Source organism: Apis florea, unplaced genomic scaffold (genome assembly GCF_048593485.1).
Source record: "Apis florea isolate Af1SG1 unplaced genomic scaffold, ASM4859348v1 contig_3803_pilon, whole genome shotgun sequence".
Classification (NCBI taxonomy): domain Eukaryota; kingdom Metazoa; phylum Arthropoda; class Insecta; order Hymenoptera; family Apidae; genus Apis; species Apis florea.
The window spans coordinates 474,828-1,628,260 of record NW_028256864.1 but is presented as its reverse complement, the minus strand read 5'-3'; the positions used below and the strand labels follow the sequence as shown (position 1 = coordinate 1,628,260).

At 30.5% G+C, this 1,153,433-nt stretch overlaps 74 protein-coding genes and 11 long non-coding RNA genes across 229 annotated transcripts; 41 read left to right on the top strand and 44 right to left on the bottom strand.

Moving 5' to 3' along the window:
- Positions 1-37,018: 37,018 nt before the first annotated feature.
- Positions 37,019-57,841, bottom strand: Msx (homeobox protein Msx). The gene is made up of 3 exons (XM_012492787.3): positions 56,051-57,841; positions 44,189-44,385; positions 37,019-38,405 (listed from the first exon to the last, which is right to left on the bottom strand). The coding sequence occupies exons 1-3, from the start codon at positions 57,111-57,113 to the stop codon at positions 38,160-38,162; spliced, it is 1,506 nt and encodes a 501-aa protein (XP_012348241.2). The 5' UTR covers positions 57,114-57,841; the 3' UTR covers positions 37,019-38,159.
- Positions 57,842-104,266: 46,425 nt separating this feature from the next.
- On the top strand, positions 104,267-114,445 carry LOC100868820 (uncharacterized). The gene is made up of 3 exons (XM_003697921.4): positions 104,267-105,634; positions 110,581-110,762; positions 113,289-114,445. The coding sequence occupies exons 1-3, from the start codon at positions 104,740-104,742 to the stop codon at positions 113,505-113,507; spliced, it is 1,296 nt and encodes a 431-aa protein (XP_003697969.2). The 5' UTR covers positions 104,267-104,739; the 3' UTR covers positions 113,508-114,445.
- An 88,361-nt stretch (positions 114,446-202,806) lies between these two features.
- On the top strand, positions 202,807-205,029 carry LOC100868936 (homeobox protein Nkx-2.5). The gene is made up of 3 exons (XM_003697922.4): positions 202,807-203,110; positions 203,182-203,270; positions 204,218-205,029. The coding sequence occupies exons 1-3, from the start codon at positions 202,807-202,809 to the stop codon at positions 204,992-204,994; spliced, it is 1,170 nt and encodes a 389-aa protein (XP_003697970.1). The 3' UTR covers positions 204,995-205,029.
- A 10,083-nt stretch (positions 205,030-215,112) lies between these two features.
- LOC100868146 (uncharacterized) lies at positions 215,113-226,338 on the top strand. Its single transcript, XM_003697990.4, has 3 exons — positions 215,113-216,041; positions 220,705-220,921; positions 223,875-226,338. Exons 1-3 carry the CDS (start codon positions 215,561-215,563, stop codon positions 224,197-224,199), a joined length of 1,023 nt encoding a protein of 340 aa, XP_003698038.2. The 5' UTR covers positions 215,113-215,560; the 3' UTR covers positions 224,200-226,338.
- A 3,425-nt stretch (positions 226,339-229,763) lies between these two features.
- Positions 229,764-257,508, bottom strand: LOC116415178 (uncharacterized). The gene is made up of 4 exons (XR_004225750.2): positions 257,130-257,508; positions 256,878-257,024; positions 244,273-244,406; positions 229,764-229,889 (listed from the first exon to the last, which is right to left on the bottom strand). It is a non-coding gene; the product is annotated as an uncharacterized LOC116415178 (long non-coding RNA).
- Positions 257,509-265,757: 8,249 nt separating this feature from the next.
- On the bottom strand, positions 265,758-339,983 carry LOC100868028 (uncharacterized). 2 transcript variants are annotated; one of them, XR_015295040.1, is made up of 3 exons: positions 337,982-339,983; positions 266,646-267,621; positions 265,758-266,582 (listed from the first exon to the last, which is right to left on the bottom strand). XR_015295040.1 is itself a non-coding variant. In XM_031919450.2 (2 exons), exons 1-2 carry the CDS (start codon positions 339,081-339,083, stop codon positions 267,257-267,259), a joined length of 1,467 nt encoding a protein of 488 aa, XP_031775310.2. In that variant the 5' UTR covers positions 339,084-339,983; the 3' UTR covers positions 265,758-267,256. The 2 variants fall into 2 exon arrangements, 1 of the variants encoding a protein (XP_031775310.2); XM_031919450.2 differs by having other exon boundaries at positions 265,758-267,621.
- On the bottom strand, positions 271,585-272,272 carry LOC147656126 (uncharacterized). Its single transcript, XR_015294996.1, has 3 exons — positions 272,133-272,272; positions 271,938-272,055; positions 271,585-271,837 (listed from the first exon to the last, which is right to left on the bottom strand). It is a non-coding gene; the product is annotated as an uncharacterized LOC147656126 (long non-coding RNA).
- Positions 301,040-302,148, top strand: LOC105736729 (chymotrypsin-like protease CTRL-1). The gene is made up of 4 exons (XM_086916751.1): positions 301,040-301,178; positions 301,271-301,615; positions 301,683-301,912; positions 301,984-302,148. The coding sequence occupies exons 1-4, from the start codon at positions 301,040-301,042 to the stop codon at positions 302,146-302,148; spliced, it is 879 nt and encodes a 292-aa protein (XP_086772877.1).
- A 42,202-nt stretch (positions 339,984-382,185) lies between the features above and the next one.
- On the top strand, positions 382,186-386,050 carry LOC147656125 (uncharacterized). The gene is made up of 2 exons (XR_015295006.1): positions 382,186-382,341; positions 385,992-386,050. It is a non-coding gene; the product is annotated as an uncharacterized LOC147656125 (long non-coding RNA).
- Positions 386,051-388,070: 2,020 nt separating this feature from the next.
- GCS2alpha (glucosidase 2 subunit alpha) lies at positions 388,071-393,006 on the top strand. Of its 4 annotated transcripts, none has more exons than XM_012492770.3 (5): positions 388,071-388,132; positions 388,614-388,709; positions 388,781-389,188; positions 389,264-391,407; positions 391,481-393,006. In XM_012492770.3, exons 1-5 carry the CDS (start codon positions 388,116-388,118, stop codon positions 391,591-391,593), a joined length of 2,778 nt encoding a protein of 925 aa, XP_012348224.2. In that variant the 5' UTR covers positions 388,071-388,115; the 3' UTR covers positions 391,594-393,006. The 4 variants fall into 4 exon arrangements, with proteins under 4 accessions (XP_012348224.2, XP_086773075.1, XP_012348223.2 ...); XM_086916949.1 differs by having other exon boundaries at positions 389,261-391,407; XM_012492769.2 differs by lacking the exon at positions 388,071-388,132 and adding an exon at positions 388,400-388,525.
- On the bottom strand, positions 392,719-395,371 carry GPHR (golgi pH regulator). 4 transcript variants are annotated; one of them, XM_003697909.4, is made up of 8 exons: positions 395,043-395,371; positions 394,329-394,492; positions 394,169-394,275; positions 393,687-394,097; positions 393,426-393,607; positions 393,171-393,356; positions 393,023-393,088; positions 392,719-392,945 (listed from the first exon to the last, which is right to left on the bottom strand). In XM_003697909.4, exons 1-8 carry the CDS (start codon positions 395,082-395,084, stop codon positions 392,745-392,747), a joined length of 1,359 nt encoding a protein of 452 aa, XP_003697957.1. In that variant the 5' UTR covers positions 395,085-395,371; the 3' UTR covers positions 392,719-392,744. The 4 variants fall into 4 exon arrangements, with proteins under 4 accessions (XP_003697957.1, XP_012348225.1, XP_012348226.1 ...); XM_012492771.3 differs by having other exon boundaries at positions 394,978-395,245; XM_012492772.3 differs by having other exon boundaries at positions 395,013-395,237.
- Positions 395,372-395,547: 176 nt separating this feature from the next.
- LOC100867104 (kinesin-like protein Klp61F) lies at positions 395,548-400,870 on the bottom strand. 2 transcript variants are annotated; one of them, XM_003697910.4, is made up of 16 exons: positions 400,682-400,870; positions 400,446-400,593; positions 400,240-400,389; positions 399,932-400,092; positions 399,715-399,864; positions 398,764-399,000; positions 398,314-398,689; positions 397,974-398,245; positions 397,758-397,897; positions 397,556-397,674; positions 397,121-397,465; positions 396,575-396,802; positions 396,303-396,482; positions 396,016-396,238; positions 395,795-395,916; positions 395,548-395,721 (listed from the first exon to the last, which is right to left on the bottom strand). In XM_003697910.4, the coding sequence occupies exons 1-16, from the start codon at positions 400,744-400,746 to the stop codon at positions 395,674-395,676; spliced, it is 2,964 nt and encodes a 987-aa protein (XP_003697958.2). In that variant the 5' UTR covers positions 400,747-400,870; the 3' UTR covers positions 395,548-395,673. The 2 variants fall into 2 exon arrangements, with proteins under 2 accessions (XP_003697958.2, XP_031775335.1); XM_031919475.2 differs by having other exon boundaries at positions 400,164-400,389; positions 400,682-400,731.
- A 3,660-nt stretch (positions 400,871-404,530) lies between these two features.
- Positions 404,531-407,308, bottom strand: LOC100867669 (RNA exonuclease 2). 5 transcript variants are annotated; one of them, XM_086916947.1, is made up of 5 exons: positions 407,229-407,308; positions 405,470-405,529; positions 405,092-405,253; positions 404,791-405,011; positions 404,531-404,707 (listed from the first exon to the last, which is right to left on the bottom strand). In XM_086916947.1, the coding sequence occupies exons 2-5, from the start codon at positions 405,512-405,514 to the stop codon at positions 404,578-404,580; spliced, it is 558 nt and encodes a 185-aa protein (XP_086773073.1). In that variant the 5' UTR covers positions 405,515-405,529; positions 407,229-407,308; the 3' UTR covers positions 404,531-404,577. The 5 variants fall into 5 exon arrangements, with proteins under 5 accessions (XP_086773073.1, XP_086773069.1, XP_086773070.1 ...); XM_086916943.1 differs by lacking the exon at positions 407,229-407,308 and adding an exon at positions 406,911-407,141 and having other exon boundaries at positions 405,470-405,682; XM_086916944.1 differs by lacking the exon at positions 407,229-407,308 and adding an exon at positions 406,960-407,141 and having other exon boundaries at positions 405,470-405,682.
- A 954-nt stretch (positions 407,309-408,262) lies between these two features.
- On the bottom strand, positions 408,263-409,121 carry LOC100867339 (histone H3). The gene has a single exon (XM_003697912.4). It carries the CDS (start codon positions 409,080-409,082, stop codon positions 408,672-408,674), a length of 411 nt encoding a protein of 136 aa, XP_003697960.1. The 5' UTR covers positions 409,083-409,121; the 3' UTR covers positions 408,263-408,671.
- A 211-nt stretch (positions 409,122-409,332) lies between these two features.
- Positions 409,333-410,898, bottom strand: LOC147656124 (histone H2B). The gene has a single exon (XM_086916942.1). The coding sequence runs from the start codon at positions 410,896-410,898 to the stop codon at positions 410,518-410,520; it is 381 nt and encodes a 126-aa protein (XP_086773068.1). The 3' UTR covers positions 409,333-410,517.
- On the top strand, positions 409,371-409,905 carry LOC100867584 (histone H4). Its single transcript, XM_031919518.2, has one exon. It carries the CDS (start codon positions 409,371-409,373, stop codon positions 409,680-409,682), a length of 312 nt encoding a protein of 103 aa, XP_031775378.2. The 3' UTR covers positions 409,683-409,905.
- Positions 410,899-415,810: 4,912 nt separating the features above from the next.
- Positions 415,811-416,766, top strand: LOC147656123 (histone H4). The gene has a single exon (XM_086916941.1). The coding sequence runs from the start codon at positions 415,924-415,926 to the stop codon at positions 416,233-416,235; it is 312 nt and encodes a 103-aa protein (XP_086773067.1). The 5' UTR covers positions 415,811-415,923; the 3' UTR covers positions 416,236-416,766.
- LOC147656122 (histone H2A) lies at positions 415,866-417,828 on the bottom strand. Its single transcript, XM_086916940.1, has one exon. The coding sequence runs from the start codon at positions 417,737-417,739 to the stop codon at positions 417,365-417,367; it is 375 nt and encodes a 124-aa protein (XP_086773066.1). The 5' UTR covers positions 417,740-417,828; the 3' UTR covers positions 415,866-417,364.
- A 1,807-nt stretch (positions 417,829-419,635) lies between these two features.
- On the top strand, positions 419,636-424,991 carry LOC100867705 (histone H2B). Its single transcript, XM_003697914.4, has 2 exons — positions 419,636-419,996; positions 424,515-424,991. Exons 1-2 carry the CDS (start codon positions 419,693-419,695, stop codon positions 424,589-424,591), a joined length of 381 nt encoding a protein of 126 aa, XP_003697962.2. The 5' UTR covers positions 419,636-419,692; the 3' UTR covers positions 424,592-424,991.
- LOC100867219 (uncharacterized) lies at positions 423,015-423,836 on the bottom strand. Its single transcript, XM_003697911.4, has one exon. It carries the CDS (start codon positions 423,834-423,836, stop codon positions 423,159-423,161), a length of 678 nt encoding a protein of 225 aa, XP_003697959.1. The 3' UTR covers positions 423,015-423,158.
- Positions 424,992-426,745: 1,754 nt separating the features above from the next.
- LOC100866748 (transmembrane protein 145) lies at positions 426,746-430,031 on the top strand. The gene is made up of 5 exons (XM_012492566.3): positions 426,746-427,804; positions 427,890-428,397; positions 428,496-428,633; positions 428,699-428,954; positions 429,017-430,031. The coding sequence occupies exons 1-5, from the start codon at positions 427,428-427,430 to the stop codon at positions 429,205-429,207; spliced, it is 1,470 nt and encodes a 489-aa protein (XP_012348020.2). The 5' UTR covers positions 426,746-427,427; the 3' UTR covers positions 429,208-430,031.
- A 489-nt stretch (positions 430,032-430,520) lies between these two features.
- LOC147656121 (peptidyl-tRNA hydrolase 2, mitochondrial) lies at positions 430,521-431,508 on the bottom strand. The gene has a single exon (XM_086916939.1). The coding sequence runs from the start codon at positions 431,506-431,508 to the stop codon at positions 431,089-431,091; it is 420 nt and encodes a 139-aa protein (XP_086773065.1). The 3' UTR covers positions 430,521-431,088.
- LOC100867824 (uncharacterized) lies at positions 430,521-432,172 on the bottom strand. The gene is made up of 2 exons (XM_003697916.4): positions 431,792-432,172; positions 430,521-431,624 (listed from the first exon to the last, which is right to left on the bottom strand). The coding sequence occupies exons 1-2, from the start codon at positions 431,891-431,893 to the stop codon at positions 431,511-431,513; spliced, it is 216 nt and encodes a 71-aa protein (XP_003697964.3). The 5' UTR covers positions 431,894-432,172; the 3' UTR covers positions 430,521-431,510.
- Positions 432,173-432,356: 184 nt separating this feature from the next.
- On the top strand, positions 432,357-445,613 carry LOC100866631 (glycerol kinase 3). Of its 10 annotated transcripts, none has more exons than XM_012492563.3 (12): positions 432,357-432,626; positions 436,160-436,407; positions 439,825-439,904; positions 440,058-440,316; positions 440,388-440,605; positions 440,737-440,949; positions 441,030-441,140; positions 441,221-441,477; positions 441,551-441,756; positions 441,825-441,968; positions 442,067-442,153; positions 444,891-445,613. In XM_012492563.3, the coding sequence occupies exons 2-12, from the start codon at positions 436,227-436,229 to the stop codon at positions 444,986-444,988; spliced, it is 1,854 nt and encodes a 617-aa protein (XP_012348017.2). In that variant the 5' UTR covers positions 432,357-432,626; positions 436,160-436,226; the 3' UTR covers positions 444,989-445,613. The 10 variants fall into 10 exon arrangements, with proteins under 10 accessions (XP_012348017.2, XP_086773064.1, XP_086773060.1 ...); XM_086916938.1 differs by having other exon boundaries at positions 442,052-442,153; XM_086916934.1 differs by lacking the exon at positions 444,891-445,613 and adding an exon at positions 435,855-435,968 and having other exon boundaries at positions 432,381-432,626; positions 442,067-442,311.
- A 118-nt stretch (positions 445,614-445,731) lies between these two features.
- On the top strand, positions 445,732-463,241 carry Cbl (E3 ubiquitin-protein ligase CBL). Its single transcript, XM_003697901.4, has 8 exons — positions 445,732-446,644; positions 456,697-456,843; positions 456,942-457,214; positions 457,294-457,513; positions 457,649-457,813; positions 460,476-460,752; positions 460,873-461,463; positions 461,610-463,241. The coding sequence occupies exons 1-7, from the start codon at positions 446,079-446,081 to the stop codon at positions 461,457-461,459; spliced, it is 2,235 nt and encodes a 744-aa protein (XP_003697949.1). The 5' UTR covers positions 445,732-446,078; the 3' UTR covers positions 461,460-461,463; positions 461,610-463,241.
- On the bottom strand, positions 453,199-456,629 carry Gtpx1 (glutathione peroxidase-like 1). 2 transcript variants are annotated; one of them, XM_012492571.3, is made up of 6 exons: positions 456,345-456,607; positions 455,737-455,845; positions 454,160-454,256; positions 453,978-454,087; positions 453,822-453,913; positions 453,199-453,734 (listed from the first exon to the last, which is right to left on the bottom strand). In XM_012492571.3, exons 2-6 carry the CDS (start codon positions 455,795-455,797, stop codon positions 453,519-453,521), a joined length of 576 nt encoding a protein of 191 aa, XP_012348025.1. In that variant the 5' UTR covers positions 455,798-455,845; positions 456,345-456,607; the 3' UTR covers positions 453,199-453,518. The 2 variants fall into 2 exon arrangements, with proteins under 2 accessions (XP_012348025.1, XP_012348026.1); XM_012492572.3 differs by lacking the exon at positions 455,737-455,845 and having other exon boundaries at positions 456,345-456,629.
- Positions 463,242-463,275: 34 nt separating the features above from the next.
- On the bottom strand, positions 463,276-467,052 carry Pex6 (peroxisomal biogenesis factor 6). Of its 2 annotated transcripts, none has more exons than XM_003697902.4 (7): positions 466,754-467,052; positions 466,005-466,484; positions 465,486-465,938; positions 465,181-465,407; positions 464,699-465,122; positions 464,290-464,589; positions 463,276-464,229 (listed from the first exon to the last, which is right to left on the bottom strand). In XM_003697902.4, the coding sequence occupies exons 2-7, from the start codon at positions 466,438-466,440 to the stop codon at positions 463,637-463,639; spliced, it is 2,433 nt and encodes an 810-aa protein (XP_003697950.1). In that variant the 5' UTR covers positions 466,441-466,484; positions 466,754-467,052; the 3' UTR covers positions 463,276-463,636. The 2 variants fall into 2 exon arrangements, with proteins under 2 accessions (XP_003697950.1, XP_086773058.1); XM_086916932.1 differs by having other exon boundaries at positions 463,276-464,166.
- LOC100865565 (uncharacterized) lies at positions 467,001-474,715 on the top strand. Of its 2 annotated transcripts, none has more exons than XM_012492552.3 (15): positions 467,001-467,149; positions 467,484-467,662; positions 467,764-467,968; positions 468,047-468,243; positions 468,308-468,542; positions 468,610-468,766; positions 468,862-469,093; positions 469,190-470,003; positions 470,084-470,808; positions 470,882-471,057; positions 471,140-471,580; positions 471,687-471,862; positions 471,933-472,180; positions 472,247-472,510; positions 472,622-474,715. In XM_012492552.3, the coding sequence occupies exons 2-15, from the start codon at positions 467,523-467,525 to the stop codon at positions 472,794-472,796; spliced, it is 4,185 nt and encodes a 1,394-aa protein (XP_012348006.1). In that variant the 5' UTR covers positions 467,001-467,149; positions 467,484-467,522; the 3' UTR covers positions 472,797-474,715. The 2 variants fall into 2 exon arrangements, with proteins under 2 accessions (XP_012348006.1, XP_012348005.1); XM_012492551.3 differs by having other exon boundaries at positions 467,001-467,162.
- LOC100865445 (ras GTPase-activating-like protein IQGAP1) lies at positions 472,878-481,720 on the bottom strand. Its single transcript, XM_012492550.3, has 26 exons — positions 481,609-481,720; positions 481,353-481,446; positions 481,042-481,276; positions 480,817-480,961; positions 480,585-480,742; positions 480,375-480,509; positions 480,216-480,300; positions 480,013-480,104; positions 479,770-479,935; positions 479,515-479,678; positions 479,305-479,439; positions 479,037-479,187; positions 478,704-478,958; positions 478,485-478,633; positions 478,283-478,426; positions 477,875-478,180; positions 477,592-477,756; positions 477,409-477,522; positions 476,988-477,325; positions 476,689-476,913; positions 476,220-476,610; positions 475,967-476,146; positions 475,772-475,901; positions 475,434-475,704; positions 475,090-475,371; positions 472,878-475,026 (listed from the first exon to the last, which is right to left on the bottom strand). Exons 1-26 carry the CDS (start codon positions 481,646-481,648, stop codon positions 474,666-474,668), a joined length of 4,911 nt encoding a protein of 1,636 aa, XP_012348004.2. The 5' UTR covers positions 481,649-481,720; the 3' UTR covers positions 472,878-474,665.
- A 956-nt stretch (positions 481,721-482,676) lies between these two features.
- On the top strand, positions 482,677-485,715 carry LOC100866170 (uncharacterized). The gene is made up of 6 exons (XM_003697904.4): positions 482,677-482,912; positions 483,162-483,412; positions 483,864-484,186; positions 484,263-484,506; positions 484,802-485,082; positions 485,198-485,715. Exons 1-6 carry the CDS (start codon positions 482,837-482,839, stop codon positions 485,421-485,423), a joined length of 1,401 nt encoding a protein of 466 aa, XP_003697952.2. The 5' UTR covers positions 482,677-482,836; the 3' UTR covers positions 485,424-485,715.
- LOC100866399 (protein lethal(2)essential for life) lies at positions 485,667-487,415 on the bottom strand. Of its 2 annotated transcripts, none has more exons than XM_003697906.3 (2): positions 487,246-487,415; positions 485,667-486,636 (listed from the first exon to the last, which is right to left on the bottom strand). In XM_003697906.3, exon 2 carries the CDS (start codon positions 486,619-486,621, stop codon positions 486,097-486,099), a length of 525 nt encoding a protein of 174 aa, XP_003697954.1. In that variant the 5' UTR covers positions 486,622-486,636; positions 487,246-487,415; the 3' UTR covers positions 485,667-486,096. The 2 variants fall into 2 exon arrangements, with proteins under 2 accessions (XP_003697954.1, XP_086773057.1); XM_086916931.1 differs by having other exon boundaries at positions 485,667-486,669; positions 487,246-487,376.
- A 1,129-nt stretch (positions 487,416-488,544) lies between these two features.
- Positions 488,545-496,686, bottom strand: D2hgdh (D-2-hydroxyglutaric acid dehydrogenase). Of its 6 annotated transcripts, none has more exons than XM_086916919.1 (9): positions 496,523-496,675; positions 495,345-495,558; positions 491,095-491,329; positions 490,590-490,787; positions 490,237-490,430; positions 490,010-490,178; positions 489,638-489,936; positions 489,193-489,361; positions 488,545-489,065 (listed from the first exon to the last, which is right to left on the bottom strand). In XM_086916919.1, exons 2-9 carry the CDS (start codon positions 495,441-495,443, stop codon positions 488,809-488,811), a joined length of 1,620 nt encoding a protein of 539 aa, XP_086773045.1. In that variant the 5' UTR covers positions 495,444-495,558; positions 496,523-496,675; the 3' UTR covers positions 488,545-488,808. The 6 variants fall into 6 exon arrangements, with proteins under 6 accessions (XP_086773045.1, XP_086773046.1, XP_086773047.1 ...); XM_086916920.1 differs by having other exon boundaries at positions 491,095-491,326; XM_086916921.1 differs by lacking the exon at positions 495,345-495,558 and having other exon boundaries at positions 496,523-496,686.
- LOC100865684 (uncharacterized) lies at positions 494,759-502,298 on the top strand. The gene is given in 14 exon segments (XM_012492554.3): positions 494,759-494,996; positions 497,088-497,723; positions 497,832-498,083; positions 498,145-498,438; positions 498,512-498,704; positions 498,783-499,021; positions 499,152-499,364; positions 499,366-499,510; positions 499,599-499,727; positions 500,143-500,397; positions 500,497-500,619; positions 500,689-500,836; positions 500,920-501,100; positions 501,175-502,298. Coding segments are annotated over 13 exon segments (2,883 nt in total). The 5' UTR covers positions 494,759-494,996; positions 497,088-497,240; the 3' UTR covers positions 501,403-502,298.
- A 621-nt stretch (positions 502,299-502,919) lies between these two features.
- On the bottom strand, positions 502,920-506,036 carry Dysb (dystrobrevin binding protein dysbindin). 5 transcript variants are annotated; one of them, XM_086916927.1, is made up of 7 exons: positions 505,564-506,007; positions 504,915-505,477; positions 504,545-504,834; positions 504,305-504,460; positions 504,098-504,238; positions 503,401-503,919; positions 502,920-503,232 (listed from the first exon to the last, which is right to left on the bottom strand). In XM_086916927.1, the coding sequence occupies exons 2-6, from the start codon at positions 504,968-504,970 to the stop codon at positions 503,831-503,833; spliced, it is 732 nt and encodes a 243-aa protein (XP_086773053.1). In that variant the 5' UTR covers positions 504,971-505,477; positions 505,564-506,007; the 3' UTR covers positions 502,920-503,232; positions 503,401-503,830. The 5 variants fall into 5 exon arrangements, with proteins under 5 accessions (XP_086773053.1, XP_086773054.1, XP_012348023.3 ...); XM_086916928.1 differs by having other exon boundaries at positions 504,915-505,093; positions 505,564-505,601; XM_012492569.3 differs by having other exon boundaries at positions 504,915-505,334; positions 505,407-505,595.
- Positions 506,037-508,040: 2,004 nt separating this feature from the next.
- LOC147656120 (uncharacterized) lies at positions 508,041-509,114 on the bottom strand. The gene is made up of 2 exons (XR_015295036.1): positions 508,691-509,114; positions 508,041-508,622 (listed from the first exon to the last, which is right to left on the bottom strand). It is a non-coding gene; the product is annotated as an uncharacterized LOC147656120 (long non-coding RNA).
- On the top strand, positions 508,616-516,524 carry LOC100864855 (uncharacterized). 6 transcript variants are annotated; one of them, XM_086916914.1, is made up of 11 exons: positions 508,616-509,796; positions 509,903-510,006; positions 511,325-511,773; positions 511,842-512,125; positions 512,331-513,512; positions 513,645-513,934; positions 514,201-514,290; positions 514,405-514,609; positions 514,675-514,776; positions 514,867-515,202; positions 515,299-516,524. In XM_086916914.1, exons 2-11 carry the CDS (start codon positions 509,910-509,912, stop codon positions 515,300-515,302), a joined length of 3,039 nt encoding a protein of 1,012 aa, XP_086773040.1. In that variant the 5' UTR covers positions 508,616-509,796; positions 509,903-509,909; the 3' UTR covers positions 515,303-516,524. The 6 variants fall into 6 exon arrangements, 5 of the variants coding, with proteins under 5 accessions (XP_086773040.1, XP_086773039.1, XP_086773037.1 ...); XM_086916913.1 differs by having other exon boundaries at positions 514,213-514,609; XM_086916911.1 differs by having other exon boundaries at positions 514,201-514,609.
- LOC147656119 (uncharacterized) lies at positions 510,616-517,710 on the bottom strand. Its single transcript, XR_015295035.1, has 2 exons — positions 517,416-517,710; positions 510,616-511,034 (listed from the first exon to the last, which is right to left on the bottom strand). It is a non-coding gene; the product is annotated as an uncharacterized LOC147656119 (long non-coding RNA).
- On the top strand, positions 515,092-520,566 carry LOC100864970 (uncharacterized). 5 transcript variants are annotated; one of them, XM_086916925.1, is made up of 3 exons: positions 515,092-515,202; positions 518,339-518,659; positions 518,795-520,566. In XM_086916925.1, exons 2-3 carry the CDS (start codon positions 518,372-518,374, stop codon positions 519,383-519,385), a joined length of 879 nt encoding a protein of 292 aa, XP_086773051.1. In that variant the 5' UTR covers positions 515,092-515,202; positions 518,339-518,371; the 3' UTR covers positions 519,386-520,566. The 5 variants fall into 5 exon arrangements, with proteins under 5 accessions (XP_086773051.1, XP_012348022.1, XP_003697944.1 ...); XM_012492568.3 differs by lacking the exon at positions 515,092-515,202 and adding an exon at positions 517,459-517,484; XM_003697896.4 differs by lacking the exon at positions 515,092-515,202 and adding an exon at positions 517,633-517,720.
- On the bottom strand, positions 520,502-527,153 carry LOC100864733 (uncharacterized). Of its 2 annotated transcripts, XM_086916918.1 has the most exons (11): positions 526,711-527,153; positions 526,315-526,583; positions 526,056-526,219; positions 523,518-524,023; positions 523,127-523,306; positions 522,496-523,031; positions 521,780-521,852; positions 521,366-521,570; positions 521,058-521,255; positions 520,707-520,922; positions 520,502-520,652 (listed from the first exon to the last, which is right to left on the bottom strand). In XM_086916918.1, exons 1-11 carry the CDS (start codon positions 526,849-526,851, stop codon positions 520,624-520,626), a joined length of 2,517 nt encoding a protein of 838 aa, XP_086773044.1. In that variant the 5' UTR covers positions 526,852-527,153; the 3' UTR covers positions 520,502-520,623. The 2 variants fall into 2 exon arrangements, with proteins under 2 accessions (XP_086773044.1, XP_086773042.1); XM_086916916.1 differs by having other exon boundaries at positions 520,615-520,922; positions 526,711-526,851.
- Positions 527,154-528,248: 1,095 nt separating this feature from the next.
- ft (cadherin-related tumor suppressor fat) lies at positions 528,249-608,280 on the bottom strand. Its single transcript, XM_086916930.1, has 22 exons — positions 601,430-608,280; positions 552,036-552,395; positions 547,859-548,095; positions 545,565-545,954; positions 543,742-544,155; positions 543,102-543,434; positions 542,842-543,019; positions 540,367-540,547; positions 540,035-540,288; positions 539,387-539,817; positions 538,363-538,707; positions 537,934-538,263; positions 535,143-536,258; positions 533,938-535,053; positions 532,939-533,215; positions 532,558-532,839; positions 532,168-532,475; positions 531,814-532,079; positions 531,264-531,707; positions 530,812-531,181; positions 530,492-530,707; positions 528,249-530,399 (listed from the first exon to the last, which is right to left on the bottom strand). Exons 1-22 carry the CDS (start codon positions 606,782-606,784, stop codon positions 528,369-528,371), a joined length of 15,234 nt encoding a protein of 5,077 aa, XP_086773056.1. The 5' UTR covers positions 606,785-608,280; the 3' UTR covers positions 528,249-528,368.
- Positions 608,281-611,681: 3,401 nt separating this feature from the next.
- On the bottom strand, positions 611,682-613,201 carry Bka (FCF1 rRNA-processing protein Bka). The gene is made up of 5 exons (XM_012492774.3): positions 612,774-613,201; positions 612,529-612,611; positions 612,360-612,431; positions 611,981-612,290; positions 611,682-611,887 (listed from the first exon to the last, which is right to left on the bottom strand). The coding sequence occupies exons 1-5, from the start codon at positions 612,774-612,776 to the stop codon at positions 611,744-611,746; spliced, it is 612 nt and encodes a 203-aa protein (XP_012348228.1). The 5' UTR covers positions 612,777-613,201; the 3' UTR covers positions 611,682-611,743.
- LOC100864616 (nuclear RNA export factor 1) lies at positions 613,008-617,997 on the top strand. The gene is made up of 10 exons (XM_003697893.4): positions 613,008-613,535; positions 613,624-613,931; positions 614,001-614,087; positions 614,184-614,430; positions 614,504-614,697; positions 614,794-614,906; positions 616,089-616,125; positions 616,202-616,434; positions 616,500-616,668; positions 616,756-617,997. The coding sequence occupies exons 1-10, from the start codon at positions 613,457-613,459 to the stop codon at positions 617,191-617,193; spliced, it is 1,905 nt and encodes a 634-aa protein (XP_003697941.4). The 5' UTR covers positions 613,008-613,456; the 3' UTR covers positions 617,194-617,997.
- Positions 617,998-618,537: 540 nt separating this feature from the next.
- Positions 618,538-619,741, top strand: LOC147656118 (uncharacterized). Its single transcript, XR_015295032.1, has 2 exons — positions 618,538-618,690; positions 618,774-619,741. It is a non-coding gene; the product is annotated as an uncharacterized LOC147656118 (long non-coding RNA).
- Positions 619,537-624,441, bottom strand: LOC100867072 (integrin alpha-5-like). 3 transcript variants are annotated; one of them, XR_015295030.1, is made up of 19 exons: positions 624,215-624,441; positions 623,859-624,132; positions 623,651-623,789; positions 623,517-623,581; positions 623,306-623,447; positions 623,159-623,244; positions 622,907-623,098; positions 622,664-622,763; positions 622,399-622,591; positions 622,144-622,334; positions 621,953-622,071; positions 621,432-621,860; positions 621,187-621,353; positions 620,947-621,127; positions 620,519-620,885; positions 620,350-620,436; positions 620,125-620,254; positions 620,011-620,067; positions 619,537-619,929 (listed from the first exon to the last, which is right to left on the bottom strand). XR_015295030.1 is itself a non-coding variant. In XM_086916878.1 (19 exons), the coding sequence occupies exons 1-19, from the start codon at positions 624,376-624,378 to the stop codon at positions 619,882-619,884; spliced, it is 3,141 nt and encodes a 1,046-aa protein (XP_086773004.1). In that variant the 5' UTR covers positions 624,379-624,441; the 3' UTR covers positions 619,537-619,881. The 3 variants fall into 3 exon arrangements, 2 of the variants coding, with proteins under 2 accessions (XP_086773004.1, XP_031775382.2); XM_086916878.1 differs by having other exon boundaries at positions 620,350-620,446; XM_031919522.2 differs by lacking the exons at positions 623,517-623,581; positions 623,651-623,789; positions 623,859-624,132; positions 624,215-624,441 and having other exon boundaries at positions 620,350-620,446; positions 623,179-623,244; positions 623,306-623,443.
- A 68-nt stretch (positions 624,442-624,509) lies between these two features.
- On the bottom strand, positions 624,510-627,250 carry LOC100864498 (metalloendopeptidase OMA1, mitochondrial). The gene is made up of 7 exons (XM_003697892.4): positions 626,298-627,250; positions 626,076-626,212; positions 625,818-626,000; positions 625,615-625,722; positions 625,326-625,523; positions 625,068-625,247; positions 624,510-624,688 (listed from the first exon to the last, which is right to left on the bottom strand). The coding sequence occupies exons 1-7, from the start codon at positions 626,605-626,607 to the stop codon at positions 624,581-624,583; spliced, it is 1,224 nt and encodes a 407-aa protein (XP_003697940.2). The 5' UTR covers positions 626,608-627,250; the 3' UTR covers positions 624,510-624,580.
- A 700-nt stretch (positions 627,251-627,950) lies between these two features.
- dop (microtubule-associated serine/threonine (MAST) protein kinase dop) lies at positions 627,951-641,639 on the top strand. Of its 10 annotated transcripts, none has more exons than XM_086916869.1 (23): positions 627,951-628,117; positions 628,398-628,627; positions 628,732-628,948; positions 629,020-629,099; positions 629,186-629,288; positions 630,097-630,178; positions 630,547-630,649; positions 630,719-630,942; positions 631,081-631,156; positions 631,260-631,490; positions 631,555-631,786; positions 631,867-632,201; positions 632,302-632,474; positions 632,546-632,616; positions 632,695-632,922; positions 632,993-633,220; positions 633,289-633,841; positions 634,009-634,196; positions 634,272-634,492; positions 634,565-634,897; positions 635,226-635,291; positions 635,547-636,036; positions 636,555-637,886. In XM_086916869.1, the coding sequence occupies exons 3-23, from the start codon at positions 628,771-628,773 to the stop codon at positions 637,652-637,654; spliced, it is 5,295 nt and encodes a 1,764-aa protein (XP_086772995.1). In that variant the 5' UTR covers positions 627,951-628,117; positions 628,398-628,627; positions 628,732-628,770; the 3' UTR covers positions 637,655-637,886. The 10 variants fall into 10 exon arrangements, 8 of the variants coding, with proteins under 8 accessions (XP_086772995.1, XP_086772999.1, XP_086772996.1 ...); XM_086916873.1 differs by having other exon boundaries at positions 627,982-628,117; positions 628,732-628,924; XM_086916870.1 differs by having other exon boundaries at positions 628,011-628,273.
- LOC147656117 (uncharacterized) lies at positions 636,491-638,215 on the bottom strand. Its single transcript, XR_015295033.1, has 2 exons — positions 637,940-638,215; positions 636,491-636,671 (listed from the first exon to the last, which is right to left on the bottom strand). It is a non-coding gene; the product is annotated as an uncharacterized LOC147656117 (long non-coding RNA).
- Positions 641,633-649,346, top strand: LOC100864260 (prolyl 3-hydroxylase 2). Of its 3 annotated transcripts, none has more exons than XR_015295031.1 (11): positions 641,633-642,507; positions 642,769-643,033; positions 643,791-644,115; positions 644,182-644,307; positions 645,204-645,340; positions 645,426-645,575; positions 646,020-646,262; positions 646,352-646,447; positions 646,519-646,743; positions 647,950-648,367; positions 648,450-649,346. XR_015295031.1 is itself a non-coding variant. In XM_031919558.2 (11 exons), exons 1-11 carry the CDS (start codon positions 642,197-642,199, stop codon positions 648,520-648,522), a joined length of 2,295 nt encoding a protein of 764 aa, XP_031775418.2. In that variant the 5' UTR covers positions 641,633-642,196; the 3' UTR covers positions 648,523-649,346. The 3 variants fall into 3 exon arrangements, 2 of the variants coding, with proteins under 2 accessions (XP_031775418.2, XP_086773034.1); XM_031919558.2 differs by having other exon boundaries at positions 646,519-646,669; XM_086916908.1 differs by lacking the exon at positions 648,450-649,346 and having other exon boundaries at positions 646,519-646,762; positions 647,950-648,073.
- Positions 649,347-651,897: 2,551 nt separating this feature from the next.
- Positions 651,898-663,648, bottom strand: LOC100864031 (F-BAR domain only protein 2). 15 transcript variants are annotated; one of them, XM_086916899.1, is made up of 15 exons: positions 663,320-663,648; positions 661,401-661,712; positions 660,655-660,912; positions 660,376-660,571; positions 659,988-660,308; positions 659,083-659,214; positions 658,276-658,326; positions 655,837-655,936; positions 655,199-655,460; positions 655,078-655,127; positions 654,863-655,005; positions 654,241-654,721; positions 653,954-654,170; positions 653,475-653,823; positions 651,898-653,348 (listed from the first exon to the last, which is right to left on the bottom strand). In XM_086916899.1, the coding sequence occupies exons 1-15, from the start codon at positions 663,347-663,349 to the stop codon at positions 653,278-653,280; spliced, it is 2,973 nt and encodes a 990-aa protein (XP_086773025.1). In that variant the 5' UTR covers positions 663,350-663,648; the 3' UTR covers positions 651,898-653,277. The 15 variants fall into 15 exon arrangements, with proteins under 15 accessions (XP_086773025.1, XP_086773019.1, XP_086773020.1 ...); XM_086916893.1 differs by having other exon boundaries at positions 654,863-655,127; XM_086916894.1 differs by having other exon boundaries at positions 654,863-655,127; positions 655,846-655,936.
- Positions 663,649-664,425: 777 nt separating this feature from the next.
- On the top strand, positions 664,426-706,332 carry LOC100863912 (uncharacterized). 14 transcript variants are annotated; one of them, XM_086916882.1, is made up of 18 exons: positions 664,472-664,743; positions 685,152-685,254; positions 686,945-687,004; positions 693,500-693,636; positions 694,011-694,170; positions 694,237-694,290; positions 694,485-694,605; positions 694,844-694,964; positions 695,572-695,669; positions 696,418-696,562; positions 696,652-696,727; positions 696,825-697,054; positions 697,217-697,295; positions 698,816-698,980; positions 700,157-700,549; positions 702,540-702,803; positions 704,415-704,677; positions 704,816-706,332. In XM_086916882.1, the coding sequence occupies exons 1-18, from the start codon at positions 664,615-664,617 to the stop codon at positions 705,224-705,226; spliced, it is 3,009 nt and encodes a 1,002-aa protein (XP_086773008.1). In that variant the 5' UTR covers positions 664,472-664,614; the 3' UTR covers positions 705,227-706,332. The 14 variants fall into 14 exon arrangements, with proteins under 14 accessions (XP_086773007.1, XP_086773008.1, XP_086773006.1 ...); XM_086916884.1 differs by lacking the exon at positions 664,472-664,743 and adding exons at positions 672,581-672,729; positions 673,540-673,886 and having other exon boundaries at positions 694,011-694,290; XM_086916883.1 differs by lacking the exon at positions 664,472-664,743 and adding exons at positions 672,581-672,729; positions 673,489-673,886 and having other exon boundaries at positions 694,011-694,290.
- Positions 706,333-711,553: 5,221 nt separating this feature from the next.
- On the bottom strand, positions 711,554-712,354 carry Polr3G (RNA polymerase III subunit G). Its single transcript, XM_086916909.1, has one exon. It carries the CDS (start codon positions 712,352-712,354, stop codon positions 711,704-711,706), a length of 651 nt encoding a protein of 216 aa, XP_086773035.1. The 3' UTR covers positions 711,554-711,703.
- Dph3 (Diphthamide biosynthesis 3) lies at positions 712,152-712,776 on the bottom strand. The gene is made up of 2 exons (XM_086916910.1): positions 712,472-712,776; positions 712,152-712,379 (listed from the first exon to the last, which is right to left on the bottom strand). Exon 1 carries the CDS (start codon positions 712,774-712,776, stop codon positions 712,522-712,524), a length of 255 nt encoding a protein of 84 aa, XP_086773036.1. The 3' UTR covers positions 712,152-712,379; positions 712,472-712,521.
- An 837-nt stretch (positions 712,777-713,613) lies between these two features.
- ari-2 (E3 ubiquitin-protein ligase ari-2) lies at positions 713,614-717,420 on the top strand. The gene is made up of 7 exons (XM_003697886.4): positions 713,614-713,801; positions 714,340-714,862; positions 714,937-715,168; positions 715,255-715,372; positions 715,444-715,668; positions 715,739-715,951; positions 716,053-717,420. The coding sequence occupies exons 2-7, from the start codon at positions 714,340-714,342 to the stop codon at positions 716,206-716,208; spliced, it is 1,467 nt and encodes a 488-aa protein (XP_003697934.1). The 5' UTR covers positions 713,614-713,801; the 3' UTR covers positions 716,209-717,420.
- A 1,194-nt stretch (positions 717,421-718,614) lies between these two features.
- On the top strand, positions 718,615-724,141 carry Synj (synaptojanin). Its single transcript, XM_086916867.1, has 8 exons — positions 718,615-718,790; positions 718,869-719,009; positions 719,158-719,515; positions 719,586-719,750; positions 720,608-721,662; positions 721,748-722,319; positions 722,400-722,574; positions 722,655-724,141. The coding sequence occupies exons 2-8, from the start codon at positions 718,883-718,885 to the stop codon at positions 723,659-723,661; spliced, it is 3,459 nt and encodes a 1,152-aa protein (XP_086772993.1). The 5' UTR covers positions 718,615-718,790; positions 718,869-718,882; the 3' UTR covers positions 723,662-724,141.
- Positions 724,142-724,831: 690 nt separating this feature from the next.
- Positions 724,832-727,811, bottom strand: Galphai (G protein alpha i subunit). The gene is made up of 4 exons (XM_003697885.4): positions 727,253-727,811; positions 726,565-726,749; positions 726,173-726,459; positions 724,832-726,100 (listed from the first exon to the last, which is right to left on the bottom strand). Exons 1-4 carry the CDS (start codon positions 727,371-727,373, stop codon positions 725,623-725,625), a joined length of 1,071 nt encoding a protein of 356 aa, XP_003697933.1. The 5' UTR covers positions 727,374-727,811; the 3' UTR covers positions 724,832-725,622.
- A 2,266-nt stretch (positions 727,812-730,077) lies between these two features.
- LOC100869234 (uncharacterized) lies at positions 730,078-737,319 on the top strand. Its single transcript, XM_086916849.1, has 18 exons — positions 730,078-730,098; positions 730,202-730,322; positions 730,398-730,603; positions 730,679-730,884; positions 730,962-731,257; positions 731,330-731,433; positions 731,560-731,761; positions 731,836-732,357; positions 732,427-732,621; positions 732,693-732,908; positions 733,007-734,196; positions 734,270-734,957; positions 735,213-735,430; positions 735,502-736,144; positions 736,267-736,508; positions 736,574-736,778; positions 736,847-736,926; positions 737,006-737,319. The coding sequence occupies exons 1-18, from the start codon at positions 730,078-730,080 to the stop codon at positions 737,141-737,143; spliced, it is 5,493 nt and encodes a 1,830-aa protein (XP_086772975.1). The 3' UTR covers positions 737,144-737,319.
- LOC100872670 (small glutamine-rich tetratricopeptide repeat-containing protein alpha) lies at positions 737,163-739,524 on the top strand. 3 transcript variants are annotated; one of them, XM_012492709.3, is made up of 4 exons: positions 737,163-737,685; positions 738,264-738,599; positions 738,710-739,177; positions 739,266-739,524. In XM_012492709.3, the coding sequence occupies exons 2-4, from the start codon at positions 738,280-738,282 to the stop codon at positions 739,375-739,377; spliced, it is 900 nt and encodes a 299-aa protein (XP_012348163.1). In that variant the 5' UTR covers positions 737,163-737,685; positions 738,264-738,279; the 3' UTR covers positions 739,378-739,524. The 3 variants fall into 3 exon arrangements, with proteins under 3 accessions (XP_012348163.1, XP_012348164.1, XP_031775389.1); XM_012492710.3 differs by having other exon boundaries at positions 737,169-737,846; XM_031919529.2 differs by having other exon boundaries at positions 737,169-738,181.
- Positions 739,525-739,603: 79 nt separating this feature from the next.
- Positions 739,604-749,993, top strand: Rho1 (ras-like GTP-binding protein Rho1). Of its 21 annotated transcripts, none has more exons than XM_086916858.1 (6): positions 739,604-741,891; positions 742,025-742,213; positions 743,933-744,015; positions 745,314-745,474; positions 745,562-745,945; positions 746,028-749,993. In XM_086916858.1, exons 3-6 carry the CDS (start codon positions 743,958-743,960, stop codon positions 746,064-746,066), a joined length of 642 nt encoding a protein of 213 aa, XP_086772984.1. In that variant the 5' UTR covers positions 739,604-741,891; positions 742,025-742,213; positions 743,933-743,957; the 3' UTR covers positions 746,067-749,993. The 21 variants fall into 21 exon arrangements, with proteins under 21 accessions (XP_086772984.1, XP_086772981.1, XP_086772982.1 ...); XM_086916855.1 differs by having other exon boundaries at positions 746,021-749,993; XM_086916856.1 differs by having other exon boundaries at positions 743,930-744,015.
- A 190-nt stretch (positions 749,994-750,183) lies between these two features.
- Positions 750,184-752,986, bottom strand: ERp60 (disulfide-isomerase A3). Its single transcript, XM_003697878.3, has 5 exons — positions 752,459-752,986; positions 751,972-752,203; positions 751,694-751,902; positions 751,504-751,614; positions 750,184-751,421 (listed from the first exon to the last, which is right to left on the bottom strand). The coding sequence occupies exons 1-5, from the start codon at positions 752,602-752,604 to the stop codon at positions 750,647-750,649; spliced, it is 1,473 nt and encodes a 490-aa protein (XP_003697926.1). The 5' UTR covers positions 752,605-752,986; the 3' UTR covers positions 750,184-750,646.
- Positions 752,987-758,886: 5,900 nt separating this feature from the next.
- Alas (5-aminolevulinate synthase) lies at positions 758,887-761,199 on the top strand. Its single transcript, XM_003694924.4, has 3 exons — positions 758,887-759,152; positions 759,386-760,670; positions 760,765-761,199. Exons 2-3 carry the CDS (start codon positions 759,399-759,401, stop codon positions 761,014-761,016), a joined length of 1,524 nt encoding a protein of 507 aa, XP_003694972.1. The 5' UTR covers positions 758,887-759,152; positions 759,386-759,398; the 3' UTR covers positions 761,017-761,199.
- Positions 761,200-761,953: 754 nt separating this feature from the next.
- RpL18A (ribosomal protein L18A) lies at positions 761,954-763,608 on the top strand. The gene is made up of 3 exons (XM_031919476.2): positions 761,954-762,469; positions 762,927-763,106; positions 763,195-763,608. Exons 1-3 carry the CDS (start codon positions 762,452-762,454, stop codon positions 763,528-763,530), a joined length of 534 nt encoding a protein of 177 aa, XP_031775336.2. The 5' UTR covers positions 761,954-762,451; the 3' UTR covers positions 763,531-763,608.
- Positions 763,606-765,699, top strand: LOC100872911 (F-box only protein 6). Its single transcript, XM_003697881.4, has 3 exons — positions 763,606-764,770; positions 764,926-765,069; positions 765,165-765,699. Exons 1-3 carry the CDS (start codon positions 764,213-764,215, stop codon positions 765,378-765,380), a joined length of 918 nt encoding a protein of 305 aa, XP_003697929.1. The 5' UTR covers positions 763,606-764,212; the 3' UTR covers positions 765,381-765,699.
- On the bottom strand, positions 765,138-769,611 carry in (inturned planar cell polarity protein). 3 transcript variants are annotated; one of them, XM_003697874.4, is made up of 11 exons: positions 769,246-769,611; positions 768,822-769,125; positions 768,467-768,739; positions 768,299-768,370; positions 767,940-768,196; positions 767,763-767,852; positions 767,343-767,685; positions 766,942-767,279; positions 766,455-766,777; positions 766,214-766,380; positions 765,138-766,121 (listed from the first exon to the last, which is right to left on the bottom strand). In XM_003697874.4, the coding sequence occupies exons 1-11, from the start codon at positions 769,398-769,400 to the stop codon at positions 765,636-765,638; spliced, it is 2,808 nt and encodes a 935-aa protein (XP_003697922.2). In that variant the 5' UTR covers positions 769,401-769,611; the 3' UTR covers positions 765,138-765,635. The 3 variants fall into 3 exon arrangements, with proteins under 3 accessions (XP_003697922.2, XP_086772973.1, XP_086772974.1); XM_086916847.1 differs by having other exon boundaries at positions 768,822-769,069; positions 769,246-769,383; XM_086916848.1 differs by having other exon boundaries at positions 765,471-765,888.
- LOC147656116 (uncharacterized) lies at positions 769,504-770,388 on the top strand. Its single transcript, XR_015295027.1, has 3 exons — positions 769,504-769,629; positions 770,090-770,193; positions 770,291-770,388. It is a non-coding gene; the product is annotated as an uncharacterized LOC147656116 (long non-coding RNA).
- On the bottom strand, positions 769,712-772,476 carry fzy (cell division cycle 20 protein fzy). Of its 2 annotated transcripts, none has more exons than XM_003697876.3 (7): positions 772,031-772,476; positions 771,826-771,956; positions 771,589-771,680; positions 771,212-771,503; positions 770,841-771,138; positions 770,466-770,782; positions 769,712-770,344 (listed from the first exon to the last, which is right to left on the bottom strand). In XM_003697876.3, the coding sequence occupies exons 1-7, from the start codon at positions 772,141-772,143 to the stop codon at positions 770,016-770,018; spliced, it is 1,572 nt and encodes a 523-aa protein (XP_003697924.1). In that variant the 5' UTR covers positions 772,144-772,476; the 3' UTR covers positions 769,712-770,015. The 2 variants fall into 2 exon arrangements, with proteins under 2 accessions (XP_003697924.1, XP_012348233.1); XM_012492779.3 differs by having other exon boundaries at positions 771,589-771,662; positions 772,031-772,455.
- A 1,520-nt stretch (positions 772,477-773,996) lies between these two features.
- On the bottom strand, positions 773,997-779,745 carry xmas (RRM_XMAS2 and SAC3_GANP domain-containing protein xmas). The gene is made up of 3 exons (XM_012492755.3): positions 775,296-779,745; positions 774,909-775,190; positions 773,997-774,828 (listed from the first exon to the last, which is right to left on the bottom strand). The coding sequence occupies exons 1-3, from the start codon at positions 779,222-779,224 to the stop codon at positions 774,249-774,251; spliced, it is 4,791 nt and encodes a 1,596-aa protein (XP_012348209.2). The 5' UTR covers positions 779,225-779,745; the 3' UTR covers positions 773,997-774,248.
- Positions 779,365-786,373, top strand: cdc14 (cell division cycle protein 14). Of its 4 annotated transcripts, none has more exons than XM_086916845.1 (10): positions 779,365-779,605; positions 779,741-780,032; positions 780,140-780,357; positions 780,435-780,700; positions 780,781-781,081; positions 781,165-781,534; positions 781,625-781,945; positions 782,034-782,165; positions 782,323-782,607; positions 785,520-786,373. In XM_086916845.1, the coding sequence occupies exons 3-10, from the start codon at positions 780,309-780,311 to the stop codon at positions 785,533-785,535; spliced, it is 1,740 nt and encodes a 579-aa protein (XP_086772971.1). In that variant the 5' UTR covers positions 779,365-779,605; positions 779,741-780,032; positions 780,140-780,308; the 3' UTR covers positions 785,536-786,373. The 4 variants fall into 4 exon arrangements, with proteins under 4 accessions (XP_086772971.1, XP_012348212.1, XP_086772972.1 ...); XM_012492758.3 differs by lacking the exon at positions 785,520-786,373 and adding an exon at positions 783,274-784,526; XM_086916846.1 differs by lacking the exons at positions 782,323-782,607; positions 785,520-786,373 and adding an exon at positions 783,274-783,661.
- por (Protein-serine O-palmitoleoyltransferase por) lies at positions 786,113-789,131 on the bottom strand. Of its 2 annotated transcripts, XM_031919480.2 has the most exons (7): positions 788,466-789,107; positions 788,191-788,383; positions 787,893-788,109; positions 787,714-787,820; positions 787,435-787,637; positions 787,036-787,279; positions 786,113-786,973 (listed from the first exon to the last, which is right to left on the bottom strand). In XM_031919480.2, exons 1-7 carry the CDS (start codon positions 788,686-788,688, stop codon positions 786,961-786,963), a joined length of 1,200 nt encoding a protein of 399 aa, XP_031775340.1. In that variant the 5' UTR covers positions 788,689-789,107; the 3' UTR covers positions 786,113-786,960. The 2 variants fall into 2 exon arrangements, with proteins under 2 accessions (XP_031775340.1, XP_003697921.1); XM_003697873.3 differs by having other exon boundaries at positions 786,113-787,279; positions 788,466-789,131.
- LOC100866590 (uncharacterized) lies at positions 789,084-794,059 on the bottom strand. 6 transcript variants are annotated; one of them, XR_015295023.1, is made up of 13 exons: positions 793,595-794,059; positions 793,186-793,509; positions 792,432-793,119; positions 792,211-792,362; positions 791,991-792,136; positions 791,704-791,812; positions 791,441-791,595; positions 791,270-791,380; positions 791,011-791,124; positions 790,226-790,335; positions 789,815-790,043; positions 789,610-789,725; positions 789,084-789,529 (listed from the first exon to the last, which is right to left on the bottom strand). XR_015295023.1 is itself a non-coding variant. In XM_086916843.1 (12 exons), the coding sequence occupies exons 1-12, from the start codon at positions 793,911-793,913 to the stop codon at positions 789,398-789,400; spliced, it is 2,595 nt and encodes an 864-aa protein (XP_086772969.1). In that variant the 5' UTR covers positions 793,914-794,059; the 3' UTR covers positions 789,084-789,397. The 6 variants fall into 6 exon arrangements, 2 of the variants coding, with proteins under 2 accessions (XP_086772969.1, XP_086772970.1); XR_015295025.1 differs by having other exon boundaries at positions 790,226-790,288; XR_015295024.1 differs by having other exon boundaries at positions 791,707-791,812.
- A 433-nt stretch (positions 794,060-794,492) lies between these two features.
- Positions 794,493-799,520, bottom strand: LOC147656115 (death-associated inhibitor of apoptosis 1). 2 transcript variants are annotated; one of them, XM_086916840.1, is made up of 3 exons: positions 799,351-799,520; positions 796,623-797,496; positions 794,493-796,530 (listed from the first exon to the last, which is right to left on the bottom strand). In XM_086916840.1, the coding sequence occupies exons 2-3, from the start codon at positions 797,460-797,462 to the stop codon at positions 796,165-796,167; spliced, it is 1,206 nt and encodes a 401-aa protein (XP_086772966.1). In that variant the 5' UTR covers positions 797,463-797,496; positions 799,351-799,520; the 3' UTR covers positions 794,493-796,164. The 2 variants fall into 2 exon arrangements, with proteins under 2 accessions (XP_086772966.1, XP_086772967.1); XM_086916841.1 differs by lacking the exon at positions 799,351-799,520 and adding an exon at positions 797,940-798,109.
- On the top strand, positions 798,915-809,480 carry Acat1 (Acetyl-CoA acetyltransferase 1). 6 transcript variants are annotated; one of them, XM_086916835.1, is made up of 9 exons: positions 798,915-799,012; positions 805,369-805,454; positions 805,533-805,647; positions 805,733-805,926; positions 806,038-806,328; positions 806,403-806,588; positions 808,323-808,480; positions 808,593-808,709; positions 808,972-809,480. In XM_086916835.1, the coding sequence occupies exons 2-9, from the start codon at positions 805,389-805,391 to the stop codon at positions 809,240-809,242; spliced, it is 1,398 nt and encodes a 465-aa protein (XP_086772961.1). In that variant the 5' UTR covers positions 798,915-799,012; positions 805,369-805,388; the 3' UTR covers positions 809,243-809,480. The 6 variants fall into 6 exon arrangements, with proteins under 6 accessions (XP_086772961.1, XP_086772962.1, XP_086772959.1 ...); XM_086916833.1 differs by lacking the exon at positions 798,915-799,012 and adding an exon at positions 804,595-805,052 and having other exon boundaries at positions 805,308-805,454; XM_086916834.1 differs by lacking the exon at positions 798,915-799,012 and adding an exon at positions 804,694-805,052.
- On the bottom strand, positions 802,021-804,697 carry Diap2 (Death-associated inhibitor of apoptosis 2). 2 transcript variants are annotated; one of them, XM_012492750.3, is made up of 8 exons: positions 803,984-804,697; positions 803,686-803,803; positions 803,404-803,601; positions 803,142-803,320; positions 802,947-803,069; positions 802,728-802,867; positions 802,518-802,651; positions 802,021-802,280 (listed from the first exon to the last, which is right to left on the bottom strand). In XM_012492750.3, exons 1-8 carry the CDS (start codon positions 804,458-804,460, stop codon positions 802,090-802,092), a joined length of 1,560 nt encoding a protein of 519 aa, XP_012348204.3. In that variant the 5' UTR covers positions 804,461-804,697; the 3' UTR covers positions 802,021-802,089. The 2 variants fall into 2 exon arrangements, with proteins under 2 accessions (XP_012348204.3, XP_086772958.1); XM_086916832.1 differs by having other exon boundaries at positions 803,404-803,538; positions 803,984-804,460.
- Positions 808,758-809,692, bottom strand: LOC147656114 (uncharacterized). Its single transcript, XR_015295022.1, has 2 exons — positions 809,411-809,692; positions 808,758-809,125 (listed from the first exon to the last, which is right to left on the bottom strand). It is a non-coding gene; the product is annotated as an uncharacterized LOC147656114 (long non-coding RNA).
- LOC100871243 (bedraggled) lies at positions 809,628-839,503 on the top strand. 5 transcript variants are annotated; one of them, XM_086916827.1, is made up of 15 exons: positions 809,628-809,706; positions 813,228-813,269; positions 813,441-814,405; positions 816,272-817,144; positions 829,854-830,032; positions 830,107-830,323; positions 830,480-830,730; positions 830,802-831,025; positions 831,108-831,264; positions 831,358-831,638; positions 831,719-831,850; positions 834,029-834,256; positions 834,329-834,526; positions 834,685-834,732; positions 837,062-839,503. In XM_086916827.1, exons 3-15 carry the CDS (start codon positions 813,453-813,455, stop codon positions 837,884-837,886), a joined length of 4,566 nt encoding a protein of 1,521 aa, XP_086772953.1. In that variant the 5' UTR covers positions 809,628-809,706; positions 813,228-813,269; positions 813,441-813,452; the 3' UTR covers positions 837,887-839,503. The 5 variants fall into 5 exon arrangements, with proteins under 5 accessions (XP_086772953.1, XP_086772950.1, XP_086772954.1 ...); XM_086916824.1 differs by having other exon boundaries at positions 809,673-810,759; positions 813,228-813,331; XM_086916825.1 differs by having other exon boundaries at positions 809,682-809,706; positions 813,228-813,331.
- LOC147656113 (TNF receptor-associated factor 5-like) lies at positions 832,330-834,163 on the top strand. Of its 2 annotated transcripts, none has more exons than XM_086916838.1 (2): positions 832,330-833,933; positions 834,029-834,163. In XM_086916838.1, the coding sequence occupies exon 1, from the start codon at positions 832,458-832,460 to the stop codon at positions 833,877-833,879; it is 1,422 nt and encodes a 473-aa protein (XP_086772964.1). In that variant the 5' UTR covers positions 832,330-832,457; the 3' UTR covers positions 833,880-833,933; positions 834,029-834,163. The 2 variants fall into 2 exon arrangements, with proteins under 2 accessions (XP_086772964.1, XP_086772965.1); XM_086916839.1 differs by having other exon boundaries at positions 834,008-834,131.
- A 294-nt stretch (positions 839,504-839,797) lies between the features above and the next one.
- On the bottom strand, positions 839,798-859,196 carry Dhc64C (dynein heavy chain, cytoplasmic). 4 transcript variants are annotated; one of them, XM_086916821.1, is made up of 22 exons: positions 858,840-859,196; positions 857,593-858,110; positions 856,425-857,519; positions 856,215-856,350; positions 855,783-856,156; positions 854,919-854,990; positions 851,489-854,839; positions 851,006-851,400; positions 850,627-850,937; positions 850,380-850,468; positions 850,161-850,190; positions 848,879-850,025; positions 848,296-848,791; positions 847,587-848,202; positions 846,718-847,512; positions 846,421-846,622; positions 846,070-846,265; positions 844,847-844,964; positions 844,401-844,772; positions 841,559-844,321; positions 841,043-841,240; positions 839,798-840,967 (listed from the first exon to the last, which is right to left on the bottom strand). In XM_086916821.1, the coding sequence occupies exons 1-22, from the start codon at positions 859,081-859,083 to the stop codon at positions 840,533-840,535; spliced, it is 13,953 nt and encodes a 4,650-aa protein (XP_086772947.1). In that variant the 5' UTR covers positions 859,084-859,196; the 3' UTR covers positions 839,798-840,532. The 4 variants fall into 4 exon arrangements, with proteins under 4 accessions (XP_086772947.1, XP_086772946.1, XP_086772949.1 ...); XM_086916820.1 differs by lacking the exon at positions 846,070-846,265 and adding an exon at positions 845,384-845,582; XM_086916823.1 differs by lacking the exon at positions 850,161-850,190.
- Positions 859,197-859,321: 125 nt separating this feature from the next.
- On the top strand, positions 859,322-863,981 carry Drp1 (dynamin related protein 1). Of its 2 annotated transcripts, none has more exons than XM_086916829.1 (7): positions 859,322-859,884; positions 860,097-860,661; positions 860,747-860,994; positions 861,097-861,807; positions 862,089-862,365; positions 862,458-862,669; positions 862,770-863,981. In XM_086916829.1, exons 1-7 carry the CDS (start codon positions 859,783-859,785, stop codon positions 862,824-862,826), a joined length of 2,172 nt encoding a protein of 723 aa, XP_086772955.1. In that variant the 5' UTR covers positions 859,322-859,782; the 3' UTR covers positions 862,827-863,981. The 2 variants fall into 2 exon arrangements, with proteins under 2 accessions (XP_086772955.1, XP_012348136.1); XM_012492682.2 differs by having other exon boundaries at positions 862,038-862,365.
- On the bottom strand, positions 863,383-866,479 carry LOC100871477 (protein-lysine N-methyltransferase SMYD4). The gene is made up of 4 exons (XM_086916830.1): positions 866,339-866,479; positions 864,752-865,592; positions 863,994-864,633; positions 863,383-863,919 (listed from the first exon to the last, which is right to left on the bottom strand). Exons 1-4 carry the CDS (start codon positions 866,353-866,355, stop codon positions 863,411-863,413), a joined length of 2,007 nt encoding a protein of 668 aa, XP_086772956.1. The 5' UTR covers positions 866,356-866,479; the 3' UTR covers positions 863,383-863,410.
- Positions 866,480-866,502: 23 nt separating this feature from the next.
- LOC100871003 (V-type proton ATPase 21 kDa proteolipid subunit c'') lies at positions 866,503-868,445 on the top strand. 2 transcript variants are annotated; one of them, XM_003697868.3, is made up of 5 exons: positions 866,503-867,069; positions 867,221-867,269; positions 867,353-867,436; positions 867,499-867,895; positions 867,960-868,445. In XM_003697868.3, exons 1-5 carry the CDS (start codon positions 867,009-867,011, stop codon positions 867,990-867,992), a joined length of 624 nt encoding a protein of 207 aa, XP_003697916.1. In that variant the 5' UTR covers positions 866,503-867,008; the 3' UTR covers positions 867,993-868,445. The 2 variants fall into 2 exon arrangements, with proteins under 2 accessions (XP_003697916.1, XP_086772968.1); XM_086916842.1 differs by having other exon boundaries at positions 867,499-868,006.
- CPT2 (Carnitine palmitoyltransferase 2) lies at positions 868,443-871,839 on the bottom strand. Its single transcript, XM_086916831.1, has 7 exons — positions 871,129-871,839; positions 871,000-871,040; positions 870,355-870,913; positions 869,735-870,268; positions 869,173-869,656; positions 868,851-869,043; positions 868,443-868,751 (listed from the first exon to the last, which is right to left on the bottom strand). Exons 1-7 carry the CDS (start codon positions 871,171-871,173, stop codon positions 868,619-868,621), a joined length of 1,989 nt encoding a protein of 662 aa, XP_086772957.1. The 5' UTR covers positions 871,174-871,839; the 3' UTR covers positions 868,443-868,618.
- On the top strand, positions 871,551-876,783 carry LOC100870759 (mesoderm induction early response protein 1). The gene is made up of 6 exons (XM_086916950.1): positions 871,551-871,565; positions 871,628-871,685; positions 873,678-873,808; positions 874,056-875,117; positions 875,189-875,316; positions 875,553-876,783. The coding sequence occupies exons 1-6, from the start codon at positions 871,551-871,553 to the stop codon at positions 876,169-876,171; spliced, it is 2,013 nt and encodes a 670-aa protein (XP_086773076.1). The 3' UTR covers positions 876,172-876,783.
- On the bottom strand, positions 876,778-883,412 carry Nup188 (nuclear pore complex protein Nup188). Its single transcript, XM_003697865.4, has 5 exons — positions 883,160-883,412; positions 882,804-883,014; positions 882,260-882,730; positions 882,057-882,181; positions 876,778-881,977 (listed from the first exon to the last, which is right to left on the bottom strand). Exons 1-5 carry the CDS (start codon positions 883,186-883,188, stop codon positions 877,081-877,083), a joined length of 5,733 nt encoding a protein of 1,910 aa, XP_003697913.1. The 5' UTR covers positions 883,189-883,412; the 3' UTR covers positions 876,778-877,080.
- A 1,042-nt stretch (positions 883,413-884,454) lies between these two features.
- On the top strand, positions 884,455-1,144,592 carry cmpy (crimpy). 10 transcript variants are annotated; one of them, XM_086916814.1, is made up of 12 exons: positions 884,455-884,601; positions 884,902-885,387; positions 885,483-886,165; positions 889,590-889,732; positions 915,000-915,224; positions 922,205-922,246; positions 1,135,769-1,135,945; positions 1,136,039-1,136,218; positions 1,138,304-1,138,659; positions 1,139,944-1,140,300; positions 1,141,354-1,141,554; positions 1,141,635-1,144,592. In XM_086916814.1, exons 3-12 carry the CDS (start codon positions 886,020-886,022, stop codon positions 1,141,884-1,141,886), a joined length of 2,079 nt encoding a protein of 692 aa, XP_086772940.1. In that variant the 5' UTR covers positions 884,455-884,601; positions 884,902-885,387; positions 885,483-886,019; the 3' UTR covers positions 1,141,887-1,144,592. The 10 variants fall into 10 exon arrangements, with proteins under 10 accessions (XP_086772940.1, XP_086772939.1, XP_086772938.1 ...); XM_086916813.1 differs by having other exon boundaries at positions 884,461-884,601; positions 884,887-885,387; XM_086916812.1 differs by having other exon boundaries at positions 884,461-885,387; positions 885,483-885,694; positions 885,797-886,165.
- On the top strand, positions 979,133-1,045,392 carry LOC116415179 (uncharacterized). Its single transcript, XR_015295020.1, has 3 exons — positions 979,133-979,388; positions 997,403-998,289; positions 1,044,900-1,045,392. It is a non-coding gene; the product is annotated as an uncharacterized LOC116415179 (long non-coding RNA).
- Positions 988,636-992,346, top strand: LOC147656112 (uncharacterized). The gene is made up of 2 exons (XR_015295021.1): positions 988,636-988,926; positions 991,968-992,346. It is a non-coding gene; the product is annotated as an uncharacterized LOC147656112 (long non-coding RNA).
- Positions 1,144,593-1,153,433: the final 8,841 nt, after the last annotated feature.

The window sequence follows — 1,153,433 nt, the reverse complement described above, 5'->3', positions numbered from 1 at the left end:
ATCTCCCTTTAAATGTTTTCAATCTCAAAAATTCTTCAAAAAAAAAATTGGAACGAACACTTGACCAACTCAATAACCATTAATTATTGCGTAGAAGCGAGTCTCTCCTCCCTAAAGTTACAAATACAAATCTTGCTTTAAGCTTCTCAATTGTCGCAAAGATACAATCTGTCTATATCTACTTACCAAACGCATAGCTCTGCAAAATTTTTTCGGCTGGTGTCGCCGAGGTGGTACGCCACTGATCACGAGGAATGGAGCAGAAGAAGAAGAAGAAGAAGAAGAAGAAGAAGCAAGAGGGGAGGGCTAGAGGCGAAGGATAGAAAGGTGTACACGTGGCGGGAGGGAGAGAGAAGGCTCTTTTAACAGGCCATTATTGTGCGCCGGGGACATTTTCCCGGCCCATTATTGTATCTGACGATAAGTCGGGAGATAACCGGCCCTCCTGACGTCCCCCGTCGTTCTCGCAGGCGGCGTGCGCGCGAGAAAATCGGAATTAAATATTATCGAGATTCGATCGGTGACTAAGCCTTGTTTGTTAAGTGGATCTCGTTCTCTCTTCCCCATCATCCACGTATCGGATGGGAACCGATGGATCACATTTCCACTTAACTAACTTAAACGCCCAACTTATACATATATACCTTTTAGAAAAAAAAAAAAAAAAAAAGAAATAATCGTGCGAGTTCAATCTCCAATTCGATCCAGATGGAATTCCGCGAGTTCAATTAGAGCGTCACGTGATGTTAATTAGCCCTTCGTGTCCAAGGTGGTGGATTAGGGGCGTTAATAAAGAAGCGACGTCATAACTCGAGGGAGAGTAGAGCAGAGAGAGTGGGGAAAAAAGGAGAACGATGCCGGAACAAGGAGGTGGAAAGGGATTCGGGAGGCTGCCCTTCAATTATCGAGGCCAGCGGCTCGCCTCACGAGGCGAGCGGCCATGTTGCACGATCCAGCAACGATGTCCAGCTTCGGTGTCCATTCTGGACACCCGTTCGGGACCACGAGGCCGGGCTCCACCGGGACTATTGCATATGTATTATATGCGATTGTGTTCCGAGAAACTTCTGGCCGACATACGAGGACTCTGTTCGCCGTTCTCTCCTTCCTCCTCGCCTCCACGGGACAACGTTCCTCCTCTGTCTTCAGAGAACTCTACCAGAGTCACTTTGCACCTGGCTCGTGTTCACCGGTTGGCAGCTCTCGTTTCTCGAGCGGACGCCACACGATATCGTCGATCCCCTTCCGTCTTTTTTCTTTCTTTTTTTCGCCCTCTGTTTGTTCTATTCCATGCCCCTCCCCATCTTCGACTCCTCTCTACGATCGCTCCTGTTTTCGCCGGAGGGAGAAAGGAGAAGAAGAAGCGGTCGTCCATCTTGCCGCGTGATCGTGCGACCTCTGTCGACGCAGCCACGGCAAATTCGAGTCGGGATGGTTTTTTTCCCCCCTCGCAACGATGATTGGAAGCCAAGCTAAGCTTGGTCGGCCATGATGAGCGCCCCCTTAAGATTTGAGAGATGCAAAGCGCGACGATTGACCTTTCGATCTATTAAGTTGTGCGATGACGTTTTTGAAGCGATCCACTTTTCCAGTTCCATTTTTGATTAACCCGATTTTTTTTTTTTTCTTTTTCGATATAAACACACGAGTGATTTACAATTCGTAATGTTTGTGGTGTGTGTCCTTTTGACCGTTGACCATACAAAAGGCCAATGTCTTCCCGTGGTGATCCAAGGCATTGACCTTTCGCCGATGGTTAAGTGATTGTATTCCAATTATTTTATACCGTTATTCTAATCGATTCGATAATCAATTCGACAATCGCCGGAAACATTACGCTTCGATCTCGACCTCGGCTCAATGTATTTCCATTTTTAATTTGCCTGATAAATTTGCTAATTCCCTTTTGATAAACCAATATTTTATTATTTATACCGTTCTGCGGAGGTATGAAACAATGAATATTCACCAATGCTCATTGTTTTTTCTTTTTTTTTTTTTTTTTACTCAATCTACATTCATGATCAATTCCTGAAATTGATTGTTTATGCGGATTAAGTAACTAAAGAAATAGAACTGACATTTCGATCGAAATTGGATTATTAATGTGGCCATGAAAAACACTTTGTATCGTAAAAATTAATGCAATTCATTGATTTATTATTAATAAAGTTGGGGATATTGCAAAACGAAGGAATCTATTTATACAAAATAAAAGAAGACTTCTTATAAATTTTTTTTCCAAACAATGAACAATTCCAATTTATTAATTTATCGTTGCTTTATTAATCAAAAATATTGTTTTTACACCACGTTAGAATTTTCTTTTTTACATTACTCGAATACACTTTTACAATTCTTTCCTTTTCTTTCGTAAAATTAATGCACGATCAAAGTATTTTTATATAAAAACGCATCGAAACTCGTGCAACAACATTTCCATCGAAGTCGATCACAGACAAAGACGGTGGTAAGAGTTTCGAAGCTGTGAAAAATCCAGATTCTCCCGTGGAAAACACCTGAGTCGGTATCGCGCACAAAGGGAAAGTCGTAAGTCAGAGAGACGGTTCCCGCGTCATTTGTCATCGGCCCGAAAACGCGATTGTTCGTCTCGGCCGCCATCTTGCCGGCCACCCTCCCGATACCTAATAGACCACCCCACGCATTCACCGGGGTGATAAATCGTGAAATAATCTCGTTCGGGCCGCATTATGTCGGATTTATAAACGAGAAAGAGAACTCGAGCTCACTGGCCCGTGAGGCTGTTTCATTTTTCGCTTCCTCGGCTTTCCGCCGCCTTCGCACCGATCGAGTGCCTGTCACGGCTTCGATCCTAATGACCGCGTTATGGGGGCCGTTCTTTGCTAATGTTTCGGTAATATTTCCACCTGGTACACTTTTTTGAACTCGATTAACTTCGCCATTCTGTCGTTCATCTTTGAGGGAAGGATTTTTAAGGTCGGTTTTTAAGGATTTAAGTTAAGAAAAATTGCGAACAAGTGTTATCCGATTAAACAATAAGGATTTTCAAGCATGAATCTTTAGACTCATTTGGTAATTGAAGTAAATAAAATGTTTCTTCTTCGAAGAATTCTTTGGAGAATTTTTCTTTCGGAACGAAATTGGAACGAAAGTTTCGAGTTAGTTTTTGTACAAATTTCAACAAGTCCATTTCTCAAGAATTATTGAGCGATGTTTCATTGTGTGTGGAAGGGGTTGATAACTTGGAGAATATGAAGGTGTGACGGAAGAGGTATTCTCGTCGCTTTCAGCGATGACTTCATTAACAATTGCCGCAAGAACGAGCAACAATTCGGTCGACTCTTCCAGGGTGAGTAGCAGTTCTTTTCAGCGGGTGGAGATTTTGGAAAATCATTCCTGGATGAAGATGTTCGACCGAACGAGGCTTTGTCCGGGATTTCATGGGACGAATTCATTCAGGAGAGTTTTTCAGCGTGAATGGCCACTCGAGTCACGGTTATGATCTCTGGAGAGCATCGATTCTGCAGCTCGAGTGGACGTTTATATTCGAAAGTGTCCCCGTGCACAAACGATTCTGTCGTAGAGGCGACACGTTTATGTGAAACCGTTCTTGAGGGGATCGTTTTCTTCGTCTTCTGGAACTCGTTGTGCTACCTCGAATAGGGTGACGTCGTATTATAACCGGAAGAATTATACGTTCTCGTTATTTATCTTTTGTGAAATCTTTTCGACAATTTCAATTTGTATAATCTGGAGAGATTAGAAAATCTCTGATATACGTTATTTTTATTAAATTATATTTGAACCTCGAACAGGTCCAAATTAATTTCAAATCTCGATGCTGAAATCTATAAATATATGATTTATTATATGAATGTATGAATTATAAAATAATTACTTTGACAATATCGATTATCTCATACATTATTGATATTTAATTCCAGTTGGTCAAAGTATTTTCGTTCCCTTCGATGTTATTGTTGCAAGTGTCTCTCGATTCGTTTGAGGAAAAAATATGAGTAACAGCTCCCGGTAATGGCCTCGTAAAGGGAGCTTTACAGTATCGTAACTTTCGAATCGGGTAGTTCGTGCGACCGAGTCGTAAAAAGCCTATTATCTAAGGGTTCGCGCGGTTGTACCAAGTTTGATAATAAATCTGATATAATTATTCCGTTCGCATCGCCCCCTTTTACCGTCCGGTTAAATTAACTTCTCTCTTCTCCTCTCTCTCTCTCTCTCTCTCTCTCTCTCTCGTTATTCCGCGCGATAGTCGAACGAATCGCGGACATATATCTTTCCTTCTCCCTCGTTCGTTGCAATTGCAAAAACCAAAAAAAAAAAAAAAGAACCAGGAGAAAACTAGGGAAAAACTAGGAGAAAGAAACCCTGTGATCGGGGTTCACGGAAGAAAAATTCGCAGGGACCTATCGATCCTCGTCCTTTCGCCGGAAATTCGCGCGGTATACGCATCCATTTTACCCTCCCTCCCCCCGAAAATAAACTCGAAAAGGGGAGGAGAGAAAACGAAAAAAGGAAAAAAAAAAAAATAGAAGAACACCCGTCGAATCAAGCAGGACGTTGGAAGCACGGCGACCATACCGATATCCGATTCACTTCTGCCACGGAATAAGCGAAAAGCGTTTTACACACAGAGAGACAGAACTCGAGGGGATGGCCTCGCCGAGATTTCGCTCGAAAATAGCACAATAGCTCATCTCCCGGCGTTGATACGGAGCCCTCCTATGGTACTGTGACTTATCGAGTGAGGCATATTTAATTTCCGCTCAACGCTGCCGCCCCACCCCTCCCCCTCGTCACCAGCCACCGACGCCACCCCCATCGCCACTCACACACCCCATCGTGCATCCATCCGCGAGTTATTCGTGCGTCCAACACCAGCACAGCCACCTGCCTCCCCTCCTTGCACGCCCATTCACACCTACCCCCCCCTCCTTATCTACCCTTTTCCAATAAGGCTTCCTACTATACGGAATTACCCCTTTTGCCGCGCGGCACAATGTTCGCTTTCTGCGGGACATTACGCCGTCCTGCCTTTCCCCACTTTATCATCCCTCCGCGTATCAATTCCGTTTCTCCTTCGTCTTCCCCTCGTCTTTCGTTCAGCTTGCGCCCGGCCGTTTGTTTCTCGCTTATTTTTCACTCGCTTCGATCGCGCGGACGTTCGCTTGTTGTTCTTTTGATAAGAAACTTTTAAGAGGAAGTTGATCACAGTAGTTTTCGAAATACGTTTTGAACGTATCTTCCTTGAATGAAAGTCACGTTGGGAGCAGGGAAAATTTGATCGTTTTGGTCAACTTTACAATTTCGAGTATCCTTGACGAGTAAAAAATATTTGATCTACCATAATTTTCGCGCGAGTGAGAATTGGTGCAAGCAGCGAAACGTCACCGTAGCCTTTTTCATAACGAGCTGTCGGGAAGAATCGTTTCTAAATAACGACGCCTCATTGAACAACGACGCCAGAATTTCCCCCGTTTGCCGTCCAAGTTTTTTACAACAATTCCACACGGGATGCTCGATTGTCCCTTAACGAATAAAAGCACGCATAATGGCGGCTCGGGCGGCGAGCAGATACGCTCGTAGCTCATTTCCGCCTCGCCTGGAATATTCCTCATTAGCTGTTGCTGCGTTTAAATGTCACGTTCCCTGACGTATCCACCTTTTTCACCGTGGCCGTGATAAGAAAGCGTTTAGCTGGGAGACGTGTCGGGGACAGCGTCTATTACTCAAACCGTGGCAACCATGGAAACTGGTTAAATAATCTCGAGTTAAATATAATTCGAAACGGTGTCGATTCACGCGATTCATGAGAAATCGAGAGAGCTGAACCTGTCTTCTCACCCCTCCTCCCCCGAGGTGACTTGCTCGAATTGAAAATTCGGGGAAAAATTCAGATTTCAGGAGGGGGGGGAGCGAATGATATTTCAACCCTGTTACGTCAGGGAGAAAAATATCGAGGAGTGAAGGAGGTGGAGGAGGAATTACGAGGGTGAATTCCGCCCCGAACTTTTGATATCCATTCTTCGATACATCACACTTAATTACGGTCATAAGTCTCTCTCGAGGCTCGCCCTCTCTCTCTTTCTCCGGCTGCGCCAGATTTACCCTGGTTAAACCACGGTAAACCATACATAATAGGCAAACAGAGAACGTATGGGGTCCATCGTGGTGCCGCTTGACTTTTCGTATGTAATGCCGGCTTTTATGGGGTGCATAAAACGCGGGGGAAGATTTGTCACGAGTCGTGGGCATCCCCGCAATATCTATCCGGGCAATAGTTTCCCGCGGATATTTCACCCCTGAGGATCTTGTCCACAGATCGTTGGGTGGCCGAGATTCAATTTAGAAACGCGCAACATTAAACGCTTATTTATATCGTCGACCAGTTTTTATGGACCCTTCTGTATCTACGAATTGAAATGTCCTTGGGGGTTTGCGTTATCGGTATGCATACATTATAGTATTTTCTTCGACTCACTTTCCATCCTATTTCCGTTTCATTGTATCGTTTGAAAAAGAAAAAAAAAAGAAACGCCGTTGTTTGTTAATTTTTCACGTCATCGCTTTATTTATTTCCGAACCGATTCGGAATTAATTATCGCCTCTTGGAATTTGCTATTTTTTCTTCTTCTTCTTCTTTTTTTTTTTTTTTCTTTATTAAATTTCCATTGTCTCTATGCAAAATCATTCATATTGCGAATTTTAATTTTTACTCGAGTTATCGAATCTGGAACGTCAAAAACTTATTAAACAGGCGGTTGATTAAACGGTGAGAAATTTCAACATCGGACGACAATCGTGCGGCGAAACGCACAATTGCGCGCCGCTTTTCTCGAACAACTCCCGCGCTCCCATTGTGCCACGATTCCTGAACCAGCTCCTTTTTCCTTTGTCCCCTCGCCCGGCTGCTACAGCGGATCCTTTCCCGCCGTGGAACAAGTTGGTAATTAATTTTTGCGAATTACTCGACTGGACCACTATCTTTCAGCTCGTAGCTGCTTTTCCGCAATAGCGATGGACTCAAGATCTCCCTGAGATACACCCTTTCTCAAAAATTCTTAACATCTCGAGATTTAACACGAACCGATTTACCCAAATTTGTTCAATTTCGCAAAAGAAACGGAAACCGATCAAAGATTTTCACGTTCGTGAAACGATACGATAGGAGAGAAAACGTATGTTCCACTCGTTTCTTTTGCAAGGAAAAAGGGGGCGAAGGAAGAGAGGGGAAATTTGTTCGATCCCGGCCGCGGTTCGCTTCTGTCGTCGGCGTGCAGCAGCCCCCGTTTTCAGCACAACTCAATTTCTCGTTTCATTCTCCAGGCACGGTGCTATCTCGTTCGCCCGCCTGAGTTCCCCCGACGGCCGCGTATAATACGCCACCTACCCAGTTATAATAATGGCACGGAGGGGTTGGCGTCGACACCACCGCCGCCGCCGGCTCTCGCGGCTATGCCACAGCACTGGTATTGGTTGATATTTCCAACAGTTATGTAATTTCCTGGGTATTGTCGGGGCTCCAGAGAGCTCGTACTCTACTCTCCACCTCGCCTCTGTCCCCGCGCCATCCTCCCCGCAGACGCGGGAAAAGGAAAGAGAGAGGGGGAGGTTGGACGAGGAAGGGGATAAACGGTGGTGGAGGAGGAAGAAAGAGAGAAGAAGAACGAGAGGTAGCGACCTCTCCGCGTAATAGCACAACGTGTACGTACGTCGAGTCGAGGAGTCGTGTCGTTATACCGATATTGCTGGGAGAGGATCCTTGGAAGCTGGGAGGACGCGTCGCTGTCACGGGAGGAGGGAGGGAGGATCGAAGATAGGAATGTATGGAGCGGTTACCCGGTGTCACGGTGATCATGGATACTGTCACGGGCCGTTGCTAATTTGCACGGGTGTCGTGGATTCTTCGAACGGGGAGGATGATGCCTTCCACACGTATCGTGCGAAAAAAAAAGGAAGAAGAATCGATGGAAATTGTCTTCCTGAGAAATTCCAGTGGGCGAGGAAACGCTCGTGGTATTTTCGAAATCCACGCTCGATATTTCTTTAGTCGTTGCATCGACTACTCTCGCTCTCGAAAAAAGAAGAAAGGAGAGAAGGGACACAATAGAGAGTCGGTGCACGTGAGACGGTCGGTTGAAAGACCCTCGGTGGAGGCTACCCTCTATCTCGCGCCACCCCTTGCGAACCCAACCTTTTGCGAACCACCGAGCACGAAGCGATGCCGCGCTCACGTACGATAAGGTTCGTATCGGGAATAACGTCACGACGCTGCTACCCCGGTAATTTCCTGCGTTTTATAGCCCGCTTAAGGAGCATCGCGACACCCGATCGTGAGAATTAGGACGGCCATCGCGATCGCGTAATGCGACCCGTGCGTTCTTTTTTTTTTTTTTTTTTTTCTCTCTCTTCACGTTGGAAATATTCACGCTTTTGGATCTTAGGGAAAGTTGTTTGGAAATGATGCCGGTTGTTTCGATTTCGAGAGGAAAATCATTCTTAAAGATAAACTTAAATAAATGGTGTAATTTTTATAGTAGGTTATTGCAATGATCAGATTCTTTAGAAAAAGTAGATTATTTTAGAGAATTGGAAACGAAACAATAAATTAGAACAATATATTTTTGATTTCTTATTTTAGAAAAGTAAGGCAATCTTGATGAGGGAATCTCGTCAAAGGGTAGGGAACAAGGTGGTTTGAATTTTAATAATAAATAAAACAATGTTACATAGATACTTGAAATATCTTTAAAATTCTGATTCTAGATACTTACATAATTAATTATTGGATCATCAACATTTAAAATATTCGATATGTATAAAATACATCCAAATGCCGATTAATATTCGCAAAGTTTGTATTGTCACAATTATGTATATATTAACCAATTATTAACCCAGATACAAAAATAATATTGCATCGCTAACTTAGTTTACCGATTTAACCGAGAACTTGATATGCAACAATTACTTTTACATTTCCATACAATAAAATGAAGATAAATAATCCATACGCTACACGAATCTAATAATTCTAACTAAACTATCGCATATATCGCGTACAAAAGTTAACAACGATCAAAACAAAATCTTCATAAAAATTTCACGCGAGTCAAATAAAGTAACGCCTATTGCTATGCCCAAATATTCCCACCCAAATATCAAATTCCACTACATTATTCCTCCAAAATAATTCTCAACTCTATGTAAAGATACATTTCCAAAACTTTCGAACGGCAGAGACATTTTTCTCCTCGCCACGAGGAGAGAGAGAGAGAGAGTTCCATCGTTGATTCGCCGTGGTAATTAAACCGGCGCGTTATTAGCGACAGCTCGATGAAACGTGTCGCGACGGGAAGAGGAGAAAATGCTACTCGCTCGGCTCGATACGCGCGCGCCAACAGTTATCTCGGGGCGAGAGAGTAACACGGCAGAGAGAGAGAGAGAGGGAGGGAGGGAGAGTTGTGCGCGGCAATGGTGGCGGCGACGCGTAGTTTAATTAACAATGAGCACGTCCCCGCGACGTCAAGCTGAATCCCGGACAATGAGAAGTTGTCAGCGGTGACTCGAGGCGGGGGAGGAGGAGGGCGAGTGCAGCCCCGGAGGAAGGGGCTGTGTGTGGTATTCGTTCGGGCGCGCACACCGCTACACACAGCGCGCACGATAACGCCCCGACGACGACGACGTTTTGTCCCTCCTCTCCCCGGCCAACCTGCTTTTCGCAAACCCGCGAGGCTATTATTGACCAATTATTTGCGACATCGCATCCGCACACCCCTTTTTAACACCCACTCCCCCTCCGTCCGATTGTTCGACGAACGGGGCTCGATCGCTCGACCGCGACTTTCGTGGACGAATTTCCTGCTTCGTTTCCTTCGAGTTGAAATTGAAATTGAATTGGCTCGTTTCTTTGGCGCTAATTGGAAACTCTATATTAATTTTTTGATCGTTACTCGTTCTTTTAGGCTCCTTTTATTTTTAGGATCGTACGTATGTAAGAATTCTCTTTGTTGATGGATAAATACGCGACATTTTTTTTTTTTTTTTTTTTTTGGTGTTGAAATTCTTTTCTTTGTAACGGTTTTGGTTTATTTTGGAACGAAGCATTTTGCTAGATTATAAAGAGTTAAAATATAATGAAGTATAATTTATAAATCAATCGATTGTTAATCCGATAATCCTGGTACATGATCTATTCTATTATGGTTTAATCCGTGCTGGTAAACTTTTTTTTTTTAGCCATGCTACATTATTATCAGTTGATTAAAGGCGGCGGTTCGCTAATTTCGAAGCAGCCAGCAATTTCCTCTTTGGGATGAAACGTTTTGCTCGACGTGGCCAGTTTTTACGTCAGTGACACCGAAGTCTCGAGGCTGAATCGTCGGTTAATATTGACTGGCAGCGGTTACGCGTGCGCCAAAGTGGTTGCTTGCTCGAACAACCCTCCCATTTTAACTCGCATCCCCTGAAACCTCGGCCACCCCACCACACATCCTCGCGATCGCTCATGGCGCGTCCTTTTCCATTGCAATCTCATGCCGTGATACCCGTTTTTCGTCGTGATTCACCTACCCTTACGTTATTACACGTAATTATTCACATCACGATCACAAATTAACCCGAGTTGAAATTCCCGAACGATTTTCTGAACAGTATCTTTCCACGAAAGTGCACGATGAACATCTTTGTTGCTCGTAATTTGTCGCACACATTGCATAATCAATGCATCGATACCGCGCCACGTACAATTATATTACGTCTCTGACGTCATATCTATCCGTGTTTCCGCCCGAAGACGAAGTTACTATTCTCGATGGCACAATTAACCGGCAATGTGCAAGTGTTTCCAAAGTAGCAGCGCGTCTAAACAATCCTGTTATCTTAGCACGTCCCCATTGCAAACTCGGCCAGGTCGAGGTGGGCAACGTTGCGAAGTTCAAATGGACGGAGGAGACGTTCCACCACAGTTAACGTTACGATAAGCACCCACCAGAAATTGCCAGATAACTGGCAAACGCAAGACGGAGGCTACGAGTTTCCGTAATTTTGGAAATATCCCTTTTAATCTCGTCGTAGCATCATCGTTTTCTTCTTTCCCCCCCTCTCCCCACTTTTAAAATCGTCGAAATAATCGTCGAGATGCATATTCTTCATTCGTTTTATCTATCGCCCTATCGATCCTTTTATATTCTTTTTTTCGTATAATTCATTAACATTCGCGGAGAGAGGGACAGATCCTCGCTGTTATTTTGCATTGTTTGTCTCCGTCCAAGACGAGAGAAGGTAGAGTAGGCAATGGCAAAGCGGATAGGCACGCGGTAGATAAGTTTGAAGTAGGGGTATTTGTAGCGGGATACGTGTCGGGTAAATACAACGATATTCGAAATGTCAGAAGTGCAGTCACGTTTGCGGGCTCGAGACTTAAACGTGAGATATGGTCGGGCTAATGTGAGATTAAGTTGCTCTCTTATTTCGAAAGGTAACATTTGTACACACGATGAGAAGGCGGCCGCCGTTAAAATGCCGCCACCCCTCCCCGATCAGAGCGACATTCCTCGTCTCTTCAATTCGAATTAAATTCACAACAACCGTCAGGAACAGGAAGAGATCATCTTTGCCAATCGTCTCTGATAAACACATTGTTGGAGCAACAATATCGGAAGATTAAAAAATAGAATGGGTGACAATTAGGGCAACGACGAGGACTCCTAATCGACTTTTCCACGCGGTCGACGCCTTCATCTCGAAATCCCCTTCCCCCCCCAGGCAAAGTATTCGCATTCAACCGTCGTCGTTTCGTAATAATTGCTACCGATTCCCAACCGCCATGCTGCATTTCCAGCTTTTTACCTCCAAGATCCCCTCCCCATCCGCCGCGATCTCCCACTCTTCTCTCTCTCTCTCTCTCTCTCCCTCCCTCCCTCATTCCACTCTTCCCCTTCGTTCCTCCCCCATTCCCCCTCGTTCATCCAGCTCCCGTTCCTCTCGCTCTCCTCTCGCCCCCTCGCCCCACCTCGCGAGCCCTCGTCCTCCTCTTCGCGGGAGCATCTTCTATTTACCTCTTTCCATCCTTCTCCCTCCATCGCCCCTCTATACAACCGTCCTCGTTCGATCCACACCCCCCTCGGTCCTCCTCTCGCACGCATGCCTTTTCTGCGACACTCCGTCCTTCTTTCACGCGCGTGCACGTTGCGCCATCGTGTGTGTGTATACATATATACACGCAGACACGTGCGATCCTTGACGGAGGATCTTCCCTCTCCGTTGTACCCCCGGCTAGGTAACATGGCCGCTTCAGTGGTGCAATTAGAGGAAGCCTGCGCGTGTGCACGCCGGCTACAATATCATTAAGATACGGTCCCTCCCTCCGCCCCGTTCCATCCTCGCTCTTTCCCACCTTCTTCCTCTCCTTCTTCCTCGTTCGATCCACGCCAGCCAGCCAGCCAGCCAGCCAGCCGCTCGTCGTCCCCCCCCGCTCCCCCTCGTTTTTACCCTTTTGCACCTCGAATTCGCTGCCTCGAATTCCCCCTCCGACACTTTCCCTTGTCCCCCGACGATCGAAGGGGATGGGCCCGAGAGAAATGGGCCGAGAGAAGGAAGAAGGACACCGGCGAAGATAATTGCTTAATTGTCAACCTCCTGGCCCGAATCTCCTTGCCACGCTTACGAAGGAAGTCCTCCTCCTTTATTTGTCCACTCACGTGTTAAACTCGATATTAGTTGCGACGATTATTTGATCGGCCAAGCAAAAGCGATAATGTAATGTAATAATGATATTATCCGAGATTCCGATTTTATTAATCGAGGCCCTTTTTCATTCCCGACGAGAAACGACGGGCATCGCGTCGATAAAAATTGGTACGAATTATTAATTTAATTATATGTTCGATTTACGTTCGAAAACCCGACGTGCTCGACGCGCGGAGCCGCGTCGGTTTCCTTTTGTCGGGCCCATCTTCCAGGATCCTCTACCCCCCCCCCCCTCCCCCCTCCCCTAAGCCTGTCTCGACCAAGCTTTATTCTCCCTTTCCCGTGGCCAAAGGCTCGTCGATCCTGGGCCACGAGGACCACCCCTTGGTTGGTCTCGCGTTGGCGGAGGGGGAGAAAGGGAAGACAGCGTATCCATGGCTCGCTCGTATAAATCCTTATAAATTGACAAAAAAGCGGGGATATCAGCTCGGCGAGATCTCGTGGTGAACCCACTCTCGAGAGGGGCTCCCTTGGCTCACCATGCTAAAACAAAAGGCAACCCAGCTCGCGGCGTACACACAGCGCGCGCACACGAACACGGCCCGCGACAGGCGTGTTCCACGAAACACGTGTGCACGCGTTCGTTTTCAACGTTCGTGCCACGACCTGTGCCGCGGCTTGGCTGTGCGCCAAACTTTTCGCCACACTTTTGCTCGCTCTTTCGAAACGCAACGCAATGCTTTATTCGAATAACATTTTTACAGGGTAAAATGTATCCAATCTTGGAGAATTCTAGAATGAAAATTTCTGCGCGGTGATATCAAAGCGTAATATTCTTTTTATCATAGAACGATACAGCAGAAAAATTTTAACATTAATAATTTCTTATACTTCAGATTTCCTCGCGTGTTTTTAATCCAGATATTTTTAACGCTGTCACTGATGTACAAGTATTTCAAAAATTCGCCCATCTTCGTGGCCATCATAAAAAACCGATCATTTAGTTTTTTCACGATAATTGGAAGTAACTAGTATTTTCCCAGGTGTCGCTCTATAACAAGCACGGCTTGTACGGTACGGTTGCGTTGTTTTCTCAACGGGGTGACGTTTTTTCCCCCCGATCCATCCCCCACGAGACTGGTCGAGCACCAGCCATTAGCATGATACGCGCTGCGCTGGGACCTTTCCTGTGTGTGGACGAGTTAACGAACCACGAACAATTAACGAGTTTTCGCGCTAGCTTCTAGGAATGACAAACGACCGGTACCTCGGCCACTCGGTGTTCACGGTTTTGGCACGGTTCGCGTTTATTTAAGTAAGATATCAACGATGCATTTCGCATGATACCATCCTGTGGGAATGTTATGATCGATACGCTTCCTGGTGGAGTGGAGATTTCAATAGAAAGAAAGAGAGAGAGGGGGGGGGGGGAGAGGGGTTACGCGTATCGTTGACTCGACGATGTTTCCATTTTCGTTCCGGCAACTCGGCCTCCTTAAACGGGTGCGCACAAAAGAAACGTAATGCGCATCGTTATAGCCTGAGACTGTTGGATATTACAAAGTCGACGCAGGAAGAGATTTGTACGTAAATTAAAACGAAGGTTTCTTCGACTCTTTTGATGCAGCGCTTGATATGCTTTTTTGCGATCGCTTCGTTTGCGCTTTCTTTCTTTTTTTTTTCTTCCATTCGTTACTTCAGTTCAGTTCTTTCCGATTTTAATAAAATAATTGTAGTCGTGGAAGAGATTCTATCTAAAAAGTTTTTTTTTTTTTTTTTTTTTGATTTAGTTAGCCGGTTAGAATAGAATAATAAGATTTTTGGAAAAAGAGAAGAAATTGATTTATGAAATATATAATTTGATTCTATTTGATCATTGTATCATTGAATTTATAATATGAAACGTATAATATGATACATGTCGAATATATCTATAGTTTCGCAATATTGAAATGGGTTGTTTATTTAGAAACTGTAATCGAAATGGAGGAAGAATCAATGAGGAGTTTCAAGAAAATTAATCAGATAATGTTCAAAATAAAATATTCTATATATAAAATAATATTAATTTCTAAACTCTTTACATTTGACGGATACTATGAAGACATGACAATTTTGCTATTATTTAAAAATGTCATTCGCTATTTCGTCATAATTTAATTCGATTTTACTCTATACTTGAAGAATATAATTACTAGACGTTGATATATACGACAAAGTTTAAACAAAAATTTCTCTTTCATTTCCATAACATGCTATGCTATACACACCTATATACATTATATATTATATAAACTCTTTAATAAAGTTTTTAATCGATGTGACTATCAGCTTCGTCGTTAACTACTCTCAAATCCACTGGAATTTTAAATTTCAAATCATGATCAATGATTATGCGACGTTAAGAAATTAAAATGAATAGAAATCGATGGAAGCGAGGCTGGAAAAATATACAAAACGTGGATATAAATATTTATATTTATATAGAAAAAAAGTGGAAAGCCAGTGGCTGTCCAGGGACTGTACGGCCCTGAACGCGGAGGGAACGAGCCCGAAGAAGGGAAGCAACCGATCGGTTGGGCCGAGCGGTTCTTGCTCGTGAACGGTCTCGGCCTTACGCCGAGAGTAAGACAGTGGCCACGAAATAAGAAACCGGTTGGGACCCAATTTACTTAACAACGGCCGAGAATCCAACACTTACGGATGTTGCGCTCCGTGTATGCGTTACATCGTTGGGGGTAAATTTGTGTAGGTTTGCCACCGCCATTACCAGCGAGATTACAACCACTGGCCGAACGCCGCCTCTAACTGTTATTACCGCGCTATTAACAATGCGGTTGTTGCTCCGATCCATTGTCTCCGCACCGCTCTCCTGCTACCATTCCGGCCGCACACACGTGTGGAGAAATTTTGAGAATGTCCAATATGGAATTTTGAATTTTATCTCCTGATCGGTCAAGATGTTTCAACACCTTTTTCTCTTTCTATAATTTTCTCCCAACGCGAGGTAGATCGAGATTTTAAACGATCTTATTTTTTAATTCAAAATGTGTGCTGAAACTTGAAAGAAATAACCCTATGTAATTAGATAAATATCCTTATAAATTTCCTCGGTCAGGGAGATTTTATTTTTCAAAAAGTTTTGTTAATTAATTCATCGAGTCGTTTAAACGCGGAACGAAACGCTATTACCGGAACTTCGCCATTGATGTTGAGCCACGAACACCGCTGGCTGGTATTGGCATACCGGTTATTAATATTGTCACGTTCACCGACGACACACATTCTCGGCCACGCTCGCCATCGGCGGACCACGGCCATCCCTTTCTCGACGATACCGGCGCGCCGTGTCATCACCGATTTCCACCACCACGAGCGCGAGGGGCCGTGTACGGTAGCCAGCTACTAATTTCGACTTCATCGGCCGAGATAAGGCCGGAATTTTTGCCACTGCGAGAACGAATCCGGACCGGCGCTAACACGAACCAGACGAGCCCTTAATTTTCTCGATTCAGCTCCTCAGAAACGGTGTTGGACCAGTTTCGGTAATTAGTTATTTCTACGGGTATCATATCGGTTCAAAACATTCGTCGTTTATTTGTAACAAAGTTATTAAGGAAATTCCAATAAGATGGATGGGATTCGAGAAATTCTTACATTGCTGACATGCGAGCATTTCTCTCTCTTCTGTAATTCTTTTTCTCGAAAAGAAATTACGACAATTTATTTATTCATATTGCAAGATCAAAGATCCTTTGAACGATGTAATAATTAAAGAATGTAAAAATAAAATTATAAATTCTTAATAGGGTAGGGTAGCTTGATTGCCTCGCTCTTGAATTCAGATATAAACGTTCTGTATTTTCTGTTTATTTGTTTATTATTATTATTATTATTATTATTATTATTATTATTTTAAACTGATACACTTTGAACGAGCGAACGAAAAGGAATATAAAGCGTAATATACGATTATAGATTTTTAATAATTAAAGATCCGATTGCCTCCTCTTGTTTTAAATTCAAATAAACACGAGGTGAAAAAGTTTTAAATCCCCGGCAAGCCTTGGTTGCAAATTCTGTTAATCGGATTTGCAGAAACAAAGTTGAAAAGGCGTAATGAATAGATTTAAAAAATGGATATGATTTAAAAGATCCGATAAGGACGTTGAAATTAACCAAGTTTATGACTCGAGGGGTTGTTCGATCGTGTTTTAATGTACGAAAAAAAAAAAAAAAAAAAAAGCAAAGATCGAAAAATCCTCTTCAAGGTATTCAAGGTATTAATCTGTATATAAGAGAAGAGACTTTTTTCAAATATCTACCGTTCAAATATCTGCATTTGGGATAAACGGATAATTATTTTTATACGACGTTTATTAATACGTTCGTCACAAAAATACAACGTTCGATATGAAAGTGATACAACATTATTTTTTAAAAATAATTTCGCAAAAACATACATTTCTTTATCTCCATACATCCGGTATACAGATTTCAAAAGTGTCACACGGATTTATATCCTCGCATCGTAGTCGTTCCGTTTTACACGACGAAAATATTTCATCCCATAACCCAAGACGTTAAACGCGATTTTGGACAATTGAAGAATTTTTATTGGCGCGGCTCGTTTCGTCAACAATCGTCATCAGAAAGGATGATCTGGTCCAATTACTCGCAATTTAAGCGAGCAAGAAATAAAGTAAAATTAAATAAATAAATAAACGTATTAAATTCGATTATTTTATCGGCGGATGAAACGAGCCATCGCACTGAGGCGTCCTCCTCTAATTGCGAGCATAATTTCCACTTTTTATTCAGTCCGCATCGAGCGGCTGTTCACGAGCCGCGCGGCCCGATCGTTGGCTAACTAATTTCGATCCCATCGATGAAGATAAGGCTGGAATTTTTGTCAGAGCCACCTTCGAATCGCAGACTTCTTCATTTTCGCGGCCAATCTCTCGTGTCCTCGAGTGGAAATTCCAGCCGTTGGGATCATTAGGCGCGAATCGTGGCAAACGTGCTCGTAGATAATGCGAAATTAGCGAGTGACGTTGTTCCTCCGATTACGGGGCCCAGGATCGGGTATACACAAGCTTGTATCTTGATACGGGTTGGGAAAATATCTTCTCCTCGTCACGATACATTGACTTGTTGTAATTTAAACTTGCTGGAACAAATATCCGCAAACACTCAACATTTCAAGCGAACGAAGAATTATTTTCAAAATTATTCCTCGTTTTTAGAAAGGAGTATTAATTGAAAGATATCTGATCTTCGTAGATGATTAATAGATATCGATAAGTTTTTATTCCATTTTATTTTTCGGATTCACGTCAAAATGTGAGGAAAATTTAAAAATATTCATTTTCTGTTATAATCGATATACAAAAAACAGGATTCGTACCTTTATTCCATAAAACAATACTGGACATATTATTATTACAGTCTGAGATTTGTAACTTTGTTGCTTGCTTTTTATATCTATTTTACATCATCATTAGATAGAATTATTTATGTCTAACAATTAATCCTGCTGCAAGATTTTCAATTATTAATACGCCAACTTCTAACATTTCTTATATCTTTACTGAAATAATTTTTCTCGAAAATTAAAATTCTCTCATCACTGTCAGATATTCATCCAAAGAAATCTTTGACTCGTTAGGAAAAAACCAATTTCATCTAATCGTTGCAGGGACGAGGATTTGCTTGTTAAAAATAAAAAGATAAAAATTGGAGACACACGGAAATCAAGTTAATTTTAACGTACCTGTATTGTACACAGTCCAATGAATTCCGCGTGCCGCCCTCTGACGTCAGGTCTCGACAAGAGTGTCCGTAACCTTTGCTCCCCAGGTCGATCGTCGGCGTGACCGTCTCTCCTAGAACGGAGCAACCGTCTCCAGGACCCAATCCCAATCCAATTTGATGCACACAGTAGCCTCGGCAGAGATAGCACCGGCTCAGGGGTAGGCTGGGAGTAAATGGTAAATAACTGAGCCGCCCGAACACGGGCGGGAAGAGAGCCTAATTAAACGATGTACAATTTATAACACCAGCCAGAAGGTCTAATGGCTCGCGTTCCTGGAAACCCGCTGCCTCGAACGTAGGACCACACCTAGCCGGCCCTACGAGATTGTCATCGCGTCTACCGGAATGACGACGACGACGACGACGACGACGACGTCGTCGCCACAACGACGATGCCGTCCTGCGATCGTACACGAGCGATGAAAGTTTGCGGTTGCCTCATTTCTCTCGCGTAGAAATTCTTTTCCTCTTACTTGGTTTTATTCCACCATGTTTCAATCGTTTCACTCGCAATAATAAATGAACGGGATAGATAATAAAATAAAGGGATAGATCTTAATTCCAATTCTTTTAATTTAAATATCCCATAATCGTTGTATCTTTCACACCATATGAAACACAAATATATTGAACAGTCGAATTCGACAAATTCAATCTCGTAGCAATTTCTCGAATTGTTATTCGACGGTTTGTCTTCATTTTGAAAACCAGTTTTGACACTGGCGTACTGTTAATACACCTTCTCCATAGATTTCATATAATTTTTTTCTTGTCTGAGCAGCATTCTTCGATAATAAAAAAGTAAAATATGATGTTGGTCTTGCACACGAAAAACACAACCGAACGAATTTTTCTTACGAAATGCCAACTCTCGTAATATATAACAACAACACGGTTTAGAATGAAGTTGGCCGGATAAACACTCAGCTAGCGACACTCGCGTGAAAAAAGTAAATTACATTCCGAGCAACCAATGGAATACACTTAACAGCAAGTAATGAAAAATTAAAATTAATAAAAATTTGAAATGTTTCTTTCCCCCATAATATTAGAAGAATATTAATAATTGAAACGAAATTACATCGAAAGAAATTTCCGGTAACAAGATAGATAATCTTCAAATTACGAAAATTTCCCTATGTTCCCAGATATCACCAGAATAGGTTAACGAAAGAATATTCGAGACAGTTCCAATAATGGTTAACTACCACAGTTCCAAGAACGTGTTTCCCGTTGGAAACTGTTCCCTCGGAACGCAGTAAGAGGAAATCTTGGAGGTTGTTCCGGGGCGCGAGTAAAAGTAGGACTATTTAGATGTCCGTTGGTGGAGGGAACGGTTCTCTCGAAACCGTCGGCATACGCTTATCGGATTCCAATTAAGCGCCGCGATCGACCGTTCTTCCCGTAAACGGTTACACCTGTGCGCGGAAGTGATCGCGGCGCGAGGCAAGAAATAATTAGAGCTTTCGGCCCGGCCAAAGGGGAAGTCGTCCGGGTATAGGAAGTTCCTTAACGACTTCTATTACACTTTGTGTGTGTGTATATATATATATATATATATATATATATATCTGCGTAAGTCGCGACACGGACCGGATTCGATAACTGTGAAACTGGAATATCCACACCGGGATGAAAGTGTGAATCGTGCACGACGTTCGACGCGGATCGCGCCGATTCTCTTACGTTCCTTCTGTGACATTACTGATACCCGTCTTGCAACTTCCACCTTTCATCTCGCGTGGATTAGATTTACTACTTTTCATTACTACTTTCCGATTGTGACCTGATGAGCCACGGCGAGAGAGTTTTAAAAAAAGTTTTAGAAATTTATCCGACTCGAATAAATTTTTTTTCTTTTTTTTGATAAAGCAATTAATAATTTCTCGCTATTTTTAAAATCTTACCTCTGTCTCGCTTATGATTTAGAACGATCCTCTTTTTCAAGTCTGTCCAAATTATTTTGAACTTTTCAACAGTAAATCCACTCGTCATTTATCGCTACCTTATTATTTATAAAAATAATAAATAGTTCACTTTTGCGTCGCGATTATTATCAACATTAAGTGGATGAACAATCGGTAATTGTTCCAATTTGCTCGACTGATCTGCGAGAATCCCGAGAAACTCGAGCAACTCCCGTGTTACTCGTAAATTATCGAAATGCGATCAGAATCTTGTTGCGCAATCCTTGTTGATCTACTCTCCCGCGTAAAACGGGTAAGATTATCGCCGGCACGAAGATAGAGCGGAGAAGTAAATCCGAGATCGAGGGCCGTTATCGGCGCACGACTTAATTCACTTCTTGATATTCTCAGCTTGGGCAAAACCGTACCGTGCAATTAATCGGCGTGGAAACGGTGGCTCGCATATCTAATTGGACTGCAACGGACGCATGTAGTTCACCATCGACAACTCGATTCGCGCCGATAGCTCGTGTTCTCTGTAACGTGAATTTAACACCGTCATGCTCGTTAAGACCAATCAACTATTACGTGCCGATTGCGAAAAATCGAGGGGGGTGCGTGGGTGGAAATAAAAGAAAACAATAGGCACGGGAGAGATGGACTTTGTGAGTGAAATGGACCACTTAAATAATTTGTGAAATAACTCGTTTCGCAGATTTATAATTCTTCTTATTTACTTTATTCGATCGAGCGACAAATATCGAATCTTTGATGATCTTTTTTAGGATCTCGTCATCAAAAGTAGGTTTAAAAAGAAGGTAAAAGACGAAAAGATTCGTCTTTCTCGAAATTTTTCGATTTCCAAGATTTTTCGAAGGAAAATGATGGAAAATGATCGAACTGGTTAAGGCTCGAGGTGTTTTACAAAGCGTAGAAAGCGAGAAACCGAGAAAAACGGGTTGGATCGAGAGCACTCTTGAGGGTAATGCGGCATAAAGGAGATAAAGTACGTTTAATATCGTTAAAACAGTTATGGCCACCGATTATGGCTGGACGTCGAGCTCCTGTGCATTTTGTATACAAATGTTCCCCGTTGAAACGTAGATTCCTGGATTCAGGTTAACGCCCTGCTGCTTGCTCAATAACTTATAGAAAGAACGAGGCTAAAGCTATGGTGATGGCGAGGAAGAAATCGTACGATCATTGCCTTAACCATAAGAGTGTGATAAAAAGAGAAGAAAGTTCGAAATTTTATCGTAACGAGGCGTTCTTAAACGAGAAAAATCGAACAAATACATTTGAAGGATCGATTTTAAAGATCAAAGTGCTGCAAAAATTAATACACAAAGATTAGAGGCTTATTTATTAAGCAGTTTAAGTTAGCATTAAATGAAACGAGATGAGAATTAATTGTTTAATAAATTAGACTCGATATAGTTTTGCAATAAAAATTTGTTTCAATTTGTTCGTTAAAATTAATTTTTCAACGATGAAACCGTTAAAAAGTATTTTTAAATCTATTTTTAATATAATTTTTTGTGGAATTGCTTTAAAGAAAGAGTCACCACATCCATAAATCAGAAGCAAGAACATTTAACATTGAAATCAAATTATATCACATGATGAAACAATTTCACAAATAACGTAAAACTCAATCTATCGGTCATTATGCCCAATAAGACACGAATAAACATTTCATCTTATTTTATTTTACGACCATTTTGAAATATTTCTCTTATTGATTGGCTTGAACACCTACTCGTAACAAAATAAATCAAAAAAAGAGATTTGACGTAGGAGGATGTATTTAAGTATTAAGAAAGACAATGATTCTTTTCTGACACTTAGGGCACAGAATCTCGAACGGATAGCGTTATAGAGGAGGCCACGTTCGGTTAGTTGTCATAAATTCTTACGGATATTCGGCGGTCTCGGAGCGCCGAAAAATGCGGCGAGCGATACGATCTCTCGAGCTCTTTCGGGGCGTTGATTCAATTTATACGAAGGAGTATTTAAAGATCGTAAAAATCAGGAAGGTCTACGTGGGTATTGAATATTCATAGGTCGGTCATAAACAGTCAAATAAATTGGGAATGGGAGCCGAGTGTGTGTAACACTGAATTACACGCGGTGAATTAAGGATGAAGATTTACGAGACATCGAGGCGAACAAATTAACGGAAATGAGGAGAACCGGCGGGAAAAGGAGGATCGAAAACATCGGATGGAGGGGATGGAAGTTGAAGTTGGACGGGCTGAAAAATTTAAAATGTTCGAATATCGTTTTATGTTAAATGTTCGCTATACTATAGTTGAGCTTCTTCGTGTAACCTTGATCCAATGATGAGTAAAAAAAATTGAGAATAAAATTACTTCGATTAATTAAAATTCAATTGTTTCAATTAACTAGAGATTATAAAAGGATAGTAAACTAGAGTAATGTATAAAGCCTTTGGAATAATTTGGAACAAATTTTTATTCGCATAAATATCATTTAAATAATTCCAAAAGTAATTCTCCTTTTGCAAATACATTTTCGAAAAAAAGTTATTTAGTTATGATTTTGCAATCAAAGCCAATTTCATTAAAGCCTTTGAAATAATTTGGAACAAATTTTTATTCGCATAAATATCATTTAAATAATTCCAAAAATAATTCTCCTTTTGCAAATACATTTTCGAAAAAAAGTTATTTAGTTATGATTTTGCAATCAAAGCCAATTTCATTAAAGTCTTCGAAATAATTTGGAACAAATTTTTATTCGCATAAATATCATTTAAATAATTCCAAAAGTAATTCTTCTTTTACAAATACATTTTCGAAAAAAGTTATTCATGATTTTTCAATTTCAAATGAAAAATTAAAATTGTTATTTACAATTAAAAATATTAGTTTTTTGATAATGATAATTATCTTCGTATTGTCGAGCTTTCTGATTCAACTTTAAAATAAATAATTTATTCGAAACATCAACTAATCAATTTTTCAATCCATCGATTCGTCCAAACTCTGTTGTTAATCGTGCTTACTCCATGCTTTTTGAATAACAAATTATTCAAGCAATTCATCGAACCAACTTTATTCCCAATCCTCGATCGTTAAAATTTTCTGATTGAAAGTCGATACACGCCGATTCGGGTGGAAGATCCAGTCGGTTCGACCCAGACCCACCAACTTCGAGTTTTCGATCCTCGAAGCGGTCCGTCCGCGAATCGGGTTAACGTCCGTGTTATTTTTGCTGCGAGCTGTCAACCCGAGAATCCTTGCGCTAACAAGGTGCCGCACCGGTCGAGTAACCGTTTTTATCAATGGCCCTTTGGCAAGTGGCGGATACACTCGGATCCTTCGCAGCGAGGATCTAACGAGGGCCCGGCTTTTTGCGCATTAAAATATCGACTAATTGCCCCAGGATTCTGGTGACGTTTTTGCGAGATTTCGTGCGTATACCTCTCTCTACCCACGAACGTGATCGGCCCACCGAATATTTTCGAAATCTCGAATTTCGCCATCCGTATTCGGTGATTCTTTTTTTTTTCTTTTCAACTTTTTCCTCTCATCGGTTGATAAGCACCACTCTTTTCAGGAATATATTTTTTGCCTCTCTCTTGCTTTTTATTCGCTTATCTTTGAGTATAAAATCGTATGTTTAATGTACCTGGATGTTTATAATTAGTAAAGCAAATTGTGTAAATTAAGTTGTTGGCTATTTGTTAGTTTGAAGATGTAGAATCAGAAAATTTTGAAAACGGTGTTATTCCAATTCTCCTACTCTCATATTTTTCTTGCCAATATTGTCATTTATTATTTAATTATATTTTAAATTTTCCCTATTCACAACAGAATCGTCGACGAACATTTCAACGTGACAAGAAATATGTATAAAAGAGCGATGGAATTTTTCGAATCAATTATACAAATATACACAGTTTTTTTTTTTTCTACGTTTAACGATTGATCCTAGATGATATCGAGAAATGTCGAAGTGGATAAACTTTCTAAGGAGAAAGAATATAATTTTTTTTCGAATATTTTAACTTTTTTGAATTTATTTGTTTTTCTTCAAAGAGGCTATTACGATTATTTCATTGGTAGGTCGTAAGAGGCGGTTGGTCCCGTTGCGGTTGCAGGCATTTTAATCACGACACTTTCCTTCGTTAATGTTCATCCGCAGTGACACTGGAGATACACGGAGTTAACGAGCCACGCGTTATTCAATCCGTTGATCCTCCGGCACAGCGTGCTGAGCATTTTTCTCGCCACAGATGATAATTCCGATTCGATCTACGAGTTTAACGAGGTCGTCGGATTCCGGAGAATTTTTCGAACAGCTCCCGTACACACCGAATGCCCATTGCATGAAATTTCTTTGTCACGTATTCTAATCTAATCTCTGAAACCCTAATTATACCAAAATCTCTTATTCCGGGAAACGGAATTTATTCCGAATCATGATTTTTGAAACGGAATTCTTCATCAACATTCCCCTCGAGAATGTTTAAGTTGAAATTTTTTTTTTCCTTTTTTTTTTTTCCATCAGAGAACGAGCCTTATTTTTTCTTTCCTTTTTTAATTTGAACCTTTACTCGATACCTTTTCAAATTTCAACAAAATTCGACGAATCAACTTACGAACTTTGACTGAGCTTTTTCTTATCGGAAAATTCACTCTTCTGATTTCTAAAAACCACGAGTTCCAAGCAAAATTTCCCCATTCCAGAATGATCATAAATGCTTGAAATTTCTCATAAAAAAAAAAAAAAAAACAAAAAAATATAATTTTCTCTCTCAATTTAAACCACTTCGAACAATATCTCCGAACGAATTCTTCGGTCAACGTTTTATCAAATTTGAGCCGTGGTTCGACAAATAATCGGCCGATTAACCGTGTCGCAATTAAAAACCCGGCTACAAGATAAAAGCGGCAATTACATAACCGACCGGGACCAATTTAGCGATGGAAGAGGGCGGACGTATTACCATATACGTGTAATCGCATCCGAAAAATGCCCGATATCCGTGGAATCCGGCCGCGCGATTAAGAAACTTACTCGGCTCGCCAATTAATACAATTTCATAACGTCCCCGATCCGCTCGAGTTTTTCTCGACGACGAGAAAGACGAACCGCGACGATACCCGCCCGTTACGTTCTATTTACGAAACCGGTCGCCGTGTGTGCGAGAGAACCTTATATTCTAACCTTCGTTTCCCTTCGAAACGAAACCAGCCAATCTCTGTACGCCTGGGATTCTTGGACCGATCCAAGCGCTATCTCGTTAGAGGGAATTCCGCGACAGCAGCGCCGTTTTGTCGCGAACCGGGAAACGCATGATCGCGTTTCACGCTTTACAAATGGGAACGGCTTTTTGCGGTGAGCGGGGTAAGCGATTTGTCTTCCGAGAGGTGGAGCTGGGCGTGGAAATTGATCGCGGTGTTTTACGTCAAAATTGTAATTATGCGTTATCGGGTTAAATTATGACGAGTAGTTGTTTGAAATAATTAGAATTTTAGATTAAGGTGTAAGCGGTATCTTTCGATTGCGATAAATTTTGCGCGATATATTATATACAACGAGAAAATATTCGTTGAATATAATAATATATTTCGTATATTCGTCGTCGTATTGATAAAAAGAAACGTTAATGTGAAAATATCGGTTGAGATTTTATTTAATTTTCTGCCAAGTAGAAAAGTAAGATTGAGCATATATTTAAATTGCTGTCAATATTGCATAATAAAATATAATAAAATTAAACGAATTAATCGTTTTTAGTTCATCTATATGTTCTATAATTTATCTTTACGTACTCATCTCACGTTTGAATAATAGAGATTTCGAATAAACTCGACAGTTGGACAATTGCCAATTGTATTTAAGACGTGTCTTTCTTCCAGTTTGAATAAAATATTTTCAACATGAATAGTTTGTTCCACTACTACTTTCATCCCCAAGTATGAGATCAAGTTTCGACGCCAAAAATCTTCGATCAAATTATATAAAATTATGTTATAAATATTTTATTCAAGGTGGTGTATAAATTACGCCATACCCGAATCGAGGCAAGTGGTTGGAAACAGGTGGCGTTGATTTCCTAAATAAGGATAATAAATTTTTCTACCGTAAACTTTTATTAAAAGAATGTTCGCGCTGTTCATTTAGCCGTTTAATTTCAGCGTAGACTCCTCTCTCGAACAGGCAATAATAACTTCCCGGTAAAATTCCAGCGTCGAGTACCTTTCGAGGTACACCTCGGCAAACATTAAGCGACACCAATTTCCGCCGTTCCCTTAATGACCACATCGAGGAGGAAGTTCCTTACACCCGTTCAATTTCCAATTTTTCTCTTTTGTCCCCGCACGAGTGAGCGTTTCACAGACGATACTCGACCCGTTCGTTCCCTGTTACTTACCACCGCTCCTCCTCTGCTAGTAATGGGCAGTGATGCCTCTCAAGTAGCATCGATCCCCGGCGATATAATAAAGAAATTCGAATCAAATAAATGGCAAATTCATTTCGAATTTTTGACGAGTATAATCGAAAGGAAAGGAAACTCGTATTTGTCACGATTCACGATTCTGTTTTCTTGACGATTATATTCGTTTGTTGAACTGTATTTTACGCGTTAATCGGTGTCAATAACTTATTGTGCGAGGCCACAATTTATGCTAATGCCGACAATATTGATATTACGATTCCTTAACCTTGGAACGGAGAAAATTTATATGATAATTTTAATCGATTCAAAATATGCGAATTGATCGTTAATAAAAAATTAGTGGCGAGCACGATACCAATCTTTCTCAAATAATTCCATACTCAAACACTTATTTGAAAATTCATGGTTATATCGAAATAAACCGTGTTAAAATGTATTGAAATTACACGAACCGGTATCCCAGCTTCGAATATTTAATGAATACCTACCGAAAAGAATTTAAATTGCCACTTAAAATTACACATGTTATTAATACAATGATATGAAGAAACATTATATCCATCTTCTTCAAAATAATAGAAAACGATCGATCGATACATTTGTGATCAGACATTCCGTCTCACTTCTTCGATCCTCCTTCAACAAATATTCGACTCGACTTGCTCGAGAATCGATCAGAAATTCCTCGTATCACGCCCATCACTAGTCGCCGCGCGGAAAGAAGCGATGGCGCTGTAAAAGCCGGGACGCTGGTTCAATTTGTGCGAAGGTGCGCAAGGTCCCCGGCCGGCTAATTGCCTCTCGAATGCCGGGAGTAGTTCGCGGAGTGAAACACCTATTTAAACTAGCATTCCGCCGCGGACGATCGTCTTGCGCCACCGGGCGCAAAAAGAACGTCGTCCGGTAGGAGGCGTCCGACGATAATTGAATGGCCGGCCGCTCGGTGGCGTATCTGACAAATTATTGCCGATCCCTCGGGCCACGCGAGTGGCCCCCGCCTCGTTTCTCGCCCGCCGCTGAATTTATAATTTTTCGCCGCGGCTCTCTTAATCGGCGAATTTGTTGCGGTACGTTTCGACTCGCTTCTTTCGACGCGATAAGCGGACGCTCTCTCTCTCTCTCTCTCTCTTCCTCCCGATTCCCAGAAGTAATTTTCGGCCAATAAGACGAGAATTCTTCCCTCCGTTGTGCGTGGATTCTGAAGGGATCTCGACTCGAAATGGAAAGTGGTAATTTTAAGGTTAAGTTGAATTTGCTTTTTGCTTTGAAATTTCATATTTCACTCGTATTTTCCCAATTCGTCGAACAAAGTCGAGTGTCGTAGTTTTAATTCTTTTTTTCTTGATAATTTTTAATGATATGGAAAATTTATATATTTTATAGCTTTCAATATTTGATTTAATGTTATATCCTTATCCAGATTCGTTTTTTATTGTGATACATGTATTAAGCTTTTATAAAGATTCTTTTTAGAAATTATAGCAATTCTATTACTATTCTTTCATTAAATTAAATCCTTTATTATTAATGATTAATTAAGATACTGCGTGATGTTTTCATTATGTTTTTCACAATGGAATGAAACGAATTTAAATTGATTATTAATTTTTTACTAGAATTATTAATTAAATAACCTCGATATTCGAAGGTTACTTATTACTTTTCAAACTTTTCGTAGAATCAATAACTTGCCCAATAATTAAGAACAACAATTCCATTATAAATATGAAACTCGTTACTAAATTTAAGGAACGCTTTTCAACGGATAAAAATAAAATTTCACATATCTTTTCTTTTATATAAACCGAAAGCACGCGTCACAAAAGTCACGAAAATGCAAATTGTTACGTCTGTTCTCGGGAAATCGATAAAAAACAAAACCGTCTGTTTTTAAGAAATTACACTTGCGAATAAAATAACAATTAATACAACATGTATCCTCGAATAACACGTTTCATTTATCTTTCATCAAATAATTCGCCACATCTCCCTCGTAAACGCATCACCTAGGCTAAACGTGTTAAACGTTAGACGCGCGAGCCTAACGTTTCGATGATTAAATTCCACCGCCGCTTGTCCGAAAAATTTCACGGGAATCAGCGCGAGAGGTAATCCCATTACGACGCGTATCGACCGAACGGAAACAGATAAGTGTCTGAGGGGGGTGGTCGAGGGAAGGGGCGGAGAGGATAACCGGAATCGTGACAAATTGTCAGCCGCACGGCGACACACGAAGCAGCACGTTGCTCGTTTTCTTTTTCGGCCATGCTCTTCTGAAGATATATATAAATTAATTTATAAACTTTCAGGGGGATGGATAGTTGGAAAATTGTGCAATTGCGATCGCATCGAGATAATTTTTTTATTTCGCATCCATATTGAAATTTCATCGAGCGAATAAATAAATTTCAGCTTGCTGAGCCCAAGTCGAAGGGGGGAAGAGGCGAAATGGATGGGAAGAGGACAGAAGGGCAGGTTCAATCTTAACGCGATTCTGTGCAATAAAACTTTTTATTACGGAACGCCATTTCTCGGGATAGCTCGTGAAGAATTTACTGACGTTTCCTCGCGCTACCGGTAGATGGAGAAATTTCAGGAGGGGGTCGGGGGGGGGGGAGATTCTTCAAATTCTCGTCGTCTACGCGATCGTCTCTTGAGACACAATTCGTGTCTGTACGTGACGTGTGATAAAACAAAAGAAAAACATCGCGTTGTGTCATCGATATCGGTGATCTTGATTGGAAGATGGAATAATAAGTGGCAGTTTTCACGGAGAGAAGCGTTGTTTCTTCTTCTTCTTGTTGTTGAAATATTATAAGAGGCAATGTTAAACGGATACTTTAATTTATCCTCGTTGGTTGGAAAATTTAAGATGGTCGATAGAATCCGAATTCTCTTGGAATCCAGTTCTTCGTTCTTGATCAGATATCGGTGAAGAAACTAGATGTTCTTCCTGTTTTCTTTCCTAATTTAACGTCGACCATTTTCGCTTTTTTATTGCCTCTTGATTCAAGTCGGAATTACAAGTTTGGTACAGTAGTAAATATCAATCATCAGGGAAAGCTATAAAATCCGTAATTAAAAAATAAATCGTGTCTTAAACTGGGGTGGAGGGGGGAGTGGGGAGGGAGGATATAAATTAACATAATTATGTAACACATGAAAATTAAAAGTGTTTACATTTGTTGTAAATATATTATATTAGCATTGTATTTGTCATTTGAGTACAAAAAATTGCGAATTTATAAAATTTTTAATATATGTCCCCGTACAATGATAATTATCTGTCAATATTATCTTGTAATCTGAATAAAGTTAGCACATCGTATAATTAATATTAATAATTAAAATTATACCAATTAGAGATTTATATACAAGTTACATTTAAAATTTCTTTCCTTTTACATCCAATGACTTTTTTTTATTTATTTGGATGATTAATTTATTTTTATATCAATTAAACTGACAGCGTGATTAAAAATATAGCATTAGTATTAAAGTATTAAAAATAAATGAAAAAAACTTAAATCGTAATAATTAAATCCACGAGATAATTATTTAAATAACATTGAAATATATCTGCTTTATGTTACAATGTTATTAACTCATTTTAGTTTTATACGTCGCATTCATAAGTGCAATTATATCATTCATTTACGTGACAAAAAATATTTTGCTTGAAGTTATGTATATCCGTGAAATACAAAACTCGATATAATGTTATATTACGAATCTTGAAACGAACGAATCCCATGTTTCTTGCACGAAAAACTCTAATTCAAATTAAGAAATAATAGATCGTTAGCAATAAATACGAAATTACATTTTTGTTAAGAAAATATAGATTATACATTATTTTTCTATATATTACATGAAATCTTCACATTCTCTCTATTGATCTCTCTTCCTATATAACAAATATTGCCAACATTTCTCCAGTTCACAATTTCCTATTAATTGTAGACGTACAATCTATCGATCCTAAACAAAAAACCCCATCTCTCCTTATTAAAAATATTACAAATAATACAATAACACGAAAATACACCAACTGTTCCTCCAGTTCCCTTTAATCGTGAATCGTAAATCTCTCCCCTCTCTTAGAAATGTCCATTCTAATTAACAACGACGCTGCACCAAATTTCGGCAAAATATCGGTTACAACAACAACGTATTCGCGAGAAATACGACACTTAGCGGGCAGAAATTAGCCGCGAGACCCGAGGCGGCGACACCGGCCTCGTTCTATCGTTTTCGCGCGCGTAAGAACAACCATCGGCTCGTACCTAATTAGGAGCAAACGTGCGCAGTTTTTGAAACGCCGTTGCGCGGCGTTTGCATCGGGACTTTCTTGCCGGCCGACTTTCTCGCCGTAAACGCTCGCGCACTCGTCCTCTCCCTCCCTTCCCCTCCCCCTGGCCGGCTTCGTAAATTTCCTACGAAGTCGGAAACGGGATTTCGTCTCGATTCATCTTGCCGGCAATTACCGGCAACGGCACATGATCCGCGTACCTGCCTACCGATCACCTCGATTTATGGGAAACGCGTGTAAGCTTCGGGAGAAACGATTACTTTACTTGCGCGCGCTTCCATCGAAAGCCGAACTTGACATGGCGATCGTTCCACGGACGATCGATACCCGACACGTTTTCTTCCTTTCCTCTCCCTTCTCCCCCTCCCGGCCACCAACTCCCCCCCTCCCCCGCCCGACAACGTACGTGCCGAAGGTACTGAAACTTCCTAGACGAGGAAACGGTCTACCCTTACCGGCCGGGTTCGATCCTCGCGTAGATAGAGGCGATTAGAGCGATCCTCGTGATTCTCCACGGTGGGAAGATTCTTCTCTTGCCTCTCGGATTAAAAAAAAAAAAAAAAAAAAAAAAAAATCACTCTTTACGCGGTAAATTATTACGCGTCGAGATCCCGTGTTACGTAGATCGGCTCGAAATCGGTTGCTCTTGGAGGCTGGGTATCTGGCTATTGGTATCTCGTTGATAAATTTATCTGAATTTCATCACGGTTTGGCAAAAAATTCCTTAAAAATTATTATTAATAATTAGATATTTTCCAACCGTAACATTTCCTTAAAATATGTATGTTAAGAAAAAAGGAGAATGTTCGATACCTGTATGTATATATATGTTTTCAATTAGAAATGAAGAAACACGTTGTTTCATGAATTCTTGATCCAAATTATACTCGATCGATTGATATTCGCAAGATATTCGCAATATGGAAAAATATTTTTTCCCTTTGGCCGAGATCTCAGGCGAACGTCTTCGATAACCTGTTCACCGATTAAACTACAAAGTTTCCCTCTACTACGACGCCATTTCACGCCATCCCCGCGATAAATTCGCGGGCACTATCGATCTAGATGGGGAAAAAAAGCAACGGCCAATTTAACCCTTCAACCCGCCTCTACGTGGAAGACACGCCCGAAAAGGTAAACACGGTCGGTAAGGTATTTCGATCAAAGTGTATATCGAGTAGGGGGAGTGGGCCGCCGGCAGAAAGGAAGCTTTCCTTCCTCGAAATCCACGGCCCCTTTTTCTTCCACCTTAATTCCCTTCTGCGGGACACGAATCCGAGCATCGGTACACCCGTCGAAACAGTGGCTGGCTCCCAATTAGGAACCCTCCTTTAAGTAATGCCCGCGATCTCCTCTATCCATCCTCGTCGATCCGGCCAACGCCACCTATCTGTCCTCGTCCCGCCGCAAACCGGCCACAGCCACGATTCACTTTCCGCGGCATCCTCGTCTTTCTCTTGTATAAATTAGTCCCAGCCGCCACATAATGGCGTGTCGATGCGCTACTGTCCCCCCGGCTAGCATTGCCTCTTTTTTAATCCTCTTTTTCTCCCTCCCTCCCCACCTCGCCTCCCCTCGCGCGCGCTCGCAGGTAAAACTAACTCCCTCTTTCTCGGCCCGCCGCTCTCCACGCTCCACGCTATCTACGTCTTCTTCTCGGGCCGACCTTTCTCCTCGGTCGTCCTCGTCTCGCGCTCGTCGCGCCGGATCGCCGCGTCCCCGTCCCACAGGAGAGGACAGGAGAGGCGTCTCTCTCTCTCTCTCTCTCTCTCTCTCTCTCCTCGCCCGGGTCTCGAGACGAGATCCGCTCGTCGTCACGGCCCCCCCTCTTCTCCCCTACCTCTCTCTCTGTCTCGCTCTGCTGTCTCTCCTTTCAGCTTCGTCTCGCTCGCCGCGCTCGTCGCGACCGGCCGCTTAATTTACGACCAATTAATTTGGATAAACTGAATGAGGGGAGGCCTGCTTTCGATGCACGCGTTAACCGTGAATTTTTTACCCCCTCCACTCGGCCCCGACCTTCCGGTCCAGCACTTAAAACGGCTCCTACCCTTTTTTGGGGGCAGAGGAGGGGGAGATTTTTGGGATCTGTCGGGCGATGGAAAGTTCGGGGCGAGCTCGGGTGCACCGCGATGACACACGCTTTGTAATTTCGAGCACGGATATATCCGATATCCGGATATATTGTCGTTAAAAGGAAATGTGATTTTGAGAACGATTTTAATTGGGGCGATGCGTAACGGTCGAATTAATTAAGCGGGGTCGAGAATTTGAACGAGCGTGTCTCCCCTTTTTCAAATTTTTCTTCGAGATTATTTTATTTTGTATAAGTGTTTTAAGTCGCGTGTGGAGAGATCTTTGGACGGAACGGTTTGATGGTATTTTTTTTTTTTTTTTTCTAAAAAGATTGAATAAAAGGAGGCGTTGAGATCTATCGAGTTGTTCCTTAATAATCGATATTTTGTTATATTGGATACTTATGTATATTGATTTGGAAGTCATTTTTTAAATTTTATTCCTTATTTTGATGTAGGGAAAAATTATAATACAAATATATAATAAATTGAATGTGAATACATAGTATAATGAATGAATACGATATGATATTCACTTTCAATCACTCAATATATAATAACAATCTAAAATGTCAGTTTCAAAAAGATGAAGAGAAATATTAATTATATACATAAGAATTATTCATCCCTGCCAATATTCAGTATTAGAAACCTACTTATCGTATAAATTTAATCCGTATACACGAAATTTCTGTTCGACGAAATTAAATGACACGAGAAGTTAAAATTCGAAATGCAAAGCTCCACCTATCTCTTTACAATTTTATTTTCGAAATTTTTCCAAGCGAAATTAACATAAAATATCTCGATTCGAACGATTTCCGATCGAGAAATCGCGAGGGAAGAGATACATAATAAAGAGATCCGATAGAAGCACGTATTACACACACACACACACACACGATTCGATTCGATTCCGTCCACAGGCGGTTGAAAATTCTCTCGAGCGCGCGAAATCCGTTCGGTTCGAAAACCACGTCGATTTCTCATTGCGCGCGTGTGGGGGCGCTGGAGGAGAAGATGGTCGAAGAGAAAAGGATTCGAGGAGGGAGGGAAGGCTGTGCGGTAGCGTTGCGCGAGCACATCGAAGGAAGCTCCCTCTCTCTTTCTCTCTCTTTCTCTCTCGATGTCGTGGACAGGCCTGCTTGGTATTCCGTTCTCGTCCCGAGGCATAATTGGCCGCCAACCGGCGACGCTCCTCCGGGTATCGCGAAGACAAGAAATTATTCTTTAATTAATTGTCAGCGCTCAATGTGGCCGCATGCGTAGGATCGGTCGGCCTCGTACATAAATTTCATCTATATGGGAGCGGCGTGTGTAACAGACTCTCCTCCATCGTGGAGGGAATCCGGTGAAACGGTGGCCGAGGAGCGAGAAAGGAAACGGCGGCGGAACGGTCGGTTGGATGAAGGAGGAGGAGAGGCCGAGAACAGAGCTTCCGATCCGCGGAGGTAGCAAATACCTGGCGCCTGTTTGTAAACCCTTTAACGGTAAATCGTCGTTCTAGAGGGTCGCCGTTTGCTCTCCTTCTTTTCGAGCGTCCCTCCCTCCCCCGCCAACCCCGTCCTCATTCGACCTCTCGACGCGTATACACGTTTCCTCCTCTATCTCTCTCTCTCTCTCTCTCTCTCTCTCTCTCAATGCCCACGTAGGTGATCCTCGACCAAGATGGAGTTCCGTATAAAGAGGGGAAAGTCGAGTTCACCTCTCGTGTGTCCGCCTCGATATCGTGCTTTGTGCCCTCTAGTCACGCCACTGACGAATACGCTCCGCTTTAAGCCTCGACTGCCTGCCTGTCTCTCGAATTCCACGAGATTTACGCTCGTGCGCGTCGCGCACGACTCGACTCGGCAAAACGGTTTATCGACGATCGGGGCAAAACGGTTCGTTCGAAAAAGTTTTGTTTTATTATTCCGTTTTATTCGAAGATCCTTCGTGAAGAAGATTTTGAAAGGAGGAGGAAGGGACAACGATTCCCGACGATTTGGCCGGTTCTAATAACCGGTATATCAGCGGCACCGGTACGAACAATTAGGCTACTGGTCTCGGCCGAAGGGACGACAGTTACGAGCGGTCCAGGGATTCAAAGAAGGCGGCGAACTTCTTTGATCGGACGTGCCAGAGTGGAACCAGAGCCCGAGCCTTCTCGTTTTCGGACCGTTTAAGCTGGCTCTACCCCGTTCTTGCGGATAGGGAAGAATATAGCCGTGAATCCATGCATTGGCGTCGAGTCGATTTCGCGTATCCGTGTAAATCCGTGCCAATGTCTTTGTTTTCGAATTGATAAAAATTATCGAATGAAAAACGTGAAATTGTTTTATGACTTTAACTCTTTCTGCCAATTATAACGAAATGCTAAAATAGTAAACTTTAATTAGAAAACGGAAGGAAGTTACATTTTTTAAAATAATCGATATACACCATAAATATAATCTGATATCTAAAGTATATATTTGCAAATGTATATGTACTTATAGATTTATAATATTAAAGAACAAAAAGAGAAATACTTGTAGATTTTGGAAAAATGTATTTATAAGTAATCTCGGTATTTTTTTTTTTTTTTTAAGAATCTGAAAAATTTTCAGGAAGATAAATCTTGCTGAAATGTTAACTATTTTCCATCTGTTCAATTTTTTTAAAATAATTTCTTTTGTTTAAGATGTTTAAAGTCTTTTTCTTGATCTGATTCAATAATATTATAATGTGCTTGTTTCTGTAGAAATTTTTATTATATTAGATTTTGATTAATTTTTGTTGATTGTTTAAGAAAGAATAATTTGTAGTGTTTGAATCTAACTAAATATATATATATATATATATTTTTATCATTTTAAAATGTCAGTAAATCGTGGCTTAAAAGATACGTGGATATGCCAGATTTTTTAATTTGAAAACAAACAAAAGAACAATTAATGGAGTCAAATAAAGTCGAGATATCATTTCCTTCTTATTACAGTTTTTACTACTCGTTTTCTTTACTCACTCATAGATCCCATTTAAATAAATAAACGAATAAATAACTTTTCTCGAAGTCTCTTTCCATGTTCAACAAAAAATTCACGAGGCTAACTTAAATAACGAGTGGAACATCTCCAAGAATAAGGAAAGAAAGGATCGTTTCCAATTAAACAATGTTGGACAAGTATCGAAAGATGGAAGAATGTGAAAAGGTACAGGTGTACAAGGGTCTGGACTCGAGTGTGCGTCGACACGTTATATATATATATATATATATATATACGTATATTTTATAATTAGCCAAAGGGCCCAGCGAGATAAATCGGCGCGCCGCCCGGGTTTAAGACTTAATTAAAAATTTAGTCAAAAACCAATTAGCGGCTACGCCGGATTAACATATTTCTAATTATCCGCCGAACACTTTCGGCCGCCCTATACCGCTGCCTCGACTACTTGCCATATACGAGAGGGCCACGCCACGTCTCCCCGCCGATGACTTTGCGTTACGCGATTTCCAAAAGAAACTTTCTCATCTTCCTTTCCTCCTCTTCCTTCCTTCATTTATTTATTTATTTATTTATCCTCCCCTCTTTCTTCCTTCCCTTTTGCTATATAAGACACGTAACACGCCTCATCATTCCCTCCCGCTCAATGGAGAAAGGAAACTCTTCACTTACCTCTGTGCGAAAGCCTCCTGATCCTTTTCGAATCGATTTTATTCTCTCCTTCACTTACCTGTTTGCCGCTGAAAACGACGATAAATAATAAATTCGTGGCATATTCGCGAGGGTATAATACACGAATTGAATCGGTGAACAAGTCGGCGGTGTAAATACTGAAATCATTTTTATTTCGCTATGGTATACTTCCATGGATAAATTATCATGTTACATTTATACAGGGCGCTTGCAAGGTACATCCTCGTCGCAGTGTGAATCGCCGATTTACATTTCGTCCCTTGGACACGTATGTATGTACACGCTCTTTGAATTTTCGTTTGAAAAAAGGGAAAGAGGAAAAGAAAAATTCTGAAAAGAAGTACTTTTATACCGCGCACGAATCAATCAACACTGTGATCGAGCGTTTCCAAAAAATCGTTTCTTTTGTTTTACCTTGTTTATTTCAAACGAGAAAAACGAGATCGTTCGATCGTTTCGGGAGGAATACTACTATCTGTTCTAGCAAGTGATCGGCCACGTGTTTCAACCTGGTCTCGATTATCTTTAAATTTGATATATCTTTCTTAAGGGAAACGAAACGAGTCGGAGTCGCGGCTCACACACAAAATGTCGTCCCGGATCATTTTATAGCCTTTTCACAACTCATTCGAACGTCCTGTACACGCGTGCCGATATATTAATATATTTATATATACATACGTACACACTTATACGCGGAGATCCGATAGAGAATCTATTTACAATATGTACAATACAAATCGCCACGTGATACGCGTGAATTTTCGTGTGAGTGAGATCAACGGCTTGAAATGCTTTCTAAATGCTTGGCGGCCATCCTGTTTTCGACCAGCCCCGAAAATATTCATGATCCCTCGCTCGTTACATTCAATCGAGTCTTGTCTCCGCGACCTTCCATATACGTAGAAAAATAAAAGGATGGGCACGAGAGGGGGAGGGGAAGTTTCGAGCGGTTGAAAGAAGAAGGCAGTTCAAAATTTTCGTCCAAAATTCGCCCACTGGGCGAAATCACCGAGTTAAATATTTCTGCTATTCCTTTCAATCCCTATTTGGACGGCGATGGGTTCGAAAATCGTCCACGATCACAAATCGATTCGTCGCCACAAATTTCTCACCGAATCGGTCGAAGAGACTCTTCTCCAAACCCATCACCATCGCGAAAATTTCCTCCAGCCGTTTCCATTTTCCCTCGAGTCGAGACAAGTTTCGTTGTCGTCCGCCAGCGAGGAAGAGGCGGACTGGCCAGGGTAAGAGCGACTCGCCTCTGCCTTATTAAGGCCTGTGTCCAGGGGGCCCCATGAACATGGCCGCCGCGGCGGCGACATGGGTGTGCCTAGCCATGGCCGCCGCGATGAAGGGAGGCACTCCTGGTGTTCCAGGAGGCCCCACTCCGGAGAACATTAGGCCAGAGCCGAAACTCGGGTGCAGCAACGGCCTCGCGGACAGCCTCAGCTTCTCGATTTCCGCCTCCTGGAGACGCTTCGCCTTCGCTCGCCTGTTCTGGAACCAAATTTTCACCTGGAACATAAAGGGAAAGGTTTCAAATTCAATTTGACTCGACTCGGTGTCAAGGAAAAGGTATGCAAGACTAATTTTTTCTTCCTAATAAATTTTCTTTACAACTCGAATTTACGTGTCGAGGCTGTTTTTCAACGGATATTTTAACGCAATGAAAACTATCCAAATCGATTTTATATTTACACATATCATTATTCATGATTTCGCAAGACGCGAAATAAAAATTAACGAAATCTAAAGATCCTGCGCATGAAACGTCGATGACCAGTTTAGGGAAAAACGACTCGTGGCGGAAGGAGCGTCGATGCATCGGTAATTAAATAATTACGCTATCGATCAAGCGGGTGCGGTAACGCGAAGCGGTCTAACAAGGGACGCGGCGGCGGATAGAGAAAATAGGTGCACCGCAGTGCTGCATGAACGGCTATTTAGCGCGTAATTAGCCGGCTCAAATTGGTGAAAGCAGCCGTCCGGAGCGGCCTACGTAGGAATTCGCCGATGTAGTTGGAAACTTGCTACGTGGAAAGATATGCGGCTCGAAGCCCTCTTTCGGCTGGTTAATTGTGTTTGCACAGTCGCCGGCCAATTTTCATGTTTGGACAGATGCGATTCAGCCTTCGCGAATCGATCCACGCAGCGATTGCGCAACGACGTCTAAATCCGTTTTTTACGCGAAGATGAGCAATGCAAGCGACGTGTTATCCATATTCGTAGTATAATAATCGTTTTTTTTTTAAATAGAAACTAGTGTCGATGAAAAATAAAAGGAAGGCTTGCTGAATGTTCTCTCTTCGAATGCTTCGTTCATTGTTACATAGATAAAGAAGGATATAATTTTACAAAGAAACTAACTTAACATTGGAAAGAGAAAAAGGATAAAGAAAGTATTACTCTTGAATTACTTGTTTTCGAAGAAATAAATCGATAATTATAAATATTGATATTAAAAATATCAATACTACAGAAACAGACACGTGATCTTTTATTTCGTTTCCCAAGCAGATGATCCTCTAGAATGCACGAGTTAACAAAATAACAGTAGCACACGAATAGTGTGTGCACGGGTATATAAATTTTATAAGAATAAAGAACTGGTAAGCGTGATATAATAACGGCGTATCTCAGATTGAGATAGATGAGTAGCACTGTTTTAATTAAAAGAAAATTATTTTAAACGTTTGTTTAAATTATATATATTCGCTCAGTCCATCATACTCTCGAATATTCCCAGGTAGCTGCGCGTGCAACGACGACAATCTTCCTATTATCATCGTTATTATTCTCATTATCATCATTTTTATCGAGTGTAATGCCCGCCGACTGGCCGAAGAATTAGCATTAAGCGGGTTGGAGCACGCGTAACGAGGAGCCGTAATCTGATCTCTGGAATGGATATAATGTCGAGGGGGTATATACACAAGAGGGGTAAATAAGAAAACGCGCGCAGATGCGAAAAAGAGCAAGATATAAATCGCGCAACTTCTTAATAAATCAGGCACGATGTCGGGGCGTAGAGCGGTGAAGCCTCGGGGAGGATAGCCTCGTCTTGGCTCGCTTAGAAAGTAGAAATCTCGCGTCGCGTGACAATGCGCAATCAAATCGTTGGTGTAGAGGAGAGAGAGAGACATATTGCGATATCTCGCCTTGTTTTTCTCCTCGCCAACGACTTCCTGTTTTTCACGGTCGTAATACCATCCAAATATACAATTTTTCCAGGGAATAACGTAACTCGCCCTTTGGAATTGTTATTACTCTCTCTCTCTCTCTCTCTTTCCGGATATTGTTTGGAATTGCACTCTTCCTTTCGATATTCTCTCTAAGAGATTTTATTATTTCGAAAAATTGAAGAGGGAGTGTCTCGTTCGTTCGTATCGAGTTTTATTAAATTGCGTAAATGAATGGGTGTTTCGATCGCCATTGTTGGAGGAAATACGAATAAATAAGTTTTAAATAATTACAAATTTAATTCTACATTGTATGGATATTTATATAATTGCCTCAACAGTAATTTCATTAATACCAATAACACGTCTAATCATCTTTCTTTTCGTCCAAATTACTAATTATTTCAAATCAATCTCGCGATTCACGTATTATTACACATTATTTTCTTCTCCAATTTCATAAAACAAGTTCTTTCTATGCTACTCTTTCTCAAAGATTCGATCATTTTCTAACATAACATTCCTCTTTATAATTACAACGTATACTACACGTAGAGAATTTAATTCTACATTCTATGGATATTACATAATTGCTTCAACAGTAATTTCATTAATAATCATCTTTCTTTTATCTTTTATTACACATATTAACCATCATCGTTCCATCATTTTCTTCTCCAATTTCGTAAAACAAGTTTTTTTCAAAGATTCGATCATTTCCTACCTATACAACATTCCTCTTCTACATAATAATAATATATAAATCTAAAATATTCAAACGTTCGTAACACGACCGAACGTTGATCCCCGTTGAAACCGATGAATATCCCAATCGATCCAGCCAACCGTCTCGAAAATAATTTCCACGAACGCCGCTATTGCATTCTGACCGCGTGAATATCGCAACCCGAATCGCGAACATACCTCTTCGTCGCCGGGTGAATAATGAGAGGAGGGAGGGGTGGCCTGTTTCGGAAGGACGAAGAGAAGAGCAAGGAGGAGGAGGAGGGGCGATCGTAGCTTATCTAAGCAAATGAACGGGGCCGAGGAGAGGCTTCATTTCGTCTGATGCATTGTAATGAATACGCAAAGTGTATTCGAACACGCCACCGCATGCGATAATAGGCAGCGCTCGTCTCTTTGCCCTGCGCAACGAACACGTGTTCGCGGCTCGAGTTGATTTCATTGATCGTTCAAAATTTCAAATCCCCACGATTTTTCTCTCCCTGAGATCAGAGCAGAGACCTTCTCAACGGTTTACAACGGGGCTCCCCTTGACAAATTTCGTTTCGCAATAAACACGATAAATGACACAGGAGGAGGAGGAGGAGGAGAGGGGAGGTACACGGCGGGTACGCGTGTACACGCCCACTCTATGCGCAGCCTTAATTAATTTATACCCCGCGCGAGTTATTAACGCCGTTAAGTTATTATCAGCGGAGGAAACACTTTCGTGTGCGTCTGTTGGTACAAATTAGAAGTAGAAGCAGAATGTAAAAGGGGTCGGGCAGGCTAATCGCGCGTCCGATAAAACTTTTCAATGTTTCGATAATTATTTTCGAATCGGTAATCGGTTGTATACGATGTGAATATTTTATTATGCAAATTTGGAATTTTAAATATATATATATATATATGTATATGTTGATTTTATTATATTTATCGTCTTAATTTCGATTATTTTCAAGCTTATTATCTTGCGTATTCTACGGATTTTTGTTTTGTTTTGCGTGTTTAAATTTCTTGTAAATGAGCAGTGAATTTTTTAGATAGACATTTATGAATTCGATTATATTCGTGTTTCGCATTGGAGAAAATTTGAAATAAGCTGGAATATTGGAAATACGGAAAGTATTTTTTGTAAATAAATGTTAGTCGTGGATATGTTATTTTATCTGATGCGCGATTACAGGCAAATATTACGTAGAATTTATTTTTGTACTCGAGATAGATAAGATGTCTACTTTTGCTGCTTAAAATTGAAATGCAATTAACCATTTTCTATTTTCTTATTCTTTAGATACCAGAGTTGTTTATATGATATGTTATCTATGCGTATATAACTAGTTTCATGTATAACGACGTTTCGAAATGTCTGTGTGAGATATTCAATTATCTGATTATTAACGATTCGAAATGTAAATTTCCTTAAAATTTTTACATTTCTGGAAATATTAAATACATACTATTATTAATCATTATTAAAAAAATAATAATAATAATAATAACATACTCGTGCCAATATCGATCGTCAAGAAATCAACCGTTTCAGAGAAAGCTGAAGAAATGGAAATCGACAAGCTTTATCGCATCGATAAAATTTTTCCAATAAAAATATTTATTTTCCCGAGATAATTCTGACCAAGATTAATCTCCACTCGTGAATTCGATTAAATTCGAAGCTTATTTACATAATAAATAAGTCTGCCTGTAAACGTCTCAATCATCTACAATTAATATCAATTAGACAGTTATTCAACAACGTTATCAAAATATTATTCAAATATATCATCGTATTTCTCTTCGATTTGGAATTAACATAATCTTACTCGAAGCTTGCTGATTAAACTTCGAGATCGATAAACATCCGACGTTGAATTGATCGAAATAATCGGAGACAATTCACAAATCGAATTTTCGTTCGATTTCGATTCACACGCACAGCACACACTTGAGAAAACAGTTTCGATCTTCTTCTTTGCCGATTATTTTCTCCGATGTATACGTAAAAATTACGTGTATATATATATATAATATCATTTCATTAACGTTCAATTTAATTAACGTCAATCATGTTAATTGGATACCGAAAAAAGGAAAAAAAAAAAAATTGCCTGCCTCCATGAAAGGGTGTGCAATTACGCCTCGATGTGACGTATCTGATGCAAAGGCAGAAAGAGGAAGAGAATTTGATTCTGGGCGAGCAATTACGAAGACAAAGAGGAGAGCGAAGAAAGAGGGAGAAATAAATTGCCAGGGAATACAAGGGGAGGAACAAATGCGCGTAAAGGAGTCGCAAGTTCACGGTGCTTTCGAACGAAATGATCCTCTTGTTGCGTGCGAGCCACCCTTTTTTGCCACTTTCTCTATTTACGCGCTTCCGAGAATAGTTTCCATTCTTTTCTATCGTTACAAGCTTCGGTTCTTTCTTTCTTTCTTTCTTTTTTTCCAAGGTATTTTAAACTACGACGAAGAAGTACATAAGAGAAAATTCCGAGGGATGATATTATTTCGAAACGTGAATATTCGAGAATAAGAGATTCTATTGTGTGGGTCGAGAAATTTGCCAAATTTTCCTTGAAATGTGGAACAATTTGGTAATATTAAAGTTATCCGAATTGTTTCGTTTGTTGCAACATTGTGACGATTATTATAAAAGTATTCGAATATCAGATTTCAATGAGAGCTCGGGTGTTTGTTTTATATAGAACAATTTTCTTTCTGACGAAAAATTCTTGAAGGGACCTGTTTTTTCGTCTAGGAATAGGTTTTTATTTTTTACAAAAGATATTAAAATCCGGACAATTTGCGCGTTTGAAGAAACGAAAAAGAAGATTGAGAATTCATTTTAATCTTGGCAAAAATAAAATTCACATAAATAATTTTTCTCTAAACGATTTTTATATGGAAATACAGATATAGATAGATTTTATAAAATAAAATATCGACTTGAAACTTTCACGAATACTTTCAATCACGTTCTTTCTTACTTTTAAATTCAATTATCTCGCATTATTATGCGTTATTAAAAAAAAAAAGAAAATTATTTTAAGACAGACCAAAGGAAATGGGCCAAAGCATTACAAATATTAAATAAAATCCGAATACAAGAATTACATCAAATATATTACTATTTAAAATCTATTATTATTAAGTATTCGTTTCAAAAACACCTTATTTCCACTCGTCCATATCAAAACGAATACGTTTCAAGTACGATCGTTAAAATAATAAAACCTGAAGCATTCCAAAGAATACGAATATTCCGATTCGACGGGATTTATGAGTCAACAGAAAAGTGTATATTCTCCGCGAGAATACACACGTTTTCACAAGAATACAAAAATGTTCCCCCCCCCCCCCTTAATTGTTAATTTGCTAATTTTCGAGGCGTCTCACCTGCGTTTCCGTGAGGTGAAGGGACGACGAGAATTCCGCTCGTTCGGCGATGGTTAGGTACTGCTTTTCGCGAAACTTTTTCTCCAGGGAGAGCAGCTGCTGCGTGGTGAACGGTGTCCTCGGCTTCCGATTCGGCTTGTGCTTCCTCAGGGTGCACCTGACAGGGCCTGGTCCCGGCCCCGGCAGCCTCAGATCGCCTGCAACCGATCCGGAAAACCGGCGATCAGAAACACGATTTTGGAGGGAGACTGTGTCGAATTAGAAATTTATTCGAGGCGTAAATCTAAAAACGATCTTTTGGAGGGGGGAGGGGGGGATATATCCGTCGTTGAGAGGATTTTGTAATGGAAAGTCGTTCGAGGAATATTGGAACAGAGATATTTGCGTGGATAGAGATTAGAAATATTGGCAGTTTAAGAATTCAGGAAGATAGATTTTTGAAACGTATAAAGTAAATAGAGATAAATTGAAGAAATTGCAGTTTCTAAATTGTTAACGCAGAATTAATCATCTTTTTACTGGTAGACAAATATTGATGACGAGTTTCTAAATCTTGGACTCGTTGGAATCGTTTTAAAATTAGGTAAAGGAATATTAATATCATGCAAATATTATTTTTAAGTGAAGTTATTTCATACCCACGTATGTCACAATAAATTAGAAATGGAAGATAGTGATTGAATATATGATAATAATAATACTTGTTACTTTCAATTTATTTCTCTTCAATTTACTATTACAATTCTTAAGTAACGAACTCCTAACGTTAAATTGTTCGCAATCCCGAGAGTTTGTGTTTATTATCGAGCCGAAAACGCGATAAAACAATGAATATACGTTGAATAATTAATGCAGTATAATTACGTTATATGGAAGGTGAATTAAGATATCTATAGGGGAAACGGTGTAATATTTTCTTGTGATACGATATAGCTCGTATAATTATTGTCCAATTACCGTGCCTGATAAATCGTTTACCGTGGTTGCAGTGGAGCAAGACGATAATTAAGAGCGAGAAGAGAAAGAAGACGGAATGGGATCGGAGAGAAATTGTAATGACTGTGAAATAAGATTACAATTTCTCACTCGTTTCCTCTACTCGTAAAAACCGTCTGTAAATCGACGTATATATAAACTTGTTATATTATTTCGAATGGAGAGATGCATTTTAATTCTTACAAATTCAGAGAAACTCGAGCTATAACGGTCAGTTTCTCTGTTATAACTGAGAGCAAGTTATTCGCGTCTTAGAATACGAATTCTCTTTCCTTTGCATTATTTCTTTTAATTTCACACAATTCGAAAATCCTCACGATTCGAATTTCGACGATACTTTTTTTTTTTTTTTTTCTCTCGTTCGTTCCATATCGCAAAATGATAAATGCGTATACATTTGTTTACATAATCGCACAACCTCTTACTTAATCAGGTCCTCGATCGATCGATTAAAAATATATTACCCGGCGAAACGAAGATTGTCGAAGGTGTATTAATATATATATATATATACGCTTATCATTAATTATGTCATCGAACGCGATAGAAACGAGCGGGATCCTCGAATATCCGATATCATTACAAAGTTCGTAATATTAATCATGTTTGCGCAGATTTGTTCGAATGGTGCGAAATTATCGGCACGTTATTCCCGTGTATGCGTTGCATAATAATTATCTGGGAGGCGGCGATAACGTTACCCGCCGGCCGTTAATTAATGCCCGCTCGACGCTTCCAATGAAAACCATTGTCCAACTTTTTATCCAGTGTTTACCTCTTTTCATCGATTTCGATTCCGATTTCAGAACCGATTTTATCCGTTTCGCGAGCCGAGTATAAAATATAAAAGCGTGTAACAATGACGAGTGTAAATGGGACATTTGTCGTAACTCGTGGATGATGATGATGATCCGAGCATATTAATACCTTTTATTAGCGAGCATCCAATAGAATTGATAAGATTGAAATTTTACGGAATGGAAAAAAAATATCGATTGATTGATTTTAATCTTGATTACTTTTTTAATATTTCTTTGGTGGCTTTGATGTATGAGCTTGGGATTCGATTTTTCCGTACGTTCTAATTAGGCGAATTACAATTACAATTTTTTTTTACTTTTTGTAATAAAAATCGTTCGAAAACAAATTAGAAAATAAAGTTTTCTAACAATTCTGATATTAATAAAATGAAAGATATACTTTCCAAAAGTTGGTTTATATCTAAAATAATAGAAAATGGATCGAATGGTTTGTTTAATATATATGGAAAATTAGAATTAAACATAAAGAAATATATTTTTTGTCAATGATTAATTAATTGAATTTTATACGTGAAATTCTGTTATTTGAAGATGAATTAATTATACCAACTTTCACTTATTTGAATTAAATTTCGTTTGTATTTAATTTATCTAAAACTACAAAAATGGATTCATATAATTAGATTAACGTCCATAATATTAAATATCCATTTTAAATTTGAAAATAATTTTGCAAACTCGATCTAGCAGAATTCCATTTAACATCCGACGGGAGAGAGTTCGCATAATCGGATAGATTAATATAACAAGCCGAGTTCAAGTTCAAACAATGCGGATTCAATCGCGCATCTGATCTAGCTTATTTTTCGGATTAATTCGGATTAACTTCAACTTTTTTCCCCGTGCACATAATTGGAACGAACGGAATTAATTTAGATAAACGGGAAGCTCGGCTGGACAATCATTATCAAGCGTCGTTTAATCGAATGTTGGTAAAAAAATTTCGTCCCGATAATTTTAATGAATTAATTATCCCTAAATGAAATTTAATGAAATAATTCCTCGCGTGTCGTGCATCAAAGATCACAACATTATATGATTTTATAACAAACGACACCACATAAATATAATTGAAAAAGTTCACTGAGAAAACACACTCGTAGAATTCTAACCTAACTTGCACGATGTAACAATAACAACCTCTTCTCGTATTAACGCTTCAACGAAAATAAATTTCGAATATTACGTCGTTGTCCCGACGACGATATTACAAAGATACACGCATGCGCAAATGAATTAAACCAGTTAAAAATAAACTGCTTAAAATTTCTTTCACGCGCATAAAGTTCGTATAAACATCGTACGCGAACAACCTGTTTACACGACTGCTTCCCTCCCTCCGACAAGCGACTCGTGTGTGTGTGTATATATATATATATATACACACCTCTATACGATTTTTCTTTCCAAACGGAAAACGGTGTAGATACACGAGCTCTCGAACGACAAATTCGACTCGATGACCGGATCTTCGACTTTCATCGAAGAAACGGCAAGAAACCACGAGTCGCGGAAAATAATGGAAGGAGGGGAAAAGGATCGTGATGGGAGCGCGAAAATCCTTGCTCGTTTCGCGTTAACGACCGCGCTCCCCGTGCTCACATAAATTAGACGGTCGTCGATCGTGCGTGAGCACACGCGTTTCTCCGCAATCAGCGTCGGCCGTTCGCCGTTAATCCCCAATTTATAGAAGCGAACACGGGGCACGTTCGAGCGCGAAGGGAACGGTCTTACCTATCGGTTGCCAACGACCGGTGAAATTGAATCGTAAAAAATAAATTGTTTTCGCGTTACGCTCCCGTTTCGTTGCCAATCCAACGTGATTATACCCGCGGTATCCCCGTGCTCGATGATTAACTCGTACGCGTGTCATTAGCCGATTTCTAGGATCGGATTCTTGCTGCCGCTCGAATCGTGGAATTTTAAAACGAACCAAGGCTTCGATGCACGCTCGATACTCGTCGATTTTGATGGAGGAAAAGAGCGATTGTGGAAGGATATTCGTTTTTTTTTTTTTTTTTTTTTTGTTTTTACGATCGCATGCTTGCAGTCGCTCTTCTTGCATTCGACGAGTTACGATTATTGTTATTATTGTTGAAGGAAAAGTAGTGTGTAATAGCATGTATAACGTTTTGTAACTGTGCGATATACTAAAACGGTAGAGTAACAATTGTTGTTGGTAATTATTAAAATGAAAACTTATTTTAGTTTATTTTCGTATTTTTAAAGAAAATCGTATATAATAATTTTAATAAGGTTGATCAAGGTTTAAAATATTCTTGTGAAATTGAAGAAAATGAAGTTATAATTGAAATTTTCCAAAGGTTTTAAAGAAGAATTATAGAGACACGTTTACAAATTTTATATATTCATTGTATAAAGCTTCAAACATTTTTAAACGTTCTTAATAATTTTCGATAAATTTCAATTTCCCCAACCGATTGAAATCTTTACAGTTTCTCGTGCAGAGGAAAGAAGGCAACCGATCGGCCGAGATCGGTAGAGATCGCGTGTGGACGATCTTTCAGGGGGTGGCAAAAAATCGGTGTTCGTTGGAGGGCCAGAGGATGACGATTTCGCGGCAACCGGTGGGGCAACAGCGAATTCCACGCGCTAATTAACGATCGGCCAATGACAAAAAGCTGGAACGGCGGCATTGTCCAGGGCGGATCTGTCGCGACATCGGTATTACGTCTTCCATTCCGGCATCCCCCGTATCGACCTGGCCGCATAACCGATCAATATGTTCCTCTTAGAGGCTAATTAATTTCTGCTAATTAAACGCTCGCTAGGATCTTCGAGGGAATAATACATCTTCGACTTTCCACGGCGTGGACAAAGCGCCTGTCCGATATTCTTTAAAACGCGTTGAGTTGGAATGGCGTTGATCGAGGAGAAATGATATTTGCGAAAAGGTGTGGTTTAAAGTCGGATATTCTCTAATGGTCTAAGAAAACGAATATAAATATTCGAAATTTGAGTAATTGAATCTGAGCTTGAATCAAATTTTAGAGATATTCGAGCGTTCAAATGCAACACATTCGAATTTCCGTGTATATTTGAACAACATTCCCTACCTTCGATGATTTATCGTCACTTGTTTTCGTCGTTTTCGAACGAATCTATAGAATAAGTGCAAATGATATTAAGGATGCTAATTGGAAGACTAATTATTAACTTTGAAACTCAAAGAAAATTTCGAGCGTAAATGTAATTTCGAGACGATTTCTCTTATCCATCGTTTATATTCGAATTTTCACTCGAATTAATTCAGGAAGAGCTGAAATATCACGTTTCATTTTTTCTTTTTTCGAAGATATCGTGATTATTAATTATTGATTTGTCGCGTGATGTGAACCTTCGCGAGTGATGTATCTGGAGGAGTAACGAAGGATTCTCGATAAAGTTGCTCCATCGAGGCGGCAATAAATTCTTTGCCGAGAATAAAATAGTCGTTGATGAAACGTAGAGCGAAACGGGTTTCGTCTTTTGCTCTTTCTCTCTCTCTCTCTCTTTCTCTCGCCGATATCGCGCTGACAATTCGCGTATCGCGGCCAGTTGCGTATCTTACTAATGACCAAGCCTTTGCCTCAATATGTTTCTTATGAACGCCAATTAATTTCTACTAATTAAATGTTCGTATGATTTATGATCGATACGTGGCACCGCGTGTATATGTACATTTTACGTTGGTGATCTCTTACGTCTCTTTCCTCGATCTGACTCTTTTTCTTTTTTTTCTTTTTTTTTTTTTTTAAGACGAGACAAACTTATTGTTAAGGAATAAATTTGTCGAACGAATTTGTCGAAGATTAAAAGAAAAGAGCGTGGAAACGATTAAATTGGTATACGCGTATACGAGATAAGATAAAATTTGGATCTTTGTTTTCGTTGTTTTTGTTTTTTAATAAAGAGAATTGAAATCGAGTGCAGATGCGGAAAATGGAATTGTAAACGTAGTGAAAGAAGATTCTTTCGTGTGGTAAAAGTTTATTATCACGAGATATGTGTTTAGATTGGATTTTTTTTTAATAATTTGTCCAGAAGAAGAAGAAAAAATGGACGAAAACAATTAATATTCGAGATTTTATATAATCTCAAAGTATTCGAGAAAGTCGTTTATCAAATCGAAATTAGTATTGCAAATGGAATAAAATTTAAATCGATTTACTATTTGATTTTTTTAATATATTTTGCGCGTCATTTGCACGTAATCCAGTTGTATTTAATTTTTAATTTCCGCGTTTTCCAACGAATAATTCGCAATTCGCGAATTTCTAACGAAACTGGCAGAATTAAAAAGACGCGTTCTTTTCTTTTTTTTTTTTTTTTTTTTTTGTAAACTTTATCTATTTGAGAGCGAATTCTAATTTAAATATCATTACGTTAATTTCTCTTCCTAATAAATTCTCGAACGCGAATTAACGCGAAACCCAGTTTACTTATTTGCAAAAAATGGAGCAAGAAGGAACGATTTCCACGAATTTCTCGTCGAATATCACGCATCAAGACCGATTCAAATTATTGTTCGGATTATCTCGAATGTTTCTTTTCCTTATTTACATTGAAATTAAAATTTGGCGTAATAATTTCTCCCTAATTAAATTAGAATATTTAACTTCCCTATTATTCTTTATCCACTTTCTCTGGATCTCCAAGATTACGTTCCTTTGTTTCGCAAGATTTATCGATCGACTCTCCGTGAAAATAATTTTCAAACACTTTTTTTCAAACACCAGAATTATTGCCCCATCTCACGAATAATCATTCTTACGTACAATCCTCTTACAATTCCCTCTTTCGCCTCAAAAAAAGAAGAAAAAATCTCCGAATCGATCGAATCCTTCCCAGAAGAATCTAATTAGACCGTTAATTTAGGAGAAGAAAACGATCTTGTTGATCCTCTGAAGGAACTAACGAGGGACGGGTCGGTGGACGCGTGGCGAAATGCATTCCCTGATCCGAGGAGAAATCCTGGTGGATTGTCCCTGCGATTTCACTCGCGGATCAATATGTTCCTCTTGCCGGCTAATTAATTCCCGTTAATTACCGGTACACGCCAAGGCACGCAGGTTTCGTTAACGAGTAAGAGCGTTCCATTGTTCCTTCCGCCTCTCCCTCCTTCCCTGTCGAAATATTCGCCGAGAAATCGGGCGCGAATCGCGCGGCATTAACGCGCCTCGACACCGCTAATTAACGCGTTAATAACGATCGATGCTCGGCCGATAATTGGCGATAAAAATCGGTACGAATGGGATATCGACACTTCCGCCTCTGTGCGTGTTGTTATCGTGGCGAAACACGGTTTTGCGCAATTTCGGTTTTGGAATTTGAGCCGAATTACACAAAGGGGTTGGCAAGTTGTTTTTTTTTCCATTACGAATTTCGATCGATTCGAGAGGGGGGACAGATGTCTCAATGCGGTTTATTTAGCTTTACCTGGACACCGTTGAATGCCGGATAATCCCACGGGAAGCCGGCGAAATGCTAATTCATTGCCGCATTGAATAGCGAGCCGCAAACGTTTCGCCTCAAATTCTCCATGAATCTGAAAGTAACCCGAAGGTAAAAATCCCTTGGAACAGGTGTGCACCATTTATCTAACCTCGCCGTGTCCGGCCGAGTTACTTATCTATCTACCATCGGAGTGTAGATCTAACTCTATGCTCCCCGCCGAATTGCAGAAAATGCGTGATTCATTAGCTTCCGATTCTAGAGGCAGTTTTAATCTCTTTCGCAAATCTTCAGTATTTTTCTTTCTTTTCTTTCGACTCGTTGTCCAACGTCGAAACAATCGTCGAATTTCGATGCCTTGTTCGGAGCATTGGTGAAGTTTGTCGAAAGTTACGATGGAATTGGGTTTTATATTTAGTATTTAATGTTCCATGGCTTTACAAATTCTCGCATTTCTACCCAATTACATCGTTCTTTTGTCCGCCCTTATTTGAATATCGCGTCTGAAGTATTGGTGTATTATAAGTACAAGTACGAGCACGACAAATTGAACGATATTACTTCAACATGCGTTTAATTTATAAAGTTCTCTAGTGAAATTTGTTGCACTCTGAAAAATAGAAAAAACTTTTCTATCCTTTCCAGAATTACTTGCTAGCAATTAAAAGCGTCATATTCTCTTAGATACAAAAAAAAAAAAAAAAAAAAAAAAGAGAATGTCTCAATACCGTTCTTAATTACGCTCTTACCGAAGGCATAATTATTATTATTACGTATCGACATTACAAAACGACCGAGTTAAAAACCAGATCAAGTAAACTTTTGTGTTGTAATCGTCGATGAACGGCCTCGTTTCACGGCAATTAACATTAATTTCAACCAGGAGGGAGGAGGTGTGCGCGGAATTTCTCGGTGCGACTTCCGGAAAAACCGCGGCTCACCCCCCTCCCCAAACGAAACGCCGCCCTGTGTAATTACGCTCGCCACGGATGATGAATCGTTCGAAATATTTTGTGGAACATCATCGGGGACGAGCGTCGTTAATTCATTCCCTGGACACGGAGGCCAGTGCAGATAAATGCGTAGCGGCCGACGGTGGCGTTCGAGCGTTATAAATGACGTCCGTATTCATAATTTTCGAAACGCCACCGCCCAGTGACAGGCCTACGCTCGGATTATCTATCGGTCGGCCGCGGTATCAAGGTATCCCCGCCCATTTCTGATAACTATCCTATAACTGTCCCTATCCCTTCTCCCTCTTCTATGATTTGCTTTCCATCGACTAATTTTTCGCACGAAATCTCTCGACGTTGTTTCGCGAGCGAAATAATGCGATTCGAAAAAGCGAGCGAATTAGAATCGTGAAGCGCCTAGCCTAGTTGTTCGACGCTTTTCCTGATTTTGCCACGTTCGTTTCAACTGTTCGAATTTAGTACAATTTGCTCGTACGACGCTCGAGACATTAGGAGAAAAGACAGTGTTCAGACCAGTGCTCGAAAGTTCGCGTCGCGATGACGCAATAATACGACGTTTTAACAGATGGGAAAGTCGAAGGAACGGCGGATAATATTCCGTATAAGACTCTGGTCGACAACATCCCACGATCTATCGAGTCGCCGTTTCATCCAGAGAAAGAAAGGGGCTAAGAAAGAAATCGAGAAGGATAAGTAATCCTCTCGTCTCTCTTTCTCTCTCGAGAAGCGTGATCCGCCAATAATACGTTTACGTTAGTCGAGCCGCGCATCGTCACCCGCGCATCGAGCTGGCTGCTCGGCCGATAAAAAAGAGAATAACTCGTTCAGCCTCGAGGAGTCTGTCTAATCAACCGAGACAGACAGCGAGGAGAATGGAAGAAACAGGGTGGTTTGGGAAACCACGGCGGGTTGATCAGCGTCGATGAAATTCTGAATCTGGCCACCACCAGACTCTCGAGAGATCTTGCTCGAGAGACGCCGGGTAATTGGTCTCGCGCTGCACGGACGGCAAAAAAGGAGGATGCGGTTGAGTGGAAAAACGGTGGGCGGGGGTAGGAGGCGAAATGTCGTGCCGATAAAGAAGGGAGAGAGATCTAGCGTGGTTTGTCGTTATCATCCGCAAAAACCACGAGCCGAGGACGAGGTTGGCCAGGAAGCCGGGCCCAGCCTAACAAGGGCAGTTTTTAGTACCGAGTTGAATGCATTATGGATGGCCCGAGTTATGTATGACTCTATCATGGTTGGAGCCTTTCGAGTGCCATCGAGTGCGCGCCTCCTGCCTCCACCCCCTGGCTCCCCAGCGTCGGGATACACGTTCGTAACGACACCACGGAGGGAACTTCTGTTCTTCCTCTTTTTTTTTTCTTTTTTTTTTTTTACGAGCCTTTAATGGCGGAGATCTCTTTCTCTCTCTCTCTCTCTCTCTCTCTTCCTCGGCGCTAGTTGGCTCATTACGCGCCAATAGTAATTTCTGGCTCGAACTGGAAGCGCGGCCTCCTCTTCGACTGGAACCTTTCTGATCGAACTTTCAAAGGTTTGGATTAACACGTAGTCAGTGACGTCTTACGACACAAGAAAAAGATCGAAGTGAAAACTGTAAATATTAACGGCGTAACGTTTTTTTTTTATTGTGATCTACGTATTCATAATGTTTCGTATAAAACGAAATATTTCGTTGAACAATTTATACGTAAAAAAACTTTGTTTCTAAAGATTTACGATAGAACATAAACGTGTACAGTTTACGGTTTCGAGAAGAACTGGACGTGTTGGATCGTTCGTGAATCGTGAATCAAAATTAGATGCAAATTAAATTAAGTTAAATCAAGTCCTCGCCAACAATTAGTAATGGAGGAGAGATAAAGTCACGAAGAGCGGAGTGAAAAAAAATTTTTCAATCGGATTTAGCAAGCGTGGAAATCTTGCTCGATGTCTTTTTTCGTTGACAAGTTTCTCGGGGAGGGGAGGGGGGGGGGGAAAGGGTAAAACAGTTAATTGGATCCGAAGGAGCGCGTGTCTTTCAAGGAGTTGACGCGAGGCTGTCATCGTCAAGGAAAAATCGTCAATTAAGAGGCAAGAGGTGGAGGAGAGGTGGGGCACTGCGACAATGCGTTTCCGCGAGTGGAACGATTCATGAGTCGAAACGGGTTCGTTTAATTGATCGATTATTTCGCGCCATTGACGTATTCCACTCCCTGCCGCGACAGGAAACAAAAATAATTCCCGTCAAACCGTGATTTACACGGCCTCCACAGCCCTCCATAACCGATCAATTTTTTCCTCCGAGCGAATCGTTTCGTGAAAATCGTCATTAGACGCCACTGTACGTGACGCAATCAACAGTTCCCTCGATACTTTCGACTCAAACTCGCTCGGCTTTCGAACGCCTCGTGAAACATTTCGACGAAGAACGGCGGGAATGAAAACGATCTTTTCGCCAAGAAACGAAGGATCTCGCGTCCTAATAGCCTAGATACTCGGTGTCGAACGAATGCTCGATCGATTTCTTTCCGCGGCATAGTCGAGGAACAAAAGAAACTGGCGTGACACTGTTCCACGAGATTCTTTCATTTGCAGCGAGAAAGCAGCTACAGGCCGAATTTTTCCGATCGAGAATCGTGGTCTCTTCCTTAGGTAAGATCGTTCCTTATGTTATTTATTTCCACTTTACTTTAGAGTTTCGTGGAGTTTCTTGTCATCCTAGTTTTACTTTTTTATCTTCGTTTCAGATCTCGTAATTCCTACTACTTTCCTGCCACTACAATATACAGAAATTTCTCGAGAGAAAGTTTTCTATATCTTCGTCTTCAACGTTCTTATCACGAACTTTTTTCGTCATTTCACTGCTCGAATTCGATTCTCAAATCACCGTTTCTCCTCCCTTATTGTTTATACGATAGTTCAAACAACGAGGGCCTACCCATTACTACGAACAAGTCGAGGTTTGATCGGCCACCTTCCCTGGAAAAGCGTTTCCCGGAGCGGCGACTTCCAGCGGCGGACGCTTTAGCACGTAATTCCGATAATAACCGGGTTCTCGCGTGACCGGCGACACTAATATCGAGCGTTATGGGGCTGCGTGCCACGAGTGTCGTGGCCTGCGCCACCCACCTCTCCCACTCCAGCTTCCTAATCATCGACATTGTAAGCCGGCCGCCTCGGAAAAGAAACGAGAATAACGATTTACGGAGGAGAGAGGCGAGTTGGTTACGCCGACCCGTAAATCGGGTTGATAAGTAGCCGTGTACCCTCGGCTAATATTCCACCAGCGATCTCGCTTTGATGCCCGAGAATAATGGGTTGCGCGCGCCACCCGCGAATCGATGCTCCATCCTACGCTTTTGGCTGAATTTCAACCGTTCCTCGTTTCACGCGAACCCCTCATTTTCTTGCATTTCGTTTTTTCCTCCTCGAGGAAAAAGAGAGAGAGATTCGCTCGTTTAGAAATCTAGCTTAGAGATCGCGAAAATTATGCGAGGGAAACGAGCGATCTCGATGACGGAGATTATACGCGTCTCGGTTTTATTGCGAATTAACGAGCTATTCCCTTCTTGCCTTTTCCTCTCTCTGTCTCTCTCTCTCCATGCAAACAAGAAAGCAACACACGGTGCGCTTACCGTTCGGACTGGTTGGCCCTCCGTGAGGCGTGTACAGATGTCCATGCGGGTTGTGCGGGTGTGGGGGTGGGGGTAGCCACGCGAATCCCGCGAGGGAATGCGGGAATCCCGCGGGATTCCAGCCGGGGGCGCCGGGGGCACCGGCGAGGTAAGGCGGCCCCTGAGACGGCCTCTGAACCCCGGGATGAATCGGCTGGGGCACAACAGGGCTCGACTTCTCCTCCTTCTCCTGCCCGTTGTCCACCTCTCTCTCCAGCTCGCAGTCCGAGTCCATCACGTTCAAATCCTCCGAGTGGGCCACGCTCCTGATCTCGCTCTGATCCTCGAGATCCAGGTGATCGGCCCTGTCCCCTTCCAGCGAACGGTTCGCCTCGGAGTCGCTTCTGTCGTCCATCAACTCTGCCCGTCTGCTCGCCGGGGAGACGGATCGCGGATCGGCGATCCTCTCCATCCTCTCGTCCTCCTCCTGGCTACCTCCGCGCTCCCTCTGGATCATCGACTCGACGATCCTGGGAGCGGGCGACAATCGCCGATCGTCCCGCTCCCTCTGCGCCTCCTGCTCTATCCTGATGGGGGACGAGGACTTGTCGTGGCTGCCGCCCGTCCTCGAGAAATCCTTCACGGTGAGGATCTCTTGGCGGCCGGCCGACGGATGATCCTGATCCGGCCTGCTCGACGAATTGTTGTGCTGGTGATGGTGGTGGTGGTGGTGGTGGTGATGGTGATTATGGTTGCTGGCGAACGCGAGGCCGTGCGGGCTTAGCCTGGCAAGCAACTCTCTACTTTGGAGTCTCTGCTGCTCCAACAGTAGCTCGCGATACCTCGCCTCCACGTCGAGGCTCTTCTCGGTCTCCATCCGGTCCTCGCTCTCCCGTCTGGCGAACGCGCCGCCTGTCTTCTTCATGTCGCTCAGCAGGGAGTCCACGCTGAAACTGATCTTGCCGCTTCGCGGCTTCAAATTCGACGACGCGGACGTCGAGGTCGCCATATCGACGTCCTCGCACAGCCGATCGTTACCGGTTCCCTGGTTCCCCGTCACCACGCCCTCGCTGCCGCCACTCATCCTCCACGATTTATGCCACTTTTCCCTTCGCCCCCCCCTCCCCTCCCTTTTTCACGACGAACGTAACGAACGTCGGGGATGGTCTAATTACAGGAATAATCCAGGGATCTAAGGGGGGATTCTAAGACGCGTCTCTGGTCAGAGAGACCTCACTATCGGTCACTCGATTCTCACTGGATCCCGCTATCACTGCACCGTTGACGGGCAGACGTCCCTTTTCCACCGAGCACAAACAATTAGAACGTGGTGGTCATCGTCCCCTGTTCCTCGTCGCTTATCCCTCCACCTCGATGCGGAACTCGACAGGTAACCGCGTCATCGTAACAGGGTCACGCCTCGATCTGTCGATCCCTCGGCTCTATCATCGCGAACGTTCACGCGTTGGCATCCCGTTATTCCCGGAATCGGCCGCATCGCCGTGGCCCGACCGAGCCGGATCCCCCCATTTAAGTCGGGACAGTTTCTCTACGAGATCGGCATGACGATTCGATCGACTCGAGCATCACATCCTCTCCAAGCCCTCCTCCTTTCCCTCGAATCGTTGCACACTCAACTGCCGCTCGTTAACTCAAACTGGGAAAATACAAATCGTCCCGACACGCTCGAGCGGAAACGTAGGGTACGCCTTCCCCGTCGCACTGTCACAATCCGCGCGAGGACGGCCGCGCGGGGGGTGTAATCTCCGTAATCTGCCGCGTGGTGGCCAGCGCTGGCGCGGAAACGACACTGATTACCAGCTCGGCTGCGGCCAGGCCGTTCTCTCTCTTCTCGGTGGCGGCCGGCGTCGCGGTGCTTGCCGCCGTGGCGCGCCGCCCCCGCGAGACCCGTGGAACCGGTACCGCGTCCTATCCTCGGCCAATGCGGGCCGCTCGAGCCACACCACGTCCCCGAGCCGGACCCCCGCCCGGTGGGCGTGTCCCGGCAGCTGCACTCGGCCAATCGGCGCGCGCCTCCGTTCTCTCGAGAGAGATCGGGCCTCGCCTCGTTCCCCGTCCACTGGCAGATGGCGTTGGCTGGATCTGGAGAGCCGGTGGTGACTCGTTAACGAGCCGTGGTGTGGGGATGGAAATTAGGGGGGGAGGGGATGAAGCGGAACGGCGGGATGATGAGGCGACTGCTCGGGGAACGTGACGACTCCTAATTGTCTAATTCCCGGGCGCGATGCGCGAATTGATTGGCAATCCTCGCCGCCGACGTGCTGTGCGCGCGCGTGCACGTTTCGTCCTCCCCCTCCTCGACGTCGTCGACTGTTCGACGAGATAATGACCGTTTTCATAGGTATACCTTGATCGGATTGTCGGATCTTTTCCTTTTCTCCTTTTTTCTCGTCGCGGGGGGGAAAAATTTTTCGCGAGAAATCTCTCGAGAGTCGCATGCACGAGGGGGAATGGGGGGTGTACGCGCGTTTGTTCCGGGTTATGATATCGGGCGGCCTGTGATTGATGGAAATTGGAAGTTTGATTGGCAGGTTTTTGACGTGGTTGTTGCGGATTTCAAACTGGCTGGCCGGAAATAACGGACCGAGTAGTGTAGCACGAGGGTATCGTTAAATGTATATAGGGTGGGAGATAAGGTTCTTCTTTTTTTTTTTCTTTCTTTCTTTCTTTCTTTCTTTCTTTTTGTTCCCTTTAGATCGAAGTTTCGGTATTCGGTGCAAAAAGCGACTTCACTACTTCGTTATCAAAAGGATTGAAAATCCGTCCGGCCGAAGCTTACGTCAAAAGGCCGATAAAGGCGAAATTAATTGCTCTCTCTCTCTCTCTCGCTCCTCCCCCCTTGAACTCCTCATCAAAGGAGGAATTAGAGGGAACGAATCTAGAGGTACGTAGCCCGTGTCTTTCCCCCCAAGAGTTGGTTCGAAATTTTCGCGATCTCGTTACGCGCTCGTCAAACTGGCAATATTTTAGGATTAAAACTAATCCGATCGGCGGTGATAGTCAAGAGTGACAGCCGAAAGCCGCGACGTCGTCCCGTGGGAGGTGCTCGGAAGAAGCAGGAAAAGCGGAATCTTTGTCACTGAGTCAAGCCGATTAACCGAAATCTCGTTACAACTGCGCGACAGGAAGTCTGTGGGACGCCAAAAATGAAGGGAGGAAGGATCAATCCCAGAGCGATCCTCTCTCTCTCCACTCTTGACTTTTTCTTCTCTCCCACGATTTATCTTCTCGCCGGATTATTACGATTCCGTTGATTATAAATTCGAACCATCCCCCTCCCTTCCCTCCCCCCCCCTCCGATACCAGCAACCGCGACGATCCTGGAAGGGAGAAGGAGAGGCAGGGATAGTTTTTTCCCCAATTACCAACGTCATCGTTATTATCCCTCCCTTCGTTTCCTCCCGTCCTCGAAGAAACGTGCGGAACGATCCCTATTTCCCCCCCCCCCTCCGCCTCCCTCCCCGTCACCCTTCCTCGAAGGAGGAGTTAGAGCCGCGCAGTCCTCGGGACGTTTCGAAAGCCGTTCGCACATTAGCGGAAGGGGGAGGAGGGGAGGGGAATAAACGACACCGAAATATAGCGCGGATGCGCGATCGCCATAATAGGAGCGGCGAGTAGTCTATTAAGCGTCCTCAAAACCAGTTAGTGAGTCGGCAATCCAGTTTAGGTACAAAATGGCTGTCGTTTAGCGAGGATTAATGGTCTCGGGGAGTGCCCCGGGGCAGCATAATGGGGCAGATGCGTCCTCGACGAGGGGGGGACGATCCACCTCTCTCTCTCTCTCTCTCATCACAACCACCCTTACCTCCTCCCCCTGCCGACCTCATTATATACACCTATCTGGCTCCGCTCCGGGGTCCATTATGCCCTTTTTGCGCTTTCCTCGCGTTGCACAGGAATAAATACACGCGTTTCCTCGTTTCGGCTCGGTGTGTGTGTATGTGCGTGGATGAACGGTGTGCGAATAGTAGCAGGGCACGTATAATGGTGCAGCGACGAGGGGATCTCATATTTGGGCCTCGAAGCGCCGTTTAGTTTGGCGTTTCATGGTCGAGCGACTCCCCTAGCCGAGCGCGATCGGCTTTTCGAGCGCTGTCCTGGGAGCGAAGCCGTTTCGAAATCAGCCCCCTCGACGCGCGGCGTTGACAGGGATTTGGAGGAATAGAGAATGGAATCTGTTTCGAGTTCTTGGCTTCGAGAGTAACTTTCACCGTCGATGGAAAATATAACTGTGCGGGGATATTTTGATGATAATTTTCGCTACAAATATAGTTTAAATATAGTGAAAATAAATCTCTCGAAATATCAAGATGGAATTTCTTGAATGGATTTCGAATAATTGGAATTTTTTTCTTCTTTTTTTTTTTGGTAGTAAGAACATTGCAGAGAGTTTTGACGATTTTTTTTTTTTTTTTTTTTTTTATGTGAATTTTCAATAGAAATGGTCGCGTCTGACAGCGGCGGGTCCTTTAATCCTCCAGCAGCCTCCCAAAGTTCGCGCCACGCCTTCAGTTTAACGAGATAATGTCGGCCGTTTAAAAGGTACAATGGAATCTTAAATACCTGGCTCTTTGTCGAGTTAGGCACCAGCAACAACCGGCACCGGACTTTGTGCAGGTGACTAACTTACTCCGCCTCGTCCTCTTCTTCGATCCTCCTTCCTCGCTTCCTATAATTCGCGTGTTCTACGTTTGCTGAAGGGATTTGCATTTTTCGCGAAACAGACGTCTTTTTCAATAATTGTTAAATGTAAATTCGAGAGAATGGAAACTTTTCGTTTATATTCAAGCATGAAAGATTTTTATATTTTAGTTGTATAAAACGTATGATATATATTTATATAAATAACCTCTTACTTATCATTTGTTTTCTTTAAATTTTAAAGGTAAAGACTTTTTAAGGAAGCCTTATGCGTTTTCTAGAAGGATCTAGAATTTAATCGAATTAGAAATAAGCATTTAAACATATTCGATAAAAAAAGTATCCGATACTATATTATCATCTTATTATTAATCTTTCGTTATTATTCATGAAATAAATTTATTAGCATAGTAAAAAAAAAAAAAAAAAAAGAAAATTATATCTACGTATATGAAATAAAAATATCTATATGTAAATTATAATTATAAATTAAAGATTGATATAACGTAGCGAATTCTTAATTTGACTGGTTGATTTATTAAACACATCAATAATGTTGCTTTATTAATGAATAATTGAATATAATGAATTTTATCAATACAACTGAAATAATAACGAAACAATGATTCGTGATGCTTCGTCTTGATTAATTTAAAAATGTCGCGGAATTCTATCGCGTACAATTTACACGCAACGTTTTTTCGTTAAATTGAAAAAAAGTTAACCAAATCATCGAACATTTTACGCGAATAAATAACACATATCAAATTTCTTTTATAACAGAATGTAATTCGTAGGATAAATTAATTAATCTAAATAATATTTCTCTTATTATACATTCGAACGGTCGAAACGTATTGATCAATCTTTTAACCATTTTAAATTTCTAATTTTTATAAAGTTTAATCGATCATTGTTATTATTTTGTTTCGAATAAAATACGTCCAACTGTCGCTGTTTGCGTCAGAATTCCACACTCCTCAGATATATTCCCAATTAAGAAGTCAAGGCTATAAATATATTAGCACAATTTACAATGACGACGCATCTAAATACGCCTTCTGCGAAAAACAATCGATACCACTTTTGAATAATAATGTACATTTCGAAATGTATGTAACGTCATACACGAATTAATGGAATAGCCGCTATTTCAAGATTTCCAAGGTGGAAAAAACGATAGAGCCAAAGAAAGAAAAAAACCATGATCGCTCGCAATGTTTTCGGATTAGGCCGGTGTAGGAGGAGGTATATAAAAGAACGTGGAAAGAGGATTTACGAGGTGGGACAGAGTTATCCGATGCTTTGGACAAAATGGTCTCGCGCACCTTGGAAAAGTTCTAAAATAATCAAACAACGGCCGGCTCATCCGGCAAACAGGATTAGGACGAGATGGGATTTTTCGGGCCGGTCGAAAATCGCCGCCCTACCTGTTCCCAACTGTAGAAAACTTGACTTTACGACTTCGAAACTTTTCTCTCTCCATCCATCCTCTTCCATAAAATTTGTTGCTTCCTCGAACAATTTGGAATTGTGTGGATATCCACCGCGTTCGCGAAACGCAACGCGTTGTTTAAATATATCTCTAAAATATATTTCTAAAATGGCATCGCGCGTCGAAACGTATACAAATCGATCCGAAAGATGGAAAGTTAAAAAATTTCCATTTGTTCAACGACAACGAAGAAGAGTGTATCTTTGAAGGGGATGATAAATTTCAATTTGCTGCCCGAACCTTTTCTCTCTCTCTCACTCTTCGTTACGAAACGTCATATCTCAAGCCGCGCGAATTAAATTTACCCTCAATAGAGCTCTCGAGTCGAGTGTATCTCGTTGAGAAGCGGAGAAAAAGAGAGAGAGAGAGAGAGGAAAATCGTCACGCGTACTTGATCGAGGTATAAAAGGGGATGATTTGTAACCGGTCGATTGTTCGAGCAGTCGGCCAATGACGGGGCGGCACACCTCGCGTCGAGCCAATCGAGAGAGGCTAACGAGAAGATCCGCTTACACGCGAGTGTTACACAAGTCGAGAAGTGGTTGGAGGAGGGTGGCAACCCTCGTAAAATCTTTCTCTCGTCCCATCTTCCTGGCTCCACGACGACCAGATGCGCCCCGCTGGCTAACGCACCGCGACGGCCCCCATTATGTTTGTTTATTTATTATTAATAGGAAATTCATAACAATCACATAATAGCGTAACCCCTCGGTTTATAATGGCTTCCCCCCCCCCCCCCTCTCCCCGTATGGACCGGTTTCCAATGCATCATCACGTCACGCTCGAGCCAACTTCTCCGCAATACCAACTTTTCCGGAATATTCTCCACGCCTCTTCGAAAAATCCATCGAAAGCTGCTGCTTCTGCCGCTCCTCCGTGTACAACATTCGTCGGAGGAGACGAATTTCCTTTATTCCCTTCACTCTCGTTCCCATTCGCCATCTTTCCATCCAACGTTCAGGAAATTAATCGGCCGCTTCTGTCCCCGCTTTCCCTGTACACGCTTTCTCCGAGCGTATAAATAACCGTCATCCCGAGTCCCCCTTTCAACTCCCTCTCGACTCGATAAAAACGAGCCGGCGTCCGCTGTCCGCGTGAATCAAAATCGAGGCCCCGATAAAGACAGTCGATCACCGCGCCCGAATTGAAAAGCGAATTCCCGTCGAAAAAACAAGGGAGGGGTGTGCGAAAAAGAGAGCGCGGCCGGAAGAAGAACGGGCGGTTGTATCGAAAAATGGCGCTCGAAACTCGCGCGATTTTGCGCGTTCCTCTCCCCTCCTCGCTCCAGTTCCATGGCCGCTGTGCCAGCCACCCCTTCTCCCTTCCCCTTCACCGCCCCTCTCTTCGCTCCTTCCATCGCGGCGTCGATGTGAACTCAAGGGTGCAAATTCTCGCTCGTTCGAAATTCAGGACAGGAAATTAGACGGGCGTCTCCCCTCCGCCATAGAAATACCCGCGAACCGTGAGAGATACGGGAGGTGGGCGACCCACGTATCGTGGCCGGCCCTCCTTCGCCTCACCCCACCCTCTCCCGCCTTCGATCCGAACGCGTGCATCCTTTCAATGGGCCGATGGATAAGTTGGTGGTAATAGGAGGAGGTTGGAAATTTTTAGCCGACCGGCATAAGCTGATTCGCAGGGACGATAGGGCAGGTTTTGCAACCGAACGGGGTTAAATAGCGAAGCGAGATACGTTTCGCTCGGTTGATTTATTACGAAACCAAGTTTTTGAATATCTAATAATAATTGTAATTGTAATTATTTTCTTCGAAGAGGTATTTTCTTGTTTTAAAATTACGCTTCACGAGGAAAGAAAGGTTGTTGTCGTGATCAATTGAATCTTCTCTTCCTGTTCCTCTCCAACTGGAAATCTCGTGACAAGTTTTGACAGGGCGGGCCGGTTCGTCTGATCTCGGGATTAGGTCAAGACCATGGCAGGTTGCCAAGAGGATCGGCCGTGTTTGGTCTTCCGACTCACTGTCACTTCGTCACCTAGCTTTCCCTCTCTCTCTCTCTTGTACGATAGTCTTCCCTCGAAATTTCCTTCTCAGGGACAGTTTGCAAAACTGCAGGTGGGTCTCGAGGGTCCGCAACAGTGGTGGAGTCACGACTTAAGTCGCGTTCGTGATCGTTGTTTTACACGCGCGCGCTCCACCCGCCCATAATCCAATTTGCAAAATCTACCGACCGTTACTTTGTTTTGAGATGGACGGGCTTCAGATACCGGGGGCGGGTAACCGTTCGTTTTCTATGGTACGTGTAACGGTACGATCTTTCTTTTTCTTTTGGCAGCTCTTCGTTCACCTGTTCACCTTGCTTCTGATATCGAATATCATTGTTTAAGAAAAATTGTGTGTTAAAAATTGTGTTTTACATTTTTTAAAATCGTGAAAAGGAATATCATTAGGATATGGATAAATTATCGGTAATTTTTCTTTTTTTATGGAAAATAAACAAACGAAAAATTCTTTTATTTTCAAATATTTATCGATTAAATTTTTATTTTGTATTTTCCATTTATTTCCACGTACAGATCTTTTAGTGAAATTGTGAAATTTCAATCGTATTTGAAAAACGAACACGTAGAATGTATATGTTCTATTTCGTAACAACTTTTGATCGATTTCACATCTACATCTAATTAAATTATTAATTTATTCGCGAAACTTTTTTGCTTTTGCAAAAAAAATATCGGTTTATTTATTGAGTTGTATAAAATTACATGATTTATGATAATTGAATATAAGAATCTGTACATAAATTTTTATAAAACAGGTGAAGAATTCTATTCAATCTATTTGATGAATATGAATATACGTACATTTGCATTGGTATGCAAAGGATTAAATCAATACAATTCTATTACACGCTTATTATATTATTACTTATAGCAAGTATGTGTCGGTGCAAACAGGGCAAGATGGAGTGGAGTGTGAATAATCGATTATCCCCGCGTTTCGTGGATTTGTCTATTCATGCTTATTGTAACATCGACGCGTAATGGAACTATCTTCCGCGCCGCATTCCCAAAACTGATAGGCGAAACGAAGTTTCGAAGCACTCAAGGAAATTGAATGGGGCGTTATTCCATCAAAGCCTCGTTAAAGAATCACAGCTGGCGGTGATCGAAGGAACGGCTTCATTCGAGGGGTTGCCATTGATCCCTGTCGATCTATGACCCCTTCGTTCCACGAAAATATTACTCAAATTTCAGGAAACATGGGCCGGTAAACAGCAATCCTTTGCCCCTTCGTTTATCCACTCTGTCGTATATCGTTTCAATCGATATCTCGAACGAAGTTTGATTATATCTTATATCACTGTACATCCATTGTACGTGCAAATGGATGAAAAGAGATCAAATTGGATTGATTTAAATTTTATGAATCGAACTTGTGCGATTTGGTTTAATTTTCCAGGAGAATATGAGGGATTTTTTTTACGCTGAAACGATCTTGAAATAATTTTGAATGAGATTTTCGAATGAAATTTAAAAAAAGATGAATAAATAACGAAACAATTTCAATTGTAGATATTACCTACTAATAAGCTGGCCCACGTTTCACGTAAATTGCAAGTGGATAATCGCGTTATGACACGACAGCTCGCATGGAAATACACAATAAAATTATCTTGAACAGTCGGGGATGAATTTAACCGATGCGATGGCGCGTTTCCATAGGTAATAAAATGCAATTTTTACGCCACCCTATAATATTGTCATGAACGTTCTTTTTTTTTTTTTTTTTTTTTACTCGATTTCTAACCGAGCCTCCGATAATACATAATACATAAAATTCTGAGAAAAAACTATAAATTCTATAGATTTCAGTATAAAATTTATTACTTCTAACCGTTTCAAAATCTTCCACGAAAATTACAATAACACTATCACCGATATTAAAGTGATCAATTATACTTACTCCAAAAATTTCGCCCCAGATTTTACAACGGGAATACCGTTTCGCGTGTAATTTGATCGGCTAGATAAATCAAATTACAGTTTCATTTATCCCGAAACGCGTTATAAAAGTAAACGGAGTAATGCTGCATCGAAACCGCTGCTTATCGTTAACATTGATATTCGCAGTAACAGACGATAACAACGTCATGCAACGTCCCTCCACGATCTAATTAACGATGATTATCTGAAACGCGTGCGGCGGGCCCCTGCAGCTCCTCTGCAATTTCTAAGCGTTATACTTTTAATCAGCGTGTCACGGAACACCGGCCAACCGTGTCGCGTGATTCACAATGGACGATGGCAAAACGGGCGGCTCGTATTGTGCCTTGATTTAAGGATTCACGATCGTTGACAGCGATTCCCATCTGTGATTCCGATGAAATTGATCCCGATTAAGGAGGCCTCGAACAGGGGCCTGGTAAATACAGGTCCCCCCGGATCGTGCGAGCAGTTTACGAGTGAATAACATCAATTTAATCTCTCCCAGCGAATGAAGTCATTTCGTATTGGCGTTAAAAGGCTAGTCTCTTTGTTTTCTCTCGTTTTAAAAGTATAGTTATATCTTGATTTAATTATTGCTGTCTCTCAGACAGTTTAAATTTCGCTTCTTTTTTTAATATTTTAATCTTTTATCACGTCGAATTTTTATCTATTATAACGTGATAATATTTCTAAACATTCGCATCGTTAAATATCACAGTTAAATACAAAAGTGTATATCGAGAATTTTCCTCAATTAATTAAATTTCTCTCTTACCTTGCCTTATTGGTGACGTGATCTTCGAGGAGAGATCGTAAAATTTATTTCACTCGTTGTAAACGAGGGCGGGGGGGGGGAGGGGGAGAGGGTCACGACTCGTAAATGGTTGGGAAACACTTGGAGAATACGCGATAAGAAATCTACACAATATTAAATTAAAATTATTTTGATGTACTCGTTATCGAAATTGAGTCGAGCAAATATACAATATATATATCGTGGAAGCTGGGAGCCTAATAAATCCGTATCCCGTATCGAGGCAGCAGTAATTAAGAAAGAGTCTCGAACTTTGACCGACGGTCGACACGCATCATACCGTCACGCATGAGCAAACACGATACGACCGTAATCGTGTCTATTTACCAACACTTTAAAACCGATACAATGAACGCATTCACGGATAGCGTTCAGGCTAAGGAGAGGGAGAGGTGGGGGGAGGGCGGGAGGAGTGGAGGAGGCATATAGTCAGGTTTCATACAAGCTGGTTATAACGTGTTGCCAATTATACGGATACAATTTAATCGCTCCTTTAAACGATCGGTAGAAATGGTATTATTGTATGTGTTATATTATTGTACGTTCAACGAAGAAGACGAAAGATCTTCTCCCGAATGTAAATTTCTTCTCCCGTGCTCCTTTTTGAACAGAATCTATCTAACTACTCGACTTTCTCTCTCTCTCTCTTGTAAGGGGTGGTAGTATTCGGAGAGAATCGAATAAAAAGAAAAGGAATACTTTTTGCGATTCCATTTAGCGTGATTAATATTAGTGTAATAGTGTAATTTAATTGGAATAAAATAATTTAAATTAAATAATTTGAAAATAAAAGGATTTTTTGGGATGTATAATAATTAATTTCGTTCTCACAGTTTATTAATCCGTATAGGGTAAAGTATCACGCTTTGTCTCGATAATTAGGCAAGCAATTAATTTTTTAAAAAATTAGATGATTATATTTCCAAGATAAAGATTGCAATAACTTGTTCGCAGGTCGAGTTACTGTACAAATTTTTTTAATTAATTGATCTAAAAATCTACCGAATAACAAAGATGCAGATGTTTAAAATAAAGAAAATTTGAAAAACGAAGGAATAAATTAATTTTCGAGATGGGGCAAAAATTCTCAAATATATATTTCGATGTTAACAATTATAAATTTTTCAAAACGATCATAAAAATATGAAAAAACTTGCTTGAACCAATGAAAACAAAAATTTCCTTCCCAAAGAGCATACAAAGATCGAATTAAAAATACGCAAAATATCTCGAGTTGCAAAAACACAAATTCCCAACAAATGATCACGCTCTCGTTCATTCCCATCCCAAGGAGGAAATTATATTTCTTTTCATCCATCTCGGTCGGTCGGTCGGTCGGTTGGCTAATTAGAAAAGTGGCGCCTCGCTCGTTGCCGGGCGGATATCGGTGTCGGATTCAAGAACAATGACAGAACGATGACTAATTGCCGGTGCGCACGCAGTCCATGCAAATTGGAGGCGGCCGAAGGGGGCCGCGAGGAAAATTCGAGCAAATGGAGAAAAGGAAACGAAAAGGCGGGGTGGATAGGCAGAAAAGACAAAAAAGGAATTCGCGCCGCTCGAAAACGCGGCCACGCCACGCCCTGGCGACGTGTCGGCCTTCTTAGACGAAATTCGACCGTCTGCGGAACCCGAAATGCATCCCTCCTCGAACGCCCCCTGAAAAACGAAACGAGCTTCGTGTCGCTCTCTCGAGAAACCGGAAAATTAGTGGGATCGTTTCGTTCAGAAATGAATTTTAAAAATTGTATTATTATTATTAATTATTATTTCTCGCGTTTATATATAACGTAGAAATATTAATATTTCTGATAATTCGTAATAATAATCGTACAGATTCGATATACTTTTCGATAAATGCGTGTAAATATCCTCCGCCTATTAATAACAATTACGATACAGGGGTGAAAGTGAGATATTTCTTTTCACTCTGCAAACGAGTCGACGGTTATTAAAACTGAAGAACTCTCCCGCTCTTTCCCAATAAATTATATCGCGTATCTAATTAATTTCTCTCTTGCGTATTCGAACGAACGATGTTGCGTTATCCCGGCTAAATGTTGTTAAACGTGCACGAGGGAGGGATGTGAATGTTTGGCAGATTATGAAATATTTACTCGGACGAGCGACTTGTTCCCCGCTATCTGCACGATCCAATTACTTTTTTCTTCTTCGCTTGCTGTTTGCGACCGTTTGATTAGCATCCCGATATATCGGCTGTGTGTAACTTCGTGTATCGCGTTTAATTACACAGAAGATAACAGTTTCCCTGGGCATTCACATCGATTTCGCAGCTGTGGAAAAAGTTGCGTGATTTATGAATCGGCCGGTCGTCTAATTATTAATTTATTAAGGAGGGTTGTACGCTTGTTGATTATTGGAATCGCGCGTGTCTCGAACGAGAGGCGAATTTCGACGAATTGCCGCGATTCGACTTTTTGCTGCTTCGACAGATAGATCGAAATAAGAAGGGATCGATGGAGTTTTTTTTTTTCTTTTTACTTTTTAAGTAAAATTTTAAAAAAGAGAAGAAGATGCAAATAAGATACAAATTGTCGAGCGATCATAACCGGCTGCTCGCTCGTATTATTACGAGCAATTAAGGCGATGGAGATAATGTTTTTCCCGAAAGTAATCGTACACGTCAGACTGGGCATTGAAAAATCCAATATATTTTCTGGATTTAAAAAGAGTTAAGGTCATCATTGTTTGCGTCACAAGCAATTAGATCACGTCAAAAATTCGTCAAACTGATCTAAACTTCGAACTCTGTTGTAATTCTCTGTTATCGCCACGTTATGTTGTCACGTTAAAGCTTCGTCTTGTTCTTCGATACGGTTTATTGTCCATTATTTAGGGATTGGAACTCGACGAAATGTAATCGAACAAGTTTTCCCGCTTTCTTGATTTTATTCGTTAAATTAGAAATTCGAGAAACGAAAAATTTTCTTAACAATAATTTTTATTCTTTTGTTTTGAGAATGATCGTGTCACACATAGTGTTCGAGAAATATGACATGATCATCGTAAGAACGTTTTGATTTTTTTAATTATTCTTGCTAGTTATTGTTTTTCAATTAAAATTACATTTGTCTCATCAATTAAAAAATCAGATAAATTATGTGTAAAATTATGAAATGTATTAATATTGTATATCTCCGAAAATAATAAACTCTAGAAACTTTTTACATATCTTTTAAACTGAAAAAAGTGTGCTGGCATTTTATCAAAAAATAATGATTTTCTGGGAAATTAATATAATATTCAGAGATTATGCTTTGTATGATGAAATATTATCGTATATATATATATTGAAAAAACAAATGAATCATCACTCTCTGACTTTTGGGTTAGATGGTCCGATTTTTTATGAGATAAATAATTCAACATAAAAATATAATATATATATATATATATATTAACTTGGTCAAATAGACGCCATTCAAGATTATGATTTCTTAAGTGAACGATCAGAATAGCAATTAAAAAGAATATATTACAAATATTAGTAAAATTAGAAAATCAAAATTAAATATAAAAACTTCTACAATAGAGATAACAAATACATTATTGAATCAAATCAATTCAATTCTCGATACTTTAATAAGATATAATTCGGCAAATTAGAAAATATAAAAAATACTTATCATTTTATCCGTCAAAAATATCGTATCGAAAGAAAAAAAAAAGAAAATAAAAAGAAACATAATTAATATACAAGATTTATTTTCCAATAAAAAACTTTCAAATTCTTTCTAATCAACAATTTTATACAACAAATTTTATAGATAATTTTTTACTTTATTACAATATTTTTCTATCATAAAAGCAATGACAAATTTTCCTCTCTTTAACAATATTTCTTCAGTTTTTAACAAGGTAAATAGTTGTGTGAACGTTCGTCAAACTGCAACGAATGAAAACAAATTATTGGAGACGTGTAACGAATTGAAAACGCAATCTTGCTCGTGATAGGGAGAAGACTGGGGGGGAATCAGAACAGAAGGAGATCAGAATAACACTTAGTAAAATGCTACGATAACTTTTTGATAACATGTTGTAATTAGTCACTGCCAATTAACAGCTGCTCAAACGGAAAACAACTGGATTCGTTAGTGATATTAATACTATTTCGTTGGAAAATCTATTTGTATATTACACATTTTTTTCAATTCGAAATTCGCTAGAATTCTTCTAAAATAGCAATGAAATCTCTATTATCAATTCTCTATTTCTTTTTTTTTTTTTTTTTTTAAATAAAAGATGAATAGGTACATGCGATCAGTGATAAAAATACTGGTACAATATCTTACAAGAAAATATATCTATCTCGAAAAATCTGAATTTTATTTAATCCCATTTTAATTTTAATGAAAATTTATAATGTTCAAGATATTGAAGTTTATATTAGATGAAGTGAGACGAAAATTGAATGAAGTAACTCTAATTCTGTCACGCCGTATATTTTCTCATAATGATAAATAGATATATGTAGAATATTGAATTAGATTAGATTAGATTGCAGCAATTTTCTTTTAACGAAAAATTTTTTTATTTTTTATTGTGAAATCAATTCTCGAATTCTTATCTTATATATATATATATATATATATATTTTTTTTTTTTTTTTTTTTTAATATATAATTTCGTCTCGAAATATTTCTTATAATAGAATAGGACTTGAATATTTTACATATTTAAAAATATGTTTTATTTTATATTTTAGAGAATTATATTTTAATAAAAGAAAAAATATTAAAATATTAAAGATTGATTTCATTTGATATTGATATTTCCGATAGGCAATAATAAAAAATATTCAAATCATCATTAAATAAATTCATTATTGCGCTACATACGTCACAAAATTTTTGTAAAACAAATTTATTCTTGGTTTTTATAATACTAATTAATTGATTAAAATATAATATGCAAAATCTAATAAATGAGTAAGTACGTATAATCTTTTAAATAATCAATTGTATATATTTTTTTTAATTGTTTTAAGAAATACCATGTTTTAAAGAAAGTTTGTTTTAAATTAAATTTTTTAAAGATAATTGTAAATAGAAAAATTTAAAAAAAATACAAAAATAATTCTATATAATTATCTTAAATTTTTCATACAAAGCTAATATACCAGAAATGTTTTCTTATATCTTATAATTTAATTATTATTATAAAAGAGTATAATATACACTTATTGAGCTTTATTTTATCATTACTCCAATTATATTAAAGAAACTAGAAGAAAATAAGCAGCGCAAGAAACGAAAGGAAAAAAGGAAATAAAGAAGAATAAGATCTTTTTCATCTTCCCTCATTTGTTTCGTTCCGTGTTTTAAAGAAGTCGTGGTCGGATTTATAATTAGAGGCCGACAGAGATAATATGTCGTCCATGTGTAATAAAATAAGTTTTTGTAAATCATTAATGTATAATTTTAATTGCAGACGTTGACGAGCAGGGAATTAATTACCCACCGAGCTCGCGCAAAATGAATCTCACTGCGCGTGCGCGTGCATGTATCGGTTCGCTAGGTTATGTATACTTTTCGCGAAGCACTAGTCAGCACGCAGGTGTATACTTATTTATAATTACTATCGTTCTTTAACGACGTCGTTTGTTCGTTTGGTTATCTTGTTTTCAACTAATTGTATGTGGCATAGTTCAAATCGTGATAAACCACCGTTCCATCGTTCTCGTTCAGAAGAGGAATATCCAAGGGGATCTTCTATTTTCCATAAAACAACTGCAATTCTTCATTACCTTCACTTTCGTTATATGTGCGTGCAGAATATGGGTTTCGTTCTAAAGGAATAAGTTATGTTATATTATATTATGAACAGTAAGTAATTTATTTAGTCAATTATGATTCTCGTATCGCCACGATAACTTTTGAATTTCTTTATCGTAAAACATTGATATTCGATTTGTACAAAGTATAATAAACTAATATAATTCGTAATTAATTCTAAAAATAAAAGTTAAAAATTCTTTTTACGTAAGTACATTCTATAAGTATATTTTAATCGTATTAATTAAATACAGAAATATTCATTTTCAGTTGTGAAATTTCTATAAAACAACGATTTGAAATTGAAATGTTTTTGACGTTAACCTAGGTACGTGTAAATGTTTTAATGAGTTCCGTTATAAATTGATTAAAAAAAATAATTTATTTTAGTCTCTTAACGTATTCGCCATTGTTTTCAATGAGCTTCTTCCATTTTTGATAACAGTTGAATTTATTTATCCATTATAAAAAAAAACTCTATTTATTATCAAACATTAAAATTTCTTTCAATTTTAGATTGTTTTATTGAAAACAAAATAAATAATAGATGAAAAATATATTAAATATTCCAAATTTCCAATTTATAAAGTTTATTTTCCACTGATATTATTTTGATAAAACATAAAATCTTGCAGATTTGCTAAAATTTTCTTGAATTCAAATAATTTTTAATTTCTCTTAATTTTTCAATTATTGACAATATTTTTACAGAATCAATTGTTTATTATTTACTTGTTATATGAAATAATATAGTTATAATTGAAATAAATTTTAATCTTCTAAAATTTGGAAAAAACACGTGTTTATACAATTTTGATGAAAGATTGAGTATTTTTTATATATCATGATGGAAGAAATTTATTGAAAATAATAGAAATTTCACAACTGAAAATGTACATTTCTTTGATTTAGATATATTCGTGAATATATTCATAAAAAGAATTTTCAGCTTTTTAATTTTGGAATTAATTACGAATTATATTGGTCTCTCTTTATCAATAGTCTTGTTTTGAATATCTTATCGCGATCCAAGTGTTACGAGTTAAATTATGCATACTTTGTGAGACGATGTAGTAAACACGATATCGCGCTGTTCTTAGAATTTACATTGGAGGTTACAACAACAGGGAGATAAAATAGATTTCTGACATAAGGCACGAAACATCTCGTAAATCGTTCAATCTTCGCCGACCTTTCCGCAGAATAACAAGAAAAATCGGCTTATCAAACATGGAACGCATAAAAAATGGTTATAGAAAGATAGTTTTCATTAAGCTATTAAATATTTTTATGTAGAAATTTATCATGTTTTCTCTTCTAACTCTTAGAATCATTCTATATTCTATTATTCAATTATGGATGAAAGCAATATCTGTTGAAGAATTCATTTCTTCGAAATTGATATACTTTAATGAGTAATATCCGAATTATTAAATACTTTTGTCTACATCTGTTATATTTTATTTAAAGATAATAAGTATTTTATTAATTTCGTTGATGAAATATTATTAATACGTATTTAGTTTCAAAACAAGATGAAAAATATTAATTATCTAAAAATATAAAAAATTTATTTGTCTTTTTCTACAACAATAAAATAAATAAAATTCCAATAACTTTCAGTAATCTAATAATTGCCAATCATAACTGCTTTATTTATTTTATTTAATAAAAATCTAACATGTATAATAAATAATGAAAAAAATTTATGATTAAATTAGGATTGGCATTTATATAATATAATTTAGAATCATACATATTTTTTCGTATTACATCATACTTACACATTCCTCGTGTTTTTAATTTAAGAATTAATATTATAAAAATGAAAGTGCAATTCTAAGCGAATAAGATGTGATTAGATAATTAAAAAATAGAGAAAACTTAATATTAAAAAAAAAAAAAAAAAAAGAAAAAACAGTATTTTTACCATTCGATCTATAAAAAGAATTAGATAATTAAAATAAGACAAATAAGATGTATAAATTACATAAGAATTTTAAAAATATAAATTATAATTTTAAATTATAAAATTATAGAAACATTAAGATTATTTGTAGATTTAAATTAATTATAAAATAAATAATTCAAATTTAAAATAATCAATTAATTCTTTATATTCGAAATATATAAATATTTTTATATTATAAACGAGATTTTGAACAATATATATTTTTTTAAAGGAGGTTTACGCAATCTTTGAATGATCAAATATAATTTACAATATAATTTATAATATTATAATAACTTTAAGAATTATTAAGAATTTTTAATTTTTAATTTTTATATTTTTAAATAATAATAATAATTAATATTCTTCATCTTGTTTTACTAAATCTATAGCAGTAAATTTTTACACAAAGCATTTACAAATTTCCTCGACTTCAAATCGATTTGCACGTTGTTTCTTCCCGTTCAATTGCAATATACCACAGATTTATTTCCTGAACGAATCTTCAGGCAAGACGCGGTTTTTCATGGTTCCGGGCGGCGATTCTGGTCAAAGGTCCTCCGACATGTCGAACATTCGCAGATGACGATCTAACGAACGAAAACAGGCATGGTGGATCGCATGGTGAGCCGGTTGGTTAGGCCCCGAGAAAACGAATGCCAAAAAGAGATCCTGGAAAGGATCTTACACTAATTATAGGTTCGTCGGTTCCTCCACGATTGTTTGAACGTGTCAGGCCCTTGTTTGCGGGTTGTTAAAGGACTCCCGTACCTTTTTCACCGTGTGGTTTCCTCGTAAATTTCCTAACTATTTCCCAAATCTTTGCCTCCTCTTCTCTCTCTTTTTTTCTTCTTTTCTTTTTTACGAGATCGTAGAATTTCGCAATGAAGAATAGCAACGCTTCTTTAGCTGAAAAATGACCGTTCAAGTCAAAGTGGCAATTATCGAGAAGATAATCGTGGAAAGGAGGATTCGAATCGACGGTCTGGGAGGAGAGATATCGAGGTATATTGTAAAATGTTAGCAAGTCTTTGTATTATCTACGAGTATTTAATTTAAGAATAAAAATGTTTCGTTAAATTCGTTTTAAATATATTATTATCATTATTATTATATTAAATCATTTTTTCGTTTTTTATCAATTAATTATAAATATGAAAATATATAAAATTATTATTTTTTTTATACATGATAATTAATTCTCAATATTGCCCCATAATTGGCACATCGTATAGATAGCATTATCACATAAAATTATATTGCAAGAGCATTTAAAGTTGCATTTTTAAAATTTTTTGCTTGTTATTTAATTGTTTGGAAACAAAATTATTAATAAATTCTGATAAAAAAAAGTTTGCTCAACTTTACTTGTATTATATTGAAATTATTAAAAAATTAATAACGAAATTTCGCAATAAAAAATTAAAATGACAATTATCGTATCAATCAAAGATCCATTCATAGAATCCTAGAAAAAGAATCGAGAATTCATTTTTTTTTTTTTTTTTTTTTTCTTTTTGACAATCAAAGAATTTTAGAATAAGAAATATATACCAATTTACAATGAAGACGATGCACGATGTTACATTAATCATTGACAATGGATCTCATAATTTTCTTAGCCGAAAATGATACGTCGTTTCACGCGCACCGGTCGGTCAAACGTCAATGAGAGGAATGGTAATAAGGCTAGCACGATAATAAGAAAACTGTCATTTATAACTGCCTACTAATTTGTAGTATAAACGATGTACACGTGCAGGTCGATAATCATTGGCTGTGTGTATGTAAGAGCGCGTGCGTATTTACCTGGTGACCCTTCGAGCTTAATCGTTCTCAGGGCCGCATCCATAGGGTTGGAATCTCTACGTTTCGGGCTTCGAACTCTCCCTTCCTTTTGAAAATGTTCAGTCAACAATATCTCTCCTCCTCTAGAGATATATCTCGTTTCGTAACTTTATAATATCAGTCTCATTTACGTACACGTAAAAGAAAGAAAGAAAGAAAAAAAATGAAACGCTTGTTTACAGCAAGCAACATCGTATTTGTTAAATGATATGTCGTGAATTAGTTACAATTTATAAAAAGTTTTCTAAATTCTATGATAACTCGATAAACGAGAAATACGATTGATTATAACTGTCGCATATTACAAGATATTTATTGATTGCGAATGAAAAAAAAAAAAAATAATAATAAAAAATAAATATAGATATCGCTTTTACAACAAACAGATACGTACGACATAATTCGTAGAAGGGAATAAAAAAATAAATATAGATATCGCTCGTACAACAAACAACTGAACACGATACGATATACACGGCGATCGTCCTTGCATCGATATTATCGATCGTGATGAAATGTGTGACCAATTTTGCCAACTGAACACACTCTCTGAACGCGCATCTCTTTTTACATTCGACACATAATACCACGAATTGTCGAAAACTGACACTTTCGTTATATTACCTCAGACCTCACTTACACAACATACTTCACTACTACTACTGTCTCGACTCGAAGCAGTTTTTTCTCTTTATCTTAATAGCTCGCAATATAGTTAACGCCCAAGCAGTTTCACGTTCAACGATTTCACCACGAGATGGCGAATAGAAGATAGAGGAATACGCGTCCCTGGGACGCGTTCAGCCATAGAGCGATCCATTAGTAAACGGTCTTCTTTGGAAAAGGAGCTTTGCGCCGTTTCGAAAGCGGGAGAGAGGCGAGTCTGGGAGGGAGGAGAGCAGTCAGGCACCGCACGAGTCGGATTTATGAATTGCCCAAATAATTTATTAAGCGTAATTTTCAATGGGGCCCAAATTGAATCTGATTTAAGTACAATGCCGCATTGTAGCAAGCAGGCCGGCCCGACTCGAGCAGAATGCTTGCCTTGATTCGAGAACGCGCCGGACTTAAGAGAAGGTGCTAACTAGTCTCTGAACGGGCCTCGAGGCTTTCTCCCTCCCTCCCTCGGTTTTTATCTTCCTCCTCGTGCGCCGCGTTATTCCGCCCTGTCTCGTCCCTCCTCCTCACTCGGCGGGGAGGGCACGGCCACACGTCCCGAAGGATTTCGATTTTCCTGGCCGGCGTACTTGCGTGGAGGCCTTTTTTGACGTCAGCACGAAGAATGCCCTTTGATTGGGCCACGAATCTGCTGCTATCAATGGCTAATGAGCTCGCGACCTTGATACACGGCCGCCCGCCCTGCTGAATAGAGAAATTAATTTCGAGGGTTCATCGACACGCAGCGTTCGATCCGTTTAATATCTGGTGATGGATCTCCAGTTTGAATAGTTTCTTTTTTTTTTTTTTAAATATTTCCTGGGAAAATAGAAGTAGACGTCGGTCAGTGATTTAATTATTTACTTAGGATGATATATGGATAGTTTTTTTTTTTTTTCGTTAATTTCAATTTGTTTGCAAAATTTGCAAATATGTGCACATTTTTTGGAGAAAAAAGATCGATCGATATTTTTAAGAAACGTGTTAATCTTTCGAAATTAAATTATAAATGGATAGAACAAATAATTCCATTATTTCGTTTCACATTCATTCATAATTTTCTTATTCGATCGATCCTTTCCATTGATCGCGATCTTGGTCGGCCACGATGATCTCAGCACGAATGCGCGAAGAATGCCTTTTGATTGGAACACGAATTTCGGTATCAATGCTAATGACCTTACCAGGGCCCGAGGGCCTTAATTGGATCCGTCAAAAAAACGGACGACGGTTTTTTCCTGGAAGTCCCGTGCCATCCTCGCGATGATGCAACCGAGACTGCATTTCGCCGACTTATCTTTCTTTGAATCGCGACCTTGACTCGACCGCGGTACACTTTGTCCGCGAGCGAGGACAGAGAATGATGGAAAAATCTTTTCTCACATTTTTAATTTGATTTTATTATTAATTATTTATTTCCTTAACGAGTCGAGATATTATTTTATGCAATATATATTTGATAACAAATTCACGACCCGCACAATCTCAAAAAGAATGAATATCTATATACTTACATATTCCTATTATTTAATTATTATTTAATATTAATTTGTTTAAGTTTTTATCAATTATTGTTAACTTATGATTTCTTTATCGTATTATTATACAATATGATTATATAAAAGATGTGCGTTAATTAATGCATTCTATGAGATTCTGCTCGTTCGTGCAGTTAATGACTCTGCTGTAATCATTTTTAGATATTCATTTTGTGGAAGCCACATAGACACCTTTAATAATCGATACATTTTTTTCAAAGATGAAATTCAAGATTCTGATAAAAAGAATAATTAGATGGATTCGTATATAGTAGCTCGTGATTGGGATATCAACGATTCAGCTTTCAAGTTTCGCAAAATTTAAAGAAGGAATAATTTCTTTTCTTTTTCTCTCTCTCTCTCGTGTAAATAAAGGAATAACGAGGCTATAACCGATGCGCATTAGACCGCACGTATCGCGAGGCCGACCACCCATCCGTTCCTGAATCCGTTGTTGACAGTTCCAAGAATTTGCCGAGCAATCGTCCCGCGGCTCGTGTCGTCGCTGTCTCGCTACATTTCGCTGCAATTATTCGCTCGTGTTTGCCTTTGGCTCGCGTTCAACTACGGAATCGCAATTGCGCCTCGAATCTTCACTTCCACCAATTCACCCTTCTCTCCAAGTTAGACGCGACCACCACCGGTCGATATTTCCATAAATATTATCTCCCGTCCCTTTTTTTCTTCCTTCTTCTTCTTCTTCTTCTCCCTCGTCCACGGTACAAAAGAACGAAAAATACGGTTCGTGTAAAGTAATCGAGGGAAAAGGTAATTTCGAGTCGAGCGCAGCGGGATCGTACAATGACCATCTTTCAAACTAGAATTCAATTGCGTCACGCCGCGTTATCCCGGGAAGGTACCAATCAAACGGCTGTGGTCTTGTGTGTGGCCCTCCGGCCACGAGGTAACCGAACGAGAAAATGACTATGCGGGGGGAGAGAGAGAGAGAGAGAGAGAGAGAGTGTTTGTACGTTGAGAGACACATTTATGGCCCAATCAACAGTGTATTCAAACATAGTCACACCTTCTTGCAAAGGGATGCGGTGTACAGCCACGACGAAAAGCTAGCACGAGGGTTTTGCGCGAGCTGGAAAGATCGAAACTCGTTATCTCATTATTGATCTGATTTGAACTCGAAGATCTAGGGGGATTATTTGTATATTCGAACCACGTTTTCTTAAAAAGAAAAATTTGAAAAGATTCGTTTTTAAATTATACATTCGGGGAATCGGGGCTGCTCGGACACGAATAATCCTTGTTTAGATGGAAATATTTCTTTCGAGCGTAGGATTTTTGATTTTTATATATCGGCGAACAGTTTTGAAAGTATCGATCGATGATCATAAGAGGAAATTTTTAAGAGTGTCGCCGTGGATCGATCGTCATAATGCGCGTTTTTCGTGGCAGCTGTACTTACCTGACTCTTCGCCTTCGAGATCAATGGGCCGGTGTGAATGCGGTACACATTTTTCTACCCACGCATCCCTCGAATTTTTCTCGTTTGGCTTCGATACAAAAAGTATCTTTTTCGTTGTACAATCATCGTTGCATGATTTAAGATCGGGATTGCATTCGAATAATTTGAGTCGAATTCGAAGGTATCAAATTCACGGGCTTTAGAACGAGATTTATCAACGTGTGTTGTTTTATGTGTGATCATTTGCATCAATTGTGACGTACAATTAAAAAGTATCAAACAAATAAGTTTAAACGTGGTTTTTAATTCAATCGAGCTTTATAATCTTTTTATTACGTTAATTACAATTAAAGAAAAAACTCGAGTAAACGACACGCTTGTCATTTACGAAATACAATAAACAGTCTTGGAAGAAATCGAGATAATTGGCGGCAGCAAACATTTCTAATTATATAATTTTCAGCGTGCAAGATAAGTTGAGCAATATAAAACGACTCATTATTACATAATATTTTCGATTTTGAATGTAACAAGCCGTAATCAATTATTTTGTCTACACAGATTAAAAAAATCCTCGATGATCCTCGTTTATCGTTTCACAATTGATAAGCCGTATGTTTATTGATTTTCTGAACAAAAATATCGTATTTCAAAAATTCAATACCGATATTGTTAAAATTAGATTTAAGAATCTAATCAGATATTTGAGGATGATGCGAATTTTAAACGAATTCTCCAACCTATTCCACCATCGTAGAATCACAAATTCCTCCTCCTCCCTCTCCTCTTTTGGCCATCTTCTAATCCGAGTGGCCGAGTGGAAATTACACGGAAGCAAATAATCCTAATAACGTGTCCCAACAAACGCGATAGAGATCGAGGAGGGGGAGGGGAGGGGAGGAGGGGAAAGGGAAAAATTACGCCGACCGCACGCGGGCCACACGAAAATTATAGGACGGTAAATCAACGGAAGCCGGGAATCGTCGTCGTCCTCCTCCTCTAGGCTTGTTAATCCTAATCTGCATTTTTATCCTCCTCGGAACCACCCATATCGTTTCGAGAAGAAGAGGAAAAAGAGAGAGGGGCCATCCTCGTCGCTTCGCGGCGGCGAGAGAGGCGCTTTTCGTGGCGGGCTCGTATTTTCAAAGCACTTTAGAACCATTTAGCTGAATGCAGGACGGAGTTTATGGGGGACCACTGATGGCGTGGGGCTTCTCTTCTCAGCTTCACCTCTCACAAAAGGGGGCCAGGTGTCGGATCGTCCGCCACCATTACCGAACTGTATATCACTCTCCCTCCCTCCCCGACCATACTCGTCTTCGTATTTCGTTTTCATTCGAACACGCGTGTTTCGTGTTGCCTTAATTTTCATTTATTATACCTGTTCAACCTGTATCCATCCCCTTCGGCCAGAGATTCATATGGTTTCGATGGATTAGTTGGAAAATTGTGGCGGACTGGCGCGAGTTTGACGTATAATAAAATGTAGTAAGTTATATAGCGAGTTGACGTTTCCCTTTGTGGGGGATATCGAAAAATAAATAAGGAAAAACGATTGTGAAGAGCAGAGAGTAATTAACAAGTATTATCGACGCGAAACAAGAGATTTATTACGAGGTAGTACGTACCATGTTTGTTTTATGACCCTCTGCTTCCGTTTCTTTAAAATTTACTACTTTCTTTCTATTAAAAGATACAATAATATCTTTACATTGAAGGGTATATATATTTATAATTCGAATACTTCAATCGAATTACAATAATTTTTATTTATTATTATCGTAATGGAATTAACAAGCAATTAATTTTTTTGTAAATTGGGATTACTCCTTGAAACATCGAAGCAATATTTCCCCTCTAAAGTGATCTATCAGAGTTCTAAAGAAGAAGGACATTGGCCCATTACAAATGGCAGCTTAAGTGGCCATCAGATCTCGTAGAAAACGGGCGGATAGCTCGCGTTAATCCCATCTTTACGAGAATAAATTAGTTTGTACCGAAGAGTGGGCCAAACGGAGTCGAGAAAGGAAGAGGAGAAAATTAATGTACGTCGCGGGCCACGGCGTATCCGAGATTCCTCGAGGATGTTTTTTCGAGATTTCGTTTCTTTATATCCTTTCCGCGGCGACCCATCAAACCGCTCGTTAACTGACAAACGCCGTGTTAATACGAGCTCGGCTGGAAGAATACCGGTATTCAAGAACGGACTCGTGACTCGCGCCCTGTTTTATTAAAATGTTCATCCGCGCGCTTTTCGAACGCAAAAAGTGAGAAAGAGTAGCCAAGTGGAGGAATATATAGTTGGATATATTTGGTGTACGAAGATCTCTACGACAGATTTAAATGTAATATAAATAAAGGATCGAGGAATTTTTCAAAGTTCGCGAAAGTTTGAAAAGTTTTGAAGTTTTGCATTTGTCAGATTATTTTTAATCTTTTTTTATCAATTATTTATAATTTCTGGAATGTAAATATCAATTTAAGATATTTGTTACGATTTCAAACTTGAAATTTATTAAGTCCATCTATCTTGTTTATTGATTAAACTGTAAGTCAATTCATTTAATCTTCAAAGAGTTAGAACAGGAATTGACTGTAACAATATACACACACATACATATATATATATATATATATATATATTTGCTTGACTCTTGTTTCATTAATTGTAAAAGGAAATCAAATTTAAAAAAAGAATCCTCCATCTTTCCTTTATTTGATTACGATACATTTTTCAAATTATTCAACTCCCCCCAAAAAAGTTGAGAAAGTTTCGGAGAACTTTACAGAGTTTGAGTGCAAAAAGTAAGAGATTTTTAGAATTCGAGGACGAATAAAAATCTTGTGCACAAACATCAAAGTAATTTAATTGCTGGAATGATGAAAAATTCCAAGGAAAATTCCTTCCAACTCCGTTACGATAATGCGTTCCGGATCCGTTTCAGGCACCACGATTTTACGAAGGTTCTTTCCTGGAAAAGTGGTGGGGAGGGAGGAAGTTGCGAGCACCTGCTCGGTGCGCCGCGGGTACGGGTTGCCGTGCTCAATTTCACTCTTTTCAAGGGGTCGACAATCGAAGCCACTCGAGAGAGGAAAGTGACACCACGACCGCATCCCCTCTTCTCTCTTTCTCTGGCCACAGCTTTACAAGGATTTAAACAACTTGGAATGGTCCATGGGTCGTCGCACAATACCCAGTGACGGATCTTTTAACAACTGCGATCCTTTACACCACCGATGCGAATCCGCCATTCAGCCAGCTTCCATTCGACACTGTCCCTCAGAGAGACAAGGACGTTCCTCAAAGACCACACGCCCGGTTCATTAAAGCGCTGCAAGTGATACTATTTCTCTGAGAAATTCGCCCGAAAGACGATTGGTTTAAACTATAATATAATGCAACAACTTGTATATGGTTTTCAACAGACTTTGGAACTCTTTTGATGGGGTGTTCTTCGTTTTCCATTTTCTTTTCTTCACTCTTATTTATTATTGTTAAATTTTATATGATTAAAATCTTGAAATGTCAATATCAATATCTTTATAATTATTGTCATTTTAACAATCTCTGGAATACTTTTTTTTAATTTGAAACTTGAATTCGTCATCTTTTTTTTTTTTTTTTTCAAAATTATTAAAACTATTAAAACGTTACGAATTGTACTTGAATTTTGTCTAAAATATCGTTAAAACTTATCGATAAAAGTACAATCGAGAGGGATAAATAAATATATACATATATATATATCAGATTGCGGAACAATCTATATATAATAGAAACGGCAGATCGACGTTTCTTTATTTTCCTGTATACTTTTCCGTATCTGGTGAGAAAAATCGCTGGAAAAATACGAAAAATATCCCGCTATCGACCTTTAACCGAACGTGCACGAGGCGCACAATTCGTTCTCGTGGTGTTGAATGGCGTTTACGAGAGGAAGAAAACGTTCCATTGGAAAGGGCCTCACGCCCTCGACAATGCGGCGAGCACGCCGGGGGGGTGGAGGGCGAGAAGAAGTGGAATACGAGGAGGAGGTTGGTGGAGGAAGAAGAGCGGATAAAGCCGCGATGGTCGATTCGTTCTGCGCCCATTGTCAACCACTTGAAGGATCAGTTTTTGAGCGAAACGTTAGAAAATGGCCCCCACTTCTTTTCCGCGGCTTGCCGTGCCTCGCATAATTGCGATTTAAGAGGCACGGGGCAGCTGCGACCAGGTGACAATGCCGCAGCCACTCGAGACGGACAATCGAACAATTTGGACCCCGCTGTCCTCTTCACGTAGAAGTCACGACGAGATTCTTTTTTTTCCACCGGAAGATACAAGTTTTGGCGGGCACGGATCGTTTACTGGAATTCTTCTTCCCTTTCCCCCCTCGTAATTGCTTTGAGGAATTGAACAGCTTCCTTTCTTGCAAATGGCGAAGTAATATAATCTAGGAATTGTGCGTTGCAGGTTTCTAGATGTATTATTATGAGGAATTTGTCAAAAAGTTGAGATAAATCGATCGAATTGATGCAGTATCGAAAGTAGAGATACTTTAAGGTATTCGTTTCGAAGATCACTTCGTAAATATATTATTAATTTAAAATACGTCGAGAATCTCGAAGTATTTTATTATTCAACGAAAATAATTATTTTTAATAATACACAATAATTTTAAACTTTTCCAATCTTTCTTCAAAATCAATGAAATAATGCAGCAATATTAATTTCTCAATTCAAACGGATAATATTCGGATAATTTTGATCAACGAACGATACAAAAAAAGAAAAAAAAAAGAAAGAGGGGGAAGAAGAAAGATCTTCTTCGTGGCATTGAAAAAGATCTACGAAGCATCTCCTCGACAAAGGTATCGCGAATAAATGTCGGATCTCATGGCGGCCCCGCGTCGATTATATAATTGCCACGATCAATCTCCATCATTCGTGAGGCAAGGGAGGAGGGAGGTCGGTATTCCTCGTTCGGCATTCACGGTCAATCCAGCCGCTTATTTCGAGACGGGAGGCGCGAGCCGTCAGACGCTCACGACCCACCTAGTCAATTAAGAAGACAGCCGATCTATTAGGGGATGCCCGTCCTCTCCTTCTCCTCCTCTTCTCTCTCTTCCCCGCGCTCTTTTTACTCCTCGTGTTCTTTTCCGCTTTTCTGCCGGCTGTCTAAGCGACGAAATAAGAGAAACAGAAGGCGGTGCTGCGCCGAGAGAAAATTGGGCGAGTTAATTGAAGGGACGATTTACATTAATCGATCCTTCCAATTCAGAGGGATTCATTTTTCAATTATTTACGCGCGAGAACGAATGAATTGTATGCATTTTGCGAATCGATAAGAAATTTTTTGACGCTTAGCATAGATTCGTATATTTATTTCTCCAGGAGTAAAGGGGAGAAGGGGAATAAATCCGCTTTCTTATCCCGCTTCCTCGAACTTCTCCTCCTCCGAACGATAACGTTTAACGGTGATTAAAGTCGTATCGGTCGTAGTCAATTTTCGTGGTTATAAGTATCGTTGATTCAACAAAGAAACGAGGCATTCAGCCGCTGACAGGTTCTCGCGGTCGGGACCCCGCCAGCCGACTGGTTTCCCTGGGAGGGAGAGAGAGAGAAGAGGTGTAACTCATCGCGCGCTCACGAGCCGTCCGGTCAATTAAAGAAGACAGCCACAGTCTATTAAAGAATACCTACCGCTCTCCCGTTACTTTATTACCTCTCAAAACAGGGAGATATACCCCTTACAAATCTCGATCCATTTATCGCGAAAGATAGAGAGAGAAAGCGGGCGTTTGACATTCTCCTGTAAACCCTCCCCAGAAGAAGGAACGGGTATAGAAATATAAAAGGAAAAAGAGGGAGAAGCAGGAACAAGAAGACGGACGACTGAAACGCGTGAAAACAGGAGGCCGCGTAACAGCAAACACGAGGCCGCAAAACAGGCAGAGTCTAAGAGAATCTCTCTCTCTCTCTCTGTCTGTCTTCGACACAAGATGGTCGTACGGTGGTCCACGGTGGTGGCTTCTATTTTCGTTGGTTTCAAGGGGGAAACCGACATGTGCTCGATATTTAGACACCGGCCCGTCCTCTCACGCCTCGGATTCCCTTGTTCCACAAACCACCGGCTTCCGTCCTTCTCTCGCTCTCTCCGTTTTTACCCCTCCAACCAAGACACTCCTCTTCCTAACGGGGTATTTAGTTCCACACGCCGTTATAAATTACGTATCATTCGCTTTCGAAACTGACATCGTGGCACGCGCTCCCGGAATGCGAATACCGGCCCTCCCTCCCTCCCTCGTTACGTCCCTTTTTCTCCTCTCCTCTCCTGTCCTTCTCGGCCGCTCAACTCTTTCTCTCCGCGTTGCGTGATTTAAACCACCACGAAACGCGCCTCCTTTCTTGCGCCACGCTGCAAGATCTCGATTTACTCGACGTTTTATGAAGATATCGAGGCTTTTTTCTCTCCATCCCTTTCTCGCTCCCGGTAAAGTCGAAGAAGATTTTTTTATTCTTTTTTTTTTTTTTTTTTTTTCTGTTTGTTTTATTCGTTTCATTCTCGACGATGATCGAGACACACGTTGTTGGTTAGATCGAAGAATCTAAGTCAAGAGAAATGAGATCTTGCGAGGCGGATTCGTTATGGACAAATGGCTGGACGAGTGGATGGAGGAGTGTCTAAGAAACACTTAATATTATCGCATAATTATTGAATCATTCTTAAAATTTTGAAATGCATTGCTACCAATTCTAACATTCTTGTACCTGTGCTTTTGTAAATCTAGGTTAGACGAATACAATTTTCAGATGGATCCATATTTTGATCTCTTTTAGTCTCTACACAAGAATTCATCCTTTGTTTCTATTTTATACGAATGTGTACGACAAGAAATCGCGTATTAAAATCTAATATAGACGTATATAGATAGAATTCAGAACATCGAAAGTTTTTGCAAATAAATTAATTATCGGATTAGAGATACTTATAAAAGAAAAATTATACAAAATGATACACTTAACAATATATTTCAAAGTCATTGAATAAAAAATCATATATATATATATAAACTTGTTAATATAACTAAAAGTGTTTTCACGTTGTTCTTCCGATTGAAAATGAATCGATGATCGATTGGTATAATGGTATAATTTTCCACGCTGTCATGCCGATTACGCGTGTAATATAAATGGCATATAATACGCACGATAAAGAAGAAAAGAAAAAAATAGAATGCCTAATAAAGCAACATGATAAATCAGCGTTACACCGATCGATAATAAAGCTGACATTCATTTTCAATTGGGCAACTGGAAACCGTAGGAACGTGAACAAACTTTAACAAAAGAAAGGTTAAACTAATTAATTAGATTAATTCTTTTCAATTCTATAAGACGTCCAAAAGGATTTTAATTTCTTTTTTATTCAGAACAAGAATTTTAATTGAAAAGAAGAATAAATAAATAAATGAACACGCTTATAACGCAATATCAATGTCAATGTCTGGGAAGAAAGTCATTGTTTCCATTCTATTTATATATATATATATATATAAACAAAGAGAATTTTATCGACGTTCCATCGAAGCTTAATCGCGCGAAGGAAGAAATTTCAACAACGATGTCGTGCACGCTTCCCTCGAACGAGCCACGCCACCTAATTCTAAACACATGTTCACGCACCGTTTCCAAGAAGTATTCCCCATCGACGTAGCGGGCCAGGTTTACGATCGCCGCGAATTGTCGACGGAACTGCGCGACGAATCATCTGCGTACGCGTTGCACGTGATCGAACGCGAAACAAAGGGGACCGTTTTCGACCGTTTCCCGGACCCTTTCGACGTCTAAAAATATTTGAAAATTCGCCTTACCTAACATCACTGGCATCTGCAACATTTCTAAAACCAAGACGACGGTTAAAAACCGTGTAATTGCCCAAATAAATATTTATTCTTCTCAATATTTACCAGCGGGTAATAAGGGGAGAGCAAGTTCAGGATTTTCACGAATTGTTCTTTTCGTGGAAAAAATATGAAATCATTAAAAAGTATTGTAATATACGACAGAGATTGTTTACGTACGATTGGTGAGTAAATAATTTGTTTTTTTTTAAATATGATTTTTGACACGTGAAAGAACTTGTTTAAACTTTTCCATGTTAGATAATCTGGAAAATTTTCCTCAATTGAAAACCTCTTTGATCATTTAATCAATATTCTTCTTTTTTCTTGACCGACATTATCCCAGAACTATATTCCGAATTTAAATATTAAGCAATTAAATATAATCGTTCGATTAAAGTGATAACAATTTTGTTAGCAATCTACAAAGCAAAAGTCCATCATTGATACCCATTAAACTCACTCAAACATCAACAAAACAAGAATACCCCAATCCCCCTCCCTCGTTAAAATTTCGAACAAAATCGTACCTTAAAACTTGCTATAAAACTGTACTGCATCTACCGTATTGAAACACCAATTCGTTTCCAAAGTCCATCGATCCTGCACGAGGCAAGCCTCGGGTAAACAACAAACCGCACGAAACGGGTACAGTTAGAGGAAATAAAACGTGGCCGCTGGGAGGGGACGGGTGTGTCGTGCACAGGAAGAAAAGGAAGAAGGAGGGGCGTGAGGTGCACGTGGGGTGGCTGGGCCAGATATCAATTCTCTTTACGCGGCAAAACGGTGGCAGCTCCACTAATAGACCCGAAAGATTCTCATCTGTTTAACGCGCGAGCGTCCTCGGTTCGCGGGGGGAGGAGGTCGAAGAAGGAGAGAGAAGGAGACGAAGCTGCCTTAACCGCAGGCTGACGCAGCGAAGACAAAGGGAGATGGCGAGCAGAAAGCGGAGTGAGAGAAAGGGGGGAACGAAAGAGAAAGAAAGAAAGAGAGGAAAAAAAAATATATCGTCTCGTTGCCGAGATGCCAGAAGCGAGACGCATACCTCTTAATTGGAACGCTTTGCTCGGCCTAAGCGATTTGGCCGGATTTCGAAGGAAATGGGCGTTTAAGTGCGCCCGAGAACCATTTACAACGGTCGACATTAGCGCGTCGCCCTGCTCCACGAGCAGGTCGAGCACGTTTCGTTGTACGGGCCCCTTTATTTTTGCATACACCATTTTGTTTGTTTTTTCTTTTTTTTTTTTTTATGAGAGATTTCGTTGACGCGCGCAGTTTCGATGGAAAACGAGATAATTGTACTTGGAGAAATTTCTTTTCGCGACGGTGATTATGTATCGATAAATTTAGACGAGTGGGAGTGGAGGTGAAATATTAGTTTCAAGGATTCGGGCAGTGTTAATATATTCGTGATATAAATTGTAAGGATCGAAACAAATGTAAAAGTTGGTATACGAAAATTATTCAATTTAAATTTGTAAATTAGACGATGTATAAGGCAGCAATATGTAGAAAGAAAATGGAATACTTTGATTTGTACTTGTTTCGATCTCTTCGAAACACGTTCCATGAATACATTTCAACAGCCTGTATATATTATTGTTAAATTAATACATTAAATATCGTAAATGTTTCGAAATCTCAATTTTCCTCACAAGGGATTCCTTTAAAATCCAACAAAATTGTTACTTGTAACTATCGATTAATATCGACTTTTACCAAAAAATGACAACAGACGAAATACGATTTCATTTTTATTAAAATTTCTTTAAAGTAGCAACAAAAGTAGTTTCCTCGAAGAAGAAGCATCTCTTCGCTATATACTTTTTCCAAGTTCAACAAGTCTCGATCGATATAATAAATAAATTTAACTTCGCGATGTTTCGAAATTCCTTGCCATCATACGAGCCCCTTTACTTTATCACGTTTCACGTTTCCTTCGTTTTGTATAATATGTACAATCTATACAAACGCGTATAGAATCCAAAAGTCGAGAGCGTTGCTTCGTTTATTTCGCATCCATCCTCTCCTCCTCCGTCGATCAGCCATTCGGAAGTGCGGTTGAAAAAAATTACCTCGAGCTCTTAGTCCCCCCCCTCCTCCTCTCTAAAACGCATCAAACGGTTCTCCAACTCTCTCTCCAACAGTTGGAATGATTCGAGGTGAGGGGGGGACTCGTAAAAATCGTCGGCGACCTCTCTGTCCCGGCGCGACCATTAGCGGTCGTAAAATGTTCTTCGTGAACGCTTGTTTGGCCGCTCGTGCGGCGTATTCACGCGCGTTTTCCCGAAATAAACGAATCGACGACGATGCTCCGTGACCGACTCGTGATGCTCACGAGTCCCGTCGTCGAAAATATTAAGATTCCAGGCCATACAATGTACGGGCCTAATGGAAGTGGAGGAACGCGAGGGGGCGGTGGAAGAGGGGCGTAAAAAAGGCGGGAGGGAGAGAGAGAGTCTTTTAACAACCAGACTCATTAGGAGCATGCTGCTCGCTTTTTACACCGAGACATTTGTAAGCAATACAGACTTCAAAAAACAAACTCTCCTGTCGTCCCGGCCGGACATCTCGGATTGCTCTCTTTTCGTGAGAGCCCCGTCTCTCTTCCTTCTTCGATCCTTGGATGGATGTTACAGTCTCAGCTTTAGGAAGTTTTACCTTGTTAGAGAGATTTCTAGTTTGTGATCGATTAAGTGCGAATGTTATTTTGTTTAATGAAGTACGAGTAAAGGGGTTATTTAATTGTTTTATGTTGTTCGATATATTATTATTATTATTCGATATATATATTATTATTATTATCAAAAATTATATATATATATATATGTGTGAAAAAGAAACGTTGAAAGAAAAAAAAGGAAAAATAATATTACCAAAAAAAATAGTGTTACTCAAATAAAATTCAATAAAATTTTTATTTTAAAATAGCAGGTAATTATTTGTATAAATTGGTATTAAAATATATATATATATCTGTTTTGTCTTGGCCATTTCATTTTTATATTTATTATTTTTCATTTTCTTACTTATCAGTTTGAGTGTTGTTTCGATATTATAATTATTGCCTTGTTCGTTAAATGATTATTATACCATATAAAATTTGCAACTTATAAATTATAAATTACAGATTTTTGTTTAACGAACAGGTCCATTTTAGTCCACTCGAAATTGATCGTTAATTCTTGTATCGACGATTATATGATCAGAAGAATTTTATTGAAGCCTGCGTGCCAGTAATTTATCCTGACGAGAGTTTACCCTTTGTAAAGTCGACGAGTTTATTACCATAATCGAGATAAACTCGTAGATAAACTCGTGTCATCGCCATAATTCCTTTGATAAAACGTGTAGGGATCGTGCAGGTCCCGTTTTAATGAATTTTTACGAAAAGATAAATGTGACTGAATTAATAAGGTTATCGCTGTAAACTCCGTAATCGCCGTTATAAATTCCTGTTTCTACGTTTTTTCCTTCCTCCTGGAACTATGCCTGCTTCGATTGTTTTCCTCCGGATTTTCAATGGAAACAGCTGAATGCAGTATAACAACAATAAAATATTCTCAAGATAATTCTGTATTATTATATATAGAGAGATTAATCGAATAATTAAATTATCACGTATTTTACTCTTAATCAGATTATATTATTTTTAACGTTTCCTTTTCGTCTATCATACCATATGATTTTCGAGAAATAATAATAACGAATGAAAATACATTGTGAATAGATATGTATTTAATGGCAACAAAATATTTTCCAAAAAATTCTACCAAACTTTCGTATTAATGCACACTTCGAATGTTTAATCTTTATCTCGAATAATTATTGTCTAAACAAAAAGATTTCAATCAATAAGTAATATCGAAAGATATCAGAGAAAGGAACGAGATAAAAAGCGGTGTGGCTGTAATTAAGAGCGAAATAACGAGGGAGTTGTCGAACGCGAGTATAATCATTACGAACGCGCGCGAAACCCCCGAAACATGTGTTTCTCTCGGGCAACACTTCCTGTCGTTAAACGTCTGCGTAACTACTCCCGTTTACGCCCTCCCTTCTTCTGTCTGTGTTCCTGGCATGTTCGACCGAGTCTGCGAATTAACGATGACGAACGAGTCTGCGTTTACCAGCCACGGATATATGTCCCTCTTCCATCAATTATCATTTTCTCACTGCCAAGTTTGAAAAACACGAAATATCAGGTATTACTGATATTCATAAGTAGTCCCTTTTCGAAAAATATAACGAAATAAAGATGGATAAAAAATTAAATGTATTAACTTAGAATAAAATAGAGGTGTTTATATTTATGTGAATTATTACAAACAAGATTATGCTATGTCGAGAGACGAAGACGAAAAAGTTGGCGTAACTTGATAACTTAATAAATAACTTTGAGCCTTCGAAAGTGTCGCGTGAATATTAATAAAATGTTGTGTAAGCAACGTTGCCAAGATTAAATGTAGAGAATATCGGAGGAAGATATTTTCCTCCTTATAATAATTCGATCGATATCGTTCGAGAAGGAAAAACGCTATTATCGCAACTTGTTCGAGTCAGCTCGTTCATTAATAACAATCAGTATGTATCAGCGTGTGGTGGCGTGAAACGATTTTTCAAGAGGCAAGATCGCCGCTTGACACTTCTAATTAGCGGACAACTCTCGATGTGCAGAAGCGCGACGCTTTACGCGGGCGCCCGTTCTCCTCGCAAATGAGAGTAGAATGGCACGCGTGTCCGCCACGCACGGGGTGGGGGGGAAAAAAGATTCGAAACGAGGCTTTAAGAGACGCCCGGCGACCATTCATCTCCGAAACGTCCAAGCTAAACATAGGCTTTCGAAACGAGAGACGCGTTTCACCGGCCTACTACTATCTCGCGCCGATAACTAGATTTATTTCGCGTTAAGAATTACCTGTGAAAATTCTATCGCTATTATATCGAGCGTTTGAGAGAAAGAAATTTTTTTAGATTTATGATCAAGGCTGATCGATATTTTATATGGGATAGAGATTTATTGGATGTTTAATTCAGTAGATTTTAGGAGATTTTACATTTAAGTGAAGGTGTTGCGTGTTTGACAAGGGAAGTTTTACGAGAACTTTATTATAAATCGAAAGTTAGATCGATGCCTGGAGAATAGAGTTTTTATTGGAAATCTAGTTTATATATACAATTTTTGGAAAATTCGAAAACCTGATGCAGTTTAAAATTTCCTATCCCAATGTGAATAGTTTGTCAATTTTTTAAAAATAGATCGGGAAAAATGATGAGTAAATGTAACTCGTTTTATTTCGTTCATTTTCTTTGCCATTTCTTGTCAGAGACAAAAAATGACGAAGAATTCGAAAGAACAATCGATAATCAACTCTTTATCAAATCTTCTCACACTCTAGAAAACCCTCCCCTTCCATATTTTCAATCCTTCGTTAATTTCTCGTTAAATTGTACAAATTAAGAAACGAGCAAAACATCGTGTTGCCGCTATTGGTAAAACGGAGCAAGAAAATAAGGATCGATGCGATGAAGCGATCCGCGGGGATAATAAAAAGTAATTCGAACTGCAGCAACGATTCGAGCTGGCCGCCGTAACGAGGAAATTAACGCTAATGCGACACGGTTTAGCTCGGCTGTGGAGCTTTTTATTCCTGTCCCCGAGGCACGCTAACAACCCGAGGGACCGAGAATTTCGCTAAATCAACCGAGTTTCCCCGCGGTGCTTTCCTTTTCCCTCGCAATTAACACTTCATTACCACCGCTCGTTTCCCGTGAAATCCGAATGATCTATATTAAACACCGTCCCCTCCCCTCCCTTCTTCAGATGCCGCGAAAAGAACCGGACACGTTACTCGACCGAGAGTTTATCGAGTTCTTCTCGTGCTCGTCGTTTTGCACGACGATTTATTTTGCGGGAACAAGAAATCGCAGACGAAGAATAAGAAACGTTTTAAAGATTTTTTTTTTTTGATCTTTGGAAGCTGATGAAGTTCGCTGATGCTTAAATTTACGATACATTTATTGACGTTACAATTGTAAATTTTGATTAATAAAAGACACTTAAAGTAATATTATTTAAAAAGAGTCGGATTAAAAATTAAAAAGTAGAACGATCAATTTTATATAAAATTATTTTATTCATCATGGATATATACAATTTATTTATATTTGACATTTTTCAACACATTTTAAACACATAGTTTCTCATCATTCCTCTGTTTCTTACTATTTCCACCCCTCAAATCATTTCAGGATTTATTTTATCAATAGATTATTGTCCAAGTATCGATATTATATTCTGATCTATCACAAATATTCAGGATGATTATTTCGTTTAATTCATAATATATTCATTCTATTTTTTAATAATATATACTCATATTAAACGAAACATAGTAGAGTATTAATATCAATAGCAGCAGCATTTATTAGGCTATGTTCTACTTTGAGAAATCGTATAATCGTATTACGAATGGATTTTCAATTAATAATGCAACTTTAAATCGATTTTTTTTTTCTCTTCATTTTATTTCACCATTAGTATAATTTTATTCACAGCAATTCCACATTTATTTGCTCTTCACTTAACCTTTATAAGGATCAAATCATCAAATCCAATTGGATCGAAACTTCAGTAATTATAAAAATTTCTCATATTTCATCCATATCTTTCAATCAAAGATTTATTAATTTAATTTCCAATATTCAATATTAGATGATAATTTTAAAATTATCCTAACCCAATAAATGCACCAACTCATATTAATTCATGTATTCTTCGTATTACATTTCCCAAATACAATAATTCCCAAAAGATCGCGACATTCCTCGAGTACCAGAATTCCTCGCAACCTCTCCGACTTATATAACCAGAAAAATCGCGAACTTTCATCGTTGATGAAAGGGCGCGCTAATTACGACGACTCGTGACAAGTGCAATTTGCGGTCGAGAAAGCGGGGCTGTTACGCCTCCGTAAACGTGTTTACGAAAACGCGACGGCTCGTACGTCAACCTGGTCGTTAGCACCGCGTAATTGCCTGTGCCGCGATTAATACGTATAACGAATCGAACACGGGCCCCTCTTATTAGACCGTCTCGAAATTTTAGCGCGGAATGTTTCCCTTTTTTTGGGGACTGGATTTGCGTGGATTCTTGGAGGAGAAAGATTGGAACAGGCTCGATTTATTGAATATAAATCCAAATATAACGAAAGGATGAATATTTTAACCTCGAACACATTCGTCAGAATTGGCTTTAACTGAATCGTTAATAAGCGGATTTTATTATTATTATTATTATTATTATTATATAATAATGTATTCGAATACAAAGTTTTTCCCAAGTAATTTGCGATACGAATACAATTTTCTTGATTGGAACTAACGAAAACTACGAAAACACTGGTATAATAAATTCCAAGCAATTATCTCTTTTGATAGTAAGATCCTTTTCTTTAATAACAACGATACGCTACGTGATGATACGAAATCGTCCGTATACAAGACGAAATAAACTGAAACAACTGAATAATTTCATCGTGTCTCGTGAAAAAGTGATGTTATTGTAATTTCGTAGAATATGTGAGTATGCTCCTTCTCACAATTATCCCTGGAAATTCATTACCCGTATTACGTTATCATTACGTTGATATCCGATTCTTACGTATTGAATAAAACAACAAGCGCAAGATGCGTGGTGTGTGTACTTACGTATGTATCTGCACGATGCAATCGCTCTATGGTCGGAGCGATGAACAATCGAGTTAGATAATTGCAAACTCTAACAAATTGAAAAATTGAACAGGGATAAAAGAAAAGCGAATTATTAATTATCGAAGAGAAGTTTGGGAGGAGAATCGATCGTTGAATGGAGAAGGAAGAAATTTAAATTTTTCGTAGCGTGCACGTGAGCGGGAGTAATTTTCTGGTCGCTTGCCGGCTCCGGTTATATTTAATGCTTTAATCTGCCGAGGCGTCGGCCGATCTAAACACGCGATAAATCTCGAGCCGGGGGGGAGACGCCTTAAAAAGCGGCAACAAAACCTCTCCGCCAAGCGGAAGCGTTAAGTGGCGTCGCGGAGAGCCGCGCGCACGCTTCCGTGCCTGCCCATTAACGGTCCGCTTAGCCGCTCTACTTACGGAAAGGGAGAGAGCCCCGCGCTCAACCATATTAATGATTTCCCAAAACTCTCGACCCGTGTGAAAACTCCTCCGATCAGGACCTCGCTGTCCTCCTTTCACCACTCCTCGAGACCGCCTCTCGCAGCTGCGAGACATCTACAGTTTACCGGAGAGGGGCTTGCTCTTTCAACGATCACACGAGTTTTAAAAAAGGATTGAAATCGAATTATTGGAGTTTAATCTTTTCGATAATCGAAGAGTGCATAAAGTTCTTATTAACGTGGCGTGCAATAGCTTTTCGTATTTTATGGCTCGTATCTGCAGATTAAAGTAAGATTCTCACCTGAGATCAGAAGAGAGCAAATGAAGCTATTAGAAGGATGCCACGAGGCTGATTAGGTTAAGGGCTAACTAAGTATAGATTCGGCGTATATACTTGTTAGCCGTCGAGTTGGCTTGTAGGCGCCTCTTTAACTAACCACGCATGGCGAGCACGTGTGGAGGTGTCGACTGCCCTTCGCGCGACCCTTTCCCAAACACCGTGACCATCCCTCCTTCTCCCTCACCTCTTCGCTCTCCTCCCTTCTCTCTCTCTCTCTTTTCTCGGCCAAACCGAGACGCTCCATTTCACGCGGCATGAAATCCGAGCGAAAATATTTGGGCGCCTCATGCAATTGGCCGCGACTCCGTGGCTTCCCTCTCGAGTGGAATTTTAATTTTTCACGCCTCGCTTTTTCGTTGTTTGATCGATTCGATCGTCTCGAGTATATTTAATTCGTGCTTGTTTTATAATTGGAAAGGGAATGATGATTCCACTGGTGGAGTATTTAGAAGTAGAGCAAGGTTAATTGATCGGTTGAATACCTTTTTCTTATTAAATTTAGGAATTAAGTATAATGGATCGATGTGTTTTGATTTGACGGAATTTCTTGATTTCTTTTTCAAGAATAAACACCTAAATAACGATAAATTTTTATCAATTTCATTCTAGATTATATATATTTTTATATATGTATAGTGTATTAATAATTGTCAAAATTGTATAATTGTTATTCTAATTTCTAATTATTCTAATAATAATGGGAAAGAAGTTGCTTTTAATCCGCCAGATTTAATAAAAGATGGTTTTAAAATTAATTTTAATTTCCTGTAATCTTACGTTATATAAATTTATCGCTATTTCACAACGAATAAGCCATTTAAAACGATGCAAATTAACAGATTAGGAATTCTTGCGTAACGTATAAATTTCTTTAATCTATTCCGAATTCATTCCAAGCTTCTTCCAACAACGGAAAATTATTTTTACGCGACTAAATATTAAATATTATTCGATCGAATTGTTAAACAAATTCTATCCGTAAGATTTTCAAATTTAAACTTTTTCACAGTTTTGAGCACAGTTATCCACTCCACGAAAGACAATTTTTATCCTCTGATATTGAATTTCAACCTTTCGGTTCTGCTAATTTCCTTTAATTAACGATTTATTTATTTATTTACACACCCGCGCAAAATATGTAATCAGAGGAGAGTGCAAGCTGCGCATGCCCAATTATATCTCGATAAATCCAAGGGCAATAATTAATTACACTGCAAGTTCAATTACGCGTTAAACGGCTAATTGTACAAATCCACCGAGCCATTTAATTCATCCTCCTAACTAACGTCTATCCCCCCTCCTCCCCACCCCGAATCGAGGATGAAGGATCCACGAAAATATCCCCCTTCCCCCTCCCCGTCGCAGACGTCTTACACCACTTAGCCGAGGATTTCTCACGGGTTCTTTGATGTTCTCGAGCACGAGGACGTCCGAGTGGTGATTTTCCACGGGGTGTATTCTAATTTCATGGCGGCGGCGGCCGCGATGAAATTGACCGCGACGCAGGCGCGTGGCCGACGAAAAGCAAGGACAATTGCCGGCCGGCTTGGCGATTAACCGTGTCCCGAAAGCCGGCTTGCCGGGCGGAAAATGAAATTTAATTAACTGAGAGCGTCTCGAATGTCGCGGTCGCGCGAGCAGACCCTGCCTCCTTCGCAGCGGTATTTTTTCAAAACCAGTCTTTGAAACATTTTAAACATGTTGTATCGAGCGTATTGTTTAATTGCGGGGAAAAAAACAAGGGAAGTAGAAACGTTTGAGAGAGGAATAATTATTTATGAAATGTAGTATATAAGTATGTAGAAAGAGTTGTCCATTATCGGTTTTTCACGAATCAACTTTCGAGAAAAATATTCATATATGTTATAAGAATAGGATTAGAAACGAGACTGTTTCACGATAATTACATTCGTTTTGAGTAACTTTGATAAACGTCACGTTCTTCTTCGATTGTTAATAAATATCATTTCTTGAGTTTATTTTTTTCTTTTTGCAATACGAGTACATCTTAACGATCTAAATATATCTTCTCATTTAACAAAAATAATTCCCTCCTTCTGAAATTTCTTTTCTAGAAACGTAAAAAACCGACGAATATAAATAAATAAATAGAAAAAAATTGGAAAAATCGATGGACGGCGTGCGATTTAACGTGAAATGGGCCGCGAGAGTGGCGACAAGGGCGGAAAAACGGAGGAGGTGTGGTGCAGAGGGGAGGGGTGGTGAAATTGGCGAGGGTTGGAGGAAGGTGGATGGGACGCGCAGGTTCGCCAATACAAAAGGGGAACCTGGAGATTATGATCTTTCATTCGTTCGCTCGTTCCAATTATTTTGTCCAATTAAAATATCGATTTTCTCCTCCTCCTCCCCCACTCGTTCGCCTTTTGCGTTCGTCCTGCTTCTCCCCTCTGATCAGAAGCGGATTTTTCGGTGTCCCGGATAGATCAGAATTCCTTCTCGTTTAACGAATGAAAGGGTTGAATTTGTCTTTTTCGCGAACAGTTTAACGACGAATCGAACGTTTTGATGAATAATATTCGGTGGTAATAGTTTCATTTGCATTGATCGTATTAAAAACGAAGAAATTGTTCCGTTTCATTAATGTTTGTATTAATATAGCACGATAAGGAAGATCGTTAGATTCATTGGGATTTATTTTTACAATGCTGGTTCAATTAATGCTTTTTCATTCGTTCGTCGTTTGAATTTTACTTTTTACATCACATCTTTATCCCAACAGTCTTTCATTCATCATTTTTAGTTTCGAAAAGATCGATAAATTTGCGGTCTCGAGAAGTGATCAATTTTCAGAAAAAGTTATCGCAGTCTGTAAATGACGATAAATATTTTAACAAGTTAATCGCCTCGCGTTTCATTTGCAATTTATTAAAAAGTTAATTGATCGCCCGGGCGGAACTAGGGGGAGGGAACAATAACCGTATTCATTCTGTACACAAGTATAATGAATTTCGAATTTTTGCCTTTGCATTGTAACGCGTGAAAAAAAGGAAGAGAAAAAGTTAATGGATTTTTATCGGCCGCTTTTAATTAATAATCAACGTCGAATAACCTTGGCATCGATCGGAGTGACGGACGATGAAAAGCACTCCGGAGATTTCTGTTCTCAATGAGACGACCGCCGCCCTTCCTCTAACATGCTAATTTTTAATTGGATAAATATTTATCAAGTTACATTGTGTCTGCCCGGGCACCGGGAACAATAGAGAAATATACACAAACGCCACGTCCAATGAATGCTGGCCCAAGATAAAAGAATCGCCTTTCTCAACTCGCCTCCTCGCCCACCCTACACTTATTATATCGCATCATCATCACCGCTCATGACATTTAAGATACAACGCCGAGTCTATTGATTTTACAGAAGTACAAATATAACGTTCTTTCCCTCCACTCGTATCCTTATTCGAGTTAGTATTTCAAAACTACTTTCTAGAATTACTTTTTTTTTCCTCGAGAACGAAGGAAAGAAAATATTTATAACGTAACGCTTCTGTCTCCGCCGTGACAGAATTTCTCGTTGAAACCAGGGAATCGATCGATCCCGTTTTTTCCTTTTTTCTCCTCTCCCCCTCCCCCCCCCTTTTTTTTCTTTCAGAGGGAAGAAATTATCCCTCTAAACGGCTATTACAGACACGACCGTGGAACTTCTCTCTGAGAATAGACGATCTAATTCCGGGAGGATGCGAGGAACGAAGAGACCAGCAGATGGGAGTTGGGAGGGGGGGGGGAGGCGGATTGGAGACGGACCACCGTGATTGCAATTTTAACGCCAATTTGACTTGAATCTCTTCTGGACGAAAGAAATAGTGTTTTCATGCTCAATATAGCGGCGTGCTAATAATTAACGGCCACGCCGTGCCACTTTGTCGTTTGCACGTACAGGGTGTCCCGATCATAGATAACAAGAAGTTTCTTTTCCCTACGAGAAAAATTCGTTTGCAAGTATGAATGGTTTTTAGGAACAATTTATCGATAAGATAATTTATTTTAATTTCCGAAGAATTTTATTATTCCCGATCTATATGGAGCGAAACGCTCGATATATAGAATTCCTTTTTCAATTTTTCAATTTTCGTCGATAACTTATTGCCTTATCGAAGAACGAAAGAAAGAAATTCTCTCTCTCGTTTAAGATCTATGCAAATTGATTAATACAATTCTTATTTCGTATAAAATAATAGGAGGATAATAAAATTCACCGACACAATCGAGTTGTTGAAAATTTGTCGAATTTTCCGATCCGATATATCTTCTCGATAGATTCGGTTCGATTCGACACGGAAATTTTCCAGGAAAGGGTTGAGGAAAAGAGCGGGTCGAGACTCGACGACACACCGTGTACGTGTACCGAGCGGGTCTTGCGGAGCTAGCGGGTGGTCCTCATTATGTCGGCTTCCCTGCCGCTCAACCGTCCTATCTATTTAACGTATCGTTTGCCTTGGTAACCATCCAAATTGGCCCATCCCTCTCTATGCGCTGCCAGCCACCATCTCTCCCGATCTCGCTCGTGTTCTCCTTAATTATTTGGAAGCCGATGTTTAATAACGCGCTGCGCGAATACACGCGCCCCTATCTTTAATAGAAAACACTTGTTTCCTGGTGACGTCAAGACGTGCTTGATTACACGCTAATTTTATTGGACAAGCAGTGGGAGGGATGGGTGTTTATAGAAATGTTTCCAGATCGTGGAGATGTTGGAATCGCAATTGCGTGCAACTCGATGAGGAAGTGAAATGAAACTATAATTTTTTTTATTGTATTGAATCGATGTATTTCAATGAAATGCCTTAATCTTAAAATAACAGTATAGTATATTTAAAACACTATTTCTAATACTGTATGTATTATTAAAGTTATAATCGTAATAGATTAAATTATTTGAACATCAATCATTCTATTTTTTCACTGGGAAAAACTCTCCCGCTGCTTCGAATCATTTTTCACGATCCCGTTCAACAAAGTCGTGACGATCGATCGATCGATCGACCTAAAACCAATCCATCGAGCCGAGTCGCGAGCCTCAAGTTTATTCCAATTTTTCCAAGCCGTGCACACCCGGATCGAGTCTGCAGAGTGGAATCTAGTCCACAAAATGTATAGGGGCGAATTCAATAAGCTATAACTGGGCCGATAACTGGGCTCGCTCGCGTATACCGATTTCCTGGATCTGTCCCCCGCGAAACTATGTACAATTACCGTTTTAATCTGCAGTTTCGAGGGCCATAAATATCCGCGGAACCGCTGCTCATCGACACCGACAAAGAGAGCGCAAGGGATCCCCCTCCCCGATACGGCGGGAAGTTCGAGCGAGCAAATTTATTGCAGCGGCGCGGAGCATCGCGTCCATCGAGAGCTGCTTTTATTCAACCTCGATATCGACATCCTCGATCGGCGTCCTTCTCGCGAGGGACAATTAATCGTCCTTCGTTCTCTGCTGCTCCGTTCGTTCGGGGGTGGGTGTCGCCGCGAGCAGAAAATATAAAGTAGATTCCCTCGGTCGGTGAATTTTAAACCGATGCTAATCTCTGTAGATTGAAAAAACCGTGGAAAACGGCTCGCGATAAAAAGAAAACAGGAGGAGTGGAGTGGAGGATATCGTTGGAGGATTAATTTAATCTTCAGTAGAAGAGTAGAATTCACGAGTGTATACGATACAAACATTATTTTCAATTGTAATTTGGAAAATAAATTATTTAACATAGTTCATTCTTAAGTTTAAACGTTGGCTTCGTTTCTCGTTCGAGTCGTAACGAAAGAAAGCGACGAAGAAAGAAAAGCAGTATTTATTATTTACGTGTCTAATATCAGATCGCAATCTCGTGAGTACGGGCCGACCGGGTAGCCGGTGCGAATCTACTAGACCCGACTTTATCTACCTCGTCTTACGTAAGTAAGATACTCCTTATAAAAATCTAATTTTCGCGCAATAAAAATATCGGAACGAAAAAGATACATGATGAAAATTACAAGATTCTTCGATCAAATTCACCCAATTGCTAGTCGAATCCGAGAAAATCGAGCGGAAGAGGATCGAGGAAGCGAGAGCTGAAACGCGAGCGTCGCGGATGGAGGCTGGAACGGAATCGTTTTCCATCGATCCCCGGCCAAGATATCGATCCCCTTTGGCGGGCGGATGAAGTGGCGGCGCGAGACGGCGGAAGTTGGCGCGATGAAATTTACGGCTTCGGCCAATTCCGCGGCGCAAATGGAAGAGGCGTCTATGAGGTTTTATTCGGCCGCCCCTTATCGCGGCCACCTATCGGCAGGCATTTGTTTTTGCTTATCGGTCGGTGCCGTCCGGGGGGAGACGCCACCGTAAATATGACGGACGGACGACGATGGGATCTCGGCGGCGTTGGAACAAACGAGCGCCACCGAAAATCTCCTCCGCTGAACCATCGGGGTTGCGAGGCGAGCTCCGCGCCGACGGAGGAGCAGCACCCGTTCGACTGCGAATCGATATACCTGGCTGCGCGAACAAACGAAATCCTGGAGGGGGGAAGGACTGCTCTGCCTCCCTTTTTTCCCTCCCTTTTCGTCCCTCCGTCGCAATAAGAGGTTTCAAGGCATTTTCCAAGTTTCTTCTTTTCTCTCAAATTGGTCGGTGAGATTTATTTAGCGTTTTTGGTTGGTTTATATTATTTATAATGGTGAATAAGGGTGAAATGTGAATATGGGAAAAAAGGGAATGGATAATTAATGAGATACGAAATTTACAAGGAACCGTTCATTCTTTGCAACCAAACGACAATATTTTTTATATATATATATATATCTATAATAAATGTTAAAAAGAGATCTTAATCTGTGATCATACTTATTAAGATACACTATGATATCGTCAATACATCTGTCTCTCTCTCTCTCTCTCTCTCTTTTTTATAAAAGCCAGTTTTATCACAACGAAAGAGAAAATAGATTTTAGACTTCGTGCAAAAACATTACGTTTCCACAACGATCTCTTCGGATTAACGTTTTTCTTTTTTCCAGATTAGACTGGTTCTCTAGAGTATTTAATTATAAGAAATGGAAGAACACGAACGTTACAACGTTCGATCAGTTTGGGATCGATCAGGGAGGGAGAGACACACTCGTTCTGAGATTTCGAAACTGCGGAGTGGATCAATAACGGCGCGTTGATCGAAACCACTCGAGGCGAGCCTGCATTTTTCCACTCTTAATCACCGGCCCTAATTGGTCAATTACGCTCATTACCGTCTCCTACGGCGGAGAGGCGAGTCGAAACGATAAAATCTCTTCTCTCTCTTTCTCGTCGAGGAGTAACAGCAAAGGCAACCCCCCACCAAGCCTCCATGTGTATCCACGGGTAATCCCTGCCTCCCCTGAAACCGTGGTGGACGTGCACATTTGCACAAGAGAGAAACTTATCCCCCCGGCGCAAAGGGAAAAATCAGCGGGTTATGTAGAAGAGGGAGCCCTGGGTTTCGGTTCAGTTCGGTTCCGCGAAGAGGAGAGAACCCGGCCACCGAGGCGGGCGGATCCACCGAAGCCACGCCCCTTCTGCTGCCTCGAGGCTCCGCCCGCTTTTAAATTTCCCCTTTCTCCCACTTTGACCCCCTCCACCGACGCGCCACCGACAACCGTCTCTTTTCAAGCAACGCAGCGGGGCCCCCCCTCCCCACTAACCGAGGCGCCTCCACCCGCAAAACGAAAAAGTCCGAGCGCCGCAGTCGACGATGGTCAAAGTCAGTCCACAAGGAGAGCTCGAGTCGAGTAGAGGCTAGTTCAGGTCAGTTGGCCGGAGATCCATCGATCCGTCGATCACCGGCTCACCTGTCAAACGTGTCATCGTTTCTTCAAGGGATACTCAGTGACTTGATCGTAGGAAAAAAAAAAAAAAAAAAAAAAAAAAAAAAAAAAAAAAAAAAAGTAAACGTCGTCGATCGTGGGGGAGGCCCAGGAAGAGATCGCTGGATCGGGCCTTCTTTTTTTTTTCTTTTTGCCGCTTTTCGAGTCGTGTTGACGAGATTGTGAGAGATAGAGAGAGAGAGAGAGAGAAGAGACATTTGGACATTTCTCCCCTCGTACGAATAGAGGAGGGAGATTCCTCCCCGGTTGACGCTCCTCGAGAAGATGAGAATGTAGAGGATCGAAGAAGAGTTCGAGTGTTTCGGTGGAAGAGGATATAGATTCGAAGAAGTGTTCAATCGCGGTACTAAGAATGACAGTACTAAGGATGACCTCCCCGGTGACTCCTCCATCGAGCAGTCCAGGTTCGAACGAGGCCCAGGCGCCCCAGGCGATTTCGAAGCCTGTGCATCGATTGAGCTTCTCCGTCGCTGCCCTGTTGGCCGACACCAAGAAGTCGGACTCATCCAGACAGGAAACGTCCTCCGTGTCCCCAAGATCGTCTCCCCTCGCCTCTTACTCCCCCGTCAGACACGATCAACTGCCAATCAACTCGCCAAACCCCACGCTGCAGAAGGTTTGTCCAGGTGAATACAGATCGAGATACCTGTCACCCGCTGCTCAGGAGCACAGGTCGAGCGCTCAATACACCACCACCACCTGTGACACCCCCAGAACCTCCCTAGACGCAAGGACGTTGACCAGGCTCCCGGAGATCGAGGTGGACAGGTTGGAATCTCCGACACCCCGCTCCAGAACCATCGACTACGTAATCCAAACGGAAAGTGGATCCACGTCGGAAGTGATACCCTGTTCCTCGTCCCCAAAAGTATCGTCGTCCACGCTTGGCCATCCAGAATTTGGCTCTCAATCGCCGAGAAGCAGCTCGCACGAGGGCAGGTCCAGGTGTTCGGAACCGGAGGACATCGAGGAGGAGGACGAGAACAGTTTGGTCGACGTGGAGGATCTGCAACATCATCATCACCATCATCAGGGAAGCAGCCCAACGCCGGTGAGACCAACGCCGGCATACATCGGGGGATTTTCCAGTTTGGGAGGCATCTCTGGCATTCCAACGGGGCTTCATCCCGCCGTTTGGGGCGGAGGACATCAGGGTGCAGCCGCGGCCGCGGCGGCCGCCGCCGCCGCCGCCGCGGCCACCGCGAGCTTCTTCCCCTCGCATTTCTCTCATCACGCGCCTCTAAACGGTGAGTGAACCAAGGGTTTCGAGCCTTTTCTTCCTTCTGCTCTTATCCATCCATTTGCTAGACCGACGACAACCGGTGTTCGCCTCTGAACGTCTCGTTGGCCGGCCGCCAATCGGTTTCGATATTTTTTTCCCTTCTCATTCGCTCGATCGTTGGAGAAACGGAACGGGGAGAAGGTGAATGCGACAGAGGTTCGTTGAATGGAGCCGACGGCTTCGACATTCCTCGCTTTCCCCGTTGTAACGCGGATAAAATTAGTCGGCGCGGAACGGAAGTCCACGCCTCTCTCGTCATTCTTCGATTCTTTTTCCCCTCTTCTATTTTCGCGCGCAACGAAATTGTGATTGGGAAGAAGGTATTTCGAAAGAAGGTTGATTCTGTTTCGCTTCTATTTTCTTAAACTATACAGATTCGCTTCCTTTAAATAAATAGGATTGGTAATTATAAACATATACATATACATATTCATATCATTCAATTTAAAATCTTAATCTTCAAATTTAAGAAAGAATATAATTTGTATCGTGTAATCACATTTTGGAAATGATGCTCACAGTTTGAAGTAAATTGGCGATTCTAATCATTTTTCTTTCTATTTTCCGTGATTGAGACCGATATTATTTATAACTTCAAATATTTAAATATTTACTTTTTACGCAAAGCAGCGATATTCAAAATTATCATCCAATAACTTGCGTTATTTTATATTTGCCCATCATTGATTGAGAGATACTCGTCGGAATAAAAAGAAAAAAATTCTACGAGTAGAATCGGCTAACTGGCCAGGACTGGTTAAACCGAGGGAATTGAAATACCCTGAGGGGAGGGAGAAGAAGGAAGAAAAACGCAGGTAATTGATAAATTGAGACACACGATATCGTCGCTGGTACGCTATTAGCGGTGGAAGGAGGCACTCACCTAAAATCACCGCGAAAGGAATGCAGTTCTTGGAGCGCGCGCGCGGATGACTCGTCGCGATTGAATCATCGTTAACACTAATTATTGAGGTCGCGGCTTGATAATTGCGCCGGGTTCTCGTTAAAGAGGCAATCAAAGTTTTCTCGCTTCGTCAGAGAGCCGCCACTAAGGCAGAAAGAAGGAACAGAGGGCCGGTTCTTGTCGGGCCCCGTGGAATCTGGACGACAGACAATAGGCGATTATTACAAAAAGGTGTTGCAACTGCAAATCACTCGTCGGAATGGGAAACTAGAAACTCGTTGTTAATCAAATTTTTTTTCTTCCAACTCTTGGATGATTTATGTAGGATTTTTTTTTTTATCTTTCAGTTAAAAAGTCTCCACGTTAACGAAGAGTTGAGAGTTTTGATTTATTCGACTATATTTTTCGAGTCTCGTTGCATTGGTCTTTTTCTTATTAATATTTTTTATATTATTTTTTTTTCTTTTTTCTTTTGGAGAAATTATTATTAAGAAGAGGAAAAAAATGAGAGAGATATTAATCGAAATATGCGATAAAATTTTCCCATTTCTCGTCTTCTCGTCTTATATTGTGAAATTCCAGTGTAATAAATTATTATTTTATATTCATCTATTTGTAATCTTCTCCTTATATATATTTTTTATTTTTTTTTTTTTTTTTTTTAGTATTTTTAACTCTTCACATAATGCGATAAAGTCTGAAATATGCAATATTTCGTTAGTTTTTGATCAGCCAAAATTAATTGACTTAATTTATCGTGTAATAATAATCATAGATATAATTGGGAACGCGTAATGTTGCTTTTCACTACGGATTTTCTATCCTTATATTCCAATTTATAGATCATTGTTACGCACAATTTAGGGTGGCTGGGAAGAAGAGCACAATCGACCATAATCGAGTCTCGGCGGTCGAGTCGCGTAGGGGAACCAGCGTGATTTTGAAATATGGCCACTTATGGAGGGTGCTTCCTTCGAATTGTGCAACCCTTCAAACTTTGTTCCGCCGCTCTTTACTTTAACTATGCTCGAGAAGGGGTTGAAAATAGGGGTTGCAAAGTGTTATCTTTAATGGCAAACATATTTTTAGGAAGAATGAATAAATTAAATTTATTCGACGAATAAATCGATGAGCAGTGATAAATCGATGGTTAAAAATAGGAAACGAAAAATGTGATTATCCTTTGATATTGATATGACGAACAAATTACGAAGCGAACATCTTATCTATGTAAATTAATTCCGGGAGAAATAGAAGGAAAAAATAAATTAGAAAGAATTATATATTAAGAAAGAATCGAATCAATGAATAATAAATAGTAAATAATTAATTGTTAAGGAAAATAGAAAGTGAATATTGATTGAAAGAAATAAATTGTAAATTCGCTCCTCCGTGTTTTTTATTTAAATTATTTTCAAGGAAAAAATAAAAAAGGGGAAACGAAACAAGGGAATTGAACAATTCTGAACGAAGAAATTAAAATCGAAAACGAAACGATGCAAATCAGTTTTTACTATGTTTTGTTGAAAATAAAAAATGAAAAATATTATCTCCAATATCGATACAAGTAGCAACAACGAAATTACTTACTTACTCTTTTTTTTTTTTTTTTATAAATCAAACAAAAATTAGAATTAATTGTTAAGGATTTCGAGTCAACGAACGGTTGAATATTATTTACAAACGAATTGTTCAATCGATATAGAACGTATACTGCTTGTTCATGCGTTCTACACGAATTACATTTCCAAGAAAAATAAACGAGGAAAAATAAATTAGTAGTAATTGTACGAAGGAATTGAACTCAACAAATGTCAAGTAGTATAAATTAATTGGCCCTCCGTTAAAAGAAGGTGATTCATTTGGACAGCGAAGATGAATACAACCGATTTCGTGGAAGGCTTCTTTAGAATTTCGATTTCTAATAAACAAACGAGCACGCTTACGCTCGATTTATCGATCGAGCCGACTAATAAGAGCGCATAGAGCGCCCGTGGAAAAGATTGCGCAACGCAACAAAGAACGTTCGAGCGGGATTCTGCCTTACCTCTTTCGCGGCGATCGTCCTCCTCGTTACGTATCTCCTCGAAATCAGCTAATTATTTCACTAATTTGCATGAAAATCGATCGAAAGGGTACGTTTTTCTTTTTCTTTTTTTTTTTTTTTTTTTTTTGCAAACGCTCGATGCACTCACGCTCGATCCTCGTTCCATCGAATATTTTCATTCAATACGATTTTCTTCCTCGTCAATTTTATATTTCTACAATTGCTTCGCGTTTGGCTGCGTTACGAAATCTCGTCTCGCAACCGAGAATCTTTAAAATGCAATTATTTGGAATACCAGTTTTCAGTTGAAGACCGAAGGATTAAAAAGTTATTGCGCAAGTTAAAATTTCACACGAAGATATACTATTATATAATATATGCTATTATATTTCTGAATAATATTAAAAAATATTATTGCAAGCATCTGAAACTTTGATTCGATTAAAAAAATAATAAAATACATGGCGATATAAGTACAAAACATAATCAATTATACATTTTTGAGAATCTTTATCGATCGTTATAATACATTCTCTATCAATTTTGAATATCTTACATATATTTCCAAACTGTTGATTGGCAAAATTCGGAAGCCACGATTAAAAGATTAAAAATACAAATGAGCGGATTAAACGATTGGGGAGATTTTAAAAACTACGATCCTCGAATAAAAACTTAAAAATAACGTATTTATTTCATATCGTTTCGTTCGATCGATCGAAGAATCCGGCGGATTTCGCGGAAATCGGATATCTCCGCGAGATCAGCTAATTATTTCGAATGCGCCGGATTGAAATCGGGTCCTCGAGTTTTCGGCCGAATCCTCGGGACTAATTGGAAGGAGCCGTAGCAGGAATAAAAGGGGGAGGATCATCGCACAAAGGATGCGTCCTCTCCCTTGAAACCCCCTTGAAGAATCGCAAAATTCCGCACGAAGCAGGGAAGGGCTCGAGGAGGCCCCTCGGAGGAAAATTTGAAATTCAGAGAGGAGAGACGATCTCCTCCTCCTCGAGCCCTTTTGTCTCGAGATCGCTCGCTCGTTTCCACAGCCGTTCACCTCCGCTCTACAAATCTGTCAATTGTCTCGAGACAAATCTCGGGGAATATAACCGATATGTTTTGACACGAGCCTCTCCTGATAAGATGTTCCGCCGTTTCGTTCGATTGTCCCGGCTTATTGTTCGCCGACGACGAGAGAGAGCTCAGCTCCGGGACATTGTTCGAGATTTTCGCGGATGATTTTGACGATTTGCATGTTGCTCTGTTGTTGGGGACAACGATTAAGCGTCGACTCGTCGTTTATCTTTACCGTTAACCGGTCGAGAAAAGAGCATAAACAGATCCTCCGCTAAGAGGATTATGCGAGCCGTGAATATCAACAGATGTAATCTACGAACTTTTTTCTTTTTCTACATTTGTTCGAATCAAACGTTGAAGAAGAAAAAGAAAAAGGATTTGCAGATTGGAAAATTCGTGATCGATGCTGTCATTGTACACGCTGGATTCTTTCGGATCATAAAACGAATCTGATCTAATTATTCGATTATATTCAAAACTACCCGATCGACCGGCAAAACCATCCTTAACTAATCAAGAAAAAAAAAAAAAAAGAAAAACCATGGCACGCTATTAAATTTTGCAATAACGTACGATCCATAATTGTTCCAACCTTTCGGTCTGTATCGACGCTGATGAGTACAAGCGGCGGGGACAGGCCGTTGGGGATGTTGGCCGTTCGCAAAAAGGTAATGGGGCCAGTTTGCGGCGCCGTTCCGACGGGGAAAATTATGAATCGATCCCTAAAAAAGTTGCGCAAAAACGGGACGGTTGCGGTCGGCCGCGGCTCGTTCTGACCCGCGAAACACGGTTCCCCTTCTTCACTCCTCCCCGACTCGTTAGGGACGAGGAGAAGGTGATGGTGGATGATCCTCGAGCGGAAACGTTGCTTTTTCGGTTGCAGAGAACGGGGAGCCGGCCAAGATCAAGTGCAACCTGAGGAAACACAAGCCGAACCGGAAGCCGAGGACGCCTTTCACCACGCAACAATTGCTCGCGCTCGAGAAGAAGTTCACCGAAAGGCAATACCTGAGCGTCGCGGAGAGGGCCGAGTTCTCCTCCTCCCTGCACCTCACCGAGACCCAGGTGAGATTGCTCTTCCTTCTTTTTTTTTCCTCGTTCGAGTTTTATTGGGCGAAGGATTTATATTTCGAATACGTTTCTTATTTTTAACGCTAAACCTACCACGCGCGGTCCGTTTTTGAAATTTCCTTCAGAATTTATTTAAGATACAAATGTTTTTTTGCAGCGATCATTTGACCGCTCATGGTCAGAAATAGGTATACACGAAATGTCGGTAGGTTTAGTGTTAAATATAGTGAGAGATTTCGCGAATTTATTTCGTGGCGAGTTCATTGGATGGAAAGCTATTTGATTTCTCTGTAATAAAATTCGTTGTTCAATCATCGCATCGATTCGGTAATTTTATTCGTTCTCGAATGACGAGGGTTGTTTTGATTCATCTAAAGAACAAAAGTTTTCTTCGGTGTAAAAAAATTTTCCCGTATATTTCATTTGATCCATCCTGTGATATATCCTTAATAAAAGATTGATTGAATGTAAAATGTATATATGAGAAAAAAGATCGAACGTGTCGATTTGATTGTACGCCAATGATAAAAAAAGTATCCAGCCTTGTTCACTCGACTAAATTATTCCGTTACTGTGTTATTTCTCTTACTACGAATATAATTAAGTACGAGTTTTGCTTTACGCAGAGTTGCGCACAGAAAACGGGACAGAAAGATAATGAAACTGGTAAAAAATATAAAATATTGATATATGAGATTGCAAATTTTTTTTTTCCACGTCAGCCATTTAATTAATAAAAATCATTTGAATATTTAGTTTTCACTTACTGTTTACTGTTTCACTTACTGTCGAATCAGATTGGAATAATCTTTATCTTCCATTTTCAATTTTAATTAATTTCGATCAAAAGAGCGTGATATTAAATAATAATAATAATAATAAAAAAAAAAGTAATAAGATGGAAATCGGAACAACAAGTTTTTTTCTCAATGTGTTGTCTTATCTTTATTAACGTCGACTTGCACGCACATAAAAAAAGAAATTCCTATCTATTTTATTAACCGTAACGTTTATCTAAAAAAAATTCGTGTTTCGACTTTTATCCTCTTTATTCTTCTCTCTCTTTTTTTTTTTTTTCAATCCCATAATTAAAACTAAAATTTTAATAAACGATTGACAAGATAAATTAAATACAACAAAGATATTCAGATATTTCTTCAGATCTTACGATCATAATTCATTAATTCGAAAAAGAAGAAACGCTTTAAAAACGATTAATCTACCCAAAAGAAGGAGTTAAAAATTTATTTAAAATATTCTCATGCAAATTTTTTTTTTCTATATATAAAATCAATAAATTCCCGAAAATTGAAATTTTAGAATTGGCCGTCGATTGATCACAAAGATCTTTCCAAGACAAGTTCAATTTTCCAAAGTATTCGGTTAAATTCACAGATATTTTACTTATAATACCTAAATACACCTCTCGATCCGTTCTTTCCACAAACAAGCTGCTATTACAAACACCGCTACTCAAAACTTCAGCCTTCTTTACACTCGGCGATTCAACCTCGACATTCACCCCCAACTGCTATTCCCTTACGACAGAGTGTTAACACAGATATTGGCTCGAGACTCGTCTCTACTTTTTGTTTTTCTTTCTCTCTCTCTCTCTCTCTCTTTCTCTCTCCTCGCAAACAAGATTCTAAACCGATCTCGAAACTGATCCAGAATACGTGGTAATTAGCGCGTGATATTTCTGGCGGACAACGACTGGCCATTTTATTAATAGATTACAAATTGCGCGATGACCGACCAATTATCCCGGATTACCGTGCTCTTGTTCTTCCACCGCCTCGAAAAGCGCGATTCCGCGTCTGTCAGCATGGCGATACATCCGCCTCACTCGTTGTCACTCGTAGACTCCTGTAGTCTTCTTCTCGACAAATTCATTCTATCTTTATCCCGGCTCGCTCACGACGTGCGAGCTTTAGAACGGTTCCTGTTTCCCTTGGAAAAGATTCGCTCCTCCTCGTGTAATTAATCGTGTATTAGAGTTTCTGAGGATAATTTTTAACGTATCAACAGTTTTTTGAGATAATCGAGGTTGGAAAATATCTAAATCGGATAATACTTTTCAAGGATATATAAATAAGATGGATTAGGATATGATATTATTAAATGGAAGGTAAAATCCAAGAAAGAATATTATTGTTATCGAGCAGAAAAAAATTGGATGTTATTGATTAATTGCTTTAATTGTGCATACACAAATGTATCTTATCTTCTATTTATTATCACGATATATTTTCTTGATAAAGTTCAATTAGAATCAATACCTAATATTTCCAAGAAAATTTTTATTTTACAAAATATAACGATTACCTTGTTTCCTCTAACAATCGAGTGGCGAAATTTTTGAACGAGAAAAAAAGAAAAAAAAACCGGCTCGAAAACGGCTTCGATCCAGCACGCTGGACCGCGCCTCGATTCCTTTTCCCATCGCGAAACCGCAAAAGTGGTCGAGGCGTTGAGACGAGGAAAAGTAATAACGAGCTCGGGCCGATTTCATTGTTGCAGGTGAAGATCTGGTTTCAAAATCGTCGCGCCAAGGCGAAACGCATGCAGGAAGCGGAAATCGAGAAGTTGCGGATGTCGGCGGTCAGGCAGCACCACACCACGCTCTACGGCTCTCATCCGGGACTTTTGACACCGGCCAGCCTCTACCCCGTCGGAATGTTGTCCCATCCAGGCCTCACGCCGCATCACCCGATCTCTCAGCACCCGTCCAGGGAATGAGAGCGGCGCGGGGAGAAGAATCGGTAGTGAATCGATCGTTGCCTCCTTGATTCGTTTGGAATTGGGCCAGGCCTTTATTCGGGGAGATATTTGGGGAGAAATGTAAGAGGGATGCATTTATGAGATATCGAGCCGGCTCTTCTGAAATTTATTTTTGGACCTGGATGGAAGAACGAAGAATGGTGGAAAAGAAGTACGTGGAAAAATTGTTCAGGTATTTATCGAAGAATGAAATTGGTGGAGACGAGGAAGGAAGATGGAGAATGAATGACAAGTGCGTTTTGGATTTCGAAATAATAGCAAAAGTCTTGAGAAATATGAAGAAGTTTTATCGATTTATCCTTCTTCGAGGCAATCAAAATGTGGAAATAAAAAGAAAAAGAACGAAGAAATTACTTTTCGGATCGGTTTCCAGCCTCGAGTTATTTAGGGGAATGAAAAGAAACGTACAAGAAGAATCGAGGAATCCAAGACGAATTCCATATTGAATTGATGAAAATTATCAACGAGATCAAATGGAAAGGATGGAGTATTTTCATTCTAAAAAAAGGTGTAACCAAAGTAATTCTGAAAAAAAAAAAAAAAAAGAAGAAAACTCGATTCCGAACTTTCTTTTTTTCAATCACATTCGTCGAATATAATACGAAAACTCATCCATAAAGAGAAAGAGGGACAAGAACAAAAAGAGCAAAATTTCGTTTCTCCAGGGGAGCACGTATAACTTATCCTGAATCTGTGCCAATAACGTTATCGCCCGTCATGTACATAAAGTGTAAATAATCGTCGTTCACGCGTCGAGAAAAATTCACCTGTAAATACGATGTTCGATCTTTTAAACGACGAGTTTATCGGATCGACCCTGTTTTTTCCAATTTTGTATAAATGTAAAACCGAGAAGAGTAGCAGAGTTTATTTAATAAACCACAGTATAGAAGTAATATACACGCATTACATTGTTTCTCACACCGCTAATTCCCAGATCTTTTTGCCTTATGTGCAAAACACGTGCAAAACACACAAATGGTGTATCAACAGGAGAGGAAGATTTACAGGAATGATCTGCGTAAGATCTGAAGAGGGCTCTAATTGAGCGTATGATAAGGAAACGGTCGATGATCGGCTCGACATCGAAATGGAGGAATCACGGGAGTATGGTTGGTAATTGGAAAGATCGATGATCCTTTCTTGATTCTTGTTTCCGCGCGGGCAGGATTAGAAAGTTGGAATAAATTACGAATGGCAATTAAACCGAGACGATGAACCGCCGCGTCCCGATAATCGATCGATAAATCGAACGAATTTATTCCGTTTGAATAGGAGGCAGCGTATAATCCGCTTTAACGTTATTCGAATAACGCTAGATTTATGACCTCGTAAATGACAACAGGCTTTTAGGAGTTTGTACGCGAGCGTACAAACCGAGAAGATCGATTCCACGGGGAATGAGAATAAAGCGTCGGATCGAAATGCTTGGATCTCCGTTTACGCGTTGCCCGTCAGTTCATGTAACCGTTTATATAATGGGAGATTTCTTCGAATGTGATTTTTCAAAAATCCGAATTCGAAAAGAAGAGAGAGAATTCAATTATGAGTACGTTTAATTCGTTCATAAATGTGATATTAAAACGATACTATTTTTCGATGATTTTTTTCCTTTTTTTAACGTCGTCGTCAAGATGTTTATCGAGAGGTTTATATCCTAATCTAACGGAAATTAAATTTCGCATCGATTAATTTGTGCGATTCGAAATTCTAAATTTAAAAATTCTAAAAACTGTATCTAACTTTTAATCAGTTGTTTATAATCGGTTAATTGAAAAACTAAATCTGATCTATAAACATTCAAACATTCTGACTTTTAACATCGTCACATTTTTTTATTTGTAACAGAAGTTTGAATAGGATTGATTCAAATAATTTCATTGATTAAAATAGAATTGATACGAACGAAGTTTCTACTATGAAAAGGAATTCACGAAGAAAATATGGACAAGATCGATTCTCCTGATCGATCGAGCCTGATTCGTTATTCGTTTCGAGGCAAAATTAAAGGTATTCGATGGATAGAAAACTGATTTAAGCAATGAATGGTGAAGCAACGAAACGAAGAAGCTGGGGCAACTTTCTTCTCTAACAAGTTCGGCAATCATCGGCTGCTACTAATCAACTACAATCCTCCCAATTCACACCGAGTAAAATCTCGTCCTCGGTTATGGCGTGACTCATATTTCACGAAATCACGCGTGTTCAATCGTTTTCAATCTTGCCGAAGAGAGATGTTTCTGCTGATTAAACCTTTATCTAAATCTTCATCTAAGCCTTCATTGGATTCTTTTTCTTTTTCTTTTTTTTTCTATACTCTCGTCGAATTAATTAAGATTATGTTTTTGTCGAGAATTACGACCTAGGCCGTACCGTGTTACGTGTTGCTTCGAAGATTTAGTAATTGAATTTTGAAGAAAAATTCCACGTGGCTTGCATATATTACATCGCTGATAAAAAAAAATATAGCCTACGTGCTTCCAACTTTACTTTCAACATAATTGATGTTCTTGGAAATTAATTTTTAGATGTTTTTAAACTTGGTACTACTTTCATTTTTATTCGTTGATCTACACAAGTAGCGAGGATACATTTGATTAGAGAGATTTTTATTCAATTGATTGATAACAAGAAGCTTTTGAAAAATTTGGATTATTTTGAAATACGAATATTTCATATAAGGAATTTCAATCTTTTAAATAAATCTTTTATTTTCACTGACAATTTTGCAAGTATTTGCATGAAGCAATTTTTCAACGATACGTATCGATAATAAATTTTAAACAGACGAAATCAACGTTCAAAATTTCATTACTTTTTCACTACTTCTCATAACCAAAAATCCAAACTTTTAACTTTAATCCGAAAGAGATTTAACAACATACGATATACAATCGATTATATTCCTAACAATTTTTAACCGGATAAATTTCCTTAAACTAGTAGCATAATCAAAAAATTACTCATCCCTCATTTTAATTTTATTTACTTATACAATCTTATCTAATCCACCCAAAGAAACCAATTCCTCCGACAACTGAAAACAGCAGCACCATGGTCACTCACGTTCCACGAGAATCAGATGAGAATCTTCGAGGGGTGAAAACACCTCCCCCCCCAGTGTGTCCAACTGGTGGCACTCTCGATTACGTCGCGACGATTACGCGGTAGCCGAGAATGGCGTCTCTGTGCGTACATGTCGCGGGAATAAATTAGCCGTGGCAATTAGTTTCGGAATCGACCCGCCCCGGGCGGCCGGCGCCACCATCTTGATTACACCCGTGGAGAACCTTTAAAGACAGTAGCCACCACTGTTTGCCGAAAGGCCCGAGAGAGCGGCGTTCGCGCGGCCTAATTAGCGATGCCCACCGAGATATCGCCGACGTACGCTAATAATACCGAGCATAAATATTCCGAATTTTTTCGTCTGGTGGCCCGTCCGCTCCTCTTCTTTTTCTAATTCTTCTCCATCCCTTCCACTCTTCTACCGTTCCTCCTCGCTTTGATCGCTCGCTAATCTCTCATTGTTTGCCACGATGTCAGGGATGGGGCGAAGCTTGAGTTGGAACATTGTTTGGAATATATTTATTTTCGAAATTTTGAACGAATCTATTGTTCGATCGATTTAATTGAAACAACAAACTGTTTTTTCGTTCGATACCTCGGATGATGCGCTTATAAAGTCTGATGCTCAATATCTTTATTTCGATTAAGAGTTGCACAAAAAGAAATTATTCGTTTTCGATATAGATTTTAATATTATATTCGATAATATTGTATTTTCATTATTTTTCTGAAGGTACGAAAAGATAAAATTATAGATTTTTATAAAAAAATAAATTTAATCTAGATATTTAAATAAAATCGATTTAAATAATGATTTTGTTAAATTTTATATTGAAAATAAACTATGAATTTATAATAAAAATTAATTTTGATAATTTAAATTTTAACGTTGCAAACATTTCATTTTCACCTCTTTTTTCAAGCTCGGATTAAAAAGTTGAAATAAAAAAATCGATCAATTGCAAATATGATTTTTGCAAAGATTATTTTTCTCGCATCTGATAAACTTAATTTAATTTATTTAAAAAATCCCAAGTTGTTTGCTGCAATTTTAAAGAAATTTTATTTCACTTTACTCAAAGAGGAATCGAATATCTTTTACCAGGATATCTATTTTCATATATTTTTTCAAAACACTTTCTTTTAATGTTCAAGTAATATCGAAAGCGAAAACGGAGATGTGGGCTCGTTTCATGTGGGTGTCGTGTGGGTTTCGTTCGTCCAGTTAGCATCATTTTAAAGATACTAATTGCTCGGTTGGCTGCTGATTCAATTTCTCCTCCGATTCCTTTCTCGGCCAGCTTTCTTAATCATAAATTATTTTCGACTGCTTGTCTCTCTAATTGTTATCTAGCGGCACCCTCTAATGGAACCTCTTCACCCCTATCGTGCTTTCACCTCTAATCGAATAATTAAATACTTCCGTCGATTCTTCGTGAACAAGTATAATTCAATTTGATTGATAAGTACAAATTTTCGGAGTCAACTTATCGATCATTATTCCACAACTTGATTGAATAAAATGAAATATTGCACCAAAAGGAAAAAAACATTGAGAAATTTTCTTTTAGAATAAAATTATCTTCTTTATTATTAATTCATTATAAACAATCCGTTTTTCTTCAAATATTCTTCTCTCTCTATTTGAAATAATTTTATTTGTTGAGCGAAGTTGAAAAGTTTTATAGAGATTTAGAAGCAATCTTATTTTATAGTTTATTTATCTTAATAAGAGTGCCACAAGAAAATATATAATTCGAGTCAATTCATTTTGCTGTACTCTCTATCTTTTTCAAATCTCTATGAGATTGATCGAATTCTTTTTTTGTTATACGATTTCAATAGTGATTCATTATTACAACGAAATATTTTTCGAGTCTTTCTAATTTATTGCTTGGATTTGTATGACTGATTTATGCTGTTTTCGTTGACATCGAAGTCGATGCCAGCATATATCATCAGATGATACAAAAAGAAGTTGTTCAATTCGGCATATATCAGTAATTTATCGCAGTATACATGATTTTAGATATTTTTTTTTTTTCAAGAAGAAGTAAGAAGTTTATGATTAAAAAATTAAAATTAATTTCTTATTCGAATACTTAAATAATGATGTTTTCGTCATTGTTTGCTTTAAAATATATATGCAAGATTTCCTATTATGGCTATGTTAGATTTGTTGGAACACTTTTATAATTGAGTGAGTTTTGAGATGAACTTGAAATTTTAATACAACATTTTTATGCATTCCTAGAGCTAAACTGTGGATGTTTACACAGATGAAATTATAAAAGTAAAGATTTGATTCATCCTTTAATATCGTAATAAGTTAAATATCGTAATAAGTTAGGTTTTTAAAATTCCTCCTTACTCGTGTAAATATCCACTGTAAAAAGCACAATCCTAAACTAGAACAGATTATTCAAAATGGATAGAAAATTTAGGAATTCAAATTTATAAATATGTAACAATTATGAAATATACAACTACAAATATAACTAATATAATAGAAACAATTCTCAAATACGAAATATGCGATTTTGCGATAAAATACATATTAAAGGAAGAATGCGTTAAATGAATCGATATCGTGTTTCTTTTCAGACAATTAAATTGCAAATTGACGTTCCAACTTAATGAGATATTTTTCCAATTGCGCAATTTCCACGGTAAATCCACGCACGTCTAAAAGTGAGAGAAGCACCGACAAATCTCTCGTTTCTTCCACTCGAGGAAGGAAGAAAAATCGCGCATCTTTATCGAAATTGCACCATTTCGATCGTCTCCGCTATTCCACTTCCCACTCTTGCTTGAATTTTAATCGTGTAATTAGTCGGCCGGTCACCAGCCGCTTCCTCGCCATTTCTTTTGCTCGCCGCTTCGTGTACGAAGATAACATCGATCAGATGATATCGCCTAAGCTACCAGCCCGCTTGTTAGCCCTAACTGCGCGACTCTGTCATCCGTTTACGTTAATGCCGCATTATCTCAAGTCCCGGAGGATGGACGAGCGGGGAAAAATCGACCTACACGCTCGATCCGATAAGGGAACCGAAGAATTTCGTTCGTTTTCAACCGTGCGATAGTATATAAGATCCTCTGGACTAATTAGCCAGCATCTCTTACAGCATCCCTCCGCGTCTCTCGCGCGATTTGTCGATGATCGATCGCCAGATTTCACGCGCCTCGACTGATTCGAGAGGTGAGAGCTGTTTTGCGGAAATTTTGCAAAGTTGCATCGATGTTTGCCTTTTTTTTTTTTTTTTTTTTTGATTTAGAAATTTTAGATTAAGTTTCAAAGTTTATCGCAATAACGAGCTTCCATACTATGAAGATTTTCCATTTATCAATCGTAGTAATAATGTTGAAGTATAGGTTATGTATATAACGTGTAATACGTGGATACGTTTCTTTCAGAGTTTATCGTTCGATATTTTCGGAAAGAATCGTAAGTTTAAATACGGTTTTTACGATCTTGTTTTCTGTGTATGTGTAAATATTGCAATTTGTGATTTCTATACATTCGGACGAGCTTTTATACCACGAAAATTTACCATTTATCAATCGTAGTAATAATGTTGAGATACGTATAGGTTATGTATATAACGTGTAATACGTGGATACGTTTCTTTCAGAGTTTATCGTTCGATATTTTCGGAAAGAATCGTAAGTTTAAATACGGTTTTTACGATCTTGTTTTCTGTGTATGTGTAAATATTGCAATTTGTGATTTCTATACATTCGGACGAGCTTTTATACCACGAAAATTTACCATTTATCAATCGTAGTAATAATGTTGAGATACGTATAGGTTATGTATATAACGTGTAATACACGGATACGTTTCTTTCTATTTTGAGGCATATTTGATTTTATTAAGTTTCAGAGTTTATGCAATATTTTTCGAATGAATCGTAAATACGATTTTTACGATCTTATTTTCTGTAAATGTATGAATATTGTAATTTGTGATTTCTATACATTCGAACGAGCTTCTATACGAAGATTTTCTATTTATTAGTCATAATGTTAATAATGTTGAAGTACATTAATACATGGATACGTTTCTTTCTATTTTGAGGCACATTTGACGCGGAAATAAGTGGCCTTGCCAAATGATAAAATCATGAGCCAACCAATATGTATTAGCAGATCCATATTTATGTAAAATTTGAGAACAAGAATAAATCATTCTATGTGATATTTAATCGTAATTATGCATGTATGTAAATGTAAAATAAAAAGAATTCCATATCATTTAATCAAATAAATTAAGGGTGACCAACATAGGAATAGCCTTATTGCCAAAGATTCTTTTCAGTTAAAATTTTCAAAAATATAATTCAAAAGAAAGTTATATTATGTTTGCAACAATTTTGCAATGAAAATAATATAAAATATCTTAAAAAGATACTTGTAATAATACCTTAATTTGATTAAACGTTTGTTTAAATATCCATGGGAAGTAAGTAATTTTCCAAGGATAAGGATGATTCGATTTGGTTGAAAAAATCCTGTAATGACATTTTTTTTTTATTAAATTAATCAATATTGAAATGTTGACTCGTGACTTTTAACAACGAGTAAAAATTTAAAGACAATTATTACAACAAGCAAAAAAAAAAAAAAAAAAAGGAAAAATTAAAAAAGCCAATATTGCATGTTAAAATATAATTTTACAAATATCTTTTTTATGTTAAATCTGGAAGATTAGAGATAACATTATTTTCATTATTAACGTTAATTTCTTTCGTATCTTTTTTTCCCATACAATTAAATTCATTAGTCCGATTCCAATTTGCCTTCTTTTCCTTTGAAAATTAATATGTCATAAATTATACATAAAGTGTTGAGGTATATAATATCAACATCATATTAAAATAATAAACGGAGAATATGGTATTGTCAGTGTAACAATTATGCTTAAACAGTTAAATTCTTTAATCAGATTTCCAATTTGCCTCTCTCGTTTTGATTAATTAATTGTCATAAATAATACATAAGTGTTAAGGCGTGTGTAGTGTCGTGTTAAAATAACAAATGAAAAATACGTCGAGATACGAACACAATATATTTAAAATAACTTAAATCACTTAAAAAAAATGATCAATTCGATTCAATTCGAAAATAATTATATGCTGTAATTTTATTTTAATGAACAACGTTGTATTTTGAAATTTCAAACAAACAAAAAAAAAAAAAAAAAGAAAGAAGAGGGAACATCGCTTCTGTATACACACCATTTTCATTTAATTTCCAATTTTTACTCACAATCTTGTTTCCTCGCGTGTAAACATTATCATCTAATTATAAGTCAACTCGTTCGTTCCGACTCCTACGTACGTTTCACACGATTCAAGGAGTTTCATCGAACGAGATTATTTTCGTAACGAAGATAACGAAAGAGATCTCTTTCTTAACTGTTACGCCTTGGCCAGTGCGTTGGCCTCGGAGCTTGTTATCCAACAGCCATCTCTCCTCCTGGAAAATCGTCATCCGAATGTTTTTATCGGGGCGTACCATCAATGCCTCGGTTTTCCACCGGCTTAATAAGCGTTTGCAAGCCGGCCACTACGAAATTTATCGTAATACAGGTCACGACGGACCCACGATTCCGAGAATTCGACGGCGTAGCCCGATAACGATACTTCCAAGATGCCATCGCGAAGATGTAATTACGCAATTATGTGATCATTTATACTTCGGTTCGTCGTAAGAATTTTCGTGTCGTCGTTATACACTTAATCGAGGATCTTGCGGCGAAATGGGCGCATTCGTTTGTTGCAACAATTTTTGGCAGGTTAAAAAGAAAAAAAAAAAGAAATTATAAAATTATCGCTTCGACTTGATCTTGATATTGCGTATACGTAATGTGATATTTTAATTAATTATCGAATAACTAAGCGATACGTGTATCTTTTTTTTTTTAAAGATAAAATTTGAAATTTTAGTTTCTGTGCATTTGTATCTTTTTTTTTTTTTTTTTTTTAAAAAAACGTATAGCTGAGAAACAAAAAATTTTAATTATTTGTTTTAAAATAGTTTTGATTTAAGATAATTAATCACGACTCTAAAACTTTAATACAAAACTGGAAACCTGATATTAACATATACATTAATAAGATGCGATAGTTAATTGATAATATTGATCGATAAGCAAATAGAACGAAATTTTCTAAAAATATAAGAGGCATATAAGAAGTCGCGTCATGGACGATTAATTCGACTCGCGTCGTCATTTTCTTTATCTAGCATCGAAGAAGAATACCTCTTCTCACAACAATTATCACTCGCGAAAGATCGATCTAAAAATATCTAGGAAGGCTGAAAATATGGCCGGGAATAAATCGCGCGTACTAATAAATCGAATCGTAAATTTCTCTCTCTCTCTCTCTCTCTCTAGCAAATAAACCGATTGATATTCGCCCCGATTTTCTCGGAAAGGGAACAATGGCGGCAACTCTGCCAGCTCGGATCGCAAATAAAACACCGTCTGTCGTCGAATTAAGGCGCCTGGCTGGGGAACAGGCCTTAATGAGCGATTAAAAGCGGCGTTATGCAACGAAATTAATTATCTGCCGATAAATTCCGGCCTCCGCGAGAGGATGTATTAATGATCGCGATAAAGCGCGTGGCAGAAAACACGCGAGGATACAGATTGCAGATTATTTGCAGACGGTGTGCGCGTATTCACATGGAATGGCTTCACGCGTGTGCGCATCGAGGCCCCCGATTTTCGTACCGATTTCCGCCCTTTAATCACGCCTCCGACATCTTTATTCGCGGATGAAAAAGGGCCTTACACTTTTTTTTCCAAATGTAGTTTTTTATATATGTAAAAAAAGAAAAGTAGGCAGTTTTTAAACAGATGATACACTTTGCGCTTTTGCGTTAATTAAGTATGTAGCTTGAATTTTATTTGCGATGGCTGAGAATCCAGTGAAAGTTTTCTTTTGGATAGGGAAGAATAGATTTCAAATGTTTCGAAATGTACTATTGATTATTTATCAATAAGTCTATGTACAAGAAAATTATTTTACAGGCAAATTCGTCGATCTTGAAAAATCTGATTTTAATGAAAATTTGATTTGATCTTATTGATTTTGATAATAAAACTTTTGCGATTGACTGTAAATAATAGTAATTAAATTTTATTTGAATGGATGGAGATGAAAAATTGTTGGAATAGATTATTTTTTAAAAATTTACTTTTTAAACAAGATCTCTGCTCGTCAAACAGAATTTTCTTTTTAACATGGTTGAAAAATTTCGTAATGAATACTTTATAAATTTATCGTACACTATTAAAATTAACCTTGACACGACGTGTCAACAACATTTTTATCTCGTATAGTCTAAACAAAAACTAAGAAATCTAAGTGGAGAAAAAAAGGAAAGGAAAAATTATTGTCAATCGGGAATATCATTCGCAACTCGATAAACAATTTTAGAGAAAAATGGTGGCAAGTAAATCCAGCTAATTTTACAACATCGTTTCGTCGATGAAACGACGATTTTATGCCATCGATTTATCAGTGCGATAATCCTACAAACGTCACGTCAGTTTCGATTGTGCAATCTTCAATTGGGGATCACGGTAATTGATTTTCATTTTCATTTTCTCCTTCATTTTGTGAATCCATCACGAGACACTCTCTTATAGATTACGTAAGCGGATCGCTAATTATTATTAATTGACACAACAAGCTGATGACAGCTGAGAGATTCATGGGTGAAGAAACATGGGAGGTGAGCAGAGGAATAAAAAAGTAATTAACATTTTGATTGGTTGTCGAGGATCGGCGTCGATCGGAAATCACGGAGAGAAAAAAAGAGGAAAGAGAAGGAGAGGAGACGAAGGCAGGTATAGATGAGCATAGATTCTGTAAATTATTCTTTCAATACTGAAGACTATTTATAAAAGGAATATAATAAGCACAATAATTGTTGAATACATATATTATGTTATACTGCATATAATACGCGTGTAATATATTTTAATACGACTTCTTAATACATATCTTCTTTTGTGTTCTTCTTAACGAGAAGAATTATCGTTAAAAATCTTCGTTAAATCGAAAGATAATTATCTTCTGATGGTACATCGATCAAGTTTCCATTTAATGGAAAACAGGCATGCATTAATTTGTTTCCATTCGTTCCATCGTAATAAAACGAATCTATATAATAATAATACTATTTATCGTTTACTGTTAAATTTGATGAATCGCCTTAAAATAAATATGATTCCGTTCTAGAAAAATAAATTCAATATTCCTTGTCGTAACGAAATAAATATTGCTTAGTTAAAAATCGATAACGTTTATCATTTATTGTCTAATTTACATGTCGCTTAAACACGACTCCGTGCAATTGCATTTCTTATAAAAATAAACTTCAATAAAGTTCTTTTTTAAAATTACGTTTTCTTTTTCTTCATTTTAATTATTATACAACATTCGAACGAATTAGTTTGGGAATTTAAAGAATGAATTAAGAATGAAAATAAATAAATAAAACAATATGAAAAATTTGATCTACATATTTTCTCAATTATAAATGATTAAATACTATTTCCAAATCATAGTAATTAAATTTTGTCTCGTCATTCTTCTATCTTTTAATTGACTCCCAACTTAAAAAAATAAATTTTAAATTTGCCACTTTTGGCGTCTTTGGAATCACCCCTTCAACTTTCTCCCCGGACAACATTACAACCTTGAACTTTAGCCTTAATTAAACATTTATTTCCACTTCGAGTTCCACTTTTCACCACGATATCTGAATTGCAGATATCGAATATACAAAATTTGCATTATCAAACGTATCGTCAAAAAAGTTGGCCCAGCTTGGCGAGGATCGCAATTGCAACGGAAATTTTGGCCGTTCACGGAAGAAAAATTGTCGGGAAAAGAAGGCGATTAACAGAGGAGAAATAAAAATTCTTAACAGGTACGCCGCTAATTCGTTATGTAACACGTTTTTATGTCGCTTATAACAGCCACCGATAGCGATATCAATTCGTGCTGACTCGCTCGCTAATTATCCGCTTACGTTAATTGCGGTATAAACAACGATTGCGAAATCTCCTTCTCTCGTGGAAACGAACGCTTTCCTATTTAACCGGCCTTTCTTCTTCTTCTTCTTCTTCTTCTTCTTCCCCTTCCTCTTCGAGATCGGGCCTGCCTGAATTTGTACGAAAACTTATTCGACCGCCTTCCTTTTAATCGACGCTTAATGGATGCAAATTTCATTCGGACGCGAAAGTCGCGGAGGATCGAGGATGAGGGGAATCGAAGGGAATCGGGCGCCATTAAGGCAAATTTCCAGTAATACTTTTCCAGTGAAAGTGGTTCGAACGGATCATCGTTGAATTTAATTACTCGTGCGAACAGATTTTGAACGATCGGATTTTGCTTTTCTTTTTGCTCGTGTTCTTTTTTTAAGGTTTTTAAAGATATTTGAAACTGAGGAGGATTTACATTCTAATTATACATTATGTTATCGTGGTTTGGGAATGGAGTGAAAGTTTTCGAGCTTTTTTATTTCGATTAAAATTATAATATAGAAAGTTTGTGGAAATGGAAATAGGATAAAGAAATGTTCGCTTTGTCAAAAACAATCCATCTTTTACTTCTGATTATCTGATCGAATACAAATTTATATTTTAAGCGATCGATAGAAAAAGATTTTGAATAAAAATGGGGAAAACGAATGATATAAAAATAATCAATGTAATTGATCTATAAATGAAATTGAAATTATTCAAATTTGTGCAATATTATAAGAACACAATGTCGATACAAAGGGAATATTTGTCTGGCGTTTGAAAATATAATCTACCTTATAAAAAAAAATTTCTTTCGCTCAACAAGACAATTTTCTAGATAAAAACGATAAAAAAAAAAAAAGAACATTCAAATTAATCGAACGAATACTTCTTCTTAAATTTTTCCTGATCGAACCGAATCCGTGCCAAATCTCAATTTCTCTCCCGAATTAAAAGAATTCTTACCCGACCATTCTTACTTTTCCTTACATTCGCTCACGAATCAATCAAAATTTGGCGGACAACCTTGTCCGCTTCGCTCCCTCCCTCCCAGCACCTGCCACCCCCCCCCCGCTCCATCTCTCATTTTCGACGAAACAAAAAAGTTCTCGAAGCGCAGGACGCGCGTGCATTAACGGTGGCCAACGTCAAAGAGGCACGTAATCGTACGCGAGATCGAAATCTCTGTGTATTATAACTCGGCTGGCAAGAAAACGGGGGCGCGTTTGGATAAGACACGCGACGACGCAATTAGCGAGCGGCATCTCGGCCGTAAGCGAGATATATAAATTCACGGGTCGAAAAATCGGAGGATTACTCGGCTCCAATCGTCGTCGAGTCATTTATCAGTCGCGAGACGATTGAATCGCGGTGCCCCTGAATTAACGTTAACTTCGACACGCCATTCGAGTCGATCTCCTCGGTGTTAATTAATATTCCTCGAGGCGGCTCCCCACTGTCGGGAGAAGAAGAGAGGAAATGTCGGAGGGAGAGGAGAGAGGATTGAGAGAGAGAGAGAGAGAGAGGATGTTAGTTAATCCTAAACCGGTTATTTAAAGCGCGTTCGGTCATCGTGATATCGTTGACTTACTAATTGGATGGATAAAAGACAAATATATTTCGGTGGAGAGAGGAGATTGACTTACTAGGGGTTAATCGGAGGCGATATCGTGAAAATCGTTTTTGCTTTTCGAAGGAATCGGTTTTAAGGAGGGGGGGGGGGGGATATAATTACGGCGTGTAAATAAGTTCGCGGTATGCGAACCCCTGCGCTCTGCATTATTCAATTAACGAAGTCCGCCCGTTGTTCACCCGTCGTTGTGAAACAGGCCGGAAATAGGAACAACGATAATATATCGGGTGACATTTGCTCGAGTTGAACAATTCAATTATGAGTTGAATATATATATATATATATATGAATTAAAATGTTCCATGTATATTCACTGACAGATCTTCATTTTTGTGTTGTTGTATTATGTTGAATATTGTTGTATTTGTAAATGAAGCGTGACGTGTAAATATACGAATGCTTGGAAGAGGGTTTTGGGATGGGATATACGTCATTTTTCTGTTTCATTTGCATCTGAATTATAATGATTAAGCTTTTTTTTTTTTAAAGGTAAATAGACATTTGATATTATAGAAGGAAATAAACACGAGCAGGTTATTAAATTTAATGATTTGAATTAGTGAAGAGAAATTTAGTGTTTCATAGCGTTTTAACATGGCGTGCGAGAAAATACCGTTCAAGATTGTCTTTCGAGATTTTACTGTAATTCGTTTTATAATTTATGTATATTTCGTAATTATCCATTATAATTTATTATCCACTACAATAAAATTATTATAAATTAAAACAGATAATTTTGATCGTAGGCATAATAGATTATAATGAGTTGTGTACATCTTTTTTTTATCGAGGAGTGATGTTAATTAATTGTTCAAACTACTGGTATGAATTTTGTACCGAGTAGAAAACTATTAATTCACACACGTCAAAACTGTATTACGTATGAAATTAATAATATTTAATCTTTTATCATTGTAAGTTTCCACAAGTTTTTAATTTTATTTAAAAAACCGTAAAATTATGCTTTAAATATAAATATAAATATTGTTTAATAAATAATTATATATTCTTATATACACATATTGATAAAAATAACATAAAAAGATTACGTATCAGTAAGTAATAAATTTTTTTCAAATATCTTGCGTAAAAACAAAATAGAGATAAAAAAAAATATGAAGAAATTTGCAAATGATTAATCTATTTTCTAACTTTTGTCAATAAATGTATTTATATAAATAAATACATCTTATCTAAATGCAATAAAATATAATCTTATCGTATAAATATTTATATAAGTATATATGCTATTTATAATATATAAGTCATAGAATCATTAGTTAAAAAAAATTGTAATTTAAAATTTGTAAATCTTATCGTATGAAGCGATATTCTCTACTATCCTTTTATGCTCTCCTGATCTTTTATACACTGAGTTTTACAAATTTCAAGTTACAATATATTTTTAATGATTTTTCGGTATATAAATTGCTTGTATATTAACTGTAAAAAAAATAACAAAATAATCACTGTAGTAAAAATGATATGATTCCATTTAAAAAATTAAAAGTCATTTGTTTTGACCTCTATAAATCTATTTTAAAAAAATCTATTAATGTATTTCCTTAAGCCAAATAATTTGCGCAAGAATATTTTTTTTCATAATGTTCTTTCTTTAAAAGATATTTTATTCGTATTTAGATGAAACGGATAGCCTATATATATTTTATTAATAAATAAAAATATGTATAAAAACTTGAAAAAAATACAAGAATAATTAATAATAACAGTATAAAAATATGTGAAAAATACAAAAAAATATAATTGCTATTTTTGCAAGTAATAAAAAAATTACATTATTTTCGCGCAGTATCTTATCTTCTCTACATCGATATTTTGATGAAATGAAATATTCTTCGTTATTACTTTGCACAAGTTTACGAAGAACAGAGATGTTTTAATTTCTACGTTATCTACGTAAAAGACAATTAAAATCAGTCACAAAAATATTCGTACAAGCTATAAAAATTAAATAATAATAAACTTATGTGTTATCAAATCCAATAATAATTCTGTTTTATACGATACATTGTAAATATGTAGATCATATAATGTGTTGTATGATATTCTGTAATTGATAACTTTTATGTGGAAAAATAAATCGAAGATATAAAATAAATTTTTTTCCATTTCAAGCTTTACTTTTGCGTAAAATAAGTTTAAACAAATTTTTCAAGTACAACTAAAATTAGTTACTTTCCGATAACATACGAATGAATTATCGATAAATAGCTGTACACATGAGAGATGTTTGAAATAACTTTCGAAAAAATTGAAAATTGAAAATTTGCCTATTTACACGATTCTTTAACTGCATAATATCTCAAAAACAAGAACTTACGCGATAAGATTTCATTTATTATTTCCACGTGTAGAGCAATCATCTATGATTATAGATCATTCGTATCTAATTGGGAATTTTTTCTATTTGAAAATTTTTCTCATTTTTGAAGATAAAGTCTGGAATAAAAAAATTTTATACCATATAAAATCAACTTTTAAATTCTAATTTAATTTATTATTTTCTTTTTTTATAACTTGTGTAATAATATATTAAACTACAAAGTAAAATTTGTTAATATTGTTTAATTTTTAATATTCTATTATCTTTAATTGTAAAAAATTATTATAATTATATACAAAAACTCTCCGATATAATAACGTTTCGAAGGTTTCGTTCAATGTTGGTTGTTCTCTGAAAAAAAACTTTTTTTCAAAACAATTTAAATTAATCTTAATCGAGTTTATAGACGATTGATAAATCTATTGGCAAATATAAATTAAACAATATCGTTACAATGGCATATATATCTACGTACACAACAATTTTCATTAAAAAATTCATTTAAAAAATATATATAAAAAAAAAAAAGAAAACAGTAAAACTCCAATCTACAAACCTGCAACGCGACAACCATAATTTTCACATTTGAAAAATCATATTTACATACAATAATAAGTTTTCTCTTCCCGAATACTTTCCCGATTGACTGTACCCGACTGTCAAAGAATATTTCTTAACGTGTCCGCGTATAAAACAATCGTGGGATCGTGGCGAGGACGTTTATGTTTATTGGCCAACAATTTTACTAATACCCCTCGCGGCCCAAGTAGAAATTCTCGCACGCAAACGGGCGAGATGTTCGATCTTCGTTAAACCCGCCTCGCTCGGTCGTCCAATGAATCCTTGGCCATAACGTGGGGGGGGATCTTTCGATCGGGCCATTTACGCGACGTAACATCGCGCCATAATTTCGCGCAATTTATTCGACGAGAAGGAACGCTCGGTTGAATTGTTACCCCCCCGGCCTAAGTGGTGTGCGTAAAGTGGTAGCCCGTGTACCTCGGCCGTAGGTGGCCGATACGAAACCGCGCTCGTATCGTAAACCACGCGTTATTATTGTTTCCGGACAGCGAGGAGAGGTGTCGCTCCTCGTGCAAGATTTCTTTTTCCACGAGAAGGGAGAAAAGGATCGTTAAATGACTCCAATGTATGTTGTGTCCAAGAGAGAGAGAGAGAGAGAGAGATCTGTTGCAACGGATCCTTCGATTGAAATCTCATCAAACCGAAAGGAGAGCGGTGAATGTCTATGCTAGATCCTCTGTGATTGTGCACGCGTATACGACTCGAGGGGAGCTTTTGTAAGAAGAAAAAAAAAAAAAGAAAGAAAGAAAAAAAGAGCGATGGGTTCATCGTGAATGCGGCGTGAAAAGTCACAGTGAGGCGATGGTAAAGCGAGTTAACCTGAAGAGTGCGTTTCGAGGTTTATTGTGGCGGGGAAAAAAGGTGGAAAGAGACACGAAGGAATTTCGTGTTAGTGAATGAAAAGTCGTAGGTGTTTCGAGGGGGTTCGAAGCGTCTTCATTCCTCGAAGATGAAAGGTTGAGTCTATTTATTGCGTTGGTGTATTAAGACGATATTGTTCGATGAGGGAGGGGGGGGGGAGGAGGGAGGGAAAGGTTGGAGGGGTAGGTGTGGATAGGTGAATCGAATGGATCCGTTGTAGTTATTCGCTCGACCGAGATATCGGTATTTTCACGCTCGATCTCGAGCTTAATTTCTGGACTAGATCTTTCTCACGATGTTGTTGAATCGGTTTGCAAAATTCGCAGGGAAACAATGTGTCGTTGATAGGGGATCGGTTGTGCTTTGAATATCTCGGTTTGGAAACACTTCCAACACGGCGATATTAATCGTTTCCTGCGAAAGGAAGTGCGAATGTCGTCCCATATTGGAGGAACGTATTGCCTTTTTTAAATAGTTATCTTCGATAACACGTGTACGTTAATTGATTGTGGAAACGTGGTAAAAATGTGGTTTTAAATAAGCGATTCCAAATGAAAGAATATTTCTGGGAAATATTTTCCATATTTAACGTAAATGCTTATGCTAATGATTACATATTCAAGATGGAATCAATGTCAGATACGTGGTCAAGTAAATGGTAGATTCGAAAAAAAGAAATGGCACTTTAGAGAATACTCGAATTCGAAATACTCGCGACAAAGAAGATGACTTTCGAAAGTAGAATCTTCAAATAGAAAAATGAGTGTTTATTAATGTCTTATTAAAAATTCTCCGTTCTTTTGAAATTAATTCCTTTTTTCTTTTGCATATCTTTGAAATTTTTGCATATCACGATTGTTCGTTTATATCAATGTATCCATTATTTATCGTAGTTTATTATCTTTCTTTAATTTCCTAATTATATATTTATTTATTCAATTGAGCGTTATTTTTAAACACTCACAAATGGAAAAATTCGAAATAAAATTATTGAATTCCGATTGTCATCGATACTTTTGTACAATTTTTCTTATTTCGTGAAAGATCAATGAATTACACGGCTATTTATAAAAACGGCTTTTTCCATGCCAATTATATATATCGTAATCAAATGCATTAATGCAAAATAGTAAAAAAAAAAAAAAAAAAAAAACAATCGATCGATATTCATTTTGAATACCGATAAAAACTGTACAACGCTTCGAAAAATATCTATAAATCTATTCATCTTAATTTACCCAAAATATTTTTAATTATAGATTTTCCAAAATATACAAGTACTTATTAATCGAGATGAATAACATATCGTACCTTACCATGCAATATAAATTGAATTATAGACGATTTCCCGCACTCGTTCGATGAATTTCTTAGCTGACTTTTATACTGATTTCATACACAAAATTAACGCATAAAACTTTTTTTTTTTTTCAAAGAAAAATAATTCATTGAATATTAAAAATCTATATTGTATGATATTTTAATAATAAAATAATTACTAAGAAGCATCCTCGGTTTGTCGAGGCAAGTATCACAATAAGATAACGTTACAAACCTTGCAATAATCCCAATAATCCCACTCTCATTTATCGTCTATTATTCTTATCTTTCATCTTCACCATTTTCACCACGTAATTTCATATTTTACTATCCTGTACAGCGAATACTTTTGAATTCCAAGTTAGATTCATAATAAACCTCCTCCCTGGAAACGATTCCATTCCAAACGGTAGCCCGATCTCCATTACCCTCCATTATAATCCTTAGAGAGGCTGAGGAGCCTTACAAAAAGATCGGTCCGATAAGGAGAGATTATTTATCGCGCGTTTCCTCGATGGCGGCCCGCCTATTACGCCGAGTGGTGGGGGGGAGAGGAGGGGTGAAAACGGTTGAATTAAAAATTTGTTAAGAAAGGCTCGTAATTACCCAGGCCGCCGGGCCCCAGAGGGCCGAGTTCACTCATTTTTCGCCGATAATGTCGCCGTTGGCTCCGGCCATTTCCTCCATCCCTTGGCGGAGGTGGCGGTCGAAGGCGGTCGCCCGTGTACGCCGCTTTATATCTGATTGTCCCTCGAGGGGGAGGGAGCTGGTGTAATTAAACTCGGACGAAAATTGGCTGCCGCGCTGGCGAAACTTCTGTCCCTTGCGGCTTCCATTCAACCATTACACGGCCTCGTTTCGACGATTCGGAGCGAAAGATTCGACGGATGCAATGATTTTTCGTTGTTACGCGCGATCGACTTTTCTTTTTCTCTCCTCTTTCGTCGTATGTTGAAATCAAGAGGAATTTCGAAATTGCTTATCGATATAATTTCGTTCGATGACAAGCGATTTTTGGAGGAAAGAATTATTTGAAGCAACGAAATCGATTATCTTTCCAGTGTTTTGTAAGGTGAGATGGGAGGTGTAAATATAACTCGGAGTTTGTCCAATAGATGTTAGTAAAGTCGTATCTTCTTTCGTTATAATAATTGATAAAGGATTTTCATTTACGTTATTTCCAATGTTCGATTCGAATTGAAATAACATATTATATAATGAAATCAATTGCTCTCGAGAAATTTAATTTTGTTATTCTATTTATATTTAACGAATTATTTATAGAACAGAAAGATAATGTTTTTGTACATATAATATTATTCCGAAACGAGAAATTCAAACTTTTACTTAGTAAAAATTACATCTTTTATTTCAAGAAGGATAAATATCTATATAAAAACTAACTAATAAAAAAAAAAAAAAAAATCCCTCCAATTTTTTAATTTCCAAACGAACATCCTCGAAAAAGTTCAAATTAAGTCTCGAAGAGATAACGACACTCGACGTGAAAAGTTGAACTAAATTTCATTCTCAATTTTCACCTTTTCCCTTGGCAACAAGAAGGCGGCGCGCGCAGAAAAGCGAGGAAGAAAGGATGAATTACAGGCCGGCAATTCCGGCATAAGGACAAAACTATTCCGGCCTCACGACGTCCTGCAATAATTAACGCCATTATAGCATTTAATTGCCGCAAGACTACCCTTCGCCCACCGCCATCTTGTTTTTCCCTGCCTCCCCTCCTCCACCCCCCACCCTCCCCCTCACGAGCCGCTCCGCTCTGGCGGAGGGTGGAAGCGCAAAATGGCGGTTAATCCCGTCGGGGGCGGCTATTTAAATTCCGCTTCGCTTCAAGCGCGCCCATTTACGTTTCTCTGGGATCAAGGAACTCGGACAAACTTGTACTCCTTTCGTTTAAAATCCTTTTCACGATTACTCGTTCTCTGGGAAGAGAATTCGGTTGTTGGCCGAATAGAATTGGACGACTTGGAGATGGAAAATTCTGTAGAACGTGCATAGATCGATAATAACAACGTTGCCAATAATTCGAAATAATTCGTCGTGTATATCGCGTTACATTGCAAATTTAATAAATGGATAAAATTACATGAATAATAATTTCCCGAATAAAATTCGCGTAATCTTTAAAAGGAACACGAGAACGAAATCGTTATAAGCTATATTCCCCTTAGGCATCTCTCAAAAAATGTATCGTGCATCATAGAAATTGTTCGATTTCCAACTCGATAATACCCAATAATTCACTCATCGATCCGAATCGAGCTCTTACGAAACTCCTATTATACCTTTCTGACACTGTTTCACGCCCGACAAACCGACGAATCGGCCTCGTAAATAGCGGCTCTCGCGGGGGCAGGAAGAGGGAAGGGGGAGATATTCTCTTGCCGAGAATATCGCGCGTATCCTTTAGCGAGAGGGCAAGGATCGTGCGCCAGTTTTTCTGCCCCGACACTTTGACCCGAACACGGAGCCGTATACACGGAGCGCGGTCGGTATTATCGGTCGGTATAGCTGCACACGTGTGCGCGCACGTTGGTCGCGCACGATCCCGCGAGCCGCGTGTAAAGAAACAGAGAGAAAGAGAGAGAGAGACTCGTGAGATATTTATGCGTCGCATTGTCTCTCACCGATAAGTTTCGCCGCGGCAGGACGAGGCCTGCGACGACAACTTCATCCGTGCGGGGCCCTACGGAGTTATGAACCACCGGGCCCGGATCGTATATATACGCCGCGCGCCCCTGCGCTTTGTGCACGAGTGCGCACGCCGATCCACACGCGTGGATCCCTCCCCGACGCACCACCCGGATGCTCAACGGAGATCTATTCCGCCTTAGTTGGGGAGAGGGGGGGGAGGGGAGGGGACAGCCGGCCAAGAAATATCCTCGTCCACTCGCAGTACTCCGCTGCATAGCGGTGTATATTCGTGTAAAATTGCGACTCGGTTTCGTTTCTCGATTGATATACGCGTGAACGTGTATACTTGCGAACGAAGTGGGAAAGGATCGCGGATGTATTCGAGGTTATGTTTGGGTATATGTTGGTTCGATATTAAAATTGGATTGGATTAAACGATGTGAATGTAATTTTGGAATCATTTGGCGAAGTTTGAACGAATAATGCAGAAGGTCGATTTCAATGACCTTGGAATGTATTGTCAAACGACCCGTGCGGAAATTTATATAGAATATTTCGATGCTGCCGAATATTTTAAAATATTTGTATCCATTTTCAGTTCAATCTAATCTAATTTCGTAATTATAAGATTTCAAAGCTGTTCAGGTAAGTATCCATCCTACCTAATTCGAATTTAATATTTTCATTTGTTAATTACTTCAACAAATGAAAAAATTGTCGTTGATAATAAACGTAAATAACACAACCTAGTCCTAGAAATAGCCAAGAAATAAAGTAACTATTTCTCGTAAATTAAGAAAGAATTAAGAAAAACCTGCGTAAAATTACAAAATACATTAAATTCGATTCCTCTTATTTTCTGCTTCGATCACGCGTAATCTTATCGATTACCTTTCAATTATATTCTTTTGAACGAAAATTTAAAAATTTCCTTATTGTTACCTCGCTCTCGCAACGAATTTTAAAAACAAAATATTAATCTTAAACATGTTCAACGAGTATACTTTTAATAAATAAGATTACATTTTCTTTTTTCTTCTTTTTCCGCCACCAACCGTAAAAAGATTGGTGGCGAGAGCCGGCAACAAAGGATCGCAGGCCGCAAGAATAATTCTCCCTCCCCCGATCGAACGCTATCTCTTCGTTCGAACGAAGAATCTGTTTGGCTGGAAGAGATCGATCGTCCCGCGCGTCATTTGTCATCGTATTCCGCGTCTATCTACGGATAAGAGAGAGGGGTGCTCCCTCGATGACTACGACTCTCTGCCGCCGGCCTGCTAGAACAGAATGAAAACGAAGGGAGGGGTTGTCACACACGTGGCGTCGATGGCGTTAAAACGATGTATCGGTGGCCGATCTAAAATCATCGGACAATGACGCGCTAACTGGATAACTAGCGGGGGGATATCCTCCTCTTATCTCGTGGAACGATAAGCGAACCCCCTCCCCCCCAAACCTTCGTCATATTACATTAGCGTGCCCATGGAATAATGTATGTCGAGCCCGTAAACGGCACCCCCTCGAAACGGCTCTATATTCACATGGTAATGCGAGAGGAGCGCGATATCACGAGGGTGAAGTGTTATTAACAATTTGGGAGGGGGAGGGGGTCCTATCGGGAATCGGCCCGCTCTCAGGGTGTCTCTCTCTCTCTCTCTCTCTCTCTCCTCCTGTGTTCCTGTGCCCCGCCACCGATGCCCCTTCCTTCGACTTGCCTCGACTCGGTAAAACGACTGTCGAGATCCTGTCGGCGAGATACTACAACGCGACGCTTCTTTGATCGAGCCTACAGTTCAGAAATGAACTTTCTTGCTCTCGCTCAGGGGAGAGAAAGTGGACGGGGGTGGATATTTATTGCGGGGAAGAGGGAATTTAAGAGGATTTTTCTACGATTTTGTTTTTAATTTGGTGTGAATTTTTTTTCTTTTTTTATAATGGGAAGAAAAAGATTAGTTATCGGAAATTTATTTTTGATCTTGCAAATGTAGCGTATTTATATAAATCATAAAATAAACTTGTGCATTTTCAATAATTTAATTTGATAGTTTTAGTATTAATATAATTGTTAATGTTGATTTTACGTAAAATGACGTCTATTAACAAAGCTTTTTTATCTTTATATTTATCGGGATAAATAAATTAATTTTAAAATCCGTTTATTTTACGCGAAAATTCTTTTCATTCTTCTTTATTTTAAATAATTTCAAAAAAATTCTAGGACGACAGCTTTTAAAATTTATTTTTATCGTTTATTTTTTTCATACATTATAAATCGTCAACACCTGTTTCAGCAATATAAGTCTAATATATATAAAACTCATGTTTAGGAATTTTTAGTCAAAGTGCAAATCGCTACCTCGAGTATAATGGAACAAAACAATGGACAAGTTTAAAGGTTTAACAAGTCATGCACGGTTTCAATAAGCCAAAGCTTGCTTGCTTTCCTCAAATCGTCTGGCGGATCTCTGCCTTCTTACCGCGGTGTCTCTAACAAGCCGCGCTTCTCTTCGAATGGTTCTCACAAACGAACCGTCGAAGAAGGCTGCCAATGAATTGTGCTTACTGTTCTTCGCCAGCGATGCGGCACGGAAACGGTATCGCCTCTCGGTGGTCGTCGTTAATTCTCACCTTCCGTTAACCGCGCGCGCCTTTTCTGCTCGAGCATCGCCGGTAATTGCCGCCTGGCCGCCGTTTATTTTTCCATCCCGTGAAAACATTCTTTTCATTCGAATTTATCCTTTACAATTTATCAACACCACTCCTCAATATTTAGGATCAATATAAAATTTAATCCGATTTCCTTATAATTTTCACACTTAAATTTTTATATTCCTTCCTTGACGGGATTAAAAGTAGCAATAAATTCTTGAAAAAACGTATAATATATCTATTCCTCTAAACTTTATATTCGTATATATAAATCGTTTAATATAATTTAACGGACACAATATTCTTTCACAACGTATATTCTTCTATCTTCAATAAACAACAATTAACACGTTATTGCACGGTGAAACGAACAAATACGAATCGATCGATGAGAAAAAAAAAAAAAAAAAAAAAATAACCAGAGGAATCGAGAAGCGTTTTACCGCGACAATTACCAGGCCGTTCCTTTCCTCATTTTGCCTCGCGAAACAAGAGACTTGAAAATCGAGCGGAGGTGTTAAACGCGGCGCGGTAAACAGCCGCCAAGATAAAACGTCGAGGCAAGAAGAGAGAGAAAGGAAGGAAGGAAGGAGGGGGGAGGGAGGCTCGTTAGGATTTTTCCGCGGGTGTTAACCGGCCCGGCGACGAGCAGAGCGACGAACAATGCTGTCCTGTGTGGAAGCGCAGCGCTAACGAGACGACCGAACACACCGGCTGGCCCCCGTCAATTGTTTCAGCAAACAACGAAACAATGGACAGTGGCCGGGCGATACTAATGGTCGGTTTATACGCTCCTTAACTCGCCGGCTCCCTCTCTCGGACAGCTCTTCCAGGCCAACGGTGGACCCATATTGGGCCACCCTCTTTGTCCTTTTTCCTTCCCGCCTCGTCTTCGATATTTAGATACGTGCCTCGATCATAATGGGCCAGATTGTCAAGGTCGGGTCTTTCCAACATCGATCCTCTTCTTTTTAATTTTTTTTTTTTTTACTTTATACGTAAAATGAAAAGTCATTAAATGTTCTTTCTTATATAATCAAGAACTCGAGACTCTGTTCATTAGTGTCTACAACAATATTGGAACAATTTCACGAATCAGAAGTAATGTAGAAATCAAAATCTCGTTAAGTAAAAAAATAAAATGATCATCGCTTGTTATAAGAAAAAATAAATCCAACACAGGGGAGAGAGTCTGACGCGTCTAACTTTCCTCTAACGCGCAAGATAGGCCGGTCAAATAAAAATTAACAAAGAGAGCGTGGTACAAAGGGAGAATAGAGGAGAGAGAGAGAGAGAAAGTAATGGGACAAGGGTGCGGAGAAAGGAGGCGAGGGGTTAGACGCGAGCGAAATAGGTAAGGGGAGGTTAGAAATAGGAGCTAACCGAGCGTGAGAGATTAACCCCTCTAACAGCGGCCGCCCAGTATATCAAGGCGCGTGATAAAACGCCGCCGGCCTCTGGCTGTGTGTGCTGCCACCCCTAACTGCCTCTATTGACTACCAGAATCCGATATATTCTACTCCAACGGCGGAGAAAACCGACTGGGAGGCGCCGGAATTTCATACATCTTCTTTCGACGATCCATCGCTTAGGGGTGAGACCGATACCGTACCTCCGCTCCCCTCGTACACTTTTCCTACCCTTCCCCGCGACCCTAGCCAGTTCTCACGGATAAAGCCGCGCCGATCACTCTGGGATTGAACTCCTTCACCCCCCCTCCCGTGATGAAACAACGAAGAAACAACGCGCGATCGCCATTGGCCTTGTCTTTTTTTTTCCCCCATTTATCTCGATGTGGATCGGTATGGTATGTTAAGCGAGTGGAGAAATCGAGATTCGGTTAATTGGGATTGTTTCGATCTTGTTGGAATAGAAATTGTGATTCATTGAGGCGGACAAGTGGGTTTTGATAAAATAGGATTTCGTTAAGAAAGATAGGAAACAAAAGTGAATAAAAGGAAGATGAAAATCGAGGCAATTGTTTGAGAATTTTGGTATAATATTTGCAACATTCAAAATTATATTTATATTAAATAAATAAATACAAGATGATTATTTAAATTTCTTACGCAAAATCCAATAAAATTTGTAATATTCGATATTGATTGAAACTTTATTTTTCTTATCGATAAAACGGGAAGAATAAAAATATTGGTTTGAGATATCGATTATACGGATTATATTCACGAAGAATTAAAAATATTTTTTATATTTCATATAAAATGACTTTTTTACTTTCTGTCATAAAATTACTCTTATTTGGTTTCTTAATTTAACATTAATTTTAAAATTTCCAAAAATATATTATAACGTGCCTCTAGCGTGTCTCGCTCGCTTTTTATTTTTACCCAATAAATCTCAGAAAAATGAATGAAAATGTAGAATCGAAAGAGAAAATCCTGTTTATCGATCATTATCCGGAATAGCATAATACTCCATCAATTTATATCGAATCTGTCATCGAATCCTATTTTCCATTAATCTCGCGCGCAAACTTCCGTAATCATCGTGTAATCATCGAGCCAACCTTTCGTTCTTAACCTAACAATTCGATTGAATATTCGTTTTCTCGATCGATCGAAAGCGTGAAAAAACACAGGGACGATTGTAGGATCCTCGAGGGATCGGATGTCGGGATGGCAGAAATACAAATCCAAGGTTGGCCGCGATGAAAACGAAGTAGAACACGGGATCATCCAGCCCATGCCAGTCTAATGCCTAAACACCCTAATAGCTCCGTAAACAAGGGGGCGACGCTTTGAAGTCGGGCGCGATTCCGCATTTTTCGGAAAAGATCCGAGCGGAAACGCCGGCTCCGAAGTTTGACTTGTAAGCGGATAACGTTGAGTCAACGGCTTATTGTTTCACCATTCCCCGGTCTCTGGATTTCGACCACCTCGACGGTTATCGATGGGGTTGTGTTTGCCCAGTTGGGCCAATAGGCGGACACCCGCAATCTGCTCCATTTTTCCCGAAACGCGAATAAATACGTTTATTTTAATTATCGTTGTTGCATATCGGGTTACAACGAAGGATCTCCGAATTTTTCCCGGTCCTTGAAATCATTACGAGTAATATATGAGATATAATTATGAGTTACAGATAAAAATTAGAAATTTAGAATAAGAATGCAGGATCGAACGATAAATCAATAAGTTTTGTTTAACGTCTTTCATTGGTAACAGTTTTCTAACAGACGTTACGATGAAAGTCGAAGATAATTCAACAGATTTGAAAGATTCGTCATCGAGAATCGATTAATTATTGTATGAAGAAAGAAATAATTTTATAAACGGATCTTTCGACCTTTTTTTCTTTCCTGCATAATTTCATGGATAATAACGCGTGTTTAATTCGATTCGAGGAAAAAAGGTATACGGTTACGTTAAATCATCGTCATTTTTATTATCATCCTGATCTATCTCTCTAAACACAGTAGCTTTCTCGCCTGATTTAACAATCGCGTGAAAGAAACGAAAGGACTAATTTAATCCTGGAAAGTCATTACAAATTAATTTATGACGATTGTTGCGCGGCCCGGTTGCGCAACCCGTTAATTTGTCATAAAGAATGGCGCTCATTGTTCGGGCGCTCGATCCACGCCGGTACAATTCTCATAAATACGCGACTCGGCGCCGAATGGCCATTGTGCGAAGGCCTCAGACGAACCACGGCATCTAATTGACACGGTTCGGCCCGATTATCGGGCGCGGATTGCCACACTTGCGATGCAAGTGCATTCGATTAACTCAAGGTGGTCCACTGTTCACGGTTGAAACCATTTTTAAAACCGTTCGTTCCTTGCTCTTTCGTTTAACGATCCTCTCGCGAGGACGTTTCTTCTTCGAGATTAAATTCTAAAAAAAAAAAAAACGTAATTTCCAAACTACTTTTTTTTTTATTATTGTTATTATTATTATAACGTTATACGATCGTTTCTTTTTTAACGAGGATACGCTCGAGCGATTTTATTCCAATGGGATTTACATCGACAATGTATGCGTTGAATGAGTAGTGTATGAGTAGAAGAGTGGATCAAACAACACGGCTGTCTTTCTTTGAGGAATCGATCGAAGAAGAAAAAATTGGCCGAGAAAGGAACAATTTTGAACCGGGAGTCAAAATTGAAAAAAAGGAAGAGTGGATGGAATGATTGGCTACAAATCGAATCTTTTGTACGGCACAATCCTTTCTTCGAGTAATTAAAACACGAATGGACGAATACTTTTTTTTACTTTTCCAAAAAACATTGATCTCGATACTTGTCTCTAATTGCGTTTAATTATAATGATACACACACACACACACACACGCATCTGTAACATTAATATGAAGCCTCCTCGTCGAACGGGAGGGGAAAAAGAATCGAATTAGCTAACGATTCGGCGTGACGTAATAGCCAGAAACGCGAAGGGATGCAGAGAGAAGGAAATAAGGCGGTGTTGAAGTGAAATAAAGGCGGTTATCCAAAGAGATAGAAAGGTTGGCAGGAGCAGTGGGACAGATAAAAGGCATTTTATCTCGCAGGATAACCGTGAACTCTTCCTCGTTCCATCTCTCTTCGTTCGTTCCTTATTTCTCGCCTCCACTCATCCCCTCTTCCTTCTCCTTTCCTTCTCCTTCTCTCGTCCATGCTCGCTCGCGTTCCTTCTATTTTTTCCCCCCCTTTCCTTTTTTTTCTTTCTTTCTTTCTTTCTTTCTTTCTTTTTTTTTTATCCACGACCGTTCATGCTATCCACGTCGAATCTTTCAATAAAAAATTTTGTAGCCCCGCGGAGTCAGCGCCATTTTGTGAGTTTAAATGGAAATCCGGGCGGCAGGGAGAGTGGCAGGGAGGCCGGCGAGCACTCTTAGCATGCAAATTAAAGTGCTGCCATTTGAATGCGAATAAAACGCCCTCGAGAGCGCGCGTCGGCGATCAGAAAGAGAGGGGGCGAGGGGGAGAAGGATGGATGGGGTGAAAGAAAGAGAGAGAGAGAGAGAGAGAGAGAGGAGGGACGAGGTTGTGACAGATCGCGCGACAGAGGTGCTTACGTGGTCGAGGAGAGGAAATTTCGAAAAGAATCCTTCTTCCACCCTCGACGCAGTTACGCCCCCTTGGAAATATGGCGCCTTCCCGCTCGCTCTCGATTCCACCAACCTAGCCACGTTCCCATTTAACCTTCGACTCGAACCATTTGTTATTTGCAATATTATTTGCAAACGCGTCGTAATGAGTTATTTGCAATTTTCTTGGACGAGCATTGTCTTGTCGTTGCTGCTTGTTGTTGCGTGGCTGGGCAAACAACGGTTTGATCGGCGCGTGAGACGTTTCCAGGATCCGTAGCCTGCGTACGGGACAGGTCTTTAATCATTGTTTTTAATTTTGATATTTAGCGGTTGAAGTAAATTTGGTATCCCAATTAATCGGTTAGTGGTTAGTGAGTTTTTAAATTAATTTAGAATAATTTGTGATTGAGAGATGGATGTTATTTTGAGAAATTAACGAGATAAAGATTTTTGTTGTATTATATAAAAGTGGAGAATGTTAAAAGTTGTTATGAAAAATTATGAAGGGATAGATAAAATTATTAGCAATTTATTATATTGCTGGCAAATTGTGAAACTGAAAGATTTTATTTATTTTACAGAAACACACAAAAGTAGTTGAGAATCCATTGAATTATCCTGAATAGCACGTTATTTTAATTATTATAAGTTATTTCAATACACTAGTTAGTAGCGAAAAAGCTATTCTTTTCTTAGAATAATTTCCACGTGACTCGTGTCAACTACGATTTCCCCTCTCCTTTAATGAATTTATAGAATGTAACGGAAAAATTGAAAGATATCCTCAAATTATTCGAGCTCGAGTAAAGTGAAGAAAAAGAAGGGAAGAATATTCGAGGCAATGCCACAAATCAAGGTTATATTCGGTGGAACGACTCGTCTTCGAACATCTCCGCATGAGAACCGCTTTTCTCGCTTTGGTTATTACCGGGAGCATCTCTTATAGAAACGTGAGCCCCCCGGGCGACAGTTATGAAATTTCTTTAGAATTATTTCGCCTCCACCTAATGCCGGCCACGCCGGCATGAAACTTCACTGGAATAAGAAATAATATTTTCTCGGTCCCCGCCGTTTTTCTGCGGTTTTCCCTTCCTCGGTCGAGAGGAGGAGGCCACCAGGCCCGCGGGATTTAATGCGGCTTTATGAAAACCGTCGCGAGAAGTCTTAATTGCAGCCGTGGAGAGCGAGAAATTATGCGCCCTTATAAAAACTTCCTGCCCTTTCCTCGTCTTCTCTCGTCCTCTCCCTTCTCCGCGCTGGTGGATCGCTTCCCATGCGCGGATTTACCCGCATAGATATTAACGCAAACATCGAAATTTATCTCTTCCAGTCTTTATCTTCCCCTTTTAACTTTTCCTTTTAATTCGTTGAATCGGCTAAAATTTCTTATTCTTTCTTGTTTCTTCTTTTTTGTTTTAAATAAATCGTAAAACAGTTCATCGTCCTCTCGCGAAATTCTTTGATTTTATGGGAAAAATGCGTAAGTTGCACGTATTTGTTTTAAAATTGAAATACTTACATACTTAATGTAGATTTGTATTCAACATTCCTTTGTTAAAGTATTAAATGGATGTTCAGATGTGCTTACAAATAACGCAGAAATAACGCGAATAATTTTAATAATCAATAAAGATTATTATTACCATTATAACTCATGTTCTCATTTTTATGACTCGGAGGATTTATCTTATCATTGTTATATTTTCTCGATCGCTATTTTAACTTATTGTTGCTTTTTACTTATGTGCATAAATTATTTTAATATATTATTATTATTATTATTATTATTACTTAAGAGTGGAGCAGCCTCTTGTCGAGGCTGAAAATCTACTTACTGCCAACTCTACTTCTCAATATTCTCGAGCACTCGGGATGCCGCCTCCCGATTTATACACACTCGGGTTGCACGAATTTATCGCGTAAACTCCCTCCTTTCGTACAGGACAATCCAATCGACCGATCCGAATGATTAAAATTCTCCTCCAAGTACAGTGAATTTACTTACTACACTTACTTCGAAACCCCTTTCAGAAGAGGATTCTGATCCCTGGATGCGAACTACCACTTCTGGAAGAAAACCAGCCGAATCTCGGTCGTCGTCCAAGGAGGGGAGGATTTCGAAGTCTATCGACGTCTCCTCTCGTCGTCTGGCTCCCATGGGAGGATGATGGCGCGACTCGCGCGGATGATCTCGATCCAGAGACTGTGTGAAGCGACGATCGGCGCTTAAGGAGATGTGGAGAAAAATCGTTTTATAAATTCCATTCGGTTGCATTTCCCTTCTGGCGTTGGGTGGTTCCTCCTCCTCCTCCTCCTCCCCTTCCACTCCCCTTTTCCGGAGGACCGGCTCATTTCCCGGCAAGCGTTACTCCCTTTCGGTCGCAATCCACAGCCTATTCGCCCGATCTCCTCCATTCCGTTTTTCGTTATCGCGTCCAATTCCGGCGCTCGAGATATCTGGCCGGCGATAAGCGGCGGAGCGGAATTTAAATAAAGCGAATCAATATTCAAATCCTCGCGCCCTCGCGGCTCCCCCCTCCGGCTATCCAGTCCTTTCCTTCTTTCTTTCCTTATTTATTTCCTCTCCCCCTCCCTCTATCTGTAGGGCGCTTTCCTTTCCGTCGGTTTATATCGACGGTCTCATTTATTCCGGGATCCCTTTGTCGAACGATCTCCTTCCCCCCCTTGTTTCTCTCCTTTTCTTTTCTTAACTCACTTTTCTTCTCTTTCTCTAACCAATCCACCGTTTCTTGGATCCAATAGGTCAAATGATTGGTTTGTTTCCCCGGCCAATCACCGATTTCGAGGTGATCGGGAAAATGTGTCCGTAGAAAAGTTGACAATTCGTGATTAACGAAGAGATGGTGTTTTTTTTTCGTCCATTAAAAAATGGATAGATTGTATAAAAATGAATTTTTTATACATAAGTATTCTTAATTTTAATTGGGCCTGGTCAACTTCAATTTGTGCGAAATACAATATTTTGAATTATTCATAAATGAATATGAAGTATTATGGAAAGGATAAGTAATTTATAATTGTGATGTTAAAAAAATAAAACAAATTTCGAAAGTATTTGATACTCGAAAAATAAACAAAGTATATCTGCAATTAAAATATGATTTAATTGACACTTTAGCGAAATAAATTATTCGATCAAATAAAAATATTTTACACATAAGGATTCAAAATTTTAATTGGGTCTGGTTAATTTCAATTTGTATGTGAAATACAATATTTCGAATTATTCATGAATGATTATAAAGTATTATGGAAAACTATTTGATACTTAAAAAATAAATATAGTATATCTGCAATTAAAAAATGATTTAATCAACACTTTCAAATAGAAAACCTAAGATCGAAATTATACATTACTCATCGAGTGACAAATAAAACCTGCCTACGACTTTATGAATCGTGCAGTCGGTACACAAAATCCACCCTCTGCTTATTCGTTTAATTCGATTTTCAAACGCGAAGAGTGCAAAGCTTATACCGCAATAAGAATACCCTTCTCGTCGATCACCCTGATCCAATTATTCCAACTATATTTTGGCAACTTGAATCCCAACGGAGGAAATAGATCTCTCTCTTTCTCTCTCTCGAAATAGCTCCCTTTCGATCCATCCATCTTCCAGATACTCGCAATACCAGCACGCGAGAAATCTGGCATAACCATAAAATGACGAGAGGCAGTGGCCACTTAATGGGCTCCGTGGAGGAGAGCGGCGTGAGACCGATGGAAACACGCTGGCCAGAATTTAGCGTAATTCAACGATTTCTGTGCAAACGGATCTCCTATTCCGATGCCGAGCAGGGAACAGGCTGGACGACGGTCATCCCGGATACGTCGGAGGCTGCTCTCAGCTTTATCCCCGAAGGCGGCCCGATTGAATTTTATCTCTTCGCGTTACGTGTGTATACATATCGGAAAATACAACGCGGCGACATGTAAATCCGGGAATAAGTCGTTGGACGGGTGGCGTTGCGTTAAACAATGCCTTTTGTTCCAAACACACCCCCTTGGGTCCGCGCTAGACGGTCAAATCCCTCGGTCCTCTACATCTGACTTTCGATGCTTGCTCGATTGTGGCTTTCGTAGGGCGTCGAGGAATTGCGAATCTAGGATTCCTTTTTCTTCTTGGAAAATTGGAATGGGTATTATTTAGCTCGTTGGAGGCTCGTCATAATATTCGATGCTACTTTTTATTTCAATCGATATTGGTATTGGTATACGTTAGATTTTTATAAAATACCGGAAATTTTTGAATAAAATTCGAAAAATCGTTTTTTCGATTAGCAACGATCGGCAGATTTTTTATACCTCTTTTTTAATACTTTTAATTATTTACTTTTTTTACAATTTTTTTCGACATTGGTTTTTAAACTATGCAGGCTGATCATATTAAATTTTACTGCTCATTTTTTTTATTTTTTTATAAAATCATATCACGATAGAATAAAATTTATAGATATAGATGTAAAATCTTTTCAATTTCTTAAAAATATTTATTAATATGTACTAATAAGAATAAAAATATGCGATAACATATCTCATTACTCGATATATTTTACAATTAATTTCGAAGTTTTTATTTACGCATAAAATAAAGTACTGTCAGTTTGAAATGTGTGTTAATGCAATGAAATGAAATTTAAAAATGATCACTATCTTACTAGATTCTTATGCAAAAATATAATATAATGTAATAAATATAAATCAAAAAGTTCAGAATAAAACAATATATTTTATTATCAGATTTCATCAGATAAAATTATTTTTATATAACATTATAATTGTTATGATAAACAAATATTATATAAGTTTAATATATAATATGGTATAATTTCCATATATTAGAAAGCACAAAAGTTTTCGTTTATACTATTTTAATTCAAAAATTTGTGTCTATATATAATACACGTATACATGAAACAATTTTTTGTCAACGAGAATTATTATCCAATTATCATTTATGAATTAAGCAGCAACTATTCAAAATTGTTCTAAATTATTTAAGGAATAAAATTTCGATCAATTCTTTTGCTTTCAAGCTTTTAAAAAAATTCACATCTACCCCAGAAATCTAAATCACAAACTTTGAATTAATCACCCAACGTTAAAGACACAGGGAATCAATGGTCACGTGTCCAGTGATCGATCTTCGTCGACGATTAATGCGGGTCGAAGCGGAGCGCCACGGCCGAAAAGAAATGTCAAAGGGGAGAGAAAGAGAATTAACCCGTGGGCCGCATGATTGATAGGATTAATAACGCGCCGTGGGTCGAGCCCTACGTGAACCGATAAAACACCGTCGAAGACGGAATACTTTAACCCCGGATTAATAGGCTTGTAAACGGCGCAATGATTTCCATTAATATTCATGGGCCACCGACGCGGAACGCGCCTATGATTTATGGTGTTTAATTTTCGCGCTTCGCGACATGCGCGCGCGCCTTCCCAATTTATCGTGACACGTTTCGGCTCTACTCGTCGCGGATCGGCAAAAATCGGATACGGGAAAAATAATCGCTCCGTTTAAGAGACGAATAATCCCCATTTAATCAACCGATCAAATTTCTCGATAATCAAAAGTGAAATCAAAAGTTAATCCAAACAAATCAATATAATTTATTTTTAACGGAAATTATACGACATAAAAATAGGGAATTCAAAAATGAAAAAATTATTAAGACTGTTATTCTAATGTCGTAGATAAAAATAGATTAATTCGTGTAAAATCATTTGGAAGCGAATAATCAACTTTTAATTTATATTACGTATAAATAGAAAGATTCCTTTAATTTATGATATTTAGGTTAGGGCAGAAAATGAATATAATCTGATAAAATTAAAAATCTTTGGAATTTCGAAAGTATTTCTGCAAATCTAATATTCCTTTCAGTTAAGTTGTTAAATAGTACTATTTATTCTTCTATAAAATTTTCGAATTAATTTATACCGTTTAATATTTATTATTGTTTATTAATAAGAATCAGGGTTAGATTATTTTTCTAAACCAAATTAAACGCATATTTGAAACTATGAATACGTAAATTTAAAAATTGTGTTTTATAATTGATAATTAATAATTATTCTTATATCATTTATATTAATCGTAATATCTTCATACGCTTATGAGTCTTTTTCTCTCATTTATTTTCTTTATTCAAATTGAAATTGAAAAGGATCGACGAAATATTCTTAAAAAGTATTTTATATGGAAAAAAAGAAAAGCTTTCGAAATGTGACGATGCATCTGAAATAAAAAAAGGGTTCGAAGAAAATCTGTTCTGTTTGAAACGAAAATAGGACTGATCCGTCCATTGCTATTCTGGTATACGGGAAATATAGGCGACGACAGGAAGCGCTGCGTCGTATCAACCCTTCTCCAGGTGCAGAAACGAACGATGACGTTGGCCAAACATTTTCGAAAGGACGTCCATGCGTAAAGCTACTTAAGAGGCGTTGGCGGCACCTTTGCGAAACCCAGGCCGGACTCTTTTCCAAAAGGAACCGCTACACTCTGGTAATACGATCCTACGAAAACCTAGAAAGAATCCTGCAAAGACAAAAGATGCTTGCACATTTGAAAATCTTCACAAATTGACCCACGAGCAAATCTATCTTTCAAACGAACTTCAAATAGATAAATATTTTTTTATTCTCTTATTATCTAAAAATTTACACAACCATATTTTCAAATTCAAAATGATAGAAAATTTGAAAATTTTTTTCCTAATTCATTGAGGATCGATGTTGCTATAATACAATATCTCAAAGTTTGTTTTTTCACTCCATATATATATATATATAAATTCACAAAGAAATTCTAAAAATTTGCTCAATATTTTCTCTATTATCGTTTCTTCTTTCAGTTAGATTTAATCATTTAAATTAATTCATTAAATAACGAATTTTATTTAATGTCAAAATATATAAAATAATATCAAATTAATAGTTTATATTATTATAAATTATATGTTGTAAATATTTATTATTTATATGAAAAATCTAATAAAAATGAAGCTAGTAATTAATTTTTCTATACATTATTAAAAATAATAAACAAAATAGCTTAGGAGAGAATAAATTTAATAAATATCAAATACTTTGCATAATTTAAAACAAATTAGATAACGTTCAGAATTACTTGTCAAAAAATTCATACCTTACAAAAATAAATTAAATTTCCTAATTCTGGAATCTTTGATGTTTCAGTGTTAGAAATTATCAAATAACTTTGTCTATATTCTAATATTATTATCCGAAAATCTATTAAATTATCTAATTAAGAATTTCGATTCTAGAAAGATCAATTACGTTCTGTATGACTGAAATAAATTATTCTTAATCAAGAATTCTCAAAGAGTTTTATTATATAACCTTAATTACAGAAACTATATCATTGAAGAAAAAAATAGATAAATTGCTGTTATTATATCTATATATTTTCCTTATATATATTTATTATCTAAAAATGAAATTTCTAAATATCCAAATTCAAAATTTTTTAATCTAGATATCGTAAAATCAAAAACAAATTGCTATTATTGTATGTAAGTATACATCTTCCAAATTTTATCATCCAAAAACGAAATTTCCAAAAATCTCCTAAATTTCCTAATCCAAAATGTTCAATAGTTCATTATTCGCCAATCTTGGCCCTAGAAACATATATCTTTTATGTATTTTCCAAAAATGAAATTTTCAAGAAATTTTCTTAAATTTCTATCTAATTTCTAATCTAAAATTCTTAATGATTCATTTATTCGGCAATTTCAATCTCGTATCGTTGAACAAAACTACTGTTATCGTAAATATATTCTATATATTTTCCAAATTTCATTATCCAAAAATGAAATTTTCTAAAATCTTCTAAATTTCTTAATTCAAAATATTCAACAATCTATTATTCAATCTCGGCCCCAGAAATTCTTCCTATTCCGTTATATTACATATATTCATATACATATATTCTCTATATATTTTATTCAAAAAATGAAATTTTCAGAAAATCTTTCAAATTTCCTGATCCAAAACACTCAACGATTCGTTATTCGACAATCTCAACTCCAGAAACATCAACTCTCCTATATCATTGAACAAAGCTATCATACATCAAATAAACTCTATACATTTTCCAAATTTTATCAAAATTATCAAAATTCCTCTAAATTTCCTAATTCAAAATTTTCAACGATTCATTATTCGCCAATCTCAAAATTCTCCTGTATCGTTAAACAAACTTACCACACATCAGATATATTTTCCAAATTTTATCAAAATTACCAAAAATCCTCTAAATTTCCTAATTCAAAACCCTCAACGATTCGTTATTCGACAATCTCAACTCCAGAAACATCAACTCTCCTATATCATTGAACAAAGCTATCATACATCAAATAAACTCTACACATTTTCCAAATTTTATCAAAATTGTCAAAATTCCTCTAAATTTCCTAATTCAAAAACCCTCAACGATTCGCCAATCCCGGAAATGTCAATTGCCGTCGAACGTTCGCGAAGGGTGGCAGGCTTCGACACGGAAACGTCCGCACTGCGCAGCCTCTGGCATTCTTTATCGTTTAACGTTGTAAACGCGCGGATGACAGAGGGGCTCGCGACGCGAGGAATCGGGGCGGCGGCGGAGGAGGAGGTGGAAAAGAGAGAGAGAGAGAGAGAGAGGATCGAGAATTCAAATACCGGCGCCATTAAACTGAATAACGAGGAGTGCTGCCGTTCGAAATATGAACACGGCTATGATTTGCGGCCTCGTAAACCCGTTCATAACGAATAATAATGTCACCGCGGCCCTGGCCGCGACTCGGGGGCGTGTTCTCCCGCCTGGAAATCCACCTACAATATCGCCGAGACTTTTTTTCATGTCTCATAACGCCTCACCGGTTGAAATTAAATAATAAAATATACGAAGGGAGGGGGGAGAAGGTAAGGAAGGGAAACGTCAGTTACATCGTTAACTCGCACTTACGCCTCCCACCCTTCCCTCCCGCTGGATATTTCGCGCAGCCTCGTGCATTCGCGATTTCGTTCCAGCTTGCGGACCGTTTCCAGGAATTTCTGACGGAAGTCCCGAACTTTCTCAGAGGAATTTGGAGAATCGTCGAGTTTAACGCGTTGACTCGGCTTTCCAGACATGTTGTGGAATTTTAATAATTTGGAAAGAAATTAATTTTGGTGGCGAAAAATATTGAATTGGCTTTTTTCTTTTTTGACGAATAAAAATGGAAAAGGAATGCAATGGAATTGTGTCTCGATGATGGATCACAATTGCGTGAGAAAAGTATACTACAATGAATTGATAAAATCTTATGTATATTTTCTACAATCTTTATTCCAAATTCAAGAGTTTTGATTATTTAGTTGATAAAATGAAACGTTAAAATGGATTTGAATATAAAAGAAACGTATGTGGAATAAAGTAAAATCTTTAACAAATATTCGAGGAAATTTACTTTTCGATAATCTGGACAACAATAAAAAAAAAATATTCATGAAAAATAATGCTCAAAACACAAATTTCATATCTCGAACATCAGAATCGGCGACGCGATTATTAATATTCATCTATATACCCAAAATTCATCTATACACCCTTGCCTTGAACTTTCGAAAATTTTTCACAACGACGAATAATCGCGTTTCAAACCGTCCCCTTCGAATTCTCCGTAACTTTACACATTGTCGAAAGGATTAATGATATCAAGAAAAAAAGAAAAATAATCTCACCTGTTCGCGAGAGTTTATCAAGCGTGTTTACCGATAACACCGTCGATATCCTCCTCCTTAAACGCAGTTATCGCCAGTATCCCGAACAAGGCATTCCACGGCGGAATAATAGCATACGTTTAACCGAAGATGATGATGCGTTGCGAAGCAGGTTTGTCTGCCTCGCGGGTAACGAGGAACACTTTAGCCGGAAGATAAGCGGGGCAGGTGTGTCGCGACGAATTTCAATAAATACGCGTTCCACTGTTCCTTGAACGGTTGGTATCGCGTCTCGATTGGAAAACACGAAGCCAATCGAGCGGATAACTCTGCGACCGAGTCTGTAAGGCTGAAGGAAACATCTTTATCCGACGATTCGAAGCTCGCAAATTGCCGAGTTTAGCACACGCCCGGCCTGAATAACGTATAATAATTACTTGGCCGGATGACACGTGAATATGAGCGTCCGCTTATCGGCTAATTATGCCGAGGAGGGAAGGACCCCCGAGACCGTGTATCTGTAATTTTTCAACGATGACAACAACCCGATAAAGAGAAGCGTACAGAAATAGATTAAGGGAATAAGTACAACCGTGATAATGTTACCGACCAGCAAATGGAGGTAATGTATGTGTATGTGTAAAAAAGGACGAGTGTAAAGGCGATCGTGGAAAAATATCTCGTGTTCTCGGAGAAGTTTGGATTTGTTGTTCGGAAATACACCCTATTTTGAACAGGATGAAATGATTTTTAGAAAATCTTGTCAAATTTGTTTGATAAGTATATAAAGAGAATCGTTTCGTTTATCGTACTTCATCAAATTGTATCTGTACGTATATTTTAATATATTGTTATTTAAGAAGAGTGATAAGATTCTCTTAAAGCCTATTAACGTTAAGTTTATCAGTGATATAAATACATATAACGTAGACATCGATGAATCTTATATTTAATTCTGATGTACTAGGATGAATAGGAAAGTTTATTTGTTGTTTTATTTGGTTTAGTAAAAAGTAACATAGAGAAATTTATACGTATAGAACCATAATTTAGTTTTATAATTAATTAAAAAAAATCCTGTCAAAATAATCTTTTTCTACCATTGTCAATAATTATTTACAAAACAACAAAATTGTATAATTATATTGTATGATTATGTTAAAGCATATCATTAAATTTATAATGTTTTCATATGTTCTAATCTTAATTTTAAATTATAGATACCACTTTTTAAACTTAAAGTAAATTAAAATCAAATTGTATTTACGCAAAACTTCCATTATCTTTTTAATAGACTTAATAGAAAATAATTATGGCTTGTTTAACGTTAAAATAATGATTTCTTCCATCTGCCAAATTGCACAAATGTAAGTTTAATATACAAAGTTGAATAAAATTGCTGTTCTAATCCTTTTTCCACATTTTTAATTCAATCCTCTACTATTTCATTTTATTAGAATTTACAATATGATTGTTAAAATATAATATCTCTATCAGATTGAAATCACTGTGACATTCTGTATCGCGATAAATTTTTTTACGTTTTGAAACCTCTTCTATGCGACATATTTACGAATAATAATAATTTCAATTAATAAAACTAGTAATTACGATAATGCGAATTTGGTTAATGGCAGTTTTGATAAAAAAAAAGTTGTTTAGAAAACTAAAACTCTTAATATGATCTCTTTTCCCTATTTAAAAAATCATTTTCATTTTTATATCTAGTTAAGCAAGTAATTAATTTTATTCCCACATCTTGGAACGTAATTTTCAATTATATCTTAAACGATTGTTTAAAAATATTTGCAAGATGCCAAACAATTGTAAACAAAAAAAATCACTAGACAATATTACGATTTAAATAAAAATATTTTATTAATTCGAATAAATAGCAATATCTTTAAAAAAAGACGAGATTTTACTTGATCGTTAATTTTTGTTAGAATTTTGGTAAAAAAATAAACAAATATGACACATATTATTACGTAAATCGCTACCATCGTTATTACCAACGATGTTTCACTATATTTATAAACGTGCATTAGTCATAATTAACAAAGAATCACGAGAGAAATTCTCTTCACTCGCTCCCCCATTTTACTCTATCATACGTTCCATGGTTGCAAATGGAAACGCTGTGTCGCATCGAGCAAATTCTTTCGTTCGAGATCGAAGTCGAGTTAAGTAGCCAAGACTCTTGGCCTAAGAGCAGTGATAACGCTTCGAGGGTAACGAGTAGCAGCGCGCATTTATTCCGTTTATAGATTGCCGGCCGTTACAGCCGTCCCTTGTATACGCGGCTGGCCCTCTCCTATATACACCTAATAATGAAGATGTTGTTTTAATTGCCGGCTCGCGTGAGCATCCCGCTAATTAACGCACTCGCCACCGGTGACTGTTACGGTCCACTCCTCGTGACTCCTCTTTCTCCTCCGACTCCACCGATTTACACACACGATTCCTCGCCACCGATACACTCCCTGATTGGCGTAAAACGCTTTGCATAATCGTTCCAACTTTTTTACGCTCCTCTCTCGCTCGCATTTCTCCGATCATCCTTGGCAACAACAGATATAGTTTGTATTAATTTTAGAGGAATTAAGAAGAGAGCCGATTATTGAGATTAATTAAAAATATTTGTTTGCGTGGATATGTTAATTTGTAGTTATTACGAAAGTAGTGAATATTTATTTATCCTTTTTGGAGAATTTTTGCCAAAATTTGATTTTCTAAAGAGATAATTAAAATATATATATATATATATTTTTTTTTATAGAATTTGTAATTACGGAGTTTTTATTATTCGTATTTTATTTCTCAATTTTTCGTATTTACATCGGCTTGGTTAAAAAAATAATTTGTAATTAGAGAATGTATATACCTTTATCTTAAACTTTCGCTGAATTTCTCAAACTTTCACTAAAAAGAAAATGATTATTTTTCGTTAATAATGAAAATGCAATTTATATATTTATTGTTGTTTTATTAAAGGTATCGTTTTCTGAAAAGAAAACTCGGATCTACATTCTTATTGCACTCCAATAAACAATTGTAGAATTGTAAAACTTATGGTAACACTTTTACATATTACATCAGATTTACTTATTTTAACCAAACTTATATCGAATTTTTGTTTATACAACGTCCCAATAAACTAAAAACTGATCAACTCGAGCAAAAATAAAGATCTCCCCTCTTCTTGCCGCGAGGACCGCAGCAATTTCTCTTTATCGTTGAAAAAGAAATGTTATCTCTTATCGCCATTTCGTAACGGTTCGTTTAAGTTTGATGCGATTTTTAAACAAATTGGAGGTGGAGGGAGGATAATAAATAGCAGCTAAGATAAAGTTAAGCGTTATAATTTGAAATGGGCAGAGGGAGATTTCTTCCAGAACGAGATGATAATCTAACGAAATACGGTTGATTTGCATGGCGAGGAGCGCAAATGGGGGACAAGCGATAACGCGCATACTCTGGAATCGCGTCTTTCCTTTTTTTCTTCTCGTTTCAAAATATTTATAAGCGGCCTCCATCTCGCTTTTCCGCTCTTCCTTTTTTTTTTTTTTTTTTTTTTAATTACCTTGCTTTCCTCGCTTCGTTTTCTTCCTCCCCCACCCCCCACCCCCTTATTCCTAATGAATTACAGCGACCCCGCTTCCGCGTGAGGCGGAAGAGAAAAACGAGAAGAAGGAAAGAAAGAAAGAGAAGAAAAGAAAAAGAAGAAGAGGGGAAGAAAAGGGAGAGGAAAATAGTCGTTAGCCTACCTCCTCCTCCCGAAAGTGGTGAAATTGAGTGGTAATTCACGGGGTCGTTAATGAAAGTGCGTGGCGAAAAAAATCCTGTCTAAAAAAATAAATTTCCCCGTTTATTTGCGTGAAAAAGTATCGAGATACGACACGGCGTATCGATACGTATCAGCCGAATACGTCTCGTCATTTTTACGTGCAATTACGTGCTTTTACGTGCAACCGAATCGTTGTCTCTGCGACGATAAATCCTCCCCCGATTCTCCCCCCTCGCCGTGACCTCTCTTCTTTTCTTTTCTTCCCGCCCTCTCCCTCTCCCCCCTTCTACATGCATAATCGCAACTTGGGAATCGCGATCGATAAATTTGCCTGTTAGACGGGAAGGAACGGGCGTTGCTTCGTCGACGTCAAGCTTCGATTATCGCGAGATCATCTCCTCTCGCGGAATAAACATATCGTTACTTAATGTTCCTCGTTCGGTTCGCGAGAGAAGGGAGAAGCGAGGGGAAAAGAAAAACCGACTTGTGGCGAGCCGTGGTGGTTAAAAAAAAAAAAAAAAAAAAAAGGAAAAGAAACTTGTGGAGAGGAAGGAGGAGAAAAAAGAGAGGGGAAGGGCGAATAAGATCGCAGCGTAATGAAACTCGCGCGCTCGCCAAAGAAACAGACGGACCGCGGTAGTGGTATCATTCGTCAAGTCTTAATTTCTCAATGAATCAGGCCCGTCTAATTAAGGGGCTTCGGCTGAGTCGAGCATGGATGGGCATTAGCATCCACCGGGTCTGTAATTTGTGCCTCTCTTAATTAAATCATCCGTTAGCCAAACGGGTCCCACTCGCTCTTTTTCTCTCTCTTTTACTCTGGAGGGAACCGGAGTCCCCCCTTCCTCGTGTCTTTTTCCTCTCTTTCCGTCCATCTCTCTCTTTCTTTTTCTCTTCTCGTTTTGCTTAATTTTTTTCCTTTTTCTTTTCTTTTCTCTCTCTTTTTTTTTTTTTTTTTTTTTGTTTGTTTGCTTGCTCCTTTTCTTGCGAGAACTTCCTCCGCGAGAGGAGTCAGTCGTCTTTCTCCTTTTCTTCCCCGTACCACCGCCGGCCCCACCTTTGTTTTTCGCTTCGAGGTCCGCACGAATCTTCTTCGGGATCCCTGTCTTTTTTTTTTTTTTCCCCGGGCAGCTCTTTTTTTCGGGAGAATGCAAACAAATTTTATGGGTCGGGCCGCGCACCACCGTCGCCTCCTAGTTTTCTTCTTCTTTCTTTCTTTCTTCGCTCATCCTGAACGCGTATTTTCCTCTACTTTTGTTAATCTACTTTCGTTATTTCCATTCGAAGTTATTGGTTGTTTTCTTTGTAATTTTTTTTTTTTAATCTCTTGATATCTTTTTTTTTTATTTCTACATCTTTTCGTTTTCTGTGTAATTTCTTTCCTTCGTGCAATATTATTTTTTTTTTTTCACATTGAATTATCGTAATTTTCAAATAATTTAATTTTTTCGTGACGTTTTGTTTTGTTTTTCTTTTCTTGCACTATTATTTTATTAGAGATGCGGGTGAGTGGCGATATTTCATTAATTGCATTGAATTTTATAGATTCAATTAAAATATTATTCCATACCAGATGCTAATTAGTTCGTAGTATAAAGTGTGTTTTTAATCGATGTATTAAGTTGCGATAACTTCGAGTAAAAGTATTGATTTTACGTGCCGATTATTTTGCAAATTTCGAGGAACGTTGCTTAAACTTCGATAATTATTTAACATTTAACAGTTAATAAATACACCGAGAATTTCAAATTATCGATTTCTACTTTCCACTTTCCTTAATTATACTTAATATATTATCACACATCAACGATTAAAAAAATTATCTCGCCACTCATTTATTAAAAATAATTTACGCATTTCATTAATTTTTATCGCGTTCCATTATTTTCGTTTTTAATTTTCACAATTTCTTCTTTTTCATTTCTCCTTAATTCATTTATTTCTTCCGTTTTTAATATCCTCGTAATAAACTTTGAAACTTTGAATTTCTCGATTAAATTTTTGTTTCGTTGTAATTTCTCCTTCATTTATATTATAATATCTAAATACACGTTTAAATACGTATTAGATTCATCAAAGTTTCGAAACATTCAAATTTTATGCTCACTCTCTCCCGATATCCCCTAGCATAAAACCAAATGTGTAATATCGATTACATTTTCTTCATCTCTAAAAGATACTGAGATCTTATCTACACATTCTCCTACAATTTAATATAACATATATATATATAATAAATAGACAATATTAATCGATAAATGGATATTAATAAAAATACAAACAGTGTAACCCTGTTCGCGACATCCTTTTAAAATGCTTCTCCTTCCCCTCCTCCCTTATCCCCTATCCCATGTCTGCCCTCGTTCGACGTTTTGGACGTTTTGCACAATTAACCAGTCAACCACCGTTCGGTTCGAGCCGCACTGAATTCGCGATCTTTAGTGTGGCGGGCATCCGTAAAATTCGGCGAATTTGCATCGGCGCGAGATACGAGATCTGGTCGGCTGGTCTACGCGGCCGCTGTTCGTGCCGATAATGGCGGCCGATCGCCGATTACCAGCCCCTATTACTTCATTAAGCCCGGCCGACACGTAAATTCCTCGTCGTCGACTCGAAATACTAACGAGCCGATGCTCCTCGGAACAGTTGTCCCGCCGATTACCTCCCCTCGACTTTGTCCCTGGCTCCCCTTCCCCCTCCCCTAATTGCTTCTGGTATTGAAAACTTTTAATTGAAAAACTCTCGTGTTGCGGAGATAGCGATTTTACGAGTTTTTGCGCCACAACGATGCGCTTATGGCTTCGCCGTAGACGTAGAGCAGGCACGAGTGGGGTTGGAATGGAAAAACGAGCCGTTCGATTCCGCTAGTTGCTCGGTCCAACGATGCGTGTACGCGCTTTGAGGTTTAAGGTTTAGTTCTCGGTTGATGAAAGAAAATGATAGGCAATTTCGGTTCCTTAAAATTGGAAAGAATTGGAAAGAGAATATAATTCTGTTGTCCATTGTTGAGGATTCTACGCTTACCAGATTATAGAATGAATAATGCAAAGAATTTGTGATCGTGGTAAAGTTGACGAAAAGTAAAGGAGGAAAAATTTTACGATCACAAGTATTTTTCGAAACGCTATCAAACTACGCACTTGATCGGGGAAAATTAAAAAAAATATCATAGCAATAAAGAGGAATTGATCGTCATAATTATAAACGCTAGAAAAATATAAAAATTCATATCATTGGAATGAAAAAGAAAATTGTTTTGACAGATAATAATTCAATAATACAGTTGAAGAGAATTTGTCCACGAAGGGACAAAATATTGCTTGCAATACTCGACTGTACAAATTAGCTAATAGAACGGTGTCGGAATCTTGTGAATTAATTGCAAACAATCTATCTATTTGTACCTTGCATCTATATTTCACAATTTCACGCCACGTAACAGCTTATTTGAATGAAGTATAAAACGAGTGGAAAAGGAATAATAAATTGAATCAAAGCTATTCCATACGTTTGTAATAACATAATCATTTACATTACAATAGCATCTACGGAATGTGTTATCCCAATTATTAAAGAATATGAAAGAAGAAAACTTTAGCGAATTTCTATCGAAAAATTTTTTACGCTCCAAATAATTATAGATTTTTCTCACTGTACTCACATCTACTACAAAAGAACGAAACGAATAAATTTTTCGATCCGACGAGGAAGAAAGAAAGAAACTCAAGAAAGGGTCATCTTTGCATCGATCTTTTGCATCGATGCACACGAAGGGGAGGGGGTGTGTGGATATACGTTGTAAGATACGTTGCCAGGACCTTCCGCGTATATCGAAGATCGGGACAAAAGTTAGCCAGGGACACGGAGGAGACAGGCGGCAACAATGCCAAGGCCCCCCGCGCTTCGGCCTCTAATATATTGCCATTGGCCGCCGCGAAGCAAAAGTATTGGACCTTGTTAGGCCTACCTGTATAAGGGCCTGCGCAGGGCCATCCCTGCTCGTTCCTCTACGCACAGCTCTTTCCCCGACTCGGGGAATTTTAATGCGAAAAATTGGTTCCGCCTCCGCGCGACGCGCCGCTTTTTTCGTTACGCTCCAACTTGGAAATGCGGTGGAACGCGTATTCGTCATCCTGAAGAGATTTAGATATTAGAAATTAAGGAAAATAATCGGTTCTCGATATCGGGAACTCGCGCGGAAATTTAATTTAAAGTTGTTCGAAAGCAGGAAAATAAATATTGAATTTGACGAAATAGGATACGTTATATTTTATTAATCCTTTGATATTGATTTCGTTCGATAATAATTTGTTTGATGAGCGGATTTGCTATTGCAACGAATTAATGTATTTTCTTGTAAATATTGTTTTTTGAACAAGTTTTTTATTACGGAATATTAAAAAATTTAAGAGATTAACAAGTTATATTTTTCACATCAATTGCGATTAAAAGTATGTAATCTTTATTAAATAAAAAAATTCATTCAATCTCAGTGAAATTAAACTTTAAGGGTTGATTTCCACTTCTACAATTGCAACTAGATACCCGTAATTAACTGAGATATTGGCACGTTTATTGCTACTTTAAATGATAATTAATTACTCGATTTAAAATCTCAACGAATTTTCTCGAATAACAGCCACGAGACAAAGTTTCATCGTTCAACCCGCGTCAATTTTTCTCCCATGTGCATTCATCCCGCGCGAGATCCGGTAGCAATCTCGATTATTCGGCCAAGCTGGAGATCTATTAATCTTTATGAGGCGCACGTAGCCCGCGGGAATCCAGCCCGGCTTACCGTCCGTGGCTAATAAAAATCTGTGGTAATCTTTGACCGGCCGACACGACGATAAATAAACTAATATAAACCAACCCCCTCGACTCGTCCTGACTTCGACGAAATCGAATCTCCCTCGGATTTTTAATAAGGGAAGCCGCCACCCTCGAAAAACGATTATATTCCATTATCGACGGTGGCTGGAAACGGCGGTGGGAAACGCATATAACACGGGATCGTGTAATCTCGTCGCCCATCGTAATAACAACATCCCCTCCCCGATTTGCATACGAGAGTTAAGTCATGAATTTATTGCCACCCCATCGATGTGCGGGGGAGGGTTGTTGGATCGCCACGCGTGCGCGAGTATTAACCTGACACGCGTAATATGCGTGTCCGTTACCCGTGCGCCTATATATATATATATATATATATCTACCGCTCGATTATTAATTTCGAAGGGGGGGGGGAGGGGGCGACGATATTACATGATAATGAGGCATGGTTAATCGATACGATCGAAGAGGAATTCCACGACGGAATCTCTCGTTCTTTCACTCTGTTTTCGATTTTTTTTTGGAGGGGGGGAGGGGGAATGTTACTGCTTTGGTGAAAGTATAATTGATTTGACAGATCGTTTCTATTTTTGCGTCCAACTCTCCAACTGATTTTCGGTGACATCTTGTATAGTTAGAGTGAAGAGAAGTGGAAAGGGTGAATTATTTTTTCCTATTTATGGCTTGTAATTAGTAAAATTATTGTTTTCGAGGAACAGAGAATAATAATAATAATAACGAAGGAAACAAATAAAATAAGATAAGGGATAATTTTGAGTGAGAAAGTTTGGAGTACAATAACGATAAAGAAGATACGAACGAAAGGGTGAACATGCCCGCGAGAAATCTCACCATTTTTCAAATTTTCCCCCGATTCTTTTTTTTCCGCCGTGCGAAAGGCAAACAAACGGCTCCGATTTTTACGAGACCAGCAACGCCGTCGTCCGAAAATCCGACGTTTTAATCGTGTTTACCGGCGCTTTAAGTGCGGATTAACTTCTGCAGCCACTTTAGCTCCCTCACAGTGGGAAACAGGATCCACGGTGGGGCACCGAGGATTCTTTCCTTCCAGCCCCTCGACACGAAGCTGGAAAGGGAGGAAGAGAGAGCATATGCCACGAGACACGGGGATAACGAGTGGCCATAGAAAAACTAACGCGTTACGAGGGGATGAAGGGATACGTATAAAGTGCGTATGCCGTGTATATACCGCCAATTGACTCCCATTGTCGAACGGCATGCGTGATATTTTCGTGATTTGACGATATACATCGCGTCGATGTCGTGGATCCGCTCGAGGAATCCGCGTGTCCATTAAGAAGACACCGGTGAATGGGCTCGATTCAGCGTTTTGCTCCTGTTTCCCTCTTTCCGTCGGACGCGACTATTAACCGGCTCGATTCAGATATTTCGATTCACTGTTTATCGACAGGATGAGTGGAAAGTTACTGCTTCAACGTTCGATGCTACGTTCTTGGTATGAATGGAACAATTATTGACCGATCGATAATTAATAATTGTTTATATGTGTACGATTTAAAAGTTTGGAAGAAGATCGATGATTAAGTATGGATAAGTAATTTGCTTTTCTTTTTTTGTAGTAGGAAAAGAAGGATGAAAAGTGTTATAAAATTCTTGTTTCAGTTATATAATAAGGGGAAAAGTTATCGAAGTTATTTAATAAAAGTAATGCAAGAGCGAGAATGAAATAAGAAATTTTTCGATTTCGTTTTTCATATTTGTTTGTAAAAATGTACGAATAAATTACGAGAAGAGAAAATATTATTTATACGATAAATAAAAAAGATTTAAATTAAGTATTTTAAGAATAAAAATAACAGGTATATGCAGAGAAATATATGTGTAATCTATCTTACGCTTAATTTTAAATCTCATCAATCATTTGTAGCTATAGAACAGCGTTGTACAGCCTTTATAAATGGTCCTTTGTTGTATCGTATATTGGATGTAACAAACATTGTATAATTATGTTTATTAAAATTATAAAACGTATTTATTGCGTATATTCTATGAAATTTTTAAGAAAAATATCAAATGAATCTACTATAATAAATAATAATAAAATATTTTGTTTAATGACGTTAAAAATAATTCGTTCATATTAATGTCTCTACGTACAATAAAAAAGCCTTATCTCGCGGGGAATATGAAGAAAAAGATTAATCGAATTATTAATTAAATTATCATAAAGTTTCAAAATTTTTCGATCGTTTTATTTTCTAAACAACGTTATTATATAATTAGCCAATGTACGAATACTTCTTACACCCGTTATATATTCATCTAATGTAAATATAGACACGACACAAAGAACCTGCTTAATAGATAATTATTACTGTTTAAAATCCGATCACGAACTAAACGTTGTCTAAAATACATGAAATATAATGTATCAAAGAGAACCTCTTTGAGTGGGTGCTCCTCCATACGCGTGAAGTGTTTCCGGAAGTGGCGAACGAATCGATGAAAAATTACCGGGAACAGCCACTTCACGCCATCACCAGTTTCCATCGATCCAGTTTTTTTTTTCCGTTTCCACTCGAGGATTGTAGGAAAGCAGCGGGAGAAGCGTCACTTGAACGGCTCGTTAATTATTCCTCTTAACGGTAAGCCGATTTCACGCTTTGTACCGCGCCGACTCGCGAAGCACACAGGGGAGCCCGCGACAAAAGGGAGAAATTGAAAAACGACGTCCGCCTACATTACGAGGAGCGGTTATGCGTGTATCCGCTGCACGACGAGGTGCTTCGTCCCTTAAGAGGCCCACGAATCGCACGCGTGAATTGTAACTACATCGTGTTTAATACGCGATAAATATTGGATACGATTTTCAGCAAATAAGATAAACGTTCTTAGTTGCATTCGATTTTTTTAGAAATTTAGAAAAGAGAAAGCTTATCGAATCGCTTAGTCTCTTCTGGATGTTTTAATTAAAGATAAAATTTTTTATTACGATCATCATACATCTTTTTACGAGAATTCGATTAATAAGTATTTTTATATTATCAAAACTAATTATTATTTTGTTTTATGTGAAACATCGTTACTATTAATATCGTGATGGATTGTACGAGATATAGAGTAAGATTTTAAATTATAAAATATCAATTTTTCATTAATATTTTCCTTCTAAAAAAAAAACGTGTAAAGATTTTTGTAAATGATTGTATTTTACGACTGATAATTTATTATTAATATTCGAAAATTCATAACAGAAAATGAAATAAAGATTTCGTTTCATACTCCGTTTATTTCTGAACAATTTTTCAACAATTTCCAGAAAAAAGTAACTAGTTATCTCGCTACATTTCTAAACTGTTCAATAATTTAATTTCAATAATTTTATTATAAATATTTAATAGAGAAATTTGTATATGTGCTAACTTTGAATTAGCTTAAGAAGGAAAACATATATATATATATATATATGTATATTATATAAGCCTTTATTTTCTTTAATACTACTTCTTTAATACTTTCTTCAATCTTCATTCAAAAATAAAGAATAACAATAACAATCGTCCAGAGATTATTTACTACTCTAAACTTCTCTTTCCCTTCTTCGACCACATTCTGACCAAACATAAAAAAAAAAACGTCACCGCTGCTCGATCATCCCCAAACTTTTCTATTCTCGTTCATCAAACCCCCCCCCCCCCTCCCCCGTACAAACAACTCAATCATCAATTACCAACGGACAAGAAAACTCCCCCCTATGATTATAGAGGCATGAAAACGCATTTTATTCGACACGAGATGGCCACGAAGTGGCAAGAAACACGTTGTAATAAAAATAAGCTGTGAAGGATTAAGAATGACTGGACGATGTGTTTCTCGAACCCGATACACTCACTCAATGAGGAGGAGATGGAAAGGAAGGGAGGCGGAAGAATGAGGCGGTCGGGTATAGGAGGGGGGGCACAGGTGGGGTTAATGCGGCTAATAAGAGAGAAAACAAAAGGCGGACCGAGACGAGGCCACAGAGCCGGCATGCGCGTCCGTACTAATTACGAGGAGCATTGGCGCGGGCCCTCGGAGAGAAAATTAAGTAGGCTTAATTAAACCGAGGCTAACAATATGTATTTAAATTGGCCAGAACAGTCTTCTTGTTACCCCACGGCACGCAACGCGCGCGGCCGCGTAAATAGAGCCGCCGGACTTCATTATTCCAATGAGATTATTCGGATTGACAATCGAAAGGAGGATGGAAGACAACGAAGACATTGTCTTTGCCCGATCATTCATCGACTCCTGTTCCAGCGCATCCAAACGATCACTTCAACTCGCCCAGTCTTTTTAACATCCCTTTATTATAACCTCATTGTATTCAATAGGAGCACCGTAATTATAATATATGTCCGTATCGTACGAAATTAACGAGGCTTTTTAAAACTACTCGTGACGTTTTGCGAGAATGTTGAATTGGTTGCGTTGTTTATATAAAAAGATATACGATTGTACGTGGAATTAATTTATGGAGAAAAGAGTATTTAATTCTGACTGTAATTAATAGAGCTATGATATTAATTTCGCATAATTTCGTGTCTATTTTTGTTCAAGATTTATATCCCGATTATTTAATTTGTTAAATTTAACGGATGAATTATTCTATATTCTTGTTATCAATATAACACTTGGCTAAATTTTGAATATTGCGTAAATAATTTCCAATTGTTTGTTAACGAACTCGATAATTACTTTCGACCACTTTTAATAAACTATGTAATTCTATGTAAATTCTCTGATAATTATTAAGAGTATGTTATTAACACTTGTTTTATTATGTATATAATAAAAGTGCACAAGATAACGCTCACATAAGTAGAGAAATTAAATTTCATTATACAAGTGGAATTATACGTAAATATTATCTGTCAAGGAAAAAGACAAAAGCATAGTTTTATTTATAATTTTGAAAATTCCATTCATTATTACGAAACAAATGTTTTATATGTTATTTATATATTGTTATCTCTCAAAAATCAAAAACTAATCAACTCTATTTTGTTTACTTTTTAATTTTACTACCTTCCATCCAACGTTCCATCTATCGAAAAACCTGATTAACTTGTTCCTCATAAGTTGACACAAATAAATCGAATAAATATTAGGAAACTTTTTTAACACTCATTCTCAACACATCAAAAATACAAGTATCGTATTATATCGAAAGTTATCTACTCTCTATTTATAAGAATCTTCTACCGAAGGAAAATTATTGCAAAATTATTTTACAAAATGGCTGTGAAACTCATAACGTAGTCCATTGGCTGAGTAAAGAGGGCTTAACGAAGGAAGCAGAAACGAGCATGATGCATCGGTTTCGACAGTATCACTTGTCATTTCAACCGGTTCTAATAAAGTTTCTTGCCGAGGCGAGGCAACGCCGTTGAAACTTTACGTTCCATCGATGTCTTAATTACCACGTCGCGCATCCCCCTGCCTCGTAAATCGCCGCCACCGAGGTCTTAATTAAGCGGCGTGGATTCATTAATCGTTAACTCGATAACGGCTCAATCTCTCTCTATTTGCGGCCTTGTGCAATTCGCGAATTCATTATCGTCTATCTCGAACCACCCTGGAAGAGGGCAACCAGAAGAAACCAGCCAGAAACGAACCACTTCTTCCGGAAATTATTGCATCGAAACTAATTTCTTTCACATTCTCCTTTCTCCAATTTTTCCAGTACTTTTTTTTTCTTTTTATCTTATTAATTTTTGATTGTACAACGAGATAGGAAAAATTGCAATTTATTTTAAATTTGTAATAATAAGTGTTGTAAAATCTTAGCTATATATGTTTGATAAATTAAATGCAAAATATAAGAATGTAAATCTAAAAAAATATAATCTTTACAAGGAAATTCATCTACCTTGAAAAATTTCATTTTGATGAATATTTATGTGATCATGATTTTTTTGTACGTTTTGTGTTTTTCATATAATTTCACTTAACTCAAAACACTCGATATTTCACAGAATTATTTTTGCTTTCGATAATAAAATATATGAATACTTTTACGGTTGACTGTACATATTTCTGCTGTCCAAAAAATATATATATATATATATATCTATTATCGATCAGTATAATATTCATATTCCACCGTATAATGCATAATGAATAAAATAAAATAATAAAATGTAAGTAAAACAAAACAAGTATTATTATATCATATTGATAATCGAAACTCTGAAACCAATAGATCTCGTTTAATACTATATATATTTTAATTAACGTTGATTCGATAAATTTTTTCCGAATTTTAAAAAAGTTTTAAATATCGATGATTTCGTCAGCAAAAAATCAAAATTTTCAAAAGATTATTATAAGTAAAACTTTCTTTTTCACTCACGCGTTTCCTCTATCATTTTTAAGTGTCAATCAGCGACCAAAGTTTCGTTCGACATCAAAATATAACTTTCACCCTAAAATCGGCCGAGAATCATCATTTTTCGCCGATCGATTTTCGATAGCCAAGAAGATGCTTATCACGGGAAGGAGGCGTATCGGTGAACCCAACGGGCTCATTAACGAGGGGGCAACACGGTGCGGAGCGAGAGAGACGGGCCGAGGTCCCGGAGGGGCGGCTTTGGGGCAAAGATCCAGGCTAATAGAGTCGTAGCCGGTACAGTCGCTGTCAGAAGCGGTGGCCGACCGCCACAAATCATAAGATTAGAATTTTAAATTCGCCGCGGGCCCCGCTCGGGCCACGTGGTAGGATCCGCGTGGTTGGATTCCCTCGAAATCTCGATCCACGATCTCTACGGTTACTGTTGTTGTCGGGGAGGAGAGGCCACGGAGGTAAACTCTCTCGGCGGCCGAATAAAAATCGAACGGGCCCGGCAAGGAATTTGAATAACGACCATTGTACGCGGGACCCGCGAACCCGACCCCATTCGGCGACCGTCCTGGACCGGTCCGTTTCGCGAACCCTCGATGGATTGGCGACTTTTATTCCGAAACGATCTCCCTCTCCTCTCGTTCGTGGTAAGGCCTTTGATGTCCAGCGTGGCCTTTGCGTCCACCTCGAAGAATAGGAAACGAGTGGTCGAATGGAATTGGCCGAGTGTCGTTATCGTGGTTTGTTCAAAAACACGCGAGAAACTTTTCGAGAAGTAACGTCGATTCGAGTTACAGTTTCGTTGTAAACGTTGGGATGACGAGTGATTTATTTTTATATACGTAGAAAGATGTGTAATAAATTTCAAAATAGATATTAAAGAATATAATGCAAGCGAATGGTCTATATGGATATTTTGAATATCATTTGTTTTCGTAAGCAAAAGTAGATAGGATTCTAAGAATACTACTGAATATAAGTTGCATAAAGTTTCAAATGGTATCTGTCACTGTTTTGACAATATGAAATTAAAAAATGTTCCAGAAAAAGTTATTTATTTTATTTCTTTAACTTGAATGTACAAATTTCTTCAATATATATAATTTCTTTGTGAAAAAATACTCATATACATGTATTAAGTTCTTTATATATATTTATTTGAAATAAGTTGCAATTAGCTTTAAGAACGTTAGAATAAACTAGATGAAAAAGAGTTAATTATCTCCGAATCTTAAATTATAAAATATATATATATATATATAAAATTATATTTTTGTTAGAAAAAAATAGACTATTTCTTTAACATTTTCTCCATTTCTCTCGAAATTATTTTTATCGTTCGATTTTTAATTTCAAATGATTACGATATTAATATCGAATAGCAGAAGAAGAAGGAGAGGACATCAGAAGTAATAAGGAAGAGAAGCAAGGCAGGTTAACGTGGCAAAGCAAACCAGCAGGCTGGTGCGTGTAACGATGGCATGCCCCACGTGTCCAATCAGCGTGTTTCTTTGGCGAGGCCACCACGGGCCGCCTTGTGCACCCTTCCTTCGTCGCGATCCCACAACGAGGGATAAAAGAAAAGCCTAATCAGCATGCGTCCCGTCCAGCCAATTAGAAATACTCTGTTTTACCGACTGTCACCGTGGATCGCGTATTGAGTTGTATCGGCCGAGTTATGTTCGCTTCGTTAGTCACCGATTCGATCCCTCTCTCTCTCTCTCTCTCTCTCCCTCCTTCATCCCGGCTTTTTCACCCATCCTTCTCCCTTCTATGGAGAGATCCACGTACACAAAGGTCCTGCGATCGGACTCACCCACACGAACGATCAACCACAGGGCACAAGGATCTCTCCGTACGGTGGATTCTGTATGGGCCGGTGCTTGATTTACGGCCAACGAGGCTCGGCTCTCCGGCCTCGGTAGTAAGAGAGGACTGCTAATAGTCCCTTCCATGAGCTGCGCTGCGCCTGGCCCGCAAATATTCCGCTCTCTAATTGGAATTGATTAGGAGGGCCCCGGACTCGTTCGCGGAATAAAGACGGAATTGCTGCCCGGCCAACCAGAGAGACTCCTCCTCTGTCTCTCTCCCCTGCACTCGAGAAAAAAATCCTGCCAGACAAGCGCAACGATCCACCAGCTCGTCGTTGCGTCCATGTCGCGGAGCAGGGTGCGCGCGGACTGGGGCACCCTATTAACCGTCCCCCAGTCCTTAACAAAAATCACCTGTTCCTCCAGCGTAGGAATTTCAGATGAATGTTGTTATTCGCGCTGTCTATCGTTCGATTAGATGCAATTAAGGGATGACATCGTGCTCATCTGTAATACGTCCTTTTTTCCCCCCCTCCCTCTCCTTCAGAGATTCTCTCCGACGAGTCCTTCAAGAATTCAAGAATTCTGTACAACGTAAATAATATACGTATCAATCCAATTACATCCAATCTGTGTAATTATTTATATCGAATAGCGAAATCTTATGATATTACGTCGATCCCTCTCTTTCCGAAGATACGGGGTATTACGAATGAAATCAGAAGGGAGAGGCAGAATAAAATATGCAAATTACGTAGCTCGAGCCTGATTGAGCCACTTCTCTTCCCCTCTCCTCTCCCGAGAGATCGTCCCGTCCTCGTTCCTCAAGCAGCGCCGGCTCTCGCCCCGGGACGACGTCGAGGCTGTCTCATTTTATTTTCGCGTCCGAGGCGCGCTCGTTTGCTATCTCAGTTCAACGCTAACGAGCCTGTTAGCAGCAATTATTCTAATTAATATCTCCCCACTCCCCACGGTACGAGTCTGAAATAGGGAACGGTTCCACGCTCGAGTTTCACCGTTCGTCTTTATCCAACCGTCGACAACCCTTCGAACGTGTCTCGGCCGTTCCTCTCGCGCCGCCACGGTCCTTCATTTCGTGGCGGACGAGAGAGAGAGAGAGAGAAAAGGAGGGAAGACGGTTGCGAAGCAAAGAGAGAGAGAGAGAGGTTAGCATCACCGAGCTTTACGACGCTCTTTGTCGAGGTTTTTGCGTTCGCCGTGTGATTGGCTATTACCGTCTCCTTCCTCTTTGGTTATATAGCGCGCGGACTTGCGCAGGATTGAGTCCTCTTCTCCTTCCCCTCCTCCTCCTTTCGTGTCTTCCTGCCGTGCCACTTTCTTCTCGCTGCAGAGAAGCAACAACCTCTCGCGTGTAAACTTTTCTTCTTCTTCCTATTGAAGTTTCAACGATGGATGAACGAAGAAGAAGAAGAAGAAGAAAATCCTTCCGGCTCTAATTGTGTTTGCTCTCGCGCTCAAGACTTTTTTTCGAGGAGCACGCCACGTTCGACTCGTTATATGGCGTGGTCAGGGTTCAGCGCCGGGGTCACGTGGCTCATTCGTGCCTCCTCTTCTTTCTCCCCGGACTCATTCTTGTTATCTCTATCTCTAACACGCGCGTTTTTTGCTCGACGAATCCGTCGTGAAACTGCTACCTCCTCTGGAATTTATATATCCACAAGCCTTCTCTTGAATATCTTGGATACTGTTCGGATACAGCTTTGCGACAAACGATAAAGGATATCGTGTGTTATTACGTAGGTGATGACACGTAGGAGCAAATAAGATAAGACAAGAGAGAACATTGCATGGATACACAAGTGAGACTCGAAGAAAGCATTACTTGTATATTTATGATTCGTACAATTTGCCGAATTTTTCAATATTTCGAGGATAAAATGTCAGACACTTTCTAAAGCGCGGTTCGAATATCAATATTACGCAAAAATAAACATTACGGATCTATAATTTCGTACGACGACAGAATTGTAACTGATTCCTCTCACTTTCTCTTCGTTTCCACAGAACTTGATCAACAAAAACAAAGAATGATGGAAATAAACAAGAGACGCTTATAAATATCACAATTACATCATCCAAGATTCCCTTTCGTCGAACGTAGAAATGAAGTAAAATTTTCAACGGAAGGAACGATCGGGTTAATCAGAGAGGGTTCCCGATGCCAACGATCCTTATCGAAGCCGGTGCTGGAAGCGCCGGGTACGGAAGCTCAATTGCATCGTCGACGAGGCATCGTCCGCAAACGATACGACCGGCACGTAGCCAATGCGATTGAAGCTAATTTGAAATTTTAAAGCCGGGCCCTCGGCCCGCAGTCGGTGAAACAAAACGGGGGAGGCAGGCTGGATCGAAGAAACGAAAAGGTGCGGTGAACAGAGCGGAGAAGAATGGCTCCGCGAGGAACTGGAATGGGAACGAGAGAGAGGGACGAAAGTGGGTGTAGGTCCTGCGGCTGACCGCAGAGAGATACCGAAAGGAGAGGAGGCTGCTGGACCGAGACAGAGAGGCAGACTGAATTATCGTGATATTTAAATTAACAAATGACATTCTGCATTACCATACCTTGTCCGCGGCTCGCCCCCTATTGTACCAGCCTCGAATTCCCCGACCGTGGCCCAAGGGACGAAGACGTCTGGCCACGGCGACGCGACCCTCCTCCCCTCCCTCTAATCCATTCAAATCTTCGAATTCGAGGATCCGAAAAGGATCGATCCTTCGAGGATCGTTCCAGTTTCAATGCTATTTCCAAGGATGATGAAAATTACGTTCTTTTTAATCCTCTTCTCTTTCCTAGATATATTATAATTATGTTAACATTACACAATACAAAAGTTTTCTTATCGAGAAAATTGAAATTGGCAAAAGTATTCACTCTTCAAAATACGTTAATAATTATTCTAAAAATTCTCTAACTCAACCTACTTGAGTTTTTCTTCGATAGCTAAGATTGGGTATTGACAATTAGACAAAGATATAAAAATCTACGAATGGGGATTAAACAATTTTACGAATCTTGAACGTCAATTCAAATCGAAGCGATACGAATATAATTTTCCAGTTGTGAACAGCGTTTATTAGGCAAAATAAATCTGGCACAAGTGGAAGAATTCCAGTTTCGGTCTCCTTCCTCCCCTTGGAGAGAAATATCCGCAACGGCGTTAATTTCATTCCCGAACACCTCGCTATCTCGATCGACATTCGCGATTATCGATTGCCCGTGTCTTTCACGTATCCCTGAGAACGGACGTTTACTACCAGCCGACCGATTTCTCCCTTCGAGATACCAGTTTTTTCGACCGGGTTTAACGAGCACTTGGCTCGCTACCGGATCGTATCTCTGAACAACTACCCTAAACAGCTAATAATCCTCATCAGTGGCCGGCCATCGAAGTCGCGGGAGAGCAAAGCGGACAATCATTCGAGACGAAGTAATTAAGTTTGATTCACGCTGGCTGTTACGATACGAATTGGATCACAAATTAAGCAATTCGAATAATCTGACGAAATCGATCAATTTTATCGAATGAAAATCTGTTTCGTTAGCGATACTCTCGATTCGATTTAATTGTCCAACGGAATACCACGAATAATGAATAATTAATAGAACGCGAATTGTATCGAATGATATCGTGATCCATTCCACAAAATGAAATTATGAATCGAAGTGTAAATATAATGTTGTATATAATGCAACGCCTCGTCTAAAATTAATATTATTTTCAAGTTTATTCTTGGAGAATGGCATTGTTCCTTGAAATTTGATTGTATGTTGAATGTAAATATTTTAGATTAGATTAGATGATCGAGCGAAAAGAACACGATTTACGCGATTCGTCGTTATCCACTCGACGGAGGCATAAGAAAAAAATTCGTCCGTATGAAGATTATCCTGGGCGATCGATGCTTCCTCCCTATAAATTATCGGGCCAATTACTCCTAATAACGTCAATCAGGTTGTAAATTGACTCGCGTTTACGAGGAATCTGGTCGCGATCCGGGCTCGATGTCATGCGCTGTATAATCTTTATAGACGCGATAGCAATCGTGATAAAGACGTGGACACGATATCCTTGGCTGGACGTGGCAAGTTTCGCCTGGAATGCTATATCATTGATGAAATTTCTTTTCTTTGCCAGTTTTTCTAACACCTTGTAAATAGCCGATATTTATCATCGTATTGGATACAAGATTCGGAAGTGAAAAGCTACACGCTGATTTCAATCGCTGTTTCGAGTTTGAATTATATCGTCAATAGGTGTATTTAATTGGACGATATTTTACATTATTACGGTTTCTCATCCAAAATCGTCTATTCACAATTTTTTCAACGTGTATCGAAACATCTTAAAGTCTATGCATCTTTTAGATTAAGTTGTTAAGAGATATAAATCGTTGCATTATACTTTCATATACTTGCATTACATTCTCAAATACGAATGGTAGATTTGTCTTTTAAAGAAACGTATTATATATTTTCGTCTAATTCAACTAATAATGACTCATCGATGAAAGATGTACTATGATTCTATTTCTCAATAAGCACACAAGACGTAAAACTGATTTCATCTAATTTGACTTGTTATTACTCGTAAAAGAAACTTTGTTTGAGACAAAAGTTGAACAAAAGTTGTAGTGAATTGTTCAACGCGAACGCAAAAAACAAAAAAAAAATTGCAAAACTCATGGAGAGGAGAGCAGCGCTTTTCTACAAGATCGGAAAGATTCGAGGGCGAGTGTGTTTCCGACGAATGAATCTTCGGCATGGAAAAGGCTTTGGACAGAAGTTTAACATACGGCCTCGGGGGCTAGGCGGCAACGAAACGAGTAAAATGGTCCCATCTCCCGTGCTCGTAGATTCTCCTCAAGGAAACGTGTCCTTGGCGTTGGTAGCGTGGCACATAAACTCGGCCCGGGCCCGGCCGACACGGTGGCTCTCTCGCGGTTGCCCACGTTGCAGCCACGTGAACAAAGGGTGGTGGATACACCTACATACGTTCTCATCACGGATTCGCTGGGACAAAACAAACCCGTCGTCCCTTCTTGCTCTCTGTTCTTCTTCACGACGTTCGGGTGGCGAGAGCGGGAGGAAGCCTTCCGAGGCCACGAAACGACTAACAACAGGAAGAGGGAGGACGAAGAGTGGTGGTGGTAGCAGGCGGCCAGGGAAAGAAGAAGAGTCGACGAAAGGAAACAGGATCGGTGGAAGAAGAAGAAGAAGAAGAAGTGGAAGAAGAAGAAGGAGGAGGAGGAGGAGGCGGTGGTTGCGGTCCACACCGTGGTGTATACCGAACTGAAAGATCTGGTCGTTGAGATAGCGGGGTGATCTGTGAGGCCCGGTGTGTGGTACCCCTTTCGCGAACTGCTGCACGCTTTCGCAAAGGGGGCTGCTGCGATCGAAAGGGGCCATCGAACGTAACCGGGAGAAGGAGGGCGGAAAGACACGGAGAGCACACCGGTGCAGGGAGGCGGAGGGAAGCCTTTCAGGGGGAGAGCGTGTGTGTGTGTGTGTGCAGGTTACGTAGCCTCGCGGACCCTCCAAGGAGCTCTCTTGGATTGAGACGTTGTGGCCTCTTTGTACCAGCCGTGATGCTTTCGGAGCACCGTATTTACGAGTAACGCCGTGTAACCGTGCGCTTGCGAATCGACCCTCTCCTTGTTCCCTCCTTCTTTCCATTCCTTCCTCCTCCTCTCTCTTTCTTGCCTGTTACGATCTCTCTCGAACGCATCTCGAATTCGAGGGGAAAAAATGTATCCACGCTCGGATAGAAATTTCGTTCGATTTTCACGAAAAATTGTTCGTCGGTTTCTCTCTGGCTGGTCTTCGATCTCTCGGAGGAACTTGGATGAAGTTTCGAAAAAATGAGGCAGTTCCCAGAGCAGACGTGGACAAAACGTGGATAGGGATAAAACACGTTGGCGTGTACGCAGGGGCCAATCTTTGCCAATCCCCGAGGTGGAAAAAGCACCGAGATTGAGATATCGCGGTTCATCAGCCTACCAAAAGCCGGATATCAATCTACCTCACCGGCTTCGGGAAGGAAAATTGAAGATTGAGACATCGCCGGTTGTTCGCCTGTATCGGCCATGATGCCTTCGAGGCACCATATTTACGAGCGCCGCTGAATAAACGAACGCTCGCGAACTCTCTCTCTCTCTCCATCCTTCTCCCTCTTCCCTGCTGCTGGTTCCCCGAGCCGGCCACTAGATCGCGGCGCATTTGAATTCGAAGGAAATGTACGATCGGTTAGAACGGCGAGGGACCGTAAGTCGTTCCATCGTGACGAAGAAACGAGGGCCCCGAGCGTTGCTTGACGCCGACGCTGCTTCCCGGACTACGTTGGCGTTTTTAATGCGCCCTCGATCCTCGCGAATAAATCCTTCCAGATCCACCGTACCGAGATATCTAACGGTTAATTAATACCGAATGCTTGCGTTTCTGCAGTTGTTCTCTTCTCTACTTTTTCTCTCGCGAGAATTTCGTTTCGGGAATGGATTTTGTACGGGTGTTTGTCTGTGCTAAAGTAAAAGGTGTCACTTGTCGATCAATTTTCTCTAGTTCTGGAGATCTAGAGGGATCTTACGGGTTTCTTTATTCGATTTATCATACGTGAGATGGATTTGATTGATTGGTTTCGTCATTTAAAAGCGTTTGCGACGCTTCGAAATTTATTTTAAGGTTCTTTAATTAAGATGTTATCTGCCGAGGGAAAAGAAAGATGAAATGTTCGAATAACGCGTACGATTTTGAATTTTTCTGAAGAAATGAAGAAAAGTTTGGAAATTTATTATATATTATTTATAAGAAAGATAATAACGCTGCTTTTGATAATATTTCAATATGTTAATTTTCTTGTTGTGGATAATTGATAAAACTAACTATTAAATTGTTTTTTATTTAATTTTGAAACGAGATTAAACTCGAAATTAACGTAAATTAATTGTTGTTAAAATTTATATTTTTCTTTCAATTTCTTAACGATTGCCAAGTAAAATTTATATACATTCGATTTTTCTTTTGCATACAACACAAAAGTTAACACGTACAGCCAAAGATCAATATCCACCATTAGCAACCCTTTCAATTCCTTTCATCCCAGATGAATTTTTCATCGTGTTTCCGTTATTTTCATATTTTGGAAAAGGAAAAACGCATTGTCGCTCTCGCTTCATCTCAAGCGGATAACGCATCAATGGAGGTGGCGCGACGATGCGTCGACAGGGTGTATTTAACCATGATTTAGAATTCTTAAGATTAACGCATTTTCGCGGGATCCTATCAATAGAAACGCGCCACACCCCTCGTCAGCCGCCGGCTGGCAAAGATTCGTATAAATTCGGCCGTCGTTTTCACTGGAACACGCTGTAATAAATCTCTCTCCAAAAATATCGAACAATATCCTGAACGTGGCCGAGCTTCAGAAATAATTCACGCTTAACCCTTTAAGTTCTGATGGATCCATCGGTGGAGTACTCGTTTCGAACTCGTGTGTTTTTAATTAAAATCACTCGAACCCTTTTTTTTTTAATTGATTATATTATAGCTTGTATCATGTCCTTTTTTAAACAAGTATTAAAGAATTTATCTATATCGCTTAAGTCGGTTCTTCATTTCATCCAATTCAAACTTAATTTATATTTTTTTGGAAAGATATAAATGGGAGATAGATCAATTCGCTTGTTCAATCAAAATATACTTTTGTCTTCGGTATAACAAAACGAAGATTTAAGAATTTTTTCAATTCAACGAAAAATTGACTTTTATTTTTTACGAACTTACTCGATGTATAAATGAATCTCTTTATAATACATCGATTGTAAACAGAGGAATTGATTTATAAGAACAGAATATGCGTGTTGTAGATACGATACGATTGTTTGGAAGAAATATCTACTTGATCTGAGTTTTGCAACTTGTTATAACAAATATATAAGAAAGAAGTTGTGCTACATCAAATTATTTCCTACATTTTACATTTATATTATACCCATTTTTAATATAATTTCAAAATTTCACTAAATAATAAAGAAATTTTTTAAGAAAGTTTTTTTAAATAATCATCTGATTATGTTAAAAAAATAACAAGACATTATCACAATATATAAATTACACGCGTGAAACAATAACTTTTTGGGCCAGAAATATCATATCAACTCGATAACTTATTAACAATTTATCTGTTATAATTGTTCAGGCCTTTCATCTTCCGGATAGATAGTTTCGATTTAGATTCTTTCTCGAAATAAGAAACGCGTAATGAACGAAGCAAACAAGCCTGCTCATCTTGCTCAAATCTCAAGTTCTGATCCAATTAACCTTCTCTCTCAAAAAAAAAAAAAATAATTCCCTCTCTTTATCCAATGCAAAAATCCTTCCTTAATTAACCGATCGATGACACAATCGAAGTTTCAGCTTTTTCACCGGGGACGAGATGATTGACGTCGGCCGTTAAACGAGCCACCATACCCCCAAAGGATTAATTATTCTTTCTGCGTGAACCCCTTTTCGACCGGTGGAGAACGGTATCTGCTCAGGGGTGGCCTCGGTATCGCCGCTCGATCGAACGGGCGGTCGCCTTTGACGCGGATGACTGGCTCTAATCCGCTAACTTAGACAAACAAATGACAATGGAGATCGGTTATCTCGAGGTCCCCGATCGCGTAGATAGGGAACGAAGAGGATCGGCCAATTCCAACCGATATACGATTTTCGGGCAGGTGGCACGTACTCTCTAATCACTGATGCTCTCCGTTAATTGGCAGTGATCCAAATAGCGAGAAGAATTTACGTTCAATCCGGTAAAGTAGTCGAATCCCTTTCTCTTTGTCGTGGAATGCGAAATGGTATACAGTTTTTTTTAAATGAAAGAATTTGGTTGAAAGAAAGGTTGTGTTAATCAATTTAGAATGTAATTTGTCGTGTTGAAGGATAAAAGTATGGTAGTTATTGATAGGCTGTTGATGTTAATTTGAAGTTTTAACGTAGATAACAAGAGCAGATTCCTTTTTGCAGATTTTTATTAATAGAATTATTAGCTTTGTTAATAGTTAGATTGGAGGTGCTCGTGTATGCTTTGTGAAAAATTTAAATATCTAAAAATCTACGGAATATACATGATAAGAAAAACACATAAAATGTAAAAAATTTGTATTTGTATAAACTGTTATCGATGTAGTTTCGATTTTGCACGTAAAATAAATAATATATTTAAATAAACAATATGGAAGCGATTTTCTTATATTGTTAATTCACAATTTTATGCAAGAATATTTAAATAAATAAATTAAATTTAAAATATTTCAATTTCTTTGCAATAATTCATTTAAGAGAAATAAAAGAGAGATCTCTTTTTTTTCTATAATAATTTTTGTAACAATCTAGTTTATGATAAAACATTCACGTGTTTGATATTTATGCGTTTATAACGATGTAAAATTAAATCAATAGTGCTTAACTTTATTTTAATATCGATTGTCGATGTAACTTATAAAATAAAACGAGAAAAATAAATAAAAATAAGATGATAAATTTTTATTATTCTGTTTTAATGATTGATAATAGTGTTTCATAATTTTTATATTACCACAATGCCACAAATATAAATTAAAAAATCCATTAAACACGTTCGTAAAGTCATAAAATTTTTTATTCGTATACTGATCAGCTCTTACAGTTAAATTATAATGAATCCATGTTCTTCTCTGATTTGGACTGGATATAATACGTTTAAGTGTTTAAACAGATTCGAAGCTTGCTTGCTTACACGTTAAGAACGTATTCATTAAATTTAATATAGCCATCTTAACTAATATGTTATTCATAAGATAAATGATTTATTCACAAAGTTACTTTTTTATTTCATACTGAAGATATCATAAAATTATTTAACCTTTTATTACATATTTCTATGTTTCTAAAACATATAAGATTGTTAAATATCATTTTTTTCTTTCCTGCACAACGAATAATTATTTCTACATTTGCATATAATATTGCCATTTTATCTCAACTTTCTTCTTTCTCAAAAATCATTTATCTCAAACGATTGTAATTGTCGACTGTAAAATATTTATTACGTGAATGTTTTAACAAATAATAATTCCACGACATTTATCAATTCCAATAAGATTTCAATTTTTAAATATTCACAAACAATGGTCATTAAAAATGTTACGAAGAGATTAATTTTCTTTTGCGATAGAAATCAAACATCAGAAAATAGAAAATAATGTCATCTTCGCTTATTAGATCGTGAATAACTAAATATGATTAACAGCTGCACTGCAAATAAAAAATTCATTAGCTCCGAACTACATTCGTTTCCTAATTGAATTATTTCAAAAATATAAAGATAATTCGTAAATCTATAATCTTAAAATAAAAATATTAAATAATTATTCATAAAAATAACCGTTTTTGATTTTAATAATTTTCTAATTTTATGTTATCCATGATCCAGAATAGTATTGTGAAAATTTTACTTGGCGATCGTTATTTATTAAAAACAAATTCATTAACAAAAATATTTCTTCGAAACAATTTAGATCATGTTAAATCAGATTGCTACGGATTAAAAAAACCTAGCTCAAATGTGAATCAAATCATTAAATCGGTTAACAATTAAATGTGTTTTTATTTAATTTTGATTCAAGGTGAAATTAAACTTGAAATTAACATAAATTAATTGATATTAACCAACAATATTTTTTTTTAATTTCTATCTCTATTTCTATTGAATTAAATTAGGTTATTTAATTTTTTAAGCCAACAACATTATTATAAATGATATTACAAATTACGTTAAAAAATAATCGAAATCAAAAGATGAGTTTCTAATAATAGAATATTCGAATTCTTCGTTTCACCGCTATTCACAAACTCTTATCCAAATTTCAAACGACTTGACGAAAATTCAAGTTTACCTATCAATCGAAAACGACGAGTTCAATCGAAAAGGTTAATTAAGAGGTTGCACCATCTGCAAAAGTATGCCAACCGCGAAGAAATCGATGCGAGCGAATAAGCACGGCTCAGCCACGAATCGTCCCGTTAAACTGGTTAAACCCAATTCCCTTCGAAACAGGCAACAACTCTCGAAACGAATACCTGGTGGCAACGGTGCCATAAACTATTTCGTTTCCCCAGGACCTGGAATATTTCCACAAAATGTGATACCTGTCCACTTCGAGCCAAGGAAAAACCGGCAAACAAAGGGAATTATTTAAACGATGACAAACGACGCTCGACGAGGGATAGAAAAAATCGAATTTTCCCGCTCCACCCCCCGGCGCGAGGTAGAAAATACAAATTACCCGGTCGGTATAATAAACGTCATCGGGCTCGAGGCCGCGACGAGGAGGTCGCGAGCACGTTAAAAAACGATTTTTCTTCCCGATTCTTCATTCCATTGTCCGGCTGAATTATTCTCGTCTCTCTACCTGTTCCCCCTATCATGAGATACAGCTTCCACGCATTCGTATTTTCTCCGAAAATTCTCGAAGAGGATCCCACGCGAAGAAATCTCCCGGACACGATTTCATTAAGCTCTCGTCTCGACTCGGCTGTCCCTCGTCTCCCGAAATGAATCGAGTGCGCCATTGTGCTTCGCTGTGCCCGGTATTGGCCCGATTCGACGTGTAAGAACGGCAACAAAGAGTCGAGGGGGTGGGTTCAGGTCAGCGAGGACGGAGGAATCGGTTTCAGAGTCACCTGCTTCGCCGTATTGTTCACGAGGGGTTCACGGATGCTGCCCTTAATCGAGTGTAAAAGAGAGCCACTCGAAAAGTCTGAAGGAAGCCACTTCAGGGCACAGGGGGACGCCTGATTTGATTTATTGGCGAAACACGCGTCGTCTCATGGCCCCCGTGTCGATCGTAACGAGAGCGTGAACGAAACGGTACGCTTTCCTGGAATCCTGGCAACTACCTGATGCTCGACAATTATAAATACAACGAGATGTTCCGGGAACGGTCCGCGGTTAATAACCCTTGCGGGGATGTGAAAGTGTTATTGGAAAAGAATTTTCGAAGAATTAATTGGTTTTCACAAAAGTTATACCGAATTTAATTAATAAGTTGTGTTATATCGAAAGCGTTTTTTTGAATATTTTATAGAGAGAAATTTTTTTTAAAAATTTAAAAATTTCATTTTTTTATTTTGTTTTAATAAGATACAATTTACGATTATATCGCGAAAAGTATAAAAATGAGATAGAAATTTAGATATTATAAAAATTGTTGTATTTATTATAGTATTATGTAAATGAAGTGATGAAATTCGGTATTTTAATTAGAATTCATAATTTAAAAAATATCGTAGTTATAATTGGACAAAAAATCATAATTAAAAAATATATAACACAAATATATCAATAGATAAAGTTGAAAAAAGTATGTTGGCAACGTTATCGATTTGCCTTATCTATCAAAAGAAAAATGATGAAATATTAGAAAAAGTATGTACATATGTCCACCTAAAGAATCTACTAAAAAGTAATTTATATTTCCTTGCAAGTTATTAAATTATAAATTATAAATTTTCTTTAATTCCATAAATTATAATTTCTTAAAATTGAAACCTACTTGCCATAAAACGAAACAATTTCACTCATAGCAACATCAAATAAATAACAATGTATCAAATATTTCTTTACTTCCAATAAACGAGTTATCACCTTTGCACCGACCTCGCTCTTCAATTTCATTCTCCCATCATCCCAATAATCAATACACTTCACTGCACCCCTTATTTCACGGAATATTCCTCGATGGAAAATCGAAGAGGATCGAAAAATAGGGAAAAATCTCTCGAAAACTGCAAGGGTTGTAAGATTTAGAATACGCGGCCGCTTTCGAGTACATTGAGCAATCAATAACAGGCCTGTATGACAGGCCACGCACACGGCTCGTTTTCGAGAGCGTGGCTTCGCGACGAGATCGTGGGCCCGTTGCAGGTGTTGGTACCCTGAACAGGGCACCGGTCAAGGAGCCGACAAAGGGCCCGGCAATGGGCGAGTTGCATTCGGCATTTGTTTCTGGGGATACTTAGATCGTAATCTCGCCAGGGTTCTGACTTCGGTGGTGGTTATGCGCTCCGTGTCTCCCTCTCCGTCTCTCTACCCCTTCCTCTCCTACGGACCCCGTCTCTCTCCTCTATTCTCTCTTGTCGATCTCCCTTTTATTCGCAGCTTCTTCTTCTTCTTCTTCTTCTTCTTCTTCTTCTAAGAATCCATGGCGAGATCGATAACGATCGAGAGTAGGGTGGTTGGAAATGGGCAGGGAGGGTGGAAATTTCGGCCGTTAAAAATATATTGTATAATCAGAAAAAAATTGGAAAATAAATCGATCGGGCGTTAAATGCCGATCGTGATCGATTGTATTCGACGAAGATTGTTAAGATTAATATTCGTGGTCGTGCGCAGTTACTGATCAATCGATGTCATTCGAATCATAAATGCGGTTGCATATTCCTTTTGACGTTCCAATAATTTTATTTTTCAATTAACATTGGTGATGGTAAAAATAAATAAAAATGTGTGCGTAATATAATGTAAAATATAAATAGATATTTGAAAATTATAAATCAGTCGAAGATCGATTGTCATCATATTGTAGCTATATTTATATTACATATTTACTTATTTGTTACAAATAAAGATAAATTGCATTCATATTAAATCGTGTAAACAGAGAAAAATATATAACAAATATGGTTTATTTATTATACAGGATATTTCTTTTTTTAAAATATGATGAAATATTTTTTTAAGGAAAAAAATGTGTAACCACAGTAATTTCAATTCTACTGATCGATACAGTTTGTTATTTCTTGTACAAAAAAAAAATATTAAACTATTTGTGTCGACAAGTCATTAATTTAAAGGATACTTAAAGAAAACTTTGTATATTTTATTGTATACACATAAAACAGATACATTGCATAGTTACAATATTAAATCTATCATTTGTGTTTAAAATTCAATTAAACGAAATATGAGAAACATGCGAAGCGATATCCTTCTGTTCGTATTTCACATGGCTTCTTTTACAGAGAATAACTATTTAAAAAATTAAAATTCATTTTTAAAAATTATGTAACAATTACTGCAATATCCAAACAATTTTTATAAAAAAAACATTTCACAATACACACACGACAAATCCTATTCACCCACATATATAATTACAATATCAAATCCATCATTATCAAATCCAAGAAAGAAAATCCCCAACAAATAGAGAAGCATCGTGTAATCGTATCGAAACGTTTCACGAAAAATGGAAAGAGTCATTTTGTAAAACAGATTCTTAAAATATATATATATATATATATAATCACAATTAAGTTATTTGCGTTGGAAAATCCACTTAATTAATCGAGCTCGCCGCTAAAATGAAAAAAATTGAACGAACGCACTCGTCGTAGAATCGCGTTTTATGGGAAGTAAAAGGGTCGAATTTTCGCGCGACCCAAGCTTGTCCCCGATCAGGTAGAGATAGAGACACGGCCGAGGTGAAATCCCCTCGCACACCGGCCAGCGAGATTCACGGGTGCACCACTCATTAAGCATGGTAATGCTCGTTCACCTTGCAGATGGTGATCGGTAGGTACCTACTAATTACCCGAGCCTCGTTCTACCGGTGCTGTTAGGTCGGGGCCGTACAGGAACGACGATTTCGGGCCCACCAGCGCGCGAGATCGACTAATTAATTCTTCTGCGAGTGCACACGGGCCGAGTGTTGCCCATTCCGTGCCACGAGCGAGCCTCTCCCCGTGTCTATCGAGAACCTTCGATCGCTCTCCTCGCTTCTGGAATCTCCTTGAGTTTCACGCGTTCCGATTAACCAGAGCTCCAGAGGTATGCGTGGATCGATTTGAAAACAATTTTAGAGAGTTGCTCGATTTAGTATTTTTTTCTTTTTTAAGAACGAATATTGCATATCAATTTTAACTCGTCTTGTCAATTTTCATTTCCGATTTCACTTCATTAAGGATACTGAATTAGGATAAAAGGAATATGAGATTACACGAATCAAACAATTCATCGTTCCTCTAAACTGAAAGCTGTAATATCATCACATTTGCATCATTGGCGTCAATAAAATGAAATCAGTAAAATGAAGAAAGATGATAGGTTCTCGTTTAAAAAATGTTGAAAAAGTCCATAAGCAATATTATTTCTTATAAACCAAGTAATTTGTTTTCCAAAACAAATAATAATATTTCGATAATATATATTCGATGTAACTAAATAATACAATCACGAATTGGAAAACTTAAGAAAAGAAAAGCGATACAGCGCAATGATTATTCTTCTTACTCATATTTACGCAACAATATATTTTACTTGGCCAACTTAGATCGTCTAAAAAAAAAGAAGAAGAAGAGCGTTCTCGAAACTGTCCGAGTCTCGGTGCCAGTGAAAGATTCGCGTAGGCCGGTAATAATTATCCGGCAAGGGTCAAGTGGCGAGTGCCGGCGCGGGCCCTGATAATTGACGTGGCAGACCGTCACGGAGCGACGCGTCGCCGATGGAGGAGAAAGAAGCGTGGTGAAAGAGGCCTCGAGAGGGCTAAATGGCCGTGCGATGTTCGAGCGCGGCCTGAAAAGACATTCGTATCAATTATGGGAGGTAAAGTTTCAGTGCCCCGCTAAGGAGTCCGCCGCGGAGACAGAGCAGCGCCTTTCGAGCCAACTGGCCCGCTATATATTACCCAGCAGGGGTCCATCTTACCCCCCTCCCCTGATGCCCCAACCCAAGCCCTCCAAGAGGAACGCAGCCTATCCCCCTCTTCCTCTCTCTCTCTCTCTCTCTCTCTCTCCCCCTTTCGTTGGACCTCGTGTTTCCTCTGGCCGGTTTCTAGTACAAATTAAATTAATTTTCGAGGGGCCGACATTATTCTCTTATGAATTCCACATAGGGGGACGGAATGGAGATGTTTTCACGTGCCGCCACGCACACCCGGGCCCATTAGTAAAAGCTTTCTTTCCTCGCTTTCTTTCTTATTCTTCTTCATGAACTCTATCTCCGACACGGATCTCTATATAAGTCCCTTTCGCGGGGATGTTGAACGATGTTGGCGATACGAACTCGTCCATCTGGCCCCGACACCAACGTGTTTCCAATCTTTGATTCATATAATCGGGGTGGAGCGAAAGATTTGGGGCGGTTTTCAAGATTTATCGATTAGAATTCGATTAGAAATTTTGTATGTGGATGCGTGTCGAAGCAAATTGTTGTTAGATAGCAGGCTATGGGATAGGATGTTGTTGAATTTTATTAAAATCTTTTTTGCGTAACGTAACCTTTCAAAAATTTGTTTAAATCTTGCTGTCGGATTCTCGTTTGTTCCACGGTTGAATTTTATTAGTTGAAATCGAAAATTAATAATAATGTGAAAAATTCTTATTATTAACGGGAGAATTAACGCTACAATTAGTATATTGTGATAATTGTAAACGAATTATAAAAGAATTTATAATACGTATACAATTTCAATTTCTGATTTATTGATCTCATAAAAAAAAAAATACGAATAAATATACGAGATATTTACGAATGATATATATCGTTAGATGTATTTTGATTTAATTTTTAAAGACAGAAGTGCGCCATTTAAATCATCTTATTTTATATCACGAAACATATATATGCTCAAATTTGTAGACAACTGAAAATTGCTACGCCAATGTAATTCTTAAATGAAGGATTATTAACATATGGATGGAATGCCAGTCCATGATTCGAAAACTATACCATAAACCAATTTCAAACCTCATCGACTGCGCAATCGCCCATAAAGCAAGTCCATTCTTCAAACATCCAAAAAAAAAAAAAAAAAAAAAGAAGAAGAAAAAACAACCCAGAAGAATTAATTCCATCTCAATATCGTGAGGGCTCGCTCGAGAATCGTCAAGGAGTCTGACGCCTGAAATCTCGGTTGCGGGTGGACGACGGGGTCAAGCGTCGCGATAAGACGAGCTGCCAGCGCGAGGACGATAAGCAATTTGTAACGTTCGGTCGAAAAAAAGAGAGAAATAAACAGTGAAACGAAAAGGAGGAAAGAAAGAAAGTGAAGGATGTGGGGAGGGAGAAAGGCGAAAAAAGGAATCGGTTGGCAGCGGCGAACAGATATGAAGCGTCACGGCCCCGTCGGGTCTGAAACGTGATGAAACATAAATGTTACTCCCGTTTGTGTAATTCATGTCTAAACTATTTAGATAAGCTGTTATCGCGTACAAACGAGCCACAAACTCCCATCCCGCGAACCTAACCCCCTTTCTGCCCTCTGTTATCCGTATTTGCGTAATCTCGTTGCCCGTCATAATTTTCCTCCCATCGCATCCCCTGAATCGACGATTGTCTCGCCGTTCAACAACAACGAGATTCCACTTCGATTCTTCGAGGTGCCTCGTCTTTTCTCAAGGTTGATGGAACGGTATCGACCCTTTCTCGTGAAATGCTCTCGAGGAATTGTACGGAAAGCATTGTTTATCGATATTCTATGAATTAAACGAATTGGACGAAAAATTAACTTTTCTGCGTATGAATGTATATAATGATCGATATAATATTGTCGTTTAACGCGTTTGCTTGTATTCGAATAATTTTGAGTATAGTAGAATCACTGCGTTAATACGTTGATACTGAAAAATGGACGAGCATCGAATTGAATTAAATTGTATTATTAAAATTTTCTCTTGCTTCTTTTCAATTTCGAAAATTTGATACATTTTTGACAGTGCTCGTAATATTAATTCGAATTTTATGTCACGTCTAGGCAAACTAAATCAATTTTCGAAACAGCGGGCAAAATGAAGTATTGTCGTCCACACGTTTGCTGATATTCATCGAATATTCATTGATCATGATGGATGTCAAAACAGATAACAGTCTCTGCATTATGCAGTGGAATCTTTATATTCCTCATTGATTCGTCCCTCGAAAAAAAATAGACGAATAGAGAATCGAATTTTTTTATTATAATTAGTTCTCAATTTCGAATCGAATCAATAGATAAAAAATTTAAACAGAAATTTATTTTTATCGAGAAGTTGCGATGAACAGAAAACGAATCGATTTTCGACGAATAGTAAAGCATTTTCTTGCCGAAAAAATGTGATGAATATTGAATTCGATGAATGTAAAAATTCCACGGTATTTATTTCCATTTATAATCATTATTCATTGTGAACGAATGTGCATTGTACGCGTGGATATTGTTCTTTGACTCGACAAACAACAAAAAACCGACAACAAAATGAATAATGCCAATACAAATACATTTCGAACATGATACTCAAATACGAACTCTGTTTTTTCTCTTCACTTTGAATACAGTTATAAATATAGAATCTGTATTAACAATTATTACGATAAAAAGTTATCAATATAAATTCTTACGATGTGTTTCATGTATAATTTCACTATGATCGTATCACTAATATTCTGAATATTTCTATTCTCAAAAATAAGCTGTATTCCAGACTGCACTTTTACTCAAAATGAACAATTAACTCGACTATTTTCTAAATTCAACGTATTGAAAATATTTCGTAGCCACGAGTTGTTTTATTCATAACCGAACTTCTATGAGCGTTCAAAATTATATCAACAAGGATATCTGCAAGCAAATCTAATTTCTTTCATAATTTTACGAGCTGTTTTATTGCACTTTTAATAAATGCTCTCACGACTATGTCTACGTTGTTTTAATTTATAGGATTTTTAATTGGGAATAATAATTTAAAGAAAAAATTCCTTGGAAGGAATAGAGAATTATTAACAGAGTATTGTTACCGCTTAATACAACGTCGTTTGGAACGTCGTCAGGATACGAGTAAGAAAGGCAAGAATATCTTTTTGTCACGCTACTGATTTCGTGCAACGTGTACCAAGTTATCGCGATCGAATAAATTTAGAAACTGTTGCAAGGTTATTTCCGTACATATGAATAGCCCCTCTCAGCTATCGGAATATTCAACTGTCGGCTGTAATCAACTCGATATGCTAGATAGCCTTGCGATCGTCGTTATTCCGAGAAAACAGTTCCATTTGTTAATTGCTACGAATCAAAGCCAAGAAATTCCACGTTGTTGGAAAATGTCTCGGAACATGTTCACGATAAATATCCAATCTCGATATCCAGTTTCGATACAAATTCCTCCCCCTATTCATTCCACCCACGACTATAATCGTAACAATTATTAACAAAAGAGTTATGAAATCAAACTAATGAATTTTGTCCAATTTTATGTATTTTTTCATTTTATTTTATTAGTTAATATTTTTCATTCAATTCATAAATATTTTTCTAATTTTGAATATTATAAGAGACTTGTCTATCTAAATAAATGATCCTACAGTGTTAAAATAGTAACTTATTGTGTTTCTAAATCTTTAATTAATTGAAAAATAAACAGTAAAAAAGTACAAGTGGATAAATATTGGAATGAAAAATCGTTTCAAACTAGATGTTAATTAGAAACGAAAAAGTAAAGAAAAATCGTATAAATTTGAATTTCGTTTTAAAGCAAATAGAAAGATAAAGATAACATTCTTCTCAAAAGTTTGTAAAATTCAATCGACTGTAAAGACACTAAAAAAATTTTTAATCCACGATAAACTTGAAAATTGAACTCTCTCTTTTACAATGACTGATCCAAAAACTTGGTGTGCGATTTCCTTTCTCGAAGTTTCAGTTCAATTTTAAATATTAGATAATGAAAATTTCTTTAAATATAAAATACACGTAGTAGATATGGTAATAAATATCAATTTATAATATAATAATATAAAATGTATAGATACATTAGACGTTCGATAAAAGCAGCAGGTGTCCATATTTATGGACAAGGGTATAAATACTTAGAAACTACACAAAACTGACTCTGTCATGGCAATTTAATATATCGAAGAGTTCTTCAATAGTCACATAAATTCCAGTTTATTATCAAATTTATTGTTTTTATGATTCAATCATATTTTTCGATTATTTTTAAAACTTTATTACAGTGTTTTTTTAATCACTAGATAAGTTATATAAAGATATTTATTAATACAGTTATCCATTTATATGATAAGCTCGGGTGAGATGGCCCACATTTTTTTAAAATGATTAGTAAATACAACTGATATCTAAACAAATGTAAATATATATATATATATAGATTTATAATATAATAAAGAACAAAAGAAAAAATAATCGTAGATCTTGAAAAAAAAAAAAAATATAATTGAATTTTTCCATGCATAAAGCTATTCCATCCGAAGTGTCGCTTATTTTTAAATTTTTTTTTTTTTTTTTTGTGTGAAACATACATTCAAAAATTCTGAATATTCTTCGTGAAATCATTTTTTATCTTGTATACATTACTAAAAATAATTGAAAATCAGAACAGTTTTTACGATGATCGAATTATTTCATCTGCAAGGCCATCTCTTCACGATTTATTCTATTTCGAAAATACGATCAGTCAGTCATTTTTATAATTATTCAATCAATTTTATAATATTTCAATCAAAATTATTGTCAATCATTTCCATTTTTGTATTTAATTAAAAGCAATAGATCACGTTCATATACTTTAAAGTACAATCAATTGGAATCAAACAATTATATTCTAGAAATTTATATATAGAGAGTTTCGTTTTCATTATGCAAAATATAGTAAAGTCTTGTTCAAAGTAATGAGAAAGAACAAGATAAGGAAATTGGGTAAAGGAAATTTTCGAATTTTTGTTAAATAAATTGTTTTACATTTCGAGGAAAATAATACGCTTATTTATAAAAAAAATTAATAATTTTTTAATAACTATCAAATTGCAAGAATTTTTTAATATTAGTTGAATCGAATATTGTATTCTGTTTAAACTTCGAAAATTCTTTTTCCTCGAATGCTTCGAAGAACACTTTCAATACAGTTCCTCTGCTATTTTAATGTTACAATTTAAAATATCGTTTATAATTTTTATCGGATTAAAATCACAGTGCGCCTTCAGATTTATCGTATTCTCTATATCCTGCAATTGCAGTATCGCAATTGATTTTTCTACGTCTTGAAAATTGTTCTTTCTGTTTATTGAATTCTTTAATTTCATCTCATCCGAGTAGAGAATTCGAATTAATAAAACATTTGGAGATATTAGAATAATGGATGTTGGAATAATAAAGAAAGTACAGATAAAAATAAAAATTATTTAAAAATATTAGAACGCTGAAAATATATAAATGATATTGTTATTAATTTAGATCTGGGTATATACTATATCCTAAACCTCGAAAAGATTTGATTTCATTGGTAATTCATTTACTTCCTAAATCATTTACTATTCTCTATCATAATTTTTCAAAAATTTGAAAAAATTTTGGGACACTTACTTATCAAAAAACTCGACCTCGTTGAAATTACATTCGAAAGTATTTAAATTGCAATTTATTTTGCATATTTCTCCTCGAATGATGGAGGGTCTTGCTAATTTCCATCCGATCGGTTGCGAAAACTCGATCGACTATTTAATAACGAATAGTGGAGGCGAGAGTTGAAGGAGAGAAGACGTGGCAAGAAGACCACGAAATGATGCGAATCAAATCTTACGCCTCGGTGGATGTTAATTACATAGTACGAGGCGCAAGTCTGCAAAAACGATTTCGAACGAAGCCAACATCGGTTTCCAGATTACGAGGCGGAAACGAGCAAAACGAGTTCTTCCACAGTGATTAATCATAGATCGGCCTCCATCTTCTCGTGCGGTCAACGGTCTTAATATTTTTAAAACGTCCCCCTTCGTGGAAAGAATATTCGGATTAGATATCATGATCGATCTAATGATGAACGATCCAATTTGAACCCGTGATAACCGTGTAATTGATAATCGTGGCGCCGATAATTTTGTCGCGAGACATATTATTATTAGCGAATTTAACTCAATTTGTGCAAGTTATCGCGATGGCTAATTTACAGCTAAGTGATAAGAGGGAAATTTATTTTCGAGATTTCGAAAGTGTTGCGTTTAAAGTGTTGCGTTGTTACAAAATAAAGAAAAGTGAAGAGGAAATAAAAGAGAGATGCGTACAATTTTTGGAAGGGAATATATCTGTAAGGATGAAACTCGTAGAAGACATTTTTATATCGTGCCTCGAGACGTGCCGACAAAGCCGAATTTGGCTATCTGAAAAACGTTGAAGGAACGATGCCACGAGGTTCGACGAGGCTGCATTATTAAAGATGAGCTCGTAACAATATCGAACCGGCAGACAAATTGGACCACCCTGGGCCTACCCCCTGGTGCACAAGACGCGATCTCCAAAACAAAAAACCATCACCAAAAGCTACCAGCTGAGATATCAAGATAATGACGATCCGAGGAGCCTGTCTTCCACGCGAGGAATTCGACTACACGATATTTTCGAGGATTCGGCCGGCCCCTCCGATCGATATTGCCCTATAAGAATTCGTTCCGGTTCCTTGACTTGTGGTGGCCAGTGAGGTTTCCAAACCCCGTTTCAAAGCTCGTAAAACAGTTGTAAAAATATAAAGTCGAACGATTTTTTAATTTGAACTTCGAAATAATCTCTTAAACGAAGAAAGAAACAATATCAATTAATTGTAAATAACGTTTGTAAATTATTTGCGAATTATGAAATGTATGTCGAATTATATTTTGAGAATCAAATAATCCTTAAATTTTCAACGAATTTCTATTAAATTTAAAAAAAGAAAAATTTGTATATTTATCGATTCATAGATCGCAAAGTAAACATTGCTTGGATAAGAGTTTGTTCTTATTTCGAAAATCGAATAAATTAATTTCAAGATAAAATTCTTAAATTTTGAAACAGTCTTACTCGTAAATTTACTCGTAATCCATCGATTTAACTCCTTTTCACCAAGCATTTATACAAGCACGACATTATATCATCCCGAGATCAAATCACCCTTAAACTTCGAGATAAGATTCTAAATTTCTAAATTTACAAAAATCGAAACGCCGTTAACGCAACTTATGGCGCGTATTAATTATCGTCCACACAGAAATCACCGTCGTAAATTAGATGCCCCGTTATAAGAATCCGTTCCAGTTCTTTAACCCGTTTCCCATCGTGAAATACGATGTTTCGTCGAATCGTTTCGAAGGTCAAATATTCCTCGATCTTTTCGACCGAGTTCCAAAACAATTCAATTCGTAATCGATGAAAACATTGGGACGCGGCAATCACCATAGCAGAAGGCTCGAATTACCTCGACTAGCAAGCGCGACGCCGCGAATCCTCACGGTATTCGTCTCAACTCGTGCAACGTTCATCAGAATGCGCGGCCCATGTGTTGATTTATTCTGGATTCGCGCGTTGATCACAGTCCACGCACACGAGACACCTTCGCAAATTACGGAGGATCCCCTTAATGATTCTCGGTGCAAGAGCATGCAATCTCCCTGATGACAGAAAGGTGGAACAGAGAGGAATGTTAATCTCCTATTCTCTACAGCAGCTCCCTCGATTTTTTGCCTCGCTCCTTCCCGGCTTATTTTTCGTGATTTATGAGGCACGGAAACGCGGGCCCCACTTTTTCTAGACCGGCCGGCCCCTGGAACGGTCCAATGGTCCCGGCTAATTTCGTAATACGCCGATCCGTGGCCCGCCGTTCGAAATTCATTAACCGTCCGATAACCGATTGAGATATCGCCGCGAACGTTTTCCCTCGTTAACTATCCCGACCCCTTCGTGCCGTGGGTCGACCGTTTTTCTTCACGATAATCGCGCTTATTGAATTTCTCCGGATTTCAACCTTCCCCTCCCTCCGCCTTATTTATGGGACACACTGTTCTCGAGATTTCGTGACCGGTGACGCGTATCGTTTTGAGTTATTGCGTGCGTTTGTGATTGTATTATTATTATTCGTTCCCTCTGTTTCAGTAGGTAAAAGTAATTGTGCGCAATAGTTTTTTCTTCTTTTCAACGAGATCTTAGAATGATTTTAAATATCGTTGAATAAATATAATCAAGTAAAAGCAATTTAATTGATTTGAAAGTATAATTGGAATGTTTAAGTTTATTCCATTTATAATGAATTGATAGAGGTTAAAGGAATAGGCTGCTGCCATCTATCCAGACGATGAGGAATATCGTCGAAAGAGCGATCGATAAAAGATATTATTTTGTGCAGTATTTATATATATATATATAAAATATAATTTATAAATAATTTACAAGTCTTTTACGATGTGAGATTATAGATGAGAGATAAAATAAATGTGACGTATAATAATTTTTTTATGATACTTTTTGAATTATTGAATTTTGTTATCGTCTCATATGTTATGACAAGTCTCTTACTGTAGATCGATAAAGTAAATTTCTTCATTTTATTCGCACAGTACTTTATTAAAAACATAAGAGGATTATATCCTCTGCTGATAATTCGGTAAAAGATTAACTCAAATGATAAATTACTATTTAATATCAGCTACACTGGCGCAAATTTTGAATTTAAATATGTACATAGGATATATGTATAACTTTAGTAAAGAAAAATTTAAACGATTTATTTAATTTATTTAATAATCAATTAAATCAAAAAAAAAAAAAACTTTTTTTTAATCTTTTATTTCATGTATCGAAAAATATTCCAAAAATATTCATATAACTGCAAACTGATGTTCACATATTACTGTTTAGTCCAATACTCATTTGGAGAATTAAAATGACTCGAGATTGAAGCAACACCGGTGTTAAAGGAAAGTTTAAGTTTGTTGACACAAAGCTCCAGTAAGGTAATCCATGGATCAGAGATATTCTCAAGTGGCACCATAGACACGCTTTCCTTTTTTTTCCCATAGAAAGAAACGGTTGGAACGTGTCGTAATTTATGTGAAGTTTATTAATGGTACCTTGACGTCTCTTCCACTTAAAAATTACAGATTTTTTCACGAAAGTGGAGACAAGATAGCACTTTTGATTATGTTTATCTTTAAAAATTCTATTAACTTGTTCTAAATAAATTAACACAAATATACACATATTACGGTATCATGATAACGCTTAAGAAATACGTTAGAGATAATTATTTTTTCTATGATGCTTCGTATACTATATATCGTTCAAAAGAAAAGTATTTTTATACAAAAAATGGCTAGAATGTTAATTTTTTTCACAGAACAATAATGTATTCACACTTTGTCTATGTATTTTTTGATTGATTTGATCAAAAAGTGATTATATGTATAAATGTAACAAAAAATATATTATATCAAAAAAAAAAAAATTATGTGTAGATAAAGAAAAAACATTTATTAAATAAAAATTACACCAAGATTCGTTGTCAAAAATTTCATTTGCTCAATAAATTCTCGTTGACAACAATGGCGATAGCATGGCTCCTGCGTGTCCGACGCGACGTCGAGAATATTGCGAGCTCATGACGTTGACCAGAGCACGTGGATCACTCTTGTCTTTTAGTATTTAAGTATGGAACAACAAATAGAAGACTTTAGACAGCTATCCAATTACCCGGTTGTTCGCTACCGATGCCAGGAACATTCACGGTTATAAATAAGCGACGCTGTAACGCGTCTCGTTCCAAATAGCAATTAACCTACCACCAAACCCTCTCCTAACCGTTTCATAATTGGCTATTAACTTTTTCTTCCAGAAAAATATCAAATATTAATTCTTTAGATTACAATGATTTTTTTCACATTGTTGAAGAAATTTTCCATATGGTTCTGATTATTTTTATATAAAATAAATAAATAAATGAAGTTTCAAGTTTCAACAAATAACAAGTTTGCCAAGAGTTCTGAAAACTGTGATATTTTTTATATAAACTTTTTATATATGACAAAAATAAACATAAGAATATATAAATTGGCTAAATTCATTAGTAAGTTAGACTTGTCGTCTAATAAACAAATAATAAATAAATAATAAATTGGGGTAGAAAATTAGGAATTTCAATGGGATATCGATTAACTCGTGTTGCGTTTCAATAATTTGGAAGAAATAATTTTTAGGATTCGCTCTTCAAAGAGAAAAATATATTTGAAAGGAGAAAACACACAGGAAGGAACAAGTGGATGAACAGTGTTATCGGGGCAAAGTTTCTGGCAAACGTGGCTCCGTTTTCAGTTGCAACGCAGAAAATAAAACGAAGGATGCGCCCGTCTAGACATCCAGATCCACGCAATTGTCTGGGCCGCTCGTGAGAAAACGACAAGAAGTATGGCCAAGTACAAAAATTCAGGGCTGCGTCCTCTTTCGATACAATAGGGGCAAACGCCTCTCCTGTCGAACACTTGGATCTCCACTGAGCTCTGCGTTTCTTCGATTTCCTTTCAAACGCCACTTGGAATTAATTGTTTAAACATTGATCGCTGTTTTTTCCAGAGTCGACTCGACCATTTCGTCAGCAAGAGGAATAAATATCTTTCTTTACTCAGTTGTGCCATACCTTCACGATATAATAATAATAATAAAAGTAAGTACACATGCCGTTAGTTTTAAAATTTAAAGAAAAAAACATTCGATCATTTCGAATAAATTCTATCCTTCCTATATCCATCATTCTATTGACATATTCTATTGATAAAACTTCTAATTTGTTGAGTCTAGAGGTCAAAGTTGGTGTAGAAGAAATTATTTATCGAGCAATTTAAACTCGTGTTAGATGAAACGAGGCGAAAATAATAAATAATATCTCCTTTCCTTTCCCGTAACGATCTTCATCTAACTTCAAACAAACTTCACCAGCTCGTAAATAAATAACAGCTTAATAAATAAGCCGATCAAAATTTTTCAACCTCCTCTAATTTATCTTGGTATCTTTAGAAGAGGAATCGATCTTCTAAAAATATATCAACGAATATATCAACATCCTTATATATATATATACCACAGTCCACCACTTAATCTCTACCAAGTAATTTTCCTATGCAACTTCCTTGCAACTCACACATATTAAATTACTCTCGTATAACCGACGAATAAAACTTGGCCACGCCAAGTCAATCAGACTTCAACTCCCCCTTTAAATCGGATGGATAACACGTGAAAGGGATCCTTCCGGTGCGATCGATATATCCGGTGGCATTGTCACATTATTGATGCAGAGAATGGAAGAGAATGAGCAGATCCTGGGAATGAGGCGCGTCATGGGCGGCCTCATTCGACCCCCCACGAGAGGCCAGGAGGGCAGACGATATGGCAACGTGCGCCACGGGATTTTTCTATAAACCGTACACGGATAGTTGGCCGCATCGTCGAGGCCGCATGCGGCTATTTAGACGGGAGGAGAGACGGCACAAAGGACCCTTTTGTACGCGGCCAGCTCGTGTTGCAACTGGACACCACATTGCACTCCCAGAGAGTTTCTCGATCGTAAAGGCCTAGTTACGCGAGCCTTGATCCGCGCGAGGAATAGTTCCTCTCTCTGTGCGCGCGGAAATTGCTTGAGGGAAGGGAGAGAGGGGGTGCGGATTTTTGGAGGAAAGGAATTCTTTTAAAGGGGGATGGAAGATTCGAACGACGATGAATGTGGTTTAAATGCACGCTTATCGTGTTCTTATCGTTTTTAAGGTATACTTGACATTGTGCGTATTGATACTGGCAATGATTAAATAATTTGTATTTTATCAACATATTGTTATAAATTTTTAAAATTATTGTTATAGATGGTGTTTTTAAATTTTATAAGATTTACCGTGGAAATTTAAGATGCATTTCTAAATTTGATTTCTAAATTTATAAATGTTTATACCTCTTCTTGAATCTTCTAATTAGATATAAACAAATATCTATATTATTTCTCGCCATATTTTATTGAAAAATTGAAAAATTGCGAATCTGACTTAATTTTGTATAATAATTTATTTATTTCCATAACAGAGATTTCACTAAAATATATTATTATAAGATATATTATCACAAAAGAAAAAATTAAATTTAATAAGCAATTTAATTATTAATATAAAGAATAATATTTTTAAAGCATTTAAACAAATCTGAAATGAATATATCGTTCAATAGTAATAAATTAGATAAATGAGCAGGCTATTTTTATTTTAATTTGTAATGTTTATTATTTATTTCAATTCAAACTCATTATTTTAATTTAACAAGTTCAGTATTTAACTAAATTTTTCATTTCGATTGAGTTAAGTTAAATTCGTCATTCTGCGCTACGACAAGAAATATATAAATGAATCTTGTTTAAACGTATTCAAACATCGAAAATGAGAGTTTTCCATATCAACCTGCGTGTTTAAAGTAGCAATATTTCATAAATGAATCGAGTTCATTACGAATGACATACACAACTCTAGAGATTTCAACCTTGTACAACACTTTTATCAGATCGAACAAGCCTTAATTCATTGCAACTTGAATGTATTATATACAATATATTGTACACAAGATCAAATTATATCAAGTTTCGATAAATTTCTCTAAATTCTCTTTTTACAATTATCATCAAAGTTTCATCAATATCAATATATATCAATGTCTTTTATTTCAGTGATTAAAAATTTTTTAAAAAAATATCTAGAAAGATGGCAATTTCAAATCTTCAAACTGAATTAAATACATATATTATTGATATATTATCATTTTCATTATTATAACAAACTCATAAATAATTTAAATTATTTCCAGAAATTCGTCATTTACAGGATACCAGCTAGTTCAAACGATATAGTTTTTTGATCGAAGAAAGCAGCATTCATATATTTCTGAATTTTTAGCATACCAATTCTCGAATGTATGGATTAACCACTTCGCTGTTTATAAGTTAGATTATAACAACAGCATATTCACGTTATAAAATAAATCAGTTTGTATAAATGTGTACATAATAAAATTTTTCAATGATCAAAATAACATTCGTATTATAGTGAATTCATATGTTATAAAATCGAATTCATTTTATTTTATTTTATGTAAAAGTGTAAAAAATCCATGTAAAATACTTTACAATACATTCTTTGAAACTATATTATATAGATATCGACTTGAAATTTAGACATGTTAAACGATTCAAAAGAGCTAAGAGTTAATTAGAACAAGTACAAGATTGTGAAATTTTCAAGTGTAGAAAGAGTATAATCATCAATTTTTCTACTGAAATTATATATTAATTTTTCATCATTCTAACTACTGTCGTGTTAAAAACTTTCATCTATAATTTTGTTCTATTTTGCATGATTAAAAAGTTATAAAAGAAAATAATTTTTTACGAATAAGTTTAAAATAGATTGATCAAAATATAATGAAAAAGATATTATAATACTTTCTTCGCTACTTATTTTTTTTAATATTATGATTTATCAACAATGCAAAATAAATAAATAGCAACATTTAACATATCTAACACTTTCTATAATTTTTTTTCGCAAAATCAAGCCGAATCAATCAAAAAACTGAACTGAAGAGTTGCAAGAGTTACGTTTTACAAAAACAGAAAAATCTTTAAAAAAAAAAAAACTGTAAAACTGTAAATATTACGAATTCATTTAGAATTCAGATCGTTGAGAATCGAAGTGAAAAAAAGAAGGTAGATAATCCAAGATTATCTAGAATTTTCTCCATGAAAAGTGGTTCAAAATTGTTTAAAAATCGAGGGACCCGCGGCTTCACACGACGCGGGGCCCTCCAGACGCCGGCGCCGCTTTCTCACAATTAAGAAGGCGCCTATAGGCGTCTCGGTATCTCTTGGCGCCTACCATGCACTACACGACCACTGCATTCATGTACGCGACGCCTCGTGTAATTCTGCATAATATTCTCGTTCAACTAGAGTACGTTATACAACGAGAAAGTATTAAACAACGATAAAGAGGAAAATTCTCTTTGCACCTCCATAATTTTTAATAAGGAGTATAAAAGTTGTTTATCATAAGAGCAAATTAAAATCTAAACTAATAAATCAAATTTATTTATTTTTATTAAATAATCTATAGCGAGAAAGTGAAGAATTTGCTCTTCTTAAAGACGGTACAGATTTCATAAATTTTTTTTAATCATAATGATTGCGTTTCAAAATATAAAAAGTTAATGTTAAATAATAATAAAATCCTTGGTGTGAAAGAATAGTATAAGTGTTTATCTGAAAAATCGCAGTAATTTATAGTAATATAATTTTTTCTATATTATGTAAAAATAATTTTGAACGAAAGGAAATAAAATTATCATTTTGTAAGAATTTTTAGGAATATATTATTTTAAATACTTTGTTGATATATAGACAAATTCGTGATTTAAAATTAAAGAAAAAAATATTATAAACAAATAATAATTAAAAGGTTCGGAAAAATATATTCAAAGACGTATTTTAAAAAAGAACAAATAATTATAGTATCTCAAAAATTAATATGTTAAATTTGAAGGATTAGAGGCAAGTTTTTCTTTCACTATTAATCATGTACAAATAATCGCATAATTTTGATTTTTTTTTGACAATCTGAAAATTCTTCTTGAAATCTTATCACATAACGATTTTGATAAACATGAAAAGATAAAAAAAGATATAAAACTTTTTATCAAATTATTATTATATTAGAAAATATTCTATAATCTATATTCTATAATAAAAATATCATGTTTTTTTTTTTTACCAAACAGTGCAAAAGATTCGTGATTGATCGATGATTTTTTTAAAGATAAGACAGGTAGATAATGCAATCGTATATTTAAACGAAACGAATTTTCGAATTTGAAAAGCGTCAAGGGTGTCTCGGAAAACGCGTCTGGAGTATGTTACTTTCGCCTCGTTGATGTCGCGGTCTCGAGGATGAAACCCGGAGGATCTCGTCCTGCCGACGGCCAAGAAAAATGGATTGTTTTGTTTTCCTTTCCAACCCCATTCTAACAACTGATCCAGTCACGAAATCGATACCCCGTGATCTCCATTGCTTGTCACTTGTCTAACATCCCTGATCAGTTTCAAAAAATTCAAAAAACAGGCGTATCGTATTTTGAAAAGAAGAAAAAAAAAGATTAAAATTAAAAAAAGGAACACGACATCTATCTGACACGATCCCTCCTTTAATTTAATTCGAACAGATTATTAATCCGCCATTGATAATTATTATTATTACTTTTCATTACTTTCATTCTATACTTTTAAAAATTTGTAAAAGGAAGAAAATAAAGTAATGAGATCGCAGAAGTCGTTAATCGCGCGAATTGAGATTTAATCACCGGGTTTTAGAAGCATCGTTCTGGATTGGTTCGATTGTTGGAGCATAGGCGGGCCTTGCGCCTTCTCCTCCGCCCCAACGTTAGTCACCGCGTTATGGCTGTCTCACGGCAAAAACGGATTTGCCATCTCCTTAATCGTCCCTGCACTTCCGATCCTCATAATTATCATGCTACGAATGAATTTTTTCCCCCCTTACTTTTTTCCCTTACTTCACCGAGTATCGATTGATCTTTCAATATTCGGTAAAAGATCAAAAAGAAGGATTTAATTCGAGTTACGCGTGATTAGATATAATACGAATCTGTTTCCTTACTGTTTTTTCAGATATGATTCCCTTTGCTAATGTTCAAATCACGATCGTTCACATAATATTCGATCAATGTGGCGAGATAAGGATTAAAAATTAAAAAAAATTAACTGCTTTTGAATCAGTTTATAGGAATTACAGGGTGAACCACTTCATACAATATGGCAATGTAATTAAAATTAAAATAAATAAATAATAGAATCGATAGTAAATTACGTGAAATCGTTAATCCTTCGTGAGCAAGCATATTTTTCGCACTTTTCGTGACAATCTAAATTATTTTTTTTTTCTTTTTACTATTTTAAACCATCAAGCATTTAAAACTCTATTTTATTATACAATCAGATATAAAAGATTCATTAGTGAGGAATAAAAAGATTTGAATAATTCTCATGGAGGACTAATTTCTAGCAAAATGGCAAGAACCATTGTTTCAAATGATGTCAAAATCGTTTGTTATTACATTTTACGCTGAAACTGTTTTTTCTTTTTTTTTTTTTTTTTCGATACATTGTATCTCTGATTATTATCGATTCGCGATATCTTGTCGTACAAGATACATTTTGTAAACGTTGCTTTAAAACCGTAATTAACAAGCCATAGATACTCTGTTCCGAATGGGGCTCTGTTATAAAAAAGACATAAAAGAGAAACGAGCAACCATCGAAACTGTCTCTAAAACCTCTCTACAAAAACGTGTACCTAAACAAGTACGAAAAAGGACTTGGAGCACAAGAGCTTCTGTACGCGATCAATTAAAATCATATGAATAAACATTTAAATGGAAAACATAAAACGATCGAAGACTTTAAAAGTTCAAAAGAGATCAAAATCCATTTTTGCCGATCTTTGAATTATTAATCGTTACGCAAATCGTGTAAATTAGTTGATAAAAAAGTAAAGTCCTTCGTGCAACAAAAGATCGCATTTAATTGAAAATATTAATTTTTAATAAAAAAGTAATCATTTTTTTTCAATATTTATTTGTAAATCGAGATCCGAAGAATTTGGCAAAAATTAAAACAAATTCTTATCAACTCGACAACTACTAATTATACATTTTTTTCAATTTCTTTTAAATCAAAGCAATGATTTCACAAATCCCATTCCCAACCGCTTGTACCAACAAAACTCCATAAAAACTCCCCTTTCGAGCGAGTTATCCCTCGAAATTATCCGTCGGTGCAGAGACAAATTAAAATCTCCAATCAGAGATTCCGACCACCCCGTAGAAACTCCGTGGTTGCCCCGCTCGACAAGGCGCTCACAGACGTGGCGGGAGTACGCTGGTAAAAATCAGGCGCGCACACACCCACCTCTTGTCCCTGTGTATGTGTGTGCGTGTGGACCACGGAGGAGAATCCAACACTTGACTCCCTCTGTCAGAACAAGTCACATTGCCCGTTTGCCCTCCGGCCTGACCGTTCACCCGTGACCATCATCCCCCGAAAACACGGGTCTCCAAGGTGGTTCTCGCGTGTGTCAAACGTCATTTCGAATTTTTATAGTGCCGTCTGGCAATCCTTGCTCACTGTATATATATATATATTTCTTTTGCCGTTTCCTTTACGACAGGAAAGTTGGTTCGAGTTATCATCATCAAGGATTACCGGTTGGTTGTTTTAAGTGGACGGTTTACGATTAGTGGCTGATAGAAGCTGGAGAAACTGTAGGGTGATGGTTGTTCGGCACGAGTGTCGTAAAATGTTCTCACTAATTTGATGGATATTGCGATTCCTTTATAGAAAGGTCGTAAAATGTTTTTGGAGAACAACATCGGGGTTATTGGGTAAACGCAAATATGAATGTTGGATCGTGAGTGTGTTCGAAAAGTGTAGTTGTTGGCAAAGTGTGGTAGCGATTAAATTTTCTTTTTTTTTTTTTTTTTTTTTTTTCCATTCTTCGCCCGATCGTAATAAATTGTTTTTTAAAAAGTGAAGCTTGTTTTGCTCGGGTGTAATTTGTATCTGGTGTTGGACATATATTTCGCGAGAATGCGTTAGAATGTTGTCTTCCTCGGTCTCTGGAACCCCTTTCAGTGTCCGCGATATTCTTAGCGAGGATCAGCAGCTAGGAATCATGGATTGCTATCCTTCCGTGCATCACCAACACCAGCACCTCCAACAGCAACACGTGCCGCAAGAGTATTACGGTTACAATACAATCGTGCCGGAGAACAATTGGGACGTGGAAAAGTTCAAGGAGCAAGGCCCGATGCCGACATACGCCCATTATCCGGACTTGAGCCACGTTCACCAGTTGAATTCGATCGCTCCTCCGTATCAAGATACACCGGTTACGGAAGATGGTGCGTACAATTCGTGGACTTTTTTTCACTTTTATTTCATGGATGTTGTCATTCGACGATATGTTTATTAGGTAACGTGGTTACGTCAAGCAAAACGGAATTACGGAAGAGTCAGTCTGGCAAGAGAACAAAACGGAAGCCTAGGGTGCTCTTTTCTCAAGTGAGTTTTCTCGTGTTGAAGTGAAAAAATAAAATGTCGATTTTTAATCTGATAATTGATTTATTCGGTACAACTTGTATAATTTATTCGTATCAGTTGGTATGTAGGTAATTTTCTATAATACGTAAAAGCTTGTTACATAGAATAATCTAAATAAAACGTTACAAATTATATTCTCAAAAAAAAAATATATATATATATTTTTCTACCGACGAAGATATTAAATTCTCTTTAATTAAGAAGGATCTGATCATTTGGTATGCATTTTTTAAATACCTTGAATTTGGCGAACTGGCGATTATAAAGAAATTTGGAACTATTGATTTATACAAAAAAACTCCAATTCATTAGATTTTTATAATTTTTATATCATAAATATTTGAGTTTTAAATCATTCAGAATGGTTATTTTTTTCCTCTTCTTTTCCAAAAAATATTTATTTTACGAAAAAGTAAAATTTTTATTTTTGTAATTTTTCAAAATTCAATCGGATAACAATTATTTTTTTTCTTTACTAAAAATTTAATTTTTATACAAATTATTTTTCACTTTAGTTTCAATTTTTTATTTACAATTAAATTATTACTAAAAACTTTCGTAATTCAATTCTTAATAAACTTTTCAAAATATATATTAATAGTATTACGATCTAAAAAATTTCAAACGCACTTTTAAATTTACTTTTGAACATACAAGATATTTCCATTTTTATATAATAATAATAATCAAATCTTTTTATTTTCAAAAATATAAATTCTCAAGAAGCCTTTCCCCTGAAATTTACATTTTGAATCAATACCAAACCAGCACTATTATTTATACACTAGCTAAAACACTAAAATCTTTCTCGAAAATTAATTAATCTCAAAAATCATTCTCTTCATCCCTCCTCTCTTTCTACATATTTTTCTAAATCCAATCTAAAAAAAAAAAAAATCCTCATACAGAATCAGGTATACGAGTTGGAGCAGCGATTCAAGCAGCAACGATACTTAAGCGCCCCTGAAAGAGAGCTACTCGCCCAGACCCTGAAACTGACCAGCACCCAGGTGAAGATATGGTTCCAGAACCGGCGTTACAAGAACAAACGCGCGAGGCTAGAGGGCGTGGAGAGCCTCCAGGCGCAAAACATGAAGAGCCAATCTCTGAAGAAGATCCACGTGCCGGTATTGATCAAGGATGGCAAGCCGAACCTTCAAGAGTCCTACAACCCCCCTTACTGGTCCAACATCAGGCCGGACCTCGGCGTCTCGATGCAACCGGATTACAGGATGAACGAAATCCGCTTGAGCCCGGAATTCAGGACGGCTAACGGCGACATGAGGATGGACACGAGCATCAGCCCTCACTTCAAGACGGAGATGAGCTCGGATCTGGGCGGGAAATCGAGTTTGAACCAAGGGGAGGTTCAGGCCCAAGCCAGGCAGCACGCCCTCGCCGATTTCAGGAACAATTTGGATCCTCGAGCGAGTATGCACGATTGCCACAGGCAGATCAAGGGAAACGTGAGCGGCGACGAAGCCAACGTTGCCCCGTTTCCGGAAGTGAAGAACATCGGCGCGGACGGTAAGGTTATGGTGACGAGCGACGGAAGGCCGGTGATGGACGTGACCAGCAGCGATTACGGCTTCTCCAATTATTTGGGCCCGGCTAATTATCAGATGCAGTACGTTAATTACATGGAACAGGTGCCTATGGACCAAAATCTGCAACGATTGTGGTAGAGGATAGAACCGTTTTTCGTGTATCGAACTGTGTTCTTTTGGAAAAGAAGCGTTTCGATCGTTGGATCTCTGATCTTAAGGGTTATATAATAAATAAAATAATAGGTCGAATTTTTGGAAGAACACGGATTCAAAAGCTGTATATTGAAGATATTCTATGGAATTGGGAGGAGTTGAGTCAAAGGGGAGATATTTCGCGAATTGTTGTTGCTTCAGGTCTGAATGAATCCAAGATCAGAGAAAGATCAGTGTTTCCTAATTCGTGGATCTTTACTAATAATATATTAATTACAATTAACAATTATAAATTCATAATTAATAACAACAATAATTATTCCTCAAAACCACTTTGCTCAGAGGATCGTAAATTTTAAATTTTACAAATTTTCGTTATCTATTCACTTCGATAAATTATGTGTTACAATCTATCTATACGAAGATATTATGGATTCATTGTAAATTAATATTCAATACTTTTTTAATATTTCGCTTATAAATTTTCATATTAAAGATATCTCAAAAAAAAAAAAAAAACATTGGGAAACACTGTTTAAAATCATAAAAAAATCAAAATGTTATTCGCGTGTTATTTTTGTAACAAATACTTTCATTCGACTAACGAGCGAAAAACTATATACATAGTGGCTACAAAAAATATTCGCACATCGTCGTATTTATTATTATAACATTCATTACGTTAATTAATTAGATGCATTAAGTAATTAATAGATATTATAATTCATATCATTTACTAGTATGTATTTTCATGTGGTTAATAAAATTTGACATGATTATGAGAAAATATAAAATGTAGAATATGATGATAAAAAATAACTTGAAAATTAAGGATATGTGTCGATACTTTTTATAGCCACTATATATATATATATATACACACACGTATAAATTAACTTACACACTCGAGCCTCGAATATCTCCATAATGACGAAGGATGGAGAACCGTACGACAACGTTACCTAACAGGTAGCCAAAAAGTTGATTAGTGCATCTTTTAATCACCGCGATAGCTTTAAGTTTAGAGATAGATAGCAAAGCCTATAGGCAGCTGTGTTTCATTTTTTTCTTATTATTTTTTTTTTTTTCCTTCGTTCTCTTTTAGTTAGGTAAGATATCCTCTCTCAAATAGTAACGCGCCGCTCAAGAGGCCTGAACGGAAATTGCTTCAAGTGGCTTTTGCGGAAACATCAGTTACTACGTATTCCGCAGACCTCGTGATTCTATTTTTTTTTTTTTTTTTTTTTCTTTTCCTTTCGATAATTCGATCTGTTTCGTTCGGGCAAACTGACTTTATAAGAATCGTGAGCCATTGTAATCGGTGATCTTGCAAATAGAAAATCACGTCGATGTGTGCAATTGTTTTTTTTTTTTTTTTTTTTTTTTTTGGTTCAAAAAGTTAAGTAACAATTGTACTTTTGTATCGATGTTTATATCTGGTTACGAGAACAAGGAAAGTGACAATAAATAAAACGAAAGGAATGAATTAAATTATGAATTTGTTTCATTTTTCTTTAATCCATCGTTGTAGAAATAATGTAGTTCAAATAATTATCTTTAATTATCTGTTCAACAGGAAAATACGATTTTATATAATTTCGTAATATTTCAGGGAGTTAGAAATATTCTTTACTCTTCGTTTTTAATAATAATTGAGTCTGGTTTTAACGAGAATTAAATTGTATGATAATCTTAGAAGAAGAATCTTAAAAGAATAAGAAGAAATTTTTCATCACGTGGCAACTTTTTTGAAGACGCAACTTCTTGAATTCACCGAATTCACAGTAAGGTATACCCAGAAATGCATTATACATTTAATTTTAAATCTCAACAATTTTATTTGCAGCTGTCTATATAACAGCGTTGCGTAAATTTTATAAATGACTTTTTATCATATGCTATATTTGTATTCTATTGTCTATAAAAAAGATAAAAGAGCTTTTTTGTTTACTTAATATTTTGTTTTTCTGCCTGGAACTATCGAAATGGTTTTTATTTTTTCGCAACCACTTTTAACAAAATTAACATTTTGATTTTTATTTTTACATATATTCCTAGAAAAACACATAAATTTTAACGTGTCGTGCATCAATCATCCTCTTCATATGTAAATTACGAAATTAATCATTTGACCTTATCTTTATTTTCATGAAACTCGATCAATTGCAATCCAACCGTACGTATACGTGTCATGAGTTTAAAATTAATAATATCATCGCATCGAAGTAAAATCATTCCCATTTTTTCGCGAAAGATCGATTTTTATCATTCCGTTTCACGAGATTTCGCCGCGAGAAACATCGTCCAGGTCGATAAAACAAAAATATGGCGAAATGGCATTTATAAATAGGTGAGTTCTGACAGCTTGAGCGAAGCCATGGGTGCCTTTTAGGTTATCGCGCGAGCATGACGGGTCATCTGGCAGTCAAGTGCCTTCACATAGACGATTCAACGTCGGCGTAATCGTTGTTCATGGTGCTACCGCCGCCATAAAGGGCCATGGGAACAAGCTGATAAAAATGTCGCTGCCGATATATATCCAGCCCGGATCGCGTGGCGTTTTTCTCATACGCGACTTCCTCTCACCTTCCAACCAGACCACCCTTTCATTCAAACGTTCGATTCGCCCCGCCCTCTGCCGCACCTGCAAAGCACCTGACCGCACTTGTTTCTCGAGATATACGTTTCCGTGGACGTGATCCAGAACACAAACTACGCGCTCATTTCAGTGGAAGAATTTGAAGGATAAGAGTTCTGCGTTAACTGGACGGGTTTTCGAGTTTCTGGATGATTGTAAACATAAATCGAATATTGATATCAAGCAATCTATTAAACGATATTGGAAAAAGAACGGAGAAGTGTTTAGATTGTAATGTAACAGGCTGTTATTGAATATTTGTCGTAATAATTTGGCGAACTTTTAATTGGAATAACTTAAGAATCGATAGGGTAAAAGTGTATTAGAGCAGAAGATAAGTAATTATAAATAATTGTTTTTATTATTTCTATTAAATATAAAGTTATATCCAAATTATGTTTTATTATCGTTCAATTTTGATTTTTTCTATCTCTGTTTGAAAGATATAACTTGTTCCAGTTCTGGAGAAATTATTTATATTATATTCTAGTAGTAATAGTAATGTTATATATACATACATATGTGTATTATGTAGTTTAACTATATTTTTGATTATGATTGATACGAATGATGATGAATGATTATATTTCGAAAAATAAAAAAGATTCAAAGAAATGTTTTAGAGATATTTATCTTTATTTAATCTATAAGCATTTTGGATCATTTATATCTGAAAAAATTTTTCTCTTTTTTGATAAATTTTTTAAATATTTGATTAAATAAAATATTCTATAATGAAATAGAATTTAGAAAATGTCTTACAATTGTTTTTTAAGTGAGAAATATAAAAGTATAGAAGAGTAAAAAAAAAATACTTGTAAAAGTAAACGAAATAAGTTATTTATGGGAAATTTTGCCGGCGGAGGGTTGAAAGTGATTTAATGTGAAGTTAATTTTTATATATATCTCATAGATTTCTAGTTTCGAAGATTAAAATATTTGTGGAAAAAATAATCATCATGCGAGGAATTTTTTATAATATAAATTAATCTTAAGTGTGAATTATTTTTTGCAAAATTCGAAGAAATTTAGAAAATTCATATTTTTAAAATTAATTTTTGAAATTGATATGCTTTTGTAATATTTAATTATTGAACATACGTGTTTCATATTTCTAATTCCAAAGATTGGAATATTTAGGTAATAATATATATAATATATTACCTAATATATAGTATAGATATATGCATACGAATGATTATATTTCAAAATGAGAAAAATTCAAGAGAATGTTAGTTAAAAGACAGAAATATATATTTATTTCTAAAACTAATTTGTAAACTTAATATATTTTTATGTATGGATTTCGACAATGTAAATTCAGATGCATATATTTTTTTTTTTTTTGATAAATTGATATTTATAAACCAATAAATTAAATTTTACAAAACATATAATGCAGTAATATATATATATATATAAAATATTAAAGATAAATTAAATATATGTATTTAAAAAAGAAAAGAATTAAAAATAAGTATTTTGTACGTATTATTAGATAACACATATATATAAATAAAATAGAATTCGATAATAGACAATAAATATATAGATCTTTAAGAATGAAAAATCATATCATTGATTTTTATTATGCGAAAAATTGATATATCTAAATCCCACATTGTTTAAAGGTTCTATATATATATATATATATATTATTATTATTATATTTATTATACTTTTATAATTATAATTAATTAAAATTTGAAAATGTCAATAAATTTTAGTTAAAATTAATTATTCAAACTAATATAATTGGAAAATTTATTTTAAAATAAAAAAAGAAAAGAATGGAATTTTTAATCTATATTAATATGAATATATTTTAATTAATCTATTTTAATCGATAATAAAAAAGAGAACAAAGTAATCAAAATATTTTTTGCATTCGTAATATAAAACGATGCATTATTGCGGACCAAATGCAATTCCTTCCGCAGTTTCAGCCGGAATTCTGAAAGCCCCCATTAGGATATCATGTGTATTCGCATCATATCCAATCAATCACCGTACATTAAATATCGAAATTCGATCCTATTTGCCTGCGAACGAATGAGAAGCATCAAAGATAGGTGAATATTCCGCGCAAGGGAACACGAAATATTGATGCTGTCCAAATAAAGATGAGAGTGCATATGCATAGAATGTACCGTAAATCATTTGGATTTATTTACAGACACATCATGTTTATTCAAAACTCATTAATCACGTCGCATTATCGCATTTCTATTTGTTCGCAATTAATATTAAAATGAATATTGTTTAGAAGATTAAAAAATATTTTTTATTAGAATAAGGATAGAAAAATATCGTGATAAAATTCTATTTTATTAAATAAATGAAATTTAAATATTACTCTGATATCATGTACGTATATTACAGTACGATATTATGAATATGTATGACATAATGCAACGTCATAGACAAGTAATTATAATATATATTGAATATTAGAAATAATTTATTCGTTTAAATTTACTAAGCAATTTATATTTTATAAATTTTATAACATTTATATAATTTTTTACACAAATATTTTGTAAACAATCTTTTATATCGATAAACGATAAGTCAATGTTATGTAGTAATGAAATCTATAACCTATCAAAGATATAGTAGAAACGCGCGAAGATATTCATTTTACCGACAGTGGGAAATATATTCTGTCATTTCGTTTGCTTTTCAACGCACTCTATGTCGCCAATTCGAAAAGAATAATTTCTAATTTCTACTAATACAGACGAAAAATTTTCGCCGTGACAATAAATTCATTATATTTATTCCTCAAATTTCTACTTTTCATGAAAACAATTGTTGCTTTCCCTTATTATTATTTTTAATTTAAACGAACCAATCCGATTAAATCGATTAATAACAGTTGACGTTTATTTATTAATCATCAATCCTATAACAAAGTAAACATTTGCGTCATCAAAAATAGTTTCTCTGTCATTCGCCTTTGAAAACCCTCATTAATGCTAGAATCGGTCGTTACAAACGGCCGAAAATAGTATCGATAAACTAGCCAATCCACAAACTACCGGAACCATTAAAAGAACAGGAATTCCTGCTGTCATCCATGGTACAGCAATCAACTCGCCTAACAAGCGATATAACGTTCCATGGACTTTGGTTCAGCTACCCAAATATTAGTACATCCTCTATAAAAAGAGAATCAAAGTAGACTTCTCAAAGGAAACGAACCAATCGATCTTTCAATTAGCAAAACTTCCCGCTGTTGCTAATAATAATAATAAAACAGAGGAAGAAAGGAACAAAAAAAAAAAAAAAAAAAAAAAAAGAAATTAATCTCTTTCAAAATCGTTCTTCCATCCCAAAGGAAGAGGGATCCCCTTTTTCATTAAACAAAAAGCGAACGAAGTTTCCAAAAAGCGAAGAATAAGAAAGGAAAGGAAAGAATACGAGGGAAGAAAAAGAAAACTTTACGAAAATCTCGAGGGAGGGGAGGGAGAGAAAAGATTCATTGAGCAATTCCTCGCTCCCAAGGGGCGGGACGGAAGGGGTGGCGGGAAAACGCAGGACCCAAAGGTAAACGCAGAGAGGATGAAAGGAGAGGAAGAAGTAAATGAGCGAGAGCGGTGGCGGCAGCGTATACTAAGCACTAATATTACATCTCTGGACTGACAGACGTGCGGACTTTAAAACCCAAGACTAACAAACAGTTAGCAGTCATCCGGTCTTCTTGTTTTTATATTCTTATGCCCGCCCATAGAGCACACGCACTGCTTTCTCCCTCTCTCTCTCTCTCCCTCCCTCCAATTCCTCTTCTTCTCCCTTTCAGTCCCCGATCTTCGTTACTTTTCGTGTCGTCGGAACGCCAGTTAACGTCGTCGTCCACGAATTTCCTGTCTGATCTTCGAGGAACCGAGCTTCTATATTCTGCCCTTCGCGTTTTCGCGTTCCTCCACCCTTCTGCGAACGTTCGAACGAGCCGGCCAACCTTAAAACCACGGCAAACACACGATCTCGTTCGAATATCCTCGAATCGAGAGACGACTCGATCACCGAGGCGCTATTTATAAAACGAGAGCGGCAAACGAGGATTTCGAAGCGGTTACATACCCGATCTGCCCGATCGGGGAGCAGTGCAGTTTCTTGAAAGATCGTCGAGGGTTGCAGGAGGAAGAAATATCCTCGAGTGGAGCTCGTAAGATAGCTCGTAAGTCGCGGGTCGGAGGGCGTTTAAGGGGAGGGGGGGGGGGGTTGGAGGTTGGTGGTGGATGGCTGGATTCGAGGGTAACTGAAATAAGGTATAATTTTCCGCGCCAATTAAGGTCTTTAAGAATTGCGACCAATTGAGCGGGAGGGTCAGGGCTTAGCTCTAGGGGAGAGAGATGTACCGAGGTTCCCCTATAATTTATTATTGATTAGATCGAATCGAGAAAAAGAGAGCCGCGGCTGAACGGAGAACCGCAATCCGTCTTCGAGGATCTTCGACTCCGAGACACGGCCACGTTCTTCTTCGTCTCTTTATGAGGATGGAATGGCTAATAGGGAAATAGCGGAGGCCGTTTTTCCGGTTCGATTACCCGTCACCTGCTAATTGCCGATCCCTGCGCGCCGATCGATTCCGACGAGAGGGTGCCACTTTTAACGGTGGGCACAGTCTTTTTTTTCCTTCTTCTAACTTTTTGTAACGAACAATCTTTTATATATGCTTGGAAGAAACGATTCTATATAGAATAGAAATTAATTTTTCTTATTCTTAGAAGATAATTTAGGTAGGTTTTTATTTTCTAATTTTTCGTTTTCAGTTAGAAGAATAGGAGGGTTCTTAAGGAGATGGAGAAGCCAAAAAAAGAAGAAAAAAAATATATAACGGTTTAAAAAATGATAAATCAATTTATATTAAAAAATTTGGACTACTTACAACTAAGAATCGACAATTTTCAATATTTTTCGTGTTTTTGGTAAACTTTAATGGCTATTTAACGGTATTTAATTAATAATTATACTACTTTTAGATGATTTGCCAAATATTATAGAATTTTTTTTCAGTTCAATCAATTAATGACTATCTAATATTTTAGTAAACTTCTGAATTGGATTCATATTGGAATAATTGCCATGTATAAATTATTATTATATAAAAGATCTATACTAATAATTAACAAAATTTGTGATTAAAATTATATTGAAAAATATTGAAAGTCGTGAGAGGGATAATTGAATATGAATTGATTTATTGGATCCAAAATTTGAATTCGTAAAATTCGTATTCGTTCAAATCACGGGAAGCAAGAATGTTATCGCTCTAAAAGAACGATTATCACGATTTCCCCATCGAAACGTTAAAACGAGGAATTCCAAGGAATATCAACGAAAGAAACGTGGAATTATTTCCTCGTCGATATCTGGAACGCGCGAGGCCATCATCGGATCAAGTGAGGCGTGATCCACGCTCCTGTGGTTCACACTTAATTAAACCGCCATAGGAACTCGGCTCACAGCACGTGGCGGACAATGCTGCAAGTCTTTAGCGTCGATTGTTATGTAAAGCACACCCTATATATGCACCGCTCGGCTCCTCTCGTCTCGATACGAAGTACGTACGAACTGTAACCGTCTCTATCTACATCCACGGTCGGAGGAACTTTTTGAAAGCGTCAGCCACGAATTGCCTTGCATTTCTCACCTGTGAAAATGGCGATTTTCAGACTCGAACAGATAATAGCCCTGAAGTAGTTTGGGCTGTGAAAAGGAACAACAAGACATAATATCGTAGAATTGTTATTTTTATTAATACCGAACTTGTACGATGTTGAACTTTTGTGACACATATTGAAACGAATTATTATTCAAATTTTAATCTCAATTTGAAATTTTTGTAGATGCTATGTGAATTGTTTTTTTTAATCTTTTGAACGAAAATAACGTTGTCCATGATTTGAGATAATTGTAAGAACGTTTAAGGATTTCATGAATAAAGCTGTTAGAAAATATACAAAATAGATCTTTCTAGTATCTATGTATCTATTTTACAATTAGATATTTTTTATGAAAAATTTATGTTAGAAGCGTAATAACAATTGAAATTGCTTTAGTTGATCGATTATATGTCTTTTGAATGTTGACTCTTAAAATTACTTTTGATTTTTGAAAAAGAAAAAAGCCACACAGATTTAAATTAGGAGAAAACGTAAGAATTGTAATACTAGAGAAATATGTTTGACCAAATTAATTAGTGATATCGCTGTTTCCGTAATACATAAAACTCTTTGCCAAATCATTTGTTGATCCGAGACAATACGTATATAATATTAAATTTACTTACTCCTCTTTTTATTAAATAATTTGAAAAATCTTTAAATAAATTCGAAATAACGACAGATTTCGAACGAGCATGCTCCAATCAGACGATTTTTCAATAAAAAAAAAACCATCTTCAATCTTCAAAACAAACCTTCGATCATTCACTGTTTCGAAGATTAATTTAAATTTCCCAATATATAATTACAATATACTTAAAAAAAAAAAGAAAAAGAAAAGCATATGAGATCTTTCCCTTCGATTAAACCACCTCCAGAATAATTCTCCAGACACACGCGAAATCAATGTTTAAATTCGACAGGGATCGAGGAATATTTCCCAGGATCCTCCAGAATACTCGAGGAAAGTAGCGTTACTTTCGCGAAACGAGGACGCGGATACCTGAAAAGGGTCTCACTCGGTCGCGACCCTTCGCCATCCCCGTCGTCAATGGAAAAAAAAACTCGGCCGAGTATCCCACTCCAAGTGCCGATCGCTCGTCACCTCGAGGCTGAGAGCTTCTAGGAAGCGTGGATTGGCTCCTGGGGAAGCGCGACGACGCGGTAACAGGCGTGGATTGGTCGTAGGGCGAGGCTTGCGTCGTGACGGAAGCGTCGTCGGGCGTCCCGCGTCCAACCTGGATCTCGTCTAAAGCTCCACCTACGCGCCGACCCGCGAAACTCGAATTTCCTCGCGTGGAATTATAAGGGGTTGGAAGGGGTGAGAGTAAATAAGCAAACGAACGAAAAGCTGTTCGAATTTTTTTTTTCTTTTTTGATTTGACTCTAAGTGGACTCGATGAGAAGAAGATATTTAATTTCGTTATAACTTTCAAATTCAAAGATGTTCAATCGATAAGATTCAAAAGAATTTCTTAATGTTACAATTTTAATAGACATGCATTATCACGTTTGATCTCTGATGATGCGAGCAAGGTTAGAATCTTTGATCTAATCTCGGTTCAAAAATTCTTAAATAAAGGACTTTTCATCTCCATTTCTTCACGAGTGATAGAATATTGAAAGAAATTATTAATCGAAGAGCTAGAACAGCGTGGCGAGGGAGGAGAGGGAACGAATTCTGCGATCGACGAGAGTGGGGGGAGGGGTGGTCGGCATAGAAGGGGAAGATGGCGCGCGCGGGTGGAAAGGGAAGAAGGAAGCGAAGTGGCCGCGGACTAATTCGAAAAATAAGTCTCCGGCAAGCACACTTGACCGAAGCACGCTCGCCACGGAAGGGTGCACGCCTGGCCCTCTCGAGTGCTCGCGAGTGACAATTAATATAAACGCGTCGCGCCGCGTCCTCCTCTTCTGCACAAGTTGGCCAGTCGACTCGTGACCACCACCGTGCGTAGACCAGAGAGAATCCGCCCCGATTTTATCATGACGATCATTTAAAAATATCGAAACGGAAGATTTGTATAAGGACGATCGAGTGAGATTGATGTCGGAACGATGTCGAGCAAGGATTGTTCAATGGAAGTGAAGAGTGCGAGACGAAACACGATGGACGATTGAAGGGATGGGAAGCAAAAGAAAGCAAAATCTGAAAGTTGATCTGGTGAAAATTTGAACAGGAGGATACGGTGTGTCTTCGACAGAGCTGTTTTCGAATCTAATAACGCAGGGGGAGAGAAAGGAAAAATGTCGGATATCGTAGAGGACGACAAAGGGAGCGAGGCTTCCCCGAAACCGTCCCAATTAACTCCCTTCAGCATCGCCGACATCCTCAGCAGAAGAACTTCCTGCGCGGAGCGACGACCCTCCGAGTCGGAAGAGGCGCAAGGAGCAACGTCGTTCACGAGGAAGCCCCATCAACGAGATTACGAGTGTTCTGAGAGCGAGCACAGGGAATGTCAGTTGGAGGATCGTAATCAGATGGCGAGATTCTCGAGGCTACCCTCGCCGGATCTGAGCGTGGCCCGCGAGCTGGACATTCTGACGAGGAATCTGGTCCACGCCAATATCTCCAACTTCGGGACTATACCGCATTTGGCACAGGGAACGTTCAAACACCTCGAGAATCTAGGAAACATGGGTGGTTATCAGCCGGTGAAGGACTCGAGGGAAGCTTTGCAGAGGCAGCAGGACGAGGCGTTGGACATGAGCAAGAATAAATATTTGGGTGAGTGTTGAGACAATAGAGTGTTGCGACAATTTATAACTTTATCAAGTAACGAAGAAATTTTTAAGTAAGAAAGAAGGAAAGGAAAGTTTGTTCACGATCGTTCCAGATAAATTTTTGTATAGGATAAAAGCATCGTTCAAATTTTCTCTATTATATTTATATATATATATATATCGGATGGATGGGATAACTAGAGGCAAAATTACGAGGTCTGCAATCGGTGGCGATAACCAGATATGTAGAACTGAATGAACGAGAAGTTAGTAAGGAGTCGAGGTCCACTTAGAGTGGAAATCTCGAGGCCGCTTCCCTTCTGGGTGATCGTGTGTCTGCCACGAGGATGCGAGCTTAAGAGATCATTTAGGCCCCCGGTATCCTTGTAACAGGCGAGCTTTTCAAGGGTTTTTTAAGTTAACCCGAGCGCAGATAACGTGATCGAATGTAATTTTAGTAGCATAAGTGGTGCTCGAGTACGGCAGACGTCACAAGTGGCCGGCCACTCTGCTTCTTGCACTTGTTTCGATCCCTGGCCACACTGTTGCTCTGTCTTGGATCCTCGACGATCCGTGGATCGCGGCAAAAAACAAATTTAGATCAAGGTTGCCTAGATCGATTCCAAAGAAGTGACTTTTTCCTACCACAATCGTTCGAATAAACCAACTAACGATTTTATTTCGAGCGTGTTGAATTTTAATTCTTTTAATTCCTCAAAGTGTCTTTCGATATTTACGAAAATCCGTTTTTCGAAGAACTTTTTTTTTTCAGAACAAGAATTATTCTTGTCAATTGAAACGTTTCCTTCGTTCGTTTCCTCAAGTTTGTTTCGCTCGCTGAATGATTCCTCGCTTGTTCGAGGGTGAAGAGGAACAGGCACGAGCTGGCACCATTTCAAGGCTCACTCACGAAATTACCGAGAGTCCCCCGCCACCGTGCTCTCGAGTCACTTAATACGGTAATGGATAGGATATTCGAAGCGGTTCCTTAAACCTGCCGCCTAATAAGAAAACCAAGAAATTTCGCATTAAATTTCGTGTTAAAAATCATTATCGATCGAAACGAATATCTCGTTTACCTTGAAACTGAAGTTTGTGTAAAGAATTAATCGAGATATCAACGACTGATTCGGCCGGGAGGGGATAAAGTTTCGTTTGATCAGCGTTTAACGGGGGGCTGATCATATCAATTTATTTGAAAACGATGAGCGGACGCTTCGGTCGAGGTGCACCCCGAAGGGTCATCTCTCTCCGATGTAATCGGAGTGAGAGCAAACGGCACTTGCTGCTCTCGAACACTCTCGATGTAGGACGCGTAGGAGATGTTTGACGAGCGTCAGAGGAGGGACGCATTAGCCGGACGGGATGGCATAGAGTTGACGTCGAAAGTGATCAAATATAGATCTCTCTAAATGCCTTCGAGTCCCCCCATTGGACCGGCCATTGCCGATAAACATTGACGCAGGACCCGGGTATATACGAAATAATTATGATGTCACGTGGGTATGTGATTTTTTCAGCCTGTGTGTTTTTACCCTCTCCTTTTCACTTTTCTTCGCTCGCTGGAAATTTCATCGTTTTGTATCCGAGAATCTTACCGTCTTTTACGATCTACTTCTTTGTGATCTACTATTTGAACGATTTTAGAATCTACTAGTTTAATGTTTGAAAAGTTTTGAATACAAGTTTGACGAGTCATGCTTATAGTATCGAGAATAATAACGAGTCTAATTCGTTAATGGAATCGAAATGGAATATTTGGTAAATTTAAATTTTGTATTTACGAGTACATTTGTTTAAATGTTTTAGAAAATATGAGAATTCTTCAAAACTATAAGTTTATTTATTTATTTATTTTTTAATGCACGTAGCATTTTAATATCTTAAAATCATTTTAGAGATATTAATGGCACTCGTAGTTTCATAGAAATAAATAAATTTGTACGATTTATTTTTGATCGGTGCATTAAAATACTAAATCTGATACATGTGTAAAATTTCAAGTTAAATCGATACTCAAGAGGTTAAGCGCCATCATTTAAGCACTTGTTTCTTAATTCCTAGTTTTAGAGCTGAAAATAATTCATATCTCTCGATAAATCTATCCGTTTTAATAATTTAATATTGAGAAATATTACATAATGATTTTCAATACCTTTGTTTGTTCTTTCTTTTTTTTTTTTTTTTACTTAACTAATATTTTATTCTTTATTTCATCGATTTAATCTTATTATATATATTACGTATTAATATACTTTCGGCTTTTCTGCTTTGTGCAATAAATTTAAATGAGATTGGAAAAGTATCGATCATTCAAGGAAAATTATTTAAAAATAAATCCATTTTGTCAATCCTCCTTCACTTTCTTAAATTGAATTTTCTTTTTATACTCATTATAGGAAATATATATAATTACTTATATATAAAATGATTGATCAATATTTTTTTAATCCTTTTGATCGCACGAGAACATTATAAATTATTAAATTTAAAAATAATAAAATTATTTCATTAATATGGGAAAAAATTTGTTTAATTCATAAATAAAAATTACAGATGTATATACACTTGAAAGTAACACAACAAAATTAAAATAATATTTTCGGTTTTTTATTTTACTATTTCAAAAAGTTTATTTTTATGTTATTGCTAATTGTTTCAACTATTACAAATCTGAATGTATATATATATATATATTTTTTTTAATTTTAACACATCAATTGGGTATTGTAATTATTATCGATTTTACCAATAGAACAATTAAAATACAATATAATTCAATCATCAAACCGATTTTAAGAGGATACAAAGAAAATAGGTCCTAAAATATAAAATTTTATCTTTGTTCAACTCACTCAAAATTTCAATATGATCATTGAATTATATCATATTTTATCCAAGATAAAAGATTTAAAAAATGAAATATAGTGCGCTTCTCGCTCACTTTTTATGAAAAGTGACGCTCATTATAAATGTTTATAATAAACGCAACGTTGCAACGTTTATTCGTCCGATATATCTACTATGTTCGTAAGAAAAAGGAAAATAATTCAACAGGTGATTTTAGAGAACAAGCTCAATAATTGATACGATGCAAATATGCTGAAGCTTATTTTTCAAGTTATAAATAATTTATATTAAAACGAGAAAATAAAACCACCTCACTTTATTTCCCGTTTTACTTTATTTAATGCAAAATAAAATTGTTTATAACAGTAATAATAAAGAATCCTTAAATTTTCTTCCCATTTTGTTCAAATATATATTGCGTTTATTAAAACCATTTGTTATTGAACATTGTTAGAGAATAAGCAAGAAATGTATTGCATATTAATTAAGGAAATTGAATCCAAAGAAGTTATACAAAATGAGATTCTTATTAATTCTTATATCTCTTTTGTGTCTAATTATTATTCCTTGATTTTTTAATGAAATTCCTGCCTATATTAATTATTTAAATAATAGTTTTTTTTATGTATCCTAATTTCCGTGCAAGAGAAAACTATCTCATACAGAATTTTTTAAAATTGTTATATATAATAACAAAAAATGATAAAATCGAAATGTATAATATATATTTTATAAAATATTATCATTTATCGCAGATAAGATATTCAAATATTACAGGTGATGAAGTAAAAAATATAAAAATACGAAATTATAATTATAATAAAATAATAATGTCACTTTTATTTAATTATTTATTCGATAGAATCTTCAAATACTTCAAATACTATAATAATAAAATATACGTTTCATTAAACTAAAATAATTCTAAATAAAATATTTTTTTCACGTATATTATTCATATTATTCATATTAATAAATTTACATTCAAAAATTACACAATTTCTAAATACTATTTTTCATGAGATATCCAGTAAACGTTATCATTGTGGCACAGCTCCCTCTTGCACCGAGCCATTCAATTGTACTCTATTGAAAACGAAGCACGTTGCTGTTCCTGCCAAACAACTAACGTTCAGTGATTTTTATCACTTGCATTGGAAATAGACGAAACGGATCGACAAAAATAAAACAATCCGTTACCAACACGTTCAAACTATTACTTCCCCTTTTTTCGTTTTTTTCTTCTTCCCACAATCAAGCCAAAGAACGAATCGAGTCCGAAGAAGATACAGCGCACAACAACGGTGCCGAATTTCTAGTTAAAAGCTATTCTCCGCCTCGAGGAAACGGAATGACTGTCGTTGAATATTCGTCCAGCCGTGGGGAACGCGATTGCACTCCACTGCCTAACCGGTTAAACTTAGAGGAGAATTACCGTGGAACAGCAGCGTAAACATGTCGGAGTAGCGAGTGCACGTGTTAATGTTTGAACGAGACATCAAAAGCGGGCGGAACTCTCTCCGCCGCTTCTATGGCTGCTGTCTGTCGATGGTTATCCGTTTCCCCACCCCCTCATCGCCTCGTTCTGGTCGAAACGTTTGATTTATGATCGCGGTAGATCATCCATTCCCCCGATTCTAACGCGGGATTTGTTTGTACGCGAATTTGGAGAAGCTCGCTCCGATCCCTCTCTGTAAATCGAGTTTGTTTCCAACTCGATCGAGGCGGCCATCCTCGATCACCGCTCGATGCGTGACGTCTCTTCAACCAGCTTGACGATCATCGTCGAAGGCTAACGTTTGGTATTTTTATTATAGAGGACGGGGAGGAGGATATGTACGAGGCCCAGAATCACGGGCAGAACCTTCAGAGCAGGAAGAAACGGAGCAGAGCGGCGTTCTCTCATGCGCAGGTTTACGAGTTGGAGAGAAGATTCGCGGCGCAGAAATACTTGTCGGGCCCGGAACGAGCGGATCTCGCGCGTGGATTGAAGCTGACCGAGACCCAGGTCAAGATCTGGTTTCAAAACAGACGGTACGATAAGACGATCTTTTCTTTTCTTTTTTATTTCTTTTAATTTTATTCGAATTTAAAACGACACTTAGAAAGTTGAAAGTTGGCAATATCGTATCACTGTAGATAGATGTTTGTCAGGAATTTTGTATTTTCTTTCTTTCTTTTTTTTTTTATTAAATCGATAATTTTATGCAATTGTTTTTCGGAATAATTCATTCGATTGTGAGTATAATTTAAAAAAGGATTCGAAAAATATATTCAAGATTGTGCTTATTGTTGTATAATTTATTTTTCACATTATAAATAATTAATGACATAATTTAGAGAGGAAATTATTTATTATTGTTTATATTTGTTTATTTAATTATTGTTAAGATATATGCAGACTTTGGTCTTTTTTGGTCTTTTACAAAGGTCTTTCACGAATGCATAATTTGTGAACAAAACGTTAAATCATATCTTCTATACGATCTTCATCACAGTTTAAGAAACATTCTAGTGATATTTAGAGAGCAGATCCAGTGTACGAACATTCTAGTACGATTTAAAAAACACTTGTTACACGTAATCTCAACATTATTAACAAATTTTATGCAAATAAATAATATGAAATATACAAATCTATTGATAAATAAGTGATCATAATAAATTTTATAATGTACATATTTATGCACATATTTATTTGATACTTGCCAAATAAAAACTATAATTTGGAACATTGATACACATCTTTTCTACAACAATATTAATTATATTTTATATTTAAATTATTAAAGGTAAACAAGAAAGTTTTGTTCTTCTTTTTAAAAAAAATATAAAAATACTTAAAATAAATAATCATTTATGAAACTTAAGATACTGCCATATTATTCCATAGTTGCAAATAAAAATAGTTGCAATATAAAAATTTGATGGTGGATTATATTTAAGTTCATATCAAATTTGTAGATGTAATTTTTTTCTTTGCTTATTCTTATAATTGTTCCAAAAATTTTCCATGTTATTTGTTATTTACACGATTTTGATAATCAATATTTGAGGAATATATAATCATTATTTATTTTTCACTTTTGGAGATTCAATTTTTTTTTAAATTTTTAATTTGTTTCATGTTTGTTAAGTATCACGTGTCTTTCTGTAGAATATCAATTAAAAAATTAATCAAAATAACAAATTAGATTAGATTATTAGATTATTAGAGCATTCTTATAATTATGCAGCAAATACAATAGTCAAATAATTTAAAAATTCATTATTTAAAATATTTAATTATAAATGTAATATATTAAAATATTTTTCAAGTAAATTTCGGAAAAATAAAATAATTTCAAGAAATACAATTCTGATTTTAGAACATCTTACATATTCCTATAAAATTTTATAAATAATAAAATATGATTGAAATGTATAAATATGATTCACTGTTCTAAAGAAATAAAATCACAGAAAATTTATAAACATAAGAAAGATCTGAGAAAGAAAAGAATTTTTGAGACAATCAAATGAAGATATTGTATATACAACTCTTGTTAAATCTGGTCAATCACCTCAAGAACCAAAAATAAAGAGTGCATAAAGAACAGTTCATTTTCTGAAATTCAAGAAAATTATAAAATCGATATTTATACTTTTTTTTCTTTTTTCACAGATAATTGCGTACAATTATTATTTTTTGTATCTTTCGTTTTTTACATAAAAAAGATCAAAACTTTCTTAATTATCTAATATTACAGTTTTAAGTGGAATTAACAATTAACGATTACGATTAAATTTTTAATTCTTCTATGTTCAATGTATAACTAACAATGTATTAATATTCAAACTCGAATTACTTATTAAATAATTCTAAAATAAATGAGAAATACGTATTTTATTTTCAAAACTATTTTAAAATATCAACTTATTTTATCTTTTCATCCAAAACTTAATAGAAATGCATTTTTAATATTATTAATTGGTAATAAACTTACTTAAATCAAAAAAAAAATTCTGAAAATTAATCGTCGATTGCAATTAATAATAAAATATTTATAATCGTTAATTGCAAATAAAAAAAAATGATTAATATAATTTAAAAATACAGAAAAACGTTGTTCTTTTTCCAAATTAATTAGAAAAAAAAATTCATTTAAATAAGCGATTTGTTTGATCAAAAAGACCAAATTTAAAATGTCAGAAAGCAATTAAATAATTTTCAAATATGGATGCTATAAAAGAGTATGTATCTATTAAGATAAATACATACTTACATATTCATCCCGTGTTCGAATAATCAATCATTTGAATAACCAAACTTCGAATATATAATTTTTTCGTATATTTAATCAATTAAATCAATCATGTTTAAATAAATTTTATTTAATCAATCATTAATTTCATCAATTACGATTCTTCTTCTTTTTTCAAATTCTTTATTCAGGGTTAGAGAAAATTTGAAATAATTAGTATTTTGAAAGACAAAATATCAAAAATTGAATTATTTTCACAGAAACAAATTTTGAAAATATTAATAATTCATTATATTCTAATGAAAATACTATTTCGTATTTTCATATCTAAATCAAACCAAGTCATTTACTTTTATTGAAAATATTACTTTGTTTAAATAATAAACAAATATTATTCACTATTTAATTTCTACTATTTCATTATATATACAATTTTCTCATTTTGGTGTTTTTATAAACTGTTTATACCGTTATTAAAACGTTAAAGTTACAGAAACTGTTTATTCAAAACGCTCGAAACGCCATATTTCAAGCAAATTACCTAAAAAACCCTACTACACTTGAACTATGAATTTAAAAAATTACACGATACCGTTTCTTTATTCAAATATCTCGCCAAATATTCATTTCCATTCCACCTGTCTCTCAAAGAAACCTCGTCCCAGGAGGAAAGATCGATAAAACGAAAGAAAGGAGCAACAACGAAACAAAATTAACGAAATTTCTAATCCTCGATGGCCCAGGTACAAGACCAAAAGACGGCAGCAACAGGAGCTGGGGGCTCTGGTTAATTCCGGAAACGCGAGGCGCGTCGCGGTTCGAGTCCTCGTGCATCCGGACGAACATCTGAGGGGATTGCCACTTCGTGGTTCCGGCCAACTTCCCGGGCAAATGTCAGCCCCGCAAATTCATCCGGCGAACAAAGCGCTCGGCGGTTTCCCATACTACTGCCTCCCCTATCATCCCCTGCTCTGCCCGCCCCTTCACTCCACTCATATTCAGGTGCAAAACACGATCGCGCCGGACCTAGATCCGAGCCAATTGGCCAAGCTCAACGACGAGAAGTAAATCGAAAATTTCCCTGATTTCAATCGGATCGAATATTAAAGTGGTATTTCGGTGGCTGAAATTGTCGAACGTTCAGCTTGTATACAGGGTGTTGGTAAAATTTGCGCAAACTATCTTTCGGAAGGCTTCGATTCTGGAAATAAATGTAGAAAGTTGTTGGAATTTGGACGAGGCTTATTTATATCATTATTATACATGGAGTCAAAAATTTTAGATCAGTAAAAATATGTTTCAGATATTATTCAATATGTTATTATGTTGGTGATTCATTATTTCCAGTAATTTATTATTTATTAATTTATCTCTTTTCAGTATAATTAAAAGGTAATATTTTTATATATTATTGTTTGTACATTACGTTAAATTTTGCAATTAGAATTGTCTGAAAGGAATTCAAGAATGGATTGAAGTAGATAGGAAAATCGAATATTAAATTACAAGCAATTAAAGTTTCCTAGAATCGATCTTCCAAAGATGATCCACGAATACAATATATCCTATTGTGTCTAACTATGGAGAAAAGAGGGATGAAGAATTTGTTCGTAGTAATTTATAATGCAATTATCGCTTTTTCTTTTTGAAAAAAATATTAACTTACAATTGGCAGATATCTTTATGAGATTTTCCAAGAAAATTTAAAGATAATTAACAGAATTAAAAAACATCGACATCGTGAGTTATACTTATTATTTTATTTAAAAATTAATCGAATTTATTAAAAGAAAAATATTAATCCCTTTTGGTTACTCAAATTCATGTAATATTAATAGATTGCAAGCGTTTATGAAATAAAATTTTAAAGTATCATAATATATACATATTGTATATTTCAATTTCCCATAAATGCATAAACATTCGCGATCTATTTAAATTAATTCATTTAGCAAAATATTATTTCTTGCCATCTACAAATTTTAAAATCTCGTTTCACTGATCTTCTCCATAGTTGGACGATATTGCGTTGTTGTTTCTGGATGAAAGTTTTCAGAAAATCTCTAGATCCGTGTAAGTTATACTATAGATCGGGTTAAGCTAGTCTGAATTGAAGTGCTCGACTCTTTCCTTTTTCTAAAATGTTCTATTTAATTGATCGAAAATTGAAGAAAAAGTTTAAGAAGAGAAGGATGTTCGCGAACGTTGTGCAACTATTATTATTATTATTATTATTATTATTATTACGTAGTTTTATTTTGGTTATCTTTAAATTAGTCTATTTTCTGTCGTTCTAAGCGAGGAATTGAAAAATATTGACTGAGAATTAAATGTTAAAGATGCATACATACGCATCGATCGCAATGTAAATGTTCTTGCGTTCAACATTCTCTGAACGATTGTCTGAGTGAAGTAGGTATCGATTAAGGAGCACGTTACCGATTCGTCACGTCGACGTAGCGTCCGAACGCGTTAATTATAAATTTAAAAACGTATAAATATATTATATCGCAGACTAGGAAGAGGATCGTGTAAATTAGCGTGTAAATAAAAGTGTATAAAATGCATAATTTCGATCGCACGGTGAGTGAAATATTTATTTATTCTGTGACCATAGAATATCATTTGTTATGGCTGCCACGTAAAACACACAATTGAATGGGTATATACATATATAATATTATAATAAATAATAACAAATTTAATTTATTTATCCCAAATTAAACAATAAAATTGGATAACACATAACGTTCAATCGGTTTTTGATACCGATATATTAATTTTTTTTTAACTTAAGCTTATGCTTGTGTGCTTTTATTTCTTTATCTCACTGTTTCAAAATTTCTTCGATCCTTCGCATTATCCTTTTATTTCATTAATATTCACAAATTTCACAAATTTTCCAAACACTGGAATAACAACGTGGCAGTTCAAATTTTAAAAAAACGATGCAAAAAGATTTTTTCGCGAATTCGATAAGAAGAAGAAGAAGAAGAAGAAGAAAGTAAGTAAAGTAAGTAAAAAAAAAAAAAAAAATTTAAGAGACAATTACGTGCAATAAAAATCGATCAACACTGACTGTATTGATTAATCATAGTGACACTAATATAAGCACGCGTCCAACCCAAAGCTCCGATCGTTTCTGCGTACCTATGTGATCATACAGATTTATCTCGAAATATATACGTGGTTCATTAAGAAAACAGATCAAGTGTTTCTTCTTACTTGCAACACCCTTTTGACGAGTCACTCGTCTACACGTCGCAACTACGCGGATCGTAAAAACTTGACGTGCTTGACCCGAGACATCTTCCAAAGAAGTATCTCCTTTTTTCTGGATCCCTCGTTGCGAGCTCATTTATGCTCGTGTGTGTGTGTGTGTGTGTGTTGAAACGTCGGCATTTTTTCTCCTGTTACACGAGAGTTTACCATTTAATCGTTGAAAAAATAAAAACTGTGTTAGAAAACGAGTTATATACACTTTGAGACAAATATTACTTTTCAAAACTATTAAAATTTAAAGAATTCTTTCCACTTTTTTTTTTTTTTTCTAATTTTTTTCAAATTTACAATTTCTTCGTTTCAAATTTCATCATTCGAAAGTTAAAAATCCTAGTTGGAATGATTTCTTAGATGATCGATTTCACCTTTTTCCTTCATTTCGAATTTTATCTTTGAAAATTTTCAAACTTTAAATTTAAAAAGTTATAAAAATTCCAATTGGAAGGATTTTTTCATTTTTGAAATTCTTCAAATTCAAAAGTTAAAAATTCCAATTGAAACGATTATTTAAAATCATTTTCCTTTTTCTCCATTTCAAATTAATATTTTTAAAATATTAGCAAACTCCAAATGTGCAACACTGCAACGTTCATTGAGAACGAAAGAATCAGTCAAAAATCAGTCTCGTTTCATCGCAGCCACGCATTGGCTCGACCAGAACGGTTCGATATCACGATACAGCTGGTGAGTGGTGCACAAGTGTCGATTAAATGGCGCTCGCGAAAAATCGGCACGCTATTAGTCGTCGGATGGAAGGGACTTTCCCATAAGAGTTTTAATAGCGCCGTCTGGGTGGGCCCGACAGACATCGGATATGTTTATTCAGACGTGGAGACGAGCAGACTTAACCGACGGATGGGGGGAAAAAAAGGCTAGATCTGACACTCATCTGTTATAAACAAACGAGTTACATTATCCTCCTTGAAAGGGCTTTTGCGCCTCGATCTGCATAAAAATGGAGTGCCTGTTCAAAAATGTGCGCCGCTATCGTGTGTCATGTCGTTTATGGAACTATTCTTTCTCCTTGAAAACGAGAATTTTCTTAATGGAGAGATGAAATGAGATATGAAGACACGGTTTTGACAATGATTATATTTGAAATGGTTGTAAGGATTATTTTCATTTAACAAATCTTTCGTACTTTAGCTGCAAGCAGAAAGTATTTCTACGAGTATTTATTAAAGCGAAGTTTATTTTAGTTTATGATAATCATAGTTTTAATATATCAATGAAATTTTAAAGTATTCTTGTTTTTATGATATAATATAAGAGAAAATGAAGTTGGTGAAGTAAATTGGAATGAAGATACAATAATTCATGATTTTCTTCATATATTACAAGGAAATTCAGTTAAATTAATAATTTTGATTTTGTTGAAAGTTTGTGCGTATACAGAATATAATGAGTTCTAAAGTATCTAAAGTATCTAAAGTATTTTTTTTTTATTGATGGAAATAGATTAAATGTCTGAGGAAGGGTAAATCTAGATACTCGAAACAAAAACTTGAAAGAGTCAATCAAAGAGTCACTTTAGTTGTAGTAGCATTAATCTATTTAACGACTCTTCGAAGAGAAATCAAGTAATGGTAAGTTAATCAATTATGATCTTTAAATAGAATATTGATAAAAAAAGATTATTTGATTGATTATTGTAAAATATATTATAAATTGTTTTATATTGTTATTAATGTATTTAATAAAAATATTCGATTCTTATTGATAAATTGTTTTATTTATCAAATTATTTGCTAAAATAATCTTTTGAGAATGGACGATTAATATGTCTTATATTGTGTAAATTTTAGAAATCGAATTAATCCAATTTATCTTAGTCAAATCAAAGGAATTTCGAAACTTGAATAACTTAAAAATCGAATTATTCGAAATTCAAGAGTTTACTGTATTTTCATTTACAAAGAAATTTTTAGAAAATTTTTTGGCAAATGGCAACCAAGTTTTATATCTTAAAAATTTGTATGAACAATCGTGTTTATTTTTAAATAGCGATACTAACCTTTAGATGTGCTTCTTAGATAATGAAATCGAAATTATTTGAAATTATTTCGAATCTCTGTCATATATAAAGCATCCCCTCTTCTCTTACCATGACAAATATTAGAGAAAAGATACTTATGAAAATTACAATACATTTTGCTTTTTAATAAATAAATCATTTGTATCATTTTATACATTCAGATTTATTTTATTTGTTATAATATGTACAATTAAAATTTGCTTTTATACAAAAGAAATTAATTTGATAAAAATTATCCGGCTCTTTAGAATTTTATAAATATTTGACACACAAAAAGATTCGATACATCATTATTCTATGAGACACGTCTTGAGACATGTCAGGGTTAATAATAAGATCAAACACAGACAAGAATAATAAGAAATTCGAAATAATTTCAAATGATTTGAATTTTATTGCTTATAAAGCATATATCAACAAGTGTATAAAAAATATTTTATACTCATTATGTTGGATACACCAACGTACAGACAACATTGGCCATCTATTTTTGTTCCTTAAATCAAAGGATATTGGATCAATGCATGAGTAATTACAAATGCTAAATAAATACAAGACATGATCAATGAACGTGTAAAAGTAGTGAATTAGAGTGAAAATTGCGATTTCGAATTCGTATATTCTTCGATAATCTATATATTGATGTATTTAAAAAACATATTATACCAATTACGTTTGACAATAGATTTGACAAATATTATGAAATTTTTGTATGAAAGAGGATAAGAAAGTTTTTTGAATCCGAAGTTTTTGAATCGAAATTGAAAAACTTGAAATCAGAAATTATTGTTTAGGAGAAAATAAAATTATTTCCATAATTAAATTTGATATTTAGAAATTCTCATTATGCATTAAAAAATAATGGATTTGATATTATTTGTAAGCTGTAAAAAACAAACGGATAAAGCATAATAATTTATTGAAAATCAAAGCAAATTTGTTATAATAATGAAAAATTATAATTAAAGATTCAATTAATATTAGTCATTTAATACTTAAGGTGTTTAATTTAATATTTTTATAATATAGAAATCTAGATCTAATTTATTTTTCCTGATAAAAATAATTACAAAGAAAATGATCATAAAAATTTTTAGTTCTTATATACGTTTTAGATTACATATTACATTTTATATAAGAAAGACAATAGTATAAGTACTTAGAACTTTTAAAGAATCACAAGAATCAAATTCCTACTAATTCTCATATATTGTAAAAGTACTTGTATATAAAAACGTAATTTTTCTGTATTAATAATTTTTATTAACACATTTATAATATTGGTAATACATTACATTTAAATTTTAGTCAAGATATTCTAGTCGAGATAAAAGATCTAGAGTATTATATGAAGTGATATATTCGTTAATATATTTCTCAAATTATATATTTATTATGACATGCACTTTTGATCTTCACACTCGACCTTCAGATTGAAATTCTAGAAGATAAAAGAGGTACAAAAATTGGTATACAAAAATAATTAAAGTTTATTTATTAAGTTATAAATAATTTAATTATTCGTATATATTTATTTTGTTCCATTAGATGAAACGAGATAGAGCGTATATGGCGAAGATAGCTTTATCTCTGTTTCGTTTCGTCCAACGCTAACTTCACTGCCTATAACTAAATAAATAAGCCTCAACCTGCCCCAATTTTTATGCACCAACTTTTGCGTTTGTTTTGATCTCTAGAATCACTCTCAAAGATATCTCACGAATATATTAACATCCTGAGATAAGATATATTATATACATACATATATATATATATATATTTTGCGAATTTTTATTTTATCTATATATACTTTTGAACTCAATTCACTTTTAGGTTAACCTATCATATCAAATCGTATAAATCAACACAATAAAATATAACATTCCTTTATATTTTCTGAGAAAAACGATTCTTTTCTTTCGAATAATTAAAGAAAAATGAATTCCTCGTTAAAGATATTCCCCGCGTGATAAATCCGCGATTAATAATTGTCTGCTGAGGAAAATAAATAGAAATAAGAAATACTTAGAATCAGTATTTCTTAAAAACGAAATTGAAATGAATTTCGGTGGCAATTAAATCGTTCAGGCCGCGAGGCGTCATCAATGACAAAGTTGACTCGCAGCTACGACTCGGGATCGGTTCGTAAGATGGATTTTATAGTCGTTTCTGCAGTCCATTACTGCTACGTTTATATCGTCTTCTAAACATTCGAAAGCCATAATGCTCTCGCGTTAAACGAAGCCTTGTGCTGACACGCGATCGTAACTAGTGGCCCGAACTAGACGGAATTACTTGCGGTTTCCATTAAGAAATTAACGCTGCCCATTGTGTCGGGCGAAATAATCAACCTTCGAGACGATCCAAATTGAGTGACCTATTTTCGATCTTCCGCGGGATTCATTTCGTCTTCGGCGGGAAACAAAAGCGATATTTCGCAATATTTCTTTGCGCAACACTTTCGTCGAGGAAATCCTCTCTCTCCACCCGTGGAAATTCGATAGCGCAGTAAATCTGTGGAACAATCGAGCGAGACTTTTTAAACGATGTAAAATTATGGCGCGGCCCGTGAAAACGTATTATGCCACGGAACCTCGAAATAATTCGCAACATTTCCGGGAAAGAAAAACAAATATTCTTCCTACGAAGCACGTGTATATATTCTTACATCGAATTCTATCGGGAATTCGAAAATTCTCTCGAAGACGAGACAACAAGGATTCAATCACCGTCAATTATCGCCAAATTTTGCAAAGGATCCATTTCGATACGACATATTGCGGAGAATTTTATTCGAATTATTATTTAAGATCGAAAAGATAGAAAAGAATCGAAGTGAAATCATATTAAATTTGCGAGCTCTATCGAAAATTCTCGAAGACAAGAATGAAATCATCGCATGCCAAATTCTGCAAAGGATCATCCATATCTGGATTCATATCTTCTCGAAACTTGTGAAATTTCACTTGTGAATTCGAATTAGTCTGAAAAACAAGAACGACGGACTTAAAAATCACAAGATACCTTGTCGAAATTCACGAATTCCGTCGCGAATAGCGAATTAAATTGAAAATTATATTGCGACCCGTCTTTTCTTCCAGATTCGAAAACGAAGAAAACGAAATTCTTTTGCAAGGAATCCTCTCGAAACTCGCAAATTCATCGATGTAGATTAACACCAACTCTACCATTAATTCTACGATTTTCCACCAGGGGCTCGAGCACTTGGAATTTCCTTGATCGAAAGAGCGAGAGAGAACGAGGAGGGCACTGCGATTCGAAACGGGAGTACGTCGGTCTAACGACACCGGTGGCGGGCTTCTCTCACCCGAAACAAGAAAGGGACGATTCGACGCTCAATCAACCGACGAAAGCTAATTTTCATTAGCTGTTAATAGCGCTGAACGGCCTTCCGGCTGTCCGACCGTGCGTCGCGCGACCCCTTTTCACCCCTTTCGACCCCTTTCGAAGCCAGGCCACAGTTTCGTTCCGACGTTTTCGCTCGTCCGCGAACGAAGTAGACGAATTCCCCCTCTCCTCGAGATTAATTCGAAAAGGCCGTTTTAAAAATATCACCCGGCCTCGCGTTCAAGCCAAGTGAAAGGGAAGTGGAACTGAATGGGACACTTTTGTTTAGGACAAAAAGAAAAGAAACGATTAGAAAGATCGATTGTTTCGTTTTACGTCGAGTTTGCGATTCGACACGTTTCTTTCTACGTTTATGAAATTGTACAATTGTATTTATGAATTGAACAAGTGTAACGAAACAAAATAATATTGGTATTAATTTTATGATTATTTGAACGTTACGATTATATAATATTATCGATTCATTTGATTTAAGCGTTATATTATGTAGTTGAAAAATAATTGCAAGTTTCAAGAACAAAAAGTGATTCTTTTAATAAAAAAAAAAAAATTCCTATAGTCTCAAAGAATTAATAACAGAATTAAAAATATAGTTCGAGTAATTAATATTTTAATATTTTATATTATTTAATGTATCCAATGACATAAATTTTCTATTCCATTCTACTTATAATTGAAAATTTAATTTTAATTATTATATTTAGAATTAAAAAGGATATATTAAGGTTATATTTATAAGTTTATAAGTATAAACTTAATTTATTGTTATTTTTGAAGAAATATTTGATGATTAAAATATAAATATAAAGATAACGATATTTCACAAACACGTTTGGAGAAAATTTTGGAAGAATTTTATTTTGAAACGAAAAAATTATTTATTTGTTGTAATTAATTGAGTATGTCATGATATAAAATGTCATGATTATAAAAAATATATAAGATGTGTTCAGAAAATTTGGTGACTTTTATTATAAACGTTTGTTTCAATAAAACGTACGATGAATTTAAAAATCTAAAATCTCTAAAATCTCTAAGTATACACCTGTTGGAAGCGTTGCTTGCGAAAGCATTTTTACAGTTGATTTCAGAAATTCATTTCCGATATTTTTTTTTTTTTTTTTGAGCAATACAAATATAGAAATTTATTTAATCTGAATATCAATTATTCGAAGTTTGGTTATTCAAATTATCCTAAGAATCGTTTATCCAAATGGATTTATTCCTCGAATAATTCGAATTATATATTATATTTAATTACAATTTTCAAGAATTTTATGAAATTCGTTATGTGCATGAAAATCACATCTATTAATATTAATATATCAAATTAATAATCAACTGACGCCAAATTGTAAGCACTAATATTGATTCACGAAATCGACTCGTAAAAATATATTCACAAACTGGAAAAAAATGTTTCCAATGTATTTGTGGAAAGAGTTTATCTCGTGAGAAGATTCGTTGTAAATTCTATAAGTAAAATCATTTTTTGAAAAATATCCCCGAATTTTTTGAACTTATAATTTCACCATCATAAGAGGATTCACAATTTTTGAAGTAATTATAATGTCCCATTCATCATAAATCTTTTCTCTAATTACTTGCTCGAAGTGAGAAAATCTTGTTTCTTTCTTGAATCGGATTTCAATAATTTTTCGACTCGAGAACGAAAATTGAGATTCGATTTTCGAAGAGTTTTACATGAGAAAAATGTGGTGGCAGGAAGAGAATTTATTTGGTTAGTTATTATCAATTTCATACGAGCCATTTCAGTGGGGAACAAAAAATTCCATTTTTTTTTTTTTTTTTTGCAGAGAACATCACCTCTTACAATAGCCACGAAACGGGAATTTAAAAGTATAATCGACCCTGCGATATACTTTTCATTCGACCGGCCTTCGACCCCTTTTTGTTCAAATATGTATCTTTTCCTCGATCAAAATCGTCAAAAGTAAAAAAACTAAAAAAAAAAAAAAAAAGTTTTACGGAAAATTGCACGGAAATTTAATCCTTTGGGATGCTAGCTGTAAATATTGGAATAGTTATAGATTTATTTTGATAGATCTTTTTTTTTTGAGTTTGAAAAAATTCATTGTGAATATCTATGTGTTGTATAAAGAATATATATATATATATAATAAGAAGATTATCATAGGATTATAATATACAAGATGTAGTTGATTGGAGATTATGAGTATCAAAATTAAGCTTATAATCTGACAACAAAAATGTATGATTTTTTGATAATAATCGTTAGTTTTTTATTTTTCAATTGTTCGAAAAAACAATGTTTTTAAGATTGTAAGGCAAATGAGTTTTTTCGATATTTATCTAATTGTGATTAAATATTCAACTTTCGTTCATAATTCAACACATTAAAACACAAAATATAAAAGTGTATAATTGGTAATAAATTGATGAAATTTTATGTTTCTTATTATTTTTATTTATTGGTAAAAAGTTTTTGATCAAACGATTTGATCGATATATTAAAATTTATTAATGTTTTTAAAAATAATAAGATATGAATATAGATATTAAACATGATATAAATATTGAACACATGAGAATATTAAATCGATGTGATATAAAGTAAATACAAGAAAGATTGATTTAAATTTAAAAATTTTTTTTTTTAATATAGAAAAATTTTAAATAAATAATTAAATATTGTTACAAATTTTAATACGAAAACAATTATAAATAATAAAAAATTTAATTTTAAAAAAATAATGTTTATTTCTTTCTTCAAACTTCAATATTTCTCCCGGAATTTCTTTGCCGGACAAATAATTTTTTTTTTAATCATAATTTTGTTTTTTCACTGCGTATAACATACAAAAGTTTGAATTATTCATTTTTATGTTTCGTATCATTAATTTAACATTCCTATATATTTAATATTCATACTATACTTTAAATTTCAAAAATTATTGTTTGATCGAAAACTTTTTATCAAGAGTAAATACATAATTGTACAATTTCTATCTTAAATTCAGACAGAGAATCATACTGAGCAATTCGTATGTAAAATATTTTGTAAAATTCATATGTAAAAATTAATGTTTACAAAAAGAAAACCAATTTTTATTTATTTATATTTTTATAATCTATAATTTTACTGTTGCGTGGTAATATAGTATACAAGTATAGTGTAGTATAGTAAAACAATATCAAATTACAAATATAGTTCCATTCTTAATAAATGATTCGCGGTATTATAATTCTCATTCCTTCGATCATTACTCGTTCAAAAATTCGTAAAAAATGAGACGTTAAAACGTTTCTTGGAGCACTTGGAGGAGGATTAAATAAGAATCTCGACGGAAGATAAGAAGAACAATTAAAAGAATCTCGAGATTTAAGGAATGTCTATTTCTCGTTCGTATACTTCATAGAAGAATAGGATGGCTTTTCATTGCTCGTCCATCGTTCCCGTTCGAAAAGGAATCGAAGTCCCCTTTAACCTCTTCAATAGTCCGTGTGACACTCCGGTTCCTAGGTTTCCTTGGCAACCATCCCGATTGAAACGCGTGTCAGAAACGAGTGTGTGTAAGAGAGATGAAAAAAAGGAAAGCGGAGAGAGGCCGCGGCCGGAGAGACGAGAAGTGGCGGCAGAAAATCTCAAACTTCGAACCGGCAATTCCGTCCGCCTTATGAGCACGCCGCGTGCCTGAATAAAAATCAGCCTGACCTCCGTTCAACTTCAACTCTCGTGTCAAGAGAGTTGCACGGATCTGTGTTACCTTGTTATATGAACGCAATTTTCATAACTGCACTTCGAGTTTTTTTTTTTTTTTTTTTTTACAAAGCGAATCGTGGTTACATACTTGTTGGTATGTAAGAGAATTAGACGTCGAAGTGGAACGAGAAAAATCAAAAATAAAAATGTTAATCGCAATTAATCTTCTATATTTATTTCGTATATAAGAGATAAGGTTTATTTTTAGATAACAATTTTGTGATAAAATTAATTTATTTTTACTTTCATTTAAATTGAATATTAATAATTGCTTGTGTAACGTATTAATTTTATGTATTAACTTATTTATTGATATAAAATATTTGTTTCAAAAAAATTTATTTTTTTTTTTTAAGGATTTTTGAGAAACTAAATATTAAAGAATAAATTTTTCTTTTCTGCATAATAATCGTTTAAAATTGCATAGATATAAAAGAGTATATTTGTCAAATTCTTATTTGAATAATTTAAAGTTTTATGATATTATAATATTTTTCGTAAACTTATCGTATAATATAATTTATAAATAATCTATAATTTTCAAATAATTTTTCGTATCTTGAGAAATCTGTTGATCAAATTCAAATTTGTAAATTTCAAACGTTTTCAAATTCCATCTTATTAAATATGCAATAGAGATATGCAATCAATTACACCTGATTTATAAATATTTAAATAATAACTAAGAAAAATATAAAATAACATTAGGCATTCCAAAACTATTATAAACGAGGCAAAAATACAAATACAATCGTTATCACACTAGGAAAACGACAAGTTAATCATGTTCAAACAGAGTCAGAGAATGGAATTCGACTTCTCGAGAGAGAGAGAGAGAGAGAGAGAATTTCACGTAACGAGACATTCTAAATTCGCGGTCGAATCGGGAGAGAAAGAATCGGTCAAAGAGTGCACGGATCATCGAGCGTGCAACGATGCTTGCTCCGGTTCCACGGACGAAGGAGTCGGGTGAGGAACTACGGAGGAAACCGTTCCCTCCAGCTTTTCCGGCATTTCAAAGAAGCAATTTACCGATTTTTCGTGGCGAAGCGACGTCGAGGAAAATTGGCGCACGACCGGCCAATCAACAGCGTTTCATGCAGCTACGCGGCTACGAGTTCAGAAAATTCTTTCGCTCTCGATTTTTCTTCCCCTCTCCTCCTCCACCTCCCCCTTCTCCCTCCTTCGACACATCGAAAGCGGCCACTTCGTAGGCAATCTCGTTGGAATTAAGTCATGACTTCGAGGAAGAAACACGTCTGGGCGTATTGTAAATTTAAACTTTACGAGTTTCGTGCGTCTTTTTTTTTGTTTTTACTTTGCATGACTTTGATTTTTTTTATTATAAGGATAAAGATATCGTTACAAGAGTATCATGCGACTCGTAAAAAGAGGTTCTTTTTTTTTTTTTCTTTTTTTACGATTTTTTATTGATCGCAATTTTTATTTTTCGTGTTATTTTCCGTGTTCTATATAATATATAAGGAATATACAAAATGTTATTATCATTTTCGTATTTCTGAAGAGAAGAGTTAATGAATATGAAAGAAATTGTATTATTTTTTATCATAAACATTGATCAATGATTCGTATAATTTTTTACTCTTTCGCTTGAATTTCTTTCTTCTTGAGATTTTTATGATGATTCGAATTTGTTAAACAATATTACCTAAAGCAATAACCTTGAAAATCATACGTAAGGCCTTCGGGAATGAGACGAATAATTAAGAGCAAATTAATGTAAACAGATTAGAAATTCAGAAATTCATCATTCATTTTGCTAATACACACCTATTACGATATGTTTACAATTCTATATAAATCCCTAAACTTGTTGAACATCGTTAATCCTCGTCTTTTCCGTCCGATTCGCGTTGTCACGACTACATACACAGGAAGACTGAAGCGAAAGAACGGGCATTCCAGGTGTAACCTCGATCACGGCTACTTATATAAAAATTCGTTCGCCAATAGGTCTGGGTTAGGTGGCCGCCTATAAATAAGTTTCAAATTACTCTCGCGAGGGCTCGCGTTGAACGGGGGCCGGTGTTTTAGCAGCCATTTTGGAAAAATAAACGACATAGCCGCGTAGGAAACAGATGACTCGGGTTGCGGATGCCAGCCTCGTCCCCGGAGTGACAGCCGCCGCTCACTCGATTGTTTTTCAGTTTACGTTAACGTTTCGTTTTCCTTTCGATACGGTCGTTGAACGAGAGCCACCGGCGTGCTCGCCCTTTTATTGCCGCGGTTATATCGGGCTCCTCCACGCCCGAATTATTTGATTTTATGAGAGATCCAGCTCACAAGTCGCGTACAAGTCGGTCAAGAGAGCAAAAGGACCGGCGTGGCTGTGTTCTTTTCCTTTTTGCCGATCTTTTTGCCCGCCTTGGCCACGGCGACAAAGAGGAATTAAGCGGCAAACGAGAGCCGCTGACAGTCAACTTAATTTCTGCTCGGCGAGCTTGCGTTTATTTTCGACGTTTGTTGGTCTCTGATTGAGGCGAATTAAATCCGAGTTGAATCGAGAATTTCGTCGAGGGTGTGATAATTGTAACGTTATTTTTGTTTTGTATGTACGTGATTTTGATGATTATAATTTCGGAAGATTTTTAATTTATAATAAATCGATTTTAAGCTTTCGCTTAAAAAGCTGAGATTGATTTATATATATTTTATTAACTTTATATTTTGTTCTGTTTTTTTTTATAGATTTTCTAATTTTAATCGGCAAATAAAAGAAATAAGGACGGATTCCGATTAATATTATCTAAGTGTATCCGTAATGGATTAAAAATAAGGATTCAGAGAATTAATAATTTTAATATTGAATGTTATTTATGCAGCTAGATAAAAATTATGTAGAAGAATTAAGAAATAAAGATTGGAAAATTAAGAAAAGACTATTAAAGAAATACGTATAGAATTCCATGTTTGTACATTTATAAAATATGTAAATATTCTATTCTAGTTTGTAATTTTATAATGACTTGATTCTAATTTAATTTTTAATTATTTATAGTTTAGAATAGATATAATATTTAGCTTTTATTATTATATTGATGTTGCAATTTTATTCCACAAATATCATTAATATAAAACGTTTGATAAATATTGAAAATAATTGTAAAGATATTTTAGATGAAAATGAAAAAAATATGTATCGACTGTGAATAAAATAGTTGGAAAATTGTAGACACAAACGAGGTGCAAAATAAACTTACCATCTTATGGAATTCCGCGTCCTGAAATACCGATCGTGGTAAGAAATCAGGATAAGGAATACCAACTTTCATAAAAAATTGAAGTACTGTGCCCTCTGGTATATGTATAAATATATATTGCATATCTTCGAGTTACTTCCATTAATTTTTCATTTTAATCGTAAAATAAAATTTTAAAAAAGAATCAAATAATCAAAATTAAAAGAATCCAATTATTTTTATTATAATCTACGATTATAATTTCCATTCCACACCAAAGAAAATAATACATTAAATAATAAAATCATTCGAGCCATCATTGATTAAAAAAAAAATAAATTATTGAAATAGCAATATTAATTCTAAACGCAAGATTTAAATTACTTCGCAAATTCTAATTCAAACCGTAATTTATTCATCCCGACACTAATAAAAAACTATAATTTGCCCATGATGACTGGACGATAAATTGACAAGTTCATCGGCAAACAAATAAACTAGTATTAGCATTAATATAAGTACAATCGTGGTGATAAAGCAACAACAAGAATGATTTCCTATTCTTCTAAAAAAAAAAAAAAAAAAATCCAAGAAAAACTATTAAGTAAATACTCTCTTCTATAACAATTTGCCAGACTTCTTCAATTTATAAGTTTTCTTTTTTCTTTGAATGCAATGCCTATTAAAATTTAAATTTTGTCGATCGATTTAAAATTCGATCGAAAAAAAAGGAATAAAAAAAAGATTAAATCACATAGCTAAATAGCCAATAAAATGCACATCTTCGATATTTTTGATCGATCATCGTTCGATTACAGAATCAGAGCGATAAAGCTGTTTGTTTTCGAGATCTATTTCGCAATCATAAAAATGAGAAATTGATGGATAAAATCAAAACGAACAGCATTCTTGATTTTTCAAATTATACTTCTAGTAAGAGGTTGTTATGCGAAAACACGCCTATCTGACTAGAAATTATGACAACCTGCCCGTCCAGTTCTATCTACTTATGATTAACAGATATAACATAAAATATATTACCTAATATATTCATTCCACGATTATTATACGCGTATATATAGTGAATATTCGTTTTGTGATAGAAATCGAACAAATAATTATGTACACATGTATTCACGTGTTCTATATATTCATGTTATAAACATTTCGAACTTTTGTCAAAACAATAATAATTCGAATGAAAACTTTTTATATATTACTTTTCTAAAATCGATTATTTGCAATTATTGTATGAAATAATTATTTATATCTTCCAAGAAAATAACATTACTCGGATGAACATGATATAATTTTGATATCATTATAATTTAATAATATTATTATTTATATAATTTATAATATTTTATAGCGAATATAATAACGTGTGAACGGTGTGTACAAATAAAAAATTATTGTAAGAATTTATGAGTGTCACAATGTGAAACATAAATCAATGAGTAAATAAATAAAAACTCAATCAATCGAAATAAATAAATAGTTATATTCATAATCTATAGTTTTATTACGTTTTTAAAGTGAATTTAGATTAATTATATGAAAATATCAATCAAATTTAATGAGATGAAGAATTTAATAGTTAAAAATATCGATAAGCTAGGAAACTTCAGCAAACGAAGTAACCAACAGCTGTTATAGACGTACACTCACAGAATAGCCGGTAGATGTCGAAATAATTCCTATAACCCATTTCACCCTTTCACCCTACTACTAGAACGAATCGTAATGGCCCATAAATCCTGGCTTTTTTTCGTAGGCACCGCGTCTTTTTTCTTATTTTCGACGAAGCGAGTGTGAATAATCGAAGAATTATCTCTCCAACTCGCAATTAGGCCACCACGGAAGAATTCTTTTTCTCGGAGCTATAGTTTCTCCCTTTCGAGTCGATCATTCGCGTAATAACTCGTGTACACTTATGAATTATTCACCGTTCCTTTTTTTTTGTCTATTTACCTACCGTGACATGACCGTACACAAAATATAGACGTTAAATTTAAGATTAAATTTCTTCAAATTATTATTCGTTTTCGTTACATCATTTCTCCCTTTTCACAATTCTCCTCCACAATTTCATTTGTAAAAAAAAAAAAAAAAAAAAAGAAAACCAAATATATTCGAGAGAACAAATTCGTTCATTTCGAGAGAAAGATAATTTCACGGAATTGCACGAAATAAATAATTAAAAATTATCAAGATCGATCTCGTCACAGTGTTTAAGAAAAAGGAAAAGAAGCTGCCACCAGATTCCTGGAGCGATTACTCGGTTTTCGTTAAGCGGTCACGAAATCTCAAATCGGTGAGCCCTAATCTCCGGGCCAGAATAGGAAGTGGTTCATCGATAGCTCGCCACCTTCGGCCAGGCCGGTCGTGCAACCCGCTAATTTTCCTAATAGATTAAGCATCGGAAGAGGTTGTCATTTGGCTGGCACGCTAAGTGAGCCGAGGCAGCGTGCACCATTGTTTCACAAACAAAAGACGGCCGCTTTGCGAGTCATGGCGGCGTTCTTTGAACGCCCCTCGACCAATCGGCGGCCGCTTTTAGCGGGCGCCAAGTACAAAAGAAACCGGCCGGGGATGATTGAGATTTTCTATGTGAACCAAGTCGGTGATTTCTATGCGAAGCGCCGCGATAGAATCGACGGCTGGGAAATACCGCGACAGATTGGAAATAATTGCGAGGAATAAAAGAGAGAAATGACACAGAGATTGACGAACTGTTGGAAAAGTGATGAAAAAGGACCACCTGAAAGATGTTGTGACCGCGAGAGAAATACTTCGCTTCGAAAGCGAAGAAATACAAATACAATCGCGTTTAAAGCGTGAACGACTTTTTCTTTATCGTAAGAATTAATTAAATGTAAACCGACCGACGATTCTATTCACCAACTGCAAAAATGAAACATTACCACAATCGGCGTTGAAGAGAAAAATTCGAGACTTAAAGAATCGATCGAATTGTAATATAAATTTATAAAATTCAAAAAAAAAAAAAAAAATTTATAAGCCAGAAGGATAGATCGTTGTGGAATCTTTTAAAAAAGTTTAGAAGCAGGATTCAGCCGCGTCATCGACGGTTCCTTTGGTTTGCCAAGTTTTTCTAACTCGCCCACCATCGATCTTAAAAAGGAGGTCCTGGCTTCGCTAATTGATTAATCATCCTCCTCCAGCTCTTTCCATCCCTCCTTTCATTCCCTTCCTCTTTATCGCTCTCGAGCCCGAGCCATCTTGTCCTTGAACAAAGATCCTTGGACGATGGAGCAAAAAGATAGCGTGATTCTCGAAAGAATACGCGAGGAACACGAAAAAAATCACACTCGAACCCCTGCACGTTTCACGAACGCACAGCTCTGCTCTGTGACCAGAGATTGAATTTTCATTTATCGAGACTTATTATGGAGATGGCGCGAGCTGCCGGCAGCAACGATTTGCATTTAAAATCGGCGCGGGATGAGCCCGACCACTCTGCAATTAACTCGATAAGATTTACAACTTCATGTGGCCGTGGTGGATCGCGTTACTTCTAGCGGGAAAGCACGACGGGAACCAAAACGAATCGAGCCGAATCACGTGCGTGCAGCCACTTGTTCTCGCGAAATTGGACCACCGATCGAGAATTTCCCCGAAATCTCGGCGAAATCGTGCACGCATCCGTGATTTATCCTTGTAATTAACGGATATAGATTGTGATCAAAAGAAGGAGAAAGGATATTTTTCTTTGGAAACTGCAAAAACCGCGCCGGCTCGAGATATTAAGAGGGTTTGAATTTACGCGCGCATAAATTTCACTCTACCTTCCGGCTGGGGAAGAACGATTCGTGTGTGGCTACTGTGTATCGATTTCTTTCTTAAATTTAGACAAGTATCTTCCAGTAATGGATTTAGAGAATATTTCTTTGGAAAAGAAAAAAAAAAAAAAATACTATCTGGACTTTGCTATTTTTATTCCTCGCAAGATATCTAATTTATTTTTCGTTAAAATTTTCCTTTCTGAATATTCGCGGATAATCGATAGATTATGAGAAAGAAAAATGTTCCTTTGTCCTCGATCGTTGACACGCTTGATCCCTGTTCAACGGTTTCGAGGATCGGCGGTAACAGCTTCAACAGCTAATTAAATCAAAGGTTGCCGCCGCTGCCCGGTAATAAAAGTAAGAACACGTCTAGGGATATGCATTATAGATGGACGCAGCAATCAAATAAAAAGCTTTCAGAACGGAGAGATAGACACAATGGCCTGTTCGATGTTTCTCGACTCTGCCGGCTCTCCTGTCGTAAAAACACAGATTCTTTTTAATTAACGTTAAAAGGGAATCTAGAGATCGTGAGCAGGAAACGAAAGTTTAAAAATTTAGCTACAATGTTGAAGCTACTCGTCAGATTGTACTTCATTCTTTTAAAAAGATAATCCGCGCTTTCGAAGCTTGATAGAACGATTATTCTATTATTCTATTTCGGCAAGGCAATCCCGTATAAATAACTCAATTTCGTGAAATATGCAGAAACAATGTTGCTGGAAGATTTAACAGGGATTCTTGGTTTATGATTGCATATCAGAGATTATCGCGATACTCTCGACGATGTTATTCGTTCGTTTTCCCTAAGATTTCCCTGTAGAGACATCTGTTTTTCATATCTGTTTCGTTCTCTTTTTTTTTTTTTTTTTTGGCAAATATGTTGTGGGATTAATTTTATTTGAGCGTCGATTAGTCAAACTGAAAAGGATTCGAAAACAAAGGAAACAAAAGGAAGATGAACGAGGTGTAACAATTTGTCACGATATGTGTCACAGGCGACAAGGGTGCGATATTCACCAAGGCAAAAACGAAAGAATCTGCTAACGACTTTGGAGAACGAGCTCTAATGGTGAAACATTCGTAAGCTTTAAACTTCTGATAAGTACAAAAAACAGACTAATTTTGCGGCGAATAAAACATCCTTAAAACTAACATCTTTAACGCCTTAAACTCGTCTAAAATTTTTCGTTTACTGTTTTTATTTTAATCCGTTTTAAAATAAGAAATACAACTGTCATGAAATCTCGTGATCTTTTTTTCTGAAAGGAAAGATCGTATGCGTAACAAAAAAGGAGGCACAATTTCTCCCCTATGTTTTTCCTGGAAAAGAGCATCGAAAAATTCGTCGAGCAAAAAGATTTTGCCTCTCCATGTAATTTTAGATGTTACATTTCGTTTCGAAATAATTAAAGATGATAAATTTCAATTTTTTCCTTTACTATTATCGCTAATTAAACTGTAATATTATCATATTAGACAATTTACGAGTCAAATTATTTGATTGAAATTTATTACAAATGATTAATCAATTTGCTTAATCGATCAAAAAATTGTTCGATGAAAATTGTTGCGACATTGGTAAAAATAATTTAAGTAAGTTATATGATGTTATTTTAAAAATTTTCAGATAACGATTTTTAAAGAATTTAAAAAATTTTTGGCCACTCATCTCGAATATAATCATATGGAAGATTGTACCTGCAGAGCTAGCCGAGTTTGGCTTTTCGCAGAAACAGCCTGTGCACAACTTCCAGAATTCCTGTCTCGACAATTTCCGCAGAACGTCGCATGGGGAGCCGCCGTTGCCAGCCACACGAGTCCGTTCTTCCTCCCTAAAACCGACAGATAAAACCGTATCTTGAATGCAAACTCACAAAACAAATTTAAATATCCATCTTTGAAGGTTCAATCAAAAAAAATAAAAGATTCGGAAAATTATAGGATTTTAAAGCGCGGAATATAATAGGATAATAAGAGGATGAAACGAACGGTGATTTCGTAAAATTTGAAGGCTCCATTCAAAAAGTTCAGAAAATCGGCGTGTTCCATGCAAAGTAGCGGCGTAGGAAAGGATGACGATGAAGAGAGGCCGGGTCAATAGACGATAATTAACCGAGCTACCGAAAACAAGCTGATTACACAAATGTTCGCCTGTTGTTTCTGAAGAAAAAGGATCTAAAGGGTGCTAGCTTCCAGAGATCTTCCAACGGAATTGGAAGTGCGTATCGATGCCGACAGAGAACAGTCAAATTTTTGCGCCTCCTATTCGCTAAATGTGTGAACAATACCTCGGTTGTTGGATCATTGTGTCTATGTCAATATGCTTCCTTTCGTTTGGACGATAGAATACAATTAGTATAGCACGAACTTAAATTTAGAATTTTGAAAATGGAATATTCCAACTAAGAAGAAGATCCCAATATTTTCTTTCTTTTTTATTCCGACGAAATACTTTTGCTAGTCGAAAAATAAAAGCATCGGATGTGTATATGGAAGAGTGTAGAAGCAGAAGAGACGAAAGAGCACAATGTCAAAGGTCAATGTGGAAAAGGGGCGAGACGAGAGGGAAAAAAGAATAGAAGGGAAGCGAATAAAGACACACGAAGGCGAAGAGAGGAGATAAGGAGGAAAAAGAGGATGCCACTCGCGGACTTACGAGCTCAACCTCAACTGGCTGCGGCCCCGGATTAATGATCGAAGAAAGGAGCCGCCTAAACGATCCGTGTCCTCGGGTGTTAGGCTCTCCTTTGACCAGGATTCATCGGGGAGTTCCCTTGTTACCGACTGCCAAATTCAAACACGTTTCCCACCGATGAAATTAACTCTTGTATCCTCGCGAATTTGAATTAATTTTTACGATCGAAAATTAAATATTATGTATCGTTGGATTGTGTAATAGCGTTCTTTGTAATATTTCTTCGCATCCGATCCATTTCTTTGCTAATTCTTGTGCAAAAATTTTTTTTTAAAAACGTAGCGTTGTTAATTAGTATAACTATCCATCCATTTTGATTTCAAGTTTAAATTATTTTTCTTAAATTCAACGCATTTATATTTCTCAAATTGCTTGTTAAAGTTTTAAGAATATCCTGTAATTAAACAAAGCCAATTTTCTCGATTCCAATCCTGGTGAGGAAATGAATAAATTATTCGTTTTTTACAATTTGAGAGATCATAAATTTCTTTTTTGCTGCAATTAACCAACATGTATATATGAAATAATAGACGTATAATCTTTCGCCAAATTAATTCTAACTCTCGTTACTATTGAATAACAAATTATTCAATTGTACAATAGGAACGAAAAAATAGAAAATTCAGAATTTTTAAAGTCGATGATATTTAATCCTTGTATATCCGCCTCGAAACGCATAAATCATGAATCGTTACGACACATAGAATCGAAGGGATACGTACGAATGATGCGAGTATAAGCATAAAAGTGGCCACTTTCGAACGGTACAGGTGTATTTACACGCATACATTCGACGATTAACCAAACGAGACAAGGGTCTCCCGTATCGAACACTATCTACCCAATATCGAAACATCGCTGAGCGATTTCGTCCGTCGTGTTCGTCTCTCACCTTCATTCATCTCCCTTATCCATATATTCCGCTTCAGCTCGCCATCTTTGTCTCGATACCAACAAGACAGCCCGGTGTTATCTCTATCTTGCCAATTCCTCGTCCCTATGTATCCATCCTCGTTCTCGAACCAATAATCCAAGCGCATGCGTACTTACTTCCAACTCGTTCTCTTCCCCCACTCTGATCATCCCCCACTATCAACCGGCCGATACTCTTCGTCCTCTGCGCACTCGCGTCTCGCGCATGGCGCGTGTAATTTTCACGTAGCTCCCTCTTCGTCTTTCGTTTCCGTCTCTCTCCGCATCGAACCGTTCCATATATATCCGTTCTCGTTTAACGGCAACGGCAGCCGGACGAGTGAGTCGGCGCGATCATTTGCACTCTCTCGCGCTCGTGTCGGCGCGGATGAAGGAGAGCGGCATCCTTTGAAGTCCAGTTGGGAGCCAATTACACGAGTCACACAGGGCCGCACGCACCGCGTCTCTACCGCACCGAAAATATTATTGCGCCCGCGCCTCATAGATCGATTAAAACCGAAAATTATGATTGTAGCCGCGCGGAACGAAAGCTGGAAAAAGGGGGCCGACGGGCGGCACTACGCGCCCGTGGAGGGGATTAAGCGCTTAAATTAATTAACGATCGAGCTGCTCGGGACCGGGCACGGAAGCAGATGGACGTCGGAATCGATTCGTGGATTCGTGCTCGTCCGAATTCTTCGACATATAGGCACAACGTCCGGTTGTTTCCTATATGTTTTATCGGCTCATAATGAGATCCTACCAAATACTACATGTGTAATAATGTAGAATAAGAACAAAGTACGGTTGTACTTCATTGGTTAATTGCACTTCGCGATATTTTTATCCTGACAACAGGTTTCAACCGGTACCGATTAATTTTCCGCCGATTCTCCAGTGAAAAGAACCGCTTGCTTTGTCATGCGGCTAATAACATCGCAGTTAATCGATTATCGAGTTACGTCAACTTTACACGTTTTATCGATGAGCAAACGAATTAACTACGCATAACAATACTTTTTGATCGGTTAATAACATTGATACAGCTTTTGTCCGACGTCGATTAATCTTTCTCTCAACGAGAGATTGAAATTGAAGAAATACCTATCTTCTCTTATGCGAACAATAATGTGTCAATAATAATACAATATTTCTCGAAACCGTGACCCTTTAATCATTGAAATTAATAAAAAGTTTCTCTAATTCTAAGAGAAAGCTTATTGAGATATCTGTACTGTGTTAAATCAATTAACAATCACATTTCCATTTCATTTCATTTCATCGTTTTTTCGTTTCGTTCAAAGAACCATTTGCTTCGCATTACAAATTTAATTGCTATCTTAAACTAACTATCAATCCAATCTCGATCAAATTCCTCGAATAAAGAGCACACTCTTCTCGACTAATCAGTCCATCTAATCTATATAGATTTGATGCTCCTTTATATTTTCGATTATACAAAAAAAAAATCGATGTTAAAACGATCTTTAAAATTTCTTTTACACTCCGCAAGATTTGCATTTTACGAGATGTATTTTCAAAGGTTTTTTTTCATCCGCCGATGAATAATGATGATTTTAGCTGCGCGAGAATTCTCTTTTCCCGAGGAAAACACAATCGACGACGCTGTAAACACGAATTAATTATACGATATACGCAAACGGGAATAAAATCAGAGATCAAGAAGGGTGCACCGTCCCGCGTCGGTTCGCGCTCTCTCCCTGATTCATTTGCCCGCGTCATGCAATTTTGTGATTCGTCCTCGAGCGCATTCTTGCGTTCCTTGCGCGCTACCGTTCCTGCGAAAAGAACATTCGATGCTTGCGCACTTCAATTTCTTAAATGCAACGATTAAAAAATTTTTTCTTTCCAAGAGCAGTGATCTTTGCTCCTTAGCCTTTTCGACACACGAATGTATTAATAATCAACGATGTTTACAGTTGTATAATCGTCACGTAAGAAATTGTGATACTTTTTATTATTCGTAATGCAAAAATCGGCGTCTTATTTGTTTTCCTTCGTTTCGAACGTCGGAAAGTAAAACGATCATTTTTCATTTGGTGAAATAATAAAACTTAAATTTTGTTTTTCAATTATTGATATGGAAATATTAGTAGAATTTTACGATATTGTTGAATTTTTATATTCTTTTTGAATCTTTTTTAATGTGATATTTTTACGTATTTATTGTTTATTATATTGTATCATTGTAACAATTGATATCATTGTAACAGTATATGTTTTATGTCTAGCGTTTAAATATCTATTTATATGTATTAATTCTATAATATTAAAACAAATTAAATAAAACTGAATTTGAAAATCCATCAACTTCTTTCTTCATATCTTATTGGATAAATGTTTCATTTGACATTTAGTAATAATTTGAAAATATATATTTTTTAATTTCACTCGCATTAAGATTTTTTAAAAAATTGATTATCAACTATTTTTCAAATTGTTAAAGAATAGAGAAAAATTAATCAAAATATAAATGAAATTTTTATTAGATTTATCGAACACTATAAACTTTCGGTAATAAATTTTTATTTTACTGTCTATTTCTAATTTTTCATAATTTCATAAAAACTTAATATTTTTATCTTAATACTTTAGAAATACAATAAAATATTTTATTAATTTCTGATTAACCGCCATTCCTTAAACATTTTTAATATATATCCATTCAATATTTTCAACAAATACAAAAAAAATTATAATTATATATATTTTATAGAAATAATAGTAAATAATTAAAATCTAATTTTTAAAATATAATATCTAATTTACAGAATAACTAGTCTGTTCACTCTAATCAGTAATTAATTATTATCCATGTTTAATCGTATTTTTTCATATTTCTCTTTTCCAAAAACGAGAAACTTTCCTTTGAAAAATTTTGATCACGAACCAAATTCCATCACCTTTGCCTAGTAAAGATTAACGAGCAAAAGTTCCATCGTTTATGTTGCTCCGCTCGCGAAACCATCGACGACGCTGCGCTCGCACATCCGATGGCATGCTCTAATTTTGAATTATATACGTTCGTGGAAGGAATGTTTCACGGTAAGTCAGCATTTGGCACGGATGGACCACCAACCAGACACATAGCCGCGATGATCGCAATGAACGACAAATATTCATCGCGCTCGTATTTCAATTAGCTTTTATACGCGAATATCAGTCGCGCTTTGCGGTCCAATCTATAATTGCCTGCTTGTTCTCCGATCTAGAAAGCAACTTGTGTCACGAAACCAATAATTTAGAAACTAACTTGGTTACCGATAATTGTAGCGGCAATGGATTATCAGATTTAATTTGTATATATTGTTCCAACGGCTTGTTCCATTAATTATTTTTCCAATCCAAGTTTTCCTTATTTTCTATAATATCAAATTTTACATATATTATTTATATTACTAAATTATTACATCTCTTTTGAAACGAGATGATGAGCCAGAAAATTTCCAATCAACGTTCTCCCTCCTTGTAACACTCATTTTTCGTATAAAAGAGCTTTATATTAATCGATACAGTACAGTATAATTTACGTAATTCGCTTTTGATTCTTAATAACTAATCTCAACCCGTATCGCGAATAAAAATTCCAAGTTTAAAAATTCCCAAACACAATTTTTCGAACAACACCCCGAATAGAAGCATCCAAAGGGGTTGCGTGGGACCCGATGTCAAATAAATCCACGAATACGGTGGGTGGCGCGCGGATGTCCCGATCTCGCACCCATGGTTCATCGAGATATACGACGCAAACTCTTTCTTCCCCCATTTCACTACCTCTCACCCTCTCATTCTCCGTGTATCGTGGGCCAGGTCCACTCCTCTTCCTCTCGTGGGCCCCAGAAAGGACCACCCACCCAACCTATACTTAGCGAGGTGTCGGCAAATTGAGCTATAGATGCCGAGGGTAATGCAACAGAGGGGTGCCCGGTTAGGTTTAGGGTGGGGGGTGTACAGCGTGGGCCCAAGCATCATCGATACCATCCGGCGTGAGGTTATTAGGACCTTGACGGCTTGGTCGGGCCTGCACGCTGCCACCACTAATTTCTTACGGCACCTGGCCCGTTCTTTTACCGCAAAAGCCCCACTCGTTCTTTTCACGGGATTTTCGATGCGATTGCTTCGACCCTTCAACACCGACACTTGTGTCCTTACCGCCGATGGAAAGCTTTTCTCCCCCGTAATCGATCCGCCTTTTTTTTTTTTTTTCAGAGAGGGAAAAAAATCTCGTACGATTCGTGTCGCGCCGGAGAATGTATCCCCGATTGCGATCAATGGGCAGGTGTTTTAAATGGAAAATCGAAGATTGATGATATGGTCAAATGATTCGCGCACATTGATTGTACTAGTACGATTTTGAAAATCGTAAGAGATCTTTCTACTTTTTCCAACCTTTTTAAATAGTTCTGAATATACGAGTACTTCTTGCATTCCATATTTTTATCACGACAAAAAGGATAAATAAATCTAAACTTCTGTCTGAAAGAAAAGTTTAATAAAACAAGTTTCTTTTTAAACAATTTCCCTTAAGTAACTAAAGATTAATTACAAACGGTATTCGTAGGTCATTGCGCTGTGTAATTAAGTTACTCGCACAGATTAATTTTCAAGGAAAGAAAGAATTAACTCATAGAACTGATTGATTGAAAAAGTCTACGTTTGATAGTCGACGAAGCAATGACGTCTCGCAGCTTTTCCGGGTCGCCGATGTTTGTATGATAATAGCGAAGGTGTGGAGAGATGACAGGCACTTGGGGTGATATCGAGAAACAGCCTGGTGTCTTCTTTGCATGGTAACTCGGCAAGGAGGCCGGACTTAAAAGTACCGAGAGACCAACATCTCGAGAAAGGGAATGCACACGATACCGTGCGGGAGGTGGGGAAGGGGAAGGGTGAAGAGGACGAAGGAGGGAGAAAGAGAGACATAAAGCTACGAGTGGAAGGAGTAGGCGAAGGAAGAGGGAGAGAGAGGGGAAGAAAAGCGGTCCTTTTGATGGAGCCTTTGTCGGGTCTCGCGGCGCTCGGCGATTTGCAACTAAAATCGCCCCGTTCGCTTCGCAATCCTCACCCGTGATTTGCTGCGAATTTATTAATGCGACCGTCGGTGTGTGGCACCGCTCTTTCGTTATAGTATAAGAGTCGAATATATTGCCTATAATTCTCCGCGTTATACAAATATCCCAAATATCGTTTTCCAATATCTCTCGATCATCAGCGTCTACTCGATCGCGAAAAAGATCGATTCTCTCTCTCTCTCTCTCTCTCTCTCTCTCTCTCTCTCTCTCTCTCTCTCTCTCTCTCTCTCTCTCTCTCTCTCTCTCTCTCTCTCTCTCTCTCTCTCTCTCTCTCTCTCTCTCTCTCTCTCTCTCTCTCTCTCTCTCTCTCTCTCTCTCTCTCTCTCGAGAAAGAGTGATAATCGAAGGGAAGTGTCGTTAGACCGTCACGCGAGAATAAACTCGAAGCATGTGGCCATGGATGGTGTGGAAGTGTGATTGTGCTTCGAGTCATCGGCTCTATAATCAAACGTGGATTCCTTCCTACTTGTCACGGCACTCGCGAATTTCCATGCAAAAGTTAAGCAGAAGGACTATTGGCGCACGATGTTGCCGGCATATCTCTCGCGGACCCCGCAGAGATTGCATGTCCCGAGCGTTACACGCGCGTCCCGACGCGCGCACACAGGGATAGGAAAGAGCGTGTGCATGATCGTCGAACCACATTGCCGAACACGAGCGTGGAAATATGAATAATATAGTGGCGAGGGACACGAGAGAAAGAGGCAGAACGAGGAGAAAGAAGAAGAAGAAGAAGAAGAAGAAGAAGAAGGAAAAGGTGGAGGCTGGTAGGCAGAGGCGAAGAGAAGGAAGAGAAGAGCGGCAAAGGAGCGCGGGTAGAGACCACCCCGTGGCTTGTCGGCTCGTTTGATCTTCTCCCACCCCGGCCATCCTCCTCTACTCCCTTCCATTCCCTGCTCCACACCTTCCTCTACCTCTCGCCAACCCCTATCTCGCTCCTTCTCTCTCCTCCGTGCTCCAAGTCGGCCGCTACGATTTCGATATCGCCGTCTCTCTCGGCCTCTTCTTCACCGCGGTGATTTCTCGCCTCTCCCTCCGACAAACAGGCCTCTGTCCTTCTTCGCCCCGTTGGTCCCTCACCTGCGGAGAAGAGGCGTCCGGCACGTCAGAATCACACCTTCTACGACTACCCGCTCACTAATAATCCGAACCCCCGTGTGCCGTGATGCTGGATCCGTGGAATCCTCCAGCCACCTTTTGTCTCCTCCGACGATCCCAAAAACTCCACGATCCTCTCGAACCTCCATTTGTAGAAACGTAAAAAAAAAAAAAAAAAAAAAAAAAACAAAAGAAAAAGGGAAAAGAAAAACGATTGAAACGTTCAAATTAATCAGAGGCGCGCTCAAACGTCACACACGTTTTCTACTAATTACTTCCTCGTCTTCCTCGTTTTATTACACGAGGAGGGAAGGGGAGAAGAAGGGGAGAGAATCGAATCGACTCGCCATTAGGTATCATTTTTCAATGCTAATTGGGCTGACCGTTGGAATACCACCAACTACGCTTCAAGATACGATAGAGGCGGAGGAAAGGAACGAGGAACGAAATCTCTCGTGGAGGGAAATCCGTGGCACGAATATCGGATATCGTTCTGCGGAGCGTTGTAGCCTGGGCGTTAGCCGAACGCGCTACTTAATTATCTCGCGGCCTCTAATCTACCTGCGCCGACACACACGCCACGCTATGCAACCTAGTGTAGACGTAGCCACGGCCGAACCTAGTACACGTCCTACGCGACTAAATCTCCCGGTTAACCGATCCAACCAACGCTTCTTCCACTTTCGTTCGAAGATGTTGTAGATTATGACATTTTCTGACGATACGGCCAATCGTCGTTCGTCGACCTCCCAATTTTCATCCCTCTTTAAATATCTTTTGGGAAGAATTCATTTCGGGCAGGAATATTCACGGTTTTTAGATTAATCGTTTGGAAACGTCAATGGACATTTCGTTTAAACGAGCTACGAATTAAATTCTGTTCTTCTCTGATTGATTTAAAATGTATCGTTGAAGAGATGTTATTGAAGTAATTTTCTTTTATGGATGTGATCAGTGGTTTCAGTTTTTGAGATATTGGCACGAAACTTTCGTTATCAGTGTCGTTTTTTGGCGAGGATGCAATAATTCTGTGATTGAGCAGACCGATTGTATCTAAAATTTTGATCGATAAGTATATTATTATTTGTGGAAAAATATACTTGTAAAAATTTAGATTCATCTGAATTTGTTTGAAAAATCAATTTATTTTAATTTCACTAAAACTGAATAATAACCATTCGATATTAATGTATTAGGTTTGCATTTATTTATGAAATGAAATATTCATTTTAAAAAATATTATGATCCTTGTTTCATTTTATGAAAATGAAAAATAAGAATATTTCTTTTGTACAATAATTGTTTAAAATTATATATATGAATAAACATTTCATTTGTAAGCGATCAATAATTTAAGACATTATTATATTGAATTCTATTCAAATTCTTATTGCACATTTTTTATGCTGTTATACATATGTATAAAAGAAAAATGAAATCTCTTATTTTCAATTATTTTCATTTGAATAATTCTTCGAAATAATAGATAGTAAGAAAAATTACTTATCTTATCTCATTATTAAGAGTACAATATGAAGTCAATTTATGAATATTTAAATATTATACACAGTAATTATAAACAAGTTATTAGATTTTTTTCATTTGATTCTGATATAAACGCATTTTTATCTAATCGAAACTAATAAACTTTATCTATTAATAAAAAATCTATTAATATTAAATCATTTGTACTAGAATAAAAAAATGTATTTTATATTGTTTAAAAAATATTTGAGAATTTTTCAATTATCTTTATACTTATTTTTTACTTTATATATGTAATTTGTATAAATACATGATACTTTATGTAAATAATAAATGTACATATATGAATGGAACACAATGTAGTACACGTTGTTTTCTCTAATATCTCGAAATATACATATTACGTATTCAATAGAATCTTCATTACCCAAAAATCCTAATATTTGAAGTTTATTTTATATCTACTCGCGAAAATATAAGAAGAAATTTTTACTTTACTTGAAATTAATAAACAGAGCATAAAATAAAAATATAGAAAAATTTATTACAATATGGCATAGAATATGAAGAATGCTATAACACAGTAGCTTCGGTTCGATTAAAATTATAACGAAAAGAATATTGTTAATAATAAAAGAATGCACTGAAAGTGATACTGAAGATGTATCTTTTCACTTTGAAACATTGGCATTAAAGAATAATTCGAATGCAATTCTATTCAGTTTCGTATATTAAAAAATTTGTGCAATTTGGCAGTTAGAAAATCATTATCTAAATTTTATATTTTTAAAAAATTCCTCAAAAAAATTCATCTAACAAAAATCCAGCAAAATGTTTCATCATCTAACAACTCTCTTATCCAAATCCTCATCTTGTCTCTCTATTAGCTCAAATAATCAATGTTTCCCTGTACAAAAAAATTGTATTGAAAATTACACCCATAACAAAATACACATATCAAAATCATTCAAATCGAGAAAAATCGAATCTATCGACAAATTCACAGGCTAAGCGGAGGAAAGAGACACATTAGGAGGCCGCGAAACGCCACCGATAAATTTCTCTGGAAACTGGAATGCTCGGGACCACCTCCACGCTTACGAGTTGCAACACTTCTGGCCGCGCTGATCGGACAAACTGCCGGCCGTACAGTGATCTATAGTGATGTCCCGGCCTCGCTCGGTACAATAACCGAGGTGAGAGCGAGAGTATAGGGGATCCAGAGGTCTGTAATCAGCAGCCGAGCCGCTGGCAGACCCTGCCGCCTGGTCCTGGGCCTCCTTACCATTAACCTATCCGGTACCCGTTCCGTTCCGTCAACCTGACGTCATCGTGATCCCTGATCATTCTATACGCGGGTATGTTCGTTGCGTGAAACGATCTATAGATCAGTGCCTTACTGGTTTTTATGCATTTAAGTTTATAATGGCGATGATTGGTGTCAAATTGGAGCGATGAATGATAATGAGCGATAACATTCTTTGTATTAAAAAAAAAAAAAAAAAAAGAAAAAGAAAAATCAGAAATAAAAATTTTGGGTATTAATCCAAAAAAGTTTAAAGTAGATTTTACGCATTAGGAAAATTAAAAATTTTTGATTGAGAAAATGAAAATTTTTCAAAGTATTTAAAATTGATATTCTGTTTTATATTTTATTTATTACTAATGTTTCATTAATCATTTTAATTTGAAAAAATTTTCTATATTTAGATTTGATTTAATTCTTTTGGAACGTATATTATTTATATCTATTTCTATAAAATGTGTTATAATATATTGATTTAAATCATTAATATCATATATTGCAAAAAAAGAAAGATAAAAAATAAAGAAAAATTGATAGTAATGGTAGATAGTCTCGCTAGCACATTATATTTTAATAGCATAATAGCTTGATGATGCATGTATAAATCTATTAAACTCAATTGAATTAGATTCGTTATTTTGTGAATAAAAAATATATGATGAATCTGATATATATATCAAATTGTAACCAAATTGTTGATTGATTTCATTATACTTGATATCCAAAAATATGATGATATTAAACGAATAAATTTTGCATGTTATGTACTTTTTATTTCGATTTATTTAATTTAAAAATTTTTATTTTACATATAAATATTTGATGATTAGAAACGATAAACTTACATAAAACATTAAAGATTGTTTTATATATTAATACAGAGAATCATTCTAACAATGTCCGAAAAATCAAATTATAACATAGATTCTTAATTCTTTGAGTACATTTGATAACTCTGATTCATTAATATGCATTTCTTAATACACAATATCGAATCTAATTTATTATTAAATATTGTTTATATAAGGTTGTTTATATAAATATTATTTTAATTCAATTATAAATACTTAAACTTGCAACAAGCAAAATATTAATATTCATGAGATCTTTAGAGAATAAATCTCTAGAAGCCAAAATAAACAAAAAAATATTGACTTAGTATTTAACTTAGTATTAGATTATAAAGAATTTATATAAATTAGATGAAACGAGATTGACACAGTGTGATAATGTAAAATTATCTTAATGTATCTCCATTTCATTCTTCAATACATTTGTTTAAATTTGTTTTGAAAAATGATAAATATTTTTCAAAATTAATAAAATAAATTGCTGTTTAAATTAATAAATTAATAAATTACTTATTGTCATGTTTATTTTTTGAATTTGTATTTTTTTTTTGCAATATATGTAAATATATTATGCAATTAATATATATTTTAATATCTGAATTTTAATACTATGTCATTAATTTCACAGAGATAAATGAATTTTTATATAAAATTAATTTATTTTTTAAATATATATTAATATGCATGAACAAAATTAAATAGGAACAATTTAGAAAATTAAACTGAAAAATATTACTATGTTATTATGAGATTAAGAAAATGAAATAAAATTCATGGAATCAATGCCTCTCTCCTCGATAGAAAGTATAGGAAAAGTAGCCGTTGATTCGCCTCGTCTGTTTTTCTGCAAGTAGAGTACTTACCGCGTTATCGTACGCTTCATTTTGAGGACAATGGAAAATAGGTTGTCGAATCAAGCTATATTTTATGTTACGTTCAGTATGTGTCTCATTTATCCTACGTTGCCGTAATTAACGGTCATTGGAAACTCGTTCGGACAGACTGATTACCTGAAATGATCGAACGGGTAATCAAAATGGTTGATTGACAGGTCTGATTTTGACGTTACAAGCTGTCAAGCGAATGAAATCGACGTCAGAATTCCATCAACTAACTTTGTCATTTATTATGGCTACCGGTTTTCTCTGTCATTATCCTGTGGCATGGACTGTCGACGATTTCGAGTATTGATACACATTTTCTAATATCGATATGCACGGAATTGCACGGTTAACCGGTGAGCGTAACGAACGAGAAACCGTTGGACAGATCTAGTTAGCATTCACAGGGTATCGAAGCTGACTTTAACGGTGTCCAATGTGTGCATTAAATGGTTTAATTTGCAAGTAACCGCTACGAGTTCCGATATTAATGATACACGGGAAATTGCACGGTACACGGCTAACCGGCGGCGACTCAGGTTAGAAAACAAACGTGGCCGTTTCGACACCATAAAGCGGCGCTGCGATCGCCAATCTCGAAGGCGGACACTGTCGACTAGAACCGAATATCGAGACTAATCCTCGCGAACCGTTCATTTAACTGTCAAACGATGATTAATCGATTGTATGAATATAGTTGACCCTGCGAAACTAGCCGACCTGTTAAATCATTCGTTCCATTAATGATACACAACCGATACCATGTTATCATTCGTGTTCGCTTCAACTTCGCATTTCTGTTTTCTTATTTTCCATGAAAATTATGAAAGTATTTTAGATACTTTGTTTTTTTCTCTCGAGGAAATTGATCTCTATATCTATAACCGATTTACATTGGAAATAAAAGTAACACGGAATGAAAAATAATTCGAAATGGATAATATAATGAATATAACACAATAAAATTAATATAATTTGGATGTATCATGAGAAATGATATTTGGAATCTATAAAATATATAAAAGATTTTCAATTTTTTTTAATAATATACTGTACTATATCGTTTTGTATTATATTGCAGAGATATATTAATCATGTTTCTATTTATTTTTAATTGAAAAAGATTTTTAATTAAAACTTTTGAATAATGTTAAATAAATAAACATGTATAAATATGTATATATATATATAATTTTTGTTTATATAAATTTATTTAATCATATTTCAAAATCAAAATTATTATTTTTATCTCCATTTTTCCTTATCTTTACATATTTTATTTAAAAATATTTCAAAAATATTAGACTGGATTTCTTATGCAAAATCAAATTTTTATGAATACGATTACAGAGATAGAGCTTAATAATAGAAATTTGATTACTCTTCAAATATAATGCGTATTATATTTTGAGTATTTTATATATATTTTTTTTTTTCATATACATTCTACAAGTTTTTATATTCAAATTTTCCCTAACCTAAATACCTATATAATATATATAAGCATCTATAATTTATGTATCATTATTTTAAACAATTCTTCGAAATATATTTCCGCGATTCTTCGAACATTCGGATCAGGATACTTCACGTATCGATTTCTCAGGCTTCTTCTCAAAGGACTTTCCAAGAATACATCTTGCATTACATATCTTCTCTCTGTTGTCGACCAATTACGTGATTTCCTTTGAAAAAAACTTTGCGAGGTGTTGCTCGCAATTGACTATTATGTTTCAACCGAATCTTACAGTTCGCGCGTTACTTTTCGCGTGGATCACACGCAGTACCGAGAGTTCGTTAGCGGACTGTTGAATATCATGCCTTTTTAGCCTGCAGGTGTCATTAGAGCGAGGACGGACGGACGAACGGACGAACGCTGATTGGTCTCGGCCAATCGCCTTCGGGGACACCGGCTCATCAGCTGTCCCATTCGCGCCAAACACGAACCGTTCGTGTTACTTACATCTATAACCAACTTCGTGTCCGTGTCCTCCACTTCTCTTCCTTCATCTTTTTCCATCTTGTTCCGCGATATTCCGCGGCAGAAGAAAAAAAATTTTAGCGTTAAGATTATCATTTAATGATATAATATCGACATAACAATTTTTCACATGCGATCGTATTTCTAATTTTTACTCGTTTTATGCAAAAATGTATTATTTATAATTTTAATTCAGATTCTTTCTTTCTTTGTTTTTGTATCACATTTCGTATTTATATCGTGAAAAAAGGTGAATATTTATAAATTAATATAATATAATATTCAATAAATCCATCTTGTTCGTCATCAATGTAACATCACCAATGAAAACTTAGTTATCAACGCGGAAGTAAGAAACAACATGCAATCGTTGTATGATCGGCAAAACATTCAAATCGCTATCAAAGCGACAAGAAGGTGTATCAATACTATTATCGTTAAATAGATGATAAAATACATGTAATAATATAAATGATTAAGTACTCTGCTATTAAATGGACGAGTATTAGCTATTAGATGATTTTCAATTATATTATGGTTCAAATATGGTATCAAATATAGCAATGATTTTTAATTTAATTTCGGTTTTTTGTCCCGTTTAATTAGTGACGTTAATCGATGACACTAAATGTTGCTGACTTATTGATTGTTGTACCAATTGATGCCTGTTGTATAACTGTTCATAAAAAACTTATAAAAGAGCTGGAAAAAAGTATATTTTTGAAATAAATAAATTAAAATTTTTGTTTTTTGAATATTAGAGTTGAGAGTTAGTCTCATTCGGAATATTATTTGAATACTTTTTTACATTTCAATAAAATTACCTAGCTATGTTAAAGTATCGTATTTAATTTATAAAAATAAATTACAATAAATTAATAATCTCATCGATATCATTTTAAAAATTTTTTTATCTATAATTTCAAAGTTTAACTTTTTTAATTTCATACGTATATGTATGTATAGAATGATTTTCATTCTTCTTTTTATTATCCTTCTAAAATTATTAATTTTAATTCATATTTCTAGAAAAAAAATTGTGCAACTTTCTTATTAATTGAGTAATATTTCTTGTTAGAACTGTATGTATATTCTTACGAACAGATTAAAAGATTCATTGAACAGATATTCGAATTATTATCTGTACATGTTACAATGATATGCATTTTTCCATAAATTTCCATCAATATCCAAATGATTATTCTGAAAAAACGTGAGTTTTCCAATCTTGCTATCACCTTATGTGCTCACAGTGCTCCTGAATAACATCCGGTCTTTATTTATTTATCCCTTTGATAAATGACAATAATTTTCTATATTCAGTAGCTATTTTGTACCATAAGATATCAACCGGTGTATGAAAGTGTTAAAGAGCTAAGATTTTAACCTCATCCATCCGTGTGGATTGAAAAAGAACAACCGAATCGTAGTTCGCGAGTTCTCGTTAACGTGGCTAGTTTCGCTTTGAAAAGAAGTCCTCCTCCCGTGTAAATGAAACTCGTTGGTGAGGAGGAAGATCAAAGACCCCGGCAGGTAGAGAGGTTCTTCCTTCACGAGCAAAGAGCAGTCGGTCTACGAGGAATCTAAAAAACGGATGGAAGAAGGGTCGAGAAAACGAACGAAGGGAGAAGAAGAGAGGGGAAAAAAGAATTAAAAAAAAATGGAGAAATAAAAAAAAAGGGGGGGGGAGGAAAGGATAAGGAAAAAGAGAAGAGAAAGAAAAGATCTCGGTGGGCAAGGAGCGACCATCCGGCGGATATCGTATTAACGAGGCCTGTTGATGGGTCCAGCCTAGATCCACGCTGTCTAATTACATTGTGGACCAAGGGAAACTCGTTCCTCGCGTGCTGAAGCGGATCGCGTCGAAATTATGGATCTGCACGGGCGCTGGGCCGCGGCTGATTGACGCATGACTGGCTGCGGGTTAAGCGAGTCAACGAGTAAATGAGTCCGAATTACGTGGGCGTGTCAATGCCGGAGAAATGATCTTCTGCCCAGACCGTGCCGGAGGAATTCCCTTCGCTGCGAGGATTATGCAAAACAGCGATCTGCCGATTTCTTGTTCCGATCGTGGCTACCTGTAAGATCATAATATCATATTGATCGTGAATACAATAATTGGAAATATTTATATTTGATTTTCTCCGAGGGAAGAAATTCAAGCGATGGCTTAAACTCCGCCGTTCTAGTCTCCGTTGAAATCAAGAATGATCGTTCGAGAAAGAAAGATCGCGAAGAAGAAAAGTTTTTTTCAAAGGCCAATTTACATTATTTTCACGGTTAGCAGCGTGAATAAATCAGATAAACGAAGGACGAGCAGAGAGGGAAAAAAGGAAGAGAAATGTTGTTTGAAGATCGCGGGTATCGCATCGCGCGAGTCGTTGTTATTCGTAATTTTTTTAACGAGAGAAACAAAGAAGGTGGTCGCGTGACGCGGTTAATTAATCTCCGAATTGTTTATGTTCATCTTATCACCCTCTCTATTTGATAAAGAAAGTGTATCCTACTCGATAATACCGGTCGATCTCGAAAAAATCGTTTTATTTCTCACCGGTGTCATTCTTGTTTCGGCCGGGTCCGAGGACAATAAGCAAAATTACGCTGATGTACCGGTTGGATATCGGTTGAGTTATTGGTGTATCGGCTATATCGAGAAAATTGGCGGTGGTCATCATCGCCATTATGAATTCTTTATTTGGATGTTGCGGCGTCTGAATTACAGGGCGGTGTGGGCTACCTTGCTTACTGCTTCATACATGGACTCGTCGATAGCAGCGACGGCTACGAACCAACCTTCCATTCGAACCAGCGCGCGATTCCTTTTAAATCGAATTCTCAATGCGAACGCGTATCATTCCAATTCAATACATTGCGAACAGGTTTGGTCGTTGATCTTTCGTTGAACCATCATGGATATATGTATATAGCCATGATACATGCAATATTGTTCGTACATCACTCTACTCCATAATCATCGGATGCTTGATAATGTTAAACATAATTTTGTTAATTTATTGATTAATTGTATTTAAGTAATAGTTAAGAGACTAATATTAACTAATTTGTTTGATATTTTTTTGGAACGATTCCTTCGTAAATTATAAATTACATAATCTTATAAAATTTGAAAAAAAGAAAAGTATAATGTTTACTTATGGTATAATCGTAAATTACATTTTTTTTAAATCAAGAAAATTTTTCTTATGGTTAAAATATAACAATATACGAATTATTCTAGTTGTGATTTTTAATAACGTTGTTACTTGATGCTCAACGAAATTAACATAGGAAGAACTTTACGTATATAATAGTATTGAAGCCATATTTATAGTTCGTTTGTCCATATTTTTACTGTGTATTAAGTATCCAATGATCTTGAACAATACGATACTTAATCCGTAAAAAGTTTAAATTTTGTGAGCTTTTTAAAATAATTCAAATGTAAAATATTCGATAATTTTTTGAGAAAGAAGTTTAATAATTTTTGAATATGTTATAGAGCACAAAGTCAACAATTTTTTTCTATGTATAATCTTTATTTTCGAAATATTTACAAAAACGATTGCTAAATATATTATTATATAGAATTTTGTTTATATATATGTATGTGCGCAAACATGCGACCGCCATTTACGTTCTGTTGATATAAACATATCAAATAACCGGTTAAAAAACTACTTTCTCATGAATTGTGATCTTTGAGATAGGTATTGAAAGATATAAAAACTTTTTACAGAAAGATTTATTACAATAACAAACTGAAAGATTTGAACTTAAAACTGCGAATTTTCGATTTTCGATGAAATTTTGTGCATATATACAATATATTTAAATATATAAAAGACATTTAAAATTTCCTTTTAGCGTTAGATAAATAAGGTAAAAAAAATCTTGATTTTTATTTTTTTTTTTTCTGACTAATAACTAATAATTTTTCTATACAATACTTAGTAAACTAATCCTTTTAACGTTTCAAATAAATTCAAATTATTTGGTCTAATTTTAAAAAAATTATTCTGTTTCAAATGGTGTCCGATTATTATTATTATTATTAACCATTTGTGTTTCAATATCATTAAAATCAATGAAAAATCTTCTTTTCTAATCACCATATATATATATATATTTATTAGACAGGATTTATTTTCGCATTTTCTTTCTTTCTCTTACCTTCCACTTTTTTTTTTTTTCAATTTCTTTCTGCTTCCCAGTTTTGCCAGTGTTTTACGTAACCGTCATCGAGAAAGTTTATCTCGTGAGGAGAACGTCTCGAAGTATATTGACGTTGCACACGAGGCAAGCCAAGCGAAACGTGTAATCAGCGTATATATGCTCATCGCGAGTAATCACACCTCTAATAGACATCCTAGATTCAGTCTCGATTAATCGATCAACGGCGGCGTAACGACGCGTGTTTTATATCGAGATAATGACGACAAGCTAATGACGGGCTCATTAACGAGACTCGATATAAAATGGTTCCGTTTAACATCAGATATTCCGCTAACAGGAAGTAGGTCGGTAATACGCGCTCCGGGTATCTTCTCGTATATCTCTCTTGTTTGGGCAGACAGAGAGGCACACGAAGCGGAAAGTGCAACAGGGACGGGAATAAAGAGCCGTTGCCAATGTCTGATTAGCTTTTCTATTTATGAGCCCGTGGCGAACAACGCGACGTGCGAAACGCCATTAAAACAGCATCGCGTATTAAAAACCCGATCGTTCGTTCACGGTTGTCGACGACGTTGCATTTCGTGCTCGACAACACGACAATTTTCACGATCTATTCATATTTTATTAATAGTTTCTGAATTTTTTCAACAAAGAAACTATTTCGAGTTTAACCGTAGAAAAATGTATTAATTGGCCAAAAAGCTATTTTAATAAATGGATATACATTTTGAAATATAATTAACTTCATTTTAAATTGCATATTCATTATATAATCTAATCTGAGTTCCAAGAGTTGTTTTAGAAAAAGAACGAGCACGATTTCACGTTAACAATAATTGGAGGATTGAGAATCATAATAGTATAAGTCGATAGAAAATAAAACTGTGCCATAATTTCACATTATTTTAACTTTTAACATGTTGTATGTTATTTGAATATAATATGTATTACGTTGCGTATTAATTAAAGCCAATGCAATATTGAAAGCTATTTTTTTCTTATATAATTATTTTTAAAGTTTCTTAAAATAATTTTCATGTGATTTATGTCAATATAATTTTCAATTTTAATTATCCGTTCGACGAATATCAAAATCGAAAAGAATATTTTCGTCATTTATCACATTATTTGTTAAATTATTTCTGAAAAAGAAAAATTGCTCTGCAAGCTTATAAAAAATTTTCTGATGTGAAACTATGTTAGATTTGATTTGCTAAATTTCAGCCTGATAATTTTGATATTAAATATTGATATTTTTGCAAAATATTTCGAATGGTGAAATTTATTAATAAGAAATCAAATCGTTCTTGGAATCGTTTTTTTTTTTTTTTTTTTGCTGAAAAAGATAAGAATTCTTTTAAATAAAGACGAGAATCACGAAGATTGCCTAAAAGATAATTGAAAAGATAATCGAAACAAGTTTTTGTTTGTCATAAAAAATTCATCTTTTATTTACTTAAAAAAAAAAAAAAAAAGGCAGTTATTTTTTGGTCAAAAAATAACCAGCAAAAATGAATCTCTTTCGACTCTAACCTAACCTAACGCAACGGATGAAAAATATAAATAACTTGGAAGAGACTTCGAATCGAAAAGATAAATCTCTCGCAGAAAGATTTTGCGTTGCAAAATCGCGATATTGCTTTTAAGATCGAAATTATATTTTATTGGATGTCTTGCTTTGCAATTTTCCAAATCTTCTATGTGTAAACGGAGTTTGGTTCGGTTATGATGAGTGCCAGACTTCACGCGAACGAATTCGACTCGCGAAATGACTTCATCTTAATAAATTACGGCTTCGGGTAAAGCTTACAAACGGCTTCAAAAAGATTCCCAGAAAGGCCGCGTGTATCGCGCTATTTCCGGACAATTATTTCTCTGGCGGCCCTTTCGGGCCGAGGAATAACTCTTCTTTTTACTGCTGTCTTATTCTATGTTTGTGCCATTAGACAATTCGAACATCTTTTGTATCTTTTCACTTTCTCCATGCAATTTCTTTTTTGCGCATGGCAATAAATGAATTGAAATAAATCATCGATTTAATAGTATATTATATGGGATAAACGATTACTGTGCCTCTCTCCCGTTACCGGACAGTCAATTACTTTTTTAAAAATTAGAAAGGAAATATGAAATTACTATTAAATTACTGCAATATCTATAAGATAAAATTTATAGCTTTTTTTTAAATATAGAAAATATTTCCGCAAAATATTATAAAAAAAATTTCATTGCATTATTACGATATAAAAAGTTAAAGAAATTTAATTTCTATATTATGAATAATTAAAAATAAATAAACAATTTATTGTTCTTATATGTCAAAACATTATTATCAGGAATTAAAAAGTTTATAGCATCGGATAAATGCGTAATAAATCGGATAAAGATTTTGTTTGTATATTTTGATTAATTATTTCTTTCGTTTTTTTTTTTAACAATTTGTTCAGGGAAAAAAAAATAGCTAATAATTAGCTCCTTAAGTATCTCAATATAAAAAGAATTAAATTACTGCTTTCAAATTATTAAAGAAAAATCATCGCTAAACGTAAAATGGACTGTCTACTCATTTATTTACCATAATAATTTTATTTCACTATATAACTAATTTGAAAGTACTAATTTGAAACTTACCCTTCATTTTGTACTGTATTGAGAAAGGAAATGATTCGGTTTATGGGATCAGGAACAGGATACAATTATTCTTCGTATTTATTTTAAATGTCTCCATTTATTTCGACTCACTATACACGCTACTATGATTCTGTTCATACACACGCACTCTCATTTCACGCGTCTATCACCTCGCAAATCATCAAGCGCGATACGGATTTACATCTTACGCGATCATAAAGCTCACTAATTAAAATGATGACCAGGTATATTGCAGTGTCCCATCTATGTATCACTTATATGTCTCTTTTCATTTATTTACTTAAGTATTTATTTTTCTTCTTTTGTCTCCCTTTCCATTTGTTTTAATCATACACGACGACTCTATCTCGTTTATGCGTAATATCGAGGGGGATGAACGATGTATATGTATATATATATATATGTATATATATATATACACATATATATATATATATATATATATATATATATATATGTGTGTAGCTTATGTACAATGACGAATGCCTCGCGATAGCACTCTATTATAATTTATATGCTATAATATTTACTTAATAACTTACATAAATCATCGATGCTTCTTCTGGATCACTTTTACATTTTTATTCATCGCGATTCCCTTCTCTCGTCTCTCCGCAAATAAATACAATATGGTACAGGTGTCCGAAGAATAGTCGTCCTACGTATTCGTTAAAGGAAACACGAAGTCCATTTAACGTTTTGGTCAGAACACGTATTTTTCTTTCTTTCGTGTAACATAGAATTTCGCCTCATTTGTATCCTCCGTCTGACATCGCCTCGAGATAAAAATTTGTGTAAAATGGCTGAGAACACGGGGTGATCCGATCCTGATTTTAACATCGAAAATGTCGTTCGATGGACCGGAGGTCGACGAGGGCCAGCTGTGAATATATTTGGCAGTCTTTAATTTACAAACATTTAAAAGATTCATTTAGTATCCTCACCTCGCCATGCCACGATCACTTTTAATCGCCTCGTCAATCGTCGCTTATCATCCGTCAGACTTTTGCAGACTCTCTCAGTCTTTGTACATCTTCTCGACGTATCAACATCACGGATAACCGACAGAAATCAATGCGTAATTTCTATGAACGAATTCCGTCTATTTCACTGAAAACGGTTTCTTCTTTCGTTCTCCGCGATATATTGTCGAAGAAGACGCTTTCTTTGTACTATGCCTAGTCATATCCTCTCCATCTCTATCCACAATTTTCTATAATGTATCAAATATTTCCAAAAAACACGCTGTCACAACGATCACAATTCCCATTTTCCCCAATATTATATTATACTCGTAATATCGTATCAGGTATACTACGGAAAACAGAACTACGAAAATCCTAACCTCAAAAACTCCTCATTGAGTCGATTCACGTAGAAAAAGAAAAAGTATGACTTCACTTTTGCGTAATTTTATACGATCGCATTATAGAAAACGTTTACTACGATCGACAAGCGATCTCTGTAGATCAATAGACAGTTTTTTCTGCGTAAGCCTCTAGTTTCAAGAAATCACGATTTTTCCTCAACGACGAGCATCGAGGCGTCTCGTTCCCTACGACTTCTCGTCCATGCTCGGCAACGGTCGTTTCTTCAAAATTCCAAGATCTTGAACGTTCTCTAAAAATGTCTTGTGATGTTGAGCGACTAGCAGAGGATTCACTGTCTGCACGTCCTTTTTCAATTCCTCCATGTCTCTTTTGAGTTTTGCTCGCCTATTCTGGAACCACGTGATCACCTGAGCGTTGCTCAATCCTAGTTGCGCAGCAATCTCGTCCCTATCGGCCGGGCTTAAATACTTCTGGTATAAGAATCGTTTCTCTAACTCGAAGATCTGTTGATTCGTAAATGCTGTTCGACTCTTGCGCTTCTTCTTCGGTTGCTGCCGGTTGTTGAACAAGTTCAGATGATTTGCTTGCTCTGCAACAGAGATAATTGAACACGATTAGATGAGATTATTTGTTGAACAGGTTTGACGTGTTTGTCAAGCTAATAAAATTGATTTCCATTGCAGTTCTTATTGGATGTACAAATATCTATTTGAATTTGAATATAATTAAATTCTGTTTGCATGAAGCTATTTATTTCTCAACATATATGTATTTAATCTAATCTAACCTAACCAAATTTTATATATATATATATATATATATATATTTAATATTATTTAATATAAAATTATTTAGTATGTAAACTTCATTTCTTTAAGCTTTTTTTTTTATAAAATAAGTTTAGTTATAAAAATTTGATTTTGCATAAAAATCCATATTTAATTAACCAACTGAAGTTTGGATTCGATAAAACAAGACGGAGACAAAGTGATGTGATGAATATAAAGCGATAATTTATGGATGGATATATGGAACTATGGATAGTTTTGCTTTGTCTAATAGAAAACTTCAAATTCATCGTAATTAAAATCTAAATTGAAATTTTTGTATTTGTTTCAATATCAACTTTTGTGTTTGTTTGAATTTTAAAATCGATCAATGTCCCACAAATTTATATATAGAATTAATATATAACATTCTTTTATAATTCAAGGATTTTAAATTTTTCTCATCAGATATGATTTTTCATTCAATTAATTAGTTTATTAATATTGCTCATATCAAACAATTTCATGAAACAAAAAAATTTCTAAAATTTTTATATATTTATCAAATATAAAATAATTATATATCAAATATTAGATACAAGACATAATTTTCAAAATACGATTAATTAATGTATAATGAATTAATTTTATTATAAATATAAAATAAATATAAAATATATTTCGAATTATATAAAAATTAGAAATTCGTATATTATATAATGTTCAATGGTAGTTTAGATAATAAGAATTCAACTAAAATCAGATAAACGTTAAGATTTCGTTCATATAAATACGAATATTGGAACAAGCGCTTAATTTAGATCCAAATATAAGAAATTAATCTACTCTAACTTTATTAATAAAATTGTATTAAAAAATTTACTTGTATTTAGTCTCTTTAATCTAAATTAAATATATAAAAGAAGTTTCTTATTTATGAAATCACGAAAAAAAAAAAAAAAGATAGACACAAATTTCCGATATTCGAATAAATATTTATATTATGTTCGATTTTTGAATCTGAATTCGGATTAATAATGAGCATCTTTTCCTTCTCGAATATCCACATAGTAAAAGCTCTAATTACCATTCACGAAGGGTTTAAAATTCGAAAGAGGAATTGGTTACGTGGAAATTTCCACGTTTCTTATCCCCGCGGCTCAAGGTAAAGAAACATGATTATGGAAACATGTGAGCAAGAAAATAAGATAGAACCAATCGATTCGAGGCATGCGTAACTTCTCGTCGACGATTCCTATCTGGCAGGATGATAATGATTTCTGTTTCGTATCAATAAATGTGAATAACAATCGTAATAATAATGATAAAAAATTTTTCCAGCTATGAAAGGCTGATAATTTGTGTTAAGGAATGATCTATCATTGTTTTTTACGTTCTCAAATAATTTCAAACTCTGTATCGTCGTGTTAAATCGAATCAGAGAATCTATGAATCAGTCCACCGCCTGAGAGACCATAAATAGGAACTCGAAGGTCGTTTCTTTCCACTCTTTTTTCCATAAAGTTCTTTCTAATATCGAAATTTCTTAATCTCTAAACGAGAGAGCCGAAGGAGAAATGCAAAACGAATCGGACATCCTCGGCGTGTTTGAATGCCTAGATCCTAGAACAGGGTCCGCCACGGCATTACTCCACTCCACACGGCCACAAATCAGATGCATTTTCGTGGGTAAGGGTCTCTCCATAAAAATCGTATTACCTATTCGTTACGGTGTTCAGACGACGGAATTCCAACGAAGCTTCTCATCCACCGGATGTTGAAATTTTTATCGTTTTTCAGTGGTTCGAAACGAGTTGAATTTAATAGATACTTTATCGAATCTTGTAAGATAATTATTTTAATACATATTCGAATTGTAAAGGAAATTTTAGAAATATGAAACGCTATAGTTTTAGAATAGATAGCGATAAGATTTTTAATAATGATTGAAGTAACATGATAAATTTTAATTACTTATTTACTTATTTTATACATTAATGATAAACTTGAAAGAGAAAAACTTAAGAAAACTGGAATTTGTTATGCTTATTATTAGAATGAATTTACATATTAATTACATGATATTACGAATTTATGTGATTATTACCACGTATTACGATTATTTTGTTTATTCGATACTGTTAAAACTTGTTTCTTAATGTTTAATGCAATTTATATTATAATTTATCTTACCAAAAAATTGTATCGGATATTTATTACTTCAATTTATTACTTTTTTGCTTGATTTTGTCTTAAAAAAAATTCAGTTTCTTAATTTCATCTTTATATTTATGTAGCACATTTTATAACTCAATTAAGATAAATTTATATAGATAAATTTGAATTTTTTTACTTCTTCTAAATTTTGTCTTAATCTAAAAAAAAAAAAAAAAAAAAATTAATTTCTTAAGATTTATATGTAAACATATATATATTTATAGAGCTTTTTTGCTATAAAATTACGTCTTATTTTTTTATTCATAGCTATTATTTGAGACTCTTTATATTAAAAAACAAAAAAGATATATCTTACTCTCCAATAATTGTCAATATAATAATTCCGATGTTTCGAATTATTATCGAGCTAAAAAGAAATTACAAAAATCAAAAAAATATCGAGGAACGTTTTAATTTAAATACGACCACCGTTTATATATCCTACTATCTTATTATCGATTAAAATCATGTCACCCATTTTGAAACAACCTGTACTTAAACGATAAAGTCGTTTGAACAGTTGATCGTGCGCTCGTTTTCAGCGACACACTCGCAATCCTTTTTTTTGCCCATCTCGATCAATCCCCCGAGCTTGGCAGAGGAAGCCGAACGCGGCGGGAAACAGTGGCGAAATTAGCGACGGCCGTTTTCGCGATGGCGTTAGCCATTAGGAAATAATCGAACCGAGTGACGAAAAAGAGAGGCGGCCGATGAGTCGTGGACAAGGTAGCCGTGGAGTCCCTGCAGGATCAAAGAATGCCGCCATCGGTCACACCTGCGCAACCCGAGTGTACAGTCCAGGTTAAAAACTACAACGTTGATCGATCTTGCCTTCGTCGTGCACGTTCACCTCAAGGATGCAACGCTTTCTGTCATTCTTTGGCACACGTTTAAACGCTTGATCGCGATATCTTTTGCCTTCATCCTTCGATTCTTCTTATCTTCTATCTCTATTGCTCTTATTCGTCAAAAATCACTAGTCATAAGCGGATAGAACGCTTTTGTGTACGTTGATTTATCGACGTGATGTAATAAATCGGTGATTAATTGGTGAGAATTTTAATAGAATGATCTTTAATTCTTTATCTCCGGAAAATTGGTCTTCGGATAAATCACCAAGGAATCTCAAAGAATGAATAAATGATACAGTCAAAACTTCGTAACTTATATCTCTCTCTCTCTATATATATAATTCGGAAGTCTTTATGTCTAAGATTAATTTTATTTATTGTATTTCTGTTCTATTGCGAAAACTTCTTTAAAATTGAAATGAAATAAATTTATATTAACTCGAATTATTTGCTACATGTTTAGATGCGTTATTTTATCTCGCTATTCAATCTAACCTCTTCAAGATGAAATTAACCTCTATAGATTAAACTTCCATCACTTTGACACATTATAATTCGAACTAATATCTATCAATAATTGATCATTCAATACTCTCTCTTTTCTTTCAACTTTTTTACATTTGGAAACAAAATTCACTGATTTTTTTTTTTTTTCATTTGAATCTTTACGACTGAAAAAATATTAACCCTTGTGTAAAATTGTAATATTAAACTTACTTGAAAACATCCAAGTGGATAATGATGGATAAAATAAAATCTCCATAAAATATTCAGATTGTTCCTTTAAGATTCAAATTACCGGGGTTCGATTCCACTTAAGAACCCGGAAATATGTCGACGATCTCGAAGAAGACACCATGATTTCGATCCTTTAATTATAAATTATCGAGATAATGACTTCTTTCGGTCTTCATCGATGCTGGTTATTCATTCGAATATCTACTTACTTTCGCCGCCACGATATCGACACCTATCAAGCAAGATAATATCTATTACAACGCCTATTACCCACTTTCGTAACGGTTTCTCTCAAGTACAGAAGGAGATGGCGGATTTACGCGCAAACTTACACCTCGTTCGGATTTTTTTGGTTGAATCGACGCTTGTTTTTCCTTCAAGTGAAATAGACACGTTCAACCACTTTTCTAAACCATGCCCGGAAACGACTTAATTATCGCGGATAGCAGACTGTTTAGCGGTTACCGAAAGTGTTATTACATTGCCGTAAACTATACAGATACTATACAGATTCACCGTTTTAATACCTTCGATGATCGAGCCCGTTTTTCTTATCTACAATCTTCTTTATAACCTTTTTTTCTCTTCCTTGGAGAACACTGTTCTCGATAACCAAACCAAGCAATTGTCTAATTGTACGCGTCTAACACGCCACCTCGCTACAAGCGTTGGAACTAATTACGCTCGTACCAGCTCGTTTACCTCGATAATTACCATCGTATCGTCGCTACTTTATCATTTGATGGGCGTTTAAGGTGAAACTGCCGCAAAAATAGTCCTGTATCCCATCGTGAGAGGTGAACGTTTTGCCTCGGTTTATGAGCTCGCTTCTTGTGTCGTGCTTGTCGTTTCCCATTTGCTCAATCCTCTTTTCCATTTTGCTCTCATCGTTCGAACGAAACGTTACAGACCCGGTTTTCTTTTTGAGAAACGCGTTTCAACCGGGAAAAGTGGACGATAATTTTGTCATCGTCCACTTTGTCTCTCTAGCACGAATCTCTTTCGAAGCGGAATCCAGAAATACGATGGCGGGCGGCGCGGTGGTCGAGGAAAGAGAAGCGGAGGCTGAAACGGCTACGTAGAAGTGACGAGGAACGGAAGAAACGAGAGAGCTCGCCGAGATATTAGTTTCTGCGGTCGACTCGCCGCGGAGATTTAATTCGTTTGATGTTCACGAATCCGCCGCTTCGGCTGTCCTTTCGCAATCCTTCTCTTTCTCTGCGTCTTGCTGCTGATTTTGCGATCCCTCTTCCTCGCGAATTTTCTCACCTTTCTTCGCGATTATGCAGTACTTTACATTTCGCCACTCTTCTCGTTCTGCCATCTTCGCAGAATCTTGTACAGCATCGTACTTTGCTTTTTTGAAGATAATTGTTTCCACCAATTATTTTCTTGATATTTTAACAGCGGAAATTAAAGTTTCGTAATATATATACATATATATCAGGAAAAACGTGTAGAAAAATATATATAAAGTGTTAATATGCAAGCAGAAGGTAAGACATCTTTGAAAGTCGATTTCGAAGATGATGAATAATGAATATATAATAAAATGAATGTAAAAATATAGATTAAGGCTTATATGTTAATAAATAAACCTTGACTGACATATTCGTATATTAACTTTTACGTTACTTTATTTTAAAATCAATTTTCCAAAAATGTATTTTTCATGAATATATCATATTCCTTTTTACAATTAACTTAAAAAATCTCGATTGATAATTTTCTTTCATTATATTAAAATATTCGCAAGATAAGCTATATTAAATTTACTGTTTTCACGTTTTCTAATCTTTCGAATGTTTTTTAAAAATATATTCTTATGATTATTGGTAAAATTAATAACATTTATATTATATTTCGAAAATTATTGCCAGTCATGTTCGTTTGACACAGAAAATACATAAACTGACAGCAGTAGGTTTATTATAACATTTACATGCTAATTAATTAGGTTCAATATATTAAATTTTATATCATTTAATATTTTAATATGATTTTAAAAACTTGGTTGGTATTGATGAAAATGAACTTAACATTAAAAAAACGTTTTTAAGGATGTGTAGAATATAAATACTTTTTGCATTAATCATAGGTAATAACTTATGCTTATACGTGCGACGTAAAAGTAGCATACGATTATATCTCGAAGAATGAGTATTTGTAAATTAATGCAATATTTTTGTTTTTAAAGATTATACACGCAAGATGCACAGAAACGAAAAATTTGACGAACAAATTACAAGAATTCTTAAGATCTTTTAATCTTTTAATCTTACTATATACTTATTATTATAAAAATAGAAGATGAAAAAAAGAGAAGTTTTATTGTTTCATTATATTTTATATATTTTAAGTTATTTTAAATATTTAAGTCTTAATTTCTTGTATAGAGAAGTTATAAATTATTAAAAAGTATGATCTACAATCTTAAGTGTGTAAAATATTTTCACAGAAGAATATTCATCGTTACGTAATCACGTAAAAGAAAAATCCAAGGAAACTGATAAAAAAAAAAAAAAAAAAAAGACCAACGAATGGAATCTCCATCATTTCCGATATCACCGTTGATCACCAAAAGAGGAATACGGATTGGACCACCTGCCGTACACACTTTGGCTATAGGTGGACCACAGGTGGCCAGGAACGGTCGTTCGATTAATACAATGACTCTGCCGAAAATGCGTGCTTCATTACGGGGCCTGTTATCCCCGTCCATCCCACCCTTGTTTCTTCAAAATGGACGAAACGGAACGAAGAGGAAGAAGAGGATTTTTCGAAGGATCTTTCATTAAAAAGGATAACGAAGAAAAAAGGGAAAAACGAGGGAACTGTTCGTGAAGGATGTTGTTACAGGCACAGATTACAAAGTTCCAAAGCGGTCGTGCGTCATTAACTTCGAAGTTTCCTCCTTGGTCGGCATCTCTTGCCCGATTACAGCCGCGAATATATTAAAAGCACCGACGTCATTCGTCTCGCGTCCGCCATTAATAAGCTATCAACGTAAATTTTCTTTTAACGCGTTAATCCGCAGACATACGGCGGCCCTTCAAGCGGAAGTCATCGCTCGAACCACCGGCCAGGCCGAGTTTTCGCACGCCAATTGCCGTGTCCATTCGATACTGTCGCGATAGAATACAAACACAAAGGACTACCCTTTCGAATTTCAATTCTTCGACTTGTCCTTTTTTCCTCCGAATATCGAATTTTTCTTCCACGTGCTTTGTGTTTTAACCTCGCGTTCCGATAGGTGGTCTGCGTTAGAGGTTGATCCACGCGTGTTAATGTAAATTTCATCGACCGTTTATGGGTCGGTGAGCAAGTCGCGAAATGAAACGATGATGACGAAAACCTTTTTTTTGGGGGGGGGGGGGTAAAAATTCGAATTTTAAAATTTCGAAAGAACGAGATTGAGAAATTTAGTATTTTAATATTCTAAGATAAAACAAAATTTGTTATTCATATTATTCGTATACGCTTTATATACGAATCTACTGTGCGATTACTTAACGAATAAATGTAAATTCGAGTTACAGTAAGTTTATATTTATATTTTATTAAATGGAGTGAAAGAGAATGAATTAAAAAATTACAATCTTTTTCCGAATTAGAGAGATTGAATTGCATTAGGATAATAAATAATATAATGTTTTAAAAATTAATAAACTTTAGAATACTACACGAGTTAATAAGTGATATGTAAATTACTAAAACCCTTTTTAATGAAATATTCGTGTAGAAATTGTGATGATAATGATGATGAATCATTAAAGAATAATTCGAACAAACATGAAAATACGTCTGCTCAAAAAGGTAGCCATTTTAATTTGGCTGAAAATCCAAATATTTGATAATTCTTAAATTCATGTTCATAAGAATGCAGCACACAAAAAACGAGCAAAAAGTTTTAAAATTAGAATACGTCTTCGCTTTATCCAATGGCATCCATGATTACTTGAACATCCATTAAAATTTGGGTTCATTTGAAATCTGTTATGTATGCAAAAGAAACGAATAATATGCAAGAAAGAATAAGGAATGGATTTGAATCGATATTTTTGAATTTCGAATATTTTCTTTGATAAACGATCATCCAACGGTTTAACAAATTATTTGACAACAATTTCTTGTTAATCGAATTTCAAACTGTCGAACCGTGAATACAATTTTCTCGCTTAGAACAATGATCGATCTGTTGCTGACTCATTGGACAGATAATTTTTTAAAGTTTCGTTTCAATCGTGTTTAACGACTATAACGTTTTCTCGAAACTGTAAAACAAAGAATAATGAAAAGAGAAAGGTTTCGATTTCTCGTGTAAAACGTATAAAAAACATATCTAAGTGGAATTGAAAGCAGATGTATTGATAAAAGTATCTTTTACTTTTTAGAGGAAAAGGTTTCGATAACGATAAAGAAATCTGCAACAAATCAAAGAGCGGGTATTGTTCGCGCAATAACGCATGAAATGTTGCATTTTCTTCTCTTCAGGCATTCACAAAAGATTCTTGCGTCATTCGACCGCGCAAAAATCATTACGTTCCTCAGATGCATGCGGAAGAATTTGAAATAACCATGTTTTTCCGTTCTCCAGTTGATCGTTACTCGGTAATTGCTTTTTTGCATAATCGTTTCTCAATCCAACAATAAGTTAAGTGTTACTTTATAAAGTACTAATCTTTACAAATTCTAAAACGTTTAATTCGTAATAATTGAAGATCTTGCAGAAAGAGGGGAACAAATCCATTTGTAACAAAGAAATCAAGAAAAAACTGCTTGTAAAATCATCGCTTTTTGGATTAATGTTATAATAAAAAAGAATATATTTTTCACATGATAATTTATCGATAAATCTTTATCTCAATTTTTGGTTTTCAAATTTCGACGAATATCTTTTGATATCGTCTTAATAAGAATATCGATTTTTGCTTGTAGATGCAAAGAAAACATCGAATCTGCATCTGCAATGATTTACACCTTTATTTATTTGCGCAAAATAATAAAAAATCACCTTACATTAAACGATACAAAATTTCTTTTAAATATATTTCGCATATAAAAATAATTCAAAAATCGTTAAGAATAAACGTTGCTGCCGTTATTCCCCTTGAAAATATCTACGATCATTTTTATGGCGTTACGAATTTTGCTAAAAAAAACAGTAGAATAGTTCGAATGAAAGAAGCGAATCGTTCGATGCGTAGTTGCTTCAGATATTAAGGTATATACGAACAAAGGGGATAAGAGCGATCACAAAGAAAGTAGAAGCGTGTATAATACGGAATTATCGAGTAACGGACAGGTATACTCGACCATCGACGTGATTTTTGGAGCGAGACGAAAAATTAGCCGACCGGTTAGCGGTATGAATCGCGAAAGAAGAGGGGGAAAGGAGGAAAGGGGAAAAAAAAAGAAAGAAAGGACAGTGTAAACGGATCCAATAAAAGTTGTTGCTCGATTGAACGTGGCTACTTCCACGATCTCATAAATTTATTGTATCGCGATAAGTGGAAAATTCGAAGATATTTTATTATCGACTATTAATCGATTTACCTATTCGATGTTACATTATCGCCATGCGTTCTTAAGATAATGTTCCTGTTATTTGTGTATGCACAGCACATATTGTTAATAATTGGTGCTTAAAAAGAAATCGAATACAGAAGGAAAATGGAAATGATCTTGGTATATGAAATACTGCAGAGTCTATATTTATACACGTATGATATAGGTAGATAAATTTCTAGGATATAGAAATTTTTCAAAAGACAGAAGAATTATTTTTCTTTATATGAAATTTCATTTATTCAAAAAAAAAAAAAAAAATTTTCGACACTATGAACAATTTGTTTATATCTAAAGATACTTTATTTAATCATATAAATGAAATATAAATCGAATCGAATAATTAAGCAAATAAAATAATTATTAAAGTTTAATTCAAAGGCTTTAAACTGTACTGATATAATAAAAACTTATTCGAAAGTTATCTGAAAGTTATTTTTTTATAAATATTGAATTGTTATGATGATGATGCATATTTTCTTTTATCAATTTTAGAGTTTATACTTTTATCTTTTAGTTTCATCAAACTTCTATTATCATTTGAACAATTTTCTATCATACGTTCTATTATAAATAGGTAAATGCATGTATTGTGTATTACACTAATTTTCAATCGTGTCTGATAATTATCTTTGATCATAGATTTCTTGACACAACATATTCTCATTAATTATATTACATTTTCATTATTCTCGTGTTTTTTTAATTAATTTTCCAATAAAAAATAATTAGAATCACACAGATGAATCATTCAATTGCTATTATCACAACGAAATCTTTACGAATAAAGTATCTACATTTTAAGATTATGATTTGAATTCGTGAAATTATTACTTCGTAATGAAAATAAAGAATCCAAAGAAGACAAGAATTTCAATTTTAAAATTTTAACATAGCAGGAATTTTAATGGATTTCTCTTTCGATATCAGCGATATCGACAAATTAATCATTTGTTGTCAAAATCATCGAAAATATATTCGAAAGTAAAACGATTGAATTCAAGTTTTTAAACGAGCAATTTTGTTTTCTACAAAATTCAATTATCTCGACCTTATGTTGCTCTGAACTAAAACTCGGATGTAATGGAAATGAAAAATCCAAAAAACGAATAAAAATTGCTTCCATATCAATTTCTTTCTCAGATTTTTTCGCTATCGCTAATTACCAGATAAAATCATTATAAAATGTCACCTAAAGAGAAACTAAATTTAAAACTAACGTAAAATGATTGTGTGTTAATTTATGTTAAATCAAAGAATCTGATCGAAGATTTTAATTATCTTCTTTCCACGTTTCTCCAATTGAAAATGAAAAATACAAGCGTCATTCGTCAATTATCAGATTAAACATTTCTTGTAAACGTCATGTCGATAATCTATTTAAAACCAAAACGACTTTGACGAAATCTGAGTGAAAAAAGAATTACTTGAAAACAATTTCCTCCACATCTTTCACCAACGAACAAATGAAATCGTTCGAAACCCGATATTCAATATCAAAGAGAATCTCTCCACTCAAGAGAGCTGCTTGGAAAAGAGCGACCATCCCCTCGAAGGCTCAATTACCCCCTCCTCGTTCCGCGATCCGTGTCCTATAAATAAAGACCGGTGGGTGACCGGTGACGGGCCAACATCCGAGGCATCGCCGGTATCAAAATACTCGTTAGAAAAGCTCGGCACGCGTCGCCGCTTCCCCGAATATTTTGCTAATAGGTCGTTCGCTCGCGAGGACGAACGCCACGTGAGGAATTATACGCGAGAGTGGGGGACACGCGTAAAAAGAGGCGGGACAGCGACACCGTGGAGCAATTTGGATGTGTCTTCCGTCGGTCGACGGTCATTTGTCTCCCAGCGGCAACCATGCGCGTCCTTTTTCTCTCGCTCCCTCCTCCCCTCACCCTCTTCTCTCCCCTTTCGCTCGCTCGCTCGCCCCCTCCCCTCCATTCCCCGCGTTTCTTCGTCTGTCCGCCCGTCTTTTTCCATCCAACTTCCTCCCCTTCCTGGCTAACCCGAGGGGCTTTGCCCACATGTCAACGATATATTTTCTGCCGGCCCACAAATCGTTTAGCGGGTAATTTTGAAATTGGAACACTTATTTAGTCGTTTAGGCCCAAGGGCAGAGCAACCCCGAGCACAAGAGATTTATCGTTCGATTTTTTCGCCCGGTTTATAAATGCGATTTTCCTCCCTCCTTCCGCCCCCTTTTCCACGATTTCGCGGATACACGTCCTCTCGTAGCACGCGCCCTTTGATGTTGTCGCGAACGGAACGCCCGGCTCCTTCGATTAAAGATCTCGTGGGTAGATTGAAACCACTTCTCGCGGGAATATTATTTGCGAAAAGATATTTCTAAGTCGATGATTTGTTTGCATTCGTGAGCGAACTATTTTTCCTCATGTGTGTTGAGGATTATAGTTTTAATTTTTTAAAATGTTTAAAATAAATTTAGATTTATAGTTTGGTTATTTTGTTTTGTCGATAATTTGTAAAAACGATTACTGAAAATACTAATCTATAATCCATTGATTTTTTTTTTTTTTTTTTGTTTGGATCAGGCTACATAAGAAATACAGGCGCCAAAGCTCATCACCTAATCTAACGTCCAATTTAATCCATTAATTTTTCTTTTTATCACTTGGATCGTGTTATAATAGACGATAGATTGTACTTTGATAGATATTCTTTTTCAATAATAATAACTTTTTATCGATAATTTTCAAATGATAAACGTAAATATCACGAAAGCTTTAATCATGATGAAATTATACAAATTTTTAAATGCAATTCTTTTTCATCAAACGAAACAATTTAATTCATTCCATGACGAATTTTGTAAATACCTGTAATAATGAAACCTAATCTAATCTACGATTATTTAGATGTGCTAGAATTCACATCATGACGATCATACATTTATATCATCGATATACGTTATATATTACAAGTTCAGTAAAAGTTTTTTGCAAATATTTTGAAAACTAGCAGTCGTATGTCGTAGAGAAAAGTTATTCAGAACGATGATCTTAACGACAGGTGAGGAATAGAAACCCTTTTGTAAATAATTATTGAAATATTTTTCTGACTTGATTAAATAATTATCACGTCAAATAATTTGTACCAACTGATTTATCGATCTCGCCTATGTAAATTCATTAATATTCATCGTTTCCTCCTGTGTTGGAGAAAAAATTCACTTATTCTTTGTAAATTGACACGGTTGCTTTTATTCTTTATTTATTCAAAATACTGAAATTTTGTGTTTAAGATCATTACGTTAAATAATTTTGTATTTCTATTATTGTCGAGCTCAACTTTTAAACAATTTTTCACTATATACCCATCCCTTGACTTTAATTTCCAAGATATTTGTAAAAATCTATCGATAATTCTACAACGGATTCCACCTATACTTTAGTGTATACTTTGACATTGTTGCTTTGCAATGTTCGAATATAATAAATTAATTTAAACTTAATTATTTTTATTTAAAGTATCTATCTATAAATGAGAATCGACTTCTCGGATGGAAATTTATACGATGTGTGTAATTTATTAGGTTTGGGCTAGTAATGTCTGATCTAATCTAACATAATTCTAATTTCATACAAATGCATATTGCATATTATAAAATATGTAAATATATATTTACATTTTATAAAAAATTAAAACCAAATAAATTGTTCAGAATGATGCCTCTGATGATATATCATCGAAGAAAAGGATCCTTTTTTTAAACAATCACCAACACCATATTCGATCAATTTTATAAATTTAAAAAATCTGGAAATTTGCAGAAAACGTTTTTTTTTTTTCTTAAATAAATACTGCGTCTGTTAACTGATCAGAATCGTTTTTATTAAATTTTTCAAAAGTTTTAATTTAATTTTCTCGAATTAACATATCACGCATACGTGATTTTTATTAGTCATGGTAGGCAAATATGCATGACTCGAACAATGTTTCTCTTGTTACGATCGTTTACACGAAATCCGATATTTTCAATATTTTATTTCATTTTCGTGAAACCATATCTTTTTAAAAAAAATTTCAATATACAAAGAAACAATATCTCTTCTTTTTAGCAAGTTCATCACTCGCAGACGATTAAAGAAATTAAAAAAGAAAATCGTTCATAACGGAATTCCTCCGTATCGTTTATTTCACCTATACATGCTACAATTGTCCTTTATTACTTGAAAAAAAAAAAGCCACACTTCCCCTGTGAACGCATTGTGAAATTGGCTGGCCGGCAAAAAGGGATCGTAGGTTTTCGTGATTATAATTACGGGAAATTCGAAATCGACGAAACGTTCTTTGAGCGAACGGATGGGAAAAATGGCGAACACGACACGAATTAATTACGCTCGATAAAAGGCGGAGGGACAAAGGAAGCGGAGGAGGAAAGAAAGCGAAAGGCGGAGCAGGAAATAAGTATGGACGCCATTTTGGGTAAGATTTGTCTTCATTAGGACTTCCTGCGGCGCCGTTAACGTCCCACCTGGCGTTACAAGGTGTTGAACCACTCGAAGCAGTGATATTAGCGACTGATGAAACGATATTGCTCCTGATGGGTGGTCCCTCTTCACGGAGCCGTTGATGAAGACGCGAACAGTTGCCTTCGTCTTTCTTCTTCGTGGCCGGGCTTATGACCTGTCTGAACCGACTTATTTTCCCCCCTTCACCCGTCCTCCGAGAGCAGATATATTTTCCTCGCGCGTGCCTTCTGCTCGCCCTCGAACGCGGTTTAAGCTTGCTTTTCACGCGAAATGTCAATAATAATAACAAATAATGGCAGAGAATTTGGAAGAGGAAGCACGATCTCGAGTCTCGTTCGAATCTGTCTTACAACGTGTCAATCATCAAAGTTAAATTTTCATTCTGACGGGATGAACACATGTGATATATTACTCGTTTATGACGAATGTTTTATTTTTCAATCGGGATGGTAACAATATCAAGCGTTGATATAAAAATTTGAGAAATTTATCTTTATTTATAAATAGCATGCAATGAGAAATTTTTGATAATGAATTTTGGAATTGTTTGAATATCGAAGCATTTTCTTGAGCGGGGGGGGGGAGGGGAGGGAAATGCAAATATTGAATATTAAATATCAAATGGTATAAATAAATTCGTAGTAAAAAAATTCATTTCGTAAAAATTTCATTTTAAAAGTTATGTAAATTTAAAATATATATGCATAAATAAATAAAAAATTTACTTAATAGTCACAGACAACATAATAATTTTACAGTATTTACAGAAAGCAAATAATTTAAGTAATGTAATTTTAAAATTGGATAAATATATAAATTGATTTACTTTTATACTTTCACGTTGTTTGTATACTTTCCCACTAATTCAACGTTTAAATTAAAATATCTGGAGCGAAAATCCAAGAACTAAAACAATTACTTGTTAATTGCTAATTAATTTCGAACGAACGGATCACGACTCGGCCGAGAATGATGCTTTTATTTACCACGAGGAATAGCGTAAAATCGACCAAATCCATGAATGAGTAACAAGTATGCAATGGAAACTTCTGTTCAACCAGGGATCCAATGTTTTGAGAGGGTCGCGTCGCGAGAACATGATTCCTCGAACGTGTCGCGCAGCAAGCAAGAATGTAACGTTGCCGACAAGACATCTCTTTCTCGTCTCTTGAAATAACAGGCGTTTCAAGAGCTGTTTGACCGCGTTGCTATCTTATTAAAACCGACTTCTTTCTCAGATTTCCATCTTGCTCCATCCTCGCGTTCACCCTCTCCATCAACGTTTCTATTTCCGGCGCCTCTTTTGTCCGCTTTTACCGTCTTTCACATCGTCGAAAGACAGATTCACGTGCCGCTGATTAGCGTAATTATCACCAAGATTTCTTCGTTATTACGCCTTAAGGGCAATTTATCGTTCTCAATAATTTATTAATTCATCCCTCGCGTATTTATTGTAGCGTTTACTGGAGTTCGTGGACTGAATGGTTCGCAAAATAAATTTATTGTTGTCAATAATGGTTAGAATAACAACTGTCAGAATAAATACGCCCATAAAAGTATATAGAATCGCGAATAATGATAGAATGATGGAGAGGAGTTCACCATTCTCCTAACTTAACTTTGACTCCTTAAAGAAACATCCATTCGTTTCAATATACACGTTCGCACATCGGAAGAGACACTTCGTCAGAGCCGCGTATTTTCCTCTACGACAAGCAACGAACCCGTTGAAAATGAACTTAAAATCGATGAAAATCTCATCGAAACGAATAACCTAAACGTTACTTTTTAAAAAATCCCCAGATAAATAAGACCCTTAATCCCCGCTTAACAGTAATTAAACGTAACGAACAAATGCTATATCAGCTCGGTTCGTGCACGGTGCGGTAAATATCCCGTAAAAAGCGAGGAGAACTACCTCGTTTACGCAAAGAGAGGGAACGATCGGGGCGAACGATTTCCACGGAACGGTAAACACACGCGGGATCGCCGGAAGCAGAATGAAGTAAGAGGTGGCCGCACCACCGTTTCCATTCGCGTGTTTAAAATGCGCGCTCGTCCGCACCTCGTCGAGGGCCGCTCGTCTCGTCGCGGATATACTGACAGGACGTCGTCTCCCGGTCATTAGTTACGGCGTCGTCACTTCTGCAATTAGAAGCCACTAACCATTTTTTTCTTCTTCTTCTTCTTCTTCTTCTCCCCTCCCCTGCCGCTCGTTCGCGCGCGCATATTCGTACGCTCGGCAAATGAGTCAACGTTCCCAAGAGGACTCTCCCGCGACAATGTACCACGTGACCATCTACGGAGCTCCAATGTGCTCGCGTTAAACGATGCTTAACGTTTGGGATGGATCGAAGCGGATCGTGGCCCGCTTCCTTCCTTCCTTTTATTTTCCTTCTGTTGAATTAAATCAAGGGGGCTGGTAGGAAAGTGAAGTTTGGTGGAAGAGGTGAATCGAAGGTGTATCTAATCGATCTAAATAAGGAGAAATTTTTCATAATATGAGTGGTTGTATCGTATCTACGTATGAGAGAATGATCGTTTCGGTGAGAGTAGGTGAAAAACTTGTATTTTCATCGAATATTCCTCTCTTCGTGACATTTTTTTTTTTTTTTTTGAATAGAAAAAGAAAAGATGCCGAGATATCCATGAAAGTTGTAAACTTGTGTGTGTATTCATACAGCGGAAATATCGCGATATCGTTGAACCAGTAGTAGGCTGTGGGCTGAAAATATCGCGAAAGTAAAATAGAAGCGACGTTAATAATGTGTTAACACGTAAGATCGAGATTAGAACTGTTGAAATCTACATATTTTTAATTGGAATTCGAAAAATGTAAAAAATATCGAGGTGTGAAATAAGTTCTGTCTATGATATGAAGAACTTCTACTTGAAAGATATTGATTAACTTATATATCGTAAATCTTACATGTATTGTAAAGCTACGAATTTTTATCATTCATTCGCTATACAAATACCTTGAAACAATTTTTTTTAAAAAGTTATATTTAACATTTTTAAAATATTTTATTTCTTAAGAGATTTATTTATTTATAAAATAAACTAGAGTAAAATAAGGAAGGCTCTTATTTCATAGAAGATTATTCCTCCTTTTTCTTTTATATTTCGCGTGAAATGTAAATCTTATTACATAAAATGTTCGGTTTTAACATACAAATGTAAATTAAATGCAAATTAGTTATTATATAAAAAAAAATAAGTTCAAAATGATTTCAAAATTAAATATATAGACACAGTTATGATAAAACAATTTGTTTCTGCACTTACTTAAAATCCATTATTATTCCAACAGTACATATATATTGTATCTAAAAGATTTTGCTTTTTTCCTCTTTTCAATAATTTCCTCTCAACAAATTTATTGCTATTCAAACGTGCAAACTTTTAAAGATTAATCCTTCATTTCCATCTTGTCCACGAATATCGTCTCGACTAAGTCATCTCGGTTTATAGTTAATTAAATACCACGAGCGAAAACGATCCACCATCATCGATGAGCGGATGAACGATTTCCGGATCTCTCAGCGGTCGAAGACAGCGCGGTTTTCAGAGGGGGTGGTCTCGTTCTCGACCCCGGAAACTGGTCATCGCGATTCCCCAGGGTGCAATATTCAACCGAAGGTTTCGACGGTATTGAGTAACACGATGGTGGACCGATGCCTCTTCTTGGAAAACAATATCTGTCGTCAGGGTTGCGCTCCACCGGTTCTACGAACGTGTGCTCCTCGTCAGGATGGCCCTCGTATAAATCAGCGCTCGTCGAGGCTTCTCGAGAAACCCAGCTTCCTGGAGCTCGCTCCTTCGTTTCGAGGCCAATACGTAACCGGATGATTACGTTTCTTTTCTCGAATGGTGTATCTTCGTGGTGGTCGAAATTTTCATGATTCAATTAATGTTAAAAATATTTAACGATTCAATTTAATTTTTCGTACAATTTTGTATAGATTTGATAAAATTTGATTTATTTATTTAAAAAATAGCAGAGCGGACTTATAAATTAAACTTTCTTTCTAAATTTCTCTGTTGTCATAAAACAATGTGTAAAATAAATATATACATTTGTTACGAATCATAAAAAGAATTTTATGCTAAAAATATATGCTCGTAAATGCTTCGTTAAAAATATTGTTATAAAGTTTTTAAGAATATAAGAACGAATCGAATATCGAAATAATAATTTTACTAAATATTTCCCTAGAAAAATAATAATCTCCAATTGTAGAGCGAACGATTAACACGTTTTTTTAATTTTTTATACACTTGTATTATCTTTCATTAAATAATCGATGACGGTTAACGAGTGCTTCCAATATTTTTTTTTTTTTTTATCCTTTCTTTTCCTTTCAAAGTGGTTAAAAAAACAGCGTTTCCATTTCGAAGGAGGAATAATATCGCCGTGACGATCGAAATCGAACGATTGATTCAAGCAGCGTGAATTATCACTTTATTTAGGGTCGAAAACAGTCGTGTAATTCGTTTTATTATTTTTGATTTGGTGTTTTCTAACACGTTGCAGCTAACCGACAGGGGGATTGTAGGGCAACTGGTGATCGGGAGAATAACTGAAAGGGCGGAAAGTGGCGTGACGCGTAGCAAAGGGCGGTGGATATCGACTAGACAAATGATAGAGCGGCGTTTTCGACAAACGACGACCTGCAGTGTGCAGATAGATAATTGCCTTTTCTAGATTGATATATTAATTACACGCAACAATCGATCTAGAAAATTAATACTTCGATTGTTGTACCCTATACACGTCGATACACTCCACCCTTTTGAGTAGCTTTATCATTAAGTGTTTGTCGATACACTTCTCTCGTATATATAATAATAACCACCTTGGTTTTTCTATCGATGCTATAAATCAACTGCTTTACCCCCATCTTTACATACATATACATACGTATATGTTTATCATTTGGGTAGGCTATGAGACATCATTTTCAAGGAATGACAATTTGAAATACGACAACGGTGACATCGGTGATGAAGGCTATATAAATAATAATAAATAATAAATAAAGGTATTTTAAATAATCATGGGTATTGATTATTTCTTCACTTTGAATTTATTGTGTATTTATTGTTAAATAAAAATGTTCAAGCTTTCAAAGATGACTGAAAATATGGACAAACAGTTAAATGACTTTTTCTAAAAGTCACTTTATGATGTGCTGCAAATTTCAAAAATATTTGGAAATTTAAATTTATATTATATATCAGTGATTTGATATTTTGGTAAAATTTAATTTAAAATTTTTACAATCCCACAAGTTTTTACTACAAATTTGATATTCTCCTTTATGCTTTTACATTATTTCGCACATTTTCGTACGAAATTTCTTCTTGATATTTATGATCTCCGATCTGTGTTTTAAATTTTTTCTTTTCTTTTCTTTTCTTTTTTTTTTTTTTTTTTTTTTTTCTAATATCCGCGCCTTAAAATCATTATAAAAACTTTACGATTATTTTTAAATTTTTCCATCTTAATTTTCAATCATAATTATTCTTACTTATATTAAGCATAATATATTTTATGCCAATAACATTTTTCTGCCTATCGAATAAATTGAAATTGAAGAAAAACATTATTAATTGAAAAGAAAGTGAGGAATTTTTGCCAAAGGGAGAATGGCAAAGTTCAAAGATACAAGATTCTATCGATAATCGTTGATAATTTTACAAGGAATGTTAATATAAAACCTGTTAAATATAAAACTTATCGCGATTATCATTCACGAGCGAAGCGAGAGATCGCGCGAAAAAAAAAACGATAAAAACGAAAAAAAAAAAAAAAAGGAAAAGAAAAAGGAAATGGAAAGGGGAAAAAATGTAAAAAAAAAGGTACTCGGCTGACAGACGTATAATTATCATTTATAACATAGCCACGCTGGAAACGGGTGTTTGCCTAATGGAATGACGAATTAAAAGCGCGATCGAACTCGGCAAATTAGCCTCGCGGTCGGCGTAATTAACAAGCTTCTCTCTCTCTCTCTCTCGCCCTCATTAACGCGTAAATGCCCAACTATCGATCTATCCCTATATTTCTCGAAACTTCGTTAAATCGAAACGATTAAGTCGACTATATATAAGCGACTCGAGAACCGGACTCGCGCCTTCGCCCCCTTCTTTCGCGGAGGATGAAAATAGAGGGAAAGTCGCGAGGAGAATCGCCGTTAAGGAAGAAAGAGCGGTCGGCGATTGTCGATTTTAATGGTTCTTTGCGAGAAGACGCCGCAACCGCGACGAATCCGGCGACCAATCACCGTGAAACGATCGGCCGACACGGCTCGCGACCGGCAATATAATAAGCTCTCCGCGACGCGAGAGGGAACATCGTCGATAATAGTTACGACAGCGGTTGAAAGTCGCATTAGCGTGGCCGCAGCCACGAAAAACCAGATCGATTCCGCCAAGTTACGAGCTCGCTAGTCGGATTGGTGTATCGATCTTGCGATCTTTTCAACAGAGGACTTTTAGAGGTTCGTCGAGACGAACCGGATTCCCTATGCGATCGAGCTTGACGCCATTTATGCGATTGACAGGGTTTCGTGAACATCGATTTTTAATATTTCGATTCGATAAATCGTATTCTATAAATATGAATCTTTGTTATTCAAAAAAAAATATATAAATTCTAGTTTTTAAATATTTCTCGTGTTTTTTTATCGCGTGTTACGATTGAAATAACATCGATCGATAACATTCTGTCGGATCAATTGTCCGTTGTTGTTTGTTCGAAAAAATATATAAAGTTTTTGTGGCTTCAGTTTAATAATAAAAATTGTAATGTAGAAAGGGATGTTAACATTTTATATTCCAATAATTGAAACGGTTAGATTAGAATAAAGTGGATTGACAGGGGTGCATTGAAAGTGATATTGAAGATGTGGCTTGTCACTTTGAAATATTCGAGGAAAAAGGATTTACGATTTACGAGATGGATTATAAAATCATGCACAAGTGTATCGTTCGATCGGTACATATCATACTTCATTATTGTTATATGCAATATAAAATAATATTATTTTTTAATATCCGGAGAAAATTATATATATTTTTCTTACCATGAATTTATACAGTACATTTTTTATAATTTTTAAAATTTCTTGAAAATGGAATTGTTACTTGAAACTTATTTTCCAAAATATAATTTAATTTTCAAATTTTCATACATCTTAAAATCTGGGAAAAGACTTTCGACCTTCTTTCCAATACTTTTTCTCCACGAATCAATCGATACCGCGATACAACAGCGTTCGGGAGTGGCGGTGAAAGGCGTATCAAAGATTACATTTCGAAGAGATGTAATCCATTCGACAAACCTACTGCTAACCACGATTATCGATAGCAGTTCGATTTTATTCAACAACATCTCCACAACCTGTCGATAATAATAATAATAATAATAATAATAATAATAAGTATTCGCGCTATTAATTGTTAAATCGTCAGATAAAAATTGCTTTCGCTTAGTTAGTTACGAACGATGAGACCAAGAAAAAAGGCGGGAAATGAAATTCATCATCAGAGATCGATCGATTATAAATTTGCAAACCACTCGGATAACACCGCCTTTTAATCTCGGTGTGCTTATTGTGCTGGGATAAAATTATCGATAAATAGTCCGATGATTAATCGACGATGTTATTGTTAATTACCATTCTAATGAGTGATTGATCGTGGCAACGACATCTGCGATTAGTTACACACCGGGCAATTAATTACGAGAGAGAGGGAAAGTTGCGGAGAGTGTTTCGTCAGAATCACTTTTGTTAAGGGACAATACGATTATTCTTTCTTCTTTCGGTTCTTCGTGGCCGCTTAAGCGTCCACGTTTCTTCGTTCGCTGTTTTATACTTTTTCCACGTCGTCTGCCGACAGGCGGCAAAAAGAAAACGGTAAAAAGGGGGACAATAACGAGAACGGAATCACAAAACGTGAAATGTCTGCGGAACGAAGTTCCTCCGATTGATCCGATTCTATTCGAGATCGTTGGACACGGTTCGTTGGCGGGAAGGAAAACAAGATAATAGAAACGGCCGATCTTTTCGATCTTCTTAATAATTTCTCTTCTCCGCCTCGTTCGAAGATCCACATCTTTTTCGAATTAATTACACCGAATTAATTGTTAATTAATTGTGAGAATAATTGGATACCGATTAATTTTATTTCATTTGTAAATATAAATATGTATAATATATATTGTATCTAAACATTGTAAAATTTAAGAGATTTTTTTTTTTTTTTAAATTGAGACTAAATTAGACACTTTAGAAATTTAAATGTAAGTAATGCGTATAAGTTTATCTTAAGAAAATAATTTTAACATATTTTGACATATAAATGTTAAATATAATGTTACAATCGCAATTCAAATTAAGTGGTTTCTTTTAATTTTCTTTCTTTTCTTCTTTTTTCTTCCTTCTTCAAATTTTTAGCACTTAAACAAGTCGAATTGACACAATGACTCAAAATTACCCGTATATTTTTTGAAAATTCCATTATACTCGATCCTATCAGTTTTATTTTTATCTCGTAACGAAGAGAGGACAGTCTCCTTCAGATTCATATCAAATACATTGGAAATTATATATCAAATGTTATTTATGACGTATTATTATTTCACATTAAAGGATGAGAAGAATAAAAGTCACGAAGCGATTAATTTTTCCACAAATGGCAAACTCGAGGGTTAACATACATTTAAAAATTATTATTTTTAATCCAAATATTAGTAATCCAAGCTTTTCCTTTTTGCGGCAAAAGCGAAAGATGATCATTATTGCAAAAAGTCATTATAAATTTCATTTTACTTAAGCTATCACGTATAAATAAGAATTATTGTTAATAATTCATATTTCTCGTTCTCCTTTATCCTATTACGAGAACAAAATTGCAAAGCATAATTCCAAATGAAGCAAAGTTACTCTCAAGCTGGTAATAAAGAGAAATCATAAAGTCAAAGGAGAAAGGATAAATAGCGGAAGAAAGGTGGAAAATCAAGATTCACTCGTTCTCAAGCTGCCTGCTTTACCCTCCTCTGATCCTCCATTTATTTTAACCGCTGTAACTCTATAAGGCAACGATCGCCGGTGCACGAAAATCGACTAAGCCTAATTAACAACCATCTCGTGTATATTATGTATAAATTCGTCGAAGCCTAGTCGAACGAGCGAACGATGCTTTTTCCACTTCAACAAAGGCTCGACCATTAAGAATCAGTTCACTGTTTTTTGATATCTCGAACGTATTAAAAAAAAAGAAAAAAAAAAGAAAAAGAAGAAAAGAAACAATTTTATTTCATCATACATGATGCAAGCTAAAGACAGATGTCGACAAAAAATATTTTTGTGCAATAAGTATAATTATGATTTTGCGCAATAAGAATGTAACAAGACCTTGTTTCAAAATCATCACTCATCAATTATGGATGTTTTATTAATAATTCTTGATATATAAGATTCGTAAATAGAAACGTTATTTGTTGTAAGTTTGCTTTACAAAACTAAATACGTTATTTTGAATATATGGAAACTCGATGAAATATCGTTTACAGATTACTCGTTAATAATATCTCTAATAATTTAAAAAAAGAAGAAATAGGAATTTCAATTATTCTATCATCTGTGATAATTTTAATGACGCTATCGATATATCGTATTACGGATAACGATATCGATAGTCACAATCTTAACTTGTCTGATTAATAAAATAAGAATAAACGAATATAGTTACATTGAACGAAAAAAATATAATTTACCGTTTTATTTCATTTAATATTTTTTTTTTTAATTTCAAAATTGTAATACAAATAGATCCTCGCCACCAAGCTCCTCCAGATTAGAAGAGACACATTTGTGCCACGATTTCCTTACACTTTCTTACACGGATTTGCTCGAGGAAGGCTGTCAACTGTAGGAAAGGCAGCTGTGTCAACGAAGTGTTAAACGAATTCGTTCCTAATGCGTTTATTCTTTCAATTGGCGTTTGAGAAGGGTGCAACACCTTTCTCTGCAAACACATCTAATCCTTTACGATATCAAGATCGGTGTTTTCTTAATAAATATCATTTAATTAGATCCTTTAGATGCGGAGGGCAAAATGGAATTACAAATGGCCGCCATTTACAAATGGCGCGATGTTGTCGCGGGTTGTAATTAAGCGGCGCGGGTTTGTAAAATTCATGGCGGTTTTACATAGTGGTTATCGCCGATATCGATCTGGTCGTAGGTGGCGGTGTCGCAAAGAATTATTAGATACACTCGACCACGATATTAAATCGTCAATGCGACGCGTGATTTATGGCGTCGCGTGAGAAGTAAGAAGAATAATAGCAGCGTTGGAAACAGAGGATAAATCTGTTATGCTCTCGTGTTCGAAATTCTCTTGATTGAAACGAGCCACCGACTAATATGCAATTAATTACCTTAATTCGAAACACATTAATCCGCTTATTAATTCCTATTCAATCGGCGTCAATTGTCGGGGATAATCATAAGTATTGGATGAATATAGCGTGGAACTAATATTATCCGAACTAATTGAAATGAGAAACTCATTCGGGTATTCGAGGGAATTGAATTGACGAATACGTCACGAAATTAAATTTTTACACGTGAATATATAATAGTATTTAACTTTTAGATGTCTTGAAAAAAAAAATATGGATATTATAAAATTTCTCTCGGATTATTTGTTTTAATATTTTATTTTTGTAAGAATCCGTTCGTAAATCGATTCGATTTATTATCATTTTCTATAGAAAATTTCATTTTGTTTCCGAATTACGTGTTACTTATTTTTTATATCCTTTTTTTTATAGATAAGAATAAAATTCAAGACACATTGAATTCGTATCGTATTGATGATCAAATGATAATCGACTGTTTAAATAATTTCCATAAATACATGTCTATTAAGTTGCATGGAAAGTGATGAATAGTTAACAGGATATATATATATATAAATGTTATATCTTTAGTGAAAATCATATTAACAAAGTTTGAGTGAATATCTTTTGTTCATGATTGAGGAAAAAGAATTAAAAATTATTACAATTAAATTAAAAGGTAACGACGTTAAATTAACGGTATTTTAAATGTAATCATTTCAAATACACTAAGGAAATATTAACAAGCAATTAAATATTTTATATATATTTCCATGTTAACAATTTTTTATAAATTGCTTGTTCTATATAATCTTTTGAAAATTTTAATAATGTCTCCAACAATTTTTATAAATTTTATAAAATTGATGAAACATTATTCGAGTTATATTTAATTGTAATTTCAAATTCTAAAATTATTATCCACTACAATTTCTGAAATTTCCAATTATATTCCGATATACGAATATTCTATTATCTCAATTGCAATTGCTATCTTTGATAGGCAAAAACGTAATCGAATGGAGAAAATTTCATTCCATGAAATTGAAGAAATCAATGAACAGAATGAAACATATTTCGAAACATTTATTGCGATACTGTATAGAATATCAAGATGTTACGTGATCGAGAAATAGCGGAGGAAAACATTGAAAATATATCTTCTCATTTAAAAATATATTCGAAGAAAACTGAAAGAACTTTAGATGGAATTATATTTAATTTTGTACGTTAAAAAATTTACGTACAAATTGGTGGAGAAAAAATTGTTATTCCAATTTTGTTATAAATTAATCATAATGATATATAAATTTTCAAAATGGAAAATCGATCTAACCAAAGTTTGAGTTCCTTCAAAATTCCTTAAATTCCTAATTAATTTGGATAATGAAGAGTCTAATCTACAAAATAAATTTAATAAAGTGTAATAAGACGTATTTTTCATTACTTGTTATCAACAACAAAATAATTATTTCCTCGATATTTCTTGACAAGTCGAGAATACTTCAAAGATTGGTCAAAAATTGAAACGAAAGATTTATCGACTCATATAAACTTCCATTATAAAATAAAATATACTTTTAACACATTTTTCATTCTCACTCTCAGTTAAGTCAAAACAATAATTTTATACAAAAGTATTTTATATACAATTTCTATACAATATAATCACTAAATAAATTACATGTTAAATCATTAACACCCGTGAAATCGATCGCAGTTCAATTTCACAATAGACAACAACAACAATCCCGATAACAATCTGCCAAAAAACTATATATAATTTCCAAAGCAACGTATCAACAACGTTGGACACACCGCTCACTCCGGTTTCACAACCGTCCCAATCGGCATTAAGCGTAATTGGAGAGATCGATCGATCAATTCCACGCGGATAGCCTCGCGAAGTCAAGCGCGTCGCTCCACCTGATGATATTATACGTCGATCCGCGAAACGAGCCCCCCATACGATTCGTTCCAAAGGTCGGCTTGCTGGAAAATCCACGCGAAACGATCCTGTCGACGATCGTGGCGCAACGGGCCGCGTAATTGGAAGCATCTCTTGGACGATCGATCAGGATAATCGCGAAAGGGAACGTGCCGGTGCATCGTGTCAAACGTCGCCACCTGTACGCGTAGCTAATGCCGGACGCGCTTTCATCGATGCTTTCCCTAACCGCTCGGCCCGCTCGCTCGCTCGTGAGAATCGGCCGCGACCAATCGCGCAGATGTTTACAAAGGAATCGATATAACGGTTTGAAATGAGTCTTGTCAGAAAATTAGGAAGGATACAGGTGTGGCTGATCGAATTTTTAAAGCTAATTCTTTGGAAGTTTTTCAAAGGGGGATGAATGGTTTTGGTAACTGAGTTAAAATTTTTGGTAAATGAAGTTTAGGTAATGAGTTTATTTAAAATTTTTTTTGCGCAAAAATTGGCTAGAATTATCCGTGGTTATTGTGGCGCTTTGATAAATTGTTGAAACAAGTAATTTTAAAATTGATTCATGCATGAAGATGGTAGAAATGTGAAAGAAAGTAGATAGTGAGATCTATTAATATCTGATCAATATAAGAAACATTGTATAATTTCAATGAAATTTATTTTGGAGAGAGATAAGTATTTATTGTATTATATAATAATTACAGTTTCAGAATATTAATGATAATTCTGAATGAAGAAAAATAAAATGATAAAATGATTGATATATTAATATGAGATATTTGAAATTTAATAATAAAAATCGGATCATTCGGATACTAAGAATAAGGAAAAATCTAAAGAAACTTTGATAAAAAATTTCTACTACTTGTACACTTGTATACACGTGGCTAATAAAAAAATTGTGATTGTATTATTTTGAATATCAATCAGAACTGCTTATTCGAAAGCAGCTTTATAATTTTCCAAAAATTACACTATCTGATATTATTATTCGAATTTTTCCTTTCCAAGTTTTTTTTTTAATTCATAATAATTAAAAAGTTTTTACAATATTAATGAAATATTCGTGTAATATTTATGAAAATTTTCTAAACTTTGACTTTTTCCATTTATCTCATAGATTTCTTTTAAAACAAAAACAAAAACAAAATTTATTATTCTTATATTTTTCTTTATTTAAATTTAATCCCTCGGTATCATTTCTCATACATTGCATATAAACTTTTTATCATTTCTTTATATTCCATCATCTTCTGCATATGTTATGCATAAATTATTAAATTTTTTTTCATTTTATTTCTTCATCAAACTAATAATAACAAATATCTAAGCATACAGAAATAAACTGTGCGAGAAAATGCTATTCTAAGATCAATTTCTCCTAAAAAAAAAAAAAAAAAAAAAAAAAAAAAGATATTAATAAAACTACAAAGTTAGACAGATAACTATTCGTATGTTATCTAATAACGTAGAATAAACTAGACATGTGAAAAAATGTCCAATCCATATAACACCTGATTTTAACACATGATTTTAAACAAAAAAAGAAAGTTTCATAGTATTTTGTATGAAATCCATCTATTCGTATGTCGAGAAAATTCCAATTCTATCTTTGAAGGATTAATATTATAATTTTTACAAATAATGCTCAAATAAAATGTGTTTGATAGAAATTTGAATAAAATGTAGAGAAGTTCTACAGCTAGGTTTTCTTTCCAATGTCATTATCGCAAATGTGAATATATTGATAAATTGCATTATATACGAATTATATTAATATTTGCGAATACGAGTGTCTTTATCTACGTAATAACGGCAGGACGAAGAGATTGATAGACGTTGGTGAAAAGAAAGAAGTAAGTATGCAGATATTAAGTATTCCACAATTGAACGTCATCTATTATTTCAAGTGGAAGTGGTAAAAACGGGCAAATGACCGGGTATACTTCAGCTAAAATGACAGGGCGTACTACTCGTAGATTGGCAAGTATATTACATGATGCATATCGCTTTTTTTAACAACTTGGAAAACGAAACTTTATTGAAATTTCAAAAAATGGTGAAGATCATTTCGAAGAGGAAAGTAATCGATGAACATTGGGTGTCTAATTTTGGAGAATTGAATTTTAATGCACATCTGTGCTAGGTAGATAAATAGCGTTATTAAATTGATGAAAAGATTTTAAAAGTGAAAAATTTTTGTATTGTGATTCGTTTATTTTGAAGATAGAACGAGTCACTTTGAAAGAAAAATGCAATTCTTTTCAAAATTCTATTTATCTCGTCGATAGAAATTTTAATGTTAAATATACATTTATTTCGAAATGGCATTAATAAGCTGTACCAAAAACTTTTTCGTGGATAAATTTTCGTCACTATGAGTTTTATTCTATCGGGTTTAGCATTAAATTTGATTACTGTTGTTTCATTGCGAAAATGAATAATAATAAAAATAAAAATATATATATATATATGAATTTTATATGAAATACATTAAATTACTTCCACTAATGTTCATATTATTATATGAACATTACCTGATATTTTATAAAATATCAGGCAGAATTAATATAAATTCCGAGTTTTTATTAAAGAATTAATTTTGAAAATTCGTTGACATCATCTGGGAAAACTTATATCGAGAAAAATATAAATAATAGGCATAGATACTTGTATGAACATTAAAACACAAAAACATTTAATATCTTAAATCGGCATAAAAATGACTTAGCTGTGTCACTTTCAAAAATGACTCATATGCATATGCACGGTCGTAAGATATGCAACATCTAATTTCATGGTACTGTCCTTGTTCAATCTATTGCGAACGAATGACTCGTATAGCTGCCGTGCGAATGCTATCATTTGTTTCTATGTTAGCCATTTTAATATGAAGAAAGTCGCTGACGAGAGGCCTTGTATAGGAAATTATTATTTTAAATTTAACAAAAAAAATGCTTAATCTTAATTCGTAAAACACTTTAGAGGGTTAATTTTAAAGGCTAAAAGAAGAAACATAAAAGTTAATACAATAAAAATGTCAAGGTCTATTTGTTAAATTATAAGCAATTGAAATCTAAACGAAACGAGACACAGCTATCTCCATCTTTTTTCTAACGCAAACTCAAATTGCTTATAATTTAATAAATGAGCTTCAACTTTGTGCAGTAAGTATTACAATTTACTAACACCCAAGTTTTCTTTATTTATCTATTTCAATAATTTTATCTTTTAAATCATAATATCAGCGATTTATTTGAAAATTGGAAATTTAATGATAAAGATTGATAAGTGATATAACAGAAGTGTATAGCAAATAGTGTTCATACACGTGAGTAGCTGAAAATTTAAATATTTTACTTTTCAATTGTTTTACATCGATTTTTATTTTAAAAGTAGAATATTTTGTAAACGTAAAATAACATCCTTAATGAAATGAATTTATGATAAAAAGAATTTAAAAAAGTCGTCTTAATTAATTAATAATAAATAGATAAATAATTCCTTTTCCTCTTTTCTCAGGATTTTCAGATTCCTGCAATTTTACGGTAAAACGAAGGAGTGAAACAAAGAGAACTGTATTCGAGACTATCGTATCAAGCACATCGCAATTTTCACCAACAATGCAACGTTTCATCGATACGTATTCGAGAAGCACGGTGGCAACAAGATTTCTCGAGACACGTCGCGTAGTTCGAAGAATCGATTCGTTCGTGCCAGGTTTTTTTCGACGACAAAAAGCTCCGGTGATCTTATTGCGTTGCAGTTGTTCGCACCGCGAGAAAGCAACGATATACGCGACCTTTCGTACGTCAATTATTCGCACGCAATACCGTAGGGCAAAGTATTTTTTCCATTCCAGCCTTCGAGAAAGATCGCGTTTCTTTTCTTTTTCACCCGCGGTGATTCGAAACTTGGTTCCTGATAAATCAGAAGCGTAGGTATCCGATCGGTTCTTTCGAAAATGTCCGCCGGCCATTTTTCGACCAACACCGGTAGCGTTGTAGGTTTTATTAATCCGCTTTCGTTTCGACGGATGGAAGAAACGAGCCCCTCGATCGGCCACTCGAGGCGGTGAATAATCGGAAAAACACGATCGATCGGTGTGTCGAACCGATTTCGGCACGTGTATAATAAAAGTATAACGCTCGCTTCCATATCATTAAACCGTTCACGTACCGGACACCGAAAAAATCTGCAGCCAAGAAGAATTGACTAATGGACATTAGCAGGTGTTTATTTCCAACAGAGCGAGCGCGTTTCTAACTCGTCATGCTGCAGGCGCGCGTGTCCAATTTACATGGAATGCGGTGGAGTCGAATGATTCGAGAAACGAATTATTTCTATCGGCTATTTTTTTTTTTTTTTTTTTTTTATTTTCGATCTCTTCTCTTCTGAGGTTCGAGCCCCTCCATCGAGGAAAAATATATATTTTTTTTCTGCGAGGCCAGATCTCTACAAATCTCTCGTCGTGGCGAGCGAGATCTCTCACAATGCAGAAATCTACGAACCAACTTTGCAACTTTGGGGGATGGATTGCTCGATGATCCATCGAGGTAATTGGAACGATCGTTGGAACAGCGGCTCGTTCTTGGTTATTGGAGGATACGAAATAAGTTTTTTTTTCGAATGAATTAAGGACAATTTCAAATTTGTAATCGAAAATTATTCAAGTTTCTTTTTTCTTCTTGTTGCAAAGTCTATCGACTTGTGTATTATTATTCTTCTAAACAGATAAGATTCTGATACGTTAATCGAAACATGTTATTAATGATTATATAAGAAGATTATTAATTTTTGTTGAATTCAAATCTACGAATTGAAATGGAATTTAAGAGACTTAAGAGACAAATAATGAGAAGTGATAAAATTGAAATCATGTTTTTACATAAAATTGTTTCTATGTCTTCAAAACTATCTTAAATTTAAAAGATATATTGCTTTTTCATAGAAATCCATATATCTTATACACCATTAATCCATTTTCTATATTTTTATTTACAAAAATTGTTATATTTCTCGTTCGATCAGACGATCACGTTATTATTATATCCAAATTCATCCAAATGTAATTATACCAAATATCGTTTAATTTACCCCATTATTTATAGACGCAATTCGACTTCAAAAAAAAAAAGAAAGTCATCCATCTCAGTAATTATTCCTCATCGCTTTTTAATAATCAACAATTTCCAATCTGTAATAGGAAAAAAACCACACAACTTTCAGTCATTATTACTCCACCATTAATTCGATCGAATTTAAATTACTTGCTTAATATCGATTCAAAGTCTTTTAGAGAACGATAACGAACGCCATTCACATCAAATGTGAAATGTTAATTTGAACACGTGGAAACGCGTGTCGAGCGTGGTAACAGACGTCTTTGTTCCGCGCAGGAACGTCGCTTTTTTCCATAATGTTCCCTCTTCGTACAAAGCCCTAATAAGCGCTGGGTAATTAGGTAACGAGTTCTTAGGAAAGAAGCCAACGCAATGGATAAAAAAGATCCGCTTGAACGAATTATTCGATTCGACTTTCTCCTAATTGCCACGCCTCGGCCAACGATACCCGCGTGTTGCCCCTGTTTTCTGCCCTGTCCCCATACGATTGGATTGTTGCCATGAGATTGTTTGCCGCCAAGTAACACCGTGGTCGTTGTGGAAAATGGAAAATCTTTGCTTTACAGATCGTTCTTTTGAAGGCTAATTTTCTTTTTTAGCTTTCATCGAATAATTTCATGTTTCTCCAAGTTGAAGTATTATAATACGAAAATAACTTTGGTTTTTGAAAATTGTCATTATAAGAACGATTCTAAAGATAAATCAATCGATCCTTATTTCATTTATACGCACAAGTTTCTATTTTTCTATTATTTCTATCTTCATTCATGTAAAGCAATAATAACTTTTTCTTTCCTCCGAATTAATCTCGAAAATAATCCGAGAGAATGGGGTTGGCCTAACGACGGTGGCAGGCGAAGGATGAACCAGTTTGAAGTTTGGGATCTGTACGATGATCGATTAAGGGGGGGGGGGGGGCGCGATGCTTTTATTTGCATCATTGACGTCTAAATTGGACGCATGAATGGAGATCGCCCGCGGCGGGTTCGGGTTAACGGCACCATGTTCAAGGGAGGAAGAGTAGACCAGAGGCTGAGATAAGTCCTCAAACGAGCCGCTCGCCCGTGTATCTGCTCGTGGATTCGAAGCGGAGGCCTGGCTCGTCCCCGGGACACTTTGCTTATCTGGCCACGAAAATGGCCGCTTCTGGTTGCGTTCCATCGATCGCTAATCTCTGGCAATTTTCCTCGAGCTTCAAATTTTGGAAATTATTAGAGAATGGAATTGAAATTTGAAATTCGAAATTCTAAATTCTCTCTCTCTCTCTCTCTCTCTTTTTCTGAAGAAGCGTTGTCGAAAAATTAATTAATTGTCTTGATAAATTTTGATTTTTCGAATCCTTCGAATTCAGATAAACTTCACTTTCCTTGTTGTGGAAAATGTTTTTCTAAAAATTTAGAACGTGTCCATTAAGGGAAAATCGAAAATTAAAATTTATCGAATACACTTAATGCAATTTAAATTTATGATAATTTATGGGAAGAGTTGCACTCATCGATTTAAAATACATTTGTCGAAATATATTGTACTCCGATTGTAAATTTTCGACCGGTAATATATTCTTCACTGCAAAGTAAATATATGCAACTATTTCTAAGAAAAACACGCGTCATACTTTTGAAATAAATATTTTTGAATTTTCGAAGAAGAATTTAATCTTCAATTATTAATGAACAGAAACGTATTATTCTCGAATATTACGAGTAATATCTATATCTACAAATCGTTTCTAAATGCCTCGAAGGGTCGATTTGGAAAGTCGTTTCAACATTTTTTTAATTACTTTCAGTATTTTTCCAACGAAAATATCATTGACATTTCCTCTAAACACAATCAGATAAAGAACAGGTATATATAGGAAAGCTAATAAGCGAATTTTACACAGTTCACCATGATCTTGGCAAGCATTAAGTCTTTCCTCTTCGTCGCTCTAGCTCTCAACACCAACGTTCTCTGCGTTCCACCGTGGAACGCGCTGCCCCCTCAAACCAACGGATGGAGTTCGCCCAACAATTACACGTCGCACGATCGTGAGTATACTAATCGTTCGAAGAACAGAAAAAAAAAAAAAACATTAATCCTCGATGCGTTTAAATTCGTCACGAAAAAAAAAAAAAACCAGATGAATTGGACGAGGATAGGATCTTCGGCGGAGAATACGCGATGCAAAATCAATTTCCATTCATGGCCGTGGTGCATCAATTGAGGGGCAATGGGAGAATCTCGCAGTGCGGCGGAACCATAATTTCATCAAGATGGGTTTTGACAGCGGGCCACTGCGTGGCCTCGGGCCCTTACCAATTCCTCGTGGTTTTCGGTACCCGTGACAAAACCGGTATTGCGTATAATTTCTATCAAGGACCCGGGGTGGCCATGTTAACGACCCAGGCTGTGCTTCACCCCGGCTACAGAACAACCGTGAACGACATCGCGTTGTTGCACATGCCGCAGAATATACCGTTCGGAAGTAAGAGGATCATCGAATCGGACAATCGTTTATTGAACCGTCTAATAATATTCTCCCATTCTTCCAGACAGCATTCGACCTATCCAATTGGCGGGCAACAGATACGCGGATGAGACATTCGCCGATAAAACGGGGATGGTGATCGGATGGGGAAAAGACGGGCCGATTGGGACTGGAACGAAGAGGCTGAAGTATACCGATGTACCGATTATCTCGAATTACGAATGCTCCATGTTCTGGCCTGTCACGGAGTCGCACGTGTGTACTTCGGCCGCTTACGATCAAGACGCGTGTCAGGTAAATGGAAACGGTTTCCTTCTTTCTTTCGTTGGAAAAAGAAATTGCACCACACTGTTGAATGTTATTAGGGCGACAGCGGTGGTCCACTGATCGTGATGAAAAATAGGAAGCCTGTTCAAATTGGAATCGTAAGCTACGGAGACGGAAATTGCCCTAGCAGCAAACCAGGAGTGTTCACGAGAGTCTCCAGTTTCGTCGATTGGATCGAAGAAGTTACCAACATTCGTTTGTGAAGGATAATTTATGATATATTATATTGTCAGGATTATAAGTTTTGTAACGGAATCGTGTATCGTGTATAAATGTACTTCTATAGAGGCGATTGGCGATAATTGTATCTCGTATATCTATTATAATTAAATCGATTGTGCAATAATCTTTCGATTGTTCGATTATCTTTGAATTACCTGGTCATAAAATAAAAAGGATCGAAAACGGGATCAATTTATTTGTGAACAATGGTAAATAATTAAACTCTATTCTTATTTTTGATAAATGAAATATATGTAGATATAATAAGATAATAATGCATTATATCCTAAAGAACGATCTGTTGGTCTAAGATTTTCCGATCTCCTCCGATAAGTCAAAAATCTTTTTGCTGGATCAGATCGAAAGATTGTATAATAATTGAGATTTGTTAATTTTTTTTATCACATATTCTTATATAAATGCATGATTACATGTACATAGTAAAATTTAGGAATATTGCATATACAAAATAGACAAAATCGGGGATAAAAGAATCAAGGATGAATGATAAAATTATTAATATGATACATATTCCAAGTAAACATTTTGAAAAATAATAGAATCGTTAATTTGGAAAATTCTTTGTTAATATCACATGAGATCAGCCTTCATTTTTTGTTAAAGTAAAATTACACGGATCTTGAATGATATTTAATGGAATAATATTATATCATTTTTCAAACTTTTCTAACGAAGCCAGCCGAGAATTATTATCTTAATTTTGTTCTCCAAAATACAACAATAAGATCGTGGTTCGATGACATTTACAAAACATTATCAAAATTCCATTACTTTTAGAAAATATTGTTTACACGATTGGATAAGTTCGATTGTCCAAAATATCCAGATAATTTTTATGAAATGAAAAAAAAAGTTTACAAAAATTTTGCTCTTATATTCCATTTTTCCTATCGATTTCCTTTAATTTCACGCATACGTATATAGTCAATGAATCCGTGGGGAAACAACATTACTTCTGAAGAAAAATTCCCGAATTGAAAGTTAATCCTGCCTACTATTATTTCACCGTCTATCCGCCCCGGTCGTTTCCTCGCTCGACCAACAGATTGCGGGCTTAATCGGCCGTGAAAAGAGCAAATCGTTTCGCGCGATTATCCGCCACATTGTCTCTGTCCGATCCTCTCCCCCCTCGATCTCCCTTTTAGCCCGTTCCTTCGAGCATCCCCTCCGATATCCCAGGATGTCGTGCGCTATTTATCCGCCTCTCCAACCCCTGTATCCAGCGGCGAGAAACACGAGCCACCGTGTTTCAACGGGGTTGCGGCGTTAATCGTATAGCGCTGAAAGGTGTAACCGATTCGTGACGGTCGTAAGATTCACGAGAGCGGCAGTAAATTCGTGGAACAGGCTCTGGATGCTCGCCGGAGCGGAGGGTGCGATGCATCACCCGGGGGCCTCGTTTAATTATCCCCGAAGAATCCGACAATTTTCCGTTTTACCGACCCTCCCCCCGACTCCCCCCGTTAAAATCGGACGAGGGAGCTGACAATGTTGCGAAACGTCGCGTTCTTTCGAACGGATTTTTGCAATAATGGATTTGAAAACAATTGATGGTTTCTCAACCATTTCGCGAAGAGTTTTTTTAATTTATGGAATAAAGAATCAAGTTTAATGGAATTGTCGAGGGAAGTGGAAAGAGATACGTTTTATTTATCAATGATTAAATTTATTAGGAATAATTTAACAAGCTTAGTGTGTATAAAACAATAAAATCTCCCCCCCTTATCTGATCTGAAACAGTCTCCTGACGAAGGTAATATTGAAAATGAATCAAGTTCTTCTGGTTTCCAGCCGTACACACTTCCACATTCATCTATCATAATTTATGTATACTGGTTTAACTATGTGAAAAAATGTAGCTAAACTAGTTAATAAATAGTAATTCGGAATATTGTCGTTTTATTCTTGTATTCCTATTTTATAAGACGTATAAATCTAATCTATCTAAGTAAATTGTACCATATATCTATCTGTCTAAAGACGAAAATGACAGGCAATAATTTTCGAAATGTAATAAAATGTGTAACTTATCTACTGATTATGAAAACATATTGTAAGAAGTATTGTTTTCAAATTAAACGATGAAAAAATAAAACCATTGTTTCAGAACGTTCAAGAATACTAATCTAAATATAAAGAGAAATTTTAAATGAATAAAGTTTATCAATATTTGATCCTTTTTCATATAAATTAATAACTACTTAAACTAATAACTTGAAAAAATTAAAATATTTACTATTATCTGAATTTTATTCATAATCATTATTGGCATATCGTCAAAATATTAATTAAATCTAAAGCTATTTTTGATGATTATTATATTAAAAAAGGCAATAAATAAATCGTTAATTAAACTATTATCTGAACATTCATAAACGATTAGTATCGCAAAAGTGTTACCATTAAATCTATTTTTGGATCAGAATTTTATCCAACTTTTCGGTGTCATCTTCGCGAGTGAAAGAAGTGAGTGAAAGAAGTTCGATGTTTAATAATCAAATAGACGTGTGTGCTATACTTTTTTAAACACGGAGAACCGTCTCGGTCTACGCGCAAAGATCGGCAAAGGTCGAGACGGGCCGAGGCTGGCGCGAAGTTTAATTATCTTCCAGGAATTTAGTAATTTTCCGTTTTCCAACGTGCTTCCAACCGCTCGGTTGTTTATATATTGCTCGACCTCTCGTCGTCTCACGTTGTATCACGATTTTCAACCCCGTTGTAAACGACATAAACCTCTTTCGAAAGAAAAACCGAGGATGAAAGACAGGGGAAAAAAAGAAAGGAAAAAAAAAAAACTTCCTCCCTGGAAAGATTCCAGATAACAGTGCAAACAAGTGTTTTAAACGCCCAAGGGCGCCATTTAATTATTCCACAGGAATTCAGCAATTTCCCGTTTTATCGCCATCTTTTCTCAACCTTCACGGAGGGCTTCTTCCTCAGAAAACAGGAAACGGTCATTTTCGCCCGAACCTATCGAGATGGGTAGCGAGGGAGCGAGAGCTTATTCGTCCTTTCGACTCGATCACGGGGCGAGCACACTTGGGAAAAGTAGTTTTTCGAGCGGCGCAACACAATGGCCGGCGGGGACATGTTGGCCGCGCAAAATAAATGGACCGATTTATGAGGCCTCCAACGTACGCTTAATAAAATCTCAGCTATGTCGATACGTTTTCCTCGGACGTTCAACCATCCTCCTCCGCAAAGAGGTTATCACTCGAGACGGCTGTTGAGAAGATTGGTTGAGATCGAGTGTTTTAAGTCTTGCAATTTTATTTTCTTTCTTCCTGTATGGTTGCATGGCGATTTCCAACCGTTCGCACTTGAAATACCAACTGTACTGGAATGAATTCTTACGTTGTGGATTAATCTTTGACGCGTTACCAAACGTATTTATAGCTACTTGCTGTGAAAATCTCGGTTGGGCGGAAAATTTTGATTTTAATGAGTTTTCGAAAGAATTTCGCTCGAGGATATTTTTTTACGAATAAAGTTTTTTTAAATCTGAAAGTTTTGTAATATTTGAAATTCTGTCTCTCTGCTATATGAAACTATGTTATTTCAAAAATTCGCGTAAAAATAAAAATGTCTGTTATATAGTAGTAGTAATAGTAGTATTTTGTGGTAACAGCATTTTCGAAATTTTAATCTATCACCGTATATTTTATTATATATATATATTTATATATAGTTTTATTTACAACAAGCATTCAAATATTTTTTGTGAGCCATCATTAATGAATACAAGAAATATTTTTTGAAGAATTTAGATAGAAACATCCATTGTGAATATTTAGATATTATATAAAGAATGTGCAATGAAAAATTATAATCAGAAGATTGTAATATTTCATTAAAAAAAAAAAGAAAAAAAAATGTTGATATAGTAGTAGATAGTAATAATAAATATGGAGAAAGGAAAAAAGAAATAAGTTATTTCTGCGATACTTGAGATCGAAAAGCATTGAGTTTCATCTAGAAAATTGTTTTAAACGGTATATTACATCGTAAAACACGATGAAATATAAATGCACAGTAATAAACTGATAAAAATCTCGTGTTTCTTATTCACAATAACCTATTAATGTGCTGGTCATTCGTGTCCAGGCACATTTAAAATGATAGACACTTTTTCATTTCATATAGAGTATTAATTTATTCGTGGGATACTTTTAGAGAATTAATTCTATAGATATATAAAGAAATATTGATTGAGATTGGAATTATTATAAGCAATTTAAATTGAAGCAAGACGAAAATGAAGTAAAACCGTTCTATCTTTGTCGTTAAATATTCGCCTCGACCGATATTATTTTAATATATTAATTTTGTATATTTTTATTAGAATCGACTTTTTAAAACATATTGTATTTTTTATAAATATATTGTTGTTTTTAATAACATTAAAAAAATGTTAAAACGCATGAGTATATTTACAATAATGGTTTAATAGATCAATGTATAAAAAATTTGTGGAAAAAAATTTATTTGTTTAAATAAAATTATATGATTTTTTAATTAATATAATAAATATAGCTTGTTATTTAATTTATTTAATTAAAAAATATATAATTCTATTAAAAAGATGAATTTGATATTCATATGTCTTTTTCTTGTTCAGATAAAAGAAATATAACGATATTAAATTATATTATTATATTTAAATTTTTTATTCTAAATTTAATTTAACAATATATATATATATTGTTGTTTAAAAATCATTGTTGTTTATTTGAGATAATCGTTATAAAAATATTTACACAGTAAAGAATGTATTTAAATCCATAATTGATTTTTTTTGCTCTAAATTTAACTTTCAATTAACTTTCAATTTCAAGAATTGGTAGAACGCTCTCAAACGTAATGGATTGATCGAAATATTATAAATTTTTAAATTTTAAATGTTTAAATTTTGTTAGATGTAGAAATAAGGAATAAAAGAAAATAAATGATACGAAAAGATTCTTAATGTCGAGCATTATAAAGTGGAACTTATAAAGTAGAACAATTATTTTTAATCTTCTTTTGAATTGAGAACCTTGAACTTTTCGCATTGTTGAATATGTCACAAGTGATGTTCGAGAATAAATAGCATATAAAAGAGAAAGATACATAGCGCTATTTCTGAGATTTTTATGCCATTACGTATAGAGAAAAGTATACATATGCCATCTTTGATGTATTCTCTTTTATTCGGTGGAAAGTGTGAGGATATAACACAACCTTTATTTCCACTGAATACATAACACCAACGAATCGACCTCGTTCCGTTCAATTTCAGGTTATGTATTACAATGTATGAAAAACGAAAGAAGAAATTGATCGAAATAACTATGCCCCGTTCTTAATATTTCATAACGTTATTAAGCATACTAGGCTCGTAACCAATCTTATTATTTAAACGATCATTGTCTCTAAAATAGATGCGACTTTCACTACCTCTCTGATTTAATTAACTTGCATTTGAACTTGCATTTACACCACTGACTTTCATCAATTAATACCACTTCACATTACAAATAATTATTAAAAATAAAAATTTTCCAAAATCATTAATTACGAATATAAGTTTGATTTGAAAGTTTTACCTTCTTTTTCTAGACAATGCAACATTCCAAGTTTCGTTAGAGTTACCAAAAAGTTCAGAAGTTTCAAATTCAAGTTTGCCGAATCTGAAAATTAAATCTCTCGTGAGTGAGAGGCGAACTAACGAATGACGAATAAAGCACGGCATACCTTCGATGACGACGAAATACTTCGAAATTCTCTGAAAATTTAGAAAATTCTGAGAGGCGCCAGTAAAACAGCTCGCAAACTTTCCGCATAGCTCTCCAATGACCGCGGTATATTCACCCCAGAGAAGGTCGCCCCCCTCTTCCGCCACCCTTCCCAATCCCAGTGTCTAACACACGCTGGAAGCCAACCATCGCCCCACCACCATTGTGATCAACCATTTGTCACCAGGTCGCTGGATTTCCCATTTTCCGCCCGATTTCACCGCGACGACACTGATACCCCCTCCCCTTTCAGCCCCTCCTTTCCCTCGTCACGCCTCCCCTCCCCACGATGCGTAGCCGGTTTTCAGGATCGCGATAGAACGAGACGGTGATATGCCTATCTCGTCGCCTCCAACTAACACGACCGTGTTACGCACCGGCGAAACCTCATTTTCGCCTCCTCCCGAGCGCCATTGTCATTGTCACTCTCTGACGAATCGATACGAGGCGGTGGCGATAGATACGATGGTGTCGAACTTGACGTTCCTTCCGTTACGTCATGGTGGGTTATGAAACTTTGGGAGCCTGTTACTTCACGATCCTACGTTTTTTTTTTAAAAGGTAAGGCTCCGGATGAGTAAGCGTGGTGATATGAAAAATTATTTTGTCGTTATTTCTTTTCCTTCTTATTTGTTACAATACGATGTATAATAAGCTTCCTCCTCTCTCGTTTTCTTTAAAATTTCTTGGATATATATATACGTAATATGACGTATATGTATATTCGAGAGTCGATTCTAAAGATTGAATCGATTGGTTGTAATTTAATAATATTGAGCTTCAATCGACATTTTTTATATATCAATTTTTCGAGATATCTTACGAATATATTAACGTCGTTTATACGATAAATTTAATATAAATAACTTAATGTTATATAATATTATGTAATTTTCAATCAATATTACATAATATTTAATTGACAAAATGTAGAGACCAAAATAACGGCAATATTCGTTTCGTAAGAAAAGTATCTTCGTTGTATCTCCTTTCTTTCTTCTTTCTTTCTCGTATACAAAACGAAACAATTGTTAAAATTGTTAAATATCATGTATAAATATAACGTATCATCGCATTATACGAATGTAACATCAATGGAATAGTAGGTAATGCAATTGTATTAAAATACATAAATGCTGAAAAAATCGATAATTAGATGTCTCTAATCGTCAGAGGTTCAGAGCTAAAATATTAATATTTTATTAAAAACAATTTATGAAAAGGGTTTTTTTAACCACTTGAATAACATTTTTCACATTTTTCACTTCGATGCAAATACGAATTGCACGATCCTATTCGTAATCTTCTTTTACGATCATTCTACTTTGGTAAAAATTTTACGTATTTCGTGTGCTCATTGCCAGTTTTCATTAAAATTTATAATTTTTTTATTTTTACAAAAAGACCGTTTTAAAAGTTTCCGAAAGTAATATTTTTTCCTTTTCTCTTCATAAAATCTCTTATACGTTTATTAAAGTGAGTAAAATAATTTTATAGTTTATATTACACGCATCGTGCAATAATGAAATTTATTAATCCTTCTTGATTACGTGTATTCTTCTAAGATATCTCGTATATTTAAGTATCCACAATTCCAGTGCATTAAATATTTTTTCAGAATCGTCGTAGAAAATCTTTTTCGCTTATTAAAAACAGAAGGAGAACAATTTTTACGTTTCTATTTAACGCCTACATTTTAATTCTTCCTATTCTTCAACTTCTTAAAAAAAAAAAAAAGAAGAAGAAAGAAAGGTGAAAAGAATCACCGTTGGCCAAAAGTTAATCAAAGAAAATTGGGAATTGTCGGTACTTACGAGCAGCGTGTTTTTAACAATCGAATGCTCTTCCTCTCCTCGCGCGAAATCGGACAGCGAAACCATTTGACCGCGTTATCGTCGCTATTACCCGATATGAAAACATAATATCGCGGGGTAACGATCACGACACGGCATATCGGCGTAATGAGGATCGCGTGTGCACCCTGCCCCGCCAATGCTCGAGTGTCGGCTACCGAAGGTTGCTACCAACATTTTCCTTGTCTTCTGCTACCTTCTCTACCCCTTTCGACCCCCGCTCCAGGCCCACCCCTCGTCCTATCTCCTGCAATATCCGCTCTTTAAGGGTGAAACGCGATACCGCGCGCGCGGTTCGTTCGATATCTCGTTATAATGTGGCAACAGCTAACACTCGTTAACCCCCGCAGGGGAAATCTTGCTCTAGTTCAATCATGTAACAATATCCGCGTCCTAATGCGCGCTCGAATTTTACTCGAAAAAGGCGAACGAAGCGGATCGCTAAGACGAAATTGCAGCCGATCGTGACGATTAATAAGAGAAAGTGTTTCGGGTGAAATTTGTTAATGTAAAAAAAAGGGATTGTGTTGTGTTGTATTTATTGGGGATTATTTGTGCAACGTACTCGGGCAGTGATTCAAATACTTTTCTTCGATAAAAAATCACATCGGTGTGTTTTTTATATGTTTTGTGGATTTTTCAGTTGTGATGCAGAACAATTGTAGAACAAAACAAGCTTTCTTATATTTTTTTTTTTAAATAACTAATTGTTAACGCTTCATTTTGATATGATGCTGAATAGCAGTATAAAAATCAATTGAAACAAAAGAATATTGGTATTGACAGATCAATGATATATTATTCAAAAATGATTTGGATATCTTCTTTATCAATAGTTTCTTCTTCGAAAGCAATATATTGAAAAAAAATATTGAAAGATTACTTGTTCATATCACATCTATTTCTTTCTTTAAATTAAAAATTTCTTCGAAATGAACAATCGATTTGACATTGAAAATAAATAAAACTTGAATAATATGAGATCAGAGGAACGTATTAGCCAATCCATCTTTCAAAAGATTCAAAAAAAAAAAAAAAGAATCAATTTTGCGTGCAGTCAATTAAAATTAACAAAACAATTGAAAATATTCACAGAAATTCTTGATCGAAACCAAAAAAAGTAACCTACAACGAGATACGTTAAATCAATAGAAATATTAAAAATATATCGATGAATATTTAAAATCGTATTCCACATTTATAATTAGCTCCAGTAAAATCGAGATTTAAAATTCACTATTCCACCGTTTCCCTATCTTCTTCTATCTTCTAATAGAAGCCCAGCTGGCCACGTGTGTGATAACAGAAACGCGCTCTTTTTTTTTTTTTTCTTCTTCTTCTTCTCGATCGTTAAAAATTTTCACCGCTCTTAACGACCTGAAATTACAAGCCACAGCATGGCGTGGCGCACCGGTGGCTCCGCTCCCCGGCATCGGCCCTCATTGTTCGCATCGAGTCGGACGACAAGCCGCGCGAGATTTGCCGCGGTTTAATTGCATTACGAACGCGGAATACCGATCATTCATTATTCGTACGCGTATAAATGAATAAATCATCCCGGTGGATCGGTCGTAAAACCGGCACGCAATAATTACCCCGATTAATTTTAATCGCGATACACGCGATTATCGTTAATACGACGATTCATTACTGTTAATAGCGGGGCCGGTGGTCGAGCGTGCCTTTTTTCCCCGCGCGCCCTTTTATTATTAATTGCAACATTATAAACCCGGCCGGATGGAAAAACTCGGCGTAACACGGCTCGCGAACCGTTTACTCGGAAACTGCTATAGATACGACTCTATGCGTATATATATATATATATCTGCACGAGATACACCTGGCTTGCCAAGTATTTCTTATTTATTTCTTCGCCATTCTTCAGCTTGGCCTATAAGATCGAGGTAAGTAGACTGGTTAATGTAACTGTAATGAACGAATAACCGCGGTATCGCAGCTATGGGAATAAGGGAATCGTCAATTAACCGTTCGTTAGACCGGTTTCAGAGTTTAGAAAAAATGGGATTAGGAATGGTTAGAAGTACATTTTTATCGAACGAGCATTATTTTAATAAAATTCGAGATACTTTTTTGAAGATTATTATTTTATCGAATGTCTGAGTTATAATGAAATTATAGAAGAAATAAATTATAGATACTTGTTTTATTGTAATATATATTTCAGTGAAATTGTATAATGGTAATTAAAATATGTATTTGAAATTTATTTATTTGCGCTAACTGTTGCACAATTATTACGATATTGGAAATTATTGTGACGTTCTATTTATTCGTGAAAATGATTAGAACGTCCGATTCTGGATCTCGATTTAATATTATTTAATTAAGAATTTCACGTGCAATCTTTGCATACATAGTTTTAAACGATTATTATACAAAAGAAACTTGTTCAATTTTTATTTCCATAAAATGAAATATTGACTTAGGGCATTCGTTACACGAATTCAATAAATATGATTAAATATTATATACGGGCTACTTTGATCTACGTGTGAACACAATTTATTTTGTACATATGTGAGATCGCGATATATAAAATCAATTTGATTATTAAATTCTATTGAAAGATTGAAGATTCAAAAAAATAGTGAAAATTTTATACATAATAAACGCTCATTGACTTCAACTATTCACGTACAATAGAGGCGTCTATTGTACTGCCGCCAGGGGATGACGCACACACTTTCTAAATTTATTTAAAAATTAATAGAAATATAGAAATTAAGATATTTCAATATTTTCGAACAAAAGTGAACGCTTGCTATAAATAAAACTATTAATAATAATAAAAACTATGATAATAAAAATTAATAGTTATGAAATTACTTTTTAGCAGGGTGTCGTTCCAAGACGGTGAAACGAACGCTAAAACGTTAAGTCAACAATGCCTTTTTTGTTTTCTTAAATATAACTTTCTAACGATACGAAATAGAACAAAATTTTAAATGCATAAAATAATTAGATAATTATTTAATGCTCTATTATCCGCTGTAAATGAATACGAAAAATTTCCATATATATCCTCGTAAATCATTAAAATCAAGATTTTCGGATTACGATTAAATGAATTTTTCTACGCTTTCATCGGTTCGCAAAAAATAAAAAAGATATCACACAGAATATTGATCACGCGTAATCATTTCTAATAATTCGTGAAAATAAATTAATCAAAAAAGAATCAATATCTATCAATCCATTAAATAATTTTCATATCAAATCGAGTAATCCCAAAGAAAGAATCGTTCGCGAAAATGTAGATAATGTAACGAATCACCAGAGTGAAAGTAACGAAGTCTCGTTAATCACGTTGGCTGATGAACCCAACAAAACGGGCGAAATCAATTGAAACGATCGCGAAGAAGCATTGCCGGCTCGGCCACTTGACCACCTCCTTAAAAATCGGGCGGCTAGATTTCGCGATTAGACGGCCAACCGTTCTCCTCGATTTCGCCGTGACCAACGCTCCGTAACCGAACTGTCTAATTAAAGAATGCGAAACGCCCTCCGTTCATGTCCCTGGGACATTAATCTAGAGCAAACATGGCCGCGTACCGAGCGAGGCTATCATGTCTAACGCGTTAATGACTCTCGAATCGATTAACAACCACGCTGTTGTTAATTCTCTTCGTTTTATTTTTATTTTTAACTCGAAAGTTCGATTTCGAGACGTGTTTTTCGGGAAATTTTAAATTTTCCCGCCAAAATGTGTGATTATTTTGCGAAATGAAATAATCAGATCTCTGGACGAGAGAGAGAGAGTGGAAAGAAATCCATTATTTTTATAGTATATAATTCAAAAGTGAATTTGAAAAATGGATTAACTACTAATTATCCTAAATGAAGAATATATTTATGATGATTATTTATAAACAAAAAAAAGAAAAAAAGAAACGTTAACGTATTATCGTAATATATTAATTTTTGATCCCCCTCTATTCGACACACTGTGCGAACGTGATTGCTATCACGTGTTCCACGATGGGGGTGATCCCTTTCTCGGACACCGGAAACACGTTGCGGGCCAATAACAACGTTCGTTAGCGGGAAAGTGACGGTAGAAGTGGTTGGCGTTCGTGCCAGATCGTGATGTCATTTCGAAAAGACGATGCTGCGTTATTTCGCATCTTCTTAATAATGCAATCATACGTTTCTGTAACTTACGTTAGAAATATAATTTTATCGGATCGTTTAACGTCAACCAGAGTTGGACAGACGACTTAACTTGGACGAGTGAGATTATATTGCTCCATCTATTTAAGTGAAAGAAAATTTTTGCAAATATTTGTTAAATATACATATTTGGCTATATTTGAATTAGTATATTAGTATACAGGTTAATTATAACACATCTGTGAAAAATGTTGAACCGGTGGAAAAAAATATTTTTACGTTTATAAAAACGTATAAATTACACTTTACTTTAAAACTTTTAAATTGTAGAGTTTCAAAATTATGGACACATCTAATAACGATAATAAACAATTCCTTTTATTTTATCTTTCAATTGGTGAAATTGTCAAAGACGAATTATTGCGATAAATTTATATAAGTAAATGATTACGTGATATACCTTGATAGAGAAATAAATTTTTCAATGAACAAGTATTTATTTGGTTCGAGTATTCGCCAACATTTACGAACATCTGTTGGAAATACGCGATTGGTGAATATCCAACTTTATATTATCGTGAAAATTGGCCGAGGATCTTCGATATGTAGGATGTCATTCTATAAAATGCATAATAGAATCGTTGGAAAGCGTAAGCGGGAAAAATAGGATTTGCAACCGAAGATTTAAGCTCGATTTAACGATACATTGTAACGATACACCTGTTATCGATTACGTTAGCACGAACATGCGGTTTGTTCTTGTGTCGCTCTCGATGCCTATACGTTTCGATCGAATCCATTTACCGAGGGTGTATCTCCATCCATCGAGAAACAATCAAACTTTCGATCGATTAATGTTGAAAGGCAGAAGGCAGAGATGCAAACAGAGATCATTGAAAAATTCAGAAGACAAACTTTATAGCGTAATATGATACGGCCTAGGCGCAATTAATCGGTATGGAATCATAAATAATTCTGTATTGAACGTGTATACAGAGTGTCTCATGTAATTTTCATCTCGATTTTTTCAATGCTGTTATTCGCGATGGAAAACGTCTCGTATGAATGTTAAATGTTATATTAAGCATATTATAATATTGCTAGTTATTTCGTGAAAAGATGATCGCATGAAGATCAACTTTGCTTCTTTTTTAATAATCGATGCAGTTTAATATTTTCTAAAAATATTGTACATATATATATATATATATTTCAATTTCAACTTTGTAAAATTTATTGCTCGCCTTCCTCGTTTTCAATACAATAAGTAATATAAATTAATATCAAAATTAATAAACAAATATCTAATAATCTTTAGAGTTGATATAAATAACAAATAATAAATAAAAGATACAATTTCGTTTAAAAAGAATTGATAACACGAGTATATAAATCCCTTGATACCGTTCAAATTTTATTCATTACGAGAGAATCAAGATATCGGTAAACGTAATTGGTTTTTGCGAAAAGAATGGGGTTCTCAATCGAACTCGAGCAAACCGTGTCGAGTTTATTCGAACGCTATTCTCCTTACAGTGACAAGACAAGATTCTATTTACGCGATTTACAACGGCACACCTATCGCCCTTGCGGCGCCATTGTGACATCGTTTACTTTCGTGAATTGTATTCCGAGCGACGAGTAACTCGTTCGAGATTGCCGTTAAACTTCGACATAAGCGTAAAAGAGCATACCTACGTTATTCATGGCACGAGTTATTATAGATTGACTTGCTTGACATTTTTATTACAGGCAACTTTCTAGAAAAATGATAGATTATAGGAAACCCTATGCGATGAATTCCTTACCTGTCGTCAATTTAATGGAAATTTTGTATGGATTCGATTTCATATTTTTGTATACGTACAAGGAATATTGCGTTTAAATATATCTAAATTGAATAAGATTTCATAAAAATTAATTTATTTTTATAAAATAAATGACATAATATTAAGACAATTTTTAAAAAGATGGATAAATTTAAAAAATAGTAATGAATAATTTGAATCAATAGTTAGAAGAGTGTATATTTTTCAAAACTGTATTTAAGCAAATACAATAATACTTGATATTGATTTGATAAAATCTTTGAATAGAATAATTAGAATAATAATGCTATGCACATAAAAATATATATATATCATTTCGTTTTTTCATTGTATCATCCTTAATAATAAATATATGCTGCTTTTTTCTAAATTTTAAATTATACAATCTCGTTAAACATAACCCTAAATTTGCTAATTATATAATAAATTAAACTCTAGTATTATTCTGTGTCATGATATAAATCCATGACATATCCGTCCAAATAATTAGTTAACAAAAAAGAAATTACAAGAAAAAAATCGAGAAAGAAACGAGCGGAATGAATGTCCCTTCCGTTTTACTTTCTACAGTCTTTGTTGAAAACACGAGATATCAACAATACTCGCTAATACGTCATGGATCTTACCGACCGAAATTACCGACAGGAAGTCGTTCGATCCGGGTCAAGATATGATCGTTTGCGTAGACGGTTGCCCGATACGGAGGCGAAAAGGGAAAAAAAAGCCGCGTTTCTTCGCCGATTCGAGGCGACCCTGGGCTTTTGTTTCACTTAGCACCTCCGCACTGCGAGGAATTAGCACGGCCGTAAACTTTCGTGGAAGTCCGCCGAGTGGCGTATGATTTGCGTGCGAAATAAGAGTAAAAGGAAGAAGAGGAAAGAGAGAGAGAGAGAACGCAGAATATAACGGAAAGAGGCAAGAGAGGCGAAGAAGAAAAAAGGAAAGGAAAGGGCGAGCAGAAGAATGGAAGAGGGGAAAAAAAAAAAAAAAAAGAGAGGAAAGAAAGCGAAAGAGTGGCAATTCACCGGGGAGCCTAATTACATTAGAATAGGCGTATTTTGAAAGGATGGTTTCCTCGAAATCGATGCATTCGCTTGCCAATTTCACGACCAGTCTCACGTCTTCATTCATGTCGCGTCTCCTTCTCCCCTGCTCGGGATGTCTGCTCGCTTTTATTATCTAACAAGGATCAAGAAAGAGGAGCGGGGGGGGGGGGAACGTTCTCGAACGGAAGTCTCGAATTCGAAACAATGAAGGCGAGAGCAAAGCGCGCGGTTTGACGCGCGGCGAGGCCTCCGAAAAGGCTTTATGGCTCTATTCTACGTCACTCTTTTCTTCTCTTCCCTTCCTCTTCCTTCCGCCTATCCCGGCTCGCAGCCGCCGTTCTCTCTCTCTCTCTCTCTCTCCACTCTTTTCTTTCTCTCTCCTCCTCCTCCTCCTCCTCCCTTCCGCTCTTTTCGTTTCACCTCAACGGGTGTGTTCGTCGCCCGTTCTGCGGTGTGCTCCTCTCTCCGTGGGCCTTTTTCGTGCGCGCTGAGCGGCCGGCGGAGAGCGCATCGAGGAGGAGGGAGAGGGGGCATAAAGGAGCCGCTGCTGCGGGCATCTCGCCTCTGACAATCAGCTCTCGCCCCTGCCGAAAAATACGTGACACGCGAAAATCAATTTCAACGGTGGTTGCCCCGTCGTCCCCGGCCGTAAAACCTTATTATAGAAGGCTTCGGAAGATTCGTCCTTTCCACCGCTCGAACCAGTGAGTTACTCGCTTACTTCGTTCGTCCTTTTTCTTTTCTCTCTCTCTCTCTCTCTCTCTCTCATCTCTCGCGGCAAGAGATGGATTATGAAATTATGATTGACAATTGCGACGCGACATTGGTATTTGGTTATTGGATAATCAGTCGATAAGATAAGAGGAAGTTGGAAGAGTATCAATTGTAATAGAATATTACGGTTGTATCGGAGTGTATTTTTATTTTTGAAGTGTATCGTATTGAACCGTTGAATGGATATACGAGTGTATATATTTGTAAATCGTATATTTTAAATATAATACGTGGGTAAGAAATTATTATTATTATTATTATTATACGTGTTAAAATTGTTAAACGATATTTAAATTTTCTGTTTTTGCATTTTATTGATTAATAAAAATTATAATCACTATTTGATCTTTTGTTATTTATTTATTACAACTCGCTAATGTGAATTCCGTACGCGTCTATTATTAAAACGTGATTACTGGTGTTCAATTGTAGGAATGTTGAATTTTAATACGATAACAATATTTGAATAGAAAGTAGCATCTTTATATCAGAGATCCAAATGAAAAAAAACTTCAAAAATTCCTTCACACAGAAGGACGAGATTTCAATATAAATATACGAGCACTACGTATACTGTTTGTAATAAATTTTAAAAGAAATAAATGTTAAGTGTAATTTTTTATTTATTTATTTCTTTTTTCTTTTTTTTTTTTTTTTTTTTTTTTTTACTAATTAATGCCTTGTATTGTTGATATTAACGACATATCGTTAATTAATAAGATATCAATAATGACGATATATCTTGTCTGTAATTAATAGTAATAATGCACATTTTTAACCAGTATTTCTAATTCTGGAATTCAGCATATTAAATTTGAATTTTATATTCGAAATTGACGTGTGCATGCATATGCATGCGATGTATCCTTTGTTATGAGAATACAGAAGACGGTAGAGAGATCTCACGCACCAAGATATCTAAAGTATATATTCATACAGAGCATGAATTTAAATGCTAAATACAAACATTCTACATACATACGCTTAGATATATTATCTCCTTTATAGAAGAATTTCTTCGAATGTTGAAAACAACGGACGATACGATATAAAGAAAATTATCCACGAATTTGACGAATGAAATGAAATTATTTCTTTGTAGAATAAAACAGGATATTGATTAATAGCATTAGTAGGCTAAATTTGAATCTATTTACATGATAAAAAAATTAAACTTTTGAAAATTACGAATTAATCAAAAACTTATAAATTAATTAAGAATTTTGTTATTTTTTTTTTTGTCCGCCTTTTATGTTTCGAAAATTGAAATTAAATATTTTATATATATATGTATATATATCTGAAATTTTTATAAAATACAATAAAAAGACAAAGTTATAAAATAAAATAAGATTAAATTATTATTTTATCGTATTTCAACGAACATTTAAATCAAAAAAAAAATAGAAAAAAAAAATATAGTGAGAACAGAAAAATAAAAAAAATTTTTGTTCGGCCGATTAAATAATGGAGATTAAGTATCACAAAGCTTGTGTATGCTTCTGTATTTTAAAATTATGTAAATTTAAAAGTGTTTTTCTATCAAAATCAATTTGTTCCGAATTAGGTGCTTATGATATTTCAATAATAAATAAAGCAATTTCTTTGAAATTTAATTTCTTTGATATTTAATATTATCTAATGGAACAGATGTCTTTTTATAGTCCGTAGTAAAATATTTAATTTTTTTTTTTTTTTTGAATAAATATTAAATTTCGTAACATACAATAAATTTCATAAAATTGATTTTTCTTCTCCAAATGGCATTTCGTTAAAACATATTTCCTTTTAGTTTACAGGCAATATTTACATCGCATAGATTAAGATTATCACTTATTTTTATGTTTTTTAGATAAACACGGCAAATCTTGGCATAAAACGAAATGTCATAATTAAAATGTAATAACTATATTTAAATAATATAAAAACAATTTGATATAAAAATTGCACTTGTTCTCGAAAATACAAATAAATACGTCCAATACAAAATATTGAATCTCTAATTTAAACAACATATAAATTTAAAAACAGAAATAATACTCCCTTAACAAAATGATCTCTTTTTCATATCTTTAAATTAACAACAAAATATTAATCACGACTTTAATTATAATCAATACACATTTTTATTTTCTCTATCCCTCCCCTATACCCTCCCCCCGCCCTCCCCATTACTATTTTTATTACGCAACAAGCCACGATTTGCATAAATAAAACAAACGACGAAACGTCTTTCGTCAAATCTCCACTCTCCCATAAATAAATCTTCCCGGCGTGCTCGACACTCCACACTCGCAACCTTACTTTCCCCTAAGCCCGTGGCCCTCGACACGTAACACCTCGCCGATCAACCGATTTCAACCGACTTGAATCGAATCGAAGGCGAGGATCAAGCGAACGAAAACAGGCAATAAAGGGCTGAGAGCTCAATAAAATTCGAGCGAATCGAAACACGCGCTCGTCGCGTGATCCGCGTGAAATTTATTTCTATTTGCCGTGGAGGGTCGCTGCGATCATCCACCTCCCCTCGCCCCCTCAGCGACGGAAATCCCTGGACGGATCGCAGCCGTCGCCGCGGGACCGATTTTCCTCGGCCACGCGCCCTCCTCCTCCTCCTCCTCCTCCTCGCCCGTTTTGCGGCCGAACGAACGCAACGGTTACACGCGGGCGAGGAGTAGAGGGGAGAGAAGGGATCTGGGCGGAGTGGGGGAACGGGTCGGGGAAGTGATTATTGGACGCGGGGATCCACGAGCAAACTGAGACGGATCGATCGCATAAATCTCCCGCCACGGCGCAATATAAAGGCGGCCCGGACGAGGAGGCTTCGGAACGACTTGGCATAAATACGACTTAGCGATCGACTAATTGAGAATTATTCGGCCGCAATAGCGTCGCCCGCTAATTTCGCTGAGTTATCGGAGGAAGGAGCGCGGCGGGATTTACGCGCCCCACCAATGGGATTTGCTTTGGAAACGTAACGTGACGCGGCGTCGTCTCTCCCTCGCGACGCGTGAACGAGAGAGTTTGAAAGAATAGAAGAGGAGGGAGGGGATTTCTCTCGGCCGATCGGGCAAATTTTCTTTCGAGGCGGTTGATGTTAAGTGGGCAGCATTAAATATAAGAGTGGAGAAATTTTTCAGAGTCGAAAATAATTAGAATTTTTAATTTTTCAGTATCCGCGTTAATAGCAATCTCTTCTCTTTCTTTAATATCATTTTATTTATGAGATGGAAAAAGTAAATACAGGAATTGACGCATAAACAAAATTACATGTAAGTATTGAAGTGGAATATTTTAAAAAATTGTATTTATATTTAACTTTTTTTTTTTTTTGTACAAACATAGTATTAATTTTTCTCTCGGATAACAGAATAGATATATTTGTAAGATGTATCAGTGAAAATGTACTTCATAGTTAAATATTGTAACTAATATTGTAATCTTAAAGAATTGGTGAATATGCATTGGTTTCGTAATACTGAATTCCAATTTTCTTTATATCTTTTAATCACATATAATACGCTTATTTCAAACACTCATCGATACATTTACATTTACATGAAAGTCACGAATCTCGTTGTACGTTGATCAGGATTTCGTATTCCATCTTTTCCAACAACTAAAATGCCAACAATTTTTTTCTTCATATAGAAGGAAAAACGAGTGAATCATAATGGCTTAATCACCTTCGGGAGGAAGGAATAATAGGGAGTTCGAAAGAGGATGTTGCCTAATTACAGATGTCTCGGCCGAGAATATCGCAGGATGCTGAAAGATCGCCCCTTCGCTCGGACAATTGAACCGTTTAAGAAGCAAATTTCACGAACCCCTCGAAAGGAAATTCTTTTAATTTTCAATGAAAAACGCAACCGGCCACGTTACGTTCACCCCTTTGCCCGGCTTAAAACGGTATCATTAACATCACTTTGCGTCCAATTTGACCGGCCGTGACGTTTTATTATAACTTCATACCCGGTGATTTCGCCAGCACGATAGCCACCCCGTAATACAAAGTATCACGAACCGCGACAGCGTCATAATTTCCAGACCCGATCGAGACACTCTTGCGTGCATTAATAGCCCGCGTATACTCCCTCGATTAGAGGTGTGTACCCGTGCACACGAAAACGAACGAAATCCTCCGTTATTTTCCAGCTACCGGCCCATCTGTCGTCCGACAACACTCGGTGTCACGATTTTGCTCGCTGACCCCAAGATTCCCGCAGCATGTGTTCCTTTATTCGTTTCTATGGAAGTTGGAGAAAAGAGAAGAGGAAATAATAAATTGGTTTTCGCAACGCGATCTGTTCTATTCGGACGAAGCTCGAGAAATTTGATGGAATTTTGAAACGAACTAAAGGGATTCTTTAATTTTTGATTCGACTGAAAATTTATTTTCGAGCAGTTTGTGTATTTTTAAATTGAATGAAGACTCAATAAATAATTCTAATTTTGCGTAAAATATGTAATTCATAATTGATTGTATATGTAGAGAAATTTGGCGTTGATTTGATTAAAATCGGATTTTTCAAAATTTCTAAATTTCTTTCCAAGATAGCACGTGAATACGTTTTTACAAGTGATTGTAACTATACAATCAAGTGTTAATAAAAGGATGAATTTGTTTTCTATTTTTGTTGACTATCTTAATATTCAACATATATATAAATGATAACTGAGTAATTCAGATAAAAACAAATCTTAGAAATTAAGAATTTCAAGATAACGACGTAGCATTTAAATATTTTTGAATAATTTATAAATAATTAATTATTTTTCGTATACTCATCGTTTGAACGAATTGAAAAAATGGAAGAAATATCGGATCATTCCCCATTTTTATATTAATATATAAAATTATCCCAATGATTTCTATATCAGATACAAATAAAAATTTATCTCGAATTCCTTCACACGCGAATGAAACGATCATTTTGAGGCTATCGATTAAACGAGCGTACCTCGCTCGCGGCAAATCAGCACCGCAAAACAACTCGGGTCGAAGGAAAACGACTCGACTCGACGAGCTCTCGAAATCTCGAATAAGGCGAGATAACACGCAACAGGGACTGCTGCGTTTCGGTTAAGACCGAAGGAGGAATCGAGTACGCGAGTAGAGTGTCGGGTGTCTAGTCGAAAAGGCAGCACACACTTGTTCGAAAACCGAATGGTCACTTAACGCAGCGGGGGTGCCTGGTTGCCGAGTAAAAAGTTCTGCCGGCATCCGGAGTCTCTCTCCTTCTCTCTTTCTCGCCGAAGAGAGGGTGGGACGACTGGTGTTTTGTTTGTTCGGCAAACTGTCACAACAACTTGAAACGAACGACCCACCCTCCTTTTTATCTTCTTCCCTTCGTCTTCTCTCTCTCTCTCTCTCCCGCAGATCCTCTCTTTCCCTGTTACTTAAGTTGGAGGATCCGGAAATTCGAGTGGCCCTTTAACGTGACTAATACGCGTGTCTGTTCGGCCGGAGAGAAAAGAAAACGCGTCATGTTCGAGGACCAATTGTACAAGGTGGATCTAGTTGGGTTTGACAACGGTGATTCTCTTTCAGATTTCGAATTATTTGCCGATCGTTGCTCTGTTTCTTCTTCATACATGCGAATCACAATGAATTTCGATGATTGGAAAGGTATTGTTATGCGATTGGTGGAAGGATTTTTAATCACACGACTGGTAAGAGATATTGTGCATCGATTGAAAGTATACAGAAAAAATAGTTGTCCTCCGATATGTCATGATGTATTGATTCAATGTTGTGGGAAAAATTATTATTAGGATTAGGATTTTCTACTTTCTACTCGTCGCATTTATTAAATCTTAAATATGATTTTTATTTATTTAGAATTGGAAAATTTTTATGACGTATTGAAAAATATTGAGAAATTTCTTCTTTCAATGAAATTTTTATAAAAAAACGACGAGTAAAGAATTATCGTGTTATTTAAAAAATAGACAGTTATAATATAAAATTATTGAATAACGTATAATTTGTCAGTATTTAATATCGATATTATAAAGAAACCCTTTTATTGTGCATTCTATCATTTTCTTCTTTTATATGTTAAATTGATGGAAGTAATGATATAACTTGAATGCAATAATTTAATTTATAATTTATTTACTTGAAATCATTCGATCATTTTCTGTAAAAATATTATTACTAATTTTATGTCAATAATTTGATCATTCGTTCTCAAATGATAATAACACAACTGTTGAGATTGAAATTTACATTATAGCTCGAAATCTGATCAAAAAATCCTTTAATTTCATAGAAATGACTGAAAATGAAAATATTTTACTTATATCCAATCTATTAAATAAGCAGTTCAGTTCAAAAATTAAATAAAACATAAGACGATAATTCAAAGTAAACGATATATGATGCGTTTTATTTAACCGGCATAATTTTTCTGTCTAATAGAATAATATCAACAATTGCACTTTCATCGAACAAAAAAATTATACATTAAATAATTCTAACAATATCTTTTGGAGGAAGCAAAGGATCATCCAGAGACACTGTTTCTTCACTTTCGACGAGTCCAGAAACTCGAATGGCAGATATCTTTGCAATCGAGATTCAAACACTTATTTAGACAAGTAATTCCTTCAAATTCAATCTGAGCGAAAGAAAGAAAATAAGTTCGAATCAGAAAAGATAAAAATAATTTCATTCGGCATTTTATCCCGTTCGACACGCTTCACTTTTCACTCACTGTTTCTATAAGTGACATTTAGTATCTATAACTCAGATATGGATCAAAAGTTAACCTGATCTGATCATTTTTCAATCGACGATTCGAGGATTAAAACTAACGCCACGAGTGATGTATAACTCATTTTCAAAAAAATTGAACATTAAAACGAGTATTTATATTCATCTCGATGCAACTTTTGAAAGTGAATACTCAAATCAACCAACGTGTTGTGTTAATTCCATAGATCATAAAACGTTATTAATGAATTGATTAGAATTAGATTCTAAGAATAAATAAGATCAATTACTCGTAAGCGCCACGTTTAAATTATAAGAATAGAATATTTAATTGTAGAATAGTTAGCATAAACATTGCTAATCGCGAGACACGGTCAGCCTTGTCGTTATTATGACTGATAATTGCAACAGCAACTATGTTACGCGATGATATACGTGTTTAGCTTAATTACTGATCGTTTGTCATTGTCAATGAACCAATTAAAGTGAATAAATACGCACAGAAAAAAAAAAGCAGGGATAATTAATGTGCAATTAATTGTGAAAAGATTCACATTTGCATTATCGTTTAATTAATCGTATTCAGAAATAAAAATATGTTGAAAACTTTTAATTCATTGATATAAATAGAAAAATTGTAAAACTTTAAAAATCAATAATAATTATTATTATTATTATACAAGATAATTAAAGTGTTTTAATATCTCGAGACGTGTAAATTGAAATTTTTACTCTTTTTAAGATAAATAGAAAAAAAAAAAATAGAAAAAGATAAATCAGACTTGATTCTAGATTCTTAATTAAACGCATTGGTTTTGGACTGAAGTAGAGAGAAAGAATAATTCAAATATTATAGTTTAAAATATTTCAATACGTAGAATGTTAAATGATCATTGGAATTTAATATAACTTAATAAATAAATCTTAATTAAAATCGCATTTTTTGTGTACAAACTTTTTATATTTGTTTTGAATTGATTATTTAAAGATTGTTAATGTAATGCGCGTATTGAAAGAGAGAAAGTGTCGAGCGAAAAAATTTTAAATAAAAATAAATTTTTTAAATTTTTCTTATATACGAAGGGATAAGAATCATATTGATGCAGATCCAACGAATGGAGAATGAAATTAATCTCACATTACTTTAAATTAGCCAAACTATGCATGCATTATCTCGTTATAGATACATAAATTAAAATCAATTCAAGATATTGAAATCGAAGAATATATAATATATAATAATGATTTCTCTCCACACATCGTTCGAATATCGCGAAAAAGAGATTGTCGATATAAAATTTTGGAGACGAAAGAAGAAGAGAAAAGAAATCTGAAATAAGAAAAATAGAGTTTTATCATTTATGATGATAATTTTACTCCTGTTTGTATTTGGACAAGTTCATATGATAGAGTTGCAGAGTATATAACTTTGCATAATAAAATCATTACATTATTACGAGTATACATTATTAAGGACCACCATTAGAGTTACCACCTACCGCCATCTTTCCACGTCTCGCCTCAATCTAGATACCGTACACACGCTTCGTGACTAATTTCATTAAATAACGTCGAGGAAACGATTAACCAAATACTCGAAGAATCTCTGGAAACAACGTAGAGCAATACGAGAACTCATCGGGCTTGCAATTGCTTCCTCGTCCAACAAACCTGTTATACACGATTCTACGATCGTTATCCGACAACCCGGTGTCTTTTGTTCGCTCGTGTTCGATACGCGGCTCGCAGTTTAGAACCCAGTCGTAGTCGTTACGCTCGATTGTCCCGCGAACTGGACCCTGCGGCAAAAACCAGGAAATCCTCGGGATGCGAGCTGTTTGCGATGCGGCCGAGTTTGCGGATCGTCGCGCGTAGAAATCGCTAGATCGGCTCTAAAAATGCTAATTCAGTTGTACCGTGTTGATTATGCCTGTGTATATTTGAACGAATTATTTTGAAACTAATTATTTCTTTTAATTCTATGATCTTTTTTTCTTTTTTTTTTGAAAATAATTCTTCAAATTTGTGATTTGACTTTTGGATTTTTGCCTTTATCAAAGAAGGAGAAGGAAATTTTTGGTTTTCGATAAATGAATAGCAGGGATGGATCTCTCGAGATCATTCTCCCTTTTTGTTATTCGAAACTTGCATTAAATTTTTCTCAATGGAAAAGGATATCTAACTGTTATTACGTTGCTAAAATTACGAATTTGAGTCTAAAATTAGTTTCAAAAGTTACTTAAACTTGTTGAAATGAATAAAAGTAAATTTTTTTTTCTAATATATCTGTATAATTTTTGTGAAACTTGTATATGGAGCACAGTATGTAATTCGAAATTCAATAATCAGTAAGAAAATATTTCGATTAAAAATTAAGTTTAATTTTTTAGCTTTTGAAACGCACAGTAAGTTTTCCACAGTAACCAGCAAGTTTTTTCCTATTAGATAGGAAAAACATCGAATCATGCTGCAAATACTTGTTAAAAAGTAGGGACGAAAAATGTTTGTTTCGACAAAAATTCTTAAAGCGTTATTACGAGGCTGGCTTATGCGTGTTCCGCGAGCGAAGGAACGAACGCTTCTCGTTCGACGCTGGAGGACGCTGAGCGCGCGCGAGAGAAAAGGGGAGAAAATCGACTCAGGTGGAGCAGTAATTTGAGGTAAACACGAAAATGTGAAACGATTGCGCGAGTTGAAGCAGGTAGCCGATAAAAACACGCAAGGCTAGCCGGGGATCGTTGCACACCAAACGGACAGATACAATTTGCCGATCGATTCCTCGTTTGTGAGTTAAACCAGCCGAATCGACGTTGGTTTAACACGGCTTATTAATGGAGGCGAGCCTGTTCCTCTTTGCCGCTCACACAAATTCTCAGAAAGAAGCGTAATTTGTCCAGGAAATGTTACTTTCTTTTTCTTTTTCTTTTTTTAATTTATTGGAATCGAAAAGAACCAAGTTGAATGAATATTTCAGATATTTATTTCTTTTTGAAAACATAGCTTCTTTGATGGAATACAAGGCAAAGAATTCTTCCATACAGCACGAATGTGTTTTTCTTGACATTGTTCATTCCAACTTTCGACACGATATGAAACAAATTAATCGCATTAATTGTAAAAAGAGTTGACTTTGTTATAGATAAACGAGAAAAGCCGATTTTTCGCCGCGATCGTGCATTCGCTTTCCTTCGAAAAAGAGGAAAGACACGCGATAAAAAGTCGCTCGTACCTTGTCGCTTCGTCTAAGACTAATAATAATGCAGATGAACGAAGCTTCGTCGCATCTATCTATCTTCGTTGCTTTTAATTAGGGAAACAAGGAGAGATATTCGATCGCAATAAATCACTCGTTTCGCATAAGGACGATAGAGAAGAACAGGTCACAGTGGTTGCGTGGGTTAACCGACTAATCAGTTGCCGCTCTGAGCCGCATTTGTTTTAATTTCAATGAGCTGATTAATCATGTAATGTAATCGTACTCTCTAATTTTCTCTCGCTTTAATTTTAAAATCACACCGCGTAAAATCGTGAAGGATATATATGAAATTGTGATCATTGTGTGTTTATTCCATAATAGGATGTGCATTATTCAATATCTATGCAAATGAATTCGTTATTTCTTATTCCGGTTTATGTTAACGTACAGTGTTTCGAGAATTTGAACATTTTTTTTTTTTTTTTAATGTTATCCAGTGATTCGTTATTTTTAATTAAAGCATCGTTAGAGAATGACAGATTAGATGTGTAGAACGATTATATATATAATCGTCAATATTCTAAAATTTAATTTTCGTTTTTTCTTTCTTTAAATATAATTCTAATTTCGTAGAAGAAGATTGTTCATTTATAAAAAAAAATTGGATTCGAAACGATTACTCCGTGTGTAATCCGTGTTATATCGTACACAAATATACACTTTCATTGAAATCAAACTTTTTTGCAAAATAATACAATATGTAAATTTTTTATTTTCACGAATTCCACCTTGTCAGGCAATAATGGGTGTTTGATCTGATTCGTCGGCAACTTGTAATCTCTTCGTAGCACGAATTACAAGATTTTATAAATAAACGCACTGTTATTAAGGAGCGATGGGCTCGCAAAAAATAAAAATTTCGGGAAAAATTCAAAAGTGCATGCGTAGACTTCCTGAAAGATAATAAGATATTTTCGATATTGCAATTTTCTGTAATTTGCGATGAACAAGCGAGGAAAGGAAACCCTTGTCGACACGTAATAAGACGCATCAAAGTGTTAAAAATCCAGAAACACGGTCAGAACTCCGTCCCAATTTCCTGTACAGCAGTGTTTCCGATAATTGAAGCTTTGACGAGTAACACTCTACTTATATTAAACATCGGTTAACGAGCGTGATCCTTTTTTGGGAATCAAAAATCACTACTTCTTATGGAAGATCTTTTTTTCTTAAAATCTGGTAAAAAAATTTGAAACGTTGGAATTCGAAGCAAAAATCTTATCTCGTTCAATTATTTTGAATCAAACTTGAATACATTAAAATACCCTCGATTTCAGAGATGTGAATAGAACAGAATTTCCATTGTTTCGAATTAAACGGGAGGATAGATTTTGGGTAAGGGAATTCTTAATGGAGGACTTTTCTTCGATGATTTTCTGAACTGCAAAAAATTTTTTCACTTTATTTAAACTTAAAAGAATATTTAGCAACAGATTTTTTGATTTCTTCAATCTCGTAAAATTAATATTTTCCTTTACATTTTTCGCTAATAGAAATAATGTATGTACAATTCGGACAATTCCATTAATAAACACATACCAAAACATGATTTCTTTAAACCGAATTTAAATACGGATAAGTATAACAAAAAAAAAGAAAGAAAGAAACTATTCCTTGTTTCTCAAAAGAATTATATCTAATTTCGAGAAAAATATTTACGACAAAATGGTGGTAATGGTTTTTTAAATTGCAAAAAATTTTTTCACTTTCCTCTGTATCCCTTTATAACTTCAATATTAAAATTTAAATTCGCTTTTAACAATATCCTTCTATGCGAGAGAATCGCAACAGATTTTTCTACGTTTCACAAAAAATGTAATTCCGTCCATTGATTTCTTCAATTTCCCCTTACATTTTTCGCTAATAGAAATAACATATGTACAATCCCATTAATAAATACATACCAATACTTTAATCCGGATTTAAACACGGACGAATATAAAACGGAAAAGAAGAAGAAAAATTCATATTTGAAAAGTCGCGTAAAAGAAGAAACTATTCTCAAAAGAATTATACCCATACTCCGAGTGTACTGAAAAGCATAGCGAGAGTTAGATGGGATAAAATGAGAGCTGCCTAGTTCAAAGCGCCTGGGCGGCCGGATCGATCCGAATGCGTCGATCGATAAAGAATCTAACGATCGGGTATCATCTTAAATCGATATTTGCCTCGATTCCCGCGGCGTGGAAGCCCGCGACAAATGAGCGGAGGGAAGGGGATGCGCCGATATCGTGGGCAGGCGAGAAGAGATGAGAGAGAGAGAGAGAGAGAGAGAGAGAGAGAGAGAGAGAGATAAGAATGCCGCGTAAGTATAGAGAGCATAATAATCAGAAGTAAATTGCGGATACGTGAGGCTACCGTGTTGTAGGGGGCCTCGGGCTTAGCCGGCCGCGTCTCTCCGTTCCTTCGGTTCTTCTTCTTATTCCCTCGGCCCCGCACCGCACGCACCAATTTCTCGCTCGTGCGCTTGCGCGAGAAAGTATACTATATATATATATATAGTATGTATAGTATGGTACAGTATATATACGTGGATAAATTTATATAGATATCGACGGACGTGTAAGAAGACGAGATACGTAGCGGGACACGAGGGATACGTATGGTATACCTAACCTGATCGGTAATCTAATTTGAATCCCGAAGCGAAGGGTTGGCCGGTAATGGAACACGTATCGAATAATATTACGAGCGATTCGATTCGATATCATTCGTAATTCTGGTCCCGAGACCGCAACCGAGCTTCCCTCGAAGAAGGCAGCGAAGAGTGGCCTGACCGCCTGACCGCCTCCTCGGGCCTTGATCGCTCTCGTGTGAACAACACATTTTATGCGTATTCCGGGGTGAAGAAGGGAACTAATCGGAAAACCAGATCCCCAGCGGAGTCTCGAAACTCGCGAGGTGGAATGGAAATGATCGAATTCTGTGTTGGGGGCCCGAGAATCGTGAGAAATCGAGGAAAGTAATAAAGTATTGGATAACTAAAACAAGATATAAGAGACGCATTGGGATCAAATTAAGTGATCTCGATTTTTGAACAGTTTTTTTTTTTTTAATTATATATCATAGGTTGTGAATATATACAAGCCTTGAAAGTCTGTGAAATAATTGCACCTAATTTTCATCATACATCACATTCGTGATGTTTGTTGATCTCTTTAAAAAGTATTCGAATCGTGCCAATTATAGAATCTTTACGCCAGGTATAATATTTTATGGAATAATGGAGTTGCGAGAGATGAGAAATGAAGAAAATTCAATGTGAAGAGAGAAAGAATACAAAACAAAAATTTAACCTGCCATTCTTCGAACGGAGAACTTTTTGTCCTGCGTTATAGTGTCTTTTTTATTATTTTCTCGTTGTTATTTTCTCCATGGAGATTATTTTGGCCATGAAATTGAAATTTTTCTGGAATTCTTCCGATTCAACTTCGTAATCAGCCAATACTTAACGTAACAATAGTTAATATATCCTTTATCCTTGAAAAAAAATTTAACGCAAGTTATTTTTTTACCTTTTAATTTCGAGAGTTTCGAATTATTTCGGAAAACGAAACAAACGAAACATTCGAGAAGTTTGTAACTTGTTGCGTCTCGAACAGTTTCTAATCATCCCATCCCCAATTTTTATCATCGAAAAGATTTTCGTTAATTTTTGGCCGGTTTTCAATGCGCGTGCGGCCAATCACGGAGCGCATCGTAACGGCCCGTGTAGTTGTTGCCTCTTTGCCTAATGTTAGCCCTTTTAAAGAACGTATCATAAATTGCGTAAAGCGAAGGCGCACCGGCTTTTATACCGCGTTGCCCGAGGCGAGCCATTCCCCTTTTCCTCTCTTTTGCCTCCTTTCTCCTCTCCATAGTGCCGCGAACGACGCCTTTACGCGCCGCTAAAAAGTAGCATTTCGGGCGAAATATAAAATTGATAAAACCCACACCACCCCCTCCCCTCCACCTTTCCCTCCTCCGAGTAATAAGATCGAGATTCGTAACATTTCGGCCGTGATTGCTTCGTGATTATCGAATTACGAGATTTGTGAATAAATTAACGTTCCCACGGACATCGATCATAACGGGTGATGCGAGATTTCTCACGTCTTGAGTTCAGAATTCATCTGTTTATGGAAATGGAAGATTTCTTTTCGCGAGATATCAAAATTCGTGAATTTTTTCTTTTTTTTTTCCCCTAAATTCGAACGTATGTGTAGATTGTAGTTGCTTTCTATAAATTCTATTATTTTTTCAAAATAATGATTGAGACGAATTAATGATATTTATTGGTGAAATTTTGTAGGTATAGAGTGGCTTGATGCGTTTCAGTTTTCTAGAAATTCTTATTGTTTTATTCTTTCAAATTAATTCCAAGTTATTCATTGATTTTTATGCAAATTTTTATGTAAAATGTATACAAATATGCAAGAAGTATTTAAACGTGCCATATATATATATATATATATATAAATGTATATGATATATAAGTATTTTACGTATATATATTTATAAATTATTATTTATTTTATTTATTATGTTATTATGCATTATGATAATATATGATAATAGTTTTTTTGAAATGTTTTATTGCAAAATGATATCATCTGTCCGAAAAAATAATTTGCAAGCAGAAAATACGTGTTTATACGTGTCGTAAGATATGATTAAATTTCAATATTATACGCTGAAACATTTTCTAGATTGTTTTATGGATATTTACTATTTAAAATATTTGTAATTTTTATACATAAATTGTAGATTTTAACTGTATTTAATAACATTCCGTTTCTTTTTAATTTTTCACCAAAAATTTCGTTAATTATTTTTTTTATTATAGTAATGAAATTAAAGGTTTTATTTTTCTTTTAATTTTTTTTTTTTTTTTTTTTTTTTTTCATATTGTTCAGAAGGAAATTAAATTTCAGTATATGCCGAATCTTGCCGATGTAAATTTTCCAACTTTAAAAATTTCTTTTGCAGCTTTAATCAATGCTCTTTCTCATTAACTTTACCTGTTTCAGAAATAACAGCGTGTAAATATAATATTAATAATATAAAATACATAAATAAAATTAAATTGTTAAGATTAAATGAATACCTTTCTAACAGTTTCTAAATACTTTTTATAAAATAATATCGTTTTTAATCAAGTTTTCCATCTTGTTATGACTAACTGAGATAGGAATGGAATATTTGAAATTTTCTCTTCATAAATTTCGACGTTATTTATAGACTTTCAAAAATACTTACTTCCACTATAGAAATTAATGAGTTGATTGTTGAAAAATGGGCTTCTTCTACTGATCTATTTATTTCGTTTCGTATTTTCGATAAAAAATAATTTTTAAATTTCTGCCAATTTTTCATTGTATGCTATCTACTTGGCTATAAATAAAGTTCTCGAGTCGACAAATAATAGCATTATTAGATTGTTCCAATTACAAGAGGCATTATTGAATCATTCTCAAATTTTTCCAATAACCAAATTACCAATATAACAACCGGCGTTGTCTGTAATTTCATCTACAGAAATCCAAGTATTGTGCTCTGTATAATATCTCCCCGAATATTTTGAATACACGTGATCCGTGACGACTTTGCGCAATTTTTTTTAAGAATTTTTCGATTCCATCCATCTCTATATTTCTCGAGAAAATTTCACCAAAATTATTATCGTCCGACATAAGTTAGCCATAAAATTGATTTACTTGATTATTTGATTCTGAATTATTACACCATGTACAAAATAATATCTAAAGAAATAAATCAACGAATTTTTTGAGAATAAAAAAACTTTTTACGTATTTTTGTGTTATTGAATCTGAAACTGGCTGTGTGAAAATTGCCTTTAAATTTAGGAAATAAAATATAATTTTTGATATGTTCACGAGAACTTTTTTAAAAGTTTAACAAATTTTTTTTAATTTTCGTTCGATATTTTTAAATCAATTATTTTGTATCAGTACTATCGTTCTATGAACTTGAATTTGATTTATTATTACAGGATATTTTTTGCCAAGATATAAATAAAAATATTTATTAAATATAGATAAAACTATTAATAATAAAAAAATAAGAATTAAAATCTTGATAAATCTTGATCTCTATAAATCAAATTATATGCACAAACTTTGGATAAATTGGATTAATCTCGTAAAACACTGAACTAATAACATTTTGCTCAAGAATGTATTTTTTTCACGAGCAACAATATCTGTATATCGAACTGATTATGACTTTCTTTCATCTAATCTACTTATTGCATAACAATTACCAATATCTCTTTAAAGAAAAAGAATGAAATATTTATTTTATTCGTGTTGATTTGCTTTGAATAGAATACTCTCACTTAACTGGCATCTCAATATGTCAAAACTAAATATTACATATTAAAACAGTTGTATCTTTTTTATATGAAACATGCAAAATATATGAAAGATATTACATAAATTGAATTACGAATATCCACGATATATGTTTATTTGCAAAATAGGATATATTTATCTAATCGACTTAATCCATGATATGATTCATTTTTCACCTCACGTTTCTTTTGACAAATGAAAATATTGAACTTAACCTTTCGAAAATGATTTATAATTATAATATAATTACAAGTCAGTCATTTATGCAAACAAATAATAGATAAAGAAAATTTCGGCTTGTTTCAATTCGCCAGTTCGAGTTTCTAAGTCTGGTAAGTACTCGTTTTATTTGCTGATCTACTTGCTTTCTGATAATGCCTCGCTTTCTGTTTACTATTTATTTATTGTTACTTTCGTTTCAGGCTTAAGTGACAGTGCACAATTTATACGAAATAATTAATTTATTGTTATAGTAAATGTTAGAAATAAAACTATGCAACATCTTCAGAAATTGTACGCTAGAATAAAGTAAAAATTAATTTTTGCCTCGAGAAAAATATATAGCAAACCGAGATGTAAGACGAATTTCATTATTAATAACGCATTAAAAGATATCAAAATTGAAGAATCTCGTTTCAGACGAGAGAAACATCGTTAAACTGTCTCAAATTCTGAATGATGAAATATGGATCAAGGCTCGGGAAGAAATACGAATTTACTCATTTTTCATATGTAAATTTCACATTTGTATGGTAATTTTATGAAATTAAATCTTGATGACATTTAAGAATCACTTTCATTTCCAATATTATAAATTATCTTTTCAACTACACGTAATATCTATGCTAATTATTCCCTTCGAATTAATTTTACTTTCAATTATATAAACTAGACTCTCAGAGATGAGCGAAACCCAATTCCGTTTATTTGGAATGCCGTTTTATTTAAAGAAGCGAACTTTTTATTCTACCTAGACGATTTCCATTTTAATTGCAAATCGTAAAACGATAATGTTACAATCTGACCGATCTTACCAAAATACCAAAAATTTAATACACAATGTTGATTCCTTCAATTTCGCGAAACGAATATTTTCCCCTACATTTTTCGCTAATAAAAATAACGTATATACAACTCGGACAATCCCATTAACGAACGTTACTCTTGATCTCTTTAATCCGAATTTAAACACAAACCAAAACAAACAAATTTACTCATATTTCTTATTTCTCGAAAGAATTATATCCACTTTTTTTAACTGCAAAAAATTGTTCGCCAAAGAAAATTTTCGCGCGAAGAAAAATTCTAAATCTCAACCAATCCTCGCTTTATAAGAATCACTCGATGTCGAAACTGCCGTCATTTCAAATTTCTCGCCAGATCCTCGCTAGATCCTTTTGCTAGATCACGAGTGTAAGTAAGATCATCGAGTATAAGAATGGAGGAAAATAGGCGACAGCCCTTTGTCGGAATGTGTTTCACGTATCGTCGCCGTCGGAAGTGGTGGCCTCGCCGCTTTTCTGTATCACGCTATATGCAAATGAGACATATGCTCTCGCCGCGCCACATAATAAATTTACTCGTGTGGAGATGCGTTGTATAGGTAGGGCCTGAAATTACGTACTGGCCCCGCCAGGGACACACGCGGACGGGAATGGCCGAGGCCAGGCCCCGGTCGAAACGGTGGCTTATAATACGCGCTCCTTGCTCGAACAAGTAACGCCAAACTGTCCTTTCGTCGGGGAGCCGAAGCGCCTCTCCTCCTCCTCTTCTTCTTCTTTTTCTCTTAAACACTCTCTCGGCTGCGTCGTATCAAGCAAGTGAAATTTTTTCCTCCTACACAGATCGAGGGAGCAATTGGACGAGGAGGGGAAAGGAACGGTATGAAAATGATGAACGACGTTTTGAACGGGCGAACAATCCAAAGGACGCGGCACCGTTTTTCCTTGTTATTATCGTGCCACCGGCGTGACAAAGATTATTGAAACCTCCAAGGACGGCTCGCTTCTTCTTCATTCTCCTCCATTGGCCGAGCTTATCGCGAAATACTTATCCTTGCGGAATACGAAAATATTGCGCGTTTCTCTATTTCTCTTGTTAACAATCCGCTGCTCGTCGGAACAGAGGCGTTTCAAGAGTAGAGAGAGAGAGAGAGACGTTTGAAAATGTTTTAGAAATCCGTTTTGGGCCGGCCGAGAAAGAGGGAACTTTACGTTGGTTGTTTACGTGGCCGGGGTTTAAAGGGGAGGGGAAGAAGAGAAAAAGAAGAAAAGAAAAGGAATCGTTTCTTTTTCCCGAGCAAACACGAACGGCGTTGTAAAACAATTTGCCGGGGCTATGGTAAACAATGGACGATCACGAGGATGGACGTCGGTGGTGGTTCGAAGATGGTTCGAGGAGGCGACGAGCGGGAAGAAGGCTCCTGCAATTCTTCTCTTCTTTTCATAAACCCTTAATTTTACGATGATTAGTACAGTACTTCTGTCTCTTTCCCGCCAATTTTAATCCTGCAAAGTTCGAGATCTCTGCCCTCCACTCCTCTCGTCTCTCGGTTACGAAAAACTAGGGTTTTACAATCCTCGATTCGAGAAACGGGAGACAAGAGTTTCTCGGGGGAAAGGGGGAAAGGTCCACGCTTTTACCGCGCCAGGTAATTGGATTAAAGGGGGCCTCTCTCTGTTTGCGTTGTCGATCTCCAAGGATATCATCGGTAAATCCAATTTTTTTTTTAGAGTTAGTCCGGGATATTCTCGGTGTTTATTGCTTCCTGGACGATCCCAGCGGCAACAATCGTTTCTCTCGATTATCGAGCGAGGATGGAACTTTTACGATCGACTGCAATTCTCTCTTCCCGTTTTACTTCTTAAAAAATAAAAGAACGTGGAAAAATTATTTAAATTCGCTTGAGAAAGGAAAATAGACAATTATAGATTAAATTTTCAGATACTTGGATTTTTATTTTTATCCATGTTTGTATAATCCAAAAGTGGACTCGTCGTCCAATTGGTTGATCAAGAACGAACGCAACGAAGAACGATCGATACGTTTGATCGAGTGACGCTATCAATCGTGGAAACGATGTGATCGCGATCCGCGACCCATGCCAAGATTAATACTTTCGTCGTTGAGAAACGAGACGTGGAATAAAGCGAGAAACGAATGAATATCGAATGCCGTGTGAGAAACGAGCTGTCGCGCGGGAACAAAGCCGCGATGAAAAATGTCATCGTCGTTCAATTACGATGCATCTCGGAACAGGCGGTAAGCCAGCAGCTTCTAATATTATTAGCGTTCGTAGAAACGTGCTTCTGGAAAGTAGCACTTGTATGCGCTCGCCGCGACAGTCTCTTGTGCACGCGTCCCCTGTTTCTAAATACTGTAACCGAGCCTATTTAACGAAGCGGCGCCTCGATGGCTTACCAGCATAAACTATTCGCTCGCTAATTGCTGAAACATCAAATAAAAAAGACGACCAACTGTCTTACTCGTTAACGACCGTTTCGGTGAATGCATAATTTCGTTCGCGCGAAAATGAGCCGTTACCGCACACACGTGTCTCATTGGAAATATAAATTGCCACGGTTGAAACAACATTTGGATCTTCCCGAATTTCGTGAAGATAAACAACGGATCCGGATCGTTATTTTTCCACGATTCGAGGTTATAATTCGATTGGTTAAGATACATCGTGGGTTACATCGTGCTTCCGTCCATTAATTAAAGAGGCCGTCCCATTCGATTCTATTGAGAGTCGTTTCTCTCTCGAAGGAAGGAATTTGCATGTGCGAATGAATCCTTGCCAGGCCATTGTTTCATCGGTTTACCACCGGCGTGGTATCGTGACGATGCCGCGGCTGAAATACGACACACGGTAATCGGTTGCCCCATCATGCTTCTGTAATAATTCCTATTTTCAACGCGTGCACGATACGACGATACGACGTTCCCTTCCTGAATAAACGCACGGTTACGTGCGCACACCTCCCTCCACGACGAACAGCTTCCTCCTCGTACGAAAAGCTAGATTGAAAAAAAGAAGAAGAAGAAAACGCCGCTCACCTTGACTGTGCTCACCGGCGTCGAAAGTTTTGCTGGTCATCTGGAACAACGCGTCCAAAGGGCTTCCCTGGCCGGTCGTCCTCTTCCCATGATGCCCGCTCTGGGAGCCGTGCTGCTGCGACGTTTTCCTCTTGAACTGTTGCTGCTGTTGCTGCTGTTGCAACACGGGATGATGCAAGCCTGGATGCATGCCGTGATGCATACCGTGGTGATGATGGCCCAACGGATCGGGGCTGCCGGAATCGGAGACGGAACTCCTTCCGGACGAGGACGAGCTGCTGAGAGGCGGCTCGCTGATCGAGCCAGCCGACATAGACGCCAGGGACATGCCCATCAAGGACAGATCCCTGGGCGGCGTGGAATGATTGTGGTGGTGGTGAAGGTGGTGGTGTTGCTGCTGCTGCTGCTGCTGCTGGAGGTGGTGGCGATGGTGATGATGGTGGTTGAGATGGTGGCTCGACTCGACCGTGTCCCACGGGCGCACGATCTTCGCCTTCGGCCTGTGCGACAAGATGTCCAGTATGCTGAAAGACTTCACCCCCCGCTCGTTCGTGTCCCGATCCCTCTCGTCCTCCTCGTCCGAGTGCTGCACCATCTGCACCATCTTCAGACGTTTCAACGGTTTGAAGTAATCGTCCGCGGCCGCCGAACCGCCACCGTTACTGCTAGTCCTGCTGTTCACCTCCTCCTCGTCCTCCTCGTCCTCCTCCTCGTCCCTCAACGTGGTCACGGAATCGCCACCCTCGTGGACGCGGATCCCCCTGCCGTTCGACATCCTGTAATCGCCACCGCGCGAGTAACCGTCCTCGTCGTCGATCACCGACTCCCTCGGGTAGCTTCTTCGAGGGCTCAGTCTGTCCACGTACTCGTCCCTCGATTGGGACAGGCGCTCGTCCTCCTCCGCGCCGGGCGCGACGACCACGAGGGGCAAAGGGCTCGGGCAGCCCACGGAGATCTCGTCCTCGTCGTCCTGAACGTCGCCTCTGCAGGGCGTCCGTCGGTGGATCGGCGGCGATCCCAGGCAGCCGGGCGTCGTGGCGCTCGAGGACACCGTGGTCGACGGTGACATCGTGTACGATTCTGTCATTTCCGTGGTGCACATTCCTCCCGATCGATGACCACCCTCCGCGTAGACGGCGTAGATCCTTTCGTAACGGATCGAGATTCAAACGGTTTGCATCCACGCGAGTTGGAGCAACGTTCACGAATATTCATTCGCGTCAGTATCCCTGATTCGCACTGAAATTCGGCCGAACACTTAGCCGCATTTTCGCACCGGGTCTTCGGTCCTTTCGAGTGTCATTCTTCAATAAACGCGAAACCGCACACTATTCGACCAAGTTTCTCTCCTTTTCAACGAAGCACCGTCATTTTCATTCCCGCCGATCGTCCGTCCAACCGGTCATCGTTCCAACAGTTTCTCTTGCATCACGAAAATCACTCGCACTCTTTACGTACTCTCTTACGTCGTTCCGTACCTGTCATCGTGGCGAATTCTTCCTTCTCTACGATCCTCACCTTGGCCCCTTGCGAAAACTCACAAATCTAACCTGAAATTTGTCCGAGCCGGGCGTGAAACTCAAGAACCACTGTCCGCACGGTCAACGACGGTCATCTTTCACTTTTCGATCGTTCGAGTCCTCCTCTACCGAGCAACGTTAGCCGAACACGCGTCTCGACACTGTCACGAAGCACATGAACGATCCAACCAGCCCGTTACGCGGGCGCATCGAACGTGGCCGGTAGAACGAAACGTCAATACGGATGGATGGTGGAACGAGTTTACAGGATTTGGTGGCTCGCTATCAGGCCAGGCCAAGCCGGTGACTCGAAATGGTACGGGGACGGGTAACTCGGGCCGGTGTTCCCGCAGGGGCAGGCACTTCACTCTCGACCGCCTCGAACACGATCGTGGAGGAGGGAACGGGAACGTTCGAATCCCCTACTACGTCTGGCCCGTCCTTGCGCCACCTCCGCCGATGGGACGTGCCGAGTTGGCCGACCGTGGGCGGTCTCGGGCTAGGCCCCGCCCGTCGGAACCCCCTCCCCTCCCCTGCGCCCTCCCCCCTCCCGGCCAGACCTAACCGCGGCCCCTTAGACACGGCAAAATGACGCTGCCTCGATGGAATTTTTACGAGACGTACTTAACGTCCTGTGGCGTTGCCCGACCGGCCTTTAACGCACTCGTCGTCCCTTTCGTCGTCGTCGTCGTCGTCGTTGTCCTCGTCGTCTTCGTCGTCGTCGTCGTCGTCGTCCTTCCTCCCCCGTTTCATCCTCGCCTCGGTTCTCGTACCTTCACCTTCTGTCCTTCTTCTCTCTCCTGCATCCCTTCCTCGCCTCTTTTTCTCTCTCTCTGGGTTCGTCGGTTCCTTCGCTCGCTTCGAACGTGGGATTGACCCTCCACGACGAAAAGCCCTCGCCTAACGAGGGCCCACCGTGATTTTCGTCCCAGAGCCGGGTCTCTGACGATTTCTAATCTGCCCCGGCTCGACTCGAAAAAAACTGGAATTTAGAAGAGAGGGGGGGGGGGGGAGCGTTCGATCCTTTCCTTCGAGGATTTCTTTTCCTTTAATTTCGCGCGTCGTCATCCACGTGTTTACTCGAAAATTTTACCCGCTTGACGCGATTTAATTCTTAACGACGATTTTTGTAAATTCGTTGTTGGACGATTCGTTCGCTTCGTTATTCATGATCATATCATCAGTCCAATTTTATCATCACGTTACGTCACATCGCGAGATTTCAAAATGCATGATGCTTTCGTATCGATATTCCCGTGCACACGAGCAAGAAATACGAATAGAATTTCTGTTGAAGCCAAGTTTGACGATCGATGCCCGTGTTTCCTTTTTTCCGTATATTCATCCTTCTGTATCGACCGATCGAGACAAGCGGAAGTCGGCCGAGCGGATGGCGAACACGTTTCCGGAATCGTTGGGAACAATCGTGGTGCGGGGTCGGAACAAGGAGGGGAAATATCGTGGTTCTTGGGCATCGCTGGTCCGGAACGGGCCTAGAAAGGCATCTCGTGACTATTACGTACAGGCTATTATCCGCGATCAGTGCCGAGAATCGATTCGCTCGCCATGTAATTGTAGCAATCTGGTCGACAACTAGCAACCGTCACGACACGAGAATACCCATCAAGCCTCTTGCAAGAGAGGATCGAATTTCGCCCTCCTACACTCTCTCCGAGAGACCCTGCGAATTTTTTTCCTCTTTCTCCTTTCTCTGATTACTATCTTAGGCGAACTGAGTTTCACTCAGTTGGTAAATTAATCTTCGTTTCGAAGCAGAGTTTTCGAGTTACATCTCCGATATGCTAATTAATGCTAACAGTCGAGTGCTCGTGTCGTATTCTATGCGAATCTTCTCAGTAAATCTGAAAATGTTGAAACAATTTTCGCGTGATATGATGCATCGTCAGATAGATATATTTTTCTCGTTTTCACTGATTAAGTATATTAGAACACTTACGTCAACAATTCATATATATATACGGGAATAAAATTTAAGCGTTAATCTTAAGACGTAATTTTTCCCAAAACGTAATCTCTTTCGTAAATTTCAAAGTTTCATTAATGTCGACTTCGAAAAGTAAAAGTAAAATCAAACGCGCGAAATCGAAATCGAAACTCTTTCTATTGGCAAAGGCGAAACGAAGAAAAGACGGGTATCGTGCAGTTGGAAGGCAAACCGAGCACCGCTCTGTCCGCTCCTTTTTCTTCCCGTCTCTCCGGCCTTCCCGTCGGCTTTTCTATCCCGATACAAAGAGGCGCGAGCGAGCCTAATTATTATGATAGCTCGCCACTGGATTCTGTCGGCCCCTTTGATCTACCGCCGTTTAGCATGATCCCCCGATATTTAGGTAGGGCCCATTGTGTCCTGCCCGTGGAAGGGGATCCTCGTGCAGCGGATCGTTATGGTGGGGCGATCGGAGGACCACGAACTACGAATGGAGCCCTCTCTCCGGGACGCGATAAACTATTCATCAATGAGAGGTTTTTTTCACTGAAATTTACACTTTCCACTCAAACTTCCTTCCCTCTCTCGATCCTTCTTCCGTGGACCACACGCGTAAACTCGGGATAAGCTCGATCCTCTATCTATCTGTGTGAAAAGTAACGGTTGTTACAAAAAAGAAACGTTTTCTTTTTCTTTTTTTTTTTTTTTCGTCAAATTCTAAGTCTTTAATCCAAATCCTTGAAATCGTAGGAAATCGCTTACTGCTTGATGTGCTTGGACGTAATTAATTGAATGATAAACGATATAATAAATATAACAATGATATGTAAACACTTTTTGTAATCGTCGTAATGATTAATTACAAGTTAGCTGGATTTTTTCTCTCTTAATTTATGATTTTTCACGGAGAGATCGTTTCAGTAGAATGATCAAATAATGTTTTTAAAAATGTCACCAATCTTCAAGAGGATAATTATCTGTACAGTATTTTCCGTGAGTTTTCGTATTTCTTTTTTTCTTTTTTATAGACAACAAGTTATTCCGTTGATGTTACTTAGATAATTGTCAAATTTGCCCTCTTCTTCAAACATTGATCCTTCGGATCTTTTCTTAATTTATTTATATCGATGCTTTAAAAGAAGGAAATTTTAAAATTGGAAAAATATCCCGTTAAAAACGAATTGTTTTATAATTCAATTTTGTCTAATGTAAAAATATAAAGTGAAACTTATATTATATATAGGAAAACAAACAATAAATTGTGATATTATTAATTTAACCAATTTTTCAACATACGTGGACGTGACTTTACTTCTTCTAAATTTTTCTATAAGCATATCCAGATATTTATTAACAGAATTATTATTCTTGCTAATAATTGTTCCAATAATACCTTTTATATGGAAAATAAACATTTTCAAATGGACAATAAGAAAGCAAAATTATGAACAAACATGGTAACTAGCTAAATAATTCGTTTAAACGAATAAATTGGATTAAATTAAACACGATTGTAAATAACGTAATTCCACGTACCTTTCATCCTTCCTCTACCGAATTTCCAATAAACGCTCACTCCCTTATTTATCTATCCCAAGAAAAAAATGAACAATCAACGATACGAAAGTATGGATAATTCTGTAATAAGAGGAATAATTCTGTAATTCTGGAATAAGAGGGAAACGGAGTGGATGGTGGATTTGCAACATGTGGCAGAAGGGATTGGGCAAAGAAACTTAAAAGTAGCTTCGACGAGTACCAGCTCTGATGAACGGTTATTTATGCGTTAACAGCAATTGCGTTAGATACGCGTCTATGCACGTTGAATTCGTTGGTGTTGGTCAGATGAATAACCAGTCGTGAGAAGATCTTTCGTAATGCATTGGAATGTTTCGCGTTTCTAACGCGAACGCCGACGAACATCTCGCCTCTCTTCGGATTCGTGACATTTATGGGAGCGTTACAGGCTCGATATGGATATTATCTGGATCTTGAGGCCCGGCTCGGCTATCTCTCAGTCCACAACAATATATATCTTCCTTTCTTTTAATTGAAACGCGTTCTCCTTTCCATCCATCGTGCAAAATCTCCGTTTAATTAGCACCTCGATCAAACGACTCGATTATCCATCCACCACGATTTTACATCTTTATTCGTACCTTGATCTTGTGGACTACGTACAGTCACGTTCAACATTCTCTTTCTCTTCTTCTTCTTCTTTTCTTTTTTTTTTCTATCGCCCAATCGAAATCCGTATCTGATTAACGCCTCGTGCGATTTAATAAGTCGTTAAGCACGCGAAACAAGGTTCGCAACTACCGATAAAATTACCATCACGAACGAAAATCCAGTAGGTGCGTGGTGGTAGCGCACGCATCGGGGCGAGGGGGAAAAAAAATGACTTTGCATCGGGCCTACGTTTAACGAAATACCGCACACCGTGCTGCCAGTCGTACGAGTAAAGCGACGTGACGAGCACTAATAACTATCCAGTGCGCCGTCATTCTTATCGAGCCGTTCCATCAAAACCGAGGTTCTCTCTTTCAGCTGATATAATGGACACCTATACTTAACAGTAATTGCCGCGTGCATCTCGTCGTAATAACGAACCGGTGAACAACTCGCGCGGAGGAGCGCTTGTTTGCTTGGCCTTCCCTCAAGGCCTTGCCTCCGCTTCAAATCAAACAGAATTTAAAAGAACCTTTCGTCGTATTCCAACTCCTCTCCCCCTCCTCCGTTTTCGAATCGTCCTCAAAATTTTACCCGAATCGAAGCAAAGCCTCGAGAGACTTCGTTTTCCTTCCATTAGCTTAACGCGAGTACAAATTTATTGTGTAATCTCGACTATTGCATGTACTTCTCGCTTTGTACGTATCAGATCGATAAACTTCAGTTATACGAATAATGCGTGTATATTAATTATATAATATAAATACGTGAATAAAATTGAATATACATTTTACATCTTGTCGCTTATCTCTCGTTCGCACAGCAAGAACTCTATTGAATATCATCCTCCCACGTAACACGAAGATTCTTCGCGATCCCGCATATAAGAACAAAAGGGATCCACCCCTGTGAATAACATTAATGGAAACATTGTTCGGGCACGAGGCTCGGTCTTAATCAAAGGCATCGGTGACGACGCCCGCTAATAATGTGTATACGACGTCTTCGCCGAGCTATCGACCTGTTCCATCACGTTCTGTGTCTCTCTCTCCGCGTTAGACGCGATACGTGTACTTAGCCATAATTGACGAGAGACGAGTCACGCGAGCCCGCTCACCGGTTCAACGTGTCTTTGGCGCATGTGCGCGCTCTTCTCCGCTGCTTTGCGCCGCAAACGGGTAGGGGAGCCTATCTATTTTCCCCCACCACGTACTCGCGAGCACTGGAACGCGCCGCTGGATTAACCCCACTCGTGCCCCTCCCTCCCCCGAGTACAGCCCTCGACACGCCCACAAACGCTTCGCCTCGTCTCTCTCTCCCGTTCAAGGTTATCCTGCCTGGTACCGCCTCCCCTCCCTTTTCTCGCGCGACACCGTGCCGGCAACCGTCCGAGGCCACGCCCCTGCCGCGTCTCCATTGGCGGGCGAGCTTCGAGTCGCGGCGCTGCGCTCGCCCTCCCCACCCTCCGCCCGACCGATTTATATCTGGCGCGATATTCCCTCGCCACTTCCACCATCACACCCTTCCCTTCCGGGCGAAATTTTTATGTCCAACGGGGGTTGCGCGCGGATATCCAACGCTCGCAGTCTCACCTCCTCCCCCACCTACCCTATTTTTCCCATCCAGGAGGGGACGACTCCCGCCTCCGGCGAAATTACGCGCAGTGCCGGCCGCTGATTTAACGAGCTTCCCTCCGAGACTGCTGATGGATCCGTCTCCGTGGACCGGAACTTTTCGCGAGAAAGCGCGAGGAATGAAAACGAAAATGAAAATCGATGGAGGGAACGATCCTCTCCTGCTACTAGCGTGAAAATTGAATCAGAGAATTTTGATCGTCGAGGATTCGGTTTTTCAATCAAATACGCGGCAATATTCAATTATCGATTAATTGAGCTCGGTCGTTTATTAAGAACGAACGTATGATTCTACGCTGAACAGCACGATAATATATAATGTATCTATGGATCTAGCAGAAATCACATTCGGCGAGGGAACAATGCCGGCTGATGACCGTGGCCAATCGAACAAACGACCGGCCGTTGTTAACCTCTGCGAAAGGTGGTGGTGGTCTCTCCTCATCTCTCTCTCATTAGGCACGCGACCCCGTGCGAACGAAGATGATTTCCGGCCCTCGGACGGGAAACAATCGGAGCAGGTTTTTTATTCGAATTAGACGACATAAAACTGGATTCGTTTTCGAGATGGAATTGAAGAACGCCTGCTGAAATAACGAAATATTGGAAAAGAGTTTTTCGACTCTTACGCGATGGAAATTCGTTTATGCGTCTAAAACTATCTATAAGAGGCAAATGTATTATATTCGTGTTAAACGTAAAATATAACGAATTTAAAAAAAAAGTTTATTTTTAAGCACAATAACTTATTTAACGCTTAACCCATTGTCTTCTATGAGCCTCGTTTGGGGATCATATTTTATTTTTGTTTTATCGAGTCACGTTGCTCATTAAGTTCGCAGTTTTTAGATAACTGAACGATAATAGATATCTCGATGCTTCAATACAAATTGTTATGTAAAAAAATTTAGCAGTTTGAAAAATATTTATTTTTAAGATAAATTATCTATAAAGACACAGGTGAAAATTTTCGAATAAAAAAAAAATTGTTTCGAATCAATGGAGCCTTTAATTCTTTATTTATTCTGTAATAGAAATAATCTCCAATCGCATTTTATTGTAAATATATCTCGCGTAACTGAGATAACGATCGACGAATTTCATTCGATTCGAAAACAAATATCACGACGCTCTTCATCTCAATTTCCATTTCGGTTGTTCTTTTAACGAAAAACCTTCGCGACGATTGACGCGAATTCAATCAGCCACTTTTCCTTGCAATAGCTCCAAGCTATTTTGTAGACAATTCTAGAAGCTCTCGCTTTGTCGATAGACTAATGACACCGTCGAACGCGTTTAAACCGAAGTTGCCGGTTCTACACGCTCCTTACACGCCTGCGGAAAGGGAATTCGTGTTCTATCGCTCGGAAATGATTCGATATAGGTTCGTAGAACGTCTGGCTCGGCGGAACAGCGAGGGTACTGACAAATCGAGTGTCGTCCCGGTCACCGTGACGCTCCAGGATTCTTTTCGTTCGACCTTCGATCGATACGATACTTCTCTCTTCCTCCTGTCGACGAAGATTTCACTTTAAAACCAATCACATACACCTCAAGCTTAAAAGCAAAGATTACTTTCCTCTTTCAACGGCCGCAAAATCCACTCATTCAAATCCGCTCAACCTTTCGAATTCGAATCGAAATGGAGATGCTAAAGAGTATAAAATGTTTAACGGAGAATCGTGGAAAGAAATTCTTACGATTATATTCAAAATTGAATATAAAAATACTATTATTGCGTTATTTCGGGAAAAATTGGATGCGATAGTTCGAATTTTTTTCGTCGGTATAAGTTTTATATTATAGATACGTAAGAATTTCCGATAATACTCGGGTCATGTCAGAAATTATTCGATTCGAATTGGATCGAGTCGTGATACGCAAATGTCAAGATTTCGAGAATTTATATTGTTTTTGATTTATGGTTCTCGATATTTATGCAGTAAAGTATCACGAGATACTTTTGGTCTAAATTGGTCACATCTCTATGTTATGTATCCAAATCTGGATATTTAATTATACAAATATTATCCGTAAAAAGAGGAATTTGTAAAAGGCATCGAACTCAAGTTCATAAGACGAGTCTTCGAATGACATGAGGATTAAATTAAATCTACTATCTGAATCGGTTTTATTCGGAAATATATATTATAAAAAAATAAAATTTATCAATATATGTATATATTTATAATTGTTAAAAGTGAAGAAAAATTGTGTTTCATGGTAATAATATTTAAATTTTTAAAATATGAATTCGATAGTCAATTTTTGACAAACAACGAATTATTTAAACGTTATTATTTCTATTATTTATTTTACAAATTTTTGCTCAGTAAAATTTATAGTAATCTTTCTGGTCTAAAAATATATCAAGAATTGAAATTTATAAAACACATCTAGGTATAGAAATAATATAATGTGTTTATATAAATTGATAAGTTTAAAAAACACACACACACACACACAAGCATCAAGATTTGTAACGAATGAATAAAAGAAAGCAATTTTTTTTAAGTACAAAAAACTTATGAACCAGATTGTATTAAAAAATAATCTTCTTGTGAAAACTCTATTATTATTCTATAAATTTTGAAGTTATATTACAGATAATTATCGAATCATTCTGATAAAAACCAGAGTAATATTCGAAAATGTAAAAAAAATCAAATCCATTCCTGAAAATTGCATTATTCAATGTGTAAATATTAAGTTCATGGGCACACATCGATGAACTTCAATAAATATAAAAATATGAATGAAATATAAGCACGTACATATTCGTTAAAATATGCAACAATTATCGGAATAACTATCCGGAAAATTATTCAAAACGATCTCTCTTCTTAATCAAAAAAATCAAACTCGATCCCCTAGAGATAACGATTCTTCGTTACTATCAATTTTCCAACTCTTCGATTCCTATAAGAATCTATACACTTCGACACAGATCTATTGAATTTTCAAAAGCATTATATTATTTTGATAATTAAATTAATGTCAAAGAAACTTAGTCAAATTTGAAAATTTCCAATGGTATTGATATTAAAAATTTGATAGAGAAAAGTTTATATTATACTGTATACAAGACTACGTCCGCCATTTTATACAATTGATCGAAGCTTGATTTCTGAGAATTGTTTTTCGATATCTTAAGAAATTTGTTTTGTACTGTATCAGGTAATGTAGCGATGGTTACAGAGGCAATGGATCTCACAGAGTTGTTTGCGTGATCCACTTTTTTCATGAAATAAGTGGAAAGGAGAGTATTAATCTTGGAAGTGTATGGAATATGGAGTATTGAATTTGTTAGCGATAATATACGAGATTTTAAACAAAGTTTTGCGAAAGTCAAGAAATTTTAATTTAATAATCGAAATAAATACGAATACAAGTATTGTTATATCGCAATGAATAACTGGAATCTTGGTCGAATTAAAGCTCCTAAAATCCTAAAAGAAGAAGATTGCTGTAGTTCAAGATAATTGTGAAATTTATACTTCTTTAAATTACATCCATTGATCTTAGATTTGAGGTTTAGAAAAGTTGGAAAGAAACAGCTTCCTAAATCTTTATTAGATTTTCCATGAGAATTAGAAATATTCTAAAGATCTGAAAAATTCATGATCAGACAATTATTATATACTTGTTGTTATAAATCAAAAAGAATAAAAATCAATTGTGACCTATCTTTATTCTTCTCTCGAACAAAATCACATTCCTGGATCTAAGAAATATTGCAAACGATATGCTTATGCAATAATAAATATTTCACAAAATTCGGTTAAACGCAAAACACTGTTTACAGATTCTTTAATAAATCCTTCTCTTCTATCGTAATTACAAAAACATCGATATTAATATTTCACCTATGCGTTACATATAAATTACACACAGATCACTAGATACAAAGATTCCAAATAAGAGAAATTCAAAAGAAAAAAAAATCAGTTCTCTCTCGTTTCGATTCCACTCGCGTTATTAATTTTCCCACGGTTTCGCGGTGCGTCGTTGGCGCGACGAATCGGCCCCGACATGTAAATCCAAAATCGATGATGAACTCGAAACTCGTCTCGTCCCGTTCCAGACCTCCTTGTCCCGCATCCCGGTCTATGGAGGTTAGACACGCTTGCCTACTTCGGACGGTGTCTATGGGTGGGCCGAACGATGGCGACTCGACGCCTACAGCCGCGTTTCACCGGTGAAAGAGGCCAGGTAGAGCCGTGAACACGGACACAGGCTCGAGCTGCTCCGCGGGCGTTTATTTGCAAGCGTGACTCTGGGTCCGATCGATTCGCGATACTCTGAAACGTTCGCCGCTCTCTTCCACTCGCTCCTACCGTACCAAACTCTTCTCGTCTCTTCAAACACTCCTTCTTTTACATCCACTCAATTTTTCCTGATTACGCGATGTACGTAATGTTGATTAATCGAATTAATTAATTGGGGGACAAAATTTGATACGCTTGTGATTGAGCGATGTTCGAATAGGAAGAGAGAATCGAACAGGATCTGTTAATAGCGGTTTTAGCTTCCTCCATCCATAGACAACAGCATTTACATTTCGTTCGTTTCCATATAATGTGTTATATTTTGATTTACGATTCTTTGCTCTATATCGTAAGAGAAATGAATTATAAATGATAAATCAATCGTTTCTATATATTGTTCCAAAATGCAGAAGAATTATTTTCGAATTGTTGTTAATTTAAATACATGTTCATTTTGTATTCGGACGATTAAAATTAAGATAATAATTGTGCTATTGTAAGAATTTTTGAACTGTAAATTATTAATTGAAAAAATTAGTAATTCGATAATTTCTCTATTTGCGGTAAATTTAAATATTTGAGACAAGTAGATAGCTTAGAGGAAGAAAATAAATAAATTGTCCGATTTCAATAAAGTTTATTTATAACCTGGAATCTGAAATTCTAGATTGCTGCAAATTTAATGTTCCCCTTTAAAATTATTAAGTCGCATTATTTATTGCATCCATAAATTTCTGCATCGATTAATTTTGTTTTTTTTTTTTTGCTTTTAAATTTTAATTTTTATCGAGTATCAAAAATTTTTTAGAAATGTGAACATGAAAATATTCTTAACGATTTTACAATTTTATAGAAATATAGAAATATCACGTATTTATATTTAAAACATTTAAGTGTTTATCATCAAATGTGGCTGTAAAATAATTATTAAATATATAGTACCTACACATAATAATATTCCCTAAATAAATTACAATAACACATTTCGCAAAATCAAGTTAATACTTTATTTTATTACATTTAAAATCGTCCGATCTCTGCAGCTACCGCAATATCGAGCCGCATCACTTTCAGAATCGCGACGAAAAACGGGGAAGCGGTCCCGTCAATTTCATTCCCCATTTCGCGAGGCCGAGTCCTCTCTAAGGCGACGCATTTGAATAAGTTAGTTCGAGAACCGGCAGGGCGCCGAGCCGTTTAGAAAGCGTTGCCCATCTACGGGCCAACGACTTCGAAACGAACGTTCGAGCGCACGCCGTGGTTTTAATCTCTTTCTCCCTCCTCGCGCCGTGGTGAACGTTTCAATCTCACCGAAAAGCGATCATCGTGCCGACGATCATCGCACGGTATATTCGCTTCCTCGTCGGGCAAAAAACTTAAACGTCCTCCATTTTCGAACCGTTTAAGTCCCCCCCACCCCCCTCCTTCCTCGAACGGAATAAAGCTGTCGACGGGGGCACACCGTGACTAATACACGAACACGTACGTCGCGATATAAGTCATTCCTCGCAATTTGACGTGTCGTTCGAGCCGTTGGCCGAGCCCGAGGGGGGAAGAAGCCAAGGATACTTCATCATGCTGAGTTACATAAATCTCTTCATTGAATGACCCTAATAATTGGCCCGAGGGGTATCGATGGCTGCCTCTTCCGGAGCTGCTGCTATCTGGTTCAGGGGTAGGTCTTTACGTTGGAAAAAAAGGAGGGGAAGGAGGAGGGGGGGCGCGTTCCATTGTGATCCTACCTCTCCTTCCACGTTGCCTCTACGAATCGCGTGTCGAGAATTAAGAAACAACATTCTGTTAAACAATTATTGGCAAAGTTGGGAATAATGCGTTCAGTTATATCGAGTGATCTTCTGGTAAACAAACTTTGTTTTTTTTATACGCGTCCAACGCGTTTCAGAGGTTAGGTTTACGTTTGAAGATACGTTGAATACGATTATCGGAAAAAATAACGGGATTGGATGACCCTTGCGTTTTTCACGGAACGACCTGTCATAAAATAAAGTAACACGTAGTAACTAGTAAACGTTTTTTACTGGAATCTTACGTGCTGAATATTAAAAAAAAGAAAAGGAGTAATATACGTAGAAGATCACGGACGAAGGAGATCGTGTAAATAGTGATGGAGTATTAAAAAAAAAAGGAATAAAAAATTATGATCTTTATTGTTAAGTTATTGTTAAAATTTAGCCTATCTCTTTAATATTATGAATCTATTGTTAATGAATCTTTAATTTTTTAGAGAATATATATATTTTTATTTAAATATCAGTTAAATATTCACCAATTCGTCCGAATTTGGTTGGACTCGTGAAATGGTTCGTCAAAGGGAGGAAAGAAAAATTCATCGATACTAGGAATATTTTCGTCGTCGTTCGGGTGCAGCAATGTGCTGCATTCGATATTAACCGCAGTTCACTGTGCGCTCACTGTTCGGTTGCCATACGACGTCGTAAATTCCTTGTGTATTTCCTGTTGCGGTTACCGGCGCATTTTCAGCCGGGGCAGTTGCAGCCGAAGCAACATGGCGACGTGTGGAGTGATCCTCATCCTAATCGACAGGGATACGATTCTGAAAATTACTCTTTCGACGAGAAGATGCTCGCAACCCGTGGCAACAAACTGTTTCTCTTTCGCCCCGCTGCAACCCTGATGATCTCTTTGCGTTCACTTTTCATCGAGACTCGTAAATATTGAAATATTCTTAATTTCCTTAAGTAAAAGAAAAAAATTCCTCTCAAGCGCAGTTTGAGAGCGCGATTTCAAAGGAAATAGCGCGTGGCAACTGGTGACACGATCTCGGGCCTCTCGAGCCTTATTCAACCCGGTAATTGTAAGGCTCGGGGTGGTCAAACATTCGAGACGTCCCTGTCGTACAAAAGCCAGCGGGCGCAGTCAATTCGAACTCCATTTAGGGCCCATTTAGCTCGAATCAGTTTCACTAACCACTTTTCGAGTGGGGAGGCGGGGCGAGGGATCCCGTCCGCTCTCTTTTTCCACACAATCCATTCACGGATTGATACACGTTGTGGATTTTCGTGAACCGCTCTCGAGCGCGGCCCTCGAGACCTCTTTTGTACAGCGACGTCCTCCGTGACGTTCCATCAATTTCCCGTTCCGGCTCGCGCCCCACACCGCCCCCTTCCTCGTTTCACACAACCACGAAGGGTTTGTCGTTCTCGACGGTCGTCGAAACGGCTCTTTGGATCCTTGGAAATTTGTAAAGCCAACAACGACACATCAACGACGCGGATTCGCCACGCTTGGAGAGAGGGGGAGAGAGAGAGAGGGAGGGAGAGAGCGCGCGATTCGTTCTCGCCAGGTCGGTGAATAGTCCTTGATGACTTGATATTTCGAACGTGAACAACGTTCACGTAGATCTAGGCGCCCGTATTACCCGGCACACGTTTTGTTCGCGCCCTTTTTTACCTCGTCAAGGGATGAACAGGGGAAGGGGAAGAGTTTTAATGTAGATTAAAATGACACGTTTCAACGGGCGGATTTCAATTTAGCCGGAACACCGGCCGTGACGCTATAAACTTCCGTTCACCAGTGCGTCCCGCGATAAATCTCTGTGAGAACCGATTTCGGATTGGTTTAAAAGGCTACTGTCGTTTACCCTCCTCTCCATTTTCGTGATCGTATTTTTTGGAAAATTAATTCCTTCGAGGGAGAAAGAAAAGAAGGAATGAGAACGAATTATCCACAAGTTGGAAAAGAATTTCTGCATTTTCTGTTATATAGGATATAATATAATATAATATAAGTAAAATTTATGTGTTCGTGTAAACGTGAACTTCATTTTGAATTGTATAAAGGAAAAATATTAAATTTCCAATTTTTTGATCTTTACAATTCTCGATTACTCGTCTTTTTTTTTTTTTTTAATAATTCTTTTAAAAAAAGGAAAAGAAAACGATTTTCATTCAACAGGGACGTTGAAAGAATTCTCACAGATTACGGCCGCCTATTCACACTTCTTATAATTTTTCTAATTTCCAATTAGCTTTTAATAATTCATCCTTGAAAAATTAACTTCTTCGAAAAGAAAAGAGGACGAATTAGATACTCGACAGGTGGAAGAATTTTTTTTCTTCACAATTCCTAATAATCAAATTTTTCAAAAATCAATTGCTTCAAAAGAAGAAAGGAAAAACGAAAACCAAAGTTTTTGAAGAGAATTTTCATAGATCATGGTCGTACTCGAAAAGATATTACACTTTAGTGGTACAGAACTCGAACTAAGTATATAAAAGCAATTCGTGTGTGGCCCGGAGATGGCCGGTTCTTCACCTCGCGAACGAGAAGTCGGTTCCCTTTGATGTTCTGCCTACCCGCGTCTGGTGGGAGTCACTTCTCCCGTCTCCTGCCCCCACCCCGTAACCCTTCGCAAATCCCTTTACCCGCCACTCTAACCTCTCTTCCTTCCTTCCTTCCTTCCTTCCTTCCTTCCTTCCTTCCTTATCTCGAATCCTTTTCATCGTTGTTTCTTTCCCTCTTCGTATTTCCTTCATCGACATTTTTACACTTCACGAACACACGCCTCGCGATGTACTTACATTTATACTCCGGCTACTGGAGATCGTGATAAGAAATTCTCTCGAACGGATCGATGAAAATAGAGCTCGTGACAGGAGAAGAGCAGCTACATTTTCATCAATTTTTGGAAAGAAACTTTTTACGATATTATTTGATTGATTAGTTAAAAGGTAATGATTGATCAAACGTTTGGAAGAAGTGAATAGGGGAATGTCGATTTAATTTGATCTCATTTCTAATGTCTTTTTTTAAATAATAAATGAAAAAATGATATTATAAGTATGACACGAGTCTGAATATAAATCTTCGATGCATTTTGTAATAATGTATGGAAATTTCATACAGTAATGATGTAGTAATGATGTAGTATTAACTATTTTTTATTGGATGTTGAATAATCATTACAATAAATAAGCATTTGTAAAGTATGCATATTAAATCTTTTTTAAAATACGCAGATGGGATAAAATGGAACATCTTAAGCTAAAGTAAAATGTGAAGAAAAAAATATATATATATATATATTTTTTAAAATTATTAATACATTTATTGAACATATGATATATCGTATTGATTATTTGTCTATGAAACTTGTACTTAGTAGTACGAAAAAAATGATAATTTGTATATTTACGATTATTGTTCATAAAAAACTTATCTTGAAATATTTTCCGTATTCCATTTTTATTTATATGCATTATTTTTTTTTTTTTTTTTACTACCATTTTGACAAGAAAAATATTTCAGTATTCCCGGAAAATGGTATTTTTTTAGCTAAATATTTTTTTAACGCTGTATCTTGTTTTCTTATAGCCAAAAATCCATGTAAAGCTTCTGTACAAAGCGTTATTTTTATCTTTCATTTTTTTACCAACGCAAGTCAAAAAGAATTCGTGAATATTTATTTCGATTTTTGGCAAATTTTTTAAAGAAACGATTAATTTATATGATGACACACGTCACAAAATTTATCAACTTTATTTTTACAAAACATAATTTATAAATTTATCACATTTTTTTTATATTAAACAAAAATAAATAAGAATAAAAGTATGTATATATATATAAAAAATGATAATATAATTAAATATATATTTATTTTAAAAAAAACTCAATAATTTTTATTTGATACTTTGATTTCAATATTTCTAATCTCAATGAAATTATGATTTAATAATCATTTTTCTAAAGATAATATATTAACAAATGGCTAATTGAAACAAAAGACAATTAAAACAAGAATATTAAATAAGAATGAACGTATTAACAAATATATTGGCATTTTTTTATGATATTAAAAAATTATATTAACTTTATTAACTTATTAACTCAATTTTATTAACTTTATGAATTTTTGGATTAATTTTTTATTCTTTAAATATAAATAAAATAAGTTGTTTATTGGTTAATTTTTTATTAATAATTTCATTATTAATAGCTTTTTTTATCTATATAAGTTTATTATTATTTTATTTATTTTATGAATTAGGTTTATTATTAATTTTTTATATAGTTGTAGAATGAGGGTATAGAGAAAATCGGTTGATTATCAGGATTTTATTTAATGTTTTATACTATAGTTCTTTCTTTACCTATATTATACATTATTTATTATATATATTGAATTGAATGTAGTTTAATATTTTTAATAATGGAATTTATTAATCTTGAATCATATGAATTATTATTTATTTATTTATTTATTAATATCTTTTTTGGTTAATTGTTGTTTATTACAAAAATAAGAAAATCAAAATCTGTAATAAATCGCATATTTTTTTTTTACCCATTTATCCAAAGCTTGCAAAAACTATCAAAAGATGCAATATAATTTTCTCCTTAACATTGCACAATTAATATTGTATTCAAAGACTGTATTCGAAAATTGGATCTGTCCACCATCTTTGACTCGCTGCAAGCTAATCAATCAATTTCTCAATTTCTCTTTCTGCCGATACGTTCCTCGCGTAGCCGAAGCGAGGCGAACCGCAATTGACAACGGTCGATTTAATTAACGGTCATTATCACACGTTGTTGGATGGTTACGAACACGTTCCATTACCGCTTTGACATTTAATAATGGCGCTCTCGCGGGACACGTGCGGGCATTGGCCAAGAAGCGGAGTTGTCGACGCTCTAATCGGTGCATTATATTTAGACGCGAGCCCACGCCAAATCAACGATGATTAATGGAACGTTACGGCTCTCGTCAACGATAACAAAACGATAAGGCCAAGCTAGGACCACGGAATCGATTCCCCTATTCACGTTTCCTTTCAAGTACCGTGACTTAGGTATAGATCCAATGCTTGATTCGAGATTAATGCAAATATTGTGAAAATGTTGTGGCCAAAAATGTAATGGGGGAATTTTCTGTAAGAGATTAAATAATTTTTCCCCGCGCTTTTAAAAATTTCTACCATTTGCGAATTATTTTAACCTCGACACTTTTATCGTCAGTCGATTTCGATCATAAATGTTTGTTAAAATGTTTATCACGGACAAGATTAGAATTTCGATTGAAATTTTAAATTCTTTCATTCACGATGCATGCGTTAGAAATCATTTTTTATCGTAAATTTATCTCAGTAAAAGTAAAGAATTGTTTTCGTTGTTCAAATTAAAATAGACATTAAGAATTTATTAATTTATATATTTAACCAAATATAATGAAATATTTTTTAAATTATTATATTGGATTTCATTGTACATACATTTTATAGATTATGAATAATCTTTTATTTTTAAAATAATAGAAACAAATCTTTTGTCTATAATCCATATAATATATAATTATTAATTTAAAATATTATACGTAACGTTTCTCTTTTGATGACATATTTTCATCGTTTTTATTGATTCAATTCTCATCTTTTTCATTTTCATATCATTTTGAAATATTTTTTCTATTAATATATTATTTATATATATTTTATATATTTATATATATTTTTTTATATAAAATAATATATACCTACAACAGAAGACAATAAAACATACATTTCTAATTTTTCCAAATCTATATCAATAGTTCTTAATTTATAAAAATAAAAATTCTCTAGTCTTAGATACGTACGATTCATCTCATCACTTTAACGAAGCGAATGTTTCAACGCCATCATCAAAAATCTTACTTCTTCAACCAAACACTTTATTCCACTTTATTTCGTCTATCGAGATAAAATAGAACAGAAACGTAAAATTGATACGATTGAAGAAAGCAACCTGGTCGAAAGAAAACGCAAGGAAGCCGCTAATAAGTCTGTCGGCCGAATACGTTCTGAAAAACTGAGGAGCCTCGACGAGGAGCGTGTTAACACTAGGAGAATCCCATTGGCAAAGTAAACTCCAGCCAGGCGTAGTGTACAACTCGTTCGTGTTGTACGTGCTTAAGTCCCGCGATGAATCGCGTTTGAAATCTCGCGTTTATCGGGGGTTTGGATCGGCGAGAGGTCGGCTAATTGCACGGGCGTGCGTGGCCCGTAAATCAAACCCGCGCACCGAATGTGGAATTAAAAATTATCTACAAATTAATTAGCGCGTACGAGGCCACGGTAACGAAGCATGTCAGAGCGTTTGTCTATCGCGCGTGCGCGAGAGATTCGAGATCGCCGAGATAACCGTGGCCTGGGCCTGGCTTCTCTCAGAATTCCAGCGTAACGTGAAATTAAGAATTACACAAGCAATTACCTTGCTCGGTATTAAAAGCCTAACACGGTGTATCATCTTCCAATTACACGGCCAACCGACGCGCACCTATTCGAGAACGTATCGTTACAGTTTCGCGGCAAAAGCAGCGCCATCGCATCGCTAACCATCGAAAGATTGATTGTAGATGGCGGGCGTGTTCCTTCGCGGCGAGAAACTTTTGCAGCTGTTTCGTTGGTTGAATCTTCGCGACCGTTTGTCCGAGTCGAGTCGAGTTGGTGGATTTCTCGATCATCGAACCAACAACTCGAAACAGCCCCACGGCTTTCTATCAAACTTGATTCAACATTCGCGCGCGGCCAGAATGTTTTATTCCAATAGTTGGCAAGTTCGCTCGGGGCGATGCAACACCCACGCAGCCCACCCCCGCGGCCGCTCGATCGATGATAAATCGCCGCTCGAGCGCGAGAACGAATCTCGTTTCTGAATTCTATGGTCGGTCGTATTTACAGCCTTTTTCTTTCTCTTTTTTCCCTCATTCTCGCAAGTTTCTTCTTCTGTAACCATCGATCCATCCAGCTCGAGTTTCTTATTTTTTCTTTTTCTTTTTAGCTGTGAGAGGTGTGAACCAATAAAAGGTGTGAGAGTTACAAATATATACGTAAGTATTATAGTATAAAAATATAAGAGTATCATATATAGAATGTTAATTTATAAATATAAATATAAATATAAAAGCTTATATGAAATTTAAAATTTATTTATTAAGTTATAATAAGGTCGAAAATAAGCAAATTTCTATTTCCACTTTTTTTATAAGGAATTTCACATTAGATGAATCAAGACGGAACGAAGAGAGAGCAATTTCACTTTATTTGTCTCGATTATTCGATTTGTATAAACTTCAAATGTTTATAACTAAATAAGTTAAACCAATATTTTTGTATAGCAACTTTTGTATTTATTTTAGCCTCTTCAAAGGGAATAAAATTAAGATGGTCTTTTTTACGATGATTTTAAAATGATTTTATGGCAATTATTTGCGTGAAAAATTTCAATTCATATAATTGTCATCACAAGAAAATTCAAATAATACAAAACAAAATCCTAACAATCGTTAAGAAGCCTCGAGGTAGTTATGTAAAATAATAAATAATATGATGGTAAATATGAAAGTTGCGAAAATACTCTTTTGAAAATTTAACCGCATCTTTTTCACGTATTATAACTGTTGAAACTTTTTCCTAAAATGAAAATCATAAATGCATTATTAATTCTTCGTGTTATGCGTATATAGATTGTAGAAACTAGATCTCTTATCAATATTGTACGATATACAAGAAATATTCGGGGGGAAAAAAAATTAAAGCATAATGGTTTCATTCGTGAAAACAAATTTCTGGATTCTACTAGAGTGACTCATGATTCGTTATACAAATAAAGTGAAGGAGATAGTATCGAAAGAAGACAGAAATCAAAAGAATAAGAAATTTACGTTGAATCATTTCTAAGAAAAATATATTCAAAAATGAATCATGCAAATATACATGTATCTGACTTATTTTTAGCCGGATAAATTAAGATGATAATTAGTAAGTAGATTGTTCTATATGCAAATGAAAAAAAATTTATTTGTAAATGTAACCAATTAAAATATTATTTTTATTCAACATGTAAATAAACACGTAAAAAAAAGTATATACACTATCGTAATTAATCATTTTGAATCTTTTAATTGCATGTAATAATAAACTAGTAAATTTCAAAATAAATTAATTAAATTAAAAAAAATAGGAAAAAATGTATTTAAATATTATTGTTATTATTTGCATAATATGTTAATATTACGATGTTATAAATGATATTAAAAGAGAGACGATAAAACGATAATTTTACGAATTTTCATATTTCTAATTGACAATATTCCAATTTATCCGAATATCGGGAATAGATAAAAAAATTCCACGATTTTCCTTGCTTTCATTTCGATAGAATCTCTCTGACACCATAAATAATTACACACCACCCTCATATATGCACATCTCATTCACTTTTCCTACGACAATTTCCCCAGATGCAATTCCATCTCTCGAAACCGAAACACAATTGATCCATCCAATAATAACTCGAGTTCTCCCTCCCCCTCCATTCCATCATTACGAGGAGTTGGACGAGAAACTAATAAACGATCCCTTTCACAGCGGAATCGCCCCCTCTCTGCCCCCGTCTTGACAAAACTTCGCGGCAATTATTCGCGCGGCACGAAAAGTTTCCGCCAAGCGCGGATAATAACCGCGGCGGTCTGCTATCTCTGCATTCCCTCCCCTCCCCCTCGGCCCCCGCCATCACCGTCCATCACCGTGGCATCCGCACACACGGAACAATTTCCAACAATTCACCGCCTCGAAGATGAGACGAAGTCGTCCTTTGCAACCTTCCACCACAAGCAACCTTCTAATGACATTTTCTAATCTCGATCTCTCGCGCTCTCCACCCGAGTGTCCACCCGCGCGCAATCGAGATCGTGCCTTACGACCGAGTGATGGCGAGGGAGGGGTATTATAATCGACGGCACACAACACGGTACATCTGATTTTTTCCGGGGATTAATTGCCACCGACGCGGCTTTTTCGTCATTAAAATGATATTATACCTGGAAACGGCGGACAATTTGCATGCGGGGTGGCGTAGGGATAATAGAGAATAAGAGAGAGAGAGAGAGAGAGAAGGATTGCGAAGGGAGAAAAGCGGCGTACGACCAAACGTATTTCGTTGATTGCCTCGGATCGCCTTCATCGTTCATCAAACGTTGCTTTGGATTGCTGCGCCGAACACGGAGGCATCTCGAGACCATTTTAATTACGTTTCTCTTAAGTCTTTCCATTTTATTTTTAAGGACAATTCGTTTAAGAGAAAGGGAAAGTTTTCCACCGATCGGATTCGTTCGTTTATGGAATACGGCCTCCCTTATTGATTCAACTGCGCGCGGAATTGTGGTTAAACACGAAATCTATAGACTTGCAGGTATATATTTCTCGTCCCTATGATGAGATCATTTGGATCGTTTTACTTATAGTTTATTATAGTAGATTTCTGTAATAGCTCGATTTCTGTATCGAGTGTAATAGAAGGATTAGCTCGAATAAGGGAAATCTAAAAAAGAAAAGGAATTATCTATTATTCCTTTTAAATATATATGCGAACTTGAAGCATCCAAAAATATCGTGGAAATAATTTAAAACTGGATTATCAAAATTCATCTTGCTTGCGAATGCTAAAAAAATAAAAAAATGGAAAAAAAAGAATGGAAATTTTGAATCCTGCGAAAAGACACTAGCTAAGAAACAGAACATCACACTGCAGCAAATATTCTTGGCATAATCCAATGCAAAATCCACTCTAAAAATCTAATCTAAAGGAAAAAAAAATCAATGCAAGGACTACTTACACACCAAACTATGCAGTTCACTGTGAATTTCCTCTGACGTTGCTAATAATACAAATGACTGAAATGTTGAAATACAAAAAAAAGAAAAGTGTTTAGAATCTCTTGGGATGATTGCGAATTTTCTTTTCTCTTTCAAAATTTTTAAATGATATTACACATTATTCCAATGTTTGTTAACATCTATATTTTTCAAAAGTTTTCAGATTTATTCGTATTTTTCAATAAACTCGTTTTACTAACAATTACAACATACAAATTAACAAATAACCTTTGTTGATATTTCGTACAGGAAATAAAAAAATATTGGGATCCAAATTCTTTTGATAAATTTGGTGAAAAGTAGAATAATGTAAAATTTATCTATGACTATTACAATGAAAAATTTGTTTACATCTTGATTGATATTTATTTAATGACTCGATATTCACATTTAAAAAATGTCATTTTATAAGTTTTACATTTTATTTTAATTATATATTTCTACACAAATTCTTGTTTTAAATATAAATGTTATGTTTACACAATGCCTTATTTAAAGAAATGAATAAATAAAGAAAACAAACGATGAATACGAATTCAACGTTTCTAAAACTGAAATAAAAGTCTGTCGAGAAAGGAGAAGAGATATAAATAGGTGCAAGACTGCAACGTTACCGGTTCGTGTCAGAAACAAATTCTGCCGATGCAGATGAGTTCCAGTAGCAATCTAGCTTAGACCTCTTTCTCGATTCGGCCTAACAACGGTAATCTAGCCGCAGCCAATTTCCACCACCTACAGACGCCATTTGCTGCCGCGCATTTTACTGATTCCCGTCACGAGACCATCCGCGTCCCCATTTCTCCATCTTTCTGTATCGTACAAATTTCAATGCGTGGACACGAGCGTTGAGATCTGATCAAAAATCACACTACTGATCTTTCATCAGCTTTCTTTTTTTCTTTTCTTTTCTTTTTTATTCACAAGATGATATTAATCTGGCCGTCGAATGACAATAAAATACCCGAGTTTTACACGGTGTACGACAGAAACGGTGCATTGAGAATCGATCTATCTATCGAAAGAGAAAGCAGGAAGAAGAATAATGGACTGAGGACAGATATCTACGATATGCACGTGTACGTATTTCCTGCTAACTACGAATTACTATAATGCAATCGCGCCACGGCTGGAAACCATAATTTCATCGTAACGTGGGTGTATTCTCATAAATATGCTCCGCAAGTCATCGATAAAGTACACAAGAGCGGCGTATTGCGTTCACCGTTTCTACCTGACTTTGTTCCACAATTGCTAAATATAAATTATCGGTTCGTGATACTCACGACTTCCTGTAAGTCACAGTATTGCTATTATCCGCGTATACAAATTCGTTACTACGTTCCTCTTTTCCTATCGATCGTTCCGTTGTGTACACGACATAAGTGAAAATGAAAATGAAGATGTATTGGAAGATGTTTTAAGCATAAATCTGTAAGAATCGTTTTGAAACATGAAAATTATTTGAAACTTGAGAAGTTTCGAGTTTTCAAACTTCATTATTTTTGTGAAATTGTTGTGTAAATTCACATAAATCTGTCAGAGAAGTTATTGTATATATGTATTATTTTACAAAAATTTTGTTTTTGAATGAAAGTTTCAAGTATGTAAAATCAACTTTTAAATTTTCATTCTTATTTTTTTTCATTCTTTAAATACATAAATTTTGTTTGAGAATATTTTCTCTATTTTGCACTATTAAAGTTAAAAAACGAAAAAAAATATTGAAACTCTGACTAAAAATTAATCTCATCCCCTCAAAATGACATTTCGTTCAAGAAAAATTACTCTGTAAATAACTCATTATATTTTGATAACATATGCTGTTAGTAGAGCTCACATAAAATTGCTTAATCTATTAGTTTTATACAGATATATCATAATTTGGATAGAAAGAATAGTGTATATATGAAAATAAAGAAACTAAAGCATTAAAATTTAATTAAGAGACACATTTTAGAAAGTATATTACATGTAAATTAATTTTAGTTTTATTTTGTATTTATATTTTCTATGAATATAAAATTTCTTTTAATCTATTTTCATCCTTGAAATCTACGGCGTGTGCTTGTTTTTAATGGAATCCTTTAATTTTTTACAAGCCAAGAAGAACTTAAGTTTAAAGAATTTCAAAAGCCAAAATTTCCAAAATTATAATTAATGATAAAATTTTTAAACAAAAAAAAGTATAAATATTTTCATTTTTGAAAGTTTCGAGAAACTTTCGAGATTTTTGAGATCTTATAACGTTTTAAATTCCGTAAGATATTTTTGTTTAAAAATCCAAAGGCTAAAATTCATCAGTAGTTCTCAAGTTTATCGATCCATTCTTTTAACGAAATCCAATCGCAAGTTGTCGCTTCAAAATGGCGATTGGATTAGAGACATTGGCCCCCAATGTGCCGGTCAAGAACATTAGCAACCCACAAATCAATGTTACACCTCGATGAATCGTCGTTATATATCGTCGGCACGACTTACACGAGTATACGAAGAGTAAGACTATATATATATATATATGAAGAGGCTAACAACCCTCGTTGTTTAATGCTGTACGACATGGCATGCAAGATGGCCGGCGTCGTAGATGCATTAAATATTCAAGAAATCGAGTTCTGTCCCGTTTACCATCCTTATTTACCACAATTTCTCCAATTGTTCTTATTAAAATGATTATCCTCCCCTTCCTCGTTTCTTTCAATTCACGAACGATATCATCGACGATATTAAGAAATTTTAACAATCGACGAAACTATTGAAAATGAATCAAATGAAACGAAAATAATTACTTGAGAATGATTTATCAAAGTTTAAACTTGAACTAGGAATGAGAATAGAGAATAAAAGGAACAGAATCTTCATTATCCGAAATTTTATTTATAATAAAAAATAATTTTTATTATGAAATTAAACATCTTTACCTATTGAATTGTACAAATTTTTCGTATTATCTTAATTGTATAAAGGAAATAATGCAAATAATTTTCCATTTCACTTTTCATTTCATTTTGTGCAAGATAATAGATCTCGTAAAAACTTGAAATGTATTCTATATATTTTTGTGAGGAATCTTCGAGTTTCGATTAAATGATAAATAAAAAGGATATTCGAAGACAAAAGGTATACCAAACTCAGATTACATCACTTAATTAACCAAAACAGTAATTCGTTAATTCTGAAACCAATGCAAATTCTCAGACTCAGAATCGAGACTTTCTAGAGAGATGCTAAATAGAAATAAAACCATTCATAAGTTTCTTCAGCAGTTGAAAAAGGATATCAATGGATTAAATCTTTCTTTAATGAAAAATTCCAAAACGATTGATGGATTTCCAATTTCAATTAATTTTTATATAAATAAAACACCTATCGTTCATTTAAATATTATTTCCACTACTGTAACGAGAGAAGATGCGTGCATACTGTTGGTTGTAGAGAAGCCCAGTGTATGTACAGAATGTCCGCTTAGCAGAACGTTTAGATATTAAGGATAATGGACGTCAGGATAATAGAAGTTCTACTGTGGACGAATAATCGAGACGGAGGAATAGGCGAGTGGAATCCGTTATGAAAGCGGAAATTAAACATCGGCATCGGAAATAATAAGCGAGGAGGCAGGTTGTAGGGTTATGACGCGACGGGGGTTGCGCCGCCATCTCGCAAGTTAATGCACAACACTGTTATTTTCACCGTAATTGCCTTCCGGTTACACACTTTGCGTTCCACCTTCGATTCTGACACTTTGTTGCCGATGGTCTCGAAACTCTGGTGCAAACAGACGGCGCCCAACCATCGACAATTACCACCTTGCCCATTGTGTCGCGTGAACGTTCGGAGAAGTTTAAATAAACCGTTCCAATGGCCATTCTTTCGGGCAACCGCCGCACCTCCTCGGCTCGTCATCCCACCGATGTATTGACAGCATTACGTTTCACATACGGGCGCTCGGTTGAAAGGTTGGATTGGCGAAAATTGCTCATATTCTTTAGGCACGATTGAACATCAGACGATGATAGATGAAAACTGGTACTGGTATTGCCACGTACTGCTCGTTTATCTGGAGAACGGCTTTCAGTTTAGTTAGCCTCGTTAATCTATGAACGACGCAAAGCTTTTCCGCCTTATCTGCCTTACCGTCGACGAATGAGCTGGCCAGCTAACCTGTTTACAAGCTCACTGTTTACGAGTGGTTCGCGTGTACATTGGTAATCGGTCTGCTATCATTAACCACCGCAATGTCAGTCACGTAGGTTTGCAGAACGACGAACGATCGTTGATTTCTGTATGGTAATTGTCACACATTGGCGGATAGGATAGACGTAATTTCGAGTTTAATTCGTTTGATTATATTTTCGATCGAATGGCTAATAATCGACATATTATTATAATGCGTTACGTTATCGACGCCGTTTCTATGCTACCGAAATGGCGGATGAAGTATAAATTTTGCTGTCATCAACATTGATTACGATCAAGATCCGCCCTTGTTATTTATCTCTTTCGTAACACCTGGTTAATCATTGAATCATCGTGAAAACTGTAACAAATTTGAAATATTCATTCCACGATTTGACCTATCTAAAACAGGATTGACGCTTCTTCAATTTTGGCTCAGAGATTCCAATTCCTTTTTCAACGAAATATGCAGAAAATATCTAAATGGAAAGAATTAACTACAAATCTTTAAATTCTGTAACTTTATTTATTTAAAAATTTTGTTTTTCGAGTAATGAATTAACTTTCAAAAATATTTTATTTTTAAATAAACACTGTTTTATTAATTACGAAAGATACATGAGATAATTCGCTTAACTTAATTGGAATCTTGTTAATATGGTATGGTACCAAAGAAAAACAATCGATTTCATTTTAAAGAATAGGAGATGATTAAAGGATATTATTACGACACAAGTGAAAGCTTGATAAACTCGTAAGAACGAACAACAACGCAATCAACAAATATTCGTTGTCTGAAATGTCGTATCACCAGGAATCGATTGCAACTTTTCCAAGTTTGCAATCGCGTGCGCATGTGTGTATCTCGTGTATCGAACAATTTGAGATTTGCGTCTTCCGCGGAACTTTTCAAATTAACAGAGACATTATCGACCAGCGGCTTTTTCCTTCGTGTCATACTGTCGCGCTGGATGAACTTACGCAGTTAAATATGCAAGCTGCCGTATGGTAGCGGACGGTTGCAACTGACATTTCGAAGTAGCGTAAAGTGTTGCATATTAAAGGAATCATTATTCATTAAATTTCGAGACATTGTTGTCTCGATTTGTCTCGAATAGTTTCCCCGTATGTCGCGTATATTACATATACGCTATAATACTTTCTAGTAATTCTTCTAAATTTAAATTAGAATTTTTCGCTTGTACATTATACTCCCATATTATATATTATTTTCTCAGATTGTGAGATTCGAAATAATCAGATGGGATCAATAAAAATTTTAAAGAATCATTCTTGCACGAAAATTTTGTAGGAAACTACTTTTTTTCCTAAATAGTTATATCGATAAAAATACTACGTTTCCTGAAAGAAGTAACAATTTAATTTAGAGAAAGCACTTCTTCTACTACTTAAATAAATGTCGTTATCGATACGATTCATTTTCTTAAAAACGAGATTTTTAACCGATACGGTTCCTTAAGCCGAGGATCTAGCACGTCGAAAATCACCAGTTAATGCATTTCCCTCCATTAGCCAGCCGGTGGAACGATGTTGCCTCGAAAATGGCGCTTAATGTCCTTAAAGACCCGTCCCCACGATTCTTTTGTTGCCGTGGGTACCTACGTCTTAATACGTGCCAATTTGTACATTATTCGCCGGTACGCACAGCCGGCTAAATGGTCTCAGAAATGTCGCTCGTTCGTGACGAGAACCCCTCTTCTGTTTGCAATAAACGAAAGAAACGAATGTATACGCACAAAAGAAGCTTATAACCATCCACCACTTCTCCCCAGTGGAAAAAAGTCTCACGACTTTTATATACTTTTGCGCTCCATTTTGTGCCACGGGTAATGATAGCCGGCGCTCAACGTCGAGGTGCGTGCAAACAACGTTACGTGGAAAATCGGTGAGTCATCGTGTGTGCGTGACAACACGCACGCACCCACACACACACACGTACACGCACACGCACACCGAATTTTTCTGTGTCAACGAGACGAGAGAACACGAGGCCCAGTCTCCTCTCTCGCTCGAACACTCGTTACCTCGAGGAAGTACGTAAGCCACGTAACCCTCCTCTGCAATTTTAATAACCACATCCTTCGCTCTTCCCGTATAAGATGGCGGATGACGAGGATCCACCTCGTCGCTCTCCACTTTGGTGTGCCGCGTTACGTCACCGGCTATTGCCGAGGAAAATCGAGCCGAGTTATTGGCTCTGACCGCACGAAAGGAACGAAAGCCGTCACACAAAAGATCGTGGCGGCTTGTCCACGGGGATACACAGATTCTTCCATAATGAACTCGTCGACACTCCATTTGCATTCGGTACGGGCCGAAAATTGCCTTCGCGCCATATGCGCTCTCGTGACGACCACTTTCGATTTCTCAACGATTTCTCGTATTCGATATCCCCGATAATGCACTTGATTATCCAATGCACAAATTGAAACTTCTGAAAACGTTGCTGAACAATTGCCGGGGGGGGAGGGAGGGGGGAGGTGGGGGGAAATAAAGGTTAACCTCGTGATTCGTTGAATTATAAACGAGATCGTGGATCGGTGTTACTGTGAAACAAGTCGTTCACAGTAAGAGGCTGCCGGATCGTTTCTGTACGTGTAGATACGATCGAGCAAATGGCCGGTGGAACGATGATTTTCCGACCAACAACTCGAGTTCGAGCAGAGAGAGAGAGAGAGAGAGACCTCCAGAAATCATATAGCACGACCACTTGCGCGATAAACTAGCGATCAGGACTGGCTGAAACCTGGCATTACTTTACTACCTCGTATTTCGTAACTATTATAAAACAATTATTAGAATGGCTAAACTAAACCGAAGATGCGGAAACGTTGCCAGGGTTCGTGAACATTCGAATCACATGCCTGCTTTATTACACGTATTACTCGTCGATATTGCTCGGTTCATTACACGATAATGATTATGCGTGTAACCAATACGTTGGAATCCGGATATCGAGTTTGTCGATTTTTTTTCGAAACTCGTATATACAACTCGTATATAAAACTTTGCAACGAGCAACGAACTTTTTCTTCTTAAACTCGAACAAATTTTATGCGCGTCGTTTAAAAAAAAAAATTTGTAAAATAAGTTTTTTAGCTAGGAGCTTGAAATAAGTCACCAACCATTGAAATATTTATAAATAAGGAAATGTTTCATTCTTTGAATTGATTATTCTTTTTTATCGTTATTTTTTTATATACTCGATTAAGCAAACAAATAAAATTTATTATTCGATGCAAGTGAAATATTTCCCGTTTAATTGAAACGGAAGCATTTTTTATTTCTTATTTCTTAGATATTAAAATTAAATTGAATTCTTTACATGTTACATTATGTATAATAATACGATTTTATAATATTCCAATGTAACAGTGTTGATATATATAATTAATTAATTATAAAATATTACGATTTCAATATAATATAGATATTATAATACGATAATCGTGTTGAACGCTGTCTCTTATTTTTATATTATTTGAAATTTCAATATGCTTAAATATATTTATATTTATCTTCTAATGTATCGTTCAAATACGGAATAATTTATCTATTTTCCTTCATTTTGTTTCTCCGCAAGATTTTCACTTAAACGATGAAACTTTGAAAAGTCAAGTTCATAATCGATACTCTACACACAACGTTCGTGAGAAACGAGCAATAATAACAATTCTCCGTCCCCTTTTTCTATTTTTCATATCCCATATAATGAAGACATTATCATGTTCCAATTAAGACATTATTTTCATAAAAACGGAATAATTTGCGGCAAAAAACGGTATAAAGAGAGCAACAATTACTGAGGCGAAGGGAAAAATAAAAAGGCCGATTGTTCCGTCCGAGGCGAGAAGAGAAAAAAGGAGAATTGGCTGAACGATGCTTTGGTTCTCACTTGCAGAACATCATTCGGGGGCACGAGTAGGTATGTTAGTGCATCCGGAAATCAGGTTGATACATACTGTTGGGGAGAGCCGCCTTGGGAGAGACCACCGTGATTCGCAAAAATTTGAATAGCTCGATGCAATAGCAGAGCGGCTCGCTATGCGATCGAACCGTGAAATGGATTAGCCGTGTCAGACTGAAGAAAGATTCCCTGTTACGCGTGTCTCGATTCTCCTTTCATCGGTGAGTTTCTCACCGATTAACGATTGGAAAGGACCGTTTGTTCAAACGTACAATGGAGAATTTGACGATCTCCAGAATTTTTTAATTTCTAACAATTCAGGAAAAATACGGAATGAAGAGTTGTGAGAAAAAAAAATCGAATGGCATAATCATCAGAATTTCACTGATGATAAAGCTCGTGAAATGATACAACAGCGCAATAACGTGTTAACAAAACACGAATGCGAAGAGATGGACGTAATCGGTTGTTTGGTATACATCGGCGGCCCTATCGGAATGGCAGGTTTTACAGAGGACAGGGATGGAGGAAGTTCCTCGTTCATCAGCAAGGTTTGTCGGATGATCAATTGGATATTGCCGGTCTCGCCCGAGACTTCTCTGTCCCCCTTTTCCCCGGCCCATTAGCCTCAAGACGCGGGGATCGGATAATTAGCGAAGCATTCGCCCTATTCTTGCCTCCTTCTCCCCCTTCCCCTCTTTCTCAATCTGCCCGTTGAGTTGCCAGCCCAGCGGAGAGTCCTTAATAATTGTAACTGGACACGGAGCCAACAGCCTCACCGCGATGCCTCCTCCTCCTCCTCGCTCTTTCCGGTCTCCTCTATCACCTCCACCCATCTCTCTCTAACTCTCTCTCCATCCCTCGTGATCTATCCTCCCGTGAGTTTCACTCGCGCCCTACTCCCCTACCCCCCTTCCTCGCTGACTGTCTTCTCGGGCTTGCTGCCCACTTTACAATACACTTTGTCCATCTGCCTTTTAAGGAGTGAAAAAATGAAAAAAGGGGGCGTGGCCAGGGAGATCAAAGGGTGCCGCCGCTGATACCTCCGCGAAGGTAAGAGCGAGAGAGGCGAGGCTGCGGGGGAGAGAGGCGAGATCGGACGAGACATACAACCACGGTGGTATGCACGCCACACGCTACGCCCGCCGCTACGCGTTACTAAACCGCACACTGCGCTCCTCTAAACTGCAATACGCTATTCTCTATATCGTCGCCGCATCCTCTTTGACGTCTTCTTTCTTTTTCGACCTTCTTCTTCTTCTTCTTCTTCATCCCTCACGGTTCATCTCGAACAATATAGCGCACGAAATCCACGCTTTCGAAAATGGCATGGCGTGGTTTGCATAGAATCAGCGATTCTTCCTTCCTTGGATTCTTCCTTTCTTTTATCCTTGTTTCTTTTCGTTTCTTTTCGTGAGAGTGTTTACGTGAGACTGGTTCATTTTCGTTTCAAAATAAAAACAGATCCCATTTTCTCACTTTCACGAAGCGCCATTTTATCATTCCGTTTGTGCATTGTGACTTATTGTCGAATATGAAGTAATTTTTCTGTCTGGTTAAACACACAGGATACGGGTTCTATTTTTCTATCGTTAAAATGGAGCGTTTTCTTGAATTGTTGAAATAAATATTGTTGAAAAAAACGTGAACGAAAGATTCGAAATATGCGATACCTTTTTTTCTATTCTTTGATCTTCTGTGTCTTAAAATAGATGTGAAAATGAAAGTATTAAAAAAATATATTTATGAAATTTTAAAATATAAAATCTTAAATCTAGATTATACTCGAGAATAAGTTATTCTTATTATTTTGGACAATTGAGCAATTTTCGAACAATTATATTAGTAAAGTCCACTATAACATAACTATAACTATAAGGATATATAATAATTCATTTAACTGTCTTAATAAGATAATAAAAATCGCGATCAGCTGATTTAGAGAAAATAACATGCGACAACGCGTGACCAGTCGACTAATCAATTTACCGTCAGTTTTGCACGAGAGATAGTGCTTTCTTATTTCTGCTTAAAAATAAATAAATCTTAATTTTAATTAAAATGTTCATTAATATTTTCAATTAATAAAATCCAAATTTTTAAAGCTTCTTCTCTTTCCTTCAAGTTTATTTATTTACATATGAACGAATGTTATCAATAAAAATCATTTTATTATTTATTAATAATTGTCAGCATCTCATATTAATTAACAACTCGTCGTTTTACTTCATTATAATTAAAAGATATTTAAAACAACTTAGAAAACAATCTTACTAAGATTTTCGAAACTCGTGACGTTCGAAATATATACTTTCCATTTTTAATAGATAACAAATTTTAACAATTGCAATAAACATATAGTAAAATTTACGATATAAAGTTTAAAACTAAAACTATGATTATTATAAATATATTCTCCGATTTTTTTTAAAAATCACGAATAAAAATCCCACTGAAAAAATCTCTGCGTATATCGCAGAAAACTTGTTCATTAGATAAAATGAAATACTAATAAATAACAATATCCGCTGTTAAAGATAATCTCGTTGTATAATAAAATAAAAATCTACTTCTATCCTATCTTATAATTCCTACCTTCTCGAGTGGCTGCTTAGATATTAAACAAGTATACTTTGAAAATTTATGGACGTTTCAACTTTTCGGTATCACGATCAAACTAAGAGCAAAAGGGAATGATAAAGTTGACCCAATGATCCCCTAATGAATTCGCCGGCGCTGTTTGCCGGCTATTTATTCGGAGCATCAAATATACCGCGTCCCAGGTAATTGGTTAATAAAACCCCGGAAGGCAATTCTCTTTTCGCCGTGATTAATTGCACCCTCGAGCGAATCTGCTCTTATTTTGAAAGTTGGACAACCGACCCACCTATCCTATCCCTGGCTACAGTTCGCAATTAGTCCCTCTTTATCGCGTTGCGTCATTTGCCCACTGCCGGGGAAAATATTTCTGGCAAAAAAAAAAAAAAAAAAAAAAAGAAAGAAAGTCGTTTATCGTTTAATAACACCGCCCGGAGAAATTCTTAAAAAAATGATATCGAACGTCGTGGACACTTTGATTTTGATATACATTACAGAATCGTGTAAGCATTTATATTCGTTTCGTATAATAATAATTCAAAATATTTCGTAACTTTTATTTTAATTTTTCTAGAGAGCAATGGATTACTTTTTTTTTTAAATTGTATTATTTTGATTAAATAATTTTTAAATTGAAGATTTTAATGTAATGAAGATTTTTGTTTATAATGTAGAAGTAGGCAGGTACGTTGAGCTCACAAGTTAACAAAGCTCAATATAAAAAAAAGATTGTAATGTTAAAAATATAATAGGCATCTAAACAATTGTAACAATTGTAATTTATATGTTGTTTTTTTATAAAAAAAAATACTCACGTATAATAAAGTAAGTTATTAGAAATGCTATAAATTGATATCTACACACATAAAAATTAATTTTATATATCACAAAGGTAAAATTATATATTATTTAAGTGTGACTTAATTAAGTGAAATTATAATTAAAACGTGTAGTTGTAAATAAATAAATTTATTATAGTTTATAATAATTGTAATATCAAAGAAGTATTTCAAAAGTTATTTACGTAATCCATCTCACTCATAGAATCCATTTCTCTTCTAAGGATTTAGCCTTAATTATAGAGTTATCCAAATTAAACCGCCATATCTTTTAAATTGAGATAAAAGACAAGCTATTTGAAATATTTTTTTTATTTTAGTATAAACTTCACTTTATGACATTTATTACAGAATACATCATTTAAATGACTTCTTCGATTTTTTTTTTTTTTAATGACTCATTTTATTACCTAATTATTCTATTTTCGTCATAATAGTAGCTTTGTTAACGATTAATTTTTTTAGCTCAATTATTCTTAGATTATTGGAGTAAATTTTACTTTACAATCTTGACGATCAATTAATATCTGCTCCTCCGTAAAATTTCTCCGTCTCCGTTGAATTCTTCCTTCCATTAATGCGATTGTTTATTTTGATTCGTAACATATAACACTGACTTGCAAATTTACGTCTAAATATAATCTAAGAACGATTGATAAACTGGAAGAAAATCATTAAAAAGAACAGGGCTTTTTAATAAAAACCACCATTATATGAAAATATTACAAAATTTAAACAAATCGAAAAAAAAAAAAAAAAGAAAGGAACAAGAATATCATTTGATCATCATGATATTGTAACGAATACCATAAAATAGAATTATTTAAATAAAGAAACCTGAAATATCTTAAATAATTCCTGTTTCATTTCAATTTAAAAACATGATATTGAATGAAACGAAATGCAAAGAAAATAAATGGCGCGCGCGCCATTATTCGAGAATTTAATTAATTTCTGGTTATTCAAGTTACTTCGAGCAAATGTGTTTTAAGTAACTCGAATGCGACGCGTGGAAAAAACGGGGATCGATTAACGCGGGACGACTTCGTTAAATGTTTTTTTTTTTTTTTTCTTTTGTTTCTCGAGAAGAACGAGGGAGAGGCGCACAAAGGCAGAGAAAGACAGGCATCTGAAACGTTGGAAATGATCGGTGGACTGCTACCTACGCGACGCTGTGTCTAATAAATAATGATACACCGGTTCCACGATCCCACAACTCTAACCTAACCTCGACCTACACTCTTCGTGTATCTTCCCTAACGTAATAAATAAATCGTTGGAGTAAATCATCGGTGGCGGGTAGATTCTAAAGGAGCGAAAATGAGTTCGAACCAGTGTCACCAGTGTTCGTGATTTCGAAACGGCGCGAGCCAAATCCTCGAAATCGATTATCCACACCGGGATCTCCTTGCTCCTTCGTTTGCATCGAAATAAAGAAACGAGGAGGGGATAAGGGGAGGGGGGGGGAGGGAAAAAAAGATAATTTGCAGATGATTCGTGGATGTCCAAGGGACGTTGGCGGGTGTACGCAAAATGGGAGGAGGTTGGGGGCGGTTATAAGCGTTCAAATTGCAAAATTGCGGCGCCATTGTGCGGTGATCGCACGGTCCGAACTGTCTCGAAGCTTTTCGACGTTTATGACGCCGGTTGATTTACGATTTATTTATGCCACGAACTCGTCTTTGTAATAATAATAATACCAGCGCCACGGAAAAGGGCGAGTGGAAGGTGGCTGCCTCTCTTACGAACAAACGACAGCCATTTCAAGAGCCCTTTAACTCTTTAGTGTTCTCGGGAACAACGGCAATCTCCATATAAAATTCGATTCCGCTCCAGCGCGGGAGAGGTATAGCTAGGTTCGAGACCTGGATCAGGAAGCGGGGGCGTGCCCCTTTTTGAATGCATAAAAGTTATACTAAGTAGAGTTTTAACAATGTGTTTAAAACCCTTCGTTTACGTCTTTGCCTTGACGATACAATCAATTCGTTCCCTCGAAAGAAAGACCGTCGCTCGCCAATTCCAAGACTTTTCTTTCAAACTCTGATGATTTCCATTCCATATTGCTATCATCGAGGATTTTATTTTTTTTTTTTTTTTACGGGATGCGTAATTCTTTTATTACCGCCATTTCTATTATTATCGACGAAGCTAAAACTTCCATGTTATATTTTCCTCGAGCAGGCCACGATGTGTAAATACGAAAATATAGATAAGCAAAGTTTTTACGTCGTGCAAGACGTAAAGACAAGAAGACGAATGTATATACGCACTTATATGCATTTATAAATTTGTGTTATATATTTAGGTTATAATTTCGTTATATGTAAAAGTAATGATTCGATCAATAGTCAATCTCATAGGGATTTGAAAAAATTAATCAAGTTTATAAATATCCGCGAAATAATAATATCGATTTTGTAAACGCAAATATAGTCGAGGCGTTTGTCGAGAATTTATATGCGTGAAAGATGCATACAGTTTGAATACAATTTATGCGCATGCAAGTTTTATTATTCGTGTTTAATATTTATAATATTATTTTTCCTTTAGTTCAAAACGATTAAATTTGGCAAATCTCATTTATTGACACGTATGTTTTATTGACTCGATATATTTATTACTACGATACAGCAAGTGTCTTTTTTTTAAAGAAATAGTTCTTTATCTTTTTTTAAGTAAAAACGTAAATCGTCTTATCTTACGTCAAAATGTTATTACTACTTACTTAATCTGTTTACATTGATTTCTAAGCTCAGACAAGAGCTTGGAATATTCTGCGGGCATAGAATACTATGAATACGTTAAAAGCGAAAAAAATGTAATCCATTCGAGAGGTAAATAAGAAGAAATATTCATAAAGTCGACGAATAATAAAAAATCTATATGTAAATATGCTTCGTAAATGAATGAATGTTTGCAATGTTTTTATTTTATAAAAATATAACTTTTTGTGATGAAACAAAATCGACATTTTTAAATTTTCAAAGTATCAAGAGTTTCAATTTTGTAAATATTCTTATGAAATAAAAATAAATTTACCATGAATAATAGTATATTTAGAATTATCCTCCAAAATCTATTATAATAAAATCTATTATTTTGAATACAAAATTACAATTAAATGCTAAATACTGAATAATGAATAAAATAAATTTTTGATATTCTTAGTAACTTTTAATTCTTCGAAATATATGATATAATATACTGTGAAAAAATAAATGCTTTATCTTTTTTTTAATCTTTAATATAAACATTACATTTTAAATATGATACGTAATAAACAATATTATTGTGCTTGTTTATCATAATCATGAAATACGAACACAATTATCTTACCTCTCTTCATTTATCTCAAAGAAATATTTTAATTCTTTAGAAGAAAAATCGTGTTATTATCGATACCGTGCCTTGCTACAATGCCCTCCCATACTCCAATCTTCGTTTTTATTAATAAAAATATACATATATATATATTATTTAGTCAAACCACGATTCAATAGTATCAAATAATTTTTTATCTCAAACGTAATAAATTTGCTCGATCCTACTTTAAATCCAAACTGTTATTTTTCGACCTACATCTCTTGCTACGTCGGAACAGAAAAATTTCTTTCATCGATGATGGAACGCAACGATGGAACATAGGAGATGCGACGCATTAATCTTTTCACCGCACAATAAACATGCGCATATGGATGAACGAGAAAAAGAACGAACGCCGGTTCATACGTACCGGCCCCCCTATACACGACGGGGACGACTCAACAAACTATAAAGTGAACTGCCGTTTGTATACGATTATTACTGCTCAGGTGTCACTACCGTTTGCACGCCGCCCGGTAATGTGCCATTCACGTACGCCTAAGTGAAGAATGATATTGCCAGCGTGCGTTGCGCGCAGTTTCGCGAAACCATACAACTGCCGCGGACAAGCGCTAAGCAATTGCAAATGAGCGGTCGTTCGATAACCGGCGAACATGTTTCCAACGATACATTTCGTCAACCCGAACCGCAACTATCCGTGGAAAGGTTAACGCCAAATGTTTGATTGAACAATTGGATTAAATGTTTGGATGAAGGAAATCATTCAAAGAATCTGGTATGGATTTGTTTTTTAAATTTCCAAAATTCAAATCCGAGAGATCTGTAACTCGTTAGGGTACAGGTTTGAAACTCTCGAAATTCAATATTGTTTTTTTTTTTTTTTTAAAGAAAAGAGATTAAAATACAATAGCGGATAATTCAGTATCAGTCGCGTAATTCGATATTTTATTTTTCGATCGTTAATATTTGAACGTAAATTGAATCGTTATATATTTGCTTTTTTTTTTTATGAAAATGTACACGTCATATTCGTATAATTTTAATAAGAATGAGACCAAATGTGATATAATTGAAGTGATTTTAAATTTGTAATAATAGCACGAATCTATATATATATATCGCTCTTATTTTCCTTACTCTCAGTCGTACATTTTATTTTCTTGTTATCACTAGGATACTTTGAAAGCAAATGCACGAATTACTGAAGCCGAATGAAGTTGTAAATTATCGGTTTTATTTTATCGAATTGTATCATGCTTTTTCTATAATTAGTAGAAGTCGGTCTAGAATTGCTGTTATTTATAGATTACAGTAGTATTTCAAGAAATGAAATTTTAATAAATCTCAATTTTTAAAATTCTTCGAACACAGCTTCCTATTTTTATTATATGATATTATCTAATAGTGATAATTTTTTTAATATGTAAAAAATCAAATGTTTATATTTCATTTTTTCTCAATATAAATTGTTGTATTATAGATTTATAGAGAAATTGAGCGATAAATAAATGATTTCGTTATTAAAAAAATAAAATGTATAAAAAAAGTAAAATGATTCGATAAATTCTATTCCTTATAACTTAAAAATAAAATTAAGTTTGAATATAATTAAAATAAATTTAGAATAAATATGCAAGCAAATTACTTATACCAATCATTATTTATCCAATTATTTCAATTTTTTGAAAAAGTTTCGAGATTCGAGAGTTTAAAATTTGTTGAGCACCATTAAGAAAAAAGATACTTTTTACTCAAAATGGTAGCTAGGATGGAAGAAATATGGGGTTCTTGGGAAGAGCAGTCATTATAAAAGAGATGATGCGATAGATTTGAACCGTAAAATGAAATTTTACGTGTTAGAATCACCCTCCATTAATTATCCGTAAGGAAAAACCTAAAATAGAAAGTGGAATTAAAAAAAAAGTGGTTAGAATTTGTTAGAGTTCGAGGAAATAATAGTATCGATTTATTGGAGAAAAGGAAGAATCCGTTTCTTGGTATCCGTTTCTTTACCGAAACACCTGACAGACGCAGCTGATCATATATCTATAGCTGATAAAAAAAAATAATCGAAAAAGGAAAGAAACGCGTAACCGCAAAGAGTTGGATGTTCCCCTGAGACAATGCCATTGGACCTCACATAGGAAACGCCATCCCACCGCTGGGACGGGTTTGAATGCACATGACTCGAAATAAATCGATTTATTATTTGAATCTGTATTTCGTATTTCTGAATGCAAAATTCATATCAATATTGCAAAATTTTTTAATTTGAATGAAATCTATTTTAAACCTATGTTAACTAAATATATCATTTGTTCGATATCTATCTCATCTCGAATTTTGAAACTTATTTTTTATGTTTCGAAATTCTCGAAATCCAGGTAAAAAAATAATTTGCATAAATAAATTAGAATATTGGTACAAACTTATCTTTATTAAATTGATGAAAAATTGACATAGAAGTTAGTCAAAAAATAAAAATTAAATATGCATAAGAATAATTATATAAAAATTAGATTACGAGTTAAAAAAATGATCATCGTTATTATTGATTAACTGTGAATCTGAAATCGAAGAATTCAAAATTTAAAATTGTATTTCTTGACATCTATTTCTTCTAGATCAAAAAAAAAAAATAAATAAATAAAAGAAATAATTATTTTCTTTCGAGAATTTCTAGAGTTTTAACACAAAATTTTGAGTTCGAGTCTAAAAATCAAACTTCGACTCATCATCCCTAATTAAAAGCAAGTGAAATTTCCATTTCCTTAACGATTCTTTTCGTTTATCCTCATTTTTACAACCTCTATGAAAATTTATCAATGTTCCACGCTCCAAAATTAATTCAAAGTACCGAACCTGCAGCGACCAATTAAACTCGTTGCATATCTCGCGATGTAAGCCTCGTTACCAAACTCGTGGCTCGATGTCTGGGATAGATAATACGACGAAGACACTTTTCACGCGTGCGCTGCAAATTAAACGTTTTGCATAAAGTAACGAATTGCTAACGAACCCTCGTGTGTGGCCTAAAACAATGATTCATTAATGCTTTCGATAATCACAAAAGATTATCAATTTGTTATACTTGTTACTTTCTAATATTAACTTATTATTCGATTTCCATACAAGGTAAAGAAAATTAAGAAAATTAGCAAAATGATAAACAATATTACTGGTCGTTTTTGATGTTTGAATTCATTGTTTGATTTTTTTATTACATTGATTTTTTATTAAATATTTAACATCTTTTTGTACATTGTGTGTATTTTAAAACTTGGTATATTTAAATATCCCATGAATGCATATATTTTTTCAGATTAATGATTACAATAAAATAAAGAAAATTTAGAAATTAGAGTCACTAAAAATGACAGTAGCGATCCTCCCTAAAAAATGTTTTAATCTACTGTGTTTTTTTTTTCTTTTTGTTACAAATTAGCTAATTGTTTTTGAGCCAACTAACTGAAAAATCATGTTTATTAAAATAAACAAGCGTTAAAAATCAGTAAGTTCTTGGAAAATATTTTGCGACCTACGTTCTTGCGTGGATTACGAGATCACAAAATGGAGAACCACTGCTTCGTATCTGTATGCATCATTTTCAAAGCGAAATAGAAAGGATAGTGCTCGTTTGGTCGAAAAGGATTCCCATAATTTTGGGCAGGGTAAGAATTATTTATTCCCTGGCAAACTTATTGGCTACGAAATAACGACGATCACGATGGCAAGAATGAACATGGTGAGCTAGGAACCGAAGGAGCTACGCTTCGGTGCGTTCCTTAACAATACCCTAAAAACGTACTCGTAGTCAGTCATTTTTTCCATATCAGACCGCCTCGTTCTTCCTCGCCATTTTTATTACCGCCACGGTAGTTACATCTCGCGGAACACGTCGGTCTGTTTCTTTATATGTATACGCGTGTACGTGTACGCCGTGAATTGTACGATACTGGAAGGGGCTCTCTCTTTCTCGGTTCAGGCGAATCGATCCATTTCAATTACCCCCCCGAAGAACGTCCTTCCATTGTAACGTGCGTGGCAAGAGGATGGTGTAAAAGTGGACATTATTCTCTTTTATTTATGAAACTCGGTAGAACGTTTCTTTTGTATTTCTCCAAGCAATTTAAAAATCATCTAACCAAATCGTCTGCTTACGAAACATTACGCGATTTCTTCGATTTTTTTTTATTAAAATTATATACTCGAAATTTCGAAATCTCGAAATTCTGAAAGTTTCTTCTGAACCTTTTTGCTATTACTATTAATCGAAATTTTGAAAAAATAATAATTTATACAAGTTCTTGTAATTTGTAAGTTGGAGAACGTTTTATATGCATGTATTTTTATTTAACTTAATAACAATCCGATTTAACTTGTATTTGGGGAATAGATTTTTAGATTTCACGTTACAATAGTAGCGAAAAAAATACGAAAACGATAGATAAATTTCATTCTTTGGAAATCGAAAAGATGTCGATGTTGTTATAAAATTTTCACGAATCGAAATTTCTCCTAAAATTTTAATGATAAAGTAATTATTGCTTGGAAAAAAAATAAGCGTGTTGAGCAGTTTCGCAAAGTTTCAAATTCGATTTTCAAAATTTCAAATTTCTACGTAATCTCTTATTTTTATCTCTTCCCAAATATTCTTCACAAATGAATCTTCTCGAAATAAGCAAGCGTAAATTAAACGAAATTTTGTCGCGCGTTGCACAGATTGGTTTAAAAAAAGCACTAAAAAATAAATCAACCCGTGCAATGAGATTAATTTACATATTTGGCTTTCGCAGGACACGGATAATTGGGTGCTAGTTTCGTTCAGCAATTTACAACGATTTGGCAAAATCGAGTCGAACGTGGCATGGTTGGCGCAGTATCAAGCGCTTATTATTAATACGCGGGCCATTGCTCGCCAAAAGCTGTGTTCTCATCCATGTTTTTCTCCCGACGCGCTGTTTTAGAAGGGAAACTGACGATGATGTTCATGTTCAGAATCAAGGGGAGGAGAGACGAGGCAAAGGATGCTATCAGTGCACCTGTCGCTCCTAAATCTTGCTACTTAAGACTGCTAAGTGTCACGGTCATTTCTCACCCTTTCGTCTTCGGCATTGCACTTAATTGGCTAGCGCGTGCTTGCGTGTTTTCATGTCTGACGCGGCATGCGTGCGCGTGTCTACTCCGAATTAGTCTCAGTTTCGACTCTAATATTTTCATGATATTCGATACCAAATTAAATTAAACATGGTTTTAAGCTATTTCTCGTTGTAAGTACTACGATGCGCTCGTTATTAGGTACATGTGGCCAGAATTATGTACTGTTGCAAATTTTAATTATCGTAAAGCGAAGAAATGTTGCTTAGAAATTAATGTTAATGAACGCTTAATTAACAAATAAAACATAACGCTTTATGGAAATGATTATAAATCCACCGATACTTTCAAATCTTGCGTTTAAAATTTTATTTGACTTCAGTATCGTGCCTTGAAATATATGCATCGATTTTGTTATTATACTCTTCGATTCATTACCAGTTACGATGTTTTTAATACCGTTTTTAAAACTTTCATCCTTTCGAAAAAGTTCGTTTAATTTTTTCGTGAAAAAAGATTAACACGTAAATAATCGAGAAATCTTGTCGACAAGATTCACATCGTTTCTTGTTATCGAATGAGAAAAAAATTATTGATTGATTAAGTAACAATAGTCGGACGGATTCGATCCCATTATGATGTACTTTACGACATTTAACGTAATGAATCATCAACCAAACTGATTGAAACTTTGAATATCGATAGCTCTAATAATCGTCGAATGAAGCAACATCGTATCTCCACGATGTTTTATGCGCCTTGGATATCCTTGGTATTCCTTGCGCAACAGAAATAATATGGAAAAAAGAAGAAAGAAAGAAAAAAAAGAATAAAAAAAAAATATTCTCGAACATAAACACCTTAATATCCATCGAACTGCAACACCGAGTCGCCGAGTAATCATTCCGGTTATCGTCGGCGCAGATCGATTCGGCGCAAAGACTTCCCTTAATAACAACCGAGCCTCGAGTGAACTAGTTCGAGGTAATAATCCCAGGGCATTCTCAAGAGACGTATATAGATACATTCAGACGTCAAGGCTGATGTCCATCGAGAGCAAGAGGACTTCGCCTCAAAGTAATAATAATCTCGGCTATTCCCAGAGCGGGGATGTAAGACAGCGGCCGAGGACAACCGGCTGGATCCAAGATGGTGGGAGCGCAATGCGAGAGGCAGTACGTCGAAAGGTACATAATTTAATAAGGAACGTAGTTTATGAGGCGACTCGGGAGCTGTGCGGAAGCCGGTTACTTACAATCGAGATTTAACAGCTACAGGCTACGATTTTCCTCTTTCTTTCTGATGTTTCGTCGTGCATGGGGAGCGACGTTTCACGGCGCGAACCGGCAGGCTTAATGTTGTTTTAATTAAGTAGGCGGTTAGCCGAAAAGAACTCTGTACTTTCGGCTCTGCTCGTCGTTCTTGCTTATATTTACCTTCCTTCTCGGCCACCTCCTTCCCTCTTTCTCTATTTCGAGAGAGGTGCGGCAGAAGCTAGTCACCATGTGTTCCTCGTATGTTCAGACGTGATGGACGATTTCGCTTGACTAATCGCCGTCTTTTTAACCATCCTCCCCCTTCTCGTCCTTCTCCACCCCTTCGACCCCTTTGTGGCCCCTGTGTATACACACCGTCGTGAAGGAAGCCGCAATTCCACTGTGTTGTCCGTTCAAACGCGCCGGTTAATCAAGTCGCTGAGAATCGGATACATCGTAACCGTCTTACGAGATTAGAAATAATGAATCGTGTGTGCCACTTGTAATATCATTCCGTTTAAAATTGTATTTTGATTGAACACACGCTATTTGGAGGGGAAAAGGATAAAGACAAATTATCGGGCAAGACGAAAAAATTACGTTATTTTATTAACGTTCGACGAAGAATTCTCGTAATTGAAAAATTGATTGCGCGTCTTGTGCAAATTTTCTTTTGCCTTTTGTCGGGTATCAGTTTCGATCGCATGATAATTCATACGTGCTAAAGATAAAAATAATTTCGTCTGCCATCGTTCGCTCGTGAAACGATGGTCAATGAAATAAAATTCGCTTTAAAATTAAGACTGGACAAATCTGCAAAAAGACGAAAAAAAAGAAGAGATGCTGATTACGTTTAAAATCAATTTTAATTTAATAGAATAATAATAATTATTAGTTTTAAATCACTTCTATCTTAAAATAGAAAATGATGATACATGTGTAATAATCTTTTTAAAATTAAACTTCTTTGAAGATAAAGAAGAAAAATTATCTTTTTATCAATTATTAATTCTATATAATAGAAACATTTTTTCGCAATGTTTTAATAAAAATGATAGAATGTATAAAATTTTAAATTTATTTCATCGGAAATATAAAAGTATATTTAATATTTAATAATTATCTAAATTATTGTTGTATAAAAATTGAATATAAAAGAATTAATTATATAGATTGTTGAACTATTTAATGCGCTTATCAAAAATGATATTGAATAAAGAAACATAAACGAATATAACAAAATTTTCTACAAATGAAATATAAAATTAACTAAAGTTAATAAAAAAGTTAATAAAATTGATAAAAAGGGAAAAAAAAGAGCTCAAAAGATTCTTATTGAGATTTTGTTAAATAAAGAATTTAAATTTATTATAACGCAGAATAGAATTTTCATTAGATCTGTACTAAATTGTATTCCACAATGGCGGTCAAACACTTCCTAGTTGATACACAGTTACCATATGGTTGAGGACACGCAATCATTAGAAATTATAAATTAGCAAGTAATGAAGCGAGAAATAATCACGTTATGAGTCTATTCGAGCTTGACACATTCTATTTACGTATTCACTGTAAAAACTTCCATGATTAATGTTTCATGGGAAATTACAGTTAGGATAATATAGTGTCTTGTGATGTGATAGCACAGACGAAGTAAAATAGACTTATTATTCTATGGAAGTGTTTTATATCTTGAAATACTAATCGTACAAATAATTTGAAATTTTATTGTCTTCTATCTTATAAAACGATGACTTTTTATGAATAAATTTTAATGAGTTAAAAATAATAAATTACTTTTAAAATTAACAAAACTAATAAATTATAAGTAGTTATATTAAATTAATAAATTATTAATAATAGAAATTATAAATTTAAAAAATTATAGATTTGTAAATCATTATATTAAATTAATGACTTATAAAAAATAAGTTATTAATAAAATATTGAAATTATAATATTTAAATATTTGAAATAAGAATTTCTTATTTATCGACGACTATCTGCGTTATCGATATAACTACTAGCTCGAACCAATTGATTTTATTTATCGAGATAAACTTCTTCTTTATCAACGGTCAGAAAACTAGTAAATTACATTTTAGACGAGATACAAAGCAGGCACATAATGACATCTTATGGGATTTTCTGTTACATATTCTGAAATATTATTAAAGTGAATTCTTAAAATGCTCTATGCTATGAAAAAAATAATATTTATTGTGATTTTCTTTTCTTTTCTTTTTTACTATCTTTTTGTATAAAATACAAAAAAAATACAAGAAAAAATTGTGACACAATGGAATTAAAAGTCGTGATTAGATCAAAATAAAAAAGTACTTATCGATTTTGATATATCACAAAACTTTTTCCTTTACATATTACCATTACTCGTTCTTTCGAAATATTTGAAAATACTATTACATTATTACATTACATTTATTTTTTAATTAATTATTAATTAATTAAACACGATGGCAGAAGATGAAAAGATAACGGAATAAATAAGATAACAGAATGAATAAAAAAATCTATTTGCTCATAGATTATAATAGGTCTTAAAATGTCTTAAAATCCATGAACAGATTTTTGATATTATACATTTTGAGTATCATTAGCTGCAATGTGTTTTAAGAATAATAGATAAATCCTTTTTTAAATAAATTGAAGAATATTAATAAAAATGAACGTTTTAAGTTTAATCATTATTTAAATATATTTAAATATTTATAATCTAATAACTTATATTATTTTATTCAAAAAAATTTATAAAATCATTTTATGTATATTATAATATATATTATACTATATATATTATATTATATATTTACAATGTAACAATATGTGTACAATATTGAATATCTCTTTTTTTGCTCAGCCAGTTACACATGACATTGTGTCTCAGAACTCGGCTATCATGAATGGAATTCAATCTCAAATGATATGGCCAGTCATCTGGAGATAGAGATAGAGAGCCGGCACAACATTAGATAACATATTCACGTTTCGTAATACACTTTCTGAAAGGGCATTTATGAGATCATAGACACATTGCACGAAATTATTAGAGTTAGAGAGAGAGAATTAACATCAACTCATCGCGAAGATAACAGTGATTCCTAGCATTTTAAATCTATCGGCATATAATATATACTAATATATACTGGCATATAACTAATTATCATTTGTTTTGCAAGTAGAGAACAAAGTACTATCATCAGTAGAAAGCAAAATATCATTCAAGTGATCTATTGCAAATTCATTTACAGAGTTCCGGCACAAATGCTCAACAATTGGGTTTTCAAGTTGAGCAGACACATCAAATAATCGCTATATCGAACTCGTAGTTAACAACAAATAACACGAAGAAAACTTTACAGACTGATAGATACATCAATAAAATTGATAAACATTGTTTCTCTGGCAAACATTTTTTAATCAAATTATAGTTTTATGAAATCTCTCAGCTTTGTTTTTCACCAATCATCTTTCGTTTTGCAAACATCTTTTGCAAATACATTTATTTCATATTATGTTCTAGAAATTTTCTTGATTTTAATCAATCACACTTAATATTTCAGATCGGTTGTAGAAAATATCATGCATCTACTGATCAATAAAATAATCCACAAGATCAAAAGAAGAAAGTTAAATTCTATCTCTAATAATAAAATGGAAGAATAAAAGAAAATCAATAATAAAAATACTTTGCAATATATAAAATCATAATTTTCTCAAAAATAGAACCTGAATAGAAAATAAAAAAGATAGAAATTATATTTCACTTCTATATATAGAGAGGAAAGAAATATGACTTTAAAAAATCGTACATTCATTTCCAGCAATATATAGTACAAAAAGCAACTGTAATATGTTTATCAACTATAATAGAAATTTAATGTATATTTAAATATAGAGAATAATATCATAATCTATATCATAGTTTATATTTAGTTTTAATTTAATTACCGTATAAGTTTATAAAATTTAATGTTTTTTCTTACAAAGTGCATCTTTTGATCGAATAATTTTATTTTATTTATTTAAAAAAAAATAGAAATTTTGTCATAGAAATATGAAATTTAATATTAATCGAATTTATAATGTTTAAATATCTTGCGCAATCTATGTCATGATTTATAATTGCAATTTCATTTAGATAATTGCGACAAATTATAAAGTTCAGCGTTTTGATTGTTAAAATATTTCTTCCCGTTTCCAAAATGGATTAAAATATAATTTAATTGCAATAAATTATAAAATATGTATAAAATTCAATGTTTTTACTATTTTAAAATATTCCCCGATATTTTATCTATTATCATTTGAAAAAAATATAACATTTTTTATTATTTTTCTTATATTTAAAATTTTTTATAATATATTATATATTAATTATATATTTAGATAACTGAGTACTCTATTTGCATTAAAATAACTAGCTTATTTTATTATATATTTACTATTATTACTGTTATTATTATTATTATTATTATTATTATTAATTATTAATTATTAATTATTAATTATATATTATTATATATAATTAGTTTATATATTAATTGCAAATATTTAAATGGATACTTATTATCTAAATACGTGCGAGTGGTTGCACGTAATAAAATGCGTTCATATATTTTTATGCATGAACCACTAAACTGAAAACTTACATTATACAGCAATATGTTAAACTCATTCTATAAAATTCTATTTCCATTAAAAGATAGTCTATGATAATAACGTCTATCGCAATTGTTTAGAATTTTTCGATTTAATTGTTAACTATAAAAAAAATTTAAAGAATAAAGATTCTTTCATCTTCGAAAACTTACATTACTTTTCATATATCAAATTGGTGTGGAAAATGACATAGAATTTGACAAAATTTCTTAAAGCTGAAAGTAAAATGTAAAAAATAATTACCAAAAAAATATAATCCAATTAAATAATATTTGATTACTTGAAACAAATGATGAGATTACATTGAGATAAATTACTTGACTAAAAAAGAGCCATCTAATTATTTTTTTTCCTTTTTTACATATTAGGATATGATATTTAATTAATTTGTTATGATAATTACATATACTAAACTGATGAAAGTTATTTTTTAATATATTAAGTGAAAAATTTTCTTAATTAATTTTTTTAATAAGAATTATTATTATAATTACCATAAATAAATAAATAAAATAAAACTTATATAATATATAAGTTATATAATAAAAATTATAAATTCATAAATAATTTATAAATTTTCTCTATTCCAGAACGCAAACATTCATAAAATTTTCAATCTTTTTGAATTTGTATTATTTATGATAGAACATTTCTCAATTTATCTTTGCTATACATATAAATTATAATATTAAATCAATTATATTTTATATTATAATATTAACTCTAAATTTAGGATTATATAAAATATTCTATCATATTTGTTTAAAATTTCATATTAAAATTTAATTTAAATTTGAATCATTAATATTGCAATTTTATTTTATGAATTAATAACATTGAAATAATAAGAGAATTCTTGAATACAAAAAAATGCATTGAATATTTCATTTTATCTATATTTTCAAAATATTCGAAAAAGCTAAAGCTAATGATAATTGTGATAACTAGTAAAGCTCCATCTATAAAATTGATTTTGGTATATTCGAATTAGTCAGAACGCGGCATAGTAAAAGTTACTTTTCAACATGGCTTCGTATCTGCGGTAAGTTAATTATTTTCAACTTTTTAACCTTTAAAAAAGAAAACTAATTTTTCTTTAATGAAATACTATGCTATGCAAATTAATTCCTGCTTAATTAATTTTACTTATACGAAATAATAAGTATTAGAATTCTCTAAGTATTTACTTTTATAATCCAATCATGATCACGCTGACGTGTCCATGATAACATGTAGTTTGAGTCGGCATGTAATATTGCTTTGCTCTGATAGATTTTTTTATGGAAGTATTCATATACTCTCTATTTAAAGTTATTAAAAAGCTTTCTTTAACATTAAAAAATAATATACAACTAATTATATAATTATAACATAAATAACAATAAGAAATAACAATGTTCTTTTTTTTCTTTTCACAATTTTTCAAAAATAAAATGTAATTAATGTTAATAAATTCATATTCTATTATAATGTATAATATACATTTCATAACAAATTTTATACTTTAATAATTTGTATTCCAGATTGGGATTATTGTTATTATTAGTTTATTCTTTTCTTCTTACTGAAGCAGTTATTAGAGATGTATTTAAAACATGTGAACAAAGTAGCTTCTGCAGGTAAGTTTTCAATATTCAATTTAATTCTATTAATTATATTAATATTACTAATATTGTGTCAATATTATTAGACGTTGTAGAAAAGTTGAACCTGGAAAGACTCCATATCAACTTTTAACAGATACATTAATTCAAAATGAATCTAGTATAACTATGGATTTATTTAACAAAGATACAAAAGTTTTTTATATATTGAAATTAACTGCATTAAAAGACAATACATTTAGACTCTATATCAATGAAAAAAATCCTTTACATCAGAGATATGAACCTGAATATGCTCTTCAAGATCAACCGCAAACATCTAAATTAATTTTAATTGAAAAAACTACAGATCATGTAATTGCAACAAGTGGAGAAAACAAAGTTATATTGTATGCTACTCCATTTAGAGTTGATTTATATTCTCAGAATATATTGGTTGTATCTGCAAATGCAAGAGGTCTTATGAGATTTGAACATCATCGTGTAAAACCTAAGTATGTTGATTATTAGTTATTTTCTCTATGTATTAATTATATTTAATTAATTTATTTTTTGGTAATTTTCAGTAGAAAACCAGATCAAGATGCTGAAAATGCTAAAAATGTTGAATTAACTGACAACAATAAAACTTCTGGTGATGGTGCAGATGATGATCCAGGTGCTTGGGAAGAAAGTTTTAAAACTCATCATGATTCAAAACCTTTTGGCCCAGAAGCAGTTGCTTTAGATTTCAGTTTTCCTGGAGCTGAGCATACATATGGCATACCAGAACATGCAGATTCATTTGCTCTAAAATCTACAAAACATGCTCATCCTTATAGATTATACAACTTAGATGTATTTGAATATGAAGTTAATGAAAGAATGTCACTTTATGGAGCAATACCTGTTCTCTATGCTCACGGTAAAGAAAGAACAACTGGTATTTTCTGGCACAATACTGCAGAAACATGGATTGATATTTTATCAAGTGCTGATAATAATGTTGTAGAAAGTATTGTAAATTTTGTATCAGGATCTACAAAAAAATCACAAGTGGATGCTCATTTTATGTCAGAATCTGGTGTAATAGATATATTCTTTATGTTAGGCCCTAAACCTCTAGATGTATTTAAACAGTACACAACATTAACAGGTACATTGCCTTTACCACAAATGTTCGCTTTAGGATATCATCAATGTCGTTGGAATTACAATGATCAAGATGATGTTATACAAATAGCAGAAAATTTTGATGTACATGATTTACCTCTAGATGTTATGTGGCTTGATATTGAATACACTGATAGTAAAAAATATTTTACTTGGGACGAACGAAGATTCTCAAATCCTATTGAAATGATACATAATTTAACTGCAAAAGGTAGAAAATTGGTTGTAATTATAGATCCGCATATTAAACGTGATCCCAGTTACTTTGTGCATAATGATGCTACAAAAATGGGTTATTATGTTAAAACAAGAGATGGAAAAGATTATGAAGGTTGGTGTTGGCCAGGATCATCTTCATATTTGGACTTTTTTGATCCAGTAGTTCGAGAATATTATATCAATCAATATAGTTTAGATAAATTTCATGGTACTACTAATGATGTATATATCTGGAATGATATGAACGAACCAAGTGTGTTTAATGGTCCTGAAGTAACTATGCCTAAAGATGTAATTCATTATGGTGGTTGGGAACATAGAAATGTTCATAATATTAATGGACTTCTTATGAGTATGGCCACATATGAAGCTTTATTTAGAAGATCAGGAGGCTCATTACGACCATTTATATTAACAAGATCTTTTTTTGCTGGTTCACAACGTTATACAGCTATATGGACTGGTGATAATACAGCTGATTGGGATCATCTACGTGTTTCTTATCCAATGTGTCTTTCTCTAGCTGTTTCTGGAATGTCATTTTGTGGAGCAGATGTTAGTGGTTTCTTTAAAAACCCAGACTCTGAATTATTTATTAGATGGAATCAAGCTGGAGCCTGGCTTCCTTTTTATCGTCAACATTCTCATATTGAAACTAAACGTCGTGAACCTTGGTTGTTCAATGAAGAAACTACTCAAATAGTAAGAGAGGCTTTCAGAATGAGATATTCATATTTGCCATTATGGTATACACTCTTTCGAGAACATGAAGTAAATGGTACTCCTGTAATGCGACCCTTATGGGCTCATTATCCAAGTGAAACTGAAACATATGCTATCGATGATGAAGTATTAATTGGAGATTCTATTCTTGTACGTCCAGTCTTTCAACCATCAATTACAGATGTTAATGTATATTTCCCTGGAGAAGGCAAAGTTACTTGGTATGATGTTGATACTATGCAACCATATCACCAACCAGGTTTAGTTAATATTCCAGTAACTCTTCATAAGATTCCGGTATTTCAAAGAGGAGGTTCTATTGTTTCACGTAAAATGAGGATACGTCGTAGCACAGTCGCAATGAAGAATGATCCTTATACTTTAATAGTTATCACAGATTCTGCTGGTAAAGCTAATGGAACATTGTATATCGATGATGAAGTTAGCTTTGAATATCGTCATGGAAAATATTTATATTTAAATCTCAATTTTGAAAAAAATACATTAACTTCAACTTTTATAGATAAATTAGCTTCATATCAAACAGAAAGTTGGTTAGAAAGAGTAGATATTGCCAATCCACCTAAAGGAGTCAAATCTGCTGTATTAAATTCACGCAGTAAGTAATTTTAATGTAATTAAATATTACAACATATAATTTTGTAATTAAAAATAAATTATTTTCGTTTTAGGTTTGACAAAAATTACCTTAGAAACTAAATACAATCCAAATAATAATGTATTAACTATACGTAAACCAGGTGTAAATATGGGAGAAGAATGGACTATTGAATTAATCCATTAGAATTAGAATTATACTCATCATGGATTTAGTCATACATTAATGCCAATTTTTTATTATTCACGTACTTTTCTCAACTATGTGTGATCAAAATGTCATTGTACACTATAACAACATAGAATTAATGTAAATGATATATCAAATAGTTTAACAAATTAATTATTATTTTTTATTAATTAAATAATAGACAATGTAAAACTATTATTCAATCTGTAAAGTTTATAATTATGCATTTTAATTTTGATAAAATATGTACAAGATTCTAAATTCTTCCGCAAAACTTTACCACATTCTATAAGTAAAAATATTATATATAAACATATGCTTATAAATATTTTACTAAAAACTTATAACAAAAATACGAAATAATATCCGATGGATTTTTTTTTCAATAAATTATTATTTATATTATAGTTCAATTTTAAAATGTTCATTATTATTAGTGCACATTATCATCTAAAAAAAATTTAATTTATTATATTATTAATTTGATTTTCCTTATACATAAATTAAACAGATATCGTATATTTATTTATAAATTAGAATTAATAAACAATAAACAATTTGATACTTTTCTTTAAGGAAATCTTTATGATATTCTCTTATTTGATAGAGCATTTGCATTTACATAAAAAACATAAATAAAATGAATATTTTTACGATTCAAAAATACTTGCAGCAAATTTTATGTATCACATATTATTAGTTTTGACTTTGATACAAACCATTATATATATATATATATATTTCTGCAGTAAACATATAAATATCATATATATAAATATCAAGTAATTTTATTATATCAGTAATATATTTCTATAGTATATTAAATGAAAAACTATTCCATTGTTATTTTATATTTTTATAACTTTTTAACAAAGCATTTATGTTTATATAATTTATATAGAAAAAAAAACTTCGACTTTCTGTCTATATCAAAAATAAAAGTAATAAATATATTTTCGAATAAATATTTAAATATGTAATACATAAAATCTAATATTTTATAATTTTTACATCTCATATAATGCAATATTATTTGTTTTTTTATTTTAATTAGAATCATTACGATATCATATCCGATAATTAAAAGAGCTATAAATATGGAAGTATAAAAAAATTTCTTGATTTCATTAAAAAAATGTTTTATTAGATTAAATACGTTCTGTAGGTGCTTGTTTATGAGCTAAATATAAAAACACTATTGATGATAATGCGGATACTAAAAATATGACGTCAAACCATCTATGATAAAAATTAAATTGCAATTCTCCTAAAACTTGAGTTATTATAATTCGATATTCTGCAGGCATGTTCATTCGCATTAGAAGTACAGATGATACAAAATACATGCCCTATAAAAATAAATATAATTATATAAAAAAATTAATAAAATGAATAATACTTTTATCAAAACATTGTAATTTCTTACCATTATTTGAGCAAGTATAAGTACAATAATATTCGAAGATTTGCTACTTGATATAGCATAAAAAAACTGAAATAATGTAAATAAATATTTAGTATTCAACAAATATTTATAAATTATAGACAAAAAAGAAAACTTGTATCAAATATACCTTTGTAAGTGTTAATAATAAACCGCGAATTGATGTTAATACAATACAACCAATGAGATAAAAAGAAATATGTTGAGACCAAAATGTAACATCAATATCAAAACCAATCCAGTGTACTGCAATTTCAATTGCTCTAGTTACGGGATCCTTCTTTCCCACGCGATCGAAAACAATATTAATTGTTGACTAAAAAAATAGATATTTTTAATTTATTTTTTAAAATTTTTAGAAATGATTTCTTTATCTAATACTTACGATGAATATTTTCCAAGTACAATACACAGAAAAAAAATATCCTAAAACATTAAAATATTTTCCTTGCCAAGTAGCAGCCCATTCTAAACGTTCTCTTGCATTTTGAATATCATGTGCTTCTAAAAATAATTGACGAGATAATTCTTCTAATGCTATTACTTCAATTTGTAATTGTTTAATACCTATAATTTTCATGAGATTTCATAAAATTGATGTACGTATAATATTATTTTTATTTTAATCAAAGAACGTAATACATACTTTCTTGATTACTTTTATTACCACTTAAAGGACCAAACATCCCCCAAAGTCGAGACCGAACTTCAGTTTGTCCTACAACTTCTCCTTTTTTAGCTAATGCTATTCTTTTCTTTTTAGCAACAATCATATCCATTGTTTGTAACAATCGTTTCTCTATAGCCTGTACATCAGCATATGTTACAGGTCGCATAAAATAAGCCATTGAGGTATATGGATAATTTACAGCACCAAATCCTGATAATAGTGCCATAACAGTGACACCAATAACTCCTATTCTACTAACACCTTGTTCAATGGATAATAGACCTTTTTTTGGACTTAAAATTGGAAAAGGATCTCCCACTTTCCAAAATAAGTAAAGATAAAAAAGATATACAATGACTGTTAATGGTCTTATTAATTTCAATCTCACTGTAAGAAAAAATAATTAATATATTATTTATTACATATTGAATATAAATATTTCTATAAAATATACATACCAAATCTAATATTGCTAATAATAAAATATGCTATGTAAAATGGAATTAAAACTATCACCATAAATAAAAGCATGTAAAGACCAACATTCCAATGAAAATATCTAGAACTAAATATATATTATATTATTAATGTTCAATTAAAAAAAAATCATTTGCTTACCTAGAATCAAGAACTCCAATTATTTCAAAAATAATTAATTCAAACATGGTACAAGATAATGAAAATGTAGTAGAAAAAATTAGTTGTACTAATCTATGATGGACTTCATAGTCTCGAAATAATTTTTTTACAAAAAATACCCATCCTCCTAAGAAGAAAATAATCTGCAATATAAAATGCAAGTTAAGAAAGTAAAAATATAATTTCACTATACACAATCTGGCTACGTATGATTAATAAATGAATAAATTTATTAATTTGAAATATGAATCATACTTTTAAATTACTAAAAATTGTAAAAATTATTAATATTAATACAAACTATATAAATCATATATAATTGAGTATTATAAAAGATAAAATAATATATCACATTGCAAAATGTTAATAAATTTACAATGAAATTTCTCTGTATTTTCAATAATTAAATATAGCTCAATGTTAAAAATTTAGTAATTTTATTTATTAAATTTTATCTACTTAAATTAATAATTTTATTTATTTAAATTAAATAAATTAAACATTAAATAAAATTATAAAAATATAAAAAAAATATTTTCAAATTTTTATTATTAATAAAAATAATTTCATTATATAACATAAATATTACAATTACAACTTTCTATTAAAGAAAATTATCAATCATAACCTAATTGTGTAACATCTACGAATACCGGCAATAACCTATTTTTATTAGTGGAAATAAATTTCCACCTGTGTGATAAGAATCACGAATGTATCTTCCAAAAAACCCATGTTTTAATAATGTCACATAAACTTCGCATTGCGAAGTATAAAGTTGATTTTGTTATTTCGTAGAATACACAAAACAAATTCTTATTATAGTAAACACAGTGTTCATTACTGATGAATACAAATATTATAGAACTCTCCCCACTCTGGTTTCATTAATCCTTATGAATGAATAAATTTTTATTCTTTTCTTGATAATGTTATCAAGATATATCATATTTTCTAAAAATTATTTGGGAAAATTAAGTTAAGAATTAATATGATAAATGATAACATAGTCTAAATAATATAAAATTCTTGTATTTTTAGATATTTAAATTTAATTTCATAATTTATATACACATTTATATACATTTTACTTTATTTTCATAGTATTATGAGAAATGAATACATTATATTTAGAAAATAAAAAAAATTAAAAATAAATTCGATAATAATTAGGAGAAAATAAAAATCTATAAAAATATTTTCTTAATATGATACATTTAATTTTATTTTTTCGTATTATTAAAATACAATTTAAAAATGTATATTTAATATATTTCCACATAGTATATATATATATTATAATAATTCCTTTAATTTCTGTTTTTCAGCTTGCATCTATAGCTTCTTCTTGAAGTATATTATTGCTCATAGGCTAATAAAAGATATATTTAATAAATAAAATATTTTATTAAATTTAAGTTTAAAATTTATATAATCGAACTTACTTCGTTTTCTATATCTTCAATATCCTTGAGTGTTTCTCTATATTTTTTAAGAAGTCGTCCATGTGGAGATGTTTTAATAAGTTTTTTACAATATTGAAAATCCTTTTTTGCAGGAGTTAAACCTATTTAATTTAAATAAAATAAATAAATTTTATCTCCATATATTTTATACATGAAATTTACATAAAAATAATGAAATAATAATCAACAATTTATCATACCTGTCGGAATATCACGATATAAATCTTCTGTAAAAAATTTATCAACTTGATCAAGTATTTTTTGTATTTCTACAATAATTTTACTGTTTATATTTGCTGCATTAATATTTTCATTTTCAAGTTTTTGACTCATTTCTCTAGATACATTCATAAATGCTATTTTACAATCATTTAGACATCTTTCATATTCATTTCCAGTAATGTAAATTTTCATGTATACATCCTAAAAATCGTAATATTAAAATTAGAATTAAATTAAATTTAAATATTTTTACATGCAAACTTACATTAATTGCAGATAAAATAAGACTTTTATCTTCTTCCATCTTTTTTTGTATTTTCCCGATATTATGTTCCACGCAATTTTTATAATTCATTAATGTATCACAATTCTTATTTAAATCCATTTGAAATTTGTTTATTAATATTATACCTTGTTCAATAGCATTTTTGGCTATTAATTGGGACTATTTAAAAAAATAAATATCAAATTATATAATAGACAATAAATAATTCTTAATTTGTTAATAATTTGCCTAAAAAACTTAATATCTTTTACCTTATCCGTTCCTTCGAAAACTACTTTTTTTACTATTTGTAGATCATTGCAAAGTTTTTCTTGTAAACTTTTTCGTTTTTCAATGTTCATTTTGCATATATCTAAAGCTTGATTATTTATAAGCTCACAAGTTTCATCAATGTTACTTAATATATTACATGTTGCAAAATGATTTTCTTCTTCTTCTTTCTGTACTTCATTGAAACAACATTGCAAATTGTCCATCATCTACAAATAGAAAAATGATATGTTAGAAATATAATAATATTTTAATTTTATAAAGTTACATATAGATTAGAAGAAAAAAGCGATATTCGACAAATACAATCATTTATCTTTTCAATATAATCATTCAAAATCAGCCGATTTAAATCAGAAAATTATAATTAACATATATTTTTTATTTATTATATATATTTCTAATATTATATTATTCGTCATCATTAAATCATTAAGATTAACATAAATCGACTGATGCAATCGAAATATAATGTTTTTATGTTTTTAGTAATTACATTGTTTTACATATTAAAGCAAATTTTATACCTTTATAAAATTTGTTCGTTTCTCTGAAATATCGTTTTGATTTTGTCGAATATTTTTAATATGTTCTTTAATTTCTAGTATTTTTTTATTTAAACAATCCTGCTTTTCAATGGAATGTTTAGAAATCGATATTACTGTTTCCTTTGTAAATTCTTTCAAATTATCGATATTTTGAGAAACATCGTTATTCAAAACTTGTAAGTCTTCAGCTATTTTATTTTCTATTAATTGTTGAAGTTTTTGTGCAATATAGAAGGAAATATTATTTAACATACAAGTTTTTTTATCTGTCACGTCTGCAATATTTTTACTTTCATTTTCAAACCATTGTTGGTATTTTAAATACTAAAAAGAAAAAACAAAAATATTAAAATAATTATAATGAAATCTGATTATAATAATCATGAGAATTGATGAAATATTAAACTTGCATACAGAATTATTTATATTTTTTATTAATTCATGGATTATATTTTGCCTAAAATTAACAAGATCTTGGGATATAATCTGAATTGATTGATCAATGTCTCCACTAATTAAAATACTTTGTTCATCTGAAAAAATAATATAATAAATATTTACATTTATATTTATACTTAAAATCCAATATTTCTATCTAATGCTAATAAATAATTACCAATATGATTTTTTATAGATACACAGAATTGTGTTAAATTTTCAATATGTGTTGTAATATCAATTTCTATATTTTTAATTTGTTCTTTAGTATTGTTTTTAAATTGATAACCAAGATATTTATTTTGTTGTCCTATTTGCCTATAAACAAAATATTAATTTTTATTTTACAAATATAATATTAAATTCTAGATTCCATTTTAGAGAAGTGACTCACATTTTACGAAAAATTTTGTCATGAAGTTTATTCACATCTGAGGTGACAATATCAGCAACATCTAAAACTGTTTGTACTTGTGATAAAAGAATATTTTCAGTATATGCATGTTTTTCAACAAGATGTTTTTGTTCCTCTTTTTCTCGTTCTAATATCGCTAAACGTGACGATGTTGACATTAAAGTGTTAACTGTGCTTTCCAATTTATTTTTTACATTTAATAATTCATATGCTTGTTCAGAATTTCTTGATTTTAGTTCTATAAATATTTGCTAAAACAATAATTATTTTTTTTATTATAGAACACAATAAGAATTATTAAATTTTAATTAATAATTACCTCTTTAGAATTCATGCATTCTTCGAGAGCTTTAATATGATTTAATTTTTCCTCTATTTCTTTACTTTGAAATTCTATCAAAGATTGCATTTCATTATAACTATCTGGAGTTAAATAAATACCATTTCGTTCACGACATGCTATTAAATCTTTCTTTAATCTTTCAATTTCTTCAATATATTCTTGAAGTAATGCTTTCTTAGAAAATTTTTGATTAATTTCAGGTCGATTCGTAATATTTCTTGCGCGATGTGCATAATCTAATGTCGACAATGTTTCTTCAAGATTAATACTAGCAGGAGATATTGTAGCAATTATTGAAGTTCTTGTACGCCCACCTAATGATTCTTGGAGTAATCGTGTTAATTTAGATTCCCTATATATAAAAAATAAATGAAAAATTTGAAAATATTTTACAAACTTAATTTTAAACTTTTATATCAATTTTACCGATAAGGAACATGTGGAGTTTTTTCTGCAAGTGCTGTTATAACTCGACCTAAAGTTAATAGCGACTGATTAATATTGCCTGCTTCTCGTGCTCTTCGATCAACAGCACCAGATCTTCCAACATTTTCACTACCAGCTAGATCAACTAAATTTAGTTTTCCTGTTTTTAATAATTCTTCTCCATCAATAGTATTTTCCTTTATATGAACAGTGATAGAAAATATTGTGTGGGAACGACTAAAATAATAATAATATTTATTAAATTCCAAAATGTTAAAGATGCACAAATAATTATTTAGAATATAAGTAATTTAAAATATAAATAATATTATTTAGAATAGGAATCATTTCACAAATTGCAAAATTGTAACATTTCAATGTAACAAAAATATATTGTCATAGTCTATATGATTCTGAATAACTTTTTCCTATAAATAAAATCATAATTTTCGAGATATAAACAGAAATATTAATTCTAATATTAATCATAATCATATTTCTAAAGTTTCAGATAATATAACAAATTTCAAAACAATATAATAAATCAATTTTTGAAGCTGGATTTCAATGTAAAAAAGAAAATTCGTATATAAATAGGATAGAAAAATAAATCAAAATGAATTGGATTAGATTTTTTTAAAGAATTCCACCAAACCTCTGTAACAAATATCAAATTAACTTCAATTTTTTTGATATATTTAATAAATTTCATATATTTTTTTTTATTTATTATCAAGTCCAAATTTAATTTAAGTATAATTTAAGTATAACCAGCATTATTTTATTACGAACTAAAAATATTTTTATAAATAGTTAAAAACTAAAACTTAATGATTACATTATAAAAAAAAATTATTTAGAATGTTGATTCTAACATATTACAAGATTATTAAAATTAATGAAAACTATTAAAATTAATAATTCCTATTCTAAATAATTACCAATATTAACCTTGAATGTGCATTCATTAAAGTAGCTGCAGTCTGTCGTTTTTCTGATCCCTTCTGAAGAATGTTGAATACTTCATTTTTATTATGTATTGTCATTTCTTCTAAGCCATGTACTATTACTGCACCCTTTTTAGTTGGATCTTCATATATCCTTTTAAATCATTATAATTTTAATAAATCAAAATATTACATAAATAAATAAATTATAAGTTAATTACCTTATTTTAGCAGCATCATCACTGGAAGATAATAAATCAAATATTTCTTCATTATATAATTCTAAGAAACTAGCTCTCACTGAATATTCTTGTACTTCTAATACTCGTAGTTCATCAAATAAATGACTTAAAGATCGTGGTATAATTCCAGCGGTAGTATCCTATAAGTTTTACAGATATATACATATATATATATGTGTGTGTGTATATATATGTATATATATATGCATACATTACAATATATAATATATTCTTTTATGTTGTTTATTTCAAGATTATTATTGGTAGAAAGAAAATGTTAAACCAACTGTTTGCCAATGTAATGATGGATCATTATCAGTTCCTTCCATAGTAAAAGTCTTTCCAGTACCGGTTTGCCCATAGGCAAACACTGTGCAATTATATCCAGCCAAAACTTCCTCCAGCAAAGGGCTAACAACTGCATTATATACTTGGATCTAAAAATTTCTTACTATTAAACTATTCTGAAATATTGTTTTATTGAAATATATACCTGCTTCGCATTAGGTCCAAATACTTTATCAAAAGTGAATTTTTTTGTAAATTTATCGTGAGGTCTTTCACGAATAACCACTTCTTTATTAGATTGTACATCAACAACTGTTATTGATTTTCCAATTTTTTCAATATTATTCGTTGGTCTGTTATAAAATAAGACAATATAAATATAATATTATATTTTTTAAAATAAAATTTTATAAATTATTTCATATATTAAATTGCATTTACCTGACACGAACAAAAACTTGTATGTGTTGTTTTTTTTCTTTTTTCATATTACGTGTATCATTCATTTTTGTAAAATAAATTTTTTTTAACGCTTTTAATTGCTTTAGTTGTTTTTATTTGATTATTTGATTCTTTTTTTATATAATAAGTCACTATCTTTCACATTGTATATAAACGCTTCGTCAGAAAATTAACCGTTGGACGATTTGAAATTTATATTTCACATAAGTCCCAATAGAGGTCTCTTATTTCGAACTTTATACAAAACTCTTCATTTTACACATTGTACAATATTATACATATGCATAAAGGCACACGTATTTAGTTTAAGATAAAATAAGCATTAATGCATAGTTAGAAAAAATGATATAATAACGTACAAATTACAATATTAGATGATGATTGATTTCGTTGCACTTAGGATCGTACAAAACAAAGTTTGAATTTTTTAACTTATATTTTTGTTTCTATATTTATATTCTATATTTATTTTTAAATACATAATTTTTAACATCTGATTAATTTTACGATTTCTCTATATTTTTTCATTGAATATATATATTATATTAAAAGCACATTTAAATACTTCAATTATACAAAAATCCACGTAAATTAATTTATTATATATGTATATATGATATAATTGAAATAATATATATAATATTGAAATATTAAATATACAATATTGAACATAGAGAGTATTGCTATTTTAATAGAATTGAAAAAAGAATATGATCAATAAACTGAGTCATATGAAGATATAATGACATGATAATGTAAAATGAAAATTATATAAAGTCATTTTCTCAAAAAGGAATTTTTATAGCAATTGTGTTTATATTATAAATTATAGGAAATTTTATATAATAACTAATAAAAATTATTTTATATAATAATTTTATATAGATAAACTGCCATCTCTTCAGTTTTAGTCCAGTTTTTTAATATAAACAGTAAAAAATATTTTTAAGTCATAATAAATAATAAATTTTTCATAATAAATAATAAATAATATTTCAGCTCATCATCATTTTAAAAAAGTAACTTTATTTTTATTATCTTTTTTTTTTATAATAAATTGTTTCTCTTTGTATAAATTTAATCTTGCAATATCAGCATCAAATTGAATTTATTTTTAATATAGTAACCTTAAATAGATCATAAATTTCATTAAGAATGCCTTCTAATTATTATCGAAGATAAAATGTTGATGAAATGATACAAAATATTTCCATCTTCAATAACTAAAAGATAAACAATTGATGAAAATTTTCAAATGGAATTGAGTTTGATTTATTATAGATTGGAGCTAAAGAAAAAAAATTTAAAATTATAGCAGACTTCAAAAAAAAACAATTTTTCATAAATAGAATATTTTTATACTTTGAGCAATTAATATTTCACAAATTAATTTACAATAATTAATATAATTTACAATAATAAGTATAAATCGTTTATAATAATCATTTTTGTTTAATTTAATTTTGATTTTCGCATATTTCGTTTAGCAGAATAGTTCAAAAACGATGTATTTATATACTATACCTACTATATATACTAACATAGAACACTTTCTTTCTTGAAGGATGGAAATTAGAAATATGAGCTGATAATTAGACAAATGAACTCATTATCAATTATCAAATTATTTCCAATGACTTTGTTTGTTGATTATTTTCATTATTTATTATATATTATATATTATATTTAAACGAAAAGATTGTATCCTTTTTTTTTTTTTACTTTATTATTAAATTCCTATTTCTACTTTATTATTAATGAAAAACAATAATAGATCTTTGCATTATATCGGACTTAATATATCATTTGGATTTATATATTATTTAGACTTTATATGAAAACGGCAATTTACTAGTAATTGATTTTACCAAAAAAAATTTACAAAATATTTTAAAAAACGAAAATTTGCAAAGAAAAAAGCTGAAATTTCAGGAATCATTGGTTAAATATTAGTAAATTGATTTCCAAGACATCCTAAATATCATTACAAATATATCTATAATATATTCAAACTTTTTTTTATTTTTTTTTTATTCATTTATTCATACTTGTAATTTTTTTTATTCATATTTGTAATTTTCTATCTTATTCAGTCAAAAATTAGTTAATATTTAAAGAACTTTCAATTTCAAACTTTTTTAAAACAAAATTTCAAATGAAAAAATTATATTTTTTTTTCAAATAATTTTTATATGAATTACTTTGTTTTATCTCATCTTCTATTTCAAAATACTATATAATATTAGATGTATAAATAAATAATTCAATTTTTTTTAAATGTTAAAGAATTAATAAAATGAAATGATTTTCTCATCTTTTTATGATTATACATTATTGATATCTTGTTATTGAAAATTTTGTTTAATAATGACTTTAAGAAGAAAATTCCTTTAATGACTTTAAGAAGAAAATCAAATCATTTTTAAATCAAAAATGATAACAAATAAAGTACATACACATCACCATACGTATATATATTTTTTACAATTTTATTCAAAAAATATTATAAAAATTCATTTATATGGAAATTATTTTCTCTATGAAAGTATTATATACAATATATATATGATATATCTATGTATGACATATGATATTTAAAAATGATTTAGTAATAAATCACATTCTAAAGATTCATAAAAAAGTATAATAATGATTTGAAAGAAGAATTGAAAATTAATTTCAGCACAAATGCAAAAATAATCTATGAAATAATAAGGGATAATAACATTTCAAATCATCTATCAATCATTCTATTAGATGGAAAAGATTCAAAAGAAATAGATGTATTCTCCATAAAACTAACAAGAATTAATGAATAATGTATCTTTCTATTCTGAATAAATAGTATTAATAAGAAATAAAATTTTTTTCTTTGAAAAGTTGTTATCAAAGAAATGAATATCTCAAATACAAAAAATCATGAAATTTTAATGAAGTAACATCCATTAATACTTTAAAAATATTTAATATTTGATAAAATATTAAAAATATAATTTGTGACAAACTATTAATAGTATAACAAGTTAAACTGTAAATAATTATTATAAATTATTATCAACACCAATTAAACCATTTAAACAAAAATTGGAAGAATATTCAATTCATTGGAAAATATCCATATATTAATAAAGAAAAACAATGTGTAAAACTGCTACATGATAATATTAGATCACAAATGTTTCTGATATAAAAGACATTATAATGAATTTGATATCTGTAGAATTTAATATTTTACACATTCGAACATTGCTTTTTCAAACTATCATTTCTTTTGAATAATATAATATAGTTCTACTTTCAACTAGTTAATAAAATAAAAGAGTTAATAAAAGAGTTAATAAAAAAAAAGATTAGACTTAGAATTTCATGATATCAAAAAATACTGCATTATTTTAAAATAGAATTATAAAAAATAATTATTTTGAATAAAAAATCTTTTTTTTAAATAAATTTTGAATTTTTTTGAAAAATTTATATACATGTAATAAAATAATATAATATAATATATAATATATATAAATATATATATTAAGACAAAACTTTTATTAAAATTTTGAAGACATATTAAATTTTAAATCTAATATTAATATATAATAAATATATATCAAATATTTTTAATAAATATTTCAAGTATTCTATCATATTCAAAATGATTCAAGTTTTTATAATATTAAAATTATAATATATTATAAATTATATATAATAAAATTACTTTAAAATTAATACTTTAAAATTAATAAATTTAAATACTTATACATATATGATTAAATAATGTAAATTTTTATGCACTTACCACAAAAATTATTTAAAAATAATCATAGACAAAAGTTTTAGAATAATAAAGTTTATTTATAGAAGACAAATTATTTACTGTACTATATAGAAGACATAAATATATTATTTTTATAATATTTTAATTCTTCTATACTTTCTTTAATATCAGGTAGAGCTCTGTGATGCAAAAGTTTTTTTGGTATACATTCACTTTTATTTGAACTCCATCTTCTAGAATAAAATTTTAAAAGTAAATACATATATTTCATATATTGAAATATATACAAATATATAAACAATATAAATGCAAATACCTGATTAATTCTTTAACTGTACTAACATCAATAATTCTATAGTGTAAATAATCATTGACTAATGGCATATATTTAAGTAAAAATAAACGATCCATATAAATTGTATTACCAGCTAGAGGACAAGTTTGACTAGGAATATATTTTTTCAAGAAATTAAGTAACATTTGTTCTGCATCTTTTAAAGTAATTTTACTACATTTAGATTCTTGTACCAAACCTGACTGAAAAAATATTGTTCTTAAAATAAAATATAAATTTAAATTAATTATTAAAATAAAAAAAATATTTTTATTAAACTTACTTTCGTATGAAAATTCATACACCATTCATTCATATGTTCTAAAACTACATCTGGTTGATTAATTACAATATTAAATTCTTCACTCACTATATTTAAATCTTCATCAGTTATTAAACAAGCAATTTCTAAAATTGTATCTGTTTCTATTTGAAGTCCAGTTAACTGAAATAAATAATTTAATTATATATAATAAATATAAAATTAAATATATATATAAATTAATATTACAATATAATAATTACAATATATAATATATAATAATTAATATAAATATATATATATAAAATTATAAGTATAGAAATATAACTATATTAAAAAAATATGATTTACATCATAAATATCAATATCATTAATTCAATGAAAGCATTAGATGCTTACTTCTGTATCTATCCATACAATACAATTATGTTTATTATAGACCATATTTATTTATCTATACTTGATATTTTATAAAATAAAATATTCGTGAAAAAAATATTAAGATATTCTTGATATTCTTTTATTTCACAAATTACTTGACAAAATTGAAAAATAAGATTTATTTAAACTTATTTCAAAAAAGAATGTGGTTAAATCTCATTTCAGAACATGCTAAATTTGTAATTAATTTTTTTATGATTATTTTAATAAAAATATAAAGTTAAATATGTTTTGTCATATTTATGAATCAACAACATTCACAATTGATGCAGAAATAAATGACTATATTATTATTATTATTATATTTATTATTATATTCATTTTACATATACATATATAGATATATTTAATTATACATTCATAATGAGAATTCCGCAGAATAAGAAAATAAAATAAAAAACAAGTGACCGAAATTATAATCACCAAATCTTAAAAAAGATTTTTAAATTCATAAATGAATAATAGAAATGAAAATAGATTTTTACTCATAATGATGTATATAATGAAAAAAAAATATTCATATACTCTTTAAAACGGAATAATTTTTTTTTAAATTGGACAAAACTATTTAAATATTTTTGCTATATTAAAAGAAAAACATATTAAAAAAATGTTGCTATGAACTGCAAACAATAAAAAATAAATTTGCAGTTTTTTACGATTTTCAACCTAAATTAATAATCAGTTTTTATATCTTTTAATATTTGTAGCTTTTTTATGCAATTGATTTCAATAAAACTTTGTGCATATATAGGCTGTCCCAAAAATATTGAAACATTCATAAACTGGAGATTTCTTAGGTAATTTCAAATAATATTTTTTTTTATAAAAACTTTCGTTATAGCTTTGTTAACGAGTTATTAACAAAAAACATTTATCAATCACCTTGTTCATAACTTATTTAGATCTACAAAAGATATATTTTAAATTTTTATTATAGATTCAGACAAAAATATCTTTAGAATCATAATTTTTAATTTTATCATCAATGATTATAATCAATAGTAATTTTAAAAAATTTTTTTATACATTATCTATTAAATTTCTAATATTCCAAAAAAATTCAAGTCTCTTAAACTAGTACAATTTTAAAAAAAATTTATATTTTTTTTCCTCAATATATATAATTTTTAAAAGTTTTTTATGAATAATTCAAAAATTATTTATAAAAAAAAATTGTTTAAAATGATATCTTATACACATTTCAAGCACATTAAAATGAGAAAAGAGCTAATCAATATTAATATTAAATAATGCAAGTTGATATTAATAATAATAATTTATTAATTAAATTATCCATGCATGTATTTATATAGAATCCATTATGTATTTATATAGAATGAATATAGTAATGATAGTCATTTCTTTCGATAAATATGTCAAACATACTTAACCTTACTTTTTTATTGAAAATTTAAAAAAACGAATTTTCGCAAATAATTACATACAAATTAATAATATTATTACATAGTCAACAAGTCAAATAATTTATTGCTATTATACTAAATTAATTCTATTAAAAAAAAAACAAAAATAATCTTCAAATCTCGAAAGCGTGTTCACATATAAAAGATTTGTAACTATGTGATCGTTATAAGATGTTCTCCTTTATAAATTATAAATTCTATTTAAATATTTTTTAAAATGACTTATAATTAAAGAAATAATTGCGGATCCGAAGATTAAAACAAAATATTCTCTATATATAAATAATTACATATTAAATTTTTTTAAATTTAAATTATTTCATGCAAAATTTTTTTAGTAACACACTTAATCCTTAAACTATGCTAACATGAAAAATAAAAAATTTTATATATATATAAAAAATTGCAAAAATAAATATATGCAAATTTAGGATTTGCAGAATATTTTTGAATGCAAAACAAAATTCTTCGTTGCATACATATTTTAGAACAAATTGTTTATTGAAAAACTAAAAAGAAACTTTAAAAAACCAATAATAAATTTGATTCTTATTAACATGCCGTGTAAATCGCATATATTTTATTCTGAATTTTTCGTTCAAGTCATTTGAAATTTTAACTATGAAATAAAAGCATATTACTATTATATCATAAAATAACAATTTTTATTTTAATAACTATGATTTTTGTATTATACAATTCATTTTCATTTCATATAATTTAAATGAAAAATTATAGAAAATCGATCAAATACAAAATATATTAAATATCTTTCTTTATTTTTTCAGAACAATATTAATTTAAAATATAGATAATTATTGAATTGAATGAATAAAACTTTTTATGTTTCAAAAAATAAATTTTACAAAAATTAAAAATTCTCTATTGAAATTCTTAAAATTCTAGAAAATAAATTAAAAAAAAAATTGATTTTATAAATATCAATATTTTATTATTGATATCACTTAATATTGATAATTATTAATCGAGGTGATTTAATATATCAATATTTTCCTATTTTTTTGTTATCGCTATATCTCATGCCTATTATGTTAAAAAATGAAATTATATATATATATATTATATTAATAATAATATAATAATAAATTATTATATATATATTATAAATAATAATATATTAATAATAAATTATATAATATATTAAAAAAAAAACAAGAAAAAAATTTTATAAATTTTGTTTTGATTCAATTTGTAAAAACGTGATATATGATTTTATAAATATATATAATATTATATGTGAATACAAAATTCGTTATAAAAAAAATTCGTCCATATTATATACAATTGAATTGTTTGAGAATTATTTAAATTTAATATGTAAATATTTATTTATTTAGATAAGTTAATTGTTCAAGAAATATATTGAAATATCATATATATTTTATATATTTTATATATTTTATGCATATTTTCAATCTCAAATTTAAAATTATATTATGACTAATATATATTCAAATTATATATTATATATTATGATTTGTCTTTATGAATTAAAATTAAATTCATATTTAAAATATAAATTTTTATATATAGGAGCCAATATAAATAATAAAAATTATAAAATTTTAATGAAATATACAAGATATATATAAACATATGAATATAATAGTTTAATATAATGGTATAATATAGTGTATATAGGAGTTGTTCTTTCGAAAGAAAAATTGTTGGCCCTGAAAAGGGCCGTTTTTTTTTTTTACTGTCAGAACAACTTAAGCTCTTTCTCCACGAATTCTACGTGCTAGCTGTATATCTTTTGGCATAATAGTAACTCTTTTAGCATGAATGGCACAAAGATTTGTATCCTCAAATAAACCAACTAAATAAGCTTCACTAGCTTCTTGAAGTGCCATAACTGCTGAACTTTGAAAACGTAGATCAGTTTTAAAATCTTGCGCAATTTCGCGAACGAGTCTTTGAAAAGGTAATTTACGAATCAGAAGTTCGGTACTTTTTTGATATCTTCGAATTTCACGAAGAGCAACAGTTCCAGGACGATAACGATGTGGTTTCTTTACTCCTCCTGTTGCAGGTGCACTTTTACGCGCAGCTTTTGTTGCTAATTGCTTTCGAGGTGCTTTACCACCAGTTGACTTACGAGCAGTTTGTTTCGTACGAGCCATTATATTTTAAAATCAAACTCACAGTGCAGGTCAACTCAAAAATACTACTTAACTACCGAGAATGCAGTTTATATAGCGTGCAAGGCAAGAGCTTCAAGCATTTGGTTGGTTGGTTGTTCAGACGGGAGAAGTCTTATGATTGGTGATTAAAGAAAAGAGGGGATACATTAACGGAATTGGATTGGATTATTGAATAAATAGTGGGGATGTGCGTTTACTATATATAGAAGAATTATTCGAATCGAGATTTGTGACTTCTCTTGTTGCGTACGTTGAATTTTGTTTATAATGACTGGACGTGGAAAAGGTGGAAAAGGATTGGGAAAAGGAGGTGCAAAAAGACATCGAAAAGTACTCCGAGATAATATTCAAGGAATTACCAAACCTGCTATTCGACGATTAGCGAGAAGAGGTGGTGTTAAGAGAATTAGTGGTTTAATTTACGAAGAAACACGTGGAGTCTTAAAGGTATTTCTCGAAAATGTTATTCGAGATGCAGTTACATATACTGAACATGCTAAAAGGAAAACTGTAACAGCAATGGATGTAGTTTATGCATTAAAACGCCAAGGCAGAACATTATATGGTTTCGGCGGATAAATTATTAAGATTGAACATAAATTTTTTTTTAAAAATTACAACCGGCCCTTTTTAGGGCCATTATATTTTTTGAACGTATGATAACTCTTCACTTATACAATGAAATTATGTTATAATTATTCTAAAAATAAAAATTCTAAAACACAATATGAATAAATTAAATATAGTATGTCTTATATATATTATTGTATGTCTTAATAAAATTTTGTATGTTTTAACGAAATTTGAATTAAATTATTTTATTATATATATTCTATTAAAATGGCTTATGATAGTATAATGATAGTAAAATATTTATCCATTTTTAAGTAAAATTTTAAATAAATGAAATACATATTATTATTATTTCGTTATTTATTAAAATTTAAACTTAGGATATTATTTACAATATTATTAATTGATTACAGTGCAAACAATATTATAACATATCATAAAATTGAAATAAAAAAAACCATGAAAATAAATAAAATTCGATCAAAATTATATGAAGAATAGAGAATCAATTATTACTTCATTTTGTACATATATATACATTAAAATAAAAATTTATGTATATGAATTTCCTTTTTAATAACTACTTTTTTATAAGTAATTAAAATAAATTTACAAATAAAAATATTATCAGTCTTACGATCTGATTATATTTTTTTAATGAAAATATTAAATAGATAAATATTATTACGTACATATCTATATCAATTTTAATTTAAAATATATTAGATATATTAATAATGAAAGAAGTGAACACGAGTAAGAGTTCCAATGAAAAAAAAAAAAATTAGTGGCCCTGAAAAGGGCCGGTTTTTTTAAAGCCTGGAAAATAGACAATGTATTCTCATTTATTTATACTTGTATATTTAGTAACTGCCTTTGTACCTTCACTAACCGCATGTTTAGCGAGTTCTCCGGGCAATAAAAGTCTCACAGCAGTTTGCACCTCTCTCGATGTAATAGTAGATCGTTTATTATAATGTGATAAACGAGATGCCTCAGCAGCGATTCTTTCGAATATATCATTCACAAAACTATTCATAATACTCATAGCTTTGCTCGAAATACCTGTATCCGGATGAACTTGCTTTAGTACTTTATAAATATAAACTCCATAACTTTCCTTTCTTTTTTTCTTTCTTTTTCCTTCTACTTTATTTATAGTAACATTTTTGGGGGCTTTAACGGCCTTTTTAATTGCTTTTCCAACAGCTTTAGGAGGCATATTTGCTTAATATGTATATATGACAAAATATGAACACACAAAATATCTATACTCGTCTCACAGAGTTCTTTCAATCCAGATTTGCTTTTATAGCAAATGAAATAACAGCATCGCTTCAATCATATGAAAGTACGTGACCGAAAATATTGACGTTCAATTCTCATTGGACGAAAATCTGACGTTGGCTTATATCAATATTTTTGACGTTTGTAATAGGTCGAATGTCTAAACAATAAACGACATACAATTATCTGTATATATATATAGAACTATAAGAATAATTTTAAAACTTTCTCATATAATTCTCTTATAAAATATTAAATCTTAAATAATATTAAAATTTTTTTTTATGATGCAGAGAAAAATTTTCTTCTCTACTAATTATTTGGCACAAAAATGATTTTGTTTTGATCAAAAAAAAATAATAAAGTTTAAAAATATAATAGATCGAGTACTTATCTATCCCTAAATGTTCCGAAGGATCAATTTGTACCTCGTTTCAATGTTTTTTTAATTATTTAAAAAACTTTTAAAATTTAATACTTTTCCAATGAAAATATCATTGATATTTTCTTTAAATATAGTCAGATTAGATATAGAAGAAAAGAATAGATATATACAAAAATTGAATAAATTTATGTATAAATTTTACACAGTTCGTTATGATTTTTATAAATATGAGATTTTCTTCTTTCTCATTTTAGATATTTTAGCTCTCAATTGCAACGTTTTCTGTTTCGACATGACGCACGTTTGAAATTAATGGAACTTGCTAAACAATTATACAAATCATAAATATATTTATCATATTTAAAAGAAACGCTTACCTTCATCTTGAATATATTTAATGCAAAAAAAAAAAAAACAAACGCGGAAAAAATCAATATATAGTATCAAGTTAATTTTTATTTACCTATATTGATAGACAAAATCTCACAGTTTGATGGAAGCATAATTTTATTGAAATCAGTTTTAACATCATTTGATAGATTGTAGAATTTTATTAATTTCTTGTGGTTTTTAATATCCGTGACAGTATAATATATAATTTTTATTAAAAATTTGAAATAGCAATGTTAATGAATCAAACTATATTACATTCTGAGTACAGAACAACTATGAACAATATTGCATTGTTATATGTACTATCTAATATTCAATTCAGATATAAGATTCACATTATCGAACAAATAAATATGTATAATGATTAAATGTATTAATGTATTCCTTAAATTACTATATTCCTTTTTTACTGTATTCTTATATATTTAGGGAACATTTGATTTATTCAATTCGCAAATAAGATATATTAACAAAACATCTGATAAAATGAATCAACGCAGAGAAAGATTCAATCTCACTGAAACTGAAATAAAAAGACTAAAATATACTATTTTATCGATTATTTCAAATTACAAATATTCTAGGTACTGGATTATAACGGAAACATGTATTTTAATTGTTTCAAAACATTTGTCAGGTGAATAAGCATCTTTTTTTTTGGTAAAAACATAAAAATTTTATAATTATATTAAATATTTAAGATGATAATAATCTTTTGATTGAATAAAAAATAAAATTCCTCTTCAAATCGGAATCAATAAGTTATGAAAATAAACATATTCACTATTGGATTCATTAATTGGATAAAAGAAGTTACATTTGTTCCTGAAAAATTAATACATCATCTTGTATGAATTATAAATTTTAATAAAATATATTTATACTATTACTGGAGATCAGCTAATAATGATATTATATATTTCATATTAATATTATAATTAAATTAAATTATAAAATTAAATTTAATAATTATACAATAATCCTTCAATTTTTAAATTATTGTTTTGATCATAAAATAAAAAACGATCATTATTTTATTTTTGTGAAAAAAAAATAAAAGTTTTTAAAATATAATTAAATTCTATTCTCATATTTCTATTATATATATTTTTTATTATATAAAATTTTATATAATAAAATATATATTATATATAAATTTAATTCAATGAATAAAATTAATTCATGAAATTTTTTTTTAAATACATAAGATAATACATATATTATACTCTAAAAACATATTTATACCTATCTAACGATCCAAGAAATAAAATTCCTTGATTTTCTAATTTCTTTAATAATCCAAAATTCTTCTCTCTTCTCTCTTATTATCCTTTTTTTATTAGGTTGAATAATTAAAGAATTATTATATTATAATTGAATAGAACTTATTTTTCTATTTCTTTCATCATATGTTTTATTAATTTAATAAATTTTTTAATTCTATTTATTAAATTTTTTACCTCTATATAAAAATAATTCCAAATCTTTATTTTTTTATTTTTATATTTTTATAGGCCGACTCAAAACGAACTGTGTTCTGACTTCGTTTTAAGTCATAATCCATTATAAAATATTCATTTCACATATACATGTATCATTATGCATATACAATTATATATGTCATACAAAATTTTGAAGTTATTACAAAAGATCTAAAATATCTAAAAAATATTCTGCACATTTTACAAAAAAATATGTATTGCATTCATATAAATTTTTTTGAGATTTTTTTAATACAAAAAAATTTCTATATTTTATTTAATATTGAATCGTAATTTTAATATTAGAAACAAAGCTAGTTAGTTCAAGTAGAAAAAAGAAGGTTCTAAAACGAATGCTTTGTTCGTGGATCTTTTGTTCTCAGAAAACATTCAACTGACACACCTGGTAAGTTAAAAGAAGGGGAAACCCTTCGTTGACCTGACTAGCCGCCATATGGTTAACTGAAAAAGGGACAGTTCTACCAGCATGGCAACGTATCTTGCCAACGGATATTCTGAAATATATATAATATATATTCTGAATTTTTTATATACATATACAAATACATATATATATATCATGCTACAAGGAATGCAACTACTTTTGAATTTTTAAAACAAATTATAAATTTTTAATATTGTTCTCTTATCTTTTTTATTGTGAATAAGAGTAAAGAATAAATTGTTTTAAATAAATAGTAAATATTACAGAAATTCAATATTGAATATATGAATGAAATTTAATATGTTATTTTTTTTACAAATAAATATATGATATTATGAATAATTAACTTACTTCTTATATAAAAAAAAATATGTACAATTAAATTACAATGTACAATTAAATATGTACATTATATATAATATATATATATCGATAAAAATATAATAGATTCATTAGAATAAAATGTTAAAAGTATTTATGTATTTCATTGAAGATTAACACAGTCTTTAAAAAATTGAAAAATAAAAAATTATTATTTCACGTTATGTAAAATATTGATTTTGAACGTTTTTTCTTATAAGTTTCAAATTTTGATCAAAATTTCAAATATTAACTTATCTATTTCTATTTCTATAATTTCACTTAAAACATGATTTTTGCATTTAAAACGTATGTAAGTTTATTAAAGAACAAAAAAAAATTAATCTTAACTTTTATTAGAAAATTGGATATTAGAAATCTTTATTTTCATATTTTGTATATATTTAAAAAAAATATATGTTTGTATGTATAATAAATAAATTTTTATTTCGATCTTTTAAATTTTAATATATAAATATCCATGTATTTCTATTACATTAAATAGTGATATATATTTATGAAATAATCAATACATATCAATTTGAAAACTTTCAAAAATAAAAAAATTTTATCCAAACTCATCGAATTAATGTTTAAATATATAAAATAAATACATGAATTCAATTAAAACATGAATTTGTGAATATATGAATATGTGATTCATAAATTATATATATTATATATGAATTACATATTAATTACATGTATGCTTATTTAACCAATAATTCTTGTAAGATTCAGACTTCGATCTATAAATATTTTGGACTTTTTCAACTGCAACATAATTAATTTCAATCTCTTCCAAATACACATATATTAAGAATATATATTAAAAAATATAAATTCAATACATATTCAAAACCACGAATTTTATTGGATATTCTTTCGATATATGTTTTTTTCGACAATTATACAAAAAATGCTTGAATGTTTGTTATATCTCAATAAATAAAATTATTATATCTTTAGTTTAAGACGTAGAGCTAAGAAAAATATAATTTTTAATATTCTCAAATAATTTTTTCTTCTTGAAATTCTTGATAATTCTGAATATTTATTCAAAATATTTGAAAATTTTTTTAACAGATAATTTCACTAATGTTCTAAATTATAATATCTTGTTATTATATTATCGCTGCATTTTACTTGATGTAGTTTTTACATTGAAAACTCTGTTTGTTGTCATGTTTCTTATTTGTTTAATCTATAAAGAAAAAATTTATACAAGTTCACTATTTATATTATAAGCAATAATTTTTTATATAAATATATTTTTAAATTTTTATTTTATATTATATTGCAAACTGATTTGCTACATTGTTCAAAAAAAACATTGTTAAATGATAACATTATTATATAATCTGTCTGTCACTTTTTACTGCATAAAAAGCAAGATGATTATGTATATCTAAGTAAGAATATATGTAAAACAATGTGAATTCGTAATTGGTAGCACTTTTTTTAGATAAGAAAAATTTCTTTTCAATAAATAAGAGAATTACCTTGTATATTTTGAATAATTTCTTGAATAAGTCTTTCAAATGATTTTTTAGGTATTAATAATTTCGTCTTCTTTTGATAATGATATATTTCTCGAATGGCATTATTTTTCGAGCGAAATTTACTCTTTATATTTCTATTATTACACTGATTTATGCGTGTCATTTTACGTTGTAAAAATGAATAAACTTCTCATTTGTTATGCTTTGAATCTGCAGATGGAAGCACTCATATATATATCCTCGGTTCAATACGTTGTGTCTTTTGATTGGCTAACGTTGAAGCGGTGGGGATATAGCCTTTCGAACGTATAAAAGGCCTGAAAACTAAATTTGTACATCAAACGAATTCAGAACTTCGTAGTTTGTTCTTATTCTGTATTTGTGAGATTTCAAGATGACTGGTCGTGGAAAGGGAGGAAAAGGATTGGGAAAAGGAGGAGCAAAGCGTCATAGAAAGGTACTTCGTGATAACATCCAAGGTATCACAAAACCAGCTATTCGTCGATTGGCTCGTCGTGGCGGTGTTAAACGTATATCTGGTTTAATTTATGAAGAAACTCGTGGTGTTTTGAAAGTTTTCTTAGAAAATGTTATCCGCGATGCAGTTACTTACACCGAACACGCCAAACGAAAAACTGTAACGGCTATGGATGTCGTATATGCTCTGAAAAGACAAGGACGTACTCTTTATGGTTTTGGAGGTTAAAATGGAGGATCATTGTTTTCATCAACGATCAGCAAAAACGGCCCTTCTCAGGGCCACAATTTTCTTTTAACTTGAGAACACTCGTTTGTTCAATTTAAAATATTCTCTATATTATAACAAATATTCCAAATATGTTAAATAAAGTTGTATTTTGTGTTATATTCTTTTTGTAAGATATAACAGTGGAACATAAACAACAATCAAGTACTAATATAATATCTATGATAAATATATAATTATTAAAATTATCCATATTTTGAAATAGTAAAGAAAATTAACATTGTTTTCATTATTATGAATTTTTTCATTATAAATAATAAATTATAAATATACAATACAATATTATAAATATTATAAACTTTTTTATAGTAAAAATAAATATTAACTTTGTTTTAATATATATAAATGTTTTTGCTATAAAAAAAATGTAAAAGAATTTTTTTTATTTAATAGTTAATTAAATTTAAGAAACTGTTGATTTTTATACAATATAATGAAATATAATTTAATAAAATATAATTTTAATCAGAATTATGTAATGTACTTGCATATCTATATTTAATTTCAATCCTTTCTTTTTATGTATATTCTAAATATACATATAGAAATATAATTAATAAAATATAATATAATTAACGTATATAATATATATATATATATATATAATTAATTTTTTTTTTTATAAATAAAAACATTTTGAGAATTACTTTATAAAATAACAAGTATTTTAATCACATATTGCATACTTACTGCAAACGTGATAATTCAAAATATATAATTTAGAGGAAACGATTTTGAATATTTCGAATTACTATAAAAACACTACAAGAATTACATTAAAATGCTTGAAGTTCACAATTTGGAAATTTAAGATTGTTTAATAAGAGAAGGCATCAAATGATACTTTCTATATCAGTAATTCAATAAGTAGAATTTTGAATTGTTGAATTTTTTCAACAAATGAGATCGTAATATAGACATATAAATTTCATTTGTATTATTCATCAAAAATAATTAAAAATATATATAAAATATATATTAAAATGCTTATGAACTATAAGATCATTGTTCCTTTAGCTGAATTTAATTGGGGGCCCTGAAAAGGGCCGTTTAAGTTTAAAAAATCAGGTTAAGCTTTCTTTTCTGTCTTCTTTGGTAAAAGTACAGCTTGAATATTTGGGAGTACACCACCTTGTGCTATTGTTACTCCAGAAAGTAATTTGTTCAATTCTTCGTCATTACGAATAGCTAATTGTAAATGACGTGGTATAATTCTTGTTTTCTTATTGTCGCGAGCAGCATTACCAGCCAGTTCCAAAACTTCAGCAGCTAAATACTCCATTACAGCTGCCAGGTAAACCGGAGCACCGGCACCAACTCGTTCAGCATAATTTCCTTTTCGCAAAAGACGGTGAATACGACCAACAGGAAATTGTAATCCTGCTCTGTTAGAACGAGACTTAACTTTTCCCTTAACTTTACCGCCTTTTCCACGTCCAGACATATTGTTCAATCACAAAGTTTCGCTTGGTATTAATTTTTGGAATGCCCTTACTCCGAATATATGTATTCGCAGATGGCAGCAGGAGAGCACTAATCAGAATACAGTATAGCGTGTTCTGTATTACACAGCGCTCCAATTGGTGCATATACTTTATATAAATGGAAGAGTTAAGTTCTAACGGAATTAACCTATACGTTTACAATAATATATATGAAAAAAAAAAAATAAAATATTTACGAATCATATTAAATGTTAAACTTATTCATGGATAATAAATTAATTATATTATCTGTTAGATCATTAATTATATTATTCATAAACGTAAATTAAACATAAAAACAAAATGGAAATTATATAAAATAAATATTAAGCTCATAATATGTGTGTGTATATATATATATAATTTACTACTATATTCTTCACTTGTAAGTTATATAGAAAAGTATAACTATTGTAACTTTCCAATGAAACCAAATTATCAAAATTAAACATAACATATAATAATCAAAATTATTCAAAATACTTATAATTAAATTTTTGAAATTTTTTAAATAAAAAAAAATTTTATACAACATAACATAAAACAATTTTTTTTTAGGGTTATAAAATTCATTGTAAAATTAAAAATTGATAAAATCGAAGCATCCGCAGTTATCCGAAGCAATTGAATAAATCAAATTAAATATTTATTAAAATCATAAGACTAGAATACAATACAATAAATTAAATTAGAAATATATATATAACTTATTAGAAATATAGAATAGTTAGTAATCTATATTTTGTAGTTTATGTTTTTTTATGTTCGTTTATGCTAGACGAAAGCAAATTTTAAATGTTTTCGAATATAGAAAAAATAATAAAAAATACTTTTTTATTTTTACATGCATAATTATAATTAGTCAATAACCATATATTTGCTTTAATTTTAAAAATATTAATATTAAGATAAAGTTGCAAGAATAAAATCTCTATTAAAATTTTTGCGTTTCAAACAAAATTTAAAAATGTTAATACTACTATATTATTATATTATATAAGAATTTAAAATATATAAGACTAACATCTTTTTTTTTCTAACATTAGGCTCTATAAAATACGATGTAAAATTGAAAGATGAGTTTTTTTGATTGACAATTTAATTTAAAACAAAGTAAAAACAATATTTTTATTGATGATTTATTTATGATTTCTAAATAGCAATTTATAATACTTTATTTGAGTAATATTTTAGTTACAAAAAAGAAAATAATTTATTTTCTATAATTTTATTTTATACAATTTTGATGTGATTTGAATATCAAAATTTTAATTATCACATTATTATTAAAATTTTATACCATATTATTTTTATACCGTATTATAATACCATATTATCGTATTACCATATACAAATTTAAAATATATAGAATCCATCTATTTTTTCCTAATATTCCTTATAAAATAATATAAAATTATAAAATGATATAAAAGATTAGTTTTATAATTTAATTATTTAATTAAAAATAAAATAAAAATAATATTTTTATTGATTTTTAAAATAACAGTTTATTTATAATACTTCATTTGAATGCTTCAATTATAAAAAAAATTTAAAAATTCTTTAAATTTACATAATTCTAACATGAATTGATTCGAATATCAAAGTAATTTAATAATATTATTTAATTATATTATATCATGTACTTGTTAATGTATAATGCAAACAGTTAATTAGTGTATTTCTTTGAAAAATAATTTTAATTTTACGCTTACTCCGAATATATATTTCCAGATGGCAGCAGGAGAGCACTAATCAGAATGCAGAAATATGTGCTTATGCCGTGCTGCATTCTGATTGGTGCATTATAGGTGCTCTGGTACCTAATAAAAGCGGTGCCAAGAGGCTGCACCGTCATTCTCATCATCGTTTCGAACGAGTAAGAACTGTGCGTAGAGAAACGGTTATCGAAAATGCCACCAAAGACTAGTGGAAAAGCAGTTAAAAAAGCTGGTAAAGCTCAAAAAAATATCAGTAAAGCTGATAAAAAAAAGAAACGCAGAAGGAAGGAAAGTTACGCTATTTACATTTATAAAGTTCTTAAACAAGTACATCCAGATACTGGTATTTCTAGTAAAGCTATGAGCATCATGAATAGTTTTGTGAATGATGTATTTGAACGCATTGCGGCTGAAGCATCTCGCTTGGCACATTATAACAAAAGATCAACGATTACTTCTCGAGAAATTCAAACTGCTGTACGTTTGCTTCTTCCTGGTGAGTTAGCCAAGCATGCTGTCAGTGAAGGAACTAAAGCCGTTACCAAATATACTAGCTCCAAATAAGCAAATGACCACACAACTGCCCTTTTTAGGGCGACAAAGATTTAATACATAGGAATCTCTCGTTCTCCACATTTTTTCTTTTTTAAGTAAATAATTATAGAATTTTACAATTCTATCTTGTAAATTTACTACATTCATAAAGAAATCTCAAACATCATGTCTTAAATAAAAAGAAAGAAATAAATGTTTATATAATATATTATTATAGAGTATAGATAAATATAATTTCTTTATGTATATGAAATTTATACTATATATATTAGATTATAAGTATTAGATTTAACATTAAAATAATATTTATTATAAATATATAACTATATTAATTGTGTACAAATTATTCCTAATATATAATTAACGACGTATAATTATAGCACTATTCATATTTTTAAGATTGAGTATTTTTGATATAAATTAAATATTTTTATTCAAAAATTAATTGAATAAAGTAAGAGATATGATAAATAATATTTCAATAAAATCTTATGAAAATTTCAAGTAAATACAAATTGTAATGAGAAATATTTTTTATTGTTACATAACTATAACACTATATATAATAATAAACGAAAATAAAAATAATATAATTAAAATATAGAAAGATTTTTTAATTATTTTTAATTTAATAATTAATTTTTAATTAATTTTAATTATTTTGTTTTATGATTTGTCAATTTTTGGAATATTGCATATATTTTGTTAAAATTATTGAATTTTTTAATTTCGAAATATTTTCGAATTAATGATTTTCATAAATCTATCTCATAGTTTTTAAATTCCCAGATATTTTCTATTAAATTCTCATCAAAGAAACAAGTTATTTACATTATATGAATAAGATAAATTTGATTAGTTTAAAAGCACGTCATATTTTACTAATGTATTATCTTATTGATACTATCATTATCATCAACTATTATCATTTTCTCGAAAAAAAATTGGCAATAATAATTGATTTTTAAAATTGTTATGTATTCTATACTCTCTTTTTCAAAGGAATGAAAATTTTAACATTTTATGACTACAGAAAGTAGTTATTATCACATTTTCATCAAAATTTTTTATGAAAAATATATGAAGATTTCGCTAATATGAATTGTAATCATCAAATCCATCCAGATTCAATATTTTCTCGTCTAAAAAATCAATTGAAAGATGCTAGGAAAGGAAATTTAAGTTATATCAAATTAATGAAAAGTTTAAATACTTAATAAAATTATATTCTTAGAGTAACATGATAAATGAATTATGATTGATTTTTAAATATTCTTATTTAAAAGTCTAAAACTTTTAAAAATGTGAGTGTTGCTATAGTTATGCACTGCATTATAGTAATTATGTTAACTTGAGATTACATTTGGCTAGTTATCAATCAAAATGTAATATAAATATAAGTTATTATATAATGTAAAAATAATGATATAAATTGAGCATTATGAGATTAATAGATTTGAGACATATATATTTCAAAATAATTTAATTAAAATGACTATAGAAATTCATGTATGTATATGGTTTTCTATACTTTTTATTATTCATATAATGTAAAAATGATTTATGATTAACAATATTTCATTTATAAAAAACAATACAAATATTAAATATTTTTTTAATAACTTACAGTAAACGATAAAAAGAGAAATTGTAATATAAATATAATAAAAATCTTTATTGTAATACATATAATTATATATAATTTATAAAATAAGTTTATTTTATTATTTCATTATATGTATATATATTTTTTAGTTAAGATTTCAAATTTACATGACTATATTTTTATTTCGATAATAGAAACATAATTATACTATTGATTAATTTTACAACCTATATTATAATAATATTACAATATAAAAAAATCTAAAATGTTTTTGAACAATTCTTTTTGAACATAAGATAAATACTTGATATGATATATTTAGAAACTCCAAGATTAATAATAAAAATAAAAATATTGAGTGTCATTTCTTCAAATTTTTTTAAAAAATATTAATAAAATTGACGATAATTTACAAAATATAACATTATGATATCATACTATTTTAAAAAAAATTTAAAAAAAAATGCAAAATGATCAATGATTTACAGTAAAATAAAATTTAAATTTTTGTAATTAAAATTAATGATTTATAATATATTATATATATTATAATATATATTAAGAAAAAATTTTCGTAACTAAAATAATTCTTAAATATTTATATTATTCTTAAATAAATATTTTTTTATATTTTGTATAATATAATAATAATATATAATGCTTATAAATAAATTTGTTGAAAATTCATTTACATATTAATTTTAAGTACCAAAATAAACTACTATGCACAATTTCTTAAAATTATTAAAAAACTAAAATTAATGTTTTTCAGATAGATTTAAGAACTTAAATTTCTGCACATATATACATATAGAGCCATTATATTAAAGATAGTCATTATCTAAATCTATTTTTTTTAAATCTTAATTTTTAATAATTGCAAATTATAAATTATAATTTATATTAATATGATAATTGTAAAAAATTACAAATATGGTTATATATGACGACTTAATACATATTTTAATAAAAGATTGTAAACATTGTAGTTAATGAAAAATTTTTATTATTTAAAATTTAAAAATTTTCTATATGATACATATGATATTTTAAATTATATAAATGTTTTTATTACTTGCCATTTTTATTTAAGATTTATAAATTCTACTGGTTATATTAAAAATTATTTATGAAAAATTCATTTTTGTTATATATTTATAACATTTTTATGATATTTAAAAATGTATTTATTAAGTTTAGTCACTCATCTTCGTATAGTTATAATTTCATTTTAAATTTTAATGTCAAAAAATTAATATTAAATAGTCTACAAATAGTTTTCTCAAAATGTAATCTATGAGAAAATTCCGCTACTTCGCTTTTTTTTTTTAATAGAATAATATTAATCGCAAATAATTTAATTAGATTCTTTATTATTATGTACAAAAATAAATAATGTATAAAATTGTTTAAATTACCTTAAAGTCATTCCTCATTAAATATAAATTTGTGGCCCTGAAAAGGGCCAGTTGAATTTTAAAATTCCTTGTTTAATAATTATTTCTTTGCAGTTGATTTGATTGCTTTGTTAGCTACCGATTTTTTGGGTTTAGGAGTTTTCGTTTTAGCTGCTGGTGCTTTGGTCGTCTTTTTGCTCTTTGACATAGTTTTAGATTCGTTTATAGATTTAACTTTTTCAGTTTTTTGAGCTGTTTTTACTCTGGATTTTTTCACATTTGTTGATTTTTTAGTACTTTCAGCTTTCTTTGGAGAGCTTAATTTTTTTGATGATACAGATTTTCGTAACGGCGAGGTCTTCTTTTCAACAGATTTTTTAACTTTTTTAGGTTTTGATACTTTAACAGTTCGATGAATCTTTTTTGAGTCAGAACCTTTAATGGAACCCTTAGTAGAAAGTTTAAATGATCCAGAAGCACCTTTACCTTTTGTTTGAACAACAGTGCCTGAAGTAACAGCTGTCTTTAAATATCTTTTAATAAAAGGTGCTAATTTCTCTCCATCAACTTTATACGTCAAAGAAATGTATTTTTTAATTGCTTGGAAAGACGATCCTTTTCGATCATTCAATTCTTTAATAGCAGCATTTACCATTTCAGAAGTCCGTGGATGTGAAGCTGATGACCGTTGTGATTTTGCAGATTTGGGCTTTCCTGCTTTCTTTGTTGGATTGGCATTTTCTATATTTTCTATTACAGTTTTAGCTTTTTCCTCCATTTTGAAATTGTTAGAAACAATCTTTTTTCTGAAATATCAATAAATAATTTCTATCTTTTAATATATTTCTATCTTTTAAAATAGAATTTGAATGCCATAATATAAATAAAAAAAAAACTCATTAATTAAGAATTTTTTAATTAATTTAGTTAATTTCAAGTGTGGATGCAACTGTATTACTACAAAATTTAAAAATCATAGAATAAGTTGAATCAATATATATTAAATAGGTCGATCGATTTTGTTTGATAAGAATATCCGATTTCGAATATATAATATAAATTTCAATATCAATTTCAATATATAACGATAGTATAATTGTGAACTCATATCGGTTAATAATTATGTAGAAAAAATCTTTAAAAATTCAGTATTTTGATACGAATAACAATAAGAATTGAATTTCAATACCTTACTATTGAGTAGTATTGCATCTTCAATAAAAATAAAGATAGCAGAGTGGAATTTGATCTTTTTAAGTAATTCTGTGAGATGAATCATATAATGATTTTTTGATTAATAATAATCAAATACAATAATTAAAAAAATATTATATATGATAATATTATATATTATATATATTATAATGATATTAAGTACTTAAAACTTTTAATGAGTTTCCCGAAGTAGAAAATAATCCTGAATCGAGAATGTAGATTACCTGTTTATTTATTGTAGATGCTGGAGGAAAGGATGACGATAGTGAAATATCTTATAGCAAATATGTATTACACAAAAATCATACTTATGATTAAAAATATTTCTGCAAATAATTTTTAATTCGCCAGTATTAGAGAAGATAATTGTATTACATATACTAATTATAGTATAACGTTAATATCACTTAGCTATTGTAAACTGGCAAAGAATATATGTTATGATTTTCTAAAATCGGTCACTTGTCACTGGAATATACTGATAACTAACAATGATGCCCTTACTTTAATCGTCAATTGATACGTACTAATAGATAATGTGCCAACCCCTAATGAACAGTCCATGTGATCTGGGAGCGCGGACCATGGAGAGAAACCTATTGAATATGTTGAGCGCTGAATTTCTCTAAAAACGGTGAAGCAGTGAACAATTTATCAAATTAAAGCATGATTATTCAATACAATGTATTAATTGAGAAATAAAAAGTATATAAATAAATAGTCATGTATATCTAATTTTATTCAATAGCTTTTACTTTTCATTAAATAATATTCACTTTCATGTATAACATGATTTTTCACCGAGTGTCTCTTCATGACATCCAAATAGTTTGTAAAAAAAACAATAATACTCGTTTAATTATTACAAAATTGGCTAACAAATTGATTAACAATCATTGTTAATGATTTTAGTAGAACTGACGAAACTAATTTTTTATGGAAATTCAATTAATAATTGTAAAATCCTTAGTTTACAATAGGCATTCTCGAAATACACATAGTTCTTTATAGAATAGAATAAATGACGAAGTCAATCTTAATATTTTATAATTCAATGATTTATGTTATAAAATTTATATAATTTTGTATGAATTATATATTAATGATTATATATTGATGAAAGAATATTGAAATAAATTAATTGAAATAAATTAAAAGAAAAAAATAAATTAAGAAAAAATCGATTCAATTTGTTTCAAATGCAATGTATAGAAATCATAACCTTATTGTTCAATATAAAATAAGATATTTAATGTCAATTATATAATATTAAATTTAATTTTAATAACATTAGGATATAATTTAATGAAAAAAAGTATTAATTTAAATTTAATTAAATAATAAAATTAAAAAGAAAAAATAAATTTTGTTAAAATATATATAGATAATATAATTATAGTATATATAATTGCGATTAAAAAATTTCTATTTATATCATATAGAATAACATTAAATATTTATATATTTAGAATTTAAATATAATATTATTAAAAATTATTTTCAAAATATAATAATATATAACATATCATAATAATATCATGAAGATTTATGATGGCAGCTAAACTTCTATTGAATATAAAAAAAATAATTACATATTTTATTTAAAATAAATTTTCGAATTTTTTTTGTATGAATAATTCAACAATAAATATAATTTTTATAGATATATAAGTATATTATATAATATATAACTTAATAGTTTTATATAAAATATAGAAAATTATCGAGACATCTAATCAAATGATATAAAAACAAATATTTATCTATTTAAATTTTTTTTTAACATTAATTGTTGTAATATACCTTTAAAGCAATATTATTTATTATTATAATAATATTATTATAATTATTATAATTATTATGATATTATCATGAATTAAATTACAATAATAATTTATACTTAATGTAATACATATGCAATATTAAAATTTATTCATGTTTTTATTTTTAGCTCTTAATGAGTGTAATATTGTTTTTTAGTAATAATACCTTATATATTAAAATTAAAAGAAAAAATTATTATATAATTAATCATTTACACAGATATATATATATTAATTTATATATTCAGAAATAAAAATACAAAAATATAATATATTCCGTTCACATAGAGTGCGCCAGTAGTAAGAAATTTTAACATTTTAATAACTTCTATCCAATAGATAGAAAAAAAATTTTACAGAATTTATCCTTAAAAAATTTGTCAATTGTTAAGAACTTTAAAAATAAATTTAAGTTTATATTTAATAATAAAAGCTAATAATTCTTAAGAAATTTTTATATTTAATTTAGTTTATTATTTTTAATATATGTTTGTAAAAAAATTATATTTTATTTATAATTTAATACAATAATTTGTTTAAATACAGAAATATTTAAATTTTAAAATTTACACTTAATTATTTAAAAAAAAATAATAATAAAATTAAAATTAAATCTAATTTCTTTCATTAATTTCTATAATTAAATCGTAATTTATTTGTTAAACTCTTAAGGTTATGTTTCATTTATATAGAAGTTACATTGAATTTTAAACAATAACAAAACAATTTGAATAATAATTATAATAATTTACAGTTTGACGAATTATATATATATATTTACAATTCTATATTTTATATAATATTTGAAAATTATTTAATTAACAAAAGGAAAAAGAATTGTAAATGAATTTGTTGTTTTTTTTTTCATTTATATAATTTAGTTTGAAGACAAATTTTAAGTGAATAAAAATTTGTAAGATATATAATATATTATCTTATTCTGTACAAGCGCGCGAAAATTTATGAGAACTGAGTGGTAATGGTAATAGTAGTGACAAAACGTTTTGTAGCGGTTGGTCTCTTTGGGTGGGGAAAATCAATAGGAAAACCAAGTTTAAATTATAAGTACAGATCATTAATATTTAATGAATCTTATATTAATATTTTTTTAATATTGTATTATATATGCGAATGTGTCTGTTTGTGAAATCTTTACAATGATGCTTTCAAAATGTAGCGTCTCGTGATGTATATGAAAATTTGATTGAATGTAGTGTGTACTCAGTTATCATTAACAGCTGTGTTCAATAAAAGGAAAATGTTTAGAAACTATTTAATTGATACTTCTTGACATCTAATTTGAAGAACGAAATATCAATTTACACTTAATAATGTTGATACTTCGGAAAATTTTCTTGACTTATTTCATATTGTGTACGTTATTACGAATCAATTATGTTAAAAGTACACATATTTCGGGTACTTTTAATACGAAAGAATTTTTTCGTTTTCTCATAAAATTCGGTTTTCAAAAGACTGATCGTCATCGACAAAAAGATTCATATGGATATATTTTTGGTAATGTAACATCGAAAAGCGATTTTACTATACCAATTACATTGGCAGTTTTGGATCGTGGTCATTTTTTAGAATACTATGGTAATCGTACATTAAAGGATAAAAATACTGCTTGTACTCTTATGTTCAATACCTTGAATCAAAGTTCTTATGACGTACATTGTAATGAAGAAGGACAAGATTTTTTGAGGTATATTAAATTAATATTTTACAAATTAAAAATAATAAACTTTAAGAACTTAATTTACAATTATTTAATTTCTATTTTCATAAAGGAGAGTACCTTGTCCAAGAAATAAACTATGTCCAGATGAAGATTCCATATGGAATATTGTAAAAGGATACCAATTCACATATGTCATACAAGATTTTTGGCAACCACGTTTTTGGTATATGAGTCTAGTAGCTTGTTATAGAAATACATCTACTTGTCAATGGGAATATTATGATAAACATGATGAATTAGAATATGATATTTGGCTAGTAAATGGAAATCCAAATACTAGTGGCCTAAATAGTTTAACATACCAATTTTCTTATGATAGACAAAATACCATAGAACTATATTTGTTGTTTTTTATGTGTTACATTATATTGGTGCCACTACAATTATATGCTGTAAGATTACAAAAACATCCTGTAACAAGATTATTCACTGCTAGTTTATTATTAGAGTTTATAGCAGTATGTTTGATTTTGATACATGTATTGAAATTTGCTCTTGATGGAGTTGGATATGAACAATTAGAAGTTGCTGGAGATATTTTTGACATTCTATCAAGAGTGAGTTTTAATAAATAATATCATTTCTTTATTCAATAAATTATATAATATATTTTACTTGATAATTATGATTTATATATATTTTTATATATTTTTAGACATCGTTCATGTTACTTCTTCTTCTACTTGCTAAAGGATGGGCTGTAACTAGAATGGAATTGACATGGAAACCATTAGTTTTTACTATATGGCTTTGTTATGGAGTAGTTCATATTCTATTATATGTGTGGAATATGGTAAGTTTATTTATATTTTTTTTTCTATCAATAATTTCAATTAATTAAAAAAATAATATTTTTAGACTGAAGTTGATATTATTGAAGATATTGATGAATATCAAACATGGCCAGGCTGGTTTATACTTTTATTTCGCAGTGCAATAATGATTTGGTTTTTATGTGAACTTAGGAATACTATGACATATGAACATAATACTCAGAAGTTAAATTTTCTACTTCATTTTGGTGCATCTTCATTAGTTTGGTTTATTTATTTACCTATTATAGCACTAATTGCTCTTCAAGTAAGCGCATTGTGGAGGTTTAAACTTCTATTGGGTGAGCATATCATAAAATTTAAAATATAGTATCTCATTCTTATCTATGCATTATTTTTGTAGGTATTACATATTCTGCTGATTGTTTTGCATATTGTGTAATGGCACATTTACTTTGGCCAACACGAAGTGAACAATATTTTTTACTTGCACAAGGAGCTGATAATGGAGATGAACTTGATGAATTTAATGAAGCACCACATGTACTAAATAATTATGTGGAACCTCCAGAACTTACTAAAATAATTACTTAATGTCAAAATATCAAAGGCAAAATTTTGCATATATAAAAAATCAAACATAAAGTTTGAAATATATTGTTTGCCAAATAAAAATTTTATAGGGTTGATAATACTCTGCTATGTATTACTTGAGACTGATATATTCTGCACACTGTATAATTAGAGATATATTAATAATCAAATTTACATTTGTGATAGGAAGTCAATAATTGACACAGGAATAAAATGGGCGAGTATGATATGAGTATGTTTAACTAATTTTTGATTTAAAAATATGAATGATTAAAAAAAATATAAACAATAATATAATTGGGTTGTAACAGTTTATAGATATAAATAGATATTATCTACTGTACAATTTTTATGTACATAATGATTAACTATTAGGTATTTAACATCTATGGGATTATTATGTTACATATAATGGTACTTATGTATACATAGATTTTATTCATATTTTTTACTATTTACAACTGAATATTGTAGTTTTCCATCATTTCAATTTTAGATTGCTCATGTCATACTCTTGAATTATAAAAATATAATATTATTATAATTTTTTAAATATTTTTTCCATCATTATTTATTTATTATGTGTAAAATTTAATATTTTTCAATCACATAATTGTAAAAAATTTTAATCTTATCTTTTATTCTTGATTCATATTCATGTTCACATTTGCTGAATAGAAATTATCTTAATGTATATTTTGAAAAAGTATAAAATTTAATAAATATAATTTTTTTTTATGTTAATTTAAAAATATTTGTAGAAACGTATATATGATTCAGTGTATATAAATGAAATTGTGCATCAATATATTATATACAAAGTTCTTATGAAAGTATTCTATATATATTAATAATTTTTTCAGTGTTATATTACAGTAGAAATGCTGTAGTAAAATATGAACCAATGAAATTATATAAATATATCTTTTGTATATATTTTAATAACATTTTTTATCATCTCATAAATTTCTTTTTGAACTATTTGTATATTTTTTTGGTTTTTAAATAGATGGAATCATCAAAGATATAACATTTAAGAAAAAAATATTTTATAATGAAAAAAATTTTATTCTTTAATATTTATTTCTAGACAATTCCATAAATTTTTTGCTCAATCTTGTAATAAATCATCATTAAAATAGTAAAATATTTATCTAGTATATTATGAACTGTGTACTGCAAGTTTTGTATAATAATTTTAATAAAATAAAAAATATAACTTAGAATAGACAACAGTAAAAACTACAAGATTTTTAAATATATTCATTAAGAATACATTTAAAAGAAAATATTTAAAAAAAATGTAAATAAAATGTTTTTAAAAAAATTGTTTATTTATGACAATGCATTTTTATTTTACAAAGATAATTAGATTTTTTGATATTTACAGAATGTACAAATCTTTATGCTATTTTTGAAATATTGCTAAAAGTTTATAGATTAATGTATATAAATCAGCTTTGAAAATATTTAATATTCTTATATACTGGAAAAGTTTTAAAATAAAAGGCAAATGTGAAAATTGAATCGACTTAAGTCTGCATGCAAGATTTATTGTTATTATGAAGAAGATAACTAAAAATAACTAAATACATTAATAATATATTAATTCTATATATATGTTTTTCAATATATAAAATTTTTAACTGTTTAAAATTCTTTTATGAAAATTAAATAGCAAAATAATTTAATAAACAATAAAATATTAATTAAAATAAAATTTCAAATGGATTTTTGTAAATAATATTAATAATAATATTAATATATAAATCCCTTTATATATTAATTATTTATTTATATATTATTCACAAATAGTCCTTTTCATTTTATAAAATTTATTATTATTATTATTATTTTCTTTACTATTATTTTCTTCTACTTTCACAATAATTTTAAATTCAAAGTAAGGTTATCTATCAATTGTTTTGGACCTGGTCCAATTCCTAATGTAGATATTGTTCCAGGTTGCAATTGAGTTTTACCTGCATCTTTTATTATAGAAATAATTAAACCAGCTTTACGAGCATTTTTAGCTAATGATATTAATTCTTCTTCATTAGAAATTTTTAACACAATTTTAGATTGGCCTTGCAATAACCAAGATTTATACATTTGTTGATATTTTGTATTAAGTGATATTTGATGACAACATTCTACTGCTGCATGAGCACATTGAGCAGCAGTTTTCCCCTTTCCCATAAATATATCTGATCGGACAACTAATACCATTTTATATTGTTCATTCTTTGAATATATTATAGGATGAGTAAACATACATTTTATATAATGTATTATTGACATGTTTATTCATTTGAATAAGATTCTTCTCTTTTTCTTTGGTATTCATCCATACATACTTTGAATCTTTTCACTTGTTCTTGACACTTCCTCCAATCTTGAGTTTCTGCTATGCACTCCTGTAAATTTAATAAATAGAAAGTAGTATATAGTAAATAGAAAATAGTGATATTTTTATATATTTATATATTATTTATATTATTTTATTAATATATTTATTAATATATATTATATTTATACTATATTTACACATATATTTTCATACTTAAATATATAAAATTAATACTTGAACTTGATAATGAAATTCCATACAACCAGTTTTTTTTAACATCTCTTCTACGGGATCTTCAATATTTTGTTGTTGCGAATTTAACTTAGGAATCATCATATATTTATATTACATAAATGTAATATCAAATAGTTTAACATACAATAAAAATATTTATTAATTTTAAGGTTATTTTTCAGGCATTTTCTATAATCCACGGTTTAATACAATACAGATAGGTATATGAATAGTAGAAATTAAAAATAATCAATTTTTAAAGTATTTAATATTGAATATTTCAATTGAAATTAAAAAAAATATAACTATAATTATTTTAAATAAATTTGTTTTTAATGTAAATATTTTATATAATAAATTAAATTGAAAGAAAATTTAAGTATTAAAAAAAAATATATTTAATTATATAATTATAAAATATTTTCAGCATCCATTATTATTTTTAAATATGAAATAATAATAATATTTAAAATTAAAAATTAAACAAGATAATAAATTAAAAATTTTTAAGATTTATTTAAAGAAAATTCTAGTATCGAATAAGATATGTATCATGTAAGGCGCTAGCTTCGACATATGGCTGCTAGAGTCTTGTGTTCTCCACCAGACGACAATAAGTTATGGTATAGTAGAGTGGAAAATATGACAAGTACTATGTTTCACTAGTGCCGCCAATATTATATTCTTTGATTTTTATTTCATACTATTTTTGAATCAAACATACTTTATTGAAAAAATACAGATCGAAAAGATCGTGCACTTAAATACTGATTATAATTGTTTCTACACAGAGAAGTTAAGTATTCATCTGCCGGCCGTCAACTGCAACATTTTCGTAAGTATTTAATGTGTTTTTCTTATTTTATAATGTCTTAAACATTTTTTTTCTTATTAAAAATATGATTGCCAGTCAAGAAAAATTGCTCAATAAAGACGTTTCATTTATAATTCGTGTTTTTTTTCATCATTATAATTCGCAAGGTGATATAACATTCCCATAATTCCATAGCACGTGGGTGACGCACATTGAATACGAATATATCAAAACTAGATGTTACTATATTTATATTTCATTTGTCTTATGTATAAAGTCATATATAGAGATTTTTATTAAATATAAATTACTGACATAATTAAAGATATAGCTTATGAAATGTATTTAATATAAGAATTAATTTTATGGTTAAAAAAAGAAATAAATATAATTTAGTTTTTTTTTATTTTTAATATTATATTTTTAATTTAATATTAAATTTTGTTTGTAGAAAATTGAATCATTTACTGGAAAGTGAATTAATATCTCATATTGCGAATATGCTAACAAATAAACATTAAATAAATTCATATATATAAATGATGTAGACGAATAAAATCGCAAAAATTTTAATTTATACTTCATTATATTACTTTAATCAAATTATAATTACGAATAAATCTAATGTATAAAATAATATAAATATTTCTTTATTTCTTAAAAATAAGTATTTTCATATTAATTTCAAGTTAATTCATGTTTATTTTAATAAAATTTATTTAAAAAAATATTATATAAATATTAGTGATGTAGAATTAAATAATAATTTTTACAATTTAATTTTAATTATAACATTTAATTATAAATTTTAAAAATAATTTGCTAATTTTATATTGCAAATAGAATTCTTTATATTTTTGCGCCAAGTAATATAGCGACTTCTAGAGGATTATAAAAGCTTTAGTTTTAATTTTGCCGCTAGATGGCTACTACGGTTTGGTATATTCTCGCAAGTGCTCGATCAGCTATGCAGTTTGTATATAAGAGAGAAACAATAAGAGTACTGTCGGATAGTCTGATGCTTCCCAGGTAAAAATCAGCGCATTATGCGGCCATTAATATAGACCACATCATGTGTCCGGTACTTCACGTACAGCCTTTTAAACCGTGTCGTCATCGAAAATTGTTTGTTTACTTTGTAAAACTAACTGTGGAAGTGAACTTGGGACTATCTTTTTTGTAACTTTTATTTTATTGATTGTCTTCTATTTTTTTTATATTATATATATTAATTTATATTTTTTAATTTTTCATTGTATTTTTAAAAAAAATCCAAACTATTTTCTAAATATTAAATTTTATATTTTTTTAAATATATTTTTTTGAGTTTAAGAAGAGTCTAAGAAATTTTCATATAAATTTTTGTTCAATAATAAGAAAGTAAAACTTTGTTCGCAAAATTTATTTTTCAATATATCTTATGATGTATTTGTAATTATATATAATTTATTATATATTATATATATATATATATATATATATATATATATATATATCCATAATTAAATTATTATGAAATGCAAATATAATTACAAATCGAATATTAATCATAAGGATAAAGTTTTTAGTTATTAGAAAAAAAAACTCATGGACTTCAATGATTTTGAAATATGTTAAAAATAAAATAAAAAAATAAGATTTTGAATAAATTTTTTTTATACATATAATTGTCACTCAATCTTAATTTTCGAAATATTTAAAAAATAATTATTATTCTATTAAATTTTATACATATGTGTTCGTAATAGTATATACAACAATGATTAGTTAACAATTGGCAATCAATATTTATATTATGTACGGATGAATTTATCGAAAATTTATTTTTTTATGGATATAAACGAGATTTTTTTTAATTTATCTTTTTTAATGTTTCCTTTGTGATGCATACAGAGTATATATATATATTTATGCGTTTTTGGGGTAATTCTAGAAATCAAAACAAACACAAAAATTGATTACACAAAAATCGGTTAAGGTTTATTTATTAAACGAGTGCACGAAGCAATTAAAGTTTGAATTAAATAAAATGAGACGGAAAGAGAATGAAACCGTTTGTCTTTATTATATCTGTTATTGTATTCTGCTCTTATTTCGCTTATTTCGTTTTATATTTCGCAATACGAACTTAAATTACTTATAACTTAATAAATAATTTTCTAATAATAAATAATTTAATAAATAATATTCAAATTTTTATATATTTTTGTATTTGTTTTGTTGTCTTTAAAATCTATTCTTCAAAGATACACAATATATTAATATTTTATATGTAACGATTGAATCACTCAAAAAGCTAATTTCTTATGAATTTTGATGGATTTAAATCATGTCAAAACTGAACTTGAGCATTTCACGGATCTTTCGAATTCTCAGAAAACGAAGATATAATATACAATATATACATACAATATAATATACTAATCATAGCAATCAATTTATTACAATATGAATCTGGTTTTGCTATTATAATTATAATTTCATAATGTTTTATTAACTCTATTAACTAATTATTTTATTTATTATTACTATTATACTTATTTATTATTATTATTATTATACTTATTTATTTATTATAGTTTATTTTTATATTCCTCAGGATCTATGGAATGCCTAAGTTCGTTATAGTTTCTATTAATAGATACTAAGTATGGTGATATTAAATCATTTATATACATATATATATATATATATTTTTTTTTTATTTTTGAATTAGCCGCCATAATATGTCTACGAATAGTTGATAAATGGCAGTCTCATGATGACATGTAGGTATATGTGTCACGCATATAGACGAAATTCAGTATTCAATATTTAACAATTATTTTTGCAAATATCTTGAAAATTAAGAGACAATTATATGCATAGGAAAAAATTATTCAAAATGTTATCTTCTACATTCCAAAATCATTGAAATTAGTAAAGAATCTCTTTTTCTAGATTTTTTTATACTAAATTTTTTATTTAATATTTATATATTTATTCAAAAATAAAATTGTTTTGGTTTCTTCAGTTATGTTAGTTTATGATAAGTTCAGTTATGTATGATTTCTTTTCATTGTATGAAATTATGTCAATATATTCGGCAACAAAATGAACAAAATTCTTTGCATCGTTTGCATCGCATAAATAACGATGAATTGAGTTCTATATCAGTGGTAACTGAAGATCCATGTAAATGCGAGTAAGGACGGATAATTTGGAATAGTCGCGTGAAATTGCAATCGAATGATAGACGGTTAATTTTAGAATGTCGCTGTTGGCTATGATTACAACGCGTGGACGACACACGATTCTTAAGAGACGAACAGAAACGAAACGTCGAATGATACGTAATCGGTTTGAAGTGAGACGAAGCGGGAGGTAAGGAAAAGATAAACAGGTGAAAAAAATATCGGTGGTTCTAGCGCATTTCTCTTGATCAAAGTGTGTCCGATATATGCTAATAAATCCAGTATGATTCTAATTGACCTTCATTGGTGTAATTTTTTTTGTAGTTAGAAGCTTGTACTTAAATGATTCGATACTGACGGCACTTGTTTTTGTGAACATAGTAAATTACGGTGTATTCCTGTTTCGTGGGAATTAGCGCGTGTGTCGCTGTTATTGGATTATTAATCGATGATGATGGAAGAAGAGAAGGCGGAAGCGGTTGCAAAGAAGAACGGGGATCCAGAGGTGAAGGAAGAAACTGAGGAAGACGAAGATGGAATGTTTGATGAATCCAGTTTTCCGGAACTGGAGCGCACGCAAACCGGTCGCAAAACAAGTATCTTCAAATACTATTCATTTAAAGAGAAAGGTCAGTTGAATCAATTTGTCTTTAATTATATTTTCATATAAAAAGAGTCGTTTAATTATTTTACATTTCAAAAAAAAGTATAAAAAAGATAAATTTATTAAGATTTATTATAATTTTATTATTAATTATATAATATATATATAATATAATTTTTATTATTAATTAATTTATTAAAATTATTATTAATTTACAAATTTGATGTACTCTTGATAAATTTCCTTAAAATCGTACAATCGATATTTTTTTTTAAATTTATTTATCAAGTTATTGGTAAATTATTTCTTTTTCTTGCTATTCGAATAAATATTTGAAATTGAAATATTCGAATGTTTTTATCAGAAATATTTTATCGCTGAGATAAATTGCGATTTTGATCAACTGATATTTATTGAAATATAATAATTAAAAAAAAAGAAAAAAAAATTTCTTTTTAATAATGTATAAAATGAAGAATTTAAATATAGAGTTTTGAAGTTTTATTGAAGAGTTTTTTGTTAATAAGAAAAGATATATTGAATTATTAATTGCATAATAATTATATATTAATATGTATAATAATTCTATATTAGTAATTTAATTAAAAATAAAAAAAAATAAAATAATTGACGATACATATATCTATATAAATGTCGTGCGATGTATGATTATTCCGTTTACATTCCATATATATATTTGCATCTTATATATATTTAATTTAAAGTGGGCAATCATATCTTGATTTCTTTTTAAATTAATCTTATTTAAATTTAAAATGAAATTGTTCAATTATAAACTGTTATTATTTTTATTTAATATGAATTAAATTTAGAAATACCGGAAGCTTTTTAAATATAATGTTCATTTTTGCGAAAAATAAGATTGTATGAATATTCGAATAGATATGTTAAGTTTTGCAATCGAAACAACAAATGTTGGCATCGTATATGAAATAGTACATTGATGTATAATATATCGCGTGAAAGATTACGAGATTGATGACCTCGTATTTTGTTAATGTCATTGCCAAACAATGTATAAAAAAAATCATTCTCCAATTGCATGTAGAGATTTATCGAATTATTATGATAAATATAATCGAGTAAATTATTAGAAAGATCGCGTGAATGACCGACTTTAATAATTTTAAAAATAATATGTAACAACTAAATACATATTATTTTTTAGCAAACAAAAAATTTAAATATTTATCAATGTTAAAAAATATGAATATATTATATTTTTTTAAACTTGAGCATTTAAAGTTTTGAGTTTTTAAAGTAATGTACGAACACTTTAAAAAATTGATTTTTCAAATTCAAGAAATATTATGTAGTATGATGTTTATAGAAGAAATTTATGTATATATATTTATAAAAAAATACAATTTTCAAAGAAGACAAGATTCCTGAGATAATTGAAAAAATAATAATTTATATGCGAAAGAATGATATACGCATATTTTAATAAAATTAGATGTTGTATACAAATAATATCGATATCATATAAATAGACGTATTTTATGCATATATACATATATATATATATATATATATATATATATATATATATATATATATATATATTGCATTACTAATATTATTTATAGTATATTTAGATATATCTTATATATGCATATCAAGATATCTTTTATGAATGTGTATTTATTAAATCATTGCAAAATCATGCAATTTCTTAGATCTGCATGAATCTGCATCTATATGAATTTTGCGCTTATTGCTAGCATAATGAATGAGAAAGCCAAAATTTTGGCTAATAAAAAAGAGTAGTTTTTTGTTCTCAAAATATATTTATCTATATTCGATTCTATTAAGTATATTCGATTTTATATTAAATAATATAAGTGGAGAACGACAATAATATTTTCGCAATAATATACTAACTATATGTTTCGATGAATCCTTGCAGATTTTCAGATTATAAATATTTTAATCTATTGTCTATATTTTTACGATGTCAAATTATTACTTTTTTGATGTTTAAAAAATTCTTTTAGAATTCAATTCTTTGGAGGCAATCAGGAGTTAACTCGATAAATTTTTTGCAAATAATTAAATAGTTTTTATGAAAGAAAAATTTTGTAATTATCTGAGAGATGAAAGATTATCAAACAAAATGGAAATTATTTTTGAAATAAAGTGTCGTATTATTTTCATATATTTAAATCTATTCCTGTGAAAGCTACAGAATGTTCCGGACTTAATACTTGGAGTTTATAAAATAGAAGTAAAATACAAGATGATTTAACTGAATAAATTTATGAATGTTTATGGATGTTTCTTTTGTTTTGAATGTTCGCATATTTATGATAAAAAAAATCGCAACGATATCACGTGATTATTCCCACTTCTTTCATATGATGCAATAAGAATTGAAATCCTTGTTAAATTCCTCTTTTCTAAAGAAGCTTCTTCTAAATGTAAGCAATTTTAATAAAGTGACATTAAAAATAATAAATTTTGTTTAAGGAAAAATTTTATAATATGATTGATTAATAAAATCGATCGAAAGATTTTTGTTTTTTAAATTTTTAAAAGAATATATTTTCAATATTCGAATTGTAGATCTAATTGTTCTTTTAATTAATAAATGTTTTGTGATATTTATGCTGTGATATTGAAATTGTTGTTAATATTAGTTTATTGCTAGTATTGTAGTTGCATATTATTTATGTGATTTCTCAGTAAATTCATACTAATAAAAAAAAATGATGTAAGTAAAGAATTTTCATTGTTTAATAAATTTTATCAATTTTAGAAATTTTGTCTCAAGTTAATAAAGAAAAAGATTTCTATTAGAAAAATTCTTTCAATAAAACTAAAATTAACGATAAAAATTTTATTCTAAATAACAAACATTGTTTTAATTGACAAATGATATTTAAGAATAGTAATTAAAACTGGAAAATTTAGACACGTCAAAAATGCATATAAATTGCAGTTTGCTAACAATGTTTTTAAAAAAATGAAAAATATGATAACAAGATAAGATTAATGAAATAAATTAATAAAAAAATAATTATATCTTTGTATAAAGATGATAAAATATCTGACAAATACAATAAAATATTAATCGTCATGTTTAATACAACAAATTTTACAAAAAGTTCTTATGCAAACCACGTGTTTGGTTCATCTCTAATCTTACTAATACATATTATCATTTCAACCTAAGCGTGGGTTATCGAAAAACATAATAAAACGTGATAATAAAACGTATTGTGCTTCTTGTGGAACATGAATACGACAGAATTATTAAATTCATTTCGTTGATCAGTAATATTATTTCAATAGATTTATACAGTCCTTTTACTAATGTTGCCCGAAAACTTTCTTTTCTTTCACGTTTAAATTTGTAAAACTGTATTTGTCAGATTTACATTCTTAAATTAATGAACTAAATTTTATATCTCTATTTCAGATACAATGCCAAGTTCAGTAAAAAAACCAGGTCCTCTTATTGGAGTAATTGATGTTGGCACGCGAACTGTTCGCTTTGTGGTGAGACATTGTTGTAGTTGAGTGAATAGTTATCTATATGAATTGATTTTGAGATAAAATATTATTATATTCTTAATATTAATAACTTGATGCATATTTGATTGAATGCATATTTTTTCAAAATAACAAATATAAAACTAAATTATATTGCAGGTATTCAATGCGAAGCATGTAGCTGAAGTGGCATCTCATCAAATCGACATAGAACAAATAAGTCCGCAAGAAGGATGGATGGAACAAGATCCCAAAGAAATCCTTTTTGCGGTAAAAGCTTGCATCAAAGATGTTATACGGAAATTAGACGTATTAGGTTTAAAAATGGACGAAATAGTAACAATTGGTATTACGAATCAAAGAGAAACTACTGTAGCATGGGATGCAATGACTGGCGAACCATTATACAATGCAATAGGTATTTCCCAATAATAATTAAATTGGTCAAATTTATAATTACAACGCTCATTAATATTTTTATTATTTTAGTATGGTCCGATATTAGAACGAATTCGATTGTTGATCAAATAATAGCTAAATTTCCGGATCAAAGTAAGAATCATATTAAACCTTTATGTGGTTTGCCAGTGAGTCCATATTTTTCAGCATTAAAAATACGTTGGATGAAAGATAATGTGCCTACTGTTAGAAAAGCGATGCGAGATAGACGATGTAAAGTGGGTACGATGGATACTTGGATTGTTTGGGTATGTGAGTACGATGTGTTTGAACGTAGAATTTATTTAGAATATGCAAACAATTATTATGCCTTACAGCAAAAGGAAACATAGATGATGAACATTCATGATCCAGAGAATTCATTGAAAAATGGTTACAGAATTTAACGGGTGGCAAAGACGGTGGATTGTATATTACTGACGTAACAAACGCGTCAAGGACCATGTTAATGAACATAGAAACTCTTTCATGGGATCCCACGTTGTGCAGATATTTTGATATTCCCATGCAAATATTGCCAGAAATTAGAAGCAGTGCTGAAATTTATGGAAAAATTGCAATTGGTCCATTAAAGGGTATCACTATATCTGGTGTAAGTTACTTTTTTAAAATAAAGAAAAAATCAAAATATCAATATGTATATATTAGATATAATATTCTTTATATTTTTAGATTTTAGGAAATCAGCAATCAGCTTTAGTTGGACAAAATTGTTTAAAGAAAGGACAAGCAAAAAACACATATAGAAGTGGATGCTTTTTACTCTGTAATACGGGAACAACAGTATGTAATAAGAAAATATCGTGTTTTTGATTTTTTATTTGAATATTTGATTAATAATTATAAATTTTTATAATTTTTAGCGAGTATATTCTTCTCATGGATTAGTTACAACAGTAGCTTATCAATTAGGTCCAAAAAGTTCAGCTGTTTATGCATTAGAAGGTTCAATTGCAGTAGCAGGTGCAGCTATTAAATGGTTACGAGATAATATGAAACTCATAAAGGATGTACATGAAAGTGAACATTTGGCACAAAGTGTTTTTAGTACTGGCGACGTATATTTTGTGCCAGCTTTTACAGGATTATATGCTCCATATTGGAGAAAAGATGCAAGAGGGTAAATATAATTTATAAATTTTTTTTTCTATTCTTTTAAAATGCATATATATTTGATTGAAAACGTTTTATAGAATTATTTGTGGACTTACTGCATTTACAACAAAACAGCATATAATAAGAGCATCATTAGAAGCTGTCTGTTTCCAAACTAGAGATATTTTAGAAGCTATGTATAAAGATTGTGGTTTTCCATTGACCAAGTTAAATACAGATGGAAAAATGTCAACAAATAATCTTCTTATGCAGTTGCAAGCAGATCTTTGTGGTACACCAGTATGTAAGTACAATTTATTAAATACTATCAGAGGAAAAATATAAAATAATAATATTTGTGCATATTAATAGTTAGGTCCACAATGCCAGATATTACAGCTTTAGGTGCGGCAATGGCAGCTGGTTATGCAGAAGGTGTGGATATTTGGGAATTAGAAGGTGAAGAAATAGAAACAGTATCGACTGATACATTTTTACCAACAACAACACCAGAAGGTAGAAAATTTCTGAATTTAAAAATAATTTAAATTATTTTTATAAATATTATATTAAAAAAAATATTATATTATTTCTATAAGATATTATTGTTGCAGAAAGAGATGCCAGATATAAAAAATGGAAGATGGCAGTTGAAAGAAGTTTAGGTTGGGCAGCAGTAAAGAAATCTGATCAAATGACAGGTAAATTTAAAAATATTAAGCAATTAAAATTTAAAATTCTAGGCATATTTAAAAGTATATTTTTTAATTATTATTATAAATTTATTGATTTATTCCATATTGAATATTTATTCTCTATCTGCATGTGCTTATTGTGATTATATCTAGTACATTACTAGAGCAATAGATTTTTCCTCTTCTTCCTCTCCCTTTCTTTATATGAAATGGTAAAACAAATTTCTGATTTCTATTAGATCTTGTTTATACAAGATGTTAATATATTCGTAGAACACTTTTGAAAAATCTTGGATTTTAGAAGCCAAAACAAATACAAAAATTGGTATAAAAAAATGTTGATTTAGGTTTATGAAGTTAGAAGCAATTTTTAGTTCTCGTTAAATAAAACGAAATGAGAACCGAATGCGATGGTAGTATAATGAAAATAGAAACAATTTTACTGTATTTCTATCTTATTTCTTCTAATAAAAACTTCATTTGCTTATAACTTATATAAATAAGCTTTAATAGTTCAGATAATACAGATAATACATTTTTTGATTAATTCAATCATTTTATCGAATTGATAATAATTGAAGGTAGCGTACATGCATTTCTCCATTTTCATTTAATTAAACGTATAAATTAATCGATTTAGATTATATATACAAGCTGTTACAATAATAGTATTATTCATATTACGGCGCATCTGCTATTTGCTGAATCAGTTATTTTATTATTTATATAGTATGCTATATTTTATATTTATGAATATTAAAAAATATATATAAAATTACCAATTCCTTCATTTTTGACATTTAGTTTTATTAATAATTAAAAAGATAAATGTATAATGTATAATATAAAGTGTGATAAATTTGGAAACAAAGTCATGCTAGTATTCTAATAGCATATAGCATATTTATGTTGTAATGAAATTTATTTTTTATCATGTATGTATATAAAAAAAATGTATTTAAATCATCAAAATAGAAAAAATAAATGAAGAAATATTAATAACATTAATAAAATAAAGACTCACTATATAGGATAAAAAATTAGATTCATAATAAAAAATTTATAAGAATATGCAAAAAATATATGTAATATTAGAAATTGAAAGATAATATTAGAAAAGAAAGACAGGATTTTAAAAACGTTTGCTTTCAAAATTGTTTATTATTGAATTAGTCAAGAAATTACATTGTTTGAATTAAATGATAACAAATATTTTTTTTATACCAACTTTTGTGTTTATTTTTATTTTACAATGATTTTTTTGAAAATATTTTATATTTTATGAAATATAATAATAATAATTTTAGTATTCATTAAATAATATTTTATTTTTTTATTTTGTTAATGATTTATTAATATTTTCTTAATTATTAATATTGAATTAATTAATATTTTCATTTACATATATATAACATAAGTCAATAAGAAATTTTCTATCTAAAATAACTAATTACCTATTAATTGTATTGAAAATTATTTTAAATGAATTATGTTGTATTTTAAGAAATTTATTAAATAAGAAATTTATTAAATAAATATTTTTAAATTTTGTATTTTTCAAAATGAATTTGAATTTTTTAAGATTAATCTTTTTCAATATTAAACCAATGGAAAAAAGTATACAACGATTAATTATATGATTTTGAATTGACTTTAGTTAGCTTTGAACTGCAAATTTGAAATAAATGTTGAACGTAATTGTTAATTTTAATATATTGCGTCATAATATCTATTTAAAGTTATCGCTATTTCTTTGCATTTTTCAAAATGATGTTAATGATTGACGAAATGTTTGAATTGAGTTTTTCTAACATAATTTCTCGATATTTCTTTCAAAATCAAAGTTTAATGAGAAACAAATCTATTCAAATACAAAATACAAAACATAACATACAAAACATGTTATAAAATTAAATCTGTTGTGGCATTGTAGACAATCGTGCAATTGATTCTTTTTCTTATAAATTTTATAAATGGAATCTTAAAAAAATATGAGATTTTTGAAAAAAATATATTACAATTATTGCTAAATAAAGTTCGTTTATTTCGTTTATTTCATTTGCTCATGAGATTTCGTTCATTATAGAATGTGATATCTATTAATTGATAAATAATAATCATATTTGGCGGATTTAAATTTGTAGAATTTTATCTCTGATATTAAAAACTATTGTTGATAAAAATATATCAAAAAAACTTCAAAAGATATAAGATATAATAGAATATTAAAATATCGAGAAATTGCATTGGACAAATTAATAATTAAGAATAATTCATCATTATAATAATATTTTGAAAAACACAAAGAAATTTTTAAATATGTGACGAAAAAATTTAAAATCAATTCAATCATCATATTATAAAATCATTGAATTCCTCTTTTTATCAGTTACGACACAGCATTAAAAAATATATATTGAGAAATTAAAGATCTTAATATCTCGAAAAAATAAAATATAAAAAAATTAAATTATATGAGTGCTTTAAAATGTAACATAATTCATTTAAACATATTTTTTGATAAAAAAGATAGATAATGAATTATTTTAGATAATATTTCTTATTGATTTATCTTATATGATAGATACTCTTGACTATTTTTTGTTCATAATATATGTATATAAATATATGTATAAAACTTATAATTATGTTATTGTATGTACTTAAAATTATGTAAAAGTTAAATTAAAACGCATTACTAATACAAAAAAATTATAACATAATTATTTTTTCAATGTTCCAGACGAAAGATATTATGTACTGGCGTCGATCCCTGCAAGTTGGTTCTTAATGACAAGTTTTATTTTATTACGATTAAGTTATTATTTGAAAAATCGGTGACAACATTTGTATTCTTACAATGGAGGATCACTTAGATAGCAAATAGCCCATATTGTATTAAAAATACAAATAGTATGGCTGTCAAAAACATTGATAGTAGATGAAATATGGCCATTATTAATTAAAAAAAAAACAAAAAATAGTACAAGATGCTACTTTGATTTAAATACTTATGCTTATAATCTTGTTAAAAAAGATTAATATAATTACTTAAACAAAACGTGACAAAACAAAAAGCATGGAGCTTTTTTAAAAATATATTTTAAAAAAGAATTTTTCTTTTTTCTATCTTTTTTTTAGAAATAATATATGCGTGTAATTTGGAAAATTCATTTATTCGTTATTTTTTATTGATTGTTATATAAAATAATGAAATATTTCATAAAACATTACTGCCATATTTATAGAGCCAGGATTATGATTTTGTATAATTTTATAAAATTGTAAACATTCACATAATATTTTAAGGCTTTATAAATTGATTAAATTTTTCTAATTTAATCTGTTTTTGTGAATTTCTATTATATATTTAATTTATTTCTTTTTTGTCAAATAATCCATGTATAATGTTAAAACTATTGTATAAAAGTAAGAATATAAATATATGTTTGTCTTCGTTTATCAATTATACTTACCTAAGTGACGCAAATTACAAAATTAATTCGTTAATAAAAAAAAAAAAGATAAATTTGAATATCTCTAGAACAGAATCATTAAAGTTTAAATAGAGCGCGCTATGATAGCGCCACAGAGCGTCACGCGGACGTAAGTGAAATCATAATTAACGAGTTATGGGCACGCTTGGTCGTGTCGAAAGATTCGTTGATGGTATCCGCTGTTGTCAGTACGAAGTAGAAAGAGTAGGATGTGGTATCGTACAACGTTATGGTATTTCTCGTGGCTGCGATTTCATGAGAAAATTGTTGTAATAATGAATGAATTTTGTTGAGGGAAATGCAGTATACTGTATCACACGAGTGTAGGACAAGTTAACCTAAAGCAGTGTCTGTGGCTTTGTCGAAAGTGAAGTGTAAAAGTGCGCGGGACTCGCATTGAGAGCGAGTACCAAGAAGTCCTAGTGTTGTGGGATATGCACACACATGTCAAGATGTCGTCAGGAGGACATAGCAGTCGTACTCGAGCCGTACACATAGGTTCAATATTCCAGAAACTTCACGGTCGGTTTGCTGATCCTATGACACTGCCGAAACTTTCGACCGACAAACGAATGCTTGATAAGACCTGGAAGCTTATGGACAAGGTAGTTAAATTATGTCAACATCAAAGGATGAATCTAAAAAATTCACCACCATTCATCCTGGACATTCTACCAGATACGTATCAACGATTGAGACTGATATATAGCAAATATGAAGACAGGATGCAGGTGTTACATAGTAACGAACATTTTTGTGTTTTCATTAATAATCTTATGAGAAAGTGCAAACAAGCAATTAAGTTGTTCAAAGAAGGCAAAGAAAAGATGTTTGATGAGACTTCACATTATCGTAGAAATTTGACTAAACTCAGCCTTGTATTTAGCCACATGTTGTCCGAATTGAAGGCCATTTTTCCAAACGGAATATTTGCCGGGCATAAATTCCGTATTACTAAGGCAGATGCAGCTGAATTCTGGAAAGAAAGTTTTGGAATCAGGTATGTATATTAAATAATATTTTTTTTTCTCTTTTTCCATTTTATTTCGATTATATTAAGAAAACACCTGTCTCGTTGCGTATGTTTTCGATTCTGGCGTGTGTAAAAACGAATAATAAACGCGCGCTAGTGGCTCGCACGTGCGCACACCTAACCTAAAAATGTCTGTCTTATTGATATTGACATTAGTTCGTGCATTGAAAATTGAATCGTTCGTTACTTTGCACCTGACGCCATTCGCGAAATGTATTTCATCGACACCGGAAGTGTTCTATTTTACCTGCAAACTATATAGACAAAAAGTTATATTTTCGTATGACCTCGAATTATGAAAAGTATTTCTTCCTTATTATTATTTTAATAATTTATCAATGTTATGCATGCATACATGTTGTAAATTTTGCTTTTTTATTTTAAATGTTAAATAATTAAAATTTTTCAAATTATTATTTATTGAAAAATCAACAGACTGAAGCAAGATTATTTTAAATTTGTAAGAAAATATTATTAAAGTAATTTATGAATAGTATTAATTAAAGAAATTGAAATCCATACAGTTATTGTTTATGTTATAATACAGGTAATCCGATGAACATATCATTTTTTTGCTATGTTAAAATAAAATTCAAGAATAATTGAGCATTGAACGGAAAATTACATTAAAATGACATTAAAATAATTAAGTACAAAAAATATAAACATATAACTATATAAAAAATTAAAACATAAATTAAATATTATATATTCTTTTTATAACATTGTAAAAGGTGAGTGATATAAAAAAAAATGACTCGTTTATGTTTCCGGTTGGAGAGATTGGTTGTTTAGATAATGAAGCGTTAAATATCAAATAACATCTACCGCTATATTAGCACAAAATCACTTCCGGTGTAATCGGAATTTTATTTATAATTGGCTGTAGAATATCGAACCGTGTAAATTGTTAAGATGAACCGTTATTCAGTATTACCAGTTGGTTACTCTTCATTGATAGTAATTCAGATTCAGAACACAAATGAATAAAAATGAAGAAAGAAGAAAGAAGAAAGAAAATTTAAAGGTATATTGTGACAGAAGATGAAAATAAGAAAAAAAACAAAGAAGTTGTTGGAATAATGAATCGATTTAGATCTATTTCTTAGTTATTCTTGGGACGCTTAATATATATTATATTATTTTACAAAACTGATACATCTACTTTTACTGGAATATGTCATGACAAAGTATCGGAAAGCGCGTGCCGTGCGCTCTGGGCTATATGCCGCGTAGCGATTTATCAGCCGGTATAAATAAACGACTAGCAGTTCGAGCCAATTCATGAATGACTGACTACTGTACAATGTCGCGAGAGACCGTGACGATTTGTTGAAACACGAGAGTCATGAACGAATAGCCTTTCGTTACACACGCTTTCCAGTCATTCATTGGTATAGATTTTGCATAAATACTTTGATATTACGTATTCGTAATTATTTCTTTTTTTCCACGATATATGAAAATTTTTATCATTTAATATTTATTATATATGTAAATATATTTTATATCTTGTACAAATTTTTAAATTATAATTTATCTTCTTTAATGTTATAATGATTTGTAATACAATTTATATCGTGAAAATTTTTTAATTGAAATTAAAAAATATATAATGAAAATAAAATAACTTTTTTCTATAAAACTAAAAGTAATATTTTTTATAAAATTAATGAAAACGATAAAACATAAGTATTTTAGATATAGAATTGGTAGAGAAAATTTTCGCTTGAAGATATACTTTTTCTATTTTTGTTTTATTTTCTGTTTTAATTTCTTTAAATCTTTTTTTCGGTTATGTTAGTAAACGAAAAATGATCACACTTAGTTTTCTAAAAAGCTAAACAGGAATTTAAAAAACTTTTATCAAAAAAAGATTCTTGTTTTAAAATTTGTAGGATGCGGATGATTGCAATGTGATTAACATGTGGCAAGCTTCGATTACGCCAATGCACGAACTTTCAGTTTCCGGTCAAATGATCCGCGGACATCCGGCGGACCTTATGTTACGCTTTTTACGCTCTTATATTTTGCTTTTTTAATCAAACAAAACTCCCAAGTATTCCTGCGCATTTAATTCGACGTCGATAAGATAAACATAAGTCATGATTTATCATACCGGAAACAATATTTATCATTATTATGCTATGTAACATATCTTAGAAAATTATCGATATCTCGGTATTTTTAATCGACCTTTCCGACGCATAGTGCACATTGCGTTTAAAGAAAGTAATCAACATAGGAAATTGCATAAATAAAAATCGTTTTGAAATCTACTGAATAAAAAAAATTTCTCAATAAAAATAAATTGAATTTATGTTTAAAAAATTAAATCTTCGAATAATATTATCATATCATTCAAAAGTCTTTAACTCATATCTAATATCTACTTTTTCAATTGCAAACTTTTTCATTAGAACATCAATGAATTACTATATATAAATATAAATATATATTTTATATATAAACATATATTCGTCTTTTTAACAAATGTTTTCAATAGCTGATTGAACTAAAAAAGGTGAAGCTTTATCAAAGATAAGATCGAAATCAACTAATAGTTATGTAATGATCTTGGTCTATAGTTATGTACGATTGTATTTTATGCTGGAGTCTGAGCTGGAGGCAGAATCTTCTCTTTTCTACTGTTCCATTACAATGTATATGTACAATGATATACCGGATGTGGGCTGGGAAAGTCATATGAGAAAAAAGTAGTGAGGCAGAATGGAATTCAACGAGGTTGAACATTCCGGTTTCTTGTCTCCTACGATTATTTCATTAATGTACCTCCGGTTCCCTTATCCCCTCTGGTGAAAATAATTGAATGTGAGTCTCTGTACTCTTCAGGGGCAAAGTGACCAATGTTCACATCGACGAATATTTTATATGATATCAAATATTTTAATAGAGGCAAAAAGAGAAAATCGAATTATTATCGAAAACTAAAAGCTTAAAACTAAACTTAAAACTAAAAGCAAAAAGAGAAGTTAATTTGATTCATATGATATTGAATCGATCAATATGTTTGAAATTTCATTGGAAAGAATCTCGAAGTTTGCTAGTCTCTGTTTATTGAGATATCGGGTATCAAGTGCATAGCAGATTTGGTGTCTCGAAATAAAGTATCGGATGCAACATGTTGCGTTTGCGAGATTGACAGCATTACAATATTCAAATCGTTAAAGGTTTTTTTCGCGAAAACAAAATAAAAGAAAATCATTGAAAATTATTATATAGTTTCTCAATAATAAAAAATTTTTTTTACTAATACATAAAAATCTTTGGAGGAATGATGATTGATTTTTAAATTTTATACATTTTAATGTGACTTTAAAACAATTTGTATTAAATCCTTTTAACTTAATCTTTTTTCTAACTTGTATAAACATTTTTCTTTTAACTTATTTTAAGTTTAAAGTTAATATATATAGCTAATAAAATAGTAAAAAATAAAATAAAATTGAAGAAAATCTAGAAAAAATCTAGTAATAATCGAAACACGTTAATTATATTTGAAGATAGTAATAATAGTAATAATATACTGAAAATAAGTTGGAGAAATTATTGAAGAAACATTTCATACGTAGGTGGGAAAATTGGCTTGTGTGAAAACAGTATTTATGCTAGAGAATGTTTAGCAGAAGGATACTATATTAATTCCGGTCGGCAGGGGTTGGAACTGCATTGGTAGAAGTGGTCCGATACGTATCAACTATTCGTGTCTGAAGTTACAAGCAAAGAGGTCCGTACCCTCCTTCCCTTTCATAGTCGACCAGTTAAGCTTGCATCCGGACGTGAGTCGAAGCGGAAGGAAGGGGACGTGACGTCGCGATTAAAGCGAATTAAGCAGAGCGAACTGTACGAATCGACGTAGCCGTGAACGAACCAGAATCGTTCTTTTTACCTATGTTTTTCAAAATAATCGTATATCTTTATTTATTTTCATTTATTCATGTATTTTATTCGAATTCATTTCGAATTTCATTTCGATCATACTTAAAAATATATCAAAATTTGATTCAAATAATACAGTTTTGTTTTAAAATAAATGAATTATTCGGGATTACTTACTTATTACGAATCAGATAATAACATATTATAATATTCAATTTTATCATAATATTCTTGATTTTGTATTCGAACTGGACAAAAGATTCGAAATAACGATAAATTATGTAAGCAACTATATTATTCTTTGAAAAAAAATAGAATTTCTTACTTTGCAGCCAATTTTAAAGAAAAAAAGATAAGAAATTGTTTATTTCAAATTAAAAAATAATTATTTTTTGTGGATCAAAATTATGTATTATATAATCTTTTAATAACATAAAAAATGTAAAATAATTGAATAGCTTAATTTTTAAGTAATTGTTCTAATTGATATAATATATAATATAATAATGAAAAAATCATAGTTAGTTTAATCTTTTTTTCGTTGTATAAGATATTATATTGACCTGGAATTTCAAAAAAATTTTTTAATTTTTTTTTTATTTAATTTTTTTAATTAAATATAATGTTAAACATGTTAAATATCAATAATATTAATATCAATTTTACCATAACTATTTTATTGTAAAAGATAAGTAAAAATTTGTAAAATGATCATTCAATGATAAAATGAATTTGAAAAATTAATTCCATGTTTATAAAATATAAAGAAGCATGTAAGCATGTAGATTATCATTCTTCATGTAATTAAGAGCATTCTTGATTTAGTAGAGCTGTGATGCCAATAATATGTTAAAGCACCCATTCTCAAGGGAATCATCCGATGGATTTACACGAGCGTGCAAAACCTTTGAACCATTCTTAAAACAAGCTACTCCGATCGTTCCACTGACATTTTCCATGAGTGTATTTTTGCTGAATATTATGTAATTACATTTACCCATTGATGATTGCAAACCTTAACTTGTAAACTATCAAAATTAAAAGCATATATCGCAAATTTTAAATTTAGATCAAAATTATTTAAAAATATTGTTATGATTTGTTTCTTATATGTTATTATATATTATATAATATATAATATTATGAAATCAAATAATAAAGGATTAAAACAAATATTAAATTATCAATTGTATATTTATAAAAAATAATTTTTTTTATTTTATACTATAAAAGAATAAAAGAATGTATTTCAATCCTTGGATTTAAAACTATTACCTCGATTATTATTTTGACATTTTGCTAAACATTTGTACATAATATTGTACATAAATTGAATAATTTAATTTTGAATACTTTTGTTAAAATCTACATAATAATACTTTTTTGAACAATGTAGGGGTTAGGAATGCCGATTGTTAGAAAATGAAATGAAATACAAATAGAATAAGATAGCTTTGTTTCTATCATCATGGCAATTTCAAAGATCGCGAAAAAAAATTGTGTTTTCGAAAATTATGAAAAATAAAATAAAATAACTTCGAAAAATAAATATATAATATAATTAATCAAGAATCAAAATTGAAAGAGTATATTATTGCATCATAGTAATTAGAAACATTTGATCTTATAATCTCGCAATGTATTTAAAATATCATATCATATTAATTCGATTTCAATATATATTTATACAAATTAGAAACATTACATAGAAAATGTCGGAAAAGCAGCGATCTATGAATGGAGATGAGGTTTGGATCAGTCGGCAAGCAAGGACAACTAATTATAGCGTTAGTATCTCTCAACTTCGTTTTGTACATTATCCACGCACTGTGATGCATATATATATATATATATATATATATATATATATATATATATATATATATATACGCATATGCATATAGATACATCGCGGAACATTCAATTCCGAGATAGTACTCTTGCAATAGAGGACGTGACCTAGTTTAATGATGACGTAAACCGATTCAGAATTGAAATTCAGGAAGAACACAAGAGTTCATAAATCGGAATTTTTTTTTTGTTTTTTTCTTTTATTTTGTTTAGTTATTTTTTTATTATTCAGTTCGAATTTATCAAGTATTGTCTTACTGAGATATGAATTTTAAATATATTGCGAGAAAAAGGGAAGAAAGAAAAAAAAAAAAGAAAAATATTTCATGAAGCAAGTTGAGTGTTCGCCTTGACCTGGTGAGTACTGATCTGTAATTATATCATCGTGTTACTCGAATGTACCTAAGATATATTGACCTATTTTCGCAAGCAAAGAACATTGAATTAATTTCCCATGACACATTCTTATAAGTCAGATAAAGCCACGAAATATTCAATATTGTCGATTATTATATTTAATATTTTTATTATATTTGTTATATTTAATATATATACTATGTTAGAAATATATAGCGTGAGATTTAATTGATATTTAAATAAAAGGTATGTTAAAAATAGATAAGGTCAAGAATGAATATATATATCGTAATATAACAAAAGTGATGATGAATATTAAGACACATATTTGCTACCATAAAAAAAAAATAATTCACCAGAAAATGTTTAATTGAATGTAATTTGAATAAAATGCGAGATTAAATGAAATGATGTTCAAGATATTAAATTTTAATGAATAAACATTATAATACATGTATATACGATAATAATATGTTTATTTATTTAAGTGTGATATTTAAAATATTATTTAATTATAGAAAGTATAATTTGTTGCTTTTAATGTTGAAAAATGTTGAATATTCGATAGTTTAAAAAAGTTTCTATTAAATAAAAAATTATTTATCTAAAAACATATAAATGAAATATATAAATTTTTTGTCCTTTCCATAACAGTAATTTGCAATTGATACATATATTAATTGATTATAAAAACTACTATGTGCAAATATTTGCAATTATAAAATCAAGATATTTAAAAATATTTTTCAAGATGATTTTTCAAATTACTGGGAGCCACATTTGGACCATGGCGTTCCACCACTTTGCCTTCTTTATTTACAATAAATTTTGTAAAATTCCATTTTATGAAATCACCCAAAATTCCTCCTTGCTCTTTTTTTAAATATTTCCATAAAGGATGCGCAGAATCTCCATTAACATCAATTTTTTCAAACAAATCGAATTTAACCTGAAATAAAATATAATTATATAATTATATCATTAAAAATTAAAAGATTAAGATTTTATCGTTCTAAAGTATAATAGATTTTTATACTTTTTGTCGATCAGCAAAACTACATATATCATCACTGTTTCCTGGTTCTTGACCATTAAATTGATTGCAAGGAAAAGCCAAAATTCGTAAACCTATAAACATAGTTTTTTTTCAATGTTTTAAAAAATGATTTAAATAAAATTTAATATATTTTACCTTTAGATTCAGAATATTCATCGTATAATTCATTTAGTTCTTTATAATTTGTTGCTGTGAGGCCGCATTTTGACGCTACATTTACGATTAAACAAACATGTCCTTTATATCTACAAATAGAATAGAATTACTCAGTATATTCACACGTCTTTTTCTATTAACATTATTTATTTATTACTTACTTAGATAGAAAAACGTCTTCACCTTTGATGGATTTAGCAGTGAAATCATAAATCGATTTCGCTTCCTTATAGTTTTCGTTTCCACTCATAGTTACAACTGAAATCGATATTTAAAATGTCTTACTGCATTAAATATTTTAGGCTAGATATATAGTAGTTTAGAAATGAATTGCTCTATGTGTTTAACATATTGAAAACGAATAATGAATGTGAAGAAAATAAAATATTTTTATGATATTAATAAATTGATAATATTAAAGATAATAATGAAATAAATATTATTTTTCTATTCTATTCGAAAAAAATATTGTTGAAAAATTTTTATTCTAAAATTTAAATTACATAATAATAATTTATTTCTTAGTGAACATTAATATATACGTTCTAATGGATTTTGATGATTTTTGTTTTATTAAGAATAAACTTTTGAATAACTTTTTTCTTTTCATATAACTATCAAAGAATTTTATGTAATTTAAATTTTAAAATAAAAATTTTTCAACATTTTTTTGTAAAAAATAATAAAAAAACAGGATTTAATAGCAATAATATATACTTAATTCCTTAAAGTTACCAATTTATTAATATTATAATTATATATAAAATAGTTATTATAAATAATTATTATAAATTAGTATAAATATATATATATATTTTTTTTGACAATTTTTTTTATTTCTTTCTAATTATCATTTTTTTTATTTTAAAAAATTTTTTATTATATTATTTTAAAATAAAAAAAATGATTTTTTTTATTTTGATTATTTCATAAAAGTTAGTGTGTATTATTTTTAACATTAATCTTATACGATGATTATTTGCAACTTTGATATTAATTTGATGTACATAAATTTGACATGCATGTTATTAACATAATTCATTCTAATGTTGATTGCTTATGTGATGAAATTACATTTAAAATGTAAAATTTGCATATTTTTTTTTGTATATTTTTATAAAATATTTATAAAAAAAATATTTTTTATAAAATTATATTTTTTAATTAATTTAAAAATATTATAAAATAATATTTTTTTATATAATCGACGCCGCAAAATTAATATCTTTAAAAAGATGTAATTTAACAAAATTCATTACACTATAATCTATGATATTCCTATATCTATATATATATTATGAATATTTAAACAAATATGATAATACGAAATATATGTCATTTCACTTGTAATAAATTAGAACTATATCAATTTCTTAGAAACTCTTAATTATAATTATAAAAGTTAATGATTATATTTTATATGTCAAAATCAATAATATTTTGACTCAAAATATTACTATATTTTTATTATTTCTTATATATATTTTACATATGATTTATTTTATATATGTTTCACGCAATCATTAGTAATAAAAAATTACAATTATTTAATATTAGTTTATAACTAATAACAATCAATCAAATCAATACAAACAAACAAATAAAGTAAATAATTGAATTTCTATAATATTTTATTGTGTTTATCATGCATTATACAATTGAAATAGAAATTTCAAATTACGTTTTTTAATATTTACAATGAAATGGAAAAAACATTCGTTAAATTTATATTACGTGCCTGAAAAATTTCTTATAACATGAGTAAAACCCACTGGTAGCAGTAGTTTAAAAAGATTCATTCTTCGTTGCGCAATATGTGCAAAGTATAAAATACACGATCGTGTTACCTGAAATTTTCAATACTAATACTAATACTAATATGCAGCACAAAATAATAATTTTTTCTATTTATTCATTCTAAATTTATTGATAAGAATTAATAATATTCTTATAATACTTATAATAAGGTTATGTAGCATATACATTATCAAATCAATTTATACAGACTATATATAATTATATAGTGTATTTTTTAACTAATCGCGTATTTTTAACTAATCATTTATATTTTAAAATAATATATAAAATAAAGTAAAGCAATTAAATGGAAATTTTAAAAATATCAAAGTAGTAAATGTTTATCTTTATACTTGAAATAAATGATAATAGATAATTATCTGTCTTTATATATCTTCATGAATTGCATGAATTGTCATATTTTATATACCTAATACTTAGTCATTCTAAATTTCAATTCTTTTTTATGAATGATATTTCTGATGTAATTATAGTACTTGATAATAATAAAGTTAATAAAGTTCGTAAAATAAATTAAGTAAATCTCACCAATAATATGCAATTAAATATCACGAACAGGAAACGAACTACACTCCAGGAGCTCTGTCTTTATACTGGTGAGTTGGTATGAATTTACAGTTTATCAACTCACGTACAAACAACATGTGTGTATATGTGTATACAATAATATTTTCAATATTTTATTATAAAATATGATATCAATAATTTATACTTTTATGTTTATTTATTTTTGAAATATTTTCTGTGTAACAAAAATTGTGCATATGATATACGAAAAATAACATAATGACGTATAGTTGTTAGGTTATGATCGTTTTAAAGCAATAAAATTATTTATGTAATTTTATTATAAAATATGATTTATGATATTTGTTTTCAGTACATTGGTTCCATGGAAAGTATTTAAAGATAAGTTGAACGAAGTTCATCCAATAAGTTCTGGATTACAAGCCATGGCATTAAAATCTACGATAGATCTTACATGCAATGATTATATTTCTAATTTTGAATTTGATGTATTTACAAGGTAAGTTTAAAAAATAGAGAGAAATATAAAAAGAAATTTTATGTAATTAGTGAAATAAATGAATTACAATAAATTTTCTTATATAATAATCTTTACAGGTTATTCCAACCATGGTCTACACTTCTCCGTAATTGGAAAATTCTAGCTGTGACACATCCTGGATATGTAGCTTTTCTAACTTATGATGAAGTGAAAGCACGTTTACAAAAGTATTGTAGTACTAGACCTGGAAGTTATGTATTCAGATTAAGTTGTACAAGGTTAGGACAATGGGCTATTGGTTATGTTACATCAGATGGCGATATCCTTCAAACAATACCTCACAATAAAAGTCTTTGTCAAGCATTGCTAGATGGATATAGAGAAGGATTGTAAGCAAACTATTTTTTTTTTTTTTCATATAAAAAGTTATTAATCTATTAATTTTTAAAATTTATAATTTATTTCCAGTTACTTATATCCTGATGGTCGTAATATAAATCCAGATTTAACATGGGCAGTTCAACCTACTCCTGAAGAACACATAAAAGTAACAGCAGAACAATATGAATTATATTGTGAAATGGGTAGTACATTCCAATTATGTAAAATTTGTGCAGAAAATGACAAAGATGTGAGGATAGAACCTTGTGGACATCTTCTTTGTACTCCATGTCTTACCGCTTGGCAGGTATTATAATTTAAATTCATATATTCTTAAATTGTGCTATTTGATTAAATTTAATTAAATATTCATTTTTATTATTTTAAAAAAATTTTCACAAGAATATAGAGATGAAATACAATCTTATAAAAACAATTATAGGATTCTGAAGGACAGGGTTGTCCGTTTTGTCGAGCTGAAATTAAAGGAACTGAACAAATAGTAATTGATCCGTTTGATCCACGAAGAACACATCGACCAGGAACGCAATCGGCATCTGCTAGTAATGCATCAACTCCTACGCGGGACCTTGACCCGGACACCGAGGTATCCGACTAGGAGTAGCACCTACCCTCATTATATTAAATGTGCTCTATGTATAACAATTTCTCAGCAACATGCCTCATTTTTAAAGAATGCTTCATGCATTTCATATGAGATCTTGAGTTTGTACGATTGTCATGTCATATCATTTATAAAATTATCATCGAGAAGGTATTATCTCTTATAAGGTACATAAGTTTAAATATAATGACAATTTTATTAAAGTTAATATTTCTGAAAGTAAATAATGTAAAAAGGGACCAACTTTTTTGTCTCTATATTTGTCTTCAAATTTCTTTTGAATGATATTTTTTTCTTTTTTATTTTTTTTCTTTTACATTATTTTTTATTTATATATAATGATCTATAGCATAATTCTAAAAAAATTTAAGTTTACAAATGATTAATATCTTGGATAAAAACTTAAGTTTACATTTAATTAAACTAACATGTGTTTTTAAATTTCTTGTTTGTAATAATTTATATGTATTACAATTTGCGAAAAATTTTTTCGTTTATGGAGACCCTAAGGTAGGTTGCTTTTTTGCATTACAAAGTCAAGGGCTTATTGTACGAGTTATTGTCCTTGTTTCATTATTACGAAATGTTTGCACTCAATTTCTTATTCTTTGTGTCGTTTAACATATGTTAATACTTGTTGTACAACAATTTAGTTAAAATAATAGAATTTATGACGAACAAATGATGTTTAGAGATATCATTGTAGTCGATCTTCATATCAGGTTCAAAATTATAATTAGATATGAATTATTTTTTGTATAATAGAGTAAAAATCTTTGCTCGCGATTAATTAAGAGATTAATTTAAAATAATATTTTAAATGCATGTGCCAATATATAGCTGGCAGCGTCTTCTTTACAATTTATGCATATAAAACTTGAAGTTAGAATTCTTCGTATTTACATAAATTTACATTATTTATCAAATAAGAAATTAATTTTTCATCATAATATTAACTTATTCATAAATTTTCGATGAATCCGCACAAATAGAAACTTATTTGTTATAAACAAAATTTGTTTAACAAGATCTTGATTTGACACTCTTCATTTCATATTTTGTTATAATGAAATTTAAATCTTTTTTATTAATTGATATTTTATTAATACATATATCAAAGTAAATTTATAAGTATAAGGAATGACATGGTAAAAGTATAAAACAAAAGAAAATAGTGATTTTGATAGTACTAAGAAATAAGAAGCAGATAAGATAAAGTGATCTTCCAACGAAAAGAGCATTGCTTATATCGAGCAATATTAGAAATACTACGTAGCCTATGAATGGACGATTCGTTCATTCGTTGTATTTTATTAGAATTAATTACGTACCTGTTGGCGATAGAAATAATGTAATAACATGCGTCATCTTTACCAGGGAAAAAAGATGTTATTATTTTTCTTTACTTTAAAATATTTATTATTTATTCTATTCACGTATAAAACGAATTTTAAGAAGTTATACCTACCAGTGATTGTATGGTAGCACTTCGAGCCGAATTTCGATGCTATGGTACATATGTTTCTCATTATTCTTTTTTTTCCCCAATATTTTAATGTTATAGATTCTATATGCATTGATGCATGCGAAAGCAATTAAAAATCGAAAAAAAACTCATTTTTTAAATATATAAATTGGCAGTTAACAGTATAAAAAAAAAGAAATAATTTTTTAAGTATAATATCTTAACATCGAATCTATAAATAGTAGACAAAGTTTACTATATGTTGCACTAAAAATTCGAAATTAAAAGATAGATTTTTTACTGCGTTCACGTGTAACCATTAGCGTAATTTGTACAATGATTAGTGCTGCTAATTGATCAGTCGTTTAGATCTATTCATGCTGTGCATATCCAGCAATGAAAGAGGTCTAAAATAAATAATTCATAAACATTACAAAGTGTAGCGTACGTTTCTTGTTTCTTCCTACTCATTATAAAATACTAGGAATTTGAGAAATAAGTTCTTTTTTTCTTTCTTTTTCTATTTCTTTTTTTTTTTTAAATAAAAATGTATTATCATTATATCAAGTTACCTTTGCATATATATCCCTTTTGCTGGATTCTAATTTCTATGCCTATTAAATCAGTGTTCCAGCAACAGGGAACTATTGAAAAATGAACCAAGGTGTTACGTCGTTATATCGTTCGCATGATCGTTTATCTTTATTTCATAATGTTATCTACTGGGTCCATTGCTCTGCCCGCTGCATGATCGAAAACTAATCGATAATGTACATAGCCGAAGGAAACATATTTTGATTCATTTAATGCAGGTAAGTGAACAAATGCATTATGATCCTCTGCTTTGATGCTTTGTAATTATGCTCGTTCTTAATTGTGATGTTCTTCCGCATTCAGGTTTTTTACTAAATTCCTTTTATTTACATTAATTTTAAAATTTTTTGTGTACTTTTAACATTTATATAAATTTATTTGATTATAATATTTAATATTTATTAATAAATTTATTGTATTCAGAATTAAAAATAGAATTGAATAGGATATACTTACTCTTTACGCGATTTTTTTGCGTCAAATAACAGAAAATCATCATTAGATTAAAATGAAATACATATTATTTTTGTTGATTAATGTCATAAAAATTAATATATATTCTGTTCTTTATTCTCGATGTTTTAGGAAATCATGGATTTGTGTAACGGACATTGTGGACTAATGTGTTACGATTCAGACGAAGAAGAAGATTCTAGTCCAACAAATTCACCAATTTTGACGCGAAGAATTGTACCAAGTCCACCACTACCTCCTCGACGACCTTCTCCATCACCCACGCCGAATAGTCATTCAAGAAATGGTCGTCATTTGACTGTTCCGAAAGAGAATGCTCCACCACCGCCGTCATCAACTATCAATACAGCATTCAATTCTAATACCGACAATCAACAAAACAACAATAGTAAGTAATAAAAAATAAAACTTAGAGGAGAAAAATTTATCAATGATTTCATTATATATTTTTATATTTCTGCAGAAATTAAATCATTCTATAAAAGAATGTTTGCTTTTATTTTATTAGTAAACTCTGAAGCAGGGTATGATATGCTACATCGCGCCTCTTCACCTTCTCTAGTGCCATTGATACCTCCACTTACAATGGCCAGAACTCATATTCGTCGATCACAAGGAAATCACTTAATCACATCACAATCACAACCACCGCCAACATTACCTGAAAAACCGAGCCGTGCCAGCGGATCTTCGACAACGATCTCTCAAATTGCATCTAGCAATAATGTGCCACCAGTTCCGCCTCCATTATCAGTACCACGACCGCCGAAAACAGTTAATAAAGAACATAACAGGCACGATCATCATTACGAAAACACAATTGTGATACCAGGTACAAGACAACACGTCGTGAGAAACATTAATCTAGAAGCAAATACAGCTCGATTGTCCGCTCTGATAAGAGGTAAGGACGATTCCACGAGTTCTTCTAAACCTGAATCCGCGGCATATGAAAACGTGAATGTCGAACATATTTCCAAGCTAACAGCTTTAGGATTCACACAAGATGCTGTAATTAGAGCCCTCGGTATTACTAGGAACGATCTTGAAATGGCTTGTGACATATTGCACGAATTTGCCACGAAATCGTCTTGACCAGGTATGCATAAAGTCAAATCTAAAAGCAAAATAAAAAATTATTATATTAATCATATTGAATGGTAAAGTTTTTTTAAAACAAAAATTTCTTTTTTTGCAAGAACTAACATGTATAATCTTATTTCTTTTCTTTTTTTTATGTTTCAGGATTAAATACCGAATCATAACCGATTCTATATATTGTACTTTTGATGAATATTATGCGTGAAAACGCGTAAAATTTGCTATTGCTAATTACTGGAAAATATTATTTTTCATCTGAAAGCTCAGACGTATCGAGCAATACACATATTGAGAGCCAACAAAAATTTCCTATCCAGTTAATCAGCAATATTCTTTACTGTTTTTGCATGCATCATGCGTCAATACTTTTTTAACTTTGTCACCTAACTGATCTTTATAGAAGATATTCTAAAATATTATTGTATTTCCTTGTTACATATACTCGCATATACATATAATTAATATAAATAGAAGAAGACTGCTTAATACTGCGAGAAGATGCGAAAAATATTACAAATGTAAGTAAGAATTTTGAACTTTATAAGAGTAGTTTGTGGCCGCTGAGTACAAAGTTTATTTTCCACGATCGATACAAGCGAAAATCTATTGCATATTTCCTTAAGTAGTTTTCTATATTTCATAGAATAACTGTTTTTCAAACTACTTAAGGCATTTTTAAAGAAAAAAATTCATATACAATTACATAATATTGTACAATGGCCAAATTTATTAATAAGCTAATTGAAACAATTTTTCTCTTTTTAATGAAATCTACTTCTCTTTCCTCTTGCTTGTTTCTTTAGAAAAGGAATACTCAGATCAAATTTTTACGAAATATTTAAAATAATCCCTCTTATATATCGTAGAAATTCGCGGATATACATGCATTCACATACATATATACCGCATATTAATTATAATATATTATTAACTACGTGCAAATTTTAATTTGATTCAAAACATTCTTAAATATTTCTTATATGCTTCGTAGGATTGATATTAATTGTACAAAATATTTTGTTAATTACATATAATGATTAGCATAATTTATCAAATGTGATATTTTATTTTTTAATAATTATCAATTATACTGAATAGATCTATTGATACATTCTGAGAAATGAAATTTATAAATTGATATTTAATTATGTTTAAAAAAAAGTAAAAAAAGATAAAGATATTAGATAAATTTATTTTAAAACAATTTTTATTTAAATAATTTTATTTAAACAAGTTCAAAATAAAAATATTTATAATTGTAAAATTTCTATATAATAATTCAACATTCGGCTAACAAAAATTCTTTATAATTCTATGATTTTTCTAATTAATTCTAAGTACTTTAATGATTGTTTAAACAAAAATTTACAATATATATATATATATACAAATATTTTATTTTCATGAAATAAATTCGAACTGGAAAGAAAACCGATATGTCTTTATATGTTAAATAAATTGCATTAGAATCAATTCTACCTCGCGATCATACCAAAGGAATGTTATTCTGTAATTAAATAAAATAATATGTTATTTTAGAATCTAGAATTTAGACTGTATATATATATATGAAGAGTGCAATTAAAATATTTAAGAACATTTTAGAGTACGAATCATAATGTTGCACTTGTAAAATGCAAAATTGCAAATAATCTTGTAATACTGTAAATAAAATAATAATCGTTTAAGTGCGATTTGTTATTTAGAGTGCTCGAGTGTTTAAACTTACAAATTGATCATATTTAATGAAAATAAATGTTTTATTTAGTTTATTAATAGTTGCAGTAAATTAATTATTCAATTCCAATTATTGTAATTTGCAAAAAAAAAGCCTTTATTGAATCATTATTCTTTATTACAAAATTTCATAATTCGATAAATTTAGATACTATTTTTCTGTATTTTTTCTATTTTTTATATTTTTAATTGGTATATTATAATGGTATCATTAATAAGTAAAACATCTTGAAAATCCGAAAATATATTACATCCTTTAACATACAATAGCATACAAGATTAATTATTTGATGCAATATGTAGAATAGAATGTAGTTATCCTAGATTGAATTATTCATGTAAAAACTGTTTTAAATTTTTTTCCAAATAAATTAACATGTCGTTTATAAAACTAGAAAATGTTGAATACGATGTTTGAGATACGACTAAGTATATCACGATACCGAAGATAATGCTATCTCCATTCTTTTATATTTTTCGGCTTCTTGTTTACTAACCGAAGGTATCAAATCGTACGCTGCTTTTAAAAAATCTTCTAATTCTACAACAACATATTCGTTTAATTTAACATCTTTAGAACTATTTTGATAACTGTTTAAAATTTTACGTGCAGCATTTAACCATGCATTTGAACAAACAGAATATAAATCAGCACCAGTCGTATGATTAGGCAATTGAGATATAAACTTTTTTAATTCTTTTCCATTTTCACGGAATTTAAATTTACGAGTTAATGCCTTTAATACATTAAATTGCGAATCACGATCACAATGAATCCCTACATATAATAATTTATCGAATCGACCAGGTCGAAGAAGAGCAGGATCAATGAGATCTGGTCTGTTTGTAGCTCCTATTATAAATACATTACTTGAATAGTCAAGACCATCCATTTCTGCGAGCAATTGAGATACCACACGATCCATTACACCTCCGCTATCACCACTTCGTCCGCGATTAGGTGCTAATGAATCCAATTCGTCAAAAAATATTATACATGGCACTGCTGCTCTTGCTCGCTCGAAGACTACGATATTGTATTTTTTATTTTTAAGATATATATTTTATATATATTTCATTACCTTACCTTGTCTAACATTTTTCTCACTTTGACCGACATACATATTTAGCATTTCGGAACCTTTGACTGATAAAAAGTGAAGCTGATACTCTGTTGCTACAGCCTTAGCAAGAAGTGTTTTTCCAGTTCCTGGTGGTCCATATAAAAGAAGACCAGATTGTCCGAATTCTAAAGTATTCATTAAAGGTAACTGAATTCGTCGCATTATTTCATGTTTCAAGTTTATTAATCCACCTATATCTTCCCAATAAACTTTTGGTATATGTGGTGTACCTTTACAATCTGTATATATAGATTGCATATATTCTATAAATGAAGTGAAAATTTAAATTGATCTAATGTAAACAATAATTATTTTATTATTTTTTTATACTTTTATATAAATAATAATTATTTTTATAACATTAAATTTTACCATAAGCTTTATCAAAATCTTCTTGTAAAAGTACTAAGTTAAAAAGCTTTAAATTCTTAGCACTGAAATTTCTGCATTTATCTTTGCATCGAAATTTCACAGCATTTAGTATTAATGTCAATAAGTCTGAATATCTAAAATCTGAACATATTCCAGAAATTTTTGATAAATTCACTTGATAATCAAGATTTTGTTTCATAAGCAACCAAGAAATCAAATTTGTTCTTTTATTTTGATTTAAATGTTCTAAATGAATTGTTTCAATAAAAATTCTGTTTAATTCTGATGGTATCTCAGATTCATTTGTAGTAGCTACTATAATAATTGGATATTTTAAATGTTTATTATATAACAAATTTATCTCATTTGAAAAAGTTGATATAACTCTTTCATCCTTTTGACCTTCAGAATTTTTACCAAATACCTACAAATATTAGTTTAGAAAGTTTGCAAATATCTTAGCAAAAATATTTTTAAAATACCTCTATATTATTTAAACAGAGCATACATGGCATAGATTGTTCAGCATTATGTAATACAATTCGTAATTTAGCTTCTGTTTGTGCTGATGTCAAAGCTTGAACTTCAGCAAAATCTATATTAAGAAAATTCAAACCTATTTTTTCAGCCAAAATTTGAATTAATTTACGTTTATTTGAACCTTGTGAACCCTTAATAAGAAATATTGGGTTTATGGATAATTGAATATCTATCAAAAACATTAAATTTAAATTATAAATTTAATTTATATTATTTAGATTCATTTAGATATTTAATTGATTTTTACCATGTTTAATAAATGGCAAAATACAATGTTCTAAATGTTCCAGAAGTGTAATTATACTTGGTGGATATGATTCTATGTGTTTCTCTTTAATTTGATTATAATCAAAATGTTTCTGAGGTAAATAAGTATGTATATTTGGTTCTTGAATAACTGTAGTTTCTCCAAATAAAATATAAGAAGTATCATTAACTGTACAATCTTTATCATTAATAATAATGGAATTAACTTTAAAATATATTATAGACATTAAAGGATTGATATATAAATACATTTGATCCAACATATATTCCTTTACATTAATTCCAAATAAGTCATTTTTTTTTAGAAATCTAGGTTCAGAAAAATAATTTTCTAATAGAACACGTATTAAATTATCTGTACTCTCATATGGATTAGATATCATAGAAACTTTGACCATTGTAGCAAACTTAATAGCATTATCTTTTGCTGGCACTGAAAGGAATTAAAAAGCTTGAGATTTATTAAAATGTTAATTATAATATTTTAACATATACTTACATAAGAAGCATTTATCAATAGTGCAGTGTAATGCATTTTCTATATTATATTTCATAGTTTCTGATACAAATATATTATTTGTATCAATATTGTCTTTTTGTATTTTAGGTATAATTAATACTTTATATTTTTTTAAAGAAAATTTTGAACATATATAAAACCAAGTGGGTATAGGAGCTTTAAAATATTGTACGTTTGCTAATAAGCAAGAATTACGATCTATATAATAATTTTTCTCATTATAAAATCGTCTTATTAAATTTTTTAAAGCAAAATCAGATAATATATTCCAATTAAATTCCGCATCGATTAATGTTTTTAATTTAAAAAACGTAAACTGTACAAATGTATACAAAAATATGTAATTAAAATTATATTTCATTAATATTTTTGTTAATTCTCGTAAAAAATTCATATAAAAATATAAAGAATTCATATTACATTTGTAATTCGATTAAATTTGACAATAAAAATCATGTGCTGAAAAATAAAAGAATAATAATTTTTTATTTTATATAATGAAATAGAAATCAAAATCATTTAATAGTAGATAACAAGTAGGTAATATACTAAATTTCATAATATCTTATATATAATAACTATGTATATTTTAAATGATTTATATTGTGAAATAATTTTTAATGAAATTTCGTAATGAAAAGAATTTTGTTGGATTTAATAAATCTCCATAATGATTATTAAAAATGAAAAAAAAAAAAAATTAAAAGAATATAATATTATTGGCGTACCGATTTTGGACCAATCTGCCAAGTTACTATAGAAACAGTGACGGAAGTGTAGATTTAAAGATCATGCAAAGTCCCTTTGTAACAGCTGTCCTATTGGTAATTTTCAATAGGGATTTGTGTGAAAACTATATTAAGCACGGTGAATCTTTCTTCACATCGATTCTCGACTCTTTCGTATAGTATATTGAATTAAAATTTGTGATTAGCAAGACGTAACTCTTGCATCATTTGAAACACAGCATAGCAGAAGACAGTGAACAACCGTTGGTAGTCGCAGCCGTTAAGTAGAAAACTAACCTAACCTAAACTCATAGCGTCCTTATTGGAGATATCAAGACTAGATTTGTTCAAATTTGAAGGTCCACTGCTATTCGAAGAATATTATGCAAAGTTTTAGTACGTGTAAAAGGTTAAGTGTTTCCAAAGAAAAGATCGCTTATACTTTACTTTATCATTTTACAGTTCAGATTATTGTTTGCATTACATTTAATTAAATATCTTGAAGACTTTTGCATTTGAGTTTTTGATTTTGATATATTTTCACATATTACAATAAATTAAAATTATTAATATATTTTATTGTAATATATTAGAACAAATTATTCAAAATTTAACATGTTCTATTGTATTCATTTTTGAAATACCTTACAATTAAAAATATCTTTATAATAGACCATTTAAAAAATAATGTTATCAACTCTTTATTATTTCAATATTTTCTTCCTTCTAGAATATAAGGTGATTTAATTAAAAAAGTATAGAATTAAGAATGGATCCTGCAACAGTCATAGCTCTTTGCAAGGAAAATATTCAACCATTGCGTTATGGACGAAATGCTGTACAGTTAGGAACTGCATTAAGAGCACAAGAAGATGCAGATGCTCAACAATTACTTTTACATGAAAAACAGTGAGTTAAATAATCATTATTAATTTTTATTTTATTATATAATTATATATAATTTTATTTTATTCTAAAATATATTTTAAAATTTCATATTATTGTTTTAGAATGTACGAAGATGCAATAAAAAATTATGATGGAGATGATCCTTTAGAAAATTGGTATGAATATATACTTTGGGTGGAACAAAGTTATCCAAAAAATGGACATGAATCACATATTGGAAAACTTTTGCAACAATGCTTAGCTATATTTGAAAAAGAGACCAAATATCATCAAGATCGTAGATATATACGTCTTTGGATTAATTATGTAAAATATTTGAAATATTTTTTTGTAGAGAAGAAAGTGTTTTTTTTATTATTTTATAGAATAAACATTTGATTGCAGATAAGTATACAAAAAAATCCATTAGAATTATATCAACTTTTGCATAACAATGGAATTGGGACTATGGTTGCAGATATGTACAGAGCATGGGCTTTTGAATTAGAACAAATAGAAGATTATAAACGTGCTGATGAAGTTTATTTAATGGGTTTATCTGCTTTAGCACAACCACAGGATGAATTAGATTATGCTCACAAGTACTGATCATAAAACAATCAATGTGAATAGAATTATTTATAATATAAATTTTATCCATTCTAGGAACTTTCAACTTGCAGTTGCGCGTAAAACATTAGGACGTACGGATGATCGTAATGAAATGTCATTATTTGAACAACGTCAAGCTTTTAGTTCTTTAAGAGCAATAAAAGCTGGTAAAAAAGTTGGTAGTATACGTACTGGACATCGAGTACGCGAACATTTTCCTGGAACAATTCCACAAATTTCATCAGCGATACATCATACTAGACCAAATTCTAGGATACAGATATATCAAGTATATAAATATTTAATAATATATTCTAAATATAATAATATAAATATACATTAAGGAATTTCTATAGGATGATATGCCAAGTGAAATGAAAATTTCAAGTATATTAGATCATGTACCAGTAGAAGATACAATACATAAAGAAAATACAATTAAACCCGGTCCATGGAATAGTGGAAATAAACGATGTCCATTAATGATATCTTCTACAAAATTAGCTTTCAAAGGTATAATTTTATTTATAAAAAAAAATATATTTATACATTATATATTTCTATAAAAAATTCTTTTTTTTTTTATTTATTTTATTGTTAAATCATAGTTCATGAAGATCAACCAGATGACCTTGATGCAAACAATCTAAGATTATTTCCAAACCATACATATTTTTTTGATGGTAGCAAATATCCAGAGCATTTAACAGTGCCTGTATTTGTACCAGATCCTCCAAATCCAAATATTATATTAAGGCCTCATTATCCCAAAGAATTAGTTTATGCTAATAATATGGATCAAAGTATGGAGGAAGTAAGAGCTCAAGTGTATTTACAAAGGTAATTTATTTTTATTAATGGCTTTTTAATGGTTTAAATAACAAATTTTTTTAAATGATTATAATTACACATATTAAAAAAATTATAAAATTATAGAGCACAAACTTTAGAGAAAAAGCATGATGTATTAGATATAAGAGAAACTGATCGCCATGTCCAGAATAAAAACTTTGAACCTAATCATCAGAGGCATAATATATCTTTACAAGAATTATGTCAAAGACAAGAGTTTGAACAACAAGAAATAACAGAAAGACAAAGGAAAATGGAACAGCAACGTAGAGAAGTGGAACAACTTGAATTAGATAGACAGAGACTTCAAGTTGAACAACAAGAACTTCAAAGGCAGCAGTATGAAGCTGAAAACCAAGTTTTAGAAACACAAAGACGTGAGGCAGAGCAACGTGAATTAGAACGATTAGAAGCAGAAAGAATTGAAGCTGAAAGGATTGAAGCAGAAAGATTAGAAGCACAGAGAATGGAAGCAGAATTGAATTCACAACGAAAATTACAATCTAGTTTTATTCATCATACATCATCATTGAACACTGACCCTGAGGAACATTTACTTGGACAAAGTCTTACTGTTAATACGAAAGAAGCAATGTCTGTCGTACAAGATATGTGGCGTTCTCCCGATGCAGTATCTACAACACCTAATTTTCGTACTCCTATGACACCTAGAATTCCAGATGCCAAAAGTAAATTATCTTTTGACATACATATGGATAGTTCAATGACACAACAAGCAATGTCAAGTAGTAAACATCATTCGGGATATAATGTACAACCTTATAATGATCAAGAAAATCATCAAAACTATTCTACTCATCAAACTTATTCTAATCAAGAGCATCAAACTTCTTATAATAATTCTGGATTACATAATACATACCAATATCAAATAGAGGTATAATATAAAATACATATAAAAAAAATTTTTATATACTAAGAAATTTTTCTATTAATTTCTAAAATAATTAATTACAGCAACATCACGAACAACAAGTACAGCAATCTCATTCTCGACCACATCATTCACAGCATCATCAACAATTAATTCAAGCACATCAACAAGCTCATGTGATTCCCCATCATCATACTCTTTCTCATGTATCGCATTTGCAGTCTCATAGTCAAATTCAACATCATCAATCTCATCCTCAACATCAACCATCACATAACCAACACCTTCACAATCATCCACATCACATGCAACATATTCAAGTTTATGGCAATATAATGTCAAATGATATTGCTTATCAACAATATTCTTCGCAACTGGAATCCACGTTATTGCAGCAAAATATAGAACCTCAGAAACAACTTCATTATTCTCCATATAACGAATCAGATGTTGAAACCAGTAAACCTTATAGGATGCCACCTGAATTACCGTATATAAAATCTCCAGGAATGAATCGTAGAGATATTAAATATCTCGAAAGTGCTGAAGATAAAGAAAATGCTATTGTTGTTGATTATAATGGACCATTGGAAGAAAATATGACACCAAAGCCAGCTGATGAAAATACTTTATATATCGATGAAAGTCTCGGTATCACACCATTGACGGGAAATAACGATACTTGTTTCACAGAAGCATTTAATACGCAATTAACAAGTTCAACACCTATGACTAATCATTTTAGACAATCTTACAAAATAATAGAAGGAACTCCACAATATTCAAATCAATGTGCTGCACCTCAATCGTATGCAATTTTTAATTATATAATTAATTAATATTATGCTTTGATTTATATTTATTTTGCACTTTATTTGCAGCTGTTCAGATGCACCTAATGGTGAAACTGAAGACAAGTTGAGTGTTATATTAGAATCTACTAGAGAATATATTTCAAGCAGTTCTAGCAGCAGTACTCATACAAGAAATACTGTATTAGGTTTTACATTAACAAAAGAAGATTTGGTTCCAATAAAAGAACAAAGTATTAATAAAGGTATTTTAATCAAATATTTAAGAATTTTTAATTTATTTTTAAAAATTCGCTATATATGAAGGAAGATTTTGTCTTTAATAAGGTCTAGAAGATGAAACAAAAGATATTACTTTATCTGTGAATCAACCTTATGAACAAAAGCTTCAAGCACAAATTCAAGCTCAAGCCCAAATTCAAGCTGTGCACGCTCAAAGTCCGCGTACAGTACAACGTAACGTGGATCAAATTACTTCTGAAATTAAGAAGAATTGTGATCTGCGAAAATCAATTAACTTTAAGTTTAACGAAATAGATCAACAAGAAAAAGTTGATTCAATGGAATGTGAAGAGCACCAAGAACCTATGGAAGAAGCAGAAGAAGAAAGCTTTCAATTACCTTCAGGAAATATAAATCCTTTTGATAGAAATTTGATAGCTGGTCTTTTAAAGAAAATTAAATTCCCCCAGCCACATCATGCAGAGGGATATGTGAGATTAAATATTAATTTAAATAAGCTTGTGCCTTCTACTACGATTACGCTTGGTCAGTGCATTTTGATATACTTAAAACATATATCAGTATTGTCATACAAAATTATTTAGTACTTTTATATCTATATTTGTTACATTTATTTTTTTTATATATTTAGGTACTGAAGCGTACGATTTGGTAAAGTGCCTTGGAAAGGGAACGTACGGTACAGTATTTAGCGCAGTAAACTCACAAACAGCTCAAACTGTTGCCCTGAAAACTCAAAAGCCTGCTTGGGTTTGGGAGTTTTATATCACTAGGGAAATAAAAAATCGTCTTACTAATCCACATATGGTAAAATATTTATTAATTATTCATAAATAACAATTTTATTATTTTTACAGTAATAATGTTTTTTTTTTAGTTGCGCGGATTTATGGATGTCTCGATGGCGTATGTTGCAAATAATAGTAGTGTATTAGTTTCAGAATATTCCAGATTTGGAACATTATTAGCAGTAACAAACCAAATAAAAATTGCTACTGGTAAACCATTATTAGAGCATTTGGCTATTTTTTTCACAATTGAAATATTACAAATTGTGGAATATTTACATAAATGTCAAATAATCCATGGAGATATTAAACCAGATAATTTTCTCCTAATGCGTTTGTATGTATTTAATATTTATTAACATTTTATGAAATTATTACAAATTTATAATTATAATAATTTTAGACCAACGGAAGATGTGAGGCCAACAATACAATTAATTGATTTTGGATGTAGTATAGATATGAATCTTTTGCCAGAAAAGACAACATTTACTCAGGTTATAAAAACAGAAGATTTTACGTGTATTGAAATGCAAACTGGAAAACCATGGACGTATCAGACCGATTTATACTGTTTAGCTGCGACAAGTCATTGTTTATTATTTGGTAATTATATGAGAGTTTCAAATATTAGTGGTCGCTGGTTTATTACATCGAAAATACCAAGGTATACATATTTAAAAATATGTAAAAATAATGAAAATATGATAACTGATATAATTTTTTTTATTAAGTTATAAAAAATAAGATTTATTAAAAATTTATTTAAAAAATATAGGTATGCTAAGAGAGCTGCTTGGGAGCAATTCTTCACAGAATTATTAAATATTGAATCATGCGATAAAATGCCAGATTTATCAAAATTGCGCAACATGATGGAGGAAACATTAGCACAGATGACGGATGCACAACAGAAATTTAGAAATTTTGTTAATATTTTAAACAAACGATAACACTTACTGAATATACTGTATCAAATGTTGTGTCCCCATTTGTGCACATATTTAGTAAAGAACCAACATTTATTAAAAAAATTAATGTTATTATGCTATTTATTATCAAAGTTAATATTATGGTGACATATGTAATACACAGTTAATAGTACATGAAATGCACTTTATGGCCTGCTTCGTGGAGGCTTTAATGGACTATACTGCTTGCACATAATCAATTATATTAAAACTATTAAATACTTAATTCGATAAAAAAAAAACTTTCCAATTTAATGATATTATAGACATTTTATGCTCCATAAGTTATAAAAATGTCTTTCAAGATACCTCGTGGCACAGTACCTGGATGTTAGCATCTGTCACGTAAATTATGTAAAGGTAGATTTGTATAATAATAAAGTTGAATTAAAAACGATACTTTGAAAAAAATGGATATGTAAAAAATAAATATTTATAATATCATATGCAAAGATAAATGCGGGTTGTTTATCCACAATGTTTTATAATTACAAGCGGAAAAAATTTGGGTACTGACATATAAAGTACACCATGTAAGCTTGCATTCTTAGATAATATGTATGTAGTGTTTATAAAATATATATGGGATAAAATAAACTTCTATTCGACAGATATTACATTTTTTTACACGCACACATATGCATTTTAATGTAATTATATTTAAAAAATTGAATTTCTCTCGCATGTTCTGTAAAAAATAAATAATAAAATAACAATAACAATAATAATAAAAACAAAAATATGTTTTAATAATTGATTTCAATATTAATATTTTTTTTTGTTTTAGATATTTATTTAGAAAAAATTTTCGATATTTTGATAATAAAATATGCAAGCTCATAAAATGTAAAAATTTAATATAATATGTAAGCAATTATATACAAAAATTACATTGATATATAATTTTCTGATTTGTTTTATTAATTTTTTATTTTGAATGTGCAGGCTTATTCATCAGTATCCACTAAACAGGCCTTTATGTAGTATATTTTATAAAATAGAATTTATATATATATATACTTAATATGCATACGATAGAAATTTCAAAGTTTGTGTTCAAGCAATTCGATCTTAGATTTTATAAAATGCACAAGAACATTAGGTTGTCTAATATTTAAAAAATAATATAAATTATATATGTTGAATTAGAAATCATAATAATAATAGACAATCTATTGCTCTCATTTAGAAATTTCTAAGAATATGCCTTATCTTATTTTAACGATGCAACATAAAAATATTTATATTCATATGAGATATATCTACAATTATTCAATACCTATATTATTAAAAAGAAAAAAAAGAGAAAAAAACGAGTATTGCTGAAATTAAATTTAATTATATAAATAAATTTAGAGGAAGTTATAGGTGATATTTACTATAGTTAGTTTACTAATTTTTATAAAAATTAAAAAAATATGTTTCTCTTCTAAAAATTCTTAATTATATTTAAAAACTTTTGTTCTATAGATTTCTTTATGTATTATTGTTAAATATATCTTATAATGTAAAATTAAAAATAATTAAATCATTGCATGCCAGTGTTACATTATAAATATATAAATCTAAGATTTTATAAATTTATATACTTTGTTACACTGGTCTTTCTCATTGATACACACAACTATTCCAAGAAATCTTGTATAAATAAACTTAAGTTTTTATAAGTATAATTATTTACAAAAATTAATTGTATGATAACTTTTCTCTCTCTATGAATTTTGTAAATCGAATCTAAAATTTCTATAAACTATACAAAATTTAAGATTTACCATATCTTCATTTAAAATCTCATAAGAACATAATGCATAGTTGTCATATTTATAAATTTACATAATTTAATTTGTTTCTTTAAGTTTTACCATAAAATTTTCGATTTAATAAATATAACAATAAATTTACATTAATTTTTGCTTTTCCAAACATATCCATAATCGGTGCACCTTCAAATTGTAATTCAAGTAACTTTTGTATATCGATATCAACTTTTTCCATTTCTACTCCCATAAATTTACAACGTACGCTAAAAAGGCCGGTATGTTCTGTTGGACTTATTTCGAAAATTACATTTTTAAATTGTGATTGAGGAAGTCCATCAACTTCTAATAATACTCCTTTTTCTTGTAATTTGGATGCAGAATATTTTAATGTCATTTTAGATCTTAATTTAACATGATTATTTTTTTGAATGGCTTTAAATGCTTGTAACGATCTATATAAAAATTTTAGATTTATTAAAAGTATAAAACATAATAGAAAAAATTGTATTACATACCCTTTTCCAGTGTGTAAATTTTCCAAACAACGTTGTATATATTCATTGTAATATTCTACTTGTTCTTGATAATATTTACATTTTTCTTCTAATCTTTGTTTAGTTATCCGTAACGTCTGTAATTCTTTATTTCGTATTATTCGATATTTTCCTTTGTTACAAAGATCTTTGGCCACTGCAGTTATAATATTTTGATATCCATCTGTTTGATTGACCCATCCACCAAGTTCAAGTTTATTAAGATATGCTCGTAACTGAAGTTTACAATCATTTAAGGACGAACTGTAAATAAATTTTTACTTCTTCTTTATTTATTTAACTAATAATTTATTTCATTATAATACCTTTTATGAATGATATTTAAAGTAGGCGATAAGCTGGAGCATTTTACATCATATAATTTTTCTTGTATAGGAGAACATATAGTTTCTAAAGCTTCAACTAATGTTTGACCTTTTAAAAATTGTAATACAGAAACTAACAATTCCTTCGTTTTTATAAAAAGTTTGTTTAGACTAACATCTTCATCTTCTGGTATTTGAAATTTATTAGTGAGTATGAGACATACTTCTGTTTTCCCAAAGCGCATTAAATTCGTCTCACATATACTATCAGCTAATGAATAATTTTAATGAAATGTTAAATGTTAAATGAAATACAATGTGATAATAAATTTTCTTACAGATCCCAAGTAAAGAAGCAACAGTTGGTGCAGGACCTAAATCATCCAATAAATCATGCAAGGAATCTAGTGGATCTGGTGCTATTTGATCTTGATATTCTAACATAAGGCAATGAGTATCACAAATTTCCTATAATTAACAAAAATAAAAAATATAATAAAAAAATTATGGTAAATTATTAAAATCTCGCTTACTTGTAGTGAAATATAAATTTCAGGTTTCTGAATGAGTGTGGCTTCTGTATATTCGTGAATACAAAAATGTTCTTCTAAATCTTCAATTTGACAGCAGTAACGGAAAAAACTTTTAAATTTTTCATGGCATTCAATTATAAATGGATTTAAACAGACTAAATGTGTTGCCTCTTCACCAAACTATAAAAAAGTATACATATAATGCTTTTTATTCAATTTTAAATATTATAAATATTGTAAGAAATATAATTACTCCTTTTTTAGAAGCAGCAAATTGTAAAATTTTTGCAATACTAGCTAAATTTCTTCGTTGATCATTTGATAATGATCTATCAATAGGTAATGTAATTATATCAAAAGCATCTGGAGCTACAATAGCTGCATTTATGAAATGATAATAAATCAAATTTCCCACTACTTTTAAAATATCTTTTTCTGGAGCATTTGAGAATTTTTCAGTTAAAGAATCGTTTAAAATTTTAGCCATATATAACATTCCATATGGTATTAAATCTCTTGATTCAGTTATTTTAGTTAAAAATTCTAAAACAGTACTTTGCAATAATTGTATTCCCTTATTTAGTCTACTTTGTACTTGTTCATAATTTAAAGCTTGTTCTTGTGTTACCGTATAAGGCAAATTTCTGTCAAAAAAAAAAAAAAAAAAAATCATAAAAAAGTATAATATTTAATAAGATTTATTAATATTGTTTTAAACTTACAATGTTTCTCCTGTTTCCATTTCTAATTGATTTCGCCAACATTTATAAATATCGATAGGATTTGTTTCTATATTTAATGTTCTATCAGCTAAAATTTTTTCAATAATTGGTCCAACAATTTGTCTTAAAGCTCTTTGACCATTTAATTGCCGCGCATAATTCACTACCATTTTCAAAACAAGAGGATTTCCGGTAACAACTTCAGATGGTTTTTGAAATTTACATCTATTATAAGTTTATAATATTATAAATATTAATTTATATTCTTATTTTATTTTTTTATGGAATGATAATTATACCTGATTTCTTCTTTTAATGCACTCCCAAATAATTTTAATAATAGATATTCTTCTCTAATATTTGATCCGAAATTAAACAATGTTAAAATTACATTTTGAAGAAATTTATTTGTTTTACTTTGAGGTAAAAGAAACAAAAGTTTTGATAAGTATGTTGGATTAGTTTGTAAAGCATAAAATAGATGTTGATAACCTTCCAACATTTTTCGACCTTCTTTAGTTAATGATTTTAAACCTTTATGTGAATTAATACCATCTGATAAAGAATTTCGTTGCTCCCTATTGGAATGTTTTTGCTTTGCAAGTGTTTCTAAACTTTTTCCATGAGCTACAACATCCTAAAATTTTTAACTTTTTAAATATATTTTTAGGTATATATTAGCAGATATGATATATATATTTTTTATATTTTAATCATTACTTGTAATGTAATTCTATTTTGTATAAGTAAACCAATTTTTATATCCATACTATCTAACTGTTGTGATAATATCTGATTATGTCGTATACTTTGTACAACTTCATGTTTTAAATGCTGTAATAATAAATTCATAATAAAATATCAATGGTTAAAATCTTGTTTAAATACTAAAAACTTATATACTTGTAACTGTAAATCTTTATCATAATCTTCCGCATTAAAATTTAGAATTGCGGAAAAATGACGAACAACAGGAAATGGTGGTTTTTCCATATATAATAATGAATGGAAAGCGCGTCTTTCAGCACGACCACGCCATATAGCCTGTATTTTTATAATTTTTTCTTCCTAAAAAAATGTAATATATATATATATATATATATATATATACTAGGTAAATCAATAAAATTCTTATTTCATCGTGGATAAATCTCAAATAAAAAAAGAAAAATATTATTTTACTTACTTGTTCTTTATAATAATCTAATACATTTATATATTTAGCTTTTATTTCCAAGTATGTATTTTGAAATTTTTTTGCATTAAATTTTCTTTTCTCTTCTAATAATTTCATATATCGTTTTCGTTGTACTATACTTCTCCACCAAGCTTGTATTTTAATAATTTTATCTATATTATCATAAAAATATGTAAATCTATCAGAAATTTTTTTTCTTAATAAATATCCACGAATATAAGCTTGGAATCGAATTATCTGTTTACTTATTTTATGCTCTTCATGTTCTCTTATTATAGTGGTTTTTATTACTTCCTGAAAATAGCCAATTAATATATTTACTAATACATATAATAGATTAATAAATAATATTTTTTCAATATATAAATTAATTTAAATTTTTTAATTACACAGTACTTTTATGTCTTCCATGCTAATATAAAATGTTTCAGACATATTTTTAGGACAGTCCCAGGTGTAATTGTATTTCTGCAAATCTAGATATGATTCATTATTATTAGGAGTAATATAATAAACAAATGCACAATCATAATTTTTCTCCTGAAATATAAAATAGAATTATTAAATTAAATAATATATAATTTATTTTAAATTATACCTTAGTATTTTTTAAATTATATAAGCTTTTAAAACATTCTGTTTTATATTTTTCTGGTATTGTAAAACCAAATGTTCGAATACAATCAATTGTGAATAACATATTATTTTGTTTTAATCCTAAATTAACTTGTGATAAAAATGTACAGACTGTAAAAATATAAAGCTTATTATTAAAATTATAATTTGATAATAAATGAACAAAATGTATGAATTATACCATTTTGAACATTTTCAGATTCTGAGACAACAATTTTTGTTATATTTTCTACATCTTCCAGCCATAATTCAGAACCATCAGAATGTTTTTCTTTAAGACATTTTTTAAATAATTTCAAATAAAGAGATGCATCTTTTGGCAAAGTAGCTGAAGTATCTTTTTGTAATTTTAATGCACTATCGTTTAAAGCAGCTATGACATTATTTCGATCATTTTCTACAATACTTGAGTTTAATTGACGTAACACTTGTATTACTGTTAAAATAATAAAAAATTAAAAATATGTGAATAAAAATATATATAGTTATAATAATAGATAAGTTATGTATATACCTTGATCATCATTTTGACATTGTTGATTGACAATATCAATGCAGTCTTGAATATCAATATATGTTAATACAGGACATTCTTCACTTTGCTTTTTACATCGAGCTGTTACTAATATTCTATAATATTTTACTTTATTCTCTTGATCTATTTCCTAAAATATTAGAAAAATATATTACATAGATATATTACATAGAAAAATAACTTCTTATTTCAATTATTTCTATAAAAAAATATATATTATAAAATATATATAAAATAGTAAACTCACAGAAAAATGACAATCTGGATTTGTTAATGCTTGGTAAACTAAGTCTGGATTACCCGTGTCTATAGCTTTAGTAATTTTTGCAATCGATGATAAAACTCGAATACTGACTTTAATATCGTTATATGAAAGAACATTCTAAAAAAACATTATTTATATTAATATAAACTTGTAATAAATCATAATTTTATATTTTGCAAATTTCATATTTACCTGAGATTCAATGCAATCAGCTCTCATCTCTTCATAATATAATGGTATTGCAAAATCATCAATTTTGTCCATTAATCCTAGATCTGGATTTTTTAAAACTTTAGAGAAATCATTTCGCCTGTTATTTTGTAATGTTAAATTTAAAAACTCTATACTTTCATCTCCTGAATTAAAAAAAATATTTAGTAATTTAATATAAAATATTTGAAAATATAATCTTTATAATATATATATATATATATATATAATACTAACGTTTTCGAGATTTAAATGCCATTTTATTTACTTCATCAATTTCCTTTTGAAGTAGTTGCTTCCAATGATGTTGATTACTCTCTGAATATATATTGTTCCATTCAGAACTTTCTAATAATTGCATTAATTGTTCTTTATATAATTGTGCGTTTTCATCAATAATATTCTAACAAAAAAACGATAATATTCATAAATAAGAAAATTATAAGAAAGATTATTAATAAAAATTGTAATAAAATATACTTTTAAACATAATGTAGATATTTTTAATTTATCCATAAAATCATTATTTTTAGAATGAATAGATTGAATTATATCTTCCATGGCACAATGAACTAAAAAAAAATATATACATATAATTAAAAAAAGTATTTCTATTAAAAAGGAATATTTTATGGAAATTGATTATTAGAAGGAAAAATATAAAATGATTGTAAATTACTTACCATTAACATAATTAATATGACCCTGAATTTCTACCTGAGTCAATAATTCATCATATATATCTGGTACATAACTATCATTAAGAGACTGTTAAAATTATATTTATTAATACTTATTGAAAATATAAATAAAAATAATTTAAGAAAAAAATTATTACTTACTCTATTAAGAGCAGCTTGTATTTTAGATTCTTTTGCTTCAAATAAAGTATCACTATATTTCTTAATATAACATGACATAATATTTTTTAACTGTACTACTTTATTTTGAAGTGTAGTCAATATTTTATCATTATTCTTGAAATATAAAATTTAAATATTATTTAAATTATTATTTGAAACTTTTTAAAAATGTAAACATGATATTTATACCTTTTCTATAATAGCTTGATTAATAGCTATTACTGCAGCATGAAGTGTTACTGCATCAATCTCCATGCTATTTGTTAACAAACCACCAATTTTTTGAAATGAAGGCATTTGTATTCCATATTTTTTTAATTCATTACTGACCATATTTATTTCTTCCTCTAAAGAGAATAAAATGGTACAATTATAATTAATCTAAATATTTTTATATAGTATAATAAAATGAAACTGGTACCAGTAAAATTCACTTTTCCATATAAATCTTGAATTTGTGGAGCTTTACCCAGCTTAAATAAATGAGTACTCAGAGCATGAATACAATATATTACACGAGGCATATTTTTTTTATCATAGATATCTGTTGTTTCTGGTTGAAAAGTCTATTAGAAAATTAATTTTATTACTTTCAACAATTTAAACAAATAGAAAATATTTTATTGTTCATATTGCAAACACATACTAATGGTAATTGCATAGATTTTAAGGCTTTTAGAAAATAATTAATATTATCTGTATGTCTAAATTGTAAACCAATTGCTGTATAACGTTTTTGTTCAGGATCATATATTTTGTGAATAGGCAAAGATTCAGGTGCCATAAAATGAGCAAGTTTAGCTAAATATACTCCATTTCTTAAATTTTCTTCTAATTCAGTTGTTGATGGAAGTGTTTCTCTAAGACAAGCTTCCATCCATCTATAAGATGTAGAAAATATTAAAAAATGATAATTAAAAAGAATGATATTAGTTTATGATAAACTTAGATATTTACTTTTTAGCTTCCTCTAAATGACAGAGATATTCATAAGCAACTGTCTTATGACGCTGCTCATCCATTTCCTCTGCTGATTTACGAATATCTGTTCCTGTAAAACTTTATTTTCTAAATAATGAAAATCTAAATATATATTCTATATTAATATTTAATATTTCATATAACATTCATGTAACATCAAACTTTCAATATACCATATCTTAGATAAAATGCAGAATAAAAGTTAAATATCCAAACTAATCATTAATCTTACCTTTTTCATGATTAATTAATTGCTCATTGATAATACTCATATTAATTAATAAGAATATATAATAAACGCATAAAAACAGAAAGCGATACACAACAATGGAATAGTACGTTAAATTCTATAAATTCAAACTTGTTCAAAACTACAAATACGATGCAACACTGACTAGTAATACCAACTGAAATGTTCCAAAATCAATCAAATCTAATATCATTGGATATAAAAAAAACATTAACAACTAACTTCATACTTCTTATGATTTGATTTGACTTGATTGGGCAAATGGAAATGATCGGATAAATAAACAATAAATTATCAATTTTAATTTATAAAATATCTAACAAGATAAATAAATAATAAACAAAATTCTACTTATAAAATAATTAAATTTAAAGACTTGAAAAGACATAATACAAAGTTAAAAAAGAATTTTTTTTATTTATTTTTTTAATTATAAAATAGAAAAAACAAATAATATAAGATAAATGATTATAAATTAAATAATTTCATTATTATTCTTGAATCTTAATTGTTTTGAATTTTTATTTATATCTCTATTCTCGTTTATTATTTTTTCATAGATTATTCCTAACTTTTTATTAATAATAATAAAATTTTTGTTAATAATAAGAACAAATATCCTAATAATCCTAATAATCCTTTTATTATTCTTTTAAAATCCATAAATCATGCTAGAAGCATTTGCATTTTATATACAAAATTCAAACAAAATAATTTTTCAAAATATAATTCTTAAATTAATCATAAGTATGAATTAAAATAAAAAAGAGAAATAAATTCAAATAATTACAAATGAATAATTTATATTTATTACTATTACTTCATTTCTATTTTTGAAATAAGATTTTTTATACGCATTTCAAGCATCGATTCTTTTCAAATAAATTCGCAGAATGTTTAATTGTATTTTTTTTTTTTTTTTTTTGGAATCAAAATTTACTTATGTTTACAATACAAATAAAATATATGTATTATATATACGTTAATATATATGTATTATTAAAGTGGTATAGAATTAAGGGGAGGTTAAGGAGGAAACAACACAAGAATAAGTGAGAGGCAAGGGGAATTAGATAAAGCGGTTGACCCTCGCCCCTTCAATGACCCGAGAGATATCGTTCCACTAAATTCACTGACGCACCTCTCAGTCGAATGCGTGGTCTCTTTTATAGATCATAGTGATTTCTTATTGCAATCCATAAAACTGGAAATGAAGCTTTTAAAATTATTTTTTGTTCTTTTTTATTTTATCAAGATCAATCAATGTGATATCAAAATTTCTACCGGTAAGTAATTTTATATTTGCTTAAATTGAAATTTCTCTTTAAATTAAAACTTCTATGATATAATGTTATAAAATTATGTTGTGATTGATTTTTAATTCAATGGAAATGTACAATTAATACCATTAATTATATTATTAATGATTTTTTGATATAATAAAATGTAATTTTTCTTATATAACAATAATATTTAATAAATAATATATTTAATAATATTATTTAATTTAATATTCAAATGATAATATTTTCCAGTAAAAAATGATACCGCAGCACAAATAGCACTTGGCGAGAAACGACTTGAAGATCATGTTCGCGCGATTTTGAAGCATTATCAGCAAAGTGATCCAGTAGGATTACCTGGAGCGCCAATACCGGATCCTATGTCAGCACCGGATATGAAGTATTCATTTTCTATGTATACCATGAATTTTAAACAAATGAACATTTATGGTTTATCCAAATTCCGGATAGTAAATGCAGAATCAGAATTAGCATTGATGCAAGTGAGATATTTTCAACATTTGAATTTTTTATATATTTAATATAAAATTCTTAAATTTGCAAATTGAAATCATTAATCAATATAATTTCAATATAATTGAAATCAGAAAAAAAAATAAATATTTTTTTCTTAAACTTATTTCCATCAATTAGTTTATAAAATTTGTTATTTAAAGAACAATTATGCGTCAATATTTCTTTAAAAAGATATGTATTATTTTAATGTTTAAAAATATCTATCGTTACAAAAAAAGATATTGTTAATTATATGAATATATTAATTTTATAATATAGAATCGTTTCGCATCAATGATTAATTATAATCATATAATCACTTTTAGATTTTAGATTCTTTGTTAAATTGATCCACATAAGATATTTTATTAAATGTTATTATAATCGTATAAGATCTAAATATTAAAATTAATTTTTATTCTAACATATTTCTCGAAGGTTTCAGTGACATTAAATATAGAAAGTTTGGATATTCGTGGATTCTATACTTTATCTTCTTGGTTGTCTCGATCAGCTGGTAATTTTACAATGAAATTGATGGGAGTGAATGTAAAAGGGATTGGGAGACTCGAAGTTGCTAGCGATGGTAAATTACAAGCACAAAATATCGATATGGATTTGACATTTGAAAATATAGCCATGGATTTCAAAAATTTGGGTTTCTTGGGTTCTGTATTACAAAGTACGATTAATTCTGTAGGCTCCTTTATTTTCGATAGTATTAAACCTTTCATATTGAAGGAACTAAATACTAAAGCACGGTAGAAATCATTTAATCTGACATTATTATATATAATAATCACTTAAAAATCACTTGAAAATTGTCTTATTTTTTAGGGGTATAGCTAATAAACAAATTTCACAATTACCGCAATATTTTCCGAATTCTATATCGCCTTTTGATATGGCAATAGCCGAACTCCGTAAGTATATATCTCAAATGGGCTACGATCCATTCAAAGTGAATGACTACAGTCAAACTGTTGGTATATTTACGGTGACATCGACTCATACTTGGATCACTGGTCTGGCAAGCATTTATCGAATGGGAAATGTTACTTTGGGTATAAAAAATGGAACGGTGATTAATTTATTTTTAATTATTTTCAAAACATATTTATTTAATTTCAAGTTTTTTCTATTATGATCGCTTACGACATATACATGCAATATACATTAATACAAGATAATCTACCGATTATCATAATTACATTAGTAATTACGTCATATACATTATGAATAAAAAATAGACTAACTAATGAATTTTAATCACAATTTACAATTGTTGCCTATTTTGTCATCTACTTGTAAACATTATATTACATAACACATTTTCTAAATACATAACATATTCTTTTTTTTGTTTCCATTTAAAGGTATATGCAACAGTTGATGCTGGCACTCAAGAGCTTGAAGGAAAAACACATTGGGAAATAAGTGTAATCGGTGGCTTTTTGTCTAGGGCTGGTACAGTTTCCTTTACTATACAATATTTCAGAGTTCAGGTAAATTTAAGCCAACCTTTAGATACTCGTAAAAGGCCAAGTATGGAAGAACTTGAACTTGAATTGGGTAATATCCAAACAAGAATTCATGGAGCTGGTACTATTGATTATTTAGTTGAAGCAAGCATTAATATATTACCAAACCTTTTAAGGTTCGATCTTAATGTTTTTTTACTTCTGTAATCAATAACTTTACATATTGATTCATAATATAAGAAATGTGTTCTTATTATTATGTTATATAAGAAAAAATTATTTTTTTTATAGATATCAAATAATGGATGCGATCGAGGGACCGCTTAAAAGACGTTTACAAATTTTTTTAAATAAAGTAGATGTTGAAAAACAAATTTATGAATATATTCCTAGTATAGAAGAAAAGGCTAGACAAGGTATGATTCCTTTGGAAGAGACAAATCTAGAATTAATATCACCTCAGGATCAAGATGAACAACCATTTTCAGAAAGCGAAGAAAATCGAGGTCCATCATAAAAATTGAACATATTATGTATAATACATAAATAATTATTTAAATATATTATTTAGAATTTAGATTATTTAATTACGAAAATGCTATCTTTTTTATTAATATTAAGATTACATAAAGTTGCATATTTAACAAAAAATAAATCTTGATAAATATATTGCTCAGCGCATTATGTGTTTTGTAAATATTATTAAAATATATTTTTTAAATATATTTTGTTATAAATTAGTTTTAAAAAAAATATATCATTTTAATATTTAATCTTTATTTATTGAAAAATAAAGCTAATAAAAAGTACTTACAATAACGTATGTTTATAATATAATGATAATAATAAAATATTGTATAATTGAATTTTACAAAATTGCATCATACAATATCAGAAATATTTATGTTAAACAATTTTAATAGCGTAACGCAAATAAAAAGAATGGTTTAGTGCAATGATCAAATTTCAATATCTTAAATTTTTTGAACATATTTATAATATGATCTTATATATCTAAGAAATTAAAACAATTAAATTATCAGTTCCACATATATATATGACTATTTGTTATTGACAATTAAATCAATATAAACGAACAATTTCAAAGTATACGAAAAAAAAAGTTATAAAATACTGTATGTAATGAATTTTAAATATATAAGAGTCTATTAGATGATATTATTTACAAATTATGCTGCTTTAATAGCTGGTGCATTACTTCGTTCGATCGGTATAATTCTTTCTCCAGGTGCTGGCAGAGCTAATCTTGGAGCAGTAATAGTAAGAATACCATCAGATGACAAACTCGGTTTAACGTGGCCAATATCATATCCTTGTGGAAGCACATATCGACGCACAAAATGCCTCGATACGTAACCATGTTCATCTTTCTTCTCTTCGTGTTTCCCCTCAATGGTAATACATTTATCATCCGTTCTGACGGTGATTTCCTCTGGTGCAAATTGTTGCACATCGACAATTACCTGATATTTGTTTTGATCTCGTTCAATAGTAGTCGAACCTCCAACTTGATGTTCCAATTGTTCCATCATATTTCTCCATGGTTGGAAAAATTCATTGAAGGATGGCATTGGTGGTAGTTTCCAAAAATCATCTCTAGTACTAAGACGTTTAAAATGTTCTTCTAATTCTCGATGATAACGGTCCATATCTTCCCACCAATTACGGAAGAGATCTCTTGTTACTAGTGCCATATTAATACAGTTAATCTGTAAGAATTTAATATGTAAAAGAATTAATTCCTGATACATATTAACAAAAATTTCAGATTAATATATTATACTAAATAATATAAATGTACACTACAAAAAATCAATTCAATAGAAAAAATAATGATGAAATAATAATAGTGAATTTGAAATTAATATATATATAAAAAAAAGTGTTGACATTGTCGATAACGTTAATATAAGAAATAAAATCTTTATTTAATATCTTTATTATATTTATTTTTTAAAAAAAAAATATGTTATTCAAAACATTTGACATTCACATCACATATAAAATAATTATACAAACTGTGCAATATGAGATGCATAGTATTATGCTTTTACGCATTTCAAATGTCTATTCTTAGATACATGAAACATATTCGTAAAACATTATACCAATATTATATTGATACGTATTAATTACGAAATTTTCTTTTAATTGTAAAAATAAATAATAAAGATTTAAATAATAAAGATTTAAATGAAATTAATATTCAATTAAAAATAATAAAATAAAAATAAAAGAAAATGTATTACTGATAAAATTTTGCTTTAAAAATTCTTAATAAATTCTTAAAAAAAATTACATAAAATTAAAATACATACCTTTTATTATTAAAATTTTTTAATTTGTTTTACAAATGAAATAATTGTTTATATTGTATAATATTGTTTGGTAGATAATTACTTCAAACGTTATACAAACGTTCACTTTGAGTTGCACTTTTTAACTGACTGCGCAGTACTACCTGTCACGTATTTATATTTGATATGGCGCGCTTTTCGAGATTGTTCGAGATAACTATGTGCATATGTATATCGTTTCGAATTTTCTCGAATCTCGAAACTCCTACTCGAATTTACTAGCAATCGCATTGCGACCAATCGATGTTTTCTTGCGATTATACAATCCTATGACGATTCTCATCAATTCGAGTAATTTCTTTCGATATTTTTAATGCGATTTAAAATACATACATTTGATTCTATATATTTATTTATCTTTATATAATTTATTTATATAATTTTTCTATATATATATTTAATATTTATTTTTCATTATATATTAACACATATGATATTTAATTATAGATAATGTTTAATTATATTTTAATATATTTCCGATTAGCTAGTTTAATAGTTAAATTATATAATATATAATAAGTTAGTTATTTTAATAACTTTTTATAAATTATTTTAATTATTTTAAGTTATTTTGAATAACTTTAAAATTTATATCTTTACATATAATAAATATTTGTTTAATTTAATTTATAAGAAAAATAATTTTTTTTAATTATATTATATTATATTCATTACATTATATTGTCATTATTATTTATAATATTTTTATAAATATTTCTTATTCTAATAATTATAATAATTTAAAAAAAATTTTATCAAATTTCAAATTAATAATATTTGATTTTACTTTTATTTGTAAATATTTGTAATTAATGATAAATAAATTTAAACCATATTATTATTTCAGAATTTATAGATTTATGTATAAAGAATTCGATTTTTTATCTAAAAATAAGTATCGATTAAAAGATATTGGTTGACTGGACGGTAGTGAACTCTCTGATCACATATGAGTATTCATTGCCAATATAATTATAAAAATTATAGAATCGATATAACAGAATGTAATCTTTTTCTTTACCATTCAATGGTAAATGCGAATTCATATGTCCTTTCTGAGCATGCGCACATTTATAAGCGCGAAAATAAAATCTTTTTAATAAAATTATTTTTTTAAGACAAAAATAAAAAATCCTTAATTATTTTTGTATGATTAAAAAAAACATAAAAAATAAATGAATAAAATTAATAAATAATAAATAAAAATATATAAAAATAATAATTATAATGAAGAGAATTAAATAATGAACAAAAGTATTATAAATTTTATATAAATATTTTTTTATCTGATACATATTACATTTCTCTTTTTTATTTAAATTATATTACTATTAATATTACTAATATTACATATATATATATATATTATTTATGATATATTATTTACATATATTCTTTTTATTTTTTTTATTTTATTATTAAATTTACTTAATATATTATTAAATTTAAACACAAGTACAGGAATGCTTGGATTGTACTTCTGTTATTGTTAATATATAGTATTGTCCCAATTATTATGAAAGTTTATAGTGGGTACAATACTTTATACGGATTGAGTATACCATTTGGATCCATCATTTTTTTCAACTCGTGCATGAGTTCAATTTCTGAAGAAGTTCTACTCATATGCAAATACTTTGTTTTTGTGAATCCTATACCATGTTCAGCACTTATACTACCACGAAGTTTAGATACGTATTCAAAAATGAAAGGTTCTAACTGTGATGCTATATCAGGTTCGTATGATGGTATCGAAACTTGTACATGAATGTTTCCATCGCCTAATAGACAAAAAATAGATAAAAATATAAATTATAAATATAAATTGCACAAAATAATTTTTAAACTATTTAGTTTTAAATAGAATAAAATAGAAATATTTAATAATATTTGATTTTGTAGACGTACCTAAATGCCCGTAACCACTGATTCTTATAATACGTGGATCACGCAAACGTTCTCTGAGTACTTCAATTACTTTATAGAAACAAGGAAGAGGTATCGAAATATCATATTTAAAAATATAACCTTCTCGTAATATTCCTTCGCTAATGCGTTCCCTTAGTGCCCACATATTCTGTGCAAAAGATAAATTTATATTTTTTTCATATTTATTAAATATTTTTTTAATTTTTTTCAGAAAATATTAAAATATAAAATCAAAAATATTAATTTCTAATTAAAAATAAAAAAAACATATAATATAATATAATATAAATTATTTTTAGAATAATGTTTGCTATACAATGTATATATATATATATGTAAGAAAAATCTAATAAAAAAAAAAAGAAAAAAAAAAGCGAAAAAGAAAAATAATTAAATATATATCACGTGAAAAAAAAATACTAACTTTAACTTTGGTAGGATCAGAAGTCAGAGTACCGTCTTCAATGATATTGTCGGCAAGCGCCTTTTCCACAAAAGAGGTAAGCTTTTCTTCATCGTGATTTACATTGCTACCAGAAGTTTCCATCAACACATAAAAGTCATGACCGTCGATTTTTGTTGTTAATGGACTTTTTAAACCAAAAGCTTCAATGGAAACATCTAATGACAATTTGTCCATCATTTCGAATGAAGATAGAATTTCTCCCAATTCTTTTTTTGCTAGATGAAACGCTTTCAATACTTTGTCAAAATTGTTTAATCCTACAATAAATATATAATAAATAACGAAATTTTATATGGCAATATAAAAAAAATAATCGAGAATCTATAATACCTAAAAACGCAACGTTGACAGCTGCAGGAAGAGGTGGACATTGAATCGCGACTTTCGTTACAATTCCTAGCGTTCCCTCAGATCCGATAAATAAATGTTTCAGATGATAACCGGTGTTGTTTTTTTTTAGAGTATTTAAGCAATCTATCACATTTCCATTCGCTTTTACCTAAAATAACATAATTACATATGTGATAAAACATGATGATTTATTAATAAAAACTTACGGCTTCGAGACCCAAAATGTTTCCATGAAGATTACCATAACGAAGAAGTCTTAAACCACCGGCATTTGTAGACACGCAGCCACCAATCAGACAACTACCTTTAGCGCCGAGATCAATCGGCATCATTAAACCTACTGTCGCTAAATGATTTTCCAGGTCTTCGAGCACGCAGCCAGCTTCACAAGTCAGCACTCCTAAAGTGAATAATTATAAAATAAAACAATATTTTTCCAAACTAACTATTTTTCTAAAATTGCTCCATCAATAATATATATTTTTTCCAAAAACTTTAATTTCTCACATTCCTTTTGAACATTTATATATCAATGTTTTTAATTTCAATTTTTACTAACCTGCTAGTTCATTAGTTTCAATAATTTTGTTCATAAGTTTCATGGAAATAATAATTTCATCAAAAACTGGCACGCTACCGCCAACAAGACCCGTATTTCCACTCTGAGGACATACAGCTAAACGATTTTCGTTACAATATTTTAATATGGCAGACACTTCGTTGGTAGTTTTTGGTTTCAATACAATTTTGCTTTTTCCTGCAAATAAATTAATTCAATGCTAATTTACTTATTTATTTATTTATAATTACTTAATTTATTTTTTTCTTGATTCATATTTATCAATTCATCACAAAAATTTAACAACTCATTTATTTTATTAATCATAAAATAATTATATGCAATCATAATATCGAAATTATTAGTATTATGGTATTATTATATTATTATAAATACATAATATATATAATAGTATTATAATATTATAAAAATATAAATTTGACTTTAAACAATTTCTACAAGAAAATTCGAAAGTTCAAAAAAAAAACACTATTCTCACACTTACCTCTGACAATTTTTGAATAATCTATATTATATCCCTCGCATTCTTCTGCATCTGTGATAACTCTATTTTGTCCAAGCAAATTATTGAAAAATGCTACATGATCATTGCAAATATTTGCATACGGACCTCTTTTTATTTTGTATCTATCCGATGTGAAGTCCGGTTTTGTGGAGAAAAACTGAACTCTTGAGATATGTCGAAATCTCCGAAGCAACGTTTGAAAACTCATATTCTTCTATAAGAGATCTTCGATCAATTCAAATTCATAAATATATTATTAATATTTTTTTTTTATTTATAAAAAAATCTGTTCTTTGCGAGAATATAAATCTTTTTCAATATTTTGCGCATTTATTTTCGATGAAATATATCTGGAATATACTGTGATTATTATTCGATTTATTTCGACGAAATATAAAGAAAATTGTTTCTTATTTATATTATAAAATTCTTCTCTATTTATATTATAAAATTACTTCTTAATTGTACTTTTATTAATACAATTGAATAAATATTGCAATAGATAATTTTGTCGATAGTAACTCATGAATAGCAATATTTAATTAAAATAAAATAATAAAATATTTCTGTAACATTCAATTGATAAAAAATTCAGACAAAATTCAATTGATATAAATATATATGAAAGATTGAATCGATTCTTAAATGTTTTAAATATAAATTTATATATTTATTTATATAAATTTAAAAATATATAAATATATCTTTTAAATATAATATTAAATATTTTACATGCGAAAAATGTGAATTGTAATTATTTTGCTATTAAGTGATTTTATCTCAAATTATTTTTTATATATTTAAATCTATATAAATTAAATTATATATTATTTATATTAATATTGTTTGTAATATATAAATTATATATATTATTTATATATATTATTCGTAATATGAAAGAAGTTGCATGTTAATTAAAAATAAGAATCTAAAATAACTTAAGAAATTGAAAAATAGAAAAGTAAGAAATAAAGAGTGAATAAAACTCATAATTGTCAGATGATCATAATATGTAAAAATCAGGCGTGGCATAATTATGGGCCCCGGGCTGCTTCCATTTTCTACTAGCTAATTCGACTCTGATGCCTGATCGACGGACATCGAATATTATAATCCACGATGAATGTTGATGGGTAACTCCCCTTCTCCTTACGAACAATCCCCTCCCCGCCCCCCAATCGTTCAAGAGGATTCGCGACGATGCGTGGTAGAATTACAATTGTACAGAGCAGTGGGGAAAATAAGGTCAGGGGTGGAGGGGTCGAAAGAACAAAGAGAGACGATGAAGGAAAAAGAGGACGAATCGACTAACAGAGATGCAAATCTATTGGAGTAAGAAGAAAGAGGAAAACGCGAATGAGAAACAGAAAAGCTAATAAGAGATTGGAGTGGGAAGAGAACCAATCGTCGCGATGACTAATACATTCTATATTTCAATGTATATAAACGAACTCAATTTACTTGTATGCCTTCCACTTGTATAAAAGAATATCACACTATCTCACTCGGCATGTATATATATATATATATATATATATACGATCGTATTTGTGTATATGGAGAAACTAATACAGAGAAAGCCAACTACGAATACAAAGAAATGAAATGTGTGTATGTATGTATGTATGGTTGGTATGTGTATATATATATATATATATATACACAAAGGAACGTTGATATAGATGTGAAATGTTGCTATATTGAAATGTAGGATACAAATTTCTAAAGAAGGACGCATGCGCGACATCACCAACGAGTAAAGCTAATTTCTCAGTGGCGGCTCGAATCATTAACTTGTTACCTTGGCAACCCCAGTCGACCTAAACCATTGGCTGTCGCTTTCCCCCACTTTCTCTTTGCATGCTCTATCGGTCGAACAACAAACTACACACGTAACTACACTCCTTCACAGAATATCGTAATTTTCCTAACCTTGCGTGAACAGGACTATAGACTGTTTCACTCAACTCATACAATTACATAAGCGAATATACAGTTGTATATGTAGCATGCCACCATAGGGTCGTGATAGCTGGAATTGGCGCGACTACTACCCTCTACACGAAACATTCTACTTTCTCGCTCTTTGTCGAAATTTGTGAGTGACATCAAAAAATGACCAATATTGGCCGATTGGTTTTGTTTTACATTTTATATTAAACTTTTTTGTTTTACATTAAATCATGATATTTTGGATGATTAAGAATTTTTAAAAATATATGTGAGATATAATAGAGATTTTTAACTCTTATAACAAACAATATTGAAAAAAATATTTATAGAAAATAGATATTAGTTGATGATAATTAAAATATTGGGAAATGACATGCAATTGGATTGAATCTAAAATTAAATAAAGAAAATCTCTAACATAACTTAATATTGAATAAAAAACGTTATAATACATATTACAGCAAATTATAAATTACTATTTCAGTAATTTAAAATAATATATCATTCACGTGCTTGATTCAATAAATTTTTTTCTACTAATTAAAATATATAATGATTTTTCCGAATAAATATTTTTCATATAAAATCAACGAAAGGAAAGATAAATGAAATTGCATTACATGGTTTTGAACAGGACAGTATGAAGCTCAACTTAGAAACAGCTGTGCCAGTAACGTAGCGTATATTCACGAAATCGAATCAAAGAATATCAGAAACTAAAAAATTTGCAAAAATTATATAAATTTAATTAGTTTTAAATATAGTTATAAAAATATCTAAATGTATAAATATGTATGTGCGTTTGTTTTATATTATTCATTTTATTATATTACAAAAATTTTATTGAATTTCAAAACTTTTACATTCTAATTAATTATAAATCAATATTAAAATCAATATTATTAATAATAGTTCCAATTTAATGAATTATAAAACTAAGCATTTAAATATCAATACATTACTCTAATACATTTAAGAATGATTGAAGACTTATATGTTTATTTTATATAAAAATAAAAAAATATCTGCAAATTACAAAAACAATATTTTAATTCAGGTATTTTATGTACTAAAATATATTAAACTATGTAGCATAAAATATATTATAATATATTTTTTATAATATGTTACAATTTTATATAATCTGAGAAAAATATATAAAATTATTACATCAAAAAAAAACAATATAAAAGATAATATAAAATATTTACTTTTTACAAGAATATAAAAAAATTACATGGGGATTATATGCAAAAAATAATGTTCATTAATATTTAGAATTTTAATATTGTTAAAAATAAAATATAATGAATAACATATATTATAAAATGCATCGGGAGAATTATATGAATAGATGCGTCCCTGATAGTATCGTGAAGTTATACTGCGAAATATTCTGCAGACTATAATCACGTATATGTGCATTATATGACATATTAGTGTTAGTGAAGAGTGTAAGAGTATATGAAGTAAGAGTATGAGTACCGTTACGGGGCATGCGCCTGCAGCCACCATATCCAAAGGCCCCGCCTTTCATGGTGCAAACGATGCCTCTGGGATTTGTCCTCGCTGGACCAATGAGCAAGCGAGTTTATCATAGGCGACGAGAGAGGTGAGGTTATTGGAATCGAAATGGAGGGGAGCAGACAGGAAGAAGGGTAACGAGAGGAGGAAGAATTGAGAGAAGCGAGGGGTTCGGCAGATCGTGTGGGAGCAGGGAAGCAGCAACGAATGCAACTACAATTGCTTACGAAACGCGACGTCAACGTCTAACAAAATTTTATTTAAAACACTTATAGTGCTTTTTAATAATATATGAAACTCAACGTGTATGATTAAAAGTTTAGTCAAACTTAGAGTGGAATCGTGTAGTGACAGTGTCTACGGCGTGTTCGAAAACGTGATAGGTGTGACTGCGCAGTCGCCATGTGAGTACCTGAACAAGTATCCGAAGCTCCATGCAATATCGTGTGCTTTGGATGCTTTGAATTTCTTAATTATATATAATTAATATTTCAATAATAATCACGTTATATTTTATATAACATTTAATGATTATTGTCAAACACAATAAATACACAACATAATTTGTCCCGCCGGATCTTCGAACGTGCTTTATTTTGTAATCCAATATGTCGGCATTGAGGACGCTCTTCGGTATTCACCGAGATACAATTCTTTTATTGTGCGTATTATAATATTTTTGATAAATAACTATTGATATATAGTTCCTGAAGAACCGCGTGCATTGTTATTCTTATTATCATCAATATTACCATTATGGCGAAATCCATGTTGTCAACCGCCCTCTGGTACAATCGCTTCTCCCCTTCTCTTATTTTTCTTTCTCCCTTCCTCTTACTTTCCCCTTTCATCCCGCCTTTCAATTGTATTTCCCGCTCAGTGAGATGTATTCCCTCTTCCTCTTTGAATCCCTCGTCCTAGTACTAATTATGGTGCAAGACGACATTTTGTTTCTTCTATCCAAAACTTAAAACGAATCATATGTTTCAGAGCATCGATATTCTAATACTTATGTACGAATACAGATTTCTCCTTTATCATCTGAGAGATTCAAATTGTTTTGATTCGCTTAATGTATTTATATTGTTTTAGATACTATTCCCTTTTTACTAAATTCATCTATTAACTATTTTGTATAAAATCAAATCGTATGACGTAATAACAAATAAATGCATTTAACTCGATCTATTTTCATAACTAATATTGTTACTTATTGAGTAAAACGTCAATAATCTTTCATATAATGATTATTATTTACTAATCATTAAATAATTGTATTTTATGAAAAGGTATGCTTATATATTATGCATATAATAGAAAAAATGAACTTAAAAAAATATATAAAATTATAGGTTATGTGAATATCATTAACATCGATTTCAATTTTCTTTCATTTCTTGTATTATTTAATCTCTGAAGGTATAAATTGATGAAATTATATTAATGTTATTACTTAATAATTATTAAGTAAAATATAATAATTATAGATATAAAAATAATTTTATATCTATAAGATAAAATATTTATTTTATTTTTATATTTTAAAGATTAATTGAAGCAACTTTGTAATTTCAAATTTATACTCGAATATATTATTAATTGTAATTCATAAAATGAACTATATTTTGATAATAATTACTTTTTATTATTTAATATCTTTATAATGTATGATTTATTATTTAAGGTTATCATGTCCAAAACATTGAACATTATTACTTTAAACATTAAATAACTAATATTGTGTATTATGTATTAAATAAGTCATTTTAATAAAAAATATTGTTATATTTTATTAGTAAATTGCATATTTTGATATGTAAACGTAACAAAATGAAATTTTACATATGAAAAACATATACGTTATATTAAATGAAATAACTTTTTATATCATAAATATGCAACATTCTATTTTTTATTCTAAAACACTTACATTCTTAAGCTATATTTTCCACTTCATTCACTTTCACACACTTTATTATTAATATTTCACGTAATAATAAAAAAAAAATTCAAGTTTTAACTTTCCACGTGTATCAAAATTATTAAGGTTATGAGCAATAAATATTATGCAACTTTTTTTTATACTGTTGTATATACGCTATAGTTACCGCTTTAATACATAAATTATATATATTTTTATGTAATTGTATACAACTATTTTTTTATTTTTGAAAATTTTTAAATTTATAATTTTATATGTATATCAAATTTTAATTAATGTATATCAAGTTTAATTATAATTTACATTTTTTTATAATAATGTAAGATTTTTTTATATACAAAACTATAAATAAATTATACAAATTATTATTATTTTGAATATATTAATATAATGATTTATTTAATATATTAATAATATTAATAATAATATTATATATTAATATAATATTATATAATAATAATATTAATAATATTATAATAATATTAATATAATGATTTATTTTTATAAATTTATATATACAAGAAATTTTAATTTTTAAAAATTTATCTTTTAGGTGCAGTAAACTAAAAAGATTAAAAGAAATATTTTAATAAGAAACATATAAAATGGCAAAAAAAAAAGATATTAAATTATCAAGAATATAAAAATAGGAAGAATACTTCTTAAAGGAAGTTTAACTTCAAATAATAAAAAGGTGTAAGAAAACATGACAGATGTTAAACCAATTGGAATCTCCCAAAATCAGCCACAACAAACACAACAACAATCACAACAGCAGCAGCAACAATCGCAGCAACAACAGCTGCAGCAATCACAACAATCACAACAACAGCAATCTCAGCCGCAACAAATGATGATTGCAACCCATGATATTCAACAACAACAAAATGTACAGCAGCAACAACAGCATGTTCAACAGCAATCATCTCAGTCGCAGCAAGTGCAACAGCAAACACAACAACAAGTACAGCCACAACAAGTTCAACCTCAACAACAAATTCAACAACAAGTTCAATCACAACAACAAATGCAAGTACAACAGCAAGTACAACAAGTACAGCAGCAAGTGCAACAACAACAACAACAACAACAATCGCAACAACAACAATCTAACAGTGGACCACATAACGTTGTTCCTACTCAAGTGCAAGTACAGCCACAGGTAGCAGCAATTATGCCTCAGCAGCAGGTAAACATCCGAAAAAAAGAATATTATTATAGTGGAAACATTAAGCAATAAAATTTTATTATTTTAATATTATTATAAAAAATTATTATTAAAAATAAAATATTTCAGGGAGCTGTTGCAGTGTCAATGCAACATCAGCAACAAGGAGTTGGAGGTGTGTCTATGACTTTGTCTGGTCAACAAGGAGCAACAACTATAACTACTATGGCTGCACATCCACAAGCAGTACAAGTTATTCAACAACCTATGCAAAATCAAGCATATCATTTACAACAACTTTACAATACGCAAGGAACTCCATTATTGATGCCAGGGAATTTAGCTCTTCATCCTGCTGGCATCAATCCTTCTTCTATACAGGTACTTAAATATATTCATGATATTTATTACTATTAAAATACATAAATCTTTTTCTAAGTAGGACACTTTACAGGTTATAACTGCTGGAAAACCATTTCAATCTGCTGCTCAGTTGACACCTCATATGCTAACTACTGCATCAACACCGGGTCAAGGAGGTGGCCATCCAGCAGCTGGAGGAACTAAGGTTCAAGGATTTCCTACAGGCTATTTACCTGTACCTACTTCTGCTACACCTGGAGCAGGACAAACATTAGTATTTGGACAACTTGGTGTATTGGGTTCCCCACAGCCTCCATCTATACAACAACAACAGCAGCAACAATCTGCAAATAAACAAGACCAAGTACAAAAGGTAACATTATTTTTATTTTATCTTATAATAGATATTCTATGTTCAATTATTTTATTATTTTTAAAATGTGTAGTATACTACATGTACAGCTGCTACTCCATCCGGAGGACGAGGTGGTATGCAATTTGCTCCTTGGCAATTTACACCACAAGTTGCTTGGACTGGAATACAACCACCAGCACTTTTAACTAATCAAATATTTATTAGAGGTCCTACTCAACCTGATATGTTTATACAAAGTCCACAACCAATTCAAGCTCATAATGGTTAGTTTTGTATTTATATTAAATGCAATTTATATAAAATTTTATATTTTGAATTGAATTATTTTATTATTATATTAGCACTAGCTACGCAACAACAAATTCAAGGAGTACAACAAATTGCTGCAGCTAGTGGAAAACCAAAGGTAATGGATATACAACAACAACAACAGCAACAGGGTAAACAAAGTACAGGTGGACAACGACCTTTGAGTATTTTGCCGTCCTCTTTACAAGCAGTACAAGCTGCTAACATACGAGCTGCTAGTTCTGTTTCAACACAAACTGTTCATGGAGTACAAACTACGGTACATGTACAGGTTACTATAATTGAAAAAATCAATAGTTGAAAAAATGATTTCAATTGTTGTGATTTTCGAATTACATATAAACATAGAAAGTTTTCTTTGTTTTCGTATAATGAAAAAGAAATTTTTTTTTTTAACTTAGAGTGGAAAAGGAAGCGGTAGTAGTGGTAAAGGTCGTGGTAAACCACTACAATCGCCGCAACAGTCACAGCAAACGATGCAACAACAACATCAACAGGTTTTTATTCAACAGCAACAACAGCAGATGCAGCAGCAGTATCAACAACCACAAGTGCAATTATCGCAACCACAAGTGCAATCACTGCAATCACCACAACAATCGCAGCAAACGATACAGCAACAACATCAACAGGTTTTTATTCAACAAAAACAACATACGCAACAACAACAACAACAACAACAACAACAAGATGCAACAGCAATATCAACAACCACAAGTGCAATCATCACAACAACAAATACAACCTAAACCAATTATAAGTGAGATAATGTTTTGCATATTTAGAAAAAAATGATGAGTTTCTATATATTCGTTATTATAGTGAATATTATATCTTTTTTCTTATAGCGAATATGGCACTACAACAGCAACAACAACCACCAACAAATGAAGAGAATTCTAAACCAATATTGAAAAAAGAGGAATCAATACCAGTCACAATAGAAGAAGTTACAGTATCTCAACCAGAAACGACAGGTTCGTTCATTATCTAATAATCTATATCATTATCTATCTATATCTATATCTAATTTACATCATTATTCATATATATATATATTGCATCTCATTTCATATACAAAGTTAATATATTTGTAGGATTCCTTTGAAAATCGATTCTAAAGATCGAAATAATAATGTAAAAGTTGGAATTCAAAAATATTAATTAAGGTTTAATTATATAATTATAATAAGTTATATAAATATATATTAATAATATTTACATTAAATGATGCAAAGCGAAAACAGAATATGATATAACGAAGACAGAGAGTTCATTTTCTTTTCTGCTTCCAAAAATATCCAAAACTCATGAATATATAACATTTTATATATATAATGATATAATGATATATAATATATATGTATATATACAATTTTATTTTTGTCATAGATGGGGACCAACCTAAAGTGGCTGTAAAAGATGAAGAAAGTTCATTGATAAAATTGGAAGAAAAGCCATGTAGCAATCCTTTAGCAGGATTAGCAAATACAATTAATTCAATTACAAATGGTGTCAACAATGAAGACTCAACAACAATTCCTGTTTCTGTACCAGTTAGCGCAAATAGTAAACATGTACCGCCAAAAGCAATGGTCAAACCACAAGTTCTCACACATGTAATTGAAGGTTTCGTTATTCAAGAAGGTATAAACTTAATGTTTGAAATATTATAATATTATTATCAATAAATATTAATCTATTTAATTATATTTAATTTATATTTAATTAATTTTAATATTTTAGCATCTGAACCATTCGCTGTTAATCGAACATCATTGAATAATACAGTTAATCAAGAAACAAATAATATTTTAAATCGTAATAGTAATTCATCATCTGAAAAAGAAAATCATGAAGAACCTCCAAGTAAGATTTAAACAATTTTTAATATTAAATTTTTTAATATAAGTAATATTAAATCTGAATTTATTACAGGGAAAAAACATGCACCTAATTATTCTAATGATGAAGATATAAATAATATTCAAATTGGAAAATGTGAAGCTTGTGGCAATTTAGTAGATGAACAAAATACTAAATTTAAAAAAGAGAAACGATTTTGCTCATCTGATTGTGCAAAAAGGTTAATAAATGAGTTAACTTGTAGAGTATTATATGTTATTATTATTTAATAATTTTTATTATGATATATTTTGAATTAAATAGCAAAAAACGAGAAGTGAGAGATCGTGAGGGTACTGAAAAACAATGGACTGAGATAGAGACTGAATCTAAAAATGATGGGGACATGAAAAAAAACGGAGAAGAAAAATCATTATCTGCTACTACAACTACTACTTCTTCTGTTGATGATACACTGCCGAAAGTTAATCCTGTGAAATGGACGGTAAGGATGTTATGCAACTATAAAAATAAATAACAATAAAGAAAAATAATCAATATAAAATTAAAAATTTATAGGTTGGTGAAGTATGTGATTTTATACGTGGATTACCTGGTTGTGCTGATTATGCAGAAGATTTTGCTATTCAAGAAATAGACGGTCAAGCATTAATGTTACTCAAAGAAGATCATCTTATGTCAGCTATGAGTATTAAATTGGGTCCTGCACTGAAAATCGTAGCTAGAATTGATTCAATGCGTGTGGAATCGTTATCAAATTCTAATCCCACATCTAATAGTTCATAATGTTTATCATTTAATATTTTTACTCGCAGAATTTCAAGTTGCAGCCTGTGGGCTACAGGGTTTGTGCAAGTATTTGATCAGATCATAGAATTAAGGTGTTTAACAAAACATAAAATGTTTTTATTAAAAAAAATTAATATTTGTTTTTTTTTTATTTTATTTTTTTTTTTCTTTCTCTTTATTTCGTTTGATCAAAATATTCTTTTCTTTAAACGGAATAAAATATTGATTGTTAAGAATCAGTACTTCAAATTTTACTCTTATGATTTATTGATCGATCTATGTAAAACTAAGTTTCATACTATTTTGTTGGTATACAAAGTAGCTACATTAATATTTCGGATAAATATATGTATTTAATTTTTTAAGTTTATTGTATTATATTAATAACATATATATACACAAATCCACATATAGTAAGTCTTACATTGTTTGTTACAAATGTAAATAGGATTGAATATTTGTGACTTTTCTAGTTTGACATATATGTATATTTACTTTTAAAAATTTTTCTAAAATATTGCTGTTTGACTAATATAATGAAAAAACTGAGTACAAATTATGTCTATTACATAAAAAAAATAGAATGTTGTATATAAATATGATGTATTTTGTACTCGAAAATTCCTTTTGGAAGCTGTATAAAAAATATTGCCTTCTGTAAGACTTACCATAATTTCAAAAAACATTTGGCATTTTTAAAATGATTAAGCTTTATGACAAATAGCAATTTGTGTGCATGATTATATCACAATTTTTAATTGAGAGCATTTGAAAATGCGATAACATTCTTGACCATGTATTACTTTGTAAGTGTATCATGTGCACTCAACTTACGTATGTGTAAATATTAAACATAAAATGTTTATTTAATATACAAATTTTATAACATAAAATTTTAGTTATTAACAGTAGTTATCCTTCCATTTAAAACGACTACTTCTTAATTTAATAATGATATATTTTAAATATAAAGAAAAATATATTTCAATTACTTATATAAAATATGTGACATTGATTCAGGAAAAAGATATTCTTTGTCTTAATATAATATTTAATGAATGTGAGATGTACAAAAAAAAAATGAAATGAATGCACATGTGTTCATTAAAAATGTTTTTCAAAATTAATATTCTAGCAAAAAATACTTGCATTTATAAAAAATATGCAGTACTTTAACATTATAACTTCATTTTTAATATTTTATTAATATTAATAAAAAAATTAAAATTATCTATAGATAAAGATACAATATTTACAAAAACAAAATATAAAACACACTTTCTTTTTGAAAACTACTCAGGGTATATTTTCATAATATGTATATCTTTTTATAATAATTTAAATAGCACTTAAATAATAAATGTACACAATTATAATAATAAATAAATCTGTAAAAAATATCAATGAAATTTTATATATAAATATACTTTTTTTTTTAGATTTTAACAGCATATATATTTTAAATAATTAATAAATGTAATAATTTTCGTCACATATAAAACATTCCATTAATATTATCGATAATAATTATAAATTTTTTATTTTAATTATTGTTTTATTACAACTTATCTACATATTTTAGACTTATTATTAAATTCTTTTATTTTAACCAACAATCGGTTTATATCTTCCTTCTTCTAATAAATCTTCATTATTTTTCATTTCTATTTCCTGTAATGCCGGTTTTATATATTGAAAATAAACATATACTTTATATCCTAAAGCTACTCCTCCAATTACTGTAACACCCATACAAATTTTTACAAATCCATGATGTAGCTTATCCAAGATGTAACTTTTTTTTCTATATTTCGGTAACATTTTAACCTAAAAAATATATATTTATCATTATAAATAATTTCAGTAAAATATATAATAAAATTTGGATTTATATTATATTATATTTTTATATTATTCATTGCATAACATATAATAAATGTATTTTAACAAATACAAAAATAATAGAATAAAAAATGTAATTTTTATTATTATTACCTAAATAGCAAGCGTTCTTTTTTTTAAGGTTATGGATGTATTCTATATTTCTTATTCAGATACACTAGTAACTAAGAATCAATTCGACATTGACCAAGTTAATTTTTGATTAATATAAGAAAATAAAAATAGTTACTAAAAATAAATTTTTTTTATAAATATGATAGTAATTTTAATTAATAGTATAATGTTAATGTTTTTAAATATTATAAATAAATCAAATATATTATTATGTATTATTAAATATATATTATATAATATTTTATATTATTTAATCATAAATAAAAAAATATTTCTAAAAGTTATTATTTATTTTTACATAATTCACACAGAATTTTATACATAATTATTTCTCAAATATTTCTATATTTATTCTCTTAACATACATATATGCGCACGCGCATATATGCACATATTACAAACTATATTTTTAATTTTTTAAAAATTCATTAAATATTGTTGAATCTACATCCAAAACTATCTCATCCAATGATGGACCTTGTTGTGTCACTGGTAATTCTAAAATAAAAATCAATTTTATTGTACTTAAAAATTAATTTCATTAAAAATTAATTTAATAATTTAATTTATTATTGAAAAAAATTATATGAAAATAACATTTATTTGGAATAAAATATAAGGAATTAAAATTATAAAGCATTAATTTTTTATGTTTAAAATATATATCATCACATACTTGATATAGACCCTGTTGCTTTATATTCTCTAAGTTCTTCTTTAAAAACTTCATCAAATGTTTCACGTCTTTCTTTCATCATTTTTTGTTGTTTAAGTTCATATTTTGATACTCTTTCAATATGTTCATTGGCCAATTTTGCTAAAATCAATATACATTTTTAATATTTTTATGTTATAATTATATAATATATTTCAAATATTATACCTTTAATAATATTTAATTCTGCAAGCTTTTTTTCTTTATATAAGGCTAATTGAAATCTATGATCTAACTGTCTACTTTGCAAATCTAACATTTCATTTAAATCTTCTAAACGATATATTGCACCTTCCACTTCTTCAAACATTTCTTGTAATGTTCCTTTAATAATATTAGCATTCAGAATTAATTTTTCATATTTATAATATATTTGAATTTAAAAAAAGACATTTAAAATAATAATACCTATCTGATCCATAAGATCCTGTATTGCATTATTAATTTTTGGAATGTAAGCTAAAGTACTATTTAAACAAGTAAGACTTTTCCATTCATGTTCAAGTTTCTCATAGATAATTCCAATGAGTTTATCAGCTTCTTGAGCTTTTCCTGCATTTTCTTCTGCAAGTTCATGTAATTCATTCCATTGTAATTGAAATCTATGCAAAATATCAGCTCCTGCATTGTAATTAACATTTCTGATATTGTTATTTTTTTTTGGTTTTGGATTTTCAATAACAGTCAATCCTCTGATACTAAAATAAAGTTAATACAAAATACAATTGTAAAATACTTAAATTATCTTTTAGTATATTTTTTATTGTATAAAATTTACCTAGCTGATATACCTTCTTGAACAGTTTGAAACTTATTTCGTAAAGTACTAAACATGATTATGAATTATTCTATTTTATTTATTTATTTTATTTTATTTATTATAGTATATATTTAAATATTTCAAGTTAATTGTTGCACAATTTGTAAACACAGACAAGAATTAATTCAGTATATTTCCTACATGCATTCATCATTCATGAAGAATATTTGGAAAAATCTTTATATTTTATATTAAAATAATTATTTATTTATATTGAAAATATATATTGATGAAATACTATGAAATGATACTTTAAAAATAATATATAATATTTATAATGAAAAATTGTTATAAATATTAGTCGAATGTAAATAACTTAACCTCTTGTTTGAAATTATTAATGACAGTTTTTGTTTATATAATATTAGAAATGAAAATCTTCAAAAAAATATTTATTATTATTTTTAAAAATATAATTTAAAATATTGAATTAAAATGCAATCAACATACAATTAATTAAAAATTATGTTTTAATTGAAAATTTATTATTGAATACTTCTCATTGATGAAAATCAGTTAACCTAAATATATAAACAAATAATCAATATATGCTTTTTAATTAAAATATATTGTTTTATGTTTAATGAAAAACATAATAACACCGTACAATTTTTCTTTTCGTTGGCGGCACTGATATACAACAATCTATAATACACATTTAATTAACAATAATTAATATTATATTAAAGAATATATTTAAAAATATAAAGAATAATAATATAAATTTCTAATATTTATATATTTATTAATATTTATAAAAAGTAATAACAATTGTTTACATATTAAATATTGACATTCTATTAATATTTATATTTAATAAAAAATATAATTCACAATTATAAATTTCGGATTATATATTAAATATTAAAAATATTAATTATTTATATATGAACTCAATATCAATAATTACAATAAAATTAAATAACAAATTTTTTAATTAATTATTAAAAATCTGTTTTTGATAATATAAAAAAATTCATTAAATTAGAGTTTAATTATGTAGTATTTTTGATATGAAACCATTTGGCAACATCGCTAAAATTTAACTCCCTCTCTTTGACAATATAACTGGTGCCTAGCAACCAGTGAGGTCAACAAACGAGGTCAAATTGCAAATTAGACTCTGTATAAGAAAATCAGTAAATAGAGAAAAAGAGAAGGGAAAGACATTAAATTAATTTTGATTAATTATAATCAATGATGAAATAAAACAATTATTAGAATAGTAATATAAAAAAAAAAAATAAATAAATATTTCCAAATATTATTAAAGAAAACTCTCATTAAAATATATTATTATATTTTTTATATTTAATATTTTAAATTTATATTTATTAAATTGTAAATTATATTAAAATAAGCTTTAAAAAAGTAGAACTTATATGCATACAATATAATTTATATACTTGTTATATAATATATATTCAAATATATTATTTTATTTTAAAAATAAAAGGGATAATAACAATTTTATGTTAATGAAGTCAATAAAGAAAATAATTCTTGAAAGATATGTATATATATGACGGAATTACAGAATTGGAAGTACCCCCTATGTTGCCAAGTTTTTCTCTTCCTGTATGGTCAATTCCAAAATGTTATATGATAAGAGCATAATAGAATACAATAATAAATTTTGGAATAACAAATTTTATTTATATGTTTATTTACGAGTATATATATATATATATATATTATATATATATACATATATATAAATACATATTTGAATATTTATGTTTACATAAGCATCTTATTTATATTGATTTAATTATGTTTATTTCTATTTTCGTTTATTTATAATATTTCTTGATATAAAAGTATAATATTTTAAACTATTTAATATAAAGAATTATGTTATTTTTGTATAATAGATTCAATTAATAATCTTGAACAAGTTCATAAAATCTTATTAATCAGAACTTTTATTGAAATCTTTATCTTTTTCTATCCCTACTCTGCACGCAATGAGCATAACTTGAACAAACGTCGTCAGAGAAGGTTCGAGCTTAGAAAGTTGTGCGCAACTCGCAATGAAACCAGATTTGTGGGAGGAGATGTTGGAGAGGGAGGACTAGTCAGGGATGTTGGGTCAACGTATCCAAGTATCCCCTTTCTCCTTGCATCAAGTTAGACTACTACTATATTGTGGTGAACTCGTCTTCTCCATAAAGACGATTACATTTCTGCGCATACTATCACAGCTACAGCGCATAGTACTTGTTAACCAAAGGACGAAGAGACCATGGTAGGGATAAAATCAATAGTCAAGTATTCCGTGGAATGAGAATGTCAACTTATATTTAACTATTCAACGGTTTGCTTGAGTTTTATTCGTAAACAAGGCAACAAAAATAGTCAAGAGTGAACTTCTGATGTAACAATATCTATTTTTTTAAAATAACATATAACTACATAAAAAGATGATTTATAAATATAATCTCTGATTATTTTGATATTACAGTATTTAATTATAAATATGATTATAAAGAATTGATGCAAACAATATTATATAAGTAAGATATATGAAAAAATCTAAATAATTGATCATTTAATATATTTAATAAATTAATATGAAATTTCATTTGAACTAAATATAGAATTTTAAATTCGAGTTATTTGAGTATCTGTAGGAAACTGTACAGAACCTGTTACGATCAATAGATGTCAGATTCGGTCGTTTTCGACATGTTCCGTTAAGTTCCCCTACTATATTCCTGTTCCTGTTAGCCTCCAACCATTTTGCCACGCCTTGTTCACATGTATTTTCCCGGCAAAACCGGTTATTTCAGGTATGCTTTTTGGTGTACAATTTTCCATAAAAAAAAAAAACTATAGTTTCAACTGGAAGAAAAAGTTTTTTATCATCACATCAACATTAACTTGATTTTCGATTTGATTGAAGGAATAAATATTAAAATTTGAAACACATATTGAAATGTATATTTATATTGGCTAATATATAAATAAAAATATACATTTAATACATATATATTTTTTGCATATTTATAGAAAATTATAACGATAGCTTGAAATTGAATATATTAAAAATTGTATGAATAGATATATCTATTAGTTTTATAATCATAGTTATATAAATTGTGTATTTTTAATATAAAAAAATACAGAATTACAATTCTTATAAATAATAATGAAAGTACAGCAGTAATATATAATATTATAATTTTTGTAAAATTAATAAAATCACCAAAAATTATGAATGAAAATTATAAATGAAAATTATTTAATAAAATTATATATAGATACAATAGTTGATGGATAGAAATTAAATAGTTAATGTTGATTTTGTTGGAAAATTGTATGGATTATGAGATAGAAACATTAAAAGAGTAGCAAAAGCAATATAATAAAAGAAAAGTAAAAGTTAAAATGAAAGTTATTAACAAAAGAAATAAAATAAGAGAATCACTTAATGGAAGAAATGGAAGAGATGATCTATTAGTAGGAATTGAAAGGAAAAGTAATAAGAAATAGAGAACAAGAGAAGAAAAGAGTTTCACAGTAATGTTCGAGTTGCGCTTGCGTCGACAGTATTTGCTATGAGCGGATTGGCTCCCTACTCATACTTGAGTGCACGTTAGGTTGACTTAATTTCAATTCGGGCTCCTTCTCTGTTTCTCCCCTCCCTTTTTAGTTTCATCTATTCTGGTTGGTCTCTTTTGTTTTATTGAGTTTTATTCGAAGATATATGAGATGTCGTAATATATACTTACTTTATATATCCTGAATAATTAGAAATATGCAGCAAAAGTGAACCCTTTTTATCTTTGCTAAAGAAAATGTGACAGTGAGGTAAAAAGATAGAGAAAGAAAACAAGGGGAAACGAGAGAAAAGGAAGAAGAGAGAGAGGAAGTGGATGAAGGTGGTGGATGGTGTGCAGTGGAGGAGAAGTTAGATATACAAAGATACGAAACGTCGAGAGGAGAAGAGAGGAGAGGGAAGCTCGGCTTTTGCAGCGATCGGCGCACGCTACCCCGCGCGCGCGCGCGCGCGTGTTCTTACAAAACAACGCATCTGAACACTCTGAACCCGTCGCTGAACGCGCTTCAACAGTTCGGCACGAATTCACATTGAGTTGATTATTCTGACGGACGCGCGGGTTTCATCGCGTCGCCGCCATATTGGCGGCTCGATATAACACGTACTAATAATAAGTTCAGATTGGGTACGGCAGGCATCGTAGTTGACGCGCCGATTTTACCGTCGTTGAATGTCGCTACTACAAATGTGCCATAAACAGCGCAGTGATCATGTCATAATATTGACAGCCATACTTAATTATATGTAACAAATCGGAAAAAACTTCATCGTCTAAATATCAATGGAACTATATGTTTTTTCTTTATTTAATTTTATATCCATCGAACAAATCGTGATTTCTTTTTTTTATGCGACTATGTAATATCGACGCCGGATCAATCATCATCGATTTAAAGCAAATTCAACGCTATTTTTACTTATATAGTTAACAGAATATAATTGATAAATATTATAAGTTTGTCTTGTGTTTAATTGACCTTATTATGATTTACTATTTCAATAACAATCATAAATATTAATGAATATATATCTCAATAAATTTAAATAAAATAATAAATCTTGAAGAAATCATTTTTATACGGTATTATAATTTTCTTAGTGAAAAATATAAAATTGTGCGAAATCTGTGAACTTATTACAACAAATTAATTTATGTGTATTTTGTTGAAATAAATATTATGGACATATTTAATCGTCGATAAACGTCGTAATTATTTAAGTCAAGATTAATCTTTATTGACAACTTCATGATGATTTGCATTGTTAATAACAATGCCTGTAAGTATAACATACAATAACCAATAAATACAATAATGTTAAAAATATTAAATAATAATAATTGTTATATAATAGTAAAAAAATAAATTTTATATTATATTTACAGAGTGGAAATGAACAATTCATTGGATCAAGACTTTGAGGAATTTAGATTTTCAAACCAAAACAAAATTTGTAAAGACGATGCAGTGGATGATTTGCAAAAATTTGGTATGTTTTTTTTACATATTGAATGCAGATGAAAGAAATTATATATGAATACTAAAACAATGTAATGTGCATAAATAGTATTAAAAATTTAGCATTTTTATAAATTACTTTTATGAAATTTAATATTTTATCTTTATTTAATTGAATATCATATTTTTTTTATTTGGAGAAAGCGATACATTTCATTTTAAATGTTGCTATAAAAATATTAATATTTATTATTGTATTACTAATCTATAATTATTTTTATATTCCTATCCCATAAATTTTTCCATTAAAATTTTACTATCAATACAAATATATATATATAAAATAATATATATATATTAAGTAATATTATTGGAATTATTTTTTTTTAGTTTAGAAACTTTGAACAAATTTTATATATTTTATATATTTGTATTTTATAAAAAAATACTAGTAAAATTCATTCAAAACTCTTGAGGAAAGGTTAGGATTTTGTTACTGCTAAACAATACGAAAAATTATAATTTTTATTATGTATATTTAATTAACAAGAATGCTTAACATAATTTATGTCCTTATTTAATTTTATTGAATTACAAATTTTGATATTACCTTAATTAAAATTACAATATTAAGATTGGATTTAAATATAAAATGTAATTTTATTACCTTCTTAATCCATTTGTATAATTGATTAACAATATTTCACTGATTATTTTAATAAATAAAATTTTCATAAATTAGTGTAATTATTTAAGACCGAAAGAAACAATTTATACACGTCCGCAATCACACGAAATGCATTTTGATATGAGCTATATTGTGGCGGGAATGTTGCGCTAATATGAAGTGAACCAATGATATTCGTTCTTTAGCTAGTATCGATTGGAGAATCCCGTTTTCAATTCTCGGCAAAAGCAGAGGCAATTATTCCGCTTGCGCTAGGTGGTCTGCTACCGCAACCATTTTGCGTGAACACTTGCTGTTGCTGCATATACATCGGCATCGATTGTTTACATCCGTTGTAACACGGGGAACGCGCGTTGATATATTGAGTGAACCTTTGAAATAAGAATTGTATGTGGATATAATCAATGTGTAATTCTTTTACATATCTAACAGGAAATTATATAGTTTAATTGATTTGACAGCAAACACGAAAGCGCGGCAAATTATTCAGTCTATACTTTTCTGAGATTTTTAGTCGAAAAAGTGGTTAGATATTTTAACTTTGATATTTAGATATTTAATAATATTTATATTTTTAAATATAAATTTTTTTATAAAAATAATATTAAAATATTATAATGATGTAAATATCTTATAATACTTGCAATGTTTTTTTTTTCAGATAAACATATAGATGATCAAAATTCAATATTTTCATTACGATTTTCGTTATTTAGCTGTGAAATTTGTAAAAAACAATTTGTAACAAAAAAACAATTACGTATTCATATTCATACGCATTTAGGAAGACCACGCATAGTTTTAAGGAGAGTTACAAATCTAAAAAGTTTTAAGAAAAAACACAATAATACATATTGGCTAGATCCAGAGAAAAAGGGTTCTCTAAAATTAACATTAAAAAAACAAAATTTCACTGATTCTCTGAAACTTAAATTGAAGAAATCATCTGAATCAGAAGATTTTACTGTCGTGAAAAGCAATATTAATTTGGGAACAGAAAATCACAGTCAAAGAGACGTGGCTGGAGCAAAGGAAAATGATCAAAGACATGAAAAAGATACAGAAAATTCAATTAATCAGCCGTTTGAAAACGTGATGGTAGAGCAACAGGTATGTTATACTAAGATAAATATTAGAAATATTAAATAATATGATTCTATGATTAACATTATTAATAGGATGAATATGGAAATATTAAATTTAATACCGAAGAACATAATCCACTGGAAGAAAATGATAGACCACCCATAGATGTCAATGAGGGTGATTCAGGTGTAGGAAGTGATATGGCAAATCCCTCTGAAAAGGAAGATCAAAATGTTGATGACCTACAAAGTTCAGATCAATATGACAATTCAGATAAAAGATTCTCTGAAACAGAAGATCATGAAGAATCAGATGCATTGGAAGCAACATGTAGAGAAACAATTGAAAACTTGAAAAAACTTGGTGAACAATCTGGGTAATGTTGTTTATTTGAAAGTATATATATTGTTATAGTATTGTTATAGTATATTATTATAATATTATAAAATATATTTGTATGTAATGTATATATTAGTTTATATATATTATATTATAGTATATATGTTATTTATATATGTTAATATATATTATATTTAAAATATTATATATATTTTCATGTATATTATTATTTAATATTTTAGATCTAGATCTATGAATCAATTAATTGAAAATTCAGGCATTGAAGAAGATGATGATAGAGGTCATGAATCCAATATGATACATAATTTAGAAGAGAATCCAGCTATTAGTATTATTTCAAAATCTGCTACATTTTCAAATCATACAACAGATTGTACAACAGTGTGTGAAGATGAAGATAAACCCGAAGAATCAACAGAAAGCACAGCTAGTTTTAATTGGAGTCAATTGTCCACTAATATATCAAATAAGAATAATGAGAATTCTAAAGAAAATGAAGAACAATCAGACCATGGGGGTGATAATAACATTGACAATGCTGGATCTCTTTTACAAAATTTGATTGAACATCAGAGGCATAATCAAAATGAAACATTAAATAATTTACCACCAGAAACTGAATATGTTTCTCTTGAAAAGTTAGCTGAAACTGTTAATACTTGTCGTGTTTGTAATGAAAAATTTAAGGATATTGCTCATTTAGATGAGCACAGAAGCAAAGCTGGACATTATCAATGCAATATTCCAGAATGTATTAATCTTATTTTTAATTCACCATTGGAGGTTTCTATGCATAAAGCTCAAATGCATGGAACGCCTCTTTCTCCTAGCGTGAGCCAGTTATCTCCTCATTTAAATACAAGTTCGCCTCATTTGAATCAAAATTCACCCCATTTGAGTCAAACATCTCCGCAGTTAAATACACATTCTCCTCATGCAGTATCAATGGAATCTCCAAATACACCAAATTCGCAACAAATAAATAGGAATTCTCCTTTAACTTCTCCGCATCAAACAAATTCACCCACATATAATACAGTAGCTAGTACTGGACAGCAAATAATACCACCTGTTAATTTTGAACAACTACCTGCACCTGTTCAACAATTAGCTCAACAAGTACAACGTATGCCACTTCCACAAACGCAAATGCCTCCAAGTCTTCCACCAGGTGCAAATACAATGATCCCTGGTCCAAATTACTTTGTACAGCCACCAGGAAGACCACCATTGTATAGAGTTCCTGGTCCACAGGGCATGCATTATCCTCCTCATATAGCACACCTATATCCGCAATATGGACCGGGTCCATATCCGCAAATGACTGCACCACCACAAATGCATTCTCAATTGCCTCAACAAATTTCACGTGGAAGGTATCCTACTGTTGCACAAAGTAATCGGCAAGTATTGTTGATAAAATAATCCTAAAAAATGTGAGATTTATTTTTTATCAAATTCAAATATATTATAAAAAATTATAAATTCGTTTTGATACATTATTAAACAGTTTAATTTGCATATATGTATTGTAGGGCACCACGAGTTCCACAAACGGGATCAACTCCACGGCAACGTATGAAACGCCCTATGCAACAATCAATGCAAGTACAACAAAACAATTCTGCAATAAAACAACGAAGAATGGATGTTTTATTGCCAGATAGGAATGAAGATGCAGATTGTCATGTCATTGCGCAGCAGAAAAGAAATGATGGTTTACCTGTTATACAAAATGTTCAAGGTGCTACTACTCAACAGACAAGCAGAAATGATTCTACTATACATCTTACGGATTCCATAACTCTTAGTGTTAGACAACCAGGTATCTTTAATACATAATTAAAGTTTTTTTTAAATATATTTCATAATATATATATATATATATTATTTATTTGATTTGAAATACCTCTTCTAAGATTAGTTCTGTTAGCAAAAATAAGTTTTTATATTTTTATAATATTTTTTATAATATTTGTTTTTTATAAATTTATTTTTATGTTTAATTATTTAAAAAAAAATGAAAAAACTTAACTATTCGCGGAAGAGGTTCATTGCAAGAATAAAAATATTTATTTTACTAATCTAAAGGTTCCGCTCCAGCTCAAGTGCAGAACACATCAGGTGCTAGCGGCAAGAAGTCTGATGCAAAGGCTGTGGCTAATGTACTGGCAGCCAGAGGTATTACTGTTACTCCAGCAGCAAATAAAAATAAATCAAGTGAACAAAACAAACAGCAGATACCTCCTCAGCAACAGAGGACTACATCTTCACAGCAGCCTTTAAATGTTACAGCGCTCACTCTGAATTCTGCTATTTCTATCATACCAGCTAGTTCACAAAAGAAACAACAAGAACAGGGTCAGTTTGCTGTTCCTCACAATAAACAAAACAAAACAGCGGTGAATGAAGTGGAAAGACCACCGAGACCTCCTACCGTCGATTTAACGCAAGATGGTCCACCACAAATACCAGTAGTTAGACGTGGAAGACCTCCACGGTAAGATAAATTTAAGAAAGATTACTCTATATTTATTAATAATAAGGTATCTTTTGTTATTACAGAGCATTGCTTACTTGTCAAGTATGTGATAAAAATTTCCAGAATCAGGAAATGTTAACTCAACATATGGCTACCCATCGTGCACCAAGTAAATTACTTCACAAGTAAGTATGTTTTTCAAACAATGAAATAGGATGAAGATATTTTAGACAATAACTAAAATATTGATATATATATTAAATGCTTGATGTTAGGTGTAATCTTTGCCCTGCCCAATATCCAACAGTTCAAGCGTTAACAACGCACAAACAAGCGTATCATAAAGAAGTTGACACCGTAGCACAAAATGGTGGTGCAGAATTAGCATTGCCAGTTGTAGATTTGAAATCCCCTCATGTGTTGAATCGTTTATCAAATCTTGGTATACAAAGTTATATTCCGCTGTCGCAGCTTAGTGCTCAAACGGGTGGATATTTTGGATTACCTATAATTACAATAGACGGTGCACGAAATCCTAATACTTGTAATTTAGGTGCGCTTGGTGCTACATCTATTCTAAGTCTGGGCCCTCTAAAGCATTTGTCAAACAGGTAACTGTGGACAATTTTACATTTGTCCTATGTTCTTATAAATATCATTATATTGTCTATTTATTATAAAAAGCCTTTATTTTCTTTGTTTTCTAGATAGATCAGGTAACATAAATTCAATCTGTTTAATAATTTTACATAACCAATTATTTCAATGCTTTTTTAATTTTTTTTTCTTTTATCATTTTTTATTTTTCTGTTTTATTTACATAATTATCCTTAGTTTATATAATCCTAAAGCAATACAGTATTTGTAACGAGAGTTGGAGAAATATTCGTGTTAATTTAGAACGTAGAACAAGATTTGAAATACACAATCATTATGTGAAGATAGAATTGATGATATGTATGTCATATAGTAAATATATCATTATGAAAAAGTTGCGGGATTCAAATTGCGCATAAATCATTGCCACTATTAGTATATTTTTTTTAATAAAGACATAAAAACACATTGAATGTATTCTTCTAAAATAATCTTTTGAAGATACATTCAATATTGACACATAAACTATGGTTCCAAATGTAGTGCCACTCTCATTAATGTATCAGAAGTCACATATAAAATCATAAAAACATCAAAATTATATGTATGAAATTGGGAGAAAAGCAATTCATTACTCTTTCAATTTAATAAGAAATCACATTGGTTTTGCTGAATAAAAAAAATATCATTCGTTTGAATGACACTATTTTGAATCTGATATTGGGAACATTTATATACATATATGTATATTATATAAATTACAAAAATATCTAATTAGATTTGGTCATTTAAAGATTTATTAATATATCTTGGATATTTTAATCCATTTTTAAACAGTAAATAATTGTATCATACAGTGTTAAATCACGTCCGTATTTCAAATGATAAAAATTATAAGTTATAAAACTTCCACAGATAATATAATGAAATTATAAAAGTTAATTATTTTTTTTGTCAGTTTTGTTTCATATTCATACAGACTATTGAGATATATTATCAATTGTAAATATATTTTGTAAGCAAAGTTATAATTGATTTGTAGGATATTTACAGTTGAAACATATATTTGTTTGTATTTGAAACTTTATGATATTAGTAATTATATAAGTGATACTTAAACAGCGAAATGTTTATAAAATCACAAACGATTTTTATTTATTATCATTCCTACATTATTGTATATAAATAATTATCATTATTTGTGTAATATGTATATTTTAAAATACTGTTCCATTTACATCATAGAAAATGAAAATATTACTAAAACGTGCAAGAACTGATTTAAAATAATGTTGTATATATTTGTATGATAATAAAAAATTGAAGTATATGATAATTTTAATGAAATCTAGTTAGTTATACAGCTAATAATGGGGCATTATATTGTTCTTAGTTTACAATAAAGAACATAAGTTTAAAAAATATTTTATATATAAATGTTTTATTAAATTTTGAAATTGATTTAATTGTTAATTGTTTTAAAGAAAAAAATTGTCTCGTATTATAATTTTGAACAGATAGAATGAAATAAATCTTTAAAGAGACATATTAAGTATAATTCAATAATATTCCTCCCTTTTCTTTTTGTTTTTTTTATTATTTTAAGTTTATATTTTAAATTTTTATTCTGCAAGTATTAAAAATTTGTATATATTGATATTTTTTATAATATAATTACATAATTCAAAATTTATATAGATTAATAGTTATTAAGTATATTATATATTAATATATTTTTAAGATATTTATTTTTAATGATTTTATATTTTATATATGTTAAAGTTTATTTAAAGAATTTAATATAGATTATTATTATTGATTATAGTATTGTATAAGCGAATACAATAAATGTTAAGTAAAATAAAAACAATTATTAAATATTTATCAAAATTATAAAATAATTGAATATATAATATAAATTTTTTATACTATAAATATTTTTATTAAATCATTAATTAGATTTTATTTTTAATTGCAATTTTTAGAAAATATTTTCAAGAAAATTTTAAATTATAGTTTCGAAATATAAATTATTTTATAATGGATAATTTCATATTTTAATATATTTGTTAATATTTATTATGTTATATATAATATGTTTTATATTTTAATATGTTTTATAATATGTTTTATATTTTAATCAAATAATTTACTTTTTTAAATTGTATTTTATGTTTCATAGACATAAACTATATATTTAAAAATAATTAAATATGTAAGTAAGTACTTATACAAGACGCAGAAGGCAACCGACACAGCTTAACTGTCTTAGAAGTCAACCGACAAGATTTAATTGGTGATTCTTGAGAAGATTTTGAATAAACTTTTCTTTTGCAAACTTTTGTTTCGGCTTTATAACGACTTAAAAAACACTACCCAATCATAGAATATGTACACCTATTGCACCGCAGTGATAACATTAGACATATGCTGTCAGCGAGTCACTGAATTCGATGCATTTTGCTTCGATTGTTTGTTTAAACCCAATGACTCGCTGATGGCACAGTTAATACTATCACTGCAGTACGACAGGTGATTGGCCAATGTTTTTCACTAATAATTCGTTAATATAATTTTTATTAATAAATCTGAAATAAAACTTTTTATATAAAAAAAGTGGAAATCAAGAATTACTTTTGAGATAGAAATTTTTATATAAGTCTTTTATATATTTTTAAATTATAATTTCATATTTTAATAATTTAAACATTTATTTAATTATATATATTTTTATTTTGAATATTCTAAGTTATATATGATTTATCATTTGAAAAGAAAGGAAAATAGAAATTTATTTTAAAAATATATATTATTTACGTAGTATGAAGGTCATATACACATATATATATATAATTACAGCTCCTATTCCTATCATTCAAAACTGCACATCGTTTAGAAAATAAGGTTTTTAAAGATAATCTTATAATTTTATTTTATATAATTTATGGTTATTATAATTTAATTTTTTATGTTTTAAATTATATGTTGTCATTTTTTATTATATTAATTATCTATTATATTAATAATTAATTATTTTGTATATTATAACCTATATATATGTTTTTACATTATCAATTTTAAGATCATTTTCTTATGAAATAATATTGTCATCATTTTATTTTAACAAAAATTTATTTTTTTTAAATATAGATACTTTGTTCGTATTAATTTGGAAATTTCGGCATGAGTGCTATGTTAAATTCAAGAGCTGAACAATATTTCTATAGTATAAATCCCTTAGCACAAAGAATAGGAGAAGATATAACTGCAACTAAGGAAGCCTATGAAGGTTTATGGAATACATTAAGTATAGCAGAACGGAATCAAGCAATTAATGAAACCATCATTCAACCAGAAGTTGCATTAAAATATACTTTAAAAAAGCCAGAACTTACTAAAGAATTACCAGAATGGTATCCAAAATTATGTATTCAGACAGGAATGAAATATGTTATCGATGAAACTGGTTCTGTAAGTATTGTTAAATAATATAAATTATAATAAATTATAGTAGTTAATATTAAATGTTATTTGTTTCATATTTAGATTTATAATGTCATTTAAAAATTTATTAATTAAAACAAATTATTTATTGTAATATTATAGACATTACGATGGCGTGATGAACATTCGGCTCCATTCTCATTTATGACTCAATCACAAATGAATCTTAGTATAATAGATACATCAGAAGATGTAAAGTCAAAGTTAATAAGAGCTCAATTTGGAGAATCACCACACTTTTCAAGTCCAGCAAAATCACAAAAAAATAATTCAAACTCTATTAATGATACTTATACTTCATCTCATACAGTTAATTGTTTTCAATCTGATTGTTTCTCAAACAATATTTTTGAAGATGAACAATGTTGTAGCTTATTAAAAGGCAATGTTGATAGTGATCATTCTGAAAGTATATTTGCTAAATTAATGAACAAAACATCTTTGTTAAAATTACAAAACAATTTGGCAGAAGATATGGAAAGTTTAGTCAGAGAAAGGGATTCAGATACTGATAAAAGTCAAACAAATACATTAGTAGTAATGTCACGTACAAAATCAAGCGATATTAATGAGTCAACAGCATTACTAGAAACACCTAGTTCTTATAGTAGTTTTCAATCTTCCCAATTGAATCAGGAGGAAGAGGAGCGAATTATACCAAAAACTGGTTTTGAATTTCTTGATAATTGGTAGATATATGAGTAAATAGAGGTAGATATAAGTTAGATGTTTTATATAATTATGTTTATTATGATAAAATTGATGCTATTAATTATTAATATTGATATAGATATATAGATACATACGAATAAAATTATCATTGCGAGCACGCAATGATATTTCGGAATTTTTGCAATTTCTATAAGGATCTATAAGGATAGCACGATCACATTATTAGAAAATATAAATTTATTGAATTCTAATAATGGAATGATATTGTGCACCTGGTTTTAGATTGTATTAAATCATATTTTATAAAATTTTAGTTCCTAAAATGCTAAATATTATGTTAGTATTGATCAATAATACTTTGGATAATATTTATTTTTGAATATCTTAAGATATATTTCTCCAATAACAATTATGATCTCAAATTGCAATGTATTTGTGAAATAATTTTATTATAAGAGTATTAATTATAATTAAAATTAAATCAGGGATAATGTCATATATGCATATTTAAGATCATAAATTTTGCATGTAATATATATAAACTTTTTGTATTATTATAACATAAAGGCTTTTTTTTTACATGTATATACTATATATAAGAGTGTCAACATAAATACATTGATAAAGAACAAAAAAATAAGGATAATGAAAAAGATTAAGAAGAATATTTTATAAAGATTTACTATTTTAAAATAATCATTTTTATTTGCATTTTTATGTAAAAAAATTTGTATAATTTAATACGGTGATGCATTTTTTAAGATAATCGTTGATCTCCATTATTTGATTATAAGACATACTATAAAAAAGATATAATATAAGATTGAAAAACTATTTTATATTATTTGTTTCTTATATTTATATATGATAAAATTTATTATTAATTTGTTTTTTGACTAAACTAAAATGTATTTATATATTTTATATAAATTATTTAGATTTATCAAAATACTTAATAATTTTTATAAAATAACGATAATTATTGTTAATTGCTCTCTTATCTTCCTTTTTTTTTTGCGAAAGATGAATTAATTAATAAAACGAAATACATATGTATGTACTGCCTGAACGGATCATGCTTGAATATTTAGTAATTAAAAAAATATCAAGTCATTTTTATTAAAATATACATGCATGTATATTATACAGAATTTTCGAAGCATTTATTATGATATTTAAATACATTAATCTATTTAATATAATTGTTTTCTTTATTGAATAAGTTTTATTCCTTTCTTGATTCCTAAAAGTTTCATTCTTCATGTGGTCCAAAAACCTGAGAGCCAAACTAAAAAAAAAGTATTAAAAAATTGTTTATATATTTTTTCTTTGAAATTTATACCTTCTGTTCTGGGAGATTGAATTATAGTTATATTTTCATCTCCACCACCAATTTGTCCGATTTTTGAATTATTGTAATAGCCGAAGATATTTTTATTTGCTCGTGTGATACAATAAAATTCTTCTAGATCAGTTGATCTCGTTAATTTGGCTTCTGATTCTTTCTCAAAGGGTGACACCAGTATCAGACGCCTTTTTGACGATGTCCGGACTGAAACTGGAACAATCCTTTCATCATATTTATTACGAGAAAAAACAAATAATACTAAAAATACAATTTAATAGTTAATAAAAATAAATAATAATATTTAATAATTCTCTTAAAATTTTAAAAATATATTAGAATATTTACCACTTTTGCTGATTTTATCACCTGATGCACCCTTAGCTGTGTTTTTCGATTTTTGAGATAGTTCTTCAGATAAGGTGGTCAAACTTTTTGAAAGAATGCTTGATCGACTATTTTTATCGGAGAAAAATCGGCAAGGAACATCTAATTCATTTTTATTTTCCATTCGTACAAAATTTCCCTGTTTCTGCAGAAAATCATCTAAAAATCATTTGTTGATTATTGATAAATTTTATTCTATATTAAATTATATTTAATTTTATTTATATTGAAATAAATTTGAAGATAATTAATAATAAAAATTATTAAACCTCCTTCTTCTTTCACATCCGTATTCACAGGACTACATTTTCCAAACCCGGAACATTTTTGTCCACCAAAACAATTTTCTTCTTTAAAATTTTTTTTAAATCGTTCATAAATGTTTTTATCATCCATCAGCGTACGTGGAACTGTATCATCTTGTACGTTGCTACTACAAAACTTGTATTGTTCCATTGCTTGGCGTTCGAGTTCCTATAACAAAATTGGTTATTTTTTAAAATATCATCAAATGTATCAATCTTATAAAACAATTTCGATTCGATAATGATATTATGATAAAAAAGATATATTTTGGTACATACGAATAATTTTAGTGAATTTCTTAAATATATTCGCAAAATTTGCAAATGAAGCAAACATCACGATTTAAAGTAAATGAATATAAGAATAAAATATTATACTTGATATTTAAGCGCCAAAGATTCCTCTGAAGTTCTATATTGCTCCATTGCTTGTTGTTCTAATTCATCGTACCTAATATTAATTATACATTATATATACGTACGTAATATCATTATTATCACTATAACAAGAATGAAATATCTAGAGATGAGTTGCTATTTTAAATTTGTGAAATTCGTATTCGTAATTGTGACACTTTGTGAGGTTTTGAAACTCTCGAAACTAAAACTTTTTTTTTTAGGGGATTACAATTCTGCCAAGAATTAAACATTTAATAAATTTTAATTTTTGAAAATTTTTTAAATTCAGGAGAGACAATTATAATATCAATAATAATAAATAGTCGTTTTTTTTAATTCGTAAAAAATTAAATTTTTATTTTTACTATTTATATCATTTTTTTTCAATAGAAATTATATTAACATAAAATTATGCTAATTAAAATGTAATCAATAGTTTAAACATAAATTTAATTATTATCGGATAAATAAAAAAAAATTCATTATTTGTTAATAAGTTATATATAAATTATTTTTTACCTGAATTTCGAGAAATTCGAAACACAAAAATAATTTTAACGATTTTATAAGATTTATGAACACGAATCTTTTGAATTTTGAAAATAAAAATAACATTAAAATAACATAATCTTAAGAATTATTATTAATATCTTATTTTTTTGATAAAATATATATTAAATGTAAAATATTTTTACCTTTTTTCAAACACGTTTTCCAAAGTAGTTTGATTCGCAGAAGCATTGGTTAAGACATCTCTATAAAGCCTTCTTCTGTTTCGCGTATCATTTTTATCTCTTTCACTGCTTGTCTTCGGATTCGGTCCTGGCACTTCTGGTTTTATTCGTTCACTACTTCTTGTGATATCCTTTTCTCGTTTGGTATTAGAAGCTTTTCTATCATTTTTTTCTTCAAAATTTCTTAATTCCGTGACCAGGGTGTTAGCAGTAGAAAAATCTTTCGTTTTCGATGGACAACTCTTATCCAGCCATTGAAGGACTTCGGATTCTGATTTGGAACCTCGATTTTTTCCTTCAATATAGTGAGAAGGCTTATGCTGCGTACTTTTTGGTTGTCCACGGTGGGCCTTCATTGCATTTTTCGTCAACAATATCAAATTCTTAAAATCAACGCCTTGGTTTTTTCTTTTTTGCCCTGTTTCATGATACAATTCTATAGGATGTTGATAAACGGGTATTGGTATAGGATTCGATTGTAAAAACTTGTCTTGCACCTGAAATATATCTTTGATTAATTTTAGTTCGATATACATACGAAAAAAAAAAATATATGTTTTTTATTATTTTAAAATGATCGATTATTTTCCACCTGTAGGGGATGATGAGTGATAGTAGTAGTTCGTAGAGGTTGTACAGAGGTACACATTGGCGTTGAGGAGGAGCTGGATATTTGTATTTGTGCCGGTTGTGGTATCCTTTGATACCATTGTTGCGGAGGTCGAATGAATGTTGTCGCATCGGTAGCTGACAGCAATGGTATACCCGTACTCTGAAATTCACAACTTCAGAGTATGCCTTTTTTTATTTTCTTCTCGAGAAAACAAGAAAGAGATAGATTGATATTAGATGATATTACAGAAAAACGTAAACACGATATGAATATAATATCACAGAATATTTCTATGAATTTTCAAATAAATTGATAAAAAATTTATTAGAAAGATATATTATCTCCAGTATTGGTATAGATAAGTAAGTACCTGGTATATAGCTCCTGTATTTTCGTAAGTTCTGTTATAAGGAAACAATTCGTTTTGATAACTTCTCTCATTAAGAGATGGGAAATATTGTACGCGATTAACATTTTGTTCCTTGTTGTTGTTGAATCTTGTCACCGGCACTTTTGGAAAAAATTCCGGCACTTCTGGACTGAGAACTGGTGGCAAATGTTTCCTTATTCCATAAGTTTCGGTTCTTGCTGCTTGATATTCTGTTCTAAGTATTAATGGTCGATATTGAACTGTATAATAGAATTGTTGCTGGCGTTCCTTGTTCTGGCAATTCTGCTCTCGAGGCTGTTGCAGACGATAACACTGCAAACGCATTTTCTGTTGGAGAAATTGCTGTTGGACATTGCTGCCCACTTTCCATAAGTTTCGAACTGCGTCACTAGTTACGCGAATATGTAGCTGCATCTCCATAGAATTTTCGATGGTGTAACGTTGATATTCGTAATAATTATCCAACTTTTCGGTAGGATCTGACTCTTGACAGACAGCATCGTTTTAATTAGCAAAAATTTAATACAATTTCTACTAGAGAATAAGTTATATTTTCGTTCAAATTTGGAAAAAAAGATGTTGTACAGTGTAATCCATTTAAATATCTTCGAATTGTGATGGCGTAAAAAATATTAAATAATATAAATGTATCATCAAAAGATCAAAATCTACAATATATTTTTTCCTGAGGTCAATTTTTTTCAAGTTTTCACGATTGATGATATTTTTTTGCACACAACTATTTATCATGTATTTTTTTTCGATTGCATCGTGACTGTAGCTAATCAAAAAATAAATATATATAATAATATATATGTATATAAATACATACTTAATATATACTTCAAATGATCTTGATTAATTCCAAAAATTAAAATTTGATGTAAGATTTAAACCTATCGAAATATTTGACAAGAATTTAACTAAAATGTGATCGAAAGTTTATAAATGTAAATGAACATATTATCGTACATGTATGATAATCTTTGATGTTTCGAAATCCTGTTCATTTTCATTTTATCAACAGTTTAATAACATACCATTTACAATCAATTATTCGATGCAAAAAGAGATCGATATGATATTTATTTACAGTAATAATAATGAGTACTTAAGGGAAGCAATTCGAACGTACAAAGATAAATTTTCTAATCATAATTGTTCATTACGTTATATATGAAAAGGTGATCAATAATTTTCATGAAATTGATAGTGTTGTGAAAAAAATGTGTTAAAATCAAAATTATTAAGAATAAAAGAAATAAAAAAGTTATTATAGATAAAATTAATAAAAATTCACATATAAATTTAATGAGAATTTGAGTATGTAAAAGTGGCATTTCCAAAATAAGCATAGCGAATATTTCAAGAAGAAAGTATTCTATCGATGAATGTTCGTGGAATAAATTTTATAAATCGTACGTATTTTTCTCAACGAGGTTTACAACAATACGACAATAACGAATATTTTTTAAAAGAGTATTATTTAATGATGAAACATGGTTCACTAATCATGGGCAATTGAAAAAACACGAATTACTAATCGATTCAGAATCCATATTAGTTAAAATCAATGGATAAACAAAGACGTAAATGTTTGTTGTGATTAATCATAACCAAATAATTTGTCTATATTACGTAAGTGGACATAATTCTAAACGAAGAAAAATATACAATATTCTTACAAAATGCTATAAGTGGTCATACGTGATGTACCATTAGATATACGTCTAAGAATGCAATCGGTATCAGCAGCCGGTTATTCAGCATCATATACACACCTTGTCAGATATATTTTAGATTTAAAATTTCCAATCGATGAATTGATGGAATTGTAATATGATTATCGTATTCGCTAAACTTTATATTAATGAATATTTTTTTGTGGGAAAGATTAAAACAAATAACATATAACGATAAAAGATCAAAGAATATAAGAATAAGAATAATTAGAGCCTGTGCCGTTATTAATTCAAAATCGAAAGATCATTATAATTATTGTTTAGACAATGTATTATCATAGGAAAACACCATTTTTAAAATCTATCTACGAAGAATGATAATTTAAAGACGAGTGTTTTTTTTATACATTTCATGATTAAACCTTTTAGATATTAGATCGTACAATAAAAATTATTTTTTTCATATTCATAGATTCGCACGTCTTGGCCAAATCCTCTTAGATTTAAATTAAATTTAAATTTTACATAAAATTTTGATCTCTAGAGATCAAGATTGTTTCGAGATCATGTTATTATACAATATCTGAATGTATTTTTTAATTATACACGGTGTAATAAAAAGAAATATATAGTTGTATACGAAAACATCGATAACCATAAAAACTCGAAAAAAAAAAAAAAAAAAAGAAAAGAAAAAAATATTCTCTTCAGATATCGATCCTTTGATATCGTACAGATAACGTAAAAAATATTTTTTTCACTATCACAATTCGAAGAGATATTTAGGTATGAACCACGCTGTATATGTAGTTATAGTTGATCGCAAACGTATTACCGATCAGGTTTGCTTCTTTGCTCGTTTCATGATTCGTCCTGATCTTCTTTTCTGTCGATCTCAACCTCTGCACGTGTTGACTGTGCAAACAATCATCCCAATGCGACTTGAAACCACATCCGATCTTCGATACATCGTCAGGCTCCAGTATCCTTGTTGCCGATCTTTGCAACATCAATTTTCCGGGCGAACGTTAACACAAAATGATCGAGTATTCGATCATAGGATCATTTGATTACGTTTAAGTGTAAAACCTAACAATTCACGATTCGATCGTGGTCCATTCGAAGTTAACCAGGCGAAGTGCTTTTCGACCTCCGGAAGCATCCATGGCTCGGTAACTTCCGTCCAACAGAAATTCGATAGTGAAACAGGGCCCTCATTGTCGTCTGATTTATACGTGTTCTCGCGTTCTTCATTGTACTCATAGTTGCCATAGCTGGCCAAACGGGAATTAGGAATAACATCGCGAACACTTTTCGTTTGATAGGAACCATTTTCTTTGTATTTTGCAGTCAACTTATAATTCTATTGTAGGATAAATTGTTAAACTTTGTATTTTTTTATTATTTTTCTTTCTAGTATATCTATATTCCTAACATATGTAATAATTAAAAAATGGGTAGATGATTCAGGGAGTTTGTGAAGGTTTTACCTGAATCGACAAAGAATGATTCAGTTTTTGAAATGAATCTCCTTCCTTGTCGAAAGTCCAAGCTTTGTCGGCGATTAGATTTATATTCGCATACGCGCTGTTCAAAAGCTCTTCGTCGTATGACGGAAATGAAGATATCATTATCTGAACATTCTAACCAATCGAGTGTATTTTAGCAAGCAATTAAATCAAGTATTGAGATATAAGTCTTTCGTTTGCATTGATAGATTCTCAAATGGTCATTTAATTGTCCTGTCTTTGAGACGAATATCGAAGCGATAGAAGACTCGAAATATGTTCAGGATAAAGTAAACGTCTTTCGAATGTCTTCACATTTATCGAAAAATCATGTTTCATTAAAAATTTATCAAATTATTCAAGGAAATATTTCTAATTAGGGAGTAATAAAAATATATGTTGATTATTTCTTTTTTTCGTTTTTTCTTTTCTTTTACAAATTTTCGTTTATTACAAATTACGATCGATGATAAAAGTGATACACACACATTTCATTCACACATTTTGTACAGATCAGACATACAGATATTTACAACGGATAAATCGCGTAATTTACAAAATTTTTCGATGGTATAATAATAATAATAATAATAATAAATAATAATAATAATAATAATAATAATAATAATAATAATAATAATCTATGATAACGTTTTGCAACTTGGTGGAAAAAAATCAGTCTGGCAGTTATACCTTGTTCAACGTTCCCGATGAAATCCTATATAAAAAAAAATAAAAAAAAAAATATCACGAATACACAGTAATTCGTTTTACGGAACTTTAACGGAGCATTGAACAAGTAGTTGTAGTTATCGCGACACGCAAAGAAGCGTAAAATAGATCAAGATTCTTTTACGTTATTTCAAAAAATTTTCATCTCGATTTATTATAAATCTTTGTTCGTTTGGCATTGTGCGACTGTATCGATATTATCTGGCACAGATCGTCAAAACAGTTTATTTACAAGAAACTTAAGGACTTAATAATTATTTATAGTAATTGGGTGATACAGTTGCACAATAATTATCTTCAATCGGCAACGAATTCTCAAATGGAATTCGTGATTAATCGTAAAGGTTAAGTATAAGAGGAGCTTGTGATTGCGAGCTATGATGCACGATATAAATTCATTAAAATTCGATGAAAAAGTACGTTCTTTATAATTCGTTTTTCTAATGGTAAGAGAATCTCTCATATCGCTTAAAAATATAGCGGATTATTTACAAATTCACAATTTCGCCCGGACACGATACTTATTTACTACCAGTGTGTCGAATATCTTTGAATTATATGGCGTCACACGTTAAAACGATAAACGAATCGAAGAATCCTTCTTTTACTATGGCAAGACAACGGTTACATTGTTACGGCCGAGCATCAATCTTCCGAGCTATCAATGTAACAATATTTGTTTATGTAATCTAAAAATGTCCGTTTCATTATTTTTTTCTTTTTATGACTTATTTTAATTGGCAATTAAAGCGTATTTCATTCGCGCATGATGGTTATTCGTGCACGCTTTTGTCTTCTCAAATGAGAAAAGAGAAGGAAAATGCACCTTTATGTAGCTCTTTTTAATAATAATATATATATATATATATATATATTAAAAAAGTTCCAGTCGATCATTAAAACACCATTCAAACGTATTCCTCGGATGGTTTAGGTATATTAGCTGGTAATCTAAGCGTACTTGGAACACGATTGGCACTGTCTGGAAGTTCCGCGATATCGATAAACACTCCGACCAAACTATCAAAGTTCAATCCCCAATTCAACAAATAGTCCCAACTCAACGCGGTAGTAGTGGTTGATGGCGAGCCACTATTATTAGGTCTGTACAATCCACCCATATGCGTGGATAAATCATCGTCAGAAGCTACTAAAGTGCTCAAAGATCCGCGAAAAGAACTGTCGAAACCATCGTAATTTACGTTCGGTGGCAATGGTGGTTTCGTCGTTTGAGCAGACTCGTTGTTACGTTGATTCACCTCTTCGTCATCTTGCTTCGCAAACGGGTTATCCGATCGTTTGTCACCTACCAACGAGGTGTTGTCGTATTCGGAACAGGTGAAACTATCGTTACCGCTCTCGTCGGTCGTCGACGAATTTCTTCGTTCCAGTCTCTCCACAGGTGGCGTGTGTCGCCGATGAAGATGGAGTGGACCGTGCGCGGGTGGCCCTCTGGCTTCGCTCGAGGAACTAACGGCGTCCAAAGTCGAGACGAGGCTCGAAGTCCTCGGTCTCGAATTCAATCTTTCGATTTCTTCTGCCGTTAACCCTATAGGACCGGAGGACACGTTGTTCACCGAATTCTCGTTGTTGGATTGAGGCGCTTTTCGACTTGCCGTCGATCCAGACAATTGACTCATGATCGGTGAGTTTAAACTTCTTTCGCTGTTCGAATTCAAAGCATCTTTTCCTACTCCTCCGGATGAAGAAGTGGTGGCTAGAAGGGCGCTTTGTAAAGGTTTTCCACTGATGTCGTGCAACGTTAATATCCTCGGTTGTTGGGCGGATAATTCGCTGCTAGGCGACAATCTGGCCAACGGTGTACTTTGCAACAATTTCTGTGTCGGGCCAGGCGGTTGATTCACGTTCGGTGGTGGCAAGGCTCTAGGCGGGAACGGGCCGGTGTGTCTGTGCTGTTGACCTGTGTGCTTATGATGATTGGCGTAGTTGTTAATAGGCGGGGGAGTGGCTTTATACTTCCGCATTCCGTCCCTATAACCTTTGTAATGGTACACGATATCGATGTCGCTCGGCGCTATTGAACTTGCATTTTCCAAATCGTAGTGCTCCGGCATATCAGGTTCTGGATTATGCTCGTGGGTGTGCAGAGAAGTTTGGGCAGGCGGGGGAAGAGGCGGGTGCTCGTCTCGAATGGGCGGTGACTTTGTCACTTCTCTTTCGATTATATCCGGTCTTTGAGGTCTGTGCTCGGTGCTCGCGTTAATTTCGCGTTCTTTATATTTCTTTGAGATCAATTCTGGCCCCATGTGACCTACGCCACGTAAATCGGACGTATCCGAGATATACGTATTTTCGTGGCGAGACATTAGATTATCGTTCCCTGTCCCTACCAACGGATTGCCAGTCATTATAGCATTGGTATTCTTGTTTACCACCGAGGGGGCGGATTTCTCCTTGTTCTGTCTTCTCAGACGGAAAACGATAAAACTGACCAGAATAGCGATTAGCAGGATCACGAAGAAAACTATGACTAAAGTGATCCCTATGCTTAAGGGGTCAGCTGTTGCGGCTGCGCTGATTCCAATCGGCCCTCTGCATCCGGTGCTCACCTTCGAATGATAGAGCACCTCTTTGAAGATCGAGCCGGATCCATTGAACGGCTGGATCTCGTTGTTGATGGTGAAGTTAGCCAAACAACCTTCGAAACTTCTTGCGCCAGCGCTATGAGCGTAATAAAGATCTTGGCTAACCCCACCGATCGTTAGCACGGATAGATACGGATCCAGGAAGTCGTGGACACCGGCAGGATCTAATTCTTCGCCCGTCTGAACGTTGTCCACGAGCAATCTTAAGCCTCGAAAGTAGGAATGTAGGGTCAGGTTATGCCATCGACCGTCTGCTAAGCTTCCCTCGATGTTAGCCGTCATGTTTACGGGCGATGCAAGAAGGGATGCGTAAAATAGTTGTCCATTGCGAAGCTACAACGTAAGACGTTTATGTATTAAATAAAAAAAAAGAAAAATATATATTTTTATTCGTACTATCGTCGAAAGATGATAACATTGCTCACCTCTACCGATGTGAAGTGTTTGTTAGTCGCGGCATAGATAAGGATACCATCAGGTTTAACCGTTCTAAACATTAAGCTAATCGTTTTAAACGGCGATTGATTGGTAATGAAGCTGGTATCCTCGGTGATGCTTCGTTTCGCTCGATTCTTATGCCACATCGTCGAACCTCCATAAAGATACTCCAGTAATTGCATTCTTCTATGCTTCTCCGAAATCTGCACGAGAGAAGAAGAGATCGTTAATTATTTTTTCTTCTTCTTGGGGAGGAATAAACAAAAATGAAAAAAAAAAAAAAAAATATCTAAGATTTTTCACATACTTTGAATTCGATGTATCCACCTTCGCTTAGAGTGATCGGTTCGAGAGCCGTCCCGCAATTGGGCGCGATTACCGAGCCGCATCGACAAGTTACTTGATGCCATTTGTCGTAACACTTGGCATCGGCTCCGCAAAGTGAGACCGCGTCTTTTCCACCTCTTAGACAAGGATTGTTCTTCGATCTGACGCACGTGGATTTAACGCCACGGGATGACAAAGGATTCGAGAGGTTCAACGCTCTTCCGTTTATGGAAACCGAATGGACGCATCCCACGAAATCATCGGAATGGACTTGACCTGGCCTCTCGAGTACTGGATCCGCATTTTCGAGCCCTCCCACCAGAAGTGGATTGTTATTGAAATTCAAGGTTCTGCAATTGTAAATACGTTATATACGTGTCTTCAAAATAGTATTAATTACAATCAATTAATATTGATTACGAAGTTGCTAACCCAGTTGGTCCTACGTCATCCGCGTAGCAAGTACCATCACCGGGCCTGCAATCGTCGCAAATATCTCCGTGTTCTCTGCACATGGACACGCTCAGGGATACGACCCGTCCGTTTCTGGTTGCCGTCACTTTTCTCCACTCCCCATCGGACACGGTGTTCTCCGTTTTTATGGTGATCGAGGTGATGGCGCTTCTCGCGCCACCGTATGAAAACACCACTCTTCCGTCCACCAACTCTAGTACAACAAAGTCTGAACGTCCTCCAGTTTGCGGAGCGTAATTATAGAGCAGCAACGCGTCCGATTTCGTCGTGGCAAACACAATGGTTATGTCGTTCGTGTTTGAATCAAGTGCTGGAAACGCCATGTAAGATAATTCCTCGAACCCGAACGTGGATCGCTCGCAATGTCTCCCGTAACGACCCTCTGGACAGCTACACCTGTACCTGTATTCGTTAAGAAATTGGTTATATAAAATCCGTTAATAGTACGGATAAGAATTTATTATTTATCCAAAGTATTTTGATATTATATTGAAAAAAAAAAGCTTACCCAGGCTTTTCTCCCACGCATAAACCTCCGTATAGGCAAGGATTCGGCCTGCAAGAGTCCGTGACTGCCTCGCAATGGTTCCCTCTGTACCCAGCTCGGCACAAACAGAAGAAACTGAAGCTGTCGGGACTTTTCCTGCACGATCCACCGTTCCTGCACGGATTGCTCGCGCAAGCATCGCCTCTTTCAAGCTCGCATAATTTTCCCTCGCGATCGATCGGGCAGGTGCACTGGAAATCGTATCCCAGTCGTCGACACTGTCCCCCCTGAAAGCGATCAGAGGAGGAGTTTTAGAAGAAAACGGAGCGTGAAAGAGAAAGAGCAGAAGGAAGGGAGAGAGGTTGGATTGCTTACCAATAAGCAAGGATTCGGAGAGCAAGGATCTTGTCTTCTCTCGCATTTATCACCGGTGAAACCATCGCGGCATTTGCAAGTCATCTCGTGAATCATTCTCGGCGACGTGAGAATCAACGCTTGGCTGTCAGTGATTCTGGCGTCATCGTATATGACCAATTTGTCGCTGCAAGAACCACCGTTCTCGCAAGGTATCTGCTTACACGGTGAGTAACCGACGATAAAGTTTGTTCCCTCGAGAAGAGATCGAATTTTATCTCGGTTACGGTTCACCAGTTCGGTGACCTCGTACTTGCTGCGATATCCTACTGCACGACGAATCATTTTTAATCGTTTAAATTCAAATTTTCTTATATAATTTTTTTTTTTTTAAATTTATATATATATTACCTTGAGGCGATTCCACTGCCAGGTGAATATTTAAATCGAATTCGGTCTCTCCAAGGCTGAAGATCTTAAGAGTATCACCAACGTCAATTTCTTCTTGCAGAACGTCCAACAGGGCGCGATAATATTGGCTTAAAAAATCCCTCGCGCTTAACTTTGACACTTGTAACGTAATGCTATTTTCGATTGTGCTATTTGTGAAAACGAGGAATTCTACGGTGACCTTCGACACTACGTTAGGATGTCGACCGTCGTTGCCAGATACGCTTAACGAGTAACCAACACCTGTGTGTGAGAGAAATGCAAATTGCAAATATTCTTTTTTTAATCTTCATTCCATCTCCCATTTCGGGAGATAGAGATAAAGATGTGCAACCAACAAACCTGGAGTTATTTTCTTCGTATGTAGATCACAAGCTGTGGGAATGCTGAGGATCTTGGGATTCGATCCTTGGAGTATTTTGCAAGAATAACTGCCAGTGATATCCGGATCATTTGGATGCACGTCGGCAATTTTTCCCAATGGTATCTGTTCGTTAAAGGAATGCACTATCACGTGAACCGATCTTGGCGAAGATGGACTATCATTTTGATCCATCACTATTACGGTTATCGTATGCTCGCTCCTCATTCTTGGTATTCCGGAATCTTCCACTTCGATCTGGACAGATGAATTTAAAGAATTATTATACAAACTAGAGCTCTTATTATCGAGTAATCATTGTACATATTAAATACCCATTATAATTCGAATTTTGATTTAAACGATCGAACATTTCATTTCTTTTTTCGTGGCAGATATAAAGCTTTTCTTTAATACGTAATATTAATAAAAATAATTATATTATATAATATATATTATGTATATATTAATACAGTTAAATTCAATGATTAATCGAGATCTTGATTATTAGTCTCGTCTCGTTTATTAAGATCGTATATACGATAAAATAAATTTATTGCTTTCTAAATCTATTGTTAGATTAGATTATTCTATTTTACTTTTTACTCCATTACCATTACATTTTCTATCATGTCTCTATCATGTTTTGTTTTCGCGGGGAACGCAAAAAAATGAATACATATTTTAACACCTCTTTTCATCTTTTCATTCGTTTGAAATAAAACTCGTTAAAGCATTAATGGCATAACTGTACGTGCAACAGTCGTATAAGCGTGAAGAACAGTTAAGAACAGAAAAAACTAGAGCAAGAAAATAATATTGAAATAATGTGCAACAATGTATAAGCAGATGTGAAAGGATGAAATAACGAGGCATGATAGGAAAAACGCAAAAACATAGATCCGAGCAACGGTGCTCCAAAAAACTCCTATATATAAAGTTATTTCAATGTTATCTTTTGAAAACGTTTCCATACTTACCACAAGATCCAATTGAGGCATAACTTCCCGATCTAAGCTTCTAGTCGTCTTCAATACCCCGGTATGCTTGTCCAAAGTGACCATGTCGCTCTGCCTTCCACCGACCAGTTTGTAAGTGAACGGCGCTCCATTCGGTGGTAGATCAGGGTCAGTCGCGCTCAATGTCATTATGATCGTTCCAGCCGGCTCATTTTCGTTCACGTAGCCGACTACCTCGGGCGGATCGAAGATAGGCCCGTTATCGTTGATGTCCATGAGTTCGATGTGAACGGCGGCTGTGCCGGTTTGAGGCGGCGATCCGGTATCGATGGCGCCGATCGTCAAGTCGTAAACAGGGATCGTTTCTCGATCTAATTGTTTGGCAGTCTCTATGTCTCCTGTCTGGGGATCTACCTTGAACGCCTGCCCTATGTTCCCACCGATGATGGAATAAGAGAACTGATTGTTTTGCGGTTTTATATCCTTGTCCACCGCTCTAACGGTCAACACTCGAGTCCCGTGCACGGCACCTTCGGACACGGTCGCGTCGTAAGCGCTCTGAAGGAACTCCGGCGGATCGTTGCCATCTTGGATCGAGACTATGACCTGTGCCTCGTCCGTGTCATTGCCACGGATTCCGCCCCCATTTTTCGTCATCACGGTCAACACCACCCTGTTCTGGGTCTCGCGGTCCAATCTTCGCGAGACGCGAATTATCCCCGTCTCGGAACCGATGGAGAAGCCGCGATCGTTCGAGGAACCGACGAAAAGGTAATACACCCTCCCGTCCTCGCCCGCGTCCTGATCCGTTGCCTGGACCAGGCCCACGGAGGTGCCAACCTCCGCGCTTTCCGACACGTCCATGTGGAATACCGGTTGAATGAACTTTGGATAATATTCGTTCACACCTGTCACGCGCACCAGGACAGTCGTGAACCCGACCATTTGCGGATTCGAGTCCGGATTCGCCGCCACTATGTCCAACGTATATTCGTTGGCCTCCTCGTAGTCGAAACTGATCAGAGAGGTGATCTCGCCTGTATCCTCGCGAATACGAAAATGATCCTTCCCTGTTCCACCGAGAATTTTGTACTCGATCACGGCGTACTTGGGGGAATCGATGTCTTTCGCGATCACCTGAAATCAAACGATATTGCACCATCAGTGGAATTAAAGTAAAGTGGGGATCACTCAAGAAAGAAAGGATGACGCGCAATGATACTCACCTTGTAAACGAAACTGTCCGGTGGGGAATTTTCGGGTAGATAGGCTTCGTAAACGCTTTGGTTGAACGTTGGCGGATTGTCGTTGATGTCAGACACGTTTACGGTTAAAATGGCGACAGCCTGTTTCGCCTCGAATCCCAGATCCGTAGCAGTGATGTTCAATTTATACTCTTGCACCAGATCGTAATCCAACGGCTCGAGTATTGTAACCGCACCGGTGATCGAATGGACGAAGAACTCGTTCTTCTCGTTCCCGGCCGATATCTTGTACCTTATCATCCCGTTCGGCCCGTCATCGCCGTCGGTGGCGCTCACCGTCAAAATAGTCGTGTTTACGGGCTCGTTCTCGGGCACCCTCACTTGATGGCTGACAGCGGCAAACGTGGGAGCGTGCTTGTTCTCCCCCGATATAACCAAAGTCAACGAGACCTCGTCCTTTTGCGGCGGCACGCCTTTGTCGATCGCTCGAACCTTCAATAAGAACGTCGTTCCTACTCGCACGTTGGCCAACGCGTTCTGGATGTACACCCATCCGGATTTCTCATCGATGGAAAAGTACTCGCTTCCGTTCACGTTCACCAAAAAGTAGCTAATCTCCGCGTTCACGCCGAAGTCGGCATCATCCCTTGCGACCAGCTGCACCACCCTTTTACCGACCCCGTAGTTTTCGGGGACAGGGTAGAGGTAAGACCTCTGCTCGAACCTTGGGGCGTTGTTATTCGCGTCGACGACGTTCACGTGGATCGACGTTTTCGAGGAGAGAGGTGGCTTCCCGTTGTCGGTGGCGACCACCGTTAACGAGTACAGGTTCTCGGGCGAGGAGGGCCGGTGAGTGTGCTTGTACTTTAGAGTCTTTTTACTGAAAACGTCACCGGTTGCCGGATCGACGGTGAACAGGTCGGAAGGTTGTAACAGGCTGTAGGATATCACCGAGTTTGGCCCCTGTTTATCGCGATCGATCGCGGTTACTTGGCCGACGTGGGCAACAGATGGTTGGAGCTCGGGGAAGTGGAAGTGGTACGATTCCTCGTCGAATTCCGGGGGGTTGTCGTTCTGATCTTGGATGGTTATCGTTAGGGCGGTTGCCGCTTGCCAAGCTCCGTCTGCCGCTACCAACTACGTACAGTACGAATGATTGATTAAAATAATAAAATTAATTATTGTTTAATTTATATTTATAGGTAGAATTTGTATTGCTCTTTTTCAATCTATATAATTTTTATTTATGTATGTAAATTCAATACACGAGTCGATCACGCAACTTTTTTCATTTATCTTTAGTGAATAATGATTGTATAAAAGGATTTATATATGTATCAGATAAATAAATATTCTTCGATTATTATTTTTTGATCCATTTCGATTATTTATAATATTGATTTTTTTATTCTTGTGAATCAGATGATATTTAAGAACACATTGTAATATAGGAAATATAATGTAATAAGTCAATGTAAGCATTTGTAGAAATTATATTATAAATGTGTAAATTGTTTCTCGATTCTATCGATTTAAAAATTCTAAACTTCCTTGCCTTCTCGATTCATTTTTTTATATTTTATATTTTTTATTCTATTCTATTAGTGATATTATTAAACTTATTATTAGTAAAATATAATGTTCAATAGATTGTTATTTTTAAAGATGATATATTTTTCTTAATTAAAAAAAAGTATTATTAATAAAATTATGTTTCGTTTCATTAAAAAATGAAATATTTTATCAAAAGGCTATTTTTATTTCTTAATAATTTATTCCAATGCGATAGCAATTCATGCCTATAATTATTCGACAAATATTACAGACTTGCTATGAAAAACCTGTTGCAATATATTAAATATAAAAGCTTAAAATTTTAAAATATAATAAATATAACACTAAATCAACAATAAAAAAATTAATATTATTTCAAAATCATAACTTTCAGTTCCAATCTTTTCTACGTATTAATATAAAATATATTCACACATATAAATATTTATAAAACAAATGAGCAACATGATTCTATTTTTAGTTCTATTAAATTAAATTTTATTATTGCTCCCTTTGTGGCATATTTAACTTTGGTAATTATTTAGAAGCGTTATGATAAGTTGATATAGTTTTCAATCAAGAAATAATTTACGCTACGACGAATTATATAAATTGTAATAAACCAATGAAATCTAACCTAATATAAATTAACCTATAATCTATTAATTTTTCTCTTTTTATTATCTAGGTCTATGCAGGAATGTGGTCGCTACCATATTAGAATTCACACCACGATGAATATATTTATAAGGTAAGTTAAAAAAAAAATATTTTACGAATATTTCAGAAATTAAAGCATATTTATATATAGTAATATATATATATATATATATAAAAAGAAATTGTTTAAAATATGATGCGTTGACTTTGTTAATATATTTTAAGATCATTAAAATTGGTGAGATGTTTATACTTTTAAATAATTACTATAATTTTGTATATTATATCAAAAAAAAAAAAAAGAAAATATATAATACATTAATTTTCTAATAATTAATCGAATAAATTTTATTAACTCGTTTTCATTATTTGTTATTATTATTTGCAATTAAAAAATCATGTTTGCAAAATTTTCTAAATATTCGAATATTTTTTAATACATTAATAATCACAATGGGAAAAAAATATTTGCATCATAATCCGTGTATTTCGACATGTGTGCGAAAAATAATTAAAAAGTACACGAATTATAAGATACAGATATATATTAATTACACGCATATATAAAATACATAAGTATTTTAAATATTATACAAACCTTTAGCAAATATTCGTCCTGCTCCTCTCTATCTAAATGGCCATTTACAGTGACGTTACCACTCAAAGCGTCCATGGCGAATTTTTGCCCCGGATTCTCGGTGAATCTGTAGCTGACATTAGCATTTTGACCGATGTCGAGATCGCTGCTAGTAATTCTTATAACAAACGTGCCGATCTCTGCGTTTTCCGTCACGTTCACGCTGAACAGCCGGGTGAATTGAGGCGGATTGTCGTTTTTATCCAACACAGTGACCAAGACAGTTGCCGTGCCCGTCAACGAAGGCTGTCCCTCGTCTCGCGCTTCTACGATCAGCTCGTAAGAAGCGATCTGAAAGAAAAAGCGCGCCACGTCTATTCATCAGCCATCTATCCTTTTTCTCCATCTTAAAAATTCTTCGATTAACACGATTCGAAACGGTTAACTCACCTCTTCACGGTCTAATTTCGCATTGGTGCTAATTTCACCGTTATCAGAATCAATGATGAAAGTCTCGGTAAAATCGTTCACCAGATAATAGGAAACCTGCCCATTCTCGCCAGAATCACGATCTTTCGCTGAAACTTTGCTGACGAACAGGGGCGGATACTCCTCCTCGGGGACTGTGGCGTTGTAAATTGCCGCCTCCATCACCGGCGCATTGTCATTCGCGTCCGTAACATTCACGAGAAGTTGCACAACGCTCCTCAGAGCCGGGGTGTCCGAATCACGAACCTCGACCCAGGCTTCGTAGAACGGCGCTGTTTCATAATCGAATCCAGACGCGACCAATACCTAAGCCGATGCAAAGGCGGCCGATTATAAATCTTTCATTCTAGCACAATCGTTGAGAATTGATCGATAAATTATTATCCCTGATGAATGAGGGGAGTTGAGAGTTTTGTAGATGTTGCTAAATTCGTAACGAATTTTCTCGAGCATTCCAGCGTGTGCAATGCAAAACACAAGACGAAGTGTTTCGTCGTTTGCAAAGAATATTAATCGATCGCTTGTATTAGATCGAATTGAAAAAAAAAGTGATTATTTTTTTTAAGAAATTTTTCGAAATATCGATTAAAGTATGATTTAATAAATTCGACAGATCGAAAATGTATATTGAGTAAAAAATGATATTAACTTTATAAGTTTAAAAATAAATTATCTATTTTTAATTTATTATAATGTTCACTTTTTGAAAATTATTTGAATTTCGTGCGAAATTTAAATTAATAAATAAATTAATTTGTAAATTCGCGATATAATACGAGAGACCGAAAATAAAATCACCTTAAAAATTATCTTATGTTATGTATTACCTGTATTACAATTTAATCCACATTTATTAGTTTTTCATTCGTACGTACAAAATATTTTTCTCCTAACGTAAAATATAACATAAGATGAATTTGCATTAATCATTCGTTGTGTTATCGTGATAATTTTCCTTCTCACCAATCCAAACTGAAATACAAACCTCGCCGGTATGAGGATCGATCTTGAGCGCGTCGCCAACGTTTCCACCGGCCATCCCGTAAACCAAATTACTCGCTGCTCCGATTTTTGGCGTGGTCGCGCCCAATTTTGTGACCACCCGGCCCTCCGGCACGTCTTCCGGCAGTGTGAACCTGGTGGTGACGCTCGAACGAAAGCTAGGAAACAGTTGCCTCTCCCACAGATGTATGACCAAGTCCGCGGTGACCGACTGCGGTTTAACGCCGCAATCGGACGCCTGGATTTGCAATTGGTAAGTGGTTTCGTCATTGGCCAATTCCTGTGTAGCTCTTATCACACCACTGTTCGAATCGATCACAAACTTCTCCGCGTCTATTCCCTGGAGACGATATACGATCCGAGAATTTTCCCCGTCGTCGTCGTCCACCGCTTTCGCGCCGAACACGAAATCCCCTTTAAAGGAAACGGTGTGTTTAGCGATGGTGTTGCGTATAAGCAACAGCTTTACGAGCCTCTGTTATTCAGGTGTTACTTAACGCGTTCAGACTCGTGTTCTCGAAGGACGGATCGGATAGTTTACCAAAGTTGCCAATTTCTTTTTTTTTTTTTTTTTTGTTTTTTTTTGTCTATTTTCTTTTTTCTTGTTTCTCTTCAATAAATCCTCACTTACCCGATTTAGTTGCGCCCGGCACATAGGCTGTGTATCTTGGACTAGAAAATCTAGGAGCATTGTCGTTCACGTCCTTTACGAAGATCGTTAAATTAACGGCGGAGGCTTGCGGTTCCGTGGGACTCGAATCCTGAGCGACCAATGTCAGATGGTAGACAGAGGTTTGCTCTCGATCTAACGGCACCACTGTGAACACCTCGCCTGTCTCGGGATCCACGGTGAAACGTTCCGAATTTTCTCCCAGTAAACTGTATCTGTATCAGCAGGGAATGTTTTACGAAGAATCTTCAGAGAGAATTTGTTTCGAGATTGCCTACGATGTATATTTTTACCTGATTTTTGCGTTAAGGCCCTCGTCTTTGTCCGTAGCGTGAGGTTTAGTGACCCACGTTCGGGAAACTGAATTTTCGGTGACGGTCGCCCTGTACTCCTGTCTCGTGAATTCCGGAATGTGATCGTTGACATCGAGCACGACGATTCTAACGATGCCCGATCCAGTCAAAGGTGGGGAACCTGTGGAACAGGTTCGATAATTCGTAGATTGATCGTTTTATGATTAAGTAAATATATTTTGTTCGACTCTTTTCGAACAAAATTTTTTTTTTGCTTCACCAAAAATCAATATACCGTAAGAAATTATGACGCGATTGAATTTCTTTTTTCTTTCTTTTTTTTTTTTTTTTCAATTCAAGAACGAATGAAAAATATCTTAAAAACGTGTAAAGGTATTATTTATTCAACTTTAGAAAGTTTGAAACGAAACAGGTTGAAGGTGTTTCTGCGATCAAAGTTTGAATAAGACAAATTACGATTCCATAAAATATCGGGCGGGCGGAATACCGTCGAGTTAATTGTGCCGCCTAAAAGGCCATTATTCTCCGGTGGACCCGATTTCTCTGATTGCAGCAGGTACATTGTACGCGTTGGCGTGGCCCTGGGCCACGCGCCACTATAAGCGTATATCGTTTAATCACGTGGACCTCTCACGAGAAGGGTTACGGGCACAACAATTGCAAGGCACAATGGTGTGGTCCACCATATCCGGTGTTCCCCTGGTGGGCAATCCGACAGAAATATACTGGCTTACACTAGTAGCGTATTCTTCTTATTCGTTTGCTTAATTGATGGGGACAAGAAGAAGCGAGAGAACCATCCCTCCCCGCCAATTCGATTCGAATTGTCAAAGCAATTTTTAACGAGAATACGAAATAACAATATATATATTACGAGTCATTAATGGCATTTTTGAAATTCCTTTGTATCATATTACTCGTCAAATTCTTTTTTTTTTTTTTTTCATTTCTATGACACGTAACGCAACATAACGACGATTTAAAGTGAATCCTTATGGTTAACCATAGTACTAGCATGATGATAGGGGCGCAGCCGTTTCGGAGTGGACACGGCTGGTATAAACGCTATAGGTGGCGTGTACACGCGACAGCCATAACGTATGAATAAAATAGGAGTATAATGCGCGTGCTCGGGCAGGATCTCAAGAGATGCGCGTTTGGCTCCAAAGAGAGGGCTCCTCCAAAACATCCAACAAGCGAAAGCTTGGGTGGGGTGAAGGAGGAGGCATCGAGAGAAGGAGGAGGCGGCGATGGAGGTGGAGGAGGTGGTGGAACCGATGGAGAGAGAGAGAAAGAGAGGAAAACGAAGGAAGGGTAGGGAGAAGGAGAGTGCAGCGTGGAGGCAGAGGAAGGCATTTGAGAGCGATTATCATAATCGCGCGTCATAACTCTGCAGGCTTGTCTACCTCGGCGGGGACCGATTGGGCCATCGGCCCCCGATGGTTGGCCCGAAGGGGGCGGGCGACGGGCACCCTCGAATGGGACTACTGGCTTCGTCGGAGGAACGAACGATAAAAAAGATTTCGAACTGCCCACCGCTTAAAGAATCTCATCGAACAACCCACAAATTTATATCCAATTTGTATATTACCGCTCATTACTTAAACCTATCCCCCTAAGTATATCGTCTATTGTTTCGCCTATTCATCGACGATCAATCGTCGTGAAAGTGGGGGAAGGGTGACATTTTCCCGTTTCACGAGCGTTGCGCGTGGCCGACCATTTATGCAATCCCCCTCTCGTGTGACGGTTCAGTTTAAATGGAATTTATAGATGGAAAAATAATCGTCCCGTGAATTGGCACCGTCCTGTCACCAATATACCCTGTGACATTTACCGACATTTCGATCGTCCCGTCCGACGGAATAGGTAATCACGATTTGTAGACACGGTGTCGTAAATTTGTCAAAGTAATTCGACGAATTTATAGCTACCTGCACGCACGCACGCACGCACGTACGTATACCTGCGCATTGTGAGTGAGACCCATGTTGAGTCGTTTAAAAACCGGGTCTTTTCAGCGTTAAAAATCGGCTTTTTCATTTTTTCCATTTCTCATTCTTCAATTCACCGCGGCTTTTTTAAAAGTGCCAAACCCAATATAATTAAGTCCTTTGTTCGTGCTAATTCGCAACCAGTTTACATAGAGCCTAAGACCGGTTACTAAGGTGGCCGGAAAAATATTCTCTCCAAAGAATACTGACTACCCTTTCAATGCCGCTCTTTGTGCAGATCCTACCAGGTATATACCTATTTAGCTGTTCCCCTAAGGTACGATCCAAAGAATCTACTGGGAATACCCCTTTACCCATGATTTCTTTTATCCTTTATTCCCTTATACGCGTATTTATTTTCGCTTTCGTTTCGTCTCATTTTTACATCGCTCGTCTTTAACCATAAATTAGCCTTTAACGCTCAATTCTCGTTCTTAAAATTAAACATAAAACAACTCACCGGTATCCATGGCCACCAATGTGAGGGTGTATTCCGGCACCAATTCCCTGTCAAGTGGCCGGAGCAGAAAAATGTCACCTGTACTCGCATTTATTCGGAACAAATCCGTGTCCCCTTCTTTCAAAAAATATCTCACTTGGTCGTTGTAAGGGGGCGTGTCCGCGTCATAAGCTTTCACCTTTGAGAAAACAAAATTGGCCAGTTTTATCATTTTTCGTATCGGGACAATTCGATACAATATGATCCCGATATGCGATTACCTGTATCACGAATCCTCCTCCAGGTGGTACCATGTTCTCCATAACGTGGGCTAAATAAGGCGAATCCAAGAAAACGGGCGCATTGTCGTTGATGTCGAGGACGGTGATAGTGACCTGAGCGGTGTCGCCCCGTGGCGTTTCCCCTACTTCCGAGGCACAATCTTCTCCCCTGATTGTCAAATAATATCTAGACTTCCGTTCGAAATTCAAATTCTTCGCCACTCTGATCACACCCCCGTCTTCCGAAATTGTGAAGTCTCTGTTATCGTCCCCCATCGCTATACCGTATCTTACCCTTCCATTCGCGCCCTCGTCTCGGTCCATCGCCGACACCTTAAATCAACATGTTCGCACGTCGATCGAGAAAGTTGAAACAATTACCGTTCAACGGTCTTTAAAAAGGCTCTCCTCGAGCCTTGTTAAAGTGTTTCCTTCACGGTTCAGTTGCAAGCCTGTTCACTCGAAGAACACACTCATTGCGATTTAATTAGCGTGACGTAAGTGCTCGTGTAATCTCGATTTTATGGCAGCCTCTTTTGCGATGAAACCTCGTTCGCGGGTATATATAGTGTAGTATATTTATCGCGGGGAAGGGGGAAAAAAGAAAAAAAGAGAAAAAGAGATATTAAATGCAACGAACCTGGAGTACACTGGCCCCGATACTTGCGTTTTCAGCCACGGTGGCTGAATACTGTCGCGGATCGAACACGGGCGAATTATCGTTCTTGTCGAGGACCGTGACAGTGACCGTGGTCGAGGACGATCTCGGTGGTTCACCGCGGTCTTTCGCGGTTACTTCCAAGGTGTAGTTTGACCTTAATTCGCGATCCAACGAGCCAGATACGCGCAATAGTCCATCTACGGGTCCAACGGTGAAGGGAAGCGTTGTGTCCTCGAGGGAGTACTCTACGTATCCGTTCCGTCCTTCGTCCCTGTCCACGGCTTTAATGGCCATCACCACTGTATTACTTGGCGCGTTCTCTATTATCGAAATCTTGGTCGGTGATATGAACTCGGGCGACATGTCGTTCACATCCAATAACACTACGGTCACCTATCGATCGGACAAATGTCGACGATTAATTATTAAAATATTCGAATACCGATACAATTTTGATGTCTATGCTTTATACAGCGTAATAAAATAACGATAAAATAATAACGAAGCAACAAAATTATTATTAAAAGGTGTTAAAAAATAAAAACGTTGTTCATTTAAAATTGGTGATTATTTGAATATTCAAAAAAAAAAAAAAAAAAAAGAAAAAAGAATAGTTTATTTGATTCAATCGATTCTATTTTAAAAATCAGAGTAATATATTTTAAATAATTTGATATGTTAAAAATTACTTTTTACTTCTTCGTTAGATAATGCAACATTTTTTTTTCTTAAATGTTTAATTATAATAGATAATATTATTTTCGTTGCGATTCAATTTTAAAAACATTCTGAAATTTCTATTTAATTTTGCTTATATTTGACTTTAATGCTACGACTAGTTATAGTTAGATCCTCATTTTATTCGTAATTTATATTTGATGCAAATAAGTCAATTATAATTAAGAATCTATTCTATAAAAATTAAAGAATGACAATTATTTTGATTAATATATACAGAAAAAGTTTTTTTATACAATAATTAAACTACAAGTAACAAGTATCATACAAAACTCAAAGAAATTGAAGTTTCATTTCATCTTTCATATTTTCTCGATTTTTCATCAATTGCTTTTTTTTTTTTCACTCGTTTGACAACTTTTTAACAAAGAAGCAATTTAAGGAATTGAAAACATCTTTCAATAGCTTCTTTCTCTTAGAGATTGTTAAGTCTTACGTGCATAAAATTAATGCTCTTGTGAAATATATTGTGAAATTAAAAATTATTTTTCAACAAGTATTATATTCTTTTTAAATTAAACGACGTAAAATCATAACGTTTCAATGATTCAACACAATTAAGAAATATGGCCAAGAAAAAAATTTTGTTGCTTTTATGATAGAAAAAAAAAACCAAATAATACATTTTTTTATTCATTAAATAATAACTTTCTCGCCGTATTTAACAATATAAACAGTAATTACAAGTATAAAAATATTGAACAAATAATTTCAATCAATCTTGTTGACGTGTGGTATCTTCATGGATATAATTGACAGTCGATCTTAATTTTCGAGATATTTGCAAAATACGAGATATATTCGCTATAATGCTGTATCGAAGCTTGGAAAGATCGCCACGTGGTTGATGCTTGTTTGCGAAACAACACCGCGCGCAGTTTTATTCCATCGTATTACATTTTTCTATCACAAAACAAAGAAACCTTCTTGGTTCTTCAATAGAAAAAAAAAAAAAAAAAAAAAAAAAAAATAAATAAAACAATCTAAGCTTTCAATAGAATTTCTTAAGTTTGCATAAAAAGGAAACGCGCGACATACGCTCGTTATAGAGGAAACGAACAAACCTGTACGGTGGAGGACAAAGGGAGGCCCGGTGGCGGAGGGCTATCCGTGGCGCTGAGGACCAAATTGTAAAGTGGCTTTTGTTCTCTGTCGAGCAACTTTCGAGTGAAAAGGGTGCCGTTCGGTGCCACTCCGAAGTCACCATTCTCGTCACCGCCGGCGACAGCGTAAATTACCCTCCCGTTATCTCCGGAGTCGAGGTCCTGGGCGGTCACAGATAGGATTGGGGTGCCGATCGTCGTATTCTCGACGATATCAACCGCGTGTGGCCCCGCCTCGAAGATCGGCGCGTTGTCGTTCAAGTCAACCACGTTGCAGTAGACGGTCACCGTCGAGGAAAGCGCCGGGATTCCCCCGTCTGTCGCCTGAACCACCAGGATGTAGTGTTGCACCTGCGAAAACGATCGAGGGGAGGATTTCTCGATTGATCGATCGATAATAAAGTCGAGGATCGTGGTTAATAAGAGATGGAAGAAAGAAATAAGAGTTGCAAGAACGATTCGGAGAACAATTGTCTCCCGGCCGAGGTTTTTAAGGGAGATTTTTTTTCTTTCGCTCGAACATTTTCGCTTGCATCGGGCTTCGTTACGGGTAGCGAGCCCAACAATTTTGCAAGGACTAATACGAGCTTCGTGGAAGCAACGTGTTGTTTCTCCGTTTCCAATGCGTCTCAGATCTTTCCGACCCAACAACTGTGAACCAACGCTCTCGAACGATCCCGCCCTATATCTGGAAAGGCATTACGATGATGAAAGGTTCTATAAACTGCTCTTTCTCTAAGTAGCGCTTCTTCGCGTCTATGCTCGTTCTACTTCTTCTCGCCGAAACTCTACTGTATTAGGTGATATTATATGTATACACGTGTAACGCCGTGTAATAAACTGCGAATATATAATTAATGGTTGTAAATGTACCATTACGATTGCAGCAAGAGAAGCAGCAGATTCATCAGTGATAATTTTTAAGGGAAATTGAAAAGATTGCTGGCAAAAGTATTGCTTCTTTGAAAGTTTTTTCCTGTTTCATTAATAAAAAAAAAAATGTCTATTAAAGACATTAAAGGTTTCACATCGAATTTTCATTACACGAAACAATACAATGATTCTTGTATATAAAACAGTTCAAAATGTAATCCGTGATAAATTGTTTATTTTTTGTCAACATTTTTGTTTTCTTTAAATTTTAATTTTAAAAATTATTCTCTAACGCAGAAAAAAAAAAGGAAGAAAGAAAAACGACGTCATCGCGTCTTCATGTCCAAAGAACAAAGTATCCACTTGTAATTGAAAAGCAAGATCAACGATGGACAAAATGAACGTATATACACTCACTCGTGTCTTGAAATAAATATGGCTTGTCTCTGAAGGATCAGACCGCCAATTTGAAAACGTCTGTTGATCGATCTGTCGGACTGTTAACGCTAAACCCTAAATTCTAGCATAGCCGAAAGCTAATATAATAGGTGCGTTCAAGCTTAAATGTAGAGGCGTGTTCATGGTTATAATCGTTGCCTCGAGCAACTATGCGTTTTACCGTATGTGGACTTCTCGCGTTGATCGTGCTGCTAAAAATCCTATTCTGTAAATTCGCGATAAGAAAGGAATTGTTCCCCGTGAACTACGTTATTCGATGTTCTATACTCTATGTCTGTCCGTTCAAGTCAGTTTGATAAATTTAGATTTAAAAAAATTTCCAAATTTTCTCGAAAAAAGGTTTTCACAAATTTCTCGAATTATTATAAAATTTAGCTCGTATTCAGTCAATAATAATAGATTATAATAGAAGCGTACTAATTAAAATGAATTTGAACGAATTCAATTGGATTATTATTATTATTATTAATTATAAATAGAAATAAATTCGTATTTTTTTCTAAGTTATACGAGTTTCATTCTTTACGCGACTTTCCAGATTTTCGAATCGCAAAAAATGGCAAAACATTTCGAAGATTTCATGTTTTGAGGGTTTCAAAGTTTGTACGGTTGTATCGTTAATTCTTTGTTCAATCGTGACAAAACGAATTGAAAAATCATTAATAATTTCTCGTTCGACCGTAACAAAATTTCGAATCGTTTGTTTGAAACGAAAATGAAGGCATCACAGCCTCCCTTCTGTGTTTCTGACGACACGACATATCTTTGAAATGGAAACGGTCGTTTTAAGAATAACAGCCGCATCCCATAATTCCGTGTGAAAGCGACATATCCGCGCGTCTGAATGGTCTTCCGCAAATCATTTTACACGCTTTCTAAATCGCCGTCCCTGGACGATCGACAAGTGCTTGTACGGTACGAACCTGTTCGTAGTCGAGGCTGGCGGTGAGCGTGAACACACCGGTGCTAGGATTCAGAGAAAAAACGTCGTTGGCCCAGTCAGAAATCAGGGTATAGCTCAGTTGACTATTGGGGCCATCCGCGTCTGCGTCCGTCGCAACGACTTGACCTATTCGACTTCCTCTCGGCATGTTCTCCGGAACGTCGAAGGAATACGCGGTGTTCTGGAATGTTGGCGCGTTGTCGTTTGTATCGGTCACCTGTAAAATTCAACGGTTTCTTTCGGTTTGATCGATCGATTTATTTTCTGGCTGGTTTATGCTTGGTGGAAAAGTTACGTAACATTCTGATCCTCGTCGGATAAACAATTTTATAAACGACTCCTCGTGTGTACGCTCCTTATATGATAAATCCATTTATGAAAGTTAAGACGTACTTTGTAGTTACGAAATATACTATTCTTGTCTAAATTTAAAAATTAATGTTAATTGAATCGTTACAACAATTGGACGTAAGACATTTATTTTCAGTCAAGTTAAGTTTGCATTACGTGAATTTAAATGAAATGTAAATGTAAATGTTCTCGTATTATAGTACATTATATGTCGAATTATAGTGTACATTTATTAATGGTAATGATTATTTTAAAAGTTTGTTTGTACGTACATTGATATAGTTTATATGTACAGTTATTGCCTATCTAATATAATGATTTCAAAAGAGGATATAAAATTTAATATAAAAAATTTAATTTATTATATTTAAATTTCGATTTAATGGAAAAAAAAACTGTTCGCTATATTATTCTTTTATTGCAACATCGTTTATTATGAAATACTCTATTAAATAAAGCTCAGTTTAAAGTCGCCATTAAACATAAAATGAATAATAAAATTAATTTATATATATATATATAGAATCAATATATATACTAAATTTAATAAAAAAAAAACTTAGTAATAGATTACTTAAAATGTGTGCGCGAATGTCAATAAATTAATTTATTTTGTTGTCATAAAATAGACATTATTTTCCAATCCAATAGAAGATAGTCCTTAGATAACTATTATTTCAATTTCAATTTATTTAATAGATAATAAAACTCATTACTATATAAAGATACTATTTTAGATAAGATTATTTAAATTAAAATTAAGTTTCATTAAAGTCGAATTATTCATGGTACATTTTTATCCTGAATCTAAGAAAGTAATATCGAATTGTTTTTATCAGCAATTTATATTTAATATGCACAATCAAATTATCGAGACATAATAAAAACGAATATGAGATAGGATCTAGAAAGATATCAAGTTTTTGATCTGCGTAAAATATCGATAAATCTGATTAAATATTATCATAACTGAAACATTCGTCCAAGCAATTGTTTTTGGTAATTATCTTTCTTTTCTAATAATAATATTTCATCGCAATAGAAAGTTTCCAATTAGTTTATTAATTAGTTTATTTTGTGATTTTTAAAGAAAAAGAAAAGATAAGTTGCAATAACAATTCATATTTAGTATATGAAGATTTGAAATATTCGGTTTTTCGATTATGATATGACAAAAGAAAGTGAAATTGTTAGAAATATATGAAATACTTGATTCATAGTAGTATAATTAAAATTTTAAAGATATTTACATTGTCTATCGTGTTAATTATGATTATGCATGCAGATTCAGAAAGCATAATTTGCATATGTTATCGCAAAACAATAAAATTGTTCGTTTGATTGTTTATTTGAAATCCATTTTTAATTATGCTTGTACATTAATAGAATATTTTTATTAATAAACAATTTATTAACATAGTTTCATAAATTGTAATTTTATTACTTAAAATTAATAGTGTTTCATATTATTATTCGAATTTCCTTTATTTAAAAAAAGTAAAAAAAATCATTGTGCAAGATCCATAATATTTACTTTTCCACAGCGTATTCCATATAAAATTTCTCAAAATTTTTCACTTGATTTTTTTTATTTATCGCTATTGCTGAAATTTTTCTTACGTCAAAAAATAAAATGATTATGTTCCCAAGTTCGCATTCGTTTTTTTCTATAATAATCTATTTTTCTAAAAAATTATTAACTATTTATCGAATATTATACATGGGAAAAAATTAAGCAGAGAAAATGAAACGAATTCAAGTGTTGCGTCAAAGATATGCTGATACATTGGACCAAATAAAATACGGATCGATTTTTTAGTCCCCCAAAAGATATCTTTTGTATTTTTATACGGGGGGAAGGAGTATGCGCGTGGAAAGATAGGAAGAATAATCGATGTTATTCTTGATCATACTTGATTCATCCCGTTCGAAGAATTGCCGGCCATTTGATCGAGGGGAGAAGAAAGGTAACGGGTCAGGATAAACAATTCAGAATCAGAGCTAACGCTTCCTGTTCCCTTTCGATTGTGCTCAACGTCGTTCCTGAATAAACATATTTCAATCAAAGCTCGAGACAAGCAGTCGCGAGCTCGCTTCACCTTCGAACCGCGCCGCTCCACGGAGGAAAGTTTCCTGTTGTTTTTACGGTGGCGATGAATCTCGAGACGAGTCGAACGGGAGGAATTTGAAGAATGTTTTTTCAGAATAAATTCTATGGACGCTCGATCCGATCGTTGCCAACGTGAAATCAAACGGGAAATGTTGGTTTAATGGTCTCGAGAGGAGTGAAAATCGAATAATACGTTTGCCAAAGGGATAAAAATTACCAAAAAAAAAAAAAAAAAAAAAAAAAAAGAAGAGAAACTTGTTCGACCGACTTTAAGGATGAAATTGAAAAAATAGTCATCACCCGATCAGCTCGATCTCCGATTCGTTCATCCGCGAAACAAGTTCGGCCGAAGGAAGGGAATATTGGGGAACGATTGGAATTTATCGCGTGAATAGTCCTCGGCCCGATCCTATCCGAATAGAATGGAGGATGATCTCGATCCTGGGCGAAAAGTCACCGGGTGCGCCCGGTGAATAGGTTTCCAACTTCGGGAGAGGGATCGACACGCGGTGGCGCGGTATAAAAGAATCAAGCGGAGGTGGGCACGGTTTGATTAAGGAGGGTTCGGAGACGTTTGCAAAAAGTGACGGTTGCCCCGAGACGCGGTGGATGACGAGGGGAGAGCCGAAAGCGGAGTAGAGATCGCGATGACCGACTGGATGGGTGAAAGAAGGAGAGGAAGAAGAGGAGGAGAAGGAAGAAGAAGAAGAAGAAGAAGAAGAAAAGAAGGTGAAGAAGAAGAAGAAGGAGGAGGAGGAGGAGGATCGAGGTGGAGGTGAGAAGGAAGGAGAGAAGGAGGACGAAAGGAGGAGGAAGAAAAAGGGAGGAGGGAGTGATTCTTTACTGGGGAGGGAGGAGGAGGAGGAGGAGGAGGTCGAAGGAGAGAAACTCTTCCGAGGTCGGGGAGAGGATGGAAGGGATATAAGGGGCCAGAAGGGGCAGATTCCGCAACTGTCGGCAGCGGGCCTCTTTCATGGAGCCCCAAAGAGCCGAGCTATGATCGGGACTGGCATTCCTTTTGCCTTTAAGAGACTCGGATAGAATAGCGGACGGCGGGCAGCGAAAACCTTAAAAGAATTCCAGCCATTGCACGTCATAAGGATAATTTTTGCGATTGTCTCCGAGGGATCCTTGGCTATCCCGTGCCTCCTTTCCCCTCCACCTTTCTGTCGCCACCACACTGTTTCATCTAACCTTCGTTAAATGTCTGGCCGCCCCTCTTTGCGTTTTTTATCGCCACGAATCGTTTCGGTTGGCCAACGCAACGAAGATTGCTGTTGAAGGGACTCGATGTTGGAACTCGATGTCCGCGAAAATTGTACGGGATCGATTCCATAATGATCGAATAACGGGACGGTAGATCACAATTGATCAAGGTTACAGTAGCATCCCCCGCTATAATTATCGGGGAATCGAGCTGCAACGGGACTCGCGAGAAGGCGACCGATGTACTCTTCTTTCCTTTTCTTTTTCTTTTGGAAAGAGGATATCCCGTTTAAATTTTAAATATCGCGTAAACTTATCGCGTCGAGGCGAATGTTAACTCACTCGATGGACGAAGACACGCTCGATGGAATTAATTGCGTTAAAAGAAAAAAAAAAAAAAAAGAAAAAAAGATTTCCTAATTATAAAGTAGGATGTTTGGATAAAAAATTACGGCGAGTCAAAAGGATGATATATGGAAACGAAAGGTACCTGAATGGTTAACGCGATGTCCGTGTGTTGCAATCCATCATCGGCTCGAACTTTCAGGACATATTTTTCTCTGGTCTCTCTGTCAAGGGCCTCCGCGAGTGTCAGTTGTCCCGTGGTCGGGTGAAGCCTGAACTGGCATTGGGCCTCGTCTCGGGCCAAATCTTGGCTGGCCGGATCGGCGGGCCCCGGACAATGATGCGGTACCAGGGTGTAAGTCAAGGTTCCGATGGTATCCGGATCGAACGCTTTCAGGACCGTGACAACGGTGTTAGGTGGCGCCTCCTCGGAGATTTTGAATTTCCAGGTGCCGGTTCCCCAGGTCGGTGCCACGTCATTCTTGTCTAGAACCGTCACGCGAACCTGTAATTAAAAATTTTTGTTCGATCCTAAGAATTGCTCGTAATTACACGCTGTACCCGCTGTATAGGGATAGAGTGGAGAGTAGAGATTTTATATTAAGGGGTTAAGAAGTCGTTCGCAACTTCGCCTTGTCACGGATCATTCTTGTTTTTAACGTGAGTTAATTAATTGAGATACGAGGAATATTGAAAGGGATCATTGAACGATCGGTAAGCAGTTTCTAATCGATAGAAGATGTCTCTCAAGATGATTAGCGAAGTTTTAATATGACGGATAAATCGAAAAAATAAAGAGAGAGAGAGAGAGAGAGAGAGAGAACGAGACTGTAGAAGTTTTGTCAGTCACCAGGATATAATTATGTGCAATCAATATAAATCTACGAGCCGTTGTTGCGACGAAGTCACGGTATGCATGCGAAGAATCGTGAGAAAGTTAGTTTTTCGATCCGACTTGTGCATGTCTCATTTCATTAAATTCTCAGTCACGTCAGCGGCCAAGGTTTATGTGACTACCAGAAGCCAGTGTATCGAAACGGCGGTCGAAGGAACAACGGTGGCACTATTGGAAAAGCATCGCTCCAGCTGGTGGCTACATCTTTTCGATCGATAAACAGTCACTCTCGCGGAATCGTGGAAAAATTTATCGTGGTATTAACTGTACGAGACTTTATATTCAACATAGAAACACGTTTTGACGTATATGCGTTGCGCATACCGTGAGAAGAGAGAATCGCTACCGAAATACCTTTCCTCCTTTCTTTTCTTTTCTTTTCCCCTCCTCTTCGAATCTAAATTTTCGTTTTAACGAAACGAATCATGGAAATGAAATTCCGAGTGACCGATATCTTCGACCGTTTTCGTAATTCTACCCACGAAGGGGCTCGCTTCATAACTGACGCCTGATCTCAGACAGGGCACTGTCGAAGAATACTAAATATGGAAGCGCGTATATAGATGATCTTCGAGCTTATGTAATCCGTGGAATGGTGGAACGCATCGATCTTCTTGGTAATTAGTCGGAGTTCGGCCGTCATTGACAAAGTGCGCGCCATCGATTATTGGCCTAAAATGTTTAGGCCCGCCGCGGAGGGACGTGTTTCGAAATGACGAAACAATAGTCGGTCGCTGTCTCGCAACAGTGTTGAACCGGCCGATTTCAGCGTGACACGCGTATGAATAAATTTGACTTTTTAATTATTTTCCAGTACCGGATCTCGTGGCTGCCTTCTTTAAGTAGCTCGAACACGAATACAATTAATCGTTACGACTCCTGGCCCTGTTCGTTCGTTTGTCATTAAAATTCAAAGGCGCGACGGACATCGACGTCCTCGTTATTGGCAAAGATCGAAAACACCGATATTCCTTGGTCATTCCTATCCTCTCTAACGATGCTCGATGCGAATACGCAGATACACAGAAAACCTTAAATTTATGCTAAATCCCCGAATCGAACGAGCCTAGACCTCCTCGACCGGCAAGCCTCTAGAAAAATCCTCCACGCCGTGTCGTTAATTATCGTTTCCCAGCTATCGACAGCTACTACAGGTTAAAAAAAATAAAATCGAGCCTGTTCCTCGAAATATAACTCGCACGCTCGCTTAAACACGCTTATACGCGTTAAGAAAGATCATCATTTATTTTTCGACAAACTGTCGAACTGATAAACAACTTTATCCGTTTTATCTATTCTTCCGCAGATCTGTCTTGGACCGATTCGAGAAGTCGAACAGCGAAATTTCGCGGAAAGGGATATCGGGTGGACGGTCGCGTCATCGTCACGATCGGGGAACGAGAAGACGGGGACGGCAACAATAAGCAGACAAATCAGTGCGGTCATATAGCTGTCTCGGATAGAATATTCCCTCTTCTTTGCTGGCCGGTCGCGGGAGAAGAGAGGGGCGAGGTATATGGGCGGTAAGAAACGCCCGGAGAGAGCATTCGGAGTGCAAGGAAAGATGGTATCTGCGTCAGCGCGGTCGGGGATCAGCGGATCGGATCGAGTCGCTCAGCGGGGGTTTCTTTGGGTCATGCACGAAGTGAGTCCCATTCTTCTGTTGCCCCCTTCACCCTGCTATGCCCCACGCCCCCTCTCCTTTCTTCTTCTTCTTCTTCTTCTTCTTCGTCTTCTTCTTCTTCCTTGCTTCTTCCACTTCTTCGTCCTCCTCGTTGTCGTCGTCGTCGTCGTCGCCGTGGTAGTCTTCCTTTCTTCTCCGTTTCCTCTGTCTCCCTTCTTTCTCCCTTCACTCTCCCTTTTTCTTCTCTCACACGCTTCTGTCTTTTCTCAGGACTCGTGCGAGTCCCTCTATATGTCCCTCCTTGTTGTTCACCTTCGAGCCAATACCGAACCACGCTCGGGGTCCTCCTTCCTATATATATATATATATATATACCTCCTCTGCCTCGTTGTCCCTTTTATCGAACGGGGTCCTATGGGTTCTCTATGAGGGGTCGAACCACTGACATCGCTCGATTAATAACGTATCTTCGTGGGGGCCCCCATAGACCACGACGACAACGACGAGGACGACGAACGGGCAGGAGGAAAACGATGAGAACGGGGACGAGAAGGTGGACTTTAAAGCCACGGAATTCTGTGTATATCCCCATCGGGGACAATAAGATATATATCTATTAATAATTCTCCCTATGCTATCTCTCTCTCTCTCTCTCTCTCTCTTTCTCTTTCTCCTCTCTCTTTTCGTATGCTTTTTTTGGCTCGCGGTGTCTGACGAGATAGAGATATTTAGTAAATGGAGGTGCATTAGCTCGATCGTTTGCGTTCATTCTACTATTTTTATCGAACAAGATTTGGGTTCTTGTATACACATATATACGACGAATTCCTTAACCGGCTAACTTTTGCCGCGACAGCCACGCCGGCGTATCATTTTCTTTTTTTTTTTTTTTTGGACCTTCTAAAAGCCTTCCAGTCCAGACCGAGAGACAATTGTCCGCAGACATGTGTTCGCAAACACACTGCGTACGTTCTCTATGTACAGGGATAAGTTTTCAAATAGAGGACGAAATACAAAGTCGAGGTAAATTCTATATTTAATAACTACTTTATCATCCGTTGGTATATATAAAAGACGATATCTTCTGCGGATAAATGATGAAGAAAACAAACGTGCAAATGAAACGTACGTAAATTCATTATTTCTTTTCTCTTTGTTTCTCCGAGTATAATAAAATTATACTTGGAGTATTTTTATAATAAAATTTCGAAATGATTTTTACAAACATTCTCAGAACTGTCGTTTGTTTAGTTTAGTTTCTCTAAGAAGATTGTTTCCAATACCGACAAGGTACATATCGACAATTGTTCGATAGTTTTCCATTTCTTTTTCTTTCTACACGCATATTGGCGAACTTTCGGACCAAGGACGTCCCTCGGTGTGGACGAGGCTTTACTCGAACAAATTTCGAAGTAGTAACAGCTTTTACGCCAAAGGATAGAAGTTGAAACCGCAGAAAGAGAAGAACAAGAGTTTAGCCGGAGAGTTTCTCGTATAGAAATACATATGGCGTTCGTGGTTGTTTAGCGAACGATGTCCCTATACGAGTCACACAACCCATGAGACTTCTCCGTTGGGTTAATAACGATTCTTCGAATGGATTCCCATAGGGTACGGGTAAGTTAAAGGGTAGACTGTAATTCCGTCTAGCGGCTGGAGACAATAAGATATATATCTACGGTTCTTACGACTAATAGCTTTGTTTTCTCTCGAGTGGCACGACACCGAACGGTCCATCCGTAAACGGGCTTCACTTCACCGTAGATATGTCTACGTCAAAGCAGCCTTGCCGATGAATACTCGCGCTTACGTTCGGGTTAACTTGTCTTTCGATCATTTATAACTTTTTGTCGCGCCCAATGCAAACGTTTGCGCCCCCTTGTAGGGCACGCGGTACTATGTGAAATATGGTGGAAAAATAATCCGAAAAAAAGAAAGAAAGAAACGGTCTTCTCCTGGTATCTCCTACATAAGACGTAGAATAAACATAAATTAACGAGCGACGTTTCATTAATAATCGGTGGAAGGAAATATGGGAAATATCGCCGAAATTCACTCGAACGAAGAGGAATTCGATTTGTCAAAAGGGAGAATCTTTGAATCTCGATCTTGACCCGTCGTGATCGTTGTTCTTCTCGAAGAAAGGGAAGACGCGTGATACAACAATCGCAGACGAGAAGGGAAAAGGAAAAAAAAAAAAATTTTTCGAATTTGTAATTCGAGATATCAAAAATGAAACGATGATCACCGATACCCCCTCGATCTTGCGCCGTTGATATTTCACGTAGATTTTTGCCCGTAATTTTCCGAGGATGAGATTAAACCGAGGCGAGGCGTGTGTGTTGGGGCGGTCGACGGGGAACCGAGTGTAATAAAATACAACGATCATCGGCGGACAACAACGTAACGCGTATTAATGAGCATTCTTTATGCACGGACGGGTCCAGATCGCGGCAGCTTCTCTTATGTAACCGTCCGCGCAACCAGTTACACACTTGGTCCGCGTTGTAAGTATGTATCTTTATTACGAGTGATATGTTGGTCGGCGTACGCGCGCGGGCACAACCGCGGGCTTTTCGCATACTGCGAGCGAGCATCATGAAAGGAATTCTACGCGAAACCGTGCGTAACTGTATATACATATATATACATATATATATATATATATATAAGATTCAAGATATATCGAGTTACCGTACGATTAACTCGTGAGTGGTGACGTTAAATTCTCCCGCGACACTCTCCTCTCTCTGTGATAAACATACTAATTTATGACCGGACAGGTCAGCGTATAGTAAATGTATTAAATTAGGAAATTCAAGTAGCCCTAACCAGTTGTTCTTTACGCGCAAGATACATCTAATTTTAGGATATGATCTTTTTTCGAGGTGTATTATTTCAACCTGTGTTCTCCGCTAACCGATTATTAAATACGATTCTTTTAATTATTAAGATCCATTAATAACTTTATGATCTGATTGGATTGTAACTTTTCCGCGGTTGGCATTTACGACACGTCGTTATAATTATGCACACGATGAATGAAATTTGTTGAAAGAAAAATTTATTAAAAAAATGCAAAAATTGATAAGAGTTCTTTCTTTTATGCGAATTAAATTCAATTAGTAATATATTTGAACTTGATTTGAATACACAAGATTTGTATATCGCGTGCACACGAAAATAATTCTTTATTGAATTAAAGTGTCTTGTTTTGTTAATTTGAAATCGAAACTGGGATTACACGGACAAATTTTTTTTTCTGTAAAACTAGCGTTAACGTATTAACATTTTAATTGTAATTTTTTTCTTTAATATTTGATATGTAATTGTATCATATTCTTTAATATTTTTTTCTATCTACTATTTTTTCCTTAAGATAAATTTAATTCTTTATATCCAAATTACTTTTAAATTAAATACAAATATATTTATTATGAATTTTTATTATTAATTTAATGTATCAAAGTACAATGACAAATTATTGTAACAGTAGGAATATATAATCCCCATATACAAGAAAAATTAAATATATAATTTGTGTATTTTGTAAAGTGTGAATTAAATTTTATATCAAGGGATTAATAAATGTTCACTAGTAAATGTTAATTTTTCTATGAATTAAAAATTATAATAAATAGGAACAGCTTACGAGGGAATACTGATATTAAGCAAAAAAGTATGAAATAGATAATGAAAAATGTGAAATAGATTTGGTTATAATTCGAAATAAATTAACGTTCATAATTATAAAATAAGATTGTATTGAAAACCAAGAAGAGTTAAAATTGAGAGTTTAATTTTTTTTATAAATCTAATTTTAAAATGATTGCGCGTATATTTACGATGAATGATCATTTTTTTCTCTACGTTCTGTTTTATTAATATCTCATCTGGGTCGATCACTTAAATCACATTTTAAGATTTTGACGCGAAAGATGATGACACACGTGATACGAAAAAAATATATTTCGTCGATTAACACCGGCGAGAACACTTTACGAATAATGAAAATATTATGAAAAAATCGTGGAAATTATAGAACAAAAAAAAAAAAGGATGATCTCTCTTTCCTATGCGCCCTCTCCTGTTTTTTCTCCTCTATTGACGGATGCAATTAAAACCAAAAGGTGAATAAAAGGGGATAGGGGGGGAAAAAGGGAGAAAAGGAAAGTAATATAGAAAAAGAAGAGAGAGAGAAAAAAACGAGGCAGGTATCGAACATCGATGGCCAAAGAGAAGCCATCGAAGTTTCTACTGCGGTCACTAGCTTTCTGCAACAGGCTGGCTCGCTTTACTTTTCTCTACCTCGTCGTTACTCGCCCCTAGGAGAAAGAGACGAGCCTCTTTCGTATCGTCGACTTTCGCCCGATGGGCCAAGAAGACAGGCAAAAGATATTGAATTTATACCGACCCGAGACCTGATGCAAGATGTCGCAGACCGCAGGCTTGCGGGTTAAGTGTCTGTTACAAGAAGAATATTTCACGGAAAATATTTCACGGCCACGAAGGAATTGGTAGTTTGTCTTTTTCCTCCTTCCATTTTTTCTTTTTTTTTTTTTTTTTAATTTAAATCTTTCTTTCGATCGAATCGAAAGAAAATATATCGTTTTGTTCGATTTTCTTTTTTTTTTTTGATTTTATCTCATATCGGCATCTTATGATTATATTACAATCACAGTTTCTAAATAGATTTGTTAAAAAATCGTTTTGACACACAGTTTATTATTGAGAGAATTGTATATTTAACCATATAATTTGAGATACTATGAATGCACCGTTAGATTTAAGCTAGAGCTAAGCTATTTACTTATTGCTCAATGCATCTATTGATACGATCATTGCTGCGAAATGATAGTTTGCGAGGTAAATTAGCAAAATGTAGATTGTTAAGATACCGTTATATGTGTATAATGGTTTCTTCTTTTTCGTTTATCTAATAATCTAATGGTTGTATAGGGTGTTTCATTTTCAATTGGATACATTCAAATAAGAATCTCTCGAAGAATTGAAATTATCTAAAAAAAATATTTTAAGAAAAATTGGCTCAAAAATTGGTTCAATAGGACGATTCTTTTGCTAGTGGATGGATAAAAATAAAATTTTCCTTATTGGTCGATTAATGCATATATTTCAATCGAAAGTGGTGACCAACAAAGTGTGAAAATGTGTGTGTTCGTTTCTAGCTGTCTATCGACGATTGTCTTATTAAAACTAATACCGATCATTGATAATGATGACATCTCCTTTAAATTTTTTTATTTAATTTGATTATCTCTATAATCAATAAATTTTTCGAAGTAAATGAATTAATATTTTTTTTTTTTTTTTATAAAAAATGCTCAGATAAATCGAGTAATGCATTTAAAATTACATGGTTACGTTTAAAAAATGAAGTTGACTTTGAAATCTTCGCCACTGTTCGATTTGTAAAAAAAATTTTTTATAAGATATTTTTATATGTGCTTCTTTGAAGCAAATTTTAAAATATTTTTTTGAGAAGATTAATCTTTCGAGATTAATTTTGTATTAAATGGAACAGCCTGTATATAAATGGTAGGATTAAGAAGTAGTAAGTAAGATGGCGAATATCATTTTTTTTGGATACTATACACACATCAACTTTTTTTGTTATGCCATCTTTGTACAAGATAATTAAAGCATGATGAAAATAGAATGATCAATATTGCTTTAAAATGAATTCGATATTTCAATTTTATTTCGATGTTATGGTGATGTTAATACGCGGGACATCTTTGGAAGATCGATATTCTAGAGCGATGTTTATAATAAAATATTGTTAATACGTAAAAAATAACGATTGAATCTTATTTATCAAATTATAAGCAATTTAGAATTTTTAAGTTTGATTGCAATTTCTTTTTTCGCGTTGGATGAAATAGGAACGTAAGAGTGAAATGATGATGCAAGATAGAATATAGATTAACTCCGTACACGTCTCGCTTCGTTGTAAACTTCAATCACTTATAACTTAATAAATAAATAACTTAATCGATATTTTGCCAATTTTTGTGTTTGCTTTGGTCTCTAGAATTACCACCATCCGAAAGTGGCTCACGAATATATTAACACTCTGCATATCCTCATAACCTAAATGATCATCATAACCATATATAAAGATGGCGGGAATAAGATTAAGTTAACTTACCATAATGATTTTCTTTGTAATTTGTGTATTTTATAATTACATTCCATAATATCATGAAATTATATCAAAATATGAAACTGGATCGTCAGAGTTTAATCACAAAATGTATATTATATACAATGCATATTATAGTTAATAGTTTCTTCTTTAAAAGAGTGAAAAAAATAAACGCTCAAACTGGATGGCATGATTCTTCATCAAATAGAATTGATTTGTTCACGTGTTAACATTGTATTTATTAAAATAAGATAACTATCTTATCCCATTACCATCTAAATAATATGCATTTATTCAGAAGTTAATTCTTAATTTTATACTATAGAATTATACAATTATTTACATATTTTGTATGAAATGATAGGATATTAATTCTCTGTATATAAGATATAATAAGAAAGTTATATTTCTTTTTTTTTACCGATTTCCCTTATACAACAAAGGACAAAGAAGGATATTTTTGAAATCCACATATTTGTTCCAAATATGAAAAGCGTAAATATCCTAATAAGTGAGGTTACTTTCTATTCATTTTATGAAAGAAATACATTTCTAGAATAACAACAACGAAAGAATATTTTCCTCGAAGAAACATACACGACAAATCCGAATTTAGCGATGCTTATTTCTTTCCCACTCTATCTCGATATCTCTCAGGACGGAGATGAAAAAGAGAAACGTCGGTTAGGCAGGTGTTCTTTGTGCGAGATCCGTCAGAGCGTCGTGATGGATCATCCTTTTCAAAATCCTTGGTCGATTCTTATTTTTATTTCGTGTCTTCGCAGAATTCGTTAAAATTATATTACAATACTGCTCAAACGAAGAGTAATGAATATCGTTGCCCCGTAACGATAAATGCGCGTCACGATGATCACGAGACGTTAAAAAGAGTAAAAGAAGCGGGGAAGAGAAAAAAAAAAAAAAAAAAAGAAAGAAAAGAAAAAATCACAAGAAGCAAGGGTGAATAAAAATTTTTCTCTCCAGATCGAGGCGACGAGTAAAAAAATTATCAGATTCCGTTTCTTTGACATTTTGATTCTCGCATTTTATTATTAATACTCAGTATTATCATTGGGATAAATAAAGCGATCGTCTTCTCGATTCGTTCGATGTTAAAGGAGAATGGGCGAGGACAAATTAGGGGATTGTAATTCACGAGAGAGAGCTAATGCTCTTTTCTTTTTTTTTTTTTTTTCACCGAATTCAGACGGATTGGAAGCGAATGGAGGAGAGAAAAGGAGGAATAAATACGTAATATTGCGAAGAAAGTGGGAAAAAGGAAAGAGCGAAGTAGCGATCTCTGTAACCGAGGGAAGAATGAAAGAGAGAAGGATGATGGGAGCGGAGGGGAAGATGAAAGGGGAGGGAGTAACGGCGATGAGAATGGCGAAAAAAAGGTGGCGCAAGGTAAGTGGTGTGACGTGCGTGGAAGTAAAATAACGAGAGAAAAAGAGATAAGGGGAAAAGAGATGACGAGGTGGAGATTGTCTGCCGAAGGAACCTCTAACAACCTATGATCACGTTATTAATTGAAAGAGGACCGCCGATGCTACCGGTTACGCCACCGACATTACGTGCCGTCTTATGGCCATGCGGCACCGGCACGGGCCCATTTTTTAACGAAAACATTTTCGTCGATACATAAAATTCGAACGAACTGCCTGCCACCGACTCTGTAAACCCTCTCTCTCTCTCTCTCTCTCTCTCTCTCTCTCTTTCTCTCTCAGTTGTAAATAACCGAGAGAATCTGTGACAACAATATCACGTTATTCCACTTCTCCTGCTTCGCTTTTAATTAACGCCGGGTGAATTATGAAAAAAGTAATTTTTCAATATTGCGAGGATTTCAATCCCAAGATCGACGATTTTTTGCAACTTGCAACTTTCTTCTTCTTCTTTTTTTTTTTTCTTTTCCTTTTTCTAAAGAACTGCGGAACTGGCCGATTTATTTTAATCGTTGCGACCGCACGGAGACAGCGTCGGAAACCGCACGATTCCGCGCGATTTGCCTCTTAATCCGCCGCCTGAATGGCGGCAACTCGTTCGAATTGGCTTAATTTCCTCGATTTCGTGGCCGTCGCCCGATGTGTCAGCCCAGATGATCGACATAGGGATCGCTCGATGCGCCGCCGATGGAATAAAGCGACGATAAATCGCGAGGAGGAGGAGGAGGAGGAGGAGGAGGAAAGGAGGTGGAGGGGAGAGGGAGGGGGAGGGGGAGGTTGCGAGAAGCGCACGGGTTCTTTGGCCGGGTGGGCTCCTCGATATCGCTCGTCCGTGCTTCCACGGAGAGAAAGTCGCGTCAATTATACGGGGACGTGGCTTATGGCCACGTTGGTACGTGTCTCTCTTTTCGTAGTTTGTCGCGTATACAGGCGTATATATGACACATTCATGCGAAAGAGAAAGAGAGCCGTTCCTTGCACAAAGGGTTGCAAAGCCTCTTTCTTTTCCTTTTTTTCCCCACTTTTTCTTTTTCTTTATTTCAAATTCCCCCCCTCCTTCCCTTCATTAGTCATTTCTCTCTCTCTCTCCCCCCTCCCCTCCCTCTTCCTCCCGCATACCGCCTCCCTCCCTCAAGATCCCTTTATCATTCCACCTTTCTTTCTTCTTCTGGTTCCTCTCTTCTCGTTCTGTCGCACACGCTCTGTTGCGGGCACGCTCGCGCGCGGGGATCTCTCCTTGTCGCTAAAGGAGTGTGAGAGAGATTCGAGGAGAAAGAGGAGGGACAGGGCGAGGGGGAGGGAGGCGATGGAAGAGAGTAAAAAGAACGCGCCGGTCGAACAACTCTTGCACGACAGTCACGAGTGTAGTAGGTACGTATGCGTATATGAACGTGCAGGCGCGTAGAACACGTTCCTCTCCCCCAGAGGGGAAAGGATAGTAGTTATCGGAAAAATGCCCGGTATGCGAGCTGTCACTTTTTCGTTAGCGGCCGTATCTTTTTTCGAGCTCCCTCCGTTTTTGGAGCACACGCACCGGCCATCGCCTCCTCGCCTCCCCGCCCGAGGACGTAGGAATACGTAGCCCCCTTATCGGCTCGTTGCGTTACATTTCGTGTTCGGAACATTTTCGCATAAGGTAAGGTAAAATCGTAAAGTTCGCGATTGGTTTCGGTGTTTGTGTAGGGGGCATGCGTCGTTTCGAATCGAGGCGTTCCTCCCGCCTCTTGAATTTTCAAAGGGAAAGAGAGAGCGTGAAACTTTGAAACACGATCCGCGACTGTATTGTTCTCGTCGTCTAATAAGTCTCGCCGCGAGACGATCGTCGACGTCGTCGTCGTCGTTGTCGTCTTGCTCGATGCCGAGCGGTTTCGCGGCTACGCCCTTGTAATACCTACGATACGTATATATATATGTATGTATATATATGTATATATATATACATATATATACATATATATCGGCCGCTACGTTTCTCGCATTCGGCCGGAGGCTGTGGGCTGCGCGATAATGCACCGACATGCACATTCCTCGATTTTCTGCGTCTCCAATAACGTGGGTAGCCAGCCTTATATTTGCGCCCGCGACCCGCCGCCACGTGTCCCGCCACGACCCTCCCTGCCGCGAGCTTTACTCGCGCTCGGCCTATACCCGATATCCATTCCCTCGCGATTTATAGTTTATCCAATTTTTCCACTTTCTTACCGTTCGTTTCGTTTCATAGATCTTTCCACACGCGCGCGCTTTATCTTTCTCCGGATCGAGAATATCGGGACAATAATTCCGATCGTTCGTTCTTCGAACTGCGTTACCGACGACCGCTAACGCGATCGAGCCTCCTTTCGTTCGCATTTGGCAAATCGCCGATTACGCGATACGATTTGATCGGGATCGAATCGTACTCTTGCACACGCCTGTTGTATCGTTATCGAAACGGCGTTATTATAGTCATTCCGTATCTCGCAAGCAAACCTTGACCATAAACAACCAACGAATTCACGACACGTATATATAATGTATTCATGGGCCACGAGTTAAAAAAGTTCACGCTCGATTCGATATGCGTATTAACGGGCATAAATTGTTCTAAAAGGTTAATTGAAATTCCGGGAAATACGGTGGATAATTCGGCACGCGGGGTATCGTATATAAGATATCGCGCATATTATATCGCCGCCCGTTCCATTTCGATTGCGCAATGTTCGTGCGCCTATATAACCACTTCTCTCAAGCTCGATCTCTCTCTCTCTATTTCTCTCTCTCTCTCTCTCTCTCTTTACGTCAATCGGCACGCATGATAATCCCGGAATTTCTTTCTCTTTATATTCTCGCGCTATATTTAGAATAGCGATACACTAGAATAGAACACACAGGATTTTCACCTTCTGTTTCATTACTCGTATCTTGGATTTAAAGATATTAAGCTTGTAGGATCGAATCACGAGTTTTCACGAGTAGATGAGGCATGAAGCGAGGAATAACGAGGATCGAGGATTTTCGAAATTATACACGCTTTGGTAAGATTGTTATTGAATTCACGGGTTCACGATTCCGAACTTTTTTCTCTTTCTCTCTCTCTCTCTCTCTCTCTCTCTCTCTCTCTCTCTGTTTCTCTTTCGGCGCGTGTTCCAGAGATTAATGCCTGCTATCGGTTACCAACAATTTGGGGGAAGAAATCCGCCAACTTTCTCAAGATGATGCAACGCGAAATCGTTGTCGCGTTGTCTATCATTACGTTTTCATAAGTACCACCATTTCCATGCCATACTTGGTTAACCGAATAATTAGGTATATACCTCGCTTACCGCGATTACGAGTTCGATCTCGTTAATACACATAGTGTCTATAGTATTATGGGGGAAATTTCCTTCGAAATTTCTTTCGACAATGTTACAAAGTGCGCTTTAAATCATGTTTAAAGTACAACAACGTTTCGATAGAATCGATAGAAAAAAAAAAGGAAAAAAAGAATTCAAAGTATGGATATATAATTTATAAACTCTTGTATCGTAAAATGTTAGCAAATTTTAATATTATATCACTGCTATAGATGAATTTATTATTTTGTTGTTCAAAGTGAAACTAAAAGAAATAAATTTTAGTACATGATTTCAAACATTGATGGAATATTCTTAATTTAACTTTTATTAATTAAATTTAATATTGCATATATTTTTTTTAAAACTGGTAAATGCATTAAAGTTTATAGTCAAAAAGTACTTAATTTCAAATAGGAAGTATGCAGGAAATAGATGAAATTGTTATTAACATTCCTACATCCTCATTCGTGTGTTTCATGAAGCGATAAAATATTTATATATTTTAAGTACTCGTCTTAAGTACTAGTCTTAAGCAGTACGTAAGTTAGTCGATAAGTAAGTTATATATAAAAATATATGTAAGTCTCTATATATAAAAAAAAGCGAATAAAAAATATACTTTTTATTATTAACGTAAATTTACATTCGAATATTATTTCTCGATATGCATGTCCCTACAAGTACTTATCATACTTAACGAGAAATTAATTTACGAATTGTGTTGTAAAGGGTACGCGATTTTTTTGATCGCTTTAAGACCGCACGGTAATACTTATCGGTAATAATCTCATGGTCATTCTCGAATGGTATTTTACACCATTTAACGATTATTTGACGACTTGGAGCGATTTTTTCCATGTATTTGTAAGAGAAAATACCGGGGTTGGGTATTAACTCATTGAAAAAGTAACTAATTAAAAATGTCGAATAAAATTACTTTAAATAATTACTTATTAAAATAACATTTATTCGTACTTATTCTACAATCGTTTTGAATAATAAATTATCGAAGTCAACGATGATTTTTTGATTCTTCCGATTTTTGTGCCTAACAACAAACGAATATAAAATATTGTAACTCGTGTTATTATTTAAAAAGAAAGCGTTAATATCCGATGGGAAAAGTGAAAAGTTGCTCAACAGTGTAAGCTATTGGACACTTCAGCTGTATCAATTTAATGAGAATTGCTAAATAATCTTTTGCCCATAAAAATCGGATAACAGCAATTTTGAACTTGAATACATTTGTTATATAACATAATTCATGTTTATTACATTACGAAGTATACGATTGACTAACGCAATCTTCAAACTTATTATTCATCAACACCGCTTCCATAACCATATATGTATATAGCTAGTAAAGATATATCTCTTTGAAAACAAAAGTTAGAAAGGGTTATAATCTATCTATTGATTGACTTGTATTATTATTAATATTTATTATATTATTAATTTAAATATCTTTTCCAATTATGGTTTTATGATGATTTCTTCTAGATATCTTTAATTTTATTGTTAATTTTATTGTCAGAACAATAGATAAGAGCGTTAAACATATACACGTTATGTTGAAAAATTACGAATATATTTCTTTTCCTGATGAACATCCGTCAAACTATGAAACGAAAGATGTGATAAGAGCCGATTCGCTTATACGAGCAGAGACTTTTCCAAAATTTCTCATAATCGATCTTCATTATTATCATCGTTATTATCTATTGAGAGCAAAAAAAAAAAAAAGAGTTGACGAGGAAGAAAAGTTTGTCCTTACGACTCAATTGTTGATTAAAATTTCGCGATTAAAACAAGCGTAAGAAAAATTCGAGGAAATCATAGCGAAAGAAGCTAATAAAAAGATTTAAAATATTATCGAGATATATAGATGATTAACGTGGTGAATAATTAAATTCCAAAATTTATATTATGGCTTTACATATTGAATTAGAGGATATATTATTTAACACTGTGATTGAAACAAAATATCAAATATTCAACTGATATATAATATGTATATTATATGTATTATTTAAAATATGTGTCAAATTATGAAATATATTTATAAATATAGCACAATAAATATAGTAATTTTATTATATATATTTATTTATCATAAAATTTACGTTATAATATTATATGAAAATATAATTTTGTCATCTATTTCTATATTCTTTCTATACACTTTATATATATACATATAATAGATATAATGTTATTCATCAATTAAAAAAAATATTTTTTTTATTGAAAGTCTATCGTTCGAGATAAGTTGAATTTGAATTTATTATTATTATTATTATTATTATTATTTAATTTAAATCTTAAGATCTCTCAATAATTATAATTGTCGAAGTTATTTTACCCAAATACTATTTGCTATTTACTATTTACATTATTTTTTTTATTATTTTCCAGTTATTGTCAATATCAAAAATCATACTATATCAATAATTTATTTTTAAATTATGCAAATGCCAATATTGAAAAACGATAAAATGACACACAAGTGTATAATGATAATATAATTTTTACTCGCCATCACGTCTAAAAGTTAGAATAAAACTGACAAACTTTTAAACAATAACAATTTTGAACAATAACAAAATAATAATCGTAGAATTATTACTGCGAACAGATTTTATCGACACGGATTGAACAACAAAGATTCCAATCGTAGAACAGAGACGATATACGAGATTCTCTATTTCCCCCCCCCCCCCCCAAATTGTTTCAAATTTCTCGAATATCGCGATTATTTGTCACGATTCCCATAAAAAGGGAATCCGTAATTTCACCACACGGTTCACCAAATGCACGCTGAACGAAAAGGAGGACGTTGGCGAGTCGGGGAGGAAGGGGGGAGGGAGGAAAGAGAGGGATGGAAGAAGAGACAAAAGAGAAGACGAGCCCGTAGTGTGCGTGGTCGAGGGCCGGCAGACGAGGACGCCGAGAGGAGAAGGAGCGGAGAAGGCAGAGGACAAGGATGTAAATCATAATATGTAAATCCGTGTGATTTCGTTTGACTCCGGCTGGCTCGAATGACCGGCGCTCCGAACTGATGGCCACTTGGCGAGGAACTCGAAAAGGCATTTCAAGACTCGCGCCTCTTTCGGTTCGTTGCATCCTCCTTCTTTTATCAACCGGCATCTTTTCTCTCTCCTTCCTTCCTTCCTTCCTTCCTTCCTTCCTTCGGTGTCTGCGCGCCTTTCGTCGATTTTCTTTCCTCCCCGTTGCTGTCGTGCTCGTCGTGGAGAGACGTCGCCCGTTGAAGGTTCTCGCGAAACCTCGAAAAACGTGTCGAGGAAACCGTGAAGCGTCGTAAATAATCGCGTTTGGGTTTCTTCGCGGTCTCCCTTTCCTCTTCATCTTCCTCGCGTACCGTGTCCAGTCCCGAGAGGACAATAAGTGTGCATATATGTATATACGTTCGAAGATTTTTGTCCCTAAGGTGTGAACCGTCCGAACTGATAATTATCACAACGACGATCATTTCTTCTTCTTTCTCATAATTTAAAAAAAATATCCTGAAATCTTCTTAAGATTAAATTTATTATCGATTTATAATAAAAATTATTATCCCGCAGCTGATTACTTAAAGATAAAAGGATCGTTTGCTTTGCGAGAAGAACTGTATATGTCTTTCGTTATATGATATACAATTTTTACGTAACACGTATCGTTATTTAATTTCGCTCGATAATCGTTGACCCGATCGTTTCACCGCTACGCCGCGCCGCGCCACAGTCGCTCACGTCGCCAAGGGGCTTCGAATACTTGTACGGACTCGTACGTGGCTCGTAGCCAACACGTAGCTACCTACCTAGTCAAGGACAAGACGTAATATGGAATCGAATTCCACGGAAACGGGAGAAAAATTGTGGATCTTGAGCACGGCTCAAGTTGAAAAGTAACGCACCACCAACGGGGTTGGAACACCGTGGCGAAATTGAAGCGTATCTCTCGTTTCGTAGGCGGAACGATATTCGTTGCTTACTCTCGTTCGTAGGCGGGCGAGGCGAATAAATACAATTCCCTTTCATTCATGAGGAATTTAAGCGGTTCCCTTAACCGCGGGCGTTGTTCCCTCTTTACGAATTACGAGGGAAACAACACGCGACCGCGGGCGAGACGATCAGAAAAAGAAACGAGAGAGAGAGAGAGAGAGAGAGGGAAAGAAAGCGAAGAAAAGAAAATCGAAAGATCGGGGGAGGGGAGGAAACGGCGATCGTACGACCTTGATCGAGCGATTCACCAAGGCCCGAGACGAGGTGAAATTTCGATGGTGAGCAGATGCGATATCGCACGCGAAAGACGAGGGTAGCCCCCGAGGTAGGTACTGTTATGTACGTACACTCTCGCGCGAAAGGATCTCGACGATGGACAGAGAGGGAGCGAGGGAACGGAGCGACGCTAAATGCAACAGTAACGGCGGGACCGGTAGTGGCGGTAGCAGGGAAGGAAGAAAAAACGACGAGCTTGTGTGCGGTTGTGCGGCATCGTACGTAAGGAAAGATTATTCACAAAGTTATAATCACCGGCGGCCGCTGGTCTAAAGAGTCACGTACGAAATGCGGCACACACGAAATTCAGGCTGTCAGCCAGCAAGATGCATAATTAAATGTTGGCTGTCGAGGCTGTGAGGCGCGGAGTGGAAATCGCGCGAACGGACTCGGGTGCGGGCGCGAGACCCGGATAACACGCGTGGGGAGTAAAGGGGAGAGGAGAGGAAACGAAGAGAAGAAGAGGGAGAAGGAGAAAGAGAGTCGTTGCACGAACTCGCGTGTCGCTCATAGCCAACGGCTCGCATAGTCAAAGGCAATATAAAAGCTATAGAGTGTGGAATTCAGCCTCTCTCAGCTTGAGACCCGAGGTCTGGACTTGACTTGCTTCTTCGACTCGATTCTCGAGACTCTCTCGAGAGTCTCGTTCCCGGTTGATGGTGGAACGAAGCATTCTGGTTCCCGTCATGCTAGCCGTAGGCTTCGTGCGGCTCTTTCGCTTCGCATGCTTGAAAGTCGGTTCACAAGGCGAGTGGTTCAACCGGAGAGAGAGACTTTGGCCGGACAGGGAGGGATCTCTTCTGTTGTTGGTCGGCAGGTTCGGGTTCGTTTTAAATTGATCGACGACCCACCGTCCACCGTATCGTCAAAAAATATCGAGATTTAAAGTGGACGAATAGATTACGATGGAATGTATCGCGCACCGCAATCCTTCAAAGAATTTTAACCATTCCCCTCTCTCTCTCTCTCTCTCTCTCTCTCCCTCTTTCCTTTTTCTTACTTTCTTCCCCTTCGACTCTCTACTTCTTACTACATTCCTCTTTTTTTTTTTTTATCTCCCTCTCCTCTTCGTCTTTCCTCGACGACGATATCGACGACGTATCTGTTCCTCGTGTTCCGATCACCACGGACACGTTTAATACCCCGCCGCGCTTCTTTCTTTATTTGCCCATCCGGGAATAGAATTCGATGTTTCTGTCTTCTTTCATCTCTCATCTCGTGTATTAAAGCCGTTTGTTCGTGGAATTTATCGAAACGCGACCGATTATCGATACCACGGCTAAAAATTATTCTTATCCCAGAGAGAGATAAACTCGGAGCGGAGGAAATTGGATGTCCGCTCCTCTTATCGATCAAGCGGCTCGAGTAAAATTTCTCCAGGGTGGGTGAAGAGAGCGTGGTTGAGTGAGAGGTGGCGATAAACACGTCGTCGTAATAGAAGAGAACTAGCGATTACTAATCCGTAGAGGCGGGGCATGAGTGACAGGGGGGGAGGAAAAAATTACGACTTTTCCGTGGCGCCACTTTCTAAACCGCGACAATACGGTTAGACGATTTATTTAGAGCGCGGCAGACCGCGGTGGGGATATTAGAAAGGACGGAATGATAATCGAAGGTCAAGTACTGAATGCTCCATACCGGTCCCTCGAAAGCGCGCTACCATGCACTGCGATCTTTATGCGCGTGTATATAAGTAGGTAGTGCACGTACGTACGGTTACGAAGAAAAAGAGAATCCGAAGGATATCCTCGACCCAAATGGGTAGCGAACAATTGCGATAAATTTAATAAGAATCGAAAAGAAAACGAAATTCATTCGTGAAAACGAATGCGCGCTCGTTTATTAGGTAATCGAGAAAGTTTTGTCTCCGATTCTTTGTTACATGGCGAGAGAAATACAAATAAATAAAAATGTAATTATCCTTATTCCGTTCACAACAAATTGCGAACGAATTTAATTGAAATCGAGATTTCGAAAAACGTTGAACGTTCTCTCCTTTCGAACATGATTTAACAGAAGAAACGACACAAATGAAAATAAAAATTTTTATTCGCCAACTTTTGCGAATTCAAAAGACGTTTTACAACGTTATACAATTTTATATAATGCTCTTCTCGTATGTGTAGATTAATGGAAAGAAAGGAAGAAATTTAGGGAAAGATTAGGGAATCGAGAACGAATCGAGTTAGTTATTCTCGCGCGTTGATTAACTCGGCAATCCATGGATGACCGGCGCAAGAGGCAAGTGTTATTATGTCCGTGTTGTCAGTTGAAATTCAGCGCGAAGCAGAGGATGTTAATCACCCGAGATACAGTTACCGCGACGTTAATCGCGCGCGAGTTCCTCTCCCGGATTCGTACGTGCCCACGTACGTATCTTCGATGTCGCTTAGTATATAAATCGCGCTCGTAATTATGTGCAAAGTAATGAATTCTGGTGTCGTTTTATGTCATAAAACGAACTCGTAAATATCCTGCCTAACTATCTGACCTGACTGTGCCGGCTATAAAGTACCTACAGTTTCTACTATCAACCGAGAGTTACCGGTTGACACGTATAAAAACGAAGAAGAAACGTATATGTACACACGGTGGCCCTCTCCTGTTGTAAAAACCACCATATCGATATCTCCTCTCTCCTCCTTCGACTCCTTCCCTCCCACCGACTTTCTCGCGTCGAATCGTTCCCTCTGCTTCTCGCATCGCATTTGCAACCGAACGTTGTATGTCATCCCATTGTCATACCTCGCTCTTTTACCTTTACGATCACGATTCGTTATAGATATTTAACAAATGGACGAAATTAATAATGTCTCGTACCTTCGAACGGTCATAATAATGTCCCAATTCGTTGCTCAATCGATTACGAATTATCGTTAAATTTAAGGATAAATGAAATAATAATATAGTATAGAATGATCGATAAATTTTGTTAAATGGAATGAAGATTTTTTTTGTGTCTTTTGTATTTTCTTCGTGAAAATGGAGAAAAGCGAATTAAATGGTAAATGCACTTTTCAAATTATTGAACGATATTTTTTCAAAATATTTGCTGAAAATATCATTTCGTGAAATTTAGTAAAGTTTAATTTATTTTATTTCTTTTGTAGAAAGTTTCTTTTATAGAAACAGCAGTTAGTAAATATTTCATGCAATATAAAAAAATTACGAGTGCTGAAAGTAATAGAAGTGATATGAAAAATTAGGAAATATGGAAAAATAAAATAACAATTGATTTCCGATAGATATAATAAAAATTAATACTTTTCTCGTTCAACTTGATTAAAAATATTCGTTCAAACGAGCCGTTTACTTTAGAAGCTAGTGAATGAAAAAACTCAATGCTCCGATCTTAAATATTCCACAAGGCTTGGGAATGAAGTCGAAAATCCATCGGATTCCGTTCCGAAATTCACAGAGTCGAGAAAACGACATTCGATACACATCGAGGATTTATTTCCACGGTGGAATTAGTCCGTTTTGTAAGTGGCTGTACTATAAGGAATTTTTTTTTTTTTTTTTTTTTTTAATGTACCACCGACGAACAGTCCTCTTTTTTACGATTCGAAAGTCTCGAAACGGCATAATGGCCACCGAGTACCATTGTACCGATTGCACATTTACCGAGGACCTTTTTGTCTCGCGACGCTCTAATTCATGCCTGCACAAAAGTTTGCCTCGCGTCTACTGCTGGATGACCTTCAAAATGGAGCCTTTATTAATGAGGGTATTCTCCGCGCAACCCCTTCCCCCCTCTTTTTTTTTTCCTCTCTCTCTTTCAACCGTCTTTTGCTGACTGACACTCTCTTTACTCCGTTTCGATCATCGTGTCCCCCTTCCTCTATTTCAAGGATCCTATTTCCCTTTTGCCAACATATTTCGCACATTCCATTCGAGCAGAAAAATTTCTGCCAACATTGTGCCAATTAAGAATGGATTAACTCGTTCGTAGAAGATTATTTTCGAAATTTCGAGACATTTTTACTATCAAACTGGTTAGAGGCTGATCTCTTTTCGAATTCGTTACGAATTCAGCAGAAGATAATTCGTTGGAAAATTTTGTCGCGAGAGGGTATGCGAAGCGTCGTCTCCAAATGACTCGATTCCCGCGAAACGTTTCCCCAAGGCCTCGCGTCTGCCTGCTCCCGCGAGGTCACCTTCGTCGACTCAGTCCTGAAAAGAGGTTTGCAACAATGCCCGCGAAAAGAGGCCCGCGCCTCTGCTATATATATATATATATATGCTCTCTTGGCCAACAACTCGCCTTATCCGAGTTTCTTTCATTCCCCATATGTTCACCATTTTTCCCTTTCTTTCGCGATGCTATACCGGGTGTGAAAGTATTTCTTCATATACTGAAATATACTCACGATCAATGAGAATTATGAGATCGTTTTTTTAACAGTTAAAAGATTTCTTTCGCCCTTTGTTGATCGAAAATGCGAGGGAAAGTGAGTCGAATCTGGATTATCTTCATATAATGTTAAAGTTAAAATTAATTTCTCGATGAAAACAAAAAGTTTTTGATTAAATGATTATAACGTTTTTAAATTTGAAGAAGTGTCAAAAAAAATTATTTAGAAAACTGTATTATATTATTATCTCGAAATAGAATCTTCTACTTTCTAACAATCGTATTTATATTATAATTCTAAAACTTTTTTTAATCTAATTTTTTGATTTTATCGTGGTTTGTAGCTTAAAAATTGCTAAAAATAACTACATCAAAAAAAGTGTGTAGACTTTGAAACTAACACACGTACTTGGCATTGAAACTCATAAAGATTCAGAAAAAGAACGTGTGGTTAAGAAACTTTATGATTACTTTTATTCTAAATTAGAACTAAAAGAATGAATATTTATTTAAAAATTAAATTAATACTTGGGAAGGCGCAGTAAAAAGTAAATTATATTTCATAATTTTTTCGACGCTATTTTGAAATTTCATTCGTTACACATTGTATTCAAAATAAACAGAGAATCTGAGATGGGCGAATTTAAATATTTTCCTTTAGTATTACGAAGATATTACATAAGCAGTATAAATTTTCACGATTACGAAAACTTTCCCTCTTTTCAATTTTTAATCACAAACACGATTCATTCGTATAAAATTCATTCACGCGGAAAAAGTCCCCAAAGAAAAGGAACGATACGAATTTTCGAGCTTCACTTTGGGATGAATCAGCCACGATTGAATCGAAAAGAAAAAAAAAAAAAAAAAAAAGAAAAGAAAAAGAAAACGTGCATCTCTCTTTTCAAACAAATCAGTTTTTTTAGTATCGCCACGGAATGAAAATGATCGGCCGCTTCGGGAAAAGGGAATTCATATAAAACGAAACGGAGAAAGGGGTGATTTACAGTTTGAACTCCGATATAAACTTCGGTTTACAACCGAACGCGCGGTGGGCCGTAAAGTCGTCCTTAAACCAAAAGGAACGCGCAATCCTTTACGAACGATTCCCAGCTCCCTGTCGTATCCTCGCACTGTCTAGCCTCGTCGTCGTCTCCGTCCACGATGTTTTCGAACAGGGGATCCTCGTACACCTACATGACCGACTATTACCCGCCCGCTGAACAATGCCCCCGCCTCGTGGTCCGGGCTAAAAACAGGGATAGTAATGAACGTGATTGCCGGCCGACGTAAGAACTTCGTATATAACAATTACGCTCGCGTCTCGACAGACGCGAGTTGAAAGCAAAACGAGCGTCGCCGGAAGACCAGGGTCGTCGTTCGGCCCCGTGTCCTTGGAACCGTCCACGGAACCGTTTCGACCGAAACTTTATTTTTTTCTTTTCTTTTTTTCTTTTTTTTTCGCGCACGTCCATCGATTCCGAACGTTATCGTTTCAATTGTGAAGGGAGAAGGGAGTGGAGAAACGTTAGTAACCGAATGGAGCGGAGAAAAATGAGCGGACGAAGCGGAGAAAGAGCGATCTCTGTGTGCGCCCAGAGACAATTAATATTCAACTCGTCCCTTCTTGGGAGCCGAGCATCGCGTTCCGCGTACAACTGTATCGCGAAATGTCGCGTTCGAGGACGGGAACGCATCTCTTCTCGCAATCGCGTCACTGGTTAACGGGGATTTCGTTGATAAGCGTTTCTTCTTTTCTCTCCAATTTCTTTTCGTTTCTTTCTTTTTCGATTTCTTTTGATGCGAAGGATTTTTTTTTTTTGTTATTATTGCGAAAAAATATATTACGCAAATGAATTACGCAAAATAAGGCAAAGAAGGATATTTGGAAAGGATATTTGTGGAAGAAATCGAAATGATTATCGAGATCATTAATATAATGGCGATCGTAAATATTTTATGATTTCAATGAATGTTCAATGAAGTATGGCTGTAAATACGATGTAAAATAATTTATTGTTACTTCGTATCTCGATTTTATTATACGGATAATATTTTATATATTATAAATACACGAGGCTTGCAATTACCGATTCTCTGTTCGAGAGAGTTTAAATTATTAAAATATTATTACACAATTACGTATTACACAAATATTCGAAATAATATTCCGACTGTTAATTTTATAAGAAACATATATATATATATATAAGAATGTGTTAAATGTTTTCTAACGCAGCAATATTGCAATATTACAATATTAATTTTATATGAATTAATATATATAAAATTAATATTATCAGTGTAATATAACGTATAAATTTTTATGGGATATATAAATTAATTTAAACAATTTAGTTATTATTCGAACGAATTGAATGCATTTCAAATTCATCGAAAACCATTTTATCCCACGTTCACAATACGGGAATTCTATTATGAAGAATGCTTGGATTTTTTTCCCCTTCTTGAATCGATCCAAAGAATTACGATTTATCGTCATACGCGTGGACCCTTTCCAATCCTTGAAACGTGTCAACGAGCATTGATCCACGGAATCGGTGAGTGACAGTAACTTCGAAGAAGACGATGCACGAGGAATAGAAACAAGGGGGGAGGGGGGAGGGGAGAGAAAAGAAGTCTTGGCGGAGAGAGAGAAGACAGATGGAGAAAAATTTACACGTGTTTACATGATGTTCGGCACGATCGAATAGCTATGTTTGAGATACAATTAAAAGAAGTGGGAGGAAGAGAAAAAAGGCGAGAGAAACGAGTCGAGAGTGACCGAGCTGGCTCCGCCCTCCGCCCTCCGCGTCCTTTTCAACCTCGTGGCCTTTCGAACAAAAAAAATGAATCAACCTAGCAATTGTTGTTATTATTATTATTATTATTGCTATTATTGTTATTTATTTTATTTCGTCTTTCGTGTTTTAGAAAAAAAAAAAAAAAAAAGAATTAACAGAAAAAGAGGTAATATATATATAAAAAGAAAGAAAATTTTGCATCGATTGGTGTAGTTTAGTACAGATTATAAAAAATGAATGATTTATTTCAAATTTTCAACTAGTTGTTATTATCGTCTTGTATCAAAGGTTAAAAATTAAGACAGAGTTTGATAATTTTATTATTGCGTAAATCAATTAAATTAAACTGATTATTTTATAAACAAAATTGGTAAAAAATGGATCTGCGCTTCTCTTAAAGCATTTAAGATGAAAAATTAAAATCAATCGTAATGCTTTCATACGAAAATTTTTAACTAACCAATCAATTTATGTTAATTTTTATTTTCACGAGAAATAATTATCATTGGAAACGTACATTATAGTAAACTTATTACATAATATCTCATTCATGTTAGATATGTGTAAAGATTTTAAAATTTCGGTGATGAAATTCAAAATCGATCAATCATGTTCTCGATGATATCGCGATTTAATTTCTTGACTTATATAGATATTCTATTGTAAGGAAACAATGCATAATAAATATGAGATCGTATAAATAAAACTATTATATACGATTCTTAAATTAAATCTCATTGTTTGAATCGAATCGATTAATTTCACGTTTAACGATTTAAAGAATAGACGATCTCATAATCATCTTTCACTCTTTATTTCCTTCGAATTGTATCATTTATCTTAAGTCGAGAAGAATATCTTTTGCTTATTATTTATTGTTAAACTATATTGCTCATTGCATTTTTCTCGGAAAAGAAAAAAAGAAAATGGAGTCTGAAACGCATCTTATTCTCAGAGAAATAAAAATAATCGTAGTTTTTAGCGATCATCATTATGATTCAGGATAATTAAAGATAAAGCACGATGATTAAGGCAAATTTTTTGACAGATGTATCTTCGACCATTAATTTTTGATATTGACCATTCTATAACCTAATTATTTTCAGTTTTTTTCTTCCTGTTACACTAATTATATATTCATAAATTATTCACTTTCTATAGATATATTTGCATGATAATAAAACGCGAAATATTTACAATTATATTTTTTAAATCCTTTTTTTTTTTATAGATGAAGTGATCAAATATCAGATTTCTCTCTATGTTAGATCACTTAATTATTTTGTTTAAAGATAAATGTTGCTAACATATTAGCACGTATAGAATATATAACAAGTGAAAAAAATATTTCAGATTAATATGATAAAAGAAGGAATTATATCCATTTCTTGTTTATTAATGAATGATGCATCAATTTTGTAATTTGTAAAATCGTTTTTCTCGATGAGTAAGATATGCTATAATTGGTTTTTAAATTGATAGATATTCGTTTCTTATTTTTATAAACATGGAATAGAATCTACATATATGTCTTTTACGTATTTCTTATTAAAAGATCTTTAAAGATGATAACAAAAACCATATTTTTAAAATTATTCTCTTTCCTTGAATTGAATTTTTTTTTAAAATCAAACTTCATGCATTTCGATATAAAACAAACATATTAACAATCAATCTATTTATATTAATTTTTAAGTCATCAATGATGATAGATGATAAGAAAAACTGAAAGATTGAAATAGAAACGTTTTAACAAGCAAAAAATTATATTTGTAATAAAATTTACAAAAAAGTTTTGAAAATTATTTATTTTAAATAAATCTTTCGTTTTTCTCATAAAAAAATAATTATATTAGTTTTAAAAAAATTTTTATACACCTTTTAAAAAGATAGGTTTTTTAGAACTTTCACTCGTAAAATAAATTAATTTTAACCCTAATAATTAAGAAAATTATAAGAAAAATCAATTGAAGATCATTCAATTAACTTTGGTTAATTTCCTTCACGATTTAAAAATGAATAATCTTTCGTACTTTTTTTTGAAAATAAAATTATTTATTAAAAGCAACGCGTGCTGTCAATTCCTACTTTTGTAATAAATTCTTAAAGAAATTGCTGTTGTTTAACGTTATTATAGTCGACTAGTGACATGTAATCGTAGAGATTGCGAACGGTTAAAAGACTATTATATGGAATTCCGCGTGAATTTGCCGCGTGCAAAGATTATAAAAAAGGGACGGACGAACGTTTCACACATCTAGAGATTGTGTTGCGTAACGATAGATATAATTATGTCGCATATCCGTCGTTTTTCATTTCTCTTTCTCTTATGTTGTGTCTCGTTTCACGATCTAAATTCATCGAATGATCGATGATTATTTACATAAAATTATTAGTTATCGTGTCGAATTATAGTGTGCGGCAAGAGATACAGGAAGCGGTGGATTGGAGTTGTAAAAAAATTTTCAAACGAAATATATATTAGGCCTAAATAGCATGTCGAGCCTATTGGATATTTAGTTTGAATAAAGTAGATATTAAAATTTATTCTCAAGCGAAAACTTTGGTTGAATAACTTGGAAAACGAATGCATTTCTTTAAGGCATTATTCAACATAAATTTAATTATAACTTAATAAATAAATCTCAATTGTAGATCAATTTTTATGTCTGTTCTATTGTCCCTAAAATTGACCCTTCAATTACAAATATATTAACATTCTAGAGTATGATTTTAATAGCTAATGTACTAAAATATAAATAATGTATGGAAATAGTTTAAAAGTAATTTTATTTGAATATTATTTTTTTATATTTTAATCAGATATTTATTTTAAATATGAATTCGTATTAAAATATATATATATATATATATGAATTATTTTGTTTGAAACAATCTCTATCTTTCAAAAAATATTTTTTATGTAATTTAAATAGTATTAAAAGAAAAATTAGAAGGAAGAAAATTTTTTTTATAAATATCTTTTATTAATAGTTTTTTATTTCGTATTATTTATATTATATTATTTCATAAAATTTTATAAATTATTATGAAATATACTTTCCACGAGATACCAGATTTTAAAATTACAACGAAAAATTAATTATCAATTTGGAATCATATTTAATACTATAATGAATATTCAATATAATGTCCTTTCTACCGTGATATATTTCGTAAGACAAAGAATGACAAATTGTATAGGTCTTTCATGATGACTTCAGATTTAATATCGGCACAAGTAATAATTATTCTATTCATTCTTTCATATTTTTTGATGAATAGTTCTTTATATCTTACCTTTTGATATTCTTTATAAGAAAAAATTGAATGAGATTGGATAAGCAATTATAATACGATTTGCGAATTTTTCTTTGAGAAAAATCTATATTGTATTTTATTAAATAATGTATTAGATATTTAAAAAAATATCAAATGTTATTTATTGGTACATCTTCGATACAGTGAATAAATCTTTAAATATCTATAGAATATAAATATATTTATTCATGATTTTAAATTAATGATAGAATTTTTTGTTGTAGAAACGTTATATCTTTCTGAAAATAAAATTTTAAAATTTCAAAATTATTTCAATCATATTGTGGATAAACGTATCGTAATGTTATAGTGCAAGAAAAAATGTGTAATAATGTAAAAAGATATGAATGATTTGAAAAAACTATCATAAAAAGATATTTATAAAATTTTTCTCTATTCGATTTCTTTTTATTCTCCAATACTGCGAATATGTAATTATATCGTTAAATATCTTTGTGATGCAAAGAAACATCGTATATTCCGTATTTGACGATTTAACTAGCTAAAATAATTCACTCGTTTATTCATTCATAAATATTCGGGCAAAGAAATAACCAATATAAATATAGAAAATTGTGATTAAATCACTTAAATTTTTTTCAACTGTATTCCTATATATTATATATTGTTCTAACATCACCCTTGCGTTATACCACATTGAAATCTCTGGATCCAAATCTTACTCGTTTTCTATATATATATATTTTTGAAAATTTTCGCTCGAAGATCGATTTATGTTAATTTCTCTGCGATTTCTTCCTTCTCATGCATGTACGGTTTCTTTTTCTCCTTTCTTCCTTTCTTTTTACGATTTTAACGCGTCTAAATATTCTCCTCATTTTCAACAATCCAATCGGATAGTCGGATAGATAGACGAAGATCGAACAGGAGGTCCAATCTTTTATGCGCATGCTTCCTCCGTGATTAAATGAAGGATAGTGGAGAAAAATGGAAGATTTACGCGCATCACAGTCATAGTTATTGGCGAGCAGAAGTGGGAATCGATTAAATCGGTGGTGGACTCGTTCAATTATTTCTCTCTCTCTCTCTCTCTCTCTCTCTCTCTCTCAGCTTTAACGCCGCTCCTCTACTCTGCTCGCTCTCGATAGCGCTATTAATTAATTCAACCGGCCGATTTTTTCCTTCGGCCGGTTGAATCTTTCTCGTAGCAACGTTGCTGCTGGTACGATGCTGGTACATTTCTGCCCGGGGAACACCGTCTGTTGCTCGTTCGCTCGCTCGCGCGCGAGTACACGCCGTCCTCGCGCGTACTCGATGCGTCTCGCGCGATTTTCTTGCTCCTTTTCTCCTTTTTTTTTTCTTCTCTCTCCTCCCCTCCCCTCGTTTTCTCTCCGCGCGTTGGCCTCACACACGCGCACAAGGGACGCACGCGCGACACACGAAAACACGCGTGCGCGCGAGAACACGCACGCACACGCGAAGAGACCCGAGGTATACACGGCCACGCATTTTTGCGTACGCGAAAGAGCAGATACGTTGCGCGCGTTTACGTATGCCACGTGTGAGGACGGGCTCTAAATCCGACATCGTGTGCGAGCATCGAGCGTGTTCCACACGCGTTGTGTGCGTGTGTAACACGTAGGCAAGAGTTCCCGCGGGGCTCAATCGTTATCGCCGGGGCCTTATCTCGTCTTAAGACTTCTTTGCAAGAGCAACGCGAAGGGCCCCTTCTGCAATTATCCCCCTGTCCTCTCTCCGCCGCTCCGTGCTCCACACTCTTGCCTCTCTTTCCCTTCTTTATCCCCTCCTTCCTCCTTCGTCCCTCTCCCCTCCCTCCATATCTCCCCTCCTCCCCCGAAACGCTTTTGCACCGTGTCCCTCTCCACCTTCTCCTCCCCTTCCCCTCCCTCCCGCCTCGCCCCCCTCCTTCGGGCGGTGCGTCCCTCTTCCTCTCCCTTTCGATCGAAGAATTTGATTTTTCCGCGGCGGACGTATACGTCGATGCCGGAGGAAGACGTCCCCGTTGGTATTTGTTTAATTTCAGTCGAAACGCCGCAACGTGCCAGCGGACGTTCGATGGGCTCCTCGTTCCCTCTTCTTCCTCGTCTAAACACGCGGAGAGTGGATATCTCGCGAGTGGACGCGAGACTCGCTATCGATAAGGCCGGTTAATTTTTTCTCCCACGATTTCTCTCCCAGAGAAAAGAAGGAGGGAGGGGGGGAGGGAAAGGTTTCTATATCCCCGTGCCTTATTCGCGCTGGGGATATCTTGCCCGCGATGGCCGATAAGCGGTCAACTCAATTCCTTTACAGCGGGACAAACTGTCGAGGAGGAGTTTGTTCCTTTACCGCGCTGTCGTGTTGATAAAACGAGCGTACAACGTGGTTGGAACGGAAGCGCCCCTCGTCGAAAGAATCGCGCAAACTCGGATTCACCGAGTCTGATCATTGACGGCCCCATTTCACTTGGCCATCGCTTCGCGTATGCGTCACTTTCAAACGGAATTGGACAGGTAACATCGTTGAAAAAGTAAAATGGTTGAAATTTCGAATTAAGTAATAAGTTTAATATTCGTATAACGTTAATACTCTATAGTTGTTCGATACTTTGAATAATAAATTATTATCCAAGTAGTATTCGATTAAAATTTTGAGATTTGAGATATATATATATATATATAATGAAAATTATTATATGTTATAAGCGAAGTATTAAATGTAAATATCTAGGCATATTTATATAACGACATAACGAACAACAGAATTTATGTTTTGCTATGAGCGATTTTTAATTACTGTGTTCGCATGAAACAAGCGATTTAAAAAATGAAACTCAACTTGTTGTATCTGATAAAAATTTGTAAAAAATTTTGGATGTTTCGTTGAAATTATTCTTTTCTTTTCTTCTCGTCGAAAATATTACGAGAATCTTTTCATTATCTTCCTCTTAATAGCAGCAAAAGTGAGTTAAAAGCTTGTCAGACGAGTTGATATAATAAATGACGAAAACGATCACCGACTAGACGAATTTACATATAAGAAATCTCGTCTGAACACGGGCGGTGCGTCTAATTGTAACCGCGGTAGTAGTATAGTAAATGCTTATGTACAAAATCTCAGGCTTAAAGAGCACTCGATGCTAAATTCACGCGTGTCTTTTCATCCTCGAATATTTTTCATCGGTGGTCGCGTTAAAGCGATCTCGATTTATTATCGGCTTGAATCCTTATTTTCACGGCACCCCGTATGCGCAATGCACACGAGGGGTGCGGCAGTTCTGGGTTGGTCGACGGAGGGCCTGACAGTCACTCAATGAATTATTGGCCATAATAGCAGTGGCAGCCGTGGCTGGGCCTGTTCTCTCTTGCATCTTGAGCCCACGACTCGGTTCCCGGGCCCTGTATAACCCGTTGGCGTTATACACCACCGGACGACACGTATTGTTGCTGTGCAAGCTCCTCTCACTAGGCCACGCTCGTTCCACGTGAAAACTGTGGAATTCCACCTCGGAATTCCGAGACGCGGAACGATTGCACATCAATCCGATCAGGTATCGCCGAGTATCGCGATTTTTCCAATCTCAATCTTCGAGAGATCCGAGCAAAAACCGATCGAAGCACTCGCAACTTTCACCGAAGTGTGTTTCTACGAATAAGGAACACCTCCTCGTTTCTTTTATTCCTCACTTTCGGATCCTCTCTCTTTCTTTCTATCGTTAAAATTCGAGAATCGAGGCAAACATCTGTCTGTGATCAATCGCATCGATAAGTCATGAGAAATGAATAAATACGAACGATTACGATTACGATATTATTATCATTACGTTACAATTATTATCGTCATTCCTTTTCGGGAATCCACGGGAGGGAGAGAATGAAACGCTGGGGATGGTGACGACGATGGTGATGCTCGAGGATCGAGCGAAGAAGAAGAAGAAGAAGGAGAAGGAGAAGAAAAAGAGTTAGTTAGAAAGAGTAGAAAAGGGTAAACCGCGGTAGAGGTAAAGAGGGAAGAGCGAGAGGAAGGTATCACGGGGAGTATGAGAGAGCGAGGAGGGGGAGGGAGGGAGGGAGGGGTGAAGGGGGGAGGGGGGAGGGAGAGGGGGGAAGAGTACCTACGCATTGCAGCAGACATTATGCTAATCTGCGAGCGAGGATGTATGCCCGATAAGCCGGCTGTGCCTCGGTATATATAAGTCCCCTTCTGCCAGCAGTGAAGCCCAGGGGCCCCACGCCCTCGTTCTCACGTACGTGTACATTATTGAGCCGGTGTGAGTGCGTGCGTGCCTTACATTACGTTACCTTGCCGTTTCGTACCCCGCCGTTATCTTCTTTTAACGAAAATCTGGAAGAGCGTTTGGTTGTCTCTCGAGGGCTCTCGAGAGATGCGCGTCGTCCTCGCGCCATGACGCGATTCACTTTCCCCCCTCCCTCCTTTTTTTTCTCTCTCTCTTCTTATTATTCCTTTATTTATACATACATACATACATACATATATATATATATGTATATAATCGAACTAAGAAGGATTAGATGGGTAGGTATAACGTTTGCCACTCGTTTCTATCCACGCATCGCGGGATTCGTAAATAACGGGTGATTACGCGTACTCGTAGGGAGCCGCGCGTGTAGCCACGGTCGGTTTCCGTTCGAGCAACACCAGCAACCGCAGCCACCGTGTCTCGTTCACCACCGGTCGGGTGTCGCTTAATTTGCCAAAGATAGCTCGTTAGATATCGTTGGGAGGTCGATTCCTTCTGGAGAAGTTACAAGCTGCCGTACGGTACTGCTGCCGGAGAATTATACGTTCGGGAAGCAGGGAGGGGAGCTTCCACGAAACGTTTTCGAATATTTCAATACAATGGTCCATTTGCTGGAAATTAAGCGCGCCGATTCTCTCCGCAATTTCTTCAAACACCCCCTTTCGCCAAGGAGCTTGTGGGAAGGGATACACGACACCCTTCGACACGCCGCCTGGTTATTCTATCTCTCTATCCTCGGATGCTTATTTTCAAATAGACGCAGCAACGAAGAAGATCAAATCAACCGAACATCCTAATTTTTTTCGATCACGGCCTTTTATATCTTCTCTCGATTCGGTCGATTGACACTTTCACCTTGAAGCGAAAGAGAGATAAATTGGGAATAAATTGAGGACTAAGAGATGGCGCTATCGTCTCTTATTATACGCATCGATGGCCGCATAAAACACACGAGCCTCTCGCTCCCCGAGAGATTATTACCGTGGCCAGGCGTTATCTGGTTTTAACGAATTTCTGGAAGAGCATTCGGTTGTCCAGCGAGTTTAAAATGTTGCGGCTCCGTGTGTCTGGGCCGTTGATTGTGCCCGTCGTTATCTTTACGCATGCGCGCGCCATCGTGAGGATTGGAGGACATCTCGTGACAATTGTTCGCGCTAAAACGGAGGGGATCGCGTTATGTCGGTTCGCGGGCAAGCAACGACGACACGCATTCCACGGATATTTTTCATAATTTTTAACCGCGACGTGATTCGACATTCGTAAATTCGATGTAATTCTTCTGGGGAATTAAACTCGTCGCAAATTCGATTAGATTCCCTTCTTCCTTTCTTTCTTTTCGTCGCTATTTTCGAGTGCCAATAATTTCAATTCTACTTTCGAAGAATCTATCTTTTCCCTCGATCACCACGGTGATTACGGTTGTACACCTCTGAGACGGGTGGCATCTTGGGTGGCAACCGATAAATTTTCATAGGCTCTACCCGAAATCGTACGATTGTGACGTACGGTGCACTCGCGAGGCGAGCAGGCTCATTTGAATACAATACGATTCAAATATCCATCTTCGCGCGTTCTCTCAGCCGCGAAATTCCGTGTCTTTCTCCTCCAAGTATCGAGTCCACTTCCGTTTCATCGGTGACATCGATGCTCCGCGAGTTTCGGGACGCGACCTCCTTCCGATCAAATCCCTCGAACCGAATCGAAGTTTTCCAGATTGAGAACAGATTCGAGCGACGAAGCTTCTCGTCAAATTATTACGAATTCCAATGCATATCTCGTTTCGAAATATTCGAGTGAAATTTGGCGAGTGCGAGCGAAATGTTTGAAAAATTTCGAGGCAGACGAGACGAGGCCCGAAATTCACAGCCGTGGTTCGCAGCACGAGAGAGAAAGACATATGAGAGCGAGACTAGGTAAAAAAGAGGTAAAAAAAAACAGGGAGAAAGGGAGGAGAGAGAGGGAGAGGGAGAGGGATCTGGAGAGAAAAGAGTGGCCGTCACGCGCGCGCACGGGAGGGGGGCCCAAATAATATTTCAAAATTAATGTCATGCGGGGCCTTCCAAAGGGGTCCGGTGGATTCCGCACCACCTTTCTGCATAAGATAAGGACCCGTTGGCCACCGCGCGAGAGAAGGAGCAGCCTTGCCGAGGGAACGAGCCAACGTGACCACTCTGCGAGCTCGCCAAGTGGGGATGGATATATGTCTATGGAATGAAAGAGCCCTGAACGAGCGAACGAGCGAGCGAGCGAATCGGACGGAGGCGAGACAAACGTCGCGATGTAGAAACGAAACCAGAAGAAACAGCAAAAGAAGAGAAGAAGGAGGAAGAAGAAGAAGAAGAAGAAGAGAAGGGAAGAGAAAATATAAGGAGAGAGAGAGAGCAAACAAACCAGCGAGGAAACGAAGAAAGAAGCGCCAAGAGGAAGGGACAAGCGGAGTATAACACGGTAAATGAGAAAGAGAGAGGGAAAGGGAAGGGAAAGTGTGAGGGTAGCAGAAGGAGATGGTAAGAATGCGTGAGGAAGAATGTAAGCATCGGGTCGGTCGAAGAAGAGGAAGAAGGGAGCGCGGGAGCGTGTAAAATGAAGAAGGAGAGGACGAGAGAAGTATAGTGAGGGAACGAATATGCGAGAAGAGAGTGCATGAGATGAAAAGGGCGAGCAGGAAGAGACCACGGATCGTGTAAGATGGAGAATAACAGTGAGTAAGAGGAAGCGAGAGAGGAGGAGGAGGATGAAACGCGACGACGAAAACGACGTCAGCTACGACGACGACGACGACGACGACGACGAGGACGACGACGATGGTGGTGGCAGCGACGATTGGCCGAGGAGAGAGTAGTATTCTGCGCGTAAGATAGACTAATACCGTAGTTGAGCAGGAAAGTAAGAGGAGGACGATAGAGGATGACGCGCAACAGTGGTGACTTGGGAAAGAGAAGGAGGAGAGAAGAAGAGGTTCCAACGAAGGAGACAAACGAGACTCCTCCAGAGAATCTAAACTCTCGGGGTTAACGCGTCTCTTTGCCTGTCTTTCTATTTTTCTTTTGCTCTCTTCTCTTTCGTTCTCTCGTTTTCTCGTTGCGCCATCACTTTGTACTTCTCTCTCTCTCTCTCTCTCTTTCTCTCCTTCTCTTTTCCTCCTATTCTTGTTGCACTTTTTGTCAGACTGGCTATTCCTTCTCTCTTGGTCCACCGGTCACTTCGTCATCTTTCTTCTTCAAGAAACATTCTTCTTCTTTTATACTCTCCCAGTGTTCACCATCGGTGTCTCACGATCCTCTCTACGCGTTTCCATTTAATTCTGGCCAAACGTTTGCTTTAAATTGGACAAAAACATTGTACCGACTAGACGCGAGAAAAAAATTTGATTTTCTTTGCATAGTCTTCCTTCGCTTCTTTCCTTCCGTCGGTATGTCCTTTCTATCACTCACTCCTCCCTATTCCTCATCAATCCTCCTCTTTTTCGTCTTTTCTTCTTGGCATAGTTGCATTCCTTCGTACTATATATATTCACACACATACACACACACACACACATATATATATATATATCTATACATAAGACATAGTCGAGGAGAAGCAAACATGAGCGTTTCCTCTTTCCCTGGTCGTCTATCCTAACGCTAATTCACACTGACGTCTCTGTGCCCTGGACAAACCGACGAACGGATAACTGTTGCCTTTCGATGGTATATAATGCAACGATAGTATTGACGCATATACACAAAACAAAAAAATTCTCCTGTATCGTTCGAATCTTCAGAAAATCGCACACAATGTTATTGTAAGCGTGCAATTAATCTTCTGTTTACAATCAATCTATAATGGTATATGGAAGCTCCCTTTCCTCGATGATTATCTCGCTATTTTATTATTTCTCTCGCTATTTTTCACGATTCCTTCGTTACCGAACGATTATTTTTCAATAGCGATTAATATCTATGAAACGATCGTGTATCGTGTTTTTTTTTTTTTTTTTTTTTTTTTACGATATCCTCGTCGATCGTACACTTTCGATAGTTTACGATAGTCGAGATCGATTTAAGAGAAGCGTGACGTCGAATTTCGTGGAAAAGGAGGAAGGAGAAGAGCGGTCGCGCGCTGGCGTGGTAGGAAGGGGGGTTTGACAGATAAAATTGCTTGGGAATACGGTAGACGTGTAGAGATTCGTGTTCCTTGTTCGAGTGTTTGTCTAGGGTCCCTAAATAAATGTAAATCAACCGCGGTAATCTCAAGGCGAAGCTTCACGGCGGGCATCGCTGAGACCAAATGCTATGCATCATTCGATTTTACGTATAGGCGACGCGTGTTCCTACGAACTCAACCTTTTCACTACCTGCTTCTTTTAAACAGGAACTTCGAGCCATCAAAACTATGCCAAGCCCTCTCTCTCTCTCTCGATGAATTCATTCCAGTCAACGATTTGATATAATTTTTTTTTTTTCTATGATATAACTAACGATAAGAATAAATATCGCAGTAATGGAATTTTCTCTTGTTCAAGTTATGCAGTCTATTTAGCATATATATATATATATATATGGTAGAAAGAAAAATGTCAGTAGGTAGACACTTATTTACGTCAGTGTGAATGATCGTGATAAAAGTGGACACTGCTACGTATTTATGAATTTACTTATTCGATTCGTAAACAAAAATAATAATATAATAATAATCCACATTTTATTCCGCATCTTTCTCGATTTAACAAAATTAAATTGAGATTACGATTCGAATAAGGTGCCTTGTAACAATTCCAAAATGTACAACAACGTATTTCGATCGATCGCGTGAAAGGAAATAAGGATCGATCTCGTTGGATCAATTTCGAATAGATGAAGGTGGTTTCGAAAAAGAGAATGACGAGAAGGAAGGAGTTGAAAGGAGAAAGAGGAGAAAAGGAAAAAATGCGTAAAAAAGAGGAAGAAAAAGAAGAAAAATGAAGAAGAGAAACGGTTCACTCGGTTAGAGTTGGTTAATGGACATTCAATCTTACGATAACGGAAGATGTTCGTCCGGTTACACTTTAGCGCGAAATGGAAACTCGGGAATAGGAAAAAAATATTAGAAGCGAAGGGAAGAAGTAGCGGAGGATGGCGGTGGCCAAGCGGCATGGCACGCACACGATCGAAAGGAACGTGGACAGAAGCGGTAGGAGCACGGGTTGTTCCATCGAGAGTTCTCGTGGGTAAGAGCGAAGTGGTCGGTCCGAAAACGCTCGAACCGTATCTGACGGTCATTAGCGAGCGTGCGCTTCTGAACCGCGAGATAAAAACCAGAGGACCAACCAAGTAGTATTTTACCGGGGACATAGTTCCCAGGAATGATCACTATGCGAAGGTCAACCGATTATGAAAAGATACAGTCTTCGTGGAATCGTTCTACTCCATCCACCATTTATCCATTTTCCTTGAATTCCATCAAGGATTTATATATTTCGCACGTGAATCTCGATTTAATTTTTTTTTTTTTTGGGTTCAAACGTACGATACTTTGTAGAAAATATCGGTGTATATTAAATTGAAAATTGAATCGATGTCGAATATTATAAATTATATGCTTAAAAATAAGTAAATGCTTGTAAGTATATAATAAAAACAAATATTAAATTTCTTGTGTATAATCTTCTTCGATTAATATTGTATAAGTAATGGTAGAAATTTTTAAATAAACAATACCGGTTACTTAACGATTTATTTATTTTAATAAAAGAGTTCCGGATTTTTCGATGTGATTATATTTATAGCCAAGGATCAAACTCGCTTATCAATTGTTAAAAAATTATATTGGTTGCTTAATAATTTGATATTATTCGATTCGAATGAATTAGATTTTGACAAGCTATAATTATCAAAAAAATAAATCAGTATTATTAAATAAATGTAGCTTTGATGTTTGATAAAAAATTTTTACAATTTCAGTTATTGTTCAATTAATTGTACGAACATCCACAATTCTTATCAACGCCTATTTGAAATCCAGAATCATCTATGTATTTAAAAAATACTTTTCATTTTCTGTTTTCTCAGATGAAAAACTGTCATTTCTGTTTTTGTTCACAAATGACAGAAAGTATCTATTATACTCTATATATCTTTAAACTTAAACATTACTCTCAGGAATTATGGTTTCTTTCATTTTTTTGTAAATCAATAGGCCTACGAACATTTGTATGAACAACAACGTGATTATGGTTGGATCGAGAAGAAATTAATAAGCAGACTGCACTAGAATTTACTTATAATTTTCAGTAAATATTGCATATTATATTTATGTAATTTAAATATTTAATAGATAATTTAGTATACTTCTAGTAAATATTTCATGTTTTATGCATACGGTATTTGCTTCAAACATCACTAATAAAAACTTTTATTTCTCTTATTATGCATATTCGTTATGATTTTTAAATTCAAAATGAGAGTTGAAAAAATTTACAAAAATATGGAATTTAATGGATATCGGATGGCAGCTATTAAAGGAAGAAATATTTTCTTATCGCGGCAAATATGGCAATAAAGATGGTAGAAAGGGTTAATTTCTTTTTCGTAATGGCAAAACTTTGAGATAGTATAAAAATATTTGCACGCATCGAGATAACTTCATTTATTCTTTATATTGCATTATGTTTTAATATAAATTTTAATGTTTACAACTACCGTTTGTAAATTTTCGCCGAATTTCCGAGCCGAAACACAAGTAAAAACGCAAAGAATGAATGAACGAGTGAGTAAATGAGAGAAAGTGAGGAAGAGAAAGGGAGAGGGAGGGAGAGGGAGAGAAAGAGAGAGCTAATGGGCCGAACATGTTGCGGAACGCGTCATTTTTGGACGTGTTTACGAGTGATGAAAGAACAGAAGAGAGTAGACGATAAAACGTCCCAAAAGCGCAACAAGCCCTTAATGATGTCATAATTGAATAATGCCCATAATCTTTCCTGGATCTGGCTTTTTGCCACTTTCTTACCGTTGCTTTCTGTCGATCGTTTTAAATTGAAGCAGTTACACACGTAAATACACCGGTTAAAAAGACGATGGGAACAACGTAAAAACGTTAACGACAGTAGCAATCACTAATTTGTAACGCGAACTTGCAAATTGATCGATTTATTTCGCATCGGATTATTCACTTTTTCATCTTTGATTTCCTAAAATTTCTCGTGATCTCACGATTTTTTGACCCTATTTAAATTATTCAAGATTTTTATGGATTTTGTGTGAATAACTTAAGTATTAAAACTAGAAATTTAGATTATTTGCAATTATCATTCAGTAAAATTTGAAAAATATTATTTTTATAATTTTTGAAATATTAATATATAAAATTGTCGTATATTTTGGCAATTTTTAACAATGAATCTTGGTTATAATCAGTTTTAACAATATATCTGATACATAATCAGTTTTATTATTAACCTGTATAATTGCATAACGAATTCTCGGGATAATTAATAAATAAGAATTAATTACTACTAATTTATTTAAATTGAAACATAAAACAAAATCAAATAAGAAATAAAATATAAATAATTAAAAAAGTATAGAAAATTATATATATATATCTTCTTTTCAACATTAATATAAATTTATACAAAAATTTAAAACTGTTAAACAGTTAGATATTCTTCACATTTTCTATTCTCATAATTGTTCGTCTTCCATATCATGAATCAAATTTATAGCTTGATCATCAATTATATTTTTATAATACACCAAATCATTAATATTTCGCCAGTTATTACCATAATATTCTTTCAAAAGTTTGTCGAGTATGTCAAATAATTTTTCGTGCTTAATTTTAATTTTTTTCTCTTTTGCACATTTTTGCATATATTTATGTTAATAATTTTCTTCACAACGGATTAATATTTTTCCAGGAAAGAGCGAAAACAACATAAATAATATTTTAAAAAATTCTTTAAATTTATAACACCGAGCAGATAATGCTCTTTAAATATTTCTTGGTTTTCTCTTTTATTTCAATTGTATCATTTCCATGTTAGATTACAGTTTCATTCACCTTACTAAATACATATACAAATATTACATACTTTTTAGAATGTACAATAATGGACAAAGCTGTTATTTACATACATATTTGAGAATGAAACCGAATATAAACATGACAGGCTTTTTTTTAATAATTTCGAATTTCGAATCGTTTAAATCAATTTTGCCAAAAAAAAAAAAAAAACAAATTCCAATATAAATATCTAACCGAGAAAAGTAGCCATGACGAATTTTGATACAATACCTCTCATTCAAACGAGAAAACGAGGAAAATAGTGAAAAATCAAATTTGCATAAAAATAAAATACAAATTAGTGAAAGTGATGACGGGCAAACGAAGGGACAAAAAGATTCGTTAAGGCTCCGGTAAAGATAAAGAAAAAAATCATCGATCGGGATCCATAAAGCATGGAAACGGAGAAGGGGGGAAAAAGTGGCAGGTTCCACGTGAAGAATGCCGAAGAAATTATACGGCGGGAACAACCCTACCTGGTTTTTCGAGTGCTCGTGTCAAATGTCTAGGACATCGGAAAAGCAGGTAAAGATTAGGAGGAACAACAATGCGCGCGCCCAGTGGCGATGCATTTTCAGGTGGGCGAGTGGGAGAAGAAGAGTATATAGGTCCTTAAAAGGAACCAACGGGATGGTGTGGTTGGAAAGGAAAAGAGCGAGAATCAAAGATGACGGAGAGGCAAAGAGAGACGGGAGGAGACGCACAGAGATCGAGAGAAGATATCCCCCCACGGGACGATCATCCATAGGATAAACGGTATGCGGTTCTGGAATTTCGTCCTTTTTGTGCGACCGGTCATTTCAATAGACGAATCTCGAGGTCGGCATTGGTCCCCGCTGCGCGTATTCTACAGTGACATTTTCAGAAGACTAACAAGAGTAATATTTCAATAGAGTTCCCTTATGCATTTGGCCTCTCTCACCGCGACGCGCATAGGAATATTGTTGTATCTTGGACGCGGGATCTTACCGACACATCTACCTAGAGAAAATATATCGACACTAAAAGCCGCATTTGAAGTTGTAACATTTATATAGATAGCAAAGAAGGATAAAATCTTTTATGATCCCCACCATCACCATTCGTTTACCCTTTTCCTTTTTTTTTTTCTTTTTTTCTTTCATTTTTTAATCGATCTACACACTGCCCGTCCTCGGCAACTTTAGATAACTCTTTCTCTTCCTCTTCCTCTCCCTGTGCGCGCGATCGAGATCAATATGCCGACTTTCGTTCGAATGTGCAAGCTCATTCGGGATCATATCTCTTGAAATATCGGCGCGCGAAGGAGCGTGCGCGCGCGCACGGGCGGACGGGCGGAACCAAGCTTAAATCTCCCTCGTTAAGTAACGCTCTCTTTCCGCTTCTCTTTTCTTTTCTTTTTTTTTTTTTTTTTTTCTTAATCTCTTCCTTTCGTTTGTTCCTTTTTTCGTACACCGTCTACCTTTAAATCGTCTCGTTTTAGTACGATTAATTTTTCTCCCTCCACTTCTTTTTTTTCTTTCTTTCTTTCTTTCTTTCTTACTTTCTCACAACCCGAAATTTTTCGGTTTTATAATTGGATCAACGAGTTATTTCTTTTCGTAAAATATATTAAGAATTTTATTAAGAATTTTTTAATTTGATAAAAGAAACGCGGCATATTTGAGATATTATTGATGGTAATTTGGAAAATTGTTATCTAACGTTATAATTAATTTGTAACATCGTGAATTAGTAAAGATGATCTGTTAATCGATGATGTTTATGTAAAAAAAAAAGAAAAAACCGTAATTTTAATACTTTTAATCTGCAAAAGAATAAAATTTCCAAAAATTTTTCAACAACAAGTATCCAAGTGTTAAAATTATATTTATATATAATATAATATAGCCAAAACTTTAAAGCAAATTATTTAATTTATTCATTTTAATTTTAAAACGATTTCGTGCGAATTTTGCAAATATTCCGAGAATAAAATTGGAAGATGTGAGATTTTAAATTTCAATGCCGTGCTGTTAATTTGGAATGCTAAAGATGAAGCTAATTTAGAATATGAAATATTTCAAAAGATATATTATTCAGATTGGTAAATGGTGAGGAGATATTGATTAATCAATTTACAAATAAATGATTGGTCATAGATTTAAAATTTATTACTTGTTTAGCGAAAACATTTTGAAAAACAATTGAATGATTATGAAAATATGGAAATATATAAATTTGGAAATCAATATTTATATATAACATTATAATTCCTATATGTATTTTTTTATTTAATTATATCGCAGTAATTTTAATAAATTTTTCTCTTTATTTTAATAAAATGATGAAAATAATTTGGAATATCGTTATTTCATAATCACTTATACTTTAAGAAAATTTGTTCTTTACTTTGCATCATTTTTTTAATTAAATCAAAGTTTTTTTTGGAAAAATATTTAATGTTTTTTTAATATTATTTCAGAGTTTGAAATATAATAAGTTTCCCTACAAATTCAAATATTAATTGCAATAATTTTTTATTCTTAAACAAAATGCTATTATCAAATTCTATTTCTTTTATACCATGATATCAACGAGAATCGTTTGGTATTATAAAAATCTGGCGTACGAAGAACGGAGGAAAAAAAAATCGAAATAAAACGGGACCGAAACACGGCAAAGGAAAAAAATTTTCGAGCTTTTGCGTTTGCAATTCCTCACGCCCACAAATTTGATTTCTCCTTCCTTTCGTTCCGATTCTTCTTCGCGCTACGCCTTCTAAAGAAGACGTTGAAAAATGAACAAGATGACGATCGTGATTACGATGCGATGGACAACAGCGACAGAACGAGAAGGAAGATGACGATGATGAGCAAGTAGAAGATTAGCGTGGCATTAAAGGTGCCATCCCGATTTCCTTTATTTCGTGCCCCCATGAACACCGTCGGCCCCAAATGAACGCGACGAACTTATAAATGCACCCTTGTAAATCATTCTCTCCTCTTTTTCCTCATCCTCTTAGGAAATATTTTAATTTCCTAAAGAAATTTGCCTAAAGAAGATTGGCAATATTGAAGTGCTTAAATTTTTAAAAAATTCATTTTAAAATTTCAACAGATCGGCATGATTATTTCCCTGAAAACTCTAACGATAGAGGGAAATACCCGTGGAATAGTCGCAGAATACCGTTGTTAACAGAATGCGCGGCGAGGCAACGTTCGATCGTTGGTTTTCATGCAACAAATTTTTTCTAAGACTGTTGCAAGGCTCGCTAGACTTTGTTGTAATGCACAGGCGCGACGGTAAGACGTGAAAAAAAAAAAAAAAAAAAAAAACGAGAGGAAATAATGATGATGAGCGAGCAAGGTATTAACGGGTATTAGACCTTTCCCCTTTGAGCAGTTTTCCCGTCAGATCCAAAGGGTTAAAAATCCTCTTCTGCAATTTAAATGAATAGTATATCATGCCACGACAATTTCTCCATGAATTCTTCATGCTCATCCGAAAGAATCGAAAATAGAAAATTAACTGCGTCATTTCTATCGACATAAACCATAACACGTCGAACGATTGTTACAAGTTGAACGAGCATAAATAAAACTTCTATGATGACGTGTTGTTGTTGTTGTTGTCGTGTCACGATCGAAATGAAGATTCATAAATGATAAAATTGCCTATAAACGTCTGTATCGAAATAATTTATCCTCTTCAAAAATGGAATAACGAAACAATAAAGAGATTCTCACAACTATTTTCATCTCTCATAAATTGTTAGAAATTATACTCGGATCAATTTCTGATGAAATATTGATGAAAGTTATAATGTTCTGTCATTTATAATAACTGAATTAAACGTCACTTTATTCAATTTGACATCGACTGGAAAAAATTTATTAAATATTAACGAAAATGAATATAATATTTTTATAATCTTTTTCTTTTTAGATTTTTTTCTAGATAAAATTGTTAACTTTTTAAATAAAATTTTCGAAATTATACTCATATTAAAAATGAAATATTATAATTTTTTAATAGTTATTTTCTTAAAATTGTCATCCGAGTAATTTTTCTCTTAAATAGGAGAAACTACTGAGTTAAAACTTAAAACTTTTTAAGTTGAACTTAAAAATTTCAAAAAAAAAAAAAAACAGATGATGTCGTACATTCACTTGTTGTCGACACATTCGTCGATCACACTACTTTATTATTCATTTTAATGATATCTGCAAGAGTGAATAGTATGATTTTATATAAGAATTTAATATGTATTAAATATTTTTCGATTGCTATTTTTTGGCCTATTTCGATTATTTAACGCCAATAATATTAATTTTTTATGAATCAGTTGACGTTTAAAAATATTTATAATCAAAAAAAATATAATATATAATAAATCAATACATTTCTACAAATGTATAATATATATTAAGCAAAATATTCCTACAAATTACACGTGTCAATGGTGGCTAATTGTTATCGTGACTCGGGCATTTTACCATAACAATTTGCCTCCATTGTAAATATAGAAATTCTTCCTCATTCTAACGATCTAGAAATTCTAAATTTTGCCTTTTCGCTTTATTATATTTTATTTTATTTTTTTTTTTTTTACATTTTTAAATCTTTATACTTTTTATTTTGATTTATTAATGACTTGTGTAATTACTAGATTATTATTATTAGATTATATCATTAAATTATTTTTAGTAGATTATTAAGAAATTACTAAATTATTATATAACAGAATACAAAGCAATCTAATGAATAATTGTTTTTATATCAGGTGATTGTTATATTTGATTTTCCTTTTAAAAAATTTTATTTCATTAGGAAATGAAATATTTCGTTAAATTTTTATTTCTCAATAAAAAAAACTTACCCGAATGCGTGAGCAACTAGCCTCACGACATGCTGTTAGCTGTTCCGCCAGTTACACAGATAAATGACTTGCTACGAAAAACTTGTTGCAACATATTAAACGGCTTGAAATATAATAAATATAACGCTAAATTAATCAACAATGCGCTTATTTTTCATGCTTCCTCAAAATCGGAACTTTTAACTCTAATTTTCCATAACCGTGATTGTTACGTGAATTTAACGTTCTCATAAAAAAACATTCGCAAGGAGATGGCCGATCAACGAGCACATTTTTATCCACGACTTCCCCCCGTGGATATCGATAAGCTAATCGTATAATTTATAGTGGAAGAGACTGCGATTCTTATCACCGCCTTCATCTCTTCTTTTGTGCAAATTTAAACGGCACGTTATTTGAAAATTGAACGTGACGGTGAAGATGGAGAGATAATTGATCGTGAATAGTGACATATTTCCCCGCCTGGTACACGCATAGCTTTTATTTTATTCACGAGAAACGTTCGGCCCAATCCACGCGAGTAACGGAAGTCGAGTGGAATTCGAACGATCGTCGATGAAATATTAAATATCGAGAAACGAAAAAGTGGCTCGCAAAGTTCGCCGTTCCAAATCCTTAATACGGCAATAACGATTTAACCGCGGCTATCGCTATACACGTTATTACGCGGCCATATTTCAGAAAGGACGAAAAAGTCGGCGTAGTTAATTGACGGTTTATCGCGGTTAAACGAGCGCTATTAATCGGACACCGACATAATTATCATCGACTATTATTAAATTCTCTGGGTCCGCGCGCGCGCGGCCATACGACCGGTATGCTACGCGCGCGAGCGCATGCTTTACTCCAGATATATTTATCTAACGTGGCGGGAGGAGGGAGAAGGAGGAGGAAGAAGAAAGGAAAAGAGGAGAGAGAGAGGAAAAAGAAAAAAATGAAAAAGACGAAGGAAACATTACGCCTACATTTCGCACGAGCTCTTTGGACCCACCATTAGCGCGCGAACGTGTGTGGGTTTGCCGTTCCGTGGCTCACGCGCCCATACATCAAGATCACGTTAAAGCCACTTTCTTAAATCAAACCGCGTGCCACTTACTTTATTTATCCGTGTTTTCCCCCATTTTGTCGCGCGAGGATTATCATGTTCCCATTGAAATCGAAATTTTTCGATTCGATTCAAACTTTTGTCGAACCTGAAACCCTACCCTTACCCGTTCGAAAAACTCTGAAAATTTAGATACAACATGATGATGATGATGATGATGATGATGATGATGATGATTTCGTCAGAGAAAGGTTTTTAATCGAGGGAACTTTTCGAGTCGAGACTCTCTCGTTCGAGGATTTAAAGAAGAAAAAGAAAAAATTTAAACAGATTAAGATTAAGATGATTTCGAAAAGAATTCATAATCGAAAGAATATCGGTAATTTGAGCCGGAGACCGTGAGACACGATGACTAATTTACCGTTAATTGTTTTCATATCGTTAGTCCTTTCTTAAACAGATACGATACGCTGGTAATTATTACGGCATCGCGTTAATAACACGATATTGCGAGTACAAGTCCAAAAGTAAGTTTAATATCGGTAATTAAGCCCGTTAACATCGCGATCCTAACGAAGGAAATTGAATAATACTCACGCTCGCGCGCGCGTTCCTACGAACGATCGAACAGATGACCCTCGTAACTTTATCTTTCTTTTTTCTTTTTTTTCTTCTACCTCGTCGGTTCCTGATGTATACACAAAGTGGCATGCTAATGAAAATCGTCAACGAGCTGATCATGGTCAACGAACGACATCATCGTTCGAACGACCAACCAACCTTTGCTTGATCGGTTGAAGAAACGAGGGAAACGAACTTGGTCAACTTGTTAATTTTTCGAGTGGAAATTTCGAGGAGGAAGAGTAAGGGAGAAGCGGAGGGGGGGGGGTGTGCCAGGATGCAAATACAATTATTACCCGAGCTCGAGGAATGTTCTAATTGACCGGGCGCGGTAAGATTTGACAAAAATGCCAAGCGATCCGAGACGACATCGGGTACGAATATATCCTCGCTTTCATCCTCGTGCAGTCGGTGCAAAAAAGTCGATGATACGAAGTCGATGGTCGAAGAACGAAGAAAAAGAATTGTCGGGCCCCCGTTCGTGCAAGGTTGCAAGATGCGCGCTGAGAGAAGCCAGAAGCGCAGAAATCAGCAGAGAAAATGAACGGGGAACGAAGAAAGGGCGAGAGAAAGGAGGAGCAGAGACGAAAGGAGAAGAGAAACAGAAGAGAGAGAGGAGAGGAGAGTGGAGTGAAGAAAGAGAGACGAGGGCAGAACCGAAGAGAGAACAAAAGTCGGGTCTGGAACAAAAACGTCCGAACTGCAGTCGGTTCCCGAAGAGTCACAGATCCCACAGCGAGCGATAAAGGTAGGGCCAAACGAAACGACGAAGACGGGGACAGACGGAAGAAACGGAAGATAGGAAGAAGCAAGATCTGAAACTGGGAGCGCGCACTCCTCCAGGGAAGGAGGGCCGGCGAGATATAGGGAAAGAATCGGGGTGGGGGAGAGAATCTTCAGAAATGAAGCAGCAGCAACGACCAGCAGCAGTCGCACCGGGGGTAAAGATGGACCGACTTTTACCTACGTCCGGCTGTTTGTATGCGTTCACCCGAGATCAAGTTTTTCTCGAGTTCTGAACCTCCGGCAGAGAGCCGGCCAGCAGCACCAGCAGCTCCGACTCGAATCCAACTTGATTTCCTGGCACGCGGTTCATCTTGTCGTTTATTCTCTCCCACTCTCCTCTCCACCTCTTTCTACCTCTCTCTCTCTCTCTCTCTCTCTCTCTCTCTCTCTCTCTCTCTCTCTCTTTCTCTTTCTTCATCTTCCACTCTCTTTTCGTCCTTTCGCTTTTGCTGGATCATCCCCGCTATGGATGTGTGTAAGCGCGCGGGTGTGCGTTTGTGTCGGTATATATATATATATATGCATGTATGTGTTTATATATATGTATATCTATGTGAAGGTAATCGCCAGCAATGTTGGATCAAGGGATGGTCCCGCGGTAGGAACACGTGCCTCTGTCCCGCTACGAGCAACTATTCTATTCCTTTTATACTCCACTGATTCTCTCTCAGCCCGAAATTTTACACGGTAACTAGCGTCAGAAATTCTACGGCTAATTTTCGGTGAAAAATGTCCTGCCGAAACACGGTCCATCTTGGATATTTCTTTTACTCTCTTCCTTTCTCTTTTCCTCTTTCTTTTTCATCTTCGATTCATGAACTTGAGATACATTAACGGATGGATTCGAGGAAGAGTATTAGTTTCGCGTATTAGCCACGATTGTACATTCACATTTATTCACAGTTATCCGAAAGAAAGTATATAATCGATTTCTCCCACCAACGATACAATTAATTCGATCTGTAGATCTTTCACATCCCTATTACGAATCGCTCTCCTTTCTCCCTCCTCTTTTTTCACTTTCTCTCTCTCTCTCTCTCTCTCTCTCTCTTCTTATTCATCGTCAATCGCATTGTTTCTGGCGATGCTCTCGTCTTCGGTGTGATTCTCTATCGTTGACCCTAATTACCTTAAGATCATTTCGTTACATAACGCGATTCCCAACTAGACGAATTGTCGTGCTTACCGTATCGTAAGACAAGAAGCCTGTACGTGTAACGCGTCTTAACGGTGGGTTAATAAATCTATGCAATCGTGTTTCTCTAGTGATAAACGAGTCTTTCGGATAAGCCTTGTTCATCGAGCTCCACTCGTGGATCATTTCTTTTCTTATTTCTCTCTCTTCTTTTTTTTTTTTTTTTTTTTTTGCTATTATTCGAAAGAGCTGAGATTCCGACAAGAAATTCTCAGCTTGGAAACTTAAACTACTCCCATTATCGATAATGTTTACGTCTAATGTAAATTTCACTTTCTCCCCTTCTCTTTTTCACTCGCTCGCTCGCTCATTCTCTCTCTCTCACTTCAACAAAACTACTGAAAATTATCGGAATTACGGGACGAAACAAAGCGAAAGAATTTGGTTTGAAGACCAAATGAAATTTTGATCAATGTGGAGAAGGAAAGAAAAGGAAAAAGAAGTTAGAATCGTGGGTTTCCGCCTACCAAGGAGAAAGGAAGAAAGAAAGGCGTACGAGAGGAAAGAACGAATCTGCTCGACAAAAAGCGGCGAATGACTTTCAGAACGCAGCGGATCATTAATATCACCGGGATGATCAATCAAAGACGTGAACTTACTTTGGTGGACGTCGTACTGGGCCTGGTACCACCAACACCGATGGCGTATAGCTCCACCTCGTACCACTGGATCCCCGTTTCCCTGTCCAGCGCGGCGGCCGTCGACAATATACCTGTCTTCGTGTCGACGTCGAACAATCTGTCGACCTGTGGACCGCCGCTACCAGCGGTCACGTTCGTCACGTAATATTCAAGATCGATATTCGACCTACGACTTCGGGCACTCACTCTCAAAATACTCGTACCGATCGGCTCGTTCTCGTACACGCTACCCTCGATCTGGCCGCGATGCTCCCATATCGGCTGATCATCCCCGTCCTCCCCGGGCACTATCAGGGTCAAATAGATCTCTGTGGATCTACGTTCCGCTTGAACGGCCTCGTCTGTCGCGCGGATCCCCACTTGATATTTCGAGACCCGTTCCAAATTGTTCTTCAAGGATCGGGGCAGTCTTATGGTCAAGTGGCCCGTGTTCCGGTGTATTCGAAACATATCCGAATAATTCACGCTCGACCTGAGCAACTCGTACGTGACCAGACCGTTCGTGCTCGAATCCAAGTCTCTGGCGACCAATCGGGTCACAGTGATCTCTTTCTGATACTGATAATTTCCCTTGAGCGGCAGCACAACGGCGGACATGCTGACGAAAATCGGCGCGTTGTCGTTGATGTCCTCGACGATAACGATCACCAATTTTTCGGCTGAAAGCCTGGCGCTGGATGGTTGCGCGCTGTCCGTCGCGACCACCACCAACTTGTACGTGTCCACCTCTTCTCGATCGATCGGGAGCAACGTGTGTATCACGCCGGTCGAAGGGTTTATACCGAATCTACGTACTTGATCCTCGGGATCTTGGCTGGCGATTGAATAAGTGACTATCCCGTTCTCGTTCGAGTCGGGATCTTCCGCTGTGATGGTCACTATCGGCGTGTGCACCAGAATACCCTCCCTGATTTGTCTCGCTATCGCTGTATTCGGAAATACCGGGGGATTGTCGTTGGCGTCGATCACCTCGACGATCAACGTGGTCACCGAGCTCAACCTCGGATGACCCCCATCGCTACAAGTCACGTTCAAAGTATACTTTTCCAGTTCCTCGTAATCGAGCGGTTTTCTCAGATATAACGTCCCCGTCAGAGGATCGATGTAAAAGGTGTCCCTTCTGTTCCCAGCTGATATGGCGAACGCCAGCTCGCTATTCGGCCCGAGATCGTTATCCGTTGCTTTGAACCTGAGCAATTCCGTGTTGGTTGGCGTTGTTTCGAGGACTGAGATCCTCGATTTGTCGTCGATGAACAGAGGCACGTTATCGTTCTCGTCGAGCACCTCGATGTACACGGTCGTGCTGGAGGAGAGACGGGTCTCCAGGCCAGCGTCGTGCGCCACAACGGTTAACACGTACGTGTCCATGGTCTCGCGATCCAGTTCTTTCATTAAGGATATTTGTCCGGTCGCCTCGTCTATGGCGAATCGACCGTATTGATTCCCATCTTCCAGCGAGTAGAACACGTCCCCGTTCAACCCCTCGTCCGCGTCCGTCGTGTACACTCTCAACAATTGCGTGCCGATCGCGGCACCCTCGTTCACCTGCACCCTATACGGCAACCTTTGAAACTGTGGGATATTGTCGTTCACGTCGGTGATGTAAATGACGACCTTGACTCGATCGCGGAGACGATTGACCCCGTTGTCGGTGACGGTAGCCTCCAAAGTGATGTAGCTACTGCCTGTATTGGTGACAAGCAGCTCCCTGTCGAACGCTCGAAGGGACTTGATAAAACCGTTCCTGGGATCGACGGTGAAGTCCTGTTGGCTGGCCGGAAGAGAGAAGACGAGGTCGGCGTTGCGACCCACGTCCCGATCCGTGGCCAATAATTTTCCAACGAACGTGTCAGGTGGCTCGTTCTCGCGTAGGTGGAGGATGAAGCTCGAATTGGTGAATTCCGGCGCGTTGTCGTTTTCGTCGATTATATGAACGACCACCGGGACTACCGAGCTTCTAGAGGGGCTGCCTTGATCGGTCGCCGTTACCTCGAGCGCGTAATAGTCCTGCTCCTCGCGGTCAAGAACGTTCTTCACGTACAGCTGGCCGTCCGGGAATATCCCAAAGCGGTTCTCGGTATTTCCGTCTGTGACGCTGTACAACACCCGGCCGTTGGCCCCAAGATCGACATCGGTGGCCGTCAGAGAGAAGAATCTATCGTTGACCGGCGTCGATTCCGGCAGAGACGTCTCGTAGCTGGTCAGCTTGAACACCGGCGTGTGATCGTTCACATCCTCGACAGTGACCCTGACTTGATGCTGGGCCGACAACGGGGGATTCCCGGAATCGGTCGCGGTCACCTCCAAGTGCAAAACCGTGCCGGGCGCAGCTCGGATCGGTTTATCCAAGTAAATGATCCCGGAATTTTCCGCAACTCTGAACTGTTCTCCGGGGTTATGGGTCAACGAATAAACGATCCTCGCGTTCACGCTTGCATCCCGATCCCTCGCCCTAGCCAGGCACACTTCCTGCCCCACGGCTGCGTTCTCCTTCAAAAACACTTCGTCCCCGATTTCGCCCTTGGGAAACCTCGGCGGGTTGTCGTTCACGTCCACCACCGTGATATTCACGGACGTTTGTCCGTAAGCGAGTCCAGCCCTTGCCGATAATTGCAAACTGTAGTAGGCCACTTGTTCCCGATCCAAGCAGCCGGAAGTGGTGATTGCGCCAGTGCTCTCGTCTATCTTAAAATTACCCTTCTGATCGCCGAACACGATGGCGTACGAGATCTTCGAGTTCCCGTATTGCGTCACTTGAACGGTGCCCACGTCCCTCGCGAACATATTCGCCACCGTGCCACACTCCCCCCTGTCCTCGGCTATCCTGAACTCGTAACCGTTGTAAGTGTCGAACTCCAAGCGTTCCAGATCTTCCTCGCGAATGATCTCGACCAGGGCGTTTCTCACCGCGAATCTGTCCCCGGTATCCTTGGCGGATATGTTCAATTCGTAGAGCGTTTTGTGGGCCGCCCTAAGCGAGCCCTGAAGAGTGATCTCGCCGGTTCTTTCGTCGACTGCGAAAAGTCCCTCGCCACCGGATTCCAACGAGTATCTGACTTGGGCGTTTTCCCTGGCATCGGCATCGGTCGCCATCACCTTTCCCACCGAGGTCCCTGGCGGGGCATCCTCCGGCACGGCCATCAAGTATCTCCACGGATAGAAAACCGGCGAATTGTCGTTCACGTCTTTCAACGTTAATATCACCGTTGCCGTGGACGATTGGGGCGGTGTACCTTGGTCCTTGGCGATCACGAGGATCCGATATTCCGCTATGGTCTCGCGATCGAGGTGCACCTTCGTTGTCAATTGGCCGGTGAGTCCGTCCAGGGCGAACGTTTTCGGATAATCCCGAGGCACGCTCGAGTGAAAACTGTACGCAACGCTGCCGTTCGTCCCTTGATCGTTGTCCACCGCCGTCAACGTGGCCACCAGGCTCTGGGGCGGGGTGTTTTCCGACAGCGTGACTTGGACCACGTTTTGGGAGAATCTGGGCGCCTCGTCGTTCTCGTCGAGGATCGTCACCTTGAGGTGGGTGGACGCGTACTTCGGGCTGGGGCCACCGTCCCTTGCGGACACGTGCAACTCGATGCTTCCCTGCACCTCTCTGTCGAGGGTGGCGATCGTAGTGACCAAACCGGTGTCCTGATCGATCGCGAACCAACCTTGCTCGTTGCCCGAGTCCAATTCGTAATAAATTCTCGCGTTCAGCCCGGAATCGGCGTCCGTGGCGGAAATGCTGGCGACGAAACTGCCGATGGGCGAAAGTTCCGAGAGCACCGCCGAGTATTCGCTTTGCTGAAAGACCGGTTCGTGGTCGTTAACATCGTTCACGTGGATCACGAGATAGGCGGTTGCGGAACGGGGCGGCGTTCCTTTATCGGTCGCGACCACGGTCAGATTGTATTTCGGTATCTCCTCGCGGTCGAGTCCACCGTTCACGCGTACAACGTCGAACGTGGCAGCGGTTTGCAATCTGAAATGGCCCAATTCGTTGCCGGCGCGAATTTCCACGCTCGTCTCGCCGTTCAATCCCTCGTCGTTGTCGATCACCGTGATCGCGGCCACGATCGAATCTTTGACGGCGTTCTCGTCGACGGTCGCGTATCCAGGCGTGATCGGGAAATAGCTGAACTTTATTTCAGGATCGTGATCGTTCGCGTCCAATAGATTCACCGTTACGTAGGTCCGGCCATCCTGCCTCGGCGAGCCGTGATCTCGGGCGAAGACCGTTATGACGCAGCTCTTTAGACAACCGTCGCCTAGACGCGCTGCGCCCGTGCAGCTCTGCTGCGGGCAATCCAAAGGCTCGATCGTCGTCACGGTCCCTGTATCCGGGTCTATCGTGAATTGCCTCTCGGTATCCGGCAGATAATACGTGAGCTTCGAATTGTCCTCGGAATCCTTGTCCGTCGCGCGAACCGTCAATACCTTCGTCCCTATAGGGGCACTCTCGTTCAGAGCGACCACGTAATCGCTCTGCTGGAATATCGGGGGATTGTCGTTCACGTCCAACACGGTTACGTTTACGAGAAGGTAGCCAAGCCTCGGTGGTTGACCCCTGTCCCTCGCGCAAACATTCAACGAGTAAAATTCTACCTGTTCCCGATCCAATTTACCGGTCGTCTCCAAATGCAAATATGTGGTTTCACCGGTCGGATTCCCGGTCACTTCCAAACGAAATTTACCATCGGTGTTCCCGTCAACAATGAAGTAATCGTCGACGACACCGTTCTCCAGCGTATCCTTGTCGGTGGCGGCGTCCAACAATAATTTCGTCCCCACCACCGCGGACTCGGAAAAACTGACAGCTATGCTCGATTCCGGAAATTCTGGATCGTTGTCGTTTATGTCCAGCACGAGGATCCTTACCTCGATCGGATAAGTTGGCTGGCTGGAGAGGACGACCAGGTCGAACCTATCGCTGCTCAACGCCTCTCTGTCGAGAACTTTGGCCGTTTTGATCTTGCCGGTTTCCGGATCGAGCACGAATTCCTGGGGTGGCTCGTTAAATCTGTACGTGAATCCAGGCTTAACCGGTATCACACCGACCAGAGTCCCCTTCGGCTCGCCCTCTCTGACCTCTAGTTGAACCCTGGTATCGACCGCTCGACTCTGCATCGCGAGGCCCATCGCACCACTGTCCTGCGGTAACATAGGCGAGCGTCGTGGAACTAGCCGCGTCACCCTTTGAGGCGGTTTGCGGGAAAAATATTCGGACGCGTGTTTCTCCAGGTCGTTTGGTTGGCCGCCATTTTGGTCCACCGACAACAGTCCCAGGACCAGGGCTAGGACCATCGATCCTCGAATGATCATCTCTTCTTATGTCCCTTCGAACGCGCCCCCTTCCTTAGCCAAATTCTTTTCGGTTCGACGACATAAAAGTATCCAGGCCCCTTTGATACTACCTCTCGTTCTTCTTCTTCATCGTCGGTCGCGATTTCATCTTTCCCTGTCTATATACGCTCTTCACATTCGCACGCTCGACATCATGGTCACAGTCACAAAAGCACAAGTACGGGCAAAACTATCAATACGTATCAGCCAATTGATTGTTCGAATCGTTTATTATGGATTCCATCTCTTTCGATCTCTTTCTCGCTTTTCTCCTTTTCTTCCTATCTGTCCGCTATCCGCTTTCTCGCCAGTTTTTTCTTTCGAATTCGGGCTACGTTTTAACCGGACTCTCGACTCGAAATCGGATTAAGGATGCCTCGAAGGTGTGGGCGTTTTCTTTTTTATTCGATCCTTTTTGCTCGTTGCCGCAGAAAGTCAAGTGAACACGAGCCGACAGAGGGGGCACTGACCCGCAGAGCCGCGCCTCGCAAAACTCCGTGGATGCTGTTCGTCTCTCGATCTTTGATATTTTTTTTCTTTTTTTTTTTTTTATTCACCTTTCACGATCTTTTCAATCCCTTGAAATTATATCGATTCGTGGACACGATGAACGCGGATACGATGGCATCGCTTGTTAATGTCGAACAAAGATTTTTCGCGCGACGTCGCTACGGTTCCGACGATGTTCGCGGTCGCTGCTCCCTTGCGTTCCTTTCTGTCACAAACACGACGGTTATTACCACGCGCGATCTTCGAGTGATTCCCACCGCTTTTCATCGACGTTATATCGACTTTTCCTCTTGACACGACACTCTTTCTTAAAAATATCGATCGAAAGAAAGTTTCCTGGTCAGCGAATATCACTTTGATGTCGATTCTTATTATAAAATCATTCAAAGTTGATTCGAAACACACCACTAACGACACGAGGATATTTCTATCTAAAGATGCACAAAACAAACGCGTCGATGGTAAACGATATATAACCAAATTTATGGATGATGATGGCAACGTGTTTATTAGATGGTATCCATCAGTTTGCGAGATGCATGGATTCTTTACCGACACGTGTCGATAAAGTTTTAATAATAGGCAGCCGGACACGTCTTAAAAACTCAATTATCGTCGGATCGAAATCGTAGTTCGATGGAATTTTCACTCGTATCGATAATTCTTCTCGCGTGTTTCCCACGTATTTTTACACTTTTATATATTCTAAGGGATGAAAAGAATATACAGCGAGACGCAAAAAAAAGAGACGAAAAGACGCGACGCGCGGTGTACGTCCAGCCAGGATGAAATGGAAGGGAAATAAACGGAAAACGGAATGAAAGGGGGGAAAAAAAAAGAAACACGCGCACACACATGTAGACAAGAAGAGCGAAAAAGGGTAACGTGGGCCGTGAACGCGACGATGTAAGGCCCCTTCGACGTACAACGACGAATAATATCACCTTCCCGAGGACTGACCTGACTCGACTGAACCGAGACGGTCCCAGAACCTTGCCACTGCCGGGAGAAGCATTCTTCGGGCCTGGCTGACGCCGTCCCTCTCCGATCCATCAGGCCCAACGTATGCTTCCGTTTCTCTCGCTCTTACCTCATTCCTCTCTCCTTTCTTACCATTTACTCCCTCCCTTCTTTCCCCCGCGTAAGCACACCTTCCATCGATATCACTTTTTCTCTTTCTTCGAAGTCTTCGACTCCCTCTTTCTTTCTTTCGGCTTTCTCGTCCTCTCTTTCACGTTCGAAAGTTTTCTTTTAATCTTTCTTTCTCGTTTCTTTCTCGCTCTCTTAGCGCTTAACGCTTTTATCAATATCTTTCCTCCCGTTTCGATTCAGTACAATTCTTTGATCTTTCGTCTTAGTCTAACCTCAATATCATTTCTCCCTCGTTCTACTCCTCTTGTTTCTTTCATTTTTTTTTTTTTTTTACACGGATTCATCTTCTATCTCAGTTTTAAAAAAAAAACCCTCTTCCGAACTCGTGCTTTCTCTTTTCTCCCCCGATTTTCTCAAACGACCTATCGCTTTTCCCCTTTTCTCTCTCTCTTTCTTTCTCTCTCGTCGCCCCTCTCTCCTACTACCAATCGGTATCATTTTCTCTCTCCTTCTAGCAAAGCATGCGCAATCCCTTCTTTTCCGAGACACCAAGGTTTCCATCCTTATCCCTCTGAAACTTGCAATTCTTTCTATCTATTTCGTTCCAGCAATCATCCTCTTTCTCTCTCAATCTTTATCATTTCTTGTTCCACTCTCTCCCAGTTGATTCGAAGTGATTCAACTATCTTTCTTTTACCAGTGATCGATACTGCTTTTCCTCTTCGTCTCGAAAAACATTCGTGAGTCCCCCTCTTCTGTCCCTTATATTTCTATCCTTTTCCATCTTCACTTTCTCCATCTTTGTCCGTTCCGGTAGTGTCTCCATCCTATATTGTTCTTTCTCTGTCTATACTAAGATCGACAGTCAACCTTTTTCCATCCAGGATACACTAGTCCAACCACCAGCGTGCCAATTCCCCTCCGTGGGCCCTACGTGTCTCTTTCTTGCCTTTCCTCCCAACCTCACTGGAAGGTGGCCGGGCCCCTCATAGCGCCCTCATTCCCCGTCTCTGTCCCCGCGGCCGTTATCCTCCCACCTTGGACTCTATCCTCGCGCATCCCAGCGTCGTCTCGCGCTGAGATATTCTCCCTTTTGCCCTCGAGGAACGAGCAATGTGGAGGCTCAGGTATGCAAGATGGCCGCCGCTGAGAAGCATTCGCAACGAGGACCGCTTACGGGCGAACCAGGAAAAGAGACCGACTATGAAAGAAAGATGGAGCTAGCTAGGGAAGAAAGACGAAACTTAGCTCGAACTAGAGAGATAAAGATAGAACGGTCGAGATGAATAATGCGTAGAGCAGGAGAAGAAGCGAACGGGGAGAGAAAGAAAGAGAGAGAGAGGGAGAGAGAGAAAGAGAGAGCAAGAGAAAGAGAGCAAGGAAGAGAAAGAGCAGTTAGGATGACAAGGGTGTGGGGTGATGAGGAAGAGAGGTGGAGGAACGAGAGGTCTAGAACCACGATATCCGCGGCCCTGTAGCCACTTTTATAACTAATCCGTTACCACGATCGAACGCTTCGTTCGAACTTTCCACCGTTCTTCCCTCTCTTCTATCTTTTTTTTCTTTTGGCAAGAATAAAGCCGCGCGAACTACACGCGCAACTAGATTATCTTCGCTGTTTTCCTTTAATCTAGTTTACTGGGTATCGGCTATCACTATATGGCTACCATCGGCTCCACCTCCCTCTCTTCCCTGTATCTGCCGATTACCGTATCGATAACTAACCCGATTTACGCGTATGCGCTCACCGCCATTCTTTCTTTCTTAATTCTTTCGTTTTTCCTTATATTCTTTCTTTGTTGTTTTTCTCTCTTCGATTCCTTTGCCAAATGTAAGCAAAAATTTTGAACAGACATCGCATATATGGACAAAATATATACGTGTACATATAATTTTTGAACGTTTGAGGAATTATTATCTAATAAAATGCCGAAAGAATACTTACATGCATAGAGTGCAATAGAATGCCGCAACAAATTAGAACCTTAAGTATTTCTTTACTTCTTATTTTTCTTTATTTATTATTGATTCTCTTATTTGGGAGAATCAATTTCAAATATTTCTATATTATTTGTTGCAAAGCATTAAAAGAATCTTTATCGGAAATTAATATTTTAGTTCGTTTTTATTAAGCAAAGCGATTTTTTTTTTAATTAATCGCCGTATCGATTTTTTAATATTAAATTTCCAATAAGAATTAGGATAACAATCCGAAAAATAACAAAAAATGATATTTATGTAAATAATATTATACAATACACTAGAAGAGTTCTATGATACGACTAATTTTACAATTTATTTTATTACTGAATTGAAGCGTTAAAAATTTTTTCAAATATAACTATAATTAATTGCAAGATATAAATAAGATATAAATATAAAATTCAAGTGATAGTAACTATGAAAAATCAGGCAAAATTGTTCTTAATGTATCAATATAATTTATTTTATCATATATTTTCTAATATCATTTAATATAAATCTAATAATGGTAAAATAATTTTTTTTACCATTATTGTTCAAGTCTTTAATGTTAAATTTTTTTAGCAAAAAATATTTTTATGTCGAAATTAATATTTGAATTTTATCTATTTGAATTAATCTATTATTCTATTATATTAATAGATGCAATATTTTATTTTGAAGACTAATTTACAAATTATATAAGACGAATAATTTGATCACAGTAATACAATGTATTTTAATAAATCTTATTAGTATATCTACAATTATATGATGAATAACAATTTATCGAGAAAGATACAATTTCATTAGAAATTTGATTACTCTTTATGTAGATCGCCAATCTTGATCTTTACCAAATCGCGATATCTTAACTATGAAAGGGATAGTTGCAAACTTCTTTACAACTTATTTTGCAAGAAACAACCATAATAAATTCACCGGTGACTGTTCTTCATTCGAAATAGCTTTTTGCGCCCACTTGTCTAACATTATTTCGCATTGTTACCATATACGGGACAACATCATTCGCAAAACAGTAAAATTCGAGTTGCGGTATGCTACGTGGGCGTTACACGCAACAGTTTCATTGTTTCACCGAACAATAACTGTAACACATTCTCCTCTGTTTATTTTCGGTTGTTAAACAATTACAAGCCATATCGATTACCGGTCGCTAAAATCGAGAAATCTTTTAAAGAAAAAAAGAAAATAAAATTTTTTTTCCTCATTCTCTTTCTTTCTTTTATATATATATATATAAATATCTAAAATCATTTCATCAAAAATTCATGTTTACTTTCATCAAAAATTGCTTATAAAATGCATGTTTTATTATGTATGCTTGTACAAATTTTAATATTAAGAACATGATTATTTTCTAGGTGCTCCATACGCATCTGGCATTCTTTCTATAGTGTACCTATGTTGAGAAACATACATTATAGGTACACCTGGTATTTTTCGTATCCTCTTCTTTAGATCTTTATCATTAGTTGCAACAATGTAACATTTGTGCTAAAATATAATATAAATAATCAAAATCTAAATAAATATGAAGCCAATTATTATTAAGTCAAATAGATTTAAATTGGAAATAATTATACTTACTTGAGTCACTCGATTAATAATACAATCATCTGCATATGTACCTTTGTGCATGCAATTCAATCTTTCGAATCTAGGATCTTTCATAATCCTTAAAGCTATTCTATATTTTTGACCAAGTTTTTCCATTTCACCTATCACACAATCTGTTATATATGGAATACATTTTGCATAAAGACATTCCATCATATTTTCTATAATATCTAATTTGTTTTTAATTGAGAAATTTATAAAATTTGTATCTACCAAAATATGATATGGTGGTCCCAATTGTGTGTTATATTGGAAAAATAATGCAGAGGATTGTTGAGGCCTGCAATATATTGTAATAATAATATTTGATATTTTTTATATCAATTTTATAAGATATAATAATATGTACACTTCTGTTATCTTGAATTGAGTAGGATCTTCCTTTTTAATTTTTTTTGGTGGTATACGATGTTCAGGTTTTCTACAAATAGTAAATTAATATTTTGTAAATAAAGTATATGTATATAACAATAATAAATTTTTTGTATAATAACAAAATTAACTAAAAAACCACTTACATTCTTGAATCTCTTAAGCTTATCATTTTTTTCATTTGTGCAAATTTCTGCATAACAACTCTTCGTGTTCTTTGATTCTTTCCCTGTATATTACAAATTAGTGAAAAAATAATTTTAATTATTATAATTTAAAATTAAAATTATTGCAATATAAAATGTCAAAAATATAACCTAAAGTAACCTAAAATACGCATTTTAGATATTCTGCAAAAAATGCAATATTTTATAAATTAGATATTATTTACCATTTTTGCTTAATGTTCTATTATATAATATTTTATTATATTTACAACTTTTAATAGATATATTAAAATTATAAATTTTTTAATTCAAAATGTAAATCACGTGAAGATCTTTTATGGTATTACCAACAATAATATATTTTATATATTTTTCTATTTGTCTTGCCAACTTAAAATATTCTAGTCATATAACACACATAAATTAAATGATCATAAATTCAAACAAAATAATAGATATTTATTTTTTAGTATAATTTATGTTACAGTCTATTTCTTGACACAATTATTTTTATATTGCGTATAAATATATTGTGAAAGATACATAGGATTTTTAATTTTAAATATATTTCTTTTTTATGCGTTTTTTATCATTGGTTGCAAGTAAATTAAAGCATCTTCGGTTGACCCGCCATCTTCTTCTCGATTTATGGAAAGAGAAAAAGTATCTGTATTTCATGAAACGTAAATTTTGATATTTTATTAAAATAGATTCAGTGTAAAGAAAAGAAGTTAATGTGCTACCATTTTTAATTTTTTATCATCTGATACTGACATAGATATTATAAATATAATTTAACTAAGTATACATAACATAAAAAGATCATTTATATTCTAACCTATAAAAGTGTGCAATGATTGTTGCACTTTATTTATGATCTTTTATTGTTATCCTAATTTGATAAAAAATGCCAAGAAAACCGAGCAAAACTTCATGGGGTGGTCGTGGTGGAAGATCTGGAAATTTTGATGATAAACATTATTTTGGTATATTTTTTGCTAGGAATTTAAATGTTAATTCATATAAATTTGTTTAAAATAGATCATGTTTTTATCAATTTTCTATTTTGTGCAGCCCATGATGATCGTGTACCAAGAAATGATGGATCTTTATATCTTGGAAATAGACCTAGAGTATCATTTAAAACACAAGCAAGACCAGCAAGAGATGTACCTAGAGGATTGGCATTAGCATGTTTAGATGAAGATGTTCAAATGGCAACAAGTTCCAATAATAATAATAGACAAGTTATCATGACAGGAAGAAATAGAGGTATACAACGTGGAAGAAATAGTCCTGTCCCTCATAGAAGATTTAGGATGGGATTGGCTCCTAGAATTAGGCAATTTCCTATTGGAGATTCTAATTGGTATAAAATTACAGTAAGTATATAAAATCATAAATTTGTAATATTTAATTTAATTTCACATATGTATTACAAATGATTATAGATACCATATGGACATAAATATGATAAAGATTATATAATTAATAATCTTTTGAGTTATATTGCACCAGAAACTTTTATTCCATTTATGGTAAATATAAAACATCTAAAATATATAAAATACATTCATTGTGTAATTAAAAATATTTTACACATTCAATTTTATAAAAAATAATTCTGTTAATAGTATAAGGTAGTTGGAAATGAAGCCACTTTTTATGTAGATGATAACAAAATAGCAATGGCATTAGCTGATTCTGATCGTAAAATTACAACTACTGATGGATTTAAATTACAAGTAAGAGTTTCAAAAGCAGGATTTCCACAATGTGAGATTGATAGTAAATTGAAAGAAAGACTGAAACAAGCAATGGCAAAACGATATGTACATGAAACAAATGCATTAGATTTATCAAGATTTCATAGAGATCCTGGTTAGTCAAACTGAAAATAACATTTTAAAAATAAATTTATTTAAGAAGATATAAATAATTTTGCTTATTACAGATCTTATTACTGATTATTTTTGTGCATTATTTCGACCTGTAATGTTGAAAGCAGTGTTAGATATTGTATCAGAGCACATACCAGATTTAGAAGCATTAAATTTAGATGGAAACAAATTACAATTAATCGAAAAATTAAATGTTTTGGATAAAAAATTTACAAAATTGAAAATATTATATTTAGGAGATAACAAGGTGAGTAATTTAAAATTTCTAAATTGTATTATTTTTATTATTTAAATTGTGATGTATAATTCAATATATAATTAATATTATTATATTATTTTATAGATAAAAGATATTAATCAAATAGATACAATCAAAGATTTAAAGTTGGAGGAACTAAAATTAGAAGGAAATCCTGTATGCAACAAGTATAAATCTCGACAAAATGATTACATTAGGTAATGTATGATCTTGTTTACAATGATGGGATTCTTCAGGTTTGAGTTGGATTATCAAAAATAATAGATATTGTGATGCTAATAACTAAAATATTATATTATAAAATTAAAAAAACCAAATTATTTCATTAATCAAAATATTAATTAGATTAACTATTGAATAAAATATATCTCATTTGATTTTAGTAGCCTTGAAATGTATCATCATCTTAAATAACTTTTTCTGGTACATATGACTGTCGCTCAAATTTAATTTTCAAGTTATACATAAAAAATATAAGCCATACTTATATACTTTTAATAAGATAAATATCTTTATTACTAAATATTTCTAATATTTTTAGCCTAGATTTTCTATCCTATTAAATTCTAATTTATCAAATTTAAATATAAATTTAGATTCATTATTTCATAGAAATAAAATAATAAAATAAAATATAAAATAATCTTTTGATAATCAAAAGAATTATTATAACTGAATTTATAACGATTTTATAATATACTAAATGTGAAATATAACTACCATTCTCTTTTATTGATTAATGTTTTTTGAAATTATAATTCCATATATATTTTCAGAATTTAATTTATACATTTACATTTAGATTATAATATTATCTATTTTTATATAGATAGACAATATAGATAAAAATAGTATATCTACTCTACATATTTATTGACAAATTTTATTATTATTTTATTAATTAATAAAAATAGATAATATCAATTAATTAAATATATCAAAGAAAATTTAAAATGAAATCTATTTCATGTTTTCATAAATTAGATTATTATTACATAAAAATAGCTATCATAAGATTAAACAGAAAGATTTAATAACTAACTAATAATTATTGCATAAGCTTAAAAATCCATATTGACCTATTATAAATTTTAAATACAAATCAAAAATATGTTTAAAATTAAAGCGGTAATAATATGTATAAGAAAAAGTTATTCACTTTTTCTTTAATAACATAAGAAACATCTTATCAATTTCATCGAAATCTGAATTACAAATACTTTTAACAATTTCTAATAAGTTATAAGATGAGAAAATTGCCTATTCTAAATGATCCCTATTTCTTCCTTTATTTTACTTTTCAATAATAAGGCAAATATTTCTGTTATTACGATTAACTTGGAGCTTCCGGGCTTCTGGCTTTTCTTTCCTGACCACAGCGACGTTCGGAAACGGTTTCCCAAACTCCTGCGACTGGTATGTAATTATTAATAATTATATTAATTATATTAATTCGTGAAAAATTCAGAACTACGTTTAATATTTTATTTAGGATGGTATGGAACTTCCAAAACCAATATTATTCGACGTAACGGATGAAGGAAACAAAATGCCTCCCTCTCAGAGAATGTTTGTTGCAAATGCGAAAGCGCAAGAAATTGCAAGTCAATTTTTGCAACAATATTTTCTCATTTTCGATAGTGAGAATCGTCAACCATTATTAGATGCGTATGTCGAACATGCGTGTTTTAGTATGACTATGTCTTACGCTCATAGTACTAATAAGTACGTTTATACATATATATTATCTTAGAAACAAATATTTTTTATTAATAAATGGGACATTGCAGATTAAATGGATATTTAATGGAAAATAGAAACTTGTATAGAATAAATGATACAAACAAAAGACAAAAATTATTAAAACAGGGACGTTTGCCGGTAGTTTCATTTATTTCTGAAATGCCACAAACTTCTCATTATCTAAATACATTTACAATGGACATCAGTCTAATTACAGTAAGATTTTCTTGTACAGAAATAAAATTTGCAAGCTTTTCGTTATTTTATGCGACAATTTTATTTAGGATTTTATTTATATTTTAGGATGGAATGATGTTAACTACAGTCACAGGACTATTTAAAGAACTCGACAAAAAAGAGCAGCCTATTCGTTATTTTAATCGAACCTTTATAATAGTACCAGAAGGAAGTGGTTATTGTATTCGAAATGAACAATTACATATCAGTCAACCTACAGATGCACAGTTAAGACAATTAAATAATCAGAATTCAGAAACACAAATAACAAATCCAGGATCACATACTCCTTCGAGTAGTGGAACTGCAAAATCTTTGTCAGTACAATTATCTGAAGACGTAAAACAACAAATGACGATGACACTTAGCCAACAAACAAACATGAATTTAGAATGGAGTTTAAAGTGCTTAGAAGAAGTGTTATGGAATTATGACAATGCGCTCTCAGCGTTTCAAGAATTCTACAAGCGAGGACAAATACCAGCAGAAGCATTTAATAAATAAGATGTGGATAAATAACATGTGGAAAAAAGTAAGATTCATAGAAATTTCAATTATTCTTTTCTACTGCATGTATCTTCGAAACATACAGTCTTATATTGTAATTTAAATAGATATGCAGATTTTATTTTAATTTTTTTCCTTCTATTAAAACAAACAAATTAATTTTAACGAACAATGTTTATCATGTATTGCAAATTGACATAGATATCTTTTTTTTGTTCTTTTTCTTTTCTTTTTTTTTTTTTCTTTTTTTTCTTTATATATATATATATATGTATATGCATATGTATACGTATATGTATATATATATATATAACATATATATATATACATACACATATATATATAATTGTCTTAAATTACTTTATGGATACAAAATGTGTATTTACAACAAACAAAAAGAAGATTGTTGTAGACTATAAAATAAAATCAACGATTTATTTTACATGGTATTGTATTTAACAACAAACTTCTTTTTGTGTTAAGAAATGAATATTTTTATCATTAACAAATAAGATGTCCAAACATGGATTTAATTTTGCAAAATAACTGTCTCTTATAAATTAAGATTTAATGCGATGATTTTTAAGTTTAATATATTCCCGGGAAAAATAATATTAATGTGATGCGATTAATTTTTACTTTTATTTCTGTATATCTCAACTTTCGTATCAGTTGTGATAAAATCTCGAAGATAAAATATTCCGGATTTTTATTTCTCATAATTATTTATAACAAATATATTCTTAGATATTCCTTTTTGCAGAATATAAAAATCAAGTACATTAAGTTCAATATAAGAGACACAAATGATGTTTAAACTTCTCGTGCTACTAGTTCGATTATATTTCATATGTACATAGTGATGTTTATTTACTATTATGATTTGAGTAATCTATATGTAATAATATATTTGTTTCATTCTAGAATGTATGCAAGATTGTGCTGTAATGCTTTTAAATAGATGAGTCTACATTACTATGTAATTGTTAGAAAACAGAATGTTTGTGCCTTTCTTTAATTATATTATCTCACATAAAATGAACATCATTATGTACTTGATACAAACTAGTTTACATTAAACTTTATAAAATATCAATTTAAAGAAAAAACTTATGATCTTAAAAAGGTCATATCACATCTTACTTCGTATCATGCTGGTTGATCGTATTTATTATCAAATTTTATATAATTTTTTTAATATTTAAAATAAAGAAAATATTCATTATATACAATATAAAAGAATTTATGAATTGGATTTTTTTTTATGAATTTAATATTGAAATTATAATAAAATATTTTCAAACGAATTTAACATTGATAATAACAAAACACGAGTCAGCCAGCCTCAAATGTTATTTTGGGAATTGGTATATCATGTTACACGTTTCAGAATTCTCGCGAATTATATACATGAATATATTGTTCTCATTCGCCTTCTTCATTATGTAATTTCATTGAATTGTGTAAATCACTCCAACAGATAATCTACAGCTTGTGAGTATAAATTATATATTGGTATTCATAAATAGTGCGCTTCTAATGAAACAATATTATTTTATTACGCTACGCATATCCAGAGAACAAAAATAATTATACCTCATATCCTGTTCAATTTATTTATCTTGAAAATGGTCGACTCGCCTTTGAGAAGGGAAGATAAAAAGAACAAGGGACAATAGTTCTGATGGACAATTGGGAATCTAACAAACAAGTTTGATCCCTTTCCTTGTCGAAGCCTGTCGATGTGCGACGAAATATGCTACGACAAATAATTACAATGTCCACATAATGTTAACAAGCAACATTAACATCGGAAGAAAGGCGAATTTTACTCGACCGTATTAGTTGCGCTTGCGGATTAAAACCACAAAAAAATTTTGGGCGATGCTGATGGCGATCAAGCAAAAGCTATAACCGCCCCTTCATTTTGTGTCTTTTCAAAGGACACAACCGACAAATGGAACTGATCTGAGTATGAATATGGAACTAAACAATGAAACGAAATGTATTCAATATAACAAAGTTTGTTTAACAGAATTTGAATTTTTTTACTATGTAACAGATCGTCATTAAAAATTTATAAAATAGAAATAATTGATTATTATCAAGATAATAGTTTATGCTCACATTCTGTAAAAGCGTTATTAAGATGACGAAAATATTTTGTATTAATATTATAAGTTTTTCGAAAAAAAAAAAGAGACAAGGAAATTCATTCTATTATATTGCTAATAATTTTTGATTTATTATATAACATAAATATTTCTTAAGAAAAAAAAGAAAAAGTAAAAGAAATAATTTTTTACTATTGTTGCGAGGAATGGGAAATTATCCACTGGATATTGTTATAATGCAATGGAAATTATTGCGTTTATTTTTTCGTTTGTAATTAAAAGAAAATGTAAATAGCTACATACTGATTGATGTACATGTTAAGATATGTTTTTACATTATATGTTTTTGTCAAGTTAAGATGTTTGAATACAATGTACGAATTGAAAGTACAATAAGATATAATTAATAAAAATAGAAATTTGTATACATATATGGGCGTTTTTCATCGGAGATAATGAATATAATGTAAATAAATATTAAAAGTTTATCAAATATAATTTTCTTTTTACAGAATATACGCATAATATTCGATATATTTAAATATTTTTTAAGTTCTTTTTACTCGTTATATCACGTATTTTCAGGGTTAATTGTAATCGCAGTTTCATTTCCTATCACCTATGAATAAGATTGGTTAAAATTTGAATAAGATGAATAAGATAAAATTTATTTTATTTTTAGAAAATATAAAATACTTACTTCATTACATTTTTGATTTGTTAAACTTTGTTTTTTTTTCCGTTTAAAGAAACCCAACTGAAAAATATTATATTGGAATATATTATAATAATGTTCAAAAAATAAAAATCTTACCGTTCCTAAAATTGCAGCAAAAATTAATAATAATAATATTCCTATTAAAATAGAGATGAGAACGATCCATGGCTGTAATTTTTCCATTTTTGGGATATTGTAAAATATTGTCACAATTTCCATTGTAGATCTATAATGTAATTTTTAAATTATTTCTAACAAATATATTAAATATAAATAATATAATAAATATATATAAATGCCAAATATAATATAAAAATTTACCGAGTTCCATTGATATACAATCTCTTATCAGGTTTTATTATTTCTGCGCTCACCTCAGTAGCATATTTTAAAATAGCTCTATTGTTTCTAAAGATATCTTAAAATATTAAAAAAAAATATAAATGAATAAAATATGATCATTTTACAATATCTAATTAATAGCGATTACCTTTAAATTTATTAACATTTAAAAAAAGTTTAATTGTCATCTTTCCTATATCTTGTAATGTTTTCAGTGTATTTAAATCACATACAATAGTTATACAATTTATATAAGGAGTTGAACAATTCATGTAAATAATATCATTTGTCCAATTTTCATTTAATATTTTTGGAGCTTTAATATTCATGTTATTCAAATATAAAGCTGATTCTATTGAATTAAATTGATCTTTTTCATTTATTAGATGATTATTATTTTTTTGTATTTTATTGGAAAAAAGAGATATATCAAATTGATCTAAAGATGGTTCTCTTTGAATATCCAATAAACTACTTTCTGATGAACATTCAAAAAGTTCTCCTGATATATATAACTAAAAATATACATGTATTAATATTTTATATTTATAAAAGTGTTTATATATAAATTCTTACTTGAGATTTATACATATATATTAAATGTAAATCTTTAATAGCTAATGGCACTTTAACAATCAATTGCGCAATTTCTATTGGTGATGCCCCAAGTTTATATACTTGATAAGTATGTTGAAAAATAACATTTTGAGCAATTTCGTTTAAACTAGTTAAATAATAGATTTCTTCATTTGCTTTTCTAAAAAATAAAATTAATGAAAACAAATGCATGTTATTTAATATCTAGATAATACAAACCCGTGTAAAGATAGAGAAACTTCGTTTACTAAATTAAGAGTTTTAATTATGCTCGTCATTCCATGATTTATACTACGAGTCTTTATTGTTATATAAAAATATAATTTATGGTCATATAATGATCCATTAATTAAATATCTCATATCCAAATCTAATTTGACATTTTTCTATATTATAAATAAAAAATAAATATTTAACATATATAATAATATAATTTCTGAAAATTTTGCTCTAAAAATTTTTACCTCTTCTTCTTTCCAAATAGGATTTCCTATATCACAAATTACTATTAAATTCTCTTTAGAAATATCTTCTTGACACGAAGGTAAAATACTACGTAATATTACTCTCTCAGGGAATATAAACTCGAGTGTAGTAAGATATGCAGGTTCTCCATAATTTTTTAAATTAATTTTTAAACTTATATCGTTTGAACCAATTATCCACATATTATTATATCTTACATTATAAAATTTTGCAGTAGCAGATATATTAGAATTACAAATTTTGTCATCTCCACAACCAATATTAAAAGGAAGTAAAACTTTTATATTTTGTATCTTATTGTGTTTTTCAATAGGACAGTATTTACAAAATTCATTTGATACGTCATCGTGTAAAAAATCATGTTTTGCAACTATACTAATAGGCTCGATAAAATCTCGTATATCTTTCTGTGATGAAAAATAGGATGTAATGAAAAAAATATTACATTAACATGACATAATAAAATTAATATAAAATATTAAAAATTATTGAATATTACCAAAATATTAACTTGACTAGATAGACAAATACTTAAATTAGAAGATTTCATTTCTAAAATTGTTTCTTTAGTTCGCTGGTAACGTTCGTCTATAATAGCTGTAATCCTAAATTTTATAGCTAAAAAAAAATATTTCATTGAAAAATATAAAAAATTTAATCTTATATAAAATATATTATATAACATCTTACTATCTGTGACATTATCGTGTAACGTGCCATACATATTATATCGTGGACATATTCTGACCAAAAATTGTTTAGCATCTCTTTGCAAAGTATTAGGTATAGTCTCAATGAAAAGTTCTGTTTTCCATATTGGTTTACTACGTAGTATAATAGCATGCTCTGATTTGTATGCTCCAATTGCGATATCCAAATATCTACATATCACAGAAAATTAATAACATATAGTTGATTGTGATTTACAAAATAAATTTCACTAACCCGTTCTTATCAATATCAATCGGTTTTGAAATTGAAAATCCAAATCGAAGTATTCTTTGTGAAGAATTATATTTAAATAATTTTACAGCTTCGATTCGTTGCGATTTTTGTAAATTCGTATTCTTTAAATCTGGAGTCCCATTAAACACATAAATAACACCATCATCTTCCCAAGGTGTTCCCACAATAATATCTATTACAATAAAAAAATAAATTCTGTAAAAATCTAAAATATATATAAATGAATATAAATAAATTTAAATACCATCAAATCCATCAGCATCTAAATCACCACTAGCTATAGCGTATCCAAAATGCCCTCCTTCTGCAACTCCGTGTAAAATCACAGCTATTTCAAATTGTTCCTGAAAAAAAAATATATATAAAATATATATCCGGAATAAAATATATATGCCGGATATTGCAATATAAAAAATATTTGGTCCTTTAAATTCATTAATATAATCACTACAATATTTTTTTTTTAAATTTACAAAATATTTCTTACCTTGGATGTACCGAAATATATATATACTCTACCAGTATCTTCACCCCAATAGGGCGCTCCAATAAGAAGATCATCCAAACCATCTCTATTTAAATCTCCTACAGCCAAGCTGGCTCCAAAATATTCCCCAATATGAGTACCATATAATTTCGTGATGATTGATATATTCGATGCTGGATTAATTATTCCGACCTAGAAAAAATTTGTTCATCGAAAATCTTTTTTTAATTACATTTTGAGATATTGTTATACCGAGCCTTTATACTTCCAACCTGGAGCTCCACTTGCAAATAGTAATTGATCTCTTTTAAAGAAATAACCAGATTCAACGCTGTATCCTATAAATATTTTATTGCATATTAAAAATAAGAATTAATTTGATATTATAAAAGACCATACCAAATTGAGATAAATCGTCATTTAATGGTAATTCCACAGTCATTCTTTTATTTAAATACTGTATATCCACAGTTCCATAATCTTCATGTTTTGGCTCTCCTATGATGCGATTTACTTTCTTCTTTTTTTTTTTTTCATTTTGCTAAATTCTTTTTTAAATTATTTATTTGATAATAAAAAATAATAATATTCTTGAATTTTATTTACAAACCTTCGTCGATGCATAATGAACAGAAAAACCATGTATCGGATTGTACCAAAATGTTGACATAAAATCTAGATTTAAATAATACAATTATTCAATAAATCAATTATTATTTTAATTAAATCGCATGAAATTTATACCATGAAACTTAAGATCTTTCTCTTCAATTATTAAAGCATTCGAAGAAATTTTTCCACTGTAACATATCCCTTGCATAGTTTCCAAATTAATATCTAAAGATTTATATAAAAGTGCCACAATTGTTCGTGGTGCACATACCTAAAATTGAAAATGTCATTCAAAATTTTATTTATCAAAATATAATCGTTACTAATATACTTCTCTTACTGTTAAAATTCCATTTATTCTATCTATTGAAATTGCACTTCCAAACCACCCATATTGCTTCCGTATCCACATCATCATTCCGAGTTGCGTTATATATCCTTTTTCATTTTCAATTTTTTCTGGTTTAATTTCTTGACATTTGTGATTTTCGATTTCACGATACAAATGTGGATTTTCGATTTCACAACGATACACAATACCAGGTTCGATCAAATAAGATAATCTCTTTGTTGAAGACCAAGAATAATTTCCTTTTGGTGCTCCAACTATCAACCTTTACGATTGATACATAAAATTTTTAAATATAATCGAAGAAGATAATTTTATTTAATATATCAAATAAAAATTAATTTTACCAGGATGTATCAATATCCGGTTCGTAATACAAATGTACCGTGTAACCGAAATAACTATTATTAAACATATTATCATGACGAAAAATAATAGGAAAATCTACGTCTATATTATATCCATATACAATTTCCAAAAAAAAAAAAAATATTCCTTTAATAAACATCATTTGAACTTTTATGGCAAATTTGAATTTAACGTGCTTCACGAAGGAAAACTATAAACTATCATTAATTTTTATTCAACTACAGGAAGACAAACGATAAAGTTATCGCTGAAAAATATATCATCATAATAAAATTTGTGACTAATACATTATTTATTTCATCAGAGTAATTATCATATACAAGGATATACAAATCTAGTTTCATTTATAATTGTATGCCTAAAATTCTTGAATCTTTGAATACAAATTTTTCGATATCTTTTATATAATGTGGTAAATTATCTTGAGGATCCTTTTCAGGTATTTCAGGACACTAAAATAATTTAAAATTTACATAAAATATTAATATATAGAACACTTTTGGAAAATCAATTTTAGAAGTTAAAACAAAAAGTAAAAGTTAGTATATAAAAATTTCTTATTTATTAAATTATAAACGAAGTTTTTAAAGTTTGTGTTAGATAAACATAGAATAAGACAACTTTATTTCCGTCATGTAGTCCATATCGTTATATCTCCGCTTCATTTAATATAAATTTATATTATTATTATTTAATTATTATTAAATATAATTTAAAAAATAATAATAACATATCAATTTTTATTTGTTTTAACTTATAGAATTGACTATTTAGAATATATTTAACTTTGATTTTCACGAATGATTTTAAATAATCAAAATTTATAAATACCTTAGCTTGTTTTCTTATTTTCAAAATCTTAGGCATTAATTTAATAGTTCTTTTCTTTCTTTTCTTTAAGCTAGGATGATGCATAAATAATGGTATTTCAAATTTATCCGCTTTACTAAGTTCTTCAAATATCTTCATAATCTCCCAGAATACTAAAACTTCTCTAGGATCAATACAACTCTAAAAATACAAAAAAAAAAATTTATATAAAGATTATAATGCTTGCAAAAGTAATTATATCAGATAGAAATTATATACTTTTACAGCTAATTCAATTCCAACTTCATCAGCTTCAATTTCAGATGATCTTCTATACCAAGCAAAAATAATTGAAGAAAATACATAAAAACTTGAACAAAGTATGGCTGCTATTCTTCTTGGATAGAAAACCCAAATTAGAAATGAAAAGATAATAGTTGCAATGTCATTTAGTATTCCAAAAGATAATGTTTCTGACTGAGAACAAATATATTATAATTACATAATATTTTCTTTTTTTTTATATTTATGATATATCATATATTGTTTATAACTGAACATAACTTACTGTATGAAGAAGCATTTCATGTGACATTTCATGAGCTAAAATAAATATTAATTGATCATTGCTTTTAATGAGATCAAACATATCAGAAAGTATAATAATACTTCTATCCTAAAATATTTAATAAAAAAGTTAATATTTCTATTAGGATAAATTCTTTCTTATCTTCATACATATAATAGTATTTTATGTACTATTTTACATACTGGTAAAATCAAAACATTAGGAAGTGATGCCATATTAAATATACGATAAATTATAGTTACTGTCCAATCCAATCCTTCAAAAATTTCTTTGTTAGAATCTATTAATTTTTTTATTGCATTGCCAACAATTGCATACTTAGGGTCATTTAATGGTACTACATTTTCTTTATTTTGTACTATCACCTATCACATGTAACTTTATGATTATATACAAAATTTGTTATTCTATTTTTGCTCAAATATTATTTGAATACATACTCTAAAAAGAATTTTAGCATTTTTAATTCGTAGATCTTGATCAAATAAAACAAAACGTCGTTTCTTCAATATTCGATCCTTCTCAAAACATGTTAAACAATAAATAAATAAAATAAATGATAAGAATGCCAAAGAACCTAGAAATATATATATATATATACATATATTCAATATTTATATTATTTCAAATACGTATGAATTATTATACCAGAAGAAATATACCATAAAAAATATGTCTCTTTTGCTTATACCATGTTATATACATTTGCTGTTGCATTAATGGTTGTTTCAACCACCATCTTCTTACATAATAACCACATAAAATTGAACCAAGGCATATAGTTAAAGATGTAGGATAACACAGCTTTTGAGTCGTATGAATATTTGATATTTGAAGCTTTAAATATTGCCATTTTTTTATAGATCTTTTATATTGATGAGAAAATGTTCCAGAAATAGTACTATATGATAGACTATTTCTTGTATATGTTAAAGTTCTACTAGTTGTCAGCAAAAGATAATTGAAATACATTATTTATATAATACATTTAAGAGTAAAATCATTATAATAATATAATTTTTTAATAAGTTTTTTAAAGTTTTGTTAAATTTTGACAAAAGCTTTTAAAAATAATTATTTTAAACAGTTTAACACAGGTTATATTTTATTGACAAAACAAATTAAACGAAAAAAAGAAAATTTGAAGGAAAAAAGGAGAAAGGATATGTAATAATATAATATATAATATTTGTATGCGTTAAACGAATAAAATAATATAATATTAAAAAATATATATATAAATTAAACATATGAATATATATTAAATTTTTTTAAATAGTTTCAGTATATTGATGCATCAATTGGTATGTGTCAAAAAAGACTTGTTTTTTTCATATAATTGTGACATATAGACATTAAAATGTTTTTTAGAGAATAATGATGCATTTACGAATTACAATATTATATAAGATATATAATATTACAATTTATACAAACAAAAAAAAATGAATATATTTGTATAATATTGAAATTTGATTATATCTAATTATATCTATGTTTTAAAATATAAATTTAACAACTACGTAACATTGTTGACAGTTCATATTCGTACTGTTAAAAATATGTCACAAGGTTACAATCGATTCTAGTTCAAAATCGATTAAGTAGTAAGATTAAATATAGTAAGTATATTGATAATCATTTTAAATTTATCGACAATTATTTAATACTATTTTCAAATTAATTTTAAATTGAAGAGTAAATGCATTTATATTTAATAATTTTGTTGTATATAATTTACAAACATAAAATATTTCAAACTATAAAAATTTTAAAAATACAATACACTAAGAATTATGTCTTTAAATCTTAAATAATTTATTAAAATTATTATATTATTATTATATTAGTTTTAATTACAAAGTTAATATATTAATTATCTAAAAATTTATTTATAGTTTAATATATGTTAGTTTTAAAACAATATAAATAATTAAAACTATTCGTAATTATTAATTTATTTCTTTGATTATCAATTCAGAAAGTGAGAAATTTAAAAATTTAAGAAATCGAAAAAAGAATTGAATTGAGAAAAAAGCATTACAATTTTTTTCTAATTTTTTTTGAAAATTAACTGAATGAAAAAAAGTTTTCATTCAGAAATTAAGAAAATTTGATTGAATATTGAATATAAAAATAACGAAATTTCTATAAACACTAATATATTCAATATATCAGAAAGAATTCATATTTCGCTATAAAGAGTATAATGTTGATTTTACAGTGCAACTTGTGGCCAAGGATATATGTATTTGTGCGCGTTTTCATGCACCAGTGTTGCGCGTGCGTCTATGTATAAATGCACATGCGTATACGTGAGAATGTGCATGTGTGTACATCCATCATGAGTCAGAACCCATGTCGGTCTGTATTTCGTAATTAATTTTTATAGTGACGAGAAAAATGCGACTCTAGACCCAGGACTACAACACCTGCTTACTCCCGGGCCGCTTGTCCTCAGAGGACATGCCCGTTGTGCCCGGTAAATCGCGTATCTTTTATCTTCCTCCTGCTATGTTCATATCCATTATGTGTGCTTAGTGTTGTGTATTTTCTTCTCTTGTTTCTCTCGTTGAACCTCTTATATCCCGCTTCTGTTCTTTCGTTGGACTCTTGTTTCTCTCTCTTTCGTCTACAGGTATATACATCTTATTTAAAACGAGTCCCTGCTTCGATTCTTCGAATCGCCTACAGTTCCTTTTTCAATCGACCAGAGTATAATTTATTTCCTGTTCTTTTATATGTTATGAATTTTCATACAGCAACAGCAGCATAAGAAAGGGTTGTATGTGAGACGGCATTTTAAGCTATCAAAAGTGTAGGCATACACAAATGCTTCTCCAACTCATACATTTGGCCGATTTTAAACTGTCAGTCTCGACGTCGATCGAACTTTTATAAGAAAGAATGGATTGTGAATTTTCTGATAGTCTCGTTTATCAGATTTACTTCTTGCTTTGTTTTCTTTCTTGAATAAAACAGATTGAGTCAGGTATATATTTATCATTTGTATTCATAATATTTTTTTTTCTTTAATCTTTAATGTCAACATTTTTTTTAAAAATAAAAATAGTTAAAAAATTTATTTAATTTTAGGTAATATAAATAATTGAAAGCAAAAGTAATAGGACAAACATGGATCAGAATAGAAATAGACCTAGTAGACCTCGTCTTCGATCTCATGGCAATTCAGCTAGAGTACTCGTATTTGATCAAGCTGAAAGTGAAGAATCTGCTTGTAGTACTGAGGCAGAAATACAAAAACATCCAATTCCATCTAAAGTGGAGAGTAAGGAAGCTCCAGTGCGACCTGGTTAATAAAATTTAATTTTATTTTATTTATCTATTTATTTTTCACAATTATTAATCATTTAATATTTTTAGTCAGTGGAGAATTATCAAATCTAGTTCGAATGAGGAATTCTGCAATTGGAAAATCTGCACCTTCTTTATCAGTTCATATGGTTAGTAATATTCTATGTTTAAAATATATATTAAAATATTAAATTATATTAAAATGATTGATAATCATATCACATTATTTTTTTAGCGTGATTTTAACATTCCTCGACGTACTGCTAAAGCAGCACATCGTAAATCTTTTATTGCAACAACATCTCCAACTTTACCACGTTGTCATTCACCACTATCAGGTATATAATTATAAATGTTTTTAATTAATTATATATTATATTATATTATATATTATATTACTTATATTTTTGTTTATATATAATGTTATATATAATATTTTAATAATATTTTATATATTATTAATATATAAACTATTTATGACTGTTATATATTTTATAAAAATATTTAATAAGTACAATTTTGGCACAATTGTAGCCAATATTTTTAATTATATATTTATATATATATAAATTTTTACATATATAAATATATTTAATATGTTGATATATTTATTGTATATTTTTGAAGAATCTATTCTAGTGACCAAAACAAATATAAAAATTGGTATACTAAAATGTTGATTAAGATTATTAAATTATTAATTTATTTATTATTACAAGTGAAACGAAATAAAAATGGAATGTAAGAGCAGAATAATGGAGACAGAACAGTCTCATTCTATTTCCATCTCGCTCTATATAATGAAAATTTTAATTGCTTATATCTTAATAAATAAGTGTCCATAACCATATAAATATTTTTATATATGAACTTTTATGTTTTGGGCTATAGAAATCAAATTCTATATAATATTTTATAAATTAGAATATATATTGAATATATATTAAATGTCCACATTTAAGTTATCACAATATAATTATAGCAATTTGCAATTTATGACTTTAGAAACTTTAACTTCTATCTTTAAACTTGTTTTTTAAAATTATTTTTTAATTAATTGAAGATAATTATAAAAATATATATTTTATATTTTTATACAATTTAACTTATTATAAAGAACTAATTTCTACTTATTTCCTTATGTAGCGTTTGTCCCGATTGTAGGCAGTCCCCTAGAAAGTCCTAGGATGTCATCAAGTCCACATTTTGCTTTTGCACCAATTAAAAGGTATCCATTTTATATTTATTTTTAGTCTGTTTAAAATTGACTTGTTTATTTATAAATGGTTTATCTATATAATATTTATTTATATAGATGGATTCCTATTGTCAATATTATATTTTTAATACATTATAAATAGTAAAAAAAACAAATGCTGCTATCGAAATTAGGCTATAATAAAATTCACAAAAAACGAAGAATATGGAACGTGTAAGATTTTATCATAAAGTACTTGCCTTGTATATATATTTGTGATAAAAAAATTAACTTTTCAGCAGACATATATTATATTATATATTATATTATATATTATATTATATATTAGTCAATAATTCTAAACTATTTTTTCACACTAAAACATATATAATATTTAGAATTGGTGGAGGTACTACAGGAACTGGAGATGGAAGAAGATGGTCAGTTGCTAGTTTACCATCTAGTGGTTACGGGACAACACCAGGCTCTAGTAATGTTTCGGTTAGTTATTTTGTTGAAGAATGAAAACATTGATAATAATTAAAAAAATTTATAAGATTATTTATTTAGTCACAGTACTCAAGTCAAGAACGCTTGCATCAACTTCCAAATGTTCCCACCAAGGATGAATTACGTATGCTTTCTTGCCATTTTTCTAAACCTGGTACACCTTGTTCTTCGCATCCAGGTTTTCCAGGTTCTAGTATTTCAAGTATTCCAGGCAGCGTATCTCTTAGCCTTGATGAAGAGGGCCGTAGATCACCGTTACATAGACCTCGTTCACGAAGTTTAAGGTAAATATATAGTAAAATATAAAATATTGTAATTTACTATGAATATCATATTATTCATATAATTTTATTTTTTTCAATCTTTTGAAAAATATTGTTCATAACATTTTTGTTCAATTGTATGTTTTATTTCAATTTTAGCAGTCCGAGTCGTTCTCCTGTATTAGATAGCGAAATTGTTATGATGAATACTCTTTATAAAGAAAGATTTCCCAAGGTAAAACTTCAACTAAATATATATATAAACATTTTATAATTTTATATAATGTAACAACAATTTTACACATAACAATTTTGTTATTTAAAAATTATTTGATTAGGCTACACAACAAATGGAGGAACGTTTAACTAATTTTATCAATGAAAATAAAGAGCTAGATGAATATGAAGTAATGGCAAATATGACCCAAGATTCTCTTCCAATTTTAAGATTTGTACATCATCAAGTAATTGAAATGGCAAGAGATTGTTTGCAAAAATCTCAAGAAAAATTAATTACAACTAGATATTTTTATGAAATGAGTGAAAATTTGGAACATTTATTAATGGAGGTAATTTCACAAAAATTAATGTGATAGAAATAAATAAATAATAAATAAATATTTCTATTTTTAGACAAAAGATAAATCACTTGAAGCAGCAACAAGATTAACAGGACTTATTAAAAAATTGTTGTTAGTAATATCGCGTCCAGCTCGTTTATTAGAATGTTTAGAATTCGATCCCGAAGAATTTTATCATTTACTCGAACAAGCTGAAGGTCAAGCAAAAATTAATGCAGGAATAAAAACAGATATACCACAATATATTATTAACAAACTTTCTCTTAACAGAGATCCGATATCAGGTAATATAATTTTATAAATTTTTTTTCAATAATAATTAATAAAGCTAAATAAATCTTACATGATTACATGATTATTTTAGAATTGCAAGAAGATTTAAACAAATTAGAAGATTCAGCTAGTTCAAGCGATAGTAATTTACAAATTGCTTCGAGTCCAAATAAAGATGATGATAAATCTCAACGTATTCCATGTGAAAGTGATTATGAAGTTTTAAAACTTATTAGTAATGGTGCATATGGTGCAGTATATCTGGTTAAAGAAAAAACTACACGTCAAAGATTTGCAATGAAGAAAATAAATAAAAATAATTTGATGCTAAGAAATCAAGTAGAACAAGTCTTCGCTGAAAGAGATATAATGAGTTTTACAGACAATCCATTTGTCGTTTCTATGTATTGTAGCTTTGAGACAAAAGTATGTATACATTATTTTGAATTTTATAAAATATATATATATAAATAATATAATATGAACTTAATTATATAATTGTATCAACTATTATTTAATTATATAGAAACACTTATGCTTAGTAATGGAATATGTAGAAGGTGGAGATTGTGCAAATTTATTAAAAAACATCGGTCCACTACCACCGGACATGGCAAGATTTTATTTTGCAGAAACTGTCTTAGCTGTTGAATATTTACATAGTTATGGTATTGTTCATCGAGATTTAAAGCCTGACAAGTATGTAAAAAAAAAATTTTTTTTTATTTTTTATTTATTCAATATTTTATACGTTGTTTTTTTTTTTTTAGTTTACTTATTACTGCCCTTGGTCACATTAAACTTACTGACTTTGGTCTCAGTAAAATGGGTCTTATGTCTTGTAAGTGACACAGAAAATTGATATTATTGAAAAATATATAGCTTAACAGTTGTATAACAAAATTTTTTATTTTTTCAGTGGCAACAAATCTTTACGAGGGTTATATTGATAGAGATACGAGACAATTTTCAGATAAACAAGTGTTTGGCACACCTGAATATATCGCTCCCGAAGTTATATTGCGTCAGGGATATGGTAAACCTGTTGATTGGTGGTCTATGGGAATTATATTGTACGAATTTTTAATTGGCTGTGTACCATTTTTTGGTGATACTCCGGAAGAATTATTTGCTCATACAGTTAATGGTAAATATTGCTGAAAGATACAAAAACTATTTGAAAATTATTAAAAAATATAAACAAAAAAATTATACAGATGATATCGAGTGGCCAGATGAGGATGATTGGCCTGTTCAGCCGGAAGCTAAGGACATTATAACAGCATTATTGCAACAAAGTCCTAGAGATCGTTTAGGCACTGGTGGATCTCATGAAGTAAAAGAACACTTATATTTTTATGGAGTAAATTGGAATAGTTTACTCAGACAAAAGGCTGAATTCGTGCCACAATTAGTCAATGATGAGGATACAAGTTATTTTGATAGTACGTACATATAGTATAATTTTTAATTTTTTTAATTAATATTGAAATATAAAAAAATAATATTCCAGCTCGTATGGATAGATATAATCATGATATAGGTGACGATACTGATGATACCGATGATTCTCCTTTGTTCGGATCATTTTCGTCGTACTCTCCACAATCACGAAAAATATCTCAAACCCGTCCACCTCAGATAAATTCCGAACAAACAGAGTTAGATATTTCTAAAAAACAATTATTCCGTACTGAACTTGAACGGACAGTCGCGCAACTGTCTTCTGGATCTAATAGTTCAACCACGCCTTCATCAAAGTTAGCGGAATCGACTCTACCAGAAAAAAATCGATCTTCATCCATTAAAATTACAAATATTGAAACACCTCCAAAAGCGGATAAATCAAATGCATCATTCACGAGCCCTGCCACAGTAACCAGTGGCGAGTCTCAATTAACAATTATTAGGAATAATCAAATAGAAGGGACATCCATCAGTTTAAGCACACCTGATTCTTCGCAAACGGAATCTGAGGACATCAGTCCGCAGATCCAGAGAAAGCGACATTTGCATTCCCGTGATAAGCTGCCCAGGTTCAGTATATGCATTGATGATGAACACATGTGAGTCATTCAAACATACATCTTCCCAAACATTATAATCGTTGTCACAAAATTGATTCCACTCCTTTAGAAATCAATGTCTTATCAGTGCATACGAGTCATTCACTTCTTCAATTCATTGGTTAAAATTAAAATTCCATGAATATAATAAATAAATTTTATTTCAGGTTGGATTTAATTGCAAACAGAGATACAACTGAAGAAAGTAAACATAATTCTAGTACTGATTCTTTTGAATCATTTAGCGCCATACCAATTATGCCATCCGTGAAACAAAAATCACGATCCGTGATAAAATCCGCATCCACTAGTGGATTATCATTAGTTATACCAACCAGTGATTTCTCTTGTACATGTTATTATAAATTAAATCATTAAATATTATATTATAATGTTTATTTATAATTATTAAATTATGCAATATTTCCAGATGATGCATCATTAAATACTCAACCAATCGAATCTCCCGGTGGATCATCCACTGCTTCTTCAAGAGATACATCTCCTTGTCGCGAATTGAGTCCATTGGTAACTAGTTTGAAACCTCCAATTATTATTCGCAGAGGACCGTGTGGATTTGGTTTCACTGTACATACGATTAGAGTTTACTATGGTGACAGTGATTTTTACACCATGCATCATCTGGTTATGGTATGTTACAAATTATTACCAAAATACAATACCAAAAACATAGCCCAATTATATTCATTTCACATTTTACAGGCTGTAGATCAATCTAGTCCAGCTTTTGAAGCTGGTTTAAGACCAGGCGATCTCATAACACATATAAATGGTGAACCAGTGCAAGGTTTATATCATATACAGGTTCTTCAGTTGATGTTAAGTGGCGGCGATCACGTAACATTGCGTAGTACACCATTAGAAAATACTAGTATCAAAACAGGAGGAAGGAAACGAGATTTGACTCAAAGTAAAATGGCTCGCAGAACGTTACATAAACAGCGCAAATTGAAACGTGATCATTCAGATAAAAAACGAAAAACGTCCCTTTTTAAACGAATTAGCTCGAAACGAGCTAGTGTAGAAATGCAACAGGTATAAAAATATATTTTTGATTTTTACTTTATAATTTTTTTTATATAATATGTTAATTTTTTAAAGATACATCATAATTTTCTTTGAATATCAATTGTGAACATTTAAAAAAATGTTTTGAATTGTAAATATATTATATTTTATATAATTTTTTCTTTTTTTTTTTCTTTTAAGACTTCTAATATTACTATCATTATTATTATTATTATATACTATTATTACTACTACACTTATTACTGCTACTGATCGCGGCATAAATACTAAAGCACTGGCAATTTTAATGCAACACACGTTATTATGTTAAGTGTTACTTTTTTTTTTATTGCAGCCATTAACTATCAGTTGTCCATTGTCAGCACCCATTCTATCCAGTGACAGCAAACCTCCACTTATGGTATGATTTTTCGTCACGTTTCGTGAATTTCTTGCTAGCTACGTTTTAGTTGCTGTTTTTTTTATCAATACTTATTTGCCCAATACAATCCCGTGGCAGCTTTTAAATATGTGTTTTTCTTATTGTTCGTGACAATATCAAAATTCTACACTATACACCGATCACAAAAGATATTTGAGCATTAAAAGGAAAAACATTTGATGATTTAATTAACATATTTATCATTAAACAGAAATATTATACAATTTTTTTCAGATGGCTGCAGGAATTTGTTCACCGTCAATGGTAACGCCTAGTCGATCGTTTCAATCATTTACACGTTCCCAAGAGACATCACCATACTTTGCAACTTGTACGAAGTCTGTTTGCAGTCCTTCACCTCCAACAAACCGTGTTAGCTCGGATTCTTATCATTCTACGGGGAATTCGAGCCCTTGTTCCAGTCCAAATTCTTCCTCTCCTGGATCTTCTACGTCTACTGCAAATTTATCAACTATTGCCAATCAATCTCATTATCAGAGACCAAGTACACTTCACGGTTTAAAACACAAGTTGCATACAGCTGCAAAAAATATTCATTCGCCGAATCGCAGAAAATCAGTTGGACATATACCATTGTCTCCATTAGCTAGAACTCCAAGTCCGTCGCCGCTTCCTGCTAGTCCTACCAGAAGTCCTAGTCCATTAGCATTTCCTACAGGACATCAGCCTGGTAGTTCTAATACTACGCAATCTTATAGTCCAGGTAAAACAATAAAATTAATGAATTTAAAATGATCTTGTTTTGACATTTAAACAATTGAATTTAATGTTTAATAATAAATAAGTGATTTTAATTTAATACGAATTAATTTACAAGCTGTTTATTTATATAAAAACCAATTATAATTTATTTTAATATTTGCCTCTTATGAATCTTTTTAATAATTTATACGATAATATTAGCATCAAAAAATTCAATATCAAAACCTGAAAATTTTATTACAAATTTTTAATACAAAATTAAAAAGTACAAATATATAAAAATAATAAAAAAAATTTAAAAAAAACTAAAACTATCAAAATCATTAAAATATTTAATAAAAATATAATATTTATAAAATAAAATAATTCAATTAATTTGATATTTTGATTCATTATAGTAATCAACATGATTATGAATGATTTTGAATATTATAAAATGTCAAATAAAGTTCACATAGAATCCTTAAATTATTGTATTTAGAATAAAATGAATAATAAATACATGTTCCTTATATCTAGGAGTTTGTTTATCAACGCCAAACAATCAGAAAAAAAGTTATGGACGACCGAAATCAGCAGAACCTGGTTCTCCATTGCTGAGAAGAGCACTTAGTCCAGATAGACTTCATCCCCGATCTGCAGAAAATAAAACATCAATTTCACCATTAGCAAACTCAGTGGTAAAAGTGACTCCTCGTACAACCATAGCTCAATCCTATTCAGAAACATCTGAGGAGTGCAATGACAGCTATAAAGAACCAAATGATTCAAAAGTGGAAAAAAAAGTGTCAACAGAACCGAAATCAGATTATTCGAAAATATCTCATGGAATATCAATCAATTTGGGAAATGTCAGTATGTCTAATTCTTGTGGTAGTACACAATTACCCAGAATAGCAGAGGAAAAAGATTCACCGACCGGTTCAAAGGCTGATGATTATTCAAAGGAAGTTTTATCTTTAGATAAGATTGATAAAAATAATACTTCTACAAATAAGTTGACAGAATTAGAAAATATTACTGAGCGTAGTAATGATCGTGTTGAATTAAAGAAAGAAAAAAAGAATTCATGCACAAAGAATTCAGAAGGTGCAACTATTAATAAAATTGACGAAAGAGTTCAATTGGATAATTCTTTTAACATACAAATGCGCTGTTTACAAAATCCATCTCACAAACAATCTCAGAATTCTGAAAAAAACTCGCAAGCTTCATCACAAAAAGCATTGCCACAGAGCAATGAAAAAAATTCACAACCTTCGTATCATAAAATATTACAAAGTAATGATAAGAACTCACAATTTTCTGCTCAGAAATTTTCACAAACCAACGAAAGAGGTATTTTGCAAACTGTACAACAGAAGTCTCAAAACAACGAGAAAGTATCACAAGTTGCATCTCAAAAACTGCTTCAAAACAATGAAAAAATAATTGTACCTCACAAAGTGATTGAGCAAAAAACAGCTAGTTCAAAAAATTCAGAAACTAATTCAGAAGGGAAGAAAATATCAAAAAAGTACAAAATTGATGGCTCTGAAAGCACAAGTAATGTTTCATCTACACAACATTTGAATACATTTGAGGTTATGGGATCTGGAAAGGATAAGAAAAACAATTAAATAATTATGTTCAAATGATTCTGATTTAAGGATATAACAAGATAAATATTTGCGCGTAATTATCAGATGGTCTGTTTTTTAAACTTGTCTCTCTTTTCAATCAAATTTTACAAAAAAACAAAATTGAATATCATATTTAATGAATATACTGATGTGCATATTTTAACTGAATAAGATTAGAAAGGTGGCAAATCAAAAAAGTATACTAATTTAAAGTTTACAGCTTTAAAAAGAAGTGATTTCTACTTGAATTAAGTAAATGTAGGCTTCCATTGAATAACATACCTGAACATGTAGCTTTAGCTGATATAGCGGTATACTGCATTACTCTATAACCGTATAATTTGTCATACAATCATTGAATATAAACCTAGAGATAAAAATAGAGGATAATTGCAATTAAATATTATTTCAACATGTTTGTTGAAATTATTATTGCTAATTCTCTGCGAGAAATTAAAAAACAGGGACGAAAAAATTGGAGTAATTTACACTTCGGCTACAGTATTTAAACGATCTCATTTACATTTATGTCTAATTATTAACACACCATATATGAATCAACATATAGCAGTTAGCAAATCGCATACAGATAGCTTTCCAATACGTGTAATATTCCAATACGTGAAGTTAAAAAAGAAATAAAGAATAGAAATAATATATATCGTATATATTCGTATTCTAAGTTTAAACGTAAAAGTTTTTAACTATTTCTTTTTTTAATATATGAATATAAAAATATTTAAAAATATATATTTTACATTATATAAAAATTGGATTTATAAAAATTGAATGTTTGAAAGAAAAAAGTTAATTAGTTTTTATTTATAATAATTATAAAATATTTAAGAAGTATTTTTTCATGAAATTTTGAATTGTTAAATAATTACTTGTCTTGTATATATTATATATTTCATTTGATACTAATTATGAAACAAATTTTTAGAAAAGTTTTTTGAAATCGATCTATTATGCGAGTATATACGGTAAATGATCATCGCCACAATTAGTGTATAAATCATTTCCGTTAATATAATAATATTAACGTTTTTCAGTTCGATTCGATTATATGTATACTGTGATGTATTTAATTGAAATTAATGCGAATTTTTTTGTGTGGTGCTAACATTTACTGCTCAGGGTATTCTTGCGCGTAAGAACTGGTGCTCTCAAATAAATTTAAAGTACCTAAATCACTCGTTTATTTACAAAAAGTGATAAAAATAGAAACAGAATAAATAACAAAGAAAAAAAATTAAAAAGCAAGATATAACGGAAACATATCGTATTGGAAGCATCTTGAAAATTTTTCAGCGATAAAAAAGAACAAGAATTACGAGCGTTATGGAAACCAAATTTGGTCCATTAAAACGCGTTATAATCATTTTTTAGTATTAGGTATTTGTTAATTTATTTTGTATATAAAAAAAACTATAATATTAATTAATGGCAGAAGCATATGCTTTAATCGCGAAAAAAAATAAGTAGTAAAACAGACCGTAGTTTTCGGTCTTCATATGTTGTTCACATTTCTCGACGCTTCTCTCATAATTTGCTTATTGTACGAAAAAGGAAACATTGCCATAAAAAATAACATGATATACGTATACATACATATAATACATGTGTATCTCTGCCATACAAAGGTAAATTTCGTTTCCATCGACTTTTAAATGTATTGATCATCATTGTATTAATGATAAGCCAAGCAATTGTAGTATTACATCTTTTCTCTTTCTCTTTTTCAAGAGAATGAGAATAAGTTTGTATTTGGCGTTTATTAGCAACGAGGAAAGTGGAATAACTTAGTCGCGCGATATCGATCATTAAGAATGAAATATGAACTCATATTGCGTTATATATTGTACGCCGTTTTAAATATAAGAATAGACGATAAGAGAAACTGGCTTTTTTTTAGAGAATTAATCAGTATCAGTGAGACAAATATCATAATCATCTTTATCCCTGTCCGAAGGATTTAACGCAGACAAATACTCGTGATAAATTTTAAGCGAAATTATTGTTATATTGTTTGTCTTATATATTAATTTATTTCACGTCAAAAATAATTCGACTATATTCAATTTTTTTATTTGTTTATAAAATAGTTTCTCAAATAGATGAAGTGTCACAATTAATCTTAAAACTAATAAGAAACTCATGGGTCGACGATTGCATGACATTCTATGTTATTAAGACTTTTTTAGACAGCCACTATTGCGTCTCTCTTATCTGTCCGCATACTCTTTTCTATGCTTAGCATATGTATGGTTGATATATGATCGATGTTATAGTGTTGATGTTGTCTTATAGTTAAGAGTCAGTAGTTGTATTGCGTTTCCCGAGGATTTCGAGGCAGCTTGCGCGTTTTTTCGAATCCGACGAATTCACTGCTCGATGAGGCTAATGAAATTAATGAAAGAATAAGAAAACTAAAAAATTAAAAAGTATAAATTTATAGTGATCGTGAACAAAAAAGGTCCAGGGAAACGTGAAATGTTTTTCTGCGGGCATCTCATATGATATTAAATTTTTTTAAAAATGAAAAAAGAAAAAAAATATATTCGATGTGGATTTTAAAATTAAAAAAAAATTCGAAGAAACAAATAAACAATCGTCCCGAAAATTTCAATGGTCGCATATTACTAATCAATCGTAGTAGATATATAATATGTAATGAAATTAAGAAGAATTTTGTAGAAGCGTAAAAAAATCACGATCATTGTTATTTTTATTATTTTCGCTTTATAGATCATTTTCATTCTCATTTTGCACTTAGATATGTAAGTAATGTTAATTAACGATATAGGATGGAGAGTAAAAAAAAAATCCAGTTCTTAATTGTAAGAACTGATCATACATACGAGCTAATATTCAAAAGTTACAATAACGATTTGAATCGAAATCATATCGAATAAATTATTCATGAATACGTGAATTTTATTTGAATTATCACGAAACAAAAAAGAGAAATTTTTAATATATACTTTAAGATAATCGATGTTTTGATTGTTAAACATTTTTTTGTTACATTGTTATAGCTTATAATTACTGTATAAAATTCATGAATTCGTTAGAAATTATTTTATGAGATGAAAAGCAAGATGCTTTTTTGTTGAGGCCAATAATATTTTTGAAACTAAATCATTTAAAATTTTCAATTCGTTAACAAAAAACACGAAAAATTCTTCAAAATAGCTTTGAAGATATCATTTTATTCCATGCATTTCTCTTTCTTGTTTCGCAAAAACAATCGAAAAATTAATAATAAGGAATAGATATTTATAAAACAGCACTGCATATTAGTTGAAACTATTTTACTTCAATTATAGATAATCAAATTGTAGAAAAAAATGTAGGAAACAGCATTTTGCAATTAATATTTGAGCTTTTTTTTAATTTACTTTTTTTCTTCGCTCCTTTCTAAGATTTTCAATGAACATTGTTGTTCTTTTTCTTTCTTTGTAATAAGCAAACGGATATTCTCCATGAGAATTTTCTTGAATCTTTATTAATGAACGTTTGATAATTATATTACATTCTCTCCACGTGAAATATAGTTTCGTTTTCTTATTATACATTTCGTTATTTGTCCTTTCAGTTCCATTCATATCGTAGCATCGATGCCAGCGTGATCGATGTTGATGTTTGAATGAAAAGAAAAATAAAAATTGGAGCAGGTCAACGGTGAACGTACTTGGGAGACAATTTTCAGGATTATTCTTTTACATTAGTATCTTTTAAGCGTGACGTTAAGTATACTTATCATAATATTTAGAACGGTTGGCTTTCATTCAATTTAATAAATCAAGTCAACAAATCAAGTAATTTTTTTTTTTGAAATATAATAGTAAAACGTATAATTTATTTAGCAATATATAAAAATTGATCTATATCATATTTAAAAAAATACTGTTCAATATTCATTTTAATTGATACACTTTTTAAAAAAAATTTAAATTAATAAAAAACAATTATATGAAAATTTTTGTAGAACATTTATTTTCTTGTTAATCACATCTTTAAATATTAATATCATATATTAAGATTAACTCGGGAAATTTTAATTATTCAAATTTGAGACAATTATGTCATACATTGATAAGATATGATTCATTTTGATAATAGAATATTTCATCTTTTTTGATTTTTAGATTGAAACTTTTTATGATATACTATTATTCGGAAAATTGATAAAAATATTAATAAATGAAGCTATATTTCTAAAAATATATTAGCACATAATGATCATAGTAAATCCATTACATTTTCATCTTTTCTGATTTCCTTTTAATGAAAAATTAAAATTTTATAAAATTCAAAAATCTTTTAAAAAGTTAAAGATATAAACTTTCTATCAATTAAAATAAATTTGAAACTTCTTGCCTTTTTTTTTTATACTTTTAAAAAAATATATCGATCTTTAATGGGTCGAGGATCCATGATTATGATACAGCACTGTAGCCACATTTGGTGAAGAAGCGATTGGAGAAAGAGAGGGGAGGGGGGGGGGGATAGGTGATTACGTACACCGTACGCCTCATGTGTGGATCAACATCTCTCAGAGTTACAGCTACAGTTCTCCTTGAAGATCTTCAGTATGAATCGAGACGGTTGAATAGTACAATGATGCTTATCGTACTCTTGTTCTTCTGTGGCACGATCATTGCCAGTAATGATACTCTATACAACATAATTCCAAGTGACGAGCGCATAGATTTAAAAGAGCAGAATGAAGAGGATAGATACCCACAGAATAGAACTCTGAATGAGCTCTTCATGGATGCTGTTCATGCTTATCTCGAGGAAGACTGGGACTACTGCATTGAAAACTTCAACGCAGTTTCTCATAGGTAAATCTGAAATTAAAATTATGAATTACAAAAAAAAGAATAAAAACTGACATAAATAAATAAATAAAAGTAGAACATTAAAAATTAAAAGAAAAACTAATTTGTAAAAAATATTTGATATATACATAATAAATTAATTCTATATATGTTTATAGCAATTTACATTGAAGAAAAATAGAAGATTCAATATATAATTTAAAAAAATGATAAAATTGAAAGTGTCTTATTACATTACTTTTCTTTGCATTTAATATTTTTCAGATATAAAGTTTATAAGCGAATGATAATAAACTGTAGGAAAAAATGCCGTATATATGCTGCCGGTACGGCACCAATTTTCCCAGAAAATATTGAAGATTTGCATTTTTATGAGAAAAAAGTGAGAGAAACTCTCTGTCTTCTAACGTGCAATCAGGAATATCGTGAAATCGCCGGTTCAAAGGCGCTCAAAATGTTGCCACGCGATATCGAACAAAAATTAGTGGAACGTCGTGTTTATGAATATTTGCATAATTGTTATTATCAGGTAAATAAAAAAAAAATTATTATGATTAATAATTTAAAATTAATAATTTTTTTCTTAATTAAAGCAAAAAATTAATAATTTTGTAAATAATTAAAAGAGTTCTTCTAAACTGAAAAACAAAAATAAATGTATTTAATAAATAAAACGATAAAAAAATAATATATTTTTTTATATAATATAAATATTTATTATGTAAACGCATATTATAAAATATGAATATATTTTATTATTATTTTATTTAATTTATTATAACTTCAGCATTTTAAATTTATTAAAGATCTTAGATTGTGCTTAGATTTTTTTAACTATCTCATAAATGATCTTGCAATTTCTAATAAGAGTACTTACGCAATCGTCGCAAAAACTTCATACCAGTAACTTTTTAGTAAATAATGAGTTTAACGATCCGAATGACAAGTCCGGTTGTAAAGACCAACCTACGTAATTGGTATGCCTATGTATCGGTACTTAGTATTAGACTACATTGTACATGTCACGTTCTACCCATAAAATTTCCCTTGAAGTAATCAAGTCTCATGATTGTGTGAAATATGATACCAATAAGTTTTCATTCTTTGCAATAAATAATAATAAATTTTTTCATTTCAATGCTAATTTTATAACATAAAATTTTATATAAAATTTTATATTTTTTTATATTTAAATATTTAAAATTTTATATTTTATTATTTTTTAATCATATATTTTAATTTTTATTTTCATTTTTTTTTTTTTTTACTAATATCTTCTTTCACAGAAAAATCGATATCAAGATGCTGCCAATGCGTTGTTTACTTTCTTAGTTGTTCATCCAGATAACGAGATAAACATGAACATTTTTAAACATTATTTAACACTACCAGGGGTGCAGACAGAAAATGTAGTAAATTTAGAAACACCATTTTATGTAAATATCTATTTCAAAGGAGTCTCAGCTTATGAGAACGAAGATTACGCAAAAGCTATTAGTTTGTTCGAAACATCGTTACAATTATACTTAGAAGAAGAAGAAGAATGCAGATTTTATTGTGAAGGTCCTTTTGATCAGGGCTGGCATCCGGAATTTACTTCCTCAATCGCTAGTGAGTTGATCTAAAAAGGAAACGAAATTATTATGACCTTCTAAAAATATTCTTTTCGTCTTTCAGATCATTTTGCGTATTGTTTGAAGTGCAAACGAGCTTGTTCACGTATGTTAAACAATGTAAATGGCGATTACCGCAGAGATATGCTCAGGAGTCACTATGATTATTTACAATTCTCTTATTATAAATGTGAGTATATTCGTTTATAAAAATGTATAAAATAAATTTTGAAAATTGAAAAGTTAAGAAAAAAAATCATGATTACGTGCATACAATATTTATATGTATATTAGAATATATATTACATGTATATTAGAAGAATTAGAAAGATATTAGTATATTAGAATCAATTCCTTGAGGCAAAAAAAAAAAAAAAAAAAATTGGTATACAAATATATCAATTGAGACTTATCTATTAAATTATAAGCAATTTAAATTTACATTAAATGAAGCAAGACGAAAATAGGATGATGACGTAATGAAAAGTCAATTCATTCTATTTCCGTTTCTCTTCATCTAATGTAAATTAAAATTTCTTATAACTTAATAAATATTATATTTTTCCTATTTAAAATATATATATATATACTTTTGAACTAAAATAGAAATAATAATAGATAAAGTTATCATTTTATTGCTGACATACATTGTACTGATTAAACATTATATATTTATTATTTTTACAAATTATATATAAAGCAATTTTACGAACAACATAATTATTATAATAATATATATGATAATTTGATAAACTATAAGATAATTTCATATAAATAAAAATTTAATACATAGAATTTAATTTTAAAAATTTAAAATTACAGTACAATGAACTAAATTCTTCAGGAAGTTCTTAGTCATATCTCAAAGAAGATTTAATTGGATTAATCTTGTCTAAGTAGTCAACTCGTATCATTTTAATAATCAGCATCGTTCGTGAAAATTGTTCCGACTTGTTGCTTAATCTAGTTTTTTGTCGCTGATCTAATCTCTTTCGTTTAACCATTTTATTTCTTGTTATGAATAACCTTGTAAAATATTACATTAATCGCGATATCTTAGAAACAAGTATTATTATATTTTTATAGTGGGAAAATTGAAGGCAGCTTGTGCCGCAGTAGAAAGTTTTTTATTCTTCGATCCTGTAGACACAAGAATGCTGCAAAATAAAAAATACTATAGTACCCAGCCAAAAGTAAAGGAAGATTATTTTTCTCCTAGACAGGTGATTATTTTTATTATTAAAATATAAAAATATAAAATGATATTATTCTGATCTAAAATTAAAAAAATATGATTAATTTTTTTAGGAAATCATTATTTACCTAAAAAGACAGGAATATGAATTAAGTCTTTTGCATTACATTTCTAACGAATTTTTAACTATAGATAAAAAATTCAAAAAGACAAAAGAAAAGAAGAAGCAGGAAAAAGAAATAAACACTAAAAAATTAAAAAAGGTAAAAAATAAAATATAAAAAATCTATAAAAAAAATATTTGAAATTTGTAAGCTGAATAAAATATTTATGGATTTTGTTTAATAATACATATAATAAAGCAAATGAGTCAATTATATTAATAATTATATAATTAAAAATTCTATGCATATTTTTTTTCTAATTTTTGTAAGAAAAAAATAATAAAATATCCGCAAATACAAATATATTTTGTATCAAATAACTTTTTTAACTATTTTATATTTGTATTTAAATTATTTAAGTTTCTATTAAGCATCGTGCTATTCTATCTCTTGTTGAAGCGCCTGTATAATGCAACCCAAATACATGGATGCAAGCTATCATTCGTTTAATTTTTCATAAAATTTGTAGTTTTTATTAACTTTTATTAATTATTTATTAACTTCTAAAGATCTATTCTTATTTTTAAAGAAATCTCTTTACAGAAATCAAATATTGAAGTAGTACGACACCCATCACCAGGCCATTCGTTTTCTTACACGAAATTGTTGAATAATCTTTCTATAAAACGACTTAAGGATCACGAAATATTCAATACAAAGCAACGTAGAATTAAAAATGATGTTAATACAATAGCAAAAGAGGAAGATCTTGGTGGAATAAATCGCTATGTAACTGATGGTTTTCTTAATTCTATCGAATGTGAATCTTTAATGCAATTTGCTTCTGTATGAATCATTCCAAAGTTTTGTCTTCTCTTTTTTTCAAAATCTACATTTTTATCAATAATTATTTTAATTAATTTACATATATACAGATAACCACTATAGAAGGAGATGGTTATACTGAAAATAAAAGTCCACATTCAAAATACGAAAAATTTGAAGGAATAACTATAGGAAGAGTTGCCTTGGTAAAATATTTTTACTTTAAATTATACTATAACATGATAATAATTTATATTAATGACAATGATGATTCTAGATGGTTTATATTGGGAAAATAGAACCAGAATGGTTAGAATTACTTTTAGAAAAGACCGAACAAGTCCGGGACAATGTGGATAGGTATTTCGGACTAGATCGACACCTATATTTCACCTACACTCATTTGGTCTGCCGTACGGCTCTACCTGGTAATTTTCATCTGATGCATCATCGTGCTTCTGGTTCCTTTTGCAGCTGAAATCGCGTTGCACCGATTCTCTTGGTACGATTCGTGGATAACGGTGATCAGTCAAAACAATCTACAACTAAATAATCATTTCCTAATTTAAAACAGAAGACGAATGATTCTGAGTAATTACGTAGAAAAAACATCCATCTTTCTAATATCAATAATTTTAAAATATGTTGTCAAAGTCAACATTTTAAATTGATTCTGATTATTTTTCTTAGTACTTTTTAGTTTTCTTAGTAGAAATATTTACAAAAATGTTTTTAATATTATATTTTTAAGATTTTTAAGATTTGATATAGATTCCTATTATCTTTAATGATACATTTGTTTATCGTTTTTTCTATTTTTTATATTGTCACAAATATAATTTTTAACATTTGAAATCGGTATTAATGTAGATAATTATATCTCAATCAATATCAAATTAAATAATGTAAGGATCGGAAAATATCAATTTCGAAAAAATGTTCAGCATTTTTGAAAATGTCTAGGATTCTATAGATTTTCTTGTAACAATCCCAATATTCTTGCGAATTCCGGATATTACCAAAATTTCGAAAATCTTTCCAAAAAAAAAAAAAAATTTACATCTTAACCTAATATTTCAGATTTTTGCACATCATTTCATTTTAAATAAAAATTCTGTTCCTTTTTACGAATTAATTTTAGATTAAATTAAATAAAAATAGTATCTATCTAAAACTAGAGATAACTATATAAAGTTATAAACTATAATATAATTAATTATAATATAATTAATGTTGTTAAAAAGATATATATATATAATATAAATATTATTGATTTCTTTTTTTTGTTAATAACTTTCTAACGATTGGATGGACAAGATATCAGGTCAAAGTATTGAAAATCCTTTAAATTATTTTATTATAATTTTATTATATTATATTTTATTATTTTATTATATTATTTAATTATTTATTATAATTATTTGCAATACATAGTATTAAAAACATTTTTGATATCTCAAAAACTAAAATCGAACAATAGTTATATATCTAGGAAAAAATTGTTCAAAATATTGATTTTGGTAATATATTTTAAAATCATTGAAATCGGAAAGATGAATCCTTTTCTATAAAATTACTTTTTTGCTTTAATTTAAATAAATTTATGAAAATGTTTTTTTTCAACTTAAAAAAAAAAGGGGAAAAAATATTAAAAGAGGAATAAATATTCTAATATAAAATAGTAAATTTTTTTTTATTCTTTTTTCAGACTCACCAGTAGATCGAGATGACTTGAGTCATCAAGTTCATGCAGACAATTGTCTTTTGAATAATAACGATACCTGTCTTCGTGAAAGTCCAGCTTATATTTGGAGAGATTATTCTGCGATTTTATATCTAAATGATGATTTTCAAGGTGGAGAATTTTTTTTTGCTAAAGATCGCACTATTCGTGCAATGGATAACATAGTTTCGCCACGTTGTGGACGAATGGTGGCATTTTCTGCCGGTGAAGAGAATCTTCATGGTGTTCGTGCCATTTCACGAGGTAGAAGATGTGCTTTGGCATTATGGTTCACTCAAAATGAGATATACTTGGAATATGAAAGGATATTAGCTTTGGCAATTTTAAAAAGAGTTAAACGAATTGGTCCTTTTAAAGAAAAAGACATTCAGATACCTCTAAAGTAAGTAATATTGAAATGTATTGAATGTTTTTAATATCAAATTGATTAGATTTTTAAAATTTAATAAAAATATATTTTTCAGATATGAAGATGTACTCGTTAAATATGTTCATAATGATGAATTATTAAAATATTTTTTAAAAAATTTTCGATAAAAGAAGTTAAAGAAGTTAGTTAAATAGTTGGATGGCAGCTATAATATTTTATTATAATTTTTAGAAGTTTTTCTATGAAAAAATAACAATTTAAAGAATAATATATTTTTATGGCTGATATGTAAATTAGGGACCTGAAAAAAATTTATTATTAATAATTAATGCATTCGTTATCACTGTAAAGAAATACTTTGATTATATTAATTTTACACAATATAAAAAAAATGAAAAAAATGAAAAATATAGTGAGTAAATATAATCATGCATAATTATCTGAATACAAAAAATTTGTTATAAATATCAATAAATAATATTCAATATAAAAGAATTGAGATATGATATCATATACAGAAAATTAATATATTATGGGACATTTTTAAACATCGTTCATTTTAGAGATAAAATAAACATAATTATTCATTAAGTTATAAGCAATTTAAATTTATGTTAGATGAAGCTGAGCGGAGATGGTATATGGAAAATAAAGTCGTCTTTATTTTACATTTCTGAATACTAACTTTTATGTTTACTTTGATTTCTAAAATCAATCTTTCATAAATATCCCATATATATATTAATCTTATATGTATATGTGACGTGTGGTAGCGAAGGTATTAATAAACAATTGATAAATATACATATATCGAACTGTAAATTCAATTTTTCTGTACTTATAACAGAGATCGCATTATTATAACTATTTATCTTATAAGTTATAATTAAACAATTAATTTTTTTAAAATTAACTGCTTCAAACAAATTTGTTTATATAAATTTACTGTAGATTATTTTTATATTATATATATTATATAAAATATATAAAATATGTGTATTTTTTTACTAGGAATAGTAGAATTTGCAAGAAATTTGTACAAAGTGTTTCATACTGATTGTGATGAAATCAACACGCAATACTTAATGCAGTCCTCCTGGTGGTATATTTTATTTTTATACATTTTGTATTGTTTTTTTCCACCCATATCACTTGATTTTCTTTGCTTTTTTCTTATTTTAAGCGTACAAAGTTTCATTTATCTTTTCTATCGAACTTCTTCGAAATATAATTGTCTCTATTAATCATATTAGACCGGTAACTTATACATTACAAATATACACATATTATGTATACAGGATGTTCGTAGTCGCGGCAACTATTTATTTATTTATATATAAAATATCCTAATCTTTATTAGAACATAGACATTACATGTCAACAGACTTACATAATCACTCTATGTATCGTGTAATATCGTATTAATTCTTCATATTTATACTATATATAAGAGTTTCTTATGTATATGCAATTGCATTGCAATTCTTTTTTTTTTTAACGCTTTTCTCGTTCTTTTTTATTTCTTTTTCATACTTCCTTTCTCTCATACATGACTTTAAGTCCTGTACACACGACTGCTTTTATTTTTTTAAATATATCGCATCAATTCCGTTATGAAAACGGATAAAAAATATGCGTATATATACTGAAAATGTATTGTGTATTTATATATTCGTGTGTGCACGCATATGTAACGTATACGAAATTCTGTTTGTTAGAATCTGTTCTGTGATATATTTGTATTTGTCATCGTTATTACAATAATACGTAAAAAGCGAATCGCATAAAATCTAATCATACGTTTTATCTCTGCGTAATTATATGCATAGGAATTGAAAAAACGTATACTCCAGCGCAATGATATTAAAAGATGTTTAAAAATAGTGATTGAACCATCTTTCATTTAAGATCAGTTCTTTGTTCGAGAATTCAGTCAGGAAGAAAGTGAACGCGATCATAATTAATATTAATTATATTTTGTTATAAATATTTATTACGAAATTATAGTGACATCTAGGTATCACAGAAGAGCTCAGTCAATTTTTCATAGGAACCACTCCATAATCATATTCATATGCTCTTTTTTTTTCATTTATTCTTTTTTTTCATTTTATTTGATTTTTGTTAACATTTTCATGTATAATCATATACCAAAGATAGATATTTTATTTTTTAAATTATCAACATATTTAATTAAAAATATTTTTTAATTGCGCATTAAAAATAAGATCAATATAATAATTTAAGAAAAAAAAAATATTTACATTCTTATTCATTAAAAATAAACAATATTAAATGGAGTGGTCGCCAAATTTATCGTCTTATTTAGATGGTTTTTTGTATTGCTCTTCGTAAACCTTCATTTTGTTTTCTTATATGAGTATATTATAATAATAATAATAATAATAATAATAATAATAATAATAATAATAATAATAATAATAATCGCTATTATAATAATAAAATAATGTGTAAATTCATAAAATAGACATGGAGCATCGCGAATAAACGCTGAATGATCTTCTTAAAATGTAAAATCATTTTATACTTTTAAATGAATGATTACTATAAAATATTTGTTGTGCTTATCATTTGGTAATCAAACACAACATTTCGCATTTTTTCTACAAATTATTTCATAGTTTAAAGCATAATGCACTTTTAGAGCCAGGTAACAAATACCTTGCAACAAGTATCATTGCAACTCGTGTATAGATCAGGATTGAACAATTAAATCTTTGAGTATATTAATTAAACTTATGATTTTTTCATAATAAATTTCATATAAATTTAATATTAAAAAAAAATTAATAAAAGGATAATATGTCTATCATAAAATATAATATTTTTGTTAAAATATCAGTAGAGTTTAAAAAGGAAATTAAATATTAAAATTTTTTTAAAATATATCTTTAAAAAAAGAAAAAACTATTTTAATAAAAAAAATTAAATCGCAAATTGAACTATGCACAAAGATGCATGATTTTAATTTTTTAACTTGTTGCTGATATCTAAATTTGCACAAAAGGAAGCATCGTGTGTGCTGGACTATATAATATTCGAGTTCGATTTTTCAGACTTATTCTTAAACTTATTACTTATTTTTTTTATATATACATGTACATATACACACAAGATTATGTATGCATATGTAATTGTTAAAAGAAATGGCTTGTCTCTAATAACGATCGATTTACTTCGTGAATGTATTGCAATACAAAAAATATAACAGAAAAAAAAAAAAAATCAAAAAATGTAGTTAATTAAGCGCTGAAAAGATATGTTAACATTTTGAAGTTAATAACATTTGAAAATTTTAAAATAATAAATTTATAAAATCTTCAAAACATATAAAAAAAAAATACTAAATTATTTTTATGATCATGAAAATGAAAATAATTATCGTACAATTTATGAAAAAAATTTTCAAATTTTTCGAAAATTTCATAAAATCTAGAAGATTAATCAAGAATCATGCAATTTGTTTAAAAATCATTCTCATTTATGTTATAAATTATAATTTTCATTATTATATATTTCGATAAAGTATTTTTTTTCTTTTATTAATCATGAATAATTACCACCAATCTATCGAAAATTTTGTTCTTAACATCCTTGCTGTTTTCTCTTTACAGGAATAAAATAAAATTACGTTATCATTTTTCTTACTAAAAATAATCTATATAAGAATTGATACATAATAACAATAGAATTCAATGAACAATTCAATTGACAAAAATGAATATAACTTCATTTTGTGAAATATTAATTAAAAGACTTCTTTTATGTATGTATAATATAAATAACCAATACTTTCAAAAATTTCATATGAAAAACAAATTGAAATACATAATACAATTGTATTATAAATTTCACAAAACAAGTATTAAATTATAAATGCTAATGTACAATCACGAAGTTAATTGGCCTTACAAATTTTTTTCTTTAAAAATTCTTAACAATACAATAGCAATATATATAACTATATTAAAATTAACGCAAAATATAACAATAGATTAAGAACATTGTACTGTTTGATGATATTTTTTGGAGCTTTTTTCATGCTGTTACGTAAGTTATAATGTAAAAAAAGTCATAACGTACTTTGATTATATATATATGTGTATGTATGTACATATATAAATATATATATATATATACATACATATAAGTATACATATGTACATATATAGATACATACATACATACATATATATATATATATACATATATATATGTATGCATATATAAACAATAATATGGCGAACATATCGTGGTGAAAAATATGCTGGACACCAAAGGCTTTTGCGAAAAAGAATTACTTACTTCTTGATGTTTTAAACGCTTTCTGCAGTCATTATCATCGTCGTCATAATTACATCTCGTTTATGCATCACGTACAAACTTTACTAAAATAGTACAATCTAATCGAGAATATATTAGAAAAATTGAAAAATATACAAGTTATAAAACACATAAAACGCCATTCATCAGGTAGCGAGTGACTTACGAAGTCCAACTATGTTTTCCATTATGTTTCTGTCCAAGTATTTTTTTCGCCTAAGATTATACATCATATCATACTTATCTCTTTATGAAGATATGAATTTATATGATCTTCATTTCATTTTCGTATTTAAGATTTTTCCTTTTGTTTTTCTTTTTTTTGTGTTTTGATTTATAAAGCGAATAAACTTTACACTTTGCTACATTTAAATTACGCAGCATCACGGTTTCTGTACAAATTATTCGTCTATTTTATAATCTTATTATTGTATCGCACACATTCTTTGGTATCCAACAGGCTTTCCCACGCTGATTTCGAGTTTGAACAATAATCGTAGTATGGGCAGTGAATGAACAAGCAAGTACCAATATTAAATGGGCAGACTCTCCCATTGAGGCGCCCATTCTGGAAGTCGTCAATCCACATTCGATGGTGGAGCAGCGTATCTACTTCGTGAATCAGAATCTCCATCACAAATATACTTTCCTGAAAATGTTAATTATATTAACATAAATATATTATTATTTTCTTATAAAAAGACAAAAGAAAGAAAGAAAGAAAGAAAACAAAAACTAAAAATAGATAAGACTATAAATAGATAAAAACACTTACCAGATACGAATCTACGTTTTACTAAACTTAATCTATATCCCGGGCCTAAAAGTTCAAACTCAACTCCAGATAATGTGGTCCCTTCGCAATTAAACTGTGTAAATATAGTTCCTTGATTTCCTGGCCCATGTCCTAATTCCACTCGTGCTTTCAAAGAACCTACGCCATTACCTTCGCTATGCTGTGATAATTCTGTGAACTTCCACAATATCCGATTTGTTTCTGATAACCATTGTGCCTGAGGTTTACTGTTTAATGATTTAAAACCTCCATCTATAGGTGCAGCCACATGGAGATTTAATAATGGACTTGGAGAAGCCATAGCGCGACTATTATATTTATAATCAATCTAAGGCAAGCATGAGTTATTCATTTAATAAAATTAAATTAAAATTATAATATATATACATTACATGTATATTTATATACTATACATTTATGTGTCTAATAAAATTATATAATATATCAAGATGAAATACCTTAAGGTCTGTATGAGTCGTTTCACATTTCCAATAGGCAACTAACTGGAAAGGACACGAACCTGCGCCTTCCTTGCATTTGATTTGATACTTGAGTATATCAACATTAAAATATGAAGCTGAAGGATTTTGTTCAGCCTGTTTGCGTAACAATGTAGTTAAGGCACTCATGTTGAATTCAAAAATTGTACTGTCAACAGTTGTCTGTGTGGCATCCCTGTATTAATATTTAAATATCTTCGAATGACTTGAATAGTAATAATAATGAACTAATTCTAATAACTTACATGCTAACGAGTTGATTATTAGGGAACAATTTTTCCAATCTATTACTGTTTCGCACGCGAAACGTTAGTTTTGCAGGATTAGGATTATTCGCCAACACAGTGACAATACCGGCAGGAAATGATAACATCATATCTCCACTGAGTTTCACCTGACATCGTGTTTCATCAGTACCTCTAAAGTAAGAGTGTACTATTTCATGGAAGGCGACTGCTAAAGGAATAGTATCTGCAAGTCCTATTGTGAGTGGCGATGGACCTCTGGAAGAGCCAACTCCAACACCGGCTGTACGAAACTCTAAACTAGCTACGCTATCAGCTCTGGATATAGTCGCTGGTGAATTTCTACCTCTTGGTGAAGGACCTTCTCCTCTTCGGGATGGCGGTCTGGGAATGATAATAGATCCTGTCGGAGTAGAAGAAGCCGATTGTTTTGGAGGTAAAGCCGGAGTAATGTCTCCTACTTCCGAAAATAAATCTCCATCTATAGAGAAGAAAATAAAATCTTATAAATTCCTAAATTTTTTTATATAATTTAAATTAAAATATATTCAAATAGCAATAATTTTTTTCATAAAACATAGAAAACATTCCGAAGCTGAAAACGGCAATTTCGCAAACTCACCAGGGAATCGTGGATGAGGATGCGTAGGTGGTGCAGATTGTGGCGGCTGTAGTTGAGGCGTCGGTGACAAAGACAGCGGCGGAGGACTTTGCAATGGCGCGTATGGATGACTACCAGTCGGCGTTGAGGCGCTCGATGGTGTACTGCTAGGATTGAACAAGTTTAGGCCAAGTAAATCCGAGCTTGGCTTACCTCCTAATTGCTGTGACACTGACTGAGACCTTTTCATATGATGATCTGAGTCGGTATTTGAGCCTCTGCGTCCCTATTATATAAATAATATTATTGCAAAACAAATCTTAAAAAAAAAAATTGAAAAAATGAAAAAAAACATACCGTTGGTGCAGGCGATAAAGATAAATTTTCCACCGTTGCTCTAAGCTCGTCTACACTTGCGCTCATAGGTGCTCCGCCATTGCTAAGTGGTTTTATTTCTACTCGAATTTTTCGTTCTCTGTCATCCTCGGAATCGGTATCTGAACTGGAATAAAATCCTTTCTCATTCTCCCATGGTTCTGCTTTTGGTCTAATACAGAAACCATCTTCATCTACCTCCGGTGTTGGTGTTTCAGATTTCCTACTGTCATCCTTATCCTCCCTATTATATAGAATTAAAATAATTCAGTGATATATACCTCTAAAAGTTCCAGCAGGCCCAGTGCATCACGTATGCATAATATTTCTTTTCTCTCTCTTTTTATGTGTCGACAAATAAATTATTAAAAATTATACATTATTTTTTTTTTTATTTTATAACATCATTGTGCTCTAAATATATTAACATGTCAACAGAAATTTGAAAAAGAAAATCAAAAAAGAAAAAAATGTAGACTAATTCTATGATCAAACTTCTGCTGCATAAAAAATTGATTTGTTTATTAGTCATTTTCTCGTTTGTTCCAACGATAAATTTTTAGCTCGATCATGGAATCAATCTTTGGTGCACTAGATCTGCTGAATGCGCATATACTGACAGATCAGACTTTTCTTCTTTGTTGCTGCTCGTTTCCACAATATCCTTCTTCTTTTTTGCCTTCTTTTCTTTTCTCTTTTCTCTTCTGCTGCGAAGAAACCCTGTTGGTCGTGGACATACAATATATAGAAAACAAAGCATTTTTTCGTAGTAAATTTAAATATTCAATTTCAAAGGTACTTATATAATTACATGTGATATGATATGATCTATAATTAATTTCTAATTCACTATGCTAATACTGAAAATGGATAAAAATTATTCTATGTTATATCACATATAAAAATTATGGAAAATTTTTTCTTTCGATAAATAAAAAATAAATAAATGAATAAATAAATATTTTCTTAATTATTACTAAATATTATATTTACATAAAATGAATTTAATTATATACGAGAAGAATTTTTATCAAATAATCTTCTTATTGATTATTTTAATTAAAATGATATTGTTCTGATTAACAAAGAATAAAAGAAAGTAACTATAAACTAAAACTAAGAAGCAGAAAGATACTACATTTGCGATGTCAAAAAAGTTATATATCTTCGATCAAGAAATTAATATAAAATCTGCAATTAAACAACTGATAGAAATCAATTTACTTTCCAAGTGTTTAAGGCATAGCGCAACGTGATTAAATATTTATGGATCAAACAAAATAAAAATCACCAAGTCAAATCAATAAATAGCAGATGCACTGTTTATGAGCTTTCTTTTTATGATATTGTTTTCATTTGCTGATATAAATTTCTGTATCAATTATAACTATTTATTATTTTTTTTACAAACGAATATTCAATCATTTATGATTTATTGCAGATTAAATGCATTTACTTTTTAATTTTAATTTTTTTTTAATCTTCTAATTTTTATTTTTTATAAAAATATTTTTGAAAAATATGAACAGAAAAACATATCAGCATATTCTAAAATTAATAATAAAATTTTAATGCCTGCGTAAATAAGAAAAAAACGATAGACAAGGGATACAGAAGATAGCAAAAAAGTATAGCACATTACATCAGCAGAGGCATAAGAAAACCCATAATACCATCACCGTCATATCCTATAGATCTGCAGAAATCCAATCTCTTATTTTAAATTGTTTTTCTAACAATTATATACATACATATATATATATATCATATATATATCATACGATATTACTGTTAGGATATGATTTCTTAGAATAAAGTTGCGCAATTTTTTTCGTAAGTGCATCTCTTATGTACTTTTCTAACAATAAGTATTAATACATGTTCTGCAAGCAAGACTATTAATTATCGACATGCAGAATTATGAATAATAAGAACATAAAAATAAAATTTAATAATTTGATATAATAATTTTAAATCTTTTAAAAATTAATATTATTAAATTTAGCATTACAAACATTTATTAAATTAAGGAAAAATAAAAAAATATATAAAAAAGGAAAAACGTATTGTAATACACAAAAGTAGTTAAATAGTTAAAATAAATAGATTTAATAATAATACATATATACTAATAAATAAAAAAGAATTGCTTGCAGAATCACATTACGCTATATCATGAAAGATATCTGCACTTGGAAAATAAATACTAATTACAAGTGAGCCATGCAGTAACAGACTCATAAGAATGGCTCACCTGAGGCCCCGTCAGTAGCCAACCCCACATTTGTATTTCAACTTTATCCAAATCCAACTCCCTTTATTTAATTAATTCTATGAGAATATATGTTTATTATAAAACAAAGAAAGTTTCAAAAATTAATTTATGATTAATCACTATATTACATATTTGTATTTGTTCGAAGATTAAAATCGAAATATTATTCATAGTTTTTACAAAAGAAAACAAAAAATCAGTCTACTAATGTATATATATATATATATATAACAATACAAAAAACGCTACTATTGTATAAATTATATTATACGTAGCTTAAATTTTAGAAACTTTCCAAAATGCAATTCTTCTTAATTTTTAAATTAAATCAATAATGTTTTTTTTTGTATAGAATAGACATAACAAATCGCAAATATATGTAAAAATTTAAGAATGAGTTGTGTTGATAAAAGAATCCCTTGATAAATTTACATAAAAGATTGTTAGAAAAACAATTTATGTAAGTAACATTTTATAGAAAAATATGTTAAATTATTTAGTTAGATTATAAATTCTAAAACTAGAGCCTATTGTCTAAGCAAGCTTATCCCAGTATCAAACAAAAACGAAAAAATATTTTTTCCTTCTAATATAGAATGTGTCTATAAATATAAATCTTTTTAAAACTAATTGAAAAATATTTTAAATGTGCTTCCAAAGCCAATATTAAATAAGTATTTTCCTAATTATCTGTGAATTAACTATAATTAATCAGTCATTTTATGATATGATTCTATACAAATAATATTAATTTAATGTGCTTAAACAATGTTAGTATACGTACATTGCTGATCTAAAAGAGTGCAGAGTGGAGGAACCATAATACGCGTTACCACTGTAAGTCACCAGAGATTTTATTTAACCATATATCCTGTATGACCACAAAAAATATTATATGGAAAGAACTGTAGTATCAAAGCTATTAGCAAATACCATTAGATAAAGAGCAATCAATAAAGCAAGATAAAGATAAAGGTGTGTGAAAGGAGTAACTTCTTAAAGGTGGTCATTTAAAATTACACATAAATGTTTTTTTTAATTTTTTTTAATTTGAATAGAAGGATCATTATTATTTGATTGTATTAGATATATTAATATATATTATTTAATTAGATAAAGGAAATCAATATATTTTCATCATAATTAATATTTAGATAGAGTTAGAATTATAAAAAAATTGATCAAAAATTTTCAAAATTAGATATTTATAATGTTTGTAAAAAGACCACCAATTAGATACTATTACTAGTAATATATACTTTAATATGATTTCATTGAAAATTAACAGAAATGTATTAATTTTAATAAATATCAAAATTTTTTGTATAGTTTTTATAAATTTTTATATAATTTTTTTTATATAGTATTTTAAAAACTATTATAGAAAGCTTTTACTAATTAATTTTACTAATGATATACCCCCACCTTAAACATTGCAAACTAACTACTAAAGAAAAGCAACATTTTCAAATAAATTTTTTGTTTGTAGGTATGTGTATATGATAGTACCATATAACCAATCTAATAATTACTTTGAAATATGTGTAATGGATATGGTAAGGGTACAGGTAATGACAATGTAAGCAGTTACATTTAGATCCTCTGAGAGGGTTCCTGGAGATGCTGGGAGGTGGAACAGCAGGAGGCAGGTTGTTCCCCTGAGGAGTTGCAGGTGCCGAACCAGACCCTGCTTGCTTCTGTTTGTCTGAAACAACACTCATTGCTTATATCTTTCAATTATCTGTGACTCCAATGGCCCTTTTTTCTTCATCTTGCTATTTTCATACTTATATCTATTAAAATTTGTTTATAGTTTTGCACTTTCAGTGGCATAAATAGCACTCCAGAGGGATATTAATCATAAATATAACATTTTATCATTACATGTAAAGTTTAATAATTATATAATGAAAATTATTAATAAATAAAATGGAAATAAATGTTTATTACATTTTTTTCATAAATTTAATATTTATAATATAAAAAAAAAGAAAGAAAAAAAAAATATTTTTAAACCCCCTGGAATACACAATAACTTTTAATGTCATCCTCCACCTATTGTTAGATTATAACGCACAAGCATTGTAACACAACCACAAAAGCATAAGTCAATAAAATTGTTTCGCATATGCCTAAATCAACAAAATTTGTGATTAAGTGCTAAAAAATAAATTGAATAAGTGTATGTATATGAATAAAACGATATTGATGAAATAAATAAAACTGTTCAACACATCTACCAAGACATAATGAATTAAAAAATTAAATTTTAAATTTTAAAATAGCTTTAACAATCTTTAACAATTTTATTAATTTCATATTTTTTATATTTGATTTTATTAATATTTAATCAATATTTTTTATATTCAATTTTAATCAATTTACACTAAAAATATGTAATATTAGTAAAAATTACATTATATCAAGGTAGATAAAAACTATTGCAATTAAAAAAGAATAAGATCTTGTAAGTTCTATTCAACATTAAAAACCTACCCTGGGAGTTGGACATGAACAGGTTGAGTAGCGAGGTAGTACGGCGGGAAGCCTTGGTGGCTTGTACATGTGAGAGTTCTCTATCCCTTTCATTCAGTCTTTCATTTTCTTTTTCTTGTACCGTCCCCTTTTCCTCATCCACCTGATAACCCTCCCCTTTTAATACCCGATCGTTTTTTGAACTGTGAGTGTTACCCGCAACGCCTGTTTCTCCATTTGCTCCTTTTGATGTTTCCTTAGATGTTTCAATATTGCTTTCCAATTGAGAATGACTGGTCATTTCTCCTAAACTTGTCATGATCTCTTCATATTCAAATGTACCTAATTTATAAAAAAATTATATAATATAAAATATTAAATACTTATATTATAATATAAAAATTTTTACCTGGTTTTTCAAAACCTGTGGATTTACTTTGTACAAATTGTTCTAGAAGTTTGTCCACTGTCATGTCCAAACATTGTCGTTTAAAATCTATATGAACTTGACCAACTTGTTCATGATTTGATTGTAAAACATCTGCATAGATATTTAAAAATTCCTTCATATGTTTTAAGTGTGTCTCTTCAACATCTTGGAATCGCTTAATAAGAAACAAATAAATTCATTAATATTATGATAATTTTTTCAAAAAATATCATATAAAATTGTTAACAAGATAAATACCCTGCATGCTTGAGTCATTTTGGTTTGAAAATCATTCCGTATAATCATATATTTATCAACCAAAGTTTTATAATCATCCTGGGCTTTCTTAAACTTAATTTCTGCTTTTTCTAATTCTTTTTGACTGGCATTGTCTTTCTTTAATTTTTCCAATTCCAAACTCTTTTGTGTACGCATATCTTTTGCTTTATGTAAAGTTACAGTGATACTCTGTATATTCTGTACAATTTCCAAGGTAGATGATTCTTCTTCTTTTACCTACATATTTTTTGTTTTATATTTCTTAATATTATTATTCTTACTTTTTTTTCAAATATAATCAAGTATAGAAATCAATTACAAAGTAACATGTTAATTAATTAAGTGAAATAATTACTTATCAGTCTGATTTGGTAAATATTATCTTATATTTTTGCATATACTACTGTCTGAGAGAACTTAATGACCTGACTATGGGCGGATACTGATAAGTTATAATATATGTATGTATATACAAAATGATTCATACTATAATATGATAAACAGTTGCAAAAAAAATGCAACATATAAAAAATATATTTATATTGTTGGGATACAAAAAAGTTTTATTAAAATAAATGAGATTTTATTTTTAAAATTTTCTATATACCAATATATTTTATATTAATTTATTAAATATATTTAAAAACATGCTCTATACAATTATTTTAATTTTGGCTTATTTCTAAGTACAAAAACATATGAAAGTATGAAGAAAAATTACATACAGCCTTATGTTTCTTATGCAGTTCATCTGTATATTTTGATACATCTTTTATTAGTTCAGTGACCCTTTGGGCCATTTGCAAATGTAAGCCAGCAAGTTTTTCTGCTGCGCCTCTTAAGGCAGCCCAAACAGGTGCAAATGTTCCTTGTATACTACTGCTACTGCCAGCTTGTTTTGCAAGTTTACTTAGAACCTTATAATTATTTTCTTCTATGGTTGATCGTTCTTTTAGAAACTCGGCCAACTCCTTACTTGCAATTGCACCATGCTTCATGTTATGATATAACACGTCAAATCCATTATTCTTTTCGCCCTTAAATTATACAAAAAATCTTTTTTGTCTAAATTCTTTTTATTTTTTTTATAATATATTCACAATATTATTATACATATATATATTTTATATATATTTATTTTCTATATTCTATTGTTTTGTATATATTATATTAAAATTATAATATTAAGAATTAAGTATTATTTGTTGATGATTTAAGATTTTATCTAAGATTTTTGTATTAAGGAATATAAAATTTTGATTATAATTAAAAATATATCTAAAAAAGATACTAAAGTTATATTTAAAACCACTTAGGCATTTAACACTTGAACCCTGATCACTATAAACTCACATAGAGTAAGACTCTTGAGTAACATCGACACAATAAGCTGTGATTATATATTATTACTCTTATCATCCTATTGTATATATTGTCACTTATAACATGGATTAATTTTTTGTGAATTTTATTGGTAATATTTTATTAGAACAATAATATTTTTTAGTTAAATTGAAAAATTTTCTTGAAATAAAATATATTCTTATATTGTTTTTAATTATTTTAATATAAGATTTTAATAAAAAAAGATAAAACAAAGAAAACAAAATTGATAAAAATTTTTTATTTTATAAATTCTTCAATGCTATAATAAAATATTCTATTTATTCAATATAAACTTAATTATATATTGTTCAAATTATTAAAATAAATTATATCCTGCATATAATAATCTTTAACAGACAAAATTTTAAAGGAAATGAAAAGAAATGCTACTATCATATCTTATCTATACCATAAAAAAGTCGGACATCAGGAAGACAATGTCACATTTTTCAAAAAAATTTATGAATGGAACTGAAATCTTTAAAATTATATTAGTAGATTTAAATCTTTCTATGTGGTAAATTTTTTAAATTATAAAAAAAATTTGAAAATTTCAGTAACTTGTTTACAAATAAAATTTCTCATTTAAGGAACATCAATATCTTAATTATATTTTAAAAAAATTATAAAAAATGTAAAAAATATAAATTGAAATACATAAAATAATAAAATAGAGAAACATAAATCAAATAAAATTAATAATATAATTAAAGATAAAATTTTAAATTAAAATATATTGAAACGAAGCTAAAATTTTCGATTCTTTTCGTTTTTATAAACATGTATAAAAAACGCAGTATATATATATATATATATATACATATAAAACATATATATATATATATATATATATATATATATATATAAAATATACCATTAAATACATATTTTTTTATATTTGATATTTTTACGTGAATCACAAAAATAATACGAAAATGAAATGACAAAAAGATGAAATGTATAATCTTATATTCATGAAACAGAATAAAGACAAGCGTGCTGTGTAAAAGAAAAAAATGAGAAGATCAAGGATGGTTACGGATAAGATGTAAAATAGATAGAAAAAATTTCATTATGTAAAATGTAATAGTATTCAATTAAAAACAAAAAAATGTTACATTAAATAATATAGAGATGAATACAAGAAAAATTCGTTAAGTTCAAATGCAAGATAAAATGAAAAGGAAAAGAAAAAACGTTACCTAACCTAAACTTAACGAGGATGACATTCTGGGATAACAAGTAAAAAGACACTCACCCAAAAGTAGTCGGCGAAATCCACAGTCATGTTGGAACCGCGATCAGACCATCATAATTTATCTTTTGATGTATCAGGCCAAACTGCACCGTTAATAACGAATCATTGACACACACATGCACACACAAAGGACTACACGATATAATATCCCAACCGTACAACAGATACGACGAGACGTAACTCAATTTACGACAAACTAACGTAATGTTTCGTGCTCGGACGTTTCGAGCAGAACGAGCGCGCTCGACCGCGGAGACATGGGTCAACTTATTTCAACTATCTTCGTTGCACGTATCTTTTCTTCTTTCCATAAATAGCGTATATCGCCATCTTACTAAACACATCTAAAGATATTAATACTCAAAGTTGTCGGTAAAAGAACATTCTTTTTTTTGGTTTTACCATTGTACATTATTATTAAAAAATTATAAAATAATTTATAATAAAATATTTATAATTATCAAAATTTCATATACTTTATTTTTTTTATTACAAATAAATATTACATTTTTAATTTTATATATATTATAAAAAAAAAATTATCATGTTATAAACATTTAAAAAAATACTGAAATGATTTCTAAAATAAAAAACAAGATAAAAGACACGTTTTTCAAATCATTATTGATGAATTTAAAATTATTTTACTTATGATAACAATATTTAACGAATATCATAAAATAAATAATTTCTTTATTATTATTTGAAGTATATATAATTGTATTATATATATATTTGCATTTTTTAGTTAAATGATTTAATATTTTTATATAACAATGCTAAATTAAGTATTCAGAATCAAATTTTTTTTTAATATTTAATAAAAATCTTTTATGTTTTTTCTTGAATTTAATTCTTTCTAAATCGTAAACATAAATATTTGAGTTTTATCTTTGTGTAAAATAATTAAAATATTGTGTAATTAAATAATTAGCTTAAATATAAAATTATTAATAGTTAACTAAGATATAAATTAGTAGAAAAAAAAAAAATAAAGATAAGAGATTGTATATAAATTTTGAAAATTCAAAAGGGGCGGTTGTTACGTAGAAGAAAGGTCGGAAGACGGGAGGCGTGGCCTCGAATAATCAGCTCAGGGTAGTCCAGTGTCCTTGCGCACATCCAGTATCTATACGTACACATGTACTATTATTCACGTGTGTATTATATATACGAAGAAGAGAGAAATTTCGAGCATTATCAATCACTTTCGTCGTTGGACTGAACGGTGCATCTGTTCTTAACATCGTCGACAGGTAAAACGACCTAATTTCTGTGGACCGAGGATTACGGCGATGCCAGCAAACAAGGGGAACCTGTCGACGCCTCACAAAGAAAAATCTGGGAATGGTTTGACCACGGGTGCTTCCAAAAAGAAGAAACGCTGCACTGTTAAGCATAAAAAACATTGCAAGCAATATCTGGTGAGTGAGCGAATCGAAAAGTTAATTCCTTGACAAATAAACGGCCATATTGCAGTCGAGTCGAGAGCGACACAAGTGTCTTCGATATAAAATGTTTTATATTTACAAATTCTCGATACGAGTGCGATTAAATCATTAAAATATGTCGATTAATTAGAATATTTAATTATATCTTTTTCTAAATCTTTGTTTTTTCATCTTTATAAAGATACGAGCGTGAAATTTAAAAAATTGCAACAATAGAGTAGGTTATGTGTGGCGCGGATGTTTCAAGTTAGAAACGCGTAGGGTTTGTTCACCTTTACTGATGCATGGTCGAAGTGTTATGTATGGGTTGCAATGATCGATCGGTGTAAGCATGCTTTGGTGCTTTTTACGATGCAATTTTCATTTGAAATTCTTCCTGTGATTTAATGCACTACACCGAAACGATCAAGTAATTTGCATATCTCTCTAACATTCTACATATAAGCTTAGACATATAATATTCTGATTTTTCCCTTTTATCGGTGCAATAAATTATTTATCTGTCAATGACATTTTAATAAAATACGTTTATCTCGTACCAATTCATTTTTTTATTAATTTTTTTTCTATCAAAATAATAAATTTCTTTATTTTTAACTTGCTCTATAAAAATTTTATTTATTTTCAATAAAATATTTTCATTAATATTTTTCATTTTCTTTTATATTTTTTTCATAAAAAAATTGAATGGTATAATATCAATTATTATTATTATCTTTATTATCACCATCATCATCATCATTATTGTTATTGTTGTTGTTGTTGTTGTTGTTATTGTTATTGTTGCTATTATTATTATTATTATTATTATTATTATTATTATTATTATTATTATTATTATTATTATTATTATTATTATTATTATTATTATTATTATTATTACTATTATTATTACTACTACTACTACTACTACTACTACTACTATTACTACTACTACTACTACTACTACTACTACTACTACTACTACTACTACTACTACTATTACTAATACTACTACTACTACTACTACTACTACTATTACTACTACTATTATTATTATTATTATTCGAATTGGTACGTGATAAAATTCTCAAAAGGAAGAAGACAATTATTAATTCTATCTATATTTTTGGTTTTATCTGCAATCAAAGGGGATTTCATATGATGTATTGCTCCGCGAACGTATCGGCGAATATCAAAAGAATAAACTTTTCTAAATCTTATTTCTGTATAATGTGATAATATATAAAAATAACGTTTTTTAAAATACATCAATTGAATGTTTTATTTTTTTACGGGCCTAACATTTAAACTCCCCCTACCGCTCCTATCCTTGAAACAGTTGAGTAGATTATATCTTTTAGCACTTATACAATAGTTCCTTTATACATTATACAAGTTAAACACGTTCTAAGTTGCGTGCTCTCATTGTCAAGTATGAGAGACAATTGGCATATACACGCAATACATCTATGTATATATATACATGACAAGTGCTGAAAGTATGAGAGAGAAGATACGAAATTGCTGAATTATTTCATTGAATCAAATTGAAAATAATCCACCAGTTTACAATAAAAAAATTGAAAAAAAATGATTTTTATTGAACAATGTATGCATATAATGTTATAAAGATATTGGTAATAGACTGCTGTGTATTAGAAACTTAGGAGGCACGTATTGATTTCTAAGAATGCCAAGAAAAAGAGGTTGGTGCTGATTCGGCGAGAACAAAAGACGACACCAATTCCACTTCTGCAGTCCACTTGAACCACTTGCTATTATGTTTTGTAGGTGCAGGAGTTGGCAAAGCCGTATTGGCTTACTTATATGAAAAGAATCCGGGAACACCTTTTATTTTTGTAATTTTACTAAATCGTTTAAATTACTCTTGTTAATTCAATCGATGAATTCAATAATCGAATAGAAAAATTGTAGTTGTATTTATTTGAGATTTATTATTTCCGATTGATAACGAGCAAAAAAGAAGGAAGAAGAAAAAGAATTGTTAAAGTATCGAAAATAAATTAACAACATATGGTGCACTATATTTTTTTTTCTTTTTTTTGGTTTAATAACAATGTATATTGGATATGACGTAATTCATGCAATTCGAGCAGGTAGCGTACGTGTGACTGAACGTGGTTGCAGTGAACGGAAGCGGAAGTCGAGCGTAACTTATCATCAGCAAGCACAGAGTACGCGTACGTGTGAAGTCACGTTCAACGCTATGCTTTAGTGAACTTTGTAAAAGAAAACATTTCTTTCATTCTCCGATTGGCTTATTTATTAATATTTTAAACTTAACCACTTAACATATTATAATCAATACGAATTTTTTTCAATAAATTTTCCATGTTGTATGTGATATAACAAATTCAACCAATTCTTATTCGATAATTGATATATTTAAAATATTTTATAATAATTTATATTTTTTAAGAAACGATTTTTATCCATATCTAATATTTAGAATCGATCAAAAAATTTTAAATTGTGCATTTTTTTGTTTTTTTTTTTTTTCAAAATTCACAAAGATGATATTTATTTTTTCGTCGCGGATAAGTTTAAAAGAAAATTTCAGTATGATAATCAATTATGCTGATCAATGATAAATTTACAAAATAAGCATATACCGGTGCAATATTCAGCTAAAGATTTTAATTAACCCACTTCAACTGCATAAATGCCGCCTCTACGCTCGGTTCATTTTTAACGAGTCATGATGGTTGCTAGTGGTAGGATTCTTGCGAAGGGAAATTAAATCGAGCTGTCGATGTCTGTGTTCTTTGTTAGATATCATAATGTTCTCTAATTTCATTATTTTTCCTACTCTTTTCATTCACTTAAAATTTTCATAAATAGAATAGCATCAGATTATCTGTATTATACATACCTCTTATCTCTTTAATTAAGCAGAAATTTAGGACGTTTATTTGTTTAGAATAGAAATTTAGAAAATAACAATATAATAATATATATATATAGAAAAGAATAATATATATGTGAGGCTACATACGCAAATGCACTTTATTTATTTATTTATTTATTTTTTTTTTTTCTTTTTCAGAGAATAATTTCTCTTCTTCAATATTCATTTTTCTGCTACATTCTCAAGGACGCGCGATGAATTTTTCCTTTTTTTTTGTTTTTATTCGCTACAATTATAGTAATTAGCTGCAATTAATTGTTCACGTAATCAATCAAATAAAAATCGCATAAATCTTTTTGGATGGAGCAATTAGAAGACAATCTTTTTCACAATTATTTTCGTACAAGTATTTATACGAAAAATGCTGAGTATTTAAAAAGAACCTTTAAAAGGTACCTCATTATTTCTAATAATATACACAGATTATTTTTTGCTATTTTTAATTCTATCGTGACGATAACATGATGATAACGTGTTGATGACGTTTCGTGCCTTATATTAATAGCATTGAAGCATACAACAAGCAGTATTCTATTGTGTATACATCTCTCATCATAGACAAAAAGCCTAAGAAAAGACAAGCTGTTCGAAATTAATGTTGAGTGAAAAATATAGATATAGCTTCCAACAAATGCATCCCATAACGTTTGTACTTTTGTGTTTCACAGTTAAAGTATAGGCACGTAATCTTAGAAGCATGTCGAGAATCCAGAACCAGACCTTGTATCAGTCCCTAGTCACAAATAATTTGTTGGTAATATGTATATATGTATACACGTGCAAATATAAAATTCAACGCTTTATCCAATAGCTTGCACGCTATATGATACAACCACATGGAATTATAAATATTTCTCTCTCGCAGGTAAGTATAAATTTTTTCGCGTATTGGTCATATATATCTTTCATTTCTTCGAATTCATAAGTTATTAATGATTTATGAAGAAATTTTGCGATAATAGCTTATCAGTAATATCTATTTTCATGAATATACTCGTGAATTTTCAATTTTCATAAAATTTTCGTAAAATTCGAATATGTATTAAGCAATAAATCCTATTGGTCCAGGTTACTAATAAATTTTATGAAATCATTGATTTTTAAAATAAAAGATAAAGAACATAATAAGAATATTTAAATAGTTAAATATAAAAAATAAGTTTCATAAAGTCTTTACTTTATTTTCTTTCTCCTTAAGGCTTTATATTTTTCATTCTAGTGATTAGCTAAGCAAGCTAACATCTGAATAAAATTGATTAAAGAATAGAACTGATAAACGCGTTAACTGATAGAATTTCTTAATCAATTATTTGTAACTACATAAATATAGTATATAGTATATTCTCTTAAATATAGTATATTCTCGTTTACAAAATTGGACTTTTATCGATTCATTTAATTAAACGTTCGAAATGACACTTGTATAAATTAGAATATGTTGCAAATCTATCAATTAAAATAACTGTTCAATTTGTAATTTATTTAAATATACATTCAGATTATTTTTTTCGAATGTAATCCAAGATGTATTAATTATTTCTATTGATTTTCTACACGATTAATTTATTTAACAAAAATTCGTGGCACGAGAAAGATTATTTTTTTCGACAAATAGAATATTTTAATATCTATTATAAATTAGAAATTATGAAAGACATAATTGCAAATTAGAATTAGATTTATAAATTGAGTATTGTGCATAAAAGAGAATCTTTTGATCTGACAGTTTTTTGGTGTAACATTCAATATTCAATGAACAACTATTGAAAATAGAAAAATTCAAGAATATTTAGGTCACGATTATTTAATGTACATTTAGAAATATTTATATGCTAGAGAATATCATTGTAAAAGAGAGTCCGGGTCGATGGAAACGTGCTACTCGAGAATGGTTGGCAGGCGTGTCCCTCCCGCCAACGAAAATAAGTGTTTCACGGTTAAACAGGATATATTACGTAGTGTTATGTAACGATTATCCTTTAGAAAGTAATTTGAATCGCATTCCTTATTATTTCGGTATTATTTAAATATTATTTTATTTTTTAGGTATTAGGTATATCAGTTCAAGGGGAAATTTGCAGAATTGTAGAGCTTCCTCAAGGTTGAATTAATAAATGATTGATAATGTCATAATAATAGAAGAATTTGATTTTTGAAAATCTTATTTGAAAATTAGATAAAAGAATTCGACTTGTTTGCCATAATTGGATAATAAATTCAATGTAATAATGTCGTTAAGCTAAAAAAAATGAGTATTTATTGATATTTATATTTTGATTCGCAATATATTAAATTTATTTATTTATTTATATATAGATATAAATTAATTTATACTTTTCGACACAAATCTCTTAGAATCTTTATTGATACTCATTATGTAATCAATTTAGGTTCTATTATAATTCAATTATTTTTTATTCAAATAATACGCAATATCAGTTGGATGAACCCGAATACAACAATTGTATACAACGAACGCAATATCGAAAACGATCCGCGGATCGCGGCGAATCCTTCAAGCGTGTTTTGCTTTTTTCAATTCGTGCATCGGTCGAACCATTATTTGTGTATTACAACAAACAGAATCCTCCTCGTAACCTACATTCCTAATTGCGTGTCCAAAATCACCAAATTTGCAAATTTTGGATTGTGTTTGCTTTTTTCATTGTTTTTTGTCCATTAAAAAACAAGAAAAAAATACGAAATAGAGAAAATTGTCGACATGTAGTTTTAGAAAATAAAAAAAAAAGAAAGAAAGAATACTATGAAAACGTGAACAGTGATAAACATTAGAAATAGTGGTCGAAGCTGGAAACACCGCAAACATGCCTATATCTGCATCCGCAGAAAGGTTAGCAGCGTCGCGACGCTGGCTCGACATAGTGGCGCCGACTACGCGAATATAGTGAGACGACTAACAGTTGAAAGGGGAAGAAAGACGCACGATCGAGTACCTCCCTAACGCGCGTGGTGCAGCACGGGGTGGGAGATAGCAAGGAAGAAGAGGAAAGCGTCGTGGAAAAACGAGAAAATTTCGCTCGCTAGGATAAGACGATGGAAATTTAACGCAAGAAATCCTCTATAGGAGGAGAATAATGTTCTGAAAATAATATGAAAATTATTATTATTAATAATATGCAGGAATTACGCATATTATTGTTTTTTAATAAAATAAAATATCAAATGTTTCTGCGGACAAATTTTATATTAAAGCAAATATTAAAGGGTATCGAAAAGCATATTGAGATAGATGATTTAAAAAATAAAATTTTGAAACGTTAAATTAAGAACAATTTTAAAATTATTGGAATCAATTTGAATATTTATTATAGATGAATTTCTTACAAAGAATAGAAAATAATTTAAAATGTGATAGGATTTAAATGACTGAAATATTATCAGGAATATGAAAGGATAAAATCCTGGAGGGCATGATTTTCGTTATGATTAAAAATGTAAAATTGAAAATGCATTTCGAAAATGTATGCACCTGAAGGATCACGTCAAAAAGAAGAGAACTGAATGGAGACAAAAATCTTTAGGTACAAGAAATGAGAAAGAAAAAAAAAGAGAATGAGAAAAACAAAAAACTAGATAACTAGATGGATAATGTAACAAAAACAGTACAAAAAAGATAGAAAAAGAAAAGGAGAAAGAATAAAACATGTTGGTATGAGAGGGAAAATATACGATCGTACGAAGAAGAAAGAACAGAGAAATGGCAACAAAAATTTAGAAAGGATTCGTAAAGAGATGAAAGAGACAGATTGTGAGAGTGAATCTATCTTCTCGATTCTCGACAAAGAATTAGGAAAAGATATGTAATTAAAAGATAATAAAAACAAGAAAGAATAAAGGAAAAAACAAATAAAAAGTTATAGAGTAAAAAAAATAACAAAGTGAAAAAGAAGAATGGCCAAAAAGGTAAAAATGTAACGAAGAATCGGAAGTCTAATGTAAGGAGCAACGAAGAACAACCAAAGATTAGAAAGAGGAAGAGTTACGAAGGACGAGAAAGAACGAAAGAGAGAGAACTCGACTGAAGAAAGAGAGGGAAAACAGGGAGTAACGTTGCGGACTATCGACCCGATCCGGTTGAGCGCCTGCGCTCTGGCAACCCCTTCTACCGTCGAACCGTCTCGCCGGCGACGCGGCGCTCTACGCAACGTCGTCGGTGCGATCGGTGCGACGGTGAGACCAGTGCCTCTCACGATTCCGTTCTCGCTCTGCCCTCCGTCTCGTTATTCCGTTCGTACAACGCGTCTGAGTGTTGCTTTACATCGTTACTTGTAATATATAACGTTATACTATATACATATTATATACCTATTTATACATATATACGTATATATTTATCTGTCTATCTATCTATCTATCAATTTATCTATCTATCTTTCTTTCTCTCTCTCTTTCTCTCAAGTCTCTCTTCTTCTTTCTTTATCTCTCTATCTCTCTCGTTTTTATTTTTTTTCGTCGGTTGCTTGGATTTCCAGTCAAACGTTAGCACAAGTCGTTAATGCTCTTAGAAAGAATACCGGAGAGACGTGTAGGAAAAAGAGAAAAAGAAAAGGGAGGGGGGAGAGAGAGAAAGAGAGAGAGAGAGTGTACTCAGCCGAAAGACACCGGTACATAACGAACGTTGTTTTCTCGTGCTTTTATCTTTACCGTGTATCGACGTGTGTGTCGCGTTTAATCTACGGCCCCTACCGACTAAGGCCGCTGTCTCCGTTTCGGAATACATGCGCGTTATTAAATGCACGCACGTATGCACGCGAAAAGATTGCTTCCGGATGCAGTGAATTTCAGCCGGTGAACATCACGCCGGGCCAACGCTCTAGACTGCACGATCCACCAGCGAATCATTATTACGAGATAACCATTCTTCTGGATAATTATCATCGCCAAATAAGGTGAAAAAGATAAAAAAAGAGAAGAGAGATACAGGGAAAAATACATGCGAAATTGAAAATTGAAAGAGAAGAGGAAATCAAAAATATATTGCTCTATAGGAAGAAAGCAGAAACCCTAACAACGAAGACGATGGAGTGGTAGGCTTCGAATATGACCCACCCCTAACCTTGCTTCCTGCAATCTATCCGTTTTCTTCTATCCTCTTGTTTTTCATTTAATTTCGTTTAATCCTTTTCTTTATCTTTCTTGATTATTATTCTATCACATTTATGATTAATTATCCATCTGACAAAATTATCCACTTGATAAAATTATCGTGTACGCGATTTTTTTTATTTTTATTTTTTTTTCATATTTTTTATAATTTTAATGTATCGAATAAAATATGATTGATTCCTACCTTTTTATAATAATCTGAGTCAAATATCACTTATTTTATTTATTTTATCTTTCACCGGATCTATCATAAATAGATCCTTTGTATTAATCACCAATAAAATCTAAAAATCATTTAAATTTGTTCTGTGAACAAACGTCTATTTTTTATTAATCAAATGAATATTTAAAAATATTATAATTCGGTTCAAATATAAGTAGACACAAAAAGTTAAAGTTTCGATAAAAATATATCTTTGGACGAACTATTACCACCTACTACTTTCCTTTTCTTGTCTTTTCCACTTTATCTATTATATGATATTGACACACACGTTATTTCTCTTTCTCTGTTCTTTCTTCTCCACTCTCTCGCTATGGCATCGCCACGCTGGCGGCTCGTACACCGACGTTCTACATCCATTACTCGCACGCATGTACTGAATACGCGCTCGCGCGCGCGCGCACATACACGTCCTCCATCCTCGTGCACTTGTACATACGTGCGCACGTATACTCAGACGGAGCACAAGCCGGACGTCCGATCACTGTTCACGAATACTTCCTTGAAGGGAGAAGGAGCAGGAGTAAAGCCACGGGTGGCAGAAGAGGAGGAAGGACAGTGGAGGTAGGAGAAAGTGGTAGAACGGAGGTGGTAGAACGGAGGTGGTGGTGGTGAGGAAGAGAAGAGTAGAAGAAGTAGGGAAGTGAAGCAAGTGTAGCTGCATCGTTGACACCGAGGAGCCTTTTCCTCGGGAGGAAATCAACCTGGCCTGACGACTGTCTGTCGTCTAAACGGCCCCGTCGCTACTGCAGCGGCTGTGTGTCACTACTGTTCCACTGCCCCACACACCGCGGCCTCATGATTGGTTCATTCTGGAACCTCTGTCGTGCGTGCCCTTCAATGCCAATTGACAAGGTGAGAGAGAAATTGACCGGAAGATTATCGTATTGTTCCTGAATCATCTTGAGAATAGATTAGGTAGAAGAAGTTGGATAATTTAAAGAAAATTTCTTTTCAAGTATTTCAGATAATATCTGTGAATGTCATCGAAGCATAATAGAGCAAAATTTAGCTATATTTTTCTCAATGATATCAGGAAACTTTCAATAATAGTGTGATTCTCGATCGTTTGGAGAGATATTTGAACGTATAGACAGATAGTTCTATAATCATTTTTCTATGATTCTTTGTAAAAAAAAAAATATCTTACAATAAGCTTTTTCCTTCACGATTTTCTTCGATAAATTGACCATTGAGATTCTCATCTTTATATTTTATTTCGACAATGATATTATCTGTGTATTAATGTGTATTTATATGTAATGGAAATTTAAAAGAAAGCAGTTTATTAGATGAAAGAAAGATGATAACAATTTATTTTTTAATCTATATCAAAAACAAAATTATTTGTAATGCGAAGATTATACTATTGATATATATTATAAAATATAAAATACCGATAAAAGTAGTAGTAATAGATTTTCTAATGAGCCGTTGATTTGTTTCCTTTTAATTATTCATTATTAATAAAATATTTGTAATGTTTTTGCTTTTGTGGAAAATTCCAAAAGATAATAGAACAACCTATTTCATCGAACCGTCCTATTAGTTTTATATGCGTAACTTTTGTTTAGTTCGCATTCGTGGAAACCGTTTTATAGCTTTATCGATCGTTCCTTCAAAAACGGAGCTTCTTTTATTCGTTTACTCCCAAGATAACGCGTGTTTCTGCAACGCGATATATTTTGTCTTTCTTAAATTATTCTGAATTGATTACCATTAATTTTTCTTACTTAAATTATACTTTATAACATTCAAATAAAAAATTTCTATTGTAATAATAAAAAATATGAAATTATATCTTCATATAATCATATAATATGAAATTATAGACATAAAATCGTGTCTCACAAGTCTTCATATTTCAAAATGCTTCGATGACATTCGAAATCGACAAAACATTCGTATATTTTATATACAAAAAACTTGAGGACTTTTGAATAATTTCTTCGTGGAAATGCATGCAGCGGATATGTGCATATAGTCTGCAAATCGAAGATGTCAGTAGGTTGGTTCGGTTTTTCAATCGGAAGAAAGATCGATTATTCAAGTAGGTATAGAAGTTCTTTATCAGATTTAAGATGTTTCTTTTTCTATCGAGAAACTTGAAAAATGTTCGTACAAGAAAGAATCGATATATATTCAAGTCAATAAATACCTAGAAACAAAAATCATGATTCGACAAGTCATAGATATTATAAATTATTGGTAAAGAATCAATCAATCGCATATGCATTATCAGAAATGGACAATACGAACTTGGACATTGATCGATGGGGATGCGTTTGTACGGAAATTATCTCGCGAATGCATTTTACTTATCCAGTAGATATTTTGACTATTCCTATAATTCACTATATGGTTTGATTATTAACAACGATAACATTTTGCTAAGAATTAGTTGAAAATCAATTCGACTGTGAAATATTCGTCTTTAAAGTTATATAAATACATAGATAATATATACTTGAGACAAAATTTATTTTCATTTAGAACTTTGAATGACAAGCATAGTTCATTATTTCTTGGTTTCCCACATTTCAACTTTTTATTTTCCATAATTAATAAAAATAATCGATGGAACACAATTCTCGATTTTTATATCTCATGAATTAATGATATAAGGATGGGAGAATAGAAAAAGGTTCGTAATATGGTTTCAAACTACGACTCATAAATCTTGGAACAGGAAAATTACCGTATTCTCAATCACACGATGATCTAATGCTTCTATTTGACTTCTTAATTTTTTTTATGATTATGATACCAAATTATAGCAAATAATATAATAACCGAATTATACCGAATAACAGCAAATCATATCAAGATTATTAATATTTGATGTAACAAATTTTTAACAAATAAAAATCTATTTCATTTATGACCTCGTATTTATAGAATCAAAAATTTTCATCAAATATTTTTGATCGAGAATTAAATAATAAACGGTATTATAAAACGTATAAATCTCGAACAAGGTTAAAACTGCTTAGAACTGAATAATTGCGGTTTGAAGAAAATGTTAATTCTTAATTCTATTCTAGCAAATCAACGCTAATTCTCTCGCATTTGTTTCTTAATGAACGCTACTTCATTCATATATCTCTTTTTAATCTATTTTACAGAAAAAGAGAAAGAAAAAGAAAAGGGATAAAAATCGAGAAGAAGTAGATTAATGACTCGTAAATGAGCACTACACTCTGTAATTATACATCTCATTGTATTCGGTCACGTGAACACGATGATTGTAAATGTTTCAGACTACTTTTATTTAAAAATTAATCACGAACCTAATCTAAAAAGAATATTTTGAGATGGTATAATTTCGAGAAGCGTATAAAAATGTATTTTCCTACTATTTTCATCTGCTTATTTCTATATTTCTTTTTTCAATGAAAAGAGCCTCGTTTTATTATAAATATTTCTTTCTCTCTCTCTTTTTTATTTTTCACAATTTCATTTTCTATTTTTCTATCTATTCAAAAATATGCGTATTTCTATTTTTTATTAACTGATTAACCGACAAAATTAATTTAATATCAAATCGTAACATATAGAAAGCAATGACAATTGGAATAAGTATTTAATTTTTCGATAATGTTTTTTTTTTCTATCTCATTTAGAAGAAATTTAATTTTTTAGGAATGACAAAAATATGCAGCCTAAATTTTCTACGAATATGCCCACTTTATCATGTTGTTTTAATAAAATTAATTTTTTCGAATTATGAAATTAGAATATATTAGAATGATCGTATTTAAATCGTAGATGAATAAAAAAAAATTGCATCTTTATCCCTACGATTATATTAATGATTAATTTCAAATTGCAAACAATATGAATCTATATTATATAAGAGAAATGAAAATTTAAATTGTCTATGGCATAAATCTATGAAAAATTAAAAATTCAATACATAAAATACGAAATTATATGATAAGTTTTCTTTCAGCTATATGAAAAATTATCGTCCATTTGTCAAATGATATATTACGTCCAATATAGAGATGGCCGAATGTTTTAAGGTCGATCAAGAAGATAAGAAGCAGGCTATTCAGAATGCAGCATAGGATCGAATTCGAGCAATGTTTTGTCCTGTCACCTTTGCTACAATCGTCTAACGTAATTCGCGTGGCCAAGCGTCATGAAAAGTGGAAGGAGAACACCAGCACTGCGCCATTCTTCGTTCGTCGATATGCACTATCACGTGCACCATTCTTCTGTCGGACGTACGTTGACTTTTACTACTTGGTCGCCCGACCACGGCTGCAATGCGCAACGCCGGCTAAATTAGACGAAGGGTTCGTGAAACGACCCTTTCTCTAGTCACAGTAAATGGGATAATAAGCTTCATTCACGTTAGGGATACATTATGGAATATAATACTAGGGAAAAATTCTTCCCCTTTGTTTGACGTTTTGAAAACAAACGTTGAAGTTCAAACAATTGTATTTTTTTACTTATAATTCTATTCTACTTAAAAATAGTTACGTTTATATATTTTTAAATATCTTATCCATGTTGATAGATCTATTTTAATTGATTCATAAAGAAACAACGTTAGACAAAAAAAAAAAATATTTTACATAGATAACATAGATAACATAGAACTCGGATTATGGATGTTTCAACTTCGAATATAGAGCTAAAGTTCGCGTGTGCAAGATTCATTATTTTCACTTGCAAAATTAACCCCAAAAACCTCGATATTTATCAAGATGTTTTCCAGGAATTATTTGATGTTTCAAAAGAGAACCAAATTAATCATTACTCTTCAAAAATTCAAAATTTCCCAAATGTCTTGGACAAAATTTGTCCATTTCTGAGATAAAAAAATCTAACCCAAATGAAAATAAGTTCACCCTGAAGCAAAGCACGACAGGAGATATTAGGTCGTCCATGACAGAGAAGAAACCAAGACAGAGAATGCGCGAACAGCAAAGAAGAATACAAGCTGTCTCGATGAATTTGACTTTGACACGCAGTATTTTACCGTCTGTATGCAGCTGACATGAAGAGGACGGAGTAGTAGGAGAACACCGGCATTGCGCCACTGTTTCTCCTTCATCGATATTTCCAGTTTTCGACGAGCAATAGTACATTGACTCCTACTACTCGGCCATATGCCGCTGAGCATAGTTTGCAACGCGCAATCGTATTGATAAGCATGTATGTAGGGTTGCAGTTGACCAACTCAATGGGCCATGTCTCTGTTACGTCACTATTAACTACAGTGCAGTTTCGCTCCTTTCCATTTTTCCTTCTTCCTTTTCGTCATTCTTTGTTTATTCTGCTTGGCAAACGGCGTGGAACCGATCGTTATGCTTTGCAGACCTTCCTTTACGCTTTAAAAGACGCTACACGTTTCTTTTCCTCTTTCCTTTACTATGTATATATTTGATAGTGTAATATGCAATAGAATGCGTGTTTATTTCGTAATATTTTGTTTTTATTACTGATTCAAATAAGAAGATTTAGGAAATGTATCAAATATTCTATGATGGCCTTTTATATTATTTTTGCATTATACAGAATATTTTGATTTTGCAATATTCTATGATAGAATCTTATTTGTTGGATAACATAAAGAATTAAACTTTTAATATATGAAATTTATAAAAACAATGGTAAAAATAAAAGTTCACTCATAATGATGGAATATAAAGTATACTTTATATAGTTTTAGACAGTTTATATATATATATATATATGTCACTATTCGATGCATCAATCGATACCATTTTCAGATTTTGCGTGAAGATTATTATAACTACTCTATTTTACAGTTTTCTTTTTCATCTATAAATATTCTGAAACATTCATTGACTATAAAAAATTTAACGTTTTCTCGATTTTTTTCCTCTGGCAAACGAGAAGCCTTGCCAAGATTTATATTTTCTTTTTTCAAGATTCTACTCGACGAAATATTCTATTCTTGTTAACAGGAATTATAGATAAAAGTTGTACAAAGGGCGAAACTCAATCTCACGCTTTGTAATTTCTCAAAAATGTTTATCTTTTCAACTTTTAAGCAAGCTGCGTCCCTTTGATCAGTATTTGACAGCTCTGTTTGCTAATCCTTCCACTTACATTAATAATCGGCCAAAGAGTTACTATTCAGACGCAGATGTTTCTCTGTGACCAGCGTGTTCATCTTTTCATTCACAATCGGGGTCGTGTTCTTCACAGTTTTAATTATTCTTTCTGACACGGTTTCGTATCATTATGTCTGCCACGCTATCTCTATATACTCGCAACTTCTCCTCTCCGACTATGCGTGAGATAATGTTTCACTCGTCTATTGAATCATCATCCATGCATCCATTTTCATTCAATGGAATTTATTTGAATTTTAAACGGCCAAATTTAATTTTGCCCGCGCTTCCACTTTTCCTCTTTCAATTTGTTTTGGTTCTTTCGAACTCTCTGCGATTGATGAAATCGCCTCGCCACATCGGATAAAAAAAAGAAGGTCATGCGATATTTCCAATTCGAATTCTAGCTGTGTTAAGTTTCAATGCAATTGCACGATGCTTGCTTTTTTCACATGATTGACAAATTTCCCAGAATTGTTCATACGCGAAAAATAGGAAGAATTTCTGTCAATGAATGAGCTTATATATAAGAGTGTTCCAAATATAAAAATCGACAAATATATAATCGTTCATATATTTATCGTTAACTTATTTGAAAAATCATTTTGAATAAAAAATGTTATATGAATTACAGATCAATTTATTTTCGTTTTCAAGATATGGAAGGTAAAGTAATATAAAGTAGTAGTATATCATAAGTAATTAAATACATTCAAGCTATTTGACTCTTATATTTAATAATATTTAATTAAAACTATATTTTATTATTTACATTGAGTTATATTAGTTTATATAATGATTAAAATCAAAAACATAACATTTTTGAAAATGATTTTTCCTATTTTCTTAATCTAATTTTAGTTACATGGATCATTATCAGTTCAAACTAACTTAAAATAAATAATTAATAATATATATATATATATATATATATATTATTAAAATGATTATTATTAAAGATTAAATGCATTTGATTATTTGTGATTTATATCGCTTTATAATCCACAAAGACGATTTATATGTAATATTTTTTGTTTAAAATTTCTCAAATATGTTGACAAATTTGTTGATTCTTATAAATATTTTATAATGAAATTCAAAAAAATTGCGTGATACAAATGAAAAATTCAAGCAATGCAGTGGATTCGATCATAACATAGTTTATATGGAAAAATAACTTCAAGCGGAAATAGATTTGATAAAAAACAGTTGAAAAGTAAAAGCAAAAGTTGAAAAAATAAAAGAGGTTTTCGTCTGTTAAATCGCTTCAAGCACCTGCTGTGTCGCGAGTTACATTTCGAGCAGTCGGATATTGCGATGAGTGGCTCGTAAATCCCAATGAGTTCACTTCACTGACACCGATCATGACGATGATGATCGTGTTATTGATGATAATAATGAAAAACAATCCATCAAACATATTAAAACATCTATTCTAATGAATATTCTATTCATATTTACAACCGTATATTCCTCGAATTGCAATTAAGTTTCTTCAATATATTAACTGTTAACAGTTTTTACAGTTAATGAATAATTCTTTAACGATGAATTTAATATTTTTCACTCGGATCTACGACACATTGGCTAATCAATTCTTTCAAGTTTTTATATTATATCAATTTTAATTTTTTATTGTTCCTTCGTCCCCAAATCTGTTGATTAGATATTAATGAATTTGAAATATGTCGTAAAGGACGTCATATTTTAACAACTTTTTTTTTTTTACAGATAACTAACGATCGATTTTAATTTTTGATTTATTCGCAAAAAATTCTCATTGATATATATCATTGAAATCTATATTGAAGTCTATATGTACAATATCTATATGCAAATTATTAATTGTTTATATAAACACATAAAAGCGCTCGATGATCTATATATAACGAGTGAGTTTGTTATATTAGTTTGTATAATTTTTACAAAGAATTCGAAAAGTAAGGTCGATCGCCAATTATGAATGAATTATGTGTATGAATGATGAAAAAGTTGTTGAAAATGACATCTATTATATATACCAAAATCATATTCAATATTTTTACCCCAATTTTTTATTGCACTTATTTATAAATTTTTTGTACAAAATTTCTTCTATAATTTGATCGATAAAACATGTTGAGAAAATTGATTGATATAAAAAACCTGAAAATTGATAACTTGGCTACAATGAAAGTAATTGTCTTCGAAGTATAACTAAGGAGGAGAGAGAGGAGATAATATCGTTCTTGATGATGTCATCTCGACGTCTCATCGCCATGCAACCGATCGGAAAAACGGATTCCTCTATATCCTCTGCCGAAGCGAAAAATCTTCGATCGGTTGAAAATTACTTCCTGGAACGAGATACGAGGATAGAGGGAAAAAAGCACCAACGATAAAATTGCTCAAAATTTTCATTATTTCTCTCGGCTAATAGTATTTACATATATACATATAAATGTTATGTATACATTTGCATCAATTGTTTTTCACGAAACAATGTCTATTTGTCTTTTACTCTACAATGTTTTAAACGTATCAGAAATTAAAAGTTAAGTTTAAATTGCCGGTTAGAAATTTATTTCGTCGAAATGTGAGCGAACGATGTGGAATATCGTTTAATCTCATTTTATATCTTCTTTTTTAATCTGTAACGTATGCAATTTTCGCAAATTCGTTGAATTTTTAATTTTACATCAGAGATTCGCAATTTTGTCGAAATTTTTCAGAGATGTAAGTATTCAAATATGTCTATCTTTTCGATTTAATTTTATATTCAAATTTATATTATAATTATCTGATTTTATATTTAAATTTAATATAATTATTATTTTAATTATATTTATTATTATTTATTTTTAACTCAATATACATTATTATCCGTAAGTCATCGGAAATTTAATAATACAATTAAAGATACGGACAAATAAATTATTATGATATGATATACGATCAAAATTAATGAGTTGTTTATATCGTAAATAATTATTATTTTTTAATAATCTTAATATAAATCTATTTTAATCCGTTAAATACAATAATAATATTATTGAAAAAAGAGAATGATTTATCTATTTATTAATTAAAATTTCCACAATTTCCAAAAAGTGTATATAATTCATTATAATACTAATAAATAATTTAATTCTTTCAATTTTTTAGAGGAAAGAATCATTACAAAAAAAGATATTGTTATCTTAAATTTAATGTTAACCAACATTGGATCAATAAATTTATATATTTATATATCGTTACGTAAAAACATAAACAAAATCTGGTAATTTATATATAGATTAATTTAGGAATAATTTATGCTCCAATTCGTGTTATTTTTTTTTCTAGGATTTTTTTTTCCAATTGTTAACAATGATATAATAATAAATCAAATTGAATTAAATATTTCTATAAAATACTCAAAGAAAAATATCATAAAAAAAAAATTATAAAAAAAAATGAGCGATTGTTCGATTTGTTGAGCAGAAAAGTTTCATTCACGTCTAATCCCCTTAATGAATTCGTGATGTCGAATACAATGTCGTCGTCAAGCGGATCCGTCAAATACTCGAGAAAACGAACGATTCATCAACTCGATGAATCCTTTTCCGACGATAAATCACGAATGTATAATCGAGCAACTTTTCAGACAATTATCAAAATGATGAAACTACTAACTTTATCGTCTTTTGCGTGCGTTCGCAAATTCGAGAGGGTTTAATTTCTCGTTTATGACTCGTGTTTAATTATGCATTGCATTTGTAGTAGAGTCGCCAATAATTGCATACACAAGATTCTGCCGTTTTGCAGTTTTCTTCACGGTACGACTACGTAATTATCAATTAACTAGCAACTCGTTAAGTGGAACCTTTTGACACATTACTCCGCAGACCTTTGCGTGTTCCGCGTCCGTCCACCGTTATCTAATTTCATCGGAACAATTACGTCGACCTTTTGATTTTCTATCTGGAATATCGTTCGTGCTCCCCATTCAATCGACAAGTTTCAAACCAAACTTTCCATTCTCTCCCGTATCATCTGCGTTGTTTAATAACGAAGAGTTAGTGTTATCTATCCTATCAAATATTTATTTTATTTTCGTTAGTATTTAAATATCATTAGTTTTTTTTTTTTTGATTATCACGGTTGAAATAGTAACCAAAATAATTGAAATTAGCTGAAGTTAACGGCTAGACGAAAAAAATATCGAAAGATTCGCGTGGCAAGCATAGCGTAGGCGCGGCGACATATGAAAAGGTTAACAGTGCCCCACATCGGCATTAATAAACGAACGTATAAGGATCGATAGACGGTCATAAATACGGGAGTTCACGGGACTAGTTGTAGGCGCTGCTTTCTCATTCTATATCGATGCTGTATTTTTAAACCAGCCAAATCCATTTTTGATCGCGTCTATCCTCTACTTTACCTTCACGTACGTAGAAACTCGAAATTCGAAATTCAAGAACGCGACTCGGAAACGAAACTATCGTGTTTAGGAGTCGAACATTTTTAATAAAGTTGGAGAATAATTGAAAGGTAAAGGGAAAATTTAACAGGAGTGTAATAAAGAAAATTAAAAAAAAAAAAGAAAATACATCGTTGGCAATATCATGGCCCAAATTACAATAATTATTTCGCTGCGCGAAAGATATATGAGCCTAAAGCTTTTGCAAATGGATTATGGAAGCCCCAAGCATCGACCTGTCTGTCTATCTATCGAAACCTTGCAGCATGTTTTAATTGGTACAATGAACGCCGGGATATGTATACAACGTTAAAAATATTTCAAACTTCTTAAACCATTCCTCCCAAGAGTATTGATTCTTTGTGTCGGAAATTTCTCTTTGCAACGTAATTACCATTCGTACGATCGAAACCGGCCACCAATTTACTTATATACGCCGGTTCAAGGTATAGTATAATCACGATTTTGCTCTTTATTCCTCTTTGTACATTTGTCGTAATGGGGAGAGAGAGAAAGAGAGAGAAAAAAAAACTCGACAAACCCAACAAATGGATTTGTAAATGAAAATATTTTGAAAGAATCGACCGGTACACGCGTTTAAACGCGTGTTGTCATCTTCGTGTTCCCGGACACAAAACCAACGTATCTAGGTTAAGTAACTAAATCAATCAACTCTGAGAAAACAGGACAACGCAATTAGCGGACTACGCTACAAATCTGTCAGGTTTATAAAATCCCTAGGAAAGAACCCCGACCTTTCCGTTGATGCGATCAAATGCCTCAAAGAAAAATTCCCTTCCTCCTCCTCCCCCCCCCCCCACTCCTGCTCCCTTTTGTCCAAACAAAAACGATTTGGAATAATTACACGAAATTTCGTATCGATAAAATGAAATCATTATATCATTCCGTTTTCTCTTGTTACTCTTGCGAAGCCACGTAAGCGTTCCTCTTTTATGTCGAAGACGTACGTTCATCGAGCGAAATAGATCGACGCCTATTGAAATTTTTTTTTTTTGCGGTGTAAAAAGAGTAACAACGCAAAAAAAAAAAAAAAAAAGAAAGAAGAAGGGGGGGGGGGGAAGGAATCGTTTCGCTAGTCGCTTCTGCGTCAATCAATGAGCGTCATTGTATTCGATTGTGTACACGACGATTCTGAACATTCTTGTCAACTACAGATACGATTGATTTCTTGTTTCTACTTGTTGCGAAAAAATATAACTTGCTATATTTAGATAACATATATAATGATTGGATTCGTTATTTAAATGTAAATAATTGATCAATGATGAATTATCGATGAATAATCGAGTTTTCCATAATTTCGTTCAATTTAAGAATCTTTTGTTTATTCAAATTTCTGGAGTTTATCATCACAATTTTGAATGATCATTATTTAGACTTAGATTAATAAAAAGAAAAAAAAAAAAACGAAAGATTGAAAGAAGAAACGATTAAAGAAGAAGAAGATCGAAATTTCAATTTTTCGAAATGTACTTAACGAAAAAAGATCGACGAAATCTACTTTGCGATAACTTAACTATCGATTCCGCGCTAACTCATCCTATCGACTCTTTATTACAGCAGCTCCATTCAGAGTATAGGAGCACGTACACATGGCACGAATATACTGGGCCGCACCAGGAACAAGTTGTTCGTCGAGCACCACAACCCCCGCCGACATCGAGTAAGTCCACTCTATTTATTATTTAAGTCTACGTTTATATATATATATATATACATATTCTATTCACGATTTAGCGAAACCAGTCTTTTGATCGAGTACGATCTAGTCTTTTAGCTATATCGTCGCATAGTACAATTTGTATGGTGTTTGAGCAAATAGTATATTAAGAGGAAAGAAGAGATACAATATGTATATATCAATCGGATTTTACGAGAAAAAGAAAACAAAAGAAAATGGATAAATTTTCTCAGGCATCCATACCATGCTGTTTAAAAGTTAATTGTTTCCATGAACTCATTAGAATCATATCAGCAATCGCGAGCGTGAAGAAAGTAGAATAAGAAAGTAGAAAAAAGTATAGAATTAAATTTTTATTGGAATTATATCTCGTGAAATTATTTGGTTAAAAAAGAAATGCGATTAAATTTTGCGTTAAAATTTTTATACGAAGAAATATTTTGCCCATTTTGGTATTTTAATTTTTCAAATTCTTTTTATTATGTGATAAAAATATATATACGTAGAAAACGAGTTTAATCAATGAAAGGATCCGAGAAAAATATAAATGTTATAAATAGAAAATAACAATTATATTAATAATATACATGAGACTTTGTATATGAAAAAAAAAAAAAGAAAGAAGAAATTCACGCTCGTTTCACGCCTAAATGATTCGTTTTTATCGACTTCCATTTTTCTCATGATATTTTCTTCCCCTTGTTAGTAATGTAAAAGGTGTTTAGCGATTTTATTTCTTATTTTAATCATGCTACTATATAGTCATCATACATCTGGTCTCATTAATATCGCACACGCTCTGTCGTCACGTTTCACCTCCCGTTTTCACATCACCGCCATGTCTTTTACCTTCGTGACTCGTATAATCATATACAATCATAAGTATGTATAAAATTTTGTTCCACTATGTGTCTGTTTTATTATTACCAATTGCCACTGATTCTTTCAATAACGTGTACAATTTTTGTTCATAATATTGTCGATGTTGCGAATTTTCACTATTTCCTGTTTTATTTTCCCCTCCCACCTTTCTATTTTGTTTTCTATTTATTCAATGTCTTTCTGAATATATATTATTTCTTTAACGAAATAATATCCCTAATATTCTATAATACGAGGCTCGAAATATTTATGTCTGATTTCACATTAGAAAAAAAAAAAACGTTCCATACATCCTCAGAGCGTCTCGAGACACGTGTCCCTCAATCATGCAGATTATCAACCCAATCACGGCTCATGAGCTACCGTGAAAATAATTATCTATTCGGTGTCGCTATCGGGTATCGATAATGATTGGAAATTTGCAAACGAACGTTCAATCTGGCAACGGAACTTGCCCGGATATTCTCGTAAATGTGGAATTGGTTTTCGCCCAATTTTTTTTTCTCCGTTTCTTTTATCTTTTCTTCCTTTCTTTTGTTTTTTTTTTTGTTACAAAAGAAAGAAAAAGACAAGCGGCATCGAAATCGAAACGGGCCCATTAAATTTAGGGGAATCGAAAGGCGGGGGTACTGAAAATGAGCGAATTTAGTGAGAGAGAGGTAGAAAATATGAAAGTAATAAGAAAAGTGAACGAAAGACGATCAAGATAAAAAAAAAAAAAGAGAAAAAAGGAATTGAGAAAAGAAAAGAGAAAAACGAATACGGTGCCAGCTGCGAATTTTGATTGCAGCGAAGCAAGCGAGCGCGAAGCTACAATCGGCCAAGTCAACCGAGGATGAGAACAACGAAGGTAAGACGAACGATCGGAGCTACGCAAACATATAGATTATTATTACGGTTTATATTAATTTCGCTCGTTTTTTAGTCCCTTTTTTAACACTTCTCGCAGGTAAAAATCCCATTTGCTCTCTTTTCTTCAACTCCATCCTGTTAATCCACCATCCTGTTTCCCTAGACGCGAGGAGAGACCGTCCAAAGTAAATAATTAACCCTTCCGAATTAACTTTCGCTTTCGAAACGTCGCCAGACACCTTCCTTCGTATTCGCCGATCTTCCCCATTCGCGAATTATTTGCCCACGAGGGTCGAAGGGTTAATATAAAGCATGCTCGCTTGCAGACCATCCCCAAGGCTTGGTTCGCATTTACATTTTTCCATGCCCACGATTCGTTCATTTTGCCCTTCGAATAAAATATGACGGAACGTTATTCTCGTTGCGCACAAGTGGAAAACTATCGGTTGATTATTCTGAACTATTCTTTTCTCGTGTTTAGAAACGGTTATGCTTTATGCACACAGTTATTGTCTCGAGGGCAAAACTGTGTTTTTAATAGAAAGTGGAAAGTTTATAGAAAACGACCTTCGAGCTTTGCAAGCTTGGGGGAGGGGGAAATTGCACATGATTCGAACACAAGTGCGAACCAAATCTAAACGTTTCAATCTCCTCTCTGCGCTTGCTGTGAATTTTTGCGGTAAATCTCGCGTGTACATTCTCATTTCTCCATGTCGGTGTGTGAATGCATCCATTGTGCAGGCTGCTGTTTAGGTTGCATCGACTATCTTTAGGTGTACATTTTTCCTTTTTATCCGTTAAACCTTGTACACAGGACTTTTAGTCTCTAGCTCGCTGTGGTGTAATCGATCGTAGTACTTTTCTCGGGGAGTTGCATAGAAACTATTGTTTCTGTTACCAATTGCAAAAAGGAAAAAAAAAAAAAAAGAAAAAAGGAAAGAAACAGTAAAAGGAACGTATTTCATCGAAAAAACGTAGCTCTCTTCGCTCGATAATCGAAACGAATATGAGATGAGCACTTTTTGCTTTTGATTTTTTCTTTTTTTTTTTTGTGCTCCATAAAAAATATCCCGTGTCAAAGGGTGATATTATTCGAAGATATTTCATATTTTTTTTTTTTTTTTTCGATTTTGATTTCACACATTTTGAACATTGCTTGTCAAGCAGACTGCCCGTTATCCGAACTGGACCGCTTGAAAAAATTTATACCGGCAGCTTTTTTACCTCTGATCCAAGTAGATATAGCGTAGATATCGCTCGGTGTGCCTTTGCATTTACTTGCACGAAAGTTTATATAATGTTCAGCCTCTATATGCGTCATTATACATATACATATACAAAACATTAAACTTTATACAATTCGTTTTAAATTATCAACTTCGAGATTAGCGTTAAATATAACATGATGGATCCTCTAAATTTTTTTTGTCCATGAAATTTTCCTCTTAAACGTACATGAATAAAAACGAAGAAATATATTTTAATTTTTTAAACAATTTAATGATTATCCGATGAACCTTGTGCATAAGTTCTCGTTAAATCGTTTCACAATGAAATGTAAAAAAAAAAAACGAATCGAATTGTTTCTACAATCCCATTTGTTCTTTCAAGAAAAAACTATTTGTATCTTACTTTTTTTTATTTTCCTTGCTATGATGATTCGCGCCTTCACGAGCCGTATTTTCTCTTCGATTTAGCGCTGTAGAAATGCATTTTCAGTTTCGTTAAATTCCGCGTTTAAAAAAGTCTCGTCGTATATTGTCTCTTAGACGTTTTCTTAGATTTCTCTGCTCGCCGCATTTGTTCTCGCCTGCACGGCAATGAAAACATATATTTTTACTTACATTACGCTTGACCGTATATCCTTCCACCATAGGTGGGTGCGTATAATAATGCTTCCCTTTGGACTTCAGGCCGATTGTAGCGATTAATCGTTGCAATCGTAGACCGCAGCAGATGAAACTTGTTGTTCGAATCCACCATCGGTCATTGGTGGATCGTCACGCCGTCATTTCTGTACAAATTCCGTGCCCAACTCGTCTCCACGTGTTAAATATCCACGAGGCCCAGTGAAAACTCTCGATCGTGAAATTGCGACGATTAATCGTCTCTACGATCGGACAAGAGAATCGAACTCGAGACAATAATTTCCTTGTCGTACATAATGGGAAACCGGGATAATCGCGTCACCGGTTAATGAGCAACGAATTTAATTATCGCTCGGGAGAGATGCGAGACATCCTGCTAATATTAGACGAATTTGGTGGCGGATTACGCCCACGCGAAACCATCAACAAATTAATCAATGCGTTACACGGATTCAGGCCCCTCGTTGACATTCCTACATGCGTATACACCTTCAACTCGAATTTCAATGCGATTCTTCTCATTTTTTAGTTTCTTGGCAAGAATTTATTTAGCATGGATGAAGCACGAAATTTTTTTATCGCAAAAAATATCCTGCAATTTTTTGTGGAAAGAGCTCAACCGTTTTCGGAAAAACTAGCGTTGACCCACATTTTCGCCTTTCGCGATCACCGGTTTACTAAATTCTGTTCGGTCTGAAAATTATTCCCCTCTGGCCTATTTTCCATTGTCAACGCTACGACACAACTAATCGATGCTATAGTCCAGTGCGTATTGCAGTTGAACGTCGTAAAATGTCGTAAAAATTCGATCATTTCGTGGAAAAGAATGGAAAAACAACGCTTGTGAAATATGAGTTCGGGTCATCAGATATCAGTTATCGTAATCTTTTGTATCTTTTACAATGGCGTCCTTAATAATCATCGGTTCGATACGACGGTTGACGATGAATTACCCTTTGTTATCTCTGTTCAAACACATTAAACATCGCGTTTCGATATAGCCAAATCCATAGGAATACTCCAAAATCGTAATTCGAAATTTCGATCGATATTTAGAACGATGTTGTCTTCGTTTCAGTTTCAATTTATATTTCTATTTTGATTAAATTTGATGAAAAAGTAATATGCGAAAAAAAACAATCGGATATAAATATTAATATTTTATTCTTATCTCAGACAATTGTTGAAATTAAATGCGAAGAATGTTTGAACGAGCAACGTATTCGACGTATAAAATAATTTTCCATCTATTCTCCAGCGTAAATTAATTTATTTATATATCCCGGGCGAAGGGAATATTATTGAAACGTATCACGACGAAAACGAAGAAATCTCTCATTTTTCTCGCTTCCTTTTCCTCCCGCGTTCGCAAACTTTTACTTTCATCCAGACTTCTTTCAAATGCATCTGCATTTAACGGGAACGCGAGTTATTCCTCTGGTAGAAATGAGAACGTTAGCCCGTAGAGATAATTAATTCATAGCCACCGAGTCGAGTGACGCTTGAAAATGGAAGGGAGTTAAAGTGTGAGCGAGAAGGAGGTGGACTTATCAGTTTCAGTGCCGGCTATTGATATGCCCGGAAATCCCCTTGACAGTTTTCTGAGTTGAACTAAAGGCTATGAACATGGACGACCGAGAAAAGTCAACTGACAATAACATTACGTGACTTGCGTCAGTTCTCTGTAGTATTTTAATTAAAAAAAAAAAAAAAAAGGGGGGAAATCAACGAATTTTTATTTAATGCACAATTTTCTTTCGCGATTATTTACTTATTGGTCACTTTCTACCGTTTTAATAGAATTGAATGATCTTTTAAATGTTAATATCCAACGACCTCCTCTTTTTTCCTTTCTTTTTTCTTACCTTTGTTTTTTTTTTTTATTATTTCTCTCGTTTCTATCATATTTTTGAACACGAGCTTTTTCTCAATGTTGAATTAATATCTTACGTGCACACTTGTTTATGGATTAAGTAATTGCACGTTGCACGATCTTTTCGATTAATCAGAATTTCGATTGTTTCTTTACTTTTTGTTCTATTGTCGAGCTTGTGATATATATATAGATCTGAATTGAGCAAGTTTAGAAGATCTATTTACAAAATAAAACGAAATGCATGTTTCCTGATAAGAATCCCACTTCCTAGAGACGATCATCCTACTTGTGCTCAAAGATGAAACAACTATTTTTTTTATTATATCGATACATGATTTAATAATTTCATGGCACAAAACAGAGTCTTCCTTTACGAATGATTGAACAGAGAGCATCGATCTTTGTTCGACTATTGTAGGACAATACCGACATCGCAAAACAGATGTAATTAAATTAATTTTAATATAATAAACATTTTCAAGCTCTTCAAATCAAACTGATCACATGCGCATAGATTGAATCAATTTGTGAATTAATTGAACCATTGATTTTTCGAAATGATTCACTCGTAATAAATTGATTGGATTAACAGTCAGATCAACAAAAAATAGTACGATACGTATAATCGTAAAATTTCAACAACTTAAACGTATAATCAATTTTTTGGTTCGTTTAAGGCAATAATTTACTCGTATAATGAATTTTAAGGCATTATATATTTTTCAAAGTTCTTTAACCGAATGAATTAGTAAAAGAAATGCGATGTTTATATTTACAATTTAAGTACGAATGAAAATTATTAAACGATATTTTAAAGAAAAGTTGAAAAGTGACAAGTGATTCTGTTTTTAAAAGTTTGAGACAAAAAAAAAAGAACGTTCTTTGGTGAACGAGTCAGATTGTTGATACAAGATTAATATTTCACACACGCAAACACGACAACACATACACTTATATCACTATTATCACCTACACACGCACAGTATATCTGCTATGTTAGATGATTGAAAATGAAGAAAGACTATCGCATAAACGGTTGGCGTCGCATCGATCATTTGTGCATCTTGTTGTTGTTTATCCTAGCATTGTCCAACGAGAATAACCGTTCTATAAACGGAACCGTGAATCGGTTTTACAACGAAAATAACGGAATGTAACGGATACACGCACGAGGATCTGCCTTCTCTCTCTCTCTCTCTCTCTCTCTCTCTGTGTCTCTCTCATATCCATGAAACTTATTAAAGCTTCCAATCACGTTCAAAGTCGAATGACTTGCTCGATTTAAAATACGTCGCAAATTGCGTGATTCGCAGATTGTTTTTCTGAAAACAACAATTACAATGATTTCAACATTCAATTTGTTGACGGTGATTTCAATGCCGTTCCTTTGGAAAAACCGATTTCCATTTGACTTTTTAATTAATTAACGACGATATCGCCTCGTCATGTTCCACGGATGAGGAAGTGGATAATCGGTGGTAAGAAATGGAAACGAATTGCTCAACACGACCGCATGGCACGGCGTCGAAATCATCATGTCCAGCCTATGAGGAGATGGTAAAGTCTCTCTCTCTCTCTCTTCTCGAGAACTCTACGCGAGAAACACAAGAGCAACTATGACCCACTCCAGACGCTTTCTTCGCTTTTGTCGCTTTCAGTAATCGTCTTTCAGCAATGTCTTTCTCTATCTTCGAGAGAGAGAGAGAGAGAGAGAGAGAGAGAGAGAGAGGAATGAACAGTACTTCTTCCAGCTAATGCTTTGTCAAGCGGGTAATAGGAAAATATGCTGTTTAGAGAGCTAATTACCGTGTGCGGTAATTGATGAGAGAAGCGGATCTTGTTACGCGTTGTTGGTATATCGTTGTATAATACAGAGAGGAAGGAAGAGAGAAACTTTACTTCCATTTCTTCTTTCCTACCTCTTGAGCTGAAAATTATAGTGAAAATCTCGATCACGAGATGAACGCGTCGCTGAGATCAATTTCATTTCAAAATGTTTGTAACGAAGCGACGAGGAGAGGCGGAGGAGGAGGATGATGTATATTATCAACGGTGTGCAACAAAAATGTTTGTTTGTTTTGTTTTGCTAGCAGTGACGATCGAGGCCGAGGGATGGATCGATCCGCAAGGTCGAGCGGTCAGGACAATACTTGGATTAAGAGCAGAAGTCTCTGGTCGACCATAAAAATGCACCGCATCACTCTGCTAGCCTAACTCTCCTCTCGACTCACTGTTTTTTACCACGCTACTATCCTCGATCCTCGCCGATTCACTATAATCTTATAGACAAATGCTTTTCCCTCTCTTTCTTATGCGTGAAATGTGGCAGCTTCCCGCTTATCCTTCGTATTTTTTGCCTTGAGATGATCGCCTCGATTCGTAAATTCGTTTCTCGTGACACGGTGCACGCTCTCGACCGCTGCTTAATTACCTTCATTATCAGGAAATCGATTTCCGTCTTTGAACGAAGCCCGAAGTCTCTCTCTTTTTCTCTCAAAAGTTCCTTTAACTATGCGAGATTGTCGCATAGGGAGTAAAGAACAACTCAACTAAAAAAAAAAAAAAAAAACAAACTTGTAAAATCAATTCGTTTCGAATTCCCGATGGAAATCGAAAAATCGCTTTCTATCTTTCCTTTAAGGAAAAGCGGTCGAGCGCGTGGACCGTGTAGTCGGCTGCTTCTCGTGTTCGAAGATCACGAAAAAATCAAAAATGGAAAATCTCAATGGATCACGATGATTCGTTTCAGGACCCACTTTGGAACCGCCATTGCCACGGCGAAAGAAATGCCCGGAGCTTGCGTACAAAACGCACGAATTCATCACGGCAGCCGATGGGGGTGGTATCGATGCCGTCGATTCCAACGTTGTAGCTGATAAAGTTCGAGTACGTGCTCGAATTATTATTTTTTCCATCTTTTTTTATTTTATTACATATCGATTATGGGAACGATAATTGGCAATAAACGTTACATCCTAATCCGGGAATCTTAAATTCGGAAATTCTTTCACTTATTATCGATCAATGATAATGAAAAAGAAGAAAGAATGAACAAGGGACGAAAAATGAAACTGGAAGGAAACAATTTATCGTTCAAAGATTTTTCCTGTATACGTGCAGCCTGCAGGACAATTTGTTCAAGTTCTTTGTCAACAAGTCTTTGTCATCATCGAGTTTTCTTCCCGCGTATCTTCTTTTATAAACGCAATACTCGAAGAGAAAACGCTGATAATCCCACTGAAGTAATATCATTATTGCAGGAAGTTACAACGCAGTCGGGTTTACCACCGAGTCAATTGAGCAAAGCGATCTCACGGATCAGCACCGAGTATCGGTTGCAGTTTGCCTGGCCTAGAAGACCCCAACTGACGAATGGCGAGACAGTGGCGCCAGGAGTGATGGCTGCCGGACTCCCTGCAGGTACGACAGGACCACCTAGAAAGTCTCTCAGCATGGGAGCTCTTAAGCAGGGTATCGCTCCTACAGGGCCCGCCCCGGTTCACAAGAAACGTCCCGGTGATGTCGATCATAAGCGTGATGGTAAATGGAACATCTCGACAAACTTATAATCCTCCAGATGTCCGCTTCCCAAAAGTGTCGTTCAAAGTAGAAAAAAAGTGTCAAATTTTCAGTTACAAACACGTCTCTCTCTCTCTCTCTCTCTTTCTCTTTGATCTTTTCTAATCGTTTCTTTCTTTTTTTTTTTTTTTTTTTTTATTATTAACGTTTCACAGGGATGCAAGCATCGGAGCTAGAACCTTTGGTCGGAGGAACTGGAACGGACACTATCGACGGAGTGGTGCCCGAGGGCGACGAGCGCGAGGAAGACATGCCGGACTTGAAAATAGCTTTCAGGTCAGAGTTCAAAACGATATATAATTCGACCTAGCTTATCGAGCGCAGTTCCTTATGCGGTATCGCATGTTCGGACGACGGGGTTCGAAAGGAAGAACAAGAAAGCATCTACGACGATATCCTAGAGTCGATTGTGAAGCGTTTCGCAGAAAGCGTTAGTCGAAAACGAGAGAGAAAGAAAAAAAAAAAAGAAAAAGATACGTCTCAATACCCTACAACCACGATTGATTCTTTGCAGGGGTAAAAAATCAGGTAGGACCGTAAGGATATCGGATGATAAAGGGCTGAGCAAACCGCAGGAGAAACCGTTTCCCACTGCTGAAGTCATCGAGCTTAGACGACTCGCTGACGAGTACAAGGTAATTGGTTGGGAGCAGAGATGCCACCATTCCATTCCTTTCTTTCGTGGATATTCATTCTTCGAGTTTCGATACGAAACTATATATTCCCTTCCCTCCTTTCTTAGTGTCTTTCATCTCTCGAGTGTTTCCCGATGGGCTTTCGTCGTCCATAGTGTACCTTTTACTCTACGTTTTTGTGTCATTGTAAATATTTTCAATTTCGCCCGCGTCGCAATCGTGTAAAGGTGAATCGATCGTCGTTTCGACGAGTTCGTACGAATTTGCATGCGTTCGTCTTACCAATTTTTCCAGAACAAAATTTCCTAAATACGTACGTTTCAATTACAAATTAATCATCTTCACAACCGTACGCGAGAAATTTCAACGTATTTCTTTCCTCGTACACATGCATGTTTTTATTGACGATGAAATCGATTGAAATCGGTGAGAATTTGTTTGCACACGAAACAAAATGTGCGTGTCTAGCATTTCAAAGCATGTTCCCTGTATTCGTCATGTGTGTGTGCGCGCGCGTGCGTTAGTGCAACTAGAAGCGCGTTATATAGCTATAGTGTCTTCTAGGAAAATGAAAAGCAACAGAATGATTGGTTCTCATTTACATTAGCATCGCGACTGGGGTTGCGGTCTGGCAGCCGAGGACGAGGCTTCGCTGTGGAAACGAGTCTCCAGTAACCACGCTCTCAACGCGCTGTCCCTTGCCAGGCCAGTACACTATTCCACTCTCAAACATCATTTTCAATGTCGCTTGACGAAATCGAAATCGACAGTAAGAGATGTTAGTTTAACCCGATTAATAGAAATGTAAAACGAAACGATCGCTCGTTCCACGGACGGGAAAAAGAAAACGCATAACGATGAACGAATTAATTAACGAATAAGAAGGTCGTTAGAAATAATTGTAACTGTTTTGATATCAAACATAATGTTGGACATACAATTACTTTATTACTCGTTGTGACTACACGATTTAATCGACCATTTTTCATGTTTACACAATAGTACAAGTAGTACAGGTGTGCGCAGGTAGCGAATTCAATCGGCGTGTTACGTTAAACACGATTAAATTTTACTGTGTGTGTGTGTCATGGCATCTTATCAAAAAAAAAAAAAAAAAAAAAAGAAAAAAACGACATCGATGAACAATTGGACAAATTCTGTCGTTCATTGTTAAGATTCGCTAGCCCAATTATTTTGAGAAAGAAAAAAAAGAAAAAAAAACAACAAACATTTCCATTCATACACGCGCACAGACATTCGCACAACTCGAGTCAAAGAAAAGAGAGAAGAAAAGAAAAGAGTCAAACGTAGTTGTACAGGGAATGAATTCGCATCTTTCACACGGGTTTTGTCGTAGCTGCCTTTTATTTCTTCCACGCGATGTGTCTTCTGCCTCGTGCCGAATTGCAACAGTACGGGGGAAAAAGCCAGTGACGAATGATTGCGTATTTAGGTCAGTAACGAAGGAAGAGAAAGAAAAAGAGAACACGAGAAAAGTTGCTCCGGTTACCGCCGCGATGACCATGCCTCCTGCAGGTCGACCATCTTCGGTTCAAGCTAGACCCATTCATGGAATTTTGCAGGATGATTCTAAAGCGGTATGTGGATCATTTCAGTTTCAGTTACTAACAGCGTCGTCGGTTTCATTCGACTCTACGTGATATTTATTACACACATTGTCGAACAGGATACGGAAAGAGCTATTGCTCGCGCAAGAAAAGATTTCTTGATCCGCCATCATCTGGATCGTACTACTGGCGTGGGTAAGTGTATTAAAATCAATTCCCAAACGTGGTAAAAACTTTGTGAAATCATTTTTTTTTTTTTTTTTTTTTCCCTCCCTCCTGCGTTCCAACACAGGCGATGGTGCACTGCTTCCCTCTCCAACGAGAGAAAAGTTGGAGCCCGTAATACCACGACGTCGAGAGGAAACGAAAGAACACCGCGAAGAAATTCAGCCTAAAACGAAATCCAGCCCTAAGAACAGCCCAAGAACCGGTCGTTCGCAGAGTCTTGGTCCAACTGTGACGGAACGTCGATCACCTAAACGTCAACCGCCTCGTGCGCCTTCCGTCACCAAAGATGCCAAGGTATTATTAATTTAAACGAAACATCTTTTGTACACGATATCCGAGCAACAATTTATTTCGAGAAAGATTCAAAATTGAGATATAAGATTGAATTGCTTCGAAATAATTTTTTAATCCTCTCTGATGACAAAATTATCGATCGAATTTCCTTTGCTTTGCTAGGAAAAGGAGAAGGAATCAAAGGACAAGGAGAAAGAGCAAAGGGAAAAAGGCGGTGAGCCTGAAAGGCATCCACGACCGAGTAAGTAAGATGAACGAGCATCGATACATCCTTCGTCATCTCTTTGTATCGATATATAGTCGATCGATTTAGTATTTCAAGAGATCGCACCACCAAATCGATTGGCGCTCGTAATTTTGTTACGAGTTCCTTTTGCATTTTCGTGCATATATCTATCATTGAATTTTATTGGACAGAAATCCATACATTATATCTACGTATATATATATATACATATATTATGCGAGTTTGGTCTGCTGTTTGCTCTTGTGAGTCCCAAAAGCCAAACCGTTCGTCATACCTGATCGTATTTACCCTATTCGAATCGTGTTGCAAAAGAGACATTCACCGCTATTAAGAGTATTACTAAATATTTACATTTGTATTTCTTTCTTTTTTCTATCAAAAGATCAATCAATAATTATGAATCGATCTATATTTTCTTTCCTATTAAATGGATAACTCTTCAAGCGGTGTATGTCCAATACGTTAACTGCCAAATGGTCGTTAATGTTTAGGCATATGCATGACACTCCTGTTTAATCGTTTCTATATCTCTGTTTCTGCCTTTGAGCCCACATCTATAGTAACTAGTAGACCTATTGATTGTCCGTACAGAAAATTTTGCGACGTGTTGTCTTCCCCTTTTTCCCTGAACGGCCTCCGGAAACCGTGGAATAGCCTTGAACCAACCGTTCGTTCCTTGTTATATTAGAAAGTTCGATGTCGACCAGACTGAAATAATGTCAATCAAGTATAAATCAAAACCAACGATAAAGGTATCCCATCTTTTACGAACCATAAAATGAAAAAAAAAAAAGTTTAACATCTTTTCAACAAAAATGATCTACTACATCGACGTACTCAATCCAAGTATCATCGATTGATAATCCTTGTCATATTGTTTTACGTATCAATAATATCATTTCATATATATATATATATACATATATGTACTTGTTAGTATCATGATTTTTCATCCTACGTGACGTCTCCTCGTTCATTCGTAATCACCACCAGTCACATCTCTTCGATCTACCATCGTCTTTCATCATCTATCGTCAAGATCGTGTACTCGACCAAATATAATCATCGTCATTATGCCTCATCCATTGAACCATCTATGCGGTGAGCAACAAGCATTCGTACGTTAGTCGTAATCGCATCGCTTCAAACTTCATCTCATCTCTCAGCTCTTTGAAATCAAAAGCGTCTCACAAGAGAAAAGAAAAGAAAAGAAAAAAAAAGATCTACGTGATTCGATGTCTGCCACGTGCTTTTTGATCGAAATCACTGGATAGATCATCGAGATAGATAATACTTTGATAAAATAAACACCCCTTTGCCTCATCCTTCTTCCTTCACCCACCCCTACTTCCAATCCCCTTTTTCTTTTTTGTTTTCAATCTTTGCCTCTCTTTCTCTCTGTCTGTCAATCTATTCAGTCATTAATCAGGCTAAAAGTTGCTCGCGCGAGATCGATCGCGATCAGATCGACGATCGTGTCCGAGCATTGCGATCGGATTGATCAGGAGTGGTAGCGGGTGTTTCAGTCACGGGCCCTGGCCGCGTGCGTTGGAGCATACGGGAACCGTCGACGGTTTCCTCGACGGGTTCGTCGACCAGCGTGCCACCATTACCGCCACCACCCTCGGGCCCAGGGCCTACTCCGTTCTACAGGAGGTCCCCGCAGGTCCATCGGAAATGTACGTTCTCTGTACCACGTACCTGCTGCCCGCTAGCCCGACTTTCACGTATTTCAGATATCTCTATAACCCTTTACTCCCGCACCAATTACCATGGTCACTATTTATACCTTTCACCGTAACTAACTATCTCTATCTTTAACCCTTAAACAGTTTAAATGATTAAATATATAGGAGATAGAATGTCGAGTTGATTGTTAAATGTTAAATTACACGAATTTGTTTTATTTAATTATCCCGTTTTATTTCGATTAAACTGTTAAAGGGTTCGATTGAATCGCTGAATCGAATCGTTGCTCTTAATACATAATAGTAAACGTGATGAGAAACTTCTTGAAACGTTAGGATTAAAGTCGAATTTCTACTAATGATTATTACTGATAATAATTGAGATACATTTCGTATGGTCCAGTTTGTGGGTGAAAATTTTTTCTTGTTTAAACGATTCCCGAATCGTTCGCAAATCAAAACTTCAACAATATTTTAATCAAAACTGGTTTCTTTTTTTTTTTTTCCCTCTCTTGTTCTAACTGTTCAAGATTCATCTATGCTCGAATATTTTTCGAGATTACACGCGTCGTTTGTTCGATCGGTTCCAGGATGATTCGAAACAATTTTCAAAACAATGATATTGAGACTGACATTACATGTATATACCTATATACATTTATATATGCGTATATACCGCAATGAAATTCCGCGGCCAACTTTCTCGTCTATTGTGACGCGATACACATATTGCGTCCATAGCTATTACTAAGTGTGAGGAAACCTCGATATTCGAGTGTGGACGTAATTCTGAGCGGCTTGATAATGCCGAAATATCCTTCAGCCCTCGTTAACCTTTCCAATAAAAAAATAAATCTCAACATATGCGATACAACCTTGCTTAAAATGTATTATAATTAATATGTTGAAACGAATCAATTGATCATATATATACATATAACGATAGAAACTTGTCGATATTAACTGGTATTTCGAAAAATATTTCGAAATATTTCGATCGAATACTCGAGCTATTTCATACCGTGATAGATATTTTATATTTCACATTATTGCGAATGCAACATTTCAAGCAAGGTATTGCGCCAATGAGAGCTGTCTTACACGTAAATTCCCTTAATCGAAACGACGCTTTATTCATCATTGTACTTTGTGTACCGTATGTTTTAGCCTTCCTCGCAACCACAGCTCCCCCCTATCGCCCCCTTCATCACATCAAACCCTCGACCACTACCACAAGTACTACCACAATTACCACTACTACTACCACAACCACTATCACTACCACCACAAACACAACAAGTACAAGCGTAAAACCCCCGGTAAAACATTCGATTCATACGAGTGTCCATCACCCACCTACGTCGAGCGCTGCTGCTGCGGCCAGGCCGGACCGTGTTAAAGATATAAGCCGATCCCACCAAGGTCCAAACGAAGCTCAGGCAAAAACGGGCCGCGACCAGTCAGCTGCGGCTGCGGCCGCAGCCGCCGTCGCCGATCCATCCAAATCATCCTCCGATAGTCGATACGCGTCAAACCAAGCCGCTACCGCCGTCCAACCTAGTAAGTAGCATGCTCTCTGTCAGAAAAAGACCTGTGTTCTTCTCCGTTGCCTTTTATATATATATTTATATATATATTTATCCGCTCGAACACAATTAACAACAGTGCTTTCCGTGTGTTCGTTGGTGTCGTTATTATCGTTGTCGTTATTATCATTGTCGTAATCGATAATCGTTGTCGTTATCGTTATATCGCTATCGTTGTCTTTGTTATATTTGTTATTATTATATACGTATAAATACTTTTTTCTCACCCTCTCTTTCTTTTCTTCTCTCTTTATCTATCTATCTATCTCTTCTTCGCCTCGATTATCTATTCGTTTTACCAATTTTTCTCCACTATTTCTCGTTGATTCGCTACTCGAATCCCTAATTTTTTTTTTTTCTACTTTCACACACACATGTTCTCTCTCTCTTTTTCTCATATGTATCACATATATTGCTATGTATCTCCTTGATACTCTTTCGGTTCGGAGCAATGGTGTTCGGAAGCGAAGCTATTCCTGAAATTCACACTTTAATACGGTTCTTTTTCCCGCGCGAAATAGAGCGCCTACGAGTTCTTCCTTTCTCGTCACGCTTTCATCGTATAGATTGCATATAGATCGTATACACAGATATATGAATATATATTTACCACGTTTTCACTCGAATCGGACGGTTCTTCGCGATTGTGTTTTTAAAACTACTCTCTGCTACTTGTCTCTACTACTTAATGTATCTACGTCGTATAGCTGTCAAATCAAGGGATTCGAGATAGCTTTGTGTACATCTGATTGTGATCTATATATATTTTTTTCACTGCGCTGAATTCATCTCGCTAAATTCGTTCCTTTGTGCAATAGCCGGAGCTGTCGACTGTTTGTTAGATCAGCTTTTCGCACCAACACCCGCGCCTAACCTCGAAATCGAATCGTCACTCTCTAAAGACTCTTGAACAGAAAAAGGAACAGAAAGAAGAAAAGAAACGTGTGAGAGTGTTTAGAACGTGTCAGGTGACCGTTGAACGTAAGTGTGTGCTTCCAACGATGATTATGATCCGTTTAGAAATTTACGAAAATTTTCTTTCACAGAGAAACAAACACACGATTTTACTTAGTTCGTAATATGCGTATTAAGCAATAACCCTGTGACTTTCTCTTCGTTCTCTTTCTTTCACATTCTTTTTCTTTCTATATTTGTTTTTCTCTTTTTCTGATCATATCTGATTCGCAGGATTCTGCTTTTTGTCGAACACGGAACTACAAGGGGAAGCAGAGAAAAGAGGAAAGCAGATTATCCGTGATATTTCACCGCTCAGTGCAATCGAGTACATAAATGTGCGATAGAGAGAGAACAATAGCCTGTATGCTAGAGCCCTTTGTCAACCTGTTGCGTGGCCGTGCAATACAGCTGCACATTTACACACATTCTATACGTCACACCTAACCTAGTATTCTTTCTTCTTCACCAATCTCTCTCTCTCTCTCTCTCTCTCTCTCTCTCTCTCTCTCTCTCTCTCTCTCTCTTTCTGTTTATCTCTTTCTGTTTAACTATCTATGTATGTATCTGTATATTCGTACAAATACATATATGTTTTTTCCTGCATCCTGAGTACGCTAGTGTACTTTTTACTGAAATGTTCCCATTTCGTAGATCTCTCCTGTAATCGCGAATCACAATCGATTTTCAGCGCTCGATGACTCGATCAATGTTTCTCTCCGCTCCTATTATTTAAATATCGTTAACCACCAACGGTAAGAACGACATAAAAATCCTTTTTGAATACAAGTAAATATGAGAGTTTCGATAAAGTATAGAGTATGGAGCATCTCGATAGAAAGTTAGGATAGAAAGTATCCCGAAATTTAAATAAAACAAAAAAAGAGAAAAGATACATACACATATACATGTATATAAAAAATTCGAAACATCGAGTGCAATCCCGCTCGAGCACGAGCAACAGGATGGATGTATACAAAATCGTTAAAAGTGTCAATGAAACATTGCAGTGACGGCAGAGCCACAAGTAAACGGGGACGTGACAGGTGGAGAGTCGAGTGTCGCGTCGACACCACCGTCCCAGTCTCAGGCACCAGTTTCAGCCACCGCCGCAAGCCCGTGGATCGACGACGAACCGGTAGTGAAAAGTCCACCAGAACCGACAAGGGTAAAGTCGCCGGAACAGATGATCATGCGCTCACCGGAGCCGGTCAACTGGACGGTTCCATTAGACACCGGGAAAACATTCACTGTCACGCAAAACGTTAGAGAAGGTAACTAGTATTTGAACCCTTTGCACTCGTATTTAAGAAGGTTATCAATCAAGTAACAAGAATATAATTATATTATACATATAACGTAATTATATTTACTAATATAAATATATGTATAATAATAAAATGTAGGATGGCGACTATATGGTGACATACGAGTGCAAAGGGTTAACATTTGTTCGTTTCTTTTTCTTTCGAGAAAGAAAAATACAAAATTCAATGCTACTCATTGGTGAACGCTGTAGAATTTTCATACTATATTTAACATGTACAGCGAACCTTTTAATCTGTTTAATAATGAGAATATGAAATTTTAAAAAAATTTTTTTAAAATAGATAAAAAATATTAGATATATTACGTATTTTTTAAAAAAAACAAGAAAGAATAGATAACGTTGATCAACCAATCTTTATCTTAATGCATTATAAATGAATACTATAATTTTAATTTTAATTATATGTATATATTAGTTATTAAAAATAACAATATTCGATTATTAGAATTATTTTATTATAATTATTAATATAATCTTTTGGAATTGAACATATTTAATATATTTTACATTGGGTAAATTTTAAAGATTTTTAAATTAATTCAATTTACATAATTTCTTTGGATTAATTCAATTTATGTTATTTAAAAAAAGTGGAGAAATTTAAATCTAAAGTCTGGTTAAAAGAATGGATTATATTCGAAATTTGAAAGTTCACTATTATTTCTCACATGTCATTAGAAATATATTTGAACAACTTGTCAAAAAATTATTGATTTAAATGAGATCGAAATATTGCTAAGAATATTTTGAATAACTTTTTCTTGTACATATAACCGATAATTAACTTTAATTTTATTATGTTATATGTAAACTTTATACCATATATAATTATTTGAACAAAGTAAATAAAAAATTTAAGAAGTGATTCTAAAGATAAATTCAAAATTGATATATAAAAATTGAAGTTTATTTTTTATTTTGTAAATATTTTAATTTTATATTAGATAAATCGAAACAGATATTGAGTGTAATGGAAATAATGCTTCTTATTCAATCATTGAGTTATTTTATTTCATCTATGGCAAAATTAAATTGTTTATAGTTTAACAAATAGCTTTGAAATGAATATTTTTGCGTATCAATTTTTATATTTGTTTTAATCTTTAAAATCACTTTAGGTTTTCTAGCTACATGTACATTTTTCTTCTTATACATATAATTACAAAAGCGTGTAACGATATCATGTTATTTTTTTATATCTTTTTTATCTGAATTTTAAAATAAAATTTTAAAGTATATCATTAGATGCCATATATCCAATATTTCAAATATATGCGTGCAAAGCTATATATAGCTGAAATATTTGAATGTATAAATTTAACAATTATAGGAAATCTTATCTCAAATCGTATATATATATATATATGATGTAAAAAATACTCAAAGATTGTTTAAAATGTTTAATACTTTTAACGTTATATTTCAAACTTGAAATCTGTTATGAGAAAAAAGTTTTTTCACAATAAATTCACAATGTATTTCATTCGCTATAAATATTAATATATATTAATAAAATTCCATATTCATGATATTCAATTTATATTACATTTTCAAGAACCTCTGACGCGTCCGCATAGCGAGGCAAAGAGCTGGGCACCTTCGTCGGTTCCATCGGCTCCGCAATCTGCACCACCTGAATTAGCGGCACAGCACAAGTCGCAACATTCCCAACATTCCGGATATAAATCTCCAGAAAGTGAAAGTGTTTCTATAGGTAGCTTTAGCGGTTTGAACGGACACAAGGACATGGACTCCGAAAGGGATAGTCCGTTGCCCTCAAATATTCAAACTGGCGGCACTCCCACACATGTTGACGATGTAAGAGTTGTTCTTTCATGGAAAAAAAGTATTGTTCAACTTAAAATAACCGATTTTAAAATTAAAACAAAAAAATTTTAATTTCGAGAAATAAAGAAAACATTTTTATTGAAAAATAAAAATTTTTATCAATTATAGGAAACAGGCGGTATCGAAGAAGAATCTAAGGAACAAAGATCGGAGCCATCAATAAAATCCGTAGCAGGGACGAGCTTAAGATGTCTAGAGGATCCAAGTTTTGACTATGAGAGAAAAAAAGAAGGTAGTCAGCCAACAACGACGGCGACCATGACAGCCCCCTCATCGACGACGACTCCTCAGCAGGGTTACCGTATTCTAGAGGCAGAATCACCTCAAGGTGGCACGATTGATAGTGGCGGTGCCGGTAACATGGGTGGAATAGGAAGTAGCGGGGGTGGCTACCATGTACTGGAAGCGCCGACAGTGGTTCCAGGCTCTGCACAACGTTCCGCAGCGAGCGAAGTGCTGGAAAAAGCACGAAATCGTTTCGATAAATTCTGGGGAAAGGGCAGCGGCTCAGAGAATTAGGGCGTTCAATGCAAGATAATAAAAGTAGTAGCAATGTTCTCGAAAGCGGAGAAACAAAGAGAAACGAAAAAGACGAAGGTAGAAGAGAAAAGGAGAATAAATGATAAAACAATTCGACGAGGTTCCTATGGAAGCTCCTTTCCTGATTCGTCTTCTTGTTCCGGTTGTTTTTCATCGGAAACGAGATATCTCGTAGGTTCCTTTCCGTCTTACTCGTCACGTGCTGAGCGTTCTTCGTTCTTCCGGAAACGCCTCGAAAAATCTGTTCGAGCATTTTCTTTAATTCGATCATCAAAACCATATATATAAATATATATTGTATTCATTTCAACCAAAAGTTGAAATGATATATTGTAGCAGAAATTTTTTTTTTTTTCAGGAAAAATTTATTTTTCATTTTATATATTATTTTAAGCACGAAAAGAAGAGTTTTTCGAATTTATACGAGTGCTTGAATGTAATTGATAAAGCTTCGAAGAAAAGAATTGGTATATATATCTTCTCTATAAAATGATCGAGGAAAACGAAGAGGTGCGTGCAGGGAACATATTTTATTAAAATTCGAAGAATGCATTTGATTATGTACACAAATACACATTTACACAATACACAGTGTTATGCACACATAAGTTTTTTAATTTGCCAGAATCAGCAAATACGTTCGACATAGTAAAACATGATTTTAAGTCGAAATGTTAAAAAATGTTAAAACAAAAAATTTTAAAAATCTAATTTCCAATTTGTAGGACATTCAGATATACACAAATACACGCGATACCACGCGATAAGATGATACATAGAAAGGCACGCACTTAGACGAGTATGCGAGTCAATAAGTTTCTAAGATGTTTCAAGTGATCCTTCGATGTTTCGAAGGAGGATCAGCCATAGTTAAGTCCGAATTTTTTTTTCCATTATAAGAATAGAACAAAAGAAGAAGAAGAGAAAAAAAAGAAAGAAAATAATCGTGACGAATCGAATTGCGAGGAAATAAAATACGGCTTGTTGCTATAAATAAGGAGAGAAGGATTCAATAACCTTCAACCGCTTCGTGCATTTTATATAAATCTATATACAAAAAACAATTATGTACGTATACACGAATATGAATGTGTACAATTAATGGGTATTGCACTCGCGGATTACATAATCACGGAACCGAAAATATTCCTAGGATCTTTCCTGTCAATCATCCAATATTTCGACTTATCGATCAATTTAAAAAAAAAAAAAAAAAAAAAGATCTCTAGAAAGAAAGTTGATCATCCGCGATAGATCTGTTAAATTATTATCGATAGTACTGTGAAAGGATTAGTTTCTTTTAAATACAAACTAACATTTTTTGCGTTTGCCGATTCAGAAATGGATATCTATTCCATTTTTATATAGAATACTTGATCGTTTTTAAGAAATTTATATAAAATCGTCTATATTATTAACTGCACAATAACTGATATTTTTCAGTTATATCATATTCATATTATTATACAGATATTCTTATATCTTATTCATTTATTTATTTCTTACTTTGAGCAAAAAGAAAATCTTTAGTCTTTCTTGTAAGTACTTCGATATCTTGATCTTTCCTTGAATTTTCTTCAAAAAAATTTCTGAAAGAAACGATCAAGTATCATCCAACGAGCAATTTGTCGAAAAAAAAAAAAACTGGCAAATGAAAACTATCATCAAGCGAAATGAATTACTGTAGTGAGGCGTAGTGTTTTTTTCATGCATAATACAAATTCTCGAGAACAACCGGGAAAGACGAATTAATTCGATCGTTGGGAACCGACGAGAATCGAAATAAAACGAAGGGAAATTTGCAATTCCTACGAATTTCGCGCGAGAAATCACGCTTTTACGCGTCGCTTGAAACTTACGACTAGAAACTTGGTATTAGTTCAAAATATATTGAAATTATGGAATAATTTGAAAAAAAAAAAAAAAAAACAGGAAAGAGAAGAATGAATATTAACTTCCCGTGAAATGTTGTATTCCGTCTGATTTCTTACATGATAAAATCATTCGTACGTTTCTCTTAAGAACGAATCGAAGATAAAGAAGAAAAGAAGAGAAAAGAGATTCGATATGTCCGAAGCTTAATAACAAGGGAAGTCTTCCTATCTTAAAATATAAGAAATAAGGAGAAACAAAAAAAAAATAAGTAAATAAAAGATCAATCTTTTTATGATTATGAAAAGATATAGGATTCCCTTGTTCTTGCTTCGAGGACGAGCAAGGAAGGAGAGCAAAGAGAAATGCAAAGAAAAAGAAAAATACCGAATGACTCAAGCGACGGAGCTTTTTCTCTCTTTCACGCGCATTTGGTACACCGGTACACCACACTCCATCCAGATCCACGTCCAAGAGTCAACCAACCGTAGTGAAGCAGTATAATGATAATGATTAATATGATAAACGATAATCTAGTAATAAAAAAAAAAACTACTAAAGAAAAAAAAAATAAAAAAAACGTGTGGAAAAAAAAATTACAAAATGCAAATGACTGACGAGGGACTAGATGAAAGTGTAAAAGATCAGGGTGTCGATGAAAGATTGTAGGAACATTTTTGAAAATAGTTGACCGAACGATAGCCAATCAATGATAATTATTTTAGTTTTTAATTTAATCAAATTATTTAGTTTCTTACAACAAGAAAAGAAAAAAAAAATTGTAATTTTAAGTCAAAAATTGATATGAAATGTTTAAAATTTCTTTTATTCCTTGAATTATACATTTGAACAATATTTATTTGAATTTTTTTACGCTGCAGTTTATTCTTTAGGAATAATTTTTTTTAGGATTAATTGATGATATGAAGAAAAAAAATATTAATTCTTAATGATATGGAGAAAAAAAAAATATTGAAATTTATCATTGATTATGCTACCGTCTCAAACAGTTCAAGATATCGGTACGATTAGAAAATATTTGCATCACAAAATTCTTTTTTCTTTTTTTTTTTTACAAGAGTTTCATGCCATTTTCCTTCTTTCCTCAATTCTCCCTTTCCTTCCCTCGATTGAATTTAGAAAGAAGAAACGTTTATCTCTGCTTACACCGATCTGTCTGATTCAAAAATGAATACTATCAAATGAAATGGAAAATGAAAAATAGAAAGTACAAGAAATGCATGACTTTAATTTATTAGATTATTAAATGAATTCTATTTCTTGTATTTATTTGAATATTTTTGCATAAAATTTTCTATCACTTCTATTTTTAATCATAAAATAATATTTCCATTGTTATATAAATATTCGTCTCTGTACAATTTCTAGATCATCTGTTTTTAAATCCGTTTTTAATATTCAATTTTGTGATTTTTATGCATAACATCATTAAATTGTTTAATAATCTTATATCAGATATTGAAAGATATTTTCGCAATTACCATTTTAATCTATCTATCGTTTATTGTAATAAGCGCTTAAATTATTTACATATTTTATTAAGATCGTTTTGAAAATTTAAAAATATGTAATATTTAATATTTAATAATTATAATTAAAATTAAAACAGACAAAAAAAAACTAAAACAATACTATTACAATAGTTCATTCAATTAATATTCTTGATTCAAAATTCATTTGAAACAATAGCATTGTACAAAATATTATTACTAATAGTTTGCTATATTATTCTGTTATATAATGATTGTTCAAATTACATTATTAGGGAAAGAAAGAGATGAGAATGATTATGATAACATATATTTATTTGTTGCCATTGTTAAAATTATATTAAAAAATTTTTAACAGTATCATTAAATCATATTATTCCTTTTTTTTTATTTTCTTAGCTAAATTTTATCAAAAAAAATAAAAAAAAAGAGTGCAAAAAGAGAGAAAGAAAGCTTGAACAGTTTGGTGTAAGCCTATAAAAACGGAGACGGAAACGTTAATCAACAAGGCTAGTAACCGTTTTAAATATGTTGGAGAAGCACCTCGCAGAAGCTTACACTGCCTTTCCGAATTTAGAAGCTGATTTGTCCTGTGATTTCCAGAACGTCACACATCATCATCTATAGGGCTACTATGTACATTATATTCAACCTCGATTTGAAACATAAATCATGAAACACACATGTAGACACAGTGAAGGAAAATAATTCTCCCTGTTTTCAAACGAAGTAAGATCCTAATGAATACTGCGAAACAAAATAAATATTTATTCATTTTGAATTAAAATATTTATTCATTTCTATTTGATAGATAATCGAGTGCGATTTGGTAATCATTTTTAAGATTTTTCACAAGACTATAAATAATGTCTTGACAGGCAAAAGTTCAACATATTATGTTTTACTTTATAATTATACGCATATCTAACAAGTACAGATGATATGTTTAAGAAAAAGGCTTGGAAATTCAAAAACCAAAAGTTTACGATAAATCTTCCTTCTAATCAAACAAACGATTTATTATTTCGTATAGTTGTTTTCTTTACCAAAATTTATTCAATTCAACACTTCCCTTCCCATTGCTCCAAGCCTTTCTTCTCATTTCTCATATGTAGACAGATCTGGGACTCTATTACTAATGATTACAAAATCATCAAATGGGTCTTATAAGAAATGACAAATATGAATGTGCTGGCCACGTTCAACAAATCAAGATTCAAAACAGAAACTATGAATAAAAGTATAGTATTTTAGAAGATCTTTTTTTACAATTAAAAAAAAATTGGCTATTGAAGACTCTGATGGTAAGAAATACGCGAAAATCATTTTATTTCAAAACAAGAAAACAAAAATATTTAAAAAAATACAAAATGGAATGATTATTGTTTCAGAATTTCGCCTGTATTCTCGCCTCAGTCTTTATGCCTATTAATACATAGATAGATTGTGCTATATATATATATATATTTATATATAAAAATATATTTATATATACATTATATAGTATATTATGAAAAAAACAAGCGAATAAAAGAAAAATAACATTAGATTAAAACAACAATAATATTTATGAAAAAATTGAGAAGATAAATCGAAGTAAAGCCTGTTTTGTCAAAATAAGAGAATTACGTATAACAGTCAATTATTATAAGAATAATGACAATGATGAATATGCTTTATGATACCAATAGCGTGAATGATTATTTCTTAATTTTTTTTTCATCGATTGGATTGATTCTTCAATTTTTTAAAATATTAAATTTAGTAATAAAAGTAAATCTTTTTTCCTTTACTTTTTCCTTTTTTTTAGAAAAAAATTTTTTGAAAGGAAAACATGATTGATTTAATTAAGAAATAAAATATAACGAGATTTCTCGTATTTTACAAAACAGATTGAAAAAAATTTACAATTACAAAGTTGAAATTATTATTGAGAATAGCAAAAAGTTACATATGTAACTTTTCTTCGAATATATTTTTTTTCTATGTCATTCTATATCCTTAAATCAATATGTAATCATTTATTACAAAATATCGAATTTGAATCATTTATCATAATGTAACATCTTGTTATTTAATCAACGAGATAAAGATGATAAAATCATTAAGAGAAAATCATTTCATCAAGAAAAAATTAAAGGAAATTTTAAGCTATACTAGTGAATTTTTAAATGATTCGATTAACTGCCAAGTGATAACATCTATATATCAATATAACTTTCTCCACTTTATCGCAAATAATTTAATTATTTTTCTAGTGTTGAATCCGAAAATAACGCAACAATATTTCGATATTTTACATTAAATTATATAATTAATAAGTAACAAAAACTTGATAACGTGCGGCTGGAAATTTCAGGAGTTCAATTTTTACGATCACATTTTTTTTTCTCATATCCCTTTCCCACACTCAATGTGCATGTATTGGGACCGATGTTGATCTTTGTAGGAAAATTCACTGTTTGTAAAAACGAAAGCAAACCAAAGGGAAAGAAAATGATTATTTAATATGAGATATTAAAAAAGAAATTACTATCACGACGAGCATATAAATGTTAAGCATTACGTAACACTACGGTACTTTTGCGCATTCCCTTCTCGTCCAAAATTGCGTTTTTACTCTCCGATTGCATCGTAGAGGAGAATCATTTATTACAATAATTGCAAATTATTATGGCTATATATATATATTATATATATATATATATATAAATATATATATTATATATTAGAAATTGAAATACTCGTAATAAAGAACACGCCGACGCTTCCTGTGACCTTGGACTGTTTTAATTGTTCTAAAAGAATTAATTTCCTTTTTTTCAATACATCATACCATCCTTATCAATTTCTTTAAAAAATATAATTGCTAAAAAATAAAAAATATACATGAGTATATCTATCTCATTATAATATGAAATGATTTGATTGAAATAATTTATTTAAACACATGATTCGGTAAAATATATATATACACATATTGCCATACAATGCTCAATTAATAACTTGTAAGTATTTTAGTCCAATAATTGAAAACAAAGAATAATTTCCGATTCTTATAAAAAGTCATATCTTAATAAATAGGTCCATCATCTAAATTATCGTCTTCATCGTCGTAACCTTCTCCATTATCGAAATAATTGTTAAGATAATCAGTTCCTTCATCCATTTCCTCATCCAGTTCCTCTTCTTCATCTTCTGCGTGCTCATCATCTTTTTCTTCTGTTTCTTCTTCTTCCTTTTCCTCTTCTTCTGTATCACTTTGTTGTGAACTTTCTTTTTTCTCTAATTCTTGCAACTTTGACTCAACATCAACATTTTTTTGCTTTTTCAATGGCTTCTCAAATTTTTGTCCTTTACGTTTTCTTAGCTGAGGTTTTAATTCTGCTGGCATTCTGCTCCAATCGTATCTAGTCTCATAACTACTTTTATCCGTAATCAAATCTTGGTATCGATCTGAATACCTCTCAATATCTTTTTTAATTACAAGAGGTAAAACATTGTTAGACGATTCTCTCATATATTCTGCATATTCTCTCTTTAATTCTAACAGATAACTCATTTCTGTATTAATAATTAATGACATTGGTTTATATTCTAAAGAAGGATATTTTGGTGGAGGTTGTAAGACTGGTGGTGGTAATGCTTCTCCTTTAGTAAAACCCAATTGTTCTGTGCTAATTGACATAGAAGGTTTGCCTCTTCCTCTGCCACGTCCAGCCATGATAATAATATAAGTATTTTATTTTCTAACAATTAGTAAAATTAGTAAAAGGAATATTTATTTGAAATCTATTTTATTATATAATTTCTTCTCTTAAGAACTTTAATAATTCTTCACCTCAATTATGATTATAAAAAACAACACTTCAGAAAGTATTTTGATTTATCTCATATCTTTTGAGCCATAAGCTGTTTTTCTTCATTTTTAACAAATTCTTCCTGTTTAACTATAAACACTTCCTTATCATAAATTACTTTAATAACCAGAGAGCAAGAAGGACATGTGGCTTCTTCCATTCCAGCAGCTAATTCTGATTTAGATATTTGAAACTGATCTCCGCAAGGGCATGGATAATAATATATTTCTTCATCTTCGTCATATTCAAAATCTTCAATTTCTACTTCATCATGATATACTGACATAATTTTAATAATACGAGATTTTGTAGCGAATTTAAATAAAGATTAAAAGTAGTCACCATAATAAAGTAATAAATATACTACGTAAACTGTACATCATATAGTTATGAAAATGATAGATAGGCTACTCTATAGAATAAAAAAATTAGCTTATTCGCTTTTCTTTTTTCTTTAATAAAAAATAATTTTACAAAAATATTTATATAATAAACATTTTCCTATAATACAAGAATATAAAATATTTATTTACAAAATTCAAATAAATATTTTTACAGATAATTATATATTTATATCTATATTACTTTCTCTCTTTTATGCTTTGTATAAATCTTTAAGAAATTTATTTCGTATTAAATACTTTTTAATACTTTTATATAATACATTTATATAACTTTTAATATTTAAAATTGTTAATTTTATATTATTTTATATTTTATAAAATATAAAATTATATTTTATATTATATTCATAAAGATAAAATATATGTATATATTTATCTATTCATATAATGATCATAAAAAAATATAATTGACATATCATGTTTATAAAAAACTATTTTTAAAAAATTATTCGAAAAAATATGTATATTATATTTTATTTATTTTTATTTTATTAGAAGTTTTATGTTATTATAAATAAATATATTGTTTTAAAATTTACGTATAAATAATTTTAAAAATTATTAATACCCGTATATAAATGAAATTTCGAAATATATGTATATCATATTTAAAAATAAATTTTTCATAATTTTAAGGATATAAATTAAAAATATATGTACTTTATTGAACTCAGCTGTTTTCATCAGGTGATTTTGACATTCTTATCTACTTTCAGATTAAATGAAATCATCTGTTACAACTACACATAGTTCACATTATACGTCTGACATGAAAGAACATACACGTAACTTATTCGCTAGTGTAACTATTGATATAAACGGCTATAACAGGGCCCTTTAATAACTTTTTCATAATTTATAAAATAAATATATCAATGTATTTTTCTTGATATATAAAAACATAAAGGTAGGTTATTCGCATTATGTAAATAAAACAAAATAATAAACGAACATTTTATTATGATATAATATATGAGATTTTATCAAAATGTTTACCAAATGTTACAAAAATTTTTTTTTCATGTAAAATAATTAAACATTGAATCTACTGCCATTCTTTTAATATTTCTGAATATTATTTTAACTTATATAAATAAATCGATTATTTAAACATTGTATAACTGGAAATACTATATATTACTATGCTTATTAAAAATTTTCTTCTAAAATTTTTATTTTTTATTCTATTTATTAATATATTTTATATTTTTTTACTCTATTCATTAATATAATTATATTTTTTATTATATTTTCATTATTTATCTTTAATAATAAAAATTATGAGGTTATAAAGAAAATAATGTATGTGTGTGTGTGTGTATATATATATATATATTATATATATATAAATTATATTAATGTACAAATTAAATATATGTAATTGAAATATGAAATATCTATTAAAATATTTCTAAATTATTAAAGAAAAATATTTAATAATATAGATGTCAACTGAAGAATATGACACTGAAATGGATTATTCCGACTCAGATTGCGGAGATCCAGGTTATGAAGATTATTATAATGTGCAACCATGGGATGGTGAAGGTGATAATGATATAGATAATGATCAAAGCAGAAGAGATCCTGAATATGCTGTATATGATTGTTTGAGAATTGAAGAAGTAGAAAGACTTTTGAATGAGGATGTAGAATTGTTAAGTAATAGTCTTCATATAACACCATCCTTAGCCAAAGTTTTATTACATGCGCACAATTGGACATTACAAGATATCATCACAAAATATCGTACCAATGCTTCCAGTTTATTAATTAATTCAAAAATAAAACCATTACCTCCATTGGATTCATTATCAGAATTAAAAAGTCAAAGGAATGGATTATGTTCAGTTTGTGTTGCAATTTATTCAGCTGAGAAATTTTCTACATTGACATGTGGACATTCATTTTGTAAAGACTGCTGGTGCATGCATTTTGAAGTACAAATAACCCAAGGTATTTCTACAGGTAAGTTTATTGAAGAAAATGGATCAAATTATTGAAATCTTTTTATTGAACTCAGCTAAATTAATTTAAATTAGGAATAAGCTGCATGGCACAGGATTGCAATGTCTTAGCTCCAGAAGATTTTGTTTTATCTCTACTTACCAAGCCTAACATGAGGGAAAGATATCAACAATTTGCTTTTTGTGATTATGTAAAATCCCATCCACAATTAAGGTTTTGTCCTGGGCCCAATTGTCAAATGATTATGCGTTCAAAAGAGCAAAGAGCAAAAAGAGTGATGTGTTCATCATGTAAAACTGTATTTTGGTATGTATTCATATTTTTAGAATGTTTATAATTTTAATCACACACATTGTTTAATCATATACATTCAAAAATAATAATAATTTCAGTTTTCGATGTGGTATTGATTACCATGCACCTACTGATTGCAATACTATGAAGAAGTGGTTAACAAAATGCGCAGATGATTCAGAAACAGCTAATTATATTAGCGCTCACACCAAAGATGTCAGTATTTAAATTTTATATGTAAAATATGTATACATAGTTTTATAAAAGAAACAATCTTTAATTTATAGTGTCCAAAATGCCATATTTGTATAGAAAAAAATGGTGGCTGCAATCATATGCAATGTTATAATTGTAAGTATGATTTTTGTTGGATGTGCCTTGGAGATTGGAAAGCACATGGAAGTGAATATTATGTATGTTCACGTTATAAAGAGAATCCTAACATTGCTCATGAAAGTGTACTTGCACAAGCAAGAGAAGCTCTTAAAAAATATCTTCATTATTATGAAAGAGTAAGAGAGTAATCTTTTTAAGACTAATTTTGTAATATGTAATTTTATTTATACTTTGAATATCTTTTAGTGGGAAAATCATAGTAAATCATTAAAATTGGAAGAACAAACATTGGAAGCTATAAAAATGCAAATAAATAAAAAAGTAATGAACTCTAGTGGAACATGGATTGATTGGCAACATTTGTTTGCAGCTGCATCACTTTTAACACGTTGTCGTTATACTTTGCAATATACTTATCCTTATGCTTATTATATGGAACCTGGCCCACGTAAAGAATTGGTAAAAATTTATTTTAATTTTTAAAATATTTAATAAGTTTAGAGATGAAAGAAAAAATATATAATAAATATATACTAAATATATATAATAAATATTTATAGTTTGAATATCAACAAGCTCAATTGGAAGCAGAAATAGAAGATCTTTCTTGGAAAATAGAACATGCAGAAACAACAAATCGTGGAGACTTAGAAAATCAAATGGATATTGCTGAAAAGCGTAGAGTTACTTTACTAAAAGACTTCCTTGAAGTATAAATATTAAGTGAACATAAATATTCTATTATATCAGTCTCTTTTACAGTCAGGCCAAACTTATAAAATAACTATAGTTTAATTCTTGAAGTATTATATTCCAACAGTTATTATTTTTTATATGCATTAGTTAATATGCATTAGTTAATTATTTGCTATAAAAAAAAAAATATTCAGAAATGCATAGAATAGATTAAATTGATGATATTTTAGAAAATAGAAAAAGGATATGGAAATTTGTTGAAAATTTAATTACAAGTAACTTTAGATTAAAGTGTTTTTTAATGATTAAGCAATTTTTATTAAAAATTATCATTTTTATTAGACATACACATACAATTCTTAAACTTTTGTTAAGAAAAATATTTGCAGTATGAAAATGAAATTTATTTGTTGGTTATGTAATCTTACATAAATGAAGAATTCTATAAATAATTTTTAATTCTCTAGATTTTATAGATTCTATAGAATCATTAAAAAAATGATTGAGAGAGAGAGAGAGAGAGAGAGAGAGAGAGAGAGAGAGAGAGAGAGAGAGAGAGAATCAAAAAAAAATATGAGATAATGAAAAAAAATATATAAGAAAGTATTGATTTGTATCGACTGATTGTTAAAATTTGATATAGAATGTATAATTTGCTAGTCTAAGAGTATTCCATGAATATTATATAATTACAGTGCTTTCTACAAAATTCATATTTAAGATTTTTATTGATTGACTATTTCTATTCATGCTTATTGCACGATTTGACAGAAAATATAATATGAATCATTGATTTTATAATAGCATTACATTACTTATTTTATCAAATAAGATTAAATATGAATTTTATTTATCCTCAGATATTCCTCTAAGCAGTGTTATTATTAAGAAATATTTCAATAATTAAAAATAAAAAAATGAAAAAAAACAATAAAAAAAAACAAAAAATAGCCTAACAATTTAATTAGATATTACCTTTATTATGTAAATATTGTGGTAATGTAAAAGAATATATGTGACATTTTCTATAATTAAACTTAAGATGCATGCAACGATCAAGAACATCCACTAAAATCATAGCCATAATTAAACTTTTTTTCAACTATTTATATATAATATATTAGAATAGATATGAATGATTTTAATAAAGAATCCTATTTAAGCTTAATGGCCATTGTGGGAAATAAATGTAACAATTATCATTAAGAGAAATAAAATTTACCACAATAATATATCTTTTTACAAATATCTTATAAATAATCATCATTAAAGTGAGTCATAAAATGTTGAATATATTGAATTATTATAATTAAATTATTATAACAAAAAGCATTAAAAAAATTATTTTAATTTCAAAAAGCTCACTTTAAAACAAAATTTTTATTTTTTAATAGTTTAATGTATCTTATATATTATATAATTGTATACAAATTATAATAATATAAATTATTATAATATATTTGTGGGACATCTTTGATAAATTTAGAAAATAAATACAAATGTTAGTATTTATATTTAAAAAGCTTATTATTAAGTGAACAATTAAACAATGAACAATTAAAATTTACATTAAAAAAAGTTTATGTACTTTAAATGTAAAATATAAAAAAATTATCAAGATCAACATTTTTGAAATGTTAATATTTATTTTAAAATTTAATTTAACTATAAAATATTATTTTATTTTTATGAATTACAGTTAAGTATAAAAAATAATATTCATTTTATATTTTTATTCAAATAAAAAATTTACACATTTTCATATGGCATAAAAAAACAATTATAGAAATATAATTTTAAATTATTTCAATATAATTTAAACACCAGCAATATTAAATGAAACTGTTAATAAAAAAATAAAACAATTTAATGGTATTTTAAATAACTTTTTAAATTTCAATATGATATTCAAAATTTTTTTTTACTATTGAGTTGATTATATAAAAAAAATTTCATATATTATATATAAAATATACTAAAGTATATTTATATAATAATAAAATAATAAATTAATAAAATAGTTAATATTATAATTAAAATCATTCTTATATAAATACATAATTATTAAATTATTCAATTATGGTTACTTTTAATCTAAAATGTTTCTTCATAATACTAGAATATAATTCTTTAATTTAAAAATAATTTACATAAATAAATAAATTATTTTAAAAATAAAAAAAATTAAAAATTAATGTTCATTGAATATGTATAAATTTTTGCTATATTCTTAAAAAATTAATATTTTTATTTGAATTTTTGATAATGGCATTTATTTTATTTTTATTTGTGAAAAGTTTAATCATACAAATACGATTAATGCAATTTTTAAAGTGATATTTTAACTGATATTAATGGCGCGAAAAATTATTACATATTTAACTTTTTAAAATTTTAAAATGGCGCGTTCGATTGATTGTTACGGTTAGACAAGCAGACTGTAGACTTCGTGAAATCGCGATGTATATATTGCGAAAATATCGAAGTATTGACGGATTAGCGAAAAGTGCGCTACTCTTCCTCTATTAACCAGTAGAGAAAAGTTTATTACTGTTGTGATAAGTAAAGTTCAGTGACAGAAAGAAAACATAGTAAGAGTAAGGTAATCACGCTTTTCCATATGACAGACAGGCCTGTCATATTCTACCAAAACATATATTTATCTCTAAAACTTTCAAAGATATTAATACAACAATGGCGATGGGTAAAGGATTTCGCGTTTACGAAAAACTAAAGCCACCTAGTCCTCATTCACTTATATTAGAACAACGAAATCGAAAGGAAACTGTTCTTTTTGAATCACAGGCAGTTGCTGTACTTTGTAAGTATATTTATCCTAATTAATATTTTTTTTAAATATTCTCGATTTTTAATTTTTTAATTTTTTTCTTATTTAAAATTTTACTTTAAAAATAAATATTAATCAAATAAATCCTATATGTATTTTATAGTTTTGAATTAATTTACAGCTGCTGAAGAAACAGATACTTTAAAAGGAAAATATACAAAATTATTAGATGCATATGGATGTTTAGGTGTCTTGCAATTAAATGCAGGTGAAAATACATTATTGTACCTTGTTCTTGTCACTGGTTGTTTTTCAGTTGGTAAAATAGGAGAATCAGAAGTATTTAGAATTACACAGACTCATTTTGTACCACTTCATTATACACAAGGTAATGAGGATCGTGTATCTGAAGTCAGAAAAGTTCTAAATTCAGGTACATTTTATATTTCTTGGTCTGCTAATAACCAAGAACCTCTTGATATTACTCTTAGTGCACAAAGGCGGTGTAAATCTACAATAACTGATAATAGATTCTTCTGGTTAGTATTATATATATGTAAAATTTTAATATATTAAATATATTATTTTTGTTTTCTTATCAAATAACAGGAATCGAATGTTACATATACATTTATTAAGATATGGTGTAGATACATCTCATTGGTTACTTAAAGCAATGTGTGGTAGTGTAGAAATACGAACTGTATATGTTGGTCATAGACAAGCTCGTGCTGTTCTTATATCAAGATTGAGTTGCGAACGTGCAGGCACAAGGTATATATTTTTAATTTATTTTTAATTAAATATAAATTATCTAAATAAATGAAATAATACTTGAAACATAAACAATTATTGACTTTTTTTTATACCTTCTGACAATATTCAATAAACAGATTTCCAAAAATATAAGTTTTATTATTAGGAAATTATTTTATAAAATTCAATTATAAGAATTTAAATCTAATTTAATATTTAGATTTACAAAATATTCAAGAAATAAGATTTATAAAACAAGATTAATAAAATAATCTTTATTCATTGTAAGTTTAATGTAAATCAAATTTAATTTTGACAAAAATTTAATTATTATTTTATTTGGAATATATATAGAAAACTAATGAAATTAATTATTAATCTTAATAACGAATCAACATAGAGTATTTGTTTTTTATTATTACTATTACAATTCATTTTGTATATGAACTCATCTCATTAGTATATGGACTCATCATTATATTAATATTAAACTTTAAACATAATTTTTGAACTCTTACTATTAAAAGTGATGTTTTTAGACTTTATTCATTGAATACAATCATTGAATACTAATCGAAAATATTAAAAAAAGTCAATAATTTTTTATTATTTTTATTTCAGTTTAATAATTTAAAAATTTTTTAAATATATATTCTATGTATATTTCTATATATAATAATATTATGATAATTCAAACAGTAACATTTTTATTGTTTCTAATGATAAAGTGATAATAATAAATATAATTTTTATTATTTTTAATTGTACAATCATAATTAGAAAGAATATATTTGTATATTTGATAATTTCATCATTAAAAACTAAAATTATATTTGACATTAATGACATATTATAAATTTATATTTATTATCTAGGTTTAATGTCAGAGGAACTAATGATGATGGTCATGTAGCAAATTTTGTAGAAACAGAGCAAGTAATATATTTAGATAATGAAGTAACTTCTTATGTGCAAACTAGAGGATCAGTTCCTTTATTCTGGGAGCAACCTGGTATTCAAGTTGGTTCTCATAAAGTGAAAATTTCTCGTGGTTTTGAAGCATCTGCACCTGCTTTTAATAGACACTTAAATATAATCAAAGAAAGGTATGGGCAGCAAATAATTGTCAATCTTCTTGGATCTAGTCTAATTGGAAGCAAAGAAGGAGAAGCAATGTTAAGTCAGTTATTCCAGACTCATCATAATATGTCAGAACATAATGATGTGCCTCATATTTTATTTGATTATCATCAAGAATGTAGAGGTGGAAATATGAAAAATCTTTCAAAATTAAAAGCAAAAATAGATAAATATTTAGAATCATTTTCATTGTTTTATGCGGCTGGTAATACCGTTATTCTTGAACAAACTGGAACTATTAGAACAAATTGTCTCGATTGTCTAGATAGAACAAATTGTGTACAAACATTTTTTGCATTAGAAATACTTGGCAAACAACTTGGATTATTAAAGTTACTTGAAAAGCAACAGATGGTTTCAAGATTTGAAGAAGTATTTAGACAAATGTGGATCAACAATGGTAATGAAGTAAGTAAAATATATGCTGGTACTGGGGCAATTCAAGGAAGTTCAAAATTAATGGATGGTGCAAGATCTGCAGCTAGAACAATACAAAATAATTTATTAGACTCCAGTAAACAAGAGGCTATTGACATCTTATTATTGGGATCAACATTAAATACAGAATTAGCGGATAGAGCTCGGTTACTTTTACCTTCAAATATGTTACACGCTCCACCCAGCGTTCTCAGAGAAATGTGCAAAAGATATAATGAATATGTAACTACAATGAATCTTAGAGTAAGTGTAGGTACTTATAATGTCAATGGAGGAAAACATTTCCGAAGTGTTGTGTATAAAGATGTATCTCTTTCTGATTGGTTACTAGATGCTCCTCGAAAGTCATCATGTAAGTTTAATTTAAATATGTTTATTTTTATTAATGAAACATTTTTCTGAGTTTTATTATGAGTTTTATATTTATATTTTTATAGCTCTAGTACCAGTTGAATATGATAATGTTCCTGTAGATATATTTGCAATAGGATTCGAAGAAATTGTTGATTTAAATGCTAGTAATATAATGGCTGCTAGTACCGATAATGCAAAAGCTTGGGCAGAGGAACTACAAAAAGTACTTTCCCGAGATACTGAATATGTTTTGGTCACCTATCAACAGTTAGTTGGCGTTTGTCTCTATTTATTTATACGACCTAAGCATGCACCTTATTTAAGAGATGTAGCTGTAGATTGTGTTAAAACTGGATTAGGAGGTGCAACAGGAAATAAAGGAGCTGCAGCTATTAGATGTGTATTGTATTCTACGTCTTTCTGTTTCGTTTGCGCGCATTTCGCTGCTGGACAAAGTCAAGTTAATGAACGTAATGCAGATTATGCAGAAATAACACGAAAAATAACATTTCCTATGGGAAGAACATTGAATACTCACGACTATGTATTTTGGTGTGGAGATTTTAATTATAGAGTTGATATGGATAAAGATGAAATGAAAGAAATGATAAAAAAAAATGAATTTAATCAAATATTACAATATGATCAATTGAAGGTAAATATAATAAAAATACTCTGTATAAACTAAAAAATACTGTAAAAAATATTTTTTTTAATACTTTGAAAATTTTCAAGGTTCAACAAAATCATGGAAATGTCTTTAAAAATTTTTTGGAAGGACCTATTATTTTTGCTCCAACGTATAAGTATGATCTTTTTTCTGATGATTATGATACTAGTGAAAAATGTCGTCAACCTGCATGGACTGATAGAATATTGTGGAAACGTCGAAAACAAGTACCTGATATCGGTTAGTTTTGTACAATTATGATTTTAATTAATATTCTCTTAATTTTTATTAATAATAACATTTGCTTTTATCTATTTTAGATTCTCCTACAGATTGGAATCCAGGAAAATTGATTCATTATGGTAGGGCAGAATTAAAACAAAGCGATCATCGACCAGTTATTGCTATAATAGATATAGATATTCATTGTGTTGAATCTGAAAAACGTGAACGAGTATTTAAAGAAGTGATTCAAGATTTAGGTCCACCTGATGGTACTATAGTAGTAAAAGCAATTGAAGAATCAGATGATATAGATAGCGTATTTGATGAAAATTTTATGATGGCATTATTACAAGATTTCTCTCATATTGGTGAAGTAATTCTTGTTAGATTCGTTGGTGAAACAATCTGGGTAACATTTAGAGATGGACAATGTGCTTTATCAGCAGCAAGAAAAGGTATGACTCAAGTATGTGGCCAAACCTTAAAATTATCTTTGAAATCACCGAATTGGGTGCAATTAATTGAAAAAGAAATAGAACTTTGTAGTAATACTACAGTTGCGCAATTTGTTTCAAATTCTCTAATAAGAAATTCAATTCAAAGATTAGAACAATTAGACATAGCAGAACGGTCATCTTCTAGTAGAAGTAGTCCAAATGGAGTAATTCCTCCACCTAGACCAGCTCCACCAGGTCGTCCAGCTCAACTACCTAAAAGTCCAATACAAGATCGAAAACAAGGACCACGTGCTGGTGTATTTAGTGTGTCGCCCAATCAATTCTTAACGTCATTATCTAGAGAAAGAGTAGAATCTGAACAAAGTGAAAGATTATCACCAGAATCTGCAATTTATGAAGAAATATTGGATGGATCACCTAATTATCCTATACCAAATCGTCCACCACCACCACTACCTCGTACAGATCCTTTGCAAGAATCATCTAATAGATCACCCAGTTCTAAACCACCTCCACTACCCCAAAGGCAAGCTCCTCCTCCTCCACAACATCCTCCACCTATTTTACCTACTTCAAATGTTCCGCCGCCAATTCCAGCAAGAACATCAGGTGGGCCGCCTATTCCGGCTAGAAATCCACATTGAATCTATTTAATTCAAAAAACAACTCAGAATGTGTAATTGTGTAGTTAATTTATAAATATTGATAAAAATTAACAGAATAGATCGCTTCTATATAATGTTATAAAACTATATAGCATACTGCAAATTTTAAATTTATTCTGTGATTTTATTTTATTTGATAGAAATTCAGTTTTCAAACAATATAAGAATTTAAGTTTTCACTGTGCAATTTCAATACTTTGCACTTTGTAAACAAATTTGTTACTTCAAATTGATTATAAAAATAATATAGACTATATATAGAATTTACAATTGTATGTAATTTAAAAATTTCTTAATAATTGTTAAAACAATTAAAAATAATTATGTTAAAAAAAATTTGTGCTGTTGAAAATGTTATATTGATATAATTTTCTGAAAAAATTTATTGTGGCTAAATATAAAAAAAAATACTGTTATTGCTATATTGCTCTATTTGAAATAAAAAAGCCACAAAAGTTATATTTTTTTGATATATTAATTTTATGATTAATGTTAAAATTTATTGACTATATTTTTCCCCTTTATTTATATACATCTTGCTATATTTTTTTAAAATATAATAAATGATTAAAATGATTTTTTGAATATTGAAAAATATATATTTTAAATTTATTCCTGAGTATAATGCTGAGAAAAGTAAAAAATTTAAATATAACAATATTCTTATAAAATATTTTCTATAAATATACATAAAGGTCATTATTATAAAATATAGAAATATCAATCAGTATTTTGTTAGAAAAGATATTACTATATTTATTTTGCTTCATATGTGTTATATTATTATACATGTATGTATAATATAAATTGATACAAGTAAAATGAGATTCTATGTTTATACAATGAACAAAATATTCTTAATTATTTTATAAAATTCGAACAATAAGTACTTGCGCGATTATTTTTTAAATATTTTTTTAAAAAGATCAAATTACAAATTAAAATTATGAAAAATATTAAAAATGAATAAATTTAATTCATTTTTGTAATGAATCATATATAAATGCAAGAGATGATGTTAGTAAAAAATTAAATTTTTGTAATGATACACATTTTCTGAATACTTTTTTCATTACTTTTTAAAATTCATTTATTTTGCTAATATTACTTTATATTTTATAGTATAAAACACAGGATTTCAAAAAAATATTTTTTTAAAAAAAATTTTATTTATTTCAGTATTCATATAATAAAACTGTTTTCTAAATCTGTAATTAATCCTAGTATTGTCATTTATTTGATAGTACAATAATGACAACACTTTAAATATTATCTACTGATACGTATAAAAAAGTTTTACAAAAATTATTATCAAATTTAATTTGTATAAATATATGTTAACACAATGAATTGTGTCTGTCATTGCTATATCAACAATTTATTATAAAAGAAATGAATGGCTTTGAACACTGTTATGGAAATATATTTCCATTCAGTATAAACATATTTCTTTTAATGAATAAATTATATACAAAACGATATTACTAAATTAATAGCTAACTAATTTCTGATTAATATACTAAACATATTTAGCAGATACCAAATATTTGTTTATCTGCAAATAATATTTATTTTTATCAAAATAATATATAATTTCAATTTTCAAGTATTTTAATTTAAAATTATTTATCATTTAAAAGAAATCAATAAATTTAAAATTAATTAATTACAAAAAAATGTCAAATTTTAGCATTAAAAAAAATATAAAGAATGAAATATAGAATTTAACAAATTATTTCATAATATTATGTATATCCAAATATTGTAAAAACTAAATGAAATGAGAAAATGAAGATATTGCATGATTGGTATATATGGATATACCCAAAACATATCTGTTTCTAACAATTTGTTTTCAGTCTCATGTGTATCTTTTGTGCTTAGACAAGTTATACACCTTGAATATCAATTTACTCTTTTTAATTTGAGTATTAAAATATTTAACTTAATAAACCACAATTACTCAAATTGTTTTTGATTATAACATCAGTTACAGCGTCGAATACAAACTGAATATTAGATGTATCAGTAGCACATGTAAAATGTGTATAAATTTGTTTCTGATCTTTTCTTTTATTCAAATTTTCAAATTTCATTTGAATGTAAGAAGCACATTCTTCATAAGTATTAGCACCTTTATATTCTGGGAAACAAATAGTCAATGGGCTCCTTGTGATCTTTTCCTCAAAAAGATCTTTTTTGTTTAGAAATAAAATAATTGATGTCTCAACAAACCACTTGCTATTACAAATAGAATCAAACAGTTTCATTGATTCTATCATTCTATTCATTTCTTCATCCTCTGCAAGTACCAAGTCATATCCACTTAATGCAACACAAAAAATGATAGCAGTAACTCCTTCGAAACAGTGTATCCATTTTTTTCTTTCTGATCTTTGACCTCCTACATCAAACATTCTGATAGAACAGAAAAATTTTAACAATGATTCACAATATAAAATTAATGAAAATATTTTAAAATTAACTTACTTAAAATGTAAACCTTTAAAGGAGAAATGTGTTTCCACTATTCCTGTTGTCTTTACACGTGTTCTAAGAACATCTTGTTGAGTAGGAATGTAATTAGGCTGAGCTATGCGATCTAAAGCATTAAGGTAATATGCTGCTGAATCATTTAGCTGATATTCTCTACTGCGGGTGAAACAAAGTTGTACTCCAGCATCCTGCCATAATCGTTTCATTAATAATGCCAGTTCCCCAGTTAGTTCACCCTCCTCTGCAGCAGAAGCTAGGGTAAAAAATTGACGTGCTATATCCTATAATTAAATTTGTTGTTACTGATAAAATATGCATGATCTAAAATATATAATATATTTTTATGATTATATAAGATATTTTTCACTTAAAATTAATATGTTTACCGCTTTATTAGGATCTGCAAAGTCAATTCGAAGCTGACCCATGGCTCTAATTATTGTCATAAGACTTTGAACTGTGTTACTGCAAACTACAGGTTTATATTGTTCACATTCTTCTTTACTGTATCCTGTTTCATGAATAATTTTCATTTGTTTTACTATAGTAGATTTTCCAGATTCTCCAGCTCCTTAAAAGGCAAACATATATTCATATGTTTAATGAATATATATAAAATTATATATAATATTTGATTTTCATTACTTTTTCTTCTTAATAAAAAACATCAATATTCATAAATTACAATCTATTTGAATAGCTATAGATTGAGAACGTAATATCTAATGATTCATTCTAAATGATGATTCAAAGTTTTCGGAAAATTGCTCGCACTTTCATGATTACACAAATCCAATAATTGATGAGAATATGATTAGTGTGAGAAAATTATTTAAGATATGTATCAAACAATTGAAATATTATCTTAAAAAATTAATGGAAAAACAAATGAAAAAAAAAAGTTTCTTTGGTGACCATACAGTGCAGTGATCTACTTTTACAACAAATCATTAAAACATTGTGGAATCATCATCTTCGAGAAAATACATAATGAGTAAAAAAAAGAAGAATAATGCTAAGACAATTATTCTAGATAGAAGATACATTAATGGAAAGAAAAGAAGAAGAAATTACCAAGGAGGAGGAGTTTGACCTCACTAGCGGCCCGCTCCCCATCAGCTCTAAGATCCTTGTCGATCTTCTTAGATCTTTCTGCAGCTTCTTTCTCGCCGGTAGTACTCACCGCGCAGCCCATTTTTGCCGGTGATTCTTTTTATCCGGTGAAGAAAGAATGAACACCATGTACAGCGCTCTTTGAAACAATTAATCGCGCTGCCGTATATGACACTTGTTGCACGGACGTGTGGGAACCGCCCGCACGCGGTTGGCTCGCATACACACACTAATTGGATGTACAGTCTTACACACTTGCGTCTATGTCCTCCGTCAATATAGGTATTATCGTATACTACATGCATACGTGTGATCTATTTCTCGTGATCACTTGTTGCTTCCCGTCAGAAACGATGCAATGGACCTAAACTTTACAAACTTGTAATACCGGCACAATCACTTCTCATACAATCTATCTACTCTATTCCTTGGTATACGATACATAAGCAGGATTTGTGAAAATCTTTCGATTACAATCAACAACCAATCCATGTAAAGATCGCAAATACTTTCAGGCCAATGAAAACATTAAAGAGATATTTGTTTGAATTATAAGCGCCATCTAGCTAAAATCAAAGGTCAGTTAGAGAATGAGAGGATCATCTTGTAATATATTTCATTCGATGATTATATTGTATACATTTGGGTCTATAGGCCCCAATAAAATTTATAAATATACATAAATGATAATTTATAATATGTATTTTAATAAATATCTATATTGCTATGCTATCTTGAACTATTTTTCTGCATCATAAAAAATCGAATGAAATATCATTTTATAAATAAAGAGAAAAAATATTTATATTAGATAAAAAATATTTATTTATTCTCATATAAAAACAAATTTATATTTAATTTTTATTTAGAATTGATCAAATATAAAAAACTGAATATATAATATTAATGTAGCATATTATGTTATAATATATATATATATAAAATTTATAAAATATATATATATATATGTAATATATAAGATATTAATAAATTCATATAACAACTTTAAAAAATCAATCCTAAAAATAATCCAAAAAAAATTGATATATAAAAATTTCTGTTAAAGCTTAATTATTAAATTATAAACAATTTAAATTAAATGAAACAAAATGGAAATACAATAATATAGTTTTATCTTTGTTATATCGCCGGCACCGTTACATCATCTCACTCTGTCTCTGTCTCAATTTATTTAACGCAAATTTAAATTATTTAATTATAATTTAATTAATAAGTTTTAACTAATATTTTTATATTTTAACTTTTTTATTTATTTTGATTTTTAATCAATTCTTCCATTAATGTATATATATATATATATATATATATATATATATAGCATATTTTATTTAATTATATATTTTAATAGTTAATAAAACATATTCACTAGTAAAATATAACAATAATATATATAAATTACATTATAAAAAAAATAATAATGCATAGGAATATAAATGCAATATTTAGATTGTAATCTAATTTTATCGGAAAAATAAATATTTATAAATTCCAATGATTTTTTAATTGTAGTCAATTTCTAATATTTTACATCCTATGATTTTTTAATATTTATGAATCTTGATATATGATTTCACAATCGAAAATTAATTCAACATAATAATCGATGAATAATGATAAGATTAATCTAAAACATTTTGAGTTTCAATAATAAATTTCTTTTTTGAAAGAAACAAAGAAAAAAAAACTACAATTTAATTATAAAAATGAATTGTAAAAATAAACTTCACCAAATTTATATAATATTTAATTTATCGATTATTTGTTATTACTTATAAAATATACAAATTATACAATTATATAAATACAAATTACATAATAAAAGATCATATATACAAATTTTATTAAATTAAATAAATTAATTCATATAATATGTTCTTTTCATGTATATGTTGTTATTGATAATCAAAAAAAGAAAAAAAATAAACAAAATATTACAACGTAAAATTAAATTAATGTAAATAAATAAAAATTAAAGTTAATTATGTAAGATTATATATATAGATTATATATATTATATATATATATAATATATATATATATATATATATATATATATATATATATATATATTTATATATGTACATATAAATATTATATAATATGATACAATATTAATAATATACGAATACGAAATAATTGAAAATATTTCTCATCATTCTTTTGATAATTTTTTTCTTTTTTTTTCTAGTCTATACTTCTCTTGTCTTCTTTTATTTATATTAATTATTTGTTCAATTGTTCTTCTAAATAATTATTAATTTCTAAAAAATTATTCTATTTTGTGATTTTGTATCAAAGGATTTAATTTGATATTCAATACATAATAATAATAAAAATAAATTATATAAAAATTGATTTATTTACAAAGATAATTTTATTTCTTTTTTTATCTTATTATTATTTTATTTCTCTGAATTTTTCTTTTTACATATGATAATAAATATTAAATATATTATATATAATAATACATATATGTATTATTAATAATAATAACATACATAATAATAATAATAATTAATAATAGCATGCATATTAAATTTTTATCAATAAAAATTTTATTTCGCTTTTTCAATAAATTATTCTATAATTTTGATTTCAATTATTAACGATTCGAATGATAATTCATATTTACGTATAAATATATGATATAGATACGCATGAATCCGCATATTTTGTTTGTATGCGTATTCAGCTGATGACCTATAATTGTCTTTAGTAATTAATTAGCTTTCAAATGTGGAAGAATCGCTAATTGTTTTGAGATTATGAGATCCTTCAGAATTTTAGTAAGTATTAAACAAATACTTGAATTGAATTTAAAGAAGATTAAAAATCAAATTTAATTTTTATAATTCGAATTTAATATTTAATTACATTTTTATATATTAGCTTCTTATCGGTTACATCGGTTTTATTTTTGCACACATTTCCATAACCAATCATTTAGATGAAAAATTAAGACAAACAAAAATTGAAATAGCCAAACTTCATATTCGAGAAGAATCAATAGGTAAAAAAAACTAATAAATAAATTAAATGTTCAAATGAAATATATTTAAAATAAATTTTTTAATAACGATCATAGTTGAAACAAAAGTATACAATGTAAAATGGAATCGATTGTGGAAAGAAGATCTCAACAAAGAACTACCTTTCATAGCAAATACATTCAATAAAATATTCTTGATAGAAGCAAATCATTTTATAACATTTTCTTTTGATGCTTCTAACAATATCTCATCGCGAGAAATAATTCCAATCTCTAATAATGGTCCCATTAAATTTGTCAGAGTATGTAAATTAATATTATTTATGATTACTTAAAATTATATATAATATTAAAATATTTCTCTTAATATATTACAGAGTATTATCTGGAAAAATGTACTTTATTTGCTAATTTGTTATATAACCGATTTCTGCATTATTTATACACAAACAAATAATTTACAATTAAGATATCGTCAAACCATTCAATACAAATGTCCTATGGATGCTAACTTTTTCGTTCGTGACAATCGGCTTTATCTCGTGGTAGCCGATAATTTCGGTCAATTTCCTGTGCCGTCTTTGTAAGCGAAATTAATAATCATATATATTTAGAATTATTTTAATTAAAAATTGCATTAAGTACATTTTTTATATATAGAATATACCATTGGAAAGAAACATATATGGATAAAATAAAGGATATAATAACTACTGCTGCAGTATCAGTCACTACATTTAAATACAAACAATCGACAATCATAGTATTCGCACAAAATAATGAAAATATTCCTGATATTGGTTCTATGGTATATGAATTTACAGAAACTAGTTTGGATAAAATACAATTCTTGAAAACTTCAAATCCGATTTCCGTTCATCATTATAGACATGCAGGCTTTAGTTTTATTTTACTAATAAATCAATATGAACCAAGTAATTTACTTTGGTGGGATGGTTCGTTCTTTTCTTATTTACCTTTTATATATTACAGATCTATGAAAATTACATTTTCAAGTTATTTTTTAGGATATGAACTGTTAAACTGGCAGCAAATCCCAGAAATAGAAATACCTGATTTAATTCATATCGTAAATATCAACGATGATAATTTTTTTTTCGTAGTCTATGATGTAAGTGTAGAATTTAATTAACTAATTAATAATCAGTAATTATTATAGTATTTATAACAAATATTATATATATATATATATATATATATAAAAAATATATATATATATATATATATTTTTTTTTAGAATATTTTAAAATTATACAAGTTTGAAAATGCATCAAATTGCACTCTAATAAATACTATGAAATTACCTAATGGAATGTTTTTGATTGACATACGAACTCGAATTGACAAATCTGTGATAAATATGCTACTGATTATCATGAATTCAGATCAAATTTACAGTATAGAATCATGGGAGTTAAAAATTGAAGAAATTTTTCCTGGTTACTTATTTTATTTCTCATTTAATTCTTTCAAAATTATTTCTCATTTCATATTTATTTTATTTTATTTTCAGAACATTTGATTAAAAAAAGCGATACTTTATCGAAACATTTGACCGAATTAGTTGAAATGTTGCAACAAAGAAAACCTTTTTTAGAAAAAGCTACAACCTTATGGTCTCTTTTATTCTCTGCACATGAAGATTTAACAATATCAAAACTTTTAATCTTGCAAGATTTAATATTAGATTCAGGAACTGTGAAAAACATTAATGTTTTCATAAATGAAGATATTATAATGCCTCGAGAATTAGAACAATGCATGGGAAATTTAATCCATGAAATTGATAATGTTTTAATGTCTAAAATTTTAATGTGGAATAAAATAAATAGAAATATCATTATTGATGGAGATGCATTTATTGAAGAATTGCAGATTAATAAACTGATTGCAGATTTTTTTAATGATGTTGATATTTATTCGAATGATATTACAGATTCAAGTAAAATGCAAAAATTTTCAATTTCGTTGCAGAAAGAAGATATGATTATAAATGATCTTAAAGTAGAATCTATTTGTGGAATTCCATTCCGATGTAAGAGTTGATAATAATAATTACTTTAAAAGTATGAAAATACTATTAAGAAACAAATCTTTATTTTAGATTGGTCTCTAGCTAATGATATATTAAAATTAGAAATAAATTTAGCATCAGATAAAATTGAATTTTCAAATGATACTATATATTTAAATTCGAATATATCGTTAATAAATTTAAATATGAAAATGTTAAATGGCACGAATGTCAACGAACTTTTTGATAAATTATTTATCATTAATCACAATCAGAAAATTAAAGGTAAATTTCATAAAATCATATTAAATTATTAACTTAATAATAATATTTAAATTTAAATTAAATTTTTTTAGGAAATATTATTTATAATAATATGTTAAAAATCCAGAATCTTACAATACAAATGTTGAATGAAAAGTCATGGAATAAATATATGAATACAATAACCAATCAAACTTTTGATAATTTTATGGTAAAAAAATTTAGAGCGGAAAATTTGTTTGCGGATTCAATAAATGATACTCCAGTTTCAAAAGCAGCGCGAATATCTATTGAAAATATAATCAAAGGTATTTAAAATAAGATTAATTTAATTTTTAAAAGTTTTATATTATAGTTATAATATTATAACTATTCATATTTGCATGAAAAATTTTATGTTTCATAGGAGATGTAAAAATTGCAAAATTACATGTAACAAAGAAATTTGTAATTGATTCAAAATTCAAAATATCGGATATTCCATATCAAATATATTCTAATGTTTCCATTCAAGGTAACGTGAAGATAAAAACTTTAGAATTGGACAATTACATGCAAATCTTTCTAAACAATGAAAAAATAAATCTTAATAATATTCTCAATGTTTTTTGGACAAAATCAAGTAATCAAGTAATCAAAAATGATATCATTTTTGAAAATAGTTTAACTATAGATTACTTAAACACAAAGTACTTGAATGGGTTTTCTGAGGAAGAATTTTTGTACACTACTGTATCAATCATTCCAGAAAATTTTAAAAAATTACACTTTGAAAATATTTACGTAGATGATATGTTTTTCGTTGAAGAAAAAAATGATAATTTTTTCGAAATTGCTCCAGAATCTATAATAATTCGAGAAAAATTATATGTAAAACATATACACGGAAACGAATTATTCATTGATGTTTTTAATGATGTTCCTATTGTCAATATTTTAAACCAAAAACAGCCTCATATTTTTCTGCAAAACATGACTTTCTCTAAGATTAAAACTAAACAAATATTTGTAAATGAACTTAATTTTCTCTTCTTTAGTGATAAAAATAATACTTTCTTTTTACGAAATGGCAAATATCAGAAAATTAAACTTATGAATGTTCCAAAATTTTGTTTAAAAAATCTCAATATTGAAAAAATTAATAATCTCGAAGTAAAAAAACTTGGATCATTAAAAAATATAAAGTTGTCTGATTTAAAAGATTTAGTAATACATGGTGATTTAATTGTTAAAAATTTAAATATTATTTACTTAAACGATATTGCTAAAAAAAATATCGTATTCAATATTATCAATAAAATTGAATTCCAAAAATTAACTGTAGAGAATATCACGTTGAAATCCCTGCATGATCTTGATGTAAATAGTTTTTTTAAAGATTTTCTCTCAAAATCAACAGAACAAAATATAACTATAAAATTCATTTTTTATAAAGTTACGGTTAATAATATCAAAACTAAAATTATTAATTATCAAAATATCTCTAATTTGATATGGATTGATAAACCTTTATTGCTAGAGAACATCAAATTCGACAATTTAATTGTAGAAGGAGATATTGTAACAAAAACTTTAAACAATTTTGTTTTTAATGAGGTAAACTTTAAATTAAAATATAAAATGATAATATTGACTTTTAGTTATTAAATTGAAAAAAATTTTATTTCAGTTATATTCAAACTTGATCAATGTGTCAATATCAAAAATCACTAATTTAAAAATACACGGAAATATTTCTTGGGATATTTTTTCAACAAATTCCACTTCTTTGACATTCTTACTCAAAAATGCAGTAACCAAAACAACGAATCAAATTATTCAAAGCAATATAATTTTTCAAAAGAATATATCAGCATCAACAATTAAAGCACAATCTAAAGAAATCGATAAAATACATAATATTATTGTAGATGCTGTGATAGATGATGAGAAAAATATTGAAATAATTGGTCAAAAAATTTTTAAAGAGAATCTAAATATTGATACTATATCAGTAATCAATGATATTGATATTCCTATGATTAACAATATTAATATTCTCGAATTTAATAATTCCGTGGTAAGAAAAGATCGAGAAACAATAATAACTGGAATTATAACTTTTCTCGATGATGTTGCGATTGATCAAATTCTTGTCAATGATAATGTTCATAACATCCTCCTGAAGGATGTGATTCTGGTAACTGATGTATTACCAAACCACATATTTTTCAAAAATCTTGTTATATTAAAAAATGTACGTTTGAAGAATTTTGATAAAGTAGATTTTGATGAATTTTTAAGGAATCGTGTAACTATTGACAAAGAAAATGAAATATTTTTTGATGTATATTTCAATGATATTATAGAAATAACAGGTATGTATACAATTATAAGTAAATCATATTCAAAATTAAAAATTATATTAATTCGTTAAATAAAACTTTAAAACTGCAAGCATGAGAATTATTTTAACAAAATCTATAATATTTATATATGATAATATTTATAATTTATAATATATTTATATATATATTATAAATTATATGAATCATTCAATTTAAAATTTTATGTATACACATTTACATACATATTCACTAATAATTCAATATAATATGATTAAAAAATTTTAGAGAATGCAAATGCATCAACACTCAATGATATTTATCTCTCCGATTTGGTTCTAAATGAAAGTAAGGAAACGCAAATAATATCTGATTCAAAGATCTTTGAAGAAAATTTCATAATAAATGGCAATATTTATACACCATTTATTAATGGGATGAATATATCATTAGAATATTGTAGCGGTGTGCAAAATGATGAAGACGTTAAAATCATCGGAGATTTGGTAAAATTGTTTGATTCAGATAATTTACATGTATATATTTTATAATGTATTTAAAAATTGCATATTTGTAGATTTTTGAATCAAAAATTAAAGTTCCAGAAAATATATCCGTTTTCAACTTAATAAACGAAGTAAATTTATATACTATTCTTTATAATCTACAAGAACAGACACATCAAATCTATCGCGTGTTTGTACTAAATGAAATTAGAATGAAGGAGAGCATGGTTCAATCTTCCTTAATTTCTAAAACTCTCACGAACATTTTTTCATATTTAGAAATAGAACAAAAGTTAAGAATTCAAACACCTAATATTAAGAAGATTGATGTTATTTATTATGAACAGATTACAAAACTGAATATGTTTGGAGAAGAAGCAGGATATTTTTGCGGACTTCCAGATAATTGTTCTTGTCCAATTGAATATATGGCTGAACTTACCAAAAAAACTTGTCAAATTCGAAAAATAAATAATAATAAAATAATAAGAAATTATCAATATTTGTATAATATATATGGTATAAACATAGAATCAAATGCAATATCATATAGCCGTGAATGTACATTGAATAATACCGAAAATGAATTCATTACAATTTTATGGATTAAACCTAACATAATTGATACTGGAGATATATTAGCTAATATAAAAGAAACGTCTTTAAAAATTCGAGGTTTTATAAAAGATGCAAAATTTTTCATGACACATGATAGTATGATATTAAATATTAATAAAATTATTTAATTTTAAGTTAATTAATAAATTAAAATAAATTAATTAATAATTTTTAGTTTTTTAACATTTTCTAATTTTTAATTTTTTTATTTATTTTAGATGCTACTTTTCTTGTACTAGCAGTATATTATGATACGATACTTGCAACACATCAGACAAATTCTCTAATTTACAAAATTGATTTCAAGAACAATACATTATTTTTGTATCAGAATCTATCTACTGATGGAGCTTCGACTGTTGAAATTTTTAAAAGAAATCACGATGTATATCTTCTATTTGGTTGTTTTGGAAACTCCGAAAAATCATCTTTATATAAATTAGATGCTTTTACTTCCAAAGTAAACGCTTTATTATTAATTATTTTATAAAAATATTTTAAATAATGATAGATTTATTTTTTTAGTTTATAATAATTAGAACCTTCGAAGGTAAAACACGCAATGTAAAAAGTTTAATTCAAGAACAAGATTGTTTTGTTTTTTTAGACGATTTCGAGACAAATGCAATAAATATTTTTTATTATAATTCAAAATTTGATAATTTTTACAATTATCAAACTCTCTTCTATAATTCACAAGTTTATGGAATAGAATCTTTTTATATGAACGGTATGAACAATATATTATGATAAAATAATAATTATATTTAACATTTTTTATTCTATTTATTATTTTAGAATTTGGTCAAACCAATTCCTTTATCATTGTCACAACAGAAAATGATGGATTTTATATTTATGAATATATGCATGCACAAGTAAGATTATATTGATTCATTAATTAAATTAATCTATATAATTTAATCTATATAGTTTTTTTCATAAAATTATTTTTAGAAATTCCAATTGAAGATACATCACCACATAGATGACTTACAAATTATGATACCTTTCTATCATTTAGAAAATTATTATATCTTTATGGGTACAAGCACAAATAGCACTATATTACGAATCATAAAACAAGGTCCCTAAAAAATTTTATAAGAATCTTATTATAGTTATAATATATAAGTTTATTTACATATTATGTATAAATTAATATATGGTAGAATTAATACATACATATTAATAACTAAAATATATGTAATATATATTTACAATATAAATTTCATGTATTGAATAATTAATATATTTGTTAGACAATCGAACTTTATTACTTTATATGAAATATATATCTTGGTTGGAACATCTATAAGACTTATGTCTAAAAAAGCAGATTTAGTATTAATCGAATTGCGCCAGCGCAATTCCAACGAAAGCATTGAACTTTAATTTTTACAAAAAGAGACTTAAGACAAAATCAAATGGCATAAAAATCATTACGTGAGGATATAAGCAATTAAATGGTGTAGTTGCAAATATTTTCAGAACGATATATAATAATATTCTACGACGAATTCTGTAGTCAACGCAATACGAAGTGTAAAGGTTTTTCTCTTTCGTGAAGTAGAAGCCATTGTAACACATTGAAGTTACTTCTTGTTGCTGTGTAACACTACTCTTAAAGTTTTAAGGTATATTCAAGTGCAGAAAGTGTTCTTTTAATTTCAAAAAGATTAAAAACGTTTTAAATTAATTTTTTAAAATGAAACTGTCAGGGTATCATTTCATTGTTATTGGACAACTTTTATTCGTCTCTAATTAACTGCAAGCAATTCATAACTTGCATATAAGTGTATGTAATTTAACTTATTTAATATGATTATAATAGATAAAATATTCTCATCAATTTAAAGAGATTGAAATATAATCAAAATATAATTAAATTTAATTGCGTCTTCTTTTATCCGGCATGTCTTTTTTGGTTATGTCAAAACGATGAATTGGCATAATAAAACATGTACCAATTTATTAACATAATGTTGGTAATATTGATACAGTTGATCTTTTTAAAACAATCATTAATTTTCGCTTTAATTAAAACATTTTATTCTATTCTTCCAAATAATGAGAATACTATTTTGAGGTTATGACACGTATTAGGAATTTTCCATTACTAAATAATATTAAGTATATTTATTTATATATTATTATAATACCACGTAATTATATTCTATAATTATAATTAATTTTATTATATCATATAAAACAGTTCCTTCAAGGCAGTAATGGCTGTCAAGGGGCTAATAGCAGCAATTGTTCAATTTTTAACTCAACAATTAGAAGAAGGTGATATTACAGCAGATTCTCGGGAAAGTCTTGAAGTAGCAATACAATGTTTAGAAAGTGCTTATAATGTACAAGCATCAGATACTCCAACAAATTTTAACTTATACGAAGTTTATAAGTCTTCCGTAGAAAATGCAAAACCTTATTTAGCTCCAGAAGCTACCCCAGAAGCAAAAGCTGAAGCTGAAAGATTAAAAAATGAAGGAAATGCTCTCATGAAGGCTGAAAAACATCATGAAGCTCTTGCCAATTATACGAAGTACATATTTTGATCTATTTATTTATTATTATATATTAGTTGAAGTAAAAAAAATATATTTTTATAAAAATTTATATATTTGTAAAATTATAACATTATTATTTTTTTAGAGCAATTCAATTAGATGGTCGTAATGCAGTGTACTATTGTAACCGTGCTGCAGCATATAGTAAAATTGGCAATTATCAACAAGCAATTAACGATTGTCATACTGCATTATCCATTGATCCCTCGTATAGTAAAGCATATGGACGTTTAGGTTTAGCATATTCCAGCTTGCAAAGACATAAAGAGGCTAAGGAAAGCTATCAAAAAGCTTTAGAAATGGAACCTGACAATGAAAGTTATAAAAATAATCTACAAGTAGCAGAAGAAAAATTAGCTCAGCCAAGCATGAGTAATATGGGATTAGGTGGAAGTGCATTACCAGGCATGGATCTTAGTTCACTCTTGAGTAATCCTGCTCTTATGAACATGGCTCGTCAAATGTTATCCAATCCAGCTCTACAAAATATGGTGAGCAATTTTATGAGTGGACAAGTCGAACAGGGAGGACATATGGATGCTCTTATAGAAGCGTAAGAATTAATTATTCTTATATTTATATATATAACATCATAAAAAAATATATTATATAAAAATATATTGTATTTAAAAACTTTTTAGTGGTCAACATTTTGCACGACAATTACAAAATGCTAATCCTGAATTAATTGAATCTTTAAGACGACAAATGGGAGGAAATCCAAATGATCCAGATCCACCTCAACAAAATTAAAAATTGATTATGATACGTTTTAATGATTTTACATGAAATGGAAATAATCAAATTTAATTGGAACATATACATTATTAAAAAGCAGTGTGTATCATTTTCTAATATGAAAAAGTGAAAAATTGTAATTAAAATTCACTTAAATTATCATTTCTTAAAATTATACATATATAAATATATATATATATATATATATATATATATATATATATATATAATATATACGATAGAAATTTTCCTATAACTTAATTATTAAATAAACCATAACAATTTATCTTTTGAATGTGTGCTGATGACATTTGATATGTGAAGATTAAATAATAAATACCAAAATATAGTGAATATTTTATGAATGAGAACATTTCAGAATATAATTGATGCTTTTTATGTCATACAAAATGACTCTTAATCTATTCTAATTGATATATAGTATAAACATTTTTTAGCTTTTAAAATTATTTTCTATATAATAAATTATTGTTATTATTTAAAAACTAAATGAAATTATGTTTCTTATCAAATATTATAGTATTATATATTTTTTTTAATAACTATTTTGTTCAAAAATTGATTATTAAATTATTAAAAAATTTCAAAATATTTAAAAAGTTATAGTGTTAGCTTTACAGTGAAAAATGTACATAATTAAACACATTCTAAATACATTATTTTATTAACAAATTATTTTATTAAATATTTTCAAAATATATTCTTTATTTAATTTCTTTATTTATTTCTGCAACTAAAATATTATAATAATATAAAAATTTAACAATAAGATAAGTAATTATTTATAATCAAGTAAAAATTACAATTTTAATTAATTAAATTTTATTATATTTTTAAAAAATTCAGAAATTTGAGTTTTTTTCTTTTAATTTTTTTAGAATTAAGAATTTTTTAGAATTATAAATAAATATATTATATGACAACATTATTCTTATTTGTCACATAAATCTTTATATTTATAAATACATTTTTTATATTTATGTTCCAATTTGTTTTGACAATCTGTTTTGTATATGCAAATTCATAATTATTAATATTATATCTTACATATCATTCATTTTTACAAAATAATTATTGCCATTGATTAATTATTCTGTTTTTTTTTGTTTTTTCTTTTTTTTTCTTTCTTCTTTTCTTGCATTATAAATTTATTTACATTTGTAAAAACATGTACACATGCATACACACACGCGCACACATTATTTGTCTCAATTTTAATGGAATTATTAAATTATTTAGAGAGTAATGATAAAATTACTATATAACAATAAAACAATATTTTTTCTTTTTTTGTATCGATTAAATTATTAATCCTAGTTTTTAGACATATTTAAAATTTCTATGATTAAAATAATATATAAAATACAATACTTGAATTATACTTATAATTTTTGTATTTATTTTTAATAAAAGATAACATTTATAACATTAACAAAATTGAAAAAAATTTTAAATGCATTCGCAAAAATATATAATTTGTCATTTTACTTGTTTCATCAGTTTCTTATTTATTTCATGGCTATAAAATTAATATAATGCTTTTCACGTTACATACCAAAAACACTGAATGATGAAACTATGATACAGCATTATTTACATAATTTTTCAAGCCTTTCCATCATTCATTTACAAATATATTTAAGAGAAAAAATTGTCAGTATGTGAGACAAAATGGCTGGCAATAACATAAGAGAATAGAGAAATGAGAAAATAAAGTTATACCATGTGATTTTGTTGAATAAACTATTGCTACAATAAGCCTCTCATCATTCCCCTATTCTTATTTCTATGTTACTAACAACCATTTTATCTCGCATATTAGCAACTCTTTTGTTCAAGAAACATTGTATACGTAAAATCCTTCTAGATTCCTAATATATGATGATGCATGATTCGTTGATTTTATAATATTATCTAGGAACGTATTATTAAATGATGCATAAATTAGACATCTTTCTTTTTAAAGAAAAATTATTATATTAAACATATTTTCATTTAAATATATAATAAAAAAATTATTTTTTAAATATTATTAATAATTTTCTAATATTACCATACTCTCATTATAGATAAAATCACTATATAAAAATTACTACATGTAAGCTTGTAAACTTTTAATATGAAATTAATAAACATAATATTTTTCTTTTTTTTTTTAATTATGCAATAATAATGATTAATAATTAAAATTATACAACATTCTACTAAGAGTTATACAATATTCAATTTCAATTACTTAAAATTTTATTAATATACAATTTGAATAATATAAAAAATTATTATTTTATAATTATCATTATATAATTTATAAAAAATTTACATGAAAATTTATATATATCGAAAGTCTGATAATATTTTGTAAATTTCTAGGAAAGGGTACTTTTAAAGCCTCAATACGATCCTGAGAATAATGCCCCTCCTTACTACTCTATTGCCGCACACTCACAGATTGAGGTGTGGCCATCGAGGGCAGCCATCTTCTTGACTTTCTGTCGCTTAGCATTTCAGGTAAATACGCAATTATTTCTTAAGTAATACTGATTAGAGTGGTGTGAGAGTGTACTGTGTTGTGTGCTCGAATGGTTTAAGCGTGCTACATATCGCTTTGTTAACGGCGCAACCGGGAACTCTGTGTGTCAAGGAGGGAAAAAAACCTTCTCCTCCTCCCGCGATAGAGAGGGCCGAGGGAGTGCCATGCGTTACGAATCCACAGCATCTTCGCATGACGACCGTTTAATTCAACATACAAGAAGCTACACGCTGTGACTGCATTCAATCACTGATTTGGGATCGTTTGTACCAGTTCAAATACGACCTGGGCTTTAATTCAGTATGTAAATCGTCCCCTAGGCTCTAGACCCCTGCGTCGCTATCCTGTCGCACCTTCAGCGCCCCCATTCTCCCCTCTTTGGCTTTATCCCCCTCCGCCACCACCTTTCGGCAATGCACTTCCGGCTGTGCAAAATTCGACAAAAAATTCCGAGTCCCAGTCCGGAAACTTAGTAAGTAAAAATTTATGTCACGGCTTCATTTTGACATTCCTTTGTCATCGTTTATTCTGTCAACCGACATCTCAAAGCTACAATAAACAAAAGGTCGGTACGCTTTTTAATGGTAGAAATCCACATTTTTATTTACATTTTTATAAAATTTTTTTTATCTTATAGCATATTTCTTATCCACTCTTTCATTTTACATCTTTAAAAAGATTTCATCAAAATTTCATGACTAATAAAAATATTAAACAAATATGTCAATTTTCTTCAATTTACATATATATAATATATATACATATAAAAAATATATATACATATATAAAAAATGTTTGAAATATTTTATATATATGATAGATAATTTTAAAAAATAATATAGTTTATACTAAATTTAAAAAAATTTAAACAATTCAATTTATGAAATGTTAAAATAATCGATTAAAATATTATGTAATTATTAATTTTTATAACAAACAAATGAAATATAAACTTTAAAAGTTTATTTTATTAATTTATATTCAAGTTTTTTCATTGCTTTTCTTATAGAATAAATTATATTATATATGATTAAAATTTTTGCTTATGATCTATCTGTAAAAAGTTTTAAATTAAATTTTTAAGTTTTAAATCTTTCTTTGTATATTAATGAATATATCAACATAAAATATAAATATTTAATAAATATTTAAAACTAAAAAATTAAAAAAAAATGAAATAAAAAGATTATATTTTTACAATTTAATAAAATATCTTTTAATGAATGGGATTTCATGTTAAAAAATAGTATTTTGAAGCATATTATATCAATTTATATGGATTATATATACATATTTATTTGTCATTATCTGAACAAATTTATAATTTTTATAAATAAAGAAATACAATTTATTCAATCAAAATTTTATACATCTTGTCTGTGTATAATATGAATGTATTGCATATTATATTTTATTTTTGCTTCTTAAAAATAATTTTTTTATGGTATACATATTTCTTAATAGTGCATGTTTAATACAAAAAAGTATCAATCTTATGTGTCTATGCATGTTCTTCAAAAACATTTTTTTCTTAAGGCATAAGGTATTCTCTTACATATATAATATAATAGTATATAAAAATCTTTACATATGAATTAAATAACATGTGAGATATCCTTTCTTATATATAATTTTTAAAGCTTTACCTTATGCACTTTAGAATTCTGTAATCTTTGATCTAAATGTGCATATGAAGTCATTATGATAACACCATGATAATATTAAATTCACATTATATTTAGTCTTTGGCATTTGCAAAATCTTGTAGTGTGCATATTTTCATATATATCGGAAGGAAAGAGTTATGAATCAAAATCATAAAGATGCCATTGTGATCATAGTACTATAATTAATATTTTTACAGATATTTAAATATATTATGATTGAAACAAAACATATACATACATATTTACATATATATGTATATAATATAATATTATATATATGACATCTGTAGTACATGCAAATATCTCACAGCCTTTTATCCATTCTAACATATAAAATGTCCACTTAAAGCAGAGACGCTGAAAGAAAGACTAAAAACATGGGATGCAATACGGGCCGATGCCTCGGTCCAGACGATACGGGGTACCCTGGATCAGGTACGATCCAATCAATATCCTTTCAATTTTCAGCCCTCGTAGGTTGCTTTCTAAATAGTATTAAAGTAGATATGAAATATAGATATATTTAAAAAATATTATACCTATATATCTATTATATAAGTAGCAGATAATTATGAAATTAGAGACAATTTTTAGCAGTAAAATTACATTATATTACAAACAGAGGGCTGTAGAAAGTATATATAAGCTATTGTATTTGTAATGCTAGTATCAATTTAGTATTCTATTTAAATATAAATGAATACAATACTTTCAGATGACAAATATTATACCCTACGAGGTTTGAATTCAAGTCACTGTTTATAGCATTGTGAGGAGGTGAATTTAACTGAACAATTTCAAAAGATTACCCTGACTTCTTCCTAACTCTATCCTGAAGAATGCTTTTTCTTAATCTCTTTTACTATTTTCTTTATATCTGTTTAAATTTAGATCTATCTATTTAAAATTGCTTTTTATTTATTTATGCCTTATTAAGGTGTAGGAAAAGTAGTTTTCTTTAATATTGATATTATTTACATCTTTTCAAATATTCATTGCATTTCCCATTAAGTTGTAATTATCTTATCTTACATGTATTATGTGTTCACTCACTGCATGCCTTTAGTTGAATTAATTTTAGATGGTGTTTTCAAGATGTTAATTCAATTGATTTAGATTCATTATCATTCATATCTGAATAATGATTAAGATATTTTTCATTTATATTGTATAAAATTACAATTAAAGTTTAATCATATATAAAATATGACTTCCATACTAGTATTTATATTAAATTTTTCATTTTATATATATACATATATACATTTATATATGTATATATAAGATAAAATTAATAAAAGTTAGGTGTATTTTTATTATTATTAATATATATGTAAAACCAAACATATGTTCTGTATATATTAATTATTATTAACAAAAAGAGGTAATAATATTTAAAATTAAAAATAAATGCTCATTTTTATTTAAACAATTATATTATTAAGTAATTATATAAAATTGTGATATTATTTAGGATATTATATAGGTAAGTTATTACAAGAATTCTAAAGCATTTATATTTAAATATGACAAGATATTAAATATTTTTAAATTATGTAAATAAAAATTTGTTACTCATGTGAAGTGATTTTAAAATTTTTGTTTTTGCATTAATAGATATATTTATTAAAATTATATACATTGAAATTAAAATTATGTATATAAAATTAGAATTCTAATTTAGAATATGTTTGAATATTAATAAAAAAAATATATAATGATTTATATTTTAGAATTCATGGCAGCCATTAGAAAGAAATTGGTTATTGTGGGTGATGGTGCTTGTGGTAAAACATGCTTACTTATAGTCTTCAGCAAAGACCAATTTCCAGAAGTTTATGTACCTACAGTGTTTGAAAATTATGTTGCAGATATTGAAGTTGATGGGAAACAGGTGAGTATATAAAGAAATTTTTTTATATATTTAATTTTTTATATTTGTATTTTTTTCTTAATATGATAAAAAAAAAATCTATAATAGGTGGAACTGGCTCTTTGGGATACAGCTGGACAAGAAGATTATGATAGGTTGCGTCCACTATCATATCCTGACACAGATGTAATCTTAATGTGTTTCTCTATTGATAGTCCAGATTCCCTGGAAAACATTCCTGAGAAGTGGACACCAGAGGTGAAGCACTTTTGCCCAAATGTGCCCATTATCCTTGTTGGAAACAAAAAAGACTTACGCAATGATCCTAATACTATCAAAGAACTTAGCAAGATGAAACAAGAACCAGTTAAACCAGAAGAAGGAAGAGCTATGGCTGAAAAAATCAATGCCTTTGCTTATCTTGAATGTTCTGCTAAAAGTAAGGAAGGTATTAGGGAAGTATTTGAAACAGCCACTCGGGCAGCACTACAAGTAAGTATTGTTCATTACAAGTTTCTTTAAAAATGAATATAAACTGAGCAGACGTTATTATAAAAATTATGTGAGTTCGTAGGTAAAAAAGAAGAAGAAGGGAAGATGTTGGCTCCTATAATTCTTGAATTATCACCGATAACGAGACAACACTAATGGAATTGCTAGTTGCAATGAAGCTAGTTGTTATGCCGGAGATCCCCAGCGGAAACAATAATATAATAACAATTTATCTTTAATTATTTTACATAATAAAGCAACTTATTAAACAAGGAAACTACAAAAATACGTAATATAAAAAAAAAACTGTCATCAAAACTGGAGACTTAAACTACTGATTAAATTCAATACAAATATATATATATATATATAAAATATCTCACACAACTGGGTCAATTCATCTTTAAAATGGTAGAAGATAGATGAAAATTTCATTAGATAAATATAAATATTATAAGTAGTGCACAACAAAATGCACAGTATTACATCTGTGATCTAAAGTTATGTTTCAAAGATTTCTAGATCATTTCCATTTCTTTAAATTAAACTGGTTTTTTTGTATTTATAAATATATCTATATATATATCTATATATATATATATATATATATATATATATATATATATATATATACACACATTGACAAATTGTCTTAAATTTTATAGAAATATGTTAAAGCACTCTTTGAAAATAATTAATTCAAAAGATATTTTAATTTTAATTGTATAATTATGTATTGTATGACAAACAGAAAAAATAAACATAAGAGCTTATATATTATACTGTGCAGATTTTTTTTGTTTTTCATATACTAAATTTTGTAAATTCATAATTAAAATAAAATTTTTAAACTAAACATTTTTAGATAAAAATGTTTTAATACTTTTTAAAAAATAAAAGCATCAATTGATTTATTAAAAAATATAAGATATCATTTAAGAAATTAATGATGATCTTGAATTCTTTGAAATGCTTTCATTTTCAGCATAAATATATACTAAATTATGTTTATTTAAAATTTTGTTAAATGAAATTTTTTTTCTATCTTTTTTCGTTTTAAAGCTATAACTTGATCAAATTGCGTAGATATTTTGTATATGCTATAGTATATGAGAAACTATAATGTATATTGTAATGACTATTTGATTGTATTTTTTAATAATAATGAATTGTGCTTCAAATTTAAAAAAATTAAACAATTGTCATACCAACTATTTATAATTATGATATATGATTATCTATATCATTATAGTAATTATCATTATTATTAGTATCTCATTGCTATCGTATGCATCTCTTTCTTTTTTCTTTTTTTAAGTCGTAGTGCATGTTTATTTTTTAATAATAAAAAGAAAGTAGAAAGAAGATAAAAAAGTTGGGGGAATTCCTAAAAAAATACAAAAAGAGAAAATGGAAAGAATAAAGGTGTTAGTATGCAATGTAAAGTCATAGAAAGCAATGTAAGAATTTAAAACAAAATGTTAAGAATTCCAAATGTTACGTCGCTATTTTATCAAACCATCGCATTATATCTATATTTCTTACACAAAAAAATAAACTTTATATTATAAAATTGCGTAAGTAGACCAACGGATCACTTTGATCTTTAAGATATCAACTAGATTAAATGTATTATTAATTATTATTATAATTATTAATTATTTTTATTATTATATTATTGTAATACGATGACACTAACATTACGAATTGTAACAGCGATTATATTTATATATTTCGACAACACATCCATTGTATCCAAGTACAGAAGTACATAAATGATGTCTTGATTGCGTTTTATTACGCGATATTTTTTCAAATTATTCGACATGATGTAATCACTCTAAATTAATAATTTAGGGCGAACAATTTTCATAAAAAATATAATAATATCATGGGACTTACAGGATACTTTACATTTCTATCAAATTCGATTGAAAGTAATATGTGTTCTTTAAACGTAATTAATTTATGAGTTCGAGTTACCTTTGCAAAATGATCGTATATTCATATCTGTTATCCTGTATTTTTTCTCCCTTTTATTTCATTCTTTTTTTTTTTTCATTTGTATGCATACTATTCTAATCTAAACTTTTAATCTTACGTATCTTGTATTAAAACTAATCTATAAGATTCATAAGGTAGTTGTTTTTTGCAAGAATAAGAATTGCAATGCAGTCTTGGCCATTGATTTAATGAATGACTGTGGAATTGTGTTCAACAAACTTTTTTTAACGATTAGCAGTACTATTGAATTACGCTTTTAATCGGAATCTCTAAGGTTGCAGTCAAATTTTGCAACGGTCCGAAATTTCATTTAACAAGAATTTATATATATATATATATATACATAATCTTAATAATCTATTGTTAAAACATGTAAAAATATCAATTATTTAATTGTTCGTAGCACAATTTAAATTAAAAAGTTAATGAATAATTAAGTTTTTCATAACATTTAAATAAAATTTACAAAAAAATTCTCGAAAAAAAAAACAAGTTGAAAGTAACACCTTTGCAAATATAAATCCGTTGCAAAATTTATAAAAAATTTTTTATAATAATTTCTGAAGAATGTACTGTTAATTATGATTGTATCAGTTAATCCTTTATGGACTCTTTTTATCCAATGTTGCAATAAGTGCGTGTTTCAAAATAAAATAAATTATGAGAAATTTGTACAAACATTATCGCAATTTTTATAAATATATGGATCACGGAATATATTAATACATAAATTGTTAACTTAGAAATTATACTTATTATTTTTATAATATTTTTTCATTATCGTTTTGATTCTTATCAAAATAGAATAATCTTCAATCATTATTGTATAAAAATTATAAATATTCTTTAATTGAAATAAAAGAAAAAAAATAATTAAACATAATTACATTTTTTTATGAAAAAATTTAAATATTGTTATATGCACAAACTTATAAGATAAGACATATGAATTTCTATGTTTGATAAGGATCAAAATGGTAATGTTTCGTATATCATAGCGTCTACCAAATTCATTAACATCTATGTAAAAGAAGAGATAAAACAACTCTGTTTGTTATTTTACATATTTAGTCCATATAGGATTAAAGATTGTACATAAAATATTACTATTCTTGAAATAGATAAGGTATTATATCTTCATGAATGTCCTATAATTTTTGTTAAGCATTTCTTTATCTATTTATCATGGAATGATAAAAATATAAATCATTATTCATTTTCTTATGATGATGTTACAGCAAATATATATATATGTATACATATACAGGGTGTTAATATATGGGATAGTTATAGAAAATCAATTCTAGATCAAAATAAACACAAAAATGATGTACAAAAATATCGATTAAACTTATTTATTAAATTATAACTAATTGAAATTTACATTAGATGAAGCAAGAAGAAAAAAAGGTTTCAAGAATTCCAATCCCGAAAATTGAAACCATTTTATCTCTATATCGCCATCGTATTTCATTTCCACATTATTTAACACAAATTTAAATTTAATTATTTATAATTTAATAAATAAGTTTCAATTTATATTTATTTTGATCTTTAGATGCTCTCCAAAAATGTCTTGAACGAAACGAATATATTAATACCCTATATGTATGATAAATATATCATTTTAATTTTGAATACCAAAAGTACATATTTGTACATGAAACGAATATGTAAAAAAAAAAAAAAAAAATAGAAAATACGTACTATTTTCCACGTCTCCACAGTTCTCTATAAATAATTTTATAATATTCTAATTAGTTATGCCAGTAGTAAAATAAAAAAAAATACTTCCAAGAATAAAAATGCAATCATTTTTATGTAATACTTTTTTAATATGTTTTACTTTTTCATTATAATTAAAATGAAAAAGAAAAAATTTTTTTATAATTAGGAAAATAAAATCAGGAGTAAATTTTTTGAGTTTTCATAGATCACTCTATAATTAATTAATCTTTACTCTATATATTTAAATATATTATTCTATATATTAAATTGTAATTAATAATAAAAATTACTTATATTAATATTATAATAATATAAATTTTTGTAAATTATTACTCCTGAAATAATTAAAAATTTATATTAATTTATATTAAATTCAACCAGTTTTCTATAATTTAAAAGGGATCTTTGAAGATACATCAATGTGCAAAATACATTGTATAATGAATTTTTATTTATATAAAAATTATATATTAGGGAGCTTAATACTAAAAAATAAAAATATTAAATTTTCAGTGCAAAATTTTATAAAAAAACAATTTATTTTATTTTTGATATAAATAAGATAATTTATTGACTTCAATCTAATATATAATAAAATATGAAAAATGGAATGAAAAATTAAATGTTAAGTATTATTTAGATCTGGAAAACTTTGATGTAATATCAATTCTGCACAGTTTTACATAGTATATAACATTATAAGTTATATAATATATATAGATGATCCTACTCTAATTATTCACTTTATTTTTCAAATACATTGTAAAATAAATGCAATCACATTACCAAAGATTTTTAATTGCTTTCTAATCTGTTTCTGGAATTAGAAAAATTTTTTGCTTTTATGTTTTTACCTACATACTTTTCTCACACTCATAAATTGTATAAAGAAAATTTCACTTCAAGTTTTGTTGAGATATATGTTAAAATTGTATGTAATAAACAACCACATATCTGTAGTGAAAAAATTTATAATTCATCACTTTTCGGCTTAACACTTTTGCCCTTACGATCAAATCCTTTTAATTCGTTGGTTGCATGTTTGGCAATATATTTAATAAAATCATCAAGCTCTCTACCACCTTCATATTTGACTGGATTATTTTTAGAGTTTTTAGGTGCCCAATAAAGCGTAGGGAAACCTCGAACTTCATATGGGCCAGGAACATCATTAGCAGTAGCATCAAACTTTATGATCTCAACATCCTCATTCGCAAGTTTTTCTCCTAATTCATCATAAACAGGAGCTAATTTTTTGCAATGACCGCACCAAGGTGCATAAAATTCAATCAATGTATCTTTGTCATTATTTGTAACAAGTTCGTCAAAATTTCGGGCTACCGCAATTTTAACATTTCCAGAATTATCTTCGGGAATTGGTTCAGACTTTAGATATGGTTCTAAAACATTAGCTTCCATATCTTTTAAGAATGCTTCGAACGTACTAACGGAGAATTCATCTTTCATAACAAATTTTTGATTATTAATATTTCTTGCCAATATAACAGGTTTATCACCTTTAACAAAATCAATTCCAAAATCATTCAATTCGTGCTGAAAATCATCTTTGGAAGAAATAGCGAAGTTCAAGTTAGGGAAGTCCTTAGCAACTTTGATAATTCTATTACGCCAATAGTTTGTACCCTTTGGATTTTTGATATAATCTACTGCATAATATGCAACAACTAATGGATTTTTAAATTCTGCTGTATTATCTCGTGTACGAACTCCCGCAATACCAAAACTAAAATAAATATTCAATTTTAGCAAATATTTCAAATATAAATATTTATATATATAATAATACAAATATTAGTAAAACATACTAATTCTTATTAATAAATTCTTGAATATCACCCATAGTTTCATCATATTTCACAATATTTGCTTCAAATTTATTTTGCAAAATTTTTGGTCTATATAAAACAATAGTATTCCTGTAAATAAAAAAAATATATTTTATTATATATTTAATATTAATCATAATGTAAATTTATTATAATATAAGTAAATTACTTATGTCCTTCTTTTTCCATAAGTGATTTGGCAGTTGTGTGTGCAAATCTAACTTTTTCTTTAAGTTTCTTAGAAACAGCATGGAAAGTTGTTGCTAAAGATAAATCTTCTTTTTCAAAGAAACCTATAACACTTACTTCATCAGAGTCTAAAAATGATTTTAAACAACTTTCTCCATTTAATTCTTTGGATGCTGGACCAACTTGTGCCTAAAATATATTAAAATTAATTTATATGAAATATTTAAATAACTTTTATATTATCAAAATCCTAATTACCTTCATATACTTGGCAATGCCAGCAGCTTCTCTAGGTCCATTATAATCACTAACAAAATCACCTTTAGAAAAGATCTTCAATGTTGGATAACCACTAACAGAATATTTGTTGCAAGTATCCTTTCCACTTTCTGTACAATCAACTTTAGCAAGAGTAATTGATGGATCATTATCTAAAAGCATTTCAGCAGCTTTTGCATATTCTGGTTTCAATCGTTTACAATGACCACACCTGAAACAAATATTCATATAAATGAATTAAATATTTCAAAATACAAAATTGAATTATTTTTATATTTTCTTATATAACAATTAAAATATTAGTTATTGATATATTACAAGCCGGCATTTGAAATTATTAAAACTTCCAAAAATATTTTTTTTAAATTAGTTTTTTTTATAATTGTAATACATACGATAAAATAATAAAGTAATAAAATTGTCTCCAATTCTAAAAATGTACAATTATTGCAAAGAAACTTCTTACCATGGTGCGTAAAACATAACAAGCGTGTTTTCAAGCCGTTCTAATTCATGGCTAAAAGTTTCGTCGGTTAGCTCCACTACATCTTTTTCTTCAGCTAAGACTGAAGCAAAAACCAAAAAAAGAAAGTTAAAATATTTAAACAGCATTATGGAAACTTATTTTTAAATCAAATTCAATCCGATCGTTTTCTTCAAAAGATACTGCTCGACGTGGCTTCAACAATAAGTTAGCCAAGATAGTCACGCAGTGCTGTCGTATCCTGATTGGCTGTTTCTGAGTATTTCACTGTGTGGGGATATATTTTCATTATACATAATACAACATCCAACATCTAATATGAATAAGACAAGATTTCAAATATATGTCAGTGAAATTATTTTCGATCTTTTTTAAGAAAAAAAAGTAAAAAAATTTGTATTTTTAAAAAAATTTTTATTGTCATTTTATCTCTCGTTCAGAATAGAGTTGATTACAGTTTAAATAATACTTTATATATATGATATAATGTTCAATATGGCAACACTGTTTTTGCAAACATTAGGTAAAATCCACAGTAAGCGACACAAATCATTGCAGTTTGAAATGATATTATAATATTATAATATATACTTATAAACACGATTGCGAATATCAAATATAGATAAATTAATAATGAAAGTTTTTACTTTCAAAATACTTACAAAATGCAATTTAATTATTGTTAAATCTGAAATATATATTTTATTTTATTTTATTTATTAATTTTTAATTTACTCTTCTAACTTTAAGTAATGTTCATAATGTTCATAATGTGTATATTCTGGAAATTATAATTTCGAAAAAATTAAATTTTAATTTGAGATATTAATATTCAATTTATAATTAGTTCTTTATGATTTATTTTAATTTAAAATTTTAATTTAATTTAATTAAAAAAAAATTGTAAAATAAAAATAGATGTCGAAAAATTATTTATAATTATTGATTGTAAAATAAAATAATTTATTTTTTATATTTATTTATATATTTATTAAAATTCGAAGATAAGATAAAATATGAAATCATATCATATTTTCATATCATATTTGAATTATTTTTTACCCATAAATAATATAATTTTCCTCGTTTTTCGATATCTTTATTTCAATTTGATTTGTGAATTTGTATAATAAATCATATTTATAAATATGTAAGCTAATAGTTTGATATATTATAGTAGTAGTTTTTACAATCATACGATCATGATTAAATCATAAAAATATAAATCTATTGAATAATACATCTCCGATAACGGTATTATCGCTCATATGCATATCAAATCTAACGTGATCTTATGAAAAAAATATTTTTTCAGCATAGAAAAAGTACTATAACGTCACGTTATTTCCATTCCTAATATCATTTTCAATATAATTATAAAAATAAGTTCGTATATCAGTCAAAAAGATCATAAGTTATATAGAATTAAACATAATAGTGAATGAAAATAGGAAAAATTCTTTTTCTTATTATTTTAAATTTTTATGTTTGATAATACTGAATATTTTGCAAGAGTGCAAGTTTTACATGTATGGATTGTCTATTTTTCTAAAGATATGGTCTAAAAATATATGATTTTTTTTAATAATTATATTCAGAATAGAGTTATTTAAATGTTTGTCAAAAGTTTTTTAACAAATATGTCATGAAATATTGTATAAAAAACATGTAACTTTAATATGATGTAACTAGTTCATTATTATAGAATAAGAAATATCAATTTTTTCTTTATAATTTTTTTATTAAATTAGATAAAGATAAACAAATGAGTAGCCAAATTTCATTGGATTTCTATGTTTAAGGAAAATTGAAAATATTATTTATCTTAACAAATCATGAAATCACCAAAAAATGAAACAAAACATAAAAATACATAAATCATTATTAAATTAATTAAATAAAAGCATTTAATCATATTTAATTATTGTATTGATGCAAAAGATTATTATTTTGAATATAACTTTGAAAAAGAAAAGTAACGAAGAAATAAAATGTAAAAATTTCTCAAGATTTCAATCTTAAGAAATTTTATAATATTATAAATATAATTTTTAAATTTTTTTTTGTTTAAAAGATTATAGAAAAGAAATATAAGATTTCATTTTAAAAAGAAAAATATTGACAACTTTGAAATTTTATAAAAAAAATAATTTTGAAACAAAATTATTTTGTTATTATATTTTTATTTTTATTTTTTATAAAAAGCATTAAATGAACATAAAAATGGAACTGAATTACAAAAATTTCAAGAAAAATTGTGAGCAAAAGATATATTTGACAAACCAATATTATAATTTTTATATAATTTAGATAATGATAAAAATCTTCATATTAGTATTAGAAAATTATAGTAAATTTCTTTATCATTTTAGAGATGTTATTAAAATGTATTTCTATTTTAATTTTTTAATAATGATGTATGTAATTTGCTACTAGCCTATTTATAAAATTTAAATAAAAAAATCAATTCTGATGGAAACAATTGTAGAATATTATATTTTGAAGCCATAATGTAATAAGAAAACAAAAAAAATTATATATATATATAAATAATTTATATATATATAAATAAATTATATAATAATTTATTTTATAATTATTTTATTATTATTTATTATATATTATATGTTACTTTGATAAATTTAAATTTAATAATTCTTTTTTTAAAATTTCTAATTTATGATTTTTTGATGTTGATATTTTTATATATATTTTATATTATTTAATTATATAATAAAATATATAAAAAATACATATATTATATAAATATATAATATAACAATTATTTAATAAAATATTTGAAAACAAATATAAAAATATGAAATCATAATATAATAATTTTTATTATAACTACAAATATTTGAAAATTATAAATATTTCAAATATGTTAATTTACATACATCTTTTATAATTTTCAAATTGAAAGTTTAAATTAATTATTAATTATAATATAATATATATAATATAATTATAAATATTAATAAATTAATTTAAAATTTTTATTATTATTTAAATATGAATTAATATAAAATTATATCATTATTGTAAGTCATAAAAATATAATTTAATTTCAATTTTATTCTTTATAATTAGTAATTTACAAATATTACAATTTAATATTTTAGAAAATAGATTTAGAATTAGATTCATAAATAATAAAATCATCTAAAACTAAAAAAATAGATAAATTCAGAATTAAATATTTTTATAAATCAAATTATGGAAAATCATCAAAATATTATTTAATATTATTATACTATTATTAGTATATTAAAACTATATTAAATTATTATAAAAAACTAAAATAAAATATTGATAAATATTGATAAATCTTTATAAAAAAACAAATTAGTTCTAAGCAACATTATTATCTAAAGTATATTATACTTTATTTATTAATATATATATTTTATAACATATTACATTATAAGTATTTTATTTATTATATGTATTATATAATTACATTATTTTTATTTTATATTATATTATTTTTCATTATAATTTAAAAATATAAGTTATAAAAATATATATAATACTACTTCAATTATAATTAATAAAATCTAATTAATAAAATATCGATATAAAGATTGGTTATTTTTGTATAAAATAAATTTTTTTTTACTGTATTTAATAATTTTTATTTATAAAAATTTTTTATACTTGTTATTGCGTTATATTTATGTTAACAATGAATAATTTCATAAAAAAATTAATACGCGATAAAAAATAATTTATTTCAAAATTGAATTAGTTAATGAATATAGATTTCGATCATTTTTGTTCATGATTCATTCCGTAAATTCCGTAAATGTATATATAAATATATATGAAAAAAACATTAAATTATGTACCAAAATTTAAAATACTACGTTTACGATATGCAACTTTAAAAAAAAAATAAATCGTTCATGCTCAATATTCTTAATAATTTGCATATATTCACTTGATTATCAATATTTTAGTATTAATTATCTTTTAATAGATGAATTTTTTATATAATTTTGTATATATATATATATATATATATATATATATGTACATATTTTTCTTATTTATATATATATTATTTTTTTCGTTTTTCTTTTGTTTCTTATCAATACATAATTCTAGTTAATAATTTCTATAGAAAATGTGTCTTGCAATAGCAATGTATATATTGACAGCTACATTCGGAATACTTGTGAAAATAATTTTAGTAATGAGTATATTTTTCTTAAATGTTCTTGGGAATACTATTTATCTTGTATATGCACTCTTTCAAATATTGGTACGTACTCAAACTGAAACTGAATAGCTCAATTATCTGCTGACAATTGATCGTAATGAAGATATGATTTTTCCTTTTAAATCCAATTTGGAAAAAAATTGTTATTTCCTAAGTTCATACATATATATGAATAAAGTTTATATGTTTGCTTAATTTTTTTGAATTACTATTATTGTAATATAATTAACACGTATGCGTTAACATGGAAGCGTGTGTGCGTGTGTATAAAATTAATTAAAGATATTACTTTTTTTTAAGCTAAATTTAAATTCTGATTTACAAAACAAATTTATAATATAAATATAATGATAAATAAATTAAAATAAAATTAAGAATAATATAATTTAGAAATGGTGATTCTGAAAAATGTATGAAAGTTTTACATATAGTTCAAAGTTAAAGAATTCAAGATATATCACGCACATTGGTTTTTTGTCAGATTTCAAGAAAACATTTTAAGAATAAATCTTTGATACTTACAATTAAAATTAAAAAGTTCATAACTTAAATAAACAGAAGTTCCTTAAATAAAGATAATTTATTAAAAATATATACAGTTTCTATTCTAGTTTTGGAAACAACCAAATATAAACATTTGTATAATTTTTATAAAAAATAAAAAATAATCCGATTTGTTAAACACAAATTATTGGTTTATTAAAAAATGATTATAAATGATTTAAATTAATAAAACATTTTTTTTCGAATATAATTTTAAATAAAACACTATAAAAAGTCATTTATAATAATAAGAAAGAATTTAAAAAATTTTTTTACTTAATATTGCATTTTTGATTAACATATATTAAAACTTATTATTTTCCAAGAGGTAATACAATAATGATGATCATAATAAACTGATTATAGATAAATATAATTTATATTTAATCATTTATATTAGCGAAATATAACATTTACTTATATAATAAGATGTTTTACTACTACATTATATTAATGTCATTTACGTAATAATATTATGTAAACAATAATTTTTGAAAAAAAAATTCTATTATGATTTTTAATAAAAATAAAAAAAAATAAAATCAACATTATTGAGAATAAAAATATGAAAGATAAACAATAAAATAACATTAAAAAATAATAAGTATATTATTATATGTGCAATTTAATGATATTTAGTAATTACAGTTATTATTTTATTATATAAAAACGTATATGAGGATAAATAAAATAGATTACATTTTAATGCATGGACTTATTGAATTATAACGATAACCTTTTAACGATAATGATTGGTTGTTTATTTGTATCTAATAGAAAATTTGCAGAATAAAAAAGAAAAGTATAATATATCCAAAAGAAATATTAAATATTATATGTAGCAAAATACAAATTTCAGTTAATTGCAAAAGCGCTGCATTATCTTGTGAAATAAACAGTTAAAAAGATGAGAATTTCATTTATTCTTGCCATTTACAATTAATTAATATTATAAATATCAAAAAATATCTTTTATATTTTTTATATTATAATTATATTATTATTAGAATTAAATCATAAAACATGTACTATTGATATTTTATTGAATAAATAAATATTTTATTGAAAATTTAGTATTTTTTTAATGTAAGTAAAGACGAAAATAAAATAAAATTTAAAAAAGAGATATTTATAAATGAACTTGTATGATATTTTTTTTATTTTTAAAATTTTTAAAGTGAAATCAATATGAATTATGTTATATATATATATATATATATATATATATATATATATATATATATATATATATATATATATATATATATATATATATATATATGAATAAAATATATTCATATTTTATTATTCATATTCATATTTTGCTTAAATCTTATCTTGCATATTTGATTGTTTCATTATATTTCATTAAATAATACTGATGTATATCAATAAAAATCATACCATAAAAAAAAATTAGAATAGAAAATGGCAATATTTATTAATTAAATTGATTTTTTCTTTAAATGAAATCTTTAAATTAAATTTGTATTAAAATAAATACTCACTAAAATAAATTTAAAAATTTATTTTAGTTTTAATCATAACATTTATATAAAATCAATGATTTACAGTCAATTATGCAAAACAATTTTTCGTAAAATAGTAAAAATCATATGTAAAATATCCTATTCGATTTCTTGAATCGACCCAACTTTTTTAAGACTGTTAATAAGCAAACTTCGCAAAGCTGATGTTGATTCATTCAATTATTCAGTTGTGACCTATCTGTCGTTGAGAGAGGTTGTATGATTTTACTTCTTAATTTTATAATAGAATTCATTAAGTAATCGGTCATAACAAACAAGTTTCTTTTATTTGTCATCTATTTTTTATATATTTTAATTTTTTCATCATTGTATCTATTATATTAAAGTGTAACACTTGTTCAGTATTATTCAATAATAGGTAAGTGATTTTAAAATCTTTAAATGTCATATCATCATGACTTGTCATTTCACTTTCTCTTTTAGCAACTTTGTTTTGCATAATGCGTATGACTGACCTTAATACAGTTTTTTTTAAAATAAAACGATTTTTCATTATTATTTAGAAAAATTATAAATATTGTAATTTTAAAAAATATATTAATTGAAAATAATAAGTGTAATTTTTATCCAATTTGATTTTATATGTTTTAGGCAATTTAAAAATATGCCCTGTCCATTTTTAACTCATCTTTCTGCAAATTATATTCGAAATTATGGAACTTCTGTAATTATGAATTATCGTCAACTTTGTCCAGTAATGTCTCAGTTTTTTAGTACTCAGACAGATTTTGCAGATACTCAACAAATTGAAAATACCATAAATGGTCAATGTCCATTTCTTGCTAAAGAACAAAATGCTATAAAAATTGCTAGTACTGTAATTGAAGAAGATATTATCAATGTATCATCCATAGAATCAAAGGAAAAAGCAAGTTTTCCATATGAAGAATTTTTTCATGAACAGATCATGAAAAAGAAAAAAGATCACTCTTATAGAGTATTTAAAAAAGTCAATCGATTAGCAGAGAATTTTCCAACTGCAATAGAATATTCTTGGGGAGAAAAACCAATCACTGTTTGGTGTTCTAATGATTATTTAGGAATGTCACGACATCCCACAGTAATACATTCTGTTCGAAAAGCACTAGACAAATTTGGCACAGGAGCAGGAGGAACTAGAAATATATCTGGAAATTCCATGGGACATGAAATATTGGAAAAAAGACTTGCTTCTTTGCATCAAAAAGAAGCTGGTTTGTTATTTACCTCTTGTTTTGTTGCTAATGATTCTACTTTATATACTTTAGCAAAACTTCTACCACATTGTCATATTTTTTCTGATGCTGGAAATCATGCATCTATGATTCAAGGTATAAGAAATAGTGGAGTACCAAAACACATTTTTAGGCACAATGATGTACAACATCTTGAAGAACTTCTTTCCAAAGTAGATAAAAATATACCAAAAATTGTAGCATTTGAAACAGTACATTCTATGACAGGTGATATATGTCCTTTGGAAGACTTATGTGACATTGCACATAAATATAATGCTCTAACATTTGTTGATGAAGTCCATGCTGTTGGATTATATGGTTATTCAGGTGCTGGTATTGGAGAGAGAGATTGGGTGCTTCATAAAATGGATATTATATCTGGTACTCTTGGAAAAGCTTTTGGTAATGTTGGTGGCTATATTGTTGGATCTGCTAAATTAATAGATATAATACGAAGTTATGCAGCAGGTTTTATTTTCACAACTTCATTACCACCAACAGTATTATATGGTGCCTTGACAGCTATTGAAATTTTAGCTTCTGATGAAGGAAGATTATTAAGAGCCAATCATCAAAAAAATGTAGCTTATATGAAGTCTATTTTAACTACTGCAAATCTTCCATTAGAACAATCACCTTCTCACATTATACCAATAAAAGTATATTTTTTTTATACATTATTTAAATAATTTATTATTATATTATTTATATTATTTCTTATACATTAAATTTAAATACAATATTTTTTTTCAGATTGGTGATCCATTATTATGTAGTCAGTTAGCTGATTTATTAATAAAAGATAAAGGACATTATGTTCAAGCAATTAATTATCCAACTGTTCCTAAAGGAGAAGAAAAATTAAGGCTAGCTCCAACTCCAAAACATACTCAAACTATGATGGATCAATTTGTGAAAGATATATTACATGTTTTTCATCGATTGAATATACCAACAATTAAACATAAATCAGACAACATTCCATGTGTAATTCAGGTTCATTGACGAATATTAAATTTAAAAATTTAAAAAATCTGTATAATATGATCATAATTTATTTATGTATTTACAAATTTATATTATACAAATATCTATGCTATTGAATAATAATTCAATAGTGAAATGTTAAAAATTAATCAAAGTTAATTTGATTATAAAAAGCTTTAAATAAAGTATTATGAAATGATATATTAATATTTACTTATCCAATTTTTCAAGGATTTAAAATATTCGATTTTCAAATATAAAATTTTAAATTCGTGATCTTTAAAAAGTATTAATATTTAAGTGTATATCATTCCTTAATTATTTAATATTATTACGCGTCGCAAGTAACGAAAAATTTTTATCTATTACAATATTTATACAATAAAATATAATAACTTCCTGTTTGATATCTCGATTTTTTTTTTCAATTGATTATTAATCGTTATATAATATGATAAGGGACTTTTTATCTTCTTATGAAGAACATACTAAGCATGATATTATGATCAATAATTGCAACATTTCTTGTAGTTTAAAAAAAATCTTGTTTATAATAATTATTAATTAATTAAAACAATCACATATTTAATAAAATTCAATAAATTAAATATAATAATTTAATAAAAACAATAAGATTGTTGTTTCTTTTGAAACACACAGTAATTTAATTCAAAAATATTATTTTTATATGTAAATTATATTAATTTATATTAATTTATTATTATTTAATATTCAATATTTAATATTATTATATTAATATAATTTATATATTTTAACATGTACTAATACTTAATTTAAATATCTGAATTCTAGATAAAATCTTTGACAATAATATTGAAAATTAATTTTAACATCTAATTTTTAGTTTCGTATTTTTTTTTAAATATCAATTTTCAAAAATGATAACAATTGTTTGATTTCACTATATATTACTATTCACTATATATATATATATATATATATATATATAGATCTTATTCTTCGTTATATAAGTCTTTATTAAAGATACTGTCAACAAGAATATTTAAAGATTTTAAATACATAAAGATATTGTTTATATATAAAGAACATAAAATTTTCTGTCATAAATCTTTACATATATTAATACAATATAATATATAATTCTTATTAAATGAAATATATTATTCTCACTTTATAATAATGATAAAACTATTGATCATTTTTGTTATTTCGAATAATTCATTTTATAATTAGGAATTGAAAAGTGATTTATACTTTTATATCACTTTATTATAATCTAATCTTATAATCTAAAATTATTTTATTTATGTTACAAATAATGTAAAATTTTATTAGCAGTTAAGTCTATGTTATATTTTGTCTATGGTTAAACTATAATATCTTACTAGAAAGTTAAATGATTTCGTTTCCGAGCTGGCCGAAAATACTGTGATCTTTTTCCGGTTTATCGTTATATTGTACGAACGACAAAATGAAGGCAAAAGGCGAAGTAAGGAAATATTTCAAATTATATTTAAAAAGTATATTTTAAGAATAGCAAATTCATCAATTAAAAAAATATTCTATAATTACTATACTTTATATATTATAATATTTAATATTTGTAAAAGTTAATTTAAAATTTCACATTAATAATGACTTAACCTAACATGACATTGTTGCTAACACATGTTCACATGATATATAGTTTTGTCAATTTTTATACTTGTAAATATAAAATATAATAATTTATAATAAAATTTATTTTCATCTTTATGAATAATATGAGTTAAGAAAGAAAAATTTTAATAATTTTAATATGTTAAATTTTATTATATACATTTATTTTAAATTTAATATATTTAACGAAACTTAAAACAAAAATAAAATGTTGAGAAAATAAAAATAAATGTAGAAATATTAAAAAAATTATTTTAAATTAAAAACTAATCAAATCTTTTTTATAGTTGAAGGAATTTGAAGTAATCGGTCGTAAATTACCGACCGAAAAAGAAAAAACTACACCATTATATAAAATGAGAATATTTGCACCTGATGCCATTGTCGCAAAATCTAGATTTTGGTATTTTTTGCGGCAACTTAAAAAATTTAAAAAATCTACAGGAGAAATTGTTTCATTGAAACAGGTAATTGTTATATAAAATCTTAATTTATTAAGAAAAATTCATTAAATATTAAAGTATAAATTTCTATGAAATATATATTATCTTTTAGATACCAGAAAAATCTCCAGTTAAAATCAAGAATTTTGGAATTTGGTTAAGATATGACTCTAGATCTGGAACTCATAATATGTATAGAGAATATAGAGATCTTTCTGTAAGTGGTGCTGTAACACAATGTTATAGAGATATGGGAGCTCGTCATCGTGCTCGTGCTCATTCCATTCAAATTATTAAAGTTGAAGTTGTGAAAGCTGCAAATTGTAGAAGACCACAAGTGAAGCAATTCCATGATTCAAAAATCAGATTCCCATTACCAAAACGTATTCATCATAGGAATCGTATGCCACTTTTCAGTGTTAGAAAACCACGTACCTATTTCCTTTAAATATTTTTCAGATTTAAATGATTTACATATTGACATCAAATATATTATTCTAAATGAAATAAAAAAACATTTATTGTATTATGCAATTTTTATTTACCCAATTTTTTATTCTACCTTATATTTTTATATAACTTATATATTTATATTTTTATATATAAATTATTAAATTACAAGATTTCAATAATTATAATTATAAATAATTATATTTAGCTATATAAGCTTATGTATAATATAACATTATTAAATATAAACTATATATATGTACATAAGCTATTTTGTAAATTTTTATTTCAATTAATAATAAGTTAAATAATAATATCAAAATTTTATAAAATTCTAAACGATTACGCATGTAATTTATTGATTCATTTATGAGTCACTTTTTAAGTGACTTGTGAATTTTAATTTTTTATTTTGTTTTGATTAAAAAAATAGAGATAAATGCATATAATAATAAAACATCACAAAAAATTATTATATGTATTTTAAGAACTGTAAAGAAGGTTAGATAGTTAATATTTGAAAAACATTATAAAATTTTATTAAAAATTTCTATTTACACTATTAAATCTAAAATATTTTAAACATCGAAACTACAAATAATAAATAGAAAATATTTCATTTAAAAAATAATATTAATAATTTGTGTATTATTTATCAAAACAATTATTTGTAAATAAAAATGGGTCAGTTTCTTGACAGTAATAGACACATGACTACTCGCGTAATGTTTGATGAAAAAAGCGAAAACGGATTAATTGTTGGTGGCAAATACTTACCAGAAGAATTATTAGCAGAAATTTTTTGCTATGTAGATTATAACTCTTTATTAAACTGTCAATTGGTGTGTAAACTTTGGAAAAATTTAATTCAAACTTATGTTTGGCGTAAAAAAGCTGAAATTATTTTTGGTCGATCACTCCTTTTTGATAAGGAGGTTCCTTGGCATACATATTATCTTATGTGTAAAAAGAAACCTTTTGAAAGGAATTTGATAAAAAATCATTCTGGAGAATACGGAACGCAAAAATGGAAAATTCTTGATGAAGGTGGTGATCGTTGGAAAGTAGAAAATCCTCCAATAGGAGTTTCACCTTTACCAAATAATGAAGCTATTTTTAAAGGAAATCAATTCTGTTTTGTTACTTCTTATAGAAGATGCACTAAAGCACAAGTAATTGATCTAGAAATTGAAGGATTGACATCATATGTCTTAGACAATTTACAACCTTTAATAGTGGTATTACAAAATCTATATTTTCTTATAAAATTTTTTAAAAAAATATTTTGATTATTATATAATTATATTATTATATTATTATATTACTATATTATTATATTATTATATTATAATATTATATCTATATTTATAATATTATATCTATATATATATAGGTAAGTGAATGGTATAGTTGTCGTTGGGATTGTCCAGCTATCTATGAATGTAAAATCAAATTATTAGGAGAAGATAATAAAATCATTGATTCCTTTGAATTCCATGATAGTATTGAAGAAGAAAAACAAAATGAATGGCATCAGGTATGTTACATATATATATAGATAAAATATTTCTAAATAATCAAATTTTTAAGAATAATAAAATTATGTTACAATTTAATTATATTTTATTTTAGATATTACATGAATTTAAGAACTATGGACCTGGACTTAGAAGAATTTGTTTTTGTCATGGCGGTACTGATAAATTATTTTGGGCAGGACATTATGGCAGCAAAATGGCAGGTGCCTGTGTATATGTAAAAATTCCCATAGTTCAATTTCGCAACAGTAAAGAAATTAATATGTTATCCAAAAATTATAATACAAAACGTATTTCTAAAAAAAAATAAGCTATATTTTTATTAAAAATATGAATAATATTCATACAAGTAAAAAATATTTTGAATATATTATTTAAAGTACAATATATAATATTCATATATTTTAATATTGAGAGTATTTATTAAATTATTATATAAAAATTACAATTTAAAAATTTGTTTCTTTTTCAAATATTTTATATTAACAATATCTTTAATTTAACATAATTTTTTACATAGTAAATATTTGACTTTTAAAAACTATATGATCAAAAAAATTAAAATTTATATTAATGTGTGTAATGAATGTAATTTAAATGCTATTTCAATTAAATTTTGTGGTGCAGAATCTTGATAACATACATATAACTCCTTTGGATGGGGAGTTGTAAATAATCGACCAACAACCCAATAAGTTAAATTTTCCCATTCAAATAACACGCCATGTTCTTTAACAGCAATTAAACTCTTATTAATCACAGTTTTATCAGCATCTGAATTTATCATTGCTTTAAATCTTACTGTATTATGTAATAATCTGTGGATAATATGAACACATTTATTAAAATTAATAAGAAAATTAGGATTTTTTCCTAAATGTTCTAGTGGTTTTGAAGATACAAGAATTCCTTCAACCATGTCTAAATGTACATAATGATATAAATAATTTTTATCACCCACTGTCAAAATTTTCGGTACTAAATATTCAGCTTGACTTAATAAATTTTCTCTTATATTAGATATATCCAAATTTAACATTTGACAGTTATTCTATAATAATAAAGTAAACTTTGTGAAAATTATATAAAAAAATAAAATATGAAATAACATAAATAATTTAATATATTCACTGTATTAATTACCTTATATACATCAATATCGGAATCGCTATCATCCGAATATCTTGATTTACTAACGATTTTTTCTCTTGTTGCTCGTCTTCCTAATATAGGCATTGCTTCATCACTTATTTCACTAACTCCACCAGTTCCTTGACTTAATGAATCTTCTGATGTATGCAAAGAATATACTAAAATAAGAAAGTTGTTTTTTTAAATCATATCATATTTAACATAAAATAACAAAATAAATAGTTTCACTTACCTGATCCTAAAACTACAGGAAATTCTTCTATATTACGTTTTTTTAAAATTGAAGGTATTTCTTGAGATCTCTTATTACTACTTGTAGCATGAGATGGTTTAATAGATACACTTTGTACATCTGTTGATTTTATGAAACCTAGGAGATTTTCTGTAATACTAGATGATTTTATAGGTACATCTTCATAAGTTATTATTTCTGGTCTTGTATTAGATGCAATCCATTTAGCTGCTAATGTTGTTACTCCTATTTTTTGTATATGTTTTAATGTTTCTTGAGCTTCTTCTACATAAAATATATCTGGACCAATAATTTCACTACATCTATATTCAATAATATATACAAACAAGTTAAAAAAAAAAAAAAATATATATATATATATATAATTATAGTAAAATCAATAATAAAATATTAAAATAATAAAATAAAAAAATCAAATAATAAAATCAAATTCATCAAAAACATAATAAAAATTATAAAAACTAACTTTGCAGTACATCCACCAGATTCTAAAAGAACTGCTAATAAATCATGTCCATATCCAACAATAAGTAAATACCATTTTCCATTAGGAATAAGTGGTTGGTTATTTTTATTATTTTCTATATTTTTATGATTATACGAAGAAGGATATACTCTTTTCCAAATAACAAGACTCTTTACGGGTTCATTATTTATCAAATTTAAAATACAGTTTTGTCTAAGATAAGATTCTATCTCAATCAAATCATTATGAATTAAATGAGATCCAAGAAGATAATGTTTGTGATAAACACAACTACCTAAAATTGTATATAATCTTTGACAGTCCATAGGATCTTCATTCTAAAAAAAAAATATTGTAATTACATCATTTTCTTCCATTATTTTTTATTATACAAAACATACCCAATCTCTATAATCCATAGCTTCCATTTCACTTAAAGCAGCATCAATTTGAATTTGTGCATCTCTTGATAATTCTATAAAATTTGCAACTGAAAAAGTGCTTCTAAATTTATAACTTTCTATATTTTCAATATTATTATGAATTTCCATACAAGAATTAGTTAATTCTAAATTTTTTGCATAACTTTTTATATCTAATAATCGTTGAATAATTAAAATAAAAAAATGGTCTAAAGAAGATTGATTTTCCTTAGATGTAAAACATTTTGTCAATGACTGATATCCAAATTCTAAAGTTTTTACTATATCATTTGATAAATTAATAGCTTCTTCAAGACTGCAACTGAGAATTTAAAATATATACATATTAATATTTATTTATTATTATAATATTATATAAATATTATTCAATTAATTTACCATTTTTTTGGAAATGCCAATAAAAGTAGCTCATCATTTCGAGGTGTATATACAACATGAATTTCTTCTTCTGCTACCTGCATTGTAGTACTATAAAAGTTGTACTATAAAATGTGATTGCATACATGTTATAAAAATTATGTATTTATAAAAAGTATTATAAAATTTTAATTATACCTAGTAGGTCGTAGACCACCAATTTCTGGTAATAAATGATTGAGAGTTATAAAAGCTCCTCTTGCTGTACATAATATAGAATGCATATTTTTATTTTCTGATCGAGGAAATGTATATAATACACCTTGTAATTCTGGTCCTACTTCTGATAGTTCAGTGGTTTGTAGATATAATACGCCAAGTGGGTAATTTATTATTGATTGCATTAAATCTTTACTTTCCTCTTTATTCATTAATCTTTGTACTAATACAGATTGCTAATGATAAAAATATATATTATTATTAATTTCAAATTTTATTTAAATTATATTTATATTATGTATATAATTAAATATATATATATATATAATTATAATTACTTTAGGACAATTTAATCCAGATAATGTTGCTGTAACATCAATACCTGCAATTCTTTGTAATTCTAATGTTACCTGAATAAAGAATAAAAATTGGTTATATAATAAAATATTTTATAATTTTCATAAAATATAAATTAAATTTAATATTTTCTAAATTTTAATTCTTACATTTGTTGAAACTGTTATTTCAGATAATATATTATCTAAATTTTGATATGTAACATTATTTGAATTTATACTTCGTAGCCAATCTCCAATTTTAATATTTTTATTCTTTATTGCTTCTCCATCTGGTATAAATCCAGCAACCATAATACGTGTTTTATCAGAAAAAACACTTGGAATAATTCCAAAATATGCTTCACATAATGTAGCTCTCCTTCCTAATTTATGTCGTCTATCAGGATCAACCCATAATATAACTTCTCGCGTTTCACCTGCCTAGATATACATATTTTTATATAAAATATATTATTATTATTATTATTTTAAAAATATTTAAATTATAATTGAAATTATTTACTTGAAAATCTCTAAATGTAACTTCCTTAATTGTAGTTCCATCTTTTCCTGAATTTCCAATATTATTTACTGTGACATTAAAATTATTTTTTTTATTCCTTGTACTTAGACGTTTACTTTCTTTTCGTTTTATAAATCGCATGAGTTTTCCAGCTCTTGTACTACGACGTCGCATCAACTCTGGTTGAGAGTCAACTTTCGTTACAGTGAATGAAAATTGTTCATCATTTACATTATCTATTGCAGATTCTATATAAATCAATTCCCCATTAGAATTAATTTCCGATTCCCATTCTGCTGTAGAACTATAATAATTTATATAAATTTGATAATTATATAATAATAATATATATTTTAATAACACAAAGAATTAAAATATTAATTTCCTATAATTAATAATTACTATAGATATTGATAATAATTACCTATCTGTATCTGAATAATATGATCCAGTACTTGATGCACTATCACTTGCCCACCAGTCATGCTCATTATCATCTTTTACATTTTCTGAAGAAAAAATGTGATCATATTTACTTTGCGATTTTATTATTATATTTTTAGAATTTCCTTCATCCATTTTTTTTTAATTCAATTATAAAGACTTATGTACTAATTTTTTCTATGATATAATTTTTATTATTATATATACTTTTCTTTTAAAACAAAAATTATTATAAAATACTTATCTTATTATTAAATTTTAAATTGCTGATATATTTTAACACGAACTGTTGTTTACTCAAATCATTTCAAGCAAAGGTTAGGTTAAGAAATTCTCTAAAAATTTTAATGTCATTATATGAAAGGTGGGGAGGTTTGATATATTTTTCTCATTTATCTAAAATGTTGCATACAATGCGAAAGTAAATTAAATACAAAAAAAAAAAATAATTTTAATTATATATTTATTTCTTTTTGTTTTTATTATAATATATAGAAAAAAATGTCCAAATGTCAATTATGTTGATTTATATTATTTATGCATATAATTATTTTATAAAAATGAGATATCTATAACTAAAAATGGCTCGATACTTCCACGTACCAAGTATTTCAAATTTATTTTAAATACATTGATAAACAAATAATGATACTGGAAATTGTATTATAAGTTTCCATGTCTAGTAAAATACAAATCATTAGTCATATTTATTATTCGATTAAAAAATAAATATAAATTAATATAAGAACATTATCGAATTGATTGTTTAAGTCTAGAAGCAACAGTTTTTATTTCATTTGTATCTTTCTTTTTATATGGATCAGGTTGAAAACATTTCCATAATCTTAAAGTTTCATCAGCTCCTGCACTAAGAATGGTAGTACCATCTGGAGACATTGCTAAATGTAAAACACGACTAGAATGGCCTGTAAGTTCTGCAACTTTCGTCATTGCAGGATATTTCCAAATTATTAATTGATTTTGTGCATATCCATGGCCTGATACAATTTCTTTATATGTTGTAGACCAAAGCAAAGAACATACCTGTGATTTGGTATCTACCATATTTAAACATATACCTATTGTATAAATATTAAATAATAAAAAAAATTTTTTCATGAAATTAATATTTTTATTATTATATATATTATATATATAACATATATGTATATACAATTTTGTTTTGATTATTTTCTTTACCTGTGTTACAATTCCAAAATCGAATTGTTCTATCAGCAGTACCTCCCCCACTAGCAAGAATACTACTTTGCCATGGACACCATGCAAGAGCTTTTACAGCAGCCTGATGTTGATTTAGTGAATAAATTGGTTGTGTATTTGTATGACTTTGTACAGACACTGATGGCCATATTTGAAGCATATTATCATTACCACCACTTGCTAAATACTTTCCATCAGGTGACCATTTTAAACCACATACTTCTTGAACATGTGCATTAATTGTTGATATTAAATGGTCTCTCTGTCTAACATCATGGTGCACTATTTGTCCTGCTCTGTATAAAATATATGTATTAACATTTTTATTTTAATATATATTATAAAAATTTTTACCTGCAACCACTTGTTAAAATATGTGAATTCCAAGAAAGAGAACCGACTCTAGCTGCATGTCCATTCATTACACGTATTCTTTTTGTTTGACTACAATCCCATAGTTCTGTATTTCCTATTGTAGTGCCTACAGCTAAATATGGACCTTCTTGAATCCATGCAACAGAGCAAACATAATCATTACCATTTAATTCAAGTAACTGTTCTATAGTTCCTGTTGCAGCATTCCATAAATATACATTAGCACCTAATGCTACAGCTAAAATATTACTTTCTGACCAATCAATCAAATTCAAATCTGAAATAAATTTATAAATTTTTATGATTGTTTAATAACAATAACAATAAATATTGAGCACAAAGATTTTTACAATAATCATCAACAATTTCTGGAGCATCCAATATTCTATCTGGATTTTGTGGTATATATCTTGTAGAAGTTTTTATACTTGCTGGTGTTTTACTTTGACTATACACAACACGCAATGGATTTTGATAACCTTCTGGAGGAGCTGGTGCTTTATTTTGATAAGATAAAACTCTCATTTGATTAATATCACCACCATGCAAATTTTCTCCCATAAGTCTTTGCATTTCTCTTTTGGAAGGACTTGCATTGTCTAATTTTTCTTCATCTTTTTCTGCATTTGTTTGTTGTTGAATCTGAAAAAATTAAAAAAAATATATTTAATGAATTTTATTATTATATTAAAATGATACAGTTTATATTAAAAAATTATACATGTACCTTATAATAACCAAGATCAAAATTAGTAGTTGATCTTGATGGAATAAATCTATCACCACCACTAGGTGTTTTAGCTGGTGTAGAAGTATGACCTAATTAGATAGTATTTAAAATCTACGTAGAGCTTTTTTATATATATCACTATATATTAGTCATATGTAGAAACTCTATCACTATGTATTAATTATTATATTATATTATAAAAATATTATATTATATTATAAAAATAATTCATACTTGGAGATTTTTTAGAAGTTTTAGAAGGTGTCTTTTTCGTTCGAGTATCATTCTTTTTTGTTGGTGTTTTTCCTGTAGTACTATTTGCAAATGATCCATTTGAAATTTTTCGCGATGAATTAATGTTGACACTGTATAAATACATATAATATAGAGATATATATTTTATTTTATTTTTAATATTTTATTTTTAAAATAGTAATACCTGGAATTTGATGTTTCTAAACATTTTTTTTGCCAGCGTGGAAGAGGTCCCTTAATAGTTTCATCCATGCGAGTTAAATTATTTATTTCTTTCATATATTTTAAATGAGACATAATGATGTTAATTCAAAATTTAAATATTCACTTAATTAAAAAATATGAAATAAAGAATAAATAAAATCTAAAATATAAATTAACTCGCACACTTATAAAACATTACTGTATATTACAATTAATTAAATTATTTTATTTCCAATTTAAACTTTATTATTGTAGAAAGAGCATCAATATACGTAGATTAAGAATTACAATGACACATTAAAAAACATTAAATTCTTTAGTCACACAATTCTTAAAGCGAATAAAATACTGAACATTTAAAAAGTTCGTTAAAATTTAAAAGTCTTTGTATAATAATTTTCCAATAGAGGTCGCAATAGAAGTAAAGGAGTATTTTCAAAAATAATGCATATTAATGAAATATTAAAAAATTTATTAAACAGAAAATAATATTTTAAATAAATTTATAATTATTATTATTTCTATTATATGTATATAATATATATTTAATTGATTAATTTTACTTAATTCCATAATATCTTTTAATATCTTCTATCATTTTGTAAAATAAAAATTAGATATATTTCTATAATATGTTTGTATTTCTATAAATATATCTTTAAATCTATTTTTGCCAAATTTTTTTATATAAATTTTGTTATCAAAATGATACAAAATTTAAAATTTGATTTTCAAGTTATTCTTTATTAATAAATTGATACTAAAAATATATAAAAATTTATATATCAATTTATATCAAATTTCCATAAAAAAATATATAAAACTTTAGCCGTAAAAATATACCATATTTTGTTATAATTCGCATTTCAAATATGGATATGTACTGTATATCTATATTTCTTGTAAACATTATGTCTCTAAGGATTTATAAAATAATACAATATTTATTTATACAATAATTTATTATGCATATATTTATGATATATAAACAAGTTATTTCAATTTAAAGTTAAGTTAATCATTAGTATTATATATTTATATTATTGTATATTACTATCTACTATACTATATATGTTAATATTATGTATCCAATTTTAATTTTATATATATATATATATATATATATATATATTATATGTTATTATATATATTATATATATATAATAATAATAATTTTAATATGTTAATATTTTATTATATTATATATCCAATTTTCTTTTTCATAAATCAGAGAAAAACAAAGAATGTAAAATAGATCATTGTTTAAATAAATATAATTTTTCCTGATTACAATAGTTATAGAAAAGAAAATCTTGAAAAACAGAAAGAATGCATAAAATATAAAAACATAAAATAGAAAAACTAATTAAAAAATTAAGACAAAACAACTTATAATAATATAAATCTTAAAATCTAATATGTTATCTTATATATATTTTATGATTTTTTAAGAATAAATTAATATTGTGTATATTTCATTTATTCTTTACTAAAAATATTGTTATATTAATTTATTCAATACCAAAAGAATAAGAAATTATATGAAAAAACTTTGTAAATATTTGATGATATTATAATCAAATTCTTTGTTAAAATAATATATAAACTAATATATTATAGTATATTATAAATAAGTAGTTAATAATTGATTGAAAAAAAATCTTTTAAAAGAAATAGAAATATAATTGAATATTTTTGATAGATAAATATAATTACAAAAATATGGATGTATGTAGTTGAAAGCTAAGATCTACAAATAAGATTGAGTAATAATATATGAAAATGAATAAAAGAAGACTTGCACAAGAAGAATTTGCTTTTATATGATCCAAAAATTTCAAAGCATTTCTTAACAATACAATATTTACTTTTTCTGAATAAAAGAAAAAATATAAAATATTATTCATTTTAATTTTCATAATTAAAACACAATATATATAACTTCATTTTTGTAATAAATATTATTTTGTAATAAATATTTATTATACTTATTATACTTTACCCATTTATTTTTTTACAATATAATATTCAGAGGAATGAATTATATAATATAATTATATGTTAAAGAGTTAAATTACTTATAGTATATACATGAATTCATTATTTTTTATATAATACTGTAAACACATTAGATTTTATAAAGTATTATAAATATAACATTAATTTTTTTTATATGTTACATTTTCTTAAAAAATATTTCATTTCATTAAATATTCATTAAATAAAGCATCTTTTAATTTTTTTTCAAATGAATAACTTTGTTGTTGATGTTCCTTTAAACGATTTTCAATTTTTTTTGAAATATAATGCACTTCCATAATTTGACTACGACTATTTTCACAAAATGTTGCTAATGATTCAAATTCAACATTGCTTTCTTGATATTTATTTAATTTCCGTTTTTTTACTACTGGTTCATTAATATTATTCTTTTTTTTATTTTCTTTTTCAGTTTCTTGAATATTAATATTTTTTGATAAAATCTTATATTGAATTAATAGATTGGATTTCAACCACCATGGTAATGTTTGAAAGTATTTCATATAGTTTTTATTATAGATTACTTTTAAATCTTTATCAAGAAGATGTATTTTTTGTTTAATAATATACAATAAAATGTTGATAAAATTTGATATAGTGGAAATTCCTGTTGTAATAAAAATATTGCTTAATATATTACAAGATATTTCATTACTGTCAGAAATAAATAATGCTTCTTGACAGTAATTTGTTATATTTTGATGAAATATGATATTATTATTTATAGGCCATGAATACCTAAAAATAAATATATATAAATTTAATTAAATTCATAAATTGATATTAAATATAATAAAAAAATTAATTATATTTCTTACTTCCATTGAGGTAGCTTAAAACTAGACATCACTTTTTCTAATTTTGCTTTATAATCTTCATTTTTCCAAACATCATCAAAATATTCATAACTACATGGCATCATATATTGATTTTTAATAAATTTTTTAAATTCTGGAGCAAATTTTGTATACATAAAAGTCTCTGGATTTAATATTATATCTATTATATGAGAAACTGCTTCATTATGTAAATTAATTATAAAATTAGGTTCCTCTAAAGCATGTAATAACTTTTCATTAAAAAATGAGTTATCATATATCCTGTAGAAATATAAAAATACAAAAATTATGTAAATAAGATAAACTTTACAGATATGAAATAAATAGAAAAAAATTTATTAAATAATATTTCTTTAATTATAGTACCTTAACCATAAATTTTCTGTTAAATAAGTATCATAAATATTTTGTAAATAATTCATTTCTAGCGGATTTTGAGAAGATTTATTTATAGATAACCAAAGTATTGCACTTTGTGTTAAATTTAAGATTGTTTTCTCAGTCAAATCTTTTTCATGGATAATTGTATATACTGATAAATATCCAGATTTCAATAACTTTTCCAAATTAGAAATAATTTCTCCATCTTGGGTTTGAAAGATTGAATGACCAAAAATAACAAATACAAGTGGTATAGGCATAAGTTTGTCTCTTGCTAATACAGCATTCATTAAACGTTTTACAACAAATTTAATTTCTTCAGAAGCATCTGCTATGAATAAAAGAGCATCTGATCCTATTAAATTATGATCACTAATAAGACCTTCAAAATGTCTAATACATATGTGCAATGTTTCAACTTGATTTGGTTGATATAATATTATAATAGGTTCTGTAGTATAATCTTCAGGACAAAGATATTGATTCATTATCTTTTTATAATGCCATAAAACTGTTTTGTTGTGTAAATTTGGCCATGAAATAACTAATTTCCAATAATAGTTGGATTGTATATTAATGTCTAAAGTTTTTAAGTATTCTTTAATACCAATGTAAATTATAACTTTAATTGGTGCTAAAGATTCAGAATAATATTTGATATCTTCTTGTTCATCTTGTTTTTTACACATGTTTTTAATAGCTATATCTTGTTCCTTAGAGTATAATAATTTTGCACATTGTTCACTAGAATATTTTTGCAACCATACTGGTGTATTTTCTAATGCTTTTCTTTGTTGTTTTTTTTTTAATGTATTACATTTCCATTTTTTAAAATATTTTATAATTACTCTATTTTTTATTTTCATTGACATTTCATATAATTTTTGAACATTGATTTCTTCCTTTAATAAATTATTGCAAATTTCATAAGTTACTTCATTTAAAACTTTATTATTAATATCTTCACCAAGTGTATTGTAAATATATATTTTATCCATTTCTTCTTTCACTATAGTAGAACAATATGTTTTTAATATTTCTGTTTCTAAAATATTTAAAATATCTTTTGCAGTATCATTAATTTCTTGTGTTTTTTTGATAGATTCTTGTTCTACTTTTAATTTTTCTATTTTTTCATCTTGTACAATTTGTTTTTTTATTTCTGTTTTATTCATAAATTCTGGTACTTCTTTTGATATATTTTTAGTCATACTTACAGAATTTATAGTATTCAGTGATTTTGAAACAGTGGAAGATGTAAAATTTTTCGTAAATATATTTCCTTGTGGCTGTGTTGAAAATATGTTTTTATTTATAGTTATTACGAAAGGAGATTTATCAAGATTTGATGATGATTCAAATTGTTTGGCAAATACATTAGAAGTATTTGAAATTGTTGATGTTACATTAAATATATTAGGTGAAACAGAAGATTCATTTAAATGCTGTTTGGATATGAAACTAAATGTGTTTGAATTTTTCTGATTTTCTGATTTTGATTTTACTAATATGTTCAAATTCGCGTGTGTTTGAGATTTATTGATTTCTGCATGAGATTTAGAGACACAAGATTCATCAGAATTAGATTTTATAGATGTTAAAAGATTTGTATCTACTTCAATGTTTGAAATACATTTTAATGTTGTGTGTTCAATATTAACTATATTTTCATTATTGTTTTGACTTTTTTCCAATATTTCTTTTAATGATTCATTTTGTACTGTATCTTCATCTCTAAACTCATATGGATCATTTGATGTAAAAATAATATTTTTATTTTGATCTTCTGCATTAATAGAATTAGGCATTAAATAACCATGTAAATCAAAACTATTGTGAGGTTTATGATATTTATAAGTTTTTTCTGGCATTTTTTCTCCTGCTATACATTCTCCAATGGATAAATGTTGCATAATTCTCTTAGAATCTATTAAATTGTGTGCTCTCTTTTGTTTTATATTTAATACAGGCATAGTAAAATTATGTCGATTCAATAATACATGTAAGTCATCTTTTGAAACACTTAAACCAACTTGTTCACAAAAATATATAGCTTCATTTTCATCCTCAAAACCTAAAATATCAATCAATTCGTATAATGGATATGCTGTTGATGCAGTTCTACAATAAGCTTTGACTAATACTGATAATGCTTTTAATCTTACTTGATTAAAATATCTGAGTAAGATGCATGCATTTAAGTATGTAGTTTTTTGAACAAGTTTAAAAAACTTATAATAATTATTTGATTCAAGAGCAGAATATATTTCTAATGCAAATTGAACTTCTGATGATTTTTGTATATTGTTTGGTAATCTTTGTAAATCCCACATAAAATTGCCATTATTTAAATTTAATAAAATAATATATGCCCAAAATTCAGGTTCATTTTTACAATTAATTCCTTTTACTCTCAAATCATGATACATATACTTTAATGATTGTAAACATTTTGTTAAATTATCTGAATTGATTCTTTTATCAAAAACAGATGTTTCTTCAGCACATAATCTTTCAGAACATACTATATGGAATCTAGCACATTGTTCAACTAATTCCACGCTATCAATACAACATAATTCTTGTTGTGTTATATCTTTTCGAATTCCTCTTGTTCTATCCCATAAAAAATAATACCAGTCTCCCAAGTTTGTTCCTTGTTTATCACAAAGATTTACTATTTCATGTAATAAATAACTCATAGTCATTTTTAAGGATTTTACTGGTCTTAATTCATGAGCCATTGGTTCTTCTTGATCTGCAGAAGATCTGGAATATTGTTTGACTGCTCTTATATGATTTATTCCATATTCATTGGTTTCAAGTTGTTCATATAATGCCACTTGTCTTTTTGATTCACGCATTAAACGTTCTTTTTCAGGACACATATCAGGACATGTTCCAATCATTATTTTAGCTGCTGCTAATGTATGTGATCTAACTTGTCTCATTCGTATAAGTCGATCTCTTGCTTCTAATACTTTATATTTATCTTCGGAAGTATGTGCAGGTTGTTGAATTATATTTTGTAATTCTTCAATTGTGGCATTAGGTAGTAGATCAGATATTTGACTATCAGATTTATGTTTTTCAGCTTTTGTTAATCTTGTAACTGACTTCGATATATTTTTTGATTGTAATGGTTTATGTTTTTTACTTAAGGTTCCACTAAAATTATTTCTATTGTGTACATTATATTCTAAATTTGTCATAGCATCTATTTCTGATCTAATTTCATCATCAGATGATTTGAAAAAATTAGATACAATTTGTGATACAATATTTTTTTGTAAATCTTTTTTCTTTGTAGGAGATTTTGGCGAAGAAGATAATTTTGTCCATTCTATATTAAATTTTTCACCCAAATATTCACCACTTTTATTATAAGCTATATTTGCTTCTTCGTTGGTAGCATAAATAACTGTAATTATTTGTTTTTTAGGACGTATAGTTATTTTTAAAAGATTTCCAAATTGAATAAAATATTCCTTTGCTGTTACTTTGGTGAGTAATGATTGAGGTACATTTGTACATGTTATTGAATTTTCTGGATTAATTTTAGTAATTTGTGATCTAGAATTTTTTTTTAATTGCTCAAACATTGCAGTATCTTTAAGTGCTTGAGCAAATACATTAACAGCAGATTTATAAGAATTTCTTGAAATTTTTGGTTTATATTGCTTCTCACATGTATCCGGTTGAAAAACACATATATCTTGATTATTAGATTGTGTTGCTAATATTGGCATAGCAAAAGTAAATGAATTTTTCCCAGATATATCCATTATCTGCTTAGGAGCATTAAATGTATATGGTTCGGAAAATATAAATGTTTTTGAAGGTATGTATTCCGACAAAAATACATTTGTCTGAGTATTTTCTTTACTTTCCATTTTATCTTTTTTTTTTTCCATTCAATTAATATTGAAAAATGTCATTCCGAACAACTTCTTATAATTATATCTATAAAAATTTATTCTATTTTGCTTAAATATGATTATTAAATTATAATTGTGATTTACTACACTACCAATAAATGATCGGCGCAATTGGTAGAAGTCCAAAGAATAAAAAACATAACAGATGTCATAAAAAAAAATATTTATATTCTTATTCAAATATATAATGAATACAAAATATAATTTATGAATAATAAATTCAAAAGATATTAACTAAAATATATAAATATAAATAAATTTAATTAAAAAGAAACTAATAATTAATATGAAATATAGGGAATTTTTATTTAATAGAGTGCGCTATTTTATAATTAATGGAATAATTGTTTAATCTATGTAAATAAAAAATAAAAATCAACACAATATAATTATAAATATTTAACATTCATTGTATTTCAGTTTAAAGTTTTTAAAATATTATATAAGATATTTGTAATATTAGTGAACATTTCACAATGTTTCTTGTTTTAGATATTGAATTCGTACGTCGCAGTTTTACATTACGGGATAACCAACATGGCAGTGTGTTCAAAAACTACTCTTTGTTCTTATGAAGGATAATAATAATATATATAATGAATAAATATTTTGTCAATATTTTATAAAATGATTATGTTGGAATAATAAAAAAAAAACATGATATATTAATTATAAAATAACATATATTTCAATATGCAATAAACCGGAAGAGATTTATAACGTAATTGATCAGCCATCATCAATTTTTCATTGACCAAGTTTGAATCTTGTAACGGTCGTATAGGTAAGTAGAAATACTTTTAATGTAATATATACCGCATTATCGCGTATAGCATTTTAATTATGAATTCGTTCGTATTACACATACCATGCAAATATAATCGTGTGTAGGTAGATGGATCCAGTTTACTTTTACTACATCTACTCTAACCTTCTGTGTGTTTATATTTATGATTTCTGATTGTGTTAATTAAATTGTATCCTTTCTTATATCGGCTACGCTGATGACAGACTTGCTCAGTTGGTATTCACAACATCAGATAATAAATATAAACCAATAATGGAGGATACAAATGACTTATTATTATGTGCTTCAGAATTCATAAAAGGTAACAAATGTTTAAAAAGGATATAATAAAAGTATCATAATATATTCATATATCACTCATATTTTTTTATGATATAGATCGATTATATTTTGTCACATTGAAGACAATGACAAAACCAAAGAGTACTCCAAACACTCATTATTTCAGTATTGATGATGAATTGATTTATGAAAATTTCTATGATGATTTTGGTCCATTAAATCTTGCTATGCTATATCATTATTGCCAAAAAGTTAATAAAAAACTTAAAGCAGTAACGTTAAGAAAGAAAAAGATTGTACATTATACAATAATGGATCCAGCAAAGAGAGTTAATGCTGCTTTTCTTATAGGAAGTTATGCTGTAGGATATTTTTATATTAATTGCGTTCATGTTGATAAATATATAAAAGAAATAAAATTTATTCAATATATATTTTTTAGATATTATATTGTAAACATACTGCAGAAGAAGCATATAATTGCTTAACCAATAATCCTGATAGTCCATCATTTATAATGTTTCGAGATGCTTCTGTTGGTACACCATGGTTTGAAATATCTTTGATTGAGTGTCTTAGTGCTATATATAAATGTCACAAACTTGGATTTTTTAATTTTCAAGATTTTTGTGTTAAAGAATATGAATATTTTGAAAGAGTGGAAAATGGAGATTTAAATTGGATTATTCCTGGTAAATTTATAGCATTTTGTGGCCCTTATGCTAAATTTAAAATTGAGAATGGTAATTTAATTTTAGATTAAATTATGATAAAAACTTGTTTCATATTTTTTGAATTCATTATCTTTATTTTTTATTTATTACAGGATATCCACTTCATGCGCCAGAGTCATATTTTACATATTTTCATTACAATAATGTAACTACAATTATACGTCTTAATAAAAAAATTTATGATGCTTCAATCTTCACAGATGCTGGATTTGACCATAAAGATTTGTTTTTTCTTGATGGTTCAACTCCAACAGATTCAATCATGCGACAGTTTCTTAAAATAGCAGAAAATGCAAGTGGCGCTGTTGCTGTACACTGTAGAGCTGGACTTGGTAGAACAGGTTCATTGATAGGTTGTTACATTATGAAACATTATCATTTAACAGCTCATGAAACAATTGCATGGATACGAATATGTAGGCCAGGTTCAGTAATTGGACATCAACAGGAATGGTTAGAAAAGTATGTATCAATATATCAATGTTCTCAGTTTATAATTTAGAAATAATTTAATTTTTGATACTAAAAAAGATCATAAATTCTATATTTTAGAAAAGAAGCATATCTTCATTCTTTATTAAAAGAGCCATTACAAGCTCAAAATGGAAAACCAGTCCATGAATATGGAATATATTCTATAATTGGTAGACCAAAGACATCATTTTTATCCAGTCTAAAAACCGCTCACGTGATGCAAGATAATGTTTCAGGAATAATGCATTGTGTAGATGGAATTACACTAGATGATCATGCAAGTACTAGTACTACTTTAACTCAAGGTGATAAATTGAATCAAATAAAAGCTAAAAGAAAACGTTTACCAACGAATCATACTTCTTTAAATACAACTACTAGACCATCAACAGTAGTAAAGTAAGTATCATAATATAATTTTATTAATTATTTATTAATAAGAACAAATTAATATAGAATATTAATAAATAAATATCACTTTTTTTAGTCCTTATTTAAGATCATTATTACAAACAAGAACTCAAAAAAGTACAGTTAATACATTAAGTGGAAATAAAGAAAAGGATTCAACAAAAAGACTCCTTTCTAGATCTACTACTACAACTACAATTTCTAAAAGGTTAAGAACTAAATTTTATTTAATTCAATTCATAAATGTTTTTTAAATTTATTATTTATTTAAAATAATTTTTTCTTTTATTTTCAAATTTTATTAGTTTTATATTATAATTAATGAAGGTTGTAAAAATAAATTCACAATATTTTAAAAATTATAGAAATAATTGGCTAGTGAATAGTACATGTGAACCTTCACATCGTGTAAAGTCTACTAAACCAACAACACGACTTCATAATATCAACAATAATACATCTTCTAATACACGTGTTACATCAATGTCTGTATCAAAACCAGTGACAAGAGCTAGTATAAAAACTTCCTGTCTCACAGAGACTCAAACTACAAATGCATCTGCAAACAATTTGATTACACAACCGCAAAGAGGCATGAATATGATTCTCAGGTCTGCAGATCGAGTAAATCGCTATCATTCTCTAAGACAGTAAGTCTCTCTAGTAACTGTTACTTTCAAAATGTTTATTAAGTAACAGTTATATAGTTCTTTTTATGAACAATTTTTAGCTTAAAATTTTTAAACAAGTTTTTTTTTAATTTTAAATTTTTTTCATATAATTAAAAATAAATATATATTTTTTATTGAAATAATTATTACATAAATCAGCTTTGTAATTTTATTTTGATGCAATTTCTCAATTTTTAAATACATCATATATATTATAAATTATGAAATATTTTTATTTTAATAATTAATTGTATATAATATATATAGAACAATCTAAAAAATCATATTTATAAATCTTATATTTATCATTAACAACAATTTGCATGTAGCTTTTTATTAATATTAAATGTTGCATGTATTTACAAGAAATTTTTATTCAAAACATAATATAATTTTTAAAACATTATTAAATTTAAAAAAAAAATGATAATGTTATATATTTATTAATTTTTCTATAAGATTTTTTTATTGCATTGATTAAGAAAATTTTAAATTGTATAAAAATTCAAATGTAAAATAATTTTTTGTTAAATACAATTATCATTTTTTCTATGAAATTAATTAAATAAATTACATTTGAATTTAGATATCAAATAACACTAAAATGGCTAACGAACTGCTTCGATTTCTTTCTGTGACTTACAGTGCGCGAACGACCAAAAGTTATAAAACTGCATTTATCAGATGACTAACCGATATTCTCAATGGTATTGGGGAAGACAATCCGATAACTCAAGCATCTCGACAACGCAGAAGATCTCATCGTTTAAATTCAATCATTCAGTAAAAACATTTCACTAATCATTCATTTTCAACTTAAATAATTGTTGTTGTGATCGAAAAAGATCAAATAGTCTTATTATTATCATATAACTTTTTCAAGTTAATTATTTTATGTTTATATTTCTAAAATTGGATTGTAAGTTTCTTATAATCATGAATGTATGCTACATGGTTTTTAAAAATTCTTCCATATTTTACGATACGTTGAACGTTCGTAAAAGCAACAAAAATATAATTTTATTGATCTTAATTTACTACATTATTCTTCTGCTGGTCAGAAAATTAATATGAATATTATTATTATAATTATGAATAATTATGGATATCATCAATTAATTTTTAAGTTTAAAAATTTTCACATTATTTACTTCTTGCTATTTTTAGTAAAAAATTATGTATTAAAATTTATTTGAGCTTAAATTTTATTAAAATATTATTGATAATCATATAGAGATTTTTTATTTATTAAATTACTTATACATATATTATTAATCTTGTATACAAAGGTTTTCATATGAAATGATCAATATTTTCTTTTGTTTATTTCTTGTTTCTCTTTACAATATTTAAAATCATTATTAAATATAAAATTTAATTTTAATGTTTATTGATATACAATATGAATTTATATGAAACATAATTTCTATTATTTTCAATGAGAAAGATAATAAAATGAATAGAAACTTAAAATCCTAATATGTATTCTCATTTATATCTATGTGATTAATATAATTTATTTATCTTCCTGTAAAAGATAAAATTTAAATATAATTTTTAAATATGTATCTATTGAATCATAGAATCTATAGAATTTATAAAATATACTGAATTATAAATATTAAATAGATTTTTAAATTTTAAGTTTATTTTTTGTGATGATATGGATTTTGTAATTAGAATTAATAGATTGTAGAAATTTGTTATTGTGCTAATTATATATATTCTTAATGAGAAATTGCAATCACAATGTATCAAAGATCAATTATATAATACATACTTACATACGTGGTATTTAACATAAAATTATTATAATCAGTATAATTACACTAATAATATGTAACAATTTTAACTATATCTTCAGATTATTTTATTTAATATAAATATATAAAAATAAATAATTTGTTTTTATTTTTTACTTTTGCTTTTATTACTGTCATTATAAAACATATCAAGAAATATGATTTAAAAAATAGCTCAAAAGTAATAAAAGATGTTTTGAAATATAAAAATTTTCTTATTTCAAATTATAAAAAAAAACATAGATATTATAAATAATTGAAATAAAAGATATAAATTTTATTGAAAAATCAATTTGAATTAACAATTTTAATAACAATGTTATATTAGTTTATAAATATAATTAAATATATATAAATTATAAATATAATTAAAAATCATTCTAATAAAAATTTAAATATTTTTTTTAAATAATCTGAGGATATAATTATGTGTATTAATATTTGTTTCATAGCTTTATATATTATGTAAATAACGTATGTAAGTTAATATGTAGAAATGCTGTTAAATACAATTATAAATCTAAGATGATAAAAATACTGTTGCTATTATAAATGTTAGTATATTTTCACGCCTTGTTTTTCTAATAAAAAGCACTGCTTTTAGATGTTTTTAATTATAATAGCATTTATAAAACAAAATATTTAGCCTAAATTTTATGGTAATTTTTATATTTCTTAGTTTACTTTTTGTTTAAACTATTTTGCTAATAATGATATACATTTTGCTACATAATTTTATTTTATACTTAAAAATTACAGTTTGATAAGATAATATTTTAAAAATTTTCATAATATTAAATGCTAAAACAATTTTACTATATATTTTTAAGTTTTTAAATATATAAAAAAAACTTTCTGAACTTCATTTTTATGATGACGATAAAATAATAATTAAAATACTTTCATATGAAAGAATGAAAGATTAATGTATGATTGAATATGATTATGCATAATATGATTTATGTAAAATTATTATTTTATTCTATATTTATTTATATGTGTTTTAAATTAGTAAATATATGTCATTAATAACATATAACATGATGAAAATATGAAAAGTTTATTACTAATGCTATACATTTATTTCAGAAAAATATATACATAACTTATATGTAATATGTATATTTATAATGTGTATATACATATAAAAATTAAATATTTTGTTAAATTAATGTATTTCTTAAAAGAATAGTATTGGTATATAATGATAAAGATATTTTAATAATGTAAAATAAAATGTTGTATCTTATTAAAATTTAAAATGGAAAAAAATAAATTTTTTCTAATTAAAAAAATTAACTATCAATTAAGATATAAATATCATTGTTTTAAGAAAAAAATTATGATTCAATTATAAATTAAAGTTATCAGATTATAATTAAAAACTTATATTATCATTTAAATAATTTATATTAAAAATTGAATATATTTAATATTTTTCTGTGAAATTTAATTACATTAATAAAATTGATTATAAAATTACAATGATAAGTTGAAAAGCAATATGTACTCTCATAATAGTATATTAGAGAAATTTTATTTTAATAAGAATTAATATATTTTTGATGAAATTTTGATTAATTATTATTTAGATTATAAATATGTTTAATATAATATAATGTTTTATAAGTGTTGTATTAGATATTTTTATTATATAAAGAAAATAAAGAAAAAAAATTGAATATGTATATATGGACATATATTTTCAATTTTTGCCTTAAATATTACAATTAAATTATAAACAAATTTTTTTTTATATTTTATGAAAAGAAATATAACTAACTTTAAAATATTTTATTTATCTAATCTTTCTAATTTAATTTATAATATACGCACATTATATTGTAATATTTATAAATATTATAAATATTATAAATGATTTTCTTTATTGTATAATACTGTATTAATAATATAAATTAAACATTATTATTATACTAGAAAAATATTTTTATTCATTGTTATAATTATATTAAAGTTTCATATACATTATCTTTTGATAATATAATATATCGGTATATAATATATTATTTTAACAAATATATAAGCTTTTTAGAGTTATTATATATTAAATATTTAATGTGCTTTATGTAAACTTACATGTAAACACTATATTTATACTATATTGTATACTTAATAAAAACTACGTATTTTATTTATTTTAAGACTTTTAGAATTATATTTAATCGATACATTCAAATTTTATTTTTACTTTTACTTTATACAAGAATATATTAAATGTTTTTTTTCTCAATTTATAATTCATATTAAATATTGTAAATTATGTAGAGTAAGATTAAGACAGTAAAATTTTTGTTTAATTATTGATATAGCATAAATATTACGTATATTATATTACGTCTATGTTTGCAATATTAAAAAATAAGTAACTTATTTATACATTTAATACTATCTGATTAAAAAATATATGCAATATGTAGCAAACACTACCCAATGACTAGCGAATCCAAGTTGAGACCATTTTTCAATAGTATGAATATAACTATATCCTGTTTCTTGCAATTCAGATGTATCAAACATAAGACCTAAATAAGCTAAATGAAAAATTGATAACCCAGAAAACATAATATTTATTAAAAAAACCCACCATGAATTATGAGTATTATATGTATGTGTACATTTATTTGTAGTACACTGTTTTGATGCAATACATGCATCAAAAATATTAGCAAGCATAAATCTAAGTTGAAATTCTACATATGTATAAAATCCAAGACTGAGCAAAACTGCTGCTAACTGAAAATTTAATCCATGTAAAAGAGCACTCGTTAAATATGTTATTGTTACAGCTCCAAATTTTCCTAAATATTTTATGCTGGGACGGAATATATCTGAAAATTTATATAGAAAAATACATATAAAAATTATTAATGTTAAAGTTTATATGCTTAAAAATTATTAAAAAACTTTTATATAACTTTTAAATAACTAATAAAAAACTTTTATATTACTTTTAATATGTATGAAGAATTTGAATAATACATACATGTTTTTAACCAAAAATGCATTGGTATATTCCAACAAATCACAACATGTACAAGTGAACGTGGAAATTCTATTTTTAATGGTTTTACTATAGTACTTAATGTAAATGGAAATCCTCCTAATAATAATAAAGTAGATGCAATATATGAAATAAAATAATGAGACATTCTAAAAGCTAATGCATCTCTATAAGCTAATAACCATCTGAAAAGAAATTATTAATAATTATATCAAATAATAATTGCAAAAAATAAGATATAGTATAGAAATATTTACTAACTTCCAAGAAGTTTCCATAATCATCCATTGTGCCCAACAATTTGATACAGTCAAAAAGAGAAAAGACACAAACGCATACTGAATGGTATACAATATCCACCATTTATCCTAAAATTAATGTGTTATTAATATTAATTTTCTTTATTGAATAAATTTATAATACATAATAATTATATATACCTGATTAGTTATGTAACGTATTGATATATAATCCTTAAATGATATCCATGGTCCAAAGAGACATGTAACACTACAAAACATGTATCCCATGTATGCATAAATATTAGGTGAATTATTTGTATCAATTTTCTCTATTGCTATACTAATTGTTTTCATTGCCATAGTCATTACTACACTTCGTATTTTATGCCATATTATAGGTGGCATAGTAAATTCACTGAAAGTTAAAAGTTATGCAGAAAATTTACATCTATATTTTTATATTTAAAGAAAAATTATTAATATTTATATAATTTACCAATATGTTATAATAAAAAGTGATGGTAAAAATATACCCATATATCTGCAATATTTTTTAGGTATATATAAAGTGATATATGAAATTATACAAAGTATTAACAATGTATATAAACATTCTATTACATAAAAATAAATATTACATATACCAATCAACATTGACAATACATGAAAAGTTCTATGTGATATACGCTCTGTAATATTAAATTAAATATTATTTGTTTAATTTTATATCATTTTATTATATTTATAGATATATTTATAAAAATTTCTTACGAGAATATGCACATAATCTAAATATTATGGTAGAGATAAATAGTGGTAATATATATGATATTGTATCATAAATAGTAGGTCGAAGACAATATTGATATAATTCAAATAATGTTTCTCTTTCCATATTTTCATACTCATACTCATATTCCACATCTTGTAAATATTCATGTCCTATAAAATCAGCTTCATCGTCGTAAAAAATTGGAACTTCTACATCGTCCATCACAGTAGAAATAAAATTGCCGGCATTTCACTATCATAATATTAATTGTGTGTAACGTAGATTGTGTTGATATCTTATCAATTTTAACAAAATTATAATTTTTTGAAAATATAAGAATACAAAAATAAAAAAATTTTAAGTTAAAATTAAAAATTTAAGAATTTATTTCAATTTATTAGAATTTTATATATCTAATATTATAATATTATATATCTAATTGAGGTTAATAATAACCTCAAATTATGCTCAATATCATTTTTTATTTCATAATTATTATAATAATTATTAATAATACAATATTAAATAAAAAATTAATTAAAAATTAAATATAAATAATTTTGTTTATATAAACATTCAATACCAAAAATAAAATATAAAATCTTTAGATATATAAATTTATATAGTAATTAAGTTTTTTTTTATTTATTGGTAGATATGAGAGTGAAAAAATTGATCTTCACAGTATATCTGTATTTACATCTTATGCATTGATGTATACATTTAAAATAACAATTAATATTAAATATTGAAATTCATAATAGTAAAAATAAAATACACTGAAATATTATATAAAGGTTAATTATATATACAATAAAATAGATAAACTTATTTCTTTTAAATTTACAGTTTTTGTACATTGTTTTATAATTCTTTTTTTTTTTTTTTTTGATTTTTAAACAAGTTATATTTGTATTCTTTTGATAAGTTATTATTTTGTAGTAGATATAGTCTCAGGTAATAATCCTAAAGTTTGTAAACAAATTTGTGCAGCTTCTGCTTTAGCCTGTTTTTTGTTAGGGCTTGCAACACTTGGTTTATATTCAATTCCATTTACTTTAACCTAAAATATAATAAATAAGTAATAAATGTATTGACAACATAAAAATACAAATATTTATAAACAATTATAGAATTACATACTTTAAACAAAAAATTTTTTCTATGATCTGGTCCACATTCAAAACATAATTCATAAACTGGTGCACCAAGTTTTCGTTTTGAACAATATTCACCTAATAATGATACTGGATGTTTTCCTGCAATTTTAAATCAATAACATAATTTTAATTCATTTTGTAATTTAATATCAAGTTATTATAATACATATTTTATTGGTATGTTATACCTTCTAAAGTTTTGATTGCTGGTACTAAAGGTTTTATTGTTTTTCCTACTTTTTGTCCAATATCTTGTTCTGAAACAAGGCCTCGTTTGTCCAATTTTACTTCAAGCTGCAAGGGCTCAAGAGTACCTTCTTTATTTTTTCCCAAACCCTCCCCTGGTCGCCAACCCATCTTCTGCAGTAAAGCCATACCCATCCCACCCGAAACAGGTTGTGCTGATACTAATTGATCCTAAATAGTTTGTTAGATTAAGACATAATGAATTTTATAATAGTAAAGAAAATTAAAAATTGAGAATGACAGAAACATGATTAAAATTAATAAAATAAATTAATTATCTATATCCAATTATCATATTTAGCATATTAATCAATTGTATAAAATTCTAATACTTTTGAAATGAAAATACTTACCAAAAAATCATAAATTCGACATCACGCCGCTGAAGTTGTTTCTTCTCTGACGTAGTTATGTGCCTGTAACAAACCCTCAGGTGGATGCAGACTAATGCTAAATATCCCAGCTTTATAAACAAAAGATACAGTAACTCCAGATGACATCCTGTGATAGGAAGCTGATGATAATTAGCAATAATCTCACAAGAGCCCATTATATAAATGAATTTTGTGTAATAAATGTTTCTATTTTTAGTCTAAATAAATTATTTCTACAATTATTTTTTTTTTGTAATTTTTTGTAATAGATGTAAAATATAATTATTGATTATGATTTATTTATACAACACAAAAATATATAAAATAATGGTGCTCCTGTGTCCATGTAGGCACAGAATCTATTTCTATATAAGAAATAGTCTGTGCCTACATTACAGTTCTTATCAGATCTGCTATATATCAAAATATAGCATTGATCTTAATAGAGACTGTACCTGAAAACTTGTTACAGGCAATATCAATATCACGTAATGAATTTTTTTTTTTGTTTAAAGAAAAAAGAAAAATAAATGAAATTATAATATATATATATAAATAATTATATATATATATATATAATACATATGTGTTAATATATGTATCAATGTCTCACGCTTAATAATTTTATCAATTCTAAACATAAATAAGTAATAAACGTATATTTAGATTAACTATTCCTATAATAGTTGCTTAAAACAAATTTTCATGATCAAATAAATATAGAAAATAAATAATAAGATAAATTATGATGTAAGTAATGTTACCTTACGAGCCCAAGCTTGATAACCTGAAGTAAGCTCGGCTGGTGAGAGTACTTTAGCTCCAGTACTGCCAGTAAATTGACCTGGCATTTGTTTACTTTCAGCCCATGTTTTCATCTATTATATAATATATAATATATATATATATATATATGTATATATATGTAATATATGTAATATATGTAATATATATGTAATATATATATATATATATATATATATATATATATTAATAAATTCTTCTAATCTAAATATAAAATACCTCATTTTGTGCCCGATACATTTCGTTTTGGGCACATATATCATTTGGATTTTCTCTTAATTTTCTCATTGCTGCTAATCTTTGAGATACTATTGAACCAATATCTATTGCCTGTAAATGTAATAAATATATAAATGTAAATATAAATTTGAACAATGTTTTTTTCTATACCTCTGCTGCTATTGGTTGAGAAAAAACTATTGATTGCACTGGAACTGTAGAAGTAGTTGAAGGTATCATAGGAAAAGATTCAATTGATTCAGAAGTTGATATAAACTGTTTTTTTGTTTCTGATTTCTTTGGAGTAACTGGTATCCATTCATTTTCTGTAGACAAATAAAATTTTTAATAATAACACTAATTAAATAAATATTTCATCTATAATATATATATAATAATAATAATAATAATAATAATAATAAAAACAGTAGTACCACTTTTCCTATGATGCTGACCACTTGATACAGGAAATTGTAAACGTAATTGATTTGATGATTCTACTGTTTTTTCTTGGAATGTCTTAGTAGGCAATTGTTTTGCATCCTGTTTTTTATAAATAAATTATTAATGTATATATTATATTAACTTTTTTAGCAGCTATATTATAAATGCATAAATGCATAAAAAATTTGTATATATAATTTTATTCAATCTGTATGTCAAAATAATATAATATAATGCACTTCCAAAAATAATCAAAATATTCAAAATATTAACGTACCTTAATATTCATAATAATAGAATTAGGTCGTCCTTTAAGTAAAAAGGGATGATGAAAACCTTTTTCAGATTCACTTCCATCTTCTTCTGAAGAAATACTTGAAAGTTCTCCTAAAGCTTCAGATTTTGATAATGATTTACAAAAATCTGAAATAAAAAAACATATTGCTTATTAATAAATAATTAATATTTTATAGCTAGTAATTAAATTAAATTTGTACCTGTGAGTTCATCTACTGTTTTTCCTCCAGCTTGTATTGCAGCAATAGCTTTATCTTGTTGTACTAATGGTAATGTTCCTTGTTTAATCATGTTTATTGCATTTTTTCTTGCTATTTCCAATAATTTCTTTTTATCAATTTCTATTCGTTCCCTTAAAATATAAAATATAAAATTTATTATAAATTTATAATATATATATATATTATAAAATAATACTAACTTTCGTTCTCTACTTCTACTTCGTCCACGTATATATTTATCCTTGCTTCTATCATCACTGCGACTTCTATATCTTCGTCGTTCCTTACATTTCGAAGATTCTCGTCGATCGCTACTTCGACTTTTATTATATCTGTCTTTACTTTTATCTCTTCGTTTATCTTTTTCTCTGCTTCTACTTCTACGTAAATTCATACATGTATGAGATTCAGATCTTTTTCTTTCTTGTGAATGACAATTATGATTATGTTTGTTACTTTTGCTTGTTGTAACTTTATTATTATAATTATATGTTTTTTCTTTATATTCATTATCCATATATAATTTTGATTTTTCTATTCCTTCCCTTTTATCCACATCTTCTAATCTTTTCTTTTCTTTTTCTCTCAAAATTAATCTTAAATCATTTTTTGCTGTTACTTCACCTTTTAAAGGACTTAATACTCTATTTTCTATATTCTCCAAAGTTGGACTTAAAGTCAATGATCTGAGAGAGATACATCGAATTGGACTAGGACTTAATGTTGGAGTTTTATTATCTGTACTACTATCAGATAATTCACCATCTTCCATTCTTGCTGCTTTTTCTTTTTCTTTAATTTCTATTTCTCTAACTGTATCATTATAAACTATGCTATTTTTAAGATCTTTTATTAATATTTTTCCTTGATATCCTTGCTTTGGTTTTTCTGTATGTAAAAAAAATATTTTAAGTCAAAAATATATTTCAAATTTTTTTAAAAAACAATACAAACCAAGAACTTTAGATATTAATTGCTCTTCAGGCTCATCTTGCATTTTCTTAGAAATGGGTGGTAATTGAGGACTATCAGGTTCTTTTTCAAATATATTTTCTAATTCTGAATTTTTTTTAATCATTAATTTTTCAAAATTTTCTGATTGATTTATATTTTGTTGTTCTGATCCATTATTTTTATTATAATTTTTCTTTTTCATATTGTTGCACGTACTAAATTTTGAAATTTTATTTTTGGGTTCATCTGAATCTGATGATTTACTTGAATCATCTTCATGTTTTCGTTTTGTCTTCTTTTTATGCTTTTTTTTCTTTTTAATATCTATCAATTATAAAAACAAATAATATTTAATTATAAGTAATATATACTTACCTATTTTTTCTAATTATCAATAAAAATAATATACTTTCAAGATCACTGTTACTCTCAGATGAATTTCGTTTTGACTTTTTTTTATGTTTTTTATCCTTATGTTTATGTTTCTTTTTAGCTTTCTTTTTTTTAATTTGAGATTTAATAGACTTTTCAATTTTAACGCTTGCATTTGGGACTTGTTGGTCAGTATTTTCTAAGGATATTATTTCCTCTTCCGCGTCAAATGTGCTAAACAATTCTGTTAATATTTCATTTGAGGATTTTTCTGGTAATCCAGGTTCCGGTTTAATTTTTATTCTATCAACACCAACAGTTGTAATTAAATTTGCAATATCAAATAGGTCTCCCATTGCTAATAATTCATCATAATAAATTACAAAGAACACAAATATTAAAAATTGTATAAATGTAAAATATAATCATCTATTATATTCTATCGTGTCGTACTATTGTATTGAACCAGTTGCCATTTTAATTTCCGATAACAGCGCCATCTAACTAAAATTATTTTAAAAATATTTAATTAATTGCGCATATTCTTAATAAAAAAGTATATTATATCAAAATATAAATTACTATTTTTATTAATGTTATGTATTTTTTTGTTAATGTTAAAATTTTATATATTATATATATATAATTTTGATTTGAAGAATTAAAAATTTTATGATATATGCTTATATATACATGTATATTGGATAGAAATATCAAGCATGTAATACTAAATAAAAAAAAATTAAGCGTAATATGCATCTAATTTTATATAAATTTAAAAATATGTAGATAAAAATTAAATATAATTAAATTTAAAAGAATTTTTATTGATTATTAAATTTTGATAATGGATTATATTTAAAAGTTATTTAAAAGCAATAAAAATAATGTATTTTTTATTAAAAATTTTGGTAATGGATTATATTTAAAGGTTATTTAAAAGCAATAAAGATAATGTATTTTTTATTAATATTGTCATTACAAACATTATATATGTATATTTCTAATATATACGTATATTAGTAAATTTTAAATTTTCGATATATTATAAAAACATTTAAGATTTTGATAATTTATACAAATAATGTAAACATACATACAACTGTGTTAAAGGAACAACCAAAAAAGTTAAGTAAAATTTATATATATGTATATATATCATTGTAATAAATAGAAAATTAATAATAAAGATATGAAAATTATTTTAAAATACAATTTTACATAAAACTTAATTTTACATGATTAATGATTTTCATGAAATAAACAAATAAACTATTTATTTAATATTTGAATGCACATGAAATAAAAATTTATTTGAATAAATAACAATAGTAATTAAAAATTTGGAAATATTAATAAATCTGTTTGTACTGTTATTCATAATTATATTTTAAATAACAAAATCATTTTTTACATGAGCTAATTTTTGTTCCATTTTTTATGTTCACATAAATTATTTATTTTATTTAACGCATAAAATGGAAATTTTAATGGAAATAAATGCAACAATTATAGATAAAAATCCATTGAATGTAATATAGAACATAATATTTTTGATGATTTATTATTTTACATTTTATTTTTAATTATTTTTAACAAATTTATGTATTAAAAGAAAAATTTAAGAATATTCAAATCAATAATATAAATGTATTCATTGCAAAATTTATATATTCTATTTTATTTTATTCTATTAGTATTATAAAATCTTCAAATATTTATCAAATGTATAATTATTTATAATATAAATTAAATAATTTTCAATTATAAAATTATGATGATAAATAAATCATATAATTTAAAAATTTGAAAATTTAAATTTTTAATATGTATTATACAATATAATGAGATAATGAGTTTAAACTTAATAGAATAAATGATGGATAAGTATAAAGTCTTTTTGATCAATTATTTTATTTTGATTAATTGGAACTTTTACAAGGATTTCAATTTAAATATTTAATTTTAATTTTAAATAATTTATGCATTTAAAAAATTAGATATTTTAATTATTTAATAATTTGAATTCTTTTAATTCAAAACATTTATTATTATATCAATTAGAATTAAATATTTAAATTGAAATCTTTGTACAAATTTTACTTGAGTAATCAATCAAAATTAATGTATTTATATTTAATTACCCAATGAATCAAATCAGTAATGAATTCATATTTTCAATTTGAAATAAAATTATTTTTCTGTACAATAATTTATTATGTTATGTCATTATTCATTTTCAATATAAATATAACTAATTATAACTGTAAACAATGTAATAAATAAAAATACAAAATAAATCTTAAACAATTAAGAATTTTTTATTTTGATATAAGATTTTTTTTAAATATCAATAGTCTCATACTTGCCAATCAATAATTGAATGCAATCAATTAAAGTCACATATTCATCACATGTTTTACATTCAAATGTTTTATTTATCAATACTGAATCGATTCGTTGGACGGATTATAAATCTTTAATATTAAAATATTGATTGTCAAAAATAATTAAATATAAAATGCAAAGAATCATCATAAATATTAGCTACATATGCAATGAATTTTTATCTATAATTATTAAAATACTATTGATATATATGGAATACTATGAGAAAAAGGCTCGTACAGTCATTGTAACAGGTTCTCTGCATACTGCACAGGATATCATACCAGGAGCACATTTTACACACGCAACCATATGTCCACATGGTAAAAATACTACTCCTAATTCTCCATTATAACAAATTTTACACATTCTTGCATCATCTGTAGATTTACTATTTTGTATTTTTGTATTTGATAAATTTTCTGCACTTCCTTTTACAGATTCTATATTGCTTGCAACATTTTCTACATCACTATCTTGAGAACTTGATCCTGGATTGCTATCTGTGCCTTCTTTCCTTTCTGTTTCTACATTTGCAGGTTGTATTTTTGTAATATAACTAGGTAAATTCATTTGTATTGTTTCCTGAAATAATTATAATGTCACATAAATAATTGAATAAACAATAAATAAATTATTAATTATGCATGTAATATAAAATATGTTTATATTTTTACTTCTTTTGAAGGTGGAGATACATGCTGGCCTGTTATTTTATTCACATAATCTTGTCCTTTAACTGTTAATAAATAATAACACTTAGAAAACCACTTTGCATGTTGTTCCCAAGGATTATCTTCTGGTTCCCAATCTTTTAAACCACATCCACAATGATAACATATAGTTTGATCACCTTTTCCTGTATAATAAAAACCTGCATCTGCTAATTGTTCTTTTGTTTGTGGCATAGATTTTGGCCATGTTGAAAATGTGTTTAGTCTAGCATCATAACTGGCATATTCAGGATATACAGGTCCCTTAGGCCTTGTCAATCCTAAACGACTAAGTTTAGCAGTGCTTGGTAATTGTAATTCAGTTGAAAAATTATGATTATCAGGACCAGATGTAAGTCGATATTCCAAACCGTAAGGACCACATACATCTCTACTTCTTGGTCGCGGTGGAGTGATTGTGTTGGGATCTACTCCAATTGGTACATTACCACAATTTATTTTACGAATAAATCTACATCTTGCTGACCACCTTTGATGATCAACCATTGGAATGTCACCTTCTACCCATTGACATATCTCAACTTGACATTCAAAGCATCTAACTTTATCACCTTCACCCGTATAATAAAATCCAGCAGCTGCAAGTTTTTCAGGTTCTATATATGATATAGGCCAATTTTCAAAACTCTGAAGTCTTGCTGCTTCAAAGCGATAATCAATATTATCTACTTCATCATTCAATATATGAGATGTTATAAGAAGTGGTGATGTTAAATGTGCATTTGTTGAAGTTTTGAGGTTTGAATCATTTCCAAAATCTCTATGCTTGATAATACCAGTCATCTTATTTCTATTACCAAATCTATTATATCCAAATCTATTACAGAAAAATAAAATAATTATTAAATGATATATTGAACAAATTGTTATATTATTAATATTATGTTTACAATTATGTAAATTTTATTGGAATTTTGTTAATAATTTCTCTTTCCATTATTAATATCATTCATAATTATAATTTTATTTTATAAATAAAATTTATCTTTTTTTTATAATAAAAATAATGTAATATAATAATATATATAATAATAATTTAATAAAATTAAATTTATTTTCAGTTATATATAGTTATTTATATGAAACATATGGAATGTATATGTATGAAGAATGTCATGTTGAATATACAATTGTACATTTATAGAGCATTGTTTATATGTCATATTATTTATATTGGAAAAAATAAAAGAGAAGAAGAAAATTCTAAATTTGTTAGACAATTGCAATACTATTATGATTTGTGAATAACATATCATGAACCTTTCACACTACATAACGTTGAAATGATGGCAGTTTATATATGCCATATAACTTCGAACTTCCGAGAACTCTCCCTCTTCTTCTATGTATCTATGTATCTATAGTGTGTGTATGCGCGCGCGCGCACGCATGTGGGCGCATGTTGCCTGCCTTCCTTCTCCTTTCTTCTTTCAATTTATAAAGACTCATACTGTTCTCCGCCCTGTGCAATGTTGCCGCTTTTATAATATTTTAACTTCTCTTATTGCATTACACTATATGTTCATAAGAAAGAAGTGTATCGATAAGGGCGTAACTTATATTTTTTAATAATTATATCTTAAAATTGAATGAATTCATAATAAAATTACAAACATCTATTTTATATTTTATATTTACTATAATAATATATGTATATTATTATAGTAAATAAGTATAATAAATGTATAATAAATATACAAAAAAATTTATAATATATATCTTATTAAAATCTTATTAAATTTAAAAATCTTCATATATAAACTATAAGATTTTAATTAGAAATTAGATAAAATAAATAGAATATTTCGATATTAGAATAGATAAATATTAAATGTTTTGATTTAGAAAAACTTATTTTATAAATTATATAAATTACTAATTGATTTATTAAATTATATAGTGAAAATTTATAATGACTTTGTTTTTTCACAATGTACTTGTCTTAATATTCTTATTTATATAAAATTTAATTATTTATTTCAATAGTTATATTAAATAAATTTTTTAAATGTATATACAATAAAATATATTTATATAATAAAAGATAATAGAATTAATTATATTATCAATTTATTCAATTATGAGAAATTTTTTTTACATTTTTGTCATAAAAATCTATAAAATTAAAATTATTAATTAAGATTAATAATAATAAATTAAAATTGAAGATATAAGATAAAAAAATATTTTGTTAAAAAAGAGCAAAATAAAATATTTTCATTTATTTAATCATAGAATGGAATCTTTAGTCTGAACTTTCACATCTGTTTCATTTTGTGACATTTGGCAACAGCGTAATCAAGAGTAGAAAAGGGAGAATACAACGGAAGTTGGTATGTAAGAAAGATAGATTCAACAAACATAACTCATCATTTCTTTGAAGCAGGAATGTAAATGCTTTACGAATCATTCATTATACAGAGTATTACTCTTTTTATATAAATTATTTAAATGATATTTTATATTTGAAAAAATGAATCACAAAAAGTATAATTTTATATAAATTTAATTAACTTATATAAATGATCAATAATTATGATTCGTGAAATTCAGTCTGCTAAATATCTTATTTTTAAATTAACAATATTTAATTTAATTTTAAAATTTTTTTTAAGAAATATTACATTCTGATAATTAGCAAAAATAGGAACATATTATAAATATAACATACCTATCAAAATAACTGTAAAAGTAAGACACGCACTTTGTTTTCACACACACACACACAATAACTTTTGTACCAATCTTTAACGTCGACCTCCGACGTTGTTACTGAAGCGTATGCAAGCAAGGGAGGTTATTCCGGAATACGATACAAGTAAGCCTCACTGCATGCGCCATCTAGTGGTCAAAAGGAACTATCTATAAACTAGTGATTATGATGAATATTTGAATCTCAATTTTGAAGCAAATCGAAATTATTTAATTTTGAATTACGTTAAAAATTTTAAATATTTTAACATTATTATAAAATAATTTTTTATCATTATTAGAAACATAATACAAAAACATAATTTGATTAGATGCAATTTATATATTACTTAAATCACGTGAAAAATGAATCATCCTATTCTTTCATTAATAATTAATAAATCTAATTATTAAAATAATCTTTAATAATTAAGATAATAAATTGAAAAACAATATGCACAATTTATATGATTAAATTCATGATATATATGTATAATTATATATATTTATTAATTTCATATATTTATTAAAAAAATTAATTAGAAATTAATTTCATATTCTTAAATTTTATTATTATTATCAATGTTATTAATAAGAGTAATATTATATTTTTTTTGCAATATTTCGTTATTATTATAATAATTTTATTATTTTTTTATTATTATTATTATTAAATATGTTACATTAATTTTATAAATGAAAAATTTAAAAATGAAATTGATTTTTATTTTTATTATAAAAAATTAGTATATGCGAAAGGAATATGAATTATTTTGTTTATCGGTATTATATCATTATTTTTATATTATCATATTAATTAATATTATAATATTATTATATAATATTACATACATTTTAGAAATGAAATTAAAAAATAGAATATATATTTTTTTTTCATAAAAATAATGATTTTCTCAAATATTTAAATGCTGCAATTCATATTTTTATATTTATTGATTTAAATATTTTTTTTATAAGGAAAAATTAGAAAAAACGAGAAATAAACTTTTTGTCAAATATTTTAGTAATAATTGCAATAATAATATGTAATAATAGCTGTTCTGTTTAATTTGATTTTCTATTTTTTTGGATGCAATATAATCAAAGCATAATAATAATAAAGACCATGATTTATATAGATGTTTTTAATTATATATCAATTCATGTATAAATTTTTTAAAATCTTTTTTTTAAAAATATTAATACAGTAAAATATTTTTATATTATTTTATTGTTATTTGATTTAAATTATATACATTTAAACCTACTTAATTTATATGAAATATATATTTTTTTAATATGAAATAAAAGTATATGTATTGAATAAAATTAGTATGTAAATCTATTATAGTTTTTATAATTTCTTATAGGAAATTTACTATTTTAGTTTTTTTGTAAGAAATATATTACAACATATTACAATATTCGACATGTCTGTGTATAATTTAATTTTATTTATATATCTTAATATAAAATATAATCAATTCCTGAAATAATTTTTTCTATTATTTGTTATCTTAATGTTTTTAATTTAATAAAAGATAAAAGTATATCATATATAAAAAAATATAATTAATTATGAAAAAAATGTTAATACATTATTTATATGAATTAATTGAATTATAAATGCATGTATTAATATTTTTTTTCAATACTTTTTTATATTTAATAAAAATCAAATAATTTTAAAATTACAATATTATATATTAAAATTATTATAATGTTATATATATATTTAATTTGTGCTTACCTTCAGAAAATATACATTTAATTCACTAGTTTAACTGTTGATCTATAATTAATTTACAGTTACACATAATTAATTTATATGACAATTATTACAATTGTTGATTTATTGATACTAATAAATAATTATATCTTATCTTATTTTATCTTATCAATATGCTAGATATTAGATTAAGATATTATATTGTACGACTATTGTCGTGCAATATTGCATATTGTATACTGCTATATATAATTTATATATAATCTATGTAATATTTAAAAAATTATATTTAGCATAAAATAACTCAATATAATAATTCAATTTAATAACTATTAAATTTAATAATTATAAGTGTAAAAGTATATGAATATAAAATTTTATTTATCTAAATATTTATATTAATATTTATATTTATATTAATATAATATTTTTAATATGATATTTATGTTACTTATTAGTAATGTTTACTTAATTAATATAATTTTATTTTGCTTAATAAATTTATATTTCATCATTTTCTGAAACTTTTTCATGGAAGTAACATTCACATTATCTTTTTCTTTTATTTCATTCTATTTATTGTGAATGTTATTTTTAATTTAAATGATAAATACCAATTCTTGGAAAATCTATCTCCATGAATAACTGATAATATACACTGATAATATATATAATATATAAATTAAACTAAAAAACCTACCAAAGTAATTATTAAAAAATCACTATAATTATTAAAAATAGCAACATAATATTCTATTTAATAAAAATTATGATTTATTATTATTATTTATGATTTTATTATTATTATTATTATTATTTAATAATATACTTGATATACAGTCTTAATCTAACAGAAATAAAGCATTTTTTTTCTCTTTTTTCTTCTTTTTGTCTACAATATAATTAATAAAATAGATATAATTTTTATATTTTAAATTATTAAATTTATATAAATAAATTTAACAATATATTTATTATTTGCTATATAATTTATGATAGAAATGTACGAACAATAGCTTTAATTTCTTGTCTACACATTAGACAATATGTAAGAGATGGCGCACAATAAACACAAGTTGCTAAATGTCCACAAGGTAAAAATACAATAGCTATTTCTCGATCCATACAAATTTTACATAAACGAGCTTCTTTTAATTTTCTATTTTCTTCTTCTAAAGATGCTGAAACAGTGGATAATATATTTCTTTTATTAATTATTAATTATATCTTTAATTAATACCTAAGTATATTTTAATTAAAATATAATAATATATTTTAAAATTTATTTAAAATATATTTAAATATTTAATTATATTAAATTCACTAAATTTTATTGAAATTAAATTATTTGATTTTATAATTATTTTATAATCTTTTTGCTAAATATATTTTAACATAAAATTATTATCATTACTTACTAATTTCCTTGAAGTTAACATTTGTCTTTCTGTTAGCAGTATGATTAAGTATAGTGACCTCATTTTCAGTTGAATGTTCTTTATATTCATTTTTTTTCATATCATTACATTTTTTTATATTGTTTGTTTGTTCCCTTAACACATGATTTAAGACAGTTAATTTTAAAAACAAGAGATTCAATTTTATTTATTAAATGATTTATTACTAACTTTGATTCTTCTGTAATTTGCCCACAAAGAACATCTTCTATAAGTTGATCAGGATGTGTGTATGGTATTCCTACTTCTTCTATTCGTTTTTTCAAAGCTGTTTTTATTCTATCTATATGTAATCCAATTTCTAAAGCTACCTAATGAAGAAAACTATATATTATAATAATAATAAATATATTTTAAAAGTTATCAAAAATAAAATAAATAATACATTACTGTTACTAATGGACTCTCTAATAATTTTTTTAATGTTGCTTCTGTAATTTCTAATGAAGATGAAGAAGTAAGTGACATTTCAATTTTATCTGTATTTTGATCTTCTGTTATATCTTCAAAAATCTATATAAATGTAAAATCTAATTTAAAATTTTTAGAAAATATATAAATGCAAATCGTATAATATTTACTTACTGATTGATCTAAAGGTGGTCTGTTATTAATGCATTGTTTAATAAATTCTTGTCCCCTTACAAGATTTACAAATTCACATTTAGGAAACCATTTTGCATGTTCAATCCATGCATCATCTGTTGTTTCCCAATTTCGTAAGCCACCATCACAATGAAAACATCTAACATGATCACCATATCCTATTATAATATTTTAATATTATGAGTTTAATTTAATTTAATCTATATAAAATTACTAAATCTTCATTTTATATTATTTGTACCATCATAATAAAATCCTGCACTAGCTAATATTTCAGGAGTTTGTTTAATATTTTCTGGCCAGCCATTAAAAGTATGTAATCTTCCTTCATATGTTGCACAATCTAGTTTTTTAGGAGTTGTATGTGTTTGTATTCCTAAGTCCGAGAGATTTGATGTTATATCAGATATTAATTTTACATTATTTAAATATAAATTATCTAATAAAAGAAATGTTAAAATAAGAAATAATTAAAAAAAGAAATAATCTTTCTGGAAAAAATAATTTTTTTTTATATAAATACCATCTTTATCTTGATGAACATAAAAATTACAATCAGGAAAATATTTCCTATGTTTTTTATTTGGATCATCACCAAGCTCCCATTTTTTTAAAATACCTCCACAATATATACATTGTACCTATAAATAATATAAATTATATAGAAATAAAAATATAATATTATATATAATATATGATATTTAGAATATTCTCAATTCTGTATATGCAAATATACATATACGCATAATATATATAATACAATATATATAATATAATAATACAATAAATATTATTATTTATTTCTTTAAATTCATTATTACTTCATCATCATGTTGAAGATAATAAAATCCAGCTTTGGCAAGGTTTTCAGGTAATACAATAGAAGAAAGTGGCCAATTAGTAAAAGATTGTAACCTATGTGACATGATTCTATATTTCTTTTGAGATTCTTTATATTGATAAGAACTTGTAGATTGATATTCAATTATATTATTCTGTGATATTTCTGTTGATGATGATGCCAATTCATTATTGTTAATAGATATTGGAATTAAAGGAATATTACAAGTACTAGAAGGATTTTGAACAAAAGAACAATTAGGTTCAGCTAATCGATGACGAACTATAGCTTGATCACCATAATTCCAATCAGAAATTTTTACTTCACATAAAAAACATTGTACTTCTAAACCATGTCCACTATAATAAAATCCAGCTTTTGCTATTCGAGCAGCATCAACTGCAGCATTTGCTGGCCAATCAGTGAAAGTTCGTAGTCTATTTTCTTCAACATTCATTTTTGAAATTCATTTATATTTATGTATCAATTTTATTAATAGATCAAAGGATTGATTAAATTTTAATATATTTGATGTAGAATAAATGATCATTATATTTTATATTAGGAGCTCGATTATTTTAGAAATATAGAAACATACTAGTTCAATATAATAATCAATTAAATACGTCACAAAGTGTAGACTGACAATAAAGTATAAAAATATATTTTATATTCTATATAAACTAGTTAAAAACTTTTATTTCTACGCGTGCGCAAAAGTTAGGATTTTTTTATTAGGTTTTTTATATTGTCTGTTTTATTCAGATTTTTATTTAATATATTTTTATAATATAAATTAAAATGATTATCATTTTATAAAAAAATTTAATTTATATAAAATTATATGATATATATAAAATATTTATGTAACATGTAAAATATTATATATATATATCATATATATATCATATATATATCATATATATGATATATATATGAGTTGAAACATAAGTTGAGAGTCTAAATAATTGATTGTATCGTTCTTTAGTTATAAGTCATATAAAATATTATACTTTTTTAAAATGCTGATATTAAAAAATATAAATAAAGTAAGTTTTTTTGTAAAGTTGAACATTTATTATTAATTATATTAATTTACAATAATATTTGTAATAAAATTAGTTTGTAATAATTAATTTCTAAATGAATATTATAATAGTGATAATTTTATAATTTTGTTCTTATTCTATTTTATTATTTATTTAATAAATATAACTAATATATGTAATCTATATGTTTGATTTGCAAAAATTTATTTATAAAAAGATTTTTTATTGTTTAGCAGTTTTTTTTTTCATGTTTAGATTTCTTTGATCAACCAACGATTGTATAGTTCTAAAGTAAAATTAAATGATGTCGTTATAGTTAGTGCAACTAGAACACCTATGGGATCATTTCTTGGAGAATTATCTGGTTTATCTGCACCAAAACTTGGAGCTATAACTATACAAGTATCCATATTTACTTTATATTAATTAAAGTAATAAGAGAATTGTTATAAATATAAATAATATGTATAATTTCAATAGGCAGCAGTAGAACGAGCTGGAATTTCCAAAGATAAAATTACAGAAATATATATGGGAAATGTTTGTCAAGCTTTTTTGGGTCAAGCACCAGCAAGACAAGCTACATTATTTGCAGGTTTTTTTATAACATTATTATATTATTATATTATATATATAATGACACAAATATTTATAATAATATAAATATATTTTTAAATTAGGACTTCCTAAATCAACAATATGCACAACAGTTAATAAAGTTTGTGCCAGTGGCATGAAAAGCATTATGCTTGCTTCTCAATCATTACAATGTGGACATCAAGAAATTGTTCTTGCTGGTGGTATGGAATCAATGTCTAATGTACCATTTTATTTTCCTCGAAAAGAAATTAAATATGGAAGTATAAAATTAGAGGTATAACAATTTTTTATTATCTGATATATATATATAAAGAATATTTCTTATGTATTTTTATATTTGATTTTAATATTAATTTATTCATATTCATCATTTGTAATATAATAGGATGGTATTATATTTGATGGTTTAACTGATGTTTATAATAAATTTCATATGGGAAATTGTGCAGAAAATGTTGCTAAAAAATTAAATATTACTCGTGATGAACAAGATGAATATGCTATTAACAGTTATAAACGCAGTGCTGCAGCATATATAAACAAAATATTTCAAAATGAACTTGTTTCTGTTCCTGTGCCTCAAAAAAAAGGCAATCCTAATAAAATAATTAATGAGGATGAAGAATATAAAAAAGTTGATTTTGTTAAGTTTGCAAAATTGAATACAGTTTTTCAGGTATTAATTTTAAATTAATTAAGATTTATTAATTTAAATTTTAAATGATAATTTTTAATTATTTATTATAAAAGGAAAATGGTACAATAACTGCTGGAAATGCATCAACTTTAAATGATGGAGCTGCTGCATTAATTTTGACAACTACAACTATTGCTGAAAAAATGAATTTAAAACCTTTAGCACGAATTATTGCATTTCAAGATGCTGCAATTGAACCTATTGATTTTTCTATCGCACCATCTTTTAGTATTTCTAAGGTAAATTTTTTGTAATATATATAAGATATTTCGTTTAATGCATTGCGCGATTTTTCAGTTATTTGCGGCCATTAATAAAAGAATATTTTAAAAAAGTTATTAATATTGAATATGATAATAATAATAAAAATTCCAAAAATAGTCTTTCATGACAAGACCAAAATCATCTTTAAATAAAAGTATATATTTTTTCCCCAGTATATTATAAAAAACATTAAAAAAAATTTATAAAAAATTTATAAATATATAAAAAATTATAAAATTTATAAATAGTACACTCAAAAATATATTATATATTTTTATTAGCAATAGAAAAATTATTTTAATAAAATATCATATAATATATGTTTTTCTGAATATTTGAATTTTCTGAATACATTTAGGCTCACAATTATCGAATTGTATGATGAATCATTGAAAAGCATATTATGAGTAAAAAAGTCTAACATATCATTACTTCTATAAATATTTCGTTAAAAAAATATGAATTAAAATATAAATCTGACAATATGTAAAATATACGGCTTTACGACAACCGAAACTTATCTAATTTGAATCTAACTCAATTTGATAATGTAATCTTATACATACCAATACTACAGTAATATTTCACAGCTTCACTTTAATTATTGGAACATGAATTAGAGATGTGTTTTTCGATCGAAAAATTATGTTTCAAAAATTACAATAGTTGTTGTTCGGATTCATAAATTTACGATTTTTGAGATATTAATAAAAAATGTTGTTATTACATTGAATTATACATATCGATGGCAACATGTGTATCAATATGCGATTGTCATTTATCTACTGTTTCTATAAACATATTGTGATGGCCAATATTTAAAATATATAATAAATAAATAATACTAATCACCAATGAATTAATATATAATTTAGTGTTTATCTAGAGAATTTCGAATCCATCAATTCCGAATCGCAGAATGCGAAAATAAATAATATAAAATAAACCTTCAATCACTGAAATTATAATAACTTATATTGATAATGATATCAGCAAAGCAGAAAAAGAAAGATTCATAAACAATATGACGTGAATAACATAAGTGTAAAGTATTGAAGAAAATAGTTAAAATAGAAAAATATGATATCATAATGATATGTATCAGTTTTTATGATAAAAAAATGTATATGAGAAGAATTTGATTTATTCGAATATATAATTAATATAAAATCTTAATTCATATTTAAATATATGTAATGTTTAATGACAAATGTATTTGTAAGTAAAATGATCTTTTTATAAAAAAAATATATTTTTTAGCATATGCTAATTTGATTTATATTTTTATATTTTTGAATTTGTGATAGTAATAATTACTCATGTGAGACATTTCTATTTATTTATTGTTTTTCTACAATATATATAATTTGATAAACATAAACTAAAATATTATAATATTTTAATGTTTTCTATAATAGATTGAAAAAAATATATATATATTCCTTTAAAAAGTCTAAAGTGGTTTTGGTTTCTCTATAAAAATAAATTATTTTTAAACTTATTTTTTTAAACTTTTTTTATTACATAGCTATAAATAGTTGAAAAATTGCAAATTATTTTTAGATAAAAATTTTGATAAAATAGTTTTAGATAAAACTTTGCTACAATAGAATATTAAATAATATTTTGATGACATATAACTGTATGATGACATATTTATATTAATAATATGTATTTTATTTTTTTAAAAATATATAATATATTTTTAGTTATTAAAAAATACTGGAGTTAATAAAAATGATATAGCTCTTTGGGAGATTAATGAAGCTTTTAGTGTAGTAGTAATTGCAAATCAAAAATTATTAGATCTTGATCCTAATAAAGTGAATATTCATGGTGGTGCTGTATCTCTTGGTCATCCTATTGGGCAAGTATTTTTAATTAGGTTTTTTTACGTATTTAAACAGATTTAAATTATAAATATTTTTAAAATTTAGGTATATAAAATTAAATTAAAATTTAAAAATTTATAATTTTAGTATGTCTGGAGCTCGTATTGTGGTACATTTAGTACATGCTTTAAAAACTGGAGAAAAGGGTATTGCATCTATTTGCAATGGAGGTGGTGGTGCTTCATCAATCTTAATTGAAAAATTGTGAGTTCATGTTACAAATTTTATATAATATAATGAATGATACTTATATACTTATATATTCAATCTTTTATATTTTATTAATTATTTTATATAATATTTTATATAATAATGACTGTATACAATATTTTTATTTTTTTTATTATGCATGAAGATATACAATTTTTATATTAATATAACTTATTTTTTATAATATATTGTTATAAATAGATAATATTGTAAAAAAAAAATTATTTTTGATAGAATAAAAATTTTTATTCTACAGGTATCATACAATATCTTTTCCACCAGTATTAACATTATACACAAAACATCCTTGTTCACTTTGTGATATTTTAAAAAAGGAATTGCAATTGCATTTTTTTGGTCGTTATCAATTACAAGAAATTGATATTACTGCATCTGGTAACGAACAATATCTGAAATTATACAAATATGAAATTCCAGTTCTTTTTTTAGAAGGTCAATTTCTTTGTAAGCATTATTTAGATTCAGAATTATTAGAAAAAAAATTACAAGAATTTAGTCAAAATTAAAAATTAATATATAATTAAAATATACAATAAATATATTATAAAATATTATCTTATTTAAATATAATTAATATGTATAATTTTTTATGATAATCGAATATGTAAACAAAAAATTAGTGATCATTAATATTTTGATACTTTATTAAAAATAATAATTATAATAATATTTACAATATGTAATTATTATTAAGTATATTGAAATATTTGATGTAATGAAGATTAGTAATTGTCAGTTAACAAATCTTCATTTACTTTAAGTCATCTCATTTTCACTCTCCCTTGCTATCTCTTTCCTCTTACTTCCCTTTCTCTCCGCCATTAGGGTCTACATATTCTCTTTCCAATGGGTAAGCAAGTGACCACATACACTAGCATACTGAAGATCGGCAGTGAATTGGTGAATGCACGCATCGAACTTTCTTTGCTGTCGTTCGTTCTTTCTTCAGTGCGTGCCTTACGTGAATAACGTAAAGTATATTTTTGTTTCATATTGCTTACGTGGCATATTGTAGCAAATGTTTTATTAAAATTTTTAAAACGTACCGAAAAAGAGAAATAAATTAAAACTAACTACTTTTCAAAATCGTGAAAATCAACAATGAATGTTGTGTATTATTGAAGTCTATTGCAATTATAGTATTGAAGTTAGCCAATGCCCTGTTTGATTTTTCGTGGGGGCAATGTAACCAATATGTATCAAGAATAACGGGGATAAATGTGAAACGGATCTTGACTTTATTCAAAAAGAATCGTACATTTAATAATATGAGTATTCATAAATTCTTTTAATAGAAATAAAAAAAGAGAAGAAAAAATTCCAGAAGAATTCTAATAAAAGTGAAATTGAAATAATAATAAAATAAATAAAATCATCATAAAAAATGAGATTATATGAGTGCAGTGAATAATATAATTGAATATATTATCATTTTTAAATGAATTTAAAATAACGAAAAAAATTTAATTGAAAATATTAAAATAAAAACAAATGTTGCTTCAAAATATTAACGGTTATTTTGAATTTTGTAATATTATATTTGTTGAGAATAAAATTTATAATTATGAAATTGAAAATGTAATAATATAATAGAGGTTAATAGTAAATTGAATTTTTTTTATTTTAATAGGCGCGCTTTGAGCTAAATAAGCTCATAATATTTTTAGATGGCGTTATTCTCAATCTTAATCAATTATAAATATTAGAGCGTACTATATTTTAAAAAATATTGATAATTCCTAATTATTTAAAATAAATAAATATGTAAATTATATATGTAAATTATAATATGATATAGGTAAAAAAATATATATGTACCATATATCTAATTCTTGAGTTTAATAAAGAATAGATCAAATATAAATTGAAGAATTAAAATTTTAATTTAAATGAACAAAAATTTACGAAAATAAAAATGAAATCATTTATTAATATTTACAACATTATATCTTTTGTGGACAGTTTTAGTCAAAATTCAATGATTTTAATTTTTCGACGTTTTTTCTGAAGATTCACAAGGAAGGTATGAAAAGTATCTAATATTTTAATCAATAAAATTTTATTCATAATTATTTTTATAATAATTTCATACAATTTATACAAAATTTCACAAATATATTCCATAATTTAACAAAAGATATTTAAAGAAGTTTTAAATTATATTGAGATAAAAAATTTCTTACATGCAAAATTATATATAAAACAACTGTTATCATAATTATAATTATTATAACTTTCAAATATTAATATGCATTTATCGTATATATGATATGTATGCTAGTGTATTAATTATGTAAAAAATATATATTCAATACAAAAAAATAGATAAAATATTTCTGTTAATTTTTTTTTATTATTTGTTATTGATTTTATATTTTTAAATCAATATGTAAAAATAGTATAATAGAATAATAATATAATTATTATTTAAATAATATAAATATAATAATTATTTATATATTTATATAAAATCTAAAATAAATAAAATATATATATATATATAAAATATTTATATTATATATTATTATTATTATATATATGATATAATTATTATATTATAATATAATAATATATATAATAATAATATTATATATATAACAAAAACTTTTTTTTTAATTCACTTATTATCATTCATTATTTTTTAATTGATAATTAAATGAAATGTTTAAAAATATTGATAAGTATAAATGATAATAATAATATAAATATAGAAATTCATGATAATACTTAACATAAAGTTGAAAAATAACTTTATGCGTTTTTATGATGAATAAGAAAAATAAAAAATTTATTTGATAATTGATATTGATGATTATTTTTTTAAGATGATTTATTTGTTTGATTAGTTGAATTGCGTAAGAATATTCTTAAGTTGCTTGTATGATTCACGAATGAATTATGTAGAATCATAGCCAACTGAGGTCCGGTTACTGGTTACCTGTTACTCGAACAAGTGTGCTGGCAACTGACTCGCTTAAAGTATCGATCATGACAGTCGCTTTGTTTCACAACTTTTAAATCGATTTTCAACAAAAATTTCAGTCAATTTTAATTTTGCTAACCATGCATCGTTAAAATATGTAATAAAATTTCAAAAAATTAAAAAATATACTTTTCATATATAAATCATACTTTTATCGTTTTTAAGTTTAAATAATAAATAATGATTAATAATTAGATTAATTATTAATCATATGATTATTATTCGATATAAATATATTTTGCATTTTTTTGTATATATTCTATTTCATTGTTTTATTTTAATTAACAAATTACATTATTATAATCTTAATTACTTTTTAATATTATTTTTGTAATTTTTATTGCATAAGAAACTATAATTTAATAATTAAATATATATTATTTGGTAATTTAATATTGCCGAAGTTCTTAATATGCTAGATTAAATTATAGTAATTTTATTGAAATAGTAAATGAATCAATAAATTAATATTATCGTTTTTAGAAATTATAAGGCCTGGAACAATTAAAAATTGTAGTATTTACTATTTCTATTTTATTTTGTTATTTTTCTAAAATATAATTTTTCAAAAAATTATTTCTCAAAAAATTATATTTTACGATATATTTTAATTTTATTGATATAACTTCTTTTTAATTTACTATTAATATATTTCTAAAAGTACATTAAAAAATTGCATACCTCGATTAGTATATTATATTCATCTATTATTTTATAAAATGTGGAAGTAACTAATAATAAATGCAAAATTCCATTTGTCAAATGTTAAAAAAAGTAATGAAAAAAATGAAACATATTCTTTATCAAATTTGATTTGAAATTAATTGATAAATTATTGAATTCATGATTAATGAATTTTTAATTTTTTTTTATTTGAAAATTTTTAATTTCTTTATTCCATTCTATAAAATTTATTTCGATGAAAAATTATGTTCTTTTAAGGATTTATAAATATATTCAATTTTTCATATGATAAAAATAATCTTAGAAATAATAATAACAATAAAATAAAAAATAAATATATATGATCTTTAAAGGTGAAATATAAATAATAGAATTATCATCATATCTATGTATTTTTAATATAATCGTGTTATTGCTGTTTAGATATAGTAGGATAGTTTATAAATAATAGTTTATAATAATAATAAATTTGCAAATTGTCTTTAGCACAACATTGTTAATGGTTTTTCATAATACATGTAACATCGTTGAAGAAGCTACAGTTTATTTTCTTTAACTTCCAATGTTCATATGTATTTCTTTATATAATAAGATTAAACGTCAATTTTAATTATTTATTAAAAAATATTAATCGTATAGATATTTTATTGTTCAATATTTTCAAAGTGTAGCAAAATAAATTATATTTGATAATTCACAAGAAATTAAAAGAGTAATTTAATTATATTAATTTCTTATATGTAAAATAGATTTTTATAATTTAGAATCGGTATACTTTCATTATATATATTCATTATAATATGATGCAGATATTTGATTCTCAGGTCAAGTGAATGTAGGACAAGTTCAAATGTTGAAAAGAAAAGGTAACGGTTCACTTTACTCGTGGAATGAAGTTAAATTGATCGTAAAAATTTAAATAATTAATGTAAGATATGATTAATAAATATTTATAGATATTATATGTATATAATTAAATAAATATTATATATATATGATTAAATATTTATAATTAAATTTTAGTTTTTTCGTTACAGTAATTAATCAAAATGACTTCAAGTGAAGATGGTGATTTGATCGATCTTGGAAACGATAATTGTGTATCACGAGTATCAATTCAAGAATCATCATCTGAGGAACAAGAACATCTTCTCGATGTGTGTCTGCCAAAATTAGAACAAGCATTATCATTAACTAGAAAACAAGAACAAATACAATGTATAAATGACAATAGTGATGTATTAGTCACTTTAGGTCACGATCAAGTAGTACCTATTCGTAAAAGAATTGATGTCGTTTCATCCGATACCATAAAAAGAGTTCGCGATATTACCAAGAACTTAGAACCAGTTATAAGAAAGACTTGTTCTGATATTAATGAAGAGCATCAAAATATTATCGATTATGGGAATGTATCAAATCATAAAAATCAATATTATTCCAATGAAAAGCTTGAAGAAGAGACATTTGAGACACAAGAAATTAATAATGCTTTCAATTTTCTCACAGAACATGATGACAATGAAGATCATGCCGAGGCGAAATGTAACCATTACGATCAATTTATAAATTCACACGGATTTATGTTATTAACATGTTCTACTATAAAAAATGAACATTTGTTGAATTACCATAATAATGATTGTTCAAAAGTTTTAAAATGTTGGAAAACCGACACAGATGTAAATAACTTAACTTTTGAATTATCTTCGGATAAACTTTCTGAAAATATTTCGGAAAATATTATATCTCATCCTTATAATTATGAATTCGAAACTAATATGAATATTATTAAAAGATATTCCGAAGAAGAAATGTTTGTTCAAGCCAAAAAAAGATCGTTTCAACATGCACATCGTAAATCTTGGACAGAAGGAACTACATTTAAGATTGTAACCCAAGATGCATTCTCACGATTCGATAGATCAAGTAGTTTAAGAGAATATAATTGCTCACAACCAATTTTCAATGGTATTCATCGACAGTCTAGTTTTATTTTAAGGTATAGTAATTTTATTATTTGTTCTTGCATTTATTTACATATATAATAAATTAGCAATGAATTATTAAAAATAAAAATAATAAAAATTATAATATTTAGTTATTATATAATATGCATGTTTATACATATATATCGTAATATTTTATATTATATATTATTGCCCAAAAGTTTAAAAAGAAGGAATAAAGAATAAGGATTTTAATAATTGATGATTTAAAAAAATCATCAAAAATCACATTATATAATAAGTTAAATTTATTTGTTAGAAAAGCTTGCTGAATAATAAAATAATATATATATAGTGAAACAAATATTATGATAATATCAAATGAATATAAAATTATATCAAAATTTTTTATTTATCAAGACTATTTTATTAAAAAATTATCTTATTTTTATTAAAAAAGTTTTGAATTTTTAATTTTTCAACATTCTATTAATTTCTTTTCTAAATATTAATAAATATTTATTATAAGTTATTTTAATATTTTAATATTTACAAAAAGATTTTTTATTTCATATAAAATTGTGACTATTTTCATTTTTGAACAATAGTATATGTATGTATAAATATATATATATATATATTTGGAATGATGTCTCAGAATAATTTTTTTAAAGCATAAATTTGAATTTAAATATTCATTTAAATTATTTTATTCAATTATTGACTTTGAATATATGGATGATGATAATATGATCAAGTTATTAAATTATGAAATACTAAGAAGTATTCAACTTTGATTTTATTACTTATTATTTATTTTTTATCACAAAATCATCGAGTAATTTTTTTGTTATATGTATTTTTTACGTTATATTTATTATATAAATCTTTTTTATTTTTCCATAAAGTATTTGAGATTAATCATGTTTTGTGATAATTTTAAATATCATTTTTGCATGATATTTAAAAAGCGCTTTTTAAATTTTACATTAATAAAATTTCATTATTATAATAATAAATAATAAATAAAAATATTATTTTTTAAAATATTATAAAATTCTATTTTATTTAGTATTCAGTATAATATTGTACAATGTATAACAATGCGTTTAGTCTTCAATAGTCTTTAAATAAGTCTACTTATTAACACTGAATAATTTTTAATCGAGAAGTTGAATTTGTTAGATATCATCAATATTCATTGCAGAATATGAGCACATTTTATATGATAACATAAAAGTTTGATTTATATCAAGTTTATAAAAAAATAGAGAGAGAACCTCATAAATTATAATTTTTTTATGATTAGAAATGAAAATGAAGAATCAGAAATTTTTTAGTTTTTTTTATTTCTTAGAATAGAATAAAAATACAATATTTCATATAAAAATATAAATATGTTAAATTTTTTTAGTTAGATTAAACTATATTAATATAGTTTATAGTAGATCATTTTTGAAGATCATAATAAAAAAAGATTATAAAATCAAATAACGATAAAAATACTGTTCATTTTAAAGAATTTTTGTTTTAAACTATTATGATTAATTGAAAGTAATGTCATAAGTTGCACGTAAGAAGTGTAGAGATTGAACATGTACATAAATTGAAGTAGCATCTGTAGTCACGTTCGCGAAATAAAGATTTCATTTAAAACTTTTTCTATATGATTTGTATTTTTTTGATTCGTATTTAATCTCTTTTTAATTTCAAGTATTCTTGTTTTTTTTTTAAATATAGTATTTTTATATTATTCGTAATATATCTAGTTAAATTTTCTTATATTACATAATTCAGAGAAATATATATTGTATATATTTATAATTTATAATTATATTTTTTTTTAATTTAACATATAATCGTAACATGTAATTTAAATGCAAAAGAATGATAAATTAAAAAACTATTTTTATTTACAGTTGTTCAATAAAACAAGAAATAGGAACAAATAAAGAAGATCAAGGGGATGGATATTCAGATTGTTCGGAAGTAGATTGGTCATGGTTGGAAGAAGTAGAATATCCGCGCGTTACAGAATCGTTAGCAGTTAGTGTGGTTGACGTGGTTCAGGAAAGCACAAAAGGAAGGAGTGCATCCCCCACCAATGAAACTGCAAAGCGCAGGCGCAATCATGAATATCATGCTATCGAAGCGGGTTGTAGTGCCGCGATGTCTGTTTCTGGAACAGTGAAATCCCTAGTAGTTGATAGTCATTCGCGATGGTCAACATCCGATCCGTTGTCTGATTGTAACAGACATGATCAGAATGAAATTATACATTGTAACGCAAATAGCGAAATTATCGATCAGGAAATATGTGAAAACTCTACAGTTGTTAATTCTTGGGTACGGGCTTCAATGAGACGTTTGCGCCATTTAAGATTACCGGAAGAAACGGAACGACAAGGAAGCATCGATTCAAATAATTGCCGCGGAACTATTGCGTCCGCGCCAAATTCTTTACCAGATATCGCCTTAATTGCACCAGAAATATTAGCTGCCCAAACAAATGGTACGACATCCGGCACTCTTGTGAGACCATCAAGTGCTCCTGTTAGAAATACAAATAATTCAAATGTTGTATTCCAAAGAAGTGAAAGACAATTTCGAGGAAGTCGATCGCAAAGAATAAGAAATCGTGAAATTACTTCGAGGCAAAATAGTGTTTTGTCGTCAACTACGGGCAGTGACACAACCGTTTCAGGAACTACGACATATTCTAGTTCTTTTGGCGGTATTTCCACAAGTCCACCTTCCAGTACGACAAGTCCACAACGCATCGCTTCCAGACGGTGAGTTTCATTACTTTTTATTTTTTTTACTTTTTATAGATAGACAATTTAATAGAATTGATCTGAAAAAACTTTGCTTTATTAATGAAAATTTCTAAGATTCAAAAAATTCCAGATTCCATACATTATTTTTCGAATAATAAATGAAATATTAAAATATTTTATTTATATGACTATCAATGTTTTTTTTTCAAAGAATTATTGAAAATCTAAATCGTTAGAAATTTATTAAAGACATAAATCGTATTTTCAAACTTTGTTTATTTAATTTTATTGTCATATTTATCGAGAATCAGCTTAACAAGTTAATTAATTGTGTTCATTCAAGTTTTATTCCAAATACTGATTGGATCTTTTTTAGACAAAAAAAAAAATATCACATTTGGTGGTATTATTAAAAAGTTATTATTATTAGAAAATTATTAGAAAATTATTTATAATTTAAGAAATTATTCTATGCTTATACATATATATATTTTTATTTTATCATCTATTTTTATTAAATCATTTAACAACTGGTTACTATTATATGTACTATTTATTTGTTAAGTATAGAAAGTCTCCTTTAAATAATTACATAAAATATTCGCAAAACTTATAATATATATAAATATGTTATAATATAAAACTAAATTAAATATAATAAAACTTATAATATAAAACTAAATGTAAAAATATATATAGATATGTATATGTAAATAAAAAATAATGATTTTTTTTATATTTTATAAATATATATATTAATTTATAACATGTTTTTAAATGACATAATATTTATAATTAATTAATTTCCATGTATTTTTTTATTCTGCTAAAAGTTAAATGTTAAATATTACGAATTAAAAAACGAAAAAAATTTTTATTTTATCATTTTATAACTAAATATATAATTTTAAAATCTGGAACATATGTGATGCATGCTAAAAATGATCAATGATGAAAGTTACAATAATTACAATATATGTCTTATGTTTATTTTTTTTTTATTGTTACATCTGCACATGTATTCTCATAAAAAATTGGATGATCGAATGGAAAAAACCAATACATACTAAAAAAATATATATAATGTATTATTAACAAAAAATAATTTTTAATATTTTAGACTGTTTGTGTTATAAAAAGAAGATATTAAAATGAATACTTAATTTTATAAAAAATTATTTTAATTATTTTACTATAAAGTTTTAAAATGTCTGAATATTATGATGCAATAAGTTGTGCAAAATAATTATGATTTTATTTAATTTTAATATTATTTTATTATATCAAGTTAATTAAATAAATTATAAATAAATTAAATAAATAACATTTTTAAAATAGATACAATAAATCCATTGAAAGAAATTTAAATTCATTTTTTTATAGTAAATTTATAATAAATTTATATTTATTATAATAAATTTATTGAAAGAAACAAATTTAAGTTCCTTTTTTTTTATAATCAATAAAATTCTAGTTAAAGAAATGTGAATATTTTTGTATATTATCTATTATACATATACTATCTATTGAAAATATACAATTTCCTTTCAATATAACAATTTTAAATATTTATTTAAGTAAATTTTTCTTCGTAACATCTTAAATCTATAAAAATATTATATATATATTATTATATATTATATATATATATATCATTTATATAAATATACATCATTTATTAATTGAAATTTTAATTGTTTATGGTTAATTCTTTTGAAAAGAATATTACAAAATATTATTTATTTATATAAGTCAATGTTCTCGATTGCTCACAGCTAGTTCGATGAACTATTGTGTAACGTATTGCGCAATTAATATTCTATTGTTTTCTTTTTGATAGAAAGAAGAATTATTTTCAATAATTTAAATTTTAATTGCATCAGTTTTATTTTTTCGTCTATAGTTTGATTGATTATGATCTGATAATAAATTAATAAATAGATCGTTTTAATCCAATTATGCATATATATATACAATGGGTAATGAAAGTATTCGAACGCTTACATTTACAATTTTTGATGAATGAAATATATCTGTGGATCTCTAATGGAACTTATTTAAGATAATGAGAAGTAAGAGGGAAATCTCAAGATTGTGTCAGCAAAATTTGAAAATGATTCATCAATTTTTGCAGTAGTTATAATACATTTATTACAAACACATACCGTTAGTAGGTTACAGAAGTATTCAAACGCTTCATATATACATTCATATTATTTAACAGTATTATTAATATTTTGTTGGACCACTTTTGGGGGTAATTTGTCTCAATTGACTTCCATACCAGTGATTTTGTAAAATTACAATTGATAGAATTCCATATTTTTATAAGTTTTTGTTTAAGCATCTGCTTTGAAGATATTTGAAGTTTATTTAATTTTTTGCCTATTTCAGGCCATAAATCTTCGATAGGATTTATATCTGAACTCTGTGGTGAATATTTAACATATGGGATATATTGTATAGAATTCATGATTCTTTCACGATTTGCGCTGTATGTTTAAAAATCTTGTTGAAAGTAAAAATCTTTTAAGAATCCCAATTATCTTTGAGATTGTTTTTTAAAATATCTAAATATTTGTATTTATCTAGTATTTCATCAATAAATACTAAATTTCTTGTATCATTAACTGCCATACAGCCTCACACCATGATTATTGGACATACATTTTCGATATCTAATTTTGTATTTCTGTATTTTTCTCTATACATAATTTCGTCCATCCGAGTTAAAAATATTAAATTTAGATTCATTAGAAAATATCATTTTTTCCCAAAAAGCATTATCTTTTGTTACAAATTTTTTGCAAAAGTCAATCTTTTCTTTTGATTTTGCTTATTAATGTATGGCTTTCTTCTTGATACTCTATCATGAAAATTATTACTTCGTAAAACTTGTCGACTTAATTGGGGATGAACTTTGTCAAATATTTTTGATATCATATTTGAAAATATAGATATAATAAAATTTTTTTTATTTCGATAATAATTTTTTTTTCTTTTTCAGTTAATTTTCTTGGTCGACCCGAACGAACTTTATAATTGTTTCTTCATTTTTTGATTTTTTTATGATGTATTGTAGATTTACTTCTGTTTACGATTTTTACTATCTCATTATATGATTTTCCATCCTTGCAATCGAAAGATAATTTTTTATTCACACTTTTCTATTTTAGATTTTTTCGTATTCGTATTTTTTATTTTACTGTTAATAGAATAATAGCTTGATATCAACGTGAAAATTATACTTAATATCTGTAATGTTTATATTTTTGGCTAGAGTGTTTAAAAACTATCAAGAACGTACCAGCGTTTGAATACTTTTGTAATTTATCAACGGTGTTTATAATAAATGTGTTAAATCTATTATACAAATTGATGAATCATTTTCAAATTTTGCTGACATAATCTTAAGATTTCTCTCTTATTACACTTATATCTCATTAAACAAGTTTCATTAACATATATATTTCGTTTATCAAAGATTGTAAATATAAGCATTTGAATATTTTCATTATCTGTATATATATTCATATTTTAATATTTATAGGATTATCTATAATCTTATTTTTTCCTGTAATTCAATAATTAGAACATATATATTATATGATTGAAAAAGGCAAACCTGAATTTTGCTCAATACTGATTTCATAACGAAATTATGATACGATTTTTTGTCTATTCCTTTTAAACAAAATAACTTTTTTAACTAAAATAATATTGATTTCCAAAAATTTGAGAAAGTTCAAAGTAACAAACGATTAACAATTTGAATAATATATGAAGAATATATGAATGATTAATATATGAACTCTTATGTTTTTCATTAATGAATTAATGAATCATATATTCATTATGTTTTCTTATTATTTTCTGATATTAAAAAATAATATTGCAATAATTTTTTCTATTAAGCTGTATCAGTGATTCAATTTATATATTGCAAAAAATTTTTCAATGATATGTATATAATTCATTCAAAGATTTACGAATAATATAAAAGATTAAAAAATAATTGACTTTAAAAATGTTTAAAAAATCTTAAATTTCCATTATCGAAGAATATAAGAAAAAATAAAAAATTATCATCTTTTAATATTTGATATTAAAACGTAGGAAAAATAATATATGTAGTTTCGTTCATATTAAGCAATTATCAAAGATTTATACCATAAAGAGTAGTTTCAAAGCTTACTTCAAAATTTTTATGGTTAAGAAGAAAATAAAATTGTAAATTGTAGAAGAAAATTCAAAAGTATTGATAAGAGAATTTAAAATTTGCAATATTAACTTTGTCTTTTAAACTCTTTTCATATTTAAAATTTGATATATATATTTTATTTTTCTATTCGTGAAAATCAAATATCAGTAAAAATAAAAAATTATTAAACTCAAAAATATCAATAATTAATTTCTATAATTAATGATTATTCGAAAATTGTTAAACCAACTGTTATAAAATTTAGTATTTTTTTTATAGAAAAATAAAAACTTCCGGATTTTTTTATTTATTTCTAATATTATTTATATTAAAGCTTCTGAACTTTTCAAATATTTATGTAATTTAAACTATCTATTTTCTTCATTATATTTTTATATCTATTAGTTATATTTTATATTAATATTAAGCTGATAGAAAAGTTATATTGATTTTTTTATATTGATTTCAATAAAATAAATAATTTAAAATAGTTTATATACTATTGTTTATAATAAATTCATGATTTAAGAATATTTTATGTTCATAAAATTTTTGTCTAAACAGTTGTATAATCAATAAAAATTAAAGAATTATAAGAATTAGACTATATAATAAAACAAAATTTAATAAAAAAAAATTTATATTTTCAATTCTTCAAAAGTATTAGATGAATTTAAAGAAACAATTAATTAAATAAAATGCAAATTAAATGCAAAATTCTGACAAAATTTGTTATATTTTTAAAATGTGTGTCAATAAACAATTTATGAAATTTAATCGAATTTCGAATTACAAAATATAAGGATAAATATATTTAAGGATAAATGATAAAATTTTTGATAATCTTGAAAAATATAAAAAAAAAAACATTTATAGATTAACAATTTTACAATATTTATATAAAATTCAAATAAATTAAAAACTAAAAAATTAAAAACTAGACATACATTATAATTCTAAATTAATTATTTCTATTTACAAAATTGACATTATTTTTTTAATACTTTTTTTCTTATTTACTAATATTTACATATTTAAATTTTTTGAATATTATGTGAAATATAAAAGAAAATAAAAAAAGAATTCAAAACCATTATTCATTTGAATAATTATATCGATTGAGTAAATACTGTAAATATAATACGGTTTTTGGGTCAATAATTCTTATGGACTTATAATATTCTATTCTGACTCAACGGTATTGTTTGTTGTAGGAGCTCTCTTAATGGTATATTTGTACAATAATTCTATTACTTTTCAAAATTTATCAATCATTTTATTCATAGTTCATTCATTATTCATTAGATATTTTATAAAAAAAGATAATAATTATTGTTATAATTGTTTGAAATCGTTATCATTACTAATTATATTACAAAAATTTTGCCAATTTGTTTGAAAATTAATATATTCAATATAAATATTTGAATAGCGTGCATATGCACTATCAACATTTCCTCTTATTGATTATTTTCTAAAGCATAGCTTTTTTTGCGAATAATCTTTAACAAATAAATATTAAGTATTTATTAGCAATTACCGTGCTAATTATCGAAGATACTTACAAAATAAATTTTTATAAATATGAGAAAAAATTTTCAATTTTTTTTTATAACGAATGTAAAAGATAAATGAAAAAAAGGTATGCGAAACATTTATTATAGAACAATACATATTAAATAAACACAAAGTTAGTTGGTTTTTTTGTAATATCTATTAAATATAGGAATCAGAAAATTGATCACATAGATAATAAATTTGTAATTTAATTAGTTTCTTTTATACTTTGTTTTTATTATGTAAATTTTGAAAAATTTAAAAATAAAATTATTGAATTTTATAATTTTTTTCATGGACACTATTATATAAAATCTAAATTTAACAAGTTTTTTTAAAATAATAATTTAATAAAATAAATTTATAGAAATATATAAATAAATTTACATAAGTAAATAGAGTAAATATTAAAGAATAATCATTATTTATATTAATCAATATTTTTGTATCATTTTATTATATATGAATATTTTCTTCATATTAATTTTGTTACTTGGCTTTTGTTACTGTAGTTAATTATTACATCAACATATCAAATTAGTTATTAGAATAAGAAATGAGAAATTAAGAGCCAATTGTGGTTTAACAATTGTTGAAAGTCAATTGTTAAAAAATTAAAAGACTAAAAGAATCAATTTATATATTTCTTTCAATAAAAATTATATTTTAATCTTATTATAATTTTTGTGACAATATTTTTTTCAATTTATATTTCATTTTTAATAAGATTTGTTCTTGAAATGTTTATTAAAATATAAAAAAATTTTTAAGAAATTATTTTAAAATGTAAGAAAAAATTTTAATAATGATAAAAATAAGTTATTAATGTTAATCAGATATTAACTATACATTAGCAGTATATATATTATATTATAAAGAATTAATAGAAAATAAATTAAATATTAAATATGAATACTATGAGTGATCAATTTTGGTTGATCGTAATTCTTACGATTTGATGAACGATTGAATACGCAAGCGTAAGTATACACGTGCGTTCATCTACCTTATTCGTCACGTGACTTTAAGTGGATACAGTTATATATTGACTTTGGAGGGATCCTACGTATTTACTTACATACGATCATCAGCAATGGTGTATTCAGTCAGTATAGCAAGTTGCTGGAAGCATAAACGATCGTGAAATTTTTCAAAGTTTATTCGCGATAACGCTATAATTTGTTTTTAAGTGGTTATCAAAAACAATAGTGTATTTACAATTCATTATTTCTTGTTTTGATAAAAATTTTTTTTATATTATTTGAAATATCAGATTTTAAATATCAGAAGCATCAGATAATCTTTTTTATATTTTATTTTAATACTTACTTACGTATTTTTTTTAAAAAATTGAATCAGTTAAATTGACGACATTTCTCGTGTTGCTTTTTCTTTGGCATTTTACCGGTTACTGATCGATATTTCATACAAGAAAATGAATTTATTTGGAATACTATGATACAGTATTATTTGAAGTATTATCGACTAATTATTTTACAAACGTTCATTACAAAAATCAAAAAATAAATTCTATGAAAATATATTTTCTTTATATTTTCTTGAACAATACATTAATTAATAATAAATAATAAATATGAAAAAAACTAAATAGATTTGGACATTTATTTTATTGTTAGTTGATCGCATCAAGAATTTATATGTTTCTTTATTAAAAATTCAACAATAATGCAAAACATGTATTATATTTTTTTAAATAAAATTCGAACTATATCTTTTATTTGAAATCATAGTTAAATAAAAACAATTTAAATCAATTATGAAAGTAAATATGATAGTGCGATAAAAAATATTCTTCCTAAGAAAACGAATGATCGAGAATAATTGATGCTGTACTTTGATCGATCATCATATAGAAAAACAACTGCAGTGCGGTGTATTTGAAGCAAATATTGATTGATTATTATCGGTGTGCAATGTAAAAAATTGGATATGATTAAAAAATAAATCTCTTGAAAATTATTAGAATAAAATTTTGAGAATTAAATATCATCAAATTAGAAATTTATAAATACTATTATAATTTATGATTTTAAATGATAAACTATATGATCCATAACGTAATTAACATTTTTAAATCATTGATTAAATAACAAATTTGCGAAGAATATCTTATGAATCGATATTAATATTGGAACATGAAGAAACATGCTATTATATTATATTATAATGGAAAAAAAAAACCACCACAAATGTGAATGAATTTTATATGAATGCGAAAAGAGATATGCACTTTTAAACAATATGAACGAAATTCTAAAATTTTTCTTAAAATTGACATTGGAAAGGCATGATTTTGAAATTCGATTATTTTTACTAAATGAACACTGTTGGAAGTTAATACTTTGAACGCTTGTGTATTTCATACAATTGTTTATTATTATATCATTATCGGTTCGAAATCGAATATAAAATCAATCGATTGTTTTGTTCTATATATTGATTATTAGTAGAAGTGAATTAAAAAAAGAGAAAAATCGATCTGAACCTCATGACAACGAAAGGTCATTGACACCATTGACGTAACATATATTCAAGATGAACCACGATCCTACGATTTGTCGTCAATATTTCTACTGTAGTCAACGTAGACATCGTATCAGGTACATTGTTCTTATAAAAATTTCTTAATGATTTTTATTACATTATAATTTTTTTATTATTTCTTATTATCTTATTTATTATTATTTGATAAACATTTTCTCTCAAAGTAATTTTATACGATGAATTACAATTTTTGAATTTGAATAATCATATAGATAAATAATTATATATTTTTTCTGAAATTCTGATATTTATATATTTTTATCTATTATCTGATAATGTTTTTCTTTTCTGAGCAAGTTCTAATTTAATTTAATAGTGATAGATTTTTAATCTAACATAGATTATATAAAAAAAAATTATTCATCATCGATATCTTGTTTTCCTTGAGAAATCAAGGAAATTAAGTCTCTGAAACTAGGAGGTTTTATGACCAAGACTTCGAAACATCGAATAAAGGAGATAGTGATCATTTCAAAAGAAAAAGAAATTAAATAATCAAACTTAAATCAAGGTTATTATAAATCTTTTTTAAATATATATAATATATTATGCGATTTATCGTATTTATTTGTCAATCTTGATTATATTTCAGGAACTCTTTTTGTCAGAAAGAATTACTATGATTACTATTATATTTATTATTTACTAATAATATTAGCATATATATTATTACTGATTCATTAAAGCATATTTTTTGCTCTGATTACATTTTACATTGCAAAGTACATATAAATAGAAGAATAAATTCATGCATATATGAAATTTATTAAAATTCTGATACGTATATATTCTACGTATATATTTTTATATTTCTTTTTAACTTTCAATACACTAATATAAGTAAAATATTATCAATAGAAACTTTCTATTAAATACGTTTCTTATTTTAAATGAATTATTAATTCATTCGCTTCTTTATAATAATGTATTCATATATCTATTATGTAACAAAGATTTTATTATATAATTTTTATTATCTAACATTTTACTTTTAATAAATTTTAAATCCTGATAATCAGACAATAAAAATAAAAAGCCACAACTTATTATCTTTTTTCGTACTCTTTTTATTGTAATAATGGATCAGTCATATTAATAAATGAATTATTAAATTCAAATTTATCATTGACAAATTGAAATATACATATATGCACATATAATCTCACAATTTCAGAGAAGTAACTTTTATTTTGATTAATCATTGATTTACGTCTATATTTAATTTTAAGAATGTTATGTTTGAATTTTTGCAATTAAAATACATAATATACATTGCATTTTGTTTTTTTGTGTAGTGAATTTAATATAATGCAAGTTTAATATAATGTATTATAATGTATTTGGATATACATAAATATATAATATAATGTCACTATCGCGCCAAATCTACTGTTCGCGTGTTTCTAATCTCATGTATTATTGGCGTATACCGCTAAGCATTAGAAGTGGTCATTAGAAGTGGTCAGTTTATTGATTAATCGATAAAACATTCCGTTTTTGTCCTTGAAGTTTCAAGACTCGAGAATTCGCGAGCTAATTTTTAGATTTTGAAATTCTTATTATCTAACATCAAATTCTTATTAATATGTCTTAAAATGATAATTAGAAGACATTTTTTTATTATTTATAATATAAATTTTAAAATAGAATTATATATATTTAGATAGATATATATTTAGATATTTATATTATTACTTTTCAATATTTTTCTTATAAATAATAAATTTAAAAAAAAAAATAGAAAAGACAAAGTGCAATATGAGAATCAGAATAAATTTTTTTAATTTATACTATAATAAATAATATCATTCGTGAAATGTCATTTTCTAAGTTGACACTTATATTTTTATCATATTTTATAATAATTTTCAAGACAAATTCAATGATTTATTATATAGAATGAATGTTATAATATATAATGGGATTTTTATAATTTTATAATAAATTTTAGAGTTATAAAATTTTAAATTGATATTGATTATTGATTGATATTATAATTTATTAAATTATAAGCAATTGGGCAGTTATTTGGAATGTTAATATCTATTAAAATTGTGTTTCAAGATATTCAGACTCGAAACTTCTTTTTGTTTATAATACAATGTTGGACATTTATGAAAAGTTTATAAAATCGATAAAAAAATTTTTATTATATTTCAAAAAACTTTAATTTTTCATTATATGGAATTATCATATAATTTTTATATTTCAACATTGAATATAATTATATCGAATATAATTGAATATAATTATATGCAATATTTCATTAAATATACATTTAAATAGATATAAAACAATAAAAATAGATGAGTTTTTAAAAATGTTCATTGAGTAGAAAATATAAAAAAAATTAATTTGTAACTTAATTTGATATCATATTATATTAATAATGAAATAAATATTTATAAATTTATTTTTTGTATTGAAAAAATTTAATTTTTAATAATTTTTTGTAATTTTATAGTATTTTTTTTTTATTCAAAAACGATAATGAGTTTTTAATGTCCTAATTCTTAATATTTTTTAACATAATTGCAGGAGAATTTTGAAAACAATATTTCTCCTTTTATTTTGTATAAGAAATTAATATAATAATATTAAATTCTATATATTTCTTCAAAATCCCATTAAAAAAACCATTAGGTTTATAATGGGATTATATTAAATTCTGAAAATTTTTTGATTTTAAAGTTAATAATTTAATATTTTCTCATTATAAATCAAATATATTAGATATAAATTAATGAATTACTTTAAATAAGATCTACTTTTGAATACTTACTTTAGAATAGGATTTTGAGTATTTAAGTATTCGAGTAAGATGAAAATTGCAATTAATGAATTATTACAATAAAAAATATTAGAGGTTTATATAATATAGTAATAAATGTTTATAATTGATATTTCGTATATTAACTTTTGTGTTTGCTTTGATCTTTAGAATTGATTTTATGTTCCATGAATATATTAAAAATCTGTATAATAATAAAATAATTGTATAATAATGTAATATATAATAATAAAAATAAAATAATGTATAATAATAAAATAAGTAAAAAAGACAGCGAGTTTTTTGTAAAATGAAAATTTCAATGTTTTTAATGAATTATCGAAATTTTCAAAAATTTTTAAAACAAGAAAAATTCTCACAATTTCATTCATTATTGAAAATTCAACATATATTTTAATTCATTATGAATTCATTCAATAAATTCTACATATATTTGAATTCATTATATATATTTATTTATTATTAAATTATAATAGATTATTAAATTCGTCTTAATTGCTAACTAAGCTTAAATGCTTAATTTTTTTAATCTATCGATTGAAAAAAATGCTGAAAATTAATAGTATGAATATTCTGTATTCTTTTTAGATGAATATAAAAATGATTAAAAATATCGATATTCATCTTGATCCAACGATGATCCAACATGACACGTAATAAGTTTATCCGAGATATATAATCTTTATATGTATATATCCATATATGAATTATTTACAAATCATCATCTGAAATATCAGGAAAAGTGCAAGATTGATACAATATGTATATATATGTATATATATTTACTAACTTTTTGTATTCTCTATATAAAACAAGATCGAATTGCATTTTTAAATTCAATTGAAATCATATAGTTTTTTTTAAATATTTGTTTTTCTAATTCATAATAATATTTTGATCATTCTTTATTTTTCATTAAAATTATTGCATTACTTTTATTTATTGTAATTTTTTATTCTATCTTTTTTATCTAATTTTATCTTTATTATATCTAATTTACGATTTATTTTATAAGTATATATCATAAGTAATATTTATACTATATATTATATTTATATATTATATATTATATATTGTAATATTATTATTTTTACATATATCACGTATAATGAAAAAATGATTATAAAATTTATAAAATTTAAATATATAATATGTAATAATAAAATTATATAATTTAATGATTATATAGTGTAATATTATATATAACTTGATTTAACTTAAAACGAAAATTTGAAAATAATGTTCAACGTTCAAATAAACATTCTATAATTATAAAATTATATTAATTATAAAATTATAAAAAATTATATAAATATTCAATAATAAATCTTATATTCAATATTATTTTGTAATTGAATCATGATATAGTGTTTCATTTTTAGTAAAAATGACAAATATGATACAATTATATTTGTCCCAGTTTTACGATAAATCGATAAAATGTTTAATTTTAATTTTATATAATAATCAAGAGTTATTATCCACTCGATGAAATACTGTTCTTAATATTTTTTATTTTTATATTTATTATTATTATTAATATTTTTATTATTTTTATATACTTTTATATTATATATTATATTAAAATATAAAATATTCCTTTTTTTTAGAATATGTGAAAGGCAAAGAGATGTCGATAGAAATGAAGATAGAGGAGAGGATGAGGACGAAGATGCTAATCCATTGGGAAAATGGCCACATGCTCTTAGTCCAGCTTTGGCATGTCTCAGTTGCACTCTTGGTCTTTTTAATATAAGTAGATTTTCTATTCTCAGTATACAATTTGGAGGTTTGTATAGACATTACTACATAATTTGTACAAAGTTTTTAATTTTTATCATATTTTTTACTATTTTTTTTCAGCAAATTTCATTGTACAATTTTTAATTTTATCTTTGATATTGGGTATTCCACTTTTGACGTTACATGTATGTCTTGGTCAAAGATTGGCAGCTGGATCTGTAGATATGTGGAAAATTTCACCTGTTTTTCAGGGTGTTGGAATAGCTCTTCTAATTGCACAAGCTTTTATTGGTATTTACAGTGTTATTGGCATATCTTGGATGTTCATATACTTTAGGTATATTGATTTGTTTTATAGAATTATAATAAATTCTATGTTATTATAAATTTTATTCTATTATTTTTTATTATAAATATTTCTTATTATAAATATATAGATTTCAAAAAGTATACAATAATAATGTTACAATAGAATATTTTCAATCTCTTTTAGAGATTCGTTTATAACGAAACAGGATAAGTATCGATGGGCAGAACCATTTTCTTTATACAGAGACGATAAATCTATACAAAATAATAGTAATTTGCATAAATTATATGAAACAGTACCAGATTATTTTAGCGGAGTTGTCTTGCAAAGACATCATTTAAATGAATCAGATCCTGGTGTTATAACATTGAAGTTTCAATTAGCTTTCAATTTAGCCGTTGTATGGATGATTGTATTTGTATCATTAAGTAAAGGTAGATATTTTATAATTTTATTATTATTTATATTTTTTATTTTTTTTCTAATATTTAATAATTTTTTTTAGGATTAAAATCTTATGGAAAAGTAGTATATGTTTTTACACTAGTACCCGTATTTGGTACTTTAGTTCTTTGTACAAAATTGCTCGGTCTTACGCCACCAGGTTCTATACATCAATTATTTCCAGCCACTGTATGGACTGAATTTTTTATTAATGGTAAATCGTGGTTAGCTGCATCTATTGAAGTTTTTCTTACATGGGGATTATTTGGTGCAGCTGCTATGCAGGTATCTATATAAATAATATATAAATAAATAAACATACATGAGAGTGAATATTTGAATATTTAGTCGTAAATTATTATTCTAGATAGCTGCTCATAATAAGCACAAACATCTATTACAACGAGATACGAGTCTTGTAATTGTATTAACAATTGCAATTCTACTTCTTGCTGCTTTTCTGGCAAATACTTGTGTGCAGGTTCTCAGACATCACGGATATATTTATATACCTAGTTCATTTGGTAATTATCAATTTATATTATTATAATTTATATAATACTATCAATTTAAATTAAAACTAGAAAATTATATTTATATATAATATTCTATTTTAGAAAAAATATCATTATATATGTTTATGAGACCCGTCAATCAACCTGCACCATCAGGATATAGTAGTACACCAGAAAGATTTATGGCACATACTTCTTTTATTGTTGGAGAGCGCGTAACTCGTCCTGGTGCAGACTTTAGCATTGAATCTGGTTATCAAGTTTTAAGATTATCGACTGAATTAGTTCCCGCAACATTGGCATTACTAGGTACTGAGCAAGTATCGCCATTTTGGGCAATTCTCTTTTACTTCATTCTTATTTTATTTGGAATAGCTCAACAGGTATGCAATTGAAATATTAATAAAAATTGAAAATGTAATATTTAATTCTCTAAGTTTATATATATATTTCAATATTATAGCTGGCAATATGGCATTGTGTAATAACTGGTATTATGGCAATAAATACAAAAATGATGAAATTGTGGGAAACTACTGTTACATTCTTCAGTTGTGTTTGTGCTTACATACTAGGTTTACCTATGGCTACAGAGGTAAATATAATTATTTATTTTTATTTATTTATATAATATATTTATGAAATATTTCGAATCAAAAATATTGATTTAAAATAATATCTGTTAATAATATTAAAAAATTATTGTACAGAATAATATATTGTTAAAATAGATTATAGATAAATTTGGAAAATCGATTTTAAAGAATAAACATAAAAGTTGGTTATAAAAATATCAATCGAAGTTTATTTATTAAATTATATTTAAATTTATATTATATTAAATGAAACGAGGTAAAAACAAAATGTAAAACAAATTTTAATTATTTATAATTTTATAAATAAATCTCGATCGAAATTTTTATTAATTTGTATCAATTTATGTTTGTTTCGGTCCCTAGAATCAATTTTCTAAAAATATTCCATAAATATATTAATTTCCTAAATACAATATTATAATAATATAATAATTTAATATAATATAATATAAAGTGCTTGTTCTGTTCGAACGTAGGATTTAAAATTATCTTTTTATCAGATAGACCATGTAATATTCTATTTATATAGATAACAATTATCAATCCAAGTACAAACTTGATTAAATATTTCATCAGTATGACTAGAGTCACCGTGTGTTTCATAAAATGAATAATCAAATTAATTCTGTAGTACGACGAAGTGTACCTTGTTATTTCTGCAACAATTTTTTGGAAGAGAAATATTTGTACGATCATGTGAAACATTGCGGATCTGTTTTAGAGGAATGTTCTTTTAAATGTGGAGTTTATGTACCTCGAAAAAATATAGAAGATCATCGAAAAACATGCAATAGGAATATTATTAAAGGAAATAATCAGATAAAAGACATCCAAGATTCTTTATGGAAAAATAAAGTATTCTCTGTTCTAACATTGCTACGATCTGCAATAAATATTGAGGAAAAAGAACGCAGAATTCTTCAGGATAATATGTCTCAATGCTTAAAGTTATTGAATTCTCAACAAAAATCAATTGATTTTTTGAGATTTCAACTTACAAATGTAATAAAAGAATGTCACCAGTCTAATAAAATATTAAATCAAAGATTAAATGATTTAGAAATAACTTGTGATAACATGGAACAACGTACTAGCTTAAGTTTTCAACAAATCTCGGAACAATTGAAACTTTTACATGATGAATTAACTAATGAACAGAATAAGCATGATGAAGTACTAGGTAATTGGTCTTTAGAATTAAAAGATCTAAAGACTTTTTTAACAAAGGAAAACGTACATATAAATAATATATGGCAAGAACAACAACAGTCAATTAACGATCTTAAACTAGAAATGGAAATGAGATGTAAGAATTCAAAAGAATTAATAGATCAGCAAAGTTTTATAATAGAGAAAATAAAAAATCTAGAAAAAGAAATACAGGGACAATTAAAAACTATTACTAATCAAAAGAGTGATAGCAAAGAATTGAAGTTTCAAATGAAAGAAAATCTAAAATATTTGGAAGAATTGATTAAAGATAATTTAAAATTTAATATTTCAGAATTTCCTGATTCTCAATGTAAATACGAATGTTGTGATCAATATTCAAATAATGGTCGTCTTTTATGGAAAATTGATCGCTATAAAGAGAAAATGACAGAGGCAAAAGAAAATCATTGTGTTCTTTATAGTCCAAAGTTTTTAAGTAAAGAATATGGATATACTTTAAGATTAAAATTATTTCTAAATGGTATAGGGCAATGGAAAGATCGACACATTATTGGATGTCTACAAGTTGAAACTGGAAAATGGGATCCACTCTTAGATTGGCCTTGTATTCTTAAAGCAACAGCTATCTTGAGAAATCAAGAAAATCCAGCGAATGATGTAAAAAAATTTGTAAAAGCTGTAGGGCAGGATAAATCGAATTCTAATGATGTGAATAAAGAAACTGGAATTTACATGTTTATTCCACATACAATTTTAACTCGTTATCCTGGATATATTAAAGACAATGCATTGTTTTTAGATATTCAAGTGACAAATACAAAATCTAGTGCTTCTACATTATCTTTAAAATCATAAGTAGTTAAGATAATAGGACAAATTATTAATTGTAAAAACTAATATTGTATAAAAGTAAATACGTATCTATAAATTGTACAATTTTATCGTTAAATGAGAAAAACAAATAAATATTGTTTGTTTCATAGAAATAAATCGTTTGTTTCTAGCTGGGCATACACGTTGTATATTATCTAGATTATACAATCGGAGGTACATGGTGGATAATAATTTTATATTTGGTACAAGTCGGTGCTGTATTCGCAGTACGAGGACGTCCACATAGCGGTGAAGCAGTAGTTGCCGAATTATTTCCTCCAACTGGTCGATGTCTTAGACACTGGGCTGGTCCTCTTCTATCATTTACTTGGAATGTTATATTACCTGTTATTCTTATGGTATGTTTTTGCTAAAAATAATATAATTATTTTTAGCAAATAAATTTATAGTTATTGATTTAAAATTAACAGGTACTTAGTATTACGATATTTAAAAATGCTGGATTTCGGGAACTTTATTCTTATCGACGAACTGTTAAAGAATATTGGACTGTTTGGGCAAAACAACTCGGAGCTACAATCCAATTAATACCAATACTGACAATACCGGCAGTAGCTATTATACAAACATGTCGATATCTAAACAATGGTCCACCTGATATATTTGATGTAAGGTTTAATTAAATTTTAACATACTAATAATATAGACATATTTAACACACTAATAATCTTTAATAATTAATAATTAACAATTTTATTTTATTTCTTATTTTTCATTATGTGTATTAATAGATATTTAATATTAATTTTTATTGTGCTAACATTAGAATAATCAAGTGGAAGTTAATATAAATCACTGCGAACAATGTAATGGTGTAAGTTTTTCTTTCTAATCATTGTATATCTAACATTTATGGTATTCATAGATAAAAAAAAAGTTTGTTTTTATAGATAATACATATATATATATATATATAACAGGGTGTTTATAAAAATGTGAGATTCGGAGGGTGGATTTTAGATATCAAAACGATAAAAAAAGTTCATATATACATATGTCCGATAAAGCTTGATTAATGAGTTATAAGCATTTTAAGTTTATATTAAATAGAACGAGATGACGAAAGAGCGAAAACGCTCAGTTGGGTGCGCGGCCAATATTGCAATGTCGCTTGCGTAGCAGAGCTTCTCGATGAAAATAAATATATTGATACTTTTTATACAATTAATTATTTCAAATGAATTTCAATATAATATAATAGCATACGTTTGTATTATGTAATTCTTTATTTAACAAAAACTTATCTCAAATAAATTTTAGTAAATTCCAGAATATATATTATTAATAACATATTATTTAAATCCATAGTTAAATTGTAATATAGTTAAATAGTTGTATGATACTCAATCTGCCTACCGAAATCCATAGGGGCAAATCAAAACACATTCCCATAAGATTTCAAATTAGAAAGATTGAATGTATTTTTTTATAGATAAACTTGTTTATTTCTATACGTACAAGAAAGTATTGTTTATTCTCACATATACTAATAATACTCGAATCAGTTTAAAATTTATAGACCAATTAAAATATCAATTGAAAAACCTTTGTCTCTATTTCACTTAAATTCAATATTTTTTATTTCGATATGAGGTTATTAAACAAAAAAATTGAAATCTATATTTTAATATAATACTAATGCCACTATCTTATATTCACTAAAAAAATCATTTAAACATTGAATTTTTTTTTCACATTATTATTGCATATTAGATTTTTTTTTATTCACTATTCACATTAATTTCTTCGAATAATATTATTTCGATTATTATTTATTATTGTATAATTTAATTTTATATGAAAGTTATTTAATTAAGACTTTATTTTAAACAAATATTCAAATATATATTATTTATATATATATAAATATGTATGATTTCATCAAATTCTGAACTGATTCCGCGACGCGACAATGTGTTATTGAAATAGCGTTGCTAACAATTGAATGCTAGGCGTTCAGAAAAAGAGACTTGACAGAAAAAACAAATGAGTTAGTAATTCGAAATCAAATGTTATGTTTGTGTGTTTAAATATAAGAATACAAAAACCTAGGTCAATAATTTTTCCCGTTGCTAAGATAGTGTTGCTTTGTTCTGGACTGAGTTCGTTCGTAATGTTCATATAACGTATATTAGAAATAAAAGTGTAAAAAAAAAAAATTAATGAATTTGTAATATTCATTCAAGCATACATAAAAAAAGTACTTGCGATATGTATGCATTTTTTGTGGATATGTGATATTAATGTGTAATATTGATTCATATTATTAATAAGTGATATCCAGATTGACTATTATTTGTCTCTGCATAAAAATGAAAAATATATAGTGCAAGTGAAATAAAGATAAATATTTGTCATTTGTGATTTGATTGGATAATTTAATAATCTGAAATTCAAATTGATTCAAGTATCATTACTATTTTCTTGTACAAATAATTAAAAAAGCAATTGTGGATATAAAAACATATTTTTAATTCAAACAACTTTTCTAATTCGAAATTTTATAGAAGTGTGATTTTGATTTGCTTCTATGAATTTCGATAAATACAGCAGGTTGAATGAAATACAATTCATTTATGATTTTAAATGAAATATTGTATAATCATCATAATTCCAAATATTATGGAATTTGTTGTAATTTATCTGAGGTAAATTTCTATCAAATAACTAATTACATAAATTTCAATTTGTATAATTAAATTTTTTTTTAATGATATAAAAATATTGCATAATTACATTATACGATATTTATCTATATTGTATATTATCTTATATTGAAATTCATTTGAAATAATCAATTGTACATAAAAAAATGTCAATATATTTACTTTCATCGAGAGGCTCCGCTACGCAAACGACATTGCAATACGCGCACCCAGCTGAGCGTTTTTCGTTTTTCTTCTCTTTCGCCGTCTCACTCATTTGGTAGAAACTTAAAACTCTTATAACTCTTTAATTAAGCCTTATCGGATATATGTATATAAACTTTTTTTATCATTTTGGTGTCTAGAATCCATCCTGCCACATTTTTATAAACACCCTGTATATATTTTATATATATATATATATATATATATATATATATATATATATATATATATATATATATATAATATTATTATTAAAAAATTTTAATTTCATAGAGAATTCAATTGTTATATCGACCATCTTTGGAATCGGATGATCCACGAAATACGCAAACACATATTGGAAATGATATAAATACTAGCATTCATGGTAATGCTATTGTACATGCGACGACAGAAGTACCATTTGAGGATCCACCACCGAAATATACACCTCCTCCAAGTTATACTACAGCAACTGGCGCGAGGATAGCAAAGATGTTGAGGCAAAGTTTTCGAAGAAGTGTACGTCGAATAGTGAATGTTCTTGGTGAAACTAGTACTCCGAGACAAAGACCGGCGTTACAGCCTCCACCTCCTGATTATGCTACTGTACTTGTAGAAATGAATCAAAATAGACAAACACAAGATGTAACAATTCATATAACTGAAACAGGAAATGAGAATACTAATTCAAACATTCGAAATAATGATACAGAAAGACATAGGCCTAATACAATAGACAGAACAATAGCAATTAGTGCAATAGAAAACTCGGATGTGGTCGGAAGGTCACATTCGATACTCGAAACATCTCATCGATCGTGTTTGATTTCATCGAGCAGTTCAAATTTAACTGCAGTTGATGTAGCAAATTTACTTCGTAGTAGTATTAGAAGAGGAACTACACGAACGCAGCATTCTCTACATAGAAGTTTTTGTCATGATGAACCAACTGTAGCAGCATCCGTTGAAAATCTAGTCGAGGCTGCGGCGCCAATCGGTGAAGAATCCTTAGTCCTTCCAAAGGACGTGTCTCTAGTCTCCAATGAACAAGTTAACAATAATAGCGATGATAAAAAGACTGCCGAAGAAATGGATTATACCGTTTCCGTGATATAAATTATATTTGTCTTTCAAATTTTAACAAAAAATAATCTGAAGATTATTTAATTTCTACTACATAATATTATTATTATGGTGATATAGAACCATTATGCACTGTCGACTATATACCAGAGATTTGATTATTGCATTAAAAACCGAACATTCTAATTTAGTGATCAAATTTAATAATAATATTGAAAAATTATTAATATCATAATAAATTTTTCACTCGAATTTTTACATTTGGTCTGCACTCTTTAATATTATATGACTCATATATTTCAATTGTCATTATGATTAGCTATTATCTGTATATTGTCGATAATTTCATAATCGCTAACCACATATCGGTACCGAAAATTAAATTCTCAATCAACCAAATCTAATAAAACAGATTTTGTTTAATGTTTGTTATAAGATTTTGTATAAATTTGAGAATGTGTTATTATTATATTTGGTAATATTAGCAGAAATATTAGAAAGAAATGTAAAAAAACTTGTTAAAGTAAATCTGTTAACTTTTTCTCTAGTAAATTATTTAAAATATAATAAAAATTGCCATATGAATTTTTATATATATTTTTTAATATTAAAATGATATTCTAATATCATTAATAAAATACAATAGATTTTAAATATTAGTTATATGTTTTTATTTAAAACTTTTGATTTTAAAACAAATGATTTTAAAACAAAATGATCGATTTCTAACATTTTTCTGAATATATTGCAGATTTTATTATTTTTAATAACAGGTTATATTAAAAATCTATTCGATTTCTATTACCAATCTAATCTTTGATTTTATCAACAGATTATGCAAAATTCAAATTTAATACGAAAGCAGATAATTATGAATTTATAGATTCATTTCTCAATGTTTGTTATTGATATGCTGCTAATCTGGAGACAAATGATTTATAATATATGTATGAATTTAAATGTATTTTTTTGAATCTAATGATTTCCGGTAATTAGTCGACAGAGCGAATAAATACTCGACTTTTACTTAAATAACTAAATTGATTAATTTAAGTCATTTGAAATCGTCACATATAAATAAAATATCAAATGTGAAATGATTTATAATTGTTCACTCAGAATCAATCATTTGTTTATTTTTGGTCGATTAATCTGATTAAAAGCTATTATATAACTGCAGTTTAATAGCTTTTATCTCTAGTTCAACTCGTATCAATCATTTGTACATATTATTTTAAAGAATGGATATGTTATTAATGATTTTGATTATCGAAAAATTAATTTTATTTTTTAGACTGAATTCAGTATTTTTTCAATTTTATCATTTGACAAATAATTGCATAATATTATAATTTTATTTATCTTAGCAATTTTATAATGTGCAAATAAAAACCAGATAACGATAAACTTGTTTTGTTACTTATTATAATAATCTTCGATTTTATATCGTGTATGTCGAAATTTTATAATATTCAATCTTCTTTAAACTATACTATTTTACATATTGGCATTTTTAATTAAGACTGTGCAACTAATGCGCCTATATAATATGTATATATTGCTGTAATCTTATAATAGTTTTATAATAATACTGTATATAGTATTTTAACAAATCATATTAAAATAAATTTAAAAGAATTTTTTCACTAACTATATGGCTGTTTATTACAATTATATTCTATCCAATCCATCTAACATTCATCAAAATTTGTAAATTAATTTCTAAATAATAATTAAAATGCATATATATATATATATTGTGATTATCTCTGCAAAAAATAGCAAAAGAAAATTGAAATTATTTGTTAACAATATAATACAAATATTCGAAAAATTAGTTAGTATAATTATTATATTTAATATTATGGATCATAATAAAATTTTTTTTTAAATTTATAGTACTTCTATAATATTTAATTTGATAATGATGAAATTTAAACAACATTCACATTTTAAATATCAGTATATTTAATTTCGCATAGTTACAGAAATAGATATTATTATTGATATATTTGATTAAAGCAAAAATACAAAGCATTTTAATGATACTCATTTTACTTTTTTTAATGATTAATATATAATTTTTTTAATGAATAATGATTAAAAACTGCATATTAAATTTTTTTATAAGATACATTCAAATAATATAAATTTTACAATAGTACTTACATTTAAAAAAACAAAAAATAACTTTATTACAGAAAACAATTTTTTTAGTTTTAAACGTATATAAATCTAAAAAAAATTACTTATATATATTACAATCTTGTAATAGAAACATCAATTCTAAAATGGATATTTTATTAATTATTGAATAAAATGTTTCATTTCACTGCATGTAGAATCTTGTGCTAGAAAATATTTTAAAGCGATAAATAATAATTTTTACTATATATTCAATTAGTATATTAGAAGAAATTGGGCAAACTTTCATTATTAATAAGTCATTTGTGAAATCATATGAACATTAATAGAATATTATATTAGTTAATTAAATTTATAATATTTTATGTCTTATAAATAATTAAAGATGAATAGATTAATAAATATTTTTGAGAAACATTAAAATATATGGAGACCTTTTACTATTTCAATTCTGAAAAATTCATTTGCCCATTCCTATAGAATTTTATAATCATATTATTTGTTAAACATCGCATTTCACTAATTTTGTAAGTATTAATTCAAAGCAGTAGATGTAAGAACAGCAACTCCTCTTTCATAAAAACTATGAGGATCTTGACTAGGAGCAATGTTTAAATCAACAGTAAAAAGTAATTCAGTACGTGTACTATTAAGATAAACTGGTAAAGACAGTTTTCCCTTTCGTACATCATCAGTGGCAGATCGTATCCATCTTAACATAGTAACTGGCAAATCGGTCATTATAGTTGAAGTTAAATATAATTGATTATCTTTACATTGTGCTCCTTGCAATTTAAGACCTGTTACAGCAAACGAACAATCATCCGTTGCAATATTATCACTGTCTCCTATAGTTACATCAAGTTGAAGTTCTTCTAATGACCAACTGTTTGCTTGTGCTATACACTGTCTTGTTGCTGTAATATAAGCTTCAGGATTTAATAACCCTCCAAGCCAAACGGGAAAACTCTGAAAAATTATTACAATAGATAAAAATAATTTTATATACCAAAAATAATTATGTAACAAATTAAATAAACAAACCTTAATTTCTTTAGCTCCTCCTTGAGATACCAATCGTGAAACTTCTTGTAATTGTGATACTCTGTGACTAAAATCTGTTATCCATTGTATAACAGTACATCCTCTTGGTACTGTATATCGTCTCCATCCACCTGGTAAAATACCTTTTACTAATTCTGACAACATAGTTCTATGATAATTAGTTTGCTTCTTTTTACCCTATAAAAAAACACAGGACATATTTAAAAAATTAAATTTTTAATATTAAAAATTTTCACAATTTTTTCAAATTATTCATTTTAAAACTATTATTTTGTAAAAATTTAATAAATTTTTTGAATAAAAATTATACATATTAAATTCAATTTTTATGTATTTTTAAATATTTTTGCAAAATGACTTCACAATTATATTTAAGAACTTGAATGAAAATATATATATATGTTAAACATAATAGATATTTAAAATGCGATTTTACTTTAAATATTAATTTTCAGCAAAAATTTAATAATTAAATTAATGAATCTGGAATAATACCTGACAAATTAAAACAACATCTTCTAAATCATGAATTACATCTTGTAGCAATTTAGCACCACTATTAACTTCTCTTTCAAAATACCTATAGAGAGGATCTTTTATATTTTCTACAGTTCTTTTTAATGTTGGCAAATTTTTTGGAAGTAATTGTAACCACGTTGATGCCGAATTGTGTAACGTTCTCATCCATGATGGACGACCATCAGCTTCTGCTTCTCTAGGTGTATCCAATGATTCTTCATTAGAATATGCTAATTCATCTTCATCTTCTAATTGTTGCATCTTCAATAGTTTAGACACTAAATCTGTACCTCTAGTCGTGAGTAATACTTTTTCCGCATTATTCGGTAACCCAAGCCATGAAGGTGTTTGTCTATCAGATAATGATTCGATCCATTTAAGAAAGTGATCGCGTCTAGTACCATCTGGCATAGTAATATGTCGTTGACCTCCTTGTAGACCATCAATATTAGCAACTAATGCAAAATCAGTTTCAAAAGATCGTGGAGTAAAAAGTTTCCGAAGAAACGATGCAAGAAGACGTTGGTCAAAATCATTATCAATTTTACCACCGTATATACATTGAGAAAGTAATGTCACTAAAGCATCCCAAGGTACTTTTTCTGGTGGTAAATTAGTTCTACCCATAGCAGTAGCTTCTATCCATGTATCCAAAGTATCACAAGCTACTCTCAAATCGCTTTCATTGAATTCATAATGCTTGGCCCATCCTAATGGTGCGTAACGAAGACGTTCTTGAACAATAGCATGGAACCATGCTAATAAGAAATAAAGACGAGCTCTTTCATTAGGTACTTTCATCATTCTTGATGCTGGAACTGTACTAAATGTTCGTAACAAATTCGCTCTAATTCCAGGAGGTGGTTCGAAGACAAATATTCTGCCAGCTCTAAGTAAATTAACTGGTACTTTTGGATTAATTTCCATGGTCAAAAATAATCTAAAGCTAGTATGTGGTTGCAAACTGTGCAATTTTTTTTCAAGTTGTACTAACCACTGTGGTGCTAAGTGAACATTTTTCAATAATACCCATCTACCAGCTTTAACAGCCATATTTATTGCTCTATCTGCTTGATTAAATCCTTCTGCAGATCCTATTGCGATGCTGGCTATTTGTTTGCCTGATTCAGCTGCTAAATCATCTACCCGACCAGAAGCATCAAAACCTGGTACTGAACAAAGCAGAGCGGGTACAGTAGCTTTTAGTTCATTCTCAACTACAGAAGCAAAATCAAGTTCTGCTTCTGCAGCAGCCATAAAAGATTCTCCTAATGCGGAAATTACTACTAAAGATGCAGCAGCTATTACACGATCCGGTCGGAATGCTTGTATTATTAATAACTGATGCATGGCCGTTCCAGTTGGAGTCAATGGTTTCTCTTCATCCCAAAGTTTTGGCACACATGTCTCAGGAGTTGGTGATTGTAACCAAGTATTAAATTCTGCATTTTCTTGAATCTTTTCACGTAATTTTTTGAAGGCAGGCAATCTAAGACTCAGACGCATTAGAGCTTCTTGTTGTTCTGAACTCAAATTAGGCATGATAGGATCTCTTATATTCAATACACCTTCTTTGCCGCGTAAGAAAAATGTAAATTCACTATCATAAGTAGATTCTGTAGCAATACCTTTTAAATGAATTCTACATAACAATAATGCAAATGTTAATCTATCTGTGTGTAACATTCCACGTGCAACACGTTCATAACAAGCAGAAAATAAATCGCTTGTAATAACTGATAGTCTTTGGGTATAATCTGATATATTAGACAGTCTTGGATTTTGAGATAAAACAGACGTGAACACATCTAAAAACATTTTCAAAGAATATTGATATAAAAAGTGTACTTGATTCAAACTGTCCATAGTAAAATACATATTCGAACAAGCTTGAGATAAAGGCATGTATTGTTGAGAAACTGTTTCAATTTCTCCTATTACTTTATCTGTTTCTTCAACTTTTTTACTAATATCAGCCGCTTCTTGTTTTAAAGTTTCAAGAGTAGTTATCACAGAATCATCATCAAGAATTTTTCCTTTAGCATCATTCAATGCTTGTAACAAAGATTTTTCAAGTTGTCTTAGACGTAAATGAAATTCTCCTTGTAATTTCAATAAATCAGATCTCTTCTCATCAATATCCGGACGTTCGGCTTTTAGAACTTGATTTAAACATTGACTTTGTAATGAACTTCTAGTAACAGTAAAGTTTACAAAGGTAACGCGAGAACAGATGTCAGGTGGGAATTCTACTGTTGGGTCTCTTGTTGATAAAAAGATTACGAAAGATGGTGAGAGATCAATATCTTGATCTCCAAGTGTAATTAATACACGTCCTCCTGTTCTTCTTAATTCTCTATTTAGAACAGGATTTAATATCGGATCATAATTTTCAACATCTTGTACCAATAAAGGATTACCAAAGCGTAATGCACTCTCCAAATTTTTTCTGAACGAATCATCTAAGAAACTTGTTTTTGTAATTTTTCGATCTTTAAATTCATTCATAATAAATTCTGTTGCTTGTCCAGATGGATCGATAATTAACGGATATCTATTAAATCGTTTTAACATAATAGCATTTTCAGTACAAAGATCATCTGTTGGTAGAGCATTAGCTTGCCATCTCAAACGTTCATCAGGATTTGAGAGATATTCCGTTCTTGCTATATCTGGTCGGAATTGTAGATTTGCATGTTGTAAATGTTGACACCAAGTACTGAACAAATTTTGTCGATACTAAAAAAAATCAAAACATATGTGTTTATATTATTCTATAAAGAAGAATATATATAATTATAATTATTAAATTATTTACATGTTGATCAAAATATCCAGCATATGCTAGAAAAGCAGATGACAAAAGTACATCTCCAATAATTGTAGACATTTGACTTTTGAATGTTTCACTAGTTGCTTCCCAACGTTCTCTTTCAATCACTAAAGATTTCAGTAAAGCAATAGAACGATCCACTTTAGCTTGTACGCTTTCTAAATCAGCTTTGATAGCTTGTGCCTGAGATATCAATTGAGCATATTCTTCTTTATATGAAGCTATACTTTGTTCCAATTGAGCAATCAAATTTTTCACTTCTTCACCTTTTTGTTTATTTGTTTCAGCCTGTCGCTCTAATGAATGAAGTTCATCTCTTAAAGGTTCTACTCGTTTTAACATATCTGCATATTCGATCTAAAATTTTATAAATTATATATTTTTAATTATGATTTTTTTTTAAAAATTAAATTTATATTATATATGCTTACTTGTGCAGTAGCCCATTTAACAAGAGGTCCACAAGCCATACTAGCTCGATTAACTTTTTCAAAATTATAATCAGGATTACTTAAATAACGATTCTTCATTTTCTCTCTCACTTCATCACTAAACAAATGTTTTAAAAAATTCTTTTAATTTTTTAATTTAATATTTAATAAATTTATTTTAAATTTCAAGTAACATTTTAGTATACTATATATTATATACATAATTTTGGTTAGTAACGAATTTGTCAATTATCGTTCACATGCTCTAAGTATCAATTGTGCTTTGTGTAAATTTATTCAACATTTTTTAAATTTGAGATCAGCAAGCACAAAGATTAGTTGTAGATACATAAAACGAATATTAGTATTTACACATTTTTTTGACATTCATAATAAATAATTCATTTTTTTTTCGTTAATCATTTATTTAATTGTTGTTTTAGAATATATTTGCATCAACGAACCGTGTTCGCTGATCCCTAAATTAAAGAATTAAACCATTTATAAGGATAAAACAAACAATGAAAGCATGCTTACGTAATATCCTCAGTACTGAAATTAGAGACAATAGTATTGATAAAATTGTCTCTCATGATGACAGCGCGGATAGATTTCCAATCACTGGCATTTTCACCGAGCAATAAGCAGATAGACTCCAATGCAACCTTCACGATCGCCGGCGGATTCGCCATGGACCGAACTTCGACTAAATGTTGTTTCTTTATCGATTTCACCGCTATACGAAAAACGAAACGATTTCATATAGTACAAAGAAAATAATGTGCAGGCATGTGCAATTAGAAATTAGAACAGTTATAACGATGTTACGCAAAAAAAGCTCCCTGACCGGCTGCGCGTCGTTTTAAATGACCTAAAGACAGTTAGAGATAAAAAAACACAATATATTTTATTTACAGCAACACATTATTTACGTATTATATCACGTCCTTATAATTATTGCTAAGATATTAAAAAATTCATATGAATTTAAAATAAAATTAAATATGAATTGAATCTGTAATATGAATGAAAATATGCTATTTCGAAACAATTATATATTTTAAAATGTTTTGTTTTACTTATAAGAACGTATGCTATACGTAGGTGAGTTGTATTCAGCCAAAAGACGTAACATATATATCAAGCGGTTATAGAATAATATCTGCCTTGATAAATTCCCACTCGAGCATTGAACGTTCAGCAGATCCAGAATCATTTCTTACGTGATGTTTTCTGTGTTGAAGTTGACGATGGTTGGTATAAAGCTATCCTTCATAATGATAGCACGAATTTGTTTCCAATCAGTAGCATTTTCTTCAAGTAATAGGCATATAGATTCTAAAGCTAGTTTTACGATGTTTGGAGGATTTGCCATTGATCGAATTTCGACAAGATATTGTCGTTTTATCCCCTTGACAGCTATACTCATTGCAAATATTTAAGCATAATGCGCGTCATATGTTTTATGTATTCAAAATACAGATAAGCACCAATTCCAATTATATATCATAAATATTACGATCATTTATATTTATTGCAACAATTAAAATAATTAGAATATAGATAATACATACCATTTTGTGCATCGATGACAGCTGGTTCAACTTGTGCTAAATCAGCCATAACATCATCTCTCTTTTGATTAATAGCCACAGTTTGTATTGCCAATTGTTGTTGAATTTCTTGACTTTGTACTTTTTTCTTCTCTGCTTCCTGTTGATCTTTAACCATTTGTCGTAATTTTGCATTTGCAGCTTCATTCTTTGCATGTAGTTCCTATATACAAGATTTATTGAAAAAAGATTGCAAAAAATGTTTTTTTCATATATATAATATATATATATATATATAATTTAATCTCATTTAATTACCTGAGATTTGATAGCTAAACTTTTTTGCATTTCTTCCACTTGTTCTACTGTTTCTGCAATTTTACTTAAACCAACATTTAGATGTAATTGTTGTTCTTCTAAATCGCTTCTTTTTTCTTGATATAATTTTACAAAATGATTGATAAAATCTAAATAATGACGGGGAGTGATAGCCATTGTTCTACCACTTCGTTTTGCAAGTCTAGCATTAGCTTTGTGTAATGTTTGATGTACATAAACACAAGCATTTATTACAGCATCTCTATGAGAAGGTTGTGATGGAATTAAAGAACAAACTGAAGGGAAAAAATCTGGACATTTCCACATAGGTCTTTCCAAATCCACACGACTGGTAAATTCTTTACCAACTTGAAAGAGTGCGTTATCTGACCAATCACCAAACCAATTTAATACACATCTATTGAATAGTGCAGGTGATGTTGCAGCTCGGTCTTTAAGACCATCTGTGCTGGGATTCATTGTAAATACTACATGCAAATTTTTCATAACTTGACCAGTAAACCATTTATAAAGTTCTTCGTTGGAATCTAACATAAGACCTTCACGTTGTGCTCCTTCTTTACATTGTGTCATAAGAGTTGTATACTCATCACCTTCAAATAAACCAGGTACTTCTCCATTTGCAAGCAATGTATTCATGCGTTCAAGAAAACCGGAATCCAGAACATTAGATTCATCAAGAATAAATGCTATTTTTTCATCTTTACAACCTGATCGTCTTAAAACTTGACGCAAATCTTCGTCAAAATCTTCACCAGTGTATTTATTGTGAACCTTTGATGTAAAAAACATTGAATCAATCGAAATTTTTTTAAAATGTACAATTATAATAAAACAAAAGTATATACTTTTATTTGAAAAATAGATAAACCATTCATCCAAGCAACGAATCTAGACAGAGTTGTTTTACCAGCTCCAGAAACACCAATAAGTAATAAGTGGCCCTGAGGTTGACGGAAAATTCTGTCAATCCGTAAAACATGTTCAAGAACTTCATCAAAAAGTACTAAAGGAACATCCAATTCTTCTTCATAAAATACTTTCAATCTTGCTCTAACATAATCCCGTAATTCTTGTCTATTGACTGGTACATAATCTTTAGATAACCAGTTACTATATAAAATAGGTCTGGTTAATGCTTTCTCTTTATCGACACCCATAAAATGTTTCATAGCAACAATATCTATATTTTTATTTGTCCAGGCTCTTTCAGAATCCTCCACTAATCTGTCTTGGAATAAACGAAGAGCTTCGTGTGCCCATAAGCGTACTAAACCTTCAACTGACAAATTATCAAGAGGCCTAATAGCTTCACAAATTCCTCGTACCCAACGTGTCATTTCACGAGGAGAATAAACATAATGTGGTTGCATATCTTGAGTAAATCTTTCTTGTGAAGCTAGATAAAATTCTACCATTGCATTTGTTAAAGGTTCTGCGTATCCTCGTAAAGAAGGTGTTAATCTAAAGTTATAAATATTGAATTAAAAATTATTTTTTTCTTCATATAATTTTAATATGATTATTTAATATTAAATTAAATATATATATCCTTACCTAAGCATAGCTCGTGTAAATGTACCATAAATTTGTTTTAAAGATGTTTCTCCTGGATAATCAACATATATAACTGGAACATGTCGTAAGAATCTATGACTAAGAGGTTTTCTACCTGGATCTGTTGGAGGATTACAAGCTCCAACAAATTGAATTCTTTCCAAAGTAACCCATGCTTGATCACTAGTTCGATAGAAACCTCTATGTTCTACTAATTGTCTGAGGAACGAAATTACTCGTTGTGTTCCATAATTGTCCATATCAGGTAAATTAATTTCATCACAAAATAGAACGAGCCATTTGCCCAATTGTACTGGTGAAAGTACAACACCATTAGGTGTTTTACGATATTCACAATAATGATCAAAAGTTTTTAATAATAATTCAGGTGTAGTAGCAGATGAAAAGTTTAATCCAACAACTTCCATATCAGGCAAAGCACGTAAAGCAGAAAAAAGTGTCATAGTTTTACCAGATCCAGGTGGTCCACAAAGTACTATAAAAATTAAGTAATCTTTTATTATATGTACCATAAAGTTTTTCATAAAGTTTTATAACTATTTTTATAAATATAATATATTACCTATTGGTTTGTGTTCTGCTAACCATGTATAAAGTAAGCTCTCATGCCTTACTGTATCTAAAGTAGGTACAACAATATCTGGACTAGCAACTTTATGTGTTTCCACTTCGATTTGTGGAACTTTATTACTCCAAGGTAACCATTCACCATGAATGCTTACTTCAAAATCAATGATAGGAATGTTGCTTTGTGTTGGAAGAGGTATGGTTGTAATAGATCTAGCAAAATCTCCCAAATCAGATCTAACTTTTAGTTTCGCATCACCTGCAAAACTCCACAATAATGCATATACCAAACATTTTGGTATATAACGTTCCAGTTGTTCACTTGGCAAAGGAAAATCTGTATGTGAATGATTATATTGTAAAACATTACGCACTGCTTGATTTAACATAGAAAATAAAGAGCTTAATGCTCGCAATCGTGTAAAATCCATTATGTGTTCTTGTTTCATAGCATATTCCAAACATCTTACTACCAATCCATCTGGAGCAAAATAACTTTGTAAAATGCTAGCAATTTCTCTTTGCACTGATAAGGCAGGAGACATAGTATCATCTTTTTCTGTTGCTTTTTTACCAAGATTATCTTCTTCTCCATCTTCCAGAGGTATATTTTTTAAACGTAACATGTAATTTTCAAATATCATCTCTGTAGAAAGTACATCTTCAGAAAACCAAACCATACCGCAACGAGAAACAGTAGCCAATGTGGCATATTTTAAATCTTGCACTTCAAACATAACTCTCACATTTGGAGGTAAACTTAAACGTTCGCCATTTGGTAATGTAAGTAATTTATTATCATCGAGTACAGAATTTAAGTTTTCAACCCATTCTGGATCAACATCACCATCAAATATAATCCATTGTCGTTTATTAATTTCTCCTCTTACATTATCTATAATTTTTCTAAGAATATGTGTAAAAAGTCCATCTGTCCATTCACGTGTGTTCGGATCTAATACACCATATAATGTTTCTTTGCTAATAGCTTTAGGATCAATTACATGAGCTACTCCTTCTATGCCTTCAAATCTTTCCAAAGCTTTTAACAATACTTTCCATGCTGTCGTTTTTCCAGAACCACTGGGACCAACCATCATTAAACCATGATTTAAATTACAAATTTGGTAAAGTTGCAATACCTAAATAAAATATTTTATAAGAATAACTATCAAAATAAAAATATGAAATCATTTATGAAATATTTATGAAATAGGATAACTATGGATTAAAAAATATTGGCCATGCAATATTATTCAGCTTAATTTTTGTCTCACCTTTTCTACCCAGGTCTCACCGACCATATCCTGGGGTTGCATATGGTAAAAAATTTAAGAATTAGGAAACCATTATGTATCTTATATATTTTCAGGAAAAATAAAGTTTCTGTGATTTTAAGATACTATTTTTTTATGCTATTATTCATAACAATGATATAAAGGGATAATGTGAAGATGATTATTTATATCTGTTATAATATTATAATGTTATATTACCTTTTCCTGCCAAGCTCCTCCTTGTTCGTCGCCTTCACCACATACAAGATATTCTTCCATGCATACCTTTCTAATCTGATCTTTTAATCCTATGAATATATACATTTTAATATATAATAAAAGTATAACATAATATAATATAATATATAATTTAATATATATAAAAGTAAAAGTTTAATTATAGTACACAAATAAAAAATACTAAAAATGCAAGATATTAAAATATAATTTTCAATATAATAAATACCTTTCATTTCAGCACGCGTGTAATTTACATTCGGGAATACATCATTAAGTAAACTAAATAATAATGGAATATCTTCAGCGACTAATTTTGGTACCATTGTTTCACAAACAGATTGTATCAAAATTTCTTGTTCTGGTAAATTTTCAGCAATGGAAGCTTCGTCAATATTAGTTTCGCCACGATTTTGCATACCTTCCTTAATTTTTTGAATTCGATCACGTTTAACATTTCCAGCGGAAATAAGTACAGATTTAAGCGCTCGAAGACCAAAATCATAATGAGATTGATTAGAAAGTTGTTCATCACATAATCTAATAATAAAATCATATATTTAGCAAAAGGAAACGTATATTTCAATAATAAATAAAAAAAAACTCACTTGAAAAATGGTACAATTTTGCATGCTAATTTTTCAGCTGATCTAAATCCTTGACTAAAAAGCATAACTTCAGCAATTAGCTGTCTATCTGGAGTAGTCATAGCTAATGATCTAAAGAGTTTCTTTAAATTATCGGGAAGATTTGATCGTCCAGCATAACCTGGATTCATTGTGATGAAGATTGCCATATCTGTAGATACTTTAACTTGTTTTCCAACTAATTCTACACAAAGTGTTCCTTCTTTCTTTCCTTCCATTTGACTTTTTAATGCTTCTTGAATAGTTTGTACTTGTTGAGAAACAGCTGAAAGCATACGCTCTTCAAGACGATTAAATTCGTCAAAACAACCCCATGCTCCAACTTGACAAAGACCAACAAAAATACGACCCATAGCCTAATAAAACAAATAAGACATTATTATTAGAATATAAAAAGAATATAGATTTATATATAAATAGCTTTAATAATTATTATCTATCTACCTGAAAGTCGAATGTTTCATCACAATTAAATACCAATACAAATCTTCCAAGTTGATGACCAAGAGCTTTAACTGATTCAGTTTTTCCTGTTCCAGCTGGTCCAAATGGAGAACCTCCAAGACGAGCTTCTAAAGCTTGAGTCATTGTTAAATAACATCTATCTGTCAAAGGTGTTTGTACTAATCTATCTTGCACTCCTAAATATTCGAATCCATAATAAAATTTCGCATTCGCCATATGTATTGTAAGTTGTTGCAAAACTTCGGTTTGTCTTGGATCAAAATAAAATCTCATTTCACATAGCCATTCAAATGCTTTTGGATTAGAAACTTTATTTGCAATTAATCTTCTGGTTACTGTGCGTTTATGTACAAATTCATTAATTAAATGCTCTAACTTTTTTCGTCTTAATGGAGGCTGTTCTTGAAGAACAGAATCTGCTAAAACATTTAATGTACCTTCGACTTGAAGTAACACTCTTTCTAATGAATTCTTACTTGGATCATTTTGTGATTCATGCAATGCAGCTTCAACATCTTCTGACCATAAAATTTGGGCAGCTAAAACTATAATTTGAGCTTGATAATTATCACACCATGTCATGAATGCTTGAGGATTAATATTTCCATCTTTGAACTGTTTAATATCTTGTACTGCTCTTGCAAGACTTGATGCTAATGTAACTCTCATTTCTTTTTCAACAAGCGTTAACCATTCATTGATTTTCGGATGATCAATAGTTGATACAGGATTTTGAAAAAGTACTTCTTCTCCTTCACGAGAAGCAATACCAGTAATGACAGTGTTATCTTCATTCAAAAGGATAGCTGCTACCCCAGCAAACATTTTTTTAAAATGTTTTTGTAATCTTGCAATATTTTTACTATTACCGATAATTTCTAATAAATCTTCATCACCTACGAAATAAAATCGCGGAAATGATGTACGTTCTCTTTCAAGATATTCTCCTAAAGCTTTTTGTATTTTTCCAAGTAAATCAGCTAAACGTTCAAGTGCTCTTTGTACACCAGGAATATTTAAAACGTCCATTACCATTGGAGATTTAGAAACTTTTTTCATTAAGCTAAGAAATTCGGAACTAATACTTTGAAAGCGTGATGTTTCAACAGGCAATAATGTTTTAATGTCAGCACTTCCTGAAAAAATGCCTTCTAAGTACACCCAACGACGTTGAACATCTATCCATACATCAAATAATGCATTGATTCTATTCAATTTTTCTTCCCAAGTCAATGCTTCTTCTTCAAATACTTTGTAATAAGGTGAAAGTTTCATAGCAGCTACAGAATTAATATGTTCTTTAACCTTATTGAAGAGATCATCCCAACCACGAATTAGTTTACATTTATTTTGATAATTTATTAAATCCAATTCATAAGTTTGCCAAGATTCTCGAACTTGTTTCAAAAATTCTTCTAATGCCATCTCACCTTGAGCAACAAGAATAATATCTTTTACTATTCCTTCATTTTTTTGTAAATTTACATCCCAAACTTGGCCAAGAGTAAGTTCACTTAATATCCAATTTACTCGTAGTTGCTTTGTCAATTGTTTCCAATGTCTTTCTTTTAAAGCATCAGATTTCAACTCAAAAATTAACATATTAACTTTAGTGTAACTTTGTAACATTTTTTTAACATATTCATATGAAGAATATTGTCTTAATCTAGCTGGTAATTCTTTTAATTGTGCCATCATTGCATCTAACTGTTGACGTAATTTTCTTGGTTGAACAGATAACCATGGTTTTTCTCGCGTATCATCAATTTGTGCCCATATTTTTGATAATTCGGACCAGACCCCTCTCAAATCTTGAAGTTCTTCAAATACTACTTGCATTCTATCTTCGCTAGTTGATACTGCTCCTGGTTCTTGTAATTCTAAAGCTTCTTTAGCTTTTGCCACATTGTCTCTTTCTTCTTTTAATCTAGCAAATTTGCTTTCAAATAATTGTAATTGTTGCAATGCATCATCTGGCCGTAAATGACCTTCAACTGGTTTTCCTCTTTCCCAATCACTAAGGAAATCAGTAGTCCTTATTTCAACTGCCTTATCTTCTGCTACAATTTTCATCTGTAATGATGCAACTTGTGTTTGTATGCTTGTATCTTTCCTCTTAATTATTTCATTAAATGCACCCCATTCACCTTCTATATTATCTACATGCAACCATGAAGAAGGAAATTGAAATCTTTGACGTTCTAATATTCTTTGACCTTCACGATATATATCAACTTGTTTCTCCCAGACTTTCATTTTACGCTTCAAAGATTGAACATAAGTTATAAATCCAACTGCATCTGAAGTACTAGCAGCTTCAATAGATTGTTGTTCTAAATCACTTCTAGATTTTGATACTTGTGCATGAAAACTTGCCATTTCATTGCCGAGAAGCGTTCCAAATTTACCCAATGTTTCTTTGTGCCATGAATCATATTTCAAAGATACTTTACTCTGTACTTTTGCAAAATCAATAATAACAGGTCCAAATTCTCGCCTAGTATCTGATGTATCAAATGTAGCTCTAGTTTTTTTAATATCATTCAAACATTTCATCCATAAATTTATGTTTTCTCCCAATTTTCCATATAAATTATCAGGTTGTAGATCCCAAAGTGCTTGGTAACGTAGCCACTGATCTACATAATCGGCAATATCCTTCATTTTAGATTCAACTGCTTCATAAGCTGCTTCTAAAGGTTGTTTTCCACTAGGTAATTTTGTTAGTAAATTTCTGTAAGTACCTGATTCAGGTTTATCCAAACCTACTTGATATCTTGAACTTTGAAGTCGAATTTGAGAAGTAACAATAGCTTGCCATGCAAATAATTGTTGCATTATTTGAAATCTCGCATCTTCAATGCTTGGATACAAATACATTGTTTGATTTGTTATACGAACTTCATGTATTTGATTTTGAATTTTTGGATCACCGCCGGGTTTATGAGTTGGCTGAGATGGTGCATCTGTATCCATACTTAGATCTACTTCTTTCTTTTGACCAGTTAATGCATCAGTCCAAGCTTTTATTCCAGCTTCTAATCTAGCTGCTAAATTTTTTTCTACTTCTTCATCAAGTCTAGATACCCAAATAGTCAAATTTGAATAATTTTTTAAAGATAATTCATCTACGGCTTTTTGAATTTTAGAAAGTATATCAGCAAATGTATTTGCTGAATATGGACATGTTTCAAGAGATCGCACATCAACATCTAATTGCTCTTCAACTACCACAAGATCTTCTACTTTTTCTTGAAACGAAACAACAGCATCAGAAAGACGTTGCACATATTGATCTAATTTATAACTTTCCCAAATTAAAGCAATTCCCTGAATTAAAAAAATAAAATATAGTAGTTATGATAAAAACTACTAATAAAATTTTATAATATTTACATAAAATACTTACTTCAGAAATAAGTGATAATACATCATTACGCATTCCAGCAACCAAAGGTATGATACTGGCTTTATCTTCAATCTATAAAAAAAAATAAATTATGAAATACAATTTTTAAAAAGTCATCAATCATACTAATACAATTTTACAACATAAATTATCATTTATCATTCAATAATATACAGACAAAAAGGCAAATAAAAACTTTACATGTTCATAGCTTATACTAAAAAAATTATATAACAATTTTCATTTATAATCAACTTATTAAAGAAATGGAGAAATATAGGTAATACTATATAAATTACAAGCAACATCTGGTATATATGACCAATCAAACTTTTAAAATTATTATATATAATCATATAATTTGAGATTTTTATAATTCAAAAACCAACGAAATCAGATATATTAAAATGAATAAAGATATGTAAATTTTAATGTTTTAATTAAAAATGAAAAAGTTCGAATTTTTTAAAATTCCCGCATATTTTATATTTCATCTATTTATATTTTCTTTATTATTTTTTCAATTATTTAATTTACTAAAATAAAATCATAACATCTTGCAATACACGTGTTTCTACAAGAGCTAAGCAGGCATACAATAATAATTCGCAAATATAGGCAAGATGCATAATTCCTGAAAGCATCATATGACTACCTTCAGTGCGGGGCAGTGGGGACTCCGATTGGTAAGCTAAAAATATTGGACATCCAAGGAATTAAAAATATCAATATTACTAATATATATTTTAATCCTGCTTCTATTCCCTATTTATCTATTCTTTCACTTGTATTTTTAAAATTTTGAATTGCTTGTCAAATCAATTATATTTTTGTAATAAGTGAATAAAAAAATATAAAAATTACCTTTTCAAGCGTTCTTTCATAGGTTCTAATACTCTCAATCAAGCTGATGGCAAAAGGATATAATTGATTTGCTTGATGCGCTCTATTCACAATTGGTAAAGGTACACGAAAACCAAGATTTTTTAAATTTCTTACTTCCTTTGATAATGTAATAATTTCAGGAAGAAAATTCACTTTTAACTTTAATACATTGCCACGACCAGTTCGTGACCGTACATTTTCTATTGTAAAAATTCTTCCAGTTACGCCAAGATTTCTTTGTTGCACTTTACGTGCCCATTCATCAAAAATTTCCTGAGTTGATAATTTCATACGAAAACTATCTCCATCAGCTTTTAATTTTTGACCTTCAATATGAGTTTCCCATCCTTTTCCTATAAAATGGAAATGTTAATACCTATGTAGATATATGAAAAAATTGCTAATATTTACCTAAAACATCTTCAACTCGTTTTAAGTACATTGTAAGCTGATAATCAATTTGTTTAACCCAGATAATAGAGCCAGCAACAGGTGGTAAATCTCTAACTATACTCATTCTACAACATTTACTTTGTGCATATTGAACCTAAATTAACAATATAACTATTTATAAAAATTATTAAATAAATTAAAGTTTTAATTTTCTTTCTATTTTTATACCTTAAACTTTTCATGTAATGCTTCAATATCATCTTTTACTCTTTGTATTAGCTGTGTTTGGTATTCTCTAATGGCGCCTCGAATATGTGGTCTTACAAAAAGTGCGTTAAAACGTGAAAAAATTCTAAACATTTCATTTGCATTCTTTGCAGTACCTAATTGATCTCGAAGATGTGCTGTAATTCTTGCTTCAACTCTTTCAATACGTTCTTCATATCTACGGACAGCAGCTTTCCAAGATTCAACGCCTTCTTTAGTAATATCAAGACAATCGATTTCTTTTACATTTTCATATGCCAAATTTACTTCACTAATGGCGTTTGCATCTGCTGCATCTAAAGCGAATTCAACTTTTACATTATCATTATCTGGATTCTCCATCGCAGCATTATTATTATTTTGACGAACAGTAGGTCTAAGTACACGAACAATTACTGTTCTGAGTTGTTCATGTTGTCGACGGAAATTTCGCATTTGTTCCATTCTAGTTTGTAATTTTTTATGTGCTGGTAAAACTCTCCATACCATTTTCATATGTTCATCACGTTTTTTCTTCACAATATCTCTTAATAATCCTGTTAATTTCTCATATTCATCATCCCATGTATTAAATACTTCAAAACATTGTTCCATAACTTTTTCAAACTCATCAAATGGAATATGCATTAATCTTCTTGTACCTAACACTTTTAGAAGTTGCTGTCCTAAATCTCTCGAAATAGCTTCTATCAATCTCAATACTCTTTGAACAGGATATTTTGTACTTCTAATTTTTCGTAAATGCATAAATATTTGTTGAACACTAGTTCTTATTCTTTCAAGTTCTGTAGCTGATAATAAATCATTTATTGGAAAATCTTTCATTAATGGATTATAATCATTAACAGTAGCCAAAGCTTGTTGTAGGCCAGTATCTATATCAAAACTAACAGTTGCATGAAACCTTTTTCCATGCTTAAGAATATCAAGTGTTAAAGTAATTTCTATACTCTCTCGTTTTTCTTGTATTCGATGTAATGCTCTTTCCAAATTTAACCAAAAAGAGATTTCTTGTAAAGCAGTACCTGATTCTGGATCACGATTTAATTTAGTAACCTATGGAAAAATGAATATATATATATAATATATATAAATATACATAATATTATAATATTTATAATATTTCTACCTTTTGAATTTCTTTTATCCATCTATTAACACCATTTTGTAATTGATTTAAAAATGTTGAATCTTCAACTTTATCACCAAAATCAGCAACTTTCGGTTTACGATTTTCTTCTGTACATTGTTTAATTACTTGTGCTACAAGTGGATGAATTTGTAATGAAATCTCAGGAATATCTATATTTTGTTGTAAATGCAATAAACCCATTTCAAGTTCTGCTATTTTTTTTTCAACAGATGGTGCCATTTTATCACCATCTCTATCTGCACGACCTGTTTCTTTCACATAACTTTTAAAGTATGGTGCCATAGTCTTGCTTATTGCATGCAATGTTTCATATGGTGGTCCATCTGAAAAAGTAACTAAACGTAGCTGTGAATGAATGGACTTGTCAGCTTCAATTACTGCTCCACGTTTTGTTAAAACTAAGGAGGCCATTTTAGGACTAGTAAAATGTATTTCATTTGATACATAAAAAACTGTACTTTCTTTTTCTTCATCTCCTTCATTGTTATCTTCCTCTGAAAATTAATAAATAAAATATAATAAAATATTTAAAATATATAATATTGTAAAATATTATTATAAAATATTTATAAAATATAAATATTATATAGATATACTATATTTATATCTAAATATCTAAATATATTTATATATTTATAAAAAGTAAAGAATGAATTTAAATAAAAAATTTAATCAATTCATATTTTCAAAAGTTATGTAATTTAAAATCATAAAATAAATATTTCTTTTTAGAGATTACACATATTATTTAATAATAATACAATTATAATTTACTTTAAAGTTATAGATATATAATATAGAACATTAAAATAATATATAATAATTCATTTATATATATATATTTAACTTATTATTTGAAAATATAATATAATTTAATATTAAATATAAAAATATAATTATATATCTGCCAAAAATATAATTCATATTAAACTATATATCATATTATAATTCATATAGTAAACTATTATATATATAATAAAATTAATAAAAAAGAATGTAATAATGACATTTACATGTATTGATTAAATTAAGTATGAGTCATATTTATAAAGGGTTTAAATGTATTAAATATTCAACAATAATATTCAGAATATATTTCCTGTCGCAGTTTGATGCAAGTACCGTTGTATTAAAATACTGCAATGGAGGATATCATATAAGAGCAAAATGCAAAATTCTTAACAATAATTAATTAATTATTCATTATAAATCAATTCACGTACCTTTACTAGAACTTCTTTGTATGTAAAGCGCCCATACTTGAGAGTCACCTAAGAATTTTCTTATACATTCTTGATTGCTTTTATCTTCGAGAGCAGAATTAAATGCGGGTGGAACCACATCTTCATCGGGTAGCAGGACCGTTACGACTTTCTTTAAATAATTAGCGAATGTTGAATATGATACAATTATAACAATTTGAGCCTCCGGAGACGGTTCCCCGGTGCCGTCTAAGGAGTCACCCATCTTACGTTAATCAATATCGCAAAATTTGTAATCTTGAGCGGGTGATCCCCGCTCTAGAATGAACTGTCACAGTGATGACGAATTATAATAGTCATAGACTACGACACAGAAGTACTTACAAATCGCAACGATTCTTTAGTAATAACGCCATTTTCTTATATTCTATTTTATCCATCATTTTGGCTAGTTTTCATGTTATTTCTGTCAAATCAATTAAATTTTATTTTTATATTTTTCTAATCATTATATTTCATATTTAAAAATAACTATTGATATATATTTATAAAATCTTAGTTAATTATATTTTTTTAAATAAAATTATAAAAAAAACAATAAAAAAAACTTTTTCTAAAACAGATTTTACGTAGTAGAAACAATTAAACTTTAACTATGAGATTTATACATACATACACTTTAATATGTAAAATATTATAGCATGCGCACGCGTGTAGATTATGGAATAGAGAAAAGGTGGTTGGAAACAGCAAATGTAGAATTTTTGTGGTGAAAAGAAAAAAAATATCAATATAGAAAAAATTAATACAATAAATAATATTAATTGTAAAAAATTATACTTTCTAAAAATTGAAAGTCTATTATAAGCTTATGTAATTATAGATTTACTTATAATAAAAGAGCTCTTACACCGGCTCGTATCGCATAACTGTCTTGATCGATTTATCTTTCATTTACTTTATAATGGAAGCTTTGATACCTGTAATAAATAAATTACAAGATGTGTTTAATACTGTTGGTGCTGATGCTATACAATTACCGCAAATCGTAGTACTTGGTACACAGGTCAGTTAAAACTTTTTGAATGAATAGAAGATTTATAGTTTATAATTATAATCTAAATTAAAATTTTTTTTTCTAAAAATAAAAATACATTTGAATAATCTAAAATTTATTTAATTGATTTATAAATAATTTGATTTATAATAAATTTTTTGTGAATTAAAAATTTACTTATGATATTGATATGTTGCAGTAAATATAATTTTATTTTTTAGAGTTCAGGAAAATCATCTGTAATAGAAAGTCTGGTTGGTCGATCTTTCTTACCTAGAGGTACTGGTATAGTTACTAGACGTCCTTTAATATTGCAACTTGTTTATACACCCAAAGATGATCGTGAACATCGAAGTGCAGAAAATGGAACATTAGATCTAGATGAATGGGGCACATTTTTACATACTAAAAATAAAATTTATACAGATTTTAGTGAAATTCGTAAAGAAATAGAATCTGAAACAGAACGCATGGCTGGATCTAACAAAGGAATTTGTCCTGAACCAATTAATTTAAAAATATATTCAACATCAGTTGTTAATTTAACTCTCATTGATCTTCCTGGTATTACAAAAGTACCAGTTGGTGACCAACCAGAGGATATTGAAAGTCAAATACGGCAACTTGTTTTAAAATATATATGTAATCCTAATTCTATTATATTAGCTGTTGTTACTGCAAATACTGATATGGCTACAAGTGAAAGTTTAAAACTTAGTAAAGATGTGGATCCAGATGGAAGACGTACATTAGCTGTTGTTACTAAATTGGATCTTATGGATGCTGGTAATTTTTATTAGTACATTTATTATTATTTAAAATTTTTATAATTTCTTTTAATTTGTAAAAATATTATTGTATAATATTGCAGGAACTGATGCTATAGATATATTATGTGGAAGAGTTATACCTGTAAAATTAGGAATTATTGGTGTAGTTAACCGTTCTCAGCAAGATATTATGAATAATAAAAGTATTCAAGATGCATTAAAAGATGAAGCTGCATTTCTGCAACGTAAATATCCTACTTTAGCAAACAGAAATGGAACTCCTTATTTAGCTAAAACTCTAAACCGTTTACTGATGCATCATATTCGGGATTGTCTTCCAGAATTAAAGGTAATACAATAGAGAATTTTTGAATAAGTAACAATTTGTCATACATAGCTAGAAAAACTAAAATAGGCATAATTTGGTAGAACTTATATTTTTTAAAAACAGACGAGAGTAAATGTGATGGTTTCACAATTTCAAACCCTTCTTAATTCATATGGTGAGGATGTTAGTGACAAAAGTCAAACTTTACTTCAAATAATTACTAAATTTGCAAGCAGTTACTGTTCCACAATTGAAGGAACAGCTAGAAACATAGAAACAACAGAATTATGTGGTGGTGCTCGAATTTGTTATATATTTCATGAAACATTTGGAAAAACACTGGATTCCATACATCCATTGGCAGGTCTTACAAAAATGGATATTTTAACGGCTATTCGAAATGCAACTGGTCCAAGACCTGCTCTATTTGTACCAGAGGTTTCCTTTGAATTATTAGTTAAACGACAAATTCGAAGACTCGAAGAACCATCATTACGATGTGTAGAACTTGTACATGAAGAAATGCAAAGAATTATTCAACATTGTGGTACTGAAGTACAGCAAGAAATGTTACGTTTTCCAAAATTACATGAACGTATTGTTGATGTTGTAACGCAATTACTACGTCGACGTCTCCCACCTACTAATCAAATGGTTGAAAATTTAGTTGCTATAGAATTAGCATATATCAATACTAAGCATCCAGATTTTCATAAAGATGCAGCTCTTGTATCATCTTTATTAAAAAATTCTAATGTAGATCATATAAAACATAATAGGAAAGTTCCTTCTACTACAAATACCACATCAAGTAATATAACTTCAAATGAAGCAGTAAGTAATTATTAATAATATTTATAATCATTAATAATATTCATTAATTTATATTTTGTTTGTATTAATATTTTTTCTTATTATATTTTAAACAATATGTGTATAATATATAGATAATATATATAAGAAACATAATAATTTTATGTTTTATTAAATGATATAATATTTAAGTGTTTTTTAATCAATTTGTTCTGTGTGTTATGTAACTAACACATATACATTTCTAATAGAATGTAAAATCAATTAATAATCAAGAAGAAGTGGCATCTTTACCTGAACAGAATAAAGATCAACAAGGACATCAAATGGTTTTAAGCAATTGGCTGTTAAATAATCTTATACCTCAAGGAAGAACTGATTCAACTAGTTCGATTGATGGTTCTCCGGTAAGAAATCGTGAGAGCAGTTCTTCTCCCCATCCAAATTCAAATTCAAATCCAATAATTGAGATACAGAAAGCATCTTCACAACAAAAACCTGTAAATCTGTTACCTGAAGTACCGGTGCAAACATCTCGTAAACTGAGCGAACGAGAACAACGAGACTGTGATGTGATTGGTATGAATAGAAATGAAACTCTTTTTTTTTTTTTTTAAATAATATTTTATATCATTTATTTATATTATTTTATTTATATATTTTATTTACAGAAAGATTGATAAAATCATACTTTTACATTGTACGAAAATCTATACAAGATAGTGTACCAAAAGCTGTCATGCATTTCTTAGTTAACTATGTAAAAGATAACTTACAAAGTGAGCTTGTAACACATTTATATAAATCACATCATGCTGAAGTTCTTTTAAATGAAAGTGAACATGTTGCTGTTAGACGCAAAGAAGCAGCAGATATGCTAAAAGTATATATCTTCATATTTATCATATAAATGATAATATTTTTTTTATATAATATATTTTAAAGTTCTAAACAATTTATCGATCTATGTGTTTTTATTATAGGCATTAACGCAAGCTGGTCATATTATTAGTGAAATTCGAGAAACGCATATGTGGTAATAGAATTTATCTATTATTTACATGATCAATTTATAGTTCAATTTAGACAGTTTGGTTTAATAAACTGACAAATGAAGTCATATATGTCTAAACACTGTATATAATTTGTATTTTTCATGCAAATAATGTTTACAATTATAGTAGTTTTTAAGATTTTTTTTAGTTTTATTTCATTGGTATAAAAAATAAAATACAATCACACCTGCATTTATAATAAATTTTGATATTAAATAATCAAAATATTACCATTTATAACAATGATACCATAATTTATAATAATGTTGCCATAATTTTATTTTAAAAGCTTTTCTAAAGTTATGCAAATATTTATATTAAAAAAATTAACTTTTTTTTATAAGAAATATAAAAGCAAATATAAACGATCATAGATATAAAGCAGTTTGTTATATTTTGTAACATTTTGCACTGCATGAAAAAATTAATAGTAGTTAATGTAAAAGATAATAAGGATCTTATTTATGATTACTTGTGATACAGATCCAAAGCTATGTGTATGTTGTGTGTTTACTCGTGTGTGCATATGATATATATTATATATGATTAGTAATTTTTATTGCCTTTTGTTATTGAGAGGTACAAGCAAATTGATTGTAACACTGTATAATACATTGTTGTGTTTTGATAGTCTCCATATTGGGTGTGATAAAAAATTTTTCAATAAATTGTATATGCTCAAGTAATTGAAGAAGAGGCTGTTCATAATGGCCTTCATGCATTTTAGAAATAGCATTTAATCTTTTTTTAACTGATTTTTGAAGTTGATTTTTTATCTTTTTTAAATTAATTGTCTTAGTACAATTACATTGTTTGTTTAATATATTTTGCATATGTTTTTCATTTAATGCAATTATGCCAATAATTTCTAAACATGTTTTACACTTATATTTCATTATTTCGGGTAACGGATATTGCCAATTTTGAATACACGCATCACATGTACATAGAAAACGGTATTTTTTCCATAAATATTCGATTCTTGATAACTTGTTTTCACTAAGCCAATGTGGTCCATAACAATCAAGAATTTCTGTACCCTTACCAACAAAACGTAATGTTCTTACTACAACTATTCCTGTGAAAAATTATTCAAATTTATTTGTAATATATAAAATATAGAGAATCATTTATTAAGAACACAATTTTTACCTGATGGATAAGTATGACGAACAACATTTGGATAACAACTATGATTTATAAGACTAACCGAAGGATAAATTGCTCCACCTATTTGTCTTGGTTCCCAAATATGTGTTTTTTTGTCATATATATTTTCCACAATTTCATAAGCATTACAATTAATAGCCTGTAAGTGATGCAATATTGCTACTGCCAAAGAGATGAAGGATTCTTTTAAATAAATAACATCCATTTTACTCAAGACAAAAGTAAAGCACTTTGCTAAAAATATAGCTTCGATAGCACGAATGAGATTTGTTTTAGGTTCCATTTTTGTACAATGAGTTTCTAAATTTAATATAGTACGATAATCGTAAGGATTATAAATTTCATTTGTTCCTAAATTACTACGTTCTTTATTTATATTTGTAACATAATATTGAAGAAAATTATTGTTTAGAAAAGGAATTTTTTTTTTTTCGATATTGTTAATTTGTTCAGTTGAAGATAAAAATCCTGAAATTATCATTCTATAAGCTAACAACAAATATGAAGTATTTCGTTGTATTTGTTCGGAATCATTTTCAAAGAAAGCATCAAATATGAAACATTCATACTGATGATATATTTGCCACGCTTTACTACGACATTTTTCCGAACAAAAAGATACCTGTAGAAGTATAAATTTAATCATATTTTAGAAATAGTCAATATATATTAGTAAATTAAAATACGAAAAAATAAATATAAAACAATATAAATGAATTAAAATTATTTATCCTACTAACTGTTTGACAATAATGGCAAGGAATTTTAACACTATTACTCGACATTAGAGTAATATGACAATGTAAACAATTTCTACCAAGTGCTTCTTTATTTGTACTGAAAGCAAATGGTGTTTCAACAATAAGAACAGATCCTGCTTTGATGTTCTTGGTAGCTATAAGATGTCGACCTCGTTTTTCATCAAATTGTAAAGTAACAGCATCTGAACAACTTTTAAGAATAGTATGTTGTTTCCCATTAAGAGTAGGAATTATTGGTACATAATTTGCTATCTCGAAGGAAGTATTTTGATTTTTACTGTATTTTTTATGCAATCTTTTGTCCTGAGAAGATGATTCTTTCAAACTTTTATAGCATTCACGTTCTAATTGCATACATGCTTTTCTATGTTCCAAAAAACCGTTTATACTTTCAGTAGTTGTATTGTAAAGATTTTCAGGAAGTGCAAGCATGCATTCACAATATTTTAAGCATTTTACAAAAGCTTTCGAATTATAATAATAGTGTGCGCAATCTAAAAGCGCATCTAGAAACAATTTACTACTTACACTGGCCTTAAACAGTGTTTCGGTAAGGATACTACTTTTATTTGTTTCTTCGTGCACAATTCCATCTTTAACTATCATTTCGCGATTTTTGTTACAAAGTTCTGCTGCTTTAATATCATCCTTACCCTTATATGATTCAATAATTTTTATATTTTCAATACTCGGTATGCTTATAAGGACTTTAATCATTTCTTCTCTATCTCCATTTTCAGAAAATTTCTTGAAATTATTTGCATATGGCTCTATGACAGCATCATAAGCAATCTTAAAAAATTCACTAAAGTTGATATACCTATGAAAAATTTCAATCATAGTTTCAATCATATAGAATATATATTAACATATATATTCATCATTGATACATAATAATTGATATAAATGATACATATAATTGATATAAATAATTTTTATTTTTGCATTTAATGTTAATAATTGTATTATATGATTTTAGATCTCTTGTCAATGTAAGTTAATTAAGATTAAAATATATTATAATTTTATATTATATTATATATTATATTATATTATATTTCATGAAACATTCTTAAAGAATTAATTCTAAAGATCAAAACAAATATAAAAGTTAAATATAAAATATACACAAATATCGGTTGAATTATAGACAAATGAAGTGAGACAAAAAGAGGGAGATTCATTCTGATTTCGTTACACCGCTATTATATTTTGTTATTGCTTCATTTATTTTATCTAATGCGAATTTAAAATGCTTATAACTTAATAAATAAGCTACAATTAATATTTTTATTAATTTTTGTGTTTTTTTGAACTCTTGAATTAACCCTTCAAAAATATTCCATAACTATATATATTAACACATAGTTCGAATAATAATTTTTATATATCTTTGATATCATTTTTTATACATAATTTTTTTAATATTTTTTATTATGCAAATTAAAACTTTTTATTGATTTAATTTATACATTTAATTTAATTATTTAATTTAATTTTTGAAATAAAGAATAAAATATATTTTTTTAAATATATGAAAATTCATAAAAAAAATTGTTTACTTACCCTTTTGCGACAGACATGATTGTTTAAAATATTAATAAATTGTATAATTATACTATTAAATTAACACTCGTATTTTTATTATAAATAGAAGACAAATGAGCTGCGATAAATTCTAAAATTAGATATTAGATTTCGTACTGGGATATATTCATGACACATTTATATTTATATTTATATTTTAATATAAGATCATTAAAAAATATAATAAACAAATAAAATAAAATTCATTATTCATTATTATATCATTACTAATAAAAAAATCTTTTAACATTCTAAATAAATTATATAATGATAATTTCATAACAATATATATATATTTTAATATTTTCAATTATGAATTCACTTCATTTATGAATCAAAATATATATTTTGTAAAATATTTAAAATAATTATAAGTTTTTGGATTCTAAATTAAAATTTAAACATTGTTTGATACCACTTTTTTACAGTTGATGTCACTAGTGTAGTATAAGTAACCATTAAGAGTAAACGTCACATGATAAAAGCGGGTGTGAGCGCTTTTCTCTTAATTTGTATATAAAGTGTTCTTATTCTTAATATTTATGAAACTATATCATCAAGTTATATTTTAAAATTAAAGTCAATTATTTATTAAAGTTTTTTCATTTTTCTTAAGAATTATATATAACAACGAAACAAAAATAGCATAATGAGATACATTTTGGGTACTACTTTTGCGGGTACTGCTTCAGCAACAATTGTAGTATTAGGTATTGACTTTTATTTTTAAATAAAATATTAAACAATTAATTTAACAATTAATTATTCAAAGAAAATAAAATTAACTGTAAATATTATTAATTAATTATGTAATTTTTTTATCTTTATAAAATTTATATTTTAAATAATATTTTCTTGTAGTATTGTATCATGTATTTACTGGAAAAGGTGAGCGTGTTAGTATTGCATGGTAAGTAAAGCACATTTAAATTTGGTATTTTTTTTATTTAAGGTTATATATATTATAAAATATTGTTAAGAGAATATTATTAGGTTTTTAGAAAATACCTCACCATATATGTGGGCAACTCTTGGTATTGGACTTGCAGTAGCTTTATCTGTTGTTGGTGCTGCATTGTAAGTTTAATTTTTTTATAAATAACTTATATTTAAAATGTAATATAAATTTATTATTTCAGGGGAATACATACAACAGGAGTTTCAATTATTGGAGGTGGTGTAAAAGCACCAAGAATTAAAACAAAAAATTTAATTTCAGTAATATTTTGTGAAGCTGTAGCTATTTATGGTTTGATTACTGCCATTGTATTATCTGGAATGTTAGAAAAATTTACTGCTGAAGCTATTCAAAAGGAAGAAGTTCGTGATCAAAATTGGTTTGCTGGTTATTTAATGTTTGGAGCAGGTTTAGCTGTTGGTCTTGTTAATTTATTTTGTGGTATAGCTGTTGGCATTGTTGGTTCTGGTGCAGCCCTTTCTGATGCAGCAAATTCTGCACTTTTTGTTAAAATTCTTATTGTAGAAATATTTGGTTCTGCCATTGGACTTTTTGGATTAATTGTTGGAATTTATATGGTAAGTTATTTAATGAAGATATTTTTGTTTTTTAAAATTCTAATTAATTCATATAAATTTGCAGACATCTAAAGTAAAGATGGGAAATAAAGTATAAATTATTAAAATAAATAGTAATATTATATAATATCCATAAAATATTTTTTAGATTCATTATCTTTCATCACTTAGTGATGATTGAAATGAAAATATAAAAATAAAAATTATTATGTTTAAATCAATTTAAAATTTTTGTTATATAAGATTAATATTTTGTTTTTATATTGAACAAATATATATATGTAGTTTTATTATGAATAGATTTTAATTTGTATAATTTTCACAATTTTTGATTATAAATTTTTGTGTATAAATAATTATTTTTAATATTGTAAAGTTCATTATTTCAACAGAATCTTTTATTTAAAATATTTTGAGTATGATCATAACACACTCTTTTTTGAATGCTTCTCTACTGTATATATATTTTTTAACTATAATATTATATGAAATAAATATGATATATGATATATGTTTCATGTATATATAAAATATACTATATATAATATTATTTATGAGTTGATTTTTTTTATTAGATAATATAAAAAAAAGTTCTTTAATAAAAATATAAAAATTCTTAACAAATATTATATATAAATTCAAGACTTATATATATATATCAATAGTATTACAAAAAAATTCTTGCTATCCTTGATATCTAATGATTGATTATATATAATACTATCATTTTCCATAAATCATTATAGAGTGAATATTTTTAAATGCCTTCTCTAAGCACTTCACATATTCACTAGCGTTGCTGTTATTTTTATAACTTGTCACGATAGTTCCCAATCTCTTATCTTGTATCATGTATCTAAATATTAAAGTGATTATATGTAAATAAAATATTCAAAACTATGTATGTTATCAAGTTGCAAATGATATATTTGTAAAGATAATAAAGAAAACTCACCCAATTCCATATCCATTTTTTATTGCTGGTCCAAAACCACCAGCATATATAATTGGATCTGAAAGAGTTGATGTAGATAAAATATTATTATTTATATTATCATATGCAGAATCTTCAAAAATAGCTGGTTTTGAAGAATTTGAATATTCCCAAATTTTTTTTAATGCAAATAAATGTCTATCGAATCCTTGTCCTATAAAAAAGGATATAATAAATATAAATATATTTTTAATTATTCATCATTTCTTCATTATTTTTCTATTAATGTTTATATTTTATAATATAAAATTTAATAATAATATATGTAACATTTTATAATTACCCATAGCAGCTTCTTTAGAAAGTTCACTGTGAACTTTACTACAATTAATTATTAAATTTTTTAATTCGGACATGGATAAATTATTATTTTTCTGAGCTATGGCTTCACATGCTCTTTTTGTTTCCATTGTGCATGATCTAAGAGTCTCAGTACGACCATGTTTAAATGCAGCTGTACTACAAGATTCATATGTTGGTACTACACAATTTTTTTGATAATATATAGCTAACTGAAAAGCTAATTGCATAATTGCATCAGAGCTTAAACCAAATCTTTTACATTCATTTTTACCAAAATCATTAAATATTATATGATCAACACTTAAATTTTCAATCCATTTTTCAAATTTTTTTTTTTGTGTATACACAATATTTTGTATTTTACTATCTATAATAAAATTGAGCTTTTCCACTTCTTCTTTTTGAAGATATTTGATATCATCAGCAGAAAATTTTGGCTGTTTTGTAATATCATATTTTACATTCTTAAAGCAGAAAAAAAAATTAAATACTAAAAATTTTTTAATTCATTTCTAGAAAAAGAAAAAAAAATTAATATTTACTTTAAGAAATCTTAATATAGCTACTCCATCTCCCCATGAATGTTCAAAATTTATTCCAGCATATCCATCTTGTGTAACAATTAAAGAAAATGATTTATCAAACCATCTGTTTGTTCCATCCGCATGGAGATATGTCCTAATTAACTCATTATAGTCAGTGCCAACATAAATATCATCTAATATTATTACAAATATAGCAGAATCTATTTTTTGTAAAATTTCTTGGTTACCAATTTGTGATAAATATGTTCTGATTTTGGCCCAAAAATCACGTTCTGATGTTGTAAGTATACCAATAGGAGTTTCATTACTTAATAAGGTATCTTCTAAAATAGATTTTAAGCAATTAGCTATTACATTTGGTTGATAAATATAACCATTTTTATCTATTACATCAAAAGAATAAAAATGTCCTTTTCTCATTACAATTATATGTCTTCCAATTGTATTTTCATAAATTTCATCTTTTATTGATTTTGGTAATCTTGTTGTATTAAATAAATTATGATATTGTGACATATCTAAAGGGAAGGCCTAAAATAATAAATTTTTATCAGAAATGTTATTTTAAAAAAAGTTATTTTATTTATTTATTTTTAATTGTGATAAAATTATTTTACCTTAAATAAATAAGCTCCATACCATCTAAATTCAGAAGGAAGAAATCTTGTAATAATATGAAATATATTATTATGAGCTGTTTCAGATTTTAAATAAAATATTTCTGGTTGTAAAATATTTTCTTTTAATGACTTCATAAATCGTAATGATGATATAATAAGATTTGTAGCTTTTACTAATTGTATATTTTGTTCTGGATTTGAATCTGGTTCAAGAACTAAGAAAGGATTATAGTTGATAGGTAAAGGTTTACGATCTCGTAGATACATATCAAACCATGGTTCACTAATATAACTAGTATTATAATTTTTAGCATCTTTTTCAATTAGTTTCTTATGTAATTTAATACCATCTTTGATCAGAAATTCATTAACATAAATTGCAGTTTTCTTTAATTGTTCTTTAGATAACAATGGCCTTTGTGCATTTAAATATCTTCTACATGTATCTTCTAATTTTGGAATAGGCAAACGTGGTAGAGATAATTGAAAATGCATTGTTGGAGTTTTACTTTTTTCAATATATTGATATTCTTCATTTTTTTTTGTAGATATTCTTCTAAAATAAGTATATATATATTTTTACATTATTTAAATATATTTCATTGTTAATAATAATATTATAATTAAATATTGAAATATTACCTTGATGTTTGTAATAATAATTGTACTTTATCTTGATCAATCTAAAATATAAATATTAATATGATTATGAAATTATTATATTAATTATATATTAAATATGTGTTAATATGTGAAATTTACGAATCTTACTAGTTTCTTTTCAAAGTAATTATATTTTAATATAAAAGATAGCATATTGTATTTATTTTATAATTTTTATTTACAATTACACACTATATACACAACTTTATAAAAAATATGTAATAATATAAAATATTTGTATAATATAAAAAGTAAAATATTAATAGATAAAATATATTTTCTTGTATATTTTTATAATATTATTAATTTAAATAGATAATAGCCTAAACTTTATTTTGGAGCACTAAAACTTATTAACTCTTTTTTGTGCTTTCTAATAGTAGTTAATCTGATGATTAAAATCCAAAAATATTAATTTTAAGTTTAGAAATTCATTAATTTAAAAATTATTTCTATATAAAATTAGTGCTTTTTAAGCACTTTTTGACAGGTTACAAGACACCATATTGGTTTATTTTCCAGTTCGTCCTATGAGCGGAGTCACTGTCTGCATGTGAATGATAGCCATTACAATCCATTAAATAACATCTTCAAAGTTACTGGTTAGGTCATATTCTTTTTCCGGCCGCCTACGGCGGCCGGTAATTTCAATAATTATTATTTTGGTAAGTTATTTTTGTTTCAATATCGAATCAACTTATATTGAATAAACAATGTTTGTAATTGTATTATTATATTTTGTGCAAACTAATCAGAGAAACAAAACTTGTATAATCTAACAGTCAAATTTGACTTATCGCGCCTAAATAGTCATTACTCAAATGCAATCTATAACTCCGTTCATTGGATGAATTGTGAATATAAATCAATAAATGATATTCTATTCATTGACTTTACTTACGAATAATTTTTGAATCAGTGAGTTCCTAAACTTAAAATTAACATTTTTGGATTCTATTCGTCAAAAATTATCAAAAGGCATAAAAACTAAATAATCACATGATATAAAATAATAAAATTGAAACAAAAATTTTGGTAAATAATTTTTGGAAAAAATTATTTGAAATCGCCTCAGAAATCATTGAAATTTTCATAATCGACATTTGGGACATACTATATAAAAATATTAGTCTCTATAGTTATATCATATATAGAATGTCAATATATTCATAATACATCTGCAAGATCGATTTTAAAAACCAAAACAAACAAAAATTAATATTTAAAAATATTTAAGGTTTATTTGTAAACAATTAAACAAAACAAAAAAAAAAGATTTTATTATTATATCACTGTTGCACTTTATTTTTATCATATTTTATTTAACACGAATTTAAATTACTTATAACTTAATAAATAAACCTCAAATATTTTTGTATTTATTTTTTGTACATTTGTATTTATTGGCTTTTAGAATTGATTTTCTAAAAATCATGAATATATTAAAACATATATACAAATATAAAGAAAGATGCAATCATTTGTTTTAGATATATCAATGTATAAAAATGTATAATAATTCCAAAATATATTTTATTCTAAATTTTTTTATTATCTTTTATAATATTTTTCTTTAATGATTTTCTCTATCTCTATTAATTTTGAAAGTATAATTTATATCAGTTATTAAGACATATATAAATCGTTTGTAATATTATATTATCTTTTTTTTTGTTTGATGATAATATAAATATATATATATATATATATATATATATATAATAAATTTTAATAACTTTTTAAATATAAAATTTTATTAAAAATTTAATGTACTATAAAATAATACTATAAATATATTCACAACTAGTATTGCAAAAAAATGTATTTAGGAAAATATGTTTTTCAACCAATAGCAAAATGTATGTCTGTATAATCTAAAATGTTCGTGATTGGTTGTTTTAATGAATTTCACGAATTTCCCGCTTTTTAGAATGCTATAGAAGCGTAATGGAACATTTAACGAATATAAATAATATATTGTGCATTTTTCAATTTTTTTTCTCAAGATTTATGAGAATCTTGTACGATTTCTCTTGATACAGTTAAAATAGTTTTGTCATCGATTAAAAATGTGCCTTAGAAAAATGTTAGATATATCATGAAACTTTTGTGCCGAAAAATTTACTATATTTGTGAATATATACATTATAATCAAAGATTTTTAGTGATGTGTAGTGAAATTCAATATAATACGGAGTGCCAAAAACAACAAAACTAAAATATAATTCATTGATATTATATTGTTTGATAAAAAATAAGTTGTTTTCATGAATGTAAAATCAGCATTAATATTATAAGAATGTAAGGTTAGATATACGTTATAATTTATATTCTGTGTGTTATTATTTCTTAATATATTATTTTGTTTATATGATAAAAGTGTTTAAATAAATCAATAGAACTAGAAAAAATCAACAATATAAATAGTTCAAGGACATTCTTCTTCATCATTTTCATAGTGTGCATTGTGCAGTGTATACAATAGATACAATCTCCAAATATCTACGTGATATGTTTTTACTTTGATTACTGCAAGAAACATAAACATGTTAGTAGAAATAAATTAGCGATCGAGTTTTGATATTTTCTATAATTCATAATTAATACAAAAATAAAACATAAATATAGTTTTATATATTTAATATTTTGTAGGGCAGATCGAGATTATGATATGGGTCCAGCTACAGAAATGATGATAAATGATTTTGATGATGAGCGGACTTTAGATGAAGAAGAAGCTTTAGAAGGTAGTGAAGATTCTCACAACGAGTTGTCCAACTTACAAAAGGTATAATTCTGAGGTGAATGAGTTAAATATTTAACATATGCAATGTTCATTTTGTAACAAGTTTCTGATCCCAACTATTCTAGGATCAAGCCTGTGAAATGAAAAAATCAAGCCCATAAATAATTACAATTATGATAAGTTTCTACAACACTTTGGACTCAAAGTGCGTTCTCGTAGTGAGATTCGTATGTTTAGTCTGTTTGTTATATGTGGCATGGTAATCATTTGTGTTTTTGTCTTCTTTCAGGAAGGTGATATGCCACTAAAAGACCTACTTGCGATGTATGGATACGGGGATCCATCAACGGAAAATTCAAACAGTTCAGACCGAATGTTAATTCCATCTGGAAGCGGTGATCCAGAAATTGAAGGACAATATTCAGATAAAGGAGATAATGACGCAGATGATGATGAAGATGATGATGAAGCGGATGCAACTAGTAATGAACCAGATCTCAAGCAATTTTATACAGAAATGTTGGTAAAAGGAAAAGATTCGTCGTCATTAGTATCAGGATCAACAATGAAAGGAAATAATACCAATAGTGTAGGTACCGGAGATAATAGTAGACGACATAGAATTCATGATGATGATGAAGATGATGAAGAAGGTGAAGTGGAAGAATGTTCTATGATGGATGGTTGTAGTAACAATGAAAGCACAAGAACAACTTCAACTATTGGTGGTAATACTACTAAATGTAGCAGTATAACCGCACTTGCTAGCTGTACAACAAATGATAATACTGGTGGTGGAGTGGAAATTAATGTTAGCAGTGGTATGGTAGATGGAGGAGAAGATGGAATAGTTAGTAGTGGTATAGGCACATCAAGATTACTAAGAAGCGTTTCACGACCACAAAGCGAAGAAGAAGAAGATGATTGTGATTATAGTCCAGATGAAGAAGAATGGAAGAAGACAATCATGGTTGGTATTAATTATCAAGCGGCTATACCAGAAGGTCTTTGCCATTATGATGATGCTTTACCTTATGAAAATGAGGATAAGATGTTGTGGGATCCTAGCCATATACCTGAAGAGGAAACTGAAGAGTTTTTAGAAAGAGCACAATTACCAGCTGTAAAAGGTGGTTCTCTTCCTACAGGATCTCATATCAGAGATGACGAACAAGCCTTATATTTATTGTTACAATGTGGCTATAATCTTGAAGAAGCATTAAGGAGACGAAGAATGAACGTCGTACCACCAACGGATGCAGTTAGTCTATGGTCGGAAGAAGAATGTCATAATTTTGAATCTGGATTACGAAGTTATGGAAAAGATTTTCATCTTATACAAAAAAATAAGGTATGCATCAAGTATAAACTTGAACTATTTTATGGTAAGAAATATATATATAACGTAAATTATTATAATAGGTTAGAACGCGATCTGTTGGAGAATTAGTGCAATTTTATTATCTTTGGAAGAAAACAGAAAGACATGATATATTTACATACAAAGCTCGTTTAGAAAAGAAAAAATATGCTTTGCATCCTGGTATCACGTGAGTATTTTCTCTGCTTTATAATATTAAAATATATATATACATAAAAAAAATATATATTTATACGTTTATAAATTTAAATTATTATAATAATTATATATTTTTTTTTTTATTTTTCTTTTCTATTAAATAAACTTGTAATCAATTAAATTTTGATCGAATTATATAGTTTCTATTGTTACATTTTTATGTTACGATTGAAAACTTGAAGTATGACAAGATCGTTGAATCGTAAGCAGGGACTATATGGACCGATTTCTGGAAGAACAAGAGGGTGTTCGCGATCGTAGCAGTTCACCAAACGTTCATTGTTTACTATACGGTGATGCGAAACGACAAAGGTCAACCGTTAGTGTTCCAAATAACGAGGAAGCAAAATCAGCGGAACCATGGGATGGTTCTGTAATTGACTCTTTAGCAGACTCGAATGGACCGACACCAGTACCACCGCCACCACCACCTCCACCACCACCACCACCAATATCAACTGCTGTAACTGTATCTTCAGGTTCTGTTTCAACTATATTGTCAACATCTATATATTGTACTGCGACAACTCGTCATTCCGATTGTTCACCGTCCGATTCTAGCTATACAAATCCACATATGTGGTCGAATTTGACATCTCGAAATCATTCTACCTCCTGTATCGTAACGACGATCTCAATAAATACAACAACAACAAGTACTGTTCCAATGGTTACGGCCATTGGAATCACAAGCACGGTTACAAGCAGTTCTACCATCACTTCTACTGCCTCTAATAATTTTTATCGCTCGCGAGTAACGTCGAGAAACAATGATGTGCATGATACACCATCACCGGAGAACATTTTACCTCATTTACCTCCTTAGCGTCGAACACAACTTTCAGGTTTTCAGCCTGGAAGGTGTCAAATATCTTGGTGCGAGATGATTTATTTAACACTCGCGTTATCATTATCGTCATAACATATAATATTCGTTAATACCACGAATTATATTTTTATACTATATCGTAATATGATTATTAATTTCTATAGCGAAAATAAAAAAAAAAGAAAAAAAAAGTTTTTCGCGAAATCGAAATAAATAATAGCAAATTAAGTAAAATTGGAAAGATAATTGATTAGATTAAGTGGTATATGAACATAAATTACTACAGCTTTTTCCATACTTTCTGCTTTCTACTTTCCTATAACCATTCCCGATGATCCTGTAGATTTACAAAAAGAATATAAGTTTAAAATGTGTCTAAATGATTCGCATTTTCAGATTTATAAATAATTAAATGTTATTAAAGCGAATGAACGATACAATTACAGAATTGTAGTAACAGACAAATTTATAAAAAATAATAATCGTTATTTAAAACACGTATCTAATTCTTGCTACTACTGATTGTACAAAAATTTATGATTTACAAATTTGAAAGAAATAGGATTTTGGTAATTTGAAATGGTTAAATTAAATGAAATTTGATGAATATATACTTCTTTTTTTTGTATTTTCATCAAGGATGCACAATATGTTAAATGTGACTTTTTGTTATCTCAATCATTATTTTATCCACACAAAAGAAATTTTAAGTACATTTGTGAATCCTTGCAATTAATTTTTTTATCCTTTACACATACTAAACACAAAATTATAATAAAAATTGTTATTTTATTGCGAATTCCAACATATATTATAAATCAGTTTTTTGTATAGTATTAAATAATTTCTTTTCGCTTTTTTCTTCTTTTGAATTTAAAGCACATATATTTATCGAAATTCCAGTTGTTATCGATATTGTGTTAAATCTAAAGATTCCACAACAGTCTTAAATAACTTTCCCATCAAAGATAAAAATTGTATATTATTAATATTGATTGCGTATTTTCCTGTAGTGTGCACATTCTCTTTGAATATAGTTCCTTGTATTTCTTTTAATCTAGCGGGTAAGATGGTTTGATTGAAGTCAACAGTTTGTTGAATAGTCCTTATGCTTTTAGCATCAGAATTGATTAGAGAACCCTTAACTTGCCAGTCATCAGGTGTACCCCGATGTTCAAGAAAATCAAAGAAAACTCCTAATTCAGTCACTGTTTCGCGCGCTATTAATTGTCGATCTCGAAGAGCGATTCTTGGACTTCTAACTCCTTCCAGAGCTTGATACAAGATCAATACGAGATTAATTTCAAGAGCAAATCTGGTATTATTTTCATCCATAGATTCAAACCAAGGATCGCTAAATTTTTGATACTTTGCTACAACAGGGCTATCACTGTTTGATATTCCTTTTGTTACATGTCTACCGCTTGTTAAGGCTGTTGCTCTTGAGAGAATAGTATTTTCGCAAATAAGAGGATCGTAAGGTCTGCGTACAAGTCTTGGACTGCTTAATAACGGCACAGTTACATCTAAGCCACTTACATATGCCAAAAATTCACTTCCTACATTAGAAGAGGATCTTGACGTGGAACCAGATGCCGCATGAATAATCCTTCTAAGATCTTTGCTCGAATGCATTCGCCGATCTTCTGGTGCAGCATGCTCCCATTCTTTTTTAGCAGAGTCTGTTTTATCTGTTTGCTTACTAAGTGAAACGGACGAAGAACTGATGGGCTGAGATCGATAATGTAGAGCCTGTGTAAATAATTGCGTCGAACTAATGATCGTGCCATAAGTTAATCGTGGTCCGGAACTCATGCTCATATGAGGTGGTCCAAAATTCATTTCAGCCATTGGAGTATAGCAAAAATCTTGCGTATATATAGTATCTACAAGAGTATTTAGTCTCGGTGAAAAATGAACGAAACTTAACGCACAGGTTGTATTTATAATGATCAACTTGTTAACTAACAATTTTAATTCACCACTTGGCAATCTTTTATCACAAGATTCTAATTCTTCAGCACTTTCCACACTGATACCATCAATAATGAATTTAAGAATTCGTGGTCTTAGTAATAGATTTACGGTGTTATCATATGCCAAATACATACATTTAATTAGAGTTTCACAAACATTTGGTTGTATCGAATTCCAAACATATGGTTGCGTTGCAATAATATGAATAAGAGCAACGAGAGATTGCACCAAATCGGCAGCAAGAAGATCTGCTGTATGTCTTAATAAAGTTGACGCAACCATTAATTGATATTCATGAGAATGTAGAAACATTGTGATAGATTTGATATAAACATTAGGCATTTCTCTAGTGACAAGTCCTATTAAAAATTCAAGGCCAAGTGTATAAAGCGGCCACCAATCCTGACATCGCCATTGTCCATTTGGACAATCATCGTATAATGAATCTAACATACTATTTCCAATGTCAATGGGTGGAATTAAACTTAACCATAATTTCGCGATATCATTTTCATTAATTGGATGTAAAGCGTAAGGAGATCGAATGATTAAATTAAGCAAATTAAGAGCAGCAGTGCTAAATCTTAAATATGAATATTTTTGTAAAGTAACACCGATGCACGTCATCAATTCCGGTATCATTTGTCGAAATTGTACACAGCTAGATTTTCGTTGACACTTTGTAGTATTTCGTTCTATATAGGAACGTAATACTTGGGTAACCATACAAACAGCTAAAGTTGCTGGTAAACTTTCCCGAATCCCGCGAACAGTTTCTGCATTTCTTTCTTCGGCATTCTTTTGTGTAGTTACACTATCAATCGTATCTATTTTACAATCGATCTCTTTTCGTTTAACCAAATGCTGTTCTTGTTTTCTTCTTTCTAATTGAATAGCAGCTTCTTTTAACTCCTCTAATTCACAGGCAGCAATTGTACAGGAATGTGATAGAAGATATTCGAGACTTGATACATCCTCGCGTAAAGTACTTTTCACGCATTGTACGCATCCGAGAAGCAAAGAAATTAATGTTTGACGTAAAGATTTTCCAAAAGTGCAATAAGCTTGACTAATTTCTTGCATTAACTGTGTCAATCCAGATTTAAAAATTCTGGAATCATCAACACACATTTGTTTCCAAGAAGTAATACATCGAAGCGATAAAGAAGCTAGCAACATAGTAATTTTTCGGCTAGAAACATCATAAGATTGCTTGATCCGTTCAAGTAGCGATTCTAAGGAACGTTGCGTTATTAATTGTGCTTGCGATACATTAATAGGATAATTCATAGCTATTCTTTCATCAGTTAATGTGACAATAAAATTGTACCAAGATTCCAAATTAGTTTCATATAACGAATCTGTAATATTAATATCTCGCTTCTCACAACTGTTTAATGATTCTTGTTTAACAGTATGTACATCATCAAGTATGTATATTGCCAATTTTTTCCAATAATCTTTCGATTTGTCCAATAATTTTTTCAGATTCATAGTAAAATCATCTTCCAATGTAGTACTTTTGAACAATTCTAAAGTAATTATATCTAGCAAATGAGAATAACCTTTTGCACCTGGTAATATTTCTCTGAAAAGCGGAGCAAAAAGGTGAGTCCAAAAATTTTCGCGTTTTCGAAAAAAATTTACAAGAATTTCATTTCTATGATACCACATTGCTCGTAATAACGCCATTGTGCTATTATACAACTTGTCGCTAACAATATCGTCTCTTTCATAGATTCGATTTAAATATTTAACTAAAAATTGTCTACATCCTTCAGTAAAAAATTCTTCTACCGATCGAGGAAAGATTCGTTTGCATTCTGCTGGATGTACGATATTAAAGAGAGCTTCTGTAAGACCAGGTTGTTTTTCTAAGCATACAGCAACTAGTTCAAGAATAGCAACTTTGACATCTGCGACACAAGTTGGTGACATAAGACCTCTACGAGAAGCGAAAGTCTCTCGTATAGCTGTACCGTCCATACCCATACAAACTAAAAGTGACATAGATGATCCTTCAGCAAATTTTTTTAATAATCTAACAGCCATTGCTTGTAAAGGTGGACTGAACCAAACATACAAATAATTTACAATTGTAGGTACTATTAAAAGTCCATTTGGTACACGAGGTGAAGAATATAATGCAGCTTCTAATGGTGATCTCTCTCCTATTTCTAAACCCAGGGATTTTCGGAATATAAGTAATCTATTTACTACAGATAAAGCTAATTGTACACTTTTGATTGCTTTGAAACCTTTTCCGCGAATCCAATCTGTTTCTGCCATCATTTTATTATGTAAAGTACGTTCGCCAGTACGAATTAATTTAAGTAAAGCATGTCGTGGTTCTAAATACAATAAACTATATGCAACAACAAGTTGTAATTCATTACGTATATCTTCTTTTGGTAGACTAGATTCGAGCGCTCTATGAAGACAAAACATGCTTTTTAACCACAAGTCAGTTCTTTCTGCATCCGAATCGAAATACCAGAAATCTAATTTTGGTAAAACACCTTGCAATAAAAACACCATGCCAGGTATTTCTATTGTATATAGAGCTTCCTCGTTGTATTTTCTGATTAAATATTTTGATAAAATATCTAAATATGCATTCAAAATTGGATAAGAATGAGCGATCGTTTCTATTGCAGATAACCATGACGCAATTATACCACCATCGAAGGAAACTGCTTCAGCAAAATCTAATGTTTTTTGATACCGATTATTAAATCTTGGATAGACACCTGCTCGCATTCGAGACAAAATTTCTTCTGGATATTCTAATACAAGTTCGGATGAAATACTGATGCAAGCTGCAACTATTTTGTATATATACATTTTTTCTTCAGGTAATACAGGATAAGAAAATCTGTTTATGATTTCAAAACTTAATTCTGTTGGAATAACCATATTTTCTCTATTCCATATTTCTATGTGTTTAGCTAATGTTTTTAACAATTTTAAACCTTGTGAAACATACTCTGGCAAATTTTTATTCATTTTATTACAGCCTGTAATTCCACCACCTGCTTGGGAAAACAGCTGTTCTATTTTGTGATGTAAAGCATGCCAATAACTTGCTCTTTGTCGGAATATCACTACTTCGGATCCACTTGACAATATACGTATATTTTCACATGGGCAATCTTCTGATATAGCATATGAATTTCTGTGAATTACACATTCTTGTTCATATGGTTTGAATGGTTTGCTATAGTCTCGTTGTCTCGGTACTTCTAATGTTAATGATGGAAGATTATCCAATTCTATTGCGATTTTTTCGGCACTCAATTCTGATGCAGATGCTAATCCAATTGCAATATTTGTTAATGGTTCAAATTCGTATGGAAATTGTTCAACTGCAAATTTATAAATCAACCATAAACCATCATCATGTTCTTTCCAAAATCGCATTGCAGTTTCAGGAAATTGAATTGTAGCAGCAACAGCATTGAAGATATAATTTAACTCATTTTCATTTTCGTCATTTAATTTATCTTCATTGATAAAAGCACATGCTAAAGTAAGAAGGTTGTATACACTACTTCGTACAACTTCAGCATAATGAGTTTTTTCACAAATCATTTCGCTATTCATCAAGTCTTGCAAGTAATGAAAAACATTTAATTTTATGGCTTTGATACCAAAATGTTTAAATCGATTCAAAGTATCAATATTTTCAGGATCGATGGCATAATTTGCTAACATCCAGGATAAAAAGAGTGGACTATCTTGAGGAAAATTATCACGAATACATTTTTGTTCAAAGGTTTCTTGCATACTATTTCTCACACTATGTATCCAATCTTCCATATTAAAGCTACAAAGAAAATATATTTTTATTAACATTATAATATTTAAAATTTTAAATAAAAAAATAGAAAGTATAAAAAACATACTGTTTTCTAATATCTAATGCAACTATTAACAATGCTACTTGACTGTATTGTATTTCTTGAATTTTCCTGGCAATTGCTTTTTTATCTTCATGACTTTTTGTACTTGCTAATCGTCTTGGTTCTCCCTGTAAATATTAAATTATCATTGTATAGTAATTTAATAATATTTAATAATATTTAATTATTAGTTATACAATACTTACTCCAATACTTTCATAAAACTTCATAAATTCAGTATCTGCGATATGTATGTCATGAATAATGACTGTTAATATATGAAGTAATTCTCGCATTTCAATAAGACTACTATTGTATAATCTGTATAAATACTCTTCTGTACATAGCTGTGATCGTAAAGGTGGATTTATTGTTTTTAGCATTTCTATTTGTTTTCGAATGGAATCTAATAGAGTTCCAAATAGCACATCATCAAAGAACTTTGCAAATTCTTTTTGATAACGATGTCCTTTATCTTCATCTTTATATTCAACCATTAATTTAAGGCACTTTATCAAGGTCATTCTTTCAGAGTAATAAAATTCCCAAATATCATCAATCAATGCTTTCATTGATGTAAAATCTATTAATTGTGATGCAAAAGTTTCTGCACAATTTCTATATTCATATTTTATAAAATTACATACTAAATCCCATGTAATCATAGCATCTAAGTTCTAAAATAAATAATAAATTATTTTTTACCAGATAATTATAGAAAAATTAATAAAATTTATTTGTAATACATACAAGAAGTGGAGCAAGTTTACTGATTAATTCATACATTCTAGGGGATGGATCATTTTTAGGTATGTTTTGAAGTGACGCTTCTGTATATGGTTTAAAAAATAATAATCCTTCTTTAAGAAGTTTAGTCTCTTTTTTAATTTCATCTTCTACTAGTTGTTTTTCACACCGACATACTGTATCCGATATTAAAAACCATAATTCCTTGCAATAACTTAATTTGTAAGATTTATATATATATATATTTTTTTAATTATAGAGGTAATCCATAACATGAAAAATAAATTTATTTTTAAAATTTAAAATAATCTAAAGATTAAACATTTCTTTAATCGAATAATTAAATATTATTTACTTACGGTAAACTTTCTACAATAGGTACTTCCATCTCCAATATATAGATTTATATTAATTTATATAAAGCATATAAAATATCTTGTCAATATCTTATATGAAATTCAATTAAATATATAATATTATATTATTTAATATTACTTTCTATTTGATAATAATAATAATTCAAGATTAATATGTACTATAAACAATAATCGAGACATAACCTCGATCAATGTACAAAATTTAACGACTGATATAAACATTCGAACAGCTTTCAGTTAATTGGATTATTGATTTATATATGTTAAAATAGAAATGATTAGGGACCCTAGGGTTCATGTTGGTTATACTGCTGTAGATTTCCCGCCAAGAATTGGCGCGCAGTTCATGGATTAAGAAAAATAATTTTTACAAAACATAATTTTCATAAAAAATAAATACTATTTTCATTATTTAGATGCTTTTTTATTAATTTTAATACAACTAAGAATATATATTTTAAATAATATTCAAAATTACTAAGTAATAGATTGTTTAATTAAATGAACGAATAAATAGCAAACAATAACATATTTGCATCATACAATACAATTTTATTGACAAATAAAGTAATGAATTGGCGAATATTTATTTACGCTATATTATCTAAGTTAACTTTTATAATTATATGTAGATCAAATGTGAATTTTTTAAGTATAATAGATAATTATATTTAACACAATGAAAATAATTTACAAAAATGCGAAATCAAAAATAAATAAATCAAAAAAATAAATTTTTTTTGTATGGATAGTAAATGTCGATGTCAGATAGATATTGAAAATAAAAATTTATGATTATGCAAAAGAAAAATCATTTTCAAAAAAAATAAAATGAAAGGAAAAGAGCAGTTAGCAAAACATTGATTTGTTTATCAAATATATTATTGTAATCTGTGATTAAATATAATCATATAAGAACGTTAATTGATTAATCTATTTGATATACTAGATATAGTAAACTATATTTTTTTACAGAATTTTATTATTCATTAAATGTAGTTAATAATTATTCATTAAATGTAGTTAATAAAATTTTATCAACATATTTTACGATTATGAAAAATAATTTTGAATCGGTTATTGTTAATGTAAAAACATTAATTTATAAAAATTAATATAAACGTTTGTATGTTCAGACACAATGAAAGAAACAAGATTGTTCAGTAGAAAAATATTAGGTAAAGGAATGGTTTATAAGAGAAGAAACGATAGCGACATCAGGGCGCCGACGCAAGGCGTCGAAACGGTCGACGCCGCGTAGACGCCGATTGTTCGCCAGTACACGTTCGTCTTGAACACAGAGCGTGTCGGTTATATTTATTGCGAAGAAACATTTTTTCGGTTGTGCACGATGTTACTGTTAGCGTGAGTGTATCAATGAAAGAAAGTCAGGATTATTATGCGACCTATTACGCATCTTTCTCGTAAATAATTTTTTTTATCATAAAATCAATTTCTCTTTTCGTTAAAGACACACGTTTTCGCAATTTGTTTTTTTGACATTCGATTTATCCTATTTTGTGGATTTTGTTCGACAAACGAATTAGAATACAATAAATATTTCGTGGATTTTATTTAGCCTCTACATGTTTCATATTTTCTTTTTACAAAATTTTCTTTGATGAAAGAGAAAATTTGATAGGACATTAATGGAAAGTTTAAGAAAAGATCATTGTCAATCAACGATTTAAGTTTAATGTTTACTATAGTTCCAACGTTCTTAGTGTTCGCAATATTCACAATGTTTGGGAGAATCTCGTGAACGTAAAGCGTTAAATCATCGGGGAGCGCAACAAGAGCGCACAGGTTCGGACGGCAACGAACAACTCGACGAATATTTCATCTTGAGTTGTTTCCGTGTGTGTTTTCATAATGTATGTACGTCGCGATTCTTGTTATCATGGATGCATCCGTCGGGAAATATAGTTTTGAGAACGCATAGAATTTTCTGACGCGTTTACTTACATAGTGCACGTTAAAAGTATTTTTACGTTTAATACAATTTGAAATTTGAACGTGTAGTATCATGTATGCGGCATTGCGGTTTTTTCTACGTTCATCTATCCTTTTATATCAATAATTAATACGATCACAACTGAGATGAGATTTTAAAAATGTTTAATCACAAATTATGATCCATCGATTTATCGAAATGCTTCATCGATTGCTATTCTTCTTTCGGTTATGAAATCGAATATGACAACTATCTGGTGAATAAACGATTATATATATGAATATGTTTCATTAAATATTACCGAAATTAGAAGAATTTCTTCTACTTTTCATGTTTTTTAATCTTTTTTAGCATTGTAAAATTGCTTAAATGAAAATGATTTATAACAATCTAGAAAAACAATTGTTGAACACAAATATTTTTAAAGTTTGTAATTGCACGCAAAATTTGTCAATATCATGAAATATTATTAGTATAATTATTGAAAGCTTTCTTATTCTTTGATTTGTGTTTCAATCGTAACACCTAGAACGTGTGTTTATCATTATATCATATATCAGGAGGTTAGTTCGCAGTGTTTATATACATATATTTTAAAAAAATTCGTAGTGATAAAGTCGATGATTGTATCTTACTTTATAAAAAGAAACTTGGTCTTCTCTTAGCGTGAAAAAAAAATTGATCGTTGTCTGGCTACGATAGAAGAATGTGCTTAGGTGTGCGATTGACATACCGGAGCTGAGATGTACGTCGTGGCGAATTGTTTCGCGATGAACTAAGTTCGCGATTCAAGAGGCGACATTTTTGAATTGAGTCCACGATCGTGCGCGACCAAGCAGACAAACGAGATAAAAAATAGAGAAGAAACCGACGGCGGAGAAGTGAAAAATGAGGGCCTCGTTGCTGTTGCTGGGGGGCATCGTGGTATTCTCGGTCGCAGTTGCGAGAGCTCTCTCCTGTGTCTGTTCACCCTTCGAGTGTGACATTCTCACCGATGAAGATTGTCCCGGAGGCCTCACCTGGGATCCCTGTAGGTAAGTCAAAAATCAATCTTTCTTTTTTTTAGTATCTAATTATTAACGATTCATTCAATGTTTTTTTAATAAAAATATATAAAACACATTAGAAAAATATGATTCAAAATTTGCACTTATTGAATTATTGTTAATAATTAGGTTAATAATTAAAATAATTTGAAAAAAAATTGTGAATTTTTAATTTGACATTTTAATATGATATTTTTAAATTATGTGTTCTTATATCGATTTGATCTATTTAAAGTCTCTATCTAAAATCTTAATTTTTAAAATTACGTCATTTTTCTTCAGCAAGTATGTGATATTTATATATTTCATATAATAACGAAATGTAATAATAAATTATAAAAAGTATCGGAAACATCTTAATTGCTCTAATATCACTGAAAGTTACTATATATCATTCTATTTACTTATTCTTATCAACAAAAATATCGAACTATAGCTAAAATATACAAAATATTTTTAATAACATCATGATTGATATTTAAAATATTATCTCAAGTTGATTTTTTAACTTATCTTTCTGTCTAATGTCCAATTTATTTTACGATCTCATTACTTTTTTAGAATCGTAAATTTTTGAGATTTGATTATTCTTCAAATTAATTTTTTTTACGAGAATTACACACTGTTTCGTTTTTGAGGTTATCAAATATATGGTATATATTAGTAAACTATATTAGTAAATTATCATTCGCGTGATCTTTTATGTATATTTTATGTATAATCTTTTGCATCTTTGCATTCATATTTCTAAATATATATATATATATATATATACATAGAACATCATTAATTACTTCTTCTAATCAAAATCGACCGATAATTGATTTTTTCTTTTTTTTCTTTCTTTCTTTTGCTTTTCCTATAAATAATATTTCTATAAATAATTTTCTCATCGTGTCTGTCATATGTTCATTGAAAGATCTTCTATTATTAAAGTTTTCATTGAAAAAAAGATTTCTTTTTTAACGAAAAAGGAAAAAAAATCTGTTTTTTGTGTAATGTTCTTTGTCTGATGAATTTTGTTGCGTTATTAGTGATATGCACTGATAAAAAATAGCGTTTGATAAAAGGAAACTTGAATATTCAAACTAGTAGTGAACAAAAGCGTCAGTCTTTGAAATTTTATGCTGTTTTTCGTTCGCATGTTCGAACGACTATTGCATATCGATCGTTTTTTACAATATCAGATAATTTTTTTTCGACATAACTATAAACAATAAAGTAATAAATTAAAATACGGATTAAACATTATCTCACAATCCTTTAAGGCAGGAAATTGCAACATTTGAAATTCTGATGCAATCAAAAATAAGAGTCTGTATTTTATAAATTTTTATATATGGTAATATATACTACAATATTGAAATATTTACTTTTTCTCAGTTAGACGAACTGTAAATTAATGACGCACTTTTCGTGAGTAATTGAATTGTAAATAATCAAGGTTGAATTTATATAAGAGATCTTTCTTATTTGTACGATTATTTTGAATTTGATCGAGTTCTTTAACTCGATTCAAGTTACAATTTCAAGGAAACGAATTATATTTTTCTTTCCAAAGAGGAAGTAGGCGATTTGTTTAATCAATAACAATTTTAATATTTAACGATGTATTATTCATGCCGTTAAATGGAGATTGTTTTCATCTTATCATTTTGATGACGAATTATATGATTTTTTTTTTGCGTGCCTTAAACAATTTAAATATTTATTTTCGTGCGATGAAACGAACATTTTAATCATAGCTTGTCTAATGACTTTCATAATTATGGAAACGCTTTGAATATTATTATATTGATATGCATCTTTTTAGATTATTATTCATGAATTCTTATTTGAATATATGTCTTTTATTACAATCTTTATGTTCTTTAATGCAATTTATTATATAATAATTTTTATAATATTACTATAATATCACTAATTATAATATAATATTATAATTAATATATATATAATATTAATAGTGAGATATTGTTCTGATATCGATTTATTAAACGTTACTTATTAAAATTAGTTACTTATTATTAGTTAAATTTATAAGTAAAATTTTATATTAATGTTTTTATTCAAAAATATTTAGTATAATATATTATTGTTAGATCTGCTATTTCATGATATTTGATTTTGATATAGCAAAATTAAATTTTTCTGAACATATTAATCAGCATAGGTAATTAAATAATTGACAATATGGATAATTGAATAATTAAATAATAATTTATCAAGTTAATAATTAAATATAGATAATAAATAATTAATAAATTATATTTAGTATAAATTAATATTTAGATAAAAGAATATATATTTAATTAATTATAAATTGAATGTAATAGATGAGTATCTTAGATCAAGACTGTTATAAAATGAATGATGGTAGAGAAAATTATTTCATAAAAACGTAATATAAAAAAATTGATTACTCTCGATTCAACGATAAGACAACGTAATAAAATTGCTCCTCGTAATCAGAAATATATTCTGTACAAAGCATAACGGGTTCTTTACTATTACTTATTTTTTTCTTTTTTTTTCTCTTCCTCTTTATTTTATATTTTTTTGCTTCTTTAACTTGATTTCTTAATTTTCATAATGTGAATATCGTACCAAAGTAGGTGAATTTCGTTTATAATGATTATATTCCTAACTAAAAAATTAGGAGCACTTACAATTGTTAACATTTTCTATATTTTTAGTAATTTAAAAAAGATTAAATCGAAATTTAATTGAATTTTATTAATTATTAATATATATATATATATATGAAATAATTAATAATAAATAAGATAAATATATATATTAATTTAATTTATATTGTGATATATGTATAATATCTTATTATTTTTTAATATATTCCCAATATTTAATATTATTACATTGATTTTTGCCAATGAATTCAATTGAAAATATTTACTTAAAATATTTGTATATAAATTAGTCATAATTAATTGTTAATTTAAAAAAAAATGGATATTTGATAAAATTATTCAAAAATAAAAGATATACATGGAAAAGAGCTTACTGGAAAGAATAATCAAAACAAAAAGAGGAAACAAAATCCTAATATACATATATATGAGAAAACAAATACTAATATGTGCATATTAATAATTGATAAAAATAGTTTATAAAAGTTATTATTAAATGCTGTATTAGAAACAGCAAAAATTTTGAAAATTATATATATACAGAGATTTTAATTTTTTGATTAGGAATTGTATTACATTTAAATTCATTTTTTAAAAGAAGCGAAAAATGAAGTGATAATAAAACAAAGAAAATCAATATAGATATATATTTCAATGTGATTTTATAATTTGATCGAATTAATTTGTATTATTATTTTTATTTATATTGTCGTTGAACAGAGAAACAGAATAAAATAGAAAAATTCGTTCAAAATTATTTTCAGATGTTGTAAGGTGTGCGCTCGTGTCGAGGGAGAACCATGCGGTGGTTTGTTTGGATTTTCTGGAAGTTGTGCCAACGGCTTACAATGCGTCATCAAAAACTTGCTGCCCAACACTCGAGAAGTGGACGAGGGAATTTGTACAAGTGAGTAGAATTTTAAATTTATTCACAAATTTATTAATGTCTTTTGAATCTATTATCTTTTTATATCAAGTTAATGGTACACTGGGAGTAGAGAAAGAATAATGGCGTGTAAATTTATGGAGCGATTTAAATCACTTTACTAGTCGATTTTTAAAATCACAGTGATTAATAATATATGCCACTTTATAGAACTTTTGCGGAGCAGTTTTTATCACACTTGTCATTATAAGTAATCTTTCCGTCTTTGTCTTACTTTATCAATTATCTATTTGATATACAAGAATCATCAATGTTTCGTCGAGGACAAGATCATAGTTTTATATTAAAGAAAAACAAATGATGATGTGTAAGTACTTACTTATGTATTAATAAGAAATTATTTATATAACAAAATATTCTATCACTTTATACTTTCATTCTTGCTTTAGACATATAAATAGGTAGAAAAAGTAAATAGCATGTGGATTTGTATTAAAAAAAATTAAGCATTCAATATTTAAAAATATAATCTAAAAACTTTTTCTATTCTAATTTTCTATATAATTATGTTTATTGAGACATTTATCATATTAGGGTATTAATTTTTTTATTGCATCATTGAAAATTTAGCGTTTAATTAGATTAGATAATCATTTTTGCATTTGACTTTGTTCATTGAAATTGTATCTTTGTTTTAAAAGATCTTTTGAAAATAGTTGAAGTCATAAGGGAAAAAGTCTAGATTGTATATGAGAATGTTATATTTTCTAATTAAATTTTCCCATAAAAAACGAATTATACTTCAGACTTTCAATTTAAATGCTATTTCTAATAAATTACGACACGTTTTATTATATATAAGACGATTGTTAAGTCGAAGATACGAATAATTTCAGAACAGAAATATTACAAAATATTATCAAGTTCCATCAGATATCTTGATACATAAAAAATTCTAGGCAATTTTTATTATTTTTTAGCTCATTTTCTATCTAATATTTTTCAAATTAACTGTTTAAATAAAAATGACAAGATATAAAAAATTCATACGATTTATTCGTTTGTTAATCGTGTTGAAGTTATATTAACGAGGACAATCTTTTACGGTCATGATTATCGATATAGGGAGATAATAATAGTATCCTGTCTGGGATGTAAAGAATAAAGTGACAGATATATAATTTTTAATATATGTGCTGATTAAGAATAATAAAGATTTATTTGTTTATATATATTATATCCTGTAATATGATTTGGAATGTAAATCATGTCATAAAAATATTATGATATAAATATTTAAAATAGATAAAAAATATTTTGATTGTTATTTATATTTTATTGGCAGGGCAAAATTTAATACAAATAAAATATAAAATAAATATAGTACAATGGATATAAGAGATATATACATAAATGAAGTAGTATCTATCTTAGAATATTTGTATATTTTAAAAAAGATAAAAATGCCATCAAAGAAGTCAGAGTGCTTGGCTAAAATCATAATGCAATGAATTGAATCTATACTATGATATTATACATACATATATATATATATATATATATATATATATATATATATATATTTTGCGGATATACATATTTATTCTCAATATTCAGTATGTAAAATACCATGGTTATTTATATTTTTGGACGGTACATAAATTTTGATTTTATTTAACAGAGAGTAACAATCAATATTACTTTTAATGATTTTAAGTAGAAAAAATAGGTTAGAAATTTATAAAAATATAAGTAAAATATAAAGCCATTTATTACATACATATTTTATCGAAAATCAAATTATTATGTTTGAATTTTACTGAATTTATATATTACAATAATTGGAAGCGAAGATTTCCATATATTTTATAAAGTCAGTATTGATCGATCGATTCTTCTTAACATTTCAAAAAGCCGATTCTTTTGTAAGGTCTATGCATAAATTTTTACTAGTTTCCTATTTTCAATTCGAATATTCTCGAGGATTCGAAGCTAATAATCGATAAAAAGAATTTATTTCAAGTAAACGATTTACAAATCGCATTTGATTCGAATTTTTCTATTCATGTATTGTTATCATGATATCATATTTTTCTTATCCTTCAAAATATTTCGTTAATTTTATTTTATTATTTTATTATTTATCAATTAACAGCCGTGCATACTTACAAACGTGATTTTTACCTCGTTTTAATGGAATATTGCCATCCAATTCTTATCTTCTTTCGATTTTATTTTTTATTTTTTCTCTAAGTTTTGACCTATTGTTTTTTTCGTTGAAACTTTCGATTTTAAACAAGTCGAGTCATGACTGTGGACCGAAGGAATACAAACAAGATAACTTTATGTGAATTTAATTCAACAAATTCTTCTGTTGCAACTGTATCACATTATTACTTTGTTTTTTATATACCGAGATTAATAGAAATTATTACAATAATAGGGAAAAGTTTGATATGAAAAGAAAAAAGAAATAATACAACAGAAGAAGAAAAAGTTGGATTCATTTGACGAACAAAAACGAGTAGTAAATTGCTTTCAAAATTTTAAAAGGTAAAAAAGTATTTAAATGTTTAAATGCGTAAAGCATTATTTTTACATATTTTTTTTCACATATATTAAAATGTTGAGTTAAGAAGATTGGTGTCTTTTGAATAGTTTTTTAAAATACAATTAACGAACAAAATGAAAGTCGATTTATAAATCTAGATTTTATTAGAAGAAGATAAAATAAAAAATGAAATGGTATATATATCTAATATATATAGAATAGTATTATATTTAAGAATCTAATTAATAAATAGTGCTATATTTAAAAATCTACTAAATATAAAACAGTTATGATTTATCTCATTCACTTACTTTGAAATTATAATTCATTAATCGATGAATGCTAGAGTGGTAATCGCATTTTTATTTGCAGTTCTTAGAAATCTTTTCAGAATACATAAATTTGAATATATATCTTTTGTATATATTTGTTATTTTATTATGCTTATTTCTTAAATTTTTTATTGTTAACGTAGCTGCCTATAATATTCATAAATATTTATAAAGATATGTTTTTTTAAACATATAAGAATACTATATTTTTAACTATGAAATTTTAAATATAGGCATTCAGTAATGATTCAATTATGGAATATTTCATAATTCTTCTTCCAATACGACGAACTATTAGCGAAAATTATGGAATAAAGAAAAAATGAAGCTATAAAAGTTATTTGGAAAAATGTGGATTATACTAATATATAAACTATTTAATATATAAACTCTAGATACACAGTGAATACGTTGATATAAAATTTGACACATGGATATTTCAAGTAATTATTTTTTTTATTTAATTGTACTTTAAATATAATATTATAATCAAAATGTTTAAAAAAAGAAAAAATATTTATTGTTTGTTTTTTATCAAATAACTATTTTTGTAATTAAATTTTTATAATTGTTTATTTTTTTATAAAAATATCTTATATTTATCATAAGTGCTTTGTTTTTTGTTGTACATAGTTTGGTATAACGTGATTATGTCTAAGCAAAATCATTGATTTTCCATTTTGAAGTATTATAACTGGAAAATTATTGAAAAGGTATCTTTTGGTAGGTGATGAAAGCTGTTCTAGTCAAAATCTCTTTTCCTTTGATTGAACGCTTCTCAGATTCGAGATTCAAGGTCTGATGAACGCTTCGATACTAATTACTCGCACCATTTTCTCGTTATTATCTTAAAGTGGCAGGTAATTGAATTGCCGTGATTCAATTTCCTCATGATGGAAATATTATTTTTCTTTCTCTTTCTTAAATATATCAAACGTATCGTATTTTTTTTTCTACGATTGGTAAAAAAATAATATCAATTTTGTGAATACAGAAATAAATCAATTTATTATCAATTTACACAATATCCAGTTTTTAAATCATTTGAAATTTATAAATAAATATTATAAAACTGTTATGAAATTTATTAGTAATATGATGTTTTATATATTTTTCGAAATTTATTAGCAATTTATATATATTAATAATTATTTATTTTAAACGATGATCTTGACCTTGACATATATTGTTAAAAACACATATTTTTCTTATTTATTTCGGTGATCTTCGATTGAATTCCAAGTTTACAAGATATTTGCAAAAAATGATTACTATTACTGCATTTCGAGTATACATATGCATCTATGACAACGTGTGCGTTAATATTCAAAATGTATAACGGATGAATTAGTCAAAAAGCTATTTTCTCGTGGATTTTAATAGAATTGAAATATCTTAATCTCAAACGATAACAAGTTGAATTGATTCTTCAAATCAGCAAAAATAAAATATAAAATAATATATATATATAATATAAAATTATCACAATAGATATTAAGTATTATTGTAATTTCATTGATTATCATTGATTGTCCAAGATTGATGTTATATTTTATTTCGTATTTTACGTATTTATATAATAATAAAGAATTCGCGAAATGTACCAGTTTGTTACATATTTTAACCTTCGATCGCTATAATGTATTTATATAAACAGTTGATTAGTGATCGCATGTATGTAAATAAAATTCAAGATTAGTAGTAACAATATTTTTTGCAAATATTTGGAAAACTGTAAGAAGTTGATTAATTATTATATATATAATTATTATATTATATTTTCTCTTAAAGTAAATAATTATTGTCATTCATCATTGAATGATATTATTTTGTAATTCAATCAAATTTATCTAGTATGTATTTATATTTATATTTTGGAAATAATTCCTTATCATTGTTTTCATATTCAGTTAGAAATAGGTAATAGCTTATGTTTATATATTCTGAGCCGCGTAGATTATAATTGTACAGAATAAAATGGACTTAAGTATTTCAACGACCATAAACTAATTTCATCTTTTTTTAAAAATGTTTGCAAAATGTCGCGTACAATAATAGTTCTCTGTATCCAAACGATTAATTAATTCCAAAACTGTAGATTTTCTTCCGTTGAAATCTGTGGTTAATAATAAAATTTTATAATAGTGATATCATATAATTTCTATATATTTACATATTCACATATATATATTAAATTAAATATATATATATCTAGGATAATATTTTATTTATTATATAAAGTTTCATGTAAAGTTTTAATTAATTTGATTATTAATTTTATTATAATTAATGTCAAATTCGTAGGATTGCGTAGACTTATTATAGATAGATTACATATTTGAAAAATTATGCAAATTATGATCAATTGGGATCAATTGCGGATAAAGCGCGAATTCAATTCTCATATGAATAAATTTATTATAATTATATAATTAAACAATATAATTCCCTAAAGAAAAAATATTAAATTTTTTTTTATAATGTAAGTGGTCAGTGCAATATTCTATATTTTAAACCCTATTAGAGAGTTTTAGAGGCTATTATTAGAGTTTGTTGATTGGTGAATCGCAACAATTATTTTTAATTTTAGCATTTATTTTATTATGTTATTGTAATATAATTATAATTACATTATTATAAAATCATGTCCATAAATATTATTTTCTTCTTATCATTTTCTTTTTCTATTTTCTATATTTTCTAACTTTATTAGTTTTTTTTTTGATCATATTGCAAACATTAATCGTTTTTTAATTTTATAATATCACGCGGAAAGTGAATTCTGTTCAAATAGAAAAAAAGGCAGTTATCACGAAAATTTATTTTTATAATCGCTTAAGAAATCATACAATATTGTGATGGATTTTTTAAAAAGTTTTAATAATTATAGTCATAATAAAAAAAAAAAACTTTCTGCTTATTTTGAACGTTTTGAAAATTATTAATTATGCTGTAAGTAAATCTTTTAAGTTTCTCAATAAAATTAAAAGGGAGTTTTAATTGAATATTTTTCATTCGATAGTGCATCAAATTATTAATCATTGTTCATATTGTTAAAATTAAAAAAGTTCTACAATTTAGTTTTTATTTATAAATTTAGTTCTACGATTTTTGTCTCATCATAAAGAAGAAAACAATTTAGGTATATGAATATTTATACAATATAGAATAATTTTACATTTTTACTTATGAATATTTTTATGTATTAATATATTTTTTATAAATAGATTATTTCCGACGAAAAAAAAATTCATTTATCCTGATATTGGTAATTGCTTGTAGAGATTTTTCTATAGAAATAAAAGATTTTTTAAAAAGGAATTTTAAAAATGATACATAAAAGCTAAATAAATGAATAGCCAAGAATATATTGAAATTCTAGAAAATAATTTAATGTCTTTTTCAAGGAAGAAGATTTGAATTTTTCAACAAGAAAATATTGCAGTCTATATTAATTGTATAATTTTAACGTGATTTTGAGATAAAATCAATAAATCTTAAAATGACTTGTATGCTCCTATTTCTATATGGAGAACATATGGAGCATTATCGTTTTAAAAATCTAAACTGAAAATAAAGTGAATATGGAAACATCACAGAGCTGCAATTACAATTCAAACAGTGTGAAATGAAATACTTAATATGATCGCTGAAAATCGATTGATTGATATCAAATAGAATTAATTGAAAAATAAAAGAGACATGCTATTAAAATACTACAGTTATTCATTTTTAATTTATTTCGAATTCGATGTTTATTATATTGGTTTTATACATATGAAAATTTCTTTTTATTTATTTTTTACGTACTTCTATGTATAGTTGCATATTCATTTCATCTGTTCATTTGTATTCAAATTACGAAAAAAACTGAATGCCACGCAATTATGATTAGATTATATGACAATATATTAGCAATTCAAATGACGCGATTAATCTAATTATATATTTATGTTTATAATTTAATACATTTTCATGTAATAAAACCTTTCTATTTGTACTATACATAGGGTAAAAGATTTTTGATTTTAAATTCAGTGTGTACATATTATATAAATATATCAATATTTTTCCAATTATAATATATATATAAATTTAAGGAAAAAAGTTTGAATTTTATCATTTGTTGTCGGTTATTTAAGGCAGGTTTAACAATTGAGAGAAAAAAAAAACAAAATATTGAATGATCGGTTATTGATAAATATTAACAGTTTAACTCGTTACATTTTATTACTAGATTGAACTTTTCTGAATTCGAGTTCCAATAATAAAATAATGTACTTAAACGCGTACCAATTAATTCGGATAATAATAAATGGAAAGTTTATATTTCAATTTACAGAGGTTTTCATAGTAGAACGAAAAATGAACAAAATTACAGAAGTTCTTATAAAGCTTGCCGAAGCTCGACTGTAATAGGGAAATTTATTAACATTAAATTCAAGAAAGGGGCTATTTGGGAAAGTTGTGAATCTATTTTCACGAGAGGCCAACTGGGCGCATAGATCTGAAAATTAGGTTGTAAAACGTTTAAGAAAGGAGCCACGCGAATGCTGGTCTCGAATATGCATACATTCGTGAATTTAAGCCGATGCATATGCACTAGTATATTTGACTAGTGGAAGCTCAGGTGCTCAGTATTCATGGAATATCGTTGCTCGAACGCAAGAGATCGTGATGATGAAGGGAAATAAAGGAAGACGAATAAATTAATTTAGTTTCCATATGTTTACATTATCATACTTTCATTTAAAAACCATAAACATAAATATTCACACATTGTAAAATTCAAAAATTAAACGCGTATCAATTAGATTTCGCAGTTCTTCAATTTTCACGATTATATTCTTTCGTTTCGCAATCTTTATTAGGGATAACGGAGCAAATGTTAAGTCTAAAAATATGAAAGGCAAGAGTGAATTTAAAATTAATAACACGTTGAAATTATATTATTTATAAATCATTTCTCTCTTTTTATTCGATATTATCATTTATTTAATATATCTTATATAATATAAAATTATATTCTATTCATTAGAATGATTTTTCTTTTGTTCGAATTTCGACGAATTAATTATTTTGTGAAAAAGAGAGAAATAATAAAATTTAAAATTAACATAACTGATATTGATTAGATCGATAAATCGAATCGTTCGGTGTATTCATGCAACCTGTCTACAGACAGAAGAGTTAAACAGAATCAACGTTTATTATATCGATTTGTGTAACTCAATTAACTAGTGAAATTTATTTTATTGATCTATAAATGTATTTTACGTAATACATCAGTTTATTATTGAGTAATAAATAAATTTCTTAAACCGAATCATTTTTAATATTCGGGAATGTCATTTTTTTTTCATTCTTGACAAAATTTTTTAACTTATAAATTGCAATCTTCGTGCATATGACAGAAATACAAAATGAATGAAATGAAAATGAACATACGAAACTATAATCGTATAAAAATATAACGTCATTATTATTTTACCGAATCGATAATAATCAAAAACAGTTTATATGATTTTATGAAAATCCAACTTATATGTATATGGATGCCTACTTCTTTAATATCCTTTAAAATTTTTATCTTATTACATAAATTCAATATTTTATTCCATATAAGAGATTTTTGTTCTAACATTTTGTTATTAATAGTTAATATTTTTTCTATTTCGATCCATTTTTCACTTTGGATTTGGCAATTTCTCACGTATGTATAGAAAGGGGCAATATTTTCTGTCCATCTTTAATGTTTTCGTTTAAATATTTTCGTTGTTTTTAAATATATTCAAAAACTTAAGAAAAAAAAAAAAGAAGATTCAGACAAATTTATAATATGGAAATAATAATTTTTTTGTAGGTAAAGAATTTTCAGATTTTTCAATTTTCATTTTTTTTTTTAATTGCATGCCATATTTTTTTGATGATAATAGAGGAATTTTAGACGAATTCAACGATTCTTTTTACAATATTATATTCGAAATGGCGTGCATTGATGTGCAATATTAAAATTTAATCTAATTTCCGAAATCCATATATTTCTTATCATTTCTTATCATGATTGTAACATATTTTACAACGACTCTTTGTTTTCTATCTTCTTTCTTATTGCCCTCTCCTTATAATATTTTTTAATAACTCTCACAAAAAGAAATCGAATTGTGCTGTATCTGATAAACGAGTTGGTGACGAAATAGGTTTATAAAAGAACGTGCTTCTGCAATCAAACGATTGCAATGATGCATCGACGATTTTAAACATCTTTTAACATAAAATGAACATAAAATTTATTTTTTACTCTTTTATTTATAAATGATTAAAATATGATTTTGTAATAGAAAAACTTGAATTCTAAAAATCCTTTACATTATTAATGAAAAAGTATGGCATTTTAAAAAAATTATTTAAAAAAATGAAATCTCCATTTAAAAAAAAATTATTATTGTCACGCTATATTGTACAACTTTTGTACAAAAAAAGATTTTCATGTATCTAAAAAGAATAGAAATATTAAAAATGGATATTAAAAAAGATATTGTCTCGCTATGCATATGATAAAACATGAATTCCATTATAATAGAATACTGTCGTACCTGTACGATTTTGTTACTGAATTTAACAACGTGAATTTATCAAACGTGAATGCTGTTTTGATCAGTGATAAAATTGAATTTCAAAAATATGCGAATCGATAATTATGTACATTTATATATATATAAAATTTTACAAAATGATAAAACAATTGATTCAACAAATGATCGATTTTCTTTTATTAAATAAACTGTTAGAATAGCTTGTATAATGAATTGATTAATTTTATATGTTCGAATCGGTCAAAAAACTGCATCATCTGAACTATTTATAAATGACACAAGCACCAATTAATATCGTGCTAAAACTAGAATCCGATCTTTCGATTATTTGAGTCAAGAACGCAATAAAAATAATATGTATACTTGATTATTTTTAGAATATTATATTTCTGCCATTTCTAATTATACTATAACTATTACGTATATAAAAACGAAAACAAACGAAATAAAATAAAAATATCGAAGAATACACAATTTAACAGATAGGATATTTTCGATATAATGTATAATTGATAGATGCGATAAGATACATATTATTATAATTCTTATTTACAATGTGAGATTTAAAGGAACAGACATTCGCATTTTGATATTCGAAATATTGGAAAAATATCGAACGAGGAGAAGAACGATTAAGATTGCGGTTGAAATTGGGGTTGGTAAAGAAATGGCGAAGAGAAGGCGATTATTATCTCGTGATAGGACGCATAGTGACCCATTGAAACGAGAACAAGTCTCGAGGATCTTGGTGTGGTTAAAGAAAAAGGAAGAAAAGAATGGGAAACACGGTACGAGATATCTGAGCATTTACGGGCCATTTCCTCACCATTGCTCATAATGACGTTATTGCCTTTTCGAGGTTGAATGGAGGTTCGTTCGTGGTTGGAGGTAAAACCGTATCTGAATTCGTTAATCATAGACATTATCGGTTTTCAGGCGACGTACCGGAGACGTAAATTCGTCCAAAAATTAGGCACTATTTGCGACAAATATCACACTCATCTTTATCATATCTTTCAAAGATAATCCTTTGAGGAAACTATAAATCTCAGCCTTTAACGTATGAGTAACGTAGATTATGTTTTATACATATAATTGGTCATCGTAGTAATTCTCAATTCATGAATTACGACAATTATTTTTAGATTTTTAATAATTCATTTATTTTAATATAATTGTTTTGCTTTATTAATCATATCTCTCTCTTTTGATCGAATCTCTCTTTTCCTTTCTCCTCTTCAGGAGAGATAATTAAATATTAAGTTAATATTAAGTAAAAAAAAGGTTAGGATATGCTGTAAAGACAAGAAGACAAACTTCAAATTAAATTGAATCGTGAGAAGAAAAATATAAATATCGTATAAATATCCTTCCATCTTCAACGATACTTGTACATTTTTGAAAGGATAGAGAAATATGATATATAGTTCGATACAATCACGGAGCTTAATATCGACATAGAGTAAACTGTGGTGAGTCGTTTTCTTCATATACGATTATGGATTAAAAATGAAATTATGCATGCTCGAATGAGTTTTGCGGTAAAATATTGACCGTAACATTATCTGCACGAACCATGTATTCTCTCTGTAGTTGTGCTCACGTGTATGTGTGCACACGCGTATGTATATAACGACGTGTACGCATGGTTTGCATGGTCGCAAAGTGATATCGAGCTCGATTAACCAACACGAACACGTCGTACCCTCTTACGAGTAAGGCGAGATCCTCGGTCAGCCATGAACAACGTTTATACGATAAATTAATCACAATGCTTCAAAGCTCTGCTATACGAAACATGATTACACGACCGCTTAACGAATGATAAGAAAATGCGAATTTTTATCCATCGTAAGTCACCATTTGCGAATATTTCTTAATAGAATGGTACCAACCTAAGCAAAATCGTGTTTAGGGAGGATCGGTTTAGGGAAAAAGTAATATAGGCCATCCTTGATTTTTTAATATTAATTATACGGAAAAAATGTTATAAGGATTGTTCTGTCTAGTAAAATATATTCGAGTATTAATTAGATAATATTTAAATAATACAAAAAGTGATTAAAGATAATCTAATATTTATATTGGGTATTTTATCTGATTTTCTTAAAGCAAAAAATATTTTAGATATAAAAATTGAATCGTATCAAGAGGAAGATATAATTTGGTATTAATTCTTTCGTAAGGAGATGTGTAAAGATCATATGAAGATCAAACTTGTTTTTCTTAAATGGAATTATATATATATATTTTTTAATAATAATTGATGTAATTCGACTAGTCTTATTCTCTATCCAAAAATTATTAATTTAATAAAAATTTCAATTTGAATTTTATAAAATTTATCGTATCAGAGACAAAAATAATGATATTCGCCTTTTTTTGTCTTTCGTGCAATAAATTTTACAATTATTCATTATTAAGAAATAAAGTGAGTATCATCTTGTATAATATCAATTAAAGTATTTCAATGTTTTTTTAACACGTTCTATGCTATTTAACTAGTTTCATTCAATATATACAATAGATACAATCAATTAAAAAAATATTAATAGTCTTAATAGTAATAAAATGATATAATGTCAAGAAAATTATTATAAAATTATAAAATATTAATTATTTTCATATTTTAATAATAATAAACATTTTTAAATTAATTAAACATAAATTATAATATATTTATAAATTTAAATAAAATATAAAAATTGCTTTCTTGACAACAAAGTAGCAATTTAAATTTTTCATGATCTTAAACTTCATTTTTATTATTTATGTATAAAAGATACTATTGCAATAAATAGTCTAATAAATAAACTTTAAAATATTCATTTAACATTTTCTACTGATATAATTATATAAAGTTTAAAAACATAAATTCTTGAGAAAAAATATTTATTTACGTAATCAATTTTTTGATAAATGTTAATAACTTTCCAACAATATATAATCATAATATCAAAAATAAAATCGCTAGCATAGTAGAAATTTTATTTCTTTTTATTGTGTTGTTTTTATTTTAATACTATATTACAAATAATAGAAATATTATTAATAATTAGACGATCTATTTTTGTTGACAAAACGTTTTATTATTATTTAATGTAAATAACGATGTATCAATAAAAACAACAAGTTTGATATTGAAATAAGTATGATTATTAAGTTTTCTAATAAGATTTTTATATGTAACTTTGATTTTCAACTTTTAAATAATTTATCGCGCATAATAAAAAGTGTAGATTATTATTTTTATGTGTGATAAATTAACACATATATTTGAAAAAGGAGAACAAAAAAGTTAGGAAACATAACTTTTCCAAATCGTTCATACCCAAACTTTTTTGCCAATATTTATTTATTGCAATGCGTTTTATAATATGCCCCAGTTATTGTGTTACAATACGTCGTACTTCAATATCATTTATTTATGAGTATTCATGAATGTATTCATTTACGAGTCCACATGAAATTTTTATCAGTAATGCAGTTCTGTTATATTCACAAAAAACTGGATAAATATAACGTCATCATGTTTTACACGATCCAGTTTTGTAAAATATACAATTCTTTCTGTAACCATTAGAGTAGAAAAATCAAAAGAGAAAGTGTTAATAAAAAACAATTTAACAATTTTGTTAAATATAATTTTATTTTTGCTTCTAATTTTATTATTTGTCAATTGTATTTAAAATTATACAATATATTTTAATATATTTATTATATAATTATATAATAAAATAATATAATATGATATTTTATTTCAAAAAATGCTATGTTGTAACTTTTATATACAAATCTTTATTTAAATATTGTTTATATTACGCTTTATTTAACGTTAAAAGTTATCATTATTTTCCATTATTTTTGATTAAATTTTTCATTCATAAATAACTTGTTTGTATGTATTTATAAAAATAAACAAATATTTTATATATAATAATTTAAAAAAAAAATTATTGAAAAATATTCGTTTTATTGATAAATTTCTTTGAAAAATAACACGTATTTTAATTTATTTTTTGAACATAGAATAATTCAATGCATTTAATAATTTTTATTAATCAATGAAAATTTATTTTTAATCGATATATAGAAAGTAACAATGAATTTGATTTTTCGAGAGTTATAAATATGATATTATTTTTTATTTTAATTACAAATCTGTAAGTGCAATATGCGAAAAAAGAATTTATAAGTCAACATTATATTATCTATTTGATTTATAATCTAGCTGATAGAATTTCATTTGCAAAAAATGAGAAAATTGATTATTAAATTAAAAGCAAGTTTTAAAAATGGTCAACTTTCAATAATTTTCAAACGATTTTTAAAACGAATCGAAACGTAGATATAATCATAAATCGAGAAAATTGTTAAAATTTCAAGCGTCGTATAAATATAGATTCATTTTTTACGCATTCCATTCTAATTCGTTTATCACGGAAAATCTGTAATCGTTGATCGTTATTTACTTACGTATGGTACGTAGAGTTCAACGAACGTTGGTGGGGAAAAAAAAAAAAACGAAAAAAAAAAAAAAGGAAAAGCCGTTCGTTCTCGTTTGTTGTCGAGGGGATGCATACACGCGCCACGAGTGCATGCTTCCGGCTGTATATGTTTTATGCAGTAGCGCAACGGAGATGATTCCCTTTCGAGAAGAAAATCTTTAGTGTGAAAACACCAGGATGCATTTTCGAATACTGAACGATGATGTCGGTGATTTCACGCAGCGACAAGGTTTTTCAAAGATGAATTCGTTTAATTCTAACGTTTTCGTCGAGTTTTCTATACCAACCGTACTCCTACTTCGGTATTACGTAACCCTCGGATGGGTTCTTCCACCTTATAGTAATCACTCTGCGGAATACATTGTGCTACACCGTACGGTTGAAATAGTACGATTGCGTTACAGCGGCGTGCACGGTGTTCGTTTAAAATATTCATAAACGGGACGATGGAACGCGCTAAACTCCATTTACTTCACACCGCGCCATTTCAGCGTTTGCACATTTTCTAAAGACTACATGCGACGATTCGTGTATCTTCGCGAGTTGGAAATATTCTAAAGATCGTGGTGAGATAAAATATCAGATATAATATCGTCGGAAGACGATAATACGAGAGATTCGAATGATTCGAGGAAAGGAAAGTTGATTTTAATTTTCTAGCGTTGATGATATATATATATTTCTTTTTTCTTTAGCGTGGATTTATTGGGAACGAGGAGAAATCTTTTCAACGAACGCGTTTCCAACTTTTTCCGGAAGAATGAATGTTTATGCGCGCTACCATTTCGAAAACATTTTGCATTTGTTCGAAAGAAATGCACAAAATGCACGCGTGTACTCGTTTTCAAACGTACTCTTACGTTTGTCACCGAGTAATTGCGAAGTTGAGTCGAGCATGAGAAAAAAAGATGCATGTATATGTAGTTTTTTTTACGTCAGTGAAATATTACTCGAATGCAGTTTTTTTTTTTCGACATTATATATAACTATAATAATAATCCAAAAAATTTTATGGAATTTTTTAACGATGAATTTTCAATACGACAATATATCGATAATATATAGTAACACATTTATGTTTAAAAAGTAACAGGAATGGTAATATATAAATTTAAAAATTATGATTATGAATTGATATTTGCAAAAATCGATATAAAAATAAATTTTTAACGATCTGCTGTCATAATTATCTCGTGTAACACGTTTCAAAATTTTGTCACAACTGCTTACGTAATCGAAATATCATCATAGTGAACTTCTTTATTATTATTTTTTGAAAATAAGAAATCACAGCGAATCAAATTAAGTGAACATGATAAATGGCTAAATTTTTTAGTTTTATTCATCTTTAAATCAAAAATTTATAGATTTAGTATCGTTGTATCAGAATATAATAGGATAATGAGGCGATCGAATAGAATAATTCTATATGAAAAAATAAATTAAAAATATATTATAAAATTTCTTTATTTTCGAGTAAATCAAAATCATTTGAAAAATTTTTAAGTACAAACAAAATTATTCGGTTATTTTTCGATTAGAATGATTACAATTACAAATGAATTATCGATAGGATCTAATTCCTATAAAATAAATAAATTTTTTTCACAAAAATTCATAAAAATTTCTTGTACGTATATTTAATCACAAAAACAAGAATTTAAAGCGATAAAATTTTATTTTACATTTTTTATTTGTTTTTACGTGTAGAGTAATCACTTATTGATTTTCGTATCCAATCAAGAAATTAACTAATTTCACTCGTATCTGAAAAATTGTCAAATTTGATTTATTCTAAAACGAAGCCTCACGAAATGAAAAAATTTTATATTATATTTCCGATTTATTTCTTTCACGTAAAATCTCCTTCATAGTTCTATCATCATGTACCATCATCCGTGAGATACCAACAGAATAAATATATTATTACTTTTTGATATTACATTTGTTGTCTATAAAAATTGGCACATATACACATAAATAATGTGTAATATATATATATATGAATATGTATGTGACCTACAAAACACTACAAACAATTGGCTAAAACGTAGAAAAAAAAAAAAAAAGAAAAGAATCTTTTTATTCTTTCAAACACACGGCACGTGTAAAATCAATTTTAAGCGCACTTATATTAATTTTCAATCCGATAGGAATTGTCTGGAAGAAAAATATAGACGACCGAAATGAAGGTTAATCTTGAAACGAAGTCGTTGCGGTACGCGTATCGATGTTGGATTTTCGATTGCCTGTAAGACCGCGATAAAATCGCAAGGGTCACGGTTGGTTTGTGGTGGAGAGCAGGTAGCAGCCCGGCTCAACGTTCATATTGGGAAACCTCGTTTCGAATCAAATAAACGAAGAATAGTCCATTTCGAACGACAGATGTTCTTCCACGGAAGTGCATATAGATTGCGGCCGCATGTACGCCACACATAGAGTATCAGGCTCCGTTCTACTCTCTGGTATAAATAGTAGTTTATGTACAAATACAAGTTTGCGCGCATACACGTTACATGCTTGTATACTTATAGATATTACAGTTGCAGTTTATATAGATTTATACGTACATACATAGACGATAATGCGGAGGACAGGAGGAGGAAAAATACGAATCTCGTGAGTGGAAATGCTTGCACACGAATGAGGATATTTTGATTTTACAACGGATTTTGCGTTTCGTATTTTTTTCGCGTCCACTTTGAAACGCGGAAAATTGCTAGCCGTGCGACAACTGCGTCCAAAAAACGCCGCTTCCATTTACGTGGTTAAAGAACGACACATTTTGTTCACGAGATACTATCGCCACTTGTGTCGATCCGCGTTGCAATTTGCATTTAACGGATCGCACGATTCGCGTTGTTCATGCGAAAAGCTAATTATTAACGAGATTTACTATAAACTTTAGCGTCAAATCCGTTTTTATTGATAAAATATTTTTAAATTTTGGTAAATCTGTAATTTAATGATTTATTCCAATTTTGATAATATCGCGTTATTTTGTCGTTTTAACATTTTAATTTATCGCAAAATAGGCCAAAAATATCTAAAATATTTTATTTGATTCTTTCATCATGTATGATAAATAATTACAAAAATAGACGTTGTAAATTCAAATAAAATCCAAATCTATTTAATTGTATTCCATTGCTTATATTCATTTTCATACTGTGTTCTGGACAATTTAAAATCAATTATATTCTAGCCATTTTTTTTCTTCATGAACATTTTTGATTTTTGATTTTTAATTCTTTTAAAATATTCAATGTAAATCGCAAAAATCGTATACGTTTTTTCCTTATTTTATGAAAATAGATAAAAATATGAAATTTTTTTTAAGCTTTCCTGATCGAAACTTTAATAAAAACTGGACATTACTTTACCAAACTAACTAGACAATTATCTAAATCTCTATGTAGACACTTTTTATCATCATTGATTGCCGTTTCGTAAATACCGATTGGAGTAGAAAACACGATAAAAAAAGTTGTTTCAGAAATAGATTCAATTACGTGGTAATAATGGTAATTGTTAAAAGTTAAGAAACCATTGGCATTGCCTTTTACATTCAATCAATTGATTTTCTGTTCGCCTTTGCTGTTTTTACGTTCGATCAAGACAATCGTATCGTTAACGGGACGGTTGCAAAGTATAGCTGAGAGGAAAGTAAGCGGTGTCGAGATTAAGAAACGTACGTGACTGGATTGCGATTCCGATGCGGAGAAAAAGCATTGTGAGTAACTTTGCTCCGTACGTTTCACAGTTGGCAATTGTTGATTCAAAAGCTGACCAAATCGATATATGTATTTACTTACGTATATGAGAACGTAAGCTAAAAACATCACATAGTACCGGAAGAAATTCTTTTTGAAATCTCACTTCCATTATGAATGTTTATACAAAGAAATGGTATGATAAATAATTGCAAGATTTTTATATAAGAGATATCTCGCAAAAAATTTATGACTAAACATAGTTCTTGATATACCGAACGAATAAATAAGTAATTGTATCATTCGTTTTTCGATTATCTTGAAAAAATACCAAATATCATATTGCACGTTCCAAATTGTATATAATAATAACCTCGAAGGGAGAAACAAATTGATAAGAAAAAAAAAAAATGCTTCGTTCAAGGAAAGAATATTACAAAGCATAGTGAAGTATAAATAATACAACAAATTGATAAAATCTATCATACTCGTGTTAAATAATACAATCGTATCCACAAATTTTATCTTAAAGAATTAGTAAAATGGATCGTTAAATTGTTTCCAAATCAATGACACGAAAGAATATGTAGCCGTAGGATAAAAGGGTATAATAAAAGAGAAAAGAGATATTGTGGCGCGAGAGATTCGGTAGGGAGAACGGGCACAAATATATTTTCGGTTTCACGTGTGTACACGGGATAGGGGGATAGAGTAGTTAAGCCAAGGATCCGTTGTATATCCTGCGAGGTCTATAGGCAGTCCGTCGGTTTGTGTACGACTGCAATCGATTACTTGCTTTATTTCACGTGAGCCGCTGGGACCTCACCAAGCTGCGCGATTACATTCCAGACTGTAAGGTTGGTGTGGGTGAGCGCGAATGTGTCACTGCGTCCGCGTACGCTCCAGGATATCAAACCGGTGCGGCACGGTGCTTGGCTGAGTGATGTGCAATTCGTGACATTACGTGAATCGATAGAAGACAGGAGATCTGATGCGAGAGATACACCGTGTTATAACATCGATGGATGCGCCGAATGACCTGAATGCATCGGATGGATTTTCCGATTTTAAATCTGATAGGATACCGATCAAGAGAAAAAGCAAACGTGTAACTGCAATTTTTACCGTGTTATCGAAGTTTCTATCGTTTGCTTGAAATGTATCGTGTGTCTATCTATACGTTTGTATTCAATTCTATTTAGAATTCGGTACAAGCTTCCCTTTGTCTCGATATTATTTCGATCAAACTTTATATCTTGGTCTTTTTTCTTTTTTTTTCGAGATCAAAATTATTTCTTTAATAATATACGCAACACACAAAAACACTCGGTGATTATCAATTTATTTTCTACAAATGATAGTGGATGGTTCAATTTAAAGTGTATTCACGCGTCAATGAAAATTATATTATTAATTGAGATCGATATATTTCTTAAATTTACTATAATATTTCATAGTGTTAATCCAGATACTAAAAACAAAAAGTCACTTCTTTGGGTGGATATTCTCTATGAAAAAAAAAAATAAAAATTCTGAAATTTAGTGAAAATCTTTTCATACTCGATGATCAATTACTCCATAAAATTGATCCATTCTTATAATAACTAAATATAACGTATACATTCGTGAATAATTATTTATTCCGAAAATATTTCGCGATATCTTCTTTATCTGAATTTATTCCAGATAATATTTCATAGGATTATAAAAAAAAAAAAATTGATTCAAAATTAATATATAAAACGGACAATTTATTATTTTATATCCGTTCTCGAATTTCTCGATTCACATCTTCTATCTTAGTGTTATATTTCTGACAATTGGAAATTTAATTTAGAACGATAAATTTGGACGCAAAATTCAAATGTTTAAGAACATTGATATTTGTTCTATAAATTCGTCGTTCACGAAGTTAAGAGATACTGAACGTTTTGCCATTTTTATCACAAAATCTTTGATGAATTCATTTATTTTCGCGAAGTGCGAAGATTACAGCGCAAATCTGTTCGATTACGACTTTTGGTCGGATTAAATGAACGTAGCTCGTAATTGTTTTGGATCATCGATCATCGTTCGTGTGACAGATAATGAGAAAGCATAGTTTTAGTTTCCGGTTCGTTAATTGTTACGGACGCGCACGTCGAGTCAGAAAACAGATAGCTGTCAAGCCAGACGGTGTATTCTGATGTTGCGGTTTTTGCATCATCCATGTAGATGAAGTTGGAAAACAAAAAAAAAAAAAAAAAAAAAATTTTCTAGTCCATCTGATTTCGCGTTTTCTGTAAATGGATTACTCTCTTTCGCGAGTTGTGATAAATGTGCGCAAACTTATCGAGTCGCATCTCATTTCATACGTATAATTTAGTTACAATTAATGTCGGTGGTGGCGTTATTTTTCATAATATCGTCTACTTCGTAGCTAGAAATTCGTGTTTCATTGTCTCGTGGCAACGTTTCGCAGAAATTGCAACGTGCCGTGAATATGTTCACTTTTTGAAAGTCAGTTTCCACGAACGAAAAATATTTAACTATTGATTTTTTGCCGGGCACGCAATACCGACCAGTCGTAACAAAAGTTGATTAAAGATAATCTCTTTGTTCTGTTTGCATTGAAACAATAAATTTTTACAATATTTTTATGCGCATTTTTTTTTTTCCGTTGGCATGCATCACGAAAATATTTTTCGATTCTCTACCTTTTACAATGGTAAAATCAGAAATTTAATATAACTGGCTGAATGTCAAGCGTAAAATAGATTTATACGTTTACATTCACATTAAAACGGTCCTTGGGTAATTTTTTGATCCAAGTATATTTTTTTACTACTGAAATATCTATTAAGTCTGATATAAATATGAAAAAATCAATTATTAGAATTATCGATATATTAATATTACAAGAAAAGATTTTATATAAATCGCTGACTTTTTGATTACATTGGTTTAATATATTGATAAATAATATTTAAAATATTGAAGATAATGATATTGATTTTGATAAATAGTTAATAATTCACAAAATATTTAACGTTAAATTATATATATATATATATATATATATATATATATGTATATGCTTATTTCCTAAACTTATTGATAAAGAGAAGTTATGTGACAGAGAAGTATATAGTATAATAATCATTTTTTTGTTTCTGTATTTTTTTTATCAAGATATGAAGATTACTTGACTTTTTTTTTAATTCAATCATGTATTTTTTACCGCATTAAATAATTCAAATCGATAATCTTTATAAAAAGTAATAATTTATTTATGTTAAAAAGTCATATTGTAAAAGTTAGTTAAGAAAATATTTTGATTTATTAATTAAAAATTATTGATTTGATATTGTGTTTATGATTATGTTTATAATATTTTTAATTATTTTATATAACGCAAATTTAAATATTTTTTTTTAATTTCATTTAATTGCTATTTATATAGGAAATACAAGAAAAGAAGTAATAATTATTATAGTAATCATCCAATTATTATATAATTATTTCTTGTTGTTTTAAATATAAAAACTCATATACTATATAAATAAAAGCTCTGTTTTCACAATTGTAACATTTTGCATTTTATTCTTTTGGAAGGATTGTCTCGTTTACATTAATAAATAGATTTTTTAATAATCGTATCAAGCATGGAATATATATAGCATACATAAACATACATAATAAGAATGGACATGTTAATTTTATTATAAAAATATTTACATTATAAATATTTGCATTGTAAAATGTCTCATGGATGATAGTGGAAAAGGTTTTATATAAAAAAAATAAATTAAAAATAAAACCTAAAGCTTCGTTTTCGAGTAAATTAACTTCATCAAATTTTCAAGCATTAGCGAAATTAGTTATATGCCAATTATACGAAAAGAGTTATCAATAGGGAAATAATATGTGAAAATAAACAAAAAATATAAAATAAATTTCTTTCATATAAAAATTAGTTTTCGAGAAAATTCGAATTTGAACATTTTTAATATATGAATTATACGATTCCTTGATATATTATATAGATTCAATCTCGATTTTTATAAAAATTTGTAGAATAACCATATATTGATTCAATCAAGAATTACTTAATTTCATTTGTACCTTAAAAAAGAATTTTCAAAAATTTGATTGACTCGAAAATGAAAAAATTTAAATGAAAAAATCTTATTTTATATTTTTAATTTATTTTTTCATATAAAATCATCTTTTTTATGGTTGTACTATCATCATATTATATATGTATATAAATAGAGATAAATACAACTACATTTAAGGTGTTATCATGCAAAATTAGATGTCAATATTATCATTTTTCAACTTTTAAATCGTTTTTTAATATAAATAAATTAATATTTATTTTTTTTTATAAAAAATGCAGATCTATATTGATTAATACATTAAAAAATATAATTTAATCAAAATTTAAACTGATTTCCATATCTTGATAAAAATATCCAGCAATAAAAAAACGATTATTGTATCATATATTATCTTTGATATCACACAACTTTTTAAATATTTTTTTTTCATTTTCATTAGTATAATCAGTTTTAGTGTTTCAAACATCTGTAATATATAAAATCATAAAATCAAAAAATTAATTTACGATTAACGATTTTTCTTTATTAATTTTATTATTTTTAAAATCTCTTTGTTTTTTTTTTAAAAAGAGATTAAAAACAAGATTTAAAGAAGTAGCAAAAAAGAATATAGAGTTAATATTGGATAAAAAGGCGAACGAAAACGACTAATCAAAAATCAAAAAATTTATAACGAAACGGGAATAGATTCATTATTGACAATTTTTTTTTTTATTTAGTTACTACATATAATATAGCTAATATATATTACATATAATATAGTTAAAAAAATGCAAATGTCAATAAAAACAAGCGATTTATTTTGGACTGTTTTGAGCAATAAAGATACAGGTCATTGTACACTGTTTTGTGTAATAAAAATGCTCTTAGTCCTCTTTTGGATCTAACAAAGAATTAATTTTTTATTAAAACAATAACAAATTATATCGATATAATAGATTAATAATATTGTTATAATAAATTAATAAATTGCACGTTTTATTGTTTATTGTTAAAAAGTAACTATTTCTTGAGGATAATTTCAAAGTTAAAGAATCATCAGAAATTGAAATAAAGATATATTAATTTAATAATTATTATATATTTATTATAAATTATGTATTATAATTCAATAATTATTAATTATTGTACGAAAATATATATTTTTTTTCAATTTTATTTTATTTCTTTTTTAATATCAAATCGAAATAATTATTTTATGAACGGTTTTTTTTAATTTTGTTAAAAATTTTACAAATAGATCTTCATAACGCGTTCAATTATAAATTATAATAAGATACTTTATGCTATCTCAATTAACACTGATTCTATGTAACACAATTTTTTTTCGAATCGAAAATAAGTTTTAAATTCCATAACTCGTTATAACGTAGTTTTTATCATCGAAAATCGATTATACCTTTCTTTCTTTGTACATAAGTTTTATAAGTTAAAATAAAAATAACTTAAAATTAAAAATAAAACTTTAATAATACAACTACTTTTTTAGTCGCATATTTCTTTACTCTCATTTATATACTATATGTTAAGATAACTTCATTTAGCATAGTTTCGTTCAACGTTTTAACGATATATCTTGAACGTGAATCGCGCACATAATATGTATGTCGCATAAAGATAAACACATTTAATAAAAAGGGATTTATTTTGGAAAGATCCTTATTGAGAGGGAAAGAGAGAAAGAAGAGGGAAGGAAACTAAAGGTCGATTAACTTTATGATTCGAGGATAATTTGTTTCCCGATTATATTGACATAAAATTGTTTATTATATTGTCTTGATCAGAAGACAAGAGCGTTGCGTCGTATTCCCCGTTATGTCTGGCAGCAATTCGGTAGAGCGCTCTAGTGTGTGTACTCGGTGAACCACGACCAATTAGCCGGAAGCACATTCAAACCATTAGCTCGAAATGAATTCGCGTTTAGAATTTGCTTCAGCGTAGAAGGTCGATCGGTAAACTGATCGGTAAATTCGATTTCCAGAACGCTCGACTCTAGATTATTAAACATATCGATCGAGCAAGCTCGACCATCATTTTTCTTCTAATGATTTGAACTCCGTTTTTTCTCGTTACTGATTCTATAAAATCTATCTATTTTACCGACGCGATGTTTCAATCGGTAATGATTACTTTCCAAAATTGCGATAGGTTTTAACCGCTCGCCTAATTCTCGGATGGGATGCAATTTAGTTTTGCGCTTGTAATTGAATTTGAATTTGTCGTTAGAACATATAGCAAGTATCGTTAGGAAACCACGTTATATTCTCTTGGGTACGATAGAAGCGTTAGTCCGATCTGACATACATTATACTTGTCCTGTTTACTAATGTTGGCAACCGCGTAATTGCATGGACTTTCTCGTGTAACATCGCATCGATGCAATTTTCCTGTATCTCACAAGAATTCGTCTTATGCCCTAACGATCGATTATTCTTTATAATCAATGTAAACATTAATTATTCTTTTTTCGAATCTACTATTGCTGATATCATCAGTTAATATTGATATAATACTTGATTTAAAAATTCCTTCATTTGCGTGTGAAACAAATCTTTTACAATTTTTTTTAATTTTTGTTTGGTGAGGAATTGTATAATACTGACTTGCTTAAATTATTTTTCACTTTTTCCGCCAGATATTAACATTTTTTAAGTGACAAGTGAATATAATAATTTTTTGTAACATACTATGAAATCATATTTGTTTATTCTTCCGTATTATTATGAGACATTCATCGTATTTGTTTTTCAATTTATTAAAACTTTATATATTTTGGAATCGATCTTTTGTTTCTTACCTAAATAAATCGTTTTATTCTATTATGTATGTTATTTATTCGGTATTAAAAAAACTCTAGTTTTATAATGTAATATAAAATATTTCCATGAATGTTTATCGTATAATAATAAGAATGTTGAAGAAATTTATCAAAAATCAAAAATCTGTCAACTAGTACAGAATAAATTTTTCTTATCTATAAAATCAAACTGTTGAAAATTGAAATTAAATAAAAAGATATGCATTTAATTTTTAATTATTAATTATTAAATTATCAATTCGTGTCATTAAATTTCAAAAATAATTTTTTATCAAATTCTATTTATAATATAAAATATACTGTTAAAATTTTCGAGATTTAGCTCGAGATTTAATATCTCGAATAAAAAAACTCGAAGAAAGCAGGATTCTTCTTCATTCAATTTCAAATTTCGAATTTAAAGAAGAATCGATAATGATTCGTATGATTGAAAACTCAACAATAATTTTTCAAATACATGTACAAAATATACAAAATATCGATGGAATAACGATGAGTAAGCCAACTCGCTCAAAAGGAAAAAGTAATAAATAAAGGTAGACACGCGATCACGTTGCTTATTCGGATCCATTTATTCATACCTGATACCCCATTCGTTATCCCCTGTAAACTTTCGACGAGAAGAGAAAAATTGTAACTTGGTTTTGCGGTTATCCTTTCTTTCTAGAGATCCCGGGCAGATGGAGGAGGCATTGTCCGCACGGACAGATAATGTCTGAACCTGGATGCAACTTAGTGTCCGAGGGAACCACCGGAGAAAACGGAAATACGGTGTCTACTGGAAAATGCGTTTGTGGACCGTCGGTGCCTTGGTGTCCAAACGAACCTCGTCCTTATGATTATTCTACTCGACACGAGTGCAAGCTCAATTTGGCCGCAAAGATGAATTACGGTAAGCTCGCATATGTATTTCTCTCCTATTCTTCGAATATTAGTCGACTTATTCACCGTCGTTGTTTCGGATCTTTCTGATTAGTTTTACGAGAAAATATTTCGAGCAAAGCAATAATAATAATAATATTTAATTTATGAAAAATTGCGATAACGAAAATTTGTTCCAAAGAAATATTTTATTCGATAAAAAATCGAAATTACTTTGTTCTTTTTAAGTAACCGCCGTTTTTGACTTTACAAAATTATAGTTGATGTTAAGATGATAATTCAGTGATTTTCAAATAACCTTGAATTTTTGAATATATTTAAATTATTTGTATGGCTTATAATTCGAAATTGACAGAATAAATAACAATATATTTACCGTTCACATTGAAATTAATATCAATAAATTATATTTGTGACACGTTTGAATCACAAATCTTTATTTAATTTTGTTTAAGAGAAGCCAAGATATTTCTAATTTTCGTCGAACAAATTTTTTTTTTGTGAAATTTCACAATTTTTAATAAGATAAACCGAACATTTTAATGCTTTAAAAAGTCATATATTAATATTCTCGTGAAATTAATAATAAAGTTTCTAAATTTGAGATCATTTTTTTTTTATCATCATAATGTAGCACTCTTGTTAAATTCTTGATATTGAACTTGATACATAACTGAATAAAATCTTTTTTTGTCATTGCATAATTTGTTGAATTGAATATTAACTTTTTATTTATTTTATTTTCTTTTAATATTAGTTTAAAAAATTTTCATTATAACGTATTCTAGAGTGAAGATACTAGAAATAATAATCCTTTAGCAAAATTTATAATAAGAAATAAAAATTGAAAAGAGTAATAATAAGAATTGAATATACAACAAATTCCTATAATATTCCCCTCTTTCTTAAAATTCTTAATCAAATTAAACTTTTTAATTTCTATACTCCCTCTTTCTCTTTTAAAACGATCGAATCGAATGCGATCATGTTGTGAATTTCATAAAACTATTGTGATTTTATTAAGTCATCGTATCGATGAATATGATCGTGAATATATTCTATTCTTCTTGTTATTAAATTGGCTATACATTATATGTTCATATATATATGATATACGAAGAACGGAGAGCGGTTGATTTTTTTTTTTTTTCACTTGTTTCACTTCAACGATAAAGCGTTCACGGGTGAAAGAAAATGAGAATCATTAAAGTGGATGAAGTACGTGAAAGGGGAGCAGAGTTGAAATAACGAAACTGCGGCAGTTGCCCGTTAATGAAAAGAAAACATAAATAGTAGAAGAAGAAGAAGGAACAATGGCAGCTAAGAGAAGCGAAAGGTCACGAAGGTGAGGAGGGGTAGACGCCGCGGCGGCGTTAATGAGAAAAAGACATAACTAGGGATACGTCTCGTGACGTAACTCTCACTCTCTTCGCTTCTTTCTTTTCTTCTTTCTTCCTTCCTTTCTTCCTTCCTTCCTTCCTTTCTTTCTTTCTTTCTTTCTTTCTTTCTTCTTTTCTTAAAGTCACCGAAAATAACGCCTGCGAAATTTACTCGGAGGTGAATAATGAAAAGGAATAATAACGCGAAGGAAAATCGTAGGGCTGCGTTGAATCGAGGCATGTTTACGTGGGAAAGAACCGTTGTTCGCCATTGTCCGATCTTCGCGAATACCGGCTATCGAATAAGTTTGCGGTAATTACAGTTAGAGGCTGTCGAATTATTGCGTATATAGAATCGATAGTTAACTCGTCTTTTCATTGAGCCGAACTTTCAGCAGTCTATTCTAGCGCACTTTGGCGTTGAACGTGTAACGAAGTTGTTAGCGAGTAAGTAACAAAAGTAGTTACCTGCAACGGTGCAGAAAGTTAAATTCGATTCGTCGGGTAAAGTTTAATCGTGTACGTACTTTCAAGGTGGGAATCAGAGGGATTGTTCTTTTGTGGGGTTAAGTACACGAGTAAAATTTCGATGACTAAGCTCAAGTCAAAATCCATCAAAGAAAGGAATAAAAGAAGCGAACTTTGCTTCGGTTTGTTTCTCCGTAAACACTTTTCAATTTCAGAATTATTGCAATCTATCACGTACGCATATATTTATATCCTTTTTTACAATCGTTTCTAGATGGTTATCGCGGCTTCATTTTCCAGAACCATCTGTATTCTCTTCTATTTCCTACAATATTCTGTTACATGACCGAATCTCTCTTTTTATGCTTTTCGTGTTTCCTTTTTTTTTTTTTTTTTCTTCTTTTTTTTCCATTATTTCTACATGTGCAGGCTTGATTAATGAGTTAACATGCATCTACCGATATTCTTTGCAACGTACACAGGAAATCCTGTTCACGTTTCGAATGCAATTTTGACATTTAAATTAACTTTATTAATAACCTTAGTTTCGGCTTATATTATTAGTCTATTGCTTTAGTTTCATTTCCTGTCGTATGCCAGAATTCACTTTCCACGTTTCTCTGTGAAAATTAAGTTTCAAAGTAATCAATGTTTAACTCATTTAAACAACTGTTTAGTGAAATTTTCAATTTTCAATTTTATATATTCTGGAAATATAACAACATTAAAAATAGATAGATAATCTTTTAATAGATTTAATATCTATTAATGGTTTTTTTTAGGGGTCTGTTACGAAACTATTGCAAACATATTAAAAATATATTTTTAAACATAAGTGAGAAAGAGTGTAATAAAATGAAAATAAATAGGAGAAGCTAAAAATTTCGATTTTGAAAAAATATAATAATTGAAAATAATGCAATTGTTTTTTTATTGACTAATTTAGCATTACATTTATTTTAAGATTCTAAGTCTTATATTTAATTGCAATATTAAATTTTTTATTAGAATTTATTATTTATTTGTGATTGATTGAAGTGGAAATATTAACTCCGACATAGAGTTAGTTCTCACTGCATTAGGTTATTATTAAAAAATATAAGTAGCTTTTTAATGAAATATTTAATTTTCTAACGAAATAAAACAATTTCATAATTTTATAATATTTATTTTTCAAGTTTCAGATCAACAGAAATATATTATTTTTAAAAGAAAATCAAAACAATATAATATCTATATAAAATATTTAAAAAAAGAGATTAAAATTATTAAAAAAAACATTTGAATAAGAATTGTTTAATTCAGAAGAATTTTGTTTCTAGGTTGAATAGTGGGATCAATTTTTAAATTAATTTTATTTTTTAAATGGAACTTATATAATTTTGAATGCACTAATCAACTTATCTGTGTATTTTCTATAAAAAAATGATTGATTTCGAAAATTTTAACTTGAAGTTTATAGAAGTTTATTTTTCATATCATATAAAAAAAAAAATAAGAAGACTATGAAAAGTAGAGCAGAAATATGATGCAAATTATATATCGATATGATGTACGCATACACATATAAATATATACAATCGGTCCTTTTTATGGATATACATCAAGTAACACCAATATTAACGGTGCGACGTAGCATGTCATATCTTGGAAAAGACGTATCTTAAAGAGAGAGTGCTTTTAAAAGTTTCGATGCCAGCTATAATAAAAAAGATTTAGATTTCGGTTAAATTTAATTTGACATTCATCTTTATAATGTTCAGCAGCATTATAAAATCAAGTAAACGATGATATTATTTTTGTCTAAATCATTTTTTTCTGTAATTCTGTTCATTTTTTCATATCTTCTGTATTGTATGAAATATTTGAACTGAGAGATTAAAACAGGAGATTAAAAGCGAATCAATCATTATAATAAGATTCATTATTATCTCCATCGTTTTATTCCGTAAAAGTTATACGGTTAAATAATACATAAATAATACACTATTTGGTATTCAGTTATACATTTTTATAAATTTGCCAATATTTATTGCATAACTTAGATCTATTTAAACTTTCATTCGCTAATTTAAGCTAAGTCAGATTTTTATAATATATAAATCGTAATTTTATGTTAATTTTCTATTTTTATTATCTAACATTTATTTTACTAAATTTTATTTTTATATAACTCAATGAAAATATGAATATTAGCAATAAAAGAAAAAAATTACATTCCTCATTTTATCTTTTCATTTCAGTTTAATTTCCACCAAGAGAATTCTTTTTAATATCATTAGAAGAATATTTCAGAGTATTCTGTATTTTCAATCATAAATGATCGAACATCGATGTATTAAACTTGTTATATGTTTCTAACGTACCTTGAGTTGTTATGTAACACTTTGAAGAGGGGCGAATATTATGTTCCGACGTTTTTCTTATCAATTCAATTACATACTTATTTTTGAATTTATGAAACGTGTATTATTATTGCCTGTAATCAATTGCATTTATAAACGGTACTTGTGTTTTTCGAAATATAAGAGAAAAAAATTAGGACGAATATTACCGTAAAAAGAAGAAAGTATCTATATACTTTCTTCCATGCACTCGAGTGAGCAATAACTTGATAATTGGGCCATTACATGAACGGTTTATTGATCGCGAAATTCAATTTAATCCCTTTCGAAGATGTGGTCAGATATGAGTTTGCCACAACTACAAACTGTACACAAAGGAATATCTCGGAATGGAATGTCATTGAGATAAAAGTAAACGTTTTTACCAAATGTCGATACAACGTTCATTTTTTTTTTTTTTTTTTTTTTTTGCATAATATATATGCTTAAATTAAATTTGCAAGAGGACAGATATATCGTATAGATATTATTGATTTCTTCTTTTTCTTAAGAACAAAATAATTGTTTCAAATTCATTTTAAATAAATTTAAAAAACTTTAACGCAGTAAATCGATGATTGATCAGATCGAAATGTAATTGTTTATCTGCAAATATTAATATCAAACACCATGATGGTTGTCCGAGTAAGATTAATCAGAGAATTTCGTGGTTGATACTTCCGGATAAAACTTTACGTTTATTTAGGATCGCATCGATGTTGCGCAAAATTTACTTCCCATATTAGTCTTTTGGTAATCCATTTAAGTATTTGCATGATAAATGTTCTCAGATAGATGAAATATTGAGTTGTTCAAATATGCGGGAGTAAACTCATAATCTGTAATATGTTCATATACATGTATATATACATGTATGCCTATCGTAATAACAGTGATACGTCAGAGAAGCACAAATTTTCGATATATGTACACGTATACGGGGTATCATAGGTTTTAATGCTTGAACGTTGTCGATATATTCTATAAATTTAAATAAAAAAAAAAGAAATAATATTATATAAATATATAAATATAAATGGTTTAAAATTTATTAAAAAATTATGATAAAAATATAAAATGCGAACAGAACTCATGGTTAATCAGATCAATAATATTTATCTTTAATCTATTCGTGCCAGCTAAAATAAAATAAAAATAAAATTTGCAAGGTAGTAAATTCTATTTTTAGTTGCTATCGATTTTTATTTCAAAAAACGAATATGTTGAATATTTTAAAATGGAAAATTAGTTACTTTTGCATAAATGAATTTCCATGTTAATTAATTAGTTTCGTAGGTTGGTGGATCATAGATATAATCAATTATATATTAAAATATGTTATTAGCAATTTATCTTGATGGCAATAAAATAATAATGTCAAAAAAATTATGTTGTTATGAATTATTTAATTATTTTCTCTTCATTCACATTTTAAAATGTAATAAAATACTAAAATTTGTTCAACTAATTAGACAAAATTATAAATTATAATATATTTATAAATTCAAACAAAGCATAAAAATTGTTTTTCTAACAAAAATAAAAATAACAATTTGAATCTTTAAAAAAAATAACAAAAAGAGTAGATTTAAAATAAAACTTATAATTAGATATAAAATTTAGACTCTAAAAAACGTATATGTAGAAAAACTTTTAAAGTCAATTAATATAAGTTAACTCTCGAACATTGATTTTGATTTCAATGCCTGATTTCATAATCTTAAATTATTTATGTATAAAATACTGTTACAATAAGTCTGATAAACAAAATTTAATATTCATTTAACATTTTTTCTATTAAATTCATATAAAATATGAAAATATAAAATCTTCATAAGAAAAAACATTTATTTGATATATATAGTAGCCAATTTTTGATAAATATTAATAATTTTTTTATAACAATATAGCAATTTTATTAACGATTAGTCACCTGTTACTTATTAATTTATTACTTTTCAATCAACTCCTATTTAAATAGTGATCTGTTTTTACAATATATCGCACTCGTTATTATTCCTTTCGTATTTTTGTTATAATTTTTTTAATAATACTTTAAACGATCCATATTTATATAAAATTTTTCTCTTTTAATAAGAGAAAAATAAACAAGATATATAGAATACAGGTCGTTAAAAATTTGTATATTGAATTAATTTTTTTAATATTTTTATAAATTTATAAATAGAACATTGATTATTCGTTTGTATAACAAACCGAGGTTTAATTATATAATTTACCACAAAATAAACAATTTAAAACAAGTAAAAAGATTTTGAAATAAATAATTTTAATAAAAAATTAATAATTAATTTATTTTTCTAATAAATTTTATTTTTGTATTGATCTTATTTTTTAAATTTACTTTGAAAAATTTATTTTAAAACTATAAAGTATATAAATTTAAAATGACAGTAATGACGGTAAAGTTTCTATAATTAAATCTTTTACCCTAGATATTTGTAATGTAATAAACGACAAAAATTTTTCTAAAAGTTTTGTTCTTCTTTTCTTCTTCTTCTTCTTTTTTTTTTTTTTTTTATTAGATATATAATTCGATCAATTCAAAAATTGTTTGGAGGAAAACGATCGTTAGTCGATTTAATCTTGCTATTTGTTTGTACAATCATCGCGTTACGCAATTTAATTAAAGATATTGTGAAGCATGGAAAATAACGATTTAATTGATCTGTGTCGAGGATGTTTTGTTATAGCGAACAGCTCTTTCCAGGATTGATATTTACCAACTTGTGTTTCAGATCTCTTTAATTCTGGAAACACGGAAAGCGACGACATTCAAGGTGAGTCACTTTTAGTTTATTTCGATAATTTCTGGAAAGAATTTAATGTTTATCATTTTTACTATATATATATATATATTAATTATATTTACAAATATACATGAATACGCTTGTATTAACGAATTGTATGCTGTAATTTCAATTATATTTGGATTTTTATCGTATAATCTCAATAATGAATTAAAAAGAATATTTTCATAAAAATTTCATATAAACACTTTATAATAATTTCATATAATATCATAATAACCGATTTTCAATATCGATTGTTACCATAATAATAACAAAATTGTAATATAATAATAAAAATATAATAAATACATGAAAATTGCATTTCTCTCTTGTTGAAAATTTAATTATTTTGTTATTTTTATTCGCATATTGCGACTTCCAATTATTATCGTCAATATCAAAGATCATTGTATGTTCGTTGATATTCTATAATAAAAATAAATTTATTTTTATATATGTTTTACAATTTTTATATTATTATTTGTTATATTTTTTTATAAAATTATATATATATATATGTGTGTATGTATTCATTTTAATGTATAAAAATATTATAATTACATAGTACGTAAGTTTAATATAATAAAAGGTTAGAAGAAAAAGTCTTATTATTTAAAAAGAAAGTCCTATATAACAAAGTAAATAGGTACGATAAAATGATATTTTTAGAATCTTTTTCTTTCAATTGAAGCTAAATCATTGAAGTATTTATATTAAGTATTGTTACACATTTTACATTCGTTATATTTTATAATTTTTTTTAGAATTCTAATATGATTTATGGATAACTTATAAAGAGAATAAAGTACGTATAATTTTAACAATAAAAATCGAAAAGTATTCATTGTTAGTATCATATATTTTGTATAGAATTTATTTAGAATAAAATTTATTTAGAATTTACTATAAAATTTAAAAAAATATATAGCTTAATCGATATCAATAAATTTTTAGTAACGAATTCCTGATTTTTAAAAAGCTTGCACATGAATAATAACATTTGATAATAATATTGTTAAAAATATCCTCAATATAATTTTATTATGATTCCACTTCAATCTTTTCGAGAGCTCACACGATTAATAATATTGATATATATTGACAATATTATTAATGTTAATTGTATCCAGTCAGAGAAATATCGAATTGATCTTTGCTAATAAAGTTAATTGCAATAATACTCTATATACAAATACATGTATATAAAGTGAAATGCCTTATTCAACAATATCTATATTTTAAGAAGTTAAAGAATTAATATTAATTAATTATTATTAAATTAATGTTATAACACTATAAAGAACTTCGTTTATATTTTAAATAAGAGTATACGTTATTTATTAGAATAAGAAATAACGTATATATATAAATTTATTGGAGAAAGAAACATTTTTTCCTAATGAATTAAATGAATTTTTATATTATAAAAAATGTCGATTAAAATTCGAACTTATAAAAAGAAAAGCGAATAAATTAAATCTTTATAAAATAAAGGTACAATAATTGGAATGGATTATTATGAATTTATTGAAATAAAATTTATAAATAAAAAATTAAACAGACGAAATTATATTGTTTTAATGTACAAGATGTTGATACATTCGTAGGATACTTTTAGAAGATTAATTCTAGAGGCCAAAATAAATATAAAAGTTAGTACACAAAAATGTCGGTTAAAGTTTATTTATTAAATTATAAACAATTGAAGTTTGCGTTAGATGAAGTGCGAGATAAAACGAGACAGAATTTATCTCACTCTATCTGTGTCTTGCTTTGTCTAAAGCAAACTTCAGTTTTAACTGAAAAAAATAAATCTCAACCGTCATTTATGTATATTCTTTTTTACCTTTTGTGTTTGTGTTGGCTTTTAGAATTTATCTTCTTAAGATGTTTCATAAATATATTAACACCTTGTATATACAACAAAGCGAAGACAATACAATTTCCCGCAAAAATATAATATTTTAACAGAATAATGTGCAAGCGTTTATACAGCAAAATGTATAAGAGACTACTTTGATAAAATAAAAAATAAATATTAGAATAAGCTAATGAGATAATTAATCGATTAACAACGTCAAGTTGTTAAGTTTGTTATGTATACGTATTGTTATCGTCGATTCATTGAAGTGCGTGTTTAATGGCGGCGACCAGCGAGTCTCTGGCGACCAGGAAAACATGAGTGATGTACGGATGACTCGGTGATGGAAATAAATGAAATGCATTGAATCAAACGTATTATTTACACACCACAAGAAATAATTTTAATTTTTAAAAATAATTTTTCTTTGGAAGAAATAGATATAGATCTTATATATTCGTATCTATGCCTGATGATTTTAATAAATTTAAAAATTTTTCAAATGATTTAACACTCTCACGAAATTGAAAAATTTGTCAAACATTCCTTTCAACAATAAAGGCGTTTTTGCAAAGAATCCAATCAATATTTTTTTTCTTTTTTTTTTTTTTTTTTTTGAAAGGAATTTTATAATTAATAATTTTTTTGACATCCATTCTGTTCGAAATTTTCTATGATATTCACAATTTTTCGAGTCAACAAATTTATTTCATGATTTTAAATCGCTCACTGACTTTATCAATAGAACGTTCAATAGAATGAAAGAAAGTTGAGAACTTAAAAAAATCTTATCCGTCTTTCGTATCAATTTATAACGTATTTTTATGCAAAAGATAATATTATTCGTAAAAAAATTGATATAAGTCCTTATATTTTTAAAAACTTTTATTTTTTTTTTTAAATATACATCTGTATACATACATATATAATGACAAAATAGATAACAAAAGTATGTGAAAATATTTATTACAAAAATATCTCTTATTGTGTTTGACATTTTGTTAAGTCTCTTGAATTCAAATTTCTGTTTATAATTGTTGCATAATAATTATGTTTTCATTAAGTAATATCTATCTTTAAATTAGCTAAACATATGATTTTTTATATTTATATTAATATTTGGAACTTAAAGAAAAGAAGGAGAGATATTATGTTTGTTTTTTCCCATATCTTTTCCATATCTTCATATGAAATAAAGTTAAGAACGGTAAGATCAAAGCAATGCGAAGTGAAGAATACATGTCGATGAAATTTTTTGAAAAATTCAAATAATTATAAATTATAATTATTATATATAAATTTTTATTATTTTTAATAATTACTTATCTTTTCATTTCGTTCATATTTTACCATTATATCAATTTGATACAAGACACATAAATTGCGAAAATAAGTGATGAATGAGGATTAATGAGAAAAAATGATAAAAAAAAAAAAATTCAAAATATATTTAAAACCTATTGCTTTGAAAATATATGTTGAATGAAAAGAAAAGCATAAATTATACATGTATATATTATAATTATAATTTTTCGGTAAGTATATCATTTTGTTATATATTTTTCGAATTAATATAAAATATTTAACTATAAAAGAATAAATTGAACGGTAGTCATTGCTTTGATCAAAACTCCCAAAATAGGATAGTTTTACAGTTAAAGCTCGATCTTTTGTTTATATTCTGGGTTGATGTTCTTTTTCACCACGACGAGTATATTATACATATATTCGTGAAAGATTGATCAATGATCGACTTCAGTCACAGTGGTTCACTAGTTTATCGACCTAGTTTTTTCTCGTTTTAATGGTTAAATTCTATTTTATACATATTTTTCGAACGAACAATTATTAGTTTCAAATTAGTATCAAATCAATCGTAATAATATTCAGTATCATAATCAGTATATTTAAAGACATAAAAATAATATATTTTGATTAAACATTCATTTTTAAAAATAATTTTAAAATTCTTTGTATGTAATCGTTGTATGTAGAAATTCATCAAACAAGCAAATTATCACAAAACACACACACTGCGAATATGAAACCATGTCGCAATATATATAAACAACAAGATTTTTCATATGCATAATATAAATAACAAGAAATTAAATTTTTTGAAATAAGTTATTAATTAGTAATAATAAACATCAAAAGCAAATATATTTATTTATACATATTTTGTAAAAATGTTAAATTTTCGTTGTATACTATCTTTTTATCACATATTGCATCCTAAGTAAAAAGTTACACAAGTAAAATTAATTACAAACAAAGATATACATTTTTGTTGCAATGATATATATGTATTATATAAAATGGATTACAAAAACCAATTTATTTTCCATTTTATATAAATGGTAAAAAATGTTTACAGATATTTCTTTTCTTTATATTTCGTGTTATAATCATAAATATATTCTTAATAGATGAAATACCTGCGATGGAACAATTAATTTCGTTACCACAAAGTTAAGCAACAGTTCAAATGTTTAAAGAAATATTCCAAACTAGAATCAGAATAGAAGAGAAAAGGTATATTCTTGCGGACGAAATTAAGGGAAATTCATATAGTATCGCTAATTGCGAATTATCAATGTGAAGAATCGGGCAGATTCTTTCGTGTAAAATAAGAAACATGAAAGCAAAAAAGCAAGAAAGGAAGGAAGAAAGGAAGGAAACCAAAAAGGATAGAATGGACGGTCAAGCCGAGTCGATAAACAAGGAATGAAAATATACAAAGTTATGGGAAGATGTCGCGGGAGCTAACCCAGGTGGTATGTTAGATCAGATCCACAAAACACAGGAAACTAATTCAATTTGCTAGGCAGATGGGCTAGTCTTTTGCGAAACAAGAACGAAAGAGCAACAATACCGATAAGAACTTCCCTTTTTAGGCGAAAAGGAGAATGTTAGTCTCTTTCATGCGGTATATTACAGTCAATGAGAGAAAGGAAAAAGGATGAAACTTTACCGAGAAACGGACGAAATAACAAAAGAAACTCTCTAAATATCGCGTAATGCTCGTAGAGGGGTTAGATATTGCATCCTTTTTTTCTTCTTTTCTTCTTCCCTCTTTCTTCTTTTTTCTTTTTGCTTAATATCTTTCTTTTCTTTAATTTTCTACATTTGTACTTTGAAAGTTTGAAAGTTTTCGAAACGGATTTCTTGATAATACCGTCGGAATTCGTGTAATTTTTTACATTCCAGATAATTCTAGATAATCAGAAATCGAAATATCAAAATTGATCAAAGTGTAAAAACGAAACGAATAATTAAATTGTTTCACTTACTTAATTAATTAAAATTTGAAGTATTGAGATTATAACGTTTCTGTTATTTCATATGAATTTTTCTTCTTTCACGTACATACGTTATCACAAATTTGTGTAAAAATCAAATTTTTTTTTTTTTTTAATACAATCTATAAAACATTTTTAGTTTTTTACGTCAAACAGAGATTGAATCATTGTTTTATATGATCGAAATAGGAGAAAAATTGTTAAGATTCGTGCATCCAAAATATTGAATCGATTTAATCCGCCTATTATATTTTTTGATTGTTTGTGATAAATTCTTTTTTTTTTTTTTTGTAAAATTACAAAACAATAAAATTAAAATTATTCGATTTATTAATAATATTAAAAATAAATAAAGAAAATAAATTGTCTATTATAAAGATAATCAGGAAATTCTTTTTAACAATTCTATTCCAATTATACAAATTTACAAGTATAAAAAAAGCCTACATGAAGAAAAAATTAATTTTATCTGATATATAAATTTTTTTGATATTTTTTACGAAAAAAGAATTTATTTTTTTTCGTTTGTAACGTTACAGTATTGAACAATATTTTCTAAATCTATATTTAGAAAAATTTTTAATTCTGAAACAGAAATAGATTTTTATATTTAAAACGATTTTCAAAATTACGTAGTAGTTTTTATGTATCTTGATATATTAACGATTTTTAATAAATCGTTATTTAATATAAAATTCGTAAAAAATAAATTAAGGATTTTTCAACAACAAAAATATATAAAATAGATTATCCTGATGCAGTATGATTAATTTCATATATTCATACTATTTAATCGTAATATTTAGCAATATTAAATTATGTTTTATATATATGTTTATTATTTTTGTTGGTTTTTTTATTTGCTTTTTGTTTTTTCTTTTTTTCTTTTCGAATTATCTTCTTTATCTCTTTCTTAAAGAAATTGTTGCTTTTTATTAATTATATAGAATAAAAGATTACACAAATTCATTGATTTATTGTTGATTTATTAATCAAATATAAAAGAAGATATTTTGACATTTTTTGTTGATATCAAAAAATAATATTATTCTCAGTCGACGCACATTTGAATCTTAAAATAGTTGTAAAAAAGTTATTTATTAAATGAAATGCAATTATTGACTAATTGTAATATATTTGTAATGTACTTAGATTTTGCCTTTTTGGCAAAATGGCAAAGGAACAAGTAGTTCAAGATATACTAGATTCTGAGCTCAATTGATGGACTATACTCAACATGTATCACTATAAAAAAAATATTTAAAAACAAAAATATCAGTTGATATGCTGATATCGATCATAATCGCATAATTTTTTTTATTATATTCAGAAATATAATTATAGATATTGAGAAAACTTTTTCTCTGCATATACTTTTTTGAAACGATTATTATAATATTCATTAAAGTTGTCATTATATCTTGATTAACTTTATTTATTATTATATCTATTTATATATTCAAAGTAATTTACAACAGTAAAGATATATTCTTTCTATTAAATTTTTTTATTACGTCAAAGCAATTTTGTATTATAAAAAATAAATATTCCAGAAAATCGACGTATATGATAATATATGATATATAATAACGCTTTTATAAGAATATATAAAAATCGCATTATTGTAAAATTCTTATTCTGCAATTAATGTAAGTGCTGCAGTTGAGGAAATAAAAAAAAAAATTAAAAAAAAATTAGAAGTGATGTTAAAATCTCACTTAATCTTTTTCATATAAATAATAAAATTTTCTTATACATAATAAAAATAATAAAATAATAGTATTTCTATATTATATTTTTAAAAATGGTGAAGATATTCATTGCTAGGAAGTGATAAAAAATGTATCAGCTTTAATAATTAAGAGATTGAAAGTAGCTCCTACTTCGATAGTCTGAGAATAAATACAGCACTGTATACTGTTTACTGTTGTTTTAGGGATTATTTAGATAGTGGTGCGAAAAGAGACTATTTTATTAAGTGATTTGTGGACTATGGTTTTATCATATAAATAGAAGTTTAGCTATTTTATCTGAATGAAAATACAAAAATATAAATTATTAATCCATAATTGTTTATAAACTGAAACTTTGGGTAAAGAAAATTTTTTTTCAATCAAAATATCAAAATTTTAATTTGTTCATTTTTGCAAGATTAATTTAATTTATTTTTTGTTAAATTATAATAGATGATTGTTAGTGTGATATTGTTTATTTATAAGTTCACATGGTTAAGTGTCATATCAGATTTAAGGATTAGATTTCAGTTAGTTATTTTAGTAAAAGTATTTTGCAATTGTATAATTATTTATACAATTTTTTTTATTAGGATATAAAAAATATTTTCAACGCATAATGCTTTTTTATTAGAAGGATAAACATGCATTACATGCTTATAAAAAAAAATATATGCAATATATGCAAAATATATACGAAGATTATATTATGGACAATTCAATCTGCAGGAAATGATATGGAAAGTTTGAAAATGAAAATTTTCATTTAAAAGATGTATCCGGACGTTTTATCATTATAGATTCTGATAAAATCAAGACTTTAATCGATAACAGTCATTTAATAACATGAGATACTGATCAAACATTAATAATTACATATATTTGTCTCAAAAAATATATATCTCGAATTGTTCTCGATACTTGAATACTGCATAAATTGAATGAAAAAAATTTAATCGATCGAATTTCTGATTTGCTATCGTTTACAATATGGAAAAAGATTATATTCTAAACTGAGGCAGCTCAAATAGTTAAAAAAAAAAAAAAAAAAAAAAAGAAAGAAAAAATAAAACTATGTTTGAGCATTTAGCGAATGATTATTAATTATTGTTTTCTAATGAAACAATAAATTTGATCAAGTATTGCTCGCAATTAAGAAAATTAAAGGAAACAATTAAGAAAAGATCAATTAACAGAAGATCAGAAAAAATATTGTGTGTACTTATATGACAGCAAAAATTTTTCAATTCTGGTCAATTCTGATTTGGGATATTCTAGTGCATCCATCGTTTAGATCGAATTTTGAACTTTCCGATTTTCACTTATTTCGGTCATTTTAGAATGTCCTCAATAGTGTATAATATTCAAATATGTAAAGTTGTTGTTCTTTACGAAGAAGAATTAAATCCAATGAATTTTAGAAGAAAAGAATTTTTCTGTTGTCAGGAAAATAGAAGATATATACAATTGATTAAACTTACATATAACATTTTTCATATATAATTACATAAACAATTAAAAAATGGAATTTATATTAAATTATTAAAAAATACTCCAGTTTTCATGTAGAGTCTTCTCATTTTTCAATTTTTGTCTTTGATTTTCGTCAATCATTCATTTGAACGTATAACGTAATGTACTTTTTGCATGTATTTGATACAAACTATAGTTGAAATTTTTTTAAAATATCTCTAATAAAAATCATGTGATATTTTGGATTTATATTTAAAATTATTATCATTTTTCGATTCATTTCATTTCATTTCATTCTAAATATAGATCGTACATCCTCTTTACATTTAAATCAGGAAACAAATAAATGCGAGAACTTTTGTTCTTATTGTAATGTGATTCACACTTTATATATGGAATTCTATTTTTCCAATTCATTCATTCATTTGAATTAGGTCTGTTCTGATATTTGCCTCATTGGAAGCGAAAAAAAATTACACAATTTTTAATATTTTTCAATATTTTTTAATAAAATTTAAGAAGAATCTGAATAAATTTTAATTACAAATTTTATTAATTATTAATGTATTTTACATATTAATAATTTATATATTATCATATATAATATTTTATTATTTTTATTATATTTCCATAAGCAAGTACTTCTCGACATGAATCCAATTAGAGAATATTTGCAATGTTTATTTAACACACTTGTATACATATCACCAGTTATCACATTAATTTTTTCTAAAGAAAAGAATTCTGGATATTTGGCAAAATCGCTCAAAAATATAAGATATTATAAAACAATATGCTAAAAAATATATACATTCTAAAGAAAATGAAGGAAACACAAATTATTAATATGTATATACATATATAATATTTAATAAAAATAACAGTTAATAATAAAAATTATTATTAAATTTTGAAAATGTAAAAAATATTGAAAATTATGAATGATTCTAATTTTTTGACCAAGAATTGTAATATTCCGAGAATTATATGCTTCAACAATTTATTCACATGCTTTTTGGATATTCCGTATAAAGATGAGAAACTGTTCCTACAAATTTGAATTTTCTCTGCACCTATTTTAATGATATATTATTGAGAGCAATTACTGAGAACATTATGAGTTTTCATTAAATTGTTTCATTAATGTATTTTGATTATTTCCATTGCCCATTTTATTATAAAGTTATTTAATATTATTTTTATTTTTAATATCATCTTTATATTTACAGAACAATTTACTTTTGCAATAATAATTTGATTTAATCTTTTTACTTCTTGATTTTTTTCTGTTAATAATAGGTCTTCAACAATAAACTTTCAAATATTTCTTTTTCATTTAGATGAATCAACAAATTCACAAATATTTATTACATTCAAAATTATTTTCTGATTTTAATACAATCAATCTTATAATACAATACTTTAAAAACACGGTTTCGATAAAACACAGTGTAAAAATTGTGATACTCCTTCATATGGCTAATAAATAAATTTAAATAATAATGTAGCACGAATATTTCCATCACACACTATTTTTACTAACATTTTTCGATTTGCTTAACACGAAAAGTATCAATCATTCATAATGAAAATAAATACGTAAAAGAAATAGTAGAAAAAAGTTTAACAGTGTTTATACGTGGATAGATAGTTTAGTAACAACGTGATTGAACGTGACCACGAATAATTAAAGCACGATGATGTGATTGTTTGTTGTTTTATGCAAGATAAAGATAAGTCCGGATTTACATTCATATTGCACAAAACAATAATGGATGCAGATTTCAATTTTGTAATAACTCGCTCACTTGTTATCAAATTTATTAAACATACATTAAATAATATAGAATTTTTTTTTATATACATTATGTTTCATAATTCTAATTATTTTAAATATATGATTAACAATTATCGTTATCTCAAAAAATAACAATTTTGATATTGCATATTTGTATTTGTATGTATTTTGCCATTTATGTGTTTTTTTCTTAAAATATTAATATCGCTTAACGTATTCAAGAACAATATATTTGCCAAAATTTGCAATAATTATTAAGATATTATTATTATTTTATCTAAACACCAAATATTATTCAAACATACAAAATTTGTTGAATAATGAATACCAATAAATAAGAAAGATTATTGGAGTAAATTAATTTGTTCACTGTAAAATGCAGTAAACAAATTAATAGAAGTAATTCGACAATAATTGTCGAATTACGAGATTTCAAAGTTGAAAATAATCTCAATGGATCTTAGATTCTTCCGATATAATTAATTGGCAAAAAGTTGGCGAAAATTTCTGATTTAAATGTCAGGAGATTTAACTTGCTCGCGATTAAAAGTTTTTAATCGAGAAATCTCATTACCGTTAATCATAATTGAAGAATCTATAGCATTGCGAGAAAATTAGAAAGAGATTACAAAAAAAAAAAAAGTGAGCAGTCTGATTCATTTGAAACGTATGTCGTTTCGAATGATTTCTCCAGTTTATCGAAGATTTAAGGCATAATTTTCACGAATGAAAATGACAAAGATATTATAACATTATCCCAGACTTCTCGCGAAAAGGGGAGCCTAGATCGAGTCCCAAGATCGTATGCTTATCTTCCTGGTAAGTGACTCGAAGCCCAGTTGCTTTCCTTACCTGGTAAGAAATTGAACCAGGGAAGTTTACTTTGATAGCTGACTCAAGTTCAATCCACTACACGGGAGGCTACGACAAACATCTAACTAAATCCTAAACAATTTATGTTAGGTTTCAAATTTATTGGGTCTAAAAATTTAATTCTATGCATTCTTTATTAATTATTTATAATTGGATGCAAGAAGAGTCTCGATGACAATCGTCAATTTTTATATTTTTAGAAAAATAAGATCGTTAATTTTTGACATGAATGAAACGTTGAATTTATAGGAAAAAATTAAAATTATTAGTAAAAAGGAGCGTAGAATTTAATTAAATATTTTATTTAATTAAAGAAAAAATTGTATTCCGAAGCCCTTCTTGCATCCAACAGTACAATTCTGACTTATAAAACGTTTGTAACTTCTCATTTGATGAAATATGAAAGAATTGTTCAAATATTTTCCTAGTTTACATTATATTACAACATATTTCAATTTTTAAACTATCAATGCATCCTGCTAATTTGGAAGGAACAAATAATTTTAATTTCTTATTTTTTGATAAAAATTCTTTCATGTGCAGATTATTTTCATAATTTAATTTTGTTAACTGTTTTATTAAAAAAATTCGTTACATTTAAACTATAATTTTTAAAAAATTTGAAAATCTGAAATTTGAAAACAAAATTATGAAAAAAATAAATATTTTAAGAAATAAAAGTTGTATGATTCTTTTTATTATATCTTAGAAATAAAATAATAACTTTATAGAGACATCAAATTAACTTCGAATTCTAATAATCGAAATTTGATCTGTTAACCAAATACAGAATCTATTAACAGAATCTATTAATGATCTCTTATATTGATTGTTATTATTAGAAATGGATTGATTTATGGATTTACAAAATTTGAATCCGAAATTTTGTCAAATCTTAGAACTGTCGAAATTTTCGAATATTACTCTAGTCAAAAATTAGAATTTTAATAAATTTTGATTTCTAGAATTCATTAAATTCAAAAAATTCTTAATTAACCAATAATAAATAACAATTATTAATTATTCTTTTGTAAGTTTATGTAAGTTCGTTTTTTATGCAAGTCGAAAGGTTCAAATTTCAAAAGTAGCAAAAAGTTTCGTATAATTCAAGAATTCGAAATTTTTTAAGTATCAAAGAGTTTCGAGTCATCTATTCCTAATTATTATTATTATTACCAATATTACAAGTTCCATTTAATTTAATCAATGATATTTTTTTAATTCTTTTTCGTAAGAATCGCAAGAATCACAGAAAAATATTAGATAAGATTTATCTAGATAAAAAAAAAATAAGCACAGTTCAATTCAAAGATTTTTTGATTCAATTTCGATCTCAATGTTTCGAAATGGACATACGATGCTTTATAAATTACAAATCAGAAAATTTCACAAACTTTTCTTTCAGTTTATAATATCAAGATTTTTCGTTACATCGTAAAATTGTCATAATGTGGTACAATACCTCGATCCGAAACCCAGTTGTTAGTATCACAAATAAGAAACACACTTTCAGATTTGTGTCCATTTTTTAGTTTTGAATTCTCGACAAATACTCATGAAAGTCGATGAAATGTCCTTACGATTTTACAAATTTGAATTTCTACGATATATAACAGTTTGATAATTTTTCGTTTCGGCATTAAATTCAAAATAGATTATTTTAAATTATTTTGCTTTGAATCTTGATCCTTTGTATGGAAACGAAATAAACCATTTTATGATAATTTCTCTTGCGTCATACATATGTGATATACATTATGTATTCTTTAGAATAAATCTAATTTTCTTTAGAATAAATGCATAATATTTTATTTATTCTTACTAGAGATAGAGAAAAAGGACACGAATATGAAGAATATTCCATTTTATTTTTTTGGTATAGAAAGTCTCAGAATAATAATAAGTAAAAAAATCAAATAAATAAGTTTTAACAATTTCATATAGAATATGTTACATAATAAACGTGAATAAACTTTTAGTTTTTTTTTTTTTTTAATAAAGACAAAATTTGATAAAGACAAAAGAGATAAATTTGATTAGTAACATTGAAACACTGTTACTTTTGAAAGAAATAAGTTATGATACTGTATTTAAGTTATTAATAGAAAAGTATTTTGTATTAATGTATAAGGTAATATCAAATATAATAAAATAATCACAATTAAATTAATAATCATTATATTAATAATAATTTATTCTGCTTTGCAATAACAGTATATATATATATATAAATTGGATTTTCTGAATAATCATATTGGATTCATTCAATTAACATTATAGAAAATATATTTCTATAATTTGCCTTTAAAATCTTTGGAAAATTTCAATTATATTGCTATCTCATAATTATATTAAATTGTCATTTTATTTTAATTTATCATACCATAATTAAAAACATGATTATTTCAGTTTATTTATTATCTTTTCAGTTTATTTAAAAGTTACAAAAATTAAAATAAAATTCATTTTAATAAACATGCAACAAATTTTCTATTAACAATCGAAATATAAAAAGATTAAACAGAAAGAAAGATTTTAATTACTAACAACAATTGTAATGGAAGAGTTATCATAATATATGAAATATAATTATTGTCAAACCTATTATTTTCACTTTTGTATTTCATATTTCTCTATATTCGTACTTTCTCTTCTATTTTTCATATATATACATATATACATACACACAAATTATTATTGATTTAACATTGTAACATTTTCCCTTAAAATGTCAATAAAATTTACTCGTCACTCGAGTAATCATTGTACAAGGATCGTACGTTCGAACAACGTTTCATTGATTTAAAAAAGAATCGCGATCATCGCTTCGACGAGTAGGACGAGTACGAATAAATACTTGGAGTTATGCATTAAAAAAGAGCAGATAGTACATTTACCGATGCGCGATGAAAAAAATGTATAGCCGGATCCGCATTTTGTCCTGTTGCTGCGAGAGCTCGGTAATCCTCGAGGGAGGAGGGGAACACGCGGCAACTGTTAGCTTCGCTTGCGTACCCCGAGCATATTTGCACCGATAAAACGAATAGATTGTCCCGAGTTTCACGGCAACGACCCTTTTTATCAGGAATTGTCGAGGAGAGGACACAAAAGAGGGGGGAGGGGGAGAGAAAAAGACGGTTCGACGCAGCGAAATAGAAATCGTTACCTTCGGCACTACTACCTGTCCGTACTTGCAATGAAAGTTCCATCTCGTTTTCGATTAAACGATAAAAAGATGAATGAAAAAAAAGAAAAAAGGAAAAAGAGAGAAGAAGAGCGAAAGAGAAAAAAAAGATGGAGGAAGGAAGGAAGGAAGGAAGGAAGGAAGTAAGGAAGGAAGGAAGAAAAGGGGGATAAAAATATCGATGAAAAAACAAAGTTTATATTGGCACCGAGTGAAATGAAACGAAGCTTTCTATTAAAAAATCGTTCCAGGCGTAAGTGAATTTCGAAACTTCGAAACTGTATATATACTACTTGGAAAAGTTGCGAGAATGTCACGCGGCACAGATTAATTTATCTTCTCTTAACGAAATATGTACTTTCTTTACAACTGTTAATTATATTAAAAATTTATCTTCGGTTCTAACCGTTAAGGAAACTTTATCGCAACACGAGAACTTCAAATTAGCGCCGTTATCCACTGAATCTACACTCTTTTCTTCAACAGTTGTTTCTTGAGGAAATTAATTTCCGCCTTTTCTTTTTTCCTTCTTCTTCTTCTTCTTCTTTTTTTTTCGCGGTTCTTGATAAATAAATTGTCACCAATTGAAACACAAGAAGAAGAAAGTATATCCGCAAAGTAATTTGAAAAAAATGCGATGCAGCCCGGGTATATCGCGTTGTACAGGTTCTCGAGGGAAATTCAAGTGTTTCATAAAGGTACGAGTTGTCCGAGAGAAAGGGATCTCGAGTGTGACGAGATGAGTGCACGAGCTCCGACTGGAAAGAAGATTTCAACGAAACTATCCGTTAAAAAGTGACTCTTTCAACTACGAAAAGACCATCTTACCCGCTAATAGTCTCAAATGAAATTGTATGTAACGGCGAAAAGAAGGGAAACAGACTGACTCGGTAGCGGAATTTCAAAGCGTTTTGTCGCGTTAATTTCCTCTGAAACAAGACCGCCCGACATGAAACGAAACGAACCTACTAAAATCTGACAAGATTAATCGCTCTACGCGAACACTGTCGCGTTTCCAAAATTCAAAAACGAATTTCCCTTTTAACTTGATATATAATCTTGTTACGACCTGCTTCGATCATTTGTCAAGAATACATTGAATCACATATATTATTTGTACAACGGCTAGTATTCGATCTCGAGTTTTGACTTTGGTTCATCATTTCGGCTATTACGAAAATGGGATGTACAGCGTTTCATGTTTCGCGAACAGGGGAACGAGTCGGTTGATCGATATTATCAAAAGTTATTAAAGTCTGTGAATTTCGTGTGTAGCGTTGTGAAAGTTTTATTTGACAGTCGTTTATTAAAAAGTTATTGATCTAACGTAATAATAAAATTAAATAAGAAATTGTATAAAAGTTTTGTTTGACGTCAACTAATTTATCTTAATTTTAAATTTCGTTTCGAGTTAATAAAATAAAATTTACTTAACTGTTAATTGATTCGGACATTTAACATTTAAATTTATTTTCTTAATCGATAACGAAGAAATGTTTTCATTACTAAATAAAATCTTCACGATTCAGGATTCATAATAATCTTAACGATATTAAAAAAATTGTAAAAAAATTGTTATAATCTGTAAGTATTATCTTTTTTTAAATTTTATATATATATATATATATATTGTTAAAATATGTGTACATTAGCAGAAAATAACAACAAATATTAATGACAAATGAAAAAAATCATTTAATGACGACGAATAAAAAGATATAAATAAAGAATAACACGTTAAAAATTGTTCTGTATTAATTTCAATTCAAAAATATTTTCAACATATATTAGTTTCGTATATCGATAATTGAATCGTTTAAAATATTTTTAAAAGTGATGAATATTAATTAAACGTGATATCAAATCGAATAAACTTTTATTAAACGATGGTTATCACGAATGATCTTTTATTTTGGATTTATAAAGAATTAAAATATTTTTATAAAATAAAGATTCATTTTGTTGCTTCACGTAAGTATGTTAATTCCAGATATATAAAACATAGAAATTAATATTGTATTTCGTGTATTTTTTTTTTTTTTTTAGGGAATAATTTTCAATGGAATTGTAAGAGTCGAAAAATAGAAATTCTCGAAGCAGCATTCTTTCCACACAATTTAGAAAATAAGGAAAAAGAGAGTTAAGGAGTTGGGATATAGAAACTGAAAAATAAAGTCGAATGGCGATAAAGGCGAATTTTCGATTTTACAGTATGTATATATACACACGATAAGTTTTAGTAGATGTTAGTTTATCGTCGGGATACCGGATTCGCGTTTTCACGAGTCAAAATAGCCGAGGAAAATGTGGAAAAAGACCGAGACGTCGAGCTCTTATTCATATTTGCATCCGTGAAAAGCTCTTTCGGTAGATGCATGTAATTCCATTCCCGATGGTAATCTTCACCACGGTGGGATGGAGGCGTAGCCGAATAAATTTATGGGAATCGCAGGAAAGGAATTCACAGGTTTCGAATGTAAAGCACGTTTTCAATGCAAGTGCATTAGGGAAAGTCGGGCGGTACTCGGTTAATGGGCTCCCAATAATTCAGTTAATCGGTTCATCGACTATCGAAGCAAAACGCATCGAATTAATTTGCACGTTTGTAAAGTTTATTTTTAGGATAATTATTTCATAGCCGATATCGCGGCTATGAAGAAGAAGAAGCGGGGGGAATAGGTTGTTAATGGACGAGAGAGAAAAAGAAATGAAAGGTGGAATAATATTAAAATTCATTTTTGGAAGATATTACGATATTTATTAAAATTCGTTTGTTTGCCATTCCTGATTTTATCAAGAATGGTTTGATTGAAATGTTGTCGGGAATACAGATTGAAAATTGGAATTATCATTAAAAAATCGCCATATCCATGCTCGATTTTATTTCATCGCGTTCATTATTATATATTCTAAAGGTATAAATACGTGATGTATTTAATCTGTAATTCATCAAAATTGATGACTACAGAAGCAAGAAACCAGTCTTCTACTTGGTATCTGTCAAAACATGTATTTATGTCATGTTACGTCATTTTCGGAGGAATAATTGATCCGCGGTGAGAAAAGTTATTAACATAAATTTGGAATATATACAAATGTGCATATATGGTTACGTTTAATGTTGAATCAATAAAACTGATGTGTCAAAAGTTAAAATTAAATGTGAAAAATTATTTGATATCGACAAATTTTTATAAAAATAATATAACTGGCGAAATATTATTATTTGTACTATGAAAATTGATGGTTGCGTTATAGACTGCTTTTTGATTCATGATTTTAAGGACGAGCAACTACAAATGAATAGAAATATGAGAAATGTTTTTATTATTTAAATTTTACAAACTTATAGTGCTTTAAAAAGACATACTTCCTTATAATTTTTGAATATTTTTAGAATTCATTCTGCAATTATAAATTAATAATAAAACATCCAAATATAGCAACTACAAATTAATTAATATTTTGTTGTAAATTTTTATTTGTAATGTTCAAAAACTGAAATTCATACAAATAATTCTAATTAGTTTACAATAATCAGTTGCGATATTTCTACGCGATAGAAGATAAGAAAGTATATATAGATGCTCTTATTCGTCAAAGTCGCGAACAATCTAGATATAATAGAAGGAAGGAAATACGAGTTGCAGGAGAAAGAAAATCGGAAGCGGGGATTCGATATGGAGTAAGAAATTGCGCCGGGCGGCATTGCGAATGTATCTGTAGTCCGGCCTTGAATCAGGCGAGGGTGAAAGGGGCAATCAATCTAACCCCGGTGTTTCCTCTCCTTCGTTCCCTTTGACTCCGTGTTCCGCAAGTGAACAGCTTCCAAGCTCCAAATCACTTTTCACGCCACCGATATAGAATACTCGGCCGAAGTCGAAAACGATTCGCTTCATACCATCCTTTTTCCTATTTTATTTCACTTGCTTGGCACGTCTGCGCGAACAAATTTCTATTGTATATCGAGAACACTTTTGCCACGCGCTCTACGTCGAGCACATAAATAACGATGGAACGACCCCAGGACCCGTCTTATCCTTTCTTCTCTCCCTCCTCCTCCTCCTATTATTTCGTCTCGTTCTTTCTCTCCAAGCGTTCAATTTTTCATAACTTTTAATCGAAGAAAAAACTCGATGAATTATTCCTGCGCTTTCATTTCTATTCTCCCTTTCCACCTTCGAAGGAAAAGGAACGTGTCGTTAGCGACGTGTTCAAGTGTTATCGCAATAGTATCGTCATTATCGCGACGGGGAAAGTAATGGGACGCTTTAAAAATATATATATATATCACGGTTGGCAAATGATTCCAGTACGAATACTCGTATCGCATATATTTTTATCCGATGTCTAACGGCGAGTGTGGAACAATTTGTTCAGCAACGGTGATCGAACGATTCCGGCCTCGTTCGTTTCTCTGTATTATATCTCGGATACTCGGAATTTAGTTGTAAATGTTCGTACGGTAACGTTATAAATCTAAAATGAGATTTCGAATTGCGCGAGTGACGTTTTGTCGATAAATTCCGAATGCCGGAATTAATTGGGTCAAGCAATAAACCGAATGAGCGACATTAAAAATAAAGCTTGCGCTTCGTGATATCAATTTTCCATATATATATATATATATGTATATAGTTTTCACATATAATTCGGAGAGATAGGATCGAAAACACGTTTCATCGCGAATATCGGAAATATTCGGAAGAAAACGAGTTAATCTTTCGATTAAATACCGAAATTAAATAAGTATGATATCGTTAACGTGTTGATTAATTTAAAAACGGAATCAAGAATTCCAGTTTTGATCCGGAAATTTTAACACAAATCCCAATGGAAATATTTCTAGATTCCTAGAGAAATTATTAACTTCTTAAGTTTATTGAGTATGCATGAAATATATCAAACTATTTTACAATAAAATAGATATTATAAATTGTTTTAATTCGTAACTAAAAATAGCAATATTTATTTAAATATATAATTTAATTTAATGTTCTTCGATATTTATTTCTGTTGTTTCTGTAATAAATAATTGTTGCCTTTGTTCAATATGACATTTTCCATTTTGCCCTTTTTTATTTCCAAGTTTTTATTTAAGATTTATTTGTAATCACCCCCGTGGCAATTATGATATTCCTTGATTTTATTGTAAAATAAATATGATAACTCTCTGGATGGAAATAATAGAATATTTTTATTTTATTATTTTATTTCGATTATTGTACTTTTTATTTTTTCACGTAATAATGTAAATCACGAGATAGTTCAGCCACCAAAAGAGATCGGCTATTGTATACTTTAATATTTTATAACCTAATTAATATGTATCGATCTATACCAGAAAAAGAGAGAGAGAGAGAGAGAGAGAGAGAGAGAGAGAGAGAGAGAGAGAGACATTTCGTTTAAATAATGAAATAATAATAAGGTAAATGAAAATAAATGAATCAGTTTGATTTTGCAAAATCGTGTTTAATTATTTATGTAATTACGCTTAGAACTAATAACATTTTGAAAATTTTTTGATCGAGTTATAATATTGATAATAATTGAAAAATGATAGTTGAGTTTATTTATATTTATATTCCGATATTGAGAGACATAATATACATAAAAGTTTAATATAATATCGATAATGTTATTTTATATTGAGAAAATAATATAAAATAATCGATTATACTACGTGATTCTAGTCGATTAACATATTAATTCGAATATTTTGATCACAATAATTAAATATAATGATAACCATAATGATATTGTTATAGATTAAAATAAAAATATCTATAAATATAAATATATAAAAAAAAGAGGGTTAAATGGGTTAAATGAAATGTCTACTCTTTAAAAAGTACAACGGAATGTTTAAAATGATACAATGAATGTACAGCTAATGATGAATACTCCAAATATGAAAATATTTACGATTTATGTGAAAAAGGAAAAGTATATCAATTAATTTATATTTCTTATAAATTACACTTTTTATTATTTTTCAGAGTCAGTTTCATTCAAGCGAGATCGATCAATTGTAATATCAATATTTTTTATTGAACACGAAAATAAATATTTTCATTTGTTACAAATTATAATTAACGTATATTCTAAATTACTCGAGTTACTAATACTTGTCTAAAGTAATAGAAATCTAAAAAAGAAAATGTAATGATTTTTTTTTTCTAAAAAATAATAGAATTATTTCAGACTCTAAATTGTAATATTTCCTTCTAAATGGATATAATCAATTTTTTAAATAAATGGAATTATTTTTTTTTAATTCCAAAAATAATTTCAAATTTGTAATTCTTCTATTTGAAACAAACGGAAATAATTTTGAAATAAATTATTTTTTTTTCCAAACAATCGATTATTGCAATTGATTATTTTAAAATAGATTTATTTTTATTATTGTGTCGCGTAAAAATTGATTTTAAATTTTTCGTGATGCATCAATTATCTTGCACCTTTTTAAACCTTTTTAAACCTTTTTAACATAAAAGCATAACTTTATTTTATGATAAGCAAATAATGGATGGTATGGATATATAATACGGAATAATATTTAATATTCGGTAAGAGAAAACGATAATTGTGACACACAGTAACTGATTTTTCATCAAATAATTATTGTCCTGTTCTCTGAATATTAAATAATATTAATCTAAGCAGTATTAGTTAACATATAATTATGTTATATCTGTTCATTTTATTATATGAAGCTTTTAAAAAAAATTTTATTTGTAAAAAAAATATTTTCCATTTAAAGAAACAATATTAAAATATAATTTGAGTGCATAGAAAAGTAGAAACGATGTAAATAAAAATATTTTAGCAAAAATAATAAAAGAAATAATAATCTATAAAAATACATTTTATACATGTATCGTTAATATCTTATTTATCGTGATCTGTTGTTGTCACGAACCACGCAACATGTATGTCAAATGCGCGACCAATCGATTCAAATTTGAGGGGAAAAAGTATGGACAATAAAGATAACTGCAATTGTGATTCAAATTTCTCATACATTTCTATGTTATACGATTTATGTACTAGACGCAAATATCCGGTTAATGCACCGTGTTGAGTTTACCTTCAGCAGAACGCTTCGCAGGAAGTTTCATCTTTTTCCTTCTCCATCTACTTGACAGTATAGTCCCTCTGTCTCCTCTACTCTCCCTTCTATTTGCTTTCACGATGGACTTGCGTATACATCGTAAAATATGAAATATACAACACTCGCAATTTCTATGAACGCACGAGACTGAAGCTTGATTATTCCGTCATATTCTGGAAGGATTCATCCGCCTATCGTCCGCTGCTTGTTCTCTGTGCAATTTTACACTCGTTCGCATTCGTAGTCCTGCTTCTTTCACGCAATTCACGTTTTTCTTATCGATTAATTCCCCACCTCGTTCTTTCCTGCTTTATATCGATCGTGTCTCAATGAAAATAGATTTCGAGCACGTGGCAGAAATGATCGTTTATGAATAATTTTAACAAAAGGGGGAGGGGAGAAAAAAAAAAGAAAAAGAACGAACATCACGGCAACATCAGCAAGTTCCCTTCTCTGCCTACACTCTCTTTTCGACACACGATACGGCGCGGACGAGATATTGAAGGGTAGTCGAAATTGCCGTTCACGTAAATAGAACAGCAGACGAGGGGCGACGCAACGAGTTCGAAAGGCAAACAAAAAAAAAAAAAAAAAAAAAAAAAGAAAGGGGATCTCTTCGCGAAATTATTCCCCTCTATATCCCTCCCTCCCAATTTCCTTGGATTCTAATCTTACTTAATCTTCAGAAATTCAGCGTATCAAACGTTTCTTATCTTATCAAAATTTAAACTCGTCTCTTTATTGTATAGGCACGGTATATTTTTGCTTGGGTACCGTGCGAGACGAATATGGTTGGGCGTGATTTAAACGCGATCAGGCCAGAGAGATATGTTACGGCAATTTAAAAGTGGTAGGACGCGACAGGGGTATGGTGCATAGTCGGCTTGGAAGCGGAAAATTAAACGTGAGTATGATTTTAGGCGGGCAATTTATATGTAAATGGCACCACGACCATTCTACGTTCCTGAATCTAATATCTCTTTCTCTCTCTCTCTCTCTCTCTCCCTCTTTGCTTCCGTTTCCTCTGTTTCGGACTTCATTCGGTATAAGATATCTTTAGTCTGCGACAGATATCTAATAACACTCATTGTTTCGATGTTGCGATCATTTATTATGGGAACTAATTTACCCCGACTCTGCGTACGATATTCATAAATATTCTTCTAAGGATTTCTTCCGTTATAAAGAGACTTCTTAAAGAGTCACGTATCTTCGATTGGGGAAGAAGTAAATCGTTTGTGGGAATTTTTTTTTTTTAAATTTATCAAAAAAATTTCATGATGGCATTATTGTATATGTTTTTATTTTTTATTGAATTATATGGAAATAATTTTTATTAACGTTTTTTTTTCTTTAAATTCTTCACATTAGACATGGCTAAAATATATTTCTTGATGCTCGATCTATAAGATTGTTATAAAATATTAACATTTCGAGCTATTTTTTCTAATTCTTGTTAATTTTTTTAATTGCAGTCACTAATTAAAGGAGATAAATTTTCATTGAAAATATGAAAATTGTTTAAAGGTTCTTAAAGTTATAAATTTTGCTTGAACAATTATAAGAATATTATTGATCTAATAATAATTTGAATTTTTCATGTTTATTTTACATAACGTGAAGAATTTTAATAAAAAAGTATTTTGATAAAAATTACATTTATATAATATAATAACAAATAAAATTCTTAAAAATGATTTATTTTTAAGATAAAGATATATAATTGATCGCTTTATTCGAGAATTATAATATATACAGGATAATCTTCATCAGTCTTTGATTCTTTAATTCTGATATCGGATAAAAAAACAATTGGAAATTTATTTAAGATAATAGGATACTTTTCTATTATGATGCTCTTCTACAACATAATACAAACTGATCTTAGAAATGATGCTATGAAAACTGCTATTCTTTGTGAATAGTACTAAAAACTACATGGACTTTAATATTGCCAAGTATCACGTTATGAAATTCTCTTATTCTTCGAAACTTTTATTTATTCTTATTATCTAAACAGTATCCTTTTCCATTATTTGCATTATTTTATCACATTTATTTTTGAATAATTTTGATATTATTCAGCTAACGTGTAATACAAGCATTTTAAGTAAATTCCAAACATTCTTATTAGATTTATAAGTTCGAGAACGTTGCTCGAAGGCCATGAGAGTATATATAGTATATTAAAATATATAAAATATATAAAATTATTAATAATTTATAATTTGTAATTAAATTTCGTTTAAATCTTTTTTTTTTTAAATATAACGAATATTAAAAAATGTGAGTAGTCCTAATTTTTTGGCTATATCTCTTAGATCAATTATGCAATTTAATAATTTTAATCGAAATTAACGGTTATTCCAGTTTTCGTTTCGGTTTGAAATATTCCTTCTAGCGTTCTTTGTATCATGTTCTTACAATATAATATAATAATAATAATTATTATTATTATTATTATTATTTCATGAACCAGGCAATAATAAAGAGAACGCTCTTTATTATCTTTGCGTTGAAGAACGGATGAAAAATGGTAGTGCACGATGCTGAATTCAAATAGAACAGGTCGGTAACTTTAATCCTTTTGTGATATGCATCGTGAAAATACGAAACGGCTATACAAAACTGGTACGAACGTTGCTTGTTCGGCACGATTTGCAAAGTAAATAGCGCTTTAACGATGCACGGTGTCGTGCATACCTGTTATTTGTTAATTATCACAATTATTATATGTACAATGGGAATGTCATGAATCTACCAGCGTAGAAGGAATCGCTTCAACGCAGTTTATATGAATTCATGATTTCCACGCAACCACGTCGATTATTTATTATTAATTTATCATCTGTTGCATCGCTCGACTAAACGGATAGATTAACACGTTATCGCCTTCAACCATGTATCGAAGATATTTATCTCGAGTCGAAGTTCAATGTTGAATCTAAGCAGAAGCAAATTCTATTTAAAGGAAATCGTCTACGAACGTGTAACGTGTACCTTTGATGTAATAAAATTTTCAATTCAAACATCGAGTAGCAGCGGTTGATTCAAACGTTACTTCGCATGATATAGAATCCTCGTTCCGTTAATGGGAATAGTAATTAAGTTTTCGAGCTTCTGTCGATTCGTTTGTCGACATGCTTCATCAATAGGGTATGAAATTATTAAGGATTCCATTGCTATTGCACGTATATGTAAATATTAGATTATCGCAATTAGATTGGATTTTGTTTTTAAATTTTAAAAATACAATGTAATTTACAAATTAAATTATCATTTTGCTCGTGTCGTATTTGTTTAAAAAGATATAGGTATTATATAGATTTTTGAATTTTCATGAATAATGATCGTTCATTTTAATTTTTATTTCCAAAACTATTCATCGGATTTTAATCCGAAAGAAATGATCTTTTTAAATATATATTTTCGAAAGATTATTTTTTTTAATATCAAAAATTATAAATAAACTTTTTTTTTTAATTTTTAATCTGAGAACAAGTTTTAAAAAAAAAAATCGAGAAAAATACTTTCATATTTCATCGATATTTTTTCCATGAAACATATCGTTTCGATATTATTTTAATTAGCGAAGCAATAAATTGAAAAAGCTAACGATGCCCTCCAGCTTAGATAAATTAGCTGCCCGCTGCTCTATGATGACAGCTAATCGTTACTATTTCATATCTGCTGTTTCTATGAAATCAAGTGATTTTATTATACTTCAATAATACCTTTATATTTATAGAAAAATCTGTTTTGTATAAATTTGGAAAAAAATTATATTCAAAATTTTTTGTATTGTTTAAAATTGTCTAGATTGTTTATCATAACAATTAAGATATCATTGAACAGATTTTTCGAGTAATTTTATTAGAATTTATAAGGATATTTTAAAGGTAATAGTTTAAAATATTTTTAATTTTGTAATATTTAAAAGTTTAAAAATTTTTTTCAATAATAATCATATAAAAAGTAATTGAATCCACATATCACTAGTAATTGGATCTACACAGATAGATCTTTATTATTTACTATTACATCTTTTTGGAATTTTTACAATGTTTGAAAAAATGCAAACGAAAGAATTATCATTTTGTAGATGCATAATTATATGTATAGTTAGAATGTAAAATTCATATTTAAAATATTCGTATTTTATTCATATTGAATTATTAATAATTTATATTTAATAATGATATATTTAATAATTAATTATATTAAAATATATATAATTAATAATAATAATTGAGAATTTGTAATTATTATTATTATTATTCCATAGTTTTATTATTTATTTTAAAAAAAGAATTTTATATAAAATTTGTTCATTTAATGAATATTGATTTTTGACACAATGTGATAATTTTGATCTTTTTTTTATTTATATATGTATACATATAATTTTAATTTTATCATTCGAAAAATATTTTATCCATTCTATGATATTATCCTAATTCTTGGCCTAATTCTTTTTTAATCTTTTTTATCTTTATCTTTCTTTTCCTGATGAAAATAATTCACCATCTTTTCTGATGGTTTCTGCAATTCAATGATATTCTTTTTTTATCAATAAGAAACAAAGAAGCATATTGCAAATTAAATTATAAATAAAAAAATATATCATTAAAATTATTTGATAAATTTTACTAAAACAAAATAGTATAGGCTAATAATAATATGATCAGCTGTTATAGGACAGCAATCTTAAACCAAAAAATTAAAAAATAAAAATTTGTTTATAATTTTTAAATGTTAAAAATACAATTTTTCAATCCAAAAAAAATATATTTAGAAATACTATTTCTACCTGATTAAATAGAAGAAAAAAATGAATCAATGAATAATTTTCGACATAAAAATTTAAATATACAATTTTTAAATAAATGCGAAACCAATGATGATTTAAATCCATCCTAATTGTAGATGAACTATATTATAACTCAATTTCAATAATTATCCAAAAGATTGAACATTTGATTTAACATGAATCACTGTTTTTCGTTTTTTTACTATAGAGATTTATCTTTTCAAAATTTTGTGATTTTATTTTTTCAAGAAAGTAGTCTACGTTTACATACTTTAAAAATATTTAACAAAATTAATGTTTCGACTATTTTTTTACAAAATTTTTTTACAAAATATAAATCCATACAAACATTCTATTCTATTTTTTCAAAAAAATTATTCGAAATATTTCTAACTAACTTTTTAGTTAAAATACGGATTAGAATCATTCAGAATACGGATTTTTTTTATAGAAAATTATTAAATTATTCTATTTAAAACTAATAATGTGTACGAAGTATAATTGTAAAATAATAGTGATTAATAATTATATTAATTTTCTAATTATGACTATATTTTGTAAAAGAACCAAGAGCATTTAGTAACTCTTATAAAGTTAAAGAAAATAGTAATATCAATGAAAAATAAATCAGACGGTATATTTCTCAAATCGTGCGTACAATGAAAGAATTTTTAATATTCATTCGTTTCACGCATGAAAAACTAGAATGTTAAAAGATGGAAAGTTAAATAGATAAAATTTTAAGATTTATACAGGAACGAAAACGATTTTGAAATTCTTTTTATTACGGTCGAAAAATCTGAAAATATCTTTAGATAAAGCCAAGAGCGAAGCAATACGTATGAATACATTCGGTTTGAATTTTGTTTGTCGCATTTGAAACAAACGCGTTTCAATGCCGTGTTAATTGAATTGACGAGAGATTGACGCAATATTCGTATCACTTACCTCGTATATGCGATGCTTTTGCCGGAAAAGAAAAACACACTCGGGGATTATGAACAATTCAAAGAGAAAAAGAGGTCAAATTGCGAATGAATTATAGAGACATAAATTCAAAATGCTTTTCCTATAGTGCATCAGCGCATATAATCCTTTTGCAAATTATATATTAGATTTTAACTCTACTGTGTTTAATTTTACTTTATCTCACTCGGTTTATTTTTATATCTGTTTATCTTGAACGATTAATGAAACTTTTTTCGATATCTTCTTTTTACTTTATTTTTACTCTTTTTTTTTTATTCTATTTTTTTTTTTTTTTTACGACATACTTCTTACTTTATTAATTAAAATATTTTTATATATTAAGAAGAGTTTCTTTAACGATGAACGTTTAAAATCTTTCTCAAATGAATAATAAAAAAATTTTATTTTAAAATAATATTTTATTCCTTCTATCTTGTTCCATTTATAAGTTAATAATATTAGTCATTAAAATAAAGCAATAAAATCAAAATTAACATTTAATATAAAATTTTGAAAGATCAAAAAATGGTATTTCATGTTGGACATAACGAAAGCTCTTACATAAATCTGAATATATAATTTATAATAATTGCAAATATCTGGAACATTGGAGAATATTAATACAAGCCTATTTTTGCAACTTATATTCAATTCTCTTCATTGTTTTCCAAATAAGCTATGCAGACAATCTTCTTGTTTTCTTTGCTTTCCTTAATATTGTAGCTTTTTCCCCTAATATTCTTGTTTTCTTGAACTTATTTCTTAAGTTTTTCTTTTCTTCTTTAATCCTTTTTTTATTTTTTTTTTTTATTTTCAATTATTGATATATGCGAATTTGAAAACACGAGAATTTTATTTTTCTTGTCCTCATTTCTGTTTGCTTCTTCCGATAACGGGAACAAGTTTAGATTATTTTATAAATGTAAACGATAGAGATACATTTAATGCATTTTATTAGGAACATCAGAACATTTCCATAGTAATTCTTCTAACAAATATTTCTCAGAATTTGAATATTCGACACTTGATAATATATTTCTTTTTTTTTTTGTACAAAATTCAGCCATTTTGGTTGTGCAACTTCGTTCTCAGAAGAATTTATCTTACAACATCTATTAAAAACCAGTATTATACACAAAATAGAAAAACGATTGAAAAGAATATTTATTTCGAAAGACATAATAACGCAGCTCACACATCTTTTGACCACAAAAACCGATAGATACAATACCTTAAAGTTTACACGATGCATAGACTGATCCCGTAACGATTAATCAATTTCTTTATGCATGAGCGATTAGAAAGAGTGTCGAAAGAGAATTGATGAGGATTAATTTTATCTTTTCTATCCTAACTTATGCAAATAAGAATTTAATATTATATCATCAGAGATATATATAGCTATTTGGTGCTAATTAATCTAGCATAAATTACAATATTTTTAATGCACAATCGATAATGTTTATATCGATACTTATGGATATTTACGGTGTATTGACGATACTATTAATCATATTTTTAATCGAATATCACGAAGCTGATATTATTAATCGAATATCACCCGATGATACAATACGAAGCATCGCGACAGTATCAAATTCTTCTTTTTACAACATTGTAATTTTCCTAGATGAAACTTTATCGACGACACTTTTTGTTAGTTAAATTATCAAGTGGAATAATACGGAATAATACACATTTTCCCGCATTCGCGAAAACCACGCGCTATATCGAGCGAATGCAATTTTCTCAGAAGGTTTCGTATTCCTTATTTGATTTCAACTTTCATCCGTTTGCTTATATTGCCACACGGAAACAGGTCATGTTTCCTTGGAAATGAGAAAAAGATAGAAACTGGGAACATACAGCTGCTCGTAATTCACTCATATATATTTTTTTGGATTAAAACGAACTGAATCTCGAACGAAGCCGGGATACGACACGGGTAATCGTTTCTCCTTATAAGTAAAGCGTAATATACACAAATGACGGGGGAATACGTTTAGGCTTTGTGATCTTGTAATTTTTTTTTAACTTTTAATCCCGTTTATTGTGCCTCGTTTCTCCATTTTAGATACGAGATAGCCAGAGTTGACAGATGAAAGGATAAAACGAAGCATAGAGAAACGAGGAGCGTGAAGGAACGAAGAGCCTTTGAAAATCCTTCTATAATTAAATTGTCTTTTATATTCAGACGAGAGCTGAAAATGAAGCTAGTCTGGGATAAACCTACCAAGTCATTTCGCCAGTCTTCTCGCCTTTCTTTCTTTCTCTATCTTTCTCCTTTTTCTCTCCTTCTTCTCCTTCTTCCCCTCCACACTCTCTATCGTTTTCCATCTTTTCACTCCAATCTGTATCCCTCCTATTCGTCCATCTCTGCAAATTTTCCTCCTTCTTTCTTTTCCGCGAATTCGAACAGGAGAGGGAAAGAGAAAAGGAGGAAGGGAGAAGAGTGACACGTTCTCTCCTCGATTCCCTTCGTTTTCCATACCCAATTTTACCCTCTCGCAAAATGAAGCTTCTTCTCTCCCCTTTGTTCCTCCTCCTATCCCCGATTTACCTATCTCCCCTATCCCCTCCTCTCCCATTAGGCTCGTTTCAGACGCTTTTCAAGGGAAGGCAAGTTCGTTCGACCGATTCGTCCTTTTTTTTTTTTTTTTTTTTACCCCATCCTGGCCCCCAGATCCTGGTCCTTTGACCCTTTTCTGATACCTGTCCTTTGTATGTATAGAAGTATATACGTACCATCTTGTCGACTAGCTCGTTTGACTTGCAAATGTAATCACTAAGAGCATCCATTCGGCCTGATCCTCCTATGACCCGACACTGGGCTCCGTATCCAGACGAGCTATCCTTCCCCTACTATCACGATACCTACCTGCTGCTAGTCGCGGCATAGCGCAGCATCTCGTGATTCATCGGGTTTCCAATGTTTGCTTTAGCCTGAGCGATTTCAGTTCTCCAAGAAACGTTCGTCTCTCGCTTAAAAGCCCCGATCTCGGGAAGGAGGAAACTTTGTGCATCGCTGCTGCTCCATTCATTCATCTCGAATTCCACGATTAAGATGGCTATCCCGCCTTCCTGGTCAGCGCGTGCTTGCAATTCCGGATCGCCGGAAGGTGATTTTTGCGGCGAGCCACGTTTCACATTTAAGCAACAACATTTTGTTTACTGATGTCGTGTAAGTGTTTCGCGAGTAAACGTTCTTATCTCAAAGCGCGCCGGACGTAAATATTTCAAATTCTTCTTGGTCGGCGCACTCTTACCTCATTCCGGCTCTTTTCTTTCTTTCTTTTTTTTTTTTTTGTAAGGATTGACCGACGACGGCTCAGTAGGAGCGATTTTGTGAAATGATTTCGAGCAAGTTCGGGAGAATTTTTGTAAGAAGGCTTTGTGTGAAGAATTATTGACGATCGATCATAGAGAGCACATTGCCACGTCGATAATGTTGCAGTTTGAAGAATTTGAAGAAACGATATGTATCGAAGCCAGCGATTCGTCAGCGGTTATATATCGCGCTTTGTGATTGGACAGTGTTTTCTGTTATAATATTTGGGACGCAATGTAAAAAAAATGAAAAAAATTCTTTCTGAGTTTTGTTTTTCATGGAATATTCAAAATAATCATTTTGAATTTTGTTGTGTTTTTCAACTTTTTGTACTTATCGAAAATTCCCTTCGATTTTTACTGCTTAATAATAATAATAATTCGTTAACAAAGCCGAAACGAAAGTTCCTGCAAAAAATTACTCGAAATCATCTCTCTAATTAAATCTTGTCGATCAACATAACTCTGTATAATCACAAACGCTGATTTCGACTTCTCATAAATGTTTCTAAGTTTTTATCTAATATCCGATGATCTCTTCATTTTATTTTTTTTTTTTTTATTTAACAAACATGATTGAAAAAATCATGTTGGCAAAAAGAAATAAACAATTCGTAGGTATATCGTAATTTACATATCTTATTATTTATGAAAATCGATTAGTTGGTATTGATAGCAGCAATATCGAGGGAACAATACGATGTTGGAAAAGCGAGATAGAAGACATCGATAAGGTTCGCCTCGCCATCAAACTTACCTTGCTAAACTATTTTCAAGTACTTCGGGTGCCTTTGTGTAGTTTCTCGCTCCGTCACCATCGCCTTCGCTCGATTGGAAATTCCGTGGTTGCGTCTCTCTCTGTTCCTTTCTCTCTCCGGTTCTCTGTATAGTGCTGTTGCACAATAAAAAGAATTATCGCTTCGCTCAATTTTACACTGAGTTTTATTATTCGATTGACTCTGTAAAATTTTTTCATTCTTCTTACGATTTCAACGCTTTCAAATTTCATAAAATTGCGTACGAGTATCAGATTAATTGTATTAAATAAGTAAAAATGTTTTTTTTCTTTATATAAATAATTTTCAATAATTTTCAATACAATATTAAAATTTATTTCAGAAACAATGTAGAACAATTTTGTTGAATATCGATCACGTTGTTAATAATAAATACGCGTTCGATAAATAAGATTTACACTTCTTCTTTCTATCTATGGGGATAGTGTGAAAAAAGAGAGTTGAGAATAAATCTTGTGAGGAAAAATCTTGCGAGATAATCTTCTTTCTAATCTTCGATGGACTCTCGAGTTTGTTACGAATGTAACTTAAGGTACTTACATGTCCATCTGAGAGTTTCTTTTGATAGTTGCCCCCGAGAGTATTTTCAAGTTGTGTGTCCACTTGAGGGTACTTCGAAAATTTTCTGCTCTCGAACGATGTGAGAGTCAACTATGAGAAAGCAATGCTCAGGAATGTATCCATTTGACTTTCATGTATGTATTCAGCTCTCTGACAAATTTTATTCGATTTGATTACGTTGTAACGATGCTCGTAAGCGGAATGCTCGAACGGTAGTTTGTTGTAATCGTTTCTAATGTATTTTATAAGAAAAAAAAAAAAAAAAAAACGATGGATACAAAACGATGTAACAAGATGGATCTATTTTATACATTTATACGAGAATTAGATTCATAATAATTTAAAAAAAAAGTCATACGATTGCGATATAACATTGAACATTTAATAAGTTTTGAACTACAAATTGCAAACAAACGAAATTTCGAGAAGCAATAATAATAAGCGAATAATGGTAATATTATGATTTTGTAGCATCATATATTTATCTTTTGGCATTAATATTTTATATTCAAATATTTATTAACAGACGTTTATTATTCGCTTATGATAGTATAATACATATAAATTATGTCTGAAATTATTATTTATTAATATATAATATATATATATTAATATTAGTATTATTAATGTAATAATAATAATTCATATAATAGTATACTCTAATAATATTTGTTTCATATACCAACATATGTACAACATATAGAATTATATTGGAAGTAATCTCGCTATTTTCTTTTGAAAATTTGTAGAATAAAAATTTGTCGATGAAAACATGTATTCTATTAATATACTATTAAAAATGAAATCATTTATATGTAAATAATATATTTGAACAAAATTTATGATAAAACAATTATTAATTAAAATTATAAATAATTACAACTAATCTTGCAAAAATAATGGAAAATATGATATAAACTATTAGCTGAAACTGTAGAATGTGCTGAAGAATTTATCAAGAAGAACAAGTAAAAGGTGATTCATAAAAGGTATTCATGATGAGATATTTCTATTTAATGAAATATTATCATTTTTTTTTCTGTAGTCTTTGTAAATTGAAAATAATGAAAATTTTAGTAATTATTGTAACGTGTATACATATATTAACGCTATATAATCGTTTATCATCAATGCAAGCAATTGTTTTTTCTAATTTTATTCCTGAATCTTCTTTTATTATTTTCAAATTTTAAAGTTCTTAACTTTAAAGCGATACAATGTATTCATTGAAATTACGATTGACCATTCATCTTTTAATTTCTTCATAACTTTTATTGCAATTTTTAAAATCTTATCATCATTGCCAATAATCAATCTATCTTTTGTTTTGTTTCTTCATTGAATTTTTTTGTAATTTTAATTTCATTAATAATATTATTATTTTCCAAATTGATTACACATACTTCACTCTTTCTACTCTCCTCCGTTCACATTTATAATTTCATATTATGTTTTCGATTCTATGAAATATTTGAAAATTCATTAAATTCATTAAATGTATTTTATTAATATAAGCTATAATTGCTAAGATTTTCATTATTTTACAAAGACTACTGAAAAAGAATGATTCAACGCAGAAAATTTTTCTGCATTTAAAATAATATTTTTTCATCACTATAATCTTCATGTTTTATAATATTTCATCACAAACATTTCTTATTTTTTATATTATAATTAATTGTTCTATTTTTTTATTTTGTACTTTTTTTAATTTTTTAAATTTATAAATATACTACTATGATAAATTGACTAAGAAATTTGGCTCGTCTATTTAAAATTCTCCGTATGAACTCTCTATGTGAATTAAATTATTACATTATGTAGATTACTCTTATATTATGATCTCACTATCTGCAATATCATCTACACTAACATGCTACATAACATTTTGCTTAATTTGAATAATTTGTATTACATATATATATATATGTGTGTGTACTGTACAATATATTTAAGATTACTGGAATGTACATTGTAGATATAAACAATTTTTATAAATATCATTATTTATGCGCAATTTTCGTAGTGAAGAATTTTTTAATAAATAATAAATGTTATAACGCACGTTTAATAAATGTATAATGAAATAAACCATTACTATGAAACATTCCAATATATACATAGCACATTCTTTTCAAAAGTTGGAGAAAAAATAAAAAATATTTCATTTTTGCATAAATAAATCTAAATAAGACAGATTTCCTTTTAAAAGACATTTCTTTTTTCGAAAAACGTAATAGATACAAATTGTAAATGATTTCTTACATTTGTAAGAAAATAGTAAACTGAACAATACTTTATTATTGTTATCATTTAAGTGTCCAACGAATGATAATCCAACGAATATGTTTTCTGATGCTGATAATATAGTTACCATCATGAAATTAATATCATCACGAATAAATAAATAAAAATAGGACAATTGTATCTTTTTCATTCGAATTTAAAGTAAAATAGTATTATTTCACACATATTTTATTATAAAATATTTTCCTTCCTTATGAATTTTTAATTCCTATTATTTTAAAAAATACGCAAATCGTTCGGAATTTAAAAGTTAAAATACAAAATTTGATCAAAAAATCATAAAAAACAATCGTATACATGTAATTATAAACTTTCGAAAGCCAGATCCAATTTTAGTTTCGAATATTTGAAAATTATATTTCCGAAATTCGATTCGAACCGACTATAACTTCAATTATCCAAAATCACGCTTGAATATTACAAAATTTAAGTTAGCCAATAATAAAAAGTGAAGGTATTGGCATTAAAAGATGTACATTCTTTACTTTCTTTTAATAAGGATAATTATTTTCGCTTTTTTATTTTTGCTTTGTTACAATCTAATTTTAAGAATTTTAATTTCAATACCATTATTCAAATTTCTCATATTCATCAAATCTTTTCTCGAATTGTTTCAACATTGCTGTATAATTTTATTCATAAATATGATTTTCCTTTTGTTGATTGATGTATTGTTTTTTTAATTTCAATATTCTAAAAAATAATGTTTCCATGTTGTAGATAATTTATGGTTAAACATAATTATCAATTTGAAAAAATTAAAGCAGAAAAAATTTTTCATATATTTTTTTTTTATTCATTTAGATATGAGAAAATTTGAAATAAAATGTTATTAATTTTTAATGTTAGTTAATATGTTAATAATAATCAGCTATTTACAAGTGAAAGGAACATTTAAATGATACAACATTGAAATCATAAGACGCAAAATGAAAACTCTTAAATAAAATTTTACAAAAAGATTTTCACTGCTTTGAGCAATGAAAACGCCACTGATGCAAGTGTATATTTCATTTGAAAGGGGTCTACTTTGAAGAGGATACCATTTGGAAGAAAATTCAAACATCGAATTTTGCTGATGTAACTCTATGAACTTTTTGAGACCTATTTCTATAACATCAAATTATTATTATTTCGAAAAACATAATTATTCATATGTTTATACGTTTTTAAACGTATTATTTTTATTTTTGCTTTTATTATAATAGCCAATAATGATTTAGTTATTGCTTTATCATTTTTCATTTAACTAGATTTCATTAAAAAAGAATGTCTTATTTGCAAAAGAGAATATAATTTTAAGAAGGTTTGATATTTTTAATATTTTTAAGAAAAGAATTGTTCAATAACTATTAAATAAAAATAAGTAATGTTTCAGTTATATTATATTGAATTTATATTATCGTAAAAAAAAAGAAATAAATAAAATTTATCAGAAGTTGAATGAATAAAATTATATAATTTAAATTAATTAATGAAGAATTAAACATGTATGCCAAAAAAAATTATCGAAAATAATTACATATGAAATGATAATATATATTCGCATGCATAGTGCGAAATGAGTTAAAAATAATATCTTTCTAAAAATATAATAAAAAAAAAGACAGATTATGTAATATTTATCATAAAATTATTTATGTATATTATTTATCTTTTTATAATTACGAGACTGAGATAAAAAATTCCGAAAAATATTCCGATGATTATATTTTTAAAATAAAAACAATTAATGTTACGTTTTCAATTGTTATAATTTAATTATGTCATTTTGTCATCCATTTTAGTGACATCTGAAAATAAATAATGTAATTCTACAAAAAAATCTAATATGTTTCAAATAACTAAATATTTTTCGATTATTATTTTGGTTATTTTGACTATTTGATAATGCTAATAATGTTGATTTTTTTTTTTATATTTATAAATTTAAGATGACATTTAAAAATATATTGTACTAAAAAATATATATTATAATAAGTTAATATAAAAAAAATATTCTTACATATGCTTATAACTAATTGTTACCGTGACTCGATAATGTTACCATAACAGTTTGTCTCCATTGCAAATATATAAATTCTTTTTGTCGTTTTAATAATTAAAAATTCTAAACTTTTTCACTTCATTTTATTTTTTTATCACTTTATCACTTTATATCTTTTATTTCATTAGAAAATAAAATATTTTATTAAAAGTATATTTTTATTTTTTATTAACTTATCACAATATGATAACAAATTAATCTACAAAGTTTGCTATAAAAAATTTATTACAGTTATATTAAATATAAAACATAAAATTTTAAATATAATAAATTTAATTAAATTATTTAATAACGGAACGAGCAACTGCATTTTCCAGTCACTTTTTATGTTCTCTTAGAATCGAAACTTTTCAGCTCTAATCTTGCCTTTGATTATTCATTTAAACTTAACTATTTATTACATTTATTATATCAAGAATATTACATTAAAAATAAGAACTTTTACAATGAATTTATTTTTGCGCAAAAGATAAAATCTAATTAAAAAAAATCGGCATTAAATCTTAGAATTATTTATTTCATAATGTTGATAATAATTCAAAGAACAAAAATGATAGCCGATATCAAAATATTAATGAACAATATCTTTATTTATTAGAAAAAAATTATTGAAAGATTATCTAGTTGAGATGGACAACAAATCTGCGTACCATTTAATCCACCCCTGTTGATGGAATTTCTCTCATTTTTTGAATGACATACATGGCAAACATATTGTAATATAATAAAATAATCTATTCTTACAATTATTAAGAAATTATAACAGAATATAAGGAAATATTATTTTCTATGATTGATGAATATAAATTTATTTATTATTATTAATATCTGACAAAATTTTCTGGCAGAATTATTTATTTATGCTTACCTTAAAAATATGTCTTTACTCTTTTAACTCTGCTTTCAACTCTGTTCACTCTTAAAAATATGCCTACTTTTTATTATTTTATCACTATGGATGCAATGAAGTCGTGCACTTGAACGATATTCTTAAACAATTCAATTTTCTACTTGTGAGAAATACTCTCGAAGCCAATGATTTTTTTCTCAAGTGGACATCTAGCTTTATGCGCATTCACTTCGCTCCGGCCACTATATATATGTGTAAGTACATAATATTGTAGTATATGCTATACGAGCATTTCTAAATTTATAACCTTTTCTGTACATTGCATTCCTATTATTGTCGAATCAATTCGAGTGTCTATAGAAATAGTTATATTTAGTATACACTTTAATAATAGATATATTAAAAAAGAATTATGAATCTGAATATTTCATTAACCAGCTATGTAATTTATTAAAAATGTTCTTATTATTCATTAATTAGAGGAAAGGATTTGTACAAAAGCGTATATTATACTTATTTCCATAATTAATTCAAAACATACTATCATTATTTAGTAATTTTCATATTGAAGTATTTGTCAAAGTTATTTTTTAAACTAAATGTATATACATATAAAATATGTATATTAGTCATCAAATTCACGTATTTTAATTTTATATACGATATTATTTGCAAAAATAAAATTTATATTGTAATGTTTTCAATAGAGATAGAGAAGATATTTATATCGAAATTTTCGAAAATTAATATCGATCATTTTGATTTTCATATTTATTACAATTATAATCATAATTAATAGGTTATGTTTGTACATGAATTGCGGTAGAACTGTATAATGTAAAACTAACTAATAGAATTATGCTTCAAACTACTATTTAATAATTATTAGTTATATTTCTATATAACTAAATTAGTATATAAATTGTAATGGATAAACTATATACGAATACAGTGGCTAAAATCAGAAAAACTTGATTACTTTCAATATTTTCAATATATGTTATTAGTTTAAATTGGAAACAATATCGTAATATATAATTTTCTATGGAGCAAAATTGGAAAATTTAGGAAATTTTATTTTATTCTTAGTTTAAGTACTGAAATTTTATTTTTTATTATTTTATGAATATTTTCACTACAAATATATTTAGTAATTACAATTTTAATTATTTGATAATTTATTTTATAAACTAAAAAGTTATAGATTTATAAAATCTTAAGTATATATGCATATATGCTTTTCTAGAAATTTTTATTTTATTATTAATTTTTATTCTAATTTTTCACATTTTTTATTTTCTTTCTTTTCCTTTTCAAAACGTTAAAAAATTTTCTTATCTTTTTCTCATTTTCTTCTTTTAATGACAACGAACGCAAGTTTTGCTTTGTTTTAAAAATTTATAGCAAAAGGCATAAGTGTATTATTTATATTCGATGAAGATATCGATATTTTAAACTATATTTATCATATAACCATCAGAATTTTAAAACGTTATTTTTACAATGAATTCATTTTTTCCAAAAATTATCATATGAGAAATAAAATAAAAAAATAAAGATACTTTTCTTCTTAAAAAATTTTAATCAACTATAGAACAATATAGAAGAAATTTTTTCGTTACTGAATCTAGAATAGATTTGAAGATTGAAGTCTTTATAATGACTCGTAAAATTTGCTGTACAATTTTTTCCGCTGGTTATTAAATTTTTAATATTATAGAATTAAATGACAAAAATTCAAAAAACTAAATTAAATTTTCGTCATTTTCAATTATGTTTAAAATTCAATAACTTGAAATGTGAAAAAAAAATTATACAACAAATTTTAAAAGATTATCGTAAAAAGAAAGGACTTTAATCTTCAAATCTATTGTGCATTTAATGATAAAAATTTTTTTATAACTAATTAAATTTTTCAAATTTTTGAATATCTTTACTTTCCTATTTGTTTATTTCTTATGTTTTACGTAATGAAAACATAAAACTGTGAAAGTAAAAATTTTACGCTGTAAAAGTTAAATCAGATTGATTGTTGTATGATTTTTTTTTTTTTTTTACAAAATTTTCCTTCGTATATTTATTGACAAAAATTAAGAATTTAATCATTCGCAAATTTCTTTATATTTTTTTATCTTTACCTAATCTTTGTACAAGTATATTGAAAAAAAAAATGTATTATTTATTGATTTTTGAATTATTATTTTCTCGTGTTATTTCAGTTCCGATCATTTTCATTTCATAACATGAGAAATATAAATAAATTCGCAAACGATTAATTTTTTTTTTTTTTTTGACTTTTGTCAGTAAATATAGATATATTTCTTTTTGCAACAATTTAATAAATAAGTAATCGCCAGTTAATACAAATATGTATCGAGATGCACATATACGACAAAGTTCATACGAAATTCCATCTGTTATTACATATTAAGAATTCACAAGAGAATATTCTTTTTACCAAAGAAGAGAGAAGAGAGATCAAAGAAATATATTGAAAAATAAGAAATTTCAATTTTATACGTGAAATAAAGGGAGTTCCTATCTTTTTTTTTTTTGCAAAGTTTCTCGTTCATCTGGAAAATACAAAAGAATCTACCTGAATATTGAATATAGAAAAGAAAAAAAATAAAGAGCAGAAGTTTGGATCCATTCCATGTTTCGATCCTTGGCGCGAGGCGGTCGAAAGTAGTCACGGTCGACCAATTCTGTAACGTATCATGGAAATCGCGCGAGTCTAATGTAACAATGTATACTTGTGTCAATATTTGCTAAAACGATTCTTCATAGATTTTTTTCCTTTTTTTCTTCAACTTATTCTTTGAAAATACGTGTCCATTTTGAACCGCGAGTTGTCCCCTGCGAATATTTCACGCAAGTCGATCTACTAGATCCGAGAGTAAGGATAAAAATACAGGGAACAAGTCACGATCGCAAGATGTAGCTGATTAGTTACCTAGTCGACGCTCTCAGCTGCCGTACAAATGCGCCACCGCATTTGTTTTAGGTGGTTTGTTTTCTTAATCACTTGACTCTTAGTCTCTATCACGACCTATTACGTTTGTATCTTAAGAGCCTTCTCACATTATCCGGTTTTCGCCAGCCGGTTTTCGTCCTCCGATTAAAAATGAATGTCAATCGATAATCGATCGATGTGATTCTCGGTTTTTTTTTACGCTACCGATTACGTGTAATCTGGGGGCATCAAAAATGCATAGTAAAAAAAGAAAAAAAAAAGTCGTATGAAAAACTAGCATTATTTCGATCGATAACCGACTGATATTTATTTTTAATCATAACTCAAACTGACGTCTGAGAACGTCTAACTTATTTGTAATCGATAATCGATATGATTTACGTGGCAAGTAGACGTAATGTTATATCGAATTGAAAATTGGTACATCCGAATATAAATTTCGAAATGAATATTCTGATGCGTGTCGTTGAAAAATATATATGAAAAGAAAAGTTGGAGAAAAGGAGATTTAAAATTACAGATTTAATTATAATTTATGAAAGAAAAGTAATAAATTTTTATATTTTATATTTCACATTGATGAAAAGGTGTGTATTTCATCTTTATTATATTTATATAGTGTATAATAGAAAAAATTTTAAATTACTTCTTTCATTATCTTCTCAATTATTTTATGCAAACGAAACAATTATTGAAGATTATTGTTTAGAAGAAGAATTCTCTGTTATTATTCAAATTAGAAAAAAGATAGGAAATAATAACGTTATTATTACGCGCGTATATAAATACATAATTTTCTTTAATTTTATATCGATTCAATTATATCTATTAAAAACTTCAATTTTTCTTTAACAAATATATATTATAACACATAATTTCAAAGTAAACTGCATTACAATTAAGAAGAACTTAAAACGACTTTCGAATAGATATGAGTCCAAGTGTTCGATCGGCAAAAAATTCTTTTCTAAAAATTTTCGAAGCTCAAATTAATCTCAAGAGCGACTATTGCGAAAAAACTATCTGAAATGGATACTTTTTTTTTTTTTTTTTAATAAACAAAAAAGACATCATCGTACCGTTCAATACCCAACTAATCGAGTTTTCTCCATTCAATTGGTTTCCAATGTAATCGTGTGCGATTACAAAAACGAAAAATGATCATCTTATCGTCCATTCCTGCATATTTTTCGTTCAGTGGACGTCCACGACGTCCAGAATTTACAGTGCGAGTGCGCGAAACCGGTATCTACTTTGTTATTTGGCATTCTTGCACCGTCTCGGTACAAATACAAGTCTGAAGAGAGAGAGAAAGAGAGAGAGAGACCCGCTTGTTGATGAAAACCCCTGAAGAATACATGCATTTTTAAAAATAGTTGGTAAATTTAGTTGGCAAGGAGTGGAGTGAGTTTTAAAATTTCCTTATAAGCAGTATAGCCAGTTTTTTCTCTTTTTTCTTCTCGTTATCGTAAATCTTCCGGGCGACGCGAGGCGACGCAGGATTAAATTTTGACCAAAAAACGTGGCTGGCCACGAATAGTGTTGCTTCCTGTAAAAATTTCACGAACGGCGGAAAAGCTAGTTTCGCGAACAGCGCGAAATAGGACGAAATAGGCGAAGCTGAGGAAATAAAAATTTCATCAAAAGGTAAATTAAAAAATTTACGAATGAAACGAATACGGGTTCGCGGTTTAATTCGTCCGCGGGTAAATTTTTATATATTAACGGAAACGTATGTATTTATTTTTCGAAAACTAATGTCAAAGATTAATCGATAGAAATTCCGGGTTTATAAGCGGAACAACGAAACGCAATACGACATTGAGAAAAGTGATGGAACAGGTGAAACAGGTGTTTGTTTTAGAAAACAAAACGAAAAGTTGAAAATCGAAGAGGACGTTGCGGTTTTCGAAATCACAAAGTAAAATAGCTTTGGGTCGGCCGATAACGGGTTGGTTTTGCAAATCGATCGCAAATGTTCCCCGCTAACACAATGCATCTGCATCGAACCGAATCGAACCGAATCGAACCGAACCGAACCGAATCGAACCGAATCGCCTCTGATCATCTTTGAATTTTGAACACGCGTCACACTCCCTTGCCATTTATTTTCTATTCCCTTGTACGTTGTGGAAACGTGCGGGGTTTAAATATAAAATTCAAGTAATTCTATAAGTTATTCCTAAAATAAATAAACTTTCTTGAATATTATTTTGAATATTATTTTATTTCACTTTTTCCTAACAAAATCATCGATATTTTTTTTCATCTTTCATAATAATGAAACATGTAAAACAAATTGCTTGAATATGTCAGCTGTTATTAATAAAAGAAAAATATGTCAGATCAAATAGTATCGAGATATGCAAAGTTACTGAAGAAAAATTGCAAAAGAAAATAATTTACTGTATATGACCAAACGAATTTTATTTATTGGGATTTATTTATATACATTTTTCCAATTTTTTGAAAATCATTTATAACGTTTGTAAAGGCAGACTACGAGTACATTTAGAAAATTTTTCTGCATATAAATATATCTTTCATAATTTGATGGCATTCGATAAATATAGACCGTGTCTACTTTCTTCATCTTTGAATAAGATATTTGGAAAATTAGAAACTGCACATGGATCAAATATCGCAAGTTAACAATAATATTCATAGATACAGAAATAATGAAGTAACGTAATTGAATGTTTGCATTTCGATGATTCGCATTATCATGATATTACTAACAATCGAAAGAATTACAATAGAGTTTTATCGTTCATGTAAAATAAATTATTTTTTTTTCTTTTTGCTTGTTGATCTTCAATAATCTTGAATAATTTTAAAATCATTAAACAATTATTTATATAAAATTACATATCTCTCGACATTAATTATTCAAGTGATATGTTTTAAAATGTCTTATCCTCTCTTCATAAATTAAATTTACGTATAAATTTAGTAAATATAACTAATAAATAGTCGAAAGAATTTGAATAATAATAAAATAAAAATAAAGCAAAAGAAAATAAGCCGAATATAGATTTCTTGATTTCTTGAAACAAATAATATTTTTTTATATTTTTTTGAAAAATATAATAGAAAGATGCGTTCTATGATCAATTAAGATTTTTTTTTTCTCGAATTCATTATTTCAATGAGTTGTAAAATAAATGGTAGCGATTCGTATTGATAGTTTGAGAATTAAAAATGAATTAAAAACAAATCGTAATTCAAGCAATCGATAATTATGCAGAATAACAGAGTTAACACTTCTGATTTCAACGATTTTGAAATATATTGTCAAGGACATTATTCTGAACAAAATTTTTCCCTATTACGTATATAATGAACTTTAATTTTCGAGATGTATTCTAAAAAATTTATTTAAAATTATATAAATTTCGATAATATTTAATGAAATGTGAATAAAAAAATATTCGATTTTTCTGAACGATTTAATGCCTTTTTAAAGATAATAACAATTATATATCTTATAAGTGAAAATATACATAAATAAAATAATTTGAAAAAATTGATTTATATATATAAAATTTTTGATAATACAATATTTATTTTCAATATAATATATATAAATCCTTAATTTAAAAGGAATTCTTAAGAAATGTTTAGCATTGAATCTACATAGAGATAAACATTTTCTCTATATTTCGAAAAACTAAAAAAGAATTCACCTTTTACAAGAAAAAATTGTTCAGAATAACAATCTTGATAACACATTTCAAGATCATTGAAATCGCACATATCTTTGTTATGCATCTGCATATTTGCCAATTTTTTATATATTTACTCTTTTCACATTTTACAAAATGAAATGTTAAGAATGTTTAAATCATAGTTATAAATGTAAAAATATCGAATTAAATTTTGAACATGTAATATATACATGTATTTATCTTGAATATCGACAATTTTTCACATACCGTATATATACTCCAAGCTGTCGCAATTTCGTCGAAGTACAAAAATCATCTCGGTCTGTTACCTAAGAATATTGGCCGATATTGGAAGACATCCGATAATCCGGGATTACTCGAGTCGCCGAATTGCAAGCCATTCATAGTGTCGCGCATTCTTTTATACCCATTCCCCATCAATCGCAGCACCACCAATATTTTCAATTATGTGATATTATGATTATTTCGATTTTCCAATAATCATGTTTACCATGGAAAAGTTTTACCACAAAAACCTTAATGCTGTTTATTTTATCTCGTTCGATAACAATGCGTCGCACAGCAATGATAACAAATTTAAATCGGTTGAAATATCGACACAATTTTTACAAGTCATCGTTGTTACGTTTACGATAAATAAATTTCAAATTGTTATCGAACAAAATGATAGAATATTTGATATATTTGAATATTTTTTTATAATTAAGAGAAGAAAATGGATTTTTTATTATGCGAGTTTTCATATCCTATATGTATATTGGATGTACGTAAGTGAATACATATATTAAATTATTTACAAGAAAGAAGTTAAATACGAAGTGATTTTAGTCGATGACGAAACGAGAGGATATATAATATATGTATTTTCGATTTTTATCTTTTCTAATAATAATAATTAATAGTAACTGGAAGCAAATGTAAATCTTTTGGTAAACTTTGATTATCAGAATTTCTATAATTGGAATGATCGATTAATGAAAAATTCAATTATGAGGAATTCGATTATCCCAAATGGCGTTTGATAAAAAATAAAAAAAGAAAAGTATATGTCCTGTTATAAGTATTTATGCTCAATATATTTTTATATTTTTATATAGTTTTTCTTTCTCTCTCTTTCTCTCTCAGTCATTATCAAATACTGGAAATACATCAAAAAATTTAAAAAAATCAATAATGATCATTTAAGAGAAGTTCATCATTTTACGTAAAACATGATGCTATATACAAATCCAGATAAAAGTATTGTAATTGAATGGTTAATGATAAGTTAAATTGCGAAAATAATAATGGAATAATTGTGCAACAAGTATATGAATGAAACAAATTTAGCGAAAATAAAAATAATGTAGAAGAAAGAGAAGTGTAATAATTCGAATTCTATTCTTATATCCAGCCAGATGCATTCTCTGCTTTCGTAACGAGTTTAAAATAGTTCAAAGTGTAGAGAGAAAGAATAAACTGTTAATAATATTTATTAATAACATGATAATGTGATGTTATTAATAATAACATTATAATAAATTTAATAAACATAAACAAAATCGTTTAATTAGCAGCTAAAAAAATTAAGACTACAAAATTGGATATTAAAAAAAATTATTGAATTTTGATTTAAAAGTTTCTAATTTATATTTCACAATAAACAATCTTGAATACAAAAATAGAGTTATTCGAATACGTTTCAGTTAGGATAATAGAAATTTTATCCTTTGTCTTCAACGATAAATTATAATATTACAATAAGCAGTATGAAAATTATAAAATTATTAAATAGAAACCATGACGTTATATAACAATCTCCTAAAAAATTCAAAAAAAAAGACAGGAAAATTTTGCTATTACTATTTAATTCTATTTTATATGATAGAATAGCTACATCACGTTTCAGTTAGGATAATAGAAATTATAATATTACAATAAGCAGTATGAAAATTATAAAATTATTAAATAGAAACCATGACGTTATATAACAATCTCCTAAAAAATTCAAAAATTTAAAAAAAAAGACAGGAAAATTTTGCTATTACTATTTAATTCTATTTTATATGATAGAATTCGATAGTATAAATTGCTTTTTATTTTAGGAAAACTGTTAGAAAAATCATTGAAAAAACGAGAGCTTAATCTGTAAAAAATGTATCGTATTCTACACAACGAAGCATATCGAACGCAAAAAATTGTGTTTAACTTTCTACGAAATCATGTTTTTTAGAGAAAGAAATGGAGAAATGTAATTTTGAGTAATAAAAACAGATGGGATTTTTATTTTTACGATTTGAAGAGAGATGATGAATGTTTTAGCTGTCGACAAACGGACGGAGGTAACGTGGACCGGTATTAAATACCAGGGCAAAATTAAAATGAATTTTTTACAAATTCATATAAATAAGCGAATAATGTATCAAATTAATAAATAACTAGACGAATTTGCATGAAAGTAGTTCGCAGTAATTGTATTTTTCAGTGAAATAATATTGTAATATGCACTGTGAAATTAAGTTGAAACGATTTTTTATTTCTAAAAATATGTCGGAATGAATAAGTTTAAAAATATTTAGCCCAATTTGTCAAGAATTATATATGCGAATGGAAGACGTATTGTAATTGTAATAAAACAATTCCAAAAGTTTTTTGGAATGTTATACAATAGAATAGTTTATATATCGAATTTATTATATAATATCATATTTAATTAAATATTTCTCTAAAACCTTTTCTAATTTTTTATCAATGGTTTTTCGTCATTTTACAATTAAAACGAGTCTCTATTCAAATTCTTTTTTTCTAACTTTTTTTTTTTGTACATCAGATAATTTAAAAATTTAGTGCATGCAATATAAAATATTAGAGTACTTATCTATTATATAAGAATTTAGATTACTTATCTATTGTATAAGATATAAAATATTTTTTTCTTTCAATAATAAAATATTTAAATGTATTTATTTTACATATCCTATAATTTTTTCCACACTGTATTCATATCGTGTGTTCATATTCATGAACAATTTTTTATACTTAATAAAACTTGTAAAGCATAATTATTTTTATCTGAAATATAATTTTTTTTTTTTTACCGAAATATCATTTTAAGAAAGTGAAAGGAATATTCAAACTTTCAGTGCATTTTCGTTTTTTTAAGTACATTTTTGTAACTATACGAGAAACAATAAATAATAAAATTTTCAAAATTTAATATTCTATCTGAAACTTTGAAGGTTAAATTTCATTTTCTCAAACAAATTTTTTTTAAATACATTTTTGTAACTACACGAGGAACAATAATAATAAAATTTTAAATTAAAATTTTCAGAATTTAATATTCTATCTGAAACTTTGAAGGTTGATTTCATTTTCTCAAAGAAATTTTCCGTTAACGAAGAAATTACTTTATATATAATCTGTTATGATCTATATACTTGCAAACTTTCATTAAAGTCAGAATTTTCGGATTACGTGAATTTCTTTGTAAAGCAATGTTCAAATAAATATCATATATATCGATAAATAGTATTTCCAAATCAATCGTTGGAAAATAGCAATTTAAATTTATGCATAGAACAATTGAAAAATCCTTTTGAAACTTTGAAGTTCATTCTTAGAAATAATTTAATCTTCCTAAATCTTACAATAGTTTTAAAAATTATGATTAAAATTTAAAAACTGTTGGAGAATAGTAATTTTCCAGTGTTGAAACTTGTTAAAAATTATTTAAAATCAATTATAGCTCAAGAAAAATTAGTAAATTTAACAATTTAAAATTTTAATAGAACAAGATATATGTGAAAAATTAAATATCAAAGAAGAAATTATTCGAGATTGTACTAATATGAAAATGAAAGTTTTAATATGAAATGTATAAAAATAAAAAAGTATTTAAATATTTTTGTTCATTTAAATTATATATATTTTTAATTACACTTAAAAATAATTACTTGTTAAACAATAATAATAATTAATTACAATAAACATTATATATATATATATATTTTTGAGAAAAAGCTTTATTGTCACATCAGTCAGACACTCTATCCTTGGTTTACTATTTCATATGTTACAAATTGTAACATTATCAAATTAAAAAATTTTTTAAATTCAAAAAATAATGTTCCAAATTTGTTTAATTTGATATCTTTTTTTTTATTTTTTAAAAACTTAAAAAATGCAAAGTTTCTTATTGTATTGTATTCTACAATACAAAGTGCTCAAATTTTTCATGACATTTTTTGTGATATTTTTGATAAAACTTTACCTCAAACAAACAAATCATAATCAGGAATATAAAATTTGGTAAAAGAACTTTGATAAAAGTTATCGAAGTGTAATAAAAAGTTATACAATTTCTTCTTATTTTTTTCTTATTATTTTTATTCGACTTATTATTTCACTTCGTCATTTCACAATGCAAAAATTTCTAATAAGAGAAATATCAAATTATATTTTGAATCGATTGAGAAAGAAAGAAAGAAAGAAAAAAAAAAAACAGCAAAATATTTATTTTAACAAAAACTCCGGAAGTGATGCTAAAGTACGCAATAACCGGTACAAATACACTAGTTCGTCCAATATAAACGAAGAAAAAACACTTTCCGGTTCACGTTTTGTTTCTCTATAGACGAATCGGAATGCGCAAAGAGAAACTTTTCGGTGTTTTGGAGAAACCGTTTCCACGTTACCTCTCCTCCATACTCACTCACTTGTCCCGCTTTTGCGATTTTCTTTTTTCTCCCTATACCCGTGCTACAACGTTTTCGGCTTAGCGGATGTATTCGAGAAGCGGATGATTGCGCCGCATTCGAATTTTTTCTTAAGATTTACTCGCACGAAAAAAAGGGGTTCCTTTCGAGGAGGACAAGTTTCAGGAGAAATCCGAAGGAAGGATCGAAAGTTTCGCCAAAGTCCTATTGAAAAGTTCCTCTTGTTTTATTAAAACGTGGCGAAAAGTTTCTCTTGGAAATTTCATTCTTGGCCGAAGTGGAACCGCGCCAAATATTTCTATTTGCCTTTTAGTACACGTGCAGGTAATATTACGAAATCGATGTCTCGATATCGGGGAGCAACGTGTAAGCAAAGTGACGTTCATAAAGAAGCCTTTGTTTCGAATGTAAGACAACGTTTCGAACGACTTAAGTCGGGTTGAAGCCACAGCTTGCCCCGCGTTCCTGGACCATCTTGGACCATGATAACCGAACAATATTTTAGGAAAGATATTTTAAGGTTTCGCTCGATTTGAAACGTTCAAATATTTAGAAAAATACGAATAATATGGGAAAATATTTCAGACAGAAATACGGTATAATAATTTTTCTATTGATTGACGCGTATTGACGATATCTTCTTTAAAAGGAAATATTACTATTTTATTTTGCAAAACTTACCATGAGAATATAATTTTCCCATAATTTTCGTTTTTCATACGACGAATTTTATGAAATTGAAATTACAGTATCTCTTAAATTAAAAATATCTCGGTATAAATAGTTCCTTGCGAAGAAATAAAACGAGCTGCTGCATTATTAAAAATTAAATAATTATTTACAAAAATGTTTCTGCGAAACGAAACCGTAACACGTCGGTCGGATTAAGAAAACTAGCTCAAACCATTAAATTGATCAACAGTTTAAACGAGTTTTTATTTCATCTTCGTTCGAGATAAAATTAAATTTATGTAATTTTTAAACGAAATTTTTTCTCTTGATAACTTTTCAATAAACGATCATCAAAATCGTTGAAATATGCAACCGATATGGATCGACACATTAATTCTTACGTAATTCCTCGTAAAATTCCTCGAGAAATGAATAATTTCTAATTAAGCGAGAAAAGAAGAAGAAGAAGAAGAAAAAAAAATATGAAAAGAACGAAAAAGGTAAACAATTGTTGAGGAGAAAAGGCAGAAAAACGACTTGTTTGCATTTCGCGTTGAATGAACGTTAACCGAAGCGTTAGCGCCGAGGTCAAGCGGCACTATCCTCGAGATCTCGAGTGGATGTACACGTTAATCCACCTTTTGGAATTTGAAGACACACGAGTTCCTCTCCCGGCATTAACGCGTTACGCTACGTTACTTCACATGTAATACGTTAAAGAGATAGCGCGATATATAAATATATATTAACAAGGATGGCGAATAAGCAGATCGCATAAAGCAGGAAATTAATACTTCGTTTGTTTCCGTGCATCTTGTACTTACATACATACGTGTGTATGCAATACGCGATTATCTACCAATTATTTACCAAAGCTATTTTTAACAAGAAAGATTTGATTACAATTGAAATAATGTACGCGAACCATATTCGATATTCGGTAAGTAGAGGTATTTTCATGTAGTTCCCCTTGTTTTCCTAGATATATCGTGGAACATGTACAAGTACGTATAAGTGCAGCACATACCAGTTCTCTGGCGCTGGTGCACGCCAAAGCAATTTTCCGTGAGTAAACTCGGCGCCTTTCGAGAGCTCTGACGCGCGTTATCTTACAACTTGAGTCAGGGTACGGATCTGGCACCACCAGGATCTGTCTCTGTCGGGTCGAGGATATGGATTCTCCCTTTTCTTGCTTCTACGATGATTTCTAGAATGAGGGAAGATGAGGGAGTAGAAGGAGGTAGTAGAGAATAGAAGAGGGTGGGAGTACGAGAAAGAGGGTCAAGAGGGAGAAGAAAATCGTCTAGAATTCGAACAATCCAACTTTTGCCACAATCGTCATAAACCATTTGTTCATTGTCCTGGTCATGTCGAATATTCGTTTCGAGTTGTTTCATTCAATCGTGAAAAAAAAAAAAAAAAAAAGAAACGGCGGTACTCATCATTCAGAAAATAGTAGTTCTCGATTTGTAGGGTGTAGTTTATATAAGAAGGAAAAAAGTTGTGTTAACTTTTCTTTTAATTTTTCTATATCTCACGTAAAGAAAGTTATTTGAATATTACAAAAGGAAATTGCAAATTTAAATAATGTATATAAATAATAAATATATAATGAAATATATAATAAAATAAAATGTTTACTGTTTTTTTAATTATGGAGATATAAAAACGAATTTTAGTATTTGGAATTAATCGTTTATAATGTAAATTCTAGTCTTACGAATTAATTGAAAAAGATACAACTAAGAAATATTGTAATAATTTGTTACAATAAAAAAGTATTTATTCGCTTGATATCGAAGTATCGATAAATAAAAATTTAATAAAATTTATTCCTATGAACATAATTTTTCAAGGTATTTTTATTGAAAGTAAATTACGTAAATTAATAATTCAGTTGAATATCATATTATTCGAAACATACATGACAATTTTTAATGTAATAATATTCTTATAAAATTATTATTAATATAATAATGAATAATCGTAAATAATTAATAATATATATATTAAAATATATATAAAATTCTTATATATAATATAAATAAATTCATCAGACTACGGAAAGGAAGACGTGCAATTCATTTTCGGTCCGAAACAACTATTACATTGATTGATCTTCATAAATTCTTGACGCATCCATCCATAAGAAAGTAAAAACAGAAGAATGTATATTCTCTTTGAAATTAGTCAACTTTTATCCATTTCTCGCCACGAATAATAATAATAATAATAATAATAAAAGTCAAAGCGATAATTTTAAGTGAGATACTTTGTATATTATGCCCATACACGCTCTGGCTTGCGTGCAAACCTGCCGGAATGTACGTGGAATATGTGCAGTTATTTTGACCTGTGCAAACTGTTGGAACAAATAGGAAAAATCATTCGATATATCTGAAACGAATAGACTCATACGAGCAAACTGTGATAATTATTTGGTCACACATATGAATCTGTGACATATATTTCTTTGTATTCTATTTATTTTTCAGTTTGTAAAATTGTAAATTATGTAAATAAATTGAAAAAAAAAAGTTTTAAGTAGATTTTTGTTTCGTTCTTAAATAGTTATATTAATCATTAAGTACAACTTATCTAACAAGTTTTCATCCGAATAAACATTTCTTTCTTTCAAAGATTCTTTATTTTATATATTTGTTTGTAAAACATTATAAGAAACGTTATCCATTTCATGGTCACTTATGATAAAATTATAAGAAGTTTGTCCTAGCATATACAGCTTTATGAATTAATTTATGATTTAATGTAAGATGATTAATTGCACTTAATATTAGTTTTTGCAATATTATATCACATTGATGTCGTGTAGTTTTTGTGATATAAAATAGTATTTGTAATTATATTTTGATAGAGAATTCTTTAGAATTTCATATAGAATTATAGATCTTATGCGTGCAAAAGGATAAATAAATTTTATATTTCAACGGACTGTTTTTATCAGTTAAGATTGTGATTTGGAAATATCATTTTGTTTTTCTATTTCTTCTATTAATTGTTGAATGTAACGGATTGTAGAATAGATATTTTTTCTATTCTTTTCATTACCTTTATCTTGTCTGTTTGTGTGTGTTGATGTTGAGTTTGATTTAGGTGAAGTAGTACTTCATTAAGATAATGATGAAATTTTTTGACAACTTGAGATAGTTATCATGAGCATAGCTATGTCTTTAGCGTAGATTCTTGAATATTATTATCATTGTATTATTATTGAATTAATTATTATTGTATATTTAGAAGAGGATAAATCTTGGAATATTATTATTGAATCAATTATTGTCATATATTTGAAAAAGATAAATCCCAGAATAGATTCACAGAGTTTGTGCTGAATTGGAAAGCATCACTGGAATCATTGCTTGCTTTGTTAGAAAATATGTTATTTTAGTAATTGGTTCAAAAATTCAAAAAGAATTCAAGAATAATTTAAATAGAATTAGAAGTTTGTTTCAGAATGAATGTGTTTTGTAATTCTCGAAATTTTCAATATGATAGAATATCTAATTCTAAAGTGAAACTGCTCATAATACTATTTTCTCAATAATTGTAAATTGAGTCGGTGTTTCGAAAATATTGTAATATATGATATTTAATAATAATGAATAGGCTAATTTCTTGAAATTTTCAACTACTGTCAGTTTTCTTTCACTCTTAGACTGCAATTATTTTCATTTTTCTTCAAGTGATGGAGAAGATGTGTTTGCTTGATGAGTTAGTAAAGATGGATTTCTTGGATAAGTATTTAATGATGATGTGATTTTATTTAGAGCTTTTTCATGTATATTATGATTACCTTGTACATACCTATTGGACTTATGAAGATGGTATCTATGGTTTCTTATGCATTCTTGACGTTAATTGCAGTTTGAAGTAATGGAATTTCAAGATGAAGTGAGATGATTAGTGAAGAGATGTATTTTTGTTGGAACGTGTGGGCATTGTCTACGTTCAGTATGTATCTACTTGTCCTGTGAGAGGTGAGAAGTGAATTTATTTTGGAATTATTTTATATACACTTTTTTCTGCTCTACTATTTTGTACCATTTTGTACTTTAAAACATTTGAAAATCATTTATTTGACTATATTAATTTTCTCACGTTTCTTTTATATTGTGTATTCATAATGAAAACATGTCACAAATAAGAAGAGATTTTTAATTTGATGATGTTAAATTGAGAAAAAAGAAAGAAATTCGGTAATAACAATTGAAGATTTCATATTTCTCTTATATTTATTTCATGGCATCTATATCTTGTAATTCCGTTTCAAATGCATACACATGAATATAAAAAACATAATCTGAGTCAATATTTTTTGTTGTGGGCTTAATGCTTGTTATTATTTTATATTCGTTGCAATGTAATTTATATGAATCTCTAGTTGATATCTGTATTTTACTGCAGAAAGTTGTGAGTAGTATGAGTAAACGATTAGAGGAAAATATACTGTCGTACGATTTGCTTTGTAAGAATGATTAATAAGGAATATGTTTAATGTTGACGTGTCTGGATTTATAAATTTCATGCGAATATGAATCGCGTATGCTCCTTGTTTCAAAGTCTACGCTTGAAATGCAGGTCTTCATCGATATAAGGCATAAGATATAATAACAATTTGTTGTTATTTGTTAATAATAAGAGACTTTATATCTCGAAAGACAAGAGATATAAACAGTTTTTATAACAAAGCTTGATATATTTTTATTTTAAATAAAGAAAATCTTAAACTCGATTACTTGATGCATCGTTTATTTAGAGATTTTTAATGCATTAATACGGCAACTTTATTTTCTGCAGATGATGTAATTTTTGAAGTTGAAGAATTGTTAGATTTTAGCCAAGTTTCTCTGAGAATGATTATTTGATAAACAATCTCTGAGAAAAATTATTTAACCTGTTTGGACAAACAAAGTTGTGTAAACAAGTAATTAATTGATTTAGTAACAATTAGTAACATAATAGTTATAGCATAATATAAACAATTTATTTAATTGTCCATTAAAATGATACTTCTAAAATAGGCATTATCGTTCTTTCTGAATTATTATTATTTGTAGTCATTGTGTGAAATATCTTAATGTCAGCATTGTATGCAAATCGTAAGGTTTTTTATTTGAGGTCTGTAGAAGAAGATATTATGAGTGTGGGTTATTATGAAGTGGCTGTCTGATCGTATTTTCTCAGTATGGTTGATAGAGGTTGGGTAGAGAGCTGTTGGGTTATGTTGCTTTTTCCAAAAAAAAATAAAATTCCTGTTAGGAATTGTATGTCGGTGATTTGTTGCTTGTAATAGATGTTTTATGATGGCTTTTTTTTAGTGAGATGTACCAATAAAGCAAAGTATTGGCTAAAATTCGTCGATCTCTCTTACATTCAATAATATCCATCTGTTTGGCAATAAAAGTTTTGTAAATTGTATGAAAAATTGTTTTTTTAAATGAAAGAAAGTAAACTGAAAGATTATTTTAAATGCTAGATATTTCGTTAAGCTATCTTTTTGCATTTCAATATCAAGAAAGGATATTAATATAGAAGATTATTTAAATTAATAAATAGAATAGAAAAAGTTTGTTTTTTATTTTTTTTTTTTTAATTAATGCATTCAATGATTTAGTTTTGACTTTAACTTAATCTCCATATATTTTTCTTTTATATTTAAGAACTTCAAATAAAAAAGAGAAGATGTAATTAAGAAATTTTATCTTTATTTAAAAAAATACACTTTTTCATTCAAAATTTTATGAATAACATGGAACGTTGAACAGAAATTATTATTTATATGTATATTACAATAATTATATACTATAATAATTATTATCACAATATTTAGTATTTTACTAATTTTGAATTATTAATATATATTTAAAAGTATATTATTATATATAAATTAACTATTTTTAACTATTAAAAATTATTACTAAAACTATTTACAAAAATCACAAATATCATTTTTACATAACATAACATAACATAAAACAACAATATTTATCGAAGCACATCTAAATATATATTTAAAAAATAAAAAGAACATTATTATTATTTTACTAATATTAATATTGAATTATATATTTATTTTCACATATAGGATTTTACGTTAGCAATAGCAAGTTAATTTTATAAATTTTTTTGTTTTTTAATTAAAGTATATCAACTATATTCATTTTTAAAAACGCCACAATTAATATCTACAGTTAGATCTACAGTCAAAGAAATAAAAAAAATGATATGTACATAATATATATATATATAATTTTTTAAATTCGAGCGATCAAATTTTTGATGGATTACAGATGAAACATTCTATTCGTATAAAGTTCTATAGATACGATATGTAGCTAGACGTCATCGGCACGCATAGCTACTTGATACTCTTATGACGACAACTGTTGTATTAATAACATTTGGTTAAGCAGCATTCAATGTATTAATAACGTGAATATACATAGCTCTCAATGTTTACTATCGAAAGTTTTTTATTAACATTTCAAAAATTATAATAATAAATACTCGAAGCTGAAATTTTAGATCTGAAATTCATTCCTTCTTCCTGTTACTTCTCCAAATGTCTTGATCTCGTATTGATAATGTACAAAACATCACAAAATTGAAACCAAAGAAACATTAGAAATCTTGCTTTTTGCAAATCACATAATGACATTTGTTGTTGACGTTAAATTCCAGAGTCCATTAAACAAACACATTCAATTAATCTCTCAATTGGTTGATTATGGATATAATAAATCCGTATAAGATAACGCAATTCTAAAAATTTGAGTCTTTAACGTTATAGTATAATGTAAGATAAGATAAGAAGTTAAAATCTAATTGAATTTTATAGAATAAAAGTAGAACAGATCCTTAAAATATCCTTAAGGTCTGATCCTGTGCGCTTGGAGATGCTGATGATCATCTTTTGACTTTTAGAATGTAAGGATTTTAGACTTGTCTCACATACCTTGTTGTTGTTGATTTTACTTTGATGCAAGATTTTGTCTTCTGGCACTCTGGGATGTCTCCTTGAAGATCGGAATGCGTGGGATGTTTGTCCAGTTGTTGCTTGAAGTTATGTTTCACTGGTCTTAATTGATGAAATGTGATGTGTTGGCACTTCCGGCGTTTACAGTTACGCTAGGTTGTTTTCGTCTACGATTTTCTACCTCTGTAGTTGTTATTGTTTTTCCTATTTTGATTTAACTTCGAATTCTATGTTCACTTTAAACATACTATATTACATTATAGAAACAAAACCGTTTTTAAATTTAAACTCTAGAAGAAAATAAACTTTTGGTCAACAATTTCTAACTTCATGCAACAAATCTAAATTGTTCTCTAAGCTCTGAATTTTCCTCATTATTATACAAATTAATATACAATGTATAACGTTTAAAATCAAAAAAAATATATATATATATATATATAAAAGTTTCAGTGCAATATAAGAGTCAAATCGGTATGCTGCTCTCTTTGAGTCGAGAAATCAAGAACGCGGCGGGTCAGTTGCGACTCGTGAATCGCCAATTCATCATCTCCGACCTATGGTATTTAGAAACATGCGACCATTTGCGTCGATCGCTTTCAAATTGTCAAATTTGAAATAATTGGAATTAGTTTCGAATAAATAGTTTAGATGGGGCGAGAAAGAAATGTGTTCGATATCGCGGAGGGTAAAGCGAAAGCATTGAATCAGGAAGAAACGCAGATTCGTCTGGCGAGTGCGTAAGTATATACGCATCGTGCGGCTGTAGAGGGGAATCCACTCACTCGTATAAAACCGTAGAACGAGTCGCGGCTCGAGTCAGTTTCGCTCGCGCCTCGCGTGAGTTTCGGTTTGTTGTCGGTGAGATAACGGCGTGTCGTTCCCGTGCTCGACGGCGAATTTCGATTTTGCCTACGTTTCTTCGCGTGTTCTAAATTTTGAAACGCTTGACTCGTTCAAATTAACTTCAACGGCTGACATTTGCGTTAGTGGCTTATCCATAAGTTATGTTTCGCGAAAAAAATCGCGACAGAATTTTGTGGTCTCCATCCGTTGCCTTTTTTTGATACTTCTTCTCGAAGAATATTGTAAGTAAGTAATCTAAACAATTTAAGAAGAAAGATTGCCGGTGCTTTCTCGCGATCGTGGAACACGAATGATTACGATCCAAGAACAATCCAAAGTGTCATAGAATAATTGCTGTTTCCGCTCTCTTTCTTTCTTTTCCTTTCTCCTTTGCGAATGGACTACTGAAAACGAAGAGCCAATGAGAGATTTTTTACCCCAAGATTTTCTCCTTGCCATCGTGATATCGTGTCATTTCGAATTTCTCTCGCGTCTCACCGATTTATCAGTGATCTGAAACTAAACTGGAATTTCAGGATTGACCTTGAAGACCGCTTCGCTTATCGGTTTGAAGTTGATGTTTATTTTTCACAAGACGTTAACTACGAGGCTCGGCAACCGTATCGGTGGTTTTATGAACCTACCTACAATTTCTCAGGAATTCGCGGTGGCCGTGAAAGACGAGCAAAGCCACAGGTGGCGGTCAGAGAATTGATCAATGGTGGGGGCAAGTCAACGATGTTTTCGCTCGCGAGTTGCGCTCGCATCGCTATTTTTTTTTTTTCCACTCGTTATTGGTGAAGGTCGAACTATCACCGTTTGCTAATTCGCACCTTAATTCGTAACAGAATACATTTGTATAATACGCTTTTATTTCGTTCGATTCGAATTAATCTTGTGTGTAACCATTTTTAAAACGATTTGGCAATGTTGTATAAATAGAACAGCTCCTCGCATATAGAACTCGCAATAGAACTGGCATCGAATGAATTATTTCCCAATTCTGAGAAGTCTGGGTAAAAATTAGAACGCGTTAAGAAAATTATGGCTCGACTCGCGTGAATGATGATCTCGCAAGTGGTCGTCCAGTTGTTCGAATGGATGTTGGCATTTAAGAAAAGACTTCCTCGTGGTTCGGCACGAGGACAGATTTATGCGGCCAGACAACCGCGCCGAAGTTGTCTTAGGTCCGGTCGGGAAGCCAGCTAGTATTTTGGTTCGAAAGTTTGCGAAGCACGTGGTATCGATTTTTCGTCGCATCCTATCGCAACGTGTCGGATATTTTGAACAGCAACGTGAAACAGAAAGGAAAGTTTTAAAATTTAAGTTATAAAATTTAATAAAAAATGTAAAGAAATGTATTCTAATATTCTCTTCGTAACTACGATTTTGTAACGCATTTAGAACTGTTTCTCTTTATCACGAATGCTGGTTCGACACTGTATAAAAATATACGACGATTCATCGGTATATTTTGGATCGTGCGGAACAAAACTCAAAGGTTTACAACATTCATGCTTATGTTTTGAGCAACATTCTTTACGGATTTAACTTTTCATTCGTGAACTTAATTCCATTCGTTCGATTCGCTTTATTTCTTTGATTTGGAAGGCGAACGAAAAAGGTGAGATTTATTTTCGTCGCTTATCTTATCGCGCTACGTCACCGTTTTAAGAATGCGAATCGTCGAAATCTCTTGCCAAGCGCCCGATTTAAGTACATACATACACATAAGTGCATCGATATCAAAGTAACGACGGTCGAACCACATTTTTTTTTAATTTTTATTCTATAATGTTATGGAATAGAAAAGACATGTAAGCAGAGATAAAAGATATGAATGTCTTTTCGTAATGAGTGACTTGTTATCCCTTTTTTTATCATTTCTATTTTCCTTTACGCGTAATAAGTACGTGTCTAAGTAGTCAAATTTCATTCTTAAAATTGTTCTAGTAATTAAATAATTCAATGTATAAAAGTACTTGAGGAATATTTTCGATGACTATAAAAACTATTTACTGATGCCAAAATTGAGCATTAAAAAAATAAAAAAGTTAAAAATTTTGAATATAGTTATTTTATGTAATTATTTATTAAAATGTTTGAATAATATAATTCATTCGTATATAGTTGTCCATTCTTCATATAATTTTGGCCGTTTGACATTACAATTATTTGCGATAACTCCATCCTTTGAATAATTATTGAATTTATTGAAATAACTTTATTCTTAAATTAAATTATTAATTTTTGTCCATCTTTGATTGATAATGTTAATAGAAATATTGAGATGAATAATTGGTCATGATGATTGACGAATACAATATCAAAATTATTCGAATTTTAAGCAACATTGAATTTTATATAATTTTCAGAGATAGGACATTCGAAACTTTTCGAAACTAAAAAAATTTTAAATTCTTGAGTTTCTTTGCTACATTATAATTCGATTAATTTTTAAAATTTATTTTAATTAATAATAATTGAAATAAATAATTTAGACATTAATTAATATGATTTCAGTAATTTATTAGACAAAGAAAAAATAAAAGTATAGATATATTTTGGATTTTGAGAATTTGAAGTTTCTATATTTTTAAAAATTTCGAAATCTTAAGTTTCGCAAATCTGAAAATCAAGTTTTGACCTATATCTTATAATTTTAGTGTCACGGAGTCGGTCATGAAAGTTTTCATATTATATGTAGAACATAATGGATTATACACAGAACAATTTATCTTTGGACGGTTTCTTTGCAAAATTTTTTTCAGAACGTGAAATCAATCCTCAAATTTTCATAATTTTTTTCATGTTTTGGAAATATGAATATTTTATAAAAGATTTTTTTAAAAGATTAATTAAAAATCCCAATATTTTGTAGTATAAAATTTTGCTCTATCACTAAAATTTCAAAAAATGGAAATAATATTGAAATTTTAGGGGATTGATTCCTCTTTGAAATACTATTCCATAATAAAAAGAAATTGCTTTATATATTTATAATCTATTATGACTACTATATTTATTATTAAATATATTAAAAAAGATTATTGTTAGTTTTGATAACATAACTTATTGATCCTAAAATATATAAAGATTTATACCGAATGTATACAGAATGATCCGTAATTCATAGTACAAATTAGGTCAGGGAGATTCTAAAACTATAAATAAGAAATATAGAATACAATTTTGTTTATATTCGTTTTCGTTTTTGAGTTTGAAAATTTTTTAAATTAGTTAAATTTTAATTGGATGACAAATGAACTTTTAATAAGTGATTACTGTGCATATAAAAGTAAGCAAAAAATGTAGAACAAAATTTTATCGTTTCTTTGTTTTTGAAAAAATCAAAATTGATGAACATATACAAGCAACGAGTAGTCGATAACTTTTCACATTTGATTTTTTAAAAAATAACTTTTAAGTAAAAAGAAAAATATATTCTACGCTTTTTGCTTGCTTTCACACTTAGAATAATTTTCGTACTCGTATTTATTATAGAAAATTAATTAATTTGTGCACTTGAAAAATTTTTAAATTTGATTTATTCGAAAACGGAATTTTTTATGCAATTTTGTTATTCTTGAGTCGACTTATTTTGAGTCATAAAATCTGTCCGATCCTATTTAGTACCATGAATGACGGACCAGCCAGTATAAGAGCAAAATAGACAGAAAAGGCGCAACGAGGATAAAAGCCTCCTGACCTTTCCATTATCTCGACAAACGTAAATAACGCGTTGCGCGAAGCGAAATTTTTGCATTTCCGAACAGAACACCAACGTTTTATGAATGTTTTTTGAATTCGTGGCGAGACGTTTAAGCAACATGTTTTGTTCGTCGAGTTACGATCGTGAATTCGCAAGTAAGCAAATATGATACTTGTTTGGATTGTTTGGACGAAGTAAGGTAGAAAATTTAAGGAGCGATCCTAGAGAAACTAAACACAAAAGTTGATTATGCAAAAATATTCGTTCAAACTTCTTTCGTATTATAAGCGATTTAATTTTGCACTACATGAACCGAGATGGAAAAAGAGTGATGAAAACAGAACTATCTCGCTCACCGCACGTTGTTTCGCTTTATCTAATGCAAACTTAAATTCTTTTTAACTTGAAAAATAAAGTTGAACAATATTTTTACACATAAACTTTCGTGTTTGTTTCAATTTTAAAAGTCAGTTTCTTAAAACTGTCTACTTACTTCGTCCAAACACTTTGCGAATAACATATAACAAGTATAGCATAAAAGTTGCTGGTAAATTGATAGGATTACTCAAAGGCAAAAATCTTTCCTATCTTTTATCAATGATAGGAACGCGATTATTTTATCTGTAAACATTACACTTTCTACAAATACCATTATTTTTACGAACCTGTCCAAATCGACCAATTAGACCCGCATTCTTTCCGACTGCCAACTTATACCAGTAATGCAAGTGCATACACGCTTAATCTCGTTAACAAACAATCCGAAGTAAAGGAGAGACGCGGAGATTGGTCGATCGGTGTCGAGGTCAGATCGGTCGAATAGATTAAATAACTGAAATAACTTCGCATTGATTTCGTTTCGTTTCGTTTTCAAGATTTCGGAAAGGGAGGAGGAGAAATAATAGGTCGATTCGACACGAGCGTGGGCGTGGATTGCGCGGTCGGTTGCGTGGGCCGAAACGAAACGTTTAAAGAATGTTGCCGATGGAACTTGTTTAAAAGCACACCGGTGAAAACGCGGGCAAACGCGAGCCGAACTTGGTGTTCTCGATGGAAACGTAATCGACGAACCGTCAACGGCAGATACCGTACCGTTTCCAGCGACGCGTCGCGTAGGCGTTCGCCGGTGCCGGAGATGCGGGATTGTCGAAAATGGTGTATAGAAACGTGAGTGGAGATAGTGTGTAGGTGCGGTCGGAACCTCGATAACGCCAGTTTGCCATAGGAAACTGACTATTCGCGCGCGGACGGCGATCACTCGGAATCGATAATTCACTCGTGACAAGTCGTCTTTTCCCATTTATCATAATGATCGATTCGAATAATCCACGAGGCTCGTGTAACGTGGAATTTTTTATCTAAGCTCACAAGCGTTATATTCGTTTTCTCTCTGTTTTTTTTTAAATTTAATATTATATTGTAAGACATAGAGGGCATAAAATAAACATGGCTCGTATTATGATCTCGTTACTATGTCTCTAATGTAAACAATAATAGACTGGGGATGTATTAATGCTTTGAAATACAATTACGAACTGTTGTAACAAAAATTTTTAATCGAAAGTAATAAAATTAAATAAAAATGATTTTATTTATGTAATATAACAAAATTAAATGAAAATTACAAGATTTTTTTTAAATGAATTTAGAATTATTTTACATTATAATTGACATATAAATTATTTTTCTCGTGTTACTCAACTTACTGTGATTCATCAATTTTTTATTTAATAAGAGGCAAAAAACTGAAATAATTTACAATACGGTAAAATTCATTGTCAAAATTGATTGATTGTTATATCTATTTTATTGATTATGATTTAATAACATTAGAACCGATTGCCGATATTATAATTGTTCTAAACTATGTTTTTGAATTGAAATTATGTAAATTTTTATCAACGAGATGTTTAAAACTAATTAATGATTTGTATTCGTTTAAAAATGATCAGATTAAAAATAAAAAAAAATTATTTCTTAAGAATATTGAATAGTTATTATGTTTGATATATATATATATATTTGTATTGTCTGACATGAATGAATATATTCTAAATTATTTTCCATTGCATATTCAAAATTTTAATATATATTCTGAGATATTTAATGTTATATTCGTCTCCTTGTTTCTACGTCCCCGTTTACTTTATTACGACGTAATATAACGTTTGTTTCTTGACATTCGTGTAACCCTGGCCTTACACTGTTGTGAAACTTGACACCTCGAGCTACTTTATGAAAATTTCCATGAAATTTTTAACTGCTATTGAAAACCTTGACTGTTCTCTCTCCTTTCACAATAGTTAAACGAAAAAAGCATCCTGAAATGTTAGTTATTCGTAGATTGTGGATTTTTATGCAAATATATATTTTTTATAAAACATGTTTTTTCATAAATGAATATGTTTTATATATATATATATAATTATATATATTTTATATATATATAATTTCTTTTAATACGATTAGAAAAAAATATATATTAAATTTATAATTATATTTTGAATTTAAATATATTTTAGACGAAACTATTGATTATAATAATCCAATATGATATTAAAACAATATACATATTACATATCGTGGAATGATTAATTATTAATATTTTACAAATACATTAAATAGTTTGACACGTATAACACGGTATATTTTTTACATATTAATTAAATATATGAAAATCTATAGTCTAGTTATATAATATCGCTTAAATATTACGACTTATTTTTTTTCTAACTATATCGGATATCTTTATTCGATATCGTTTGTATCTGACACGCTTCCCCTTTGCTCTCGAATGGTTTTCTCGATGGAAAGTTTAATCGCTTGATTCCGATCGAACGTTTCAACGATTGGATATTTATTCGACATATAGGAAGGAGATGGTTTCACTGATTAGAAATAGTAGCATCGATTCGACCTATCGTTTCAATCCTCGTTTCGTGAGAAAACGAATCGTTTCTCATTCGATGATTTTGCACGCTTGGGGAACGACGGTCCGATATTCGAGTCTATGACGACAAGAATCCCATCGATTAAAATCGTCAAATGAATTTGTCGCTTCATCGGGAGTCATGCGTCACAGTGCTGCTGCACCACGACGCGACGACACGACACGATGTATATTCGTGTCTCGTCCTCCTTGTTTGCAAGTCACGAGCTCGAACGAAAACAAACGGCGGGCTTCATCTTTAGCCAATGCGTTTCCGGAATCAGACCTCTGATTTTCCATCGTTGAATCGAAACAGTCGATCACGATAATACATATCAAGTAAGCGTCATTGATCTCGATTAATCGGAATTAACCGTTCGCTACCAATTTACCGAATTGACACGTCGGCTGCCGCGGTTCACCACATTGAGACGTTACACGAATACGGCGTACAGTATTGGACAAAATTATAAATTATTCGGCACGTTTGTGCATTTTTGAGCTGGTCGACTGGTGAATTCATTTATCGATGAATTGATTTAATGAAAAAAAGAGATTTAACCTGACTCGTTAGTTTAAATTTTAATCCGAAAATTTAACGAATCAAATTAATACGTTTCGTGATTTAAGAAAAGAGAAGTGGCTTTGAATCGTCGTCGAATGACGGTGTTACGTGGGCCGGCTGGTATTGAATATCAGAGAAAGACGGAAATAAATTTTTTATCGAGCCGCATGTAGAGTAAAGAAATATGTTCGAATTGTTAGAAGAACAATCGGGCAAGCGTGCAATTCGCGTGACAGGTGAGAATCACATTTTTCAACAATGATGATGGGATTCATATTGTAAAATCAATACAACGAATTTTGAAAAATATGAAAGTTTTGAAACACCTTACTTGTTTACGCGATTTAAATATTATCGAAAATTTGTAATCCCTTAATATATATGTATACGAACAATTTTGTTCAACATGAATGAATCGAATGTATACAAAATTCAAACGTAATAATATAAAATCAATTCAAAAGAATTATACCAAACAATTTGAAAAATATTAATTAAAAGGAAGATTTATCGAATATTAATACAATATTTTTATAAAAGAAATGCTAATTTTTAATTAATTTTATTATCTTATATAATTTTGTCCATTTAAATTCGATTCATGTTCACATTTTTTTTTCCTTCTTTTTTTATTATATTCTAAGAATTTCTAAGAACTTAAGCTTTTGTCTGTTCATTCTGAAAATAGTAATGTAACATACATATTTAATACAGAATTTCATTATACGAAGAAGGACAAATATGTTCACATAACCAATTGTTCGTACAATAAAAAGATCCATTAAATTCCACTGTTTTTACGTCAAATTAAAGACAATGAAATAAATAAAGAATTTCATAAAATATTTTCTGTAAAATTCATAATAATGTATCGAATATTATTAATTTAAAAACAATTTTGCATTGGATTAATTATTAATGCTTAATGAATTCATTTATCTACTTTGCATTATAGATACAACAATATTTTTAATTATATTGTATTATAAAGAAATAAGACTCAATGATAATTTAAATAATGAACATTCAGCTAGAATTCAAATAATTAGTATATAATGTATGCTGTATGTCGTTTCATATAAATAGAATTCATACAAATAAAACTAACCGAATATATATATATATATTTTCTACTTATTTATATATATATATATAACAGTATTGGACAAAATTATTACTACTAAATTTTGTATATATTTTATATATATATATATTTTTTTTATATATTATATATATTTGAACGAAGATTAATTAAGGAGAAGATATTTAATTGTATGATATAATTGTTATGATATTTGAATCGAATCGAACTAGATGTGAATTCATATTAGTGTAAATATGATTATCTAAATTTCAAATTTATATTCAACACTGTGAGATGGTGGTAAAGGTGGATGCGCAAGATATATCTGGAAGAGAGGAAGGATCGATCGGAATTCGATGAGTCGGTTCTATGTATAACGCAGAAGTGATTCTCAGTGTATGTATGCCGTTTGTTAAAGTTATATTGATATTCGTAGCTGCAAGACTATCATTACATTTCACCTAGTTCCTCTAACGAGAACAATCTAAGATATATTCTCAAGACTTCGTTTACTGAATCTATATCTCAGTCTTCGAATTCCTTATCGATTTCAGGATATAGCTAATACTATACTTACACGTCTTCATAAGTCATCGAATATATTTAAAAATATAGACAAATGAATATTATAATTGTAATTTTGACATTAATATTAACATTAATTAATTAATTGTAACGAAAGTGTACTGTTTTAATAACGTTAATATAAATGTAATTTTTTTCGTTAAATATTCAGCAACGTAAGCATATAAAAATAGAATAATTCATATATTACATCAAAATACAAGAAATGCATATGTTAAATCAATAGATAATTCATTTTATGCAATTTTAATTTTGATCACATATAAATTTAAAAAAGATTTTCTTGATTTGAAAAAAAAAATTTAATTTATCAGTAATTTATCATAAATATTTTCGTTTTAAAAAAATATTTAGAATATTATAATTAATTTAAAAAAATTCACGAATAAAATATAATTCACTATTTATAAATTAAAATTATATTGAAAATTAACAAGTATTTGGCGTTTTTACAATTTCCAATAATCTTGAAATAAATGCAAAAGTTTTCCTTTTTTTTTTTTTCTTTTTTTAAGAAAAAATTTCAAAATAAATTTCAAAATTTGAACAAATGAATAAACAAAGAAAAAGAAACAAGTCGATGCGCGCGCATGCGAAACGCAATTCTAAGGAGTTCTCAGTCGCGAGGAGAAACACAGTCGTTACGTAGTGGAATATATCCATGCCCGAGGGGCGACTATATTCTGCAGGGACTCTACGGTCACGAGTTCATACCCCGAAGTGCCATAAGTATCTTCTATCTGGCGAACGTATCTGGCTGTTTAGCGAACGTGCTTAGACACCCATTCCGCTTAGTGCGCCACCGAGACCGTTGCAAAGATCTTCCCATGAGAATTGCACTGCACGCTCGAGATTCCGTTTCTTCTCCTCACCTTGGAGGGTCGAATCGTCGTCACTTTGTATATACACGTATGTAGACGTTTTTCTTCCACATCTCGGTACTTGCAACTATCATTTTTAATACCTCCATTTTCTCGTGGCGAAAAATACACGGGAAAAATGACCGCGTGCCTGTGTAAACGCATGAATGAGGTTATGTCTGCCTGCGTGCATGCGTACACGTGACAAATGTTTACGTAGGCTAGTGTAATATGGGTGGTGATGTCAGCAAACTGGTCGTCGTCGCGTCGGGTACTATACATATAGAAGAGGTGGTCTCACTGTACCTCGGCCTGTATACTTATATCGCGTTCTATCGCGTCATTTTTGATAAATCACGATCCTCCATTTTCTCTGCGAAATTCTTTCCTCAATGTTGAAAATGCGATATTCGTTCTATCTCATTGCTTGTCAGAGAGAGTGAAAATGAATTAAGATCACGAGCGATTGTTCCACTATTTATTGGATCTTTTACGACACAATGATTAACAAAATTATTTGAATTAATCCTATGGTTTTTAGTACATCATTACAAATTGATAATTTTTTGCAATATTAATATTTATTGAGATTTCAATTTCATAAAGCATCGTTTCATCGTAATTTGAAGCTAAGAATGAAAAATTTCCACGTTATTATTTAAAAAAGATACATTTGTATCTTTTAATGATTGTTTTGATGAAATTAGAAAATAATTCAATAATATATACATTATTTATAATATAATATGTTATGTATTTATTATATAAATACATAGAAATGGTTAATAAAAATGTTTAAACGCTTCAAAATTATTCTAAAATTTACCCAATTCATATTTAATGTTTCTTTGAATTCATTTATAAATATCGATATTGAATATAGACAATAAAAAATTTAATCAATCATAAAGCATCGCTTATGTAAGAGAAATGTAGAATTTTGTAATGTAATGAGTATGAATATGCAAAAATATAAACGGAGAATACGTGATATAAATCTCATGGAATAATATTTTCTTAAAAAAAGATTGTTTCGCAATAAAAAATTCTATTAACAATGATGACGACTTCTAGGAAAAAATCATATTCTTAGATAAACGTAAATTCAATGTTCTTCAGTTGAAATGGTTAAAATTAAATAATAAAAAATGCGTGTATAACGAATCGAAAAGAATAAGAGATTATAGTGAGATTATAGTGACGGATGATATCGGAAATTTGAAATTTATCAATGATGCATTTGATAAAAATAAATATTTAAATATTTTAAATATTTTAAATTTTAATGGTGGTCGTAAATTGGAATTATTGAAAATTTTTTAATAAAATAACGATTCGAAGCATAAAATTTGATCATAAAAAAAATATATTTCTTTTATAATTCGCATTTAAACATTCCAGCATAAAACTTGAGGACAGAAGTTTTCGAAAAAATCTTAATAAATACCATATTATATAAATTCTCATCAATGAACATTTTGCGATTATGCAAATAATATTCACGAACAATTCGCAAATAGTTCGTAAACTTTTTATAGTTATTTTATAGCACTTGTCATGAATATTGTTCGTGTAGTAGTTTACAAACAAATCCCAAATACTAATCTATCAGTTTAAAAAACATTTAAAAAGTCAGAACTTATAAAAAAATATCGAAGTTTATAAATATATCGTGGACAGATATAAGATTAATGTATTAGTATATACTTTATTATACTACCTTATTTTTTTTTTTTATTTACTTAAAATAGAATAGTAAAATACATTGATGATTTTTCGTTAAATGTTGCATATTATACACTAATAAAAATTAATTACTAATACATAAGAATATAATGGCAGTATTTATATATATATAAAGAAAATATAATAAATCAATGTTTCTCAATCTGTTTTTAAGTCGTGATCTTCTTTTATAACTTAAATTAAATTTAAGTAAAGAAAACACATTAAACATATTAATTATATTTATTCTATTTTAAAGTAAATTTATTTTATGATTAATATTTTAATTATTTCCTTTAATGCATATATTTAATCGATATAAACGTTACAATCGAGAACGTACAACAACAGTGTTTTTGCGATCTCTAGTCGTTGAATCATTCAATATTCATATTTTCTATTATTTCAAAAATCAATGTGATTAAATAAAGTAATTATATTTATTTAAAGTAACTATATTTAAAACAAATGCTACAAATCAACAGTTAAAAATTATTTCAACTGATTTCTTCTAGATATCGTTAAATTATTTTTTAATTTTACACAGTCTTTATTCGTGCTATGAATACCATATCTTCTTAAACATTTTGATTTAATATGTTATATATATCATCCATTGAAAGAATAGTTTCGAGCAGGACGAACAGCGAGTCAAATTTTTATCAAATTGATTTTTTATTCACGAATTAATACTTTTATGAATTTATTACTTATTTCTAGCCGAGAACAAATATTACGTATGCAAATAATAATTACATACATAAATATAAAGTATATATTCTTAGATTTGAAAGATATCAAAGTGTGAACAAAACAGATTAATTCAGGATCAGGAGTAAACCGGTGAAAAGTTTAAAAATTATAGTTGTAAGCGTTTAACACTTTTGTTAACCACTCTAAATAAGGATATACGTTTCGATATAATCTCGAGCACGTCCCAGACGCACACCGTAATACCGTACACCGTTTAATCGTTTCTTCAATGGACAATTGGAATTCCACGAATTTCGAACTCGTTTAACAAGCAATTCTCTCGTACGAACGTTCTCAGATCCCGGAGAAAAGTTTTCCCCCTTTAACAATTCCACGCTTCTGGTTCCGTCTTCTTCAGATTACGATACGATTCGTTAAATATCGTTCGTATCGAAAAATCGTTAACTCAGTCGATTACTTTTTTTCGTGTGATTATCCTTTTTTTATCTCTTTATTTATTTATTTTTTCTTCTTTTTCTTAAAATGCAATTCGTTCGAAATCTACGGGAGCACAAGGTTCGTTGGCATGAAACACGAGAGGTAAACGCGATTCATTTGCATCGAGAAACGTTTCGGGTTGATTAATGACTTTGTGCTTTTGCACGCTTACAGGTGTTTCTATAGGTTGGCTCAAAAATATCGGTCGGTAATACGAGCAGACAAATAACTCCCATTCGGATAATTTCAGCCAGTTTTGCCACGCATTTGCTCATTTCATTTCAAGCAAGCGTGCATCTACTTCCACTGGCTGGGAATAAATGGATCTTTTAGCCATTCTTGGCGATTCAGCAAAATACCAAACTTTTTTTTTAACATTTCGTTCTATTTATTCTTAATTAAAGATCTTTAAGAATAAAAATTGTATAATTATGCGTTTATGAATAAGAAATTAATAACAAATTTTTATCAATTTATTATAGTACGTTTTATTCGTGATCGTAATAAACTTTTAAAACAATTTCCAAACGTAATGAATTTTTTATTACAAGTATTACAAATGTAAATTTATTTGTTCCTTTTTTAATTCTTCGGATTATTATTATGTCTGAAATATATGATATATGATTTTTATATAAAATTGTATAATTATACGTTTAATATAAATAAAAGATTATATCTTCACGTTATAGCGTGGAATATAATAATATTTTAAGATTCTTTAGATAAAGCTGAAATTTTCTATCAGTAAAGTTATAAAAATAACTTTGTTTTTTTTTTTTTCCTTCTTAGGCTTATCACGTAATTCAGACATATTATATGATCTTTGATATTTCCTCGAGACAATTGAAAAATAAAATTGTGATCCGTTATCAAAGCATTGTTTTATTGTCGCTGTCAGATACCTGGCCCGTTTGATTGTAATTTCGACATTCAGATATCTCTCGTCAACTGTTTTTGATTAAATAATCTTGTGCATTATAATCTTGTGATTACTTCTTTATTGCACATTTTTTTATATAACAAATAGACATTCACAATGTTTTCAAATCACAAGGAAAAATTTCTTTCGCATCATCAATATTTTTCGTATCAAAATTAATCTATTTATAAGATGTTTGATGTTTTTAATCTGTAGATGGAAATTACTCGTCAACTATCGGTTATGTAAAAAAAGATGGACAAAAATCGAATACTTTTGAACAGAATGTGATTAATTTTTCTTGACAGATAGGGGTCATACGAAAGTGATTTAAGATATAATTTTTAAAATATTACGAGTTTTTATTTTTTCTACGGATATTCAAAGATGTGGTAAATTTGTAAATTAGATTTCAATAATTTTTAAACATCAATATTTTAACCAATTTTTTTCTCTCGCAAAAATGTCAGACTTTTTTAATTTGCAAGATATTTACAAAAAATTGTTGCCACTGTTGCATCGAATTTCTCTTATGCATACGTTTTCAATGACAATGTATACGTCAATATGTAACAGATGTGACATTTATCTATTGCTTTATATAAATACATTGCAACTGCTGGTGTTTAAAATGTACAACGGGTGAACCGATTAAAAAATTACTTTTCTGTGGATTCGAGCTCGAAATCTTCTCAACCTTAATCAATCTATAGAGATTTTGACTCATTCTATTAGTAAGATACAATAATATAATATGAAACAAACCTTGGACGAAACTGAAATCGAAATGATCAAAATTAAAATAAATGGATTACAATTAAGAATTATTTTACATTTTATTTTCAAAAAATTTGTTTTGGATAGATATTAAATATATAATATAATATAATATTAGCTCACCCGTTATACATTTCGAATACCTGTTGCCGCGATGTGTTTATATAAACAATTGATAAGTGAAAATCATTACGACACATGTATATAGGAAGAATTCATTGTAGCGATAATGATAGTTATTTGCAGATAAAAATTGCATAATTACTTGTTATGAATAAGAAATGTTGGTTTATTAATTATACGCCAATTTATTTACATTTTGACGTCTGTTTAAAAAGATTCATTGCTTTCGATTAATAACTGGAATGTATAGCATCTTCGTTGCTATTATTATTATTACGTGTTGATGCATGATCCTCGTTCATTCATGTCATAGCATTCACGATCTTCATTCCTATCAATGCTTGGCACCATTCTACTATCGAGAATATTTCTTCGTCAGAATTTATCCATTGAAGATATCGAACAAATATATTTTTATTTAAATTTGACAATTATTTGAATAATACATATATATATATATATATTTGTTGCAATTATCCATATCATCAGATCTATCTTTTCAAATATTTTCGTACACGTTCTTTTGCACTTTATTATATTTTTTATCGCGTTTATTAATAAAGAAAATATATTACAATTAATAAATTCTGGAACTCTAATTAAAATATACTTTTCGACTCGTTAACTATAAGTACATAGTTGCAGTTTTTAAATTGAATCGCAGAAACATTTTTTCTATCAATTATTTATCCTATCTATATTTGAATTCTTTTTTTTTTTCTGAAAGATTCAAATTTTATTTGAATCTAAATTTTCAAATATATTTCATTCGATGATATATTTTGTACAAATAGATGCTCTTATATAATTACGTATAATATGATGATAAAAAATTATCCGTCAGTATAATCGGTATTTCGAGTTGCCGGAAAGATTGTATGAATTATGTCAGTATAAGTGGCATTCCAGTTGTTGGAAAGATTACACTATATCAGTAGAGTTGGAATTCCAAGTATCATAAAGAATTAAAGTAGTTACGTCGAAGAATTATATTAATTAAGGAAGTATTAAAATTTTAAAATTTTAAAATTAAAATTTGATGTATAAAAAGAATACAAATTTGAAATATCTTTTGAATAGCTTAATATTTTTTTTTTTTTTTTTGTGAGAAATAAACGAGCTGTGCATCAATTAGTGCATTAAAATTTAATGATTTAAAGAAATTATCGATGAAACATAAATCACACGTCTAAAAAAAAAAAAGTTATTATATCAATTAATCATATTTTCTTCGAGACCATACAATTTTTATCTAAACTATTTTCTTTACAAAATGAATAATTATATAGGGACGAATGTATAATTTATAGATTGAAATCGGACATTTTATGTATTACGATGTATTATAATAGCAGCAGCACAGCTGGTATTCCGAGCGGCAAAGACTTAACGAATTTAAACGTTTGAAGAGGCGTGACTTAATTTCAGATAACGAGTGCGGTGTAATTTGGCGCCAAGTAGATATCGTTTCACGTGATAAAGCACGTTTTCGTTGTAAAGATAAACCCTTGATTCGAAGATACCTACGTTTCTCTCGAGTACGAATAACACGATCCACACGATCTTAGAATTTCGAGCGAGACAATGATCCATCGCACCTATCGATTCCAATTTATTCGCTCTCCCGGCAAACGCTTTACTCGGGTGTGCTTAGTTCAAGGTTATTCGCTTGGGCACACGTGCGTATGTATGTGTGTCTCTTAACGAACTAGGAAGCAGACATTGCGATGGTATTTTCACGACTGGAATCGATGGTTTCTCGACATGTACCGTTACACGAGCCATCTTTCGCCACGAACGAAGTTTTTGCTGAAAAAAAAAAAAAAAAACCGCGAGATCGTAAAGCCTGGCTCGGTCGATAAGATCCCTTTATTTATGGTTAAGAGGAGAAAGGAAAGAAAGAACGTGACCTACCGTTGAATCGATATCGTTTCGTCTAATAACCTTTGTTTGGTTTCACGATTTCGATCTTATTGCAATTAACACAATTATTATTTAACGATGTAAGAGAAAACTAGGTAATACTTTCCACAAAAAAAAAAAGAAAAAAATTAACGAAACAAGTATTTCTCAATAATTTTCTCTTTTGAACATTAATTATTCATTTTTATGTGATAAATACCTCTTGCTCGTGTAAAGAACGTGATAGAAAATAATAATTTTTAACATTAAATGAGACGTTGATGAGCTTCATTTTTAAGGCATATAAATAAAGATTTATCATACAAGTGATTCGAACTTCGAGTTAAGCTCCCATTTGAAATAATATAAAACATTTTAAATGTATATTTCGAAAGATCATTGGTAAATAGTAAAAAAATATATATATTTATAATAGTATACACGTATAAAAATATTTTATAATATCAATTAATCAATAATTTTCCTGCTAATTGTGATTCGTTATTATCACTATTTGTTTCTTTGGAAAAATTATGGGATATAATATATTCTAAAATATTTTATCATTAAATTCATTAATATTACATATACACGATTACATATCACGAAAAGTGAGTTTGTTTTTGAATTTCGAGTTTTCGTTTAAAAAATTCAAAAGCTGAATTTTTCTTGATATATTGTCGTTTAAATTTTGAATTGTTTAAACATCGTATTCTATTTTGCCTCGATGTTCGAAGAATGAGAACATATATTTTATTAGCTTTCTGTTCGAAGAAAATAAACTTTAATCTTCATAAATTCCCTTCTTGTCGGCTATAGATTGAAAATACCTTTAAAGCAGTATCTCGATAAAAGAAATACCATGATAAATCAAAATTGATTTCAAGATTTATTTTTTTAAAAATAGTAATATGTATTGTACAGTTGTAGAAAAATATCGGGGGGAGGGGGAGGGGGAGGGGGAGGGGGAGGGGGAGGGGGGGGGGGGGAATTATTATCTTTAGAATATTTTTGTTCTACAATATTCTCTAATATATAAATTCTTATTATTAAAAATCTTTTCATTCTCAGTTCTAAAATTTCATTATATTTTATTATATCTAAACTACTATTTTGTCACATTTTTTAATTAAGAAGATTAAATTCGTATAAACCACGGTTGTTACTTTTCTATATTATTAATCCCTTAAGCGTTACACTTTCATCACTGAATATTCATTCCACAGTGATACGAATTTTTCTCTGTTGTTACATCCAAACATTATTACATTATACATTCCTATTTTGAAATAACTCTTGATACACATATGCAACATAACCGCTTAAGGAATTAAGAAAGATATATTTTGTACGTGTATATAAAATTTGAATAGATCATATTTTCAGTAACATCCGCTTTAGTATTCCCCACAAATTCTTGAAACTCTGGTGATTTTCAAATGCACCGAATAAGACAAATTGCTGAACGGATGCCGATTCTTTGTCTAGCACGCTCTCGTTTCCTTTTTACTCAAATTGAATAACTCGAATTCCTTCCTTAGTTTATAAAAACATTAAAAATTTGACGTTTAATTTCCATATCGCAAATCTTGATCTAAAAACACTCTTACAAACGTATCATTTACGTACGAACGAGGCGTTTCATCAACACACGTGTACCAAGTTTTCTCTTAACGCGGGAGAAGTTTAAACGCAATTTCGAAATTGCGATAAAACGAGATCGAAAGGTTGGAACGGAAATCCCGCGATACCGATTAAGTTTGTAAGCGAATCGTCCTCCATTTTTGCCACCTGTTTGACCAGAATGGCACCGGCAATATCAAAAAGTTTTCCTCGAAACTTCACCCCACCTATTTCACCAGATCATGCTCTCCAACTTTGTTAGGCAATAACAACGGTGGATATTAAAGAGGGAGGGAGAAGAGGAAGAGGCAATAAGTGGAATCGCGAAGGAATACGTACGAATTATATCAAGTTTTTTAATTAACGTCCCTGAGCAGGGCCGTGACGGTCCAAGACACGCAGCTTGCAAATTAACCGCAAAGTTCGATCGATTCGTTTTGGAAAAACTTTGGAAAATCATTTAATTAAACGAGTAAATTCGAGATAAGCTGCCGCGATAACCAAGTTTCAACCGGCGAAACGATAGATTCGAAGGAAGCACTGGATTGGAAAAGCGATTATCGAGCGACCAGCCTATTAATTACCGGGATCGGAGGGGAAATTTTCACTAGGGTCTAGCGGGAGGTCGAAAGGAGGAGAGGAGCAGCAGGTTCGCCGAGATGGATGAACGCCCCGACGAGACGATTCGACGACACGTGTGAACGTGGAAAATGCGTTCGGTTAACGAAAGATCGTTGTTCGAGGAGAAAAATATCAATCCTCCTGTTCGAGGATCGCACGTGTGGTGAACGTGGTGTGAAAAAAAAAGAAGAAGCTGTATGGGTGTTCGGTATATTTGAAAAGTCGAGGAAGGAAACACGTTGGGCCAAGTTATTAGCGAACGACGTCGTTTCCAAGTGCCGGTGTGGAGGAAGGAAGAGTGTGTTAATCAACAGCAGCATCGTCGGTGGGGTATAATGGCGGTTCGCTGAAAGGAGGAACGCACGAGGGGGAAGGTCACGACGTTCGTTCACGAGACGGCCTGGTATGACGTGACGAGAGGAAACCGCTTTGGTTGGTGCACTTCCATCGCGAGTATTCCAGAAAAGAAATCTACCATGAGAGCGTCTCGAGTAGCTGCGGCGCTGTTGATCCTCTGTTACGCCATCGGTGAGTCGAGTTTCTTAGTACTTATGCGCGATTACGCTTTTCTCCATCATTTCCGCAACGTGATAAATCCGTTTACTTCTCTCCACGTTCGTTCGAGTTTTCTTTTTCTTTTTTTTTTTTTTTTCGTATAATCATCGAACGGAGCAACAGACTCTCGATCTCTCGACGAAAGAATAACGGTAGTTCGAAGACACTGTATTGTATAGATATATTGATTGATAATTGATAATTCTTATAAATATCAAAGTGACCTAACTTCGACTTTTGAAAGTTTTTAAATAATCTTGTCACGTTTTCTTCTTGTTTTTAGATTGGTTTAATTTTTGGTCATAACGTTTTTGTTGAGGGGAATTACATTTAAAAAATTATCGATTTTGTTATCATTGAATATTACAATTTTCTTTTCACATCAATAGATATTTATAAGTAAACATAAGACAGGAAAATTATATACAGAAAAACTTTTATTCAATGAATATTTAAGAAATTATGTATTTTTTAATTTTTTCTGCACTCATATTTACATATTTTGGATAAATATTTTAAAAACGAAAATTATTAATAGTTTCGTAATATAGAAATTTATTCTCATCTTTGATGAATCTAATGAAATTTTTATTTTATTATCAGTCCCTATTTCGTAGCACTTTTTATAACGGATAAATTATATACATATGTTTCACGGAATAATACTTTCAGTAAATATTTTATTCATATTTTAATTTATAATCATATCTTAGAAAAAATTATCGCAATGATTTTGATTACAGATAAGTAAAAGTTATTCTTTTATATCAAAAAAAAAAAAAAAATACGCAATACAGTGATATAATAATAAAATACTAATTTAATTAATTATAAGTAATACGGTAATTTAATTTCTTCTTGAAGAATATTTCTTTTTAAAGAAATTTTTAAAAAGAATTTAATTCTTAAAAAAACGGCAACCGGATCGTTTATTCTATCTGTTTGTACAACCTTTGATAAAAAATAATAATATTACGACAACATACGATATTATAATCTAATTTTAATTATTGCATTTTAATATTTTAATTTTTCGCAGAAATTTTTTCCTTGCGTATTGGAACTAATAACGTGACATTAAAAAAAAAAAAAAAAGAAATTACCAAAGATTATAGTTTCAAATAGTTATGACATTAAGAAAATATATATCCTCGAATATCACTTGGTATGCTAAAGGTTAATCTCGAGTCATTGCCGGCATCATCGATTATATGTACCCGAGATCAATTGCCGTTTTACGCTCGACCCCAATCCCCGATTGTTTCATGTAAAAAGATTTCATTCCGATTTATATATCTGATTTCAAGCGCAGCTTAGTGGCCCGTTCCTTTTAAGGATTCGCTCGTTGAATCACGACTTCATTTTAAGACCGTTTACTTTCTCAACTTCGAGATAAGCTGAAGAGAATATCTATGACCTTGGCGAACGCGATCGCCCACCTGAAATTAGGTGAAAGCGAGTATTGAGATTTATCGAAATACAGTGCAGCGCGAGGCGTTTTGTTCAGCTGGAAATTTCTGAAACAGCGCGCTGTGTATATAATACGAAGAAAGGAATATAAGGTGGAAGAGGGGAAAAAAGTATAAAGAAGGAATTAAAATCGGGAAAAATGTCAGGAACAAACAGAAGAGGTAATAATATAGTTGAAGACTAAGAATTAATTATTTCCAGAGCGGCGGATTGCTTGGAAACGTTATATATATATATATATATATAGGATAATAAGAGGGAAGGAAAAAAATCGATTTAGTTAGCGTAATTTGTTAGCCGTAATTGCATATTCTGGTAACGGGGTCACAGAATCTCGGATATCTTTTTAAGAGGTCAGGAAAAATCGTTGCGTAATAATAAACGAATATAAACTTATATAAATATAATAGTTAACCAGAGTTTGTCGTAAATAAAATTGTATTTTATTTTTCGATCGAATCACTTCAAACACTCGCTCAACTGTCGCGGAGCGAAGGATCGAATAAACGAAATGCGTGCGCCACTCGAAAAGGTTAACGTTGCGGTTAGCCTTTACCTTAGCAACCCATTATCCAACAACGCCCCGTCGATAAGGTCGCGACGTTGCATTTAATCGCGAACGAGATTTCCTTTATCCCGGGGAAAATACGCGCGCGCCTTGTACAATTGGGATTACCATCACGCATTCTTGGTACCGTAATTATGTCAGTTACACAGAGAGCACGTTTATGTATGTTTAGCGAGGAGAGGGATTGCGACGTAAAAGTGTAATTCGTTTTAAAGCGAAACCGCCAACGTTCCCCCTTCCTGAAAATGGAATTGGAATAATCAATGAAATAAAATTCATAACGATAACTATTATCGATCCGTTCCGCCTACGTTTCCGAAGAAACGAATCTTTGTAGCGATACAGAGATCCTTTTTGCGACTGAAATTAATACAAAAACTGCTTTGACGTTAGAAGGAACGTTAATTCAGGAAAATATGGATTATTCGTCGAGAAAAATCTTTGGTTGTACCATCAAGTATAAAAATAATCCTTCCCAAAAAAATAAACTAAATTTCCTACCGAAAGTTTCTTTCGAGGTTAAACAATACTCGATCGATTTTGTCTCCGCTCGCGGATACCATATTATCCTGGTTTCCACCGGATCGATCGGAATAGCAGGTTAGATTGAGCTCTCGGTGAGCGATAATCGGCGGAGGGGGGGGAGGATATGCAGCCGCCTTTTACAAGCCTTCCGCTCCTTCGTAGAGTGTAAAAATATTTTTACGTTCGACGTCATGCATATTTTTAACGGCGCGTCAGTCACACGGTCGGCTTTCGGCTGCTTGACGGTTAAACGCGACCCGCTGGATTACCCACGTAAGGAGGAGTATTGGATTCCGCTGCGTTCGGCGCGGGTGATAATGCCGGGAACGAATCTCAGATTTCGCTTCGGCTCGCGTAACGTTTCACGGGGAGAGCGCGCCAAGTGGAAACGAAACCGGAATAATGCTCGGCTGGATCGAACACGGCCAAGCTTTTAATCCCGTTTCGAGTTAATCCTGTTTCTCCTTCTAAATACCCTGGAACACGGTATTCGGCGCGAGGAAAAATACCTGAGAGTAAGTTAAAAGCGAAGGAATTTGAAAATGAAATGAAGAATTAAAATTTCTTGAACCTTCGTTTCGTACGTTCGAACCGCGCGATGTAATTTTTCTGTCGGTAAAACATCTTCTCGGGCGAAGTAAAAGAGAAGTTTATTTTTAAGGTTGTCGACGAGGTAGTTTTTGGATACTCGTTTACACATTGTTCGTTCATCACGAAGTAAGATTGCGTTTTATCGAGAAACTTTTCGCGGTAATTGATCATTGTACAGCACTATAGGCAATAGATGGAAATTTAAAATTGATTTTGACCCACCAAATTATTTAAAAGGTTTTCCATAATGATGTAAATATGTTTTATAAATATATTTTTATAACACGAAGCCTCGTTTCGTTTAAACTTTTTAAGTTAAGATTTGCAGAGAAATTATAAATTATTAAAAATAATTATCTTAGAATTGATAGCGTTACAAAACGTTATCGTCGAAAAAATAAACCAGGTGTCTAGTAATCGATACGAATATCCTACACGTCGTACCGTCACTCTACTCTTTGCATGACATTGTTGTCGAGTTAATTGGCTTGTTTTTGCGTATTTTTAAATGTATTTGATTTTTACGATGAATGATAAAAAAAAAAAAAAAAAAGAACAAAGAATATATGCAAAATTTTGTTTTCTTTTAGAAAAAAAAAGAAACCATCGTTGAAATTTTTTTAACGTATCGAAAAATTGTTAAACAAATAAATAATTTTAAAAGCTCGCAATACCAATTGTATTGGCGATGTTATCGAACATCTCAACGAAAATCCTTGAACGTATTGAAAGTATAAGAAAAAAAAAAAAAAAAAAAATCCTCAAAAGCAAACCAATTAACTCGCTGTAATGTTACATGGACCGATTTACAATACAACTTGTCAACTTGTTATACGTAGCATGACACGTAATTACCGTTCTATTCGGAATGGAAGCACAACTCTTGATACAAAAATCACTCTTATTCTCAACGTTCGTCTTTACTTTATTATAAAACTCGGGATAATTTTGCACGGGTTTACAAAAAAGAATAGAGGGAAAAGAATAGATAACATGTTTTACTTTTAAAGAAAAATCAACAAAACGAATATTTTTCAATAATACCGTACGTTTCTTGGCATCGTTTTGAAATTATTCATTTGTTTGTGTTAAATACTTCTTGCCTGTGTAAAATGCGTAATAGGAAAGAACGGAGAGTGCAGTTTTTAACGTTAAATGAGAACTATCGTTACGCAATACTCGAGTAAAACGTTCGTATAGATAAGTCACAATTTCATATCTTTTTTTTTAAAACAAAAAAAGAAATATTACGAAATTTTAAATGAAAACAATGAATATAATAATAAAACGAGAAACAAAAGATTCTTTTTCGATTGTAATTACAAGAAAGATAGTAAATTGTGCGAAACTGTATGCAAAACGGTTTATTTACAACACTTTGTATATAAAGTTTTATGTGAAAATAGTGCATTGGATTTTTGATAAAAATTCGAAAAATAAATATCGTGTCACGTAATTTACGACGATACACGTAAGCAATGTAATCTTGAGGTGGTTCGTAATGTATGTTGTTGCATATAAGAGATCACGTTGTAAAGGCAAGAAAATATTGACAAAAGGTTTAGACAATAATGAAATTTGAAGTGGTTACATTTCGTAGTTTTCAAAGATATCACGATATTAATTATAATCGCATAAAAGATTTACATATAGAATTTCGTTCTGCGAATTATTCAAAATTAACACATATTTTTCTAAGGAAACCTAATAATTGCTATCGCAGTTTGTGAAGATCGAACAAACGTTTGATCTTTGCACCGATACATCGCCAATTTCAAGCGATTCAGAATAACAGTGATGTAACTGTTATTGTTGATTTTTCGAGAAAGGCGTGTTTTTCCAAGATGTTTCTCTTGAATCAATTAAATACGAATATAATATAATATTATTCGTATTTACTTTATACGAAAAATACAATTATTTCACTTTTCACGAACGAAAAATGAATATAATATACGATATTGTATTATTCTGAACGACACTTCAGTTATATCGCTAAAACCTTTTACCTCTTTATAGAAACACGTTACTTAATTTCTCCTTACACCACAATGACGATCAAGAATCAATTAACTACGAACTAACCAGAGAAGTGTTTTTTTATTTACAATCGAAAGATCGATAATTTACTTTTACTTTTACTTTTCCATTCGACACAGGAAATATTATAAATCGAGAGAATTTCCGTTTTTGATCGCCTCGATGACTACAACTCGAGAGATACCTACCCATAACTCAAAAATGTATATCGGCGAAAGTTTGGCAAGTTTGAGTCGCGTGAATCACTTTACGAGGGAAATAAAAGAATCGGATGGTCAGCCTTGCTAGAAAGAAACGAGAAGAAGTTCATGGAAGTTTGTTGTTTGTTGGCGAAATCGCGTAGCTAAGGAGAAAAGTTGGAGCGAGAACGATTTTGCGAACCGGCCTCTGTACGCACCCTTCTCAACTTTTCATCCTGCAGCCTGCTAATGATCCTCGAAAATTTAACCGAAACTCGAAGGAAAATGCGACTTTCTCCCGTTATTCGAACTGTTATTCGCGCGCTTCCAACAGAATTTAAAGAGTCGTCAAGAGGATAGGTCACGAGAAATAACGGGAGTTGAGACGCGCATAGAGCAGGCGGTTTGATTTCCAGTTTTGCCGAGAATACGGGGAAACGAAGCGGACGCGTGGAGCTCGAGCTCGACTCCTCGTCAGCCACGATAAGTTAATTAGCGGATCGACGTAAATCGGATTAATACGTCTTGCAGTTGTACAATGCCAACAAATCTTGGTTAAACTCGGTATCTTAATGGCTTTAAGATGTCAGAACTGGTAGGTCGGTTTGAGGTTTCCTTCCTCGGCAATGTTGCCGTATTACGTTTGATACGTCATAAAGGCTTTGCGCACAGTTCGCATAGCGGGACGATCTTTCGCCATGCGAAGTTTCTCCCTTCGGATTCCCCCTCCGTTCCCCTCGAGGATCCCCGAAATCGGGGCGCGTAGGTATCGATCGTATTCGCCGAAAATAGCGAATTAAACGCGCGAGATTTTAATATTTGCAAAAATATATATATATATAATAATAAACGTATAATAATACATGATATGCACTAATATAATAATGAAATGTAGGATGGCGATTGTATTATATTTTAAGGGACTGTTATTTGATTGGCAATCTTCTTCAAAAAATAATATTTCAACCATTTTATATTTAAGAAAGTCAAGTAAGAAGAATCTTCTAGAATGTTATATTATATTATATGTAATTATATTATACATATATTCATTAATGTAAATACACAGCGATTATACGAATGCAAAGAGTTTAAGCGGAATTTTAAAAGAAGTTTAATGGAATAAGCACTGAAATACAAATACAAAATATACTTTGGAATCAAAAAGCATTTTTATACAATTTTAAATCTAAAATTATATGGTAACATAGGAGGGTGTTATTACCATCGATAATATAGAACTGAGTTGAAGTTGCCTAAGAATTAGAGGCTTATATTCACCAAAATACTTAGAATTGAGTTTGGAAACGAGCGAAGTAAGGGAGCGAAGAATTAGAGGCACTGAAAACAACTAATTCAGAATTACTACTACTTCCCATTTATCGCTCTGTTTACGTTCTTACGGCGAGGAACTCGGCGACGAACGTGTTAAATATAAATACAAAGGGTCTTAACTCGGCTCGATCTTTATCAACCTTACGATTACGTGGTAATCGCCATGTGGGCAGAATCGATAATTAACTCTTTGCACTCCGGCCCTCTTTAGCTCGGGCGAACCAATAACTCCAGACGCACGCATTCGATGAATTTCTTAGCTAACTTAAAATGATTTCACACACAAATATAAAACTTTTATATTTTAATATTTTATCTATCTTTACATATAAAGAAAGATAATTTATTGAATATTAAATTGTTGGATATTAAAAATCTATATTGTTTCGTGTGATATTTTAGTAATAAAGCATCCTCGGTTTGTCAGAGCAAATATCACGATAAAATATCGTTACAAACTTTACAATCCCAATAACGTGCTCTCATTTGTCTATTATTCTTATTTTTTATCTTCTTATACCACATTTCTATTTTTATCACTATTTTCCTTCTCATTATTATCATTTCTTAATGAATAGAAACAATTTCATTATTTAATAACAAAAAATTCATCTTGAACAGTCTATTATTCTTATCTTTCTCCTTCTCTTACAGCATCTCAATTTTCATTACTATTTTCTTTTTCTCTATCAATTTCTAAGCGAATAGAAATCACTTCGTTATTTAATAACGAAAAATATCAAACTCATCTCCATCTTGAATTAATTTCATTACAGTTCCACGCTTACAAAACTCAGAAACTTTGAAAATAATATTTCGATATGTCAAACTCGGACTAACGCCGAAAATAGTTCAGATAAAAATCTAACTATTTAATAGTATATTATTCTACACTTTATAGATTATACTTAAAGAGCGTAGGAATCTACTCATGAAGCGATATTTTAAAAAAAATCAAACATAAATAAATATTGTCGTTCGAATTGTTGCATCAATCCAAGTGGTGCCGGAGAGTCATCGTTGGAGCGCAAAGGGTTGAGGGAAATTCGGTTAAAAATCGAACCGAGAGTCGTTTATCGTGTTTCGGCCATGTATCTTTCGCGAAAGCCAGAATTCCTTCCAGTTCTGTTCCTCCTCGAAATCCAACCAATTGTTCGTTTTCCATCGTTTCGACTCCATCCCTCCTCGTTGAGCGCCAATCTGTTTTCCACGTCGAACGGAACCATCTTTCCCATCACGCGGTCGCATTTAATGCGCGTTTAAACATCCGTCAGCAGGCACGATCATTAAATCTGACCTGATTGTTGGCGGGCTGCTGCCGTTGCAGCTTGCGAGCAGCGCTTGGCGTCGTTATTCCAATGCTAGGATCCGGACACGGATCCCTCATCGTCGGTTAAATCGAGCGAAAATCGCGTAAATACGCGCCGCCAACCATATTCGTAACAACGTGGATAATCGGTCCTTTTTAACCCTTTGATGTCTCAACGATGACTCTCTCGAGACAGCACTCGGCTCGATAACGGTTCAGAGATGGCTCTCCGGCAATTCGAACGGCGACAATATTTATTTATGTTCGATTTCTTTTGAAATATCGCTTCAAGGAATGGATTCCTAAGCTCTTTACGTATAATCTTATCTAAAGTGTAGAATAATATACCATCGAATGGTTAGATTTTTTTATTTCAAATTAAACTATAGCGATCAAACTATAATTTCGAAGGTCGGGGTCCGAGTTTCACAGTCGTGGAAATATTATTTTCAATGTTTTCGAGTTTTGTAAGCACGTGCAATGAAATTAGTTCAAGCGAAGATGAGTTCGATTTTAAATAACGATTTTTTTTATTCATTAAGAAATTAGATGTAATATAAGAAGATGAAAAATAATGAGAATAATAGACGGCGAATGTGAGAGCGCGATTATTGGTTCGCTCTCAATAAAATAAGAAAGGTTGAAAGACATCAAACGACATCATTTTGTCGTGATACTTGCCCTGACAAACCAAGGGGATGCATCTTGGTAATTACTTTATTATTAAAATATCACACAAAACAACAATATTTAATATTCAACAAATATTCCTTCTTCATATGTAAAATATAAAAGTTTTATACCTTAATTTGCGTTAACGTGAAATCATTTCAAGTTAGCTAAGAAATCGTCTGGACTTTATTGGTTCGGTCGAGCGAAGAAAATCTTAACTCTTTCCCGCCACGATGCTTAATCCTTTGCACTCGTATTTAAAAAGTATTTACCAATCGAGTCCCCAGAATATAATTATACCAACATAAATGTATGTATGATAATAAAATGGATGAGATGCAAAGGGTTATTTTCGTAACGTTTTACTCCCTTTGTTCTCTTGAAAGGACAGAGAGAGAGAGAGAGGACGTAGGTCTCGGATTTTGTACAATCGAGGATGAATCTCGCTATCTTTCACGGTGTATTTGAAACGCGGAGGAGAGAGAGACGAAGGTCCTCGCGTGCATAGATAGACTCGGGGAATCGGGACACTGGTTTTATTGCGAACAGTCGCGGAAGATAAAAGACCGGAGGAAGAAAATGCGAAAAGTTTCGGGATACGCTGACGCTCCGAGAGACTGGCCGCCTTTATAACTGCCGCGAAGAGGTTGGTGGATGTGTATCTACTCGAAACGGCGATACTTTCGAAGCTAGTTTCGCGATTTATGGTGTCAGCCTTTTTAAATAACTCGCGATGGAGTTACTTTGATTTATATGATGGCGTCTTAATTTTCGTGGAAATTGTTGAATTTTGCCGAAATCTGATTACTCGGTTTGGATCACAATTTTGAAACAGATGGATCTTTTTTTTTTTTTTTTTTTTTTTCTTGAGATATTTGTAATTGATTGAGAAATCGTAATGGTTTGGTGCTTATATATGAAGGAAATTATGTGAGTTGTGTATTCTTTGAAACTGATTTATGTGCAGTTTGGAGATTTTGTTTAAATTTTCAATTGACAAACTAATGATTAAGTTAATGGTAAATAATTGGAGTGGTTATGCTTGATTGATTCATCTATTGAAAATTTGAAAAGATTTTTTTTAAGTATTGTACGTCGTTTTCAAAGAGTGTAATTTACACTAATTGGCTTCTTGTATATTATAATTCTTTATATATCGAATGAAATTATGCTTTTCACAGTTTCTTTCGTATAAATAGTTTTTTTTTTATATAATCTTCTTTCATTTAATCTTTTAGAATTAGAACATAATTTTTTTTATTCATTTTCACAGTATTTGGAAAATTTGCTAGAATATTTACTTAAAAAATTGTCCTTGATCTGAATAATGATATTATTTCATGATAGCAATGATTTTGTATCTACAATTGTCAAAACTTTTGATTATGTTAAAAATTGAAGGATTTTTATTCAGTTCAAAAATCAGATAAACTTTTTTAATTAAATTGGCTCCATTTCTATATTTCTCTATATCTGTCCCAAAAATCAAAAGTCACAAATCAATCTTAAAATAAGATAAAACACTTGCGCGTTATCCAAGAGCGATTGCAAGTGCAACAGAACTAAATTAAAATCAATAATTTCACACGATCCACCTCTTTCGAATCTCTTCTCAATATCCAATGAATCTGGTTAAATTTCACTTCGATCGATTTCGTTTCGTTTTATTCCTCAAAAAAGAAAAAAGAAAAAAAAACGCATTGATATCTTGGCGTTATTGACTGGCTGTCCATTTTCGACAAGTCGAGAGTTCTCGAGTAGCGTCCATTTAAAATGCATCGAGAGAGAGAGAGAGAGAGAGAGAGAGAGAGAGAGAGAGAGAGAGAGAGAGAGAGAGAGAGATTTCGCAACGACGCTGGTTGTTACGTTCGAATGAAATTTTTCATCGACCCTGGAATTATTCCTGCCCTCGAATCGATCGAAACGAAAGTGAAATACGCACCGTTGTACACACATTAATACGTTTAAAGTTATTTTTCAATCGGTCGCTTTCTCGAAAAACCGAGCCGTTTATTCTCGAGATTTATACTGCGCTGCGATCGAATACGAGCGAGGTGGATGGTCGATTATCGACGCAGAAAGTCGGTTCTTGTATTTCGCTTATAACGCGATTTCGTCTCATCCGAAAGATTCGAAGAAATGGAAACGAAAAGGTCTCTCGACGCGTGGGGCGCGCACATTTTTCACCCGGTTTTTTTGAAACGTTTAATCGCGCCGAGGCGTTTATTAAATTTTTAATCGATGTCGGGAGGGAGCCGAGTTATGCAATAGCGCATAACCATTTTGCATGAAAGGAAGGTTTAACGCGAGCGAGAACACTCGCGTCCGACTATATCCCCCCCCCCCTCCTCGTTTCATTTTTTCCTCTCCTTTTTAAACGAAACCGTTACCGTGCACGTCTCTTTTTTTTTTTTTTTTTTTTTTTTGCGCCAATTCCTCCAACACCGTTTTAATCCGCCGCCACCGCGCGTAATTAACCAATCGATAACGAGAAATGAAATATTCGAGCGTGTCTCCTTGTTACTCGATGGAAAGAAAGAGAGAAAGAAGAAGGGAAAAACAATATTCGTTACACTGGGATCGTGATGATTTATAAAACTAATAATGGAGAGAAATAATGTGGAACAACAAGGGGATCCTTGAACAAACCACACCTGCCTTGACACCTGATTCTCTCCGGTGTGTATAGACACCATTCTGTCAGCCGCGACTATTCATCATCCTTAACATAACACGCTCGCACGCGAATCGATCACGTTTTACGAAGGAGCGACGTTTCAAGCGTCGATGTATGCAGTGCTGTTGGAAATCGAAGGTTGAATACGATGAAAGATAGGAGGGGGAGGGAGTGGAGTCCGGTCGAGAGAAGTCAAGATCGGTCGAGCTTGAAACTAACTTTCTCGGGACGCGATCGAACGAAAGAGAGTTTTTTTAGCCGCGGTCAATTTCGATTCTCTCCTTTCTTCCTCTTCTTTTTTTCCCTTCAGATATCGTTGATATTGGCGGGAGAAAAGTTTTCCCCTATCCGCGTGGATAGATCGAATCGTGAAAGGGGGAACGATAGGAAGAGCAGAGGAAAGAAGGGGCGACGAAAGGCTGTCCTAAAGGGGGTGGTCCCTCTTGTCTTTTCTTTCCAAAGACTTCTTTCTTTCTCTCTCTCTCTCTCTCTCAGACGCTATCGTTCGTCCTCTTTCGGTTGCATCGGCCAAGGCTCGATAAGTAAGCTGATTTGCAGAGGATTTGTAACCGTGTGGCGAGAAAGGAAAAAAGCGATCGCTCGTTGATGAGCGGTGGAGATTGGAACAAAGGCGAGAAAGAAATATTCCGGAAAAGCGGTGAAAGCTAATCGTGAGCTATCGCCACGATCCATCGCGGTCACGAGTTCCACGCGGTACGGGAGGCGGAGGAGGAGGAGGAGGGGAGAAGAAAAAGAGGAAGGAATAAAAGCGGGATCGCGAATGGACTTAACGAGAGGGAAGGACGATAGGCGGGGTCCGGCTGGCATCCTTCTTGTCACGCCAACCGCTTTACCACGCGTCTCCTTTTGGCCCAAGAAGAGGAGGGATACGCTGGAAATGGAGATATCATCTCTCGACGAACGATAGTGCCTAGTCGGTAAATTCAACGTGCAACAAACTGCCTCGTTCGATTGGAAAGTTGCGATAAAACGGATCTCGATCCCATTTCTTCGCTTCCTTCGCGTCGTTATATATCGAAATATCGCGATAATTACGAGAATCTCGCGAAACGAACGTTGTCGGCTGTGTTGAGTTTGGTTTATACAGGTCGAACGAGGAACTGTGTATTATAAATTGGGAAAATTGTAATGAAAATTACTATGAATTGAATGTTTTTCTACGTGGATAAATGTATGTAATTGTTATTTTAATTACTTGAATCAATTTAAGAGTATCTAAATTATTTATCCAAACAAGTGGTAACAAAATTTTTAAATGGATATAACATGGAATAAGTAAAAAATTAATTCTTTTAACGATTCTAATTAAGAATTTAGAAAGTTATTTCGTTATTTTCGAAAAATTATTTTTAAATTTTAAATCGTTACAATATTTCCTTTTGATTGAACGAAAAATCATAGTAAACGAGATTTAGCTAGACTCCTGTTATGCGAATAGCTTGTATTACGCGAACGTGCTTGTCCCTCGACAATATAAATAGAGTTTCACTGTGTTAAGAAGGAACAAGTTTAAATAGGGTGTTAACAAAGTTAACCATTATATCATTATAATTCTAATTAATATTATTTACACAACTTTGTTACTCTTACGTTACCGGACACATTGTTAATTTAAAAGTGATAATTCTACGCATTTCAATAATCGAATAAAAAGCGATACATACTCCTTTGTCTCCTTTCGAAGAAGATCGTCGATCTTGTTGGATTTCTTTTTCAAACGAAGCGTGGATTGTTGAATTTCGTGCTTTTCTCTTTCGAGATTTCGCGGTTACGGTTGCCACGCGCGTTCAATCGAGCAACATAAATTTCAAAGTCGGGACAGAGTGACGCGTAACCGCGTTAATAACGCGGTGAAAATGTAGTTTTCGTCCATCAACGTTTGACGCGTTGCGCCCGATTCGCGCATACGTTAATTCGATAAAGCGCGATGTAACGCAATCGTTGCTCGGTAATTGCGGTCAAATCGAGCCAAACGCTCGTTACACCTCGCCACAAGGGGGGTGTGCGCCGCTTTATCGAGATGAAAACACCGAGTTAAAAATTTCATATCGATCGCTCTCGATAAATCAAGTTGAGGTGGTAATTGGGTAAACGGGCGGTTTACGAAAAGCACGAATTTTATTATGCTTCCTCCCCAATTGGCTGGCCAATTTAAAACTCGAGTTTGGATAATCTCGAGTCACGTTCTCGCGCTAATTATATCGAAGAAACCGTAGGAGCGGCGACAACGCGATATCTGTTAACGAGAATCGATGGAATGCGTCGCGCAAGCAAGTTGGATTCTCGTGTTACTCCTTGCCAGAGAAGACCCACCGCGTGGTATAATCGCCGTTCGAGGTTTATCATCGAGCGACGAACAAAGGAAAAACAAAACAGGATACAATTTCGATTATATTCCACGCCCGTAATTCTCAACGTGGCGTTGTATTCATGACCAATTTTTATTTTTTGACGATTTTTTAATCGATGGTTGAGATGGAATTAAATAATGGATAAATTAAAATTGCGTTTATTTAAAAAATGATAAAAAATGTGTTACAACAAAAAAGCGACATTATGGATAAATAATATTGCATTGGTTTAATGTAAATTGGATAGTTTTGACGATATCCTGTTTATTAATATTGTTTAAGGACAATGCCTTAAATATAATCGTATTTCTTGCAAAGATTCATGGCTCTAACCTCGATACCGAGCAAAACTGAGAAATTCTCTCTAAACGTGAAGAAATTCATGCTTTGCATTGTGTATATTGCGTGCATAAATAAATTGGATACGAATAAAATTGAAAAATATTTCATCTTGTTGTTTAAGGAACTATGAATATACGTCTCCTTTGATTGAAAAAAAAAATAAATCAGAATCTTCCCTAAATTCCCTTCTTCTAATCAATGATCAAAAATAAAATAACTTGAAAGATATATCTCGAGGAAAAAATCTTACAAGTTCAACTTTTATCGAGAAATGGAATTATACAATCGAATTGAGAAAAATATTAATATAATAGGAATCCATATCCTATTTATTTAAACCTAAAGTAATAATAATTTTTACGCTCCTCGTTCGGATTCAACGCACGAAAATGTCAAAAATTTTCTCCATTTTTAAACGAAGAAAAAATTCATCCGTTTGTTTTTTTCTATTTCTCACAATTAAACTTATAATTAAAAATTTATAATAGAAAATCTTAACCACGCTTGATCTTCCTCCATAGTTAAGATATTTAAAGTATAAATAAATTGCACGAATATCGAGAAATACTGAAATACTATCGTTTTTCTCTTTTGTATAGAATGTATGTCGATGGTGGCGCGAAGCCGTATCAAAATGATATAAATCTCAATTGAATAATTATTAACGGATAGATTTCGCGTTCGATATTCAGCTCCTCGTGGGCTTGATCGTCCGTTATCAGGATCAATTACAAAGTTGGCCCGTAATGTAACGAGCGCAGGAACGTTGACTGACGGTGGTGGGCATAGTGACAGTGTCCCGCGACCCGAGAAATAATCGCGTCGTAACGGCACCGGCTCGCCTGTCACCGCGCATCGACAAAAGTATATCGCGAATACGATTTATCGGACACGAACGAGATAAGGTTAGTGAGAAGTCTGCATTGTCCGAGGCGAGGCGTCACAGGCGACTATTGATTTTCGGTTGATTCAACGGGACGGATTATCGCCTGGCCTGGATAGAGGATATACTCCCTATAGGAGTATATCGAGATATCGCCACCACATTTTTTCAACTTCACATACCTTTTTCTTTCTCATAATTTTTTTTTTTTTTCCGTGTCTTTGCTGATTTTTGGAAATTTTTTTTTTTAGTGATTCGACAACGGTTCGATTAAAAATAAATAAGTGGGTCGAATCTTTGTTGCTACATTCGCTTCGAATGTGCTTTATTTTCTTTTCTTTCTCTCGATTTACTTTTGCCATTTACGAAGCAAGATGAAAGATATAATTTTAGAGAGAAATTCCAAAGAAACATTCCACATCCTGCGAGGATTATTTTCACGACGTAGTTTTATCTTCGAACATCTTCTTGAAAAATTGAAATCGGTTTTCTAATTAAAAAAAAATATCTCACTTTACAAAAATTAAGGTGTATTTTTACGTGAATTTAAGCTCGATCGCTTAGACTCTCCTAACTATTTTATCTCCTCGATCAGAGATTCGATTTCTTCTTCGCGCTCTTTCTTCTTCGAATCGAAGTTGGACGAGTCTCTATGGCTTAGCGACACTTTTCTTCTTCGAGAGACATCGGTGATTGCTAAAACTCGCAGGTCTCTGCTCGACCAGAAGCGCGGAGTACGCATACGTTACCGGCGCTTACTTAAGCACCACCGCCGACATTGACTTTCATGAGCCGAAAGTACTCTCTTTCCGAGCGTAAACTTTTTCGTCTTAACTTTCTTACGCAACTTTCCTCTTCGCTACGTGCCACACGATCGAAACCGCATCTCGTTCTCTTCCACGCGATTACTACTCGCCCAAGCCACACTCGTGCCTTTCCACGCTACCACGTGACACGGCGGAGAACGTTCGACGCACGTTCGATGCGTCACAACGCGATATACAGTATTCGAACGCTTACGTTTAGAATCTTTGATGAACGAAATATATATGTTAATGGAACTTGTTTGAGACAATGAGAGGGAAATCTTCAAAAATGATTCACCAATTTTTGCAGTAGTTACAGTACATTTATTACTTATCAAAGTATTTGAACGATTCATATATACAGTATTGTTTGATCATTTTTGATAGTAATAATTTGTCTCTTTCATATTATGTACCAGTGATTTTGTAGAATTATAATCGATAGAATTCCATATTTTTATAATTTTTTCTTTAAGCATCTGCTTCGAAGTTTATTTAATTTTTTGCCTATTTCAGTCCATAAATTTGTCTAGAAGTATTTAATATATGGGATATATCATATAGAGAATCCATTCTTTCACGATTTGCGCTTTACTTTTAGGAGCATTGCCCTGTTAAAAGTCTTCTAATAATCTCAATTATCTTTGAGATAATTGTTCTTTAAAGTATCTAACTATTTGTATTTATCGAGTATTCCATCAATAAATACTAAATTTCCTGTACCATTAAGTGCCCCACACCATTATGTTTTATTGTTGAGCATACATTTTCGATATCCAATTCTGTATTTCTGTATTCTTCTCCATACATAATTTCGTCCATCCGAGTTAAAAATATTAAATTTAGATTCATTAGAAAATATAATTTTTGCAAAAGTCAATCTTTTCTTTTGGTACTCTACCATGAAAATTATTATTTCGTAAGATTTGTCGACATAACTTTTTCTTCTCTTTCAATTAATATTCTTGATCGAGCTTTATTTATAACTGTTCCTTCATTTTTTGATTTTTTTTTGCGATGTAACGTATTGTAGATTTACTTCTGTTTACGATTTTTGCTATCTCATTATATGATTTTCCATCCTTGTGCAACCGAAAGATAGTTTTTCGTTATAACACTGTTATATTCTGTTATATTCCTTTTGAATATTTTATTTTACTGTTATTTTACTGGAACGATAGCTTGACATCAACTGAACGTGAAAATTACTCTCACTTAATATGATATGTTTACATTTCTGGCTAAAGTGTTTAAAAACTATCAAGAACGTATCAGCGTTCGAATACTTTTGTAACCCACCAACGATGCGTGTTTGTAATAAATTATATCTATTACACAAATCTTGAAATTTCTCATTAAACAAGTTCCATTCCAACATATATATTTCGTTCATCAAAGACTGTAAATGTAAGCGTTCGAATACTGTTCCTTACCCAGTGTATATATATATTATTCCTTATTCCTTCTGTCCTTTCGTGTAACTATCGATCGCGAGTGTAACTTTGTTCTCGATTCGCGTGGGTCACCTTTCAAGTCGGGCGCGTCGAGTTTAGCGCAAAAAAACGAGTTTGGCAAAGTTCCCTGTATGCGGTATGGTCCCATTCGCGGCACGGGACGAAACACGGTTCGTTTTCGGACTTATCGTCGGATTCATCGTGTTACATTTATGTGCACGGCCGTTCGCATTGAAATTCCCAGCTTTGGGAACGGCGCACGGTATCGGTATTTTCCGAAATTGCCGCTCGTAATTCCATCGTTGGAGAGTTTCGTTCTCGGAGGGAGAAAATGATCGTTTTCGCTCGGCATTCGAGCCGGGTATTTCACGAACGCGTTAATCTCGACGTTTATCAGCGGAAATGGTCGTCTTAAATTCGGATCCGATTTCTTCGGGGAACGTTTGCGGCGGAAAAAGAGAATCTTTCGGTTTTTTTTTCGTTCAGAAAAAAAAAAAGGAAGGAGGAAGGCAACAGGCAAGATCCATCGTAGAATTTTCGATCGTTTTTCTTCTTTCTTAACCATTCGCCCGGTTGCTACGTACCGTTCCTCCAATTGACCTCGTTTCCGACAATTTTCTTTCAATCGCTGTTTTACCCGTCACATAGCATTGTGCGTTACGTTATGCAATTGCAAAGACGTTCCAATTCGAGAATCGAACGATTTTTCTAACGAGAAATACGGTCTCTAGAACCGTTGCGTTCACTGGGAGAATTTTTGGCAACCTGCCCATCTTCGATTCATCCTTATCTCCTCGTTACTTTCCTCCTATATTTACACACCTCTATGTTTTCTTTTAAAAGACAAACGTTACTCCTTCCCCGCCTTCTTTTTTTACATCGAAAGATCACCTTGGACGAATATTCGTTCCCTCGTACACAAACTCGTCAACCGTGTAACGAGGCGATCGACGACCACCTTTGTTCTTTCTTCTCCCTCGCCTCGTGTCGAGACGAGCTTCGTTGACAAACATACATACATACATACATACATATATATACAAGTACGAAGGAGGTTGGTGGGGCGGAAATGGCCACGTCAAAAAGAGGAAATTAAACACCCAAGACGGATAAACACACCGGGCAAAGATTAATGCCCGGTACGTGGGTGCGCGGCGATGCTTCCGATCCAATACCATGCTCTCTCTGCCTTCCTATGTGCACGCGTCACGATCCGTAACGAGAAGGAATCGAGGAGGAGGGATGCCTAGATTGGATTTGTAAACCGTCTATCCCTCCTTTCTCTCTCTCTCTCTCTTTCTCCATTTCTCATAGAATTTTATCGTTACCACGCCACTTATCGGGGGATATTCGATTTCTGGTGAGGAGAGGAGCACTCGACACGGATGGATCGAAGAAGAACGAAGAAGCTCGATCGAAAGGAACGCTATATCGCGTATAAGGTTGCGACGCGTTCGACGGCGAGTCGAGGTCGTGGCTAGCGGTTTTCGTGCGGCCAACAACCGGTTTGCCTGCAGCCGTCTGACGTCATTCTACCTGCATGCGATTTTAAGGCTGGCGAAGGACGAGCGAGGCAGGTGAAAACGCGTCGTCTCCCCGAAAAACGTAAACACGCGTGGCGCGAGTTTGGCGCGAGTTTAATAATATCGATTACGCGAGCTCGATGCCGCGAGAGATGCACTGTTTATCTCGGGGACAGATTTCACCGGTTATTTCAACGGTGGCCGCAATCAACCACATACGTTGAAGAGAACGGTTGTTAAATCGTAGTAATCGCTTAATACGTTTACCTAAGGTTTTAAGTAAAGGTATCGAATCGATGTGAAAATGTTTTTTTATTTCTAAGTAAATATATATATATATATGGTGATGAAAAGGGAAAGAAGAAGTTCGATAATGTCTTATATTATCTAGTAAGTTCGCGACACACAATATTTGCCGTAGAATAGTGAATCAAAATTATATTACGCTACCAGTACGAAGATAATCGATGAATATTTGTATCTTTATTGATATTAGTGCATAATAGTTTTGTATTTAATAATAAAAATTGATTACACGCAATTGTTTTTCGAACTCATGTAAATTAAATTTAAGATAAATCCAGGATAGATTTTTTTCCTTAAAATTATTTTTCTTCCAATATTTAATAAATTCGTTGTAATTAATCATATCATGACTTTTATATTTTGCGTATATTTTTATTAAATCAAACTGTGAAAATATATATACATTTACTAGTCAAATTTTGATCGGTTGTGAAATACATTTACTTTATAAATTAGCATAATTAGCATCTCTGACTAGTAAGTATATATATATATATTTACCGAGTTGACGTTTCTGTTGCAACATATACAACTTAAATTAAGGTCAACCGTACCGAATCGGAGAACACTTCCGAATATGTAAATGGTAAAGTGGCTCGTTAATTCAAGACGATTACCCTTAATTGCCGGCGTGCTTCCGAGATGAGAGAGGAATTTTTGTTTGAAAAATGGTTATCCTTTGGAATACTTGGAAGAAAAGGTTCGATTGGCCATCCCCGTGAAAGATGCTAAACATTTTACAACGGAGCCAGTCTCGTTCCTCGAGAAGCAACTTCGATCACTCACGGCCCGTGTATGCATCAAATTAGTCGTAAATCTGTGATCGAAACGGAGAATAATACACGAAGAGAAAATTCTCGAGGTTTATTCGAACGTTTATCGGAATTCTCGACAGCTTTAAACTCATTCGTGGATATTAATTTTTTTTTTTTTTTAGAGGACTTTCTAAATACCCTTCATTGGTATTTGATTTATTCAACTTAAACGCTTTAAATTAAATGCTTTTATTTAAATAAAATAAAGTGTATTATATATGATAAATAAATAAATGCACAAGAGTGTCTTCATAGGTTGAATATAAAATAAACATAATTATAAAATATTAAATAATAACAATGTTATTACTAAATTATTGCAATAAAAAAATAAAAGTATGAAAGACATAGAGTATAGAAGAAATATAAATATAGATATAGATATATATATATGGAGTATAATTTTTATGTGTTTAAGATCTTTGAAATTTTTAATCTGGCACTAGTTATGCTCACACGTTGAATTACTGTTGTCATTAAAGTAAACTGTACCTATATTTATATCTAGACTACTATATCTGGACCTATTGTATTTGTATCTAGGTTGTTCTGCTTTGTAGACTGTAGCATGAAAGAACCTATTTTGATATCTTTCTAAGATCTCAAATTTATTTTTTAATAGTGAAATAATGGAAGTGAATTCGAGCATAAAGAAGTGAAAAAATTATAAAAGATATAAAGAATATCTTTTTTTGAATTGCAATAATTTTTAAATATGAACTTTTGGAGATAATAATGTGCATATTTAATATGCAATGGATCGCAAACGAAGAATGCAAGAATGCAAAAAAAAAAAAAAAATAAATATATTAGACAAACCAAATTCGTTATGGATTTTTTATTCCAATTTAAAATATAAATGAAAAATGTGTGCGCTAAAAGGAGACCTCGTGAAAATGTAAATAAGACTGAATATTATTGCATTTATCCAAATGCTTCATAGAATATTACACTCTTCTACAGAATTATTAATAAATTTCGAATTATTACTTTTTCTTGAATTTATTTATTAATTTTTTTTATATTAACGTATCTAATAATCTAAAATTATTCTAATATGCTGCTTATTTTACAGAAATATAAAAGTTCCATTTATATAACGCTTAATTATTTAAATTCTAGCTGAATTATCGCTGAACGCTATACTCGTATATGTCGTCTTTATAATATGATATAACTCAAAATATATTTTCTATCATTGACGAATTAATTCATTATTTGATATATTATTACATACATTTTAGAGAAAATGTTTCAATGAATGATATGAGCACGATTTCCATTAACAAAAATCATATTTGATGATTTTAGATTATCTTCTACTGCATAGATAATACTGTTTATTGTATATGTATATGAATTTGACAAATTCACAAATTCATTTTTATATAAAAATTTATTAATCTATTTTTAAACACGGGCTATTAACACAAAAATATTAAATCGAATGTAATGTATTCAAATTAAATCGGTAGTCAAGGAGTTGATTAATTAAAATTCGTTTAAACACAATTTTTCAGGTAAAACGGAAAAGAGGATTGATAGGTCAATTATTTATTTCTTGATTTTTTAATAAATTGTACAAGTAAAATATGATTATAGATGATTGATATGATACACAAATAAATTGCTATATTTATTAAGGCATATTCGATTATTTGATTAAATAATTAAAGGTGATTTAATAATAATAATAATTTATTTTAATGTTTTTCCAACATTTTCCATGTTATTAAATTAATTAATTATCATGTTAATTAATTAATTAACTAATTACTGGTCAGAGTTGATTGACTATTGATATAATAAATTTAAAAAAATATTATAAATAACATTAGCTATACGTAATTATATTGTAATGTATATTATGTAAAATAACAACTTATTTATTTTAATTAAATAGTAAAATAACACAGTAACAAGAAAATCGTTAAGGAATATTAATTCTTCATTCTTTTTTCATTCTTTTTTACGATAAATTAAAGTTTTTTTCTTAATAAAAATTTTAATTATATTACTTACAAATTTAAACGAAACATAAAAATTTCTTTCCCCTACAACAAACTAACTTATATCTTTATATAAAAACATAAATATAAAATTTAAACTATAGAAAACACATTTCGTTTTCATGATCTCTCGAATCATTTATATATTAAAAAAAAAAATATATATTATTGCAATCTAATAAACAAACTTTAAAATACATAATTCAACATTTATTAACCAGTGCAATTATGTAGACTGTAAAAACAAATCTATATAATTACCTGTATAATAATTTCTATAGTATAGCATATGTAACACATGTTATTACCTCTCTACGTGAACCTATCTATAAGCAACCAGAGTTTTGGTTTATCCCACACACAAATAAATAGGAGAAATGCATAAGGAGAAATGCACTATTGGATACAACATGGCGCCGCTATATACGCACGAGCCTTGTAGCGATCGGTTCGATCGCGATACTTTCCTCTCCGGAATTAATCAGGAAAATGCGCGCGTACGAATTTATTTGCTCTGCGCCTTCCGGTCGACCGATTGGTAATATCGATTCGACGTCCAGAACACGCGATCGGTCGATTTTCTTTTTTTTTTTTTTTTTTTTTTTCCTCTCCCCTTCCACGCTTGTTACTCGAGGATCGAACAGAAGTTAAAAAAAAAATAACAAGTGAAACGTCGCTTCTCTGTGAGAGGAGGGCAAGGCACGGGACGACAGAGATGAAGCGTCGTAAACGAGAATTCCGAAAATTCCAACGGCCGTCGAGTTACCGTCGACGCCTGAAATGAATTTTCTAATTAAGATTCAGTCGCATTACTCGGTGGTTTGCTCTCGACCCCTTTATGAGATAATACTCCCTCGCCCGTTTTCTGACGAAGGTAAATTACGCGTCCGTTCCGCCATCAGGTGCAAAGCTGGCGGCGACTGGATGGAGCACGCGTTACACAATCGTTCTGATGCGTTTCATTGCTCTTCTTGTATCGAGAAAATTGCTAAAAAATATAACGAATATGTGGTATAAACACGAGATAAACGAGGAAAATATTTTATCACGAGCGAATGATTTAATTTTATTTCATTATTGGAAATTGAAACGATTTTTAATGGTTCTATATACGTCTGCCTCTATATATGTCTATGTTGTTTTTCACTTCTATCGTTTGTTAATGTTTATATATCGAACTGTGGCTTGTGCGATTCATACATTTTTCTCTTTTGGATATTTGATATCAGGTTTCGGAAAGGGTTGAAGAGAAGCGAAAAAAAACAAGTTATATTTCAATCGACAATTCGTAATATCGAATTATTCGTCGAAAAGAAAATGGAACGTAATAATGGTGTTATAATACTAGTAGATAGAAAAAACAATTTTCAGCAAAATTTAAAAAAATTAATAAGAAGAGCCAAATGAATATGAATATGAATTGAATTTTAAACAATTAATATTTATTATTATATGTATAAAATGAATAAATAATGGGTGCTTTGTAGAATTATAATAGAAATAACATTAATAATAATAAAATATTGTTCTAGTAAAAGATAAATAAAAGGATAGTAATTAATAAGATCTAACGAAAAGATGGTTTTTGATATACAAAATATGTTTTTTCTCGCGAATTATCAGTTTTGATGATAAGTTTAATCACCATTGTGTTGTATAAAGAATTATTTACTTAAAAAATCGTGATTATTAACATTAAGCTATCTATTAATATTTTTTGGATGATACTTTAAAATACAAAAAATAAATGAAACAAATTGTTTAGTGTGATGATAATTTTATGTCTTGAATTACAAGTAAATATTTGTAATCCATTTTCTTGTAAACAAGACTCCAACCAATGAAAGAAATTATTGTTACTATTATTACTCTTATAACTTGTTGCTGTTATAATACAGTTATTCTAATTCAAGACGAATTTCTTCATTGTGTAATTTGCTACATTAAATTGTTTTCAATTTATATAAAAGATTTTCAACTGTAAACAACTTCACAGGAAAAATCTCTAATGGATCCAGTGTGTTTAAATAAGCTAACAATCAAATATTGTAAGCATCCATCTTATTTTATTATTATTATAAAATATATTGAAAACTATTTGAGATATCTTTTATAATAACAATAATATTGAAAATTCATTGAATCGAAGAAAACCGTGTATTAATTCGTATCAAACGATGATTTGCGATTTTCGAAATCAATTAGGATTATTTCTGGACCAATAATGATTATTCGAAAATTTTTCGAAAATTTGCGTTTATTTATCCATAGAATGTTACGTAATATTTTGGAATTATGGCTCATATGCACCAATTAGCCATGTTATAAATTTAGATGACGTTGTCCATCTGTTACGCGTAAGTGTTGCACCATAGTCATTTTGTAAGGATGGTAACCATATTTCTTCGTAATTCTATTAATAGAACTTCTAGATAAGTTAATATCGGTAGCAATAATACGAATGAACGTATTCAGATTTTCTTCGAAACGTGCTAAGCCTCTAACATTTATTGTTTTTATTTGTAATTATTAATATTACATGTGATATATAATAATAATATTATGATTTTTCATAAAAAATTTTGAAAGGCATTTTTCACCATTATATAAAAAACATTTGGACCAGAAATGATATCTCTCTAGATCTATCTTTCAGCGTTAAAAAGCTAAAGTTTTGTACGCATTCCTCGAATATAAAGAGTTGTATCAGCTATTTGACATTGGAGAATATTTCTTGAATTATTAAAAAAAAAATAAATACAGATATAATAAAATTTAATGTTCGTATTTTAAATTATTATAAATTATAACTAATAATATTTAAATTATACCATAACTATAAATACAAATGCTTGTATGCATTATATAATTTCAGGTGAATGTATTTGCACTATGTAAATATCCAGAGAGAACTATTTTGAAACTGAACAACAATCTTAGTAGCATGAAAGATATATCTACGTATGTATTACTTGATATTGAGAATATTACGTTTACTCAGAAAGATTAAAGAAAATATCAACGTAATTTGTGAAGCAGTGAATTGATAAGCAATACATTGTAATAATACTTACTAAAACTAACAATAATATTTCTGATGATTTTCGACATTTCTTCATTTAAAATCATTTCAAGAATATAACGCTGTGTAATCGTTAAATTTTTTTTACCATTAGCTACATTGTTGGAGAAAAATAGAGTAGGGCAGCAATCGTAGTATAAATAAAAAAAGAAAAGTGATTCTGCGTGAAAAAATAAAAAAATAAAAATTACTGCAACGTTTTTCTTAATCGATTGATAAAAATCGCAAGCTAAAGTATTATTTCGTTATCGGATGTCTGTCTGAGCTAGAGCTTATAAAAGTTTGTTAATTTATTCGCTCATATCAAAGAACAAGTGTATAAAAGAATGCATATAAAATATTGCATATATGAAAATATCTTTTTGAAGAAAATTTAAGAAATTAAAAGGTCATAAATGTAGCAAGAGGAGAAATATATTTTCGACATGTAATAAAACAAATAATCTGCAAAAACACTTTGCATTACTTCAATTACATTATTGTCAATGTTGATAAATTTTATCTTAAGAAGAGACATCTAATAATGGAATACGATAATCGAATCATATTCAATTTGTGAATTTTATCAAAATTGATTTTTTCGAAAAAAAAAAAAAAAGCTTCAGAGAAAGAAAATGCTACACTTTTCGTTTGTTATTTTTTCACGCAGAATCAACCCTTATCCTGGATATGTTACGATTATCATTCTAATTATATATATAGTATTATTTACTAAAAGTTAAAATGACATTGGTTTGCCAAAAAAATATTTTTTTGATAAAATTTTTTATTTATAACTGATTGAAAGCTAATTAATTTTTGAAGTATTTTTTTGTTAAATTATCAAAAATGCCCATAAAAATTCACTACTTAAAGCATCAAAACAAAGTATGAAATGTTGATATCTAGAAATACAAAAAACTTGTTTTACATTTTTTGCAATTAATGCAAATTCTTCTTCTCCATAGCTGGGTAATATATTATGTTACGTCTTCGTATACTAAAAAAAAAAAAAAAAAAAAAAAGAGAGAAACGCCAACTCAAATAAATTCAACATATGTTGTTTCGTTTTATGATCTGCAAGGCTATTCAGCCTATATTACATCTAAATTACAATTGTAACATTTGTATAATTTTGTGGAAGATTGTAGAGGGTAGGAAAATTGTTTCAGATCTTAATTGTCAACGTTGAAGCGATTTTTTTATTACTTCTTTATTTATTACACAGAATTTCATTATTTTTCAGATGAGGCAACATATAAATTTCTTTGTAATATCAATATTTTTAAAATCGACGTATACTTACAGAATATTTTTTTTAATTTATATTACTTATAAAAAAAACTTGTTTGATATAAAGAGATAATATAATAAATGCTATTAATAATATTTCGGTACATTACATTGTTGCGTAAAAGTCATACAGAGATGACATACATTTTTTTAATTAACATACTAGTTTTAATACGTTGATCGATGCAGCTCATTATTTCGTAATAAAAGCTACATGAAAAAGTCATTAGTTTAATAAATATTTTAATTAATTTCAAAGTTTATATAATAAAGTTTATTAAAGTATAAAAAACAAAAAGTTCGTGAAACGATACTCTTATCTTGCATGCTTTCCTACGATCAATGATTTTTTAACACAAATAGTTCGAATTTTTCTGCAATTATAACTTTATTTCTCGATCATTTGCTTCTGAAATTTGTTGTTCTCATATTCAATTCTCGTATCTTGCATAACGCGCCTCTTTATACAAAAAAAAAAACAATTTCTTTTTAATAGGTTTTTCACTCCCTTAGGAGAGATGTTCTAACGAAAGTTTAAAACTTCTATACAATATTTTAAATTGCGACTATATCTATCTCTGATTATACCGCGATGATCATGAATTAGCGAGTGTGTTTTAGTTTTTCTTTTTTTTTTAATTTCATTTACGAAACACAAAACCTCTTGCCTCGTTAATCGTACAATTATATATAAATAAATAAATGATACGCGTTCAACAACGCTGGACCAACATCTACTTCTTCAATCGGTAGTTAGTTTCTAGGTTGGATTAACGATTAGCGAGGAGGCGCCGAGGTAAAAAGGTTGTGGAGGAACGGAAGGGCCAGAGTTTTGCAACTTCTTCTCGCTACTTGTTCGCAATTACTTTGAGCATAATTTCCCTAATTATACTTTGGGAGGGCGGGTTGTGCAAAGAGAGAGAGAGAGATGAGAGAACTGTGAAAACAGAGCGGAAATGGTAAACGAGGCATGATTTCTGTTACGGTCGAGGGTCTTCTTCTCGCTGCCATCAAGTAGCAGCGAAACAACCTTTGACGCTTCCCCCCCCTCCCGAAAAAAAAACGTTGCGGCTTCAACGTTTTACGCGGTTTTTATACGCGCAACGTGTGCTCGAGCGTCGTTTTGCGGTGGAATGGAAGGCAGGCAAGGTCGCAATATGGAATAAAAGCTGCCATGAATCAATCGCGCACGAGTTGGCAGTGAACCGTAACGTTCCATCGCGATTCCTTGTGTCCTTTTTCCGCCCGGAAACATTTAATCTCCGCTTCAAACAGGACAGGATAATCCCCTTTAACCGTTTATATAGGCCGAATGAAAACGCGAATCCCCGATCTTATCGCGATATTAATTTTATTTTAGGCGATACGCTCGATAATTTCGATCGAGAATATTACTTTTGCTAGGCGGAACACACGTTGCCGCCATTTTTCATTTTCAAGAAACTCTACATAAAACAGATTGGTTTTGTTTGTGGTTATATTGTAGGTCTTGGTAAAAAGTTTTTCGACTAATTCATTAAAGATTCTATTATAGGATAAATATGAAACGTTAAGTCTGTTTCGTGTGAAATAAATACAAAAATATATATATATATATATATATATATATATATATATATATATATAATACTTTTTTATTATCGAAGAGAAAAAATAAACTGTAATTGGATACACAGTTAATATGCAAGGATGTTTGCGAAACATATTTGGAATTTGGATTTCTAGTGGGCAAAATAAACAGAAAAGTGATATAGAGAAATATTAATTCAAGCTTGTTTATCAAGTTATATGTAATTTAAGTATATTTAGATAAAGTGAAACAAGAATAGAATGCGATGGCGGTGTAACGAAGACAGAATGGTCTCACTTTATTTCTATTCCGCTTCTTTTAACGAAAATCTTTTTTCTTTCTCTTGGCTTCTGGGACGAATTCTCCAAAATATTTTATAAATGTATTAACATTTTGTACATAATAGTATATAATAGTATATAGTATAATATATAGTATAATATTTATTTTTTTGTGAATTCACAATTATTAATATTGTTTCTTTGTTGGCTGCATATTTTGTTTTTTTTTTTTAAGTTTAAGATTACAATGTTTTTAAAAAATTTTTCGTATCGATGTGCTCGAAATTTTTGTCAGAGATTATATTCTTATTCTCCAACTTCAGACCATAATGGTATAAACTTTTTTTTTAGTTTAGCTACTAATAATCTTATCTCTATAATTATATACTGTATAATCTTAGCCTTATGATTTCATCGTTAGAAAGTATAGAGAAATTTATTGATATTTCGTTCGTGAACAACATTTTTAATAATTTATATTATTTACATTATCGAAAAAATTAATAAGATTAACATTCTATCCATTACGCACGTACATATAAATACATAATTTCAATCATAATACTAAAACTCATATTTTCCAATTTATAGATATTATAACAAATGTCTTAACTGTGCTTGTATTATTCAAATATTTCTTATTTCAGTTTTTTAACTAAATAATTATTATTCATCTTGCAATTGCAATTTTTCATTACTCTATATTATTGCGCCCCCGTTTTATTATCCCCTATCATTATCCTCGGACCGATATTTATATTTTTCTTTTTCCCGTGTTAATACGCTAATGGTTTCGTTCCATTAATAAATGAATACGTAGATAAATAAATTACTTAATATCGATCGTTTCGCTAATTCGGAGAGCAGGTATTCGCCCTCCAGACAACGGTAACCACACTGTTTGCACGTGGGATTATACCAGTCTACGTAATTCCAAGCGCGTCAGATTAATCCGGAAGTAATTCCATGATAGACCGATAATCGCGCGTCACGAGTTCTCTAATGAATGTTTCTCCTCTAATGAAATCGTAAACTGGTTACCACCGCGGACGTCGTTGATCTTTTTTTACACACAAACCTATAAGACATCTTATGATTTTCAGACTAATGCGATGTTTATTTATTATTAAATTTTATATGCATATTATTAATAATAATAATATATTTAATAATATTTTAATAATATAGAGAGAAAGTTGATTGCAGTTTTTTCTTTATTTTTACAAATTTAAGGTATTATACGTGAAAAATGAATGTGCAAAGCTATAAGGCAGGTTTGATAAAACATTATCTATGAAATTTTGTTTTTTGAGAATGGAATTTTTATTTTCTGAATCCGAGCATAAAAGGATTTAGGTTTAAAAGATAATTGTTACATTCTTTGTGAAATAGAATTTGATTTATCATCATAAGATTCTTTTTTTATCAAAATATTGTTATTTGATTTTTGATGCCTTCATGAATAAAAACTTATTGAATGAAATTATACTCCGATGTTCGAAAAATTTCCATTCAATTAATTTTACTTGAAGAAAATTTCGAATTTTCGAAAAACTGCCTTTTTGTTGTCGATAAATTAAGAATGGAATAACATCAAAGTAGAAATATCTCGGGGAAAAAAAGAAAAGAATCCTATAATGATAAATCAAATTCGATTTCGACAGAAGAAGATACCACACGATACAATTCACAAAAATATTGGGAAAAAATTATTTTCCATATCCCGTAAATATAGCTACAATTCGCAAATATCGATATTATATCCATTTATCTTCTAAACCTAAAGCATTAGACAATTTTTACGGTCAGATTCAGAATAGCATACGAAAATATGTAAGAAATTATTCCAACTTATTCTCAACTTATCTTTTATAACTTTATCTATTTTTCACATAAACACATCAAATTTATAAAAAAAAAAAAAAAGAAAAACTACGATTGGTCCTTTTTTCCTATAATTATTAAATAAATTATATATATATAATAATTTTATTATATTATATAATAATTATTAAAGAAGAGACACAACCTTACATAAGTACATAGCATTAATCTGAAAATCAACAAAATGCAGATAGACTCGATTTTTTTCAAAATTATAATTTTGCAAGTTTTTAGGAAAAAGAGCTCGAACGTTTCGTGCAATTCGCTGACGCGAATCGGGTCGGATCGGATCGAATCGAATCGAATCGAATCGAATCGAATCGCGAAGAAACTTGATCGACGGTTACCGAGGCGAGAAAACATTTTTGCTCGTGAAATTGCGTTTCTGTCACGTCCCGGGTCATTAATCGGGGCGAGATGCGTGGAACACGCGGGGAAAGAAGAAACATAAAAAAAAAAAAAAAAGAAAAGAAAAAATAGAACAAACGCGAGAAGTGACGGGATACGTGGAATAAACGTAGACTCAGCTGATCGAGTCTCGGTGTGTTTTTAGCGCATGCATGCACATATGTCTATTAGCGGCCGAGCGATTAAAACGGGTGGTTACGCGAGCATACCGGACAAAAATAAACGCGAACGTATCCTTCTCTACTACGATCCTCTTCACCCCCCACTTCTCACTTCATCTTTCCTGGTTTGGTACAAGACGCGTCGTGGCGTTTTTGCGCGCCAGTTAACCGCAAATTATTCCTCGAATTCGCCGCGGCCTTTTCACGCACTTTGTATCGAAACAAGCCAATGTCAATACATTTTTCTTGATCGATTTCTTCTTTATCGAGCGATGGAACTGGAAGAACTGTTATCCATTTATTATTAGCTGCGCCACATCGCGATCGATACTTGCATCATTCTTCTGAAATATTTAAACCGCGTCAATTATTTCTTGAACGCCAATTATATATATCTCTCTGGTGCTCGTTAAAATATATATCTCTCTGGCGGGCTTGTACGCTTTTTTTTCTCTTTTTTCTCTCTTCTTCCAAGCTTCTTTCCAGTTAAAAGTATTCTTTTCTACCGCTCGGTATAATTTTTTCCAATGTAAATTACTTCAGGTCGTTCGCGCTGCGTTCGCTCCGATCGAATTAAATTACGTTTCATCTGCCCCCCCCCCCCGCCTTTTTTTACTCCCAGGTTTTCCCCGACTGTTTATCGTATTTCGGTACATTTCCACGGCAATTTATTTACATTCTCGACGAGAGCAGCAGGTACTCACAGTTAATAAAAGTATTGCACGAAACTAGAACGTAACACGGCGGCTATTTAAAATTATAATTAAGATCGTTGGTATATTAACGAGCCCAGTGTGTCTGTCAATGGATCGGGACGATTTTTGGTATACGAGTCCGCATTGCGGTTATCGGAAAGGAGAACTATCGAAAACAATTTTTTTTTTTTTTTTTTGTGGAGATTTTTCACTCCCCTTCCTATTTGTAATAATAATAATAATCGTGTTCTTCCGCGACGAGTCGGATCGTGATCGACCGTGGAGAATCTATTGCTTTTCGTCGCGTTTCTCGTCCGATGAGATACCGATATCTTGTTGAAAGATTCGGAGAGAAAAGTTTCCAATAAATTGGACGGATGAAAGGTAACGGAAGACTGGTGAAAACTGAAACTCTTTGGCATTGCATTAATAAAAGAGAAAAAGGGAACGAAGAACGGGTCGGAAATGCTATAGGGCGTAGACGAGAAGTAGAAACGAATATTACAGGATATCCCGACAAAGTATATAGGAAATTTTAAGTAATGATTTTTTAGAGGCTGAAACAAATATCGAAAGTTGTTATAATGTAAAAATGTCGATTGATATAAAGTATGTATCGAATTATGTAGGTTATGTTTGATATTAAATATTATTATTATTATTGTGTTTTATTATTTGCATTAAAATATATCACTGGTTTATAATACACTTTGTATCGTATGTCCTTTTTTCTTTTTACGAAATTTTTGAATTTTTATATACGATAGTTCTTAATTATCCGTTTCTGTTATTATGTATAAAAATCAAATTTATATCTATTTTATTTTAACGTTTATTAAAATTATATTTTTGTTTGCTGATGCATATCGCTAAGTTTATTTTTACCATTTTTTTTTTAAACCTAGAGGAACCAAATATAGAATACTATTTTGTTTTTCGAATGCCATTTTTATGAATTATTCGCAACAAATAAAAAATTTTTATGGATATTTCGTCGCATATTTAAATTACAATTTTTAATTTTTAGTATTATAAACAATTATTAGTATCGAAGTAAAGTGAAATAAATTAAAGGGAGACAAATTACATGGAATACATATTCAAATATGAAACACTGACAATATTTTCATTAAAAACGAAGAAAAAAATTTTTTTTATTTACATCATCATCAGCAAAAAAATTATTTTGTTTTATTTATTATAGCTCTTTGGTTGTGATATCAAATTTAATATAAAATTTAATATATAATAAAAATTTATTTTTAGGAAAATAAACATATTAACAAAAATTTTTTTTCTTTTATTAATTAAGACACTTTAATTGTGATATCATATTTAATATTAATTAATATCATATTATCATACATACAATATCGTTAAATTAAATAAAAAATTAATCATTCGCAATAATCACATATCAAATTCTGCATCAAGATATTCGTATTTAAAGTTTATAGATACACAATTCGTATTTCTTCATTTTTATTGTTTGAATATTTTTTTTTTTCACTTCATAATTTTGATACTTCTTATATTGAAAGAAGACACCATAATAATAAGTAAATTGTAAGAAAAGAGTGTGACTCAATTATAAACTATTCTATAATCGAACCACTATTGAGAATCCATATTTGAAATTTTAGAAAGTTAAAAATATGATTTCTGATGTTTTAAAAAAGCACATACATATCTTTATAAATACTTATGAATATTACAAATTACGTGTTAATGATAAAAGTCAAAACAAACAAAACTCGATAAAATATCTTAAATTCTTTTCTATTATACACGATTATCATATCACACTCACTCGGGTCTCATAATTTGTACGATATATTATTCCATATTTAGCTATTTTCCCTCTACTTTTCTCTAAAATACAAAAGCAGACTTCTATAATCATCAAAAGATTTTTTGACAAATCAATTGATATTTTTTGTTTGGGAAAAATTAATTTGTAAAAAAGACACCGCGAGATATTACTTGGAACATATTCAAATATCTTCCGATATTACTTTCTGAATTTCTATTTTATCAGCAGTATTTCAGCATCACTCGAATTAGCACTCCTAATTCTTTTTTGTTTGAAAAAATACATGATATGCTATTTAATAATAAAATACAATATAACATTTTTATTAATAACATTTATATCGATCGTGTAAAATACATGCAATATGAAATACAATGTATTCGCATGAAACTGTGTGTGGGTCTATTTATTAAATTAAAAGTAATTTAATTTAATTTCTCGCGCGCTAGAGTGAAACGAAATTTAAGATAAGAACCGTTTTCATTTAGCGGAAAAATTAAATTTCCTTACGACTCGGAAAATAAACTTTCACGGAAATTTCGCGTTTTCTTTCAGCCTCTAGAACCGTTCCTTGAATTTTCTACCCAACTCACTTTCGAACACTCTGTACGGATCGAAGAAGAGGTAAAAACGGGTATATAGCTGATCTCGCTTTAACGAGCCTGTCCCCCATCGCGTCTCGTTGCCCGCTTTGAAACCGATGCCACGAAAAGTTTTATCCCTCCATCGAAAACCACCGAGAGCAAACTTCTTCGCCGAGTTAGACCGAGCGGAGAACCCACTCTTGGCCTTTTCACCTGGACGCTGCTATTTTTTTTTTTTTTCTTCTTTTCCTTTCCGATTTACCTCGAGTTCCTTCTCTCTCCCAAGAACTCGAAAGCATCGCGACACTCTCTCTAGGCTGGGTTGCGACACGGGATAGACTTTTACCGGTAATCGATTCCGTCCTACGCTCGAGATACTTCCTATTCTATTTACTCGTTCCCCGTCGTGTCGACCGAATGATGCGAAGGTATTAGCGCAAAATAGAGCCGCGTTTATGCTTGTCGAAATACCTTTTTTTTTTTTTTTAAATCTTTTAGAGACGATCCACGTGGCCCAACATTTTATAAGCCAAGATTTACCGAAGAATTTTATTCGAAGAAGTACGTGAAAGGTAATTTGCGTTTTTATAATGGTTAAATAATCTGTTCTATTCGGAAATCTTTTCTTATTCGGTAAGAATAGGAAGTATATAAGAAAGTTTTAATTAGCTTATTAATCGAAAGGAGTAAAAAAACGTTGAATCGATATAGGTTTTAGTATCACTTTATCATTATTTTATCTGCGATTGTTCGATATCGAAAGGTTGAGCATTATTTTACTTGAAATGAGATTGTTAATAATCATGGAAAGTAGTTTTATTATTTGTATTTCGAGTGAATTAATTTTTATACTCGACTAAAAAATAACAAGTAATTTGACATAAGATATCGAATTGAATTAATTAATATTAATAAATCGAGAGCACAGGAATGTGTTTGCTTTTAAAGAACTGTATTTTCTTTTGAAAAAGTTGGATGCAATTCATTCAATCTGTTTTCGTTTTTATGTATTTAATAATATTCTTTAATAATATATAGGAAGTGAAGTACTATATGGAAATTAAAATATTTCAGATTCAATTCACGATGTTGATATGATAGAATTAGAAACTGTTTGAGATTTTTTTTTTTTTTTGGAAAAGTATTTGATGGAACAAAAATTAAAATAAAAAATTATTAAATAAACAAATTTCAAATAACAAAAAAATTTAGAGAACAATTATTCAGTATGTTCAAATAAACTAATATTTAATAATATATTAATTATTTATATGTAATATAAACTTTTCTTATAAATATTCGATATGTTATTCCTTCGTTTCAAATTTCGAATCTATGGAAATTAATTTTACATCGAAAGTATGTAAGATGAATCTTGAACATGATCATTTCAAATAACTCGTAAATTATTCATTACATAAAAAAATATGTCATACAATATGATGTGGAAAAAGATATATAATTTGATAGTATTAATTTTGTTGCAACTGGGCGTTTAAAGAATATGTGAACATCAAATTTGTTTTTTTTTTTTTTTTTTTTTTAATGAAATTATGTATTTGTAATACACCAATCGTTGTTCTCTGTAAAGAACTACTATAGCAAGAACTATTATAGCAATTAATAATTTTAGAAAGTATTATAACTTCAATTTTAATATAAACACGATTCGATATCTTTTATTCATGCTTTCGCATGTTTCAATAAGTTTTAAAATAATCGGCGATTAAAAATAACGTCTTTTGCAAATTGCTATCCATCAAGTATTAGAAAAGTAAATGATATAAACGAGAAATTTTGCTTAAACCATGAACCATTTTAATAATAATAATAATAATAATAATAATAATCTTAGTTAACAAGTACTTTGGTAAATTGAATACATGAAAAATATATGAATGTAGTAATAAAAGAAAGAAAAGAGGAGAATTAAAAAAATTAGGAATAAAACGTGAAATTAGAAATTAAGTGTATGTAGTATATTTTTAGTATAACGATTTGCAAAGAAAATCAAATAAATGTGCGGCGAAATTAATTTACTTCTCACATACGAATGCATATTAATTGTAAAATAAAGGAAAACTTTTAATGAAGAACTTGGAAATTTAATAAGTTTAATGAGTTTTAGGATAATGTCGATGTAATTATTTAATATTTTGTAAATTGAATTACGTTATTCGATGTGAGAAGATATATTTTTCTCAAATCGACTCGTGGAAGATGAGGATCGATTTTATTTTTTAAATAACTTTTTAAATATGTGCATTTCTCGTAAAAAATTGCGAAATCATTTGTCACAAAGAACCATTAGTTTAAGAGTTATTTTAACTTTAATGTTGCAAAATTTAATATATAAAAAAGGAATGTACGAAGTGGCACTCATCTATTTAGAAGCTTCCTTTTTTGTACAGAAGTTTTACATTTTAATTGAAGTATCTCTTAAATTAATGGTTTTTAATTTTTAACTTAGCTTTTTATAAAGAATGAATAAAGACTTATGTATTTAAAAAATGAGTTTATTTAAAGAAAATTTAACAGAAAATGTCATCAAACAATATATTCTTTTTAATTTTGATTTTAATTTTAAAAATCTTTAATATCGACATGCCAATTTTTGTCTAAAATATTTTTCAATATTATCAATGGCTCCCGAAAAATTCGAACGGATCGACACCAATGAGACACAAGAATTCTAATCGAGAAAGCAGATGTGAGGAGAAAAGAGGATTATGAATATTTTAGGATTTTCGAAATCGAAGAACTTGACGAGTCATAGAGTTAATCCATAGTGGACGTCCATTCCTGATAAAAAAAAGTATTTTCAACAAAAGTTTCTAGAGCTATAACGATCCGTTGCATCAGTCGCAGCATCACGAAAGATGTCGCCAGTTTATCCTCCCAGTTGGTAAAAAAATTCTATCCCAGAATCTGACTTTCCGTTTTCCTCTCGACATTCTTCCGACGATAGTTTCGTCGATGAAAAATTTGCGAAATTCGACTCTCCTCTTCTTTTTCCTTCTCCTCCCAAGGATAATAGTACCGATCGATCGATCTTCGGCCAGCGATGAACCATTCCCACCATTTTTCGAAATTACGCTCCATGCGGAAACCACTTTCTCGTTTGCAACGAAATCACGAATTAAGTCAATGCTCGTCGTGGAACTTCGAAGTTAAGCGCGAAAGAGTTCTCCTCGTGTCGTGAAGATTTTGACGAGGAAGGATAAAAACTGACCGAGGTGACGCAACGCGACAAATTCGCGACGAGAAGAAAACTCGAGAAGTGCGATCGTGTCATTGAATCGCGTTTTAACGACCGGCTCGATAATGATTATACTATATAAGTGTAGATCGAGATTTAAGCGACATTGGGCTCGCCAGATGGGTCGCGTATTCCACGCCAATCGATCGTGTCCCCGTACACACTTACCAGCCAGTGTCACAGTCTCTTCGAAGCAGACGTTCATGATTTATAGAACAATCCGCAATCCAATTCTTATCTCAATTACCCAAGCTTTAAATCTTGAAAATGAGATTTCGTATAAGAAGTACCAGATGTATTTATACGATAAATTTTTGTTTTTTCAGTAAAAAAAAAACTTTCAAATGCGAAAGAAGAAACAATCTAGACATTGTAATCAGTCTCGATTCTTTTTTTATCGATGTATTGTAAAAATTTTCTCTCTGATTTTTGTATTTTTTATTTTTTTTTGATGTTAAAAATGTTAGAAGAATTTCTCTCTCCTTTTCTTTAATAGCAGCGAAAGTAAATTTCGGTGAAATCAAATTTTTTTTTTTTTTTTTTTTTTTATTTCTGTTTTCGTACATGCGAAGTTTGATAGATGACAAGATAAATAATTAATGGAAGTGATCTGAAATACATGCAGAATGTAGTTGCTTATAATCTAATCTGCTTGCAAGATGTATCTAGGCGTCGTAAGCGATATCATAGGCATCATAATGCTGTGCATGTATACCACCAATCGAAACAAGTTTATATCCTCTGGATATAACGGTTAAAGACGGGGGGGAGAAAATGTAAATCAAAATTAAACGCTATTTAATGAAGCGTTATTTTCCAGATTCATCAATGCATAAAATTTATGCAAATTTATATCTAGATTATGAATACCGTTTAATTTTAATTTACATTTTTTTCTATTTCTAACTATTTCTAAATTCGAAAGATTATGTAATTTATTCTAGGTTCGTGGAATATTCTATATACACGTTGAATTGCGTGTCGCTTATATAAAAATTCTTATTTTAACTTTTCTCAAAAAGTTTTGTTTTAATTTTAACAATATCATTGTGTCTACTTTTTTTAAAGAACTTTGTTTCATTCAGTAAAACAAGATTTCATTTAGGAGAATTCAAGAAACAAAACTATATGAAACTGTGTACCAGAGTGAAATTGAGTATCGTGTATGTATTTTTATAATTAATTGAAAAATCGTTATTTAGCAATTGTTTTTTATTACATTGAAGCGTTCGTTCGATGAAATTATGAAATTATTCTTTCATAAAATATATAATTGTAAATTTATTGTGTTTTCGTATATATTCTAATATCTTATTTTGAATTATTTTTAAAAATATATCACAGTCTCTTGATAATCAATAAGTCATATAAAGATATTTATTAACATTTCTAAATATCGAAATATTAGAGTTACGTTAAAATTAAACGTATTATTTAACAAATATTATAAATTATTATATAAATAGAATCTATATTATTTAAACACAATTTTTCAATATTATATCTGATAATATTACTTTTTTTTTCGTTACGAACAAAATTATAATACGGCAAAATAAAAATTTCGAATATCGAAGTTATTCACTTACATTATTTACATTGAAAATCGTTGCCAATTATTTTTGTTTTAATTATAAATAATATATAAATTTATAATTTTTAAATTTTTTGCACAGCTTGCGCATAAATCGTAACAAATGAAAATACGAAATCTATGCTATTATTTAGATCAAGGACAACGTATTGCATAATGTTTTAATTCTATAACGTGAAATCAAACTAAAAGAAAATTATATATTGTTATTAATTTAAATGTTAAGTTTGAATTTTTTACTTATTATTTTATACCTATTCATTATGAAAGTATTTAATTACACAATTTGTTTTCTAATAAATTAAAAAAATTATAAACCTTAAGTAAAGTGGTATAACTTTTATATAGATTTTCCTTTTCTTGTTACTTCGTTACAAAAGTGTTTACTTTTTTCTTTATATCGATAATAAAATAATTAAAAATATAAAATTTCCTCTCCTCATTCCTAAAGAGGTTAGTTCAGTTAGATTAGATTCTCTGCATACAAACATTTTAAATTCAGTTTGAGTTGTTTAATTGCCAGTCGACAACTGTTGGCTGAAACTTCATTTAAAGTAATCATGGGAGAGATACTGCATTAGAAAAGACGCTGCATAATTAAATCGGAATAGACTGTTGCACCTATTGTATAATAGGTTATCAAATTTGTTTCGATAATCGCTATCATTAAATATAAGAGAAAAATATACATCAATTTAAAAAAAGCGACGACGTTGTCATTTCACTGATAATCGATTGTAAATTTAAAAAATTTGATCCGATCATCATACTGCTTTCAAAAAATAACGAAACTTTTTTGTTCCTTTTTAAAATATATCTAATTGTAAGAAAAATGTTGGGAATTAATTAATGTGAATAATGGAAATAAATAATAATTAAATAATAATTAAAGGTAAATCGAAACAAATCGTATCGCATCTTATATTCCTCTTCTATAAAATACTTGTTCTATGTAAAATGTCTCTTTATAAGATATATTATTGAAAAAATTTATGTTACGAAACTCTAACACAGCGTTAATTAATTTGTCAATATCTCTCCTGCAATTATCAAATCGATATCAGTGCTTTTCTTTGCAATTATATATATTGTACAAAACGAGTAGTCGTTTAATTCTGTCTGAATTTTAATCGTAAACCAATTTGTTTTATGAAAAAATGTTTCGAACAAATTTCTTTTAATATTTGATAATTTTAATGTGTAACATTTGACTATGTGATTCGAAAGAATTCTAAATGTTTAGTAAAACACATATTAAAATATGTATTAAAATCTAATAATTATCAAGATAGTGTTTGATGAAAAATGAACACAAAAAATAAAATTTTATCAACCGATTCGGTCTCCAACCACCAATTTCTGCTGGAACATTTAAAAAATGAAATTTGTGAGCGACCTACGATACTCGAAGACACGAAGAATCCCATTGCAGGGAATATTATATTATAATATATTATAATATGTAATTCTTGCGTATATGTCAATCTCATTGGCTGATCGTTATACATATTAATCATGGTAATTAGCATTTTTGAATTATTTAAATTGAAAATCTATTAAAGAATTGTTTTTTTTAATTTTACTTTTTAACTCCTTTTATTCTTACTCGCCATTCAACATTCTTTCGAATTGTACAGTTAAATGATAAAGAAATTTGAGTTTTTTTTTATTATAATTAATCTCTTAGGTAAAAAATATATAAAAAATTAATCATTGTATTTATGTTCCTTTTAATATTAAAAAACTTTGTTGTTCGAAACATTTTCTTATTCGATAAATTCAGATAGCAGAGTTAAATGACTCAGCCTGTATAAGTTCAATATTTGTTTCATATCACGCCACGATTAAAAAAAGATGATTAGAGCACGTTCTATCAATATGAAAATTCAGAATGCATCCTAACTGTTTTTCGAATAATTGGTCATGCTTCTCTGGCCATTTCCCCCCCTCGTTCAGCGTTTTTAATCTCGACAGATACATCGATTATAGGTTCATTAAAAAATATATTCGTGTATTTATGAACGCGTAAATCTTCCTTTTTATATTAAAAGGATTTTCATGGAAGAAGGATTAATGAATATGAATAACCTAAGTGTTTCACAAAATGAAGCGTGTCAAAATTTTTTCGAAAGAAAGGATAAAAATATGAAATATATTTCGAGCGATTTCTACTTTTAAATATGATAAAATAAAACTTTTAAAATAATTGGAAGGATATTTTTAAAATTTACAAAAATTATTATTTCGATAAAATAGATCTTTTGTCGCGTGACTTTCTATCATTGATCAGACTAAAAGTGAATGAACGTTCGTGACGAAATAAGATTTTAATGTATAATTTGATTTAATTTATTCAATAGACGGAAAAATCCCATTAGTGTACGAAGATTTTACTTTTGCTATAAATGGCAAGAGTAATTAATTAAAGTAAAAGAAAAAAAAAAAAGAAGAAGAAAGAATTTAAAAATAGATACGAAATTGAAATATACCACCACGCGTTTTAAAACGCAATTCTTACGAACGAAATATAAATTCACGATTTTATATCCGCACATATAATTTAATCGAATCGAGGGCACGCTCGAAAACATCTGAGATAATTTGCATTTGAATCGAAATACAGATTGTTGATTGAATATCGAGCTATAGATTAAAAAATGCTCGTAGAAACTGACACGAACAAATTTATGAAAATCATATTGCTGTTATCGTGGATGCATATTTTTTTGCTGACATCTCTTTCTCGATTGGCCGTGGTTTCGCAATCTCTTCGTGGATAAAAAGGGCTTGGATGCATGCACGTGTTTGAACATTTTGTATCTCATTTATCTGTGAAATGTGCAAACTGAATCGTAATTACGATTCTATTTTTCGTTGCTTCAAATTTTCAATACACGGAAAGAGAAGACAGGAAAGAAATCATGGAGTTACTTTTCTTATTCAGAATGATATGAATCTCGTAGCATGATCTCATTTCAAATAATAAATTATAAATTTATTTTATGTTTCATATAAAATGTTATATCTAATGAAAAAATAATTATAATATGATATAGATTTTTTTTTAATAAATTAATGCAGATTGTTATTCCTTACAAGGCCATTAAGGCTTATATATAAAAGTAAAAAATTATTTTAAGAGATATCTTAATAAATTGTAAAATTTCAATTTTGTAAAATTTATCATATAAAAGAGAAAGATATTTTCTTGTTTACGTTTTTTTTTGTAAAACCATTTTAACTGGCTTAGTAGTTTTTATTATGGAATAATATTCTGTGCCAATTAGAAAACTATTAAAAAATGATTCTATTTAAAAAAAACGAATTTGATCTTTTTGTATATGTTTTCTTTTCTATTCTTATGTGAAATATTTTTTCATAAAAATAATAATAATAATTTACGAATTATTTGATCTTACGTTATGACACTCATTTTATATAAACTTTATTGATAATTCTTCTTTAATTAATCTTACCTTAATGTATTCATGTTTCTTACGTAACTTCGGAAATATTTGCACACAATATATCAATTGCATTAGCTGTGCATTTATATTGGTCTTAATGAAGAACATTTTGAATATTATTTAAATTAAAAATTAATTAAAGATCATCAGTCATTATTAATTTCTGATTTTATACTTTTTTAATTAATATTGAACATATCTTCGAAATCGCAAGGTGAAATATTACATATTGAATTATTATTAAATTACACTCTTATTTTATCAAAAAAACTAATCGTTAAATACGAAACAATTACAAAACATTTTTTAATATATTATCTAGATCATTATACATATTATTAAAAAGTTATTAATCCAAATCCATATACAATTGAAACCACGAAACCAGAGATTAAAATCTTATTTCAACGTCAATTAATTTATTCCAATTTCTAATTTTTTAATCTCACTTCAAATCAAAGTCAAATAAAAATTCATTTAACTAGCTAATCTAACCTGTTTCTATTTGTATTTTGTATTAGTTTTCTTAATCTGGCCGCCACGGAGGCCATTATAGTAATCGTAGCAATCGTAGCAATAAACCTGATTAAAACTAATCTAATCTAAACTGTTTCCAAGAAAAATCGTTGCAAAATAACAACATTTTAATTAACAACGAATAAAATCAATAATTATCATTACATTTACAAATAATTACAAAATATTTACAATTGATCGTATTATGCCGGTTGAACGGCAACAGTTAAATGACTCATCTCACGTGTACACATGTAACTTAATTTCCCTTAATTTGTAACTCTGAACTCGTTGTAACGAGTCGTTCGTTGGCACAATAAGAATAAGAAATAAGAGATGCCCGATCGATATGGAAGAGGAGGAAACGTTAGCATGCCGGTGGCAGTGAAGGAAGGACAAGGATGAAGAGGCGCGTGACCGAGCCCGATGAATGAACGCCGCCGCTTAAGTGGCGTGTATACGCGTGTATTACGCGCGATGCGTGTCGGTGAGCGGCGCGCGCGCGAATCAATGGACGAATTCAAGTCGCGTATTTTCGCCTCTGCGTCATGGAATCCAACACCGCCTATGTTCATTAATGATACTTTGCGAAATCGTGATTCCCATCCAGATTGGAATGGAACGTATATAACCAACCACCTCTGTGTTCCATTCCTATCTATATATATATATCTCTCGGCAAATGGCTCGATAATCGAGTGAAAATTCCACGAATTATCGATCGATCGTCGAATATTTCGCGAACCGCATTCGCGAAACACGGGTGGATTTGTTTAATGAATCTCCAGGAACGGAGAAAGGACGAATCAATTGCGGTGACTTTCTCATTCGATTTTATTCTTTCTCTTATAAAGTCGTGCGTTCCCCTATAATCACGGAATTGCGCGATTCGCTTTTATTCGATCGTATTATTTGTTCGACAAAAATCGATCTTGCTTCCTTTTTGGAATACAATTCTCGATCTTGCTGGTTTACACGCTCCTTTTACGCATACAGTCGCGTGCAAAAGTTTTAATCGGAATTCTCTTCCGTTTTATGTTTGAAAAGTGATGTTTGAAAAAATATTAGGCGAAAGATCCATACTTGTTTATAAAATTAATAAATTAGTTTGTGTGCAAAAGTAAATTAATCTAATTTAATTGAATCTTGTAATTAATTTCGATTCGTTTGAAAAAGCGATATTTTTTCCAATCTTTGTTTATCCAAAGCAAGAAAATGTTGGGCGAATGTTGATATCTGAACGAATTTTAAACGGGTTGATTACTTTTTTATCAATTGGTATATTTAAAGAAGCATTTAATATTGTAATAATCATTTTGTTACGGGCTCTTTTTTCGCATAATGTTTCGTAATGCACATAAAAAATATAAGTTTTCATCTGGTTCGCTCAATCCAAATAGATATTAATTCAAATGAGCATTATTCGAAATTTTTAAAAGAAGAATGAAATGAAGTTCTTATTTCGAGATTAATCGATTCTTTACGATGCTACTATGCTATGTTGTTATAAAACATAAAAATATTAATAACAATTTGCAACAAGGAACAGATTAATTAAAATATTATAAGATTCTTTTTATAAAACGTGGTTAGAATTTTTACATATACTAATTTAATAATTTTGTAAATAAATAATAATATAATAAACAGCGTTTATTTCTTTTTATTTATTTTACTTTTTTCTTCTAATAATTAGTGAAATCATAAAGAATAATATAAAGAAAGAAGAAAAAAAATGTAACTAACTAACCGAAAATTTTTGCATGCAACTGTACGTTCTATCACTTTGTCTTTTATTTCGAAATAGCGTAAGATAAAAAAGTCGCTAGACGTATCACTGGTCAAATGAATTATCGCGTGAAAACAAAGAACAAAGAATAATATCGATACGAATTTCGATATCTGAGCAATGAGCAACATTGCGCTTTTTGTCGCACCGAAGTCGCGTATATCTATCTATATTTCCATAATATTGTTGATGGCGTAACGATGTTGGAAATCCAACACGCGTAGTTTTTTTTTTTTTTTTTTTTTTTCAAAAAACGAGAAGAAAAAATGAATTGACAACCATCGAACCGTATCTCCAACATCCGAATAAATAGGGGGGAAAGTCGTGCAATATCGATCGCTCCAAGCTTTTTTTTTATCACGATGGAATGATGGCCGATCGGTCAGAATCAAAATTTTAAAGATTAAAATCAAAATTTTAATATAAATAAAGAACTTTTATCTAATAAGAAGAGGAAAATTATTTTGGTAAAATTCAACAACGAGAATTGATATTTAATTTGAAACAAAAATGAAAAATTTGTAATTTATAGGAAACGAAAAGTTATAATTCAATCGATCATTTATTTTATAAGTGTGAATAATTAATAATGTTATTAAAGAATTTGTTACAAATAAAGTAACTGATATTTTCTTAATCCACACACATGCGTTTAAAATTCACACTGGATCCAATTTTATTTCAGAATAATAAGAAAATATTAAATGAACACCTTTTAATTTAATTTAATTTAATTTGTCAACAAGTTGAACATAAAATTAATATTTTTTATTGTATATAGGATAGACTAGAGATTAATATGAAATGAAATCATTTACTTAAAAAATATTTAAAAAGTATCTTTGAATATATAGAAAGAAGTAAGAATATATGCGATAAACTCTTTCGAAAAACAATGGAATAAATGATATTATTTTTACTATACAGATTTTTATTTATATTTATTTGTTATTTCAATAAAAATAAAATTAATATTTGATGGGATTAACAAGAAATAACTGCAATTAATGTAAAATAAATGTATCGTTATTTGAAAAACAGCATAAATATTATTTAATTTAGATTTAATTTTTATTCTTCTATATAATTGAAATACCAAATTTGATCATAATAAAAATAGCTTAAAATTTTATTTCGCTAAAAATATTTATTCGAAAATATTATTTTGTTTCTAAGTTATCACAGATTTCAAAAAATTTAAAAATTTAAGTTTCTTATTAATTATAGGAAACAATAAATATTTAAATATTAAATATTAATTAACATATCGTATTTTGTATTATATATAAAATATCATTGAAATCAAAAAAATAAGATTCCATTAAAAATGATTCCAAAAAAATTTTTTTTAAGCATCCACGTTTAAAAGTGTAAATCTACGCTGAAATTGAACCGAAGTGTAGAGATATATGCTTAAATGATTTTTTTTTGTATATTCGATTAAAAAACATAATTATTTATAAATTTTTTATTAATAATATTAAATAGAATTATAATGTACATGATAAAAACGTAATACATATGTTTCAAAATTTTGAAACATTACTTTAAATTCTAAAATATTCTTAAAAAGGAAAAACTAACGAAAAAAAAAAAATTGTTAGGATCATAAAATATGTACTTAAATTAAATTCTAATGTAAATAAATTATAAATTATATTTAACAATATTTGTGAAATTTTACGAATAAATGTTATATATTTGGAATTAGTTATTTTATTTTTATTGATTACGTACATATAAAAAGAATTTATTTTAAAACATTTCACTGTCTGGTATGAAATCGTGTCAAAATATTTTTTCATAAAATATCAAATATGTTTTGAACACTACATACTTTATATATTGGAACGTGTTCTTCAGAATCAACGTTATGAATCAACGTTAAACTTCAATATGCATATATTCAGCTATTTGAATAACACCATATCTATATAAGTATAATAACATTTTTTTTTTAACAAATGCAACAACATTTGATTTTGTATACATTTTACATGTAATATTGTGAATACAATATAAAGTAATAATAATTATTGTGCAATTTTTCTTCGCATCATAAGGATTTTCAATCTAGTCCACGTAACATATCAATGATTCACAAGTTGACAAGGAAGAAAGCGTTGGTTCATCTCTGTGTCGGCTCCAACGGCGGAAAATTACAGGAGTTGCGCGCATTCAAATTCTTCGAAAGCGAGTATGCGATTCGTCGAGATATCGTCGCAAGCCTTTGGAAAGATGAACAGAGAGGTCTTTCTTTAGCGCGTGACGCGGTGCTTGCTCGTTCGATTATCTTAATCGGCGATAAACGGCTACTTTAATTCATTTCCAGGTACTATCGACTCGAGTGCTTTCTTTCCGATGAATCATCGCTCTGGCACGCGGTGATGTCAATCTTTGCACAGCTGACTTGGAAAAAATACCAACGAAAGCCTCACCTTCGCGAATCAGACGATCCTTCCTGCATTCTTTCGAGCCGTTGCGCTCGACTTTGGCCCCGTGGCGCCGAACCAATCGTTTTCACTGCCCGCACCTTTGCCTCCGCTCTCGTCGACATTTTCGCTAAAATGTTACGATCCAAAATCGATGCGCGCGCGGCAAAGAGAAACGTAAATACGATGTCACCTTGCGAGAAAAATTCGATTCCTCGATCGTCTGTCGATCACGAAATACGCAAAATCATCCTCTCTTCGTCGAGTTAAATATGCTCAGGTGATTAAATAAACGCAATACAAATTCCTGCGACTTATCTATAGAATTCTTGAGAGGCTTCTTCCTGCGTCCAAACACGATCGTGATTATAATAGAATAATGAACGATATCCTCGTCGATAATAGATATAAAAATAACTATATACAATTTTTTATTTTATGTTATTCAAATTTATTATTAAAGATTATTATCTACGGATAAATGATATTTCATTGATTTTTTTTTTTTAAATAAAGAATAGATTTAAGTTAATTATACAAAATTGTTAATTTCAATTAATCTTTTCATTAATATCGATTAATATTCTCTTATTAATCCTAATCCTTGATTATCGATCTATTATTCAATTCGTACATATTCAGAACTTACATGTTTAAAAGCTATATTAGATTCCGTGATCCCATCAGTAGAATTTGTAACTACATGAATGTATTATAAACCAAATTGATTTCTCCTTGGGTTGCATTGCTAAATGTAGATATCCCTTAGGAGTTGCAAACTTCAATTAATGTGTCAAATTGTGCATACGACATTTCACGTCCGATACTTCGCGACCACCCCCTTTAATTTTCTAACTCACGATGTAATACTGCTTCAGAAAATTGTATCAAATGAATGAGCGGGAGATGCGCTTATAAATTAATCGCGTTCGAATCCCAAGAAGTGAATCGTGGAAATATATGTATATACGAAACATATCGTTCATCTATAGGCGTGTTCGATCTATTTTCTCCTTTTTGATGCAAACGAAGGCAAAGCGGAACAAGATACTCGCCTTTTTTATTTGAAAATCAATGACTCATATATTCTCGCGAGCAGTTTTATCGATGCATGAAAAAAAAAAAAAAAATCACATCTTTCGATATTTCTGTCAAACGCTGCTCTCGCAATAGTTGCTTTCGCGAGATCGTATTCGTGTACATATCTCGAACAATTTAATCGTCGATTCGCGCGTGCGAGGGAGCGAGAGGGGAGAAGCAATTTGTAAAAAGGATGGAATAAACGGATAAACGGAAATGAAGAAAAAGAGATTATCGACGGTGGTCGACGTTTGATTCGTGGTCACAGCTGTTCGAGGATGGAGCATTGCCGCCGCTTGAGGCCAGCACCGCTGATTTGTCACGCAGAATCGTGTATTGTATTAAAACTACGATTGCGATGCGTTTTTCGTTTAAACTGGATTTTGAGCATGCAACAATTAAGATCCATAGATTTTTATGCGAGTGGTTACATTGCATGTGTTTTTTCTTTTTTTTGTTCACAAAACGGATTAAATTCTTCATAAGTGCTGTTTCTAGTAATGGTTCGATAAATAGAGATTTGGATGATGAAGGACAGCAGATCTGCTTATTATGCAATATATGTATATGAAAATACATCTTTTCGTCGTAATTATTAACTTTTGCAAATACAGTCAATTAATTTATACATGAACTTTGTAATATTATTCTACTTAGAAGAATAAATAATGTTTTTATACGGCTCAAAATAACGTGTAATATTTAATTGTAATTTAGATATTATTTTAGATTATATTATAAATAATTAATTAATATCTTCATTTTTGAATTTTTATATAGTTTTAAGAATTTTTTTAACTTTATCTATAATTAATCAAAAGACGTTTTGCTAAATTTAAAAAAATTAATTAAAAATTATCTTAGATCCTCACTGATGCCGGAAAAAATAGGTAATCTTGCATTATTATCTGTAGATACTTACAAAAATTTACAAAAGATATTTATAAAAATTTAGATTTGTCGAAGATAATTGAAAAATTTGCATTAAATTTGTACTTTAATAAAAATAAAATAAATTGATTTCGGTACAATAATTGAATAATAATATTTATTTTTTTTATATATTATATATTTGTTTTTAAAAAAAATATTTATTTCAATGATCTTTTATTTTATATAAATAAAAATTAAAAAATTTATTTTACATAATAACTATTTGAAATTATATATATAAACATTATATCAAATTCTTAAATAAGTAATATTATATTAAGAGCGACGATATTATTTTTGCATCTGGATGAGCATCAGAACGTTTGATCCTCGCTTGGTCAGTCGTCTATTAAATTCTTTTGTTTTGGATCAGTTGCCGTCTGCTTTCTTGACAAATTTTTGCAGAATAGGGATTTGAATTCGAATTCGTTAGAACGATTTCTGCTTTCAAAAAAGTGTGATTTTTCGCATGAATTCATCAAAACGATTTCAGTTTTTCAAATGAATTTTTTCAAAAATTAATACATTACATGATTTAAATTTGACTTTAATTTAATTCTCTTCTCTTATCTGAAAACTTCAAGTAAAAAAGAAAAAATTTAATTAAAAAACTTTATCTTAATTTGAAGGAGTATACTTTTCCACTCAAGATATTCTGGATTCCTAATTCTTTAGAAAATCTTTATTTAATGAGTACATTGATTGATATATTTGAGTAAACTTGGTATTTTTAATATCATTGATATATATTTATATTTATATTGTTATACACGTTATTCCGCTTTAACTGAATATCGAAATCACGAAGAATTAAAGTTATCAAAAAAATGTTTTAACAAAACTTATTCGATTCGAAAGAAAACATTAAATTGTATAAACAATTTTTTTACAAATCGAATAATAGCGTAGATTTCAAAGTCAAGTTAATCTTATAATAGAATTATATAATTTTTAATGTAATCGATTTAGAAAATATTTCAATTTCAAGAATATGATTCCGTATTGTGGAATTTACAAGATAAAAAAATGATAATCTTATGATTAGTTTTAGTTCAATAAAATAACTTTCATAGAAACACATAAAAACTAAATACACTGACTATCTGTAGAAATTATTCTACTGAATTAAAGCCAATCACAGTAATTGTTGTTATCTTTCAAATTTTCCTTTCGTTTAATAATATCAATTCAATATTTCAAAATAATTTCAATTAATAAAAAAATAATTTTAATAAAATTTCTCGATTCGATCAGATTGAACGAGAAAATATTTTCTCAGAATTATTTTAAACATTAAAATAATTATTTGAATGTTTATAAAATTGATTATCCTTCAAATTATTGATTACATGTTGTAGATAAAATTTATAAATCCAGATAGTATATCTTATGTTCAATTTTTTTTTTCTCGTATGACGAACAATTTTTGAAAAAAATCTGAAAAAAATTTCTTAAAATTTTTTTTCATTTTAAAAATTGAAGTATGATTTGAATATTTTTTTATGAATAGAAAGTAAAATTATGATTATATATTTTTTTATGAATAGAAAATACATTTTTTTTTTATTTTGAATTTTAGGAATTTATTTTTTTTAACTATTTCATTTTTAAAAAAATTTCTTAAATTTCATAAATTGAAAAAATTCAATTCAAATCTTATAATATAATTGTAATTGAAGTTGTTTTTAAATAGAAAATAATAAGTTTTAAAATAATATAATAATAAACGATCCATACTTTTAAAAATATTTTTATTTACTATGTATTCAATGATTATTTTCAGGAAAAAAGTGTATATATTATAAACTGGATTTTTTCGAAAATTAATTAGAAAGAAACCTTTCTACGATTATTTACCATTAATATTATATCGATTATAATGATGTACTTTACGGTACAATAAGATGGAAACTCTATAATTTTAGAAACATAAAATTATACATTTTATTCCATTGTATAGAAATACATAAGTCTGATAAAAGGATTAATTTGAAATTTGAATTAAAACGTGAATTAAAATTTATTGATTACCATCGTTTGTCGCGTTCTTTTGATGTTCCAATTAGTAACTAACGATTATTGTTATGGTTATCGTATTCTATCGATAATTTTTGATATATTGATAATATCGTTAAAATATTGAATAAATAATTAATATTATGTTTTTTAAAATTATTAATAAGATTCATAAAAATATATATAACAAGTTTAATACAAACGAATAAGCTTTATTCAAAAATTATACGTTACTTCAGCTATTTCCATTTGTGTTATATCTTAACGATATTTTAAACAAATATATTTAAAACTAAACGAAATATGATTAATTCATAGATAATAATATTAACATTATAGATATCATTATCTCTAATAATAATTTTAAATGAGAAAAAATAGGAATTTCAATTATTCCCATTCTTTATCAACCTCAATGATATTATTGATAACCTTTTATTATTATCGATATCTATATTACACAATTCTAGTTCGAATGAAATGAAAACGTATCCACTGTAACCTAAATGCGACAACAGCGAATTCAACCGTGTCTGCCTGGACGAGTAATCTCCACCGCGAAGAAACAACTTTCGCTTGCCGCGTGGGTTTCGATAAATCTTGATCTTGTTTCGAGGTGATAGTTTAACCAACCGTGACTTACCCACGCATCAATTTTAATCTATAATAGCCTTTCTCGTTTTACGTAAGTTAGAGAAACATAAAGTTAAAGTTCGTTCGCATACCATCGAATATAAATAAATCATGAAAACAAAGAAATGTGATATAATTCCAATTGAAAATCATTGCAAGTTTGATTGACATTTGATCGTTATGTCATTGATTAATACGTATATACACGATTTATCTAAAAAATAACGAGATTTATTTTTTTTTATATGTCTAAGGAAACTAGAGATGACAAAAATGTAAAAAAAAAAAAAAATATAGGTACATCGATACTAAATGTCATCGATTAATTACCATCGATATATGTTATTCGACTATGATGAAATATGGATGATTATAATATATTTTCTTAAAACTTTAATTAAGCTTTTATAAGATTTTTTATAAAATTTTTATTACATATAAATCAATATTTTTATAGGATACTATTTAATAATATAAGTTGACATAGCATAGATAATCGATTTTTTTTTTTATCAAAGTTAAGCCTTTGTTAGTTGTTATACATCGAGAGAATCATTTTAACGATATTGATATTGTGACGGAAAATAAGTATTTCTGAATAAAAAAAAATATATAATTTGAATATAAAAACTTGTCAAATATCAAATGAATTTTATTTAAGTTCTGGTAAAAAGAAAAATAGTTATGTGTTTTACAATGAAAGATAAACGCAATCTCGAAATATTTATAATTTCTGTTAATAAATATTCTGATTCATTATCAAGAATTTAATATACGAAGCAAGTAGTTTGATATTTATCACGTATTTTTTAAAAAATTTTAAAATGATTCGCTAAATAGAATGAAAATATCAATGATTTTGATGTATTGAACTTCAAATATCAATCGATAAAAATATCGATGTATTCTCACGCCATCTATTAATTATTTATACCATTTTTTAAATTATGTATATGCACATATATAAATTTTTCATAAACAGAAAACAATGCAACAGAAAGAATAAACATAAGAATGAAGTAATAATATAATTGAATGAAGTAATAAAATGTTTTTTAAAACGTCTCTCACAAAAATATAATGGAATAACGATGAAAAGTACAATGCATTGTTGATGGTAGCTAAAAAACAAATATCTAGTAATAGCTATTTACTTTATTTGACTCTCTATGATTATTTCTCGTATTCAAGAATAATAAAAAAAAAAAGCAATGAAAGGAACTTGCTACGATAATATTTCAATCATATAAGCAGTCGTGACAAGGATACAACAAACCTCTAAAAGTCTATCTTTGCACTAGTTGATCATCAATGCAATAATGCCAAAAGAATATACTTTGAATAAAATGAATGATTTTTATGAATTTTTATGAACGATTTTTTACAATTATTTTTTACAAATTCTTGAATAAAATAAATGACTTTTATTATAATGAATTTCATAAATTTTTAATTTATATAAAAGAATAGTAAAAAAACAAGAATTTGTCCTATGCATATCAATTTTGGATTTTTTGTATTTTATTAAATTTTTTATTTCATTATTTTAGTAAAATGAATTTTTATAGCTAAAATTTAATAACAGTTATCACTATATTTAATTTATTATTTAAATATGATTCAATATGTTACAGTTTTCTGTAAAAATAAAATTTCTTAAATAATATTTTCCTCAAAAATGAAAATGTGACATACGTGTTATATATATTCCGTTTCCGTTTTGGATCTTTCTATTACTTCAGTTCTATTACTTTTTGTACATGCTTTGTATGTATTTATATTGGGAATGGGAACAGGAATGAGGGCCAGCTGTCGTAATGAGGTTAATCAACGCAGATGACACGGAAGTTCTGACGATAACAGATATCGTGATAGCTACGTATATTTATTTTATAAATAAATTAACGCCGCACCGGATTGCGAAAATAAATCGAAAGTCGAACATTTGAACATCACTACATTTTTCATTTTTACAATTTTATCGAATCGAATATCGAATTCTCTTTTTTAAATTACTTCGATCAATTATTCCATTTTTTCGAAATAAGTTTATTGTCTTTCTAGTCGATCACAAATGGAAATTCCCGGAAATGGACGCTTATTTTATCTCGGTTGATTAATCAATATATCGAGCAACCGTGTCGACTGCATCGCTTAATCGCATTTATCGTAATCCGTCAGCGTCCCAAACTACTAGTCGCTTGGCATCAATTGATCGGTTGCATTCGCTATGTCGACTATTTCGAATATCGTCGTAATTAATTCTTTGTACAGTGTTGCCGTTCTATTCACTTGAATATGTACGAGGTTGTGAGAATCGTATCGTTTCCCTCGACATTTCGACTCGAGACGATATCGAAGTCGTAAACAAAAATAAATATTGCGTGAAATAAGAGTTGATTGAAAACATACCTTGGCAACGCGTAAATCTTATTTACTTAAAAGAGAAGAAAAGGAAAGAGGGAAAATCTTACTTGATTCACAAACTTATACAAAAGAAAAAGTGTACACACGTTTGTTAATTCACTTGACGGTTACGTTTAGACTCGATTAGACACGAGTTCGGACGAGTTTAGCCGAACTTGGACGAATTAAAAAGAAACAGATATACTGTCTGGAATCAAGTGATTTTACTTCGCATGCGCGGACTTGAAAACATTTCAAACGAAAATTTCAAACTCGGCATCGACTAAACTAATCGCACGATATCTGAAATTGGTGTTACATATTACGGAGCAAAATCACGATAATCGGACCGAAAAAATGATCGTGTCCATGTTCGAATACGATTACAATTTATTCAAGGCACGTTGCAACGATCAATTTCAAGCAGAAAAGCGAAAACGGAACAAAGATGAGACGGTGCTTGGTTAACTCGAGAGAAGGAAAGCGTATGCACGATTCGAAAGAAAACCTGTTGAGCGATTATTACCCTTCTCGCCCTCGACTCTCGCCACTTTTTCCCCGAGTGTATTATGACGACGATGAGGACTATTCTCTTCTCGTGTCGACTTAAGAAGCTCCATCAGGTGTTCGCGTGCTCGCTCTCGCACTGATTTTCTCCTGAAATAGAAATATTTGTTTAATTTCATTCAACAAATCTCTTTATACGTGTATATAAAGAAATACAAAGATATAATACATAATTGTAACTATATATACGTATAATTATAATCTTTATTTGCGTATTTGTCTGTGAATATTGTTGAAAAATCATATCCATGATTAAGTTTAAACATATGAGAAAAATTGATGCAATCTTATGAAAAAAGTTAATCATGTTGTGTATATCAATAATCAAACGTGATATTCTATTCAGAATCGATAAAAGAGAATCTGAGTGTAACACAATAGCAGTAGCATAAAAATAAATAATCAGTCATGTTATATAAGATTAGAGATTTCTATTACATGTTATTTGACCATTCACAATGCTATTCGAGTTATTAATGCTAGAAATCCAAAATCAAATATGGATTCCTTATCTTCAAAAGTATATTATTATAATTTATTTAAATTAAATTAATTTATTAAATTTACTGCGTATAATCATGATCATTTCTATTCTATAGATAATAAAAGAAAACAACTTATGCTGAGCACTTTCAATTTGGCGGTCTGCTGTAACCTTAAAACTGATACATATTCAAGCACAGACGAGAAAACGACAAAGCGTACAGATTTCTAAACTCGTTACAATTTCTGAATATATAGAGGAAAGGACGGTATACTAACTATCTTATAGTTTTATATTTTTTTTTAAAAATCTAATATATAATTTAAATTATTTTAAATTTTTGTATAAAATATCTATAGATAAGATGATAAGGTTATGCATGAAAAAATATGGAATTTAACATATATTATGAAAATAAGTTAGAAATATTATGGCTCTCTCTAAAAAGAAAAAATAGATTTTTTACTAAGAATCTTAATTTTTAAGATAAATTGAAGAATATCAGCAAAAATGAATGCATTTTCAATGTTTTTTTAACTTTGATAAATAAGTTTCTTTGTTAAGTAATTAATAAATGCAATATGTTACATTTTCTGCTAAATGTGGTAATTATGCATTAATAAAAGAAAAGTAGCTTTTATCGCCTTGATTTTGACATATAGAATGAAGCAATAATTCTAATCTTGAATATTTTTTGAATAATTTTGTTACTTTTAAAAATATTGAAAATTTTATGGAACAGTTTATGAAAGGTTTTCAAATATTTTAAGATCATTTCCATTTTTTTAAATTGATTGCTGTATTTTTTTATTCATGATAATGGAATAAACATAAGAATATTAATGAATTCCACGACTTCTATTTCAAAATCATTTCAATAACAAGTACAGAATTAAATAACAAATATTACATTTAAATACCTATATAATTATAATTATCGTTGATATAATTGAATCATTTGGACATTTTTTTATCATTTTTATACATTTTTATTTCTACGACGAAATAAAATATTACAAGAAATAGATATAGTGATCGATAAATCTTTCTTTCATTAATAGGAATAGATTATTCAAGTAAATAGTTTGGATGGAGCAACGTTATTAAATTTTGATGATAAATTAATTTCGAAATGAAATTATTTTTATTTAACGAACAAATAGATATGCTTCTTGTATATGAAAAAAGTCGACAAAAATTCAGTGAAAGCGGAAGCACTATACATTGAATGTTATCCGGGTCATATCCATCCCTCGCATTGTATATTTTAACGGATACATGAAAAATTAAAAGATACTGAGATCTTAAATACGCGACACAATGAACGTAAGAAAGTGTGTCAAAGAAACGAAATCGGTGATTAGTGAACTTTAATCCTCAGATTAGTTGTTCATGACAAATTGAACGAAAATTCTAGAAAATTAATAATGTATTAAAAATTCTTGCCAAACATAAATTTCATCCTTATCACTTGAATAAGAATTACAGGATCAGATTTTTAAAACCTGTGTTACTTTCTGTCAATGGAAATACTGATTTTCTTTATATACAATATTATTTATCGATAAGAAAATTTTTATTAACAATGAACAAGTAAATTTGCATAACGAAAACTAAATTAAACGATCGTACAACTAAATATATATCATTAAGCTCATAAAATGTGATGTGCTATTACAGGCAAAATAATCTGATTTAATTACAAATAAAACACTCACTACCACAAAAAACTTTATACGAACTTACTATTGTACAGAATGTACAATCGAATATTCAACGGATAATATGATATCAACACGATGGTTGCTCACTATATTATATACGTATGAAAGGCAGCTCTCAATAGCATCTTGCCAAATCGATAGAATATGGTGGGCTAGTATTATGGTCAGCTCGTTCACCAGATATCACGTCGAGTTTGATTTTTTTCTTTGAAAAAATATTGTATATCGAAAAAAGATAATAATTATAACAACAAAAAACACGAGACAAAAATTTATTGCAGCAATTAATCAAGAAATGATAAGAAATATTCAAACTTCGGCATTCGGCGATACCAATGTTGCATTTATTTAAACAGACACTACTCCGATCGATTTATTTATAAGGTAAGATGATAATGTCATTTAATTTGTATTTATTATTGGAAGAAATTTTAATAAATATTATATTAATATTCAATAGAATGTTATGTTTTAATGTTCTATTGAATATTTTCTTCACAAGAATAAGAAAATGTAGCAAACAATAAAAAAAAAAAAAAAAATAAAAGTAATATTCAAAAATTCTTTACTTATAAAAAAATTATTACAATCACATTATGGCTTGTATTGTATAATTTTCGTAGAAAAAACTTTTTAATATCTTTAAAAATAACAAGTATATTCAAAGTGATAAAAATTTATTTTACTCTGTGTATGAAAAACAGTATTCTAAATAACTAATTTTCTTATAACTTAATTGATGATCTGTTATAGTTTTCAAGATATTTAAAAAATGATTATTGCTACTATTGAATTTCGTTATACGTACGCATCTTGGACAGTATCATATCAATATATGATCGTTGTTTATCTATTGTTCTCTACAAAAACAATATCGATTGTAAGATGAATAACCTATGAATTAAAAAAGCTATTTTCTCGTGTATTTTTATGAGCTTGAAATATCTCGACCATAAAATTGAACATTCCACAAATCCTTTAGATCCGTGAAATTCGACTATAAAATACAAAACAATGGCCAAAGTTACAACGAGCATAATGCTGATATTGCTGTCATTGTAATTTTGATGCGAGATTTATTTTATATTTTATTTTCATTATATTCTGCAGTTCTGAAGATTTCATGGAATTTCCAAGTTCTTCACGAATAGATAATAAATATGATGATATTAACTGATTTGTACATTTTATACATTTTACACATTTTGATACCAATTGCTGTAATATGTTTATACTATTTTATATAAACAATTGATAAATGATAGTCATATTAGTGATGATAGTGTTGATATGTTATCACGGACATATATGTACAGGCAAAATTCTAGTTGCAATTTCGGAAATTGTAAAAAATTGTTGATTAAATTATAAGAAAAAAATTATTTAGAATGATAATCTTAATAACGTAATACTAAAATCATTTCTATAATATCCTCAATAATGCATGATTATCTTAAATGTTTTTTTTGTAAATACAAAAATTACTGAGGAATCAATTTATCAGCAAGCTATAATCTTTTCCTCTAATTTAATGCTCTATTGGCTCTTTGATATAATGTAATGAATATGGAAGTGAAATGATAATGATGTAATGATATTGCTCCGAGCTCCTGTGTAATCAATTTAGGGATTAATATGATTTGTAAAGAATATGGATGAATATAGATGAGTATTTTGTAATGCATTTTTTTTATTAATGAAAAAAAGACAGATGAATTTGAAATCGTAGAATCATAGAACTTTGGAAAAATATAGAAATCTTAATTTAATCGTATAGGATCAGAATCAATCTTTGAAAAATTATTTTACTAAAAATATGCAATTTTAATTTTATGCTAAATAACATAGATAAGTTCAGAAATATGTAAACAGTATAATAAAACTTATATTATTTTTTTTATATCTTCTTTCATATCAAAGAAACAGTAAAGAAAATCATTTTAATTTTTATTAATTTATTTATTATTACTTATTTAAAAATTATTAATTACTAATTATTTTAACTTATATTTATATAAATTCATTATAGTTAATTTAATAAACAACAATCATATACAAATATTTTATCGTTCTTCTCGATATTTGTCCAGATTTCGCCACTCTCTTTGTGATCGATCAGTTTTGCTTCGTGAAATATTTATTAATTTAAAAAAATCAGAGACAATAAAATATAATTATTACAATTCACTAATTTGTCATAATAAATTTTCAAATTCAAGTGATTAAAAAAAAAATCAATTCATCAACACAACATTGAAACTCTTCAATTTTTCCGAATAAAAAAACTGTCAAGATGTGTTCTCTTTAATTTCAAATTATCACGATATGCATTCGAAAATAACATTGCCTTTATATCTTATCTTATACCAGTCTTATCTTTACAAAAACAACGATATTTGGTATGACTCACGATTTTTTTCCCATTTCTTTTCCCCACCTTAATATCGCGAGAAACGTTGTTTCCACTCCTCCTGCGAAAGGAAAACATGCACCGTCTTCGAATAGTTTGCCACATAATAGAAGTGCAAGTTTATAATTGTAGCAACGAACCGGCATTCCGGGCGAGAGAGACCGTTTGCAATTTCTCTCCATGATGCGATGCGCAAACCTTCGTTGGAGAACGAACCGAATGCTCGAGGAAACGCCATCCGCCAAATATTTACTGAAACGGACAAACGAACAATTTACATACCTGCTCCGCACACTTCTCGAAAATCCTCCTCGAGACGGTATCGCTTCGCTCGCCACCAGCCCTTCCTCCTCGTTGATAATCGCGTATTTGCACGTTCCTCGCGCAAGGAACGTCCAATGGTCGGCGCATCGAATCGAATGCATCGCGATACGATTCGAAATCTTATCGCATTGCGATTACTCTCTCTTTCGCTACCCGAATCTTGGAAACGTTTCACGTTTCTCTATGCTCGACTCGTGTCAAGGATTCGTGACAGGTTTCCGGCTTCGTGGCATCTCTTATCTTGTGGCTTATTAGAGAAAACGACGTCGCGTCTTTCCACGATGAATACCAAACATCAAACAGGCTGTATTCTCGCGAGCACAATAGCTATCTGCATATGTTCCCCGCGATGTAGGATAAATCTGGATTTCTTTTTTCTTTTTTTTTTTTTTTTCTTTTGGATTTCTCGAAACTAATAACGTCAAATTTTTTGCGATAAAAGTATTCGTTATAGAAATTGTTAACAGTGTAAATTTGTATATTGCACTTAAAATTTGAGAATATTATTGTTATAAGATAAAAGTATATACATGAGAGATCATGATACAACGGCGAGTGTGGTAATTCTATGTATTCGAAAAAATAATTTGGAAAAGAAGAATGATATTTTTTCATAAAAAAAATTTTTAAATACAAAAGTACAAAATAAACTAATCGATTAGATTAGATTAGGTAAGAATGAACTATTAATAGGAAATAATTCATTGCGAAAAGAATGATAGAGAGAAAAAAATATGTAGAATATGGAATAAATTGTTATATATAATATACAATAAATTTTCTTCAGCGAAAAATTATACTTTGAAAAAGTAAATTTCAGAAATTTACACAATTTCTTGATCATAAATATTCAATTTCGATTTTTTCGAGAAGTAAGAACATAAGCGATAAAATTTTATTGTACATTTTTTACTTATTTCTATATATAGAGAAACCATTGCTAACTTACAAATTTGTATCAATTTACAGAGAATTGGTTAATGTCGCTTATATTTGAAAAATTTTCAAATATAAATTAAAGAAATAAAAAAAAATAAAAAACCGTTTCTCTTTCTTATTTTTGCACACGGAATCAGTAACTGGCCGCTTGTATCGTAATTTCAAAAGCACTCATATTTTTTTAGTAGATATTAATGGTAATGGTATAATAATTCTTAAGGTTTTTCTCATTTTTTTAAAACTTATCTTACTTTGTAATGGTAAAAGATGGAAATTTAAATATATAAAATATTCAGATTTTGATGGCTCTCTATCCTCCTATTGCAAAAAAAATATTATAGATAAAATTATATTCAAAAGATGAAAGAATATTGAAATTTTAAAGAGTTTGCGTCACGAAGAAATAATAGTCCCTGAGTAGCTTTTCAAATGAGTTATCAAATAAAAAGATAATATATATTTTTCGTAAGAAAAAAGATTTATATTTTTTTTATATACTATTATTTATATATTTAAACATATTATATATAATATATTCATATTATGAATAAATTTTTATTAAAATCAGGATTTTCAAATTAGATGAATTTTCCTATAAGATAATTCAAATATATTTTCTGTAATATATTTCTTTATTTCTATTATTTCTATTTTTTTTAATAAAAGTGGCAATTTTTTAAGCTATTTTCTAAGAATAATAATATAATTTATAATTATATATACATATATCTGGAAAATGGATGTGACAAAATAATGGAACATGATGAAGAAAAATGATAGATGTAAAAAGTTTTATTTTTTTTATTTTTAATAGTGTACGTTTTCTCTTTTTTCCATAATTTAATCATTTTTTTTTATAATTATATTTTTATGTAATTTCTTGAAAAATTTTTTGAAATGAAAATTTAACTGTTCTTAATAACGATTTTAACTTTTGCTGATAATTAAATTGCTTTCTATTTTTATATTTATTATAATTAATTTAATAGACATTAATAATAATGATTAATATAATGATTTTATCAATCATAACTTAATAATAATGCATGTCAAATTAATTTTCTATAATTTTAACGATATTATATAATTTTTTTTCTGTTTCATATTTTATGTATTATTATTTCATTTATGAATTTTATATGACTTATACTTATTACTTTTCCATTTATAAATCAAATATTTATCTATTCTTTGTATTCATTTCTCTTCGAATGACAATATTCTTCACTCTTTTGATTCTATGATTAGCTTGATATAACGAATCTTTCTTAAAATGAAAATTACACGATCAAACAATCATACAGATTGTTCATCAAATGACAATCTTTTATCATTCGAAATATTCCCCATTCTTTTTTCACCATATACAATGTTTCCAATTTATCTGGAACCGTCCAAATATCTCGAAAAATATGAATATGACGTGAAATAAAATGTTTCAGATAAAATTTATTAATATAAAAAGATATATTATACGGTATTTGTATTTTTCTATAAATTAACGCATAGAAGTCAATTTTAGATGGAATCGATAATTTTTAATTGCACCATAATTCGTTATTTTTTACAAAAAAACTATTTATGTCAAAAAATTTAAAAGATATATTTTGAAGTTTGTGAAATTTATATTAAACAGAAGGAACAGTAAGGTATCGCTTCGCGTGTTTCTTTCTTTTTTTTTTTTTTTTTTTTATATATATAATAACTTTTTACGAACTTTAATAGTATTTTCTAAACTAAAGATTTTTCGACGTAAACAACTTAATATTTTTTTGTAGAAAGATCATATCGATTAATACAATAAAAATTATATAATAGTTCTATTTAAAAATTATTTTAAAAAATCAAGATATATTTCACATTGTTATTGCAGTATTAATTTCACATTTCTATCAAATAATTTTTATTTGAAAAATTTTTTCATATTATTTATATTTTTCAATATTTGTGCGATTCAAGATAAATTGAATATACTGTATGTTATTAGACGATATGTTTTTTTTTTTTTTTAATTGTCTTCTTTTAAATTTCCTTCTTTCAATTTCGTTTTTAGATTTTTAAAAATACTCTGTACGTTTCATATGCACCAATATTGAATTTAATGCAACTTTTAAAATTGCACGTATTTCTGCGATGACTGTGGATGAACCTTCGTGTTAACTGTCAAAATTATTTAATAACAGCCCTGGCAGAAAATATTCGATCATCTTTTAAAATTTATAGGTTTTTATATTTTTCAATGTCTGTCGCTTGTTTCTATGTCAATCGATGAAATTTTCAAAACATATATAATTGATATAAATCTTTAAAATATATTGTTTTTTATTATAAGCTTAAATAAACTTGTAAAAAGCGATCAATATTACCTTCTTCGTTTCAATTGAATTTCTTTTTATACGTTATCTAGTAAACTAATTTTTCTAACTTCTCAAATTATTTGATTCAATTTCGAAATAGTTATTGTCAGAAGTTGTAAATTTCTAAACATTTTCAAAATATTTCATATCTATTAATTTTGACATTTTAGAAAAATTGTATTTTGTTTTTCGTTTAAAATCATTTTTATTTCAATTGTATACTGTATCGCGTCCTATTTTCATTTTAAAACGATAATACTATATATTAAGAAAAAAAAAAAAAAAAAAAGATTTAAAACTTCGTTCAAAAATTCATACTATCACGTAAGAAATAAAAAATGTCTAATCAATATCAATCCTACAGTTGTTATTAATCCTTTCGATTCATTTCGACTTTTATCATTTATCGATATTCGCGACATTTCGTGAATAAAGTTTTTCACAACACACGAAATCGATTTAAATTTTTTGCTTTTCAAAATTATCAATTTTACTTATTACTCATTAATATCGTCTAAAGATTAATTTGTACAAATACAATACAAAGCTTTTCCGTTGCAGTAAATTTTCGATGTATCTTCCTCTTATTGCAACACAAATGGCACATCTGCGAATCATACATTTTCAAATATTCCTTCGAAATCTCGTATAGTGTGACACACTTTGCACGATGATAGGAGAATAACTCAACCATACTGAATACTAAATGGATATTGAAAATTTCTACTATATTTATATCTATCTACGATATAATCTTTTTAATTGATATCAGTTTTTTTTTTAGCATCGATTTTGAAAAATCGTATTATTTTCATTACGTTCATGAAATATCTGAAGAGTGGTTGTCCAATCATTTTCTCAGACTGTAACATGAGTTACAGTCTCAACACGTATAAATAGCATAACCAAATTTCCCAAATTCATCGAAAAACGAGAAATTATAAGCGATGTTTCTAAATACGTCAGGAGTTTCCGCATTCCGCGAATCGGATGGTTCCGGATTTCCTTTGGCCAATTGCCATCTTAGATACTAAACCGTTCTCGACGTTCAATCTTGTGAGAATCTTGTCTTCCCGATGTATTATTTATACGAGATCGTATTTCAATTCGAATTAATCCATATTGCACGATAGACCGAATCTTGTTAAAATTGTAGGAACAATATGTTACCACAATTTAATGTTGAATAAATATGAAATAGCATTTTTTATATTTATAGGTATGCAGCGTATTAATATATCTTTGGAAGATCGAATAAAGGTTAAAATAAAAGTTGGTATATAAAAATATCGATTAAGGCTTTTTTAAAACACATGATCACAGATGAAATTCTTTCAATTGATTAAAATAAAATTACAATGTAAATAATTAAATGTAGGTAACAATGATAAAATAGAAAATTAAAATAAAAATATTGCAGTATTATGTTATTAAGTATAACAATTAAATATTTTTATTGAAACGTGTATATAAATTTATATGGATTTATATTGGAATTTATATTTAAGATATTTAAAATAGAAATAAAGCTGATCTTTGTGATGTTTTCAATCATCATTACATTATTTTTTTTTTATACACTTTTTTTTACATTTTTCTTCCTAATTTATTTTTTTATAATATACTTTAATTTATCTTTTAAAAAGAGATGTGTTCAATAAAATAAAAATTTGTTATGATATTTATGATATTCTTTTAGGTTTATGTAATATATTAAGTTTTTTTCCAAATGTTAGATTTATCGATATTTTTCCCAAAAACGTATCATCAACGTATCGTCGAAAGTAATTAAATGTTCCGTGAAACCGCAATAATTACATGATCGAGACAGTAAATTTGGTTATTGATAAAGGTTATTGATGATTTAGTTTCTCACACGGATATATAAAACAAGCAAAAAGTTTAGCAAACTTCAATTGTTTTTTTGTTTCTTTTTTAAATTTATAATTTAATAAATAATTCTTAAGCGAAATTATATATATCAAGTTTTATATTCGTTTTAGCTTCTAAAATCGATCTTTCAAAGATGTCTCGTGAATATATTAATATCCATATATGTATTAAATCTGTCTGAATATATTTGGAACGTGTAAAAAGGATTAAATAATTGATGGAAATGATATTTTCATTAAGAAAAAATAATATTTAAATAAATTCTCGTTGAATAATTCTCGTTGATTAGTAAATGATTATTAATATTAATGCAGTGATATTAAATAAAAAAATTGTAATAAATGAATCTATTGGATATACATTAAAATATTATATAAATGTTTTTAATTGAATATCAAAAGAAAGGGAATTTCAAATTTCATTCGTATTTCTTATAAAAATATAAAAATAAAAACACGTATATAGAATTGAAATTTTACACATAAAATGAAATTTTATAATCTGAAATGAAATAAATAGTACAAATATTTATACTTCTGTGTGTCTTTTTTTGTAATAATCTTTCAAAGATCAAAGTTTGGGTTCGTTACAAAGTTACAATTTTCAAACTAAGACAAACTATATTTTTCAAATGGAGATAGAAAGAAATGTTGTAAAATGTTAAAGTTAAGCGATGCTCAATGATGTATAAATATAATATGAATATAATGCAGTTTTAATGTATTTGCTTTAATGTATCCGAAAAATATAGCGCTTTTTATAAATAAAATTCTATAATTCTAATAGGAAGAATCGATTCAATTTTGTAATCTCTACAAAAAACACATCATTCTAAACATGTTAGTTAGAGAAGAATTTTAATACAATTAAAATTTTGCTAAATTATTTGTACCTTTAGATATTATATACGTTATAACATGTTACAATATTTGAAAAATATGAACCAATTATTAATATCAACTAACACTAAACAATATTACAAAACAAAAATGATGAATGGAAGTAATGAATCACTACAATTACAAAATTTCTTATAATATAAGATAACATATGATACCTGTAAATAGTTCATTCAAATAGTAATACCTTTTATCTTTTTTTAACAATTTCTGAACCAATAGATTTAGCATAAAAGTGTGTCGATACTTTTTATATAATTAAAAATTTATATTATTGCCAGTACAACTGCATTTTCAATTCAATAAATTATTATCATACAACGTTTTCTCTATCTCTGGGACATTTTGTAAGTAAATACATGAATTTTGTTCCAGACCTCCTGCTCGGCCTCTACTATTCGTCGAATACACAATATTTTCACGATTGATTTCTCCTTTTTCTCGAAACGAACGGAATCGTCGCGTCGCGACATCGAACTTCGCAAATAGAAAGCAAAAGGACGAAATTATTTTCCGTCGTTTCGTTGGTAAACAAGGACGAGCGATTTAGATATCACCTCGATTCGTACATGTATATATAGTTTACACTCTTCCTTTCCCATCGATGGTAAAGTTTTAAATCGAAGAAAATATTTGCTCGATAAGACGGGGTGCGCTCTTGGAAATCGAGAAGATATCCGAATATTTTGCGAAATGTCGTGAAGAGTTGGCAACCGCTCTCTAACCTTTACTGGCGAACCTTTTACGCCAAGGTCATGCATCGAGCATAAAAGAGCCGAAGGAAAGGCCATTGATCAAATATTTTCTCAAGACCCGCATTGCAGGAACTCGCAGATTTCGACATTTGCATACATTATAATAGGCAAACACTGAGCGTTTGTTTCCGACCGTTTGCAATTAGCAAACACCGCGACCCATCTTTCCTACCTCTCTCGACCGAGGAAATGGGTCGTCCACCATTCTTTCTCGATTCTTCTTCCCTTCATCCCTTTCCTTGCTCGCGACGAAATTACGAAAAAAACTCGGTGTACCAAAGGGAGCCGCGGAGATAAGGATAAATCGGCAATTTCTTGCATATCGAGGGTCGAGAAACGATCAATTTTTGTGAGTGGCGTTAAAACGAAGAAGGGGAGGAGAAGTTTGCCGTGAAACGAGAAAGTGTTGGTACTTTTGAAGCAACGAATTTATATTCCCCATAGTCGAAAGTTCTTTCGTGGCTGCTGTTCCGCAAGATCTCGTAAAGAAAGGGTGGTTATTATCTGGGCGACACGGTACGCATTCCCTCCCGATGATTGCTCACAATACCTGCACACAGTTGCTCTTTAAGATGGGGCAAAGAACCATGACGGCGTGCCAACAAAAGATTTTCCACCAACTTCTACATCTCGCCTTTCCTTTTACTCCACTCCACTCTTCCTCCTCCATTTTCGAAAGAACGGCTTCGAGTCATGGATTTACGTCACCGATAAATCACCCGAGAATATTCCAAAGGACCTTTTCCCATCCGAATGCCTTCTCTTTTCCTCTTCCTTCCCTCCTTTTTCTTTCTTCCATCCCTGCTTTCACGATTTTTCCAGCACCGGCAGCTAGCTCGTCGTTAATCGCATCGCGACCACCTCTTTGAGGGGGTTTCCACGCGAGACATGGAAACACGGGAATGAACACAGGTCAGGAAGGGAAAAGTAATTGTTTTAGCGTATGCTTTCGAGTAAACAACGTGTTGGAGACGAAAGGGGCGAGCTTTTCAACCCGATGATCCCACTCTCTTGGGATCACCAGAGAGAAAGAGAGCAGAGCGATCATTTCATTAGTCGAAAGTCCGGTGAAAATTTATCCTCGCTTAAGGGCTTAAAAGGCCATAGCGCGTGTCTACGCCTCGCGTATGTACGCGAAACCTCGAGTCCTTGCTTCGCCTTGATTCGCCTTGCCAGCCCGTCCGCTCCAGTAATTACATCCGTTTTAATTACGTCTGTTTCACGGGGCCGCAAGCACCATTCCGACGAAAAACCACCGACTCGAAAAGGATCGGGGTTCTAACGGGTTCTAAAGTCGCGCGATCGTGCTTTCGAACGCGTGTCTTTTAAACTCGCTCGCGACAGAATTACATTTGCCAGAAATCGTCTGCTCGCGAAAAGCTGTTCGAAAAGGATGCGTGCTTATATTTCATCAACGTTTGTTCGTTCGAGATATTTTTGCAAAAACTTTTTTTTGAGCGACGTGGTTATTAAACGCAAATATAGTTAGTTTAAATCATTTGTAAGATTCTTTTTGTCTGTTCGAATTTTCAATTATTTTGATATCTTTTTTTCTTGACTTTTAAAGTAAGATATAAGTAAGTGCGCAGTAACTAACGAATCGATTTCTCTGAAGAAAGTGAAAAAATTGATAAATTAATTGTTACAATGTTCGCGAAAACTTTGATAAGTTGAATGTTTGCAAACTGTTCGTCGGATGTCTTACTTCATTTTGATATTTTGAGTATTATTACTCGTAATGAAAAATGTTTCACATAAAAATTGAATAATATTAAGAAATACATATTATTAATTGTTTCATGAATAGATATGTCATGAATACAATTATATATTTTATATAAAAAGTATTGATTCATATATGCTTAAAAATTAAGAAAAGTTCGAAGAGATAAACATCGCGCTTTTCTTGTTCGTGTTCCTTTTCGTATTCCTTTTATGCAATGAAATTTTTGTAAAATTCAAATTTAAATTTTTGCTAACTAATAGTTTTTATATGGATAATATTTTTATAGAAATAAATTGATCAATGTATTGAAAAAATATATCTATATATAATTCTATTTAAAAAACAAAATCTTTACATCATCTTTACATGTTCATTCGTGAAAGAATTGATAATATATAATAAAACATTTTTCACTGCAAATAATAATATTGAGAGAATCAAAATATTAAAATCACGGATAAGATTTAAAATTTATTGTTTTATAAATAATAAAGTTATTATAATATGCTATTAATACATAGATCATAAACTTAATCAAACGTAAAGTAAGAATGATGTTGCATGTTAAAAATTGTTTTGACAAATCTGTGATCAAATAAGAGTTTTGAATTTCGTAAATTTAAAAGAAAATAACATTTTTAAATATGGTATATCGAATTTGAATAAATATATATATATCGTTATTATCTTATATATAATTTATATATAACTATAAATCATAATGTTTTTTTATAATATTATTAAACTTAATATTACATTAATATTATGTAGGTTTAATTCAATTTATAAAAATCATTTTAATAAGCAGATTCATAATTTAACTCAATATATGGAAAGAAGAAGTTTACTTAAATTTAATATTAAAAAAATGTAATATTTCCTTATTAAATTGAAAAACTGCGAGTCGAATGGATTATCAGTAATGCTTATTATTATGTAAATAAACATGTAATTAAATTTAAATTATATATACTTTATTTTACTAATTATAAAACAATAAGTATAATGAGATTCTGTATAATGCAAGTTAAAAATTGCACTATTGCACTTGTATTAAAATTAGAAAATTAAAAATATAAAAATTAAATTCTTTTTAAATAATACAATAAAGACATATTATAAATCGAGAATTAGATTCTGAAGTTGAAAAAAATTCGAAGAAATCAATACTCAAAATGTTAATGGAATTTAATCTTAAGTAAAATTCTAACAATGATCAGCTTAACTACTTCCTTCTTTTTTTCGTTTGTTCCGCGGAATTACAGGAGAATGGCTCCTTCCATATCTCTAAAGAAATTCTCCTTCGAGTACGAGCTTCATACTCGTTAAGTCCTACATCATCATCAAACTTCATAATACTCTTTTAATCGTTTTCTCGCTCACAATCATATTTCATGTATTTTAGTTTTAGATTACAAGTAGTAGCGGCCAGTCTGTTTATGATAGGAGAAAGAATGGGAGTCCTCGAGGCAAAAGAAAATTATGTGGCTCACGGAGGGGAAAAAAGTTCAACAGATCTGCTTTAAATTATGTAATATACGTAATCCAATAATTAAATATATTAAAATAATGTAACGAAAAAATTTTTTACGTTCGTGTTGTTCTAAAATAAAATATATTATTTTTTGTTATAAATTGTAAAAAAAAAAAAAAAAAAAAGAAAAGGTATTTAGTTTTAACGTTTTACATTTTTACTTTCGTATAACGTGAAATGGTATAATACGGATGTATGTAGAATCTCTCATATTTTTCGCGTTGTAGGAGATTATGTTGTAATTTATATCGTGTATATGTGTAAAGTAAGTATTATTTATGTTGACAGAAAGTAAATCATATAAAAGACATAATTTTAAATTATGTCAGGGCACAGATTTAATACAAAGTATATTTATCATTTTTTTTTTTTTTTTTGTAACTTCTCGAAGCTTTTTCGATATAAATTCTATTAATTTATTAATTATTTTGATCATTTTTCACGTCTTTGATAATCTTCTTTGAAACAACAATTTATTATCTTTTCAGTGTTTTGCTACATTTTCATAAATGATTTGATTTTATATAATAAATTAATTTAATTATTTTCTTTGAAAATTTTCTTGATAATTTCATATTTGTATTTGAAGAATGCTTTTTTACAGAATAAATGATTCACAGTCATTTCTTCGAGTAATTTTATTAAATTTTGTGGTAAAATTCTCTTCTTATCAAAGTACCTTCTGTATACATATATTGCATACACGAGTCACTGACAAACAATTTCAAACAACTTTTACGTTTAAATTTGAATTATTTTATTTATAAATTTTTTAACAAATACTCTATGAACATGTTATATTTATTAATAAAAAAATTTTTTTTGCCTGAAATTATGAAACTATTTTGCTTCTTAACGAAAATGAATTAATATTTCTCGAAGAAAATTCCGATTTTAATTTTTTTTGATTTTAATACTTCCGTTTATAACATATAATTCTGTCACTCTGTAAATATTTATGGACGTTTTAATTTTAAAAAAATTTTAAATCTTCTGCAAAATTATTTTTTATATGCTTCACTAATCTTTTAAATTTGCAGAAATATTAAAATATACAATTTTCTTTTGCAAATTTTTGATATTTTAAAATAATGAAATTGTTTTTTTTTTTGTAAAATTGTATGTACAATAAATATGAAACAATATAAAGAATATTATAAACTGAAAAACTTTAAAAATTAACCTTTAATAGTAAAATATGACTGAAATTTTTTGCGCCACAAATCAGAAAAATATTTCTATTCTATATTTCAATGAATTTCACTTCATCTTGACAATTCTGTTATTAAAAATTTATGTATTTGTGTAAAGCATAATGGGTGAAACATATGGAATAATTTTTCCGTCAACAAAAAATTTCTTTGAAGGAATAAAATTAATTTTCGGAAGTTTTAACACTTTTTTTTTTTTTTTTTGAATTTTAGATACAATCTTATCTAATTTTTAACAGGATGATAGAAATTAAAAACTAAATATTCTATAATTTAAAATTTTGCTTTATCTCGCTACAAAGTTATATTTAAAGGAACAAAAATGTACTGAATGTACTTCGAGCGTTGATTTCATTTTCTTAAAATAATTCCGTTAAAAAAATTGTCCATATATTATACTACATATGCTCACAAAGTTTCAATAAAAATAAAAAATATATCAGATATCAATATACACTTTGATTAGAACAAACTTGAGATACATTACCTTATAAAATGATATGCCTAATAAAACATTCTAAACGAATTAAAAAAAAATGCACGTGTTGTTTTCAACAAAAAGTGAGAAAAATAGAGAAATTCGTGTGAACGCAATATATGGCGAATGTACGTAATCAATATATTTATCATCACCTATTTAAGACAAAAAGATCAAGAATTAAAAAATTAGAAATAATAATAATTATTGCACCATTATCAAAATTCAGCTGCCCATACACTAGCAGCACTATCTACCCACACATTCACTTATATACACCCGCCCCCCTCTCTCATTTCCCTTTTCTTCATACGCGATCTTCGAGGGAAATGCGCACGGCCTTAATACGAGGTATTAATAAACGAGCTCTTTTATAGTCCGACTCTTCCTCGCCTCGCACCTGCGACACCGAAACGAGATTCTACTCGACCAGACGTTATTATTCGCGTCACCTTTGACATCGCATTTGCGCGATCTTCGTTCGGTTCACCGTGCCTGAAAGGGCCGTGGCTCGTTTATTACCAGTCCCGGCCTCTTCTCGCCTCGCCGGCTCCGCCTCGGTTTCAAAGCTGCTTGTTGCCCTGCCGAATTCTAGATCCGCGCGTATCTTGGAATTTCACAGTCCTCGGATGGCTAACGTTTACTCGCCCCCACTCCTCTCCACCATGATTACCAGCTACTCCACGCGACGATTCCTCGAATACAATTACACGGTAATTCCAACCTGCTCGGATGTGCGTTAGAGCCTCTTACACTGGTTGCTCGGATATACCTGAATACTTTGAATAACTCGGCCGCTCAATTCGAGTATTCTAGCTTGATTTTAGAATCGAATTGTGACGAAAAAGTGGATAGATTTACTCGAGCTTTCTCTGATGTATAAACGTATAGGAGAAGAATTTTTCATTTTATTTGGGAAAAGAAAAATTCGAATGATGGAGTTCTCGAGTTCGAATTATAGAAACAAGGTGAAATTGTAAAGTAATATACAACTTACGTCTTAAAGTTTGAATAATGTTAGAAATATTAAGTATTAATATTAATATTTGGTTTCATATATACCAAGTAATCTATTAAGTTAGATTTTGAAATAGTTTAATTAAAAGATGTTGAATAATACATTTCGTCCGAATATTCACCGATTCGAGTCTATTTCGAATTACTTTCAACGAGGGATAGTTCCGTCGATCTATTCCTTCTAAAAATTATATTAGCTTCGATTATTCAAAGATGCAAAAACTCATTGAAACGTCAACATTATGTCTTGGAATGTGTCCAAATAGAAGCTAATATATGCTATTATCCGGCTCCTTTCTATCCTTCTTCGAATTCAACTAAACGTGGCTCGTTCCAAAGTAAATGCTCTCCTAGCCTATCGAGAAACTATCAAAGAATTGTCCGAAATGTCGGTCGCAAATGAGAACGAATCGTTCCCCAATCGGGAATTCTCCTCGAACGAAAAAGAGCCGCGTTAGCTTTGAGGTGTTCATTCTCCCAGCTTCTTTTCCTTTATAGCTTCTCTCATTGTGAAACGGTGCACACCAATTTTTCTTGATTACGCGGGGAGAAGCAGTTTCAGCGACGTTTCAGAGAGCGTTTTCACCTCGACTGGCTTGTTATCGTTGCCAAGAAGAAACGAGGACGCGTGCCGATAATTAAATCACCTCGCAATCTTCCCTTCTTTATTATCAACTGTTATTAAGGGATGCGCGAAAACTGTTCGTTTCGAGGATCGAAGCTGGAAAGTTTATTACGCGATATTATATCGAATTAATCGCGACAAACTTTCCCTCGCCTTTAACCTTTGGTAATTTTGTAACGAGGGATCGCATGAGTTTTAATTATAACTCGGTGACACGTTCTCGACCGGTCACTCGTTTGCAGAACCTGTTTGCCTCTCTCCTCCCTTCCTCTCTCTCTCTCTCTCTCACACATTTCTAATTTTTCAACCTTCTCGTAGCCGCGCGGAATTTTTCAACCAGTTGTATCCTAGACAAATTCCCGCTTAATTAAAAATGCAACTCTTTACTTCCATCGTAGATATTCAGGCACACTTGTGTCTCTTTGCATTTAATTCGGCGAGTAATTCGTGGAACGAAGCTAATTTCGAGGACGTCGTAACGTCGCAGCGTATGTACGCAAGCTTCCAAGGATTTTATAAGGTGTAAAAGTCGTCGAGTTAAACCGAAAGTACTAAACGTGGGATACTTTCTCGTTAAAGTTGTCCATCCATAAAAAGCGTAAAAGATATTGGACCAACGTTGACGTTGGATTTACATTAAACACAGAGTGATCTACTTCAAAACTTATCTTCAAGATAAATTGTTATGACGCTAAAAAATAGAAATTAAATAAAATTTCTAAGGAGACGTCGTGAATATGAATAAATTTTTCTTTTATTTGAATGCGTGCGTGGAAAATATATGAAAACTTCGTTTTCTTGAAATTGTTATATAACTCGTCGTTTCTCTAGATAGAAAAAAGAAAAAAAAAATGCTAAATGTATTTGTGATAAAAATTATCACAAGAGAGAGATATTTTAACGTAAATTTTATAAAACTCGACAAGGAAAGTATGAGCAGACAAGTTATTATGCGTTTCTTATCTTTCGTTATAAGGAATTTTATATTAATTTGAATTAAAAAAATTTAAGTTAAATTTAAATTCCCTTTAAATTAATGATTTTTTGACATGAATAGTAACTTTTGAAATGATTTTAAAAGTATTATAATTCCATTAAAAAAAAAACAAAGTTGACCTTTATATATATCTTTTATATTGTCATCCATATAGGAAAATATTACACGGATCAGATTGTGTATTTATGTAACTATTATATTGAAATTATTTAAATTTGTGTAAAATATTTTTTAGTAAGTATTATCTATAGTTTCGAGTATATTTGAATGGAATTGATTTAAGCGGTGATTAATTAAATAATCTACGTTAACGATATATATATATATAAAAAAAGATGTCAAAATTCTTTTTAAAAATATATTTATTGATATTAAAAAACTTAATGTACTCAATTTTGATATGAATAATTTCTTTTGAAATGATTTTTTATATCAAGTATTAAAAAAATATATATATATAGTTTATTCACATTGGAAAATCATATTTTTCATCAAGTTTGTATATTGTTGCTAATGGATAATAAAGAACTATATATTTTTTGATTCAAAATAGAAAATCTTCTGATCCATGTAACATGATCTTTCTGGTATCCAATTGGAGAATAAAAAATTTAGTCGATTATATCGTTTCGAAAAATATTTTTTCACCAAGAAATATGCTATTTGTCTGAAAGATAGCGAAAAACAAATGCATAACAATTGATTCCAAATTACTTCGATCAAGATCGAATATACTATTTCTTCAATAAATATATCTTCTATAAAAGAAAGATATTATATATATTATTTTATATAATTACGAAAATATATATTTATACCTATAACTTTTGTTCGAACTTTTTATTGATTTGTTTAAACAACAGCACAACAGCGAAAAGATATAATAGATATAATGAAAATGCACAAAATAAGCGTACAATGTAAAAATATTAAAAATATGAAAACTCGCGAGGGAAAGACTTTATTGTAACAGCGATAAAAAAACTAAAAAACTGGTAAATTAAAAAATGAATAGAATGTGCACCATCTGGTGCTTGCATTTAAACTACTGTCCTTCCTTTTTTTCATTAATGATGGTGGATCCAAGAAAAGGTCAGAAGAGACGCAGATTAATATTTCTTTTTCAAATGTTTTAACGGTATGTCGATGTATTTTAATACTTTTAATGATAAAAATGCAATTTAATTAACAACATAATATCATCAGTCGTTTCAATAACAATTAAAATTTTTTTTGCTAATCAAGGCTTGACATTTGATAAAATATTACAATTATATTTTCATTTTTATTAATGTGTGTTGTATTTAACACGTGATGTAATAATATTTTTAATAACGTTAACATTTCGGGAATAAAATGAAAAAACACATTACAAATAGAGAAAAATATTTTCATTGAAATTTAGCTTTCCAGTATGAATATACTTAGTTTTTTATTGCTTCTTGCATATTTTCTACTGATTGAAAAAATATCTTCATTAATTTTCCAAATTTGATTTTAGATCGTTAAGTAATGGAAATACGAATATTCAAATTTTTTTCAAAATTATACTACGTCTATGTCAAAATATTATTATTAATATTTTAATAATAATTTAATGAATTAATAGATTAATAATAAGTAAATAATATAAATAAATCAACAATAAATTGATTTATTTCATTGTATATACATATATATTTCTATATAATATTTATTATTATAATTTAAATATTTACTATTAAATAACGTTAAATATTTAAAACGTAAAATTATAATTATAGAAATTGACAGAATAAAAATCTAAAATAAAAAAATATCGTTTCATAACGTTCTTATTGCTTGCAATTATTCATGGTTTTAAACAATGGAAATATTGAAACGGCGAAAGTTTATGATTATATCTATAATTTATGATTATATGATGATATTTATAGTTATAAGTTTATCATTATACCCGTGGTATTATATGCTATTTACAGTGTATAAAATTTTAATTCATATATCTTCCGTGATAAAGAAGTACATTTTATTAATAGGCAATTGCATAGAAAAGATTTTTTAATCTTGAATATTACAAAATGTATAAATATAGAAAAGACTGTAATTAAAAAAAAATTTTAATAGAAACATAAATGAAAGAAAAAGATTATGAAAGAATACATTTTTCGTAAATTTATTGCACCTCAATTTGTATATTACAAATATAATTCGAAAACAAAAAAAAAGGAATAAGTATGGATAATTAATGTGCTTTAATTAATTGTGTTTGCATAAATATCGATTAAAATAGCTTTTCTAATTTATCAAGTTTGAAGAATTAATAAAAACATTACTATTATTTATTGTGAACTATTTTATAAATATTAATTATAATAAGTAAATATTATTAAGCAATAAATAATTGGATTCTTTATCTTATATAATATTTTGATCCTTCGTTTATTTATTATTATTTTCAATGATATCGAATTATATGATTACATTTGAATATAAAATGTCCATAAAAATCGAAAAAAAATAAAACTTTTACAAGTTAATTTGAAACACACTTTCAAATAAAAACCATCATATTTGATCATAAAAATTGGATATTCATAAGAATAAAATCGTTAATTTTTACAAAAATTTATGACTATAATATTTAATAGTAGATCTTTCATTTTGAATGTTGTCCCTTTGATAAAATATTCAAATTCAGCAAATAAAAATATCAATTTTCACGATGGAATTATAAATTTTGATCAATTTCTCAGAAAAAAGAAATATTGCAACATCTGCTCGTACGAGATCATTTATTCATTTTATATTATGATATATATATATGTAAATAATATATGTATTTTAATATGTTATTCACATGTTAAAGTCTTAATGATTAGCATTAAGGTAGTTAATAAGATAATGCTGACTCTGCAATCCTTAAGAGTTGCAAAGCTGCAATCTCTTCAATATAAAATAAAAACTTTTGTTTTATCCTCGCTTAATCATTAAATGTATTTGTGTAAAAATCGTTAAATTTTCTTGATTGATAATCCATTTTATAACAACATGTATTTATATTTTGCAATGTGTTGCGTAAGCTAAGACTGATCACTGGAACTTCATTCAATGCGGACCACACTAGATGAACAATTTTTTCTTTGGCGATATGTCTACAATTATATCTCCATCTATGCCATATGCCATATTATCATTATGGTAAAAATCCCTTGTATTTACTTTGTGGCGGTTATAATTTATAAAAACAATCAAATTCTGAATATCGTAAATCAAATGAAATTGAAACGAAATCGATATGCAGTCGTTCATTTATTAAAACATCCGTCGTGCAGGTTAATTTGTATATCATCATGTAATATATCGTCTAGAATTGGTTAGAATATTCAATGGAGTTGCATTCAATGCACATTGAATCTAGAAGTGGTTATTAATATTATATATAAACAATCGAAATATAAATATAACGTCACAATGAAATAGATAGTCGATTATTTATTACAACTACTAGCGAAGAAAAACCATTTATTTGATTCTATCTTTTAAAATAAAATCTTTTTTAAAATTGAACAATTTAAATTTTTTTGAAAAGTTAAAAAGATTAGTTTACCAGATAGCGTATAAAAAAAAGCATATAGAAAAATTGCAATTACGAAGAAAATAATAAAGATCGTTTTTTGCAACTTTTTTATATGAGCTTGCAATGAAAAGTGAATATATAAATACTTTTTGTAGATTTATATCAGTTATACAGAATGAGTAACATGAAAACTCGAAATAGTAAATTATTCGTTTTATGGAAAAATGTTTCATATATAAAAATTATATGGTATACAAAAGAATATAGTACTATTAATTTTTTTGTAAATGAATTTTAAAACCATACAAAAGTCAAAGTTTGTTTTTTTTTAATGGTATGACTTTTTTAGTCGATACAGATTATTATTCTTTATTAAAAAGAAACTACTTACAGTAAAAAATTATTATTTTAGAAGATATTTTAATTTGATTTTTATAAAATTTAACGTTTAATAAACAAAGAAAATATTAACAAAAGAATATCGCTTTTTGCGTTTCTTTTTTTTCTTTTATACTTTCATTGAAATCGATCGATAGAGAAACAAGTGACGAACATCAAAAGATGTTAAAATCTATAAATTTTAAAGGATAATCGAATACTTTTTAGTCACGAGTATATTAGAGTAAAAACAAGAACAAATTGGAATCACGATATAAATAATTGTATGTAGTTAACTATGTTGCATTTGTTTTAATGCTTGTTTCAGTCAAGTGGTTAATTATTACATCACGACCTGTTCTGTTATTATTCTTACCTTTAGATCAGTCGTGGAATTAATGTGAACACAGAAGAAAATATTGTTAAAAAAAAAAATTTCATTTGAAAGTACAGAAAAAACTTGAAATTAAAAGTTTTCATTTATACGATTATACATATTATGGTTTAAACAGATGTCAAGAAAATAGAATTGAAGTTAAAATCAATAAGATTAAAAAAATAAAAGAAAAAAAAGAATGAAGTGTATAATTTAAGTATAAATATGTATATCGATGTTGTTTTTATTTTTACATTGAAATATATTTATTAAATTGTAAATTATACGTATGTGTTTTAGTTTTATTACTGCAGCCTCAAATGAATTCTTCACCCGCCATTCATCGATTCAATGTTGTTCAGGAGTTGTACTGTTATTATAGATGAGCGACGACCTATAAATTCGATGGATGGTGTCACGTTGTTTCGTGTGTGAAAAAATTGGACATGAATGGTCGTTCATCGGATGGAATCTATCAGAAACGTTGTTGTACTTGATGACCTTTGAATACGCGAAATTTGCCAATCTCTCTCGTCCCTATCTCGTTCCAAGATTGACGCGGCATCGAACGAGGATGAAACAAACGAACCGCAATTTATCAAAGTTGCTAGAGCCTGGAGGGAAACTTAAACCGGGTCTGCCCATTACTAAGTATGGAGTAATTAGTTCTTGGTAGCTGTGCGCAAACTGTGCCTTCTTCGTCCTCCATCCAGTACCCAGCAGGTTGGATTAATTAATTCAAAACTCTCTCGCTTTGCCCTCAAGCTTTGCATCTCTCGAATCGAAAGATCGTTTCAAATGTTCACTTCGAACAAATTTATTTTTCGTATACGGTTATAATATAAACAAACTTGACCCGTCGATTTCGTTGTCTCTCGACGATGTAAACATAGCGAAGGGACGCGGATCGATCGTACGACAAGGTCGTAACGCGTTACGACGTTCCACAGGACGGGTAGAGGACATGGCGAAGATCGTAAATAGAAAAAAAAAGTGGAAGGTCGTAGTAGATGGAACAGATGAAGGAAAGAAAAAGAATAGGTACGGGCTATGGGATCGAGACGATCAACGACCGAATCGTTTTGGTCTTCAGAGACCACGCTGATACTCCTCCCCGTTGTTGATTTTACTCGAGCTATCCTTTCACAACGTTCTTTACGCATTTGCAAGTGATCGTTTCGATGTAATCACGTTGTTGTCAACGAGAAATCTAATCGAAGAGAAGCAAAGGTTGATGCCATTAATAATTGCATTTCCATATATAAACGGAAGGATCCATCGGAGAGACTGGACAGAGATTTGGCAGAGAGCCAATGTTAGGTCGTGTTATCGTTCCATTCCGACGTAGGTAACTCGACTAGATAGCTCGACAAGTAGATGCTTGTCGTTTCGGATAAACGCAATGCTAAATAAATGTGTGGCCACACTTGGGCCACGAACCATGCTAATTAAACCGGGTTTAATCCAAATGATAGACTTTCGTGTGGATCGCGGTCGTCGTTGATGATGACAATTGGGCAAAAAAATTTCCTATTTGTTCATTCGGCGGTCCGGAGTGATAATTAATCGTTGCCGTTTTTCAACCGGTGCTTGATAAATCGAGAGGCGGCCGATTACACTGGTAATTTTCGATCGATTCATTGATTCACATATCTCATTTTATAAAGGACGCATGAAAAGGACGCGTGTTATAAATTTTTCGATAATGGAAAATCAACTCTTATCTCTTTGTTCTTTAGATATTTGTGCACACGCATTTGCATTTTTAAGCCGTTATTGTATATCAAGGATGATAATACGCGATTAAATTTTTTCGATATCAAAAGTAAAATTTCTGGTAAATTTCTCAAAACGAAATGATGAATTTTTTGTGAAATGTTACTATTAATGATTAATTTTTATAAGATTTAAGTTTTTAAAAGAAAAAGGACATCCCTTTCATAACTGTCTTTTTTTTTTTTTTAATTTTATGATTTTGAATATGCATTTATTTTTTATTAAAGAATTATTATTTTGAATATTTGTCCTCACTTTTTTCAATTCAAATATATCTAAAAAACGAGATCGTATTAATAGAGATAGAATACAGAGAAGCGATAAATGAAATAACAGGAAAAAAATTGAATAAAATCAATTGCAAAATCTTTTGATATAGTTAAATTATACTTACTAATTAGACTAAAAGCTTACAAATTATTTTATTTATAAATAACCAAATATTGGCAATAAAAGAAATATTTATGTAAATATTATAAATGAGAAATATTTTAAACTTTTAAATTTAAAAATCTCAACAAAATGTTACCATCATTATTAAAATTATTATTAAAACCATTATTAAAATTAAAGAACTAATATATTAATACGTTTATATCTAAAAAAAATATTAAAAAAATATTTTATTTATTGATATCTAAAAATAATAATTAAAGAAATAATTATAAATAATATTAATATCATTTTTATAATTTTTATATTAAACTATTTCTTTCATAAATCATAATTTTTCAAATCTAATTTATGAAAGAGATAAAATATATACTTTTAAAAAAATGTAGAAAAATTATTAATAATCCCATGTACATTTATAACTGATAAGATTATAACTGAAAGATAATTGATCTTCTCAATGTTATTAATTAGTACTAGAATAATCTTTTTTTTTTTTATATATCTTATTCGAAAATGTCTTTTATTACCTCCTCTCCTACCTATCATTCATGGTTTTACATTTTTATTTTCATACAATCTTTAATATAAAAATAAATGAAAATTAAAAATATATTTTTATAAGGATATTTTCATAAAGAACTTGAATGTATTTGCAAATTTAAAATAATAAGAACAAAATACAGTAAGAAGCATAAATAAAATAATATTGAACAGAGAAAATTGCCAATATTTTAAACTGTTATAATTTTATAAAAAAAAAATCATGTGTACGACAATTAATCTAAATTTATTTTACACTCTTTTATTTTATTATATATATATATATATAATCGATCAAAGAAACGTGCAACAATATATGGAAAAATAGCAAAATACGAGAACAAGAAAGATTTGATATCTTATCAAATATTTCTTTAGAAAATCTTATGAGCAGAAAAGAAAAGATTTTTTGAAGAAATATTCAATTTTCAAGCAATATTATAGGACAGTATAGATGATGATGATACGTTGATGTAATATAAAAATTAAACGATCGAAATTATCGAAATAACCGAAATTACAATCATAGATATCAAGCACATTTTGAGTGTCGATGGATGTTGTAATGTATCATTCTTGATTAAAAAAAATTAAAATTATTCATAATTTAACATTTTTTGTGTTAGTAAAATTTAAAAGATTAAATGAAATTTAATTACAAATTTTATTATTCATTTTATTATTGATATGTTTTATTTATTAATATTAATTTCATTATTGATATATTTCACGCGCACATATTAATAATTTATCTTTTAATATATATTTCAATATATAATATGTAATATTTTATTATTTTTCATTATATTCCCACTACCAAGCAAATTTCTAATATAAATCCAATTGAAAAAATCTGGGTCATATTTAAATCATTTGTATACATATCACTAATTATCACATTTAGCTGATTTTAAAAAAAAATGTTTGATATTTGGCTAAAATGTATAGATATGAATACTTTGATAATTTAATAAAAATAGTAATTAGTAAAACTTATAATAAATATTCAAAACAAATTATTTGTGTTATTAAATTTTTAAAAACATGAAAAATGTTAAAAATTATAAATGATCCTAATTTTCTGGCCAAAGATTATATAAATGTTACAACAGTTAATATCTGATGCACACATTATGATGCGTAAATATAGACAAATTCTACAAAACAAATTTTGCAATCAAAAACTAAATTATTATCTCAAAAACTAAAATTGACCGACAGATATATGTATAGAAAAAAATATTTCAAAATCTTGCTTTTTATAACATATTTAAAAATCATCAGAATCTGTGAGGTCATCACATAAGTTCATCCAAATTTGTTAAACATTGCAATATACTTCTTTTTTATAAAACTTATATAAAGGTTATACTTTTTTTTTAAACAAAAAAGAAATGAAATTTCCGATAGATTGGTACAATATAACGAATTGGTCCAATTAATCCGATTATCTGATCCAAACGATTTAAAATCGTGTTTGATTGAGAAACCAAGAAAGATAAAAATACAAATCAAGTTATCATCAATGATAAAAATCGTCAGAGATATGGGAGAATCAGGATTATCAGAAAAATTCTTTCTGTAAACAAAATAGTATAGTTAGTGAACTAGCCATATCATGATTCATATTGCCAAATGGAGATTGGAGAAATAACGAGTGTGAAAGATCAATAAATAAAGTTCACTAATACTACACTATTTTCAGGTTATTTCTTCACAAAAGGAATTTTTTTAATAAGCTTAGAAAATAGGAAAAAGTGCATAATTCTTTCTCTATTGATTTTGACAATAATTTCAAACTTTTTTCCGAAATATCTTCTCTATAAATTAAGTCGATTCATTATTAAATATAAGCATTTTTTTAGAATTACAAACTTCATTTCAAATTATGATATACACATTTTATTTTTTAAATCTATATAATATTTAACAGTGAGTTGTTTGTATTAAATGAATAAATAAAATTCTCAAATAATTGACCCACTATTGTTATGATAAATAAAATAAAATTAATATAGAATATTGAATAATTAATTTTATAATTGAATTTGATATCAAATTTTATATCTATCATTTTTTGTGCAATATTTTTTATTTTGTATATCTTTATAATTAAAATTTAAAAATCTATCTTTTTAAATAAATTTATTTTATAATTTTAATCAAATATTAAATTATATTATTTTACATTGTTAAATCAAAAAAAATGTTTGAAAGATCAAAAATCTGAAAGCGTGATTGCATTCAAAAGAGCTAATCCCAAAACAATATTCGGATTTTTGAAATTTTCCGGAATTCTGGTGATATTTTCGAGAAATCGATCCGATCTGTTCCAATTCCAAATATCATTTCCATCCAATTTTTAGATTCATGCACAGTTTTATGTCGAATTATCGACCGAGTTCCATGTTATATCTTGATAACAAATTTTCGTATCGATAAATGATCAAAGCATACGATACAAAGTATACGCGAAATTGAGAAAAAATTGACGAATATTCCATTGTTCCAAATGATCAATGTTTTTTAATTGTGGAAACTAAATGAAATTTTTATCATATTAGCATTAATCTTTATGTATTTTTCAATGTTGAATTTCAATCTACAATCTAATTTGATCCATTATTCATAGTTTTTATATAATGGTATCGAATAACTATTAAATTTGATAATTTTATAACTTTATTTATATTCATTGAAAACAGACGTGACAAAAAAACAAATTAGAGTTTGAACCTTTTATTTTTCGATCTCTCTGACCGATTTTATTTTAGTTGATTTGTTAACGATAAAATAAATTTTAAACGTTTTTTTAACGTTTTATAATTTAGAGACATCTTTTTTTTAATTTCTTTTTTTCTTTTTTTTTTTTTGCAATATTAGAATCTAAATTTTTCAGAGTCAATTAAATAAATGCATTTTCTCATTCTATCTTTATCTCTTTCATTTTATACGAATTTAAATTGCTTTTAATTTGTAAGCTAACAAATAAATCAACATTTTATAAATAAATTTTTGTGTTTATTTTGATCTGTAAATTCGACTTTCCAAAAATATTTCATGGGTATATTAACATTCCATATACTATAAAATATATTAAATATATTAAAATATTATTTAAAAACCATATATGATCCAAATATTTGAATTCCGATAATAAAAAATGTGATCAATATTAAATTTTAAAATAATAAAAAAATAACAAAAATTTTGTCAATCTAATCAATGGAATGGGTTGAAAAATAATATTTTATTCCTTCTAATAATTTAATTCCCTTTCGACTGTTACAAGATATTATATTATGTGCATAACGAGAATTGAATATCGAAAGAATGGATATCGAATCGAAAAATTATTTGTAACCTGTTCCTGTTATTATTATAATTCATTAATTTCAAATTCGCTTTGCTCGAAATGAAAATGTCGCGATCGACATTGCCGATCGAATCCGAAAATTGTCAAACGAATGAAACGATGATCAAAGCAAGTAAAAATATAATCATTCAGAGAACGATTAGTGTATGCTAGGAAGATATATGTATCTAATTCAGCGAGTATATTACAAAGAGAATCGAAGTGAATCGTTTCGAAGTCAAGAAACTCGTGAGAGCGAAGTCCTAGCCGATAACTCGGTTGTCCTCGATGAATAGAAGAGCGAGCAGTTGAAGGACTTCAGGCAGTAATTCATCGTCCGCGCGTTTGTCAAGTACTTACAGATTATCAGACAGAAATTGGAAGATCGATACTTCAGAGAAGATTCAGCAGAAATTCACCAGCTTATTTGTTAAACGCGTTATCATGATCGAATTTGGAAACTGTTCCATCAAAAACTTGACGGCGCCTTGTTTATTTTTACCAGATTTTATATGGTATCTATTTATTTATTTGTAACGTTTGTATAAGCATACAATTTTTGCGATACCAAAAGTTTACGAAACTAGAATAAAGAATGCTCGACATGTATGATATAGCACGATTATATAAAGTTATATTGTTATATTACTCGATCGATAATAGAAAAGTATATATAATTAATGGATTATGTATGGTAAATTATGTACGAATAATTGTATAAAATTACAAGTTCATCGATCGATCTCATTTGATTCGAAATGAATTTCTTAACGCGACGTGAATTATTCATGATTAAATACAACTTACCGATACGATTTGTTAAGATTTATAAAGAATTAATAGGGTAATAGGTAGGTAAGATTCGCAATTATTTCTGAATTATTCTATTAACATGCTTAAAATACTTATTAAATGATTTTATAATTGTGAAATCAATTTATCAATTTATTGAATACAATGTTTCTTAAGAATTTGAAACGTTGAACGTTTTCAAGCAATATATAACTCTATTACATTGGATTCCACATTTGTGAAAAGCAAGTAAATTTGATAAAATTAGAGACAAGTATTGTATTCGATATTTAATAAAACTAAGTGATTTGGTGATAATTTACTTACTTTTCTTCGCTTTCGCGCGAACGTTTATTGAATCACGAGAGGGCATGTTCAACAGGTTCGCGAAAAGGGTGAGAAATTCAATTGATTCGGAAAAATTCGGGTTCGTTAGCGCCTGCAACATCGATCGAACATTGGAAAAATCACGCAGCGCGAAGACACGCTGTTTCGAAACTGGTACGCATGCCGCACGACAGATGGAAAGTGAGGGAGCGAAGGTGAGAGATTCCCGAAGCGAACACGAATCGTCGGATATTGGCCACGCCTCGAGAACCTCTTAATGACATTTCTGAAATTGCTCGCGGCAATATTCGGTCGGTCGATTTAGTCTCTTGGGTGTCGCGCAGAGGGCAACAACGTCGCACGTTACAATATGGGTTGGGTGCGTAAAATTGGCGCCAGAGGTGATATCCCCTTGACGCTGATTGCATCGAAACGACTATTTATACTTTTCTCGTTCCTCGAACGAATCAAATGGCCTCGTCGACTATGGAATCGTTTACTATTCCATATATTACTTATATATAGTTATTATTATATATATTCAGCGGTTAAATTATCCAGTATCGATTTTCTTGTCGAATTACTTGGGCACTGATAAAGACGCCTGGGAGGTCGAGAACTCGTTATTGTTTTCATCCTGTGAAACGAACAGTCTTTGTCGTGCGATCCTTTCCTTCTTCTTTCAGATTGTTTCAAGCGATTTGAAAAAACTCGGTTTTGCGATAGACGCGGCAAAACGGAAAGGAAAAGTAGAAAAATCGTGACGCTCGAAAAATGTCAATCGAGTTGATTCGAAAGAGCGGTGGAACGTCGCGATTACGCGATGAGATTACGCGAATGGAAGCGTTTCTTGCGCAAAGAGTATGCCAATTCCAATTCTAGTGCAATCCATTACGGACATGTTATCCGAAAGAAGACGGTTGTAACGGATTTTACTTTAGCCTATACCAGTTTTCGAAAGATTTCTAGCAATGGATTATCGATTAATCGATGCAGAATTTGACACGATGCTCGTCACATTATACACGTCGATGCGTTGTTAGAGCAAACTTGACGAATCTTTCGATCATAAATTGCATAAATTTGTTAAAAAATTGTTTACTCTTAATTGATTTCAGTGAGTTTGGAAATACGTCATTAACGATAACAATTTTAAACACTTTTTTCTATACATACAAGATTAAAATGTAACATGGGAATATCTTGTTTGTTTTTAATAACGTTAAAAAATAGATTAAAATGAAAATAAAAGGATAGTTTAAAAAAGGATATTATTAATCTTATCATAGAGACGTACAAAGACAACTTGTCAATTATTTTTTTTTAAAAGAACTAATTGAGAAGCAAAAACAAATGAATATTATCATTTCGCGTGTTTCTTGTCTCTTACGTTTGTAATAAGTTTTGCAAAATTTAATTTAAAATATCTTTTAAATTAATAATTTTATATCAACCTACGCGTTCATTGAAATCATTTAATTTTTAATTGAAACATTTAATTAACATTATAAAAATTAAATAAGATATTCTAGATGATCAAGTTGTTTTATCTACTTTATATAACTGTGATAATCAATCTTTTGAATTATATCTAGTTTTCAAATTATAACAAAAAATTTTTTTACACTATCTAATTACATAATTACATATTCGTTAGGTTTAAGTCAATTTGTATTAAATTTCGATTCGTCGTAAAGATGGAATTTCCTGTAATCATTCAAACGCATTCGATTTGATGCACATAAAAGTGTTTCAGATACATGTAGCTCAATAATTTCACGCATAGGTAATTTTGAATAATAAATAAAAGGCATTTATTTACATTACACTGATTATTATTCTGCCTCTTGTCATTTTCAGAGGTTTTATTTAAAATAGACATTTTTGATTTCTATATCACTTTTGTTTCCAAATTTCAAACGTTCAAAATATGTTTTAATGTTTTTGGTATTAATAGAAATTTTTTTTCATAATAAATCAATAAAAAATATTAAAATAACAATATAAATAACAAATAAATTTATGAATCATTTTGTAGATTTTAAAAGAGGAGAAACTAATTTCTACTATATTTCTCTTGCCGAATATTATGTTCCATACACTGTTCACAAATTAAGATTATGTTTTATCAACCGAGAGGTTATGTTTTCGCGAGAAGCATAGTAATTTGATCACTTATTGCGTAGCATAATAGTAGAAGCAAATCTAAAATTGATTAGTTATCGAGTTTCGAAGAAAATAAAAGTATTAAATTTATTTTTAAATTAACTGTTTTCGAATAATAGATATATTTTTCATTTAATAAAAGAATAAAAATGCTTTATTTTTAATATTTTTATCGTTGAAAATTTTCTAAGTTTTTTAATAAATCGAGCATCGATTGGAAAATATATGGAAAAAATTAATATCTTGCACTTTTAATTGAAAGAAATAAATTAAGAATTAATATTTATTTTAAAAAAAATTGATTATCTTCAATTCTATAGTGTTATAATTTATCATGCGGAAAAATAATTCAGAAGATAATAGGTAAAAATATTCTATATATTCAAATAATAAATATTAAATTCTTATTTAGCTCGATCAATAAATATGAAAGATTTAGGATATTTTTCAATAAGTTGATGCAAATTGCGCTATAGAAATAATGTATACACAATATTAATAAAATATAGCGCGAAAAATATTTATGCATATGAAAATCTAAAACCAATCATCAGAATATCGTGTATTTTAATTTCTTCTTAGAGATACTTGCATATACTTTTATTATTTATTTATTTTCTTTTTGATTAAAATTATTCTAAATAAAAAAAAATTACGACCCGTTGAAAAACTCTTCAAAATCTTTTTTTTTTCTTTTTAATACATTTTAAAAAACAAAAAATCACATCCAAATATTACATGTATTTTATTTTACTTGATAATCCAACTGTTTTCAAAGTAAACGATGCCTTTCTGATCTATCTTATAGTGTTCCCTTTAAATTAATTGAAGAGAAAATGACTTTTCGACAAGTTAATTTAGAATTAGAATTCTTAACTTCTCTCTTTTCATCATCAAATAGAATTTCCTCGTCTCGTAAACTGCTTTAAATATCAATATCTATAACCTGGAGTTCGTATAATAAGCATTAGTGAACAAGTGAGCGAATGTATACGGAAGGAATAAGCCGGTGTTCACCGGGAATGCCGGGAACTCGTTTCATTTTGTCCGATCTCGATAAACGACGAGGCGGCAAAGAAAAACGAGAGACAGAGAGAGAGAGAGAGAGAGAGAGAAGCTCGTTCCTCCTCGTTTGATTTCCCGAATTTGGCTAAACGCCAAATTCTTCGCACCGGCCAACATGTTGGAGGAACGCGACGCACCCACCGCGTCTGCGTTTCCCCTCTTACTCTTAGTTTTGCGCGGTATTTCATTTTCTCCGCATGGCTCGCCTCCTCGCCGACCCAATTTCTAATCCTTTCACGTTCTCTCTGCGCCGGTCGCGCCAAAAGGAAGGGCAAAAAAGGTATTATAGGGAAGAATGGAAAGAGGCTTGTAAACGGAAAGCAAATCGGAAGATTAGGCCGAACAGATCGAATTATCCGTTTCGCTTCTCCTTCAGGACAAACCTTCACCTTCACCTCGAAAGTCCCAATCACTTTCTCGATCCCCGCCATTTTCTCCTCCACTGTTCTCGCTCGCTTTTTCTTCGCGATTCGTTCTCCCAACAGAGCCGTTTCGCTCCGGGCCACTTTTTCTAATCTCGCTCGACCCAATTTTCTCGAAATACTTGCTTTCGGTTTTTTCGAAGGGAAATAGAGCAACGATGGAAAATTTTAATAATCCCGCCCCAGGCCTCCTCGCGCAACAAGGTCGGCGGCGGTAGCGGCCTAGCGGCTGTGCCCGATTTCACGGAGAGATCGATAACCATCGGAAATACGAGATCCGTCGCTTTAGAACGAAAAACCGTGTCGCCACCCGCGGAATAAAGTTTTCGCGGCTCCAAACTTACTTTTCTCCGTCCAAGTTTATCCAGTTTCGAAGCTCCTCGTTAGAGAAGGGGAACAACCGGCCCGCAAGAGCCGATTACGGAAGAATTCGACATCGGTTGTTCTATCCGTTTTTACACGAGTCGGGTCGTGACAAACTTTTGGCGAAAAAAAAATCGGTGAGAAACGTTGGCATTTGCGGTGGCTCGATCGATGGAAAGGGAAGAGAAAGGGAGTTGCGTGGGTAAGGTAGTAGTAGTGGGGGCGGTGTGCCGAGAGAAAGGAAGCGGAAGTGGCGGGGACTGGAACGCCAGTCAATCTTCCGGAATGGGCCCATCCCTCTTTCGCAATGTATGCTCCGCCAGGTTGAAAAATGCTCGCACTTTGATATCGCGAAAGCATTTTCATCTTGGACCACGCGAGACCGAGTGTCCATCGGGACAAAACCCTTTTTTCATCGTTCCGAAACGTGTCAAACCATTTTTCTTCCCCCTCCTTATCCGATTATCGTTTTTGGAAAGATGTTTAATCCGATGCAACGTGTATCTGTCAGGGCCTCGATCAAAATTACGACACGTAGAATATCGCATATCGGGAACGTTACGCGGATAGAATTGCTCGTCGTCTTTGTCGTGGTCATAATTTATTTTCATCCTCGTATCTGTATAATATTTTTACGCTTTTTTCCTCTACGGTTCCATTCAGAAAATTTACATTTATACAGGTTGTACAATGTAATGTTATATGTATATATATATATATATTAAACTTATGATTGTAAAAATAGCGTGAAAAGTAATGGAAATCGTGTTTCTTGTATTTTTTTAAAATAATATACTACATGAATCAATTGTTTGTGCAATCCATTCGTATGCATTTATCAAGTTTCATAAGAAGTTTTGTTTGACAATGTGTCTAACTAGTGAATTTTTGATCGAAAGGAAGAAAAGATTTTTAGCTTTTGTATTTATGTTATTTTGAAGATAACAAGTATAAAGATTCGAATGAATTTTTAATCTATTTATACGTTTTGTGCTAATTCTCGCGATTCTTTTCTTTCGTTGTTTGTATTCTAAAATCGTTGTGAAATATTTCGTTTGTGACGTATCATTAAGTATATGAATTTTAAAGTTTTGAAATCTTTGTAATATTTCTATCTTGTGATTTTATTTAAAATTAAAATCTTTTTGTTGAGATTTTTTTTCTTTACCGAAAGAATTTTTTTTTTTTATAAGATCAAGTTGTATTTAATTAATATATCTCTCGTTATTATGTAAATCTCGATTCGAACTGGATATCTAGATATTTCACATAATAATTTTATTATGGAATTTCTTTTTTGTTAAATTTAAAATACAAGTTTTAGTTCTCATAGTGAAAATAACACGTTTTATTATTCACGATTTATGGTTTTCTTAGTCTAATCTAGATTAATCAACAATTCGAAGATTTTTTTCTTTATGTCATTTGTCATTTATATATCATGAGTAACTCATATGTTTCATATCGGATTTAATACTTTAAGGAAGGATTGCTTTTATTAAGTATGGAGTAATTGTCTTATCTTGATACTTGATTTGGAAAAATCTTCCAGCCAAATGATTTTAATATATGAATAAAAATAACCTGCTACATTTTCCATTATATGATATTCCAAAATGCAAAATTTTATCGAATGCTTTCATATTTAGAAATTTTTTTCCATTCTTCTAGAATGGTTTTAATGCACTTGATTATGCAATGTATTTACCTGTTCAATCATTAAAATCCAATTGATGGTTCGGAATGATATTGTTTTCCGATAGATATGGTATAAATTTATTTGTAAATAATTTTTTATATTTTCAAAGTTATACATATCTCGCCGAATAACATACAAGCATAAGATGATTTCTTTTGAGAAAACAAGAAAAAAATGGAATAAAATTTTTTCGTTCGAAAAATTGGATATAATTTTTAAAATAAAATTTTAAGAAAATCGAAATTGAATATATACAATCAAGAATATATTATATAATTCGCATTTTAAAATGAAATAAAATTAATTTTACATTTGTCGCTTATTTTCATAGAATAATTTTCTATCCAATTAAGAATTAGCCAATTTCATTTATAGCCGAAAAAATTTTAAATTCGATTTTCTCGAAAACGAAGCCTCTCGAATGAAAAAAATTTTATTCCAATTTCGTTTTTCTTATTCAGTGACAAAAATATTGAAGGCGATTTCCTTGATACCAGATTCTTCCAGAAATCCATCTTTGCGATATCCGATGTATGGATATACCGAAAAAAAAAAACTTACTTTCAAACTTACGAATAATCCTAAGTTCGAAAATTTAAAATGCAGTGTCAGTTACTCGTTACTCTTCTTCAAAAACGTGCTATACATAGTTTAACATAAATTTCTCGAATACGAGAATAGAATCGTAAAAGAAACGATGATGATTATAGATGGCCACGTGTGCTCGTTGAAGTGGAGATATCCGCCATTAAACCGTGGAAACACGCACGTTATCTCTCTTTTTCTTTTTCTCTTTTTCCCACGAAACTTTAGATGACTTTGTCGTATCCTTTCTCTCTCTCTCTCTCTCTCTCTCTCTCTCTCTCTCTCTTCTCTCTCTCGTCACGATCGTTCAAGCCGATGCGACGCGTCCGATTCTGCTTGACGTAGCAGTCTCGGAAACGAGGGGATTTAGTGGGGCGGAAGAGGAGGGCACCGCGTGCCAGCCGCAACCGGGGAAAGCGATTGCAACCGCGAAAAGTGCCGATACAGTCGAACGATGTCCCCTTTAATTTATATGCAAAGCGGTCCATTGAGCATATTGTTATTTTAATTGATCGCATCCATAGCGTACAGTATTGGTACATTGGCAATTCGATTATACGCGTTCTCTGCCAATTTCGGGACTCGAATCGAATCCAAGCAAGATTTATCCTCGTCACCCTTTGCCGTCCCATCTCCCTTTCTCTTCGACGATTTCGACGTTTCGCTCGAGGGGGCGGCACCGTTTTCTCGGTTCATCGCGTGAAGTGGCGCGTTGCGTATCATGCATGCATTTCGCTTTGATTCGTTTGCAAAAAAATAAATAAATAAACAAACAACCGTTTAATGTGTTACAATAACGGGGTTGTTGTTCATTGTGCATTGCAATTTATGATAATTAGAATCGCATCAACTGTTGGCGGTGAACACTCGTGCTAGGCTAAATAAACTCCACGTTTATTTTCATTACGCGGTTCGAAACGACGTTAATTTTCCGTTTAAAATACGCAAGTTTAGAATTTTGGCGGGGAACTCTGGGGAAAATCGTCCCCACCAGCGGTTACAACTTTCTTCCACCTACTCCTAATCTTTACAACTCTCGTATATTATCTCGAGAAGGATGTTTAGAGAGCGCGGCAAAGTCCACCGCGGAAAGTTTTAGATGTCTGGTTAACGAGCCCTCGGTTGCGTTCGATAAAAGCTTCAGACGACGCGAACGAATTACGAAACTCGCGCGTAAAATTTTCTCAAAGTTGTAAAACTCGCAAAGCCTTGGGAAGCGGAAGCGATGGCAAGAGACAAATCCGGGCAAAAGTGTTGGAGCGAAAGCGACACAGGTGTGGGGCCGTTGAGGTGACGGAAACTTCGAGTGGAACTCGTGTATGTACACGAGTTCGACGCGCTCCACTCGGTACAATATAAACGCGTTGTGTCGAAGTTGGCGCGTACTGTACGGACGAGCCGAATTCAACGAAACGTCCGAAATCTAGGCGAAACGTGTGACCAACCGTTGTTCGAACCAGCCGCTCTTTCTTCGATTTCAAAAATCCATTTCTATCAAGAAATTTATATCTATCATCTCTTCAAAGAAAATATATATTCGTCAGATCTTGCGGTTTTGTTTGTTAAGAATATACGGGGTAGGAAATATTCCGAAATAATCCGAAATCCAATAATCCAGCATATGGATCGCGCATACGTTATTACGTATTTATATATAATATATACATACTTTCTATATTCTGTGTAATCTCTTTTATGTATATACCGTTCGAGACATGACTCGAACGCTATGAAAAACTGAAAATATATATTTTCCATCGTTCGTATCGTTGAAAATAATCTTGATGGTAAAAGAATTTCTCTAAATTATTTATTCTTCGTAATTTTATTATTACGAATTGTCAAAGGATTACGCGTGGTGGAAACACATTTGTGGAACATTTTTGGAGATGAATGATCGAGGTGAAAACAAACACAAATATAAAAATGTCGATCGAGGTTTATTTTATTTAAATTATGAAACAATTAAAATTCGTGTTGATGGTGAAACGAGGCAAAGATAAAACAAGACGATTCGCGAATAATCTCATTCTATGCTATATTTAATTTAATTTAATTAAATTTAAAATTGTTTATAATTTAATAAATAAGTCTTAATTTTTATATATTATTTGTATTTATTTTAGTCTCTAAGGTTATTTCACGGATATTTCATAAATATATTAACATATACCAAAAAATTAAAGAATTATTAAATTTCGGCTGAAAAATTGTCGATGTTGAATGACTTTTGAATGACCTTTACTTTTAAAACTCAAAATCTCTCTTCATACTCTTCATTTTTTTCAAAGTTTTTATTGTAGAATAAAATGAAAAAAAATTTTTTTTTCAATTCTACAAATTCAAAAGATTTTTTTTATGAAATGCACCGTCGATATTGGATTAATTCGAAATATCACGAGAAGATTGTACGATTAGACTTGAGTGTGTGTAATGTATCCGTTTAATATCCGTGTAATGGTATTATTAATTAATATTATTATATTAATCATGATTTTTTGATATTATTTTCTTTGTTTTTAGCGAAATAAATTTAATAATGCGATATTTGATACTCTAACATTACTGAAATAATTTTTAACATTCCGAATTACCAAAGTTTTATTTTTTATAACAATACTTTATTAACAAATCTTTAAACTCCTTTTACATGAATTATAATCTACAATTCGAATAAGTTAGCTAGCAAGATTTTAATCGTTAGAAAAGTGCAGTATATATATTTTGAAAAAGAATTGTGGAAAAATTTGAGATAGCTACAGAATGATTATGAATACATATGACTACATAATAATTAATCGTTACGCAATATTTTTGAATATATTAAATTTAATAAATTACAATAGAATAGATCAATTATACATTTGAGTTCTTTCTTATTTTATTATTTACTTATTTATATATCATTTAGTATTAATGATGGAATCATAAATGTGTGAGACTTAATCTCATGAGATCAATGGTAAATTGTAAGAGAATATAATAATATAATATATATAATAACAATAAAATCAAAAATATAAGACGAAGACATAATCGAAACGATATCGCAATAACAAAAATCGCTTGTCTGCATTAACCATAGATTTAACTTAAGCCATCAAATAAATAGTGGTCATCTTTCTTGCAGTTTCTTGCATTGAATGCAGCATTAAATTTTACATATTATTATAATCATTACAAAATATAAATGTATATTGTCATGAAATAAATTATACGTATAAAATCTTATTAAATGGTATTATATTATAAACAAAAAATAATATTTTATATATAAATATAGTAATGGTGATAATAAAACAGAAGCTTTTTTTTTATATCGAAAAAGTTCTACAGCTTTTATGGGGACGAACTACCATTGCATAGAAATTCCTGAGAGTGCAATCTAAGCTGCATCTAGAGCTAAAGTCAAAGATGATCATTTATTATTTATATACAATTTGAACTTTAATAAATATGTTTTTTTATAATTATCAATCTTTTAACAAAAATTAGCAAACAGAATTCAATCCAATTAATTTTTTATCTTTAATAAACTATTTTTATATACAATTCAAAATGGCATATGTGATATTTTGTATAATTATTGGATTCATTTTAATTAAAATAAAAATTAAATATTATTTCTTTTATATGATTGCTATTTATAAAATTATATAAATAAATAGATATAACATTACATATCTAATTCTGAATGAAGTATTAAGTTGATGGCGACGATATTATTTTTGTATTCGATGGTCAAAAAAAGGATTGCTATTGAGATTATTAATTTTATAAGAATCGTATAATAAAATTATATGTTGAATACTCTTTAGTATCGCAATATTATAATATTAACATGGATTTCATATATGTAAAGTTTATATTCAAGAATCAATAAGAAATATAAGATTTTGAAACCATTAGATGTTTAAAATTTCCAGAATGTCTCGACGTAAAGTTCAATATTTCAAATGCCAAGTTTTTAATACATTCTATAAAAATAATACATTCTATAAATAATAAATAAATAGAAAGATAAATAAAGTATATTCAAGATAACGATTAATAAAACCTTAAAATTTCATATCTTATAATGACGATAAATATTTCTAATAAGATGTATTTAATGTGTTAATTTAAATGTGTTACATTTTAATATAGTATATAGAGCCGGCCGAATAACATGTAAAAATAGGCACAGGGTGAGTCTTTATGAAAAAATAAGAAAAAAAAATAGAATAAGATTTTTTCATTTTTGAGAAAAAGCAAGTTCGAAAATTTTTCGAAATTTATAAATACAAGAAATTAATTTTCGATTAGATATGAATGAATTATTGTACACGTGAAAATAAGCAAAAAAATGTAGAATAAAATTTTATTATATATGTTTTTGAAAAAATCAAAATTATAATAAATATATACAATTAAGAAATTATGTATCGACGATTTCTAAAATTTGCATTTTCGAAAATTAATTTTTCCACCGAGATAAAATTAATTTTACATTTTTTGCTTATTTTCTTATTTAAATAACCGGTATCAATAATTCATTAATATATTCATGTATCCAATTGAGAATTTCATTTATAATCGAAAAGTTTTCAAACTCGATATTCTCGGAAAAGAAGTTTCCGACAAAAAAAATTTTATTTCATTTTCTTCTCTTCTTATTTTTTCCACGAGAAATTACATCTTACACTCGCTTGTAAGTATGTATTATTCATCCGGATTCTATATTTCTATTATATACCACTTTTTGCAATCTAAACAAACTTTATCTGCATTATTTCCGTGTTGTTTAAAAAAAATATACCTTTTTAAAAGTTTTAAAGTCTACATCTACAAAAATTTGCATTGCTTTAAAGACTTTAAACACGTACGTATTCAATTCACAACCAAAATAAAGAAGAACGCGAGTCAAGGTGATCAAATCGTGATCCAGTTCGAAGAATTTTTTGAAGTAGCGCTGATAAGATTGGACAGATAAGGACATCAAACTTGAACTCCAAACGATTTATTAGTTAAATAACTTTCTACTTTGATTCAGTTTACGTCTCTTTGCGTAGCGGATCACGAGACGAGGATGTTAACCGGCCCAGTCGCCGCAGGCTTCTTCCTTATGATCAAATCTCGGGAGTAGTCGGGATAAGTTACAAAGCCTTTAACGTGCAACGCAAGATGATTTCCCCTGGTAACATTCTCTTCTTCCTTCGACGCGCTCGAACCGCTTCTATTCTTCGCTCGTTTCAGTTAATCGTCCCGACGCGACGTGAACGCAACAACGCGGCTATTCCCTCGAAATTCCATTTTGTTGCGTGCTATGATATGCTCGCATCTTATATGTTCGACCGAGAAAAATGCACGCACGATGATTCGCGAAATACAGTTGAAATTCAGATTTTCTGTCGCTTAACTCGATTCGATTTACTCAGCTGGAGATTCTCGCCGCCACCGTCGACTCTCCTCCTCCTCCTCCTACTCCTACTCCTTGCCAGATAAAAACCTGTCGTCATCCTACCGTTCTCGTTTCACAAGAGAGAAAGGGAGAAGCTTCGAGTTTGATCGATCCACGTCGACTCGAATCTGTTCGCGAAAAACCCGAGTTCGGGAATCCCGATGATTTGCCGATTAAATTGGTTCCGTCGCGGTTTACAAGCGATGTCGAGCAATGGGAATAAAAAAAAAAAAAAAAAAAGAAAGAAAAAGCATAGCGATCTTGCTATCTTCGTTTCGAGAATGATGAAACGAGGATATTTTCATCGGTCGCGGAATTGACGTATTTCTCCCCCTTGAAGCTCGTTCCATTCCACTTCGTCTTGTTTCGCTCTCGTTCGTTTCCAATTTTACTCGTCAAATATTAGTCCAATCTTGGAACTTGGTGGAAATCCTTTCGGTGATGTAATTAAACAATCGGATCGATGCGATGCGAGCGCCGCCGTTTCATCGTTATTGCGTATATAATGCTATCTCGCGTATGTACTATGCAGTAATTGGTCGTACATAGGAGATAAGATAAAAAAAAAAAAAAAAAAAAAGAACTGATTCGGTTCACCGCGAATTCTTTGTTCGAAAATCGATAAGTTGGATAGCGTGCTCGTGTTTTTAAACGGCAATGTTGTACAACGAGTAGGTAGATACGCCATTCGAAAATGTAATTGGCTGTCATTGAAGGCTCGCAGGATAACTAGAACGACATTGTCGAAGCTTGACATTGGAATACTAGTCCGCTGTTGTTGTTGTTGTTGTTGTTGTTGTTGTTGGTTGGTCAAGCACGTCCGTCTATTGGATACGCGAGGCGAGCTGCAGCAGCGGATCTTCGCTTTGCGAAATCGGACCTCGTTCCGCTTCAAGTTTACGCTATGGAATTAGTGATGGAATCGGGTAGATTTCATCTCGAGTACATTGGAACGTTGTCAAAGCAGATTCGAAAATTTTTTAGAAACATTTCGAAAAAGAAAATAGTATTTTCAACATTTCGAATTTATCATTAATTCTTTTCTAATGAAATTAAACGATCGAATAAATTTTTGACGAGTCAAAAACTTGATGAATATCTTATGAGAAAAATTCTCCATTTATTTAAAATCAATTTTCTTGCTTATCTTAATTCTTGCGTATTACAATTCTTATACGTAATGTAATTCATAATAATTTATATTAACAAATTATACTTTTTTAAAATAATTTTTTGTTTAATTTTCTTAGAAACATTATATATTTTCATTTTTTTAATAAAACTATATGAGTTAAATGTTATTTTTAAACATTTAAAAATAAAAAAATAATATAAAAATTATTTTTAAATCAAATTTTAAATCAAAAGGTGTAAAAAACAAAATATAATGTGTGTATGTGTACATATATATATATATAACAAATCAAATAAAAATTTAAATAAAGTTATAATTTATTGTTTATAATTTTTTATATTTTTCGTAAATTATTATTATTAAAAAATTCAAAGAAATGTACATTTTTAATTCGATTGATATTTTATGAAAGGTTCAAATAATCATTTTATTATCGGAATACATACTTGTAAATAAATTTTCAAAATTTTTAAATATTTATTCTAAAATTCGAAACAAGAAGAATAATATATTTCTGTAGATTGGATTTTTTACATTGAATTTGATTTAAATTTATAAATATATAAACGTGTATTGGATTTGATTCTATCCTTAATCGAAATTGACAATATGATCGGTAAAAAATTGTTTCACAATTTCTATTTTACTTTCAATTTTTCTTTAATTTGAGTAATCGATAGATCTCTAGATTTTCTAAATCGATAATTTCCAATACCTGTTGCCAATGATCAGTCCTCCAATATTTCAAGGTATTATCGATAGAGCAAGAGGTACAGTAATCATCTCCTTAAGCCAGTCGGACACACACAATAAAGTACACATACACATACACACACATACATTCTGGGAAACCTTCTCAACACCTATACATTAGAACTTCATTTATCTACGTCTGGTTTATTATATAACAAATTAAAACTTATTCTTAGATACGAACTCATAGACTCAAGAATTCTTATCTGAATTGTATAATCTCGATATTTTATAAAATGAATAAGTTTTCAATAAAATGAAATAGAAAAGTGCCAAATTTTAAAGAATTATAATTTTTTTAAAAACTATAGTAAAAAGAAATAACAATGTTTCTTAAAATAATAAAAATTTACACTTTTTTAACTTTCATATCGTTGCTTCGAATTTTTTCGAATTATATATTTCTATTTAATTACATTAACATTTTATATATTACACGTAAAAAAATTAAAATAGCTTTTTCGAATATTAAAAGAAAATTCAAAGATTTATATCATTGAATATCTTTTTTTTTTTATAAAGAATCTTCAACAATTGACCTTTTATTTCATCTTGAATAATGTGTTTGGAATATTCAATTATTTCTTCTAATTTAATAAATTAAATTATTCTATATTTTCATTGTTCCAAGATTGACGACATACTTTTCGTTCAAACTAAAATGAAACTGATTGTAAAGATACATCAACTTTTAAGGATTTGTTATAAATCAGATAAAATTTTTAAATTCAAATTGATTTAACTCGCGAAGATATTTCAAAATTAAATAGCTACTTAAATTTTTCACAATGTTCGCAAAACTATTTTCGCTTTTCGCTTTCTTGCTTCTTAAAAACATCTTCGAAAATTTATCAGTAGTATTAAATAAAACAATTGGGATTTATTTTTTAAAATAATCTGAGAAATATACGATTTTATTTTTTTATAAAGTCACACTTTAAAAATCGATAATTTTTCAATTAATGGTTTATTGGCCATTATATTTTATAATTTTAATTTATTGAAAAATATTTTTATTCCAAATTTTTGCTACAAATTTAATTTAATTTTTCAATTAAAATAATTAACAACATTCGGTTCTAGTTATATTATAAGAATAAGAAACTATTGAAAAAAATATATCGAATAATCGACCTCATTCTTCGAACATTTGCATTTTTATTATAAGCATTTGCAGATCATAATTAGGATACTGTATAAAGTATAAAACATCTTTTTGACTAATAATAAATTTATAATTGTTAAAACATTGTCTTTCAATGCTACTAAAAAATAATTAAAATTAAATATAATAGATCTTTATTATATAAATTTATTAATACACAGATTTTAAACAGAGAACACCACGAATTATATGAAAGATTTTTGAAAAGAAAAAAAATATATTCTCACATTATTAATTTATGTGAAATTTATTAAATTGTGTTGTAATTTAAAATTAAATAAAGAAATCTATTATGTAATTTACAATATCGAACATAGGATATGAATTTATATATATATATTTTATACATGCGTAGCTTGACTTTAATTATAATTAGCACAGAGTTATGATTATCAATATCTTTATCGATAAATATCGATTTTATTGATTTATATTATATCGATGATTCAATACAACGAATTGTTACGATATCGATAAAAGTGATTAAAATTCTCATTTTTTCTTATTCAATTATTTCTTATTCAATATTATTAAAAATATTATTAAACGATTTTCTATGGATAAACGATATTTCATTGATTTTTAACGTATTGAAAATATCATTAAAATATCAATAACACAAATGAAAGTAAACTTAATTTTTCAATAAAATTTATTTATTTCTATTAACAATCTATTACATATAATAATAATATAACATATATTATTTTATAATAATAATATTCAATAAAAAAAAAAAGAAATTTCAATCACTTCTAACTATTCTAACGATATTATCAATACGTCGAGAATTATCGATGAAATATCGATAAAGTATCGATAATCAATAATCACAATTTTATGTCACAGACGCAATTCTTTCTTATTCAAACTTGTTGAATAATTTTTCACATTTATACTACTTTTTGCATTTTCCACAATTTTTATCCCACTTTCCAAACGAACTTAAACAGACAGACCCGTGCCGATAGTATGACTTTAGATTTAATATCGCAATTTTGTTTCACGTTGAATCCAAATTCCGCGTATCCGAAAAAAAAAAAAAAAAAAAGGTATTTAAAAATCTGTCCGAAATGGTGGGAGAAAAAAATGAATCGAAGCACGTGGATAAAGCGAAATTTAGCGAAACAATTTCGAGAGACAAAGAGGGTGGCGGAATTTATGCGCCGGGAATACCTGCCAATGGAAACTGGAAACGATGTTGGGCGCGAGAGGAAGACGAGTGCGCTTTGATCAAGGGCCGTCACCGGCACGATCGATGCTATTCGACGCGTTACAAGAATTTCCTTTGCGTTTCCCGTTACCGAAACACCCGTTGCTCAAAGCGTTAATTGGCTCCGGTCCGTTTCACCGTTTCTTCGCCGTTGCTTCACCAAGTTATCATCCGCCGGTCGTTTGTTTCCCGATTCCGTTCCCGGGGAAGACTAGGAGGTATACGTGAACCTCTCAAACCACGAATACAAAGCAAGTGTTGGAAAAAATCTCATTGTGCGAAAGAAAATAATAGTGGGAGAAATTTGAAGGATCCATTTTAGAAGCTAAAAACGAATATAAAAATTGGTATGTGGACTTGTTGTTGAAATCATGACCAAGCGATTGGATGGTGTATTCTATGTGCAAGGTTTTTTTCGTTTAAGGTTCGCTTTGTTTTCAAGTGAATCAAGTTTGAAAATTTTTCAAGCATAAGCGAAATTAAGTATTTTTCGATTAGATACAAATGAATTATCGACAGAAGGTAAGATTTACGTGTGAAAATGTGCAAAACGCATAAAATAAGTTTTTTCATATAAAAATAGTTTTCAAAAAAATTTGTGGAATGTTCGAACGTAAATATTCGATGATTTTTTTAAAAATAAGAACATAAGCGATGAAATTTTATTCTATATTTTTTATTTATTTTCGTATGTAGAGTAACTTATCAATAATTCATTTGTATTCAATAGAAAATTAAGCAATTTTATTTGAAAAATTTTAAAAATATATGATATATTTAAAAACGAAACTTTAAATGAAAAAAATTATGTTTCTTATATTTCTTTTTTTATTATGCAATTTCTTCGACTCATTTTTACAAGAATTATCGTACAATCGGTTGTATTATAATTTCGAGGATACTTTGTATAAAAATCTTGAGTGAGCTTTATAAAGTTACAAGTAATTAAAATTTGCGTTTTAATTATTAGACGAAGCAAGATAAAGAAAAAATGAAAGAACTCTATCTTCGTCATACTACTCGTTTTATCTAAAATAAATTTAAAATGCTTAATAAGTAAAATAAATATATAATAACTTAATAAATAAGGGACAGTCTTTTATATCAACTTTCGTATTTGTTTTGACCTCTAAATCGATCTTTACAAAAGTGTTACTGATGTATTAATGTTACAATATATATATATACATATATAAATATATATATAAAGCATATCATTTTCTTTATTTTTGCCATTACTTTCATATTATTTTTCCTCATTACTTTTTCCCATTCTTTTTATAATGAAATTTTTTCTAATAATCCTGAGAATGTGTTACCAATCATACATTTTCGTTTTGGTATAAAATATATCTGAGAGATAAAATCTATCTATGAGAAAAATCATTTAAATATCTTCTAAAATAATTGTTTGATTTTACAATTATTACTTTATTTTAATATGTTGCATAAAAATAATATTTAATTAAATTTCATTTAGATAATACATAAATATTTCATCTTTTCAATTTAGATTAAATATCTAAAAAATTTTTGCTATGTAAAATAAAAATTATTTACAATTTCGTTTTTATCTTTATGTAATATGAAAATAAACATATTTTATCTGCATAGTATATGACTTTAAATAATAATATTACATAGCATTATTTCTAATAATTTTTAATCCAATATTTCTTATACAATATTGTATATAACTCAAATTGATCCATCCATGAAATTTTTAAAAATATAATAATTGGAGAAGAAAAGAGTCGGATTACTATTTTTCAATAAAAAAAAATCCTACGACGAAGAAGATAATAATAAAAATTCTTCAACAAATTACGACTATTTGTACTATATTGTTTGCATAGATGTCATCATCGCATTATATCGATATACGTGATCATACGAGACTGAAATCATCGTACGTACCTATTGTATAAGCACGAATCAAAAACGAAAGTTTATGATCAATAGCATTTCCTTTAGGAAGCGAAATTTCCCCCAGCGAGGGAATCATTCCCCCCTCAAATACGCGTGTACATATCAACCCGTAAACCGGAGAAGAGATTAAACCCTCGAGAGGCATTGAAAACTGATACCGGTCGAATCGAGAGGATAAGCTTTAGACGTTGCTACTTTCGGCCGTTACCAGCCGGGCCTGGTAATGGAAAATGTCGAGTAATCCGATAACCATAGCTCGGTAAACGCGCGTGCCTAGTCGAATATCCAAATTGAATTTCGAGGGGTGAGAAAACACGCGATTAAACTATAGAAAAATGACGATGAATCGAACGTTGTTCATCGTTGGATCGCGATGGAGATATTCCTATACGATCCGAAAAATTCTTCGTTCTTTAGCTTCGAAATATCCACGGTAGAAAAAAAGAGAAGAACGCGTGAGCGTTCTACGACGCGAAGAAAGATAAGGAGCTGTAAACGAGCGAGAATAACGCGTGTTTGTGTTTCCAACACTGTATCTCCGCGAGCAAACGAGAAGGTGAAAGAACAAAACAACCTTGTCTTTCGCATCGCTGTTCGCTCTTCGCCGTTTCACCTAACCTTTACCGATCGAGTCGCGTCGAATGACGTATAAAGTAATCGGGTTTTGAAAAACACGTATAAATCGTAAACGAAACGCATTCGCGATACACGTTACAAATTTCAGGAATACGTTGCAGCAACGAGCGAGAAGATTTATTCGATTCGATATCGTTCGATGGATCTCGGTGTTCGATTTGTGCGGGGAACATTTGTCCCGGGGAATATCTTTCGTCGAGATCAGTCGTCGTCGTCGTCGTCGTCGTCGTCGTTTCAACGAAACAGGCAAACTTGCTCTTCTGACTTTACGCTAACAGACGAAAGGCGATAAATGCTTAGAGGGAGGAGGAGATGCGTTCTCTAACAAAGTCGTTTCCATGAAGGAACGGAAGCGACAGATAAGAGGACGGCCATGAAAGCTCACACGGACCTCGGTTAATTGCTTCACCGCCGTTTCACCGATCGCGAGAGAACGGTACAATAATACGGGTGCCTCGATCGTTTCCCCGATTAAATCGTTTAATTATGCCAGCAGGCGTTCGCCATTCGACCGTTCCTCCAATTCTCTCTGTTCGAATCTGACCAATGTAATTCGTGTCCTCGTAACTTTCCAATTATTTCGTTGCGCGTCGCGACGCGTGAAAAGTTGGACGTTTTCGATGTGGCGCGCGCGCTTTACCGGTAAATTGCTCCCAGCTTCGTTTCAATTAACTGGAACTCTTGCAACTCTTATTCGAATATCGAAGTACTCGTTACAGGCTGAATTGCGATTCAAGAACCGGATATATTCAAGTAGCGCTACAATATCTGAATTTAAATCTGAATATTTGAATTCCAGCTTTTTTCGCGATTAAACTCAAATATGAGAAATTTCTCTTTCCATAATTGGATTCAGATCAAAGAGATCAAAAAAGAAATTTATTTGATACAATTATCCGGAATCTCGTATCTATATCTAGTTATCTAGATATATGAATCGTATAATAGTAGATTGTAATTAGTTCATCATTTGTTGAAACAATTGGAATAGTGTTAAATACGTTGTTGTCTTGTAATGTGAATAAAGTATACTTTCTATTTGTTTCGTTTTTGCGAGAAGTGCGAAAAATAAACAATATTTTCTATCAATCTTTTATGCAATCGCATAATCGTGATAAATAGTGATAAATAATTTTATTTATTTGAAAAGAAATTGCAAACTGTGCAAATATATTTTGCAAATAATTGTATACAATTATATAATTATAGATAAACATACATATATATATATATAAAATAATCTCGATCTTGAAATTTACAAGATCAAATTTTTTTATTTTTTTCATTATTTTTATAACGCAATTCGCATTCATAGTTTTCGAACTAATTTTATTTGTAATTTATTCATTATTTCGATCAGATTCAACAAAAAAAAAAATAGGTGTGCTACTAGAAAAATAGGTTTACTGTGATACTTCAGATCTGTCATTATGTGTGCTTTCATCTGTAAATAAAATCCGTTTCAAAAGCCTGTGATTATGTATACATATAACAATAAAAACAGCTTGGTGGAATGGCACAATCTGTTGTCTCATTTCCACAAATTTTATAATATTAAAAATCTTTTTAACGCATTAATATAATAACAAGTAAAGATTAATCTGTTCTTCTTTACATTAATTACAATTATCATAATTTTAATTATCATAATTTTTGATCTTTTGATTTTCCATTATTTCTCTATTGTGATATATTTCACAATTTAATCAGCAATCCTTTGCTATTTTGTTAGCATAATAATAATCCTAAACGACATTACTCGCTTAGTTAAGTATGTACACTGAGATCTTGATTAATTGGTTCACAATTATCCGAGGTCTCGGTTATCGAGGGTCTCGATTATCCAGCGTCTTCTGTTTATTTTCTGAAGATACAAATACATTTGAGAGTAAGTCTTTTAACAGTTGTTATCGAGTGTTATTTTTCAAAGAATAGTACAGGTTAAAAATGATTATTCGATAGTTTTCATTTCAATGCAGTATCCATTAACAAAAGATAAGATAATTCTCGATAAATGTATTGCATCTTTACATCAATCTTGCATCACTTTTTGAGGTATTTAGTTGTTATAACATATTAGTTGGCTAATATATATTAGGTTATTATTAGATTAATTATAAGTGAATATTCAAAATGAATCGTAAAGGAAAGCATTTCTTCTTCAATTTATCCAAGCTATCTCTCTCCCGTTTAAGTCAATTAATCGAATAATTATAAACATATGATAAATAAATTAAATTTAAAGATTATTGGAACTTTAATATTTTTTTTCCAAAAAAGTTACAATTGTTTCTTTGTTGAAACTCTTTATTTTTATAATAAATAGAATACGATGTGATAAAAAAAATTCGATTTTAAATTTCAAGATAAAGATCACTCTTACACGAATTTTTATTTACAGATTTTCTTTACAGATTTAAAGATATAGAATCATATAAACGTAAACACAAAAAATAAATAAACAAAAAAAAAACGTAAACTCAAATACTATAAATTTCGAAATGAATCTCGAGTTAACGCTAAATATTTCAAATATGGATATCTGGTAACAACGATTCTTAAATTAATTAAACTCCGAATACTATTCGAATGCTTATATTCCAATTAAAAATTAAGTGGATATCCGAATATTCGAATTTATTCGAATCTCAATTCGGATCTCGAGGAGTTCAAGCGCGGAAGTGCCTTTGTCATTTTCTCATTATCGAAATTTTACTGTTAAAAAACGATCGTCGAAGCAAAATGGAACGCCTTCATCGAGATTTATTTTTTCGAAGAGGCATAGTTCGAAAGCTCGGTGAGTAAGTAGCGCGCCATCTCCACATACTACAAATTAAACGAGACTGGGAATGTTAATTACTCGATTAGCGCGGCGCACGTGCCAGCTACGCGCGTGATTTATGACTAAGATGCGCCACGTCGCGGTAATCGAGGCTTGAGAACATTAATGGCGAAAGCGGAATCGCATCGTGACGCGATCTCCTAACGGAGAGAACTTTATTAGACGTTGTTCCCGTTATCGATCACCGTTTCTCGTCCACTTAAACCGAACGCGTTGCTGCTCGACCATCGTATAATTCGACGCAACCTTTCGTCGAGGTCGATTGATAAGTCGTCCCATACACGGGATGATGCAATGATTTTGCAACGACCGCCACGATTTTTCATATACCTTTTTGCCAATTTAACTTTAATCGATTTGTAGCAAATTGGAATAATACAATTTCTTGAAAACCTTTTCTGCAAAGAATCATCTTGATCTCTTTAAGTATGTTGTGTGGAAATCGAGATGTATATATTCTCTTAATTTTCGAAAAGATATTTGCTACTACGTTAAAGTTTGTTTATATGTATAAGGTGGCAGTAAGCATCACTTATCTTTTGTTGGTACAAATGCAACAAGCAATTAATAAATAAGTGAATCGGTGAAAAAGTTATTTCCTCACGAATTATGAGAAACTTATTATAAGAAGCGTATCAATTTGAATTCATTCACCGAGTTTGAACATTTCGCAGAAATCATTGTTGTTAGTATTCATAAAGAATTGAGGGATAGAGGGAACGTAAAAAATAATTATAAAACAACACTTGAATGACTAAAATTACAACGATAAATACGATATTACAATAATAAATACGAGACCTGTTATCGTTATCTTTATAACTTCGGTCATTATGATTTCAATCCAAGAATTGTTTTATATTTTATTTTCGTAGAATGTCCAAGCTCTTTAAAGATAAATCTAAATGTAATGATATTAGCTTATCGAATATATGTACAATTTGGGTGCCAGCCGGCCGTGATATGTTTATAGAAACAGTTGATAAGCGTCAGTTGCATGCTGATGCACATGTTGCTGTGTGCTGTGCATGGATACAAGATAACGGAATTCTGTGTACGATTCTGTGTAATGGCAATCTTTTTGTGAAAATATATCGAAAGTTAAGATTGAGCAATGGTTAGAATAAAGTTGTTCAAACTGTCGATTTCTATATATACATCTAAAAATCGAAATCTAGGGAGGGAACGATTAATCAATAAATTTTCGTCGTTTTAAGTATCAGCATGTAACTTGACTTCATTTCATTGTTATTAAATGATATCGAAGTAATGATTTTGCAATGATTTTGAAATAACATTGAATTTATAGATTTCAATTTAATTTCAAGAGAATATTAAAAATATGAAAAGTTTCAATTAATTTATACATGTTTATAAACAAATATATTTGCAATAATAATAAAAATTTTCTAAAATTATTTATTTTAGAAAGAAGATCAGAAATATTTTGATCTTTATGTGAATTAAATACGTAAAATTAAAATTATATATTCTCGAAAATTTTTTTTTAAATTACAATTTGTTGATATTTTAGTAGTTAGTTACTTTTTCGAAGTGCAATGTATTAATATAATATTCAGAGATTATGTTTACATTATGTGATAAGATATCACTTTCTTTTCGAGTTAAATGATTCAATTTTTCATGCTGGAAATAGTTTAAAGTAAGACGGAATAAGTATCGATGCAGCATCCACAGTTTTTAATATTTCACCTCGTTTGCTTATATTGAAGAGACGAATAAAAAATTATGATTTTTCGGAATAATTAAGAGTATTTTCATTGCTGGAGATATGAACAATGGAGAGAAATTCAAAGTTTATGATTAAAAAGTTACAAAAATTTGAAGATATTTATAACATTTATTTTTTTACCTGGGCTATCGCATCCTAAAGCGATCTTATATGAAATTCAATTATTTTATTTCAAAACTTATGATTACATTTTTATTTTGTTTTTTAATATTTTCTAAAATCTATATTTTTATTTTTATATATATTTTTACCTTTGCAAATATATATTTTTTATAGATATCCATTAAATTTATAATATATCAATTATTTTAAAAGAGCCATCTCATCCGGAATTATTCCATTAAAAGAAAAAGTATCTTTTTGAATTTTTATAATCACTTCAATATATTGTTTATAATCATACATGAATTACTCTATTCAATAATATTGCGTTATTGTTATTAATGGATTATAATACAATTATGTTAAATAATGAAACAATATTTCCTTACAATACAAACTGTTAATTAGTGTCAATATTAAATCACAATCGTGATGTTCATTTTTCCATATTATGTATTAAATGTTTCATAATTTATGAATGGGAATGATTTATGAATGTTTAGTGATTACAAATGTATACAAACGTATTCGACATGCACTATAAATAAAATTATCAACAATACAACATCTATTATATATAATAATATATATAGATCATTCTTATAGTCTTAAAATTAAATTTAAATTATAAAAAATTAAAATTAAAACTCTTAAAATCTCAATGTTTTTTTCTACTTTTTTAAAATATAACTTTATAATAATAATAAATAAAGCAAATATAAAATATTTAGATAATGCTTTATATACAATATTACAAAATATATTCCCAAGTGAAATAATATTTAAAATATTATATATCTAGTGAATTTCACTTCCTTGAAGAAATTTCCTGCTGAAAAATATAGTTCCATGTGGAATAATTTTAGGAAAAATGGATATTTTGGTAAAGATGGATCACTTATATAACTTTTAAAATACTTGGATATTAAGATTAGCACAGTTCAATTCTGTATATTGCATCAACAAATAAATTATATAGTTTATTCTTATTAAATATTAAATATATATATAATTAAACATTCGCAATTATTATACAATATTTCATCTTTTTAATTTAAATTGCATAGAAAAAATTTTCTTGCTTATAATTTCATTTTTTTGAAATTTAAAAATAGATATTTTACTAAATTATTTTCTTTTCTGATAACTTTATTGTTTCGTTTAATTAGCATTAATCGAGATATTACTGTATTAGGCAATATTAATATAACTCCACTCAATAATACGTATACCATATCAAAAAATTACATTTTCTCTATTCATTTTAAGCGTAATTTAACCTATTATAATCTTTAAAAAAAGATTATTCATCTCTTCCATAATTATCTTATAATACCTCATGTAATATACACACAAACTGAGAATTAATTTTATTTAAAATCGAATTTACATCAACTTTCCAAGTTAAGTGAATTTAAATGAAGTTAGGTGATGTTTAATGATTATTCCATTTCACAATCATTTCCAAGTTAGATGAATTTATCTATAAGATATGCAATAATGATAATGTAAACACTTTTGTAAAAATCATTACTATCCCGTTGACCGAAGTGAAAATAATACCAAAATCGATTATATTCTTTCGTTTTCGATTTCGTTTCAATTTTCAACGAGCTATGCATTGCAAATAATCTATACGAAAATTTGTATTTTTCGCTAATCTGTCATTCTTTACGACCTGCCGAGAGGAGGAATTATTTCCGCGCTAAACAATTTCGGGAAGCTTCCCGCGCACCCGGAAGAGTTTTACATAATTGCACACACGGGTGGAAATTTATAGGCGGCCAACCTAGAAGAAGGGAAGCGTGTTGGAAAAGTGAATTAAAGGGAGCAAGTTGAATGTCGCAATCCCCTCGTTCTAAGAAAATTTTCTCGTCGCACAGAGAGAACTTTCGCTAAAATCCCGGCGAAAAGTGATATTTTTCAATTTAAATTGGAATAAATTATTATAATACGACTTTTAACGTGTTATCGTCGTTTAAAAAGAGACGTTTTGATTATTATATTAATTTTTGCATAATGAGAAATAAAGAAAAATAAACAAACGTAATTAATCACTTGTTTTATATATGGATAATTATCTTCATTAATTAATTAGCAAAATTTTATGAAAATTAATCATTATCCATGTCATTAAAGGCATGGGATGTTACGTGTTATGTATGACAGGCAAATATGTTGAAATAATAATTATTTTCTTTGTTGATGTTAAATATGAAAATAATTTTAATTATATATGAAAATAATAATTACTTTTGTTAGTATATAATATTTATTCAGTATAAAAATAGATTCTACTTTATAATTATTATTATTTCTTAATATTTATTATACAATATTTAATTAAATGATTATGGTTTATTAATAAACAATTAATATTTTCCTTCTTTTTCTGTTTCTTCTTCACCAAATTAATGTCATACATCGAAAAACTGGATGAAATCTTTTTTATTTTTTTGTTTTGTTAAAATATATTCACTGGCGAGAAATTCATCCGAATCAATTGAATCAACGAACTCTGAAAAAATGACTTCGGATAATATTTTCTCACCAAATTATTATTATCATGATTCTAAAATATCTTAAAATAATATTTCTAAAATATTTCGTGTCTTCTTTTGTGCTTTCTTTTAGTTGTTTAATCCGAATTAATATTTTGTATATAGTTATTTACAAACTTCTCAGCAGATTGATAGAGACGATATTTTGGAGATGGACTATATGTCTTCTTAACTTTTCTAAATGAATTGTTGACGATTGAAAATTTTTCTGTCACATTATTTGTTATTGTCATTAAACTTTTTTGCGTATTTGTGGTGAAACGAAAATATCATTATAGAATAGTAATGGAGCAGACGGCAAGGAAATAACAATAATTCAAAGTATCGCAATCTATCGTTGAAAAATGCAACCAGTGCAAAAATGCAAATTGTCTTCAGAAGCTTTCTTCAGAAGTTTACTTTAAAAAAGAAATTGCGGTTTGATCTTACATAATTATTTCCTTTGGAAAAAGAAAACGTATAAAATAAATCGCATTCTTTTTAATGTTACAATAATAATAAGTGACAAAAGCAGAATATGTATTAATTTAAAAGAAATCGAACTAAGTTAGAATAAAATGTAATCGCTGTAAGAAAAAGTTTGTAAATTAATAACGAATGAAAAAGTTATTTCCAATTCTTCTTTAAAAATTTCATTTCACATTATGAAACTCATAACTTTAAAATCTCATCTCCAAGAGGATTGTATAATGAGAAAATCGGTGTTAATGAAAAAAAATAAAGCTCGGCCAAACTTTGATATAGTTCACAAATGGAATAAAATCTTCAAAGTTAAGAAAAAAAAAAAAAATTTGTCCACCAAGATTTCGAGGAAAAATTTTTTGCACCGCACTTTCGCCTCGTCCTGACCAAGATGTTCCCGATAAACCGCAAAACCCCGAATCGAGATCCAATTATCACGAAAATAAGAATGATCGCGACTTTTGAAAATTGATCGAATATTTCGCTTCGCCGTCTGGACGCGAAACAATCAACGAAAACATCGTCGGGAAGAATTCTTGTTGTCGAAGTGATTAACGAACCGTGACGGGAACAAATAGACAAGGAAGAAACGAAAATAAACACGTTTTCTCGTCCGTTCGCTCGTAAAATATTCCGACGTTTTTATCGTTGCTACATATCTTTGCCGTGAGAATTAATCGCCTTATCCGGCAGATCGGTGAAATTAACCGAATAACTTAAAGCGCGACACTTCTATCTTGCCGGTGAAAATCCGCGGGGATATAACAAAGAGGCATCGTAATTCTAAGGAATCCTCTTAAGGTCCTAGTGCACACTTTAACGGGCGCGTTCGACGTTGAAACGTCTCTCTTGTAAAAAGTGGAAAACGAAAGAGAGGGAGAAAGAGAAAGAAAAGAAAAGGAGGAAAGAACATGACCGTTTAAAAAATATATATAGATAGATAGATAGAGAAACGACGGACGCGTGAGGAAAAGAAGAAGAGACTTGAACACGGTGGCTTTCGGTTCCCAACACAATGGCATTAACGAGGCTCCGACCGACACGGTCAGTCATCGCGCGTTGATCGCGCGAACCACGTTCAGCACGGCGAATTATCCATTCATCCTCTCGACTTACTCTCGAGACTTTGTGCTTTTTCTCTTCTTGGGGAAAAACGTTCTTATAAAAACGTTCGAATAATCGGTAAATTTAAACGGTAGAAACTGAAGGGGAAACGAGATTATCAACAATGGAAGTAACGAGAAGTAGGAGGAGCTAAACGTGTATCGATTTCTAACGGTACCCTGGAGAACGGTAGCCAACGAGCGGGGGGAGGGGAGGGGGGGAACGTTATCGCGAAATCGATTTAATTACCGAACCCATTACGATAATTGCTCGAGAAGATGTACTTTTTTTCGTGGTTGATTTCGCGCGGTAGCTTTCGGCTTATCGATCGCAGGCTGAAACTGCGCATACCGGAAATAATTATTCCATCTCGATATCAAAGGTCGGCGAATTTAGCTGTTTCGCGTCCGCGAAACGATGTAGTAACGCGATATATAATTGGTGGCGCGGTTGTATTGCTGTTCGAGCCATAGTCTTCAATCGACACCCCCGGCTAAAATTCACCGAGGATAATTGAAATTCAACGAGGCGCGTCGCGTCGTCGAAGGTGTCGCGTCGCATTGTGTCTACGATCCCGTCGATTCGCCATTCGCTCGACGGCTAATTTATCGTGTATAATTATTCTCCTTGATATGACGTCCGTCGATTTATGGAAAAGATATCGACGAATATTGAATCGTTGTTTCATACGATCTTGTTTTATACCAACTGTTCCGTCGTTGTTTATTATAAATTTCAAAGAGTTTTAATTCGCGTAGCATTATCGAAACTTCGCTGCCCGGGAAACGCAGCGAAACGATATCGGTATACACGCGTGATTAACGGGAAACGGTATTATTATTCAGATTTTCACGCGATATGCATATTGCGCGTCACGATAATTAATAATGCCGCGTGATCGTGGGCGTGAATCAGACAAGGGGGGGGGGGAGGAGAGTTGGAGGAGACGTAACGAAATTTCGTAACGATTCTTGAACTCAACTTTCTTCCCTCTGCAACATTTTTTTTTTTTTTTTTTTTTTTCACGAGAATCGATTCTCCTCCAAACGATAAATTTCGTTGCACGTTCTCCCCTTCGTTTGCTCGCTCGATTCCCGTGAACCAATTTCTTTCGGCCGAGGGAAAACTGCAAAGGTAACAACCCTCATTGCGTCCGCGTGACGAACGAATCGATAAGAGTTCGGTGTGATTCTGAGTCATTAAAGAAGGATTACGGAGCAAACCGGAAGAAAAGAAAAAAAAGGAAAAGGAAAAAAAAGAGAGGAAGCCGGGTTTCTATCGCCTATCGATTTCTACTCGCCGTTACGATAACAGGTGGCGTCTGAATTTTGCCTTTTTTTTTCCCTTTCACGATTGGATCGACACACTCGTTAATGGAACAATGTTTTTTTGAAATGATTCGTATTCGATACGAATTCTCGAGTAGCAGTAGGATAAGTAATGAATAAGTAATAAATTTGTGCGCTCGATCGTTCCTCGAATGACACCGATTTAAAATCGCGAAAACGAGCAATTCGAGTATTCGATCAGTCAAACTTCTCTTCGACTTTTCTCCCCATCTGTCTCGAAAAACTCGTAAAACACGGTTGTCGGCTAATTCCACTGCATTTCACATTTTCGCGGCCCGTTAACCAGCTAATTGCGCCTTTTCTGCCTCCTCTCTTTCCGGCTTTGCCCCCTCAACCACAGCACCACCACCACCACCACCTTCGTTCTCGGCATCCTCCGTGAATCTCTTCGTCGGCTCCCTTCGAGTCCTCTTGCTTTGCCAACAGGAAACCTGAAACGCGCGAAATGCTTAATTACTCCTTTTTCCCCCCCTTTTCCTTTGAGCATATCTATCTTCAATCTTTAGTTCGTTAAATTTTCCAGACATCCTTCCTTTCGATTCCATCAACCTGTCGTCAAATATCTGCCGAGATCAAGCTTTCCGTTTCTAGTGGAACTCTGTTTACACGAACTCCGTTTCTTTGAACGAAATTTTATGTACGTGGCGCCTGATTATCTGAATTCCAACCATCTGAATTATCGTTTAACGTCATTCCATTTGTATGAACGTTATACGTATATTGTTATATGTAGCGTAATATAATTAGAAATGTACAAGATTTTAATCTTGTACGGGGAAAAATGAACACGAAAAATATTAAAAGATACAAAAATATACGTTTCGAGTGAATAAGTTATACAATATGAGACAAATCGTGATATTCGATGTTGCGATATATTTGCTTTTAAAATTGCTTTCAAATTGACATATATTATTATAGTTGGCATCGAGATGTTTTTTAAATACTGCTTCCATTTTGTCTTTGAGGTAAACTGAAATATGAATTCTCTTCAAAGTTGACATAGATCGATATTAACCAGAATTGATCCTCGAAGAAGATCAGACTTTATATGTAACTTTATATTCTAAAAAGAGCTGATTATTGGATACATTTGTATATGTAATAGGAATCTTTTGATAAGTGTACAAATTATTTCGATATAATTTATTATATTTATCATATCGTTCTCAAAAAAAAACGTTCGTAATATTCTCATCGATATTCTTTGACGTATTCTTCAACAATCTGATAATTCATATCTTTGGATATTGGTCGATCGTAAAAGATTGTTTGATATGTTATTTATTTCTTAAGGATATCCGATAATTTTGACGTTGAATTATATTATCAATAACAAAATGTTATTTCGATGATAATAATTAACATAACATAAACGAAACAATTCTGATCTTGACACGTATATATAAACAAAGATATCAATAATTTCTTCTTATAACTTTTTTTTTTACCTTATCTCGGCGATATAATATTTCTGAAAATATTTGTAAAAAAATATTCATTTCGGATCCGAAATAAGGAAATTAGGTCATAGAAATTACATTGAAGTTACAATAATATCAATACAATATTTGATAACTTGTAATTTCGATCATTGTTCTCATAATTTAGATTGCCTGAGAATTATTTTATATTATAATTATCGCCCTGTTGTGTCTAAAAGATTCGTGAAATGCTCAAACATATTGTGAATTGAGATATTTCAAGCTCATCATAATCCACGAGGAAATAATCTTTCGACCATACATTATATATTTGAATGTTGATCGTTGCTATATGTTTGTAGAAACATATATATATATATATATATATAGATAATAGATAAGCGGCGGTTACATGCTGACACACTTGTTGTTGTCATAAACGTACATATATGCGAAATTCAATGTAATAGTGAAGTAAGTAACAATTATTTTATGCAAATGTGTATTTCGTGAACTGCAAGAGACTGCCGATTAAATTGCATGGGAAAATTATCCAGGATAATTTTCTTGACAAGAGTTCTTTAAATAATAACAATTATATCGATTATTTTTTAAATAATTTTTAAGTAATTTCGTATAAAAAGTAATTTTAAGTTAAATCATCATATAACTCGAGCTTTAACTTGCATATACTAAAGCTAAAATAGTATCTATGTATTTGAAAACATGTCGATACAATAATGTGTAAAATAAAAAATATAAATTTCAATTTAAAAATTCGATATTGATTTTCGCAAGAATATTCAGAAATATTGAAAAGTCAAATAAGTTATTTTTTAATGTCATATAATTTTTATTTGATATTTTTCCCCGTATTTTCCGTATTTTTCGAGAAATGTTTCGAGAAAATAAGATAAATTAGATTGAAGAACATTTGTCGGTGTTTTAATAAAATATAAAAAAAATACAGTAAAAGAATAAAACATATCTCTATACAATGAACGATATAGCTAAAATATATACCGAATGATCCCTATAATAAGATACATTTGACAAACGGGATATATCTGGCTATATTTTCTTTTGCTAAGAATAACTCAATATTTAAAACGGTATTTCGTGAATGCCTTTAACCTTTTCTTTTTTTTTTTCAGTGAAATTAACCTACGCTAAAGCTTTTTCTTGCTTCATTATTTACATTAATTTAAATATTAATTAATTTTTCACATATATTTTATACCTTTGAATCATTAAATAGTAGGTAATTATTGTGTTTCTCACAATTATTAATAAAATATATAGAAGAAAATAACCAACTATGATACCCTATTTTTCAAATACTGTTTACAAATCAATCATAAAGAATAAGAAATTTTTATAGGAATTTTGTTATATATTTATAATTTAAAATAGTTTAGATAAATATGCATTAAATATGGCAATAGGTTTTATAATAAAATATATTTTTTTATAAAAAATAAAGAATCTTTTTTTTATTACAATATCTTGATTATGATATAAAATTTAATATAAAATTAAAATAAAAATTTAATACAAGAAAATAACTAATTTCATAAAAAAATAAAAAATATTTTTTTCTTTTATTTATTATAATAATTTGATTATAATTTATATATCATAATATAAAATTATATCTATATATCAAATTATAGAATTTATATATGTGTAAATATACATAAACATTATATCATTTTAATATAAAAAAAAATATATATATAACTTAATTATGGAATTCCAGTCTATGAAATGTCTATATTTGAAATTTTAATGTATTCTGTGAATTGAAAAAAAATACATACACATATATAAATATTTAAGAATATTATATATTAAAGGCAAAACAAATAAACATATACATATATAACAAAAATATTAAATTTACATTGATTGAAAATTTTTTTAACAATAACAAATGATCATTATTTTCTGTTTTTATTTAACTGATGATTCACAACGTGCATAATCTCAAAACGAGTGAACAGAACAGTTCAAAACCATTTTATCGATATTTATTTATTAGATTCTTAAATATAGCACTATTCTATATTAGATATATTATTCCACATTTACTACTCTCTGGTTAGTTTTCTATAGTTAAAACAATATATTAAACTGAAATTTTAAAAAACAATTTTATTTATTTTTAAAAAAAATTATTTAAAAATATAAATCATATTATAATATAATATAACATTAACATATAAGTCATATAAATTCAAAGATATATTTTAGTATAGTAAAAACTAAAAAAAAAAAGTTAAAACAATTTTTTGTGAAATGGGAATATGAGAGGTAACTCAAAAAATAACGGATTTTTCGGAAAATTTTTCTATAGTTTAGTCGACACAATAAAACAATGCAACTTTTGTTTAAACTTTTTAAAAATATCTTTCACCTTTTCATGAAAAAAAAAAAAATCTGAATTTTTTTTCAAGAGATGATTTTACCCTTTAAAACTGAATGTTGTTGACACCAAAGAAAAATAGGTCGTTATATTATGGATGATTCACTCTATTTGTACACGAAGTTTCATAATTTTTTGAATTTCCAACCTGTCTAACCTTCTTTGTAAGAGGATTGTTTATAAAAATGATACAAGATATAAACTTTTGATTTTCTAATTAAAGATTTACAAGTTCTCGAATTCCATTAATTTATTTAATTTTTCCCACGATTTTTAAATTATATCTTTTAAAAAAATTTTATAAAATTTTTTCATATGAATTTCATATGAATTATTAATTAATCGAGAAATTATTAAGGAATTAAGAAGTAAATCCTTTAATAATCAAATAATGAACAGATTTCTACTTCATTTATTTTTAAAATTTATTTTTATTAATAAATATTTTTAATATATTGATTTATTATTTATTAATGGATCGGAAATTTTTGAACAAATAAACATATAGAAAATATAAAAGCTACAATATACAGATTTTTATAGATTTTTAATAGTAATCTCATTGTCTTAAGATAAAAAAAAAAGTTTTAATCATCAGCAAAAATGTTTAATATCAAATTCAACTAATCGAATCTACAGAAATTAAATTAGATATAATATGTAGAATTAAAAAGTGATCATTATCGAAAAAATTTGACTTTAATCATATATGGCGGCAAGATATTAAAGTTATTCAAGACTGATCAAGATTATTCATTAACTAAGTTATTGACGATTTTATGTAAAGAGCAAAAATCAAAGATTATTCTTTTACTCTTCAGGATATATATATATATATATATATATATATACATACATGATTATGTTTCATCTTGGTTGGTCAGCCAATCAGCTAATTTCAAAAAATACAAAAATTCCATCCATTCTGATTGCTATTATTAGTTGAATATAGAGATCTTGATGAAAACATATATTGATGAAATATTAAAATCTCTATTATAGAATTATTGATTCTATTGTATATTCTTAAGAAACTAAATACTTTTTAGCCAATATAAGTAAAAATTTATCTTTTATGTAAATTATTAATGATCTTTTATATAAATTATTAATTATTTTGTAAGTAGTTAGAAAATATAAAAAAGAGAATTGAATAGTATTTTTAAATCACTAGTATTTTTAATTATAACTGGTAAATTATTGAAAATTAAATTATTATTTCTTACAAATCTAATTACTCTGTATTTATTGATATTAAAATTCATATAGCTAAATAAATATTATTCATATAATCTATTTGAGTCAATTTGAAGATTGAGTATCGATGTAAATGATATAAGAAAGTGGTAATAGCCTGTTTGTAATTTATCTTGAAATATAAATTTGTAATTTAAATTATTGTAAATTTTTACTTAAAATGTAAATAAATTATATGACGTAAGGTGAAATAAAAATTGAATTTAACATTTATTGTGAAAATAAATCATTTTAAGAATTGCTTACAAAGTAAGGATTTTATATGATCCTCTAAATATAAAATATAAAAAATAATTTATCGGTAATATTTTCATTATTTATAGAGAAAAATTAAATGTATAATCCTTTTTTTTGCACGATGTGCATTCATTATGTATAACACAATGTGCCCATAATTCGCAAATAAGGCGTTTAATTTATATTTTGCAACACTATCATACGATATCATTTATAATAACACATATAATGCATAATTATTTATTGCATTACAAATATTGTTATTAGAAGTTTCAAAAACCTTGACGTCTGAAGTATTTGAAGATGAGTTTTAAGATACATACTTTTCATTTATTTCTTATTGAAATTTCGATATTGTTTAACGATATTGTTTATTGCTTTTCTATTAATTGTCTTTGTTATATGGACATTATATTCTTCAAGGAATTAATACGTCAACATAGTTCCAAAAAATTTTTAATTTATATTTGAAAATATAAAAGATTAAGTAAATTTATTTATAAATATCTATTCCATACACTTCTTTTCAAATATCATTTAAACATTTCTAACTTTTTCTTACTTTACAAGAAATAATTATTTGTCATTTAAAAGAAACATTTATTTCGCAAGTTAAATTATTTATCCCGATTATAAAAATCAGTTAATTAACTTACTTTAATAAAAGGCTCTAAAAAGCAAAAATTTACTTACTTTTTGCGAAAAGCATTTCAAATTCGTTTTAAAAAATAACTCAAAAAGAAAATTTGACGATTCAAGTTCGATCATAAAGCAATCATCGTGCTTTTATCTCGTTCGTAAGATAATAAATAAAGAAATTGCGGAAAAGGCTATAATCCAGTCTAGAACGCGACAACAAGAAAGGAAAAAAATAGCTGAACATCGGCGAGTTTCGCTTACGATCGTAAAACATTTTACGTTCTGAGAGTAACCTTCTCGGTTACGTTCATTACACGTGACATAGCTAGTAAAAAAGATCTGTACCTGATATCCGATTCACGTCGAAGCTTGTAAACCCGAGAGAACGTGTCAGTCCTATAAATATATTTAGAGAACTTTAAGGATTGATTTTTTTTTTCTTTTTTTTTTTTTTTTTTTTTTCACGAATGAAATATCTCTTCTAGCTTGTCGCACTTATGTAAGTCCGGCATACACACACATATATTTTTCGGATGCGCGGTAGTTATGCGGTGCTGGAATTCAATTCGAAGATACTGCATGCTAGATATAGCACTGCATTCTTCCAGCGACGTAGAAACATCGTAAGTTATATACTGCATACATTTTGAACTACATTTCTCTATGGAAATGTATTACGATTGTGCAGTCGTAATTCCTGTGTTTCGGTGTTTATATCGGTCAATGCGCGTGTCTGATATTTGCATATCTGATGGAATTCATAAAATGATGGATTCTAAAATAAATGGATAATAGTGGCAGAAATATATTAGATGTAGTTAAGAAAGTAATATTTGTGATTACTTATTACTTATTAACACGTGATATTGTGCAAAGATAATTTCTTGAACAAACAAAGAAATGTAGGTTTGATAAAAATAGATATTCATATGGTTCTCCATTTAAATACAGTTTCATAAATTAGTGAACAAAAGAAGGAAATACTATTTTTTTTTTTACCACCTCATTATTAAATTTCTGCATTATATGGACTCATAGTGATGATAAGTCTATAATCGATAAAAAATGAAACTATGGTATAATTTCGTATTATAAATTATTTCAAAATATGTTGATTACAAATTAAAACTAATCCAACAGTGAAACCAGAGAATACAAAAATATATACAGAGAAAGGATTATTAATTTCTTAAAATAATTTTCATTCTCCATATGTAAGTACATTCTACCAGATTACAACTTCGATATCGATAAATGTTTAACTTATCTGTCAATCCAAGTCTCATTTATTCATTTTCGCGATGGGTCTATTAAGCATTGAAAGGACGATCAAGGGCACCCAATCGAAGACCAGCTTTAACGATGAAAGGGTGGAAAACGGAAATGAAGGTGAAAAAGGTGGAATGTGGTTGATGGGGAAAGGATGGTCGATGGGAGCAGAGGAAGAGATTCGGAACTGGAGAATGAATCGAAAACGAAAGGAAAACCTAATAATGGAGTCCTTCCCTTTCCGTGGTCGGCCACTATAGCGACAATAATGGGTGTCCCGGTATACGTCAGTGATCCGAGGTCGAGGAAAATTGGATTTGAAATCGAATTTATTCGATTTTATTTGCGATCAAAATCTAAATTCTCTTTCTCTCTCTCTCTCTCTCTCTCTCTCTCTCTCTCTCTTTGAATAAGCAGTTACTATTCGTCATCTTTCAGTGTCGATTTTTTGCTATTAGTTGATGATTATTTCGTTAATTCGGAAAGAATTTTCCAAAGAATCACCAGCTTTCATCGTTATATTCAATCATCTCGTTTTCCTTCTTTCGAATCGCGTCATTTATCTTTAAATGAATAAAGTTGAAGAAATCCTGGTTTCTTCAACCGGGGGAAAGGGATTTTTCCGCTGAAAATATTCAAATTTATGCCGTATTCATAACCAACATCATTGCATTCGAAAGCATTTAAATGGATCGTTTGCTCAAAGAAAGGGCGAGACAGACATTTGTGTACATTTCGGTTGATAAACTTGGTTGGCGACTTCCACGAAACGGTCATGAGCGTGCTGTCATTCTTCGAGAAAATTCATCGGGAAATATTTCAAGCTGGCAACAACAATCGTTGACAGTAACGGCCAACTGAACAAGCTGGTGCACATAGAGGGGTTCGATAAATCGAAAGTTAACAGCGACTTGGACATGTGACGATCGAAAGGTCGAGCGTTGCGCACATTTAACATTGGATAGCGATGGAAGTAATCATTTCAACAGTGTTTCTACTTTGAAGAATGTAATATAACAGTTGAAAGTTTCTTTCATGATCGATAATCGTGCAATTCGAATGGCATTTATATCCTCGAACTTATATTTATCTTGATTAACGAAGGAGAAATGACAGGAATACGATACCTTAAATCAGATATTGAAATTATTTAAAAAATAACGAATCTTCCTACAATGAAATTATATTTGTTGTTTTGTTTTGCATAATATTTTCTTTTATAAATATCATCAAATGTTATTGGATTTTTGTTTATGAAATTTATAGACAGATATAATATCTCATCTATTTATCGATCATCGACAATCGAGTAATATGATGGTTTAAAATTTAATTCTTACGATTTTTGAGATATTGATTCCTGACAAAAAAATGTTTTGCATTAATAAAAATTAATCATTTTTCAATGATCTACAAAAGAAAGGAAGGAATTTAAAAATAGGAATTTGAATTTTTATTTTAATGAAAAGATTATTTTTTTTAAATGGTCATGGTTACGCGACTTTATAGGTGACTTCAAAACTTTAAAAGAGAAAAATTCAAAGATTTATCATATCTACGACTTTGAACCCAGAAATTAAGTAACGGCTCTTCTTGTAATTAAAACTTTCTTTATTTCTTTCATTTCTTTGAAGAAAATGAAATTTTTCTTATAATGGAAATAAAAACAAAAATACGAATATCATTTTATTTATATTTCACTATCTTGAATTTATATATATATATATAAATTATATTCTAAAATTATAATTTCTACGTATTTTTAAATTTTTCCGTTCTATTTGACTGTAATTATTCTTGTCACTTATATTAAATATAATTTATTCATTCGTCATTTATATTTGCACTTATTATTTAACGGATTTATTTATCGAAATTGAAATTGAAAATCTATCATCGATTGCAATTGAAAATATGTTAAGAAATTGTAACATATTTCGTCACGGGATCTTTGCAGCTCGCTTTATATACCCGACCACTTATTCCGATGGAAGAAACCGACAAACATTGGAACAACGTTCTCACATTTCTTTCGCTTCGATACGGCGAAAATCCTTCGTCTCGACGACGAGGAATCGTGAATGATGCGGCAAGTTGATTTTCAAACCGAGTCGATTTCGGGAAAATTTGAGAGAGGAAAAGCAGAGACAGCGATATTTCGAAAGATATAAAAGCACTTCTGACGTGACTCGTAATAACGATGTCTCTCTCTCTCTCTCTCTCTCTCTCTCTCTTTCTACGGTGTATCAGCTTACATGGCAACGACGCAATCGTAATCCTGTGACTCGGCGATTTTTGTTATTTGTATTTTATAATTATCCCGATCGTCGTCGTATTATCGTATTTGAAAGGACGAGGACGAACAGGAAACACCGGTTTCTAAATAGAATTTTGGTGGGAAACAAGATATTCACCATGGTAGCTGAATGGAGGGGGGGAGCATCGTTCCTCGAGAAAGATAGGTTCGAGAGACTTTGTAGCCGGCATTTACTAACTTTTCGAACGTAAATTCGACGGCTACAAAAGATCAAAGCCCTTCTGTCTTGGCTCGCTCGCACCCTTCCGTCCTTTATACTTGGGCTACTCGGCGTTCGTCAAGCGGCAGCTCTTCTTCTCTTACTCCCTCTTTTTTCGTTCTTCGCTTTATCCGCTCGTGCCAGAAGCTACATTATTCATGCCAAACGAACACGTCGGTGAACATCGCTCGTTCCAACCCCCGCCCGGACAATTTTTATGCTTATATCTTTTTTTACCCCCTCCCCCCCTTTTTTCTCCATCCTTTTTTCTTTTCTCCTTAACATTTCCCACACGAATATCCAGATCAAGGTTAAGATGGGAGGAATTTTTCTTCTGACGATTTTTTCGGAATTGGCATCTCGTTGCCAATTTGGTATATAAACGTGTAGCGTTGTTATTTATTAAGGCAGAGTTTTTTCTTAACCCATTCTGTGCAAGAATATCGAGAATATAATGTAAAATGAAAGACGTTGAGTGAGACACATACAAATATAGAATAATTCGTTAATCTTAAACGAAGCTATTAAAAAAATTATTAATGGTTTCTATTCAATTATCGAAATTATATTGATTTAAAGATGCGCAAAAACTCTGAAAAAAATCGATAGAGTCCACGAAAGAGTTTATACAAGCTACGAATGATCGATTCTATAGTGCATGTTTAAATTCCGAAATATAAAAACAAGATGTTAATCTTAGCATAATATATGTCGATGTGATCAAGTCACAGAGTTAGTTACACAAAGTTAATAAATCCATAATCGATTAAAATTCTTTGCAAAATATATTCGATCATCTTTTAAAATAGAGATTTTTCCATGTCATTTATTTCTGCATCAATCGATCTCAAGGAAATTTTCTTGTCAGTCATAATCCAAAATTTAAACAAAATATATTAACTGTTTAACTTTTCATTTTAGATTTAGATAAAAAAATTTTTAAATTCCGACTAATTGCAATTTTTCTAATTTTAAAATAGATATTTTCTGATATTTTAATAAATCGAATATTTTTTGCAAGAGAGATATTAGATTTAAAATTCAATTTGACAATACGTACATGAAAAGAATAATAATATATTATGATTTATTTCGATTATTATCAGCATTCATTGATTCGTCAAAGTGATAAACTTGAGAGTAGAAAAAGTTTATTAAAAAAGACGAAAAAATTTTATTCCTCTAATCTAATTTTATTTAATTTATATTAAATATTGTTTCAATATCAATTTAACAGATATATATATTTTTTCAAATATGAAAGATATAAAACAGCATCAATGATATCCCATTGAATCAAAATTTTGTTAAATTTGAGAATTAATTTAATTTAAGAATTAAACTCTTAAATCTGATAAATTAAAATCTTAAAAATAATAACGAGTGTTCCAAATGGATAATATAATCAAAAAGTTTGTACCTTTGTTTATGAAAGAAATTTATGAAAGAAATATTCAATTACAAAATTTTTTTTCTGATATTGATATACTTGATATCTATGTCGATATAAATCTTCAACTATATCAGGTTTTAGTTAGTTTCAGTTCAATTGAGTATTTGACTTTTACTTTTTTTATAGTTCGAAAAACTTAAAAATGAAAAAATAATAGCAGACAAATATGATAGCTGTGATATGAAAATCATAGTGCTTTATTCTCAATAAATTCATCGAGTACACCAAATTAATTATGAAATCATACTTATGAAACCAATAATGCGGCCGAAAATTAGCATAGGTGTCATAAAAAAATTTTCTAATCGAATGTTTTTTTTTTTTTTTTTTACAAGAAATAAAAATTACAGAAACTTTTTGATCGTTCCATATAAAAATTAGATGACTATTTACAAAAAGATGCTACTCTCCGATCTTAGTAATTTTTTAATATGTTATTAAACAATATCAGCTTGTTTGTGAAGATAATAACAATATTGTGAAGATTTTATTTGGCAATCATTCTTCAATATTCAATCTTATTAACAAAAAACGTTTTTTTCAAAAAGTTTGTTTAAATTGGTATTAATTATATTTTTTGCACAGACATTGACGCCTCAAACTCATCAAATTCAATATAAATCATAAATCGGTTAACAATTAAAAATAATAATATACAATTTTTATTTAATTTTGATTTGAGATGAAATTATAATTAGAACTAAGATAAATTAATTAATGTTAAAAATTTTATATTTAATTTCTCATTTTATGGTTTATATTGAGTTTATATTGAGTTTGAATTACAGGTTAATAATTTTTTACTATAAACCATGATCTAAGCTAATTTATTTAGCCTAAATTGTTCTCGTTAATAATTTTATTGAACAATAAACGATTGCCAAATGAAAGAAGAGAAACAATATTTTTGTAAGTATTTATCAAAATACAGTTTTTACTATAAATAAAGTACAGTTTTTATTATAAATGGTGATTTTATTTTAAAAAGATAAGTTTAATTTAATGGATTTAATAAATTGAAAAGTATATAAATCGCATACAGCATTTTATTCAACAATTTTTTCCCCTTGCAATGACCGAGTCTTTATTATATCCTTGAGTATTATAAAATAAAAACGATTGTCGAACGTCAACATCGATAAACATAATTTATATACATATATACAATCGAACAACTTCTGTACTGAATTCTCTTGATTTATTCGCGAATAAATTTCATTGGAATATTACGAAAGCCGTATTCGAATGAAGAGGATCGATCACGACATTTATATAGCCGGTATAAGTCCTTGCGAAGTAATTTTCCATAGTGATGGCAATTGGAAGTTTCGTAGCCCATTCGTGCATGACTTGGGCCAACAACTATCGGTTCTCGTAACTTTTATTCCGCGGTGTACGAGGCAATCCTCGAACCTCGAGGCTCCGCCAAACTTTCCACGAATTGAACGACCATTCAGTTACAACGATCCCCCGTTAAAGCAACCGCGAAATATCATCGAGTAAATCGATAACACCGCCTCGGTAATAGGTTTTCGACTCGAGATCATTTTCCCGCTTACAGGCCGGATCTACCGTTTCGACCAATTCTCCAACGAATTATATACGGCCGAGACGCGCGCCAACCCCACGATTCTATGGAGAAGCCGAAGTTTATTCAGAATCCAGAACTCGGCGAAGCACTCGTATTTTCGCTCGTATTTTTTCGATAAAAAATGTTGTATTGGATTCAGGATCGAGATATGCGCGAAACAAATCTACCAGTAGAGTAGAGATTCCATTCAATATTAAAAGAAAAAAAGTTTCGAAGAAGAAGAAGAAGAAGAAAAAAATGGCCGATGATGGGACGAAATCGAGGGGATCAAAGATTCCCTTGGTGGAAAAAGGGAATCGCATCGATGGAGAGGAAAGTTAAGGAGAAAATAAAAGGAAGGGAAAAAGAAAGCGTGGATTTGATCGAGAGAAATCCTTGGAACGGTATTCCTCGTCCGTTTGTTTTTCTAGTCATGAGGCCAAAGAAGGGGAGTCCTTTGTTTTGACAAAAATACCGGGAACAACGCTCGTGTATCGAAATCCTTAGCTGGCAGAGATGTTTTCTTTATCTCGAGCGAGCGCAACGGAGACATCTTCGAAGAGAAAAACTTTCGTTCGAAATCTCGTTCTTTCGCGATAATTTGCGCGAATATTCAACGCGCGTTCAGAATATTTCGAATCCATCGAGGCTCCAACTTTTCGTCACGGTTTTTCCCTTTCGGTGGATAGCACAGATTTATCTCTTGCGCTTGATGAGTCCTTTCAAACGAAATGAAAGAGATTAAGCAAAACGGAGCTCGGTATGAAAAGGGCAGGGTATAGATGTGTACGCGCGTACGCACCACCCTTCCGCTCTGATTCGTGCATTCGAGCGCGCGATGAATTTTGTTCCTGTCCCTAAAAAAAAAAGAGGAACTTCCTGATTAGAAAGCATCTTTCGTCCTAAATCGGTACGATTCTAACGATCAGGAGGAAGGGATTGGAAACCACTTGCGGATTAAATCCCGTTAACCGACGACTCGTTGCCGAAAGAAAAAGCTAATTAAAATCTTTTCCACAGATTTCTCCAGGAACTCTTTTTCCCTTTTTTTTCTCTTTCACCAATGCGATCAATCGCATTGATTTCGCACGGTTTTGGAAAACAAGCGTCAAGCTCCGTTGCTTTCAATCATTAACTTCGTTTCATCCACCTATCCGATTTCAATTAAGCTAATGATTTCCCGCAGATATATCATCTTCGTCGGTCGCTTTTTGGCTCGGATATTCCCCGTGCATTTACCGGATTGGATTCGCCTAAACTTTTTTCTTTTTTTTTTTTTTTTTTTTTTATATTACATTTCTACCCTTCGCGTCGAGAATCCTATTCGACGTACGCAAATTATCAATTTGTCGCGCTTGTTCGCGCGCTCGAAATCGTCGCGATGACGTAAACAAGAAATTAACAGTTGCTTTGATTTCTTAAAATATATTTCACGCGCACACATACACGTGTACATATTATATTCCACGTATACAATTATACTTGGAATTGAATCGGAAACTTTTTCGAAATTCTCTTCGATCGTTTGAAGGGGAAAAAAGTTCCTCCTCGAAAGCTGTATCATGGATACCCGTTTCCCTTACTTCTCGATGGTGGATTATGATGCATCGATAAACTTTCACCCGCGATGCATCCCATAATTTGTCCCAGCGTTGCCTTTCGATGACCGATTTCGTCAAAGTTCTTTAATAAAACGAGTTATTGATAAACGATGTAACAAGGGACGAGTTAAAGTAACGCGTTAAATATTTTGAAACGTATGATAAATATTAATACATATTTTAAATATATGATAAAAAATATATGATATATTTAGAAGTTTTTTTCTTTGGTGCACATCAGAAAATATATATGTAGACACAAAATGAATGAAAAATAACTTTTCGATATCTTTTTCTTATTGATATTATAAAATTATAATATGAATATTTTCTTGTTTTCAATCTTTACATCTTAAAATTTACAATTTAAATTCAAAAATATAATCGATGATTATATTATCAGTCATCGGAATTGATTATGATTAATCAACGTTGTAATTACATTAACACAGAGAAAATTCGATATTTTTCCTTCCTTTGCCCGTTATGTTAATTTAAATACATGAAAAATGCATCGAGAAATGAATCTATATGTTTATCATCATAATACAAAATAATTATTACAAAAAAATCTTATAATTTTTAATTACTTAGTTGATTAATTTTTACAGATAAATATAATTATTCTCGTTTAATTTCATCCATTATTGTAATTTTTCATCCATTATTAATTTGCTTCGATAAACAATTTAATTTTTTATCATCATTCAAATTATCCGATCCATCCATGATTATAAAATTTTCTTCCCCGCTTTTGATTAATAACCTGGATATTGTTGATGAATCGATAAACGATCAAGTTATATATACAAATTTTCGTTGTCGGCACAGAATACAGTTCTCGCGTCATAATCACCAATTTCCAAAGTCAAAAGTGTTGTACTACCAAGCTTCTTCCACTCCGCTTCATAAAACTGTATTCACAGAACTCGGCAATTATCTAACCGCGTTTCGACTTTGTAATTCGCGAGGAAGAAAAATGGTGAGGAAGAAAAGGAGAGAAACGGCAAAGCGTAGCGGCGAAAAAACGTCGACCAAGGACGTGAACAATGCGGAATAGCAGCGAGCAGCTCGACTTCTATCTGCGCGGCGGGTATGGACAAAAGAGCGGAAAGAATTAATAGCGGCGCAGCGAGTTCGGACGATTTCAAAGCGGGGGGAGGAGAGGAGGGGGGGGGGAGACGAAAGCTCACGGTGGTTTGAAAACTAGACGCGTTCCCAGCTTTAACTCAACCTTTCTCCCCCCCCCCCTTGCCGCCTTGCCCGCCTTCGATCTATCGGTCGATATAAACTAGTTAGTAAGCTTCACTACAGCCAGCTTGCTGTGTCCGGGGAAAAAAATCGGATAACGGATATCGAAGATAGCGAAGGGAAAATAAAGGATCACGAAACGGTCCCGACGAATAAAGTATACCGATGGGTTGATGAAATGATTAGAGAGATTAGAAGTGAAAGTGGAGGAATGCTATTTATAAGAAAAAAATGTTTAAAAATAAACTTATATTGGCAATTTTATTAATTTTGCCCTCTTCTTCTGATAAAATATGAAACGTTGTACATAAATGTTATTCAAAAGCAATATTAGAAGAAGTAAAGAGATCTGAGAGTAAAATTGGATCGTATAATAGGAAAAATGATAGATATTTCATTGTTCTTATATCACGTTTATTTTATACAATTAGAAGCAGGGATATAAAAATAAACTTTTTAAATTAAAGTATTAAGTAAGAAATTAATGACATTTTTCGTATTGATAATCTTCAGAATAATTATTGCAATGTATGTTAAATATGTCATAATTAGAAATACACCAATTTTTTAATCTATTTTCTGATATTTAAAAATTGTTCAGCTAATTTAAAAAGTCCTTCTCGATTGCCTATATCTAATCGAGAAGCTTCGAAACGTATAGCTAGCCCTATAATGATATTTCTTTATTTCTTTGAACCGATATTATAACGTAAATATATATTAACTTTAAAATATATAATAAAATTAATTCATTATTTGTATATTAATTTATTATATATCATTTGTATATATTTAAATGTACATTTTGTTATATATATATATACAAGATAATTAATTTTAAATATATAGTCAAAGTAAAAATAAATTTAAAAATAATAATTTGAAATAACATTTCGGCTTCTTATTTATTTTAAAAATTTATAAGAAAAACGGTGTTATATTCATTCGTGTATTATTGCTAAAAATTTCAACAAAAATTGTAAATCAAATATTAATTGATTGGATGGAAAATAAATTGATATAAAAAATTTTATATTCATAATTTCAGAAAAGAAAATGGAGAAGATGTAAAAATTATTATTAACATATATATATTGTATTAACTGACTTAACATTACTCAATAACAAATATTGCAATATATATATTTTTTTTAATAAATATATAAGAAATTATAGATATATCTCTACAAATATATAATATAATGATATATAATATAAATTTTTTAATAAGAAATATAGTTTTATATTTTATTTGAGCTTTTCAAATTATTTTATATTTCCAACCATCTTTATAAAAAATGTAGTTTTATATTTGTTATAACATTCAGTATTTTATATTTTGTTTGAGATTTTCAAATTATTCTATATTTTATCAACTTTATGACAATCACTTTATTAAATCTTTTTTTTTTCATATAATATTATCTGTCTTATATTCGACATATTCGTTTTCAAATTCGTTGCTATTATTTCTTTCATAATAAATTAATCTCTCGCAAATTTTTAAGTCAGAAATAGTAATCCAAGTAATTCCTTCTTACGTGTTATAAACTTATTTCTTATTTTTAAGAGGTGGATAAATTGTTTTGAACTTAATTACGAAGTATTATAAGTAATATCTATTTAAATTTTTTATTAGAAAAAACTTAATACAAATAATATATAGTTTTTATATTTTCGTAGAGGTAAAATTGTAAATTTTTATATACAATTCGAATTTACGTATTATATAAGTTGCTTGAATGTTTATTTATGAGAAAAATAACAGAACTGAAACAAGCTAATAATTGTAGCATCAATCAAATATTTCAAAAGTTATTCAATGTTCTATCATATTTATCCAATTCTCTCAAATTCATTCTATTTAACTGGTCAATATTACGTTATTCTCTACTATTTAAAAAAAAAAAAATATCAAAATTTCATTGTACCTTGATTTGTCTTCGTTATTAAATATTGAATATTTCATTATTAAATATTGTCCATGAATTTATAGTTCGACCGTACATCGGTGAAAATGAATAAAAATATATTTTGTGCATGATTAAAAATATATTTTTATATTGATATTAGCAATTTGCGAAGCTAATTTCTGATATAACACCGAATAATTTCAATGATTCTTTAATATGTTATAATATTAAAGCTAAGCTGATTTTAAACAATTTTTTTCCTTAAACATTAATGTTAATTTTTGTTTCAAAAAATTTTCTCTATTAGCATTATTGAATTCTGCTTATATGTGCATCAATATGTGATCATATTTATGTGATCATTAAGATTCCCTTTGTGATATAATTTAAAACATAGTAAATGAATACATATAATCATTTATTTAAAATTTTAGTGAAGAAAAAGTATCAAGTCAATATAAAAATGTTTATTATCTCTAATAAATATATACACAATGCATTTATTTGCTTCAACAGATTAATAAAACTATCAAAGATAAAATATATTTAAAATAATATTAATATAATAATTTATTTAATAATAACATAATAATATTAATAAAATAGTATTAACATAATAATATTTTCACAGTTACTAAGTTGTTTAGGATATATTTTTTTTTATAACTTTCTGTAAAAACATTATTATTATTTCGATAAATTATTTTTATTCCAATATTGAATAAATTCGTATTGAATAAATCGAACATATTAAACATTTAAACATTGAAGATTGAACATATTGTCTTATATATATATATTTTTTTCTTTTTCATTCCATAGAATGTCCAAGTTCGTTATGAATGGATATTAAGTTGATATTTGTCCGTTATGTCGTGTTTGTACAAATCGTTCAGAAGTGGCGATTGTATACTGTCGTACGTGCTACGAATACGTACGTATAAGTAGAATTCAATGTAAACGTTTTTTTGCGAATAATTCTAATCAACACCGTTTCCGTGTAAGAATAAAGTTTATTCAGAATCATGCACTCGGCAATAACAATATTAAAAAATCATCATCATTAAATCGTTTGATATCAAATAAGTCCCATTTACGATTTATTGAGAAAGGAAAAATCGGTCAAAATTAAATTGAAGTTAACGAGGTAAGATTAGAAAATGGAATCTCGAGCAGGAGAAAAGCAAAGAGAAGCGCACGATCGCGTTACGTCAATGTCAATTATATGCGCGAGATAACGTTCGCGTATTTTTATAATGATCTTCATTATTTTCTCTCTTCTTCTTTCTCCCGTTATCTGTCTTCACGAACGTGACACGCGATACATCTAACGAGTTTCACAACACTCGATCAACCGGATCGGAGGAGAAGCTTGGCAAAGTTTGGTCCTCGGCGAACTCGCGATGACCGATGAGTCGTCATCGATACTGTCGTGATATTCCTTGTCCTCGATCTGCTTGATTTTCATTCACTCACAACTTGCTTCGTGAAAACGAACGAGAAAGAGGAAGGAACGAAATCTGACGAAAGAGTAAATGAACGAATCGTCGAAAAAGAGAAAAAAATTGGAAGCTGGATAATTTAATTTTTTAATTCAAAAGTAAAAGTGTTTTTGTATAGATAAAAATTTTTTATTATACATTAAAAAGTAATGTTAGTTTATTACATATATATATATGCACGAGGTAAAAGAAAACGTAAGGAATAATTCTGGAGAGTAAAACAAATACGATACAACAAAAGTTGATATACGAAAATGTTGAAATTTATTTTTTAAAAGGAATTTAATTTTGTATTAATGACTGCGATCAATGAAAAAAATAACAGCAAAGTGAAAAAATAAATTCGTCACACTCATTCTCTGTCTCACTTCATCCAATGTAAAATTAAATTATTTCTAACTTAATAAATAAGTCTCAATGAATATTTTTACATGCCATTTTTTTTTTTTTTTTGATTAGCATCTTATATAATATGACTATGATGATAATCAGAAATTAAGAATTGAGTAGATCCTCGACTCTATGAATGAATTTATAACAATAATATTTTATTAGAATGATAATAATGATAATAATAAAAATGTTCACGATTAAATAATAAAAATTGGTTTTCTTCGCATGCACTCAAACTAATATTCTTAATTGAATTAATTTTTAATTTTCTATAGAAAAATTTTTAAAGGTTACAAAGTTGAAAATTATTTCTAAAACTAATTTCTATCAAAATATATTCAACTCATCGAATCGATAAGATATAATTTAAGTGTTTATCAATCATTCTATTTCTCAATTTATCTTTTATAAATTTTAATTTTAAAAATAATAATTTTCTCAATTGCATTCGTCATTTACATGAAAATAAATATTTTCATAGCATAAATATATTTTATATTGCAAAATGATAAAAATTTTCTCATATCTCGCATTTTAAATATCGATGTTATATTAATATTAATTTTGAGATCCTTAAAGCTTGAAGCAAATACTTCTGTATTATAAAATCTTTAATAATAATAACAACCGTTTGTATACATGCAAAAGTATATTAACAGATTATTGATAATAGATACAATAACAATAAAACAAATAATAAAACCAATATCGACTAGAAAAATTATACAATCGATATAATTATACGATTATATTGACACATAAATTATAAAACATTATATATATGTTGTATATCATAGTAGCATCATGTTATCATATCATAAATACATAAATCATATCATAAATGCATAAATGCAATAAAAAGTAAAAATAGAATAATTTCAGATAAGATAACCTTGCGAGCAAAAGACTAAAAGATTTCACAGACATTATAAAACGTTCTGATTATACGATATATTACCAATTATTTGTAATAAGTGTGATAATATATTGTAAATTGAATTCAAGTACTCGTTGTTTATTTTCAATTAAAAAATTAAATAAGTTATATGTAATATAAAAATTGTAGCGAAAGTATATAATATCAAAAACTTTTTACGTATTTTTCAAATTATAACTTATTACATTTGTGTGATGAGATATTATCATATAATTATTGAAAAAATAAGTTAGCCATCACTTTCTGATTTTCGATTAGACGGTTTGGTTTTTTTATAAGATATTAAAAATACATTTAATAATTAGTAATAACTAGTAAACATTTTTCTAGAATTGGCTACTGAATATAAAAGAAAAAAAATGTAGATTATGGGCGAAAAAGACATTATTGAAGATAGTAAAAACAATTCAAAATGACAGAATGAATATTGATATGATATACACAGTTTTTAATGTCACAGTTGTTAAAGTTTTTAATGAGAAAAATAACTTTATAAATAAGAATATAATTATTTTTTTCTCAAAATTTATAATTATTTTTTGTTTTGTTCTTAATATAAAATCTACATTTATCATCTCTATATATAATAGTATAAATCTATTTGCATTGCAAATATATATTTTTTATTTAAATATTAGATAAATTTATGATATATTGATTATTTTAAAAAATATTTAAGTTTACAAATATATATATTTTTTGTTTAGATATTAGATAAATTTTACGGTGTTCTAATTATTTTAAAAAAGTCATTTCATTTGGAATTATTTTATAATTACATTATTAATTTTAAATCAATTTTAAATCATACATATTGCTGATATTGAGAATACATGCTACTTATAAAAATTAATTTAATTGCCTAATGAGAAATTCTAACCTAATTTTATAGCAATAGTCTAAATAAATGTAGAATTCTAAAATGACGCTCAAGTATTAAATTCCATGTATTATTAATGCCATTTATAGTTTTAATAAATAAAGTATAAATCAGATACCATTTCTCTTTTTTTTTTTCGAAAAAACGTGTATTATATCAAATATACATAAATAACTATAATCGTAGTATGCACATTTTATAATGGGAAAAGGAAAGAAAAATTCGCAAGATTTACCAAACTTCATTATCGATAAATGGTAACGACATTACTTTTGTCCTTGCGAGAGGTTTCCACAGCGACAGAAGCGCATCGACAATCTTATTTCGTATCATCCGACGTCCGTAGAAGCAATGTCGAAAAGTTAAAAGCCAATTACGTGGTATAAGCTCAATTACTTGTCTCGGCACGGAGCAGCTCGATCGATAATCCTGGTGAACGCGTAATACAAGGCTAGAGACTGAAAATACGCCGTTTTAAAGATCGAACGAGAATCACAGAGCACTTGAAAAGAAAAAAAAAAAGCGTTGAACCGGGAATTTTCTGCGATTACGTCCGGTTGACACATAGCCGATAAGCGATCACATGACGTAGTAAGGCTCAGAACTTTTTCGTTTAATTACTTTATCGAACGTGAAATTATCCGCAAAGGGTAATAAAAAGTAGCCGCAAATATTTGCTTATATTTTAGGTTTTTGCTTCTCATACACGAGGATTTACCATGATATTACGTTCAATAATTCGAGAATTGTTAGTATTACATATATGTGTCTTTAGTATCTTGAATTTATTATACTTAAACTTATAATCTATTGCTTCTTTTAATCTCGATATAGTGGAGGACTTCACGATAATAAATATGAATCAAGAATTAATCTTTCTTTTCAAAGTTTTTCTTTCTTTCTTACCGTATGGCAATAATGTCGTGTATATGATGAAATCTCAAAAAATCTGTATCAGTAATTCATAAGATGGAAAAAGATATTAAAAGAAACTCATAATAGAAATGGAAATACAATTCGTTGATTAAAAAATAATACGTTATTTAATTTCTCTATATTTCTTTATATTATTTAGTTTTATATGTATTCAGATATATCTCAATGTTTTTCGTTATTGAAGTATTTCGAAAGTCGATTCTTGATTTCCAAAATTTTATTACCATTTCGTTATTCATGACGAAATGAAGGATCTTAAAGCTCCTCCTGAGTTGTGAAAGAAACTAAAAATTACGGGATACCAAATTAGGCGAGCGTGACGAATATAAGAAACCATTTCGTGATTGCAAGTTCGAAAGTTGCGTGGGCGATGACATGATCGACAAAAGGGGGATAAAGTAAACAAAAAGAAATCTCTGCATAATTTATAGTATGAATGTATTTACAATCTGATGACTCACGTTGCACTATACATTTTTTTTTTCTTTTTCGAATTATATTACGATATTACTGTTCAATCGACTCACGGATTGTTCATCTTTTGTTTTGAACAAAAAATTTCTATAGGTTCAAAAGCTGAAACGACTCACATCAATTTGAGATGTGGTGTTCGAAACGTTGGTATTATTCGGTCCATGTGGAGATAGAATACTCCTAGATACCGATGCGGTATCCTTCCCGAACGCACACTGCATCGGTGAATCTCACGGGTACTATTTTTCCTCCGTTGCTTCCGCTTCTCAAACCTGGGAGGTATACAGATATGTTGCAGAATCTTATCCATTCCCGAAGAAATATCATCGTAGTTATAAATTTTAGTTACCAATTGCGATCCAACTTTTCCTTTTCCCGCGTAATTCGAGTCGGTGATGGTCGTATTTCCAAGTATCGACATCGTGATTCCCCACAGGGAATTAACGATAACGATCAATTGGATCGCAATGAACAGCGTACCGTTCTTTCAACTAATCTCGATTTGAATGAGCGCAGTCACGATATTTTTTCATTCTAACTCGGTGCTAACATTTGCAAATGCAAATGTTTTTTTTTTCTGAAGCCATATTTCGCTTTATCCTCGAGGAGTAATATTTCTGTAGCAACGTTTTCTCGAATGAGATTACGGTAAATGAATCGGTGGATGAAAAAACCGATCGAGCATTCGGCGAGAAACCGTAACGTTTTTTCCATCATAGCCAACGAATAAGCACAGCTCGATCTCCTCTCGTTTTTATTCTTGCCCGACTCGAACGAATCGAAACGAATTCGATAACACGCGATCGAGGAAAGCATATTCAACATTTGTATTCGTTTATAGGAGATACGCGTGGCAACGAGTGTCCGGAGGATAGTGTTCAAGGGGAGGGCGGTGAGTGCAAATGCATCGACTGTCCCTCGGTCGAGTGCGAACCGGGTCAACGTCTGATCCAGGTGAAGCCAGCGGATCCAGAGACCCCGGGTAGCTGCTGCGCACGTTACGATTGCCTGCCCCCAGGTAAGAGATCGAATTAAATGTCGCGCCGTGTCACGATCCGTCCGTTCATTCCGGGACAAACTCGCTCAAAGTGTCGCTTTATTTCCATCGAAGACTCTCGAGAATCGGAGCCGTGCCCCGAAAATAGCGTGTTAACCGAGGATGGAAAGTGCGAGTGCGCGCCCTGCCCAAGGCCTACCTGCCAACCGGGACATCGTCCCGTTCAACTGAGAGCTGCCCTGGATCGCGAGACACCCGGTAGATGTTGCCCTCTTTACGAGTGCAAACCCGCAGGTAACGGATTTATAAATACGTTCAATTATCACTTGTTCTAAAAAATATTTGAAAAAAATTTGACCGATGATCGTGAAGCTGCAATCACTAGAAATAATTGAATGATTGTGATAAGAGAGATTGTATAAAATGTACAGTTCAATTTTTCAGTTTTTGATTTTCAATAAATTATGCGAGAAATAATTGTATGAATTGCTATATCTACTAAAATATATCAATTAAATATATCTGATATATAATAAATAAAGATTATTTATTATGATAACAATTTTTATTTTAATGCTTTTTTTTTAATAATTATTATTTTCTAATAAAATAATTTTAAAAAAGTTTTAATATCGCAAAATATTTAATTTTTATTTCTTTTATCAGTTCAATAATAAACTAAAAAAAGATTTTTTTTAATTAATTAAACATAAATTATATTTATAAATATTTACAAATTGTATTTATAAATAAGTATACAAGTTAAATAAAACATGAAAATTGCTTTCGTGATAACTATTTAAATTTTAATATATAGAAACAACAAAAAGTCTGAAATGCTTATTTTGACTTGAATATCCTTCTTAATCTTAAATTACTTATATATACAACAATATTGTTGTAATTAAAATAATAAACTTTAAAAGATTCATTTATTATTTATTATTGTATGTAGTACAATGTAAAAATATAAAATGTTCAATGTTTTTATGTATAACACACAATAGATGCAATATCATTAACAATTAGTTAACTCTTCAAACATCTTCCCTACAGATATAGTTGTTTAACTTTTATAAAGATCAACCCATTTGAATTGATAAACTAAAATTAAAATATATAAATACTAACATTTGTCACTATTATTAAGTCGCTAAGATACAGATTGATGATAGTTAACTAACTGTCAGGATACATTATTTCTAGTGATTGTATCTCAGTCTGTTCGCAACTTAGGGAATTTATCACCGCCAACTTTCAATTTAGATTGCAATCGTTTCTCTCTTTTTTCTTCCCATAATGTCCCATTTAAATGTACGGGAAAATAAGTTAAGGTGGCAATTCTAAGCAAAAATAAACGTGACTTGTTTATCTCTTGGACAAAAAAAATATTTTAATAGATAATATAATAATATTTTAACAACTTTTGTTTTAATGTTTTAATAATAATATGAATATCTATAAAAAAAAGCAATTTTACAGTTATCTTTGGTATGGAGATAATAAATTACGAATCAACGATATGAAATAATGAGATAAAGTATTATATTAATTTAAAATGAATACAGTTTTGACATATGAACAAGTAAATATTTTTATTCTTCAATTTTCCAAAGAAAAATCATTAATAACAATATTATATTAATAAAACATTCTATGATTAAATTTATTTATTAGATTTTTTAATCTAATTTTATAAATTATAAATAGATTAGAACTATAAAATACACGATAAATATATAGAAAAAGTCCATTTTTTAGATTTCAATGATCTTGAAATACGTTGTTAAGATCAATATTCTGAATAATTTGTTCCAGCGCTGATTTTCGAAATATCAAGAAAAAATATTTTTCATTTTAACGTATGGTAATTATTTAATCGAACTTACACTAAATCGAGCTAATCTAAATTTATATTAAGTCTATATAAAAAGCTGTGTCAAACTTTACTTATATACGATACGGAATATATTTCCACGTATATCTCAGAAACTGAAGCGAAAGGAGTACATGCATAAGGAAAAGTTATTCAAAATGTTGATCTTAATAACACATTTCAATGTCATTAAAATCGAAGAGAAATTGCTCTTGCATATAATTACCAAGCGAATTAAAAATTATCTGGATAAATAATATAATAAATCGATATCTCGATTTTATTTTAAAATTTCTTAAAACATTCTTAACGTTATAATTCACTGTTCATACAAAACTCATTTAAACTATCAAATCTCCTTTTAAATTAATTGTATCATCTAAAATCTACATAATAAACTGTATCATCGAATTGCGTGATAAAAAAAAAATTACAAATCATAATCTACCTATTATTTTACCTCAATCTCTATACAAAAACAATTACTTTTGTTTGCTTCGCAGAGTCGATCTCGTGGATAAAACCGGCAACCGAGATAACGAAACCGCCTAAATATTGTATTTACGAGGGCAAAGCGAGAGAGTTGAACGAACGATGGCAGCCATCCGATTGTGTTAGTTGCGTCTGCCAGGAGGACGGGATGGTATCCTGTCAAGAATCAATGTGCAAATCCTGCGAGAACGCGATTCCTCCCGATCCTGGCGAATGTTGTCCGTATTGTCCACCGTTTACGAACACGACGTTCCACCGATCGGAGATACCTTGTCAAACTTCTCTCGACGGTTGCGAGTTAACATGCGAATACGGTTACGCGAAAGACGAAAGCGATTGTCCCATTTGTAGTTGCGATAAATCCGAGGTAAGTGCATAAATATTCTCGTGATCGTTTTTAGATATATATTTATTAACATCGAAGAAATAATGCGATCAATTTTCCAGCTTTAAGGAGGTTAAAATATAGTCACATTATTTTTTGAAGTGTATTATTTATCATGTGTATAAAGGCTATAACAATTTTGTGTCAAAGAGTTATTGTATATAACAGAAATATAAATGAAATCGTTTATTAAATTATATATATTTTGATATTGATTCGTGATACCTTTTTTTTTGGATGTCTTTCTAGATCTACAATTTTTTCACTTCATATTATTTTAATTTATTAAATCATATTAATAAAATAATCGATAATAGAGAAATTAAGAAAATAAAATATTTGATAGCACTCGTAGATTTATATCATTACGTTCATGTTCTTTGATATTACATTTTTTGACCAACTATTTAACATATATGTATATACTTATAATATATGTACAATAAAATACATATAAAAACATATTACAAACAAAAAAATTAAATTTCTAATATTTATTTTATATTAATATAAGAATCTTCTAAGATCTTAAACATTCTAAGATTAATCAAAGTAATTTCTTTTTTAAAATCGAAATTTATTTTCATTATTATTAAAAATAAAAATTTTTGGAGTGATGTAGTTATCAATAATTTCAATTTTCAATTTCTGTTTTATTTTGAGAGCAAGTATTCGAAAAATTATATTACTAAATAGGTGAAAATCTAACAATATAAACAATAAGCTAGCTGTAATATTCTAAATTGTGAAAAGCTTGATTATCATGAAAAAAAAAAAACGATTTTTCAATGTTTTATGAAATGAACTTTCTTTCAATGCAAATAAAGAATTGATAATTTATTTTAGAAATAACGAGTAAAACTTGATACTTCTATTAAAACTAATTATATCCAATTTCTTCTATGTTGATAAATCTTCTATATTAACAAATAAAATGCTTATAAAAATAAACTAATCATTTCCAAATTTATTTTTCATTATCTAAAACGAATAGATTGTGAAATTAAAAATAACACAGGAAGATAATAATTCATATATTAATTAAGTAATAAATTTTTTCCAGATATATTTAAATAAAGATCGAGTGAAAATAACAAATACAAAAAAAATTTGTAAATGATTAATTTATTTCTTAATTTTTGTCAGAAAATCTATATTTTTAAAGAGAATCACATAAATTTTTTTATGTATCTAATATACGTATAAATATATGACAAGATGAAGTACAATTTTTTAACATCCACCCCATATTTTTCTACTTTTTAGAGAAACGATGTGATAATAACGGATCATCCTCCTACTAATAACGAATCCAAAAACATTTGCCCAAATTTTCACTGCGATTTCGGTTGCAAGATCGTAAAGGACGAAAATGACTGCTCGATCTGCGATTGCCAGACCTTTGAACAATCTACCACTGACACTGTGGCAATCGACGATGCTGGAAAAAAGATTTGTCCCGAAGTAAAGTGCGATTTGCACTGCGAACGAGGATTGGTTATGGATGAAAACGACTGCACATTTTGCAAATGTCGAACGCCAGAATCGACAAGTTGTCCACCTCTAATCGGATGCAGAAAACGATGCGCGTTTGGTTACAAAACGAACAAACGCGGCTGTTCTGTAAGTACAGATACAGTTTCCTCTTTAATTTAAATAGTTACAGACGTTGAAACATATTGCAAACATCGTTGGATTTGAGTTACACAAATGCTGAAACATTATTGTATTTTATAATAATGTTATAATCTATTGATTTAAAATTTTTATTCGTTTACAATCAGTCAATAAAAGTTTTAGAAGAAAAAATTATCTTAGAAATAAATATTAAGAAGACAATCTAAAAATTCTGACTTAAAATAAAAATTTGTGTGTTTTTATTAAAACATAATGTGTATTATACATATATTATACATATAGCAATTTTTTTCCATTTAAAATCTCTTTGAATCGCGCGAAATTAAATTTTATCATTTTTCGAATGCGCTTTTGCCTGAGTATATTTTATATATTTTAATTATTTTCATAATTCAAAATCTTGCTTTATCTTATATTGTTACAAAATTATTTTAAAAAACGAAAATAATATTAGAATTTTAAGAGTTGATGTCACTCTTTCAAAATATGATATTCTATTAATAAAAAAAAAATTGTAAATTATAATGTATACATAATTCATTATAATTTATCGTATGCTTATAATGTTCCATATAATAAAATAATTATCGTTGGTTTTAATAAAAAAAATATAAATTTATTTCGCATGAAAACTTTTATAATTAACTACAATGTGTACAATCGTAGACGTCTTTCTTTCTTATCACAGTGAAAATAAAAATTAACTTAAAATTGACATTGAATAGATTTACGTAATATATACAATGTATTAACTATTCAAAGGAAATAATTAAGAAATTAAAAAAAGATGACAATGCTACGAAATTGACAAAAATACGTACCTAATATTGTTAATTATTGTATAATATTGTAAATTATTTTCAAAGCGCACATTTCTTTACATATTAAAAAATGCAAATACAATTTGACAGCTAAAAAATTATAGAATCAATTTCATAAGATTGATATTGAATAAGCGTATTATCTCTCCTTATTTTTTAATATAACAGAGACATTTACATTACGTATTTAAACGGTTTTTCTTGACATTATTCATAGATGTGCCGATGTCGTGCTTTCTGCGTGGACCACGTGAACGGAACGCATCCGGAAGGATCGACTTGGCATCCGAACTCGTGCACCTCGTGCACCTGCGACACCGGAGGGAAGCTTAGTTGCAAGGAGACCGTTTGCTCGATAGCTTGCAACGATCCGTTGCCCGCGAAACCTGGAACTTGTTGCCCGATTTGTCCGATCGCGGTAAGTATTCTGGTATCGTTTCATCTCGAGGATAAGTCGATCCTTCGTAATTTCTCCCTTCTTCGTCCGTTTATTTTCAGCCGACGAAGGGGAACGGTGTGGCGAACGGTGGTCATCATCAAGGCAAAGGGTGGGGCACGGTGCCGATCATCTTGATCACAATACTCTCGTTGTTCTGCCTGGTGCTCATCGCCCACATTCTTCACAGTCGATTCCGGGCCCGTCTCTCACCCTCCGAGACATCTTACTCCATCTACCCTCCTCAATATTACAAATGCGTGCCAGTGTACGACACGCCGGTGCATCGAAACGAGAAAATTGTACCCTTGTAAAAGACTGTTTGACAAACCGGGGAAAACGTGAGATATATTCTTTGGACAGACGGAGTTTATTACGTGCGTCGATAATCACGGCCAATAGGAGAACAGCGAAGACCACCAAACGAGAGAAGCGCGGAGGTGAATGAGAACACGCACTCGCTGCCAACAAAAGTCCAAACTTGACGTTTTACCGGTCCAAAATACCATATTGTAGATTCAGTATTATTTATAAGTAGCGGACGGTTTTACGATTGTAAGAGAAGATAACTGAGATGTATAGGCCGACGCTTTGTGAACCACGGTTGTCGGGTACCCTCTCCCTCCCAGTCCCCCTCCCCTCCTCCCTAACCTCGATTCTAATTCGATACGATATCGTGATTACGATATGTAAATTGTAATACAAAATACGATATGTAATAAAAAAGCTAGCGTAATTATCACGAGAAAGGGGTAAAAGTACGAATACGCTAACGAGATAAAAAAGTAGATCCTAACTCGATCGAGAATCGTAGAAGAGAGAAGCAGGTGTCTTAGTCTCTAGTATTAGTTCCCTCGATCTCTGGACCATTGTTGTGTTTCGTACTCACGAAACTCCGTTGCTGTTCTTTGGCAATACTTGAATTGATTTTATATCGATTTTCATTTGCCATCTTCTTTTTTTTCTCTCTCTCTATTTCTGCTATACACCATTTCGACCAACCTTATTCTTTCTCTTTCCCTACTTCTCTCTCTCTCTCTCTCTCTCTCTCTCTCTCTCTCTCTCTCTCTCTCTCTTGTCCCTCCATCATTTTCAATTTCTCTCCTTCTCTGACAATGCGTGGAATGTCTAGCTTTATTCGATTTCAAGGGAACAGAAGAACGATATTAAATTCACGATTAAGCTATGTAATACATCCTGTTCTGCCACGAGATAGCTTTGATTACGAAATAGCGCAGCTTCGTAATGACGAATTGAACCACAGAATTTTCGTTTAATTTTTCATCGATAGATTCAATCGTGCGTAAGAAAATAAAAAACCCTGCTTTCTATTTGTAACGAATAAATAACTGTCATATTGGTGCATTTAATCATCTAGATTCTAGATTCTTTTCATTTTATTTGATTCTTTCTATGTCTTTCTTTATTATTATATTTTACGTTATGTATGACGCGTAACCAAAATTAAATATTTTATCGAATAAAATCGCAATGAAACCAAAAATACCCCAATTTTCAACATATCCCATTTCTAATCTCGATCTAACGTATTTTTCGACGCATGTATACACTGTTTTTCTTGACAATTATTTGTACATATTTATTCAAGAATCTATTCGCTTTGTACACTGTTGCAATATAATTTAATACTATCCAAGTGTTAAAGAAACGTTACGCGTTCTACGAGATCGTTCATTTCGTATCGTGCTCGTTTTTAAACTCGATATCGTGTAACAACGATAACGACATAAAACACAGCCTATTTACTTATGAACTATAAAAAAAAAAAAGCTAAACAAAAAGCGAGAGAGAGAGAGAGAGAGAGAGAGAGAACGAAGTGAGAATGATGCAAATATGTGCACTGTTGAATACATGTAAGTACATATAGTTATGTTATGAGTGAAAGAGTGAGACAAAAGAATGAAAAAGAAAAATAATTATGAGAGAAGATATAAGTAAAAGTACCGAAGGGAACAGAGATTTTGCGATGGTGCGTGTGTACATGAATCGTGTAAACCAATATAAGCGCGAACAAAAAAAATTTGTTTGCGTCTCACAGAGTCGATACTAATCGTTATCGTTGTAACACGAAATAACCAATTGTCGTGCAAATTAAACATATCTCTGTGCTTGGAGGGAAGCGCGCGCGCGCCCGCACGTAGAACCTCGTCTTATCATTCCTTCTTCCCTAAACTAACATGCGTACATATATTTTTCCAATGCGACATTCATGTCTTTATTGTATATCGTCTCTAACCGTTTACCGTCTAAATAATGCTAAACTTGTCGCGTATATGCGTATTAGACGCAAGCGCAGACGCGCGTCGTATCTACCGTATGTAGAACGATCGTCGATAAATCGCAGACTGTATTTCGTACGTGTAAATGTACGTTGGAGACAATATGTATCGACGACAGGTTCGTACGATGTTCCGCGCGACGCCGATGCGCGAGCCTCGATCGTTTCTCGTACTTCATCGCGTGCTCTCGTGTTCGAATAATATAATGATATCGCGATTGCGTGGCATCGATATCGATGACAAACGGTCGAAGAAACAAAGAAAGGTTAGTTCTCTTTTAGAAAACGAAGAAATCGAATCGGACCAAAATTACTCGAATGTTTGCGCTTTTCGGCTATTTTTGCTGTTCAATGTTTTATAATGATATTTCAAGATTATAAAAATCATTTTGTGATTGTATACTGAAATGAAAAAAAAGAGGTAAGGAGCGAATGATCGTCGAAGAGAAAATCGCGACATAACCAAAATCTAGGGAAGAACGCTCGAGATGCGATGAAAAGCAGCCAATCAAGGCCATCGAGAAACGAATAGTCTCGTGTTTGCGCGCTCTTTTTGTGTACAGTTTTAACGTAACGAAATGTCATATCAGTGTAACCTAGACTTATTTAATATGTGCGAACTCGTATGCATTTTAAAATCGTGCATCGTGTTTAAAAAAATAGCTCTTGTATGTTAAATAAAACGACATTAAATAAAATTGTTGATATGTGATATATTGTATACGAGTGGTATGTAAGTTGATAGATAATTTATTTCTTCACCATCAAATTTCGAATATTTGTATCATAACGTGCCGAATGTTCCAATTTAATTTCCTTTATCATTAATAATTAATTTTTTTTTTTTCGTTACATTTGTTTAATATATTTTTAATTTCTAACAGACAAAATAAACCTATCGTCTTATGGGATTTTGTTCCCCATATATTGAAATGCCAATTATGCAAAAATCAGAGATTTTGATTTAATTTCCATAATTTAGACCTAATATTTAATCTAAATATTCAAGAAAAATAAAATAATCTTTTGTTTTATATATCGCGTACATAAGATTAGGAAAAAATTTGAAAATTTAAAAAATTATAAAAATATAAGTAAATTAATTTATTTCTTAACGACCATTTTCCTTTGTTATTGAAAAATGTTTTAATCTTAGGAATCGGTAAGATATATGTATATACATACATATTATGAGAGATACACTCAAATAACGTGTCATGCGAATGAAAGATAATTTCTTATGAAAAAAGAAGAAAGAAATGTAAAGTAAAATTTTTTTGTTCAAGATTTAATTTTCAATAATAATTTTTAATAAACGAATTTGAATATACATTACGATATTAATCGTAATTATTAAATTATGATTAAAGTACATGCGAAATACGATGTCGTTCTCAATCTTGTTATAAACAATACTTATTCTATGAATCTTGATTACAACTAATAAAAAAAGATCGCCAACTCGAAAATTAAAAAAATTATGAAACGTTAAAAATATATAAGTAACGTTTATGTAAGTATATATTATATAATTTCTTTTGGTGCTTGAAATCATTTTAAGATAAAATCAATTCTTGAAAATTTGATTATTTTTCGACATTATAAGAAATACTCGCAAACTATAAGAAATACAAAAAAAAATTTTCAGACAAAAATTGTTTCTTTTCATAAGGATTATCATTTCATAAAACATTTATTAAATTTATATAATTAAAAAAAGCTATAAACAAAAAAATTAATAATTTTTTAAAATTAATTTTAATGTAAAATTTTAATCTAAATAACTATATATAATTATTTACTAACTATGGAATATAAAAATACTTTTTGTTTTTATATATAATTGTATATATATATACAGTGGATATTCATTCGATTATCTTGAAAACTAAGCATCCACTTAATGTTCGGCTGCATTCTATATAAAGGTCCTGGTATCGTTGGTATAAAATAGATTTAAAATTAAAAATTATGATTTCTTTAAATAAAATCTCTCGCAAAGTTCCAATTTTAAAGTCGTAGGAATCTATTATTTTTAAAAATTGGAATTCACGTGTAAATAATATTAAAAAAAGAGGGAAAAAACGAAAAGAAGATAAATGATAAATAACAGAAAATAAAAAATCAAATATTATTCGCGCAAATCGCATCTCTCATTGAATTATCATCCCAAAGCAATTATTGATCGATTATCTAAATAAATACTGAATTTTGTAAGCATCAAGAAATTTTTTGTTTTAAAATCATAAGACTGTTAAGGAGTTCGAAAGTATAACTAGGATTAAAAGTAATAAATTAAATAGTTAATATATTTAATTTATAATTCAAAATATTATAAATATTCATGGAGATAATAATAATATGATAAAAAAATTAAATATTAAAAAATAAATAAACATAAATAAAATATACATTATAAAATATATATTAAATATTGCATATATATATACAGATACAATTAAAAAATCATGCTATAATTTATATACAGATCTAATATAATAATATTATTTGATTAATTATTAAAAATGTTAAAAAATTTTCATTATAGAAATTTTTAATTTATTATCATTACAGAAAATTTAATAGAATATTTTAATTTCTTTTTTAAATTATTATTTATAAACATTTTAATATAATAATTGATATAAGTGATATATTGACAATAATAAAAATATGATAAATATAATAAAAAATAAAATATAATAAATATGTATATAATGTAATATATATAATATATAATTATTACATTTTTATTATTATTTTATCTATGGGTTTAAAATCTATATGTTCATATATCATACCATATGTAAATAATGATATACATCCATTTTTAATATGTATGTAATGACGCGACATTTCAACTGATGCAATCTATTTATTACAGATTATTATGAAACAGATAATTGAAATGACAGATAATTGATTTTGAGTAAACAGAAGCTTATTTTTCTTTTCACTTTTTTTTTATTTCTAAGCTATATAAAGAACATATTATCTTCGAAGATCTAATTAAACATAATTTTTTCTTTTATTACAAAATATTAACAATAATTATAGGAAATTTAAAAAGTCGGTTCTGGAAGCAAATATATTTCAAAATTGTTAGTCCACAGAAGTGTCGATTTAATCTTAATTATTATAAGTAATTTAATTTTGCACTTAATGAAATGAGACGAAAATAGTGTAGATATATCAAAAATTTGCTAAAAAATAATAATAAAATGATATATATATATATATATATTTTTGTTTTTGCCTGGTTGCTACAGCGTTATCTGAAATTGTATACAACATTGTAAAGCATCACTTATAGATGTTGCATTAGATACAGATTTAGGGCATGTCTACTATAAAAATAGAACATTAAATTAAATTATTTATAAGTTAATTAGTCTCAACCGACATTTTTCTAATTTTTATGTTTAATTCGAATCAAAAATCTTCTAAAAGTCGTCTATGAATATAGCAACTTGTAGAGAGTTATATAATATTTCGTAATAAAAATTACCAAAAAATTACAAATTAAACAAACCTGTATTTATAATTTATTATAAATAATTATTATTATTTTAGAAATTAAAATGAAAATTTATTAAATTTTATAAATATTCTAAATATTAAACATAATCATTGCGTTTTCATAGTTAATCCATATTTTTTATTATAATATAATTAATATAACATTACAATCACAATATAATATTATATTTATATTATATCTTTGAAAGATCAATCCTTCAAAAAAGTCAGAACGAACAAAAATTGATACATAAAAATGTCGGTTGAGGCTTATTTATTAAGTTATAAGCAATTTAACTTCTTTTAAATAAAGTGAGATGGAAATAGACGATGCCATCCGATGCAATGGTGTAACAAAGATAGAATTATATCATTATATTTCCGTCTCGTTTCATTTAATATAATCAAATTATTAAATTGCTTATAATTTAATATATCTAAATATATTTAATATAATATATATAATATCTAAATATATGTATATTTATAATTTCCTCATATAAGATTTTACATTATTCACAATAAATTAATTTTATAAACATCTCGCATTCACAAATAATCAAAAAATTTCATCATGAAATTTTTTATTACAATAATATGTCATCAATTATATACCATCTTTAAAATACATTAATTATACATTGAATATACAAAAAAAAAAATCAATGTAAAAAGAATTAGGAAGAAAATTTCCCGATTTCCCGAAAATATTTTAACTTTTATTATAAAAGATTAAATATATTTGAAATCCATCTATTTCTTGTCTCATCATGATCATTTTTTTATTTCTTTTGGAAATAGTAAGAATCGGAACTAGTAGAGAAATAAATGTTTCTGGATGATAGAATTTTTCCTAAAACTAAATTTCATATATTGTAAACTAAATGATATAAAAAAAATTAAATAATATATAATATTGATATAGATATTCTTTTATTTCTCTATATTAAATAATCTGCTAAAGAAATTTAAATCATTGTTTTTTACCTTTAAATTTTTTCAAGAAATACTATTATCCGATAAATCAACATCCTTTACATAATTTTTTATTGTTTATTTTCTATTTTTTATATTGCTGATTTTTTATATTGTAGATTTTTTAATAGTATATTTTTATTTTAAATTGTTGAATACTTGTCGATTTCTTAATAATCTCAATTAATAACATTAGAATTAATACACTTTTCCGTTTAGATGATATTATTAATATATAATTCTGTGAACATTTTAAATGTAAATAACATATTGAAATATTATCAAGAAATTCAGTTTTGATGGTGATTATATATGGAAGTATATGTAAATACAATAAATACAGCATGGACTATACGTATATATCTGGACTACTTGGATTAATACGAAATATGTTCTGATAATAGAACATTTGAATAATAGAGAATTTCAATATTCCAATAATCGAGGTTCCATTATATTCCTACTATAAATTGATATTAATATTGATTTTATCGATGGATTCCAATTTACCAGCAAAATTCCACTACTTTTTTTTCCAATATTTTATATTAGAAAAATGTATTTTTTTTAGAAAAATAATTATAAATAATATGTAATTATATATATATATATATATATATATATATATATATATATATATATATATATATATATTTATAATATTATGTAAATTTCTTTTTAATAATAGTAATCAATATTTTTCTTTTGTATATTATATAATATTTAAATACTTATATATTATATAAGTATTTATATATTTAAAAAAATATATATTATATATATATATTAATAAATATATTTATTACACATATATTAATAAATAAATATCTATTTTTTTATAGATATTTGTATATATTAATTAAAAACAATCAATTTAATAAGAAATTTAATTTTGTTAAAGTATTTTTAAGAGAATTCAATTAAGAATATCAAATCTGATAGCAGAATTTTTAAATTGTTATATCAATTCGTTACTAATCATTAGAGTTAATAAGAATTATTGAAACTTTCTTGTAATTCAGAAATATATTTGATAAAAAATAGAATTTATTTTTACAATTTTCCTGTTTTCCTTTATTACATTATTGCCAAGAAAATCTCAATTTAAAAATAATTTAATTACAAATTTAATTTGATTTAGTTTTTAAAAATCCAAAGATATTTTATAATTTTCAAAATAATATTTCAAAAAACAATGATATGAATTAAAATCGGTTAAAAATGGTTAATCCCTATTTATTAACTTATAAATAATTGAAACATTAGATAAAAAGATACAAATAAAGTTTCATCACTATCATATCGTTATTTCTACTTTGTTTCATCTCAAAGCAAATTTAAATTATTTATACTTTATTGTTTTAATTTAATAAATAACATAATAAATAATCTTTAACAGACATTTTTGTACATTAACTTTTATATTCAATTTTATTTCTAAAATTGATTTTTCGAAAACGTTTTACGAATATCTATTATCCAATTACATATTATCATTCTTTATAAATAATAATAAAAAAAATAAAATAGCCAAATGGTGTATATGTCATGTATAGACGAAATTTTATATAATATTACTACTTTTTTAAAAATATTTCAAAAACTGAAGTTGATATATAAAAAAAATTGTTTAGAATCTCATCCTCCATAATATACAATAGAACTTCGATTAACCAGTTTAAACGGAGAATATAAAAGAAAAACATACTTAATATAATTCTGCAAAGAAATAACTAAACATTTTCTTTAAAAAATTGATTCTTTTTACAATTTATTTGTATGCTTTGAAAATTCATTTATAATTAAACCTAATATGTATACTAATCTAACAACTAACTTCAAAATATTATTATTTTGCAAAGTGATAATAAATAATACTCTTCGATAAAATAAATGAAAAGCCAATAAAAAAAATACCAATAATACATGTATTTTCAAGTAATCGATCATCTATTCAAGTACTAATCGTGCCTGACTTTGATCGGATAAAACCAATAATTCTTATGTAATAATGGTTCTTGTCTTAAGAAATATTAGTTTTAATATTAAGATATACGATGTAAAAATAATTTAAAAAATAATCACTCGATTGCACCGATTTAAATAATCGCGATATGTATTTTTTTAATGAAAAAACATTTAAAATTAAAAAAATATGTGAAAATAGAGTAAAACTTCGATTAACCGGTTAAAAAAAGAGACGAATAATTCGTATGAATTGAAATAAGATAATTTATAGTTCGAAAGAAAATAACTAGAAATGCATTTTTTTACAAATTGCTTTCTTTTGTAACTTATTTTTACATTTTGAATATTCATTATAATTAAATATTCATATATAGTTAATATCTATCAGCTATAATGATTATTTGATAATTTTTAATCTCAAAAATTGACGATGAAAAGTTTAAGAAAATAATTATACATAAAAACAAAAAGGAAAAAAGAATACAAGATTAATGTTAATATTGTGAATATATTTGAGAGTAAAACTCTTGAATGTTACTTTTTATTAATACTATGGATTGCGAATGAAAATACTTACTATCGAGTATATAGTTACTCTCAACCCAGTGAAAAATAACTCTCGATAACAATTCTGAAGAGTTTTATTCTCAAATATATTTGTAAACAGAAAATACCGGAGAGTCTCAATAAATTTTGGATGATCGAGATCCCGGATCGTGAACCGATTAATCCATAAGTCTCATTGTATTTAAAAATCAGAAATCAAAAAAATAGTAGCTTTCACTGAATTATTATTGTATTATTATATATTATTATGATTATTATTGGACTGAATTATTGATATTGAAAGAAATTAAATTAAATTTTATAAAATATTATCAATTTAATAATTAAATATTATTTTTCATTTTTTGAAAAAAGTACATATTTTGGAAAAAATTTTCAAAATTATTCGAACATTTTATTATGATTATAATAATTTTGAATAGGACTAGTTATGAAATGAAAAAAAATTCATTCATAATAAACAAATATTTTTTATTATTTTTTTTTATTTATAAAATATTCTTATAAAGAGGATTAAAAAGAAAAAAATAAAAAAATAACCAAAAAAGCTACCAAAACATAAAAACTGAATGAGTAAAATATTTTTTCTGTTAATAAAATATAACTATTGTTATATATGTGTATATATATATATATATATATAACTAAAATAATTTAGTAACAATAACATACATAATAAGAATAATTTTTTATCGTTTAAATTTAAGAAAAATTCAAGAAATGAAAAAACCATTGCGTTTCTTTTATATATAAAAATATATGTAAATTATATATAAAAATACATATAAAATTTGCTGTACTTCTTCGAATTTTAATTTCTTCTTTCTTCAAACGTAATACTCACTTAATTTTAATACTGATATGAATATTAATTTAATGCTATGTAAATATATAGAGCATAATAAATTATACATAGAGCAATTTTATGAACCATCTTATATCATGCGTAGATCATTACAATATAATCTATATTATCCATACGATGCAATGTTGGATTTTAAAAAATCGAAAAACAAATGATTTGATTCCATAAATTAATTAATCAAAAAATAAAAATCGATATTTTACTAATTAAAATTACTATTTCAAAATCATAAATCGTTAAAAAAAGTCGTTGTTTTGATATAGATACGTTGTCCATTGTAAAAAAACAAATATAACAGAAAAAAACATTAATAATTTTTAAATAACATTTACAATGACCTTAAGATAAAATTTTTTTATTGATACAAATTTTGAAACCATATATGCAACTATTATATAATTTTTTTTTCTCATTTTTTTATTCATAGTGAAAACTTATTTTATTTAAAAATCTAGATATTCGATTAAATATTTTAAATTTGCACTTTCACATATAAAAAAAGATATTGTATAAATCTTAACTAGAATTGTTATTATAATTATAATTTAATTATAATTACAATTTTTTTTTTGCAATTTGATAATAAAATAGATAAATATTATTTTTATTTATAGTTCAAAACGAATATAAAGATATTATTTTAGATGAATTAATAATAGTTGCAAATGAAATAAGTCAAAACGTTACAGTTCTATGTCTTATACACAAAATATAAAAAATATGTCGCATATCATATGCTAATGCCATTATTATTCCTAACGCATACAATTGTTGATAAATTATGAACTTATGAACTATTAATGCTTATCAATCACCACATATTTTTCATCTAAGCAGCACTTCGACACATAAATGAAATCTTAATAATGTATATAAAAAGAGTTAAATTTGAAAATCCTGAGCTAAAGAATATTTACATATTTATTCATTTGTTTTTTTAATATCAATATTCTTTGATTTAATATCTTTTTATTTTATTTCAAACTTTAATAACTCTATTTTATCAATTTAATAAAAAAATATAAAAAATCTAAAAAACATAGAAAAATATTGACAATGAACAAAGAATTTATAATATGAATAATAATTTGATTTAATGAAATGAAATAATTGACTAAATGAAATATTAAAAATTATTATATATCTCAAATATTTTTTTATATATATTATTAATTTTTTGTATCAAAGAAGTACAACTTTACTACAAAATTTTTATATTTCAGATTATATTAAAGATTATAATAAAATTACAATAAAAATTAAATAATTAAATCGTTTAAAACAAAAAAAAATTAATCTTAATTAAAAATTATTTAAAGTATTTAAAGTTAAAAATCTTAATTCTTCAAATTATCAATTGCTTTTATTTTTTTATTAATAATTAAAAAATATATAAAAAATAAAATAAGGTAAGTGGAAAATATCAAAATAGCTATCTTTTCATATGATGAATAATTCTCTTAAGAAAAACGTTAGCTTAAATATACACTGAAAATAAATATTAAAAGGAAAAAAAAATATATCATAACACATCTATTTTACAATTAATGAATAAACACTAACTTTGATCTCGCCTTTGAAAGACAAAAATTCAAATATTATACAGTAAATACAATGAATGTACTTTGTGACATGGTTATAAATATATATATATAAATTGAAGAAAAA

Bases quoted from the DNA above. Each gene is read 5' to 3' on its own strand.
- LOC100869234 (XM_086916849.1), top strand. From the start codon at position 730,078: ATGAGATCCTTCAGAATTTTA. The intron at 731,434-731,559 runs GTAAGTGTAGAA...ATTTTTTTTTAG, and splicing joins TTTTTTTCGTAGTCTATGAT to AATATTTTAAAATTATACAA. The intron at 734,958-735,212 runs GTATGTATACAA...AAAAAATTTTAG, and splicing joins TGATATTATAGAAATAACAG to AGAATGCAAATGCATCAACA.
- Dysb (XM_086916926.1), bottom strand. From the start codon at position 504,970: ATGTTTAGTACTTTACGAAATAAGTTTCAAACTGTTCAAGAAGGTATA. The intron at 504,835-504,914 runs GTAAATTTTATA...ACTTTATTTTAG, and splicing joins CAAGAAGGTATATCAGCTAG to TATCAGAGGATTGACTGTTA. The intron at 504,239-504,304 runs GTATAATATTTG...TATTGATTTTAG, and splicing joins AGAATTAAATATTATTAAAG to CAAAATTGGCCAATGAACAT.
- Bka (XM_012492774.3), bottom strand. The intron at 612,432-612,528 runs GTAAGTGGTTTT...TACTATTTGTAG, and splicing joins AGCTTAAGAGATTCAAGAAT to AAAACCTGAACATCGTATAC. The intron at 611,888-611,980 runs GTAAGTATAATT...ATTATATTTTAG, and splicing joins TTATTAATCGAGTGACTCAA to CACAAATGTTACATTGTTGC.
- LOC100870759 (XM_086916950.1), top strand. The intron at 871,686-873,677 runs GTAAGTTATTTT...TTTGTAGGGCAG, and splicing joins TTTCAATAATTATTATTTTG to ATCGAGATTATGATATGGGT. The intron at 875,317-875,552 runs GTGAGTATTTTC...TTGAATCGTAAG, and splicing joins GCTTTGCATCCTGGTATCAC to CAGGGACTATATGGACCGAT.
- LOC100868820 (XM_003697921.4), top strand. From the start codon at position 104,740: ATGACAGTACTAAGGATGACCTCCCCGGTGACTCCTCCATCGAGCAGT. The intron at 105,635-110,580 runs GTGAGTGAACCA...TTTCGGTTGCAG, and splicing joins TCATCACGCGCCTCTAAACG to AGAACGGGGAGCCGGCCAAG. The intron at 110,763-113,288 runs GTGAGATTGCTC...TCATTGTTGCAG, and splicing joins TGCACCTCACCGAGACCCAG to GTGAAGATCTGGTTTCAAAA.
- LOC147656124 (XM_086916942.1), bottom strand. From the start codon at position 410,898: ATGCCTCCTAAAGCTGTTGGAAAAGCAATTAAAAAGGCCGTTAAAGCC.
- xmas (XM_012492755.3), bottom strand. From the start codon at position 779,224: ATGGAAAAAAAAAAAGATAAAATGGAAAGTAAAGAAAATACTCAGACA. The intron at 775,191-775,295 runs GTACTATAATTA...ATATTTCTACAG, and splicing joins ACAGAAAATTTATGGTTAAG to GATATATGATAACTCATTTT. The intron at 774,829-774,908 runs GTAAGAAATATA...ATTTATTTTTAG, and splicing joins TTTAAGCTACCTCAATGGAA to GTATTCATGGCCTATAAATA.
- LOC100872670 (XM_031919529.2), top strand. From the start codon at position 738,141: ATGACACGTATTAGGAATTTTCCATTACTAAATAATATTAA. The intron at 738,182-738,263 runs GTATATTTATTT...CATATAAAACAG, and splicing joins CCATTACTAAATAATATTAA to TTCCTTCAAGGCAGTAATGG. The intron at 738,600-738,709 runs GTACATATTTTG...TTATTTTTTTAG, and splicing joins GCTCTTGCCAATTATACGAA to AGCAATTCAATTAGATGGTC.
- Drp1 (XM_012492682.2), top strand. From the start codon at position 859,783: ATGGAAGCTTTGATACCTGTAATAAATAAATTACAAGATGTGTTTAAT. The intron at 859,885-860,096 runs GTCAGTTAAAAC...TTTATTTTTTAG, and splicing joins TCGTAGTACTTGGTACACAG to AGTTCAGGAAAATCATCTGT. The intron at 862,670-862,769 runs GTATATATCTTC...TTTTTATTATAG, and splicing joins AAGCAGCAGATATGCTAAAA to GCATTAACGCAAGCTGGTCA.
- LOC147656113 (XM_086916838.1), top strand. From the start codon at position 832,458: ATGAATAATCAAATTAATTCTGTAGTACGACGAAGTGTACCTTGTTAT.
- LOC100871003 (XM_086916842.1), top strand. From the start codon at position 867,009: ATGAGATACATTTTGGGTACTACTTTTGCGGGTACTGCTTCAGCAACA. The intron at 867,070-867,220 runs GTATTGACTTTT...ATTTTCTTGTAG, and splicing joins AGCAACAATTGTAGTATTAG to TATTGTATCATGTATTTACT. The intron at 867,270-867,352 runs GTAAGTAAAGCA...GAATATTATTAG, and splicing joins GAGCGTGTTAGTATTGCATG to GTTTTTAGAAAATACCTCAC.
- LOC100867824 (XM_003697916.4), bottom strand. From the start codon at position 431,893: ATGATGATTCCTAAGTTAAATTCGCAACAACAAAATATTGAAGATCCC. The intron at 431,625-431,791 runs GTATTAATTTTA...TTAAATTTACAG, and splicing joins AATTTCATTATCAAGTTCAA to GAGTGCATAGCAGAAACTCA.
- Cbl (XM_003697901.4), top strand. From the start codon at position 446,079: ATGCACACACATGTCAAGATGTCGTCAGGAGGACATAGCAGTCGTACT. The intron at 457,814-460,475 runs GTATCCGACTAG...TCGATGTTTTAG, and splicing joins ACCTTGACCCGGACACCGAG to GAAATCATGGATTTGTGTAA. The intron at 460,753-460,872 runs GTAAGTAATAAA...TTATTTTATTAG, and splicing joins CAATCAACAAAACAACAATA to TAAACTCTGAAGCAGGGTAT.
- LOC100867584 (XM_031919518.2), top strand. From the start codon at position 409,371: ATGACTGGACGTGGAAAAGGTGGAAAAGGATTGGGAAAAGGAGGTGCA.
- Dph3 (XM_086916910.1), bottom strand. From the start codon at position 712,776: ATGTCAGTATATCATGATGAAGTAGAAATTGAAGATTTTGAATATGAC.
- LOC100865445 (XM_012492550.3), bottom strand. From the start codon at position 481,648: ATGAGTATTATCAATGAGCAATTAATTAATCATGAAAAAG. The intron at 479,936-480,012 runs GTATATTTTATT...TTTTTTTGTTAG, and splicing joins TATCTACATTATGTTTAAAA to AATATTATTGATGAAAACGC. The intron at 479,440-479,514 runs GTAAATATGAAA...ATGTTTTTTTAG, and splicing joins CTGATTGCATTGAATCTCAG to AATGTTCTTTCATATAACGA.
- LOC100867705 (XM_003697914.4), top strand. From the start codon at position 419,693: ATGCCACCAAAGACTAGTGGAAAAGCAGTTAAAAAAGCTGGTAAAGCT. The intron at 419,997-424,514 runs GTGAGTTAGCCA...TATTTATTGTAG, and splicing joins TGTACGTTTGCTTCTTCCTG to ATGCTGGAGGAAAGGATGAC.
- cdc14 (XM_012492758.3), top strand. From the start codon at position 780,309: ATGGAGGATACAAATGACTTATTATTATGTGCTTCAGAATTCATAAAA. The intron at 781,946-782,033 runs GTAAGTATCATA...CACTTTTTTTAG, and splicing joins AGACCATCAACAGTAGTAAA to TCCTTATTTAAGATCATTAT. The intron at 782,166-782,322 runs GTTAAGAACTAA...TAAAAATTATAG, and splicing joins ACAACTACAATTTCTAAAAG to AAATAATTGGCTAGTGAATA.
- ft (XM_086916930.1), bottom strand. From the start codon at position 606,784: ATGATCATTCGAGGATCGATGGTCCTAGCCCTGGTCCTGGGACTGTTG. The intron at 532,840-532,938 runs GTTTGTTGGTTG...TCTCACACACAG, and splicing joins TACGAAGAAAATAACTCCAG to GTGTTGGTTACTCGTTAAGC. The intron at 530,708-530,811 runs GTATGTGAAAAA...TCTCTCGTGCAG, and splicing joins GTGGATACATCGAATTCAAA to ATTTCGGAGAAGCATAGAAG.
- GCS2alpha (XM_086916948.1), top strand. From the start codon at position 388,485: ATGTTCTTTTTTTTCTTTTCACAATTTTTCAAAAATAAAAT. The intron at 388,526-388,613 runs GTAATTAATGTT...TTTGTATTCCAG, and splicing joins CAATTTTTCAAAAATAAAAT to ATTGGGATTATTGTTATTAT. The intron at 389,189-389,260 runs GTATGTTGATTA...GGTAATTTTCAG, and splicing joins CATCATCGTGTAAAACCTAA to TAGAAAACCAGATCAAGATG.
- LOC100864855 (XM_086916911.1), top strand. From the start codon at position 509,910: ATGAACAATTCATTGGATCAAGACTTTGAGGAATTTAGATTTTCAAAC. The intron at 513,935-514,200 runs GTATCTTTAATA...ACTAATCTAAAG, and splicing joins TCTTAGTGTTAGACAACCAG to GTTCCGCTCCAGCTCAAGTG. The intron at 514,610-514,674 runs GTAAGATAAATT...TTGTTATTACAG, and splicing joins AGACGTGGAAGACCTCCACG to AGCATTGCTTACTTGTCAAG.
- Dhc64C (XM_086916820.1), bottom strand. From the start codon at position 859,083: ATGGGTGACTCCTTAGACGGCACCGGGGAACCGTCTCCGGAGGCTCAA. The intron at 848,203-848,295 runs GTAAGGATATAT...TTATAACTTTAG, and splicing joins TTTACACGAGCTATGCTTAG to ATTAACACCTTCTTTACGAG. The intron at 844,322-844,400 runs GTAAATAATTTA...GATTTTTTTTAG, and splicing joins CTGGATATTTTGATCAACAT to TATCGACAAAATTTGTTCAG.
- Alas (XM_003694924.4), top strand. From the start codon at position 759,399: ATGCCCTGTCCATTTTTAACTCATCTTTCTGCAAATTATATTCGAAAT. The intron at 760,671-760,764 runs GTATATTTTTTT...ATTTTTTTTCAG, and splicing joins CTCACATTATACCAATAAAA to ATTGGTGATCCATTATTATG.
- LOC100867669 (XM_086916947.1), bottom strand. From the start codon at position 405,514: ATGGTCTATAATAAACATAATTGTATTGTATGGATAGATACAGAA. The intron at 405,254-405,469 runs GTAAGCATCTAA...TATTTATTTCAG, and splicing joins TTGTATGGATAGATACAGAA to TTAACTGGACTTCAAATAGA. The intron at 404,708-404,790 runs GTATTTGCATTT...ATTTTATTCTAG, and splicing joins ACAGTTAAAGAATTAATCAG to AAGATGGAGTTCAAATAAAA.
- ERp60 (XM_003697878.3), bottom strand. From the start codon at position 752,604: ATGCTGTTTAAATATTTTAACTTTCTTTTTTTGGTTTTTGCTTCAGTC. The intron at 751,903-751,971 runs GTAATTAGGATT...AATATATTTTAG, and splicing joins GCATTGCCAAGTATATGAAG to GCACAAGTTGGTCCAGCATC. The intron at 751,615-751,693 runs GTAATTTACTTA...TTTTATTTACAG, and splicing joins ATGGAAAAAGAAGGACATAA to GAATACTATTGTTTTATATA.
- por (XM_003697873.3), bottom strand. From the start codon at position 788,688: ATGGACGATGTAGAAGTTCCAATTTTTTACGACGATGAAGCTGATTTT. The intron at 788,110-788,190 runs GTAAATTATATA...TTTAACTTTCAG, and splicing joins CTTTTTATTATAACATATTG to TGAATTTACTATGCCACCTA. The intron at 787,821-787,892 runs GTATATATAATT...CATTAATTTTAG, and splicing joins TACGTTACATAACTAATCAG to GATAAATGGTGGATATTGTA.
- RpL18A (XM_031919476.2), top strand. The intron at 763,107-763,194 runs GTAATTGTTATA...ATTATCTTTTAG, and splicing joins AAATTGTTTCATTGAAACAG to ATACCAGAAAAATCTCCAGT.
- LOC100868146 (XM_003697990.4), top strand. From the start codon at position 215,561: ATGTCGGATATCGTAGAGGACGACAAAGGGAGCGAGGCTTCCCCGAAA. The intron at 216,042-220,704 runs GTGAGTGTTGAG...TTTTTATTATAG, and splicing joins GAGCAAGAATAAATATTTGG to AGGACGGGGAGGAGGATATG. The intron at 220,922-223,874 runs GTACGATAAGAC...TCGATGGCCCAG, and splicing joins ATCTGGTTTCAAAACAGACG to GTACAAGACCAAAAGACGGC.
- ari-2 (XM_003697886.4), top strand. From the start codon at position 714,340: ATGTCAACTGAAGAATATGACACTGAAATGGATTATTCCGACTCAGAT. The intron at 715,669-715,738 runs GTAAGAGAGTAA...AATATCTTTTAG, and splicing joins ATCTTCATTATTATGAAAGA to TGGGAAAATCATAGTAAATC. The intron at 715,952-716,052 runs GTAAAAATTTAT...AAATATTTATAG, and splicing joins CTGGCCCACGTAAAGAATTG to TTTGAATATCAACAAGCTCA.
- LOC100867219 (XM_003697911.4), bottom strand. From the start codon at position 423,836: ATGGAGGAAAAAGCTAAAACTGTAATAGAAAATATAGAAAATGCCAAT.
- LOC100871477 (XM_086916830.1), bottom strand. The intron at 864,634-864,751 runs GTTAGTAGGATA...ATACTTCTACAG, and splicing joins CTTGCCATTATTGTCAAACA to GTATCTTTTTGTTCGGAAAA. The intron at 863,920-863,993 runs GTAAAAATTGTG...AATTTTTCACAG, and splicing joins TCGTCATACTTATCCATCAG to GAATAGTTGTAGTAAGAACA.
- LOC105736729 (XM_086916751.1), top strand. From the start codon at position 301,040: ATGATCTTGGCAAGCATTAAGTCTTTCCTCTTCGTCGCTCTAGCTCTC. The intron at 301,179-301,270 runs GTGAGTATACTA...AAAAAAAACCAG, and splicing joins CAATTACACGTCGCACGATC to ATGAATTGGACGAGGATAGG. The intron at 301,616-301,682 runs GTAAGAGGATCA...CCATTCTTCCAG, and splicing joins GCAGAATATACCGTTCGGAA to ACAGCATTCGACCTATCCAA.
- LOC100864260 (XM_031919558.2), top strand. From the start codon at position 642,197: ATGTGTGGATCAACATCTCTCAGAGTTACAGCTACAGTTCTCCTTGAA. The intron at 642,508-642,768 runs GTAAATCTGAAA...AATATTTTTCAG, and splicing joins TTCAACGCAGTTTCTCATAG to ATATAAAGTTTATAAGCGAA. The intron at 645,341-645,425 runs GTGATTATTTTT...TAATTTTTTTAG, and splicing joins ATTATTTTTCTCCTAGACAG to GAAATCATTATTTACCTAAA.
- LOC100867339 (XM_003697912.4), bottom strand. From the start codon at position 409,082: ATGGCTCGTACGAAACAAACTGCTCGTAAGTCAACTGGTGGTAAAGCA.
- Nup188 (XM_003697865.4), bottom strand. From the start codon at position 883,188: ATGGAAGTACCTATTGTAGAAAGTTTACC. The intron at 883,015-883,159 runs GTAAGTAAATAA...TTACAAATTAAG, and splicing joins CCTATTGTAGAAAGTTTACC to TTATTGCAAGGAATTATGGT. The intron at 881,978-882,056 runs GTATGTTTTTTA...TTTTCTTTGTAG, and splicing joins GCATTAGATATTAGAAAACA to CTTTAATATGGAAGATTGGA.
- LOC100864031 (XM_086916893.1), bottom strand. From the start codon at position 663,349: ATGACTGTGGATTTCGCCGACTACTTTTGG. The intron at 660,572-660,654 runs GTATTTATCTTG...TTTCTTATTAAG, and splicing joins AAATGACTCAAGCATGCAGG to CGATTCCAAGATGTTGAAGA. The intron at 653,349-653,474 runs GTAAGTGTTTTT...TAACATTTTCAG, and splicing joins AAAACGTAGATTCGTATCTG to GAAAGTATATTTGTGATGGA.
- LOC147656121 (XM_086916939.1), bottom strand. From the start codon at position 431,508: ATGTCAATAATACATTATATAAAATGTATGTTTACTCATCCTATAATA.
- LOC100864498 (XM_003697892.4), bottom strand. From the start codon at position 626,607: ATGTATTTCAATTATCTTTTGCTGACAACTAGTAGAACTTTAACATAT. The intron at 626,001-626,075 runs GTATGTATTCAA...TACATGTGATAG, and splicing joins ATGCTAAAATTCTTTTTAGA to GTGATAGTACAAAATAAAGA. The intron at 624,689-625,067 runs GTATTTATAAAT...AAATTATTTTAG, and splicing joins AAATAAGAAAACAAGCTAAG to TGTCCTGAAATACCTGAAAA.
- LOC147656122 (XM_086916940.1), bottom strand. From the start codon at position 417,739: ATGTCTGGACGTGGAAAAGGCGGTAAAGTTAAGGGAAAAGTTAAGTCT.
- LOC100871243 (XM_086916827.1), top strand. From the start codon at position 813,453: ATGACTTCAAGTGAAGATGGTGATTTGATCGATCTTGGAAACGATAAT. The intron at 830,731-830,801 runs GTAGATATTTTA...AATTTTTTTTAG, and splicing joins ATTTGTATCATTAAGTAAAG to GATTAAAATCTTATGGAAAA. The intron at 834,257-834,328 runs GTATGTTTTTGC...TAAAATTAACAG, and splicing joins TATTACCTGTTATTCTTATG to GTACTTAGTATTACGATATT.
- Msx (XM_012492787.3), bottom strand. From the start codon at position 57,113: ATGAGTGGCGGCAGCGAGGGCGTGGTGACGGGGAACCAGGGAACCGGT. The intron at 44,386-56,050 runs GTAAGCGCACCG...GATCGGTTGCAG, and splicing joins AGGGCCAACCAGTCCGAACG to GCGATCTGAGGCTGCCGGGG. The intron at 38,406-44,188 runs GTGAGACGCCTC...TTTATGTTCCAG, and splicing joins TTCACCTCACGGAAACGCAG to GTGAAAATTTGGTTCCAGAA.
- LOC100866170 (XM_003697904.4), top strand. From the start codon at position 482,837: ATGAAGCTTTTAAAATTATTTTTTGTTCTTTTTTATTTTATCAAGATC. The intron at 484,187-484,262 runs GTAGAAATCATT...CTTATTTTTTAG, and splicing joins GAACTAAATACTAAAGCACG to GGGTATAGCTAATAAACAAA. The intron at 485,083-485,197 runs GTTCGATCTTAA...TTTTTTTTATAG, and splicing joins ATATTACCAAACCTTTTAAG to ATATCAAATAATGGATGCGA.
- LOC100868028 (XM_031919450.2), bottom strand. From the start codon at position 339,083: ATGTGCACCACGGAAATGACAGAATCGTACACGATGTCACCGTCGACC. The intron at 267,622-337,981 runs GTGAGCGGCGTT...TCTCTGTTGCAG, and splicing joins CGCCGGTGAGCACAGTCAAG to AGCAAGCAAATCATCTGAAC.
- Diap2 (XM_012492750.3), bottom strand. From the start codon at position 804,460: ATGAATGTTGAAGAAAATAGACTACGAACTTTCACTGATTGGCCAGCA. The intron at 803,070-803,141 runs GTAAGTAAATAT...ACATTTATATAG, and splicing joins GACCACCTTTAGATCAATCA to ATTTTTGAAGATATAACAGA. The intron at 802,868-802,946 runs GTAATGTATTAT...TTTCTTCATTAG, and splicing joins TAGAGAGTCCATTAGTAACA to GTAGCTTTAGAAATTGGATT.
- in (XM_003697874.4), bottom strand. From the start codon at position 769,400: ATGGATGAAGGAAATTCTAAAAATATAATAATAAAATCGCAAAGTAAA. The intron at 766,778-766,941 runs GTTAGTTTTTAT...TATTGAATATAG, and splicing joins TCTGGTGGATGTACTGCAAA to ATGTAGTGAAATTATTGGTC. The intron at 766,122-766,213 runs GTAATTAATACA...TTATTATTATAG, and splicing joins CCGATATTGATGTATATAAG to AATAACTGTCAAATGTTAAA.
- LOC100864733 (XM_086916916.1), bottom strand. From the start codon at position 526,851: ATGATATCTTCATTTCCGTCATACGACGAAGAGCTTTTGAACAGCGCG. The intron at 524,024-526,055 runs GTAATACGTTTG...CTGTCTGTCAAG, and splicing joins CAAAGAAGCAAACCTGATCG to AGTCAGATCCTACCGAAAAG. The intron at 521,571-521,779 runs GTATAATATTTT...ATTTTGTTATAG, and splicing joins CTTTGGCGCTTAAATATCAA to GAACTCGAACGCCAAGCAAT.
- dop (XM_086916869.1), top strand. From the start codon at position 628,771: ATGGATCAGAATAGAAATAGACCTAGTAGACCTCGTCTTCGATCTCAT. The intron at 629,289-630,096 runs GTATATAATTAT...TTCCTTATGTAG, and splicing joins TTGTCATTCACCACTATCAG to CGTTTGTCCCGATTGTAGGC. The intron at 634,493-634,564 runs GTATGTTACAAA...CACATTTTACAG, and splicing joins CCATGCATCATCTGGTTATG to GCTGTAGATCAATCTAGTCC.
- LOC100863912 (XM_086916879.1), top strand. From the start codon at position 664,615: ATGCCAGCAAACAAGGGGAACCTGTCGACGCCTCACAAAGAAAAATCT. The intron at 694,291-694,484 runs GTAAATGGAACA...AACGTTTCACAG, and splicing joins TGTCGATCATAAGCGTGATG to GGATGCAAGCATCGGAGCTA. The intron at 694,965-695,571 runs GTAATTGGTTGG...CATTTACATTAG, and splicing joins GACTCGCTGACGAGTACAAG to CATCGCGACTGGGGTTGCGG.
- Acat1 (XM_086916833.1), top strand. From the start codon at position 805,026: ATGCTGATATTAAAAAATATAAATAAA. The intron at 806,329-806,402 runs GTATTAATTTTA...TTATTATAAAAG, and splicing joins AATTGAATACAGTTTTTCAG to GAAAATGGTACAATAACTGC. The intron at 806,589-808,322 runs GTAAATTTTTTG...ATATATTTTTAG, and splicing joins CATCTTTTAGTATTTCTAAG to TTATTAAAAAATACTGGAGT.
- LOC100866399 (XM_003697906.3), bottom strand. From the start codon at position 486,621: ATGGCACTAGTAACAAGAGATCTCTTCCGTAATTGGTGGGAAGATATG.
- LOC100867072 (XM_086916878.1), bottom strand. From the start codon at position 624,378: ATGATGTTTATTAAAGGAATATTTTTTTTTTTTTTGGAAATTGTATAT. The intron at 623,582-623,650 runs GTATAAATTTCA...ATTTAAATCTAG, and splicing joins GAAAGATCTTAAGTTTCATG to ATTTTATGTCAACATTTTGG. The intron at 622,335-622,398 runs GTTAGTGAAATT...TGTGATATGTAG, and splicing joins ATTGATATTGATAAGAACGG to ATATTTGGATATCGCAATTG.
- D2hgdh (XM_086916919.1), bottom strand. From the start codon at position 495,443: ATGAAAGGGGAAAGTAAGAGGAAGGGAGAAAGAAAAATAAGAGAAGGG. The intron at 490,179-490,236 runs GTAAGTTTTTAT...ATGTTATTTTAG, and splicing joins ACATTTTGGGTCTCGAAGCC to GTAAAAGCGAATGGAAATGT. The intron at 489,066-489,192 runs GTACGTCTACAA...TTTGTCTATTAG, and splicing joins CAGTGGTTACGGGCATTTAG to GCGATGGAAACATTCATGTA.
- LOC100872911 (XM_003697881.4), top strand. From the start codon at position 764,213: ATGGGTCAGTTTCTTGACAGTAATAGACACATGACTACTCGCGTAATG. The intron at 764,771-764,925 runs GTATTACAAAAT...ATATATATATAG, and splicing joins ATTTACAACCTTTAATAGTG to GTAAGTGAATGGTATAGTTG. The intron at 765,070-765,164 runs GTATGTTACATA...ATTTTATTTTAG, and splicing joins AACAAAATGAATGGCATCAG to ATATTACATGAATTTAAGAA.
- Galphai (XM_003697885.4), bottom strand. From the start codon at position 727,373: ATGGGCTGCGCGGTGAGTACTACCGGCGAGAAAGAAGCTGCAGAAAGA. The intron at 726,750-727,252 runs GTAATTTCTTCT...TTGCCTTTTAAG, and splicing joins GGTCAAACTCCTCCTCCTTG to GAGCTGGAGAATCTGGAAAA. The intron at 726,460-726,564 runs GTAAACATATTA...ATTTAATTATAG, and splicing joins TTGCAGATCCTAATAAAGCG to GATATAGCACGTCAATTTTT.
- fzy (XM_003697876.3), bottom strand. From the start codon at position 772,143: ATGTCTCATTTAAAATATATGAAAGAAATAAATAATTTAACTCGCATG. The intron at 771,957-772,030 runs GTATTACTATTT...GTATTTATACAG, and splicing joins TTAGAAACATCAAATTCCAG to TGTCAACATTAATTCATCGC. The intron at 771,681-771,825 runs GTATGAATTATT...CTATCTAATTAG, and splicing joins AACTTCTAAAAAATCTCCAA to GTCATACTTCTACACCAGCT.
- LOC100868936 (XM_003697922.4), top strand. From the start codon at position 202,807: ATGTTGTCTTCCTCGGTCTCTGGAACCCCTTTCAGTGTCCGCGATATT. The intron at 203,111-203,181 runs GTGCGTACAATT...TATGTTTATTAG, and splicing joins TACACCGGTTACGGAAGATG to GTAACGTGGTTACGTCAAGC. The intron at 203,271-204,217 runs GTGAGTTTTCTC...ATCCTCATACAG, and splicing joins CTAGGGTGCTCTTTTCTCAA to AATCAGGTATACGAGTTGGA.
- LOC100864616 (XM_003697893.4), top strand. From the start codon at position 613,457: ATGCCAAGAAAACCGAGCAAAACTTCATGGGGTGGTCGTGGTGGAAGA. The intron at 614,431-614,503 runs GTTAGTCAAACT...TGCTTATTACAG, and splicing joins AAGATTTCATAGAGATCCTG to ATCTTATTACTGATTATTTT. The intron at 614,698-614,793 runs GTGAGTAATTTA...ATTATTTTATAG, and splicing joins TATATTTAGGAGATAACAAG to ATAAAAGATATTAATCAAAT.
- LOC100866631 (XM_086916935.1), top strand. From the start codon at position 436,227: ATGATGATGGAAGAAGAGAAGGCGGAAGCGGTTGCAAAGAAGAACGGG. The intron at 439,905-440,057 runs GTGAGACATTGT...ATTATATTGCAG, and splicing joins CGCGAACTGTTCGCTTTGTG to GTATTCAATGCGAAGCATGT. The intron at 441,478-441,550 runs GTAAATATAATT...AACGTTTTATAG, and splicing joins TGGAGAAAAGATGCAAGAGG to AATTATTTGTGGACTTACTG.
- LOC147656115 (XM_086916840.1), bottom strand. From the start codon at position 797,462: ATGACTGGTATTATCAAGCATAGAGATTTTGGAAATGATTCAAACCTC. The intron at 796,531-796,622 runs GTAAAAATATAA...TAATTATTTCAG, and splicing joins TATCTCCACCTTCAAAAGAA to GAAACAATACAAATGAATTT.
- Gtpx1 (XM_012492571.3), bottom strand. From the start codon at position 455,797: ATGAATCTTTTTAAACTACTGCTACCAGTGGGTTTTACTCATGTTATA. The intron at 454,257-455,736 runs GCACGTAATATA...TATCGATTTCAG, and splicing joins TGTTATAAGAAATTTTTCAG to TTGTAACTATGAGTGGAAAC. The intron at 454,088-454,159 runs GTAAGTAATAAA...TTCTATTTGTAG, and splicing joins GAAGACGTTTTTCTATCTAA to ATATAAAGGACATGTTTGTT.
- LOC100866590 (XM_086916843.1), bottom strand. From the start codon at position 793,913: ATGGGAGACCTATTTGATATTGCAAATTTAATTACAACTGTTGGTGTT. The intron at 791,125-791,269 runs GTATTTTATATT...ATTATATAATAG, and splicing joins TGTATCGGGCACAAAATGAG to ATGAAAACATGGGCTGAAAG. The intron at 790,044-791,010 runs GTAACATTACTT...CAAACTATTTAG, and splicing joins ATCAAGCTTGGGCTCGTAAG to GATCAATTAGTATCAGCACA.
- Rho1 (XM_086916850.1), top strand. From the start codon at position 742,327: ATGCACTTCCGGCTGTGCAAAATTCGACAAAAAATTCCGAGTCCCAGT. The intron at 742,386-743,929 runs GTAAGTAAAAAT...GTCCACTTAAAG, and splicing joins AGTCCCAGTCCGGAAACTTA to CAGAGACGCTGAAAGAAAGA. The intron at 745,946-746,020 runs GTAAGTATTGTT...AAATTATGTGAG, and splicing joins CCACTCGGGCAGCACTACAA to TTCGTAGGTAAAAAAGAAGA.
- LOC100866748 (XM_012492566.3), top strand. From the start codon at position 427,428: ATGTTGATACTTCGGAAAATTTTCTTGACTTATTTCATATTGTGTACG. The intron at 427,805-427,889 runs GTATATTAAATT...ATTTTCATAAAG, and splicing joins GAAGGACAAGATTTTTTGAG to GAGAGTACCTTGTCCAAGAA. The intron at 428,955-429,016 runs GTGAGCATATCA...TTATTTTTGTAG, and splicing joins GAGGTTTAAACTTCTATTGG to GTATTACATATTCTGCTGAT.
- Pex6 (XM_003697902.4), bottom strand. From the start codon at position 466,440: ATGAATTCTTTATATTTTTATATGAATTTTTTACGAGAATTAACAAAA. The intron at 465,123-465,180 runs GTATTTTAAAAA...TAATATTTGTAG, and splicing joins TCTGTTTAAATAATATAGAG to GTATTTGGTAAAAATTCTGA. The intron at 464,230-464,289 runs GTAAGGTAATGA...ACAATATCGTAG, and splicing joins TGAGAAAAATGTTAGACAAG to TCTTCGAGCGAGCAAGAGCA.
- LOC100865565 (XM_012492552.3), top strand. From the start codon at position 467,523: ATGGATCCTGCAACAGTCATAGCTCTTTGCAAGGAAAATATTCAACCA. The intron at 469,094-469,189 runs GTAATTTATTTT...ATAAAATTATAG, and splicing joins GCTCAAGTGTATTTACAAAG to AGCACAAACTTTAGAGAAAA. The intron at 472,181-472,246 runs GTATGTATTTAA...TAATAATTTTAG, and splicing joins AATTTTCTCCTAATGCGTTT to ACCAACGGAAGATGTGAGGC.
- GPHR (XM_003697909.4), bottom strand. From the start codon at position 395,084: ATGGGTTTTTTGGAAGATACATTCGTGATTCTTATCACACAG. The intron at 394,098-394,168 runs GTATGTATATTT...TTTTTCTTACAG, and splicing joins TATTAGCAATATTAGATTTG to TGAGATTGAAATTAATAAGA. The intron at 393,089-393,170 runs GTATATTTGATA...ACATTATTTCAG, and splicing joins TATTATTAACACTTACAAAG to TTTTTTTATGCTATATCAAG.
- LOC147656123 (XM_086916941.1), top strand. From the start codon at position 415,924: ATGACTGGTCGTGGAAAGGGAGGAAAAGGATTGGGAAAAGGAGGAGCA.
- CPT2 (XM_086916831.1), bottom strand. From the start codon at position 871,173: ATGCTATCTTTTATATTAAAATATAATTACTTTGAAAAGAAACTA. The intron at 869,657-869,734 runs GTAAATATTAAT...TTCTGCTTTAAG, and splicing joins CTATATTAAGATTTCTTAAA to AATGTAAAATATGATATTAC. The intron at 869,044-869,172 runs GTAATTATAAAA...CCTTTTTTATAG, and splicing joins TTCTAAAGAAGCTGCTATGG to GACAAGGATTCGATAGACAT.
- LOC100864970 (XM_086916925.1), top strand. From the start codon at position 518,372: ATGAGTGCTATGTTAAATTCAAGAGCTGAACAATATTTCTATAGTATA. The intron at 518,660-518,794 runs GTAAGTATTGTT...GTAATATTATAG, and splicing joins TTATCGATGAAACTGGTTCT to ACATTACGATGGCGTGATGA.
- Synj (XM_086916867.1), top strand. From the start codon at position 718,883: ATGGCGATGGGTAAAGGATTTCGCGTTTACGAAAAACTAAAGCCACCT. The intron at 721,663-721,747 runs GTAAGTTTAATT...ATATTTTTATAG, and splicing joins TGCTCCTCGAAAGTCATCAT to CTCTAGTACCAGTTGAATAT. The intron at 722,320-722,399 runs GTAAATATAATA...AAAATTTTCAAG, and splicing joins TACAATATGATCAATTGAAG to GTTCAACAAAATCATGGAAA.
- Polr3G (XM_086916909.1), bottom strand. From the start codon at position 712,354: ATGGCTGGACGTGGCAGAGGAAGAGGCAAACCTTCTATGTCAATTAGC.
- cmpy (XM_086916814.1), top strand. From the start codon at position 886,020: ATGAGGGCCTCGTTGCTGTTGCTGGGGGGCATCGTGGTATTCTCGGTC. The intron at 1,135,946-1,136,038 runs GTAAGAGATCGA...TTTCCATCGAAG, and splicing joins TTACGATTGCCTGCCCCCAG to ACTCTCGAGAATCGGAGCCG. The intron at 1,141,555-1,141,634 runs GTAAGTATTCTG...GTTTATTTTCAG, and splicing joins GCCCGATTTGTCCGATCGCG to CCGACGAAGGGGAACGGTGT.
- LOC100867104 (XM_003697910.4), bottom strand. From the start codon at position 400,746: ATGAATGATACACGTAATATGAAAAAAGAAAAAAAACAACACATACAA. The intron at 400,390-400,445 runs GTATATATTTCA...AGAAATTTTTAG, and splicing joins TTGGACCTAATGCGAAGCAG to ATCCAAGTATATAATGCAGT. The intron at 397,898-397,973 runs GTGAGTCACTTC...TTTTGTTTATAG, and splicing joins GACAAAATTTTTCGTAAAAT to GCAAATAGGACAACAAAATA.